Source organism: Pristiophorus japonicus, chromosome 7 (genome assembly GCF_044704955.1).
Source record: "Pristiophorus japonicus isolate sPriJap1 chromosome 7, sPriJap1.hap1, whole genome shotgun sequence".
NCBI lineage: Eukaryota > Metazoa > Chordata > Chondrichthyes > Pristiophoridae > Pristiophorus > Pristiophorus japonicus.
Genome location: NC_091983.1, coordinates 149,633,538 through 150,765,320, shown reverse-complemented (window position 1 = coordinate 150,765,320; position 1,131,783 = coordinate 149,633,538). Strand labels below are relative to the sequence as shown.

At 44.5% G+C, this 1,131,783-nt stretch overlaps 2 protein-coding genes, 1 non-coding gene and 1 pseudogene across 3 annotated transcripts; all 4 read right to left on the bottom strand.

Moving 5' to 3' along the window:
• Positions 1-7,319: 7,319 nt before the first annotated feature.
• On the bottom strand, positions 7,320-8,489 carry pou3f2b (POU class 3 homeobox 2b). The gene has a single exon (XM_070884483.1). It carries the CDS (start codon positions 8,472-8,474, stop codon positions 7,320-7,322), a length of 1,155 nt encoding a protein of 384 aa, XP_070740584.1. The 5' UTR covers positions 8,475-8,489.
• A 154,693-nt stretch (positions 8,490-163,182) lies between these two features.
• LOC139266641 (PC3-like endoprotease variant B) lies at positions 163,183-990,455 on the bottom strand (the record flags this gene model as incomplete). The annotated part of the gene is made up of 13 exons (XM_070884230.1): positions 989,886-990,455; positions 982,387-982,511; positions 960,038-960,120; positions 926,788-926,925; positions 924,550-924,722; positions 920,910-921,131; positions 899,467-899,570; positions 629,045-629,158; positions 356,772-356,882; positions 343,426-343,519; positions 321,587-321,772; positions 178,906-179,020; positions 163,183-163,247 (listed from the first exon to the last, which is right to left on the bottom strand). Coding segments are annotated over exons 1-13 (2,100 nt in total), but the record flags the coding sequence as incomplete, so codon positions are not given.
• On the bottom strand, positions 841,700-841,882 carry LOC139267687 (U2 spliceosomal RNA). Its single transcript, XR_011593951.1, has one exon. It is a non-coding gene; the product is annotated as a U2 spliceosomal RNA (small nuclear RNA).
• On the bottom strand, positions 841,995-842,161 carry LOC139267551 (U2 spliceosomal RNA; annotated as a pseudogene).
• Positions 990,456-1,131,783: the final 141,328 nt, after the last annotated feature.

The following is a 1,131,783-nucleotide window of genomic DNA, read 5'->3' as shown; positions in this document are numbered from 1 at the left end:
TCGCTACATTTCTAAAGGCACGAAATTGGTGTAAAGGGAAACGCGGTAGAGATGTTTCCCCTAATTATTAGTTAGAAATTCTTGTTTTGCCAATGCTTCATTTCTGTTTATTAAAGTATATATCTGAAATATTTAAAAATTCAAAAGTATCTTCTGACATATTTGCCTTTCCTGCATTCATCTTTTGATGACTTTTAAACTCTCCTAACTCCCCCCTCCCCCCCCCACACACACACACACACATACATGCAAACATATGTACAACTATTACTCCTGCTATGAATTTCGTTCAGTGTTAAAACTCATTTCAGATTGCAAGTACGCAACTCTAATTAAATGAGTCAGCCCAGCCCACGAGTACTAGTGACTAACCAAACAACCCGCATTAACTCACAAGTCGACGATATTGAAGTTTTGATACAGAAATGTCTAAACTATATGTAAGCATCTACAATAAAATCATTACTGAAAATAAAGATCCCAAAAGGGCCGGCCCGTGAATTTGCTGTGGTACAGCATCAGGTTAAGTACTGCACGAAGATTGTGGCGGGATATATCCCTCAACTGGTGTAAATGTTAGAAACTTGCATGGAATAAAATTAAGTTAAATTTACATTTTTAATAACAGGTTAAAAATATAAATCATAATTATAGATTGGCGTTTTTTATTTTATTGTGTGATAGTATTAATCGCACTGGTGGTACGGGATTGCTGATACTGAACATAGGACATATTTTATTCGTTAATAGATGAAGATCTACGGTCTACCTTTATCGTATATATTATGATCAGCGACAACTATATCTATGTCTCCAAAACATAATTTCCAGCTATCAGTTATCTGCTCATACACCGGGTATTATACATTATTCATTTGCAACCAGTGCGGAATATAATTTATGTGTCTTTGGATAACTTTCAATAAGCAGAATCAAAAAATACATTGGCCTAAATTATTCCTTACTGCTATTGGAAGGTGCGCCCTTTTCTACTTGCAGCGACGTGCTGTGTTTTGATGGAGTGGTATGCTAGATGTGGATTCCTTTTCAGTGCAGCACTGATGATTTTCAGACACATGAAGGAGCTGATGGACTGCTATAAACAAGGTCGCCAACTTGAAATAATGTTTAGTTAACCCTTTGAATACTTATTTCCTACTTTTTGCAAAACGCACGTGCTTTCTATCAGATAACAGCCACCCATACGGTTCAGTGCAGCTCTGGGACTAATAAAGAACATCGTCGTTCCTGATTGTTTCATGTGCCTGCGTGTTCATTTTTTGTGCAAAATGCAAACATCGAAAGATTAACAATGATCGTGCAAGATGTCACCAGATAATTTAGCTGTAACACTACAGACACTGTTGGGGTATGGGGAATGTCACCATCTGATCTGCAGAGTAATTTACACACGTGTCTTTTTTCCGCTCCTATCCTTTAAGGGACTTAACTTGCATATTTACCGACTGTAATACTAGAGCTGTGTTATGTGAATGTAAGTGAACTCTCAAGGAAAAATATTTGCTCAAAGTTAAATAAAATTATTTTCTTAACCTGTTACTGGTAGTTTAGTAAAAACACATTATTTTTTATACCTAAAAAAATATACCCTCAGTGTCTGCAATAGCAATGATATATGGAATATTGTTTCAGCTCGTAAAATATCCATGTTTGTGAATATATGCATAATAATTATTCTTATAATCAATAATCAAACTCAAGTAACTTTGTTAATATACGGGTATGTTCTTCTAAAGCCATTGACATTGCAAATGATTGACATGAGACATCTCTATTGTAACTGCGAGAGCACCCTTCACCTTATTGTCTACCTATGTGTGTGTGTTTTATGTGTGCGTGTATCGGTACGTGTGAGAAGGTGCTGAAGTACACATTCGTGTTCTTTGAATGCACTTTCTATAACTTTTACTTCAATTTTTCTGCATCATCTGTATTCATGTCCGTCTGTCTGGACCTGCCTATTGCCTGTGTGCAGATATTATCATCTTGTTTGTGCGCTATATGGTTTATGCATCTGCGTCACTTTATACGTCTGCACAAGCCGTGGATTTCAACTTTCAATGTATCGATGTGTATTTAAATATTGCGTCTCTGAGAGTTCTGTACGCCTATAGTTGTGTGAACAGATTCTACTTTCTCTATCACACTATCTCGGTGATCGTGTGGTTGGGCGAGTCTGAACGTTTGGCCGGGTAGTGCGTTGATTTAATTAATATACAATTTGATTTTCGGTATTATTGAGTTCTCAGTTTGTTAGGGTCCCTACGAGTCAATTACGTGTTCACTTAATTCAATTCACAGAAGGTGTCGGTGCAAGTGTACATGTCTGCATGTCCACACGTGTGTCTAGGGCGCGTGTGTCTAAATCTGCCCCTCGCCGACGTGTCTTTGTGTCGGATTTGTTAGAATCTACTCTTTACTTACATTAACTCCTGTGCAATGTTGTTCCAGTTTGTATTGTGCAAGCCAGTGCGCTTACTTTGGACACTAGTGCCGTTGCCTTTGTTCGTGCATTTGCGTACACCGACCTCTAGTAGTTTCTAGGTAAGTTTGCATAGTTTTCAAGCAAAGCGTGTGATTTTGCCCTCGATCTGACTGGGAGTAAATAAACCGTCCACCACCCCTCCCCTCAAATTAAACGAATCCGTTTATTATACAACCGGAATGGTCTCAATTTAAGATTGAAACTAAAAAAACCTAAAAGTTCTAATTTAACTGATTTCGTTCAATGTCCAATTCGTCTTTTCCCCAGAAACCTTGGGTTACAATCTATTTTGTGTATGGTGTTAATGACCAGCGGATCGAGGCGCTGTCGGAATGTTTTATGGACGGGGCGCACTGTTTGAACGCATCGAGATGTTTATAGATTGAAAGGCGTCCAACAAGTAACTCTCGGTTCTGAACATATCCTTCATATGAGGTGAGGTCCAATCCCCAGCACACTCTCAATCGCAAGTTGCCGATATTAGACATTTTTTTTAAAGGTTTGTAACGATTTTAAAACTTCTTATCGTTCAGGCACGTCATTCTGGTTTTTAAATATATAAATACTGCAGTATTTTTAAAAAAATGCATGTTGTGTTGATCGCGATATATAAATACAGTGACACTATTGGAAAAATGTGTTTACTGCAATTTACTCAAATTATGACAGTATTTCAATATGATCGTACCAGCATTTTTGCAATTATATGTTTGTAATATCCGATGTGAGCTAGCTACGGGAATTTCTCCCCGGAAAAGAAACCGTCTGGAAACCTCACAAACTCAGTCCAATAGCGCACATTGTAGCTTCGGACAGAGTAGTGTTTGGTCTCGAAATTCATTTTTCCGCCGACATACATAGCAATTAAATCAATTTTCTATTGCAAGGATAAAAACAAAGGTTGTGTTTTTAAGGAAATCGCTCGCTGTCATTCTTAAGTTTTTGGAACAGAAAAATATATTTCATGCTCACAATACTCAGCAACTTAAATGAATGCAAAACAGGGCAGCGCAAATCTTATGTTATATTAATTATATTATGTGTCAGCTGACTATTCTAATTTAGACTTGCTTAAAATACAAGTCCTTGACGCCAAAAGCAATTTCTCTCTTTCTCTCCGGGAAAATCTATGGCATGACTCAAAAAGTCAGACGGAATTAAACTTAACCAATTTTATAAGTTGCCTTCAGTTTAGTTTGCCTGGGCTGTCGTTGTGGATGGGGGAGACTGAACACGGTGTTTTAAAACCGTATATGAAAACAAATTAATGGATATATTATGTGAACCTAATTTAATAATTCCTCTTAATAGTGAAATGCATCCGAACCATTCCTTTTGCATTAGATATAGGAGCGAATCCATTTAAACCAGGATTTATTTTTGCACGGCTTCACTTCACTTGTTGGTGTGAAACTAATTTAAAAGTGGATAGTCGCATCAAACATTTAACAATGACAGGAAATTCGGCGAAGGGGACGGCGCTCACCGGTTTTTACAGACTGAACAACTTTTGATTAACGACTGCATTTACAATAAGAACTGAGGATAATCTGGAAACTCGGGGTAATATTTTTTAACAAGTCTGTCAATTTAAATTTGCAATCATTGAATAAATAAAAATTGTATTTACTAAAAGTTCTGTTATTATCCAATAGTCATTACTTTTTGGCCACCTACGCGCTGTGTGTAGGTTGGATTAACTCACAATTAAAAATATATTATACAACGACAACGATACAACATAGTGGAGCCTGTTCTATCTGAAGTAACGCATTTCTATATTAGTCACAACGACATATTCACTTCACAGATATAGTTATCACTTTCTTAAAGTTTAGCAATTCAACGGAAACCACAATACAAGGACATATTCAGCAAAAAAGAATATGGGACGTTTATAGCTTCCCTCCAATTTACCCACTTGTTTCTCTCCAAATAACATATCCGATAGTTAACTGTAAGAAAAACTAAATTGCTCACACATTTAAATAAATGCTCACTCTACGAGACCAACAAATGTTGTAAACACCAGCAGGTAAAATTAAACTGCTTTGGAGGAAAGCCGCCGGTTGATCGTGGCCCTGTATGGGGCGCTGACCAGTAGAGGGCACTCGCATTCCTTGCAGATCAAGTAGTGGCAGCTATTGAACAATGCACCAGGATCCATACCCAACTAAAACATTTCACCCGATCAGCACGTTTGTGGTCAGAAAACACTTCTTCTTTCTGTCAAATTTCTCCTTGTATTGATAAGATAATTTAGCTGAATATGTTCTGTACGCGTGTAATATTGACTTAGCGCAGAAGCGAACTGGTGTCCAGCCAGCCGATCCGAGCTTTTAATCCTCAAAAATAAATCCAATTTACCCAATGTTTCAGCCAATTCAGAAAAAGGATACGTTGCAAGCGGTTATTTAAAATATACATAAATAGAATAAAATATTTGTTATCATCGGAGAAACCCATATGTTTTACACTGCCGGGGAGGTAACACGTGCAGGATACTTGAAACTGACCACTATGGTATATTTGTTAAAATATGCAATAATCTAAAACAGTAAGTACATGTGGCACATAAATAAAATGCGTACAGATCAGTATTAACCAATATGTATTTCCTAAAGTGGATCATCTGTACATGACTTATTATTTATCATATAAAGTATATGCAATATATACTAAATTAAGATTTTAGGTTTTAAAATGTAAATTGCTGATTCAGTAAGTAAGCAAGTATATGTGTGCGTGTATATAACATTCACACATACAGATCGAACGTGCTAAATCATGATTTGAAAGCATGTTTTGTCTGGATACGCAGTTTAAAAATAAATAAAATGCATATTCCTTACGAAATCAACATATTTTGTTAGGCACGTGTAGATATTTGTGTGTATATTTATCTATATGTGTGTGTGTTTCTCAATATCTGTCGAGATTATCTTTATAAGGTTAATGCCGTGTTTATGGAGTGAATATTATATTCATACCCTTGTTAGAATAATAAGTGAGGCCACGATACGGATTTGGAAGACAACCTATACGCTCTCGCCACCCGCTCAGAAAATGTCATATCCCCACAAAACCAAGACATAAGACTTCAAGGTTGTGCGATTGCTTGTTTTATGTAAGTAATAAAATATTACTTTAACATAAATATATAAGGGACTCTGCGTTGTTTCTTTTATCTTCACAAGACACATTGAAATGTACCAAAAAACAATCTTTTCAAGAGAAGGGGAAAAAAAGCATAACGGAAAAATTTACATCCCACATATAACATCTAATTAATGAAAGCTACAGAAGAAACAGTTTCCAGAACTTCTTTCAAAGAAATAAATACATTGAGGCAGGCCACGTGAAAATGATATTAAAATTCCCTGGGCAGCATTATGGAAAAAATGTATACAAGGAAAAAAAATCTTCCAGATAATGTTTTTCTTCTTCAGTTCAAAAGACAAATATATGCAACATATATACATAGTGGTATAAGATGTGCATGGTAACCGCTCTCCATAAACCTATGCGAAAAGGTCTAACAAAGTACTCCACGTTCAACTTCATGTTACTAAACGGACAGACACAAATTTAGTTCGTGTCTCAGGATTCTTTTTTTCTGTACCAACCTATCTGACCCGGCGTTTTTTTTTAATTTTTAAATGTTTTTCTAACACTTCACTAAATTTTATTGTCTTTAGGAATCGCTATAACTGCGGTTAAATTACAATCATATCACCACATCAAAATATCTCAAATATGTACATACCTTTTCTAGAATTTTGAATGTTTGGATATGTTCTTTGTAAGAAAGCGCAATATACTGATATGTTTAAAAGGTTTTTGTCTCAATTTATCCGATTGTAAATTGTTTTTATGTTAGATTGTAGGCGCACGTTTAATAAGTACAATGTTTTATACTGCAATATGTTTTTTTTCGGGAAAAAATGTGGCAGGAACTACAACATTTTGACTCTGAGTTTGCCTTTATTCATTATTGTACAGTTCTAATTCGGAGGCGTTAAGACGCTAGCTAGCATATTTGTAATAGACCTGTCGTATAAAAAGGTATTGCATTTCTTGCCACCGGAATTAGTTCTTATTAAACATAGGGATAAAACTTTTAGTCGGTGATCCGTAGTACTTTATAGCGCCTGATATTTATCGATTTATCATTCATTTATTTACTCTTTTTGTTTGTGTGAATTGATCCCGTTTGCTATTTCGCAGCTCCCAACTTCAGATCCTGGAGAGAATTGTGTCGTTCGAGCTGAGCCCCTCTCTGCCTGATTGACACAGCCTATTTTCTGTTCACATACACGGCCTCTCGTCTCATACAATTCAGCGCTCGGGAGAAATATCTCCCACTCTGTTGCGATTTAAAGAAAAAACCCGCAAGTGACTAGGACGGTGACTAGTCTGGAGAGCAGTGTATTGGAATTTCCCTTTTTCCTCTTTTTGCCTTTTCCTCCAACAAACAAAACTGCAGCTCGTGGCCAAATCCTCCTCTGCTTTCCTACAAAAAAATCCCTTTGCCCCCGCCTGTCACAGTGGATCTATACATTAACAATTATAGCAGCCTTTCAGGTCACATTCTATCTAGGCAGTTTTGTGTCTCTTTGCCACAGTTTTGTAAAGGTATGTATATCAGTGCCTCTGTTATTATTTATATACTCACTCCATTTGCCTGCGAGCTCCTTCTGTATAGGTCAAAACACATCATTAACATGTGCTATCGTAACGATAGTCCAGTGTTTTAAGCTGTTCGTTAAGAAAAGAACAAATAAAAGGAACAAAAAGTGAGAGGAGTGACCAGTCACTGTACAGAAGTCTGAACCCCATGATGTGACGGTGGAGTGTCTCTGGCCCCATATACATCCTCGGCTCCGGGGTGAGCTCCTCCGGGTGGAGTCATTCGTTTCTCTTTTTGTCTTCTGTTACAAAACCAAACCCTGACCACCTCCTTTTCCAGCTGCAGACTGTCCGCCAGAGAGGTGATCTCCTGGGCCGAGGGCTTGGGGCACTTCAAAAAATGGCTCTCCAAAGCCCCCTTGACGCTCACCTCGATAGAGGTCCTCTTTTTCCTCTTCCTGCCCTGGGCAGCAATTTTGTCTATGCTGGTGGGACTCCCAGACGAAGAGTCAGCCTCCTCCAGCCACTTGTTCAACAAGGGTTTGAGTTTGCACATGTTTTTAAAGCTCAGCTGCAGCGCTTCGAACCTGCAGATGGTGGTCTGCGAGAAGACGTTGCCATAGAGGGTCCCAAGAGCTAGTCCCACATCGGCCTGGGTAAATCCGAGCTTGATCCTCCTCTGTTTGAACTGCTTGGCGAACTGCTCCAAATCGTCCGAGGTAGGGGTGTCCTCGTCCGAGTGATCGTGACCCTGATGCTGGTGCTGATGGTGCTGTTGCTGTTGATGATGTTGCTGCTGGTGGTGTTGGCCATGGTCCCCGTGGTGCTGTTCCTCGTGGGCTTCCCTGAGCCCGTGGTGCATGCCTTGGGTGGTTGCCGGGTTGATCATGCCGTTGACCGTGAAGCCCGGCTGGGAATAGATGAGGCTCTGGCCGTTGGATGTCATGCTGGGGATGTGGGCTGAGTTGCTGTTGCCCCATGCTCCGTGGTGGTTGCCGTGCTGGTGGACCATGTGAGGGGGTCGGTGGTGCAGGGTGCCCCCGCTGTGGAGATCGTCCCTGCCCGCTTGCACCGACGGCTTGATGTCCTGCTGGCCGAGGGGACTGGCCGCCACGCCGGCCGACCACGGAGACCCCTCGGCGTGAGAGAGAGCCGTTAACCATTGGTGAGCGTGGCTGAGAGGGTGCCCGTTGCTTTGCATGTAATCGTTCTGGACCAGTTTCTGTGCATCCCTGTAGGCTGTCCCTTGTTGCATGCTCCCCGGCTCGGCGTGCACGATGGAGTTGGAGGTGAGGATGTTGCCGCTCGTAATGTAATGATTAGATGCTGTGGTCGCCATGACTTGCTAAGCCGGAGTGATCTGACTTGTTAAACGAGCCGAGCCTTTGACAACTTGCACCGAGCTCGGATCATTTGCAGCGCCGAGCAGGAAAAGCCGACGCCGTGCGCGCGCCGGCCCCGGCCTCCCATTGGCTGCTCGCCTCCTGATTGATGTGAGCAACCATGGCAACCCGGGCCGGGGAACAGCATCCGAGGCAGGCGATTGGCCGGCCCGGCCTGGTGGGGGATTTCTTTTCTCGCTCTCTGGACCCATGCAGGCAGGGCAACCACGCGGAAGGAGGAAAAGGGGAAGAGGAGGGGAAGGGGGGGAGAGCTAAGCGAAAAAACAAGCTCTGGCTCCTGCTCTCAGAAATAGAAATCAAAACAAAAGCAGCAAAGTGAACAGCTGGAGAGCTCAAGAGTCCGCCTCGGTGTAACGGTGGGCGCAGCGTTGGGCGATAATACTGTGCGGGCTCAAACCAAACCTGCCATGAAAAGCACAAGGCCTGAGAAGAAGAAGGCGGGGGGGGGGGGGGGGGGGAAGAGAAAGTGCAAGTGTATTAAATACTAGGAAACAATAGGAACACACTAACAAACACTCAGGGAAAGCTGCCACACATCTCAGGAGCTCCCTGCGTTTCTCAGTAAATATATTCACAAGTGATCAATGCTCCAACTTTCTTACACATTCCGTCTACCTTACTGTGCCGGAGGAAAACGAGTAAATGCGGCTTGCTCCTCTACAAATTCTTTTCTTTTTTTGATCTATTTGTCCACTTTAGCGCGCAATCCCTTTTATTGTACAGGATCTGTTACTTTCTTTTGAAAAGTGTTTAAAATTCCTGCTGCGGCAGCTTTTGGATCCACTGAGCGACCAGCTCATTATATCAGGATGGATCTCGACGTTTAGCAATTCCTAAAACTGTAAGCCGCTGTAAGGACTCGGCGAGTTAATCCAACCCTTGCTCGTTCCGGGTCGTTAAACTTAAAAACGGTCTTTGAAATGTTACAATTCAGTGAAAACTATTCCCCGCTCCGTCCTCACTTGTTCAGGGACACTGGCGAGCGATTTGCCGCTGCTGTGTGATCAGCTCTGTTTCAGACATTGTCCCTGTGTGTCAGCCCTCCTGCACTGACAGCGGCGGGATCTGCCGCCAGTGTCCGCCTCCTTTCACACCAAAGTTTGGCCGTCTCGGAAAGGATGGCGAATGGTCCTCCGCCTCCGTCAACTGCTCCAGGTACTGCAACCCCCGCCCCCACTCTCGTGTGATGGATCCCAGACAGGGACCGGGCAGAGCCCGGGACTGGCACTTTAATGATAACCCCGTTCATATTGGCATTTGCAAACCTTCCCGTTTCCGGTGCGATCTGGTTTGCAGATGTCAATACAAGAGCCCCGGGCTGCACTGAAAGCGGATTCCGGCAATCCTGTCACTGCTCGCGGACTGCAGAATCCACTACAGTTTAAACCTTAATGCAGCCAAATCCGCCCAACTCTAAATTCAGCCCACAGTCAGCAGAGCACTCGCCCTGGCCCCAGATTTGGTGTCAAGCCAGGCTTGATCCCGGATTGATCTCCGCAATTGCTTCAGTCCATTCTGCGAATATTTACGCTAGGAAATGGGAAATGCTTCACTTTGCAAATGACAGAATAAAAAAGGGCCTTCGAGTGTTCCCGAGGACGAGTCAGATGCTGAAACGTAGACTAACAGTTGTACTTTTCAATTTGAGCACTCCCCATTTCCGGTGCAATCTGGTTTGCAAATAACCCTCTAAAGCTGTCAGACTTTTGTAATGTAACGAGAGACTGTGATACTGAACCTGAGTCTGATACTGAATGGGGTAACCGAGGACGCCTTTGTACTGGGAAATTCAGCTCCTCTTTCTGTTTAGCACCACGCTAAACCTCTAGTGTAAATCTGGAGCAAGGGCCAAACTCCCTCTAAAGAGAAGCGATCAGACACTCTTGGGGGCGGCGGAGTCTCACGCTTTGGTTTGACACTACATCTAAACCTCAGGGCCTCCCCCGGACATACTTGGAACCTATCGGAAGACAATTTGAAAGTTTGGAGAGTGGTGATTCTTCCCCGGGCACTTTCTAAACATTTAAGTGTGCATCCATACATAAAGCTCTCTCCTTGTGTAGGACAGCTGGAGATATAGCCAGACCCGGCCGGGCAGTGTTAACGGAGCGCTGCCTGGCTGGGAATCTCACGGCGCCTATTGATCAGAAACTTGTAGCTGCAGTATACGGTAAACGCAGACTAGACTAAAGGTGTATTCATATTGCAACTGCAGTGTCGCGGGAAATCTTTGCAGTGATGCTAAAATTGAAATGTAAAACTTGATCGGGTAGCTCACCCAAAGCCTCACAGTGTGGGAACCTTGCAGGAGGCGGTCTCGCACTGCTCGAGTTTGACGCAGTATGGAACTAACCAAAAGCTCAGGGGGTCTCAGGAACTCTTTTTTGACGTTCCTTTAATCTACTAGGAATTGACTTAAATGTCGAGGGAGTGCAGGCTCCTGCCCTCTGGTAATTGCTGGGAGAGGAATGCTGTGCATGTGTGTAACCACACATGTGCAGCGCTCCCTCCTGGGCAGGAGAATTGCACTTCCAGCTAAGCAATATAAATGGGCTAACTCCTGGTTGGTATCTGTCTGAAATTAATAGTTACGATATAAATGCAGTATTAGTTTGAAAGTAAGCTGAGATTTTAAAAAAAAGGAAATGCTGGAACAATACAGCAGGTTGATAAACAACTGAAAAGAGAAACACTAGGTTAGTAGTGCTGTTGACAACTGGTTTAGACCTAAATATTAACCATTTCTCTTTTCTCTTTTCCTTATTTCATATTGCTAACATTTTTTCTGTATGGGATTGATTCTGAGATTATGCTTATTTTGAACACGACTCCGAGACTGACTGCCACTTTTACACGGAGGCACAGCAGTTTCCGATCTGCAGGCGTGAGTATAACTAGGGATAAAAACCGAACATGCTGGGAGTACTCAGCAAGTCAGGCAGCATCTGTGGCGAGAGAAACATAGCTAACGTTTCAAGTCGATGATTTAGCAGATTTTAAGCAAGTGCGGGGTCAGGGAAAGGGGGAGGGGAGGAAAGAACAAAAGGGGAGGATGGAAGGCAGGAGAGATTAAATTAAAACATGTATAATAGTACAAAGCAAAAGGAGATGGTAATGGGACAAGAAACAAAATATAAGTCTAGGAGAGGTGTAATTGGGAATGGCAGAATCATCAACAGCTGCCATGTGAAAAAATAGGGGCTGAGGGTATGGTCTGAAATTGTTCAACTCCATGTGGAGCCCAGAAGCATAATAGAAAGATGAGGTGCTGTTCCTCGAGCTTACGTTCAACTTCGTTGAAACAGTGTAGGAGGCTGAGGACAGAGAGGTCAGAGTGGGAGTTGGAGAATTAAAGTGACAGGCCACCGGAAGCTCGGGGTCACGCTCGCGGACTGAACATAGGTGTTCTGCAAAGCGGTCACCTAATCTGCGTTTGGTCTCCCCAATGTAGAGGAGACCCCAGCATGAGCTGTGAATACAGTATACTAAATTGCAAGAAGTACAAGTAAATCACTGCTTCACCTAGTATAACTAGGGAGACAGGTTGGTAATATATCCCCTGAATGCTGTGAAGCTGGAAGGTGTGAGGGCACCTGTAATCTCACAGCATTTGGGCTTCGCAGTGGGCTTTGTAAAACAATCCTAAGCAGTCTGTTTGCCTACCTGGGAACTTATTAAACCTCGTGTGGAATCTTTTTAGTGTTAAGTAGTGAGATGGTGCTTCTATTTGCTTTCTTTTAACATAAAGAATTAGTTGCCTGCAGAGCAGAGCTCTGTGCGTGTGTCCAAGCATATATCTGCAGCGCTTCTTTGTTGCTGAACTCAGTGTGTGGTGCAGCCGTCACTAACTCGGGACTGCAGCTGTGCATCACACCATACAGATAATGATCTGAGTATAAAAGCAGTAATATAATAGCAACCTAAGTCTGATAGTGAGTCTGAGACAGAGTCTGAGACCAAGACTTGGTCTGAACTTGAGACCAAGATTTAGTTCCAGATCAAGACTGATAGTAGATCTAAATCCGAGTCCGCAGCTGTAACTGAGGCTGGTCCTAGCGCAGTCTACTCTGTTCAATCTGGAACTTTAATCTCGAGCCTAGATTATCTGATTGCTATTCAGACAGTGATTTGCTGGATTGTATTTTGTTAATCCCGATATCCTCTACTCTGATTCCAAAACAGTGATGTTGGGATCAACCCCGTTTGGTTACTAAAAAGTCTTCTTTAGCTTGACAAACTGGCATCTCTTGAAATCCAAGATATCCGACGATGAAAAACGAAGGCACCTTGAGATTGTTGCAAATACATCTACCAGACTGGAGCAAAACTCGCTCGATGACACAGGTCAAACTGCCTACATTTGCAGAATCTAGATTTTTAAATCCAGATTGGCAGATCAATGGTCTCTAATATTCTCAGAGAAAGTTCAAAGTGACTGAACACTGCTGACAGCGCCAAAGGAACATAAGATTATTGTCCTAAACGGGAATATCGACAGAAACTCTTTACGAGTGTGAATCTATAGCTTCATAGTCAGCGTAGTGTTCCATTCACTAGTCAAAGATATGGGAGAGAAACGAACATGCATAATATTTCCTTCAACAAGGATACTTCAGGACCCAATATGGAATCGAAAACTGCAATACGCATGGAGAATTTCCATCTGCAAATTCAACCTATGTTGCTGAGCCATGCGCACATCTTCGGGAGATTCTCGTAGACTGTGACGCTATCAACCTTTATGTGACGAGAGAGGTGTTTTTCTTGATGGAACCAAATACGTATAAAGGAAGAAATGCAAAAAATGAATTGATTGTCATGTTACCAATTCTACAGCGACAGAGGAGGTGATTTAAACGTATGCTTGCCTACGTTGATTCAAAGCTTTTGATCCAAACAGGATAATCGAAAGGCTATTCAAACAATAACGCTTGAATGGTCAGTATCATCTGAAGAGAATTGGTGCACGATCTCAATTGAAACATTCATATTGAGATTAAACATGTAACCTTGGTTTTGGACAGCATTGGTTCATCAGTCATTGAAAGTTAGCATGCAGGTACAGCAGGTGGTGAAGAAGGCAAATGGTATGTTGGCCTTCATAGTTAGGGGATTTGAGTATAGGAGCAGCGAGGTCTTACTGCACTTGTACAGGGCCTTAGCGAGGCCTCACCTGGAATATTGTGTTCAGTTTTGGTCTCCTAATCTGAGGAAGGACGTTCTCGCTATTGAGGGAGTGCAGAGAAGGTTCACCAGACTGATTCCAGGGATGGCTGGACTGTCATATGAGGAGAGACTGGATCAACTGTGCCTTTATTCACTGGAGTTTAGAAGGATGAGAGGGGATCTCATAGAAACGTATAAGATTCTGATGGGACTGGACAGGTTAAATGCAGGAAGAATGTTCCCGATGTTGGGGAAGTCCAGAACCAGGGGACATAGGATCAGGGGTAGGCCATTTAGGACTGAGATGAGGAAAAACTTCTTCACTCAGAGAGTTGTTAACCTGTGGAATTTCCTGTCACAGAGAGTTGTTGATGCCAGTTCATTGGATATATTCAAGAGGGAGTTAGATATGGCCCTTACGGCTAAAGGGATCAAGGGGTATGGAGAGAAAGCAGGAAAGGGGTACTGAGGGAATGATCAGCCATAATCTTATTGAATGGTGGTGCAGGCTCGAAGGGCCAAATGGCCTACTCCTGCACCTATTTTCTATGGTTCTATGTACTCAGCTATGTGAACACCTCGCTGGCATATCTATCTCTACTCAATGACAGACCACAACTAGCTCATAGAATGCTGGGATCATTTCAACATGTGCAGACCCAAACTGCCCACCTGTCTTTTTTGGTCAGATGGATTTCTACACCTCAGACACCAATCAACATGTTTAAGATGATCCAATTCAAGCCATTTAGAAATCTACACCCACATGTAAATCTTATCTCTACCAAATATAGAGTGCATACCAGTTATCCTTACTCAAATCCAGAGAGTTTAGGTGCAGGTTGACAAAGCCAAGTCTCAGAGATCACCAGAGTAGATCACTGTTGATCTGCTTGTGCAGTTAGGACCACCTTTTTAATTAGAGCTTTGGTCAGCAGGATTATTTGGAGTAGATGGAATAACAGACCCCAGAGGAAGGTCTCCTCCTTCAGGTTCCATTAATTACCCAGGATAGGCAATCATCAGCAGTACTTTAGAGAACTAACCTTGTGTTTCTAATATCATATTACTAATTCTGCCAGGGAATGTCTACTTGGTTCTGAGCTTCCAAAATTATGCATTTCAGCTTAGCGCTATTACAACACCAAAGAGACCTCACTTACCTCTCTGTCCTCCTTGGGGAGTAATCATTAGCTGGTCATTAGACAATTGATAACCATTGTTTGGGTGCACACAAGGTGCTAGGAGCTTCTTGCATCATCATCATCGTCATAGGCAGTCCCCCAAAATCGAGGAAGACTTGCTTCCACTCTAATAGAGAGTTCTTAGGTGGCTGCATAGTCCAATACAGGAATTACAGTCTCTGTCATAGGTGGGACAATCGTTGAAGGATAGGGTGGGTGGAGAGTCTGGTTTGCAACACAGTGAGCAGCACAGCTCATATAAAATGTGAATACATTCTCACTGTCCTGCTGACAACATCATAGATGCACACTATTGATTGGTCATTCTACTGGTTGAAGATGTGGAGCTTCAGTAGAAGCTGCTTATCTATCTGCATCCCAATAATCCCTGGATTGCATGTTCTCATACTAGATTGAAAATAAAACAAGCTGTATTCTTCATCCGTGCTGCATTTAATGAGATGAGATTGAAACTATTGCTAACTGTTGACACAACACCTAACATTTCCATCAAATCAAATACCAAGAGAAGGATGGACCAATGACATCAAAATTCAAGTGGCAATTCTCATTTGTTGCTATGGAAACTCTAACAATGCCACGTGCACCGTGTGAGGAGCTGCTAACAGAGTACCAAATCATAGATATTGTGAACCCATCTAAAACTTTTGTAATCATAGGTACAGTTGACAGCACTGAAGGCAAATATGATGACAACAGTGAGCCACTGTGCATCTTCTGCTGACAGCAAGGAGATTTTATTATCCATGGAGCCCTTTACAGTGCAAAATCTGGAAGCAATTTTCACATTGGAAGGTATAAACAGCACATTTACAACACTAGTGCAAAGAATGTAGACCTAGGAGAGTCAGAACACAATCTCTAACTGTACTGTCCCAGTCCAATATAAAGTCGAATCCCGAGTCTCAGAGAATGGTGATAGAGTCTGAGACTGAACCTGAGTCTGATAGTGCGGCTGAGAAATCACAGTGCCAGTTTCCACATGTACACTGATGACACCTAGCTCTACATCACTGCCACCTCTCTCGAGCCCTCCACTTTCTCTAAATTTTCTGAATGAGCAGAAATTTCCTCCAATTAAATATTAGGAAGACCAAAGCCATTGTCTTTGGTCCGCGCCACGAACTCCGTTCCCTAGCCACCAACTCCATCCCCCTCCCTAGCCTCTGTCTGAGGCTATATCAGATCGTTCGCAACCTTGTTGCCATATTTGACCCCAAGATCAACTTCCAACCACATATCCGCAACATCATTAAGACCGCCTATTTCCACCTCCTGAACTTTGTCCGACTCTGCACCTGCCTCGGCTCATTTGCTGCTGAAACCCTCATCCATGCCTTTGTTACCTCTAGAGTTGACTATTCCAAAGCACTCCTGGCCGGCCTCCCGCGTTCAACCTTCCGTAAACTTGAGGTCATCCAAAACTCTGCTGCCCGTGGCCTAACTCACACCAAGTCCCTCTCACTCATCCTTCTCCTCTTCTTAAGCATTTCCTCAGAGTCAAGGATGACTTGATTCTACACTAACATGAGTTCTCAGGTGACTGATGAGTCAAATATGGGACCAACAGTCTCTGTCACAGGTGGGGCAGACGGTGGTTGAAGGAACGGGTGGGTGGTGTGCTTGGGTTGTCGTGCACTCCTTCGCTGTTTGCGCTTGACTTCCGCTTGCTCCCGGCAAAGCGCCTTCCCAGATGCTTCTCCTCCACTTTGAGCAGTCTTGGGCCAGAGATTCCCAGATGTCGGTGGGGATGTTGCACTTTTTCAAGGAAGCTTTGAGATGTTCTTGAAGTGTTCCCTCTGTCCACCTGGGACTCGCTTGCTGTGTCGGTGCTCTGAGTAGAGTAGAGCGCTTGTTTTGGGAGTTTGCTATTTGGCATGCGGATGATGTGGCTGATCATCAGAGCTGATCAAGCGTGGTCAATGCTTCGATGCTGGGGATGTTGGCCTGAGCGAGAACACTGATGTTGGTGCGCCTATCCTGCCAATGGATCTTGTGGAGGCAGCATTGGTACTTCTCCAGTGCTTTGAGGTGCCTGCTGCACATAGTCCATGTCTCTGAAGCATAAAGGAGTGTGGGGATCACTATTGCTATGTAGATCTTGAGCTTGGTGTTGGGTTTGAGGTCCTGGTCTTCAAACACTCTCATCCTCAGGTGACCGAAAGCTGCACTGGCACACTGAAGTTGTTGTTGGACTTTGTTATCGACATCTGCCATTGTTGACAGTAGGCACCCCTGTGCTCACTGACCTACATTGGCTCCCGGTTAAGCAATACCTCGATTTTAAAATTCTCATCCTTATTTTCAAATTCCTCCATGGCCATGCCCCTGTTTATCACTGTAATCTCCTCCAGCCCCACAATCCTCTGAGATATGCGTGCTTCTCTAACTCTGGCCTCTTGAGCATCCTCTTGGAAATCAAATTGTGACCATGAATCTATCAGATTTTCGTAAAAATCCATCCGGTGCACTAACGTAATTTAGGGAAGGGAATCTGTTGTCCTTGTCTGATCTGACCTACATGTGACTCCAGACCCACAGCCATATGGTTAAATCTTAAATGGCCTCTGAAGTGGCCTAGCAAACCATTCAGTTGTACCAAACCATTACAAAGAAGATGGATTGCAGCGATTCAAGTAGGTGGCTCAGCACCACCTTCTCAAGGGCAATTTAGGATGGGAAATAAATGCTGGCCTTGCCAGCAACGCCCACAGCCCATGAACCAATGTGAACAAACCCCCGATTTTAATTGCTCCGTCATTGGCCATCGTGCCTTCAGCTGCCAAGGCCCGAAGCTCCGAAATTTCCTCCCTGAACCTCTTCACCCCTCTACCTCTCTTTTCTACTTTAAGATGTTCCTTAAAGCCTATCTCTTTGGCAGAGCTTTTGGTCATCTGCCTTAATATCTCCTTATGTGGCTCGGTTTCAAATTTTGTTTTATAACACTCCTGTGAAGCACCTTGGGACGTTTTACTACGTTGAAGGCGCTATATAAATACAAGTTATTGTTGTTGAAACTGAACCTGAGTCTGAGATTAAACCTGAGTTTGTACCTAAGGATGTAATTATATTATCATTTTAACATCATTGCAGAGTTGTTTCCACTTTTCAGAGCCTCAAATCTGGCAGGTTTAGTCTGTTGTCAGGTTCCAATCTGACGGCACAATGCAGGAATGTGAGAGCTGTCAAGTAAAGTTGTTTGACATCGCTTGGGTTTGGAACTACACAGAATAACTCTGGTGGCGGTACAGTCGGGTTAAAAATGCCTGGATACTTCATACATTTCGTTTTTAAATATTTCTAGAGTTTGCTGTGAGTAGAGCGCTGTTTGCACAGAGCTCTGCCTTCACAGTGAAGGAAATTTCAGGGCCCAAACATTAACTTGGGTTGTGAACCGCAGTGTATAACTATTAATCACTGGGCCGCTCGGGGGTCGCAACTGCAACCAGACTCGAGCCTCAATCTAAACCTGAACCTGAGACTAAACCTAAATCAAAGACTAATGAGTTAGTTCCAATGGGATATTCCTGCTAACTGACACAGTTTACTTACAAAGGTGCAAAACATTCCTTGTATGCATCTGCCAATTCCTTACAGCTCCCTACTATGTCACTTTTAACTGAGCCTATCCTACGGACTTAGCACAAGGCTGGCATTGTGTCGGCTGCAGCATATCAGGAAAAATAGATGCAGCGCCCATCGTCCAATGCATGTTGCACAGTAAATATGTCCGACTCCTGAGGCCAATAGACGACGTGCTGGCAAGAAAAGTGTAAGGTGTACTGGCCAGGTTATATTGTTCTGAAACTGGACACAGCGCCCTTTGCGGCCACATGTCCAACACATGCAACAGCACAAGCATCCTTTTGCAGGTACTATATGATGGTGCTTCAAGTATCGAAAACAAGTGGAAGTGGCCACTGTAGCGGCTGGAGTGAAGCCAGGGCAGCTGAAGTGCATCGAACAGTGGTTTCTTCAGGATTCGGCTCTTCCATTTATAACATGCACAAGCAAAGATTCAGAAGCTGACCATGAGACTGAGGCCAAAGCATGCTTTGAAATCATACTGAGTCAGTTATAATCTGGACCCATGTGAAAAAGACAGTATCCTCAATTCTGATGTAGACGTGGCTTGAATATATATATGTATGTATAAAAACATGTATGTGTGTGTTCGCTTATACAAAACCTTTCATTTGCTTATCAGTGTATTTTACCCATATTTATATATTGCATCTACATGTGTGTGTGCTGTGTGCATGCTTACATACTGCCCATATTTGTGTTTGTTTTGGGTATTTGAGGTCCAAGTGCCAATATATGCATATGGATATGACAGGCGCACGTGCAGCCCCTTATGATATCCCATTGCTCGAACTCTCTGGACGTATTAAAGCTGTTGAGTGAGGGCTCGGTCTCTGGAAGAGCAGGTTGCAAGGCGTTGCAGCCAGTGCAGTTTCAGAGCCAGACTTTGCTGTGTTTGCTTCAGTTCAGCCCCCGAGCAGCTGTTCAAATACAAGAGCTGCTAACTGTGACGTGACGGGGGTTTTAAAAGGGCCTCAAACCTTTGAACTGCACAAAGATCTGTGATGTAGCCTTCTTTCCGATGCAGGAAGTTTCTCAGCTGGTTTATTTAAGAGCCTTCTGTCCTCGTTTAAATACATCCGCAGGCAATTGAAAGTGAGCAGAAAAATCATAAAAAGATTATTTCTTCGGGCAACCGTTTAGCGGGTTTTGATCATCTTTAAAATTAATGCATTTACTTAATTTGTGAGAATTTCTCGGCTACAATAAAGCAGATTTTACTTGCAGTTTATATTGTGTAGCATCTTATATGTGTTTTAGAACACAACAAGAAACTTGCATCATATTTATTTTCCTTTCCATGGTTCTATCTTCCTATCTGCATATCGATATAATCTAGGTATATATTACCTATACACCATTGCAGAATATAACAGCTTTAAAAATTGATCGGTTTCATATTGGCTGCCTGGTTGAAAAATGCCATATTAGTCCCCTTGCCTGTGTTATACAAACCTCTCGCAAAGCGACCGACAACAATGAGACATTTCTTTTCAACACTTATTTATTTGGTGCATTTTAATAAAGTTTATGTCCGCCTCTCTGTTACGTGTCTGACTATCCATTTTTATCCGTCCATTTAGCTGCATCTACTTCTAGATGTAGCTGCCTCCTGAACCCACGGGTTTGGTGCGTTGTTGACAGACGCTGGTTTGGAAACAGTATTTGCAGTCTAGTCACTTTCACTTACATCACAGCCAGAGAGATGCTTTCAACACTGAACCGGAAGTGTTCAGCCAGGCTCATATTTGTTAGACTTGCACCAATTCGACTCCCACGAAGCATGGACCAGGACGTTTTCATGCCACTCCCATTTCTACTCGAACCAGTAGTTGGAATGCTCCTCCTGTAGAATCTTATCTATTGTACAAGTCAGGTACATCCATCCCATTAATTAATAATTACAAACACTAGTTACTTACATCTCCCCTCCCTCGCCGCCTGCCTCGTGGAAAGAAGAAAGATAATCTAATGAAATGTCAAACTGAAGAAGGACAAATTAAGAAGAGCATTTAAGTTCTGACAGTGAGCTACCAACTTTGCATTTTGTACTGAGGTAATTCTGGCTCTGAACGGCCGTGGGCAGTGGTTGCTTTATCTCGGGTCCTGCCCATTTTACTCCGCACAGGGTGTAACGCATTGTTCATTAAAGCAAATTTATTTTAAATGAAGCGTTCTTTGAAATCCAGTTTTCTAATGGAGCCCACAGACAGTAGTGTTCGCCAATTAAAATACCCCCTCCCCCCCCCCCCTCTGCCTTTAAGCCATAAAACACGACTCAATCACTTTCACATACCACCTATCTATTCTGAATAGAGAGCAGAATCTGGTCAAAGCCCCATTTGTGAGGCGGGCTTTGCCTTTTCACTGATGATGTCATTCGTCCCAGAAGTTTGCACTGGCAGAAGATGGAGCTGCATTTCTGTTTAGATTTTCAAACAGGGTCACGTCTTCTCAGCGAAATCTGTGGACTTTACAGACAGCGAGACTGTTTCCCTTTTCGCGCTGATCCAGTGCCCCGTACAGAGCGAGCGCCGTTTGCTTTGGGACCTCCTTATTAAAACTACCGTACATTGTCCGCAGGACGGTCATTTACTCAGTGAACTTTTAATGATCTTCCAAACTCCAAAAATAACCCCCCGCCCGTTGATATACTGCAGTCGGTTTTAGAGAAACTTTAGATTGTAACCGTCAGCACAATACGACACCAATTCATTCCATAGTTAGACTGAGTCATTTCTGAATGCATGTTTATTTGTATAAGCTGTGTGGAGCATGTTTTCTGGATCTTAAGAGACAGAAAAGTGTGCTGAAGTTCGCCCGTTCCCCCGTGCTAGATGATGCAGCAATTTGAGAAATAAATGTAACAGATGCGTCTCTTTCTGGGCTCGGGCAGGATGTCCTATTGTCCCGAGAAGGTGCATTTTTGCCGAGACGCTCGGCGTTGCTATAGTGAGGCGCAGAAATGAAATAACAAAGCTCACACTAAAGCTGTGTTTGGGTGTCCTCGCACATCTGAAGGCTTCTTTTAAACTCTCTGAAAGTGGGCGAGCCTCAACCAAAATAAAAGTCCAGTGCAGTGGGACTAATTGAGTGAAGGAGGCTGGTGATGCGGCCCTCCTTTAGGCCAATGGGCAAAAATAAACACAGCAAATGATTTAAATAAACAAATCGGGTTGGACTTCAGTACTAGAATGAAAGTATTGTGCGTCGACTAACCGAAAGCAATGCTTTGAGCAAAATGATTTCTTTTCGATCTATTGTCGAGCCTGCGAGTGAGAGTCAAGTCGGTGAAGATGTCACTGTTGACAAAGTCAGACAATTGCGGGAGGATTCAGCTAATAATTATTTTAAAACAATGATTTAAAGTGGCGAGACTACCAGCCAGATTCATCTGGTTTCTTTTGAAAAGGCTGTAATCAGTTTTGGTAAATGTTTTCTTATATTGCACCTAACAAACTTACATCCTTGTTCCTTTTCCCGAGGCACAAGATTTTTTTGCAGGCTCAGATTAAAGAAAATTCTTGCACTTTCTTTAACATAGTAAAGCGATGCACATTAGAAATCAAGTAGCAAGTCATATTTCCTTAATGATACCTGAGGTCAAAGCATGACCAGAGCGATGACAACGTTTTTTCCGATAAATCGCGGGACTCTTATTTTGCAATGGAGATGCAATTAGCTTTGTATTGCAACTCTATGAAAGCTTGTGAAAAATAAGTAACCGCTGTGGGAGAAGTTCCAGTGGCGCATAAAACCAAAATAAAAATATATAGTATAAAGCAGAAAGGAGGCTGTAGAGGGCTTTCATCCTAAAGATGTTTCAAAATGCAGAGCCGATGGTTGTGAGCTGCTTTCCTATCAGTACTACATGGCTTCCAAAAGACTTAACGGTTAGTTCTGGTTACACTAAAAAAACAAATGAAATGGGAGTAAAAGAGAAAAGGAATGCTGTGATCGAGAAAAAAATACAGAGAATAAACAGGGTATCATGATCTATCTATCTATCTATCTATCTATCTATCTATCTATCTATCTATCTATCTATCTATCTATCTATCTATCTATCTATCTAGTGTTTTATCTATTAATGTGCATTACATATAAACGCACACGCATCCAAACAGGTATGCTTACATGCATGCACTTTGTGTGTATGGTTCATGTATGATTTTTAGGTAAGTAAATGGGAATTATGGGTTGCAGGGACAGCCAAAGTAGCTGAGATACACTAATTAATTAGTAATCGATAACATTTATTTAATGATGTATCCCAGTAGTTAGTTTCTATAACTTGTACTTAGTAATGCCATATCAAGATATAAAAGAGCCATATTGGCTTAAAAAAAACATTATTTCCAATGAAAATATAATGACGTGATGGGGTCATAATTTTTCATCTGATTTGTTAAAAAATCCTGCCTTTTTCTAGGTATGACAATGAATGTTACTTAGTTTAATGTCCCGTGCTTAAATATGACGGTATTTACCCTTTGGTGTGGGGAAGTAGCTGACGCTATTTTCCAAAGAGGGGTTCGGCTAGATAATAGAATAATTGCTCTATTTTCTTCTGAAAAGTAAAATCACTAGCAACAACAAATACATGCAAAACAATTGATTCCGGAAAAAGTGTACGTCACCGGCTATACCGTTACGGGTTGGAAATGCAAAAATGTACGCAAAAAAATCATCCAAATGAAGAGAACATTTACTCTAATTGGGTCATAATTATCAGAGTCACAAAATAGATGCGGAGGCTTAAACATTACGTGTTGGAAGAAAAGAAAAACACATTATTTTAATAGTTTGATATGCAAACTATGGAACATTCAATTACATGGCTTAATAATGCATACATGATGCGATCTTGTTATTTGTATGGGAAGGGTTGCAATAATTCACTCGAAGGCCCACCGTGTTCACACATAAAGTAAAATCCATTGGTATGGATCATGGTTTCCTGCCAAACTACATTTAAGAGAATACAAATCAATGAAAGATAATTTGGGCGTTAAATTAACAGTAATTATTTGACCTGCTCGCTGTAAAGATTAAATTTCTTACGCCCTAATTAGATAACATTTCCAGATGCATCGAGCAATTTATCTTTTCAATTTGCATATTTCTACTCCGGTCTGTAGAAATAGTTAAAATGTCATTTTTTTAACAGACTACACGGATGCTTGGCATGTATAAACTAGTTGGCAGGACACAGAGGCACGTACAGCACACAGACACGTGCAGACAAACAGAGATACCGGCAGTACATAGAGACACACCAGAGGCACACAGTCCCAAACACTCGCGTCCAGGCACTGGCCATTCATATGTTTAAAGTAGCTTTTATCGTCCCTATTAAAGAAACAAACGTAGGTGTTAAACTTTAGAAAGACGTTTCCCAGTTTTCAGGAAGCCAGCGTCTCTTCTCTTATTTGCTTCTACCAGTACTGATCAATTCGATTTGAAACAGCTCGTTTCCCACTTTCAGAAAGAAAAGTTCCCTAAGATTCATAAATATAATAGTTTTCCCTATTATAAATAGCCTTTTTCCTCCAAGCAAATGCATACATTTAAAAAGAGGTATTGTCCAGAACGGAGCGGCCACCTGCTGCCCTTTGGTGTTTCTCGGTGCAGGAGACACTTTCAGTTGATGTTACATTAGTATCTAGTCAACCCATAATATTAACAGGCTGTCAGGGAGCCACAAAGGACAGTGTTGTGCCGATTAAATTTTGGAACGTTTTCACTGAGGCTTGTTTAAGCCATTAAAATGCAGGATGTATAATAGTTATAGAAAAGTACTGTTGATAGCAGGGATACAGAGAGATATTTGAGAGTCAATGTAGAAATGCCTTGAACACACTTGCAACACAGAATACTGTTGGTAGTGTTAAATCAACTGGCTCGTATTGTCTTTTACAAAATCATTAAGTACTTACCATCTATTTTGTCATATCTAACTCGAGCCCTCTCCGCTAGTCTTTTCTCGCTACTATGCATTTAAGTGCAGGCTGATAACTAGCGCACATTGGCTGTTACGCATTTACGAATTGAATAAAAATAAACAATTCAAATCATAAAACAAAAGCCAATGGGTCTATTCAACAGCTGCATTAGATAAAGAAAGAAATGATGATAAATACCCTAAGAACGAATGAAATCTATAGTTATTGAGATCTGACACTCATGCGGTTCATGCCATTGTTTGGGGAGAACAACTAACGGCAAACAGCAAAGTCTTGCTGCACTGCTTTGAAAACATGGCAGAGTTAAGATTAAAAATATAAAAATAGCACCAATCTATTTCTACCTTAATGTCTGCATTGTACAATATTTACAAATGTGCTCTGCCAAGTGAACGTTGTTGCTTTGCTGCTGACATTGTAATCAATCAAAAGTAATAGACAGCGCGTAACTCGTGAACAAATCTGTGCTAAGCATTTGATAGATACACCAGCGGAGAACTATGTTACATCATAGTTCAAGCTGGCCGTCTCTTCGCATATTTAAAAGTGAGATGTTTCCAGAGCTTGGAAAGTGGGGCTAAGAAAAGCAAACTTTCTGGCAAAGTCGAGTGCACATTTCTGACGTCATTGTCAGTGTGAGTGCCTTTCTGTTCCCAGGACAATTTCATCTCTGTCTCTCCCAATCTCTGCCTGTTTCTCTTTTCTCTCCCCCTCAAATTCCCCATTCTCACTCTCTTTCTTTCTCTATCTACCTGTCTGTCGGTCTACCACTCCAGTGTTGCGCGTCGGTCTCTCTTTCATGTTACGGCTCAATTGTCTTTATCTCTGTCGCATCATAATCCCTTTCTCACTTTTTGCTGGGATTTTCCTTTTTCTTTCGCTCTCTATCTCCACGGCCAATCTCTCTCTCAGTCTGTTAAATTGTCTACATTTCTCCGTTTTACAGCCTGTCTCCGTCTCTCTCGCTGTCTCTGTCGATACCACTCCCCCTCTCTGCCACTCGTCTCCTTACTTCTTACACTCGCACTATCTGTTTTTCTATTTTCCATTCCTCTTTTATCTTCCTTCCCCCTTTTTCCTATTCCTTTCTGACTGTCTATCGCCTTTTCTCTATCTCTATCACCTTTCTGCATCTCTCCACCACCCCCACCCCCGCCCCCACTCTCTCTCTCTCTCGAGCTTATAAAGACCTAACTGAGAACAACACACAGGCGCTTATAAATCGCAGCTCTTTAGTTGCAACGGATCAAATTGTGGTAAGCTTTAATTAGTTCCTCATCAGAGCACAGATTTCCATGGTATATTTGCAGAATTTGATAAGAAGGTAAGGAACCCGAGTTAATAGAGTACTGCCTCTGCAATCAATCACATAACTGGACAGTTCAAACGTTATTATAGTGCGATAAGCGTTTAGTCATAATGTGATCACCACGTTTTAGATGAAGTCCCTTTCTTGGGCGTGGAAAATTATTATATTAATAAGATAGCTGAAGTGTCCTGAAAACAGAAGTAGGTCTGAGTGCTGTGGTTTGAAATATGAAACATGTTTGAAGTGGCCTTTAATGTATTTTAGTGCAACCCTTCGCCTTAAGATTCTGCATTCTTATCTTTAACAAGTCAAACAATTATCCAAATGATCGGTTAATATTTCCTTCACGGTTTCAAAAATAGCGAACATATCTTATTCGAAGCCACTGAGTAACAGCGATTAATTATTCCTATTTGAGGCCCCTGGATCGTAAAGCTCTTTTCGGCATCAAAACGATAAATAACAGATTTAATATGACATTTACAGGGGTTTATTGTCACTTTTATAACAGTTCGCGACACTTTTTGAAGCCTCGGTTCCTCGCCCTCACTGTACCTGTGATGGACACCATGTTGGTCCACTTTGGTTGCAAAACCCAGCCAAGTTTAAAAGAAGTCAGCAGCTATCAGGAACTAAATAAGTTTGGTCCAATTTCTTGCCTTTATATTTTCATATATACTTTTTATTTAATGATTTGAGTGACAGTGTTGATATTTTAGTTATGTACCTTTCGATCTTTTTGAAACTTTTGAACGTACCAGTTTCTCCTAATTTGGAAACTGTGTCAGCTGAGTGGAGCCTTCATTAATATTTTCAATATTTGAGTTATTCACTTAGAATCAGACAGGGAATGCATGACAACTACTGCGCGAACTGAAGTACAAGGTTAGTTCTAGTCCCATACTGTTCTAATATTAAAGAACAGTTTTGGTTCTTTGATGGCTTTAATGTAACTTTGTTAAGTTTGTGCAGTATTCATCAACCTTGGTGTAATTGGATTGTGACAGGCTTATCTAATATCACAATCCTGGGGTATGGTATGATATTGTAATTGTATGACCCCTAACTTGAGCTTCAGTAAATTAGAACACGCGTGTCAGTTTTGAAATTCTCTTGGGGAAGCATAAGCCATAAAGACCGTCAGCTATAGGCTGCATGTATATAACCAGCTAACTTAAATTGATCAAAGATGTACTCATGCCAATAGCTGCGGGGTGGGTCTGGCTCATACAATACATTAAAACGATATAAACAAAGCTTTGTCAAACCATTTCCCCTCAGTCATTTGACCCCGTATAAAGTGGAACGTTCCTACTTACGCAGCAATAATGAACATCAATAGATTTACTTTCATTCAGGCTATTTTAACATTTTATATATATATATATATGTGTGTTTATAAAAACGTGTGTGTATCTGGACTAGACACCTTGGCAATATTACACCCCCCTCCCCTACACAGAGACTTGGATTCTGAATTTGTTCGGTAATTATCCTTCAAATGTCACTTTTGATTGTATTACATACACGCTGAGCAGACCTTTGGTGAGTATTGCTAAAGTTAACCTGATTGTTTCATATCTTCGAACTCAAATAAAAGAAAATGTATTTTATTGCCTCAAGTAGCTCCTGTAAAGTTATTCTGGCTCCGAGAATAAATGCCAATTGTACAGAAATGAGGCATAAGTAATAGAGGTAATAGCATATATATTGACTTTATGTAAGGCTGCGAGCTGAAGTGTCTCCTCGGAGAATTACGATTGGATTTTTATATGGTATATACATATTACATTGTATTATATAATGCAAATGAAAATGATGTCTTTTCGAATTCAAGGCCGACCCCAGCATCGTATTTACCGATAATGTGCCCGGGAAACAAATGGCAAAGAGTTGTGAGCACTAAGATTTTTCTGTCGGAGCGACGAGGTGTCCATGCAGGCTTCATTTATAGTTTATTTCACCGCTGCTCAAAGCTCTGACCAGTTGGTCAGAAAGTTTGTGTAAGTGAGGAACTATTCCAAAACCACTCTGGGACCCTGTCAAAGTGACAATACAACACAATGCAATCATTTCCTCACATTGATCATCTCAGCACTGCAACACCTTACGATATTTTCAAAACCAGCTCTTGTTTTCATCTATATAAGACATACACAATGATCCTCCATAAATGTTCACGGGCTAATGACATAATGTGAAACAGGAAAAATGCTTGGACCACCCAAGTCACGATATTCTGAAAACAAGCAAATGGTGATCTTTTCCGCGCCCCCCCCCCCCACCCCACCACCCCTCCTCTCTCTCTCTCTCTCTCTACATATATATATTAGCGCAGTCCTCAACGATTTGAGGGAAGCCGCAATTAATATCATCCCACACGAGTTTTGCAGAATATGAGAGAATATAGAACAAAATATGCATATTAAATTCTCAAGAGGGACTGGTTGAACTGACCAAGAGTAAAGAGACATTGTGTGATTGTAAACTTCCCCGATTTGTGAATTAACCCTCTATCTAGCCTGTAAAAAGCTGAAATGGGAATACGCTCTGCATGTAATTTTGTTGAGGTCTAGTTTATTAACTCTTTCCTGACCAGCAGAAAGAGGCTATGAGATCGACAATTCTCATTAGTCATTCCAAAAGCTAAGATTTAGCGGTCTTAGTTCCATTTTCGATGGTTTCTAGCAGTTAATTCGTGTGACATTGAGATGTGGAATAATGAAACGCAGAATGAAGTGATAGATTTGTTTTACTTTTGCTTTTTATCATTTTAGGTGATTTACCTACAATCAATCCACAAGAGCAGATCATCGCTAAAGCGCATTAAAAGGAAAAAAAAACGTGTTGACCGATATGGGTACTGCACCAGTAATCACAGTTTGTATCCCTCTATAAATCATAAAGCTACACTAAATTACACAAAAAAATTGTCAGGAGTTTTCGTGCATGTGGGTTTGAACCTCTCCCTCTCTAAAAAATAGTTTGCAAACTGCACCTGAATTTTAAGAAACTTGGGTGTGAATTGAAGCTAATTTATTAGTCATTTTAAAACCCCTATTTCGAATTCTGCCTTTCAGAATGAATCAGATGATTATTTACATACTTGTAGTTAACAGCAATTAATGCATTAAGGGTAGAGGCAAGGCATGGTAAACGTAATGACATTCAATGAACATTGAGGAAACAGTAGTCAATGGAAATGTATTAAGCGTTATGATGTACAGTCATTAGTTTTGGAACCACCCTAAAACTCCCGAAACATATCTCTTCAAAATATCATCCCGGGTATTTCTTTTATGTTACATTCGGATACTAAAACATTTGTAAGGACCTTGCTCTATTTCTGGTGATAGGTTACCACATGTGTGCTGACATCATTTAATCGAGAAAAATAACGAATCGTAGCTTGTGAGTGTAAAATCATACAATTTTTCTCTTCTGTAAAATTCAATTATAATATTCCATTTCAGATTCGTTTGAAATATCTTTCTGTTTTAAAGTGTATATATGTGTGTGATTTCATAATGAATGATACACAATCTCTACAACCTTCAGTGTGCACAACCTCTTTCATTTTCTCCTGATGCTGTTTGCGGTCCGTGCATGATATAAAGGTAGTTTTTCTCTTCTTTTCAATGTGATAATTATTGCCCAAATCCCAGTGAGTTGTGGGTTGTGTTGCTGGCTCTGACAGGCAGATCCCCTCCCCGGGGACGCGCACATGGCGAGCACTGAGCTCCATAGAATTCCATTAATCACAGTCTCAGTTCCCCAAAGCTCCCAGTGCACAAATAATTATAAATCCAGGGGAAATTGGATTGACAAATTCTTCAAAACCCGAATAATCTGTTGGTTGGGACAGCAATGTACACAGAATTCCTCTGGATTATATGGCACTAACTTAAAAAGAAAGCAGAATCTTTGTCCAACTTTTAGTCGACAGAGGAGGAATTATGCTTCAATGTATATTTATCGTTGCTTCTTGTAATGTGGCGACGTCTTTGTTTCATGAAAGGTGTCTTTTTTTTCTTAAGTAAAGTACCCACTTCGCATAGATCTCCTGTGTATTACGAGTTGCATTGTACCGAGGGGGGAGGAGGAGCAGGCCCACGGGGAGATAGTATCATGTATTCCAAATATCACTCCACACATCTTAACAAGTCTAACAAATATCAATCATTAAATGTTAAACGCGATAAAAAGTATTAAATGAGCTTCTGTAGACTTACGTTTCTGAATAACTCTATTTAAACAAAACAGAATGACACTGTCGAGTATTGGAACATGGTGCCATTCCTAAGAGTGATTTTTCCCATCTTGCAACCAGAGATGTTATGAAGATACAAACTTATATATTCAAAACTGAAAGAGTTTTGATGTCCTCGGATGATGTTGGTAAGTTATAGAAAGTCAACCATCAGAATTACCTTCCAGGTGTTTGCCCAGAACAAGTGTCACCGTTCAACCCTACTATAAACCAGTTTAATTTACCAGTTATGATTTAAGCTAGTGAATACTTGGCGAGACTCGACTAATGCCCTACAGTTAGCACTCTATAAAATGCAAACCTATGCTCACGATGATTTATTTCAACGCAGTTTTAATTCTCTATGGCCACTTTCCTTTGCTTTTTATTGGGAGAATTTCAATTACTCTGACATAACATTTGCTGCTTTCTATTACTAGAAATAGCTCATACTCACTGTCACCCACCGAAATTAACAAACTACTAGACAAACATAGAACCAGGAACAACAGATGGGCCTTATTTTATGCATCAAGTAATATATGTAGTGGAAAACTTTAAAATTGGTACAAAATGTAATTCCGATTTTGGTAAAAGACAAATGTATGGTGTTTTAAACATAGAAACATAGAAACATAGAACATAGGTGCAGGAGTAGGCCATTCGGCCCTTCGAGCCTGCACCACCATTCAATAAAATCATGGCTAATCATTCCCTCAGTATCCCTTTCCTGCTTTCTCTCCGTACCCCTTGATCCCCTTAGCCATAAGGGCCATATCTAACTCCCTCTTGAATATATCCAATGAACTGGCATCAACACTCTCTGCAATAGGGAATTCCACAGGTTAACAACTCTCTGAGTGAGAAGTTTCTCCTCATCTCAGTCCTAAATGGCCTACCCCTTATCCTAAGACTGTGTCCCCTGGTTCTGGACTTCCCCAACATCGGGAACATTCTTCCCACATCTAACCTGTCTAGTCCCGTCAGAATCTTATGTTTCTATGAGATCCCCACTCATCCCCTTTTAATCTTGAACTTTGGCTTTACACCTGCTAATATATTCAAGAATAAAACGACCAATATTGGGTTGCAGTTAAGATGGCAGTTTCTTGTCCTATCGTTCGGACAGCAGTACTCCAGGTGCGGGGGAGGAGGTTCATAGAAACATAGAAATAGGTGCAGGAGTAGGCCATTCGGCCCTTCGAGCCTGCACTACCATTCAATAAGATCATGGCTGATCATTCCCTCAGTACCCCTTTCCTGCTTTCTCTCCATATCCCTTGATCTCCTTAGCCGTAAGGGCCATATCTAACTCCCTCTTGAATATATCCAATGAACTGGCATCGATAACTCTCTGCGGTAGGGAATTCCACAGGTTAACAACTCTCTGATTGAAGATAGAAACATATTCACTGGAGTACTCAAGTTAAAAAGCGAAGTGTGGCCGATATAGTTCAGTGTTGCAAGTACACTGCAATGTTACAAGTGCAGAACAATGCTGCTGCAGGCATTGTGGAGACGGTACAATATGGGCAATACTGTAGGTACAATACAATTACATAGTCCACATGTGTGCATGTGTTACAGGAGGGTAGTATTACACAGTGATGTAGGCACAGTTCATTATTGCAGGCACAGTTCACTGATTATAGGCAAAATGTATTACTGTAGCTTTAGTTTAGTCGTGTAGTTGAGTGTTGTAGGTACAGTTCATTACTCTAGGTACAGTTCGCTGTTGCAGGTACGGTTCATTATTGTAGATACAGTACAATGATGTACCGTTGTATTGTCCCATTCCTTTTGATGTGTATTGATGCTTGCATGCTTCCACAGTATTCTCATCCTCGGTGACATGTTCCAGCGCTTGGGGTGCAGATTGAATGCACCGTGCCTCTCTTATCTCCCACCGTCACTCAGCGTCAAAGCAGGGGCCTGAAGCTCCGCCAATGCCGCTATCCTGCCTCTCAACCCATTCAAACAGGATCTAACGACCTTTGGAGAGAAACATGAAACCCAGAGTGTGGACACTCATTGAGATATTATAATGCAATTAGCCTTCATAAAAAGGCTTGTTAAGTTAACCTTGTCCCTTTGATTTGTGAGCGGGCTGAACAATGGCAGTGGTGGTCTTAGTAGGAGATTGGCGATTGCAGTTTCCACTTTACAGCGGGTTATTTTGACACCTGATTTATAAACGGGCATTAAAAACGGTTACTCAGTAAAATCATTCGTTTTTAGGAAAGGGGATTTACCCTTTCACTAAATATGGGTAATTCACAGGCGGGGCATATGTTTGCAACCTTGGTTTAAGATATAAACTGAGTTCTAAATAACTTCGCAACGAAATAGAGAAAACCCCACATCAATCGCTGTCCAAGACTGCGAACAGGGAAAGTTGCAGGCTGGGGTGATTGAGCGGGGATAACACGCTGCCGTCCAACTTGTCTCTCTGGTACAATTCCAATCAATGCTTTCTCCTCCCAGATAAAACGACGAAGACTCTCAGAAGCAGAGGAAAATATAAAACTGATCAATTGTTTTTAGACCGTTTTAAACATAACATAACATTCTGCTTTTACAATACATTGTATTCTCGTGATCTAAATTTCACTCACAAATGCGGCATATGGTGAACAGATAGGATTATTTTAAACAAACAAAACTTGAATTAAAACGAACCAAGTATGCAAGATGCAGTGGTGATCTCAGTCACATTGTAACGTGTACCATCTCTTTGAAAAGGCAGGTTACAAATAATTTCACAGACAAGAGTGCCCCCACTGAGAAGTTTTTCTTATAAAATGAAAGAACTCCATCCACTGTCTGTAAAAAAGAGAAACGTTATTGCATGCTTTAAAGAAAGTGACTCAAGAGCCTCTCCATGGGCTTACTGAAGAGTTTCAGTCTGAGAAGGACACTCGCTGTCCGGGGAGGAGAAGCTGAAAGCAAGTCTGTCGGCTGATTCAGTGTGTTTAACGGTCCTGGCATTGCCTCGGGTGTTAAGAGCCACCCAACATGTTTGTACTTGACTATCAGCCGTTGCCGTACAAAGCCTCTTTTCTTCTGCCCTTGGCTGGGATCCAGGACAGTGCCGATCCCTTGACCCCGGAGCCATCATTAAGGAGAATGTTCATCTCACATCCTCACTTCCAAATGAACTTCAACTAGTGCCAAGCTCACTGACCCGAAATGTCTAATGGTCTGAAGAAGGATGGAAAATTAAAAATAAGAGACATACTTCGTCATCTTTCTCACAGAACTTGGTGTGTTTCGAATAATTATCGGAGCCTCAGATAGCATCTATGTGAGAGTCCATATCTATATCTACATGACATATAGGCGATCCAAACTGTCTCATATCACAACGTCCTTAAGGCTCCATGTGATTTTTGGTCCGATTTCTAACGCTACTCTCATCAAATCCAGAAAGCCCCTCTCACCATGCAAAGAAAGGCTATTCTGAATAATTATTTAATAAGAGTATTATTGATTTCATTTGAGGCAAATGATTTGGAACTTTTGAATAAAAAGGATGTTTTGAGCCTTTTTAAAATATGTTTAATTCTTATCAAATTAAGCAATGGAATCATTGTGAGTGTATGTGGGGGGCGGGGTGAGGCGACAGCATGGGAATTGTCATGCAGGACCGCGAAGAGAGGACTGTGTAAACAATACATGCAGGCCGATTTTAAGAATGGTGCTATTTGCAGTACTGACTGGCAGCCAAGCAGCAGTAATTTAAGCAATCCAATAGTAAATTAGGTGAAATTATGCGAATTTATCGTCACAAATTGGCCACTTGACCTTTGTTACCAAGTCGGGCCTAGTTTCTACTGCTGGTAAATCCTCGCAAAATCGTGAGTAAGCCTAAACTCACCAAGCCACGCTACAGGGAGACACAGTTAAATATTTTGGTAAAGAAGCTTGATAAGAGACAGTGGGGTATTGTAGAGCTGTAACAAGATCGTACACATTGCACATCGTCAGGGCATTGTAAAGCTTGGTTAAAATCATAAAAAAATAAATGAAGTACATTAGGCCATTACTGAGGGATAAGAGATTCGGTGACTTTTAAAGGGCATACAATTCAAGGCAATGTGTTTGTGTGTGTGTGTGTGGGGGGGGGGGGGGGGGGGAAGGGGTGGAAACGCTTCCCCAACAAAAAAAAATCTGGAGTTTGATGGGAAAAGAGTCTGACCCTTCCATTCAACAACTTCCATTTATGCACTATTCCTCATATAAGATAAATTGCCCAGTACTTACGGGTGGAAAGATAGTCACTGAGCTGGAAATAGAGGAGAATTCAGGTAGGCAGGGCTGGAGAAGACTGAAGGGAGAGTCAAAAAGGAGGATGGGGATGAGTTTTTTGAGGTTCTAACTAATAGAATAGATAAGGTGCAACCAGTGGATGTGGTGTATTTGGATTTTCAGAAGGCATTCAATAAGATGCCGCACAAGAGGTTATTAAACAAAATTAGGGCTTATGGCATTGGGGGTAATTGCATGGATCGAGGATTGGTTAATGGACAGAAAACAGAGTGTAGGAATAAATGGGTCATTTTTGGGTTGGCAGGCTGTAACTAGTGGGGTCCCGCAAGGATCGGTGCTAGAGCCCCAGCTATTCACAATCTATATCAATGATTTGGATGAGGGGACCAAATGTATTATATCCCAGTTTGCTGATGATACAAAGCTCAGTGGGAATGTAAGTTGTGAGGAGGATGCAAAGAGACTTCAACGGATATAGACAGGCTAAGTGAATGGGCAAGAACATGGCAAATGGAATATAATGTGGAGAAATGTGAAGTTATTCACTTTGGTAGGAAATATTAAAAAAGCAGAGTATTATTTAAATGGTGAGAGATTGGGAAATGTTGGTGCTCAGATCCTTGTACACGAATCACTGAAAGTTAACATGCAGGTACAGCAAGCAATTAAGAAAGCAAATGGTATGCTGACCTTTATTACAAGAGGATTTGAGTATAAGAGTAAAGACGTCTTACTGCAATTATATAGGGTGAGACTGCACCTGGCGTATTGTGTACAGTTTTGTTCTCCTTACCTAAGGAAGGATATATGTGCCATTGAGGGAGCGCAACAAAGGTTCACCAGACTGATTCCTGGGCTAGGGAGATTGTCCTATGAGGAGAGGTTCAGTAGACTATGCCTATATTCACTAGAGTTTAGAAGAATGAGAGGTGATCTCATTGAAATATACAATATTCTTACAGGGATCGACAGGGTAGATACAGGGAGAATGTTTCCTCTGGCTGGGGAGTCGAGAACCAGGGGTCACAGTCTCAGAATAAGGGGTTGGTCATTTAGGACTGAGATGAGGAGACATTTCTTCACTCAGAGGGTGGTGAATCTTTGGAATTCTCAACCCCAGAGCTCAGTCGTTGAGTATATTCAAGACAGGGATCAATAGATTTTTGGACATTAAGGGAATCAAGGGATATGGGGATAGTGCAGGAAAGTGGAGTTGAGATAGACAATCAACCATGATCTCATTGAATGGCGGAGCAGGCTCGAGGGGCCAAATGGACTACTCCTGCTCCTATTTCTCATGTTCTTATGATAGTAAAGTGTCATTTTGAAAAGAATTCCAGAAGGCAGAATGGTGACTGAAAGATTGGTCTCCAATGATGGACCAGATGGCGTCGGCAATAATTGAGTATCAGAGCTGTGGAGGGTGCATGGTTGGAGAAGACGAGGTTCTTTAAGTCAATTCATGGGAGCCAGTGAGCCAGTGGAGCTTTTCAAAAATGGGTGAAGGTTGTGTCTGTGAGAGGATGTGGGCCAGAGACTTCTAATTGGCTGAATTTATGAATGGTAGTGGTGGACATGCCAGTAAGGAGAGTATTGAATAAGTCAGTCCTGAAGGTGTTTGAGGTACTGAGCAGTGGAGGAGTGGAGGAGAGATAGATCTGTAAATGGCCAATATTCTGCAGGTGGAAGAAAACAATCTTGATAGGAGTAAATGGGTACTTTTCAGAATGGCAGGCAGTGACTAGTGGGGTACCGCAAGGTTCTGTGCTGGGGCCCCAGCTGTTTACATTGTACATTAATGATTTAGATGAGGGGATTAAATGTAGTATCTCCAAATTTGCGGATGACACTAAGTTGGGTGGCAGTGTGAGCTGCGAGGAGGATGCTATGAGGCTGCAGAGTGACTTGGATAGGTTAGGTGAGTGGGCAAATGCATGGCAGATGAAGTATAATGTGGATAAATGTGAGGTTATCCACTTTGGTGGTAAAAACAGAGAGACAGACTATTATCTGAATGGTGACAGATTAGGAAAAGGGAAGGTACAACGAGACCTGGGTGTCATGGTACATCAGTCATTGAAGGTTGGCATGCAGGTACAGCAGACGGTTAAGAAAGCAAATGGCATGCTGGCCTTCATAGCAAGGGGATTTGAGTACAGGGGCAGGGAGGTGTTGCTACAGTTGTACAGGCCTTGGTGAGGCCACACCTGGAGTATTGTGTACAGTTTTGGTCTCCTAACTTGAGGAAGGACATTCTTGCTATTGAGGGAGTGCAGCGAAGATTCACCAGACTGATTCCCGGGATGGTGGGACTGACCTATCAAGAAAGACTGGATCAACTGGGCTTATATTCACTGGAGTTCAGAAGAGTAAGAGGGGACCTCATAGAAACGTTTAAAATTCTGACGGGTTTGGACAGGTTGGATGCAGGAAGAATGTTCCCAATGTTGGGGAAGTCTAGAACCAGGGGACACAGTCTAAGGATAAGGGGTAAGCCATTTAGGACCGAGATGAGGAGAAACTTCTTCACCCAGAGAGTGGTGAACCTGTGGAATTCTCTACCACAGAAAGTAGTTGAGGCCAATTCACTAAATATATTCAAAAGGGAGTTAGATGAAGTCCTTACTACTCGGGGGATCAAGGGGTATGGCGTGAAAGCAGGAAGGGGGTACTGAAGTTTCATGTTCAGCCACGAACTCATTGAATGGCGGTGCAGGCTAGAAGGGCTGAATGGCCTGCTCCTGCACCTATTTTCTATGTTTCTATGTTTCTATAACAGGTCAGATCTGGGAACGAGAAGCTAAGCTCAAGTTTAAACAGGAAGATAAGGTTGTGCAACTGTGGATTTAGCCTAAATTGGTGGATTCGTGGCCAGAGAAGCACATGGGCACTACCAAGAGCTGGGAGGGACAGAGTCAGCTTTTCATACACTAAACTGAAATAAGTTTTGACTCAGCTAGGACTTGATGTCAAACAGACAGTCGGAACGTGTAGGGAAATTTACAATTTAGCATTCTTGGTGCAGAGCTTCTTGCAACAGGAAGGCTTATCACAAATTGAAATGAATGGACAGAAGATTGTGTAGACTGTAAATTGGGTGCACTGACCTCCATGCAGAAATTCCTAATATGTAAACCCATCACAAGAAGCTCTACGCCAGTAGTTAAATTGTAAAATGTGTTCCGGTAGCAAAAACCTTGGAGCTGTTGGCGGAGGTGGAGGGATAGACTTGTGTGGCATATGTATATATAGGATAGCTGACCTTGTGCTTGAGATGATGTTGCTGAGGGTTAGCATGTAAGTGCTGAATAGGAGGGGAGGAAAAATGGAGCCTTGGGGCATACTAAATGTGAACATGGGGACCTTTTTGAGGTGTGTAATAATTGCTTTGGGACATCCTCAGCCCAATGATCTTGAGCTGTTTTATCAATGATCTTCCCTCCATCATAAAGCCAGGAGTGGGCTGTTTGCTGACAATACCACAGTGTTCAGCTCTATTCATAACTCCTTCAATACTGAAGCAGCCCATACCAGCCTACACCAGAACCTGGACAATATACAGGCCTGGGCTGACAAGTAGCAGGTAACCTTTATGCTTACAAGAACAGGGCAGAGGCGAATGTACTCTGTGATAAGTGACTCACCTCCTGAAGCTTTAAAGTCTCTCCATCATCTACAAGACTCAAGTTATGGCATACTCAAGACTCACCAGAATGGATGCAGTCACACAACAGTTGACGCTTGAATGTCACCTCTACCACTGGACTTAACACCCACCCGTTCTATCACTGATACACTGTGGTTGTCATATGTACTATCTACAGGATGCAATGCAGCAACCCACCAAGGCTACTTCAACAGCATCTCACAGCCTCACAACCTCTACCTCAGAGAAGGATAAGAGCAGCAATGTTGTGGGAAAACTATCAGCTCCAAGTTCCCATTCAAGTCACACATTATCTTGACTTGGACATATATTGTCATTACTTCGTGCCACTGGGTCAGAATGCTGGAATTCCCTACCTAACACAATCATAGGAGCACCATCACCACATGCAGTTTAAAAAGCAGGCCCAACACCACGTTTTTATATCAACTAGGGATGGGAAATAAATGCAAGTTTGCCGGTATGATCCTCATCTCGAGAACAAATAAAAGGTATGAATGAAATCACAAAATAGTGCTGCCATGGAGATGGACTGCAAATTTAAAATTTAAAATTTAAAATTCCGAATGAGGAGGGGGTCCACTATCAATTGATTCTTCGAATAAGTAAATTTATCATAAAAAGCAATTACATACATACCATATGTATCAATGTAGGCTAACTTGATGTCGATGGGTTTTGCATTTTGTAGCTTGTTGATAGTTTATAATATCCATTGTCCTCTTGTCTCTATTATATATATGTAAAAACATAGGGGGAGAAATTCCCGATTAGGGGGTGCAGGAAGTCCCGGCCCGGCCGCGAAATTGCGGTTACAGCCCCTCAGAAGAAATGGAGTGCAACTTAGCTGCTCCGCATAGCACTGACATGGCTCAACGTCCCACCTCTTCGGTAAAAGGGGAGGGCTGCTGCGCATTCTGCACAGCCTCTGATGGCCTCCACTGGGCCACCAGGGCAGCACGATGCTGAGGCTGCAGCCCAACACCCAAAACAGAGTGCCGGGTTGCACCATGGTGGCCCGGACCACACATGGGAGGCAGAAATCGGGCCGATCGGTGAGTCGGCCAAGCAGGTAAGATGGTGGCGCGGGGCACTCCTGACCTCCACTTTAACTTCGAGCAGATGTCGGCCTGGTTTGTGACCTGCGAGGCTGGCTCTGACATTACTCGCGGCAGCCTCGTGGGGTACAAGGCAATATCTGTCACGGGGCGGAAAGAGGTCGATGTGCACACTAAGAGGTCGCCGCTCACAATGATGACATCATCGCCGGTTGCGCGGCGGCCCAGGGGGCTACCGGCAGGGCTCGGTGCTACTGTGGCAGTGCCTTTGCTAACTCCTGTGCAATTTTACGGGAGCCGGTAGTGCCCCCGCTTTCCCGGGGCGAAAACTGTTTTGCGCATCGCTAAACAGGACAATTTCAACCCCATACTTTTTAAAACATTCTTACATTTTACACAGGCTTTGTGCAAAGAGATAATTTCCTAATTTTTACATTCATATCTTTTCAGGTGAATCCTATCCATGGCAATCAACAGATGTCTCTCCAGGCGAAAGTCTAGTTGTGTGTTTGAGGAGGAGTAACAAGATTCAGATGACTCAGCAAAATAAAGGGAAAGAATCAGAATATTTGAGAGAATTAGCGTTCATGGAGCACAAGGGAACTCAAATGATGTACAGGTAGAAATACATCTCCATGCATGGAAACACCACAGACCATTCCAGAAAACACGCATGACATTCAGAAATGAGTGGCAAGGACACATTAGCCTGAGTGTCAGGAGTCTGAGGGGGTGAAATTGCCCATTTTTTAGAGCCCTATTAGCATCTTCAGGGGGCACTAACTGGGTTCAAGAAACTTTTCGCTGGAGGAGGTGGGGTGGGAGGGGGGGCGCTACTGCCTCCCGAAAAACTGCCCGGGAGTTTGTGGATGCACTGCCATGGCAGCACCACGGTTAAAGCCCTGGGTCGCCGCGCAACTGATGATGATGTAATCGGCGTGCGTGGTGACCCCTCACTGCCCGCGCTAACTCCTTACCGCCCCACTGGGGAAATTGCCCTATGGGTCATGAAGCTAGCCGACATCTGCTCTCAGGGCGCTACTTAAAGGGGAGGGCCATCTTTTTTGAATTACCGACTCTCGGGTTGCCTCCAGGATGGTGGTCCTAACACGGTCTGGGCAGCCATTATGTAGCCCGGGACTCTGTTTTGGGTGCAATGCTGCAGGCCCGGTCCCACGCTGCCCTGGTGGCCAAGTGGAGGCCATCAGAGGCTTCGCAGAGTGTGCAGCGGCTCTTCCCTTTAAGCGAAGGGGAGGGCCATTGAAGCTTGACTCAGCACCCCAGGAGCTGCCCCCAAAGGAATGGAGTGTGGGAGATTGTGCTCCACTTCCTTTGAGGGGCGATAACCCCAATTCAGCAGCAGGGGTAGTACTTCTGCATAGGGTGCAGGAAGTCCCAGCCCCAGCAGGTTACCGCCCCAATCGGCTCACCGGGCAATTTTGCCCCCTGATTTCAACCATGCCAACATTCAGAAATATCAAGAGATAGGAATAGATTGAGGGCACAGGGACAGGCATGGCTGTCACTGTCCAATCTGACTTGCAGTAGCTGCGTGATGACATTATTTTCTTGCATCACATTATTCAACAAACTTGAGTACAATTAATAAAATGAAAAATCACTCAACAATAGATTGAATTGTCTTGCCCATCGGTAACCATCCACTCTTCTCTGTGCCGACCAGGAATGCAACCAATCTCCGAGTCCTCTGGAACAAAAAGCAAAAAACTGCAAATGCTAAAAATTCTGCATTAAAAAATAAAAGCAGAAAATGCTGGGGACACACCTCAGGTAAGGCAGCACCTGTTGATGTGATGTTTCAGGTATAAACCATTCCTCTGAACTGAAAGATATTACAGATGAACAGCACTTTAAAAGGAACAGAAGAAATGCAGGGGGATGGGGGAGCGCGCAACAATCACGCATAAACATAGGAAAATATATCGAATGGTCGGTAACATGTTAAGGTAGGGGGTCAGGAAATGGTTAAAGGGCAGAAGTGATATGCTCAGGAGACAAACGGAGAAAAATTAAAGAAATAAAAGACACATATGGGACACTAAGGGACCAATTTTCCACATGGCCGATTTTTGGCGCAGTTGTAGAAGTACGTCCAATTTTTTTAGTGGCCGACTGCGCCAAAAAAAATTGCAAGTTTCGTAGAATAAACTTTCATTTTGGAGAGGCGCAGATTGTCCTTAAGCTCTGTGGGTGGAACTTAAGGTCTGCGCTGAAAAACTGAGGTTGCCAGGATAACGAGGGACACACTGAAGAGCTGAGGCTGCAAAATTGAAACATACAAGATGCAGCAAAACATAAGCAATTGTAGAGCCCTGGTGCCACTGATATCCCGGGCCGAATGCTGCCCCCGCCCCGCCGACTGCTATCCTGGGCCGAATGGCCTACCCCTGCCCCTAGTGCCACTGCTATCCCAGGCCGAAAGGGCCCCGGCCCCAGTGCCACTGCTATCCCAGGCCGAAAGGGCCCCTGGCCCCAATGCCACTGCTATCCTGGGCTGAATGGCCCCCGGTGCTGGTGCCGCTGCTATCCCAGGCCGAATGGTCCCCCGCCCCCGGTGCTGCTGCTATACCAGACCAAAAGAACCCCGTCCCCGGTGCCATGTCTTCGTCCCTCCCTCCAAAACCTAACTCAGCTCCGCTAAAACAATGGCTTCTTCTCTGCACCAACTTTCTTGTTCGGGTAAGGTTTTCAGAATGATGCAGAAAAAAATCCTATTTGGCCAAACTCGCTTAAATTTAGCCAGAAATAGAGCTGCCGGCAGCCGGCACCCCCAGTGATGTCAAAAAAATCAGGAACTAAAAAAATCGTCCATAAGTAGATGGTGCAGAAACTTTGGTGAAACTTGCAGATTTTTGTCTGCTTCAAGAAAAACAGCGTAGGCTAAAAAAATGGCAGAGAATGGTGGTGAAAATTCAGCCCTCTGAGAGTGTCACTAGCTAAAGGGAGATCAGGAGCTATCGACTGCTGGACTGAACACTGCTCTGTTATCTCCATCAACGTAGCCTCAAAATGGCAGCAGCAACAGAAATGCTGCATCGGAAAAATCAACACTGAAGCACTCAAAGACCCTGCAAAGAAAGCCCTATTCAGTCAATGCCTCACAGCCAACCTGACAACTCCCAATGAACTGGAATTGCAGAGTCTCCATAGTGCCTGGTCTGCCTTCAAGTCCACCATAATTAGCATCTGTGAAGAGAATCTTGGGTACACTACCAGAAAACATCAAGTTTGATTAATTGAGAACGACCAGGAGATCTAGGAGCTAATAAACCGCAAACGCAAGACATTTTTGAATTGGAAACAATACCACAATGCGAGTGAAAGAAAGCAGATCTACAGACAACTGAAGGCCGAGGGCTAACAAAAAAACTCGTGACCTAAAGAACAGATGGTGGGTGGAAAAAGCACGGGAGATCTAGCAGCTAGCCGACAACCACGACATGCGTGGATTTTTTAGCGCAGTCAAGACCGCCTATGGCCCAATAACTCGAGGTCCTATTCCACTGCGAGCTAAAAACAGAGAGGTGCTCTTCAAGGTCAGAGGCAGTCAGTACCCGCTGGGAGGAGAACTTCAAAGATCTCCTTAAACAAGACTCTGTCTTTGACGTGAGTGTCCTTGACTCCATTCCACAGCATGCTACCCGTCACCACCTCGGCACAAGGAGAAGCATCCGAAAAGGCACCAAACACTTCGAGTCTCTTCGCCGGGAGCACGCAGAAGCCAAGCACAAACAACGGAAGGAGCATTTGACAAATCAAGAACTCCACCCACCCGTCCCTCCAACCACCGTCTGCCCCACCTGTGACAGAGACTGTAGATCCCGCTTTGGGCTCATCAGTAACCTAAGAACTCATTTTAGTGTGGAAGCAAGTCATCCTCGACTCCGGGGGACTGCCTAAGAAGAGAAGAAAGGGCGATATGTAAATAGAATGGGAAGGATAAAAAAAACTGAAAAAGTGGAGCAGCTTCCAGGGGCCCAGGAGACTGGTGGAAGAAAAAAAGTAGATTGACACCAAAGATGCAGACCATCTTGCCAGTACGGTGGCAGCAGTCACCACCCTTAGCACCTACTCACTCGCCATCCCCATAAATAATTATTTCAAGTTGGCTCACAGTCAATTTGGCAGGATTAAATGTATTTTCTTGAAGTGCCACTTCACTGTGGGACTAACTCTGAAAGCTCCTTCAAATTTCATTTTACTTAAGTACTGCTTGGACTATTACTTTGATGTAGACTTAGGCAATTAGACTATTACTATCCTCAAGCAATGTAAAAGATGCCTTAACATTTATTTACTATTGTTTTAGCGATTAATTAAATATATAATTGTTTTCCATCATTTGTGTATCGTGGTCTCTTTTCCTAAAAGTTGGTGACCAGTTCCCATTTTCTTTTGCTGCTTTAAGGACAACCCAAAACATCTCTTTTACATTACTAATCACCTCCTCAAATCTCCAATTTTCATTCCCTTAATCATGGGAACATAGGGACAGGATTAGGTCATTCAGCCCCTCAAACCTGTTCCACCATGCAATTAGATCATGGTTGATCTGTGTCTTAACTCCATCTACCCGCCTTGGTTCCATAACCCTTAATACGCTTGCCTAACAAAAATCTATCAATCTCAATTTTCAAATTTTCCATTGTCCTAGCCTCAACAACTTTTTGGGGGCAAGAGTTCCAGATTTTCACTAGCCTTTGTGTGAAGAAATACTGACTTCACCCCTGAACAGCCTAGCTTTAATTTTAAAGTTCTGAACTCTACAACCAGAGGAAATAGTTTCTCTCTATCTACCCTATCAAATCCTTTAATCATTTTAAACACCTCAATTAGATCAACCCTTAATGTTCTATACTCAAGGGAATACAAGTCTAATCTATGCAACCTGTCCTCATAATTTAACCCTTTTAGCCCCATTCATCCAATGTATCTGCAGTGTACCCCCTCCAAGGCCAAAATATCTATCCTGAGATGCAGTGTCCAGACTGAATGCAGTGCTCCAGATGAGGTCTAACCTGAGCTCTGTACAGCTGTAACATAACTTCCACCCTTTGTATTCCAGCCCTATTGAGATAAAGGCCAACATTCTATTAGCCTTTTAAAAACATTTTGTACTTGTTCAGTAGCTTTTAGTGATTTCTGTATTTGGATCCGTAAATCCCTCTGCTCATCCAGAGTTCCTCTCATCTCACCATTTAGAAAATACTCTGATCTATCTTTCTTAAATCTAAAGTGGATAACCTCACACTTTCCCACATTAAACTCCATCTGCCATAGTTTTGCCCACTCACTTAATCATCACAATGGAAGCCAGATGTAAGGAGCTCATGCATTTCTTCATCTCCCCGTTTAAGACTAGTTATTCAACTGCCTCAGCTTCCTTCTGCTCCACTGCCTCCCCAACCCTTTCCAGAACTCCAACTCGAGAATACACTGCACCTCTCCCCCAACTCATCAAATTCATCTGCTCCATGAGTTCCACCACCTGCTTCCTTAACTACTTCCAACCCAAATCTTGCCACTCAGCTGTGCTCCCTTGGTCCATTGATCACTGAATCGGAAAGTTAGTTCCACTCCAGAGACTTGAGCGCAAATATATAGGATGACACTCCAGTGCAGTAGTGCACAGTCAGAGGTGCCATCTTTCAGCTGAGATGTTAAACCAAGACCCTATCTACCATGATCAAGTCACCAATGATATCCTGTGTGTCAGTTTCCATTATACATTATCTCTCTTTGGGGGGGATTGTTGGCACCCCTGGAGGAATGGAGTAATTGGCTATTTTCAGCCTTTGAAGCCATTTCTCTAGGCACTTTGTCGTTTTCCTACAGTGGAGGTTTGGAACAACCCTGCTGACTTTCAGGACCTTGGTGTTTTAGGCTTTATATGATAATCTATTAAGGCTGTTTAATATTATATAGAAAATATCAAGTTGCATTATTTAACCATAATAAGTGAGAACTGTAAATGCGAGGTAACATTACTCCACACAGGATGATTCCTGGCATATATCCTCTATCATTGTGAGAAGTTTTGACAGACAGGCTGAGGGGTAGAGGCAGATAAAAATAGACAAAGAATTAAAAACACAACCAAGAAAGACAGAAGCAGACATATGTGGTAATTAAATCACAAAGATATTTATTCAAATATCGTTTAATACATGGCTCAGAAGACTAATCACATTTGTGAAAGTTCAGTGTTACATATATTAAAAATAGATGTTAAAAAAGAAGGTCTAATTCAAATCTCAATCAATACCTACGGTATAAATTTCCATAGTGGTTCTCCTGCTTGTCCGCCATAACTCTCATGGAAATTCATCGTCCACCCCGCCACCAGGTTTTCAACTGATCATGTCCCATGTCAACACTTTCTGGTATTAAGTGGCATTCTTCTGAACAATTTACAATATAATATGACCTGTTTCTACAAATAGGGAGAGCATAGATTTTCAACCTGGAATCCACAGATCCCAGGTGGTCAGCGAGGGAACCCAGAGATCTACTAAGCCATTAGATTTTTGTCTGCTTGGGGATGAATAATACCCTCCACCCCTCCACTCCTAAGACATACTATAACTGCATCTCAAAAACTCTGCATTCTATATTTTATTCTGTATTTATTGATTTACTGGCACATTATTTCTGTTCCTACTTCCTAATGAATATTTCCCATAATGATAAAATAATTTTCCTTCAGCTTGACACTGTCTTCTGTAGGGTAAGACAGAGGTTCCCCAGGAATGTGTCAATATTTGCATTGGATCCCCACATAGGACAGTTAGAAATCCACTGGGGATGCCACTGATTTCAAAATTATTTCATCAAAAAGAAACCACCACCTGTTTTTCAGTATTTTAAGAGGCATAAATATTATGGCAGTGATAGTCATTAATGTCCCACCAACCATAATTTGACTTTTTATATAAAATTAATAAGTAATTTCATGTTTATTTTAAATTTGCTTCTTGCACGTTTAAGTACATAAGAACATAAGAAATAGGAACAGGAGTAGGCCACTTGGCCTCTCAAGCCTGCTCCACCATTCAATAAGATCATGGCTGATCTGATCTTGGCCTCAACTCCACTTCCTCGTCCGCTCCCCATAACCCTTGATTCTCTTATCGTTCAAAAATCTGTCTATCTCCTTCTTAAATATATTCAATGACCCAACCTCCACAGCTCTCTGTGGCAGAGAATTCCACAGATTTATGACCCTCTGAGAGAAGAAATTCCTCCTCATCTCAGTCCTAAATGGGCGACCCCTTATTCTTAAACTGTGTCTCCCTAGTTCTAGATTCCCCCACAAGTGGAAACATCCTCTCTGCATCCACCTTGTTGAGCCCCCTCAGTATTTTATATGTTTCAATAAGATCACCTCTCATTCTTCTAAACTCCAATGAGTATAGGTCCAACCTGCTCAACCTTTCTTCATAAGTCAACCCCTTCATCTCAGGAATCAACCTAGTGAACCTTCTCTGAACTGTCTCCAATGCAAGTATATCCCTCCTTAAATAAGGAGACCAAAACTGTACGCAGTACTCTAGGCGTGGTCTCACCAATATCCTGTACAGTTATCGCAGGACTTCCTTGCTTTTATACTCTATCCCCTTGCAATAAAGGCCAATATTCCATTTGCCTTCCTGATTACTTGCTGCATCTGCATACTAACTTTTTGTTAATACCCCCAGGTCCCTCTGCATTTTGTATCTCTGTCGATTTAAATAATGGGCCTGAAATTCTGGCCTCACCAGGTCCGTACGAATTGTGCATGGACCCGGCGAGGCCTCACAAAAGCTGCAATACACGTGCCGAAAACCAGCTTTTCCGATCTGTCAAGATTTCTCTTGAAAGATCCTCCGCATCTCCGGGAGAAGGACATTCATACAGGCGAGATTGGGCTATTTGCCTATCTCTTGCCCAGCGAATGTACTTAAATTTTTTATGCCTGGTAAAAGCAGGCACATAGCCTACGTTTACCAGCGTAAGAGTTTTAAAACACACAAAAATTACATTTAAACACATTTTAGAGTAAAAGCCCTGTCCATTAAGATAAGTTTATTTTATACCCTGTTAAAAGACATTAAAAAAAATTTTTTTTTCTAAAACATTTAATTAACTTTAATTTCAATTAATTTTAAAATCATGAGGCTTTTATTTATTATGTTGTGTTTGGGTGTTTTAGGGGGTTATTGTCATTGATAGTAATGAGAACCCGGAGATACGGAGTTCCCATTAAATATCAATGAGAATACTGTACCGTGATTGTTAGTCCAGGCCACGTGACTCCAGCTTCTAAGTCCCAACCTCGAAGACGGGGGTGCGTTCCGATGCGAGGGAAAAGAAGGCCTCCCATCGCAATCTAAGGCGCTGCTGGGACCACCAGGTACTTTTGTCAAAAAATTTTGGATCGGTGGCTTTCATCCAAAGGAAGCCTCCGACCGGAATTTCAGGGCCAATAATTTGCTTTTTTATTTTTCCTGCTAAAGTGGATAACCTCACACTTTCCCACATTATACTCCATCTGCCAAATTTTTGCCCGCTCACTTAGCCTGTCTATATCCTTTTTCAGATTTTTTGTGTCCTCCTCACAACTTGCTTTCCCACCCATCTTTGTATCATCAGCAAACTTGGCGACATTACACTCGGTCCCTTCATCCAAGTCATTAATACAGATTGTAAATAGTGGAGGACCCAGCACCGTTCCCTGCGGCACCTCACTAGTCACTGTTTGCCAACCGGAAAACGACCCATTTATACTGACTCTCTGTTTTCTGTTAGTTAGCTAATCCTCTATCCATGCTAATATATTACTCCCAACCCCATGAACATTTATCTTGTGCAGTAACCTTTTATGTGGCACCTTATCGAATGCCTTCTGGAAATCCAAATACACCACATCCACTGGTTCCCCCTTATCCACCCTACTCGTTACTTCCTCAAAGAACTCCAGCAAATTTGTCAAACATGATTTCCCTTTCATAAAACCATGCTGATTCTGCTTGATTCAATTTTGCTTTTCCAAATGTCTTGCTACTGCTTCCTTAATAATGGACTCTAGCATTTTCCCAATGACAGGTGTTAGGCTAACTGGTCTATAGTTTCCTGCTTTCTGTCTGCCTCCTTTTTTAAATAAGGGCGTTACATTTGTGGTTTTCAAGTCCGCTGGGACCTTTCCAGAATCCATGCAATTTTGGTAGACTGCAACCAAAGCATCCACTATCTCTGCAGTCACTTCTTTTAAGACCCTAGGATGCAGGCCATCCGGTCCAGGGGACTTGTCCATATTTAGTCCCATTATTTTACTGAGTACTTTTTCTTTAGTGATAGTGATCGTTTTAAGTTTTCCTCTCCCTATAACCCCTTGATTATCTATTATTGGGATTTTTTTTGTGTCTTCTACTATGAGGACTGATACAAAATATTTGCACAACATCTCTGCCATTTACCTGTTTCCCATTATTAATTCCTCAGTCTCATTCTCTTAGCTACTCTCCATTTTTGTCTACCTGTAGAAGCTCTTACTGTCTGTTTTTATATTTCTTGCTAGTTTAGTCCCATAATCCATCTTCTCTCTCTCTTATTTATTTGGTCGTCCTTTGCTGGCTTAAAAAAAAATTCTAATCCTCTTACCTCCCACTAATCTTGGCAACATTGTATGCCATTGTTTTCAATTTGATACCATCCTTTACTTCCTTAGTTAGCCATAGATGGATCTCCCTTCACTTAAAGTCTTTCCTTCTTACTGGAATATATTTTTGTTGAGAGTTATGAACTATCTCCTTAAATTTCTGCCACTGCTTATGAACCATCTTACACTTTAATCTATTTTCCCAGTCCACTTTAGCCAACTCTCCCTTCATACCTTTGTAATCACCTTTATTTAAGATCAGGCTTGAGATCCAACTTCCTCACCCTCCAATTGAATTTGAAATTCAACCATGCTATGATCACTCTTTCCTAGAGGATCCTTTACTCGGAGATCATTTATTAATCCTGTCTCATTACACAGTACCAGGCCTAAGATAGCCTGCCCCCTGGTTAGTTCCACAATGTACTGTTCAAGGAAATCATCCCCGATACACTCTATAAACACTTCCTTCAAGGCTTCCTTGGCCAATTTGATTTGTCCAATCAATATGAAGATTAAAATTGCCCATGATTATTGCCATACCCTTCTTACAAGCCCATTATTTCTTGATTTATACTCTGTCCAACAGGGCAACTACTGTTAGAGGGCCTATATACTATGCACACCAGTGACTTCTTCCCCTTATTATTTCTTATCTCCACCCAAACTGATGCAACATCTTGATCTTCTGAGCCAATATCATTTCTCACTACTGCTCTGATCTCATCCTTTATTAAGAGCTACCTCACCTCCTTTTCTTTTCTGTCTATCCTTCCGAATTGTCAAATACCCCTGAATATTCAGTTCCCAGTCTTCATTACCTTGCAACCACGTCTTTGTAATGTCTATCAGATCATACCCATTTATATCTATTTGTGCCGTCAACTCATCTACCTTTTTATGAATGCTGCGTGCATTCAGATAAAGCGCTTCCCTGCAATTTCTTGTCTAAGAGATATGAATCTGCACGGGTTGTCCTGACCTCCTCCTATAACTTCAGCGGGAGACCTTAGAAATTACATAAATAGCTTAAAATGGTAATTCCTTCTGGGGTTCTGCCAATCTCCCAGTCAAAGTTATGGCAGAAGATCATGAGAATCTCTGCAGAAAGTCAGGTCCAGAGTGAGTTTCTAAGTAATTCTAAAAAGTACTATGGACAATTATGGCTTCTAATGTGAAAAGTACACTTTTATGACCAATGGAATCCATGAATGTCTTGTGGCTTTCTCTCTATATTGTTTGATATCGTCATCATCATCATAGGCAGCCCCTCAAAGCAAGGATGATTTGCTTCCATGCCAAAAAGGGATGAGTTCACAGATGTTTCAATGAAGAGCCTAATATTCCAGATCCCGAACTACATCTTGAAGGGTGGAAGATGCCTGTGCGTGGATTTTTTTTAACATGTGGTGGCCGTTGCACACCAGCCACCACACGGGCTTGACAGAGCTAGGTCTTGGTCCAGTGGCAAGGATTACCCAAGATGACTGGAGACCAGCTCTGCTGCACGGACCTAGCGCGCACACATATCGAAGTGTGGGCTGGCCCATGCTGCCCCTGGGCCCTCGCCTTTTCTGGGCCCCAAACACACGCTTCTCCTGGGCCCCGCTCACTTCCCTCTACAAACTCTTGCCGCTCCTTCGCCTCTCCTGCTGTGTCTGCCCGCACTGCAATCAGTGGCTTCGCAGCCGTCGCCCTCCTGCAGCAGCACGTGCTGCTCCCTGCAGTGGTATGCCGCTTCTTGCTGCTCCCTCCAATGGCCTTGGCCTGCTGATGGTCTTGCAGGCCGGGACCGCGCCGATTTCTGGGCCGGGCCGCCACATGCTGCTCCCTCCAATGGTCCCGGCCTGCTGATAGTCTTGCAGGCCGGGACCGCGCTGATATCCGGTCCAAGTTGCCACACGCTGCTCCCTCCAATGGCCCCAGCCTGCTGATGGTCTTGCAGGCCGGGACCGCGCCGATTTCCAGGCCGGGCTGCCGCATGCTGCTCCCTCCAGATATTGTATGGCATTGCACAAGTCAAGATCAAGTGTACTCTTTAGATGAAGTGGGGTTGGGCAGCAAAAGATAATTGGATCAAGGGGTGAATAATTCAGTCTCTATTTTAAAGTCATACATTCTGTCTTTATTTTCATATTTTTCCATTGTTACTTCCTCGGTCCGCATTTATAATGGGAATTGCCTATGTAAACTTGTCATTATACCCTCCTGCCAGTGGTGACACTGTAACATCTCCACTTGTCGGTGGGTGTAATAGCAAGCTTTGTATAGGCAATTTCCATTATAAATGTGGATATAGGACATGCACACATATGTAAGATTTGTAATATGTTCTATAGATATATGACACTGCACTCTCTGTTCTGAACCTGTCACCATCTCATTCAATGTAAGTTCAACTAAAAGCTGGTTCATTCTCACGTAAGACAAAGAAGGAGCGTGTTCAATGTCTTGAATTTTATAACACAAAGTGTTAACACATCTCACTCAAAACACATCAAGAAAGCAGCTTCTGCAACAATATCCCAAGAGGTTCATTTGACAGGAAAGAAGAAATCACAGTCTTGCTATCTTTGTCAGAGGCACCAAGCAAATAGGAGGCCTGGTAATGTGCAAGTGATCCAATGATTTCTGTTTATTGACTGCAATCAACTGCATATCCAACAAGGTCACTGGTATTGATGCAATAGCCCTGACACACGTTTAAATGACTATTGACAGAATGTCCCTATAGAATTATTGCAATATATGACCCCATGTTATGTGTAATCCTAACCCAAAATTATAAAATTTTCACCAACAGAAGAGAGACATTTGTCAACAGGCACATAAGCATGCACCAAGATTATTTCCTTTGACTTTCTAGGTATATTCTATTTTGTACAATCTATGTTCTTTCTGTTGTTTAGTATCGCTTCCAGTCAATTTCAAATTTTAGCCCATTTCTCTTGAAGGTTTAAATCTTGCTGCAATACAGTTCAATGAGCCTGCGTAATTTCCTTCCTTTTAAATTGATAGAAGTAAAATCAAGTGGACACCATTATGGATGTATGATCCACCCTGCCAAATTTGCCTCTCTGTGCTCCAAACAGGCAATGTTTTCTGCACTAGTGGTAAAGGCAAAAATCTATTCCATTTTCAGCATTTAAACAAAAGTTATATGACAGGTATGAATTTGATACATGAACCAACTTTTAAAAATAAATAACCTACATTTATAAGAACATAAGAACAGAAAAAATAGGAGCAGGAGTAGGCCATATGGCCCCTCGAGGCTGCCCCGCCATTCAATAAGATCATGTCTGATCATCGACCTCAACTCCACTTTCCCGCCCAATCTCCATATCCCTTGATTCCCCTAGAGTCCAAAAATCTATCTATCTCAGCCTTGAATATACTCAAAGATTCAGCATCCACAACCCTTTGGGGCAGAGAATTCCAAAGATTCAAAACCATCTGAGTGAAGAAATTCCTTCTCATCTCAGTCTTAAATGGCTGATCCCGTATCCTGAGACTATGGCCCCTAGTTCTAGACACTCCAGCAAGGAGAAACAACCTCTCAGCTTCTACCCTGTCAATCCCCTTCTGAATCTTGTATGTTTCAATGAGATTACCTCTTATTTTTTTAAACTCGAGAGCGTATAGGCTCATTATAAACAGTCTCTCATCATAGGACAGCCCTCTCACCCCAGGAATCAATCTAGTGAACCTTCATTGCACCACCTCCAAGGCAAATATATCCTTCCTCAGATAAGGGGCTGGGTTTTCGGCTTTCTGCGATTTCGCCCGTTTCCGGGCGCAAATCGTGGCAAAATCAAAATTTTAGCGCCAGGTTAACGTTAGCGCGAGAGCGCCCAACTTTCGCAAAATGTAAGTTCACGACGGGTGTTAGTGCTAACTCTGTCGTTGCATCACAGAATTTGTGCGCCAGAGCCAAAAGTTCCGGCGCTGAAAAAAAAATTGGTTGTTCTGCACATGTGCAAATGTTTTTTTTTCTTCTCGTGCTTCTGGTCTGTGTCTGATCAAAGGGTGCGGCCATGCGCACGCGCAGTTTACCCAGGGCTGAATCAACCATTTTAAAATTTGATTTTGATCATGGAGGAGGAGGATTGTAGACAGCGTGCCAGGCGATTTACTCGAGGCTAACGAAGCTCTTGTGGGGGCTGTGGAGAGCAGATGGCAGGAATTACATCAGAGGGGTGGATCTAGACCCCTGCCATCTATTTTTAATAGAATATGGAGGGAAATTGTTGAGAAAATCTCTGTCTCAGACACAGTGGCCAGGAGTGCGTAGCAGTGCCGAAAAAAGTTTAATGATCTTTCGAGGATCGTTAGAGTAAATATAATTTTTATTGATGCACATCTTCATTACTTCAATTATAAATTTGACACACTATTTGTTCTCATGCTGTAGCTGTCTCTCAGCACTCAGTGGTTTGCCTCCTAAAATGCATGACACATAGGTAGGCTTAGTGTGGCACCCTATTTGCCATGAATGATTTTTACACATTATATATTGCTTTCTGAGATCTCATAAGATGTTTCCACACTTCGATGTCCTCCTGATGAACCACATGCAACTTCCAAGACCATCAAACAGAGGACTGTATTACATTCAGACAGTATGGTATTAGTGCTTTGGTGGCTATCTGTGTGTGCCACAAGAGCAGATGGACCCTCTGGTAACCATTACCATTTTCATCTTTGCAGGCCAAGAAGTTTCATAACCTCCGTGAGTTGGTGAGGACAGGTGGCGGTCCGCCTCAGGCCCTGCCACTCACTGACCTCGTGGAGCGAGTGGCAGGCCTCATCAGTGTCTCAGGTCGGGCAACTGCCACTGGGGGCGCTGACCCCTGCTCGGAAACTGAGGCTCCTTGGGCTGGGTTGAGGCAATGTGATGCAATGTCTCTGGACTAGATATAATGGAGTAGCGGCGGTCCTTCAAATGAGCCTGTGCTATGTGCCCTTCCTCATTTTACCCTGCCCACTCGCCTGCTGCTAACTACTCATCTGTTGCTTTCTACTTCCAGATGACCAGTCACAGTCGCAGTATCCCTCAAATCAACCATCCACGTCAGGCCATCGTGTAGAGTAGGAGGAAGAGGAAGAGGAGTTCAGAGATCAGCCGACTCCCCAGCAGATACACTCTACCCCTCTTTTAACACTGGCAATCACCTTGTCTGAGGACGATGATGTAACTTTCTCAGGGTTTGAGACCTCCGAGGCTCCTGGGACTAGTGGTGTGCAGCAACGCAGTTCTAGGGTCGAATCTCGTATGCCATCTCTCTGGAGGGTGAGTCGGCAAAGTCGGTCTGCCGGCAGACAGGCAGACGTGGAATTGGACATGATGGGACTGTCCAGGGAGAGCATCCACCTCACTCATCAGCTCCTCGGTGCCTTGGGTAGGATTCCCGCGACAATCGAGAATCTGACTGCGGCCATTATGGAGGTAGGGTTGCAGATTGTCAGTGCAAGCCATGATACCAGCGAGGCCATCAATGCCCACATGAGGTTGGTGGCCTCCAGTAGTGACACTGGAGTCCCGGAGGGTGCGGCACGAAGCCTTGCCGAATATGTTGCATCACAGTCACAAACTCTGCTTCAGCTTGGGCAGGTGATGCAATCCATAAACCCTTCCACCATACTCTCTGCATTCCCCAGTATCACACCCAAACCCAAACCACTTGTGACTGGCAACGCTGATGAAAAGGCTCGCCAGTCAGAAGCCGGGCCTTCCACGCCATGAGCTGGTCCAGTGCGTCCTCAGATGACATCTCCAATGTCTCCTCCCACCACACAGCCATCATCATTATCATAGGCAGTCCCATGAAATCGAGGAAGACTTGCTTCCACTCTAACAGTGAGTTCTCAGGTGACTGTACAGTCCAATAGGGAATTAGTCTCTGTTACAGGTGGGACAGGCAGTCATTGAAGGAAAAGATGGATGGGGAGCCTGGTTTGCTGCAAACTCCTTCCGCTGCCTGCACTTGTTTTCTGCATGCTCTCAGCGACAAGACTGGAGCCCCCCCGGATGCTCCTCCTCTACTTAGAGCGGTCTTTGGCCAGAGACTCGCAGGTATCGCTGGGGATGTTGTACTTTATCAAGGAAGTTTTGAGGGTGTCCTTGAAATGTTTCCTCTGCCCACCTGGGGATTGCTTGCCGTGTACGACTTCCGAGTAGAGTGCTTGCTTTGGGATTTTTGTGTCGGGCATGCAGATGATGTGGCCCACCCAACGGAGCTGGTCGAGTGTGGTCAGTGCTTCGATTCTGGGGATGTTGGCCTGATCGAGAACACTGACGTTGGTGCATCTATCCTCCCAGGGATTTGCAGGATCTTGCGGAGAAAGTGTTGGTGGTATTTCTCCAGCGATTTGAGGTGTCTACTGCATATGGTCCATGTCTCTGAGTGATATAGTGAGCATGGTCGCAGACGATCTGTAAGTTCATGGAGTGAAATCCCTTTCAATTTAGGTAAACCACTGGATTCTATAAAGGAGCTCGCAGGACGATGTGTGTACAGTCAAGGGTACTCTGAACCTTGAAGCCAGCAAATCGTCCAAAACCTACAGTCCCTTGTCATTGGGAAGTTTATGAAGTCCATCCTATGTGCATACAGTGCATTAGTCACCTGACAAATGCAGCAATGTGCAGCCTGCTGCGAGATAGAGCCGATGTCCCCTGCTGATGCCTGAAAGGAGCCGGAGGCATAGAAGGCAAGTGCCGTAGTCCCCTTCACCTCGACGTGCAGTGCAGTCCTGTTGGCATTGGTAGGCTGCAGGTCTGCCTTTATGAGCTGGCATATCTCTACCAGCACTTCTTTTCAGAAGCGCAGCCTTCTAATGCACTGTGCCTTAGAGAGCTGCAGGTATGAGCGATGTTCCCTGTAAACTCGTGGGGGTTGAGGCCTCCTCCCCATAAGTCAGCGACCTCTTCGATTACATTGAAAATGATCATCAATAAGCCTTCTTGCAGCTCGACCCCGTATAAATATAACAGCCAAGATTAATGGCTGACCTAGCATGGCCCCCATCTTTTAAAATGTCCTTAAATGTCCTTTAAAGCAAAGTATAAACTCACATAAATTTCACAATCAAAAGCATGCAGTAACGCAGCGTTCCTCTCCTAATATTTTTAATCATTCAGAACTCCCACTTTCTCCTCCGTTTCCAAGATAGCGCCGTTCGTGCCTGCTGCACCCGGGGTGCGACTGCTTTTTGCTGGTGGGTTCCCGGATGGATGCTAAATTGGCCGATATGCTCAAAAGTTCTGCCTGGGACTCTAGTGCAGCGATGCATGACGATTTACGTCATCCAAAACGGTGAAAACAGTGGACAGGCGCTAACTTTTAGCGCCGCCACAAAACCATTGCCAAAAATTCCACCCAGGCACAAAATCTTGTGCGCTTCATTTCACGGCAAAAAAAAAATTGTTTTTGCGCCCCACCCGGGCACTAAACGGGGCACAAATGAGGCGAAAATCCAACCCAAGGAGACCAAATCTGTGCACAATACTCCGGGTGTGGTCTCATCAATGCCCTGGACAATTGTAACAAGACTTCCTTACTCCAAACCCCTTGCAATAAAGGCCAACATACCATTTGCCTTCCTTATTGCTTGCTGTACCTGTATGCTAGTTTTCTGTGTTTCTTACATGAGGACACCCAAATCTCTCTGAACGCCAATATTTAAAAGTTTCTCACCATTTAAAAAATATTCTGTTTTTCTATTCTTCTGACCAAAATGAATAACATCACATTTCCCTACATTATACTGTCACCTTACTACCCACTCACTTAGTCTATCTATATCCCTTTGCAGTCTCTTTGCGTTCTCCTCACATCTTACTGTCCCACCTAAATTTGTCAAACATGATTTACCTTTCGTAAAACCATGTTGACTCTGCCTAATCATGTTATGATTTTCTAAGTGCTCTTATATGACTTCTTAACAATGGATTCCAGCATTTTCCTGATGACTAATGTCAGGCTAACAGACCTGTAGTTCCCTATTTTCTTTCTCCCTCCTTTTTGAACAGCAGTGTTACATTTGCTACCTTCCAATCTGCTGGGACCGTTCTAGAATCTAGGGAATTTTTGAAGATCAAGACCAATGCATCCACTATCTCTGCAGTCACCTCTTTTAGAACCCTAGGATGTAGGCTATTAGATCCAGGGGATTTATTAGCTTTTAGACCCATTAGTTTCTCTAGTAGGATTTTTTTCTGTACTTCTATTAATTACGTTAAGTTACTCACCCTCATTAGCTCCTTGGTTGCCCACCATTTTTGGTATGCTTTTTGTGCCTTCTGCTCTGAAGACAGGTAAAAAATATTTGTTTAATGCTTTTGCTATTTCCTTATTCCCCATAATAATTTCTCCTATCTCAGCTTCTAAGGGACCAACAGTTTCTTTTGCTGCTCTCTTCCTTTTTACATACTTGTAGAAGCTCTTACAATCTGTTTTATATTTCTTGCCAGTTTTCTCTCAGTCTATTTTTTCCCTTTTAATCAATTTTTTGATCATCCTTTGCTGGTTTCTGAAACTCTCCCAATCCTTAGGGTTCCTACTTATACAGCTCTTTTCATGACCTCAGGATGTCCCAAAGTACATTGCAGCCAGGAAGTATTTTGAAGTGTAGTCATTTGCCACAATGGAGAAATGCAGCAGCCAATTTGCACACATTAAGGCTCCACAAACAAGTATGAAAAAAATGACCGGATTTTGTTCTGACAGTGTTGATTGAGGAACAGGATGTTGGGAGAAGTCCACTGCTCTTCTTTGAATAGTGCCATGGGATCTTTTACATAGAGGACCATGGTATAACAGCTTACCTGAAAGACGGCACCTTCGACAGTGCAGCATTCCCTCACACTACACTGAAGTGTCAGCCTAGATTATGTGCTCAAGTTGCTTAAACCCACAACCTCCTGATTCTGAGATGAGAGTGCTACCAATAGCAAGCAAGTGCAAAGTGTGGCAAACATGGCCTTGTGAATGCATATTAATGAGCCTATTATTCTGCATAATTTTTATAGATATGGGGCTGCAACCTCCATTTTTGTGCTTATCGCCCATCCGGTGTGGGCGGTAAACAAGGGTTTCCAGATCGCCGGCTTCTCGACCATTCTCAAAGTACCTAATCTCCATTTTTGAAAATTGGCATTACCGCGAGCGATCTGAAATGGGCGTTAGCGTAAAATTTTTTTGACCTTCTACCATAAAGTGTCGCTGTCCTTAGCACGACATGGCAATGCTTGATTCCCATGATTCAGGAGGTCAAGGGTTATCATGGCATGCGCAGAAGAGGAGACAGAGAGAGAGGGAGCTCAGAGGCACTGAAAACGTGTGTGGCTGTGGTATGTGCTTGTCTGGCTGTTGTGGGAAGCATGAGGGAGATTCACCAGGAACAAAAAGCCTACTAAGCACCAAGAACATAGTTGGCACCGAGTTTTTGTCCAACAAATAAGATATAACATGAAAGGGATGGAGGAGGCCCTGGAGTTGGCAGCCAGGAACACTGGTGGCAGAAGGCTCCCAGTAGTCCTGGAGCATGGCACTCCACCCCAAGGTGCCGCACATGCATTGCCAACCACACATGAGAGCCAGCAGCAACATCTTGCTTCTGGCTCAGAGCACGTTCCCATCTCGGGACTGTCCTCTCCCGTATCCATCCAAGCAGCGTTTCTGGCTGTCACTCACCGCCCCCCCCCTCTCCACCCAATTAAGCATCGCCTAAGGAGCTCAACAGCCAGGTAGCTTGGAGTCAGGAGGGGAAGGGGAAGGGGTAGAGGTGGGGAGGAGAAGCGGGTTGGGGGAGGGGGTAGGGTTAGTTTATACAGAAATACTGATGATTTCAGACTAATGCTCGGTTTAAATGTTTTTTATTAAACAAAACTTTGTAGTGCATTAGCTCAGATAGTAGCTGCACCATTACACACTGGTAATTCCTTAAGATCAAAAGGTATAATTGCACTTAACTTCAATCAACTTAAACTTTAACTGTCACCAAGGTGATGCCCACCATTGATGTATCACCTGCACACCCAGCAGTGTGTCAGCTTTGTAAATAACACCAATGTTCTTTCAGGCAAAGCGATCATTGATGAGCTCCAGACGTAAGGCCCTTGCAGCTGTCATGCCACCACGGGCCCTTTCATGCGGTCTACAGTGGGGCAGGGGCATGGCTTCACCGTCAGCCTGATTGGGCCAATATCAGCATCCGCCTCTTCATCCCTCTCTCTGGTAAGGTGGACTGTCAGACTCATCAGGCAATTCTTGTCCCCTCCTGATAGACAAGCAGCATGGAGCACACCACCACGAATTGAGTTACCTGCTCAGGGTGGTCTTGGAGCTCGCCTCCTGAGTGGTCCATGTTATATATGTGGACTTGTATTTACTCTGTACAGCCACCAGAGGACTCATTCCCCAGAGTCCCAAGGGATCCCATAATCCCTTTGGAGCACAAGTATTTAAGAAGGCTTTACAGGTTGGAGAGGCACCCTGGAGACCTGCAATAAAAGACTAAGGTCACACATTACTTTGAGCTCACAGTATTCAGTCTGACTCTTTCTCCATACACAACAACTGGTGATGAGATACAGATAGCGAACCCAAAGATGCAGAGAACAGTGGGCATGCTGGAGACATTTTTAGAGGGAGATGAATGGGAAACTTTGGTGGAGCGACTCGACCAATACTTCGTGGCCAAGAAGCTAGATGGGGAAGAGAATGCTGCCAAACGAAGGGCGATCCTCCTCACCGTCTATGGGGCACCAACGTATAGCCTCATGAAGAATCTGCTCTCTCCAGCGAAACCCACGGAGAAATCGGACAACGATTTGTGCACACTGGTCCGAGAGCATTTGAATCTGAAGGAAAGCATTCTGATGGCGAGGTTCCAGTTCTACACCTACAAAAGGTCTAAAGGCCAGGTAGTGGCGAGTTATGTCGCCGAGCTAAGACGCCTTGCAGGACATTGCGAATTTGAAGGACATTTGGAGCACATGTTCAGAGACTTTTTCGTACTTGGCATTGGCCTTGAAACCATACTTCGCAAACTTTTGACTGTAGAGACCTCAACCTTGAGTAAGGCCATAGCGATAGCCCAGGTGTTCATTGCCACCAGTGACAATACGAAGCAAATCTCTCAGCACACAAGTGCTGCTACAAGTACTGTGAACAAAGTGATGTTGTTTTCGAATCATAACGTACAAGGCAGGTCACACATACCTGCAGCTACACATCCACAGATATCTCCAAGTCCACCATCAAGGGTGATGAATGCAAGGCCATTAACACCTTGTTGGTGCTGCGGGGATGATCATCATTTCCATTCTTGCCGATTCAAAGGATACGTTTGCAAGAGCTGTGGTACAATGGGACACCTCCAACGAGTGTGCAGGCGAGCTGCTAAGCCTGTTAAACTTGCAAACCACCATGTTGCAGAGGGGAGCAGGGTGTTTTGGGTCAAACTTTCAAATGGACTCATTCACTGGAAACACTTGGACCAAATCAAACTCAGCTTCACGGACTAGCCTGAGCAACCCATCTTGGACCCTATCTTTTTTGATCCCCCAACACACACACCAGTGGCAACCGGCACCATGGTTGACCATGAAGCAGAACCCATCATCCACAGCAGCCCTGCAGGGCCCAACACATCAGGCAGCCCTGCAAGGCCAGCTGCACAGCAGCCCAGCGAGGGCCCAACAAATGATTCAACAAGACCAGCTTTCACACCGAGATGATCAACCAGGGCAAGAAGGGCCCCAGATCGACTCACATTGTAAATAGTTACACTATCGACTTTGGGGGGGAATGTTGTTATCTATGTGGACTTATATTTACTCTGTACAGCAACCAGAGGACTCATTCCCCGGAGTCCCAAGGGAGCACAGATGTTTAAGAAGGCTTCACAGGTTGGAGAAGCACTCTGGAGACTTGCAATAAAAGACTAACGTCACACTTTACTTTTGAGCTCACAGTATTCAGTCTGACTCTTTCTCCATACACAACAGTTTTCTATACCAATATGTCGAGGACCAACTAGAGAGCAGGCTATCCTAGACTGGGTATTGTGTAAGGAAAGAGGATTAATTAGCAATCTGATCGTGCGAGGCCCCTGAGGGAAGAGTGACCATAATATGGTAGAATTCTTCATTAAGTTGGAGAGTGACGCAGTTAATTCAGAGACTCGGGTCCTGAACCTAAAGAAAGGAAACTTCGACGGTATGAGACGTGAATTGGCTAGGATAGACTGGCGAATGATACTTAAAGGGTTGATGGTGGATAGGCAATGGCAGACATTTAAAGATCACATGGATGAACTACAACAATTGTACATCCCTTTAAAAATAAAAAGGGGAAGGTGGCTCAACCGTGGCTAACAAGGGAAATTAGGGAAAGTGTTAAATCCAAGGAAGAGGCATATAAATTGGCTAGAAAAAGCAGCAAACCTGAGGACTGGGAGAAATGTAGAATTCAGCAGAGGAGGTCTAAGGGTTTAATTAGGAGGGGGAAAATAGAGTATGAGAGTAAGCTTGCAGGGAACATAAAAACTGACTGCAAACTGACTGAAGAAAAAAAGATTAGTGAAGATTAATGTAGGTCTCTTGCAGTCAGAATCAGGTGAATTCATAATGGGGAACAAGGAAATGGCAGACCAATTGAACAAATACTTTGGTTCTGTCTTCACTAAGAAAGACACCAATTGTTGTGCTCCTAACACATGAGACTGCACACAGGGAGATTAAAGTAACAGTGACCTCAGTCTTTATTAAGGCACTCCAGTGTGAGGAAAAGGCCTCAGGGGCCGGCTTATATACAGTGCTCCCAAGTGATGCTGGGATCCCTTGGGACTTTAGGAGATGCGCTCCCTGGTGGTGGAACATGGGAGTGCATGCTTTACATATAGACAACATCACTCTTCCCCCAAAGTCAAAGTGAGGTGGTCGGGAGCCTTTCTTTCCCTGGTGGATCGTCTCGGTACAAATATCTCTTCTGGTGTGCTGGCTGTGCCCTCGCTGGGCTGATGTATTGTTGGCCCTGCAGGGCTGCTGGTTGAGCCTGGTCTTGCTGGGCTGTTGGGCATGATGGGTTTGATTTCCTGGTCCGGGGTGGTGTCGTTGATCCTTTTGGGTGTGTGTTGTGGGCTCGAAAAAGGTGGTGTCTGCTGTGGGTTGTTCAGGGCAGTCTGTGAACCGCAGCCTCGTTTGGTCCAGGTGCTTTCTGCAAATTTGTCCAATGTCTAGTTTGACTACAAACACCCTACTCCCTTCTTTAACTATCACCGTGCCCGCGATCCACTTGGGACCATTTCCATAGTTTAGCACATACACAGGTCATTCAGATCAATTTCCCATGACATAGTGGCGCGACCATCGTTTACATTTTGTTGCTGCTGCCTGCTCTCTACCTGATCATGCAGGTTGAGATGAACCAGTGAGAGTCTGGTTTTAAGTGTCCTTTTCATGAATAGCTCAGCCGAGGGCACCCCTGTGAGTGAGTTGGGTCTCGTGCGGTAGCTGAGCAGTACTCAGGACAGGCGGGTTTGGAGTGAGTCTTCTGTGACTCATTTAAGGCTCTGTTTGATTGTTTGTACTGCTCGCTCTGCCTGCCCATTGGAGGCTGGTTCAAACGGGGCCGAGGTGACATGTTTGATCTCATTGCGGGTCATGAATTCTTTACATTCGGCACTGGTGAAACATGGCCCGTTGTCACTGACCAGTATGTCATGCAGGCCGTGGGTGGCAAACATGGCCCTCAGGCTTTCAATGGTGGCGGCAGCAGTGCTTTCTGACATTATTTCACATTCAGTCCATTTTGAAAAAGCATCCACCACCACCAGGAACATTTTACCGAGAAACGGGCCCACATAGTCAACGTGGACCCTCGACCATGGTCTGGAGGGCCAGGACCACAAACTTAGTGGTGCCTCTCTGGGCGCATTGCTCAACTGAGCACACACGCTGCATTGCCGTACACAGGACTCGGTCAGAGTCGATACCGGGCCACCACACGTGGGATCTGGCTATCGCTTTCATCTTCACTATACCCGGGTGTGTGCTGTGGAGATCCGAGATGAATGTCTCCCTGCCCGTTTTATGTAGCACTACGCGGTTACCCCACAAAAGGCAGTCTGCCTGAATGGACAGCTCGTCCTTTCGCCGCTGGAACGACTTGATTAGCTCTTGCATTTCAACGGGGATGCTGGCCCAGCTCCCATGCAGTACACAGTTTTTTACTAGAGGATCTTGGCTGGTCCAAGTCCTAATCTGGCGGGCCGTGACAGGTGATTTATCATTTTCAAACGCTTCCATGTTGCGGGCTGCGCCACCATCAAAAAGTTTGCAGGCTGCACCGTTTCCACCCCAGTGGTGGACAATGGTAGCCGACTGAGAGCATCCGCAAAGTTCTCAGTGCCTGGGCTGTGGCGGATGGTATAGTTATACGCTGATAGCTCGAGTGCCCACCTTTGTATACGGGCTGAGGCATTAGTATTTATCCCCTTGTTTTCAGCGAACAGGGTTATGAGAGGCTTGTGATCCGTTTCCAGCTCAAATTTGAGGCCAAACAGATGCATTTTCTTTACCCCGAACACACACGCTAATGCCTTTTTCTCAATCATGCTGTAGGCCCTCTCGGCCTTAGACAAGCTCCTGGAGGCATAGGTGACAGGTTGCAACTTCCCCGCAACGTTAGCTTGTTGTAATACATACCCGACTCCGTACGACGACGCATCACATGATAGCACAAGTCTTTTACATGGGTTATACAATACAAGCAGCTTGTTGGAGCATATAATGTTTCTGGCTTTCTCAAAAGCAATTACTTGTTTTTTTTCCCCATACCCATTTCTCACCTTTACGCAATAACACATGTAGGGGCTCTAAGAGGGTCCTTAACCCCGGTAGGAAGTTACCAAAATAGTTGAGGAATCCCAGGAATGACCGCAGCTCCGTGACGTTCTGTGGCCTGGGTGCGTTCCTGATAGCCTCTGTCTTGTTGTCTGTGGGCCGAATGCCTTCAGCCTCGATCCTTCTCGCCAAAAACTCCACTTCTGTTGTTATTAAGATGCATTTCGACCTCTTCAGCCGCAGCTCTACGCGATCCAGATTTTGTAGGTGCTCGACGGTGTCCCAACCCGTGACCAATATGTCGTCCTGAAAAACCACTGTGCGTGGTACCGACTTGAGTCGGCTCTCCATGTTAGTTAGGGTGGGTGAGAGCTCAGATGAACAAAACCCCAAGAAAGAATGCAAAAGGCAGGAGGCAACAGAGCAGAGTAGCACTGGGGTAAGTGTAAACCACAAGGTGATAGGAAGGGACAATATGTATGAATATAAAGGGGCTGCAGGAGGGGTCAAAACTAAAAATCATGGTTTAAAAACTAGTATTAAAACACTTTACCTAAACGCACGCAGCATTTGAAATGAAGTAAATGAGTTGACGGCACAAATCATTACAAATGGGTATGATTTGGTGGCCATTACTGAAACATGGTTGCAGGGTGGCTAAGACTGGGAATTAAACATACGGGGTATCTGACAAATCGGAAAGATAGATAAGAGGGGAAGGGAAGTGGGGTAGCTCTGTTAATGAAGGATGATACCAGGGCAGTTGTGAGAGACGATATTGGCTCTAATGAACAAAATGTTGAATTTTTGTGGGTGGAGATTAGAGATAGTAAGGGGAAAAAGTCACTGGTGGGCGTAGTTTATAGGCCCCCAAATAATAACTTCACGGTGGGGCGGACAATAATGAGGGGAATAATGGAGGCATGTGAAAAAGGAACAGCAGTAAACATGGGGGATTTTAACCTACATATCGATTGGTCAAATCAAATCGCATGGGGTAGCCTTGAGGAGGAATTCATAGAATGCATACGGGATTGTTTCTTAGAACAGTATGTTACAGAACCTACAAGGGAGCAAGCTATCTAAGATCTGGTCCTGTGTAATGAGACAGGAATAATAAACAATCTCCTAGTAAAAGATCCTCTCAGAATGATTGATCTCAGTATGGTTGAGTTTGTAATACAGATTGAGGGTGAGGAAGTTGTGTCTCAAACGAGCATACTATGCTTAAACAAAGGGGATTACAGTGGGATGAGGGCAGAATTGGCTAAATTAGACTGGGAACACAGGCTAAACGGTGGCACAATTGAGGAACAGTGGAGGACTTTTAAGGAGCTCTTTCATAATGCTCAACAAAAATATATTCCAGTGAAAAAGAAGGGCGGTAAGAGAAGGAATAACCAGCCGTGGATAACCAAGGAAATAAAGGAGAGTATCAAATTAAAAACCAAGCGTATAAGGTGGCCAAGGTTAGTGGGAAACTAGAAGATTGGGAAAATTTTAAACGACAGCAAAGAATGACTAAGAAAGCAATAAAGAAAGGAAAGATAGATTACGAAAGTAAATTTGCGCAAAACATAAAAACAAATAGTAAAAGCTTTTACCGATATATAAAACGGAAGAGAGTGACTAAAGTAAATGTTGGTCCCTTAGAAGATGAGAAGGGGGATTTAATAATGGGAAATGTGGAAATGGCTGAGACCTTAAACAATTATTTTGCTTCGGTCTTCACAGTGGAAGACACAAAAACCATGCCAAAAATTGCTGGTCACGGGAATGTGGGAAGGGAGAACATGGAGACAATCACTATCACTAGGGGGGTAGTGCAGGACAGCTAATGGGACTCAAGGTAGACAAGTCCCCTGGTCCTGATGAAATGCATCCCAGGATATTAAAAGACATGGCGGAAGTTATAGCAGATGCATTCGTTATAATCTACCAAAATTCTCTGGACTCTGGGGAGGTACCAGTGGATTGGAAAGCAGCTAATGTAACGCCTCTGTTTAAAAAAGGGGGCAGACAAAAGGCAGGTAACTATAGGCCAGTTAGTTTAACATCTGTCGTGGGGAAAATGCTTGAAGCTATCATTAAGAAAGAAATAGCGGGACATCTAGATAGGAATAGTGCAATCAAGCAGACGCAACATGGATTCATGAAGGGGAAATTATGTTTAACTAATTTACTGAAATTCTTTGAGAATATAACGAGCATGGTGGATAGAGGTGTACCGATGGATGTGGTGTATTTAGATTTCCAAAAGGCATTCGATAAAGTGCCACACAAAAGGTTACTGCAGAAGATAAAGGTATGCGGAGTCAGCGGAAATGTATTAGCATGGATAGAGAATTGGCTGGCTGGCAGAAAGCAGAGAGTCGGGATAAATGGGTCCTTTTCGGGTTGGAAATCGGTGGTTAGTGGTGTGCCGCAGGGATCAGTGCTGGGACCACAACTGTTTACAGTATACATAGATGACCTGGAAGAGGGGACAGAGTGTAGTGTAACAAAATTTGCTGATGACACAAAGATTAGTGGGAAAGCGGGTTGTGTAGAGGACACAGAGAGGCTACAGAGAGATTTAGATAGGTTAAGCGAATGGGCTAAGGTTTGGCAGATGGAATACAATGTCGGAAAATGTGAGGTCATCCACCTTGGAAAAAAAAACAGTAAAAGGGAATATTATTTGAATGGGGAGAAATTACAACATGCTGCGGTGCAGAGGGACCTGGGGGTCCTTGTGCATGAATCCCAAAAAGTTAGTTTGCAGGTGCAGCAGGTAATCAGAAAGGCGAATGCAATGTTGGCCTTCATTGCGAGAGGGATGGAGTACAAAAGCAGGGAGGTCCTGCTGCAACTGTACAGGGTATTGGTGAGGCCGCACCTGGAGTACTGCGTGCAGTTTTGGTCACCTTACTTAAGGAAGGATATACTAGCTTTGGAAGGGGTACAGAGACGATTCACTAGGCTGATTCCGGAGATGAGAAGATTACCTTATGATGATAGATTCAGTAGACTGGGTCTTTACTCATTGGAGTTCAGAAGGACGTGGGGTGATCTTATAGAAACATTTAAAATAATGAAAGGGTAGAGGGAGAGAGGTTGTTTCCACTGGTCGCGGAGACTAGAACTAGGGGGCACAGCCTCAAAATACGGGGGAGCCAATTTAAAACCGAGTTGAGAAGGAATTTCTTCTCCCAGAGGGTTGTGAATCTGTGGAATTCTCTGCCCAAGGAAGCAGTTGAGGCTAGCTCATTGAATATATTCAAATCACAGATAGATAGATTTTTAACCAATAAGGAAATTAAGGATTATGGCGAGCGGGCGGGTAAGTGGAGCTGAGTCCACGGCCAGATCAGCCATGATGCTGTTGAATGGCGGAGCAGGCTCGAGGGGCTAGATGGCCAACTCCTGTTCCTAATTCTTATGTTCTTATGTTCTTATTAATTTTGGGGAAGTCCAGAACCAGGGGTCACAGTCGAAGGATAAGGGGTAAGGCATTTAGGACCGAGATGAGAAGAGACTTCTTCACCCAGAGAGTGGTGAACCAGTGGAATTCTCTACCACAGAAAGTTGTTGAGGCCAATTCACTAAATATATTCAAAAAGGAGTTAGATGTAGTCCTTACTACTAGGGGGATCAAGGGGTATGGCAAGAAAGCAGGAATGGGGTACTGAAGTTGAATGTTCAGCTATGAACTCATTGAATGGCGGTGCAGGCTCGAAGGGCCAAATGGCCAACTCCTGCCCATATTTTCTATGTTTCTATGTTTCTATGTTTCTCTGGAAGATCGCTGCAGCCGACCGAATTCCAAACGGGCATCTGTTGTCGATGAACAGTCCCTTGTGCGTGTTGATGCAGGTGAGGCCCTTCGAAGACTCCTCCAGCTCCTGCGTCATGTAGGCCGAAGTCAGGTCGAGCTTGGTGAACGTCTTGCCTCCTGTCAGCTTCACAAATAGGTCGCCTGCCTTAGGCAGCAGGTATTGGTCCTGTAGCGAGAAACGTTTAATAGTTACTTTATAATCGCCGCAAATCCTGACCGTGCCATCGCTTTTGAGTACTGGAACAATCGGGCTGACCCACTCGTTGAATTCCACTGGGGAAATGATGCCCTCGCGTTGCAGCCTGTCCAGCTCGATTTCCACTCTCTCCCTCATCATGTGAGGTACCACTCGCGCCTTGTGGTGAATGGGCCGTGCCTCTGGGACCAAGTGGATCCGCACCTTCGCCCCGGATAAGTTTCCAATGCCTGGCTCAAAAAGGGAAGGAAATTTGTTCAGAACCTGGGTACATGAGGCCTCATCGACATGTGATAGCGCTCGGATGTCATCCCAGTTCCAGCGAATTTTGCCCAGGCACCTCCTTCCAAGCAGTGTGGGGCCATCGCCCGGGACAATCCAGAGTGGCAGTTCATGCACCGTGCCCTCGTAGGTGACCTTGACCATGGCGCTGCCCAGGACAGTGATAAGCTCTTTGGTGTACGTTCTCAGTTTCGTGTGGGTAGGACTCAGGGCTGGTGTGAGTGCCTTGTTGCACCACAGTCTCTCAAACATCTTTTTACTCATGATGGATTGGCTAGCACCAGTGTCCAGTTCCATGGCTACGGGTAAGCCATTCAATTTTACATTCAGCATTATAGGTGGATATTTCATCGAAAATGTGTGCACCCCGTGTACTTCAGCATCTGCCTCCTCTCTCTAAGGCTTGAAATTGCTTTGATCCACTAAGGACCGATCTTCCTTTGCCACGTGGTGGTTAGCAGGTTTTGCAGAGCTTGCAGCTCGTCTGCAAGCTCGTTGGAGGTGCCCCATTGTTCCACAGCTCTTGCAAACATACCCTTTGAAGCGGCATGAATAGGCTGAATGGAAGCTTCCACAACACCAACAAGATGTGAATTGCCTTACATTTATCCTTTGTTGTGGATTCTGAGTCATCTGGGTCATCTGAGGACTGCTGGCAGTTGCAGACTCGTGGTTTCTGCCCTGTACATTTCTGCTCGCAAACACAGTTCCAGTTAATTTATGAACATTGCTAGCACTTTCGTGCTGAGAGATTTGTTTGGTGTTATCACTGGTGGACATAAACGCTTGTGCTGTCGCAATGGCCTTACTGAGGGTTTACAGTCAAAAGTTTTCGTAGGATGGTCTCGTGGCCAATGCCCAGTACAAAAAAGTCTCTGAGCATTTTCTCCAGGTTGCCATTAAACTCACATTGTCCTGCAAGTCGTCTCAGCTCGGCGACGTAGCTCACCACTTCCTGACCTTCAGATCGCTGAAACGTATAGAACCGATACCTCGCCATCAGCACGCTCTGCCTCGGGTTAAGATGCTCCCGAACCAGTGTACACAGTTCCTCATACGACTTATCTGTGAATTTCACTGGAGCCAGAAGATTCTTCATGAGGTTGTAGGTCGGTGCTCCGTAAACCGTGAGGAGGACCGCTCTCTTTTTTGCAGGGCTTCCTTCTCCGTCCAGCTCGTTGGCTACAAAGTACTGGTCTAGCCATTCGACATAGGCTTCCCACTCCTCACCCTCCGAGAACTTCTCCAGGATGCCCACAGTTTGCTGCATCTTTGCATTGGATTCGTATATTCGTCACCAGTTGTAGTGTTCCTAACACAGATGAGACTGCACACAGGGAGGTTAAAGTAACAGTGACCTCAGTTTTTATTAAGACACTCCAGAGTGAGGAACAGGCCTTAGGGGCCAGCATATATACAGTGCTCCCAAGGGATGCTGGGATCCCTTGGGACTTCAGGGGATGTGCTCCCTGATGGTGGAACATGACGTGCATGCTTTACAGATACACAACACCAATAACCTCCCGAAAATACTAGGGACCGAGGGTCTAGCGAGAAGGGGGAACTGAGGGAAATCCTTATTAGGCAGGAAATGGTGTTAGGGAAATTGAAGGGACTGAAGGCCCAGGACCTGATAGTCTGCATCCCAGAACTTAAGGATGTGGCCCGAGAAATATTAGATGCATTGGTGGTCATTTTCCAACATTCCATGGACTCTGGATCAGTTCCTAGGATTTGGAGGGTAGCTAATGTAACCCCACTTTTAAAAAAGGAGAGAGAAAACAGGGAATTATAGACCGGTTCGCCTGACATCGGTGGTGGGGAAAATGCTGGAGTCAATTATTAAAGATGTAATAGCAGCGCATTTGGAAAGCAGTGACAGGATCGGTCCAAGTCAGTATGGATTTATGAAAGGGAAATCATGCTTGACAATTCTTCTAAAGTTTTTTGAGGATGTAACTAGTAGAGTGGGTAAGGGAGAACCAGTGGATGTGGTGCATTTGGACTTTCAAAAGGCTTTTGACAAGGTCCCACACAAGAGATTAGTATGCAAAATTAAGGCACATAGTATTGGGGGTACTGCATTGACGTGGATAGAGAAACGGTTGGCAGACAGGAAGCAAAGAATGGGAATAAACGGGTCCTTTTCAGAATGGCAGGCAGCGACTAGTGGGGTACTGCAAGGTTCAGTGCTGGGACCCCAGCTATTTACAATATACATTAATGATTTAGACAAAGGAATTGAATGTAATATCTCCAAGTTTGCAGATGACACTAAGCTGGGTGGCAGTGTGAGCTGTGAGGAGGATGCTAAGAGGCTGCAGGGGGATTTGGACAGGTTCGGTGAATGGTCAAATGCATGGCAGATGCAGTATAATGTGGATAAATGTGAGGTTGTCCACTTTGGTGGCAAAAACAGGAAGGCAGATTATTATCTGAACGGTGACAGATAAATAAAAGGGGAGGTGCAATGAGACCTGGGTGTCATGGTACATCAGTTATTGAAGTTAGGCATGCAGGTACAGCAGGCAGTAAAGAATGCAAATGGCATGCTGGCCTTCTTAGCAAGGGGATTTGAGTATAGGAGCCAGGAGGTCTTGCTGCAGTTGTACAGGGCCTTGGTGAGACCACACCTTGAGTATTGTGTGCAGTTTTGGTCTCCTAATCTGAGGAAGGACATTCTTGTTATTGAGGGAGTGCAACGAAGGTTCACCAGACAGCTTCTCGGGATGGCAGGACTGACATATGAGGAAAGACTGGATCAGCTAGGCTTATACTCACTGGAATTTTGAAGAATGAGAGAGGATCTCATAGAAACGTATAAAATTCTGATGGGACTGGACAGGTTAGATGCAGGAAGAATGCTCCCGATGTTGGGGAAGTCCAGAACCAGGGGACACAGTCTAAGATTATGGGGTAAGCCATATAGGACCGAGATGAGGAGAAACTTTTTCACCCAGAGAGTTGTGAACCTGTAGAATTCTTTGCCACACAATGTTGTTGAGTCCAATTCTTTGGACATATTCAAAAGGGAGTTAGATGTGGCCCTTACGGCTAAAGGGATCAGGGCGTATGGAGAGAAGGTTGGGGTGTGGTACTGAGGTTGAATGATCAGCCATGATCATATTGAATGGTGGTGCAGGATCAAAGGGTTGAACGACACCTATTTTCTATGTTTCTATGCAGGCTGTGATCCCTACCAGCGGATCCATTACATACCCATTCCACATCCAGACCGGGGTCAAACAGGGCTGTGTCATCACTCCAACCCTCTTCTCAATCTTCCTCGCTGCCATGCTCCACCTGACTGTCATCGAGCTTCCCCTGGAGTGGAACTAATCTACATAACAAGTGGGAAATAGTTTAACCTATGCCGCCTCCAGGTCAGGTCCAAGATCACCCCAACCTCTGTTGTGAACTGCAGTATGCGGACGATGCCTGCGTCTGTGCGCAATCTGAGGCTGTACTCCAGGATATATTCGATGTATTCACCATGGCATATGAAAGCATGGGCCTTACGCTTAACATCCGTAAGACAAAGGTCCTCCACCAGCTTGTTCTCACCGCACAGCACTGCTCCCCAGTCATCAAGATTCACGGCGCGGCCCTTGACAACGTGGACCACTTCCCATAGCTCGGGAGCCTCTTGTCAACGAAGGCAGACTTTGAAGCGGAGATTCAACATTGCCTCCAGTGCGCCAGTGCAGCCTTCGGCCGCCTGAAGAAAAGAGTATTCGAAGACCCGGCCCTCAAACCTACCACCAAGCTCATGGTCTACAGGGCTGTAATAATACCCACCCTCCTGTATGGATCAGAGGCATGGACGATGTACAGAAGACACATCAAGTCGCTGGAGATATATCACCAACAATGTCTCCGCAAGATCCTGCAAATCCCCTGGGAGGACAGATGCACCAACATCAGTATCCTTGCCCAGGCCAACATCCCCAACATTGAAGCACTAACCACATTAGATCAGCTTCGCTGGGCAGGCCACTTAGTCCGCACGCCAGATACGAGACTCCCTAAGCAATTTCTCCACACGGAGCTCCTTCATGGCAAACGAGCCAAAAGTGGACAGTGGAAACATTACAAGGACACCTTCAAAGCCTCCCTGATGAAGCGCGACATCACCACTGACACATGGGAGACCCTGGCCGAAGACCGCCCTAGGTGGAGAAAATGCTTTCGGGAAGGTGTTGAGCTATTCGAATCTCAACGCTGCCAGCATAAAGAGGTCAGGCGCAGGCAGCGGAAGGAGCTTGCGTCAAATCAGTCCCCCCCCCCCACCCTTCCCCTGACAAATATCTGTCCCACCTGTAACAGGTTCTGTGGCTCTCATGTTGGACTGTTCAGCCACCAAAGAACTCACTTTAGGAGTGGAAGCAAGTCTTCCTCGATTCCGAGGGACTGCCTATGGTGATGACCTGGAGAAACTTTTAATATCTGTTTTTATTGGAGAGGTGATTGTCCCAATGGATCTTTGACATTAAAATGTGCACAAGTCTGTGTTTTTCCTGGTCAGTCAGTGACATGGACTTCCAGTATAACTCTTGTCTGCATGATGCCTGTTAAAAATTTGGGTCTGCTAGAAATACCTTCTTGAGTCAGTCACACCCATGTGTGGTCTGAGTATCTTACATTTATGGAAGTTGATTTATACTTGCGTAATGGTGACTTGAACCAGATGTTCATGTTTTTGCACATGTACTTCTTCAATCTCCCAAAGGGCGGACTGAGTATTCGTTTGGTGAGACATGGCCTGATATGAATGGAAATAGTGGAAAGATTTGCAGGCTGATTAATCGTCTGACAGACCACGTCGTGAATGCTCCTTCCTTGGTCATAACTAACTTCATACCAGCTGACAGGACGATTACTCCTACAGACCAGGAGGGTTTTATGGGCTTCCGCAACCATTTGGAGAAGTGGGAGGCCAGCAGCACCCACTCGATGCCAAGCCGAAGTTCAGAGGCAATGCCACTCACCTGGACTTTATGGAATCAGATTTGAACCTTGCACCTTCTGACCCGGAGGCGAGTCAAAGGCTTGTGCCAATAAAATGGGAATTAGACATGGTTATTGTTTACTTTCTTTGAGGGAAAAAACTACCATTAACCTATTAACTACCTATCATCTCAATGCCCATTTTGTTTTAACTTGTGTGAGAATACATTACGCTTTAGGTAACAATGGCCCATATTTTGTGGCCCCTACAGGTGTGTACAAGATGCATATGCGCCCAAGTTCTAGGTTTTCGCACGTGAAGCGTCTGCGCAAAAACCTGGAACTTGCGATCCTGGTTACAGTTTAAATAAATATCAAAACATTTATTTCAATAGTTCAGACATTAAACCACTGTAAAATAAGGTGAGGTTATTTTTAGCCACTTTAAAACATTTAAAGTTTTTGTTTTAAATATTTAATTAAATGGTATTTTAATTAATTTTAAATATGTAATTTTTTTATTTATTTGACGTGCACGTGTATTTTTTGGGGTATTCCCATTCATGCTTATGGGAGTTCCTTAAGCATGAATGGGGATTCCCTTCTTTCATTCGTTGGGTCAGCCCATGTAATCCCAGGGCCGTTTGTGAACTGCGTGCGCCCATGGGATCTATGGGCCTCTACTCGCATGTACCCGGAGAGGCCCAGGAGCACATGTCACCATAGATCCCGAGGCCCCAGGTTGATGCAGATCTTCTTTGCGGATCGGAGGCATTTCCCCATGGGAAGCCTCCGACTGAAAATTCAGGGCCAAAATTTAAAGTAAAGTCTTTTCCAAAACCTTTCATGGAAAAAGGTTCAAAATTCCCAGCATTACTGTTTTTTAGCAAACAGTAAGAGAAGTTTTACCAAGAATCAATCTTTTCCCATTGTAAAAGTGGAAAGTGCGCCTTCTTCCAATATGAAATCATTGTCAGACTATTTTTGATACTCATACTTCAGGTCTGTTCAACTTTTGAGTAACAACAGATATTTTGTTTACAGTAGAACACTACGAGGTTGAATTTCCACAAGGGTTCTTCTAATAATCTGCTGTAACTTCAGTGGATGATCTGTGGACCCTGGAGAAACAATGGCCCAGAATTTGCTGGATTGGGGCATCTCATGGTGTGTGCTGTTAATTAGACTCATTCCTGCACCTTTCAGCTCAAAACATTTGGCCCACAAAGTTGCTGGAAGTGTGAGCTGGTAACGGTGTGACGAGGGCAACAGAGCTCCTGGGACTTTGGTGAAAACAGGACAAACATGCGATTACTCAATGAGATTTAAGGATTGAGAAATAAACAGAGAAAGGACTGAGAAGGAGGATGAATTAGAGTGGGTGATTTCAATGTCAAATCAAGTACAGAAAGAAATAAAGAGAGGGAAAGAAAGATTGGATTAAGAAAGAGAGAAAAAAGAGACAGAAAGGAAAATAAAGAAAAAATGTAAGACTTTTAAAATTTGACATTTTTAAAATCTCCAACAACAATTCAGTACCAAAAGCAATAAGATTCCATAATTTTAATTGTTCTGGACAAGAGAGGTTGCTTTGCAGTCATTTCAATTATCATGTTAAAAGGGTACTTAAGCTATTACTTACTAGACTTAACTTTCTGTGATGAGTTTAATGCGCAATTAATGTGCAAATGCAGCTATTTCATGAAAATCACGGGGAAGTTCAGAGCGAGATGCCGTTTTCGTGAGACTAACAGCGAAGTGGCGCAAATCAACCAGCAAGGTGTGGCAATTTGCAATTCACAGAGTATCTTTTCCTCGTTACAAGCTGCTGACTGATTTAAACATTAATAATGTCGTTTAGATGCCGTTAATTTTTCATCAAATTCTGAGCCAGTGGAAACAGTATCTGCGCTGTTTCTCCAAGGATTCCACGGTTGTTCCGCTAAAATTGTAGCAGACCATCGGTAGAACCCTTGCAAAAAATTCAACACTTAAGTACTGGGAAAGAAAGTCAAATAAGATACCATTTCACGGTGTATTTTTTATTGCTCTTGTCCTTTGGGAGTTTTATGACAAGTTAAAAGCCAGCAATAGAGATTCAAACACTGCCACAGAAACCAAATCAAATGTATCGCAACAAATAGCTGCAGCTAGAACGACATTCTGGTAGTTAATGTCATTTACTTTGATTATGTAATTTAAAAAGACAGTAAATTAAAAAACATTCGATTGTTAAATGCAAACTAAAATGATCTTCTCGTTGTGAACGGGTCAGCAGCTGAGTGAGCAAGCTCTCTGCAGTCTGGTCAGGCTTAGGGGTCATGCAACAATACCTCCCCCACCACCCCTTTACATTCTGAAATCCAGGAACTGAGATAAATATTCCCTTGTACTTCTTAGGAAACCTTATATTACAATTGAATCTTTATCTATTCACTCTGAACTGAATAGTTGAAACCAATGGAGAGACCAGAATTCTCCATCTGCTCTAATGGTGATAAATTCTCTTTATCTGGACGGCCCCGAGGAAAAAAAGTAACTCCTACACTTTGATTATATCCTGTGGACTTTAGTCTTGGCATTTAATCACTGCAGTAGCTGTTTATTGCCTCATGCGCTCCTGATAAATGGAAGATATAATTTTGTTAAACCACTGTTGAATCAGTATCAATGTTGTTACAGAATTATATAGGCCCTGATATACCAACTCAGAGTTCTGACTTTAGAATTTTAACTAGATTCCCCTGCCCTGCCTTGAATAAAAGTTTCCCTGCCCCTAGTGTAAAGTCAGTGAAACCTAATAATGACAATTATTTAAACAGTAAGGATTATTTTATCCAAAATATAGTTTGAGAAATTCCCTAAAACAAAAAGAATAATACTGCGGATGTTCAAAATATGAAATAAAAACAGGAAATGCCCAGCAGATCAGGCAGCATCTGTGGTGAGAGGAAGGTAACATTTGCCAGAACACATTTTCTGTTTTTTGGGGAAAAATTCTATTTAGTTGTGATTGTCATGGCAATAATTACCATTAAGATATGCATATATCAGGGGCTTTGTCACACCAATCATTATGCCAGCCTTTACCGTTGCTTTCTGTTTTATAATTTAAACTTCCTCATCTGTGCATGACCTCTCAGTCACTAGCTCCTAATTAGAATATGGGAAAAGAAAAAGGTTATCATTGGCTGAGAATCAGTGTAAAAGCCTCAGTACGAGATCCTTCAAGTGTTCAGCATCAGAGGTGTGAAGGAGTCACGAGAACTACAAAGAAATTCAAAATCTATTAAAATACAAACAAATGGTGCTCCAATCCAAAAGTTAATGACAATATTGTGCTCAACTTTGTGCATTTAGCATGTCAATTTGGCTCCATCTCGCACTTCTTATTCATTATTGCTGCAATGCTTTTATGCCCAATGTTGGGGAAGTCCAGAACCAGGGGTCATAGTCGAAGGATAAGGGGTAAGCCATTTAGGACCGAGATGAGGAGAAACTTCTTCACCCAAAGAGTGGTGAACCGTGGAATTCTCTACCACAGAAAGTTGTTGAGGCCAATTCACTAAATATATTCAAAAAGGAGTTAGATGTAGTCCTTACTACTAGGGGGAATCAAGGGGTATGGCGAGAAAGCAGGAATGGATACTGAAGTTGCATGTTCAGCCATGAACTCATTGAATGGTGGTGTAGGCTCGAAGGGCCGAATGGCCTACACCTGCACCTATTTTCTATGTTTCTATTAGTAGAGTTTATTGACTCCTGCGATCCTATTGGAAAGAGCAGGTGCTAATGGAGCAGGTGTGTTCATTGAATGAACTTAATTATCACATTCAATAGTTGCATCACTCTCTATACAGGAACTTGGGATTCAAGTTTGTTAAAAGGGACATATAGGGGTAGATTCAGCATCCGCAGTGAAGTACTTTGGTCACTGCCAATGAGTGTTGGAAAATTACAGATATGCTACCTATTATTTTCCATCCACTTTGGGCAGAAAATCGTGGACAACATGCCCATGATTTTTCGATATCTGCTTGCGGTGGGAAAAGTGCCGGATGCCAGGTGTGAACATGGAAACTATATCCTATAGTTACTCATTACCTCATGATTATAAATATTATAAAGGGAGACATTACTACTTCTATCAGTGTTTCCTAGTTAGACCCACTAGATCAACTTGTTGGGTTGGAACAGCTGAAGGATGACAATTTGTGTAGAACACCTCTTCCTGACACATCATGAATTCCATCCCAATCATATCATGTATCAAGGATCGTGATACCATTTTCCACTTATGATATCAATGGATTAGACTTCATGATTTCATAAGAGATGATGCTCTACATAAAAGGGTGGGTTTTGTGAATTTGTGCTCCTGGCACTGTGCTTTGCATTCCAGGAGAATTTCAGGATTTTACTCCTGTTAAATGAATGAATGCTAAATTCTTTTGGGACTGCTGGCCTTCATGCCTGAATTACCAATACAGTGACTCTGTGACCCAGCAACCCAGTGGGGAGCAGAGCTCATGGAGAGTGTATCTCAGGATAGGTGTGCATCCCATGATTATCCATCCATTTATTGTTGCATACCTGCAATTTGAAAATATGCACTCCCTGCAAGTGCTACTTCCCGCTGGGAGCCACTAATTGCTGAATTATCTCTGATATGTACTCCAGGCCAATCTCCCCTATAAGCTGACTGCCTCCTGCGGAGCCTGCCTTCCCCAATGCGCAGCCCATTCAAATTTTGTGCATGCATGGTATCTACAATGTAAAAGCCAGTGAGTGGCCTGTGTAGGACCTTTCAGATGACTGCACGGTTAGCAGGAACATTGCTCCAAGCAAGTGATTTTCTGTTGGAGTGCAAATTTGTCAAATCTACTCTAAAATACCTGCTTGCAGACTTTCTCCAACCAATAGTTCCAAAGCATAAAGCATGTTAACAAGGGAAGATGTAAGCATATAGATAACTCCATTTGTGGCATTTAGGGTTATGTGGTAATTTTTTAAAGATCATATTTGCATTTTAAAAGCACTCAACTGCTTCTCATATTTCCATCAGCTCAGTCCCTGTATTTCAGTATGAAACACATTCTTCATTGTATCCTAGAAACATAGAAAAACATAGAAACATAGAAAATAGGTGCAAGAGTAGGCCATTCAGCCCTTCTAGCCTGCACCGCCATTCAATGAGTTCATGGCTGAACATGCACTTCAGTACCCCCTTCCTGCTTTCCAACGACAGCCGTGCTGGAAAGGCTGGCCCCGATCGTGCCCGACCGCGACGCCGGGACAGACATGCCTACCACACCGAAGGACAAGGGTCAAACTCTCCAAGGCGGAGAAACTCCAGGTCTGCACTTAGGGGGACAAAGAGGACCAGGCCTCTGCGACACCCCAGCCGCGCTCCCGTCTTCACCCGACGGCAAAGTGCGATTGATCCTATGATGAAAATAATTAATTGTAATGTCATAAAAACTGCTTTGATGTGACAAAGGTTGCCTTGTGACATAATAAAGCTATACAGTTTTAATATAAAACTTATTTGTTCACCCCCACCTTCATTAGTGTGAGTTTATGATGGCTTTGTCACTCATGAAACACACTGCATATCTTGTGCGTCTCATACTCATTCTTGGTCAATAATCGACAAGAAACCCCAAAGGCATCAGCAGATGAAATCCAGAATTTCTTTATTAGATACTGCCTGTGAATTAGGAGAACAACACTAATGCATTTCAATTAAGGTGTTCACAGCATTATTGTACATTCTTTGCATGTTCTCAAGTTGTTAACCATCTGCCCTGTGGAAGCAAAGAAAGAATAATTAGCCATTTACCAGAAATTATAAAATAGTTCTAACTTTAATTCTTAAAAAACATCAACAATATGCTTTAAAACATTAGGTAGCTTGAATCACTAAAACCTGATATTTGTTAGCAAGAATATATAAATGTCTTTTAGAAAAAATAATGGCTTAGTTCTTTTGAATAATCAGAAGGTGAACAGCAATGTTATCTTCCAACATTTAGCACCCAACGGTGGCATAAGGAATATGACATTTCTTCATATCAGTTTTTTCTCTGTCTGTAGTGCTTTTTTCAACCACAGATTGCTAGTTGAACTATCTAGGTTACTTATCTAACTATATTTTTGAGTGTGTTGGCTTCTGAACTATTATCAGTACCTGCTGAGATTACTTCTTTTCTGAGATACCCCTTCAAACACTCAGAATAAGGAAGGACCATTTTAATGGCCCTTAACAAAATATAACTTGATCAAACAAGCAGTGTCCAAGCTACAAGCCTAACTTAAACAAACATCTACACTGAGAACCTCTGACTTGTATCTTATGCTCTCAATTCCATTTCTCCTGAGTTGCTGTATATAATGTTGTCATGATTTAGATGTTGATGCTCCTTAAATGCTGTCAACTATCGTAGAAAGCCAGAACAATAATCCATCTGTAAAATAAACCTGAAAAGAATTACAACCAATCAGACCAGACTTGTATCTCACACCCCATTCAATGATGTATATATGAGAGAAGGTGATTTTGCAGTCTCATTGTAGTGGCAGCAGGACCACAGCTCCTTGTGTGCAAAGCATGCCACTAGTATACTATCTTATCTTGCCATGATTGCAAGGTCAGATTAGTTCCAAAAAGGATATCAGCAAAAAGGTGTCAGCTGTGGTTCAGTGGTAGCACTCTCACCTCTGAGTCACAAGGTTGTGGATTCAAGTTCCATTCCAGAGACAAGAGCATATAATGGGGTCCAAGATGATTGGAGACCAGGCACTGCTATATGGGCCTAGTTGCCTACGGCGAGATGTTGGCCGCAGGCTCGGCGCTGGGTAGCGCCCTTGGTGTTGGTGATCCGAGGCCTGGTTGGGGACAGGCATTGGGAGGGTCAGTGGCCCACCGGGGTCCAGGGTGGGAGGGCAGGGGGGTCACAGCCATGGAACTCACCACGTGTTGGAGGTGGAGAAGAGGCCAGGTCGCCGGTGGGGAAGGAGAGCTCCAGTCGTCGCTGAAGGAGGAGGGGAGGACAGTCACCGATGTGGGTGAGGGGGACCCAGTCGTCCTTGAGGAGGAGGTAGTCTGTCGCCACGAGAGGTCCAGCCGTCGTCGAGGAGGCCCAGACTCCGTCGTGGAGGAGAGGCCCATCTGCCGTCACTGGAGGTGTCTTTGACTCGAGTGTTCTTGACTTCATCCCGCAGCATGCTACCCGCCACCACCTCAGTGAGACCCCAACACTGCACAAGGTAGAAAAAGCCATAAGACAGCTTAAAAACAACAAGGCTACAGGTACTGACAGAGTCCCTACTGAGGCACTGAAGTATGGTGGAGAGGCATTGCTGGCACGAATACACAACCTCATCTCGCTCATCTGGAGGGAGGAGAGCATGCCGGGGGATCTCAGAGATGCGGTAATCGTGACCATCTTTAAAAAAGGGGACAAATCTGACTGCGGCAACTGTAGAGGAATCTCCCTGCTGTCAGCCACTGGGAAGATCGTCGCTAGAGTCCTCCTCAACCGACTTCTTCCCATGGCCGAGGAGCTCCTCCCGGAGTCACAGTGCGGATTTCGTCCCCTATGGGGCACTACGGACATGATCTATGCAGCGCGACAGCTACAGGAAAAATGCAGGGAACAGCGCCAGCCCTTATACATGGCTTTCTTCGATCTTACAAAGGCCTTTGACACTGTCAACCGCGAGGGTCTATGGAGTGTCCTCCTCCGTTTCAGATGCCCCCAAAAGTTCGTCTCCATCCTCCGTCTGCTCCACGACGACATGCAGGCAGTGATCCTTACTAACGGATCCATCACAGACCCAATCCACGTCCGGACCGGGGTCAAACAGGGTTGCATCATCGCCCCAACCCTCTTCTCAATCTTTCTTGCCACCATGCTCCACCTCACAGTCAACAAGCTCCCTGCTGGAGTGGAACTAAACTACAGAACCAGTGGGAACCTGTTCAACTTGTGCCGTCTTCAGGCCAGATCCAAGACGACCTCAACCTCTGTCGTCGAGCTACAGTATGCGGACGACGCCTGCGTCTGCACACATACAGAGGCTGCACTCCAGGACATCGTCGACGTATTTACTGAGGCATATGAAAGCATGGGCCTTGTGCTAAACATCCGTAAGACAAAGGTCCTCCACCAGCCTGTTCTCACCGCACAGCATTGCGCTCCAGTCATCAAGATCCACGGCGCGGCCCTGGACAACGTGGACCACTTCCCATATCTCGGGAGCCTCTTATCAACAAGAGCAGGCATCGATGACAAGATCCAACACAGCCTCGAGTGCACCAATGCAGCCTTCGGCCACCTGAGGAAAAGAGTGTTTGAAGACCAGGCCCTCAAAACTGCCACCAAGCTCATGGTCTACAGGGCTGTAGTAATACCTGCCCTCTTGTATGGCTCAGAGACATGGACCGTGTACAGTAGACACTTCAAGTTGCTGGAGAAATATCACCAGCGATGTCTCCGCAAGATCCTACAAATCTCCTGGGAGGACAGGCGCACCAACATCAGTGTCCTCATTCAGGCTAACATCCCCAGCATTGAAGCACTGACCATACTCGATCAGCTCCACTGGGCAGGCCACATAGTCCGCATGCCAGATACGAAACTTCCAAAGCAAGTGCTCTACTCTGAGCTCCTTCATGGCAAACGAGCCAAAGGTGGGCAGAAGAAACACTACTAGGGCACCCTCAAAGCCCCCCCTGATAAAGTGCAACATCCCCACTGACACCTGGGAGTCCCTGGCCCAAGACCGCCCTAAGTGGAGGAAGTGCATCCAAGAGGGCGCTGAGCACCTCGAGTCTCAACGCTGAGAGCGTGCAAAGATCAAGCACAGGCAGCGGAAAGAGCATGCGACAAACCAGTCCAACCCACCCCTTCCCTCAATGACTATCTGTCCCACCTGTGACAGAGTCTGTGGCTCTCGTATTGGAGTGTTCAGCCACCAAAGAACTCACTTCAGGAGTGGAAGCAAGTCTTCCTCGATTCCGAGGGACTGCCTATGATGATGATGATGATGATGAGTACTGAGTATGTGCTGCACTGTTGAAGGTGTCATCTTTTGGATGAGACATTAAACTGAGGCTCTTAATTGGACATAAACGATCTCATGGCACTATTTTGAAGAAATATAGGGAAGTTCTCCCTGGTATCCTGGCCATTATTTATCCCTCAACCAACATCACTAAAACAGATTATCTGGTCATTATCATATTGCTACTTGTGGGACCATGCTGTGTGCAAATTGGCTGTCATGTTTCCTACATTATAACAGTAACTAAACTTCATAGAATCATAGTATTATAGAAATTTATGGTGCAGAACAAGGCCATTTGGCCCATCGTGTCTGCCGCATTGAACTCATGAATGCTGTTATATAAATGAAAGTCTTTATTTTTTTATCAGCAGGCTTCTGTTGCTGCCCTAGGGGTGACTGCCATTCCTCTCCTGGCAGTCCCTGAGACTAGTGGTGTCAGTAAAGATGTGCTGGATTTTCCGCCATTATACTGCCCAAATCAGCAGAGTGAAATAAAGAAAAATTGGGCAGGGAAGCCTACTGCACTTTTCCCACCCAAACTGGATATTTGTCCACTGCCCCAGCAGGGAAGGGGCCTTCCATTCACCCCACTGCATGTAAATGATGACAGGTAGACAGGGTTCTCCAACCCTGCCAATTTCCCTGATGTAAAGCAATATGAAGACACCAAAGTAATGTAAAATTTAAAATTCAATTTCTGAAGTTAATTGACAACTTCAGTTTACAATTCTCATTCAATGCATAAAGGTCAGATCTAAAAAGTTAGGAACTTTACATAGAATTACATGGAAAATATAACACGCTGTTCATCTTAACCGGTCTGTATTTTTGTTTATCCTCTACATGAGTCATTATACTAATCCTATGTTCCTGACCTGTTCTCATATATATTAGTCCTCCTTTACTTCAACCATCTATCTAGCCTATTCTTAAATGTCTGCTCCAATCACTAACTCTCGCCGTGCTTTCCAGAGCCTCCAAACCCTCTGTGTAAAAAGGTTTCTCTTAAATCTCTTACACGTTCTAAGTCACAACTAGAGGACATGCATCAAAATATTATTGAACTCAAGATCAAAAAATACATTTAAGTGACTCCACTAATAAGTGTGGCGTTTTGCTGAATGGAATATTGCTTCCGTGCCTGATTGTCTGATCTGAGATCTTGTTAAGTGAGGGTATGGACCCGGAGCAGAGTCTCTGAAAATGTATTGGCATATTGTGTTTGGTGTGAAGTTTTGTTTCTAACTCTATTATTTACAAAACGTTTTTTTGCAATACCCAAGAACAACATGCTAGCTGATTTTTTTTCTAGGGTATGTGATTTCCTTTGTACATTAGGGATAATTTTCCAACTTCCCACTATCGGCAAGAAGCCTTGCCCGCTGGCAACGAATATCGAAATTCAGGTGCACACTGTGGATGATTTTCCCAATACATGGTCACAAAATCATGCACAGCACTGCTGGAATGTCCAATATGTCTTATCAGCAGCTGACGCTTAGAAAATTATCCCTATAGTGTTTGCACAGTTTGCTGCAGATTTATTAAAACACCATGGGCTCGACTTTAATATCCAATTCTGATCCAACCCAGGCCACTTGGAATTTTAAAAAAAACCATTTTTTAAAGCCTCATGAAATACTATTTATAACAAGAAAACTATTAACTGGCTCATATTCCTTTATTTGTGATTTTCTTGCTAGCAATACTGTACTTCTTGCTCTGAGCATTAAAATGCAAACTATTATACATCAAAATAAGTGTGAAGGTTATGCAGAAAATACTTCATGTACAGTAATCCAAAAATGGGTGCAATGCAAACTTCTTAAGCATGTAACAGCTGTCAAGCTGTTAGACTCTTAGCAGATGATGTGATGATGTTTTCATATCTTTTTGATGAATTTATTGTAATATAAATAATAATCTTGTGTATAACAGAGAAAACAAGACTATTTTTACTGGCAATGATAGCCATTTTAATAATCTTTTTTTCAATTTTCACTCCTCATCTCTGTTCAACTGTAACAAAGGTTTTACTGCAACAGGAATTTCATGTATCAAGTTATGGGAACAGCTAAATTGTGGGTATCAAGAGTGCCATATTTCACATATTGAAAGATTGTCACTACACACCAAGACTATCGGTCATTAGCGTCTCTTCCTTTCCTTCACTATTCATGTTGCACTGTTTCGAGTAAGCAAACTTGGGCCACTGCAAAAAATACCTGTAGTCGGATACTGGCATGCCAGCATGTCTAATAGAATCTGTTTTTTTGCATTTCTGCAGGCATGCTGCCATGCAACATTATAACATTTGCTGGTTGACAATTAGCTTGGCCTCTATGTACCCTTGCACACTATTGTCTGGCAATTAGTGAGGGGTGAGCACTAGAAATACAGTTACCAGATCCCACAGTGGCACTTAATAGCAACCAGTAATGCCACAGGAATATTTCAAACCTCCCACCTCGTGCACACACAGTACATGATCCTTTTCCTTTGTTAGGCCGCAGATGGTCATGACAAGTAAGATGTCTTTGCATGCAGTGTATGACATAATATACCGTACCCTGGGAGATACGTGTGCATTGAATTAGCAAACAGCTATGCATTAATCCTCAGAGACAATTGTAACTTTTCCCTATTTTACAATATACACAGCTTTATTGAACATTTGTTAATTATACATGTAAACAATGTACAGTTACACTCACCATCAGACTGCTTGACAGCACGATTTTGAATCATATCAAGCAAGGTATGCATTCACTGAACAGGCGAGATTAAGCGGCACAAGGACAACATCTGAGGGGTAATTTTCAGACTGTGCACCCTCAGCAAGGATCTTTGCCCACCAGGAGTGCATAACAGAAATCCGTGAGTGCACTGTCTATGAAGCTCTAACCATTAATATCAATGTTTGGAAAATTATGCACAATGTGCACCTGCACTTCTGGTGAGCAAAGCTCGCTGCCTGGAGAAGCGTGTCAGAAATTACTTCTCTGACTTAAAAGAACATTCTCCGTAGTAAGTTGTCTTGGAATATAATTTTCCTACTAGGATAATCAACAGAACAATGATGATGTAATTTGTATCATAATGTAGTAACTGGCTATAAATTTATTATTTTTGTTCCTAGTTATAATAAAAGCTAAGATTAAGAAAAATACATTGTCAAAGTTCACAGTGGAACAGTCACCGTGTCTGGCACAGTGCAAATATTCTGCAGTGGCTAGTGAGGCAATGCAGCAGCAGAATCCTCAGGAAGCACTCCATGGGAATGGTAGCATAGTGGTTATGTTACTGGACTAGTGATGCAATAATCCTGGATGAATGAATTGTAGACATGTGTTCAAATCCCACCATAGCAGCAGTGGAATTTAAATTCATTAAAAATAAATCTGGAATACAAAGCTAGTATCAGTAATGGTGACCATGAAACTACTGGATTAACATTAAAAACCCATCTGGTTCATTAATGTCATTGAGGGAAGGAAATCTGCTGTCCTTGTCTGGCTGAAATGTGAATCCAGACCCAGACTCTTAACTCTGAAATGGCCTAGCAAGCCATTCAAGAAGGTGGCTCACCACCACCTTCTCAAGGGCAATTAGGGATGGGCAATAAGTGCTGGCCTTTCTGGCGATGTCTACATCCCATGAATTATTTTTTTTTTAAGTCAGCACCAAAAAGAAAAAGGTTAACATTCTGGGTGTGACCCTTCATCAGAAGTAGCATAGTCAGACTGCAGAGGTACCTTCTTCTAAATGGGTTAAGTTGACTCACACTGTCCTATATCTACTTGAATGATGGCATAACCAGGGATGTAACAATGGCATCCTCTTGTGACCTGGACCAGATATCCATGTCTTTTGCATTTGTACCTCTTCAATCTGTCCACTGGCAAATGGAGTAATGACTTGGTGAGATGAGGTCTAATTTGAATTGATAAGCTGCTTTATTTCATAGTAAAGCAAGCAGCAGTTATGACTGGACTCACTTAATTATAACAATATGATTTATTTTCACATAATGATAAAAATAAAGAATACGCCATATTTTTCCACATTACTTTACTGAAATAAAGTGAGAACTGTTCCTCCTTCATTTCTGATTTCTTAGTCGGTGTGAATTGCAATTTTTGTGATAAAAAATTGACTGCCTATGCAGCATCTTGTTTCCAAAAACCTTTGCTAGCCCTGTCATTCTCTGCCAAAAAAGGTTCAAAAAGAACTTTCCAATACAATGGGCGTGAGATTTTTTTTTGCATTTGCTGAGACAGACTAAGGGATTGCTTATTTATGGTCTCTGGGGAAACAGCATCAAAGCTAACATATTTATTGCAGTTACCTATCCCAGCTTATGTTTTACACTTCTTTGAATACACAATGCTCTTAAAACTCCAACATTAAAAGTAACTCTATTTTTCCAACTCCTTCTGTGGAAAATGATCAATAAAATCCCAGTAAGTGATAGTGATGCTTGCAGATGAGCACTTTGTTCTTTGTTTCAGTAAATTAAATAGTTATTACCAACATTAACATAAAGGACCAAAGAGTATCATATGAACATGTTAAACCTGTGTCAGCTAATATTGCCAACAATAATTGCTAGGCTCACGTATCATATGAACTTTCACAAAGAATTGTTTGATGTTTTGCTGAGCTGCCTGTGATAAGGCTGAACAAGACCTTGTGCTGGTGGATGGGTATGTACACTGGTTTGAAGAGCTGACTCCATTCCAGACATATTGTGATGAACTTAATGAAACAATAAAATTCCTGGAACTATCTGGGCTGGGGACGGCTGATTGCCAGTGCTAAGTCAGCCTAAAGTGCAGCAAGCTGACTGCATGCAATTTTGTGGGATTCATTCATTTAAATAATCAGCGTGCTCTCCCAGCACAGTTTTTGAACTTGCACCAGCAGGTAGCTTCTTGAGGAGTGCAGAAAATCTGGTTAACGGCTCAAATTTAAAATGATTTGCCACTTAAAGGAAAGTGGCTGCAAATGGAAGCATATAAATGTTTCTGCATTTATAAAGGTGGAAAATGTATTTTAAATACTTGTTAGTCTGTGCTAGGCTGTGTGTAGGGGATGGGAGATTGAAAGGAAACCCAACGTGGCAGCATGAAATGATGTCTGTGGACAAATAACAGAGTGGCATAGTATCTAACCCTCCATTGATGGCTGGCAAAGTGGACATCCTGTGACATGAAGTGGATGGAAAGAGGGCTGCCTTGTTTAGCCTCCCAGAGTAGTGTTCCCAGAGGACAACAGTGCACTTCACCTTTCGGTAGCTACTGGCCAAGCTTGATGATCTATACCGTAAATGGGAGCCACTCTGTGCTCTTTGGAATGCTGACACCTGGAGAAGTTCTGTACACTGTTGATCTGTTGCCTCCTTCCACAGGGAGAATTGAAATGGGGCTAAATTCAATAGTCCCCGAAAACAGGCACAGGGATCGCAATGAACGATTAACGCCTACCTGTTCAATGTGGTGCAGGCAGCACGGCAACTTCGTGCTGCCTGCTGATTAGCATGATTGCACCATGCAGCCAGTATTAACTGCGTGGTTGATTGGCTGCACACATCGGCAGGGGGCCCAAAATCATGCCAGTCTAGCACCAGCTAGCCTGCATTTCTTAAAGCTGATCAGCACCTCTTAAAGGGGAGATTGCGGCTGGAGCAGGTGCTGGAAGTCAGTTCCACAACTGATTCTGATCTGGGAAATACTCAATAATGGCACAATGCTCAATAATGGCACAACATGGGAGAGAGCGAGCTCCAAGATTTTCTGATGCTGCACTGGAGTCTTTGGTACAGGAGGTGGAAAGGAGGAGAAATGTGCTATATCCACAGGGGGCCAGGAGACCCTCCAAACACACGCTGAAAAGGCAATGGGAGTAGATAGCTGTGGCAGCCAATGCAAGAAGTCAAGTCCATAGGAGCTGGATGCAGTGCAATAAGCAGTTCAGTGATCTCACACCAGTGGTGAAGATCAGTGAATGCATCTCCAAATGCAATATCTTACTAACTGCACCATTAGCTCCAGCCACTGCTCAATGCACCACAACCCCATCACTCACCTATCAACAATTTCTATCATAGCTTCACCTCACCCTCACAAACTTAGCACTGCTGCATTCCTCAAACCCACATCTCATAGCTTGCACACACTGCCAACTTTCAACCATGATAACCACATCACCCAAACAGATTGCACGACACTCACTAACACACTTCTCTCTCTCTTGCAGGACAAGGTGGCACACAAAAGGACACAGCATGAGCTAACTAGCAGGGGACAGATGTGCCTGCATTTCCTAACCCCCATGGAGGAGACGGTGCTAGCTATTATTTGAACGGCCATTGCTGAGGCCTTGACCAGTGGCAGGGCTGAAAGCATAGAATATGGCGGTATGCTCATACCTAATCCTCCTTCTCACATCCCACTTCCCCCTCATCCCCCAATCTCTTCTGATTTATCAAGCTGCAGATGTTGTAAGTATGCAACTCTTACCCCCGCCCCCCCCACCACCAACCACCCCCGCCCCCAACACCACCCCGCTTCCCTCACAACCTTGCTCTTGTACTTTTCTTCTTTCAAACACCCAAGAACTGCAACCTGGTCAAGCAGTGGTGGAACAGCAGGAAGACAGTGAAGACACACCATCACTCAATTTCACCCTCACAGCCACCAGTTTAGAAACTGACACTGCTCATAATTTAGAGGCTAGAATAGAGGCGGGATCTGAATGTGGTGACACACTGGGCATGAGCGACTTGCAGCCAGGGCAGGGAGCAAGAATAGCGTAGGTGCCAGCTCCCCAGAAGGCAAGTTCGCACATGAGTTCTGCTGCAGAGGACTCAGATGAGGCTGTTGATAGGTCAGGCTACAGAAGAAGACTAATGGGTATACACAATTAAATGCTTGGTGCATTGGGAAGCCTGCCAGAAAGCCTGCACGCAATGTCAAGAAGCACAGGGCTTTGTGCAGAGGTTGGAGTCCATCCTTTCCAGCCTAGAAGTGATGGCCAACTCTACTAGCACACTTGTGAACCCAGTTATGATGCAGCATCTGATGGCCGATAGTGCAGTCTGCAGCCGGGCCTTCTAGACCCAGAGCTGTTTGAGGTCATCCTCCAAGGCCATCTGCAGCCTCCTTCACTGGAAGTCAGCAGCCTTCCACCAGCCATGCTGCAGCGACTGGGGTAGCACTGCGTAGGAGTACTAGGACAGCAAAAGGCACACGGAACACAAAGGAATGCACAAGGGTGATTAGTTGACGTTCGCATACAATATGGCATGATTTGATTTATAAATTTGGTTTGGAATGTTTACTTTGTGAAGGCTTTATTTTTACATTGTGGCCAAGCAGACGCTGTGATGGATAGTGACAGAGGGAAGATAAGGTGTGGGACTGTTGATAAATGGGGAATTGGGCTTGTGGTTACCAGTATCACACTCAGATGAGTTCTTCAAGAAGACAGCCCAGGCAGAAAGGGGCTGTCTAGATTCTCTCTTCCTTTCCTCTTCCTCCTCCTCTTTTTCCTCTTCCTCCTGCTCCTCCTCAGCAACTTGCTGGTTGAGGGTGAGGTTGAGCAGCATGCAGGAGAGCACCACAAATCTTGAAACCGGCTCTGCCGAATACTGCAGGGCTGCTCCAGAGCGGTCCAGGCAGCGGAAGCGTTGTTTTCACACGGAATCGTCTACTCTATCACATTTCCTGTGGCAGCAAGGCTTTCATTGTATGTATGCTGTGCATATATGCATGTGTTGGGCACCGGAATCATCAGCCATGTCATCAGCAGATAGAAACATAGAAAATAGGTGCAGGAGTAGGCCATTCGGCCCTTCGAGCCTGCACCACCATTCAATATGATCATAGCTGATCACGCAACTTCAGTACCCCATTCCAGCTTTCTCTCCATACCCCTTGATCCCTTTAGCCATAAGGGCCACATCTAACTCCTTTTTGAATATATTTATCGAACTGTCATCAACAACTTTCTGTGGTAGAGAATTCCACAGGTTCACAATTCTCTGAATGAAGAAGTTTCTCCTCATCTCGGTCCTAAATGGCTTACCCCTTATCCTTAGACTGTGTCCCCTGGTTCTGGACTTCCCCAACATCGGGAACATTCTTCCTGCATCTAACCTGTCCAATCCCGTCAGAATTTTATATGTTTCTCTGCGATCCCCTCTCATTCTTCTAAATTCCAGTGAATATAAGCCTAATCGATCCAGTCTTTCTTGATATGTCAATCCTGCCATCCCGGGAATCAGTCTGGTGAACCTTTGCTGCACTCCCTCAATAGCAAGAATGTCCTTCCTCAGATTAGGAGACCAAAACTGTACACAATATTCAAGGTGTGGCCTCACCAAGGCCCTATACAACTGCAGTAAGACCTCCCTGCTCCTATACTCAAATTCTCTCGCTATGAAGGCCAACATGCCATTTGCCTTCTTCACCGCCTGCTGTACCTGCATGCCAACTTTCAATGACTGATGTACCATGACACTCAGGTATCGTTGCACCTCTCCTTTTCCTAATCAGTCACCATTCAGATAATATTCTGTCTTCCTGTTTTTGCCACCAATGTGGATAACCTCACATTTATCTACATTATACTGCATCTGCCATACATTTGCCCACTCACCTAACCTGTCCAAGTCACCCTGCAGCCTCTTAGCATCCTCCTCACAGCTCACACTGCCACCTAGTTTAGTGTCATCTGCTAACTTGGAGATATTACATTCAATTCCTTCGTCTAAATCATTAATGTATATTGTAAATAGCTGGGGTCCCAGCACTGAACCTTGCGGTACCCCACTAGTCACTGCCTGCCATTCTGAAAAGGACCTGTTTATTCCTACTCTTTGCTTCCTGTCTGTCAACCAGTTCTCTATTCACGTCAATACGTTACCCCCAATACCATGTGCTTTAATTTTGTACACTAATCTCTTGAGTGAGACCTTGGTAAAAGCCTTTTGAAAGTCAAAATACACCACATCCACTGGTTCTCCCTTGTTCACTCTACTAGTTACATCCTCAAAAAATTCTAGACGATTTGTCAAGCATGATATCCCTTTCATAAATCCATGCTGACTTGGACCGATCCCTGTCACTGCTTTCCAAATGCGCTGATATTACATCTTTAATAATTGATTCCAACATTTTCCCCACTACCGATGTCGGGCTAACCGGTCTATAATTACCTGTTTTCTCTCTCTCTCCTTTTTTAAAAGCCCTTGATACCTTTCGTTTGCCATGGTGGCTCAACTATAGAAAGCACCAAACACCTGTAGACACGTACCAACAGCCAGAAGAAATCAAACAGCAACTAACCTGTAAGTAGTTGATGATCCCTTTATATAGGAGGAGGTCCTTCCTGCTGCTGAATATGTATTCAGCTGTGCGAGCTTAGGAGAGAGCATTAGCTGGAGCATTGAGCTCCAAAATGACGGCTCCTGCATCAAATCAGTGTTGCAATCTGCCTGCTCTGCATACTTCCAATGGGTGTTCACTGCGTCCAGAGTGAACCGCCCACAGGTGTGCGCTGCAGACACCATTTTGAACCTCTAAGGACATTCATAGCGCCCAACAAATGGGTACTATGGATCTAAATGTTGTGCCAGTTTTCTCTAACAATTAGGACCACTGTTATTTGCTTGATGAATCTGTGGACAGCTTTCTGACTGAAGTAGGAGGGGCACAGATTGTCAGCTGTGCCTTGGAAGAATCAGATGGTCCAAAAATGTAATGCAATTCACATCCAGCGAAGACCTGTCCCTGCATATAAATGGTCTGCTGGTTCTCCAGGAGATGGCATGATTACAAGGCTGCCTCCTTTGTGAAGCTGAGCTGCAAAGACAGGTCTCCTCTGACATGCCCAAGAAACACTGTCTGGGCCAATTGATCCTCGGGTAAGCACCAGTGCATACATAATGCGTGGGGTATAGTTGCACCTGCCTTCCTTGTCCCCTCAAGGACTGCTCTTCCTTTTCCAAATATAGGAGTGACATTGGAACCCCCAAAGGATTGTAATTGCTCCTTGATTGCTCAAGTGAAATAGCAGCTGGAAGCAAGACAGTTGTAATTAAAGTTTTACAATACAGAAAAACGAGCCTATCCAGCAACAAAAATTAGCGCATCAATGAAAATGCAGGTAAAGCAATATAATAAGGCAAAAACATAGCTTCCAACCAACAATTAAAAAGTGATACCTTTAAAAAGACAACTTCAATAGGCCAAGCCACCCACACCCTGCTGTGCCCATTTCATACGGGCAAACAAGGGAGCCAAGGAAGCCTTTAAATCTAGTCTGGGACCTATTGAGTAAAATTGTTGAGTAAATAAAGCCTGATTTTTAACTTGCTAAAAATGTAGCATTGTGCAAATTTGTCGCACTAGCCTGAGCACCTCACAATAAGTCTCTGCACCACCAGGGCAGCATTGCAGCATCAGAACTTAAAGGAATACTATTGTGATTTTGTCCACACTGGACATCTCTACCCTTAAAGCCACTTTACTTTGAATTTACTCAAAAAGAGCAGAGAATAAAAAGATAAGAAAAGCAACTGATTGCAGACATTGCATTACAATTGTGACTGTACCAAATTGTATACTAGCAACAATCAGTCTTTAAATATAACTCTTTATATTTAACAGTATTCAAAAAAACAAATTCTCTGATTATGGTACTTAGTGTCAATGAGGCCAAAACTGAGGAATGAATACTAAATAAATTATTATTTGAGGCAGCTTATAACTTGAGAAATTCACTTTTGTGGCAGTGGTGGAAGGACGAATGCTGTCATCCTGAGAGACGACAGCAGGTTCGTGCTCCACGGAGCCGCTGCCACTCCCCCGGTGTGGCGCCTCAGCAATCCTGGTAATCTGCTGGAGGATAGATTGTTGGACTGCTGTGAAACCCTGAATGAAAATGCATTTATTTGGTGGAACTTTCTTTTCTACAATAATACTGCCCCTCTCTGCTGATAAGAATTTTAAAAATATTCTTATAGCTAAAAACTGAAATACGTGTATCTTCCACATATAGTGATTTCTCAATAAGTAACTTGCACACCAATGAGATCAGTGTGCACATATGTAATGTGATTTCTGTTTAACCCTGTCCGTATCTCTCGGCAAATTGTTCCAAGTGATTTTGTGTTACTGCTTCAAGTCTTCCCTACTGTACTGAAATCCAGTAAGAGGGCAAATAAGACTAGAATCAAGAAGTCAACACTTTCTGGAAGATATTCCATACAGCACTGAAGACTTTTATATTTATTTTCTTTCTAATTTTCTCCCTTTTAATACAGAAGACATTGGGGTAGAAATTCGACCCTTTTGCACCTGTTTAACGGTGTGAAAACAGCATAATATGGGCTAATTTTGGGTTTAGTCATTTTTTTAGGTATCCCCAGCAGTCACCTAAAACAGGCCCCTTACGGATGTAATTAAAGAGCCTAATACTTGTGTTAGGCCCCCTCGCCGAAAATGCGATGGGCGAAGCAAGAACCTAACTGCATTGTGGGAGTACCTTCACCACACAAACTGCAGCGATTCAAGAAGAAGGCCCATCATCATCCTCTCGAGGGCAACTAGTGATGGGCAATAAATGCCGTCCTTGCCAATGATGCCCACATCCCGAGAATGAAAAAAAAATCCATCCCTTTACATGTGAAAGGAAATAATTTGATGACTGTTTTGGTACTTGGACTACCTGAAGCAGTTTCACATTAACATTTGAACCATATAGATTCCCAATGTGATGCACTATATTTTTTGCCTAATGAATCTCTCCATGTAATGCATTGTTTAGCCCACAGGGCTCCTCTGTTCAGTGCTCCATTCTGTCCTGAGCTTACCTGTGGAATATGATGCATTGTCCATACTAATCTAGAGTTAGCAGCAGTGAAAGAATACATGAGGGCACCTCTATGGAAACAAGTGATTTTATGTGTTAAACAGTCAACAATCAACAGCCAAAGAATTAACAGGAAATATGTTCACAGAATTGTGTTTTCATAAAAATTTTGCAGCAGTGATATATTATAGGAAAGTAATGCATCTGTGACATTTAAAGCAATATGATCTGAATGTAACATTTCAATAATGAAGTCTGCTGCTGAGGAAGCAATCAGGCAGTTCGTCTATCACTGAACCTTTCACTATGAGTCTCTTTTTATAATCAGAAACAATTTGTTCTGTTGCCATCTACTATATTTTTATCATATACGATACATCCTTCACATTTTCTGTATTTTCCACAGGGGCAAGGAAATCTAGGCCCCGAAATTCACGGGCCCGGGAAGGACCGTTACTACCCGTTTGCGGCCACCCCGACATAGATTCGGCCCGGGAGGTCTTGCAACGGTGTGGGCCACCGCCGACTCTCATGGCAGTGTGGGGCATGCGGCAGTAGTGACGTGCTAAAAGTGCGTACCACTGCTGCTCCGCCCAAGGCCCATATTCAGCGAGAAGAAGCCGGCCCGTCAGCTGACGGTGCCCCCGCCAGCTTTTAGGGCCGGTGCAGAGTGGCAGAGATCTCGAAGCCGTGGGAGCGGAGAGAGACAAGGTGGTAAGATCCAAACCTGAGGATGTTCAGCACAGAATCTGCACTCAAGGGGAGAGAGAGGGAGACAGGGAGAGGGAAAGAGAAAGGGTGAGAGAGAGGGAGAGAGAGAAAGAGAGTGTGAGAGAGAGAGGGGGAGAGAGAGAGGGGGAGAGAGAGTGTGAGAGAGAGAGTGTGAGAGAGAGAGGGGGAGAGAGAGAGGGGGAGAGAGAGAGCGAGAGAGAGAGAGAGAGGGGGAGGGGGAGGCAGGGAGCGAGAGAGAGGGAGGGAGAGAGGGAGAGGGAAGAGAGAGGGTGAGAGAGAGGGAGGGTGAGAGAGAAAGGGAGAGAGAGAGCGGGAAGGGAGCAAAAGAGAAAGGAGAAAGAGATAGAAATGAGGAAAGAGAATGAGAAACAGAATGAGAAAATTTGATTGGGAGAGAGAGAATTAGAGAAAGAGAAAAGGAAGAAAAAAAACTAGAGAGAGAGAGAGAAATAAATATCCTGAGGTTCACAGAGAGAAAACTTAAATCTCAATCCAGTGGCTCAGACTGGAAAAGTCACTCCAGCTCAGCATTCCGAATGGTAAAAAATGGGAATCTGTTCCTCCTCCGCCACCTCCAAGCCAGATCCAAGGTCATCACATCCTCTGTCATCGAACTACAGTACGCAGACGATGCTTGTGTCTATGCACACTCGGAGGCCAAACTCCAAGACATCGTCAAAACCTTCACCGGGGTGTACGAAAGCATGGGTCTTACACTAAACATCTGTAAGACAAAGGTCCTCCACCAACCTGACCTTGCCAAACAGCACTGCCCCCTGGTTATCAAAATCCACAGTGAGGCCTTGGACAACGTGAACCATTTTCCATACCTCAGGAGCCTACTATCAGCAAGGGCAGGCATCAATGACTAAGTCCAACACCGCCTTCAGTGTGCCAGTGCAGTCTTCAGTTGCCTGAGGAAGAGAATGTTTGAAGACCAGGACCTCAAATCTGGCACCAAGCTCATAGTCTACAGGGCTGCAGCGATACCCGCCCTCCTGTATGGCTCAGAGATGTGGACTATTTCCAGCTGACACCTCAAAGCGCTGGAAAAGTACCACCAACCCTGCCGCTGCAGATCCTGCAAATCCATTCGGAGGACAGACGCACCAACGTCAGTGTTCTCACTCAGGTCACTATCTCCAGCATTGAAGCATTGACCATGCTCGATCAGCTCCGCTGGGCAGGCCACATTGTCCGCATGCCTGACATGAGACTCCCAAAGCAAGCGCTCTTCTCGGAGCCTCAACACGGCAAGCAAGCCCTAGGCGGGCAGAGGAAACGTTTCAAAGACACTCTCAAAGTCTCCTTGATAAAGTGTAACATCCTTACCGACACCTGAGAATCCCTGGCGAAAGATCGCCCAAAGTAAAGGAAGAGCATCCGGGAGGGCGCTGAGCACCTCGAGTCTTGTTGCCGAGAGCAGGCAGAAACCAAGTGCAGACAGCGGAGTAGCATGCGGCAAACCAGACTCCCCACCCACCCTTTCCTTCAACCACTGTCTGCCCCACCTGTGACAGAGACTGCAGGTCCTGCATTGGACTGTACAGCCATCTGAGAACTCACTTTTAGAGTGGACGCAAGTCATCCTCGACTCCGAGGGATTGCCTATGATGATTTCACGCGTGCCTAACCTGCAACTTCACCTCAGTGTCTCCCCTGTGGCTGCCTCATGGGTCTGGGAAGGTTGCTGTGTTCTCTGTGTGGAAGCTGCATATGTCCATCTAGGATGCTTTTGAACAGCTTTGGGCCTGGAAGGGCCGGGTGGAGACTGGTCAACACCCTCCTGGGAAGGTTCAGTCTGACTTGGCTTGGGCGAGGCCATGCGTGGAGGCACTGGCGGAGTGGCAGGTCTAGGGCCAGGAATGCTGCGAGCCGGAGGGAACGCATCATCCGTATCCTGGTGCGAGGAGCCTGAATAACTCACCAGGGGCGGCACAATACCACCACCACCAATCTGAGGGAGCTCAGGTCGGTGCTGTGGTGCCACATCAGAAGGACCTCCGTGGCCTGTGGTGGACCCAGCTGTGAAAGCAACACCGAGGTCTCGGGGGGCATCCAGCTGAGACTGCATGTGAGCAGCCACGGTCTGAAAGCCAACAGATATGACAGCACTTGGGTGTACCATCGACTCTTGCAGAGCCGCGGCCATCCTTTCCAAAGCAGCACCGATATGTGTGTTCCCTTGCGCCTGTGCTGCAGTACCAGCTGCCACATCACCCTAAGGTTGAATTTTCCGTGGGAATAACGCCCCAATTAAGACTGCAAACTTTCAGGTTTGAGGGGCTAATATGACTGGAACACTGTTTTGTGGTCAAAAAGCTGAATTTGGATCCAATGGTCGCCGCAAACTTTGCGGCGCTAATCGGGGAAAAAGATCTTAACACCACCAGCTTTCTGGCTGCACTGAATTTCGCCACCTTAGTATTTTGGACTTTGACAACATCAAATGCTGTCAATCTCTTCCCACCTTCTTCCGCAGCCTCACCTCTCGTGAGAGCAGAAGAGTAGGAATGTGGGGGTTGGCAGACAATCTCAACCAGTATGACAATGGCAACATTTGTACACTCAGCTTTGAAAGTGCATCTTCTCCCTTCAGCAGCACAGGCTTTTAGATATGTAACACAGGTTACATACTGGCCCATCACATCACATCAAAACTCATACGCACCATGGGATGGTTTTCTATGTTAAAGATGTTGTATAGATGCATACTATTATTGTTGTAAAGTGTTTAAGACAATGAAACGCTTTTAAAATGCAGCATCTGTTATGCAGACAAGCAGAACATTTACAGATACATATATTTTTAATCAATTCTGTTTACTACTTTTGCTACGTTATTTTGTTACATTTACATAATTACAGAATATATTAGAATGGTTGTGATAGGAACTGTAAATATTATGGTAGTTGTTAGATACAATTAGGAAATGCCCAGGTAATTGTAGCCCTGAGGTTTTTGTTACTCTGAGAAATGGTGTTTTTCTCTGTTAAAGACTCATTGGCCTTGAAAATTCACGGGCCTGTGATCCTGACAATAATACTGGGATTTTTCCCCCTGGAACATACATTGCAGATTTTCTGTGTTGGTTGGGGGGTCGGGTTGGGGTGGATCCTTAACTAGATCGTCCTGGAGGGTGCCCATTCCACTCGGGATGCATCTCGGGCTGCTGGCTGCAAAAGTCAGCGTAGAGTATTAATGCAGGAGTTCTCCCTTCCCCAGTGATTCTAGCAACAACCTTGACAAGATATTGGGGCAGCATTGAAACATACCATTTATTAGGTGACATGACTTCAGTGTCTGAATACTGTAATATCTGTACTGTATAATACTTAAGATTCTCATTCTAACAGAGTGAGACAAAGATTTGCTGGTAGTTCTGAGGTTGTAGGTACTGTAGCTCTGAAATGGCAGTTCCCTGAAGAAAAGTTGTGCTGTTCTCCAACCTCTGAAGTTTGGATCTTGTTTTGATGGTTCTTCCTTTTCTCTCCCTCTGAACTAAACTCACTGTGGCGCTATATATATAAACTTTGATGATATCAAAACACTTTTGTGTGCAAAGATACCCTTTTATGTAGTACACATATACATTTCCCTGCTGACATCAAGTTAGGTTTGGGTTATTAAGTTTATATTGTGTAAGTTTCTTTTTGGTGTGACATTTTACGAGGAGGGAACAAGTGAATCTGAGGTAGTTTAACACAGGTTATATATATATATATCAGAAATATCGTAACAATTCGCTCATAATAAAGAAAGGCAAACTAACTTCAAACCTCATTTCATGTGAGCCAGAATTTAATGCCTTTGTTAAATTATTTTAGAAACCCTATATTGACAATTGACAGGGTGAAACACTTGAATGTATTAAAACCCTTAAGCTAGGTTCCAGGTCTAACTCTTCTGTGTTTTCATATTCTAGCGGTGACCTAAGAATATATTTTTCCACAGGCCAAACTTAACACTATGAAAACAATAGGGAGACAACGTATCGTGGATAATGAGATACTAAGCTATCCAGCTCACCAAAGTTCACAATTGACTGAATACTGACTAGTAAAGTTAAGGAGAAAGATAATAGTATTTTTTAGTCAGCTAGCATTAAGTTGGAGCAATGCAAGTGATGTTATTTGAATTCAGTATGTGTTGCAATATACAATGAACTGTAGCACGCAACAGCTGGTAATGACTATGTACCAGAAGTACTTGTTAAAACAAAATTAAGGTGTAACATATGGTTCAAATTCTCAGCCAGATTGATAAAAATAAAATGGCTTCACCTAAAGAGACATAGATAAAAGCAACATGAGAGAGATTAATACAATGGGTGACATGGGACTACACTCACCAGTACTGAATGGCAGAAAGTCATTGGCAGTTTCTAGTTTGTGCACTAGGTTGCAGGAACTGGCTGCACCACTGACTCTGTCCTGCATATGAAGATAAGAATTCTGCTTCCAAAGAAAGTTTCATGACATTGAATTATCTGTCTTTAGGCCATAATAATTTTTCTATGAGCCATACTAATCTCAGCATGAATTATGTTTGTTTATACCAAATTCATTTGTGATTTGGATTTTTATTAATTGGTAGCAGTTTATTGTTTATGTTGATCCAATTATTTTCTTTAGAAGCATCTATCACCATGTATGGGGAGCTCCATCATGAATAGCTATGTCAGTGGTATGATGCTGGTTCAACCTTCCTTGTTGCTGAGCTCCTGATATCAGTATGCTGCTGTAGGGGATGCTGATCAGGTATTTCTCTGTGGGAGGAAGAGTTAGCAGCATACTATTCTCATCTACCTCCCAACAGGCAGTTCAGAATGGGATTGGAAGAGACCTATAGTGTAGATCGCTCAATGCCTTCTCAGTTATAGTTGGTTTGTGATCTGGGAAGACTGGTAAAAAGTAGAGAAAATAAATTGGAAAAGTGATGGATAGCTCAGTGGTTAAAGTAAATGCACAGTATGGTATTATGCCAATAGAATGCAAAATAAAAGAAAGGTCTCAGGGGTCAGTGGCAGAGGTTCCCAGTGGGTGTGATCTCAGTGTAATTACTGAATTGCAGGTCGTTGGATTTTAGAGGCCAAGATACCACTACTTACATCACAAAGGCATCACTGCAACGTGAAAATGTTGTCATGCCATTTATATGTGACATCACCATCAAGCTCTGCTTATTCAGTTGCTTTCCTTTCCTAAAATGGTATAAGTATTTCAATTTAAGAAATTGGATTTGTGGTAAAATTTCACTCGAGTTAATTTTGTATTTCATTGTAAAAATTCAAATCTAGTGGGCATTCTCACACAGATGGGCCTCATGCTCTTTCAGGGAGCACTGCAGGAGTGAGAACACTGAATTGTACAGTGCATTAGTTTTGTACAGAGCTACAACACAAAATGATAAAGAAATGGGTTCACAGCTGAGAATAGACACACACAGAGTCCTTGATTTTGAGAGAGATTTTGTATTTATTTGTTTACAGGATGTGGGCATTGCGGGCAAGGCCGGCATTTATTGCCCATCCCTAATTGCCTTGAAGGTGGTGGTGAACCGCTGCAGTCCGTGTGGTGAAGTTACTACCACTGTGCTGATTTTGTCGCAGCAGTTTGGTACAATTGACTGCTTGCTAGGCCATTTCAGAGGGCAGTGAAGAGACAACCACATTGCTGTGGGTCTGGAGTCAAATACAGGCCAGACCGGGTAAGGACGGCAAGTTTCCTTCCCTAATGGACATTAGTGAATCAGATGGGTTTTTACTACAATCCGGTAGTTTCATGGTCATCATTACTGATACTAGCTTTTCTTTAAATCCAGATTTTAAAAAAATTAACAGAATTTAAATCCCCCAGCTGCCATGGTGGGATTTGAACTCATGTCTCCAGATTATTACTCCAGGCCTCTGGATTACTCATCCACTATATTACTGTACCCCCATCAGCAAAAGCTCAGCCCTTCTTGTACCTCAGGGACATGTCACTCTGGACTATTCTTGCCTACCTCCTTGGAGCCAGTCACAAAGTGTTATTGGCAAAGGCCTAGGAGCATGAAATAGAAATGATGGGGGTAAAATTGGGCTACATCAGTAGCGCGAATCTGGCTCATACTGAATCACAAGCCCTTTTTACACTACGTCGATTGGCCATTGTGTTTAAAAATGATCCGAGCCAGTGGTAGCAATTGGCAAGTGCAGAAAATCGGGCTGCCATTTTGCGCGACTGAAGCAGACCAATTTCAGCCCTAGCTTGTTACAAAAAGAGCCTATACCAGTTAAAGGAAAGTACATCGAGTAACACTTGCTCATGGCCTGATTAACTACACTACATATAATCTTTGCTGGATTCTGCTGCATTAAGTTGGCCCTAGCTGTCAGTTGACCTAACATTATTGTACCATGCAATCACCTGCAAGAGTGTATCTATGTCAACTGAAATGAAATTCAGGTGCTCTGTAATATGATTTTCACATTGACCTTTACACCATAACAGGTGTAAATTTGGTGTTAAAATCTTAGCATAACGGGCTAAAAGAGGAGAGAAAGTGGAATAATGAGCTTCCCCATTCCACAAACAACCTGTTACATTTGAGCTTTGGATTTGCAGATTATAAAAGTTAAAATGCCAAAAGTCTAATTTTAAATCTATCAGATGCTCATCTCTAGCATTATGTATGTGCGCACATATGTCACTGTCTGTCTATGTACACATTAGGGTGGCATAAAATATTGAGGGATCAAAATTCCTTGGCCCCATTGGCACTCCTGGGGTGCAAATCAGGCATAGGAGATGTGAAGGAGGTGGGAATTCTGGCAGGACCTCAGAATGCCAGATCTGCACTCAGAATAGCGCTGGCTATCAATTTACACAGGAGCCTATGCAAGTAGAACTTCTAGCCACCCAAACATGGTCCCTGACATCAGAGGAGGCAGGGCTGAGGGAGGGGAATTCACACACTGTGAATTTCTTTGGTCCCAGCCTCCCTACTGCCCAGTGGCCTGAATGCCGGGATGAACATGGCGTGCAAGTCGTTAGAGCGGTGGAAGTGGAGCCTATCTGGGGGTCTAGACTGGGCTTATCACCTGCACCTGTCAGATGAATGCTGGCACAAAGGGCTTTTGGCCCCATTTTAAAGGGAGCATGGTAGTCACCGTTTAAAAGTTATCGAGCCAGTGGCACCAGTTGATTTACCTACACTGCATTTTCCATCTTCTCCCCGCCCCCCTGCCCCCCGCTCCCCCCCCCCACTCCAGTAATTTAAACTAAGTGACTCTGCACTGACCTGAAATAGATTCAGGAGCAGAGGCCATGAGCTTCTGCACTGGTACACTTCCACCAGCGGAGTGGGGCTAAGGATGTTCGGCCCCGTCCCTGCAAGTGTCAATGTAGAAGATAGACATATAAATGATAGATAGAACTAGATTAGCAGATTGAAAGCATGAGACAGAATGAGAGAGAGAGAACAGTGCATCAGGGAATTCCTTTGTATACAAAGTATTCTGCAATGATTTCAGTTATTCCCATCTCCAGTGTTTGTTAAAGGCTGATTTCTTCAGAAGGTTTCAGTCTGCAACCGTAATATTGACACAGATGATAAGTGCTGAAGAAGCTGACCTTTACCAAACACCGAGGGGTGGTGTAACTAAAATGAGTCACGTGTGTACATGTGTGTGAGTCTGTGTGTGTGTTCCTGTGTGTATGTGCTTCTGTGTGTGAGTGTGTGTGTGTGTGTGTATGTTTGTGTGAGAGAGTTTCTGGCCGGTATCTTACCAGCCCTGCGAGTGCGAGTTTGAAGGTGGGTCTGCTATCAAAATGGCTGTGATTGACAGCGGGCAGAAGTCCGTTCTGAACTCGCCTCCTTGTGAATTTCCCAAGTGCCGGCTCTGTCTGTGGTTTGCAGACCCAACACTAAGTGGCGTGTCAGACAATGGAGATAGTTAAGAAGCTGCTTGAAGCTATTTAAGCAGCATTTTATCAGGTTCTAACCATTTTCCAAGTTTTTTATGAGGTTCCTGTGCCTCGAGGATCATGTCAGTTAAGTGTGTCGGGTTCTTAACAACTCTTGATTGGTTTGACTAGTTGAAATTTGTCGAAGTGGTATAAAAGCGACCATTTACAATCAAAGAAGCTGGAGCCTTCAGGATTTGTAATACATTTTTCAGCTTTGTGGAGGTTTGAAATGTTTGCAGTGAACTTTCTATCCACTGTCACCTCCTTGGAGCAACCTCTCTCACCATTGACAGATCACTTCTGTCATCTCAACTTCATCTGTCATCTATTCCAGCAGCATTGGTGCCCTTGAAAAAATCTCACCTTAGTTCTCAGAATCCAACCATGAACAGCCCCAACACCAACATCACTTAGCACAGCAGCATCACCAACAACAACACCAACCTTCTCCGCAATCACCTGATACTGCACAGGACACAGGGCATCAATACCAGACCACATTGCTGTCCAGGAGTCCAGGGATGACATCACCATGGCCAGATTTACTTCACTTGACACTGTACACCCTGGCTAAAACATGATGCGCCAGGTTGACACCACCCCACAGCAACACCATAAAGCATTCCTACAATGCTCAAGCCATTCCTTTTACACTCATCACCATTGTGAGGTGTACCCTTATGTCTCACCATTCACTGCAACTCACTAAGTCACTTCCAAAGGTGCACACTGTCCAAGAAAGAAAAGTGTTGAACATAAAGATTTCAATGTTTGACAACACATTAGCAGAAACTTTACATCAGCATTGGTAAACACCCAAGTGCCTACCCTTGTGTGTTGTTAGTTGATATGATTGGACAAGGATGAGGGTGAGTGTGAGGTGTGGCTAGTGACATGGGGATGTAATAATGTAGATAGAGAGAAGGGATGGGTGGAGGTGCAAGGTAAGTTGCCTGCGTGCTGTGGCTTAATACTGTGACATAAGCATCTGGAGGGAGTGGAAGGGAAAGCCTGGGTGTAACTGTGCAACTTTGTACAGTACTTGTCAGTGTTTGCAGCACATTAATGCTGCGCAACACTGACAGCACAACTGTCAAAATGTACATGGGATTGGTCCCTTTAAGGAAACTGGCATCATCAGATGACGCTTCTTTTTAATTGGCCGGGAACCTCACAGAGCGGGCTTAACAAGCCCCAGCCACGTAAAATTACTTGGCAGAATGGGCTGCAACTAACAGCAAGGTTCCAGTATGCTTCCGACCCGGTATGAAAAATCGTGGCCTCTGCATCAGTTTCTGTGTGTATGCCTTTCTTTGTGTGTGTGTGAATGTGAGTATGCGTTTCTGTCTGTGTGTGAATGTGAGTATGGGTTTCTGTGTGTGTAAATGTAAGTGTATGTAAGTGTGTGTAAGTGTGTGTGACAATGTGTGTGTGTGTATGTGAGAGTGTGAGTGTGAGTGTGAGTGTGTGAGTGTGAGTATGTGTGTGTGAGTGTGAGTATGTGTGTGTGTGAGTGTGAGTGTGAGTATGTGTGTGTCTGTGTGTGTATACTCCCTTCATGATCAAGGCTGATGTACTTTTGCGTGACCCACACATTGCCAGCGATGGTGTAGGGATATATGTTGGTTATGGCAATGCCTCACTTATTAAATTTTGAGTTATTTGATGAATTGGTGCAAGCTATCCACCATTGGTTGGCTCTGCTTGGCAGACTGTGAACTGCCATCAGCAGAAGGTGAAGAAAAGACAGCAATGGAGGGCAAAGCGTGGGAGTGTAGCAAGAAGACAGCAGGTGAGAAAGTCTTCTCCAGTTTCATGGATTGCTTTTCCTGGGGAGACAAAACAAAGTAAAGAAAAACAAGGTCAATTTCAGGAAGTACTCTGAGAAATTATGTATATTGGGAAGCCAGTGGCCAAAAGAGCTAAGTTCCAGAGGTGAGGTGAGAGTGACTGCCCTCGACATCAAGACAGCATTTGACCGAATGTGGCATTAACAAGCCCCAGTAAAACGGAAGTCAATAGGATTCAGGGGGAAAACTCTCCACTGGCTGGAGTCATACCTAGTACAAAGGAAGATGATTGTGGTTGTTGGCGCCTAATCATCTTAAACCCAGAACATCGCTGCAGGAGTACCTCAGCTGCTTCATCAATGACCTTCCTTCCATCATAAGGCCAGACATGGGGATGTTCGCTGATGATTGCACAGTGTTCAGTCTGACTCCCCAAAGCCTTTCCACCATCTACAAGGCTCAATTCAGGAGTGTGATGGAATATTCTCCACTTTCTTGGAAGAGTGCAGCTCCAACAACAGTCAAGAAGCTCAACACAATACAGGACAAAGCAGCCCGCTTGGTTGGCACCCCCTCCACCTTAAACATTCACTCTCTCCACCACCGGCGCACCATGGCTGCAGTGTGTACCATCTTCAAGACGCACTGCAGTAACTCATTAAGGATTCTTCGGACAGCACCTCCCAAACCCGTAATTTCTACCACCTAGAAGGACAAGAGCAGCAGGTGCATGAGAACACCATCACTTCCAAGTTCCCCTCCAAGTCACACACCATCCTGACTTGAAAATATATTACCGTCCCTTCATTGTCCCTGGGTCAAAATCCTGGAACTCCGACCTAACAGCACTATGGGTGTACCATCACCACAGGGACTCCAGCGGTTCAAGAAGGTGGCTCACCACCACATTCTCGAGAATTAGAAATGGGCAATAAAATGCGGCCTGGCCAGTGACACCCACATCCCAGGAATGATTAAAAAATAAATAAACTTGTTTGTTACTGAAAGTAACAACCATTCTGTTCTCATGCAGGAAACAAAATGACACATTAATTCGAGGAATGAGAAGCTACAAGAGGAGAAAGCAACATATTCATCTGTTAACCCAGTAGGACGAGGCAATTGATACTCAGAATCATAGAATGGTTACAGCACAGAAGGAGGCCATTCGGCCTGTCGAGCCCGTGGCAGCTCTCTGCAAGAGCACTTCAGCTTGTCCCACTCCCTGCCCTTTCCCTGTAGCCCTGCAAATTTTTTTCCTTCAAGTAATTATCCAATTCCCTTTTGAAAGCCATGATTGAGTCTGCCTCCACCACCCTTTCAGGCAGTGCCTTCCAGATCATAACCAGTAGCTACGTAAAAAAGTTTTTCTTCATGTCGCCTTTGGTTCTTCTGCAAATTATCTTGATTTCTGTGTCCTCTGTTTCTCGACCCTTCGCCAATGGGAACAGTTTCTCTCTGTTTACTCTCCTCATGATTTTGAACACCTCTATCAAATTTCCTCTCAACCTTCTCTGCTCCAAGGAGAACAACCCCAGCTTCTCCAGTCTATCCACATAATTAAAGTCGCTCATTCCTAGAATCATTCTTGTAAATGCTTTCTGTACCCTCTCAAAGGCCTTCACATCCTTCCTAAAGTGCAGTGCACAGAATTGGACACAATACTCCAGTTGAGGCTGAACCAGTGTTTTATAAAGGTTCATCACAACTTCCTTGCTTTTGTATTTTATGCCTTTATTTATGAAGTCTAGGATCCCATACGCTTTTTAATGGCTTTCTCAACCTGCCCTGCCACCTTCAATGATTTGTGCACATATACCCCCCGGTCTCTCTGTTCATGCACTCCCTTTAGAATTGTACCCTTTAGTTTATATTGCCTCTCCTCATTGTTCTGCCAAAATGAATCACTTCGCATTTTTCTGCGTTAAATTTCATCTGCCACGTATCTGCCCATTCCACCAGCCTATCTATGTCTTCTTGAAATCTATCACTATCCTCCTCACTGTTCACTATACTTCCAAGTTTTATGGGATCATAATTGACTGAGATGATAGGCGAAGGAGACATGGGAGGTCCTGCACCCACATTTAGTTCGTTCAGAACAAATCCTAATGTTTGAAGATCCTGAAAAGATGTTATTTTCCTTAAATTCATACTCTGAGATCATCCTTACACAAGCAAGGCAGTTAGGAGACAGGGGCGAGCATGCAACTCAGAGCATTTCTCTGTCTTTTTCTCTCCACAGAAACTGGAAGCAAAATGGAATGACTCAATAGCAGGACCCTTATCAGTAGAGATAGGCAGTAGAAATTCACCTACTCCATCATTGCTCACACTCACTAGACCAGATGGTTATTTGAGGGGGTAGGAAATATAGATAATTCAGACAAGGCACAGCATCAGAGAAGACTTTTGAAAAATACAAAGCATCCTGGAGTGAGTGGCAGAGGCAGACATCTCTGCTGACATCCCATAGAACTCAGAGATCTGGAGGTAAGTCATCATATCCAACATGCAGGCTTTGACTGGAGGCATTATTGCATTGGGTGATGGAATGGAAGCAGCAGTATCTACTGGATTCTGAGATCTCCAGAATTCCATTTCAGAGGGTATGCAGGATATTCAGAATACTTTCTCCCATAAGGGATATTCATAATTCCATTGGGTATTTTTCCTGCAGATCCATTTCTCAGTGGAAAAACAAGAGTTGGCATCAAGGATTCTGCCTTCCCTCAGGACAGCAGAACCAGAGATTTCTGTATGAAGACAATAACTGGGTAAAAGCTCAATTACTACCCAGTAAATATCATAGTGTAGAAATTAAAATTAAAATTAAAACTAAGCTGGTTAAAAGAGAATTCAGAATTATCTTTATGCACAAAAGGTTGTGAAAATGTGGGATGAACTGCCCCAGAAGGCCAAATATGCTGATGATTAAATGGAGATGGATACTTACTTGGGAAGGAAATGTAATAATGGATAGAAAATAGTCAGGAAATCTGAATTAAAAAGGTAAGGGCCTACCATGGCTAACTAAATAACGGAGCAGGATGAATAGCCAAATAACATACTCTTGCTTCTACGTGCTCCAAACAGGCAAGTAAAACCTCTCAATGCTCTTCTGGGTCAGTGCATTCCACATTGTCACAAACCTTTGTGCAAAAGAATATACCTGAATTTGGTTTTAACAGGCTTTGTTCTAATTTTAAGATTCTGTCCACTTGGTTTGGCTTCCCCTAGTGGAAGGAAGAATCTTTCCATATCTATTCAGCCAATTCCCTTCATTATTTTTAACACTTCAATTAGCTCTTCCCTCAGCCTTGTATTTGCTAGAGAATTGAAACATAGAAGGTTACAGCACAGAAAGAGGCAATTCAGTCCATTGTGTCTCTACCAGCTCTTTGATAGTCAATTCAAAGCTAGTCTCACTGCCCTGCTCACTCATTCATCTACTTCAGGTGTTTATCTACTCAATGTAACCCAATGCCATGCATTTCTTTCAGAGATGCTGACAAATCTATTTTAAAACTGTTCAGAGGTTTGGATGGTGCTGTCACTTCCTCTTTGATATTATCACATTCTTTAGTTTGAGTTTTATTAGTGAGGACTGAAAACACAGGTTTAGTAAATAAGAACATAGGAATTGCTCGATGAATAAAGACCAAAGTCCATCTAATTCATCTTCTACCATCCTGATAGTCTCATGAAACAATTATATTGGAGTTGTTGACTAATCATAGCAATCAATCTTTATCCATCAGTCTACAACAGACCCAAAAATGACACGAGGAAAACGCCAGTGGGGGAGAGCATTGGGAACCAGAGGTCCAAAGTCACCTTTTTCCTCTCAAGCATGCTACACTTACCACATCATGTCTCAAATTACTCATTACAGTGTCCACTGTGGCTCAGTGGTTGGCACAGTCACCTCCGAGTCAGAAGTTGTGGGTTCAAGTCCAACTCCAAGGACTTGCGCACATTGATCTAGGCTGACACTGCAGTGCAGTATGGAGGGAGTGCTGCAGTGTCAGAGGTGCTGTCTTTCGGATGAGTTAAACCAGGGCCCTGTCTGAACATAAGAACATAAGAAATAGGAGCAGAAGTAGGCCATTTGGCCCCTCGAGCCCGCTCTGCCATTCAATAAGATCATGGCTGATCTGATCCTGCCCTCAACTCCACTTTCCCGCCCACTCCCCATAACCCTTGACTCCCTTATCATTCAAAAATCTGTCTATCTCCACCTTAAATATATTCAAAGACCCAGCCTTCACAGCTCTCTGGGGTAGAGAATTCCATAGATTCCCAACCCTCAGAGAAGAAATTCCTCCTCATTTCTGTTTTAAATGGGTGACCTCTTATCTGAAACTGTGCCCCCTAGTTCTAGATTCCCCAACAAGGGGAAACACCCTCTCTGTATCCACGCTGTCAATCCCCCTCAGAATCTCTATGTTTCAATAAGATCACCTCTCATTCTTCTAAACTCCAGTGAGTACAGAAATAGGAGGATAGAGCAGATGAATACATGACTGGAGAGATGGCGCAGGCGGGAGGGCTTTAGTTTCCTGAGGCATTGGGACCGCTTCTGGGGAACCTGTACAAGCAGGGGATGGGTTGCACCTCAACAGAGTCAGGACCAATATCCTCGCCGGGGGGGGAGGGGGGTCGCTAGTGCAATTGGGGAGGGTTTAAACTAGCTTGGCAGGGTGATGGGAACCTGAAAATAGATTCATTAGGGAGGGGAGTAAAGCTGGAATTAGAAAACAAAAATAAAGAAAGGGAATTTGAAGGCGGAAACAAGCAGGAAAAAATGATTAAAAAAACAAATTTAAAGGCACTTTGTCTAAATGCACGTAGCATTTGTAACAAAATAGATGAGTTGATGTCACAAATAGTTACAAATGGGTATGATCTGATAGCCATTACAGAAATGTGGTTGCAAGGTGACCAGGACTAGGAATTAAATATTCTGGGGTATTTGACAATCCGGAAGGACAAACAGAAAGGAAAAGGAGGTGGGGTAGCTCTGTTGATAAAGAATGGAATCACTGCAATAGTGAGAATTGCTCACATGATCAGGATGTTGAAACAGTTTGGGTGGAGATAAGGAATAATAAGGGGAAAAAGTCGCTGGTGGGTGTAGTCTATAGGCCCCCTAACTTGCAACTCTGTTGGTCAGAACATAAACCAGGAAATATTGCGGGCTTGTAAAAAGGGAACAGCAATAATCATGGGTGATTTTAACCTCCATATTGATTGGACAAATCAAATTGGTCAGGATAGCCCTGAGGAAGACTTCATAGAGTGCATAAGGAATGGGTTCCTTGAGCAGTATGTAATGGAACCAACCAGGAGACAGGCTATCTTATATCTGGTCCTGTGTAATGAGACAGAATTAATAAACAATGTCCTAGTAAAGGATCCCTTTGGGATGAGTGATCATAGCATGATTGAATTTCAAATTTAGATGGAGGGTGAGAAAGTTGGGATCTCTAACCAGCGTGCTAAGCTTAAATAAAGGAGTTTATGAAGGTATGAGGGCAGATGGCTAAAGTGGACTGGGAAAATAGATTAAAGTGTACGATGGTTGATGAACAGTGGTGTACATTTAAGGAGATATTTAACAACTCTCAAGAAAAATATATTCTAGTGAGGAGGAAAGGGTGTAAGAGAAAAGATAGCCATCCGTGGCTAACTAAAGAAATAAAGGACGGTATCCAATTAAAAATGAGGGTATATAAAGTGGCCAAAACTAATAGGAGGACAGAAGATTGGGAAGTTTTTAAAAGCCAGCAAAGAATGACTAAAAAAATGATTAAGAAAGGGAAGAAAGACTATGAAAGTAAACTAGCACGAAATATAAAACCAGATAGCAAAAGTTTCTACAGGTATATAAAAAGGAAAAGTGTGGCTAAAGTAAATATTGGTCCCTTAGAGTACGAGACTGGGGAATTAGTAATGGGGTACATGGAGATGGCAGAAACTCTGAACAAATATTTTGGATCAGTCTTTACGGTAGAGGACACTAACAATATCCCAACAATAGAGGCTCTATGGTGGGGGCGGGGGGAGGAATTTAACATAATCACAATCACTAAGGACGTGGTACTCAGCAAGATAATGGGACTAAAGGCAGATAATACACTTGACCTGATGGCTTGCATCCTAAGGTCTTAAGAGAAGTAGTGGCAGGGATAATGGATGCACCGGTTGTAATTTAACAAAATTCCCTGGATTCTAGGGAGGTCCCAGCAGGTTGGAAAACTGTAAATGTAACGCCCCTATTTAAAAAAGGAAGCCTAACATCTGTGGTTGGGAAAACGTTGGAGTCCATTATTAAAGAAGCAGTAGGAGGATATTTAGAAAAGTATAATTTGGTCAGGCGGAGCCAGCATGGATTTATGAAGGGGAAGTCATGTTTAACAAATTTGCTGGAATTCTTTGAGGATGTAACGAAGAGGGTGGAGAAAGGGGAACCAGTGGATGTGGTGTATTTGGACTTCCAGAAGGCATTTGACAAGATGCCATATAAAAGGTTACTGCTCAAGATAAAAGTTCACAGAGCTGGGGGTAATATATTAGCATGGATAGAGGATTGGCTAACTAACAGAAAACAGAGAGTCAGGATAAATGGTTCATTCTCGGGTTGGCAATCAGTAACTAGTGGGGTGCCGCAGGGATCAGTGCTGGGACCCCACTATTTACAATCTATATTAACAACTTGGAAAAAGGGACCGAGTGTAACGTAGCCAAGGTTGCTGACAATAAAAAGATGGGAGGAAAAGCAATGTGTGAGGAGGACACAAAAAATCTGCAAAAGGACATAGATAGGCTAAGTGAGTGGGCAAAAATTTGGCAGATGGAGTATAATTTTGGAAAGTGTGAGGTCATGCACTTTGGCAGAAAAAATAAAAGAGCATGTTATTATTTAAATGGAGAAAGATTGCAAAGTGCTGCAGTACAGTGGGACCTGGAGGTAATTATGCATGAAACACAAAAGGTTAGCATGCAGATACAGCAAGTGATCAGAAAGGCCAATGGAATCTTGGCCTTTATTGCAAAGGGGATAGAGTATAAAAGCAGGGAAGTCTTGCTACAGTTATACAGGGTCTTGGTGAGGCAGTGCAGTTTTGGTTTCTATATTTACGAAAGGATATACTTGCTTTGGAGGCAGTTCAGAGAAGGTTCACTGGGTTGATTCCGGAGATGAGTGGGTTGACTTATGAGGAAAGGGTGAGTAGGTTGGGCCTCTACTCATTGGAATTCAGAAGATTGAGAGGTGATCTTATCGAAACATATAAGATTATGAGAGGGCTTGACAAGGTGGATGCAGAGAAAAATGTTTCCACTGATGGGGGAGACTAGATCTAGGGGGCATAATCTTAGAATAAGGGGCCGCCCATTTAAAACTGAGATTAGGAGAAATTTCTTTTCTCAGAGAGTTGCGGATCTGTGGAATTCGCTGCCTCAGATAGCTGTGGAAGCTGGAACATTGAATAAATTTAAGACAGAGATAGACAGTTTCTTAACCAATAAGGGAATAAGGGAATAAGGGGTTATGGGGAGCGGGCAGGGAAGTGGACCTGAGTTCATGATCGGATCAGCCAGGATCGTATTAAATGGTGGAGCAGGCTCGAGGGGCCGTATGGCCTACTCCTGCTCTATTTCTTATGTTCTTATAGTCCCAACCTGCTCAACCTTTCTTCATATGACAACCCCTTCATCTCAGGAATCAATCTCGTGAACCTTCTCTGAACTGCCTCCAATGCAAGTATATCCTTCCTTAAATAAGGAGACCAAAACTGTACGCAGTACTCCAGGTGTGGTCTTACCAATGCCCTGTACAGTTGCAGCAGGATTTTCTTACTCCATCCCCCTTGCAATAAAGGCCAGCATTCCATTTGCCTTCCTGATTACTTGCTGTACCTGCATACTAACCTTTTGCGTTTCATGCACAAGAACCCACAGATCCCTCTATACTGCAGCATTTTGTAATCTCTCCCCACTGAAATAATAATTTGCTTTTTTATTTTTCCTACCAAAGTGGATAGCCTCACATTTTCCCACATTATAGTCCATCTGCAGTCTCAGGAGGACGTAAAAGATCCCATGGCTCTATTTCAAATAAGAGCAGGGGAGTTATCTCCGGTGTTCTGGCGAATATTTATCCCTCAATCAACATAACAAAAACAGATTATCTGGTGATTATCACATTGCTGTTTGTGAGAGCTTGCTGTGCGCAAATTGGCTGACGCATTTCCCACATTAGAACAGGAACTACACTTCAAAAGTACTTCATTGGCTGCAAAGCGCTTTTCGATGTCCGGTGGTTGTGAAAGGTGCTACATAAATGCCAGTCTTTCTTTTTTCATATACTGTATCCCAAAATGTTATTTTCTGAAAAAAATCTATCTTATTTACATTTGAATTAATAAATAATATGTGCTTCCACTGCTTCCCTAGAGAGTCTGTTTCAAAGATTGACCATTCGCTCACTGTAATACTGTTTCCACAGATTAATTTTGAATCCCCACTTCAAGCACAGGCAGTGTCCTCTTGTTCTACTGTTTCGGACAAGGTGAAATAGCTCTACATTATCCAGTCCCTTTTGGATCCTAAAAACAGCAATCATATCACCTCTCAACCTTCTCTTTTCCATTGAGAACATACCCAATTAATATAATCAATCCTCATAATCCAATCTGTCCATTCCTGAATCATTGAGGTTCATAAATAATCACAGAATTTATTTAAGTTATGAATAGAGCAGATATTTCACACACACCTACAGAAACAGGTTATATTTCTATTTACAAACTAAATGTCAGGATCGCACCACTGACAAGATATTTCACCTGTGTTATCACTGGAGACAGATTTTGTAAAAGTGGTGTGAGAATGTGTGCTGACTGTTACCTCTCAGTAGTTCCTGGAGTGCAGCTGGGACGGGATAGGGAATTGTAGTGAGCTGTTTGTCTTTGGGCAGCAGCTGAATATTGGAGCTGAGTAACTTTTCTGCAGCTTTGCTTGATTGCCTTTGGGGTTCAGGGAATATTTATGTGGAACTTTCCCTCAGAAGATAAATACATTCTGTGGAGTTCATTATAAATGAAACTATAAAAATATACAAGGCAGGAGTGGGCCTGATGGGCCAAATGCCTTTCCCGTGTTCCGCGCTGTCAAAATTTTTGATGAAGTGTTGTTTATCATCTGATAAATCTGCAGTGATGTCGAAATGGTTAATCCTTCAGTGATGATGCTATCGTTCATTTACTACATAGATATCAATTTACAACTATAGTGCCTACTGGCACTAGAAAAAGGAAATCAAAATGTCCCCTATCATACCCCCCAATGTATTAGTGAGTTTACATCATGAGTGTTGGAGTCCCGCGGACAAAAAAACTTCCTGGTTTGAAATCCAATCTTTGCTGAGCTAGCTAATTGATGTTACAATTGATCTCAACATCCCGAGAAAATTTAAATAGGACTTTTCTCTTATTCACTATCGAGTGACTTCTCCCAGAAAGATAGGTTTGGAGGTTGGTGATATCTGGATGAGGCTTGATACCACCTTCCAGACAAATACTCAGTATTAAGGCTTATGTCAAGAATAGCCACATGGACCAGAGTGGTACCTGTGGAAGTATAGCCCAGGAATGAGTCAATGCCTGCAGGACAAAAATTTGTCAGAGAAAAAAAATGACCCCATCAGCTCTACATTGTATGTATAATACAAAATGTATCAAGGAGAATACTGTTGAGGCTGAAATCACATCTCTGGATTTAGATGACAGTTGTGATTCATTATTGCTCACTGGTTGATCCTGTTGGTGAGATAAGTATCTTGATCTCACTTGTGGGTTTCTATTATTCTCTATATCACACATGGGATTGAGAACCTGGTATGTCACAGTTACAAATACTGGTAAGTAACCAAAAATTGGCATGTTTCACAGACAAATATACCAACAATGTGATGCATTGTCTGTGTAACAAGTTTTCAAAGAGGGTTTGTCTTGTCTGATATCTGTATTACACAACACTAATGCAGTCAGTTTCACAATGTTATCTTTGTAAAACCATTCCAAGCATGCAGATTCTGTCCTTGTCATACTACAATATTTGTAACAAATTTACACCCATAGCAGAAAAACGCAGCACCATATAGCTGCCAAAAGTCACTCTGTTTTGCTGCACGGTCTTCGCCAAGAACACCTCAAGGTGGTGGCCTGGCAGTGAAGAAATGCTATCAAAGCTAAAATACTGCTCCAGAATCTATCCACATCGTGATATCACATCATAAAACACACTGCCCTATATCCATCCATCGGGTGTGTGAGTCTGAGTTTTCTGGTCAGTAAATGTTGTGCCAGTAGACACGTGTGTTTTGTTAGATTAAACTGGTGTGCAATGCTGTCCTGTAAATCAGAACATGCACTTGTGGATGAGAAGATAACAGAGGTCATGCTTGCGCACAGTGAAACCGATTTTCAGAGATAGGAAGCTTTCCCAATTGTGTGCAGCTACAACTACCTATTGGCACCAGTGATGCAATATTATTTAATGCACCTTACTTATAATGGCCAGCTTAGTAAAACATGGAAAATGAGTGCCAACCAGCACCTTAAAATGACTGGAGTGGGTATAAATAAGACTGGATGCAGAGAGGTTTGAAAACTATTCTTCACTCACTCAATGACAGCAATAAATATATTCTTGTGCTTTTCCCCATTTTATCAAATTATTCATTACTGAGAAAGGTTTATGAAATATGAAGGAATGTCTGTTTTCTTATTATAGAAATCTGCATATGTAAATTCATTCCCATTAGCACAATTTTTAGCATGTTATCCCGAATAACATAAAGCTCATAGCCTCTACATTTTACAAAGTTAGACATTATGTTTGTTGAGTTCTGGATGAAACTCTATTTTCAAAGTAGCCCAATTAGGCTATGCAAATTAGACACTAGTAACATAATTGATTAATATACTAAAAGCACAGACATTATATATTTGCAAATTTATGAAAATTAAATTTATGGCTTTCACAGTTTAAGAAAAAGTCTATTTTCTAATTAACCTGATTTGCATCAACAAAGTACAAACTGTAGATACGTAAAAAGTATCAGAATGAGAGGATAAAGTTAATAGTGTAAGCACAATCACAGGGTCCAGAGAGTTTACTTTAAACACCTTTAAACAGAGTTTTATTTAGGTTTTCTGATATTGTGTTAACTGCTATTCATGACTATTCTGCAGATACATGGAGATTTAACACAATATACTAGTGGATCAGGTAGTAACGAGACTGACTGAAAGACAGCCCAAGACAGCCCAATAAAGCTACCTTCTGCTATTCTCATTGTTACCTGATAGAGCAAAAATATTTCTGGACATGTAATTCAGGATAACCAGCACTAGACTAATTATTTTGAGAACGAACTTCATACAAACTCAAATCTGTTGTGATAGGGTCAATGTTATGGTCGCTGTATGCATTCAGATGACTGTAAGTCTAGCTGTGTATATATATTTATCTTCTTGGTATAAATTTAAACCGAAGGCAGGTTTCTTCCTGGACCAAGTATCCTTATGATTGTCTGGACTATTCTCTGGGCGTTTTGTTCCTCGTATACAGACTGATGGGAGTGTGTGTTGTAGCCCTGTTTCTGAGGAGGGCTTGCATCCAATGAGGCTCTCTGCGGGGAGCGCAGCTTCAGTGAATGAGCTCTGAATACACTGCCCCTTTAAAGAGTTTTAAATATTCTTCAACATTTTAGCTAAAATCAGACATTTAATGGAAAAGGTTTCCCTGTATGTTCTTTATAGAAAAATCGTAAACATGCTCTTCACACACACATTTGCGATTTTGCTAGTAAGTAGTTAATGGTAGAAATCTTCCCCACAAAGAGGTATGTGGAACTCATTCTTTCCAACAAGCAGAACATTAAAAGGCACATTGTGTCAATGTGATAGGTTAGAACTGAAGATTATATGGAGTATGTATAAAACAAATTCAGTCTGCCTAACTTTCAGTCCTGAATGTTCTTTGTGATGTTTAAAGTTACTCTAATTTAATACAACAGCTCCAAAAACACTTTCCTGAAGATTTGTAATGTTGAAACTCATGACAGAATACAAAATGAATTGTAAAGAACTAAGTATCACATTAATATTCACAGCCACAAATTACAGAAGGGTGAAACTACAGCATGATAAATTTAGGTAGGTAGTTTCCATCATAAGTGTGGACACAAGGGGCCAAAATTCAGGGTCTCAAAGAGACCCGTTCATGCGCGTTTGCGGTGGCCATTTCTAAAAATCGAATGGCTGCCGCTTTGGAGTCAACAGGCCAACCCAACCTCAATTCAAGTCGGGGATTTTTCGGCCTAGACCCCATACCGCCCAAATGGTATCACTGGCAATAAAGTCAATAAAAAAATGAATAAAAATACACACCCAGCGATTTTCACCTTACTCGGTGGATCCCCTGCGTGCAGTGCCCCCGAGGTTTCCCTGTCGGTGCACCTCTGCAGAGTGACTGCGGGTCCAGCAACGTGGCCACCCTTAAAGGGTAGGGCCCACTGCCTCGGCTGCAGTGCAAGAATTTTTGCGACCGACTTGCCAATCAGCTGGCAAAATACCGGCCCCGGGTTCGGCCGGGCCACCAACCGATAGCTGTTGGCCTGGCTGAAACCCTCCCTGGTGGCCCAGTGGCCAAAGTTAAGAAATGATCGCATTTCTCCACTTTAACGGAAGGGAGAGAGCATGGTGACGCACACACGCTGTCACGTCACAATGCTGATTGACAACGGCGGGCAGGCCTACCGATGCATTTTCAGCCAGTCTGCCTGGCTTTGAGTCTAAGTATGATCAATTTCCTGTAGGACTTTGAAAAAAATTCAAAGTCTTGAAAATGGATCTACTCAAAAAAATTACAGAATGTATGACTGTAAAATGGGGTCGGAATTATGTCTACATGACCTGCTCTGATTATTACCAGACCTTTAGCCTTGCTTCATCTAAAGAGTAAACTAATGGGTGATTTAAGAAGATGGGACAGGGTGGGGCGAGCATCCAACCATTCACCCCAAACCTCATCAGTTTGAGGCCTGGGCTATTTTAACTCTCGGGCCTCATTAACATCCCACCAGCCAACTGCATGCCCAAAATTGTTGTAAAAAGTCAGCTGGCCAGATTGGTAAAAGATTGGACGGCCTCAGAGCTACTCAGATCAGTCACATTGGGGGAGGGTGGGGCTTTAGCAAGGTCTCTCGGGTGGAAAGGGAGGGCCTGGGGCAGCAGAGGTCCAGACTTTCCTTGTGGGGCCTGGAGACGCACTGCTGCTCCTTTTGGCCTCACATAAGGAAAGTTTAATAATTACAGGGCCTCTTCTTCCTGCAGACCAGGCTCCACTGAACAAGGCAGCCATGGCAGTTAAAATGCCATTGGGGTCGAAGTGACATCATAGGAGCCTCATTTGCATGTATTAATGAGACTGATTCAGGCAGGCACAACATCTGCCTGAAAAAGGGACTCCGTAAAGAGCAGGAATGAGTAGCAATGGAGCGATACATTTTTGAAGGCAATGTTAACTGCCCTGTTGCCCCATTCCTACTGGGCAGGGTGAGTTAAAATCACCTCCTTTGTCTTGACAGGAGATTAACTAGTTTTATTTCATTTGTGGGAAATGCATAATTGAATTTCGGCATCTGGCCAATTTCTTCTTATTAAGAAGCGCTGACAGAGTAATCAGTTCTTGTTATAATTATTAGAATCTCAGGGCTAGATTTTCGGTTGGCTAATGCCTCAGTTAGCGGCCAGAGGGGGCGTTAATGGGAGCGTAAGAGGTAACCGTGGACAACGTGGACCATTTTCCATAGCTCGGGAGCCTACTGTCAATAAGGGCAGACAATGACGACGAGGTTCAACACTGCTTTCAGTGCGCCAGTGCAGCCTTCGGTCACCTGAGGAAGAGAGTGTTTGAAGGCCAGGACCTCAAATCCGGTACCAAGCTCATGGTCTTCAGAGCAGTGGTGATACCCGCCATCCGATATGGCTTAGCGACATGGACGATGTACAGCAGGCACCTCAAAACACTGGAGAAGTACCACCAACGCTGCCTCTGCAAGATCCTGCAAATCCTTTGGCAGGATAGGCACACCAACGTCAATGTCCTCGCTCAGTCCAATATCCCCATCATCGAAGCATTGATCACGCTCGACCAGCTCCGCTGAATGGGCCACATCACCCGCATGCCTGACATGAGACTCTGAAAACAAGCGCTCTACTCGGAGCTCCGACACGGCAAGCAAGCCCCAGGTGGGTAGAGGAAACGCTTCAAGGACACCCTCAAAGCCTCCTTGAAAAAATGTAACATCCCCACCAACACCTGGGAATCCCTGGCTTGAGATCACCCAAAGTGGAGGAAAAGCATCCGGGAAGGTGCTGAACACCTCGAGTCGCTTCGCTGAGAGCAAGCTGGAGCCAAGTGTCAACAGCGGAAGGAGCTCGCGGCAACCCAGGCACCCCACCGACCTGTTCTTTCAACCACCATTTGGCCCACCTGTGACAGAGACTGTAGATCCCGCATTGGACTCTTCAGTCACCTGAGAACTCATTTCTAGTGTGCATGCAAGTCATCCTCGACTCTGAGGGACTGCCGATGATGATGATGAAGAGGTTACCGACCGGGAGCGCAGCATTTAGCGCCCTGACCGAAAATTCATTACAGTCTCAAAGGGGCGCAAACCAGTAGTGCCTGGCTGCTGACGATCACTTTGATCAAGACGTATTCCTGGTGCAATGCTCATGCATGCACCCCAGTCAGTAAATTAGCTGCGTCCATCTCATTTAGTGGCCGCCAAATGAAGCGATTGCTGTGGGGGGCGGAAGGGGTCGCTGTGAGAGGGGAAGAGATCGCTGTGCGGGGTGGGGGGGGGGAGAGAGGGAAGAATTCGCTGTGGGGGGGGGGGGAAGAGCCTGGGGGTGAGAGAGGCTGGGGGTGAGAGAGAGAGAGAGAGAGACTGGGGAGGTGAGAGAGACTGGGGAGGTGAGAGAGACTGGGGGGTATGAGAGAGACTGGGGGGGGGGTGAGAGAGACTGGGGGAGAGGGGTGAGAGAGACTGGGGGGTATGAGAGAGACTGGGGGGGTGAGAGAGACTGGGGGGTATGAGAGAGACTGGGGGGTGGTGAGAGAGACTGGGGGGTATGAGAGAGACTGGGGGGTATGAGAGAGACTGGGGGGGTGAGAGAGACTGGGGGGTGAGAGAGACTGGGGGGGGTGAGAGAGACTGGGAGGGGGTGAGAGAGACTGGGGGGGGTGAGAGAGACTGTGGGGGGTGAGAGAGACTGTGGGGGCTGGTGAGAGAGACTGGGGGGGGGTGAGAGAGACTGGGGGGGGTGAGAGAGACTGTGGGGGGTGGTGAGAGAGACTGTGGGGGGTGGTGAGAGAGACTGGGGGGGTGAGAGAGAGAGAGAGAGAGAGACTGGCGGGGGTGAGAGCGACTGGGGGGTGAGAGAGACTGGGGGTTGAGAGAGACTGGGGGGCGAGAGAGACTGGGGGGGGCGAGAGAGACTGGGGGCGGTGAGAGAGAGAGAGAGACTGGAGGGTGGTGAGAGAGACTGGGGGATGTGGGAGAGAGACTGGGGGGAGGGGTTGGTGAGAGAGGTTGGGGGGTGAGAGAAAGAGAGCCTGGGGTGGGGGGGAGGAGGGTTGAGAGAGTTTAGGGGGTGAGAGAGACTGGGGTGTGAGAGAGACTGGGGGGTGAGTGAGACTAATAATATTTTTATTATAGTTCATTAATAAAGGAGTAAATAAGGGTTTATTAGACCATTTATATTATTGCCTAACACTAGAAAATACTACAACCCATTTCAAAATACATCAAACTATAGAGAACTATAAAGATCTGTATAATATCAAACAAATTTGTGTACACACTGCCCAATTAAGATCCACTTAAAAGCACCTTCTCCAGAACGGTATGCAGTTCTGGCAGTATGTCAGCGGTATGTCATGAATTTTGCACTTTTGGGCGGTATGTCAGCGGTCTGCATGGGCGGGTGATGTGCATACCGCCCGGCGGTATGTCACTGATGAATTTTCCACCAGCCGTCTGTCGGTGGTATGTAGATGTTTTTTCACCTGAAATTGCATTTTTGGGCGGTAAATCTGTATGTCGATCAATATTGGGCCCGTGGTATACGTAATGTATGCACCTGTGAGGATGCTCACAGGTCTGTAGAGCTGTTGTTGTCATGCCATGGTGCACCATCTTGCCGTCTGGAGGAGGCGGGGGTCCCCACTGGAATGCTCTCTATATGGGAGTCCTCCCTTTATTTATTGGGCACTTGGCCTGGAGGTTGTTGCATGGGGCACCCCTGTGCAATAAGTTTTTAAGTCGGTTCACGAACTCTAAGGCCACCTGCAATTTCTGCGGTCTGGAGGAATCCGTGTTCCATGTTTATGTTCAGTGTGTGAGGTTGCAGCCCCTCTTCTATTATTTGATGGTGCTGCTCCTCAATTTCTGGCTGCACTTCAGTCCAACGCTCCTGATCTTTGGGTGCCCAGTGCGGAGGGGAGCGGGCAGGTAGGAAGGCTTCTCGTTAGGACTGCTCCTGGGCCTGGCCATGGTGGCCATTAACAGGTCCCGTCAGAGGGCAGTCGAGGGGGTTGTTCAGTCCAACTGCCTGCCTCTCTTCCGTGGCTACGTTTGCACCAGAGTGCTGCAGAGAGCAAAATTCACCAGAACCCTCGATGTGTTTGGGCTCAATCAAAAGGAAATGTAATTTGGGACTATCTACCGAAAAGTTTGGAACTCTAAAGTGCTTATTGAAGAAACTACGAACTTTAATAGAATTATGAACTTTTACAAGACAAATCCAAGCCTGTGGGCGAACCTTGGGAACAAAAGAAGCCCACTTGATTATTGGAACTGTCTGGGTGTGAGGACTGAGTTAACCTGTCTGGAAGACTGAGTATTTGGAAATCTTCCTGCACAAGAGACATTACCATCACAGTGTCACCCAGAGATGGCTCCCCAGAGCATGGGTTCGGACAAACCATTTCAGCATATACATCACAAAGAGGCCTAATCCAGCCTATATGCAAAAGACTAAGCACAAAAGGACATTGCAATTACCAAACTAATATTTCCATCAGGAAACAGTTTTCGAACAATCAACCCACCCACGACATATCAACTTTAACGAGCCCGACAAAATATTACAAAGCAGAACCAAGCCCGCCAAAATTATACAAAGGATTGTGAACAGATTGGGCGGCAAGATTAGAACACTGAAATCATATAACTGGCCGCTGTTTTAAACAGAGATTAGTGGAGAGAGAGAGAAGAGAGAGAGGAGAGAGAGAGAGGAGAGAGAGGGAAGAGACTCTCCAGCCTCGAAGTCTTAAAGTCCTGAAGGAAGGAAGAACATTACCATCTACCATTAACTATCAAAAGGATTGGTAAGCATAAATCCCTGCTGTCCTGGAGTCTAACCTAGCTAGAATTGATATTGGAATGTGGGAGGTATAATTTTACTGCAACTCCCTTTGAATGTGTAGTGTATGGTACTTTATTAGAGTGATTATAAGTTTGACCTTGTACCTTTCCTTGTATTGTTCTTTATTAGAATGATTTTAAGTCTGACCTTGTACCTTGCCTTGTATTGTTCTTTGTTAGAGTGATTGTAAGTTTGGCCGTGTATTTTCTTTCTAGAGTAATAAGCCTGTATTACCTTGACTGTAATAAAACCAAAGTTCTTTGCATCAAACCAGCGTCCTCTGCACTTTTGTCAAACCCCAAAATAAATCCAGAGTACAGAACCTAAGGGAGTGGGAGCGATTCGAAACCACTCAAGTTGGTCAGAAGGGAACATGACTCCTCATAGAGACCCACAACACACCCCACCCCCCCCTTACAAAATGATGACCGTGGCACGACTCTGGTACACGGGGTGTGATGTAGAGAGAGCTGGTTTGGGGCAAAGAACCAAAATGGGAGAGAGAATTTCTTCCTATGTGTATAAGAAAGTGAATGTAACTAAGGAATGGGTACTTAGTCTATTGCACGCTGAGCATCCGGCTGACGCTGCAGCCCAGTGGACAGCAAGTAAAGATCACAAGGAAGCAGTAGAGAAAGCAATTTGGTTGGTCTGTCGACAGCAACAGGTCCAACTGCAAAACAGAATGAATGAAACATTGCAGGCAGAGTTATGGGAATGTGCAGAGAGCTACCAGGAAAGGCTTATGTCAGAAGAAAGATTATCAGGAGAACTCCGTAACCTAAAACAGGAAAGGACCCAAATGATGGAAAGGTTTAAAAACAGTCAGGACTATTTTCAATGTCAGGTTACTGAGGCCAAAAGTAATGAAAAGTCACTGAGGGAGGAAAGCACTCACCTCACCCTACAAGTAAAAGAGCTCCAGGAAAGATTAAAAGATGTGCAAGCAGCGTATAAAGTAACTAGCACTAATGGGTTTGAATCGGGAGACCACGGTCCCTGCCAGCAACAAATTAAAAGTTTAAACCTTGCTCTGTCCAAGGCAAAAGGCATGGTATGCCTAATAAGCCCGGCTGCACCCCAGGTAAACCTGGAAGAGAAGGAAGAAACTACCTGTGGCACCGGTGACTACACCGGTTCAGCAGCAGGAGGGCAAATTAGCTGCGGGGTGAACAGGGATAGTGAACCACCACCACCTGTAGCACTGAGTTTCAGCTCGGCTTGGCCGCAGGGAGGAGAAGGAGGCAAGCCAGAACAGGGAGAGCCAGAAACAGGGCCAATGTGCCCGGTCTGGCAACAGAAGTTTGGCCCGCCCATTCTTGTCGGGGGTCCAGGGCCCCTGGAAAGTCAGTTTGTGGTCCCCCACACTCCCCACCAGCTTAGGGCTATGATAAGCCACCTGCGAAAGCTAACTCCAAAGGGAGACCCCTTGGTTCACTTTGTGGAGGTGGAACAGGCAGGAGATATTAATGGATGCAAAAATGGCAAAAATGCTTCTCCTGTCTCTCGACAGCAAACTGTACCAGTCCCTCTCTACGGAGAGCAAAAGAGGACAGAAAACACTTGCTGCCATCCAAAAGGACATTTTAGAAGCAATGGGTTGCAATGACGGGAGTCCCTGCTCTAGAGTAGAGAAAACGGTGCAGCTCACAGGAGAAACCCTACAGGCTTTCGCAGACCGACTGTGGCCACTGTACAAAAGCGCCTGTAGTGGGGACATAGATAGGGATCACTTAAATCCGGACGAATTAGCACACTGGCTCCGAAGCCTAGTAGCTAACAGTTTACCCAGAATAAGAACCAAAGCTGAGGCCTGGTTTGACCCCAGAGATCCCCAAGCCACAGAACAGGGCGTGCTTTGGCAGCTGACCCTACCTAGCTTACAGAAACGGCAGAGGGACAGAAGAGCACCCACAAAAGGGAAGGGTTCACGAAATCCGACCTAACCAAGATAAGAGGGAATGGCGCCACGAGGGGGGTAACCCCTCCGATATAAAACGTACCTGCTTTTGGTGCGGAAAGAGTGGGCACTGGAGAAGGGATTGTAAAAATCCTTGGAAGAATAGCGCAGGAAAGAATTCTCCAGCCCCTGCCCAAAAGACTGAGACAGATAAGCCAGTCCTTCCCCGCTCGTTTGAAACCTTTTTAACTGCGCTCCGAGCCATGTTAGATGGCCCTGGAAAGGTAGCCACCGCCACCGGTACAGAGATCCCATCTGCCCCCTCCCAACCAAAACCGTGACTAGGACAGGCACAGCCTGTCCACCTGTGTTCCCTCGAGTATGATGCGTGGGGGAGACCGACCGTACAGATGGAAGTGGAAAAGGTGAAAGGGACTTACCTGCTGGACACCGGTGCCTCAAGCACCCTTGTCTATGCAGCTAACCCCGCCACCTCACCTCTGTCTAACGGGGTCCCCTACAGCTTGGTGGGTTTCACAGGCACTGAACAAACTGGCTCATTCTCCGTTCCACTCTCCATTCATTTAGGTACACTCCAAACTAAGTGGACTGTGTCCTGATGAAGTGGGAGCAGGAAGGGAGAGGGATCCTGGGGGCTGACTTCATCCTAGGCCACAGGATCCTGGTGGATTTAAAAAACCACTGTCTTTGGAGGTCAGTCTGTACGGAACAGGAGAGTTAGGTGATGGTTATCCCTGGAAAACAGGGAAAAGGGACGGTGTGCACCATGAAACCAAAGGAGGGTTACGACCTTGAATCACTGGTCAGTAACACCCCGATAGAATATCAAGAATATATGAGGAAAAACCTTGCAGCTTTTGCCACTCACAAACACGACTGTGGGAGAATAAACGGAGTCGAGGTTAGCATAGATGGGGACCCCATGACCTGACCACAGAAACAGTACAACTTCCCCAGGGAGGTGGAGGCAGACATGGAAACAGCCTTGGGTTCGCTGGTTAAACAGCGGGTATTGAGACCAATAGCTACCCATGTGAACTCTCCATTGTGGCCGGTTAAGAAACCGGACAACTCCTGGATAGCCACGGTGGGCTATCGATTACTCAACCATAACATCCCTGCCTGTGCACCCACCGTTGCTGCTGTCGCCGACCTCATTGGAAGTATCCCAGCCTCCGCGACCACTTTCACGGTGCTGGATATTTCCAATGGGTTCTGGTCCATACCTTTAAGAAGGGAAGATCAGTACAAGTTTGCTTTTACCTTTAAAGGACAGCAATACACTTGGAACTGTTTCCCTCAACAGTTCCACAACAGCCCCAGTATTTTCCATCAGTGTATGGCCAACTGTTTAAAGAGTTTCAGCAGACCCCAGCAATTAGTACAGGATGTGGACGACCTGCTCCTGTTCACTGATGAGGGGGAGGAGCATGGCCCACTGCTAGCTGAGCTACTTGAGCTGCTGAAAGAAGAGCGATTTAAAGTAAACCCAAGAAGGCACAGATCGGCCGGAAGGAAGTAAAATTCCTGGGACTGGCTGTGCGCGCTGGGGAGAGAGCCATTGACAAAGCTATAAGGGAAGCAATGCAGAAGTTACCCGCCCCCAACACAGTGACAGGAGTAAGATCTTTTCTAGGGCTAACTGGGTCCTGCAGAGACTTCATTGAGGATTATGCAGCCATAGCAGCCCCTCTGCTCCAACTCCGACACAAGGGTGTGGAGTGGGAATGGGACAAAGGTTGCGAAGCAGCATTTATCCAACTCAAGAAAGACCCGCAGACCGCGCCAGCTCTAGGGGCCATAGATAGGGGTAAAGAGTTTTTCCTGGAGGTAGCAGCCAGTGGGGACAGCCTGAGCGCAGTACTGCTCCAAGAGCGGCATGGCCGGCTGAGACCAGTGATCTACTCCTCTAGGATACTCACAGATGTGGAGAAGGGATACTCCAACTGTGAGCGGCACCTCCTAGCCATTCACTGGGCTGTGAAAAGATCACAGGGGGAGTCCCCTATCACACTCCTTACCCACCATATGCCCACCCAAATGCTCCTGGACGGGAGAATTAAGGACGGGACAGTGAGCAGTGCCCGCATTGCTCGCTAGACCCAGCTCCTCTCTCAAATGGACCTACGGGTAAAGGGTCTCTGCGAGCCAAGACTTGCAGCCAACATGATTTATCCAGGGATAGCCCACCGGTGTTCCATAGAAGGGATATGGGAAATTAACATAGGCTTTCGGGCTGGGTTACACCCCACAGGCCGAGAGATCTATGTGGATGGTTCAAGCACGGTATCTGCGGGTGAAAGACTCACAGGCTGCGGAGTTTATGACCCCGAGACAGGCATTGCCCTGGCGATTAAACTCCCCAGTACTATGAGCACCCAGCACGCTGAACTGTCTGCGGTGGTGTACGTAGCCACACACCCCGACGAATTCCCTACCCCATGCACGATTTGCTCGGACAGTATGTTCACATGCAATTCGTGTACGGAGTACCTGGCTATTTGGTCCCGCCGTGGATGCACATCTGCAGACAGGAGACCCCTGGCAATTAAGCCCCTACTGGAAAAGATCATGAAAGCCATAGGGGAGGAAGGGAATATCTACATACATAAGGTAAGGCACATTCCACCACAGAACCCCGTAGCGAGGGAAACCAGCAGGCTGACATGTTAGCCAAGCATAGGGCCCGCACGGGCGAGCTCTGGGATCCGTATAACCCAGGACCCATCGCAGCAGTCAGGGGCAGGATAGAGACGGCAGGGAAGGCAGGGATAGCTTTGCCCCCGGACCTAAAAACAGTTCAGACCCAAGACCCCGTCCTCAAAACTGTCCTGAACACGCTAGCAAAAGGTGAAAAGGGTAGACGGCCCGAACGGCACTGCAGCAATTGCCATTAAAGAAGGCATGTTGTTCAGAGGGGAGCAATGGGTAGTACCGCAACAACACCGGAGAGAATTCCTCCAGCTGGCCCACGAGGGTCCAGGAGCAGGACACCCCGGACCTGAGACCACTTGGCAATGAGTGGAACAGGCAGGGTGGTGACCAGGACTCAGGGAAGACGTCCGCGAGTTCTGCACTAGCTGTCTGGTGTGCGCGGCCAACAACCCCGATCCCCAGAAAAGAAAGGTGTCTATGGGACATATCAGGAGGGTAGAGGGACCCTGGTAATCGATCCAGATCGATTGCATCGGGCCCCTACCAACTGCCCAGGGAGGTTACAAGTACTGCCTAGTATTAGTGGATGTATTCACCAAATGGGTGGAAGCCTTCCCATGCCGAACAGCCACTGCCCTGGGAACAGCTAGGATCCTGGTCAGAGAAGTGTTCTCTCGATGGGGACTACCACAATACGTGGAGTCTGACCAAGGGAGTCATTTCATCGGGCAGGTGATGCAGGAGACCCTTAAGGTACTCGGCATCAAAGGGAAATGGCATGTCGCCCACAACCCGCAGTCATCCGGGCCTGTGGAGGGTTTAAACCGTGCCATCAAAGAAAGGCTGCACAAAGCGACAGGGGACTCACCCAAAGGGTGGTTAGAGGTCCTACCACTAGTTCTCATGGGGATCCGGGCCAGCCAGTCAAAGAGCACGGGTACTCCCCGTACGAGCTCATGACCGGCAGAGCCATGCAAACCCCCACCCATGTGTTCGTCCCGGTGCTCATGGAAGATCAGCTTAGGGAAGCGAACCGGGACAGCTTTGTCAGGAATCTGTTTGAACACCTTAAACAGATTCACTGGCAGGCTGCTAACAACATGGGAAAACAGCATCGGAGTAACTGACTGCTGCTAGAACCCCGCAAGCACCATGAGTGGGAGATAGGGGACCAGGTTATGGTGAGAAACTACGCTAGAGTAGGGATCTGTGAGGCACTGTACATGGGACCGTACCACATTGTCGATAAGGCAAGCCCCATGATCTGTGCCATAAAATTGCCCCGTCGAACAAAGTGGTTCCACATAAATCAGTGCAAACTTTTCAACCCAGGGGCAGCAGCTAAACCTAAGGGACAGCCAAAAACTGTAAATCGTGCTAAAGACAGGGACCCCCAGCCAACAGCCCCCGACTGTGGAAATCGCACAGGGGACGTGGCAGACCCACAGACTGTACCTAGAGGAGCGGTGAACTGTGTTACCAGAGGATCTGTCCCCCCAATCATTTGGGACTCGGACGCACCCCCAGCAGCCGGAGCCTTAAGAAGGACTCCCCGCACACCACGGCCAAAGACACCGTGGTCACCGGCGCTCCAATTTGAATGGTTCAGCCCCGGGAAAGGGACCAGCCGCAAAAGGGCACCTAAGGTCAGAGACCAGCCCGCGAGCAGGGATACCCAGCCGGTAATCTCGGGCAACAAGGGACCAAGGGACTCCCAGAAGAGATAGCGATGGACCAGCCACCAAGTGAGAGTCCCTAGCCCGTAGCCCTCGACCAGGCAGAACCCCCAGGGGAAGAAACAAACAAGGCAGCCACCCCCAAAGGAGTGGTGTGCTGCAGCACTGGAGGGGACATTCCCCCATAGTGTGGGACTCAAACCCACATCCGGTCAGGGTACTTAGGGTTAGGCGGTGCAGACCGACCTATCACCCTATTTCGCTGGACACCCAGCGGGAGAAAAAGAAAAGGAGAAGGCAGGAATTAATCTGGCCACCCGGAGACGGGTAGCAGATGTACATATATAGCGATGTGAATTTAAGGATGTTTAGCAATATGAATTTAAGTATGTTTCGTGAATATGTTTAGAATAGTGTAAGATTTATCTGTGTAATGTTAAGTATATATGTAGTAGTTAACTGGGGTAAGGAAAAGAATCTACCTGTGTAGCTGTTAAAAGAAGCACAGGCCGGGTAACACCCGGGAGGAAGAAGCATCTACCGGTATGGCTATTAAGGAAGCATCGGTAAGATAACAAGCAAAACGACTGTGAGATAACTTAAAAGCAGACATCAGTTCATAAGGAACTGAATAAGACAGCCGGTCAAGTAAAGACGACACTATGTCTAAAAGGAAAGAGAGCCCAAAATTAGAACTCGGTCACCTTTGTCAAGCCAGAGAGCTTTCTCAGGGCTAGACAATCTGTTTTATGTGCCCCTACAGGAAAGAGGTCAGCATGAGAAGGATCTTGTTGCTGCTCGCCCTGATAAGGATGAGCAGCAGCGACCGAGGAGATGTGGAAGAATCCCTCATTTACGGGTGTTCAGGAGGGAGAGCACCGATCGTAACCGCCGGGGGTGGCCCCCGAGACATGGAAGAACTCGCCGTTTACGCCCACGAGGGAAGATGGCCAGCGTGGCTGGGATCTAATTCTACCCGCTACTCCAGCCAGGAAGGTGTTACCTACGGGGAGGCCTCACTTCCATGTCCCCGGATGCGGATCATCACCGCCCGAGTCAGTGTTACAGAGGGAAAGCATGTATGTTTGACTTGCAAAGGGAACATTCCCCTGGGAAGATGGTGGTGGCTCAGAAAACTCAGCAAGGACGCATGGGACCAGGAATCGGACTGGGAAAGACTCGGTAATGATACGTACCGCACCATCACGGGGACACGGGGAGGAGTAAAAGTGTGTTGGGACAAATGGTGGGAATCCGAACAAGGAATTTACGTTTGCATGTGGGTATCAGAGAGTATTTGTCCCGCAGGCATATCGATCGCCTTCGCCAGGCAATGGCAAGATGAAGGGGAAGGGATGGGGTGGGATTCTAGCCTACACGGGTGCATGGTCCCACACTCCCCACTCCCAATAGCATTACTGGACGATTAATGCCACTGAACTAAGAACACACATTAAGAAACCCCTGCCCACAAACCCGCCAATATGCACAGTAATAGAAAGGTGTCCTACCACCACCAAGGGACCTGGCAACGGATTAGTATTGGTTCCGACCGAAAAGGTGTATCAGGGGGTTTATTATGCAGTAGCTTCAGTAATATTAAACCTTACCGAGGTACGCCTGCCTGCATGGTGTCCGAAGGAAACAGAGCTGCTATGCCAGGCCCTACTTAGAGACATGTTCAAGAAATTTTATGAGTTAGACTTTGGAAATGTATACAAAGTAGACCTATACACCCTAAACGCTGGGGACACCATGGGCTCAGGGAGACCTAGAAGGGGAATCATAAACGACCTTTTCACTACCTACAATACAGCATCCTCTGTAATAAATAGCCTAGATGGCATAGAGCTGCAAACACAGATAAACAGTTTAAAGACCCAATTGAGAAAAATCCTGAAACAGGAGAATACCGTAGTAGGCTCAGAACTACACGAGGACCAGGTTATGACCGAGGGCCATAACAACTTATGGGCGAGGGCCGCAACAACTTAAAGGATATAAAACAAGGTGTAGTCCCCTCTTGGATCAGGAACAAGCACCTCGCAGCCCTCCACCCGTACAGCAATTCACTAAGCCCATGCCAGCTCCGCCTAGCCTCTGAAGCCTACCCTGTCCCAGTAGACTGTGGGAAATCTAACCACACTATTATGGGGATAGTACTAAGGATGCCGGTCATGGGTGGGACAGCCCGACCCGCACCGGTATATCAGGTGGAGAACATTGGAGTTATTCAGGGAGGTGCACACATTCTTTTCACAGCGGTCCCACCCTATGTCATAAAGTGGGAGCACGCTGTAACGGGTACTGACCTCTCTAGGTGCCGGAGCCAGGGTGCACACATAATATTGTGTCCCCAGTACTTAAGTGCCCATTCAAAGTCACAGTGTGGGTTTAAAGCTGCTGGCGCACAGCCTATTGACTACACCATGGAAGTAATGGCACAGGACCATGTCCCTCCACAGGTAACATACATAGGGGGTGGGACATATTGTGTCACCACCAATGTGCCCCACTACCAACATGGACACTTCTGGTGTCCGGTAAGTGACAGCAGCTTTTGCTTCAAACCTGAGGCATCAGTTCAAGTGGCTCAGGAACTGATTGTCCCCATTCCTGAACCCTCACTATCCACCTCACTCTGAAGGAAAACATTATAAACCTGCAGGATTATGTTGTACATTTTGGCTATGCAATTCCCTCTCTACCCGAACATCTTACCGCTCTGCTAAAAGCTGTAATTATCTCACAAAAACACTTCTACACTCTAGAACAGAAAACCATTGAGATAGGGAAAAAGATTCTTGAGATCACCATTCCGCCTTGGTGGGACCTTTTCAGAAATATAGAGGTCCTAGTCTGGATCCGAATTGCTTCCCACACTTTAGTTATTTGTCAACTCGCGATTATACTTTACTTATGGTGTCTCATTTGCCAAGTGAAACACAGAGGCCATCAGGTCAGGCACCAAAGGATGCTGTACGCTCCTTGGCCGAACTTGGGAATCGCGTAGGGAGGGGTGACGCCATACTACCATGTTTAATTTGTGTTTGATTTTACCTGCTGTAAACCGCAACATCACGAGTGTTGTAAGAGTGTTACTTAAATGTTTTGACTGTGCACTGAATTTAAAACGTGTTCGACTATGGACCTTTATGCTATTTAAAAATGTTTTGAATATGTGTTTTTATTTTACTTTACTTAAAGTTGTGTATGACTGTATACCGTCATTTTACTTTGAAAACCGAGTAAAAGAGGGACATCATACCCCCTCTATGCTATAACTGAATTGTAATGACTGTATTCACCTGTATATTGCATTGCATTTCAACGGGGGATGCAGGGTAATGTTTAGCTAATATCAATGCAGCGAAGGTTGACTCTCGGGAGTAGGAATTTTGCTTACCTTGATTGACACTCAAGAGTATGGAGTGTCAACAGGGGGGACTGCAGAGAGCAAAATTCACCAGAACCGCCGCCCCCCCCACCCCCGTGTTTGGGCTCATTCGAAAGGAAATTTAATTTAGGACTATCTACCGAAAAGTTTGGAACTCTAAAGTGCGTATTGAAGAAACTACGAACTTTAATAGAATTATGAACTTTTACAAGACAAATTCAAGCCGGTGGGCGGACTTAGGGAACAAAAGAAGCCCACTTGATTATTGGAACTGTCTGGGTGTGAGGACTGAGGTAGAATAAGTATTTGTAAATCTTCCTCCACAAGAGACATTACCATCACAGTATCACCCAGTGATGGCTCCCCATCATCATGGGTCCGGACAAACCATTTCAGCATATATATCACTAAGTTGCGCAATCCAGCCTGTATGCAAACAACTAAGCACAAAAGGACATTGCAATTACCAAACTAATATTTCCATCAGGAAACAGTTTTCGAACATCAGCCCACCCAAGGCATATCAACTTTAATGAGCCTGACAAAATATTACAAAGAAGAACCAAGCCCACCAAAATTATACAAAGGATTGTGAACAGATTGGGCGGCAAGATTAGAACACTGAAATTGTATAACTGGCCACTGTTTTAAACAGAGGTTAGAGGAGAGAGAGAGAAGAGAGAGAGGAGAGAGAAGAGAGAGAGGAGAGAGGAGAGAGAGAGAGAGAGAGAGAGGAGAGAGAGGGAAGAGACTCTCCAGCCTCGAAGTCTTGAAGTCCTGAAGGAAGGAAGAACATCACCAGCTACCATTAACTATCAAAAGGATTGGTAAGCATAAGTCCCTGTCTGCCCTGGAGTCTAACCTAGCTAGAATTAGGTATTGGGAAGTGGGAGGTATAATTTTACTGCAACCCCCTTTGAATGTGTAGTGTATGGTATTTTATTAGAGTGGTTATAAGTTTGACCTTGTACCTTTCCTTGTATTGTTCTTTGTTGGAGTGATTTAAAGTTTGGCCGTGTATTTTCTTACTAGAGTAATAAGCTTGTATTACTTTGACTGTAATAAAACCAAAGTTCTTTGCATCAAACCAGCGTCCTCTGCACTTTTGTCACACCCCCCAAATAAATCTAGAGTACAGAACCTAAGGGAGTGGGAGCGATTCGAAACCACTCAAGTTGGTCAGAAGGGAACCTGACCCCCTCATAAACACCCACAACACCTCCCCTCCCCCCTTACAATACATCATCACCCCTGGCAATCAAATTTTAATTTGATTTAAGTTTCCGTTAAAGTTTTATATGAAAATTTGTGGATTCTAGTGCCCTTGACAAAAGGGGGCACTTGATTTAATGTTCTACTTAAAATCTTTGTAGAGCTGATACATTGTGATGTTCACAAGACTCAATAAAACCCCAGTCAGTTGGGTCTAGGTCATCCATGATGAGGCATGCAGTTATGAGCCTAGTGGATGAATTGGTCATGTGTAGTGTGACTGTTAAACCTTTGTTAATAAACCAACTAGTTCTTAATAGCAATGTGTTGCTATGAATTCTTAAGCAAAGAACCCATGAAGTAAATACATTGCAGTGTATAAGACATGAATTGTCCTTCATGGTTCAAAACTCTTTGAAGGGCTTCTTCAAGCTGGTGTGAAAGTTCCATAACCAAACTGTGAAGTAGATTTGTAACAAAAAGGAGAAATGGCTGCAGTATAAGGGCTCCAGCATTTACTGACTTGTTATCACTGAAGGAAGTCAGCCTCACACCAAGCATATCTCTTTGCCAAAACCCATCATATGAGCAGCTGAATTAAGTGGTTGATTGTGGATAAGTACATGGCATTGGATTTGTCTAGAACATCAAGCTGGCTGGCAAGCTGTAGGTCCTGCCATCATTCTGCAGTTAGATGTCATATAGCTAAAAAGGAAACTCAAAGGCTTGGGACATCAAATGCTGGAAGGCACAACCTGGAGGCCAGTTATGAGAACACTTGTTCACTCATCCAGGATTCAGTTCCCGTGAGGATTATGTTGCATAGAAACGAGCAGCTTCAACTGCCAAGCTACACTGCTAACTGGTAGCACCTCCACAGGGGAAAGTGTCAAGGCAAGAGGAAATGATAGATAGTCTGAGTAGAGCCTCAGCATGGACCTAAATGAAAGGACAAGCTAGATAGCCTGCACAGTCTTTTCACATTCTTGCCTTTATATGTTCCTGTGTTTCTGACAAGCCCATGTGTTCAAACTTTTATCTTTAGAACTTGTGCCATTCTGAATAAAGTTACAGCACTACAAATGCAAAATGTCAAACTCCTTGACAAGAGTGAGGTGATACAATTCGAGAGGCTTCTGACACAATATTATGGCTGATTTATTAAAGTTTAATAAATTGACTAACAACTGACTAGCTTGCCTGGGACCATATAGCAAACAGAAAGAGAGATGAAGTGCATTAAACATTAAATACTTCTGCCTGAATCTCTCAACTATTTCTGGTAAGTTTTCACTGTTTAGATTTTATATGGTTTAATATTAAAAGAAAACTAAGTTAGCAAGAATAAAATATTTTAATATTTAAAGTAGAAATATTGAACATATGGAACTGAACTCTTGCAAACTGCTGATGCTGTGTTTAAGTTGCCTTCCTGTTATTGATGTTGGCGCTAACTCCAATGCTGAGGGCAATGTTTCATGATGCAAAGCTAAAAGTCAATTTTAATTGGCTTTCCAAACTGGAAATTAGTTTGGCATATACAGATTTAGAATTTAAATTTAAATAGAGTCACAGAAGGAGGCCATTCAGCCCATTATGCCTGTGTTGGCCCTTTAAAGGAGCTATCCAAATAGTCCCATTTCCCCCACTCTTTACCCACAGCCCTGAAAATCTTTCCTTTTCAAGTAAACATCTACAGCTCCTCCAGTGGTTCTGTACCTGTACCGTACAGCTCAACAAGGTATTATGTTTGCTCCCTGGTCCGTGTTGAGTTAACTGAACTCAGCCGGGCCAACGTTGGAGGGTTAAAATAGGTCCTTTCGGTTGGATTGAGTAAATCAGTATTCCATTCCTGACTGTTGTGTGCCCGTGCATGGAAGAGGTTGTAGGGGATGGAGGTGCTGTTGAAGTAACCTTGGTGAGTTGCTGCAGTACATCCTGTAAATCGTACATTTTACAGCCACAGCGCTCCATTGGTGGATATTGAGTCTCGTGGAGCAGGGGCTGATCAAGCAAACTTCTCTTTCCTGGTTGGTGTAGAGCTTCTGAGTGTTTTTGCAACTGCACTTATCTGTGTGAATGCTGATTATTCCTTTATATGCCTGATGAGTGCCAACTCTCTGACACCTCTTCCTTCCTCCCCCGGACCATGACCATACCACCGAACATCAAACCATCGCTTCCAACACCATCACTGACCTCATCTTCTCTGGAGATCCTCCCTCCATAGCCTCCAACCTCAGTGTCCCCTAACCCCACAATGCCTGCTTCTACCTCCTTCCTTTGATCCACAAACAGGACTGCGCTGGTAGACTATTATTTCAGCCTTTCCTCACAGAACTTATTTCTTGCTATTCCGGTCTCCCCTTGTCCAGCCTCTTCCCATCTACTTCCCCGACTCCTCCGACACCCTCCACCACTTTAACAGTTTCCAGTTTCCTGGCCCTAACCATCTCCTTTGCACCATGGATGTCCAATCCTTCTATACCTCCATCCCCCACCAGGACGGCCTGAGGATATTCCGCTTCTTCCTCGAGCAGAGGCCCAACCAGTCCCCATCCACCACCCCCCTCCTTCGCCTGGCTGAACCTCTTCACACATTGAACAACTTCTCTTTTGACTCCACTTACTTCCTCCTCCAAATAAAAGGTATTGCAATGAGAACCCACATGGGTCCTAGCTCTGCCTGCCTTTTTGTGGGATACGTGGAACATTCTTTGTTAAAGTCCTATTCAGGTAGCCTCCCTCACCTCTATTTCTGGTATATTGATGACTGTATCGGTGCTACTTCCTTGTAGATGGTGGAGAGGTTGGGAGGTGAGAAACTTGTTGCAAAGCCTCAAAGCCTCTCTAACATCTACAAGGCTCAAGTCAGGAGTGTAATAGACTATTTACCACTTGCCTGGATGAGTGCAGCTCCAACAACACTCAAGGAGCTCAACACCATCCAAGAGAGAACACTTTGCTTGATCAACTCCTGTGCCATTGGACTCAATATCCATCACCAGTGCACTGCAGCTGCAGCATGTCCAATTTACCAACAGCACTGCAGCAACTCACCAAGTTTACTTCAGTAGCACCTCCCTCTCCTGCAATCTCTACTACCAAGATGGACAAGAGCAGCAATGTTGCGGATATATCATCACTTCCAGTTTCCCTCCAGGCGATACACCATCCACCAAGATGTTGTCAAGGTTTGTCATATTTGCTTTGTCCAGTGCACTCCATGTTTCATAATATCATGTGGGGTGAAATAAATTGGCTGGAAACTGGCATCTATGATGGTGAGGAGGGTGAGTAGGATCAGTCAGTACTTTAAATAATGTTAGAATAGGGCATGGTGGTGCTAACACCACTTAACAGTACTTTACTGGTAACAACAAACTGCAATTATATAGCGCCTTTAACATAGTTAAACATCCCTCGGCACTTCACAGGAGCGTTATCAACAAAATTTGACACTGAGCCAAGGAAGGAAATATTAGGACAGGTGATTGGTCATAGAGGTAGACTTTAAGGAGCATTTTAAAGGATGAGAGAGAGGTAGATAGATGGATAGGTTTTGGGAGGGAATTCCAGAGTTTAGGGCTTAAGCAGCTGAAGGCAAGGCTGCCAATAATGGAGCGATGAAAATCAGTGATGCACAATAGGCTAGAATTGGAGGAGCACGGAGATGTTGGAGGGTTGTAGAGCTGGAGTAGGTTACAGAGATAGGGAGGATTGAGGCTATGGATCTTAATAAAGATAAATTCAACACTTACAACCACTTCAGCCTTGTTTCCTGCAGTCAAGTGTTGGGTTCCAACTTGATTGAGAATGTGGATGTTCATGGAGGCTTCTCAGGTTAGTTGCCGGGTTGTTCACCACCTGGATCAGCAAGACAAAAGTTAACTAAGTGTTATGCCATTGTTATGTTTCTGCTGGACTCTCTGGGGGAAGTGGAGGGTCAAAAGCTGTACATTGAGCTGGCTGTTTAATGCAGGGGTCTTAAAAATTGATTTATTTTTAAAGTTGAAGGTGGCAGAAGGCTGATTAACTTTTCAGTGTCTTTGGTACTAGGAGGACTGTATTTTATTTATTTTTATGCTACAGTCACCATTGTTACACTGCATCGAAGGCAGCATTATTAGCAATATAGGCCAGTCCTGCTAATTATGTAATAAAAAACATATTGAGCTGGCAGTGCATTTTCAGTAGTGTGTCTTGTTGGATCACCAGTGTATATGTGGAGTGGTGGAGCACAAGCTTAATCCTCTGTACCATTTAATTCCTTATCTCAGCTTTGTCACTCGGGGAGCTGCCAATCAGAGGGCAGTAATGTTCTCACAAGTGGGGATTGAAAGCCAGGGACGTTTGTGCAACTCCTAGTGGCCAGTACAGATAGGTATGGCCAGAGGTCTGGGAGCATGTAACCGACTGACCCTTTCAGGTCTGTTGCTCTGTGGCTCAGAAATACCAGGGAAAACACTGGAGGCAGTTTTACCTGATAATGAAAAAGAAAATGCCAGCAGCACTTCAGAATTCCTGTGACACCAGCAATGGGAGAAAGAATAAAAAATAAATGTGCCATATTGTTTGCATGGCATTGGACGTGTTAGTACAGGGCATCATGGTGCTAATGCTGCGTAACAGCACTTGACTGCTAACAGAACTTTGATCCATCTCTAATAATAGATCTTAGAAAACTTCAAATTCAACCCGTTGGTTTTTCAAAGCCTTTACTTTAGGAATGTGGAAAGCCTATGGGGCCTCACTTTCTACCAACACAAAGTACTCCTCTGTCAGGCGTTGCTGAATGTATGTCACAGGGCAAGCATCACTGGCAGACATCAGTGGCCTTGCTCAAACATTGCATCTCTGCTCCAACATTCGGGAAAATAAAACATCCTGAGCCATGGCGACTGATCTCTGCATTCCCTGCACTTTCACCCTACAGCTGAGAATGACACTGCCAGTTTGGCTAACACACTGCTCTCCATTGAGATGGCAAACCTATTTTTTCATTTTTAATTGGGGGAGCGTTCTTCACTAATTCTTTGTGCTGTTTTTATAGCCAAGTGTCAAGAGATAATATACATTGACTTAGGGTTATGGATTGGATCATAGAATGGTTATAGCACTGAAGGAGACCATTCGACCTATCAAGCCCATGCCGGCTCTCTGCAAGAGCATTTCTGCTGTCCCACTCTCCCACTCTTCCTCATGTCGCCTTTGGTTCTTCTGCCAATTGCTTTAAATCTGTGTCCTCTGGGTCTTGACCCTTTCACCAATGGGAACAGTTTCTCTCTATCTACTCTGTCTAGCTAGTTTAATTCTTATCATCTTTATTCATATGTACTTAAAAGGGGATATTCAATTATATGTTTTCCAGACATGAATATATTCCAGACATGTTTTACACTGGAATGGAGGTGAGATCAGCGACGTGTTCGATATATGAGCCAGTAGCAGGAAGCTACCAAGTCTCAACCAAAATTGGGCCTTGGGCCTCGGGCCTCATCTCCATAATTTCAGTTAGCTGCTGATGCTAACTGGGTGACCCGAGGCACATCTCTGGTTTGCTTCACACCAATTTGGGTTAACTATGACACTGGTAGCAGTCCTCAGGTAGGTGCTGGAGGGAGGGGAGTGCCACCATGAGGCTGGGGAAGGGGGGGGAGGGCAGAGGGGATGGAGGAGAGGGGGGAGGGCGAGCACAGGAAGACAGCGGCCCTTTGTATTGCTTCGGAGCCGAGGGGAGTATTCCTGCTCTTCCTGGCTCCGCATTACGGTATATTAAAAAGAAACAAACTTATCATTTTTTTGACATCCTCCAGCCCTTTAAGTCCACTGGTTAGGCTGCATAAGAACCCGAAAAACTGAGCAGAGCAGGCCTAGTGCATGCTCTGCTCAGTTCTGCCGAATTCCAGAGCAGGTCTCCAAACAGGTGTTAGACTCTTCATTAGCAGTTTGGGAGAGGGTCTTTGCACTGCAAAATTGGTGGCTTTTGCCCCCATTTTTCAACCAAATCATTCCCTGCATCCAGGTCATTTGATGATATCATGGACCATTTTGGGATGTGTTGTGTATGCAATAACTCAATAGACTGAATACTGTAAACACCGAACAGGTACAAACCTGGCTCTACTTTATTAGGGCCCAAAGTGATTACATTACAAGATGGCTGGCCTTTTATACCTGGGCTGCACACACGTGCACATAGCCCAATGACCTCCAACAGTGGCACCACCTGGTGGCTAGTAAACCCAGCATACAGACATGACAATATCCCCCTTTAAGATATTAGTAACGGTCTTTTTACAACCGGAGATGGTCCGGGCTTTCCGCTCCGAGTTGATCGTCTCAGTTCAACTCCAGCCTTGGGCGAGCGTTCTGAGTCTGTTATGACTGGGGGCTGGGTAGCCGATCTGATGGGAGTGGCAATAACCACATCAGTGATTGAAAGTCCAGATTCATTGATGACAGCGGAGTCCTCTGACTGAGGGTAGGTTGGTTGATCACTGATTGTGTCTTCCTCAGACTGTTCCGGTTCATCCGTGTGCCGCAGCTTTATCTGATCGACATGTTTCCTGCATGTTTGTCCATTCTTGAGCTTAACTATAAACACTCTGTTACCCTCCTTGGCCGCAACAGTACCGGCGTTCCATTTGGGACCTTGGCCATAATTCAGTACATACACAGGATCATTGATAGAAATGTCACGTGACACAGTAGCGCGATCATGATAGCCTTGCTGATTTTACGTCTGTATTCGACACAATTATTCAAGTCAGGGTGGACAAGAGAAAGCCTGGTCTTGAGACCTCTCTTAATAGTTCAGCAGGGGAGACCCCGGTAAGCGTATGGGGTCTGGTCCTGTAACTAAGCAATATGCGTGACAAACGGGTTTGCAGTGAACCTTGAGTTACACGATTCATACTCTGCTGGATGGTTTGGACCGTACGCTCTGCTTGACCATTAGATGTGGGTTTGAATGGTGCTGACCTCATGTTTGCTACCACTGAGTTTCATGAACTCTTGAAATCCATATTGGTGAAGCAAGATCCGTTGTCGCTTGCAACGATGTCAGGCAGACCATGCATAGCTCTCTGTAGTAGTTGTGGATGTGCTGGATGACATTATTGTGCACTCTATCCATTTGGAATAAGCATCCACCACAACTAAGAACATCTTTCCCAGGAAGGGACCTGAAAAGTCGATATGGATCCTGGATCATGGGTTAGATGGCCACGACCACATTCCGTTGGTGCTTTACTAAGCTGCATGCAAGTGTTGCACTGATGCACACATGATTCCAGATCAGAGTCAATTCCAGGCCACCATATATGAGACCTGGCAATGGCTTTCATCATGACAATACTGGGATGCGTGCTACGTAGATCATGCACAAATTTCTCTCTGCCTTTCTTGGGCATAACAACACGATTGCCCCACAGTATACAATCTGATTGAATGAAGCGTTCGTCTTTGCAACGGATGTAAGGTTTGATCTCCTCACACATTTGCTTGGATATGGCAGATCATCACCACTAAGGATACAACGTTTCACAACCGATAATATCAGGTCCTGGCTGATCCAGGTCTTAACTTGTTGGGCCATGACAGGGGTTCCTTCACTTTCAAAAGCATCCATGACAAACAGTAGGTCTGCCGGTTGTGGTGTTTCCACCTCTGGTGTGAGCAACGGCAGACGGCTCAATGCATCGGCACAATTCTCAGTGCCAGGTCTATGGCAAATGACATAATCATAAGCAGATAATGTCAGTGCCCACCTCTGGATGCGGGACAATGCATTGTTATTGATACCATTGTTTTCCGAAAATAATGAAATGAGTGGCTTGTGATCTGTTTCCAGTTCAAACCGAAGACCAAACAGGTACTGATGAATCTTTTTAACCCCATACACCAGGCTAGTGCTTCTTTCTCTACCATGCTGTCGGCTCTTTCCGCCTTTGACAAACTTTTTGAAGCATATGCAACAGGTTGTAATTTGCCCTACTCATTAGATTGTTGGAGACGCAATCAACTCCATATGACGAAGCATCACAGGCCAATACTAGACACTTACACGGATCATAATGTACCATCAGCTTGTTAGAGCAAAGCAGATTAGTAGCTTTCTCAAAAGCTCTATCTTGAGATGCACCCCAAACCCAGTTGTCGCCTTTTCTTAGCAGCATGTGCAGTGGCTCTAATAAGGTGCTCAATCTAGGTGAGAAATTACCGAAGTAGTTGAGTAGACCAAGGACTGAACGCAGCGCCGTCATATTCTGAGGCTTGGGTGCATTTTTGATGACCTTGGTTTTCGAGTCCATAGGCCTGATACTGTCAGCAGCAATTTTCAACCCCAGGAATTCAACTTCCGGTGCCATGAAGATGCACTTTGAGCGTTTCAGTCCCACTTTGTCCAGACGATGTAGAACCTCTTCCAGGTTGTTCACATGTTTGACACATTCACGACCTGTGACCAGTATGTCATCTTGGAACACGACGGTTCTGGGGACGGTCTTCAATAGACTCTCCATGTTCCTCTGAAATATGGCTGCAGCCGAGCGAATTCCAAAAGGGCACCTGTTGTAGATAAACAGTCCTTTATGAGCATTGATGCTCGTAGGGTTCTTCGACGTGTCGACCAGATCCTGTGTCATGTAGGCCGATGTCAAATCGAGTTTTGTGAACTACTTCCCCCCGGCTAGCGTTGCAGACAGGTCATCAGCCTTCGGTAACGGGTATTGATCCTGTTTCGAAACTCGGTTGATTGTAACCTTGTAGTCGCCACAAATCCTGACAGTGCCATCACTTTTCAACACGGGAACAATGGGGCTGGCCCATTCGTTAAATTCGGCCGCTGATATGATCCCTTCACGCTGGAGTCTGTCCAGTTCGATTTTGACCTTCTCCCTCATCATATACAGAACTGCCTGAGCTTTATGATGTACGGGTCTTGCATCCGAGTCCACATGGATCTGCACCTTGGCTCCCGTGAAATTGCCGATGCCTGGTTCAAACAACGAGGGGAACTTGCTCAGCACTTGAGCACATGGAGTATCCTCCTCCGACGACAACGCTTTGATCGCATCCCAGTTCCATTTAATTTTTTCTAACCAGTTCCTGCCAAACAGCGTTGGACCATTGCCTGGAACAATCCATAGTGGTAAATCGTGAACCGCACTATCATACGACACCTTGATTACTGCACTGCCAATCACTGTTATGAGGTCTTTAGTGTGCGTACGCAACTTGGCATTGACTAGACTCAGCTTAGGCCTCATGGCCTTAGTATCCCACAGCCTGTCGAAAGTCCTCTGGCTCATTATTGATTGACTCGCGCCCGTGTCCAATTCCATCGATACCGGCACACCATTAAGTTTTACATTGATCATTATTGGTTGGCTCTTTGTTAGGAACGAATACAGTCCATACACTTCCTCCTCTGGTATCTCGAATTGCATATCCGGATCCGCGCTAGACTGGTCATCAACCTCCATGTAGTGTGTCGCAGCACACTTGCTCAGTTGCGGACACATGCGCTGGAGATGCCCCACTCTCGAACAGCCTTTCCAAATATACTGTTTAAACCGACACTGATGATGCTGATGATTTCACCCACAACGCCAACATGGTGATATCGGATTCATTCCCATTGGAGGACTTTGAGCAGCCACAGGTTTCACGTACGCAGTCGGGTAGGCCCTGCCACATGCAGCTCTGCCAAACGACGATACTATCTTGTTTACAGTACTTGCCGAGTTCCGATTTTTCAATGATATTTGCTTTAAGTTTTTGTCCATCGTCATGCATGATTGGGCAATCTTGATGGCCTTGCTCAAATCCAGCTTCTCCGCCACCAGTAGCTTACGTAGGATCACCTTGTGGGTGATGCTGATTACAAAGAACTCCCGCAGCATGTCTGCCAAGGCAGTTTCGAACTTACATGGTCCAGCTAGACGTCTTAGCTCGGCAACGAATTCCGATACATCCTGGCCCTCAGAACGAACGTGTGTATAGAATCGATATCTTGAGATAATGATGCCTTCACCTGGTTTGAGATGGTCACGTACCAGAGCACACAATGTTTCATAGTCCTTGTCCGTTGGACTTACGGGTGAGAGGAGATTCTTTATGAGTCCATAGATTTTCGGACCGCAAACCGTGAGGAGGACCACCTGATGCCGAACTGCGTCTGCCTCTTTCTCCATTTTGTTGGCCACGAAGTACTGGTTCAAGCGGGCTACAAAGTCTGCCCAATCTTCTCCCTACACGAATATCTACAGAATTCCAATTGTGCTCATTTTTGCATGTGAAGGGATGGCAGCACTGACATATTAAGAAAGCCATGATCATATTGAATGGTGGTGCAGGCTCGAAGGGCCAAGTGGCCTGCTCCTGCACCTATTTGCTATGTTTCTATGTTACCTCGTCACCAAATGTTGTGTATGCAATAACTCAATAGACTGAATACTGTAAACTCCGAACAGCTACAAACCTGGCTCAACTTTATTAGGGCCCAAATTGATTATATTACAAGATAGCTGGCCTTTTGTACCTGGGCCGCACACAAGTGCGCACAGCCCAATGACCTCCGACACTGGCGCCACCTGGTGGCTCGTAAACCCAAGCATACATACATGACAGGATGGATGGAGAGTCTCTCCTAAATAGGGGCTAACCGAAATTTGTAACTTGGTGCATCCTGATCCCAGTTGATTATTCACTGCACTCCGAGCTCACCGATGTTGGTAATACGTCACGATGCCTGCATATTTTCCGGGCCATTATGTAAATGCACTTTGTTATGCATTCAGTTACCCTGATGCTTCCTCATTGTGAATGGGTATGGTGTGTGTTTTATGCTACCTAAGCTGAGTGACTCCTCAGTGAAAGGAGGAAGTGTGGAGGTTGGAGGCTACTGCCGAGATTTCGTCAACCATTGCGGGTCTGGGACGGCTGGGGTCGGTGGCGGGTTGCGAGCCCCGCTCCTGGCTCCACCCGCACTGTGAAAAGAATCGTCCCTAGATTGGGCTAGCAAGGTTTCCGGCCAATTAAAAGGAAGTGGGTCTGATGACATCATTTGACGACGCTTCATCAGCCTGTTTCCTTTAAGGGACCATGGCTGCATTGATTTTGACAGTTGTGCTGTCAGTGGTCTGCAGCACTGAGGAGCTGCAAACACTGAGAGGCACTGCACAAAGGTGCACGGCTGTACCCAGGCTCTCCCATGACTCCCTCCAGATGCTTATGGAGGGAGTCACAGCATGCTGAGGTTCTCTTCCCTTCCAATGGGTGGAAGAGACCTCTCTAGGAAGCAGCCTAGTTGTACATTGCACAATAGATCACAAAACATTACTGAAAAGCCACACTCAACCTCATCCTGCTGTGCCTCTCATCACATCCCCATCACTCTGCCTTCCCTACCCGACTCCTGCACATCCTTTCTCACACCAACTTACCTTGCACCTCTACCCATCCCTCTCTCTCTAGCTACATTATCACATCCTCATCTTACTAGCCACCCCTCATACCCTCGTCTTTGTCGAATCATACCAACTAACAACACACAATGATAGACACTTGGGTCTTTTAGCCAATGTTCATGTAGAGTTTCTGCTAATGTGTTGTCAAACATTGAAATCTTTATTTTGAACCGGTTGCGTTCTTGGACACATTTGTGTGCACCTTTTGAAGTGGCTTAGTGAGTTGTAGTGAATGGTGAGACATAAGGGTACCCCCCACAATGGTGATGAGTGTGAAAGGAATGGCCTGGGCATTGTAGGGATGCTTTATGGTGCTGGTGTGGGGTGATACCAACCTGGCATATCATATGGCAGCCAGGGTTTAGTAATTGTGGCCATTGTGAGGCTATCCCTGGCATCCCGGACAGCAATGAATTTGGGTGCTGATGACCTGTGTCCTGTGCAGCATCAGGATATTGCAGAGAAGGTTGATGTTGTTGTTGCAAATGCTGGTGTGTTTAGCGATGTTGGTGGTGGGGCTGAACATGGTAGGATTCTGAGGACCAAGGTGAGATTTTTTCAAGGGCACTGATGCTGATGGAACAAATGGCAGCTGAGGTTGAGATGACAGAAACGATCTGTCAATGGTGAGAGAGATTGCTACAAGGAGGTGACACAAGATGGAGAGTTCACTGCATACAGCTCAAAAGTGTCTTCCTAATCTTGAAGGCTTCAGCTTCTGACATTGGAAAGTGAACAGCTGTGAAATGGTAGCTTTTATACAACTTCTGCAGCTCCAATGGAGAGTGATTGAGAACCCGAAACACTTACTTGACGTGTTCCCTGAGGGACGTGAAGTTCATAAAAAACTTGGAAAAATGATAAGTAGCTGGCAAAATGTTTTAAAAATCCCTTTAAAGTACCTGTTAATGATATTAATTGCCTGGCCCGCTGCTTGATGTTGAGTCTGTGAACATCAGCCAGACCCGGCTCTTTAGCAACTTACAAGGAGGTGGGTTCAGAGTGGGATCCCAACCTCAGTGTCAGTGCATGCCTTTGGGGATGGAGAAAGTCTAATACATCATGCTGAGTCATGAGATGGTCCTGCAGCTGCTGATGCCACATCTGTTTCCGTAATGCTAGGCCAGTCCTGCCTGGTAACTGGCACATATCGAGTCATTAGAGCGGCCCTAGCGATAAAAGAGAAATCTCCTTCATCACGCCAATTCTTACCATTCCCTTGCTACTGGCTATTCCTAGACATCTCCCAGTGCATGTCCAGTGATTTGTCTGAGTGCAGGTGTTGGGCAGCAATGAGATCATTACATAAGAACATAAGAAGTAGGAATAGGAGTAGGCCACCTGGCCCCTTGAGTCTGCTCCGCCATTTAATAAGATCATGGCTGATCTGATCATGAACTCAGGTCCACTTCCCCGCCCACTCCCCATAACCCTTTATTCCTTTATCTCTCAAAAATCTGTCTATCTCTGCCAGACTGATTCCCAGGATGGCGGGACTGACCTATCAAGAAAGACTGGATCAACTGGGCTTGTATTCACTGGAGTTCAGAAGAATGAGAGGGGACCTCATAGAAACGTTTAAAATTCTGACAGGGTTAGACAGGTTAAATGCAGGAAGAATGTTCCCAATGTTGGGGAAGTCCAGAACCAGGGGACACAGTCTAAGGATAAGGGGTAAGCCATTTAGGACCGAGATGAGGAGGAATTTCTTCACCCAGAGAGTGGTGAACCTGTGGAATTCTCTACCACAGAAAGTTGTTGAGGCCAATTCACTAAATATATTCAAAAAGGAGTTAGATGAAGTCCTTACTATTAGGGGGATCAAGGGATATGGTGAGAAAGCAGGAATGGGGTACTGAAGTTGCATGTTCAGCCATGAACTCATTGAATGGCGGTGCAGGCTAGAAGGGCCGAATGGCCTACTCCTGCACCTATTTTCTATGTTTCTATGTTAAATATATTCAGTGACTCAGCCCCCACAGCTCTCTGGGGCAGAGAATTCCATAGATTTACAACCCTCTGAGAGATGAAATTCCTCCTCATCTTAGTTTTAAATGGGCGGCCCTTTATTCTGAGACTATGTCCCCTAGTTTTAGTTTCCCCTATGAGTGGAAATATCTTATCTGCATCCACCTTGTCGAGCCCCCTCATTATCTTATATGTTTCGATAAGATCACCACTCATTCTTCTGAGCTTCAATGATTAAAGGCCCAACCTACTCAACCTATCTTCATAAGTCAACCCCCTCATCTCCGGAATCAACCTAGTGAACCTTCTCTGAACAGTCTACAATGCAAGTATATCCTTCCATAAATACAGAGACCAAAACTGTATGCAGACTCTAGAATTGGCCTCACCCATACCCTGTACAGTTGTAGCAGGACTTCTCTGCTTTTATACTCTTAACCCCCTTACAATAAAGGCCAACATTCCATTTGCCTTCCTGATTACTTGCTGTACCTGCATACTAACCTTTTGTGTTTCATGCACAAGGACCCCCACATCCCTCTGCACTGCAGCACTTTGCAATTTGTCTCCATTTAAATTATAATTTGCTTTTCTATTTTTTCTTCAAAGTGGATAACCTCACATTTTCCCACAGTATACTCTATCTGACAAATTTTTGTCCCCTCACATATCCTTTGCAGATTTTTTGTGTCCTCCTCACAATTTGCTTTCCCACCCATCTTTGTATCATCAGCAAACTTGGCTGCATTATACTCGGTCCCTTCATCCAAGTCATTAATATAGATTGTAAGTAGTTGAGGCCCTAGGACCGATCTCTGCGGCTGTTTGGAAACTGGAAAATGACCCATTTATTCCAATTCTCTGTTAGTTAGCCAATCCTCTATTCATGCTAATATATTAACCCCAACCCCGTGAATTTTTATCTTGTGCAGTAACCTTTTATGTGCCACCTTATCGAATGCCTTCTAGAAATCCAAATACACCACGTCCACTGGTTTCCCCTAAACCACCCTACTCGTTACATCCTCAAAGAACTCCACCAAATTTGTCAAACATGATTTCCCTTTCATAAAACCATGCTGACTCTGCTTGATTGAATTATGCTTTTCTAAATGTCCTGCTACTGCTTCCTTAGTAATGGACTCCAGCATTTTCCCAATGACAGATGTTAGGCTAACTGGTCTCTAGTTTCCTGCTTTTTATGTGCCTCCTTTTTTAAATAGAGGCGTTACATTTGCAGTTTTCAAATCCGCTGGGACCTCCCCAGAATCCAGGAAATTTTGAGAGATTACAATCAATGCATCCACTATCTCTGCAGCCACTTCTTTTAAGAGCCTAGGATTTAAGCCATCGGGTCCAGGGGGCTTGTCTGCCTTTAGTCCCATTATTATACCGAGTACTACTTCTTTAGTGATAGTGACTATATTAAGTTCCTCCCTCCCTATAGCCCCTTGATTATCCATTGTTGGGATGTTTTTAATGTCTTCGACCGTGAAAACCGATACAAAATATTTGTTCAACGTCTCTGCCATTTTCCTGTTCCCCATTATTAATTCCCCAGTCTCATCCTTGAGGAGAAAAAAATTTACTTTAGCCACTCTTTTCCTTTTATGTACCTGTAGAAACTCTTACTATCTGTTTTTATATTTTGTGCTCGTTTACTTTTATAATCTATATTCCCTCTCTATCATTTTTTTTAATCATTCTTTGCTGGCTTTTAAAAGTTTCCCAATCCTCTGGCCTCCCACTTGTCTTGGCCACATTGTATGCCCTTGTTTTTAATTTGATACCATCCCTTATTTCCTTAGTTAGCCACAGATGGTTATCCCTTCTCTAACAGTCTTTCCTTCTCATTGGGATATATTTTTGTTGCGAGTTATAAAATATCTCCTTAAATGTCTGCCACTGCTCATCAACCATTCCATATTTTAGTCTATTTTCCCAGTCCACATTAGCCAACTCTGCCTTCATACCTTTGTAGTCTGCTTTATTTAAACTTAGGACCCTGGTTTGAGATCCAACTTTCTCACCCTCCAACTGAATTTGAAATTCAGCCATGTTCTGGTCACTCATTCCTAGAGGATCCATTACTATAAGATTATTTATTAATCCTGTCTCATTACACAGTACCAGATCTAAGATAGCCTGCTCCCTGGTTGGTTCTGCAACATACTGTTCAAGAAAACTCCTGGATACACTCTATGAACTCTTCCTCAAGGCTACCCTGGCCAATTTGCTTTGTCCAATCAATATGAAGGATAAAATCGCCCACAATTATTCCTGTTTCTTTTTTACAAGCCTCCGTTATTTCTTGATTTATACTCCGTCCAACAGTGTAGCTACTTTTAGGGGGTGTATAGACTAATTTCCCCAGTGGGCCACTGAACCCCCTCCCTTACTGGCACGCTCTGGTTTTCATTTCCCCAGTGCTACCCTGCTCTATTGCCTTCTCCTTATTCTTTGACTTTTAAAATTTTTGCTCACCTGAAACCTCCCCCACTAATTAGTTTAAAGCCCTCTCTACAGCCTTAGTTATTTGATTTGTCAGGAGCCTAGTCCCAGCATGGTCTAAGTGGCGCCCGTCTGAACGGAACAGCTCCCTCTTACCCCAGTACTGGTACCAGTGTCCCATGACCAAAACCCATTTCTCCCATGCCAGCCTTTGAGCCATGTGTTTAACTCTCTGATGTTATTTAACCTATGCAGATTTGCTCGTGGCTCGAGTAGTAATTGAGAGATTATTACCTTTGTCGTTCTGCTTTTTAATTTTGCCCCTAGCTACTCATAATCCCTCAGCAGAACCTCGTTCTTTGTCCTATCTATGTCGTTGGTATCCACGTGGACCACGACAACTGATCTTCCCCCTCCCACTCCAAGTTCCTCTCCAGCCCAGAGGAAATGTCCTTAACCCTGGCACTGGGTATGCAAGACAGCCTTCATAACTCATGCTCTCGGCTGCAGAGACCAGTATCTATCCCCTAATGATACTGTCCCCTACCACTACAGCATTTCTTTTTACTCCCCCCACTTGAATGGCCCCCTGTACAACGGTGCTGTGGTCAGTTTACTCATCATCCCTGCAGTTCCTGCTATCGTGCATACAGGGATTAAGAGCCTCGAACCTGTAGGACAAGAGCAAGAGCTGAGTCTCTTCCATCACTCCATCCTGAGTCCCCATACCTTCCTCACTTGTAGTCACACCCTCATGTCCCTAACCACAGATCGAATTTGAATGAATTAACCTAATTGGTATGATCAGCTCCTGGATCGCGGTGTCCAGGTAACTCTCTTCCTCCCTGATGTGTCGTAGTGTCTGCAGCTCGGATTCCAGTTCATCAATGCGGAGCTGAAGTTGCTCGAGCTACAGACACTTGCTGCAGATGTGGTCGCTGTGGACCTCAATGGTGTCCACCAGCTTCCATATGTTGCAGCAGTGACACGTTGCCTGCCCTGTCATCTATAATGTATTTCATTAATTAGATTTAGTTTTTAGTTTTTAATCCTGTCCCCTAATTTAAGGCCCTTAATGTAAAGCAAGAAAAGAGAGAGAAAAACTCACCAGCCAATCACTTCCCAGCCTTCCTGTGACGTCGAATGTAGTCACCCTTTTGCCTTTGCCGCCCTCTTTGTGCTGCTCGCGCTGCTCCCTGTGGGGGCTGGCTCTGTGCTGGGGCTTTTTTAACTGCCCACTGCTGCTCCGGTGTTCCCACACAGGTCAGGGGATCGGCGCTGTTTATCGGGGCTGGGCTGCTGCTCTTTTAACTGCCCTGTCATTGAAGCCCTATAGTATGGCTCTCTCAGTCTGATCCCTCAGTATGTTAAAAACAGAGAGGAGAGTATGTTGGAATCCAAGGTTTCTCTAAGCCCTGTCAGACCAGTCATTGGAGCAACTGCACCAGGCATTAGGATGTTAGTCATTGGGGGCTGCACTGCCGATGTCCGTGTAGCAGCTTGCCTCTCCGTAGTGGTCTGAAATTTGGTTAGGTATTCCTGCATCACTGTACAGATATGATTAGTGGACTCCTCCATAGTTACCCCAGACTTTGCTACTGGAGTAATAAAGGGGAATGCTGTTGGGAAGCAAAACAACACCAGGATTTATAGCACGTGAAAGGGCCAGTTAGCAGGTCCCTACTGGGCATTGGTTGAAAACAAGAATTTGCCAAGTAGGAAATTGTGGAAGCAGATTCCAGCACTCCGTGGTACAACATATACCTGGGGGTGACACCAACAAAGTATTACTTGGGATTGTGTTTCTCCGTTAACATGTCAATGAGTGACATGCCCATAGAAAGCAGCAATTGACAGGCTGGTAATTTAGTCTTGCTTTGCTTACTTTGATGTAACACTTGATTTTACCCAAGAAGCATAACAGAGAACTGCTTAAGTCTCTGTATGAAGACTTTTACATACTTAAGAAATAAAATTAGATCTTTACTACGGATTCTGTGAAAAATCTAGCTCAATGTAGTCAGTGGACATAATAGGAGTGACACATTTATTCATCTCTTGACACTGGGATCCTTTGTATTAGTACAGAAAATGAATCTCTACATTAAAGCAGGACCTTGGGCTTTGAGAGCAAGAACAGTCAACTCTAATTAAATAAATACATAATAAGTGAGTATTGCTGCTAAATGAATAGAAATAGACATTCAAATTCATTTTATCTGCTCTATTGTGTGTTCTCCCATTAATTCAGAATGTGAGCTATCAGTTCCTGCTAAGTCAATACATTTGAACTGATTAAAAAGTTTACTGCCTAATTTACACACCTTGGGGATGAAATTCGGTATCGCCCTGTTAGGGGGCAGTAACATTCGGGAGGCGCAAGACTTAGTGCCAGCTGCAGAAGCCCCGCCCCTCTTGAAAAATTCGGGTTACCGTCCCTGGAAGGAAGTGGAGCGCTATATCAACATAAGAACATAAGAAATAGGAGCAGGAGTAGGCCATACGGCCCCTCGAGCCTGCTCCGCCATTTAATACAATCATGGCTGATTTGATCATGGACTGAGGTCCACTTCCTTGCCCGCTCCCCATAAATCCTTAATCTCTTATTGGTTAAGAAACTGTCTATCTCTGTCTTAAATTTATTCAATGTCCCGGCTTCCACAGCTCGCTGAGGCAGTGAATTCCATAGACTTACAAACCTCTGAGAGAAGAAATTCCTCCTCACCTCAGTTTTAAATGGGTGGCCCCTTATTCTAAGATTATGCCCCCTAGTTCTAGCCTCCCCTATCAGTGAAAACATCCTCTCTGCATCCACCTTGTCAAGCTCCCTCATAATCTTATACATTTTGCTAACATCACCTCTGAATCTTCTGAATTCCAATGAGTAGAGGCCCAACCTACTCAACCTTTCCTCATAAGTCAACCCCCTCATCTCCGGAATCAATCTAGAGAACTTTCTCTGAACTGCATCCAAAGCAAGTATATCCTTACGTAAATATGGAAACCAAAACTGCACGCAGTATCCCAAGTGTGGCCTCACCAATACCCTGTATAACTCTAGCAAGACTTCCCTGCTTTTATACTCCAACTCCTTTGCAATAAAGGCCAAGATTCTACTGGCGTTCCTGATCACTTGCTGTACCTGTATACTAACCTTTTGTGTTTCATGCACATGCTCTCGGTGTTGAGACTCGAGGTGCTCAGTGCCCTCTCGGATGCATTTCCTCCACTTAGGGCGGTCTTGGGTCAGGGACTCCTAGGGGCAGGGATGTCGCACATTATCAGGGTGGCTTTGAGGGTGTTCTTGTAGCGTTTCCGCTGCCCACCTTTGGTTCGTTTGCCGTGAGGGAGCTCTGAGTAGAGCAGTTGCTTTGGGAGTCTTGTGTCTGGCATGCGGACTATGTGGCCTGCCCAGTGGAGCTGATCGATGTGGTCAGTGCTTCAATGCTGGGGATGTTAGCCTGAATGAGGACGCTGATGTTGGTGCACCTGTCCTCCCAGAGGATTTGTAGGATCTTGTGCAAACATCTTTGGTGATATTTTTCCAGCAACTTGAGGTGTCTACTGTACATGGTCCATGTCTCTGAGCCATATAGGAGGGCAGGTATTACTACAGCCCTGTAGATCATGAGCTTGGTGGCAGTTTTGAGGGTTTGGTCTTCAAACACTCTTTTTCTCAGGCGGCCGAAGGCTGCACTGGCGCACTGGAGGCGATGTTGAATCTCGTGGTCGATGCCTGCTCTTGTTGATAGGAGGCTCCCGAGATATGGGAAGTGGTCCACGTTGTCCAGGGCCGCGCCGTGGATCTTGATGACTGGGGCGCAATGCTGTGCAGTGAGGACAGGCTGGTGGAGGACCTTTGTCTTACGGATGTTTAGCGTAAGGCCCATGTTTTCATGCACAAGTACCCCCAGGTCCCGCTGTACTGCAGCACTTTGCAATTTTTCTCCATTTAAATAATAACTTGCTCTTGGATTTTTTTCTGCCAAAGTGACCTCACACTTTCTAACATTATATTCCATTTGCCAAATTTTTGCCCACTCACTTAGCCGTTCTATGTCCTTTTGCAGATTTTTTGTGTCTCCTCACACATTGCTTTTCCTCCCATCTTTGTATCATCAGCAAACTTAGCTACACTACACTTGGTCCTTTTTTGTAAGTCGTTAATATAGATTGCAAATATGTTGGGGTCCCAGCACCAATCCCTGCGGCACCCCACTAGTTACTGATTGCCAACCCGAGAATGAACCGTTTATCCTAACTCTCTGTTCTCTGTTAGTTAGCCAATTCTCTATCCATGCTAATATATTACCCCCAACCCCTTGAACTTTTATCTTGTGCAGTAACCTTTTACGTGGCACCTTGTCAAATGCCTTCTGGAAGTCCAAGTATATCACATCCACTGGTTCCCCTTTATCCACCCTGTTCGTTACATCCTCAAAGAATTCCAGAAAATTTGTCAAACATGACTTCCCCTTCATAAATCCATGCTGACTCTGCCTGACTGAATTATGCTTTTCCAAATGTCCTGCTACTGCTTCTTTAATAATGGACTCCAACATTTTCCCAACCACAGATGTTAGGCTAACTGGTCTATAGTTTCCTGCTTTTTGTCTGACTTCTTTTTTAAAAAGGGGCGTTACATTTGCAGTTTTCCAATCTGTTGGGACCTCCCCAGAATCCAGGGAATTTTGGTTAATTACAACCAATGCATCCACTATCCCTGTCGCTACTTCTCTTAAGACTCTAGGATGCAAGCCATCGGGGGATTTATCCTCCTTTAATCCCATTATCTTACTGAGTACAACATCCTTAGTGATTGTGATTGTATTAAGTTCCTCCCCCCCTATAGCCCCTTGACTATTCACTGTTGGGATATTGTTTGTGTCCTCTACCATAAAGACTGATACAAAATATTTGTTCAGAGTTTCTGCCATCTCCATGTTCTCCATTACTAATTCCCCGGTCTCGTCCTCTAAGGGACCAACATTTACTTTAGCCGCTCTTTTCCTTTTTATATTCATATAAAAACTCTTGCTATCTGTTTTTATATTTCGTGCTAGTTTACTTTCATAGTCTATCTTCCCTTTCTTAATCATTTTTTTAGTCATTCTTTGCTGGGTTTTAAAATCTTCCCAATCTTCTGTCCTCCCACTAGTTTTGGCCTCTTTGTATGCCCTTGTTTTTAATTGGATACCATCCTTTATTTCTTTAGTTAGCCACGGATGGCTATCTTTTCTTTTACACCCTTTTCTCCTCACTGGAATATGTTTTTCACTCGAGTTGTGAAATATCTCCTTAAATGTACACCGCTGTTCATCAACCGTCCTACACTTTAATCTATTATCCCAGCCAACTCTGCCCTCATACCTTCATAGTCTTCCTTAGTTAAGCTTAGTACACTGGTTTGAGATCCAACTTTCTCAACCTCCATCTGAATTTGAAATTCAATCATGCTATGATCGCTCATTGCAAGGGGATCCTTTACTATGAGATTGTTTATTAATCCTCTCTCATTACACAGGACCAGATCCAAGATAGCCTGCCCCCTGTTTGATTCCATTACATACTGCTCAAGAAAACCGTCCCTTATACACTCTATGAACTCTTCCTCAAGGCTACCCTGATCAATTTGATTTGTCCAATCAATATAGAGGTTAAAATCACCCATGATTATTGCTGTCACCTTCTTGCAAGCTCCCACTATTTCCTGGTTTATGCTCCGATGAACAAAGTTGCTGCTTTTAGGGGGTGTATAGACTACGCCCACCAGTGACTTTTTCCCCTTATTATTCCTTATCTCCACCCAATCTGTTTCAACATCCAGATCATTTGAGCCAATATCGTTTCTCACAATGCAGTGATTGTATCCTTTATCAATAGAGCTACCCCACCTCCTTTTTCTTTCTGTCTGTCCTTCCGGATTGTCAAATACCCCTGAATATTTAGTTCCCAGTCCTGGTCACTTTGCAACCATGTCTCTGTAATGGCTATCAGATCATACCCATTTGTATCTATTTGTTCCATCAACTCATCTATTTTGTTCGGAATGCTACGTGCATTTAGGAAAGTGCCTTTAACTTTGTTTTTTTACGCTTTTTTCCTGCTTGTTTCCTCTTTCCTTCAAACTCACTTTCTTTATTTTTGCTTTCTAATTCCAGCTTTACTCCCCTCCCTACTGAATCTATTTTCAGGTTCTCATCCCCCTGCCAAACTAGTTTAAACCCTCCCCAACTGCACTAGCAACCCCGCCCCGCCCCCGCCCCCCCGCTCCACGAGGATATTGGTCCCAGCTCTGTTGAGGTGCAACCCGTCTGGCTTGTATAGGTCCCACCTCCCCCAGAAGTGGTCCCAATGCCTCAGGAAACTAAAGCCCTCCCGCCTGCACCATCTCTCCAGCCACGCATTAATCTGCTTTATCCTCCTATTTCTGTACTCGCTAGCTCATGGCACCGGGATTAATCCAGAGATTTCTACCTTTGAGGTCCTGCTTTTTAATCTTGCTCTAAACTCCCTAAACTCTGCCTGCAGGACCTCATCCCTCTTTCTACCTATGTCATTGGTCCCGATATGGACTGCAACCTCTGGCTGTGCACCCTTTCCCCCCAGAGTGAAGTGCCAACAGGGCATGTGCAGCGTTGATGTGTCCGAGGGGCTCTTCCCTCACTTCAAGGGAAGGGCCCACCTGCACACTCTGCAAGGGGGAAAATGCACCTAACTGGACCACCAGGGAGCATGGGTGCCGGGCGATTAGCCCAGCACTCAAGCAGAGTGAAATGCCGCAGGGGCAGGGGAGTGGGTAAAGGGCGCTAACGGGTGGCGCAAAGGCACTGAATGTCAAGCCCCTTATTTATAAACTGCATGAATTTGACTTCTCTAATTTGCTGAAATACAAAATTAACTAACCGTATGAAACAACTTACAGTTTGGAACATTTTTCATGACAATTAAAAGTCTGTAAATAAAACTGACAACTCTACTTGAATGAATATGTAATCACTTTGTATTATAACACAAGTTGTAATAATTCCTAGTAAATGAACAACATCTGATGGTAAACAAGTTATTCAATTGCCAAACTTGTTCCATCTTCTTGCCCGTTATTTTTTCTGACTGAAGAAGCATGGATCTCACAGGTCTTCTTGAACCTGCAGTTACAATGACTACAATGGTTCAATGTGCTCGCTGCAACATTTAAGACTTTCTACAGGTACATAAAAAGGAAAAGAAGAAAAATTGCAAAGTGCTGCAGTACAGAGGGACCTGGGGGTCCTTGTGGATGAAACACAAAAAGTTAGTATGCAGGTACAGCAAGTAATCAAGAAGGCAAATGGAATGTTGGCCTTTATTGCAAAGGGGATAGAGTATAAAAGCAGAGAAGTCCTGCTGCAAATGTACAGGGTATTGGTGAGGCCACACCTAGGGGACAATTTTCCTCAAGGCCTCCACCCACCCAAGTGCTGCCCAAAGTGCCGCCGCGGTACCAGACGGTACTTTGGACAGGATATTCATGGCCGAGGTCCCTCGAAGGTTGGCGGGCAGCAAATGAACGATGTACGCCGCCAATCTGGGCGGCAGTGGGCGGGAGGTTTCATTCTCGGCGGCAGAGGCGCTTGTCGCCCAAGTGCCTCCGAGGATGGAGTTGGGTCCACAGAGGGTCGAAGACCTGAAAAAAAAATCACCAATGAAAAATACAAAAACTATCCAAAGATCTTCAGGGGACCCCATGTAGGTAAGTCGCTGTTGAAATGTTTTTTTAATGTGTTCACTTACCTTTTTTTCAAGTTCTTCCTACTTACCATCAGGGACAGACCAGCTTCCACGCAGTGGTCCACCCCCGTTCTGCCGCCAAGTTCCACCGACTCCCACCCCTGGGAATCTGGGAACTCGGCGGGCGGGAGCTCAGTTGCGCTATTCGGCTGTCCGTCCCTGGCGGCTCTCTCCGCCCGCCTCTCCAGCCCACTCCATGCCACCCCGAAAGTGACAGTGGGCAGATCTTCAGGAGGAATGTCGGCGGCAGCGGGCGGTGGGCTGATGAATTTCGGTGTACAGTTTTGGTCTCCGTATTTAAGGAAGGATATACTTGCATTGGAGTCTGTTCAGAGAAGGTTCACTAGGTTGATTCCAGAGATGAGGGGGTTGGCTTATGAAGACAGATTGAATGGGTTGGGCCTGTACTCATTGGAGTTCAGAAGAATCTTATCGAAACATATAAGATAATGAGGGAACTCGACAAAGTGGATGCAGAAAGGATATTTCCACTCATAGGGGAAACTAAAACTAGGGGACATGGGGCTAGAACCTCCAATTTTTTTGCATGCTTAACGCCGACTTAACGCCCATTTTACAGCTGAAATGACGTATAACGCCCATATATCGCCCATTTAGCCACAAAATGGAAACTGACGCCCATTTTTCAGAAACTTATTGCTGAGCGTTAATTTCCCTATGTGCTTAACGCTGGGAAATAATAATACCGCCCGCCCACTTTTTTTGGGCGGACTCATCAGAATGGGCGAAATCAACGCCCATAATATCGGCCAGCGCTAATTTCCACACTGATTTAATGCCGAGATTCAATAATACCGCCCGCCCACTTTTTTTTGTCGTAAAGAACATATATACCGAAACTAGCGGCCATGAGATCGTCCAGCGTCACTTTCACCACCTCGCACACATATCGGCCACAATATCGCTCGCCCAAAAAAACGCCCAGAAAAAGTGGAACTCACCGGAACTAATAACAGCGTTATGGATGCTATGTTCTACATCACATGTCGCATCCTTTAAAAGGCTGCTGTGCTTCAACCTCGGGGGAGTTCGGGTGTACTCTGGAGGCTGTTGGAGTTGATGTGAACATCTCTACAAAAATCTTGACTATACTGTGATCAAATGGAATTGAATAGGGGTGTTCGTTAGGACATTCATTGTTTGTGACCAATTGGTGGACAACAGAGAGTTACTGCAATGGGGCCTGTCCTTTCTCACCTTCTCTTAATGACCAATTACATGCAGCAGACTCGAGATCACCGAAGGTACGTTCCACAGCATATGTGCCCAATGTAAGATGTGCCAGATTGATGAGGAGGAGCAGATGTTACACCCGCCGCAAGTACAGGGAGAAGCAGTCTTACCTCGACTTGCCCGACACCACCTGCCTTTGGAGACTGCGCTTCCATACAGAGGTTATCACTGAGGTGTGCCAGCTAATAAGGGGTGATCTGCAGCCTGCCAGCATCATCAGTACTGCACTGTCTGTCGAGTCAAAGTCACCGCGGCACTGTCGTTCTATGCATCGGGTTCTTTTCAGGCCACAACTGATGGCATTTGCGGACTTTCCCAGCATGCCACACATTGCTGCATTAGACAGGTTACTGAAGCCCTGTACTCATGCAGAAGGGACTTGATCAGCTTCCCTATGACCAGGGAGGCACCGAGTGAGAGGGCTTTAGGATTCTCCAGAATTGCAAACTTCCCCAAGGTGCAGGGAACAATAGACTGCACACACATCGCGATGCGGGCAACTTTTCATGATGCTGAGGTTTTCAGGAACCGCAAGAGATTCCACTCCCTGAATGTCCAACTGGTTGTCGACCACCAGCAAATTATACTGGCAGTGAATGCACAATTTTCGGGCAGCATCCATGATGCTCACAGCCTGCGTGAGAGCACTGTATCTGACTTGTTTAACAATCAGCCACAAGGTCAATGCTGGATGCTTGGGGACAAAGGATATGGCCTCACTGGCTGATGACCCCCCTGCGTGACACCCACACCAAAGCCGAGAGGCGATACAATGAGAGCCACAGAGCGACTCGCAATATTGTGGAGAAAACCATTGGACTGCTTATGCAGCGCTTTAGATGCCTGGACCACTCAGGAGGTGAGCTCCAATACCACCCTGATCAGGTAGCTCAATTCATGGTGGTGTGCTCCATGCTGCACAACTTGGCTATCAGGAGGGGACAAGACTTGCCTGATGAGTCTGACAGTCCACCTCACGAAAGAGAGGAAGAGGAGGACGAGGAGGCGGATGCAGACAATCAGGCTGACGCTTAAGCCATGCCCTGCCATTGTGTAGACCACATGAAAGGGTCCGTGGTGGCATAATAGCTGCAAGAACCTTACGTCAGGAGCTCATCAATAATCGTTTTGCCTGAAAGAACGTTGGTGTTATTTACAAGGCTGACGCACTGCTGGGTGTGCAGGTGATACATCAATGGTGAGCATCACCTTGGTGACAGTTAAAGTGTAAGTTGATTGAAGTTGTGTCATTATACCCTTTGATGTTAAGGAATCACCAGCGTGCAACGGTGCAGCTATCTGAGCCAATGTGCAACAAGGTTTTGTTGAATAAAAAGCATTTAAACCAAAAATTTGTCTGAAATCATCAATATTTCTGTAAAAACCAACCCTTCCCCCACCACTCCCCCCGCTTCTCCTCCCCACCTCTACCCCTTCCCCTCCTGATTCCAAGCCGCTTGGCCGAGGAGCTCCTCAGGCGATGCTTCATTGGGCAGGGGTGGGGGGATGACGGCCGAAACGCTGCTTGGATGGATACGGGAGAGGACGGTCCCAAGGTGGGAACATGCTCCAAGCCAGAAGCAAGATGTTGCTGCTGGCTCTCATGTGTGGTTGGCAATGGGGGTGTGGCACCTTGGGGTGTGGTGCTGCACTCCAAGACCACTCGGAGCCCTCTGCCACCAGTGTTCCTGGCTACATGCTCCAGGGCCCCCACCATCCCTTCCATGATATATCTTATCTGGTGGACAAAAACTCGGTGCCAACTATGTTCTTGGTGCTTAGTAGGCTTTTTGCTGCTGGTGAAGCTCCCTCGTGCCTCCCACAACAGCCAAACAAGCACACTCCACAAGCACACAGGCCTTCAGTCCCTCTGAGCTCCCTCTCTCTCTGTCTCCTCTTCTGCGCATGTCATGATGACACTTAACCTCCTGAATTGCGGGAATCGAGCATTGCCATGCCGTTGCTAAGGACGGCAATACTTTACGGCAGAAGATCAGCGAGATTTAACGCTACTGCCCATTTCATTTTGCTTGCGGTAACGGCCACTTAAAAAAATGGAAACTCGGTGCTTTGAAAATGGGCGAGAAGCCGGAGATCTGAAAACCCTTTTTTACCTGCCACGCCGGAAATAGCAGGTGTGGCTGCTTTGGGAGGAAGGAGGGAGAGTTTAGAGCTTTACCGCAAATAGGGCAACAAAAATTAACTGTTACCAGCCACATATTTGCTCGAATTTGGCCTATAATGGAGGGAGAGGAGGAGGCATCACAGCACGCTGTGGAGACTGATGCTAGAGAGAGCAGTGAGGTGGGAGAGGAGCACATTGGAGGATGCAAAAGAGCGAGGATGTTCTCGGACGAGGCAAATGCCTCCCTCCTGCAGGAGGTCAAGTTACGCTGGGATGATTTGACACAGGGAGGGCGTGGGAAGCTCACCCCAAAGGCCTATCAGAAGAAATGGACCGATAGAGCATAAGTAGTCTTGTCGGCAACCAACGAGGTGCGTGAGGGCAACCAATGCCACAAACGATGGAACGACCTTGTAGGATCCGCAAGAGTAAGTATTATATTTATTTACATGTGGCAGGTCTGGTCCACGAGCGTTACAGTTGTCCAGGAGGACTGTAGACATTGGTGACCAGCTCATCGAAGCATTGGGAGACATATCCCGACAGCTGGCCACCATGACTGAGTACGTTCCACGGATGGCAGAGGCCCTGCCGATAGCCAGGAACACTGCTGGCACAGGCCTCCCAGTGGTCCCAGAGCACAGCACTCCACCCCTAGGTTCTGCATCACCACTGTGAATGACAGATGAGAGCAAGGACCAAGATCCTGCTTCTGCATCAGAGAATGTTGCCCCCTCGGCACCCCCCACTCCCATACCTGTGCAACCATCGCCTCTGCCTTTATCCCTCCCAAATGAGGCACCGCCTGAGGAGCTCCTCAGCCAGGCATCATGGAGCAAAGAGGGGAAGGGGTAGAGGTGGCGAGAAGAAGGGGAGGGGGGAAGGAATGCGAGATGCATGTCCGCAGGTGATGGCTGTGTTATATCTCCATCTGGGTGTATGCAATTTGTTGTAATGTATGGGGGGAGGGGACCACCCTCCTGTTTTACATTTTTATTCTGTGTTGCTGGACATGTTGAACATTTGATCGATGTCAATGGTGGAAAAAGTGGGGTGTGGGCGGGGATGGGGTGTTTTTGCCCATGATACTTATGATTTCAGACCAATGTTAGTATTAAAAAAGTTTTATTCACCATAATCTTGTTGCGCATTATCTTCAATCAACATAAACCAAGTTGATGGACACTATTGATGTCTGAGCTACACACACACAGCAGTGTGTCAGCGTTGTCACTCACAGCAACATTCTTTCAGGCAAATCATTCAGTTATCAGCTCCTCACTTAAGAGTCTTGCAGCTATGTAGCCACCACGGGCCCTTTCCTGCAGTCTGGAGGGGGCCGTGGGCATGGTTGCATAGCCAGCCTGATTGTCTGGCCGTAGGTCAGCATCCAACCCCTCGTCATCCTCTTCCTCTCTCTCCTGAGGTGAAGCATCAGTCCCTTCTGGCAATTCTTGGCCCCTCCTGATAGCCAGATTGTACAGCATGGAGCACATGACCACGAATTTAACTACTTGCTCAGGGTTGTATTTTAGCTCCCGTCCTGAGTGGTCCAGATATCTGAAGCGCTGCTTAAGCACAGGTATTGTTTTGTGGACCGCATTGCGTGTATCTCTGTGGCTCTGGTTGTATCGCTTCTTGGCCTCGGTGTGGGTGTCACGCATGGGGTCATCAGCCAGGTGGCTAGGCCATATCAGTTATCACCAAGCATCTAGCATTGCCCTTGTGGCTGACCTTTAAAGATATTAGAGACAGCGCTCTCACGCAGGATGTGAGCCTCATCGAAGGTGCCCGGACATTTGGCATTCACTGCCATTATGATCTGGTTGTGGTCGACAACTAGTTGGGCCTTCAGGGAGTGAAATCCTTTTCTGTTCCGAAAAAGCTCCGGGTCCTGAGAAGGTGGCCGCATGGCGATGTGAGTGCACTGTATGGCTCCCTGCACTCTGGGGAACTTAGCAATGCGGTAGAAAAATGCTCCAATCCTGTCATTCTGAGCCTTCGTGGTCATGGGGAAGCTGATAAAGTCCATCCTTCGCGCATACAGGGCCTCCGTGATCTGTCTAATGCAGCGATGGGTGGCATGGTGAGACAGAGGGAAAATCTCGACCGCGGTGGTCCGAAAGGAACCGGACGTGTAGAAAGACAGTACCGCGGTGACCTTGACCTTGACCGACACTGATGTCCTGATGGCAGGCTGCATATGTGGCCTGATGAGCTCACATATTTCATTGATCACCACCTTGTGGAAGCGCAGTCTCCGAAGGCAGGTGTGCTCGGACATGTCGAGGTAAGACCTCTTTTCCCTGTACGTGCGGGGTGTGTATGGTCTGGCTCTCCTCCTCATTCTTGCACCTCTTAACTTGGGCACATAATGATGTGCATCACACATTGAGCCATCTGCACTCTGCAGCATCTGCGTATTAATCGATGCAGGGGGAGAAATGGCTCGCCCTATTGCAGTGAAAGTATAATAGCGATTGATCAGAAGCAGTAATTTCCTCACTAAAATACACCTAGAAAAACCCCCAATAGTCCAGAGTCTGAAAATATGTCTGTTGAGATGGTCACTTCAACTGAGAAGAACTCCAGAGTTAATCCAAACTCCCCGAAGTTGAAGCAGCCTTTTGAATGAAGCGACCTGCGATTTAAAAAATGGCAGCCACACCGCTGGCTTTAGTTCAGAACAGTTCCACTTTTTTCAGGCAGTTTTTTGGGCGAGCGATATTGTGGGCGATATGTGTGCGAGGTGGTGAAAGTGACGGTGGCCGATCTCCTGGGCGTCAGTTTCGGCAAATCTGCTCTTTACGACGAAAATAAAACGGGCGGGCGGTATTATTGAATCTCGGCGTTAATTCCGTGCGGAAAGTAATGCTGGGCGATATTATGGGCATTGATGATTCTGCCCAAAAAAAGTGGGCGGGCGGTATTATTTTTTTACCGGCATTACGCACATGGGGAAAGTAACGATCGGCGCTAAGTTTCCGAAAAATGCCCGTCAGTTTCCATTTTGTGGCTAAATGGGCGATATATGGGCGTTATACATAATTTCAGCGGTAAAATGGACGTTAAGTGGGCGTTAAGCATGCAAAAAATTAGGAAAGTCTAGCCCCTGGTCATTATTACATTGCTGTTTGTGAGAACTTGCTGTGTGCAAATTGGCAGCTGCTAAATGGATCAATGGGTATGGAGAGAAAGCAGGAATGGAGTACTAAAGTTGCATGATCAGCCATGATCATATTGAATGGTGGTGCAGGCTCGAAGGGCCGAATGGCCTACTTCTGCACCTATTTTCTATGTATCCATGTTTCTATTACAACAATGACTACACTCCAAAAGTACTTCATTGGCTGTAATGCGTTTTGAGATGTCTGGTGGTCATGAAAGGCGCTATATGAATGTAAGTCTTTGTTTCTTTTCTTTAACTGTACAAATGGAAAGTAATTTTGTATTGTATTCCAGATAATTAAAAACAAAACCTTCAAAACCCGATGGCAATGTAACTCATACCTTATATTTGGAAACTGGTGGTATGTCATTAACACCCACTCTCATTTCATTCTCCAAAATGAATTGATCCTGAATCATCTGCTTTACTGTATTGTCCTCGAGACTTTTCCTCCTCATTCCAAGAACACTCGAATCTATGTAAAATCAAAAGGTCAGCATTAACTCCCAGTTACAAATTCTTTCACGATAGGATGTGGACACTGGACATCCTCTCCTTTTCAGCAACAACAACTTACATTTATATACCGCTTTTAATGTAAGGAAAGTTGCAAGGCGCCACTGCCGATGTCCATGTAGTGATTCGCAGTATGGCATAAAGAAAATAAATGCTGGGCTCAGAAGGGAGAGATTAGGAGAGAAACCCAAGGCTTGTTCGAGAAGATTGGTTTTGAGAGAATTTTTAGAGGAGAGAGTGGTTGAGAGTCAGAGAGCCTTCGGAAGGCAATTTCAAAAAGTAGGCCTCAGGCAGCTGAAAGCTCTGCTGCTAATAGTGGGACGAAAGGAGAGAGACCATAGGAGGGTTTAAAGATCAGGACGAAGACTTAAAAGTTCACACTTTGGGAGGCAGGACCCAATGTCGGTCAGTAAGAGTGGTGGGTGAGCAGGGCTTAGTGCAAACCAGATGCAGGTGGCAGGGACTTGCATAGATAGGAGCTTACAGAGAGTACAGGGCGAGGGCCAGCAAGGAGAGCATTGGAGTTGTTAAGTCTGGTTTTGAAAAAGCTATTTTTGAACGGTGAAATGATTGAGTTGTAATTGAGATAGGGCTGAGGCAGAGATTTGTAGAGGTGGAAGTAAGCCGTTTTTGTATTGGGAAGCATATGGAGTTGAAACTAAGTTTAAGGCCAAACAGGACACCAAGTATACAACTAGTGCCTTAGGAAATGGTCAAGGAATGAATTGTTGGCAAGGAGTGAAATTTGTGGTGGGGAGCAAAGACGATAGCTTCAATCTTCCTAATGTTGAGCGAGAAGAAGTTGTGACTCATCTAAGACTGAATGATTAGACAAACAATCTGATAGCTTAGAGGAAGTCGAGGGGTCAAAGGAGGTTGTGGCGAGGTACAGCTGGTTGTCATCAGCATACACATGGAAGCTGACCCCATATATACAGATGATGTCACCAAGCGGCAGCATGTAGATGAGGAAGAGCCAAGGATAGATCCTTGAGGAACTCCAAAGGTAATTGTGCAGGGGTGGCAAGAATAGCCATTGTTGGAGATGCTCTGTCTAGGTTTGGATAGCTAGGAATGGAACTATACAAAGGTAGTTCTGTGCAGTTGGATGTCAAAGGAGAGGCATTGGAGGAAGATTGTGTGCTCATTTGTGTTGAATGCTCTTGAGAGGTTGAGTAGGACAAAGGAGGGATAAAGCACCAGGGTCACAGATACAGAGGATGTTGTTTGTGACTTTGCTTAGCGCTAATATAAATATTTGGGTGGTTTTGTTGGTCAGAAGACATATTCTGTGTTAGCTGGTTAAGCCTTACATTGCCATCTGCGTTGGAAGGCTTGTTTTTAGTTTGTCTCTGTAATAGCGCAAAATGTTGGAAAAGAAAAGAAACGTCACCGTCAATGTTACATATTTTCATTGGCGAATCAAGGCTGGTTCTCCTGATGGCTCAACAGGTGAAGACACGTTGTAACAGTGTGTAACTGAGCCATGTAGATCGGGAATGTTTGAGGTTCAATCTGCTGACTCTGCTGAATTAGCTGATCTCAGCCAAGGTGATGGGAGGGGAGTCGTAATTGACCTAGTGCCTCTGAGTTAGAAAGGGGAAAATTGTCCAGGAGTCTCCTTTCCTCTTTGATCCCCAATGGCCCCTTGCTGGAAAAGGCATATGTGTGTGAAGATTGGATGATGGCAGCTTAGGGCTCAGATGTGGTGCCCCTACATTGGAATAATGTGCTGACACTCCTTGTCTAGGCTAATACGTTAACAACAGCCACTGGATGGCAACGAACACGTCAAGAACTTAGCAAGGAATCAATGCCTTGAGAAGAGAAAAGGAGTAAAATGAAGGTAGAAAAATGATGGAGAAAATTTCTGAGAATCAAGCCCTGTAAACAAGAATATGTAGCTTCCAAAGTCTTAGTTGATGTAATCCTCCCACTGGCATATCTTTAGTGAACTGAATATTGTAATACCTTATTAAAAAAACAGATTTTCGGTTCTGCATAAAGACTAATTTATTAAATTATCTAGGGGTGAGTACTTAACATTCAAGCAACTTGCCACAAGAATAACCATCCCCTTTAATAGGAATAAATTAATGATGGAAATGTTTTACTTGCTACAAGGATATTGGAGCAACTCTCTACTTTTCTCCTCTTGAGTTTTCTTCTGTAACAGTTCACTGAGTCAGTCAGCGGGTGATTTTACAGTCAAAATGTTCAGATGACATCATCAACTTTGAGAGCCACTTTAAACATATTAGAATTCACTGCATGGGGCAGATGACGTTATATAACGGGATCAGATTCACAGTGAGAGATGAGAGTTACTAATCAGCAACCTACTCCAAATTTATTTTGGGTTCCGAGTATACCCGATACCAACAATAGAATTTTAAGGGTGCAAAATTCTGAACTGCTGTAGTAAACTTGAGCATTTAAACCAGTGTGAATTTGATATGCTTGAATTTGGTTATGTTGGATTTTTGATTGGAGAGTTCCAAGAATGAGCAACATATTATAAACAGGACTTGTAAGCCTGGAAATTACTGTTAATTGTATAAACATTTAAGGGTCTCCTTCTTCCACTATTTTAACAAAAACTTCAATCTATTTAAAATAAAAGAGTTAATGACTCCATAAATACAATGCAGAGGGCAATTTGAAATGTGTGTGTTAGTTATTTGTGCGATGATATCGCTCACAGTCATTTCCTGGCAATAGTGCCTATGTAAACAGTGTGATTATACCATGCAATTACTGAGTGGTAATGACATCACATGATCAACTATACGTTTGCACTCCCTGGCCAATGCTGTGGGTGACACAAGAAAGAGGCATCAGTGAAACAGAATCAGCCTGCACCGTCCCAAGATGTTTTAATAGTGCTAGACATATTCAAGATGATGTGGGAATACACAAAGTCTATACAGAAAATTCCTTACAGTATACCTTCCACAATCTGAAAACCTATTGGTCCTTTTATTTCAATTTAACAATTGCCATTGACTTTTCAATAATCTTCCAAAGGAAAAATACATTTAACAGCGAAAAAAGACTTACTTACATTGCACACAAATAAATCAATGCAATCTTTTTAGACCAGGAGCATACATCTAAGAATATAACTGAATATTTAAGCTAAAAGATTAAGAGAAGCACTTTCAATAGGATGTCAAATATAACAAGGTAGATCCAGAATAGTTAAGCTTTGCTCTGGCTTCCTGGAGTACAGAGTATAATGATCTCTACAATACAGTCTTCCTAAAGCCAGATAGTGATTCTATAAGGTTAAGAATCAGCTAATATCAGGTTTTTACTGAATCCATCAAGGGCTTGTGTTCTGTTAAATATTTTACTTCTTTCTCCTGTGTCCCTTAAAAAGGTGTTCAGAAGTTCAGAATCCTGAAATGATATTGTAAATATTACTGTTAAAAAAATATTCTTCCACTGGTATTAATTTAATGATTCTCTCCCCCCACTCCCACCTCAATTAATTCCTTGCATCCACATTGCAGTTCTTTGGTCAAGAGAATAAAAGTATCTATTCTGTTAATGTATACATGAATACCACAGATATTTATTTGTTGCTCACTGGAGGGTGTGCTTGCAGGAAGCAGCTAACAATTCCTCAGGCCAACTTTTCTTCCCTCATGCAGATGACTCAGTTTAGAAGATGACTTATCTTTGAGGGGAAACTGGTGCAATCTGCGGGAATGCTGGGCTATCAGAAGTACTGCCCTTTAGATGAGATATTAAACTGAGAACCCTGTCTGTCTGTTCTGGTGGTTCAGCTGGATGGTAAAGATTCCATGGTATTATTTGAAAGATGAGCAAGGAGTTGTCATAGTATCCAGGGCAAAATTCCTCCCTTAACCATCATCACCAAAATCAGACTAGCTAGTCATCATTTCATTGTTGTTTGTGAGAACGTGGTATGTGAAACATTACTGCAAGAAATGCCTACACAAAAGCAATCAATATACTTCAGTGTAATCTATTACATGTAAGTAACTTGGAAATATTTCTGGGATGTGATAAGATGGGATATAAATGCAAGTATTTCTTTTCTTTCAAATATTATTTTGCCTTGGATTCAAACTTGGGTGTCCTACTATAATGTTCCAACATTGGAGCTAACCTGAGAACATAATGGATAATTTTCCAATTGTGCACTCTCGCTGGGGAGCCTCACCTACCACAAATGCATGTTGGAAATGCTGATCAAATGAGCACAATTTTTTGACCGCAGTGGTGAGAAAATCATGTCTAGTCTGCACTGGAATTTCCAGACATAATGCAAAATTGGAAAATAATCCATCAGTCAGTCATAGGCAGTCCCTTGGAATCGAGAAAGACTTGCTTCCACTCCTGAAGTGAGTTCTTTGGTGGCTGAACAGCCCAATACGAGAGCCACAGACTCTGTTACAGGTGGGACAGATAGTCGTTAAGGGAAGGGGTGAGTGGGACTGCTTTGCCGGACGCTCTTTCCGCTATCTGCGCTTGATTTCTGCATGCTCTTGGCATTGAGACTCGAGGTGCTCAGTGCCCTCTTGGATACACTTCCTCCACTTAGGGTGGTCTTGGGTCAGGGACTCCCAGATGTCAGTGGGGATGTTGCACTTTTTCAGGGAGGCCTTTGAGGGTGTCCTTGTAACGTTTCCGCTGCCCACCGTTGGCTCGTTTGTCATGAAGGAGCTCCAAGTAGAGCACTTGCTTTGGGAGTCTTGTGTCTGGCATGCGGACTACGTGGCCTGCCCAGCGGAGCTGATCAAGTGTGGTCAATGCTTCAATGCTGGGGATGTTAGCCTGAATGAGGACGCTGATGTTGGTGTGCCTGTCCTCCCAGGGGATTTGTAGGATCTTGCAGAGACATCGTTGGTGATATTTCTCCAGCGACTTGAGGTGTCTACTCTACATGGTCCATGTTTCTGAGCCATACAGGAGGGCAGGTATTACTACAGCCCTGTAGACCATGAGCTTGGTGGCAGTTTGGAGGGCCTGGTCTTCAAACATTCTTTTCCTCAGGCGACCGAAGGCTGCACTGGCGCACTGGAGGCGATGTTGGATCTTGTCGTCGATACCTGCTCTTGTTGATAAGAGGCTCCCGAGATATGGGAAGTGGTCCACATTGTCCAGGGCTGCGCCATGGATCTTGATGACTGGGAGGCAGTGCTGTGCGGCGAGGACAGGCTGGTGGAGGACCTTTGTCTTACGGATGTTTAGCGTAAAGCCCATGCTTTCGTACGCCTCAGTAAATACGTCGACTATGTCCTGGAGTGCAGCCTCTGTATATGTGCAGATGCAGGCATCGTCTGTGCATTGTAGCTCGACGACAGAGGTTGGGGTGGTCTTGGATCTGGCCTGGAGACGGCGAAGGTTGAACAGGTTCCCACTGGTTCTGTAGTTTAGTTCCACTCCAGCGAGGAGCTTGTTGACTGTGAGGTGGAGCATGGCAGCGAGGAAGATTAAGAGGGTTGGGGCGATGACACAGCTCTGTTTGACCCTGGTCCGGGCGCGGATTGGGTCTGTGATGGATCAGTTAGTAAGGATCACGGCCTGCATGTCGTTGTGGAGCAGGCGGAGGATGGTGACGAACTTTTGGAGGCATCCAAAACGGAGGAGGACACTCCATAGATCCTCGCAGTTGACAGTGTCAAAGGCCTTTCTAAGTTGAAGAAAGCCATGTATAAGGGCTGGCGCTGTTCCCTGCATTTTTCCTGTAGCTGTCGCGCTGCAAAAATCATGTCCGTTGTGCCCCGTAGGGGACGAAATCGCACTGTGACTCCGGGAGGAGCTCCTCGGCCACGGGAAGAAGACGATTGAGGAGGACTCTAGCGACGACTTACCCAGTTGCTGATAGCAGGGAGATTCCTCTGTCATTGCCGCAGTTAGACTTGTCCCCTTTTTTAAAGATGGTCACGGAGATGGAAGGAGCAAGTTGAAGATCTCCTCAATCGAGACTCTGCCTTTGACTTGAGTATTCTTGATTCCATCCCGCAGCATGCTACCCGCCACCACCTCAGTGAGACCCCAACACTGCACGAGGTAGAAAAAGCCATAAGACAGTTCAAAAACAACAAGGCTACGGGTGCGGACAGAATCCCTGCTGAGGCATTGAAGTATGGTGGAGAGGCACTGCTGGCGCGAATACACGACCTCATCTCTCATCTGGAGGGAGGAGAGCATGCTGGGGGATCTCAGAGATGCAGTAATCATGACCATCTTTAAAATTATCCATATAATGCTAATGACTGTCTGAGATTCAACTCATATGTCATGTTGAATATTTCAATCAACAGGTCAATTATCCTCAAGTCCCCCTGAATTCTCAAATTTAACTTCAATTTGACTGCTGGATCCAGAGGTCATTGTCACATTTCATTGTCATAACATATTTAAATTGAATTCCCATGTAAATGACCAACACCAAAATGTTGACTCAATTTTTTGCTACCTCATTTCTACTCTGCCCTCCTTCAGTTAAGATGCCCTTCCTCAGTTGTTTGAATATGAAGAAGGTGAAACTTGTAATAAACAGCTTTATCTTTTAGAATGTAAAAGCAAAAAAATGTACTGAACCAAAGTAAACTTAAGGCAATGTGGTGGCAGCAAAGAAGTACATGCAAGGGCTTAAATACTGCTTCAATAGAGGGTACGTCGTAAATCAGTCCAAATTGAGACTGAGTCACATATGTTTCAGTATCTCATAAAATCCTTAATGAAAACCTGCTCTAACACTGTGAGTGACTTCCTGAAGCACAAGTGGCTCAAAGTGAACAATTGACAGATGCTCATGAGTGGGCAGGATACTGCAGAATTAACCCTTTGAGTACTTGAGTAACTTCCATGTAACACCTGAAACAATAACTTCCTGTTCATCGTAATGATGGATGTTACAAAGCACAATTAGAGTTTTTCTCTAGCAAAGTTCATAGTTTTCAATCATTGTTACTGCGCAGTATAATGTCTATCAGGTTTGATGTTGTAGCTATCTGAAAAGGTAAACAAAACTCAAATCATTGCTAAACTAACCTTGGATTTGTTGAAGTTTAGGCTGCTGGGAGATTCAGGGAAACTCCCATCTCTCTGGGCCAACAAGTTTTGTTTGCTTTCAGCTTATGTATTGTGACCCCCCCCCCAAAATAAACATTGGGGCCGATTTTCATCAAGGCCTCTGACTGCCCAAGTACCGCCCAATGTGTCGCCGATGGCCGCTGAGGTACCGGACGGTACTTTGGGCGGGATATTCATGGCCGAGGCCCCTCGAAGGTCAGCGGGCGGCAAATGGATGACATACACCGCCACTCTGGGCAGCAGCGGGCGGGAGGTCTCATTCTCGGCGGCAGAGGTGCTTGCCGCCCAAGTGCCACCAAGAATGGAGTCGGGCCCACGGAGGGTCAAAGAGCCGGGAAAAAAAATCACCAATAAAAAATTAAAAAACTATCAGAAGACCTCCAGGGGATCCCATGCAGGTGAGTCGCTGTTGAAAATTAAAAAAAATGTTCACAATTTTTTTTCAGGTTCTTCCTGCTTACCGTCGAGGACAGACCAGCCACGCAGTGGGCCACCCCTGTTCTGCCGCTGAGTACCGCCCGCAGGAATCTGGGAGCTCGGCGGGCGAGAGGTTCGTTGCTTCAGTGCACAGTTCCCGGCAGCTCTCCCGTCCTGCCCGCTCTAGGCCACCTTGAAAATGGCACTGGGGTCAAGAAGAGCACTGTCGGCGGCAGTCGGTGGCAGCGGGCGGTAAGTGATGAATTTCGGCACCATTATTACAGTAATAAAGTTCCTAAAACATTACCACAGTAATATATAGGCAGCTGAATTTGCAGTTGGAAAAGTAATGTAACAGAGAGGGTTTCAAGGAATTGGGACCAGTTTTAGAACAAGAGGAGGCTGCACAGGAGGGACGAAATCCAACTGGCACCAATGTCCTGGCACCAAGGAGTGGATTTTGTGAGGCCCCATCACCGGTACGGGGCTTCTTTAGCGTGGGTCAGAAACCTGAATACCTGACCTCGCACAACCGATTTAGAGAGTGGTTGATTTTCCAATAGATGATTTGAGGGCAAAAAATAAGTTGCTCAACCGAGATGTAGTGAATACCCCTGGACCTGCATCTATAGACCCCTCCCTATCTACATGGATATGTCACAGGAGACCTATCTTCACCGTCTCTGCTTTCCAAGGCTGCCAAACAGCTATGCTGTTTACCATTTATTGAACAATGAGCAACAGATAACATCTAGATCAAAGAGGAATAGCCCATACAAGTCAGGGTTAGCAAGGCATAGAAACATAGAAACATAGAAAATAGGTGCAGGAGTAGGCCATTCGGCCCTTCTAGCCTGCACCGCCATTCAATGAGTTCATGGCTGAACATTCAACTTCAGTACCCCATTCCTGCTTTCTCACCATACCCGTTGATCCCCCTAGTAGTAAGTACCTCATCTAACTCCTTTTTGAATATATTTAGTGAATTGGCCTCAACAACTTTCTGTGGTAGAGAATTCCACAGGTTCACCACTCTCTGGGTGAAGAAGTTCCTCCGCATCTCGGTCCTAAATGGCTTACCCCTTATCCTTAGACTGTGACCTCTGGTTCTGGACTTCCCCAACATTGGGAACATTCTTCCTGCATCTAACCTGTCTAACCCCGTCAGAATTTTAAATGTTTCTATGAGGTCCCCTCTCATTCTTCTGAACTCCAGTGAATACAAGCCCAGTTGATCCAGTCTTTCTTGATAGGTCAGTCCCGCCATCCCGGGAATCAGTCTGGTGAACCTTCGCTGCACTCCCTCAATAGCAAGAATGTCCTTCCTCAGGTTAGGAGACCAAAACTGTACACAATACTCCAGGTGTGGCCTCACCAATGCCCTGTACAACTGTAGCAACACCTCCCTGCCCCTGTACTCAAATCCCCTTGCTATGAAGGCCAACATGCCATTTGCTTTCTTAACCGCCTGCTGCACCTGCATGCCAACCTTCAATGACTGATGTACCTTTTCCTAATCTGTCACCATTCAGATAATAGTCTGTCTCTCTGTTTTTACCACCAAAGTGGATAACCTCACATTTATCCACATTATACTTCATCTGCCATGCATTTGCCCACTCACCTAACCTATCCAAGTCGCTCTGCAGCCTCACAGCATCCTCCTCGCAGCTCACACTGCCACCCAACTTAGTGTCATCCGCAAATTTGGAGATACTACATTTAATCCCCTCGTCTAAATCATTAATGTACAGTGTAAACAGCTGGGGCCCCAGCACAGAACCTTGCGGTACCCCACTAGTCACTGCCTGCCATTCTGAAAAGTACCCATTTATTCCTACTCTTTGCTTCCTGTCTGACAACCAGTTCTCAATCCATGTCAGTACACTACCCCCAATCCCATGTGCTCTAACTTTGCACATCAATCTCTTGTGTGGGACCTTGCCGAACGCCTTCTGAAAGTCCAAATATACCACATCAACTGGTTCTCCCTTATCCACTCTACTGGAAACATCCTCAAAAAATTCCAGAAGATTTGTCAAGCATGATTTCCCTTTCACAAATCCATGCTGACTTGGACCTATCATGTCACCTCTTTCCAAATGCACTGCTATGACATCCTTAATAATTGAAACCTTTATGCTACCGATGCATTATGGTGGGAATGATAGATTATAAAATTTACCTCAATAGTTTCAGTTGAAGAGCTATAACTGGTAAATGCCCACAGGACATTTCTCCCCCCTATCCCCCGCCCCTCCCCTTACCCGCACCGCACACACACACAGGCTAGTTCTTATGCCTGAAGTCTGAAGTACGGGGCTTGAGAAGGAAATGTCACTTGGGGTTGGCTGCTGTGATTTCCAGCGTGCGTGTGTGAGAGTGCGTATGTGTGTCTATATGCGTGTGTGAGAGAGCGTATGTGTGTCTATATGCATGTGTGAGAGTGCGTATGTGTGTTTATATGCTTGTGTGAGAGTGCATATGTGTGTCTATATGCGTGTGTGAGAGTGCGTATGTGTGTCTATATGCATGTGTGAGAGTGCGTATGTGTGTCTATATGCGTGTGTGAGAGTGCGTATGTGTGTCTATATGCGTGTATGAGATGAATCATGAGGGTTATAGTTTTTACCTTGCTTCTCTGCAACTATACTATAAATTTTGACAATCAGACAGAAAATCGACAAACCACTGTGAAGTATAAGCAGCAAGAAAAACATCTAGAATAAACGGATGTCATGTTTTACTGTACTCCACACAGCACACTAACTGAGGTCATTAAGTTTTTATATCGGTTCATCATTACCTCTTGGCTTTTATATTCTGTACCTTTTGAGATAAAACCTAGAATCCCATTATCTATTCTTACAGCCTTATTGACCTGAGATGCTACTTTTAATGTTCTGGGAACTTGTATCCCCAAATTCCGCTGCTCTTCGACAGCACCAAGCTTACTTCCATTCGCAGTATAATTACTGCGATTGCTTGTTTACCAAAAATGCATCATCCCACACTTATTGACATTGAATTCCATCTGCCACTTTGTAGACTATTCACTCACTTTTGTAATATACCTTTGCAGCTTTCTTTGATCTTCTAAAGAATCAACTACACCTCCTATTTGGTAGCATCTGAAAATGTTGACATCAATTGCCTTTAGTCAAATTATTGATATACACAGTGAACAGAAGTGGCCACAGAGCCTATGGGACACTACTTCCAACCACTCTGAAAAACTGCCTTTTACTTGTTCACTCTGTTTTCTCCCTTCGAATACATTTTTTATCCAGTTTGCTATCCTCCCCAAATTCTATACGACATAATCTTCTCTAGTAATCTCCTAAAGTCTACGTACACAACCTCCACTGCATTTCCCCCATTTATCATGTCTGTTATCTCCTCAAAGAATTCTGAGGTTTGTCAAGTATAATCGTCCCTCTTGATATAGAAACATAGACATAGAAACATAGAAAATAGGTGCAGGAGTAGGCCATTCGGCCCTTCTAGCCTGCACCGCCATTCAATGAGTTCATGGCTGAACATTCAACTTCAGTACCCCATTCCTGCTTTCTCGCCATACCCCTTGATCCCCCTAGCAGTAAGGACCTCATCTAACTCCTTTTTGAATATATTTAGTGAATTGGCCTCAACAACTTTCTGTGGTAGAGAATTCCACAGGTTCACCACTCTCTGGGTGAAGAAGTTCCTCCGCATCTCGGTCCTAAATGGCTTACCCCTTATCCTTAGACTGTGACCTCTGGTTCTGGACTTCCCCAACATTGGGAACATTCTTCCTGCATCTAACCTGTCTAACCCCGTCAGAATTTTAAATGTTTCTATGAGGTCCCCTCTCATTCTTCTGAACTCCAGTGAATACAAGCCCAGTTGATCCAGTCTTTCTTGATAGGTCAGTCCCGCCATCCCGGGAATCAGTCTGGTGAACCTTCGCTGCACTCCCTCAATAGCAAGAATGTCCTTCCTCAGGTTAGGAGACCAAAACTGTACACAATACTCCAGGTGTGGCCTCACCAATGCCCTGTACAACTGTAGCAACACCTCCCTGCCCCTGTACTCAAATCCCCTTGCTATGAAGGCCAACATGCCATTTGCTTTCTTAACCGCCTGCTGCACCTGCATGCCAACCTTCAATGACTGATGTACCATGACACCCAGGTCTCTTTGCACCTCCCCTTTTCCTAATCTGTCACCATTCAGATAATAGTCTGTCTCTCTGTTTTTACCACCAAAGTGGATAACCTCACATTTATCCACATTATACTTCATCTGCCATGCATTTGCCCACTCACCTAACCTATCCAAGTCGCTCTGCAGCCTCACAGCATCCTCCTCGCAGCTCACACTGCCACCCAACTTAGTGTCATCCGCAAATTTGGAGATACTACATTTAATCCCCTCATCTAAATCATTAATGTACAGTGTAAACAGCTGGGGCCCCAGCACAGAACCTTGCGGTACCCCACTAGTCACTGCCTGCCATTCTGAAAAGTACCCATTTACTCCTACTCTTTGCTTCCTGTCTGACAACCAGTTCTCAATCCATGTCAGTACACTACCCCCAATCCCATGTGCTCTAACTTTGCACATCAATCTCTTGTGTGGGACCTTGTCGAACGCCTTCTGAAAGTCCAAATATACCACATCAACTGGTTCTCCCTTATCCACTCTACTGGAAACATCCTCAAAAAATTCCAGAAGATTTGTCAAGCATGATTTCCCTTTCACAAATCCATGCTGACTTGGACCTATCATGTCACCTCTTTCCAAATGCACTGCTATGACATCCTTAATAATTGATTCCATCATTTTACCCACTACCGATGTCAGGCTGACCGGTCTATAATTCCCTGTTTTCTCTCTCCCTCCTTTTTTAAAAAGTGGGGTTACATTGGCTACCCTCCACTCCATAGGAACTGATCCAGAGTCCATGGAATGTTGGAAAATGACTGTCAACGCATCCACTATTCCCAAGGCCACCTCCTTAAGTACTCTGGGATGCAGTCCATCAGGCCCTGGGGATTTATCGGCCTTCAATCCCATCAATTTCCCCAACACAATTTCCCGGCTAATAAGGATTTCCCTCAGTTCCTCCTCCTTACTAGACCCCCCGACCCCTTTTATAACCGGAAGGTTGTTCGTGTCCTCCTTCGTGAATACCGAACCAAAGTACTTGTTCAATTGGTCCGCCATTTCTTTGTTCCCCGTTATGACTTCCCCTGATTCTGACTGCAGGGGACCTACATCTGTGCTGGCTACTTCTAACTATTTTCACTTTATCTAGATGCACTGTAATTTCATCCTTAATTAAAGACTGTTCCCTCCCACCGATGTTAAGCTAATGACCTATCATTACCCAGATTAATTTTGTCTTCCTTTTTAAAATTGGAAACTACATTGGCCATCCTCCCGTCCTGTGGCATACATCTACACTCAATAGAGCCCTAAAATATAGGCCCTGAATTTATTGCAATGGCGATATTGCTGACAAACGCCACAAGTTAAACCATTAGTCTCCCTGATCCTCCAATGGTAAATTTATGTCACAATTTGCTGGAAAAGAATAATTAGCATACGCCGCAGCAAGCATAGCGGCAGGTTGGGAATGGCACAGCCAATGGATCGTGGGTTGAATTCCTTTCAATTGTTGAATTCTGCAGGGATTTCAACGTAATTTATTTCTCTATTTATTTATACCTGACAATAAATTACTGAAAAATATAATGAGGATTACATTTTGAATTATCTAATCTGGCAAACCCACACTGACAAAATGTGAGCTGTATCATTATGGCGAATATATAGTTTCCCTTTGGTTTCATGCATGTAATAAGCCACTGTATAAAAGGTTGAAGGTTAGGCAGCAGAATTAATTCTTTGCTTCTTTCCCCTCTTTCTTTCTCATTCCTTCTATCTTTATTGTGCTAAAATCAATATGCTGCCATTTAGTCCTGGTCTGATGCCTCAATTCATGTATTTTGTGTAACTTGGACAGGAAAATCTGTTTCCATTCCTATAGTGTATAGTCCTACTACAGAAATACAGTGAAATTAAAAGGTAATCATTTGTGACTGTGACAAAGGCTAACTATCTCTCCTCTTGAGTCCTTCTTGACTTGTCTGCAGCATTTGACACGGTTGACCACTCTATCTTTCTCAGATGCCTCTCCACTGTCGTCCAGCTGGATGGGACTGCACTTGCCTGGTTCCATTCTTATCTATCTAATCTTTGCCTGAGAATCACGTGCAACAGTTTCTCTTCCCGCCCCTGCATCATTACCTCTGGTGTCTCTCCTTAGGTCCCTCCGATTTCACATCTGCAAGTTGCCCCTTGGCAACACCATCCAAAAACACAGCGTCAGTTTCCACATGAACGCTGATGACACCTAGCTCTACCTCACGACCACTTTTCCTGATCCCTCCACAGTCTCTAAACTATCAGACTGCTTGTCCGACATCCAGTTCTGGATGAGCAGAAATGTTGTCGAATTGAATATTGGGAAGACTGAAGCCATTGTTTTCGGTCCCCACCACAAACTCCGTTTCCTAACCACTGACTCCATCCCTCTCCCCAACTTCAGCCTGAAGCTAAACCAGACTGTTCGCAATCTTGGTGTCATATTTGACCTTGAAATGAGCTTTCGACCACATATCTGCAGCATAACGAAGACCGCCTATTTCCACCTCCGTAACATCGCCTGTCTCCGCCCTTTCCTCAGTTCTTCTGCTGCTGAAGCCTTCATCCATGCCTTTGTTATCTCGAGACTTGACTATTCCAACACATTATTCCTGGCTGGCCTCCCACATTCTACCCTACGTAAACTAGAGATGATCCAAAACTCAGCAGCCGTATTCTAACGCGCACCAAGTCCCGCTCACCCATCACCTCTGTGCTCACTGACCTGCACTGGCTTCCGGTAAAGCAACGCCTCGATTTCAAAATTCTCAACCTTATTTTCAAACCCCTCCATGGCCTCACCCCTCCCTATCTCTGTAATCTCCTCCAGCCCTACAAGCCCCGAGTTTTCTGCACTCCTCTAATTCTGCCCTCTTGAGCATCCCTGATTATAATCGCTCAACAATTGCTGGCCGTGCCTTCTGTTGCCTAGGACCCATGTTCTGGAACACCTGCCTAAACTTCTCCACCTCTCTTTCCTCCTTAAAGACGCTCCTTAAAACATCTCTCTTTGACCAAGCTTTTGGTCACCTGCGCTAATTTCTACTTATGTGGCTCGTGTCAAATGTTTTATCTCATAATACTCCTGTGAAGTGCCTTGGGATGTTTCATTATGTTAAAGGCACTATATAAATACAAGTTGTTGTTGTTGTAAGATGAACTAGTAATAGATATTTATATTAGAAAGCCCTCCACACCATTCTTTGAGTTCTAAGTGGCAGTGGTGATCGCAGTGATGTTACTTCAGCATACACGCCACTGATTTCAAAGGAGGGATGGTGCTATGAAAATTAACTGTTCAACTTATCTGGAGCAGGAAACGGTTTTATGGTGCAAAGTTCCAGGAAATGATGGTGTGGTGTGAAGTCATGGTGTGGGACTTTTGCACCATAATACAACATAGATGAACCATTACAGTGGCACAAGTGATTCAACAAATTTTGGGCCATAATTTCTGATGTCTCTGTAATTTTCTCCCTCAACTGCCTCAGAATCTTTGGATGTATCTTTTCAGGCCCGGGGCTTTGCTTTCTTTTAGCTTAACGAACAAAATTACCTAAAATGTTCCTTTTTTCCCTATTGCATATCGTACTCTCAATTACTTCAAGATTGCCTCCTCATAAAAATGCATCTATTTAGTAAAGAGTAAAATGAAGTACTTATTAAATACTTCTGCTATTTTTTGATCATAATCTATAAGAGCTTCGGAGCAATAGTTATGTGTTCCATGACAACCCTAGAATCAACTGATGAGCCATTGATATCAACAACATTCCCTTTTAGTTTTTGGGCTCTCTGGGACTCCCTTTCAAAACAATATATGCCACAAACACTTGTTCAAAACAAACAAAAAACAAACATATTTAGCTTAGTTTTTTTCTTCAGTGCAATTGAAGTACCAATACATTAGCAAAACACAAAAAGTACAAACTTACCTTTGTCAGCTTCAAATGTTCCCCAAAGTACAAGTTTAAATTGCAGCACTGCTCCAGCTTTTGTTTCAGAGTAAGGCCGAAAGCATTTGACCACTTTATATTTGTTGTCCGATACCTGAGAGAAAGCACAAATTGACAATTATGAAGTGACAGCACTTGTTCAGACTAATGTACAGGAACTTATGAAAGTCACGCTATGGAGTTCAATAACATAACACATTGCATCACATCGAAGAACATAAGTGTTGTGTATCTGTAAAGCATGCCCTCCCATGTTCTGCCACCAGGTAGTGCATCCCCTGAAGTCCCAAGGGATCCCAGCATCCCTTGGGAGCACTGTATATAAGCCGGCCCCTAAGGCCTGTTCCTCACTCTGGAGTGTCTTAATAAAGACTGAAGTCACAGTTATTTTAACCTCCCTGTGTGCAGTCTCATCTGTGTTAGGAACACAATAACTGGCGACGAGTATACGAATCCAATGCAAAGATGCAGCAAACTGTGTGCATCCTGGAGAAGTTCTCGGAGGGTGAGGAGTGGGAAGCCTATGTCGAATGGCTAGACCAGTACTTTGTAGCCAATGCGCTGGACGGAGAAGGAAGCGCTGCAAAAAGGAGAGCGGTCCTCCTCATGGTCTGCGGGGCACCGACCTACAGCCTCATGAAGAATCTTCTGGCTCCGGTGAAACCCACAGATAAGGCGTATGAGGAGCTGTGTACACTGGTTCGGGAGCATTTTAACAGGAGGGAGAGCTTGCTGATGGCGAGGTATCGGTTCTACACGTGCCAACGATCTGAAAGTCAGGAAGTGGCGAGCTACGTCGCTGAGCTAAGGCGACTTGCAGGACAATGTGAGTTTGATGGCCACCTGGAGCAAATGCTCAGAGACTTTCTTGTACCGGGCATTGGCCACGAGACCATCCTACGAAAACTTTTGACTGTTGAGATACTGACCCTCAGTAAGGCCATTGCGCTAGCACAGGCGTTTATGTCCACCAGTGATAACACCAAACAAATCTCTCAGCACACAAGAGCTAGCAATGTTCATAAATTAACTGGAACTGTGATTGCGAGCAGAAATGTACAGGGCAAAAACCACGAGCATGCAACTGCCAGCAGGCCTCAGGTGACCCAGATGACTCAGACTCCACAACAAAGGATGAATGCAAGGCAATTCACACATTGTTGGCGTTGTGGAGGCTTCCATTCAGCCTATTCATGCCACTTCAAAGGGGATGTTTGCAAGAGCTGTGGAACAATGGGGCACCTCCAACAAGCTTGCAGATGAGCTGCAAGCTCTGCAAAACCTGTTAACCACCACGTGGCAGAGAAAGATTGGTCCATGGTGGATCAAAGCGATTTCAAGCCTCAGAGAGAGGAGGCAGATATGCTGAAGTACACTGGGTGCACACATTTTCGACAAAATGTCCACCTATAATGCTAAATGTAAAATTGAATGGCTTACCCGTAGCCATGGAACTGGACACTGGCGCTAGCCAATCCATCATGAGTAAAAAGATGTTTGAGAGACTGTGGTGCAACAAGGCACTCAGACCAGGCCTGAGCCCCATCCACACGAAACTGAGAACGTACACCAAAGAGTTTATCATTGTCCTGGGCACGATGCACGAACTGCCACTCTGGATTGTCCTGGGCGATGGTCCCACACAGCTTGGAAGGAGCTGGCTGGACAAAATCCGCTGGAACTGGGATGACATCCGAGCGCTATCACATGTCGATGAGGCCTCATGTACCCAGGTTCTTAACAAATTTCCTTCCCTTTTTGAGCCAGGCATTGGAAACTTTTCCAGGGCAAAGATGTGGATTCACTTGGTCCCAGAGGCACGACCCATTCACCACAAGGCGCGAGCGGTACCTCATATGATGAGGGAGAGAGTGGAAATCAAGCTGGACAGGCTGCAACACAAGGGCATCATCTCCCCAGTGGAATTTAGCGAGTGGGCCAGCCCGATTGTTCCAGTACTCAAAAGTGATGGCACGGTCAAGATTTGCGGCGATTATAAAGTAACTATTAATCATTTCTCGCTACAGGACCAATACCCGCTACCCAAGGCAGACGACCTATTTGCGACACTGGCAGGAGGCAAGACATTCACCAAGCTCGACCTGACTTCGGCCTACATGACGCAGGAGCTGGAGGAGTCTTCGAAGGGCCTCACCTGCATCAACACGGACAAGGGACTGTTCATCTACAACGGATGCCATGGGACTGTTCATCTACAGACTTGACCCTGGAAACAGCGGCTTTGATGGCCCAGACATTTATCTCAGAGGAGGAAGAGACCAGAATGATGTTTGACAAAAATCTTGGTTTAAATGCAGCAAATGGACAGGGAGTCCATAACGCGGCACAGAGTTCCCCAGGCAGACAGTGGCAATCGGACATGCCCGAGCATGTAGTCGAATCCAAAGGGGGAATTCAACAGAGACAATGGCTAGCTGAACGGCAATTCACGCCATCGCAAGGGACAATGCGACCAGTAATGGGGCCATCAACACCTGTTAATGGTGTGCTTAAAAACAGTTACACAGACAGTCAGAGATGATTGACTGGTAATGGGCCTTTTGTTTCCAACAACGGCTCATGTTGGAGGTGTGGAGGCAAACACACAGCCAGAGCTTGCATGTATCAGCAATACACCTGCAGAATTTTCAACGTCAGCGGTCACTTGGCGCGTATGTGCAGGAAGCCTGCAGCCAGGTTGATGTACGAGGACGGGAATGATGTAAGCCCTACGGGGACAAATGGACACTGGGGGAAATCGCTGGAAGCTGAAGTTCAGTGAGTTCATATACAGTTCATACACCAGGACGCCACCGATAATGATGAAAGTGCTCCTCAATGGCATCCCACTATCAATGGAGCTAGACACAGGGGCCAGCCAGTCCCTGATGAGTATCAAACAGTTCGACAACTTGTGGGCGTCCAAGGCCAGGAGGCCAAAATTATTGCCAATTGACGCACAGCTACGGACATATACAAAGGAGATCATTCCGGTGCTAGGCAGCGCTACGGTAGTTGTGACCCACAAAGATTCGGAGAATAGGTTGCCACTCTGGATTGTTCCGGGGGACGGTCCTGCACTACTGGGGAGGAGCTGGCTGGCTGTCATGAACTGGAAATGGGGTGCTGTCAATGCAATTTCCTCTGTGGAGCGAATATCATGCTCACAGGTCCTGGACACTATTTCAGCCCGGCATTGGCACTTTCATGGGGACCAAGGTAGTGATTCACATAAACCCGGACGCCAGGCCAGTACACCACAAGGCCAGAGCAGTGCCGTACGTGATGCCGGAAAAGATAGAAAGCGAATTGGACCGCCTGCTGAGGGAAGGGATCATCTCGCCAGTTGAATTCAGTGACTGGGTGAGCCCGATTGTGCCGGTGCTCAAGGCAGATGGGTCGGTCAGGATATGTGGTGATTACAAGGCCACCATCAATCGGGTGTCACTCCAAGACCAGTACCAGCTACCGAGAGCAGAGGACCTCTTCGCTACGCTATCCGGTGGCAAACTTTTTTCAAAATTGGACCTGACCTCAGCTGACATGACCCAGGAGCTGGCGAGTGAGTTAAAGAAGCTGACCACCTTCACGACACACAAGGGGTTGTTTGAGTACAACAGATGTCTGTTTGGGATTCGCTCGGCTGCCGCGATCTTTCAATGCAATATGGAAAGCCTCCTCAAGTCGATTCCAAGGACAGTGGTTTTTCAAGACGACATCCTCATCACAGGTTGTGATACTGAAGAACACCTCCGCAACCTGGAGGAGGTGCTACGCAGACTGGACCGGGTAGGTCTGCGACTGAAAAAGGTGAAGTGCGTCTTCCTAGCTCCAGAGGTAGAATTCCTGGGGATGAGGGTAGCAGCAGACGGGATCAGACCTACTGCGCCCAAAACAGAAGCGATCCAGAGAGCACCCAGACCCCGTAACACGATGGAGCTGCGTTCGTTCCTCGGGCTCCTGAACTATTTTGGTAACTTTCTTCCCAAATTGAGCATGCTGTTAGAGCCGCTACACGTGCGCCTACGCAAAGGTCGTGAATGGGTCTGGGGGGACAGCCAGGAAAGGGCTTTTCATAGAGCACGCAATTTGTTATGTTCCAACAATCTGTTAACGCTATATGACCCATGTAAGAAACTTGTTTTAACATGCGACGCGTCATCCTATGGGGTCGGGTGTGTGTTGCAGCATGTTAATGCCAAGGGTCAGTTACAGCCGGTAGCCTATGCCTCCAGATGTCTGTCCCAGGCAGAACGGGGGTACAGGATGGTAGAAAAGGAAGCGCTTGCGTGTGTATATGCTGTAAAAAAAAATGCATCAGTACCTGTTTGGCAGGAAATTTGAGCTGGAGACAGATCACAAACCCCTAACGTCCCTTTTGGCCAACAACAGGGCCATAAATGCAAATGCATCGGCCCGCATGCAGAGGTGGGCACTCACGCTAGCCGCCAATGACTACACAATTCGGCACAGACCGGGCACTGAAAACTGCGCCGATGCACTCAGCAGGCTCCTACTAGCCACCACCGAGGGGGCAACCGAGCATGCTGCTGAGATGGTCTTGGCTGTGGAAGCTTTCAAAAGCGAAGGCTCACCCGTGACAGCCCGTCAGATCAAAGTCTGGACAAATAGAGACCCGCTACTGTCTATAGTCAAGAAATGGGGACTGGGCAGCTACATATGGGGCATGCCCTGAGGAATTCAAAACACTTCACAGGCGCAAGGATGAACTCTCGATTCAGGCCGATTGCCTACTATGGGGAAACTGAGTAGTCATGCCCCAGATGGGCAGAGAGATGTTCATCAGAGAACTCCACAATGAGCACCCGGGCATTGTCATGATGAAGGCAATTGCCAGGTCACACGTTTGGTGGCCAGGGATAGATGCAGATCTGGAACTTTGTGTTCGCAGGTGCAACACATGCACCGAGCTGGGCAATGCGCCCAGGGAAGCCCCCCTTAGCCCCTGGTCCTGGCCCGCCAAACCATGGTCACGCATCCATGTTGTCTACGCAGGTCCTTTAATGGGAAAAATGTTTTTGGTTGTGGTAGACGCCTACTCCAAATGAATCGAGTGTGACATTCTCAATTCAAGCACATCCTCGGCCATGGTAGAAAGTCCAAAGGCAATGTTCACCTGACATCTTGGTCAGTGACAATGGCCCATGCTTTACAAGCACTGAATTCCAGGACTTCATGGCAGGCAATGGTATCAACCATGTCAGAACGGCACCGTTCAAGCCGGCCTCAAACGGCCAGGCGGAACGAGCAGTGCAGATAATCAAGCAGGGGATGCTCAGAATCCAAGGAGGTTCCCTTCAAAGCCGCATATCACGCCTCCTGTTGGCCAATAGATCCCGACCACACTCGCTCACAGGGGTCCCACCCGCAGAGCTGCTAATGAAAAGGACGCTCAAAACCAGGTTATCCCTTATATACCCCACCATGAAAGAAATTGTTGAGAGCAGGCGTCAGTCACAATGTGACTACCATGACGGGAATGCGAGAGCGCGATGTATTGATGTCAATGACCCTGTCTTTTTTCTCAACTACGCTGCAGGGCTTAAATGGCACGCAGGCACTGTGCTTGACAAAGAGGTGAATAGGATTCTGGTAGTTAAACTTACCAGTGGACAAATCTGCCACAAACACATGGATCAAACAAAAAGGAGGTTCAGCAACCCCATAGAAGAAGCAGAGGAAGAACATGATATAGAGTTCACTCCTCCACAAGCGACCGAACACCAGAACCAAGTGGAGGAGAGCCCAGTCACTGTGGGCAGTCCGGACAGGTCTGAGGCACCGCAAACACCAGACACTCAAGCCAGCATGCAACAACCGGAGCCCCAACTCAGGCGCTCTACAAGGGAGCGTAAACCACCAGAGAGACTTAACCTGTGATCCCAATAAGACTTTGGTGGGGAGGTGATGTCATGTATTTAACTGTCATTGTAACCCATGTATAAACTAACTAGTTGTACACTGTGAGAACATTGACCACTAGGTGGTGAACTTGTGGGAGACACTCCTAACCTGGTCTTTCAGGTATAAAAGGGGAAGCTCCACCACCTTCATCACTTCAGTGCTGTAATAAAAGTTGCTGGTCACAGAGTGACCTTCTCTCAAGCAAGGGCCTCGTGTGCATTTGTACTGTATAGTAAGGACATATCAGTGTGTGTTCGGGGTAAAGAAAATGCATCAGTACCTGTTTGGTCTCAAATTTGAGCTGGAAACCGATCACAAGCCCCTCATATCCGTGTTCGCTGAAAACAAGGGGATAAATACTAATGCCTCAGCCCGCACACAAAGGCGGGCTGAGGCATTAGTATACCATCCGCCATAGGCCAGGTATCAAGAACTGTGCGGATGCTCTCAGTCGGCTAGTATTGCCCACCACGGGGGTGGAAATGACGCAGCCTGCAAACTTGTTGATGGTGGCGCAGCCCGCAGACTTGATAATGGTCATGGAAGCGTTTGAAAATTATAAATCACCTGTCACGGCCTGCCAGATTAGGACTTGGACCAGCCAAGATCCTCTGCTGTCCCTAGTAAAAAAAACTGTGTACTACATGGGAGCTGGGCCAGCATCCCCATTTAAATGCAAGAGCTAATTAAGCCGTTCCAGCGGCGAAAGGACGAGCTGTCCATTCAGGCAGACTGCCTGTTGTGGGGTAACCAAAAAGGGCAGGGAGTCGTTCATCTCAGATCTCCACAGCACACACCTGGGTATAGTAATGATGAAAGTGATAGCCAGATCCCACGTGTGGTGGCCCGGTATCGACTCTGACTTAGAGTCCTGTGTACGGCAATGCAGCGTGTGTGCTCAGTTGAGCAACGTGCCCAGAGAGGCACCACTAAGTTTGTGGTCCTGGCCCTCCAGACCATGGTCAAGAATCCATCTCGACTTTGTGGGCCCGTTTCTCAGTAAAATGTTCCTGGTGGTGGATGCTTTTTCAAAATGGATTGAATGTGAAATAATGCCGGGAAGCACCACTGAAAGCCTGAGGGCTATGTTTGCCTGACATACTGTTCAGTGACAACGGGCCATGTTTCACCAGTGCCGAATTGAAAGAATTCATGACACGCAATGGGATCAAACATGTCACCTCGGCTCTGTTTAAACCAGCCTTCAATGGGCAGGCAGAGCGGGCAGTACAAACCATCAAACAGAGCCTTAAACGAGTCACAGAAGGCTCACTCCAAACCCACCTGTCCCGAGTACTGCTCAGCTAACGCACGAGACCCCACTCGCTCACAGGGGTGTCCCCGGCTGAGCTACTCATGAAAAGGACACTTAAAACCAGACTCTCGCTGGTTCACCCCAACCTGCATGATCAGGTAGAGAGCAGGCGGCAGCAACAAAATGTAAACGATGGTCGCGCCACTGTGTCACGGGAAATTGATCTGAATGACCCTGTGTATGTGCTAAACTATGGACATGGTCCCAAGTGGATCGCGGGCACGGTGATAGCTAAAGAAGGGAGTATGGTGTTTGTAGTCAAACTAGACAATGGACACATTTGCAGAAAGCACCTGGACCAAACGAGGCTGCGGTTCATAGACTGCCCTGAACAACCCACAGCAGATGCCAACTTTTTCGAGCCTACAACACACACCCAAAGGATCAACGACACCACCCCGGACTAGGAAATCGGACCCACCATTCTCAACAGCACAGCAAGGCCAGGTTCACCCAGCAGCCCTGCAGGGCCAACAACATGCCAGCCCAGCGAGGGCACAGCCAACACAGCAGAACAGACATTTGTACCAAGGCGGTCCACTAGGTAAAGAAAGGCTCCCGACCGCCTCACCTTGTAAATAGTTTTCACTTCGATTTTGGGGGGAGTGATGTTGTGTATCTGTAAAGCATGCACTCCCATGTTCCGCCCCAGGGAGCTCATCCCCTGAAGTCCCAAGAGATCCCAGCATCCCTTGGTAGCACTGTATATAAGCCGGCCCCTAAGGCCTGTTCCTCACTCTGGAGTGTCTTAATAAAGACTGAGGTCACTGTTACTGTAACCTCCCTGTACGCAGTCTCATCTGTGTCAGGTGCACAATAATAAGAACATAAGAAATAGGAGCAGCAGTAGGCTATTTGGCCCCTAGAGCCTGCTCTGCCATTCAATAAGATCATGGCTGATCTGATCTTGGGCTCAGCTCCACTTCCCTGCCTGCTCCTAATAACTCCCTTATCTTTCAAAAATCTGTCTATCTCAACCTTAAGTATATTCAATGACCCAGCCTCCACACCTCTCTGGGGCAGAGAATTCCACAGATTTATAACCCTCCAAAAGAAGAAATTCCTCTTCATCTCAGTTCTAAATGGGCAACCCTTATTCTTAAACTATGCTCCCTAATTCTAGATTCCCCCACAAGTGGAAATATCCTCTCTGAATCTACATTGTCGACCCCCCTCAGTATCTTATATGTTTCAATAAGTTCACCTCTCATTCTTCTAAACTCCAATGGGTATAGGCCCAACTTGCTCAACCATTCTTCATAAGTCAACCTCTTCATCTCAGGAATCAACCTAGTGAACCTTCTCTGAACAGCCTCCAATGCAAGTATAGAAACATAGAAACATAGAAATTAGGTGCAGGAATAGGCCATTCATCCCTTCGAGCCTTCACCACCATTCAATAAGATCATGGCTGATCATTCAACCTCAGTACCCCTTTCTTGCTTTCTCTCCATACGCCTTGATATCTTTAGCCATAAAGGCCATATCTAACTCCCTTTTGAATATATCTAACGAATTGGCCTCAACAACTTTCTGCAGTAAAGAATTCCACAGGTTAACAATTCTCTGAGTGAAGAAGTTTCTCCTCATTTCAGTCCTAAATGGCTTACCCCTTAACCTTAGACTGTGACCCCTGGTTCTGGACTGGAGGGTAGCTAATGTAACACCACTTTTTAAGAAAGGAGGGAGAGAGCAAACCGGTAATTATAGACCAATTAGCCTGACATCAGTAGTGGGGAAAATGTTGGAATCAATTATTAAAGATGAAATAGCAGCAAATTTGGAAAGCAGTAACAGGATCGGTCCAAGTCAGCATGGATTTATGAAAGGGAAATCCTGCTTGACAAATCTTCTAGAATTTTTTGAGGATGTACCTGGTAGAGTGGACAAGGGAGAACCAGTGGATGTGGTGTATTTGGACTTTCAAAAGCCTTTTGACAAGGTCCCACACAAGAGATTGGTGTGCAAAATTAAAGCACATGGTATTGGGGGTAATGTACTGACGTGGATAGAGAACTGGTTGGCAGACAGGAAGCAGAGAATCGGGATAAACGGGTCCTTTTCAGAATGGCAGGCAGTAACTAGTGGGGTGCCGCAGGGCTCAGTGCTGTGACCCCAGCTATTTACAATAAACATTAATGATTTGGATGAGGGAATTGAGTGTAATATCTCCAAGTTTGCAGATGACACTAAGCTGGGTGGCGGTGTGAGCTGTGAGGAGGATGCTAAAAGGCTGCAGGGCGACTTGGACAGGTTAGGTGAGTGGGCAAATGCATGGCAGATGCAGTATAATGTGGATAAATGTGAGGTTATCCACTTTTGTGGCAAAAACACGAAGGCAGAATATTATCTGAATGGCAGCAGATTAGGAAAAGGAGAGGTGCAGCGAGACATGGGTGCCATGGTACATCAGTCATTGAAAGTTGGCATGCAGGTTCAGCAGGCGGTGAAGAAGGCAAATTATATGTTGGCCTTCATAGCTAGGGATTTGAGTATAGGAGCAGGGAGATCTTACTGCAGTTGTACAGGGCCTTGGTGAGGCCTCACCTGGAATATTGTGTTCAGTTTTGGTCTCCTAATCTGAGGAAGGACGTTCTTGCTAGAGGGAGTGCAGCAAAGGTTCACCAGACTGATTCCCGGGATGGCAGGACTGACACATGAGGAGAGACTGGATCTACTGGGCCTGTATTCACTGGAGTTTAGAAGGATGAGAGGGGATCTCATAGAAACATATAAAATTCTGACAGGACTGGACAGGTTAGATGCAGGAAGAATGTTCCCGATGTTGGAGAAGTCCAGAACCAGGGGACATAGTCTAAGGATAAGGGCTAAGCCATTTAGGACTGAGATGAGGAGAAACTTCTTCACACAGAGAGTTGTTAACCTGTGAAATTCCCTACCGCAGAGAGTTGTTGAGGCCAGTTCATTGAATATATTCAAGGGGGAGTTAGATATGGACCTTACGGCTAAAGGGATCAAGGGGTATGGAGAGAATGCAGGAAAGGGGTACTGAGGTGAATGATCAACCATGATCTTATTGAATGGTGGTGCAGGCTTGAAGGTCTGAATGGCCTACTCCTGCACCTATTTTCTATGTTTCTATGTTTCTATGGACTTCCCCAGCATCGGGAACATTCTTCTTGCCTCTAACCTGTCCAATCCTGTCAGCATTTTATGTTTCTATGAGATCCCCTCTCATTCTTTTAAACTCCAGTGAATACAAGCCTAATCGATCCAGTCTTTCTTCATATGTGAGTCCTACCATCCCGGGAATCAGTCTGGTGAACCTTCGCTGCACTCCCACAATAGCAAGAACATCCTCCCTCAGATTAGGAGACCAAAACTGAACACAATATTAAAGGTGTGGCCTTATCAAGGCCCTGTACAACTGCAGTAAGACCTCCCTCTCCTAGACTTAAATCCTTTAGCTATGAAGGCCAACATACCATTTGCCTTCTTCATTGTCTGCTGTACCTGCTTGCCAACTTTCAATGACTGATGTACCATGACACCCAGGTCTCGTTGCACCTCCCCTTTTCCTAATCTATCACCATTCAGATAATATTCTGCCTTCTTGTTATATCCCTCCTTAAATTAGGAGCCCAAAACTGTACGCTGTACTCTAGGTATGGTCTTACCAATACTCTGTACAGTTGCAGCAGCACATCCCTGCTTTTATATTCCATTCCACTTGCAATAAAGGCCAACATTCCATTTGCCTTCCTGATTACTTGCTGTACCTGCATACTAATTTTTTGTGTTTCATGCACAAGGACCCCCAGGTCCCTCTGTAATGTAGCATTTTGTAATCTCTCTCCATTTAAATAATAATTTGCTTTTTTATTTTTCCTGGGAAAGTGGATAACCTCATACTTTCCCACATTATACTTCATCTGCCAAATGTTTGCCCACTCACTTAGCCTGTCTATATCCGTTTGAAAATTCTTTGTGTCCTCCTCATAGCTTGCTTTCCCACCCACCTTTATATCATCAAAAAACTTGGCTACATTACACTTGGTCCCTTCATCCAATCATTAATATAGATTGTAAATAGTTGAGACCCCAGCACTGATCCCTGTGGCACCCCACTAGTTACCGTTTGCCAACCGGAAAATGACCCATTTATCCCGACACTTTGTTTTCTGTTAGCTAGGCAGTCCGCTATCCATGCTAATATATTACCCCCAACCCTGTGAGCTTTTATCATGTGCAGAACCTTTTATGTGGCACCTTATCGAATGTCTTCTGGAAATCCAAATACACCACATCCACTGGTTTACCTTTATCACCCTGATCGTTACATCCTCAAAGAACTCCAGCAAATTTGTTAAACATGATTTCCCTTTCATTAAACCATGCTCACTCTGCTTGACTGTATTATGCTTTTCCAAATGTCCTGCGACTGCCTCCTTAATATTGGACTCCAAAATTTTCCAATAACAGATGTTAGGCTAACTGGTCTATAGTTTCCTGTTTTTTGTCTGCCTCCTTTTTTAAATAGGCATGTTACATTTGCGGTTTTCCAATCTGCTGGGACCTCTCCAGAATCCAGGGAACTTTGGTAGATTACAACCAATGCATCCATTATCTGCAGCCACATCTTTTAAGATCCTGGGATGCAAGCCATCGGGTGCAGGGGACTTGTCCATCTTTAGTACCATTCAACCATGGTATGATCACTCTTTCCTAGAGGATCCTTTACTATATCATTTATTAATCCTGTCTCATTACACAGTACCAGATCTAGGATAGCCTGCTCCCTGGCTGGTTCCACAACATATTGTTCAAGGAAACCATCCCGGATAAAATCTATGAACTCTTCCTCAATATTACCTTGGCCAATTTGATTTGTCCAATCAATATGAAAATTAAAATCACCCATGATTATTCTCACAAGCCTCCATTATCTCCTGATTTATACTCCCTCCAACAGTGTAGCTACTATTAGGGGGCCTATAGACTACGCCCACCAGTGACTTTTTCCCCTTATTATTTCTTATCTCCACCCAAACTGATTCTACATAAGAACATAAGAACATAAGAAATAGGAACAGGAGTAGGCCATACGGCCCCTCGAGTCTGCTCCGCCATTCAATAAGTTCATGGCTGATCTGATCATGGACTCAGCTCCACTTCCCTGCCCGCTCCCCAAAACCCCTTATCGTTTAAGAAACTGTCTATTTCTGTCAAATTTATTCAATGTCCCAGCTTCCACAGCTCTCTAAGGCAGTGAATTCCACAGATTTACAATCCTCTAAGAGAAGAAATTTCTCCTCATCTGTTTGAAATGGGCGGCTCCTTATTCTAAGATCATGCTCTCTAGTTCTAGTCTCCCCCATCAGTGGAAACATCCTCTCTGCATCCATCTTGTCAAGCCCCCTCATAATCTTATACATTTCGATAAGATCACCTCTCATTCTTCTGAATTCCAATGAGTTGAGGCCCAACCTACTCAACCTTTCCTCATATGTCAACCTCCTCATCCCCGGAATCAACCTTGTGAACCTTCTCTGAACTGCCTCCAAAGCAATATATCCTTTCGTAAATATGGAAACCAAAACTGCACACAGTATTCCAGGTGTGGCCTCACCAGTACCTTATATAGCTGTAGCAAGACTTCCCTACTTTTAGACTCCATCCGCTTTGCAATAAAGGCCAAGATATCAGTGGCCTTCCTGATCACTTGCTGTATCTGCATACTATCCTTTTGTGTTTCATGCACAAGTACCCCCAGGTCCCGCTGTACTGCGGCACTTTGCAAATTTGGCTACGTTACACTCAGTCCCTTCTTCCAAGTTGTTAATATAGATTGTAAATAGTTGGGGTCTTGATCTTCTGAGCCAATATCATTTATCACTACTGCACTGATCTCATCCTTTATTAACAGAGCTACCCCACCTCCTTTTCTCTTCTGTCTATCCTTCCGACTTGTCAAGTACACCTGAATATTCATTTCCTAGCTTTGGTCAACTTGCAACCACATCTCTGTAATGGCTATTAAATCATATCCATTTATATTCTATTTGTGCCGTCAACTTATCTATCTTTTTACGAATGCTGTGTGCATTCAGATAAAGAGTTTTTAATTTTGTCTTCTTGCCATTTTTCCCTGCTTTGACCCACTTTCTGATACACCCTTATTTTTATACATTTTGCCCCTTCCTGTTATACTCTGGTTATCATTTCCCTCATTGCTCCCCTGCTCTATTGCCTTCTCCTTTCTCTTTGACTTTTTGCATTTTTGCTCACCTGAACCCTCCTCCCACTATTTAGTTTAAAGCCCTCTCTACTGCCCTAATTATTTGATTCGCCAGGACTCTAGTCCCAGCATGGTTCAAGTACACCAGAAGCGTTACTAAAGCAGACATCAACACAGACAGTGAAGCACTTATACCTATATATGGTACTGTGTCATCATCGTGTGAAAACACAGTTGGTACTGAGTATTTCTATTGGTTAAAGTCACAGAGTCCCGTTCTGGGATACAGCCATAACAGAACCAGCGTACCAGTGCAGGAGCAAATGCGTTCCGATATCAATGAGTCAGTCTTTAAAGTAGAAAGGTACATCAGTCATAACTCTATGTGCTGCTGGATCGAATGGACAATTTTGTTCACGTGCACTTTGGGATGAAAGCCTTACCTGCAAGGAGAATGCATTCAGAAACTTGGCCCCATAGCACTATGCCCATATGGCATTGGACCACTGTGACATGAGAATTCACTTGACTTAGAGGATACAGTCCTTCCGTCATTCAAGAAAAATTAGAGATCTCTACTCAAGCCTGGGAAAAGCCAGTAATCAAAAAATGAATAGCTGTTGTTATTTTGACAGCCAGAGGTAGAGTGGGTGATATCCATAATGAATGATGATCCCTTTAAATTAGTTTCCAGGATTACAAGCATCTTGAGCAATTCCTGCATAGTTGAAAACCTTCGCTTGTGGAACGAACACTGGCTCTTTGGACTCAGATCGTGCTAGTTGGGTTGCGGCAGAGGCAAAAACAGCTAATATAATAACATAAGAAATAGGAGCAGGAGTAGGCCATATGGCCCACTGAGCCTGCTCCGCCATTCAATAAGGTCATGGCTGATCTGATCTTGGCTTCAACTCCAGTTTCCTGCCTGTTCCCCATAACCCTCGACTCCCCTATAGTTCAAGAATCTGTCTATCTCAGCCTTGAATATACTCAATGATCCAACCTCCACAGCTCTCTGGGGTAGAGAATTCCAAAGATTCACGACCCGCTGAGGGAAGAAATTCCTCCTCATTTCCTTAAATGGGCGACCCCTTATTCTGAAACTATTCTGAAACTAGGAGCTAACTTAAAAAGTAGGACCTCAAAAGTAGTAATCTCGGGATTGCTACCAGTGCCACATGCTAGTCAGAGTAGGAATCGCAGGATAGCGCAGATGAATACATGGCTTGAGCAGTGGTGCAGCAGGGAGGGATTCAAATTCCTGGGGCATTGGAACCGGTTCTGGGGGAGGTGGGACCAGTACAAACCGGACGGTCTGCACCTGGGCAGGACCGGAACCAATGTCCTAGGGGGAGTGTTTGCTAGTGCTATTGGGGAGGAGTTAAACTAATATGGCAGGGGGATGGGAACGAATGCAGGGAGACAGAGGTAAACAAAAAGGAGACAAAAGCAAAAGACAGAAAGGAGATGAGGAAAAGTGGAGGGCAGAGAAACCCAAGGCCAAGAACAAAAAGGGCCACTGTACAGCAAAATTCTAAAAGGACAAAGGGTGTTAAAAAAACAAGCCTGAAGGCTTTATGTCTTAATGCAAGGAGTATCTGTAATAAGGTGGATGAATTAACTGTGCAAATAGATGTTAACAAATATGATGTGATTGGGATTACAGAGACGTGGCTCCAGGATGATCAGGGCTGGGAACTCAACATCCAGGGGTATTCAACATTCAGGAAGAATAGAATAAAAGGAAAAGGAGGTGGGGTAGCATTGCTGTTTAAAGAGGAGATTAATGCAATAGTTAGGAAGGACATTAGCTTGGATGATGTGGAATCTATATGGGTAGAGCTGCAGAACACCAAAGGGCAAAAAACGTTAGTGGAAGTTGTGTACAGACCTCCAAACAGTAGTGGTGATGTTGGGGAGGGCATCAAACAGGAAATTAGGGGTGCATGCAATAAAGGTGCAGCAGTTATAATGGGTGACTTTAATATGCACATAGATTGGGCTAACCAAACTGGAAGCAATACAGTGGAGGAGGATTTCCTGGAGTGCATAAGGGATGGTTTTCTAGACCAATATGTCGAGAAACCAACTAGGGGGGAGGCCATCTTAGACTGGGTGTTGTGTAATGAGAGAGGATTAATTAGCAATCTCGTTGTGCGAGGCCCCTTGGAGAAGAGTGACCATAATATGGTGGAATTCTGCATTAGGATGGCGAATGAGACAGTTAATTCAGAGACCATGGTCCAGAACTTAAAGAAGGCTAACTTTGAAGATATGAGGCGTGAATTGGCTAGGATAGATTGGCAAATGATACTTAAGGGGTTGACTATGGATGGGCAATGGCAGACATTTAGAGACCGCATGGATGAACTACAACAATTGTACATTCCTGTCTGGCTTGAAAATAAAAAAGGGAAGGTGGCTCAACCGTGGCTATCAAGGGAAATTAGGGATAGTAGTAAAGCCAAGGAAGTGGCATACAAATTGGCCAGAAATAGCAGCGAACCCGGGGATTGGGAGAAATTTAGAACTCAGCAGAGGAGGACAAAGGGTTTGATTAGGGCAGGGAAAATGGAGTACGAGAAGAAGCTTGCAGGGAACATTAAGACGGATTGCAAAAGTTTCTATAGATATGTAAAGAGAAAAAGGTTAGTAAAGACAAACGTAGGTTCCCTGCAGTCTGATTCAGGGGAAGTCATAACGGGGAACAAAGAAATGGTGGACCAATTGAACAAGTACTTTGGTTCGGTATTCACTAAGGAGGACACAAACAACCTTCCGGATATAAAAGGGGTCAGAGGGTCTAGTAAGGAGGAGGAACTGAGGGAAATCCTTATTAGTCGGGAAATTGTGTTGGGGAAATTGATGGGATTGAAGGCCGATAACTCCCCAGGGCCTGATGGACTGCATCCCAGAGTACTTAAGGAGGTGGCCTTCGAAATAGCGGATGCATTGACAGTCATTTTCCAACATTCCATTGACTCTGGATCAGTTCCTATCGAGTGGAAGGTAGCCAATGTAACCCCACTTTTAAAAAAAGGAGGGAGAGAGAAAACAGTGAATTATAGACCGGTCAGCCTGACATCGGTAGTGGGTAAAATGATGGAATCAATTATTAAGGATGTCATAGCAGCTCATTTGGAAAGAGGTGACATGATAGGTCCAAGTCAGCATGGATTTGTGAAAGGGAAATCATGCTTGACAAATCTTCTGGAATGTTTTAAGGATGTTTCCAGTAGAGTGGACAAGGGAAAACCAGTTGATGTGGTATATTTGGACTTTCAGAAGGCTTTCGACAAGGTCCCACACAAGAGATTAATGTGCAAAGTTAAAGCACATGGGATTGGGGGTAGTGTGCTGACATGGATTGAGAACTGGTTGTCAGATAGGAAGCAAAGAGTAGGAGTAAATGGGGACGTTTCAGAATGGCAGGCAGTGACTAGTGGGGTACCGCAAGGTTCTGTGCTGGGGCCCCAGCTGTTTACACTGTACATTAATGATTTAGACGAGGGGATTAAATGTAGTATCTCCAAATTTGCGGATGACACTAAGTTGGGTGGCAGTGTGAGCTGCGAGGAGGATGCTATGAGGCTGCAGAGTGACTTGGATAGGTTAGGTGAGTGGGCAAATGCATGGCAGATGAAGTATAATGTGGATAAATGTGAGGTTATCCACTTTGGTGGTAAAAACAGAGAGACAGACTATTATCTGAATGGTGACAGATTAGGAAAAGGGGAGGTGCAACGAGACCTTGGTGTCATGGTACATCAGTCATTGAAGGTTGGCATGCAGGTACAGCAGGCTGTTAAGAAAGCAAATGGCATGTTGGCCTTCATAGCGAGGGGATTTGAATAAAGGGGCAGGGAAGTGTTACTACAGTTGTACAGGGCCTTGGTGAGACCACACCTGGAGTATTGTGTACAGTTTTGGTCTCCTAACCTGAGGAAGGACATTCTTGCTATTGAGGGAGTGCAGCGAAGGTTCACCAGACTGATTCCCGGGATGACGGGACTGACCTATGAAGAAAGACTGGATCGACTGGGCTTGTATTCACTGGAGTTCAGAAGAATGAGAGGGGACCTCATAGAAACGTTTAAAATTCTGATGTGTTTAGACAGGTTAGATGCAGGAAGAATGTTCCCAATGTTGGGGAAGTTCAGAACCAGGGGTCACAGTCTAAGGATAAGGGGTAAGCCATTTAGGACCGAGATGAGGAGAAACTTCTTCACCCAGAGAGTGGTGAACCTGTGGAATTCTCTACCACAGAAAATTGTTGAGGCCAATTCACTAAATATATTCAAAAAGGAGTTAGATGAAGTCCTTACTACTAGGGGGATGAAGGGGTATGGCGAGAAAGCAGGAATGGGGTACTGAAGTTGCATGTTGAGCCATGAACTCATTGAATGGCGGTGCAGGCTAGAAGGGCCGAATGGCCTACTCCTGCACCTATTTTCTATGTTTCTATGTTTCTATGCTCCCTAGTTCTAGATTCCCCCATGAGGGGAAACATCCTCTCAATATCTACCCTGTCAAGCCCCCTCAGAATCTGATATGGGTCTGGCCAATCTCACCCCATGGCCCCTTATGGGGCCCAGCAATTCTGCATATTCATAACATCAGGGGAGCTGTCGATTGTCTCTGATTTCCAAGCCTAGGATGTGTGTGTTTGTATCAGACCAGCACAAGAGATGTAAAAATTTACTGGTCAGAATACTGGAACTGTTTAAAACGAACTAATGCAAAGTAAAGCTGATTCTTGTGGAAAGTCATTGCAAATAAGAGAATTGGTAGTTTGAAAAGAGTTTCACACACAACCAGAGCTGAACGCTGAACATCATTGTTTCCCTGAAGTTGCTGTCAATCTTTAACATTTTGAGAAACAGCAGGAAAATATTTCTACAAATGCTCTGAAAATAAAATGATTTTCCCTGTGGCAGAGCAACAGGATTGACTGCCAATGTTTTATTCTTGTAGCTGTAAAGATGGGAGCATAGCAGTTGGATTTACTTGAATTGGGATATGATCCCGATGCTGTGCACAGTGCACGTGCACACCGAGACCAGGAGCACGGAAAATTGGTCCGCCAACTCTCATTCGGATAGCACCGGCAAGTTGAGGTGAGTCTGGGTGGGGGAGAGTCAATCAGGAGGTGGGGTGGGGGTTGGGGGGGTGGGGTGAGTGGTGGCTGCTTTAATGTGGAGACACCCCTGCACCTCCTGCACGGCGTAAGCTGCAGTGAGTCACCAACATATTTTACAGACAGGCTTGAAGCAGGTGTTAAACCCCTTAATTTGCATTTGCCATAAGGTCTAAAGCCAGTTTTAGGTGGGCACCTGGATGACTGGATAACAAATAACATGCCATATTGGATCCTGAAGCGACTGTTTATCACCCGGAAAATGGGCATCACGGAGTCGAATATCTCGGCCAATATTTTTTTTTTAATACTAGCAACAGGAACAAAAGAATTCCTGCGCTCAAATTAAAAATATATATTTTTTCTCCCCTCTTTTGACCAGTTCCCCAACAACTCAGGTTGGGCAACATTCTCAACCTGCTCGAACAAAGGAAATAGCTACCACGGTCAACATAAGACCAGCACAAAAGAAAAAGTTATTCTGTGTTCAGTCACCTCACAGAAGGGTTCCAATACTACCTGAAGCATTTAGAAAGGATTCATAATTTTCTTGTGAACATATGGGGCCGAACTTCATCACTCACTGCTCGCTGCCGCCGACTGCCGCTGACGTTGCCCTTCTTGATCCACCCAGTGCCACTTTTCATTTGGCCTGGAGTGGGTGGGAGGGGAGATCCGCCGGGAACCGCCAGTTGATGTCAGCGGACGGCCGAGTGGCGTAACTGACCTCCTGCTCGCCGAGTTCCCAGATTCCTGCGGGCGGGAGTCGGCGGCAGAACGGGGGTGGACCGCTGCGAGGAGGCTGGTCTGTCCCCAATGGTAAATAGGAAGAAGCTCAAAAAAAGGTAAGTGAACAATTTAAAAAAAAAACATTTCAACAGCGCCTTACCTGTATGGGGTCCCCTGAAGATCTTCGGATAATTTTTTTATTTTTTAGTGTTGATTTTTTTTTCAGCTCTTTGACCGTCCGTGGGCTTGACTCTATCCTTAGTGGTACTTGGGTGCCAAACGCCTCTGTCGCCGAGAATGAGACCTCCTGCCCGTGTACGTCATTGATTTACCGCCCGCTGAACTTCAAGGAACCTCAGCCATGAATATCCCGCCCAAAGTACCATCCGGTACCTCGACGGCCATCGGCGGCACATGGGCGGGTGGAGGCCTTGATGAAAATCGACCCCAAGATTCATTGAATTTTGCAGCACAGAAGTTTGGCACTCATGCCAGCTCTCTGAAATCGCTATCCACTTAGTCCCATACACTGCTGCCATTAAAACATTTTATTTTTCAAATATTTATCCTTTTATAAGCTACTCTGGATTCTGCTTCCATCATTGTTTCTGGTCAGGTGTTGCATGCCCTAAAAATCCTCAAAAAATTTTCCTAATCGCTCCCTTCATTTTTTTGGTGTTTTCTTAAATTTATTCCTTCTATTTATGACTCACTTACTATAGAATCATAGAATGATACAGCACAGAAAGAGGCCATTCAGCTCATCATTCCTGCTCTTTGAAAATGGTATCCAATTAGTCTCACTCTCCATAGCCCTGTAAATTATTCCCGTTCAAATATTTATTCAATTCCCTTTTGAAAATTATTATTGAATCTGCTATCACCACCCTTTCAGGCAGTGCATTCTGGATCATAACAAATCTTAGCGTAACATTTTTTCCCTCTTGTCGCCTCTGGTTCTTTTGGCAAACATCTTAAATTTGTGTCCTCTGGTTACCGACCCTTCTGCCACTGGAATCAGTTAATGCTTATTTACTCTATCAAAACCATTCATGATTTTGAACACCTCTATCAAATCTCCTCTTAACCTTCTTTGTTCTAAGGAAAACAACTCTAGTTTCTCTAATCTCTCCTCGTAACTGCAATCATTCATCCCTGGTACCAATATAGTAAACCTCTTCTGCACCTTCTCTAAGGCCTTGACATCCTTCCTACAGTGTTGTGCTCAGAATTGAACACAATACTCCAGCTGGGACTGAACCAGTGTTTTACAAAGGTTTAGCATAACTTCCTTGCCTCAGTGGAAATAATTTTATGTAAATGGGACTGTGTGCAAAATATCTTCTAATCTGCTGCATTAAGTTGCTGTTTGTAGTGGGTAAAATGCTAGGGACATTGTGATCAAAATTGCAAGACTCCACTTCTGGCAGATTCTCATTCCCAATTGATCAGCCATTGATTGGACCAGATCAGGAGCATCATAAGTTGGGTGTCCTGCTTCACACGTTCGTTGCTCTGATTTGCATTCTCTGTCAACTGAGACTCTGCACTGGAAGGGAATTCTTGTTATTTCTGGGCAAATATGTCTTCTGGGTAATTAATATTTGACCTCTTTATAACTAAAGTAGCAACATTTGGAGTGTTTATACAATATGGTCAGAGAACATGTTTGAAATACTTTGAAAGAAGGAAAATTCTCCTTTTTCAAATATCCACCAGATATTAACTCTTTTGGATTTGAAATATTTCAGAGTATTCTTCTCTTCAAGAACTGACTTAGGTCTTCTCAAAAGTCAAATCCTATCTAAGCAGGTACTGAGTATTCAATGGAAGTCAAACATGCAACTTTAATTTCATATTTTGTAGTACAAATAGCAGATTTTGAAAACAAAAAATACAAGCCAAGGATATCGTTGTAGCTATTGTTTGTTAGCAAATAAAATGTCCTTGGGGAAGGACTTAAAAAGCTGACTTGCTGGCACACATAGATTTACTTTGCATTAATAAAAATGTTTCACAATTCTCTTTGAATATAGCTCTGTATTCAGCTGCTTCTCAATTATTAAGCCTTACAATGTTGGCATCTGGAGGGAGTACTGCACTCTTTGAACCACCATTAAACAAAAATTCAGCTCACATTCTATGAGGCTAAAGAATCACCTGATATTATAATAATGATGCTACAGAGATATAGGTAGTTTTATTACGGTATTAGAATATTAATAAAAGTTAAGGGGTCTAACATTACCTCCATTCTGCCAGGCTTCTCTTCAATCTGTACTCCCTATGATTTCACTTTGATTTATTTCTGATCTATTTTATAATTTAATCCAGCTGCTTAAAAATGATTCCTATTTGAGCAAAATGTACCTGTTTTATTTTGCCTCCACAGCTTACTGTGCCTTTGCACTGGGAGGCACTTAAAACAAGCCTCTGATTTGTTAAAATGTTTTTCCTGCAGCCATTCCCACGAAACTGCTGACCACTCTCTTCCTGGCCTCCATACCAGCTGGCATTGTAAATGGTTTCCCATCCTTAGGTACCATCCCCCTTGCTTTCAAACCCACCATCATCACCATCCTCCACAAAAAATCCGCCCTCGACTCTCTGTCCTTCCAAATCTTGCAGTGTCAGTTGTGGTTCAGTCAGTGGCATACTCGCCTCTGAATCGGAAGAATCTGGGTTCAAGTCTCACTCCAGGAACTTGAGCACATAAATCTAGACTGATACTCCAGTGCAGTGCTGAGAAAATGCTCCCGTGGCACTATTTCAAAGATGAGCAGGGGAGTTATCCCAGGTGTCCTGGCCAATATTTATCCCTCAATCAACATAATGAAAACAAATTATTTGGCCATTATCACATTACTGTTTGTGGGAATTTGCTAAGCACAATTTGGCTGTCACATTTCCCACATTACAACAGTGACTACACTCCAAAAGTACTTCATTGGCTGTAAAGCGCTTTGAGACGTCTGGTGGTTGTGAAAGGCACTATATAAATACAAGCCTTTCTTTCTTTTGTACTGCCCTATCTCCAAGCTCCCTTTCTTCTCCAAACGTCTTGAAAGAAATTATTAGTAAAAAAATACTGGAGAAATTAATGGGACTAAAAGCCGATACATCCCCAGACCTGATGCCCTATATCCTAGGGTTTTAAAAGAGGTGGCTATAGAGCTAGTGGATGCATTGGTTGTCATCTTCCAAAATTCCATAGATTCTAGAACGATTCCCACAGATTGGAAGGTAGCTAATGGAACCCCACTATTTAAGAAAGGAGGGAGAGAGACCAGTTAGCCTGACATCAGTAGTAGGGAAAATGCTAGAATCTCTTATTAAGGACATGGTAACAGGGCACTTAGAAAATAATAATAGGATTGGACAGAGTCAACATGGATTTATGAAAGGGAAATCATGTTTGAAAACTCAGAGTTTTTTTGAAGTTGTAGCTAGCAGAATAGATAAGGGGAACCAGTGGATGTGGTGTATTTGGATTTTCAGAAGTCATTTGATAAGATGCCACACATGAGGTTATTGAACAAAATTAGGGCTCATAGAATTGGGGGTAATATACTAGTATGGATTGAGGATGGTTATCGGACAGAAAACAGAGAGTAGCAATAAACGGGTCATTTTCGGGTTGGCAGGCTGTAAGTAGTGGGGTGCTGAAAATATTGATGTTTGGGCCCCAGCTATTCACAATCTATATCAATGATTTGGATGAGGGGACCAAATGTAATATATCCAAGTTTGCTGATGATACTAAGCTAGATGGGAATGTAAGTCGTGAGGAGGATGCAAAGAGGCTTCAAGGGGATATAGACAGGCTATCAAAGTGGGCAAGAACATGGCAAATGGAATATAATGTGGAGAAATGTGAAGTTATCCACTTTGGTAGGAGAAATAGAAAAGCAGAGTATTATTTAAATGGTGAAAGATTGGGAAATGTTGGTGTTCAGAGGCACCTGGGTGTCCTTGTACTCGAATCACTGAAAGTTAACATGCAGGTACAGCAAGCAATTAAGAAAACAAATAGTATGTTGGCCTTTATTACAAGAGTTAAGACGTCTTATTGCAATTATATAGGGCCCTAGTGAGACCGCACCTGGAGTATTGTGTACAGTTTTGGTCTCCTTACCTAAGGAAGGATATACTTACCATTGAGGGAGCACAACATAGGTTCATCAGACTGATTCCTGGGATGGGGGGATTGTCCTATGATTAGCGATTGAGTAGACTAGGTCTATATTCTCTAGAGTTTAGAAGAATGAGAGGTGATCTCATTGAAACATACAAAATTCTTACAGGGCTTGACAGGGTAGATGCAGAGAGGATGTTTCCCCTGGCTGAAGAGTCTAGAACCAGGGGTCACAGTTTCAGAATAAGGGGTTGGCCATTTAGGACTGAGATGAGGAGAAACTTCTTCACTCAGAGGGTGGTGAATCTTTGGAATTCTCTACCCCAGAGGGCTGTGGAGGCTCAGTCTTTGAATATATTCAAGACAGAGATCATTAGATTTTTGGATATTAATGGAATCAAGGGATATGGGGATAATGCAGGAAAGTGGAGTTGAGGTAGAAGATCAGCCATGATCTTATTGAAAGGCAGAACAGGCTCGAGGCACTGAATAGCCTACACCTGCTCCTAATCCTTATGTTCTTGTGTTCTTATGTATTGTCGCCTCCCAAGTCTTTGCCCATCCTTCCTGTAATTGCATGCTTGAATCTCTCCAATCAGGTTTCCATCCCTGCCACTGAAATGGCCCTAACCAAAGTCACAAATGACACCCTCTGTAATTATAAGGCAGTGCATTTTGGCTTCTTGACCTCTTTGCATCTTTTGACAGTCAACCACACCATCCTCCTCCAATGCCTCACCTCTGTGGTTCAACTGAGTGGGGGCTGCCCTTGCTTATCTGATCGTAGTCAGTGCATCTCCAACAATGTCTTCTCTCTGTAGTCTTTAATGACCTCTTCTTGGCCCCTTCCATTTCTTCATCTACATGTTGCCCCTTGGTGATATCATCAGCAGGCATGGGATCAGTTTTCACATGTAAGCTGTTGACACCCTGTTGTACCTCTCCACCACCTCTATTGACCCCCAGGCGGTAAAATTCAGTACCGCCCCGGTACCCAAGGCGAGGCGGGACTTCCTGCGGCAGTGAAATTGGGGTTACCGCCCCCCCCCCCCCGAGAGGAAATGGAGCACAATGTCGCACGCTCCACTTCCTCTCGGGGGTGGGACTAGAGTGCTAACTACGGGAATTTTCCAGCGTTACAGGGAGAGCTGAGTTGCGTTAGGTGGGAGCACTGGACCCTCCCCTTCTGTTAAAGAGAGGGTACGCTGCCAACTCTGAATTGGGGAGAAGGGGCCAGCACTCCACCACTGAGGAGCTGGTTGCCGTGGCAGCAGCCCGGCACAGAAGCAGTGTGCCGGGTAAGTTGGTAAGTCGGCCATTTTTCAAAATGTCAGCGCCGCACCTCCCCTTTAGTTGTTGCCATGTGAGAGAACTGAAGCCTGATTCGCGACCCACGAGTCTGCTGCGGACATTGCCCATGGCAGCCTCACGGGGCGCTACCAAATTTTCGCTACAGGGCAAAAACGGATCACTGAGCATAGTGATGACGTAGTTATCATTGGCACAGCGGCCCAGGGTGCTACTGGTTAGCGCCTCTGCAAACTGCTGCGGAATTTCGCAGGAGACAGTAACAGCCCTGGGCAAGAAGTTGTTTGCACCCTGCCAGGCAAATGACACAAATTTCTCCTCCCTGTTGTTCATTTTGTAAGATTGCTTATCCAACATTCAGTCTTGGATGAGCCACAATTTATTCCAGTTAAACATTGGGAAGACTGAAGCCACTTTCTTTAGATATCACTGTAAACTCCGGAACTTTACTTCCCTGACCATTTGCTCAGGCTGAACCAAACTGTTTGCAATCTTGGGATTTTATTTGATTCTGAACTGAACTTTCAAAGCTATATCCTTTCCATCTCAATGACTGTCTATTCTCCTTAACATCATCCACCTCAGCCCCTAAACCTCAGCCCGTCTGCCAGTGAAATCCTCATCCTTGCATTTGTCACCTCCAGACTCGACTTTTCCAATACTCTTTCTTTTACTCACCTGGCTGGGTTCATATCCTCCACCCTATGTAAACTTCAGCTCATCGAAAACTCTTGGTCGTCCCTTTTAATATCTCCTTTTTTGGCTCGGCATCCATTTTTTATCTGATTATGCCTGTGTGAAGCGCCTTGCGACATTTTTCTATGTTAAAGGTACAGTGTAAATGCAAATTATTCTTGTGATGGTTGCAACCAATCAGGAGGCATATTTCTCAATTTAATCACGTTATTGGAGTGACTGTCTAAACTTTTGACTGATTCTGTTAAAACCAGAAATACACAGCATTCTATAGGGGAACTTATCTGTAGGCCAGAGGTATAGATATATTGAAAGCAATTGTGTCAGTGCTGATGTTAAGGGGTTAGAAGCACATTCTTGGTATTTTCAATACCATTCCTAAATAAAATCCTGTAGGAATACAGTAAGGATAGTAAATGATAGTGAGGGTATAATGTTGCTTTTATTAGCTGGTACTGTGGAAAACCCAAATCATTTTAAATTATTTTGTTTTTTTTGTGTTTATTAACATGAGGGATCTAAGTGTGCGACAACTAAACAAATTTACAGTTCTGCATCCAGTATTAGCATTACACATTCTCAATTCAGATGGCTTGATGCCAAGAAAAACTCCCTCTAGTCTTTCCTGACAATGTGCCTTAACACAGCCAACTAAAACACCTCCGAGTGTGACATTTCCATTTCCCACAAGGGTCATCCTCAGAACCTCCGTCAGTAAGAGCTTCAGTTGATCAACAATTTAGGCTGAATTCCGACATTATGAAATGAGCACATGCCCACTTACACGAGGGTTTAGACTGACCAAATGTAGTTCATTTAAAACGCTTCCATCCTGCAGAGAGTGAGAACGATTTTTAAAAATTATAGCATCACACAGCACAGAATCTTACATAGAATGGATGGCAGTGTTCCAGTTGGAGTTCAAATGGTAAATTTTCAACTTGTAAATCGGCATAAAACTGGTGCTGCAGATTGGCCGCCTGCTGTAGAAACTGCCCGAGGTCTGCCATTGACTTCAATGGAAATCATGGGTCCCATACCGGCCAGGAAATCAGCTCCGCCAGTTTACCACCCAGGCGATGAAGATTAAAATTACACCCATTGTTCGACAATGATTTAATTTCAAAATGTTAAACTATCTTTTTAATCACTTTCATAGTCCATTTTGAAAGTTATGAATAATCACAAATCCAGTCAATGCTATTTGCACTTTTTTTTATTCCTTACCTATAATGTTAATTTTGTAACATCAATACAATGACCATATGAAGGTTTTTAATGTGATAAAAAGTAATATTATGTAAAAGATTATTTAAAAAGGTAAATTTGCTTTTGGGGGTGACAATGAGCTGTGCCACTGAATGGTATGATGCCAACGATTCCTCATATGGTGAATTCTCGACTCAGCTTGGTCCTCAGGAAAAGAGTCATGGGGTTTTCGAGCAATTGAAGTGCATGGAAAGAGAAATAGAGGCTGAATCCCTTTAGACAGTTGTCGTATATTTCTTAACAATTAGTTACAAAATAGCATCGACAGACCAAACAGGGAACGGTGCAAGGCATGGAGAAGTTAAGAACTGCGTAGGAAATACGGAAAGGAAAAAGAGGGTGGTGAAAAATTAAAATAAAAGATGTTCTGCCTGACGATTGAAGCTTACTTAGCCACGTTTCTATATCAAACAATTGTTTAACAGAATGAAACATTATAACCGTAAAGAACTAAAAATACATTTTGCACACCTTCTCGCACTCCCCATACCAATAGCTTAAAAATAAGCTATGATTTTTTTTAAAGCATGCTGTGCTGAACTGATATTTAATGAGGCTGCAGTGTGTGATTGAGTAGACTTCTATACTAGAAAAGGAGACAGAGGACTGATTAAAGCACAAGGCAACTGCTGAATGCTTTAATCAACTTGCAGTCCCCTATTCCAGAGTGGAGCCTACTCAATCAAACATAACATTCATTAATAGATGGTTCAGGATAAACCAATTTTTAATTTGTTGGGTAAACATATTTGTTCTACTTTTTTTTCAGTCGCCAATTGTTAACTAGGCTCAGTTGGTTGCATTGTCACCTCTAAATTAAAAGAGTGGTGAGTTCAAGACCCATTACAGGACCTTGGTACATATTCTCGGCTGAAGTGCAGCGTTCCCTCAGTACTGCAGTTGTCGTTTGGACAGGAATCTAAATCTAAGTTCAGGTGCGTGTTAAGTAGCCCAAGGTACTATTAAAAACAAGGATTTCTGTAGATGGCCAATATTCCTCCCTCAATCAACATTACTAAAATAAATTAACTGTTCAGTCGTCTCACTGCTGTTTGTGGGATTCCACTGTGTGCAAAATAGCTGCTTTGTTTGTTCGCATAACAGTAACCACTGTAATTCATTATGCAAAGTGCTTTGAAACAGTTGAGAGTTGTGATAAGGCACATTATGAATGCACATATGTCTTTTTATATCAGTAGTTAAAAATGTTGGAATGTCAATTTCTTTTTATTTTAATTTAAAAATTCAGAATTTTTGTAGGAGACCTTCAGCTTATTTAAATATATTTTTGGGCTGATTTTGCAATCTTGGTGTAAGTGCCCCAGAACCCCCGAGAGAGGCCTGAAGAATACGCTGGCAGAGAAATGAACTGACTGCCCCCCAAAAATGGTCAGCTCATTTGCAAATGCCCCTGCATAACTTGCTGAAGTGAAATGATTGGTTGGCGGGATTGTTTGAAAGACAACATCCATTTTTTGTATGAAATCATTGGAGCATCATGGAGACAGAGAGAAATGTGGGGAGAACTACCCTCACTGATGCCAAAAACCTGGAAATTTTGCTGGTCAAACTGCAACAAAGGAGGGCAGCCATTATTTGGGCTGAAGGGCAGTCCCCTCTGAAAGCAAATGTGTAGAGGCTGTGGCATCAGGTGGCTCACTGAGTTCATGCTTCATCTAGGAAGAAGCACTAGGAGGTGCAATTTATTCCTTCCACAGGGTTATCATACAGAAATAGTGCTAGTATAGGTACCAGAAGACATATGCTATATACCCTGTTATCAAGAGGAAGCACTGGGATGGCAAAAAATTAGATCCACATGCACAATTCACTGTTGGGGGAATAAAGTGATGGCACACAATTTAAATGTAATCCTAAAGGTATGCCGGGAATTGCCTCTGAATTTGTCCCAATTGGCCACTGTAACTTTGGGAAAGACCAGTGTAAACCCCGGATAAACTGCATAAGTTAGGTTTCCGTTGATCTTCAGTTGACGTTATGGTCGCTTTCCACAGCTGGTCATATGTTTCCCAATTGGGTGATCGATCGAGATTCCCAAGAGTATCTTCGGTGCCCAAAGAGACAGCCATGCAGCCTCCCTCCTCCTTCAAATAATGACGGGATTGTGAACTGAAGCATTATGAAGATATTATGGGCGCTGCTAGGGTATCAGATATTTATTTGTATGTTTTGGTTCTTGTAGTCAGAAACCAGATGTACATTAATAAAATGGAACTTGTGCAGTGTCAGCTGTGGCTCAGTGGGTAGCACTATCGCCTCTGAGTCAAGTCCCACTCCAAGGACTTGAGCACAAAAAAATCTAGGCTGATACTCCAGTGCAGTGCTGAGGGAGTGCTGCAATGTCGGATGTGCCATCTTTCGGATGTGACGTTAAACCGAGTCCCCGTCTGCTCTCTCAAGTGGACATATAAGATCCCATGGCACTATTTCCTACATTACAACAGTGACTACACTCCAAAAGTACTTCATTGGCTGTAAAGCGATTTGAGACGTCCAGTGGTCATGAAAGGCGCTATATAAATCCAAGTTTTTCTTCTTTTCTTTCTTGTTCCTTTTCATTTAGGCCATGGCATTGGCCTGGATGGCCGTATTTTTGTTATCAATGGTGCCTTGCATTTTTGGGAATCCTGCAGCATTCTAAAAGTGCTGTGCCTTCTTGTTTTGCTGGCTTCTTTCCATGAAAGAAAGAAAGACTTGAAAGACTTGGATTTATGTAGCACTTTTCATGACCACCTGACATGTCAAAGCGCTTTACAGCCAATGATGTACTTTTGGAATGTAGTCACTGTTGTAATGTAGGAAACACGGCAGCCAATTTGCGCTCAAGCAAGCTCCCACAAACAGCAATGTGATAATGACCAGATAATCTGTATTTTTGTTATGTTGATTGAGGGATAAATATTGACCAGGACACCAGGGATAACTCCCCTGCTCTTCTTCGAAATAGTGCCATGGGATCTTTTACGTCCACCTGAGAGAGCAGACGGGACCTCGGGTTAACGTCTCATCTGAAAGGCGTGGGGAAAATGTTGACTGTGTTTCTCCCAGCAAACAAGGCTTCATTTGTTTCATGCACCTGTGCACAGCTAACAAATACCTTTGGCAAATGTTGGTTTGGAAAGATCTTGTGGCATATAAATTTAATGCCGTGCTCACTTTCCCAGTCACAGGCTGAACCATTCCACTAAGAAAGATGCCCTCAGGTTGGGAATGAGGACACGGTATAATTCAGTGATTAAATTTCTGCTGAAGTGCAGGCAGTGAAAGTCACCTGACACAGGTAGTTACATCGAATTATATAGATATAATACAACATGGAAACAGGACATTCGGCCCAAGCAGTCTATGTTGGTGTTTTATCCTCCATGAGGTTATGTTCAGGTTTATAGAGGGGTTAGAATGGGAGTATTCAGAATCCTTCAGGTGTAACGCATGCGTCTTTCTTACCTCCTCATGAATTTCTCTATCTCATCCTAAATTTGCCACTGCCTTCAGACTCTTAAAAGCAATTCCCGTAGTGAGCTATTTGGTTGCTGAAAGGGAAATACAGCTGATTGAAAGAATGCTGTTTGAAAAGAAGTGGGAAATAAAATATTCTCATTTATATTTGAGTCTTACACAGCAAAAGAAGCTAATGCAATGATATAAATGCAGAGAAAGGCATTCATTAAACCACCCCCTCCAAAAAAACTGTAAAAAGTCCAAAGCACATTTAGGCAGCTGGCTCTCAAAGGCCAGACCATCGAATTGGTAATTCATGTGCTTTATGTAGGCAAACAATACTGGAAATTGTTCAAGGCAACAATTACCATGCATTCCTATGGAATAAGGTTTAATTGGGCTCTTGTGTGCCCTTAGTGAGACATCTCAAAAGATAGAACATTTTTGGACCACAAAGTTTGGAGTGCAGTAAATTGTGTGAGATGGCCTACCAAATTCTGCACTCTACTTTCTCGTCATGGTGAGTGAAGTCCTGGTGCATAACATTGCAAAATCAATCCTGCTATTCAGCATTGCTCTACAGTGAATGTACAACAGAGGTAATCACTAATTTTTATGTTGTGGGCCACAAACCCATTTGCTTGAAGGCCACTCTCAAAGGCAGTCGTAAAACAAGTCCATTTTGTTTTTGAGCTCTGTTTCTTCTTTCTCTCCCCTTTTACCATCCTGTGCATTCTGGTTGTTAATTGTAATGCAGAGATATATGAAGCAACAGATTTGCTGAGGGCCACCGGTGAAAGTGATTTGGCTGCAAATATCTCCTCCGCAAGTTTGCATTGTGAGTACCAGAGAGGGTAAATTTCCTCGAGGTGTCTCCTGCTCCGTTGCCGTAAATTCTGGGTTTCTGCCAAAGCTACGGCCATGGAATGGGAGACAACCTGAGGAAACACACCCCAAAGTTTTTATAATGCTACTGATTCTGACCTGGGGCCCACCTCACAAGCAGATTAATTGGGTGTGAGGGGAGGGGAAGGAGGTGGGTGCAGGGGAAGGGAAGAATTTATTTATGAAGCACCAGCCATTATGGTGTGGGACAGGCTTGATGGAACAACTGATCTTTTTCTGCCCATCAATTTCATATGTTCATAATCAGATTCTGACTCACATGAAGGAACAACTAAGCCAGAGGATGATTCAGGGTGAGAGATCAACCACGATCACCTTCTAGTGCGATGCTGAGGGGTACGTATAGACAATGGAAAGGATTTTAAAAAATATATGCAAATCAGATCTTTAGAACACATTGTAGGGCTATGTACTCCAAAATGTGACAGAGTCAGCATTGTTAATACGACAGTTGTCAAATTTGTTTTTTTGAGTGCGGTGGTGCGTAGGACCGAGAAGAGCCCTTGCCTGTGATTAACTACACTCATTTTAGGATTGTTGGCTTTTGCCATGAACTAATGCCCACTCTCTCGGGTAATTACATTGCTTGCTTCGATCAGTCTAATTACCAATAGATCTTACATAATACTTGCAAGTTACAACAATTGGCTCCTTGTCACTCGTTATTAACTTACCACGTGTAAGGAATATTAGAATCTGTCATTTGTCAAAGATGGACAATCTGGTTGTCAGATTCAGTCTAGTCTGCAAACATAATATCAGCTCTTGGAAGGATGACATGCTTTTAAGTTTGTGATACCAAAAACTTGAATGCTCCAGCTTTACTGATTATTAAGGAAGATTAATGTCTCTGTTCTGGAAACTCTAATCTTTCTCAGTCAAGCATGCACCAGGTGGCACTGCCCTGCACACTGGAAGATAAATACAACTAGTATATAAAATTCACATTTTCTGCCAGGTTGAAAATATTTCTCTTTAGGACATCATACGTATTAGATAAAAAGAAAATGGTAACAGTTCTGCTGTATTGAAAGAAAACATTTGTCATGTGCAATATTCCACAGGAATGAGACGGCTAGGGAAAGGATAGAGCAGAACTCCCAGAATATATCTCTACCATTCAATTGGAACACTATTTAATATTTAGTATGCTCAAATTAAGGCATTAAACAATGGTAACCAATGGTTACTGTGTAACCCCCACAATCTGTATTTTCTATGTTTGAAAAATTAATTAAAATAATTAATTTGTGGAACAAAATTACAAAACTGTTCAGTATAGTTTTGAAGCTACGAGATTTTTAAAATAATAAAACATGGCCCTTTTTTATTCAAATGCATTTAAAGGTGTTTGTAAATGAACTGAGCATAGCTTGGTTTGGAAGTCAGTTCCCAAACCATTAGTCACATTATATATTACTTGACATTCTTATGCACAGAATATCTCAGCTTTACTTTGAAGTAGGTGTATCTTTACTTGACTGTGAGCCTTCCAAGTCACTAGACATATGTATGCATGCACAGATAATATTCGTGCAGCAGAGCTTAAAAGAACTGTTGTCATCACTGTACAGCTTGCTCAAGATGGGCTGCAAATGCGTAGGTGGGCATATCCTGATGCAAATGCTTGCATGAAATTCACAGGACCAGTGGGCAAGGCTACAAAGGGTGGGACTTTGGCATTTTGGGGCACATCTGAGGCACCCCTTCACCAAAAGAGACCATACAGAGCAGTGTAAGTGGGGTCAGAGGTACCCCTGGAAACAGCCATAATAAAAATCAGGAGAGATGTTTAGGTACCGCCCGTTTTACACTATCACACAAAGTCAAAATTGTCCCCTTATTCGGAATTTTGAGATCGGATCAATCACTGGAGAGAAAAAATTAAAGAACTGTAGGATAAAAATATATAAGGAGGTTGAAGTGAAGCAGCACTAACTCAGAGAGACAATGTAGAAAAGGAAAATCACTACCTTGTCTTGGATGTGACCTGAATAGTTTCTGCTAGCAAAAGTTAATAAAGACTATTACTTTCTGCACTGCCATATTTTACAGAAGCAACCCAGCCTAATTATAAATTGCAAATTGCTGATCTAGTGAATATGTTGGGCCAAATTTTTCTGTAGGAGGGCATCTAACAGCATGTGCATGTTTCATGTTTTAATTTTTTTGCATGGTAAGTTGCTGAAATTGCGAGCTGATGACAGCGTAGCAAGAGAAACAGGACATTTGGGACCCGAGTGAACAGGGAAAGCAACTGCTTATCTCCATAACTAAACAGACTGAAGGACTGAGAAGGAAGTGTAAGTTAGAGTGAGTGAGTTCAATGTCAAATCAGATACAGAAAGGGAAATTGGATTAAGAGAAGGAAAGAAAGATTGGATTAAGAAAGAGAAGAAAAAGACAGAAGGGAACATTTTTTTTTAAGTTTTAATTTTAAAGTTGACTTTTTTAAAATCTCCAACACATAAAATCTGAAAGAATGAGACCCCACCCTTGTAATAGATAATTTTCAGTGCCAGAGAGGTTGATTGGCAGTAGTTAAAACTTATCACTTAGTTAAAAGGCTACTTAGACTGGAATGGACAAGACTTGACTCTCTGTGGCGAGTTTAGTTCATATCTATCGCACAATTACAGCAACTTCATGCCTATCAATGCATTTCAATGGTGAGCCAGACAGCAAGATGCCATCTTCCTGAAGCTAATGGTGGAACAGTGCAACTCAGACATCAACTTTTGGATATTTGAGTTTAACCGCGCATCTGCCCCTTGCCTGAAATTGCTGTACCATTTGCGCATAAATAACGGCTAGCACCGTTAGCCTCACCATTATTTTGACAGGAAAATCTTGGCTGTCATTAATGTAACACTGTCATCCTTTTCACAATATTTAGCTGAGTTGAATTTACAATAAAAAATAATGGTAACTGAAAACATAACAATTATTTGAATATTTCAGCTCACGATGACAGAGAATGCTGAATAGAAAACAAACACACAGAGGACCCCCTGATGCGTACACTCAATGTACCATTGAGTTCTGCACAGATATGCATTCTTCATCTCTCGTATGTTTTCAATTAATATTTTTATGATTGAGCATATCACGATTGATTTTATATTTTAAGCATTGATGCTACATCAATTTTTTCACCCATCGCTAGCCTAACTGCAGTTTACTTCTTGTGCTCAAAATTGCTTTAAATTTTCCCCTCTTATAAAGCACTCTTGTTTCTGAAGGAAAAGAGCTCTACCATCAATCTTTAAGTTGTTGTGTTAAAAATTTGAACTATGTCTATTCCTCCCAAATATAATACTGTGGCATAGGGAAGGAAGCTTATGTTACTTGCTGTTACTGTATGTAGCCATTCAGCCCAGCTTCATTCATTTATCCATAAAAACCCTAAAGTCCACAGCCAAGAAATTGGATCATGCAGCATCTGGTTTTCGCTGAAGGATGCAATGCGGCATTCTGCAACCATTCTGTGCTGCATGAAAAATTGGTTAGAGTGTCCTGGAGTTGTCCAGGGCACATGCAAATCCAGGGTCTAGTTAGTTGCAATGGAAAACTGGCAGCTGTCTGAGCAGTGTGAACTACCGTGGAAGCTGTCAGCAAAGGCTCCATCATGGTAGGAGCCCACTGTTGCATTCACAGAGCTGCCTGCTCGAGCTATGTTAGACAGAATGGTCTAAATGCCATGGTCTTGAAAAAAAAATCTGACCAGATACTGTAAGCTCAAAGTAGCATGTGACCGTAGTCCTTTATTATAGGTCTCCAGAGTGCCTCTCCAGCCTCCTTATGTACAGATGCTCCCAAGGGATTGTGGGATCCCTTGGGACTCCAGGGGATGAGCTCTCTGGTGGTTAGACAAGGTATTTACAGGCTTACATATATAACACTCTCCCTGTTGTGTGACATTTTGTCCTGCAAAGTGAGACAGGGCAAGAGTTACTGACTGTCTCGTACAAAGGAGAGTCCAGATGTGTTGGGCTTTTGTTGGTTGTGCAGATGTTGAGAGGAAGAATAAGTAAGAGGCAATCTGGATGGAGAGATGCTAAGTTGAAAATAGTTGCATGGAGTGTGAAGTGAGGGAGGAGCCATGAGGGAAGCTGGTTACTGTGCAAAGGCTAGCAAATGAGAAGAGAATGCTGCTCGTGGGTGCTGTGAAAGAAGCAAGGAAGAGGTGAATGTTGTTTGTAATGAGAATCAGAGCTGGTCCAGTGTGGCCTTATGTTGGCTGGTAAAGGATGTGAGGTAAGGGAGTGAAGTGTTGAGAGAGGTGTGGGAGAGGAGAAAGGCCTGTTGCTACATGTTGAGAGTGCTGCAGATATGGAGAGCAATACTCACCCTTGCTACTCTTGTGAGGGAATTGAAGTGCTGTCTGCACTAGAACCAGGTCCTGAGGATGATGCTCCTGGAGCCGATAACCTTAGCAATGTCTCTCCATACCCGTGGACTTAGATATTTGAGATTCCCCTAGCATTGACTGGGAAGAAAATATCTTTCCTCACTCTGACCTCTTCCAGGAAGACCTCCAGGGAGGTCTCAGAGAACATGGGGGCTTGTCTACTACACAGGTTGAATCCGTTTCTTGCTGCACCACTCCCACAGCAAAATCTTTCAGAAGGAAATGCAACTTTGCTGTAAGAAGTGCATTCACGCTTTAAACAGACCCCGGCCTGACTTGCCAGAAACTGCGCTCCAGAAGTGGGAGGGTTTTCTGCTGGGTCAGTAAACAGAGTGGCAAACCTGCCGATGAGATTATAATGGGTCTATTTCTGACACCAAAACACACATGCCAAAAACTGGCCTGAGTTAAAACCGGGGCCATTAGGTTTTGTTGTATCTGTAAGAATATACGATAAAGGTTGGTTTACTTGCTTGCATTTCTTTACAGTTCATTACTACAAAAGCTTCTATAGATATGTGAAGAGAAAAAGATTAGTGAAGACTAATGTACGTCCCTTGTAGTCAGAATCAGATGAATTCAAAATGGGGAACAAGGAAATGGCAGACCAATTGAACAAATACTTTGATTCTGTCTTCACTAAGGAAGACACGAGTAACCTCACGGGAACACTAGAGGACCGAGGGTCTAGTGAGAAGGAGGAACTGAGGGAACTGAGGGAAATCCTTATTAGTCAGGAAATGGTGTTACGGAAATTGATGGGATTGAAGGCTGATAAATCCCCAGAGCCTGATAGTCTGCATCCCAGAGTATTAAGAAAGTGGCCCGAGAAATAGTAGAAACATAGAAACATAGAAAATAGGTGCACGAGTAGGACATTCAGCCCCTCGAGCCTGCACCACCCTTCAATATGATCATGGCTGATCATGCAACTTTAATACCCCATTCCTGCTTTCTCTCCATACCCCTTGATCCCTTTAGCTGTAAGGGCCACATCTAACTCCCTTTTGAATATACCTAACGAACTGGCCTCAACAACTTTCTGTGGTAGAGAATTCCACAGGTTCACAATTCTCTGAGTGAAGAAGTTTCCCCTCATCTTGGTCCTAAACTGCTTATCCCTTATCCTTAGACTGTGACCCCTGGTTCTGGACTTCCCCAACATTGGGAACATTCTTCCGTGCAGTAGATGCATTGATAGTCATTTTCCAACATTCCATGGACTCTGAATTAGTTCCTATGGATTGGAGGGTAGTTAATGTAAACCCACTTTTAAAAAAAGGAGGGAGAGAGAAAACAGGGAATTATTAAAGGTATAATAGCAGCGCATTTGGAAAGCAGTGACAGGATTGGTCTAAGTCAGCATGGATTTATGAAAGGAAAATCATGCTTGACAAATCTTGTAGAATTTTTTGAGGATGTAACTAGTAGAGTAGATAAGGGAGAACAGTGGATATGGTGTATTTGGACTTTCAAAAGGCTTTTGACAAGGTCCCACACAAGAGATTAGTGTGCAAAATTAAGGCACATGGTATTGGGGGTAAGATATTGACGTGGATAGAGAACTGGTTGGCAGACAGGGGCCCCAGCTGTTTACATTGTACATTAATGATTTAGACGAGGGGATTAAATGTAGTATCTCCAAATTTGTGGATGACACTAAGTTGGGTGGCAGTGTGAGCTGCGAGGAGGATGCTATGAGGCTGCAGAGTGACTTGGATAGGTTAGGTGAGTGGGCAAATGCATGGCAGATGAAGTATAATGTGGATAAATGTGAGGTTATCCACTTTGATGGTAAAAACAGAGAGACAGACTATTATCTGAATGGTGACAGATTAGGAAAAGGGAAGGTGCAACGAGACCTGGGTGTCATGGTACATCAGTCATTGAAGGTTGGCATGCAGGTACAGCAGGCGGTTAAGAAAGTAAATGGCATGTTGGCCTTCATAGCGAGGGGATTTGAGTACAGGGGCAGGGAGGTGTTGCTACAGTTGTACAGGGCCTTGGTGAGGCCACACCTGGAGTATTGTGTACAGTTTTGTTCTCCTAACTTGAGGAAGGACATTCTTGCTATTGAGGGAGTGCAGCGAAGGTTCACCAGACTGATTCCCGGGATGGCGGGACTGACATATCAAGAAAGACTGGATCAACTGGGCTTGTATTCACTGGAGTTCAGAAGAATGAGAGGAGATCTCATAGAAACGTTTAAAATTCTGATGGGGTTAGACAGGTTAGATGCAGGAAGAATGTTCCCAATGTTGGGGAAGTCCAGAACCAGGGGTCACAGTCTAAGGATAAGGGGTAAGCCATTTAGGACTGAGATGAGGAGAAACTTCTTCACCCAGAGAGTGGTGAACCTGTGGAATTCTCTAGCACAGAAAGTTGTTGAGGCCAATTCACTAAATATATTCAAAAAGGAGTTAGATGTAGTCCTTACTACTAGGGGGATCAAGGAGTATGGCGAGAAAGCAGGAATGGGGTACTGAAGTTGCATGTTCAGCCATGAACTCATTGAAAGGCGGTGCAGGCTTGATGGGCTGAATGGCCTACTCCTGCACCTATTTTCTATGTTTCTATGTTTCTATGTAAAGAGTAGGAATAAACTGGTCCGTTTCAGAATGGCAGGTAGTGACTAGTGGGTTACCGCAAAGTTCAGTGGTGGGACCCCAGCTACTTACAATATATATTAATGATTTAGACAAAGGAATTTAATGTAATATCTCCAAATTTGCAGATGACACTAAGCTGGGTGACAGTGTGAGCTGTGAGGAGGATGCTAAGAGGCTGCAGGATGACTTGGACAGGTTAGGTGAGTAGGCAAATGCATGGCAGATGCAGTATAATGTGGATAAATGTGAGGTTATCCACTTTGGTGGCAAAAACAGGAAGGCAGATTATCTGAATGGTGACAGATTAGGAAAAGGGGAGGTGCAACGAGACCTGGGTGTCATGGTACATCAGTCATTAGAAAGTAGGCATGCAGGTACAGCAAGCAGTAAAGAAAGCAAATGGCACGTTGGCCTTCATAGCGAGAGGATTTGAGTATAGGAGCATGGAGGTCTTACTGCAGTTGTACAGGGCCTTGGTGAGGCCACACCTTGAGTATTGTGTACAGTTTTGGTCTCCTAATCTGAGGAAGGACATTCTTGCTATTGAGGGAGTGCAATGAAGGTTCACCAGACTGATTCCCGGGATGGCAGGGCTGACATATGAGGAAAGACTGGATCGACGAGGCTTATATTTACTGGAATTTAGAAAAATAAGAAGGGATCTCAGAAGCATATAAAATTCTGACGGGATGCAGGAAGAATGTTGCAATGTTGGGGAAGTCCAGAACCAGGGGTCACAGTCTAAGGATAAGGGGTAAACCATCTAGGACCGAGATGAGGAGTAACTTTTTCACCCAGAGAATTGTGAACCTGTGGAATTCTCTACCACAGAAAGTTGTTGAGTCCAGTTCGTTAGATATATTCAAAAGCGAGTTAGATGTGGCCCTTACGGCTAAAGGGATCAGGGGGTATGGAGAGAAGGCAGGAGTGGGGTACTGAAGTTGCATGATCAGCCATGATCATATTGAATGGTAGTGCAGGCTCGAAGGGCCGAATGGCCTGCTCCTGTACCTATTTTCTATGTTTCTATGTTACTCAATAAAAACATATTCAACAGACAATACAGAGGTAACTTTGCGAGATTCTGCATTGTGTGGGTAACAGGAGCAGCATTGTAGTATTGCCGTCCTATCTGTGACCCTCGCTTGTGTTTAGGGAGGCTCTATATGGGGAGTAGAACCTTACAAAATGACTACTATTGAATCCAAAACCACACCCATATTTTTGTCTTGTCATTTAAAAAAAATGACCCAGCACAATAGTAGTATATACTTGCTAGACACTTAATAGACCTATCCATGATAGATCGGAATTTAGTTACAATGTTGATATTGTCAATCTCAAAGTGTATTTTCGCACCTAACTTTGAGCAATAAATCTGTAGTACGTGTCATCAGCTTTATTATTGAATAACCTTAAGGTGCAACTGACAGTGTAGGCCTGCATTCCCTAACCACAAAGCAGTACAGAATCAGCAGTATAACTCCATGCTCCTGGGTCACACGGCTCGAAAACAGGTACTGGTGTCAAAAAACAGTTGTATCTGCAGTACAACAGTGACAATTTACTTTTGCTGTAATTCACAGATTTAAAAAAAAAATTCTCATCCTCCTTTTAAAAATATATTTTCCTCCTCATTAGATTCTGCTCCAGGTTGCCATTCAGAAAGTTCAAAAAGCAGACAGGTGACCTCTTCTGAGGCATTCTGTCAATGTTAATCTGTTACTGACTACTACAGAGCATGTAAGAGAGAAGTCCAAGCTAACTCGCTTACCATTGTTAACATTGGATATATTCAAGAGGGAGTTAGATTTGGCCCTTACGGCTAAAGGGATCAAGGGGTATGGAGAGAAAGCAGGAAAGGGGTACTGAGGTGAATGATCAGCATGATCTTATTGAATGGTGGTGCAGGTTCGAAGGGCCGAATGGCCTACACCTGCACCTATTTTCTATGTTCTAACATCCACTCTGATACACGGTGGTTACAGTCCAAATCTCGGCTTGGCTCATTACTGCCACAGTTTGTGCAAAATCGCGAATTCAAATCTATTTCCTACAACTCTCTGTCCTGGTCTCTCTGCCTCTTTCCCAAAGACTGTATTTGATGTGAACACAATACAATCCCAATAGTAAATGATCAATTTGCTTAGATCCAAGATAAGTGAAAGATTTCACAGGGAAAAGGTTGATTAGCTAAGCAGTAGAGTTGTGCCAATTAATTGATTCTAGTTGATTATTATTGACAAAAAAAAACAGTAATTGACAAATAATTGAATGCTCATTTAATCAGCTTGTCAATGAAGCAACTCAAGCGGTCAGCTTATGGTAATGCATACGTAGCTGGCCGAATCACTCGGGTCACGTTCTATCGAAAGTGACTGATATTGTTTCTATAAAAAAGTACTCCCTCTTCAGTTTTGATCTATAGTTATTTGGTGGGCTCCATTGGAATGGATCCAGAGCAAAAACTAAGTGGGCCATGAAAAAAAAAATCCCATAATAATATCTGTTCAATTATACATGGTACGAGCTGCTCACTGTAAATCACTGATATAATATGTATTTCCTATAAGGAGACTGGAGCTGAAAATCTTTGGCCTTGCTCCACTGATGTAAGTGCAATGGAGCAGGCATTACTAACATGGCTCCTGATCCAACAAGAGTATATTGCTTTGCATCATCATCATCATCATCATCCTTCAAAATCGAGAAAGACTTGCTTCCACTCCAAAAGTGAGTTTTCAGGTGGCTGTACAGTCCAATGCGGGAATTACAGTCTCTGTCACAGGTGAGGCAGACAGCAGTTGAAGGAAAGGGTGGGTGGGGAGCCTGGTTTGCCGCACGCTCCTTCCGCTGTCTGCACTTGATTTCTGCATGCTCTAGGCGATGAGACTAGATGCGCTCAGCGCCCTCCTGGGAGCTCTTCCTCCAATTTGGGTGGTCTTGGGTCAGAGATTTCCAGGGGCCAGTGGGGATGTTGCACTTTATCAAGGAGGCTTTGAGGGTGTGGGGCTCGCTTGCTGTGTAGGAGTTCTGAGTAGAGCGCTTGCTTAGGAAGTCTCGTCTCGGGCATGCGGACAATGTGGCCCACCCAATAGAGCTGGTCGAGCGTGGTCAGTGCTTCCATGCTGGGGATGTTGGCCTGAGCGATAACACTGACGTTGGTGCATCTATCCTCCCAGTGGATTTGCAGGATCTTGCGGAGGCAGCATTGGTGATACTTCTCCAGCACTTTAAGATGTCTGCTGCATATGGTCCATGTCTCTGCGTCATATAGGAGCTTATATTGCTTTACGTATACTGCAAGTGTCAGCTTTGGCTTAGTGGGAGCTGCAGTACGTGGATGATGCCTGCATCTGTGCACATTCTGAGGCTGAACTCCAGGATATAGTCAATGTATTCACTGAGGCATATCAAAGCATGGGCCTTACGCATAACATCCATAAGAAAAAGGCCCTCCACCAGCCTGTCCCTGTCGCACAGCACTGCCCTCCAATCATCAAGATTCACGGCGCGGCTGTTGACAACATGGACAATTTCCTATATCTCGGGAGCCTCTTATCAACAAAGGCAGATATTGATGCGGAGATTCAACATCGCTTCCAGTGCACCAGTGCAGCCTTCGGTCATCTGAGGAAGGGAGTGTTTGAAGACCTGGCCCTCAAATCTACCACCAAGCTCATGGTCTACAGGGCTGTAGTAATACCCACCCTCCTGTATGGATCTGAGGCATGGACGATGTATAGAAGGCACCTCGAGTCACTAGAGATATATCACCAACGATGTCTCCGCAAGATCCTGCAAATCCCCTGGAGGACAGGCGGACCAACATCAGTGTCCTCGTCCAGGCTAACATCCCCAGTATTGAAGCACTGGCCACACTCGATCAGCTTCGCTGGGCAGACCACATAGTACGCATGCCAGATACGAGACTCCCTAAGCAAATGCTTTATGCGGTGCTCCTTCATGGTAAATGAGCCAAAGGTGGGCAGCAGAAGCGTTACAAGGACACCCTCAAAGCCTTTTTGGAAAGTGCGACATCACCACTGACACCTGGGAGACCCTGGCCGAAGACCGCCACAGGTGGAGAAAGTGCATCCGGGAGGGCGTTGAGTTCTTCGAGTCTCAACGCAAAGAGCGTGAAGAGGTCAAGAGCAGACAGCGGAAGGAGCGCGCGGCAACCCAGCCCCACCCATCCTTTCCCTCGACGAATGTCTGTCCCACCTGTGACAGGGTTTGTGGCTCTTGTATTGGACTGTTCAGCCACCAGAGAACTCACTTTGGGAGTGGAAGCAAGTCTTCCTCGATTCCGATGGACTGCCTATGATGAAGATGAGTGGTAGCAGCCTTGCCTCTGAGTCAAAAAAGCATGGGATTAAGCCTCACTAAAGGATTTGAGCACATAATCTAAACTGACCCTTCAGTCCAGTACTGAGGGAGCTTTGTATTGTCCAAGGTGCTATCTTTCGGATAAGAAGTTAAACTGCCCTTTGAAGTAATTCAAAGAAGAGCAGTGGATTTCAACTGGTTTCCTAGCCAACGTTTATCATTCAACAAACACTGCCAAAACACAGATAAACTGATCATCTATTTCATTGCTGTTTGTGAAACATAGCTTTACCCAAATTGGCTGCTGCACTTGCCTGCAAAACAATAGTGACTACTTAAAAGGTTAAATTACTGCATGCAAAGTACTTTGGGACGTCCTGAGGACATGAAAGGTGTTATAATGCAAGCTCTTTTTTCTTCTTTCTGCATGTATACTGCAAGTGTAAGCTTTGAGTTAGTGGTACCAGTCTTGTCTCCGAGTCAGAAAATCATGTGATTGTTCTCCTTAGAGCAGAGAAGAGGAGATTTGATAGATGTGTTTAAAATCATGAGGGGTTTAAATAGAGTAAATAAAGAGAAACTGTTTCCAACGGTTGAAGGGTCAATAATGAGAGGGCACAGATTTAAGGTGATTGGCAAAAGAACCAGAGGCGACATAAGGAAAACATTTTCCATGCAATGAGTGGTTAGGATTTAAATACACTGTCTTAAATACATGGAATACAGGATTTAAATACACGAAGGAATTGAAGGTAATATCTCCAATTTTGCAGATGACACTAAGCTGGGTGGTGGTGTGAGCTGTGAGGAGGATGCTAAGAGGCTGCAGGGTGACTTGGACAGGTTAGGTGAGTGGGCAAATGCATGGCAGATGCAGTATAATGTAGATAAATGTGTGGTTATCCACTTTGTTGGCAAAAACAGGAAGGCAGAATATTATCTGAATGGTGACAGATTAGGAAAAGGGAAGGTGCAACGAGACCTGGATGTCATGGTACAACAGTCATTGACAGTTGGCATGCAGGTACAGCAGGTGGTGAAGAAGGCAAAAGGCATGTTGGCCTTCATAACGAGAGGATTTGAGTATAGAAGCAGGGAGGTCTTACTGCAGTTGTACAGGGCCTTGGTGAGGTCACACCTTGAATATTGTGTACAGTTTTGGTCTCCTAATCTGAGCAAGGACACTCTTGCTATTGAGGGAGTGCAGCGAAGGTTCAACAGACTGATTCCTGGGATGACAGGACTGGATTGACTAGGCTTATATTGACTGGAATTTAGAAGAATAAGAGGGGATCTCATAGAAACATATAAAATTCTGACAGGATTGCACAGGTTAGATGCAGGAAGAATGTTCCCAATGTTGGGGAAGTCCAGAACCAGGGGTCACAGTCTAAGGATAAGGGGAAAGCCATTTAGGACTGAGATGAGGAGAAATGTCTTCACTCAGAGAATTGTGAACCTGTGGAATTCTCTACCACAGAACGTTGTTGAGGATAATTCGTTAGATATATTCAAAAGGGAGTTAGATGTGGCCCTTACGGCTAAAGGGTTCAAGGGGTATGGAGAGAAAGCAGGAATAGGGTACTAAAGTTGTATGATCAGCCATGAACATATTGAATGGTGGTGCAGGCTTGAAGGGCCGAATGGCCTACTCCTGCACCTATTTTCTATGTTTCTATGTTTCTATAGAATGATGGAAGCAGACTCAATGGTAGTTTTCAAAATGCAATCGCGTAAATACTTGAAGGAGAAGAAAATTGCAGGGATATGGGGAAAGAGCAGGAGTGGGACTAACTGGATTGCTCTTCGAAAGAGCTGGCGCAAACTTGATGGGCTGAATGGCCTCCTTCTCTGCTGTACTCTTCTACGACTTTATGTCAGTTGGTGCCTACACCAGTATATACATATCTTGGAAGGTTTAAACTAAAAAGGCACGGGGATGGGAATCTATGCAGGGAGGAAGAGGGAAGTAAAAAGGGGGCAGAAGAAAAGGTAGGAAGGAGAAAAGCAATAGTGGAGGGCAGAGAAATCAAGGGCAAAATTCAAAAAGGGCCACATTACAACATAATTCTAAAATGTCAAAGAGTGTTAAAAAAACAAGCCTGAAGGCTCTGAGGCTCGATGTGAGGAGCATTCGTAATAAGATGGATGAATTAACTGCGCAGATAGCTGTTAATGGATATGATGTAATTGGGATTACGAAGACATGGCTCCAAGGTAACCAAAGCTGGGAACTCAACATCCAGGGGTATTCAATATTCAGGAAGGACAGACAGGAAGGAAAAGGAGGTGGGGTAGCGTTACTGGGTAAAGAGATTAACGCAATAGTAAGGAAGGACATTAGGGTGGATGATATGGAATCTATATGGGTAGAGCTGCAAAACACCAAAGGGCAGAAAAAATTAGTGGGATTTATGTACAGACCACCAAACAGTAGTAGGGAGATTGGGGATGGCATCAAACAGGAAATTAGGGACACGTGCAATAAGGATACAGCAGTTATCATGGATGACTTTAATCTGCATATAGATTGGGCTAACCAAACTGGTAGCAATACTATGGAGGAGGATTTCCTATAGTGTATAAGGGATGGTTTTCTAGGCCAATATGTCGAGGAACCAACTCGAGAGCAAGACATCCTAGACTGCGTCTTGGTCTTGGGTAACGAGAGAGGATTAATTAGCAATCTGGTCGTTCAGGGCCCCTTGGGAAAGAGTGACCATAATATGGCAGAATTCTTCATTAAGATGGAGAGTGACACAGTTAATTCAGAGACTAGGGTCCTGAACTTAAAGAAAGGAAACTTCGACGGTATGAGACGTGAATTGGCTAGGATAGATGGGAGAATGATACTTAAAGGGTTGACAGTATATAGGCAATGGCAGACATTTGAAGATCACATGGATGAACTACAACAATTGCACATCCCTGTCTGGCGTAAGAATAAAAAAGGGAAGGTGGCTCAACCGTGCCTAACAAGGGAAATTAGGGAAAGTGTTAAATCCAAGGAAGAGATATATAAATTGGCCAGAAAAAGCAGCAAACCTGAGGACTGGGAGAAATTTAGAATTCAGCAGAGGACAAAGGGTTTAATGAGGAGGGGAAAAATAGAGTATGAGAGTAAGCTTGCAGGGAACATAAAAACTGACTGCAAAAGCTTCTATAGATATGTGAAGAGAAAAAGATTAGAACATGAGAACAAAAGAACATAAGAACATAAGAATTAGGAACAGGAGTAGGCCATCTGGCCCCTTGAGCCTGCTCCACCATTCAAAAAGATCATGGCTGATCTAACCGTGGACTCAACTCCACTAACCCACCCGCTCCCCATAACCCTTAATTCCCTTAATTCCCTTATTGGTTAAAAATCTATCTATCTGTGATTTGAATACATTCAATGAGCTAGCCTCAACTGCTTCCTTGGGCAGAGAATTCCACAGATTCATAACCCTCTGGGAGAAGAAATTCCTTCTCAACTCGGTTTTAAATTGGCTCCCCCATATTTTGAGGCTGTGCCCCCTAGTTCTAGTCTCCCTGACCAGTGGAAACAACCTCTCTGCCTCTATCTTGTCTATCCCTTTCATTATTTTAAATGTTTCAATAAGATCACCCCTCATCCTTCTGAACTCCAACGAGTAAAGACCCAGTCTACTCAATCTATCATCATAAGGTAACCCCCTCATCTCCGGAATCAGCCTAGTGAATCGTCTCTGTACCCCCTCCAAGGCTAGTATATCCTTCCTCAAGTAAAGTGACCAAAACTGCACGCAGTACTCCAGGTGCGGCCTCACCAATACCCTATACAGTTGCTGCAGGATCTCCCTGCTTTTGTACTCCATCCCTCTTGCAATGAAGGCCAACATTCCATTCGCCTTCCTGATTACCTGCTGCACCTGCAAACTAACTTTTTGGGATTCATGCACAAGGAACTCTCCTGATCTTTGGGCACCCTGTGCGGAGGGGAGTGGGTAAGTCCGAAGGCCTCCTCGTAGGACTGCTCCTGGGCACGGCCAAGGGTGGCATCAGCCGGTCCAGGCAGCGGGCGGTCGAGGGGGTCGTTCAACCTGACTGCCTGCCTCTCTTCCACTCTTACATCCGGTCCAGGGTGTCCTTGGAGATGGAGCACGCGGTGTCCACCGGTACGCTCGCGGCCTTCCGCGAGAGGTGGGCACCGGAGGGACTGGAGTGCATCATCACGCCCGGCAACCAAATTTTAATTTGATTTTACGTTTTTAAGTTTAATTTGTTTTAATTGCCAGTGCTTTTAGTGTCCCCCTTCCCTTTTATAGGGGGCACTGGGGAAAATTGTGATTTTAGTGCCCCAAAAAAAAAAGAAAAACACAAAAAAAAAAGGGGGGAAAAAAAAAAGGGCCTTGTAAATGTCTGGAGTGTCACCCAGGTCGGGTGGCACAGTTTAATGTTTTATGTTTTGCAGGTGAACTCCAAAAAGAGTTTCATGCACAAGGACCGCAGCATGTTGTAATTTCTCCCCATTCAAATAATATTCCCTTTTACTGTTTTTTTCCAAGGTGGATGACCTCACATTTTCCGACATTGTATTCCATCTGCCAAACCTTAGCCCGTTCGCTTAACCTATCCAAATCTCTTTGCAGCCTCTCTGTCCTCTACACAAGCCGCTTTCCCACTAATCTTTGTGTCATCTGCAAATTTTGTTACACTACACTCTGTCCCCTCTTCCAGGTCATCTATGTATATTGTAAATAGTTGTGGTCCCAGCACCGACCCTGTGGCACACCACTAACCACCGATTTCCAACCCGAAAAGGACCCATTTATCCCGACTCTCTGCTTTCTGTTAGCCAGCCAATTCTCAATCCATGCTAATACATTTCCTCTGACTCCGCGTGCCTTTATCTTCTGCAGTAACCTTTTGTGTGGCACCTTATCGAATGCCTTTTGGAAATCTAAATACACCACATCCATCGGGTACACCTCTATCCACCATGCTCATTATATCCTCAAAGAATTCCAGTAAATTAGTTAAACATGATTTCCCTTTCATGAATCCATGTTGCGTCTGCTTGATTGCACTATTCCTATCTAGGTGTCCCGCTATTTCTTCCTTAATGATAGCTTCAAGCATTTTCCCCACTACAGATGTTAAACTAACCGGCCTATAGTTACCTGCCTTTTGTCTGCCCTCTTTTTTAAACAGAGGCGTTACATTAGCTGCTTTCCAATCCGCTGGTACCTCCCCAGAGTCCAGAGAATTTTGGTAGATTATAACGAATGCATCTGCTATAACTTCCGCCATCTCTTTTAATACCCTGGGATGCATTTCATCAGGACCAGGGGACTTGTCTACCTTGAGTCCCATTAGCCTGTCCAGCACTACCCCCCTAGTGATAGTGATTATCTCAAGGTCCTCCCTTCCCACATTCCCGTGACCAGCAATTTTTGGCATGGTTTTTGTGTCTTCCACTGTGAAGACCGAAGCAAAATAATTGTTTAAAGTCTCAGCCATTTCCACATTTCCCATTATTAAATCCCCATTAGTGAAGACTAATGTAGTCCCTTGCAGTCAGAATCAGGTGAATTTATAATGGGGAACAAGGAAATGGCAGACCAATTGAATAAATACTTTGGTTCTGTCTTCACTAAGGAAGACACGAATAACCTCCCGAAAATACTCGGGGACAGAGGGTCTAGCGAGAAGGGGGAACGGATGGAAATCCTTATTTGTCAAGAAATGGTGTTAGGGAAATTGAAGGGACTGAAGGCCGATAAATCCCCAGGGCCTGATAGTCTGCATCCCAGAGTACTTAAGAAAGTGGCCCTAGAAATAGTGAACGCGCTGGTAGTCATTTTCTAGACTCTGGTTCAGTTTCAATGGATTGGAGGGTAGCTAATGTAACCCCACTTTTTAAAAAAGGAGGGAGAGAGAAAAGAGGGAATTATAGACTGGTTAGCTTGACATCAGTAGTGGGGAAAATGTTGGAATCAATTATTAAAGATGTAATCGCAGCGCATTTGGAAAGCAATGATAGGATCGGTCCAAGTCAGCATGAATTTACGAAAGGGAAATCATGCTCGACAAATCTTCGAGAAATTTTTGAGGATGTAACTCGTAGAGTGGATAAGGGAGAACCAGTGGATGTGGTGTATTTGGACTTTCAAAGGGCCTTTGACATGGTCCCACATGAGAGATTAGTGTGCAAAATTAAGGCACATGGTATTGGGGGTAATGTATTGACGTGGATGGAGAACTGGTTGGCAGACAGGAAGCAAAGAGTGGGAATAAACGGGTCCTTTTCCGAATGGCAGGCAGTGATTAGTGGGATACCATAGCGTTCAGTGCTGGAACCCCAGCTATTTACAATATAATGATTTAGACAAAGGAATTGAATGTAATATCTCCAAGTTTGCAGATGACACTAAGCTGGGTGGCAATGTGAGCTGCGAGGAGGATGCTAGGAGGCTGCAGGGGACTTGGACAGGTTAGGTGAATGGCCAAATGCCTGGCAGATACAGTATAATGTGGATAAGTGTGAGGTTATCCACTCTGGTTGCAAAAACAGGAAAGCAGATTATTATCTGAATTGTGACAGATTAGTAAAAGGGGAGACCTGGGTGTCATGGTACATCAGTCATTGAAGGTTGGCATGCAGGTACAGCAGGCACTGAAAAAGACAAATGGCATGTTGGCCTTCTTAGCAAAAGGATTTGAGTATAGGAGCAGGGAGGTCTTACTACAGTTATACAGGGCCTTGGTGAGGCCAACCTTGAATATTGTATTTGTTTTGGTCTCCTAATCTGAGGAAGGACATTCTTGCTATTGAGGGAGTGCAGCGAAGGTTCACCAGACTGATTCCCGGCATGGCAGGATTAACACATCAAGAAAGACTGGATCGCCTCGGCTTATATTGACTGGAATTTAGAAGAATAAGAGGGGATCTCATAGAAACATATAAAATTCTAACGGGATTGGACAGGTTAGATGCAGGAAGAATGTTCCCGATGTTGGGGAAGTCCAGAACCAGGGGTCACAGTCTAAGGATAAGGGGTAAGCCATTTAGCACCGAGATGAGGAGAAATTTCTTCACTCAGAGAATTGTGAACCTGTGGAATTCTCTTCCACAGAAAGCTGTTGAGGCCAGTTCGTTAGATATATTCAAAAGGGGTTAGATGTGGTCCTTACGGCTAAATGGATCAAGGGGTATGGAGAGAAAGCAGGAATGGTGTACTGAAGTTGCATGACCAGCCATGATCATATTCAAGGGTGGTGCAGGCTCGAAGGGCCAAATGGCCTACTCCTGCACCTACTTTCTATTTTTCAATGATACCCATTATTGGAGGGGAGACTCGGAAGATTTTTGAACTTTGTGCTCAGTCCATCCCCTTCACAAGAGGATTGATATGACGCGTGGCACTGGCAATTTCAGAGTCTTACAGGCCAGAACCCAGGTAGGCTCCACTTCCACTAGTTCATCCAACCATACACTGGATTCATCCTGTTGTCCAGGGCATTGGTGGAAGGGGGACCAGGGCTGAGAACATTCCCAGCCTGGAAAATCCCTTCCTTCAGTCTCGCCTTATTTGACATCATGGGCCATGTTTGGAGGCCCATCGGGAATCAGCTGCCAATGCCAATCTGACTGAGACCCAGAGTTTCTGGGTCTAGCTGGAATTCTCATCCCCATTGGGCCTGCTTCCCCTGTACATGTCTATACACTTCTACCATACTGAAGCACCACCACATCATTGGTCAGTGATAACGTCTTGATGAGGTCATGGCTATGTTTCTCTAAAATTAAAGGTCAGATAATGTGGAGTCAGAGGACAACTAGCAGAATGGATAATTAACTGGCTTCAAGACATAAAGCAGAGAGTGCTGATAAAGAGTAGCTATTAACAATGGCAGAAAGTGGAAAGTGGGGTCCCACAAGGATCAGTGCTGGGACCAATGTTGTTCACAATTTATATTAATGATTTCAACTTTGGAATCAAAACACAATGTATAAATTTGCGGATGACACCAAATTTGCGGGGGGGGGGGTGCAGTGCTAGTCAATACTGAGGAGGACTTCAACAATTACAAGAAGACATTAATAAACTTCAGAATGAGCATATAATTGGCAAGTAAATTTCAACACAGAGAAATGCGAGGTATTACATTTTTGCAAGAAAAATTAGGAGGTCACACATTATTTGAAAAATATGAATCTAAATGGGGTAGAAGAGCAAAGGGATCTCGGAGTAGAAACAGACAAATCACTAAAAGTAGCGATGCAGGTTAATAAGGCCATAAAAATAAATCAAGCACTTGGGGTTTATTTCTGAAGGGATAAAATTGAAAAGTAGAGAAGTTATGCTAAACTTGTGTCGAACCTTGGTTAAAAGGACAAAGAGGCACTGGAGAGGGTGCAGAGAAGATTTACAAGGATGATATCAGGAAAGGATGAACAGGCTGGGTCCTTTTTCTCTTGAAAAGAGAGGGCTGAGGGGTGATGTAATAGAGGTCTTTAAAATTATGAAAAATTGAGGTGAATAGTATAGGTGCATTTAAGGGGAGACTAGATAAGCTTAAAAGGGAGAAGGAAATAGAGGATTATGCTGAGAGAGTTAGATGAGGAAAGCTGGGAGGAGGCTCGAGTGGATCATAAATGCTAGCATGGACTGGTTGGGCCAAATGGCCTGTTTATGTGCTGTATAAAATCCAATGTAAAAATATCACCAGATATTTGCTTCCCTTTAAGGCATTGATACTGTCAACAAAGCCGCGCTGTACTGTGTTGAAGGGTTTGTAAAAAACATTCTGCTTTTGGTCTTGAAGGTTTTTGGACCCACTCTCTCCATAACACATCCCTTGCTATTCTGTGCTTCCAACAGTTAAAAAGATAAAATATAATCCAATTAGTACAGTGGAAGCTAGTTTATTTACATTCCAATTATTTACTTTCCCAATCCATCAGAATTTTTTCAGAACAAGGCCCAGCATGAGATATTGAAATTATAATTTTTCTTTCTGTTATTAGTATTTTACTTGTCTTCATTCCCATGTGTAGAGTGTTACTGTACTACATGTGTAAGGCAAAATTTTGGGACGCTCAATTATCCACCAATTGCCATTATCCACTGAGACAGTGGAGGGGTTCCATTATAACAGATAATGAAGGCTCCATTGTTAATAACTTTACTGCTGAACCAACAGTTCTGTTCCTGTATAAGGTGCAGAGGCTCATGTACAATCTTACAATATTTCACCCAAAATTCTACCACAATAATATGGAGATATGGCAATCTGGTTTCTGGATTTTATTTTCAATTACAGATGAAAAAGAGCTATTGAAAATGAATTTCTTTACACTGCCACTTTGACCCTGTTAAACAAGGGAAAAGAACAAAGCCTTTTCTTATTTTGATAGTTGAAGTCTATTGTATCACAGAACACTATCCACTTTGAACTGTGCAGCTGGTAAAATGTGCTGTTTAAGCATAAATGTGCTAACGTATCAGTCAGAGCTCATGCACCAGAATGAATATAACAAAAAACTATTTAGCTATTGTATTTCTAACATGTCTTTTAGTTCAAAATGAAATTGTTCCCTATCCTTTTCTATTGCTTCACGCAAATATAGATTTGTTAAATAAAAACAAAAAAATGGCTGAAATGTACAGCAGGTCACACAGGCTCAAAACAGAGAAAAGATGAGTTAACATTTTGGGTGAACACACTTCATCAGAAATAGGTCTCACAGAGGCGCAATTTTCCCCAGTGATTTGCGCCGTTTTTTTGGAGCAGGCTGCTTTTTTTAGCCTAAGTTGAAAAACCACAGTTTCCCCAATCAATTTGCACCAGCGTAACTCAGTTAGTTACAATTTTTTTAGGTCAGTTTTTTTTTTCAGCCAAAGGGGGCGTAACCAGCCACCTACGCCATTGAGAGAAGTTTGGCCAGCTTTGAGTTACTCCAGTTGTACTTAGGCCAGTGTATGTGGCCTCTGCAGAAAAACCTTCCAGTGATTTAAGGAAATCGACGCTGGACACACTAAAAGAATTGAAAAGCAGCAACTTACCTCAAACCCCACCCGAAGGCTGTCCGGTCCCATTCTCAGTGTGTGAGAGAGAGAGAGAGAAAGAGATAGAGAGAGAGAGAGAGTGGGGCCGTACTGGGAGAATGGGGACCGAGAATGGGACCAGCCGGCAAGCCCTTCGGGCGGGGTTGGAGGTAAGTTGCTGTAATGTGTTGGGAGTTGGCTGTATGCTTAACTTTGCAGCCTCAGCTCGCATTGTGTCCCTGGTTAACATGGCAACCTTTTTGGAGCAGATCAAGGCTCCACCTCCAAAACTAAAGGTCAGGTTACGCCATGCCAAAATGAAGAAATCCAACGGGGAAACTTAGAATATTTTTTTTTGCGTACTTAGGCCCCCCAAAAATCGGGCATAACTCTTCAAGTAAGCCAAAAAAATGCTTTGGGGAAAATTGAGCCCATTGACTCATCTTTTTCTCATTTCAGATCCTCATGGATCTGCTGTATATTTTCAGAAATTTCTGTTTCTATTTCGCCTTTTTAAACTCTATCCATTTATTAGATATTTACATATATACATGTATACCGGCACGGACATGATGGACCGAAATGACCTCCTTCCGTGCTGTAAATCCCAATGATTCTATGCTATGATTGATTGATTCTATTGCCTTTGTGTCAATTTATGTGAAACCAATAATACAAAGGGTTTTTTTAAGTATTGCATTAACATAACCCTCAATGTAATTATCTGCTACAATAGTAAAACTGCTAAGAAAGGATATTAAAATCAGTGTTAATTCAGGTAAAGACTAAGAAAGGGACTATTATAAAGAGAATATCTTAAAGAAGTACAATGCCAACATTTTAAAATCGGTAAAGCAAAAACAGAAACACATTATTTGCCTACTATGTCTTAAACATCACATTTATTCCACACAGTGAGATTAGTAGGCCAAAAGCACTTCTATCATTTATTAAGTGGTGTCTTTTCTGGATGCAATATATCACACCACTAGATATTTCCCACCCAGTCCTTCAGGCACTGGCTGAAACGCAGAGAAAAATCAATATATACAACAGCATGTTTTAATATTGTCCGATAAATGAGTGATATTGTAATTAAAAGATCTTTGAGAGTGACTTATTACAATAAAAACCAGCATATATGTAACTGCAATTTTTTATATATCAAATATATCGTAAATTAATTTTAATGTTGGAGCTAGTTAAACAATCTACAGCATTTTATAACAAAAAAAATCAACTTACAAAATGTTATAATTATTTTTCAACCAAAAAATGTTTGATAAAGTTTTGTTGGAAAAATGTTATCAAGTGTTTTGTTTTACAATTTTCTTTCTTTTACTCCCCGTCTCTTGAAGGTGATGCCTTGCGCAGAGTTGCAGCTGTCTGTTATCTTGGTCAGGTGTGTATTCTGAGGCTGGAATTTTCTGGGGGTTCAGCAGGGGGGGGGGGTCTGGTGGGAAATTTGCGGTTTTGACAGTGGGTCGGCACCCCACCGCTACATGCCTTTCCCACAGACGCATGTGTGATCTCCAATCCGACCCGACCCGCAGAGGGGGACGACCCAATTAAACCAATTATTGTGCTGTTGACAGACGCTTAGAAACATAGAAACATAAAAAATAGGTGCAGGAGTAGGCCATTCGGCCCTTCGAGCCTGCACCACCATTCAATAAGATCATGGCTGATCATTCACCTCAGTAGCCCTTTCCTGCTTTCTCTCCATATCCCTTGATCCCTTTAGCCGTAAGAGCTACATCTAACTCCCTCTTGAATATATCCAATGAACTGGCATCAACAACTCTCTGCGGTAGGGAATTTCACAGGTTAACAACTCTCTGAGTGAGGAAGTTTCTCCTCATCTCAGTCCTAAATGGCTTACCCCTTATCCTGGTTCTGGACTTGCCCAGCATCGGGAACATTCTTCCTGCATCTAACTTGGCCAGCCCCATCAGAATTTTATATGTTTCTGAGATCCCCTCTCATCCTTCTAAACTCCAGTGAATACAGGCCCAGTCGATCCAGTCTCTCCTCATATGTCAGTCCTGCCATCCCGGGAATCAGTCTGGTGAACCTTCACTGCATTCCCTCAATAGCAAAAATGTCCTTCCTCAGATTTGGAGACCAAAACTGAACACAATATTCCAGGTGAGGCCTCACCAAGGCCCTGTACAACTGCAGTAAGACCTCCCTGCTCCTATACTCAAATCCCCTAGCTATGAAGGCCAACATACCATTTGCCTTCTTCACTGCCTGCTGTACCTGCATGCCAACTTTCAATGACTGATGTACCATGACACCCAGCTCTCATTGCACCTCCCCTTTTCCTAATATGCCGCCATTCAGATAATATTCTGACTTCATGTTTTTGCCCCCAAAGTGGATAACTTCACATTTATCCACATTATACTGCATCTGCCATGCATTTGCCCACTCACTTAACCTGTCCAAGTCACCCTGCAGCCTCTTAGCGTCCTCCTCACAGCTCACACCGCCACCCAGCTTAATTCCTTCATCTAAATCATTAATGTATATTGTAAATAGCTGGGGTCCCAGCACTGAGCCCTGCGGCACCCCACTAATCACTGCCTGCCATTCTGAAAAGGACCCATTTATCCCGACTCTCTGCTTCCTGTCTGCCAACCAGTTCTCTATCCACATCAGTACATTACCCCCATACTATGTGCTTTAACTTTGCACACCAATTTTTTGCATGGGACCTTGTCAAAAGCCTTTTGAAAGTCCAAATACACCACATCCACTGGTTCTCTATTGTCCACTCTACTCGTTACATCCTCAAAAAATTCCAGAAAATTGTCAAGCATGATTTCCCTTTCATAAATCCATGTTGACTTGGACCGATCCTGTCACTGCTTTCCAAATGCGCTGCTATTTCATCTTTAATAATTGATTCCAACATTTTCCCCACTACCGATGTCAGGCTAACCGGTCTATAATGTCCCGTTTTCTCTCTTCCTCCTTTTTTAATCTTACCAATCCAATTTAACTGCTTGTCCATGGGGTCCACGCTACTCAGGGACCATGTCTGTGAACCTGAAGCGTGAGCTGAATGGCCATTGCTCCAGCTGATTACTTGACAGCTTCAAATATACAGCAAGAGCTCCCACCTGATAGATCATAATTTTCCTCAGCCACAAGTTGTTTCTCAGTCCATTTCCAGCACAGATTCTGCAGGCTTTCTACTTTCTACTCTCCATCCAGTCTCACCACATTTGAAGAACTCTCTCACCATGTCATCTCTACATCACCAGCCATCTAATTCCATCAGCATGGGCGCCCTTCATAATGTCTCACCTTGGTCCTCAGAATTCCAGCACGATCAGCCCCAAAACCAGCAGCACCAGGCACCAACCTTCTCCCCAACCAACTGATGCTGCACAGGACAAAGCCATCAGCACCCAAGCATTTTGATGCCCGGGAGGCCCGGGATAGCCTCACCATGACCAGATTTACTTCACTTGATGTTGTACACCTTGACTGCCACATCTTGTGCCACGTTGGAACCACCCCACAACAACAGCATAAAGCATTCCTACAATGTTCAAACCATTGCTTTCACACTCACCACCATTGGGGGTGAACCATTATGCCTCACCATTCACTGCAACTCACCATGCCACTTTCAAAGGTGCATACAAATCTGTCCAAGAATTCAAAGTGTTGAAAATAAAGATTTCAATGTTTGACAGCGCATTAACAGAAACTTTACATGAACCTTGGATAAACCACCCAAGTGCCTACTCTTGTGTGTTGTTAGTTGGTATGACTGCACTAGAATTAGGGCGAGTGTGAGGGGTGGATAGTAAGATGGGGATATAATAATGTAGACAGAGAGGGATGGGTGGAGGTGCAAGGTAAATTGGTGCAAGTAAAGATGTGCAGGAGTAGGGTAGGGAGGACAGAGTGATGGGGTGTGATGAGAGGCACAGCAGGATGAGGTTGAGTGTGGCATTGTACTAACATTTCGTGATCTAATGAGATAATTGAAAGGTTTGTGCCACTGCCACCAGGTCCTCCTGACCACATCCCTGCTTGTGCCCTCCTGTGAAATGTGCAACTAGGCTGTGTTGGTCTCCTGGGGAGGTCTATTCTGCCCATTGGAAGGGGAGAGGACCTCCCTGTATGCTGTGATTCCCTCCAGAAGCATATGGAGGGGGTCATGAGAGAACCTTGGTACAGCCATGCACATCCGTGCAGTGATTGTCAGTGTTTGCAGCACTTCAGTGATGTAGAACACTGACAGCAAAAATGTAAAAAGAAAGTTGGCCATGGTTCCTTTAAGGAAACCGGCTGATAAGAGCATAAGAACATAAGAAATAGGAGCAGGAGTAGGTCATTTGGCCCCTCGAGCCTGCTACGCCATTCAATAAGATCATGACTGATCTGATCATGGACTCAGCTCCACTTCCCTGTTCACTCCCCATAACCCTCTACTCCCTTATCGCTCAAAAATCTGTCTATCTCCACCTTAAATATATTCAATGACCCAGCCTCCACAGCTCTCTGGGGCAGAGAATTCCACAGATTTACAACCCTCTGAGAGAAGAAATTCCTCCTCATCTCAGTTTTAAATGGGCGGCCCCTTATTCTGAGACTATGCCCCCTATGGGACTCTTTCCCCCATGAGTAGAAAAAACCTCTCTGCATCCACCTTGTCAAGCCCCCTCATTATCTTTTATGTTTCGATTCCAATGTGTATAGGCCCAACCTACTCAAGGTATCTTCATAAGTCAACCCCCCTCATCTCTGGAATCAATCCAGTGAACCTTCTAGGAACAGCCTCCAATGCAAGTATATGCTTACTTAAATACGGAAACCAAAACTGTACGCAGTACCCCAGGTGTGGCCTCACCAATACCTTGTACAGTTGTAGCAGGACTTCTCTGCTTTTATGCTCTATCCCCCTTGCAATAAAGGCCAACATTCCATTTGCCTTCCTGATTACTTGCTCTACCTGCATACTAACTTTTTGTGTTTCATGCACAAGGACCCCCAGGTCCCTCTGTACTGCAGCACTTTGCAATTTTTCTCCATTTAAATTATAATTTGCTTTTCTATTTTTTTCTGCCAAAGTGGATAATCTCACATTTTCCCACATTATACTCCATCTGGCAAATCTTTGCCCACTCACTTAACCTGTCGATATTCCTTTGCAGATATTTTGTGTCCTCCTCACAATTTGCATTCCCACCCGTCTTTGTATCATCAGCAAACTTGGCTACATTATACTCGGTCCCTTCATCCAAGTTATTAATATAGATTATAAATAGTTGAGTACCCAGCAGCGATCCCTGCGACACCCCACTAGTCACTGTTTGCCAACCGGAAAATTACCCATTTATCCCGACTCTCTGCTTTCTGTTAGTTAGCTAATCCTCTATCCATGCTAATATATTAACCACAACCCCGTGAACTTTTATCTTTGCAGTAACCTTTTATGTGACACCTTATCGAATGCCTTCTGGAAATCCAAATACACCACATCCACTGGTTCCCCCTTATCCACCTGCTCATTACATTCTCAAAGAACTCCAGCAAATTTGTCAAACATGATTTCCCTTTCATAAAATCAAGCTGACTTTGCTTGATTGAATTATGCTTTTCGAAATGTCCTGCTACTGCTTCCTTAATAATGGACTGAACAGGTTCCCACTGGTTCTATAGTTTAGTTCCACTCCAGCGGGGAGTTTGTTGAGCGTGAGGTGGAGCATTGCAGCGAGGGAGATTGAGAAGAGGGTTGGCGCAATGATGCAGCACTGCTTGACCCCGGTCTGGATGTTGATTGGGTCTGAAGTGGATCCGTTGGTCAGGATCAGGGCTTGCATGTCGTCGTGGAGCAGGCAGAGGATGACCACAAACATTTGGGGCAGCCGAAACAGAGGACGACGCTCCATAGTCCCTCACGGTTAACAGGGTCAAAGGCCTTTGTAAGGTCAAAGAAGGCCACGTACAAGGTTTGGTGCTGTTCCCTGCATTTCTATTGCAGTTGTTGCGCCGTAAAGATCATGTCCGTCGTACTATGTAGTGGACGGAATCCGCACTGTGTATCATGCTAAACTATAGAATTAAACTATAGAACCAATGGGAACCTGTTCAACCATTGTTGCCTCCAGGCCAGATCCAAGACCATCCCATCCTCTGTCGTCGAACTACAGTATGCGGACGACGCTTGTGTCTGCGCACATTAAGAGGCTGAACTCCAAGTCATCGTCAACATCTTCACCCAGGCGTACGAAAGCATGGGCCTTACATTAAACATCGTAAGGCAAAGGTCCTCCACCAACCTGTCCCCGCCACACAGCACTGTCCCCCAATCATCAAGATCCACGATGCGGCCCTGGACAACGTGGACCACTTTTCCATACCTCGGTAGTCTTTATTCAGCAAGGGCAGACATTGGCGATGAGGTTCAACATCGCCTCCAGTGCGCCAGCCTGAGGAAGAGAGGGTTCGAAGATCGGGACCTCAAATCTGGCACTAATCTTACGGTCTACAGGACTGTAGTGATACCCGCTCTCCTATATGGCTCAGAGACATGGACCATATAGAGCAGACACCTCAAAACGTTGGAGCAATACCACCAACGATGTCTCCGTAAGATCCTGCAAATCCCCTGGGAGGACAGACGCACCAACGTCAGTGTTCTCGATCAGGCCAACATCCCCAGCATCGAAGCACTGACCACACTTGACCAGCTCCGTTGGAGGGGACACATTGTTGGCATGCCTGACACAAGACTCCCAAAGCAAATGCTCTACTTGGAACTCCTACACGGCAAGCGAGCCCCAGGTGGGCAGAGTAAACATTTCAAGGACACCCTCAAAGCCTCCTTGATAAAGTGCAACATCCCCACCGACATCTGGGAGTTCCTGGCCCAAGACCGCCCGAAGTGGAGGAAGAGCATCCGGGAGGGCGCTGAACACCTCGAGTCTCGTCGCCGAGAGCATGCAGAAAACAAGCGCAGCCAGCGGAAGGAGCATGCGACAAACCAGACTCCCCACCCACCCTTTCCTCCAACGACTATCTGTCCCACCATCGACAGAGACTGTAATTCCTGTATTGGACTTTTCAGTCACCTGAGAACTCACTTTTGGAGTGGAAGCAAGTCTTCCTCGATTTTGAGGGACTGCCTATGATGAAGATGAATAATGGACTCCAGCATTTCCCAATGACAGATGATTGGCTAACTGGTCTATAATTTCCTGCTTTTTGCTTGCCTCCTTTTTTAAATAGGGGTGTTACATTTGTGATTTTCCAATCCGCTGGGACCGCCCCAGAATCCAGGGAATTTTGGTAGATTACAACCAATGCATCCATTATCTCTAGAAACATAGAAACGTAGAAATTTACAGTGCAGAAGGAGGCCATTTCGGCCAACCGACAAAGAGCCGCACGGCCCTCGGTCAGCAGCCCTGAAGGTTATATATAAACCTATGAATAATGAACAATGGCGGAAAAGTAAAGAGCATCCAGCCCAACCAGGCTGTCACACGCAACTGCGACACCCCTTACACTAAAACATTCTGCACTCCACCCCATCCAGAGCCATGTGATCTCCTGGGAGAGGCAAAAACAAGATAAAAACCCAGGCCAAATTAGGGGGAAAAAATCTGGGAAAATTCCTCTCCGACCCATCCAGGCAATCGAAACTAGTCCAGATCATCACCCTGGCCATATTCGATTCCCTGCAGTAGTTACCATTATATCTGCGCTGGCCAACAAGAGGTTATCTAGTCTAATCCCAATTATCAGCTCTTGGTCCGTAACCCTGCAGGTTACGGCACTTTAAGTGCCCATCCAACCATCTCTTAAAAGTGGTGAGGATTTCTGCATCCACCAGACAGTGAGTTTCAGATCCCCGCAACCCTTTGCGTAAAGAAGCCCTCACTCAAATCCCCTCTAAACCTTCCACCAACCACGTTAAACTATGCCCCCTCATAATGGACCCCTCCACCAATGGAAATAGGTTCTTACTATCCACTATGTCCAGGCCCCTCAATATTTTGTTCACCTCAATGAGTTCTCCTCTCAACTTCCGCTGTTCCAATGAGAACAAACCCAATGAGAACTATCCAATCTGTCCTCATAATTAAGATTCTCCAATCCAGGCAGCATCCTCGTAAATCTCCTCTGCACCCTCTGCAGTGCAATCACGTCCTTCCTATAATACGCCGACCAGAACTGCATGCAGTACTCCAGCTGTGGCCTAACCAACATATTATACAATTTAAGCATAACCTTCCTGCTCTTATATTCTATGCCTCGGCCAATAAAGGCAAGCATTCCGTATGCCTTCTTAACCACCTGGACTGCTACTTTCAGGGATCTGTGGACAAGCACTCCAAGGTCCCTTTGTTCATCTACACTATTAAGTGGCCTGCCGCTTAATGTGTATAACTTTTCTTTATTAGCCCTCCTAAAGTGCATCACCTCACACTTCTCTGAATTAACTTCCATTTTCCACTGCTAACCAGTAGATTGATATCCTCCTGCAGCCCATGACTTTCCTCTTCATTATTCTCTGCAGCCACTTTTTTTTAAAGAGCCTAGGATGTAAGGCATCAGGTCCAGGGGACTTGTCCACCTTTAGTCCCATTATTTTACTGTGTATTACTTCATTAGTGATCATGATTGTGTTAAATTCCTCCTTCCCTATAGCCCCATGATTATCCACTATTGGGATGTTTTTAACGTCTTCAACCGTGAAGACCGATACAAAGTCTCTGCCATTTCCCTGTTCTCCATTATTAGTTCCCCAGTCTCATCCTCTAGGGGACCAACATTTACTTTAGCCACTCTTTTCCTTTCTTTGTACCTGTAGAAGCTCTTATTATCTTTTTTTATATTTCGTGCTAGTTTACTTTCATAATCTATCTTCCCTCTCTATCATTTTTTTAGTTGTTCTTTGCTGGCTTTTAAAAGTTTCCCAATCCTCTGGTCACCCACCAGTCTTGACCACATTGTATTCCCTTGTTTTCAATTTGATACCATCCCTTATTTCCTTAGTTAGGCACGGATGGTTATCCCTTCTCTTACAGTCTTTCCTTCTCATTAGGATATATTTTTGTTGCGAGTTATGAAATATCTCCTTAAATGTCTGCCACTGCTCATCAACCGCATGAATGATGTCACCAGACATGCTTCCTCTAATTGGGCTGGGAAATGCGCTGGGTGGACTTAACACGCCCCATCAATGTAAATTCATTTTCCAGAGCGGGATGGAGCCAGCAGTGACCCATCACAGACATCGCCCACCCTGGACCTGCCGAGGTAAGGAAAATCCCGGCCTTATTGTATGAAACAGACAGTGAGTATTGATGGTTATTTGGTCATGGAGGAAAGGGCCATCACATAGGATGCTGCTCTCAGCTGATATGTACACAGTCAGTCTTTCCAGCAGAGATCACTGGATAATGATCAGGAACAGAATTTTCCCCTCACTCGACAAGGACACTGAAGCCAAATGTCGTGTCCTCACCATCACAGGACGGAGAAAAGCTAACTAGAGATCAAAGCTGGAACCTTCCTAGTCTTATTGACTCAGGCAACATATTTACCCACTTTATCAAATTAACGCGGAGCATCATGCATCCTTCAATGGCTTTAATGAAAGAATAGGCACAACAAAGATTTATTGAGCATAGGTACAGAAAAATCATCGTAATGTAATGTGTAATTGTGTGATTCATACATGCTGGGTTGAATAATGGAGTTCCAAAACAGTGTTGGAAATTTCACAGGGGTTGAAGAGGGCAAGTGGTGGGTTCTTACAAGGAGTAAAATTTGGCCCTAAAGATCCTGTATTGGGGAAGGCAGAATTTGTGCTTTTTGCAATTGAGCCTTTGCGAGGCCAGAAATATCTGACAGGGGCATTTTATGCAGAGGTTACACTGCATGTAAATTCCATCATCTGTCATAAATTCTGTAAGTTTTAGGGTGTACTGAAGAAGTACCCACCCTCACAGAGACTGCCACATGCAAATGACAGAGTTAGGAAGCAATGACATTACCTGTCCAAAATTCTGTGACTTCCACATTCCCATCCATTCTTGAAAATGTGCCCCTTGGTTTACAAGGAACGGTTCATCAAGGCAGAAGTACTTGGTTAAAACGATACTTCTCAAATGAAATTGCATGCAGAGATTGCATCAACTCTTCACACAAGCCATTGTTTTGGCAGCATTAGTTTGCCAAAGAGCCCATGGCAGAGTGAGCCGGTGTCATATCTATCCCAGGAATTAAGGATTCTGAAACACATCAGCCGAGTGTGCCTGCCCAATGTCACCGACGAGACATCGGCAATTCTCATGGTCAGGCATCATTATAATTCTGTCAGGCGAGCTGCTCATGCATTTTGAGCAGCTCGCCGATTGATGGGGCGGGAAAATTTCACCGCGGAGCAAAGACAATCCAAGCAAGTCGGCGGGAATGGCGGGGTGGGGGCGGATGGGATGAGGTGATCTGAGGGTGGACTGTGGAGTGTCGGACTTTGTGGAGGATAACCTTTCTGGGACCAGGAGGAGCATTAATGTTCTTCCTGACATCACAAAGATCATTTACAAATCTTGGCCTGGAGTTTCCATTAGATTGCACTGTTTTAGTCAGCGCAATTCACCTGAAATCGACCAAACCAGCGCAAAGGTCACAGAATTGCAAGTGCAAATTACATCCAACACAACTCGAGTTATCACGATCTTTTGTACTAGTTTAAAAAACATTGCGTTGGAAGCCATACCCGCCCACAACACTGGCCACGCCCCCAGATTGAATTAATCACCATGGCAAGTTTCCGCTAATTGTGCTTGTTCTCGGGCCTTGGAGGAGGCTCTTAAAATTAAGCTTTTTTTAATGGCGTAAGGGCACCTTTTAAAAGTTTTTGAATATAATTTTTTTCAAATTTACTAAGCAACTGACTACTGTACGCCGATGTAACTAGTTCTATGTAGTATTTTAAGGTCATGTTCAGTTATTCAATATCGGGTTACTCACAGGTGGTGAACTGGACACTGTGATTAAAATGCTTATTTTTTGTGATAAACCCATTTTCAGTTGTGTTAATCAAATTGCAGCAAGTTACCGCTCTTAAATATATCCAGGAATATTGTTTAAAACATTAAAAACATATATGTTTTAAAACACTGCTCGATTGTGCTGGTTCATGGCAGATTTTGCATTCGATGATATGCAAATAAGTTTAAGCGAAAACTTAAGGAAGAAAAAACACTCCTCAAAACTAGCGCAATTCTGGGCGCATTTTACTCCCGGATTGCCTATTGCGTCCAAAGCGGAAACTCTACCCCGTTATATTTAACTTTTCTTGAGTGACCTGCAGCTTGAATTACTGGTTAGGCCACTCAGCACCATGGTGCACCCTCCACTCATTCGGACCTCAAAATTGTATCCTGCTGTCACAGGACCCTGATTTGTGTGGGTTCAAGAGGCTCTGCCTGTTTCCAGCAGGTGCCTGGGCTGTTCATATCAAAGACCCCACCACAATGGTAGCATGTAGTGCACCCGGATTTTCAGCTCACAACCATCTTGTTCCAATCTGGTGGAAGGATGAAAATCGGACCCATTATGTTAAATCAGAATGCAGCATTGCCATGGTTAGTTGTATAGATTAAACTTGGTCTTCACAAATACCACTTGCCTTGTAGATGAGCCTCGTACAATAATGGAGGCTGGTAACACAAGAAACTTTTCTATATGACTCCTAGTCCTCTTCTTAAAACTGAATTTCCGCTCTATACCTGTGAAGGACAGTTGGGCGTAATGGGTTCGATTTCCTGGTCCGGGGTGGTGTCGTTGATCCTTTGGGTGTGTGTTGTGGGTTCGAAAAAGGTGGTTTCTGCTGTGCGTTGTTCAGGACAGTCTGTGAAATGCAGCCTCGTTTGGTCCAAGTGCTTTCTGCAAATTTGTCCATTGTCTAGTTTGACTACAAACACCCGACTCCCTTCTTTAGCTATCACCGTGCCCGCGATCCACTTGGGACCATGTCCATAGTTTAGCACATACACAGGGTCATTCAGATCAATTTCCCGTGACACAGTGGTGCGACCATCGTTTACATTTTGTTGCTGCCGCCTGCTCTCTACCTGATCATGCAGGTTGGGGTGAACCAGCGAGAGTCTGGTTTTAAGTGTCCTTTTCATGAGTAGCTCAGCCGGAGGTACCCTTGTGAGCGAGTGGGGTCTCATGTGGTAGCTGAGCAGTACTCGGGACAGGAGGGTTTGGAGTGAGCCTTCTGTGACTTGTTTAAGGCTCTGTTTGATTGTTTGTACTGCCCGCTCTGCCTGCCCATTGGAGGCTGGTTTAAACGGGGCCGAGGTGACAAATTTGATCCCATTGCGGATCATGAATTCTTTAAACTCGGCACTGGTGAAACATGGCCCGTTATCACTGACCAGTATGTCAGGCAGGCCGTGGGTGGCAAACATGGCCCTCAGGCCTTCAATGGTGGCGGTGGTGGTGCTTTCCGACATTATTTCACATTCAGTCCATTTTGAAAAAGCATCCACCACCACCAGGAACATTTTACTGAGAAACGGGCCCGCATAGTCAACATGGATCCTTGCCCAAGGTCTGGAGGGCCAGGACCACAAACTTAATGGTGCCTCTCTGGGCATGTTGCTCAACTGAGCACATAGGCTGCATTGCCGTACACAGGACTCGAAGTCAGAGTCGATACCAGGCCACCACACATGGGATCTGGCTATCGCTTTCATCATTACTATAACCGGGTGTGTGCTGTGGAGATCCGAGATGAACGTCTCCCTGCCCTTTTTGGGAAGCACTACGCAGTTACCCCACAACAGGCAGTCTGCCTGAATGGACCGCTTGTCCTTTTGCCGCTGGAACGGCTTGATTAGCTCTTGCATTTCAACGGGGATGCTGGCCCAGCTCCCATGCAGTAAACAGTTTTTTATTAGGGACAGCAGAGAATCTTGGCTGGTCCAAGTCCTAATCTGGTGGGCCGTGACGGGTGATTTATCATTTTGAAACGCTTCCATGAGCATCAACAAGTCTGCGGGCTGCGCCATTTCCACCCCCGTGCTGGGCAATGGTAGCCGACTGAGAGCATCCACACAGTTCTCGGTGCCTGGCCTGTAGCGGATGGTATAGTTATACGTTGATAACGCAAGCACCCACCTTTGTATGCGGGCTGAGGCATTAGTATTTATCCCCTTGTTTTCAGAGAACAGGGATATGAGGGGCTTGTGATCGGTTTCCAGCTCAAATTTGAGGCCAAACAGGTACTGATGCATTTTCTTTACCCCGAACACACACGCTAATGCTCGTTCTCAATCATGCTGTAGGCACTCTTGGCCTTAGACAAGCTCCTGGAGGCATAGGCAACAGGTTGCAACTTCCCCGCAACGTTAGCTTGTTGTAATACACATCCGACTCCGTACAACGACACATCACATGCTAGCACAAGTCTTTTACATGGGTTATACAATACAAGCAGCTTGTTGGAGTATAAAATGTTTCTGGCTTTCTCAAAAGCAATTACTTGTTTTTTTTCCCCATACCCAGTTCTCACCTTTACGCAAAAACACATTTAGGGTCTCTAAGAGGGTGCTTAACCCCGGTCGGAAGTTACCAAAAGAGTTGAGGAGTCCCAGGAACGACCACAGCTCCGTGACATTCTGTGGCCCGTGGCCTGATAGCCTCTGACTTGGCGTCTATGGGCCGAAAGCCGTCCGCCGCGATCTTTCTCTCCAAAAACTCTACTTCTGTTGCCATGAAGACGCATTTTGACCTCTTCAGCCGCAGCCCGACGTGATCCAGTTGCTGGAGGACCTCCTCCAGGTTTTGTAGGTGCTCAACGGTGTCCCGACCCGTGACCAATATGTCGTCCTGAAAAACCACTGTGCGTGGTACCGACTTGATTAGGCTCTCCATGTTTCTCTGGAAGATCACTGCAGCCGACCGAATTCCAAATGGGCATCCGTTGTTGATGAACAGTCCCTTGTCCGTGTTGATGCAGGTGAGGCCCTTCGAAGACTCCTCCAGCTCCTGCGTCATGTAGGCCGAAGTCAGGTCGAGCTTGGTGAATGTCTTGCCTCCTGCCAGTGTCGCAAATAGGTCATCTGCCTTGGGTAGTGGGTATTGGTCCTGTGGCGAGAAACGATTAATAGTTACTTTACAATCGCTGCAAATCCTGAATGTGCTATCACTTTTGAGTACTGGAACAATCGGGCTGGCCCACTCGCTAAATTCCACTGGGGAGATGATGCCCTCGTGTTGCAGCCTGTCCAGCTCGATTTCCACTCTCTTCCTCATCATATGAGGTACCGCTCGCGTCTTGTGGTGAATGGGTTTTGCTTCTGGGACCAAGTGAATCCACACCTTTGCCCTGGAAAAGTTTCCAATGCCTGGCTCAAAAAGGGAAGGAAATTTGTTAAGAATCTGGGTACATGAGGCCTCATCGACATGTGATAGCGCTCGGATGTCATCCCAGTTCCAACGGATTTTGCCCAGCCAGCTCCTTCCAAGCAGTGTGGGGCCATTGCCCGGGACAATCCAGAGTGGCAGTTCGTGCACTGTGCCCTCGTAGGTGACCTTGACCATAGCGCTGCCCAGGACAGTGATAAGCTCTTTGGTGTACGTTATCAGTTTCATGTGGATGGGGCTCAGGTCTGGTCTGAGTGCCTTGTTGTACCACAGTCTCTCAAACATCTTTTTACTCATGATGGATTGGCTAGCGCTAGTGTCCAGTTCCATGGCTACAGGTAAGCCATTCAATTTTACATTTAGCATTATAGGTGGACATTTCGTCAAAAATGTGTGCACCCCGTGTACTTCAGAATCTGTCTCCTCTCTCTCAGGCTCGAAATTGCTTTGATCCACCATGGACCGATCTTCCTCTGCCAGTGGTGGTTAGCAGGTTTTGCAGAGCTTGCAGCTCGTCTGCAAGCTCGTTGGAGGTGCCCCATTGTTCCACAGCTCTTGCAAACATCCCCTTTGAAGCAGCATGAATAGGCTGAGTGGAAACCTCCACAACACCAACAAGGTGTGAATTGCCTTGCATTCATCCTTTGTTGCGGACTCTGAGTCATCTGGATCAACTGAGGCCTGCTGGCAGTTGCAGATTCGTGGTTTCTGCCCTGTACATTTCTGCTCACAAACACAGTTCCAGTTAATTTATGAACATTGCTAGCACTTGTGTGCTGAGAGATTTGTTTGGTGTTATCACTGGTGGACATAAACGCCTGTACTATTGCAATGGCCTTACAGAGGGTCGGTGTCTCTATAGTCAAAAGTTTTCTTAGGATAGTCTCATGGCCAATGCCCAGTACAAAAAAGTCTCTGAGCATTTGCTCCAGGTAGCCATCAAACTTACATTGTCCTGCAAGTCGCCTTAGCTCGGCGACGTAGTTCACCACTTCCTGACCTTCAGATCGCTGACACGTGTAGAACCGATACCTCGCCATCAGCACGCTCTCCCTCGAGTTAAGATGCTCCCGAACCAGTGTACACAGCTCCTTATATGACTTATCTGTGGGTTTCACCAGAGCCAGAAGATTCTTCATGAAGCTGTAGGTCGGTGCCCCGCAGACCGTGAGGAGGACCGCTCTCCTTTTTGCAGCGCTTCCTTCTCCATCCAGCTCATTGGCGACAAAGTACTGATCTAGCCGTTCGACATAGGCTTCCCAGTCCTCACCGTCCGAGAACTTCTCCAGGATGCCCACAGTTTGCTGCATCTTTGGATTCGTATACTCATTGCCAGTTGTTCTGTTCCTAACACAGATGAGACTGCACACAGGGAGGTTAAAGTAACAGTGATCTCAGTCTTTATTAAGACACTCCAGGGTGAGGAACAGGCCTTAGGGGCCGGCTTATATACAGTGCTCCCAAGGGATACTGGGATCCCTTGGGACTTCAGGGGATGCACTCCCTGGTGGCGGAACATGGGAGTGCATGCTTTACAGATACACAACAAGATGACCAAAAGCTTGGTCACAGGGGTAGGTTTAAGTAGCGTCTTAAAAGAGGAAAGAAAGGTAGAGAGGCAGAACGGTTTAGGGAGTGAATTCCAGAGCTTAGGATCTTGGCAGCGGAAGGCTTGGCCTCCAATGGTGGAGCGATTAAAATTGAGGTGCTGAAGAGGACAGAATTAGAGGAGCACAGATTTCTCGGAGGGTTACAGGGCTGGAGGAGATTACCGTCATGGGGGAGAAATTCAGTCACGCCTCTGTTGCAGCGTTAGCCCAGGCGGAGGGGTAAATTTTGCACCAGCAAGTGGTTTGCGTCTGCAGCCACAAAATTCATCAGCTGGGCCCTGAGTTTGGAGCGGAGCACTAAGGGAGACATTGCACACCAACGCTAGGCCGGCTGAGCAAGCGAAAATCCTGAGCCAAACAGCCGACCTCAGAGCGACCAAAGAGAGGCCTCGGGGGAAAAAGGAACAGCAAAAACATTCCCAATAAATATCTCATGCCACCACAACATAAATCGCAACACAAAAACATTAAAAACAATCATACTTACCTCAGGTTGACACTACTTACCTCACTGCGGCTGTTACAGTTTGGATTGTCAGCTTCCACAGGTGTTTGCACCAGGGCGCACTACGGGGGGGCTAATAGTCGGGCATGATCCAAATATCGAGCCGGTGTAGCAACCAGGGGCGTTGCACGCCAGCTTGCCACTTCCAGGCGGTAATGCTCCCTGCTCCCTCGGTACCAGCACCAAATGTCACGCCTGGGGTGGTGGAAGCTGGCTGCCCGCCTGGAAGTGCTTACCATTGCCATTGCTGCCCCTCCGGGGCACTAACTGGGATGGTATAAGACTGAAAATCCAGCCCATGGAGTTTATATTAGTAAAGGGCTGACAAAACAGCCAGATCTTTAAAGCCATTGAATATTTTTACTGTCATTTGTACACTAGTTACCAGAGCTCTAAAAGAAGCTGGTGGTGATAAACCTGTACCTGGATTATGAAGGTGCCATTAAAGAAGTACTGAGGGTCACTTTCAACTTCACCGCTTGAGCAGTGGTGTGGGTGAGTGGATCACCTGTCTATTATAGAACTAGAATGAGATGAAAATCAGACGTATTCTGTAATAGGCGGACATTCCACTCCCCTAGGCCCGGGTGCAAAGTTAAAATTCTCGCCCACTGTCTGTGAGGGAGAACAGCTGCATGGTTAGAAAGAGAGTTTACATTTGTATAACACCATTCATGTCCTCAGGACATCCAAAAAACTACTTCAGAGCCACACTATTTTGTGGACAAATGACACAAGTTAATTTGTACACAGCAAAGTCTCTCAAACAGCAATGAGATAAATTATCAGATCCATTTTGGAGGTGTTGGTTGAAGGATAAATGTTGGCCAGGAAACTGGGAGAACTCTCCTGCTCAGTGCATAGTGCCATGGGAATTTTTACATTCACCTGAACACAGGCAAATGTGACCTCAGTTTTGTGCCTCATTCAAAAGACAGCACCTCTGACAATTCCTCAGCGTGGCAACAAATGTCAGACTAGATCAAGTGCTTAAGTCCTGTTATGGACTTGAACCTACAAATGTTTAGAGTTCGAGGCAAAAGTGCCGCCCCACAGCGAAATCTCGAGAGATGATGTGCAAGTATTGCAATAACTTCTACAATAAAATGGCACTGTATCTGATTATTTGGCATTCAAAGTTATGTCAAATTTTGTCAATGGCATTATTTTCACAGTCGAAATTTTTTTTTAATTGCATCAAATTTCACTGGCTTTTTAAAAATGTTGTTTTAATTTGAAAATAAATCTTTGCTTCTGTTTAGATGTCCAGACACCATAATATGGCTAAGAAGGCAGGAAGGTGAATGTACTCAGGTCTCTATCACTGCCATTCTTCAGACCATAAGAATGCACAGGACTGGCAAAAATCATTGTAATCCATCTGGCCAGTCTCAAAGAAACTCTTGACCCAGCTTCCAAAATGTTCATGGGATTGGCCTAAGCTGATCCTCACTTTAACTTTCCTTACTTTTCTTGTTTTGGGGTAGCACCTAACCTATGTTCACCATTTCTACTTGGTTAACTATATTTTATTAAAAATCTTATGTCTGTGTGCATTTCCTGTCGACAAAATCTTATTTCCTGCCGTGATGTTTTTTGACAGACTCTTGTGTTGTTCTTTTCCATTATATATGGCTGTATTCATATTTATAATAGAAAGTGCTTATGTAAACTGGTCACACAGTAATTGCATCCTCTCACCAGTGGTGGTGCTGTAACACCTCAGTTTTGCATTTCTCAGCTCCTTAACTTGTCCTACAAAGTCCTATGCTTCAAATGTCTCTACTTCTCTGTTTCACAAATTGCTGTAAATTTTGCTATTTAATTATAAATAATAACATAAAATAAAAGGATTATATAAAAATAAGAACAGAATGTATCACTTAAAAATGGGGACAGAATACATAAATATTTCATATATATCCAGCTATATATTTTTTTTAATCTTACATCTGAACATCCTGCCCCAATTAGCCGCTGTCCTCTAACCCCACATCACCTGAAGAATACATTTGGTCTTGACTCCTGTGTGCAACACCCAGGGAGATTAACTGGGATATAAATATAAATTCAAGTGGCATGACTAACATCAGAAATTCAGCTGCTGGGGAACAGCAACCATGAATGCAAAACGTGGTTAAAAACCTCAATGTGCTTCTTCAACTTGCAGACTTCTCATTGTTTTCTTAAAACTTATTATTCTGTCTTTATAGCGCAAAGAACTATAAATGCTGGGAGTACTGTAAGTACAGTTCTTTTTTAGTAAACCAATAGCCAAAATATTTGTTACTTTTATTTTTAAAAATAAAATAATTCCTTTTACAAAATAAAACAATATTCAATTCAAAGTCTTTTCACACACTTTTGGCAATGCTTCCTGTATTTCATATTGTTTTGCTTTTCATTCAATAAATCTACACAAATAAGCAATGCCTGTTTGTTTCTTCAAAACTATGAGGAATTCTGCAGCAGGCATTGAATATCAACCTACATCACAAATCACATCAGCTTTACATATCAAAGGTTAATACTATCAAGGGCATGCCTATTTTGATGCAATTGCGATGATGGGAAACTTTTTGTGTTGTAGTGTAAATGATGTTTATTCCCAACATGTACTTTACAAGTACATTTATGGTGGTTCTGACATTTTGTCTTTGATTGATCCGAGTGCTTATTTTGGATAATGGAGGGACTGCAAGCAGTACATAAAATATAAGTTGAAACACTGGTAGTGAGGATCAAATCAGAGTTCTGATGGTGTGGTGAAGTCATCAAATGTAATTTCATTCCACTTACACCCCCCACATAAAATAAAGTATCAGCGAATATTTTATTACTACAAGTTCCTCCTTTATTCCGATATAAATCATAGAATGGTTACAGCACAGAAGTAGGCCATTCGGTCTGTCGAGTCCATGCCAGCTCTCTGCAAGAGCACTTCATCTAGTCCTATTCCCCCACCCTTTCCCTATTGCCCTGCATTTTTTTTTCCTTCAGGTACTTATCCAATTCTCTTTTGAAAGACACAATTGAATGTGCCTCTACCACCCCCTCAGGCAGTGCATTCCAGATCCTAACCACTCACTGCATAAAAAAGTTTTTCCTCATGTCACCTTTGGTTCTTCTGCCAATCATCTTAAATCTATGACCTATGATTCTCAACCTTTCCGTCAATGGGAACAGTTTCTCTCTATCTACGCTGTCTAGACCCTTCATGAAGTTAAACATCACTATCAAATCTCCTCTCAATCTTCTCTGCTCCAAGGCGAACAATTCCAGTTTCTCCAGTCTATCCATGCAACTGAAGTCCCTCATCCCTGGAGCCATTCTTGTAAATCTTTTCTACACCCTCTCTAAGGCCTTTACATTCTTCCAAATGCGGTGCCCAGAATTGGACACAGTATTCCAGTTGAGGTCAGACCAGTGCTTTATAAAGGTTTATCATAACTTCTTTGCTTTTGTACTCTATGCATCTATTTATTAAGCCCAGGATCCCGTATGCTTTTTAACCACTTTCTAACCTGCCCTGCCACCTTCAATGATTTGTGCACATATAACCCCAGGTCTCTCTATTCATGTACCCCCTTTAGAATTCTACCCTTTAGTTTATATTGCCTCTCCTCGCTCTTCCTACTAGAATATAAAACTTTGCACTTTTCTGTGTTAAATTTCATCTGCTACGTGTCTGCCCATTCCACCAGCATGTCTATGTCCTCTTAAAGTCTATCACTATCCTCCTCACTGTTCACTAGACTTCCAAGTTTGGTGTCATCTGTAAATTTTGAAATTGTGCCCTGTACACCCAAGTCTAAGTCATTAATATATATCAAGAAAAGCAGTGGTAGTATTAATGACCGCTGGGGAACACCACTGTATACCTTACTCCAATCAATAATCAACTGTTCACCACTACTCTGTTTCCTCTCACTTAGCCAATTTCATATCCATGCTGCCACACTCCCTTTTATTCCATGGGCTTCAACTTTGCTGGCAAGCCTATTATGTGGCTCTTTATCAAATGCCTTTTGGAAGTCCATGTACACCACATGAAACATATTGCCCTCATCAACCATCTCTGTTACCTCATCCAAAAATTCAATCAAGTAAGATAAAATTGTATTGTTATCAAACCAATAGACTATGTACACAAATAATGAAGAACAAATTATTTATGGAGAAATAAATTGGCCCACCATAACAAAACTCTGGTGTAGTGATGGAGTACACTGGACAGCAGAAGGACATAGATTCTGCCCACATGATGTAACTGTGATCTCAGTTGGGCACATAAAGGCAGCAAGGAAAAGCAAGGGAAAACCAGAAAGAATTACACTCAAATGGCAGCTTTGTCTCCAATGTCAACTGGTCATTATTCCGCCATTCACACCCTATCCAGCCTAACCTTTTTCTAACTCCTGCCATTACCATTTCAATTCGGCCCATCATCCCCTTTGTCTCTCTAATCTCTTCTGTCTTCCACCCTTCCTTTTTGTTCTTTCTTCCTCTCCCGCTTTCAGTGCTTCTTAAGAATGTGTTCTTTGTGAACAGTCGCCAGTTCTGACAAAGGATGCAGTATAATGTGGATAAATGTGAGGTTATCCACTTTGGGGGCAAAAACACGAAGACAGAATATTATCTGAATGGCGGCAGATTAGGAAAAGGGGAGGTGCAACGAGACCTGGGTGTCATGGTTCATCAGTCATTGAAAGTTGGCATACAGGTACAGCAGGCGGTGAATAAGGCAAATGGTATGTTGGCCTTCATAGCTAGGGGATTTGAGTATAGGAGCAGGGAGGTCTTACTGCAGTTGTACAGGGCCTTAGTGAGGCTTCACCTGGAATATTGTGTTCAGTTTTGGTCTCCTAATCTGAGGAAGGACATTCTTGCTATTGAGGGAGTGCAGCGAAGGTTCACCAGACTGATTCCTGGGATGGCAGGACTGACATATGAGGAGAGACTGGATCAACTGGGCCTTTATACATTGGAGTTTAGAAGGATGAAAGGGGATCTCATAGAAACATATAAGATTCTGACAGGACGGGACACGTTAGATGCGGATAGAATGTTCCCGATGTTGGAGACGTTCAAGAACCAGGGGACACAGTCTTAGGATAAGGGCAAGCCATTTAGGACTGAGATGAGGAGAAATTTCTTCACTCAGAGAGTTGTTAACCTGTGGAATTCCCTGCCGCAGAGAGTTGTTGATGCCAGGTCATTGGATATATTCAAGAAGGAGTTAGATATGGCCCTTACGGCTAAGGGGAGCAAGGGGTGTAGAGAGAAAGCAGGAAAGGGGTACTGAGGGAATGATCAGCCATGATCTTATTGAATGGTGGTGCAGGATCGAAGGACCGAATGGCCTACTCCTGCATCTATTTTCTATGTTTCTATGTCTGAATATCATCAGAGGCAAATACAGCTTCTGAATCCTTGGGCTATAGCCCTGCAAAATTGGTCCTGTTTACCCTTGTTTTTAACCTGGTACATGGGCAAAATGAGGACCAATTTCTTCCCCACAAATGTTTTAACAAGAACAACCTGTACTTATATGGCGCCGATAGCGTAATAAAACATCCCATGGCACTTCACATGAGTAGCATAAAACTAAATTTGGCATCGAGCCACATAAGCAGATATTAGGGCAGAGATCAAAAGCTTGGTCAAAGAGGTAGGTTTTAAGGAACAATTTAAAGGAGGAAAGAGAGGCAGAAAGGTTTAGAGGGGAATTCCAGAGCTAAGGGCCTTGGCAGAAGGCATGTCCAACAATGGTTGAGAGATTAAAATCAGGAATGTTTAAGAGGCCAGAATTAAAGGGGCACAGATATCTTGGTGGGGGGGGACGGGGGCGGGGTTGTGAAGCTGGAGGCGATTACAGAGATAGGGAGGGTGAGGCCATGGAGAGATTTGAAAACAAGAATGAGAATTCTAAAATCGAGGCGTTGCTTAACTGGGAGCCGCAGGGGTAATGGGTGCACGTGACTTGGTGCAAGTTAGGTCACGGGAAGCTGAATTTTAGATGACCTCAGCTTTACATGGGGTAGAACGTGGGAAGCCAGTCAGCAGTGCATTGGAATAGTCAAGTCTAGAGTTAACAAAGGCATGGATGAGGGTTTCAGCAGCAGATGAGCTGAGGCAGGGGAGAAGATGGGTGATGTTACGGAAATGGAAATAGACGGTCTCAGTTATGGCATGGATATGTGGTCGGAAGTTCATTTCAGTGTCAAATATTACATCAAGGTTGCGAGCAGTCTAGTCAGCCTCAAACAGATGTGAGAGCGAGGGATGGAGTTGGTGGCTAGGGTAGGAAGATGAGTTGATAAAGCTGTATAAGTGCAAATGGAATCTTAGGTTTTACAAATATTGATGCAGATCCCAAACAAAAAGAGGCAATGCTAAACGTGTACAAATCATTGGTTGGGCCACAGTTAGAGAACTGTGTCCAGTCACAGCTGCCTTGCTTTAGAAAAGATGTCAAGCCCATGGAGAGGGTGCAGAAGAGATTCACTAAGATGATACCAGAGAAGAAAAGCCTTAATTATGAGGAGAATCTAGAGAAACCATGGGCCTTAAGAATGTTGCTATAGTAGGCATGGCATTTATGTGGCTAATCTAGTCCCGTTTCTGGTCAATGGTGACCCGAGAATGTTGATGGTGGGAGACTCAGTGATGCTGATGCCATTGAATGTCAAAGCGGGGTGCTGGAGGTGGGGTGGGGGGGTTGGGGAGGGAAAGGTGGTATTTAGGCTTTCTCTTATTGGAGATGGTCATTGCCTGACACTTGTGTGGCATGAATGTTTCTTGCCACTTATCAGCCCAAGCGTGAATGTTTCACTGCATATAGGTATGGACTGCTTCATTATCTGAAAAATTGCAAATGGCGCTGAACACTGTAATCATCAGCGAACAATCCCACTTCTAACCATATGATGGAGGGAACGTTATTGACAAATCAGATGAAGATAATCAAACGGTGGTCATTTTATGACCATGCTGCAGGGGAGCTGGTAGCACATATTGAAAACTTGGGTGCCACTAGTTTTCTGAAGTGCACTTTGGGATCAAGGCTCTTCATTCAGAGCAGACTCATAACATTACCCTTTATTAGTCTGTGAATTATGCTATGATTTTAAAATGCACAGGTCAAATTACACTTCGAATACTGTATTCAGTTTTGACTATCATGCCACAAAGACTCCACATGGCAATTGAAAAAACCCCAAGGAAACAGCATCAAAGGCCATTTTCGGATACTTCTACCATGTATGTTTGCTACTGCTGTTGGGGAGGAGTTAAACTAATATTGCAGGGGGATGGGAACCTATGCAGGGAGACAGAGGGAGACAAAAATGAGGCAAAAGCAAAAGACAGAAAGGAGATGAGGAAAAGTGGAGGGCAGAGAAACCCAAGGCAAAGAACAAAAAGGGCCACTGTACAGCAAAATTCTAGAAGGACAAAGGGTGTTAAAAAAGCAAGTCTGAAGGCTTTGTGTCTTAATGCAAGGAGTATCCGCAATAAGGTGGATGAATTAACTGTGCAAATAAATGTTAACAAATATGATGTGATTGGGATTACGGAGACGTGGCTCCAGGATGATCAGGGCTGGCAACTCAACATCCAGGGGTATTCAACATTCAGGAAGGATAGAATAAAAGGAAAAGGAGGTGGGGTAGCATTGCTGGTTAAAGAGGAGATTAATGCAATAGTTAGGAAAGACATTAGCTTGGATGATGTGGAATCTATATGGGTAGAGCTGCAGAACACTAAAGGGCAAAAATCGTTAGTGGGAGTTGTGTACAGACCTCCAAACAGTAGTAGTGATGTTGGGGAGGGCATCAAACAGGAAATTAGGAGTGCATGCAATAAAGGTGCAGCAGTTATAATGGGTGACTTTAATATGCACATAGATTGGGCTAGCCAAACTGGAAGCAATACGGTGGAGGAGGATTTCCTGGAGTGCATAAGGGATGGTTTTCTAGACCAATATGTCGAGGAACCAACTAGGGGGGAGGCCATCTTAGACTGGGTGTTGTGTAATGAGAGAGGATTAATTAGCAATCTCATTGTGCGAGGCCCCTTGGGGAAGAGTGACCATAATATGGTGGAATTCTACATTAGGATGGAGAATGAAACAGTTAATTCAGAGACCATGGTCCAGAACTTAAAGAAGGATAACTTTGAAGGTATGAGGCATGAATTGGCTAAGATAGATTGGCTAATGATACTTAAGGGGTTGACTGTGGATGGGCAATGGCAGACATTTAGAGACCGCATGGATGAATTACAACAATTGTACATTCCTGTCTGGCGTAAAAATAAAAAAGGGAAGGTGGCTCAACCGTGGCTATCTAGGGAAATCAGGGATAGTATTAAAGCCAAGGAAATGGCATACAAATTGGCCAGAAATAGCAGCGAACTTGGGGACTGGGAGAAATTTAGAACTCAGCAGAGGAAGACAAAGGGTTTGATTAGGGCAGGGAAAATGGAGTACGAGAAGAAGCTTGCAGGGAACATTAAGGCGGATTGCAAAAGTTTCTATAGGTATGTAAAGAGAAAAAGGTTAGTAAAGACAAATGTAGGTCCCCTGCAGTCAGAATCAGGGGAAGTCATAACAGGGAACAAAGAAATGGCAGATCAATTGAACAAGTACTTTGGTTCAGTATTCACTAAGGAGGACACAAACAACCTTCCGGATATAAAAGTGGTCAGAGGGTCTAGTAAGGAGGAGGAACTGAGGGAAATCTTTATTAGTCGGGAAATTGTGTTGGGGAAATTGATGGGATTGAAGGCCGATAAATCCCCAGGGCCTGATGGACTGCATCCCAGAGTACTTAAGGAGGTGGCCTTGGAAATAGCGGATGCATTGACAGTCATTTTCCAACATTCCATTGACTCTGGATCAGTTCCTATCGAGTGGAGGGTAGCCAATGTAACCCCACTTTTTAAAAAAGGAGGGAGAGAGAAAACAGGGAATTATAGACCGGTCAGCCTGACCTCAGTAGTGGGTAAAATGATGGAATCAATTATTAAGGATGTCATAGCAGCGCATTTGGAAAATGGTGACATGATAGGTCCAAGTCAGCATGGATTTGTGAAAGGGAGATCATGCTTGACAAATCTTCTGGAATTTTTTGAGGATGTTTCCAATAAAGTGGACAAAGGAGTACCAGTTGATGTGGTATATTTGGACTTTCAGAAGGCTTTCGACAAGGTCCCACACAGGAGATTAATGTGCAAAGTTAAAGCACATGGGATTGGGGGTAGTGTGCTGACGTGGATTGAGAACTGGTTGTCAGACAGGAAGCAAAGAGTAGGAGTAAATGGGTACTTTTCGGAATGGCAGGCAGTGACTAGTGGGGTACCGCAGGGTTCTGTGCTGGGGCCCCAGCTGTTTACATTGTACATTAATGATTTAGACAAGGGGATTAAATGTAGTATCTCCAAATTTGCGGATGACACTAAGTTGGGTGGCAGTGTGAGCTGCGAGGAGGATGCTATGAGGCTGCAGAGTGACTTGGATAGGTTAGGTGAGTGGGCAAATGCGTGGCAGATGAAGTATAATGTGGATAAATGTGAGGTTATCCACTTTGGTGGTAAAAACAGAGAGACAGACTATTATCTGAATGGTGACAGATTAGGAAAAGGGAAGCTGCAACGAGACCTGGGTGTCATGGTACATCAGTCATTGAAGGTTGGCATGCAGGTACAGCAGGCGGTTAAGAAAGCAAATGGCATGTTGGCCTTCATAGCGAGGGGATTTGAGTACAGGGGCAGGGAGGTGTTGCTACAGTTGTACAGGGCCTTGGTGAGGCCACACCTGGAGTATTGTGTACAGTTTTGGTCTCCTAACTTGAGGAAGGACATTCTTGCTATTGAGAGAGTGCAGCGAAGATTCACCAGACTGATTCCCGGGATGGTGGGACTGACCTATCAAGAAAGACTGGATCAACTGGGCTTGTATTCACTGGAGTTCAGAAGAGTGAGAGGGGACCTCATAGAAACGTTTAAAATTCTGACGGGTTTGGACAGGTTGGATGCAGGAAGAATGTTCCCAATGTTGGGGAAGTCCAGAACCAGGGGTCACAGTCTAAGGATAAGGGGTAAGCCATTTAGGACCGAGATAAGGAGAAACTTCTTCACCCAGAGAGTGGTGAACCTGTGGAATTCTCTACCACAGAAAGTAGTTGAGGCCAATTCACTAAATATATTCAAAAGGGAGTTAGATGAAGTCCTTACTACTCGGGGGATCAAGGGGTATGGCGTGAAAGCAGGAAGGGGGTACTGAAGTTTCATGTTCAGCCATGAACACATTGAATGGCGGTGCAGGCTAGAAGGGCTGAATGGCCTGCTCCTGCACCTATTTTCTATGTTTCTATGTTTCTATGTTGAAGTATCTAAAGATGAAGCTGAAAGAGACTTAGGGAGTCTTAGCAGACTCAACACTAACCATGTCCAACCAATGCAGAGCAGAAATCAACAACGCCAATAGAATATTGAACTACATAGCAAACACAGCAAAATATAAGTCAGAGGAGGTAGTGGTCAAACTCTATTGCGCTCTAATCAGACTGCACCTTGAAGGCTGTGTGAGTTCTGGTAACTAAGAAAGAAGAGAAACATTCAAGCACTGGAAGCAGTACAGTGCAGAGTGGTCCTCAGTTTCCAGGTTAAAAATTATGAGGAAAGATCAGAGAAACCTGGCCTTCTCAGACTTGGTAGCTAGTATTTTAAGGCACCTTGGCAACTGGGAAATTATTTCATAATGGTCACCAACAGAGATATAAGCGACTCCAAAACAGTGCAGAATAGATGTCCATAAGTGGAACAAAGAAGAAAACTTGGTGAAAAATTATCCATGAAGGCACCTCCTACTATGAGGCCCATCGCATCGCTGATGCTGGAGGAAATCTTGTCTGAGAAATTAAGATTCCCAACCTATGTATCTGGGATCCATTGTGCACTCTATGGATGCTCATTCTGGGCAGAAATTGGTCTCATCAATCGACAAAGAATCCACTGCAAAAAATGAGATGATATTCTGGCTGTCTTCCTTGATGTCGAAGGACGAACGAACAAGGAGGCAAAAGAGGCATTAGCAAAGTTATCTTGCAGAGTTATATAATATTGTTAAATAGAAAAAGGTAACCCAAAATATTACTTACATTAAACTGTGGAAGTAGAGAAGTTTACTTCTAGGACTGATAGCTAGAAATTCTTATTCACATTAAGGGGGTAATTCTGACTTGTGTAAAATGAGTGATAGCGAATCCGCTATTTCGGGAGAGAAGTAAAACGGGCTGCCGATTCACTATCACTTGTTCTACATTATCGGACAAAGTCAAAATTAGCCCCAGAGAGTAATCAACTTGTGGAATAGACTTCCAGATAGAGAAGTGGAGGGAAAATCCCTGGAATCATTTAAGAAACAATTGGATGCTACAATGGAGAGGCAATAGATTTTTGCTGGGTGGATGAATTAAAATGACCTGAATGGCCTTCCTCATCCATAATTATCTTGTTATGAGGGTTACTTAAAAAAGCATTGGAGGTCACAATGGGAGAGTTAAAGTATTGGAAGGTTAGGCTTCAATGGCACACGTGGCCTTTTCTCAGCAATTATTTTATTAAAATGTTTTTATGTTCATGAATTCTTTAGATAAGATTACAAGTTTTGTGAGAATTTGCTCCACAGCAATGTGCACATATACAGATTGTTGTCAATCAGACCACATTTCAAATGGGAAGCAATTCAATTTAATAATGACACCGTAAACATGGTGTCGAAGGGTTTTTCTGATATAATAGCTCCGATGCACTGCCCCCTTTCCCCATGAGTCCCCAGTGTTCTGCAAATGAAATGTGGCACTGAGGCAGCTGAATTTGCAATGCGCCTTTATTATGATTCAAATGTAACAAAACAAGGAAGTGGGAGGACTTCCAGTGTTGGCTGGGCTCAGTCAGGCAGCCCACGACCGTAGGTGGACTCTAATCTGTGAGATCCAATGCTACAGAATTACACCTACTTCAAGGAGAGTCTGGAGTGGCGAGAGGCAGGAAAAGTGTTATATACTCACAGAGCACAGCATGCACAGCTTTCTATAATGGCAGACAGCATCTCAGAAGTTTCTGGAAGCTTCTGGTCAGCTGACTCATTTATTCACCTTTAGTTCTAGTAACACAATATGTCCACATCCACAGTGTGTAGCTACAACATTACAAGCTTACAGACATTGCACTTCTCCCTCCTTAATGAAGAAGTTATTATAACAAACATACTACATAACTTGCATGTTTATACATAACACAAGATATAAACTTATTTTGCCATATTTACAAATTTAACTAAACCACTTGTTTTCTGTTTTGAAGAGGATACTTTCCCTCTCGAACAGAACCTTCCAAAAATGGTGTTGAATTTAAACTCAATCAAGGCTGATCCTGAGGAAAGATTTCCTCCAAGAGGTGCCCTTGATTTTCATTTGAACTCACTCTAACTTCAGACTCTTTGTTTTCCTGACTCGGACTCAGACTTAAATTGTGATTTTCGCTTGGATTTGTTTCCAGTACATTAGATGTAGGATGTATGAAAACTATCTGATGAGTCAGAAATAATTGAATCATTCCCACCTTTAACTCCTTCCATGTCTGTAGGTAAAATATGATCAATATGAACAAACCTAACCTGTCCATTATCAAACATCTTGACCAAATATGTGCAAGGGCCACATATTTTCACCACTCTTCCTGGTAACCACTTTACCCATTTATGGTGATGGTTCTTCACTCTCACCTTCTGAGTTAATCTCACACGTCTCTCTTTTACTCTACCTCTATCATGATTCTCTTTCTGTCGTAATTGTGTCTCTTCTACGGACTGTGCCAAATTTGGTTTGAACAACGAGAATCTGGTTCGTGGCTGTTGTTTGAAAAACAATTCTGCTGGTGTTCTACCAGTAGTTGTGTGAGGCGTATTACGATACGTAATTAGAAAATTAGCCAATTTGTAATCCAATGACAACTGTCGTTTCTTTGGATTCGGATCTAACATTTGTTTTATGAGAGCACGTTTTACAATTTGTACAGTGCGCTCTGTTGCACCATTCGAAGCAGGCTGGTATGGTGGAATCTTGGTATATATTTTACAACATTTTTGCTCATGAACTGTGCAAATTCTTCTGAACAGAATTGTGGTCCATTATCTGAAACAATTTCTTCTGGGAGGCCAATTGAAGAAAATAAACTTTGCAAAATGTCCAATGTTTTACTTGTTGTTATTTTCCACATTGGAAACACCTCAACCCACTTCAAATGGCTATCAATCACAATGTACAATTGTTGTCCTTCTAGTTCTGCAAAATCGATATGTAGCCTTTGCCACACGTACTACTAGGGGGATCAAGGGGTATGGCGAGAAAGCAGGCATGGGGTACTGAAGTCGCATGTTCAGCCATGAACTCATTGAATGGCGGTTTAGGCTCGAAGGGCTGAATGGCCGACTGCTGCACCTATTTCCTATGTTTCTATGTTTCTATGTTTGGCCATCCATTTGCAATATAATCATACAACTTTGACATCACTGGGTCACGTTTGGTTGTTCTACCAATCTCTTCAGCTGTGACTGGCAGTTCATCAATGTATGAAAAATAGAACACTTCCCTATCGGGTGTAACTTGTGATGGGGAAGGCAATCTAGACATTGCATCAGCATTACTGTGATCAGCTGATTGTCTGTATTCAATATCATATGTATATGCTAACAAAATCAAAGTTCATCTCTGCATTCGGGCTGCAGCTAATATTGGAACTTGGGACTTTGGATGGAGGATTGCTGACAGGGGCTTATGGTCCACAACGATGGTAAACTTACGACCATACAAGTATTTGTGGAACATCTTGACCCCAAAAATTAATGCCAAAGCTTCCCTTTCAATTTGTACATAATTACTCTCACTGGCAGTGAGAATGCGTGAAGCAAAAGCAATTGGTCTCTCCTCCCCACTATGTAATACATGCGAGATTACTGCTCCAACTCCATATGGAGAGGAATCACATGCTAGCTTAATCTCTTTAGATATGTCACAGTGAACTAACATGGTGCTCTCTACCAATTTGCTTTTATACTCCTTGAATGCTGTATCGTATTCTTTTGACTACTTCCAATGGACCTGTTTTTTCAATCGTTCATTCAGTGGATGTAATACTGCAGCCAAATTTTGTAGGAACTTAGAAACATAGAAACATAGAAAATAGGTGCAGGCCATTCGGCCCTTCGAGCCTGCACCACCATTCAATAAGATCATGGCTGATCATTCCCTCAGTACCCCTTTCCTGCTTTCTCTCCATACCCCTTGATCCCTTTAGACATCAGGGCCATATCTAACTCATTCTTGAATATATCCAATGAACTGGCATCAACAACTCTCTGCGGCAGGGAATTCCACAGGTTAACAACTCTCTGAGTGAAGAAATTTCTCCTCATCTCAGTCCTAAATGGCCTACCCCTTATCCTAAGACTGTGTCCCCTTGTTCTGGACTTCCCCAACATCGGGAACATTCTACCCGCATCGAACCTGTCCCGTCCCGTCAGAATCTTATGCGTTTCTATGAGATCCCCTCTCATCCTTCTAAACTCCAATATATAAAGGTCCAGTTGATCAAGTCTCTCCTCATATGTCAGTCCAGCCATCCCGGGAATCAGTCTGGTGAACGTTCGCTGCACTCCCTCAATAGCAAGAATGTTCTTCCTCAGATTAGGAGACCAAAACTGAACACAATATTCCAGGTGAGGCCTCACCAAGGCCCTGTACAACTGCAGTAAAACCTCCCGGCTCCTATACTCAAATCCCCTAGCTATGAAGGCCAACATACCATTTGCCTTCTTCACCGCCTGCTGTACCTGTATGCCAACTTTCAATGACTGATGAACCATGACACCTAGGTCTCGTTGCACCTCCCCTTTTGCTAATAAGCCGCCATTCAGATAATATTCTGTCTTTGTGTTTTTGCCCACAAAGTGGATAACCTCACATTTATCCACATTATACTGCAACTGCCATGCATTTGCTCACTCACCTAACCTGTCCAAGTCACCCTGCAGCCTCTTAAAGTCTCCCTTACAGCTCACACCGCCATCCAGTTTAGTGTCATCTTCAAACTTTGAGATATTACACTCAATTCCTTCATCTAAATCATTGATGTATATTGTAAAGAGCAAGGGTCCCTGAGCCCTGTGGCACTCCAATAGTCACTGCCTGCCATTCTGAAAAGGACCCGTTTATCCCGACTCTCTGCTTCCTGTCTGCCAACCAGTTCTCTATCCACGTCAGTATATTACCCCCAATACCAGGTGCTTTGATTTTGCACACCAATCTCTTGTGTGGGACTTTGTCAAAAGCCTTTTGAAAGTCCAAATACACCACATCCACTGGTTCTCCTTTGTCCACTCTACTAGTTACATCCTCAAAAAATTCCAGAAGATTTGTCAAGCATGATTTCCCTTTCATAAATCCATGCTGACTTGGACTGATCCTGTCACTGCTTTCCAAATGCGCTGCTATTTCGCCTTAATAATTGATTCCAACATTTTCCCCACTATGGATGTCAGGCTAACCGGTCTATAATTACCTGCTTTCTCTCTCCCTCCCTTTTTAAAAAGTGGTTTTACATTAGCTACCCTCCAGTCCATAGGAACTGACCCAGAGTTGATAGACTGTTGGAAAATGATCACCAATGCATCCATTATTTCTCGGGCCACTTCCTTAAGTACTCTGGGATGCAGACTATCAGGCCCCAGGGATTGATTGGCCTTCAATCCCATCAATTTTCTTAACACAATTTCCCACCTGATAAGGATATCCTTCAGTTCCTCCTTCTCATTAGACCCTCGGTCGCCTAGTACTTCCGGAAGGTTATTTGTGTCTTCCTTCGTGAAGACAGAACCAAAGTATTTGTTCAATTGGTCTGCCTTTTCTCTGTTCCCCATTATAAATTCACCTGAATCCGACTGCAAGGGACCTATGTTTGTCTTCACTAATCTTTTTCTCTTCACATATCTATAGAAGCTTTTGCAGTTAATTTTTATGTTCACTGCAAGCTTCTTCTCGTACTCTATTTCCTCCCTCTTAATTAAACCCTTTGTCCTCCTCTGCTGCATTCTAAATTTCTCTCAGTCCTCAGGTTTGCTGCTTTTTCTGGCCAATTTATATGCCTCTTCCTTGAATTTAACACGATTCTTAATTTCCTTTGTTAGCCACAGTTGAGCCACCTTCCCCGTTTTATTTTTACTCCAGACAGGGGTGTACAATTGCTGAAGTTCATCCATGTGATCTTTAAATGTTTGCCATTGCCTATCCACTGTCAACCCTTTAAGTATCATTTGCCAGTCTATTCCAGCCAATTCATGCCTCAAACCATCAAAGTTACCTTTCCTTAAGCTCAGGACCTTAGTTTCTGAATTAACTGTGTCACTCTCCATCTTAATAAAGAATTCTACCATGTTATGGTCACTCTTCCCCAAGGGGCCTCGCACAACAAGATTGCTAATTAATCCTTTCTCATTACACATCATCCAGTCTAGGATGGCCAGCTCCCTAGGTGGTTCCTCGACATATTGGTCTAGAAAACCATCCCTAATACACTCCAGGAAATCCTCCTCCACCGCATTGCTACCAGTTTGGTTAGCCCAATCAATATGTAGATTAAAGTCACCCATGATTTATTGCATGCATCCCTTATTTCTTGCTTGATGCTGTCCCCAACCTCACTACTGCTGTTTGATGGTCTGTATACAACTCCCACTAGCGTTTTCTGCCCTTTGGTGCTCCACCCATACTGATTCCACATCATCTAAGCTACTGTCCTTTCTTACTATTGCATTAGTTTCCTCTTTAACTAGCAATGCCACCCTGCCTCCTTTTCCTTTCAGTCTATCCTTCCGAAATGTTGAACACCCCTGGATGTTGAGTTCCCAGCCTTGGTCACCCTGGAGCCATGTCTCCGTGATGCCAATTACATCATTCCCGTTAACTGCTATCTGCGCAGTTAATTCGTCCACCTTATTCTGAATACTCCTCGCATTATAGTTCCCACAATAAATTTCAAAAGACCCAAGAATGAACAAAGTTCAGTGACATTCCTGGGAGTGGGTGCATTTCTAATTGCATCCAGTTTTCCCATGGTTGGATGTAAACCATCTTTGTCTACTCTGTACCTTAAGTACTCCACTGAGTTTTGAAATAACTCAGACTTACGAGCAGACACTCATACTCTGTGCTTCTCCAGCCATTTGAGGACTTCATTCAATATGTTGTTATGAATTTGCCTATTTGGTGCTGAAATTAGTATGTCATCTGAATAACATACTACCACTTCAATACCTTGCAAAATCTGGTTCATCACCCCTTGGAATATGGCGGGGCGGAAGACACTCCAAACGATAGCCTATTAAATTGATAAACGCCTCGATGAGTATTTATAGTCAAGCATGACTTGGACTCCTCATCTAGTTCAAGCTGTAAGTAGGCATTCGTAAGATCCAACTTTGAGAAGATCTGACCACCTGTCAGTGTTGTGAACAAATCTTCTATATTTGGCTATGTATTGGGGACATTACCCTCTAGAACCTGGTTTACGGTTACTTTATAATCACCACACAATCTTACCTTATCATCAGACGTAGGTACAACAACAATGGGTGTAGCCCAATTACATCGATCTATCTTAGAAATAATGTTCTCAGTCTCTAGTCTTTTAAGTTCTTGCTCAACTTTCTCCTTGAGTGCATATGGTATGGAATGTGGCTTACAGTAAACCAATCTAGCATCCTTCTGTACCCTGACACTCGCCTTGAAGCCTTGGATCGGACTGCCTGTTTCACAGAACACCTTCGGATAACTCTTGATAACATTATCCATTGATGCAAATCTCATTGCAACATGAAAAATCTCACTCCAATCCAGCTTCAGTGATCCCAACCAATTTCTTCCTAGTAAGGCAGGCTTGTCTCCTTTCACTACTATTAAAGGCAAGTTCTGAAATTGATCCTTGTACTTCACCATTATGGTGATGTGACCTATCACAGGAATTTTCTCTCCCCAGTAGCCTTGCAGCTCCATCTTGGATTTTTCCAATGGGAAATCACACAATTTGTCGAGGTATAGCAACTCCGGTACTACACTCACGGATGCACCCGTGTCGAATTCCATTGGTATCTTGAATCCCGCAACCTCTATGTGGATTTTGATACTTTTCGAATCGCTGTCCGTTAACCTCATGCTCCTGATGACATGTAACTCTAACATCTCCTCGTCCTGTTGTTGTTTTTCCATGCCATGTAATCTCTGGGGATTTCTACTCATAGCTTTGAAAACTGGACTCATAGCTTTGAAAGCTGGTTTACCCTTCAGTCGGCATGCCTTCACAAGACGGCCAGTCTTTCTGCAGAAGAAACACTCTGCCTTCACATATGGACAACTTTGAGCAATGTGTTGTCCCAGGCACGACTTTGGTGCTCTGTTAGAATTTCCAGTCTCTGAGACTTTGAGCCCCCACCGCCTTTTACTTTGAACCTGCAGATGATTCACCTCGGCTGTCTGCTGGCTGTAATTAACATAGAAAACATAGAAAACATAAAAAATAGGTGCAGGAGTAGGCCTTTCGGCCTTTCGAGCCTGCACCACCATTCAATATGATCATGGCTGATCATTTTTGCAACATTAGTACCCCATCCTGCTTTCTCGCCATACTCCTTGATCCCTTTAGCCATAACGGCCAAAAATAACTCCCTTCTTGGGAATATTGGTCGGCCATGCCCATCGACCTCGCTGTCTGACAAGTATTATCAAAAGTCAAGTCAGGCGTTGTCAATAACTTTCTTCTGATCGCAACATTTTTCTTCCCACAAACAAAACAGTCCCGCAATGCTCGGTTTTGAAAGTTTCCAAAATTACAGGGAATAGATAGCTTTTTTAATGCTACAATATACTCATTGATATTTTCATCTGTCTTTTGATTTTGTATACTGAAACGATAGCTTTCAGCAACTTCTAACAGTTTGGGGTTGTAGTGCTGCTCCAGCTTTGTTAAATTCTTTTTAAGCGTTGTGTCCTTTAGCTCATCAGGCACAAGCAGATTTATTAGCATTTTATACAATTCCGGACCCGCTTCAGATAAGAAAATCTCTCTCTTATGTTCCACCACAGCCCGGTTCTGATCAACATTCTCTGGAACTTCGATTATATTATTTGCAGTGAAATACATTTCTAGCTGGTCCACATATGCCTTAAACCTTTCCTGGTTGCGTTTATATTCACCTAAGTGTCCCATTACTTCTATGGGTGCCGCCATTTTATCTCTGCAGTGCACAGTGCGCTCGTTTTTTTTTACCTCGGCTTTTGTAGCTATTTCCAAAGACAGAGAAGCTTCCAAAGTCTCTCTGTCGGCTGGCTGAATCCTTCACCAACAAAATTTCAGCTTTAAATCGTCCAAAAAATCCCATCTCGTCGTCAATTGTGATATATTCACAGAGCACAGCACACACAGCTTTCTATAATGGCAGACAGTATCTCAGAAGTTTCCCGAAGCTTCTGGTCAGCTGACTCATTTATTTACCTGTAGTTGCAGTAACACAATGGGCCCAAGTTTCGGGTGGAGTTGCTCCTAGTTTTTTTGGAGCAACTAGTTTAGGTTGGAGTATGTTAGAAATTGCAATTCTCGGATATTAGTTTGCTCCAGATCTAGTGAGTTAGTTGAGGTTGGCTTTAGGTGAGGTATTTTTTTTCAAAAGTGGGTGTGTCCAGCCACTCAAGCCTGTTTTGCAAATTTCGGCAGTGAAAACTTACTACAAACTAACTTAGAATGGAGTAAGTGTCCACTTTTGTAAGTTCTGAAAAACCTTACCTCGAGTTAAGTTTAGTGCAGACACAGCCAGATACGGCAGGTGGGAAGCATTAAACACAAAGGTCACATCAACATCACAACAGTGGGGGAAGGGAAGTTAGAGGATTTTTCATAATCATCTTCACAACAACATTAAAGAAGCAAAGTACATTTAAAGCACTAAGCACTAAACAAAGCAATACATTTAAAGCACCAAGCACAAAACGAAGCACAAAAAGTAATAAGCAATTAATTAATAAAAAATAGAAGGAACCCTGCACCTAAAGCACCAAGACCAAAGTAATAAGCAATCAATCAATAAAAAATAGAAGTCCTACCTTTATGTGAAGAGAAGGTGTCTCTCTCTCTCTCTCTGTATCTGACAGTGAGGGGTGGGGGGTGTGTCTGTGTGTGTGTGTGTGTGGTGTGTGTTTGTGTGTGTGTGTATGTGGGGGGAGGGGCGATTTGTGTGTGTATGTGGGGGGGGTGGGGGAGTGTGTGTGGGGGAGTGTGTGTGGGGGGGGGGGGTGGAAGGGGGTGTGTGTGAGAGTGTGGGAGGGGGTATGTGTGTGGGGGTGTGGAGGTGGTGTGGGGGGAGTGTGGGGGTGTGAGGAGTGTGAGGGTGTGGGGGGTGTGGAGGTGTGGGGGGTGTGGAGGTGTGTGTGTGTGGGGGGGTTTGGGAGGGTGTGTGTGTGTGTGGGGTGTGTGTGTGTGTGTGGGTGTGGGGGTGTGTGTGTGTGGGTGTGTGTGTGTATGTGTGTGTGTGGGGGGGGAGGTGTGAGGGTGTGTGTGTGGGGGTTTGTGTGTGTATGTGGGGGGTGTGTGTGTGGGTGTGTGTGTGTGGGGGGGAGGGGGGTGTGTGGGGGGGTTGTGTGTGTGTGGGGGTGTGTGTGGGGGAGTGTGTTTGGGGGTTTGTGTGTGTGTGGGGGTGTGGGGAGTGTGTGTGTGTGGGTGTGTGTGTGTGGGTGTGTGTGTGTGGTGGGGGTGGGGGGAGTGTGGGGTGGTGTGTGTGGGTGTCGGGGTGTGGGTGTGTGTGGGTGTGGGTGTGTGTGGGGGGGGTTGTGGGGGGTGTGGGGGTGTGTGGGGGTGTGTGTATGTGGGTGTGTGTATGGGGGGGGTGTGTATGGGGGGGTGTGTGGGTGTAGGTGTGTGTGGGGGGGGTGTCTGTGTGGAGGGGGGTGTGCAGGGGGGGGTGTGTGGAGGGGGAGGGGGTGTGGGGAAGCTGGAAGGAGGCACCCCTGCTCTCTCCTCCGGCCCTTCGATCACCCACGTTCCTCCATCCCTGTTGCCACGCTCCCCCCCCTCTCCGCCCTGGTACCCACGCTCCCCCTCCATCCCTTGCCATGCGCCCCCTCCATCCCGGTACCCACGCTCCCCCCCCCTCCCTGATACCCACGCTCCCCCCCCCCTCCCTGATACCCACGCTCCCCCCCCCTCCCTGATACCCACGCTCCCCCGCCCTCCCTGATACCCACGCTCCCCCGCCCTCCCTGATACCCATGCTCCCCCGCCCTCCCTGATACCCACGCTCCCCCGCCCTCCCTGATACCCACGCTCCCCCGCCCTCCCTGATACCCACGCTCCCCCGCCCTCCCTGATACCCACGCTCCCCCGAGCCATTGCGCAGGTGTGCATGTTCCATCGCGCCTGCGCAATGCTGCCGGCACTGAGAAGAAGGCATGATCCCTAGCCCCGCCCCCCTGCAGGCTGCGATCGGTTGGCTCCACCCCAGGGAGACTATGCTGCGCCACGCCACGCCACGCTCCAGGAGGACCGGAGAATTGCTGCAGAATATTCCGGCACACCTTCGAGCCCAGGCAGGTCACGTAAGTCTTGGAGGTGCGCCGTTTTCACCAGATGCCGAACTTGGGTCCAATACGTGTGGGTCTGTGATGTGACAGCAGACAGTATCACTGGATTATGGCATTTGCAAACTCGTGAGACAGCATGATACAAAAGAGAGGAACCCTTCTCCTCCTTCCCTGGCCACACCCTGCCAGGAACACTGCGATAGCTGACACCTCCCACCAGTTCTTGAAGCATCTCAATTTGGAAATAGGAGGTGGGTGGGGTGGCTTGACCCATCCACCTCCACGGAGGTGTGTGGGGGGCCTGACCCATCCACCTCCATGGCACGAACCTGGTATTGCAGTACTTCCAGGAACGGTGCAGTGGCTCTAGGCCTTTTGGCTAAGAGCATTGGCGCAGAGTGATCCTTGAATGGGCCCAAGGTGACCTCTGGCGTTTGTGATTTGACAAAGAATTGGAACGATTGGCTACGAATTTCAAAAAAAAAAAAAAAAAATCTCAGGAATGAGAGAGAGAAGGAACAGGGAAAAACATTTTCACACTAAACTTACTGGTTCTATTTTCATATTGGTGTTAATGGGAGCCACACTTTCAGTACACGCTTGCCTTGTTTTAATGTTGATGAAAGCAGCAAGCTACAAGTGAAATTCAAATAGGTGCACGGAGCACTGACCTTTCCGCTTGTAGCTACCAAAGACATAACACAGTCACTGTAATTATAACAAAATCTGTGATGCGTAACTGTCACATCAACTTTAGAAAGTCAGCCAGTTTGGATTACTTCACAAACACAGTGTGCCCTGAAGCCAGTGAATGTGCAACTTCATGATTTTTAACTGCATTTATACTTTTAGCACAAGGCGATGCCTCAGGTACATGACTGGCTTGTGATTGAACATTTCACACCTAGGATTTGCCCAGTGTTGACAGTTCTACTTAACCATTGATTTTTCCATTACCCACACCAACAATCTTTATGAAACCTCTGCCAGGGATTACCCAGTTTAGTGCCAATTTATGCTGAATTATAGCCAGTTTCATACCCTTATTAGGAATTGGGTTGAGAGTGCTTAATGCTTTTTCACATGGGACTCTTAAGAGCTGGCAAAGAAAGCTGACTTTAATTTCACCAGAAATAACTTGTTCTGACGAAAGGCCACTGACCTGTTAACCGTTTCTCTCTTCACACATGCTGCCTGACCTGCTGAGCATTTCCAACATTTTCTGTTTTTATTTCAGATTTCCAGCAACCGCAGTTAGTGTTTAATTTCATCAGTTTGGGCTGAATTCAAAGTCACATCCCACAGATAAAGGAAGAGTGCCATAACACTCAAAGGGGGCAAAATTGCCCATTTTTTGTACCCTTAGCGCCTCCGGGGTGGGGGGGGGCAGTTTTCACCCAGGGGAGGGAGGCCGGGAAATTGCCCCGGGGGTTTGGGAAACGCTGTCCCTCACCGCCCTGTGCTGACCCCTTAAAGCCTCGCAGGGGAGATTGCCTCGCAGGATGTAAAGCTGGTGGACATCTTCTCCCGGGGCGCTGTTTAAAGTGGAGGCCTGCAGCGCACCAGGCCGCCGTCTTTGTTGGTCGGCCGACTCTTGGGACATCTCGACCATGGCGGCCTTAGCGTCATGGCTAGGGCCGCCGTGGTCGAGCCCTAGCACTCAGTTCTGGGTGCCAGGCTGCTGGTCCGGTATCACGTGTCTCTGGTGGCCACCAAAGGTCCATTCAGAGGTTGCAGCGGCCCTCCCCTTTAATTGAAGGGGTGGGGCATTGTAGCGCATCAGCTCTATGTAGAGCATCCGTGCTACCGCTCCGGATGCGCCCCTCAAAGGAAACGGTGCGCCAGAGACAGCGCTCCACTTCCTTTGAGGAGCGGAAGGCCCAATTCCTCGTCAGGGATGGGACTTCTGGGCCGGGTGATAAAAGTCCCGGCCCCGGAAGGTTACTGTCCCCAATTGGGGCGCGGGGCAATTTTGCCCCCAAAGCCTCTCACAATCTCAATCTTTAAAAAAATATTAAGAGGCACATTGACATTCCATGTGGTATGTCAACCGTCTGTGCTGCTAAATAGTAAGTGACGGACTTGTGTAAGGGGTATTGGTTTTATTCTTGGGTACTTGGGGTGCACTGGATGGATGTACCTACAATATAGAAATGAAATAACGAGAAGAAATTAAAATTTTTAATTTAAATTGTCACTTTAATAAATAACATTTATGGGCAATTCAGAAAAGAAATAGTTCATCTTGAACTTGCTACACTCGATGAATTGAAGTGACTTCATTGAAATATCGCAGCAGCTAACATTTTCCCCATTGATTATGTATAAATTTATATCTAATTCTTGATTTTCCCACCTTTTGACATCTTTGTATTCCTGTATTGCTCTAATAATTCATAGAACCTGTCTATATTGGAACCATCCATTTCCACGCGAGACAACATGAAAAACATTCTGAATATTTAATAAATAAAAAAACCTTTTGAACCTTGCAACTCTTCTGATGCAATGCAAAAATGCAAACAGTTCCTTTAGGGAAAAGGTTCATAAACCACACTACATTTAAAAAAAAGAATACATAACAAGAAAATCTTCAATAAAATCCCCTGTTTAAATGAGCAGATCACTCAATAGTACGTTATAGCCTCATTAAAAGATTACAGAAAATAGTTTATTGCAGATGTTACATGATTTTAAAATATGCATGCTGTAATTTCAAAGCTATGAATTTAATATTCACTACAAGAGTTGAAGGATGTCCAAGCTTTAGTTATAATTAAATACATGTTAAACAGACAGCATTATTGTGGTTCAGTTTTGGTTGAATTCCAGCTGGAACATAGTGCTCGTGCTTCAAGCAACTGTACCCAGCCCACCAGGTCACAGTCACTGTGCCTGCCAACAGGTGCATCTCCAATTGGAAGTATTTTTCCTGGCACACAGGAAATCTTGCTGTAATCGTTTTTTTAAAGACTGCACATTTCAATGAAGATGTTATATAATAGAATTTGAAAATTTAATTTTTGGGTTAACTATCCTCAATACTTCAACTGGTTATGAAAAGGAACATCCCACTCAGTTGTACGCACGCACTTCTCACATAGACAACAAAATAATGATGATGTGGTGCTTGAATCTTGAAACACATGATGTACTATATGCTATACAGCCTGGCAACATTGTCAAATCAAACATTCTGTCCCAAACAGCAAATATTGCAAATGTTCTGAAGGTATTTGAGTGCTCATATATGGCAATGACCATTTGCACATAAGGAGGATAAATTCTATTTCTTTGTGGGTGATCTCTGATACCAAGTGCACAGGCACAAATATGGGGATTAAATTCCCAAATTTGGTGCATGATTTACATATGCTAACCAATCTTGCGCTTGCACGCCATTGTATTATGGCCGACAGGGAACCCGTTAGAATTAGTAACATTTCTTTTGAACCTACATCCTCTTCTTATCCTTCCTCTCTTAAAAGTGGCATTATGTTATTGTACAGTTCCACAGTCAGCTTTATATCATGGGCCTTTAGAACATCTTCCAACTTGTCACTTTTCGATGGTGTACTGGATCCTGAATATTGATGAATTACCGTTAGTCAATATATACACAGGGCACTTCTAGGTGGGGTGATGAAGTAACGTGGGAGGAGACTCGTGTGGAGCATAAACACCAGCATAAACCAGTTGAGCGGAATGACCTGTTTCTGTGCTGCAAATTCTATGTAATTCTATGTAAACTCTCCTCCATAGCCTTAAAATGCTATCAACTGTAACACTATCAGTGCCATCCTGGCTAAGGTTAACTAATTCAGTATATAGCAAGAATTGAACCTTAAGCACTCCTAGTGTCACACTACACAATGAGCTTATGCACTGAGCCTCTGTGCCCCATCTTTATTTACTGGTTGGGGATAATAGCCATGTCGCATTATGTATACAGTTAATAGGGTCTGAAGTCATGAATGTATTGAACCCAATAATCATTCTCAACCCTCCACAAAAGAATGGGTTACCAATGCAAAGCTACTAGAACAGTGACCATTGGTTTACCAATAATGTATCTTGGCCGAAATGGTGGCACGTAACAGTTCAGAGCACATGTGTGGACTGAACGCTGATATTTATCTGCAATGGCTTATTTCTAATCTAGCATTTTCTTTTGGGTTTCCCAAATTGAGTGATGTATCACATGACAAACACATATACATGTAAAATGATGGCAGTGGATTCAACTGTCCTCCCTCACAGTAACCATAAATAATGGATTTCAGCACTCTCCACATCACCAGTACTATAGCAACTGTCACCAGCCAGTCAAAACCATTTAATATCACCGACTATAAAGATCTCAAATCTTCTCAAAACATAAATCACCTCAGAAATGACAGAATTCAAAACAAAAAAGCAACAGAAAAAACTTTAACAATAGATATTATCTGTCTTTATTGTCCAAACTGACAGTTTCCTCAGACTGTTATTACATTCCAGACGGTGTGGAACAGGCCTGCTTTCTACACATAGGAAACCGCTCCAACAGGCAAGAATGATTTGCAAATTTCAGTACTGTCAGACGCTCCTCAAATACTGAGTAGAACTCAAAACATAACATATCCTAGAAGACACTCAAAATCAGCAAATAAATTCTATACAAATAGTCTTACTGATACAAAACATGACACAATTACAACAGATACAAGACAGTTTTTCAGAACCGTTAGGTCTTCAACACCCCCATCAAACAATCCATCAGGAGAATGAAGCTTCTACCATGTACTAGATAATAACAGAAGAAACCTCCTTAAAAAGAAAAATAATGTAAAAAAATAAAAAATGTGACATTGCATTATTACAACTTCTATCTTAGCAATCAGGTAATTCTACTCCTGTGGAACACATTCCCCCTCAATAACTGGATAAAACATCAAAGCTTACATCACAGAACTAGGTTATTATGAATATGAGCCTCACCTTTGACTGAAATAATAAAGTATGGATGGATACTTAATACAACAAAATGACACACCTTCAATATCAATGTATATTCAGCTCTCAAACAAACACAATCTATTGGCAGCAAATATAAAATGAAAAGAAAATATAGTTTGGTAAAGGCAGTAAATTGTATGTTGTAGAGGAAATAATTACATAGAATTTACAGCACAGAAACAGGACATTCGGCCAACTGTTCTATGTCAGTACCCATGCTCCACACAAGCCTCCTGCCATCCTACTTTATCTGACCCAACAGCATATCCTTCTATTCCTTTCTCCTTCATGTGCTGATCTAGTTTCCACTTAAATGCATCTATGCTATTCGCCTCAACTACTCCCTGTGAGTCTTCTTTAAATCTGCCATTTTAACCTGAGTCCTGAGCAGGGGAGGTGTGGTGGCTTCCCCACCAGGTCAAGCCTGCCAAGAACAGGAAGGCCATTTGAAGCCTAGTAAGGTTATTTGTTTTTAATCATTTTCTTGTGGGACAAGAAGAGTAGAGTCCTTATCGGGGCAGTACAGGAAACCTTGGGCCTCCCCTGCACCTAAATTCCCTCTCTTCCACCAAAGGGATTCCACCCCTGCTTATCCACTTATGTTAGTGATAAGGACCATTCCCTCTGGTTCCCAACGGTTGCCTCCGCTCCCCACATTTTTAATACCCAGGTAGCTGCATCCCGCCGACTTCCTGCTGTATTGGTCGAGAGGTCAGCAAGCAGCATGCAAATGAGGCCTGGCCATTAAAATCAGCCGAGCCTGCCGACTGCCGCTCCTGGATGAACACTTATAGAAACATAGAAAATAGGTGCAGGAGTAGGCCATTCGGCCCTTCGAGCCTGCACCACCATTCAATAAGATCAGGGCTGATCATTCACCTCAGTACCCCTTTCCTGCTTTCTCTCCATACCCCTTGATCCCTTTAGCTGTAAGGGCCATATCTAACTCCCTCTTGAATATATCCAACGAACTGGCATCAACAACTCTCTGCGGTAGAGAATTCCACAGGTTAACAACTCTCTGAGTGAAGAAGTTTCTCCTCATTTCAGTCCTAAATGGCTTACACCTTATCCTTAGACTGTGTCCCCTGGTTCTGGACTTCCCCAACATTGGGAACATTCTTCCTGCATCTAACCTGTCCAGTCCCGTCAGAATTTGATATGTTTCTATGAGATCCACTCTCATCCTTCTAAATTCCAGTGAATACAGGCCCAGTCGATCCAGTCTCTCCTCATATATCAGTCCTGCCATCCCGGGAATCAGTCTGGTGAACCTTCGCTGCACTCCCTCAATAGCAAGAATGTCCTTCCTCAGATTAGGAGACCAAAACTGAACACAATATTCCAGGTGTGGCCTCACCAAGGCTCTGTACAACTGCAGTAAAACCTTCCTGCTCCAATACTCAAATCCCCTAGCTATGAAGGCCAACATACCATTTGCCTTCTTCAGCGCCTGCTGTACCTGCATGCCAACTTTCAATGACTGAGGTACCATGACACCCAGGTCTCGTTGCACCTCCCCTTTTCCTAATCTGCCACCATTCAGATAATATTCTGCCTTTGTGTTTTTGCCATCAAAGTAGATAACCTCACATTTATCCACATTATATTGCATCTGCCATGCATTTGCCCACTCACCTAACCTGTACAAGTCACCCTGCAGCCTCGTAGCATCCTCCTCACAGCTCACACCGCCACCCAGCTTAATGTCATCTGCAAACTTGGAGATATTACACTCAATTCCTTCATCCAAATCATAAATGTATATTGTAAATAGCTGGGGTCCCAGCACTGAGCCCTGCGGCACCCCACTAGTCACTGCCTGCCATTCTGAAAAGGACCTGTTTATCCCGACTCTCTGCTTCCTGTCTGCCAACCAGTTCTCTACCCATGTCAGTACATTACCCACAATATCATGTGCTTTAATTTTGCACACCAATCTCTTGTGAGGGACCTTATCAAAAGCCTTTTGAAAGTCCAAATACACCACATTCACTGGTTCTCCCTTGTCCACTCTACAGGTGACATCCTCAAAAAATTCCAGAAGATTTGTCAAGCATGATTTTCCTTTCATAAATCCATGCTGACTTGGACCGATCCTGTCGCTTTGCTGCGTTCCCACTCAGGGGTAAAGATCAAGGCCACTGAGGCTCTCACTGCCTGAAGCTTAGACTCCATTGAGCAGCATTTACTTAGTCATCTTTAAAAAAAAAAGGTGAACATGGAATGCAATATCTGGAATTTTCAATGAAAAATCGGTCAAAAACAAGAATGGGAAAGGTAAAACTAAAAGCATTTTGGGGTGATTCTCATGCCATGTGGATATCAGGTCGTGGCAAAATAGATTAAAGTATGGGATGGTTGATGAGCAGTGGCAGACATTTCAGGAGATATTTCATATCTCGCAACAAAAATATATCCCAATGAGAAGAAATGACTTTAAAAGAAGGGATAACCATCTGTGGCTAACTAAATAAATAAGGGAAGGTATCAAATTGAAAACAAGGTCATACAATGTGGCTAAGACTAGTAGGAGGCCAGAGGATGGGGAAACTTTTCAAAGCCAACAAAGAATGACTAAAAAAATGATAAAGAGAGGGAAGATAAATTATCAAAGTAAACTAGAGTGTTAAAAAGACAAGCCTGAAACCTCTGTGCCTCAATGCGAGGAGTATTCATAATAAGGTGGATGAATTAACTGCGCAGGCAGCCATTAACGATTATGATATGATTGGGATCACGGAGACATGGCTCCAGGGTGACCAAGGCTGGGAACTCAACATCCAGGGGTGTTCAACATTCAGGAAGGATAGGCAGAAAGGAAAAGGAGGTGGGGTAGCATTGCTGGTTAAAGAGGAAATTAACGCAATAGTAAGAAAGGACATTAGCTTGGATGATGCGGAATCTGTATGGGTAGGGCTGCGGAATACCAAAGGGAAGAAAACGCTAGTGGGAGTTGTGTACAGACCACCAAACAGTAGTAATGAGGTTGGGGATGGCATCAAACAATAAATTAGGGATGCGTGCAATAAAGGTATAGCAATTGTCATGTGCGACTTTAATCTACATATAGATTGGGTTAACCAAGTTGGTAGCAATGCGGTGGAAGAGGATTTCCTGGAGTGTATTAGGGATGGCTTTCCAGACCAATATGTTGAGGAACCAACTAGAGAGCTGGTCATCCTAGACTCGGTGTTGTGTAATGAGAGAGGACTAATTAGCAATCTTGTTGTGCGAAGCCCCCTGGGGAAGAGTGATCATAATATGGTTGAATTCTTTATTAAGATAGAGAGTGACAGTGTTAATTCAGAGACTAAGGTCCTGAACTTAAGGAAAGGTAACTTCGATAGTATGAGATGTGAATTGGTTAGGACAGACTGGCAAATGATACTTAAAGGTTCGACAGTGAATAGGCAATGGCAGACTTTTATAGATTACATGGATGAACTTCAACAATTGTACATCCCTGTGTGGAGTAAAAAAAAAGGGGAAGGTAGCTCAATCGTGACTAACAAGGGAAATTAGGGATAGTGTTAAATCCAAGGAAGAGGCATATAAATTGGTGAGAAAAAGCAGCAAACCTGAGGACTGGGAGAAATTTAGAATTCAGCAGAAGAGGACAACGGGTCTAATTAGGAGGGGGAAAATAAAGTATGAGAGGAAGCTTGCAGGGAACATAAAAACTGACTGCAAAAGCTTCTATAGATATGTGAAGAGAAAAAGATTAGTGAAGGCCAACGTAGGTCCTTTGCAGACAGAATCAGGTGAATTTATAATGGGGAACAAAGAAATGGCAGACCAACTGAACAAATACGTTGGATCTGTCTTCACTAAGGAAGACACAAATAACCTTCCGGAAATACTAGGGGTTCGAGGGTGTAGCGAAAAGGAGGAACTGAAGGAAATCGTTATTAGTCAGGAAATTGTGTTTGGGAAATTGGGATTGAAGGCCGATAAATCCCCAGGGCCTGATAGGCTGCATCCCAGAGTAATTAAGGAGGTGGGCCTAAAATAGTGGATGCATTGGTGATCATTTTCCAACATTCTATTGACTCTGGATCAGTTCCTATGGACTGGAGGGTAGCTAATGTAACACCACTTTTTAAAAAAGGAGGGAGAGAGAAAACAGAGAATTATAGACCGGTTAGCCTGACATCGGTGGTGGGGAAAATGTTGGAATCAATTATTAAAGATGAAATAGCAGCGCATTTGGAAAGCAGTGACAGGATCGGTCCAAGTCAGCATGGATTTATGAAAGGGAAATCATGATTGACAAATCTTCTGGAATTTGTTGAGGCTGTAACTAATAGATTGGACAAGGGACAACCAGAGGATGTGGTGTATTTGGACTTTCAAAAGGCTTTTGACAAGGTCCCACACAAGAGATTAGTGTGCAAAATTAAAGCACATGGTATTGGGCGTAATGTATTGACATGGATAGAGAACTGGTTGGCAGACAGGAAGCAGAGAATCGGAATAAACGAGTCCTTTTCAGAATAGCAGGCAGTGACTAGTGGAGTGCCGCAGGGTTCAGTGCCGGGACCCCAGCTATTTACAATATACATCAATGATTTAGATTAAGGAATGAACTCATTGAATGGTGGTGCAGGCTAGAAGGGCCGAATGGCCTACTCCTGCACCTATTTTCTATGTTTCTATGTTTCTATGTAATATCTCCAAGTTTGCAGATGACACTAAGCTGGATAGCGGTGTGAGCTGTGAGGAGGATGCTAAGAGACTGCAGGGTGACTCGGACAGGTTAGGTGAGTGGGCAAATGCATGGCAGATGTAGTGTAATGTGGATAAATGTGAGGTTATCCACTTTGGTGGCAAAAACAGGAAGACAGAATATTATCTGAATGGTGACAGATTAGGAAAAGGGGAGATGCAACGAGACCTGGGTGTCATGGTACATCAATCATTGAAGTTTCGCATGCAGGTACAGCAGGCGGTGAAGAAGGCAAATGGCATGTTGGCCTTCATAGCTAGAGGATTTGAGTATAAGAGCAGGGAGGTCTTAGTGCAGTTGTACAGAGCCTTGGTGAGGCCATACCTGGAATATTGTGTTCAGTTTTAGTCTCCTAATCTGAGGAAGGAAGTTCTTGCTATTGAGGGAGTACAGCAAAGGTTCATCAAATTGATTCCCGGGATGGCAGGACTGACATATGAGGAGAGACTGGATCAACTGGGGCTTGTATCCACTGGAGTTTAGAAGAATGAGAGGGGATCTCATAGAAACATATAAAATTCTGACGGAATTGGACAGGTTCGATGCAGGAAGAATGTTCCCGTTGCTGGAGAGTTCCAGAATCAGGGGTCACAGTCTAAGAATAAGGGGTAAGCCATTTAGGACCAAGGTGAGGAGAAATTTCTTCACTCAGTGAGTGGTTAACCTGTGGAATTCTCTACCGCAGAAAGTTGTCGAGGCCAGTTTGTTAGATATATTCAAAAGGGAGTTAGATATGGCCCTTACGGCCAAAGGGATCAAGGGGTATGGAGAGAAAGCAGGAAAGGGGTACTGAGGTTGAATGATCAGCCATGATCTTATTGAATGGCGGTGCAGGCTCGAAGGGCCGAATGGCTGCTCCGGCACCTAATTTCTATGTTTCTATGTTTCTAGCACGAAATATAAAAACAGACAGTAAGAGTTTCTAAAGGTAAAAAAAAGAGTGGCTAAAGTAAACGTTGGTTCCCTAGAGGATGAGACTGGGGAATTAATAATGGAGAACAGGAAATGGCAGAGACGTTGAACAAATATTTTCTATCGGTCTTCACGGTAGAAGACACTAAAAACATCCCAATAGTGGATAATCAAGGGGCTATAGGGAGGGAGGAACTTAATACAATCACTATCACTAATGAAGTAGTACTCGGTAAAATAATGGGATGAAGGGCAGACAAGTCCCCTGGACCCGATGGCTTACATACTAGGGTCTTAAAAGACGTGGCTGCAGAGATAGTGGATGCATTGGTTGTAATCTAGCAAAACTCCCTGGATTCTGGGGCGGTCCCAGCAGATTGGAAAACTGCAAATATAATGCCCCTATTTAAAAGAAGAGGCAGACAAAAAGCAGGAAACTATAGACCAGTTAGCCTAACATTTGTCGTTGGGAAAATGCTAGAGTCCATTATTAAGGAAGCAGTAGCAGGACATTTGGAAAAGCATAATTCAATCAAGCAGAGTCAGCATGGTTTTATGAAAGGGAAATTATGTTTGACAAATTTGCTGGAGTTCTTTGAGGATGTAACGAGCAGGTGGACAAGGGGAAACCAGTGGATGTGGCATTTTTGGATTTCCAGAAGGCAATCGATAAGGTGCCACATAAAAGGTTACTGCACAAGATAAAAGTTCACGGGGTTGGGGGTATTATATTAGCATGGATAGAGGCTTGGCTAACTAACAGAAAACAGAGAGTCGGGATAAATGGCTCATTTTCCGGTTGCCGAACAGTGACTAGTGGGGTGTCACAGGGATCGGTACTGGGGGCCTCAACTATTTACAATCTATATTAATGACTTAGATGAAGGGACCGAGTGTAATGTAGCCAAATTTGCTGATGATACAAAGATGGGTGGGAAAGCAAATTGTGAGGAGGACACAAAAAATCTTCGAAAGGATATAGACAGGCTAAGTTAGTATGCAAAAATTTGGAAGATGGAGTATAACGTGGAAAAATGTGAGATTATCCACTTTGGCAAAAAAATAGAAAATCAAATTACTATTTAAATGAAGAAAAATTGCCAAGTGTTGCAGTACAGAAGGACCTGGGGGTCCTTTTGCATGAAGGTACAGCAGGTAATCAGGAAGGCAAATGGAATGTTGGCCTTTATTGCAAGGGGGATAGACTATAAAAGCAGAGAAATCCTGCTACAACTGTACAGGGTATTGGTAAGGCGACACTTAGAGTACTGCATACAGTTTTGTTCTCCGTATTTCCGGAAGGATATACTTGCATTGGAGGCTGTTCAGAGAAGGTTCTTTCTTAGGTTGATTCCGGAGATAAGGGGGTTGACTTATGAAGATAGTTTGAGTAGGTTGGGTCTATACTCATTGGAATTCAGAAGAATGAGAGGTGATCTTATCGAAACATAAGATAATGAGGGGGCTCGACAAGGTGGATGCAGAAAGGGGATCCACTTATAGGGGAAACTAAACTAGGGGACATAGTCTCAGAATAAGGGGCGCCTATATAAAACTGAAATGAGGAGGAATTTCTTCTCTGAGGGTTGTAAATCTATGGTGGAGATAGACAGGTTTTTGAGCGATAAGGCAACAGAGGGTTAAGGGGAGCAGGCAGGGAAGTGGAGCTGAATCCATGATCAGATCAGCCATGATCTTATTGAATGGTGGAGCAGGCTCGATGGGCCAAATGGCCTACTCCTGCTCCTATTTCTTATGTTCTTATGTTCTTAGGGTGCAACTGTGCCATTTATCCACTATCCTTGGCAGAAGGCCGGAACCATTATGAGAGCTGGGTCTTATTTGTTTATAACTGGTGGAGCAATGAGTGCTATTCAAGCACTCACAGGCAGCATGCCGGTCAGGGGAGTGGAAGCAGGAAATCTAATGGCTCCTCTTCGAAGCTGAGCCAAAACTAATAGGTTAGCAGAGAGTCCACCAAAATCTGGAACAATCTGCCATTCACCTATTCACTTAACTGCTAGTTAGGTCACTCAACGCCTGGTACCAGTGCATGCAATCCCAATCCTTTCACTGCAGAACCCAAAGATGAAAACCAAATTGAAACAAATGCCGAATTATTATTCGGCAATCCACACATTACACAAGATATTGCAAACATTGTACCTCAAAGTTGCGGAGGAGAAGTACATCATAGGATCCTGGCTCGTGCCTGAAATAGTAAGTACTGCACTGTGATTTCTACGGCTTTACTGCCTGTTCCTGCTGGGTGGAAGCCCCAAAAATCCTTATTATATCACCCTTTTTAAATTGGAAATAACATTCAGATAGTGCAAAATGACAATAATATACAACGCCAACTAAAAACAGGCCAAACATTGCACACAACATAACCAAAGGTAATAAATAAAATCGAAGAACCTCTTATACTTATCCTGAACACTACAACGTCTTCCAGATGACACGTTAAACTGAGGCCCTGCCTACTCTCTCAGGTGGGACATAAAATATTCCTTGGCACTACTTTGAAGAACAGCAGTGCAGTTTTTCAGGCCAATATTTATCCCTCAACCAGCATTACTAAAAAAAAAATTATCTGGTGATTATTTCTTTGCTGCATGCGGCACCTTGCTTTGCCCAAATTGGCTGCTGTGTTTCCCTATATTACAACAACGACTACATTTCAAAAGTACTTCATTGGCTGTAATGTATTTTGGAATGTCCTGTGGTCATGAAAGCTATAAATGCAAGTTCTTTATTTCTTTGCAGAGTTAAAACATGACAAAACGTTTGACTACTGATTCAATCAATCAGGTCTGATTCAAAAACTAATGACTAGCAGATTGAACCAACTCATGAAATGCATATATTAGGGCATTCAATATATATGCCATTAACAGCTGGAGATTAATCCTCCATAAACAACTGCATTTATCCCACACACACAGACACATGCCACCCTCATTCTTCCACTGTGGAAATAAATATACACCAAATTGACACAAATGTCCAATTATTTTTCAGCAATCCACACACTGCATCACACCGACACATATCACAAATACCTCACTCAAATGAAAATAAATTAAGCCCATCCAAACAATGACTCCTCATATGAATATTAAAACTGTAAAAATTAAAAATGCTACCATGTACAAAGTTCCTACTGTTCATGTGTTAATATTTTTATTTTGTGATTTTTGTAGAAATACTTGGACTCTTCAGTCTTCAAAGTAAATCAACAAGAGGGAACTATATAGAGGTATGCAAGATAATAAATGGAATAAAAAAGATTAATCCTGAGGACTGTTTCAAGTTAAGCCATGACTGTAAGACAATGGGACATAGCTACAAACTAATAAAAGGCAAGACTATCATTAATCTTTCTCTATCATTTGGTATGGTCTTTAGGTTCTTCAAAAATGCTGTCAGCACGCCCATCCTCAAAAATATCTTCCCCAGATATTTCCCCATCTCCAATCTTCCCTTACTTGCTAAAATCCTGAAACATGCTGTTTCCACAAAATTACACTCATAACTCCTTGTTTGAAGTCCTCCAATCAGGCTTTTGCCGTGCCCACGGTGCCAGGATCATGTAGGTCAAAATCACCAAAAACATCCTGTAATCACAACTTGCTATCCTCCTCCTCCTCAAATTCTCTGCTGTCTTCAACAGTAACCACTGTTTCTTCCTCAACAATCCACCTCCATGGCACTGCTCATAGATCCACTCATGCTGCAATGTAGGCAGTATATTACTTGCAATTACTTCTCCTCCGATGGTAGGTTACTTTTATTATAACCCTCGGTTCCATCCTTTGTCCCACCTTTTAATCATTCACATGCTGTACTGTGGCAATATCGTCTCAAAGTATGTGGTCAGCTTTCACAAATACAACACTCTGTTCTATTCACCAATTCCATTGATCCCAGGATGTTGTCACAATCTCCAACATTAAGACCCAAATGGGTCAATACTTCATCCAGCTGAATGTCAGCAAAACCAATGTCATCTTTGGCTCTCCACAAACATGTACATACTTTTGATCCTGATCCCATCAACCTCTTTGACTGCTACCTCAGGTGAATCCCAGAGGTCGGCCCTGTTTGATCCCAAGCTCAACAGCTTCCCTCACATCCAATCATCAAAACCACTTTTCTTCACCTCCGAAATATTACCCATCTCCAACCACAGCTCTCTCCCTAATCCCTAATTCACACCTTTACCACTTTGCGGCTGGAATTCTCCAGTGCTCTGTACTGCCATCAACTCAGCTGCAACTCTACTTAAACTATGACTCATCCAGAATGCCACAGCTCACATATTCTCACCTGATTTGAGATTGAAGGTATCGCTCTCTAAATATAATTCCTGAACTTTTGCAACACTATCATTATAAAAAAAAACTAAAAAAGCTGTGATTTTTCAAGATTCTACAATGTGTATAAAAGTTCCACGCTGAACACATCAACTAACACATTACTGCTACACAGTATCAGGGAGCCTGCAGCAATCTTTTCGATCAAGTTAAGTTTACTTGTTCATAACCTCAGCATTCTGTTCAACCCTGAACAGAGCATCTTACTTCATATCTTGGCCATCACTGAGACCGTATTTTTTAATTTCCGGAATATCGCATGTTGACGCCTCTACCTCTCCCCTGCTGATGCTGGAATCCTAATTCATGCCTTCATCGTAGCAAGGATTCATTTCTCCAGTTGTAGCCTCACTGGCCTGGTGGTAGTGGGCTTTAAAAGTTTCAAAGTACATTTCAAAATGCATTGTCTGAAGATTAAGCAATGCGACTGTCCTGAAGTGAAAGTTGAGAACTGCGATAAGCTTCATTTCAGAGGGAAAACGTTACTTAGGAATGGAGGTAAAGAGCACCAGATGGTATAACACATAACTCTACTGTTATGTGTCATGGAGTGGTAGGAGGTGTGTTCACGCCACAGTTCACCACATGGTGAGGTGTTGATCTCAGGTAAACTGAGAGAGAAAGGTGCTGAATCGCGACTAGGTGCTTCCATACAGAGATGAAAGAAAGTTTGGAAAGCAATCAAATCTGACAACTATTACGATCCACCTAATGGCTGGCTTAAGAGCAGCCCTAGCAAAACCTGAGTAATCAACCATGATCTTATTGAATGGTGGTGCAGGCTCGAAGGGCCGAATAATCTACCCCCGCATCTATTTTCTATGTTTCTATGTTTCTAATGACTGCCTGCTCACCTGTCCTGTTATCTAAGTAATGGTGGGTGTGAAAAATCTAAATGTGGGAGAAATAGAATTGAATATCAGGACAAAAATAGCGAATTTAGGTTAAACTTGTGAGAGACCAAAGCCCTTGAGTGCATCCCAACCGGAAGTTAGGCAATGTGCAATTGCCCCCATGTCATGAAACCTTATCCTGCTGGCATATCTGGGGTTAGCCTCATTTTAGTATTTTACCCATTGGAGGGATGACAGAATATAGCCACCGCAGCTTTAAGAGACAGGCATCATTGGGCCATAATTTGCTGTAGCAGGGCTTGTAGTGGCATTGCAGCCAGAGAAACTGGGTATCTGGGACCTGAGTGAACAGGGCAAACATAGAAACATAGAAAATAGGTGCAGGAGTACGCCATTCGGCTCTTCGAGCCTGCACCACCATTCAATATGATCACGGTTAATCATGCAACTTCAGTACCCCATTCCTGCTTTCTCTCCATACCCCTTGATTCCTTTAGCAGTAAGGGCCACATCTAAGGGCCCTTTTGAATATATCTAATGAACTGGCCTCAACAACTTTCTGTGGTAGAGAATTCCACAGGTTCACAATTCTCTGAGTGAAGAAGTTTCTCCTCATCTTGGTCCTAAATGGCTTACCCTTTATCCTTAGACTGTGACCCCTGGTTCTGGACTTCCTCAATATCGGGAACATTCTTCCTGCATCTAACCTGTCCAATCCCGTCAGAATTTTATATGTTTCTATGAGATCCCCTCTCATTCTTCTAAATTCCAGTGAATATAAGCCTAGTCGATTCAGTCTTTCTTCATATGTCAGTCCTGCCATCCCGGGAATCAGTCTGGTGAACCTTCGCTGCACTCCCTCAATAGCAAGAATGTCCTTCCTCAGATTAGGAGACCAAAACTGTACACAATATTCAAGGTCCTGTACAACTGCAGTAAGACCTCCCTGCTCCTCCACTCAAATCCTCTCGCTATGAAGGCCAACATGCCATTTGCCTTCTTCACCGCCTGTTGTACCTGCATGCCAACTTCCAATGACTGTTATACCATGACACCTAGGTCTCGTTGCACCTTCCCTTTTCTTAATCTGTCACCATTCAGATAATATTCTGTCTTCCTGTTTTTGCCACCAAAGTGAATAACCTCACAGTTATCCACATTATACTGCATCTGCAATGCATTTGCCCACTCACTTAACCTGTCCAGGTCACCCTGCAGCCTCTTAGCATCCTCCTCACAGCTACACTGCCACTCAGCTTAGTGTCATCTGCAAACTTGGACATATTACATTCAATTCCTTTGTCTAAATCATTAATGTATATTGTAAATAGCTGGGGTCCCAGCACTGAACCTTGTGGTACCCCATTAGTCACTGCCTGCCATTCTAAAAAGGACCCGTTCATTCCTACTCTTTACTTCCTGTCTGCCAACCAGTTCTCTATCCACGTCAATATATTACCCCCAATACCATGTGCTTTAATTTTGCACACTAATCTCTTATGTGGGACCTTGTCAAAAGCCTTTTGAAAGTCCAAATACATCACATCCACTGGTTCTCCCTTGTCCACTCTACTAGTTACATCCTCAAAAAATTCTAGATGATTTGTCAAGAATGATTTCCCTTTCATAAATCCATGCTGACTTGGACCGATCCTGTCACTCCTTTCCAAATGTGCTGCTATTCCATCTTTAATAATTGATTCCAACATTTTCCCCACTACTGATGTCAGGCTCACCGGTCTATAATTCCCTGTTTTCTCTCTCCCTCCTTTTTAAAAAGAGTGGTGTTATATTAGCTACCCTCCAATCCATAGGAACTGATCCAGAGTCTATAGAATGTTGGAAAATGACCACCAATGCGTCCACTATTTCTAGGGCCTCTTCCTTAAGTGCTCTGGGATGCAGACCATCAGGCCCTGGGGATTTATCAGCCTTCAATCCCATCAATTTTCATAACACAATTTCCTGACTAAAAAGGATTTCCTTCAGTTCCTCCTTCTCCCTAGACCCTCGGTCCCCCAGTACTTCCGGAAGGTTATTTGTGTCTTCCTTCGTGAAGACAGAACCAAAGTATTTGTTCAATTGGTCTGCCATTTCTTTGTTCCCAATTATAAATACACCAGATTCTGACTGCAAGGGTCCTACATTTGTCTTCACTAATCTTTTTCTCTTCGCATATCATAGGACAAGCAATGGTGTATCTTTTTAACCAATCGGATTGAAGGACTGAGAAATTAACAGCACAAGGACTGAGAAGAAAGTTTAAGTTAGAGTGGGCGAATTCAATGTCAAATCAGGTACAGGGTGAGGGAAAGAAAGATTGGATTAGAGAGAGAGAGAAAAAAGTGGCAGGAATGAAAAGTTTAAAAAATAAGTTTTAAATTTTAAAGTTGATATTTTTATAATCTTCAACAATTAATACCAGAAGAAATGAGATTCCACACGTGTAATAGGTCATTTCCAGTACCAGAAAGGTTGACTGGCAGTAATTAACACTTATCACATCATTAAAAGGGTACTTAGACTGAAATGGACAAGACTTCACTTTTGTGGCAAGTTTAGTTTGTATGTACCGCGCAACTTCAGCAACTTCATGCCATTGAATGCATTTGAATGGTGAGGCAGACAGTGAGATGATGTTTTTGTAAAGTTAATTGCAGAGTGGTGTATCTCGGGCAGTAACGTTTAGATTTCCGTGTTTAACCGCGCGTCTGCCCTTGCCGGAAGTTGCCGTGGCATTTGCACATAAATAACGACAGGTCTCACCGTTATTTTGACAGCAAGTTATGGTCCATTACTCTCATAGCATAATACAGCACAGAAGGAGGCCATTCAGCCCATCTTGACTGTGCTGACTTTTTAATAGAGCTATCCGATCAGTCCCACTCCCATGGTCTTTCCCCATAACTCTTCAAATATTCCCTTTTCAAGAAGAATATCCAATTCCCTTTTATCAGTTACTATAGAATCTGCTTCCATCACCCTTTCAGGGAGTGCATTCCACATCACATCTCGCAGCATAAAAAAATTATCCTCGTCACCCCTCTAGTTCTTTTGCCAATTATCTTAACTCTGTGTCTTCTGTTTACCTACCATCCTGCCAATGGTAACAGTTCCACGTGATTTTTTTTTACAAAACCCCTCGTTAAATCTCTCTTTAACCTTCTCTGCTCCAAGGAGAACTATCTCAGTTTCTCTCATCTCTCCAAGTAACTAAACTCCTTTATTCCTGGTATCATTCTGATAAATCTCCTCTGCATCCTCTCCAAGTCCTTGACATCCTTCTAAAGTGTGGTGCCCAGAAGTGGACGCAATATTCCAGCTGAGATCTAACCAGTGATTTATAAATGTTTACCACAACTTCCTTGCTTTTATACTCTGTGGGGCCGACAATCAGGGTCTCATAGAGACGAGTTAGAGTCCGTTTGTGGTGGCCATTCCGAAAAATCGAATGGCCGCCACTTTGGGGTCAACAGGCCAATCCGACCTAAATTCAGGTCGGGAATTTTTCAGCCTGGACCCCATACAACCCAAGTGGTATCACTGCCATTAAAATGAATAAAACAATAATAAAATACTTACCCAGCGATTTTCACCTCCCTCCGTGGATCCCCCGCCGCACGATGCCCCCGACAGGTTTCTCTATCTGTGCACCTCTGCTTAAAGGGGAGGGCCCACTGCCTCGGCTGCAGTTCAAGAATTTTTGCCGGCCGGCAAAATACTGGCCCCGGGTTCGGCCGGGCCATCAGCGGGCAGCCTGGTAGCCCCTCTTGGGTGCCAGGCTACTGGCCTGACCAAAACCCTCCCTGGTGGCCCAGTGGCCAAAGTTAAAAAATAGCCAGAATCTCTCCCCTTTAACGGAGGGACGCACATGCACTGTCATGTCACCACGCTGATTGGCAGCGGTGGGCAGGCCTTCCGACCCATTTTCAGCCAGTCAGCCTGCCTTTGAGTCTAATGCCCGCCCCCATTGTGATCCATTTCCTGCTGTACTTTGAAAATAATTCAAAGTCCTGAAAATGGATCGCTTCACCAGACCAAGAGTTCCAGCAGTAAGTATCAGCTTAAAAACTCATAGCTTTCTGGGGCACCTGAATTTTTGCCTCCATGCCTCTATTTGTAAAGCCATATATCCTGTACACTTCTTTAACAGCCTTGTCAACTTGTCCTGCCACCATCAAAGATTTGCGTATGTGAATCCTCAGGTCTCACTATTCCTGCACTCCCTTTAAAATTGTACCATTTAGTTTCTACTGCCTCTCCTCTCATTTTTGGGCATAAATGAAACTTGATTTTCAGAAAATGTTTGTCAAGTCAACAGGAGAGCAGAGAGACCGGAGGTTTTCAGATGCAGATGAGGGAGACCCTGGGGTTGAATTTCCACAGGGATTCTACTGCTTGTCCACCATAACTTCAGTAAATGAGCCCCAGACACTCTGGAAAAATTAGGTAAGTGGAAATTACCTATTTGGCATTAACCCAAAGCAGGTTCCCAAGAAAGGTTGCCTATTGGCAATGTGAAGTGGTAGCCAAGGCAGTGACTGCAAACTCATCGTTTGTGTGGACACTCAGGGCAGGACAAAGTTTTATGACCTTATCAGGTCAGCCAAGGAAAGAATAGCCAGATACACCTTCCCAGAATGCACTGTACTAAGTACGTTTGTCACTTACAATGACCTCCCCGCTTAAATTGCTTGCCTTCAATGCCCATAAAGTAACATTGTTCCCCTTATACCACCAGCTTTCACCAGAAAATGTTCTTTCATTCACATCACTTCATGCTTTCACCCCACAAAAAGCCTCACATGATATGTAACTGCCTGTTGTAGGTATATGTTATGACACCCATTTTGGGCTACATGCTGAGTACTGCATATTATTACATGTAATCTTAACAAAAGGCATTTGTTCCTTTTTGTATCCTTTTCAATAGTATGACAGCCCATAAGAACTCGTAGTGCGCTACAACAGCTCACAGATCCCAAACCTCTGCACTTTCACTCCTATTAAGAGGAAACACTCCAAATTCTGTCCCCTTCTCTCCAATTCTACCTTTTCCCTTGCATTCTATCCTTTCCCACCATTATTTTTTCTGCTCTCTCCTCTACCTTTGCATTCTTTTTCCCTCCCTTTGCATTCTACCCTATCCCTTCCCTTTTCACTCAACTCCTCCATTCCCTTCCCTTGTAATCTGGCCTCTTCCATCTCCTGCACTCTATCCTTTGCCTTGCAATCTGCCTTGCTCCTCTCTTCTCCTCTTGAATTTACCCGATCCCTTTCCTTTGCTTCCACCTCATCCTGCATTCTGGCCCCTTCCCCTTGAATTCTCCCCCTCTCCTCCTCTCTCTTGCCTTTCATCTCTCCCATCCCTTTCCCCTTGCAATCTTTCCCTGTTTCCATTCCCATGGATGCTCTCCGCTGTTGCCTACTTTGTTCATTCTCCTACTCCTTCCACTCCCCCTCAAACAAGATACATCATTAACCCCCACTGCATCTCTTCATTACTGCCAGTGTTAACGGCCCAGATCACAGTCTCTGTATGTGGGAGGTCTGAACTCGTGTAGGTGAGTTTATATCATATGACATAAATCAGTGACTACTACGTGTGTGAAGTGAAGCTACTGGCATGGCTCTGCTAACAAATACAGGTATCTGCTTGCATGTTCATATAGGATACTTGGCAGGTGGGTGGTGTGTATGTCTGGTGCTGCATCACCAGCCTGGCTTCCATTTGTCCTCTTCTTCCAAAAGATAATGTTTCCCAACAGGAAACATTAAAAAAGGAATCAGACATAATCTTGGAACTATTTTTACAAATGACGATACAAGTACTGAACTCCTTAAATCCTCTTCCAGCTTCTGTTGAGTGTCTAATAACCCTGAATGCCCAATTTTGCACAAGCAAGAATATGAAACTGTGCAAATGAGTCTTACATAGAATCATAGAATGGTCGCAGCACAGAAGGAGGCCATTCGGCCCATCGAGCCCGTGCTGGCTCTCTGCCCGCCCTTTCCCTATAGCTCTGCAAATGTTTTTCTTCAGGTACTAATCCAATTTCCTTTTGAAAGCCATGATTGAATCTGCCTCCACCACCCTTTCAGGCAGTACATTCCAGATCCTAACTATTCGCTGCGCAAAAAAGCTTTTCCTCATGTCGCCTTTGGTTCTTCTGCCAATCACCTTAAATCTATGTCCTCTGGTTCTCGACCCTTCTGCCAATGGGAACAGTTTCACTTTATCTACTTTGTCCAGACCTCTCATGATTTTGAACAGCTCGATCAAATCTCCTCTCAACCTTCTCTGCTCTAAGGAGATCAACCACAGCTCCTCCAGTGTATCCACGTAACTGAAGTCCCTCATCCCTGGAACCATCTTGTAAATCTTTTCTGTACCCTCTCCAAGGCCCTCACGTCCTTCCTAAAATGCGGTGTCCAGAATTGGACACAAATACATGATGGAAAAGGGAGCATTTAACACCATGAGGTCATTTTTGCTACATTTGCATCCAACCATCAAAAAAGGGTTGCACCCACCAGAAATGTACAATTCTTTTGACTATGTTTTCTTCCTCAAAGTTAGTCTCCACACACCCATCTTGGAAAGAAAGAACTTGCATTTATATAGTGCCTTATCATCTTCCCAGGATGTCTCAAACACCTTTGCAACCAATGAATTACTTTTTGAAATGCAGCCACTGTTACTATATAAACACAGCAGTCAATTTGCACTCAGCAAATGAGAATAAATGACCAGATAATCTGTTTTTTAGTGGTGTTGATTGAGAAAGGAATGTCGGGCAGGACTCCAAGGGAACTCCCGACTTGACTTTGAATAGTTTCATGGGATCTTTAACCTGAGCAGCCAGACAGGACCTGAGATTAATATCTCATGAGTATTACAGTCAAGTGGCAGCCTAGAGTCTTGCTTAAGTTCTGTAATGGGGTTTGAACCCTGACCTTCTGACTCAGAGGTGAGAGTGCTACCAACTGAGCCATGCTGGCCTACTTAGTTAAAAAATCAGGATCCAACTCACAACATCAATGTTTTGCTAATACTGCACCTTGGTCAACCCAGCTTGAGCAATATGCAAAGAACAATACTGACCTGCTTTAGTTCTTTACGTCAGAACATTTTACCTCCTGTTAAGACTGGTAAATTCACTTTCAAAAGGAAATCTAGGGTGAATGTCAGTTGGGGTATAAACATAGATCCCTTAGATAAGAATCCAAAGCTTAGGGTTGTACAGTGCTGTGGCTATTAGTTCATTCTTTTATTCAGTTAAAGTGTATGGGGTAGTGTTTCCACTTTCGGTGCAGTCGGAACTTGCGCCAAAATACACTCAAAATTGCATGGGTTAAGTTACATTTCAAGTTTCCGCTAAAATTCATTTGTATAATCACAAATGTAAAATCTTCTATGAACCATTACAATCGGTCAGTATAATAGAATGTAATCATTTCTGTCTTTTTCTTTCCATTAAAAAGTATTTGTTGATGTATTGAAGAGTGGTACCTGGTGCAGTTTTATTAAAACAGCAGAAAATGGGTTTATCAGCAAAAATAAGCATTTTTAATAAGAGCGTCCAACAATGTTCCTGCTAAATTGTCTTTGTCGTGCACAGCCTGTTCATTTAAATGCGCAGTCCCTTTGAATTTCTGCGTACGTGCGGTATTTCGAATGGAAAAGTTTGTGAGAGGCCTGCGCAGTACCTTGCATATTAATGCGCAGCCATGCACGCACGCAGCTTGGAGGGAAAATTGGTGTCCAGTCCTCCACCTGTGAATAACCTGATTTAAAATCACTGAAAATTACTTAAAAAACTATACTGAACTATTTAATAGTTTCATTGCAGTACAGTAGTCAGCTTCTTAGTAAATTAAATATTTTTTGATATGAAAAACTTTAAAAACATGCCTGAGTGCCTGTGACCTGAAGAAAATGAGCCTTCCCAAGCCAATGCAATCACAGCTGCATGTCAAAACCAGCTATCAATCTCTTTCTTGAGGACATGGTGGCTTTTGACAAGGATGCAGACATTCAGTGTTGGGTGGTGTGAGGGGGGAAGGGAGCAGGAGAAGCGAAATCTATAAACGTTAGTTGGGTTTGTAATTTGAACTTATGTCTCCTGGTCAATAGTTGAGAACATTGGCATTGCCTCTACTGGTTCACCCCTTCATTGTTGGGAAAAAGGACCACGCAGGCCATCTCCGCCACATATATGCAGCCATACTGAAATAGTTGATTCCTGTGCATCTGCGGTCAGTGGCGAAGCAAAAGCATTCGCTGCTGGCCCCGAAGAAAGCTTCCCACAAAGATCTCTGTGGCGAGAAATTCAGCTTTTTCGACATTCAGTTGAGATCAGTGCAGTTTAGTGGGAATTCCCCAGCGCAAACTGCTGTGATTTCAACAAACTGTCCAAGCAGCCAATCATAATGCAGAATTCTCAAAGACAGGAAACCAGAAAGTGAAGAAATGCTTTTATTCTGACTTTTTAAAATTGTTATAGTGAGCAAAACAAAGAGTGGGGCTCTCACATGGGGAACAGGTGAACCTGAAATCAATATGAACAAACATTAAAAAATATAATACATTTTCTTTAAGTTTCTTAAAAATTGCAATTTTTATTATAATGGCAAAATTTGACAGTCCACAAAATTAAAACAAAATTTTCAGGGCCATAACATTTGTTTAGCAGTCAACACGCTGTTAAAAGCCCAGTTACACCTAATCCAACAAAGGTCTAACTATTAATATTAGCGTGGAATGATTTTCGTCAGTTTCACTAATTTCACTGATTACACTGACTGGCAGCTATAAGGCGGGGATGGGCGGTAAGGGCACAGCACTGTCAGTGTCAGAGCAATGAATGACCGACCGCAACTTCAGGATTTCCACGTTACGATGCCCATGCGCTAAATCTTGAAGTTGCGGTCAGTTTCAAAGGGATAATAACAGCGAATGCTTTTCATTCGCTGTTATTATCCACTGCAAATTCCAGGCTATTATCAATATGCTGCTACTATGTAATTTGTTAATTTGCAGATCTGTACGAATTTCAGCAGACATTTTCAAATAGCCAAACATCAGTACAATAGCAAAATACTGCGGATCTTGGAAATCTGAAATAAAAACAGAAAATGCTGGAAATATTCAGCAGGTCAGGCAGCATCTGTGGAGAGAGAGTTAACGTTTCTGGTCTGTGACCTTTCGACAGAACTGGAAAAAGTTGGAGATGTAACAGATTTTCAAACATCAGTATGCTACTAATTTTTTTAATAACATTCCACTTTGGGCGGGAAAATATCTATTATTTGAATAGGGTCCTTAGTTGGAAGTCTTAAAGAATCATTTGTAAATTATCTGCAGACTGAGCAGAGATACAATTTGACCACAGATTAATGATTACTAATATTTCTCCAGCCAATACCATTGATTTTCTATCTCATAAAACTGAGGAAGAGCATTAGAATTATATAATAATTACAATATATTCAAAGTAAATTGTTCGAAAGCATTCAGGATTAGCAGGCTCTGAGCAATGAAATAGATCAGGTAGATGAACTAAATGTGTGAGAGCACCTGAGAGTAATGATTACAATATGATCAGGTTTAAGATCCAACTAGAAAAGGAAAAAGTCCATTCAAAAGCTGAAACAGCAGATTAGATTAGGGCAGAGTTTAGAAAGATGAGGAGTGAGCTAGCTGAGGTAAGGTGGAAAGAGAAATTGCTATACAGGAGTGCTTTTAGAACAACATTGTAGTGGTACAGAAATAGTATATGGTACAGAAATGGTATATGGTACAGAAATAGTATATGGTACAGAAATGGTATCTGCTACAGAAATGTAATATGGTACAGAAATGGTATATGGTACTGAAAATGGTATATGGTACAGAAATAGTATATTCCATTAAAAAAAAACTACTCGCAGTTTTGGGATGCCATGCATAAATAAAGAGATTAGAAATAATTAAAATTGAAGTTGAGCCTATGATGACTATAAGAATAAGTAACACTAAAAAAATTAAAGGAGAATATGAAAAAATAAATAAGGGGTCATGGGCTAGAATTTCGGATTTTAGCGATTTTGCCCATTTTCGGGCGATAATCAAGGCAAAACCTTTTTTTTACCGCTGGGTTACTGTTACCGCCAGAGCTCTCAAAATTTGGCAAATCATCAAGAACATTAGCGATAGTGATAAATCTGGCGTTGCACAACTGAATTTGTGCGCTGGAGCTGAAATATGCAAGTGAAAAAAAAACTGGACCCGTTGAGCATTGTTCTTCTTCCCGCGCTTCTGGTCAACTGTCAGGGAGTGCCCATGCATGCGCAGTACACCCAGGACTGAATCAGCCATTTTTTGATTTAATTCTCGATGGAAGGAAATGGGAGCAGGCAGAGAGCCAGAAACTTTTGCAGTGAGGCAAACGAGGCCCTTGTCACTGCTGTTGAAAAGAGATTGGCGGAATTAAACAGGTGCAAGTAGACCCCTCCCAGCGATTTTTTGTAGAATTTGGACCATCATATCTGAAGAGGTCTCTATCGATGATGTCATGTATGTAGACCATGTATATTAACTGCATAGTCACATAAGGTGTGCCACCAGAGGGCACTGCGGTGGGAGACCTGAGGGTCACTTGCATAGGTGTGCAGAGCCCTGTATAAAAGGCTGCCCACCATCCTTGTGCCTCACTCTGGAGTTACAATAAATGGGACTAAGGTCACAACAGCTCAAGTACATTACTAGAATGCGTGAAGTCATTCATAAGAGTATTAAAGACATAACAACTGGCGACGAGATTACGAACTTTCACGCAAAAATGATCAACGTTGGTGCATTAGAAAAGTTCTCAGAGGGTGAGGATTGGGAAGCCTTTACGGGGCGGCTCGACCAATATTTCGCAGCAAACAACCTGGTAGGCGATGATCCGGCCACGCTGGCAGATAAGTGCAGAGCAATCCTGTTGACCAGTTGTGGGCCCGCGGTCTATGGCCTTGTCAGGGACTTGCTTGCACCAGAGAAAACAATAACCAAGTTATACGAGGAGCTGAAAGTGCTAATTCGGGACCAACTCAAACCAAAGGAGAGCATCTTCACGGCCAGGCATCGATTTTATACACACCGCTGCCCCGAGGGCCAGGAAATCGCGAAGTACGCTGCCGACCTCAGGAGGCTGGCAGGACCGTGTGAATTCGGCGCAATCCTCGCCGATGCATTGTGGGACGTCTTCGTAATTGGCATCGGTCATGAGGCCCTTCTTCACAGGCTACTGTCTGCCGAAACCACTGTCACTCTGCAGAAGGCCATCAGCCAGGCATTCATGACCTCAAGCTGTAGCTCCAAGCAGATGATGACTCACTCTCAGGACTCAAACCCGGCAAGTACTGTAAATAGAATGGCGCCTTTCACGAGCAGAACTGTTGAACGTGAATCTGCCCAGGACAGAGCGTACAGGCCCCCGATTCCTTTAACTCAGCGTCTGCCGAGGAGTGCAAACGTAAGTCGAGTAGCACCATGCTGGCGTTGCGGAGGTAATCACAGGGCTCATCAGTGTTGGTTCACAGACTATGTGTGCAAAGGCTGCAGCACAAAGGGCCACGTGGTGAGTCACAGCGAATGTGCAAAAGAGCTGTGAGTCACCACGTGGAAGAGGAGTCAGCAGATGGCTGTGAATCCAGCACGAGGAGATGGCTAAAGAGGCAGCTCAGTCCCAGGACGAAGTGTATGGAGTATATACCTGCACCACAGATTGTCCTCCAGTGATAATAGCAGTTGAGATAAATGGCATTCCAGTCTTCATGGAAGTGGACACGGGGGCGAGTCAGTCAGTAATGAGCCGGGAAACCTTTGAGAGGCTATGGAACAATCAAGCTGAATGACCCAAGTTGGTTCCGGTTCAGGCAAAGCTGCGCACCTACACCAAAGAACTGAAATCAGTTGTTGGTAGTGCGGATGTAAGTGTATCCCATGATGGCACGGTGCACAATTTACCATTATGGATTGTTTCAGGTGATGGACCAATGCTACTTGGAAAAAGATGGATGGGGAAGATTCATTGGAACTGGGAAGACTTCATTCCTTCAGCAATCGACGTCCCCTGTGCTCAGAGGCAGAGCAAGCCCCCACCTTAGGTTGGACCAGGCACCGGAGAGCAGATCCGTGCAGCCCCCGAGGCACAGACTGCTCATCACGGCTGCGTGGCGGTGATCCGGCCAAGACGACCCGAACGTACCTTCCCGGTTTCAGTGGCAAGACTCCTGGAGAGGAAGATTGGATCCGAGGGCGTCTTCCCAGCTTCAATGGCAGAAACCCTGGGAAAGAAGATCGTGGCAGTCGACATCATGGACAGGGAAAAGATGGCACCCAAACCACAAGGTGCAGCACTAATGGAGCAACAACACGTGGTTCCACGAGGGGTAAAAGTAATAAGGCCATTTTAAAGGAGGCCACCAACCCACAATCTTTGAATGAACTGCTTGAAATTGGTAACCAATGTAAAAGTCCAGCTGTACCGACCAAAATGTTGTTGAGCAATACCGGGTGCAAATTGCAATCAATCAATGTAGCGGGCGAACATCTAACGGTCGTATATAGGTCCAGTGGGCTACCCAATGCTATAGCCTGCATCTCCGGGACCAAAACGATCTATCATAATGTGTCCCCACAGCTGACAGAAGTAGACAAGCCGCAGAGTAAATGATCCCCGAGGATCAGAGGCACCGGTAGCGATACCCTGCCTCAGATCGGTTTAGGGAGCTAGGAGTAAGATTGAAAGCCAGGACCTCAAAGGTGGTAATCTCGGGATTACTGCCAGTGCTACGTAATAGTGGGGGTAGAAATAGGAAGGCTAGTCAGATAAATACATGACTGAGGCATTGGTGTAGGAGGGAGGGCTTTAGTTTCCTGGACAATTGGGACCGCTTCTGGGGTAGGTGGGACCTGTACAAGTCGGACAGGTTATACCTCGACAGAGATGGACCAATGTTCTCGCGGGTGGTTTTGATAGTGCGGTTGGGAGGGCTTTAAACTAGCTTGGCAGGGGGATGGGAACCCAGGAGAGGGCTCTGAGCTAGTTAAAGTGGTGAGAGCTCAGATGAACAGAACCCCAAGAAAGGATGCAAAAGGCAGGAGGCAACAGAGCATAGTAGCACTGGGGTAAGTGTAAACCACAAGGTGATAGGAAGGGACAATATGTTTGAATATAAAGGGGCTGCAAGAGGGGGCAAAACTAAAAATCATGGTTTAAAAACTAAATGAAAACACTTTACCTAAACGCACGCAGCATTTGAAACAAAGTAAATGAGTTGACGGCACAAATCATTACAAATGGGTATGATTTGGTGGCCATTACTGAAACGTGGTTGCAGGGTGGCAAAGACTGGGAATTAAACATACAGGGGTATCTGACAATTCGGAAAGATAGACAAGAAGGGAAAGGAGGTGGGGTAGCTCTATTAATAAAGGATGATATCACGGCAGTTGTGAGAGATGATATTGGCTCTAATGAACAAAATGTTGAATCATTGTGGGTGGAGATTAGAGATAGTAAGGGGAAAAAGTCACTGGTGGGCATAGTTTATAGGCCCCAAATAATAACTTCACGGTGGGGCGGACAATAATCAAGGGAATAATGGAGGCATGTGAAAAAGGAACGGTAGTAATCATGCGGGATTTTAACCGACGTATCGATTGGTCAAATCAAATCGCACGGGGTAGCCTTGAGGAGGAATTCATCGAATGCATACAGGATTGTTTCTTCGAACAGTATGTTACAGAACCTACAAGGGAGCAAGCTATCTTAGATCTGGTCCTTTGTAATGAGACAGGAATAATAAACGATCTCCTAGTAAAAGATCCTCTCGGAATGAGTGATCACAGTATGGTTGAATTTGTAATACAGATTGAGGGTGAGGAAGTAGTGTCTCAAACGAGCGTACTATGCTTAAACAAAGGGGACTACAGTGGGATGAGGGCAGAGTTGGCTAAAGTAGATTGGGAACATAGATTAAACGGTGGCACAATTGAGGAACAGTGGAGGACTTTTAAGGAGCTCTTTCATATTGCTCAACAAAAATATATTCCAGTGAAAAAGAAGGGCGGGGTAAGAGAAGGGATAACCAGCCGTGGATAACCAAGGAAATAAAGGAGAGTATCAAATTAAAAACCATTGCGTATAAGGTGGCCAAGGTTAGTGGGAAACTAGAAGATTGGGAAAATTTTAAACGACAGCAAAGAATGACAAAGAAAGCAATAAAGAAAGGAAAGATAGATTACAAAAGTAAACATGCGCAAAACATAAAAACAGATAGCAAAAGCTTTTACCGATATATAAAACGGAAAAGAGTGACTAAAGTAAATGTTGGTCCCTTAGAAGATGAGAAGGGGGATTTAATAATGGGAAATGTGGAAATGGCTGAGACCTTAAACAATTATTTTGCTTTGGTCTTCACAGTGGAAGACACAAAAACCATGCCAAAAATTGCTGGTCACGGGAATGTGGGAAGGGAGGACCTTGAGACAATCACTATCACTCGGGAGGTAGTGCTAGACAGGCTAATGGGACTCAAGGTAGACAAGTCCCCTGGTCCTGATGAAATGCATCTCAGGGTATTAAAAGAGATGGCTGAAGTTATAGCAGATGCATTCGTTATAATCTACCAAAATTCTCTGGACTCTGGGGAGGTACCATTGGATTGGAAAGCAGCTAATGTAACGCCTCTGTTTAAAAAAGGGGGCAGACAAAAGGCAGGTAACTATAGGCCGGTTAGTTTAATATCTGTAGTGGGACAAATGCTTGAAACTATCATTAAGGAAGAAATAGCGGGACATCTAGATAGGAATAGTGTAATCAAGCAGACGCAACATGGATTCATGAAGGAGAAATCATGTTTAACTAATTTAATGGAATTTTTTGAGGATATAACGAGCATGGTGGATAGAGGTGTACCGATGGATGTGGTTAATTTAGATTTCCAAAAGGCATTCGGTAAGGTGCCACACAAAAGGTTACTGCAGAAGATAAAGGTAAGCGGAGTCAGAGGAAATGTATTAGCATAGTTCGAGAATTGGCTGGCTAACAGAAAGCAGCGAATCGGGATAAATGGGTCCTTTTCGGGTTGGAAATCGGTGGTTAGTGGTGTGCCACAGGGATCGGTGCTGGGACCACAACTGTTTACAATATACATAGATGATCTGGAAGAGGGGACAGAGTGTAGTGTAACAAAATTTGCAGATGACACAAAGATTAGTGGGAAAGCGGGTTGTGTAGAGGACACGCTGAGGCTGCAAAGAGATTTAGATCGGTTAAGCGAATGGGCTAAGGTTTGGCAGATGGAATACAATGTCGGAAAATGTGAGGTCATCCACCTTGGGAAAAAAACAGTAAAAGGGAATATTATTTGAATGGGGAGAAATTACAACATGCTGCGATGCAGAGGGACCTGGGGGTCCTTGTGCATGAAACTCTTTTTGGAGTTCGCCTGCAAAACATAAAACATTAAACGGTGCCACCCGACCTGGGTGACACTCCAGACATTTACAAGGCCCTTTTTTTTTTCCCCCCTTTTTTTTGTTTTTTTTTGTGTTTTTCTTTTTTTTTTTTTTTTTTTTGGGCACTAAAATCACAATTTTCCCCAGTGCCCCCTATAAAAGGGAAAGGGGACACTAAAAGCACCGGCAATTAAAACAAATTAAACTTAAAAACGTAAAATCAAATTAAAATTTGGTTGCCGGGCGTGATGATGCACTCCAGTCCCTCCGGTGCCCACCTCTCGCGGAAGGCCGCGAGCGTACCGGTGGACACCGCGTGCTCCATCTCCAAGGACACCCTGGACCGGATGTAAGAGCGGAAGAGAGGCAGGCAGTCAGGTTGAACGACCCCCTCGACCGCCCGCTGCCTGGACCGGCTGATTCCTTGTGCATGAAACTCTTTTGAGTTCACCTGTGAAAACATAAAAACAATAAACGGTGCCACCCGACCTGGGTGACACTCCAGACATTTTCAAGGCCCTTTTTTTCCCCCCTTTTTTTTTTTGTTTTTTTTTTGTGTTTTTCTTTTTTTTTTTGGTTTTTTTTTTTGGGCACTAAAATCACAATTTTCCCCAGTGCCCCCTATAAAAGGGAAGGGGGACACTAAAAGCACCGGCAATTAAAACAAATTAAACTTTAAAACGTAAAATCAAATTAAAATTTGGTTGCCGGGCGTGATGATGCACTCCAGTCCCTCCGGTGCCCACCTCTCGCGGAAGGCCGCGAGCGTACCGGTGGACACCGCGTGCTCCATCTCCAAGGACACCCTGGACCGGATGTAAGAGCGGAAGAGAGGCAGGCAGTCAGGTTGAACGACCCCCTCGACCGCCCGCTGCCTGGACCGGCTGATTCCTTGTGCATGAATCCCAAAAGGTTAGTTTGCAGGTGCAACAGGTAATCAGGAAGGCGAATGGAATGTTGGCCTTCATTGCGAGAGGGATGGAGTACAAAAGCAGGGAGGTCCTGCTGCAACTGTATAGGATATTGGTGAGGCCGCACCTGGAGTACTGCGTGCAGTTTTGGTCACCTTACTTAAGGAAGGATATACTAGCTTTGGAGGGGGTACAGAGACAATTCACTAGGCTGATTCCAGAGATGAGGGGGTTACCTTATGATGATAGATTGAGTAGACTGGGTCTTTACTCGTTGGAGTTCAGAAGGATGAGGGGTGATCTTATAGAAACATTTAAAATAATGAAAGGGATAGACAAGATAGAGGCAGAGAGGTTGTTTCCACTGGTCAGAGAGACTAGAACTAGGGGGCACAGCCTCAAATATGGGGGAGCCAATTTAAAACCGAGTTGAGAAGGAATTTCTTCTCCCAGAGGGTTGTGAATCTGTGGAATTCTCTGCCCAAGGAAGCAGTTGAGGCTAGCTCATTGAATGTATTCAAATCACAGATAGATAGATTTTTAACCAATAAGGGAATTAAGGGTTACGGGGAGCGGGCGGGTAAGTGGAGCTGAGTCCACGGCCAGATCAGCCATGATCTTCTTGAGTGTCGGAGCAGGCTCGAGGGGCTAGATGGTCTACTCCTGTTCCTAATTCTTATGTTCTTATATGTTCTTATGTTATGTTAACATTGCAGACATTCGATGGCATGAACCGCTACGGGCCAGAAACAGTAAACTGCGCCTATGCTCGCAGTCGGCTACCATCGCCCACCACCCGGGTGGAAAAGGCGCAGCTCACAAACCCACTCGCCACCACGGCAATGCCCAAGAATGAAGGGTCACCCGCAACAGCTCCTCTGAATGGGACATGGACCAACCAGGATCCCAAACTAGAGAATACTCACAACGATGCCCTCAAGAAAAGCGAGTCAGCAGTCCCCTGTGAACTGCTGGACAAGACGAGGCAGTCCCACCGTCGTTTAGACAAAACTCTCACTCGCTCAGACTGCTTCCCAGGGAGCAGCAGCGATACTGTGCAAATGAAAAGGACAGGGAGGTCACAGACACATCAGCTGTCTTTGGGCCTGCCCAACACTAGGAGTAATGGCAAGAGCCCTGAGCTCCGGCAACTCGAGCAAAATTAGCTCACCTCGCCCATAGACCCACTAGCATGAGGTGCTGCATCGCCACCAGATGACCCGGATCTCATCCGGGATGGCGGGACTGACATATGAGGAGAAACTGGATCAACTGTGCCTTTTTCCACTGGAGTTTAGAAGAATGAGAGGGGATCTCATAGAAACTTACAAGATTCTGACAGGACTGGACAGGTTAGATGCGGGAAGAATGTTCCCGATGATGGGGAAGTCCAGAACCAGGGGACACAATTTTAGGATAAAGAGTAGGCCATTTATGACTGATATGAGGAGAAACTTCTTCACTCAGAGAGTTGTTAACCTGTGGAATTCCTTATCGCAGAGAGTTGTTGATGCCAGTTCATTGGATAATTCAAGAGGGAGTTAGATATGGCCCATACAGCTAAAGGGATCAAGGGATATGGAGAGAAAGCAGGAAAGGGGTACTGAGGGAATGATCAGCCATGATCTTATTGAATGGTGGTGCAGGCTTGAAGGGCCGAATGGCCTACTCCTGCACCTATTTCCTATGTTTTTATGTTTCATCCGGCGGTGCTGGAACTCGACTGTCCTTGTGCACCTGTACTGATATATCTATACTGATCATGTAAATGTACCACACAAAAAGAAATGCAACTGTAATCCACCCAAACGTACCAAAATGTAAATGTAATACCCATGTGATGAACTTGAATGTAACTTGCATGTAACGGACCATTAGCATGATCTCTGTTTGTGTGGGGGGAGGGGGGAGAATGGAGTATTCATGGACTCACAACCAGAAACCACTGTGGCCTCCACTTGCAACAAATCTCACTACCAACTCATCCAAGCTAGAAGCGACCCTCCAATCATCAACCAGGAAGAGCAAAGCCCAGGTCACCGCCAATGTACGAGTCAATTTGCATTAAAGACTTGGGGGGGAAGTGATGTCATGTATTTAGACCATGTATAATAACTGTATAGTCACATAAGGTGTGCCACCAGAGGGCACTGCGGTGGGAGACCTGAGGGTCACCTGCATAGGTGTGCAGGACCTTGTATAAAAGGCTGCCCGCCATGCTTCTACCTCACTCTGGAGTTACAATAAATGGGACTAAGGTCACAACAGCTCAAGTACAATACTAGATCTCGTGGTGTCATTCATAAAAGTATTAAAGCCATAACAGATGCCCTCTGAAGGAACCACACATAGTGCCGCAAGAGGTTTAATGACCTTTGCAGGGTCGTGAGAGTAAATAATATTTTTATTGATGCGCTCCTTCATTACTTATATTATAAATCTGACACAATATTTGTTCTCATGCTGTTGCTGTAGGTAGGCTTAGTGTTGCACCTTATTTGCCATGAATGATCTTTACACATTATTAAGATTGCTTTCTGAGATCTTAAAAATGTTTCTGAACATCGATGTCTTCCTCATGAACCACGTGCAACTTCCAGGGCCATTAAACAGAGGACTGTATTAAATGCACACAGTATGGTACGTGCTTTGATGGCTATCTGTGTGTGCCACAAGAGCAGATGGGTCCTCTGGTAACCATTCCCATTGTCGTCTTTGCAGGGAAAGTTATCCCACAACCACCGGGAGCAGGCAGGCGGCGGTCCACCCCGAAGCATGCCTCTGACAGACATCGAGGAAAGAATGGCTGGTCTGATCGATGCCTCAGGGAGGGCAATTCAGGGAATGCTGACCCCTCATTCGATAGTGAGGGTAAGTCCTGCACACACTCCCTGGCCTGGGTTGGGGCAATGTGATGTAGTGTCTGTGGACTAAAGTTGGGGCAATGTGATGCAGTGTCTCTGGACTAGATATAATGGAGTAGTGGCGGTCTTTCAAATGAGCCTGTGCTATGTGTCCTTACTCATGTCACCCTGCTGCTCGTCTGTTGTTTTCTATTTACAGATGAGAAATCGCATGCGCCAATCTTTCAATGGAAGCCTCCACCTTAAGCTGTCATGTGTGTGTGTGTGTGTGTGTGTGTGTGTGTGTGCGGGGGTGGGGTGGGGGGGAGAGAGGAGGAGAACGAGGATGAGGAACTTGAAGGAAAGGAGCGGACAGAGCAGTCTACTCTGTGGGGGGGAGGCAGATGCACTCGACACCTTTTTTTCTCCGGACATTCTCGGGCTTTCATCCATCGGAGGCCCCGAGTATAAGTGGCATGCAGCAACGCACTCCCGGAGTTGAATCCCGTCTGCCGTCTCTCCGGAGGATGAGTCGACAAAGCCGATCTGCTGACAGACAGGCGGACGCACAACTGGACATGATGGGACTGTTCAAGGAGAGCATCCAGCTCGCCCGACAGCTCCTAGAGGTATTGGGTAGGATTCCCACAAGCATTACGGCACTGTCTGCGAACATGATGCAGTTCGGATCGCAGATTGTCCGTGCAAGCCACGAAACCTGCGAGGCTGTCAATGCGAGTCCCCAGTGTCACACCCAGACCCACACCACCTGTGACTGGCGACATCAAGCAAGAGGCTCGCCACTCAGAAACCGGGCCTTTCATACCCAGAGCTTCTCCAGTTGATTTACACATGGCGTCTCCATTATCTCTCCCCCCAATACAGCAGGACTCTGGCCGCTGTGCTGCACAAACTCTTGGTGCCACCTTGGGTAGGATCATGATGCAAGGGAAGGGGGCTAGGGTGAGCGGGGGCGGGGTGCGGGGGGGGGAAAGAGCCGGTGGTAAAAGATGTTCGGTGCAGGGGTTGTTGTTTTGTTATTGTTTTGTTGTTCTGTTGTTGTTATTTTATAAAAGTTTTAAAAGTTTACAAATTCTGTTCAAGTTCAAATTTTATTTCAGTTTCAAAATTATGTTGAACAAATTTACAACGTTTATTAATAAGAGTGGGAATAGTCAACATGGTGGGATATAGTGGCCAGGCAACTGTCAAACGTGTTGTTCACTCTTCAAGCAAAGCATTGAATTATGAGCTGCTGACGTAAGGCTTTTACAGTGGTGAAAGCTGCACGAGGCCTCCCCTGTGGTGGTGGTGGTGGTGGCATGGGTTCCTCACCCTCCGTCTCGTCCTCCTCCTTGTTGTCCTTCTCCTCCTCCTCCTCCCCCTCCTCTCTGCTGAGGTGGTCCTGCAATCCACATTGGTAAATCCTGTCCCCTCAGGATGGCTAAGTTGTGTAGCATACAGCACACCACAATGAACTCAGAGATCTGCTGAAGGGTGTATTGCAGGCAGCCTCCAGAGTGGTCCAGGCATCGGAAGCACTGCTTCAGCACTCCAATTGTCTGTTCAATGATGTTGCGTGTGGCTATATGGCTCTCATTATAGCGATGCTCGGCTTCTGTCTGAGGGTTCCTGATGGGGGTCATGAGCCAGGTAGCAAGGCCGTAACCTTTGCCCTCAGCATCCAGCTCTGGCCTTGTGGTTGACGCGCAAACATGCATGAGACACTGTTCTCACGCAAGATGAAAGCATCATGGATGTTCTCTGGATATTGGGCATTGACTGCCATGATGTGCTGAATATGGTTGCAGATGATCTATATGTTCATGGAATGGAAGGGAACCCAGCAATTTGTCCAAAACCTACAGCCCTCTCATTCTGTGCCTCCTTGGGAAGTTTATGAAGTTCATCCTATGTGTGTACAGTGCCGTTGTCACCTAGCAAATGCAGCAATGTGTAGTGTACCGCAAGATGGAACATATGTCCCCTGCTGATGCCTGAAAGGAGCCGGAAGCACAGAAGGCAAGTGCCACATTCACCTTCATCTCGACAGGCAGTGCAGTCCTGTTGCCACTGGTAGGCTGTAGGTCTGCCTTTATGAGCTGGCATATCTCTGTGACCACTTTTTTTCAGAAGCGCAACCTTCTAATGCACTGTGTCTCAGAGAGCTGTAGGTATGAGTGCAGTTGCCTGTAAACTCGTGGGAGGTAAGGCCTCATCCCCATATGTCTGCAACCTCTTCAATTATGCTCAAAATGATCATCAATAAGCCTTCTTCCAGCTCAACGCTGCATAGAAAAAGCAGCCATGAATGATGGCTGACCCAGTATATCCCCCATTTTGTTTTAAATGTCCTGATTTACACGTACATGAGTAAAAAGCGAATTGCTAAAAGTGCGGTGGGACCCCTGAGAAGAGAGGATTGTAAATTTGTAGAGGATGATCAAAAAAATGGCACAAGTACTTTGCATCAGTCTTTACTAAAGAGAAGAATATCTGAGAGGAGGTGAATCCTTAAGTGTTTGAGAGCAAGATTAACGATATTATGATGAATAATTATTGATAATTTCAGAATGAATAAATGTGTGAAGCCTAATAAGAAAGAGGAAAGCATCGACACATTATTAAATGTTTAAGATATCATATCATGTCTTCCTCACCTTCTTTCCCTCATTGGTCTTAGCCTACCATGAAGGTGTTCACATCTCTCTTTCTCTCTCTCCATTTAATTTCTAACCTGCAGTTTCTATGCCTCTGCCAAAGACATCTGAGTATTGGAAGATAAAAGCATCTCTAGTTTTCCTTGATGTACTTCATGTTCAACACTAAAATAGGTGAGGTGCTGTAAATGCAGAAAATGATCCTGCTGATTACAGTGTATGCTGGAAAACCCATTCAAAAGTTCAGAAATAATACAACTTTCAATAAATTTGTGATGCCTGATGAATTGAGACACTCAAATCATAGACCATGAGATGGGGGAAATTAAATTCAGGACACGCCCATGTCCTTTGTAAAATGGGTTTTCTATTTTTACACTGTTTCAGCTCTTGTCCTATTTGATACTGCAGCAATATATTGGCTTCTAATTTTTGTCCTGTCATCAGATCTGTGCAGCATGAATTACAAGGTAAGGCTGCTGTGATTTCTGTATGCTCATTTTTCAGTCTGACTGAAGGACACAACCTAAGTCCACATGCGTGCAGTAATCTCCACCTCTGGCATAATGAAATTTAGCAGAGGACAGGTCCAATGGGAATCAACAGTTAACTGCAGGCCTCAAGGCAGATAAGACAGTTCTTGCCTGATGATGTAATTACAGAGAGTTGCAAAGAATCTTTTTTTTCTGTTCTAATCAATCAAGCGTGCAATGAAAACTTGCTAACGGACTTTTTATATTGGAATGTTCATATCAAAAGAGTCTTTTAAATCTGTTTAAAAAATCCTATTTTCCCTGTTCTCTCCTCTTCTCCCCCTCCCCACAAACAGTGCCTCAGAGGAGTCCTAAGATATGAACCATCTGTTATAAAACCCCATCATTATCAAACCATGAAGTATTTCTGATTATTCATTCACCTCCTTACACATTTGACACCAATCACAAATGGCCCTGATGATTGACATTTTGCAATTCACCATTTTTTTTTGGTATTGATGATGGAATATAGAACATCTTTTGCAATTCATACAAGCAACATCAAACGATTCAAGCTCTGGTATAGAAAGTCATATGCTTCAACTGTATTTTCTCAATTAAAAAAACAAGAACCCCAGCCTCAGTAAAGCATCCCCATACTGGTGATCCATTACCACCTTTACCTTGTGATTGCCCCAAACAAGCCGGACAAATGAGTCACTCTGTGTTTCTGGGGCAGTTATCTACTGTGCACTGTTGCTCACAGGCAACTGAGTTTGGACTGCCAGAATGGATTTAATAGTCTTCAGAAAGAAGAGACCATCAACTCCCCTTTCTGGTCTTAATCTGAAACATAATCCCAGAAGAAAACTAGAGCAGTTTCTAATCATTATTGGGAATGTAGCTGCTAAAGACGGTCAACTTAAATCGTTCAGTAGTGGCATGTGAAGGACTGACCGCGAATGAAAGGATCATGCTGGGGTGCATAAATTATGCTGCCAAGAAGGTCTCACAGAGACTGACTGGAAGTCAGAAACATGAATGTTACAGCAGCCTTATTAGTTCAAGTTTCCTTCTGCAATGTCTTATATATAGCCTATAGTACAGTATATAGTTTAGAATAAATATTAATCACCTATGACATTGTATATCATGTTGCACTTCAAATATTAACCACAATATCAATAGTTGTGACGGTTGTCTTTTGAAAATGAAACAATACTTTATTAAAGGACCCTTACTTTACACAAAGGATCTGGATATTCTCAGTTCTATCAAATAAAGAACACCTGGTGTATCACCGGAATCACGCTCATTATCCCATTCAATTTATTGCTATGAACATCATTCCCATGATGAGCTGTGCCAACCAGCTAATGTAGATCATCTACTTTTCCAAAAGCCCTGTTTGCTGGCAGTTCACACTGCACTTATGTCAAAAAGCACTTTTGTTAATGTTGTTATTTACTATAACTTTGGTATATTAAAATCATAACTATTTAAAGAAAATAGAAAAATAAGTAACTTCATTATTTCTATTTCTATCTATGTCTTGTTTCTATTGGAGAATCCCAGAATAATCCACAAATTTGTCAGAATAAATCTCTGAATGTTATGTTATTGTTTTAGAGGGAATATTGCTATAATGTATTGCATCCACCCAGCATGTTCATTAACCAAATAGTCCACATTTCTTATGTGTAGGCAAGTTCATTAAGCAATGTTATCCAAGAGCTGGCAGTGGAGAACATCACAATGACACAATCCCTTTAAAGTTGTTTCTGATGTCAGAATAGTTGCCATGCCACATAAACACACCTTTACCTAGACTGTTTTATAGTTATTTTTTAAACCAGAGAGGCACACTCATATTTATACATTAAAAATTATATCTAATTAACATCGTAGAGCCATATACATATGATTAATTTGAAGAATGAAGAAAGCTTTGCAAGGTGAGTGATTTTACTTCTTCATTTAGTATCCTACATATCCCACAGGAATTTTACTCAGTAGTTCCTAGAAAGAGGACAATGGTTCTCTTGATCTAGATGAAACACTTTGCAGTCAAAGCTTTGGCCAACTCATATTTACAACACGTACTGTGGTACTTCTGCACTCCTTTGTTTTTAATTACTTATTCCAAGAAATAGATGCATTTGTAACTTATTGTAAGATAATATTAGGATAGAAATTAAAAATTAAAATCATCCAAATCCAGCCTAATTCTGGTTGGGGTTTTAAATAATGCGGACCCTGGATCCTCCTAATTTTCTCTCCTTTTACACTGTACTGCAAAATGTGATTGTGGCAGCAATTTGGGGCACATCTGGGGGCATTCTCAGGCCACCTTGGGAGTTTTGCCAGATCCAACTCTTATTGCCTCAGTGAAACCTATTTCCGATGAGAGCAGGTGTAGAACCATAAAACTATAAGGGCTGTAAATTTGTTTGGAGGGTTTTTAAGGCACTAATGTCAGTTGGTCACTAAATTTAATGCTGGAAAATGGTTAGCGACAGTGGCCACAAAATTCAGCGGTTGCACTTGACAGTGGAGTGGAGCGCTGGGCCACTGGGCCAGGTGAACAACTAACTATCCCGTGCTAAAGAGCCGGCTTCATAGTGCAGTTAGAGAGGCTTCCTTGCAAAAATAAAATAGGAACAAAAAACACTCCATATACATTACTCACCCCAAATAAAGTTAAATCGCAAAAAAAATATATCAATCATACTTACCTCATGCAGTCATTCCCTTCCCTTAGCGCCCTGGGACAGCTCTGCACGCTAACTTTCTTTGGCGGGTGCAGCGCAAACCAAATTTTGTATCCGTGTCGATACCTGGGGCGTTGCTCACCGACACGACGCTCCCGGGCGATACTCCTCTGCACCGCCAGTACCGGCACACTGAATTTGCCGAGCGGTGCTAATGCCGGTGCTCGCGGTTGCAAACCCTTTAGCACCCCTGTAGCTATCCAACTGAATTTCTTCCCCTAGACGTTTACAGCACAGTAAGGGAACATTCCACTCATTGTGTCTGTGCCGGCTCTTTGTTGGAGCAAATCAAAAATAATCCAACTTCCCTGCTCTCCCCATAGCTATGTATCTTCCTCTACTTCAAATATTTAGCCTATTTTTACTTAAAAGATGCAATGGTCTCTCCCTGTGGAAAGTCATTCGATGCTCCGGAAACCCTGTGTAACATAATTTCTCCTAATCTTCCTCATCACTTTCTTAATAAGACATTTAAATTGGTCACCCGACATCACTGACTACCCAGAAGCAGTAGGGATAGATTTTGACTTTGTGCGATAGTGTAAAATGAGTGACAACGAGTCGGCAGCCTGTTTTACATCTCTCCCAATTATTGGCACGAAAATTGCGGCCTCTCCGGGGGTTCACGATGTGTGCACGCACCAGGAGAGGCCGATTCTTAGTGCGTGATGTGCATACGCTGCGAACCAGCTTTTGCGATCTGTCAAAATGTCTTTTGACAGAGCGCATGCATCCCTGAGAGAAGGACATTCGCGGGGCAGAGATTTGGGCTATTTGCTCAACTCTTGCCCAGCAAATGTCCTTCAACTCTTATGCCTGGTAAAAGTAGGGTATACGCGTATAGCCTACTTTTACCTACGTAAGAGTTTTAAAACATAGAAAAAATAAACGTTATTACTTATTTTTATATTAAAAACCCTGTCTATGAAGGTAAATTTATTTTGAACACTATTAAAACATTTTTTTTTTTAAATCCACAAAAATAATTTTTTTTCTAAAACATTTAATTTGATGCAATTTCTATTAATTTAAAAAAGTGAAGTGCTTTTTAAAATTTATGTTGGTGTTTTATGTGATTTTAGGAGTATTCTCATTGATAGTAATGGGAGTTTGGAGCTCCCTTTATTATGAATGAGAATACTACATTGTGATTGGTAGTGCAGGCCCACGTGATTCCAGGCTACACATACGCTCCTGGAAGACATGGGCCCCTTACGCTGAAATGCGCAATTAGGCCTCAGAGCGCAAGTCTACGTTCCTCCGGGATCACCAGGTATTTTCGTTAAAAACATTTTGGTTGGAGGCGTCTGCCTGCAGGAAGCCTCGGACCGTAATTTTCGGGCCAATACTTCCAACATAAATGGAAATAAAAACCGGGAGAGATGTAAAATGGGCTGCTGACTCACTTATACTTTGCCCAAAATCAAAATCTACTCCAAAGTCTTTCCATATTCACTCTCTCAAAGCCCTTCATAATTTAAAAAAATCTTTATGAAATCTTTTCAATCTTCTCTGCTCCAGAAATCCTGGTCAGCTGCTTCCCGTGGGCGATCAGGTAAAGAACTTAAAAAAGACGCGCACTTACCTGAGGCTGCTGCGCCCAAGCGAGTTCCCGGTCCTGAGGCCTCCTCTGACTGCACATCGGAGCACGTGCACGTGAGGACGTGCGCAGGGCTGGAGCTGCAGGCACATGGCTCTGGGCAGCCAATCCAAGTAAAGTATGTTCTCATTCATAATAATGGGAATTCTGTAAGTTGGAGTTCCTATTATTATGAATGAGAATCCCCCACCAAACACACAAAAGATTCATAAAAAATAGAAAAAAGACACTACATATTTAACATTAATTTAAATTAAAGTTATTTATGTATTATTAAAAAAAATATTTTCCCGATTTTTAAAAAAGTGTTTTTAATTATGCTTTAAAATAAATTTAACATAGTGGGCAGGGTTTTTAAAAATTAAATGTTTTTTAAAATTTTATTTTTTATGTAATAAGTGCGTTTTAAAACTCTTACGCCTGTCAAAGTAAGCACCTGCTTTTATCAGTTGCAGTTTTCAGGACATTTGCTGGGCAAGATATGGGTAAATACAGCAATCTTGTCCATGCTGATTGCTGAGATATGGAAGATCTGTCAAGCTCCAGCTTGACAGATCGGAAAAGCCGGTTTGCAGTGCTTGCGCATTGTGCGCTGAAAGCCGGCTTTTACGATGCCTTCCCGGATCCGTGCACACTCATAAAAATAAAAAAGGGAAGGTGGCTCAACCGTGGCTATCAAGGGAAATCAGGGATAGTATTAAAGCCAAGGAAGTGGCATACAAATTGGCCAGAAATAGCAGCGAACCTGAGGACTGGGAGAAATTTAGAACTCAGCAGAGGAGGACAAAGGGTTTGATTAGGGCAGGGAAAATGGAGTATGAGAAGAAGCTTGCAGGGAACATTAAGACGGATTGCAAAAGTTTCTATAGATATGTAAAGAGAAAAAGGTTAGTAAAGACAAACGTAAGTCCCCTGCAGTCAGAATCAGGGGAAGTCATAACGGGGAACAAAGAAATGGCGGACCAATTGAACAAGTACTTTGGTTCGGTATTCACGAAGGAGGACACGAACAACCTTCCGGTTATAAAAGGGGTCAGGGGGTCTAGTAAGGAGGAGGAACTGAGGGAAATCCTTATTAGCCGGGAAATTGTGTTGGGGAAATTGATGGGATTGAAGGCCGATAAATCCCCAGGGCCTGATGGACTGCATCCCAGAGTACTTAAGGAGGTGGCCTTGGAAATAGTGGATGCGTTGATAGTCATTTTCCAACATTCCATTGACTCTGGATCAGTTCCTATGGAGTGGAGGGTAGCCAATGTAACCCCACTTTTTAAAAAAGGAGGGAGAGAGATAACAGGGAATTATAGACCGGTCAGCCTGACATCGGTAGTGGTTAAAATGATGGAATCAATTATTAAGAATGTCATAGCAGTGCATTTGGAAAGAGGTGACATGATAGGTCCAAGTCAGCATGGATTTGTGAAAGGGAAATCATGCTTGACAAATCTTCTGGAATTTTTTGAGGATGTTTCCAGTAGAGTGGATAAGGGAGAACCAGTTGATGTGGTATATTTGGACTTTCAGAAGGCATTCGATAAGGTCCCACACAAGAGATTGATGTGCAAAGTTAGAGCACATGGGATTGGGGGTAGTGTACTGACATGGATTGAGAACTGGTTGTCAGACAGGAAGCAAAGAGTAGGAGTAAATGGGTACTTTTCAGAATGGCAGGCAGTGACTAGTGGGGTACCGCAAGGTTCTGTGCTGGGGCCCCAGCTGTTTACACTGTACATTAATGATTTAGATGAGGGGATTAAATGTAGTATCTCCAAATTTGCGGATGACACTAAGTTGGGTGGCAGTGTGAGCTGCGAGGAGGATGCTGTGAGGCTGCAGAGCGACTTGGATAGGTTAGGTGAGTGGGCAAATGCATGGCAGATGAAGTATAATGTGGATAAATGTGAGGTTATCCACTTTGGTGGTAAAAACAGAGAGACAGACTATTATCTGAATGGTGACAGATTAGGAAAAGGGGAGGTGCAAAGAGACCTGGGTGTCATGGTACATCAGTCATTGAAGGTTGGCATGCAGGTGCAGCAGGCGGTTAAGAAAGCAAATGGCATGTTGGCCTTCATAGCAAGGGGATTTGAGTACAGGGGCAGGGAGGTGTTGCTACAGTTGTACAGGGCATTGGTGAGGCCACACCTGGAGTATTGTGTACAGTTTTGGTCTCCTAACCTGAGGAAGGACATTCTTGCTATTGAGGGAGTGCAGCGAAGGTTCACCAGACTGATTCCCGGGATGGCGGGACTGACCTATCAAGAAAGACTGGATCAACTGGGCTTGTATTCACTGGAGTTCAGAAGAATGAGAGGGGACCTCATAGAAACATTTAAAATTCTGACGGGGTTAGACAGGTTAGATGCAGGAAGAATGTTCCCAATGTTGGGGAAGTCCAGAACCAGAGGTCACAGTCTAAGGATAAGGGGTAAGCCATTTAGGACCGAGATGCGGAGGAACTTCTTCACCCAGAGAGTGGTGAACCTGTGGAATTCTCTACCACAGAAAGTTGTTGAGGCCAATTCACTAAATATATTCAAAAAGGAGTTAGATGAGGTCCTTACTACTAGGGGGATCAAGGGGTATGGCGAGAAAGCAGGAATGGGGTACTGAAGTTGAATGTTCAGCCATGAACTCATTGAATGGCGGTGCAGGCTAGAAGGGCCGAATGGCCTACTCCTGCACCTATTTTCTATGTTTCTATGTTTCTAGTACGGACCCAGGAGGCCGGGATTTCTGCCCCAATATCTCAAATATCATCTAATAACTAGAGTTTCCCATCCCTGACATCATCCTAGTGAATCTATGTTGTCTGCTTTCAGAGGCTTTAATGTCCTTTTCTGCAATGGGGTGAACACAATAGTCTAAGTGTGACCTAACCAACATTTTGTACAAATTCATCATTTCTTTTTTTACTTTTGTACTCTATTCCTCAATGTTTTCTTCCTCTATAAAAATCCAAGATGCTGTTGGCCTTTTTTCTGGCTTTATCTATCGATAGTCACTTTTTCAGTGAATTATGCATTTAAACCCTTAGGTCTCTCGCTATATCAATGCTGTCCAGCATCATTCTTTGAGGGTGTACACCCATTTCTTGTTTTTCTCTCAAAATGTTTTATTTCTCACCTAGCCACATTTAATGACATCTGCTAGCTGTTTGTCCATTTTGCTAACCTTTCCATGTCTTCCTCAAATCTTTTGCAATCCTCCTCCTCTCTGACAAACCTCTTATTTTTATGCCAGCAGCAAATTTCAAGATTGCGATTCCCTTTGCCCAAGAACAAAAGTGAACTCAGCGTTGGCCCTGTGGCACAGCACTTTAAAATTATTTCTCAGGGAATGGGTGATACTGATGAGGCCATGTGTATTGCCCACAGGAAGGTGGTGGGCCTTCTCCTTGAACCACTGAACAGTCCTTGTGAAGACTGTGCTCTCACAATGGTATTTTTATTATTGAACTTCATAGCAATGGTTTACAATTGGGTGGCCTTGTAGGCTGCTTCAGGGGACATTAAATAGAATCAACCACACATTGTGGGACTGGAGTCACATGTAGACCAGATCAAGAAGGCATTGCTGATGAATGAGGTGGGGTTTTTTGATAATATGGCAGCTTTCATAGTCATATTTTATGGTGTTAGATTTACTGGTTTCAATTTCACAACTTGTCCTGGTGGGATTTCAACTCATAACCTCTGGGTTATTAGGCTAATGGCATAAGCTCTAGTCTACCGTATCCAAAATCTGGGAGGGCACTGAGCACCTCGAGTCTCGTTGCCAAGAGCGTGCAGAAAACAAGCGCAGGCAGTGGAAGAAGCGTGCGGCAAACCAGACTCCCCACCCACCCTTTTCTCCAATGACTGTCTGTCCCACTTGTGACAGAGACTGTAATTCCCACATTGGACTGTACAGTCACCTGAGAACTCACTTTTGGAGTGGAAGCAAGTCTTCCTCGATTTCGAGGGACTACCTATGATGATGATGATGATTGTTTCTTGCTCATCAGCCAACTTTTATCCATGCTGCTCCTTTTCCTTTTGTACCACATACCTGATTTTAAAAAAAAAATGTCTTCTGAGACGCCTTCTGAAAATCCATATAAATTACATTTACTGCATTCTCTTCAATCGGTCACTTCTCCCAAAAACTCTAAAATTTGTGAAACACAGCTTACTTTAATAAATCTGCATTGGCTGTCTTTGATTAACCCATGCATTTCTAAATGCTCACTAATTTTATCTCGAATTATGGATTCTATGAGTTTGCCCACAACTGACATGAGACCATCTGATATATAGCTACCCGATTTATCCTTCTCTCTATTCCTGAACAAAAATACAACACTGGCTATTCTTCAGTGCAATACAACTTGCATTTATATAGCACCTTTACGAGAGAGACAATATCCCATGGATAAAAATGGATGCCAAGCCAATAAAAGGAGATATCAGCAGGGTGACCAAAAGCTTGATCTAGCAGGTGGGTTTCAAGGAGGTGAGGTGGGTTTAATGGAGGAATGAGTGAAGGAGAGGGATTTAGGAAGGGGATTGCAGAAACAGCTGAAGGAATGGCTGCCACAGGTGGGGTGAAAAGAAGGGGGATACACAAAAGGCTAGAGTTGGAGGAATGGAGAGAATTGGTGGAGGGAAATTGTGGGACTGGAGGAGGTTACTGATATCGGGAGGGTTTAGGGATTTAAACATTAGGATTAGATTTTTAAATTAGAGGTGTTGGAGACCTGGATCCAATGTAAGTTGTGAATAGTCTGGTTAGACCAACAAGGAATGAAGCATTACTTGATTTAGGTCTGGGAAATTAAGTGGGGGTATTACAATATAGTTAGGTTCAATGTAAGAACAAAAATGGATAATGAACAGTCTAAGATAATGGTGCTGGACTACAAAAGGGCAAAGTTTAAACGAGATAAAAAGGGATTTGGCCCGAATTGGCTGGGCAGAAATTTAACAGATCAACAGTGGGAAATCTTCAAATATGAGATGGATAGAGTACAAAATAAATATATTCCTTTAAGGAAAAAAGGTGGTGCATCAATGAATAGAGCTCCATGGATAAATAGAAAGATCAAAACTGAACTGAAACTTAAAAGAGAGGCATATGATAAAATTAGGGCTAACAATACTAAAGATAATCATGAATAATGTAGAAAGTACGATGCAAAGGTTAAAAGAGAGAATAGGAGAACTAAAAGTGAATATGAATAAAGGCTAGCAGACAATATAAAAGGAAATGGCAAGTACTTTTATAAGCAGATAAAAAGTAAAATAATAGTTAAAGAGATTGTTGAACTGCTGAGGGATGAAGGAAGGAGTCTAATTTTAGAAGATGAAGGTATGGCAAATATTAAATAGATATTTTGCATTGGGCTTTACAAACGACAGTGAAAGTGAGAATGTAAGTGTTTTTGAGGAAGATATGGAACAATCACCAGTGATAACTGCAGAAAAGGAATTGGTTCCCCAAAAAATAGCAGAACTCAAGATGGATGTCGTGAGGCCCTGAAGGCATGCACATTAGGCTGCCAACAGAAGTCAGAAGCAATAGCAGAGGCTCTGCTATAATTGTTCAATCCTCCTTAAATATGCAAATTGTGTCATTGTTCATTCGCATGTGCATTTTGGCTGCCACTCCACCTGAGCCCATTACTTCTATCTCCTTTTATTCCCTCTTGGACCTTTCTCTACTGTTACCCTTCCTTCCTGATACACCTTTCATTTCTCCCTTCTTGATCATGCCCACATCCTTGCATTCCTCAGCACCCACATCCTCCTAGACCCTTCTAACACCACTTCTTTCTGTGCCCGTTCTTGGAAACCACCATCCCACCCCTCCCCCCGCACCACCCCCAAGCCATTTACAACTGCATTTGCTAAATCCCAACTGCCCAGCCTTTGGCCTATTATTTACTACAGTCAGATTTCTGCAGATGCTGATCTCCTCAACTGCTCCCTCCCGTCCACCTTTGATGCTCTTGTTCACAGCAACTCCTATACTGCCTCTTAACCAGGTCGATCCCTTACATTCGGCCTCCATCTTTACTTGCTCAAGTTCAAGCAGTGCAGCATTAAGCATATCTGGCACACAACTGTTTTAGCCATCCAGGACCAAATCTGACTGGATCACATTAAGCACTATCAAGCCACATTCTCCTCTGCCACAACTCAAGATAGCTCTTGGCTTTACTAACACTGCTATGCCTCCACCACTTTTTCCTCCTGTATCTGTCTTGAAAATATTATAACCGGGAATATTAAGTTGTAAGTCTAGTGGCATTAGAGGAGGTGGGACTAAGACTGGAGAGTTTCTGTGTTCCCAGCCCACAACCCCATAACTAGCGCTTAATGCCCTTCCTTGGATGGCGGGTGATGTACCCTCAGTGGTATAGATGCACGCTGGCAACATATAAAATAAATTACTTCCCACTAACCCCGAATACTCTAGCGGGGTCAGTGACTGAGGTCACCGGTGGTCACAATCCTGGATTGCATCCCTGAGTATTTTCTAGGCCATAGTCTCCAAATCTGGTTTTCAGCCAACGAAAACTCACTTCTTATCAGTTGCTCCCAACTGCAAGGTAGAAGACAGAAACAGAGGTAGAAGAAGAAATATAAGTTCAACATTTTGGGGGTGAATTCCCACAGGGGTTCACCCATTTGTCTGCCATAATTTCCAAGGAAGAGCAATGGAACAGCTAGGAAAACAGTGTAACGAACCACTCTACGGGGTTTTCACAGCATTTCTGGCAAAGTTAGGATAAGGAATTAGAAGAATCCCTGTGGAAATTCATCCTTTTTGAACATAAATTTAAAAAAATGTTTACTCAATGACACTCCAATGGAGGACAAATGGAACATTTAAAAAATAATAATGCTGAACATGCAGGATATATACATTCCAAAACCCAACAAGCTCAACCTAAACAACTGTGACACTAACTGGATTAACAAACACATTAAAAGTGAAATAAAGAGGAAAATAGTCTCTGAGAATCCTGCAGGGAGAAAGGTAAAAAAGGCTTTGCTAGAATGCATATAAGAAAATATAGAAACATGTTAGAAGAATATCAAAGACAAACAGAAAAACGTATAGCAAAGAGGCTAAACATGAAACTTTCCTTAAGCATTGCATGAATAACAGAACAGCTGTAGAAAAGGTAAAAACTCTAAAAGATGCAAATGGCCTTGAAATTGAGATTGGATGCAATATAATAAATATTCTGAATGACTACTTCCTCCAAGAATTCACAAGCAGTTGCGATCTAGATCTCCAAAGGTAGGAAATGATGGGGCCGAAATTCAGCCCCGCCGGAAACCTGGCACACCTACCTTTTTCAAAGTGTTTTTACCGCCGTTTTGGATGAGGTCGCTTCTTTCCCGAAATTCAGCTCTTTGTCTTTTTTTTAGTGCGGACCGGAAGTCCGTCATAATGGGGGCGGAAGTTGGGCGGTAAGTGCTGGTGAGGGGCGGAAGTGGAGGCGGGACAGATTCTCTGCTGCTGTCACTCAGCAGCGGAGCAGTGATGACGTCATTGCATGTCTGCTTCACCACATATCTCTCCTCCTTTAAAGGGGAGAGAATCGGCGATTATTTAGGATCAGCTACTGGGTCACCAGGGAGGGTCTCGGCCGGGCCAGCATGGCCTAACCAGGGGGCACAGAAGTCCATCTGACATGGAAGTCAGCCGGCAAACAAAATAAAATGGCGGCCGTGGTATTGGGCCCTTGCCTTTAATGGCCGCCGCGCAGCCAGGGCTGACAGAAGGAATGAAAGGTGCACCGACAGAAAAAGCTGTTGGGGGCACCGCTCGGCGGGCACGGCTGCTCGGCAGTGGCGGGGCGGAAGTGGAGACCGCCAGAAAAACATCCCTGCTGAATTTAGCTTGCGGCGGCCATTCGACCAGAAATCGGCAGCCGCTTGACTCCGCCACATGGCCACCCCAATCCGACGGTAAGGGGCCTTATTGGAGAGCTGAATTTCGGCCCCGATGTTTTTTGCCGCCGGTCCCCTTAGAAAAAGAGCAGAGAGGACATTAGTGGCTGCTTCCTGGTGGGGCTCTGACAGACGCCTCCCCTCAGCCCAGTACACAACCGCCACAGTTTGTAACCGCTTATGGAATGTGAATAAAGGGACATTCCCCCTGATCCTGCAAATTTTGGTGGGGTCAGGGTCAGGTGTCCTGGGTGGACACATCATGGCACTTATACTGGGATACAGCCTCCACAGATTTTCAGCCCTACAAATTTTACACAAAGGTGAGGATAAGATGCTGCAAATTTTTACAATTAGAGCCAACAACATCATGGCATTTGAAATCTGTGTGCAGGACAAAGCGCTGTTTTGTATTTTTTGCAATTGCACCATTCTAATTCTCTGAATAATATGACATTTGCCGTACTGAAACTGCCTTCCTTCTGTGGCAGCTGTAAAGAGCCCACATAAGGAAACTTCAATCCCCCAATACTCAATTTGAAAATAATTGAACATTTTTTTCCTAAAAATTTCAACGTGTCATCTAGGACTCTTTGTCCAACTTGGGTTTCAATTTCTGTTGTGTTTTTTTAATGTTAAAAAAAAAGGGATTAAAAGTTTGATGTAGCCTTACATTATCCAAAACGTGAGCACTGAAAAATTAGCTGAAATGTGCAGCGCCATTAACATAGGGGCTTTTTACCAAAACACCCACGATATTATCTAGCTCAGAGGAAGGCCCAGTTGTTTAGGAACAAATTTCATTGCCCAAGTGAACATAGAATAAATACATTTTAATGTTGCATCCATAAAATCAAGTCTACACTGAGTATGTCCAGCAGTACATCGGACAGTGCATGTATCAAGCCATTCCTCATCATGGTGCCCATCTTAATTACAGCCTAGAAAATACTGTTGGTGATATGAGGAGCTGAACGTGTTTAAAGATTAACGCTTGCACTAAAATAGCGGACAGATGGGATGTCACACAAACGTGTAAAGTGCTCATCAACTTATATTGCCTATAGTAATTTCTCGGCTTATATGTAGTCTCATTGCAGTCAGGCAAATCTAAAGGCAGTGAAGTTATTCTTCCTCAGGATAAAATATATGTTAATTTTTGAAAGTAATTGTGTCAAAGAACAAAAGGAGTGGTGTCGCATGGTCTTGTCAGGTTTTCTCCAGATTAAAACAATACTGAACTATAGCCTTTCAACACCCGAAATAGATTGTTTTCATTATCTATTCAAAAGTGGTGTTGCTGAACATTTTAATTGCTTTAAACATTTTTTTTAAACAAGCTAGAGAGGAACATTATCTTCTTGAGAAAAAGAAATCCAACATATTATTCACTGATTTTAACTGATTATTGTAATAATCCTACCTTCAGTGTCCAGGTGCCTTTTGGATTCTCCCCCCACGAATGCACTGACATAAAGGTCCATTTACTCAAGCCGGCTCTAGACACATCAAACCTTCGCGTCTCCAGAAGTCGTGACTTTGTTCCAAAGGGAGAGATCAGGTCAACACTGAGGTCACCCCTGCAGACGCTGGTGATGCTAACAACAGCCTGGCAGAAGATTAGATAGAAGCATTCATTCAATAATGTCAAATGGATTGCGTGTCCCTAAAGCTTTGAGTAAAATGAGTTTATGGGTAATTGCACTATTGTTTGCCCTCTGGACAGTAACCTTTAACTCTTATGGTGGCAGTCTATCATCACTGAAATCTGGAAACATTTTATTGAAAATTGATCATGCACTATGAACGCCAAGTGTTCAAAATTTGGTTTTGAACTGCCACAGAAACTCTCTCACTCTTTAATACTTGCTTTCGCTGCCTGTTATTGTGTTTAGTAACCTTAAGGTGCCAGAGAGAAAGAGAAAGATGTTTAAAAGATGCAGCAGCATTTCTGCAGTGCATCACAAAATATGATACGATAGCAGTTTTCAGATTAGAAATTGTCTTCAGCTAGAACAAAAAATATTCAGTGCAATCCCTAAATTTTATTTCTATTCACTGTGTTCACGGCAATAACTTGAGACACTACCCAGTGGAATCCTGATAACATCATTGCAGATTGCCAGCACGCAAGATATATGAGACCTTGCTATTCCTTTTTCCTGAAACATTTTTGTTTTATAATTACAATGTTCTAATGCGGCATGCAGGATAGCACAAGTTCAGGTTCCAATGCAGGGAGGTCAAAATCATTGAGTAAAATCCGACTTTTCAATTAGCCATGCATATACCTTCAGAAAGAGCATCTATGTGGCATGCCATGAACTGGTATAATGAGGGTTTATGCCACTGATTCTTGGATGACTTTATAATCTCAACAGTGACTGCAGGGGGAAGGGGAATGGGAATGGGAGGGGAATGGGAGGGGGAGGGGGAAGTACACAATAAAGATCGGGGACTTTGCAATAAGTGAAGAGAGAGAATTGGAGTCAAAGGGGCCGAAATTGCCCACCACCTGAAACGAGGTGTGCCTACCACTTTTTGTGACGGCCATTAGAAATTCAGCATTTTTGCTGGAAAAAAGGAGTGGAGCGGTATTAGTGGCGGGAATGGGCTGTTTGTAGCGGTGTGGGGGCGGACTGGTCGATTGGGCCGTGAAATTCAGCTGTTGCCGATTTACTCATAATGAGCCAGCTGCTCCTGGCCTTCTTAAAGGGCAGGTTTTGCAGCTTGGCTCTGAGCAGGGAATCAGTTTCTTGGGAAGACATAGCAAATCCAGGAGGAGCAAGGAGGGACAGCAGATTCTCTGATGTCGAACTCGAGACCCTGATCGAAGGTGTGGAAGGAAGGAGGCACGTTCTTTATACCAACACAGGCAGACCGACTCGCGCTGTATGTGTTAATGCCTGGAGAGAGATCACTGTGGAGATGTCAGGGACCTCCATTCATGACCGCACTACTACTCAATGCCGCAAAAGGCTCATCGACATCATCGACTGATGAAAGTGAGTATATGTTCCCCCAACTCCTCACTTTCTATCTGCAAGCCTCTTCTTCGCCTTCTCTTATTTCTCACCTTCACTATATAGTCACTGAAGCACCATTTGATTGCTGAGGCAATATGTTTGTGTACTCGAAATGGAGGCTTTCTTTCATGTCAGAGTGACACCTGCATGTAATGGACCCACACTTGCACTAATTGTCGAGGCCTCATAACACTGCTAATCAGCAAGCCTTCTTTGCTTTGAAGGCCAAGGTCTCCCACACCGTTTAGAGCAACAGAGGACTGGTGGTGGCGAGCCAGATATCCAGCAGCTCACTCATAGTGAAGAAAGGGTGCAGAGGCTAGTGGGCTCACATGTTGCCTTCCCTGTGGCCACCAGCCATGTGGATCCTGCTGGGGTCGGCATTGGTAAGTGAAGGCCTTTCTTCAATGCCATCTCTCCCGAACAGTGCAAGCGCCTACCACACTATTGCTTATGATTGTGTGCAAGCTGCTTGCTGCATGGTGCAACGCCCTACCTCACCTTCACGGGACCCCTTTTGTCATTTATAATTGCAGATGAGACCCCAAGTGTGAGTCACAGTGAGACCGAGACCCTTGAGGCGACTGGGAGCCAAAGCCAGGAGGACACCATTGAAGCCATTCCAGACATTGCCGGCATGTCCGATGAGGCCGAGGAAGAGGGAGACACTGCTGGCAACAACACGTCACTGCTTCCTACTCTCGCACGTGCCACCTCAGATACTGGGATTAGGCATCCGGACAGTTAGAATTAGCAGAGGGGTCTGCACTGGGGCCTAGCAGGCTGCAGCATGGCCAAGGACAAAGGCAACCTCAGGTGCCATCTCTCTTGGGGGTGAGTCCGCACACAAGTTCTGCTGAAGAGGACTCAGACGAGCCCATCGATGTTAGGGCTTATGAAAGAAGGGTGAAGGCCATGCATTCCCAGATGTTGGGGGCAGTGGCAAGGGTGCCCGAGAGCCTGTCGCAAGTGGTTATGAGCATGGAAACGTCCGCCTCCCGCATTGTGAACAGCTCTGCGCACACCATGGGGCCCATCATTGCCAGTGTGCAGACGATGGTAGACTCCCAGAGTGACCGTGCAGATCCAGCTGTGATGCCGTAAGTGATGGTCAATATGGCCGCTGCCATTACAAGACAGGCACACAGGAACGAACATCTGACTGCTGCTCTGGAGAGGATGGCTGCTGCCCTGGAAGCTTAGAATGCTCTCATGCACTCTGGGTAACAGCCCACAGAGCATCTTACTGATGTCATCTCTGGTGGCATCGTGACTGTGTCTGTTCTCATGCAGTCTCAGCTGGATGCCACGTGAGATCTGACTGCTGCCATCACGGCTGGGTCCACCATGGTCTACGAGGGACATTCCGGTGTCATGTTACCCCACCGAGCTGTGCTCTAGCAGATTGCTGGTGATGGTGAGTTGCAGCTCGGGGGGAATAGCGCAGGCTCATCGGACCAGGATCCTGATGTGCTCTCTCAGGATTACAGCAGTCCTGAGCCGAGACCTGCCACTCCGCCATTGCTGCCAAGCATGGCATCGCCACAGCCAATTCCGACTGAAGGTGCCGAGGAGGATGTGGTTCAGTCTGCAGCTGATCCTTCCAGGGCCAGAGCTGGTCGAGGGCATCCTAGAAGGACATCTGTAGCTTCTAAACCTGAAACACAGCAGCCTTCCCAGAGCCACGATGCAGTCACAGGGGAGACACTGCGACATATTTCGAGTATTGGTTTGCATAAGAGGGTTTTGAGGGAATGCACAAGGGCGATAAATGATTATGTGTATGTTTTGCACATTCATTATTTGTGGTGTAATAAATCTTTATTTTGTGTTTCAATAGACATTGAGGGAATGGAATCCTTAGTGTTTACGGCAGAACTTGGGATTGATCTGTGGCACCCTCAATGCAACGTGGGTGCAGGTCTCTCTTCATTGTGGGCACTGGTGTGTGAAAGGGCTCATTGGTTTGCCCATGGAGATGCACAGATGAAGGATAAAGTGCGGATGAACTCAGCAGAAACGAGCAGCAATGAGATGGTTTAGGACTTCCCTTGGAGGGCCTGGAGAGCGACGCCGTGGCCGCCGACCCGCATCCTGCTCCTCCTCCTGCGCATCCTCCTTCTCCTCCTCCTGCTGTGCGTCATGCTCCTGTACCACCTCCTCACGTGGTACTGCTGCCTCGTCCTCCCATGGTTGTGCCCTCATAATTACCAAGTTGTGAAGCTTGTAGCAGACGTCCACAAATAGGGACACCCGCTCAGGCGAGTACTGCCGCACTCCTCCTGAGCAATCCAGGCAATGGAACCTCTGTTTAAGGATTCTGATGGTCTGCTCAATGATGCACCTGGTGGCTGAATGAGAGTTGTTGTACGATTGCTGCACAGCAATCCTGGGGTGGCGAAGGGGATTGAGCAGCCAAGTACAAAGTGTGTACCCCTTGTCTCCAAGGAGCCAGCCACAATCTTGGTTTGGCCCAGCAAAGATGTCTGACGCAGGATGAAAGCATCGTGGCTGCTGCCAGAATACCAGACATCAACTGACATGATTTTATGGTGGTGATTGCACACCAGCTAGACATTGAGGGAATGGAATCCTTAGTGTTTACGGCAGAACTTGGGATTGATCTGTGGCACCCTCAATGCGACGTGGGTGCAGTCTATGGCGTCCTGAACCCTGGGGAAGCCCACAATCCGCACGAATGTGGTCAGCCACTCCAACTTCTCCCTGCTCATAGGGAAGGAAATGTAGTCCTTCCTCCTCTTATACAGAGCATCTGTCACCTGATGGATGGAGCAATGTGCGACGAACTGCAAATTGTTCGAGATGTCTGCTGTTGCAGCTTGGAAAGATCCAGTCGCGTAGAAATTGAGTGTGATGGTCACCTTGGATGCGATAGTCAGAGCTGTCCTCAACCTTGTTTGAAGCTGGAGGTCTGGCTGCAGAGATTGCACAGCTCCCTCATGATGTCCTTCCAGAATCGAAGTCTCCGGAGACAGTGGTCATCCGTCAAGCCCATGTATGAGGACTGCTGTCTGTAGACCGTTGCACGATAGGGCCTTCTCCCCTCCTATCTATGCTCGAACGTCCTATGGCAGCTGTCTCATTGCCTTCTCCCTCATGCACTTTTTGGTCCTCACCCTCTGCTGGCTGGTGCTGGCAAGCATCTGCCTCCTGTGCATTCTGCCTCCTGTGCATCCTGCCTTCTCTCGATTTCACTCACTATCTGGTGCGGAGGGTCAGTGATCCTTCTTCTGACAGCAGGTCCTTCCTGGGGCACCTCTCTGGGTTCAACTCCTTCGCCATCTCTATGGCCTTCTGCATGTTGGGCAGCCATGTGTGCTGCGTCCCTTGCCCACTGCCTCTGGGGCTGACACCACCTTCTCCTGCGTGTCTCCCTGCCGCGCACAATGTGCGGGAGGTGTTCCGCTGCCAGCACTGACACTATTTAGTTCTCCATTGTCAAGATTGAAGAGGCTAGCCCACTATCACTCAATCCCACTCTGAATAAGGCAAATGGCAAAGGTTTGAAAAGCCCGAAAACATCTCGGCGACAAGAATGCTGCTACACGCAACAAGCCTTTAAAGGCCGCTGGCGGTCTTGATCAAGCACTGTGTACTGACCCAAAAAACTGTCGTTGGCACCGACAGGCGGCCGGAAAACTTTTTGAGGTGAATTTACCTTCCATGGCGAGTCCGTGGTTGTGCGTGCTCTGATGACGTCGTTAATGGGGCGGAAGTGGGAGGAGCGGGGCGGATTGCCGCACTGCAGCCAAAACCCTTGAGGATAATTCTGCAAACATTGACCAGTCCACTGCGACTCAGCAGCCATTCCACGCCGCCCCTTTCAGATGACCAGAGGCCTTCGCAAAAGGGGCAATTTCGGCCCCAAAGTCATCCAAAAACTAAAGGCATTCGATTACACTCACAGAGGCCTAGAAGTAGTTTGCTTGCTCCTCATCGAGGGACAGAGGTAAGCATGTGACGTAGGAAGTTAGAAACACAGGAATAATAAATACTGGGAGTTTCCAAATGGCACAGATGGCATGAAGCTAGAACCCCCAAGAAATTAACCTCACAGAAGATTGGGGCATCTTTGGAGGCCAGTATGTTGAAATGAGGTATACTGGTTTCAGAATCAACAGTAATGAGGCCACTTTGGGGACTAGGCCTGAATTACAGACTGGACCCTCAAAGATGGTTAATAATCACTCCTAATATATTAATATTACCAGCTCCCTTACAAAGGAGACTGAGGGGCACATAAAATCTTATTATCTGGTGGGGTGTGGGGGTAGGGGGCAACTCTTAGTGGCATAGGTGCCCGCCATTGTTCCTGGCAGGCATGATCCATGCATATGTGCCGAGTTGCTGCCCACAGATTCTATCACCGAATAATTTATAGACATTACAATGTAATTTAATTTTAATATCCAATGTGTGCCCATCATTTCTGAACGTGTGCCCTAGTGAAATGGCCAGTGAGGTATTTAAAAAAATTGTGGGCTGGATTTTCAGCTTTTTGTGATTTCGCCCGTTTTCGCTAGAGCGTAAAACTTTCACCAAATGAAAGTTCATGAGCAACATTAGCGTTAACTCTGGCGTTGCACCACCAACTTTGTGCGCCGGAGCCGAAAGTTCTGGTCATAAAAAAATCGTGCCGTTCTGCACATGCGCAAATTTTTTTAAATTCCCGACCATCTGGTCTGCTGTCCGATCGCAAACACTAATGTAGGGCGAGGTCGCGTGCGTGCGCAGTACACCCGGAGCTGAATTAGCTATTTTACTTTGGGATTACCATGAAGGAGGACAACGATTCAAGATAGCGTGCCGGGTGATTCAGCCAGGAGGCTAACGAAGCTCTAGTGAGGGCTGTGAAGAGAAGATGGCAGCAGCTGTAAGTTAGGAGTGAATCCAACCACTGCCATCCATATTCAAGAGGATCTGGAGGCAAATTTGCTGAGGAGGTCTCTGCCTCAGTCACTGTGGTGAGGAAAGGCATAAAGTGCAGAACAAAAATTAATGATCTTTGTCGGGTGGTCAGAGTGAGTACCATTTTAATTCATGCACTCCTTCATTACTTCAATTATAAATCTGACACACTACTTGTTCTCATGCTGTTGCTGTCTCTCAGCAGCCCGTGGGTTGCCTCCTAAAATGCATGACACATAGGTAGGCTTAGTTCGGCACCCTATTTGCCATGAATGATCTTTACACATTATTAAGATTGCTTTCTGAGATCTCATAAGATGGCTCTGCGTTTCGATGTCCTCCTGATGAACCACATGCAACTTCCAAGGCAATTAAACAGAGGATTGTATTACATTCAGACAGTATGGTGTAAGTGCTTTGGTGGCTATCTGTGCCATAAGAGCAGATGGACCCTCTTGTAACCATTCTCATTTTCATCTTTACAGGTCAAGAAGTCACACAATTGCCGCGAGCAGGTGCGGACAGGCGGCAGTCTGCCTCAGGCCTTGCCACTCACCGACATTGAAGAACGAGTGGCAGGCCTCATCGACATCACAGGTCGGGCAACTGCCACTGGGGGCAATGACCCCCCACTCAGATACTGAGGGCAAGTCCAGCACACTCCCTGGGCTGGGTTGGAGCAATGTCATGCAGTGTCTGTGGACTAGATATAATGGTATAGTGGTGGTCCTCCAAATGAGCCTGTGCTATGCGACCTTCCTCGTATCACCCTGCCCCCTCCCCTGCTGCTAACCGCTCATCTGTTGCTTTCTACTTCCAGATGACCAATCATAGCCACAGCATCCCTCAAAGCAACACACCATGTCAGGCCATGGTATGGAGGAGGAAGAAGAGGAGGAGGATACCGATCAGCCGACTTCAGCGCAGCTGCAATCCACCCTTGTTTTTCCACCAGCACTCACCTCCTCTGAGGACGATGATGTAACTGTCTCGGGATTTGACACCTCCGAGGCTCTTGGGACTAGTGGAGCAACGCAGTTCTGGTGTCGAATCCTGTATGCCATCTCTCCGAAGGGTGAGTCGGCAAAATCAGACTGCTGACAGACAGGCAGATGTGGAATTGGACATGGTAGGACTGTCCAGGGTGAACATCCACCTCACTCGATGTTTTGGGTAGGATTCCCGCAAACATCGAGAATCTCACTGCGACCATTACGGAGGTAGGGTCGCAGATTGTCAGTGCAAGCCATGATACCTGCGAGGCCATCAATGGCCACATGGGTCTGGTGGCCTCCAACAATGACACTGGAGTCCCGGAGAGTGTGGCGCGAAGCCTTGCAGACTATGGTGCATCACAGGCACAAGCTCTGCTTCAGCTTGGGCAGGTGATGCAGTCCATAAACCCTTCCAGCATACTCTCTGCGTTCCCCAGTATCACGCCCAAACCCAAACCACCTGTGACTGGCGATGCCGATGAAGAGGCCAGTCAGAAGCCGGGCCTTCCATGCCACGAGTTGGTCCACTGTGCTCCCAGGCAATGTCTCCATTGTCTCTCCCGCCAATACAGCAGCGCACTGGCAAACTTGCTGCACGCCATCTTGGTACTACTTGGGTTAGGAGCAGCAGGCAAGAGAGGGTGGCAAGGGGAATGGGGTCAAAAACCAGTGGTAAAAAATAGTGGGGTAGGGGTTGCTGCATTATGTTGTTGATGCTGAATGCATCCTATGTTTTATGTTGTATTATTATTATGTTCTGGATTATGTTGTTGACAATGTTGTTGTTGAATGATCACATTGCTGGATGCAGCCAATTTATGTTATTTTATTAAAGTTTCACTATTAAGTTTACAAAGTTGACAATGTTTAATAAATTCTTTTGTTCACCGGAACCATTCCTGTAGTGTCTCATTTGCAGAATATGAGGGGGAATAGTCAACATGGTGGGATGGAGTGGCCAGGCAACGGTCAAACGTGCCGTTCACTCTTCAAGCAAAGCGTTCAATTATGAGCTGCTGACGCAAGGCTTTTGCAGCGGTGAAAGCTCCACGAGGCCTCCCCTGTGGTTGTGGTGGTGGGGGTGATGGCATCGATTCCTCGCCAGGCTCCTCTTCCTCGTCTTCCTCCTCCTGGTCCTCCTCCTCCTCCCCCTTCTCTCCTGAGGTGGTCCTGCAATCCCCATTGGCATTTCCTGTCCCCTCATGATGGCTAAGTTGTGCAGAATGCAGCACACCACAATGAGCTCAGAAACCTGCTGAGCGGAATATTGCAGACAGCCTCCAGAGTGGTCCAGGCATCGGAAGTGCTGCTTGAGCACTCCAATTGTCTGATCGACAATGTTGCGTGTAGCTGAATGGCAGTTATTGTAGTGATGCTCGGCTTCTCTTTGAAGGTTCCTGGGGAGGGGTCATGAGCCAGGTGGCGAGGTCGTAACCTTTGTCCTCGAGCATCCAGCTCTAGCCTTGTGGTTGACGCTCAAATATGCATGAGACACTGCTCTTGCGCAAGATGAAAGCATCATGGTTGCTCCCTGAATATTGGGCATTGAATGCCATGATGAGCTGATTATGGTCGCAGACGATCTGAACATTCATGGAGTGGAATCCCTTTCAGTTTCGGTAAACCTCTGGATTCTTTAAATGTGCTCGCAGGGCGATGTGCGTATAGTCAAGGGCATCCTGAACCCTGGGCAAGCTAACAAATCAACCAAAACCTACAGCCTCTCATTTTGGGTCACCCTGGTCATTGGGAAGTTTATGAAGTCCATCCTGTGTGCATCCTGTTGTTACTAGCGAATGCAACAATGTGTAGCGTGCTGTGAGATGTAACATATGTCCCCCACTGATGCCTGAAAGGAGCCGGAGGCATAGAAGGCAAGTGCCACAGTCACCTTCACCTCGACGGGCAGTGCAGTCCTGTTGCCGCTGGTAGGCTGTAGGTCTGCCTGTATGAGCTGATATGTCTCTGTGACCACCTCTTTTCGGAAGTGCAGCCTTCTAATGCACTGTGCCTCAGAGAGCTGCAGGTATGAGTGATGTTCCCTGTAAACTCAAGGGGGGGGTAAGACTTCCTCCCCATATGTCTGCGACTTCTTCGATTAAGTTGAAAATGATCATCAATAAGCCTTCTTCCAATATAGCAGCCAGGATTACTGGTTCCTGACATAGCATGGCCTCCATCTTTTGAAATGTCCTTAAATGTCCTTAAAAACAAACTAGAAATTCACATAAAACTTCATAATGAAAAGTATGTGGTAACGCAGTGTTCTTCCCCCAACGCTTTTAATCACTGACAACTCCAACTCTCTCCTGGCTTTTCAAGATGGTGCTGTTGGTGCCGAGTGCACCCTGGGTCCGACTGCTTTTTCTGTGCGGAATCTCAGGCAGACGCTAAATCGGGCACTAAAGCAGCAATGCACGTCGATTTACATTATCAAAACAGTCAAAACAGCGGCAGAGCGCTAAGCTTTATCGCCACTGCAAACCTATTGGCAAAATCTTGTGCGCCTCGTTCTGCGCCTCCAAATATAATTTTTGCGCCCCACCGAGGTGCTAAATGGGGTGCAAATAAGCCGGAAATCCAGCCCATAAAGTTCACCAAATTATGGTTCAAAAAAAATACACAGAACTGACCACTTGGCTCAAACATTTATTTTGAAATTGAATCATCAAAGTTATACTCTATTAATATTCTGGCTAATGTTAGTCCTTAAATGTCAATTGCATATACACACTGGTTCTCATTAATAAGAGGGAGTAAAGAAGAATAAAGTCAACCGGATGGATTTTACTGTGAGGGCTACTGGCACTGAAAAGCCACTCATAGTGCTTTGTGTGACTGGCAGGCTTTGTGCGAGACTTCAGGCAAAATAAATGTATTTTTTTTACATTTAGGGTAAGCAGATGTCACCCACAGGCAAGACATGGGTGCAGCTTGTTGCTATGACAACGCAGTAAGAAATACCAATCCTCTAAGTATATATATCTCACAAGACAATATTAAAATGTTTATAATTTGTTGCATTCAATTAAATATTTGGCTTGCATATCTTATAAGAAGTTTAAATTGAAATCATTTAGACAAAAAAACTATCAGAAAGATCAACTATTAACTGAATGGTTGCAGAAGCATTGCAAACATTGTATTAATGTAGAGCTAACATGAATGTAATATCCTCTCCTTTTGAATATCATTGCATTGTAGAGGGACTGAAATGTGACTGCAGAGGCTCAGTTTCAACTGGGGAGATTAGCGTATAAATGCTTAAATAACACTGCTCTTTCCCCTGTCTACTCAATGACTTTGCTCGTCAGTAGTATCCTACCTTAGTACAAGGTCATCTACTAATTCAAACCTCAAAATAAGAACAAAGTGGCAAATTTTCATTCTTCCGCTTGCTATTGGAACTCAATTCCAAGTAATATTAAATTGTTTCCAAGCACACAGATTGTTCAGGAAAGCACAAATGACATTTCCTGTACAGCTGTAAGAGTAATGCAATTCTGGTGAATAATGGTACCATTTTAATCATTTTTTGGGGGTGGACAAGGTTTCTTTTGGTATTTTTACCCTTCCCCCTCATTTCAGGTCTCCTGCATTATGCATCAATCCACCTTTGATAGATTGGGCAAGCAACCTGCTCTCAAGCTTCTTGCAATGCTGCTTTGAAGACCAGTCAATAGCAAGTGTGTGAGAATTGGCCAGGATTACTATTCCTCTTGTCTTCTGTGTGGGGAACAATTGTTCTTTCCTTGGTACTTGCCCTGGAGCGCGCTTGAAATCATAAATTCATCCTGTGGGGAATTATGGATTCAAATCTATTTCCCATCAGCCTGCGACCTTAACATACTGCATCATCTCATTTTTATCTGCTTTAAGTATTGTAGATTGTTTATTATTGTTTCTTACACTCTTTTCACGTACATTGTTAATCTTCATCTGATCAGTGAAACCTCAGGTTAGACTGTGCATTTGACTAAATGCGCTATTGTCTATAACGATATTAATAGAATGGAAACCAGCATTTAGTCAAAAGCCAATTTAGTGTTGACACTTCAAATTAAGTACTGGTTCAAGGTTTCTAACCAACAGTGCACCTCAAACTGGCATTTGCTACACGTACATATTCATAGGATAATCAGCATCATATATTTAAAAAGTTACTAATTAATGAAAATAATTAAAGGGATGATTTTAACCCTGCCAGCCCCACGGGAATGGGGAGAGCTGGCAGTTAAAATCACTGTAAAGAACTTATCTCTCCATTCCCGTCAGCTGCCATTTTAACTGCCTAGTTGTTTTAGTCAGCCAAGGTGCCCAATAGACACAGATGAGGGCTATGTGAATACATGCAAATCAGGATCATAAGGCGTAATTAGGACCCCAATGCCATTTTAATGCAAAATCATGGCAGTCCTGCCAAGTGCCCAACTAGTTAGTAAAAACCTTGCGGGATTGTTCTCTCAGAACCACTGAAGTAGTATCAGAGGATCTGTGTGCCATTCTGCTGTTTGGATTGTCGAGAGAGTTTCCAGCTTCCAAATCATGTTTTTCTGATACTTTTAGCCTTACTTACCCTCAGTAAACTCTATCTGCTTATCATGGGTACTATTATTGCTCCTTTCATCTGGATGAAAGAACAGTTGGAGAAAGAGAAGAAAAGCAGAAGCATCAGCAACTAGCATACGCATTAGCCTTGCCTATTAGAAGACAGCCGGTGAGTTGGGGCTGCTGGTGTGAGGCCATACCCTGCACACAGGGTATAAAGGCCAGGAGTCTGTTTCTTGGATCTATCTGAAGAGCAGTGGATTTGGAGGTTGTGCTTCTCCAAGCAGCCTAATGCGGACCTCTGCAGAACCTGCTACCTGCTGGACCAGGATGTCATGCTTTGCCACTGGCTGTCAAAGGCACCACAGCCATTAACTTCTTTGCCACTGGCAACTTCCAACCTGCTACAGGGAACATCTCCCATGATTCAGTACACAACTGCATTATGCATGTTTCGCCAGGGTTGACCAGTATATCACCTCGCCTACTGTTTGAGCTTCCACCAAATTTGAAAAGACTGGTGATATTGACGCCTTTTGTCAGGGCCCGACTGCAGCATCCCTGGAAATAGCTACACTCTCCGATGCCATACAGGCTGGAAGTGAACTCCTCCATACTTTTAGCCATACTGCTGAAACTCCTTGGCAATACCTGGTATAACTGCTTGTGAGAGGCAAGAGGCTAGATTTTCCACTTTTGTGCTTATCGCCCAAAAATGGGCATTATTTCGGGCATGGGCGGTAAAAAAGGATTTTCAGATCGCCGACTTCTCGTCCATTCTCAAAGTACCAAGTCTCCATTTTTGAAAATGGGCGTTACCGCGAGCGATATGAAATGGGCGGTAGTGTTAAATCTCGCTGACCTACTGTCGTAAAGTGTCGCCGTCCTTAGCAATGGCATGGCAATGCTCGATTCCCGTGATTTAGGAGGTCAAGGGTCATCATGACTGTTATATATGTAAACTTGTATATACATTGTACAGCCACCAGAGTGCTCATCCCCTGGAGTCCCAAGTGATCCCACAATCCCTTGGGAGCACAGGTACTTAAGGAGGCCTCACAGGCTGGAGAGGCACTCTGGAGACCTGCAATAAAAGACTAAAGTCACACTTTACTTTGAGCTCACAGTATCCAGTCGGACTCTGTCTTCATACTTAACAACTGGCAACGAGATACAGATAACAAACCCAATGATTCAGAGAACAGTGGGCATCCTGGAGAAATTCTCGGAGGGAGATGATTGGGAAACCTTCGTGGAGCGACTTGACCAATACTTTGTTTGCAATGAGCTGGAAGGAGAAGCGAACGCTGCTAAACAAAGGACGATTCTCCTCACCGTCTGCGGGGCACCAATGTATGGCCTCATGAAAAATCTGCTTGCTCCAGAGAAACCCACAGAGAGATCGTACGATGATTTGTGTACACTGGTCCGGGAGCATCTGAACCCGAAGGAAAGCGTTCTGATGGCGAGGTACCAGTTCTACACCGACAAAAGGTCTGAAGGCCAGGAAGTGGCAAATTATGCCGCTGAGCTAAAACGCCTTGCAAGACATTGCAAATTTGAAGGACATTTGGAGAACATGCTCAGAGACTTTCTCGTACTTGGCATTGGCCATGAAACGATACTTTGCAAACTTTTGACCATAGAGATCCCAACCTTGAGTAAGGCCATAGCGATAGCCCAGGCGTTCATTGCCACCAGTGACAATACTAAGCAAATCTCTCAGCACACGAGTGCAGCTACAAGTACTGTGAACAAAGTGATGTTTTTTTCAAATCGCAACATACAGGGCAGGCCCCACAGGCCTGCAGCTGCACGTCCACAGATGTCTCAGAGTCCACTATCAAGGGTGATGAATGCAAGGCCATTAACACCTTGTTGGCGCTGCGGGGGTGATCATCATTTCCATTCATGCCGCTTCAAAGGGTACGTTTGCAAGGGCTGTGGAACAATGGGACACCTCCAACGAGTGTGCAGGCGAGCTGTTAATGCTGTTAATCCTGCAAAACACCATGTTGCAGAGGAGGACAGATCCACGGTGGATCACGACAAACCAGAGCCTCAGACCAAGGAGGCAGAGGTATATGGGTGCATACATTTACCACTAAGTGTCTCCCGACAATGCTGAATGTTGAACTAAATGGACTCCCGGTGTCAATGGAGTTGGACACTGGCGCGAGCCAGTCCATTATGAGCAAAAAGACTTTTGGTGCAGCAAGGCTTCAAGGCTAGTCTTGACACCCATTCGCATGAAACTGAGAACTTACACAAAGGAACTGATTCCCGTAATCAGCAGTGCTACTATAAAGATCTCCTACGATGGAGCGGTGCACAAGCTACCACTCTGGGTGGTACCGGGTGATGGTCCCACGCTGCTCGGCAGGAGCTGGTGGGAAAGATACGCTGGAATTGGGCGACGTCCAAGCGCTCTCGTCCGCTGACGACACTTCGTATGCCCAGGTCTTAATTAAGTTCCCTTCGATGTTCAAACCAGGCATCGGGAAGTTTCAAGGAGCAAAAGTGCAGATCCACCTAATTCCGGGGGCGCGACCCATCCATCACACAGCGAGAGTACCGTACATGATGAGAGAAAGGGTAGAGATTGAGCTAGACCGGCTGCAAAGGGAGGGCATCATTTCGCCGATCAAATTCAATGAGTGAACCAGTCTGATTGTCCCAGTACTCAAGAGAGACGGCACCATCAGAATCTGTAGCGATTACAAAGTAACTATCAATCGTTTCTCCCTGTAGGACCAATACCCACTACCAAAGGCTGACAACCTTTTTTTTGCAATGCTGGTGGGAGGAAAGACGTACACGAAGCTGGACTTGACCTCAGCTCACATGACGCAGGAGCTGGAGGAAACATCGAAGGGCCTCACCTGCATCAACACGCACAAAGGTCTCTTCATTTATAACAGATGCCCGTTTGGAATTCGATCAGCGGCGGCGATATTCCAGAGAAACATGGAAAGTTTACTGAAGTCGGTCCCGCGCACGGTGGTCTTCCAGGACAACATCTTGGTTACAGGTCGGGACACAGTCGAACATCTGCAGAACCTGGAGGAGGTTCTTAGTTGACTCAGCCATGTGAGGCTCAGGTTAAAATGCTCGAAATGCATTTTCCTGGCACCTGAAGTGGAGTTCCTGGGGAGGAGAATCGCGATGGACGATTCGAAGAAGGTCATATAACGTGTCGGAGCTGCGGTCATTTCTAGGACTCCTGAACTACTTTGATAACTTCTTACCAGGTCTCAGCACACTGTTAGAACCACTGCATGTCTTACTGCATAAAGGAGACAAATGGGTATCGGGGAAAAAGCCAAGAAAATGCATTTGTAAAAGCTAGAAAATTGTTATGCTCGAACAAATTGCTTGTGTTGTATGATCCATGTAAGCATTTGGTACGAGCATGTGATGCGTCGTCATATGGCGTCGGGTGTGTATTGCAACAAGCTAATGATTTTGGGAAATTGCAAACAGTTGCCTATGCATCCAGAAGTCTGTCTAAGGCCGAGAGAGCCTACAGCATGATTGAAAAAGAAGCGTTAGCGTGTGTCTATGGGGTAAACAAAATGCATCAATATCTGTGTGGGCTAAAATTTGAATTGGAAACTGACCATAAGCCACTAATATCCCTGTTTTCCGAGAGTAAGGTGATAAATGCGAATGCATTGGCCCACATCCAGAGATGGGCACTCATGTTGTCTGCATAGAACTATGCCATCTGCCACAGACCAGGCACAGAAAACTGTGCCGATGCTCTCAGTAGGCTGCCATTGCCCACCACGGGGGTGGAAATGGCGCAGCCCACAAATTTAGTCAAATGGTTATGGAAGCATTTGAGAGTGAGCTCTCACCTGTCACAGTCCGACAGATTAGAACCAGGACACCTTACTGTCCCTAGTTAAAAACTGTGTGGTTCACGGGAGTTGGTCCAGTGTTCCAGTGGAAATGCAGGAAGAGATAAAGATGTACCAGCGGCGCAAAAATGAAATGTCTATACAGGCAGATTGCCTTCTGTGGGGCAATCGGGTAGTGGTCCCCAAGAAGGGCAGAGACACCTTCATCAGTGACCTCCACAGTATCCACCCAGGCATCATAATGATGAAAGCAATAGCCAGATCACACGTGTGGTGGCCCGGTATTGATGCGGACTTCGAGTCCTGTGTGCACAGATGTAACACATGCTCGCAGTTAAGCAATGCACCCAGGGAGGCACCATTAAGTTTATGGTTTTGGCCTTCCAAACTGTGGTCTAGGGTACATGTCGACGATGCAGGCCCGTTCTTGGGTAAAATGTTCCTTGTGGTTGTAGATGCGTACTCCAAATGGATTGAATGTGAAATAATGTCGGCCCGCACATCCGCTGCCACCACTGAAAGCCTGCGGGCCATGTTTGCTATGCACGGACTACCTGATGTTCTTGTGAGCGACAACGGGCCATGTTTTACCAGTGCTGAGTTCAAAGAATTCATGATCCGTAACAAGATCAAACATGTTACATCTGCCCCGTTCAAACCAGCATCCAATGGTCAGGCAGAGAGAGCAGTGCAAACCATCAAGCAGGGCTTGAAGATAGTAACTGAAGGCTCACTGCAGACTCGCCTATCCCGAGTCCTGCTTAGCTACTGCACGAGACCCCACTTACTCACTGGGATTCCACCTGCTGAACTGCTCATGAATTGGGCACTTAAGACAGGGCTCTCGTTAGTTCACCCTGATCTACATGAACAGGTAGAGAGCAGGCAGCTTCAACAAAGTACATATCATGATAGCGCAAATGTGTCACGCGAAATTGAAATCAATGATCCTGTATTTGTATTGAATTATGGACAAGGGGCCAAATGGCTTCCCGGCACTGTTGTGGCCAAAGAGGGGAGCAGGGTGTTTTGGGTCAAACTTTCTAATGGACTCATTCACCAGAAACACATGGATCAAATCAAACTCAGATTCACAGTCTATCCTGAGCAACCCACTTTGGACCCTACCTTCTTTGACCCTCCAACGTACACACCAATGGCAACTGACACAGCGGTTGGCCACGAAGCAGAACCCATCATCCGCAGCAGCCCAGCAGGACTCACCACACCAGGCAGCCCAGCAAGGCCAGCTGCACAGCAGCCCAGCGAGGGCCCAACAAATGATTCACCAAAACCAGCATTTGCACCAAGACGATCAACCAGGGAAAGAAAGGCCCCAGATCGACTCAACTTATAAATAGTTACACTGTTGACTTTGGGGGTGGGGGTGGGGGGGAGTGTTGTTATATATGTAAACTTGTATATACCTTGTACAGCCACCAGAATGCTCATCCCCTGGAATCCCAAGGGATCTCACAATCCCTTGGGAGCACAGGTACTTAAGGAGGCCTCACAGGCTGGGAGAGGCACTCTGGAAACCTGCAATCAAAGACTACGGTCACACTTTACTTTGAGCTCACAGTATCCAGTCGGACTCTTTCTTCATACTTAATAATGACATGCGCAGAAGAGGAGACAGAGAGAGAGGGAGCTGTGAGGGACTGAAAGTGTGTGTGGCTGTGGTGTGTGCATGTTTGGCTGTTGTGGAAGGCACGAGGGAGATTCACCAGCAGCAAAAAGTTAAGCACCAAGAACACAGTTGGCACCGAGTTTTTGTCCAACAAATAAGATATAACAGGGAAAGGAATGGTGGAGTCCCTGGAGCTGTTGGCAGGAACACTGGTGGCAGAGGGCTCCCAGTGGTCCCGGAGTGTGGCATTGCACCCCAAGGTGCCGCACCCCCATTGCTGACCACATGAGAGCCAGCAGCAACATCTTGCTTCTGGCTGAGAGCACATTCCCATCTCAGGACCGTCCTCTCCCGTATCCGTCCAAGAAGCATTTCGGCCATCATCCCCCCCCGCCCCCCAATGAAGCATTGCCTGAGGAGCTCCTCAGCCAGGCGGCTTGAAGTACAGGAGGGGAAGGGGAAGGGGTAGAGGTGGGGAGGAGAAGCGGGGGTGGGGGGAGGGTTGGTTTTTATAGAAAAACTAATGATTTCAGACAAATGCTCGGTTTAAATGTTTTTTATTTAACAAAACCTTGTTGCGCACTGGCTCAGATAGCTGCACCATTACACGCTGGTGATTCCTTAACATCAAAGGGTATAATGACACTTAACTTCAATCAACTTAAACTTTAACTGTCATCAAGGTGATGCCCACCATTGATGTATCACCTGCACACCCAGCAGTGCGTCAGCCTTGTAAATAACACCAACGTTCTTTCAGCCAAAGTGATCATTGATAAGCTCCTGACGTAAGGCTCTTGCAGCTGTCATGCCACCATGGGCCCTTTCATGCGGTCTACAGGGGGGCGGGGGCATGGCTTCAGCATCAGCCTAATTGTCTGGGCCGATGTCAGCATCTACTTCCTCATCCTCCTCTTCCTTGCTCTGGTGAGGTGGACTGTCAGACTCATCATGCAATTCTTGTCCCCTCCTGATAGCCGAATTGTGCAGCATGGAACACACCACCATGAATTGAGCTACCTGTTCAGGGCGGTATTGGAGCTCGCCTCCTGAGTGGTCCAGGCATCTAAAGCGCTGCTTGAGCACTCCAATGGTTTTCTCCACGATATTGCGAGTGGCTCTGTGGCTCTCATTGTATCGCCTCTCGGCTTCGGTATGGGTGTCACGCAGGTGGCGAGGCCATATCCTTTGTCACCAAGCATCTAGCATTGACCCTGTGGCTGATTGTTAAACAAGTCAGATACAGTGCTCTCACGCAGGATGTGAGTATCATGGATGCTGCTTGGAAATTGAACATTCACTGCCAGTATAATTTGCTGGTGGTCGACAACCAGTTGGACATTCAGGGAGTGAAATCCCTTGCGGTTCCTGAAAACCTCTGCATCCTGAAAAGATACCCGCATTCTGATGTGCGTACAGTCTATTGCTCCCTGCACCTTGGGAATGTTTGCAATTCTGGAGAATCCTAGAGCCTCCCTGGTCACAGGAAAGCTGATCAAGTCCCTCCTGCGTACGTACAGGGCTTCAGTGACCTTCTAATGTAGCAATGTGTGGCATGCTGAGAAAGTCCGCAAATGTCGCCAGCTGTGGCCTGAAAAGAATCCGAGGCATAGAACGAAGTACCGAGGTGACTTTGACCTCGACGGACAGTGCAGTACTGATGGTGCTGGCAGGCTGCAGATCTCTCCTTATGAGCTGGCATACCTCAGTGATAACCTCTTTGTGGAAGCGCAGTCTCCGAAGTCAGGTGGTGTCGGGCAAGTCGAGGTAAGAATGCTTCTCCCTGTACTTGCGGGGGGTGTAACATCTGGTCCTCCTCATCAGTCTGGCACGTCTTACATTGAGCACATAATGCTGTGGAGCGTACCTTCGGCGATCTCGAGTCTGCTGCATATAATTGGTCATCAAGAGAGAGTGAGAAAGGACAGGCCTCATTGCAATAGCTCTGTTTTCCACCAATTGGTCACAAAGAATGAATTTCCCGACGAAGACACCTATTAAATTCTAATCGGTCACAGTACGGTCAAGATGTTTGTAGCGATGTTCACATCAACTCCAACGACCTTCAGAGTATGTCCGAACTCCCCCGAGGTTGAAGCACAGCAGCCTTTTAAAGGATGTGACATGTGATGTAGAACATGGCGTCCATAATGCTGTGATTAGTTCCACTTTTTCTGGGCATTTTTTTAGGCGAGCGATATTGTGGGCGATATGTGTGCGAGGTGGTGAAAGTGGCGCTGGGCGATCTCATGGCTGCTCGTTTCGGTAAATATGCTGTTTATGACAAAAAAAAGTGGGCGGGTGGTATTATTGAATCTTGGCGTTAAATCAGTGTGGAAATTAACACTGGGTGATATTATGGGCGTTGATTTCGCCCATTCTGATGATTTCGCGCAAAAAAAGTGGCGGGCAGTATTATTTTTTCCCGGTGTTAAGCACATGGGGAAAATAACTATTGCCGAAAAATGTTTCCGAAAAATGGGCATCAGTTTCCATTTTGTGGCTAAATGGGTGATATCTGGGCATTATACATAATTTCCATGGAAAAATGGGCATTAAGTGGGCGTTTAGCATGCAAAAAAATTAGACGTTCTAGCCCAAGCAGTTTTCGTTTCCTGGCTTTGCCCCTGAAATCCTAATCTGTGTTCTGCTTAGCAAAGCTGGGAGAGAACAGTACCCTCCCACATGCCACCAGTACCTGCAGCTGTACATTCGAGCTGAGTGTTTCACCACATGCCTAACCCTCTAGCTCACTGCCTAACTCATGTGGAGTGCCAATATCTGTGCTGGTGCTTGGGAGGGTTGTAATGAGTGATAGTGCATGCTTATGAGGGTGGCTCTCCTCTGGGGTGTTATCTTCTGCAGGGTCCAAGTGCTCATAAGGACCTACAGGAATGAGAAAAGGGACAAGAGTTAGGATGGCACAGAGAGGTTGGACATTATCAGGTGATAATCTTGAGAATGCAACTTGTAAAGCTTGCTGAATATTTGTTGAGGTAAATAAAGGGTTACAAGTAATATGCAGACACTCTGCTCAGAAAAGCTGCCAGCCTCCTCTTCCCCGATGCTCCTGGCTTTTCCGAGGCCACTAATGTCCAGGGCTTCTTGCTCTCTTTTGGGTGAGAGTTACTCCTCCCCCTGGTCTTGCTCCTCTCCCCGGCATTACTTTCTGCAGAAAGAGAAGGCGAGAATTAATGAATGGCTATTAAGAAAGTAAGTGGACACGTATCAGGCTTGTGCAAATAGTATTTCTGCTGAAAGGTGGAGAAGAAACAAGATGGAATGAGGGTGAGGAGATGATAAATGTAAAGCCAAGTGGATGGTGTGAAGTGAGGAAGGAATCCTGGGAGGTATTGCTGGTGGTGCACGTGCTCAGATGCAAGAAGAGAATGCTGTGAGTGGTGTGTGAAGGGCGCAAATGGAAAAGCCGAGTGTGTTTGGAATGAGAAAGATGTTGCAGTGTGTTCTTGTGATTTTATTCTGAAGGATGTGATGGAGGGGAGCAAATCATTGTGCAGTGAGGGAGGGGCTGAAAAGAGTATTGTTGAGAGAGATGTAGAGTTGTACTCACATTTCCTGCTCTTGTGAGGTCATTGAACCTCTTCCTACATTGAATCCAGGTCCTTTAGTTGAGGCTGCTGGCACTGACCCTCTCAACCATCTTTGTCCAAGTCTGCTGGATAGTCACTCTGGGGAAGCTCCTGTGGTTGCTGGGAAACACGACCTTTCTCCTTACCCTGACCTCCTCTACAAAGATCTCCGGGCAGGCAATCACAAAATGGTAGCTATGCGACTCATTCTCCTAATAGTCCTACTTCCAGCAGTATAACAGTGAAAGCTGGCATCAGGGAATCAACCTTACTTTAAGAGGTGCATCCTCATTTTAAATAGGTCTCGGACAGCCCACCAGAAATTGTGCCATAAAATAAGCGGGTTGCCCATTTCCCAGCGTGTTCAGGTCTGTCAATAAAATTGAAACCAGGCCTAAGACTTAAAACCACGTGGGCCGCACATTGACGATGCCATTGGGACTTGCTGCTCGCCTTAATCCCGCCTGCCCGAGTTAAAATCTGGACTCAAGTATGTAACATGTAACAGAAGCAGCTGCATATAATTATTTCCAAGTTAGGGAGCATTTTTATTTTGTAGTTGTGTAGATGAAGACTGCACCATGCTGCTACAAGTCTAATAACAACTAATAAACATTTATTATGTTGTTGGACAAACAAGATGATCATTACTATAATGTTAAATTAATTTATTTCCCCAACCTGCACATGTTCCAACGTATTGATGGTTCTAGCTGTGCCCTCACAGGCATCTGTAGTGAGATGCAGTTTCACACTCTCACCAGCTGGGACAATTCTGTTGAGATAATGTGTGAAGAAATGAATAAAACAATCAATCAGAGGAATTAAATCCATCTTAAAGTAAAAAATCACTCATTCATTTTGGAAGGCAACAATATCAATAAGGACTGAAGGAAGGTTTTATTTTTACCTCCTCTTTAATAGTAGAAATCCATTGTCCCATTTTGACATTTTTGACCAATTTTCCATAGAAAGGATTTACTTCCAAAGTTGTTTTTTTAAGATGAAGACTATTTTCATAAGTTTTTTAAAAAAAGGCATCTAGCTGAACAGTGATTCATATGCTAAGAAAAATTGTTTCATCCTAAAGCCTGCAATTAATAAGCAATTCATTAGCTTGCCTAGGTAATTGCTAAACACCTCACACTCATTATGGCCGGAATCTTCCCAGCCCCATGAATGTAGATTTGGAGGCAGGCCCACTGTCAAAATGGCTGTGATTGACAGTGGGGCGGAAGTTTGCTCTGAACCTGCCTCCATGTGAGTTTTCAAAGGGCTGGGTCTGGCTGCGGTTCACAGACCCGACACCAAGAGGTGGGCCAGCCAATTAACATCATTAAGAGATTAAAGGTATTTAAAAATAATTTTACCAGCAACTTACCATTTTACCAACTTTTTCAAGACCTTCCCGTTGCTCGGGCTTTATGTCAGGTAAGTACCTCAGGTTCTCAATCACTCTCCATTACTTTGGTTAATTGACAGCTGCAGAAGTGGTATAAAAGCTACCATTTCACAGCTGCTCACTTCCCAGTTTCAGAAGCTGCAGCCTTCAGGATTTAGAAGCCACTTTTGAGCAGTATGCAGTTTTAAAGTGTTTGTAGTGAACTCTCTATCCAGTGTCACCTCCTTGGAGCAAGCTCTCTCACCACTGACAGATCGCTTCTGTCATCTCAACTTCAGCTGCCATCTATTCCATCAGCATCGGTGCCCTTGAAAAAATCTCACCTTGGTCCTCAGAATCCCACCATGATCAGCCCCAAATTCAGCATCATTAAACAAACCAGCATCACCACCAACACCACCAAACTTCTCCGCAAGCACCTGATGCTGCACAGTACACAGGGTATCAGCACCCAACCACATTGCTGCCCGGGATGCCAGGGATGGCCTCACCATGGTCAGATTTACTTCACTTAGCGCTGTACACCCTAGCTGCCACATGATGTGCCAAGTTGGAACCACCCAACACCAACGCCTTACAATGACCAAGCCATTCCTTTCACATTCATCACCATTGTGGGGGGCACCCTTATGCCTCACCATTCACGACAATTCACGAAGTCACTTCCAAAGGTTCACAAAAATTTGTCCAAGAACACAGTGTTCAAAATAAAGATTTCAATGTTAGACAACACATGAGCAGAAACTCTACATGAACATTGGCTAAAAGACTCAAGTGCCGACCCTTGTGTGTTGTTAGTTGGTATGATTGGACAAGGATGAGGGGGAGTGTGAGGTGTGGCTAATGAGATGGGGATGTGATAATGTAGATAGAGAGAGAGGGATGGGTGGAGGTGCAAGGTAAGTTGGTGTGAGTAAGGATGTCCAGGATTAGGGTAAGTAAGGCAGAGTGATGGGGATGTGATGAGTGGCACAGCAGGGTGAGGTTGAGTGTGGTTTTGCAGTAACATTTCGTGATCTACTGAGATCATTGAAAGGTTTGCGCCCCTACAGCCAGGTCCTCCTGATGACATCCCTGCTTTGCCCTTCTGTGCAATGTGCAACCAGACTGTGTTGGTGTCCTGGGGAGGTCTCTTCACCCATTGTAAGGGAAGAGAATATAAGAATATAAGAAATAGGAGCAGGAGTAGGCCATTTGGCCCCTCGAGCATGCTCCAGCATTCAATAAGATAATAGCTGATCTGATCTTGGCCTCAACTCCACTTCCCTGCCCGCTCCCCATAACCCTTGACTCCCTTATCATTCAAAAATCTGTCTGTCTCCAACTTAAATATATTCAATGACCCAGCCTCCTCAGCTCGCTGGATAGAGAATTCCAAAGATTCATGAACCTCTGAGAGAAAAAATTCCTCCCCATCTCCGTTTTAAATAGGCAATCGCTTATTCTGAAACTATGCCCCCTAGTTCTAGATTCCCCCACAAGGGAACCATCCTCTCTGCATCTACCCTGTCAAGCCCCCTCAGAATCTTATACATTTCAATAAGATCACCTTTCAGTCTTCTAAACGCCAATGAGTATAGGCCCAATCTGCTCAACCTTTCTTCATAAGAAAACCCCTTCATCTCAGGAATCAACCTCGTGAACCTTCTCTTAACTGCCTCCAATGCAAGTATATCCCTCCCTAAATAAGGAGAACCAAAATGTAAGCAGTACTCCAGGTGTGGTCTCACCAACGTTCTGTACAGTTGTAGCAAGACTTCCCTACTTTTATACTCCATCCCCCTTGCAATAAAGGCCAACATTCCATTTGCCTTCCTAGTTACTTGCTGCACATGCATGCTAACTTTTTGTGTTTTATGTACAAGGACCCCCAGATCCCTCTGTACCGTAGCATTTTGTAATCCTCTCCATTTAAATAATAATTTGCGTGATGGGAGAGCCTAGGTGCAGCCGTGCACCTTTGTGCTGTGCTTGTCAGTGTTTGCAGTACCTCAATGCTGCAAAATACTGTCAGAAAAACTGTCGAAACCAATGTGGGCATGGTCCTTTTAAGGAAACCGACTGATGACATGTCATCAAATGTTGTCATCAGACCCACTTCCTTTTAATTGGTCGGGAACCTCGCAGGGTGGGTTTAACAAGCCCAATCAAGGGAAGATTCTTCACACAGTGCGGGCTGGAGCCGGGAGCGGGGTCACCATATGCCACCAACCCTGGCCACCCCAAACTTGCCATGGTTGGCGAGATCGTGGCCATTGTGTGGAAAGTGTCTTATCTCTTTCTAGCTGTGACAAGCAAGAGATAAAACAGAAAGGAAGCTGTGCTTTCACTGAGGCTAAAATACTAGAAATGCTGGAGGACAGTTAGATGTCTTCTTGTTTAAGTAAGATGTGGGGAAGTGTAGCAATGCTCGTTATTTTGTATACTGATTGAAATAAGTGAATCTGATCATAATGTTGCTTATGTATTGTGGAGTAAAGCAGTTTAGCAATCGTATCCGACCTCCTCGCACCAAGTATTTGCTCAGTTTGCCTTCAGAGATATTGAAGAAGCACTTGTGCAAAAGATACAAATATCCAGTTCTGATCACAAGGGATACTATAGTTACACTCAGGGTTATTGTATACCCAGACATTGGGTCATATAGACACACTTTGAAAAATAAGCTGCTCAGACTGCTCTACTTCAAAGAATATCGAACTCAGACCTGAATTTGTAACACATCCATTGAGAATAAACTCCAATAGCCAAAAGACAGCTTTGAGATTCTGTTGCTGTTATTATACTTTTTTTCTAATCTCCTTCTTTCTGTCTTGCCAAGTTATCATTGATCTCCTTAAATATAGTGTGATGTAGGATATGCACTTTATTCACAGTTTCTGCCAACATCTCTGTATTATCCAATAGGATGAATATTTTGTAGAATGAGCTAGGTTCCCTGTAGCTGAAACAGATCAGATTTGATGGAGGTCTTTAAAATAATGAAAAGATAAAATTTGGTACACATGAATAGGCTAATCAAGCTAGATAGATCAGGAAGGACCAGTGACATAAGTATAAGTTACAAAAGCAAAGAATTGGGTAAGATACTAGGAGGTACTTCTTTCTTAGAGAGTCATCAACCTCTGGAGTATGTTGCTGGTAACTTGAAGTGAGTGCAGTTTTATTGCAAGCATTCAAAAGGCAGCTGAACGAGTTCCTGAAAGTAGCTAACATATCTAGATATAGAAAGTAGGTGGGTTATTGGGAATTATGTCACCCAGTGACTGTGATCTCCTGGAGCTTGCTTGATTGCCTTTAGAGGGTTGGAAAAGAATTTCCTAGAGTTTTTTCCCTAAATTGGTTAGTTTTCTTTCTTGTTTTCTTGGCTCGCTCAGGAGATTGCATGACTGTGTAAGGGTGAATGGGAGTAATAGTGTACAGAGGTTACATCCTGCCAGGGTGGGACAAGCACGATAGACAGGCCAGTCTTGTCTATCCTTTTTCATGGGGCTGATTTTAACTTCTGGTGATGATGGAAAACGGGTGGTAGCGGATTGTTGACCCATTATGCACCCCGCCCAATCTTGCTTTCCATCACCCTCATCATTCTTTCTAGTTTGAACCTGATGTCTCCCCATATTCAATTCCCATATTTTAATTTAAAATAAAATTCAAGGTTTTCAGTACCCCTAACAATCATTCACACATCACCTTCGACTGAAGTTGTGGAGTGCACTGGCTGATACACAATTGAACATTTCAGGATGGCTCAGGGACCGTGTGAGAGGGTGCACAGGTTCTTGGAAGTGGCACTAGAGGTCCTTGTGGAGAAGGTCCAGAGGAGGAGGGATGTCCTGTCCCCGCCGGTGGGGGGAGGGGTAAGGAACCCACTCTCCCTCCTGCCGCTCTCTCCTGCAGCAGCTGGTGCTGCTCTGCATAGCCTTATGTCCTCCTTCCATTCCTCCTCCAGATCCCTAGAAAGATGCCCATGTCCAAGCAATCTCTTTCTCCTGATGTCTCCTATAAGCTGTCCAATAAGGTGGAGTAGCACAGCACTCACTCTCTTTAGGTGAAGTCCTCAGAGAATTTCAAGAATAAATGTTGACAGAGTGTTGGTGAAGTCTCGACATAGTGTCCCAGAAAATCTCCTGCTGTGTCTCAAGAGTCCTCTTCAAACCTCCAGCAGCCAGTGAACAGTGAAAACTGAGCATGGCTTTAAGTAGCACTTGAAATCCTCAACCTGTTTACTCCTAGTCTGCTGGTTGCTGTTAGGAGAGGTCATTAAATGAAGCGCTAGCCACCAAAATGCTGTGAAGCCTTTGTAATGAGTGATCGTGGGCAATTTAATTGTCAATCAGACCCTTAACGATCCTCCAGGCGGCTGTTCCCAGTGCCATTGTCAACTCCTTTACCAAGATGGCGCCTTGCGCAAAAGGCGGGCTAAACCAGTGTTTGAGCTCAAGACCCCATCTTGGCCACTGGCTCTTTAGTGCCTAAAATATCTAGGGAAGGTTGCCCAGTTACTTTAAGATTGTGTTGTACTATAAGCAAGGGGATTCAACATTTTCGAACTGGCTCATATTTTAATATCCATCGGAGCAGGCTGGGGAGCGGAAGGAGCAATGTGGCAGCCTAGCCCAGCAGTCTGCGTGGCCCCCGGCCTGTGAGCACCATCGGAGCAGGCCGGGGAGCGGAAGGAGCAGCACGTGCTGGAGCAGGAGAGCAACGGCAGTGAAAAGGGACATCATCAAGGTCCGGGTCGGTGATTGGAGCGTGGGCGAGTACTGCAGGAGCGGCGAGGTCGGGGCGAAGGAGCGGCGAGAGATTGTACAGGGACGTGATCGGGGCTCAGGAGAGATGTGAGTTCGGGGCCCAGAAAAGGCGAGGGCCCAGGGGCAGCACGGGCCAGCCCACACTGCGATATGTGTGCGCATTAGGTCCGTGCAACAGAGTTGGTCTCCAGTCGTCTTGGTTAACCCTTGCTGCTGGACCAAGACCTAGCTCTGTCAAACCCGTGTTGTGGCTGGTGTGCAATGGTCAACATATGTTAAAAAAAATCCAAGCACAGACATCTTCCACCCTTCAAGATTTAGTTTGGACCTGGAATTTCAGGTCCTTCATTGAAACACCTGTGAAATTTTGATGTGGAAGCAAGTCATCCTCGATTCGAGGGACTGCCTATGATGATGATGATTTTAATATAAATGGAGCACTAATTTGTGAAAGGTTATTGAATTAAGTGCTGGAAGCTAACAGTTTAAAAGAAGCGCAAGAATCCGAGATGAAGTGCCAGTACTGTTTGAAAAGACCTCAAGACACTTTCAATAATACAGCAAGGAAGCGGACTATTGCACCTGCACAATCATTACCATCCTAGCCCGCTGCAACTTTACACTGCAAAAGACTTGCACCAAAAGGGGTTAAGAAAGAATTTAAAATATATGGATTCACAGACAAATAACAAATGGGTTGTCCATGAGGCTGTGTCGAGATTTCGTGACACAAGAACATAAGAACATAAGAATTAGGAACAGGAGTAGGCCATCTAGCCCCTCGAGCCTGCTCCGCCATTCAACAAGATCATGGCCGATCTGGCCGTGGACTCAGCTCCACTTACCCGCCCTCTCCCCGTAACCCTTAATTCCCTTATTGGTTAAAAATCTATCTATCTGTGACTTGAATACATTCAATGAGCTAGCCTCAACTGCTTTCCTGGGTAGAGAATTCCACAGATTCACAACCCTTTGGGAGAAGAAATTCCTTCTCAACTCGGTTTTAAATTGGCTCCCCCGTATTTTAAGGTTGTGCCCCCTAGTTCTAGTCTCCCCAACCAGTGGAAACAACCTCTCTGCCTCTATCTTATCTATCCCTTTCATGATTTTAAATGTTTCTACAAGATCACCCCTCATCCTTCTGAACTCCATCGAGTAAAGACCCAGTCTACTCAATCTATCATCATAAGGTAACCCCTTCATCTCCGGAATCAGCCGAGTGAATCGTCTCTGTACCCACTCCAAAGCCAGTATATCCTTCCTTAAGTAAGGTGACCAAAACTGCACGCAGTACTCCAGGTGTGGCCTTACCAATGCCCTATATCGTTGCAGCAGGACCTCCCTGCTTTTGTACTCCATCCCTCTCGCAATGAAGGCCAACATTCCATTCGCCTTCCTGATTACCTGCTGCACCTGCAAACTAACTTTTTGGGATTCATGCACAAGGACCCCCAGGTCCCTCTGCACCGCAGCATGTTGTAATTTCTCTCCATTCAAATAATATTCCCTTTTACTGTTTTTTTTCCCTAGGTGGATGACCTCACACTCCGACATTGTATTCCATCTGTCAAACCTTAGCCCATTCGCTTAACCTATCCAAATCTCTTTGCAGCTTCTCTGTGTCCTCTACACAACCCGCTTTCCCACTAATCTTAGTGTCATCTGCAAATTTTGTGACACTACAATCTGTCCCCTCTTCCAGGTCATCTATGAATATTGTAAACAGTTGTGGTCCCAGCACCGATCCCTGTGGCACACCACTAACCACCAATTTCCAACCCGAAAAGGACCCATTTATCCCGACTCTCTGCTTTCTGTTCACCAGCCAATTCTCTATCCATGCTAATACATTTCCTCTGACTCCGCGTACCTTTATCTTCTGCAGTAACCTTTTGTGTGGCACCTTATCGAATGCCTTTTGGAAATCTAAATACACCACATCCATCGGGACACCTCTATCCACCATGCTCGTTATATCCTCAAAGAATTCCAGTAAATTAGGTAAACATGATTTCCCCTTCATGAATCCATGCTGCGTCTGCTTGATTGCACTATTCCTATCTAGATGTCCCGCTATTTCTTCCTTAATGATAGTTTCAAGCATTTTCCCCACTACAGATGTTAAACTAATAAAGGCCTATAGTTACCTGCCTTTTATCTGCCCCCTTTTTTAAACAGAGGCGTTACATTAGCTGCTTTCCAATCCGCTGGTACCTCCCCAGAGTCCAGAGAATTTTGGTAGATTATAACGAATGCATCTGCTATAACTTCCGCCATCTCTTTTAATACCCTGGGATGCATTTCATCAGGACCAGGGGACTTGTCTACCTTGAGTCCCATTAGCCTGTCCGGCACTACCCCGCTAGTGATAGTGATTGTCTCAAGGTCCTCCCTTCCCACATTCCTGTGACCAGCAATTTTTGGCATGGTTTTTGTGTCTTCCACTGTGAAGACCGAAGCAAAATAATTGTTTAAGGTCTCAGCCATTTCCACATTTCCCATTATTAAATCCCCCTTCTCATCTCCTAAGGGACCAATATTTTCTTTAGTCACTCTTTTCCGTTTTATATATCTGTAAAAGCTTTTACTATCTGTTTTTATGTTTTGCGCAAGTTTACCTTTGTAATCTATCTTTCCTTTCTTTTTTGCTTTTTTAGTCATTCTTTGCTGTTGTTTAAAATTTTCCCACTCCTCTAGTTTCCCATTAACCTTGGCCACCTTATGCGCATTGGTCTTTGATTTGATACTCTCCTTTATTTCGTTGGTTATCCACGGCTGGTTATCCCTTCTCTTACCGCCCTTCTTTTTCACTGGAATATATTTTTGTTGCGCACTATGAAAGAGCTCCTTAAAAGTCCTCCACTGTTCCTCAATTGTGCCACCTTTTAGTCTGTGTTTCCAGTCTATTTTAGCCAACTCTGCCCTCATCCCACTGTAGTCCCCTTTGTTTAAGCATAGTACGCTCGTTTCTGACACAACTTCCTCACCCTCAATCTGTATTACAAATTCAACCATACTGTGATCACTCATTCCGAGAGGATCTTTTACTAGGAGATTGTTTACTTTTCCTGTCTCATTATACAGGACCAGATCTAAGATAGCTTGCTCTCTTGTAGGTTCTGTAACATACTGTTCTAAGAAACAATCCCGGATGCATTCTATGAATTCCTCCTCCAGGCTACCCTGTGTGATTTGAGTTGACCAATCGATATGTAGGTTAAAATCCCCCATGACTACTGCCGTTCCATTTTCACATGCCTCCATTATTCCCTTGATTATTGCCCGACCCACCGTGAAGTTATTATTTGGGGGCCTATAAACTACGCCCACAAGTGACTTTTTCCCCTTACTATCTCTTATCTCCACCCACAATGATTCAATATTTTGTTCATTAGAGCCAATATCGTCTCTCACAACTGCCCTGATATCATCCTTTATTAACAGAGCTATCCCACCTCCTTTCCTTTCTTGTCTATCTTTCCGAATCATCAGATACCCCTGTCTGTTTAATTCGCAGTCTTGGCCACCCTGCAACCATGTTTCTGTAATGGCCACCAAATCATACCCATTTGTAATGATTTGTGTCGTCAACTCATTTACTTTATTTCGAGTGCTGCGAGCATTTAGGTAGAGTGTTTTAACCCTAGTTTTTAAACCATGATTTTTAGTTTTGAGCCCTCCTGCAGCCCCTTTATATTCAGTGGCCCTTTTTGTTTTTTGCCTTGGGTTTCTCTGCCCTCCACTTTTACTCATCTCCTTTCTGTCTTTTGCTTTTATCTCCTTTTTGTTTCCCTCTGTCTCCCTGCATTGGTTCCCATCCCCCTGCCATATTAATTTAACTCCTCCCAAACAGCACTAGCAAACACTCCCCCTAGGACATTGGTTCCGGTCCTGCCCAGGTGCAGACCGTCCGGTTTGTACTGGTCCCACCTCCCCCAGAACCTGTTCCAATGCCTCAGGAATTTGAATCCCTCCCTGCTGCACCACTGCTCAAGCCACGTATTCATCTGCGCTATCCTGCGATTCCTACTCTGACTAGCACGTGGCACTGGTAGCAATCCCGAGATTACTACTTTTGAGGTCCTACTTTTTAATTTAGCTCCTAGCTCCTTAAATTCGTCTTGTAGGACCTCATCTCTTTTTTTATCGATGTCGTTGGTACCAATGTGCACCACGACAACTGGCTGTTCTCCCTCCCTTTTTAGAATGTCCTGCATCCGCTCCGAGACATCCTTGACCCTTGCACCAGGGAGGTAACATACCATCCTGGAGTCTCGGTTGCAGCCGCAGAAATGCCTATCTATTCCCCTTACAATTGAATCCCCTATCACTATCGCTCTCCCACTCTTTTTCCTGCCCTCCTGTGCAACAGAGCCAGCCACGGTGGCATGGACTTGGCTGCTGCTGCCCTCCCCTGATGAGTCATCCCCCTCAACAGTACTCAAAGCAGTGTATCTGTTTTGCAGGGGGATGACTGCAGGGGACCCCTGCACTACCTTCCTTGCACTGCTCTTCCATTCCCTAGCTGGCTGTGGACCCTTCACCTGCGGTAAGACCAACTCGCTGCACGTGCTACTCACGTCATTCTCAGCATCGTGGATGCTCCAGAGTGAATCCACCGTCAGCTCCAAATCCGCAACGCGGTCCGTCAGGAGCTGGAGGTGGATACACTTCCCGCACATGTGGTTGTCAGGGACACCGGAAGTGTCCCTGAGTTCCCACATGGTACAAGAGGAGCATATCACGTGCCCGAGCTCTCCTGCCATGACTTAACCCTTAGATACACTTTAATTGGCAACAACAATGTTAAACGGTTACTTACTGATATAAAAAATAAAACGAAAAGCTACTCACCAATCACCAGCCAATCACTTACCCCCTTGGCTGTGACGTCACCTTTTGATTTCTTTCTATTTCTTGTTTGCCTTCTCTCCTGGCTGCAGCTGCACAAGCTCCGCCTTTATAGGCCGCTCCGACACCACGCACTCCCGCCTCTCGGACTGCCGCCGCCTCTCCACGCACCTGGGCCTTTATAGGCCACTCCGACACCACGCACTCCCGCCTCTCAAACTGCCGCTGCCTCTCACTGCCGCTGGGCCTTTATAGGCCTCACCAACGCCACACACTCTCGCCTCTCGGACTGCCGCCACCTCTCGCTGCCGCTGGGCCTTTATAGGCTGCTTCGACACCACGCACTCCCGCCTCTCGGACTGCCACCGCCTCTCGCTGCCGCTGGGCCTTTATAGGCCGCTCCGACACCACACACTCCCACCTCTCGGACTGCCACCGCCTCTCGCTGCCGCTGGGCCTTTATAGGCCGCTCCGACACCACACACTCCCACCTCTCGGACTGCCATCTCAAGGGGTGTTTTTTCTGTGTTGAAGCATTTGATCTACACGCTCTTACTGTGGTTACACCTCTGCTATTTGATGCCCCTCAAAACCTGCTGTTGTGTATAGAAGAACTGCCATTAAGAGGCTGCTTAGGCAACAGATAGCAGGGAGTTTCCTCTGTAGTTGCCGCAGTCGGACTTGTCCCCTTTTTTAAAGATGGTCACGATCACTGCATCTCTAAGATCTCCCGGCATGCTCTCCTCCCTCCAGATGAGAGAGATGAGGTCATGTATTTGCGCCAGCAATGTCCCTCCACCATACTTCAGTGCCTCAGCAGAGATTCCATCCGCTCCCATTTCCTTGTTGTTTTTTAGCTGTCTTATGGCTTTTTCTACCTCGTGCAGTGTTGAGGTCTCACTGAGGTGGAGGCGGGTCTCATGCTGCGGAATGGAGTCTTGAACACTCGAGTCAAAGGCAGAGTCTCGATTGAGGAGTGCTCCTTCCAGCGGACCCTGATTCTCTCGGTGTCCTTGATGAGTGTTTCCCCGTTCTTGGCCAGCAGTGGGGTGGGGCCGTGGGTGTTTGGACCGTAGGTGTTCTTGACTGCGATGAAGAATCCTCGCACATCATGACTGTCGGCCAGCTGCTGTATCTCCTGTGCTTTCTCCATCCACCACCTGTTCTTTAGGTCCCAGGTTTTTTGTTGGACCTTCGCCTTGAGCCGTCTGTAATGCTGCTTTGCTGCTCCCAAGTTGGGTTGTTGTTTAAGGCTCAGAAATGCCCCATGCTTGCAATCTATTAGCTCTTGAATCTCCTGATCATTCTTATCAAACCAGTCCTGGTGTTTCCTGGTTGAGTGACCGAGTGTCTCTTTGCAGGCACCGATTAGGGAGGCCTGGAGGGCAAACCAAGCGCTGTGGGCATTCTGTGTCTCGGGGTCATCAAGGCACGCTAGCTAAGCTGTGAGGCGCTGACTGTAAAGTTCTCTCTTAGCTGGGTCCTTAAGTGCCCCGGCATTGACTTTTTTGCGACACTGCTTCTGCTGCCCCCTTCGCGTTGGGGCTATGTTGACCAGAACCTCTGTCATCGAACAACAGTATGCGGACGATGCCTGCGTCTGTGCACACACAGAGACTGAACTCCAGGATATAGTTGGCATATTTACTGAGACGTACGAAAGCATGGGCCTTACGCTAAACATCAGTAAGACAAAGGTCCTCCACCAGCCTGTCCTCGCCACACAGTACTGCCCTCCACAGACATCAAGATCCACGGTGCGGCCCTGGACAATGTGGACCACTTCCCAAATCTCGGGTGCCTCCTATAAACAAGAGCAGGCATTGACGACGAGATCCAACACCGCCTCCAGTGCGCCAGTGCAGCCTTCGGCCGCCTGAGGAAAAGAGTGCTTGAAGACCAAGCCCTCAAAACGATCCCCAAGCTCATGGTCTGCAGGGCCGTCGTAATACCTGGCCTCCTGTATGGCTCAGAGATGTGGACCATGTACAGTAGACACCTCAAGTCGCTGGAGAAATACCATCAATGATGTCGCCGCAAGATCCTACAAATCCCCTGGGAGGACAGACGCACCAATTTTAGTGTCCTCGTCAGGCCAACATCCCCAGCATTGAAGCACTGACCACACTTGGGCAGGCCACATAGTTCGCATGCCAGACACGAGACTCCCAAAGCAAGCGCTCTATTCGGAACTCCTTCCCGGCAAATGAGCCAAAGGTGGACAGCGGAAACGTTACAAGGACACCCTCAAAGCCTCCCTGATAAAGTGTGACATTCCCACTTACACCTGGGAGTCCCTGGCCAAAGACCGCCCCAAGTGGAGGAAGTGCATCCGGGAGGGCGCTGAGCTCCTCGAGTCTCATCACCGAAAGCATGCAGAAATCAAGCGCAGGCAGTGGAAGGAGCGTGTGGCAAACCAGACTCCCCGCCCACCCTTTCCTTCAACCACTGTCTGTCCCACCTGTGATAGAGACTGTGGTTCTCGTATTGGGCTGTACAGCCGCCTAAGAACTCATGCTAAGAATGGAAGCTGTCTTCCTCGATTCCGAGAAAATGCCTATGATGATGAGGCAACAGAGCAGTAAGTGAAGCCATGAGCACAACGTGTTTGTCTGGGCACATCTTTGAGTGAGTAACAGTGCTTGCTTATTACTTTCACTTACCTTCCTTCCTTTTCTCTTCCCTCCCCCTCCCCCCTGCAATTCACATCTGCTTCCATTGATGATAATAGCGTTTTATGCATCAAATTTACATTTCAAAAAATGCCACATCACTGGTATTGATTAATTATTAATCATTCATCAACCACTTCTGTGGATTTACTTCAACTTTGATTAGGCTGCACATCTCTAAATGGCTTTAATCAAAATACTTTTCTACGGGGTTCCGCCCCCATACATATTGCCATTTGTAGTGATACATTTTGTAAAATCTACCACAATAAAATTGGGTAGACATTGATCCTTTTGATTTAGTGTTTGAACTTTAAAAAGCTGGATTCAAAAAAACAGGGTACTCACATCACAGGCTTGAGTGGCAATTCTTCTGAGCACATCCGCTGAGGTCTTACAGGGGTCCAGATAAGAGCTTGCTGTACCATTAAGGCAGCATCGATGAATCCAAATCCATAGCTGTAATATAGTACATAACAAACAGATTCAAATTCACCCTAAAAAAATCAGGACAAATTTAAATGTAAAAAAATCTTTAAATGCATTCCTTGCTGCAGACATGACTACAATTCAGTCGTGCTATTGACAAGGAACTGCAAACATCTTTTCAAAGACGTTAATATGTTTGTTACTCTGAAGAGATGTAACAAAGAAAACAAAACATGCTGTCGGCTATTTTTGAGCAATTAGTGTGATGCAATAAGTACAAGTCAATACAATTTTCACAATATCTACAACTTCCATGGTGTTAATCTGAGACACATACCAACTTGCTCACTCCCCCCTTGCCCTCAAAAGATGCCCTTAAAATCAGACTTTTACATTCTTTTAAATTGAAAAACCTTGGCAATGGGCCAAGGGCCATAGGGCAGGAAAAAACCATGGTTGAAAAGAATAGGAGAAAACACAAAATAAGTCAAGGAATCACAATGATGTGACGCCTACGATTGAATTTTTAAATTTTGCAGATTGCTGGTAGTAAAAACATATTGGTCATTTTCTTTTTGTATTTGTGCTGAAACACAAGAAAGCAGTGCCAGAGGGACAAGTTCACAAGTTGGAAATGAGAAATTAGAATGGAAAACCTGTGGGCAAAGGTTTTTGTTCAAAAAAATGCTGGTTTCATTTGTTCAGCCCACATAAGAGGATTTGTTTTGATATTTGATGAAGTGACAGAGGAACTAAATGCAAAGCGAATTTTAAATTCTAGATGGGGGCATGCCTAATTATGAGAAAATAAATATAACATCAAAGAATGACAGTGGTGTTTAAATAATGACATCATACTATTTAATACGCACAACAAAGTGAATGGAAGAATAATCATGCCATTATTTTAGCAATGCAGGAAATAGGGACACAATATTATGAGTTACTGTAAATAAAATGCATATGTTAATGAAGATTGTCCTGCAGAAGAACACTGGATTAATTGGTTTGTTGGTTTGTTTGTTATTTGGGAATGGAGATTTTGTTGCTAGATGTCTGTGACTGCCATTCACCTCTACTGAGCTCAGGAAGAGATGAAGGTCTTTATTCACTGATAGCTGTTAACAGTGAGTGCTGGCAGAATTTGGTTCCAGTTGTTACAGCACAAAAATAGTCTTTGTTTGGCACTCCTCCAGCAATCTCATTTTAGTAAGATTAAAAGAACATTAAACAAATGGGATTAAAAGAGAGGAAAACCATGCCCGCCTGTAGCAAGACCTGAACGACATTCAGGGTTAGGTGGATAAGTGACAAGTAACATTTGCGCCACACAAATGCCAGGCAATGACTAGTTTGAACAAGAGAGCATTTAACCACCGCCCCTTGACATTCAACGGCATTATCATCGTTCAATCCCCCAACATCAACATCCTGGGGATAACCATTGACCAGAAACTTAACTGGACCAGCCACATAAATATTCTGGCTGCAAGAGCAGGTCAGAGGTTGGGTATTCTGCGGCGAGTGTCTCATCTCCTGACACCCCAAAGCCTTTCCGTCATCTACAAGGCACAAATCAGGAGTGTGATGGAATACTCTGCACTTGCCTGGATGAGTGCAGCTCCAACAACACTCAAGAAGCTCGACACCATCCAGGACAAAGCAGCCCACTTGACTGGCACCCCATCCATCACCTTCAACATTCACTCCCTCCACCACTGGCACACTGTGGCTGCAGTGTGTACCATCTACAAGATGCACTGCAGCAATTCACCAAGGCTTCTTTGGCAGCACCTCCCAAACCCACAACCTCTCCCACCTCATCATCATCATCATTTGGCCTGGGAATCCCTGACCAAAGACCGCCCGAAGTGGAGCAAGTGCATCTGGGAGGGCGCTGAGCACCTCAAGTCTAATCGCCGAGAGCATGCAGAAACCAAGTGCAGGCAGCGGAAGGAGCATGCGGCAAACTAGTCCCACCCACCCTTTCCTTCAATGACTGTCTGTCCCACCTGTGACAGAGACTATAATTCCCATATTGGACTGTTCAGTCACCTAAGAACTCATTTTTAGAGCGGAAGCAAGTCTTCCTCGATTTCGAGGGACTGCCTATGATGATGATGATGATGAAGGACAATGACAGCAGGCACATGGGAGCACCATCACCTCCAAATTCCCCTCCAAGATACACACCATCCTGACTATGAAATGTATTGCTGTTCCTTCATCATCGCTGGGTCAAAATCCTGGCACTCCCTCCCTAACAGCACTGTGGAAGTACCTGCACCACACGGACTGCAGCGGTTCAAGGCAGCGACTCACCATCATCTTCTCAGGGGTAATTAGGGATGGGCAATAAATGCTGGCATTGCCAGCGACGCCCACATCCCACCAACGAATAAAAGAATAATGGAATTAAACTTGAACAAATCTAAACCACAATATGGATTCTATCCACGGCAAAGATTATCCACCTGCTTGGCTTGTACAGAGTGGATAATGTATATTTCCTACAGAAGCCAGTGCCACATTTCATAAGAGCCTGGGTCTGTTCAACTTGGAGTTCTTTTTGTTCCTGGAGAACAGTTTCTAATTTAGACAGCAGTCCTGCCTTAAGGTCCCAGAATTCCTGCTCCCACTCTGAAGCAGGACCCCTGCTGCAGTTCCAACTCAGATGCCTGCAATGGTCCCTGGAGTCTTAAACAATGCAGAAGAAACAACGCTTAACTAATGAAAAACAATGGCACACATTCAAAGAAGAAAATGAACAACATTCGTGACAAACACCACAGACACAAATTGGGGTTGTACTCCACCCAGTGCCAGTTCAGCTGGTATGAGATAGGTTTGGCTTTAATGTATTCTAGAGTCAGATCTGGACTTCATTTAAATTGGCTCTTCTGTATTGATGCACAGATGGTATCTTGGCCTTTATTGCAAAGAGGATGGAGTATAAAAGCAGGGAAGTCTTACTACAGCTTTATAAGGTATTGGTGAGGCCACACCTGGAATACTGCATGCAGTTTTGGTTTCCATATTTACGAAAGGATACACTTGCTTTGGAGGCAGTTCAGAGAAGGTTCACTAGGTTGATTCCGGGGATGAGGGGGTTGACTTATGAGGAAAGGTTGAGTAGGTTGGGCCTCTACTCATTGGAATTCAGAGGTGATCTTATCGAAACATATAAGATTATGAGGGGGCTTGACAAGGTGGATGCAGAGAGGATGTTTCCACTGATGGGGGAGACTAGAACTAGAGGTCATGATCTTAGAATAAGGGGCCACCCATTTAAAACAGAGATGAGGAGAAATTTCTTCTCAGTAGGTTGTGAATCTATGGAATTTGCTGCCTCAGAGAGCTGTGGAAGTTGGGACATTGAATAAATTTAAGACAGAAATAGACAGCCTCTTAAACGATAAGGGGATAAGGGGTTATGGGGAGCGGGCGGGGAAGTGGAACTGAGTCCATGATCAGATCAGCCATGATCTTATTGAATGGCGGAGCAGGCTCGAGGGGCCATATGGCCTACTCCTGTTCCTATTTCTTATGTTCTTATGTTCTTATGTAAACCGTTTTGCATAGACGTAACTATGGCAGTGTAAATGCAGCTTATATTTACCTTCCCGAACTACTGCTCACTATAACTATTCGTGAATGCTTTAGCTCCAACTTGCTGATTTTAAGCTTTGAATTCTCAGTGCTATATTTCTCATGTCATGATTTTTTTCACTTAATAATCATTCTTTTAAAATTTTCAACTATGTTTCTTGAAATGAGTCTAACTGCCTTCCTCCTCTTATCATTTTGCTATTCTTGCTCTTTCCAATTGTGTTCTATTGTTTTTTTCTCATTCTGTGGCTCAACTGTCTTCTCCTTTCCTGGACCTTTTAGTGCATCATTGGAAATGCTGATTATATTGCTGCGAGGACATGATCAGCAGAAACTAACACCGAGGAGCACTTCAACAACTTATAGTTAAGTGTACTGTGCAGGAAATGTGCGTACACATACTGATTTTATTATATTACTAGTAGACCTCCTATGGAATTGCCCACGATGAGTCAGAGGGTACGATGGGGATAATTTTCATCTTCAATGGGATGAAAATTGGACAAGTCCTACGAGGGACTGGCAATCCGCTGCACCAGATCAGCACCGAGGCAGTGAAGGTGAAAGTTACCCCATCTCATTTAGAAAAATAGGATTATTATCAGTAATGTGTGATGGGGATAATAGCACAGGAAGTAAATGTAATATTTACAGAAACCATGAGCTAAATGCAATGCTTTTAAGATATTACAGATATAGGCATATATAAGCAGATGTCCTATAGCATTGTTTACAGTAAGCAGAGGATATGCTTTACAAGAGATGAGGTGTCGGCATGAGAGAATGAGGGAAGGATGCACATCTCCACTGAAAGAATATGAAAATAAGTTGTTTGTTTGGAAGTGGGAAACTTCTGGGGCCCGGACATTTATCGTGCTGGCCTGGACGTTCTGCCCCCAGGCGTGGAATTCAGTCATTCCGTCCCTCAACGGAGGCGGAATGATTTCGGAGGCGCTCCGCATCCATGGAGTGGTGTTTCCGGGGCGGTAGAGCGCGCTTGGCCCAGCGCCTCACTCCGGAGTCCAGCGCCCCCGCCGGCAATGTCAATGCCCCTCCCTTTCAATTAAAGACGAGGGCCACTGCATGCTCTACAGTCACTTTGTCGGCTGCCATTGGGCCACCAGGGACACCGTCAACTGGGTCAACAGCCCAGCACCCAAAGCGAAGCTGGCGGTGACATCGGCCGGCGCCATCCTCGTCACTCGTGGGACGATTTGCCCGCGGGGCGAAGAGGGGTCGGCGTGGGTAGGTGAGAGGTTGGTGCGCATGGCAATGATGTCATCTGGGGCATGTAGGTGCGCCAGCCCGAGGCGCAAATCGCGGGGCGCGGCACTGATGGCACACCGTCCCCCAATCCTTCAGGGCAATTTCCCTGGAGGCGCTATTGACCCCTTCCCCTGGGCGATAACCTCATTGCATTCCATTAGCGCCCCTCCCCCCACCCCCCTGAGGCGTTAATGGGGCTATAAAAAAGGGCAATTTTGCCGCCTGAGTTTTTTTAACTTCAGTTTTGAAATTTTTCATTCTTGCTTACTATTTGCTGATTTAAAAAAATGTATTCATTGATGGGATGTGGACATTGCCGGGAAGGCCGGCATTTATTACCACCCCTAATTGCCCTTGAGTCCGTGTGGTGAAGGTACTCCCACAGTGCTGACTTTGTTGTAATGGTTTGATACAACTGAATGGCTTGCTGGGCCATTTCAGAGGGCACTTAAGAGTCAACCAAATTGCTGTGGGTCTGGAGTCTCATGTAGGCCAGACTAGGTAAGGACAGCAGATTTCTTTCCCTAAAGGGCATTAGATAACCAGTTGGATTTTTCTCACAATCTGGTATTTTCAGGGTCACCATTACTGATACTAGCTTTTAATTACAGATTTATTTAATTAACTGAATTTATATTCCCCCAGCTGCCATGATGGGATTTGAACTAACGTCTCTGGTTTACTAGTCCAGTAACATAACCACTATGTTACTGTACTGTATAGTCTTTACATTTGCAGTGGCGATTTGCTGTTACTTTATGAATATAAACTTTGAACAAACAGGTGAAGGTGCAACACAGGAAGTGCGATACCTGAGAAAGAATCATAGAAGATTACAACACAGGAGGCATCCATTCATCCCATTGTGTTTGTGCCAGTTTTTTGCTAGAGCAATCCAAAGCTCATCCATGACTATGCTCTCTTTCCATTGACTTCAATCTCCCTCTGCTTCAAATGTTTATCTACTCTTCCTTTAAAAGATGCAATAGTCTCTCAGTTTATACTCCGAAAGGACTGCAGCTGGCCGTTAAAGGGAAGACACTTTGGCATCGAAATTCTGGCACACCCCGTTTGGGGGCAGTAACACTGCAGAAGTCTCATTTCTCACGATAAATTGGGATTACCACACCCGAAAGGAAGTGGAGTGCTAAATCAAACGCTCCACTTCCTTTCTGGGGCAGTAGCGGAGCGCACAGTCCAGCAGTGCTACGCACATAGCCACCACACACGTACAAGTGGCTCTACCCTGAATTGAAGGGAAGGGCCTAAGGTGAATACTCTGCATAATAGGAACCCATTTACCTGACTCACCAGGGAGCGCGGGTGCTGCACGATCAGCTTGGGATTCAAGCAGAGTGGCAGGCTGAGCGATTGCAGCACGGACCCCGCGACCAAAGCCGCTCCGGTGCGGAAAAGAAAAACAGAGATTTTTTCAGCAGCAGCTGGCCACCATCCCTTTAAATTTCGCACCGCTAGCGGCTGGCCACCTGAAGCTGTCGCTGTCATCGCCTGGTGCAGCTTCAAGAGGCAATGCCCAATTTAGGGACGCTAACGGGGCATTGCGCATGGCGATGATATCACGACCTTTGCGCACAGGAGATCAGGGTACAACGTCATAACGCTGCCACTAAACTCCCATCGAATTTAGCGGGAGTCGCTAGCGGCGCCGCGCCTGGTCGCAAAGTCATTTGCGCCCCCCAGAGGCGCTAACGGGAGGTGCAAGTGACCCCAATTTCTCCCCCTTTCATCAGGAGTTTGGAGCTCTAGGTGTGGGGAAGATCTCAGCTTTCAGTCCTGATCCTTTGGAGATGCTTACAAGGGAGGAAAATCAAAGGAGGAGGCAGGGGGATGCTAAAGTGGGAAGCAGAGCAAAGGGAGGCAGAGCAAAGGCGTGTTTCTACGTTTGTGGCAGATATCCACTTCCAACAAGCCTCCCTTCACTGCCCCCTCCCTCCAAATTCAAAGGCTTGTCCGACCCGATAAAAAATGAGAAAATGTCTGTGGCATTACAAGAAATGTCAAGGTAAGTGTACTCACTGAGGCATATGTACATACTCATCCATCATGCAAGGCATAACTGTCCATTGGCTATACCTTCTGACAAACAGTTGCACAGCTTCCACACGTACTGCATAGTAACTTCCCGCTTGGGCAGACTGCTACCCTTTACAGTAAGCAGTGGTTATGTATTCATCAAAAGGATGAAAAACAGACAATTTCTGTAACAGGCAGGCGATCCGCTCTGTCCCATCACTGTCCAGGCATTGAAGTTGAAAATTACACCTCAGGTGTTAACAATAGCACAAGTTAAAATCATGTAATTGGCTTTTGAAATCCTCCCATTCAATGAAGCCTTGTGACAACTGACACCGGTAAAGAAAAATATATTGGATCAGAAATGGAGTAAAACATTTTCCCCAAACTCCACCTATATATGTTATATAGATTAACACAGGTTGGATTGTGTTTCGAAGAAAACATGTGGTCTAGAAATTGGTTCGCACGGGAACAACTAAGCCCAAGGCCCACCCGATATATAGGCCTTGGTTTTCATTTAAATGAGAATGGTGATCTGCGAACACATCCCCAAGCAGCTCACTGCTGACTCAGCATTGGACCTTGGGTTGCTGCAAGGCTATTAACAGTCCTCCTGGCCTTTGGCACTGCAGTGGGCCGGGAAGAGCTCGCCATCACCTCCTGGCTCTGCTTTCAGGAAAATAGTATTCAACAAACCTTTTGGTGATGGCCTCAAGCAGTCACTTTAAGGACCACTCGTTAGGGCAGCCGAAATTTGGAAAGCAGGCCTCAAATGAACATTATGCCTCCTATTTGTATATTATGCGAAGAGCCTAACACCTATTTCAGGCGCTCGACGTGGATGCCTGTTGTTCTGCCTTTACTAATATGGCGGGCAACGCACTTCTGGCACAGAATGTGCGCACACATGCTGGCTGCCATATTGGTTGTTTTGGCGCTTGCTTAACATCTGCAAAACTGCGGTGCATCATCATAGGCAGTCCCTCGAAATTGAGGAAGACTTGCTTCCACTCTAAAAGTGAGTTCTCAGGTGACTGAACAGTCCAATATGGGAATTACAGTCTCTATCACAGGTGGGACAGACAGTCATTGAAGGAAAGGGTGGGTAGGAAGACTGGTTTGCCGCACACTCTTTCCACTGCCTGCGCTTGTTTTCTGCATGCTCTTGGCGACGAGAGTCAAGATACTCAGCGTCCTCCCGGATGCTCTTCCTCCACTTAGGGCAGTCTTTGGCCAGGGATTCCAGATGTTGGTGGGGATGTTGCACTTTATCTAGGAGGCTTTGAGGGTGTCCTTAAAACATTTCCTCTGCCCACCTGGGGTTCGCTTGCCGTTTAGGAGTTCCGAGTAGAGCGCTTGCTTTGGGAGTCTTGTGTCGGGCATGCGGATAATGTGGCCTGCCCAACGGAGCTGGTCGAGTGTGGTCAGTGCTTCGATGCTGGCGATGTTGGCTGATCAAGAACACTAACGTTGGTGCGTCTGTTCTTCCAGGGGATTTGCCATGCATCAACCGATTTCTAGGCCCCTACTTTGCATTCAGCTAAACAAACTGTTTTTACTTCTGTCTCAGTGTCAAGACACACTTGATGTGTTACTCATTTGTAACTCATCCTAATCTATGGGTGATCCTATATATACTTCACTCTATAATATTAATAATATAATATCTATACTATTGTTGCAGTAAAATGAAGCCAAACTAATGGGAGCTGAAGGTTGAGCTTCAGTGACATTGATTGAAGACTGTGAGAGGTGATTGTGATGCTATCACTGCAGAACAATGGTGTCACAAGATTGACAGCAGGCACAAGGGAATAGTTTTGCAATTTTAAAGAATTAAAAAGGAACCAATATTAGTATATCTTATATTGTAATTACAAATTAACTAATTTGTGTTAAATGCACTTTTTAAATAAAAATCTTCATATTCAAAGGAATGGGGCACAGTTTAAGCATAGAAAAACAAATACATTTTCATAAAAATAATACAAAGTGAAATTAATGAGAGGCCTTCCTCCCAAGCTTCAATAGTGGCTGGAAATAACTACATGAAAAGTTAATGGCCCCGATTTTCATGAGCTGCAAGGCCCGCCCATTTGCCGCACAAAGGATCGCCGATGGCCGCCGAGAGACCGGGCAGTACTTTGCCTGAAAGATTCCTCTAAAAGAGGTGGCAGTACCGACCGGCAGCAAAATAACAGCTTACACCATCAATCTGGGCAGCAGCAGGCAGGAGCTCTCAATCTCGGTGGCAAGTGAGCTTGCCACCCAAGTGCCGCCGAGGATAGAGAGTGGAAGACCTGAAAAATAAAAAACATTACCAAAAAAAATACCGGAACACTTTCAGGGGACCACATCCAGGTAAGTATCTGTAAAAAAAAATGTTTAAAGATTTTCACTAACATTTTTTTGCAGGTCTTCATGTCTACCATCGGAGTTAGACCTGCCTCCACGCAGCGCTCCTTCTCCCTGCTGGCACCGACTCCCGCCCGCACCAATCTGCCAGCTCGGTGGGCGGGAGGGTACTTACGCAACTTGGCCGCCAGAGGATGTCAGCAGGCGGTTCCTGGCGGCACTCCCCTCCTGCCCGCTCCAACCCAAGTAGAAAATGGCAAGGAGAGGAAAACGGCAACAAAACTCGGCGGCAGTCGGTGACAGCAGGTGGCAGTGGGTGGTAAGGCCACCAATATCGGGACCTACACTTTTGTGGATGAGGCTGTTTTCTGAAACACACATCTATCTCTCCATCTGAAAAGGGGCTGAAGCTATTTAAACATACTTTCCTGAAGGGTTTCAACAAGTTCAAACTGGAAAAAGTCATGTTCCCATGAAGAGACAATCAGCCATAATTTGCAGTTTTGGAAAATCAGATACAGGTTGCAAATTGTACAGAAAACAAGTTTAGAAATTGTAAACTATTTTTGTGGTTTTCTTATATATGTGCAACAAGACGTGTTTTCAAATTAGAGGTTTAAAAAATACTCCTCATCACATCCAAGTCCTCAAATGCATCTTGCACAAAAAAAAAGTGTCACAGATTAATGGAAAACCACAAGAGTTCCGAGATAAAATCTGTTTTTCTGTTACGAGGATCCATAATTAAATGGTTTGTATAAGGCTGGTTTGATTTAGTTCTACTTTTGCTGATCTTTAATGTCAGCGTTGAAAATTCCATACCTGCAGGCTGCTCTTTGATGAGTTAAACTATTCAATTCTATGACAGTATTTTCCTACTTGTGTAAAACAGAAGCAAATTTAAATTTTTCAGGTTGTTGTTACGTGCTCTTTGAAAATAAATATTCTTTATATTTTGCACTTAAATTCCAAACTCTTTATTTAGTATTGTAATCAAATGCATGTCTTTTAAATACTCTTTGCAACTATACTCCATGGCATATTGCATCTAAGACTGTCTTTATGCTGCACTGAGATGTCCAATTGGCCTGGGATTCAGAAGCAGCTTTGGGCCCCCTGAAGCTCTGAGATGTCACAAACCCTTCACTTATTCCCTTTGACACAAAATATATCAGTAAACTAATAATAACTGCATGTATATTAAAAAAAATGTGGTTGCTCAGAAATAAATATGCTCTTGTCAAAATGAAAGTAATTTGGAAGGTCTATGAAAGTGCTATATAAATCTGCCACTGCAAGGCCAGCCGTGGCAGAACAGGATAGTTTCCAAAAGGTGTTCATGTGTTGTTGTTCCTTTTCATCGACAACTAGATAACTGATCTGAAATTTGCTCTTCAATAAACGAAAAAATAAAAACTCTGTCAGTAGAGTGGCTATGTTAAAAAGTGTATTTACTAATTCACTAATTCACCTGAGTGTCATGTGAGATCTTCTCAGTTGGAAGAAAATGAACCAAGTGAGAGGCTGATAAAGTGCATGCTGTGCATATGTTTTAGTTCAGACTTTCAGACTTCTTCTTGAAAGGGAAACCAGAGGAAGAACGCCACCACCTTCGCCATCAAAAACGAGCTGGTCGACCGCCTCAAAGACTCCCCCTGCGGGGTTAACGAATGCCTCGTGACTCTTCAACACATCCTATCCCGGAATCAATGCGCCACAGTCATCAGTGCGTAAGCCTTAACACTCAATACAACAGATGAGATCAAAGAGGGTTTTCGAAAAATCCCTGTTCCGCTTCCCTGCGGACAACAAATTGATCTTCCTTGGTGACTTCAACGCCAAGGTTGGCAAGGACAAAGTCCACTGGGGAGGCGAGATTGGCAGAGAGGTGGTAGGGAAAGCCAACTCCAGCGGTACCCTACTCCTGACAAAATGTCTAGAACATGAACTTGTCATCACCAACACCTTGCTCCGCCAGAGGGACAAATACAAGGCATCGTGGCAACACGCTCGCTCCAAACACTGGCATCTGCTCGACTATGTCATCGTCCGAGCCAGGGATCGCAAGGATATGCGCATCACCCGCGCCATGACAGGAGCTGATGACTGCTGGACGGACCACCGCCTAATCCGATCCATCATTGGCATCAGCATAGCCCCAAAGTAGAGGGGGCAGCAGAAGCAGTGCTGCAAAATGGTCATAGCCGGGGCACTTAAGGACTCAGCTAAGAGAGCCCTATACAGTCAGCGCCTCACAGCTAACCTGGCGCACCTTGATGACCCTGAGATGCAGAATGCCCACAACGCTTGGTCTGCCCTCCAAGCCTCCATAACCAGTGCCTGCGAAGAGATACTCGGTCACTCAACCAGGAAACAGCAGGACTGGTTCGACGAGAATGATCAGGAGATCCAAGAGCTAATAGATAGCAAGCGCAGGGCATTTCTGAGCCTTAAACAACAACGCAACTTGGGAGCAGCAAAGCAGCATTACAGACGGCTCAAGGCTGAGGTCCAACAGAAAACCCGGGACCTAAAGAACAGGTGGCGGATGGAGAAAGCACAGGAGATACAGCAGCTGGCCGACAGTCATGATGTGCGAGGATTCTTCATTGCAGTCAAGGCCACATACGGCACAAACATGCAAGGCCCCACCCCACTGCTGGCCAAGAAACACTCATCAAAGACACCGAGGTAGTCAGGGCCCGCTGGAAGGAGCACGTCGAAGATCTCCTCAACCGGGACTCTGCCTTTGACTCGAGTGTTCTCAACAAGCAGCATGCTACTTGCCACCACCTCAGTAAAACCCCAACACTGTACGAGGTAGAAAAAGCCATAAGGCAGCTTAAGAACAACAAGGCTACGGGAGCAGATGGAATCCTTGCTGAGGCATTGAAGTATGGCGGAGAGGCACTACTGGCGTGAATACATGACCTCAACTCTCTCAACTGGAGGGAGGAGAGCATGCCTGGAGATCGCAGAGATGCAGTGATCGCGACCATCTTTTAAAAAGGGGACAAGTCCGATTGCGGCAACTACAGAGGAATCTCCCTGTTATCAGTCACTGGGAAGGTCATCGCTAGAGTCCTCCTTAACCATCTTCTCCCTGTGGCTGAGGAGTTCCTGGAGTCACAGTGTGGATTTCGTCCCCTACGGGGCACAACGGAAATGATTTTTTATCTATGTTTCTATGTTTCTATGTTATACATTGCCTTCTTCGAACTTACAAAGGCCTTTGACACTGTCAACCGCGAGGATCTATGGAGCGTCCTCCTCCGTTTCGGATGCCCCCAAAAATTCGTCACCATCCTCCGGCTGCTCCCACGACGACATGCAAGCCATGATCCTTACCAATGGATCCATAACAGACCCAATCTATATTCGGACCGGGTCAAACAGGGCTGCATCATCGCCCCAATCCTCTTCTCAATCTTCCTCGCTGCCATGCTCCACCTCACAGTCAACAAGCTCCCCGCTGGAGTGGAACTAAACTACAGAACCAGTGGGAAGCTGTTCAACCTGCGCTGTCTCCAGGCCAAGTCCAAGACCACCCCAATCTCTGTCGTCGAGCTACAGTACGCGGACGGCTCCTGCGTCTACGCACGTAGAGGCTGAACTCCAGGACATAGTCGATGTATTTACTAAGGTGTACGAAAGCATGGGCCTCACACTAAACATCAGCAAGACAAAGGCACAGCACAGTTCCCCAGTCATCAACATCCACGGCGTGGCCCTGGACAACGTGAACTACTTCCCATATCTCGGGAGCTTCCTATCGACAAGAACAGGCATTGACGACGAGATCCAACGCCGCCTCCAGTGCGCCAGTGCAGCCTTTGGCCGCCTGAGGAAAAGAGTGTTTGAAAACCAGGCCCTCAAAACTGCCACCAAGTTCATGGTCTACAGGGCTGTAGTAATACCTGCCCTCCTGTATGGCTCAGAAACATGGACCATGTACAGTAGACATCTCAAGTCACTGGAGAAATACCACCAACGATGTCTCAGCAAGATTCTATAAATCCCCTGGGAGGACAGGCACACCAACATTAGCGTCCTCTACCAGGCCAACATCCCCAGCATCGAAGCACTGACCACACTTGATCAGCTCCGCTGGGCAGGCCACATAGTTCACATGCCAGACACAAGACTCCCAAAGCACGTACTCTACTCGGAACTCCTTCATGGCAAACGAGCCAAAGGTGGGCAGCGGAAACGTTACAAGGACACCCTCAAAGCTTCTCTGATAAAGTGCAACGTTCCCACTGACACCTGGGAGATCCTGGCCAAAGACCGCCCTAAGTGGAGGAAGCAGATCCCAAGGGCGCTGAGCACCTCGAGTCTCTTCGCCGAGAGTGCGCAGAAATCAAGCGGAAAGAGCATGCGGCAAACCTGTCCCACCCATCCCTTCCCTCAACGACTATCTGCCCCACCTGTGACAGAGACTATGGTTCTTGTCATGGACTGTACAGTCACTGAAGAAACTCATGTTAAGAGTGGAAGCAAGATCTGTCTTTCTTATCTGTAGCCATTCACATTGCTCAACAAATGCTATTTATATCAGTGTGCAAACAACACACATTTTTATGGCCCCTTAACACCAGCAACAACATTATAAAAATTTTGTTCCGGAATGTGGGCATCATTGGCATGGTCAGCATTTATTGCACATCCCTAATTGCTCTTGATAAGGTGGCGGTGAGCCGCATTCTTGAACCACTGCAGTCCTTGTGGTGAAGGAACTCCCATAGTGCTGTTAGGGAGGGAATTCTAGGATTTTGACCCAACGATGATGAAGGAACGGCGATATATTTCTAAGTCAGGATGGTGTGTAACTTGGAAGTGATGGTGCTCCCATACACCTGCTGCCCTTGTCCATCTAGGTGGTAGAGGTTGCTCTTTACGGCCAAAGAAGTCTTGGCGAGTTGCTGTAGTGAATCTTGTAGATAGTACACACTGTGCCACAGTGCGCCGATGGTGGAGGGAGTGAATGTTGAAGGTGGTGGATGGGTTGCCAATCAAGCGGGCTGCTTTCTCCTGGATGGTGTTGAGCTTTTTGAATGTTGTTGGAGCTGCAAGTGGAGAGTATTCCATCACACTCCTGACATGTGCCTTGTAGATGGTGAAAAGGCTTTGGGGAGTCAGGTGGTGAGACACTCCCCACAGAATAAACAGTCTCTGACCTGCTCTTGTAGTCACAATATTTATGTGACTGGTCCAGTTAAGTTTCCAGTCAATGGTGACTCCCAGGATGTTGATGGTGGGGGATTTGGCGATGGTAATGCTGTTGAATATCAAGGGGAGTTGGTTGGACTCTCGCTTGTTGGAGATGGTCACTTCCTGGCAATCGTGTGACGTGAAAGTTACTTGCCACTTATCGTCCCAAGTCTAAATGTCATCCAGGTCTTGCTGCATGTGCATGGACTGCTTCATTTTCTGAGGGGTTGTGAATGGAACTGAACACTGTGCAATCATCAGCGAACATCCCCACTTCTGACATAATGATGGAGGGAAGGTCATTGATGAAGCAGCTGAAGGTAGTTGTGCCTAGGTCACTGCCCTGAGGAACTCCTGCAGCGATGTCCTGGAGCTGAGATGATTGTCCTTGAACAACCACAACCATCTTCCTTTGTGCTAGGTATGACTCCAGCTAATGGAGAGTTTTCCCCCTAATTCCCATTGACTTCAATTTTACTAGGGATCTTTGATGCCACACTCGGTCAAATGCTGCCTTAATGTCAAGGGCAGTCATTCTCACCTCACCTCTGGAATTCAGCTCTTTTGTCCATGTTTGGACCAAGGTTGGAGAGATCTGGTGCCGAGTGGTTCTGGTGGAACCCAAACTGAGCATTGGTGAGCAGGTTATTGGTGAGTAAGTGCCGCTTGATAGCACTGTCGACACCTTCCATCACTTTGGTGATGTTTGCGAGTAGGCTGATGGGGTGATAATTGGATGGATTGGAATTGTCTTGCTTTTTGTGGACAGGACATACCTGGGCAGTTTTCCACATTGTTGGGTAGATGCCAGTGTTGTAGCTACACTGGAACAGCTTTGCTAGAGGCACGGCTAGTTCTGGACTATATATATATATTTTATATATAAAACTTATATTTATATAGTGTCTTTAACATCGTAAAAAGGTCCCAAGGCGCTTCACAGGAGCGTTATCAAAAAAAATTGACAGCGAGCAACATAAGGAGATGTTAGGGCAGATGACTAAAAGCTTGGTCAAAGAGGTAAGTTTTAAGGAGGAAAGAGAGGTTTAGGAAGGGAACTCCAGTGCTTAGAGGCTTGGAAGCTAAAGGCACAGCCTCCAATGGTTGAGCGATTATAATCAGGGGTGCTCAAGAGGCCAGAATTAGAGGAGTACAGAGATCTCGGAGGGTTGTGGGGCTGGAGGAGATTATAGACTTAGGGAGGGCTGAGGCCATGGAGGGATTTGAAAACAAGGATGAGAATTTTAAAAATCGAGGTGTCAATGCAGGGCAGCGAGCACTGGGGTGATGGGTGAATGGGACTTGGTCCGAGTTAGGACACGGGCAGCAGAGTTTTGGATGACCTCAAGTTTATGGAGTACAAGAGTAAAGAAGAACATATAGAAAACACTCTCACTATAAAATCTCTCTTTCCTTCCACCTTCGCTGCATTCACCTTACTGTAAGGCTCGACAAACATTAGCCTCACAGAGATATCTCCTGAACTGGAAATAGGAATGAAGTTGAACTACTGGGTGGTGCTAAGGGAAAGCAATCCTTGAGGGGTTCATTATAATCTGGTTACCTTTGACACATCTTAATTATTATCTTTTCAATTTACAGCAAAATCTTTTAATTTGTACAACAGGCAAATAACAAAACCACTCTTTAGAATTACTAATATTTATTGTAATGCACATTGGGGTTTAATGACACGAACAGAGAAAAGGACTTCAAAAGGTTGTAATTACGTTTCCTTTCATATTGCTAGGATTCTCTGATCTGAGAAATTTCATTTATTTCACTCATTACAGAAAGAAAAGTGGTTCATATTGATATAATTAAAACTAATTTAAGTAAACACATATTCCACTGTGTCACTTCTTTTATCTTGGCAAATCATGCAAAATAAAAAGCATTTTCGTTGACAAAGACGCTTGAATTTGTTCCTCGCTCCTGGCTTTAATCAGATCCCTTAAGTATGAATCACTGTGACCCATTGAAACTGTGTGTTCTATTTTCTCTCAAGTTAGACCCTCGCTATTTCATATAATCTGGCTGAGTTCAGATAAACTACACAAGGAGCTGCTAAAAATACTGTATTGAAACAATTCAATATATATGACATTCCTCCCTTGAGGCAAGTGTACCTGGAAAGAGGGCTGGGTTCTGTGCTGCTTCAGATCAATACATGCCGCTGTCTCAACTTCACTAATGATTAAAAAAAGTAGCTGGCAATCTCAGCCTGAGATTTATAGTTATGTCAAAAAATTCTACTGACGCTTAGCTCTTCCAGTGTTAGATGTCTTGATGTGTCATTGTCAGTGCTTGATGCATTTGACAAACACAATATATGTTGAAATTGACAAGCTGTACAACTACTTAGGGTTTACTTTAGGCCTTATTTTATCTGAATGCCCACAAACAGAATGCTGTCATGTGGAAATCAGGGGCAGTTATGAAGGATGTGCTGTTAAAAAAGTCCTTTACCAGCACAAATACATTGCTGTTGCTGTGCTAAGTTTATAGCAATGTGCTCACTTATGAAATGGCAGCACTGTTCATTTTCATGACTAAACCTAGGCAGATTAAAATGTATTCACATTAGAAGTAATGCTTATCCAGCAACATAACCAGCAATCTTACTAACCAGTAATTTGGTCAGGCAGAGTCAGCATGGATTTATGAAGGGGAAGTCATGTTTGACAAATTTGCTGGAGTTCTTTGAGGATGCAATGAACAGGGTGGATAAAGGGGAACCAGTGGATGTAGTGTATTTGGACTTCCAGAAGGCATTTGACAAGGTGACACGTAAAAGGTTACTGCACAAGATAAAAGTTCACGGGATTGGGGGTAATATATTAGCATGGATAGAGGATTGGCTAACTAACAGAGAACAGAGAGTCGGGATAAATGGTTCATTCTCTGGTTGACAACCAGTAAATAGTGGGGTGCCACAGGGATCAGTGCTGGGACCCCAACTATTTACAATCTATATTAATGACTTGGAAGAAGGGACTGAATGTAATGTAGCCAAGTTTGCTGATGATACAAAGATGGGAGGAAAAACAATGAGTGAGGAGGACACAAAAAATCTGCAAAAGGACATAAACAGGCTAAGTAAGTGGGCAAAAAATTGGCAGATGGAGTATAATGTTGGAAAGTGTGAGGTCATGCACTTTGGCAAAAAAAATCAAAGAGCAAGTTATTATTTAAATGGAGAAAGATTGGAAAGTGCCGCAGTACAGTGGGACCTGGGGGTACTTGTGCATGAAATACAAAAGGATAGTATGCAGGTACAGCAAGTGATCAGGAAGGCCAATTGTATCTTGGCCTTTATTGCAAAGGGGATGGAGTATAAAAGCAGGGAAGTCTTGCTACAGCTATACAAGGTATTGGTGATGTCACACCTGGAATACTGCGTGCAGTTTTGGTTTCCATATTTACGAAAGGATATACTTGCTTTGGAGGCAGTTCAGAGAACATTCACTAAGTTGATTCTGGGGATGAGGGGGTTGACTTATGAGGAAAGATTGAGTAGTTTGGGCCTCTACTCATTGGAGTTAAGAAGATTGAGAGGCGATCTTATCGAAACGTATAAGATTATGAGGATCCTTGACAAAGTGGATGCAGAGAGGATGTTTCCACTGATGGGGGAGACTAGTACTAGAGGGCATGATCTTAGAATAAGGGGCCACTCATTCAAAATAGAGATGAGGAGAAATTTCTTCTATCAGAGGGTTGTAAATTTGCGGAATTTGCTGCCGCAGAGAGCTGTGGAAGTTGGGACATTGAATAAATTTAAGACAGAAATAGACAGTTTCTTAAATGATAAGGAGATAAGGGGGTTATGGGGAGTGGGCGGGGAAGTGGAGCTGAGTCCATGATCAGATCAGCTATGATCTTATTGAATGGAGGAGCAGGCTCGAGGGACCGTATGGCCTACTCCTGTTCCTATTTCTTATGTTCTTATGTTCTTATGTAATACATAATACACTAAGATGTGCTAAAAAAATATTTATTATAAATCTACTATGATGTTAATTAGCCAAATTCTGATCTGTTTAGATTGTCATACATTCCTCATGCTTACTCACCATATATATTTCGCCAAGACATCTGATCATTCCATGCAAAGCCAGTGACGAATAAAGCTCATTCTAAAATTATGAAAACTGATTCTAAATTCAGATTATAATTTCCAAAAGATACTATCTAGTGTCTGAATCTAAATATAACTTCAAATCGTGGAGATAAAAATATAGTTCAGAATTGCAGTAAAATATATCTAATTCAGATCATATTGTGAATATAGAATTAAATAATAGATACCAGAATTTGAATTTGGATTTAAAATGAAGGCAACATAGACTTGAATCAGATTCCGAATTCAGTCAGATTTCAACTTGATTGAAATCAGAATTTTTTAAATATAAAAGCTAAATTTGAATTTAGAATCAGACTCCAATCTATATCCTTTCAAATATGAATCTAAATTCAGCTGTAAAATGTTGATGTACTTGTATATTATCGTGATCTAACTTTGATTCATTTTTGAGAAATGAGTGGTTTTGAATTTAATTCTGATTTCACACTTTAATTTTAAAAAGGGGTTAAATATATAAAATGAGATTTGGTTTAAGAACATAGGAAAATAAGAATTAGGAACAGGAGTCAGCCACATGGCCCTTCAAGCCTTCTCTGCCATTCAATTAGATCATGGCTCATTTTTGACCTCAACTCCACTTTCCTACCCAATCCCCATATCCCATGATTCCCCTATAGTCCAAAAATCTGTCTATCTCAGCCTTGAATACACTCAATGACTCAACATCCACAGCCCTTTGGGGCAGAGAATTCCAAAGATTCATAACCCTCAGAGAGAAGAAATGCCTCTTGATCTCAGTCTAGACTATACCCCTTAGTTCTAGAATCTCCAGCCAGGGGAAACAACCTCTCAGCATCTACCCCATCAATCCCTCCCAGAATCTTATGTGTTTCAATGAGATCACCTCTCATTCTTCTAAATTCTAGAGAATATAGGCCCAATCTACTCACTGTCTCCTCATAGGTCAACCTGTTGTGTATGTAAATAAACAGACTAACTGAACCAGGAGTAAAGTAACTTAATTGTGTCCTTTATAGCTGAAGTCTGCTGCACAGGGGGAGCAGGGGATCTGATCGCTTTTGAATCAGACAGTGCTGATTCGATTTGGATGGCCAAATTAGTTGCTTTATCCAATGTTAATTTGTCATCCTCCATTAGCAAGTGTTCCTGAATGCATGAATCATTGTTTTCTCAATAATTTCCTCTGTGAAAGCTCCAATGTTACACATATTGGCCAGTTCAGTTAATTAAATAATATACTGTTTGATTGGTTCACCTTTCCCTTGCCCCCTTTGACGAAATTTGTATATTTCCATCATGATACTTTTCTTTGGCCCAAAATATTTCTCTAGGATGCTTACCAATTTGTCGTAGGACTCCGTGTGCTCAATTTGGCCAAAGATGTGTTGGCCTTCGGTGCTGAGGCAGTGGATAAGTATTGCACAGCGGCGAGCTGGTGTTATGTTGTCACCGTCTAACCCATTCGCCGTGATGTATGTGGAGAACACTCACTGTGATGTACATAGAAAAGCTTTTTATCCATCTGGGCCACGGAATTGGAGGGTCCCCGGGTGTGGAGAGGAAAGGCTGGGGTGTGGGGGAGGGGTAGGGAGGTTAATCTGATTCTTCCTCGTTGCCAAATTATGTTGTGTACATAAATAAACTGACTAACTGAACCAGGATAAAGTAACTTAACTGTGTCCTTTATAGCAACACCCAAAATTGTGTCTCAAAACCAGCATGAACCAGCTTATTTACAGCAGTGTCCTAATGCCCATCCAGTAAGAGTTCGTGCAATAAACAAACAAGAGTATGAACACAACACACCCGAGGCATACATGTCCTTCCTCAGATAAGGAGACTAAAACTGTGCACAGTACGCCAGGTGTGGTCTCATCATATCCCTGTACAACTGTAGTAAGACTTCCTTATTCTTGTACTCCAATCCCTCTGCAATAAAAGGTAACATCCCATTTGCTTTCCTAATTGCTTGCTGTACCTGTATGCTAAATTCCTGAGGTTCCTGTATGAGGACACCTAAATCCCTCTGAACACTGACATTTAATAGTTCCTCACCATTTAAAAAAATATTCTGTATTTTTATTCTCCCTACCAAATAACTTCACATTTCCTCACATTATACTCCATCTGCCACCTTATTGCCCACTCACTTAACCTGTCTATATCCCTTTGCAGGCTTTTTGGGGCCGAAATTGAGGTGGGCCTGAAAGCTGGTGCACCTACGATTTTTTAACTGGTACTCATCGCTGGAACTTGGTGTAGTGGGCAGATCCATTTTCAAAGTCATACATGAAATGGATCATAATGGGGCTGGCCTTAGATTCAAAGCCAGGCTGACCAGCTGAAAATGAGTCGGTTGGGCCGTCCGCTGCTGTCAATCAACGTGGTGACGTCACAGCGCGTTAAAGGGGAGAGATTCAATCGTGTTTTAACTTTGGCCACTGGACCACAGGCAGGATTTTGGCTGGGCCAGCGTCCTGGCACCCAAGAGGGGATGCCAGGCTGCCCGTTGGCGGCCTGGCTGAACTCGGAGCCAGTATTTTGCCAGTCGATTGGCAAGTCAGCCGGCAAAAATTCTCCCATTGCGGCCACGGCAGTAGGCCCTCCCCTTTAAGGGCAGCCGTGCTGCCGGTCGCACTCAGTCTTCAGAGGTGGCACCATCAGAAAAAACTGCTGGGGGCATTGCGCGGCAGGTGATCGATGGATCGAGCTGAAAATGGATAGGTAAGTATTTTAATTTGGTGGTGCATCTACTTGGGTGGGATGGGGTCCAGGCCGAAAAATCTCCAACCTGAATTTTTATCGGGTCGGCCTGTTAACCCCAAAGCGCGGCCATTCGATTTTTAGGAATGGCTGCCGCAAACGGGCAGTAACGGATCTCTTTGCGACCCTGAATTTCGGGCCATTTGTGTCCTCACAGCTAACTTTCCCACCTATCTTTGTAGGTTTGTGAATAATAAGATTCAGAATCTTAATAGCAAGCAGCTCCTAAAGAAAAGAGGTAAATTTTCATCTTCAGTTATCCTTACCATAATAATCTGAGTTGGGGTTTAGAAAAGGAAGATAGATAAGTATGGAGCAAGAAAATCTATGTAGCTGGTCCCAAAAACTAATGCCCCTCAATCGCATACTCCCTCAAATATTTTTCCAGTCGTCCCTTAAATGTTTCTACACGACTGCTAAACACATTCCCATCAAGAGAATGCTGTTTCAATCTGAGCAGCTACTAACTTAAAAAAATATGCAAACTGAACAGTGCATAAACCGATGATAAATCACTGGAAATAATTAATGTGTTTGATATGAAGCAAGAATTTCACTAAATTAATATTTTCTTGACATTATTTACTAGATTGAAAATATCTATTGATTGTGGTGTTAACATTACCCTCAACAAAAATAAATTAAGTACCTTGAATTATTTTTCAAATGGCACATAATGTTAAGAAGTAAGGATGGCTGTGGAACACTTTTGTTTTGAAATTGGGTTCAAATTTCAAATTCTCACAGTAATATATGAAAAGCCCAATTTCAAGGCAGTATTTTCTTTTCACTCACAAAAATGCCAGGATGACTCATGAGCACTGCAGGCATTTTCAGTCGGGAAGGACCCTTTGCACAGGTACAGTTTGGATGAGGGAGCAGATTTTTATAAAAATAATGAGGATAGCAGTTTGCGATTAGCCTGACATTTTTGAGATAGGTTTGTCTCCAGTTTCAAGCACTGAGTGATAATGAACATTTTACCTGACAGCTCTTGTCCAGAAGATGCTTGAAAGCAACAAAGTGCAGTACTTCACTTTAATTGACTCTTCAATTGGAAGTTGACAAAGAACTTTGATCAGATTGTGTGAGAAGGTGCAACAGAACAAGTACTGCTGATGAGTGCACTTAGCAAAGTCTGACACAAGTGGAAGAGGTGACCCTGAATCCTTCAGAACAGTAAATGATATGTGGCTCTCTAGGACTGTTGTTAACACATCTTGTGTGCACCATCCATGTTATCTTCCTTATAAAGCTCATTCCACATCAGTATTTGGTAGATTGGTCATCTACCAAAAGCGGTGCAGGTACCTTTTAGTAAGAAAGAAAGACTTGGATAGATATAGCGCCTGTCACGACCACTGGACAGCCAATGAAGTACTTTTGGAATGTAGTCACTGTTGTAATGTAGGAAACACGGCAGCCAATTTGCGCACAGCAAGCTCCCACAAACAGCAATGTGATAATGACCAGATAATCTGTTTTTGTTATGTTGATTGAGGGATAACCATTGGCCAGGACACCAAGATAACTCCCCTGCTCTTCTTTGAAATAGTGCCATGGGATCGTTTACATCCACTTGAGGGAGCAGTTTTAACGTCTCATCTGAAAGACGGCGCCTCCAACAATGCAGCATTCACTCAGTACTGCACTGGGTATGTCAGCCTAGATTTTTGTGCTCAAGTCCGTGGAGTGGGACTTCAACTCACAACTTTCTGACTCAGAGACAAGAGTGCTACCCACTGAGCCACAGCTGATACAAATAGTAGAGATTAACAGATCAAGGTCACAAGTTTTAAATATTGCATAGGATTCAAAATTTGTTAATGTGCAACTCTTTTGTCTTTAATTATTAAAATTCTGATGAACTGGAGCATTTTATTTTCAGGGGCCATAGAAGACTTCAGAGGTTATCAGCTTAATAAGGATACAATATTAGAACACTACATTCAAGAGCTCACACTTTGCTTGTCCATGTAATGGCCACATTAACTTGCTATTTCTTGGGTTCATCTCAAGTACCAGTAAGGTTGGGGATGATGACTTAGCTAATGGTATGCACCTTGAATATTTCCTGATAAATATTCTTGCAAGATGCAACTAATTTTCTTAACCAATACAGGACTGCCTGACCATAATGAGAAAATATTTCTTCACAGTAATATCTTACATTACAGTTCAAGCATAACCTCCTTTCTCTTGTATTCCATGCCTCGACTTATAAAGGCAAGTATTCCATATGTCTTCTTAACCACCTTATCTACCTGGCCTGCTACCTTCAGGGATCTGTGGGCATGCACTCCAAGGTCCCTTTGTTCCTCTACACTTTTCAGTGTCCTACCATTTAATGTGTATTCCCTTGCCTTTTTGGACCTCCCCAAATGCATTACCTCACACTTATCCGGATTGAATTCCATTTACCACTGTTCTGCCCAACTGACCAGTACATTGATATCTTCCTGCAGTCCGCAGCTTTCTTCTTCATTATCAACCACACAGCCGATTTTAGTGTCATCTGCAAACTTCTTAATCACACCCCCAACATTTAAGTCCAAGTCATTGATATATACCACAAAGAGCAAGGGACCCAGCACTGAGCCCTGTGGCGTTTAGAAGAATGAGCAGTGATCTTATTGAAACGTATAAGATACTGAGGGGGCTTGACAGGGTAGATGCAGAGAGGATGTTTCCCCTCGAGGGGGAATCTAGAACTAGGGGGCATAGTTTCAGAATAAGGGGTCGCCCATTTAAAACGGAGATGAGGAAGAATTTCTTCCCTGAGGGTCGTGAATCTGTGGAATTCTCTACCCCAGAGAGTGGTGGAGGCTGAGTCATTGAATATATTTAAGGGGGAGATAGACAGATTTTTGAATGATAAGGGAGTTATGGGTTATGGAGAGCGGGCAGGGAAGTGGAGTTGAGGCCAAGATCAGCTCAGCTATGATCTTATCGAAAGGCAGAGCAGGCTCAAGGGGCCGTATGGCCTACACCTGCTCCTATTTCTTATGTTCTTATGTTTAAACCTGAGAAACATCACCTGAGCTGGATGAGTGGGTGGTCTCCCTCTGGTGTCTCATGGAACCAGGGATGGTGCCATAGATGCTGGTCATCCTGTGGCATCTCACTCAGATAATAATGCCAACAACAATGGCTCGAGTAGCTGTTATTCATGTGTGAATATTGACCATGAATATGAGCATACTATTTGATACTGAAAAGCGACACAGCTAAGCCCAGTCTACACATCTACATTTTGAGCAGGGGTTGCTGGACAGCAATTGGGAGTGGAAATCTCGATTGATTTGCCCCTTCTTAACACAGAGCCAATGAGGCCATTTGTAACCTCCCCATGGTTGTCCTGGCTGAGATTAGCCACCTCAGCAATATTGGCGATCAAATCTGGAACTTTTCTGGCCTGGATGGCTCAGCTACTGACTAGGTAAACTTGTTGAACCATCTTGGAGCTCCCTTTCCATTTTCCCAAAAACAAAATGTCGGGTAAAGGTCATACATGCTCACTAGACAAACTCTTCAAGGCTGATGATAAAAAAATATATACATGAGACATTAATGAGTATGTAGCTTTTAATCTTGGTCAACAGCAGTCTCCTATAGCACCATTAGGGCATAGAACAGCTTACTTTAATTAACCAGTATTCTTTCTTAAATAAGCAATAATTCTAAACGAGTTTTATCCTCAACATTTATACCTTTACTTCCCCAGCTGTAATTTGCATGAGACACCCATCTACAATCAGAAGGGCAGGGCACTGTGTTACAGACTTCTTTATAACAGAAGGTGTTTGCAGTGGTGTGAGCCAAAATCTCAGTTTTCTCTCACTCTCATAACACAGTCCAACTGAAAACCTACTGAAATCTCATTCCAACAGTGAATTTTGTAAACAAAAAAAGGGAATCAATAAGGAGGAGGCATAGGCATTCAAAATGAGTATAATTAGATTATTTTGTTAGATAAGGAAATGACAGAGTTGCTTAGTGAATACTTTGCCTCAGTATTTAGAGAACAGTGAAATGAGTCTTCAAAGCCTTGTGAATCAGAAAGTAGAAGGACAGCCTATATGTAAATATATTGGTTGTCTTTCTACTTTTTGATTTATATTACACAGACATACACATTAATTAAAAATGGTTTTAAGTATCTGGGGTGCCAAAATTTGATTCATACTCAGGACCAGATATTATGCATCCCAAAATACTAAAGGAGGTTAATGTGGAAGCAGCAACATTAACCATGATTGTTCAAAGTTCATTTTGCTGTGCCAAAGGATTGGAAAATGGAAAATGTTAAATCTCTGCTCAGAAGAGGAAAAAGCATAACCCAAGCAACTGTAACCCAATTAGCCTTACATAAGTTTAGGCAAAACGCTAAAGAGCAATGAATATTTAGAAAGGCAGAGCCTCATCAGAGACAGTCAACAAGGATTTGTGATGGGTAGGTAATGATTGAGAGGATAATGTAATGTGTAGATAAGGAGAAATGGTATTGTAATTTATATGGACTCTGGAAAGGATTTGATAAAGTACCACATAAAAATTTGTTTGAGAAAATTAGAGTCCACGCCATAAAAAGAACATTGATGGTATGGATAGAGAGATGACTGAAAGGCAGACAGCAAAGGCTACAGTATTGGAAGCTCAGCATGGACTCAAACAGAACACTGAAGTTGCCAATAGTTGGCTTCAATTCAATTAAGTTATGGCAGGAAATCGTGAGAACCCACATGGAAATTCAGGGCAATACTTTTTTTCCATTGCTTAATTCTTCTGGAGTGCCAGTTCTTGGGTTATTAAGGAAAGGAAATAGGAGCGGAGACCCATAATAGCAGAACACATCTAAATGATGTGAATGATACAGGAGTCACATCACATCTCCTCCTACATTATTTTGTGGGGACTCTGCCAAGTGAATACTTGACCTGAAGGCCAACCAAGCAAACTGAACATCAGAGATAGTGAGCCTGCTCTTTACGATTAAAGGACATGTAATAAGGCAACCAACAACTTCCTCCCAATGCAGGTAAGCTTTTATTTTCAATTCCTGTGCACAGTAGGACTACACTGCAGTGGTGGTGGCCATTTGTTTACTGTTTCTGAAGGCAGCCCGTGGGTCAAAAATGCAGCTGGAATTTCCACAATGACCTCAGATGTCCCAAAGCGCTTCACAGCCAATGAAGTGCGTCTGAAGTGTAGGCGCTGCTGTAATGTAGGGAAAAATGGTAGCCAATTTTAACAGGGTAAGGTACCACAAAACAGCAATTAGATAAACGAACAGGTAATTGGGGTAATTTTAACTTTGGTGATAGTGTAAAACAGGCAATATCAGAATGGAAAGGAAAATAGGGAGAGGTGTATAACGGGCTGCCGACAAAAGTTAAAATGACCCCCAATCTGTTTTACTGATATTGGCTGAGGGATAAATGTTGGACAAGACACCAGGACAAGTCCCCTGCTCTTTCTTCAATAGAGCTATAGGATCTTTAACGTCCACCCGAGAGGACAGATGGGGCCTCTGTTTAACATCATATCTAAAAGACGATACCTCTCACAGTACAGAATTCCCTCAGTACCACACCCAAAGACCGGAATCTTACCAGCCCTGTGAGTGCGAGTTTGGAGGAGGATACACTGTCAAAATGGCCGTGATTGACAGTGGGGCAGAAGTCCGCTTTGGACCTGTCTCCATGTGAATTTCTAAAGTGGCGGAAGTGGCTGTGGATTGCAGACCCGGCACTCAGTGAATGGTCAGACAATTGTGCTAGTTAAGAAACTGCTTAAAGCTATTTAAGCAGCATTTTACCAGGTCCAAATAATTTTTCCAAGTTTTTTACGAGGTTCCCATCTCTCAGGTATCACGTCAGGTAAGTATGTCAGGTTCTCAACAACTCTGGATTGGTTTGAATAGTTGACAGCTGCAGAAGTGATATAAAAGCTACCATTTCACAATTGTTCACTTTCAAATCAAAGAAGCTGGAGCCTTCAGGAATACAATTTTCAGCTTTATAGAGGTTTGAAATATTTGCACTGAACACTCTATCCAGTGTCACCTCCTTGGAGCAACATCTCTCACCATTGACAGATCGCTTCTGTCATCTCAACTTCAGCTGCCATCTATTCCATCAGCATCATTGCTCTTGAAAAAAACCACCTTGGTCCTCAGAATCCCACCACGATCAGCTCCAACACCAACAACACTAACCTTCTCCGCAAACACCGGATGCTGCACGGAACACAGGGCATTAGCAACCGACCACATTGCTGCCCGGGACTCCAGGGATGGCCTCACCATGGTAGATTTACTTCACTTGATGCTGTATACCCTGGTTGCCACATAATGCGCCAAATTGGCACTACTCCACACCATAAAGCATCCCTGCAATGTCCAACCCATTCCTTTCACACTCATCATCATTGTGGGGGGGGGGGGGGGGTACAGTTATGCCTCACCATTCACTGCTACTCACTAAGCCACTTCCAAAGGTGCACACAGATCTGTCCAAGAACGCAAAGTGTTGAAAATATAGATTTCAATGTTTGACAACACATTAGCAAAAACTTCACATCAGCATTGGCAATAACACACAAGTGCCTACCCTTGTGTGTTGTTAGTTGTTATGATTGGGTGAGTGTGAGGCGTGGCTAGTGAGATGGGGATGTGATAATGCAGATATAGAGAGAGGAATGGGTGGAGGTGTAAGGTAAGTTGGTGTGAGTAAGGATGTACAGGAATAGGGTAGGGAAGGCAGAGTGATGGGGATATGATGAGTGGCACAGCAGGATGTGGTTGAGTGTGGCTTTCAAGTAATGTTTCATGATCCACTGAGGTCATTGAAAGGTTTGAGCCACCGCAGCCAGGTCCTCCTGATGACATCCCTGCTTGTGCCTTCCTGTACAACATGCAACCAGGCTGTGTTGGTGTCCTGGGGAGGTCTCTTCCACCATTTGGAAGGGAAGAGAACCTCCCTGCATGCTGTGACTCCCTCCATAAGCATCTGGGTGCAGTCATGGTTGGTAAAATCCAGCCCAAAGTGTCAGTGTAATCATGTGCCCAAATTTCCGGAGTGGCGTGGAAGACACTACCTTCTGACTCAGAGATGGGAATGGTACCACTGAGCCAAGGCTGAGGATTGTTTTTAATATTCGCATAGTTACAGCTACAGCTAAATAGAACAACCCTCAAGCTATGTATAGAAACTGGCATTGCTACATCTGAAGCAGTCAGGATTACTCTTCAAAAGTGCTATTGTGGCTGGGTTATAGAACTTTGGTCTGTAACATCTAGATTTTCCGAACAAACGTTGTTTAAAGCTGTTGTTTTCGCTCAGCAGCAATATTTGTGTAAGCTTGTCATTCATAATTTCATGCTTTCATGTGAGGAATTATGGTAACCGCATGGCAGCACAGCACAGTGAAAGGCCAAGATGAAGCTCTGCTGTGCAATGGGATGTGGCATCACATCCTCCCCATCATACAGAACACAATCTCAACCAAATTGCTTTGGCTGGAGAGAAGGCGGAAGTGGGTGAGGAGGGGGGGAAAATTGAAAAGATAATCAACGTGATAAGGTCTCATGAACCTCCCAATGACCAGCTCAGATCACCACTGGCCGATGTCTGAGGTCAAACTGTTTCCTCAGCATAGCTGTTGGGTGGCCTGAGGAGACTAGTTAAAAACTAGTTAAGAAGATAAAAATCTCAACATAAAACCTCTCAGTGCATGTTATGTTCAAATAAATATGAAGCATTTAAAACTGATGTGTAAAATATAGTGAGTAAAGTGCAGTTACGTTTGACATATAATATTCTTAAATAAATATATAAAACTGTGTTTCTTTGGCATTATCAATATAATGATCATTTGAGAATGAGCTGCTTCATCTTATAATAATCTAAGATGTTCTTTCAGTTCATTTCTTGCTCAGACTATTAAACTACAATTTCACCAATGAGAGTTGATTGAATTAGCTTTGCAGCAAGGACCAGCATTCTGCTTGCATCTCCAAAACACAGCCCAGACTGTCAGAGCATGGCCTCCTCATATGTTCTGCAGGGGTTAAATCTGGAGGTAAGGCATACATTTAGCTGAAACTATCTTGGCGGCACAACCTTCCCTGTTACAATAAAGTTAAAGGTCACATCAATACAATCTCAGTATTAAGCAGTGTTGACAGTATGTGGACATCAGAGCTGTAATTAAAAAGCCATTCAGCTGACTAGGAGAAATGCAATTTGGACCACAGTCAGTCGCTGCTTCCCAGCAATTTATTTAGCTGGGGAACATCCTCAGGCAAGGACTGGAGATGGCAAAATGATCTGATTCTAGTACTCTTCATGCATAGGAAATTCAGTTAAAATCCCTAATGTACAGACAAGTTAAATTGATGTTACGGCAGAGGTTGAAACACTCACTCGCACTGGAGGCAATGGTTCAAAAATAAATGACCTGAATTTTTAGTAGGATTTTGTAACTTATTCGTCACCAATTTCACTTTAAAAAAATTACACTTCAGAAAAGCTGGCTTCCCCTTTGTGTCACTGTAATTTTTTTCCTAAGCTTAAACAATTTATCAGATGTACAGTGTTGCATATGCAAGTGATCGACAGGGTCATTCTGACCTCTATGCTGCACATTGTAATGGTTGTGATGTTCCAGACACTCAAGACCAAAGATTGTTGGTATTTTTATCCGTAGAAATTACACAAGACTGTTAAAGTGCGCCAGATTTGTGTTAATGATCTATGTTTGTTGGAAGCTCGACAGAGGAAGCCAGAACACTTCACTTGTGACCCATGAAGGGGGAATCTTAAGCTCTGATGCGGAAACTTTCTCTGCTATTGTATGCGATTGATCGTTATTGTTCTTGCTCAATGGATGAAAATGTTGTTAAAATTTCCATAGAGAAATGAGTCACAGCAATTAATAAGAAAACACATTTCTAAATGTATTAATATAAGCATAAACTCTTCGATCAAAAAAATCATTTTGGTTAAAATATGCAGTTTTTCATATATACCCTTTAAAAATCTGGCTATATTAAAAGCTGCTATCATTAGATGAAGGCGAGGTGATGTGACGGTGATACCATGAAATTTTTGTATCATTAATTATGCTTGCAGTTGAAAGTTTGTTCTGTTAATTGAAAAAAACATGTTCCAGGAATTGAATCTGTCTAAAGATTTTCTATTGAGGCACTATCGCCCCTTTAACAACTCATGAACATTACACATGGACACAAACAGCAGCAACTGCACACACCAGCGCCGAAAGGCAAGGCGTTCTGAGAAGGGTATAATTGATTTTCCATCGTTTTATACTCATCGGGATGACACACTTAAGAAAAATATGCTGTGGTACAAAACTAATCAATAATACAAATATGAGAACATTATTTAAAGGATTTACAGTACAGAGAGGGGTGAAATTGCCCCTTGGGGTGCTAGCATCTCCGGGAAATTATATAAGATCATAAGAATTAGGAGCAGCAGTAGGCCATTCAGCTTCTCGAGCCTGCTCCGCCATTCAATAAGATCATAGCTGATCTTCTACCTCAACTCTACTTTCCTGCTCATATACATTGATTCCCTTAATATCCAAAAATCTAGCGATCTCTGTCTTGAATATACTCAAAGACTGAGCCCCACAGCCCTCTGGGGTAGAGAATTCCAAAGAGTCACCATTCTCTGAGCGAAGAAGTTTCTCCTCATCTCAGTCCTAAATGGCCGACCCCTTATTCTGAGACTGTGACCACTGGTTCTAGACTCCTCAGATGTCTTTACTCTTATACTCAAATCCTCTTGTAACAAAGGCCAATGTACCATTTGCTTTCTTAATTGCTTGCTGTACCTGCATGTTAACTTTCAGTGAATTGTATACAAGGACACCCAGGTCCCTCTGAACACCAACATTTCTCAATCTCTCACCATTTAAAAAATACTCTGCTTTTCTATTTTTCCTATCAAAGTGGATAACTTCACATTTCTCCACATCATATTCCATTTGCCATGTTCTTGCCCACTTATTTAGCCTTCTATATCCCCTTTTAAGTCTCTTTGCATCCTCCTCACAACTTACATTCCCACCTAGTTTTGTATCATCAGCAAAATAGCCCCGCGATTAGCGACCCGAGCCAATGCGCAACCGGCGATGATGTCATCGGCATGCGCGCCTACCCCTCACTACCCCGCACCGACACCTTCTCGCCCTGCAGGGGAAATTGCCCTGTGGGTCGTGAACTGGCAAACATCCACCACCGGAGTGCTCCTTGAAGGGGAAGCCATTAGCGTCCTGGGCCGCCATTTATATTTGTTGGCCAACTCTTGCGTTGGCCCAACAATGGTGGGCTTCATGTCGACTGGGCCACCATCACACAGCCCGGCACTCCGTTTTGGGTGCAACGCTGCTGGCCCAGTTGATCGCCTCCCTGGTGGCCATCATAGGGCCCGCAGTGTGTGCAGCGATCCTCCCCTTTAATTGAAGGGGAGGGCGGTGTAGCACGGCACTGGCACGCGAAGCATCTGCATATCGCTGGCCTACTCCACGTGGTGCTGGAGTCACTGCTGCACTGGGAGCACCCTTTAAAGGAAGTGGAGTGCCGGAGACAGTGCTCTGCTTCCTTTGAGGGGCGCATGGCCCAATTCCACATTGGGGGCGGAACTTTCGGGCCGTGCGCAGGAAGTCCCGGTCCCAGAAAGTTACCTCCCCCAATCAGGGCGACGGGCAATTTCGGGGCCTGAGACTGGTGCATTTTTATACTTAAAAGACACTTTCCTTATCTTTACATGCTGCAGAAAGGGTTTCTATACTCTTTCATCAAGGAAGAGGATGCTGCCATTGACATAGTGAAGGAGAAAGTAGTGTAAACACTTGATAGGATTAAAATTTATAAAGAAGTATTAGAAAGGCTGGCTGTAATTAAAGTAGATAAATGACCAGGAGCAGATGGAATGCATCCTAGGAAGCTGAGGGAATTGAGGGCAGAAATCGCGGAGCTACTGCCCATAATATTCCAATCTTCCATAGATACATGGGTGGTAACAGAGGACTGGAGAATTGCAAATGTTACACCATTATTCAAAAATGGGTGTAAAGAAAAACCTAGCAACTACAGGCCAGTCAGTTTAACCTCGGTAGTGGGGAAGCTTTTAGAACAGTAATCAGGGACAAAAGTAACAGTCACTTGGATAGGGGTGTATTAATTAAGGAAAGCCAGCACAGATTTGTTAAAGGCTTGATCGAGTTTTTTGATGAGGTAACAGAAAGGGTTGATGAGGGTAATGCGGTTGACGTAGTGTCCATGGATTTCCAAAACGTGTTCGTCAGAGTGCCACATAATAGGCTTGCCAGCAAAGTTGAAGCCTGTGGACAGTAGCAGCATGGATACAAAATTGGCTAAGTGGCAGGAAGCAGAGAGTAGCGGTCAACAGTTGTCTTTTGGACTGGAGGAAGGTATATAGTGATGTTTCCCAGAGATCGGTTCTAGGACCACTGCTTTTCTTGAGATATATTAATGACTTGGATGTGGGTGTACAGGGCACAATTTCAAAATTTGCAGATGACACAAAACTTGGAAGTATAGTGAACAGTGAGAAGGAGAGTGATAGACTTCAGGAATATATAGATAGGCTGGTGAAATGGGCGGACACGTGGCAGGTGAAATTTAACGCAAAAAAGTGTGAAGTGATACATTTTGGTAGAATGAAGAGAGGACATATAAATTAAAGGGTACAATCCGAAAGGGGGTGAATGAACAGAAAGACTTGGGGGTATCTGTGCACAAATCGTTGAAGATGGCAGGGCAGGTTGAGAAAGCAGATAAAAGGCTTATGGGATCCTGGGCTTCATAAATAGAGGTATAGAGTACAAAAGTGTGGAAATTATGATGAACCTGTATAAAACACTGGTTCGGCCCCAAATGGAGTCCAATTCTGGGCACCACAATTTAGGAAGAATGTGATGGCCTTAGAGAAGGTGCAGAAAAGATTGATGAGAATGTTTCCAGAAATGAGGGATTTCAGTTACGTTGACGGACTGGCGAAGCTGGGGTTGTTCTCCTTGGAGCAGAGAAGATTGAGAGGAGATTTGATAGAGGTGTTCAAAATCTTGAGGGTTCTGGACAGAGTAGATAGAGGGAAACTGTTCCCATTGGCAGAAGGGTTGAGAACCAGAGGACACAGATTTAAGGTGATTGGCAAAAGAACCAAAGACGATGTAAGAAAACCTTTTTTATGCAGCGAGTGGTTTGGTTCTGGAATGCACTGCCTGAAAGGGTGCTGAAGGCAGACTCAATCTTATCTTTCAAGAGGGAGTTGGATAAGTTACTGAAGGAATACAATTTGCAGGGCTACGGAGAAAAGACACGGGCGTGGGACTAGCCGAGAGTCGGCACGGGCTCGATGGGCCAAATGGCATTCTTTTGTGCTGTAGCCATTCTATGATTCAATGAAATGAACTGAAAAAATTCAGGCTTAAAAATAAACTTGACATTTAACAAGGGGTACGTGCATAACAGGTATAGGCTTGCACGGAGTCAAATATACACTCAGTGCATTGTTAATTGCTAATAACCATTTCTCACAATCCAAAGGAAAATATCCACTCAATTAAAACAAAATTCAGAGACTGTATAAAAGAGTTACCAATCATGATTAGCCAACAGAGAAGTATAAATGATATATAGCTTAATTAGGCTGACACCAGAGATTGTTCAGAGATATGCCTTGGTTTGAGATATGTTTTCTTTCACTGTTGTTTAAGTTTTATCCCAGTAGTTTTTTTTCTAATATGACCGAAAGCCTTTATTCAATTATGAAGAGACTCTCGGAGGACCTGGAGAGGATTTACTAGTCTGGCTTACTTTGTCACAGACCTCCAAGCAGATGACAAAGCTTCACAGTCAGTCTCCTACGCAACCTTACGATCCTGACCGAGATGCTGTGTTCAAGTCACAGGATACATTTTCATGTGAGCTGGGCATGTCAGATATAGCTGCCAATTTTCTTGCCTCCATTTTTCTTTTCAGCTTTTACCGACCTTTTCCTCAGGTCTGATCACTTGGTCCTTATCAGTTAGTATAGGCTTTTAACACGATAGAATATTTGAGGGTTCAATGACAAAACTTTGGTGCACAACCTTTAAACCATTTGAGAACCCACTCTTCTATTAGAGTATCCTAATACTTAATCCCATCTCAAATATTACCCCAGACTCTTCAGAGTCTGTCCTGTAGTCATGTAATCGGAGAAGGTATCTCAGGAGAAGCTGGGTTAGTCTTTTTTTCTACTGCCATAAGCTCTCCAATGTTTTCATTATCACCCAGTCTCCCAGTCTCCTGCTATGACTGTCTCTTGTTGGAGATGGTCATAACCACAAATTTTCCTTGCCACTCATGAGCCAAAGCCTGGATTTTTTCCATGTCTTATATAGAAACATAGAAAATAGGTGCAGGAGTAGGCCATTCGGCCCTTCGAGCCTGCACCACCATTCAATATGATCATGGCTGATCCACGCAACTTCAGTACCCCATTCTTGCTTTCTCTCCATACCCCATGAACCCTTTAGCCATAAGGGCCACATCTAACTCTCTTTTGAATATATCTAACGAAATGGCCTCAACAACTTTCTGTGGTAGAGAATTCCACAGGTTCACAATTCTCTGAGTGAAGAAGTTTCTCCCCATCTCGGTCCTAAATGGCTTACTCCTTATCCTTCGACTATGACGCCTGGTTCTGGACTTCCCCAACATCGGGAACATTCTTCCTGCATCTAACCTATCCAATCCCGTCACAGTTCTTTATGTTTCGATGAGATTCCCTCTCATTCTTCTAAATTCGTGTGAATATAAGCCTAGTCGATCCAGTCTTTCCTCATATGTCAGTCCTGCCATCCCGGGAATCAGTCTGGGGAACCTTCGCTGCACTCCCTCAATAGCAAGAATGTCCTTCCTCAGATTAGGAGACCAAAACTGTACACAATATTCCAGGCCAAAACTGTACACAATATTCCAGGTGTGGCCTCACCAAGGCCCTGTACAACTGCAATAAGACCTCCCTGCCTCTGTACTCAAATCCTCTAGCTATGAAGGCCAACATACCATTTGCCTTCTTCACCGCCTGCTGTACGTGAATGCCAACTTTCAATGACTGATGTACCATCACACCCAGGTCTCGTTGCACCTCTTGTTTTCCTAATCTATCACCATTCAGGTAATATTCTGCCTTTCTGTTTTTGCCACCAAAGTGGATAACCTCACATTTATTCACATTATACTGCATCTGCCATGCATTTGCCCACTCACCTAACCTGTCCAAGTCATTCTGCAGCCTCTTAGCATCCTCCTCACAGCTCACACAGCTTAGTGTCATCTGCAAACTTGGAGATATTTCATTCAATTCCTTCATCTAAATCATTAATGGATATTGTAAATAGCTGGGGGCCCAGCACTGAACCTTGCGGTGCCCCACTAGTCACTGCCTGCCATTCTGAAAAGGATTCGTTTACTCCTACTCTTTACTTCCTGTCTGCCAACCAGTTCTCTATCCATGTCAGTATGTTACCCCCAATACCATGTGCTTTAATTTTGCACACTAATAACTTGTGTAGGACTTTGTCAAAAGCCTTTTGAAAGTCCAAATACACCACATCCGCTGGTTCTCCCTTGTCCACTCTACGAGTTACATCCTCAAAAAATTCTAGAAGATTTGTCAAGCATAATTTCCCTTTCATAAATCCATGCTGACTTGGACCGATCCTGTCACTGCTTTCCAAATGCGCTGCTATTACATCTTTAATAATTTATTCCAACAGTAAAAGGGAATATTATTTGAATGGGGAGAAATTACAACATGCTGAGGTGCAGAGGGACCTGGGGGTCCTTGTGCATGAATCCCAAAAAGTTAGTTTGCAGGTGCAGCAGGTAATCAGGAAGGCGAATGGAATGTTGGCCTTCATTGCGAGAGGGATGGAGTACAAAAGCAGGGAGGTCCTGCTGCAACTGTATAGGGTATTGGTAAGGCCGCACCTGGAGTACTGCATGCAGTTTTGGTCACCTTACTTAAGGAAGGATATACTGGCTTTGGAGGGGGTACAGAGACGATTCACTCGGCTGATTCCGGAGATGAGGGGGTTACCTTATGATGATAGATTGAGTAGACTGGGTCTTTACTCGTTGGAGTTCAGAAGGATGAGGGGTAATCTTATAGAAACATTTAAAATAATGAAAGGGATAGACAAGATAGAGGCGGAGAGGTTGTTTCCACTGGTCGGGGAGACTAGAACTAGGGGGCACAGCCTCAAAATACAGAGGAGCCAATTTAAAACCGAGTTGAGAAGGAATTTCTTCTCCCAGAGGGTTGTGAATCTGTGGAATTCTCTGCCCAAGGAAGCAGTTGAGGCTAGCTCATTGAATATATTCAAGTCACAGATAGATAGATTTTTAACCAATAAGGGAATTAAGGGTTACGGGGAGCGGGCGGGTAAGTGGAGCTGAGTCCATGGCCAGATCAGCCATGATCTTCTTGAGTGGCGGAGCAGGCTCAAGGGCTAGATGGCCTACTCCTGTTCCTAATTCTTGTGTTATGTTCTTATGTTATTTTCCCCACTACCAATGTCAGGCTAATCGGTCTATAATTCCCTGTTTTCTCTCTCCCTCCTTTTTTAAAAAGTGGGGTTACATTAGCTACCATCCAATCCATAGGAACTGATCCAGAATCTATGGAATTTTGGAAAATGACCACCAATGCATCCACTATTTCTAGGGCCACTTCCTTAAGTACTCTGGGATGCAGACTGTCAGGCCTTGGGTCTTGCTGCATGCGGGCATCGATTGCTACAATATCTGAAAAATTGCGAATGGAGCTGAACACTACAATCGTTAGCCAGCAGTGATTTAATTGAGGGAAGATAGGGCACCCTTTCCCTGAATTCATGTGCATAGGCTCCCTTTTGAAAACAGTGTTCCTTTAAAATATTCAAAACTGCAGGAGGAATTTAATTTTTTTTTGAGTTTAGCTCTGAGACAAACTAATGCTAGGTGCAGGCTTGGTTCAAATGAAATAGTTTTTTTATATATGAAGTGACTTTGTGCTTTTGACAGGGGCTTACCCTGCAGTAATTTGGATGCACACTGTGGGCTGGATTTTACCAACCTCGATGGGTCCAGGGCAGGTGACGTTCTTGGCGAGTTCTGACCCCGCAGCTGTGTTGATCTGGCCTCCAACATGATTTTACCTTGATAGGGCTTGTTAAGCCCACCCTGCGAGGTTCCCGGCCGATTAAAAGGAAGCAGGTCTGATGACATCATCTGATAACGCATCATCAGTCTGTTTACTTAAAGAGACCTTGTCCACATTGATATTGACAGTTGTGCTGTCAGGGTTCTACAGCATTGAGGTGCTGCAAACACTGACAATCACTGCACAAAGGTGCACAGTTACACCCAGGCTTTCCCATGACTCCCTCCAGATGTTTCTGTCACAGCACGCAGGGAGGTCTTCTTCCCTTCCCATGGGCAAAAGAGGCTTCTCCAGAACACCAACACAACCTGAGTGAACACTGTACAGGAGGGCACAAGCAGGGATGTTGTCAGGAGGACCTGGCTGCAGTGGCGCAAACCTTTCAATGATCTCAGTAGATCACGAAACATTATGCAAAACCACACTCAACCTCATCCTGCTGTGCCACACATCACATCCCCATCACTCTGCCTTCCCGACACCTGCACATCCTTACTGACACCAACTTACATTACACCTCTACCCATTCCTCTCTCTCTATCTACATTATCGCATCCCCATCTCACTAGGCACCACTCACACTCACCCATACTTGTCCAATCATACCAACTAACAACACACAATGGTAGGCACTTGGGTGTTATCGCCAATGCTGATGTAAAGTTTCTGCGAATGTATTGTCAAGCATTGAAATATTTATTTTCAACACTTTTTCTTCTTGGACAGATCTGTGCGCACCTTTGGAACTGCCTAAATGAGTTGCAGTGAATGGTGAGACATAAGGGTAACCCCCAGAATGATGATGTGTGTGAAAGTAATGGCTTGGGAATGAAAGGGATGTTTGATGGAGCTGGTGTGAGATGGTGCCAACCTGGCACATCATATGGCAGGCAGGGTGTACAGTGTCAAGTGAAGTAAATCTGGCCATGATGAGGCCATCACTGGCCTTCCAGGCAGCAATGTGGTCGGGTACTGATGCCCTGTGTCCTGTGCAGGATCAGCTGATTGCAGAGAAGCTTGGTGTTGTTGTTGGTGATGCTGGTGTGCCTAGTGATGTTGGAGTTGGGGCTGACCGTGCTGGGATTCTGAGGACCAAGGTGAGATTTTTTCAAGGGCACCGTGCTGATGGAATAGATGGCAGCTGAAGTTGAGATGACAGAAACAATGTCAATAGTGAAAGAGGTTGCTTCAAGGAGGTGACACTGGATAGAGAGTTTACTGCAAACATTTCAAACCTCCATAAAGCTGAAAAGTGTACTCCAAATCCTGAAGGTTCCAGCTTCTTTGATTGGAATTTGAACAGCTGTGAAATGGTAGCTTTTAGAAACATAGAGATATCGAAAATAGGTGCAGGAGTAGGCCATTCAGCCCTTCGAGCCGAAACCGCCATTCAATGAGTTCATGGCTGAACATGCAACTTCAGTACCCCATTCCTGCTTTCTCACCATAACCCTTGATCCCCCTAGTAGTAAGGACTACATCTAACTCCTTTTTGAATATATTTAGTGAATTGGCCTCAACAACTTTCTGTGGTAGAGAATTCCACAGGTTCACCACTCTCTGGGTGAAGAAGGTTCTCCTCATCTCAGTCCTAAATGGCTTACCCCCTTATCCTTAGACTGTGACACCTGGTTCTGGACTTCCCCAACATTGGGAACATTCTTCCTGCATCTAACCTGTCTAAATGCGTCAGAATTTTAAACGTTTCTATGAGATCCCCTCTCATTCTTCTGAACTCCAGTGAATACAAGCCCAGTTGATCCAGTCTTTCTTGATATGTCAGTCCCTCCATCCCGGGAATCAGTCTGGTGAACCTTCGCTGCACTCCCTCAATAGCAAGAATGTCCTTCCTCAAGTTAGAAAACCAAAACTGTACACAATACTCCAGGTGTGGCCTCACCAAGGTCCTGTCCAACTGCAGTGACACCTCCCTGCCCCTGTACTCAAATCCCCTCACTATGAAGGCCAACATGCCATTTGCTTTCTTAATTGCCTGCTGTACCTGCATGCCAACCTTCAATGACTGATGTACCATGACACCCAGGTCTCGTTGCACTCCCCTTTTCCTAATCTGTCACCATTTAGATAATAGTCTGTCTCTCTCTGTTTTTGTCAACAAAGTGGATAACCTCACATTTATCCACATTATACTTCCTCTGCCATGCATTTACCCACTCACCTAACCTATCCAAGTCACTCTGCAGCCTCATAGCATCCTCCTCGCAGCTCACACTGCCACCCAACTTAGTGTCATCCGCAAATTTGGAGATACTACATTTAATCCCCTCGTCGAAATCATTGATGTACAATGTAAACAGCTGGGGCCCCAGCACAGAACCTTGTGGTACCCCACTAGTCATTGCCTGCCATTCTGAAAAGTACCCATTTACTCCTACTCTTTGCTTCCTGTCTGACAACCAGTTCTCAATCCACGTCAGCACACTACCCCCAATCCCATGTGTTTTAACTTTGCACATTAATCTCTTTTGTGGGACCTTGTCGAAAGCCTTCTGAAAGTCCAAATACACCACATCAACTGGTTCTTCCTTATCCACTCTACTGGAAACATCCACAAAAAATTCCAGAAGATTTGTCAAGCATGATTTCCCTTTCACAAATCCATGCTGACTTGGACCTATCATGTCACCTCTTTCCAAATGCGCTGCTATGACATCCTTAATAATTGATTCCATCAGTTTACCCACTACCGATGTCAGGCTGACTGGTCTATAATTCCCTGTTTTCTCTCTCCCTCCTTTTTTAAAAAGTGGGGTTACATTGGCTACCCTCCACTCCATAGGAACTGATCCAGAGTCAATGGAATGTTGGACGAGGTTCGGCAATCGGCAGTGTTCAGGGATCAGGAGGGGCAAGTGAGCATCGGCAGGGATTAGGGATCACGGGGTGGGGCTCGAATAGGGATCAGATGGGGGGGCATTGTCGGCTAGGGATCTGGTGGATCGGGGGTCGTCCAGGGATCGGCAGGTAGGGAAGAGAGAATCTGAGCCGGAGACCGGAGGATTGCGGCCAGCCGCATCATTATCGTTGGGGGGGAGACCTGTGGGGGGAGTGACCGAAGGCCTCGTGGGTGGGGTCTCTGATTGCAGGAAGTGGGTTCGGCAGGGACCCTGGATCCAGGAGGTAGGTATGAAGCCACTTACCCCCTGGATGCAGCAGACCTCGCCTCTATTTACCTGCTGGGTTTCATGAATTGCGTGAAACCGTCCACAGGCAGTTAAACACAAAATGGACGAGGAAAAAGAGGCTTCCAGCCTCATTACAATATTTAAATTGAGGTAACGCCCCCTGGGAGTGGGTTGGTCACCCGCTCCCGTCCCGCCTCCAGCAAAACCGGAAGTTGCCGGGTTCAGCTTGGAAATCACATTTTTAGCAATTTAACTGCCCTCACACTCCAAACCCACCCATTATTTTAGGGGAAAATTGCGGCCACTGATTTTTTTTTCCAAATTATAAAATTGCTCCAGTGGATATGATTTTCATCTGTTTGTTCTGAACTGCGTTCAAATTTTCACAAATGGAAACTTCAGGAGTAATTTATTGACTAAGTTTTCCTGTTGAGGATGTTGCCCACCAGAAACGGATATTAGAAATTTGGGCACGGCACACGATTTGGTTTGCCGACCCGGCACTAAGCAACGTGTCAGACAATTGTACTAGTTAAGAAGCTGCGTAAAGTTATTTAAGTAGCATTTTACCAGGTCCAAAAGATTTTTCCAGGTTTTTTACAAGGTGCATGTCCATTGGGTATCACATCAGGTAAGTGTGTTGGGTTCTCAGCAACTCTGGATTGGTTTGAATAGTTGACAGCTACAGAAGTGGTATAGGTAAGAAGCGGGAAGAGGTCCTACAAGCTGAATTTAAGGAGCTAGGAGTTAAACTAAAAAGTAGGACCTCAAAGGTAGTAATCTCTGGATTGCTATCAGTACCACGTGCTAATCAGAGTAGAGGGAGCAGGATAGTTAGAATAAATATGTGGCTTGAGCAGTGGTGCAAGAGGGAGGGATTCAAATTCCTGGGACATTGGAACCAGTTCTGGGGAAAGTGGGACCTGTACAAAAGGGACGGTTTGCACTTGGGCAGGACTGGAACTGATGTCCTGGGGGAAACATTTGCTAATGCAGTTCGAGAGTGTTTAAACTAATATGGCAGGGGGATGGGAATCTATGCACGAGACAGGGTGAAGTAATATGGAGTCAGAAACAGATGGTAGAAAGGCAAAAAGCAATAGTGGAAGACCGGACCGACTCCTTGCTTCTGAGGCCTATCCACCCGCAGCCAGCCAGCCTCTCAATCTGGCTGGCTGCAGGTGGGACTCCAAGGCCTCGCATTCAAATCAGACCTGGTCGTTAAAGTCAGCAGGGCCTGCGGGAAACCCAGCCTCCCGGGTTTATCGCCCGCCTCCCTTGAGAAAATTCCGGCCAGTGATTCAGAAGTGGCCACTTGGATGAATTTTTCTACGTTCACCAAGATGAGAGATTTTAGCATTGGGAATGCAACTTTTTCATTTTTTATATCTTGTAATTATCAAGTACGCACAAGTGAGGTTTAGCAAAGCCTTGAAAGAGCAAAGTTCCTTTTATTCTGTCCAATGAGAGTCTTCAGGTCGGCATCATAGAGCTACATTTTTACTGACAAAATCACATGCTGATAACTTTCAAAATGTTCATTTGCAGCAAAGAGCAGAAGATTGTTTCTGGACAAGGAAAAAGATTGATTTGTTATTTATTGGACTTTTATTTTACACTTAGGATGGCACAGGATTGCAGGTAAGTTTTATTAATCTGCTTTTTGAGTTGCTTTGTGGAACTTCTCTTTAAGATGTCAGAATAGGATTGTTAAATTTTCACTCAGGAGCTTGGGTGAATTATGTTCCAGAAAAGGTGAACTGAAAAGTGAAGCAACTGGGTAGCTTGTGAGAAATGTTGATAAGTCCTTACTATACAGTGTAAATGAACACGAGGCTCATACTTGAGAGAAGGTCACTCCGTGACCAGTTACCTTTATTACCAAGACCTCAAGTGATGAAGGTGGGTGGAGCTTCCCCTTTTATACCTGAAAGTCTAGGTTAGGAGTGTCTCCCACAAGTTCGCCCCCTTGTGGCCAATGTTCTCAAGGTGTACAACATAGGTCAGTTTATACATGAGTTACTATGCTGGTTGAATACATGACATCACCTCCCCCCCCAAAGTCTTATTGGGATCACAGGTTAAGTCTCTCTGGTGGTTTACGCTCCCTTGTAGAGCGCCTGAGTTGGGGCTCCCGTTGTTGGGCGCTGGCCTGAATGTCTGATGTTTGCGGTGCCTCAGGCCTGTCCAGACTGCCCACAGTGACTGGGCTCTCCTCCACTTGGTTCCGGTATTCGGTCACCTGTGCTGGAGTAAACTCTACGTCGTGTTCTTCCTCTGCTTCTTCTATGGGGTTGCTGAACCTCCTTTTAGATTGATCCACGTGTTTGTGGCAGATTTGTCCACTGGTAAGTTTAACTACCAAAACCCTGTTCCCCTCTATGGCAATCACAGTGCCTGCAAGCCATTTGGGCCCTGCAGCGTAATTAAGAACAAAAACAGGGTCATTGACATCAATACATCGCGCTCTCGCATTCCTGTCATGGTAGTCACATTGTGACTGACGCCTGCTCTCAACAATTTCTTTTATAGTAGGGTGTATAAGGGATAACCTGGTTTTGAGCGTCCTTTTCATTAGCAACTCTGCGGGTGGAACCCCTGTGAGTGAGTGTGGTCGGGATCTATTGGCCAACAGGAGGCATGATAAGCAGCTTTGTCGGAACCCCCTTGGATTCTGAGCATCCCCTGTTTGATTATCTGCATTGCTTGTTCCGCCTGGCCGTTTGAGGCCTGCTTGAACGGTGCCGTTCTGACATGGTTGATTCCATTGCCTACTATGAAGTCCTGAAATTCGGTGCTTGTGCAGCATGGGCCATTGTCGCTGACCAAGACATCCGGTAGACCATGGGCGGTGAACATTGCCCATAGACTTTCTACCATGGCAGAGGATGTGCTTGAATTTAAAATGGCACTCAATCCATTTGGAGTAAACGTCTACTGCAACCAAACATATTTTTCCCATGAAAGGGCCTGCGTAGTCCACATGGATGCGTGACCATGGCTTGGCGGGCCAGGACCAGGGGCTAAGGGGGGCTTCCCTGGGTGCGTTGCCCAGCTGAGCACACGTATTGCACTTGCGAACACAAAGTTCCACGTCTGCATCTATCCCTGGCCACCAAACGTGTGACCTGGCAATTGCCTTCATCATAACAATGCCCGGGTGCTCATTGTGAAGTTCTCTGATAAACACCTCTCTGCCCCTCTGGGGCATGACTACTCGGTTTTCCCATAGTAGGCAATCGGCCTGAATCGAGAGTTCATCCTTGCGCCTATGAAATTCCTCAGGGCATGCCCCGTACTTGGCTGCCCAGTCCCCATTCAGAACACATTTCTTAACTAAAGACAGTAGCGGGTCTTTATTTGTCCAGACTTTAAACTAACGGGCTGTCACAGGTGAGCCTTCGCTTTCGAAAGTTTCAACAGCCATGACCATCTCAGCATCATGCTCAGTTGCCCCCTCAGTGATGGCTAGTGGGAGCCTGCTGAGTGCATCAGCGCAGTTTTCAGTGCCCGGTCTGTGTCGAATTGTGTAGTCATAGGCGGCTAACGTAAGTGCCCACTTCTGTATGCGGGCCGATGCATTCGCATTTATGGCCTTGTTGTCAGCCAAAAGGGACATTAGGGGTTTGTGATCTGTCTCCAGCTCAAATTTCCTGTCACTAGGTACTAGTGCATTTTTGGTACTGCATATACACATGTTAGCGCTTCCTTTTCTACCATCCCGTAGCCCCTTTCTGCCTGGGACAGACTTATGGAGGCATAAGCTACTGGCTATAACTGACCATTGGCATTCATATGCTGCAACACACACCCTACCCCATAGGACGACGCATCGCACGTTAAAACAAGTTTCTTACACGGGTCATATAATGTTAACAGTTTGTTGGAGCATAACAAGTTGCATGCTCTATCAAAAGCCCTTTCCTGGCTGTCCCCCCAGGCCCAATCGCGACCTTTGCATAGGAGCACGTGTAGCGGCTCTAACAGCGTGCTCAATTTGGGAAGAAAGTTACCAAAATAGTTCAGGAGCCCCAGGAACGAACGCAGCTCCGTCATGTTACGGGGTCTGGGTGTTCTCTGGATTGCTTCCGTTTTGGACGCAGTGGGTCTGATCCCGTCTGCTGCTACCCTCCTCCCCAGGAATTCTACCTCTGGAGCTAAGAAGACGCACTTCGCCTTTTTCAGTCGCAGCCCTACCCGGTCCAGTCTGCGTGGCACCTCCTCCAGGTTGTGGAGGTGTTCTTCAGTATCGCGACCCATGATGAGGATGTCGTCTTGAAAAACCACCGTCCTTGGAATCGACTTGAGGAGGCTTTCCATATTTCGCTGAAAGATCGCGGCGGCCGAACGAATCCCGAACGGACATCTGTTATACTCAAACAACCCCTTGTGTGTCGTGATGGTGGTCAGCTTCTTCGACTCACTCGCCAGCTCCTGGGTCATGTAAGCTGAGGTCAGGTCCAATTTTGAAAAAAGTTTGCCACCGGATAGCGTCGCAAAGAGGTCCTCCACTCTCGGTAGTGGGTACTGGTCTTGGAGTGACAACCGATTGATGGTGGCCTTGTAACTGCCACATATCCTGACCGACCCATCCGCCTTGAGCACCGGCACGATCGGGCTCGCCCAATCACTGAATTCGACTGGCGAGATGATGCCGTCCCTCAGCAGGTGGTCCAATTCGCATTCTATCTTTTCCCACATCATGTACGGCACCACTCTGGTCTTGTGGTGTACTGGCTTGGTGTCCGGGTTTATGTGAATCATTACCTTGGCCCCCATGGAAGTGCCGATGCCGGGTTGAAATACTGAGTCAAATTTGTCCAGCACCTGTGAGCATGATACTCGCTCCACAGAAAAAATTGCATTGACATCGCCCCATTTCCAGTTCATGACAGCAAGCCAACTCCTCTCCAGTAGTGCGGGACTGTCCCCTGGGACAATCCAGAGTGGCAACCTGTTCTCCGAATCTTTGTGGGTCACGACTACCATGGTGCTGCCTAGCACCGGAATGATCTCCTTTGTACATGTCCGTAGCTGTGCGTCAATCGGCAATAATTTTGGCCTCCTAGCCTCGGAACCCAGAACCTTTTGAACTGTTTGATACTCATCAGGGACTGGCTGGCCCCCGTGTCTAGCTCCATTAATACTGAGATGCCATTGAGGAGCACTTTCATCATTATCGGTGGCGTCCTGGTATATGAACTGTATATGTGCATCACATGAACTCGCTGAACTTCAGCTTCCAGCGATTTCCCCCAGTATTCATTTGGCCTCGTAGGGCTTACATCGGGCCCGTCCTCCTCGTACATCAACCTGGCTGCAGGCTTCCTGCACATACGCGCCAAGTGACCGCTGACGTTGCAATTTCTGCAGGTATATTGCTGATACCTGCAAGCTCTGGCTGGGTGTTTGCCTCCACACCTCCAGCATGAGCTGGAGGCCCCGTTGTTGGAAACAAAAGGTCCATTACCAGTCGATCGTCTCTGACTGTAACTGTTTTTAAGCACACCATTAACAGGTGTTGATGGCCCCATTACTGGCCACATTGTTCATTGCGATGGCATGAATCGCCGTTCAGCTAGCCATTGTCTCTGTTGAATTCCCCCTTTGGGTTCAACTACATGCTGGGGCATGTCTGATTGCCCTTGTCTGCCTAGACAACTTTGTGCCGCGTTAACAATGTTGATTCCCTGGTCGTTTGCCGCATTTGAGCCAAGATTTTTGTCATACATCATTCTGGTCTCTTCCTCCCCTGAGATAAATGTCTGGGCAATCAGAGCCGCCGCTTCCAAGGTCAAGTCTTTGGTCTCAATCAGTTTTCTGAAAAACCCAGCGTGCCCGATGCCCTCAATAAAAAAGTCTCGCAGCATCTCTGCTCTGTATGCATCTGTGAACTTACATAGGCTCGCCAGTCGCCGGAGATCTGCCACGAAGTCTGGAACGCTTTGCCCTTCTCGTCGCCGGCACGTATAAAACTGGTGTCTTGCCATGTGCATGCTGCTCGCCGGTTTAAGGTGTTCCCGAATCAACTTACTGAGCTCTTCAAACGTCTTGTCCGCCGGCTTCTCTGGCGCTAGAAGGTCCTTCATCAGGGAGTACGTTCTGGATCCACAAACCATCAGGAGATGAGCCCTGCGTTTGTCGGCCGAATCCTGTCCCAACCATTCCTTAGTGACAAATCTTTGCTGTAGTCTCTCAATAAAGTCGTCCCAATCATCACCAACACAATACCTCTCTTCTGTGCTGTTAGTGGCCATGCTCACGTGGTTTAAATCCCAGTTTCTCGTCGCCAATGGTATGTCCTTACTATATAGTATAAATGCACATGAGGCTCATACTTGAGAGAAGGTCACTCTGTGACCAGTTACCTTTATTACCAAGACCTCAAGTGATGAAGGTGGGTGAAGCTTCCCTTTTTATACTTGAAAGTCCAGGTTAGGAGTGTCTCCCACAAGTTCACTCCCTTGTGGTCAATGTTTTCAAGGTGTACAACTTCGGTCAGCTTATACATGGGTTACAATGATAGTTGAATACATGACAAATGTCATCATCAGACAGGCAGCATCCTTCCATCTCCAACCTGTCACTGTTATTTTTCCTGTTTTTATGTTGCATCCAAACTTCCAAAGTCCTGATTCACCTGTTCCCGACCAAATGATGTAACTTCCCATCTGAACTAAAACGTGCTCCAAAGTAACTTCTTCAGGTGAAAGTTCATTCAGTCATTTTTGCTCAGTATAAAGCTACATGAAGAATCCTGCTCAGAAGTTTCCAATGATTCAATGGCCCGAAAATTACGGCGGAGACTTTTTTCCCGAAAGAACCTGGTGGTCCTGGAGGAACGTATACTTATGATCCGAGGCCTAGATGTGCAGCCCAGCGTATGGGCTCACACATCCCAGGAACGTAAGCGCAACCTGGGATCACGTGGGCCTGGACCACCAATGAACATGGAGTATTCTCATTGATAATAATGGGAGCTTCATTTGTACGAGCTCCCATTACTATTCAATGAGAATACCCCCAAATACACAGAAACACAACACAATAAATTAAAAAAACACCTCACATATTTAAAATTAATTGTAATTGAATGTTAAGAAAAAAATATTTAAATTTTTTTTAATATGTTTTAATAAGATTAAAAATAAACTTACCTTAATGGGCAGGGTTTTTAATGCAAAAATTAGTGATAAAATGTAACTTTTCTATGTTTTAAAACTCTTACGCTGAAAAAAGTAGGCTATATGCCTGTTTTTATCAGCCGTAAGAGTTTGAAGGACATTCGCTGGGCAAGAGTTGGGCAAACCTCTGCACGCGAATGTTCTTCTTCCGGGGATGTGTGTGATTTGTCAAAAGGACATTTTGACAGATCGCAAATGCTGGCTCTCGGGGCACATTGCGCACTGAGAACCGATATTTTCGGGGCTACTTCGGGTGCGTGAGCACATTGTAAACCCCCGGAGAGATCGCAATTTATGGCCCAATAGGTAAATGTACAACCTGGTGCAGTGCATTTACCCACATACAGACAATTTCCAGATTTGATCCCAGATTTAGGTACTATCAGCTGAGGGGTTGCGGGTGTCTAAATGTGACCTTACTGTCCCTAGTCTAAGGAGGTGAACAGCATAAACAAAGGCTTGATTCCTGCTTCGCTGACCTACGTTGTCTCCCGATCCACCAACGGCTCAATTTTGAAATTCTCATTCTTGTGTTCAAATCCCTCCATGGCCTCGCCCCTCTCTACCTCTATAACCTAATGGAGTCCTCCAACCCTCCGCGAACTCTACGTTCCTCCCACTCGAGCCTTTTGTGCATCCTTCACTTACTTTTCCCCACCATTGGTGGTCACGGTGGGTGGAAGGAGATGAGGTACGGGGGTACAGCTCAACCCCTCTTCCCAAAGGCAGGGGCTGGAGTTTTCACTATGGACAAGTCGACACCAGAAATGAGCCCAAAGTGTGCACTTGCATCTGCCTGACTTATGCTAATGAGATGCTTTCCTAGTGGGGTCAGCAGTGGAGGACGCTAGGCGGAGGGGCAATACTGGCTCAATCTCCAGGATCACAGTCTTTAACTAGATGTTTTGGAAAAGTTGTCCTCATTTGGGAAGGAATGGGAAATTCTGAGTGTACTCACTTCTTATTCCACATTTAACTGAACATTTCTGAATTCTTTCACCCATGGATAAAAAGATTTTTTAAACATTTTAATAATTAACAGAAACATTTGTCTGACTGGCATAACGTGCTGCTGGAATGATATATGGTATATCAGTAAATGTAATGACAGGTTTTATCTGCTCTAAAGGAGGAGTCATATTTTACCTCAGCTATGATTACACGGAGGAGGTGCTTGGGGGCTGAATGACAGACTATAACATGACCATAAATGTGGTTCAAACCGATTCTTCAAATGATTTACATTCAGCATCTAGCCAAAGCCCTCATCGTGTGAAGACTTTTAATCCAAGTACATACTCATTAAAGGCTTTCGGTAGTGATGTGTGCAGGAACTGTAAAAGGGGGAAGCAAAGACTGCAGGGAGGGGAAGGTCTATGGTCGGTGGGCATCCTGAGTATAAAGTGCTAAAAAAATAAGTTGTCAAAATAAACTGTTTATATAAATAAGTTTTAAAATCTGCCCAAAAATTAAAATAAGAATGTCACCATTCTTCATGTGAAAATGAGAAAATTGTCTGGATATTACAAACATGTTGCTGATATTGGGGCAAAAATTCCACCTCACCGGGTCCGTACGAAGTGCGGACGGACCCGGCAAGGCCTCGCAAAAGCCGTTTTTTGGGGTGCGATGCGTATGCTCCGAAACCCAGCTTTTCCGATCTGTCACGATCTCTCGAGACAGATCCTCTCCATCTCCGGGAGAAGGACATTCGTGCAGGAGAGATTGGGCTATTTGCCCAACTCTTGCCCAGCGAATGTCCTTCAAACTCATGCACCTGGTTAAAGCAGGTGCATAGCCTACTTTTACCAGCATAAGAGTTTTAAAACATATAAAAATGTAATTTAAATACAAATTTTTATAGTAAAAACCCTTTCCATTAAGGCAAGTTTATTTTAAACCCTATTAAAACACATAAATAAAAATACCAAAAAATATATATTTTTTTAAACATTTAATTAACTTTAATTTTAATTTTAAATATTTGAGGTGTTTTTTTATTTATTATGTTGTGTTTCTTGTTTTAGGGGTTTATTCTCATTGATAATAATGTGAACGCGCACAAATGGGGTTCCCATTATTATCAATGAAAATACTGCATAGTGATTGGTGGTCCAGGCCCACATGACTCCAGCGTTTTCATACATACGGGGAAGTCCTGGATCACCGGGTATTTTTGTAAAAAAATTTCAGGTCGGAGGCGTTCATCCGAAGGAAGCCTCCGACCGGAATTTTATGCCCATTATGTCCGTATCTTTGGGAGGATAACTTTATTCTGAATTAAATTCAGATTTTCATTGGATGATGGTGAATATAAAAGTACCAGTTTCATTTGGGCTCAGTACCCATCCAGTGATTGGTTTTCCTTTAAGCTCACTTTTGTTAGTTTTAATTCAGTTAAACACAAAAGGTATAATTAGACAATCTTAGTAATGCAGAAAATATGAGGTAAAAAGCTCATCTTGGTATCAAATAGGACACCAAAATTGTGAACGGTATGGTGCGGTCTGAAATAGTGGCCTGGAAGAGGGATGGATGCCTCAATGTGGCAGTGCCCAGCATGTGAGTGCAAAAGACAAGGCTGTTGTGTTTGCAACCACCTTCAGCCAGAAGTGCCGAGTGGATGATTTATATCGGCCTCCTCCTCAGGTCCCCAACATCACAGAAACCAGTTTTCAGCCAATTCGATTCACTTCACGTGATATCAAGAAACAGCTGAGCGCACTGGATACAGCAAAGGCTATGGGGCTCGACAACATCCCGGCAGTCGTGCTGAAGATTTATGCTCCAGAACTAGCCGTGCCTCTAGCAAAGCTGTTCCAGTACAGCTACAACACTGGCATCTGTCCAACAATGTGGCAAATTGCCCAAGTATGTCCTGTCCACAAAAACAGGACAAATCCAATCCATCCAATTACCATCCCATCAGTCTACTCTCAATCATCACCAAAGTGATGGAAGGTGTCGTTGACAGTGCTATCAAGCGGCACTTACTCACTAATAACCTGCTCACTAATGCACAGTTTGGGTTCCACCAGAACCACTCGGCTCCAGACCTCATTACAACTTTGGTCCAAACATGGACAAAAGAGCTGAAATCCAGAGGTGAGGTGAGAATGACTGCCCTTGACATCAAGGCAGCATTTGACCAAGTGTGGCATCAAGGAGCCTTAGTAAAATTGAAGTCAATGGGAATCAGGGGGAAAACTCTCCACTGGCTGGAGTCATACCTAGAACAAAGGAAGATGGTTGTGGTTGTTCAAGGACAATCATCTCAGCTCCAGGACATCGCTGCAGGAGTTCCTCAGGGCAGTGTCCTAGGCACAACCATCCTCAGCTGCTTCATCAATGACCTTCCCTCCATTATGTCAGAAGTGGGGATGTTCGCTGATGACTGCACTGTATTCAGTGCCATTCGCAAATTCTCAGATAATGAAGCAGTCCATGCCTGTATACAGCAAAACCTGGACGACATTCAGGCTTGGGCTGATAAGTGGCAAGTAACATTCGCGTCACACACGTGCCAGACAATGATTATCTCCAACAAGCGAGAGTCTAACCACCCGCCCCTTGACATTGAACATCATTACCATCGTCGAATCCCACACCATCAACATCCTGGGGGTCACCAGAACATTAATTGGACCAGTCACATAAATACTGTAGCAACAAAAGCAGGTCAGAGGCTGGGTATTATGCAGCAAGTGTCTCACCTCCTGAATCCCCAGAGCCTTTCCACCATCTAGAAAGCACAAATCAGGAGTAAGATGGAATACTTACCAATTGCCTGGATGAATGCAGCTCCAACAACACTCAAGAAGCTCAATACCATCCAGGACAGAGCAGCCTGCTTGATTGGCAGCCCATCCACCACCTTAAACATTTACTCCCTTCATGTCTGCAATGTGTACCATCTACAAGATGCACTACAGCAAATGGCCAAGGCTCCTTCGACAGCACCTCCCAAACCTGTGATCTCTACTACCGCGAAGCACAAGGGCAGCAGGCGCATGGGAGTACCATCACCTGCAAGTTGCCCTCCAAGTCACACACCATCCTGATGTAGAAATATATCACCATTCCTTCATCGTCGCTGGGTCAAAATCCTGGAACTCCCTCTCTTACAACACTGTGGGAGTACCTTCACCACACGGACTGCAGCAGTTCAAGAAGGTGGCTCACCACCACCTTCTCAAGGGCAATTAGGGATGAGCAATAAATGCTGGCTTTGCCAGCGGTGTCCACACCCCAGGAACTAATTTTTAAAAATTGGTGGGTGGGTATGGAGTTCGTGACGGCGGCAGAAGACAATGGCCTGGAGTTTCCGCTAGATTGTACTGTTTTTTTAAGCACAATTCGCCCCAAATCAGCCAAACCAGCACAAGACAAATCGAGGAATTACGCAGATTACGCCCAGCGCAAATTGAATTTCTGCAATCTTTTGCAATAGTTCAAAAAACATCGCACTGGAAGCCGGCCCCGCCAACAAAACTGGCCAAGCCCCCAGATCGAATTAATCACCATGATGCATTTTCGCTAATTGCGCCCTTTTGTGGGACTTCGAGGGGGTTCTTAAGATTAAGCAGTTTTTAGGTGCAAGGAAACTGACGACTGTACACCAATGAAACTAAGAAATGGTTCTGTACAGTTTTTCAAAGCCATTTTCAGTTATTTGAAACCAGATTACTCACAGGTGGGAATAGACACTCTTACTAAAAATGCTCAATTTTGGTGATAAACCCATTTTCAGCTGTATTAATAAAACTGCACCAGGTTACCACTCTTAAAGATACCAAGGAATATTTTTAATGCAATTTTTTTTAAATTACTTTCTAAAACGTTGCCCGATTGCGCTAGTTCATGGAAGATTTTACGTTCGGTGATATGCAGGTGAGTTTGAACAGAAAATTGAGCAAAAAATTCACTTCAGAAAACGAATGCAAATTTGAGTGCAATTTGCGCCTGGATTACCAAATGCGACCAAAGCGGAAACTGTTCCCCAACAGATTTTTTCTTCTCAGTTTTTAGAAAAGTTTCTCCACAATTTAGAAAATTACAAAACATGGGCAAACTGCAAATGCAGCAGCAGCAGCCATGCTTAGTTAGAGAAAATAAGAGGTCATTATGTTGGAATTTTTTTCATTTTTTGATTCCTAAACAAGGAAACAGAATTGGATTGGCCCTGCAGTCACACACCATCCCAGAAATAATCATTTATATACTGCCGGGCCAAGGCTTATGTGGTGTCTCATATAAAAATACAGGCGACTGTATTAAAAACTATTTGCCGCTTCACATCTTTTTCATAGCAAATAGTGCAGGAATATGAAAGCCCCATGAAGCGGGAGAGGGTGGTGGGGTGGGTTGGGGGGGAGGGGCAGTAACATTTATAAATGTGCTTTCATACCAATAAATAGCATTGCCACACATCATGACACTAACACAAGTGGTGGCAGAATGGGAACAAATTCTTGTCTTACTTCTTTAAAAATATGTTCTGAAATTCTTTTGCATACAGTAAACCGGAACAGGTAAGCGAAAAGAGCTTTAGAGTGATTTGCATATACAGCCAGACTAGACTATAATTGCATATAACAGGGAAATAACCCTTGACTGTGGATAATGCATATACAGATCACAGAGCAACAGAATTAGCTACAGACCAGAAAGTGGCCGCAATTCAAAGGGTTCATCAGGAACAAAGCAGGACCTGGCAAAACCTTTGCTTATATCACATTAGCATGCTGTAGCTGAATGTGTTTGAAATAATAAATGCGAGATCATAACTAGCAGACATACATCTTGTCAGGATGTTAAAGGTAATTAAAGTGAACCTTTTAGATCCCAGTAATGAACAAAAAAACTTTTAAAAAAATTCTATAGCCTTTGGGTCAGTGTGAGTGAATCTAGTAATAATACACAAGCATTTTTTTTCATGGATACCATTAAGCAAATCGCAGTATTGAAATTTGAAATGCAAGAGATTCTAAAAGAGTTATGAAATCTAAAAGTAGGCACCTGAGTGGGATGCTGGTGTATTTTAAAATTCTGAGCTGTCGCAAGATGGACACCCCGAGCCACTCTAGAATCTATAATAAAAACAGAAAATGCTGAAAATACTCAGCAGGTCAGGCAGCATCTGTGGAGAGAGAAGCAGAGTTAATGTTTCAGGTCAGAATCTATATTGTTGATTTGTGGTTATAGGGGCATCGTCACTTTATACAACGTTCTGAGCTCTATAGGCTAGAGCAGCAGGAATTGAAACCTATTTCCCTGATCACTGTGTAGGCTGCCTGAATAGTCTGTAACAAGGTGCAATATCTGCTACACTACAAGCAATTCAATATGTTTCTCTCTGTAAGAACTTTGTTTTATTTTTACTTCAATGACACGATACAAGTGCAAGTTAGTGTATTTCTCCAGGAACATTTCATTTTTTTTTTCAATTTTTTATTCATTGGTCAAGTGATGATATCATTGTTCACCAATCACATCATTTTGCATGATTTGTTCAGAAACTTGGCAAAATGGTACCTCTATCACTTTACTCCAATGACAATGCCTCTTTAACTGCGAGTCACTGCAATGAAAATCAAAGACAGAGGAAAACTTTGATTTGTTTTTATTTGTAGACAATAAACTATGTTGAATCAACAAGCTTATGTTACCTATGTTATATTGTTGATATTTAGCATTTTAAAAATTAAGTTGCTCTGCATTATTTTTATTTTTTGTTCTTTCACAGTCCTGTTGTGGTGAGAGAGGGAAACAAGATGAGGATGAGGAAGTCGGCAAGATGTTAGTGGCAAGTGATCAATTACCGTTCGACTTTTTTCAAGAAATCTTAATTTTGTATATTTGTGAGGTTGAATACAACCCTTTTTAAAACTTATTTCTTTCCCCTTTATAAGCATGAAGTTAAAGGGGCCGAAATTGCCCCTTTTTTTAAGGCCGATTACCACATCTAAGGTAACGGGGTGGTGAGGCCTTACCGAACGGAGGTTGCGATCCGTCCACCGTGCCTCAACTTTCTGCCCCACCCAGCATTCCGACCCCTTGTCGCCAGCGCGCTGACCCCTTACCGCCCTGCGGGGGAAATTGCCCCGTGGGAGCGTGGCCACGGCCAGTCGGTATCACTGACAGCTTTGCGAGGCGGGAAGCTGCCGGTGGTTGGGCAGTGTGGCCACACTTAAAGGGGAAAGTGCTCTGCCTTGGCCGCCATATTCTTTTAATTGTCAGCAGACTCTGCAGTCGGCCCAACAATGGCGGTCGCGGGTCGGCCGGGCCAGTGGGGGGTGCCGGGCTGCCTATTGGGGGCCCGGCCGAACCCTTCCCTGTTGTCCAGCAGACACCGTGGAGGTCTCACTCGGCCTCGCAATGTCCCTCCCCTTTAACTGAAGGGGAAGGACATTGCTACACGTCAGCGTGATGCAACACGTCTGCGTCGCGCTGACATCATCGCCGCCCCGCTTCCAACCCGATCCCACTCCTCACCGCCTCAGACTGCACCCCAAAGTTCTGGGAGGCGGTGTCACAGATAAAGAGCTGAATTTTCTGCCTCTTTCCTCTTACTCTCGCTGGGCGGTAATAATTCGAATAATTCGATCTGCCCGAAACGGGGTGGATGGCGATTTCCCTCCCCATCCCCCAAACATTTTAAATGTGTTTTTTAAATTTAATTTTCATTCCATATCCTTTCCATCTATATCTAACTCCTGCAGTGTCTGTTATTGGTTACTTATACTGAACATTACTATATGTTTCTTGATCTGTTCAGCCAACTGCCTGAGCATTCCAACTGTTTTGACTAATCTCATTGTTGATCATGGCCCCTACCTTCATTACATCTTGTTTTCTCTGCAGCCAAATTGCTGAGAGATTGAAGGAACTATGAGGGATGATTATTCTGGGTAAATGCCGAGGTGCACTAGATCACCTGGGCACTGTGAATATTGGAACATGGGCTTGGAGGATGTCCGTTAAAGAATCCGCCCAATCCAATATGCCTGGGTGCAGGTTCAGGAAAAAAATAGTTCTGAGAATTAAATGACGGCCTGAAGAGAGGTGATTAAGATGGACATTGAAACGTTTACAAATAAGAGGGAAACATTTAGTTCTGGGAGTGAGTATTCAGGTTTATTTGGACATGAGATTAACTATGGAATGCCCAAAATTCAGAACTTCATGAAATCTAAGGACTAAACTAATTCCATGCTTCCAAGGATTATCAGCTGCTTCTGCAAGACTGACAGAAATACTACTTAATGAGGGTCCTTTTAACCTATATCGCCATGCAAAAAATGGACAATAGCGAAGCAGCAGCCCGCTTTAAACCTCACCCAATTTTCTTTTCCATTGAATTGAAAAAGAAAAAAAATCAGGCGAGGTGTGAAATGGATTGTTGATTTGCCATCACCCGTTTTTCATCCAGTAATAAATGTTACAATTACCTATAAATGTGTCTCTGCACTAGATGTAAGATGACCATCACACTTGCCAGGCAACATTGATGCATTCTCTTTCTTTTAATTGGACATGCACACCTCACTAAACTGCAAGTATTGGTTGTCCCACTTGCCTACTCCTCTCCCCTAAGTTTGAAATAACTTCATTTTAAAATAAAATCTACATTTAAAACTATGCTCCTAACTATAAATACTAGCTTCTGTTTGTTGTGAGGACAAGACAGCAAAGATGGCATTCTGCATGCGGAGATGGATGTTTTGTACTTTACAATAGGCAGATTATTTATTTTAAGGGACTGCTGCATCTGAACCTGAAATACTTTGAAGTGGACGATTCCTAGTCAGCTCAGGGTCTCAGTTTGATTGGGTGCTTACCATCAGTGGCAATTTCATGGAATAATACCTGAAGAACAGTGACATGACACACTGAAAGCGGCACCAGAGAAAGTACTGCCCACTCAAACCTCAACTTCCAATCCATCATATGTGGGGATATTGGGTCCATTATTACAACGCATTGCATTGTGGGACACAGATGTCAGCACTGATTGGTTTGTTGGCTTTACATTACAGATATGCTGATGGTAAACTGACACTAAAGCAGGGGTCTTTGAACTATGTTTTGATAATATTGGAATATAGGCTGCAACAAATAAATGGAGTTCAGAGCATGTGCCACAATGTGAAACATTATTTTCAAACCTGGTTTAGTTTTACAGAAAGCTCATAAAATGAACCTGGCTCCTTGCCGTAGCTCATGCAAGACCTTACGAGTGCACAACACTATATCTTCAGATGTGGCAATGTTCATTAAAGTTACGCGACAAGGTGACAGGAAGAAAATGACAGATGCGCTTCCCCAAATCAGACAGGCAAGCTCATGTTAAACATCAAATTCATTTGTTTATTCCCTGAGGTGAATATAAGCACGACAATGGAATTTGCCATGTTGAATACCCGATATTAACTTTCAAGTAGCTATCTGGTTAGCTCGGCCTAGTTCAACAATTGGTTGGTGCTTTATCCTGCACATTGGTAGAAAGTGCATTGTGTATCACAAAGTGCTGTACAGAGTGTGACTGTCAATGGTTTCTTTCATATGAAGCCTTCCAGGTTATTCTTTAAAAAATTGCTATTAATTATCTGGTAACAAAACATCTGACAATCAATGCATTTTATTTATGAAGGCCCAGCTTATAGTGTAACGAAGGAAGAAGAGCTGAGGCGCTCTGACACGAATTGTGTTTCAATAATATAAGTGGAGGTCAATCTGATCTAAAGAGGTTTAATAGTTCAATTAATAACACAAAGTTATTCTGCAGTCTAGTTGGGTCCATTTTTCCAAAGTATTTTGCACCCAGTGTCAGCAATTAATCCCCCCCCCGTCCAGAACAGCATGGGTTACATGCCCCTGTCACCGCTCCAACAATGTGCCTCACACCTTTCATAACATCAATCTGCTGTCAGCTTAACTGTTGAAACTAGTGACAGATTGATACTATAAATGTGGTGAATTTGTTACCTTCAGCATCTTCCAATGGGGACCCCACTGTGGGAGGTGTGTTGCTGAACATCAGAGGTGTGAACTGGAGCCCTGGCTTTGGTCTCAGTGTTAATATAAACAGAAGCAGCATTAAAAGTGAAGGCAGTGGTTTCCAAAGAAATATAGCTGCTGCCATCAGCCTGAGTGGCTGAAGCCCTTCAATCTCCTCCCTGAGTAAAAAACAAACTTCAAAATATTTTCTTCTATTGTACATATAAGGATGTTAAAGAGCCATTGAAAAAGTAGGGAATTAGTTGAAATGTCTTCATAAACTCTCAACGTCTCCATCGTTATTATTATAGTGTTGCCCAAGCCAATACTGAATGCCACAGAAAAACATTAACAATGTTTAACTTGCTATTTTTATTTAATTCATCCAGGTTTTCTTTGTATGAATTTATTGAAGACACTTTGTACATTGCTGTTGGGAGTGTTTTCATTATGTCCTGTTATTTTGAGTTACCTCTTTTACTGTACAGCTCAACATTGAAACCATAACTACTACTTAAAGAAACATAAAAGCCTAAGCTTTAACCAAAATCATGGCAACAGCTATGGTATGGGTAAGCTGCTTCGACTGCATGGCTGGGCCATGGGTCAGAGAGCTGCAGTCTATAGAATTGTATAGTGAGAGTTTCTCTCACTTTTTCCAGTTGAAATGTATGGAGGCAGCTTGTGATTGCCAAATTTTGCTTTTATCTGACGTCAGGTGAGAGCAGTTCATTGGCTTTACCCTGTAATTTTACACAGGCTAACTTTCCTTATTAGTTACCCAATAACATCAATTGTAGAAATCTTTTCCTCTTCAACTGTGAGGGATGTTGTTCCCAAGGAAAACGGCAGGGAACTTTTTCTTATTTACAAGCTGTAGTGCGCATGATAAATCAAATGATAGTGCATCCATTACTAATTTAGAACCATGGAAGTCTACAGCACAGGAGCAGGTTGAAGTATAATTTTGGGTATGCTTGCTGAATAGTCAATTTGGTAGCTAAGCCAGAAGCTGCATAGAATGTAAAGGGCTTATAATATAAACAGGTTGCAGAGTTGCCTGTAAGGGAGGGGTGGAGATAGTTGTAAGACAAGCTGTTTAGAAGTTCCAGGTATCCCAAAGTGTAAGGAGCAGTTAAAACAGATCTAATAACAACCCTACCATGAAAAATTCAAATCCTGCACCATCCTAGTGGGTTGGGGGAGGGAACTCCAGGTATAATACAGTCTCGCTTTATGTGAAAAATGGAGTTTGAGGAGTGGATAGCAGAGAAAAAATGCGTAATCTTGGGATGTGAAGTAACTGGGGTCGAAATTGCTCTCCGCCCAAAACTGGGCGCAGCTATCATTTTTTAGGTACTCCGTCTGCCCCAATACATGGGGCGGACATTCTGGCGATTTTCAGCTTTTTGGTTTCTGTTTCCAGTCGGAGTGGTGTTGGTGCCGGGAGAGGGGTGGAAATGTGGTCGGGCCGGAATGGCCGCCACTAGCGAGGTGAAAGTGGAGGCGGCTTGCAGCGGCCAACGCCCCAAGTCATCAGCGCTAATGCGTCACAATACTCCTCCCCTTCAGTTAAAGGCGAGGGCCGCTGTGAACTCTTCAGCCACTTTAGTGGCAAACACTGGGCCATCAGGGAGGGTTTCGGCCGGGCCAGTGGCCTGGCACCCAAGAGAGGGTGCCAGGCTGCCTGTTGGCAGCTCGGCCGAACCCACGGGCATAATTGTCAGCCCAACCTGGCAGTCGGCCGAAAATGAAAAATAAAATGGAGTCACCGGCAGCTGATATAGGGGATGAAATTGGGATAAAGAGGGTGACCTGAATTTGAGGGCCAAGTAAATAAACAAATCCAAAACACGGACATGCTAATAACTGAAGACCAGCCATAGGGTTTGAGCCAGTTATTTTATGATATATTTAATAAGGACTCCTATGACAGTGGTGAGACCAGTACACATGAGGTTCGAATTCCTAGGGATCTGAAGGCCCCATATGTGTATGTGAGAATATAAAGTGCCCAAAGGCATTCATGAAGCAATCCACACCTAAAAACCTTGTTGGAGCATAACATTATTCAAGAGTGTAAATCCACTTACTACACTCCCATCTGGCCAGTGTTAAAGCCAAATGGCAAGTTCAGAATTACAATAGACTACAAGTAATTGAAGCACTATGTCCCTCTGTCATGCTGGCTCATGGCCCATTTAAATCAGAACTTACCCAGACTGACAGTAGCACATTGTTTCACTATCTTGGATGTGAGTACTGGGTTCAGAAAATTGAGTGTGCACCTTAAAGACCAGTATAAGCCTTTTCATTTAATAACTGCCAGTATACCTCAATACAATGTCTGTTTAGATGCGCCATTTCCCCGGTGGAGTTCAACATCTTCACACTCCAAGCCATCCCTAATGCTGAAGAGGGAGGTAACCTTATATATATCGGTGACATTGTAATAGGTAGTCAGATTGCATCGGAATAGTTGGCTGAATTAAGGCATGTATCAGTTCAGCTAAAACAGACGGAGTTAAAAATAGCCATGATGAAAGGCCATTGTGTCACACCCAGGTGAAGCAAGGGGGATACACCATTGGGCTGGAAGAACATCATGCACCATAGGAAACAATTGGGTGACCAGCAGCAGAATACATGTGCTATCTCTGTTACAAACAAAGCAGAGTGGCCAAAAAAGATTAATAAATTCCCTAATCCAATTAAGTAAAGAGATAAACATTTGTTTACTGGTTACACTACAAGTACATGTTTTACATCAAAGCCTCTGATGATTCTAATGTCTAATACTAGTGTGAGGGTAATATAGAGTGAGGTATAGACTCCAAAAAGGACAAGCCCTAGCTTTGGGTTAGATAGCAGACCAGACCAAGTGAAGAGCAGTTTGAAAAGTAATTAAATTTGGGTTATTTGTGCCTCCCGTTAGTACGGGGGGGGGGGGGGGCGCGCTAACAGGGGGCAAATGACTTTGCGACAGGGTGCGGGGCCGCTAACGACTCCCGCTAAATTCGGCGGGAGTTTAGTAGTGGCAGTAACCCGTAGCGACCTACTGCGCCGGCGGTGATGACATCATCATTGTGTAGTGTCCTGTTAGTGACCCATTAGCACCCCAGACCCTAAATTGGGTATCATCCCCTGAAGCTGAGTCGGGCGATGACAGTGACAGCCTCAGGGGACATGTACCTGGTGGCTGGCTGCTCGCAGGGTGAAACTTAAAGGGGAGGTGTGCTACAGTAAAAATAAAACTTCTGATTTTCTTTTGCGCCCTGTTGGTGCTGCGAACGCGGGGTCCATGCCACGATTGGTCAGCTTGGCACTCTGTTTGGCAAGGCACCCCCGCTCCCCGGTGGTCCAGGTAGGACCCTTTTTTTGCTATGGAGTATGCAGCTTGGGCCCTTCCCTTTAATTTAGGGAAGAGCCCCTCCTGTACGACAGCACTACATGGCCCAATGAGTAGCATTATGCCCCGCTCCCGATGCATCCGCCCCGCTACCACCGCAGAAAAGAAGTGGAGCACTTTATTTTGCACTCCACTTCCTTTCGGGGGCGGTAACCCCAATTTTTGCGAGAGTCAAGACTTCTGCACCTTGTGCAAAGTCTCGTGCCTCACAAATGTTACTGCCCCAAATGGGGCGGAACCCAATTTTTCCCCTTTTCTGTCATGTATGTATGCTTGGGGTCATTAGCCATCAAGTGGCACCACTGTCGGAGGTCATTGGGCTGTACGCACGTGTGTGCAACCTAGGTATAAAAGGCAAGCCATCATGTAATGTAATCACTTTGGGCCCGAATAAAGCAGAGCCAGGTTCGTACCTGTGTTAGTTTACAGTATTCAGTCTATCGAGTTATTACATGCATAACATTTGGTGACGAGGTAACTTAAGAACCTTCGCATGCAAAAATGAGCACAATTGGAATTTTGGAGAGATTCGTGGAGGGAGCGAACTGGGCAGATTTTGTAGCTCGCCTGGACTAGTACTTTGTGGCCAACAAAATGGAGGAACCCACTGACGCAGATAGGCGCAGGGCAGTCTTTCCTCACGATTTGCGGTCCGAAAGTCTATGGACTCAAAGAATCTTCTCTCACCTGCAAGTTCAATGGACAAGGACTCTGTGTGCTCTGGTACGTGGCCATCTCAAACCAGAAGAAGGCATCATCATCTCACAATATCGATTCTACAAGCACGTTCATTTTGAGGGCCAGGATGTGTCGAAATTCGTTGCCGGTCTAAGACGTCTAGCTGGATGGTGTAAGTTCAAAAACACATTGGGAGACATGCTGCGGGACTTCTCTGTAATCGGCATCAACTACTGGCGGCAGAGACGATGGATTTGAGCAAGGCCATCACGATTGCCCAGGCATGCATGTCGATGGACAAAAACTTAAAGCAGATATCATCGGAAAATCGGAACTTGGCAAGTACCATAAACAAGATTGTATCGTCGTTTGGCAGAGCTGCGTATGGTAGTGCCTACACAACTGCTTATGCAAAACCTGTGGCTGCCCAAAGTCCGCCAATGGGAATGAATCCGATTTCACCATGTTGGCGTTGTGGGGGCAATCATCGGTCTCATCAGTGTCAGTTTAAACAGTACATTAATAAAGGCTGTTCAAGACTGGGGCATCTCCAGCACATGTGTCCGCAACTGAGCAAGAGTGCTGCGACACACCACGTGGGAGATGATGACCAGTCTAGTGCGGATACGGATATGCAATGCGAGATACCAGAGGAGGAAGTGTATGGACTATATTCGTTCCTAACAAAGAGCCAACCGATAACGATTAATGTGAAACTTGTGCCGGTACTGATGGAATTGGACACGGGTGCGAGTCAATTAATAAAGAGCCAGAGGACATTCGACATGCTGTGGGACACTAAGGCTGTGAGGCTTAAGCTGAGTCAAGTCAATGCCAAGTTGCGTATGTACACTAAAGAACTCATAACGGTGATTGGCAGTGCAGTAGTCAAGGTGTCGTATGATGGTGCGGTTCATGATTTACCATTATGGATTGTTCCAGGCAATGGTCCAATGCTGTTTGGCACGAATTGGCTAGAAAAAATCAAATGGAATTGGAACCATATCAAAGCATTGTCGTCGGAGGATGATACTCCATGTGCTCAAGTGTTTGAAACAAGCATCGGCAAATTCACAGGAGCCAAGGTGCAGATCCACGTGGACTTGGATGCAAGACCCGTCCATCATAAAGCTCGGGCGGTTCCGTACATGATGAGGGAGAAGGTCAAAATCGAACTGGACAGACTCCAGCGTGAAGGGGTCATATCACCGGTCGAATTTAATGAATGGGCCAGCCCCATTGTTCCGGTGTTTAAGAATGATGGTACTGTCAGGATTTGTGGAGATTACAAGGTTACGATCAACCGAGTTTTGAAACAGGATCAATACCCATTACCGAAGGCTGATGACCTGTTTGCAACGCTAGCCGGGGGGGAAGTCATTCACTAAACTGGATCTGATGTCGGCCCACATGATATAGGAGCTGGTCGAGACGTCGAAGAAACTTACGTGCATCAACACTCATAAAGGGAGTGCAGCGAAGGTTCATCAGACTGATACCCGGGATGGCAGGACTGACATGTGAGGAGAGACTGGATTGTCTGGTCCTGTATTCACTGGAGTTTAGAAGGATGAGAGAGGTTCTCATAGAAACATATAAAATTCTGACGGGATTGGACAGGTTAGATGCAGGTGAGTGGGCAAATGCATGGCAGATGCAGTATAATGTAGATAAATGTGAGGTTATCCACTTTGGGGGCAAAAACATGAAGGCAGAATATTATCTGAATGGCGGCAGATTAGGAAAAGAGGAGGTGCAACAAGACCTGGGTGTCATGGTACATCAGTCATTGAAAGTTGGCATGCAGGTACAGCAGGCGGTGAAGAAGGCAAATGGTATGTTGGCCTTCATAGCTAGGGGTTTTGAGTATAGGAGCAGGGAGATCTTACTGCAGTTGTACAAGGCCTAGTGAGGCCTCACCTGGAATATTGTGTTCAGTTTTGATCTCCTAATCTGAGGAAGGACGTTCTTGCTATTGAGGGAGTGCAGCGAAGGTTCACCAGACTGATTCCCGGGATGGCTGGACTGACATATGAGGAGAGACTGGATCAACTGGGTCTGTATTCACTGGCGTTTAGAAGGATGAGAGGGGATCTCATAGAAACATATAAAATTCTGACAGGACTGGACAGGTTAGATGCAGGAAGAATGTTCCCGATGTTGGGGAAGTCCAGAACCAGGGGTCACAGTCTAAGGATAAGGGGTAAGCCATTTAGGACTGAGATGAGGAGAAACTTCGTCACTCAGAGAATTGTGAACCTGTGGAATTCTCTACCACATAAAGTTGTTGATGCCAGTTTGTTAGATATATTGAAGAGGGAGTTAGATATGGCCCTTACAGCTAAAGGGTTCATGGGGTATGGAGAGAGAGCAGGAATGGGGTATTGAAGTTGCATGATCAGCCATGATCATATTGAATGGTGGTGCAGGCTCGAAGGGCCGAATGACCTACTCCTGCACCTATTTTCTATGTTTCTATCCAATTACTGTCTCATCGGCCTGCTCTCAATCATCACCAAAATGATGGAAGGTGTCATTGAGTGTGCTATCAAACGGCAATTACTCACCAATAACCTGCTCACCGATGCCCAGTTTGGGTTCTGCCAGTACGACTTGGCTCCAGACCTCATTAAAGCCTTGGACCAAACATGGACAAAAGAGCTGAATTCCAGAGGTGAGGTGAGAGTGACTGCCCTTGACATCAAGGCAGCATTTGACTCAGCGTGACATCAAGGTGCCCTAGTAAAACTGAAGTCAATGGGAATCAGGGGGAAACTCACCACTGGCTGGAGACATACCTAGCACAAAGGAAGACGGCTGTGGTTGTTGGAGGTCCATCTTCTCAGCCCCAGGACATTGCTGCAGGAGTACCTCAGGGCAGTTTCTTAGGCCCAACCATCTTCAGCTGCTTCATCAATGACCTTCCCTCCATCATAAGGTCAGAAGTGGCGTTATTTGCTGGTGACTGCACAGTGTTCAGTTCCATTCGCAACTCCTCAGGTAATGGAGCAATCCAGGCCAGCATGCAGCAAGACCTGGATGAAATTCAGGCTTCGCCTGATAAGTGGCAAGTAACCTTCGCACCACACAAGTGCCAGGCAATGATTATCTCCAACAAGCGAGAGTCTAACCACTGCCCCTTGACATTCAACAGCATTACCATTGCCAAATCCCCCACCATTAATTTCCTGGGGGTCACCATTGACCAGAAACGTAACTGGACCAGCCACATAAATACAGTGCCAACAATAGCAGGTCAGATGCAGGGTATTCTGCAGCAAGTGTATCACCTCCTAACACCCCAAAGCCTCTCCACCATTTACAAGGCACAAGTCAGGAGTGTGATGGAATACTCTCCACTTGCTTGGATGAGTGCAGCTCCAACGACACTCAAAAAGCTTGACACCATCCAGGACAAAGCAGCCCGCTTGATTGGCACCCCACCCACCACCTTCAACATTTATTCCCTCCACCACCGGCACACCGTGGCTGCAGTGTGCACCATCTACAAGATGCACTGCAGCAATTCGCCAAGGCTTCTGTGGCAGCACCTCCCAAACCCGTGACCTCTACCACCTAGAAGCACAAGGGCAGCAAGCATATGGGAGCACCATCACCTGCAAGTTCCCCTCCAAGTTACACACCATCCTGACTTGGAAATATATCATCGTACCTTCATTGTCGCTGGGTCAAAATCCTGGAAATCCCTCCCTAACAGTACTATAAGAATTCCTGCACCACACGGACTGCAACGGTTCAAGAAGGAGGCTCACCACCACCTTCTCAAGGGCAATTATGGCTGGGCAATAAATGTTGGCTTTGCCAGTGACGCCCACATCCGGGAATGAATGAAAAAACATTGATTGTAGCGCTGCCAATAGGGAATTCCTCACGCAATGCAGCCGTGACATCATCACGCTGTCTAAGCAGCCAATTACATTGAAGAATTCTCATAGACAGCAAACCAGGAAATGAAAAGCACTGATGATCTGCACTTAAAAAAAATGTTACAGGGAGCGAAATAAAGATTGGAACATACACATGGGCTTAAGGTAGAAACTGAAATATCAAGAACAAACTTTAAAAAAAAAATATATATATATTAAAATTCAATTATTATCATAAAGGAGTCAACTGTTAAAGCCACAGTTACACATAGTCCAACAAGGCTTAACATTTAATGGGGTATTTAACAGTGATATTAGCATGAAAAAGCTCAAGTTTTTGTCAGTTCCACTGATTTCACTGATTGCTGGCTATGGGGCGGAGTGGGGAGGAGGGGTTGGTCCACAGCGCAGCCTATGGCAGAGCAGTGAATTACTGACTGCAACTTTAGTATTTCCACATTTAGATGCGTATGTGCTAAATCCTGAAGTTATGTTCAGTTTCAGAGGGGTAATGATGGCGAATGCTGAGAGTTCACCTCACTACCCAGGCCAATATGTTTAGTTTCATTTGTGAATTAGTTTAAATTGCTTATTCTTCATGGAAGATTCAGGTGACAATGAAAGCAGTCAGAAGCAGGAACCCTAGCCGATTTTCATTTCTCTAACTCAGGCATACTGAGACCAATTGTCGGACCCCTACCACTGGCCCATCTGAGATCAGATAACTCAGCACAGCCTGTGGTCAAAATTGGGATTCTTCTGTTTAGCATGGTTCCGATCAGATATATTTCCTGAACCGGCAAGAGAGCTCAAACATTTTTTTTTCTCAAAATGAATATAACAATAATACATTTTTTTTGATGGAGTGAATAGGGAAAGAATTATTTCCTCCGATAGGGGAATCAGTTGTAAGAAACAAGATGAATCCTTAACGTCCTCATTTGACTCCTCTCTAAGGAACCGCCCGGGTGTGTTACCTCCCAGCGTAGGTCATGTGATGAATGATGCCTGACTCTGCTCGTCGAACTCTTACATTTAACCCAGTTTGGATCAAAATGAATTTAATTTACTAACCCTCGATTAGTTTACCCTTAAAATGCTGAGTGAGGGAACTCACTCTTTCTTGACAAATCATCAAGAAGCCAGACCACAAGTCATGCACTAAACACTATTTATTCGTTACAAGTCACAACTTAAAGTTAAAGTTGGGTAAATCAACATGCATAAATATAATCAGTTTCCTAGCAGTTGAGTAGCATATCATTAATGGACAGCGTTACTTAAAAAAAAACGAGTAGCAAAGGTTAAACAGGCAATTCAATGTAAATCAGCAGTAATGGTTGCTGAACATTAACAATAGCAGCGACCCGAGTCTGAGCTTATAAATTGGGGTTATTATTTTTAGAATAATTCCTTAGATAGCTGACAAGTTAACAGCTTTGAATAGCCAGTTTATCAAATAGCTCAATTCTAGATATGTGATTAACAATGATCAGAGCTTACACCACCTCATGCTCATGAGAGGCATGGTTCAGTCAATCACATTCCTTCTCTGGGATGCAGGTGTTAGATTCTGGTCTTCTTCTTCTTGTTGATGAATCCCTTCACATCGGAGTTATTGGATCTTCGGTTCCGACTGAATCCACTTTACACACGCGTGACAATATTTGACTTGGCTTCCCTTTCATCTTTCTTGCTCTCAGATTACTCCCAATTAAGGGACACTCTTAGTTTTGCCTAAAAGGCTGTTGTAGCCACAATTTAGCTCCTAACCTTTGACACTCTGTCCTTAAAGATACCTTGTTATGGTAATGATACCTTTTACACCTGCGAGGTAAATGTGCTTACAGATGAAGAATAGAGGAAATAAAAGTATTTTTCCGATTGCCACAGAGAGGAATTTTCCAAAGGGTCAGAGGGCAGGATTGGTAGTGGGTCAGGTAGGAAATTTGATATTTTTAGCAGCAGGTTGCGGCCTCGCTGTCTAATCGCTCCCACGTGCCTTTTCTGATGTCGGGTCTGTCAGCACTGAGCAGACCTGACAGGCAGCAACGAGCGACCCAATTCAGGTAATTAGTGATTTGTTTAGAGCCACTTAAGAATGCTTTTCAGCTTACATTTTGCATTTGACAATGGGGTCCACACTGGTCGTGGACAATGTTTGACAAGCTGAGGCGGGAGTTCAGTGATTGCTCCACCTCACAATCAACAAGCTCCCCGCTGGAGTGGAGCTAAACTCCAGAACCAGTAGGAAGCTGTTTAACCTACGCCGCCTCCAGGCCAGGTCCAAGATCACCCCAGCCTCTGTCGCTGAGCTGCAGTATGCGGACGACGCCTGCATTTGTGCACATTCAGAGGCTGAACTCCAGGATATAATCAATGTATTCACTGAGGCATATGAAAGCATGGGCCTTACGCTTAACATCCATAAAGATAAAAGTCCTCCACCAGCCTGTCACCGCCGCACAGCACTGCCCGCTAATCATCAAGATCCACCGCGCAGCCCTGGACAACGTGGACCATTTCCCATATCTCGGGAGTCTCTTATCAACAAAGGCAGACATTGATGCGGAGATTCAGCATCGCCTCCAGTGCGCCAGTGCAGCCTTCGGCCGCCTGCGGAAAAGAGTGTTTGAAGACCAGGCCCTCAAATTTACCACCAAGCTCATGGTCTACAGGGCTGTAGTAATACCTGCCCTCCTGTATGGATCTGACGCATGAACGATGTATAGAAGGCACCTCAAGTCGCTGGAGATATATCACCAACAATGTCTCTGCAAGATCCTGCAAATCCCCTGGGAGGACAGGCACACCAACATCAGTGACCTCGACCAGGCTAACATCCCCAGTATTGAAGCACTGACCACACTCGATCTGCTTCGCTGCACAGGCCACATAGTACGCATACCAGATACGAGACTCCCTAAGCAAATGCTTTATGCGGAGCTGCTTCATGGTAAACGAGCCAAAGGAGGACAGCGGAAACGTTATAAGGACACCCTCAAAGCCTCGCTGGTAAAGTGCGACTTCATCACTGACACCTGGGAGACCCTGGCCGCAGACCGCCCGAGGTGGAGAAAGTCCATCTGGGAGGGCGTTGAGCTCTTCGAGTCTCAATGCAAAGAGCATGAAGAGGCTAAGCGCAGGCAGCGGAAGGAGTGTGCGGCAAACCAGCCCCACCGACCCCTTCCCTCACGAATGTCTGTCCCACCCGTAACAGGGTCAGTGGCTCTGTTCAGCCATCAAAGAACTCACTTTGGAAGTGGAAACAAGCCCTCCTCGATTCCGAGGGACTGCCTATGATGATGATGATGATGTTTCACAAGTACAAGGCCTCATAGCAACACCCTTGCTCCAAGCACTGGCATCTGCTCGACTATGTCATCGTCCGAGTGAGGGACCGCAAGGACGTGTTAGCAGCTGACAACTGCTGAACGAAGCATTGACTAATCCGCTCTGTCATCACCATCACCTAAAGCAGCAACAGCAACAGAAACAATGCCGCAAGAAAATCAATGCTGGGGCACTCAAAGACCCGGATAAGAAAGCCCTATTCAGCCAATGCCTCACTACCAACCTGGCGACTCCCATTGACCCAGAGATACAAAGTGTCCATAGCACCTGGTCTGCCCTCAAGGCCTCCATAATTAGCACCTGCGAAGAGACACTCGATCACTCGACCAGGAAACACCTAGACTGGTTTGACGAGAATGACTCGGAGTTCCAGGAGCTAATTAGCTGCAAGCGCAAGGCATTTCTGAATTTAAAACAGCAACCCAACTCAAGAGCAAGAAAGCAGCTCCACAGACAGCTGAGGCTGAGGTCCAACAAAAAACCTGCAACCTAAAAAACAGGAGGTGGGTGGAGAAAGCACAGGAGATCCAGCAGTTGGCCGACAACCATGACGTGCAAGGATTCTTCAGTGCAGTCAAGACCACCTACAGCCCAAGCACCCAAGGCCCTATCCCACTGCTGGCCAAGAATGGAGAGGCAGTCAGTGCCTGTTGGAAGGAGCATTTCGAAGATCTCCTTAACCGGGACACTAACTTCGAAATGAGTGTCCTCGACTCCATCCCGCAGCATGCTAGTCGCTGCCATCTCAGTACAAAGCATGGCGGAGAAGCACTATAGGCACGAATACATTACTTCATTTTTCTTATCTGGAAGGAGGAGAGCATGCCAGGAGATCTGAGACGCCGTAATCATGACCATCTTCAAAAAAAGGGACAAGTCCGACTGCATAATAACAGAAGAATCTCCCTGCTTTCGGCCACAGGGAAAGTCATCGCAAGATCCTCCTCAATTGCCTTCTCCCTGTGGCTGAAGAGCTCCTCCCAGAGTCGCAATGCGGATTCCGCCCGCTAAGGGGTACAACGGACATGATCTTCACCGTGTGACAAATACAAGAGAAATGCAGAGAACAGCACTAACCCTTGTACATGGCCTTCTTTGACCTGACAAAGGCCTTTGACATTGTCAACCTTGAGGGATTAAGGAGCGTCCTATTCCATTTTGGCTGCCCTCAAAAGTTTGTCATCATTGTCCCTCTGCTCCATGATGACATGCAAACCATGATCCTGATCAACAGATCCACCACAGACCCAATCTACGTCCGGATCGGGGTCAAGCAAGGCTGCGTCATCGCATCAATGCTCTTTTTGTTCTTCCTTGCTGCAATGCTTCATCTCACCCGTGGCAAGCTCCCCGCTGCAGTGAAGCTAAATTATAGAACAAATGGGAATCTGTTCAACCTCCGCCGCCACCAGGCCAGATCCAAGGTTGTCACATCCTCTGTCATTGAACGACAGTACGCAGACGATGCTTGCGTCTGTACACAATCAGAGGCCGAACTCCAAACCATCGTCAACACCTCCACCGAGGCGTATGAGAGCACGGGCCTTACTCTAAACATCCGTAAGACAAAGTTCCTCTGCAAACCTGACCCCACCACACAGCACTGCCCCGATTATCTAAATCCACGACGAGGCCTTGGACAATGGGGACCATTTTCCATACTTCGGGAGCCTACTGTCAGCAAGGGCAGACATCGACTGCGAGGTTCAACACTGCCTTCAGTGTGCCAGCGCAGCCTTTGGTCACCTGAGGAAGAAAGTGTTTGAAGACCAGGATCTCAAATCTGGCACCAATCTTATGGTCTACAGGGCAGTAATGATACCTGCCCGACTATATGGCTCAGTGACGTGGACGAAAACAGCAGACACCTCAAAACGCTGGGGAACTACCAGCAGCGCTGCTTCTGCAAGATCTTGCAAATCGATTGGGAGGACAGATGCACCAACGTCAGTGTTCTCGGTCAGGCCACCATCCCCAGCATCGACTCATTGACCACGCTTGATCAGTTCCGTTGGGTGGGCCACATTGTCTGCATGCCTGACACGATACTCTCAAAGCAAGCACTCTACGTGGAGCTTCAACATGGCAAGCAAGCCCAGGTGGGCAGATGAAACACTTCAAGGACACCCTCAAAGCTTCCTTGATAAAGTGCGACATCCCCACCGACATCTGAGAATCCCTGGCCCACGACCACTCAAAGTGGAGGAAGAGCATCCGGGAGGGCGCTGAGTACCTCGAGTCTCATCGCCGAGAACAAGCAGAAATCAAGGGCAGACAGAGGAATGAGCGTGAATCAACCCAAGCTCCCCATCCACCCTTTCCTTCAACAACTGTCTGACCCACCTGTGACAGAGATTGTAGGTCCCACATTGGGCTCTTCAGTCACCTGAGAACTCACTTTTAGCGTGGAAGCAAGTCATCCTCGACTCCAAGGGACTGCCTATGATGATGATGTTCCCTACACTCTGACGGGGAAGTGAAGCAGGCCAGCAAGTTGTGGTCACACACCGTGCTCTGGATATTGAGGCTCAGCCCCGTGTGAGTGGCAGTGATCCCCTGGAAATGGAAGGTGCTGTCCTTCCTCAAGATGTCAGCATTCTGGCTCCCATCACTGCCATTCTGACCTAGCACCTAACGCAGTCCACACCCGAGCCATCCCAGACTGCTGCCACCGATGCTGAGGCAAGGAGTCCACACACAGCCAGGCCTTCCACGTCCAGAGCTGGGCCAGAGCGTCGTCATAGCCCTTCTGTACTGTCTGGCCCACACGCACAGCGGCCCTCAAGCAGCCTTGCTGTTGGCACTGAGGCCTCATTGAGGATGGGCAGTAGGCGTGGGAGGGGGGTAAAAGTTGGGTGAGGGTGGGGGGAATGTCAGGCCAAATCTGATTAAAGGCTAGCACTACGTTGGGGACATGTACTTAGGATTGTTAATCAGGCCTGTATATAGTAAAGTTACCTTACTGCATTTCATTGTGGTTGAGTGTGGTGCAATAGGACATTGTATTTTGTTTGGTTATTTGACGGGGAGGCGGGGGTTTATTTATTTGAGTAAAATGTTACTTTGACCGTTTGCCATTGGCGTCTCGTGCATCATTGTAAACATAACCGAGATATGGCATTATGGTGGCATATAGCGCAGCCAGTATTAGCTGCATTCCTCAGCTTCCTCCATTCAAGAGAACCAATTCAGAATGAGATGCTGACATGCGGCTATTGGTCTGGCAGCATCTCCATGCTACCTCACCCATGGATGGTGCTCCTCCTGGAGTGGCTGGCCATTCGGTGCCTCACCAGGCTCCTGTTCATCATCCTCCTCCTCCTGAGGAGGGGGTGCAATCCCTACTGGCAATGCTTGGCCCCTCATGATGGCCAAGTTGTGTAGCATGCAGCACAATACAATTCATTCCGAGACCTATTGAGGGGAGTATTGAAGGTTGCCTCCAGAGCAGTCCAGGCATTGGAAACGCTGCTTCAGTACCCCTATTGTCTGTTCGATGATGTTGCAGGTGGCCGCATGGCTCTCATTGTAGCTGGTCCACTTCTGTGGTGGGATTGCAGAGGGGGGTCAGTAGCTAGGTGGTTAGGCTGTATCCTTTGTCCTTGAGCAGCCAACCGCGCCATTCCCATGGTTGCCAAAACAATCGTGAGATAGCGCTCTCACGCAGGAAGAAAGCATCATGAATGCTCCTTGGATAGCGGGCATTCACTGTGAGGATGCGCTGCGTGTGGTCACACACCAGCTACATGTTTAGGGAGTAGTATCCCTTTCGGTTTCTGAATATCTTTGCGTTGTATAATGGTGCTCGCAAGGCCACGTGTGTGCAGTCAATGGCTCCTTGAACCCTTGAGAAGCCCTCAATCCTGCCAAACCCACATGCCCGCTCATTCTGGCTCTCCCTGCTCATTGGGAACATTATGAAGTCCATTCTGCGGGCATAGAGAGCCTTAGTGACGTGGCGAATGCAGCGATGTGTAGCATATTGAGAGATGTTACACATGTCCCCTGATGCAGCCTGGAAGGAGCCAGAGGAATAATGTGGGACTGCCTGTTTTTTCAGGCGTCACTTGTGGCGGACTTTAAATGCGGCATTAGTACCCAATTTTGCAACCGGGGCGCTAGTGGGACGTTGCACGACGATTGACGTCATGATCTGAATGAAACTACAGGGCAGGGCGGTAAATTTTTGCGCTGCTGGAAACCACAAGTCGAATTTCCTGGCTGGGCGGTAAAAGCTGGCCGCCCAGATGGTAAGCATTTAGACATCCCTTTACCGCCCCTCCGGGATGCTATTAGAGGCACAAGCCAACCGAAAATCCAGCCCCGAACGTCTGTTTTAATTGTCCGCTTGTGACATATGAGACCAATGCTTGTGCAGATTTGGTTTAGGATGTCCCACTGCTAAATTGTTATGCTTGGTGCCTGTTTTATGCCTGAAAATAGGCACAGCACATACCAATGTCTACCCCATTATATATACATATATACATATAATAGGAGGTGCAGGACTGAAAAACATCATTGCAGCCCATCTGGCCTATCCCGCTAATTGTTCACAAAGAGAAATTCTTTGCTCTAAATAATTATTTTTTAAAGGTACAATGCTCCATAATGAAATTTCTCCAACAAATCCCATCAAAAACGCCGAGCTCATCTTCCTATCCAGTTGGTTAAAGCAGGAGTGAGATTCTTGGGAATAAAACCTGAGTGAGGCCGTGAACTTGGCAGATTGGATAGTCTTATCTTGTAGAAGTTTGTAGAAGAAAGTGATTGGGGCCCAGGAGAGGTGTGAGTCTGGGGCCCAGAAGAGGCGAGGGCCCAGAGGCAGCACGGGGCAGCCCACACTGCGATATGTGAGCGCGCTCGGTCCGTGCAGCAGAGCTGGTCTCCAGTCGTCTTGGGTAATCCTTGCCCCTGGACCAAGACCTGGCTCTGTCAAACCTGTGTGGTAGCTGGTGTGCAACGGCCACCACATGATAAAAAAATCCAAGCACGGGCATTTTCCGTAGTTCGGGATCTGGAATATTAGGTCCTTCATTGAAACACCTGTGAACTCATTCCTTTTTGGCATGGAAGCAAGTCATCCTCGCTTCGAGGGACTGTCTATGATGATGATGATCTTGAACCATCCTTCTTCTGTTCTTTAGGAGAGGTTTCTGTCGGAGAGATCAATTTTGAGTAACATTTGGTTTGTATACCAACAGTGCTGAATTCTACTTTTCACCTTGAGCTGCCAGTCAGAGATTCACAGCCCAGGATCAGAAAGCAAAGGTCATCCCTGGGCTTGAATTTGGTGGACTTACCGTCGGCTGCTGCCAAGTTTTCTTGGCGGTCTCCCTGGTTTCTGGGCGCTCTCCCCTCCGAGCGAGTTTGGTGAGGTCCTCACGCCGGCGGGGAGAGAAGACCGCTGGGGAGAGTCTGCTGGTGTGCGCTGGCGTGCAATGCCAACAAAAGTCCTCCTGCCCACTCCCTCCCGAGATTGGTCCGGGTGGTCCTCCGTCCAGCAGCAGAAGAGACTGGCGCATGGAGGCAGGTCTTACCTGAACGGTAAATATAGAGACTTGCAAGAAAAGGTTAGTGCACTTGTTTTCTTTATTTCTTTTGCCGCGATCTTGGTGAATAGGGTCCTCTGAAGGATTTGGAAATGTTTTTTTTCCATTTGCTGAAAACATTTTTTTTTTCCCATTCCCCCCTCCCTGGGCCCGACTCTATCCTCGGTGGTACTTTGCTGAGGATCGCATTTGCCGCCCAGAATCTGACCTACTTCCCGCTGCCACCCAGAATTGGTGTGTAAGACCCATTTTTTCCACCGGACGGTTTTTTCCACATTTTTCCACCAAACTTCCGCCCAAAGTACCGTCAGGATCTTCGCGGTCCTTTCGACGGTACATGGGCGGAACTTAGATTTGATCAAACTTGGGCCCTCTATGTTTCTAAAATCAATCTTCACTCTAAAACAGAGAGAGTTAGGAATACAGTCATGCAAAGTTTTTCTGTCCATGGGGGATACTTAACTATGAAGCAGTGTATCTAATATGGAGACTGTTCGGTATTTTGTATGATACATACACACATGAAATCAAGTGGTATTGCATCTCAGACATTGTTCATAGTAGATCATACCTTTTCAACTGCCCGCTGTCCTTTCACACACTGCTAGGCAGAGGCAATTATAAAGTACCTGTACATACAGACAAGAATAAGCAGATGGCACATAACAACAAAATGCCATATGCACATGATACACCAAGACTGCTCTGTCATTGCCAATTGCTCATGTTTCAGTTTTGATGACAAACAAGAACTTGAAGCTGTGGCTAATCATAGCAGCTTTGAATTCTTGTTGTATTTAGAATTGCCAAACGTCACTAAAGATTACACAGAATTACTGTAAGATCAGAAGTTAACTACTGGAGTGCATCCATTTCACTTTTGAGAATAGCTAAAAGGAAACTGCTTCATAAAATGCTGTGGCATTGTCGACATTAAAAACGGGCCTGCAACAACAGCTCAAGATTAGGTACATCTAGTCAGATTACAAATACTCTGCTGAATGTTTTGTGATAGACACAGCAAAATCATTAGCAATAGTATATCCCATCGCTCGCTTTGTGACAGATGTAGTGGGTTGAGTGATTGAGAAAGGAAGGAGTTCCGAGTCAGCTGTTCCACAGATAGCAGCACATGGTTGAGGAAAATAGTAAAATTGGCAGCATGTGCATAATAAACTGGGAAGGGGAATCAATCTAAAATATCACACAGCTATATAGAAATATATACACGTATAGCAATATATAAAATAAACAAGTAGCTAAGAGTAATTATAAGACTGTAATCTAATAGAAGAGGGGGCATGGGTAGTATACCTATGCAGGAGAATGAAGCACAAGTGATTTATAACCGTTTCCTGAAAACCAAAATTAGATTATAGTCTAGTAATCACTTTCTACTATTGATTATTTTTAAATAAAATTTAGGTTTAATTTTACGTGAAGGTTTTATTCAATTTAGGGCCCATTTCGCTGTAGTGGCGATTATTCATACCAAAGTGAAGTGCTAGTATCCAGTGATGTTCATTAACAATTAATGAATAATGATTGTGACATAATTACTCCAAGTTTGAGGAATAACCGCACTTGCTGATAACAGATACAGTATGTACCATTTTACAAAATTTACCAATGTGTGAATTTCTCCCTTGTTCGGAAGGCAATATCACTCACAGAAAGAATTTCGATCAAGCACAAATTCTAGAATGGATGTTCAATTATGAGAGAATTATGCTCGAGGTTTCTACTTTTAACCAAGTTACAACTCTATATAATGATTCTGATTACGAGGAGATCTGACTATTTCATCGTGCATTCACCTTTGTAAGATGGGGTGTCTGAGTGTCGCATGTGTGTGGTTTTGGTCATCGTGTCCAGTTCTATACTTTCATAATAGTATGTGATAATTTCAGTAGTATATTCAGCAATATTCTTAGCTTGTCTGGAAAGCTCTATGTCAAAAGAATTAAGAGTCAAAAGATGTAGTTTGCTTCAACTCAGGGATTCTCTTGCAGTTCTGTTGTATGACTAGGCAAAACATTTCCATTTCCCACTCTGTAGTGCTTTGCATTGGCCCTGAAATTCCGATGTCCCGGGTCCATACGAAGTTCCTACGGACCCGGGAAAGCATCGGAAAATGCGCTGAAAACCGTTTTTTCCGGTCTGTCAAGTTTCTGGCTTGACAGATCTCGCGCATATCGGGAGCGAGGACGCTTGCAGGACAAGGTTGCTGATATTTACGAATATCTTGCCCTGCAAATGTCCTTTAAAATCTTGCGCCTGAAAAAGCAGGCATATAGCTTACTTTTACAGACGCAAGTGTTTAAAAATACATAAAAACATTAAAATTAAATAAAATAAACACATATGAAAACATACGTTATTGTTAAAAACCCTCCCCACTATGGTAGGCTTATTTTAAGGCATCTTTAAAAAAAGTCGGGAAAATATTATTTTTTATAAGAACTTTAATTTAAATGATTCTTAAATATGTCATGTATTTTTCTATTTTTTATTGATTTTTTGTGTGTTTGGGAGGGGGGGGTTCTCATTCATAATAATGGGAACTCCAACTTAGTTCCCATTATTATGAATGAGAAAATACTGTACCTTGATTGGCTGCCTAGAGCCATGTAACTACAGCTCCAGCCCTGCGCACGTCCCAACGAGCATGCGCTCTGATGCGTAGGAGTGAAGGCCTCAGGCTCGGAAGTTCGAGCGTGCACAGCAACAACAGGTAAGTGCGTAGTTTTTTACCTTTTTACTTTAGTTTGCCCACGGGAAGACCTCGAGCGGAATTGCAGGCCCAATATGTCATGCCAATACTAAAATCGTACAAGACTATCGAATTAACGGGACCTTATTTAGTGAATCCTCAGATACTGAAGGTAGTTGATCATTCACGGAGGGCACTATTTGAGAAGGCCGTGGTGAGCGACATTGGGGAGCTCTGGCCTTAGATGGGTCTGGCTGCAAACTGCAGCATCTTGGTGGTGGCCAGGGCAGTACGGCACCACCTCAGAAATTGCTTGAAGGGCTGGTGGTAACGAACAGGCATGATGTCATCCAGAGAATGATCATAACAACATAAGAAATAGGAATAGGAGTAGGCCATTTGGCCCATCGAGCCTGCTCCATCATTTAATAAAATCATGGTTGATCTGATCTTGAACTCAGCTCCACCTCCCTGCCAGCTCCCCATAACCCTTCACTCTCTTATCATTCAAAAATCTGTCTATCTCCACCTTAAATATATTCAATGACCCAGCCTCCACAGCTCTCTGGGCAGAGAATTTCACAGATTTACAACCCTCTGAGAGAAGAAATTTCTCCTCATCTCAGTTCTAAATTGGCGAGCCCTTATTCTTAAATTATGCCCCCCAGTTCTAGATTCCCTCACGAGTGAAAACATTCTCTCTGCATCTACCTTGTCGAGCCCCCTCAGCTTCTTTTATGTTTCAATAAGATCACTTCTCATTCTTCTAAACTCCAATGAGTATAGGCCCAACCTGCTTAACCTTTCTTCATAAGTCAACCCCTTCATCTCAGGAATCAACCTCATGAAGCTTCTCTGAACTGCCTCCAATGCAAGTATATCTCTCCTTAAATAAGGAGACCAAAACTGTACTCAGTACTCTAGGTGCAGTCTTACCAATACCCTGTATAGTTGTAGTAGGACATTCCTGCTTTTATACTCCAGCCCCCTTACAATAAAGGCCAACATTCCATTTGCCTTCCTAATTAATTGCTGTACCTGCATACTAACTTTTTGTGTTTCATGCACATGGACCCCCAGGTCCCTCTGTACTGCAGCATTTTATATAATTTGCTTTTTTATTTTATTTTTCCTGCCAAAGAGGATAACCTCACATTTTCCAACATTATACTCCATCTGCCAAATGTTTGCCCATTCACTTAGCCTGTCTATATCCCTTTGCAGATTATTTGCGTCCTCCTCACAATTTGCTTTCCCACCCATCTTTGTATCATCAACAAACTTAGCTACATTATACTTGGTTCCTTCATTCAAGTCATTAATATAGATTGTAAATAGTTGAGGCCCCAGCACCGATCCTTGTGGCACTCACTAGTTACCGTTTGCCAACCGGAAAATGACCCATTTATCCTGACTCTCTGTTTTTTGTTAGTTAGTCAATCCTCTATCCACGCTAATATATTACCCCCAACCCTGTGAGCTCTTATCTTGTGCAGTAACCTTTTATGTGGCATCTTATTGAATGCCTTCTGGAAATCCAAATACACCACATCCACTGGTTCCCCCTTATCCACCCTGCTCGTTACATCCGCAAAAATCTCCAGAAAATTTGTCAAACATGATTTCCCTTTCATAAAACCATGCTGACTCTGCTTGATTGCATTATGCTTTCCAAATGTCCTGCTTTGCTTCCTTAATAATGGACTCCAGCATTTTTCCAACGACAGATGTTCGGCAAACTGGTCTATAGTTTCCTGTTTTCTGTCTCCCTCCTTTTTTTTTTTACATAGGGGTGTTACATTTGCAGTTTTCCAATCCGCTGGGACCTCTCCAGACTCGAGAGAATTTTGGTAGATTGCAACCAATACATCCACTATCGCTGCAGCCACTTATTTTAAGACTCTAGGATGCAGGCCATCATGTCCAGGGGACTTATCCACCTTTAGTTCCATTATTTTACCAAGTACTTTTAGTGATAGCATGACATTCCCCCTCCCTATTTCCCCTTGATTATCTATTATAGGGTTGTTTTTAGTGTCTTCTACTGTGAAGGCTGATATAAAATACTTGTTCAAAGTCTCTGCCATTTCCCTGTTCCCAATTATTAATTCCCCAATCTCATCTTCTAAGGGACCAACATTTACTTTAGCTACCCTCTTCCTTTATATATACCTGTAGAAGCTCTTATTATCTATTTTGATATTTCTTGCTAGTTTACACTCATAATCCACCTTCTGTCTCTTTATTATTCTTTTAGTCGTCCTTTGTTGGTTTTTAAAAATTTCTGGCCTCCCACTAATCTTGGCAACATTGTATGCCCTTGTTTTCAATTTGATACCATCCTTTACTTCCTTTGTTAGCCACGGATGGTTCTCTCTTCTCTTAATGTCTTTCCTTCTCACTGGAATATATTTCTTTGAGAATTATGAAATATCTCCTTAAGTGTCTGCCACTGCTCATCAACTGCCTTACACTTTAATCTATTTTCCCAGTCCACTTTAGCCAACTCATCCTTCATACCTTTGTAATCGCCTTTATTTAAGATCAGGATACTGGTTTGAGACGCAACTTTCTCATCCTCCAACTGAATTTGAAATTCAACCATACTATGATCACTCTTCCCAAGAGGATCCTTTACTATGAGATCATTGATTAATCCTGTCTCATTGCACAATACCAGATCTAAGATAGCCTGTGCCCCTCCCATGGCACCACTGCCACTCACATGGAGCTGTACCTCAGCACTTCCACTGATGTGTGAGAGAAGAGTGTACAGGAATGATGTCTCTATCCATGATCTCATTCAGCTCTCATCATCATGGCATACATGACCTCATTTGTGGCCAGTCTCTATGTCACTCCAAGGCTTGTAACATTGCCCTCGTTTCCTTCAAAGGAATAAGGCACAAAACCAGAACCACAGAAGGACAAACAGAGAAGTACCACCAGCACAGAAAACCCTGAATCTGCAGGTAGACAGATGATCAGGAGAATCTGTAAGAGACTGCGAGGTTGGAGGCCAGCTGGCAAAAGAACGTTGGTAAAGACTGGACACAGCACATCATAGTTTCTTGTGATTTCTTAAAGTATTCTTGGCTTTATTAATAGTGGAATAGAAGACAAATGCAAGGAAGTTATGCTAAACCTTTATAAAACACTGCTTAGGCCTCAGCTGGAGTATTGTGTTCAATTCTGGGCACTATACTTTAGGAAGGATTTCAAGGCCTTGGAGTGGGTGCAGAAGAGATTTACTAGAATGATACCAGGGATGAGGGACAAGTTATGTGGGGAGACTGGGGAAGCTGCGGTTGTTCTCCTTGGAGCAGAGAATGTTAAAAGGAGATTTAATAGAGGTGTTCAAAATCATGAATGGTTTTGATAGAAACATTTTCTCTTTATTTAATCTATTGGCAGAAGGGTCAGTAACCAGAGGATTTAAGGTAATTGACAAAACAAACAGAAATGACATGAGGAAACATTTTTTACACAGCGAGTTGCTGTGATCTGGATTGCACTGCCTCATTATCATAGGCTGTCCCTTGGAATCGAGGAAGACTTGCTTCCACTCTTAGCATGAGTTCTTAGGTGGCTGTACAGTCCAATACAAGAACCACAGTCTCTGTCACAGGTGGAACAGACAGTGGTTGAAGGAAAGGGTGGGGAGTCTGGTTTGCCACACGCTCCTTCCGCTGCCTACACTTGATTTCTGCATGCTCTCGACAATGAGACTCGAAGTGCTCAGCGCCCTCCTGGATGCACTTCCTCCACTTACTGTGGTCTTTGGCCAGGGACTCCCAGGTGTCAGTGGGGATGTCGCACTTTATCAGGGAGGCTTTGAGGGTGTCCTTGTAATGTTTCCTCTGCCCACTGCTCATTTGCCGTGGATGAGTTCCGAGTATAGCGCTTGCTTTGGGAGTCTCGTGTCAGGCATGCAAACTATGTGGCCATTAGATTTGTGATAACAGCAACAGTAGCATTTTACAGTCTGCACCTAGCAACAGTGGGCTGCAAGGAGTGGGCATATATGTCACTGTCTCTGGAAAGTGCTAGTGGTTCCGGTTCCTTAAGTCCCCACTAATATCTTTACATGAGAGTGTCAGACATGGGTTGGGACAGCAACTATCCTGAGTTGAGTCACCTCAGGACTGTAAGACTCCAGGGAAACCATCCCAGCCAACTATCACCTATCTTCATGGCACTCAGGGAGTATGAGAAACACAATTTCAAAATTTGCAGATGACATTAAATTGGAAGAAGGGTGGGGGAGGGGGAATAGTCAATACTGAGGGGGACTGCAGACATTAATAAACTTGCAGAATAGGCATATAATTGGCAAATTAATTTCAACACAAATAAATCTGAGGTGTTGCATGTTGGTAAGAAGAATAAGGAGGTCACATATTGGAAATTAAGAGCTGGATTTTCCGGTCCTTTGCGCTCTGGGTTTCGCCCCGGAGCAGCATGAAAGGCGGAGGTGAGGTCTCCAGTGCGCCGCGATCCTCCAGTCAGGTTTTGTGGCGGCACTGAGTAGCACCAGGAAACCCCCTGGTTGCGACACTGGCGTGAGTTTTGAGTTTTGGCCGTCCCGTCTGCGCGGAAGTGCGCCCACAATCAGAGCGGTTCATCGATCCCAGCGGCGGTGAGGAAGGTAATGTACTATAAAAGTAAGTGCGAGTGTTTTTTGTTTTAAAGTTTTGTGCGATTTGTGTTGCGGTGGGGTAGGCAATGTTTTAGGAATGATTTTGTGGGTTTTTTTCGGGTTTTTTCCCCCACCCAGACCTCTCTCAGAGCGCTCAGGAGTTTCCCATCCTTGCGCCAAGAGAGGTGTACAACGCCTCCCTTAGCGCTGCACCCCCTGAAGCAGGGCCCAGATGCCCAAACTTAAATACAAAAGCGCAAATTATTCCCGGCCGCTAACTTTCCCGCCCCGCTGCCATTATCGCCCCAAAAGCAGAATAGCCGAAAATCCAGCCCATTGAGAATGGGGTAGAGGAGCAAAGGGATCTGGGAGTCCAAATACATAAATCATTAAAAGTAGTGACGCAGGTTAATAAGGCCATTAAAAATGCAAACCAAGCACTAGGATTTATTTCTAGAGGGATAGAATTGAAAAGTAGAGAAGTTATGCTAAACTTGTATCAAACCTTGTAGACCACACTTGGAGTACTGAGTACAATTTTTTTTATTCATTCATGGGATGCAGACATCGTTGGCAGCAGTTATTGCCCACTCCTAATTGCCCTTGAGAAGTTGGTGGTGAACTGCCTTCTTGAACTGCAGCAATTCGTGAGGTGAAGGTACTCCCACAGTGACTTTTTTGTTGCAGTTTGATACAAATGAGTAGCTTGCTCAGCCAATTCAGAGGGCAGTTAAGAGTCAACCACATTGCTGTGGCTGTGAAGTAGGTCAGAGTACTTAAGGAAGTGGCCCTAGAAATAGTGGCTGCATTGGTGATCATTTTCCAACAGTCTATCGACTCTGGATCAGTTCCTATAGACTGGAGGGTAGCAAATGTAACAACACTTTTTAAGAAAGGAGGTAGAGAGAAAACGGATAATTGTTGACCGGTTAGCCTGACATCAATAGTGGGGAAAATGTTGGAATCAATTATTAAAGATGAAGTAACAGCGCATTTGGAAAGCAGTGACATGATTGGTCCGAGTCAGCATGGATTTATGAAAAGGAAATCATGCTTGACAAATCTTCTAGAATTTTTTGAGGAAGTAACTAGTAGAGTGGACAAGGGAGAACCCGTGGATGTGGGTGTATTTGGATTTTCAAAAGACTTTTGACAAGGTCCCACACAAGAGATTGGTGTGCAAAATTAAATCACATGATATTGGGGGTAATGTACTGACGTGGATTGAGAACTGGTTGGCAGACAGGAAGCAGAGAGTCAGGATAAACGGGTCCTTTTCAGAATGACAGGCAGTGACTAGTGGGGTGCCGCAGGACTCAGTGCTGGGACCCCTGCTATTTACAATATACATCAATGATTTAGATGAAGAAATTGAGTGTAATATCTCTAAGTTTGCAGATGACACTAAGCTGGGTGGCAGTGTGAGCTGTGAGGAGGATGCTAAGAGACTGCAGGGTGACTTGGACAGGTTAGGTGAGTGGGCAAACAAATGGCAGATGCAGTATAATGTGGATAAATGTGAGGTTATCCATTTTGGTGGCAAAAACACGAAGGCAGAATATTATCTGAATGGCAGCAGATTAGGAAAAGGGGAGGTGCAACGAGACCTGGGTGTCATGGTACATCAGTCATTGAAAGTTGGCATGCAGGTACAGCAAGTGGTGAAGAAGGCAAATGGTATATTGACCTTCATAGCTAGGGGATTTGAGTATAGGAGCAGGGAGATCTTACTGCAGTTGTACAGGGCCTTGGTGAGGCCTTACCTGGAATATTGTGTTCAGTTTTGTTCTCCTAATCTGAGGAAGGACATTCTTGCTGTTTAAGGGAGTGCAGCAAAGATTCACCAGACTGATTCCCGGGATGGCAGGACTGACATATGAGGAGAGACTGGATCGACTGTGCCTGTATTCACTGGAGTTTAGAAGGATGAGAGGGGATCTCATAGAAATATATAAAATTCTGACGGGACTGGACAGGTTAGATGCAGGAAGAATGTTCCCAATGTTGGGGAAGTCCAGAACCAGGGGACATAGTCTAAGGATAAGGCGTAAGCCATTTAGGACTGAGATGAGGAGAAACTTCTTCACTCAGAGAGTTGTTAACCTGTGGAATTCCCTACCACAGAGAATTGTTGATGCCAGTTCATTGGATATATTCAAGAGGGAGTTAGATATGGCCCTTACGGCTAAAGGGATCAAGGGATATGGAGAGAAAGCAGGAAAGGGGTACTGAGGTGAACTTATTGAATGGTGGTGCAGGCTTGAAGGGCCAAATGGCCTACTCCTGCACTTATTTTCTGTTTCTATATCATACCAGTTAAGGCAGCAGATTTCCTTCCCTGAAGAAAATTAATGAACCAGTTGGGTTTTTATGACAATCCAATAGTTTCATGGCCACCATACTTGCTGTTTATTCCAGATTTATTTATTTAACTGAATTTAAATTCCCCAGACGCCATGGTGGGATTTGAACTTGTGGCTGTGGATCATTAGACCAGGCCTCTGGATTACAAGTCCAGTAACAGAACCACGATGCTACCGTTCTCACAATTCTGGACACTATATTATAAAAAGGATATAGAGGCACTGGAGAGGGTGCAAAAAAGATTTCTAAGGATGATACCAGAAATACAAGGTTATATCTATCAGGAAAGAATGAACAGGCTGGGTGTCTTTTCTTTTGAAAAAAGGCTGAGGGATGACCTAATAGACGTATATAAAATTATGAAAGGTTTTGATAGAGTAGACACAGAGAGAGTGTTTCCACTTGTGGGGAAGAGAAAAACTAGAGGCCATCAATGCAAGGTAGTCACCAAGAAACCAAATAAGGAATTCAGAAGAAATGTCTTTACCTAGACAGTGGTGAGAATGTGGAACTCGCTATCACAGGGAGTTGTTGAAACAAATAGTATAGATGCTTTTATAAAGGGAGGCTAGATAAGCATAAGAGGGAGAAGGGAATAGAGGATTATGCTGATAGAGTTAGATGAGGAAAGATGGGAGGAGGCTTGAGTGGAGCATCAATGCCAGCATGGACTGGTTCGGCTGAATGGCTGGCTTCTGTGCCGTATATCTATGTAAGCCTATGTACTTTGTAGGAGTAGTAGATTAGGAACTACAGTAAATAGTTAACTTGTACAAAGCATAGTCACAATGTTAAGAAGTAGTTGTAGAAAGGGGGAATATATTGTGTTGCATTTATTGGTGAATGCAAAGTAAAGATAGCTTAATCACATCGAATTGTGAATTTATTTCTGTGTCTGCTTTCAACTTTGGGGAGTTGGGTAATGGTTGCGGAAATGTAGAATTCTATATTATGAAGCATTTTGCAGAAGTATTTGAAATTTAGTAACTTTTTAAGGGCAAATGTACTCATTTCACGATACCAGTGGAGAGCCACACTTTAAGAGAGCGTGCGTCAGAAATACGGCTACAACACTGTAACTCTGTTTCTCTAACCCACATTCCCTTCAAGTCCAACTCCACACTAAAAGCATGGGATCAGTGAAGTTACCTTTATATTTGCAATGGCAAGTTGTGCAGGGATGCACTGGCAGTGGCCAGTCACAGTGATACAGGAGAAACAAAAACGAGCTGTAGAGACACATGCTCAAAAATGTACACTAAATGTTCAGTGTTGACAGGAACTAAGGTGACTTCTAAAGAATGCAAAATCAATCATTTCATATTGGCTGCATTGTAACAAATGTTATTGATGCACACTCCAGTACAACAGAAATAATATTTCTTCTCTCTGTTGAGACAGTCAAATATATTACAAATATTATTTATTGTACTTTTTCTCTGGTAATCAGCTTCTTATCATAATGATTTCTATTCCAGAAAAAAAGCCAGCTGAAATTTTAATCACTTATGGACATTTGGATCATTTAAAAAAAAATAACTTGTGTGTGGGTTTTCACTGCTGCAGAGACATAGCAGTGATGGATGACAACCAGTGAGATGGGCTGTTGTTATGGAATGTTGCCAGGCTTTAAGTAGCCTTGGGTCCCATCATATTCAACTGGTGGCAGACAGAGGGTCCCAGGGCTATTTTCATGGTATGAAACGGCATTCTGGATAAGGATTAGAAAAGAAAAATCATGTTTCATCGCAAACATATTGCAGCTTCTTTAACCCTATTTAAACCTCTGTACGGAACATTTTTCAGAGCTCACAGCCATGAGGCTCACAAATAACATAAGCCTCAAGGGAACTGGAAGACTTTGACACAGGTAATATAACAAAATGGTCTCCAATGCTTCACAATGATAGAGAATTAGCTATGTAACAGCTGACAAAAACAGATGTGTTCAGTTCCATAACCAAATAGCAGACCAGTTGGTGGCTTTTAGGCACACACACACATACACACAAACTCTGGGCTTGGCGGAGTGTGCCATTATTTTTAGTCACATTTCAGAGGTGTTCTTCCTGACTGGCAGGCAGCCAGCTTTGCTGAAGCAGCATTATGATCTCAAATGTTCTTCACAAGTTCAAATGCAAATAAGGTGCTTCCTCTTTGCTTTACCAGATGACACAATGCTAGCGGGGGGCGAGGGGGAGGAGAGGAAAAAGCAACTCACTTGCTTACTACTAGAAGGTAATTGACCTTTGTGTGACAATAGAGTGGAATCTCACGAGGCCATATTCAAGTATCAAGAGTGTTGAGGTTTATACCATATACATGAAGAGCATTTGGGCTTCATTGTGACACTGAACTTACACAATTGTTTTATGTGATTTAAAAAAATACTTTTATATTAAATCACTGCAGGGGACACCTCATGAAAGTGTAATACAGCTTCTGGTAAAATGGCTTCCATTCAACACTACTTGGCTACACCTCAAATTGTGTTATGCCAGTTGATCCACTTATGCCAGACAGATATTGACATGGCAATATTTAAAATGACTTGTTACTTATTGCTTTAACTCACAGTGCTAGTGAATATCACTTGTATCTTTCAGATCAAAAACATGGAGCTCACCTCTATGCTATTAACATTGGTGATAATGTAGACCGAAGCAATCGCATGCACCACAGCACAAAAGAAAAATCTGTTCTATCTGGCAGCTTGGCATGGAATGTTTCCGGATGAATATGTAAATTAGAAAAGGGATGGTTTAACGCCAAACATTTTTTTCACCCGAGGGTGCTCGGTGAGAAGGAAGGAAGGACTGTCGCCATGCCAGCAGTTAAAAGGACCATCCTCCCTTTCTCATGCTGATAATGAACTGTTAAGCAAAAGGAAAATTGACGCAAGAACTATTCCGAAACCCCTGTAATATTGTAAAAATTGTTTTTAAAGGCAGTTGGGGTTGGGGGGATGGAGAGGGTGGGGTTGGTGGGGGGGGTTGGTGAAGGGGAAGGGGTGGTGGGGAGGTGTAGAGGGGGGGGTCAGTGGAGGAGGGGTGGTGGAGGGGGGGGGTGGGGGTTAACAGCTGAAAGTGGAAGTGGCAGAATTACAAAATTGCTACACACTCTCCAAGATTTTCGTGTATCTGCAGATGTGCAGCACATGGAGGGTGACAGACCACTAGAGAAAGAATCGCTTGAATCGCTTACTGCTGGCACTGGGTATAAGACATCCATTCATATTTACCCTGGTCATGGCCCCTCCTGGAGGAGTGATCCACTACATTTTTTTATGCTACGTGTTGTGGTGCTTTGTTGTATATTTGGCAACATCATAACATTACAAAGCTATTATATGGAGATAACAAAGGCAAATCAAGCAACTTTTTGAAATTTGCATTCAATAATGAATTTTACATTTGATAATGTTTTATTTTAAATGGTACAAAAATGGTACCATGGTCCCCAAACTGAAATACTTTTTCTGGATAATCACTCCAGAGTTACAATTAAAGATACTATTAAAGATATAGGTTTGTTTGATACCACAGAATATCAATAGTCTTTAATAGCTGTTCACTAAATTATAATGACAGCCATCTGCTGGTCCCAGAGGAAGCTACTCCAATTATCAGTGACTGTTTGCACTGCAATCCAAAACCATTGGTTTTTAAAGCCTCTGTGTCATCTGTTTTCAGCTCCCATGCAGGAAAAAAGATGACAGGAAACAGTCAAGCATAACAAGTGAGTGTCAATGCCATCATATGGACTTCTGGGCATGCCCTGGGTGTATTTGTACTGTAGGTGAATTATTTCAGACATCACTCTACTAGAGACTGCTTCCAAAATAGCCAGTGGCATGATCAATATTTTTAAAGACATTATTTCAACTCTAAAGAAATGTTTTCCTGAGGTGATATAAAGTGGTCGTATAGTATAATTCTCCTGCAGGAGTTCCCACAGGATGAGTGACCAATTTCAGCATTGGCTGTCTGGGGGAGGCACCAAACAGAAATAAGGTGATTTCCCTGAGGTGTGGAAGGAATGTTAAACAGCTAGTCAACTATTACTTCTGTACTCTTTTTCAGGGGATGACTATGCAGCATTACCAATCGAATTCTAGGAACAGGCCATACCCTCGTCCATTTGATCAGAGAATGAGGAGTTGGTTAAGTAAGGATAGGCGTTTTGAGAAGTGTTCTTCTTTACAATATGTACTATTTACTTCATTTGTTGAATTAGATTCCAAGCTGATATGTATAAAAATAGCACAAATAAGTGAAATTCAATACTTGAGTAAGGTACACAAGTTAATTAGCTGTAACATTTCATTTTTTAACATTTTAAATGGGTACAATTTCACATGGGGAATGTTCCCCATAGGGACAACACAATACAAATGTTACTTTCGAATGTTGAAACCTGATTCCCTTGGCCTTGACATTCATAGCTGCTGGCAACATATGGACTTCTTCAAGAATCAAAGAGTTACCCTACAGTAGCAACACTGTTCTCAGTCACTTAGTGTGCAGGGAATAGCACTGATCAAATCCTTCCTTGTGTTTTTGTGTTGTAATGTGTTGCCACTCATCTCATTATTATAATATTTCACTTCAATTATAATTTTGTACGGCAGCAGATAATGCCCAAATTAGTTTCTTATGGAAAATAAGGGAATTGCAGACCCAGAGATAACACTGGTAAATGCTAGCTGAGGTTGGACTGAGAGAAGCATAAGTGCAGACACATCACTATTTATCCTGCAGGCTGCTACTTCAGATAGCCATGACCCTGAGGAGAACCAGTCAACAAAAAAAGACAGACAACAGGAAGCAATTGGTATGCAACCCTGAGCTTCTTCAAAACACCTTTGACCTTTAGTTTGACCTGCAAATGACAGCACAGTGCCTGCACCTGATCAGGCAGCAAACTCACTTCAACTAGTCAGGAAGGACAATGCAGCCTTGCCACACCATATTAACTCCTATTTGGAAAATAATGGATGTGGGAAGGCAAAAATGAAACAAAAAAACTACTCTATATAATACATACACAGCGAGTATAAATCAAAAACCAAATGAACAAATCAATGCTGAAATTCATGGAGGGCGAAATTGCCCCTGTTTATAGGGGCGCTAACAGGGTGCAATGGCATTTTTGCCTAGGTGTGGGGAGGCGCGTCTGGGGAATTTGCCACAGAGGTTTGGGAGGTGCTGTCCCAGCAGCGCGTGCCACGCCCGGCGATTAGTGCCCCGGGCCGGCGCGCAACCGACAAGGACTTCATCACTGTGCGCGCCAACCCCTCACTATCTCATGCCAACCCTTTTGCACCCCACAGGCGAAATTGCCCCACGAGCTGCAAGGCTGGTGCAGGAGGATGCCAATGCCAGCCTCGTGGGTCGCAAAGCTGGTGGACATCCGCTGTCCAGGCACCCCTTAAAGGGGAGGCCTTTAGCACCCCGGGTCGTCATTTTCATTTGTCGGAAGACTCTTGCGTTAGCCTGACAATGGTGGCCCTCGCATCGACTGGGCCACCATTGTGCAGTCCGGCACTCTGTTTTGGGTGCTGGGCTGCTGGCCCAGTCGATCGCCATCCTGGTGGCCCAGTGGTGGCAACCAAATGGCCTACAGAGTGCGCAGCGGCCCTCCCCTTTGGTTGGCCTGGCCTGTTCTGCACGGCGCTGGACTCAGCACTATAGTGCCGCCCCGGGAGCGCCCCTCGAAGGAAACGGAGTTCCGGAGACAGCGCTCCGCTTCCTCTGAGGGGTGCACAGCCCAATTCCGCATCGGGGGCCGGACCTCCAGGCCAGGTGCAGGAAGTCACGGCCCTGGAAGGTTACCACCCCCCAATCAGTGAAACGGGCAATTTTGGTGCCCTAATATGCTGAAAGTAGGATTAAGATTAAGACATATCACTTGAATATATTACATATTAGTAACTGGAATGCTGCATTATAACTCATTAATGACTTCAAATTGAGTACATTAAATCAACTCAGTGTACTTCCTACACTTTCATCACTTATTTTCTTGCCTGACATTATTTTAGTGTGATATCATTTTAGTGTTGTATTCAACTATCTCACGCTGTGTTTTCTCAGCTTGTTAATCTTGAAGGATCTCTTTGCTTATATTGGTTGTTTTTTTTTCTTATTGGTTGTGCTTCACTGAAATCTCAGTCTGTTACCAATATGTAGGACATCCGGACGTCCACAGGCCCAGCAGTGCACTCCCGACCTAAGTCGGCCAGGGATCCAGCGGAGTGGATGGGAGTTGGTCCTCAGTTTTGTCGAGCCTTTTTGGAATGGAGTATTGGATCGCCCCAAACATGGCCCACACCAGGACCTACTTTGGCCCTGCTATCTCTAAGTGACCTGGACGTATTTATCGACTTAATGTTCAGGTCTCTTCAGCAGTGAAAGTGGGGGCCAGAGGGGTTTCCAGGCCTACCTCGTAACCTGGACCCACTATGAATCCCAGAAGCACAGTGCTTTCTGGCCTCTCCCATAAAAGGCTAATTGGGCAGTCAAATGGTCATTGGTGTGCCTGTATTCCCCCCCCCCCCCGTGCCCCCCCCACACACTTTGGGGGGTGCTCACCATTTCCATTTAAATAAGGTGATCTTCCCTTGACCTGCGACACTCCAACAGGGTCAGGTGTGGAGGTCACCAATGCCTGCTCCACCACACGGGTCTAAATGGATTTCCTGATGTATCTATACATTTTTACACACTCAGTAACATGACTGCACACAGAAGAAAGAATATTCCAGAGATCTCTAAGCTTGTATTCTACTTGTATCATAAATATGTATGTTGGGATTCCTTCTAAAAGAAGTGTGGATGTCTCGATATAAACAGACTGTAAAATAGCAGAGATGGAGTCTTTAATTTGTTGCAATGTTCCTGTATTTAATGACCTTGTCTTCAGATAATCATTAATTTTATATTATCATGTTTTTTTAAAAATAATTTTCTCTCCCTCTTTTCCTCCGTTTCTCTCTTGGGGATGCTGACTCAAGCTACATGTGCCAGCCCTCCAGTATCTCACCCAAGTGGGCATACTTCATGTGTTACCCTAATTAATGAGTGTCAACATTGAAAATATCACAACTAATTCTGGTCCTGTCGCCACTCAATATTCACACATGCACTTTCCAACCGCCAATGATAAGGAATGGAACTGTTGGCTAATCCTTTTTGCCTGAACACAGGCTGCCAAACCAAACTGTAATGCTCTCACTGCTACTCAAGCTGAGGTCATTTTATACCACTGGCTCTTTATAGTATCACCATTTTACACCATTCTCTATTTATCGTATCACTGCTTTTATAACACTCTGTGAGGATCATTTTGACTTCAATGGAAATAAAAAGCAGGAGAGATGTAAATCAGGCAGCTGATTTGCTATCACTTGTTTTACCCTATCGCACAAAGGCAAAATGACTCCTTACAATTTTATTGATATAATTTTATACCACTCTCTCTTTGTATCACATCTTTATACCATTCTCTCTTTATAGTATCACAACTTTTGTGCCATGTCTGTTTACCACAAATGTTACAACAGATTTTATCCCATCTTATTTTATATTGTTTTCCACTTTCAGCTTTAATTGCAACATGATAGGTTTCATCAGCTCACAGGAAGCATCCTTTTAGATATCGTATGGTTAAAAAAAACACCTATATATACATACACACATATATAAGATCTTTTTATAATGCAGACATGTATTACTATGCTATGTTATAATGTTCTGCTACAGTCCCTACTTTACATAATTTATGCAGCTGCAGGGACTAGGACACCTTTACTGCGTGTCCCTCAGTCCCTGCAATGAGCACACTCACAGCTATAAAACAATACATTTGAATAATTTGTTACAGAGCTAGTTTCACTTTCTGGCTCCAGGAGTCATTGGGACTCTAAATATTTAAAGAGGTGTGAATACATTTTAACACCACAGGCCTTACTGCCAAAGGTTCTGCCAAGCACAGGTCAGGGAAGGTCGCTGAGTGCAAGACTGCACCAAGAGCACCAATGCAATTTAAAAACAAATGAGGGAATTTTGAATATGTCAGCCAAACATTGTGGGGAGAGGTGAACGGCAGCTCACAGAAAGTACCAAGGACAATTAAAGTGGCCTTCATACTCATTATTACAGTACTCAAAGTTAAAGAATGCATTTATTTTCAAATAAAACTTCGTACCACACATACATGACATATGTGCATATCCGTGGTTTCAAACTATTTTGATTTTGTCATTAATTCAAAACATTTCAGCTTGGTATTCTGAATCTTAATCGGCTACTGATAATACAAATAGGATCCTATAGACCAAATCTGTGATAAATAACTGGAAAACTAGCAATAAAAAGGCAGAAAATTGTTGAAGGCATTAGGAACATCCCCAATTGTCACCATTTTCATAAGAGTACAAAGAGTACCCAAGGGTTGGTTAATGCTCCGTGTATACACACATTATATGCACGTGAAACATTAGAATTCCCATCATTTATTTGAAGTGCACTTCTGGGAGGAGAGATATAATAAAAAGGTACTCTTTGTACTTTATTGCAAATGATCACAATTATGGATTGCTGATTTGAAAGTTTAAAAAACAATAACTATTTTCCTTTATTAAAAAAAAGATTTGGCTAGGTGGTGTAGTGTGTCAAACCACTGCTCATTTACTTCTGGAACACGTGTACAAGTCCACCCCTAACTGACGGGATAAAAATGTTCTCTTGACAACTGTGAAAGGTGAGATAAATTCGGTCAGACTACAGACAGATAGGAGTGAAGCTTTCGGACAATTTGGGGTTTAAATTTGCATTCAGGTTATTGAAATTTATGTTACTCATATCTGAAACCCAGTTTTAAAAATGCCAGAACACCAAGAGGTAAATCCATGAGTTGTGGAGTTAGCAATTTATACAAGTTCTATAAGTTAAACAGTCTCCGCCCCATTCTCAGCTTGTCTGCTTCTGAAATTGGCATCCATGCCTTTGTTACCTCTAGACTTGGCTATTCCAATGCTCTCCTGGCCTTCCTTCCACCTTGCACCCTTTGTAAACTTGAGCTCATTTAAATGCTTATGTGGATCAGTGTCAAAATTTGTTGGACAACGTTTCTGTGTAGCACTTTAGGACATTTTTGCTACATTAAAGGTGCTATATAAACACAAGTTGTTGTTGATGATGATGAAACAAAAGGTGAATTTACATCGCAGCTACAAGTCTGAGACTGTTGGCTACAGTTCAGATTCCTTCCCGCTTACACCGCAAGTTCCTGCATGGTTGGTGTCCTGTCAAGACCACAGCCTTGTGCATACTTGGATGCATGCAATGCTGCTTCCCAAAAGTTGAAAATGTTAATGTTTAAAGAGTAGGGATAATAGAGTTCCCACTCTCTAAACATATAAATTAAAGTCAGGCAGGTTTAAAAGTGCCCCGAATAGTTTGCAAATCAGGTTTGACACCGCACTGGATTTGCATTACCTTCGATGTCAAACTGAAGTGGTGTATTCCTGTATTCTCCGGGGAATCTTAACCTAGGCACTCCAGAGTTTGAGACCTAGGTTTATACTACTTGGAAGCAGCAGCGGGAGCGGGCGGACCTGTGAGGGAAGCGGCGGCAGCGGAGCTCTTCAATAAAGCCCGAGGCTCAAGGCCCAGACCGAGCTAGTCGGGAGCAGCAGCGGGAGCGGGCGGCAGCGGGGTCAAAAGTAAGAGAGAAGTAAAAAGTAATTGAAGTGTGACATCACAGCCAAGAGCGTAAGTGATTGGCTGGTTGAGTGATGAGTAGTTTTCTTTTTCTTTATCTTTTTTTTTGTTCTTAGCAGTAAGAAACCTTGTCATTGTTGGCAAATTAAGTAATTTAAGCGTTAAGTCATGGCAGGAGAGCCCAGACCCATGTCATGCTCCTCCTGTGCAATGCGGGAACTCAGGGACGCTTCCAGTGTCCCTGACGACTACATGTGCAGGAAGTGTATCCGGCTGCAGCTCCTGATAGACCACATTGCGGCACTGGAGCTGCGCATGGATTCACTCTGGAGCATCCGCAATGCTAAGGATGTCGTGAATAGCACGTTTAGTGAGTTGGTCACACCGCAGGTAAAGGTTACTCAGATAGATAGGGAATGGGTGACCATCCGGAAGAGCAGTGGAAGAAAGGTAGTGCAGGGGTTCCCTGCGGTCATCTCCCCAAAACAGATACTTTGTTCTGGGTACTGTTGGGGGAGATGACGCATCAGGGGAAGGCATCAGCAGCCAAGTTCATGGCACCATGGGTGGCTCTGCTGCACAGGAGGGAAGGAAAAAGAGTGGGAGAGCTACAGTGATAGGGGATTCTATTGTAAGGGGAATAGATAGGCGTTTCTGTGGCCGCAAACAAGACTCCACGATGGTATGTTGGCTCCCTGGTGCAAGGGTCAAGGATGTCTCGGAGTGGCTGCAGCACATTCTGGAGGGAGAGCGTGAACAGCCAGCTGTCGTGGTACATATAGGTACCAATGATATAGGTAAAAAATGGGATGAGGTCCTACAAGCTGAATTTAGGGAGCTAGGAGTTAAATTAAAAAGTAAGATCTCAAAGGTAGTAATCTTAGGATTGCTACCAAGTGCCACGTGCTGGTCAGAGTAGGAATGGCAGGTTAGTTAAGATGAATTCGTGGCTTGAGGAATGGTGCAAAAGGGAGGGATTCAAATTCCTGGGACTTTGGAACTGGTTCTGGGGGAGTTGGGACCAGTACAAACGGGATGGTCTGCACCTGGGCAGGACGGGAACAAATGTCCTAGGGGAAGTGTTTGCTAGTGCTGTTGGGGAGGGGTTAAACTAATATGGCAGGGGGATAGGAACCTATGCAGGGAGACAGAGGGAAGTAAAATGGGGGCAGAAGCAAAAGATAGAAAGGAGAAAAGTAAAAGTGGAGGGCAGAGAAATCCAAGGCAAAAATCAAAAAGGGCCACATTTTCGCAAAATTCTAAAGGGACAAAGTGTGTCCCTCTGTGAAGCCTCTGTGCCTCAATGCGAGGAGCATTCGTAATAAGAAGGATGAATTAATTGCGCAGGCAGCTATTAACGAATATGATATAATAGGGATTATGGAGACATGGCTCCAGGGTGGCCAAGGTTGGGAACTCAACATCCAGGGGTATTCAACATTCAGGAAGGATAGACAGAAAGGAAAAGGAGGTGGGGTAGCGTTGCTGGTTAAAGAGGAAATTAATGCAATAGTAAGGAAGGACATTAGCTTGGATGATGTGGAATCTGTATGGGTAGAGCTGCGGAATACCATAGGGCAGAAAACGCTAGTGGGATTTGTGTACAGACCACCAAACAGTAGTAGTAAGGTTGGGGACAGCATCAAACAAGAAATTAGGGATGTGTGCAATAAAGGTACAGCAGTTATCATGGGCGACTTTAATCTACATATAGATTGGGCTACCAAAACTGGTAGTAATACGGTGAAGGAAGATTTCCTGGAGTGTATTAGGGATCGTTTTCTAGACCAATATGTCGAGGAACCAATTAGAGGGCTGGCCATCCTAGACTGGGTGATGTGTAATGAGAAAGGACTAATTAGCAATCTTGTTGCGCGAGTCCCCTTGGGGAAGAGTGACCATAATATGGTAGAATTCTTTATTAAGATGAAGAGTGACGCAATTAGTTCAGAAACTATGGTCCTGAATGTAAGGAAAGGTAACTTCGATGGTATGAGATGTGAATTGGCTAGAATAGACTGGCGAATGATACTTAAAGGGTTGATGGTGGATAGGCAATGGCAAACTTTTAAAGATCACATGGATGAACTTCAACAACTGTACATCCCTGTCTGGAGTAAAAATAATATGGGGAAGGTGGCTCAAACGTGGCTAACAAGGGAAATTAGGGATAGTGTTAAATCCATGGAAGAGGCATATATATTGGCCAGAGAAAGCAGCAAATCTGAGAACTGGGAGAAATTTAGAATTCAGCAGAGGAGGACAAAATGTTTAATTAGGAGGGGGAAAATAGAGTTTAAGAGGAAGCTTGCTGGGAACATAAAAACTGACTGCAAAAGCTTCTATAGATATGTGAAGAGAAAAAGAGTGAAGACAAACGTAGGTCCCTTGCAGTCAGAATCAGATGAATTTATAATGGGGAACAAAGAAATGGCAGACCAATTGAACAAATACTTTGGTTCTGTCTTCACGAAGGACGACACATATAACCTTCCAGAAATACTAGGGGACCATGGGTCAAGCGAGAAGGAGGAACTAAAAGAAATCCTTATTAGTCAGGAAATTGTGTTAGGAAAATTGATGGGATTGAAGGCCGATAAATCCCCAGGGCCTGATAGTCTGCATCCCAGAGTACTTAAGGAGGTGGCCCTAGAAATAGTGGATGCATTGGTGATCATTTTCCAACAGTCTATCGACTCTGGATCAGTTCCTACGGACTGGAGGATAGCTAATGTAACACCACTTTTTAAAAAAGGAGGGAGAGAGAAAACAGGGAATTATAGACCGGTTAGCCTGACATCAGTAGTGGGGAAAATGATGGAATCAATTATTAAATATGAAATAGCAGCACATTTGGAAAGCAGTGACAGGATCAGTCCAAGTCAGCATGCATTTATGAAAGGGAAATCATGCTTGACAAATCTTGTGGAATTATTTTTGAGGATGTAACTGATAGAGTGGACAAGGGAGAACCAGTGGATATGGTGTACTTGGACTTTCAAAAGGCTTTTGACAAGGTCCCACACAAGAGATTGTTGTGCAAAATTAAAGAACGTGGTACTGGGGGTAATGTATTAACGTGAATAGAGAACTGGTTGGCAGACAGGAAGCAGAGAGTAGGGATAAATGGGTCCTTCTCAGAATGGCAGGCAGTGACTAGTCAGGTGCCGCAGGGCTCAGTGCTGGGACCCCAGCTAGTTACAATATACATCAATGATTTAGATGAAGGAATTGAATGTAATATCTCCACGTTTGTAGATGACACTAAGCTGGGTGGCGGTGTGAGCTGTGAGGAGGAAGCTAAGAGGCTGCAGGGTGGCTTGGACAGGTTAGATGAGTGGGCAAATGCATGGCAGATGCAGTATAATGTGGATAAATGTGAGGTTATCCACTTTGGTGACAAAGACACGAATGCAGAATATTATCTCAATGGCGGCAGATTAGGAAAAGGGGAGGTGCAACGAGACCTGGGTGTCATGGTACATCAGTCATTGAAAGTTGGCATGCAGGTACAGCAGGCGGTGAAGAAGGCAAATGGTATGTTGGCCTTTATAGCTAGGGGATTTGAGTATAGGAGCAGGGAGGTTTTAATGCAGTTGTACAGGGCCTTAGTGAGGCCTCACCTGGAATATTGTGTTCAGTCTAGTTCTCCTAATCTGAGGAAGGACGTTCTTGCTATTGAGGGAGTGCAGCGAAGGTTCACCAGACTGATTCCCGGGATGGCAGAACTGACATATCAGGACTGTCATATGAGGAGAGACTGGATCGACTGGGCCTGTATTCACTGGAGTTTAGAAGAATGAGAGGGGATCTCATAGAAACATATAAAATTCTGATGGGACTGGAGAGGTTAGATGCAGGAAGAATGTTCCTGATGTTGGAGAAGTCCAGAACCAGGGGTCACGGTCTAAGGATAAGGGGTAAGCCATTTAGGACTGAGATGAGGAGAAATTTCTTCACTCAGAGAATTGTTAACCTGTGGAATTCTCTACTGCAGAGAGTTGTTGATGCCAGTTCATTAGATATATTCAAGAGGGAGTTAGATATGGTCCTGACAGCTAAAGGGATCAAGGTGTATGGAGAGAAAGCAGGAAAGGGGTACTGAGGTGAATGATCAGCCATGATCTTATTGAATGGTGGTGCAGGCTTGAAGGGCTGAATGGCCTACTCCTGCACCTATTTTCTATGTTTCTATGCCAATTTAAGGTCAATGCTTTGATCTAGTGCTAACTGGCAGCCACGTAATATTTGGGTCTGAGGCAGCCTGAGATTTCAAAACTGAAGAGTGCTTTTAGGAGAATAAACTGAGTAAGACAGGGTATAGCTGTTACAGGAGTCCCATTTAGTAAGGAGGCCTGTCACACAGAGAATATCATCACTGTATTAGCTATGTCAGTAGTTCTAATTTGAAATACATTTAAATTTTTGCATGTTTAATGATCATTATATTGACAAATGAACATGCTGCAACACTTGCATCTTTAAGTCTGTGATTCCCGAGGTGATGACTTCCTGACCTTGTCTGAGATAGACTGAAAGGCAAAGGAAAGGAAAAATCACAGACCAAACCACCCTGTGCTGCTGTCATGCGCCCCCTTGAGGCCTTTTATATCGGAGGGTGGATAAAGGCCACAGACAACTATCCTACTCTCTTGGCTGGAAAACAGTTGAATAATGGGGGGAGGAAGACACCTTAAAACAAAGGAGAAAAATAATAAATACAATAAATGCATTGTAAAGTTTTATTTTTTTAAGTATTACTTTATTCCTATTAAATTGAATAATGGGTATCAGCAGCATACTCCGAACGCCCATTTTTCTACTGTAGTAACAAATTGATATTAAGTAACAGATTACATTGTACCTTCTTTAACCTCACAAAGGCCTTCAACACCACCAACTGTGAGGGATTATGGAGCGTCCTCCTCAAATTTGACTGCCCCCAAAAGTTTGTCACCATCCTTCGCCTGCTTCACGACGACATGCAAGCTGTGATTCTGACCAACGGATCCACCATATCCATCACGTTCGGAACGGGGTCAAGTAAGGCTGTGTCATTGCACCGACGCTCTTCTCGGTCTTCCTTGCTGCAATACTCCATCACACCCTCAGTAAGTTCCCCGCTGGAGTGGAGCTAATCTACAGAACAAACGGGAAACTGTGCAACCTCCGCCACCTCCAGGCCAGATCCAAGGTCATCCCATCGTCTGTCATTGAATTACAGTACGCAGACGACACCTACATCTGTGCACACTCAGAGGCCGAACTCCAAGCCATCGTCAACACCTTCACCAAAGCATACGAGAGCATGGATCTTACACTAAACATCCATAAGACAAAGTTCCTCTACCAACCTGCCCCTGCCAAGCAGCACTGATCCCTGATTATCAAAATCCACGACGAGGCCTTGGACAACGTGAACCATTTTCCATACCTTGAGGTTGAACAGTTTCCCATTAGATTACCTTGGGAGCCGACTGTCAACAAGGGCAGACGTCATTGACAAAGTCCAACACCGCCTTCAGTGCACCAGTGCAGCCTTTGGTCGCCTGAGGAAGACCAGGACCTCAAACCCGGCATCAAGCTCATGGTCTACCGAGCAGTAGTGATACCCACCCTCCTATATGCCTCAGAGACATGGATTATGTACAGCAGGCACCTCAAAACAATGGAGAAATACCACCAATTTTGCCTTCGCAAGATCCTGCAAATTCCCTGGCAGGATAGGCGCACCATTGTCAGTGTTCTTGCTCAGGCCAACATCCCCAGCATTGAAGCACTGACCATGTGGGCGGGCCACGTAGTCCACATGCCCAATACGAAACTCCCAAAACAAGTGCTCTACTTGGAGCTCCGACATGGCAAGCGAGTCCCAGGTGGGCAGCGAATCGCTTCAAGGACAACCTCAAAGCCTCCTTGAAAAAGTGCAACATCCCCACCAACTCCTGGGAATTCGTGGCCCAAGAATGCACAATGTGGAGGAAAAGCATCCGGGAAGGTGCCAAATACCTCAAGTCCCTACGCTGAGAGCAAACTGAAACCAAGCGTAAACAGCAGAAGTAGCGCACGGCAACCCAAGCACCGTACCCACCTATTCCTTCAACCAGGTCCCGCATAGGGCTCACCAGCCACATGAGTACAAATTTTTAGTGTGGAAGCAAGTCATCCTCGACTCCAAGGGATTTTCTATGAGAGAGAGACATTGTGTCTATGAAAGGATGCTGGATTTTACATCTTTATTTAACATGACTCATTTATGTTTAAATGTAAAGTTACACAAAATTAATAATGATATTTTGTCCAGCACAGGGATAATACTAAAAGCCACAAGGCTGTGGCTTTTTTTTAAGTTACAAAATATATACAATTTGTTATGTTGGATTTTGACAAAATATATTGTTTAACATTGAAACCTAGCCTCTAATTATTTACCAACTGGGAGTTCAAGAACTTGCACACTTCTGCCTGTGCGCTCCGCATTCTATTGAATGCATTGACTGACAGTGCCTGTGCTGCCCCCGCACCATGACCCTGTTAAAACAAGGCGCCTCAGCTCCTTAAATACCACACCTGCAGCAAAGTGTCTCCTCTGGGAATCTCCGTTCATTAGTAAACACAACTCTGCCACATCAAAACTTTCCACTTTCCCCAGCTACATTTAACACATGGGTCCCTCCCCTCTCCCCAGGCTTCTTGCAACTATCTAGGGAATCTTTCACTTTTTGTCCTTTCCTGACCCTTCTGGACCACATTCTGTGTTCTTATTCACACCATCTGCTCACAACGGAGGTAAAACTTCCAGCCCAAAAAGAATTGTTTGTTTGTTTAACACTTAGGTAACACCAGATAACACGTGTTGTCTTGTGTCCGAGACTATAAATTACAGTTGTTTATATTTTGAAGAAGGAATTTCAAAAGGGAGAATATTATAACAGCTTCCATTTGGAGCCCCTTCCCCCCTCCCTCCCTCTTCCAAGCAATGGTACAATCTACTAATTCTTGACAGAAGTCCTTCTAAAGAACTGCTCAAGCCTCACTAAGCAGCTGTGAGTTAGGTCATTTTCCCATGAGTTTTACATGCGAAAACTGGGCATTAGCAGGACCTCAAAGGGACACCATCTGTCCCCAGCAAAAAAGGTTCGTGACACCTTCTGTGGTGCCAACAGACCCTGATGAACCATAAAGGAATGCAAGCAGAGTTTGTGATCCGATTGCTGATTCGCCCAACAATCACCTCAGCGACAGCCCAAACTATTCAACTCTGCTACTGTTTTATCTACCCACTACCGCCACCTCCGCCCCGCCCCCGTAATCCCCGCACCACCACCCCACCCCAGACAGCACAAATCAAACACAATGAATTGCTCTCAGGGTGTATTTAAAAATAAAGTAAGAATATGGACTGAAATTCCCCAGTAAGTCCAATGACACTCTGACTGAACGTTGTGATTGGTACTGCTAAACAATGTAATTGTAGAATGCTGTTTCCAGGCGCTTTATACTTCCTTGCTTGAACACTTCATGTAGCTTTCTAATGAAGCAGTATTAGCCGTGTGTCTTTGTTGGTCTGCAGATATGTAGGCAGAGTGAAGGGCAATTTTAATAGGTTCAGTTTGTTAGTGTAGGAGCCTATCGTCAGTTCTACAGTGTATTTGCTATTAAGTGGAACCGTGATATTAGACAGAGTACGAGAAAGAAAAGACAGTACACTTTAATTTAATTCCAGAAGTGGCATGTATAACGCTGAACTGTGCTACTGTCTGCAGCTACTGAAATCTCTGCAATTCAAATGGTTAAGTTGCTGAAGTCAGTGTAAAGTAACGAAGCACAACTCAGTATCGCATCAGTTGAAAGATTCTTTTGGGATATTAAAGTAAATCTGTATCTTTCCTCTTACTGGGTGTAATCTATTCATTTAGGGACTCAATGTGATGGGCCTGTCATGAAGTTCGTGTTGCTCATATTGGCATTAGACCAAAGTGGGTTCATTCCTGAGTCCCGATACAGTGAGTTGCCTATTTCAGCTGTGAGGAAGTGACAAGTGAAGACCAAACAGTTTTATACAAGGAAAATGGGAAAATCAGAGAGCAAGATCACTTCTTCATACAATTCCTATCCAGTGGTTATAAAGCAAGTAGGTCTTGAAGCAGGTTTGACTTCTGGGTGGTGGTGGGGGGGGGGGGTATGGGGAAGTGAGGATGGGGGGAAAGTGTGGTACAAGGAGTCTACAAATGGGAAAGCAAAGGAAAATCATAAAGGAATTTAGCAAAAAGGGAAATATTGAAACTCAGGCTAATGAAGAAACTTTGGGAGAGAAATTCAGGTCATTTGCGCCTCCCATTAGTGCTCCCAGGGGGCCTGGTGCCGCTAACGACCCCTGCTAAATTCAGCGGGAGTTTAGCGGCGGCGGTAACCCCTAGCGCCCCACTACACTGGCAATGCTGACAGCGACAGCTTCAGGGGCGCTTACCTGGCAGCCGGTTGCTTGCAGGGCGAAAGTGTGCTGTTGTTAAAAAAAGAAGTTGCTGATTTTTTTGTACATCCCATTGGTGCTTTGGACACAGGTTCTGTGCCACGATCGGTCAGCCTGGCACTCTGCACCCTTTTTTGCTGCAGAATATGCTGGTTGGGCCCCTCCCTTTAAATCAGGGAAGAGCCCCTCTTCTGTGGCCAGTACCGTAGCGCTGTGTCCCACTCCTGAGGCATCCATCCCGCTACCGCCCCAGGAAAGAAGTCGAGCACTTGATTTAATGCTCCACTTTCTTACGGGGGCAATAACCCCAATTTCTCGTGAGAGGCGAGACTTCTGCGCCTGGCGAGCGTTACTGCCCCCAAACAGGGATGGTGCTGAATTTTTAGTCGATTGAGAATTGAGCTATCAGTGAGCACTAGTGAGCATCACTTACTGGCCATTTCTCCATATCTGTCAGGCATGGCGTTTATTTTAAGTGCGTGGGAATTTCCTCCAAAAATGTCAAATGGCAAAATTACAAATTTTAATTTACGTGCACAGCTTTGAATGTTGAAAAAATAAATGAATGTTGGACGCACGAGTGTACTAGCAAGGATCTTTCTTTTTATTCATGTATGGATTGTACTATCGGACTCTCAAGTGAGGGAGCTTACTAAGAATTCCAATTAATGCCAGTTCAAACCAATCCAGGTTTCACCAGCTCCCTTATAGTCCTAACTGTGCCATGCTGAGGTATCCTCACTTAATTATGAATGGACAGTCAATAACCAATCAAAATGCAAGAATGTGACAAGTAAAATAAATGCTTGATGATAGGCTGTTGGGAGTACTGTCTGTTAATTGGAAGGTAGAGTTAGACTCTCTTCCCTCAGTAAAATATTCTGTGTAAGCACTACGGCAGAGTTAAATGGTAGATTTAGCTCTGCAAGAAATATATTTATGTTTGGGAATTACAAAGTGTTTGAATTGGAGTCCATTATAAAGTAAAGTTTAATTCTGCCATGGGTGAATGATTTTTCTCAGAGTCAGCTGGGTTATTGTATAGCTACATGTTTTGAGTGCAGGTTAACTAATGGCAAAAGGCAGATAACCTCGATAGTGCTGAAGCAGCCTCTTCCCATTGTCTTAAGGGGAAGTCGATTACCGTCGGCCAGGATACTCGGCTATTCCTAGAATACTTCCAATCGTAACTATGGTGAAGGACGTAGGAAGAACACGCAGTAGGGTAAATAGTTTGTGGCAATTACTTTCTTGACAAAGCTGAATTGCTTGAGTGTTGGCTTTTTCTTCAGGCAATGCCATCTGGGGAAACCAGGGTGGAAGTAAAGATACAATTTCAGACCTCTTCCTCTTCCTCTGCTTAATCCATGTGATAGTGGCCAGAGTTTTGTTGTTTTATCTTTCTGTGGCTCATTATCCAGAGTTGTGGGTCTCATAAAACAGCTGATTAAAGTTCCTCAACTTTGAATGAGTAAAAACATGTTGCATGTTGCTTATCGTAAAAACGTACAGAATATAGTGAGGAGTAAGCCCAGACACACTTGGCAGGTCCCATTTTACTACTAATACAATCAATTCCTATTGGAGTAGATTTTAAGTAATAATGATTTATGATAGGTCTGATTCTACCCCACATTAAGAAGTCAGCGACTGCTGCTCAGCACTTCTTTCACTTGACCACTTTTAATAACTTTTCAAAACTCAGCTCCAAAAAACATATTTTGTATCCCCTCAAAGGATTCATTTCAACACCCATTTCAAATGCACCAGGCTCTGTTTATAACAGCTGCTTCAGAAATTCACTTTAAATCCTGCAATCATTGCTTATTAGCCTGTAAAATCATGGTAACTGATTTCTGCCCCAGTACCATACAATCATAATTTGATGTGGGAAGATATTATTTTTATTTCAAACATGAAATGTAATCCTTGCATGCGGTAGTAGAAACCCACACAAACAGATCTTATGATGAACTGTTCTCAAATAAATCTCATTGTAGTAAGCAGGTCACTTTTGCAGTGACAGTTCTGTGAAGATTTTGTTTTGTTGCCAAATTTAAGGGAAGTGTACAGCATGAATTGACAGCAAAGAAAGTGCTACTGACAGATACAATCTACAAAATAATTAATGGGGACCCACTGAATAGAAGTAAAACCCTGGGAAACAAATGAAAATAGAATAGCTGACAAATGCCTGTGTGTGTGTGTGTGTGTGCCAAACAGCACTTTTCAAGATATTTATACTATGGACTGTCCTGTCTAACCCATGAGATAACACAGTCGGAAGATATGATATTCACACAGCATTTATTTTCCCCTTCCTTATATGGGTACACAAGGTCACACTGCTGACTTAAACTCCAGCAGCTGTTCGCAAAGCATCCACGTGCTCCAGAACAAATGTTGCCCTGACAACCCCACAGACACTAGTGAATGTACTGCAAAATTTTGCATGATATCACTCGCTACTGCATCATATCAATCCGCCAATAAGTTTGCCAGTGTTTTTTACTCTGAGCTCTAATATTTTAAAAACATTATTAGTGCCGTTTTCTCTGTCCTTTTTTCAAATGTTCGTCCACCCCTCTTTTTATGCTGTTAACTCTTTGTTTGGGTGGCAGTTCCCCTCTGGGGCCCAAATAGTCATTCATCATGTGCGAGTCTAGATAGTGAGTGTCAACAAGGTATTCAACTGCAGGGGCATCAGAGTTGAACCAACCTTGTTCTCACCCCGACATCCACACATACGCATTTCCATCAGGAGCGATTGGAAAATAATCAGGAGCAGGAATCCTGGCTCATTTTCACCTTCCTAGTCCAGAGTTGCTAAGTTAAATTACAGTACTATCCAGGCTCTGATCCAGCTAACCCAGCAAAGACCAAAGTTTGAGTTTGGACTGCGTGAACCAGCTATTCACAATCTTTATTAAATTAGCCAGCAAGGTGCCAGAATACGTGTTATATTTGTAAAATATGATGAGCATCCATTGGATCCAATGTTTATCGAGTGGGCACCTAACATATAATTTTATGTACAATGGTACTGCCATAATATGCCCTTCATAACTACCCCCTCACCCCTCCCAGCGGATAACAGAAATTGGCAGATAATTGGGATTCTACAGATTTAGTATTACACACATGGTACAGCGTACCATTGGCATAACAGTGATGGCAAGCACAATACGAATAACGCAAGTTAAGTTAATATTTCTCGAGCTATGAAGTTCATTTGTGTCAAATAGGTGGAGGTTTATGTTAGTGTGTTGTTCAAGGAGGCGATACTCCATGCAAATCATTGTCCTGTGAAAATTCTGACAGATAATTGGGAAGCTGAGTAATGCTGGTTTCACAATGTTTACATTTCTTAGTATTAACATTTAAGATCATAGGGCTAGATTTTCCACTTTTGTGCTTATTGCCCAAAAATGGGCATTATTTCCAGCATGGACAGTAAAAAAGGGTTTTCAGATCGCCGGCTTCTCGCCCATTCTCAAAGCACTTAGTCTCCATTTTTTTAAATGGGCGTTACTGCGAGTGATATGAAATGGGCGGTAGCGTTAAATCTCAATGACCTGCCGTAAAGTGTCGCCATCCTTAGCAACGGCATGGCAACGCTTGATTCCTATGATTCAGGGGGTCAAGGGTCATCATGACATGTGCAGAAGAGGAGACAGAAAGAGATGGAGCTCAGAGGGACTGAAGACGTGTCTGGGTGTGGTGTGGCTGCTTTGGGAGGTAGGAGGTAGACTTTAGAGCTTCAAAGCAAGTAGGGAAAGAAAAATTAGCTGTTACCAGCCATATATTTGCCCGAATTTGGCCGATAATGGAGGGAGATGAGGAGGCATCACAGCACGCTGTGGAGACTGAAGCTAGAGAGAGCAGTGAGGTGGGAGAGGAGAATATTGGAGGCCGCAAAAGAGCCAGGGTGTTCTCGGATGAGGCAACTGCCTCCCTCCTACAAGAGGTCCAGTCACGCTGGGGTGATTTGACACAGGGAGGGCATGGGAGGCCCACCTCAAAGGCCTACCAGACGATATGGACCGAGATAGCAGAGGTGGTCTCGTCGGTGATCAACGAGGTTCATGAGGGCAACCAATGCCGCAAATGATGGAACGACCTTTTGGGATCCGCAAGAGTAAGTATTACATTGATTTACATGTACTTATGTATTTATATAATTTGATTTGTAACAGTCATGAGTGACTATCAGCAGATGTGAGGTCTTTCACTTTTATCGGGAATGTTTTACTCAAAGCCTGCGGTCACGTTGCACATCTTTAGGTAAAGAATGCTAATTTTCATAATAATCATGATTACATCTTTGGTTATGTGTTGTATCAGTCTCTGTGATAGTACCTAGCAATGACATCACGCAATGATCTCATGCCATGTCATTCTGTCACCTTTTACAGAAGAAGCTATCGACGATGAGGTCCATGCAGAGGCGAACGGGTGGGGGGGTCACTAGTCCCCAGTGACATCACTGAGATGGAGGAGTGGGTACTCGCACTTGTGGGGACAGCCACGGAAATATCTGTAGACCCTGAAGTGATGCCACATGGGTAAAACTTACACGATTGTGTAATGTAAATTCAATAGATGCCACACCCACTCATATCCGAACAATCATATATGATAGATGATTTCTAAAATTTTCATAGAAATAATGCTAGCCTAATGAAAATTATTGCAATGCAAATCTATTGATGGTCATGAAATGTGATGTCTGTGATGATTTTGAGAGCGGCGGTGCTTTTGTCGTGCATATCCTGTATGTAGCGCTGGACTCACCTTGTCACCCTAGCACCCCGTTCTCCTCTAATAATCTAATTTGTGTTTTGCAACTCAGCCAGCAGCGTGGCACCAAGCAAGATCACCGAGGCCAGAAGGTGGGGGCGCGTGGCCCGACTCTCCAGACGATCCTACATCTGGTACTGAAGAGCTCCGATTCTCGCCCATCAATCCGCTAGGTTTGTTCTCCATGGATGAGAGCGATGATTTCGAGGAACCTGCATTACCACGCTACAGAAGCTATTCCACCCCAAGGCCATCTAGTGGTCCTCCCATCATTCCCGCCTCCACTCTGGAGGTACCGGCCCCTAGCAACTCGCCACAGGGCACCCCATTTGTCCCCAGGACGGCACCGACCCCGCGGAGGCCTCGTGGACACGGCAGATCTATTCCACGAGCGCCACATGAGAGCAGAGAGATGGTACAGTTGTCCAGGAGGACTGTAGACCTTGGTGACCAGCTCATCGAAGCATTGGGGGGCATATTCCGACAGCTGGCTGTCATGGCCGAGTGCATTCCGCGGATGGCAGAGGCCCTGGATGTGATAGCCAGGAACATTGCTGGCACAGACCTCCCAGTGGTCCCAGAGTGCGGCACTCCACCCCTAGGTTCCACAACACCACTGCAAATGACAGATGAGAGCAAGGACCAGGATCCTGCTTCTGCAACAGAGAATATTGCCCTCTCAGCACCCCACGCTCCCGTACACGTGCAACCACGGCAGCTGCCTTCATCCTCCCCAATGAGGCACCGCCTGAGGAACTCATCGGCCAGGCACGTGGAGCAAGGAGGGGAAGGGGTAGAGGTAGGGAGAAGAAGGAGAACGGGGGATGGAAAGTGAGGTGCATGTCCGCAGGTGATGGCTGTGTTATATCTCCATCTGGGTATATGCAATTTGTTGGTAATGTATGGGGGTTAGGGTCCACCCTCCTGCTTTGCCTTTGTATTCTGTGTTGCTGGACATGTTGAACATGTGATTTATGTCAATGGTGGAAAAAGTGGGGTGTGGGCGAGGGTTGGGTGTTATTGGCTGTGATACTTATGATTTCAGACCAGTGCTGGTATAACATTTTTTTTTATTTAACATAACCTTGTTGCGCATTGTCTCAGATAGCTGGACCGTTGCACACAGGTGATTCCTTAACATGAAAGAGTTAAATACAACTTAACTTCAATTAACATAAACTTTAACTGGCACCAAGTTGATGGGCACCATTGATGTCTGAGCTGCACATACACAGTAGTGTGCCAGCGTTGTCACTCACATCAACATTCTTTCAGGAAAATCATTCAGATATCAGCACTTCACGTAAGAGTCTTGCAGCTATGTAGCCACCACGGGCCCTTTGCTGCGGTCTGGAGGGGTTCATGAGCAAGGTTGCATAGCCAGCCTGATTGTCTGGCCCTAGGTCAGCGTCCAGCCCCTCGACATCCTCTTCCTCTCTCTCCTGTGGTGGAGCATCAGTGCCTTCTGGCAATTCTTGGCCCCTCCTGATAGCCAGCATGTGCAGCATGGAGCACATGACCACAAATTTAGCTACTTGCTCAGGGTTATATTGTAGCTTCTCTCCTGAGTGGTCCAAACATCTGAAGCACTGCTTAAGCACAGTTATTGTTTTCTGGACCACATTGCGTGTGTCTCTGTGGCTCCGGTTGTATCGCATCACAGCCTCGGTGTGGGTGTCACGCAGGAGGGTCATCAGCCAGGTAGCTAAGCCATATCAGTTATCACCAAGCATCCAGCATTGTCCTTGTGGCTGACTCTTAAAGATGTCAGAGATAGTGTTCTCACGCAGGATGTGAGCCTCATCGAAGGTGCCCAGACATTGGCATTCACTGCCAGTATGATCCTTTTGTGTTATAAAAACGCTTCGGGTCTTGAGAAGGTGGCTGCATGGTGATGTGAGTACACTGTATAGCTCCCTGCACCCTGGGGAACTTAGCAATGCAGTAGAATACTCCAGCCCTGTCAGTCTGGGCCGCTGTGGTCATGGGGAAGCTGATAAAGTCCATCCTGCTCATGTACAGGGCCTCCGTGACCTGTCTAATGCAGTGATGGGTTATATGGTGAGACAGACTGCAAATCTCGACCGCGGAGGCCCAAAATGAAACGGATGCATAGAAAGACAGTGCTGCAGTGACCTTGACCTCGACCGACACTGATGTCCTGATGGCAGGCTGCATATGTGGCCTGATGAGCTCACATATTTCATTGATCACCACCTTGTGGAAGCGCAGTCTCCGAAGGCAGGTGTGGTCGTAGACGTCAAGGTAAGACCTCATTTCCTTGTACGTGCGGGGTGTGTATGGTCTGGCCCTCCTCATTCTTGCACGTCTTAAATTGGGGACATAATGATGTGCATCACACATTGAGTCACTCGGCAGCATCTGCATGTTAATCGATGCAGGCTGAGAAATGGCTGGCCCCATTGCAATGAAAGTATAATAGCGATTGATCAAAATCACTAAATACACCTACAGTAAACCCCTAATGGTCCAGAGTCTGAAAATATGTCTGTTGAGATGGTCATTTCACCTGAGAAGAACTCCAGAGTCAATGCAAACTCCCCCGAAGTTGAAGCAGCCTTTAGAATGAAGCGACCTGTGATTTTAAAAATGGCAGCCACACAGCTGGCGTTAGTTCAGAACAGTTCCACTTTTTATGGCCGTTTTTTGGGCGAGCGATATTGTGGCCGATATGTGTGCGAGGTGACGAAAGTGACGGTGGGCGATCTCCTGGGCGTCAGTTTCGCCAAATGTGATCTTTACGACAAAAAAAAGTGGGCAGTCGGTATTATTGAATCTCAGCGTTAATTCCGTGTGGAAAGTAATGCTGGGCGATATTATGGGTGTTGATTTTGCCCATTCTGATGATTCCGCCCAAAAAATGTAGCGGGCGATATTATTTTTTTCTCTGTGTTAAGCACATGGAGAATGTAACGCTCGGCGATAAAATTCCCGAAAAATGCCCGTCAGTTTCCATTTTGTGGCTAAATGGCTGATATATGGGCATTATACGTCATTTCAGCAGTAAAATGTGCATTAAGTGGGCATTAAGCATGCAAAAAAAGTGGAAAATCTAGTCCATAGAATTGTACAGCACAGAAGTCGTCCATTCAGCCCATCCTGTGGTGGCTCATTTAAAGAGCTATCCAATTAGTCCCACTCACTGTTCTTTCCTCATAAATGTAATATACGCACCTTGAGTATGCTCACAGGTTTGTAGAGCTGTTGCATTGTGAGTGGCTTAGCCAGTCACATGATGTTCACAAGACACAATTAAACCCCAGACAGTTGAATCTAGGTCATCCACGATGAGGTATGCAGTTGTGAACCTAGTGGATGAACTAGTAATGTGTAGTGTGATTGTTAAACCTTTGATAATAAACCAACTAGTTTTTAATAACAATGTGTGCTATGAATTCTAAAGCAGAGAATCCATGAAGCAAATACATTACAATAACCTTGCAAATGTTTTCGAAAGGATACATAAAATTACAGGCAGATCTTTGTGGTATAGCGCATGGAGTAGAACACAAATCACAGGCATCAGTTATCCCAAACTGAAGTATTGTGTGTGGTTTTGGTCATGAAAAGGTTCAGCAAAGGCCTATTAATGTAATTTGTGGCTCAGTGGGTAGCACCCTTGCCTCTGAGTCAAAAGGTTGTGGATTCAAGTCCCACTCCAGGAACTTGAGCACATAAATCTAGGCTGACACTCCATTGCAGTGCTGAGGGAGTGCTGCACTGTTGGAGGTGCTGTCTTTTGGATGAGACGTTAAACCTCTCAAGTGGACGTAAAAGATCCCATGGCACTATTTCTAAGAAGAGTAGGTGAGATATCCCCAGTGTCCTGGCCAATGTTTATCCCTCAATCACTATAACAAAAACAGATTATCTGGTCATTATCACATTGCTGCTTGTGGGAGTTTGCTGTATGCAAGTTGACTGCCGTGTTTCCACGTTGCAACAGTGACTACACTCCAAAAGTACTTCATTAGCTGTAAAGCGCTTTGAGATGTCTGATGGTCGTGAAAGGCACTATATAAATGAAAGTCTTTCTTTCGTTTCTAATCTAATACTTAGCATCAACACCTCAGCTAGAGAGAGAGACTGTAGAAGCTGAGTTTGTTTACACTAGAGAAGACTATATCTTATTAAGGTATTCAAGATCATTAAGAGTATTGACAAATTGAACTGTGAGAAATTGCTTTCTTTACCATGACTCTGAGAATGACAAAAAAAGTACATGGGATGATGTTCAACAGTGGGGAAGTGAATGGGGAGATCATATGTAACCAACTGAATATTTGGAGTTGACGCCACAGAAGTCATTAAGACTGAAAATATCAGCAATTTTAAGGGGGTGTTGTAGAAGCATTTAGGGAGAAAAATCAACTGAAGATATAGTTGGCGACTTCTATTTTTAAACTCTGAGGTTGGCCAGATGGACAAAAATGGTCTTTTCTGGTCCTGTACATTCCTATGTTCCGATTATTAATGTTGTCTTATTTAGTTGTGGTGTTCTGTTGATTTACTGGAATGTCTATTTGTCAAACAGTGAATGCTGATGACACCTTCAAGGAAATTATTTGGATGGAGCAGAGCTCACAAGTGCAGTAACTTCTCAAAGCGACTTTCCTCCATAATGCAATCAGCACTCACTGTTAAAAACAAATGTGCATTTTTCATTTTTAAGGATGCTTAAAGTTAGAAAGCAAAATTACAATGAATTATGATCAACTTCTTTTTGAAAGTGCCTTTCATGACCTCAGGACTTTGCAAAGCATTCACAGTTAATGAAGTACTTTTGAAGTGTAGTCACTATTGTAATGTAGGGAAAGATGACAGCCAATTTGCACACAGCAAGGTCTCACAAATAGCATTAAGATAAATGACCAGATAAATCTGCTTTTCAGTCTCATTGGTTGGGAGATAATTGTTAGCCAGGACACTTGATGAACACCCCTGCTCTTCTTCGAACAGTGCCCTAGAATAATTAAATCCACTTGAGAGAGCAGATGGGGCCTCAATTTAACACCTCATTTGAAAGTGGGTGCTTCTGGCAGCAAAACACTCCCTCACTACTGCACTGAAGTATCAGCCTAGATTATGTGCTCGAGTCTCGGGTGGGGCTTAAACCTTTGATTCTGACTCAGATATGAGACTGCTACTGCTAAGTCAAGGCTGACAGCTTTTTTGTTTATATCTCTCTTTCATTAAATTTATTTACATTTTTACATTCTAATACTATATTAGGTTAACAGAAAATCAACCTAAAAGCATAGCATTGTCCACCCAATTTGCACCGAAATCTGATGAGCTGGATGTCTATGCAATTGCTGAATATGGAATGGGAATATCTGAAACCTTGGTGAGTTCTGTTGCTATCGACCTTTGTTCCACAACACTACATAAGAACATAAGAAATAGGAACAGGAGTAGGCCATATGGCCCCTCGAGCCTGCTCCGCCATTCAATAAGATCATGGCTCATCTGATCATGGACTCAGCTCCACTTCCCCGCCCGCTCCCCATAACCCCTTATCCCCTTATTGTTTAAGAAACTGTCTATTTCTGTCTTAAATTTATTCAATATCCCAGCTTCCATAGCTCTCTGAGGCAGCAAATTCCACAGATTTACAACCCTCTGAGAGAAGAAAATTCTCCTCATCTGTTTTAAATGGGCGGCCCCTTATTCTAAGATCATGCCTTCTAGTTCTAGTCTCGCCCATCAGTGGAAACATCCTCTCTGCATCCACTTTGTCAAGCCCCCTCACAATCTTATACGTTACAATAAGATCACCTCTCATTCTTCTGAATTCCAATGAGTAGAGGTCCAACCTACCTTTCCTCATAAGTCAACCCCCTCATCCCTGGAATCAACCTAGTGAACCTTCTCTGAGCTGCCTCCATAGCAAGTATATCCTTTCGTAAATATGGAAACCAAAACTGCACGCAGTATTCCAGGTGTGGCCTCACCAATACCTTATATAGTTGTAGCAAGATGTCCCTGCTTTTATACTCCATCCCCTTTGCAATAAAGGCCAAGATACTATAGTACAACCTACTACTACCACTACTACATAAACACATTCTGTCAAGATCTTACCCAAAGATTGTCATTCCAGCAGTATGTATTGGAGGATCCAGAAAAATCAACATGACTTCTGTAAACCAGGATGCTTGAGATGTGATCCCATTTTGGAGGATCTAGCTTATGAGCAAAATCAGTAGTGTAAACTGAAGGAATTTGCTTTTTTAACAGGAAGCAAAGTTTAGATACCTGATCAATAACTCAGGCAATGAATAAGTAAGCTGTGCATCAAATTCTATGAGATAGGCTCTTCCAAATATAACACTTTGAGAAACAAGACTGCTATAATTGGTTTGTTGGATGCAGTATTGCGTTCCTAACACTCTGAAAAGCAAAGTGTCATGGCAGCAGTATAAACCCAAGCACCAATTTAAATTGTTGCTCGCACAGCATAAGTTGAGGCCCACCCAAATTTCCATTGCTAGCTATTCCACTTGCTCTTTGTAAATTGTTTGGTTTGAAATGCTGCAGCTACATAACCACTTCCAAGATCCACTATGTTCTGTTTAAGCAGTGATTCAATGAGATTTTTATATTACCCACATTACAAACTAGTACAACCTCGTCACTTGTGGAACATAAACAGACAGCCTACAATATATGCTAAGAATTACTTTGGGACCTTTCCTGCTCCAACAACATAACTGGCGGAGGTTCAGTTGAAACTCCGTTTGTGTGCAAATCTGGTTTCTGCTAAAGTTACATGCAGAGATAATAACCCTGTAAACTGACTGGAGAGGGTCCATCCCAGGTATGTGCTAGGATACAACTGCCCAGGACTTCAGTTACTGACTCAGCCAAAGTTTACAGGATTAGGGGAAGGTCCCTTAAGTATAATTCCAATAGTAAGCACCTACACAACTAGGGGCACCTCTAGGATGCCCACCTTGTGACAGAGCCCAGAAAGTCGAGAGAAGATTGCTGGTTCTAGGGGCTGACAAGCTTCCACTGCCTGGAAAGAACTTAAAAGTTCCCTCAGTAGTCTCTCTTGGTAAAGGGGCTGCATTGCACCTTTTGTAAAATTCCTCCTTCTTCAAGCATTCAGGTTACAATGCCAAACTGGATTCCCGGGTGCCTGACATCAGCTCTTCGCCAGTTAAGCATATCTGTTCTCACCAGCCGTGCTACCTATGACAAATCCCTGTGAGGGCCAAGAAAATGGGAACTCATGCTGCACCCAACACTACCCCAAGGGGGAAGGCTGGAGACTCCACCCACACACAGCCAATTGAGAACTCCAGTGTATGGCTGGGTCTGGTGTGTCTGGGTCCTGACCTAATTCATGGCTCTGCTGGTGGATTCCCGCTGAAGTTGTGGCAGGGATGCACCAGAAGGGCCATGGCTTTTGTGGGCTAGTATAAACTCAAAGAATACTTGAAAGTAAATTTGCTTTCATATACCTGCCCAAAAATACAACATATTAAGCATGATTGTATCACTATTTCATACACGGAACTTGTAACATTAGAACTAAAATATTATATCATGTATGCTCAGGTTAAAGTACTGTTAAATGTACACATTTGATGGCATACAGAGTTCACAGTCCCTTAAGAGGAATTCACTGCAACATTCATTGCTTATTTTATTGCTCCTAAGGGACTAGTTTATCTCTAAATTAAAGATAACAATTTGAAGGTGAGAGAGAGGGAGAGAAGTGAATAGACCAATAACAGCCTTCGGATGCCTTCACACCACAGTGTGTAATGCAATAATCCCATTCATGTGAATGACATCCTAGGCCGGCTGCCTCTGTGGGCTCACATTACAAAGCTGGCAGCCTCACAGGGTGATGTGAACTTGTAGTACAGCCATTTACACCACAATACCAGGCCCATCAGCTGAGATCAATACACAACAAACAAGCAAACAGTGTTTAAAAGGAGAAAGAATATGCGTGGAGAGAAAGGTGTTGGATATCAATAGCAGGATTTCACATTGAAAGCATGACCATTAGCTACTGTAAGGACTTGCAGGAGGAAGCCTTTAATTATTACCAGAAACACTATAGGATTGCACCTGGCATGCAGTATATTATTCAATGTATTCAATTCATAGTTATTTATAATTGATAAAAATAATTAATTACATTTACAAAATATAAAACCGACTGCAGTTAACTTTAGATTAAATGTGGGCCTAATCCAAGTATAGAATTCCAATACAACAAACCACCTTGCATTAAATTCTATGGCATAACATTTGTGATACATCTATAATATTTAAATACAAAATCCTGAGGTAAACATAAAATTATTCTCCCCACATCTAGTTTTTAAATGGAGGAAATCAACTGCCAAATTTCACCCAGCAATGCATTTCAGAATCCTAATCCCTTCTGTGTAAAATGTAAATTTCTGCTCAGTGTCTTGTTTCTGTTTGGACTGAATTGCTGAATGAATGATTAAATGGACCTCTGTACAAGATGTGCAAATTGGCTCCTTTTATCTACAGTTTATAGGAGTCCTGTTCAAAGCATAATACTGACCCAGCCACAAAATTTCTTGGCAAATTACTTATGGGTTTATCAGGATTCAATTGTATTTTATTATTTAGACCCAGAAATTTTCCCTCCTCTCATTATGACCACCTTCCCTTTAGCACAGGAATATCTAAACATTAATCTTTGCAGGCCACAGAGATTACACTCTAGGACCACATATAAAGTTTCAACCCATGTACACAGTAAAGACATAACTTGCATTTATATAGTGCCTTTCATGACCTCTGGATGTCCCAAAGCGCTTTACAATCAATGAAGTACTTCTGAATGGTAGTCACTATTGTAATGTAGGAAATATATCTCAAAATACTTACACTTACGAATACAAGTATTCATATTTAAGATTAATTTGTCAATGAAGCAACATCACTAAAATAACTCTTTCCAAACCTACAGAACCTAGAATTTTAAAAAGGAGAAGCTCACAAAAAAGAAATACAACTGCAAAGGGAACTTGGAGTTGTGTGGATTTGGAGGGTGGATTGCCAGGGCTCAGGAGCTACAGGTGACCCTAGGGCCATAGGTTGGACATTCCTGCTTTCGGTGGTAATTCTGATAAATGAACTGCAAGCTCCTCAATGTCTCTCAGAGCGAAGCAATGCTGCCATGTTCTAGTATTAGGAGCCAAGACCAACAGGTGAACTATGAGGTTTATGTCATTGATGTGTGATAGCTGCCGTTAACACACATGGATGGCAGGATGGGGTGTCAGCTATTATTGGGACTCAGATCATGTTTCCATAGATGTGCAGGAAACATCCAAACTTTGACACTCCCATGGCTATTAGCAGTCCTCCTGTACCTTGCCCAAATGACCATTGTGCATTTGTGAGTTGATATGGTAAGCCTATTCAACAGTAAGAGGCATAATAGCAGAGATATAACTGCATATACAATGTTGGGTGGGGGGGGCGCGGACATCAGAGGCAATTCCAGGATTTGAGCAGGAGGAAGAAGGGAACAAAATCCCATGCCCCCAAAATTGGAGAGTATAATTGTTCTAATTCTCCTTGCTCCACAATCCCGAGCCCCCCTCCCCAAACAATGGTTGTGCCTATGTAGCATTGTTGTACACCTTCCAGCAGGAAGCCTCTGAATAGTGATCAGGAGTGAGAAGTGTGGCTGATTTTCCCCTCTCTAGTCTAGGCTGTTGAGGAGAATTATAGTTCTCCCCATCAGCACCCTGACTGAGGTTAGCTAACTCAGCAGAAACCAGGGACATTTTCAGGTGATTGCTTGTTCCTACAGGTAACTGCATGCATCAAGATATACCACAACTGTAATATCAAAGTCAATGGGTCATTTTTAACCTAGCAGTAATGCTGGTGACATCATCATGGGGCTAGACTTTCCCCTGATGATCGCAGGGCTATCGCCCATCTATCACCTAAATAGGCAGGCTATTTCACCTTAAAATTGGAAAGTTGGGCCATTACATCGCCCAAAGATCGCCTGCCCAACTTTCGACACACAAGATTTTGACATCGCCGAGGTGATCGGCCACTGCAACTTTCGTCGCATCGGCCACACATCGCCGTGCTGATCGCTCGCCAAGTAGATGGCTGGAGAAAAGCTGTTCCCGATTGGCACTGTTCAGCAATACTCAGCACTACAGACGCCGTTTTGAACATCGGAGGAAGTGAGAGGCTGCTTTAAAAAGGGGCTTAGGAGGAGAATTAATTTGTGAGTTATTTTAAGGGCCTTATTGACTCTTTAGCGATCATCTGCTCATATTTCTCTTTATTGAGGATAAATTTAGGGCATTTATGGCAATAATGATGGGGTCTGTAACGTCTCTACCAATATTGGTCACTTATCACATGCTGCAGACTGAAGATGGGAGAAGGTATATTGAAGAAGGCAGACAGCTGCGGAGGAGACCTTACACCTGACACAGTTACAGGGAAAAGCGATCATACCTGAACTTGTCAGATAATACGTGCCTTAGGAGGTTGCGTTTCCGAAAGGAGGTAATCGCTGAGATATGCGAGCTCATCAAGGGAGACCTGCAGCCTACCAGCACCATCAGGACCGCACTGCCCGTTGAGGTTAAGGTTACTGCGACACTTTCCTTCTATGCATCGGGCTCCTTTCAGGTCTCAGCTGGCGACATTTGCGCTCTCTCTCAGCACGCCACACATTGCTCCATTCGACAGGTGACTAAAGCCCTTTACGCACGGAGGAAGGACTTTATAAGCTTCCCTATGACCAGGGAGGCACTGACCAAGAGGGCTCTGGGTTTCTCGAGAATAGCAAACTTCCCCAAGGTGCAGGGAGCAATAGACTGTATGTACATCGCCCTGAGAGCACCTTTAAAGGATGCGGAGATGTTTCCGAACCAAAAGGGATTCCACTCATTGGCTCGTCGGAGAAGGGTTTTGCCCTCCTCCTCCCCTCCACAACTTGGCCACTCTCCGCCATCTCTTCCAGGTTGGACATATTTCCCTAGATTATTGATTATTATTTTTGTCTCTGTCTCGCTCTCTCTCTGTCACTCTCTCTGTCTCTCTTTCTCTCTCTCTCTCTCTCTCCCTTTACCTTCTGCGCATGCCTGGATGACCCCTGACCTCCCAAATCGCGGGAAACCTTCTTTGCAAAAAAAACCACATGCGCAGAAAGGCCGTTGCTAAGGACACCTTGCCTTCTACATTGCTGGGGCCCATTTTGCATCGCTAAGGCCCAATCCACATTGCTGAGCTATCGCTGGGCTATCGCTGGAAAAAAAATGCCGAAAGTTGCGATCCGAAAAATGGGCGCTCTTCCAGCAATCCTGAGAGCTGAAACATCGCTAAGGCTGGAACATCGCCCATTTTTTGGGCCCTAGTGATCTAAGTGGAAAGTCGAGCCCCATAAAACCTCAAGTTACATTTCTCACCAGCAATATTGATTAAAATGAATTAGTTTACTTTATTAGTAGTCCACATAAATGGCATAAATAAAATTACAGAATTGGAGCAGAAAATATTCCAACATATGATGCCTGGAAGACTCGTGAGTTCTATCTTCTCAATATTATCCAGCAAATTAATTTTCTATATCCCACTGTTTTTCAATGGCAGAGATGTAAAAACACTGACTCTATACCTTGCCTTAATTTGCACAGCCTACCTGCTATAGGCTGGGGAAACCAGGCTAGATTATTTGTGTTATGTTGGCAACTGAATTTAATCACAGGTTGGCAGGCGCAAAGTGTAAATAGAGTCAAGACCACAGAATATTTTAAAAAGCTAAACTAAAGAAAGTGGAACTAGAATACAAAAATCTTTAAAATGTGACAGAATAGCAATAACAACCATGCACGTGCACTGCCTTGTCATAGGGTAGGTAGTCTGGGGACTGATAGACTTGACCTTTGGTCCCATCCCTTAATCATTCAGCCTATGCTCAGTTTGGCGAGACAATACACGTGTGCAGCCATTATTACTTAATTAATGTACTACTGTTCTCAGCAGAAGCATTCGACCCTTTTTAGCCATACAGGTCACAGGCATTCTCGTGTGTATTGGTCAACTGTCTGAAAAAGAGACACAAATGTTTTTGCTAGGTTAAAAAAAAAATCAGGATTAATCTATATAGTACTTACAACTCGACGATGTGCTGATTATCGGTGCAACAAAGAATGGGTTAACAAGGCAGTTTCATCGGAAATTAATGATTTGCAAACCAGGAATGCCCGATGCAAACAAGCTCGAATTTCTGGAAGAAATTCAAAGTGTTCAATCTTCACCGAGAGATTTTAGAGGATTAAACTTTTCAAGATCAGCATTTTTGAAAACATAGTGACAACCTTGCAATGTTATATAGCTTTGTTTGTTTTAGCTGTTAATATAATTGCTCATTTTCTCAACTTCTTTTAAACAGGTTGTTAAACATTACACTACGATACTGAAGACAGTCTTGCTCCAGAAAGCCTTGCTTCTTGAACCAGAAACGGTTAACATTATATAATACATATGGATAAGAGAATTTCCCGATTGTCAACTAAATTATTAAGAATTTAATTTTGGGGTTCAGATAATGGCTATAAAATGCTTGAGCTTCATTTTTAAGATTTGTGATCTCCCCTGAACCCCCATGATTAGATTTCTGCCTTACAATCACTCCTGGGTATCGATTAATCTATATTTAAATGTTAGGAATTGACATGTGGATTACAGGAATTTTTTTTCAAATCATTAGTTTCATAGATATCCTCGTCTATAGTACACCCCCATGGTAAAACATAATCGGCTAGAAATTTCAGTCTGGGGGGAGGAGGGAAAAACTAATATCTGATTCTGCCGGGGCACCCTAATTTGGGGAAAAATCTCATCTGCTGGGGTTCTGCCCCATGTAAGCACCCTCATAAGTTGCCCACTCGGAGGGACAGGTGCTGTTCAGACCCACCTCCATTATGTCCACAGTTTTAGAGCCATGTCTAGCTTGCTCCTCGGCTACTCCAAGAATTACACCCAGCTTGCCCCGAATAGGCCCAGCAGAACCTACTCTATCTGAGAGCAGGCACGGGTTCCATCTTGGGGATTCCTGCATGCCCAAAACTGAAGAACATATGGTTAATCTATCTTAGAGGGATTAATTGTGATAAGACTATTGCATTTCCGTCCTCTGCAAGGGGTGGAGTTTTTTTGGACCTTCATCTTTGGTCTAATAAGGACCTTGGTGTTTTGTTGAAGTAACAAGGTCCTGCTCGGAGTTCTGCCTCCGCAGCAAAACTGGTACAGTATCTCTGTTGCACCATTGCAGGCATGGGGCACCTACTCAAATATTTAAATGCGCCCGTCTCTGGCTGAAATTTTCACCCCCTCAAAATGATCTGCAGAATTTTTAGGTTAGTAAATTAAAGAAGAAAATGTTTTTAAAGTCTTATAATTGGTCTGTAAACTCAGTGAGGCCACTGACTCCAGTGACTGAGTCCGATATGAACAAAAGTGGAAAATACCGCTGATGCTAGAAATCTGAAATAAAAACGGAAAATGCTGAAAAGGCTCAGCAGATCAGTCAATTCCCATGAAGAGAACAGGCAAAGTAACATGTGGGATACCAACCCTTCGACAACCATTCATTTGTCTGTTCTCTCCACATATGCTGCCCAAGTGTTTGCAGAATTTTCTGCTTCCTAACTCGCACCAAGTCCCACTCACCCATCACCCCTGCGCTCGCTGACCTACATTGGCTCCCGGTTAAGCAATGCCTCGATTTCAAAATTTTCATCCTTGTTTACAAATCCCTCCATGGCCTCGCCCCTCCCTATCTCTGTAATCTCCTTCAGCCTCACAACCCACGAGGATGTCGGCGCTCCTCAAATTCTGCCCTCTCCCTGATTATAATCGCTCAACCATTGGTGGCCATGCCTTCAGCTGCTTAGGCTCTATGCTCTGGAACTCTCTGCCTCTCTATCTCTCTACCTCTCTTTCCTTCTTTAAGATGCTCCTTAAAACCTCTCTCTTTGGTCATCTGCCCTGATTTCTTCTTATGTGGCTTAGTGTCAAACTTTTGTCTTATAACACTTCTGTGAAGTGCCTTGGAACGTTTTACTACATTAAAGCTGCTAAATAAATATAAGTTGTTGTTGTTTAGTTATCGAGTGTGATATTCTGCTCTGAATCCTGTTTCCACAAATTATCCTAAGTACATCTCCTCTTGTGAACTGGAGATTTGCAAGGCTACATGGAGCAATTCTGCAAATGAGGATTCAAAACAAAATGACCTGAGCACATCTAAGGGTAGGTATTTACCCATCACAACACTGACCCCAGATTTCCCTACTCCTTTAAACAAACAGCATAATTGTTAGCACTTTCTAATAATTTTTAGCAGATCATAGATGAAACCTTAAACTTAAACTAATGAGCATAAAATTCCCAATCTGCATCTACTTTCATCTGTTATTCCCAAAATGGAAAGGGGCCTAGTTCTTGCCCTGCTTTAAAATGGAAGCCCAATTAACTGTTCTTTAAAAGGCCATTGTTCATCGATTAGATTATTCATCAACTGTCACACATCAGTCTATGTATAATCACTATACTGGTCTAGGTCAAAGGTTACATTAAAAAAGGGTGGGGATCTTGGTCCACATTGTGAGAGACCCAACTCAGCTGCAATGACCATTTCCCCTCCTGCAGATTCAGCTCACAAGCCAAAGCACTAGCAAGTCTCGTCATTGTCTGTCACTACTTGTGTCACCATCAATCAAGCTGACTGCCTAATAGTCCAGTAGCTGAAAAAGAGAGAAAAAAAATGTATCTTAAGCCACCAACTTGTACGAGTCCACATCAGCTGAAGGCATCGTCTGAGTAATAAGAGTATGTTCTCAGGCAGCTTGCCCCCTTGTTCCAAAGTAATTAATGGGAGGGAAAATAAGGGCTAATGAACAGCTGAAGGCGAGAATTCACAGCTGCCACTGACGCTGCACTCAGTGCTCCTGTGCATAGCTTCACACACCCGGCAGCCTCGAAACCAGGCTCTCACCTGCCCAGCTTTGTTCCTCTCCAATGGGTCTGTTGACAAAACAGTGGAACATGCCAGTGCTAAATATTAAACTGTTCCATCCATCATAGGGATCGTTCTCTGGTAATAAATCATTTCATACAGTCCAGCTGCAGGCTGCATCACAAAGCTTTCTTTAAAAAAAAACGAGCACACATGAGGCTTGCTCTGCGCTACACTGACACCACATCTAGTGGTGTATGATATTAATAGGTTATTGACTAAATGTGTGTTGAGAGGGCAGGGGCGGGGGCGGGGGCGGAGGAGGGGGGGGTGTGGCTCAGTCACTGCAATGCACCTGAGGACTCTTCCATTGATCACACTTTTAATCCTACAAGGCACAAGCTAGACTTTTGTGTTTCAGTTTTAAAACACACGCACGCACACACAAAATATCAGTACAAAGTATTTGGGCAATATTTCTAGTAAAGAAATGCTTTTGTTTTTTTGTTAACCACCTCTTTCACTTTTGAGCTGTTCATTAAAATTGTTTGATGGGTTCTCAGCACTGGGTTAAATGCAACATGCAGTTGTGATGTAACATAAGGGAGTGACACAGTGCTTAACTATTTGTTTCATGAAAAGATTTAATACAAGTGGACATAAAAATTCTCACAGCACTATTCGAACAAGAGCAGGGGAATTCTCTCCGGTGTCCTGGTCAATATTTATCCTTTAATCAATGTCACTAAAAACAGATTATCTGCTCATTTATGTCATTGCTGGTTGTGGGAGCTTGCTGTGCACAAATTAGGTGCTGCGTTTCCCGACATTACAAAAGTACGTCATTGACTGTGAACTGTTTTGAAATAAATAAAAAAATAAAAAAAAAAAGACTTGCACTTATATAGCGCCCTTTACAACCTCGCCGCCCCAAATGCTTTACAGCCAATGAAATACTTTTGACGTCTAGTCACTGTTGTAATGGAGGAAATGTAGGGATGTTTTGAGGTCCTGAAACGTGCTTTATAAATGCAAATTCTTTCTTTTATTTATCTGCTATATATTCAGATGCTACATGAACAGAATGTACCGTGATTTAAACTGAATTGAAAATGTATGTAAAAATTATAATTTGGAAAAACATTAACATAATATACTTTAAAATATATTTTAGCATGGTCTTCAAAAGAAAAATTGTTCTTTTTCCAGAAATGTGGATAAAATAATATTTTGTTCTGGATACTGTTGGTACATGTAATGCTGGGAAAGCATAATCAATCAGCCATGCACCAGACATTCTGAGGAGTGCTGGGGGGTAGATTCTGGAGCCTCTTGGTTAATTCAATCTACATTTTATTAAGTGAAAATATTCTGGAATAACATTGTGTGCCCTAGCAGTATATAAATTTCCATTAATGTGTATTGGAGAATCTTTGCAAAATCTGTCACGAAGGTAGACCAAAGGGTGAGGCTGATTAGCTCTATTTGGTGGGAGTGTCAAAGAGAAGAAATAACTTTGTAAATTTTTATCCACATGTCCAAACTTATGAAGAATAGCCCTAATTGAAATCAAAAGTTGTCAGCTTAATTAAGGCTCAAAAAGTTGAGCAAAATGATGGAAGAATTAAATTTTTATAAGCACTTTCTAAGAAATATTGGCCCTGAAATTCACGGTCCTGGGAAGGACCATTAATGCCAGTTTGCGGCGGTCATTCGTCAAAATCAAATGGCCGCCGCTTTGGGTTCAACCGGCATAGATTCGGCACGGGAGATTTTGCAGCATTGTGGCCCACCACCACGATTGACTCTCGTAGTAGTGTGGGGCTTGTGGCAGTAGTGACGTGGTAAAAGTGCCCACCTCTGCCGCCCTGCCTCGGACCCATTTTCACTGTTAAGAAGCCGGTCCTTTTGCTGACGGTGCCCCCGCCTGCTTTTAGGACTGGTGCACAGTGGCAGAGATTCGGAGCCAGTTTAGCTCGACAACAGCAGCTGAGTCGGCAGCAAAAAAGTCCAGTAAGAGATCATCTAGGGGAGATCAGTGAGCTCCAGATGAGGCTAGATCCTGGAGCCAGCTCCATATTGCTCAGTCTATGGACCGGAGGAGCTCAGCAAAGAATCCACACTCAAGGGGAGGGAGAGAGAAAGATGGAAAGAGAGAGAGGGTGAGAGAGAAAGAGAGGGAGAGGGAGAGAGAGAGGGAGAGAGTGAGAAAGCGAGGGAGAGAGGGAGAGAGGGTAAGAGAGAGGGAGAGAGAGAGAGAGAGAGAGAGACGAGAGGGAGAGGGTGATAGAGGGCGAGCGAGAGGGTGAGAGAGAGAGAGAGGGGGAAGGGAGCAAAAGAGAAAGGAGAGTTAGAAGTGAGGAAAGGGAATGAGAAACAGAAATAGAAAATTTGATTGGGAAAGAGAGAAATAGAGAAATAGGAATAGAGAAAGAGAAAAAAGAGAAAAAATGTAGAGAAAGAGAGAGAAATAAAGAGCCCGAGTTTCACAGAGAGAAAACTGAAATCTCAATCCAGGGGCTCAGACTGGAAACGTTGCTCCAGCTTAGCATTCCGCGTGGTAACAAATGGGAACCTGTTTCACCTCCAGGCTAGATCCAAGGTCGTCCCATCCTCTGCCATTGAACAACAGTACACAGACGACACTTGCGTGTACACTCGGAGGCCGAACTTCAAGCCATCGTCAACACCTTTATCGACATGTACGAAAGCATGGACCTTACACTAAACATCTGTAAGACAAAGGTCTGGGGACGAAATTGCCCCACGCCCCGATCGGGGGCGGTAACCTTCTGGGGCCGGGACTTTTATCACCCGGCCTGGAAATCCCACCCCTGACAAGGAATTGGATCTTACGCCCCTCAAAGAAAGCAGAGCTCTAATTCCGGCACTCCGCTTCCTTTAGGGGCAGCCCCAGGGCAGTACCACGGCGCTGAGTCCAGCGCTACGCAGATGCTCCATGTAGCGCCGACATGCTATAATGGCCCTCGCCTTCCATTAAAGGGGAGGGACACTGCGTACTCTGCTCGGCCCTTTGGTGGCCGTCACTGGGCCACCAGGGAGACAATTGACTGGGCCAGCACCCAAGACAGTGTGCTAGGCTGCACGTTGGCAGCCCAGTCCATGCTGGGGCCACCATGGTCAGGCCGACCCAAGAGTCAGCCGAATAACAAAGATGGCAGCCCAGGTGCTGCAGGCCACCCCTTTAAACAATGCCCCGGGAGCAGATGTCTGCCAGCTTTGTTACCCATGGGACAATTTCTCCCATGGGGCGTTAAGGGGTTGGCACAAGTTGGTGAGAGGTCACCGTGCATGACGATGACGTCATCGGTTGCGCGGTGGCCTGGAGCGCTAATTGTGGGGCATGGCAATTTCCCAGGAGGTGATAATTCCCACCGCCCCCGCCCCTCCCTTCCCCCATGCGAAAACTGCCTTGCTTTCCCCAGATGTGTTAACAGGGCTATAAAAAGGGGCAATTTTGTCCCCACTGTTTTTTAAATTCCCTTCTTTTTTTCCCCCTTCTCCCCTGAAATACTGCTGAGAGATGATTCCACTGACACTGGGCATCCTCATCAACATTGTCATTCACATAAACATATCCTAACACATGAAGACTATTCAACTGTGGGGCAGGCACTACAGCAATGCCCAAACCAGTCCTAATTTGGCCATGATAGAGGCTAATCTCTGCCCAGTTGCAAATTATACAAGTTTTGGTGTTGTACTTCATCTTTTATAAAGGTAAATAAAATATAATAAAAGGTAAATGATATTAAACAAACTCGTGATAAGATGATAGCCCTGCTGTTCACATGGGGCAGATAATATGATGGCAGGTGCCCAATGCACTTAAGTGCATCCTGCGTCTACTTCCTGGAAAATCAGCCATGGGTGTCTGAGATCTACAACACACCCGGGGTACTCAGTGTGCCCCAATACAGGCAGCGAGTGCAGCAGGCCCTGGGCATTTGTGCACAAGGTGTATGCCAGGCTCATTAGACCCCCTGAATTCCATTCAAATAATACGACTGGTGCATTTGAACTGTGCTCCAAATGTACAATCTGATGAACTCCAGATAGACCAGATTCTGAAGTGGAGGTGGCCGTTCCAATCTTAAAGCAGTGACCATCTATGCCCTTTGCCACCGTCCCCCGACATAGAACCCTGACACCTCCGGTTCCATGCCAACTGTCCCTTGTGACCTCTGATTCTAGGCCCAGCGCCCCTCCCCTCATCCTTCACTGACTGCTGGTCCAGGCACTCCTGCCACATCATGAGACCCGCCTGGAGCCCCAGAAAATAATGCAAATTGGCTGACCTTGCTTTATTTGGTGAGCTCAGTTTGTCTGTGCTTAAGTGCATCTGGTTCCTGTGCAAGACCACCACCGGCAGCATGGCACATGGACTGCAATTATTGGCTCCTTTGTGTTATGCCATAGCCAGTGGAGGATCTGCAGAGGACAAGGCAGATACTATAATCTCCAGTCAGCCTGTATGTGAAGGACTGTTCCCAAGACTAATCTGAATCCTCCTTGTCAAAGCATTAATTGGATATGTGAGCCCTTCATGAAGAGCAAACATTTGGTCGACCAGTGCCTCTATGCTCCAGACACACCATTGTGTCTTTGATCTGCCTTGAGTGACAGTTCTGTCTGCAGTTCACTCAGACTAACCATATCGGCAGATCCCTGCAGAGAGACAGAACTCAGTGAGCATAAAGGTGTGCGCTTACAGAAAAAGTTAATGTAAAGGATTAAAACAACCACAAAATGATTTGTTGTGTTGGAATCAGAAACATTTTAAAATACTTGTGCAAGCACTACTGCACTGCTATTTTTAATTAACAGATTTAACTTTCATATCTATATATTTCTTGTAATAAGCAATTGGTAGTTTAGGATGGAAAAATATTGTCTGCCAGCTTGGCTTTTTTTCATGCCTTGGGAGGAATCAGGAACATATCCTCAGCAAATCCATACTATATCTCCTATAATTCCATGTTAAAAAGGCAGATTGTTATCTCTTGAGGCACATCACATGCATTTAGTACTTGTATTTGTACCAGCTTTTAAGAGGCAAGGGCTGACTTGTGAAAGCTGCCTTTTGCGGCGAGCGTGAGTAAAAAGTGTTGCGAGAGGGCCCAGACTGTAATGCTGACATCCACATAAATGGACAGCAGCAGGAGTCACTAGATAGCAATCAGAAGCTGATTTTTTTCCACCCCATTCCCTAGCTATGTTGCTAAGCTAATTGTAGCACCCTGCCTCTACCCCAGGTGAGATTAGTTCATTTGGCACAGGCCAGGAATAAAACCATTCAATTTTTTCTTTTAAGTCTATTGACTGTATATCAGGTTCAGCTGTGGTGCATCCTACGACTGAATAGTCTAACATTACTCACACATAGAGGCCGGAATCTTACCAACCCTGCGAGTGCGGGTTTGGAGGTGGGCCCGCTATCAAAATGACTTTGACTGACAGTGGGTTGGAAGTCCGCTCTGAACCCGCCTCCTTGTCAGTTTCTCAAGTGTCGGGTCTGCGTGCAGCTCATAGATCCGACACCAAGTGGCGGGCCAGTCAATTAATATGCTTAACAGGTACTTTAAATGTATTTTAAAAGATTTTAACCAGGCACATCATTTTACCAAGTTTTTGATGGGTTTACCATCCCTTGGGGAACACGCCAGGTAAGTGTACTGGGTTCTCAATGATTCTCCATTGTTTTGACTAGTTGACAGCTGCAGAAGTGGTATGAAAGCTAGCATTTCATAGCTGTTCACTTTCCAATGTCATCAGGATTTGGAAGGCACTTTTAAGCTGTATGCAGTTTGGAAGTGTTTGCAGTGAACTCTCTATCCAGTGTCACCTCCTTGGAGCAACCTCTCTCACCATTGACAGATCGCTTCTGTTATCTCAACCTCACCTGCCATTTATTCCAGCAGCATCCGTACCCTTCAGAAATTCTCACATTGGCCCTCAGAATCCTACCATGATCAGTCCTAACATCACTAAACACACCAGCATCACCAACAACAACACCAACATTCTCCGCAATCTCCTGATGCTGCACAGGGCATGGGCATCAGCACCTGACCACATTGCTGCCTGGGAGGCCAGGGATGGCCTCACCATGGCCATATTTATAACAATTCACGCTGTACACCCTGGCTGCCACATGATGCGGCTGGTTGGCAGCATCGTACACAAGCTCCATAAAGCATCCCTACAATGACCAAGCCATTCCTTTCACACTCATCACCATTGTGGGAGGTACTCTTATGTCTCACCATTCACTACAACTCACTAAGCCACTTTCAAAGGTGCACACAAATCTCACCAAGAACGCATTGAAATAAAGATTTCAATGTTTGACTACACATCAACATAAACGTTATATGAACATTGGCTAAAGGATCCAAGTGCCTATCCTTGTGTGTTGTTAGTTGGTATGATTGGACAAGGATGATGGTGAGTGGCTAGTGAGATGGGGATGTGATGCATGGAGGTGCAAGGTCAGTTGGTGTAAGTAAGGATGTGCACGAGTAGGGTAGGGAAGGCAGAGTGATGGGGATGTGATGAGTAGCACATCAGGATAAGGTTGAGTGTGGCTTTGCAGTAACGTTTCGTGATCTACTGAGATCATTGAAAGGTTTGCACCACTGCAGCCAGTTCCTCCTGATGACATCCCTGCTTCTGTCCTCCTGTGTAATGTGCAACCAGGCTGCTTTGGTCTCCTGCAAAGGTCACTTCCGTCCATTGGAAGGGAAGAGAACCTCACCAAATGCTGTGACTTCCTCCAAAAGCATCTGAAGGGAGTGATGGGAGAGCCTGGGTGCAGGCGTGTACCTCTGTGCAGTGCTTCTCAATGTTTGCAGAACATCAATGCTGCAGAACACTGACAGAACAACTGTCAAAATGAATGTAGGCATGGTCCCTTTAAGGAAACCGACTGATGACACATCATCAAATGACACCATCAGACCCACTTCCTTTTAATTGGCCGGGAACCTCGCAGGGCGGGCTTAATAAGTCCCATCTAGGGAAGATTGTTAGGAGAGGGCGGGTTGCAGAGAGGAGCGGGTTCCCCACATGCCATCGATGTCAGACACACTGGACTTGCTACGGTTGGTACTGGGGACTGTGTGCATCAATGGAACTGAAACCCAGATAAAAATATCCTTCAGAGAAGGAGGGTAGAAAAGAGGGAGACAATGAAATAAATGGAGCAGGTGTATTAGGATAAATCTGAACAGCGTTAAAATGACGTTGGAGAACAATTTGGATATTAATCCTTAATGTGCCAGCCATATCATTCACTGCGCTAATGATACAGAGTTCCTACTTATTCATCAGGATAACATGATACAAGTGTATATTCAGCAGTTATACAAGAAAACATAATGTTGCCAGTAATCCTGAAGTGGAATAATCACCCATCATCTGACATCTTATTTGTTATTATTACAGTCTTACTATACAGAGCGACATAAGTATTGACCCGACAACTTGAGCAGATAATGAAGTACATTTTTTTGACAAGGTAATGTTTACTCTGGCAGAGAAATATGTTTCACTGATCATCTGTACCATCGCATGCTATAATTTCATTTTGAACAAATTACATAAGCTTTTACTTGCAACATGAGCAATGAAAGAAGCAGCACTTTTCTATTAGGGCTTCAAGGACAAAATTTGGGAGAAAGGGACAAGCTTCAACTTTACTGTTGGGAATCCTGCTGCATTCTCGATCCCTCATCATCATCATAGGCAGTCCCTCGGAATCGAGGAAGACTTGCTTCCACTCCTGATGTGAGTTCTTTGGTGGCTGAAAGTCCGATACAAGAGCCACAGACTCTGTCACAGGTGGGACAGATAGTCGTTGAGGGAAGGCTAACATGTAGACTAACATCTGGCTAAAGTCTGGCATACCTAGAATCATAGAATCATAGTATGGTTGCAGCATAGAAGGATGGCATTCGGCCCGTCGAGTCCATGCCGGCTCTCTGCAAGAGCACTTCAGCTAGTCCCAATCTCTGCCCTTTCCCCGTAGCCCTGCAATTTCTTTTCCTCCAGGGGCTTATTCAATTCCCTTTTGAAAGCCACAATTGAATCTGCCGCCACCACCCTCGCAGGCAGTACATCCAGATCTAAACACTCGCTGCGTAAAAAAGATTTTCCTCATGTCACCTTTGGTTCTACCAATCACCTTAAATCTGTGTGCTCTGGTTCTCGACCCTTCTGCCAATGAAAAGAATTTCTCTGTATCTACTCTGACTAGATCCCTCACGTCCATCCATAAGGTACATGAGGTCTAGAGAATTTCTGTAGTTCAGTGTAGATCCACCCAGCTGTTCAACATGGAGGGCAACAGAGCAAGCCGGTATACTGATGGTCCACAATTACTGAGTAGCAAATGGTGTACTCTTCAGTGGAGCAGGAGCTCTGTGCTAATAATGCCTTCATCATAAACATAGAGGGTGGCTTTACTTGCAACTTTATAAATTGGGCAGATATTTTCCATCGTAGTTTGCTTATTATAACTTTTCAATTATTGAGTTGATTCAAAAACAAATTCTCTTCCACTGGGCTGTAGGCGATAAACAACTTACATTTATATAGCAGCAATAACAAGGAAAAACACCCCAAGGCACATCACTGAAGCATAATCAGAAAAAAAAGCTCCATTTAAAATGCCAGATTTCATTCTGGAGTCAAAATTGCACTTAAAATCCTTCCATCATACTTACAAATACTTTCCTATTTCTGTTTCCCTACTGTCCATGATTGTGACTGTGGCATCAGTGTAGTCTTAACCAGAGTAAATCTATCATTTGCATCTGCCTTGCCAATCATTAAATTTTTTAATGATTTTTCGAGGAAAAGGATCTCAATACAGGATACGAGTTAGCTTAAAATGTGATTTTAAATTAAAACTTGCATTCAAAGGATAGCAGGGTTTTCAGGTATGTATTGAGGTTCAGACCGACTATGTAAACTAGTATCCTGGAGACAATTAAAGATCATCATCATAGACAGTCTCTCGGAGTTGAGGCTGACTTGTTTCCACTCTAAAAGTGAGCTCTCAGGTGACTGAGGAGTCCAATGCGAGACCTACAGTCTGTTACAGGTGAGGCAGACAATGGTTGAAGGAAAGGGTGGGTGAGAAACCTGGTTTGCCACACGCTCCTTCCGCTGTCTGCGCTTGGTTTCTGCATGCTTTCGGCGATGGGACTCGAGATGTTCAGTGCCCTCCTGCATGCTCTTCCTCCACTTTGGGCAGTTGTGGGCCAGGGATTCCCAGATGTCAGTGGGGATATTGCACTTTGTCAAGGAGGCCTTGAGGGTGTCCTTGAAGCATTTTCTCTGCCCACCTGGGGCTCGCTTGCTGTGTCGAAGCTCCGCATAGAGCGCTTGCTTTGGGAGTCTCGTGTCGGGCATGCGGACAATGTGGCCCAGCCAACAGAGCTGATCGAGCGTGGTCAATGCTTCAATGCTGGGGACGTTGGTGCGTCTATCCTGCAAATGGATTTGCAGGATCTTGTGGAGGCAGCGCTGGTGGTAGTTCTCCAGCATTTTGAGGTGTCTGCTGTATATAGTTCAGAATATCACACTCCTCCTCGATAGCAATATCTGCATTGCCCCTGTAAAGTCCTGTCCCCTCAGTACAGATTCATACGAGGCATATAGTGAAGTCAAGGTCACTCTGGACCTGCACCTTTATTTCACAGATCTGGAATGCTGCACTTGCCTGAGACCTGTCCTTATATACCTGCCTCTTGGCAGTGCACCCCTGGTGGTAAGGTATGCTGGTGGTTACAGGTCATATCTTATTACAATCATGTATAGTATGTTAGGATACAGTTATATATAATAATGTAAGATACATGACATCACCCTCCACCAAGGTCTTATTTTCTTTATAGGTTCAGTCTCTCAGGTGGTCTACGCTCTCGCGTGGAGCGTCTGAGTTGTGGTTCAGTTGTTTGCCTTGGTGCCTGTTTTTCTTTGGGTGTGGTTGCTGGTATCTCGCCTGGGCTGTCTGTTTCGATTGGTGTGATTGTTGTTGACTCGCCTGGGCTGTCTGTTGGGATTGCCCTTTCCTCAGGTTGTTCCCTCTGTCTGTCCACCAGATGTGGTGCGAGTTCCACATTGTAGTCTGCCTCTGGTTCCGCAGTGTTGTTGGTAAATTTGCTTTTGACTTAGTCGACATGCCTCCGGCAGGTTTTGCCATTGTCTATTTGTACTACCAGTAGCCTGTTTCCTTCCTTGCCCGTTACTGTCCGTGCAAGCCATTTGGGACCCCTGCCATAGTTTAGTACAAACACTTTGTCCCCTATCTCATTCCATCTCCCCCCTCGAATTTCTGTCATGGTACTCAGTCAGCTTACGGCGCTTTGCCTCAACAATTTCGTGCATGTCTGGGAGGATTAATGAGAGCCTTGTTTTTAAAGTCCTTTTCATCGACAGTTGCGCGGGGGGGGGGGGATCCCAGTCAATGAGTGTGGACGAGATCTGTATGCCAGAAGCAGTTGCGACAGGCGACCCTGCAGCGTGGGACCTTGGATTTTAAGCATGCCTTGTTTAATGATTTGCACTGCTCTCTCCGCCTGGCCGTTGGAGGCTGGCTTGAACGGTGCCGTCTTGACGTGATTTATGCCGTGGTCAATGATAAAGTCTTGGAATTCTGCACTGGTGAAGCACGGACCATTGTCACTGACCAATATGTCAGGGATTCCGTGCATTGCAAACATGGTTGCGAGGCTCTCCACATTGGTGGAGATTGTGCTCGAGTTTAAAATGGTGCATTCGATCCACTTTGAAAATGCATCTACAACTACGAGGAACATTTTGCCCATGAATGGGTCCGCATAGTCTATGTGCACCCGCGACCACAGTTTGGTAGGCCAGGGGCTCAGTGGAGCCTCCCTGGGGGCATTGCTGAGTTGGGCACAAATGGTGCACCTTCGGACGCAGAGCTCCAAGTCCGCGTCAATACCAGGCCACCAGACGTGGGATCTGGCTATGGCCTTCATGAGAATGATCCCCGGGTGCTCGCGGTGGAGCTCCCTGACAAATGCCTCTCTGCCTCGCAGAGGCATGACTATTCGGCTGCCCCACATCAGGCAGTCTGCTTGTAGTGATAGCTCATGCATGCGCCTGTGAAAGGGTTTTAATTCCTCGGGGCAGGCATCATGAGCCTCTGTCCAGTCACCGGTTAGGACACATCTTTTTACTAAGGATAACGTGGGGTCGCTGGCTGTCCAGGCTCTGATTTGGCGAGCCGTCATGGGCGAACATGTGAACTCAAAGGCATTGATTGCCATGACTATCTCACAGTCCTGTTCGTCAGACCCTTCCGTGGTCGCCAGAGGTAGCCTGCTGAGCGCGTCGGCACAGTTGTCTGTGCCTGGTCTATGCCTTATGGTATAGTCGTAGGACGCCAGCACGAGTGCCCACTGTTGAATTCGCGCCAAGGCGTTGGTGTTTATTGCCTTGCTCTCAGATAGGAGGGAAGTGAGGGGCTTGTGGTCGGTTTCTAATGCGAACTTGGCCTCGAAAAGGTATTGGTGCATCTTTTTGACACCGTACACACATGCGAGCGCCTCCTTCTCTAACATTCCGTACCCACGCTCTGCCCGCGAAAGTGACCTGGAGGCATAAGCTATGGGTTGTAATTTGCCCGCACTATTGACATGTTGCAAAACGCACCCGACCCCATACGTTGACGTATCGCATGTGAGAACTAGCTTTTTACCTGGGTCAAAGAAAGTCAAAACACTGTTGGAACACAGAAGGTTGCGTGCCTTATTGAAGGCACGTTCCTGGGCGTCCCTCCAAAACCAATCGCATCCCTTCCTGAGTAGCACGTGGAGAGTCTCCAGCAGCGTGCTTAAGTTCTGCATAAAGTTCCCAAAGTAATTGAGTAGCCCGAGAAAGGCGCACAGTTCTGAGACATTCCGGGGCCTGGGTGCCAGGCGAATTGCTTCTGTTTTGGACTCAATTGGGCAGATTCCATCAGCGGCAATCCTTCTGCCCAAAAATTCAATCTCGGGTGTGAGAAACAGACACTTGGATTTCTTGACTCGTAGGCCTACCCGATCCAACCGCTTTAGTACTTCCTCCAAATTACGGAGATGGGAGTCGGTGTCCCTGCCCGTGATAAGTATGTCGTCTTAAAATACAACCGACCCCGGGATGGACTTGAGCAGACTCTCCATGTTGCGCTGGAATATGCCGCTGCCGACCTGATGCCGAATGGGCATCGATTGTACATGAAAAGGCCTCGATGTGTGTTGATGGTGGTGAGGAGCTTGGCTTCCTCGGTCAATTCTTGCATCATATACGCAGATGTGAGGTCTAATTTTGAGAAAAGTTTACCTCCAGCCAATGTGGCAAATTATTCCTCCGCTCTGGGCAGCGGGTATTGGTCCTGTCGGGAGACTCTGTTTATGGTAGATTCGTACGGATCCATCAGGCTTCATGACTGGGACGATGGGACTTGCCCAGTCGCTAAATTCCACAGGTGATATAATGCCTTCCCACAGAAGCCTGTCTAGTTCGTGTTCAATCTTTTCCCTTATCATATAGGGTACAGCTCTGGCCTTGTGATGGACCGGTCTAGCATCCTGTGTGATGTAGATTTTGACTTTGGCCCCTTTGAAAGTGCCCACACCTAGCTGAAAGAAATGTTCAAATCGCTTTATAACTGTTGAGCAGGAGGTCCATTCCTCTAATGACATGGCATGGACATCATCCCATTTCCAGTTTAGTTTTGTCAGCCAGCTTATCCCCAGCAGTGCTGGGGGGTCTCCGGGGTCATTCCACAGGGGAAGTCGGTTCACTGTCCCTTTGTGTGTGACAGAGAGCATGGCGCTGCCGAGGACTGGTACGATTTCTTTGGTATAGGTCCTTAGTTTGGTGTCGACCCTTGTGAGTTTTGGTCTGTCTCTTTTATGCAGTTGTTCAAATTGTTGAGCGCCCATGAGAGATTGACTCGCTCCCGTATCCAGCTCCATGTTGACAGATATCCCGTTGAGTAGGACTCTCATCATTATAGGAGGCGTCCTGTTGTAGGAGCAGCGGCCATTGATCGTGTTGACCCGCTGTACATCGGTGTCCCGGGTACTGTCCCCACCATCTTCTGGTCCGCTTTCCGACCCATCCGATTCGTATACCAACTGAGCTGCCATTTATTTGCACATGCGGGCCAAATGCCCTGTAAATTCACAATTTCTGCAAACAGCCTGCTGAAATCAACATCCCCTTGATGAGTGCCCACCCCCACAGCTCCAGCACAGACCTGTTCCATTGTTAAAAGTGTTTCCAAAGAATGAGCTGCGTCTGGCTGATCTCTCTTGAGCTTCTCTCAGTTTGTAGTTGATTGCTCGCATTGTGGGTTGATGAGGTGTGAACGGCCGTTCCTGTGGCCCTTGATGGCTTCTGCCTGCTGTCGAGAGCCTGTTCTCCCGGTTTTGTCTGTGTGTGGAGGTAGCTGCTTGTTTAGTGCTGTGAACAACTTCTTCCGCTAATTCGTTAGTTGTCGTATCTGCATTGTAAATCAACCTCGTTTCTTCTTCCCCTACCAAGAATGTCTTTGCAACTAGTGCTGCTGCCTCTAAGGTCAGGTTCTTAGTCTCTATGAGCTTTCGGAATATGCCTGCGTGGCTTATTCCTTGAATGAAAAAGTCTCTGAGCATTTCTCTCCTCAGTTCATCGGAGAACTCACATAAACTAGCCAATCTCCGAAGTTCCGCCACGAAGTCGGGTATGCTCTGGCCCACACAGCGTCTGTAGTTGTAGAAACTGTGTCTGGCCATGTGTAGGCTGCTCGCTGGCTTCAGGTGGTCTCTTACCAATGTGCTCAATTCTTCAAACGACTTGCTTGCTGGTTTCTCGGGTGCCAAGAGATCCTTCAGTAAAGCGTATGTTTTCGAGCCACAGCTGGTCAAGAGATGGGTTCTTTTCTTATCTGTTTTATCATCGCCTAACCAGTCTTTGGTTACAAAGCTTTGCTGGATCCTTTCTATAAAGTCCTCCCAATTGTCTCCCGCATTGTACTTTTCATCTGATCCGTTGTTCGCCATTCTGTGGATTCTGTAATCCCGTAACTCGTCGCCACTGTAAAGTCCTGTCCCCTCAGTACAGATTCACACGAGGCATATAGTGAAGTCAAGGTCACTCTGGACCTGCACCTTTATTTCACAGCTCTGGAATGCTGCACTTGCCTGAGACCTGTCCTTATATACCTGTCTCTTGCAAGTACACCACTGGTGGTAATGTATGCTGGTGGTTACAGGTCATATCTTATTACAGTCATGTATAGCATGTTAGGATACAGTTGTATATAATAATGTAAGATACATGACAGCCCCTGTGAGCCATATAGGGGCAATGCAAATACTGCTATTGAGGAGGAGTGTGATATTCTGGATGAAATAAATATAGTGAGAGAGGAAGTATTAAGGGGTTTAGCAGCTTTGAAAGTAAATAAGTCCCCAGGCCCAGATGAAATGCATCCCAGGCTGTTGAGCGAAGTAAAAGATGAAATAGCAGAGGCCTTGGCCATCATTTTCCAGTTCTCTTTGGATCTGGGCATGGTGCCGAAGGATTGGAGGACTGATAATGCAGTACCCTTTTTTAAGAAGGGAGAAAGGGATAGGCCGAGTAACTACAGGCCTGTCAGCCTCACCTCAGTGGTGGGAAAATTATTGGAAAACATCCTGAAAGACAAGATAAATCTACATTTGGAAAGGCAAGAATTAATTAGGGACAGTCAGTGCGGATTTGTTCAGGGAAGATCATGTTTGACTAACCTGATTGAATTTTTTGAGGAGGTAACCAATAGAGTCGATGAGGGTAGTGTGTACGATGTAGTATATATGGACTTTAGCAAAGCTTTTGATAAGGTCCCACATAGTAAATTGGTCATGAAGGTTAAAGCCCATGGGATCTAGGGCAAAGTGGCAAGTTGGATTCAAAATTGGCTTGGAGGTAGGAAGCAAATGGTAATGGTAAAAATGGATGTTTTTGTGACTGGAAGGATGTTTCCAGTGGGGTTCCGCAGGGCTCCGTACTGGGTCCCATAGGGTTAGAACCTCCACTTTTTTTGCTTGCTTAATGACCACTTAATGCCCATTTTACTGCTGAAATTAGCTATAACGCCCATATATCACCCATTTTGGCACAAAATGGAAACTGGCAGGCATTTTTCAGAAACTTTTTGCCGAGCGTTACTTTCCCCATATGCTTAACGGCAAGAAAAAATATTACCGCCTGCCTACTTTTTTGGGGTGGAATCAGCAGAATGGGCGAATTCAACGCCCATAATATCACCCAGCGTTACATTCCACACGGAATTGACGCGAGATTCAATATTAATGCCCGACCACTGTTTTTTGTCGTAAAGAGCATATTTAACCAAACTAGCTGCCATGGAAATTGCCCATCAACAATTTCACCACTTCGCACACATATCGGCCACAATATCGCTCGCCCAAAAAATCGCCCACAAAAAGTGGAACGAACCGGAATGAATCACAGCATTATGAACGCATCACATGTTGCGTCCTTTAAAAGGCTGCTGTGCTTCAACCTCAGCGGAGTTCAGATGTACTCTGATGTACTCGGATGTACTCTGCAGGTCGATGGAGTTGATGCGAACATCTGTAAAAACATCTTGACCATACTGTGACCGATTGGAATTGAAGAGGTTTCTTCATCGGGACATTTCTTGTTTGTGCGCAATCGGTGGAAAACAGAGAGCTACTGCAATGGGGCCTGTCCTTTCTCACCCTCTCTTGGTGACCAAATACATGCAGTAGACTCGACATCATCGAAGGAACGCTCCACTGCATTATGTGCCCAATGTAAGAAGTGACAGACAGATGAGGAGGACCAGACGTTACACCCCCCACAAGCACAAAGAGAAGCATTCTTACCTCGACTTGCCCAACACCACCTGCCTTCGGAGACTGCGCTTCCACAAAGAGGTTATCACTGAGGTGTGCCAGCTGATAAGGGCAGATCTGCAGTCTGCCAGCACCATCTGTACTGCACTGTCCATCGAGGTCAAAGTCACCGCGGCACTGTTGTTCTACGCCTCGGGTTCTTTTCAGGCCACAGCTGGCGACATTTGTGGACTGTCTCAGCATGCCGCACTTTGCTGCATTAGACAGGTTACTGAAGCCCTGTACGCATGCAGGAGGGACTTGATCAGCTTCCCTATGACCAGGGAGGCACAGAGTGAGAGAGCTCTAGGATTCTCCAGAATTGCAAACTTCCCCAAGGTGCAGGGAGCAATAGACTGTACGCACATCGCGATGCAGGCACCTTTTCAGGATGCAGAAGTTTTCAGGAACCGCAAGGGATTCCACTCCCTGAATGTCCAACTGGTTGTCGACCACCAGCAAATTATACTGACAGTGAATGTTCAATTTCCAGGCAGCATCCATGATGCTCACATCCTGCATGAGAGCACTGTATCTGACTTGTTTAACAATGAGCCACAAGGTCAATGCTGGATGCTTGTGGACAAAGGATATGGCCTCGCCACCTGGCTGATGACCCCACTGCATGACACCCACACCGAGGCCAAGAGGCGATATACAATGAGAGCCACAGAGCAACTCGCAATATCGTGGAGAAAACCATTGGAGTGCTGAAGCAGCGCTTTAGATGCCTGGACCACTCAGGAGGCGAGCTCCAATACCACCCTGAGCAGGTAGCTCAATTCGTGCTACACAACTTGGCTATCAGGGGGGGACAAGAATTGCCTGATGAGTCTGACAGTCCACCTCACCAGAGAGAGGAAGAAGAGGACGAGGAGGCGGACGCTGACATCGGGCCAGACAATCAGGCTGACACTGAAGCCATGCCCCCGCCCTCCTGTAGACCCTATGAAAGGGCCCATGGTGGCATAATAGCTGCAAGAGCCTTACGTCAGAAGCTCATCAATGATCACTTTGCCTGAAAGGTTGGTGTTATTTACAAGGCTGACACACTGCTGGGTGTGCAGGTTATACATCAATGGTGGGCATCGCCTTGGTGACAGTTAAAGTTTAAGTTGATTGAAGTTAAGTATGATTATACCCTTTGATGTAAAGGAATCACCAGCGTGTAATGGTGTAGCTATCTGAGCCAATGTGCTACAAGGTTTTGTTAAATAAAAAACATATAAACCGAACATTAGTCTGAAATCATCAGTATTTCTGTACAAACCAACTCTTCCCCCCACACCTTCTCCCCACACCCACCCCCCCGCCCCCCCCCCCCACCGCCTCCCCTCTGCTTCTCCTCCTAACCTCGACCCCTGTCCCTTCCACTGCTGACTCTAAGGCGCCTGGCCGAGGAGGTCCTCAGGCGATGCTTCATTGGGGGGGGTGGGGCGGGCGTGGTGACAGCCGAAGTGCTGTTTGGACGGATGCGGGAGAGGACGGTCCCGAGGTGGGAACGTGCTCCGAGCCAGAAGCAAGATGTTGCTGCTGGCTCTCATGTGTGGTTGGCAATGGGGGTGCGGCACCTTGGGGTGCAGTGCCACGCTCCGGGACCACTGGGAGCCCTCTGCCACCAGTGTTCCTGATTACTAGCTCCAGGGCCTCCTCCATCCCTTCCATGTTATATCTTATTCGTTGGACAAAAACTCTGTGCCAACCATGTTCGTCGTGCTGAGTAGGATTTTTGCTATTATGAGGGGGCATAGTTTTAAGGTATTGGTGGAAGGTTTAGAGGGGACTTGAGGCGGGGGGGGGGGTTGGGTGGGGGGCTTCTTTATGCAGAGGGTTGTGGGGATTTGGAACTCACTGACTGGAAGAGTGGTGGATGCAGGAACCCTCACCACTTTTAAGAGATGATTGGATGGGCACTTAAAGTGCCATAACCTGCAGGGTTACAGACCTAGAGCTGGTAATTGGGATTAGACTGGATGACCTTTTGTTGGATAGTGCAGATATAATGGTTAAGTACTGCATGTAATCGAATACAGCCAGGGTGATCTCCTGGAATAGTTTTGATCGCCTGGATTGGTCGGAGAGGAATTTTCCCAGATTTTTTCTCCCAAAATTGGCCTGGGTTTTTAATCTGGTTTTTGCCTCTCCCAGGAGATCACATGGCTCCGGCTGGGGTGGAGTGTAGAATATTTCAGTATAAGGGGTGTCATAATTGTGTGAGGCGGACTGGTTGGGCTGGGTGCTCTTTGCCTTTCTGGCATTGTTCATAGGTTTATATGTAACCTTTAGGGCTGCTGACCAAGGGCCGTGTGGCTTTTTGTCAGTCAGCATGGACACAATGGGCTGAAATGATCTCTTTCTGCGTTGTAAATTTCTATGTTTCTAGAGGTGGGCGGGTATGACTACTGCCCTGTAGACCATAACCTTGGTGCCAGATTTGAGCTCCTGGTCTTCAAACACTCTCTTCCTCAGGCGACCGAAGGCTGCGCTGGCACACTGAAGCAGTGTTGTACCTCGTCGTCAAAGTCTGCTCTTGCTGACAGTAGGCTCTCGAGGTATGGGTAATGGTCCACTTTGTCCAAGGCCTCATCGTAGATTTTGATAATCAGGCGGCAGTGCTGTGTGGTGGGGTCAGGTTGGTAGAAGACTTTTGACTTACGGATGTTTAGCGTAAGGCCCATGCTCTCGTACACCCGGTGAAGGTGTTGATGATGGCTTGGAGTTTTGCCTCCGAGTGTGCACAGACACAAGCATCATCTGCGTACTGTAGTTCAATGACAGAGGATGTGACAACCTTAGATTCCCATTTGTTCTATAATTTAGTTCCACTCCAGCAGGGAGCTTGCTGAGGGTGAGGTGCAGCATTGCAGCAAGGAAGATCAAAAAGAGTGTTGGTGTGATGCCGCAGCCTTGCTTGACTCCGGTCCGAAGGTGGATTGGGTCTGTGGTGGATACGTTGGTCAGGATTACAGCTTGCATGTCATCATGGAGCAGATGGAGGATGGTGAAAAACATTCGAGGGCAGCCAAAACGGAGGAGGACACTCCATAATCCCTCACAGTTGACAGTGTCAATGACCTTTGTGAGGTCAAAGAAGGCCATGTACAAGGGTTCGTGCTGTTCCCTCCATTTCTCTTGTAGTTGTCACGCGGTGAAGATCATGTACATTGTACCCCTTAGTGGACGGAATCCGCATTGCGACTCTGGGAGGAGCTCTTCAGCCACAGGGAGAAGACGATTGAGGAGGATTCTTGTGATGATATTCCCTGTGGCCGACAGTAGGGAGATTCCTCTGTAGTCACCGCAGTTGGACTTGTCCCCCTTTTTTGATGATGGTCACGATTACAGCATCTCTGAAGCCTCCTGGCAAGCTCTCCTCTTTCCAGATAAGAGAAATGAGGTCATGTATTTGTGCCAATAGTGCTTCTCCGTCATGCTTTAGTGCTTCGGTGGGAATTCCACCTGTTCCTATTGCATTGTTATTCTTCAGCTGATGGATAGCCATTTCTACCTCATGCCAGGCTGGGGTTGTGCTGAGATGGTGGTGGGTAGCATGCTGCAGGATGGAGTCGAGGACACTCGTGTCGAAGACAGAGTCTCGGTTAAGGAGATCTTCGAAATGTTCCTTCCAACGGGCACTGACTGCCTCTCTCTCCTTGATGAGTACCTCATAGTTCTTGGCCAGCAGTGGGATAGGGCCTTGGGTGCTTGGGCCGTAGGTGGTCTTGACTGCACTGAAGAATCCTCGCACGTCGTGGTTGTCGGCTAACCACTGGATCTCCTGTACTTTCTCCACCCACCATCTGTTTTTTCTGGTGACCGTTCACACTCAGTGCTGCTGGGATAATCCTATTCATCTGAACTCAGCGGGAGTCATTGCCAAGTTAGGCTCAGGGAAGGTGGGGGAGGGAAATGTTAGTGTTAATTAAAAGCTTTGAATAAGAAGACACCGACACCAAAGAGCAGTCTTGCTTTTGGATACTGGGTTGCTGCACAGTCAGTTAGACAGCAAATGGCCATGTTGAGAGAGTAGGTACTGTCCAGAGACTGTAGGATAGAATGCAGAGGGGTTATTCCGTTTAAGTTAAGTAAGACAACCCACCAAATTGGCACATCGTCACATGTTTTATCATTTTTATATCATTACGCGAAGCCAAGTTGTATTGATTGAGTTAAGCAATTGTAATTATCCATATACATATCCCTATCCCTGTACATTTCACCTCAATTTGGAAAAAAATCAGCTGATGATTCACACCAAACTTTGCCTCATCTATTGTTAACTCGGTCTGACTTCAGAGAAATTGAAAGATTACACACACACAAGACATGGAGATGCTTAAATTCCAAGGGGATGCTATTATTACATCATCAGGCTGTGCTATCGTAAAAATAGATGTAGAACGATGCGAATCAACTTCCACAAATGGAGGATGCTCAGACTGCTTATGGAAGTGACTTAACCAGAGAAGATAACTGTAGCAGATCCAAACTCAGAACAGCATTCCAGAAATTGGGGACAATCAGAATGGAGCACTATCATCATTTAGCTTTCCATGCTGATCTCCTAGATTCTACACTGGATCAGCAGGAATGGAAATCCTCTGGGGCCGAAATTGCCTTTTTCTATGAAGCCTGTGGTTGCCTGAAAGCGCTGGCCACGGGTCTGGTGTGGACTGACCGCCGAGTCTCCGCGAGGAGCCCCCATTTTATAAGTTGCCCTTCCGCAGGTTCTGAGCGGTATAGGGGACCGCTCCGCCCGTTTTCCCGCCGCGGTGTGCATGCGCCGACCCCTTCCCGAAATTGCCCCTTTTGAAAATTGCCCCGCGGGAGCGGCACCGCCACTGGTCGGTGCCCCCGAGAGCTTTTTCTGTCAGTGCCCTTTTTGTGGCTTGGCGGCGTGGCTGCCCTTAAAGGAGAGGTGGCGGTGCTGGTCACTCCATGTTATTTTTTTTGTCGACTGACTGCCAGGTCGGGCTGACAATTATGGCAGCAGGTTTGACCGGGTTGCCAACAGACAACCTGGCACCCCGATTTGACCGAAACGCTCCCTGGTGGCCCAGTGTTTGCCACTAAATTGGCTGCAGAATTTGCAACGGCCCTCCCCTTTAACTGAAGGGGAGGGAAGTTGTGACGCGCCAGCACGATGTCATCAGCAATGCTGATGACTTGTAGCGTCGGCCACACTGCTCCGCTAGTGCCAGCTACTCTGACCCAACCTTACTTCCACCCCAATGATGAGGCCACTTCCATCCTGCTCCATAAAAAAGCACAGAGTGCTGAATTGCTCCGGTTTGGCCGCCCCATGCGTTGGGCCTGCGTGAACACTTCAAAAGCGGTAGGTGCGACTCGTTTCAGGTGGTGGGCAATTTCAGCTCCTCTGAGTTTTATATCTTATGGCATGGGCACGAGACTGTCCAAGATTGCTTTTCCAAGCAAAGAGAACATTTGGGCCATTGCTTATTCTTTTCTAAAGCAATCCAAAACTAATCTCACTACCCTGCTTTCTTCCCATACCCTTTCATCTACCTCCACTTCAAATGCTTATCTACTCTTCCCTTAAACAATACAATCTTTGCCTCAATTACTCACTGTGGCTAAGCACTCCATGCTCAAATAAATTTTTCTTGAGCCTCTCTCCTCACTCAGCGACGATTTTAAATTGAGGTTACCTCATGACTAACACTCAAACAACAACAACTTGTATTTATATAGCACCTTTAATGTAGTAAAACATTCCAAGGCGCTTCACAGGAGTGTTTTCAGACAAAACAAATACATTTGACACCGAGCCACATAAGAAGAAATTACGGCAGATGATCAAAAACTTGATTAAAGAGGTAGATTTTAAGGAGCGTCTTAAAGGAGGAAAGCGAGGTAGAGAGGTAGAGAGGTTTAGGGAGGGAGTTCCAGAGCTTGGGGCCTAGGCAGCTGAAGGCATGGCCACCAATGGTTGAGCAGTTATAATCAGATGCTCAAGAGGGCAGAATTTGAGGAATGCAGACATCTCGTGGGGTTGTGAGGTTTAAGGAGATTGCAGAGATAAGGAAGGGCGAGGCCATGGAGGGATTTGTAAACAAGGATGAGAATTTTGAAATCGAGGCATTGCTTAACTGGGAGCCAATGTAGGTCGGTGAGCACAGAGATGATGGGTGAGCGGGACTTGGTGCGAGTTAGGACATGGGCTGCCAAGTTTTGGATGACCTCAGGTTTATGTCGGGTAGAATGTGGGAGGCCAGCCAGGAGTGCGTTGGAGTAGTCAAGTCTAGAGGTAACAAAGGCATGGATGAGGATTTCAGCAGCAGATGAGCTGAGGCAGGGGTGGAGAGGGGCAATTTTACGGAGGTGGAAATAGACAGTTTTAGTTATGCTGCGGATATGTGGCCAGAAGCTAATTTCGGGATCAAATATGACACCTAGTTTGCGAACAGACTGGTTCAGCCTCAGACAGATGCTAGGGAGAGGGATTGAGTCGGTGGCTAGGGAATGCAGTTTGTGACGGGGACAAAAGACAGTGTCAAAGGTTGCAGACAGGTCGAGAAGAACGAGGATGGATAGTTTACCTTTGTAACAGTCACAAAGGATGTCATCAAAGGAAAAAGTCATTTCTTATTCACCCTCTCAAAATCCTTCATCGTTTTAAAAACCTCTATTAAATCTTATCTTAGCCTTTTCTAATCCAATAGAAACAATCCCAGTATCTCAGGTCTCTCCTCATGACTATAGTTTCTCATCCCTGCGATCATCCTTCAGAAATGTTATTCATGTGCTGGCTCTCTGAAGCCCTAACTTGACTCCCAAGTATGCTGATTAGCTGTCATTTTTGACCCTGTGAACCCTACTCCCATATAATGTCAGAGAACTCCTGCATGACCACAGAAAGGTACTTTCTATTCACAACTCTTCACAGTGCCACATTATTTATTATTTATGTAGAACTGCCTGGTGCACAGGCACTGCTGAAGGAAAAAAAAATCACGCAAATCTTCAAAAGCGCCCTGCATCTTAAAAGGCAGTTTGAGGGCAGTGGAATAAAGCTACAAGCTGCATCACTCATTTTGTTACTGTGCCAGAGATAGTTAGGTGCAACCAAAGCATAGGTAGATTGAAAATAACAAGAGCAAGCAAATACATGAAATCGTGTTTAGAACAGTCATATTTTCTCTTGTTTTTTTATTTGTTAATTGGTGAACAACATAAATTAACTTCAGAGGAAAGCAAAAATAAGGATCCTTATTTATGAATTTCTTAGATTTCTTTACCCCCAGCCAAACAACTAAATTGCTACTTAGCATAAATTATTTATTAGCCCCTAGCTCAGAAGCATCCAGCACCAACCCCAGAGGTATGGGAGATATAAAAGATTTAACACCAAGATACGCAGTCACCGAGCCATGTTTCTTTCCAGAAGGGCCCACTTTATTTTTCTGTAAATAAATGTGGCCTGAAATGCAGGGGAGGTGAGAACATCTCCCAGCGGGCCTGTGCAGCACTGTGCACTGGGCACTATTCTGCCTTCTCTAGATCTGTCATCATAACTCAATGAACCCATCTGTGATGGCCTAGTGCACTACATGAACTGATGACAAACTGGTCATGGTAGCTTTAACCCTTTCATTGGCACTATGCTATATTTAGGTCTGAACAATATGCCCTTTGTACTGCATTAATCTAGGTGACTGTTAGCACCATTTTCCTCATACATCCAATAATAACGTTTTACTCTGCAAATTAAATGTACTTAAAAAACAGATGCTATTTGAATAGGATATTTGATAAATTACAAGAACATTCTCACAGAATTAAAAATAGCTGCATTGCAAGGCTGTTGAACAACAACAGAACCAGAAGCAGATCTGTCATTCATTCTGAGCAGCAGTCACTCACATCACCCACCTGTCAGTCACTTGACTGGCATTAATTGTCCTTCACCTTTGAATAAGGGTGACCACATTTTGCCTAATTCAAAACCAGACAGGGAGGTGGAGCTTCACAGTGGAGTGTTGTCCATAAATATCATTAATAATTAAATAGTTTTATATATCACTCATAGTAACAGTCCCAATCACACATTTACACCTTTTGCCTTGATTTTCAAATTCCATTAAAACACTACAAATAAATTCTGATCACAGCTCACAAATGTTACCTTTTTGAATTAAGAAAAGCCTCAAATCTAACTTTATAAACTGTGTTTAAACCTTGCCAACAAAGAATTCTATCATTTCTGTCTGTTTGGCATACCACATGTGACTTACCAGATATCTGTGCAGCAACATGGCAAGACCAGCAAGACTGAAGTATTTGTGCATAAATTCAACACTTACAATTTTACAATGAGATGCTGAAAATTGGTTTGTCTACAGAGTCAGCCAGGAAATGGTTTGGGAAAGGTGAAAAGAAAGAGAAAATAAATGCAACATCTTGAAAGAAGCAGAAATAATGAGAGAAAGTGAGAGAGAGAGAGAGAGAGAGAGAGTGAGAGAGATGGAACTTTATTCCAGAATTAAAGCAAATTCTAGTTATGGCAAGTAGTTGAAAGACTTCTGACCATTACTTTATGACATTATTTAGTCTACTCAACTCACCTCACTTTTACTCTGCATTAATAACCAATTATAAACAGAAAATGAACTTCATTTGAAAAAACCTGTCAAAAAACAATTACCACTTAATTGCAGTAATAAATAAATTTGGTTGTAATTCTGGTTTAAATCTGTCACTTCTGTGTCTGTAGATGAGAAACTAGATAATCATAAAATCATACTAATGCACATCAACTTTTGTATCACATCTAGCATGACTGTTGTAAGAGGACAGACTGGTAGACAGCAGACAAATCTGGCATTAAACTGACAGCATTTCAGAAAATGTTTTCATCCAATTTCATCCCCTGACCGAGGAGTAAGCAAATTATACTGATTTTGGATTTATACAATACTGTGTGCATCATTTCTCTAGGTTTCATTTAAAATTGCTCTTGTGTAAAATTAAAAATTGTGTTCACCTCAAAAATCCAAAGTAACTCATAATACTTGTTCAGGAAAAGATTTTTTTTAAACATACTACAAAAAATATATACTCATGCTGTGCCACTTGTTTAACAAGCATATAAACAGGGTTAGGTGTGTTTGCCGAATCTGCAATGGTACCCTTTGTTCAATATGTGAGACTTATACTGGATGAAAGGCAGGTCAGTGAGGTCCTTAACTGTGGATGGCAATGTAGTTTTATATTCTTACTCCGTAATCAATAGAAATCTAAATGCTGCTTTCATAAAGTGACATCGACAATAGATGCACAGTTCCCCTACCATCAACAGCACTCACAAACATGAAGGAGGTGACCTACAGAGTTCCAACAGCATATCTAGATTTGCATAGGTCTAGAAATCTGCTACATATTAGGTATCTCTGTTCTTGCCTGCTAAACATAGAGTGCCTGTTCGGTGCGTCCTCATAATTGCATTGTAACACTGCTTTGCGTCAAGACACTAGCATACAGACACAAAGAATTGGTTCCGCATTGGTTCATCTATTCTGACGGCTGTTTCACATTGACGTTATCTGTTACATAAAATTACACATAATTGAGTGATACTTTAAACCAGACTGGTAGACTGAAAATTGTTTATTTTTCTGTTGTGATTTTTGGGTACCTGAACAATATTTGTAGTATGGGTCACGATACAAGGATCCTCCAGATGTTCCCTGAACATTTAACAGAGAGGAACCCTATGTGTGACAACAGATTACAATGTAGATCAGGGAGAGTGAGGAAAGAAGGTTATGGATCTCTGTTTTAGCCCTGCTCTCTCAGGTGCAAACATAAGTAAAAGTGGATTCAGCCTGGTGGGAGTTGTTGCAGCGAGCTTCAGCAAGCTCCAGGCCATTCCTAACTCAGAGTTAGCAATAAATATATTCTTCTGTTTATTCCCCTTTTGTATTAATTTATTCAAAATCTTTTAAATATGTAATTTTTGAGTTACAGGGGAGAGTTGATGTTCTAATTAACATAATTAGCATATTCAAAATCAGCATGATTAGCATAATTAATATATTATACTTATTAGCACATTAGTTACACTATCCATTATATATATATTGCACAAGGTTAATGTATTTTTCAGTAATGGGAGGCAGTGGGGGACAGTTTTCAAACTAATCTATTCCAGGATAAAGTGTCAGGTAAGTGATAATCTGTTTGTTTGTGAATTGATTAAATTAATGCTTTGCAATTTAGATAGAGTCAGGATGGGGGATAGGAGATAACTTCCGAACAAGCTAGTGAGGTCTGGGCTTTGAACTTTGAGTCATGGCTGGCCAGTGTTATATCCATTGCCCTGCCAGTCTGGGCAGGTTGACGGGCAGGAAGAGTGAATTCCCAAACTATGGGCAGCTATGGATCTCATTATTATGGGCACAATGTATAACTGTACCTGCGTTCTTACACACAAGTGATATGCCCACTGCAACTTGATTCATATTTTCAAACTTAATGTAAACATCCAGACTTAGAGTTCTGATATCAAATTTATCGAGAATCACTAAGAAATGGAATTTTCGCCACTTATTATTGATTTATCCGTATCTTAATGGCGATATCCAAATATCAGCAAAGCATTAGTTTGGTATCTAATCAGCTGGCGATCAGGGAGATCACTCCATATAAGAACTTAAAATAAAGCACAGGATAAGGTCAGACCAATATGCTGCTCAAGCCCGATCATTTTACAGACCATAGACAATTGACACCATTCCAGATTCCGCCCTATGGGGGAGAATTTCTGAAGTGCTCTCCTTATCTCCCGACATGACATTGGCGGAATTTTCAGAGAAATGGCCTCAACGGCTGTTTATGAGGTGGAGCGGGCTAGGGGAGGGCGGTCTGCCAATCTTCTGCCAAAGTTCCGGCAGCAGATTCAGAGAAACCCTGTAGAACTTCCAAGTGTGCATGTTTAATCTCTTAAGAGCATGTTCAATATAATTGCATCCTGACCCTTAAATGAAACCAAGCAAACTTCCAGAATATCTGTCTAGCACTCCATCTTCACTGTTTGAACCTAGTCAATTGTAATCATCAGCAGAGGAACCATCATGCTTCACTGATACTCTGAGGGCTGGATTTTCAGCTTTTGAGATTTTGGGGCGGTAATAGTAGTGGGGTGGTACTGATACCGCCTGGAAAAAGTTTGTGCCCTTGTCTGCAAAATTCGGCAAAAAATGAGGTTCTATGATCTGGGATGCAAAATCAAGCGTTACACAAGGAAGCTTTTGCGCCCCAGCCAAAAATTGCGGTGTTAAAAGAATTTTGTTGATTTAAAAAACGTTTATTGCTCAGTGCCCTGAAACGTAACGTTGTCTATTGTATGGTTTTATTTTGGTGGGTGGAGTCTGTGTTACTTTGTTGCAGTAAAATTTATGATTAATCTTTTGACATTGGTATCTTGTGTATCATTTCAATGTTCTTCGGAGATGTGCCTTTATGAAAATACAAAGCGTCTCCAGTATTAGCTCCATCCCTCAGTTTCCTCCATTTAGAAGAACTGGTCCATTATGAGCTGGCAACTCTTGGCCCGGCAACATCTCCGTGCTGCCTCCCCCGTGGATGTGTGGCTATCCAATGGGGGCCTCACCAGGCTCCTCTTCGTCGTCCTCCTCCTCCTGCGGTGGGCATGAAATTCCCACTGGCAATGCCTGGCCCATCATGAAGGCCAAGTTATGCAAGATGCAGCACACCACAATTAATTTGGATACCTGTTGAGGGGAGTATTGAAGGCTGCCTCCAGAGCGGTCCAGGCATGGGTCTGCCTGTAGGAGATGGCATATCTCTGTCAGCACTTTCTTTTGGAGGCGCAGCCTTCTCACACTGCTCCTTTGAGAGCTGGAGGTATGAACGTTGGTGCCTGTCATCATCATCATAGGCAGTCCCTTGGAGTCAAGGATGACTTGCTTCTAAAAGTAGGTTCTCAAGTGGCTGAAGAGTCCGATGCAGGACCTACAGTCTCTGTCGCAGGTGGGGCAGATAGTGGTTGAAGGAAAGGGGGGGGGGGTGGAGAGCCTCGGTTGATGCGCGCTCCTTCCACTGTCTGCGTTTGGTTTCTGCTTACTCTCGGCAATGGGACTCAGGGTGCCCTCCTGGATGATCTTCCTCCACTTTGAGCGGTCTTAAGCTAGGGATTCCCAGGTGCCAGTGGGAATGTTGCACTTTATCAAGGAGGCTTTGAGGGTGTCCTTAAAGCATTTCCTCTGACCACCTGGGGCTCGCTTGCCATGTAAGAGTTCTGAGTAGAGCGCTTGTTTTGGGAGTCTCGTGTCGGGCATGCGGACGATGTGGCCCACCCAACGAAGCTGATTGAGCATGGTCAATGCTTCGATGCTGGTGATGTTGGCTTGAGTGAGAACACTGACGTAGGTGCATCTGTCCTCCCAATGGATTTGCAGGATCTTGCGGAGGCAGTGCTGGTGGTACTTCTCCAGGTGGCAGAAGCCTGTAAACCCATGGCGGGTAAGCCCTGCTCCCCAGACTTCTTTGGCCTCTCCTCATCCGTGGGCTGACATGGCCAAGAGCCCTTATTCTAGCTTGATGCCACTTGGCAATAGCATGGAGCATGATATGCTGTTGAACTATTAATGCCCTCATTAAATTCTCTCACTGAAGTTGTAAAGGCAGTTGTAACAGTGACGTTTGCAAGTGGGCTGTGCACAACGGTTTCAGTCAATGTGACCTGCAATGTTGGAGCCTCATCCCTCCATTTAAATACGCTGCCAATACTGCCTGCTGCACCCTGGGAACACCTGATTTTTCAGAAGTTTCCTGGAGCAGGCGTTAAATGAGACGTTAGGGCCAAATTTTGCATCCGGGGCAGTAGTGGAGCATTGTATGACGATTGACGTCATGATCTCAATGAAACTAGAGGGCGGGACGGTAAGTTTTTGCGCTGCCGCAAACCATGAGCCAAATTTGCTGGTAAAAGTTGGACGCCCGGTGTCACGTCTAGAAACACAATTTACCACCCCTCCAGAGCGCAAACTGAGGCACAACCGAGTTGAAAATCCAGCTGCTAGAATCTTAGGCCCTGATATTGGTGGCCTTACCGCCCAATGCCTCCCACTGCCTCCGGTTTCCCCTCTGCGCCAGTTTCCACTTGGGCTGGAGCAGGCGGGAGGGGAGTACGCCGGGAATCGCCCGCTGACGGCTGCTGACAGCCAAGCAACGTAAGCAACCTCCCACCCACCGAGCTGCCAGATTGTTGTGGGCGGGAGTCAGCAGGAGTTGGCGTCAGCAGGGGGAAGGACCGCTGCATGGAGGCTGGTCTAACCTCGACGGTAAGTATGAAAACCTGCAATAAAAGGTTAGTGAATATCTTTAAAAAAATTTACAGCGACTTACCTGGATGGGGTCCCCTGAAGGTGTTCCGGTGTTTTTTTTTCTTTGCAATGATTTTTATTTTTAGGTCTTTCACCCTCCCTGGGCCCGACTCCATCCTCGGCGGCACTTGGGTGACAAGAGCCTTTGCCACCGAGATTGAAAGCTCCCGCCTGCTGCTGCCCAGATTGACGGCATAAGCCATTATTTTGATGCTGGGCGGTACTGCCACCACTTTTAATGGAATCTTCCGGGCAAAGTACCGCCTGGTCTCTCGGCGGCCATCGGCTATCCTTTGGGTGGCACTTGGACGGTCCTTCGGTTTCACCGATTTCGGGTCCTATAATCCCATCTTACACCAGAAATTTAGTCAGCTCTTTTTTGAGATGGGAAAAAGTTTATTTGAAACTCCTTGCTTGCAGCTAATTGAATTTTGTAGTTGTCTTTTGTGTTTCTGCTCTCATGTACCAAGTTAAATAAGTTGCTTGGGTCTATTATTTAAGCTTTTCCGTATCTTAAAAGATTTGCCATTGACACAAAGGGCCCAAGTTTCCACACGATAAAAAACGGGCGCCCCTCTGAGCTGGGCGCCCGTTTTTCGCGCCTAAAACAGCGCCTAAAAAAAACCGCGCTATTCTCGAACACCTTGCAGCTCCATGTCTGCCTGGCGTGGCGTGCAGGGGGGCGGAGCCTACCACTCGCGCCGATTTTGGAAGTGGGAGGGGGTGGGTACCATTTAAATTAGTTTTTTTTCCTGCCGGCAACTCTGCGCGTGCGCGTTGGAGCGTTCGTGCACGCGCAGTGTGAAGGAAACATTGGCACTCGGCCATTTTTGTCGTTCTTTGTAGCTGTTTAATTTTTGAACATTTTTTAATAAAAGGACATTGCCATCAGCACATCAGCACTGAGGCTTCTTGCAGCAGTGAGAAGGCTTCCTGCAGCCTTCTCACTGTCTCCTTCCCGCCCGCCGTCTGGAACGGCTTCCCCGCTGCGGTCGGGTGGTCGGTCGGTCAGTCCCGCACTCCCTCCCTCCTGCCCGCCGTCGGGAACGGCTTCCTCCTCCCCCCCTGCCGTCAGGAACGAACGAACGAACTTGTGAGGCTGGCTGAAGCACTTTCACACAGGTAGGAAGATGGTTTATTTAATCTTTTCTTTGCTTATAAATGTTTATTCAGGTTGGATTTATTTGTATAATATTTGTAGAAGTATAAATAAGGATTTATTGTAGAATTTAATGACTTCCCTTCCTCCCCCCCTCGTTCTGGACGCCTAATTTGTAACCTGCGCCTGATTTTTTAATGTGTAGAACAGGTTTTTTCAGTTCTACAAAAATCTTCACTTGCTCCATTCTAAGTTAGTTTGGAGTACATTTTCACTGTGGAAACTTTGAAATCAGGCGTCAGTGGCCGGACACGCCCCCTTTTGAAGAAAAAATCTGTTCCAAAGTAGAACTGTCCTACCTGACTAGAACTGCAGAAAAAAAAATGTGGAGAATTGCGATTTCTAAGATAGTCCGTTCTCCACCAGTTGCTCCTAAAAAATCAGGCGCAAATCACGTGGAAACTTGGGCCCAAAGAAAGGAGGGCATAGTAATATTATGGATGGAAGAATAAAATTTCAAAGAGACAGCGATAGATGAAGTGAGTGGGCAAAACTGTGGCAGATGATTTTCAATGCAGGTAAGTGTGAGTTCATCCATTTTCGACTATAGATTGAGTACTTTATAATGGTGAAAAGCTATGACCAGTGGAAACCCAAAGAGATTTAGGGGTCCATGTAAACAGATCACTAAAATGTAGTGGTCAGGCACAAAAAAACCCCAAAAAGGCTAATGGAATGTTAGCCTTTATAACTAAAGTGCAGGAAGTTTTGCTACAGCTATACAAAGCACTGTGGCGTACAGTGTACAGCTCTGGTCACTGCACCTTTGAAAAGACATATTGGCCTTGGAAGCAGAGGAGCAGCACAAATTCACCAGATGTTTCCAAGGCTCTAAGGGTTAAATTATGAGGAGCGATTATATAAACTAGGCCTGTATTCCCTGGAATATCGAAGCTTAATGGATGATTTGAATTTGGTCCTTAGGATGTTGAAAGGAATTGGTAGGGTAGATTGAGAGAAACCTTTTCTGCCACTGGGGAAGTGTAGCAGGCCGAAAATCACCCCCGCCGGAATCGGGTCGCACCTCCCGTTTTTCTTGTGTTTTGGTCGCCGCAATGGATGTGACGGCCCATCTTGCGAAATTCAGTGCTTTGTCGCTTTTTTCCAAGCGGGGTGGAAGTCGGTTATAATGGGGGCGGAAGTGAGGACAGGAGCATAGTGTCCATCATAATGGGGGCGGAAGTGGAGGTGGGACAGACTCTCCGCCGCTGTCAGTCATCAGCGCGTGCTGGAGCGCCAACATGTCTCTCCCCTTCAGTTAAAGGGGAGAGCCGCTGCGAGCTTTGCAGCTTTTTAAGTTAGGTCCACTGGGCCACCAGGGAGGGTTTCGGCTGAGCCAGCAGCCTGGCACTCAAGAGGGGGTGCAGGCTGCCTGTTGGTGGCTCGGCCGAACCCAGGGGCATAAAAAAATAAGATGGTGGCCACAGCAGTGCATCCTCCCCTTTAATGGAGGCAGCACTGCCATTTTACACACACTGCAAACACAATGCACTGACAGAACAAACTGTCGGGGGCACCGAGCGATGGCTGCAAGATTTTCTATGGTGAGCATTGCTTGCGGGGCAGGACTTCGGCGGTGCGCACTTTGATGACGCACTTAGGAGAGTTCAGCAGTAGTGGGGTGGTAGTGGAGACCACCAGAAAAACCACCAGGGAGAATTTCAGAGCGGCGGCAATTCGACTACAAATCGGCGGCCATTCGACACTGCCGCGTGGCTGCCACTTTCCGACAGTAACAGACATTATCTGGAGGCTGGATTTTGGCTCCTGTGACTTGAGGACATAACCTTAAAATCAGAGCCAGGCCATTTAGGAGAGAAGTTAAGAAAGACTTCTTCACACAAAGAGTGGTATGAGTGTGGAACTTTCCCCACAAAAAGCAGTTGATACTAGCTTAATTAATAATTTAAAATCTGAGATCAATAGATTTTTGCCAGCCAAGGGTATTAAGGGATATAGAGCCAAGGTGAGAAAATAGTCTCATTGAATAGTGGAACAGGCTCGTGAGGCTGAATGACCTACTCCTGTTCCTGTGTTGCTACATGGATCAAATCTCTCCCACACATCTCCCCTTTTGTGGAAAATAACTAGACACATAAAATGTCTGAGAGGAACAGTGGAGCGACAGCAATAAGAGATCATGATGAGAATAATACATGGAAATAATAAAACAGACCAAGTCAGAATCTGGAAATAGGAAAGACAATTCCAAAAGTTTAAAGTAATTATTTTGGATGGTAGAAAAATACAACTTTCTTTGAAATGTTATAAATGCTTCGACACTCAACTTCTGGCAAAGTTGCTTAGTTGAGAATTTTTCAATATATCACTCTCCTGATTTCTAGTAAGCAATTTTAATGAATGTTTCCTTTGGGTTTTTGCTGAGCAAGCAGCTAAAATTCAGATAGTCTGTAAAGATTCAGCTTCACAAAATGAACAAAGAAGCCCCAGTAGTTTCCTTCAGCTGCATTGCTACCACAAGTGGGTGGTCAAATGGCTGAGACTGAAGAATTACCTCATAGAGATTGAAATCACTCTATAATTCTTTTTTTTACATTTTGAACTAAATCTATATGGCCCCAAATTTCCTGGGGACTACTCTGTTGGCACAAGAGAAGCAAAGCAGAACTCTGCCTGTCCCATCCTAAATCTTGGGGACTGGATTATTTTCATAGCTGAGATTGCAAAGACGTATCAGCAGTTGCCATCCAATCTGCCCTTGTACATCAAGGGTCTCACAAGCACTCCACCTCAAGTGACCCCAGGCTCTTCCAGGCCAAACATAAAACTTACCTTTTTGAAATCTTTGGCTTCAAAAGGAGCCATTCTGCCAATGGAATCTTAGCCGTTATTGCAAAGGGAATAGTATAAAAGCAAGGAAGTCTTGTTACAGTTGTACAGGGTATTAGTGAGGCCACACCTGAAATACTGCATGAAGTTTTGGTTTCCATATTTACGAAAGGATATACTTACTTTGGAGGCAGTTCAGAGAAGGTTCACTAGGTTGATTCCAGAGATGAGGGGGTTGACTTATGAGGAAAGGTTAAGTAGGTTGGGCCTCTACTCATTGGAGTTCAGAAGAATGAGAAGTGATCTTATTGAAATGTATAAGCTTATGAGAGGGCTTGACAAGGTGGATGCAGAGAGGATGTTTCCACTGATAGGGGAGACTAGAACTAGAGGGCATAATCTTAGAATAAGGGGCCGCCCATTTAAAACTGAGATGAGGAGAAATTTCTTCTCTGAGGGTTGTGGATCTGTGGAATTTGCTGCCTCAGTGAGCTGTGGAAGCTGGGACATTGAATAAATTTAAGACAGAAATAGACAGTTTCTTAAATGATAAGGGAATAAGGGGTTATGGAGAGTGGGCAGGGAAGTGGACCTGAGTCCATGATCGGATCAGCCATGATCGTATTAAATGGCGGAGCAGGCTCGAAGGGCCGTATGGCCTACTCCTGCTCCTATTTCTTATGTTCTTATGTATGTTTGTGTAGGCAAGGTAATTGATCCCCTTTGGCACTGTAGTACCTCAGTTCAAGCAAGGCTTGGGACTTTTCAAAAGGCCTCAAAAGGATTTCGTGCCAGCTCTCAACTGGCATGAGTTCTGCTGAGGCCTTTTAAGGATGTAAAGGGTGAAATTCCTGGAGTATGCTGGGAACTCCCCGGACACACCCTCTTGATGTAGGTGAGGGTGGAAGGTTCGGCAACAGCCATTTTTACCGGAAAGTGGCTGCAATGGAAAATGGGGATGAATCCTGGCAAAATCGGGTTCTGCCACAAATTCTGGATGCAGGCAGCAGATCTGCACTCCCTCGATCCTAGATCCAGGTCAGAATTTTGGGCCCACAGTAATTTTATGGGGCTTTCCTGTAAAGGCTAGCATATTTAATAAAGCATTGTGCGGGTGTGACCTTTATTTTGTGCTTTAAAATTGCAGCTAATGTAACCACACTGAAAAAGGTACACTCTCTTTAAATGTGGTGCATCAAAAAAAAGCTTCCATGTGGTAAAGGAATATGTGTACCAAGAGGCAGGCCATAAATCAATGATACATTGACCTGACCTGACCCTTAAGAACATCAAGGAGTCACGCTTTTCTGTACTCGACATCTTTCATATTGCAACCTCTGCCTGATGACATACGTACCAAAAAAAGAATCCTACATACGATTAGAAAACAATATAAAGCGTAGAATTTTCACTTTGGACTCAATCGGCAATCTGGGCGCAAATTGCACCCGAAATTACGTTAGTTTTGAAAAGTGCATTCCCCCCCCCCTCATGCTTCTGCTCAAACTCATTTGCCCATTACCGAACTTAAAATCTGCCATGAACCAGCGCAATTGAACAGCATTTTAAAACTTAATTTTTAAAAACAATTGCTTTAAAAAATATTCTGTGATATATTTAAGAGTGGTAACTTGGTACAGCTTGATAATATTCAAAAATTTACCTATTAGTAGTCATGTGCCTAATAAAACCAGCTTAATTTTAAGAGCCACCTCAAAGGCCTGCAAACGGTAGCAATTAGTGGAAACCTGCAATGGTGATTAACTTGATCTGGGGTGTTTTGAGTGGGGGGCCAGCTTCTAGTGCAGTGGTTTTTAAACTAGCACAAAAGATTGCGTTGGACCTAAATTGCGCTTGAATTTATCAATCTTTTTGCGCTAGTTTGGCCAATTTCGGGCGAATTATGTTGAACAAACAGTGCAATCTAGCAGAAACTCCAGGCCACAATATTTATGGTATAAATACAGGACCTGAGATTCCTGGGACCAGAGAGTAAAAAAAATAATTTCTGTCGGGGTGGAAGCATCTTAGGCAGATCTTTCGCCTCCCACCACCGTGCCAAGGGAACATGTCCGAGGGAATGCCTGGGCTTTCCTGGGAATTCCACCCATTTTACCCTCAGTAGTCTCAGCAAAGCTCACACTAGCTGAGTGCAGGAGTGAGTTCAATTGAGGCCTTTAAAGAGGCTCCAAACCTTTAATATCCAAAGGTGATAGATTCTAAGAAGGTCGATAACCTTAATCTACAGAAGCATTGCCCACTACATTAGGCATTGGCAAAATGTAACTAATTGCATTTTTGATTTGTAAATAATATGTCATTGGCCATGTGATCTCAATATTCATATTCACACAACGTATGCATGTGAACTTAAACCTTTATGTATATTTGTAGCTAAAATGGTAAGATAAAAAGCAGAGTGTTCCTTGATTATTGTGTTTGCTTTACTTCCGTGGTTATTACTTATCTGCTAAAATAATGCGTAACATGGATGAAAATGTCAAACTTCAGCACCATGGAAACACCAGCAACATTATGTGGAATGAGGAGCTGTTTCGTGGTCAGCTCGCCAAATCAGAATAACCGCTCCAGGCCAGCAGAAGACAGAAAGTCCGACCAATAATGAGCAGCTCCAATGGGGCACATTGTGGCAAAGGGCAAGCAGCACCCCACCACGTTCTGGATGGAGAGCGAGAGCGAGAGCGAGAGCGGGTCTGTCACTTGCTGTGTGAGTCAAAATTCTCACCAATCACTCTGATGAAGTCAAAGTACTGCCCACAACTGCTGGACAACAATTTAGAAGCTGTGTCTGATAAATTTAAGCTAGAATTCTAAACTTTGGCAAAAGAGAAATATTGGCAAATTTCACACTGAATGATGGTAAATGTTTGTTAAGTACATATACATGTGGGCCAAGAGTTTTGGGCGAATGTAAAATCTTCCATGAACCAACGCAATCGGGCAGCATTTTAGAACATCATTTTTAGATAAAAAATTTTGCATTAAAAAATATTCCTTGATATAGTTAAGAGTGGTAACTTGGTGCAGTTTTATGTTGAAAATGGATTTATCACAAAAAATAAGCATTTTTAATTAGATCGTGAAGTCCACTACCTTTGAGTAAGCTGATTTTAAAAAACTGAAAATTATTTAAAAATCTATACAGAACCATTTACTCAATCGTCAACATTTAAATCAAAAATTAATGTCTAAAAGCTTTTAAAGCATGCCTAATAGTGCCCTTGTGCCTAAAGACATTTTAAGAGCCTCCTCGAAGGTCCTCAAACAATGCAATTAGCGGGACTCGCCAACTTCATTAATTTGTACTGGGGGTATGGCCAGTTTTGTGAGCGTGGTCAGCTTTCAGCGCAGCTTTTTAAACTAGTGCAAAAGATCGCACAATGAGATTCTCGTAATTTGCGCTTGAAATTCATAGATCTTTTCCGCTGGTTTGGCCAATTTTGGGTGAATTGTGCTGAAAATACGAGAGCAACCTAACGGAAACGCCAGGCTGTGAAGTATATTTACCTGTATTGTATGTACACCGTGTTCTACTAAAATGAGCTCATGTGGCTAAAACGGTGTTATGTAGCCACACCTTCGGCTACTCAATGATTTCTATTGATTGGGCAACAGGGACAGAAACTCCACTGGGAGCAAAACTTTAAAAAAATGTGCTCAATAAGGCCTGTGGGTATCTCAGGTGGAGTGGGGTGTGGGGGGGGGGGTGCGGGGTGGAGGGATGGGGGATGGGCAGGCCTTTCTGTCTTCTTGCAGGTGTATTAGGATGGGCACTACTGAAATGTCCTTGCATGCCCAATCGACCTGCTCAGATCCTCCAAATGACCCCTTCCCTTGGATTTGGGATAGGGTTTAGGGCTTCGGGCTAAGGTGAATAGGGTTTCTTCTGCATCGCACTTATGTGATCAGAGTGGGACCCCACAAATTTCAAGGCTATAGGTTTGTAAGTATTTTCTTAAAATTATATAAAACTGTCCTGTCAACCTGAAAACAAGATGAAATTATATTTGTCACTCAAAGTGAAAATACAAGCTACATTTACACCATATACTGCTAGATACAAGAAGTGATGCACTTCAAAGGAAAAAACAAGTGTAAACAGGCTGAGAATATGACCGCCAGGTTCTCTATGGAGTTCAGTAATACAGCTGTATTTGCACTGTCTTCAGGCCCACTAGAATGGGCATCACTAACTGTGATGCTATAATCACTCTGAAGTAGCTATCCCACAATGCATCTTTGTTTCTTGGCAACACAGATACTAATGTGTGATGTTGTGCATTCCTGACATGTATTGATTTGAAACTGGCCTAGGGATTAAACCTTTGCCAGTCTCACATTCATTACAAAGCTGACCTGCTGTGGCATTTACAGTAACCATGTGCCTTGCCTCCCCTTCCCAAAAAAGGTTGTACTTAAATTATAGGTGGTTTCAAAGTATCCAAGTGGGTTAAAATCTAACTGCAATGTGAGATTAAAGCCCAAAATGTGAACTTGAATGTAGCAGTAATTGCTTAGACCTATTTAACACATAAAACCTATTACAGTAATTAGTTCTGATATTTAATCTTGATGGCCATTATTCTACAATTCCCAAGTTTTCCTATTTCGATCACTTGCTTCATTTTCTGTTTCACTTGGGAAAGTGGTTGAATGGCTAAGAGCTGAACTTGGTCACTCGTACTGTGCGCTGGCTGAGATTAGAAAAGTCAGTTTTCACTTGCTTCCCCTCCTCCCTCACCCAGGGGACTGCTCGGGGCTGAAATTCAGGCATGCCAGAAAGCTGGCGCACCTATGATTTTTATCTGTTTTTTCCGCTGGGAGCGATGAGGCGGCCGTCCAATCGATTTTCAGGACTTAAAAGATTTTTTAACATTGGACTAGAAATCGGTCATAATGGGGGCAGAAGTGCGGCAGTACGTCATGCTGAGGGGTGGAAGTTGGGGCAGGATCAAGTCTCCGCAGGCAGCTGTCACTCAGCGGCGAAGCGATGGTGACGTCACTGCGCATGTGTGTCACCACGCTCTCTCCCCTCCGTTATAGGGGAGAGAATCGGGGATTTTTTAGCTTCGGCCACTGGACCACCAGGGAGCGTTTCGGCCAGGCCAGCGGCCTGGCACCCAAGAACAATAGTCCGGCCAACATGGAAGTCAGCCGGCAAAAAAAAATAAGATGGCAGCCACAGGATTCAGCCCTCGCCTTTAATGGCCCCCACACCACCAGGACAGAGAAAGAGCAGACAAGGTGCACCGACAGAAAAAGCTGTCGGGGGCACCATTCAGCAGCTCGTGGATTTTTCTCAGCAAATTTGGGGCGGATTGAAATGGTGGTGCGGGATAGCGGCGGTGCGTGCTTTGATGACGTGTTTGCGGTGGTCGGCAGCAGTGGGACGGAAGTGGGGACAGGCCAAAAAATCCCTGAGCTGAATTTTGGGTCGGGGCGGCCAATGGACTGGAACGCAGCGGCCACTTGATTCCGCCGCATAACAGCAGTAACGGGCCTTATAAGGTCCCTGAATTTCATCCTCCTCATCTCCTGCATGAGAATTCTGGTCACCACACTATGGACTGAAGAGTTTTAGCACACCACTGACGGTCAGTAGTTCAAATGGCAGTCACTTACTGCTTCAAATGTCCTGTAAAATCCTGTCAGCTCTTGAAAGAATACTGTATTTAAGTGGAAGGAAAAGTTAAAAAGATTAATAAAGTATCAGTGATTCATTCAGTATGATAACAATCACATTTAGTCAATTCTTTATCATAATGATTTGTTAAAAATCTTCTAATCAGTCACAAAATAAAACCAGCGAACCTTTCAAAATGGACTAATTTTTATTTGACTTCCATGTCTCCCTGTATTTTGTAACAATTAACGATGATTTGATGGCTAATTTTTTGGGCCTGTTCCTGCTTCCTGTATATGACTTGATCGACCACTGAATATGAATCATATCTTTAATTAGCTCCTGCTCTTCAGTACCATACACAAGCTAAGGGCATAAAGTAATTGGCATAAAAGTTTTCTTAATTAATGTATCTGTCCATGTGAGTAACCAAGAGTGGAGTCCAGGGATCATTTATAACTGCAGGAAGCCCATTTAAAAAAAATAGCAAAGTCACGGGGAATTTGTATAATAAATTATCTTCTCAACAACCAGCCACAAAATTACACTGTTTTCAAATAAGAATAAATACACCCAATAATAACTGGATCAGGTTTAATCCTAATAGTAAAAACAATGCTATCGGCCCAATTCATTTTCATCATATTCTCCAGTGAGTCTTTGAAACCTCTTTTGCCATTTACATTGTTCTAATTTCTAACAGTAATCAAGCAATTCATTAAACAATGGTCCACTGTGTATGATGAATTTTGCAGCTTACAGCCATTAGAAAAACTATTGTCGTATTCAAGATGACACAAAATTAAATATAAAATTACACAGATCAGCAACATGAAGTCTCCTAAACTTTCAGAAATATTATTTAAGGTAGATAGAGAATTAAAATTTACGATATATTTACAGTGTATTAAAAGCACAGATCTCAGAACAAAGATACAGAAATAATGTATTACCAAGGTTATCACAATAAATGTGGACAATGTTATAGTTGGACCAGCATGATGCGCATCATTTGGTAAACAACAATAGAAAGTCAGTTGCCTGAATAGCTGAGTGGTACATGCACTGCACAGTGTGGAAATGGGCTATACAGACCAGAAAGGTCCTAAGTTCAACCACAAGCCTGTGATAGCAGTAGGGATAATACAGCTGTTTTCAGTGGTCTTTGCGGTAGCGAGGGGAACAAATTCAATTAGTAGTGATTGCTCTCTGGTGACTACAGTAGAAAGTGCATGTGTGGTCAGGAGGACATAATCACAGTCAAGTGATGACCACTTAGGTGAAGTACTGGAAGGTGGCTAACATGAGAGAGGATGAGAGAAAATTCTGAGTGTCTACTGGTCATCAACATCGTATCCTCGTATCAAGGATGACTTGCTACCACGCCAAAAAGGGATGAGTTCACGGGTGTTTCAATGAAGAACCTAATATTCCAGGTCCCGAACTACATGTTGAAGTGTGCCAGATGCCTGTGCGTGGATTTTTTTAACGTGTGGTGGGAGTTGCACAGCAGCCACCACACGGGCTTGACAGAGCTAGGTCTTGGTCCAGTGGCAAGGATTAACCAGGATGACTGGAGACCAGCTCTGCTGCGCGGACCTAGTGTGTACATGTATCGCAGTGTGGGCTGGTCCGTGCTGCACCTGGGCCTTCACTTCTTCTGGGCCCCAAACTCAAGTATCTCCTGGACCCCGGTCACGTCACTGCACGATCTCTCGCCACTCCTCCGCCCCGACCTCGTCGCTCCTCCGCCCCGACCTCGTCGCTCCTGCTGTACCTGCCTGCGCTCCAATCAGCGACCTGGATTTTAGTGACGTCCAATCAATTCGCCCTCTTCACAGCCATCGTTCTCCTGCACCAGCACGCACTGTACCATGAAGTGGTATGCTGCACGCTGCCCCTCCTTTAAGGCCCCGACCTGCTGCTGATGGTCCTCACAGGATGGGGCCGCCACGCAGCCAATGAGTTGGCAGGACTTACAGCAAACAATGTATTTTACAGCAAACAGCAAAGCAGATAAAGTCTATTACATAATCTGTTGGGGTAAAAAGAAGACTTCTCTTCTTCAAGGTGGATCCCCTGAAATAAGGGATCAACACCCGTCCGCCCATATAGTGACCACAAAATCACTCAGATGAAACCTCGGTTCAACCAATCTTTATTCAAGCATATGAAGGGAAGAATTCCGATGAACCTTTCAAAGTACAAGAGTTCTACCTGCACAGTTATATGACTTTTTGAGGCGTGCGACCCTCCTACAAAACTTCTATGACCACCGGTTGGCTGACAGCTTATCAGCGGCGCTTCATTGATTCGTTGACCCTTATCAGACTGGCTGCTGAGTGGTTTCCAAACCTGTCCATCTCCCATCACATGTCAACCTGCTGGAATATGTTGTCCGACAGTGTCAATTTTGTCTCAGTTCCTTATGATGTGTTGGTTAACCTTGTTTCCCAGGGTTTGCTATCTCGTTCCCAAGCAGCTTATTTCTTATCCCTTATCCAAGAGAATTCCAGTCAAAACTTTCTCATTCTTATGGATGCAGCTACAGCTACAATCCATGTTTCCAGACTGCTGATTCCCTACTGTCCTTGGTAGGTGTTGTTCTGTACTGAATATGTAAGTTTCCATTTTCTATCAGTCTGTACTAAAGGTTAACACAATTTATGGTTCATTTACCATCAAGCTTTGCTACTTAGAAAGCTTTGCTGCTTAGCCTTTCTCTAAAAACGCATTTGTAAGCAAGTGTTAGAATCGAGTTTTACATACATAAGCGAGTTTTACATACAATCTGTCAATAGGTGATATATTACAATCCCTACCATGAGGTGGAGGAACTCCCGATTCCTCACAACCTCCTAATACTGATAAGCCCTAAAATCTGGACCATTTTATGTGTTAGATCAATTCACTACCTTCAGTATTTACTTTAGTGACCATCTGTCTGTCTACTTCCATTTTGGTGACATCTTTATCTCCTTACAATATTCTTACCCCTTACAGAGTCTATAGCAAAAGAACTCACCACTGATGCTGTCGTAACTTCTCGCGATTAAAGCACGGTGATTTCTCCAGCAATGCAATGATTGGAGGATAGTTATATACAAATTATGTGCGTAAAAATAATCTCCATCAATTACAGCAGTGTGGCCTCCAGGTATGACTGATAGAAGAACTACCCAATCATCTCCATTCTGGCCAGGAATAATGGTGTATGCAGGAATATGCAGGTGGTGGTGGGGGGCATTTTTACCCAGAACGGGCTGGAGCCCTCAATTACAATGCTAATAAAGAGGGAATGACATCAACACGGCTCCATCTGGTTCCCTGGGTCACTATTTAGCAGAGGCCCAAACTCAGCACTGGCAATTTCAAATGGGCCTTTAAGTTTGTTAAAATTAGCCCGACATCCGCAACAAATACAATTTGTGAATTGTAACGGAACCAGATCTTAATACTTTGCAGTAACTTGCCTGGCGTGAAGAGAGCCATCAATAGTGCCTTCTCCAAACAGTTCCCAACTTAAAGGCATCAGCCCAATTTTCAGCACTGTGGAACAATTTAATTACACTGATCTGGCCATGTTCTGTAAATAAACTGCAATACACTAGCACTAATTTTTTTCCATTTATTCCACAGCCCTATTAATTGATCAATGGTGTTATCATACAGTGAATTTCTTTCATAAACCACATAAATCACCTCCCAATAGTGTCATAGCAGTTGAAGATATGGCCTTTTTGTAACTGTTGTCTGACAGCTAGGGGGTGAATTTCTGTCGGTTCTCCCACTCGTCCATTGTAACTTCAACAAAAGAGCTGTGGAAATTCCAGGAAAATGAAGTAAACACAATTTTTCATTCTTTGCGTGTAACGATGGGTGAGAGAACCCTCATGGAAATTCATCACGTTCCCTTGTCTTATGTTCAGCCAAGACACTACTTGGAATGTTTTGTGAGGTTGCACATTCCACCTCAGGGAGACGTTTGAGGCCCAAAATTACAAGATTTTTTGTTCGTGCAAAGGTGGTGACATTCTGGTGACTGGAATTTGGGGCATAAATCAGATGTGTTAGAGTTGTACTCATTCTAAAATACATACCAAATTCCTGTAAAATTAATGTTGGTAAAAGATGTGCTTGCCCCAAAAGTGTAAATAACAAAGCCAGGGGCACCATGCTGTTTAGCTACTCTGTTGTATCATTGGCCTTCGAGGCCCTTGTCTCAGAACTTTGAAGTTCCTGAAGGACTCTTCAGGAGGCTGCATTGCCACTGTGCATGCAAGAACAGTTTTGACCTGTGTCCTGACACTGGCATAAGTAAACAATTGAGAGGGCTGGTTGGAAAGGTCACATCCTCAGGAAAGAGGATGGCAATGCAAAGGTAAACTATAGCCATGCCACATGTGCCGGGTCCTGGATCTGAGTGGCAACTGATCAGCAGGTGGGCAGACATGATGGTATCAATTAGAAGCTGCAGGCCCTGTGAAGTGGTGCCCCCAAACTCTCAAAAGCCACTTTCCATTATTCACGCCAAACAATCTTGAAGGCCATTGGTCAAAGCATCCACTTTGTATGTTCCAAAAATTTTCTCCAATTAAACTTTGTTCTGATCATGATGTGTGTTTTTTTTGAGAGTGGGCTCTATGAGTTGTTTGCTAAATAACTAGCAACCGTAACTCTTCTACATTAAGACATAGTTTATGAGTATAGGAATGACTCAGACTGTAAATATATCACAACGTATACAGTATCTCTATGATCGTTACTGAGTTAGAGTGAGAGTGCAGCGAATCAGTGTAAGTGACATTTATCTGCTTAAATATGCATGAGAGGAATACACTTTTGACATAAATGAATGCTGTAGGTGTGAGTTGGGATGGCATTCTTTCCATGAATGTTCAGCAATGTTACTCTAATGTAAATAACTACTGTATTAAAAGTGCTCATTTCATTGTGCGGTAATATGCCGCCCACTAAACACTAGCACCACATTTTACCAAAGGGTCAGTTTTTCAAATAGGTGTGTTTTGTTTGCTCAAGTCATGAATACCACCTCTCCACGGGAAAAAAGCACTATATTCTCCTTGATATCTGAATCATTTTTTTTTTGCATTAATTAACTTAGAGAACTAAACATTGGATCAATTAGGATTTAAATGTGAAACAACCTTACATTCAGATATCTGATCTAAATATCAGTGCTAAGAACCCCCATACACAACTGGGGAAAATAATGAAAACATTTTGATTTCCCCTTGACTGTACGGAACATCAGAGACATATGGGTTGTAATTTTAACTTTGTACACTGGTGCAAAACAACTAATTTTGTATTAGCCGCCCATTATACACGCTGCCTGAATTGCCTTTCAATCGGGCGAGACGTATAATGGACGTTCAATTTGATATTGAGCCGGATGTACTGGGACTTGGCTCGTCTTCCTGTGGCACATTGAGCAAAAAAGAAAAGAAGACAGGTGACAATGGTGCCTGCACCGAGAAACTTTCACAGAGTTTTCAGTCGAAGGAGTGAACATAAGAACATAAGAACATAAGAACATAAGAATTAGGAACAGGTATAGGCCATCTAGCCCCTCGAGCCTGCTCCACCAATCAACAAGATCATGGCTGATCTGGCCATGGACTCAGCTCCACTTACCCGCCCGCTCCCCGTAACCCTTAATTCCCTTATTGGTTAAAAATCTATCTATCTGTGATTTGAATACATTCAATGAGCTAGCCTCAACTGCTTCCTTGGGCAGAGAATTCCACAGATTCACAACCCTCTGGGAGAAGAAATTCCTTCTCAACTCAGTTTTAAATTGGCTCCCCTGTATTTTGAGGCTGTGCCCCCAAGTACTAGTCTCCCCGACCAGTAGAAACAACCTCTCTGCCTCTATCTTGTCTATCCCTTTCATTATTTTAAATGTTTCTATAAGATCATCCCTCATCCTTCTAAACTCCAACGAGTAAAGACCCAGTCTACTCAATCTATCATCATAAGGTAACCCCCTCATCTCTGGAATCAGCCTAGTGAATTGTCTCTGTAACCCCTCGAAGGCTAGTATATCCTTCCTTAAGTAAGGTGACCAAAACTGCACGCAGTACTCCAGGTGCGGCCTCACCAATACCCTGTACAGTTGCAGCAGGACCTCCCTGCTTTTGTACTCCATCCCTCTCGCAATGAAGGTCAACATTCCATTCACCTTCCTGATTACCTGCTGCACCTGCAAACTAACTTTTTGGGATTCATGCACAAGGACCCCCAGGTCCTTCTGCACTGCAGCATGTTGTAATTTCTCCCCATTCAAATAATATTCCCTTTTACTGTTTTTTTTTTCTAAGGTGGATGACCTCACATTTTCTGACATTGTATTCCATCTGCCAAACCTTAGCCCATTCGCTTAACCTATCTAAATCTCTTTGCAGCCTCTCTGTGTCCTCTACACAACCCGCTTTCCCACTAATCTTTATGTCATCTGCAAATTTTGTTACACTACACTCTTCCAGGTCATCTATGTATATTGTAAACAGTTGTGGTCCCAGCACCGATCCCTGTGGCACACCACTAACCACCGATTTCCAACCCGAAAAGGACCCATTTATCCCGACTCTCTGCTTTCTGTTAGCCAGCCAATTCTCGATCCATGCTAATACATTTCCTCTGACTCCGCGTACCTTTATCTTCTGCAGTAGCCTTTTGTGTGGCATCTTATCGAATGCCTTTTGGAAATCTAAATACACCACATCCATCGGTACACCTCTATCCACCATGCTCGTTATATCCTCAAAGAATTCCAGTAAATTAGTTAAACATGATTTCCCCTTCATGAATCCATGTTGCATCTGCTTGATTGCACTATTCCTATCTAGATGTCCCGCTATTTCTTCCTTAATGATAGCTTCAAGCATTTTCCCCACTACAGATGTTGAACTAACTGGCCTATAGTTACCTGCCTTTTGTCTGCCCCCTTTTTTAAACAGAGGCGTTACATTAGCTGCTTTCCAATCCGCTGGTACCTCCCCAGAGTCCAGAGACTTTTGGTAGATTATAACGAATGCATCTGCTATAACTTCCGCCATCTCTTTTAATACCTGGGATGCATTTCATCAGGACCAGGGGACTTGTCTACCTTGAGTCCCATTAGCCTGTCCAGCACTACCCCCCTAGTGATAGTGATTATTTCAAGGTCCTCCCTTCCCACATTCCTGTGACCAGCAATTTTTGGCATGGTTTTTGTGTCTTCCACTGTGAAGACCGAAGCAAAATAATTGTTTAAGTTCTCAGCCATTTCCACATTTCCCATTATTAAATCCCCCTTCTCATCTTCTAAGGGACCAACATTTACTTTAGTCACTCTTTTCTGTTTTATATATCGGTAAAAGGTTTTACTATCTGTTTTTATGTTTTGTGCAAGTTTACTTTCGTAATCTATCTTTCCTTTCTTTATTGCTTTCTTCGTCATTCTTTGCTGTGGTTTAAAATTTTCCCAATCTTCTAGTTTCATGATAAATGATTGCAGTATATGTTTTGTTGGTCGTCAGTGAATGAAGGAATATGATTTGAAGGAAGAGCAGCAGAAGTCAGCAACAAACCCTGACCTTGCGGCTTCCTTCCTATTTCCACTTCTCCAGCACCCTTTATGACCTACGTCCTGTGGATTTTGAGAGTTTCCTTCTCACGTGGCATAAGTGATCTAAAGGTAGGGGATCCTCTTTCTGCAGATCATCCCTTATCTTGCAAGATTTCAAAAAGAGAGAACTTCCAATTGTTAAGATGACTTGTTTTAATACTCAAATGTCGCCCTGCAGCCTATAGTGGATGTGAAAACCTGTACATGCATCAATTAGCTTGGGGTTACACAAACCTTTATTGTCCTGGAGTCTCCAAGAATGAAAGATTAATGTCCTGGACACTGCTATGAGCAACCCAGGAGAAACATCATAGTGGTATTAATAAAATTGTGTTGTTTTTTTTTCATTATCTTTGAACACTTTCATTGATTAGTTATAAAAATAGTGGAAATGGGAAAAAGGCTGTTTGGTTTGAAGTGGCAGATATGTGATGAAATCTCTAAGTGTACGTACAACCAGAGTTGACAACCAGAGCTATATTAAATGTTTTGGGATGAAGGCAAGTAAGGATGTGAATGTGATGGAGGAAGACTTCCAGGTGAAGGCTCACTCATGGGCATTCTTGATGAGGTCTGAAAATACTTTTAAATTAGTGTGACTGGACAGTAATGGTTATTTCGATACATACTTATTCTACATTAATAGAAGTTCATTCTAGGTTCGCTAACCTGGAACTTCACTGAACTTTCTCCTGCACTACTTCCAGGTTGTGATGCTTTGGGGAAGGACACTTCCTCCCATACCTCCTTAGCTGACCTTTGTGAGGGCCTGTGGCATCAGTGCCAAGACTCCTAACTTTCTACAGAAGCTTTCTGATGTGCCAATCTTAATAACAAAAAAAGACCTGTTCCTTTAAGCTGTAGCAAGAATTAAAATCCTACAGAAGCACACAATTTCTTGTTCACCAGCAATAGAGCTCCCAGTCAAAGGCAAGCTTGGGGCTCACCATATTATTATATTCAATTACACTCAATCGGAAAAAGCATGCTGCCTCGTTTTATGTTAGCACTGCAGCAAAACCTTGTGGCATTCCCACTAGAGACAAAATCTGAGGCAACAACATTAGAGATTTAATGCCCATTAATCCGTTTATGAGAGGCTACTGCATACTCTGAGATGGGAAGCCTTAGTTCAAGCCATAACTTGAATTGACATGTATTTTGGTTTCCCCCTGGTGAGAACGTTTTACCAAAATCAATGAGTTTGTCTGGAAGGATGGAGGAAAAATAAGTGGGAAGGGAATATTTTTACTAGATTGCTCAACACACATCCTGCTAGGTTTGCCTTAGGAGCATTGTTAATGGTACCTTTAGTGTGGACCTTATAACCCAGTAGGATAGTGGGTTAATTCTGGGTTCTAAGAATACCCGACTCTCTTTGTTTCTGTAACTCTGGGCAGTGAGAGACGACAGCTTCAGGTGTCAAATGTCTGGCCGAGTTAGAAGCAGCAGACAAGGGCCTGGGGGTGGATAGAAGCAGCACCATCAACACTCAAGTAGGTGGACAGGTTAGACATGGCCACCATGTCTGAGACATGATGGCAAGGCATGCTAGTCATATTACCATGTGCTGTGGGATGAGTCTGTTGGTATCTCGGTTGGCAGCGAACTGTGAAGGGCACAAGTGCTGGCAATATCAGGATCTGCCTTAGTGAGCCTGGTCAGTCAGTTGCATCACGTTGATTTATTCTTCTCACACATGCAGTACAAACACACAGATAAGAACATAAGAACATAAGAAATAGAAGCAGGAGTAGGCCTTTTAGAACTTCTAGCCTTTTCTGCCATTAAATGAAATCATGGCTGATCTACTACCTCAACTCCACTTGACTACACTATCCCTGTATCCCTTGATTCTCTTAATATACAAAAATCTACCGATCTCTTTCTTGAATATGCTCAACAACTGAGCTTCCACAGCCCTCCGGGGCAGAGAATTCCAAAGATTTGAGTGAAGACATTTCTCCTCATCTCAGTCCGAAACAGCCGACCCCTTATTCTGAGACTGTGACCCCGGTTCTAGACTCCCCAGCCATGGGAAACATCCTCCCTGCAACTACCCTGTCAAGCCCTGTAAGAATATTGTATGTTTCAATGAGATCACCTCTCATTCTTCTAAACTCTGGAGAATATAAGCACAGTCTACTCAATATCTCCTCATAGGACAACCTGCCCATCCCAGGAATCAGTCTGGTGAACCTTTGTTGCACTCCCTCTATGGCATGTATATCCTTCCTTAGATAAGGAGACCAAAACTGTACACAATACTCCAGGTGGGGTCTCACCAGGGGCCTATATAATTGCAGTTAGACCTCTTTACTCTTATACTCAAATCCTCTTGTAATAAAGGCCAACATACCATTTACTCTCTTAATTGCTTGCTGTACCTGCATGTTAACTTTCAGTGATTCGAGTACAAGGACACCCAGGGACCTCTGAACACCAACATTTCCCAATCTCTCACCATTTAAAAAGTAATCTGCTTTTCTATTTTTCCTACCAAGGTGGATAACTTCACTTTCTCCACATTATATTCCATTTGCCATGTTCTTGCCCATTCACTTAGCGTGTCTATATCCCCTTGAAGCCTCTTTGCATCCTCCTCACAACTTACATTCCCACCTAGCTTTGCATCATCAGCAAACTTGGAAATATTACATTTGGTCCCCTCATCCAAATCATTGATTATATATTGAGAATAGCTGAGGCCCAAGCACCCACTAGTTACATAAGAACATAAGAACATAAGAAATAGGAGCAGGAGTCGGCCATACGACCCCTCGAGCCTGCTCCGCCATTTAATACGATCATGGCTGATCTGATCATGGACTCAGGTCCACTTCCCTGCCTGCTCCCCATAACCCCTTATGCCCTTATCATTTAAGAAACTGTCTATTTCTGTCTTAAATGTATTCAATGTCCCAGCTTCCACAGCTCTCTGAGGCAGCGAATTCCACAGATTTACACCCCTCTGAGAGAATAAATGTCTCCTCATCTCTGTTTTAAATGGGTGGCCCCTTATTCTAAGATCATGCCCTCTAGTTCTAGTCTCCCCTATCAGTGGAAATATCCTCTCTGCATCCACCTTGTCAAGCCCCCTCATAACCTTATATATTTCGAGAAGATCACCTCTCATTCTTCTGAATTTCAATGAGTAGAGGCCCAACCTACTCAACCTTTCCTCATAAGTCAACCCCCTCAACCTAGTGAACCTTCTCTGAACTGCCTCCAAAGCAAGTATATCCTTTTGTAAATATGGTAACCAAAACTGCCTCACCAATACCTTATATAGCTGTAGCAAGACTTCCCTGCTTTTATACTCCATCCCCTTTGCAATAAAGGCCAAGATTCCACTGGCCTTCCTGATCACTTGCTGTACCTGCATATATCCTTTTGTGTTTCATGCACAAGTAACCCCAGGTCCCACTGTACTGCAGTACTTTGCAATCTTTCTCCATTTAAATAATAACTTGCTCTTTGATTTTGTTATAGCCTGCCAACCTGAAAATTATTCCTACTCTCTGTTTTCTGTCCATCAAGCAATCCTCAATCTATGCTAGTATATTACTCTCAATCCCATGAACCCTAATTTTGTTCACTAACCTCTTTTGTGGCATCTTATTGAATGCTTTCTGAAAATCCAAATACACCACAGCCACTGGTTACCCCTTATCTATTCTACTAGTTACAACCTCAAAAAACTCTCTCAGATTTGTCAAACATGATTTCCCTTTCATAAATCCTTGTTGACTCTGCCCAATCATATTATTATTTTCTAAGTGCCCTGTTACCACATCCTTAATAATAGATTCTAGCATTTTCCCTATTATTGTTGTCAGGCTAACTGGTCTGTAGTTCCCTGTTTTCTCTCTTCCTCCTTTCTTAAATAGTCGGGTTACATTTGCTATCTTCCAATCTGCGGCAAACATTCCGGAATCTATGGAATTTTGGAAGATGACAACCAATGCATCCATTATCTCTATAGCCAACTCTTTCAAAGCCCTAGGATGTAGACCATCAGGTCCAGGGGATGTATTGGTTTTCAGTTCCATTAATTTCTCTAGTACCATGGACTAGAACCTCCACTTTTTTTGCATGCATAACGCCTACTTAATGCACATTTTCCGCTGAAATGACGTATAACGCCCATATATCGCTCATTTTGTGACAAAATGGAAACTGACAGGCATTTTTAGGAAACTTATCGGCGATCGTTACTTTCCCCATGTGCTTAACTGCGTGAAAAAATATTAAAGCACACCCACTTTATTTGGGCGGAATCAGCAGAATGGGCGAAATCAACGGCCATAATATCTCCCAGCGTTACTTTCCACACGGAATTAATGCCGAAATTCAATATTAACGCCCGCCCACTCTTTTTTTGTTGTAAAGAGCATATTTACCAAAACTAGCATCAATGAAATCGCCCAGCGTCAATTTCACCATCTCACACACATATCGCCCACAATATCGCTCGCCCAAAAATCCACCCACAGAAAGTGCAACTAACCAGAACAAAGGCCAGTGGTATGGCTGGCTCTTGTTAAATCCCATTCTTAGGTGAGGAGCTGATATCTGAAAGATTTGCCTGAAAGAACGTTGATGTGAGTGACAACGCTGACACACTGCTGTGTGTGTGCAGCTCAGACATCAACTTGGTGCCAGTTAAAGTTTACGTTGATTGATGTTAAGTTGTATTTAACCCTTTCATGGTAAGGAATCACGGTCCAGATATCTGAGACAATGCCCATCAAGGTTATGTTCAATAACAAAAGTTTAATACCAACATTGGTCTGAAATCATAAGTGTCACAGCCAATAACACCCAACCCCCGCCCACATCCCCCTTTTCCCATAATTGACATAAATCACATGTTCAACATGTCCAGCAACACAGAATACAAAGGCAAAGCAGGAGCGTGCTCCCCAGCCCCCATACAAATTGCATACACCCAGATGGAGGTATAACACAGCCATCATCTGCGGACATGCACCTCACTTTCCTTCTCCCCTCCCCTTATTCTCCCCACCTCTATCCCTTCCCCTCCTCGCTCCATGGCGCCTGGCTGAGGAGCTCCTCAGGCGGTGCCTCATTGGGGGGGGAATGAAGGCAGATGCGTTCTTTGGACGGGGACGGGAGCAGGGGGGTGCCAATGGGGCAACCTTCTCTGATGCAGATGCAGGATCTTGGCCCCTTGCTCTCATCTGTTGTTCGTAGTGGTGGTGCGATACCTCGGGGTGGAGTGCCGCACTCTGGGACCACTGGGAGGGCTGTGGCAGCAGTGTTCCTGGCTATCGCATCCAGGGACTCCGCCATGCGTGGAATGTACTCAGTCATGGTGACCAGCTGTCAGGATATGCCCCCCAATGCTTCGATGAGCTAGTCACCAATGTCTACAGTCCTCCTGGACAACTGTACCATCTCTCCGCTCTCATGTCGCGCTCGTGAAACAGACCTGCCGCGTCCACGAAGCCTCCGCGGGGTCAGTGCCATCCTGGGGACAAATGGGGTGCCTTGTGGCGAGGTGCTTGGGGCCGGTACCTCCAGAGTGGAGGAAGGAATGACCGGAGGATCACTAGATGGCCTTGGGGTGGAATGGCTTCTGGAGCGTGGCGATACATGTTCTTCGAAGTCCGTGCTCTCATCCGTGGAGAACAGACCCAGCGGATTGATGGGCGAGAATCGGAGCTCCTCAGCACCATATGTAGTAGGATCTCCTGCCCCCTGCCCCGTGACCCCATCTTCTGGCCTCTGTGGTCTTGCCGCACTGCTGGCTGAGCTGCAAGACACAAATGAGGTTTTTAGAGGAGAAGGGGGTGCTAAGGTGACAAGGTGAGTCCAGCGCTACTCACAGCATATTGCACGACAAAAGCACTACCGCTATCAAAATCATCACAGACATCATATTTCATGACCATCAATACACTGTGCATTGCAATGATTTTCATTAGGCCAGCATTATTTCTGTGACAATTTTAGAAATCATCTATCATATATGATTGTTCGGATATGAGTAGGTGCGGCATCTATAGACTTTACATCACGCAATGGTATAAGCTTTGCTCACGTGGCATCAGTTCAGGGTCTGCAGATGCATCCATGGCTGTCCGGGGTGCTTCCCCGCGAGTGCGAGCACACACTCCTCCATGTCAGTGATGTCACTGGGGACTGGTGGCCCCCCACCCGTTCGCCTCTGCACAGACCTCATCGTCGATAGCTTCTTCTGTAAAAAGGTGACAGGACGACATGACATGAGATTATTGCGTGATATCATTGCTAGGTACTGTCACAGACACTGATACAACACGTAACCGACAGATTTAATCATGATTATTATGATAATTATCATTCTTTAACTAAAGACGTACACCGTGACCACAGGCTTTGAGTAAAACATTCCCGGTAAAAGTGCAAGACCTCACATCTGCTGATAGTCACTCATAACTGTTACAAATCAAATGATATAAATATGTAAGTACATGTAAATCAATGTAATACTTACTCTTGCGGATCCCACAAGGTCGTTCCATCCTTTGCGGCATTGGTTGTCCTCACGCACCTCGTTGGTCGCCGATGAGACCACCTCTGCTATCTCGGTCCATATCTTCTGGTATGCCTTTGGGGTGGCTTCCCACACCCTCCTTGTGTCAAATCACCCCAGCGTAACTCGACCTCCTGCAGGAGGGAGGCATTTGCCTTGTCCGAGAACCTCCTGGCTCTTTTGCGCCCTCCAATGTGCTCCTCTCCCACCTCACTGCTTTCTCCAGCATCAGTCTCCACAGCGTGCTGTGATGCCTCCTCCTCTCTCTCTATTATAGGCCAAATTCAGTCAAATATGTGGCTGGTAAAACCTACTTTTTGTTTTCCTACTTGCTGTGAAGCTCTAAAGTTTCCCTCCTTCCTCCCAAAGCAGCCTCACCACACCCAGCCACTCCTTCAGTCCCTCTGAGCTCCCTCTCTGTCCCCTCTTCTGCGCATGTTATAGTGACCCTTGACCTCCAGAATCGCGGGAATCGAGCGTTGCCATGCCATTGCTAAGGATGGCCACATTTTACGGCAGAAGATCAGAAAAATTTAACGCTAACACCCATTTTATATCGCTCGCGGTAACGTCCATTTTCAAAAGTGGAGACTAGGTGGTTTGAGAATGGGCGAGAAGCCAGCGATCTGAAAACCCTTTTTTACCACCCACGGCGAAAATATTGCCCAAACCACAAAAGTGGAGGGTCTAGCCCCATATCTTTACAAATACTCAATTTATTTCAGTTCCTCATTCTCGCTAGGTTTTCCACTACTTCCAGGAAATATTTTACATCTTCTTCCGTGAAGATAGACATAAAGTATTTGTTTACTTTGTCTGCCATTTCCTTATTTCCCATTATAATTTCTCCTGTCTCAACTTGTAAGGGACTCACATTTATTTTCACTAATCTTTTCCTTTTTACATACCTATAGAAGTTTTTATAGTCTGTTTTAATGTCTCTCGCTAGTTTACTCTCATATTCTATTTTCCCTTTCTTTATCAATTTGTTGGTCCTGCTTTGCTGAATTCAAAAAATCCTCCCAATCCTCAGGTTTACTACACTTTTTGGCAATATTACAAGCCTCTTCCTTCGATCTAATACTATTTTTAAACTTCTCTTGTTAGTCACGGTTGGACCATTTTTCCTGTGGGGTTTTTGTGCCTTAAAGGAATGTATATTTGTTGTAAATTATGTATTAATTCTTTAAATGGTATCTATTTCTTGTCCACTATCATACCTTTTAATGTAGTTTCCGAATCTACCTTAGCCAACTCGCCCCTCATAACTACATAGATTTAAGATTTAAGACCCTGATTTCGGATTTAACTAAATCACATTCAAACTCAATATAACATTCTGTCATATTATGGTCACTCATCCCTAAAGGCCCCTTTACTACAATCCTATTAATTAACCTTTTCTCAGTGGAGGCCCCAACCTGCGAGGGAACATCAGCGGCAGGTCGAGGCCATAAAAGGAGCGGCGAGCGGCGGCATGAGCAGTGTGGAGTCATGCCACTACAAGGTACAGTCCGAGCTGGTGCAGGAGGGCGATGGCTGTCAAGAGTGACGTCATCAAGATCCAGGTCGGTGATTGGAGCGTGGACAGATACTGCAGGAGCAACGAGGTCGGGGCGAAGGAGCGGCGAGAAACTGTGGAGGGACGTGATCAGGGCCCAGGGGAGGCGCGAGTTCGGGGCCAGGTGCCCAGGGGCAGCACGGACCAGCCCACACTGCGATACATGTGTGTACTAGGTCCGTGCAGCAGAATTGGTCTCCAGTTGTCTTGGGTAATCCTTGCCACTGGACCAAGACCTAGCTCTGTCAAGCCCGCGTGGTGGCTGGTGTGCAATGGCCACCCCACGTTAAAAAAATGTATGCACAGGCATCTTCCACCCTTCAGGATGTAGTTCAGGTCCTTCATTGAAACACCTGTGAACTCGTCCTTTTTTTTTGGCGTGGAAGCAAGTCATCCTCGTTTCAAGGGACCGCCTATGATGATGACTACATCTCAAATAGCCTGTTCCCGAGTTGGTTCCTCAACATACTGATCTAGAAACTTATCTTGTACACATTCCATGAGTTTGTCCTCTACAGTATTACTGCAAATTTGGTTTGCCCAGTCTATATGTAGATTAATGTCCTTCATGATTACAGTATTATCTTTATTACATACATTTCTAGTTTCCTGATCTATACTCTGTCCTACATTTCTGATTTATACTCCACCCTACAGTGTCCACTCTCTGGGTAGCAAACTTGCCTCTGAAGGTTGTGGGTTCAAGTCCTACTCCAGGCACTTGAGCACATAAATCTAGGCTGACATTCCAGTGCAGTGCTGAGGGAGTGCTGCACTGTCAGAGGTGCCACTTTTTGGATGAGATGTTAAACCGAGGCCCCGTCTTTTCTTTCAGGTGGACGTAAAAGATCCCATAGCACTATTTTGAAGAAGAGCATGGAAGTTAACGCCTGTGTTCTGGGCAATATTTATCCCTCAATCAACATAACAAAAACAGATTATCTGGTCATTATTACATTGCTGTTTGTGGGGGCTTACTATGTGCAAATTTGCTGCTGCATTTCCAACATTATAACAGTGCTTACACTCAAAAAGTACTTCATTGACTGTAATGCTCTTTGAGACGACTGGTGCTCCTGAAAGGCGTTATATAAATGCAAGTCGTCTTTCTTTCTTACAACTACTGTTTGTGGGCCTATAAACAAATCCCTCCAATGTTTTCTGCCCCTTGTTTCTTAGCTCCACCCAAACTGATTCTACTTCTTGATTTTCAGAGCTAAGATCCTTTCTCTCTACTGTCTTTATCCCATCCTTTATTATCAGGCTACCTCTCCTCCTTTTCCATTTTGCCTATCTCTTTTAAAAGTTAAATATCATGGAATATTTAGTTCTCAACCTTGGCCACTTTGCAACCATGTGTCCGTAAGGGCTATTAGATCAAACCTATTCATTTCTATCTGCACTATTAATTCATTTATTTTGTTGCGAATCATAGAAATTTACAGCATGGAAGGAGGCCATTTCAGCCCATCGTGTCTGCACCGGCCAACAACAGGCTATCCAGCCTAATCCCACTTTCCAGTTCTAGGTCCGTAATGCAGCAGGCCCTGCGCAAAAAAAAGTTTTGCTTTAACAAATCCGAGCAGTACTTGAGCAAAGATAATAAATCTGAAAAATGAGGAAAAAAAGACAAATTGTTTCTAACAAATCAAAATGTGCTGAGAAGGTTATTACCTTTCCTTGTTAGCCCTCCCCAAAGTACATCCAAGTACTTTTTAAAATGCGGTGAGGGTTTCTGCCTCAGCCACCCTTTCAGGCAGCGAGTTCCAAAACCCCACAACCTTCTGGGTGAAGAAATTTCCGTTCAAATCCCCTCTAAACCTTCGACCTATTACTTTAAATTTATGCCCCTAGTTGTTGACCCCTCTGCTAAGGGAAATAGGCCCTTTCTATCCACTATATCTAGGCCCCTCATAATTGTATACACCTCAATGAGGTCTCCCCTCAGCCTCCTCTGTTACAAAGAAAACAAACCCAGCCTATCGAATCTGTCCGAATAGCAAAGATGCTCCACTCTCGGCAACATCCTCATAAATTCCTCTGTACCCTCTCCAGTGCAATCGCGTCCTTCCTGTAACACGGTGACCAGAACTGCACGCAATACTCCAGCTGTGGCCTAACTAGTGTTTTATACAGTTCAAGCATAACCCCTCCCCCTGTCATGTATTCAACCAGCATTGTAACCCATGTATAAACTGACCTAAGTTGTACACCGTGAGAACACTGACCACTAGGTGGGAAACACTCCTAACCTGGACCTTCAGGTCGAAAAGGGGAAGCTCCACCCACCTTCATCACTTGAGTGCTAAGGAATAAAGGACAGGTCACAGACTGACCTTCTCTCAAGCATGGGCCTTGTGTGCATTTATACTGTATAGTAAGGACGTATCAATGGGTACAAGAAACTGGGATTTAAACCACGCGAGCATGGCCACTAGCAGAACAGACGAGAGGTACTGTGTTAAGGAATGGTTGGGACAGAGATTCAACATTGTTAAAGCAGCACACAGTTCTCCAGGTAGACAAGGGCAGTCGGGCATGCCCCAACATGTAGTCGAACCCAGAGGGGGAGTTCGACAGAGACAATGGCAAGCTGAACAGCGATTCACGCCATTGCAAGGGACAATGCGGCCAGTAATGGGGCCATCAACACCTGTTAATGGTGCACTCAAGGACAATAACAGGGGCAGTCAGGGACGATCGACTGGCAAGGGACCTTTTGTTTCAAACCGCAACTCATGCTGGAGGCGTGGAGGCATACATTCAGCCGGAGTTTGCAGAGATGAGCAAAATACCTGCAGAAATTGCAGAAATGGACACTGGGGGAAATCGCTGGAAGCTGAAGTTGAACGAGTTCATGTGGAGCACGTATACAGTTCATACACCAGGACGCCACCGATAATGATGAAAGTGCTCCTCAATGGCATCCCAGTATCAATGGAGTTAGACACAGGTGCCAGCCAGTCCCTGATGGGTATCAAACAGTTCGAAAAGTTGTGGGCATCCAAGGCCAGGAGGCCAAAATTATCATCGATTGACGCACAGCTACGGACTTACACAAAGCAGATCATTCCGGTGCTAGGCAGCGCCACGGTAGTCGTGACCCACAAAGATTCGGAGATTGTTCCAGGGGACGGTCCCGCACTACTGGGGAGGAGTTGGCTTGCTGTCATGAACTGGAAATGGAGCGATGTCAATGCAATTTCCTCTGTGGAGCGAGTATCATGCTCACAGGTCCTGGACAAATTTGACTCATTATTTCAACCCGGCATTGGCACTTTCATGGGGGCCAAGGTAGTGATTCACATAAACCCGGACGCCAGGCCAGTACACCACAAAGCCAGAGCGGTGCCGTACGTGATGCGGGAAAAGATAGAAGACGAATTGGACTGCCTGCTGAGGGAAGGCATCATCTCGCCAGTCGAATTCAGTGACTGGGCGAGCCCGATTGTGCCGGTGCTCAAGGCGGATGGGTCGGTCAGGATATGTGGTGATTACAAGGCCACCATCAATCGGGTGTCACTCCAAGACCAGTACCCGCTACCGAGAGTGGAGGACCTCTTTGCGACACTATCCGGTGGCAAACTTTTTTCAAAATTGGACCTGACCTCAGCTTACATGACCCAGGAGCTGGTGAGTGAGTCGAAGAAGCTGACCACCATCACGACACACAAGGGGTTGTTTGAGTACAACAGATGTCCGTTCGGGATTCGCTCGGCCGCCGCGATCTTCCAACGAAATATGGAAAGCCTCCTCAAGTCGATTCCAGGGACGGTGGTTTTTCAGGACGACATCCTCATTAAGGGTTGCAATACTGAAGAACACCTCCACAATCTGGAGGAGGTGCTACGCAGACTGGACCGGGTAGGTCTGCGACTGAAAAAGGCGAAGTGCGTCTTCCTAGCTCCAGAGGTAGAATTCCTGGGGATGAGGGTAGCAGCAGACGGGATCAGCCCTACTGCGTCCAAGACGGAAGCGATCCAGAGAGCACCCAGACCCCGTAACACGATGGAGCTGCGTTCGTTCCTGGGGCTCCTGAACTATTTTGGTAACTTTCTTCCCAAATTGAGCACGCTGCGAGAGCCGCTACACGTGCTCCTACGCAAAGGTCGCGAATGGGTCTGGGGGGACAGCCAGGAAAGGGCTTTTAATAGAGCATGCAAATTGTTATGTTCCAACAATCTGTTAACGCTATATGACCCATGTAAGAAACTTGTGTTAACATGCGATGCGTCGTCCTATGGTGTCGGGTGTGTGTTGCAGCATGTCAATGCCAAGGGTCAGTTACAGCCGGTTGCTTATGCCTCCAGAAGTCTGTCCCAGGCAGAAAGGGGCTACGGGATGGTAGAAAAGGAGGCGCTCGCATGTGTATATGCGGTAAAGAAAATGCACCAGTACCTGTTTGGCAGGAAATTTGAGCTGGAGACAGATCACAAACCCCTAACGTCCCTTTTGGCCGACAACAAGGCCATAAATGCAAACGCATCGGCCCGCATACAGAGGTGGGCACTCATGTTAGCCGCCTATGACTACACAATTCGGCACAGACCGGGCACCGAAAACTGCGCCGATGCACTCAGTAGGCTCCCACTAGCCACCACTGAGGGGGCTACCGAGCATACTGCTGAGATGGTCATGGCTGTTGAAGCTTTCGGAAGCGAAGGCTCACCCGTGACAGCCTGTCAGATTAAAGTCTGGATAAATAGAGACCCGCTATTGTCTCTAGTCAAGAAATGTGTCCTGAATGGGGACTGGGCAGCCATGTACAGGGCATGCCCTGAGAAATTTAAACCATTTCACAGGCGCAAAGATTCAGGCCGATTGCCTACTGTGGGGAAACTGCGTAGTCATGCCCCAGATGGGCAGAGAGGTGTTCATCAGAGAACTCCACAATGGGCACCCGGGCATTGTCACGATGAAGGCAATTGCGAGGTCACACGTTTGGTGGCCAGGGATAGACGCAGATCTGGAACTTTGTGTTCGCAGGTGCAACACGTGTGCCCAGCTGGGCAATGCGCCCAGGGAAGCCCCCCTTAGCCCCTGGCCATGGCCCGCCAAGCCTTGGTCACGCATCCATGTGGACTGCGCAGGTCCTTTCATGGGGAAAATGTTTTTGGTTGTAGTAGACGCCTACTCCAAATGGATCGAGTGTGACATTTTAAATTCAAGCACATCCTCTGCCACGGGAGAAAGTCTACGGGCAATGTTCGCCGCCCATGGTCTACCGGACATCTTGGTCAGCGACAATGGCCCGTGCTTCACAAGCACTGAATTCCAGGACTTCATGGCAGGCAATGGAATTAACCATGTTAGAACGGCACCGTTCAAGCCGGCCTCAAATGGCCAGGCAAAACGAGCAGTGCAGATAATCAAACAGGTGATGCTCAGAATCCAGGGGGGTTCCCTACAAACTTGTATTCTATGCCTCTGCTAATAAAGGCAAGCATTCCGTATGGCTTCTTAACCACCTTATCTACCTGGCTTGCTCCCTTCAGGGATCTGTGGACATGCACTCCAAGGTCCCTTTGTTCCTCTACACTTCTCAGTGTCCTACCATTTAATGCATATTCCCTTTCCTTGTTTGCTCTCCCCAAATGCATTACCTCACACTTCTCCAGATTGAATTCCATTTGCCACTGTTCTGCCCACCTGACCAGTTGATTGATATCTTCCTGCAGTCCGCAGCTTTCTTCTTCATTATCAACCACACAGCCGATTTTAGTATCATCTGCAAACTTCGCACATTCAGATATAGTGCCTTTAGCTTTGACTTATTTCTATTCTTCCCTGATGTCACCTTAGTCAGTGATGCCTTGTTACCTTTGTAACTTTGTCTGTCCCTTCCTGACCTACTCTGCTTATTTATACCCAGAACTCTACTCTGCTCCAGAGCCTTGACATTTCTCTTGCTGTTTTTAAATTTAATCTTTACAAAAACCTCCCACCCCCCTCTTCATAAGAATAAATCTCTGGTCTACTGCGCTAGTTATTCAGTTCGCCAGGACACTGGGCCCCTGTTTGGGGCACACAATTTGAATTAGATGAAAATTTAGCACCCAGCGAGATGGGCAGCGGAATGTCCCGGAATTGGGGATCTTTGAATACCAAAAATCTGTGGGGCGGTATCGGAGGTGTAAATCGCCTCAGCAGGCCAGTAGGGGAGTGATAGAGGGACGGAAGCATGGCGCCAAGCTGATGATGTCAGCGTGACGCGGACATGCCGTGTCACGCTGACACGTCACAATGGCCCTCCCTTTCTTTTCAAGGAGGGGACTGCTGCGAACTCTGCAGCTGCTTTGCTGGCACCCTCTGGGTCACCAGAAAGGGTTTCGACTGGGTCAGCGGCCATCACCCAATAGCTGGGCTGCATGTTGGCGGCCTGGCCGAACAAGGGGCCGCCATTGTCAGGTCGACAAAAAAAAATGCCAGCCGCCTCCAAGGCCCTCCCCTTTAAGGGCGGCTGGTGCACCCCAGCCACCACAACTTTGCGACCCGTATTGGTGGCACCGCCCCACGCCAACCTCGCTCCCGTGGGGCAATTTCCCTCGCGGGGCAATAAGGGGTCCGCGTGCACGTCGATAACGTCATCGTCGTGTGCATCGCCGCCGGGGGTGATAACTATGGGATGCGCTGAAAAGCCGTTTACGCCACCACCATCCCGGGGAGTCGCTTCTGCCGCCTGCCCCCAGACGAAAAGTCCTTATCGAACCTCTATAGGGCCTTTCGGAAAGGGGTAATTTCGGCCCCCTAATCTGTTTGTGCCTATGCCAATTTATGCATGTTTCAGGTAACAATCCACAGATTATTACCATGGAGGTTTTGCTTTTTAATTTGGATCGTAGCTCCTCAAACTCCCTCAGCAGAACCTCTTTCTTTGTTCTACCTATGTCATTGGTTCCTACGTAGACCAAGACAACTGGATTCTCCTCTCCAAGTTCTCCTCCAGCCACGAGGAAACATCCTTAACCCTGGCATCGGATAGGCAACACAACCTTTGCAACTCCCTGTCACGACTGTAGAGAACAGAATCTATCCCCTTGATTATACTGTCACCTGCCACTACCACATTCCTTTTTGCTCCCCTCACTTGAATGGCCTCCTGTACCACAATGCTGTGGTCAATTTGCACATCCTCCCTGCAGTCCTTTTCCTCATCCATATAGGCAGCAAGTACTTTGTATCTGTTGGTAAGTGAGGTGGCACTGTTCACAAGAAGCAATCACGTCTGAAAAACTCAACTCTGGAAACAGCTGATTGGTTGTTTACCGCATGGGAATAAAAAAAATAATCTCAGGCAGCAATATTGTTTTTTTACTGGATAGACAGCAGCACTGTCCTTACTCTACACTTGGAACCTGCATTAGGTTTCCACAATGTTCCAGGCCCGAAGAAGCCTTGCATCTGGGATTGGAGGGTCTGACAGGAAATACTCCTTTTACAGCCAGAGGGCCTGAGACCTGCGGGCCAGTCCTGTAGCTGCAGACATTTCAGGCCTAAAGATGCACATCTGTTCTGTCCCAGTTTTCCAGCATAAGACTGCTAGGTGTAGGCATGGACCAGAGCTACAACTGGGTTATTTCATGATTCGGCTCTCTAAATTTGGGTACTCCGAGGCCTGAACAAATGGAACGCATTTTGGGTGCAGTTTTCCTGTCCAACCGAGAGCAAAGGGAGGGGGTGGGAAAATAAGTTCCATATGCTCTTTAGCAGAATGGAAATGTTATTTGGGTTACTATTGGTTGATGTATCCCAAAAAGCTAGTGCATCAAGTTTATCAATGTCACCAGTGAATTGTTCTCCGTAATCCAACAGACTTCACCAGCATCATCTGAATATCAGTATACTAGCCAACCCTTTTGCATGTATCTTAGAGTCATGAGTTTCTGGGGAACACATTGACATTTATGAAAATGTTTACATTTTTAAAAGATCAGTCTCTGTAAATTAGAGAAAAAAGTGGTTAATCCAAATTATTAAAATATCTTATACATCATTGAAAGGAGAAAATACTAATTCAGTGCAAACATGAGCTAACACACAAGTTACGAGACAGTAACATGCCAAGTGTTAAAATGACATAATGGACTCAGAGTAGGTTTATGTTAACTTCAGATTGTGTTACTTTCTTGGAAACAACTTCCTGCCTGTGGCATTCTTCGATCTTGTAGGGCTTTATCAATGCATTTGAAAATTCAAATGATAAATTAATCGACCGAGATCATTCTGTTGAAACAAACTGGAGATTCCATAATTGATTCAAAAGAGATTAGTATTGTACCACGTGATTCATACTGCAGTGATATCTAGTTTTATTTCACAACACATTATTTCACTATGTATCATATGTCACTCCACAGGACTCTACCTTCAGGTCCAAGCTCGATCCTTTTCACATTGTGGAAGAGCTGCACCTTAATTATTGTCTTGTGTGGAAGCCTTTTCTTCTGAAGCTTTCCTGATACACCTGGAATCCAACTGAGCTTCATTTGATGCTTGTCCAATAAATCCTTCACTTTCCCTGATGCAAAATAAATGTATTCTGATGCAATACTACATCTACACTCTTCAAAGTTGCAGCTTCTCTCTGCCCCCATAATCTTCCCATCCCATGTCATAATTTCTTGTTAAAATACCTAACAGATATTTAATCTGTTCCAATACTGAAGAGACAGGGGGCTAGAATCTCCACTTTTTTTTGGCTGCTTAACACCCACTTAACGCCCATTTTACCATTGAAATGACGTATAACATCCACATATCACCCATTTTGGCAAAAAATGGAAACTGGCGGGCATTTTTCGGAAACTTATCACCGAGAGTTACTTTCCCCATGTGCTTAACTCTGGAAATTGGGCAGAATCAGCAGGATGCGCGACTTCAACGCCCATAATATCGGTCAGCGTTACTTTCCACACAGAAATAATGCCGAGATTCAATATTAACGCCAGGCAACTGTTTTGTTGTAAAGAGCTAGCGGCCATAGAGGTCACCCATCATCAATTTCACCACCTTATACACATTTCGCCCACAATATCGCTCGCTCAAAAAACCACCCGCAAAACGTGGAACTAACCAGGACGAATCACAGCGTTATGGACACCATGTTGTAGATCACATGTCACGTCCTTTAAAAGGCTGCTGTGCTTCAACATCGGCGGAGTTTGGATGTACTCTGCAGGTCATTGGAGTTGATGTAAACATCTCTACAAACATCTTGACTATACTGTTACCGATTGGTGTGAAGAGGTGTGTTCGGCGGGACATTCCTTGTTTGTGTGCAATCGGTGGAAAACAGAGAGCTACTGCAATGGGGCCTGTCCTTTCTCACCCTCTCTTGGTGACCAAATACATGCAACAGACTCGACATCGCTGAAGGAATGTTGCACTGCATTATGTGCCCAATGAACAAAGTGACAGACTGATGAGGAGGACCAGACGTTACACCCCCCCGCAAGTACAAGGAGAAGCATTCTTACCTCGGCTTGCCCGACATCACATGCCTTCAGAGACTACGCTTCCACAAAGGTATGCCAGTTGCTAAGGGCAGATCTGCAGTCTGCCAGCACCATCAGAACAGCACTGTCCGTTGAGGTCAAAGTCACTGCGGCACTATTGTTCTATGCCTCGGGTTCTTTTCAGGCCACAGCTGGTGACATTTGCAGACTTTCTCAGCTTGCCACACATTGCTGCATTAGACAGGTCACTGAAGCCCTGTATGCATGCAGGAGGGACTTGATCAGCTTCCCTATGGCCAGGGAGGCACAGAGTGAAAGGGCTCTAGGTTTTCTCCAGAATTGCAAACTTCCTCAAGGTGCAGGGAGCAATATACTGTACACACATCATGATGCGGGCACCTTTTAAGGATGCTGAGGTTTTCAGGAACCGCAAGGGATTCCACTCCCTGAATGTCCAGCTGGTTGTTGACCACCAGCAAATGATACTAGCAGTGAATGCTCAATTTCCGGGCAGCATCCATGATGTGCGCATCCTGCGTGAGAGCACTGTATCTGACTTGTTTAACAATGAGCCACAAGGTCAATGCAGGATGCTTGGGGACAAAGGATATGGCCTCGCCACCTGGCTGATGACCTCCCTATGTGACACCCATACCGAAGCCGAGAGGCAATACAACAAGAGCCACAGAGCAACTCGCAATATTGTTGAGAAAACCATTGGAGTGCTGAAGCAGCACTTCAGATGCCTGGACCACTCAGGAGGCGAGTTCCAATACCAGCCTGAGCAGGTAGCTCAATTCATGGTGGTGTGCTCCATGCTGCACAACTTGGCTATCAAGAGGGGACAAGAATTGCCTGATCAGTCTGACAGTCCACCTTACCAGAGAGAGGAAGAGGAGAACGAGAAGGCGGATGTTGACATCTGGCCAGACAATCAGGCTGATGCTGAAGCCATGCCCCCGCCCCTGTAGACCGCATGAAAGGGCCCATGATGGCATGATAGCTGCAAGAGCCTTACGTCAGGAGCTCATCAATGATCACTTTGCCTGAAACAACTTTGGTGTTACTTACAAGGCTGACACACTGCTGGGTGTGCAGGTCATACGTCAATGGTGAACATCACCTTGGTGACAGTTAAAGTTTAAGTTGATTGAAGTTAAGTGTGATTATACCCTTTGATGTTAAGGAATCACCAGCGTGTAATAGTGCAGCTATATGAGCCAATGTGCTGCAAGGTTTTGTTAAATAAAAAACATATAAACCGAACATTAGTCTGAACTCATCAGTTTTTCTGTTCAAACCAACCCTTCACACCCCCCACCCCCCGGCTTATCCTCCCCACCTCTACCCCTTCCCCTCCTGACTCCAAGCCGCCTGGCTGAGGAGGTCCTCAGACGGTGCTACATTGAGGGAGGGGTCTGCGGGGGAGGTGACGGCCGAAGCGCTGCTTGGATGGATACGGGAGAGGATGGTCCCGAGGTGGGAGCGTGCTCCGAACCATAAGCAAGATGTTGCTGCTGGCTCTCATGTATGGTTGGGCAATGGGGGTGTGTCACCTTTGGGTGCAGTGTGGTGCTCCAGGACCACTGGGAGCTCTCTGCCACCAGTGTTTCTGGCTACCAGCTCCAGGGCCTCCTCCATCCCTTCTATTTTATATGTCATTTGTTGAACAAAAACTCAATGCCAACTATGTTCTTGGTGCTTAGTAGGCTTTTTGCTGCTGGTGAATCTCCGTCGTTCCTCCCACAACAGCCAAACAAGAACACACCACAGCCACACATTCTTTCAGTCCCTCTGAGCTTCCTTTATCTCTGACTCCTGTTCTGCGCACGTCATGGTGAACCTTGACCTCCAGAATCACGGGAATGGAGCATTGCCATGTCATTGCTAAGGATGGCCACACTTTACGGCAGAAGGTCGGAAAAATTTTACGCTACCGCCCATTTGATATCGCTCGCGGTAACAGCCATTTTCAAAAATGTAAACTAGGTGTTTTCAGAATGGGCGAGAAGCCGACGATCTGAAAACCCTTTTTTAATGCCCACATGGGAAATAACGCCCATTTTTGGGTGCTAAGCTCAAAATTGGAGGTTCTAGCCTATGGTGTGGGACACAAGCAAGAACAGTTTTAGGCTGTTAAAAAAATATAAATATTGGCTTCACCTTGGAATTACTTCACCAAATTACATTTTCTACAGACTAACATCAGGGTGATCCTTCCTCAATAATCTTGAAAACTGGATTGCTTGTGCTGGAAATTCATTTTGGCCCGTTTCTTGGACCCAAAATTGTCAGGGCGCTTGTAGCACAGGCCAGAAGTCCAAGGTTCATTCCAAATTGGACCTTGGACCTAATCAGCATAATTCCAGCATGCTACAGGGGCCAATCAGGCATCCAGCCCACCAATTTGGATGGCTGCACCACTGGCAGCGATCCTCAGGTAGATCCTGGGTGAGGAGGGAAGAGAATGGAAGGTGAAGTGAATGTGGGCCAGCAGCAGCCGGCAGCAATGCTGTGGAACTTGGAGGCGGTCCACGTCAGAGTGAGTTCAAATTGAAGAACTTGTTTGAAGAACTTTTTGTTGGTGGTCTCTGGGGTTCCTTGAAGGACCGTTGGTTAGGCCGTAGCAGGAACCTAAAAAACTGAGGCCAGAATGCCCGGTGCTTTGCACCGCTCGTTGCTGACAAATTTCTGAGAGAAGTTCTAAAGCAGGCATTAGGCTGGTTATTAGCATTTTCAAAGGGCCTAATGCCTGTTTCAAGAATGCCTATATGTCACCCAAGCCAATATTGTGTCAGACCTATTTCTGGAGTCCTTTGGACGCAGGACATAAGCCCGTGAAATTGGTCAATTTTACCCTCAATTTACACCTAAAAAACAGGTGAAATGGGGTCCAATTTGTCTCCTTATTGGATCTAGCTCAAAACTAGGTGAATGCCTGTAAAGATCAAAATCCACTTGTGTTCAGCTCCAATGGACCAATGGGGGTAACCTTTCTGACTACATGCTCCTGAAAAGAGCCCTGCCCTATGGGAGTGCATATATCACAAATTGTGTGTGTGCAGCCTATGATTCTCCACGCATTAGTTTTGATGGACAGAAAATCATGGGCTGTGCACCCACAATTGTCTGATACATGGATCCGGTGGGTAAGGCACTGCACCATGAGTGCTCAAAACTTACCCTATTCACTCAGTACTGAACCCGAGGCAAAATCCTGTTCTCAACCCCACAAAAATGTCAACATTTTTAAACAACACCAAAAAAATAGAATTTAATTGCTGTTAGTTATCCAAATACCCAACAGCAAGGTTTCTAACATATTCTCCACACGACTAATATATTGTCCCCAAAATTCCAATGGTGCGTTGTCCCACCACCAATTCGGCAGGGTGAGATTTTCACCTGCAATAATGTTCCAGTACTGATCCAGTCCTAAATAATGAAGTCAGGTAATTAAAATATAATCCTTCACATACACCAGGGAGCCAGCCGAGGTGGGGTTTAGGCCTCAAAAGTGCCTTGATTGATAAGCTGGGGGGGGGCGGCGAGGGCATGCAGGAGCAATGGGGAATAGAGCTGAGAGAGACACAGACCTGATGCAGCAGCAGGAGATAAAACCTTCTGTTGCTTAAAGAAGATTTTATGGCAGTACTGGAGGAAGACCAACCCTGTAGCACCTCTGGCATGAGAATGGGGCTCCAGGAATTTCTGGGCTAAAATGTTTTACCAAAATGTACTGCTTAAATTCAAATACTTAGTAAAGAAGGGAGATGAAAATAAGATATTAAACTAAAGTAATATATGTAATTCTTGATGTTTGTTATAAAGAATAAACTGTTGGAAAATAAAGTTAAATACCTGTCTACCCATGTTACATGGAGAAATGTATTTAGGAGTGGTATATGAGGCAAACAAAGCTATATATATATATATATATCTGCAGACAATAAAGTAAATACTACTTATTTATTTTCCAGAAACGAATCAAAAAACACTTACTTAATTGTCTCCAGGGAAATCACTTACAAATTCTTTTCAAATCCTTTCTCTCAGGATGTGCACTCCTACCCCATTTCCAGCTTAGAACCCTCCCTGTTTGCAACAGCATAACTTCTGATTCACTGCCAGCAAAATCGCGGGAGATCTACTAGTTTGTCTAATTTTTCGAGATAACTAAGTTGTGAGTAAAAGTTGATAGTATAAATTGGTAATGTTCCTTCATCCCTCACTAAAATAATAACAATCTACTTCCTCTTCATTTCTCCATAATGTCATCGAGTCAGAATGCACGTGATATCCAAAAATTCAAAGGAGGAGCACAGACTGACCAACTGACATCATAAAAAAACACACTGCTGTGCACAGAATTTACAAATAAAAAAGCATATGATTTGATCTATGAACTTGCCAGCAAGTTAAATTACTCAAAGATAATATTCAGATTTTAAAAAATTAAAAATTCTAATGAACTCTCAAGGGATCAATAATCCATTGAGCTAGATTTTCCACTAGGTGGGCATCGCCCCCAAAAAATGGGCTTTGTTCCAGCAATGTACGACGTCTCAGCCTTACTGATCGCTGGAACATGGCCCATTTTTTTTTTAGCGCTTTTCCACTCGGTGATAGGCCAGCAATGTGAAATGGGCGATCTGAAAGGTCGGCGATGTGACATTTGCCCACCGAACGTCCATCAATATGGAAGGCAAAAGTTTCCCTAGCAAAGGGCTTCTGCGCGTGTGTGGGTTTTTTTTCAGCCGACTGGCTTTCCCATGTTTCAGGAGGTCAGGGGTCATCCACACATGCACAGAAGATACAGGGAGGGGCAGAGAGAGAGAGAGAGGATAGAAAGAGAGGAGGAAGCCTTGAGGAAAATGCAAGTAAAGAATCATATTAAAGAGCATAAAGATCATATAAATCTAAAATGAAATATAATGTAATAGCATAATATTAAAAATGTCTCTGGAAGGAGAAGGGGAGAGGGAAAGGGCAAAACCCTTCAGTGACGAGGCCAATGAGGCCCTGGTAAATGAGGTGCATTCCCGGTGGGGCGAATTGACTCGGGGTATGCGGGAAACCCCCACCCTGTATTTACCGGAAAATCTGGGCGGAGATCGCTGCGGTGGTGTCCTCAGTATCCCATGAGGTGAGGGGGTTGGACCAGTGCTGAAAACACTGGAATAGTTTGGTGGTGGCAGCAAGAGTAAGTTCCATTTTAAACATAGAAAATAAGTGCAGGAGTAGGCCATTCGGCCCTTCGAGCCTGCACCACCATTCAATAAAATCATGGCTGATCATTCACCTCAGTACCCCTTTCCTGCTTTCTCTCCATATCCCTTGATCCCTTTAGCCGTAAGGGCTACATCTAACTCCCTCTTGAATATATTCAATGAATTGGCATCAACGACTCTCTGCGGTAGGGAATTCCACAGGTTAATAACTCTCTGAGTGAAGAAGTTTCTCCTCATCTCAGTGCTAAATGGCTTACCCCTTATTCTTAGACTGTGTCCTCTGGTTCTGGACTTCCCCAACATCGGGAACATTCTTCCTGCATCTAACCTGTCCAGTACCGTCAGAATTTTATATGCTTCTATGAGATTCCCTCTTATCCTTCTAAACTCCAGTGAATACAGGCCCAGTCGATCCAGTCTCTCCTCATATGTCAGTCCTGCCATCCCGGGAATCAGTCTGGTGAACCTTCACTGCACTCCCTCAATAGCAAGAACGTCCTTCCTCAAATTAGGAGACCAAAACTGAACACAATATTCCAGGTGAGGCTTCACCAAGGCCTTGTACAACTGCAGTAAGATCTCCCTGCTCCTATACTCAAATCCCCGAGCTATGAAGGCCAACATACTATTTGCCTTCTTCACCGCCTGCTGTACCTGCATACCAACTTTCAATGACTGATGTACCATGACACCCAGGTCTCGTTGCACCTCCCCTTTTCCTAATCTGCCACCATTCAGATAATATTCTGCCTTTGTGTTTTTGCCCCCAAAGTGGATAACCTCACATTTATCCACATTATACTTCATCTGCCATGCATTTGCTCACTCACCTAACCTGTCTTACCCAGCAGCCTCTTAGCGTCCTCCTAATAGCTCACACCGCCACCCAGTTTAGTGTCATCTGCAAACTTGGAGATATAACACTCAATTCCTTCATCTAAATCATTAATGTATATTGTAAATAGCTGGGGTCCCAGCATTGAGCCCTGCAGCACCCCACTAGTCACTGTCTGCCATTATGAAAAGGACCCGTTTATCCCAACTCTCTGCTTCCTGTCTGCCAACCAGTTCTCTATCCACGTCAGTACATTACCCCCAATACCATGTGCTTTAATTTTGCACACCAATCTCTTGTGTGGGACCTTGTCAAAAGTCTTTTGAAAGTCCAAATACACCACATCCACCATTTTACTGATGCAAATTTTTATTATAACAATGAATCTGGCATTGAATTTAAGTTTGTCATTCATAAATGTATTATGTAAACCATGTTAAGATCCGGACATTGCTCTAAACCAGCAGCATGTAACATTTTAAACTGTTGTGACTTCATGATACTACCTAGTCAATTAGCTTATGCTATGCTCTTTTTTCTTCTGCAGAAAAAGATATCTATCAACCGGGCCAAGCAAAGGTGGACGGGGGGGCGGCTCTGCTCAACTTCAGCCCCTAACTGAAATTGAGGAGCGTGCGGCTGTGTTGGTTGGCCATGAGCGCTGTTCGGCCACCACCCACAGTCTGGAGGAGCTCATCCGTGCGTCTCGTGAGTAATGTGTCAGACAGTATTAAAAACGGTATTATAAACTTAACTAAGTAACTAATCTAATGTCCTGTAATTATAATGCAATATATTTGTCATGAACTTATGATATACTAATGATGTCATGTCACGACATGTCATGCATGTATGCAGCCCTTGTGCATAAGAAGCAGGGGTTGCAGCTGCTGCAGCTTTCTGGGGTAATGAAAACTTTGATATGTAACGTCTCTTGTTAATGTTCACCGTTGTGTTCTAATAAGCTCTGTAAAAAGGTTATATGTGTTATAAGGTCAACCTGAGACGCTCGTGCAGGTGCAAATGACACCAGCACCTGCAACGTCACCCTCTAAGGAGGAAGAGGAGGAAGAGGAGGAGGAAGAGGAGCAGGAGGAAGAGGAGCACTTTCCTCACCTCGAGGAGGAAGAGAGCTCGCTCTCCAGCTGGAGCCATCAATTGCTCGGGGGCGGGGGGGGAGGTGGGGCATGAACCTGCGGTCATCTCTATTGAAATTGAGGATGCACCGGGACCAAGCGGTGTGCAGCCGGCAACGCCAAGGTGCGATATATTGCGCACGCCGACCCCACGGAGGCCAGGTCAGTGAGGCCAGCAAACGCCTCCCCAGGATGATCAGTTGGTGGGCCTGATGTCCCTGTGTTCGGGGACGGTCGCGAGCTGATCCAGGGATTCTCTCGATTCGCGCAAGACTTCTGCAAGGTGTCTGCAGTGCAAGTCGAGCTACTGGAGGTAGCATGGCAGACTCTCAATGTAGCACGGTAGAATCTTGAAGGGGTGCGTGAACAGACCGCCGCAACAAATGTCCTTAGGTATGCGCTGCTGGCAGAACATGGCGCTGCAGCCCAAGGTGTGATGTTGTTAACGAGTCAAACCCCGAGCACTCAGGTGAGTATGGAGGATACAGTTCCTCTTGACTCTGAAGACGAGCAGCCTGCTTCGTCTCCCATGCCAACACCTGCACCATGGCAGGAAGTCTTTCCATTGCCCGCTGCACGCCAACTTCGTCTCGGATTGCAGGGACCAAGATGGGCGGGTGGTGCTACTATACTGGGGTGGTAAACGACCTGGAGAGAAACATGGCCGCAGGTAGGGAGGGTGGGATTCATTTTTACTGTTAATGTTAATGTTTGTTCATAGTTGGGCAGTGGGGCGGGGTGGGGGGGGGTGGGTGTTGAAAAATATGTTACTACAAAATTTGTTGGCAATACATTTTTTTATTGATTTTAAAAATTGTTGTGCATTCTCTCATTAATAAGGCTAGTTAGCTTAGGCATTTTGCACAATTTAGCATGTGTTCTTCATTCTCTTGTAATAACATTACTTAAGTTAAGCATTAATGAAAATGTTGAACTACAACGGCCAGGCCAGTGCAGGCAAGGCTAAAACGTAACTCAAACGAAACTCAACGCAAATGAAACTTTAGTTTAAGCGTAACTGTGACTATTCATGCAAAGCGTTCATTTATGAGCTGCTGACGCAACATCTTTGCAGCCACGTAACTCCCATGGGGTACTATTCTCCTGGAGGGGATGGTGAAGGGACCATGGCTACATCGCCAGGCTGGTCCTGCCCAAGATCCTCACCAGCCTCCTTTTCCACCTCCGCTTCTACCTCCTCCTCCTCTTCCTCTTCCTCTTGCTCCTCGCCGGCTGGCTCTTCCGTCTCCCCTCCTTCGGGAGGTGGACCTGCAGTCCCATCAGGCATTTGCTGTCCGCTCCTGATTGCTAGGTAATGTAGCATGCAACACACCACAGTAAACTCATCGACCTGGTCAGGGTGGTACTGTAGGCTGCCACCAGAGTGGTCCAGGCATCTGAAGCGCTGCTTTAGGACTCCAATTGTCTTCTCGATGATGTCGCTATGTGGCTTTCATTGTAACGTTTCTCTGCTTCAGTGACGGGATTATGCATAGGATCATCAGCCAGCTGGCAAGGCCATATCCCTTATTCCCCAGCATCCAACCGTAACCTTCTGGCTGATTGACAAACAGGTCAGGGATAGCACTGTCACGTAGGATGTGCGCATAATGGATGCTGCCAGGAAATGTAGCATTAACTGTCAGAATGAGTTGGCTGTGGTCAACAACAAGCTGCACATTTAGGAAGTGGAATCCCTATAAAGGCACTTTCAGGGCAATGTGCATGCAGTCTATTGCTCCCTGCATTTTGGGGAAGTTTGCTATTCTGGAGAAACCCAAAGCCCTCCCGGTCTGTGCCTCCCTGGTCATCGGGAAGCTTATAAAGTTCATTCTGTGAGTGTAAAGGGCTTCAGTCACCTGCTGAATGTAGCAGTGTGTGGTGTGCTGAGAGATACGACAGATGTCGCCAGCTGAAGCCTGAAAGGATCCTGATGTGTAGAAGGCGAGTGCTGCAGTAACCTTTACTTCAATGGACAGTGTGGTCCTGATGGTGCTGGAAGACTGAAAATCCCCCTTGACGAGCTCGCAAATCTCACCGATGACCTCCTTCCGGAAGCGCAGCCTCCTAAGACATGTGTTTTCAGACAAGTTGAGCTGATTGCTTTTCCAAGTACCTTCGTTGGCTGTATGCTCGCCTCCTCTGTCTCCTCTGTCTCTGTCTATGCATTACTCTGCCACCTCTTCGATTGATCCTTTCAGAAACCAGCTTGTGAGTAGTTACGAGTAATGGCACAGAAAGCATAGACCCCATCACTATCAATTATTATTTTCACTTGCTATAAATGCAATTTTCACTAAAAAATGCCTAATCTATTAAACTACTCTCATTATACCAGCCACAGTCTAACACTGTATACGAGACTCAGTCTAATACTCTCTCTATACCATCCCCAGTCTAACACTGTATACGAGACTCAGTCTAATACTCTCTCTATACTAACACTAGGCCCAATCACTATCAATAATTATTTTCACTAGCTATAAATGCACTTTTCACTAAAACATGCCTAATCTACCAAGCTACTATTAGATTATTACTTATATTTAATTATACTGAGTAGAGCTATCTATAAAGGGCCCTTAAATAAGTCACAACTATCCTAGATCAATTTTTTTAGCTGTCTTCACCCTTCCTTCGAACTTCAAAATGGCGTCCGCAGTGCCCAGTTCTATTATATATGTAAACTTGTATATACTCTGTACAGCCACCAGAGGGCTCACCCACTGGAGTCCCAAGGGATCCCATAATCCCTTGGGAGCACAGGTATTTAAGGAGGCTTCACAGGTTGGAGAGGGAATCTGGAGACCTGCAATAAAAGACTAAGTTCACACTTTACTTTGAGCTCACAGCATTCAGTCTGACTCTTTCTTCATACATAACAAGTTTGTTCAGTAAAGCCCGGGAAAAGCAACTATTATCCAGTGATGTTCTTGGTGAGCGATCAGCCTGGCCATGTGATGGTGATGTGCCGAAACTTCAAATAGTCCATGTGTGGGTGATCAGCTCGGCGATCAGTTCGGCGAAGTGAGCCGAAACTTGGGGGCTTATTTTTCCGGTGGTGTTTCTGGCCTAGTTTCCATTTTTTGCTCAAAATGGGCGATAGAGGTCCGTTTTGGGCAATATATGGGCGCTGAAGTGGAAAGTCTAGCCCATTATCTCCATACACATTGATGGCTATCTTTGCCCTAAATAGCTCAACATGTCATTAACTACAGACAGTGAAACCTCTGTTTGATGCTGGACTGAAAGTAAAGAAAGAGTTAATTTCCATCACTGTGTACATAATGTCGGCTCACAATCTGCATTATTTTGCACGTCAAGCTTGCAATATAACTGACAAATGATTCACTTCCCTCTGCACTACACTGTCCCCTCCCCCAAATCACTGTGCTGCAATTTTTGCTGGTGAAAAAAAAATATATAAAATGCAGTTGGCCTTAAACCAGAGAAGCCCCTAAATGCAGGCAAATAAGGATAAATTAAAGTGACAGGGTCTCAGCAGTAGAAATCGGTGCAACTCTTCTAATTGCATGTCTAGCCTGAATGATGGGATACTTAATTCTTACACATCCTAGACAATTGCTTTATACTAACATGAGCCTTGGGAAAAAAGGCAGATTCCAGAGACATATGGAGCAGTAGATGGAGTGGAAAAATAAATTAAAGGCCTTCCGCTGCACTGAATAAAAGCTTTAACTACACCACTAACGAAAGGTGTTGCTACCATTAAACTTGGACTGATAAAATCTACATCTTCAGTCAATCTTGTGATAAAAATAGGATGTTAAGCGCCTACTATGCCTGTTGGCTAAACCACTTTCAGCTGTATTTATTACTGCTTTAAAAAAGAAGCCTTTTAGGTCAGAAGGTTGTAGCCCTGTAGTTAGTGCAATTGACCCAGTAATGTGATCCCCAGAGATGCAGGTTTGGGTTGAATTTAATGGTTTATGCCTCCTCCAAACACACATATCTTAATGAATGTTAAACAAAAGACTACCAAACTAGCATGAGCTCTGGTTTCCATTTAACCTTTGACCTGTGAAGTAAAGGGCAGTTGGTTAAGTAGAGAGTGAAAGCACATCTACATTCTGTTACCAAGCCATGCAGCTAGAGCTAGGTTAAGTGTTTGGCATCTTCACTGCCTGGGGCTATCCAACACGTTTAGAGATGATTAACTACCGCGGCCTAGCAAGGACCTGTCCAGAGTGTTCATTTCTGACTTCCAGTAGAAAGGCAAGGCTGGCAATGACTGAAGCAGATAGATGAGTCTCATTAGTATAGCTATGCAGTGAACCAGACTGCCTTCGCAGTACTGCTGAGGAACAGTGAAAATTACAGCAGAAACTGTGAATGCTGTAGAGTGTGACTTTTAACTCCTTCAAAGCCCATTTCCCTGAAGGATGTGCTCGCTTGCCATTGGCTGAATATGCAATGGTTGAGTCTGCAATAATATTATTGTTTCCCCACTCTCATGACTGTAAATGTGGGGAAGGCAGAGATGAAGAAGAGGAAGTCTTAAGCAAATGTAGGAATGGTCAGATCATCTGAAGAATGTATTGGGGAGAGCAGAATGAGAAAGAAGGAAATGAAAATATAAACCAGGAAGTGTGGTGCACCTGACCACAAACAAGCAAATAACAGCTATAAAAGGAAAAATGACTGAGGGAAATAATATAAAATAACAGAACAAAAAGTAAGCAAAACTAGTTCAAGAAAATAGATGTCAAGAAAAATGAAGAAATTGATTTCAAAAGAAAACCAAACAAATGAATGAAAATCAAACTGATATGCAAAGGAAAATATAAGAGAAGAAATACAAAATGATGAAAATAAATGAAGGACAAAAGATGAGATGGAAAGAAGATACAATTAAAAATAAAAGTGAATAGTAATAAGCATAACAGTCAACTTCTTCAGCTAATCCTGCACGCCAAGTTAGTGACAAATAACACTGAGCTGGCCCAATATCACAATTATGTCCTCTTTTCTAACCTGCAAGTGACAACAAATATTGAAGAATATAAAGTCCTTGCTGTTGATATAGTAAATATTTAGTAACAGTTAAGTTATCAATAAATGGATTCATCAGCCCTCAAAATTTTGCAACATATTTTTAAGCAAAACTGCCAATTCTAGTTCAAAGAAAGAAGAAAGAAAGATTTGCATTTATATAGCGCCTTTCATGACCACCGGACCTCTCAAAGCACTTTGCAGCCAATGAAGTATTTTTTGAAGTGCAGTCACTGTTGTAATATGTAAAAATAAGACAACTATTTCTGTCCAATGTCATGCTTACTGCATTGGCTGCTCCTACAATTTTATACACAAACATTTTATAATGAGGGGGAAGGCCTTGCAAAAGATACTTTATACGATTGATTTTTTACAGATAAAAACAGATTTTCTGATCGATCAGGCATAAGCCCGAGTATAAATCACACCTGTAGTATGCTGTCCTGGCGCACATTTCCAGGACAGGCCTCACCAAAATAGAGCTGGAGAATAACCCTCTGTTTGGGAGCTTTCCTACTAGCTAGGTGGGAGGTAGGAGTTTATGAGCTGCTGCAGCAGTTAACATCCTGCATCAGCTTAAAGGGGTGGGTTATCATGATTGTTTACATTTTGAAAAGTAGCTTCTAAAAAAATAAGGCTGGAAGGAATTAAACAGGCCACAGAGTGTCGCAGTTCCCTGATAGGACCATCGAGATTCATCCGGGGGAGAGAAGGAGGCCTCTCTTTGACAGCGAGCACTGAAGATCACCAAGTAAAAGATAGAAAGAATTGGATTTATATAGCATCTTACATGACCAATGGATGTCTCAAAGTGCTTTATAGCCAATGAAGTACTTTTGAAGTGTAGTCACTGTTGTAATTTAAGAAACGCAGCAGCCAATTTGCGCACAGCAAACTCCCACAAACAGCAATGTGATAATGACCAGAAAATCTTTTTGTGATGTTGATTGAGGGATAAATATTGGCCAGGACACTGGCAATAACTCCCCTGCTCTTCTTCGAAATAGTGCCATGGGATCTTTTACCGCCACTTGAGAGAGCAGTCGGAGCTTCAGTTTAACGTCTCATCCGAAAGATGACACCACCGATAGTGCGGTGATCCCTCAGCACTGGCGTGTCAGCCTAGATTTATGTGCTCAAGTCTCTGGAGTGGAACTTGAACCCACAACCTTCTGACTCAGAGGCAAGAGTGCTACCTACTGAGCTATAGTGGACACTGACAAGTAGAGTGGGAGAATGGGAAGGGGGATGTTTGGGTCTTTCTGGATAGATGAATTAAGATGTGCCGAATGACATTACTCATATCAAATTATCTTGTGATCTTCCGAGATGCTTGTCAGTGCGATCAGTACTTCTGCCTTTTCCACAACTCTCTCATAGAAACAGAGCAAGAGTGCAAAAAAGTTCAGTGACTGCAACATGACAATCTAGGTAGGAGAACCTACCATGGCCTTATATTAATACAGTGTAGTAAGTATGATATTTACAATACTGTTCCACTCACATTGATACTATTTTAAAACAAAGGTCAAAAACTTGCCCCCTCGACCCCCTTTATAGGGAGGTCACTTCAAAAATAAGAAAAGATTTTACTTTTTGCAAAGCTTCAAGAGTGCAGGGCCTCAACCTCGACCTGCGGCCAGTCAGCAGTCTGGTACACTTGATAATGCTACCAATGGTGCTCTGTGACTCTATGAGGCCTGAGATATAGAAATATATGCCTGGTGTTGGGTGTCTCCAACCCGCACCCTCTCCTACATTGCCAGCCTTTCACTACCATCAGTAAATTGGACAGCATTCTATTAAGCTGCATCTCCACTTCACTTTTAGGCCCATCCCATTTTTCATTGAGATTTCCAGCAGCTACAGGAAGCATTGTCCATTTCTAGGCAGTTCTATGCAAATGAAGTGAAATTTGTGTCATACACTCTGACATTCCACCTCATTTCTGCTGTCTCCTCTCATCATCCATATGAAATGGTTGTCCAGGGTTGCCTGTCACTAGGGAATGTGCAGAAATGAATTTAAGGAGCATCATAGAATCTGACAGCACAGATGGAGACCCTTCAGCCCATTGTGTCTGTGCCGACTCATTGAAAGAGATATTCAATTAGTCCCACTTCTCGGCTTTTTCCCCATATTGGGGTTAGTGTGCTGACGTGGATTGAGAACTGGTTGTCAGACAGGAAGCAAAGAGTAGGAGTAAATGGGTACTTTTCAGAATGGCAGGCAGTGACTAGTGGAGTACCGCAAGGTTCTGTGCTGGGGCCCCAGCTGTTTACATTGTACATTAATGATTTAGACGAGGGGATTAAATGTAGTATCTCCAAATTTGCGGATGACACTAAGTTGGGTGGCAGTGTGAGCTGCGAGGAGGATGCTATGAGGCTGCAGAGTGACTTGGATAGGTTAGGTGAGTGGGCAAATGCATGGCAGATGAAGTATAATGTGGATAAATGTGAGGTTATCCACTTTGGTGGTAAAAACAGAGAGACAGACTATTATCTGAATGGTGACAGATTAGGAAAAGGGGAGGTGCAACGAGACCTGGGTGTCATGGTACATCAGTCATTGAAGGTTGGCATGCAGGTACAGCAGGCGGTTAAGAAAGCAAATGGCATGTTGGCCTTCATAGCGAGGGGATTTGAGTACAGGGGCGGGGAGGTGTTGCTACAGTTGTACAGGGCCTTGGTGAGGCCACACCTGGAGTATTGTGTACAGTTTTGGTCTCCTAACTTGAGGAAGGACATTCTTGCTATTGAGGGAGTGCAGCGAAGATTCATCAGACTGATTCCTGGGATGGCGGGACTGACCTATCAAGAAAGACTGGATCAACTGGGCTTGTATTCACTGGAGTTCAGAAGAATGAGAGGGGACCTCATAGAAACGTTTAAAATTCTATCGGGTTTAGACAGGTTCGATGCAGGAAGAATGTTCCCAATGTTGGGGAAGTCCAGAACCAGGGGTCACAGTCTAAGGATAAGGGCTAAGCCATTTAGGACTGAGATGAGGAGAAACTTCTTCACCCAGAGAGTGGTGAACCTGTGGAATTCTCTACCACAGAAAGTAGTTGAGGCCAATTCACTAAATATATTCAAAAGGGAGTTAGATGAAGTCCTTACTACTCGGGGGATCAAGGGGTATGGCGAGAAAGCAGGAAGGGGGTACTGAAGTTTCATGTTCAGCCATGAACTCATTGAATGGCGGTGCAGGCTAGAAGGGCTGAATGGCCTACTCCTGCACCTATTTTCTATGTTTCTATGTTTCTAACCCTGCAAATAGTTACTTTTTAAGTATATATCCAATTGCCTTTTGAAAGTTACTGTTGAATCTGTTTCCACCACCCTTTAAGGCCGTGCATTCCAGATCATAACAACACACTGCATAAAAAAAAATTCTCCTCATCGCTCCTCTGGTTCTTTTACCAATTATCTTAAATCTGAGTTCCCTGGTTATTGGCCCTTCTGTCACTGGAAAAAGTTTTTTGTTATTAACAGCATTTATGCTGTTTCTCTGGGCTTTCCGTGCATCCTCTGGCAAAGATCTGGCGGATGATCGGGAGAGTTGCGATGGAAATGCAACCTGAAACAGAATTTTTTTTGCTGCAGTCCCAGTCCAGATGAGTTTACTTTCTTGGCCAGTCTAAAACTTTAAAACACACAGCTGGTGGCTGCGAGACTGAAACTAATTGTAGACTGACTGTCGAACTGCACATCACCCAATATAGTGTTCAACTGACACCTCTGACCATCGAGCTGTCTATCAAGAAGAACTACACCCAAGCAATGACGCTGACCCCTTCTCAAATGCCTCAAAACACAGCTGTCAATCAAACCCGTGACCCTTGGCTGAGGCCCGATTCTTTGATCTATGTCAAGGTGGCACGGGACTATATACCTCTGCAACTATACTGAAACAAAAGGCAGCCGACGATGACTGAACCTCTCACAATTACATCAGATCAACCAATCAATCATCAAAAGGAATGGATAGCTAACCGTATTTGCTGGGGAAACGGTGTGTCGTAAATTGACAATCTAGGGTCTACTAAACAATTAATATCTTAGATAAGCCATTGTGTTTGTCCTTTTCACCTTGTGGAGTTCTTTCCAGCCAACTTGTGTCAACTCAGTTGTTGGCTTTATTGGTAAAAAACATTTGGTGTGACTTTGGATGATATTACTAGCAATGCAAAATATGTTAAAAATTCAAAACAGACAGAAATGTGCATTTTTGCCAGAAAATAGAGAGTGATGAGAAAGGTTGCAATAGGGAAAGTAAGTTTGGAGGCTAGAGATGAGGAATGAGGTCCATCAAATAACATGTCTATCCTGTCCAAGGCCTACTCCCTGGCTAGGCCTTGAACCAGAAAATCGAACGGGAAGCAGAAGTGCAGCTGCAGGCCTTCCGGCTGTTATAGAAACTCATAGGCCGGAATTTTCTGTACCTGGGCAGCATGGGTGCGGGCAGTTGGTGTGGTGGATTGTGACCCCATCCTCGTTTAATTCCCTATTGAGGCAGCCCTGCGCATTACCCGTCCCTATTAAATGGTGTGGGTCTGATGACATCATCGATGATGCTTTTTCAGCCAGGTTATTTAAAGGAGCCATGGCCACATTGCATTTGAAGGTTCATCTAGGGTTGTGCACTGTTTTGGAGATTTTGGGTGATGATAAGCTTTTCAAATATGACTACACAGAGGCAAAGGGCTGCACCCAGGTTCTCAGATGACTCCCTCCATATACTTGTGGTGTGAGTGAGGGCATGCAGGGAGGTCCTCTTTCCTCAGATGGGCAGAAGAGACCTCCCCAGCAAACCAATCGAGCCTGGCTCAAGATAGCAGAGGAGGTGAACAGCAGGGATGTTGTCAGGAGGGCCTGGGTGCAGTGCCGGAAACACTTCAATAATCTGATGAGATCAGGAAAGCTGAGTGCAAAGCCACACTCAACTTCCTCCTGCTGTGCCTCTCATCACATCCCCATCACTCTGCCTTCACAACCCTACTGTACATCACTACTCACACCAACACACCTTGCATGTCCATTCATCCCTCTCTCTCTATTTACATTATCACATTTGACTAACCACCCCTCACACTCACCCACATCCTAACGCAATCATACTAACTAACAACACACAAGGAGGCCATTTGGCATTGGCACCTTGCTCCATCATAGTTACCCTCAAAGATGTAACCCATCCATTCCTTACACTCATTCCATCACTCTCACGCAAATATCTCTTCTTTCCCTCCTTGCAGAAGAGAGCTCACAATAAGAGGGAAAGGGAGAGAACAGTAGGTGGCCCTCCACCATTAGCCACCTTTACTGCAGCAGAGGAGGTCGCCCTTGAAGTATCAGGAGTCGCAGAGCAACTGGAAGTGGGAGATGGGCGAGGGGGTCATCTCAGCAACCTGGTGACAGAATTACATCTCATACAGCCACATGGCATACAGCAGTCATTCATATGGGGTTCCTTTCAAAGCGCTCACACTTCACCCCTGTTGCATCCCCCCCCCCCCAGTCAGAGCCCCTAATGCCTCATGGGATCGCGATGGCTACATCTGCCCCTGCATAGTTGAAGGAGGAGCAGCCTTTGGCGGGACCCTCACCGGCTCTAAGACCCACAGGTCATCTGCCAAAATATCTATGCAGTCACAGCAGAGAAGTGAGCAGGCTGCCTCTACCTCTGCTGAAGCCACAGGGGTTGCACCTCGTAGAAGCATGTGTAAGAGAAAGATGAAACACAAGTCGATACACAAGGGTGTTTTAATAACTATTTGTGGGAAGTTTCCATTACTGTGATGTCACAGATAAAAATATTTATTTTCACCACTTTCCGATTTTGGCCAATTTTGTCCGCAACTTTGGAAGTGGCTTAGTGAGTTGGAGTGAATGTTGAGACATAACGTTACCTCCAGCAATGGTGGTCAGTGTGAAAGGAGTGGCTTGGTCATTGTAGAGATGCTTTATGGTGTTGTTGTGAGGTGGTGGGAACCTGGAGCAGCATATGGCAGCTATATGGGTGTAATGCCTGGTTAAGTTAATGGGGTGGCCTGACGCCCTGCACCTGTGGGAAGCCAGCCAGAGCGGCAAAGCCGAGCTCCCGCTCAATAGCACTGGCTTCATCAGTGGCAAAGTTGATATAATTATGGGTGGCTGACTGCGAGATGTTGCAAATGTCTGCTGCAGATCTCTAGAAGGAGCCTGAGGCAAAGAAGTTGAGGGCATTGGTGATTTTGACAGCCACTAGTAAGGCATGTCCACCTGATCCTCTGGGCTGCAGGTCTTGTTCCAGCAATCTGCAAATATCTGCGACAACCTGGCATGATAGCCTGAGTCTCCTTTGACACTGCTGTTCCATCATATTGAGGAAACTCATCCTCTGTCTGTATACCTTGTGTTGGGGATATTATCTCCGGTGCGGTGCAGTCCTGCGTTAATGTCCTCCATCCTATGCAGCATCAGTTCATTGAGGAGAAGGTTGGTGGTGGTGTTATTGGTGCTGGTGGTGGTGTTATTGGTGCTGCTGGTGTGCCTTGTGCTACTGGTGTTGGGGCTCATCGTAGTCTGATTCGGAGGTCCAAGGTGAGACAATATAAACAGCGCCCATGCTGATGTAATAGATGGCAGGTCAAGTAGCGCTGAAAAAGGCAATCTGTCAATGTTGTGATAGGTTCTACCAATGAGGTGACAGTGGATCCCGACTTTGCTGAAAATACTTGCAACCACTAGAAAGCTAAATCTGTGCTGACAATGAGCTCAACAACAGCATCTACCTTAGGAAAGTAATCAGGTGTCAGGTGGGAGTATATATTGTACTTTTCATGCTGTGCGCTAATGAGTTCCATCAAAGGCCATTCAACTTCTGCCTCAGGTTCACAAACATGCTTCCTGAGCTACGTAATTCCCATGGTCATCCAGTGAAATTGGAAAAGTAGGATTAAAGAGATGCTTAAGGTTCTGACAAGAACCTAATAATGATGTAAATTAGCTCAGCCGTCCCGGCCGCGCAGGCAAATATGCCCGAGGGAAAGGCGCGTAGGGCGGGATGACGGCGAGTTCTTGACACGCTTTGAGTTATTTCAACTTTCACTCCCGACCCGCCTCCAATCCCGCCCACACAGACACCAGACAATTCCGCCCATAGAATCAGTGTGTGCTCTGCTTACTGGCAATTTGATACAATATCTAATTTTAAACAATTTCAGCGAGCTGATCACTTGCTTACTGCATGGAAAGCTGTTATCGGAACCAGCTGGAATCCCACTTCAATGTTAAGTGGGCTGAGAGAGGGAAAAAGTAGATATTTTAAAAGATGCTGCTGATTAAAATTGGATTTATTATTAACTCTCTCATTTTCTCTCACTTTGTGTAATTGATTTTTGTGACAGAAACATAGCTCCATCTGCCTCAAGCTGAACATTTCTCTATTTTTTTTTAAGACGGACAGACCCGTGAGATTTGATGATTGGCTTTGGGCATCTGTATTCTAAAATAGTTATTTTGTCTTTATGGCGAGAAAAGCAATATACAAAGCTGTCTAGAAATATCCACATTTCCATTGTGAACTATGTGGCCCAGTCAGTTCCCCGCAGTGATATTGTTGTTTGCATTTATAAGTTAATTGCATCAGAAATTCATTCTGCAAATTTCCAGAGACATAACTGACATTGTGAATAATGGGGCCAAAATTCCTCGGGCCTTCACTGCTGCCAGAATGGTTGTGGAACAGGAATTGTGATGAACCAGTGTCCAGGACTTCTGACCCCCCGGGAGTCAGAAAGAATTGGTTTGATTAGCATAGAAAACTTAACTTAGGAATTCCCAAATAATTGTGTAAAGATAATATAGATGTTTGCAACATAGCAGAGACTCAGTTAAAAGATTCCAGAAAGAACAAGGATTTTGTACTTTTTATTATGTTTGGAATAGTTTAACAAAGTCAAGTATTATATTACCAGTAATGTTGTGCTTTTTCTGCTTCAGTGTAATGATCTCATCTGTAAATAAATTTGATTACATGATTTAGCCAGAATGATACAGTCTGATTGAATGGTATTTACCATCTTTCATAATGGACAGACGTACATGGTGAGCAATCCATGTGTAGGAGGAAGCTCAAATGATAACAGTTCTCTCTCACTCTTTCTCTTCCCTTGACTATGTCTCACTTTCACTCTGTCTCCCTTTTTCTATATATGTATCTCACAAGTTCTATCTTCCTCTCTCTTTTTCTATGGGTGTCTATCTTTCATTATATCTCTAGTACACTTTCTCTCTCTCTCTTTGTCTCTCATCCTCACTCAGGGAGTGCTTTGAGGTCTCCCTCTGGTGGAAATGGGGCATCTGTGCCCCAAAAATGGTGAGGCATAACTTACTGTCCCATTCCTTCTGACGGTGTGGCCATCTCTATCTTGCCCAGGGCCGACCACTGGACAGATGGAGTACATGGGATCCCATTTGCAACCAGGAGGTGGATGCGCCGTGCACGCTCCTCCCAGTGTCAGCTGGCAGTCCAGCCAACAATGAGCCACAAAAAGTACATTTTTATTTATTTTTGTGGGGCTGGAGGAGCAAGAGTGCCTCCTTAAGAAGTCTTAGGCTCTTTAGGGTGGCACAAACTGCCAATGTGATATATTTTTAACAAGTGTTTAGAATATAGAAAAATACTTTACTGCATAGCTATGTTTAATCATTTTCTTGCAAATGTAATGTTTTAAAACAGGTTATTATTGCGGTACACACTTTATTTCAAATTTTTCATCCAGTGGGAACTGAAGATGGCTATCAAAGGGTGCTTGGCACGATTGGGAGGAGGGTTCCAGGGCCTGGCAGCATGTGGTTCTGGTTGTATGGCCGGGCAGCACTTGAGGACACCAGGATAGGGAAATGTTCTAATGTTCTTCGGACTATTTGCTCATGTGAAGGGTAAACACCAATGTCTGTCAGGACCGAATGGCCTGTTTCTATGCTGTCTATCAATACTTGGGAGTGCGACGAGGGCGGGGGAGCGTGGGGGGCAGAAGTTTGTGGTGGGGGCATGAGGTCTTCACAGAATTCAGTATTACAAGAATGAGGTGGACCCTGAGATCTGACAGCATTGGGAAGGTCAGTCAAGAATCACTGCCCTGAACAGCTCCCAAACTGTAACCCTGTCCCTGAACCATTCCCATATTTCTGCCATCCTCTGACACAATGGTGGCCTCGTGATTTTCAGTTGGTTTTCAGGAAATCACCCTGAGTAGTGAAAAACAGTTTTAAGCTGGCAACATGTCTTGATCGGCCAAAAATGAGTGGGGAATGCCAGAAAACAGCCGCAACAACGAGCATTTATATAGCGCCTTTAACGTAGTAAAATGTCCCAATGTCTTCACAGGAGCATTATTTAAAAAAATGACACTTAGCCACATAAGGAGATATTAGGACAGGAGACCAAAACTCGGTCAGAGAGGCAGGTTTTAAGGAGCATCTTCAAGGAGGAGAGAGGGGTAGCAAGGCTTAGGGAGGGAATTTGTGAACTTAGGGCCCAGGCAGCTGAAGGCACAGTAAACAGGGGAAAGAGATTGGAGCAGGTCATGTAATGGGTGTGTTTGGTGAACAAATCACCAGAGTGGGCAAAAATCTTGAGCCCCAGACCTTGGCAGAGGTAAAGCCTCAGAGTCAAACCTTAATAGATGGATTTCCAACAGGATTCAGAAAATGTTACAGATAAATTAAAATATTGTTTTGCATGTTAGTTAATTCATGCATTGTAATATTTAACCTGGGCATAGCTGGGAGGGTACAGGGAAAAAAAAGCAGATAAAATCATTTCAAAAAGTGCTTTGAGTGATTTGCTTTGTCCAACTGCACAGTTTCTAATAAATTTGCATAGAACTGAATTGCAATTAATAAATATGAATCAGAATTAATAGGTGTGTGCATCAGTCAATCAGATAAAAGAAAAAATAAGAACTTGCATTTATATAGGCCCTTTCACGCTCCAGCTACAATGACCTTTTGTTGTTATATAGGCAAATGACAAGTGGAAATAAACTTGAATTGAATTTCAACCACAATTAATAAGTAAATAAGTTTAGAAACATAGAAACATAGAAAATAGGAGCAGTAATAGGCCATTCGGCCCTTCGAGTCTGCACCGCTATTCAATATGATCATGGCTGATCCTCGACACCATATTCCCGCTTTTTCTCCATACCCCTTGATGCCTTTTGTTTCTAGAAATCTATCTATCTCCCTTTTAAATATATTCAGTGACTTAGACTCCACAGCCTTCTGTGGTAGAGAATTCCACCACCACCCTTGGAGTGAAAACATTTCTCCTCATCTCGGTCCGAAATTTCCTACCCCGTATCCTGAGACTGTGACCCCTTGTTCTAGACTTCCCAGCCAGGGGAAACATCCTTCCCACATCCAGCCTATCCAATCCAGTCAGAATTTTATACGTTTCAATGAGATCCCCTCTCATTTTTCTAAACTCCAGTGAATACAGGCCTCGTCGACCCAATCTCTTCTCATATGACAATCCTGCCATCCCAGGAGTCAGCCTGGTGAACCTTCGCTGCACTCCCTCTATGGTAAGTATATCCTTTCTTAGGTAAGGAGACCAAAACTGCACACAATACTCCAGGTGCGGACTCACCAAGGCCCTGTACAACTGTAGTAAGACATCCTTGCTCCTGTATCAAATCCTCTTGCAATGAAGGCCAACATACCATTTGCCTTCCTAACTGCTTGCTGCACCTGCATGTTCGCTTTCAATGACTGGTGTACAAGGACACCCAGGTCCCTCTGTACATCGACACTTCCCAAGCCATCACCATTTAAATAATACTTTGTCCTTATGTTTTTCCTACCAAAGTGGATAACTTCACATTTATCCACGTTATACTGCATCTGCCATGTGTTTGCCCACTCACACAACCTATCTATATTGCCTTGCAGCATCTTTGCATCCTCGTCAGAACTCACAATCCCACCTAGTTTTGTGTCATCAGCAAACTTGGAAATATTACATTTGGTTCCCTCATCCAAATCATTTATATATAATGTGAATAGCTAGGGCCCAAGCACTGATCCTTGTGGTACCCCACTAGTCACTGCCTGGCACCCTGAAAAATACCTGTTTATTCATACTCTCTGTTTCCTGTCAGTTAACCAATTTTCAATCCATGCCAATACATTACCCCCAATCCTATGTGCTTTAATTTTGCACACTGACCTCTTATATGGGACTTTATCAAAGGCCTCCTGAAAATCCAAATACACTACATCCACTGGTTCTCCCTTATCTATTCTATCAGTTACATCTTCAAAGAACTCCAGTAGGTTTGTCAAACATGATTTTCCTTTCATGGATCCATGTTGACTTTGTTTAATCCCGTTGATATTATCTAAGTGTGCCGTTATCACATTCTTTATAATACACTTCAGCATTTTCCCTACTACTGATGTCAAGCTAACCGGTCTGTAGTTCCCTGTTTTCTCTCTCCCTCCTTTTTTAAATAGTGGAGTTACATTTGCCAGCCTCCAAGCTGCAGGAACTGTTCCATAATCTATAGAATTTTGGAAGATGACAACCAATGCATCTACTATTTCCATGGCTACCTCTTTTAGTACTCTGGGATGCAGATTATCAGGCCCTTGGGATTTATCTGCCTTCAGTCCCATTAGTTTCTCCAGCACTATTTTCTTACTAATTATCATTTACTTTAATTCCTCTTGCTCACTAGACCCTTGGTTCCCTAGTATTTCTGGGATGTTATTTGTGTCCTCTTCCGTGAAGGCAGAACCAAAGTATTTATTTAATTGTCTGCTATTTCCTTGTTCCCCATTACAAATTCTCCCATTTGTCTCTAAAAGGACCTACATTTGTCTTCACTAATCTTTTTCTTTTTATGTACTTGTAGAAACTTTTGCAGTTTGCATATCAGGCGGAAGAAATTTGAATCGACACAGGTCAAGTTAGAGGGAAATGTTCATAGTTATAATGTGAAGCCAAAGTGTTGCACAGGAAGTATAACGGGCAAGCGGAGATTCATATAATCATTTATATGGCTGGATACTGGATTACCTGTTGTATTACTCATGGTAAATTGGATGATATGTGTATAATTGTGAATGAATATAAATGTATATTTTCAATGTGTAAATAATAATTATAACCATTATATGGGAATTTTATATTTAGTAAGTTTCTGAAAATGACATCAAGTAGAGCAAGGGGGCACAGGTTTAAACTAGTAAAATGCAAATTTAGCATTGTTTGGATGTTCATATTTATACAAGGATCAATATTTAGAATGGACTTCTAGATAAGGTAGAGGCAAAAATCCTGAAATACTTTGAGAGATTTTTTGGTGGTGGAATTGCAGGATCTTTCTGGAAGGGCAAGTTATGGTGGGTCAAATGGATGATCTCATCTTTATTTATTTTATGATCTTGTGACAGTGTGTGGGGTCCATCGCGTTGTCTGCTTGTAGACAGGACTATTAATGTATTGGAAAGTTCAGGTACTTAGGTGGAAGTGCTGTCTATGACAGCTTGCATAGGATTTATCCTGGCTGCAAAAGTATTTATGGTAAATGATGGTCCATTCTTGCCCACTAAGCCACTAGAAACTTCAGCAGAACAGGAATGGATGAAAAAAGATGGTGATAATATATTCCTTTCACCGCTGTTCTTCAGGTGCTGTGCATGCAGGTGGTGCTTCCTGCTATCTTCAAGCCATGAGAGGTCAGCTCATTGTAGTAAGTGTTCAGTGGTTCAGCCTACTGCAAATGAAGTGCTGAGATGCATTATCTGATGCCGCTCGGCATCATTAAAGCTGTCTGTAATTGAGGGAGAAAAATGGTTGCCGATAGACAAGGAAGGAGAACTGTACTATTCAGAGACAATACTTTGGCAGTCAAGCTGCAGAATACTCTGCAGAGAAGGATGATTCTTTTTGGAATTGACAGTCACTCCACAGTAAAGTGCTGCGCCAGAGTACCATGGATGGAAATGACGTAGTGATGACTGCTGTCTCATCTTTTGCCTGAACATAGGAGCAGGTGAGAAGAAATGCGTCGGTCTACACAATGTTGCCACGGTAACTGTGCTAACATGTGGCTGCATTTTACAGTGTTGCCTTACAATCCATCTCACAGATGGAGAATGCAGTGAAACTTTGCCAGCTCTTTGTGTTTTTAAATACAAACATGGATAATGTGTAATGCGCTGTATCAATGTGTTGACCCTTTGAGAAGCAACAGAAATCATGTACACTGGCAGCTCAAGGAATCTGAATGAATCAAAGAATCAGAGACTGTTACAGCACAGAAACAGGCCATTCGGCCCATCCAATCTGCGCTGGTGTTTATCTCCAATGAACCACGTATTCTAATCTGAGGTTCCTGTCACTTGCTTTATCTCCGAGTACCTAAAATGCTATATTGAGCACTGTATGCTTTGAGTGCTTTATCGGCCTCAACAGCCGTATCGGCCTCAGCAGCTGTAATGGGAAAAGCTGGCACACATGCACAGCAGTGTTAGGGATGTTTCAGGTTGCATTATCGGCCCTGTTACTTGGTGGTTGAAGTGATACATAGCCACAACCATGACACACCTACCCTGCTAATGATAGAGGACAACTTCCTCCATGTGGTCCAGGTCAGTAGGGAGCCACTTGCAGAACATTACTCTCTGCTGCAAAAACACTGCCAGTAGCACTCAAGTACTCCACTGCCCTCAAATTATATGTTTTGCTTCCGGCTCATTCCTCGCAAGAAATTTTGTTTCAATTAATGTGTAAGAAAGAAGACATAAAAGCAGGACAGTACGAGCTTGGATGAGGCCTGCAGCATCACCTTCTCCTGTTCCCTCCATGCTCTGAAAGGGCAAAAGATGCCCAGGGTGTCCTCCTCCAAAGGAAACTTCTAATTTCTGTGCAATTTCCCTTGTATAGGGCAATCAATTATGCCACAAGGCCAGATGACAACAAGGTTGGCATCCAGAGTATCTGGCTCCGGCCTAATTTGTGACGTTTCTGTTGAGTTATGACAGGAATGCACAGGAAAAGCTGGGGAATGTTTGGCCTAAAAATGATGATCTACCCCCAGACTGAGGTTTATTTATCCGAACAGTGGTATTTATTTATCTATTTGCAGTCAATAAAGAAAACATTCATTATTTTCCAGGAACCAATCAAAAACACTTACTTTACTATTTCTGAAGAGATCTCTTACAAACCTCTTTCTTAATCCTTTAAGTGTACCCATGGCCAAAACCATGCATAAAGTGTGATGAGTGGCAGATACACATTTCCCGGTGATGTTAACTCTTGTACACCTTCAAAAATGATTACTGCTAAAAACATTCTGTAAACCATCCAAAACTTTATTTTTTATGTCACTGAATGGCACTTTTCTGGGAAATGTGTTATACTCTCCTCAATCCACAGTGTGTACAGAGAGATTTTACATTCCACATGGGGAAGTGCTGAATAAAAAAATTATTACAAACTTGACAGATTAATACAGGTAGCTGCAATGAGGTCTAAACCCTTGAGATGATACTGAAGCCATAAATATGTTTTTTATGACACAAAAAGACAAAGACTGATGCAAATCTAGTTTTCTTTCTTATTATCATTTGATATCACAAAATATTCAAAGGACTATTCCTAATCTTGCACAACTGAGCAAAATAAAAAGATTAATTGGTCCTGCATTTCATTAGGGCCATCTCCCATCAACAGTATACTTCATCTTAACAGAATATTTCAACAGTTGTGGTAATTAAATTAATCATAATTTATTGATCAATTCATCCATTCCGATTCCTTTCTTTAGATGACATCATCAATTAAGTGTTCCACATGAGTATTATTTGTCTTTCCACAATATTATGCAAAGCATTGTTGGGAGCCCATTTCACGAGTGTTCTCTGCAAATGATGTCATAGAATGATACAGCACAGAAGAAAGCCATTCGACCCATCATGCCTGTGCCTCGTATCCTATCGGCCGAGTGTGGACAAATGTTGTACAGGATGTCCCTGTTTGTGAATGAATATTAAAATGAAGCTCCTGCCTATTTGAGGTCGATGCTTTAATCTGCAATATTCCTAGCCCCTCAGACTCAACACAAAGTAGGCAACATTCCAATGGGATGGAATTCCTGCTGTTTACAAGTTTTGGCCTCCGGATTTATGCTGATCATTTGGGTGGCCCACAGAAAATCTAGAGAGCATCTTGTAACATTGAAAATAAAATTCTTAGTGCCAGATGGATGAAAAATCATGGGCTGCTGTTCCCAGTTTTCCAAAGATGAATTACCAGCAAGTGCTGGAATGTGGAATCACCCTTATTGTGTAGTCTTGTTTGCTAATTATTCCGATTCAAACCAAAACAAGCTCCTTCTAGTTTTCTGATAATTGGCATGAGTCATGCATTAGAAGTAACTGACTGTCCTTGCAGATCTTTGTGGGTCTCATCAGTGAGTTTGCCCCTCGTCACGAACTGTACTCTGCCATACCCAGTTAGTTGACTCTGTTCCAGTACACGTACAGCCCGGAGTAGTTCTTGCTGCAAATTGTGAGCTTCTTATGCTTTCTGTCTTCCCAGGTCGCCCTCTGTTCCACCTCTTCGTCCTGCTCCACTATAATTATCCACCATGGGAAGCTACACCAATGCATCTTGGACAATAAAAGCTTCTCTTTACTGTTCACTTCTTTCACCAGGGAGTGATACTTCAAACTCTTGACCTTTGTTCAGCTCACTAACTCTAGACCTGAACTGGAGTACCAGGTTTACTTTTTGATGCAACTTTGCAGCAGAGGAATATTGTGTAAGTTCACCTGTAATGAACTTGAATGAATCAAAAATAAACTTTCTTTTCCTATTGTTCAACTTAAAAAAAAAATCCTTTTTGAAATGGCAGGAATGCTCAGAACGGAGCTGCAGAAATACAAATTGAGCCTGAAAACCCTTGGGTTTTCCCTCCAATGTAAGTGCCGCCACAAACCTCCATTCTTGACTTTGCCAAAGTATCCAGGGCATTGGAGGGAGCGAGTTCCCTAATTTCAAAATTTCTGCTGGGTGCCTGCGTCACTATAGGCACGTTCGGAAGGACAGACAGAAAGGAAAGGGTAGCTCTGTTAATAAAGGATGAGATCAGTGCATCAGTGAGAAACGATATTGGCTCAGAAGATCAAGATGTTGAACTAGTTTGGGTGGAGATAAGGAATAATAAGTGGAAAAAGTCACTGGTGGGCGTAGTCTATAGGCTCCCTAACAGTAGCTACACTGTTGGACGGAGTATAAATCAAGAAATAATAGAGGCTTGTAAAAAAGGAATGGGAATAATCATCGGCGATTTTAACCTTCATATTGATTGGACAAAGCAAATTGGCCAGGGTAGCCTTCAGGAAGAGTGCATAGAGTGTATCCGGGATAGTTTCCTTGTACAGTATGTTGCGGAACCAACCAGTGAGCAGGCTATCTTAGATCTAGTACTGTGTAGTGAGACAGGATTAATAAACAATTGCCTAGTAAAGGATCCGCTAGGAATGAGTGACCATAATATGGTTGAATTTCAAATTCTGTTGGAGAGTGAGAAAGTTGGATCTCAAACCAGTGCTCTATGCATAAATAAAGGAGACTACAAAGGTATGAAGGCAGAGTTGGCTAAAGTGGACTGGGAAAATAGATTACAGTGTGGGATGGTTGATGAGCAGTGGCGGACATTTAAGGAGATATTTCATAACTTGCAACAAAAATATAGCCCAATGAGAAGGAAAGACTGTAAGAGAGGAGATAACCATCCGTGGTTAACTAAGGAAATAAGGGATGATATCACATTGAAAACAATGACATACAATGTGGCCAAGACTAGTGGGAGGCCAGAGGATCGGGAAACTTTTAAAAACCAGCAAAGAATGACGAAACAAATAATAAAGAGAGGGAAGATAGATTATAAATGTAAACTAGCACACAATATAAAGACAGATAGCAAGAATTTCTAAAGGTACATATTAAGGAAAAGAGTGGCTAAAGTAAATGTTGGTCCCCTGGAGGATGAGACTGGGGAATTAATAATGGGGATCAGGGAAATGGCAGAGACTTTGAACAAATATTTTTTATCCGTCTTCATAGTAGAAGACACTAAAAATATCCCAATAGTAGATAATCAAGGGGCTAGAGGGATGGAGGAACTTAATACTATCACTATCACTAATGAAGTAGGACGAGGTAAAATAATGGGACTAAAGGTGAACAAGTCCCTTGAACCTGATGACTTGCATCCTAGGGTCTTAAAAGTAGTGGCTGCAGAGATAGGGGTTGCATTGGTTGTAATCTACCAAAATTCCCTAGATTCTGGGGAGATCCCAGCGGATTCGAAAACCGCAAATGCAATGTTGCTATTTAAAAAAGGAGGCAGACAGAAAGCAGGAAACTATAGACCAGTTAGCCTAACATCTCTTGTCCATTATTAAGGAAGCAGTAGCAGGGCATTTGGAAAAGCATAACTCAATCAAGTAGAGTCAGCATGGTTTTATGAAAGGGACATTGTGTTTGACAAATTTGCTGCAGTTCTTTGAAGATGTGCCTGTTATGTATGCAATAAAGGTTCAAACTGAGTACTGTTTAACTAAGCAAGGTACAACCTTGCTTCTGCTTTATTTAGGCCCAAAGTGCCTGACTCTCAAAATGACTGGCCTTTGACACCTGAGCAGCACAATGTGCATGCTGCTTAGTGGCCTCCAACAATGATGCCATCTGGTGGATACAAACAGAATGTGTATACATGACAATACCCCCCTCTGAGATCTTATCACAGTCTTTCACAGGTTGAGATGGTCCGGTGCTTTGCACTCCCGGGTTGACCGTCTCAGTTCGATTCCAACCTTGGGTGAGTGTGCGGGGTCTGTTGTAGCTGATGGCTGGATGACTGATTTGTTGGGGGTGGCAGTGGCCATGTCAGGAATTGCAAGTCCATTTTTATTGAACAAGTCCGTGATGGAAATTCCGGGTTCACTGATGACCCTCGAGTCCTCTGAAGGCTGCTGGAAGGTTGGTTGGTCGTCAATGGTTTCTTCGTTCGATGGTTCTGGCTCGTCTGTGTGCCTCAGTTTTGTCTGATCCGTGTATTTCCTGTAAGTTTGCCCATTTTTGAGCTTAATAATGAATACTCTGTTGCCCTCCTTGGCCATGACCATACCAGCGATCCATTTGGGACCTTGACCATAGTTCAACACATATACAGGATCAATAACAGAAATCTTGTGTGATCGTGGTACCCTGTATTCAACATGATTATTTAAATCCGGGTGTACCAGAGATAGCTTGGTCTTAAGACCTCTTTTCATCATGTGTTCAGCAGGCGAGACCCCTGTGAGTGTGTGGGGTCTTGTCCTGTAACTCAGCAGTATGCAGGACAAGCGGGACTGCAGTGACCCTTGGGTTACTCTCCTCATGCTTTGCTTGATAATTTGTACTGCACGTTCAGCTTGCCGTTGGACACAGGTTTGAATGGTGCTGACCTTACATGTTTTATGCCATTAAGTTTCACAAACTCTTGAAACTCCTGACTGGTGAAGCACGACCCATTGTTGTTCACCACTATATTAGGCAGACCATGTGTCATGAACATGATATTGAGATGACATGATTATGCATTCTATCCACTTCGAATAAGCGTCCACCACAACTATAAACATCTTGCCCAGGAAGGGACCTGCAAATTCTACATGGATCCTGGACCAAGGTTTGGATACCTTCTCAGGGCAACCAGGGATGGGCCATAAATGCCAGCCTTGCCTACATCGAGAATTAATTTTAAAAAAAGATGGAATTACTGTTAGGGAGTGCAACTCCAGTGAGCGGGATGCCCTTGGATCTTCTGGGCATGTCATTTTGTGTGGGTGAATGTTCCAGCCCATGCGCTCAATGAAATAAATGGCCAAAAATGAAAGCCCATCACTGAGTGAGTTAAAATAACCTGTTCAGATTTGTAATAAAATGCTCTGGAGGTGTATTGGAGGACCCGATTTGCAGTAACAAATCACTGATCTACACTCTTCCCAAACCTTTTTTCTGTTCCAACTGTTATAATGGATAGATTTCCACTGACAAGGACATCATTTTTGCTTCTTGTACATTATCTTGCATCTCTCCACATCAAATTCCACCTGGTAAATTTTTGATTTTGCCTAAATTCCCTGTCCTTAAAAGCATTTTTATTTATGTGCCCAAACATCTCCCTGGGGCAGAAGAGCTGTACCAAATGACGCGAGGTCAGCTAATTAGCATAATTTGCTGGCGCTATCAGCCTGCAGCATGCTGGGAGATCATCAAGGTCATGGTCAGATTTTGGGTGCAAGCAGCTATTGAAAGGCTTCTGGATAGCCTGAAAGTGGCTCAGTTTTTTCCCAGTTGCAAATTATTGGGGGCACAACGACTCGTTCAATGAATGTCTGTTGGATGAGCAGGAAAGATAAGCAGCAGAACCCAGGCTGATCCTATTGGAAGGCCATTGCCTCTCAGGTTGTGTGAGAAATTCTATACCCTCTTTATTTCACCATGTCTGTCTATCCAGATCCATGACTCAGTAATAGCAATATTTATATCATCAATATTTGTTCCAACCTGATGATAACTTCCAGCATTATCTGGGGGATGGAAAAAATAAGCAGGATAATTAACTTCACTTATGCTTCCAATAGTTTATTTGTAATAGTCTGTCCATAAGTGTAAAACATCAATCCCTGATACTTATTTTGGCTTTTATTTTAATTTCATCCTCACGTTACCCTGATCAGTACTCTTTTCTTCATTCTATTTAAGAATAGTTAATGGGTACCAAAGATTGAACACTTAAAAAAAAAAATCTGTTCACCTGCATTCCTAGTTTAAGTGAATCCCAAAGAATTTGAATAGCACCAAATGTTTATCCTTCCATCTAGTTAGATCTAACCTCTCCTTTCTATGGAAACGATCAGCTATTCTTCTGTCTATCCAGTAAACTATTTCATAAAGTTAATTTTCCGACTTCCCCCATGTATACATCATTTTAATAATCATTGAAGTTTATTATTCTGTTTTTGTTTCCATCCATCAGATAATGCTGGAAGTTACCACCAAGTTTGTACCTTTGGTTTAAACGTATCCATGTATTTTTGTATTCCCCTTTTAGTTTCCATGATCTCTATTTCTATCTTCAATACCAACATGTAACATTACTACTGTTTCAGGCCCCTCCCCATTAATTAGCTCATCAATCTTCATTTCCATATTCTTCACTCTTGTCCCAGGAAAACAACAATCAGCTCTATGAACATTATCCCACAGATATCTAGCTATTGCAGAACCTAGTGCAGTGACTTACTTTTTGTCCCTTCCCTTTCGGTTCTTCATTTTCATCATTGTTTTCATTCACCTCCTCTTACTGGATAGCCATCTCCAGTTTGCAGTAGGATCCAGTTAAAGGATTCCATTTTGCTAGCAGACCAAGGAATCACTATGACTGACTAATTAATATCTATATTATATATAATTAATATATGTTCATTGTATTGTTGGAACAGCATTACTCAATGCTGGCCAGTACTTTAGACAGCTCATCAGCTGTTTGGCTTGTCCTCCTGGTGCTCTGCTCAGGACATTACCACTTCGGTATTCGTCCTCTTTTTGTTTAATTCATTTTCAGGGAGCAGCACAGCTACTGAAGAGTGCTGAACAGTGTTTCACTTAGGATGGAGCGATACGAATGAACATTCTGAGCGGCCTCTTTGCTGCTAAGTATTTAAAGAACCAATCACCTCTTTTCATCTGGGGATTATAGCACAAAACTAAAATCAGTACAACCTATCTGTACTGATCAGGGCACAGACTCAGCGGCGATTCCGCTGGTGCTTTGCTGAGTTGCATGCAAATGTTGCACTGAAGCACGCATGCTTCCAGCTCAGAATCAATTCCTGGCCACCAGACATGGGACGTGGCAATGGCCTTCATCATCACTATACCCAGATGTGTGCTGTGTAACTCACACACAAATTTCTCTCTCCCTTTCTTGGGCATTACAACATGATTGTCCCACAATATGCAATCTGCTTGAATAGACAGTTCGTCCTTGCGATGAATGTACGGTTTGGCCTCCTCGCACATTTGCTTAGGTATGGCAGACCAATCTCCTTGGAGGATGCAATCCTTTACCACTGGGTCATGGCTGGTCCAGGTCTTAACTTGTGGAGCCGTGACAGGGGTTCCTCTCAAAAGCATCCATGATTAACATTAGATCCGCCGGTTGTGGCGTTTCCACCTCCAGTGTGGGCAACGGAAGCCGGCTCAAATTCTCTGTGCTAGGTCTGTGGCGAATTACATAATCATAGGCAGATAACGTCAGCGCCCACCTCTGGATGCGGGATGAAGCGTTGGTATTGATACTTTTGCTCTCGGAAAACAATGAAGTGAACGGCTTGTGATCAGTCTCTAATTCAAACCTCAGACCGAACAGGTATTGATGCATCTTTTTAACACCGTGCACACACGCAAAAGCTTCTTTTTCTACCATGCTGTAGGCTCTTTCCGCTTTAGACAAACTTTTGGATGCATACGCGACAGGTTGAAGTTTCCCCGACTCATTGGCTTGTTGGAGTATGCAACCAATTCCATATAACAATGCGTCACAGGCCAAAACTAAACGTTTACATGGTCCATAATGTACCAGCAGCTTGTTCGAGCAAAGCAGATTGGTGGCTTTCTTAAAAGCTCTGACTTGCAATGCATCCCACACCCAGTTGTGGCCTTTTCCCTATAGTATGTGCAGTGGTTCAAATAAGGTGCTCAATTTAGGTCGAAAGTTACTAAAGTAGTTGAGTAGACCCAGGAACGAACACCGCTCCATCACATTCTACGGCTTTGGTGCATTCTTGATGGCTTTAGTTTCCACGTCAGTGGGTTTGATGCCATCAGCGGCGATTTTCCTCCCAAGGAATTCGACCTCCGGTGCCATGAAGACACACTTTGAGCGTTTCAGTCTGAGTCCCACTCTATCCAGATTATTCAGATGTTCCTTGGAGTCACGACCGATGATCAGGATGTCATCTTGGAACATGACGGTTCTGGGAACGAACTTCAGTAGACTTTCCATATTCTTCTGGAATATTGCTGCAGCCGAGCAAATTCCAATCGGGCACCTGTGGTAAATAAACAGTCCTTTGTGCGTGTTAATGCACGTAAGTCTCTTCGACGTCTCAACCAACTCCTGTGTCATATAGGCCAACTTCAAGTCCAGTTTTATGAATGACTTCCCTCCGGCTAGCGTCACAAACAAGTCATCAGCTGTCGGTAACAGATACGATCTTGTTTCGAAACCCTGTTGATCGTAGCCTTGTAGTCGCCACAGATTCTGACTGTGCCATCACTTTTCAGCACAGGAACAATGGGGCTCGCCCATTCATTAAATTCAACCGGTGATATGATCCCTTCAAGCTGGAGTCTGTCCAGTTCAATTTTGACCTGCTCCCTCATCAAATACGGCACTGCCTGAGCTTTATGATGGACGGATCTTGCACCTGAGTCCACGTGGATCTGCACCTTAGCTCCCGTGAAGTTGCCGATACCCGGTTCGAACAGCGAGGGGAACTTGCTCAATATTTGGGCACATATATCTTCCTCCGATGACAATGCCTTTATATCGTTCCAGTCGTATCTGATTTTCTCCAACCAGCTCCTGCCGAGCAGCGTTGGACCATTGTCTGGAACAATCCACAGCAGTAACTTGTGAACTGCACCGTTATATGACATATTAATTTGTGCACTGCCAATCAACTTTATCAGTTCTTTGGTGTACATGCGCAGCTTGGCGTTAACAAGGCTCAGCCTGGGCCTCACAGTCTTAGTATCCCACAGCTTATAAAATGCCCTCTCGTTCATGATCGATTGACTCGCTCCCGTGTCCAGTTCCAGCGATACCGGTATCCCGTTAAACTTCATGTTAATCAAAATTGGTTTACTCTTGGTTATTTTGGAGTACAGCCCATACACTTCCTCCTCTGGCATCTCGGATTGCGTATCTGGATCCGCGCTAGTCTGACTCTCATCCTTCACGTGGTGTGTCGCAGCTCGCTTGCTCATCTGTGGACACTCGCGCTGGAGATGCCCCACCCTCAGACAGCCTTTGCAACTATGTTGCTTAAATCGACACTGCTGGTGCCGATGATTTCCCCCACAATGCCGACACGGAGAAGTCAGATACATTCCCGCTGGCGGACTTTGGGCAGCCACAGGTTTTGCGAACGCAGCCGGATAGGCCCCGCCCTGTGCCGCTCTGCCGAACGCCGATTCAATCGCATTTACAGTACTTGTCGAGGTTCGGTTCTTCACCGCTATTTGCTTTAGACTCATGTCCATCGTCATACATGATTGAGCGATCTGGATGGCCCTTTTTAAATCCAACTCCTCCACCGCCAGAAGTTTGCGCAGGATCACCTCGTGGTTGATACCGATAACAAAAAAGTCCTGCAGCATGTCTGCCAACACCGTCCCGAACTTTCACGGTCCCGCTCGACATCTCAGGTTGGCAATGAATTCCGCCTCGCTCTGGCCCTCCGATCGAACGTGTGTATAAAACCTCTTTCTCGAGATGATAATGCCGTCATCTGGCTTAAGGTGCTCCCGTACCAATGTGCACAACTCCTCGTACGTTTTCTCTGTGGGATCACTAGGATGAGTAGATTCTTTATCTGACCGTAGATTTTTGAACCACACACAGTGAGGAACACGGCCCGGTGCCGATCTGTATCGTCGACCCCCTTCATTTTGTTGGCCATGAAGTACTGGTTCAAACGGCTCACAAAGTCTGCCCAATCTTCTCCCTCCATGGATCGCTCTAAAAATCCAATCCTGCTCATTTTGCAAACAAAGGTTCTTGATTTCTCATCGCCAAATGTTATGTATGCAATAAAGGTTCAAACTGTGCACTGTTTAACTAAGCAAGGTACAACCTTGACTCTGCTTTATTTAGGCCCAAAGTGCCTGACTCTCAAAATGGCTGGCCTTTTATACCTGAACAGCACCATGTGCGTGCTGCTTAGCGGCCTCCAACAATGATGCCATCTGGTGGCTACAAACAGAATGTACATTCATGACAGTAACGAGCAGGGTGGATAAGGGGGAACCAGTGGATGTGGTGTACTTGGATTTCCAGAAGGCATTCAATAAGGTGCCACATAAAAGGTTACTGCATAAATTTTCGGGGTTGAGGGTAATATAGTAGCATGGATAGAGGATTGGCTAACGAACATAAAAGAGAGAGTTGGGATAAATGGATCATTTTCCAGTTGCCAAATAGTAACTAGTGGTGTGCCACAAGGATCGGTGCTGGGGCCTCAACTATTTACAATCTATATTAATTACTTGGATGAAGGGACCGAGTGTAATATAGCCAAGTTTGCTGACGATACAAAGATGGGTGGGAAATCAAATTGTGAGGAGGACACAAAAAATCTGCAAAGGGGTATAGACAGGCTAAGTAAGTGGGCAAAAATTTGGCAAATGGAGAATAATGTGGGAAAATGTGAGGTTATCCACTTTTGCAGAAAAAATAAAACAGCAAATTATAGTTGAAATGAGAAAAATTGCAAAGTGCTGCAATACAGAGGGACCTGGGGGTCCTTGTGCATGCAACACTAAAATTAGTATGCAGGTGCAGCAAGTAATCAGGAAGCCAAATTGAATGTTGGCCTTTATTGCAAAGGGGGATAGAGTATAAAAGCAGAGAAGTCCTGCTACAACTGTACAGGGTATTGATGAGGCCACACCTTGAGTACTGCATGCAGTTTTGGTCTCCGCATTTAAGGAAAGATATACTTTCATTGGAGGCTGCTCAGAGAAGGTTCACTAGGTTGATTCCGGAAATGAGGGGGTTGACTTATGAAGATAGGTTGAGTATGTTGGGACTATACTCATTGGAGTTTAGAAGAATGAGAGGTGATCTTATCGAAACAAAAGATAATGAGGAGTTTCGACAAGGTGGATGCAGAGAGGATATTTCCACTCATAGGGGAGACTAAAACTAGTGGACATAGTCTCAGAATAAAGGACTGCTCATTTAAAACTGAGATGAGGAGAAATTTCTTCTCTTAGAGGGTTGTAAATCTGTGGTATTCTCTGCCCCAGAGAGCTGTGGAGGCTGGGTCATTGAATATATTTAAGGCAGAGACAGACAGATTTTTGAGCGATAAGGGATTAAAGGATTATGGGGAGTGGGCAGGGAAGTGGAATTGAGTCCATGATCAGATCAGCCATGATCTTATTAAATGGCAGAGCAGGCTCGAGGGGTCAAATGGCCAACTCCTGCTCCTATTTCTTATGTTCTTATCTTGGACCACTGCCAGAGCTGGGAAAGGGAGGGGTAGGTGTTCGCAAGCTAGGAACAAGGAAATTCCCGAGTTGTGAATTCCTTCTCCCTGGTCCCACCCCCTATGATGTTTGGGCCAAGGTTTGGGATGGAATCTGAATGGGTGGAGATGCAGAATACCAAAGGGCAGAAAACACTAGTGTGAGTTGTGTACAGACCACCAAACAGTAGTAGTGAGGTTGGGGACAGCATCAAGCAAGAAATTAGGGATGCGTGTAATAAAGGTACAACAGTTATCATGGGTGACTTTAATCTACATATAGATTGGGCTAACCAAACTTGTAGCAATACGGCGGAGGAGGATTTCCTGGAGTGTATTAGGGATGGTTTTCTAGACCAATATGTTGAGGAACCAACTAGAGAGCTGGCCATCCTAGACTGGGTGATGTGTAATGAGAAAGGACTAATTAGCAATCTTGTTGTGCGAGGCCCCTTGGGGAAGAGTGACCACAATGTGGTAGAATTCTTTATTAAGATGGAGAGTGACACAGTTAATTCAGAGACTAGGGTCCTGAACGTAAGGAAAGGTAACTTCGACGGTATGAGACGTGAATTGGCTGGAATAGACTGGCAAATGATACTTAAAGGGTTGACGGTGGATAGGCAATGGCAAACATTTAAAGCACATGGATGAACTTCAACAATTTTACATTCCTGTCTGGAGTAAATATAAAACGGGGAAGGTGGCTCAACCCTGGCTAACAAGGGAAATTAAGGATAGTGTTAAATCTAAGGAAGAGGCATATAAATTGGCCAGAAAAAGCAGCAAACCTGAGGACTGGGAGAAATTTAGAATTCAGCAGAGGAGAATAAAGGGTTTAATTAGGAGGTGGAAAATAGAGTATGAGAGGAAGCTTGCCGGGAACATAAAAACCAACTGCAAAAGTTTCTATAGCTATGTGAAGAAAAAAAGATTAATGAAGACAAACGTAGGTCCCTTGCAGTCAAATTCAGGTGAATTTATAATGGGGAACAAAGAAATGGCAGACAAGTTGAAGAAATACTTTTCCTTCATGAAGACAGAACCAGACACAAATAACCTTCCAGAAATACTAGGGGACCGAGGGTCTAGTGAGAAGGAGGAACTGAAGGAAATCCTTATTAGGCGGGAAATTGTGTTAGGGAAATTGATCGGATTGAAGGCCGAATAATCCCTGGGGCCTGATAGTCTGCATCCCAGAGTACTTAAGGAAGTGGCCCTAGAAATAGTGGATGCATTGGTGATCATTTTCCAACAGACTATCGACTCTGGATCAGTTCCTATAGACTGGACGGTAGCTAATATAACACCACTAATTATAGACCAGTTAGCCTGACATCAGTAGTGGGGAAAATGTTGGAATCAATTATTAAAGATGAAATAGCAGCGCATTTGGAAAGCAGTGACAGGCTTAGTCCAAGGCAGCCTGGATTTATGAAAGGGAAATCATGCTTGACAAATCTTCTGGAATTTTTTGAGGATGTAAGTAATAGAGTGGACAATGGAGAACCAGTGGATGTGGTGTATTTTGACTTCCAAAAGGCTTTTGACAAGGTCCTACACAAGAGATTGGTGTGCAAAATTAAAGCACATGGCATTGGGGGTAATGTACTGACATGGATAGAGAACTGGTTGGCAGACAGGAAGCGGAGAGTCTGGATAAACAGGTCTTTTCAGAATGGCAGGCAGTGACTAGTGGGGTGCCGCAGGGCTCAGTGCTGGGACCCCAGCTATTTACAATATATATTAATGATTTAGATGAAGGAATTGAGTGTAATATCTCCAAGTTTGCAGATGACACTAAGCTGTGTGGTGGTGTGAGCTGTGTGGAGGATGCGAAGAGGCTGCAGGGTGTCTTGGACAGGTTAGGTGAGTGGGCAAATGCATGGGAGATGCAGTATAATGTGGATAAATGTGAGGTTATCCACTTTGGAGGCAAAAACACAAAGGCAGAATATTATCTGAATGGTGGCAGATTAGGAAAAGGGTAGGTGCAACGAGATCTGGGTGTCATTGAAAGTTGGCATGCAGGTACAGCAGGCGGTGAAGAAGGCAAATAGTATGTTGGCCTTCATAGCTAGGGGATTTGAGTGTAGCAGCAGGGAGGTCTTATTGCAGTTGTACAAGCTTTGGTGAGGCCTCACCTGAAATATTGTGTTCATTTTTGGTCTCTTAATCTAATCTGAGGAAGGACGTTCTTGCTATTGAGGGAGTGCAGTGAAGATTCACCAGATTGATTCCCGGGATGGCAGGACTGACATATGAGGAGAGACTGGATCGACTGGACCTGTATTCACTGGAGTTTAGAAGGATGAGAGGGGATCTCATAGAAACATATAAAATTCTGACGGGACTGGGCAGGTTAGATGCAGGAAGAATGTTCCTGATGTTGGGGAAGTCCAGAACCAGGGGACACAGTCTAAGGATGAGGGGTAAGCCATTTAGGACTGAGATAAGGAGAAACTTCTTCACTCAGGGAGTTGTTAAGCTGTGGAATTTCCTACCGCAGAGAGTTGTTGATGCCAGTTCATTGGATATTTTTAAGAGGGAATTAGATATGGCCCTTATGGCTAAAGGGATCAAGAGGTATGGAGAGAAAGCAGGAAAGGGGTCATGAGGTGAATGATCTTATTGAATGGTGGTGCAGGCTCGAAGGGCTGAATGGCCTATTCCTCACCTATTTTCTATGTTTCTATGATTCTATGACAGTGGTTCTTCTCCAAATATGTCTCCCTGAAAACTCGCTGACGAGATAGTGTACTTGCGCCCTGGAGTAATTACCAGGCTCTGACACACTTCCACCAGATGAACGTCAGGAATGTGCCAGGAAGGCTAGTGGATTTCCAGGGGTATCATCAGTTAGCTCTTTCTCCGAACACCGCATCGTTCTCTTCTTATGGCTACCTTGTGGCTAAGGTTAGCAAATGTTGTAATATTGGGCCCAATATTCTTTTGGTTGACAGAATAATGATTGCAATAAATCTTGAACATGTAAATTTTAAAAGGATAATAAATTAGCCATAAGTACTTTTACATGACCCTAAATTGCAGGACAATGAAATTATAAATTATAATAGCTTCTATACGAAGATAGATTAGGAGGGCCATTTTAACCTAGAGGCAGCAGATAGCATTAACGAATTTGAGAAGTATAGCAATTTTTATGTACCGCATTTACATCTAGCACTGAAGTAAGAATTTCCCATTTTTTTAATCAGAGGCTTTTTCGAACATATGTCTATAAGTATTCACATGGTGCAATATTCAACATCAAGAATCACATTAATGTAAACTGTAAGTGCTGTAAGCAGTCACATTTTACCACCCTGAATATTTAACTTTGAACTAAGTGTTCAATTTTGGGTTGCAATTTAGGAAGCCTTAGGGATGGGAATTATTTTTTAAATGACAAAAAGGCAAGAAAATAAGTAATTAAGACTCCCAAGTGAGTGCACATGTGTACACATATACAGTACATCAATAGCAATAACAACTTGCATTTATATTGTGTCTTTAACATAGGAAAAACATCCCAAGGCACTCCACAGAGGTATAATGAGAAACAAATGCACACTGAGCCAAAGAAGGAGATATGGTTTCATAATTATGCATGTAAGTTTTAAACAGTTTCTAATCAAGTGCTCCTGAGAATTGGGGGGAGGGGAGGCAAGTTTCATTAATGGGGCTACGTATTGGGAAAAAAACACCAAGTTTAATTCATTGGAGTTTTTCCACAGACAAACCTTTCTCTAATATAAAAGGTCACATGTGTAGCCAAGAGATCTTATTGAGCGTAAATGTGCTTTACATTCAAGTTCCATTAGTTTGTGCATGGCCAGAGATCAGTGTTTGTAAATCAATGCCTAGACATGGACAACAGTTCCATCAGTACTCTTTAATGAGGCAGATCAAAAAGAGATGAAAACAGCAGGACATTCAGATTTACTAGGCAAGGAGAGTGAGGAAAAGGCGCTTCTGCTCAGAACGTGGTGTGCTTACTGCAACATAAAACTACAGGCCACGCTGCATTATCTGTAGTAAAGGAATGATTGATTTATGTGGGACTTTTAAAGCTACAGTATCTGTCTGACAGAATAAAAAACTATTTCTATTTTTAAGCTGTGGTATAAAGAGCCCATTTTTCTGCTTTTAATTATGTAATGAAAATATTAGCTAAATAAAGGGAAGAATGAACACCTTTAATCAAGTGCCTGATTTTAGATCTAAGATGAGCATCTCCAAATTGCCAAATATCAATCACCTTATTTTTCTATATTGTTGCTGTCTCAAATTAATTTGGCATCATCTGGTTCATCTCCTGCATTGATTTATTGCATTAAAGTTGTTCCCTTTCAAATCCATAATCCACCAGATTGATACAAATCTGTCATTGATGATTGGAATGCTGCAAGTGATCCTCCCGTTTCATCTTCTGCTGTTGACCCATTTGCTTTATTTGAGCTTGCTCTATTTTCCTGAGACATACAGATCCTATTTTATGAACAGAGCTGCTTAGGCCCAGCATTGTTATCTACAATATAGGTAAAGGCTCAGATCTGATACTTGTATTGGATACTGTACAGACTAAGAAATAACACCGCTGACACTGGCCGTAGCACTCGATCAGGAAATGATATCCCAGACATTGGCTACAGTACTAGATCAGGTGATAATATCCCAGACATTGGTTACAGTATTAGATCAGGTGATAATATCCCAGACAATGGCCACAGTACTAGATCAGGTGATAATATCCCAGACAACGGTTACAGTACTAGATCAGGTGATAATATCCCAGACAATGGTTACAGTACTAGATCAGGTGATAATATCCCAGACAATGGTTACAGTACTAGATCAGGTGATAATATCCCAGACAATGGTTACAATACTAGATCAGGTGATAATATCCCAGACAATGGTTACAGTACTAGATCAGCTGATAATATCCCAGACAATGGTTACAGTACTAGATCAGGTGATAATATCCCAGACATTGGTTACAGTACTAGATCAGGTAATAATATCCCAGACATTGGCTACAGTACTCGATCAGGAAATGATATTCCAGACATTGGCTACAGTACTAGATCAGATGATAATATCCCAGACATTGGCTACAGTACTAGATCAGGTGATAATATCCCAGGCATTGGCTACAGTACTAGATCAGGTGATAATATCCCAGACATTGGTTACAGTACTAGATCAGGTAATAATATTCTGTAATGATATGCTGTATAAATCTGGTATTGGTCATTTGAACACTGGCACTAGTACACATCAGACATTTTTTATTTTTGTTATTTGGAACAGATATGAAACAGGAGTATCCTCCTATTGGCAGGTCTACACATACATGTACCTCAGATATTATCAGCAGTGAAGTTCAAGTGCATTAGATAAAATCGCCAACAGTGATCAGAAATATTGGGCTGGATTTTACGAACCTCGATGGGTCCATGGCAGGCAACATCGGTGATGGGTCCCGGCACCACTGCTGGCTCCAGCCTGCTGTGTAAGATGAATTTGCCTTGATTGGGCATGTTAAGGCTGCACAGTAAATTTTCCGGCGAATTAGAGTAAGCAGGTACAGTGATGTCATTTGATGATGCATCATTGGCAGGTTTCAGATCAGGAGGACTGGCCAGCATCGCGAGACCTGACCAGAGCAGGAGTACAAAGGGCAGCGACAGTCGGAGAAGCAACAGTTCAGGAAGAGCGAGCTGCAGCATTGATAACAGTAAGGGACAAAAAGTAAAAAGAATCGAAATCGAAGTGTGACGTCACAGCCAAGCAGGTAAGTGATTGGCTGGTGGATTGGTGAGTATTATTCTTTTCTTTAAAAAACCTTGGGCATTGATGTAAGTTAGGAGGTTAAGTTAAATAGATAAGTGATCTTTATTATCTAAGGTAAACTAATTAATTAAATCAGCTGTTTGTTGAGCAGTGGCTGGGTGTGTTTTGCTAAGGTTTAGAGTTTATTTCTACTTGATAAGAGGCTAACTAGAGGGATGGCAGGGCAGCTCAGTCCCATGGATTGCCCATCTTGTGGCATGTGAGAAGTCCTGGATGCTTCGCGCAGCTGGGGCGACCATGTGTGCAGGAGGTGTCTCCAGCTGCACCAGCTTGAGCTCCATGTTTTGGAGCTTGAGCGGCGGCTGGAGTCATTGCAGTACATCCGCGAGACTGGAAGCTACGTGGATGGCATGTTTCTAGAGGTAGTCACCCCACAGAGTGTGCAAGCAGAGAGGGAGTGGGTGACTGCTGGACAGAAGAGGAGGACTAGGCAGATAGTGCAGTAGACCTCGAGTCCATCTCGCTCTCCAACCAGTACTCTCTTCTGAGTACCTGTGAGGGCGATGGTGGCTCTGGGGCATGTAGCCAGAGCCAAGTCCATGGCCACCACGGGTGGCTCCGCTGCACAGGGGGGAGGATGAAAAGTGGAAGAGCTAAACTGGTAGGGGATTCAATAATTAGGGGAACAGACAGGTGTTTCTGCGGCCGCAGACGTGACTCCAGGATGGTATATTGCCTCCCTGGTGCCAGGGTCAAGGAAATTACCAAGTGGCTGCAGGGCTTTCTGGGGGGAGAGGGAGAACAGCCAGAGGTCATGGTCCATAACAGGAACAATGACATAGGTAGGGTAAAGTCCTTACTCTGCAGCATGAAACCACACGAGGCACATTCCAGGGACAAGGCCACTCTGTGACCTTAACTCTTTATTACAGGACTCCAGAAGTGATGACCCTGCATGGACCTCCCTTGATATACCTGTGTGATCAGGTAAGGAGTGTCTCCCACAAGTTCACCCCCTGTGGTCAAGGTGTGCATCTAAGTTGAGTGTATACAGTAATACAGTGGAGTTACATTGTAGTAACAAACATGACATCACCTTCCTCCCGCCCCCCAAAGTCTTACTGGGATCATAGGTTCAGTCTTTCAGGTGGTCTACGCTCCCTCATGGAGCGCCACAGTTGGGACTCCGGTTGTTGAACGCTGATGTGAGTGTCTGTCACCTGTGGTGATTCCGGCCTGTCCGGGCTGACCTCAGGGACTGTGCATTCGCTGGCGGTAGTGTGAGCTCCATCTCATGGTCTTCTTCAGGTTCCTCCGTGTCCATGCTGAAACTTTTTTTTTTACTTGGTCCAGATGCTTACGGCATATCTGGCCATTGTTGAGTTTGACCACGATGATCCTATTCCCCTCTTTGCCAATTACAGTATCCTCAAGCCATTTGGGTCCCACGGCATGATTGAGGACGAATACAGGATCATTTATTTCTATACATCTCCCCTTTGAATTACGGTCATGGTACTCATTTTGCGACTTGCGCTTGCCCTCAACTATGTCAGTCAGGACTGGGTGCATGAGGGACAACCGAGTTTTGAGTGTCCGTTTCATGAGTAGCTCTGAGGGCGGGACCCCCGTGAGCGCGTGCGGGCGGGATCTATAGGCCAGCAGGAGGCGCAATAGGCGGCATTGTAGGGAGGGTCCTTGAATCCTGAACATACCTTGCTTAATGATTTGGACTGCCCTTTCCGCCTGGCCATTGGAGGCTGGCTTGAACGGTGCAGTCCTAACGTGGTTGATGCCATTGCCCGACATAAACTCCCGGAAATCATAGCTCGTGAAACACGGGCCATTGTCACTAACCAGGATGTCCGGCAAGCCATGGGTTGCAAAGATCGCACGTAAGCTTTCCATGGTGGTGGATGATGTGCATGAATTCAGGATGATGCACGAATTCAGGATGATGCACTCGATCCATTTCGAGTACGCATCTACTACAATGAGGAACATCTTCCCCATGAACGGGCCCGTGTAGTCAACGTGAATGCGTGACCATGGCTTGGTGGGCCAGGGTCACGGGCTGAGCGGGGCCTCCCTGGGGGCATTACCCAGCTTGGCACAGGTCGTGCACCTGCGAACACAGTGTTCCACATCTGAATCAATTCCAGGCCACCAAACATGTAACCGGGCAATGGCCTTCATCATCACAATGCCTGGGTGCTCGCTGTGGAGTTCCCTGATGAATGCCTCCCTGCCCTTCTGGGGCATGACTACCCGGCTGCCCCATAGTAGGCAGTCGGCTTGGTTTTAGAGCTCATCCATCCGCCTGTGGAATGGTCTGACCTCCTCAGGGCATGCTCTGTGTGCAGGCGCCCAAACCCCAGTCAGGACACATTTCTTAATCAAGGATAGGAGGGGATCTCTGTTTGTCCAGACTTTGATCTGGCGGGCCATGATGGGGGAGCCTGCACTGTCAAAGGCATCAACGGCCACGACCAGCTCAGCGCTTTGCTCAGCTGCCCCCTCAGTGGTGGCCAGTGGGAGCCTGCTGAGTGCGTCAGCACAGTTCTCAGTTCTCAGTGCTGGGCCGGTGCCAGATGGAGTAGTCATAAGCAGCCAGTGTGAGGGCCCACCGCTGTATGCGAGCTGATGCGTTGGCATTGAAAGCCTTGCTGTCCGACAACAGGGATGTGAGTGGCTTGTGGTCTGTCTCTAATTCAAACTTCCTACCGAGGAGGTACTGATGCATTTTTTTTACACCATAGACACATGCAAGCGCTTCCTTCTCGACCATGCCATATCCCCGTTCTGCTTGAGAGCGCGACATGGAGGCGTGAGCCACAGGTTGTAGCTGACCCTCAGCATTACCCTGCTGCAACACACACCCAACCCCATAGGACGATGCATCACAAGTCAGGACTAAACAGATTAGGAAAAGGGGAGGTGCAACGAGACCTGGGTGTCATGGTACATCAGTCATTGAAGGTTGGCATGCAGGTACAGCAGGCGGTTAAGAAAGCAAATGGCATGTTGGCCTTCATAGCTAGGGGATTTGAGTACAGGGGCAGGGAGGTGTTGCTACAGTTGTACAGGGCCTTGGTGAGGCCACACCTGGAGTATTGTGTACAGTTTTGGTCTCCTAACTTAAGGAAGGACATTCTTGCTATTGAGGGAGTGCAGCGAAGGTTCACCAGACTGATTCCCGGGATGGCGGGACTGACCTATCAAGAAAGACTGGATCAACTGGGCTTGTATTCACTGGAGTTCAGAAGAATGAGAGGGGACCTCATAGAAACGTTTAAAATTCTGACGGGGTTAGACAGGTTAGATGCAGGAAGAATGTTCCCAATGTTGGGGAAGTCCAGAACCAGGGGACACAGTCTAAGGATAAGGGGTAAGCCATTTAGGACCGAGATGAGGATGAATTTCTTCACCCAGACAGTGGTGAACCTGTGGAATTCTCTACCACAGAAAGTTGTTGAGGCCAATTCACTAAATATATTCAAAAAGGAGTTAGATGAAGTCCTTACTACTAGGGGAATCAAGGAGTATGGAGAGAAAGCAGGAATGGGGTACTGAAGTTGCATGTTCAGCCATGAACTCATTGAATGGCGGTGCAGGCTAGAAGGGCCGAATGGCCTACTCCTGCACCTATTTTCTATGTTTCTATGTTTCTATTTACAGGAGTCGTACTTGATCAACAACTTGTTTGAACAAAGTAGGTTTCGCGCCCGATCAAAAGCCCGTTCCTGACAGTCCCCCCAAAACCAATCGCAACCTTTACGCAGGAGCACGTGTAGCGGCTCCAACAACGTGCTCAAGTTCGGCAGAAAGTTCCTGAAATAGTTCAACAGTCCCAGGAATGAACGCAGCTCCGATGTGTTGCAGGGCCTGGGTGCTCATCGAATCGCCTCTGTTTTGGATTTGGTGGGCCGAATCTCATCTGCAGCAACCCTCCTGCCCAGAAACTCAACCTCAGGAGCTAAAAAACACACATTTAGACTTCTTGAGTCGCAGGCCTACCCGGTCCAGTCAGCGTAGCACCTCCTCCAGGTTGTGGAGGTGTTCCTCGGTATCTCGACCCGTGATGAGGATGTCGTCCTGGAATACGATCGTTCCCGGAATGGACTTAAGTAGGCTTTCCACGTTACGTTGAAAAATCGCGGCCACTAATCGAATGCCAAACGGGCACCTGTTATACGCAAACAGTCCCTTGTGCGTGGTGATGGTGGTCTGTAGTTTGGATTCATCGGCCAGTTCCTGGGTCATATAGGCTGAAGTGAGGTCCAACTTGGTGAACAGCTTGCCGCCTGCCAGCGTGGCGAAGAGGTCCTCCGCTCTTGGGAGCGGGTATTGGTCTTGTAGGGACACCCGATTGATGGTGGCCTTGTAGTCACCACAGATCCTGACAGAGCCATCCGCTTTTAGAACAGGAACAATGGGGCTCTCCCAGTCGCTGAATTCAACAGGCGAGATGATGCCCTCTCGCAACAGCCGGTCCAATTCGCTCTCGATTTTTTACCATATCACATACGGCACCGCTCTGGCTTTGTGGTGCACTGGCCGAGCATCCGGGGTGATGTATATCACAACTTTAGTGCCTTTTAAAGTCCTGATGCCCGGTTGAAATAATGACTCGAATTGTTGTAGGACTTGTGAGCACGAACTTCGCTCCACCGAGGACATTGCGTGAACATCCCCCCATTTCCAGTTCATCTTGGCTAACCAGCTCCTCCCCAACAGTGCGGGACCATTGCCCGGGACAATCCAGAGTGGCAGCCGGTTCACTGACCCATTGTGTGTGACAGCCATCATTGCACTGCCTAGCACCAGATTGATTTCCTTGGTGTAAGTCCGTAATTGTGTCTCAATATGTTCTAATTTGGGTCTACTGGCTTTGAGTGGCCATAGCTTCTCGAATTGCTGAACGCCCATGAGTGACTGGTTGGCCCCAGTGTCCAGCTCCATGCGTACCGGGATACCATTCAACAAAACCCTCATCATCATTGGTGGCGTTTTGGTGTATGAACTGTGAATATTCGCCGCATGGACCCGCTGAACCTCGGCATCCATCGATTTGCCCCAAATGTCATCCTGCCTCACAGAACCCTCTTGTGGTCCCTCTGTCTCATATATCAGTCTGGTTGCAGGTTTTCTACACATTCGAGCTAAATGGCCGCTGAGATTGCAGATTCTGCAGACAAAATGTTGGAATCTGCAAGATCTGGCTGAGTGTTTTCCCCCACACCTCCAGCATGAGTTAAAGTTTCCATTGTTGGGGACAAAGGGACTATGGCCAGGAATTCCACGTTGACTGTCCCTTTGACTGCTTTTAAGTCAATGGCCCCATTGTCCACTGTGATGGCGTTAACGTCCATTCAGCCTGCCATTGTCTCTGTTGAGATCCTGCTCTGGGATCTATTGCTGCCTGGTAAATGTCGGACTGCCCCTGCCTGCCTGCGGGGCACTGAGTAGCATTGATGATGTTGACTCCCTGATCCATTGCCGTGTTACAGGCAGAATTGCGCGTGTAAATCATTTTCGTCTCTTCCTCCCCCGCCATGAAAGTTTGAGCTAACAACGCTGCCGCTTCCAAGGTCAAGTCCTTGGTCTCAATTAACTTGTGAAAAATTCCCGCATGACCGATACCCTCGATGAAGAAGTCCCTTAGCATCTCCCCCCTGCAGGTGTCTGTGAACTTACAGAGGCTGGCCAAACGCCGGAGGTCCGCTACAAAGTCCGGTATGCTCTGTCCTTCACAACGTCGGTGGATGTAGAATCAGTGTCGAGCCATGTGTATGCTGCTCGCCGGTTTGAGGTGCTCCCCGATTAATTTGCTGAGCTCTTCAAAGGTTTTGTCCGACGGCTTTTCGGGTGCCAGTAAGTCCTTCATGAGCGCATAAGTCTTTGGCCCACAGCTGGTCAGGAGATGAGCCCTTCGCTTGTCGGCTGCTGCATCCCCCAGCCAGTCTTTAGTAATGACGTTTTGCTGAAGCCTCTCGACAAAGTCGTCCCAGTCTTCCCCAACACAGTACCGTTCCTCTGTGCTACCGATGGCCATTCTCGTGGGTCGTGAATTCCCGTTTCTCGTCGCCAATGTAAAGTCCTTACCCTACAGCATTAAACCACATGAGGCACATTCCAGGGACAAGGCCACTCTGTGACCTTAACTCTTTATTACAGGACTCCAGAAGTGATGACCCGCGTGGGACCTCCCTTTAGAAACCTGTGTGATCAGGTAAGGAGTGTCTCCCACAAGTTAACCCCCTGTGGTCAAAGTGTGCATCTAAGTTGAGTGTATACAGTAATACAGTGGTGTTACATTGTAGTTACAAACATGACAGGTAGAAAGAGGGATGGTGTCCTGCAGGCAGAGTTTAGGGAGCTAGGAGAAAGATTAAAAAGCAGGACCTCAAAGGTAGAAATCTCTGGATTACTCCTGGTGCCACGAGCTAGTGAGTAGGGAAACAGGAGGATAAAGCAGATGAATGCATGGCTGGAGAGATGGTGCAGGAGGGAGGGCTTTAGTTTCCTGAGGCATTTGGACTGCTTCTGGGGGAGGTGGGACCTGTACAATCCGGACGGGTTGCACCTCAACAGAGCCGGGACCAATATCCGCGCGAGGGCGGGGGCGGGGGCGGGGGGTCGCGGTTGCTAGTGCTGTTGGGGAGGGTTTAAACTAGCTTGTCAGGGGGGATGGGAAGCTGAAAATAGATTCAGTGGGGAGGGGAGTAAAGCTAGAATTAGAAAGCAAAAACAAACAAAGTGAGTTTGAAGGAGAGAGGAAACAAGCAGGAAAAAGGGGTAAAAAAAAACAAATATAAAGGCTCTTTGTCTAAATGCACCTCGCATTTGTAACAAAATAAATGAGTTGACGGCACAAATAGATACAAATGAGTATGTTCTGATAGCCATTACAGAGACATGGTTGCAAGGCAACCAGGACTGGGAATTAAACATTCAGGGGTATTTGACAATTCAGAAGGACAGACAGAAAGGAAAAGGAAGTGGGGTAGCTCTGTTGATAAAGGATGGAATCACTGCAATAGTAAGAAACGATATTGGCTCAAATGATCAGGATGTTGAAACAGTTTGGGTGGAGATAAGGAACAATAAAGGGAAAAAGTCACTGGTGGGCATAGTCTATAGGCCCCCTAACAGTAGCAACTCTGTTGGTCGGAGTATAAACCAGGAAATAGTGGGGGCTTGTAAAAAGGGAACAGCAATAATCATGGGTGATTTTAATCTCCATATTGATTGGACAAACCAAATTGGTCAGGGTAGCCTTGAGGAAGAGTTCATAGAGTGCATAAGGGACGGGTTCCTTGAGCAGTACGTAACGGATTGTGTACAGTTTTGGTCTCCTAACCTGAGGAAGGACATTCTTGCTATTGAGGGAGTGCAGCGAAGGTTCACCAGACTGATTCCCGGGATGGCGGGACTGACCTATCAAGAAAGACTGGATCAACTGGGCTTGTATTCACTGGAGTTCAGAAGAATGAGAGGGGACCTCATAGAAACATATAAAATTCTGACGGGGTTAGACAGGTTAGATGCAGGAAGAATGTTCCCAATGTTGGGGAAGTCCAGAACCAGGGGTCACAGTCTAAGGATAAGGGGTAAGCCATTTAGGACCGAGATGCGGAGGAACTTCTTCACCCAGAGAGTGGTGAACCTGTGGAATTCTCTACCACAGAAAGTTGTTGAGGCCAATTCACTAAATATATTCAAAAAGGAGTTAGATGAGGTCCTTACTGCTAGGGGGATCAAGGGGTATGGCGAGAAAGCAGGAATGGGGTACTGAAGTTGAATGTTCAGCCATGAACTCATTGAATGGCGGTGCAGGCTAGAAGGGCCGAATGGCCTACTCCTGCACCTATTTTCTATGTTTCTATGTTTCTATGGAACCAACCAGGGGGCAGGCTATCTTAGATCTGGTCCTGTGTAATGAGACAGGATTAATAAACAATCTCCTAGTAAAGGATCCCCTCGGAATGAGTGACCATAGCACGGTTGAATTTCAAATTCAGATGGAGGTTAAGAAAGGTGGATCTCAAACCAGTGTACTAAGCTTAAATAAAGGAGACTACAAAGGTATGAGGGCAGAGTTGGCTAAAGTGGACTGGGAAAATAGATTAACGTGTAGGAAGGTTGATGAACATTGGTGCACATTTAAGGAGATATTTCATAACTCTCAAGAAAAATATATTCTAGTGAGGAGGAAAAGGTGTAAAAGAAAAGATACCCATCCATGGCTAAAGAAATAAAGGATGGTATCAAATTAAAAACCAGGGCATACAAAGTTGCCAAAATTAGTGGGAGGACAGAAGACTGGGAAGCTTTTAAAAACCAGCAAAGAATGACTAAAAAAATGATTAAGAAAGGGAAGATAGACTGTGACAGTAAACTAGCACAAAATATAAAAACAGATAGCAAGAGTTTCTATAGGTATATAAAAAACAAAAGAGTGGCTAAAGTAAATGTTGGTCCCTTAGAGGACGAGACCAGGGAATTAGTAATGGGGAACATGGAGATGGCAGAAATTCTGAATAAATATTTTGTATCTGTCTTTACGTTAGAGGACACTAAAAATATCCCAACAGTGGAGAGTCAAGGGGCTATGGGGGGGCGGGGGGGAGGGGGAGGAACTTCATCATCATCATCATAGGCAGTCCCTTGGGGTCGAGGATGACTTGCTTCCACACTAAAAATGAGTATTCAGGTGACCGATGAACTCATTTTAAACGATGGAAGATGCGTGCGCGTGAATTCTTTTAATGTGGGTGGCCGTTGCACACCTGCCAGCACACCGGCTTGACGGAGCAAGGACTTGGTCCAGTGGCAAGAGGATCCAAGATGACTGGAGATCAGGCTCCGCCGCATGTACCAATACATACACACAAACTCAAACATACTCCTACTGTCCTCCTTCCTTCCTCCTTCCCACAGGACCTCTCTCTACATGGAATTCATAGTACGCAATGTGTGCCCCACGACCTCACAGCCTCGCTATTGGCCCATGCTGCGCCAAATTATGAATAGTACAGCACAGAAGGAGGCCATTCGGTCCATCGAGTCTGCGCCGGCTCTTTCGAAGAGCAATCCAGTGGGGGAAGGAACTTAACACAATCACAATCACTAAGGAGGTGGTACTCAGTAAGATAATGGAACTAAAGATGCATAAATCCCCTGGACCTGATGGCTTCCATCCTAGGGTCTTAAGAGAAGTAACAGCAGGGATAGTGGATGCATTGGTTGTAATTTACCAAAATTCTCTGGATTCTGGGGAGGCCCCAGCAGATTGGAAAACTGCAAATGTAATGCCCCTATTTAAAAAAGGAGGCAGACAAAAAGCAGGAAGCTATATACCAGTTAGCCTAACATCTGTGGTTGGGAAAATGTTGGAGTCCATTATTAAAAAAGCAGTAGCAAGACATTTGGAAAAGCATAATTCGGTCAGGCAGACTCAGCATGGATTTATGAAACGGAAGTCATGTTTGACAAAGTTACTGGAATTCTTTGAGGATGGAACAAACAAGGTGGATAAAGGGGAACCAATTGATGTGGTGTATTTGGACTTCCAGAAGGCATTTGACAAGGTGCCACGTAAAAGGTTACTGCACAAGATAAAAGTTCACAGGGTTGGGGGTAATATATTGGCATGGATAGAGGATTGGCTTACTAACAGAAAATAGAGAGTCAGGATGAATAGTTAATTCTCGGGTTGGAAATCAGTAACTAGTGGGGTGCTGCAGGGATCAGTGCTGGGACTCCAGCTATTTACAATCTATATTAATGACTTGGAAGAAGGGACCGAGTGTAATGTAGCCAAGTTTGCTGATGATGCAAAGATGGAGGGGGAAAGCAATGTGTGAGGAGAATACAAAAATCTGCAAAAGGACATAGACAGGCTAAGTGAGTGGGAAAAAAATTGGCAGAGGGAGTATAATGTTGGAAAATGTGATGTTATGCACTTTGACAGAAAAAAATCAAAGAGTGTTATTATTTAAATAGAAAAAAATTGCAAAGTGCTACAGTACAGTGGGACCTGGGAGTCCTGATGCATGAAACACAAAAGCTTAGTATGCAAGTACAGCAAGTGATCAGGAAGGCCAATGGAATCTCAGCCTTTATTGCAAAGGGGATGGAGTATAAAAGCAGGGAAGTTTTGCTACAGTTGTACAGGGTATTGGTGAGGCCACACCTGGAATACTGTAAGCAATTTTGGTTTCCATATTTAAGAAAGGATATATTTCATTGGAGGCAGTTCAGAGAAGGTTCATTAGGTTGATTCCAGAGACGAGGGGGTTGACTTATGAGGAAAGGTTGAGTAGGTTGGGCCTCTACTCATTGAAATTCAGAAGAATGAGAGGTGATCTTATCGAAACGTATCAGATTATGAGGGGGCTTGACAAGATGGATGCAGAGAGGATGTTTCCACTGATGGGGGAGACTAGAACTAAGGGGCATAATCTTAGAATAAGGGGCTGCCCATTTAAAACTGAGATGAGGAGGAATTTCTTTCTCAGAGGGTTGTAAATCTGTGAAATTCGCTGCCTCAGAGCACTGTAGAAGCTGGGTCATTGAATACATTTAAGACAGAGATAGACAATTTCTTATCTTATGTTCTTATGTCCTTACATTCCTTAAAGGCACCATGGCCAATTTTAATTTGACAGTTGTGTTGTCAGTGTTCTACAGCATTGAGGTGCTGCAAACACTGACAAGCACTGCACAAAGGTTCAGCGCTACATCCAGGCTCTCCAATGCATGCAGAACAGTTCTCTTCCCTTCCAATGGGTGGAGACGACCTCTCTAGGAGATCAACACAGCCTGGTTGCACAATGCAGAGGAGGACACAAGCAGGGATGTGGTCAGATGGACCTGGGTGCAGTGCCACAAACGTTTCAATGATCTCAGTAGATCACGAAGCATTAGTACAAAGTCACATTCAACCTCATCCTGCGGTGTCTCTCAGCACATCCCCATCACTACCTTACACCTGCACATCTTTACTCGCGCCAAGTTACCTTGCACCTCCACCGATTCTTCTCTGTCTATCTACATTATCACATCCCCATCTCATTAGCCACCCCTCACACTCTCTGTCATCCTAGTCCAATCATAACAACTAACAACACACAAGGGTAGGCTCGAATGTTATATTCATGTAAAGTTTCTGTTAATGGGTTGTCAAACATTGAAACCTTTATTTTCAACACTTTGCATTCTTGGACAGATTTGTGTGCATCTTTGGAAGTGGCTTGGTGAGTTGCAGTGAATGGTGAGACATAACGTTAGACCCTACAATGATCATGAGTCTGAATGGAATAGCTTGGGCATTGTAGGGATGCTTAATGGTGCTGGTGTGGGGTGGTGCCAACCTGGCGCATCATGTGGCAGTCATGATGTACAGCATCAAGTGAAGTTAATCTGGCTATGATGAGGCCATCCCTGGCCTCCCGGGCAGCAATGTGGTTTGGTGCTGATGCCCTGTGTCCTGTGCAGCATCAGTTGATTGCAGAGAAGGTTTGTGTTGTTGATGTGCCTAGTGCTGCTGGTGTTGGGGCTGATTGTGGTGGGATTCTGAGGACCAATGTGAGAGAGTATAAAGTGCACCGATGCTGATGGAATAGATGGCAGGTGAAGCAGAGATGGCAGAAGCGATTTGTCAATGGTGGGAGAGGTAATGAGATCAAACTGGATGGAGACTTGTGTAAAGACTTGCAGCATTCTGAATCTGTGGTGGAAATGCAGTTTAGAGAAGTTAGTGGCTAAGGGAGCATTTTTCAATCAGCTGGGACCTTTGACTTGACATTTGAAACTGTCAACTCATCAGCTGAAATAATGGCTAGTGACTTCCCACCTCAGCTTCACAGATGAGGGGTAGGCAAAGCGGGAAACTGGTGGACGACCTGTTAAATTCAATAAGGTGGGGAAAAAAGCATTGTTAAGGGACTGCAAACATGCCACTAATGATTTTAATTGCCTCCCATGCTCAGCGCTGACAGGCTCAACTTTTGATAAAGGCACGTGGTGGCAGGTTGACAGCAGGATCCCAACCCTCTGTTAGAAAAAAACACTTTCCCACCCGACCTGCCACCGGTCATGCCCGTTGACTCCCCGGAAAATTCCCCCCATTAACAAACATTTAGACCAGTACAGATCCTGACTAGTACTGGCCTTACGGAGACTGGGGTTGGCACAGATCTGATGTTGGCAGCTTTAATGCTGGCATTAATATAAATCAGTGTTAATCATAGATTATTACAAAGCAATTTTATTCAACTGATTTAAAAAGTGACAGCTAAAAGCAGCTGTATTTCTAAAGTGAATGCATGTCTATTTATTGCAATGGAGTTGTTGAAAAACATTTCTTGGAGGTAAAGTTATATTTAGAGAGGTCTTTAAAATTCAGCTGGAAAACAAATAATCAGTGCAATTAAATCATTAATCAGAGATACTGCAATCAAGGGAGTACCCTCATCATAAGACTTCAGTGGTTCAAGAGAAGCCCTACAACAACAGCAACGATTTGCATTTATATAGTGCCATTAAAATAGTAAAACATCCCAAGGCGTTTCACAGGAGCGTCATCAAATAAATTTGACACAGAGCCACATAAGGAAATATTAGGACCGATGAACAAAAGCTTGGTCAAAGAGGAGAGTTTCAATGACTGTCTTAAAGGAGGAGAGAGAGGTAGAGGGGTGGAGAGGGTGAGGGAGGGAATTCCAGAGCTTAGGGCCTAGGCAGCTGAAGGCACGGCCGCCAATGGTAGAGCGATTAAAATCGGGGATGCGCAAGAGGCCAGAATTAGAGGAGCGCAGAGATCTTGGAGGGTTTTAGGGCTGTAGGAGGTTACAGAGATAGAGATGGGCGAGGGCATAGAGGGATTTGAAAATAAATGTGAACATTTTTAAATTGAGGCGTTCCTGGACCTGGAGCAAATGTAGGTCAGTGATCACAGGGGTAATGCGCAAAACGGACTTGGTGCAAGTTAGGATTTGGGCAGAAGAGTTTTGGATGAACTCAAATTAATGGAGAGTGGAAGGTGGTGGGCTGGTCAGAAGTGCATTGGAATAATCAAGTCGAGGGGTAACAAAGGCATGGATGAGGTTTTCAACAGCAGATGAGCCAAGGTAGGGTGGAGTTGTGCGATGTTCCAGAGGAGGAAGTAGGCGGTCTTGGTGATGGCGCAGATATGTGGTCAGAAACTGATCTCGGGGTCAAATATGACACGAAGGCTGCAAATAGTCTGGTTAACTCTCAGACTATTTCCCGGAAGAGGGATGGAGTCGGTGGCTTGGGATGAGAGTTTGTGGCAGGGAACAAGGACAACAGTTTCCGTTTTCCCAATATTTAGTTGGAGGAAATTTCTGCTAATCCAGTACTGGATGTCGGACAAGCAGTGTGACAAATTAGAGACAGTGGAGGGTTCAAGAGAAGTGGTGGAGAGGTGGAACTGGGTGTCTTCAGTGTACATGTGGAACCTGACATTGCATTTTTGTGTGAGGTCATTGAGGGACAGCATGTAGATGAGAAAAAAGAGGGGGCCAAGGATAGATCCTTGAGGGACACCAGAGGTAACGATGCGGGAGTGGGAAGAGAAGCCATTGCAGGTGATTCTCTGGCTATGATTCGATGGATAAAATTTGGAACCAGACAAAAAAGGCGTAAATGGATGTTTATGCCGTTTCTCCAGGGTTTTCCACCGCTCTTTCGCCAAAGTGCTAGGGTGTGATCGAAGAACCCCAGTGGAAATTTCAGCTGATGAAATCATTCCAAATATCAGTAAGTACAACCAAGATTGAATGGCCTGGAATTTGCGGTCAGTGCTGAAGCTACGCTGCGAGTTGCTGACCCCAGAGAAAGCTGCCCACAAGGGCCTTACAAGTTCTGTGCCATGAATTTCAAGCTCTCCTGACCGTAATTTGAAACTGGCGCCAAATTCAGCAAATCTCCAGCATCCAGCAACAGTGATGTCATCAAGCAGGCTAAGCAGCACTCATATTGAAGGATTATCACAGACAGCAAAATATGAAGTAAAATGCACAGATTATAATTCACTTTTCATATATTTAACAGAGAGAAAAATAAAGATTGGGACATACATATACGATTCTGTGCTGGGGCCCCAGCTGTTTGCATTGTACATTGATGATTTGGACGAGGGGATTGAGTGTAGTATCTCCAAATTTGCGGATGACACTGGGTTGGGTAGCGGTGTGAGCTGCAAGGAGGATGCTGGGAGGCTGCAGAGTGACTTGGATAGGTTGGGTGAGTGGGCAAATGCATGGCAGATGAAGTATGGTATGGATAAATGTGAGGTTGTCCACTTTGGTGGTAAAAATGGAGAGACAGACTATTGTCTGAGTGGTGACAGATTAGGAGAAGGGGAGGTGCAGCGGGACCTGGGTGTCATGGTGCATCAGTCGTTGAAGGTTGGCGTGCAGGTACAGCAGGTGGTTAGGAGGGCAAGTGGCGTATTGGCCTTCATAGCGAGGGGATTTGAGTGCGGGGGCAGGAAGGTGTTGCTGCAGATGTGCAGGGCCTTGATGGGGCTGCACCTGGGGTATTGTGTGCAATTTTGGTCTCCTGATTTGAGGAGGGACATTCTTGCTATTGAGGGAGAGCAGCGAAGGTTCACCAGACTGATTCCCGGGACTGACATATCAAGAAAGACTGGATCAACTGGGCTTGTATTCACTAGAGTTCAGAAGAATGAGAGGGGATCTCATAGAAACGTTTAAAATTCTGACAGGTTTAGAAAGGTTAGATGCAGGAAAAATGTTCCTAATGTTGGGGAAGTCCAGAACCAGGGGTCACAGTCTAAGAATAAGGAGTAAGCCACTTAGGACCGAGATGAGGAGAAATGTCTTCACCCAGAGAGTGGTGAACCTGTGGAATCCTCTACCACAGAAAGTTGTTGAGGCTATTTCACTAAATATATTCAAAAAGGAGTTAGATGTAGTCCTTACTACCAGGGGGATAAAGGGGTATGGCGATAAAGCAGGAATGGGGTACTGAAGCTGCATGTTCAGCCATGAACTCATTGAATGGCGGTGCAGGCTCAAAGGGCCAAATGGCCTACTCCTGCACCTATTTTCTATGTTCTATGTTCTAAGATAAAAGCTAAAATATCATAAACTTTAAAAATGTAAATTTAAAAATGTAATTCTTATCATATTAATGGAAAATTTGACATTCCGGAATCAGCCTAGTGAATCGTCTCTGTACCCCCTCCAAGGCCAGTATATCCTTCCTTAAGTAAGGTGACCAAAACTGCACGCAGTACTCCAGATGCGGCCTCACTAATACCCTATACAGTTGAGCAGGACCTCCCTGCTTTTGTACTCCATCCCTCTCGCAATGAAGGCCAACATTCCATTCGCCTTCCTGATTACCTGCTGCACCGCAAACTAACTTTTTGGGATTCATGCACAAGGACCCCCAGGTCCCTCTGCACCGCAGCATGTTGTAATTTCTCCCCATTCAAATACTATTCCCTTTTACTGTTTTTATTTCCAAGGTGGATGACCTCACATTTTCCGACATTGTATTCCATCTGCCAAACCTTAGCTCATTCGCTTAACCTATCTAAATCTCTTTGCAGCCTCTCTGTGTCCTCTACACAACCCGCTTTCCCACTAATCTTTGTGTCATCTGAAAATTGTGTTACACTACACTCTGTCCCCTCTTCCAGGTCATCTATGTATATTGTAAACAGTTGTGGTCCCAGCACCAATCCCTGTGGCACACCACTAACCACCGATTTCCAACCCGAAAAGGACCCATTTATCCCGACTCTCTCTTTCTGTTAGCCAGCCAATTCTTGATCCATGCTAATACATTTCCTCTGACTCCATGTACCTTTATCTTCTGCAGTAACCTTTTGTGTGGCACCTTATCGAATGCCTTTTGGAAATCTAAATACACCACATCCATCGGTACACCTCTATCCACCATGCTCGTTATATCCTCAAAGAATTCTAGTAAATTAGTCAAACACGATTTCCCCTTCATGAATCCATGTTGCGTCTGCTTGATTGCACTATTCTTATCTAGATGTCCCGCTATTTCTTCCTTAATGATAGCTTCAAGCATTTTCCCCACTACAGATGTTAAACTAACCGGCCTATAGTTACCTGCCTTTTATCTGCCCCCTTTTTTAAACAGAGGCGTTACATTAGCTGCTTTCCAATCCGCTGGTACCTCCCCAGAGTCCAGAGAATTTTGGTAGATTATAACGAATGCATCTGCTATAACTTCCGCCATCTCTTTTAATACCCTGGGATGCATTTCATCAGGACCAGGGGACTTGACTACCTTGAGTCCCATTAGCCTGTCCAGCGCTACCTCCCTAGTGATAGTCATTGTCTCAAGGTCCTCCCTTCCCACATTCCCGTGACCATCAATTTTTGGCATGGTTTTTGTGTCTTCCACTGTGAAGACCGAAGCAAAATAATTGTTTAAGGTCTCAGCCCTTCCACATTTCCCATTATTAAATCCCCCTTCTCATCTTCTAAGGGACCAACATTTACTTTAGTCATTCTCTTCCGTTTTATATATCGGTAAAAGCTTTTACTATCTGTTTTTATGTTTTGCGCACGTTTACTTTCGTAATCTATCTTTCCTTTCTTTATTGCTTTCTGAGTCATTCTTTACTGTCGTTTAAAATTTTCCCAATCTTCTAGTTTCCCACTAACTTTGGCCACCTTATACGCATTGGTTTTTAATTTGATACTCTCCTTTATTTCCTTGGTTGTCCACAGCTGGTTATCCCTTCTCTTACCGCCCTTCTTTTTCACTGGAATATATTTTTGTTGAGCATTATGAAAGAGCTCCTTAAAAGTCCTCCATTGTTCCTCAATTGTGCCACCGTTTAGTCTGTGTTCCCAGTCTACTTAAGCTAACTCTGCCCTCATCCCACTGTAGTCCCCTTTATTTAAGCATAGTACGCTCGTTTGAGACACTACTTCCTCACCCTCAATCTGTATTACAAATTCAACCATACTGTGATCACTCATTCCGAGAGGATCTTTTACTAGGAGATCGTTTATTATTCCTGTCTCATTACACAGGACCAGATCTAAGATAGCTTGCTCCCTTGTAGGTTTTGTAACATACTGTTCTAAGAAACAATCCCGTATGCATTCTATGAATTCCTCCTCAAGGCTACAACGTGCGATTTGATTTGACCAATTGATACGTAGGTTAAAATCCCCCATGATTACTGCCATTCCTTTTTCTCATGCCTCTATTATTCCCTTGATTATTGTCTGCCCCACCGTGAAATTATTATTTGGGGACCTATAAACTACGCCCACCAGTAACTTTTTCCCCTTACTATCTCTAATCTCCACCCACAATGATTCAACATTTTGTTCATTCGAGTTAATATCATCTCTCACAACTGCCCTGATATCATCCTTTATTAACAGAGCTACCCCACCTCCTTTCCCTTCTTGTCTATCCTTCCAAATTGTCAGATACCCCTGTATGTTTAATTCCCAGTCTTGGCTACCCTGCAACCACGTTTCTGTAATGGCCACCAAATCATATCCATTTGTAATGATTTGTGCCGTCAACTCATTTACTTTATTTCGAATGCTGTGTGCATTTAGGTAAGAGTGTTTTAATACTAGTTTTTAAATCATGATTTTTAGTTTTGACCCCTCCTGCAGGCCCTTTATATTCTCAAAACATCCTCAAAAAATTCTAGCAGATTTGTCAAGCATGATTTCCCTTTCATAAATCCATGCTGATTTGGACCGATCCTGTCACTGCTTTCCAAATACGCTGCTATTTCATCTTTAATAATTGATTCCAACATTTTCCCCTCTACTGATGTCAGGCGAACCAGTCTATAATTACCTCCTTTTTTAAAAAGTAGTGTTACATTCGCTACCCTCCAGTCCATAGGAACTGATCCACTTACACTGATCGAATTACACTTTTGCAAAGTCACTCAGAATTTGGGCTGGGCGGTTCCAATTACACATTCCAGACAAACGTCTGGGTGTGACTTATCCTCCAAGGGGACCAATCAGCAATCAGATCATGTGATAATGGAGTGCCAATCAGCCAGAAACACAGTGTAAATAAGCCCGTCCATGAACTCTAATATCACAGCTCGAAATCTAAGATCTGCTTTAAACTGACTGATTGTCCAACACACTTCAAGGATTGGAGTTAGAGTGTCACAATTATTTCCAACCTTTGTTCTGATCTCACTATCCCATCCCGGAGAAGACTTCCCCTCAAGTTTTTCCTTCTTTCCTGAGTCTGGAGATAAACACTTGAGTGTTGCTCATGAGCATCAATTGACGCCTGTGTGTTTATGGAAAACATCAGAGTAGGGTGGTATTGGAGTCAAGCTTGATCTTTTCCACACTTGCAGTCCACACATGCACACTTTCTATGGCCACTTGATACTTTCATGAGTGGGAACCTTTTTTTTCCCTTGCGTCACCTGGAGTGGAGTCAAATCTACAGATAAGGTAGATATAAAAATACTGTTGTCACCACCACATGGGAGAGAGGAATTTTTCAATTGTTGGTAAAAACCACCGCTTGTTTTTGACCATTAAATTATCTTGGGAGGAAATCTGTATTTGGATTACATTTCTACTGGCTGAATCATGCCCCCACAATGCTTACTTGGGTGGAAAACATTTTCCCGCTATATCAAAATCTGGCAATATAATCAGTAAATATATTATCCAGAGAGATCCAACCAAATTAGTTGTCAGTCAGATTATCCACTGCAAAAACAGCCATCCAACATAGGTAGAATTTGGACTGAATGAGAGTAAACAGTGGCATTGATAATGCAACGATGGGCATCGCCTATCATCAGTGCAGACAATATTGCTGACCGATGAGATGGATACTAGAAGCCCATACATAAAAATCTCTCAAAACTCATTAGGGCCATTAAAAATCTTTAAATTTTGGGCATCCCATAATGTGCCTGAACAGACCTCCAGTCATTGAGTATCAGATCATGATGGATTCTGAAGAAGACGCCCAATTGGAAAAAGAGAATAATTTTCTGCCTAAGTGACTTCATCTTTCCCTAGGCCTTCCCAAGTTTCCATCTTTGCCATCCACATCTTACTCTTTCTCCCCTGCCAGAAAAAAGTGTCAGCATTTGATGGGGAGTCAGCAAATTTTGACTTGTATCGATCCCCTGAATTCTCGTGCTCGCTAACAGCACTGCATGAGCTATATGCTGGGTGCCCCCCAAACAAATGTTGAAACGATTTTCCCTTGCATTTTATCGTGAGGTCAGCTTACACTTGTGCAGACATGCAGATTACTGAAACAATGACGGTTCCAACGGTCCTGGGATTGCATTATCATCCCAGGTATCTCTTCTGGCATATTTATGTTACTTTATAACAGAGGAAATTTGAGTAGCTGAAGCAATTTTCTTCTTTAAGGAAAAGCATAAGATGTGATAGGTTCCATTACAGAGGAGGAGAAGAATCAAGAGGAGATATCAAGGGGGGGATTTAAAGGCTAATAATTTAATTGGTTGGCTCTTGCTAAAGAGCAATGTGTGAGATGGTCTAGATCGGGCAAAGAAGTCATTGCAGAAATCTGTGAGTTAATCTGGGCATTAGAACATAAGAATCTAAGTAATAGGAGCAGGAGTCGGCCATTCAGCCCCTCGAGCCTGCTCCGCCATTCAATGAAATCATGGCTGATCTTCTACCTCAATTCCACTTGCCTGCACTATCCCCATATCCCTTGATTCACTTAATATCCAAAAATCTATCGATCTCTGTCTTGAATACACTCAACGATTGAGCTTCCACAGCCCTCTGGGGTAGAGAATTCCAAAGATTCACCACACTCTGAGTGAAGACATTTCTCCTCATCTCAGTCGTAAATAGCCGACCCCTGGTTCTCGACTCCCCAGCCAGAGGAAACATCCTCCCTTCATTTACCCTGTCAAGCCCTGTAAGAATGTTGCATGTTTCCAGATCACCTCTCATTCCTCTAACTGCTAGAGAATATCGGCCTAGTCTACTCAATCACTTCTCAGAGGACAACCCCCCCCCCCCACCCCCAATCCTAGGAATCAGTCTGGTGAACCTTCATTATGCCCCCTCTATGGCAAGTATATCCTTCCTTAGGTAAGGAAACCAAAACTGTACACAATACTCCAGGTGTGGTCTCACCAGGGCCCTATATAATGCAGTAAGATGTCTTTACTTTTATACTTAAATCCTCTTGTAATAAAGGCCAACATACTATTCGCTTTCTTAATTGCTTGCTGTACCTGCCTGTTAACTTTCAGTGATTCGTGTACAAGAACACCCAGGTCCCTCTGAACACCAACATTTCCCAAACTCTCACCATTTAAAAAAATACTCTGCTTTTCTATTTTTCCTACCAAAGTGGATAACTTTACATTTCTCCACATTATATTCCATTTTCCGTGCTGCGATGTGCAGGGAGTGAAGGCCTCAGGACCGGGATCTCGAGCGGGCGCAGCAAGAACAGGTAAGTGCGCATTTTTTTTCCTTTTTTCAGTCGTTTGCCTGCGGGAAGACCTCAACTGGGATTTCTAGGCCATTATTTTCTAAGTACCGTGTTACCACGTCCTTAATAATAGATTCTCGCATTTTTCCTACTACTGTTGTCAGGCTAACTGGTCTGTAGTTCCCCATTTTCTCTCTCCCTCCTTTCTGAAATAGTGGGGTTACATTTGCTACCTTCCAATCTGCGGGAACTGTTCTGGAATTTATGGAATTTTAGAAGATGACAACCAATGCATCCACTATTTCTATAGCCGAGGATGTCGGCCATCAGGTCCAGCGGATTTATTGGCTTTCAGTTCCATTAATTTCTCCAGTACCATTTTTTTACTAATACTAATTTCTTTCAGTTCCTCATTGTCATTAAACCCTTAGGTCTCCACTATTTCTGGCAAGTTTTTTGCTTCTTGTTCCACGAAGACAGACACAAAGTATTTGTTTAATTTCTCTGCCATTTCCTTTTTCCCCATTATAATTTCTCCTGTCTCAGCCTGTAAGGGACCCACATTTACTTTCATTACCTTTTCCTTTTTACAAACCTATAGAAGCTTTTACAGTTTGTTTTTATGTCTCGCGCTAGTTTACTCTCATATTCTATTTTCCCTTTCTTTATCAATTTCTTGGTCCTCCTTTGCTGAATTTTAAAATCCATTGTTTAAATTAAACCCCCTTTCCCTGCACCTCTAATTTATTTCCAACAGTGAAAATTGCATCTCCATTGATTTGTTTTCTTCTTCACTTAAGGTTCTTGCTGAGCTGCTGATGAAATTATACTGATATTATTCAAATAATAATTTCCAACTGCATTCAAGACGTGATTGAAGCTTTTATGGTATGATCTTCATGCTTTACTCATTAGACTGGCAATTTCACAAAGAATTTCTCACTGTTGCATTTGACTTCTACAGCTTATTTCCAGTCCCCTCTTTGCCCTTTCTATGCAACCCGACTTTCACAATATAAGTGCAAGGGTTTTAGATGTTTATTGTATAAATAACAATGAGGTGGGGTAGTAGGAGGATGAGTTTAGATGGGCTGAATATAATTTTTTTCTTCTTTGACTTCTCTCATTTGCAGCAGATATAACATGAGATGTCTTGAACTATTAGCATGTAGGGTTGAATATTTGTCTCATATTTCTATGGATATAATGCTGAAGATGCTTTCATCAAAGACAAATAAATGCCAGGAGTTCTATTGTTCAGCTTGTGCTGTCCCAATTTATTCCAATATAATTTGTATATGGTTAAGGTAACCATCCAATTCACAAGATTATAAGATAATTATAGATAAGAAAGGCCATCCATCCATCAATTAGTTCATACCTCCACAAACACTGTGCAGTCCACCTATTGCAGCATCAATTTTTTTCTTAAATTATTCTAGGATTCTCACCTCCATTATTCTACTTGGATGTCCATTCTGTATACGGATCAGTTTTTATAAGAAGAGAGCTTCCTGACACCAGTCACAAATCTGCCTTTGACTATTTTGAACCTGTGCTCCATTATCCTACTGTTGCAAATTAGTATGAATTAATATTACTGATTTACCTTTTCCAGACCATTTACTATCTTATAGTCAAGCAAAGGAGGGATTCCCTGTTTCCCTGCCATGGAAGGAAGGCACTGACGCCTGTGGCCCACATAGCATGGCAAAAGATGACTGAGGCGATCGTGAGCAGCATCACTGACCAAAGGAGATAGATGCAATACCAAAGGAAATGTAATAACCTCACCAGGGATAATAGGGGTTATATGGAGTAAGAGGGGAGTACTGAGGTGGAATCACTAGGAACTGGGGAGCAGGAGCAGGAAGAGGAAGAAAAAGAGCTCCCTCAAAAGAGGAGCAAACCATGGGTTCATGCGGCAGTGGGATTGCTCTAAAAAAGAACTCGCACAATGCGAATGGCCTCTTTCTGTGCTGTAAACTTCCATGGTTTTATGGTTTAATCCCTAAAGTATATTTATCACAAGTATAAGTGAGCCATTATAATGTTGTCACGGTGACAGTATCTCCTTAGCACACCGATGAAAGCATGTGATCGTTCTTTTCTTGTGTGGGATAACTTTTCTAATACAACCTGGAATGTCTTGGACCAAGTGCCTCATTAGTAATCAATTCTTATTTTCACAACTATTTTTATAATTGTTACTTTTACCAATATTGCACTATTTTATTCGAAGAGTGAAAAATTTCTGAAACCTATGTTACACTGCACGGCATGATTGGAAGGTGATGATCCATCCTTAATGTTCAGTTTTTTTAATGTCCTATGAATTGTGTCTATACAAGCATAGGGATGATATACAGTAACTTCAAAGAATAACATCCAGGAAACCTAGATCAACCATCAGTCTGATTTTACAGCCAATTCTGCAAGTTTTATGGGAAGCAGGCAATCCCAGAAGCCTTTGCTATTAATCTGCACCCTGATGAATGTTGGCTGCCAAAGCGAATTCCAAAATCCTCTGTTACCCACTCTTTAATCTTATTACTCTTAGACTGACCTCCAACCTCTGCTAAAATGAGGACAAGGATGACTTTGTGTTTCATGGGTCCAACAATTTATGAGCAATTAAAGGCAGAGAGACACGGAGCATCCATCATAGCAGCAGTTGGACTGGCAGCAGAGGTCAGGAGTCTCAGCGATGAAGTGCACACAATATATTTTTATTTCTGTTTGGGCTCTGCAGAGAACAGGTTAGCTGAAAATTATAGCACACAGACTACAGTTCAGAAAAGTCGTAGTTCATCTTGCGAAACGATACATGTTTGGCCAGATAGGATGCGACAGGAAACAAAACATGGTACTCCTGAGAAAAATACCTGCTAGTAACTATTAGTTATATTTGACTTTAAAATAAAAATTTTAAAAAATGTGTGTATTCATTTAGTATTTCTCATCGGGTGGGGGAAGATTTTCACTGTTTGCTCTTTGCAACAAAATCATAAACATGTAAAGAACAGACATACCTTTTTTCACAATTAGCAAACCGATGAAATCACACCCCACCCCCACGAACACTTCCCAAAGATACACTTTGGATTGTGGAATTTAAACTCAAATTAATCTTTGGCATCTGCAACCCGAGATAATGTTTTCTCTTTATATCAGGATTTTTTTGAGAGCTAAGTACTGTTCACCTTAAAACTCTTAAAGTACAATGGGGCCAAAACTGTCCCTTTTAAAAGCCCTTTTGAAAGCCCTGTTAACGCCTCCGGGGGGATTAATTGACCGGGGGTTGATAGCACCTCCCAGGAAATTGCCCTGGAGGTTTGGGGGGGGCATTGTCCCAGTAGTGCCGTGCCCCACGATTACGCTGACCCCTTTGCACCCCGCGGGGGAAATTGCCCCAAGGGCCGCGAGAGTGGCGCGAGCAGATGTCAGCTTCGTGGGGTGCCCGTAAAGGGGAGGCCTTTCGTGCCCTGGGCCGCCATTTTATTTTGTCAGCTGGCTCTTGCGTCAGCCCAACAATAGCGGCCCTCACATCGACCGGGCTGCCATCATGAAGCCCAGCATGCTGTTTTGGGTGCCGGGCCGCTGGCCCGGTCAATCGTGTCCCTAGTAACCCACTGGCTGGCGCCTAAAGGGCTTGCAGAGTGCACAGCGGCCCTCTCCTTTAAATGAAGGGCAGGGTCATTGTAGTGCATCCGCTGGCCTCCTGGACTCAGCGCTGTGCTCGCCCCCCAGGTGTGCCCCTCCAAGTAAACGGAGCGCCAGAGACAGCGCTCTGCTTGCTTTGCGGGCCGCACGTGCCCAATTCTGCATCGGAGGAGGGACTTCCGGGCAGGGCGATAAAAGACCCGGCCAGGAAGGTTACCGCCCCCGTTTGGGGCGTCGGGCAATTTCGGCCACAAAGTGTTAATTTTTTTTCATATTATTTCAATGGTATGAAAGTGTCATCATAGTTACAATAGTTGTCATTGTGACAATAAATGTTTCAAACAACTGAAGGGGCTGTGCTAGCTAACAGATCTCTGTATAGTAGTGGATTAATTTGGGTGAGGGAGTTGAATTACACCTCGTGACAAGGGCAGTCACATGGTACCATATGCTTCACCCTCGTCAAACCTGATATTGCTTGATAACTCTACTCTCAAAGCACATTAATGCGTAGTATAATTCAGATAAATAGCATGTGATTTACTGAAAAATGAACCAACTGTCAACACTGAAGACTAAATAACCCACAAAACTGAAGGATGAGCAGGTTATGTACTTTTTAGCGTTATTTTGTGATTTATTCTGCAGTTAAGTACCATTCCACATCATTTACCTTCTATAACAGTGGCCAGTTTAAGACCCCTATAGCAGCTGATTATATCATCCCATCTGATACACAGGAAGTATTTTGTCAGCACAACCGGATTACCTCTGAGGTGTACCTTGCTGCCAATTTCATATCAATGGCATCTTTACTTAGGAAGGTTTCAAACGAAAAAAAGAGAAAAAAAACTTGGGTTTGGATCTACAACAATTCCACTCTCTCGCTCTCTCCCTCTCTCTCTCTCTTTCTCTCTCTCAAGCATAAAGCATCTTGTATAACCAATACTAGAATAGCCAATACTAGTATAAACAACACTAGTATAACGAATACTTGTATAACCAATACTGGTATAACCAATACTTGTATAACCAATACTGGTATAACCAATACTAGTGTAACCAACACGTAATAAAAGGGTGGTCTTCAAATCAAGAATCCCTGATAGTAAAAGCAATACACTCTTTTAACAGAAGGTCTCAGCTTCAAACCTCTTCAGGAAAAATCCAACTGTATAGAACCACCTTTGAAACCCAAACAAATATCATCACTGGAAGCTATTTTAAGTGGTAATCATATTTTCACTGCCTAACCAGTCCCCATCCTTCCCATGGGATAACACAAGGCCTTCAATGGTTCTTTGAACCTTTCAACTCTTAGCAGACTGTTGAATATAAGGAACCATTTTCCATTCACTTTCCTTTGGACTTCTAACTTGTGCCACAGTAACAGAAAAAGACTGCCCCAACTTAAAATCAAGCTCCAAGTCTTTCCAGTCTGAGTTTTTTTCCCCCAAAATTACACTGAACAAAAAAGTACAGAAGTTGGACACGATGGAGGAGAGGTTAAAGGGACACCTCACGCCATTTCAAAATGTTGAAGTTCAATTTTTTACTCACAAGTGTATCTTCTGGCCACTCTATTAAGCTGCATTGCAGAGAAATTCAGGTTATTACACTGGATCTGATCACCACGTGGGTGGTAACATCTTATCTTCTTTCTGCTTGCTGGCTGACTTCATTGTGGCTTTCTCACTTGAAATGATCCCAGGTGGGTGGCATTATTTGAAGTACTTGACTGCAACACGATTTTGCAAGTCAATATTCTGGTAAGTATCCTGTGACAGCATTAAATTGGCAATCTCATTCAGAGAGACCGTGAGGAAAGTTGCTGCAGGAAATGGAAAATATCATAGCGTTGCAGTACCAAGTGCTCTTTTGAGATTGGAGGTTAAGGCACATAGTTAAACAGAATAAATCGAGCTTTACTTTATGTCTGGCCACTCCACACCTGACTTAAGAGCAAAAAAAGTGAAAAAGTGTTTCAATTTTCAGGACTTACATCCCCCTTTTGGATGAGCACAAGAATTCACTAATATAGCTCAATGTAAGCTCTGAACAAAGCTGATAGAATAAGATGGTTGATCCTCAAATCCCAAACTACTGATATCTTGAAAATAGTTTGATTTCAAATCATGTCCTTTAGGCTTGTTATTGGCCCTTTCGAATGACCAAGAAGGAAACAAACACTGCTGCAATAGATCCTGAAGGTCACATCTCCCTGCACCCAAGGAAGGTACAACATAAACAGCATTTTAAATATACTGACAAATTGCTAAATTAATTTAATGCATTTACGCTCACCCCTGCAATATTCATGATGGTAACCTGCTTATGGGGCATTCACTGCCTAGTGCAAAATGTCAAACTGCAATGCACATTCAGCAGGTCGAGGGTTAACCCTCCCCTCTACATCCTGAAATGGTTATATTACAGTTTCTACAATCTCAAGGTGCAGTAACACAAAAACCATGGTGCAACTGCAGAGTGAAGTTAACAAACTGACAGTGCATTGCATTTTGGCAAGTGATGTGAGACCACCATTGCTGTCGCTTGCCATGAATTGCAGTACAACTGCAACCAATGCAGAGTACTTTGACAAATCCCATGGCAGTTTGTTGGAATTTTAAAATCAACTTTTTAATGTACGCCGAGAGCGAACTGTTCTGTTACATTAAAAAAAAATTACCCAGTATTTGAATGCTCACGTGTGGGCTCAATCTGTGCTTACTCGACCAGAGAACAATGTGAAGCTGGCAATTAACAATCAGCTCCACCTCACTCGAAGTAGCTACTGGTCTCAAATAGGTAGCTAAAGCATTGCATTCAAGGTGCGGTGGGAGATCATGGCGGAGGTGCGGCGAGTGTTTTTGTAGCAGAGGAGCGGCAAGAAATCGTGGCGGAGGTGCAGCGAATGAGGATACGGGGCCCAGAAGAGCCGAGGGCCCAGGGGCAGCACGGGCCAGCTCACACTGCAATATGTGTGCGCACTAGGTCTGTTCAGCAGAGCAGGTCTCCAGTCATCCTGGTTAACCCTTGCCACTGAATAAAGGCCTAGCTCTGTCAAGCCCGTGTGGTGGCTGATGTGCAACAGTCACCACACATTTAAAAAATCCATGCACAGGCATCTTCCACCCCTTCAATTGGATTTCAGGACTGGAACATCGGGTCCTTCATTGAAACATCTATGAACTCATGTGGAAGCAAGTCATCCTCATTCGAGGGACCGCCTATGATGATGAAAGCACAACAGTTCCATTCATGGCTCAGAATACATAGCTGAGCCACACAAACCAAGAAGGTTTGATCCCTGATCTTGCATGAATTAGCTCGAAGTACATGTGTGTGGATATCGCCCGAAAAATAAAATCGGGCTTGACTGAGATTTCCCTCATGACCAAGTCCATTGGCACTCACTGTCAAGACGCACACATGAATAATAATGGCCCTCGAGGCAAGGTACCAGAGGTGCCCATGAAACTATTGTCCAGCAAGGAGTCAAAACCTTGAGGAGGGGAGAACATTGGTGAGAAAAATGTTGTGCCCACAACTAAATCCTGAACATTTTCTGTACCTCTCTCCAACAATGCACTTGACAAGATATCTCATGATACTTTTTGTGTTTAAATCAAATGTAGGCATTTGCAACAGTCAAGCAACTTATGTCACATGAACTACCCTAAATCATCATGTTGGCTGAAAACTTTGCATTTTTATCTTCTCAGATAATGAATGGTAAAAGCACTAAAATAGGGAGAGTGGAGGCAGCCAGGTAGTGCAGTGGGTGGAGGTGCCACCCACTGTACCACAGATTGATAAAATACAGGCTGGCATTTGTAGTCTCACAGATGGTGAATCCTGGTCCCAGATACACTGTCAAAGCACAGACAAAGCTTTTCTGCATGAGGAGGAAGGGAGTGAACCAACAACCAGTTCGATAGTGGCAATGACAATGCCCTGGGGTCAGGTTACCCACCCATCCTTTTGTCTGATAAATGGGGCACAGCATACATTAGGGGGTAGGAATTTTGTGGGATGAGTATCAGACTTTTCATAGGGAGGGAAAGAAAGAAAGAAAGAAAAACTTACATTTATATAGTCTCTTTTATGACCACCGGACGTCTCAAAGCACTTTACAGCCAATGAAGTACTTTTGGAGTGTAGTCATTGTTGTAATGTGGGAAACTCGGAAGCCAATTTGTTCACAGCAAGCTCCCACAAACAGCATTGTGATAATGACCAGATAAACTGTTTTTGTTATGTTAATCGAGGGATAAATATTGGCCAAGACACCAACGTTAACTCCCCTGCTCTTCTTTGAAATAGTGCCATGGGATCTTTTACCTCCAGCTGAGAGATCAGACGTCTCATCCGAAAGATGGCATCTCTGACAGTCCCTCAGCACTGCACTGATGTGTCAGCCTAGATTTTTGTGCTCAAGTCCCTGGAGTGAGATATGAACCCACAATCTTCATGAATCTGAAGCGAATGTGCTATCCACTGAGCCACAGCTGACAGGAAGGGAAATAGTAGGCAGTTACAAGCAAGTCACCCACCCTCTTATCCGAAGAATTGTGTGTGAACAGGTGGGACACAAGGGCCGGAAACTTCCCAGTCCTGTGAGGGTGGGTTTGGAGGCGGGCTCACTGTCAAAATGGCTGAGATTGACAGTGGGGCAGGATCCTGCTCTGAACCTGTCTCCGTGTCAGTTTCTCAGGCGTTTGGATTGCCGACCCGACAGCAAGCAGCAGGACAGGTAATTAGCATCATTAAAAGATACTTAAATGCTGGGTAAGAGGCTTAAAAGCAGGCACACAATTGTACCAAACTTTTGACGGCTTTGCCGTCCCTCAGGTTTCACGTCAGGTAAGTGGAGTCAGTTTCTCAGTGACTCTCCATTGCTTTGGCTAGTTGACAGCTGCAGAAGTGGTATAAAAGCTACCATTTCACAGCTGTTCACTTTATAATGTCAGAAGCTGAAGCCTTCACGATTTGGAAGAGATTTTTGAGCTGTATGCACTTTGGAAGTGTTTGCAGTGAACTCTCTATTCACCATCACCTCCTTGGAGCAACCTCTCTCACCATTGACAGATTGCTTCTGTCATCTCAACCTCATCTGTCATCCATTCCAGCAGCATCGGTGCTCTTGAAAAAATATCACCTTGGTCCTTAGAATCCCACCACAATCAGCCCCAATACCAACATCACTAAACACACCAGCAACACCACCAACAACAACAACCTTCTACACAATCACCTGATGCTGCACAGTACACAGGACATCAGCACCTGACCACATTGCTGCTTGGGAGGCAGGGATGGTCTCACCATGGCCACATTTACTTCACTTCACGCTGTACACCCTGACTACCACATGATGCGCCAGTTTCACCACCCCACATCAGCTCCATAAAGCATCCCTGCAATGTCCAACCCATTCCTTTCACACTCACCTCCATTGTGGGGGTACCCTTATGTCTCACCATTCACTACAACTCACTTCCAAAGGTGCTCACAAATCTGACCAAGAATGCAAAGATCTGAAAATAAAGATTTCAATGTTTGACAATACATCAACATTAACTATACATGAACATTGGCTAAAGGACCCAAGTGCCTATCCTTGTGTGTTGTTAGTTGGTATGATTGGACAAGGATGAGGGTGAGTGTGAAGGGATGGCTATTGAAATGTGGAACTGATAATGTTGATAGGGAGAGAGGGATGGGTGGAGGTGCAAGGTAAGTTGGTGTGAGTAAGGATCTACAGGAGTAGGGTAGGGAATGCAGAGTGATGGGGATGTGATGAGTGGCACAGCAGGATGAGGTTGAGTGTGCCTTTGCTGTAACATTTCGTGATCTACTGAGATCATCGAAAGGTTTGCGTCACTGCAACCAGCTCCTCCTGACGACATCCCTGCTTGTGCCCTTCTGTGCAATGTGCAACCAGGCTGCGTTGTGTCCTGGGGAGGTCACTTCCACCCATGGGAAGGGAAGGGGACCTCCCTGTGTGCTGTGACTCCCTCCATAAGCATCTGGGGGGAGTCATGGGAGAGCCTAGGTGCAGCCATGCACCTCTGTGCAGTGCTTGTCAGTGTTTGCAGCTCCTCAATGCTGCAGGACACTGACAGAACAACTGTTAAAACCATTGTGGGCATGGTCCCTTTAAGGAAACCGGCTCATGACGCATCATCAATTGACATCATCAGACCAGTTTGCTCTTAACGAGCCGGGAAGCCCGCAGGGCGGGCTTAACAAGCCCAATAATGGGAAGATTCGTGAGAGCGCGCGCGTTTGAGTCGGGAGTGGGCTTTCAACATGCCACCTACCCCGGCTGCATCGATCCCGCCGCGTATGGAAAAATCGTGGCCAAGAAGGGGGAAAATTACTTTAAGATATATCAATAATATATAAATTAAAAATAAACAGATTATTTAGCAGTATATGAAGCAGGTTATACCCAAGTTATTAATATTGCAATTGCTTGTATACATAACAACAGTCACTGCCCTTCAAAATTAATTCATCATGTGAAGAACTTGAGATGCTTCAATGCGAGAAGGTGCTATATGAATGAAAATTATTAAAATTGTTAATTAATAATTTACCTCAATGAGTACATTTATTTGGTACTTTCCACCTCATGCACAATACAAGACCAATGCCGAGAAGTGACAATGCCAAATATTGTAGAGAAGGCTGTAACTAAAAAGACCAGACTAATAAATGCAGTGGGCAGCAGCTAAGTATCCTCATGGAATAGTGCGATATAGGTTAAACTCCCTTGGACCAACCCACACATCACTTATGCTACCACAGGAAGATGCCGATTAGACGTAAGGGGAGTAATTTTCACCTTCACAACTTAGGCGTAAAATGGTAGAGCAGATCACCCACCCAATTTAATCTCCATAGCGGGTGGGTAATCGGCTCTGCCAGTTTACCAGCCAAGCGGTGAGGGTGAAAATGATCCCTAATGTCTCTACCGGGCACTCTTATTTAACTACCGATGGCCACCAAGAATAGCATCAGGGATTAGGGAGCCCCTTGGATTTAGAAAGTATGGCTGCAGTGGGACTGGGGCTAAATTAGCCAGCGATGGAACCAAATTGGAAATAAAAGATTCAGTGTCTTCATAAAAAGATACATAGGGCCCAAGTTTCCACATGATAAAAAACGGGCGCCCCTCCGAGCTGGGCGCCCGTTTTTCGCGCCTAAAACGGCGCCTAAAAAAAAAAGCGCGATTCTGGAGCATTCTGCAGCTCCTTGTCTGCCTGGCGCGGCGCCCAGGGGGGCGGAGCCTACACTCGTGCCAATTTTGTAAGTGGGAGGGAGCGGGTACTATTTAAATTAGTTTTTTTCCTGCCGGCAACGCTGCGCGTGCGCGTTGGAGCGTTCGTGCATGCTCAGTGTGAAAAAAACATTGGCACTCGGCCATTTTTGTAGTTCTTTGTAGCTGTTTAATTTTTGAACATTTTTTAAATAAAAGCACATTGCCATCAGCACATCAAAACTTGCAGCCTTCTCACTGTCTCCTCCCCCCCCCCCCGCGGGAAGAATGGGCGCCTCCCCCCCCCCCCCCCGGCGGGAAGAACGGGCGCCTCTTCCTCCTCCCCCCCCCCCCCCCCCCACCCAACGGGAAGAACGGGCGCCTCAGGCTGACTGCAGCATTCTCTGTGCCTGAAGCACTTTCACACAGGTAGGAAGATGGTTTATTTAATCTTTTCTTTGCTTATAAATGTTTATTCAGGTTGGATTTATTTGTATAATATTTGTAGAAGTATAAATAAGGATTTATTATAGAATTTAATGACTTCCCTTCCCCCCCGCACCTCGTTCTGGACGCCTAATTTGTAACCTGCGCCTGATTTTTTAATGTGTAGAACAGGTTTTTTCAGTTCTACAAAAATCTTCACTTGCTCCATTCTAACTTAGTTTGGAGTATGTTTTCACTGTGGAAACTTTGAAATCAGGCGTCAGTGGCCGGACACGCCCCCTTTTGAAGAAAAAATTCCGTTCCAAAGTAGAACTGTTCTACCTGACTAGAACTGCAGAAAAAAAAATGTGGAGAATTGCGATTTCTAAGATAGTCCATTCTCCACCAGTTGCTCCTAAAAATCAGGCGCAAATCATGTGGAAACTTGGGCCCATAGTATTGTTCCAAAAAATTGTTCCAAGTATAAAATGTCAGTCAAAGTACACATTGTCTTTGGATTTATTTTGAATAAAACATTAATCATGTTAACATAAGAACATAAGAAATAGAAGCAGGAGTAGGCCACCTGGCCCCTCGAACCTGCTCCGCCATTTAATAAGATCATGGCTGAGCTGATTATGGACTCAGCTCCACTTCCCTGCCAGCTCCCCATAACCCTTTATTCCCTTATTGCTCAAAAATCTGTCTATCTCCGCCTTAAATATAGTCAATGACTCAGCCTCCACAGCTCTCTGGGGCAAAGAATTTACAACCTTCTGAGAGAAGAAATTCCTCCTTATCTCAGTTTTAAATGGGCGGCCCCTTATTCCGAGATTATGCCGCTGAGTTTTAGTTTCCCCTATGAATGGAAATATCCTCTCTGCATCTACCTTGTCGAACCCCCTCTTTATCTTATATATTTCACTAAGATCACCTCTCATTCTTCTGAACTCCAATGAGTATAGGCCCAACCTACTCAACCTATTTTCATAAGTCAACCCCCCTCATCTCTGGAATCAATCTAGTGAACCTTCTCTGAACAGCCTCCAATGCAAGTATATCCTTCCTTAAATACGGAGACCAAAACTGTACGCAGTGTGGCCTCACCAATACCCTGTACAGTTGTAGCAGGACTTCTCTGCTTTTATACTCTATCTCCCTTGCAATAAATTTATGTAAATTCATGCCGTTCCTCTTCTCTTCCCCTGGTGTAGCATGTGATGACAGAGTGGCCCCTTGTGGAAGAGCACCCAGCAAGCGCTGCATGTTACACAGAGTATAGGCCTTGAAGATGAAAGCAGGCTTAGCAGAAAATAAACTTCTGCTCAATCTTATTATAGTCGCAGTGCATAATGAGTTTAAAGGGGTCATTCTTGCTGTTGATATTTTTTATTACAGTGAGATGTCACCATGTAACACTGAGTATAATGATTAAAAATTAGAATCAAGGGAGCTTCAAAGATGCAATTGGTTAAACTGTGTTGTAAAACTACCGGCAGTCGCTTAAAGTACCATTTTCAGATTCTTTACTGTCTTGTCAGTGTTGCTTATGTTGATGTTTTATTCTGTTGCTGCCAGGCCTAACATTGAATACAGTTAAAATGATTAAACACATCAAGCACATTTTAATCAGGATGTATCAGTATAACATCAGTCTGCATCAGTATAAATTTTAAATAAAATGTAATCTAATGGGAAAAATGGATGCCAAAGTGCACATACATCATGAGGTTCTTCCCACACCAGTGATTATGTTAGCATTCACCTTTGTCATGTGCCAAAATCCTTATTCCTGTAGTTATTATGCAAACACATTATAAACTTGGAAGTAAAAGAATAAGCATTGTTGGCCACATTAGGGCTGCATGTTTTTCATACGGCAGGAGGTTGATTTTGACCTTTGGCGACCAACCGCTGCAGCATGTTGGCAGCCCACCTGCTGCGCCAGTGGAGAGGCTTGGGCCATTTTGAGGCTCAGACCTCATTAGCATTACTCTGGCAAGCTGCAAATGTACCGGTATGCCAGTGGATGAATTCTAGCTGGCAGGGCATGAGCTGGCCATCAGGCAGGTAGGTCCGAAGTGAGGGGGAGGCGGAGAGAGAGGGGACTAATCGCAGAAATCCTGCTCCTCCTGACCTCACAAAAATGAAATCAAAAAACATTTGGAGCTTTTTTTTTTTAATTACCACCAAGCACAAGCAGGTGCCACAAAATTGTGATCCTGGTCCTATGTAGGTCATAGGACCCCAATTTGTTTATTTAGGAAGCCTGCACCTACAAACAGGCAGCAAATCTGACCAACTATCAGGAGGACCCTACCAAGCATGCCAGCGTAAGTGGGACAGTAAGTGATCTGATGCTATTTTTGAGCCACTGCTGCCCCGCAAATGCCAAGATGTCTGACTTAAAATCAGGAACTACATCTTTCCACAAATCGAGGAGACCGAATGCAATCTAGCGACACGTCCTAAAACCTATGTATAACGCTTCAATACAAATCATCGGATCCCCTGACAGGAAGAATGTGCTTCTTGAAAACGTATAGACTGAGGTATAGTAACAAATATATCCTGAGACACTTATATAGCATAAATAGGTATTGAAATGATAAAATAAATACGAAAACATTGTTTTTTTTTCCAAAGTTCATAGTCCACAGATATCATAAGTCAACATCTCAAGCATGTAAGCAGGTCCTAGCAAAAAGGAAAACAATGTGGCTGTTTATATTGGCGGTGTTAGCACTGGTTATAGTTTATCTCCCCACTAGTGCTGAGAATCCAGAAACACTCTCACTTTATGTAAGTCTGGCAACTGCAAATAAATTATGAGTGGCATGTATTTGAACCAATAAAAGTAGCACCATATTTTATGTGCAGTAAATTTAATTCCAGATTGCACTTCACCCCGCCAGTGCGACATGTTTATTGCCAGTGAAAGATGAAAGCGCTCAGAGTTGGCTGTGAGCGTCAGCAGTTCTAGTGGGCACTAGGAAAATGAAGACTTTTGACAGATTGGTGGCTGAGACCTTGAAATTAAATGCCAGATCTCATTTTCAGCCCAAAAGAACTGTATGCATCATCAGGGTCAGAGTTTTCAGCACTAAGAAAGTCGGTTGCTGAGAAGCATCATTTCAAAGTGGCATCTCGAAGGAGCTAATGGTGCTGAGAAAAGACATTAGATAAACACAGGGTAGTGACTTTTCCTAGAATATGTAAATGTGCAAAGTCACAAATGTGAATTTCTGTGCTACACTTTAAAAAAAATGTTAAGAAATAAAGGCAGTCTGATCTTTAAATGAGATGATGATCTACCCATTCAGCTCAAGTTGACCTGGGAAAGCACAGAAATTGCACCTTGTCGCCTTAAGAGGATACACTAAGTTATGCACAGCAGCAAAATAATATATTATGTATTACATGTTATAAGACTTCGTTATTATGCTGCAAAAGTGCAGCTGTGCATCTTCTGATCTATTGTGAACAGCGCAGGGGAATATCTGCTCGTACTATACAATTTGTAGTGGTGCAAAACGATTTCAGCTTCTCACAGATGCAAATGGTGTACAGCGTAGTATTTGGGCAGAGTTATCCAGTTATTGGTTTCAGACCTTGTCCAGGATGTAGCATCACACCACCCTTACGTCAAGCCCACTGCAGTGTAACTGCAGCCAGTATTAATCAAAAGTGATATTAGCAAAAAGGATAACTTGGACCTACCAGCTCCACGTCACTGTTATATGATACTCGTTTTAAACAGGTACCTCAAGTATAATGGTGCCTTAAGAGAACAGAATAGTTAAAAACATAATAAATTAACCCATCAACCCCAAAATAATTTTCTTAAAAACTCCTGGTTAAGCCACTGGACTAAAATGGGCTTTTTCATGACATTTTCTCTTGCAGTGAACTAAATGCCAGATATCTATCGAGACCGTATGCTTTAGCAAAGAAGTTGTGAAGAGGGACTGGAGATTTATTTGTTGTCTTGGATCAAGCAACACAAAAAGAAAACTGGCATTTATCCCAGTTCCCTGCTGTGTAAACTCGGTGTGATAAGTAGCCCACTAACCAATAAACACAGAATAATGGACGGTTCAGAAGGAATGATGAGGCTGTAGCTCAGTCGAAAAGTCCAGGCAGTATTCTAAAACTCCAGATCTCAGGCGGAGAGGTTAAATGGCAGCCATGTATCACATTTACAATTATTTATCTTAAAATATGTTGCAAATCTAGATCCTAAAATTAAAATAAACATATATAAAATATGTCCCCAATGGTGAGAAAACGTGCCACCTCGTGTGTTATGAAGCTATGCAGATCATGAATGTCTCAGTTTCTATCCTTGGTCGACCCGAGTTTATCTGATCAGTGTCCGTGAGCTGGAGTGAAGATAAAGATATTAGCAAGGGTTCCCGCTCCAATTACTATTCAGGAGATTCCTACTGGAAATTGTGCATATATATGCGGACATTGGATGAGAACAGGACCGGGCTCGGTTGTGATATCCATGGTCAAATAACATGTGACATTCACAATCTAAGCTGAGACATCAAAAATTGTCAGATAGAAGTCTTCAGGATTATGGAAGGTTCTCCGAAGATAAATCCACTGCTCAGGGAGATGGTAATGAGAGGGCATAAATTTAAGACAACCAGAGAAAGAAATTAAAGTGGATGTTAAAAAAGATTTCTTTACACAGATTAGAATATGGTTAGAATATGGAATTCTCTGCCACAAACCATTATTGAAGGATAGTCCCTGGGGCCAATTTTAATCTAATGACCATCCGTTCACGCCTGTAAATGGGCTGGTAGAGACACAAACATTGGGGAATAAAGTCAGTCTTTTTACATATGGGCTGACAACATGTTGGATAGATGGAGATCCCACCAAGGTTTGTTATATCATGGAATGCTTTATAACAAGGAGTGCTTGAGGAAGAGACCATTCCATCTTTTAAAACAAAAATATCGATAAATATTTGAGGCAGAGGAAAATTAAGGCTATGGGGAGTGGAGGAGGGAGAGTGAGGCAGTGGGGCAGTGGGGAGTGAGGCAGTGGGGGAGTGGGGCTGTAGGGGAGGGGGAGTGGGGGAGTGGGGAGTGAGGCTGTGGGGGAGGGGGGAGGTGGAGTGGGGGAGTTGGGGAGGGAGGAGGGTGACTGGGGGAGTTGGTTAGGGGGGAGGGGGAGTGTGGCAGTGGGGGAGTGGGGCAGTGGGGGACGGGGAATGAGGGAGTTGGGGAATGGGTGTGGGGGAGTGGCAGTGGAGGAGTGGGGAAGTGGGAGTGGGGGAGGGGGAGTGGGGGAGTGGGAGTGGGGGAGGGGGAGTGGGACAGTGGGGGAGGGGGAGTGGGGAGGGCGACAGTGGGGGAGGGGGGAGTGGAACAGTGGGGAAGGGGTTGGGGGAGTGATGGAGGGGGAGTGGGAGTGGGAAATGGGGGAGGGGGAAGTGGGGAGGATGAGTGGGGGAGGGGGGAGTGGGAGTGGGGCAGTAGGACAGTGGGGGAGGGGAGGTGGGGGAGGGGGAGTGGGGGAGGGGGAGTGGGAGGGGGAGTGGGAGGGGGAGTGGAGTGGTGGAGTGGTGGAGGGAGTGGGGGAGTGGGGGAGGGGAGTGGGGGAATGGGGGAGGGGAGTGGGGGAATGGGGGAGGGGGAGTGGAGTGGGGGAGTGGGAGGTGGAGGGGGTGTGGGGGAGTGGGGAGGGGGATTGGGGGAGGGGGAGTAGAGGAGTGGGAGTGGGGGAGGGGGAGTGGGGGAGGGGGAGTGGAGGAGGGGGAGTGGGGGAGGGGGAGTGGGGGAGGGGGAGTGGGGGAGTGGGGGGGAGTGGGGGAATGGGGGAGTGGAGTGGGGGAGTGGGGGAGGGGGAGTGGGGAAGGGGGGCAGTGGGGGAGGGGGGCAGTGGGAGAATGGGGCAGGTTTTGGATTGTGCTAGCAAAGAACTGGCACAGACAAAATAGGCCAAATGGACTCCTGCTGGCTTGGAAACTTCTAAAATTTTAAATGGCCAATTTCTGTACTTTCTGGGATTCAATGATTGTTTAAAATTTCTACCAATTCCCTATTTTACTCCTTCTACATCATTCCGTCTTGTTCAATAATTTTTATACCCCAGCTCTCCTGAAGGTTGCCGATTTGTGGTGAGCTATAGTTCCAATGGATGTTGGCAGCCCTCAAGTACTCCCCCCAAGTATCCATTCTTTGTGGGTGAGCCTGGACAGTGAGTGTTGATGGGCTATTCAGTCACAGGAGGCATCACAATTGAACCAGATCCTGTCCTTACCCACTACGCTGCTCTTCCAGTTTGGGAACAAGGTAACCTTTTGGGCTGGTGACCCCACCACCACGGCTGTGCCCTTTTTGTGCAAGGGACAGATGGAGACCCCACCAAGGTCCCATGCAAATTCGTGCAGAAGGCCAGGACCTTGCATATCTGAGTCTAACTCCTGGCCCTTGCACCACACTTAAGGTATTGATGAGACCTCACCTGGAATACTGCGTGCAGTTTTGGTTTCCATATTTACAAAAGGATATACTTGCTTTGGAGGCAGTTCAGAGAAGGTTCACAAGGTTGATTTCAAAGATGAGGGGGTTGACTTATGAGGAAAGGTTGAGTAGGTTGGGTCTCTACTCATTGGAATTCAGAAGAATGAGAGGTGACCTTATCGAAATGTATAAGATTATGAGGGGGCTTGACAAGGTGGATACAGAGAGAATGTTTCCACTGATGGGGGAGACTAGAACTAGAGGGCATGATCTTAGAATAAAGGGCCGCCCATTTAAAACAGAGATGAGGAGAAATTTCTTCTCTCAGAGGGTTGTAAATCTGTGGAATTCGCTGCCTCAGAGAGCTGTGGAAGCTGGGACATTGAATAAATTTAAGACAGAAATAGACAGTTTCTTAAACAATAAGGGGATAAGGGGTTATGGGGAGCGGGCGGGGAAGTGGAACTGAGTCCATGATCAGATCAGCCGTGATCTTATTGAATGGCGGAGCAGGCTTGAGGGGCCTTATGGCCTACTCCTGTTCCTATTTTTTATGTTATGTTATTATGTCAAGTGTGCCAGAAGGGCTGTGGATTTTCACGCCCGAGGAGTGGAAACCTAGCTGATTTTTATCATTGGACAATAATGTGGTAACCCAAATCCTGTGAGGTCTGTCCTACCATAAAGAACACAAAATTTAATTCACTGTACAGGGATTAGCTTGAACATGATTCAAGAGGACAACAGGCTGAACTCTTTCTATTCTATTCATGTTGATTCGTGTTATACTGAATTACAGGAAATTCCATATAGCACGCACCTCATTTGAACATTGAAGATGATTGGCTCACAGCAACCATGCTTTCATGAAGGTGGAGTGTACCTTCAAAGAACATCATAAAGAAGTACAAGGCTTGAGTCTTTGAATTAATATGAGGACTAACATACTCCCACACTTTGAAGATTTTTGAGTTTCTTTCAATTTTCTCTGAAGGAGGTTGGTTTTGTTCTATGGCCTGAAAGCAAACTGCCCTACTAATGTTTGTGCTGATATTTAATTGCATGCTATAATACAGCAAAGCTCCTTATTATCAGACTGTTTTGCATCATAATCCACTTATTAACATAGAATTCAGAAACACTAAATCACTTGGCATACATTTCCATTTCTTCATTGTACATTTTCCATCATTCAGTATTAACCCTCTTTCTTTCTATCACATCTATCTTGGTTTGGAGACTGGCTCTGTCAACTTTAGCTCAGGGATATTGTCATGGGCAGCATCTCACTGACCATTTAGCCGATGCATATTTCCATAGACAATATAGGACTCTTCATTCCAGCTTCACTCCAGCCTATAGATATTGTCACGAATAGTCTGACACTCTTCACTCTAGCCTTCAGATATCAATACAGACACTAAAGGGGTATTTTATTCCACCCCCCACACCCAGCGGGAAAGGTACGGGCAGGGCTCAAGATGTTGAGGGGGGGGTCGGTTTGCACCATGTTCCCAAAGCATTTCTGCCCCCACCATCTTATCTCTTGAAATCAGGCACGGGAAGGCCGCACCCCATCCCAGAGGTGGGAGAGCCTAATTTAAATGGCAAAATCACATCCTGATGACTTCATCAGGATGCGCACGCCATTTTAGCTCCTCGGATCGGGAGGCCTACACGGCACTGAATCAAAGCTTGCAGCAATCAGCACAGTAGAAGGTGTGTGAATCATTACATGGGACAAGGAATGGTATAAGCACTAGGATCCAGCCATCTCCATACATGCTGGCTAACCTACTGAATTTTTCCTCCATCATTTTCTGTTCTGATTTCATATTCCAGCATCTGCGGTATTTAGATTTTGTTTTCTATTCTATTGTTCTTATTGTTATATATTATATTGTTACATATTATATTGTTCTTATGTTATGCCATAGTGAATGCCTTTTCATGTCAGAAACGTCTCTCGATAAAAACTGCCACAAAGGTTAAAGGACTGGGCCCTTGTGTAAGCAGGTTGATGTCAGGGATCAGTACTGACTCTTAGTCATGATTATTATATTGATATATGAACTGTGTAAGCCTTTTCACAGCTTCTTCTACAAGAAAGGGTATTAGATACCTGGGAAAAAAAAAATCACACAACAAAGTGCGATTAACTAGTCAAACATAATGTTTCAATTCAATTTCACTTCTGTTATATATGCTTTTTAAATGTTGATCTGCTTAGATTTTAGCTGCTCTATAAAAGCCTCTTATGCCCATTACTGATATCACTTAGGTTTGTTTATTCCTTTGTAAATGTATTGAAAGGATTAAATTATATTGTTCTGCCATGCTGAAGTTAAATGGTTTTGTCCGAGGCACACGGGCAGTTAAGAGCTATTTTATTTTCATTGTGGTTTGAGGCTGAGGGCAGTAAATTGCATCTCCTCGTCCTGAACATCTTCTGGATACATTCAAGGCTCCAATGAAAGTTGAAAACACATGAATGGCCTTCTCGGTTCTTTAAATCAGAAACCAGGAGATTGCCAGCTTTGTTACCTGAACTGATGGTGTAGAGCCCGGTTTGTTCACATATACTAACATCTATCTTAATTGGAGTCATCAGCATATCATCATAGGTAGTCCCTCGGAATTGAGGAACACTTGCTTCCACTCTTAACATGAGTCCTTAGATGGCTGTACAATCTACTACGAGAACCACAGTCTCTGTCACAGGTGGGACAGATAGTCGTTGAGGGAAGAGGTAGGTGGGACTGGTTTGCCGCACCTGTTGATTTCTGCATGCTCTCGGCGATGAGACTCAAGGTGCTCAGCGCTCTCCCGAATGCACTTCCTCCACTTAGGGCGGTCTTTGGCCAGGGACTCCCAGATGTCAGTGGGGATGTTGCACTTTATCAGGGAGGCTTTGAGGGTGTCCTTGAAACGTTTCCTCTGCCTACCTTTGGCTCGTTTACCGTGAAGGAGTTCCGAGTGGAGCGCTTGCTTTGGGAGTCTCGTGTCTGGCATGCGGACAATGTGGCCTGCCCAGCGTAGCTGATCGAGTGTGGTCAGTGCTTCAATGCAGTGAATCAATTGAAGTACTACCTGCTGTAAAGGTATGAGGGACTAAACTGTTATTGCTCACCTTTGATCTTGTGCTGAAATTTCTTTAGGAAGTCAGATAATGTTAATCACATGTCAACGATGTGAGAACTAATTCAATACATGAAAAGTATTTGAATGTTGTTGTTTTCATTGTAATTTTGTAGTTATTTGGCAGGGGGTGGGGGGTTGTCAGCAGATGATCATTTGCAACCAACAGTATTTTGTTACAGAACCTCAACAAATCAAGCTTTAATGGATTAGATGTGGCTTATAGATATGCGTGTCTTACACTGATGGCACGCTTACATTTTTGTCAAATTTGCCAGTGCTAAAAGTGTAACCATTTCTCTACTTTATGAAGCATGTTGTTTTTTGTGTTGTGAGATTCATCTTCATAACCAATAATAATGCAAAGCTACTGGTACTTAAAGGACCCTGTCAAATATTTACTGTAAAAACACATGAAGAGATAGATTAATGACCCTTTGCTGAACAATTGTTAGAAGTCTTATTTTCTAAGAGTTCCTTCAGATTGTCACATATCCAAGAGTAGGGTTATTTTATTGGGACAAACATTCAATGCATTTATCATATCCAGACATATTTCTGGGCCTTCCTCTGAATATAATTATGGTAAAATGCCAAGCAAGAAGGCATTTCATTGATAAAATTAAGGTGAATAAAGTAATATATGTCTTCATTTTCATGTAAACTAAACAGTCTTGTAGTGGTACCTGTGGTGGACGTGGTAATTTCCGCCATTGATGTGCCAGCCTGGTTGGGAAGGGTTGGGTATCTTTGCAGTTTGTGCAATCAGGTGTTGTACATCTCTCCAGCTTAGATTGGGGCTGTAGAAAGAAAACAAAGATGATGTGCAGGCTTAACAAAAAATGGAGCCACTTTACAATTCTAAACAATAATATTGTTAATGTTACAACAAAAAAAATCTGTTGCTATTGGAGACCTCTGCAAAGCAGCCAGTTGTAAACAATTATTAACATTAACTCTTTTGTCTATTTAGCTACTATATCACTAGACAACAGCAACAACAACAACTTATATTTATATAGCGGCTTTAACGTAGTAAAACGTCCCAAGGCACTTCACAGGAGTGTTATAAGGCAAAGAAAAATTTGACACCGAGCCAGATAATAAGAAACGGCAGATGACCAAAAACTTGATCAAAGAGGTAGGTTTTAAGGAGCGTCTTAAAGAAAGAAAGAGAAGTAGAGAAGTGGAGAGGTTTAGGGAGGGAGTTCCAGAGCTTAAGACCCAGGCAGCTGAAGGCATGGCCACCGATGATTGAGCAGTTATAATCAGGGATGCTCAAGAGGGCAGATTTAGAGGAGCGCAGATATCTTGGGGGGTTGGGAGGCTGAAGGAGATTACAGAGATATCATCATCATCAGTCCCTCGGAATCAAGGAATACTTGCTTCCACTCCTGAAGTGAGTTCTTTGGTGGCTGAACAGTCCAATACGAGAGCCACAGACTCTGTCACAGGTGGGACAGATAGTCATTGAGGAAAGGTATGGGTGGGACTGGTTTGCCGCACGCTCTTTCCACTGTCTGCTTTTGATTTCTGCATGCTCTCGGCGTTGAGATTCGAGGTGCTCAGCGCCCTCTCGGATGCACTTCCTCCACTTAGGGCGGTCTTGGGCCAGGGACTCCCAGGTGTCAGTGGGGATGTCGCACTTTATCAGGGAGGCTTTGAGGGTGTCCTTGTAGTGTTTCCGCTGCCCACCTTTGGCTCATTTGCCGTGAGGGAGCTCCAAGTAGAGCACTTGCTTTGGGAGTCTCATGTCTGGCGTGCGGAATACGTGGCCTGCCCAGCGGAGCTTATCGAGTGTAGTCAGTGCTTCAATGCTGGGGATGTAAGCCTGAATAAGGATGCTGATGTTGGTGTGCCTGTCCTCCCAGGGGATTTGTAGGATCTTGCGGAGGCATCGTTGGTGATATTTCTCCAGCAACTTGAGGTGTCTACTGTACATGGTCCATGTCTCTGAGCCATACAGAAGGGCAGGTATTACTACAGCCCTGTAGACCATGATCTTGGTGGCAGTTTTGAGGGTCTGGTCTTCAAACACTCTTTTCCTCAGGCGGCCAAAGGCTGCACTGGCACACTGGAGGCGGTGTTGGATCTCATCGTCGATGCCTGCTCTTGTTGATAGGAGGCTCGCGAGATATGGGAAGTGGTTCACGGTGTCGAGGGCCGCACCATGGATCCTGATGACTGGGGGGGCAGTGCTGTGCGGTGAGGACAGGCTGGTGGAGGACCTTTGTCTTACGGATGTTTAGCGTAAGGCCCGTGCTTTTGTATGCCTCAGTAGATACGTCGACTATGTCCTGGAGTGCAGCCTCTGTGTGTGCGCAGATGCAGGCGTCATCCACATACTGTAGCTCGACGACAGAGGTTGAGGTCGTCTTGGATCTGGCCTGGAGACGGCGCAGGTTGAGCAGCTTCCCACTAGTTCTGTAGTTTAGTTCCATTCCAGAAGGGAGCATGCAGACTGAGGTGGAGCATGGCAGCGAGAAAGATTGAGAAGAGGTTTGGGGTGATGACGCAGCCCTGGTTGACCCTGGTCCGGATGTGGATTGGGTCTGTGATGGATCCATTGGTAAGGATCACGGCCTGCATGTCGTCGTGGAGCAGGCGGAGGATGGTGTCGAACTTTTGGGGGCATCCAAAATGGAGGAGGACGCTCCATAGACCCTCGCGGTTGACAGTGTCAAAGGTCTTTGTAAGGTCGAAGAAGGCCATGTATAAGGGCTGTTCCCTGCATTTTTTCTGAAGCTGTCGCGCTGCAAAAATCTTGTCCGTTGTGCCCCGTAGGGGACGAAATCCGCACTGTGACTCCGCGAGGAGCTCCTTGGTCACGGGGAGAAGACGGTTGAGGTGGACTCAAGCGATGACTTTCCCAGTGGCTGATAGCAGGGAGATTCCTCTATAGTTACCACAGTCAGACTTGTCCCCTTTTTTAAAGATGGTCACGATTATTGCATCCCTCCAGATGAGAGAGATGAGGTCGTGTATTTGTGCCAGCAGTGTCTCTCCGCCATACTTCAATGCCTCAGCTGGGATTCTGTCCGCACCCATAGCCTTGTTGTTTTTTAGCTGTCTTATGGCTTTTGCTACCTCGTGCAGTGTTGGGGTCCCACTGAGGTGGTGGCAGGTAACATGCTGCGGGATGGAGTCAAGAATACTCGAGTCAAAGGCAGAATCTCGATTGAGGAGCTCTTCGAAGTGCTCTTTCCAGCGGGCCCTGACTGCCTCGGCGTCCTTGATGAGTGTTTCCCCGTTCTTGGCTAACAGTGGAGTGGGGCCTTGGTTTTTGGCCCGTAGGTGGCCTTGACTGCGATGAAGAATCCTCGCACATCATGATTGTAGGCCAGCTGCTGTATCTCCTGTGCTTTCTCCATTCCCCACCTGTTCTTTAGGTCCCGGGTTTTTTGTTGAACCTCAGCCTTGAGCCTTCTTGAGCTGCTTTACTGCTCCCGCATTGTTTAAGGCTCAGAAATGCCCTGCGCTTGCAATCTATTAGCTCTTGAATCTCCTGATCATTCTCATCAAACCAGTCCTGGTGTTTCCTGGTTGAGTAACCGAGTGTCTCTTTGCAGGCACTGGTTATGGAGGCCTGGAGGGCAGACCAAGCGCTGTGGGCATTCTGCGTCTTGGGGTTGTCAAGGCACACCAGTTCAGCTGTAAGGTGCTGGCTGTATAGGGCTCTCTTAGCTGGGTCCTTAAGTGCTCTGGCACTGACTTTTTTGCGGCACTGCTTCTGCTGCCCCCTCCACTTTGGAGCTATGTTGATGTCGATGATGGAGTGGATTAGGCGGTGGTCCTTCTAGCAGTCATCAGCTTCTGTCATGGCGCGGGTGATGCGCACCTCCTTGCGATTCCTGGCTTGGACGATGACATAGTCGAGCAGGTGCCAGTGCTTGGAGCGAGGGTGTTGCCACGATGCCTTGTATTTGTCCCTCTGGTGGAACAAGGTGTTGGTGATGACAAGTTCGTGCTCTAGACATTTTGTCAGGAGTAGGGTACCGCTGGAGTTGGCTTTCCCTACTCCCTCTCTGCCAATCACGCCCTCCCAGAGGTCTGTGTCCTTGCCAACCCTGGTGTTGAAGTCAACGAGGAGGATCAGTTTGTTGCCCGCAGAGACGCAGGACAGGAATTTTTCGAGGTTGGTGTAAAAACCCTCTTTGGCCTCATCAGTTGCATCGAGTGTTGGGGCGCATGCACTGATGACTGTGGTGCACTGGTTCCAGGATAGGGTGAGTCGAAGAGTCATGAGGCGTTCGTTAGGGAGGGGCGAGGCCACGGAGGGATTTGTTAACTAGGATGAGAATTTTGAAATCGAGGCATTCCTTAACTGGGAGCCAATATAGGTCAGAGAGCACAGGGGTGTTGAGTGAACGGGACTTGTTGCGAATTAGGACACAGGCTGCCGAGTTTTCGATGACCTCCAGTTTACGTAGGGTAGAATGTGGGAGGCCAGCCAGGAGTGCGTTGGAATAGTCAAGTCTAGAGGTAACAAAGGCATGGATGAGAGTTTCAAAAGCAGATGAGCTGAAGCATGGGCGGAGGTGGAAGTATGCGGTTTTAGTTATGCCGCGGATATGTGGCCAGAAGCTCATTTCATGGTCAAATATGACACCTAGGTTGCGAACAGTTTGGTTCAGCCTCAGACAGATGCTAAGGAGAGGGGTGGAGTTGGTGGCTAGGGAACGCAGTTTGTGGCGGGGACCAAACACAATGGCTTTGATCTTCCCAATATTTAACTGGAAAAAATTTTTGCTCATCCAGTACTGGATGTCGGACAAGCAGTTTGACAATTTAGAGACCGTGGCGAGGTCGAGAGAGGTGGTGTGAGGTAGAGCTGGGTGTCATAGAATCATAGAAATTTACAGCACAGAAGGAGGTCAATTCAGCCCATCGTGTCCGCACCGGCCAACAAAGAGCTATCCAGCCTAATCCCACTTTCCAGCTCTTGGTCTGTAGCCCTTTGGTTATGGCACTTCAAGTACACATCCAAGTACCCTTTAAATGTGGTGAGGGTTTCTGCCTCTACCACTCTTTCAGGCAGTGAGTTCCAAAACCCCACCACCCTCTGGGTGAAGAAATTTCCCCTCAAATCTCCTCTAAACCTCCTACCAATTACTTTAAATCTATGCCTCCTGGTTGTTGACCCCTCTGCTAGGGGAAATAGATCCTTCCTATCCACTCTATCTAGGCCTCTCATACTTTTATACACCTCGATAAGGTCTCCCCTCAGCCTCCTCTGTTCCAAAGAAAACAAACCCAGCCTATCCAGTCTTTCATCATAGCTAGAATTCTCCAGTCCAGGCAACATCCTCTGTACTCTCTCTAATGCAATCTCATCTTTCCTGCAATGTGATGACCAGAACTACATGCAGTACTCTAGCTGTGGCCTAACTAGTTTTTTTATACAATTCAAGCATAACTTCCTTTCTCTTGTATTCTATGCGGAGTGATGATTTTCAACAACTTGTGTGTGTCCTTCTTCACGTGTGCCTTGGATGCCACCCTCTTTTTGTGCATGCGTGCTCGATCCAGTCCTATTTCCCTTGGCAGAGGGGTCAACAACCAGGGGGTATAGATTTAAAATAATTGGTAGGAGATTTAGAGGGAATTTGAGGGGAATTTTTTTCATGCAGAGGGTTCTGGACCTCACTGCCTGAAAGGATTGTCGAGGCAGAAACCCTCACCACATTTTTAAAAGTACTATAATATGCACTTCAAGGGCCCAAGTTTCCACATGATTTGCGCCTGATTTTTAGGAGCAACTGGTGGAGAATGGACTATCTTAGAAATTGCAATTCTCCACATTTTTTTTCTAGTCAGTTAGAACAGTTTCACTTTGGAACAGAATTTTTTCTTCAAAAGGGAGCGTGTCCGGCCACTGACACCTGATTTCAAAGTTTCCACAGTGAAAACGTACTCCAAACTAACTTAGAATGGAGCAAGTGAAGAATTTTGTAGAACTGAAAAAACCTGTTCTACACATTAAAAAATCAGGCGCAGGTTACAAATTAGGCGTCCAGAACGAGGGGGGGAAGGGAAGTCATTAAATTCTACAATAAATCCTTAGTTATACTTATACAAATATTATACAAATAAATCCAACCTGAATAAAAATTTATAAGCAAAGAAAATAAACCATGTTCCTACCTGTGTGAAAGTTCTTCAGGCAGGCCTTTAGGAAGCGGTTTGCCATTGGGACCGAAGGCTGAACGGGCTGGGCCCGAGATTTCGGGCAGGGCCCATCCCCAGCCAGAGGTAGGTGGCGTTGGGTCGGGTCGGGTCGGGGAGAGAGGTTCGGTTCGGGTCGGCGGGGGGGGAGGAGGAGGGAGGGAGGGAGAGAGGTCAGGTCGGGAAGGGGGAGGTCAGGTCGGATCCAGTCCGGGGGCGGGAGTAGAGTCGGGTCAAGTCGGGTGGGAGCGGGAGCAGCAGCGGCAGACGCAGACAGGTCGAGTCGGGTCCGGTCCAGTCGGGGAGGGGGGGGGGGGGGGGAAAGCAGGAACGGCAGCGACAGGCGGGTCAAGTCGGGTCCGGTCGAGGGGGGAGGGAAGCAGGAGCGGCAGCAGCAGACGCAGATGGGTCGGGTCGGGTCCGGTCGAGGGGGGAAGGAAGCAGGAGCGGCAGCAGCAGACGCAGATAGGTCGGGTCGGGTCCGGTCGGTGGTGGGGGGAGGGAAGCAGGAGCGGCAGCAGCAGACGCAGATAGGTCGGGTCGGGTTGGGTCGGGTCCGGTCCGGGGGGGTGGGGGGGGAACAGGAGCGGCAGCGACAGGCGGGTCGAGTCGGGTCCGGTCCGGGGGGGTGGGGGGGGGAACAGGAGCGGCAGCGACAGGCGGGATCGAGTCGGGTCCGGTCCGGGGGGGTGGGGGGGAACAGGAGCGGCAGCGACAGGCGGGATCGAGTCGGGTCCGGTCTGGTCCGGGGACGGGGGGGCAGGCGCGGGGGAAAGCAGAAGCTGGCCGTGGGAGGGGCCTTATTCACGCAGCCCCAGTGAGGCCATTCGGCCAGGGCTAGGGGCTGCGTGCTTCGGGCCCCTCCCACACAGTTTCCGGCGCCTGGAGCTACTGCACTTGCGTGCCCACTGTAGCGTGCATGTGCAGAGGTCCCGGCACTGTTTTCAGCGCAGGGACCTGGCTCCGCCCCCCCTACAGCTCCTGCTGCGCCGCACCGAGGGTCAGAGGACCTGCAGGGAGGTGGAGAATACGGAGGGTTTTTTTAGGCGCACTTTGTGGCGCGAAAAACGGGCGCCCAGCTTGGAGGGGCGCCCGTTTTTTATCGTGTGGAAACTTTGGCCCCAAGTGTCGTAACATACAAGATTATGGACCAAGAGCTGGAAAGTGGGATTAGGCTGGATAATTCTTTGTCGGCCAGTACGAACACGAAGGGCCGAAAAGGCCTCCTTCTGTGCAGTAAATTTCTATGATTCTATGATATCACCGAACTTAAAATCTTTGATGAACCAACACTATCGGGCAGCATTTTAGAATGTAATTTTTAGAAAAAATAATTTTCATTAAAACATAATCCTCGATATATTTAAGAGTGGTAACCTGGTGCAGCCGTATTAATACAGTTAAAAATGGGTTTATCACAAAAATAAGCTATTGTAATCAGTGTCTAGTCCACCACCTAGAAGTAACCCGATTTTAAATAACTGAAAATGACTTTTAAATCTTTGAGAACTATTCATTAGTTATATTGGTGTGCAATAGTCAGTTTATGCGTAAATTGAAAAATATACATATTTAAAAGCTTTTAAAACATGCCCATTGGTGCCCTTGCACCTAAAAATTCATTTTAAGAGCCTCCTCGAAGGCCTGCAATTAGTGGAAACTCACAAAGGTGATTATTTGATCTGGGGGCGTGGCCAGTTTTGTGGGCAGGGCCAGCTTCTAGCGCGATGCTTTTTTAATCTAGCGCAAAAGATTGCGGAATGTCAATTTCCGCTGGGCATAATTTGCGCTTGGAATTCCTTCGGGCAGATTGCGCTGAAAAAAACAGCGCAACCGAGTGGAAGCCCCTGCTCCTTATGTCCAATCAAAAGTAAAACAGTTGCAAGCCAAGTTAGAAAAGTTATGCTCCCACTTCAAGCTTACATTTATCATGTCGTCTGAGACCCCACCTAACAATGGCCAATATGCATGAGAGAAAAAACACATGAATGTTGGAAATCTTAAAAACTGAAATTGCTGGAAATATGCAGCAGATCAGTCAGCATTTGAAAGAGACGACAGATTAGATAGAAACGATTATAAGTCATGAAACATTCCACGTGAAACATTAACCTGTCTGACTGTTTCGGATGCTTTACGATTCCAGCATTTTATACTATTATATTTTAGACAGTTTATGTGTTTGCCTCCACAATTTGTTGGAGAAGGTTTCTGGGATATGATTATCAAGTCAAATAATACTGAAAATTAGGTCATCACCTGAAGATAAGTAACATGCTTTATACTCCGCTCACATTGTATGGATATTTTGTAATGAGCCTGCCAGAAGTATGCAAACCATCAACTTACAATTCATTACATTTTAAACAGAGCTTTAAAAAATATTTTTTTTATTGTTTATCCCCTTCTCCATAAACTGTTTGATCTGACTGTCTCAATGAGCATCTGAAAGTGACAGTGAGGGCGCAGACATTCAGCACTTCTTTTCCAACAAATAATTGTCATGTTGCAACATAGTTAATTACTGTCAACCACATCCTCCCACCCCCCCCACCACCAATCAGAAGGGGTTTAGTATCGCTGTCAGCAGGAGTGTGCTGCTGACAAACTTAACTTGCATATGGGGATGAGGCAAAAGTGGCTGGGAGCGAGTGACACTCTGGTTTGAAATGATTGTGATGAAATTATAAATCTGGCAATTGATAGTGATACCTAATCTCATTCAAATTCCACCGTCTTCTTGCAAAAAAAGGAAATGTGATATTGCAGAAATCATAACTCTGAAACAATTTGATTCACAGGATTTTACCAGGTGTCTTTTTATTTGGAATAAAACAGGACATTGCTATTTAAACTCTAAACCAAATGTAAAACCATGCACATTTCTATTTTGACACAAGAGACATAATTAGATTTTTTTTTTAAACTGTTTTTGTTGAACTTTTTTGCTCATCAGAGAGAACATTAGCATTGCTTGGGAAATGAAGTAGCTCCCATTTGAGGTACTCAGGCCTGTATCAAAAACTTCGAGGTCAGAAATAGCTATGCTAGCTGCTTCTATTGTGGGCATGAACGTGTCAGGAACGCAATGTGAAGTGTCCAACATCCACTTTAACTGGGTGGGCAGGATTAAAATTAGTCCTCAGGGATCAGGCTTGTTGCCCTTCTCTGCATCTCTTCGAGGGCTTGTTTCCCTTCTGCTTTGACAATCAGAACAAAACAGATTACTGACGATACAGCCCGCCCAGAGGACGATACAGCTTCATAATGACATCTTGGCACAGACAGTGCGGAGTCTGCACAGACAGCCCGGAACAGCCAGGAGTCTGCACAGACAGCGCGGAGTCTGCACAAACAGCGAGGAGTCTGCACAGACAGCCCGGAGTCTGCACAGACAGCCCGGAGTCTGCACAGACAGCCCGGTCTGCACAGACAGCCCGGAGTCTGCACAGACAGCGAGGAGTCTGCACAGACAGCCCGGAGTCTGCACAGACAGCCCGGAGTCTGCACAGACAGCGAGGAGTCTGCACAGACAGCCCGGAGTCTGCACAGACAGCCCGGAGTCTGCACAGACAGCCCGGAGTCTGCACAGACAGCGAGGAGTCTGCACAGACAGCCCGGAGTCTGCACAGACAGCCCGGAGTCTGCACAGACAGCCCGGAGTCTGCACAGACAGCGAGGAATCTGCACAGACAGCGAGGAGTCTGCACAGACAGCGAGGAGTCTGCACAGACAGCGAGGAGTCTGCACAAACAGCCCGGAGTCTGCACAGACAGCGAGGAGTCTGCACAAACAGCCCGGAGTCTGCACAGACAGCGAGGAGTCTGCACAGACAGCCCGGAGTCTGCACAGACAGCGAGGAGTCTGCACAGACAGCCCGGAGTCTGCACAGACAGCGAGGAGTCTGCACAGACAGCCCGGAGTCTGCACAGACAGCGAGGAGTCTGCACAAACAGCCCGGAGTCTGCACAGACAGCGAGGAGTCTGCACAGACAGCCCGGAGTCTGCACAGACAGCGAGGAGTCTGCACAGACAACGCAGAGTCTGCACAGACAATGCAGAGTCTGCACAGACAGCAAGGAGTTTGCACAGACAACACAGAGTCTGCACAGACAACACAGAGTCTGCACAGACAGCGAGGAGTCTGCATAGAGCAGTCTGTATTCAATACCACATAAATGTGCCTAGAAATTGGCCTCCTTAGCACCTCTCGTTGTTGCCTCCGGGGCGATAATGAGCGCTAACAACTTACCGACCGGGTGTGGCGAGATGACTCCCGCTAACTTTGGCAAGAGGTTTGCGGTGGTGGTAGGATGTTGCGCCCCCATCTCCTTCATCCGGAGATCGTGACATCATTGCCGTGCGCATTGCCCAGGTAGCGCCCCAGACCCGAACTATGGTTCCGTCCCCTGCAGCATCGCCGGGCAAAAACACCAACAGCTGCATGAGGCGTTGATCAGAAGGCTAGGCGCTTTGGGGGAGAAACTTAAAGGCAACGTGGCCAAGATAAGTGAAAAAATTTCTACAATGGTGTCTGTTAATTCTTTTCAATCCTCTTCTGCTGCGATCAATCAGTCCGGCACTCTGCTGTAGTATATCGGGCTGATCGGCCCGGATCGCTGCTGTCTTGACATACCATTAATTTTTGTTTTATTAAAGGGAATAAGGGGTTATGGGGATCGGGCAGGGTAGTGGACCTGAGTCCATGATCGGATCAGCCATGATAGTATTAAATGGCGGAGCAGGTTTGAGGGGCCGTATGGCCGACTCCTGCTCCTATTTCTTTTGTTCTTATGTTCTTATTATCAAACCACATGACCATGTAGTGCATAGGAACATAGAAAAAGAAATGGCCATTCAGTCTATCTCATTCATCTCATCATTTAATCTATGTCCAGAAAGTGCTTGGAGAATTTTTATTTTCCTCCTGTATCGGGATGAAGCCAATATCTCTTTGCTCCCATTGCAAGAATTATGAATCTTTTCACGTCCTTTTTGAATGTATTAAATAGGTCTACATTTATTGCTCTGCTGGACAAGTGACTTTCAAGCAGCTAGTCTTGTAAACTCGTGAAATCCAAACATTATAGTGAACTTGAGGTTACATAGACACAGGCCGCGATATTAACTGGGAGGTGGGAAGGGTGCAGAGGAGCCTGGTAGCAGGTGAAGAACCCAGCAAGGCTGGGGATGTGGAGGACCTGCCGATCTTAACTGCAGGGCCTTATTTAATTAATTCTGTGCAGTCTCTCACCTGATCCCCGGCCAGATTGCCTGCCAGGCCAGCTTGCTGGAGTGGAGATTTAGCTGCAGGAGGCCACAACCAGGGACCCGTGGGAACGGTCCTCGGCACTCAGTGGGGGGATGAAGCCTTAGGCCGCAAGCGAGAGGGGGGGCAGGGTGCAAAGGAGGAAGGCTGAGGACGTAATCAGGACTGGGGCGCCTGTTGATGGCCACAAAATGGAAGGGGGGAGGTCACGGCTGGGGAGGTCAAAGCTTTCCTTGCGAGGCCGAGGGGGTGCACTCCTGCTCCTCCTAACCAACAACGAGCTTAAAACCAGACAAAGTTCTAAAACTTACCTGGGCCTCTTCTAACTAGTTGATTCCTCCCACCGTGTTGCTGCTGCTAGGCAACAGACACCATGGGATTCCCCGTGTTGAGGTTAAAATAAGTTGTGACACTGATGACATCATTAGGACGTGACTTTTGTATGCTAAGTAGGCTCTCGCCTGCCTTTAGCTGGAGCCTCGTCCAAGGATTGAATCACTGACCGTAACTATTACACTGACCGGGAATGAGGTCGGGTTCCTCGATTCCGATATTTAATCGCCTTCGTCGACTCTCTCCCATGCATCGGGGGTTCAAATCATGACCACAGCGTCACCAAGATGGTTTATTTTCAGTGATATCCTCGAAATACCAGTTAAACCCGAAGTAATGTATGCAAAATACTTCAACCCCTCATTTTTAATTATATTCCTGTTAACTGACCATTTTTCTGTTATTCTCACCTCCGACTGGTGATGTCGCCTACCCATTATTCTTCATTAGCAACAAGCTCTTCATCTGCACAGCCAGCATATTTAGACACACACTAATGTTTCTTATTAATTAATGACGGAATTGAGTATACATTTTGTATACATTTTAAAAAAGGTTTCTGGTTGAATCAGTGGGAGAAATCCATCAGTGGTTTTAAGCAAGTCAATGTACACAAAAATGACAGGATCTTACACATATCTTAACAGGAGTTAAATTAAAAAGTAGGACTTCAAAGGTAGTAATCTCAGGATTGCTACCAGTGCCGCGTGCTAGTCAGAGTAGGAATCACAGAATAGCTCAGATGAATACGTGGCTTGAGCAGTGGTGCAGAAGGGAGGGATTCAAATTCCTGGGGCATTGGAACCGGTTCTGGGGGAGGTGGGACCAGTACAAACCGAACAGTCTGCACCTGGGCAGGACCGGAACCAATGTCCTTGGGGGAGTGTTTGCTAGCGCTGTTGGGGAGGGGTTAAACTAATATGGCAGGGGGGATGGGAACCTATGCAGGGAGACAGAGGGAAGTAGAATGGGGGCAGAAGCAAATGATAGAAAGAAGAAAAGTAAAAGTGAAAAGCAGAGAAACCCAAGGCAAAAATCAAAAAGGGCCACATTGCAGCAAAATTCTAAAAAGGGCAAAGTGTGTGAAAAAGACAAGCCTGAAGGCTCTGTGCCTCAATGCGAGGAATATTCGTAATAAGATGGACGAATTAACTGCACAGGCAGCAATTAATGAATATGATATAATTACCATGACGGAGACATGGCTCCAGGGTGACCAAGGCTGGAAATTCAACATCCAGGGGTACTCAACATTCAGGAAGGATAGAGAGAAAGGAAAAGGAGGTGGGGTAGCATTGCTGGTTAAAGAGGAAATTAACGCAATAAGTAAGGAAGGACATTGGGCCCAAGTTTCGGGCCGCGCCTAGAACGGCGCAGCCCCGACCTGGACGCCCGTTTTTCGCGCCACAAAGTGCGCCTAAAAAAACTTACAGATTCTCTGGCTCCCTGTTGGTCCTCTGGAGTCGGGCGCAGCGCAGCACGAGCTGTGGGGGGCGGAGCTAGGTCCCTGCGCTGAAAACAGTGCCGGGACCTCTGCACATGTGTGCTACAGTGGGCGCGCATGTGCAGTAGCTCCAGGGGCCCAAAACTGTGTGGGAGGGGCCCGAAGCACGCAGCCACTAGCCCTGGCCGAATGGCCTCACTGGGGCTGCGTGAATAAGGCTCCTCCCACGGCCAGCTCCTGCTTCCTCCCGACCCGACTCGACTCCCGCTTCCCCCCACCCCGTCCCCCGCCCCCGGACCGGACCGGACCGGACCCGTGCTCCCCCCCCCACCACCCGACCTGACCTCCCTCTGCCCTCCCACCCCCCCCGACCCAATCCGCACTCCCTCCCTTCCCCCCCCTCTCTTTCCCCTTCTCCTCTCCCCCTTCCCCTTCTCCTCTCCCCCCCTTTCCCCTTCTCCTCTCCCCCCTTCTCTTTCCCCTTCTCCTCTCCCCCCCTTCCCCTTCTCCTCTCCCCCCTTCCCCTTCTCCTCTCCCCCCCTTCCCCTTCTCCTCTCCCCCCCTTCCCCTTCTCCTCTCCCCCCCCTTTTCTTTCTCCTTCTCCTCTCCCCCTCCCCATCTCCTCTTCCCCCCCCTTCCCCTTCTCCTTTCCCCCCTTCCCCTTCTCCTTCCCCCCTTCCCCTTTCCCCCCTTCCCCTTCTCCTTTCCCCCCCTCTTTCCCCTTCTCCCCCTCCCTTTCCCCCTCTCCTCTCCCCCTCCCTTCCCCTTCTCCTCTTGCCCCCCTTTCCCCTTCTCCTCCCCCCCTTCCCTTCTCCTCCCCCCTTCCCTTCTCCTCCCCCCCTTCCCCTCCTCCTCCCCCTTCCCCTTCTCCTCCCCCCTTCCCCTCCCCCTCCCCCTTCTCCTCCTCCCCCTCCCTCCTTCCCCTTCTCCTCCACCCCTCCTCCCCCCTTCCTCTTCTCCTCCTCCCCCCCTTCCCCTCCTCCCCCCTTCTCACCCATCCTTCTCACCCATCCCTCCTTCCCCTCCCCCTGCCCCCCCCTTTCTCCCTCTACCCACCTCCACCCCCTCCCCTCACTGTCAGAAACACAGACACTGACTAAGACAGAGAGTGAGAGACACACACAGACAGAGAGATAGAGACACTGACAGAGACACACTGGGGGGGTGGGGCATCCCAGCACGCTGTTGGAGGGCTCCCAGTGCTGCAGTCAGTAAGCAGAAAATGTTTTATTTATTGATTTAAAAAAAAATGTTTTCTTATTAATTTTTTTTGATTGATTTATTGGTTGATTTATTGATGTTTTTATCATTTATTATTGATGATGGCTCTTTATTTGTAAAACTGAAGTGTTTAATGTTTGTAAACTTCCCTTTAAACCCCCCCTCCCCCCATTCCCTACGCCTGATTTGTAACCTACGCCTGATTTTCTAAAGTGTAGACAAGGTTTTTTCCAGCTTACAAAAATCTTCACTTACTCCATTCTAAGTTAGTTGGAGTAAGTTTTCACTGCTGAAACTTTGAAAACAGGCGTAAGTGGGCGGACACGCCCCCTTTTGAAAAAAAAATTCTGTTCCAAAGTGAAACTGTTCTAACTGACTAGAACCGGAGCAAACTAAATGCCGAGAATTTGAATTTCGAAGATACTCCGTTCTACACCAGTTGCTCCAAAAAATCAGGAGCAACTGAGGCCGAAACTTGGGCCCCTTAGCTTGGATGATGTGGAATTTGTATTGATGGAGCTGCGGAAAACCAAAGGGCAGAAAACGGTAGTTGGAATTGTGTACAGACCACCAACCAGTAGTAGTGAAGTTTGGGACAGCATCAAACAAGAAATTAGGGATGCGTGCAATAAAGGTACAGCAGTTATCATAGACGACTTTAATCTACATATAGATTGAGCTAACCAAACTGGTAGCAATACGGTGGAGGATTTCCTGGAGTGTATTCGGGATGGTTTTCTAGACCAAAATGTCGAGGAACCAACTAACGGGCTGGCCATCTTAGACTGGGTGATGTGTAATGAGAAAGGACTAATTAGCAATCTTGTTGTGCGAGGCCCCTTGGGGAAGAGTGACCATAATATGGTAGAATTCTTTATTAAGATGGAGAGTGACAGTTAATTCAGAGACTAGGGTTCTGAACTTAAGGAAAGGTAACTTCGATAGTATGAGACGTGAATTGGCTAGAATAGACTGGCGAATGATACTTAAAGGTTTGACGGCAGATAGACAATGGCAAACATTTAAAGATCACATGGATGAACTTCAACAATTGTACATCCCTGCCTGGAGTAAAAATAAAACGGGGAAGGTGGCTCAACCATGGCTAACAATGGAAATTAAGGTTAGTGTTAAATCCAAGGAAGAGACATAAAAATTGGCCAGAAAAAGCAGCAAACCTGAGGACTGGGAGAAATTTAGAATTCAGCAGAGGAGGACAAAGGGTTTAATTCGGAGGGGGAAAATAGAGTATGAGAGGAAGCTTGCCGGGAACATAAAAACCGACTGCAAAAGCTTCTATAGATATATGAAGATGAAAAGATTAGTGAAGACAAACGTAGGTCCCTTGCAGTCAGATTCAGGTGAATTTATAATGGGGAACAAAGAAATGGCAGACCAATTGAACAAATACTTTGGTTCTGTCTTCACGAAGGAAGACACAAATAACCTTCTGGAAGTACTAGGGGACCGAGGATCTAGTGAGAAAGAGGAACTGAAGGATATCCTTATTAGGCAGGAAATTGTGTTAGGGAAATTGATGGGATTGAAGGCTGATAAATCCCTGGGGCCTAATAGTCTGCATCCCAGAGTACTGAAGGAAGTGGCCATAGAAATAGTGGATGCATTGATAATCATTTTCAACAGTCTATCGACTCTGGATCAGTTCCTATGGAATGGAGGGTAGCTAATGTGGCACCATTTTTTAAAAAAAGGAGGGAGAGAGAAAACGGGTAATTATAGACCGGTTAGCCTGACATCAGTAGTAGAGAAAATGTTGGAATCAATTATTAAAGATGAAATAACAGCACATTTGGAAAGCAGTGACAGGGTCGGCCCAAATCAACATGGATTTATGAAAGGGAAATCATGCTTGACAAATCTTCTGGAATTTTTTGAGGATGTAACTAGCAGAGTGGACAAGGGAGAACCAGTGGATGTGATGTATTTGGATTTTCAAAAGGCTTTTGACAAGGTCCCGCACAAGAGATTGGTGTCCAAAACCAAAGCGCATGGTATTGGGGGTAATGTACTGACGTGGATAGAGAACTGGTTGGCAGACAGGAAGCAGAGTCGGGATAAATGGGTCCTTTTCAGAATGGCAGGCAGTGACTAGTGGAGTGCCGCAGGGCTCAGTGCTGGGACCCCAGCTCTTTATAATATACATTAATGATTTAGATGAAGGAATTGAGTGTAATATCTCCAAGTTTGCGGATGACACTAAACTGGGTGGCGGTGTGAGCTGTGAGGAGGACGCTAAAAGGCTGCAGGCTGACTTGGGCAGGTTAGGTGAGTGGGCAAATGCATGGCAGATGCAGTATAATGTGGATAAATGTGAGGTTATCCATTTTGGGGGCAAAAACATGAAGGCAGAATATTATCTGGATGGCGGCAGATTAGGAAAAGGCGAGGTGCAATGAGACCTGGTTCATCAGTCACTGAAAGTGGGCATGCAGGTACAGCAGGCGGTGAAGAAGGCAAATGGTATGTTGGCCTTCATAGCTAGGGGATTTGAGTGTAGGAGCAGGGAGGTCTTACTGCAGTTGTACAGGGCCTTAGTGAGGCCTCACCTGGAGTATTGTGTTCAGTTTTGGTCTCCTAATCTGAGGAAGGATGTTCTTGCTATTGAGTGAGTGCAGCAAAGGTTCACCAGACTGATTCCAGGGATGGTTGGACTGTCATATGAGGAGAGACTGGATCAACTAGGCCTTTATTCACTGGAGTTTAGAAGGATGAGAGGGGATCTCATCGAAACATATAAGATTCTGACGGGACTGGACAGGTTAGATGCGGGAAGAATGTTCCCGATGTTGGGGAAGTCCAGAACCAGGGACATAGTTAGGATAAGGGGTCGGCCATTTAGGACTGAGATGAGGAAAAACTTCTTATCTCAGAGTGTTGTTAACCTGTGGAATTCCCTGCCGCAGAGAGTTGTTGATGCCACTTTATTGGATATATTCAAGAGGGAGTTAGATATGGCCTTTACAGCTAAAGGGATCAAGGGGTATGGAGAGAAAGCAGGAAAGGGGTACTGAGGTGATGATCAGCCATGATCTTATTGAATGGAGGTGCAGGCTCGAAGGGCCCAATAGCCTTCTCCTGCACCTATTTTCTTTGTTTCTATGTTTCTATTACAATGCCGGGATGTGTGCTATGTAGCTCACGTACAAATTTCTCTCTTCCTTTCTTGGGCATAACAACACGATTGCCCCACAGTATACAATCCAACTGAATTGACAGTTCGTCTTTGCGACGAATGTAAGGTTTGGTCTCCTCACACATTTGCATGGGTATGGCAGACCAATCACCTTTGAGGATGCAACTCTTCACCACCGATAAAATCAGGTCCTGGCTGGTCCAGGTCTTAACTTGTTGAGCCGTGACAGGGGTTCCTTCACTCTCAAAAGCATCCATAACTAACAATAGGTCTGAAGGTTGTGGCGTTTCCATCTCCGGTGTGGGCAACAGCAGACAGCTCAAAGCATCGGCACAATTCTAGGTGCCAGGTCTATGGCGAATGACATAATCATAAGCAGATAATATCAGCGCCCACCTCTGGATGCGGGATGAAGCATTGGTATTGATACCTTTGTTTTCAGAGAACAGTGAAATGAACGGCTTCTGATCTGTCTCCAGTTCAAACCGAAGACCAAACAGGTACTGATGCAACTTTTAACCCCATAAGGCTAGTGCTTCTTTCACCAGCATGCTGTCGACTCTTTCCATTTTAGACAAACTTTTTGAAGCATACGCGACTGGTTGAAGTTTACCGGACTCATTAGCTTGTTGGAGTACGCAACCAATTCCATATGATGAAGCATCAAAGGCCAATACTAAACCTTTACATGGGTCATAATGTACCAGCAGCTTGTTAGAGCAAAGCAGATTCGTGGCTTTCTCAAAAGCTCTGTCTTATGACGCACCCCACACCCAGTTGTTGCCTTTTCTTAGCAGCATGTGCAGTGGTTCTAATAAGGTGCTCAATTTAGGTAGGAAGTTACTGAAGTAGTTGAGTAGACCCAGGAACGAAAGCAGCTCCGTCACATTCTGCAGTTTGGGTGCATTCTTGATGGTCTTGGTTTTCGCATCTGTGGGCTTGATGCTGTCAGCAGCAATTTTCCTCCCCAGGAATTCAACCTCTGGTGCCATGAAGATGCAATTCGAGCGTTTCAGTCTGAGTCCCACTTTGTCCAGATGATGTAAAACCTCTTCCAGGTTGTTCAAATGTTCCTCGGAGTCACGACCTGTGATCAGGATGTCATCTTGGAACACGACGGTTCTGGGAACGGACTTCAGTAGACTCTCCATGTTCCTCTGAATTATTGCTGCAGCCGAGCGAATTCCAACTGGGCACCTGTGATAAATAAACAGTCCTTTATGCGTGTTAATGCACGCAAGTCTCTTCGATGTCTCGACCAGCTCCTGTGTCATGTAGGCCGACGTCAAGTCCAGTTTGATGAACGACTTCCCCCCGGCTAGCATTGCAAAACAAGTCATCAGCCCTCGGTAACGGGTACTGATTCTGTTTCGAAACTCTGTTGATCGTAGCCTTGTAATCGCCACAGATTCTGACTGTTGTGTAGGCATGCCTGTTCACTGTGTGATGTCTATTACACTGGCATGCAACATTGAATGTACCCTTGTACTGTACACACCTTACCAGTACACTAGAGGGTGATGTTGCTGGAGACCCAGGGGTTGCCTGCACACGGCAGGTAACCCAGTATAAAAAGGGACACACAGCTTGTTGTCGGCACTCAGGAGCTGCTAATAAAGGTCTGCAGGTCTGCACAGTTAAGCACCATACCCTGCCTCGTGGAGTCATTACTAAAGGTGCCTACATATACCACACTGACTGTGCCATCACTTTTCAGCACAGGAACAATGAGGCTGGCCCATTCATTGAATTCAACTGGTGATATGATCCCTTCATGCTGGAGTCTGTCCAGTTCAATTACGACCTTCTCCCTCATCATATACGGAACTGCCCGAGCTTTATGATGGATGGGTCTTGCATCCGAGTCCACGTGCATCTGCACCTTGGCTCCTGTGAAGTTGCCAATGCCTGTTTGAAAAGTGATTGGAACTTGCTCAGTACTTGGGCACATGTATCTTTCTCCGACGACAACAACTTGATGTCGTCCCAATTGCATCTGCTTTTTTCAAGCCAGTTCCAGCCGAACAGCGTTGGGTCATTGCCTGGGACAATCCATAGCGGTAACTTGTGAACTACACCTTCATACGACACTTTAATTGTGGCACTGACGATCACCGTTATGAGTTCTTTGGTGTATGTGTGCAACTTGGCATTGACTGGACTCAGCCTGGGCCTCACAGCCTTAGTATCCCACAGCTTGTCGAATGCCCTCTGGCTCATTATCGATTAACTCGCCCCCGTGTCCAGTTCCATCGATACCGGTACCCCATTAAATGTTAAATATCACGTTGATCATTATCGGTTTGCTCTTAGTTAGTAACAAGTACAGTCCATATACTTCCTCCTCCGGTATCTCGGATTGCGTATCCAGATCCGCGCTAATCTGACCATCATCCTCCACATGATGTGTCGCAGCACGCTTGCTCATCTGTGGACACTTGCACTGGAGATGCCCCACTCTCAGATAGCCTTTGCAACTATATTGCTTAAATTGACACTGCTGGTGCCGGTGATTTCCCCCACAACGCCAACATGAAGAAATCGGATGAATTCCCGCTGGCAGACTTTGGGCAGCCATAGGTTTCGCGTACGCAGTCGGGTAGACCTGCCATGTGCTGCTCTGCCAAACGCCGAATCAATCATATTTACAGTACTTGTCGAGTTTCGATTTTTCACTGAAATCTGTTTTAGACTTCTATCTGTCGTCATGCATGACTGAGCGATCGTGATGGCCCTGTTCAAGTTCAACGACCCCACCGCCAGTAGTTTACGCAGGATCACCTCGTGGTTGATGCCGATTACAAAGAAGTCCCGCAGCATGTCTGCCAACACAAACCCAAACTTACACGGTCCCGCTAGATGTCTCAGGTCAGCAACGAATTCCGCCACATTCTGGCCCTCTGAGGGAACGTGTGTGTAAAATCTGTATCTCGAGATGATGATGCCTTCGTCTGACTTAAGGTGGTCCTGTACCAGTGTACACAACTCTTCATACATCTTCTCTGTTGGACTCACAGGCGGGAGTAGATTCTTTATCAGACCATAAATTTTTGGACCGCAAATGTGAGGAACACTGCCTGGCACCGATCTGCATCGCCGACCTCCTCCATTTTGTTGGTCACGAAGAACTGGCTCAAATGGTTCACAAAATCTGCCCAATCTTCTCCTTCTACGAATCGCTCCAACAATCCAATTGTGCTCATATTTGCATACAAAGGTTCTTGTTGCCTCATCATCAAATGTTGTGTATGCAATAACTGTTAGACTGGGTACTGTTTAATTCCAAGAGGTATGACCTTGGCTCTGCTTTATTAAGGACCAAAGTGACTAATATACAAAATGACTGGCCTTTTATACTTGGGTTGCACACACGTGCATGCAGACCAATGGCCTCCAACACTGACGCCATCTAGTGGCTAATGATCCCAAAATTACATACATGACAGTTTCGATGATTCAGTAGCTGCAGCTTTTTGTTATTTCTAAGGTATTTCTAAAGCCCTTCACCACCTCTTCCCTTTACAGGTTTACCTTCTCTGTAACCGCCATGCACTTGGGATGATGGGGGTGCCCTTAAGGCAACAGATAGTTGCTGGGTGGATTAGGATAAATGTAGGTATAGGATACGTATCCTTTGTGGGTACAGTTACTTCTTTAAAACCAGTAAAGGAACCTCTCCCACTTCAATTTTTCTGTGCTTCCTCTAATAAGAACATAAGAAATAGGAGCAGGGGTAGCCTCGAGCCTGCTCCGCCATTCAATAATAAGATGGCTGATCTGATCTTGGTCTCAACTCCACTTCCCTGCTCGCTCCCCATAACCCTTGACTTCCTTATCTTTCAAAAATCTGTCTATCTCCGCCTTAAATATATTCAATAAGCCAGCCTCCACAGCTTTCTGGGGTAGAGAATTCCAAACATTCACAACCCTCTGAGATAAGAAATTCCTCTTCATTTCTGTTTTAAATGCGTGACCCCTTATTCTGAGACTATGCAGCCTAGTTCTAGATTCCCCCACAAGAGGAAACATCCTCTCTGTATCTAACCTTTCACGCCCCCTCAGAATATTATACATTTCAATAAGTTCACCTCAGTCTTCTAAACTCCAATCAGTATAGGCCCAACCTGCTCAACCATTCTTTATATGGCAAACTCTTCATCTCAGGAGTCAACCTCATGAACCTTCTCTGAACTTCCTCCAATGCAAGTATATCCCTCCTTAAATAAGGAGACGAATACTGTACGCAGTACTCCAGCTGTGGTCTCACCAACGTCCTGTACAGTTGTAGCAGGACTTCCCTGGTTTTATACTCCATCCCCTTCGCAATAAAGGCCAACACTCCATTTGCTTTCCTAATTACTTGCTGTACCTGCATGCTAACTTTTTGAGTGTCATGTACAAGGACCCCCAAATCCCTCTGTATTGCAGCATTTTGTAATCTCTCCCCTTTCAAATAATAATTTGCTTTTTTATTTTTCCTACCAAAGTGGACAACCTCATATTTTCCCATATTATACTCCATTGGCCAAATTTTTGCCCACTCACTTAGCCTAACTATATCTCTTTGCAGATTCTTTGGTGCTGAAATTCAGGTACGCCAGAAAGGTGACGCATCTATGAGTTTTTACCTGGTTTTACCACTGGGATCCATGATGTGGCTGTATGATCGATTTTCAGGACTTTGAAATATTTTGAAGTCGGTCAGAGTGGGGGTGGGAGATCGACAGGAAAGCAGGCTGAGGGGCTGAGTTTGGGTCGGGACCGGGAAACTGCCACTGTCAATCACCAGTGGAGTAGTGGTGACGTCACAACGCATGTGCATCACCACGCTCTTGCTCCTCCGTTAAAGGGGAGAGAATCTGTCATTTTTTATCTTCGGCCACTGAGCCACCAGGGAGGGTTTTGGCCAGGCCAGCGGTCTGGCACCCAAGAGGGGAAGCCAGACTGCCCATTGACGATCGGGAAGTCGGCCGGCAAAAATAAATACATGATGGCCGCAGCTGTCAGCCCTCCTCTTGAAGGGCCGCCATGCTGCTGGGCCGCACATACTCCGGATAAGGTGCACTGAAAGAAAAAGCTATCGGGGGCACCACACAGTGGAGGATCAATTTTTTTTTTAGGTGAATTTCGCTCGGTTTATTTTTCAGATGAGTGAGAGCGGCGGTGCACGTTCTGATGACGCTGGGATCCATGATGTGCGGCGGTCATCAGCGTCGGGATGGAATTGGGTCCAGGCTAAAAATCCCCTGAATTTGGGTTGGGGCGGCCAGTTGATCACAAAGCGGCGGTCATGGGATTCCGCTGCATGGCTGCCACAAACGGACAGTAACGGGTCTTTGAAACCCTGAATTTTGGCCCCTTTGTGTCCTCCTCACAATTTGCTTTCCCACCTATCTTTGTATCATTATCATCAGCAAATTTGGCTACATTACACTCAGTCTAAGTCATTAATATAAATTGTAAATAGTTGAGGCCCCAGCACTGATCCTTGTGGCACCCCACTAGTTACAGTTTGCAAACCTGAAATTGACCCATTTATCCTGATTCTCTGTTTTCTGTTAGTTAGCCAATCCTCTATCCATGCTAATATCTTACCCCAACCCAGTGAGCTCTTATCTTGTGCAGTAACCTTTTATGTGGCACCTTATCGAATACCTTCTGGAAATCCCCTTTATCCACCCTCCTTGTTACATCCTCAAAGAACTCCAGCAAATTTGTCAAACGTGATTTCCCTTTCTTAAAGCCATGCTGATTCTGCTTGACTGCATTATTATTTTCTAAATGTCCTGCTACTACTTCCTTAATAATGGACTCCAGCATTTTACCAATGACAGTTGTTAAGCTAACTGGTCTATAGTTTCCTGCTTTCTGTCTCCCTCCTTTCTTAAATAGGTGCATTATATTTGCAATTTTCCAATCCTCAGGGACCTCTCCAGAATCTAGAGAATTTTGGTAGATTACAACAAATGCATCCACTATCCCTGCAGCCACTTCTTTAAGACAATAGGTTGCAGGCCATTAGGTCCAGGGGACTTGTCCATCTTTAGTCCCATTAGTTTGCCTAATACTTTTTCTCTAGTGATACTGATTGTTATAAGTCATCGTCCCCCACCCCCATCCCTTACAATAGCCTCTTGATTATGAATTTTTGGGATGCTTTTACTGTCTTCGACAAAAATAAACATCGAAACCTTTTGTAAAATGTACACAGGGTGCTCTTAACTCCTAAATTCCACCCAGTGTGGGTCTGGATGTGCTAGCCGCAGCAAATGAACAGGTTATTGCTTAATAAATAAAAACAGAAAGTGCTGGAAATCTCAGCAGGTGAAGCAGCATTTTGTGGAGAGAAACAGAGTTAATGTTTCATGTCTGTGACCCTTCGTAACAGGTTCTTAAGGCAGTGCAGGGAAAGGGGAAAGGTTGGAATGAACAAAAGGGAAGGTCTGTGATAGATGGAAGGCAGGAGAGATTAAGAGACAAAAAGGATGATGGACAAAAATGATATTGCTTAATTTTTATTGAAGTGATACTGTGTTAGTTGAATTAACACTTTAATCCCTCTTTCAAAATGAAATTTGACTGGAAGAAAACTCTGAAATCTGGTTGAATTGTGGTCAGGGAAATCATATATTTGATTTTGGATTGGACAGCTTGGTTTTCAAATAGGCTGCCTGAAAATTTCTAAAATGTAAATGGGATGCAAGGTGTAGAAATTGGTATGCGTTGCGCCCATATTTCGGATGCAAAATGGGCGCAAAGTATACTAAGTTAGCAGTGGGATGAACTGCTCCTAATCTGCATAGGCTTTGTTACACTTCAAACACCTAGGGCCCAGTTTTTAGGTGTTGCGATCAGGCTCCTAAAACAGGCATAAGGCCCTATGAATATATATATATATATATATATTAGGGGTCTTATGCATGCACCCAGAAGAGGCAAGGGCCATGGGGCAGCACGGGCCAGCCCACACTGCGATATGTGTGCGCATAGGTCCGTGCAGCAGAGCTGGTCTCCAGTCGTCTTGGTTAACCCTTGCTCTGTCAACCCCATGTGATGGCTGGTGTGCAATGGCCGCCACACGTTAAAAAAATCCACGCATAGGCATCTTCCATCCTTCAAGATTTAGTTCGGGACCTGGAATATTAGGTCCTTCATTGAAACACCTGTGAACTTTTTGGCTAAAGGGATCAAGGGGTATGGAGAGAAAGCAGGAATGGGATATTGAAGTTGCATGATCATATTGAATGGTAGTTCCGGCTCGAAGGGCCTACTCCTACACCTATTTTCTATGTTTCTATGTTTCCAAGTCATCCTCGACTCAAGGGACTGCCTATGATGATGATGCATGCTAAAGAACCCTTTGACAAATTTGTCACCGATGAGCAGGGCATGCACTACGCCTACTTCACTCAGAGTTCTTCAGTGACCCAGGCAGCCACCAACCAATGGTAAGTGTTTTAATTATGTTTTTAAGAAACATCTTCCTGTGAAGCAGGAGGAGTCAGTCTTCTCCCCTCGACTCCACAGCAGTTGTGGCTACACACCCGGGACTTACCTGAGGGCTGCTGCCAACGAGGCAAGCAGCCCAAAATGAATGTTTCCCGTCCGGCAAGCTGTCTGAGGAGTGACCTGCACTGCTGGTTCACTCCAATTATTCAGATGAGGCCCAGGAACCAATTTCCATCAATCCTCAGGCCTCTTGCTTCAGGTGCAGACTACTTTCTACCCATAATAGCCTTATCACCACCTACCTTTAAGTGACATTATTTCCAATCCTGCTGCAATAATTTTAGCCAAATAATAACAGCCAAACCACTTGATCCTCAGTGGTCCAAAGGAGAGTCGTGTGTCAGGTCGCCGATGGTCAGATGTTAATATTTGCTCGAGTCCCTGACAATACAGTAAAGGATAGCTCTCCAATTACGCATCAGACCCGAACAGCTCATCTTTAGTACTTTATTTCTAAAATTTATAAGCCTTAAAAAGTCTACATGGCTTTGTTTTTTTAAATACTGATGATTTATTCCTTTAAGATAACATTTCAGATGACTTCTACACTTGGGCTAGAAGACACATTAATATAAAAATATAACATTTCCTGAGGCTTCACAGCTTCAGTTCACAAGTTGTGGTCATGAACCTGCCAGTTATAAATGGCAGTCAAGGGAGGGAAGACTGACAGTTGTCTCTCAGCTATTAGGTGCAAGTGAAGAACGTCTGTCTCAGATCATTGACTGCATATGCAGAATGAGTTTGCATGGACTTTCTTTATTCCATCTTCAATGATTGAAATAGCTCTGTCTCAACACTACTGGGTGCACACAAAGCAAAACGACTGTGTTTTTGTACACTCTGGGTCTTGTTAAGTTAACAAAAGGGGCATTCACCTGCATCGAGTTGCAGAGATTAACTTGATATAAACCAAGAATATTAGGGTTGTAATAATAGTGTGGAAAACCATCTGTACAGAATATCAGAGGGGTTGTGGAGTGATCGTATATTTAAACAGCACATGGACCCGATTGTGTAGCACACAACTGACAAAAGTTACAAGTATGTTCCGCCTGGTCAGGTTTATAAACTGTTTAAATGTGGTAGCACAGCTGGAATCATGTGAGGTTACAATAAATGAGGTTACAATAAATAAATACAACAGGAATGTATTTTATTTTGGCAACATTTGTTCAAATAAAGAAAATGTAAGGAAATTGAGGAGTTATTTTATATTCACAGTCAGAAGAAATTTGTGAAGATGTGAGATACTGAGGATTATAGGCAGGCGGCTGCTAAAGGGATTGTTCTGAGTTACAATTTTTGAAAGATGTCAAATAATGTTTTCATGTTTTGAGCATTTTATTACTATGATGCTGGCGCATCCTTAAATTTAATTTTCTTTTTTGTGAAATCTGGATGCAGACGAGAGGGAGAGCAGCAAAGGCATATTACGTACTGCTTGTAACTAACCTCACAAGAAAGTGCTATATCACAGTGCTCTTGAGGACACGCCTATGATATAATATCCATTTAATGGGGATGAAGACTACTTTGAAATAATAGAAATGGTCCGAGTTGATTGACAGATTCTCACTGAATTATTTGTCATTAATTGCCATTAAAGTCAGTTGTGACACTGAGAAAAGCTGTACTGCACTGAAATAATGTGTACAACGGAGTCCTAATAATGCTTGAAAAATTTGCAAGAGATTTGGACTTGAATGAGGCTTTGAACAGGATTCATATAAAATATAGTTAAAAAGAGCTATTAACAAGCATTTATCTTCCATTCCATTTAATCGTTCATTCAGCAGTACAGTCTAAACAAAAACAACAAGGCACTTAACAAAAACCTACATTTTACACAGAAGGGATTAGACTTTTGAAATGCATTGCTGTCTCTGGGTGAAATTTGGCAGTACAGTGGCTATATTTAGCATACTGAGCATTAGAAAACAGATAATTGGGGGACATTTTATGCTTGGCTCAGGATTTTGAATTTAAATATTATGCGTGGATCACAGTATTTAAACAAATATGGGTTTATCCAGTTGTATTATGAAGAAAACGCTATGCCATTTGCTAAACTGAAAGAATTTAGGTATAAGGTGAGTTGTTGTAGTGCAAAAAACAATATATTTCCCACTGTGTGTAAAATTAAACCATTTAAAAAAGAATGAATTTGTCAATAGTCTATAATGACAGCAGTATAAGATAGTTCCATGGAACTTTCCACAAATTATCTGCTCAGTTATCTCATTGTTGGTTGTGGGACCTTGCTGTGTACAAATTGGCTGCAGTGTTTTATCTACATTACAACAGTGACTACAGTTGAAAAGTACTTAATTGGCTGTGAGGTGCTTTGGGAAGTCCTGAGGTCATGAAAGGTGCTATATAAATGCAAGGTTTTTTTTAGATGGCAGAATTCAATGAAAAAATAGTGATGGCAGGTATGTGTGTGTGAAAAAGTACAATGTATATATATATCACTGATGATGAGCACAAACTTATATATTCTTGCTATGCTAAAATCGACATGGAGCAAATTAGTTAACAGCATTTGTTGGAATGTTCTCTGCATTAAGAAGAATTTTCAGTGGTACCTTCTTCCAATATGCAAAAATAACAAATCAATTCAGTCACATTATCAACCTGAGAAAGCTGGCCAGATCTAATTTATTTATATATAAAAGGCTCGTTTCCACAGATTTTACTCTCACTTCAGAACAACTCATGAGATCTGTAATGTTGGTTGTAATGTAATCGACACTCCGACCATAATCAGATGCATATTATTGGTTCTTGAATGGCAGTCCCACATTAAATTGAGCTGTAATGCTTGTTATTCATGCCACTAAAAGGAGATACAGCATCGTTTACTGATTATCAATCAAGCTAATGAGATATTTTGATATGGGACTCATTTTAACATATTGGGCACCTTTTGTAATGTAACTGTTTCTGAAAATCCTCTTTTATTGATCTCTCACATTTGATGCACATCAGTGCTAAAAGGAAAGAACAAACTAAACACTAATGAGATGCCATGGATGAATAAAGCCATAAGAGAACAATTGAGGGTAAAGAAAGACACATACTTTAAGCGCATTGACAACAGGGGAGTGCATGATAAGGGAGAATATGAAAAGATTAGGAGAGAAGTCAAAAAAACAATTAGGAAGGCAAAGAGGAACTATGAAATTAAAATATCAAGGAACATAAAACAAAATAGTAAAATATTTTACAGGCACCTCAATAAAAGAGGAAGTTTGGGATGGGAATAGGGCCATTAAGGGATAGACAGGAAAATACCACAGGTAAAGATAGAGAGATGGCAGAAATATTAAATCATTATTTTGCTTCAGTATTTACCAGGGAGATAGAACAAGTGGACATGGCATTGGATGATGAGATTAATAATGAGATAAGTACATTTAAAATAAAAAGAGGAGATATATTAAATAAACTAATTAAAGTCAAAGATGATAAAACCACTCGTCCGGATGGATTGAATCCACACATTTTAAAGAAGCTAGGGAAGTGATATCAGAGGCCTTACTACACATAATTCGTTAGAAAAAGGTATAGTGCTAGAAGACTAACCTATAGCAAATGTAATACATAGCTAACGTAATCTTAGAAGGGGGATAGAACATGTCCAGGATATTATAGACCAGTCAACTTATCAGTGGTAGGAAAAATAATGGACTCCCAACCAAAGGAGAAAATAGAAGAACATCTAGCAATCAAAAATATAATAATGAATAGTCAGCATGGATTTCAAAAGGGAAAGTCTTCCTTTACCAATCTCATTGAATTTTTTGAAGAGGTAACAGAGAGATTAGACTATGGTAATGCAGTATGTGTAATTTATCTAGATTTTCAAAAGGCCTTCGATAAGGTACCCCATAATAGACTGACGAACAAAGTCAGAGAATGCCGAGTGAGGGGACAAGTAGCAGAATGGATAGCGAGCTGGCTTCAAGACAGAAAGCAGAGAGTAGGGGTGCAAGGAGACCTGGGTGTCATGATACATCAGTCTTTGAAAGTTGGCATGTAGGTACAGCAGGCAGTGAAGGCAGCAAATGGCATGTTGGCCTTCATTGCGAGAGCATTTGAGTATAGGAGCAGGGAGGTCTTACTGCAGTTGTACAGGGCCTTGGTGAGGCCACACCTTAAATATTGTATACAGTTTTGGTCTCCTAATCTGAGGAAGGACATTCTTGCTATTGAGGAGTGCAGCAAAGGTTCGCCAGACTGATTCCCGGGATGGCAGGACTGATATGAAGAAAGACTGGATCGACTAGGCTTATATTCACTGGAATTTAGAAGAATGAGAGAGGATCTCACAGAAACATATAAAATTCTAATGGGATTGGACAGGTTAGATGCAGGAAGAATGTTCCTGATGTTGGGGAAGTCCAGAACCAGGGGTTACAGTCCAAGGATAAGGGGTAAGCCATTTAGAACCAAGATGAGGAGAAACTTCTTCAGTCAGAGAATTGTGAACCTGTGGAATTCTCTACCACAAAAAGTTGTTGAGGCCAGTTCATTAGATATATTCAAAAGGGAGTTAGATGCGGCCCTTATGACTAAAGGGATCAAGGGGTATGGAGAGAAAGCAGGAATGGGGTACTGAAGTTGCATGATCAGCCATGATCATATTGAATGGCGGTGCAGGCTCGACGGACCGAATGGCCTACTCCTGCACCTATTTTCTATGTTTATATGTTTCTAAAAGGTAGCTATTCACAATGGCAGGTGGTGGGTAGTGGTATTCCACGAGGATCAGTACTGGGACCACTCTTGTTCACAATTTAGGTTAACGATTTAGACTTTAGAATCAAAAACACAATTTCTAAATTTGCAGATGACACCAAATTGGGGGCGACAGTCAATACTGAGGAGGACTGCAATAAATTACATAGGAACATAAGAAATAGGAGGAGTAAGCCATGTGACCCCTCAAGCCTGCTCCGCCATTTAATAAGATCATTGCTGATCTGATCATGGACCCAGCTCCACTTCCCTGCCCGCTCTCCATAACCCTTTATTCCCTTACCGCTCAAAAATCTGTCTATCTCCACCTTAAATATATTCAGTGACCCAGCCTCCACAGCTCCCTGAGGCAGAGAATTCCACAGATTTACAGCCCTCTGAGAGAAGAAATTCCTCCTCATCTCAGTTTTAAATGGGCAACCCCTTATTTGGAGACTATGCCCCCTAGTATTAGTTTCCCCTATGAGTGGAAATATCCTCTCTGCATCCACCTTGTTGAATCCCCTCATTATCTTATATGTTTCGATAAGATCACCTCACATTCTTCTGAACTCCAATGAGTAAAGGCCCAACCTACTCAACCTATCTTCATAAGTCAACCCTCTCATCTCCGGAATCATCCTAGTAAACCTTCTCTGAACAGTCTCCAATGCAAGTATATCCTTCCTTAAATCTGGAGACCAAAACTGTACACAGTACTCTAGGTGTGGCCTCACCAATAGCCTGTACAGTTGTAGCAGGACTTCTCTGCTTTCATACTCTATCCCCTCGCAATAAAGGCCAACATTCCATTTGCCTTCCTGATTACTTGCTGTACCTGCATACTAACCTTTTGTATTTCATGCACAAGGACCCCCAGCTCATCTGTACAGCAACACTTTGCAATTGTTCTCCATTTAAATTATAATTTGGTTTTCTATTTTTTCTGCCAAAGTGGATAACTTCACATTTTCCCACATTGTACTCCATCTGCCAAATTTTTGCCCACTCACTTAGCCTGTCTATATCCCTTTGCAGATTTGTTATGTCCTCCTCACAATTTGCTTTCCCATCCATTTTTCTATCATCAGCAAACTTGGCTACATTACACTCGGTCCCTTCATCCAAGTCATTACTATAGCTCAAAGGAGAACATCAATAAACTTGCTGAATGGGATTATAATTGGCAAATGAAGTTCAACACAGATAAATGTGAGGTATTACATTTTGGTAGGAAGAATATGGAGGTCACTTATTACTTGGAGGATGAGAGTCTAGGTGAGGTCGAGGACCAAAGTGGTCTCGGAGCACAAATACACAAATCGATAAAAGTTGCAACACAGCTTAGTAAGTCCATAAAAAAAAGCAAACCAAGCACTAGGGTTTGTTTCTAGAGATATAGAATTTAAAAGTAGGGAATTTATGCTAAACCTGTATCGAACCTTGGTTAGACCACACTTAGAATAGTGCATACAGTTTTGGTCACCATATTATAAAAAGGAAATCGAGGCACTGGAGAGGTGCAGAGAAGATTTACTAGGGTGATACAAGAAATGCAAGCGTATACATATCAGGAAAGAATGAATAGGATGGGTCTCTTTTCTCTTGAAAAAAGAAGGCTGAGGGGTGACGTAATAGAGGTCTTTAAAATTATGAAAGGTTTCGATAGAGTGGATACCAAGAGAATGTTTCCACTTTTGGGGAAAAGCACAGCTAGAGGTCATCAATATACGATAGTCACCAAGAAACCAATAGGGAATTCAGAAGAAAATGATTTACCCAAAGAAAGATGAGAATGTGAAACTCACTACCACAGGGAATGGTTGAAGCAAATAGTATAGATACATTTAATGGGAGGCTAAACAAGCATATGAGAGAGAAGGGAATAGAGAGTTGTGTGAATAGATTTAGATGAGGAAAGACGGGAGGAGGCGCGAGTGGACATAAACACTGGCATGGACTAATTGGGCCGAATGGCCTGTTTCTGTACCGTATATCCTATGTAATCCTTTGTAAGAATATAATACAGCAGCCAGCTAATGCCCCAATCAGTAACTTCCTATAAAAATCTTGTTCAACATGCTTGTGGGAAAATGGGTCATCACCAGTGCCCATACAGGGGCCCACTTCTGGTATCTCAGTTTGAATCCAGTCAGACTGATCAAATTGAAGTCTTCTCTCTCTGCTGACCCTAAGATGTCCCTCAGCAAATAAGTTTGGTATAGACTCAGCCCAGTTTCAAGTTCAAATGAACTCATGACAGAAAATATGTTCATAATTTGTCACCAGCATCAATCTTAGTTACAGCATGAATAATTTCAGAAACTGTACAAGTACGTTGGTATGGTAGGAATGGCATTCTGTAGTTAAACATGTTGGAAAGGTGGAGGGAGCTTTACTCTGCATCTGATTATACTCTGCTTGACCTGGGTACATCCACAAAATGTAAAATGCTCCTTTCCCCAGTCTGGCACAGAAAAAAATATTGAAAAAGGTAAAAGAATGGATACATGCAAATTTTAAGAAAGATTAATCCATATTTCTTCCTCTAACTTTGCCCATTGGTAGTTTTGGTAATAATAGCAGATTTATAGTATATGCAGAAGGGAAACTTTATGAATTTGCACTCCTAGTGCAGAGTCTCACCTGCTGGAAGTGTAAATTCATAAAATTTACCCTCAAGTGTGATCTTTCCTTGTAATGTATAGTGAATTAAATTCCAATATTATTTTAATTCAAATTATGTGACATGACTGGAAATAATAATTTCACTAAAACAGAATTCAACTGCCTGTATGAACTCCATGTGTATATATTAGGAAAAATAACACAGGCTGTTTCAATGTGATTAACCTAACATGGGGTTCACATAGAGAAACTGTGTCTGCGAGAGTGAATGTCATCAGATCCCCCGCTATCATATCACTTCCTAGTAACACACTTCAACCAGTGGTTTATTCTGTATACAATGCACTTCAAGTTGTGTACTGTATGTACTGCACTCCAAGCTATTTGTTATTCTCCAAGTAACATACTCCAATGTACATACTGTTCTGTAAAAAAGAAAGCATTTTATTTGCATAGTGCCGTTCAAGTTCCTAGGATGTTCCAAAGTGCTTTGTAGACAAATAATTAATTTTGAAGTGTAGTCACTGTTCTGTTCTAGGCAAACATGGCAGAGAATTTGTACACAGCAAAGCCCCACAAACAGGAAATGAAATAAATGACCAGTTAATTTGTTTTGATGGTGATGTTTAAGGGATGTATATTGGCCAGGACACCTGCAGAACTCCCTGCTCTTTTTTGAAACGTGATCTGGGATTCACCGGAGTGAACTTTGATATTCACTCCCTCAGTGCTGCACTTAAAATTCCACATCGCCCATCTCCGCCTCTGCCTCAGCTCATCTGATGCTGAAACCCTCATCCATGCCTTTGTTACCTCTAGACCTGTCTACTCCAATGCACTCCTAGCTGGCCTCCCACATTACACCCTATGTAAACTTGAGGTCATCCAAAACTCGACAGCCTGTATCCTAGTTCGCACCAAGTCCCGCTCACCCATCACTCCTGTGCTTGCTGACCTGCATTGGCTCCTGGTTAAGCAATGCCTTGATTTCAAAATTCTCATCCTTGTTTACAAATCCCTCCGTGGCCTCGTCCCTCCCTATCTCTGCAATCTTCTTCAGCCTCACAATCCCCCGAGATATCTGCGCTCCTCAAATTCTGCCCCTTTCAGCATCCCTGATTATAATCCAAGCAAGGTAACCTCACCTGCACCAGGCCTGTAAATCTGTGCAAGATCAACTGAACAAAAAGTGCAGCTCTATTCAAATCAGACTTTCCTTATGTTTCCATTGATGCAGCTTGTAAAGAAGAATAAGAGAGGGAATGGTGGTGCAGTGGATTATTACACTGTCCTATATTTCTGGATTTTCAGTTTGAATCTAGCCCCAAGTCTCCTCTGTCTACTGTTTCTCAGAGTCATGCATGAAATTAGTTTGGACCATCGCAACCTATTCCCACTGGCCTTACAATGCAAAACTAGTCCCATTCTGGCACAGATTAAGAATCTCACTTAACAAGAATATAAGAGCCTAGAAATTAGCAGAAGAGTGCTTAACATTTGTGATATATTCACAGAGCACAAGCACACATAGCTTCCAACATGGCAGACAGCTCTCTCAGAAGCCTCCGGATATCTGCCTGGTTCTGTTTAATTATTAATAAGGGGCTTGCAGTACACAAAACGTCCACATCCATAGTGTGGAGCTACAAACATTACAAGCTTACAGACATTACACTTCTCCCTCCTTAATGAAGAAGTTATTACACCAAACATCATACATAACTTTCATGTTTATACATAACACAGGATATAAACTTATTTTTTTCCATATTTACAAATTTAACTTTACCACTTTTTTCTGTTTCGAAGAGGATACCTTCGCTCTCGAACAGAACATTCCAAACATGGTGTTGAATCTAAACTTATTCGAGGCTCATCCTGAGGAACGTTTTTCTCCATGGAATTCCCTTGAGTTTCATTTGAACTCACTAACTTCAGGCTCTTTGTTTTCCTGATTTGGACTCAGACTTTCATTCTGATTCTCTCCTGGATTTGTTTCCAGTACATTGGATTTAGGATTTGTTACTGGTGTATCAAAACTATCTGATGAGTCAGAAATAATTGAATCATTCCCACCTTCAACTCCTTCCATGTCTGTAGGTAAAATATGATCAATATGAACAAACCTAACCTGTCCATTATCAAACATCTTTACCAAATATGTGCGAGGACCACATATCTTCACCACTCTTCCTGGTAACCACTTTAAGCATTTATGGTGATGGTTCTTCACTCTCACCTTCTGGTTTAATTTCACACTTCTCTCTTTTACTCTACCTCTATCATGATTCCCTTTCTGTCTTAATTGTCTTCTACGGACTGTGCCAAATTTGGCTTTAACAACGAGAATCTGGTTCGTGGCTTTCATTTGAGAAACAACTCTGCTGGAGTTCTACCAGTAGTTGTATGAGGAGTATTTCGATATGTAATCAAAAAATTTGCCAATTTGTGATTCAAAGACAACTGTCGTTTCCTTGGATTTAGATCTAACATTTGTTTTATGAGGGCACGTTTTACAATTTGTACAGTGCGCTCTGCTGCACCATTCGAAGCAGGATGGTATGGTGGAACCTTGGTATGTTTCACACCATTTTTGCTCATGAATTGTGCAAATTTTTCTGAACAAAATTGTGGTCCATTATCCGAAACAATCTCTTCAGGGAGGCCAAATGAAGAAAATAATTTTCGCAAAATGTCCAATGTTTTACTTGTTGTTATTTTCCACATTGGAAACACTTCAACCCACTTCGAATGGCTATCAATCACAATGAACAATTGTTGTCCTTCTAACTCAGCAAAATCAATATGTAGCCTTTGCCACATCCTGGGAGGCCATTTCCATGGCTGTAATGGTACTGAAGGTGGTTGCTTGCTTACCGATTGGCATGTCATACACTGACACACAATGTACTCTATATCTTTATCAAGACCTGGCCACCATAAATAACTGCGTGCAAAACTCTTGGTCAAGCACATTCCCAGGTGCTGGTCATGGAGGTCTCCTAAAAATTTGGACCTGAATTTATTTGGCATAACCACTCTTGCACCCCACATGATACAATCTTTATCGACTGATAATTCATTCCTACGAATGAAGAATGGATGTGTATCTTTGTCTGTTACCTGGTTTGGCCATCCATTTGCAATATACTCATACACCTTTGACATCACTGGGTCACGTTTGGTTGCTCTACCAATCTCTTCAGCTGTGACTGGCAGTTCATCAATGTACGAAAAATAAAACACTTCTTCCCTATCGAGTGTAACTTGTGATGGGGAAGGCAATCTAGACATTGCATCAGCATTACTGTGATCAGCTGATCGTCTGTATTTAATATCATATGTATATGCTGACAAAATCAAAGCCCATCTCTGCATTCGGGCTGCAGCTAATGTTGGAACTGGGGACTTTGGATGGAGGATTGCTGTTAGGGGCTTATGGTCCGTAACAATGGTAAACTTATGGCCATACAAGTATTTGTGAAACTTCTTGACCCCAAAAATTAATGCCAAAGCTTCCCTTTCAATTTGCACATAATTACACTCACTGGCACTGAGAGTGCGTGAAGCAAAAGCAATTGGTCTCTCCTCCCCAATACTTAATACATGAGAGATTACTACCCCAAATCCATACGGAGAGGCATCACATGCTAGCTTAATCTCCTTAGATATGTCATAGTGAAATAACATGGTGCTCTCTACCAATTTGCTTTTACAGTCCTTGAATGCTGTATCGCATTCTTTTTACCACTTCCAATGGACCTGTTTTTTCAAAAGTTCATTCAGTGGATATAATACTGTAGCCAAATGTGGTAGGAACTTCCCATAATAGTTCAAAAGACCCAAGAATGAACGAAGTTCAGTGACATTCCTGGGAGTGGGTGCATTTCTAATTGCATCCAATTTCTCCATGGTTGGATGTACACCATCTTTGTCTACTCTGTACCCTAAGTACTCCACTGAGTTTTTACATAACTCACACTTACTAGCAGACACTCGTACTCTGTGCTTCTCTAGCCATTTGAGGACTTAATTCAATATGTTATTATGAATTTGCCTATTTGGTGCTGAAATTAGTATGTCATCCAAATAACATACTACCCCTTCAATACCTTGCAAAATCTGGTTCATCACCCCTTGGAATATGGCAGGGGCGGAAGACACTCCAAACGGTAGCCTATTAAATTGATATAGGCCTAGATGAGTATTTATAGTCAAACATGACTTGGACTCCTCATCTAGTTCAAGCTGTAAGTAGGCATTCGTTAAGATCCAGTTTTGAGAAGATCTGACCACCTGTCAGTGTTGTGAACAAATCTTCTATATTCGGCAATGTATTGGGGACATTACCCTCTAGAACCTGGTTTACGGCTACTTTATAATCACCACACAATCTTACCTTACCATCGGACTTGGGTTCAACAACAATGGGTGTAGCCCAATTACATTGATCTATCTTAGAAATAATGTTCTCAGTCTCTAGTCTTTTAAGTTCTTGCTCAGCTTTCTCCTTGAGGGCATATGGTACGGAACATGGCTTGTAGTAAACCGATCTAGCGTCCTTCTGTACCCTCACTCTCGCCTTGAAGCCTTGGATCGGACTGCCCGTTTCGCAGAACACCTTCGAATACTTCTTGATAACCTCATCCGTTGATGAAAATCTCGCTTCCACACAGAAGACCTTACTCCAATCCAGCTTCAGTGAGCTCAACCAATTTCTTCCTAGTAAGGCAGGCTTGTCTCCTTTCATTACTATTAGAGGCAAGTTCTGAAATTGATCTTTATATTTCACCGGTACGGTGATACGTCCTTCCGAGTAGCCTCGCAGCTATATCTTGGATTTCTCCAGTTGGAAATCACGCAATTCGTCGCGGTATAGTGACTCCGGTACTACACTCATGGATGCACCCATGTCAATTTCCATTGGTATCTTGAATCCCGCAAAATCTATGTGGATTTGGATGCTTTCCAAATCGCTGTTGATTAACCTCGTGCTCCTGATGATGTGTAACTCTAACATCTCCTCATCCTGTTGTTGTTCTTCCATGCTATGTAGTCTCTTCGGATTTCTACTCATAGCTTTGAACGCTGGACTCATAGCTTTAAAAACTGGTTTACCCTTCAATCAGCATGCCTTCGTAAGATGCCCAGTCTTTCTGCAGAAGAAACACTCTGCCTTCACGTATGGACAACTTTGAGCAATGTGTTGTCCCAGGCACCTATAGCACGACTTCGACGCTCTGTTAGAATTTCCAGTTTCTGAGACTTTGGGCCCCCACCGTCTTTTACTTTGAACCTGCAGGTGATTTACCTCGGTTAACTGATGACCGTAATTATTATTTAATTCTCGGGAATACTGTTCGGCCATGCCCATCGACCTCGCTGTCTGACAAGCAATCTCAAAAGTCAAGTCATCCGTCGTCAATAACTTCCTTCTGATCGCATATTTTTCACCTCACAAACAAAACAATCCCGTAATGCTCAGTTTTGAAAGTTTCCAAAATTACAGTGCATCGATAGCTTTTTTAATGCACAATGTAATCACTGATACTTCTATCAGCCTTTTGATTCCGAATCCCGAAACGATAGCTTTCAGCAATTTCTAACGGTTTGGGGTTATAGTGCTGCTCCAGCTTCGTTAAAATCTCTAAGGGTTGTGTCCTTTGGCTCGTCAGGCACAAGTAGATTTACAAGGGTTTCGTATAATGCCGGACCCGCCTCTGATAAGAAGATCACTTTCTTATGTTCCAACACAGCCCGGTTCTGGACTGCATTGTCTGGAACTTTGATTATGTTATTTGCAATGAAATACATTTCTAGCCGATCCACATACACTTTAAAACGTTCCCGGTCATGTCTATATTCCCCCAAATATCCGATTACACCTGCCAGCTGTTCACACCATGTGCTGTATTTTATGTCGGATTTTGTAGCTTTTTCCAAAGACAGAAACTTCCAAAGTCTCTCAGTCGGCTGGCTGAATCCTTCACCAACAAAATTTAAGCTTTAAATCAACCGAAAAATCCCATCTCAATCGCCAAATGTGACATATTCACAGAGCACTAGCACACACAGCTTCCAACATGGCAGGCAGCTCTCTCGGAAGCCTCCGGAAATCTGCCTGGCTCTGGTTAATCATTAACTGTGCAATTACAGTTCACAATACGTCCACATCCATAGTGTGGAGCTACAAACATTACAAGCTTACAGACATTGATTGCTGTTTCAAGGGAAGCATAGAAAAATAGAAAATAGGTGCAGGAGCAGGCTATTCGGTCACCATTCAATAAGATCATGGCTGATCATTCAACCTTAGTACCCCATCCCAGCCTTCTCTCCATACCCCTTGATCCAATTAGCCGTAAGGGCCACTTCTAACTCCCTTTTGAATATGTCCAATGAACTGGCGTCAACAACTTTCTGTGGCAGAGAATTTCACAGGTTCACAGCTCTCTGGGTGAAAAAGTTACTCCTCATCTCGGTCCTATATGGCTTACCCCTTATCCTTAGACTGTGTTGCCTGCACTGGACTTCCCCAACATCGGGAACATTCTTCCTGCATACAACCTGTCCCGTCCCGTCAGAATTTTATACATTTCTATGAGATCCCCTTTCATTCTTCTATATTCCAGTGTCAGTCCTGCCATCCCGGGAATCAGTCTGATGAACCTTCACTGCACTCCGTCAATAGCAAGCACATGCTTCCTCAGATGAGGAGATCAAAACTGCACACAATACTCAAGTTGTGGGCTCACCAAGGCCCTGTACAACTGCAGCAAGACCTCCCTGCTCCTTTCCTCAAATCCCTTCGCTATGAAGGCCAGCATGCCATTTGCTTTCTTTACTGCCTGCTGTACCTGCATGTCTACCTTCAATGACTGATGTACTATGACACCCAGGTCTCGTTGCACCTCCCCTTTTACTTATCTGTCATCATTCAGATAATAATCTGCCTTCCTGTTTTGGCCACCAAAGTGGATAATCTCACATTTATCCACATTATACTGCATCTGCCATGCATTTGCCCATTGTCTGTCCAAGTCCCCCTGCAGCCTCTTAGCATCCTCCTCACAGCTCGCACTGCCACCCAGCTTAGTGTCATCTGCAAACTTGGAGATATTACATTCAATTCCTTCGTCTAAATCATTAATGTATATTGTAAACAGCTGGGGTACCAGCACTGAACCCTGTGGCACCCAACTAGTCACTGCCTGCCATTCTGAAAAGGACCCGTTTATTCCCATACTTTGCTTCCTGGCTGCCAACCAGTTATCTATCCACATCAGTACATTACCCCCAATACCATGTGCTTTAATTTTGCACACCAATCTCTTGTGTGGGACCTTGTCAAAAGCCTTTTGAAAGTCCAAATACACCACATTTATTGGTTCTCCCTTATCCACTCAACTAGTTATATCCTTAAAAAACTCTAGAAGATTTGTCAAGCATGATTTCCCTTTCATAAATCCGATCCTGGCACTGCTTTTCAAATGCGCTGCTATTGCATTTTTAATAATTGACTCCAGCATTTTCCCCATCACCGATGTCAGGCTAACCGGGCTATAATTTGCTGTTTTCTCTCTCCCTCCTTTTTTAAAAAGTGGGGTTACATTAGCTATCCTCCAATCCATAGGAACTGATCCAGAGTCCATGGAATGTTGGAAAATGACCACCAATGCATCTACTATTTGGAGGACCACCTCCTTAAATACTCTGGGATGCAGATTATCAGGCCCTGGGGATTTATCGGCCTGCAGTCCCTTCAATTTCCCTAACACCATTTCCTGATTAATAAGGATTTTCCTCGGTTTCCCCTTCTCGCTAGACCCTCGGTCCCCTTGTATTTTCGGGAGGTTATTCGTGTCTTCCTTAGTGAAGACAGAACCAAAGTATTTGTTCAATTGGTCTGCCATTTCCTTGTTTCCCATTGTGAATTCACCTGATTCTGACTGCAAGGGACCTACATTAGTCTTCACTAATCTTTTTCTCTTCACATATCTATAGAAGCTTTTGCAGTCAGTTTTTTTGTTCCCTGCAAGATTACTCTCATACTCTATTTTCCCCCTCCAAACTAAACCCTTAATCCTCCTCTGCTGAACTCTAAATTTCTCCCAGTCCTCAAGTTTGTTGCTTTTTCTGGCCAAGTTATATGCCGCTTCCTTGGATTTAACACTTTCCCTAATTTCCCTTGTTAGCCACGGTTGACCCAACTTCCTCGTTTTATTTTTACACCAGACAGGGATGTATAATTGTTGAAGTTCATCCATGTGATCTTTAAATGTCTGCCATTGCCTATCTACTGTCAACCCTTTAAGTATCACTCGCCAGTCTATTCTAGTCAATTCACATCTCATACTATCGAAGTTACCTTTCATTAAGTTCAGGACCCTAGTCTCTGAATTAACTGTGTCACTCTCCACCTTAATGAAGAATTCTACCATATTATGGTCACTCTTCCCCAAGGGGCCTCGTATGAACATGTTGCTAATTAATTCTCTCTCGTTACACAAGACCCAGTCTCGGATGGCCTGCTCTCTAGTTGATTCCTCAACGTATTGGTCTAGAAAATCATCCCCTATACGCTCCAGGAACTCCTCTTCCACAGTATTGCTACCAGTTTGGTTAGCCCAATCAAAATATAGATTAAAGTCACCCATGATAACTGCTGTACCCTTATTGCACGCGCCCTAATTTCCTGTTTGATGCCGTCCCCAACCTCCCTACTACTGTTTGGTGGTCTGTACACAACTCCCACTAACGTTTTCTGCCCTTTGGTGTTTCGCAGCTTTACCCATTTCGATTCCACATCATCCATACTAATGTCCTTCCTTATTATTGCGTTCATCTCCTCTTTAACCAGTAACGCCACCCCACCTCCATTTCCTTCCTGTCTGTCCTTCCTGAATATTGAATACCCCTGGATGTTGAGTTCCCAGCCTTGGTTACCCTGGAGCCATGTCTCTGTTATCCCAATTACATCATATCCGTTAACAGCTAGCTGCACAGTTAATTCATCCACCTTATTACGAATGCTCCTCGCATTGAGACTCAGAGCCTTCAGGCTTGGATTTTTAAACACTCGTTGCCCTTTTAGAATTATGTTGTAATGTGGCCCTTTTGGATTTTTGCCCTTGATTTCTCTGCACTCCACTCTTTTTTTTTCTCCTTCCTACCTTTTGCTTCTGCCCCCTTTTTACTTCCCTCTGCCTCCCTGCATTGATTCCCATCCCCCTGCCATTTTAGTTTAAACCTTCCCCAACAGCACAAGCAAACACTCCGCCTAGGACATTGGTTTCGGTCCTGCCCAGGTGTAGACCATCCGGTTTGTGCTGGTCCCACCTCCCCCAGAACTGATTCCAATGTCCCACGAATTTGAATCCCTCCCCCTTGCACCAAGCCACGTATTCATCTGAGCTATCCTGCGATTCCTGCTTTGACTAGCACGTGGCACTGGTAAGCAATCCTGAGATTACTATCTTTGAGGTCCTACTTTTTAATTTAACTCCTCGCTCCCTAAATTCAGCTTGAAGGACCCGTTTTTTTACCTATATCGTCGGTACCTATATGCACCACGACAGCTGGCTGTTCACCCACCCCCTCCAGAAAGCACTGCAGCTGCTCCGAGACATCCTTGACCCTTGCACCAGAGAGGCAACATACCATCCTGGAGTCTCGTTTGTGGCTGCAGAAACGCCTATCTATTCCCCTTACAATAGAATCCCCTATCACAAAAGCTCTCCCACTCTTTTTCCTGCCCTCCTGTGCAGCAGAGCCACCCCTGGTGCCATGGACTTGGCTGCTGCTGTCTTCCCCTGATGAGCGACCTCCCTCAAAAGTACCCAAAACGGTGTATCTGTTTTCGAGGGAGGGGACCCCTGCACTACCTGCCTTCCCTTGCTCTTCCTGATGGTCATCCATTCCCTATCTAGCTGTGCAATCTTTACCTGCGGTGTGACCAACTCACTAAACGTGCTAGTCACAACATCCTCAGCATCACGGATGCTCCAGGTGAATCCATCCGCAGCTCCAGTGCCGCAATGTGGCCTGTCAGGAGCTACAGCTAGATACACTTCCCGCACACGTAGTGGTCGGGGACACTGGTAGTGTCCCTGATTTCCCACATAGCACAGGAGCATGACATGGGTCTGGTCTCTCCTGCCATGACTTAAACCTTAGATTAACTTAATTTGTAACAATGCCAAAGGTTTCTTACTGCTAAGAAAAATAAAAGATCAAAATACTCATCAACCAGCCAATCACTTACCTGCTTGGCTGTGACGTCCCACTTCGATTTCTTCTTACTTCTTTGTTTACCTTCTGCCCCTGCCCCCGCACCAGCTAGCCTCCTCCAACTCTCGGGACTTTATAGGCCACCTGAACTCCCGTCCTGTGGCCACCTCCTCCGACTCACGGGCCTTTATAGGCCGCTCGACTGCCCGAACTCCTGCTCCTGTGGCCACCTCATCCGACTCTCGGGCCGTGTAGCCCACTCAACTGTCCGAACTCCCGCTTCTGTGGCCGCCTCCTCCGACTCTCGAGCCGCTAACCTCTTTACGTTAAATACACTAACATTTCCACTGCTATATGAACATGTCAATCATTCATCTATTAATATGAGCAACAGTAATTTCTAAAGGGGTTGGCAAATTTCCTGTCTGGTGCAGTGGCAGCAGATCCACAGTGAGGTGGGATTTTTGCCTGTCCATTGCCAACATTCCTGACCCAATTACGATCGGTATCCTTTGCTGGGAAAGGTGAATGGTGGACATCGGGTGAGAACAAGATTGCCTCGGCTGTGATGTCACCATGTTTGAATAATGTACCAACAGGCTCGTAGATGAAGCATGGCTTTTTATTTGAGGTACTGGGGCTGATAGAACCAGAGGAACTGTATCCTAGCATGAGTCAGAACTTTCAAAATCACAACAGAGAATGGGGCCGAAATTGCAATTCGGCCTGGTTGGGGGCAGTAACTTTTCTGAGGCCGGACATTCTGCGCCCGGCGCAGAAGTCCCACCCCGGAAGTGAATTTTGATGTATCAACCCTGACAGGAAGTGGAGCGCAATGTCGCCCGCTCTACTTCCTCTTGGGATGGGCTCGGGGGCGCAACTTGGATGAACGTCAGAGCACTACTCTCTGTGTTGCTCTGGCATGTTCCAAGGGCTCTCCCTTCTGTTAAAGGGGAGGGATGCTGCGAGCTCTGCACGGCTATCGATGGGCCTCCACTTGGCCACAGGGGATGCAGGATGCCGTGACAGCCCGGCACTGAAAGTGCCTTATTTTGCACGATCACAGCACAGACACTGCAAAATTGGCAGAGAAAGGCCCACCCAGGTAAAACGGCAAAAATAAATGGCGGCGTATACCTCCCCTTTAAGTATTGCCCCATGGCAGCCTCATGGGGCACTGCCTAATTTCTGCCGCAGTGCGAAAAAGGGGCCGCCGCACACGGCAATGACGTCATCGCCGAAGGTGCAGCGGCCCAAGGCGTTACCAGTGGGGATGCGGCGATACCGGTTTCATGCCTCTCTATCTCCCGCGCAATTTCGCAGGAGCCAGTAGCGACCCCCCGCACCCCCCCGGGCGAAAACATGTTCGCACCATGTTAGCGCCCCCCGGAGGCGCTAACCGCAGTTGCATAACAAGGGAATTTTGCCCCCAATATTTTTTTTAAAAGAACACATGGTCATAGTCTGTTTTTATTTAAAAGGGCACAGGGGTGGTGACACCCCCTCTTTAAAAGGGAATTGTTACGACAAAAAAACCCCAGCTTGTATAACCTCTGTGACAAGCTCTGTTTGTCTAATTTACAATACAATAATGTGCTTTGTGTCAAACATTTCACAGCTTCATGAAAAATTGTGTTAAACCTTCATGAAGATGCATCGGGGGAGAAATGCGGCTCGTTAGCACCCCCAGTTAGTGCCTGGCGGGGCGCTAATGGGGCGCTCAGGCAGCAGTGCCGCAGCGGGGAGAATCCCGCGCCACACGGCAAATTCATAACAATAACAGTTAGCGCCTTGGCACCTCTCGTCATACAGATTGTGACACCAACGAACTGCCTTACTGCCTTGCACTGACAGCGCCAGGGAATGGAGGTGTGAACCAGCCCGCTGATGGCTGGTTAGTTAAAGGGATGCGTCCCATCTGTCAAGGAACTTCCTCTCCAAAGGTCAGTTATGACTGGCAGAGAGCATACGATGTCCAGAGTGTTGCGGGCCGTCAAAGGTCCTTGCATTTCATCCCATAGCATATCGCCGTTCTGCACTCCCCGATTCATTGGGGGCTGGTGTGCAGACTCCAGTGACTCTCCTCTTTAATAGCTGCAAGGCGCTTTCGCCAATGCTCACTCCCGATTATACAACACCTCAAATTCGTTATCATTTGGAGCCTAACACCACTCAGCTACGCCATTAGCACCTGATTTAGCACTCCTCTGCATTCTTTGAGTGCTGAAACTGAATTTAGAGGGCAGCGAGATTGATTTAGCGCCTGGCACTAAACTTCCAGGGGCTGAAATTGGGTATCGCCATTTTTGAGGTGGTGTCAATGGACGCGAGGATTTTTTTAAACGGCAGACGTTAGGCGCAGCCCCAAAACGTGATATTCAGTTTGGCCACCTGAAAAGTGGATTGCAGCGTTAAATCGTTGTACGCTTACTTGGAGGTGGTAAGCGGCGTTAAGTGGACCGTTAGGCAGGGCCTCAACATCAGCATTTGTTAGGCAGCGTTTGGCCTGGTGAGGGTGAGTATCTTAAACTTTAAACGTCAACATGCTATGCTCTGAACTCAATGTGCTCTCTCTGCTCAATGTAGTGTTTCGGAATCCATGCTAAACATGGGTTAGGCCAGACGCAAGTTCCCATTTGAAGCCTCACCCACTGCAAGGGCCTGCATGTGCTGTTAACCTTGCTACTCGGTTCGGCACACTCACCCCTCATATTGTTAACTCCTCAGTCTTCATATGCATTCTGAAGACACTAGCCTCCCCAATACTGTTAGGTCCTGGTCCCCTAATTCAAGCATTGCCACCACAAGTTCACACAACGAATGGAAGTTACATCGAGCTGTGAAGACTCTCATACAGTAACAACTACTAAACTAAGTAAGGGACTTGGGACACACTGATAGAAGGGCTATAACTCAGACATTCTCTTTAATCTTAGAGGCGAAGCTCCCCCTTCAACCACAGGGAACAGATGAGGACTGCAGGAAGGGACTCTGAACTCCAGGATCTCACTCCATTTGAGGAACATGTCTCGGCCTTGATAGGCATTCAAGTTGGTGCCATGGCGATGGGCGAGGCCGACCACCCTGTGAACAGTGATGCTATGTTGTCCAGCAGTCCACTTAGACCTGACACCACAATCCTTCAGCTCTTTCCATGGGACTGACATTCTCAAATGCCTTTACCACTCCTGAAACCCCCCCCCAACCCCGACCCTTTTGAGGTAACCACTCTTCTCTGGCTTTGTGCTTTCAGATGATGACTCAGATGGCCAGGGGCCTGCACGTCAGCCTTCCACTGTGGGTGATGGTGGACAGGACAAGGAGGAGGAGAATGTCTCTTTGGACAAGACAGAGGATTTAGCGTCCTCAGAGAACGGGGCCAGCAGCTTTTGGTCGGAAGGCATTGTCGGGGAGATGGAGGTGGGTGATGCTCTGTGATCCAGTGGCCTGAGGGGAGATCAGGGGGCAAGCGCCCCGGAGGGTGAGTGCGTGCCTGAGTGATGCTCAGCAGCACTCTGATGAGGCCAACTTAGAGGATCTCGCAAGACTGTCATTACAAATGGATAGCCGTCTGCTGGGTGTTTTGTCAAGGGTGTCAGAGAGTGTCGATGCACTTGCTTTGAGTGTGGTGGAGGCCACCTCAATGATTGCATTTGTGTCTCAGCAGCCCCGCAAGCCTATTCTTGGTAGATACCAACAGATGTTGGATGCTTCAAATGACCCAGATATGGTGGCACGGGCTATGGCTAATGTAAATAGTTGCACTTGGATGAGCCAATAAAGAATTGTTTGATAGTGGTCAGATATTGTGACCTTGTTTGAATCTGAACTATGTCAATATTTCCACTTGCATGAGCCATTAAAGAATAGTGTAATGCTGGCCAGAGATACTGTCCTTGTTCCATTATGAAGAAATGTGAATAGTTGCACGTGGATGTGGGTGATAATGTTTCAAAAGGGTCTGGTTTCAATTATTGTTTGCTGTGGATGATGGCATCCTTTAGTGCTTCTATGTTTTTATTTGTCAATAAAAATGTGTTAAGTTTGTCACAATCTTGTTTTGCCATTTATATACACGGAGGCTTGGAGGATGGGGTGCGATGTCTTCAGCAGATGGCCAGATGAATAGGCTGGCCAGGTGAGGCGGGGCCCACAATGCCACATGCATACAACCAATGGCCCTCTGAACCATGGGGAAGCCCGTTATTCTGGCAAAGCCACGGGAGTGCTCATCCAGGTCTTCCCTGGACATGCTGAACTTTATGTAGTCCATACGTCGGCTGTAGAGAGCGTCGGTCACCTGGCGAATGAAGCAATATACTGCAAACTGCGAGATGTTGCATATATCGTCTACAGGAGACTGTCAGGAGCTGGTAGCATAGAAGTCGATGGCAACTGTCACTTTCACTGCCACTGACAGCGAGGTCCTTGTGCCGATGTCAGCTGCCAGGTATGTCTGCAGGAGGTGGCAGAGCTCCGTGGCCACCTCCTTGCAGAACCTCAGCCTCCTTATGCACTGCTCCTCGGACATCTCAAGGTACGAATAATGCGTATGGTAAACCCTGTAACTGTATGGTCTCCTGCCCCACCATCTGGGGTCTCTCCTCTGGCGTGCATCCAGATTTGCGATAAGCCGTCTCTGCAGCCGGTGCCTTTGAAGCCTTCACCACAGGACGACATGGTTTGCGATCACTGCCCCCATAACTTTGCGAGGTAAAAGCGATATGCTAGTTCCAAATGTATCTGATCTTGAAGCCAACAATGTCTCTGAGATGCTGGTACGGAAGCTTAGGAGTCAGTAGCCACAGGGCGCCAGCACCTTCAAACAATGTGAGCAGCCAACACAGCACGGACCACACGAACTTTGTGGACCGGCTGCAACTCCCTTTAAATAATGCCCCAGATTCGTTTCCCCTCCTTGTGCACACCAGCTTTTAAGGTGTCATGCCACCAGCCAATAAGTGAGGCGGCCAAAGTGAATTTGGCAAGACCGGCACCAAGGAGGCATTGTACGCAAGGTGACGTCATGATTTCTATGGTGTTAGCCGGCGAGAATTAACATTTTAATGCCCTTGAAAAAGGACAACTAAATTTCCCATCAGGTGGCACCCACACATAACGCGGCTGCCCAGCCGTTCACGCCCCGTTGCCGCCTCACTCAGGTGGTATCAGCTGCCGGTAGCAACCGAATTTCGACCCGCCAACTTCTCAAAAGTTAATGACCCAATTGGGGCAATACCGAATTTCTAGCCCATTGACTGTTCTCTCTCAAAACTGCAGTGAACCTCCTTTAATGTGTAACATTGTTTCTCAAAACTGTGGGGACACCACACTAATGGTGGACAAGATCTGTTCAGGTGGGGCTCACAAGCAAAGATCAAGTGGGGCATGACCAGAGCTTAGGTGCAGTCAGGATTGAAGCTTTTTGTTTCTCATCTGTCGGAGTGATGCCACCATGACACTGCAGTGGTTCCTGTTAATTGGCTCTAGTCCACATCAATCACCCTGCTTGTGTGTGTTCGGTTCAGAAACTTGTGACCTCTTGTTCCCTGCGCTTGCTCTCCTCTGAGAAAATGTCCTCCTCCTGTGGACAAGCAACTCTAATGCCTGACAGATGTGCAGTAAAATTAATGCTGCTTTCGCTAACAAATACAGCAAGAAACAGAAGGGAAGGAGAAGCCGAGTCCAAATATCCTGACCTGCTGCCATCTTCCACCCAGGGGATGAAAGTCTTTTAGTTGTAAGGAAATGCAAGACACAGTGGCCCGCTTCCACTGCATGTTCCAATTCAACGATCCACCCGCTCTTCACCCTGCCCATATGCAGAACTTCAAGAAATACTTACAAAGGTACTGCAGAGACAAATAGGAAAGTGTGGCAAAACAGAAGGGTAAGAAAAGAGGGGACAAAGGACTTTGAAAAGAAGACAGGAGAGGATAACAGAAGCTTCATTAAGATAGAGAGTGACACAGTTAGTTCAGAGACTAGGGTCATGAACTTAAAGAAAGGTAACTTCGATGGTATGAGACGTGAATTGGCTAGGATAGACTGGCGAATGATACTTAAAGGGTTGACGGTGGATTGGCAATGGCAGACATTTAAAGAGCACATGGATGAACTTCAACAATTGTACATCCCTGTCTGGCGTAAAAATAAAATGGGGAAGGTGGCTCAACTGTGGCGAACAAGGGAAATTAGAGATAGTGTTAAATCCAAGGAAGAGGCAAAAAATTGGCCAGAAAAAGCAGCAAACCTGAGGACTGGGAGAAATTTAGAATTCAGCAGAGGAGGACCAAGGGTTTAATTAGGAGGGGGAAAATCGAGTATGAGAGTAAGCTTGCAGGGAACATAAAAACTGACAGCAAAAGCTTCTATATATATGTGAAGAGAAAAAGATTAGTGAAGACAAATGTATGTCCCTTGCAGTCAGAATCAGGTGACTTTATAATGGGGAACAAAGAAATGGCAGACCAATTGAACAAATATTTTGCTTCTGTCTTCACTAAGGAAGACACAAATAACCTTCCGGAAATACTAGGGGATCAAGGGTCAAAGCGAGAAGGAGGAACTGAAGGAAATCCTTGTTAGTCAAGAAATTGTGTTAGGGAAATTGATGGGATTGAAGGCCGATAAATCACCAGGGCCTGATAGTCTGCATCTCAGAGTACTTAAAGAAGTGGCCCTAGAAATAGTGGGTGCACTGGTGGTCATTTTCCAACAACCTATAGACTCTGGATCAGTTCCTATGGATTGGAGGGTAGCTAATGTAACCCCATTTTTTAACAGAGAAAACAGGGAATTATAGACCGGTTAGCCTAACATCGGTAGTGGGGAAAATGTTGGAATCAATTATTAAAGATGAAATAGCAGCACATTTGGAAAGCAGTGACAGGATCGGTCCAAGTCAGCATGGATTAATGAAAGGAAAATCATGCTTGACAAATCTTTTAGAATTTTTTGAGGATGTAACTAGCAGAGTGGACAAGTGAGAACCAGTGGATGTGGTGTATTTGGACCTTCAAAATGCTTTTGACAAGGTCCCACACAAGAAATTAGTCTGCAAAATTAAAGCACATGGTATTGGGGGTAATGTATTGACGTGGATAAAGAACTGGTTGGCAGACAGGAAGCAAAGAGTAGGAATAAACGGGTCCTTTTCAGAATGGCAGGCAATGACTAGTAGGATACCGCAAGGTTCAGTGCTGGGACCCCAGCTATTTACAATATACATTAATGATTTGGACGAAGGAATTGAATGTAATATCTCCAAGTTTGCAGGACAAAGCTGGGTGGCAGTGAGAGCTGTGAGGAGAATGCTAAGAGGCTGCAAGGTGACTTAGACAGGTTAGATGAGTGGGAAAATGCATGGCAGATGCAGTATAATGTAGATAAATGTGAGGTTATCTACTTTGGTGACGAAATCAAGGCGGCAGAATATTATCTGAATGGTGACAGATTAGGAAAAGGGGAGTTGCAATGAGACCTGGGTGTCATGGTACATCAGTCATTGAAAGTTGGCATGCAGGTACAGCAGGCGGTGAAAGAAGGCAAATAGTATGTTGGCCTTCATAGCGAGAGGATTTGAGTATAGGAGCAGGGAGGTCTTACTGCAGTTGTACAGGGCCTTGGTGAGGCCACACCTTGAATATTGTGTACAGTTTTGGTCTCCTAATCTGAGGAAGGACATTCTTGCTATTGAGGGAGTGCAGTGAAGGTTCACCGGACTGATTCCCGGGATGGCAGGACTGACATATGAAGAAAAACTGGATCGACTCGGCTTATTTTCACTGGAATTTAGATGAATGAGAGGGGATCTCAGAGAAACATATATAATTCTGACGGGATTGGACAGGTTAGATGCAGGAAGAATGCTCCCGATGTTGGAGAGGTCCAGAACCAGGGGTCACAGTCTAAGGATAAGGGGTAAGCCATTTAGGACCAACATGAGGAGAAACTTCTTCACTCAGAGAATTGTGAACCTGTGGAATTCCCTACCGCAGAAAGTTGTTGAGGCCAGTTCGTCAGATATATTCAAAAGGAAGTTAGATGTGGCTATTACGGCGAAAGGGATCAAGGGGTATGGAGAGAAAGCAGGAATGGGGTACTGAAATTTCATGACCAGCCATGATCATATTTAATGCTGGTGTAGGCTCGAAGAGCCGGATGGCCTATTGCTGCACCTATTTTCTATGTTTCTATGTTTCAAAAGAGTGCGATGGGAAAGAAACAGAAATGGATCAGGAAGATAGAGAAAGAGAAGTGGAGGATGGAGAGAGAGAGGAAGAGAAATGGAGAGGGGGAGAGAGAGAGAAAGAGAAATAGATGGGGAATGTCAAACGAAATTACAACATTCACAATTCTCCATTTTATTTATTCCAAAAAGCAGAAAAATGCACCAACATTTTCTTCTGGGAAAGGCATGTTTGAGACCACCCCTCTCCTTAGATTAGTGTTTTTTGTTAATGTTAATATATCACAAGACTTCTCAAGGGGTGCAAGTACTTCTGATACAATATTAACAGACCTAAGCCTACAAGTTCCAAGCACATGCCCAGAATATTCTTCTGAACCTGTCAGATAATGGAGCAGTCCATGCCCGCATAAAGCAAAACCTGAACAAAGAAAAGGGGCAATGCAGATACTGCTATCGAGGAGGTGTGAAATTCTGGATGAAATAACCATAGTGAGAGAGGAGGTATTAAGGGGTTTAGCAGCTTTGAAAGTGGATAAGTCCCCAGGGCCGGATAAAATGCATCCCAGGTTGTTGAGCGAAGCAAAAGAGGAAATAGCAGAGGCCTTGACCATTATTTTACAGTCCTCTATAGATTCAGGGAGGGTGCCGGAGGACTGGAGGACTGCTAATCTGGTACCTGTTATATATGTAAGTGTGTATTTACTCTGTACAGCCACCAGAGGGCTCATCCCCTGGAGTCCCAAGGGATCCCATAATGCCTTGAGAGCACAGGTATTTAAGGAGGCTTCACAGGTTGGAGAGGCACTCTGGAGACCTGCAATAAAAGACTAAGGTCACACTTTATTTTGAGCTCACAGTGTTCAGTCTGACTCTTTCTCCATACACTACAACTGGTGACAAGATACAGATAGCGAACCCAAAGATGCAAAGAACAGTGGGCACCCTGGGGAAATTCTAGGAGGGAGATGATTGGGAAACTTTTGTGAAGCGACTCGACCAATACTTCGTGGCCAATGAGCTAGATGGGGAAGAGAGCGCCGTCAAACAAATAGCAATCCTCCTCACCATCTGTGGGACACCAATGTATGGCCTCATGAAGAATCTGCTCACTCCAGCGAAACCCACAGAGAAATTGTACGACAATTTGTGCACACTGGTCCTAGAGCAATTGAACCCGAAAGAAAGCGTTCTGATGGCGAGGTACCGATTCTACACCTATAAAAGGTCTGAAGGCCAGGAAGTGGCGAGTTATGTCATCGAGCTAAGATGCCTTGTAGGACATTGTAAATTTGAAGGACATTTGGAGCACATGCTCAGAGACATTTTCGTACTTGGCATTGGCCAAGAAATCATACTTCTCAAACTTTTGACTGTAGAGAACCCAACCTTGAGTAAGGCCATAGCAATAGCCCAGACGTTCATTGCCACCAGTGACAATACGAAGCAAATCTCTCAGCACACAAGTGCTGCTACAAGTACTGTGAACAAAGTGAGGCTGTTTTCGAATCGTAACATACAGGGCAGGTCACAAATAACTGCAGCTACACAACTGCAGAATTCTCAGAGTCCACCATCAAGGGTGATGAATGCAACGCCATTAACACCTTGTTGGCGCTGCGGGGGTGATCATCGTTTCCATTCATGCCGATTCAAAGTGTATGTTTGCAAGGGTTGTGGAACAATGGGACACCTCCAACGGGTGTGCAGGCAAGCTGCGAAGCCTGTTAAACCTGCAAACCTGCATGTTGCAGAGGAGGACAGATCTACGGAGGATCACGATGAACCAGAGCCTCAGATCGAGGAGGCAGAGGTACATGGGGTGCACACATTTACCACGAATTGAGCCCCAATAATGCTGAATGTTGAAGTAAATGGACTCGCGGTGTCAATGGAGCTGGACACGGGTGCGAGCCAGTCCATCATGTGAAAAAAGACTTTCAAAAGGTTGTGGTGCAACAAGGCCTCAAGGCCAGTCTTAACTCCAGTTCGCACAAAACTAAGAACTTGCACAAAATTATTCCTGTAATCTGCAGTGCTACCATAAAGGTCTCCTACGATGGAGCGGTGCACAAGCTACCACTCTGCCTGATACCGGGTGAAGGTCCCACGCTGCTCGGCAGGAGCTGGCTGGGAAAGATACGCTGGAACTGGGACGACGTCCGAGCACTATTGCCCACTGACACTTCGTGTGGCCAGGTCTTAAACAAATTTCCTTCGCTGTTCGAACCAGACATTGGGAAATTCCAAGGAGCAAAAGTGCAGATCCACCTAATTCCGGGGGCGCGACCCATCCATTCACAAGGCGAGAGCAGTAGCGTACATGATGAGAGAAAGGGTAGAGATCGAGCTAGACTGGCTGCAAAGAGAGGGCATTATTTCCCCAATCGAGTTCAATGAGTAGGCCAGTCCTATCGTCCCAGTCTTCAAGGGAGACGGCACCGTCAGAATCTGTGGCAGTTACAAAGTGACCATCAATCGTTTCTCTCTGCAGGACCAATACCCACTACCAAAGGCCGCTGACCTCTTTGCGACGCTGGCGGGAGGAAAGACGCTCACGAAGCTGGATCTGACTTCAGCCTACATGACACAGGAACTGGAGGAATCATCAAAGGCCCTCACCTGCATCAACACGCACAAAGGTCTTTTTGTTTATATGCCGTTGCCCGTTTGGAATCCGATCGGCGGCGGCGATATTCCAGAGAAACATGGAAAGCTTACTGAAGTCGGTCCCGCACACCGTGGTCTTCCACGACGACATCTTGGTCACAAGTCGGAACACAGTCGAGCATCTGCAGAACCTGGAGAAGGTTCTTAGTCGACTCAACTGCGTGGGGCTCAGGTTAAAATGCTCGAAGTACGTTTTCCTGGCGCCTGAAGTGGAGTTCCTGGGAAGGAGGATTGCGGCGGACAGCATCAGGCCCACCAACGCCAAAATGGAGGCAATCGAGAACGCACCGAGGCCACAGAATGTGACAGAGCTGCGGTTGTTTCTGGGATTCCTGAACTACTTTGGTCACTTCTTACCGGGTCTCAGCACACTGTTAGAACCACTGCATGTTTTACTACGAAAAGAGGACGAATGGGTTTGGGGCAAAAGCTAAGAAAATGCATTTGTAAAAGTGAGAACATTGTTATGCTCAAACAAATTGCTTGTGTTGTATGATCCATGTAAGCATTTGGTACTAGCATGTGATGCGTCGTCATATGGCGTCGGGTGTGTATTGCAACAAGCTAATGATTTCGGGAAACTGCAATTGGTTGCTCATGCATCCAGGAGTCTGTCTAAGGCTGAGAGAGGCTACAGCATGATTGAGAAAGATGCGTTAGCATGTGTTTATGGGGTAAAGAAAATGCATCAATACCTGTTTGAGCTAAAATTCAGATTGGAAACTGACCACAAGCCACTTATATCACTGTTCTCCGAGAGTAAAGCGATAAATACCAATGCATTGGCCCGCATCCAGAGCTGGGCGCTCACGTTGTCCGGATACAACTACGCCATCCGCCACAAGCCAGGCACAGAAAACTGTGCCGATGCTCTCAGTAGGCTGCCATTTTCCACCACGGGGATGGAAATGGTGCAGCCCACAGATCTAGCCATGGTTATGGAAGCATTTGAGATTGAGCAATCACCTGTCACTGCCCAGAAGATCAAAACTTGGACAAGCCAGGACCCCTTATTATTTCGAGTCAAAAGCTGTGTGCTTCACAGGAGCTGGTTCAGTATCCCAGTGGAAATGCAGGAAGAGGTAAAGCCGTTCCAGCGGCGCAAAGATGAAATGTCTGTACAGGCAGACTGCCTTCTGTGGGGCAATCGAATAGTGGTCCCCAAGAAGGGCAGAGACACCATCAAACCTCAAAGTACCCACCCAGGCATCATAATGATGAAAGCGATAACCAGATCCCGCATGTGGTGGCCCGGTATCGATGCGGACTTAGAGTCCTGCGTTCACAGATGTAATATATGCTCGCAGTTCAGCAATGTACCCAGGGAGGCACCGCTAAGTTTATGGTCTTGGCCCTCGAAACCGTGGTCTAGGGTACATGTCAACTATGCAGGCCCGCTCTTGGGTAAAATGTTCCTTGTGGTTGTCGACGCATACTCCAAGTGGATTGAATGTGAGATAATGTCGGCTACCCAATGTCCTGGTGAGCGACAACGGGCCATGTTTTACCAGTGCTGGGTTTAAAGAATTCATGACCCGTAATGGGATCAAACATGTCACATCTGCCCCGTTTAAGCCAACGTTCAATGGTCAGGCAGAGAGAGCAGTGCAAACCATCAAGCAAGGCTTGAAGAGAGTAACTGAAGGCTCACTGCAGACTCGCCTATCCCGAGTCCTGCTTAGCTACCGCACAAGACCCCACTCACTCACTGGGATCCCACCCGCTGAACTGCTCATGAAAAGAGCACTGAAGACAAGGCTCTCATTAGTTCACCCTAATCTACATGAACAGATAGAGAGCAGGCAGCTTCAACAAAGTGCATACCATGATAGCGCAAATGTGTCTCGCGAGATTGAAATCAATGATCCTGTATTTGTATTAAATTATGGACAAGGTCCAAAATGGCTTCCCGGCACTGTCATGGCCAAAGAGGGGAGCAGGGTGTTTCAGGTCAAACTTTCAAATGGACTCATTCACCGGAAACACTTGGACCAAATCAAACTCAGATTCATGGACCATCCTGAGCAACCCACCTTGGACCCTACCTTTTTTGATCCCCCAACATACACACCAGTGGCAACCGGCACCAAGGTTGACCACGAAGCAGAACCCATCATCCACAGCAGCCCAGCAGGGCCCAACACACCAGGCAGCCCAGCAAGGCCAGCTGCACAGCAACCCAGCGAGGGCCCAACAAATGTTTTAACAACATCAGCTTTCACACCGAGACGATCAACCAGGGCAAGAAGGGCCCCAGATCAACTCACATTGTAAATAGTTACATTATTGACTTTGGGGGGTGGGGGGCGGGGGGGAATGTTGTTATATATGTAAACTTGTATTTACTCTGTACAGCCACCAGAGGGCTCATCCCCTGAAGTCCCAAGGGATCCCATAATCCCTTGCGAGCAAAGGTATTTAACAAGGCTTCACAGGTTGGAGAGGCACTCTGGAGACCTGCAATAAAAGACTACGGTCACACTTTAATTTGAGTTCACAGTGTTCAGTCTGACTCTTTCTTCATACACTACAGTACCCTTGTTTAAGAAGGGAGAAAAGAATAGGCCGAGTAATTACAGGCCTGTCAGCCTAACCTCAGCGGTGGGAAAATTATTGGAAAAAATCCTGGACAGGATAAATCTACATTTAGAAAGGCAAGGATTAATCAGGGACAGTTAGTACGGATTTGTTAAGGGTAGACCATGTTTGACTAACCTGATTGAATTTTTTGAGGAGGTAACCACGAGGGTCGATGAGGGTAGTGTGTACAATATAGTGTATATGGACTTTAGCAAAGCTTTTGATAAAGTCCCATATGGCAGACTGGTCACGAAGGTAAAAGCCCATGGTATCCAGGGAAAAGTGGCAAGTTGGGTCTAAAATTGGCTTAGAGGTAGGAAGCAAAAGGTAATGGTTGATGGATGTTTTTGTGATGGGAAGGATGTTTCCAGTGGGGTTCCGCAGGGCTCAATACGGGGTTCCTTGCTTTTTGTGGTATATACATCAATGATCTAGCTTTGAATATAGGGGGTATGATTAAGAAGTTTGCAGTTGACACTAAAATTGGCTATGTGATTGATAATGAAGAGGATATCAATCTACTGGTCAGATGGGCAGAACAGTGGCAAATGGAATTTAATTTGGAGAAGTGTGAGCTAATGCACTTGGGGAGGGCTAATAAGGAAAGAGTATACACTTAGAAGTTTAGATGAACAAAGGGACCTTGGAGTGCTTGTCTACAGATTCCTGAAAGTAGCAGTCCAGGTGGATAAGGTGGTTAAGAAGACATACGGAATGCTTGCCTTTATTGGCCGAGACATAGAATTCAAGAGCAGGGAGGTTGTGCTTAAATTGTATAATACACTGGTTAGGCCACAGCTGGAATAATGCATGCAATTCTGGTCGCCGTATTACAGGAAGGACGTGATTGCCCTGGAGAGGGTGCAGAGGAGATTTATGAGGATGCTGCCTGGAATGGAGAATCTTAGCTATGAGGACAGATTGGATAGGCTGGGTTTGTTCTCCTTGGAACAGAGGAGGCTGAGGGGAGAACTCATTGAGAAGTACAAAATATTAAGGGGCCTGGATATAGTGGATAGCAAGGGCCTATTTCCCTTGGTGGTGGGGTCAATTACGAGGGAGCATAGTTTTAAGGTGGTTGGTGGAAGGTTTAGAGGGGATTTGAGGGGAAGCTTCTTCACGCAGAGGGTTGTGGGGGTCTGGAACTCACTGACTGGAAAAGGTGGTTGAGGCAGAAACCCTCACCCCATTTAAAAGGCACTTGGATGGGCACTTAAAGTGCCGTAACCTGCAGGGTTACAGACTAAGTGGGATTAGACTGGATAACCTCTTTTTGACTGGCGCAGTTATGATGACAAGTACTTCAGGGAATCTAATACAGCCAGAGTGATCTCCTGGAGTAGTTTCGATCACCTGGATGGGTCGGAAAGGAATTTTCCCAGATTTTTTTTCCCCAATTGGCCAGGGTTTTTATCTGTTTATTTGCCTCTCCCAGGAGATCGCATGGCTCCATGTAGGGTGGAGTGTAAAATGTTGCGATGCATGGAGTGTCGCAGTTGTATGGGGTCGGTCTGGTTGGGCTGGATGCTCTTTACCTGTCCACCATTGTTCATTGGTTTATATGTAACCTTCAGGGCTGCTGACCGAGGGCCATGTGGCTCTTTGTCAGCCGCCGCGAACACTATCGGCTGAAATGTCCTCCTTCTGCGCTGTAAATTTCTGTGTTCTATTCAGGCTTGGGCTGATAAGTGGCAAGTAACATTCGTGCCACACAAGTGCCAGGCAATGACTATCTTCAACAAGCGAGAGTCTAACCACTGCTCCTTAACATTCAATGGAATCACCAACGCCAAATCCCCTACCATGACATCCTGGGGGTCACCATTGACCAGAAACTTAACTGGACCAGCCACATAAAGACTTTGGCAATAAGAGCAGGTCAAAGGCTGGGTATTTTGTGATGAGTGCCTCACCTCCTGACTCCCCAAAGCCTTTCCATCATGTACAAGGCATATGTCAGGAGTGTGATGGAATACTCTTCACTTGCCTGGATGAGTGCAGCTCCAACAATACTCAAGAAGCTCGACAGCATCCAGGGCAAAGCAGCCCACTTGATTGGCATCCTATCCATCACCTTAAACCTTCACTCCCTCCACCACCGGCATACCATGGCTGCAGTGTATACCATCTACAAGATGCACTGTAGCATCTCGCCAAGGCTTCTTCGGCAGCACCTTCCAAACCCGCGACCTCTACCACCTAGAAGGCCAAGGGCAACAGGCGCATGGGAACACCATCACCTCCACGTTCCCCTCCAAGTCACACACCACTCAGATTTGGAAGCATATTGCCGTTCCTTCATCGTCGCTGGGTCAAAATCCTGGAACTCCCTTCCGAACAGTACTGTGGGCGTACCATCACCACACAGGCTGCAGCGGTTCAAGAAGGTGGCTCACCACCATCTTCTTCAGGGCAATTAGGGATGGGCAATAAAGGCTGGCCTTGCCAGCGACGCCCACATCCCATGAACAAATTTTTTTTTTTTAAAGTTTCACCCACCACACTTCTGCCCATTTAATAGGGCTCACGGAATTTCCACCCCTTAATTTTTCTTGTTGGCTGCTTATCACAGATAAAAGGTCAGTGAAATAGGATAAAAGAAAAATTATTTTTCATTTTCAAACGACTAGTTTACTGACATAGCCTGTGTTGGCACTTTCTTTTCCCTTGAAATCAACACTCTGCACTTCCTTCTATAGTCTACAATTTTTCTTTTAATTGATGCTTTGCATCACCTAACCACTGGTTCTTGATTTACCTTGGTATTGTCCTGCGCTTTGGGCCTTGGCCCTTCACGTAGGCTTCTCAATTTAGAAGAGAGCTGTCATCTACCGCATCCTCCCACTTTTCCTCCCATTGTCAGTGAACACAGTGCAGGCTACTGAGTCACACAATATATTCTGATACACTGCATCGTATGCTAATGAAAAGGTTAACTAGATCTTGGGATTTTTTGATACAAGAACTTATCAGTACATCAAAGAGCGGCATACCTTTGCAAGAGAGGAGCGCACATGATTGGAATATTTTTCAAACTCATCTACTCAGTATCATCCAGCTAAATTAAATATGTGCATGAGGCTGGTGCTCCCACAGCATAAATTTCCACACATCCCATTTGTCTGCATATCACCCTTCAGAGAAATCAGAGTGAGCAGCAGCTCCTCTGGTTTGCATAAAGCAAACAAAATTAGATTCGCTTTGCCGAATCAAAGCTCGCGAGGGATTCTGGGTTTCTCTCACAGGGACAAATTATTTCAAACAACCCCTTTGTACCGACCAAATCAAAAAATACAGGTCTGTAAACAAGTCTTGGAACCCCAAACATGGCAATTAATAATTAAACTTGTCCCTTGGCTTCTTTTCTGCTGTGTTAGAGATCAATTTATAATATTAGTATTCACTTTCAAGTACTAGGGAGCTATATTTTCCTCTTTTGTGTAAAAATTTAATACCTATTTTCATTGTCACTTATGCCCTGTGAACAAAATGGTGGGAGCACACAGTTTTGCTATGTGCAATTGCATTATGTTGGACTGATATTATGTAACTAATGGTGATGCACTTATAATGATCCTTTTAACATTTCTCAACTAGTTAACAAGCTGCTTAACCAGCATAAATATCAAAAAATTCAATAAACCGGCTGTACACTTTGCAATATATTTGTGAAATGGCTACAAGGCAAGCTCAAAAAAGATGTTTTTTCCATGATGCCCAGCATGTCCTTGTCTAACGGAGAAGTGGCAGCAGCATTTTGCTGCAGAAGCATGTCCCCTTCCCCTCCCCTCCCTTCTACCCAACAGAGGCAACTAGTGTGGCAATGTATCGCAGAGATTGTAGGCCTCATGTCTACTACTACTCCAAAAACCTGACAGAAACTATGCAAGAAGTTGCATGACTTATGAAAGAGCACAAAAGTAAGGCAATATTATTAATGTAAAGAAGCAGCATCAGACATATATGGCGATGAAGGCAAGTTATAGCTGTTAACAACATATGCAAATAATTCTGCGTTGACACAGATACATTTTTGCAGTGATATAGCAATTAAAGTAGTATAAGTGCAAATAGCAAGGTTGTGGAAATTACATGATAAATGTTATAATGGCAATGAGAATGTACTGCAGGAAGAAAGCACCTGGTCTTACTTCACACTGCTCTTATATTTGAAAGCTAAACTTTTACTACATCTCCAATTACCCACAAGTACGCAGGCTTATATGTACAAAGAAACTGTTCCTTTTTCAGCTCTTAAGGATTAAAGATGCTCCAATTTATTTTCTAAATGATTTCTTATCTGTTGAAATATTTAGTTTTTTGTTTACTTAAACCATTTAGGAAACTCATATGTTATGCTTCTTTTAATGGTCATTATTAAAGATAAAGAAAAAATGACTTCCATTTATATAGCACCTTTCAACACCTCAGCTCATCCCAAAGAAATTTACAGCCAATAAAGCACTTTTTTGAAGTGTAGTCAGGAAACCCAGCAGCCAATTTGAACACAGTAAAAACTCACAAACAGCAATGGGATAAAAAAAAACAGATAACCTGTTTTAAGGTTGTTGGTTGAGGGATAAATATTGGCCAGGACACCAGGGAAAACTCCCCAGCTCATCTTCGAATATTGTCATGGGATCTTTTACGTCTACCTGAGAGGGCAGATGGGGCCTTGGTTTAATGTTGCATCCAAAAAATGTCAGTTTAGACTTCTCCTAAAGGTGTTTGCCCACTGAAAGTGTTTTTCTTTACTTTAGAGAATTCACTAATAATAAAATATGTTTCAGTGTAAAAGCTTAGCGTGATAGACTGTAGTAGGTCCATATACATAAAGGGATGGAAATTGCACCCTCCTTAAGCTCCATTACCGCCTCTAATAGGTGGTAGTGGAGCGGATAGGCCATCCAACCGGGGGCCGACCCTTCCTATATTGCCCCCGGGCCAGTAGCGGCAGGAATGGGTTTCCACGCCACCATGCTGTCGCCCATCGGGCACGCGCCAACCCCATTCCAACCGGCGGTGACTCCATTTCCGCCCCCTGCAGGAAATTGCCCCATGGGAAATTGCCCCTTGGGAGTGGAGCAGCCGCCGGTCAGTGCCACTGACAGCTTTCCCCTGCAGGAAGCTGTATGTGCCTGGGCGGCGAGTCCGCCCTTAAAATAGAGGTCGTCAATTTATTTTAATTGTTGGCCGAATGACAGGTCGGTCCGACAATGGTGCCCACAGGTTCGGCCGGCACCCCCACAATACATCTGCATCGCGTTGACGTCAACAGTGCAGCGTTGATGGCTCGGAGTGACGGCCGCTCCGATCCAAGGGCACGTACGTCCCGCACCGACTGCAACACCGCCCCGAGCAAAAAAAATAAACAAACAGCCGAATATTGGTCAAGTGTCCGCCCCATCAATTGGGGCAGAGAAAAAGCTACACAACTGGTGAGTGTTCCACTTTTTCTTCAGGAGGCAATTTCAGCCCCAAAATGTCATGGACAGGTACAAAAAATAATCAAAAAGGTTAATGGAATGCTGGTCTTTATATCTAGAGGACTAGAATGCAAACGGTTAGAAGTAATGCAGCAGCTATTCGAAACCCTGGTTAAACCACACCTGGAGAACAATGAGCAGTTCTGGGCACCACACATTAGGATCTATTGACCTTGGAGGGAGTGCAGCATAAGTTCACTCGGATGATAACTGGACTGCAAGGGTTAAATGACAAGGACAGATTACACAAACTAGGGTTGTATTCCCTGGAATTTAGGGGAGATTAAGGGGTGATTTGATCAAAGTTTTCAAGACGTTAAAGGGAACTGATAGGGTAGATAGAGAGAAACTATTTCCAGTGCTTGGGGAGTCTAAGACTAGGGGCTGAATTTCATCAGCCTACAACCACATTTCTCGGTGGTATTTCCTTGTTTTGGGCAGTGTTTCATCAGTGGGAATTTCATCTAAGCCTTACGCCGGCAGTTTCGAAATACTGCTGGGGAGCGGACCGCCAGCGTACAACTCTGGGAAAACTGGTCCCGCCCTTTTTGAAAAAAACCTGCCCAGTTGCAGAAGCCTTTTGATGGACGGTAGGTATGAAACCCTGCAAAAAAAAGTTAGTGAACTTTTAAAAAAAAATTCTTTTGCAGCGATTCAGTGGAAAAGGGTCCTGTGAATGTTTTCTGATGTTTTATTTTTTATATTTTGAAAAATATTTTTTGTGTTTTCCCCCCTCACTAGGCCAAACTCTAGTGTTTATTGCCGAGAATACACGTGCAACGCCCATTTTTCCCGGCAGGTGTTTAAAAAAAATGTTTTGATCAATTTTCCGCCGGCGTTAATTGCAGAATCTTAGTGTTTTTTTGGGACAGTAAATGGGCGGTGGCAGCCTATGATCAATTTCCAACCCTAGGGGACATAGCCTAAAGGCCTTTCAGAAGTGAAATTAGGAAACACTTCTACACGCAAAGGGTGGTAGAAGTTTGGAACTTTCTTCCACAAATGGCAGTTGATGCTGGGTTAATTGGTAAATTTGAATCTGAGATTGATCGATTCCTGTTAATTAAAGGTATTAAGGGATATGGAGTTAGGTCACAGATCAGCCATGATCTCAATGAATGGCGGAACAGGCTCGATGGGCTAAATGGACTACTCCTGTTCTTATGTTCCTATGTTCCTAATAATACTCAGATAATCCTAGGGATTTTCCCTTCCTGTGTGAGCAAAGGATTCCGTAGTTCATACTTGATATTTGCTAAGAAAACATTGTCATTTACGTAAACTAAAGCACTGGTTTATATTGCTGCGTGTCGTGGTGACATCACATGTAAGTGAAACAGAGATATTTATGACCCAAACAGCATCGCTGAATATCGGGATTCTAAAGAAACATTTCCACAATTCTACTTCACACCTTTGCAGCTGCAATGGTGGCTCTGTGTAACACTTTGTACCTGGATGCATTGTCCCGTTCTCCATCACAAAACATTCACAACATCCCACACATTTAACAACCAGTATAAAAGAGACAATCACAACGTGAAGGATGAATTCTCTTGGAATGAGAACACTACCACAGTGGTCAATAAATTAACATGCATCAGAGCTTAACCTCCAAAACCTTTTAGCTACAGTAAGATCTATGGTTTGACACACTATGGTGTAGATTTTCAACTTGCCGCCCTGGCGTAAATCTGGTGTTGCGGATCAGCTGCCCGTTCTAGAAATGCACGGACACGATAATCTATAATGGACGGCTGATCCACAACAGCAGCTTTACACCCGAGTGTCATGTTGAAAATTACCCCCTTGTATTGCTTTATTGTGACCAGAAATAAACTAATGAAAATCTCTATATAACCTTTCATTACAAAAAATAGATAAATTCCAGTTTTAATTGAAGAATTAGCACTGGGTAGTTCTGGAGATAAATTAATAGTCAGACCTTGTTTAACAATGTTGCACTCTGCCACAGATAAAATTTGTGCAATTAATATGAATGGGATTAAAAAGGTTGTGCAAAAATTACAGCTTTAGTATTAAGAATAACAAAGGTCACAACAATATATTACCAGCACCTTATAAAGCCAGTGTATTCACCCATACAATGAAAAAGCCATTTCTTCTTAAAGGAAGGTCAGCATGTATTCATGAGACACTGTACAGATTTAAATTTCAATAATTCAGGAAATTAGGCTGACAAAAAAGGCTGTTGCCTCTGTACAATATCACTACCATATGCTATGAGCTGGACAGCATAGAGAGAGGGAGAAATAATTTTAAAATGACAAAATTAATTTGTGGGTGAAGAGAAACAAATTGCATTCTACTATCGTATCTAATTTGATTCACTAGAGAAATAAGACACCTCCTGTTAATCTGCACAATGTGCACTTTTTGGGGTGAAGGAAAAATGTTGTAATAATAATTCATTGTCAGAAAGCAGCAACAAATGATTCAGGAAAATGCTGAAATCCTTACTCTGCTCTTTTCATTAGATCGCAAAATGAAGTTCTGAAAAAGTCCAAATTGTAGGAAAAATGCTTTGAAGAGATAATTTTTCAATCAGGTCTGTCACCATTTACAATGTGATGTGATAGCAACACCAAAATCTGCGTTTGAATGTTTTTTTAAAAAACAAGAGTGGATAAGAAGCTATTCTTTAATATGTTGTCTTCTTTAGGCAGAGCAACAGTTGGAAGCCTCAGTCTCCTAGCACTAGGGAGAGGGATTAAAATGAACCCAGATTGTTATTCCTGCTGGAAGTTGTGCATATTTGAAAGTTGGATAAGAGGAGGATCAGACTTGTTTGTGATGCAATTGGGTGAAGTACTGACACCTATGGAACTGTACAAAAGGAGTTAAAGCCTTCAAGAGAAAAGAAAAGGGGTGAGAATTGGGGGAAAAAAGTTTTAAAAAGTGTTCTTTTCCATTTTCTATCATCATCATAGGCAATCCCTCGGAATCGAGGAAGACTTGCTTCCACTCCTGAAGTGAGTTCTTTCATGGCTGAACAGTCCAATACGAGAGCCACAGACTCTGTCACAATTGGGAAAGACAATCGCTGAGGGAAGGGGTGGGTGGGACTGGTTTGCCGCACGCTCCTTCCGCTGCCTGCGCTTGACCTCTGCATGCTCTCAGCATTGAGACTTGAGGTGCTCAGCGCCCTCCCGGATGAACTTTCTCCGCGTAGGGCGGTCTTTGGCTAGGGACTCCCATGTGTCAGTGGTGATGTCACACTTTATCACGGAGGCTGTGAGGGTGTCCTTGAAACGTTTCCGCTGCCCGCCTTTGGCTCGTTTGCCATGAAGGAGCTCCGCATAGAGCACTTGCTTTGGAACTATGTGGCCTGCCCAGCGAAGCTGATCGAGTGTGGTCAGCGCTTCAATGCTGGGGATGTTAGCCTGGACGAGGACACTGATGTTGGTGCGCCTGTCCTCCCAGGGGATTTGCAGGATCTTGCGGAGACATTGTTGGTGCTATATCTCCAGCAACTTGAGGTGTCTTCTGTACATCGTCCATGCCTCTGAGCCACACAGGAGGGCGGGTATTACTACAGCCCTGTAGACCATGAGCTTGGTGGTAAATTTGAGGGCCTGGTCTTCAAACACTCTTTTCCTCAGGCGGCCGAAGGCTGCACTGGCACATTGGAGGCAGTGTTGGATCTCCGCATCAATGCCTGCTTTTGTTGACAAGAGGCTCCCGAGCTATGGGAAATGGTCCACGTTGTCGAGGGCCGCGTCATGGATCTGGGGGGCAGTGCTGTGTGGCGAGGACAGGCTGGTGGAGGACCTTTGTCTTATGGATGTTTAGCGTAAGGCACATGCTTTCATATGCTTCAGTAAATATATCGACTATATCCTGGAGTTCAGCCTCAGAATGTGCGCAGACACAGGCATCGTCCGTGTACTGTAGCTCAGTGACAGAGGTTGGGGTGATCTTGGACCTGGACTGGAGGCGGCGTAGGTTAAACAACTTCCCACTGGTTCTGTAGTTTAGTTCCACTCCAGCGGGGAGCTTGTTGATTGTGAGGTGGAGCATGGCAGCGAGGAAGATTGAGAAGAGGGTTAGAGCAATGACGCAGCCCTGTTTGACCCCGGTCCGGACGTGGATTGGGTCTGTAATGGATCCGGTGGTAAGGATCACGGCCTGCATGTCATTGTGGAGCAGGCGAAGGATGTTGACAAACTTTTGGGGTCATCCGAAACGGAGGAGGACGGTCCATCGACCCTCGCGGTTGACAGTGTCAAAGACCTTTGTAAGGTCGAAGAAGGCCATGTATAAGGGCTGGTGCTGTTCCCTGCATTTTTCCTGCAGCTATTGCGCTGCAAAGATCATGTCCGTTGTGCCCCATAGGGGACGAAATCCACACTGTGACTCTGGGAGGAGCTCCTCGGCCACAGGGAGAAGACGTTTGAGGAGAACTCTCGCAACAACTTTCCCAGTGGCTGATAGCAGAGAGATTCCTCTGTAGTTGCCGCAGTCAGACTTGCCCCCTTTTTTAAAGATGGTCACGATCATTGTATCTCTGAGATCTCCCAGCATGCTCTCCTCCCTCCAGATGAGTGAGATGAGGTCATGTATCCACACCAACAGCCTCTCTCCGCCATACTTTAGCGCCTCAGCATAGTCTTGTTGTTCTTGAACTGTTTTATGGCTTTTCCTACCTCATGCAACGTTGGGATTTCACTGAGGTAATGGTGGGTCTCATGCTGCGGGATGGAGTCAAGAACACTCGAATCAAAGGCTCCGTCTCGATTGAGGAGATCTTCGAAGTGCTCCTTCCAGTGGGCCCTGACAGCCTCTGTGTCCTTGCTGAGTGTTTCCCCGTTCTTGGCCAGGAGTGGGGTGAGGCCTTGGGAGTTTGGACCGTAGGTGGCCTTAACTGCGATGAAGAATCCTCGCATATCGTGGCTGTTGGCTAGTTGTTGTATTTCCTGTACTTTCTCCATCCACCACCTGTTCTTTAGGTCCTGGGTTTTTTGTTGGACCTCAGCCTCGAGCTGTCTGTAATGCTGCTTTGCTGCTCCCGAGTTGGGTTGTTGCTTGAGGCTCAGAAATGCTCTGTGCTTGCGATTTATTAGTTCTTGGATCTCCTGATCATTTTCATCAAACTAGTCCTGATGTTTTCTGGTTGAGTGACCAAGTGTCTCTTCACAGGCACTGGTTATGGAGGCCTGGAGGGCAGACCAAGCGCTGTGGGCATTCAGCATCTCAGGGTCATCAAGGCACGCCAGATTAGCTGTGAGGCACTGGCTTTATGGGGTTCTCTTAGCTGGGTCTTTACGTGCCCCGGCATTGACTTTTTGCAGCACTGCTTCTGCTGTCCCCTCTGCTTTCGGGCTATGTTAATGTCGATGATGGATCGGATTAGGTGGTGGTCCGTCCAGCAGTCGTCAGCTCCTGTCAAGGCGCGGGTGATGTGCACATCCTTGCGATCCCTGGCTCGGATGATGATATATATGAGCAGATGCCAGTGTTTGGAGCAAAGGTATTGTCATGATGCCTTGTATTTGTCCCTCTGGTGGAAGAGGGTGTTGGTGATGAGGAGTTCATGTTCTAGACATTTTGTCAGGAGTAGGGTACCACTGGAGTTAGCTTTCCGTACTCCCTCTCTGCTAATCATGCCTCCCCAGAGGGCTATGTCTTTGCCAACCCTGGTGTTTGAAGTCACTTAGGAGGATCAACTTGTCACCCATGGGGACGCGAGACAGGGATGTTTCGAGGTTGAAATAAAAACCCTCTTTGGTCTCATCCGTTGCATTGAGTGTTGGGGTGTACGCACTAATGACTGTGGTGCATTGGTTCCGGGATAGGGTGAGTTGAAGAGTCATGAGGTGTTCATTAACCTGCAGAGGGAGTCTTTGAGGTGGTTGACAAACTCATTTTTGATGGCAAAGCCGACTCCGTGAAGGCAGTGTTCTTCCTCTGGTTTTCCTTTCCAGAAAAATATGTAATCTCCACCTTGTTCCTTGAGCTGGCCTTCCCCTGCCCATCGGGTCTCGCTTAGGGCGGCGATGTCGATGTCAAAGCGTCTAAATTCCTGGGCGACTATGGTGGAGCGGAATTCTGGCCTGTCACTGTTGGAGTTGTTCATGAGGGTCCTGACGTTCCAGGTCTCGAAATTCATATTAATAAAGTGGAAGATGCCTGTGCGTGAGTTCTTTTAACGTGGGGTGGCCGCTGGACACCGGCAACCACACGGGCTTGACAGAGCTAGGTCTGGTCCAGTGGCAAGGGGGTCCAAGATGACTGGAGACCTGGAACTGCTGTATGAGGCTAAATGCCTACGGTGAGATGTTGGTTGCAAGTTCAGCACCGAGTCGTGCCCTTTATGGTAGGTGGCCTGAGGCTTGGTTGGGGGCAGGAATAACAAAGGTCAGTTGTCCGCTGGAGCTCCGAGGGATGTGTTAAAAGTTTCTTCCAAAGTTTTCCAAAGTTATTTAAAAGTTTCTCCGGAGGTTTCAAAAGAAAAATTCTCCAAGTTGTTTCAAAGTTTAAAAATGTTCCCAAATTGTTTAAAAAGTTTCTGAAGTTGATTAAAAGTTTAAAAGTAGATTAAAAGTTAATTAAAGTTGATTAAAAGTCTAAAATGTAAGTCAGTAAACTACAGCCCAGGCAGTGTTCACCGCTAACAACCTAGGGCAGGTACAGCCCATCGTTGGGCCGGGCCAGCTGGCTGACTGGCTGAAGAGACCCGGAGTGCGAGGCTGGGCCGGGATCTCTGGCCGACGGGACCTGGAGTGCGAGGCTGGGCCGGGCTCTCTGGCCGAAGGGACCTGGAGTGCGAGGCTGGGTCAGACTGGCTGACTGAAGGGACCCAGAGTGCATCCTAAGGCCGGGCCGGCTGGCTGAAGGGACCCGGAGGGCGTAGTTCGGTCAGGCCCTCTGGCCGAAGGGACCTGATGTCCGTCGTTGGGTCAGGCCCTCCGGCTGAAGGGACCTGGAGTGCATCTTTGGGCCGGGCCGGTTGGCTGAAGGGACCTGGAGTATGAGGCTAGGTCAGACCGGCTGGTTGAACGGACCCAGTGTGCATTGTTGGTTCAGGCCCTCTGGCTGAAGGAACCTGGAGCGCATCATTGGGCCGGGCCGGCTGGTCGAAGGAACCTGGAGTGCATCGTTGGGCTGGGCCTGCTGGCCGAAGGGACCTGGAGTGCAAGGCTGGGTCAGACTAGCTGACTGAAGGGACCCAGAGTGCGTCGTTGGGTTGGGTCGGGTCGGCTGGCCAAAGGGACCCGGAGTGCATCGTTAGGTCAGGCCCTCTGCCCGAAAGGACCTGGAGTGCATTGTTGGGTCAGCAGTTTTACTGCTACAGGTGGAGCGAAGCAGAATAGTTCGGCTCTGATTCCTGTTTCATTTTCCAGTAACAATGTGTGAGACTGTATTCCAGAAAGGATCTGGTTTGTGTTTACTGATAGTGCTCATTGGAATTGCAAATTTGTAAAATTATCCCTTCATATCTAAAAAAAATATTTTTCAATTTTCTGTCCTCCTGCCCTGCAGTCTTGCTGGGGTACAGTTCCATGGGTGCTAGCACCTTGTCCAAATGGATATGTTTGCATGCAGGGTCTTTGACTGAAATTTTCAGTTTTCTCGTTTTACTGCCCATTACGTAGCCTCATCTCCTACTTTAGTGCCTGCAATTGTACCCTGTCATTTTTGGTGGACATCAGAAGGGCCTGCTATAAAATAGGCAGGCATATCTAGATGAGGGGATGATGACATGACAACATAAAACATCCCATCTTCTGACATTAGCACTTCATTAATGCTCAGTGGCAGTCACACCCATATACAACCAGTATCCAGGGTTTCTAGATGCTGGGAAAAGAAGAAGTATATTTAAAGAGCAGACTTCAGAAATTTCAAAGCTTTGCATACATTATTTCTTCACTGAATTTTGAATTTTTGTTTTATGATTTATTTGTTGCTCCTGTCAACACTTTACCACCAGTTTTCTGCCATTTATTGTGAGGCTGCCATCCCCCGCCCCTTCAAAGAGACACTATGGGTATTCCCCTCTACCTTGGTTTCCTGGGGGAAGAGGAGGAGGAGAAACCAAGATAAGGCAGCCTGGTGAGGCTCCATTGGAGACATATGGCACCCACCCACTGGTGGATACAGACAGAGGTCCTCCCATTTACATTTGATGAAGCCACATGAGCAGCAGCCTGGAAAGGATGTAGAGAACAATCCTTTGCCAGTTGTAGGGCACATGCATGTCACACTGATACAGGCAACTTTTGCTTGGCTACCACATTTGGCACTGCATGAATAGTCAGTCCTGTGTACATCCACCCCCTTTCCACCATGAACAAGCCATCATCTACAGAATCGCTCCTGTACCCGTATTATGCAAATGAGTCCATACCCAAGATTTGTTGCTGGGATATACAGGCAGGCAGAAGTCATACCCCACCACATTTCCTCCAAACTAAAACTCCAGGCTGTTGTTCTCCAGTTTTCCCTCATACTCTTGAAGTGGGATGAGCTCAGCAACTTACTACCTGGTAAATTCCTGTACAGTACAGTCATGCCAACCAATCACCACATAGTCCAGCCCTTTACACCACTTGTAAACTGAACAGCCTCAAATTGTCCAGGAACGTTTGAAAAAACATTTTTTTTATTCACTTCAATGTCTCTTTGAGGTCATACATTTGTGCAATTGAGAAGGCGGGCAGGATGATCTGCTGCCAGACTAGCATCAATACCTCCCTCCGGCACCTGCTGCCTTGCATAGGAACAGGTCCACTGACAACTTCCTTTTTGACTGCTGCTCAGCAACTCCCCCACGGCAATGCAGCTGAGAATGCAAAGACAATCAGAGAGGTGGGGAATCAAAACTGAATCCCTCTACAGTGCCACCCTTTATTCATGATCGTTTTAAAGATTAGGATCAAAGTCTAACACATGGAATGATTCAAAGCGATCGCAGGATGAGTGTTTCTGTCTGACTAAACTGCCGAGCTTTACCAGTCTTTATGGGTTTAGCGACCAGATTTTGCACTGGTAATACTACAAACAGTTAGAAAGATATCCAAGTGGCTGGCAGGCAGACAGAGAACAACCACGGTAATCCTCTTCTTCAGGCCTTACAGCACAGAAGGGCTTATTAATTATTTTATTGATTTATTTTATTGATAAGATGATATTGTAGTGTTGTAAACAAATAGAATTGTGGTTCTTCGTTCCCAGACATCATCCTGAAGGTCAATGCAAAATTTGTGGCACAAAGCTTTATTTTATTCATTAATTTTCTCCCCTTGCCCCCTCCCTATTGAAGATGTTTACTATTGGATTATGGCTTAAGGTGTCTTGGTAACTGTCCACTATCTCAACCAAGCTGCCATTATTCAGCTTTGAACCTTGAAAGTGAGTGTTGGTACAGTATTTAAATTACAGCAAGCAAAACATTTATTTTGCAAAAAAATGAAGCATTTATGCTTTGTTTTTCTTAAGGCCAAGTTTACGGAAACAGCAACAGGTAAATCTTTCTAGCCCATCTGTCGTCGTAGCCGATGCACAAACCTGCCTGCTCTGCATCCTTCTCGCAATTGTATTTTTATGTAGAATGCACTTTTTCAAGCTATTTAACAAAAATGTGCAGGACCTATAGTGTCAGGAATCCTTCTAACCTATTTTAGGGAGCTAAGGAGATCTAAACTGAGGAACAATGGGCCGGCATGTGCTGAAATAATAAAGGTGTGTTAACAAAGCACATTGCTATTAATATGCAAATCAGCAAGTTTAGGTGATTAAGAGATACGACGTGAGTTGCAAATCTCCATTACTTGCGGGTCTATTTATGCTGCTCCGCCGTTTGCTTTGCACAAATGGTGTCTTGCCCATAGCCTCTTAACTAGGTTTAAAAATGTTCTGGATTTGCACAAAAATTGGCCATTAATGTCAATGCAGAAAGTTAAGTCTATAATTAATAGCACAAGTTCTCTTTTAACAACATGATAATTTTTAATGACGGCCAATCAGTCTCTCTGGCCCAAAAAGTGGATTGTTGTTGGAGATTTTAAAAAGGTCACATTTTATTTATTTTTTCTTGCTTTTCCATTCTCTCTCTTTTTTCTCTCCCTTTCTTAATCCAATCTTTCTTTACTTCTCTTTCTGTACCTGATTTTACATAAAATTCACCCACTCTAATTCACCCTGCTTCTTAGTCCTTCCACTAATTATTTCTCAATCCTTAAATCTCACTGTTGGTCCCAGCATTCAATGAGGTCCCAGATGACCTGTTGCCCGTACCATGCCATTATCAGCTCACACTAACAGCAAGGTTTGAGCTGAAGGGTACAGGAAAAAGTCAAACTAACGGTGTCCTGTTCCAACAAGTTCTGGCCCAAAGTTCCCATTTAAATTTATACCTGAATAATGGTAAATTGGGTGAGAGAGCAGACAGTGACCAGTGTGCCTGGAATCATAATTAATTAAATTAATTAAGTGATATACAGAATAAACAAGCTATACCGTGGTGCTGTCAAAAAGGTCAGGGGTCATCTTCCTGAACCATGTTTTGTTGCGTGTCTTAAACTTGAACTCAGCACTGACAACGTGAGCACTAATTTTATATTCACTTAACCGGCAAATCAAGATTTATAGCCAGAGAACCAAGAATTAAAAGGATCGTGTGTTGACCAACTGCGTCAACCAGTTCCAAGGTTTGGCTATCTAAATTCAAGGAGGGAAGGAGAGAGGGCAGGTGGTAGGTAGGGAAGGAGGGAGGAAGGGAGGAAGGAAAGAATTTGCATTTATATAGTGCCTTTGATGTCCTCAGGACAGCCTAAAGCACTTTATAGTCAATAAATTATTTTTGAAGTATAGTCATTGTTGCAATGTCGTGAAATGTGACAACCATTTTGCGTACAGCAAGGTCCAGATAATCTATATTAGTGATGTTGGCTGAGGGATAAATAGTGCTATGGAATCTTTTATGTATACCTCGGAGGATAGACGGGAACTCAGTTTAATGTCTTATCCAAAAGATGGCACTTCTGACGGGCCCTCAGTACTTCACTGAAGTATCAGACTAGATCACACGTTCAAGGGTCTAGAGTAAGGCTTGAATCGATCCTGAATCAGCCCTGACCTGGGACTATTCAATGCTGAGAGTTGGTGCAAAAAGTGATATAAACATGTTCCACTACTTAGCACCATCAGTTTGAACAGCACAAAATTCAACAACAAAATAAAATATACATTTATAAAAAGAACCAATTTTAACTCAGTGAAATTAGTGCAGGCAGGGGCCGAGGTTTCCTTGTGCGGCCTGGAGGAGAACTCCTGCACGGTGAAACAAAAAAACATTAAAATGAACTTACCTTTCTGGATCTATGTCCTAGGATCCAGTTACCATCAGGTCGGCCTGGTGGGGAAGCCACAACGGCTTCTCCGCATGGGCCTCAGGTTAAAATTGCAAGACATTGATGATGTCATCTACTATATTTATTGATTGTATTTATTTTGATCTGCCTACTGCATATTTAAAGAAGGACCCTGTTACCTTCCTCCAGATGTCCCACTCGCCTGCTCAAAAGAGCAGGTTAAAATTACAACCACAGGTGGGAAGCATGATTGGAGGGGGTAAGCTGCTGAGGTAATTTTAACTGCCCACCTACCCAGTTTCTGCTCGGCAGACAGGGTTAAAATCATTCCCAAATCATGTCATATATTAATTACTTAGGACCAGAAGCAAAAGTGATCCTGCATAAAAGAAATAGTAAAGCAATAGACTTTGAGAGATAAACTTTTATTTTGCTGTGGAATGCATTATTCACCACATATATGTACTTATACATTTCTACAACATTGCTGATTTATTAAAATGACTTATCTAAAGTTCTTGTTCTGTGATCAGTGTCAATGAGCTGATTATTGGTTTTTGATTTGCTTGGATGAATACCAATGCAAAGCAAGGTAACTATTTTGTTTTAGAAGGAGACTGCCACATTCTAACCATTTAAATATTGAAGGTCTTCTACAGCTTTCAAGATATGCACCTCTTTTATTTCATGTAATATCTGTAGAAAGGAATCTCTGAAAGATTCTGATCTGAATATTATAACACAGAGGGGCCAAAATTGACCCTACCCGAAACGGGGCGCACGCACCCAGTTTCTACTGATATTACGCTCTTCGGCTTTTTTTTCAGGCGGACAGGAAATTGCTCATAATGGGGGCGGAAGTGCAGCGGTGAGAAAACTAGAGGGCTGGAAGTTAGGGTGGAAGTTGGGGCGCAGCGGAGCGGCCACCACTGTCAGTCATCAGCGTAGCACTTAGAGTCGGTAATGGAGCTTATGGAGGGGGGCAGTTTCGGTCCCTCAGTTTCATGAGTTTAAAACTTATAAATTCTTTGATGAAGTAAGAGAGAGGGTTGATGAAGGTAGTGCAGTAGATGTTGTATGTATGGACTCTCAAAAGGCATTTGATCAAGTACCATATAACAAACTTATTCAGAAAATAGAAGTATGTGGTATTAAAGGGATGGTTGTAACTTGGGTATATAATTGGATAAGGGATAGGAGGCAGACAGTAGTGATGAACTGATGTTTTTCTGGAGAGACGTATGTAGACAGGTCAGTATTAGGACCACTGGTTTTCTGAGTAACCTATTTGCATGTAAAAATTGTGCTCAATTAGTATGACTCTCGAATGTGCTAGTTCCTAATTCTATAATAAACATTGGGCTAGAAATTGGTCTTTTGGCGATAGCGGTATTTTTTCATCATTTTTTGCCAAAAATACCGTTAAAATTTTTTAAAAGCCTAATATTGGCAAAACAATGCGCCCGATCGTAAAAATCGGTGTTGCGTGAGAATTCGTGGTCGAAACCACGGTCTTCACCAACTTTAGTCCGAGGCAAAAAATAAAAAAATCACCAAACACTTATATAATGAATCGCTGAAAAATAATTTTAAAAATAAAAACTTAAACTTACCTTTTTTGCAGGTCTTACCGCTGTTTCTGGGGCTGCAATGCAGGTTTTGCTCGGGTGTTTTTTTTTCGCCCAGAATATGGGTGCGCCAAATGGCCAATTTAAAGCAATTTTGCTTTTTATCATCTTGCACGATGGTAGTCCGCTTTTCAGCAGTATTTCAAAACCGTCAACACACAACTTTGGCCAATTTAGGTGAACACCTTTTTCCGTCAAAAAAAGCAAAATGTTGCCGAAAAAATAGGCGCAAGGCTGTCCAATTTCTAGCCCATTCAGTATTATATATTAATAGCCTGGACCTGGGTATAGAGAGTACAATATTGAAGTTCACGGATGATGCAAAACTTGACAACATAGTAAATAGTGAGCAGAATAGTAATAAACTTCAGGATGACATAGACAGACTGGTGAAATGGGCAGACACTTAGCAGATGTGGTTTAATACAGATACGTCTGCAGTGATGCACCTCAGGAGGAACAATATGGAGAGGCAGTAAAATCTAAATTGTACTATTTTGAGGGGGTGAAAGAGCAGAAGGACCTGAGGATGCATATTCACAAATCTTTGAAGGTGGCAGAGCAAGTTGATAAGGCGGTTAAGAAAGCTTATAACATACTTGGTTTTGTAAATAGGGGCATTGAATACAAAAACAAGGAAGTCAACCTTTACAAATCACCGGTTGGGCCTCAACTGGAATATTATGTAAAATTCTGGGCACCACAATTTTGGAAGGCAGTCAAGGCCTTGGAGAAGGTACAGAGAAGGTTGACCAGGATGATACCAGGAATCAGGGACGTCAGTTATGTGGAGGGATTGGAGAAGCTGAGATTCTTCTCCTTACAGCAGAGAAGGTCAAGGGGAAACCTAACCAAGGTATTCAAAATCATGAGGGGTTTTGATAGAGCAAGTAAGGAGAAACTGACAAGTTGCTCGGCAAAAGAACTAGTGGAGCAATTAGGAGAATGTTTTTTCACAAATATGGAATGCACTAACTGACAGAGTGGTGGAAGCTCATTCCATTGGAACTTTCAAAAGGCAATTGCACATGTACTTGTTGAGGACTAATTTGCAGGGTTTGGGGGAGTTTCAAAGAGTTGACACAAGCACAACGGGTCAAATGGTCTGCTTCTGTGCTGTAAAATTTGATGATTCGATGAATTTAAAAGAGGAATTTGAGTTTCTAATTAAGTTAATTTGCATGTGTAATTTGGGTTGAATTAGCATAATTAAAGTTATCTCTAATAGCATAATGATTACACTTCCAAAGTTTGATGAAGCTAAATATTATAAAAGATATTTTTAATCATTGAGGAAAGTATCTGCATCACCTAATTTGAATATGTAAAATAAATTGGATTTTTTTAAGTGCTATCTTTGACAGTACAATAATACTCCCACTTTTAGGAAGGTTATTGACCAAGAGAATTATAAATATTTGTGAAGATAGGGAAAGTGAAAATGAATGGAGAAAGAAAAAGGGCTCAGTGAGGGCGAAGCAAAATTGAAATGGCAGGAGTGGTTAATGGCTGCTGTAGGAAACAAGCAACATTAAAATACAAGTTGGTGACCTTAATTACCTCTTGACCATTGTCAACAAAGCAAAAGATGCGTGCATTGCACAGAGCAAGATAGTGAGGTCAAAGGAACAAAATAACAGACAATAACAATGGGGGCAGGATTCACTGTGAGCATCGCCACAGAAGATTTACGAGGGAACATATAAAGATATACACATCAGCTTTTGTAATATGTAATGATGTATAAGTTACTGTGTGCAACAGCCACCACACATTAAAAAAATCCACATACAGGCATCTTCCAACCTTCAAGATGTAGTTTGGGATCTGGAATATTAGGTCCTTCATTGAAACACCTGTGAACTCATCCCTTTTTGGCGTGGAAGCAAGTCATCCTTGTTTCGAGGGACTGCCTATGATGATGATGATGATGATGATATCACACACTTTGTAAAAAACATAGAAACGTAGAAAATAGGTGGAGGAGTAGGTCATTCGGCCCTTCGAGCCTGCACCATCATTCAATATGATCATGGCTGATCATGCAACTTCAGTACCCCATTCCTGCTTTCTCTCCATACCCTTTGATCCCTTTAGCCGTAAGGGCCACATTTAACTCCCTTTTGAATATATCTAACGAACTGGCCTCAACAACTTTCTGTGGTAGAGAATTCCACAGGTTCACAACTCTGAGTGAAGAAGTTTCTCCTCATCTCAGTCCTAAATGGCTTACCCCTTATCCTTAGACTGTGACCCTGTTTCTGGACTTCCCCAACATCGGGAACATTCTTCCTGCATCTAACCTGTCCAATCCCGTCAGAATTTTATATGTTTCTATGAGATCCCCACTCATGCTTCTAAATTCCAATGGATAGAAGCCTAGTCGATCCAGTCTTTCTTCATATGTCAGTCCTGCCATCCCGGGAATCAGTCTGGTGAACCTTCACTGCACTCACTCAATAACAAGAATGTCCTTCCTCAGATTAGACCAAAACTATACACAATATTCAAGGTGTGGCCTCACCAAGGCCCTGTACAACTGCAGTAAGACCTCCCTGCTCCTATACTCAAATCCTCTTGCTATGAAGGCCAACATGGTAAGGCTGTCATTCATGTCACAAATTTGGCATCACATTCCTTCTACGTGTCCACTTCATAACAAAATTAGCACTGAACTCTCCCAGATACTTTTGTGCCTCAAAGTTGGAACAATGACTTAGTGCAAGGATGTATGTAAATTAATTTAGTCTTTTGTGGTGGAACAAAGAGGAGGGGAAAGTATGAACTGGCGTAAATTCTTACAACATCCTGCACCAGGACTACACCGCCTTGCCTTGTTCTACTTATGCTGGAGCTTCAGGTTCTGTAAAACCTTTTTTCCTCAATCCAGCTTTGTTTTTACACATCTCACCTATGATGTGATGACGTCAAGTAAACACGAGTGAAGGGAAAAGCCTTGACTGATTGAAAAGCTTGAACTGTCAGCCAGTGATCAGGATTGTCCAAGACTTTGCAATACACACTAATGGCATTGCAAAAGTGTGCCAACAATTCAGCCGGTTTTCAGAAATTAAACCGAAGATTTATTGCAGAGCAAGAAGCGTTTCCCTGGCAACAACTCCTGGATTGTAAAAGTTGACTTATTTTCTCATTTTATCTCTTATTTTTGCATTTGGGATATCTTTTACCAGTTATGGTATTCTTCCAACCACCGAGGATACCTGCTATCCATCAACTGATAGATAAGTCTTGTCAGAGCAGCCTGAAGAATTACACAGCAATAAATAGGAACACAAACACCTTCAGCTCAAGTGTGTCCACAGTCTGCTTGCCTGTCCAGTCCACTTGCCTGAGACTATTTTTCTCTTTAAACAGATCTTATGATTAAATATTAATATAATCCACTATTCCCTCAGATGAAATCCTTTTCCATTGTTTTGGTAGTTAAAAAGACTGACTGACTGCAATTAGATTTATGTATCAGAAAAATCAGAAATACATTTGGGGTTTGTGGCACACAAACACGCGTTCGAGCACATAATATGGCATGATTTATTTTACACTTTATTTTTAATGTAAACAGTAGTTTATTCCAAAGTGTTGAAAAGTGATTCTTTCAGGAGAATGTGCACAGATGCATACAATATTGTCAGTTTTTCTACAACTTAGCTTGAATCATGCAACCAACTGCTCAGGTGACCCAGTCAACAATGTGCTTGGGAAACCTCCAAATTCTCATATATGTCCGAAAGGACACTTTAAATTCTGTACAATGGGATGGAAAACTCTTTTCACGGTCTCCTAAATGCAGCAGCCAGTCATAGATAATGCCTATTGGTCTCTGTGGCACAATTGTTCAAGTCAAGGTTTAAACAGAGACAAACCAGCATTACTCTGGTGAGTGATTATTTAGATAGCAATTCATACGATACTCCCATTTAAAATGGCAAATTTTTCCCAGACTTTCTGCAGATAAGTTAGTGTACTTTATTCTTGAGAGCTAATTTTAACGTTGGATGATAGTTTATAACAAGTGATATCGGATCAGCCGCCCTTTTATAAAACGCCCGATATCCCCCATTTTACTCAACTGCCAAAAGTTAAAATGACCCTCTTAGACTCAACAATAACAATTTGTATTTACATAGTGTCTTTAATGTAGTAAAATATCCCAAGCAACTTCACAGGAGTGTTATGAGACAAAAGATTGACAACTAAAAATTTGACACTGAGCCACACAAGGAGAAATTACGGCAGGTGACGGTCACAGAGGTAGGTTTTAAGGAGTGTCTTAAAGGATGAAAGAGAGGTAGTAAGGCGGAGAAGTTTGAGCAGGAAATTCCAGAGCTTAGGGCCTAGGCAACAGAAGACACAGCCACCAATGATTGAGTGATTAACATAGAAACATAGAAAATAGGTGCAGGAGTAGGCCATTCAGCAATTCGAGCCTGCACCACCATTCAATATGATCATGGCTGATCATTTTTGCAACTTCAGTATCCCATTCCTGCTTTCTCTCCATACTCGTGGATCCCTTTAGCCGTAAGGGCCACATCTAACTCCCTTTTGAATATATCTAACGAACTGGCCTCAACAACCTTCTGTGGTAGAGAATTCCACAGGTTCACAAATCTCTGAATGAAGAAGTTTCTCCTCATCTCGGTCCTAAATGGCTTACCCCTTATCCTTAGACTGTGATCCCTGGTTCTGGACTTCCCCAACGTCGGGAACATTCTCCCTGCATCTAACCTGTCCAATCCTGTCAGAATTTTACATGTTTCTATGAGATCCCCTCTCATTCTTCTAAATTCCAGTGAATATAAGCCTAGTCAATCCAGTCTTTCTTCATATGTCAGTCCTGCCATCCCCGGGAATCAGTCCGGTGAACCTTTACTGCACTCCCTCAATAGCAAGAATGTCCTTCCTCAGATTAGGAGACCAAAACTGGACACAATATTCAAGGTGTTGCCTCACCAAGGCCCTGTACAACTGCAGTAAGACCTCCCTGCTCCTATACTCGAATCCTCTCGCTATGAAGACCAACATGTCATTTGCCTTCTTCACCGCCTGCTGCACCTGCATGCCAACTTTCAATGACTGATGTACCATGACACCCAGGTCTCGTTGCACCTCCCCTTTTCCTAATCTGTCACCATTCAGATAATATTCTGCCTTCCTGTTTTTGCCACCAAAGTGGATAACCTCGCATTTATCCACATTATACTGCATCTGCCATGCATTTGCCCACCCACCTAACCTGTACAAGTCACCCTGCAGCCTCTTAGCATCCTCCTCACAGCTCACACTGCCACCCAGCTTAGTGTCCTGCAAACTTGGATATATTACATTCAATTCCTTCGTCCAAATCATTAATGTATATTGTAATTAGCTGGGGTCCCAGCACTGAACCTTGCGGTACCCCAGTAGTCACTGCCTGCCATTCTGAAAAGGACCCATTTATTCCTACTCTTTGCTTCCTGTCTGCCAACCAGTTCTCTATCCACATCAATACATTATCCCCAATACCACGTGCTTTAATTTTGCACACTAATCTTTTGTGTGGGACCTTGTCAAAAGCCTTTTGAAAGACCAAATACACCACATCCACGGGTTCTCCCTTGTACACTCTACTAATTACATCCTCAAAAAATTCTAGAAGATTTGTCGAGCATGATTTCCCTTTCATAAATCCATGCTGACTTGGACCGATCCTGTCACTGCTTTCCAAATGCGCGGCTATCACATGATTAATAATTGATTCCAACATTTTCCCCACTACTGATGTCAAGCTAACCGGTCTTTAATTTTCTGTTTTCTCTCTGCCTCTTTTTTTAAAAAGTGGGGTTACATTAGCTACCCTCCAATCCATAGAAACTGATCCAGAGTCTATGGAATGTTGGAAAATGACCACCAATGCATCCACTATTTCTAGGGTCACTTCCTTAAGTATTCTGGGATGCAGACTATCAGGCCCTGGGGATCTATTGGCCTTCAGTCCCATCAATTTCCCTAACACAATTTCCTGACTAATAAGGATTTCCTTCAGTTCCTCCTTCTCGCTAGACCCTCGGTCCCCTGGAAGGTTATTTGTGTCTTCCTTAGCGAAAACAGAACCAAAGTTTTGTTCAATTGGTCTGCCATTTCTTTGTTCCCCATTATAAATTCACCTGATTCTGACTGCAAGTGACCTACATTTGCCTTCACTAATCTTTTTCTCTTCACATATCTATAGAAGCTTTTTCAGTCAGTTTTTATGTTCCCTGCAAGCTTACTCTCATACTCTATTTTCCCCCTCCTAATTAAACCCTTCGTCCTCCTCTGCTGAATTCTAAATTTCTCCCAGTCCTCAGGTTTGCTGCTTTTTCTGACCAATTTATATGCTTCTGCCTTAGATTTAACACTATCCCTAATTTCCCTTGTTAGCCATGGTTGAGCCACCTTCCTCGTTTTATTTTTACTCCAGACAGGGATGTATAATTGTTGAAGTTCATCCATGTGATCTTTAAATGTCTGCCATTGCCTATCTACCGTCAACCCTTTAAGTATGATTCGCCAGTCTATCTGAGCCAATTCACATCTCATACCATCGAAGTTACCTTTCTTTAAGTTTAGGACCCTAGTCTCTGAATTAACCGTGTCACTCTCCATTATAATCATTGATGCTCAAGAGGGCAGGATTAGAGGAGCGCAGATATCTCGGGGGGTTGTGGAGCTGAAGGAGATTACAGAGATAGAAACATAGAAACATAGAAATTTACAATGCAGAAGGAGGTCATTTCGGCCCATCGTGTCCACGCCGGCCAACAAAGAACTGCACGGCCCTTGGTCAGCAGCCCTAAAGGTTACATTTAAACCTATGAACAATGACGGAAAGGCAAAGAGCACCCACCCCAACCAGTCCGCCTCACACAACTGCGACACCCCTTATACTGAAACATTCTACACTCCTCCCCAACCAGAGTCATATGATCTCCTGGGAGTGGCAAAAACTAGATAAAAGCCAATTTTTGGAGAAAAAGTCTGGGAAAATTCCTCTCCGACCCATCCAGGTGACTGAAACTATTCCAGGAGATCACCCTGGCCATATTCAATTCCATGCAGTACTTACCATTATATCTGCACCATCCAACAAAAGGTCATCCAGTCTAATCCCAATTACCAGCTCTGGGTCCATAACCCGGCAGTTTATGGCACTTTAAATGCCCATCCAACCATCTCTTAAAAGTGGTGAGGGTTTCTGCATCCACCACTCTTCCAGGCAGTGAGTTCCAGATCCCCACAACCCTCGGCGTAAAGAAGCCCCCCTCAAATCCCCTCTAAATCTTCCACCAACCACCTTACAACTATGCCCCCTCATAATAGACCCTTCCATCAATGGAAATAGACCCTTACTATCCACTATTTCCAGGCCTTTCAGTATTTTGTACACCTCAATAAGGTCTCCTCTCAACCTCCTCTGTTCCAATGAGAACAAAGCCAGCCTATCCAATCTGTCCTCATAACTAAGATTCCCCCGCCCCTAGCCCAGATAGGGAGGGGTGAGGCCATGGAGTAATTTGAAAACAAGAATGAGAATTTTGAAATCGAGGCATTGCTTAACCAGGAGCCAATATAGTTCAGCGAGCAATGAGGTGATGGGTGAGCGGGACTTTGTGCGAGCAGTTGAGTTTTGGATCACCTCAAGTTTACATACTGTAGAATGTGGGAGGCCAGCCAGGAGTACGTTGTAATAGTCAAGTCTAGAGATAACAAAATCATGGATGAGGGTTTCAGCAGAAAATTAGCTGAGGCAAGGGCAGAGACAGGCAATGTTACGGAGGTGGAAATAGGCGGTCTTAGTTATGCCTTGGATATTTGGCCGAAAGCTCATTTCAGGTTTGAATATGACACCAAGATTGTGAACAGTGTGGTTCAGCCTCAGACAGAAGTTCGGGAGAGGGATGGATACTTAAGGGAAGCATAAACATTATTTGTATTTTTGTCTAACAATATATTTTTTGCCAAATAGACATTTATAAAAGCATATAAAGCTTTACACAAGAGGGAGAGACTGTAATATCATTTAAAAGGGGATTGGATAAATATTTGAAAAGGAAGAATATAAAAGAATACAGGGAAATTCTATTATACTAGATAGTTCCAGTTGAAGAGCTAGTACTGTCGTGGTGTAATGGGCCAAATGACCTCCTTCTGTGGTTTAATTTCTATGAAGAGCTCACTGTTTATTGTATCTAACTAGATTCTCAATGTATGTGGAGCTTTCACTTCCACTATCCCACCAGGAAAACTGCTCAAAATGTTGATCACTCTTTGTGTAAAGAAGTTCTTTAAGATTGATGTCAGAATAACTAATGATGTAATGGGGGGAATCTGCAAAGTTTTTTCTCCTCCAAATGAACTAAGAAGGGTCTCATGTTTCCAAATCTACAGTACGAATACTGAAGTTGTTCTTTATCCTTCTTGTTAACTAAATTAGATTACAAGGAGAGTGTGGGGTAGTGGGAGATCTGAAGTGAAACTTTTCAAAATGTTACTGTACTGAGGAGGGTTGCTTTGAGTGATGGGAGCAATAATAAGTTATGGAGAGAGAAAACAATAAAACAATTGTGAACTGGTGGTGATGCAGGGATTTTAAAGCCCTGACAGTAGTGCAATAAGCTTTCTTTGTGGGCATCTTTCAAACAAGTGATGTCTACACACTGAAGCCTGCCGACCCAAGTCAAAGATTGTACAGTTGAAAATATACCAAAATACAACTGAACACTCTCAAAATATGGCGACATGAACAGAGCCGGCTTGTCGACACCAATTAAAGGGGATATTTTCCAGAAACCAACTTTAGAGAACATAAGATAATTTACATCTATATTTTTGGGGGATCTCAGAGGGAATGGACTTATACATATTAGGCCTCTGACATTTCCACTTTGAAGAGCTAAAGGTTGGTGCAACAACATTCCTGTTTCATTCCCCAACTACCCACCCAGCTCTCATCATCAATAATTGTTTTTTAATTGTGTAGTTCTATTTAAAGTATCTGAAAGATTAAAAAACGTTTTTTCACAGCAAATTTAGTTTAAAATATTCTATAATCATGATAATCCAATTTAATATTGTTTTGTGTTTGGTTATTGGAATAAATTAAAATAAGGAAAGAAGGAATGAACAGAGATTTGAAGGAGGCTACAGAAAAAAAAATGTTTAACAAGAACAGACTGAATTAATTCAGCTTCACAAAGTTTATTGTCCACACAGTCTTAATTTGAGAAATACACTGATCTTATAGTATAAGATAACTGTACTACATTGCAATGTGTTTTCCGAATGCATGATCAAATCTGCACGAGTCCTTTGAAGTTTTGACCCCTACCCCATACTCTAGGTCTGCAAGTGATTTCAACCATTTTCATTTTGAAATGGCTGGTTAATTCTAACATGATTCCAAAAATTAGGTTAATTAATGATACATTGAGATAGCACATTGTCCAATGGTGTTGGTTACTGTGCCACTGCATTTACTGAAAAACTCTCAATATGCTTTAATAAATTAAAATATCAGTTTCACATGACCCTGGTTAAACCAATTTAAAGTGACCCTAACCTATTGGAAGTAACTGCCTCCCATTTACACTGACTGACCTCCCAAACATTTCCTCAACATCATTCACTTTTGTTCTAAAATTGTTTTGGTCACCAAGCCATTACAGGCCATAAGATCATTCTTCAGACTTTCCCAAGACTGTGATCCATCTTGGCATGACAGATATATAGTTCATAAGATCTGTTTTGACCCTGCTCAGAACACCAGTGAGATTGTTTAGTGGTTCAGTGAGGAATACATCAGCTTTTTAAAGTAGAGTTTGAATTATATAATCGGTGTAAGATGCATTTTTATGAAATTGCATAGTTATCATCAGGGAACAAGTGGAGCAAAAAAGTGTCATTACATACATCTGTGTTTAAAAAATAATTTCACAAGAGAGCTGAAAGGATACAGCTACTCGAAGATATCAAGTGGAAAAATAATTATTCTATAGCGAGGGTGCATAGTTGCAGATTATACTGTGACTGGTGGCCTGTTTATTATTTAATCAGCTAGTAAAGTAACTCTGATGCACATACTCCAGGATTGCTGTAGAAATGAATTAAATAACAATCAAACTATCAGCCATTCCATTGCCGAGCACATTGGAAGTGCTATTTAGAGCACCATCCAAGATCATCTCAAAGAGTTGCACAGAACAGCAAGCAGTTACTTTTGGGTTATGGTTGATGCAACATGCTCTCACAATTGGTTAGTTAGTACTTGCAGCCTGTAACTGTGCCATAAAAATGGTCCCAGGTTAAATTTGTGGTGCTACGTTTGCTGATCTCAGCTGAGATGCCAGTACAGTCCCTACAATTGGCCTCAGTGCCCTTGGGTAGGGAGGGAAAATGAGTCCCTATCCTGATTGGTATCTGCTGATTCCCACTAGGAACTCTGTGCATGAAAATTGGGTGTGAATAGATGTAATGGCCCCTTTAGTCAAATGGCTTGATGGTATTCATCATCTAAGATCATACATTAAGGAATTATAGACTGATGCAGCATAGAAGGCGGCCATTCTGCCTATCATACTTGTGCCAGCTATTTGAAAGAGCTATCCAATTAGTTCCATTCCCCCTTTCCTCGTAGCCCTGAAAATGTTTGAATCTTTGTACACAGTTTCAGCATCAAGCATTGAGATTAGGTGTGAACTGATACAAATATCTTTCTAATCGGCATTCAACAATGAAGGTATTTTTCAATTTTGGTGGAGGTGGAGAATTGGCGGTTTGTCTGGATTGTCTGCCTGTTATACACCCTGCTTAACTTTTCTTTCCATTGGCGTCAATGGAAAGGAAATCGGGTTTGTTGATAATGAGCAGCTGATTCACTACTGCCAGTCTTCCTTCAAAGTTGAAAATTACCCCCAATGTGCCTTCATTTAAGCCTCAATAAAGTCCCCCCCACCCCACCTCCTTTCACCAAAGTGTAATTTCCATTTTCTATGCCAGCCATTCTTCTGACCTCCTTTAGTGACTCTTGCATTTTACGAGCTAATTCAGTGATCCCCTGCTTCCAAAGAGGAGCTGTGCTCACAAAGATTGCGGTCTGAGGATCAGGACTACAATATTGAGCGCTGAGCAAGGCTTCACTGCTGGTATGTGAAATTCCCCTTTTGTGCTAATTATTACCAAATTAGGAACAGTTTTGTGCTGTGGATTCATGCCTGCTCGGATGCGAGTTGAAACTGCTCAAATCCTTGCAACAGATAGAGAGAAGAGACTTTCAGCCCATTGGTCTGGAATTAATTCAAGTTTGGCTCCAGGGGTGGAACCAGCAGTGTAATAATCCATTAAAACACTATAGTGCCCTAAGTGAACTGTAGTTCTGAATTTGAGAGCTAGACTGAATTAAGACCGATCTAGAATAATAAAAGAAAAGAAAATGATTATACTACTAATTCTACGATCAGTATTAAAGAAGCTCTTTCAGTGACAATGTTTTCTTTTTAGAAATACACAGTGCAGCTAATTGTAGCCTTGATTTATACTATAAATGTAAATACAATGTAGCTCTCATTGTCTAATATGTCTTACCCTGGACACATACTAATTGTTAATTATTAGGGACTAACTAACTCACTGAAGCAAGTCGCCTGATTGACATCAGGATGTATGTGTACGGGCTGGTGCCTCAAATGCAGTCATTTACTACACAAATCAGCCTGGTGATAGAGTGTCTTTAAATTAAGTTACAACCGTGCAGTTATTGGACAGGGAGTAATTGATAAAACCATTAGTAACACTTGTAGAGATAAAAGCCAGCAAAATCATGCAGCCATAATTATTCCTAATGGATACATGCAGTAAATTGTGGCAGAAAAATTCTTGCATTATCTTTCAATCAATTCTGACAGGCCTGGAAGATTATCACTGACTTAATTGTTCAGAGATGGAAAGAAAAATGACCATTCTGGATTTCTGTCCCATTTGTTCTTTTTTCTGTTGAACCGGTTACTTGATCTTTGTGGTGCAACAGTGTTTTTTACGGTGCAGTTGAATGTTACCCTTCGCTGCCATGTTTTCCTGTTTTGTATTAAACAGGTAAAGATTTAAAGGGGCACTGTCTTCATACAAGAGTGCTGTGGCAAATCTTTATTTATTTGTTTGCAAACACACAGCACAAGTGATGTAATTCCCATTGCAATGTATCACTGCGTCACTAACACAAGAGACATGCACATGGTGAAAATGATTGACAGATCTTTTGGCTCTGGTCTCTCCCCAAACAAAAGGATGCTCGTCAAAGACATTTTCCACAAATACAGTGCTCAGTTAAGCCTTAAAAGCTAATGAAATAAGATCAGATCCTCTGCTGGTTTTTCTATTTGTATTCAATTATCCCACTAGGAACAGAGATGCTTATCAATATTCAGCATTCAGAGTGTTTACCCTTTGCAGGACATTGGGTCAACTTGTTGGACGTGTCTGATGATGATCTTTATCAAACTATACATCCAAAAATTCAGCGACATTCCTGAACTTAGAATATTTTCAAAATAAATTGAAACACATCATAATAATGGTAATGGTTTCTGTTCATGGAGCTAAAACACCAATGCAATCCTCAAAGGATTTTAATTAACTGATGGAATTAAAACATGAGATTTTTATTACGGAGTAAAAATGGGTGTTACAAGTTTACCATTCTTCAGATTACATAATAATCATTAACTGTTCCTCCCTCTCCTCCCCCCCTTCTTGTTAGCTCTGAATAACAGTATGACAAGTTATCATCTAGGCACTTTCAGGCTCTGGGGACCAATAACGAGATAACTCAGCCAGCAGCAGTCCTTCCTAGTTTGACACATTTTTACTCACTAAAGATTGATCCGTGATGTATCTGTGAAATGGTCATGTTGATCTTTATACATTTTGGCTTCAGTTGGCTGACAAAACAATTTTTTAAAACATAGCCAGAGCACCTCGAGAAATGCCTTCTCTTTCTGCCCCACACTGTTAGCTCTTTGTTCCCCCAAGGATCCATCGTTGGCCCGCCTCATCTTCCTCATTTACCTCCTGCCTCTTGACGACATGATTCGGAGACATGGGGTCACCTTTTGCATGTATGCTGACAACTTCCAACTCTACATCTCCACCACCTCTCAGCCCTTGCATTGCCTCTGTGTTGTAGATTGCACGTCTGACATCCCAACCCCAATTTTAACCTAACCTGTCCAGCGAAAAAGGGGCATATGCTCGAGTCAAATACCTGATTTAATCCTTGCACAATTTTAAACTCCATTGACTTCGTCGGATGAGGTTAAAATCAGGGCTGCAGTCTTGGATGAGGAGCAATTTCCTCCAGCTCAACACTGGGATGACCAAAGCTGTCATATTTAGCTCCGACCACAAACTTCATCCCCCTGCTATCCACTTCATCCCCCTGCTATCCACTTCATCTCCCTTTCCGCCCACTGTATCAGGCTGTACCAGACTGTTCACAGTGTCAGTCCTTTTGACCGCCCCCCTATCTCTGTTCCCTTCTCCAGCCCTACAACCTTCCTTTGTTGCTGAAAATGCTCTGTTCCCGACTCTGGCCTCTTATGAATGCCCCCTTCCCTTCACTCCACCATTGGTCGCCATGTAGGTCTCATGCTCTGTAATTCCCTCCGTCTCTCTATCTTCCTCTACTTCTTAAATCCCATCTCTTTGGCAAAGATTTTGTTTACATTGTCCAATATCTCCTTCCTAGGCTCGCTATCAATTTTTTTTGATTATGCTTGTGAAGCATCTTGGGACCTTTTCTACATTAAAGACACTAATGCAAATTGTTGTTGTTCTTGTCTTCAGCCAATCACAGGCAACTATTTTGGTAATTCATACGAGCTCCAAATGCATTGTGGGAGTTTTTGGAAGAAAAAAACTGACAACTAAATGGTTTTAATTATTTTTTTAAGATAAATATTTACAAGAGATTAGATAAAAAACAATAATAGTTAAGTTAAAAAAATAGTGAATAGCACAGTGTGAAGAAAGAAGATAGAATATAGCAAGAAAGAAAATATTGAAAAGAAATAAAGAAGGTGAATTTCCGTAGGCATTCTCTCGCTTGTCCAACTTAATTTTAGTGGAGGACTCGCGAAACCACAGTAATTTGCTACCGTTTCTCCAGGGTTATTTAGACCTTGCACTAAAGCTGCAGTAGGTGAGCAGGGGGCCCTGTGGAACTTCACCCCCAAAGCGCTTATTAATTCAAACTTATAATTATATCAGTGTTATTTTAACTTACTGTAATAAAGCTTTTCAGACTTCACGAGTGTTTGTTTCAGTATTACAAATGCATGGGCTGAAAGCCAGAGGACCCCATCGTTTATCTTCACTTGCCAGAAACCTAAGGGTTAACAACTATTATAAATTATTGTATTATTGAAGAGACAACATCATCATCTTGTGCGCTTTGCAATTGTGAGATGCTCTGTAACACTGCACACAGCAGTTGATTTACTAATGATCTGTACAACAGCACATGCTAAAGGGCTAACTGAAGGAACAGAAATATGCTTACAAAAGAAGCCCCTTCACATGAAGAGACATAATGGATATATGCTGCTCTACATACACAATCAACAACACAACAGAAAACACAAGGAAGGTCACAAGCGAGAGATCAGAGATCAGGCTCTCAGAGAACCACAAGACCACCAGGAGACTATCTGCATCAACCGTGAACTTGAATTCCTTCTCCTTCCACCCCACCCTCACCAGATTATTAGAGAACTCAAACTGTATACTCCCTCTACTCAGCTGGTCAGAAACACCGAATATGCCCCTCCATGCCAGACTGCCAGGGAGCTTGAAGGTACCTCCTTCAGAATATTGGATTTGCATTTCTACCTTCCACCTCCTTCACAAATGTACACAGGAAACAAAATTGATTATTTCCAATCTGCCAGCATCAGCAGGGTTCTCAATGCATTCCTCACTGCCATTAGTTCATTAGGGAATAAAAACAGAAAATGCTGGAAATCCAGGAAGCAACTGTGGACAGGAAGCAGAGTTAATGTTTTGGGTCAATGTTCGGCAGTTAACTCTGATTCCTCTCCACAGATGCTGCCTGATCTGCAGAGATTTCCAGCATTTTCTGTTTTTATTCCAGATTCCAGCAGTATTTTGCTTTTGTACTAGAGTTCATTAGGGAACTTAGACATGTCTCCAAGCTCTCCACCTCCGTCACATCACTTTAAAAAGAAATTCTTGCATTTAAAAAGCACCTTATCACATCTCTCAGACACATCTCAAAAATGCTTCACATTCAGTTAATTATCTTGAAATGCAGTGATTGTTATTGAATATGAAAACAGGACAGCCATTTTGCACACGGCCATGTCCAACAAACAGCAATGAGATTGTAATGTCTGTAAGCTTCTAATGTTTAGAAACATAGAAACATAGAAAATAGGTGCAGGAGTAGGCCATTCAACCCTTCGAGCCTGCACCGCCATTCAATGAGTTCATGGCTGAACATGCAACCTCAGTACCCCATTCCTGCTTTCTCGCCATACCCCTTGATCCCCTTAGTAGTAAGGACTATATCTAACTCCTTTTTGAATATATTTAGTGAATTGGCCTCAACAACTTTCTGTGGCAGAGAATTCCACAGGTTCACCACTCTCTGGGTGAAGAAGTTTCTCCTCATCTCAGTCCTAAATGGCTTACCCCTTATCCTTAGACTGTGACCCCTGGTTCTGGACTTCCCCAACATTGGGAACATTCTTCCTGCATCTAACCTGTCTAAACCCGTCAGAATTTGAAACGTTTCTATGAAATCCCCTCTCATTCTTCTGAACTCCAGTGAATACAAGCCCAGTTGATCCAGTCTTTCTTGATATGTCAGTCCCGCCAGCCCGGGAATCAGTCTGGTGAACCTTCGCTGCACTCCCTTAATAGCAAGAATGTCCTTCCTCAAGTTAGGAGACCAAAACTGTACACAATACTCCAGGTGTGGCCTCACCAAGGCCCTGTACAACTGTAGCAATACCTCCCTACCCCTGTACTCAAATCCCCTCGCTATGAAGGCCAACATGCCATTTGCTTTCTTAACTGCCTGCTGTACCTGCATGCCAACCTTCAATGACTGATGTACCATGACACCCAGGTCTCGTTGCACCTCCCCTTTTCCTAATCTGGCACCATTCAGATAATAGTCTGTCTCTCTGTTTTTACCACCAAAGTGGATAACCTCACATTTATCCACATTATACTTCATCTGCCATGCATTTGCCCACTCACCTAACCTATCCAAGTCACTCTGCAACCTCATAGCATCCTCCTCGCAGCTCACACTGCCACCCAACTTAGTGTCATCCGCAAATTTGGAGATACTGCATTTAATCCCCTCATCTAAATCATTAATGTACAATGTAAACAGCTGGGGCCCCAGCACAGAACCTTGCGGTACCCCACTAATCATTGCCTGCCATTCTGAAAAGTACCCATTTACTCCTAAATTGTAGCTCCACATTGTGTATGTGTACATATTGTGAACTGCAATTGCAGAGTTAATGATTAACCAGAATCAGGCAGATTTCCGGAGGCTTCCGAGAGAGCTGCCTGCCATGTTGGTAGCTGTGTGTGCTAGTGCTCTGTGAATATATCACATTTGGCAATTGAGATGGGATTTTTCGGATGATTTAAAGCTTAAATTTTGTTGGTGAAGGATTCAGCCAGCCGACTGAGAGACTTTGGAAGTTTCTGTCTTTGGAAAAAGCTACAAAATCCGACATAAAATACAGCACATGGTGTGAACAGTTAGGGATTTAAAAAGCCGGTGTAATCGGATATTTGGGGGAATATAGACACGATTGGGAATGTTTTAAAGCGTATGTGGATCGGCTAGAAATATATTTCATTGCAAATAACATAACTGAAGTTCCAGACAATGCAGTCCAGAACTGGGCTGTAATGGAACATAAGAAAGTGATGATCTTATCGGAGGCGGGTCCGGCATTATACGAAACCCTTGTAAATCTGCTTGTGCCTGACGAGCCAAAGGACACAACACTTAGAGATTTTAATGAAGCTGGAGCAGCACTATAACCCCAAACCATTAGAAATTGCTGAAAGCTATTGTTTCGGGATTCAGAATCAAAAGGCTGATGAATGTATCAGTGATTACATCGTAGCATTAAAAAAGCTATCGATGCACTGTAATTTTGGAAACTTTCAAAACCGAGCATTACAGGATCGTTTTGTTTGTGGGATGAAAAATGATGCGATCAGAAGGAAGTTATTGACGACCGATGACTTGACTTTTGAGATTGCTTGTCAGACAGCGAGGTCAATGGGCATGGCCGAACAATATTCCCGAGAATTAAATAATAATTACGGTCGTCAGTCAACCGAGCTAAATCACCTGCAGGTTCAAAGTAAAAGATGGTGGGGGCCCAAAGTCTCAGAAACTGGAAATTCTAACAGAGCGTCGAAGTCGTGCTATAGGTGCCTGGGACAACACATTGTTCAAAGTTGTCCATACGTGAAGGCAGAGTGTTTCTTCTGCAGGAAGACTGGGCACCTTGCGAAGGCTTGCCGACTGAAGGGTAAACCGGTTTTTAAAGCTATGAGTTCAGCGTTCAAAGCTATGAGTAGAAATCCCAAGGGACTACACAGCATGGAAGAACAACAACAGGACAAGGAGATGTTAGAGTTACACATCATCAGGAGCACGAGGTTAACAGACAGCGATTCGGAAAGCATCCAAATCCACATAGATGTTGCGGAATTCAAGATACCAATGGAAATTGTACCGGAGTCGTTGTACCTCGACAAATTGAGTGATTTCCAACTGGAGAAATCGAAGATAGAGCTACAATGCTACTCGAAAGAGAAAATTCCTGTGGTAGGTCTTATCACCGTACCGGTGAAATATAAAGATCAATTTCAGAACTTGCCTCTAATAGTAGTGAAAGGAGACAAGCCTGCCTTACTCGGAAGAAATTGGTTGAGCTCACTGAAGCTGGATTGAAGTAAGATTTTCTGTGTGGAAGCGAGATTTTCATCAACGGATGAGGTTATCAAGAATTATTCGAAGGTGTTCTGTGAAACTGGCAGTCCGATCCAAGGCTTCAAGGCGAGTGTCAGGGTACAGAAGGATGCTAGATCAGTTTACTACAAGTCACGTTCCGTACCATATGCAATCAAGGAGAAAGTTGAGCAAGAACTCAAAAGACTAGAGACTGAGAACATTATTTGTAAGATAGATCGATGTAATTGGGCTACACCCATTGTTGTTGTACCTAAGTCTGATGGTAAGGTAAGATTGTGTGGTGATTATAAAGTAACCGTAAACCAGGTTCTAGAGGGTAATGTCCCCAATACATTGCCGAATATACAAGAATTGTTCACAACACTGACAGGTGGTCAGATCTTCTCAAAACTGGATCTTATGAATGCCTACTTACAGCTTGAACTAGATGAGGAGTCCAAGTCATGATTGACTATAAATACTCAACTAGGCCTATATCAATTTAATAGGCTACCGTTTGGAGTGTCTTCTGCCCCTACCATATTCCAAGGGGTGATGAATCAGATTTTGCAAGGTATTGAAGAGGTAGTATGTTATTTGGATGACATACTAATTTCAGCACCAAATAGGCAAATTCATAATAACATATTGAATGAAGTCCTCAAATTGCTGGAGAAGCACAGAGAACGAGTGTCTGTTCGTAAGTGTGAGTTATGTAAAAACTCAGTGGAGTACTTAGGTTACAGAGTAGACAAAGAGGTTTACATCCAAGCATGGAGAAATTGGATGCAATTAGAAATGCACCCACTCCCAGGAATGTCACTGAACTTCATTCATTCTTGGGTCTGTTGAACTATTATGGGAAGTTCTTACCAAATTTGTCTACAGTATTACATCCTCTGAATAAACTTTTGAAAAAACAGCTCCATTGGAAGTGGTCAAAAGAATGTGATACAGCATTCAAGGAGTGTAAGTGAATTGGTAGAGAGCACCATGTTAGTTCACTATGACATATCTAAGGAGATTAAGCTAGCATGTGATGCCTCTCCATATGGAGTTGGGGCAGTGATCTCTCATGTATTACGTAGTGGGGAGAAGAGACCAATTGCTTTTGCTTCACGCACTCTCAGTGCCAGTGAGAGTAATTATGCGCAAATTGAAAGGGAAGCTTTGGCATTAATTTTTGGGGTCAAGAAGTTTCACAAATACTTGTATGATCGTAAGTTTACTATCGTTACGGACCATAAGCCCCGAACAGCAATCCTCCATCCAAAGTCCCCAGTTCCAACATTAGCTGCAGCCCGAATGCAGAGATGGGCTTTGATTTTGTCAGCATATACATATGATATTGAATACAGACGATCAGCTGATCACAGTAACCCTGATGCAATGTCTAGATTGCCTTTCCCATCACAAGTTACACCCGATAGGGAAGAAGTGTTTTATTTTGCATACATTGATGAACTGCCAGTCACAGCTGAAGAGATTGGTAGAGCAACCAAACATGACCCAGTGATGTCAAAGGTGTATGAGTATATTGCAAATGGATGGCCAAACCAGGTAACAGACAAAGATACACATCCATTCTTCATTAGTAGGAATGAATTATCAGTCGATAAAGATTGTATCATGTGGGGTGCAAGAGTGGTTATCCCAAATAAATTCAGGTCCAAATTATTAGGAGACCTCCATGACCAGCACCTGGGAATGTGCTTGACCAAGAGTTTTGCACGCAGTTATTTATGGTGGCCAGGTCTTGATAAAGAGATAGAGTACATCGTGAGTCAGTGTATGACATGTCAATCGGTAAGCAAGCAACCACCATCAGTACCAGTACAGCCATGGAAATGGCCTCCCAGGGTGTGGCAAAGGCTACATATTGATTTTGCTGAGTTAGAAGGACAACAATTGTTCATTGTGATTGATAGCCATTCGAAGTGGGTTGAGGTGTTCCCAATGTGGAAAATACAACAAGTAAAACATTGGACATTTTACGAAAATTATTTTCTTCATTTGGCCTCCCTGAAGAGATTGTTTCGGATAATGGACCACAATTTCGTTCAGAAGAATTTGCACAATTCATGAGCAAAAATGGTGTGAAACACACCAAGGTTCCACCATACCATCCTGCTTCGAATGGTGCAGCAGAGCGCACTGTACAAATTGTAAAATGTGCCCTTATAAAAGAAATAATGGATCCAAATCCAAGGAAACGACAGTTGTCATTGGATCACAAATTAGCAAATTTTTTGATTACATATCAAAATAATCCTCATACCACTCCTGGTAGAACACCAGCAGAATTGTTTCTCAAACGACAGCCACGTTGTTAAAGCCAAATTTGGCACGGTCCGTAGAAAAGACACAATTAAGACAGAAAGAGAATCATGATAGAGGTAGAGTAAAAGAGAGAACTGTGAAATTAAACCAGAAGGTGAGAATGAAGAACCATCACCATAAATGGTTAAAGTGGTTACCCGGAAGAGTGGTGAAGATATGTGGTCCTCGCACATATTTGGTAAAGATGTTTGATAATGGACAGGTTAGGTTTGTTCATATTGATCATATTTTACCTACAGACATGGAAGGAGTTGAAGGTGGGAATGATTCAATTATTTCTGACTCATCAGATAGTTTTGATACACCAGTAGCAAATCCTAAATCCAATGTACTGGAAACAAATCCAGGAGAGAATCAGAATGAAAGTCTGAGTCTGAGTCAGGAAAACAAAGAGCCTGAAGTTAGAGTGAATTCAAATGAAAATCAAGGAAATTCTGTGGAGGAAAACATTCCTCAGGTTGAGCCTCGAATGAGTGTGAAATCGACACCATGTTTGGAAGGTTCTGTTCGAGAGCGAAGGTATCCTCTTCGAAACAGAAAACAAGTGGTAAAGTTAAATTTGAAAATATGGAAAAAAAAGTTTATATCCTGTGTTATGTATAAACATGAAAGTTATGTATGATGTTTGTTATAATAACTTCTTCATTAAGGAGGGAGAAGTGTAATGTCTGTAAGCTTGTAATGTTGTAGCTCCACACTGTGGATGTGGGCGTATTGTGTACTGCAATTGCAGAGTTCATGATTAAACAGAACCAGGCAGATTTCCAGAGGCTTCCGAGGGAGCTGCCTGCCATGTTGGAAGCTGTGTGTGCTTGTGCTCTGTGAATATATCACAGAGATGAATGACCAATTAATCTGTTTTTGGTGGTTTTAGTTGAGAAGGAGCAGGACAGCAGTATAACTCCCGACTCATCTTTGAATAGTACCATGGATGGCTTATCAGATCATGGGTGCATTTCCCACAATTTCCCTCCATTAATGTCAATCCAGTATCAAGTGAGAATGTAACAATACAAAAAGGACATGTTTTTGGCGAGGAGTAAAGGCAGCATTACAACAACAACTTGTATTTATATAGTGCCTTTAAAATAGTTAAAAATCCCAAAGCGCTTCACAGGAATATAATAAGACAAAGGGGCCGAAATTCAGGTGTGCCAGAAAGCTGGCACACCAATGCTTTTTAGAGTGGTACTTACTGCTGGAATCCTTGATAGAGCCATTTTCAGGATGTTGACATTTTTTCAAAGTCCCACAGGAAAAGGATCATAATGGGGCGGGCCTTAGACTGAAAACCAGGCTGACTGGCTGAAAATGAGTTGGACGGGTCTTCCGCCACTGTCAATCAGCAGCAGAGTCATGGTGATGTCACAGCATGTGTGCATCATCATGCTCCCCCCCCTCCGTTAAAGGGGAGAGATTCTATAATTTTTTATCTTTGGCCAATGGGCCATTAGGGAGGATTTCGGCCAGGCTAGTGGCTTGGCACCCAAAAGGGCAGCCTGGCCGAACCCAGGGGCAGTATTTTGCCGGCCGATCAGCAAGTCGGCCGGCAAAATTTTTTGCATTGAGGCCGCGGCAGTAGGCCCTCCCCTTTAAGGGTGGCTGCGCTGCCGGGCCGCACTCAGAGAGGATGTTGCATCTCCAACCTCCCTTTTCTCTCTAAAATCCTTGAACGTGTTCCTAAATCTGTGCCTATCTTTCCTGCAACTCCATGTTTTAATCCCTCCAATAAGATTTCCACCCCTGCCACAGTACCGAAACGGTTCTCATCCAAGTCACAAATGATATCATTTTGGTGGAACTCTCGCGAAACCCCAGTAATTTGCTACCGTTTCTCAATATCATTTGTGACTGTGACAAAGGCAAACTATCCCTCCTCGTCTTTCTCGACTTGTCTGCAGCCGTTGACACGGTTGACCTTCTCCAACGCCTCTCCACCGTTGTCCAGCTGCATGGGACTGCACTCGCCTGATTCCATTCTTATCTATCTAATCGTAGCCAGAAAATCAACCGCAACGGCTTCTCTTCCCACTCCCGCCTTGTTACCTTTGGTGTCTCCCAAGGATCTATCTACATGTTACCCCAGGTGACATAATCCGAAAACACAGCGTCAGTTTCCACATGTACGCTGATGACACCGAGCTCTACCTCACTACCACTTCTCTCGACCCTTCCACGGTCTCTAAATTGTCAGACTGCTTGTCCGACATCCAGTTCTGATGAGCAGAAATTTTCTCCAATTAAATATTGGGAAGGCCGAAGCCATTGTTTTCGGTCCCTGCCACGAACTCAGTTCCCTAGCCACTGACTCCATCCCTCTCCCCAACTTCTGTCTGAGGCTGAACCAGACTGTTCACAACCTTGGTGTTATATTTGACCTTGAAATGAGCTTTTGACCACATATCCACAGCATAACTAAGACTGCCCATTTCCACCTCCGTAACATCTCCCGTCTCTGCCCTTGTCTCATTTCATCTACTGTTGAAGCCCTCATCCATGCCTTTGTAACCTCTAGACTTGACTAATCTGAAGCACTCCTGGTTGGCCTCCCACTTTCTACCCTGTGTAAACTAGATGTGATCCAAAACTCAGCTGCCCGTGTCCTGACCTACACCAAGTCCCACTCACCCATAACCCCTGTGCTTGCTGACCTACATTGACTCCCGGTTAAGCAGCGCCTCGATTTCAAAACTACTCTGAACCTAACTTTTCTATACCTGACCAGGGAGTACTTGGTGCTGAGATCAGGTGACCAAAATGACTGTGTTCCATTGCCCCAACTGAGTACAAAAGAAAAATTATATAACTCTATTTTTTTCCATTCTCTGCTGATGTGACAATAAAGTTAAATTTTTCACTAACATTAGCAAATAGAGGAAAATATAGGTATGTAATATTATATAGAGTGTATTATGTCTCAGTATACAGCTGTTGATTATTAATAATTAAATGATTCTACAGTGTTGGCACGATGCTACACAAGCAACATGGAACACACTAATTGGCAAGACAGCCACCATCAGCAAAAAAAAATCTAAAACTGATTGAAATCAGACCTATGAATTTCAAGTATACACCTTTTATTTAATAAAATACTCTGGAATAATTTCAAGGGTTTAATCTGACCTCAGAGTTCATATGAGTTATTAAACCTAGGTCTCAGTTCATTGCTTCATCTGAGCCCTTCAAACATTTTACTACCTTGTAATCACTACTGGCTATCCATTGGTCCCTATGTAACATGCAGAAAACTCTGCAACACCAATGTATAATTTCTCAGTGAAACTCCTCTTCCTGCTAAGTGACACTGCCATTGCCATGGTCTAGGCTCAAGACATTTCAAAACTGCTCTTCCTCACATGTAACAGAATTGTACAGCAAAACATACAAGTCTTGTTTGCTGCAGGTACCAAGTGTAAGAGGCCTACAAATTGGTTGATGCCACACCCGTTTTACAGGCATAAACCAGTCGCCAAATCATCCAATATGGTGGGCAGCAGCGTGAACCAGAAGTGTTAACTGCCATATTGCAGGGAAGTGGACCTGAGTCCATGATCGGATCAGCCATGATCGTATTAAATGGCAGTCATCAAGATCCATGGCGTGGCCCTGGACAACGTGGACCACTTTCCATATCTCGGGAGCCTCTTACCAACAAGGGCAGGCATTGATGACGAGATTCAACACCGCCTCCAGCGTCCCAGTGCAGCCTTCAGCCACCTGAGGAAAAGAGTGCTCGAAGATCAGGCCCTCAAATCTGCCACCAAACTCGGTCTACAGGGCTGTAGTGATTCCTGCCCTCCTGTATGGCTGAGAGACATGGACCATATACAGTAGACACCTCAAATCGCTGGAGAAATACCACCAACGATGTCCCCACAAGATCCTGCAAATCCCCTGGGAGGACAGACACACCAACATTAGTGTCGTTGACCAGGCCAACATCCCCAGCATTGAAGCACTGACCACACTCAACCAGCTCTGCTGGGTGGGTCACATTGTTCGCATGCCTGATACAAGACTCCCAAAGCAAGCGCTCTACTCGGAACTCCCTCACAGAAAATGAGTCTAAGGTGGGCGGAGGAAATGCTTCAAGGACACCCTCAAAGCCTCCTTGATAAAATGCAACATCCCCACTGACACCTGGGAGTCCCTAGCCAAAGACTGCCCTAAGGGTTGGAAGTGCATCTGGGATGTCGCTGAGCACCTTGAGTCTCATTGCCGATTGCATGCAGAAACCAAGCGCAGGCAGCGGAAGGAGCATGTAGCAAATCAGTCCCACCCACCCTTTCCCTCAACGACTGTCTGTCCCACCTGTGACAGAGACTGTAATTCTCGTGTTGGACTGTTAAGTCACCTAAGAATTCATTTTTAGAGTGGAAGCAAGTCTTCCTCAATTCCGAGGGACTGCCTATGATGATGATGAAATAGCAAAGCAGGCTCGAGGGGCCATATGGCCTACTCCTGCTCCTATTTCTTATGTTCTTATGTTTTTATGCTACCTTGTTAAAGGCAAATATAAAAAAAGAGTCATCCAGGGCCCTCACCTTAAACAGGCATTAGGAACTTTGCATATTTAATTAGGGGGCTTCAAGATTGTTTGAGGCCCCCTTTGCAAAATTGGGCTGCCATGAATGCACTGGTGCCAGGCTGGCTGCGTTCATGAAAATATGGTCTACATGCAGCCCAACCAGTGGGGACCACTGGAAGCTGTTATCAAAAAGCTAAGTTTGTTATTATTATTTACCTGAAAGTGGAGCCAGAATGTAATGCAGTGCTCCTCCCAACTCCACTGCAACGTTGAAGATTGCTGCCAGCTCCTGCTCAGCCCTCTCCCAATTGCTCCGCTCCCTGCGAATCGATCGCTTGCGTTCCTCCACCGCGCCCCTCCACACCCCATGACGTACCTGAAGGCAGCTACATAACTCATGAGGTAGACCCTCCAACTGACTAAGATCTCAGCTCACTGCCAAATGTGTTTCTATCATTACAGACCCCTTTTGGCAAATAAGGTGCTTGTGAACAATGGGGTCGCATTCGTCCATAAGCTACCGGAGGATACCCAGCTTCCAACTGCAGCTTGTGGGTTTTATTTCAATGAGGGTCAGCCACGGGCCGACCTGTTCTAATGCAGGGATCATTCCCTGTCACCTCGCTCCCAATCGTTTCCCTGGACAGTTGTAATGGCTAAAGTAATTAATCCCAGAAGGGGGTCAATTGCCTTAAAATAAATTGTTGTGGTTCCCTTCCATAAAATTGAAAGGAAATCTGCTCCTCTTCTTCATCATGGTACCGCTCCAATCTTCAGGCTGACAGTCAGCGTGGGCACCTCTGGTGTCCATATAGGTGCAGGTTGCCCAGCCTGACTATGGAAATGATCCTGTCCTTGCGATTTGGGATGGGATCAATGCTGACTGCTGAAAGAAGGCATGAGACGAAGTGCAGAGGAGCAGTGTCCCCAGAATTTCAGGGCCAGTGTGTCTGCCATTCCCAATGCAAGTAGCATGGACATTGAATTGATGTTGCATCTGGCCAATTAAAATGTTAATATGAAGCTCTCACCTCCCTTGGAACCTCCTGCACCAGTACAAATGTCTACTGCAAAAGTAGATCATGAACATTATGAGCTTTCAGTACGCACAATTATGGGCCAAACATCGATCCTTCACTGTCTAGCTTCACACATGGAGGATGTATTCAGGATCTTAACACACTCATGGAATTTAGCTCACTGTGCAAACTACTTGAGCTCTGTTAATGGTGACATTCATAAGAACATAAGAATTAGGAACAGGAGTAGGCCATCTAGCCCCTCGAGTCTGCTCCGCCATTCAAAAAGATCATGGCTGATCTGGCCATGGACTCAGCTCCACTTACCCGCCCGCTCCCCATAACCCTTAATTTCCTTATTGGTTAAAAATCTATCTATCTGTGATTTGAAAACATTCAATGAGCTAGCCTCAACTGCTTTCTTGGGCAGGGAACTCCACAGATTCACAACGCTCTGGGAGAAGAAATTCCTTCTCAACTCGGTTTTAAATTGGCTCCCCCGTATTTTGAGGCTGTGCCCCCTAGTTCTAGTCTCCCCGACCAGCGGAAACAACCTCTCTGCCTCTATCTTGTCTATCCCTTTCATTATTTTAAATGTTTCTAGAAGATCACCCCTCATCCTTCTGAACTCCAACGAGTAAAGACCCAGTCTACTCAATCTATCATCATAAGGTAACCCCCTCATCTCCAGAATCAGCCTAATGAATCGTATCTGTACCCCCTCCAAGGCGAGTATATCCTTCCTTAAGTAAGGTAATCAAAACTGCAGGCAGTACTCCAGGTGCGGCCTCACCAATACCCTGTACAGTTGCAGCAGGACCTCCCTGCTTTTGTACTCCATCCCTCGCGCAATGAAGGCCAACATTCCATTCGCCTTCCTGATTACCTGCTGCACCTGCAAACTAACTTTTTGGGATTCATGCACAAGGACCCCCAGGTCCCTCTGCATTGCAGCATGTTGTAATTTCTCCCCATTCAAATAATATTCCCTTTTACTGTTTTTTTTTCCAAGGTGGATGACCTCACATTTTCCAACATTGTATTCCATCTGCCAAACCTTAGCCCATTCGCTTAACCTATCTAAATCTCTTTGCAGCTTCTCTGTGTCCTCTACACAACCCGCTTTCCCACTAATCTTTGTGTCATCTGCAAATTTTGTTACACTACACTCTGTCCCCTCTTCCAGGTCATCTATGTATATTGTAAACAGTTGTGGTCCCAGCACGATCCCTGTGGCACACCACTAACCACCGATTTCCAACCCGAAAAGGACCCATTTATCCCGACTCTCTGCTTTCTGTTAGCCAGCCAATTCTCTATCCATGCTAATACATTTCCTCTGACTCCACGTACCTTTATCTTCTGCAGTAACCTTTTGTGTGGCACCTTATCGAATGCCTTTTGGAAATCTAAATACACCACATCCATCGGTACACCTCTATCCACCATGCTCGTTATATCCTCAAAGAATTCCAGTAAATTAGTTAAACATGATTTCATAAGAACATAAGAACATAAGAATTAGGAACAGGAGTAGGCCATCTAGCCCCTCGAGCCTGCTCCGCCATCAACAAGACCATGGCTGATCTGGCTGTGGACTCAGCTCCACTTACCCGCCCGCTCCCCGTAACCCTTAATTCCCTTATTGGTTAAAAATCTATCTATCTGTGACTTGAATACATTCAATGAGCTAGCCTCAACTGCTTCCTTGGGCAGAGAATTCCACAGATTCACAACCCTCTCGGAGAAGAAATTCCTTCTCAACTCAGTTTCAACCCGTATTTTGAGGCTGTGCCCCCTAGTTCTAGTCTCCCCGACCAGTGGAAACAACCTCTCTGCCTCTATCTTGTCTATCCCTTTCATTATTTTAAATGTTTCTATAAGATCACCCCTCATCCTTCTGAACTCCAACGAGTAAAGACCCAGTCTACTCAATCTATCATCATAAGGTAACCCCCTCATCTCCGGAATCAGCCTAGTGAATTGTCTCTGTACCCCCTCCAAACCTAGTATATCCTTCCTTAAGTAATGTGATTTGTAGGATCTTGCGGAGACACCTTGGTGGTATTTCTCCAGCGACTTGAGGTGTCTACTGTACATGGTCCATGTCTCTGAGCCATACAGAACGGCGGGTATTACTACAGCCTTGTAAACCATGAACTTGGTGGCAGATTTGAGGGCCCAGTCTTCCAACACTATTTTCCTTAGGTGGCTGAAGGCTGCACTGGCGCACTGGAGGCAGTGTTAAATCTCGTCGTCGATGTCTTGTTGGTAAGAGGCTCCCGAAGTATGGGAAATGGTTCTCGTTGTCCAGGGCTGCGCCGTGGATCTTGATGATTGGGGGGCAGTGCTGTGTGGTGAGGACAGGCTGGTGGAGGACCTTTGTCTTATGGATGTTTAACATAAGGCCCATGCTTTCATACGCCTCGGTAAATACGTTGACTGTGAATTGGAGTTCAGCCTCTGTATGTGCGCAGACGCAGGCATCATCCGCGTACTGTAGCTCGACGACAGAGGTTGGGGTGGTCTTGGACATGGCCTGTACTTTAGTTCCACTCCAGTGGGAAGCTTGTTGACTGTGAGTGGAGCATGGCAGTGAGGAAAATTGAGAAGAGGTGCTAATGACCTCAGTGGGGCACTAATACCAGAACGCTACCCAATTTCAGGTGTTCAGCAATCATCCTTCAATCCTTCACAGTGGCTGGTTTCAGCTCTTAAACAAAAGTTATTTCAAGCTGCATCTGCTCATCTGCTGCGTTTGAGGGAGAGTTATGAGCTACTGGAACAACTTTCTGGAATGGCTGCTAGAAATCCTGCTGCAAGGGAGAGGGCAAGGCGATTCAATGATGTGATATTGGAGTCATTGGTGGGGGGCAGTGGAGAGAAGGAAGGTACCATTGCCCCGGGTCTTCAGAGCGATGTGGAGAGAAGTGGTCGAAAAGGTGTCAGCCAGCGCTGTAGTATATCAAACCCTCACACAATGCCGGAGGAAGTTCAATGACCTGAGTCGGGTAGTCAAGGTGAGTATATCCTTCTATACCTTCTATATACCAGCCTCTGACCCTCTGTCTGTGCACACTGAGCAAACCACCACTCCCTCACCACTCACCCATCAAACATGTGCAGCTACTCAGACTCATATCCTATTCTCACACCTTGCCTATATTTACAGCTATTCAACCTTGGCAGGCATATATTCCACGTACATAGCTGGACTCTTACTCACACAAGTTCCTTTTTTTTGCAGGCCAAGAAAGCATATAATAGGAGGGAGTAGCAAAGAACTGGCGCTGTGGCCGGCCGAGATGTCGACCCCACTGGGTGCAACAACAGTATCTTTATCCCCTCTCATTTTCTCATCCCACTTCCCCATCACACCAAAAGGCTTTATCACTTTCCAGCTCCTGATACTTTCTGCCTTCTTTGCTCCATTCGTGCCCCCCTGCCCTCACCTTAACACGAGTCTTGTGCCATTTATGCTTTTAAATAATCAGCAAGCAGATGTGCAGCCTGTACCCAAGATCCCCCATGACACTCATGAGGGAGAAGGAGGAGGAGGAGGACGACGACCTAAGCACTGTGTCATTACATCTCTCACCCGCAGGCAACAGCTCAGAGACTGGCACTACATGGTCCTTAGAGGTTAGTTTTGCAGAGGGTGATGCAGCGGGGCCATGAGCTGCAGCAAGTTCAAGGGAAAAGGGTGCCTTGGAAGCCAGCTCTCCGGAGGGAGAGTTCGTGTTTGGATTCTGCTGCACAGGACTCAGATGAGGACCTCGATGGGGAGGCGTTCACAAGAATGGTTATGGCCATGCACTCAGACACGATAAGAGTAATGGCAAGGGTGCCCGAGAGTCTCTCTGCTATGGCAAGGAGTGCGGAGGAGTCTGCCTCCTGCATTGCACAGAGTTCTACACACATCATGGAGCCCATCATTTCCAATCTGCAGACGATGGTGGACTCTGAATGAGACCGTGCAGATCTAGACTTCATAACGCGTGTCATGGGCGATGTGGCAGAACATAAGAACATAAGAATTAGGTGCAGGAGTAAGTCATTTTGCCCCTCGAGCCTGCTCCACCATTTAATTAGATCATGACTTCCATTGCAGCACAGGTGGAAGCAATGCAATGTCTTAGTGCTGTAAAACAGACAATGGTTGGTGCCATCGAAGCTCAAACTGCTCTCATGCAGTCTCAGCTGGATGCCACACATGCACGACTGCTGCCATCACCGCTGGGTCCACCATAGTCGACCAGGGATCTCCCTGTATTGTAGCAAGCCACCAATCTTTGCTCCAGCAGATTGATGGAAATGCTGAGGTGCTGCCCTGGGGGCATGGCAGTGAGTCAGTGGAGCAGGAACCTGCTGTCCTCTCTTAGGATGACAGCATCCTGATTCCACCACTGCCACTCTGCCATTGCACTTGTCACTGCTTGTCGTACCAACTGCACATTCAGTGAGTGGTAGCCCTTGCAGTTACGGAATACCTCAGGATTATGATGCGGTGCCCACAGTGACACGGGTGCAGTCAATAGTGCCCTGCACCATGGGGAAGCCCACTATCCTGACAAAGCCACATGCACACTCCATCTGCTTCTCTCTGCTCTTCTCCTATAAATAAGACAAGCACCTTGGAACATCCTGAGGTCATGAAAGGCATTATATAAATGCAAGTTGTTTGTTTGTTTTATACAAAGATGCCACATTGTGATGGAATAATATTTCCTCTTAATAGCTCCTCAGTATCCAAGTTCTGTGAAGTTATCAAAGAGTCAGGAAAACATTCCTGATAATTTAGACATCTTTGTGACAAGCCTCTTTTAAAACAATCACTGAGCTTAGCAAGAAAAAAGTGCATTACAGAACTAGGCTCTCCTCAAGCTGACACTCCTTGTGTCAAATATGCGACTGACTTTGATCAGTTGGGGGTTTTTTGTGCTCATTTATTGAAATAAAGATGTTGATACAGGATATCCCAGCCATGCTTGAGAGCCTGTTTGCAATGGGCTCCTGCCCAGAGGCAGTTCAGAGAGTGTATGAGACAGAGCAGATACATCATAGATCAACACAGTACTGTCTCTGACATTTCAAATTCCTTAGCTCATTGCTGCTGTCATTTCATAACTGGCAAAGAACAACTGAACCTAATTGGTCCAGACTGCAGTATAGAAACATAGAAACATAGAAAATAGGTGCAGGAGTAGGCCATTCGGCCCTTCCAGCCTGCACCGCCATTCAATGAGTTCATAGCTGAACTTGCAACTTTAGTACCCCATTCCTGCTAAGTCCTTACTTTTGCCTTTAGTTTTTCACTCATTTTCTTTCACACACTTCCCGATCAAAACCAAGCCCAAATGAAAGTTGGGAGGCACAGCAATTTTGTGTGCATTGATCATGTGCAATTCTATGGAGTTAACTGAATTATACCATGAAAAGCAAGTACAGGAGAAATACCTGTGATTGGGAGCTTGCCTATTGAGGGGTGGTGGTGGTGTTGGGGGGGGGGGGGGGGGAGTGGTGTGGGGGCAGGAAATTATGTGCTGTTTTGAGAATTAAAGGCCTGTAGCAGTTTAAAAGGACAAAGATCCATAAATCGCAAACTGAGGAAACAAGCAAAGTTTTATGTCAAAGATCTCTTGAAGGAGTTAAATAAGCCACGGATCACCTACTTTTCTGGTGAGGCAATAGAGAATATTCGAGAAGAAGCGAGACAAAGGAGATGGTCTCTTCCTCTTGCATGAGTACCACCTATTTCCAAGAAGAGCAGCCTAGAATTATGACTATCACATCCACAACAACACATAAATGGAAGTAATGCAGGAAAAGTTCAATGACCTTCCTAGATCAGCCAAGGTAGAAGAACCTACTGCAACCTTACATTAAAGCAATTATCTGCCCCTCACACAGTCTTCAATTACTTACAAACCTTGCCATAAATGCCCATGAGGCAGTAAGCGCCATTCAAACCCTAAGCCTTCATCTGGAAAAATGTTTCGTCACTTGCATCCTTTAGTTTTCAGGTCATACAAACAGTCTCATCCAATGCAGTTGACTGTTGCATGTATCCTTTTTAGGGATGCCTACTGATACTTGCATCTCACTGCATGACGTTAACAATTACAACTACTCACTCACTCACTCTCTCCCTCCCAATCACCAGCTTGGATTCATCCATTCCATGTGATTTAGAATGTGAAGTAGAGGGGAATGCGCCGAGACACACCGCTGAGTGAGCCGAAGCTGCTGGCGGCAGCAGAGGAACTTGAAATCCAGAGGATTAGCCCGTGACCTATCTTGGCTGTTCAGTCTGGGGGTCTGGATCACACGGGTTCTGCTTTTAGAAGAGCATTGTTCCTCAAGTATCAAGCCTTGGCTCAGGTGCTGTGGTGGTGGCACAGGTGAAGGAAGCCACTGACTGCATATGCAGTATTATGCATGATGGCTTCACATGGAGTGTGATATAAAGATGTCCCTGGAGTTGTCAGACTCTCCTTATCAGAAGCTCTAAGGGTAGTCAGGGCTTCTCTGGAAGATGCTTAGAATACTGCCATGGAGGCCTTCGATTCCAGTGTGGCAAGGAACAGCATCATCATCTGTGCCCCTGCAGCTAGGCACTACCCCACCATTGCCGCTGGTCAGCATGATAGCCAACATCGTGGCACCAATAAAATCAGTGATGCCCTGCTTTAGAGTTTGGGTTTTAGAGAGCACTGGGGCAGATTCCCCAGTTGGGCATTCTGGGCGTGGAATAGCACTGGCAGGAAATTGAATGTCCACAGTGACTGATTTCTCTTCCTCAAGTTTAAAATGACAAGAAATCAGACACTGTGTGCCTCCAGTATACCAGCCAGTGAACCCAGCAAATGCTACTCCATGCCTGGTATGCCCAACCAAGAATCAGGCCTGCTGTCCCAAAGAGAAAGCACCTTGGCAGAAAACAGTAGACACATACACCATGTTTAGATATTAAAAATACAATTACACTACAGTTATTGTTTGTACAGAGAGACTCAGGGCAGGTTTCATCAGGTATTTCTATAAACTTATTAAAGTCTATGCAAAGATATTGAGGCAGAAATCCCGGCCTCCCCAGGTCCGTATGGAGTGTGTACGGACCTGGGAAGGCATCGCAAAAGCTAGTTTTCGGCGCGCAATGCCCATTAGCCAATCTGTCAAGCTCTGGCTTGACAGATCCTCCGTATCCCACAGCCAGGACATGCGCATGGGCAAGATTACAGTATTTACCCATCTCTTGCCCAGCGAATGTCCTGAAAACTCTTGCACCTAGTGCCTACTTTTACCAGCGTAAGAGATTTAAAACATACAAACATAGTAAAATAAAATTTAAAAACACATTTTAATGTTAAAAACCCTGCCCATTAAGGTAAGTTTATTTTAAACCATAATTAAGAAACTTTTTTAAAAATCGGAAAAGTATATATTTTTTCTAAGATATTTATTAACTTTAATTTAAATTAATCTTAAATATGTGACGTATTTTTTCTATATTTTATTTGTGTTTGGGAGGGTGTTTCTCAATCATAATAATGAGAATTCCTACTTACGGAGCTCCCATTATTATGAAAGAAAAAATACTGTAACTTGATTGGCTGCCTAGTGCCATGTGACTCCAGCTCCAGCTCTACATCTGTACTCATTCCGATGTGCAGGGAGGAGGCCTCAGGACCGAGATCGCTGGTGGGCGCAGCAGGAAAAGGTAAGTGCGCATCGTTTTTACCATTTTCGATCGCGCGCCCGCGGGAAGCAGAGGAGTGGGATTTCAGGCATATTATTATAGTTACACAAAAATGAAAGTGTTCTGGAACAAGTATTTATAAAAATAAAGAAGGAGACTGCACAATCTGTCATTTATTCAAGCTGAAGAGTCAATATAAAAGAAATAGAGCACTTTTGTAGTGGATTAATAAACTAGCATTGAAATATTGCTTTTTATTTTAGGAGGAAAATCAAGAAAAATGAATTCAGTTCAAATTCTGGTGCATGTTTTCAAAAATAGTGATGGATATCTGGGAGTGATTACAATGCAGTAATCTCATCAACAGACCCAAATAATGCAATAAAAGGCAGGAGTGCTGTTTGAACATTTTAAAACCAATATCCGTCAGCTTTGATGTTTGCTCCGTGCTGTGTAAGCCAATCTCAGCACAGATGGCAACGATATATTACAATTGGTCTCCATCCCAAGATGAGTGAGGAGAAAATATATTTAGCCAGAATTCTACTTCTGGCACGATCAGTGAAGGCCAATCATCCCTGCTGGAAACCATGAGGGTGATTTTCATCTCCTCATGGAAAATGGGTGTGAGGTGGTTGGGGGAACATAAGAACACAAGAAATAGGAGGAGTACATAATTTGTCCCCTCGAGCCTGCTCCACCATTCAATAACATCATGGCTGATCTGATCATGGACTCAGCTCCACTTCCCTGCCCCCTCCCCATAACACTTTACTCCCTTATCGCTCAAAAATCTGTCTATCTCCGCCTTAAATATATTCAATGACCCAGCCTCCACAGCTCTCTGGGACAGAGAATTCCATAGATTTACAACCCTCTGAGAGAAGAAATTTCTCCTCATCTCAGTTTTAAATGGGCGGCCCCTTATTCTGAGACTATGTCCCCTAGTTTTAGTTGCCCCGATGAGTGGAAATATCCTTTCTGCAGCCACCTTGTCAAGCCCTCTCATTATTATATGTATCAATAAGATCACCTCTCATTCTTCTGAACTCCAATGAGTATAGGCCCAACATATTCAACCTATCTTCATAAGTCAACCCCCTCATCTCCGGAATCAACCTCGTGAACCTTCTCTGAACAGCCTCCAATGCAAATATATCCTTCCTTCAATACGGAGACCAAAACTGTACACAGTACTCAAGGTATGGTCTTACCAATACCCTGTACAGTTGTAGCAGGACTTCTCTGCTTTTATACTCTATCCCCCTTGCAATAAAGGCCAACATTCCATTTGCCTTCCTGATTACTTGCTGTTTTGTGTTTCATGCACAAGGACTGCCAGGTCCGTCTGTACTGCAACTGCAGCACTTTGCAATTGTTCTCCATTTAAATTATAATTTGCTTTTCTATTTTTTTCTGCCAAAGTGGATAACCTCACATTTTCCTATTTGCCAAATTTTTGCCGAATCAATTAGCCTGTCTATATCCCTTTGCCGATTTTTTGTGTCCTCCTCACAATTTGCTTTCCCACTCATCTTTGTATCATCAGCAAACTTGGCTACAATACATTCGGTCCCTTCATCCAAGTCATTAATATAGAGCAATGGCTGGCCAGAGTCGTCGGTGGAGCACCCATCCCAGTTTCCTGGTCATCCCTAATTTGCAGAACTAAAGCGCGTTACTAGCATGAAACACAGCTTCCCACCTTCACGTGGCCCATCCCAGACTCTTCCCTTCCCTTCCTCGACTTCTCTGTCTCCATTTCCAGGGATAGACTATTGACAAACATTCACTATAAGCCCATTGACTCCCACAGCTACCTGGACTACACTTCCTCCCACTCTGCTTTCTGTAAGGACTCTATTCCATTCTCCCAGTTTCTCCATCACATCTGTTCTGACGATGCCATAGGATTTAATTAGGAGGGATAAAATAGAGTATGAGAGGAAACTTGCCGGGAACATAAAAACTGACTGCAAAAGCTTCTATAGATATGGGAAGAGGAAAAGATTAGTGAAGACAAATGTAGGTCCCTTGTAGTCAGGTTCAGGTGAATTTATAATGGGGAACAAAGAAATGGCAGATCAGTTGGACAAATACTTTGGTTCTGTCTTCACGAAGGAAGACACAAATAACCTTCTGGAAATACTAAGGGACCGAGGGTCTAGTGAGAAGGAGGAATTGAATGAAATCCTTATTAGGTGGGAAATTGTGTTAGGAAAATTGATGGGACTGAAGGCCGATAAATCCCCGGGGCCTGATAGTCTGCATCCCAGGGTACTTAAGGATGTGGCCCTAGAAATAGTGGATGCATTGGTGATCATTTTCCAACAGTCTATCCACTCTGGATCTGTTCCTATGGACTGGAGGGTAGCTAATGTAACACCACTGTTTAAAAAAGGAGGGAGAGAGAAAACGGGTAATTATAGACCGGTTAGCCTGACATCAGTAGTGGGGAAAATGTTGGAATCAATTATTAAAGATGAAATAGCAGCGCATTTCGAAAGCAGTGACAGGATTGGTCCGAGTCAGCATGGATTTATGAAAGGGAAATCATGCTTGAGAAATCTTCTGGAATTTTTTGAGGATGTAACTAGTAGAGTGGACAAGGGAGAACCAGTGGATGTGGTGTATTTGGACTTTCAAAAGGCTTTTGACAAGGTCCCACACAAGAGACTGGTGTGCAAAATTAAGGCACATGGTATTGGAGGTAATGTACTGACGTGGATAGGGAACTGGTTGGCAGACAGGAAGCAGAGAGTCGGGATAAACAGGTCCTTTTCAGAATGGCAGGCAGTGACTAGTGGGGTGCCGCAGGGCTCAGTGCTGGAACCCCAGCTCTTTACAATACACATCAATGATTTAGGTGAAGGAATTGAGTGTAATATCTCCAAGTTTGCAGATGACACTAAACTGGGTAGCGGTGTGAGCTGTGAGGAGGACGCTAAAAGGCTGCAGGGTGACTTGGACAGGTTAGATGAGTGGGCAAATGCATGGCAGATGCAGTATAATGTGGATAAATGTGAGGTTATCCAGTTTGAGGACAAAAACACAAAGGCAGAATATTATCTGAATGGTAGCAGATTAGGAAAAGGGGAGGTGCAACGAGACATGGGTGCCATCGTACATCAGTCATTGAAAGTTGGCATGCAGGTACAGCAGGCAGTGAAGAAGGCAAATGGTATGTTGGCCTTCATAGCTAGGAGATTTGAGTATCGGAGCAGGGAGGTCTTACTGCAATTGTGCAGGGCCTTGGTGAGACCTCACCTGAAATATTGGGTTCAGTTTTGTTCTCTTAATCTGAGGAAGGAAGTTCTTGCTATTGAGGGAGTACAGCGAAAGTTCACCAGACTGATTCCTGGGATGGCAGGACTGACATATGAGGAGAGACTGGATCGACTGGGCCTGTATTCACTGGAATTTAGAAGGATGAGAGGGGATCGCATAGAAACATATAAAATTCTGACGGGACTGGACAGGTTAGATACAGGAAGAATGTTCCCGATGTTGGGGATGTCCAGAACCAGGGAACACAGTCTAAGGATAAGGGCTAAGCCATTGAGGACTGAGATGAGGAGAAACTTCTTCACTCAGAGAGTTGTTAACCTGTGGAATTCCCTACTGCAGAGAGTTGTTGATGCCAGTTCATTGGATATATTCAAGGGGGAGTTCGATATGGCCCCTACGACTAAAGGGAACAAGAGGTATGGAGAGAAAGCAGGAATGGGGTACTGAAGTTGCATGATCAGCCATGATCATATTGAATGGTGGTACAGGCTCAAAGGGCTGAATGGCCTACTCTGCACCTAGTTTCTATGTTTCTATGTTTCCTACTAGTGCCTCCAATATGCCTTTTTTCTCAACCGAGGATTCCCCTCTATCATGGTTGACATGGCCCTCGACCTTGTGCGTTCTATTGCCTGCGCTTCTGCTCTCACCCCTTCCCCTCCCTCCCAGAACCACGACAGGGTTCCCCTTGTCCTCACCTTTCACCCCACCAGCCTCCACATTCAATGGATCATCCTCCGCCATTTCTGCCACCTCCAGCGTGATCCCACCACCAAACACATCTTTCCCACCCCATTCCTTTCAGCATTCTGAAGGGACGTCTCCCTCTGCGACACCCTGGTCTACTCCTCAATCAGCCCCCCAACACCCCCTCACCTTCCCACAGCACCTTACCATGCAAGTGCAGGAAATGCTACACCTGCCCCTTTATCTCCTCCCTTTCAACTATCCAGGGCCCCAAACACTCTTTCCAAATGAAACAGCGATTTACTTGTACTTCTTTCAAATTACTATACTGTATTCGCTGCTCATGATGTGCTCTTCTGTACATTGAGGTGACCAGACATAGATTGGGTGACCGCTTTGCAGAACACCTCCAGTCAGTTCATAACATAGAAACATAGAAACATAGAAAATAGGTGCAGGAGTAGGCCATTCGGCCCTTCTAGCCTGCACCGCCATTCAATGAGTTCATGGCTGAACATTCAACTTCAGTACCCCATTCCTGCTTTCTCGCCATACCCCTTGATCCCCCGAGTAGTAAGGACCTCATCTAACTCCTTTTTGAATATATTTAGTGAATTGGCCTCAACAACTTTCTGTGGTAGAGAATTCCACAGGTTCACCACTCTCTGGGTGAAGAAGTTCCTCCGCATCTCGGTCCTAAATGGCTTACCCCTTATCCTTAGACTGTGACCTCTGGTTCTGGACTTCCCCAACATTGGGAACATTCTACTTGCATCTAACCTGTCTAACCCCGTCAGAATTTTAAATGTTTCTATGAGGTCCCCTCTCATTCTTCTGAACTCCAGTGAATACAAGCCCAGTTGATCCAGTCTTTCTTGATAGGTCAGTCCCGCCATTCCGGGAATCAGTCTGGTGAACCTTCGCTGCACTCCCTCAATAGCAAGAATGTCCTTCCTCAAGTTAGGAGACCAAAACTGTACACAATACTCCAGGTGTGGCCTCACCAAGGCCCTGTACAACTGTAGCAACACCTCCCTGCCCCTGTACTCAAATCCCCTTGCTATGAAGGCCAACATGCCATTTGCTTTCTTAACCACCTGCTGCACCTGCATGCCAACCTTCAATGACTGATGTACCACGACACCCAGGTCTCTTTGCACCTCCCCTTTTCCTAATCGTGATCCCGAGCTTCCAGTCACCTGTCACTTTATTTCTTCGCTCCACTCCCACTCTGATTTCTCCGTCCTTGGCCGCTTACACTGTTCCAAAGAAGCTCAAAGCAAGCTCGAGGAACAGCACCTCATCTTTCGTTTAGGCACTTTGCAGCCTTCTGGACTCAATATTGTGTTCAACAATTTCAGACCATAGCCTCTGCCTATATTTTTTTCTATTTCCCATGGCAACTGTTGATGATTCTGCCATCTCCATTTATACCCCATCTTTTTTTCTTAATGTCCCATTGTCATCTCCTTTGCCTGCACCATCGTCCTTTTTGTCTCTTAATTTCTTCTGACTTCCATCCTATTACAGACCTTTCCTTTTGTTCTTTCCCTCCCTCCCCCATTTCCCTGCCCCTACATTTGCTTAAAAACCTGTTACAACTCTAACTTTTTCCAGTTCTGATGAAGTGTCCTTGACCGGAAACCTTAACTCTGTTTCTCGCTCCACAGGTGTTGCCTGACCTGCTGAGTATTTCCAGCATTTTCTGTTAGTTTGGAGCAACTATAAGATGTCCAAACTGGGTTAAATGGCCAAAGCGGGCATAGGTAGTTGCTAAAGCCCCCTGTTGAACAAAACTAAATTAAACTAAAAGAATCCTAACTAACTCACTTACACTGGCGTAAATTGAATGTGCAAAATGGGGATTTTTAAGATACACCAGAAAAATCAAGTTGCTCCAAAAAAAACAGAGCAACTCCTGGACAATTTTGAGCCCCCTGAATTGAAGCAGGGAAAAAGAAAGAAAACCATTATCTGAACCCCAAAAAGAGATTACAGCTTGGGAATGGCTCCCTACGTATCTATTTCTTACATATAAAATATAGAATTTGTAAAGATGGTTTTACTCCATATTGCATCTGCTTTTTGTGCCAATAGTGGATGAAATGGCAGATGCTGGTAACCAGCGAGCTACATAGGATGTGTCGATACCCGCAGTGAAGGATTAAACAACTGTGAACATTCAGCTTCCACAAGATATATATCAAATCTGCATTGGCCATCCCTTCATTCAAGTCCACATTAAAAAAACAATAAAATTAAAAATTGCTGGCCATACATACCTGGACATGATCAATCAGCATTTCACAAAGGAAGACGGGCTAATCTTGTAGGTGGGGTCCTTCATCACTTCTGACAAATGGTCCCACCACAATGTTTAATTTGTTTTCCTCTTTCAGGTGCAGATATATATTTCCAGCATTTTCTCGTTTTCATTTCAAATGTCCAGCATTTGCAGTTTTTATTTTTTATCTCTGCGCATAATGAGCCAGATATTTTAGATTTTATAATTATCACTATTTTACCAAGCTGAAAGGCAGAGATTTAAACAGGAGGAGACACAACAATATTGTATCTGTTTCCTAAAGGAATATTTAAAACTGTGAATGAACTAGACTAGGGGCTAGAATTTCCCTTCCGATTGCTGCTGACGGATCCTTACTGGTATTCCGGTGGTTGCGTCTTTTTAACCGCCGGAATACTGCTGGTGCGTGCTTCCACGGTTTTCGGGTCCTCGATGTCAACGGTGGCGAAGCCTAGCGATAGCGGACTGAAGCGGGCGGCGAAAACAGGAGGAAACTCGGTGATCTCCTTACCTTTAGTAAGGGAAGTAGAACCACTGCAGAAGCGGACGGAAATTCTTCTCTGCGCATGCGCAGTCATTCTCCCGCGATTTTGGGGTCAAAGGTGACCCTGTACATGCGCAGAGAAGAGTAGGACAGCACTGGACATCTTGAAGCTGCAGAGGTTGGTTAAGGTCAGTGAGCGGGGAGCTGAGAGGGGATTTGTGAGGTGTTTTGAGGAGTACATTTATTATATTCAGTATATTGACTATTATATCATAATATAAAATAATATAATTAATAAGATAACTAGTAATACTTATAATAATAGATCTTAAAATCTTAAAAAAATAATAGTAATAATAATAATAAATAAATTCAAATATATAAACATCAACAAAATGGAAAATCAAGCCATGGAAGTGGAGAGGGCATTAGCTGGGAGGAAAAGGGCCACCCGTTTCTTGGAGGAACCCCAGGAGTCATTGGTGGACGAAGTGGAAGCCCGTTGGTATCAGTTAACACGGGGTGGGCGAGGAAATCCGTCACTGTCCGTGTATCAGCGATTATGACGAGAGATCACTGAGGTGGTGTCCTCCGTCATGCCCGTGATGCAGGGGTCGAACCAGTGCCGCAAACGATGGAATGACATTGTTGGTCTGCAAGATTAAGTACTAACTTTTATCATGCATTGCCGATTTACTCTTTAGTGCCACGTTTTATTATGTTGTAAAGTTTGGTGTCATTTTTATTTCCCATCATCGATCTCATTGTGTTAGTCCTCTGTATTTTCATGTGTTCATCATACAACACTTGCGTGCTAACAGAATTTAAATTGTGCACTCGTTGATGAAAAGACTAGAGGATGAATAATTGGGGATGTGTACCTATATATATGTATGTTTGTGTTCCGTATTAGTAGCTGTCAAATTAGTTCACACATATTTTTTGTCAGAAAAAATTAACCGGCAATAGGGCGGAGCTTCGCAAAACAGGCGGTGGTCCACCGATGATTATTCCTCTGACAGACCTCGAGGAATGCGCTGCAGCCCTGACTGGGGCATATGATCGCACCGCCACGTGTGTTGATGCCGAACCAGTTCTCCCGGAGGGTAAGTCTGCATAATCCCAGGACTGTACTGCGGTCATGTAATTCAATCTTAGAGCAATATAATGTAGAATGTAATGTAATGCTGGGAGCAAGAGATGTTGTTAGTTGTGACATGATTTGTTTGGTTGATCACACTCTGTCACTTGGAAACCAAACTGTTTGGGACTGAAGTTTTGTTATGTCATGTACTTTCTCTATACTTTGCTTATGATGGTTTCATGTAATGATTCTCAGTAAAAAATGTTTGTTCTCCACATAAGCCTGCGCAAAGTGAATTGCTCTGATGTTACCTCTGACCCCTCCCCTCCTCTGTCGCCAACCATTAATGTTATATTTTTACAGTTGCACAGGTGGAGCCGTCTGCCCCTCCCAGAGTCATTGCAGGGAAGACCAAATGAAGAGATGGTGGTGGAGGAGATGGAGGAGATGGTGCTGCAGGACCTGGAGGAGACCACTCCTCAAAGCATTGTAACGGTGGTGGTGCAGGAGGAGGGAGGGGTGGTGGGACTTCAAGGGTCCTTTCTACAGTGGCCACTGGTTCCTCATTGTTAGATTCCAGCCCGAGGAAGCAGGACCAAGTGGATTGCAATGATGCACACTGAACCCCATGGTGAATCTGTGGCGGCTGACCCGCCAAAGTGGGAACGCTGCTCGTCAGCCAGATGCTAGCTTGGACATGGTGGCACTGTCCAGGATGAGCATCGACTCGATTCGAGAGCTCCTCCAGGCCATTGCTCGGTTGTCCGAAAACAGCGCGGCTTTAGCAGCCCGTCAGTTGGAACACCCGGACCGCCAATGCCAATGCTAGGTGGCAATCGACAGTCATGAGATATGGCACTTTACTCCAAGGTGGTGTACCATCAATGGTGACAGCACCTGATCATCGGGAGGAACTAGTTTCTTCCGATTTTGAAGATGGGTCCTCAGCATCTCCATCTTCTCCAGAACCCCCAAACATAGTGCTGCCATTGTTGTCCCCCTCGTCAGCAGTCACACTCGAGGTGCTTTGCTGGTGCACAATGTATTGGTCCCGACGTGAGCAGGGCCAGGGGTATTGTTCGCGGGAGGAGGAGGAGGGGGTCAGGACCAAGGGTCAGGGGGGGATTGGGGTGGAAAGGCGTTGGGAAAGGTGGCCGCAGGTAGAATTGTGGGAGGGTGCAGCGTGTTTTCAGTGGTGTTTATACTGTTGTTGATGTTGTTGTTGCTGTTTGTTGTTCATAATTTTTTTGTTGTCAAAATTTGTATTTATAAAATGTTATTTTATTACATTGTTAAAGTTTAATACAAATTACAAGTTTTATATAAAATTTTATTCAACTAAACCATTCTTGTACTGTGTCTCACTCACTTTTGGGAAGGGGAAAATATATCCCATTTGACAACTTTTAGGAAACACAACTTTAAATGTGTGGTTGCCGGTATCCCTTGTAAACTCATACCTTATCTTGGATGACCTAGACCCAACTGACTGGGGTTTCCCTGAGTCTTGTGAACATAACGTAACTGGATATGTCACTCACAATGCAACAGCTCTACCAATCTGTGAGAATTCTCACAGGTGCATACATTACAGTTGTGGCGCCTGCTACAGTTGAATAGCCGCACAACCACACTGTCAAGCCACGCGAAGAATGGTTACTTGGATGTACACCCAGTGACTGACACCCTTTTCTCTCTCCCTCCACACGCCCCCACCCCCCCCCCCCCCGCCCCTCAGGTCATTCTGTACACCAGTGACTTGGATGAGGCTCCATTGCTTGGACACAACCCCTCCCCCCTCCGCGGCTCACTACAGCCAGAATCAGTAAAGGGGGGGGGTGGAAGAAAATTTCCCGGAAATAATTCATGTTCAGCAATAAATGGCTGACTCCAGTGGTGTTACGTGTTACAAAATCCATTTCCTACCACCCACAAAATCAGCCCCTCGGCATGTTACACAGGTATTGGTCAGTTACTCCAATCAAACAGACGAGAAACATCTGCAATCAAATTGGGTTTATATTTGAAATAATGTTTCAATTTGGAGCGTCTGTTTCTGCGGAACCAGAAATACACCAGGCAGCATCGCTCAGCAAACACCCTGAGTTCAGTGTAACTCTGAATTCACGGCAGCTAGCAAGACATGGCGAGGAAGGGGAGGTGGTGTTGGGGGGGGGGGGGCGGGGGAGGGGGGTGAAGGAATGCAAAATTAACAAGAAACCCCCCTGTGTTTGGGCTCATTCGAAAGGAAATTTTATTTAGGACTATCTACCGAAAAATTTGGAACTCTAAAGTGCTTATGGAAGAAACTACGAACTTTAATAGAATTATGAACTTTTACAAGACAAATTCAAGCTTGTGGGCGGACCTAGGGAACAAAAGAAGCCCACTTGATTATTGGAACTGTCTGGGTGTGAGGACTGAGGTAACCTGTCTGCAAGAATGAGTATTTGAAAATTCTTCTCCACAAGAGACATTACCATCACAAAATCACCCAGAGGTAGCTCCCCATCAACATGGGTCTGCACAAACCATTTCAGCATATACATCACAAAGAGGCCCAATCCAGCCTGTATGCGAAAGACTAAGCACAAAAGAACATTGCAATTACCAAACTAATATTTTCATCAGGAAACAGTTTTCGAACATCAACCCACCCATGCCATATCAACTTTAACGAGCCCGACAAAATATTACAAAGAAGAACCAAGCCCGCCAAAATTATACAAAGGATGCGAACAGATTGGGCGGCAAGATTAGAACCACTGAAATCGTATAACTGGCCTCTGTTTTCAACAGAGATTTGGGAGAGGTGGTTGCTACTACCTCATCAAGACAAGGAGAGAAACCAACGCAACAGTTGTAAACTAACTTCTCCAGCCTCGAAGTCTTGAAGTCCTGAAGGAAGGAAGAACATCACCATCGACCATTAACTATCAAAAGGATTGGTAAGCATAAGTCCCTGCCTGCCGTGGTGTCTAACCTAGCTAGAATTAGATATTGGGAGGTGGGAGGTATAATTTTACTGCAACCCCCTTTGAATATGTAGTGTATTGTTTTTTATTAGAGTGATTGTAAGTTTGGCCTTGTATTTTCTTACTAGAGTAGCAAGCCTGTATTACCTTGACTGTAATAAAAACAAAGTTCTTTGCATCAAACCAGTGTCTTTTGCACTTTTGTCACACCCCCCAAATAAATCCAGAGTACAGAACCTAAGGGAATTGGAGCGATTCGAAACTGCTTAAGTTGGTCAGAAGGGAACCTGACCCCCTCATAGAGACCTCACCCCCCCCTTAAAAATGGTGACCGCTGCAGGACTCTGGTACATGGGGTGTGATGTGGAGAGTGCTGGTTTGGGGCAAAGAACCAAAATGGAAGAGAGGATTTCCTCCTATATGTATAAGGTCAATGTAACTAAGGAATGGGTGCTTAGTCTATTGCGTGCTGAGCGTCTAGCTGACGCAGCAGCCCAGTGGACAGCAAGTAAAGATCACAAGGAAGCAGTAGAGAAAGCAATTTGGTTGGTCTGTCTACAGCGACAGATCCAACTCCTAGACAGAATGAATGAAACATTACAGGCAGAGTTATGGGAATGCACAGAGAACGATCAGGAAAGGGTTATGTCAGAAGAAAGATTATCAGGAGAACTCCGTAAGCTAAAACAGGAAAGGACCCAAATAATGGAAAGGTTTAAAAACAGTCAGGACTATTTTCAATGTCAGGTTACTGAGGCCAAATGTAATGAAAAGTCACTGAGGGAGGAAAGCACTCACCTCACCCTACAAGTAAAAGAGCTTCAGGAAAGATTAAAAGATGTGCAAGCAGCGTATAAAGCAGCTAGCACTAATGGGTTTGAATCGGGAGACCACGGTCCCTGCCAGCAACAAATTAAAAGTTTAAACCTTGCTCTGTCCAAGACAAGAGGCATGGTATGCCTAATAAGCCCGGGTATGCCCCGGGTAAACCTGGAAGAGAAGGAAGAAACTACCCGGCCACCACCTGTGGCACCGGTGACTACACCGGTTCAGCAGCAGGAGGGGCAAATCAGTTGCCGGGCAGACAGGGATAGTGAAACACAATCACCTGTGGCACCAAGTTTCAGCTCGGCTTGGCCGCAGGGAAGAGAGGGAGGTGAGCCAGAACAGGGAGAGCCAGAATCAGGGTCAATGTGCCCGTCTGGCAACAGAAGTTTGGTCCGCCCACCCTTGGCGGGGGTCAAAGGCCCCTGGAAAGTCAGTTTGTGGTCCCCCACACTCGCCACCAGCTTCGGGCTATGATAAGCCACCTGGGAAAGCTAACTCCAAAGAGAGACCCCTCGGTTCACTTTGTGGAAGTGGAACAGGCAGGGGATATTAATGGGTGCGATGATGCAGAAATGGCAAAGATGCCTCTCCTATCTCTAGACAGCAAACTGTATCAGTCCCTCTCTACTGAGAGCAAAAGAGGATGGAAAACACTTGCTGCTGTCCAGAAAGACATTTTAGAAGCTATGGGCTGCAATGACGGGAGTCCCTTCTCTAGAGTAGAGAAAACGGTGCAGCTCACAGGAGAAACCCCACAGGCTTTCGCAGACCGACTGTGGCCGGTGTACAAAAGCGCCTGTAGTGGGGACATAGACAGGGATCACTTAAACTCAGATGAGTTAGCACACTGGCTTCGAAGCTTAGTAGCTAACAGGTTACCCAGAATAAGAACCAAGTTCGACCCCAGAGATCCCCAAGCCACAGAACAGAGAGGGCTTAGGCAACTGACCCTAGCTTACAGAAACGGCAGAGGGACAGAAGAGTACCCACAAAAGGGAAGGGTTCACGAAATCCGACCTAACCAAGATAAGAGGGAATGGCGCCACGAGGGGGGCAACCTCTCCGATACAAAACGTACCCGCTTCGGGTGCGGAAAGAGTTGGCACTAGAGAAAGGATTGTAAAAATCCTTGGAAGAATAGCGTGGGAAAGAATTCTCCAGCCCCTGCCCAAAAGACCGAGACAGATAAGCCAGTCCCTCCCCACTCGTTTAATACCTTTTTAACTGCGCTCCGAGCCATGTTAGATGGCCCTGGAAAGGTAGCCACCACCACCGGTACCGAGATCCCATCTGCCCCCTCCCAACCAAAACCGTGACTAGGACAGGCACAGCCTGTCCACCTGTGTGTCCTCGAGTATGATGCGTGGGGGAGACCGACCGTACAGATGGAAGTGGAAAAGGTGAAAGGGACTTACCTGCTGGACACCGGAACCTCAAGCACCCTTGTTTGTGCAGCTAACCCTGCTGCCTCACCTCTGTCTAAAGAGGTCCCCTACAGCTTGGTGGGTTTCACAGGCACTGAACAGACTGGCTCATTCTCTGTTCCACTCTCCATTCATTTAGGTACACTCCACACTAAGTGGACTTGTGTCATGATGAAGTGGGAGCAGGAAGGGAGAGGGATCCTGGGGGCTGACTTCACCTAGGCCACGGGATCCTGGTGGATTTAAGAAACCACTGTCTTTGGGGGTCAGTCTGTATGGGACAGGAGAGTGAGGTGATAGTTATCCGAGTAAAACAGGGAAAAGGGACGGTGTGCACCATGAAACCAAATGAGGGTTACGACCTTGAATCACTGGTCAGTAACACCGCTGTAGAATATCAAGAATATGTGAGGAAAAACCTTGCAGCTTTTGCCACTCACAAACACAACTGTGGGAGAATAAATGAGGTCAAGCTTAGTATAGATGAGACCCCATGACCCGACCACAGAAACAGTACAACTTCGCCAGGGAGGCAGAGGCAGACATGGAAACAGCCTTGGGTTCGCTGGTTAAACAGCGGGTATTGAGACCAATAGCTACCCATGTGAACTCTCCATTGTGGCCGGTTAATAAACCGGACAACTCCTGGAGAGCCACGGTGGACTATCGAGTACTCAACCGCAACATCCCTGCCTGTGCATCCACTGTTGCTGCTGTCGCCGACCTCATTGGAAGTATCCCAGCCTCCACGACCACCTTCACAGTGCTGGATATTTCCAATGGGTTCGAGTCCATATCTTTAAGAAGGGAAGATCAGTACCAGTTTGCTTTCACCTTTAAAGGACAGCAATACACTTGAAACTATCTCCCTCAGGGCTTCCACAACAGCCCCAGTATTTTCCATCAGTGTATGGCTGACTGTTTGAAGAGGTTCAGCAGACCCCAGCAGTTTGTACAGTATGCAGATGACCTGCTCCTGTTCACCGATGAGGGGGAGGAGCATGGCCCACTTCTGGCTGCGCTGCTGGAACTGCTCAAAGAAGAGGGATTTAAAGTAAACCCCAAGAAGGCACAGATCGGCCTGAAGGAAGTAAAATTCCTGGAACTGGCTGTGCGCACTGGGGAGAGAGCCAGTGACAAAGCTAGATGGGAAGCAGTGCAGAAGTTACCCGCTCCCAACACAGTGACAGGAGTAAGATCTTTTCTAGGGCTAACCGGGTCCTGCAGAGACTTCATTGAGGATTATGCAGCCACAGCAGCCCCTCTGCTTCGACTCCTACACAAGGGAGTGGAGTGGGAATGGGACGAAGGTTGCGAGGCGGCATTTATCCAACTCAAGACCTGCAGACCGTGCCAGCTCTCGGGGCCATAGATGGGGGTAAAGAGTTTTTCCTGGAGGTAGCAGCCAGTGGGGACAGCCTGAGCGCAGTACTGCTCCAGGAGCGGCACGGCCGGCAGAGACCAGTGGTCTACTCCTCCAGGATACTCACAGATGTGGAGAAGGGATACTCCAACTGTGAGCGGCACCTCCTAGCCACTCACTGGGCTGTGAAAAGATCACTGATCTTCACAGAGGGGTCCCCTATCACACTCTTTACCCAGCATACGCCCACCCAAATGCTCCTGGATGGGAGAATCAAGGACAGGACAGTGAGCAGAGCCAGCATTGCTCGCTGGACCCTGCTCCTCTCTCAAATGGACCTACGGGTAAAGGGACATGATTTATCCAGGGACAGCCCAGCGGTGTTCCGTAGAAGGGCTATGGGAAATTAACATAGGCTTTCAGGCTGGGTTACACCCCACAGGCCGAGAGATCTATGTGGACGGTTCAAGCACAGTATCTACGGGTGAACGACTCACAGGCTGCGGACTTTATGACCCCGAGGCAGGCATTGCCCTGGCGATTAAACTCCCCAGTACGATGAGTGCCCAGCACGCTGAACTGTCTGCGGTGGTGTACGTAGTCACGCACCCTGAAGAATTCCCTACCTCATACATGATTTGCTCGGACAGTATGTTCACATGCAATTCGTGTACAAAGTACCTGGCTATCTGATCCCGCTGCGGATACACATCCGTAGACGGAAGACCCCTGGCAATTAAGCCCCTACTGGAAAAGATCATGAAAGCCGTAGGGGAGGAAGGGAATATTTACATACATAAGGTGAAGGCACATTCCACCACAGAACCCCATAGGGAGGGAAACCAGCAGGCTGACATGTTGGCCAAGCAAGGGGCCCACACAGACAAGCTCTGGGATCCGTATAAACCCAGGACCCATGGCAGCAGTCAGGGGCAGGATGGGGACGGCAGGGAAGGCAGGGATAGCTTTGCCCCCAGACCTAAAAACAGTTCAGACCCAAGACCCCGTCCTCAAAACTGTCCTGAACACGCTAGCAAAAGGGGAAAGGGTAGACCGCCCGTACGGCACCGCAGCAATTGCCATTAAAGGAGGCATGCTGTTCAGTGGGGAGCAATGGGTAGTACCGCAACAACACCAGAGAGAATTCCTCCAGCTGGCCCAGGAGCAGGACACCCCGGACATGAGACCACTTGGCAACGAGTGGAACAGGCAGGGTGGTGGCCAGGACTCAGGGAAGACATCCACGGGTTCTGCACTAGCTGTCTAGTGTGCGCGGCCAACAACCCCGACCCCCAGAAAAGAAAGGTGTCTATGGGACATATCAGGAGGGTAGAGGGACCAAATCAACTACATCGGGCCCCTACCCACTGCCCAGGGAGGCTACAAGTACTGCCTAATATTAGTGGATGTATTCACCAAATGGGTGGAAGCCTTCCCATGCCGAACAGCCACTGCCCTGGGAACAGCTAGGACACTGGTCAGAGAAGTGTTCTCCCGATGGGGACTACCACAATACGTGGAGTCCGACCAAGGGAGTCACTTCACCGGGCAGGTGATACAGGAGACCCTTAAGGTACTTGGCATCAAAGGAAAATGGCATGTCGTACACAACCCACAGTCATCCAGGCCTGTGGAGCATTTATACTGCACCATCAAAGAAAGGCTGCACAAAGAGACAGGGGACTCACCCAAAGCATGGGTAGAGGTCCTACCACTGGTCCTCATGGGGATCCGGGCCAGCCAGTCAAAGAGCACGGTGTACTCCCCGTACGAGCTCATGACCGGCAGAGCCATGCAAACCCCCACCCATGTGTTAGCCCCGGTACTCATGGAAGATCAGCTTAGGGAAGCGAACCGGGACAGCTTTGTCAGGAATCTGTTTGAACACCTTAAACAGATTCACTGGCAGGCTGCTAACAACATGGGAAAACAGCATCGGAGCAACTGACTGCTGCTAGAACCCCGCAAGCACCATGAGTGGGAGATAGGGGACCAGGTTATGGTGAGAAACTACGCTAGAGTAGGGGTCTGTGAGGCACTGTACATGGGACCATACCACATTGTTGACAAGGCAAGCCCCATGGTCTATGCCATAAAATTGCCCCGCCGAACAAAGTGCTTCCACATAAATCAGTGCAAACTTTTCAACCCAGGGGCAACAGCTAAACGTAAGGGACAGCCAAAACCTGTAAACCGTGCGAAAGACAGGGACCCCCAGCCAACAGCCCCCGACTGTGGAAATCCCATAGGGGACGTGGCAGAGGGGCGGTGAACTGTGTTATCGGAGGAGCTGTCCCCCCAATCATTTGGGACTCGGACGCACCCTCAGCAGCCGGAGCCTTAAGAAGGACTCCCCGCACACCACGGCCAAAGTCACCGTGGTCACCAGTGCTCCAATTTAAGTGGTTCAGCCCCAGGAAAGGGACCAGCCGCAAAAGGGCACCTAAGATCAGAGACCAGCCCACAAGCAGGGACACCCAGCCGGTAGACTCGGGCAACGAGGGACCCTCAGAAGAGATAGCGATGGACCAGCCACCAAGTGAGAGTCCCCAGCCCGTAGCCCTCAACCAGGCACAACCCCCAGGGGAAGAAACGAACCAGGCAGCCACCCCCAAAGGAGCGGTGTGCTGCAGCACCGGAGGGAACGTTCCCCCGATAGTGTGGGACTCAAACCCACATCCGGTCAGGGTACTTAGGGTTAGGCGGTACAGACCGACCTATTACCTACCTCACTGGACACCCAGCGGAAGAAGAAGAAAGAGAGAAGGCAGGAATTAACCTGGCCACCCAGAGATGGGTGGCAGATGTACATATATAGTGATGTAAGTTTAAGTATGTTTAGTAATAAGTTAGAGTCGTGTAAGATTATGTGTAATGATAAGTATGTATGTATTAGTTAACTGGGGTAAGGAAAAGAATCTACCTGTGCAGCTGTTAAAGAGAGGCACAGGCCGGGTACTACCCAGGAGTGAGAAGAATCTACTGGTATGGCTATTACGGAAGCACCGGTAAGATAACCAGCAGAACGACTCGCGGATAAAGTTAAAAGCAATCAGTCCACAAGGAACTGAATAAGACAGCCAGTCAGTTAAAGACTATGAGCCCAATTTGGAACTCGGTCACCTTTGTCAAGCCAGAGAACTTTCTCAGGGCTAGACAATCTGTTTTATGTGCCCCTACAGGAAAGAGAGCAGTATGGAAAGGATCCTGTTCCTGCTCGCCCTGATAAGGATGAGCAGCGGCAACCGAGGAGACGTGGAAGAATCCCTCATTTATGGGTGTTCAGGAGGGAGAGCACCGATCGTAACCACCAGGGGTGGCCCCCGAGACGTGGAAGAACTCGCCGTTTACACCCACGAGGGAAGATGGCCAGGGTGGCTGGGATCTAATTCTACCCGTCACTCCAGCCAGGAAGGTTTTACCTACGGGGAGGCCTCACTTCCATGTCCCCGGATGCGGATCATCGCTGCCCGAGTCAGTGTTACAGAGGGAAAACGTGTATGTTTGACTTGCAAAGGGAACATTCCCCTGGGAAGATGATGGTGGCTCAGAAAACTCAGCAAGGACGCATGGGACCAGGAATCGGACTGGGAAAGACTCGGTAATGATACGTACCGCACCATCACGGGGACACAGGGAGGAGTGACAATGTGTTGGGACAAACGGTGGGAATCCGAACAAGGAATTTATGTTTGCATGTGGGGATCAGAGAATATTTGTCCCGCAGGCATATTGATCGCCTTCGCCAGGCAATGGCAAGATGAAGGGGAAGGGATGGGGTGGGATTCTAGCCGACACAGGTGCGCGGTCCCACACTCCCCACTCCCAATTAACGCCACTGAACTAAGAGCACACATTAAGAAACCCCTGCCCACAACCCCGCCAATACGCACAGTAATAGAAAGGTGTCCTACCACCACCAAAGGACTTGGGAATGGATTAGTATTGGTACCGACTGAAAAGGTGTTATATCAGGGGGTACATTATGCAGTAGCTTCAGTAATATTGAACCTTACTGAAGTACACCTGCCTGCATGGTATCCAAAGGAAACAGAGCTGCTATACCAGGTCCTACTTAGAGACACATTGAAGAAATTTTATGAGTTAGACTTTGGAAATGTAGACAAAGTAGACCTATACACCCTAAACGCTAGGGATACCATGGGCTCAGGGAGATCTAGAAGGGGAATCATAAACAATGTTTTCACTACCTACAATACAGCATCCTCCATAATAAGTAGCCTAGATGACATAGAACTGCAAACACAGATAAACAGTTTAAAGACCCAATTGAGAAAAATCCTGAAACAGGAGAATACCGTAGTCGGTTCAGAACTACACAAGGACCAGGCTATGACCGTCTATTTAAAAGAAATAGTGGCTGAGCTGGAAAAACATGCACAGACAGTGAATGTACTCATACGGGAGGATAGAAATGCTTCTGACCAGGCTGCACAGAACGAGGTGAGCGTATTGTATGGGGCATGGTTGTTGGGCGAGGGCCGCAACAACCTGGAGGATTTAAAACAAGGTGTAGTCCCCTCTTGGATCAGGAACAAGCACCTCGCAGCCCTCCACCCGTACAGCAATTCACTAAGCCCGTGCCAGCTCTGCCTAGCCTCTGAAGCGTACCCTGTCCCAGTAGACTGTGGGAAATCTAACCACACTATTATGGGGATAGTACTAAGGATGCCGGTCATCGGTGGGACAGCCTGACCCACACCGGTATACCGGGTGGAGAACATTGGAGTTATTCAGGGAGGTGCACACATTCATTTCGCAGCGGTCCCACCCTATGTCATAAAGTGGGAGCACGCTGTAACGGGTACTGACCTCTCCGGGTGCCGAAGCCGGGGTGCACACATAATATTGTGTCCCCAGTACTTAAGTGCCCATTCAAAGTCACAGTGTGGGTTTAAAGCTGCTGGCGCACAGCCTATTAACTGTACCATGGAAGTAATGGCACAGGACTGTGTCCCTCCACAGGTAACATACATAGGGGGTGGGACATATTGTGTCACCACCAGTGCGCCCCACTACCAACATGGACACTTCTGGTGTCCGGTAAGTGACAGCAGTTTTTGCTTCAAACCTGAGGCATCAGTTCAAATGGCCCAGGAATGGATTGTCCCCATTCCTGAACCCTCACTGTCCACCTCACTGTGAAGGAAAACATTACAAACCTGCAGGATTATCTTGTACATTTTGGCTATGCAATTCCCTCTCTACCCGAACATCTTACCGCTCTGCTAAAAGCTGTAATTATCTCACAAAAACACTTCTACACTCTAGAACAGAAAACAATTGAGAAAGGGAAAAAGATTCTTGAGATCACCATTCCGCTGTGGTGGGACCTTTTCAGAAATATAGAAATCCCAGTCTGGATCTGAATCGCTTCCCACACTTTAGTTATTTGTCAACTCGCGATTATACTTTACTTATGGTGTCTCATTTGCCAAGTGAAACGCAGAGGCTGTCAGGTCAGGCACCAAAGGGTGCTATATGCTCCTTGGCTGAACTTGGGAATCGCGCAGGGAGGGGTGGCACCATACTACCATGTTTAATTTTACCTGCTGTAAACCGCAACATTGCGAGTGTTGTAAGAGTGTTACTTAAATGTTTTGACTATGTACTTTTAATTTACTGAACTTAAAACATGCTTGACTATGGACCTTTTATGCGATTTGAGAATGTGTTACTATGTGTTTTTATTTTACTTTACTTAAAGTTGTGTATGACAGTATACCGTCATTTTACTGTGAAAACCGAGTAAAAGAGGGACATCATACCCCCTCTATGCTATAACCGAATTGTGATGACTGTATTCGCCTGTATATTGCATTGCATTTCAACGGGAGATGCAAGGTAATGTTTAGCTAGTATAAATGCAGGGAAGGTTGACTTTCGGAAGCAGGAATTTTGCTTACCTTTATTGACACTCAAGAGTATGGAGTGTCAACAGGGGGGAATGAAGGAATGCAAAATTCATAAGAAACTCCCCCTGTGTTTGGGCTCATTTGAAAGGAAATTTTATTTGGGACTATCTACCGAAAAGTTTGGAACTCTAAAGTGCTTATGGAAGAAACTACAAACTTTAATAGAATTGTGAACTTTTACAAGACAAATTCAAGCCTGTGGGCGAACCTAGGGAACAAAAGAAGCCCACTTGATTATTGGAATTGTCTGGGTGTGAGGACTGAGGTAACCAGTCTGCAAGAATGAGTATTTGAAAATTCTTCTCCACAAGAGACATTACCATCACAAAATCACCCAGAGGTGGCTCCCCATCAACATGGGTCTGGACAAACCATTTCAGCATATACATCAAAAATTTCCTTTTGTGCTTAGTCTTCCGCATACAGGCTGGATAGGGCGGAAAACTAAGCACAAAAGGACATTGCAATTGCCAAACTAATATTTCCATCAGGAAACAGTTTTCGAACATCAACCCACCCAAGGCATATCAACTTTAACGAGCCCGACAAAATATTACAAAGAAGAACCAAGCCTGCCAAAATTATACAAAGGATTGGGTGGCAAGATTAGAACCACTGAAATCGTATAACTGGCCACTGTTTTCAACAGAGGTTGGGGAGAGAGGTGGTTGCTACTACCTCATCAAGACAAGGAGAGAAACCAACGCGACAGTTGTAAACTAACTTCGCCAGCCATGAGGTCTTGAAGTCCTGAAGGAAGGAAGAACATCACTATCTACCATTAACTATCAAAAGGATTGGTAAGCATAAGTCCCTGCCTGCCTTGGAGTCTAACCTAGCTAGAATTAGGTATTGGGAGGTGGGAGCTATAGTTTTACTGCAACCCCCTTTGAACGTGTAGTATATGGTACTTTATTAGAGTGATTATAAGTTTGACCTTGTACATTTCCTTATATTGTTCTTTATTAGAGTGATTGTAAGTTTGGCCTTGTATTTTCTTACTAGAGTAATAAGTCTGTATTACCCTGACTGTAATAAAAACAAAGTTCTTTGCATCAAACCAGTGTCCTTTACATTTTTGTCACACCCCCCAAATAAATCCAGAGTACAGAACCCAAGGGGGGGGGAGCGATTCGAAACCACTCAAGTTGGTCAGAAGGGAACCTGACCCCCTCATAGAGACCACACCCCACCCCCCTTACGGGGATGGGGGGGGGCGGTGGTGGGAGTGGGAGGGGTGAGTCTGCTCTGGAGCCGGACTGTTAAAAAAATGTAGCCCAGAGCTAAAGGAATGACGGAAGAGAGTGCAGAGCAAAGTAAAGATCCCGAGGGATTAGAAGGGCAAGCGTATAAGATTACAGCATGCTTCAGTTATGCACCTGTCCCAGACACTTTGTGTATATTTTTTGAGAGCATCGATTGGCTGATTACATTGTGGCTTGAGTTCTGCCATGTTTTGGGTGAATATGAGGCTTTTTATTTTATTTTTTCTTTCATTTTATTACCAACAACTAAGTTTGACATAACTGCCTACTGATCAGCAGTTCCAGGTTTTCTTCATTGTGGTATGTCGTTATGGTATCGGCTATTATACCATCAGGTGACAGAAGTGATATGCCTGGTAGTTCTGTTGGAGCTGGCAAAAATGTAGTTGAAGATGCAGTTGTTCAGGAAACAATGAAGATATAAGGAAGACCATTCATGTCAGGGATGGAAAAGCTAATTATAAGAAGGTCTCCTCAATGAGATCCTGCCAAATGTTTCCTGCAGCTGGTGATAGTGACCCACCAGCAGCTCCTCAGTGTCCTGTAAGACATCTCTATGACGAGGCGCAATGCCCTTATCCTCTGAGCAGTCCATGCTGATTCCTTGTTATATGGCAAATTTATGGAGTGTGCAGCAAACTACTCTGGTGACAGTGTGGACGCTACAATGGCCTTAGCGCTCCTTGGCTGCGGTTGGGGAAGTTTGCAGGGGATGTAAGTTGCACTAAATCAGCCAAGGTTCTGACTTCTGACTCCATGTTTATGGATGTTGAGAAATGATAGGATCAAGCATGGCCAAGATGTCACTCCAATTAAAAAGCCTGCTTATATTAACTTGGATTCACACACTGAAGTTCTGGCCCTACTGTATCGGCATCCGAGCACTCAAAAGAAGGTTTGCTGGAAAACCTAAAAACTTTTTTAAAAATTGCAATGTGACTAGTTTACACATCAGGAACACCAAATAAAAATACCATTGGGATGATGTACCAGTGGGCATTTGGTGCCTGTTGTACTATACCCCAGTAAAGGTTTTCTTCATTAACATTGGTCTTCTGGCCCACTGTAAAGCTGAAACTAAATTGGAGGGAGGCATAATGTTGGGCTCAAGTCAGGTAAGTAATTCAGAAATAGGCGGTTTTGATCGGAGCAATAATAGGCGGTAGTGGGCCTTAAAAAAAACTGTTTTTAGTAGAAATTAGCGCTGGGTGAAAATTTTCCACGATTTCTGGGCGTCCAATGTGGGTGGGCGCTTTGCAGCCACGGCGGTGGAACTGGTAGGTCCAAATTACCGCCGGCGAAAATCGGGAGGTGAAATGGGCGGTACAGAGCGATACTTTACGAAACGGGCGGTAACTGGGCAGTAAATCGGCGATCGGTGGGAAAATTCTAGCCCATAATCTTTCAACAGGATCTCATCTTTCTAATGAGCTGTACAGCTCTGAATCACTGAATGACTGAAGACGCTCCTATTTACAGCAGGGCTTTTATCAAACTATTCAACTGTTAAATGTTTCCAAACAAAACTAGCAGCATTAGCTGTGGCATGAAGGGCAATGTGCTCCAATGTCAACAGAACAATCCTCAAACATTACCGTGCCAAACATTAGCAGGTCATTTATAGAATGTGTTAAGCATTTAGGTATTACAGATGTGAAAAGACAAATAACGGGATGTTAATGACTATTAAATATTTATTTCACTAGGTGATATTCAGTTTGGTTGGAGTGCCAATTTATCTGAATGATGTGTACTGGCTGTGAGATTATTTCAGATTGTTATTTGTGAATACAGAAAGTGAATACATATTTGAAGAACGAAGATAGCTCAGTGAATGCAGTTCGGAAAACCGACAGCTATCCTGAAGGAGGAAGCAAGGTCTTACATCAAACAACCAAACAACGTTTATAGTTTCCAGCTTTTTATATGGGTCAGACCTCTTAACAAATTGATTAACACCTCTTGGATATGATATCTGCCAGCATTGTTGCATTGTTTTAATCCTAATTATGATCAGACAACCATCAATCTAAGTGAAATGAACTGTCAAATGTGCCAACAGTCTTGATGAGTCATTCCAGGCAAGCATAGCATAAAAAGCACTTCTTCCCTGTGCCCCCTTAAGAAAGTGTGAGCAGAGCAGTGGGTGGCCCGATCATTAAATATCACAAATGCTCGTTTATCCTCTCATACATGTTGGTCCTGTGATTAACTTTAAAAAAACACAAGGAGCTATATAAACAGATATACTTACTCAACAAACAGATCCAAAATCATAACAGGTGAGTTACAAACTTGTTCACTCATTGGACAAACAACTCTATCCAATGTGTGGCTCTCGTTTATTCTACCTATGGGAATTAAACCAATTAAATTCCTTTCCAACAATCTTCCTGCCAACGTTGGATCAATTTTAGAAATTCACAATCGACTAATCCATTGATTGCTATGTACATGCCCTGATGTTTAGTTTGTTAGAAAATTTATGCAGGGAACAATCCATTACTCAAATGCACTACACATACATATTAGAACAATAAAATGGGAAACCCAAGTCAGTCATTAAAAGCCAGTTAATACCAAGGCCCTGCTGTGAAGGAAACATTCTAAATGTAGAGGCAGAACCATGATGTGAGCCCTCAGCTAAATATATCTTATAGGTCTTGCTGGTAACATTTTGCTCTGACTAGTTGAATATGTAGATATAGAAAAATGCACTTAGATGTATAACTGACATATACAATTCCCTAATATAATCAAAGCTGTAACAAGTCCCAGTTTATCTCTTATTTAGTCAGATGTTCCACCTACATGCAAGGCTTATTGAAATTATACTGGTGGTAAAACACCCTAAAGACCTGCTTGTATTTTCTCTGGCTACCTCTTGCACTCGGTACATGGATAAGAGAACTGATTTTCCACATCTCTTATCAGTTAAGGGGAGGAGTCAGACAGAACTGCGCCTAGCTACCACCTGCTGTGTAATCTGGTAATCATCGCACAGCAATACCACAGCCGGGAATACACAGCCAGCTGTGTTCAATTCTGCATGGAAAGCACTAGGACTATGATTTGGTAATCATCAGACAGTGCTGCCAGGCAATGTACTTAAAAGGTGAGGTCATTTAGTAGGGAGAAGTGTGAAACAGGCAAAAGTCAGTTCAAGATCAAAACAGTGAGTATTTGAAGGGGCATGACATCAACACAAATATCGATTATGGATAGGTACCACAACTAGTCCAAAGTAATTTTTTGAAGAACAGGTGAATTCTCGTTAATATTTTTAGCATAAGCATAAGGTAGATGGATAGCATTTAAAGGGGTCTGGACCAATTGGCTTGACTTCCCATTTTGCAGTTGCGCTGGTGGAAGTGAGGTGGATAAGCATTTTGGCCAATCACTGCGATAACCCCATTTCTGGTCAGTTTGCCATAGGGTCAATTCTACATCAGAGGCAGATGCCCTGGCCTTCGTTGAGAATTTGTGCCAGTCTGTAGAAACATGCAGCTGCAAGCCCAAGCTCAGCAACGAAGGAGGCAAAGTCTCGTCTTTACACTGAGGACACCCTCCATTGTGTTGTGTGGTACTACCACCATGCTAAATGGGATAGATTCAGAACAGATCTAGCAGATCAAAACTGGGCATCCATGAGGTGGTGTGGGCCATCAGCAGCAGCAGAATTGTATTCCACCACAATCTGTAACCTCATGGCCCAGTATATCCCTACTCTACCATTACCATCAAGCCAGAGAACCAAACCTGGTTCAATGAGGAATATAGAAGAGCATGCCAGGAGCAGCACCAGGCATACCTAAAAATGAGGGGAAGCAACAACACAGGACTACATGCATGCTAAACAATGGAAGCAGCATGCAACAAACTGAGCTAAGCGATCCCACAATCTACAGATCAGATCAAAGCTCTGTAGTCCTGCCACATCCAGTTGTGAATGGTGGTGGACAATTGAACAACTAACGGGAGGAGGAGGCCCCCATGAATATTCCGATCCTCAATGATGGCAGAGCGCAGCACACCAATGCAAAAGAGAAGGCTGAAGTGTTTACAGCCATCTTCAGCCAGAAGTGCTGAGTGGATGATCCATATCGACCTCCTCCTGAGGTACCTTTCATCACAGAAGCCAGTCTTCAGCCACTTCAATTCACGCCACATATATCAGAAATGACTGTGCCCTTATCTTGCTTAACAACCTTTTATGAGGCACCTTAGTAAATGCCTTTTGGAAATCCAAATATATTACATCCTCTGGTTCCCCTTTATCTACCCTGCTAGTAACATCCTCAAAATACTCTAATAAATTTGTCAAACACGATTTACCTTTCATAAAACGATGTTGACTCTGCCTAATCATATTATGATTTTCTAAGTGCCCTATTACCATTTCCATAATAATGGATTTCAGCTTTGTTCCAATGACTGATGTCAGGCTAACTGACCTGTAGTTCCCACTTTCTCTCACCTTCCTTTCTTAAATAGCAGGCATTTGCTACCTTCCACTCTACTGGGAGCATTCTAGAATCTAAGGAATTTTGGAAGATCACAACCAATGCATCCATTATTTCAGCAGCCACCTCTTTCAGAATCCTAGGATGTTGGTTGTCAATAAATATGTTGAATAGAGAGCAATTATGGCAATGTTAACCTTGGGATGCTTTAGTGAATTACATGAAAGAGCCATTCTGAAGATACACAAGGATCTAGTTCCTCTGTGCCCTGCACTGGGGTGCTAGTCAATGAAGTGCACCCAAAATATGCTCCATCAACAACAACTTGAACCTGCTCAGCAAGATCGGGTCAAATTGCTTAGACATTCCCCAGGTATAGGCCTGTCTCTTGGCAGAGCATAGTGTCTGGAAGTGGGGGAGCAACTGTGATTTGAGCCTCTGGCTGATGTCCAAAAATCAGCAGCCTGAAGATCTTCAATACGGATCCCTGGCCCCGTTACAAAGAAAAGGGACTCCAGGGAAATCCTGGGGCACTGGAATAGTTTCAAGAGTGTTGGCATCATGGGTCCCTTATCCACTTTTTGTGCTGAGCGCCCAGAAAATTAGAGTTCCCCAGACAATAAGCATAAGAAAATTAGCCTTATAATTTCTGGCACAGGTACGACATGCCACATGGGCTCCTTCTGTGCTGTAATCTCTGATTCTCTGATAGTTGCTGCATTGAATCGGATTATTCATGGAGTTGTTTATTTAATAACTTCTTCTCACATTAGTTCAGATGTTTCCATGTGCTTTTTACTATTGATGGGAGGTTGGGTTAGGGTTAGGGCTGAAAAACGTCACTTAAATATTTCCATATATTTCACCTCTGCAGAACTTACTAAAGCCATCTTCTAATTTCTATCAGCACTGTTGATAACTGGTGAAACATGCCCACTGAAGCAGTGTGAGTTCGAAGGCTAAATATAGTTGTGTCTTTAATCCAATGCTGTAAGTGATAGAACTACAAGACCATACCATTACCATTTCAGATCTCTCTGGACCAACTAATTGATCTTAATTGTCTTATAAACAAACAGGCCCAATTCTCCGCAGCTCCCAATTCCGTATTTTGTACACACTCTCTCACTCGGAGACTGACTCTACCATGAAAACAACGCGGCAGAAAAAGATATTAGCAGTAAGACAAGCTGTGCTGATTGGTATAAATTAAAAGATCATTTGTTAGATACTGTATTGTATATTACTGCCAGTACCAAATGGATGCAATTAGGATAAAATGGGCCCCTGCAGCTTGTGCAATTGAGGGGTTAATAAATGATGAATTCATAATGACTTTTTTCATTAATTATAAAGACATTTAGAGAACATTCCTCAAACAGATGGTCACCATTTCAACTTTCTTTGATGACTATATGAAAATAGTGCAAAATATCAAGTTTTATCCCCCAATTAAACCTTAAGGACTGGAGCACTCTTAACTTGCACTCGAAAAAAAGCTTTCCCCAGTAATGGAATGATGGACATGAAACCATTTTCAAAATACGATATTTCCTCTGGATATAAAATAACCATTGACAAATAAGGAGAACCAATCACATTCATTTAAAATATTATTTTTGCAAACCATAAACAAAAATTCAATTGAGTTGAATGTATAATTTAATACAATTATTCATTCTTTAAAAAAAAACCAGCAGACGCTGTGTTCTCGTCACTGTGAATAGTGATTTCAGCCCAGCATCAATTAGCACAGCATTTGGGGTATTTGTGAGACATAGGTGCTAACTTTTTGCACCCACTCAATGATCACAATCCAGCATGTGGCCGGCCCAGGGTGCGAAAATCCACAGAAATATGTGATTTAATCCCTTCTTATTCAATGGCTGCTGACTTGAGTTTTCCTGCCACCTAAATTCTATTGTCTTTCTTTGCCACAGAACTAAGAAAGTGATTTTTTTTTGCTTCATTTCATCATCAACCCTCTTTCCCATTTATAATATAAACTTGAATTTATGTTACACATTTAACGTTGAAAAAAATCACAAGGCACTTCAGAGAGATGTGAAGAAAAAAATAGATACTGAGCTAAAGAAGAAGATATTCGGAGGCATGGCCCACTGGGTCAAAGAGGTAGGTTTTAAGGGTGGTCTTAAAGGAGGGAGAGGTGGATTGGTTTAGGGAAGGAATTCCAGAGCACAGAGTTTGTGGGGAGATTCTCATCCTTGTGTTCAAATTCTTTCACAGCCTCACTCCTCCCTATCTCTGGATTCATGTGCATCCCTCACTCTCTTCACCCCACCCATTGGCAGCTGGGCCTGCAACTATCTAGGTCCTAAGCTTTGGAATTCCCTCCTGAAACCTCTCTGCCTCTTCACCTCTCCTCCATAAAAGCTATCTCTCTAGCCGAGCTTTTAGCAACCTATCCTAATATCTTCTTCTTTGGCTGGGTGTCAATTTCTATCTGATTGAGCACCTGTGAAATAACTTGGAATGTTTTTCTATGTTAAAGGTGCTATACGAATGCAAGTTGTTGTTGATAATGAGTGAAAGCTGAAGGCATTTTCCCAATGCTTTACTGAAGGGGTACCTAGAATATTGGATATATTACTGGATAGTTATCTGTGAGTGTGACGTTAATGAAGTAGAGGTCTCAATAAGTTTAGGAGCTGAAAACCATTAAAGTCCCTGAGACAGATGAACTATCAGGAAACCGTCGAGAATCAAGGGTGAAAACATGTAAAGCAGTCACACTTATTTTGAGGCGGTCAATGAATGCTGGGAAGGTTTCAACAGACTGGAAACATGCAGCTATAAATACTGTTATGCATGTAATAACTCAATAGACTGAATACTGTAAACTAACACAGGTACAAACCTGGCTCTGCTTTATTAGGGCCCAAAGTGATTACATTACATGATGGCTTGCCTTTTATACCTGGGCCGCAAACACTTGCGTACAGCCCAATGACCTCCGACAGTGGCGCCACCTGGTGACTACTAACCCCAAGTATACATACATGACAATATTCCCCTTTAAGATATTAGTAACAGTCTTTTTACAAAGTGAGACGGTCCGGGGCTTTCTGCTCCCGAGTTGAATGTCTCAGTTCAACTCCAGCCTTGGGCGAGTGTTCTGAGTCTGTTATGACTGGGGGCTGGGTAGCCGATCTGATGGGAGTGGCAATGACCATGTCAGTGATTGAAAGTCCAGATTCATTGATGACAGCGGAGTCCTCTGATGACTGAGGGTAGGTTGGTTGGTCACTGATTGTGTCTTCCTCAGACTGTTCCAGTTCATCCGTGTGCCGCAGCTTTATCTGATCAACATGTTTCCTGCATGTTTGCCCATTCTTGAGCTTGACGATAAACACTCTGTTAGCCTCTTTGATGGTAACAGTACTGGCGATCCACTTGGGACCTTGACCATAATTTAGTACATACACAGGATCGTTAACAGAAATGTCGCGTGACACAGCAGCACGATCATGATACCACTGCTGACTTTGACATCTGTATTCAACATGATCGTTCAAGTCAGGGTGGACAAGAGCGCTTGATCTTGAGACCTCTCTTCATCAATAGTTCAGCAGGGGGGACCCCGGTAAGCGTGTGAGGTCTTGTCCTGTAACTAAGCAATATGCGTGACAAGCGAGTCTGCAGTGAGCCTTGAGTTACACATTTCATACTCTGCTTGATGGTTTGGACAGTACGCTCTGCTTGACCATTCGATGCGGGTTTTAATGATGCTGACCTCACATGTTTGATACCATTGAGTTTTATGAACTCTTGAAACTCCAGACTAGTAAAGCAAGGTCCGTTGTCGCTTACAATGATGTCGGGCAGACCATGAGTGGCAAATATGACACGACGGCTCTCAATGTTAACTGTGGATGTACTGGATGACATGATTATACACTCTATCCACTTGGAATATTCACCCACCACAACTAAAATCATCTTTCCCAGGAAGGGACCTGCAAGGTCAATGTGGATCCTGGACCATGGTTTAAGATGGCCACGGCCACAGACAGCGGCGATTCCACTGGTGCTTTACTTAGCTGCATGCAAGTGTTGCACTGATGCACACATGATACCAGATCAAAGTCAATTCCAGGCCACCAGACATGAGACCTGGCAATGGCTTTCATCATGACAATACCAGGATGAGTGCCATGTAGATCATGTACATATTTTTCTCTCTGCCTTTCATAGACATAACAACACGATTACCCCACAGTAAACAATCTTGACTGAATGGATAGTTCGTCTTTGCGATGGTTGTAAGGTTTGGGCTCATCACCCAGTTGCTTGGGTATGGCAGACCAATCACCACATATCACAACGTTTCACAACTGATAATATCAGGTCCTGGTTGGTCCAGGTCTTAACTTGTTGAGCCGTGACAGGGATTCCTTCACTCTCAAAAGCATCTATAACTAACAGTAGGTCTGCGGTTGTAGCGTTTCCACCTCCGGTGTGGGCAATGGCAGACGGCTCAGTGCATCGGCACAATTCTCGGTGCCAGGTCTATGGCGAATGGCATAATCATCAGCAGATAATGTCAGCGCCCACCTCTTGATGCAGGATGATGCATTCATATTGATATCTTTATTTTCTGAAAACAATGAAATTAGTGGCCTGTGATCAGTTTCCAGTTCAAACCAAAGACCAAACAGGTGCTGATGCATCCTTTTAACCCCATACACACAAGCTAATGTTTCTTTTTCTACCATGCTGTAGGCTCTTTCTGCCTTTTTAGAAGCATATGCAGCAGGTTGTAGTTTACACGACTCATTTGCTTTTTGGAGCACGCAACCAACTCCATATGACGAAGCACCACAGGCCAATACTAGACGCTTACATGGATCATAATGTACCAGCAGCTTGTTAGAGCAAAACAGATTAGTAGCTTTCTCAAAAGCTCTATCTTGAGACGCACCCCAAACCCAGTCATCGCCTTTTCTTAGCAGCATGTGCAGTGGCTCTAATGAAGTGCTCAATCTAGGTAGGAAATTACCGAAGTAGTTGAGTAGACCAAGGAACAAACGCAGCTCCGTCACATTCTCAGGCTTGGGTGATTTTTGATGGTCTTGGTTTTCGAGTCCGTAGGTCTGATGCCGTCAGCAGCAATTTTCCTTCCCAGGAAGACGCACTTCAAACGTTTCAGTCTGAGTCCCACTTTGTCCAGACGATGGAGAACTTCTTCCAGGTTGTTCAGATGTTCAGCGGTATCACGACCTGTGACCAGCATGTCATCTTGGAACATGACGGTTCTAGGGACGGACTTCAGTAGACTCTCCATGTTCCTCTGAAATATGGCTGCAGCTGAGCGAATTCCAAAAGGACACCTGTTGTAGATAAACAGTCCTTCATGAGTGTTGATGCACACAAGTTTCCTCGACGTCTCGACCAGCTCCTGTGTCATGTAGGCCGACATCGGATCCAGTTTAGTGAATGACTTCCACCCCGGCTAGCTTAGCAAACAGGTCATCAGCCTTCGGTAACAGGTATTGATCCTGTTTCAAAACTCAGTTGATCGTAACCTTGTAGTCTCCACAAATCTTGTGGCATCTCCAGTGACATCACTCTTCAACACAGGAACAATGGGGCTGGCCCATTCATTAAATTTGATAGGTAATATGACCCCTTCATGCTGGTGTCTGTCCAGTTCAATTTCGACCTTCTCCCTCATCATGTACCGAACCGCCTGAGTTTTATGATGGATGGGTCTTGCATCTGAGTCCACGTGGATCTGAACCTTGGCTCCCATGCAATTGCCGATGCCTGGTTCAAACAGCGAGGGGAACTTGGTCAGCACTTGAGCACATGGAGTATCATCCTCCGAAGACAACGCTTTGATATCATTCCAATTCCATTTGATTTTTTCTAGCCAATTCCTGCCGAACAGCATTGGACCATTGCCTGGAACAATCCATAACAATAAATCATGAACCACACCATCATACGACACCTTGACTACTGCACTGCCAATTACCATTATGAGTTCTTTAGTGTACGTACGCAACTCAGCTTAGGCCTCACAGCCTTAGTATCCCACAGCTTGTCAAATGTCCTCTGGCTCATTATTGATTGACTCGCATCCGTGTCCAATTCCATCGGTACCGACACACCGTTAAGCTTCACATTAATCATTATCGGTTGGCTCTTTGTTAGGAACGAATACAGTCCATACACTTCCTCCTCTGGTATCTCGGATTGTATGTCCGGATCCGCGCTATACTGGTCATCATCCTCCACATGGTGTGTCGCAGCACGCTTGCTCAGTTGCGGACACATACGCTGGAGATGTCCCAGTCTCGAACAGCCTTTACAAATGCACTGTTTAAACTGACACTGATGAGGCCGATGATTGCCCCCACAACACCAACATAGTGAAATCAGATTCATTCCCGTTGGCAGACTTTGGGCAGCCACAGGTTTCGCATATGCATTCAAGTAGGCCCTGCCATATGCAGCTTTGCCAAATGATGATACAATCTTGTTTACAGTTCTTGCCGAGTACCAATTATTCGATGATATCTGCTTTAAGTTTTTGTCCGTCGTTCTGCATGCCTGGACAATCGTGATGGCCTTGCTCAAATCCAGCATCTTTGCCATCAGTAGCTTACGCAGGATCACCTCATGGTTGATGCCGATTACAAAGAAGTCCTGCAGCATGACTCCCAACGTGTTTTCAAACTTACACTGTCCAGTTGGACGTCTTAGGTCGGCAACGAATTCCGACACATCCTGGCCCTCAGAACGAACGTGCGTGTACAATCGATATCCTGAGATGCCTTCTTCTGGTTTGAGATGGTCACGTACCAGAGCACACAATTCCTCATAGTCCTTGTCCATTAGATTTGCAGGAGAGAGAAGATTATGAGTCCATAGATTTTCGGACCGCAAACCGTGAGGAAGACCACCCTGTGCCTAACTGTATCAGTGGGTTCCTCCATTTTATTGGCCACGAAGTACTGGTCCAGGCGAGCTACAAAATCTGCCCAGTCCTCTCCCTCCATGAATCTCTCCAGAATTCCAATTGTGCTCATTTTTGTATGCGAAGGTTCTTAACTTACCTCATCGCCAAATGTTATGCATGTAATAACTCGATAGACTGAATACTGTAAATTAACACAGGTACAAATCTGGCTCTGCTTTATTAGGGCCCAAAGTGATTACATTACATGATGGCTTGCCTTTTATACCTGGGCCGCACACACGTGCGTACAGCCCAATGACCTCCGACAGTGGCGCCACCTGATGGCTAGTAACCCCAAGCATGATAGGCAGTCCCTCGGGATCGAGGAAGACTTGCTTCCACTCTTAGTATGAGTTCTTAGGTGGCTGTACAGTCCAATACGAGAACCACAGTTTCTGTCACAGGTGGGACAGATAGTCGTTGAGGGAAAGGGTGGGCAGGGAGCCTGGTTTGCTGCACATTCCTCCTACTGCCTGCGCTTGATTTCTGCATGCTCTCAGCAACGATACTCGAGGAGCTCAGCACCTTCCTGAATGCACTTCCTCCACTTAGGGCGGTCTATGGCCAAGGACTCCCCGGTGTCAGTGGAGATGTCACACTTTATCAGGGAGGCTTTGAGGGTGTCCTTGTAATGTTTCCCCTGCCCACCTTTGGCTCGTTTGCCGTGGACGAGTTCCAAGTAGAACGCTTGGTTTGGGAGTCTCGTGTCTGGCATGCGAACTATGTGGCCTGCCCAGCGGAGCTGATCAAGTGTGGTCAATGCTGGGGACGAGGACGCTAATGTTTGTTCGTCTGTCCTCCCAGAGGATTTGCAGGATCTTGCGGAGACATCACTGGTGGTAAGGATATATACATGACAAATACCATTTTCAAAAAGTGTGACTACAGACCCATCAGTCTGATATCGATAATCAGAAAATTAATGGAATCAATAATTGGAAAAGTGAAGGAGTCCCCTTTAAGAAAATAGCTGAATAAATGACAGCCAATGGCTTCAGAAGGAGCTGATTTTCCCTCACCAGTCTTAGACTTTTTCTGAGGAAAGCCTTATGACATAGCATACCTTGACTTGCAGAAGTACTTTGTTAAAGTACCATGTGACAAATTCCTTTACAAACCTGTAAGTGGGTATTAAAGATAAGTCATGATTTGAATTAGACTACTGGGAAGCAACCAAAGGGTAGTCGTAACAGAACATAGATCATAATGGGGAAGATGAGGGAGTATACTCAGGTCCATTCTAGAAGCCCTCTGTTCCTGATATACATAAATGACAACAACAACTTGTATTTGTAAAGCGCCTCTAACGTAGTGAAACATCCTAAAGCGCTTCACAGGAGTATTGCGAGACAAAGAATTTGACACCGAGCCACATAAGGAGAATTTAGGGCAGGTGACCAAAAGCTTGGTCAAAGAGGTAGGTTTTAAGGAGCATCTTGAAGGAGGAAGGTAGAGAGGTGGAGAGGTTTAGGCAATGAATTCCAGAGCTTAGGGCCTAGGCAACAAAAGCCACGGCCCCCAATGGTTGAGCGATTATAATCAGGGATGCTCAAGAGGGCAGAATTAAAGGAGCACAGACATCTCAGGGGGTTGTGAGACTGGAGGAGATTACAGAGATAGGGAGGGGTGAGGTCATGAAAGGATTTGAAAACAAGGATGAAAATTTTGAAATCGAGGCGTTGCTTAACCAGGAGCCAAAGTAGGTCGGCAAGCACAGGGGTAGTGGGTGAGCGGGACCTGGTGCGAGTTAGGACATGAGTTTTGGATCACCTCTAATTTACATAGTATAATGTGGACTCAGAGGAGGCTGACAAGATCTTTAAAAAGGAGCTTAGAAATGTTTTCACCTGAGTTGGTCAGTGCCAAATAAAAAGGAGGAGCACGTGCCTTTCATGTAGTGCCTTTCATGATCTCAGGCCATCCCAAAGCACTTCACAGCCAATAAAATACTTTTGAATTGTAGTCACTGCTGTTTTGTAAGCAAGCACAGTGACCAATGTGCACTGGGAAAACTCCCCTGCTCTTTTTAAAATTGTGTCATAGAATGTTTTATGTCCACCTGAGAGGGAGGACGTTGCATGTGAAAGATGGCACCTCCAATAGTACAGCTCTTCCTCAGTATCCCTCTGAAATGTGAACCTAGGTAATGTGTTTAGGACTTGAACCCATGACTCAGAAGTAAGAGTGCTACCACTGAACTATGGCTGACCACTTGGCTCAATATAAGCAAGCTGCTGTATGGAAGTAAAAATAGGAGCATGTGTATGCCATGGGTGAGATGGAGATTGCCATGGGGGAAGTTGAAATTGACCCGAGGGATGGTAGTTAATTTGCTGCTCACCATGTCTAAAAACTGCATGGCAGCAATAAACATAGCAAGTAGGATTCTGGATTATACAGCCAAATCAGTTGAGTACAAATCCCCAGAGGTCAGTACAGTCCTCTAGCCAGACACACCTGGAGCTCTGCACATCCTTCTGGTCACCATGACATAAGGGATCTACTCGGACCCGAAAGGCAGTGCAAGAGTGTAATGAAACTATCCCTGGTGTTCGAGATAAAATCCATGAGGAACAATTTTAGTGGAGGACTTTTAAGGAGCTCTTTCATAGTGCTCAACAAAAATATATTCCAGTGAAAAAGAAGGGCGATAAGAGAAGGGATAACCAGCCGTGGATAACCAAGGAAATAAAGGAGAGTATCAAATTAAAAACCAATGCGTATAAGGTGGCCAAGGTTCGTGGGAAACTAGAAGATTGGGAAAATTTTAAATGACAGCAAAGAATGACTAAAAAAGCAATAAAGGAAAGATAGATTACGAAAGTAAACTTGCACAAAACATAAAAACAGATAGTAAAAGCTTTTACCGATATGTAAAACGGAAAAGAGTGACTAAAGTAAATGTTGGTCCCTTAGAAGATGAGAAGGGGGATTTAATAATGGGAAATGTGGAAATGGCTGAGACCTTAAACAATTATTTTGCTTCGGTCTTCACAGTGGAAGACACAAAAACCATGCCAAAAATTGCTGGTCACGGGAATGTGGGAAGGGAGGACCTTGAGATAATCACTATCACTAGGAGGGTAGTGCTGGACAGGCTAATGGGACTCAAGGTAGACAAGTCCCCTGGTCCTGATGAAATGCATCCCAGGGTATTAAAAGAGATGGCGGAAGTTATAGCAGATGCATTCGTTATAATCGACCAAAATTCTCTGGACTTTGGGGAGGTACCAGCAGATTGGAAAGCAGCTAATGTAACGCCTCTGTTTAAAAAAGGGGGCAGACAAAAGGAAGGTAACTATAGGCCGGTTAGTTTAACATCGGTAGTGGGGAAAATGCTTGAAGCTATCATTAAGGAAGAAATAGCGGGACATCTAGATAGGAATAGTGCAATCAAGCAGAGGCAATATGGATTCATGAAGGGGAAATCATGTTTAACTAATTTACTGGAATTCTTTGAGGATATAACGAGCATGGTGGATAGAGGTGTACCGATGGATGTGGTATATTTAGATTTCCAAAAGGCATTCGATAAGGTGCCACACAAAAGGTTACTGCAGAAGATAAAGGTACGCGGAGTCAGAGGAAATGTATTAGCATGGATAGAGAATTGGCTGGCTGGCAGAAAGCAGAGAGTCGGGATAAATGGGTCCTTTTCGGGTTGGAAATCGGTGGTTAGTGATGTGCCACAGGGATCGGTGCTGGGACCACAACTGTTTACAATATACATAGATGACCTGGAAGAGGGGACAGAGTGTAGTGTAACAAAATTTGCAGATGACACAAAGATTAGTGGGAAAGCAGGTTGTGTAGAGGACACAGAGAGGCTGCAAAGCGATTTAAATAGGTTAAGCGAATGGGCTAAGGTTTGCCAGATGGAATACAATGTTGGAAAATGTGAGGTCATCAACCTTGGAAAAAAAAACAGTAAAAGGGAATATTATTTGAATGGGGAGAAATTACAACATGCTGCGGTGCAGAGGGACCTGGGGGTCCTTGTGCATGAAACTCTTTTTGGAGTTTATCTGCAAAACAAAAAAACATTAAACCGTGCCACCCGACCTGGGTGACACACCAGACATTTACAAGGCCCTTTTTTTTTTCTCCTTTTTTTTTGTGTTTTTCTTTTTTTTTTTGGTTTTTTTTTGGGCGCTAAAATCAAATTTTTTCCAGTGCCCCCTATAAAAGGGGAGGGGGACACTAAAAGCACCGGCAATTAAAACAAATTAAACTTTAAAACGTAAAATCAAATTAAAATTTGGTTGCCGGGCGTGATGATGCACTCCAGTCCCTCCGGTGCCCACCTCTCGCGGAAGGCCGCGATCGTACCGGTGGACACCGCGTGCTCCATCTCCAAGGACACCCTGGACCGGATGTAAGAGCGGAAGAGAGGCAGGCAGTCAGGTTGAACGACCCCCTCGACCGGCTGATGGCACCCTTGGCAGTGCCCAGGAGCAGTCCTACGAGGAGGCCTTCGGACCTACCCGCTCCCCTCCGCACAGGGTGCCCAAAGATCAGGAGAGTGGGACTGAAGTGCAGCCAGAATTTCAGGAGCAGCCCCTTCAAATAATGGAACAGGGGCTGCAACCTTGTGCACTCAATAAAAACATGGAACACGGACTCCTCCAGACCGCAGAAATTGCAGGCGGCCTGGGAGTCCGTGAACCGGCTTAAAAATTTGTTGCACGGCACTGCTCCATGCACCACCCTCCAGGCCAAGTCCCCGACGAATAGTGGGAGGACCCCTGCGTACAGTGCCCTCCATCGGGGACCCCCGCCTCCTCCGGACGGCAAGATGGTACGCCATGGCGTGTCCGGACGGCAGGCGAGGATGGCAAAGTTGAGAGTGTGCAGGAGCAGCCCGTACAGGAAACCCCTCCGCGCGGAACTGAAGGGCACGGAGGGGATTTCCCCGAGGCGGCTCAAGTTGTGAGGCGCCGGCCCCCGAGGGAGGTTCCGGGGTTTCGCGCCAATTAGGAATTCCGTCCGGACGGGGGTCAGTTCGGACGGGATCTCCCCACATGCTTGAGCCTCCTCGATGCACCTAACGGAGTCAGGGCCCAGAGCTGTTTTTAGCGACTCGATGGCATCGGCCGCGTGGCGGACGTTGGCAGAATTTAGGCGCCGCGCCAGCATGTCTGGCGCCATCCAGCCCGCTCCTCCGCCATCGAGCAGGTCCCTGGCCCTGGTCACCTCACCAGCCACAGCCCTCTCTTCCGACCGCCACATAAAACCTCGGTCGTGGAGGTACGGATTCCCGAGCAGCGGCTCCTGCAGGACGGCTGCCACTCCAGCCGGCGGAGAGCTGCGCTTGGTGGAGACTTTGTTCCAGACCCTGATGAGTTCCCTGTAAAAGACAGGCAGCTCCCGGAGGGCGGTCCTGACACCCCCCAAGTTCACAAACAGGAGCTGCGTGTCGTAATTGAGGTCGCGCTGCTGGCGGAAGAAATACGTCGCCAGAGCACACCACCTAGGAGGGGGCTCGACGTAAAGGTATCTCTGCAGGGTCTGAAGACGTAAAGTCGCGAGCTGGGCGCTGACGCACACCAACGACTGACCGCCCTCCTCAAGCGGGAGACTCAAGACCGCAGCAGAGACCCAGTGCTTCCTGTTGTTCCAGAAGAAGTCCCCCAGCTTCTTCTGTATCTTGGCGACAAACGCAGGGGGAGGGGTCAAAGTGACCAGCCGGTACCACAACATTGCGGCCACCAGCTGGTTTATGACTAGCGCTCGACCCCTGTAGGACAGCACTCGGAGCAGTCCTGTCCAGCGCCCTAGGCGAGCGGCGACCTTGGCCTCCAGCTCCTGCCAGTTCGCCTGCCAGGCTCCCTCGTCGGGGCTAAGGTAGACTCCCAGATAGAGGAGATGGGTCGTGCTCCAGGCAAAAGGCCTGAGCTCCTCCGGCAGGGAGTCCACCCGCCACTGACCCACCAGGAGTCCGGAACATTTCTCCCAGTTGATCGTAACGGAGGACGCGGCCGAATAAATCTCCTGGCACTCACGCATCCTCCGCAGGTCAGCGGGATCCTCTACCGCGAGGAGCACGTCATCGGCGTAAGCCGAGAGGACGACCTCCATGCCCGGCCCTTGCAGAGCCAGTCCCGTCAACCTCGTCCGCAAGAGGCGCAGGAAAGGCTCCACGCAAACGGCGTATAACTGGCCGGACATGGGGCATCCCTGGCGCACCCCTCTCCTAAAGCGAAGGGGCGCCGTCAAGGACCCGTTAACCTTAATCAGACACTCCGCGGCGGCGTACAAAAGTCGGATCCGGGCGACGAAATGCGTCCCGAACCCGAAAGCGCGCAGAGTTCCGAGCAGATTGTCGTGATCCACCCTGTCGAACGCCTTCTCTTGGTCGAGGGATAGGAAGGCGACTGACAGACCAGCCTCCTGGGAACAATGGATGAGGTCCCGGACCAGATGGATGTTATCGTGGATTGTCCGGCCCGGGACCGTGTAGGACTGGTCGGGGTGGATCATGTGGTCCAGCACGGCACCAAGGCGAGCAGACATCGCCCTGGCGAAGATTTTGTAGTCCTTGTGCATGAATCCCAAAAAGTTAGTTTGCAGGTGCAGCAGGTAATCAGGAAGGCGAATGGAATGTTGGCCTTCATTGCGAGAGGGATGGAGTACAAAAGCAGGGAGGTCTTGCTGCAACTGTATAAGGTATTGGTGAGGCTGCACCTGGTGTACTGCGTGCAGTTTTGGTCACCTTACTTAAGGAAGGATATATTAGCTTTGGAGGGGGTACAGAGACGATTCACTAGGCTGATTCCAGAGATGAGGGGGTTACCTTATGATGCTAGATTGAGTAGACTGGGTCTTTAGTCGTTGGAGTTCAGAAGGATGAGGAGTGATCGTATAGAAACATTTAAAATAATGAAAGGGATCGACAAGATAGAGGCAGAGAGGTTGTTTCCACTGGTCGGGGAGACTAGAACTAGGGGGCACAGCCTCAAAATACAGGGGAGCCAATTTACAACCGAGTTGAGAAGGAATTTCTTCTCCCTGAGGGTTGTGAATCTGTGGAATTCTCTGCCCAAGGAAGCAGTTGAGGCTAGCTCATTGAATGTATTCAAATCACAGATAGATAGATTTTTAACTAATAAGGGAATTAAGGGTTATGGGGAGCGGGCGGGTAAGTGGAGCTGAGTCCACGGCCAGATCAGCCATGATCTTGTTGAGTGGCGGAGCAGGCTCGAGGGGCTAGATGGCCTACTCCTGTTCCTAATTCTTATGTTCTTATGTTGTTATGAAACAGTTTGATGTTATAATGGGAAGGCGGTCGTGTTGGCACACTGGAAGCATGAGATCAAATATGCTGAAGGGGCCTTCTTAATCCATACCTATGCTGTGATCTTGTAAACTGCACAAAAAATGTCAAGCAAAATTTGCTTTGCATGTGTATAATCTTCCCATTGCTGATCCAGATCAGTCCTCTCTGTGGGTGCTAATGCTCCAGCTCAGAAGTAATGGGCTGTGCAATGAAAGAAAGGGGGCCATTTCTTCTGTACAAATTTATTGAGAACAAATTAGTTATGAAAACAGGCAGCAATTACACATAATTTAGCAAAACAGCATTGCAACTACAATATTTACCTGTTTTTAAGATATATTTGTCTTCTGCCAATTTAACATCAAGGTATTCAAAACAAAACTATGTTTTGTAAAAGTCCAATTCGAAGACACATGAAAATGTTGAATGAAGTATATAATAGGCTAGAAATGAGTGTTAATAATAGGGGAAGAATGCTTAATGCATGTGTACATTCTTCTGTCTGCTATTTTAATGGAGATGCTAACCCCAATGGGTTAATACTTCTATTGAAACAGTGAGAGTTGTATGGACAGGCTCAGCATTCATCCACACAATTATAGCCCAAAGTAATTTCTAGCTTTATACTTGAAAAATGAGTTTTCTGCTTTAAAAAAATGTGTTTCATTCTCATGGTTTATCATACCTTTTGCACCCCTCATGTGTTGCAACCTTGTAACATTTGCCTTGTCCATTGTTTATTCTGTACGTTACCACAATAAAATACACAATCTGTTTGTTAAGTATGTGCTGATTTTGTGTGACAATTAGTAAACAGTATCCATCCGTTCCTCACACCAGACAGTGATCCCAGAATTCAGAGGTGTCTTTTCACTTGTATTTTCAAGGAAAATTCAATCGGGTGCATAGATTTATTGAAGGACTATAGCTAAAAGCCACTCGAGAGATGCTAATGCTATTGTGATACTTGAATGCGTGTTACCTATTCCCTCAAAATAACATAACCGTCCTCCCTTCGCACCATTTAAGTGGGAGACTCTATAGAGTCTCCACTGTGAATGGATTCACTTACAGGCAGCCATTAAAAACCGCAATGGAGTGATTCTATATTTTTTCTCAAACAAAAAAGGCCATTTAAAACTACACTCGGCTCCTTTTATTTGGCTCTTCATACAACAATATCTTAGTTGTAACGATGCTATTCAGTGTGCCCAATTTTCCCTTTCATCTTCTGAAAAACAGATCCTGCATTAAAAGATCAAAGGAAGCATTCAGATCCAAACTGTGCTCGTGGTATAAGTGAGAGCTATTTGTGTGCATTACAATTTAATGCAGAAAAATACATCAAAAACATAGTCTCATTTGTCTCTGTTCCCTAAATTAATGTGCTGGTTTTATGGTTATCTGACCACAGTGAGTGACTCTCAGGAACAGGAGTAGGTCATTCAGCCCCTCGAGCCTGTTCCACCCATTCAATTAAATCATAGCTTATCTGAACCTCAACTCCATTTACCCACCTTTGTTCTATATCCCTTGATACCCTTACCCAAAGTTCCTTCTAATTTTTTTCCCGTGCACGGTGCCTTTAAATTTGCTGCACACAACCGCGCATACACAATGGTCCTAAATTTGCGGTCGGAGGCTTCCCGCAGGTGAATGCCTCTGAACCGCAAGTAAAACACATACTTACCTGATGGCTGGACCTGTGAAGAATCGCATTCCTGGGCCTGCAGGCATACGTCTGCGTAGAGACCCACGCATCCCAGGGGCGCACGCGGTTCACAAGCGTCTCTGGGATCATGTGGACTGGCCCAACCAATCAAAAAATAGGATTCCCATTATGCTTATGGGGATTCAAATTATGTACGTCCCTTAAAAAACATACTTCACCCCACTTAAATAAAATATAAATCACTTTGAAAATTAATTAAAATACTAATTTAATTAAACATTTAAAACAAAAATTACATTTTTGTAAAATAAATGTCAACATTTTTAAATGGGCCAAAAATAACCTAAAGGTTTTTGAATGTTTAAATATTAAAAATGATTTTAATATTTATTTAAACCGTTACACTGGTAAAAGGCGGCCCTACATCTGCTTTTACCAGGCTAAGAGTTTAGTGGGCATTCGCTGGGCAATAGTTGGGCAAATAGCCCAAACCTGTGCCAGCAAATGTGCATTTCCTACGGATTCATACTGCATCGCACGCAGAGACCCGGAACTTGCGGAGCACTTACGACCGCGTACACTGTGCGTATGCAGTCATAGGCCCCGGAAAATACGGATCAGTATCTTTACCTGCGGCACCAGCTGGTGAGTGGCCTGCGTGGGACCTCCGGATTTTAGGGGGATCATTGCCCTTACCCCCAAAAAATCTACCAACATCAGTCTTAAAAATTGAACCAGCCTCCACAACCTTTTGGGAGAGAGTTTTCTCGTTTTCTACTTCCCTTTGAATGAAAAATGCTTCCTAATTTCATTCCTAAATGGCCTAGCTCTTATTTTAAGAACGTGCCTTCTTGTTCTGGATGCCCCCACCAGAGGAAAGAGTTTCTCTGTATGTATCATCTTCATTTTTTAAACACTTTGATTAGATCACCTCTCAACCTCCTAAACCCAAGGGAATACAAGCCAAGTTTATGCAACGTCTCCTGATAATTTAACCCCTTAAGCCATGGTAACATTCTGCTAAATCTGTGCTGTACCCCTGCCAAAGCCAACATATCTTTCCTGAGGGTCGATGCTCAAAATTGAACACAATACTCCAGATGGTCTGATCAAGACTCTACACAAATTGAATTCCAACACTCTTGACATAAAGACCAACATTCCATGAGCTTTTTTGATTACTTTTACACCTATTCACTAACTAGTGTTTTATGTACATTAAATCCGATTGCTGATCCACAGCTCCTAGTAACTCACCGTTAAAAAAAATTCAGATTTGTCTTTTCTGCGCATTCTGCTCCATTTGCCACAGTTTTCCCCACTTACTTAATCTGTGTATGTCCTTTTGTAACATCTTGTTCCCATCCACACAACTTACTGTGCCTCCTATCTTAATGTCATCTGCAAATTTGGATATACAATGCTCTGTTTCTTCATTCAAGTCATTAATATAAATGTTGAAAAGGTGAGGTCCCAATACAGGTCCCTAGGTATTAACACTTGTCAAATCCTTTCAATCAGAGAATGTTCACTTTTCACTATTCCCTTTTCACTATCAGCACTCCCCTATCCACAAAGCTCGTGGCCTCCTTAAAAAAAAACAAATTTAATCATACTCTACGCACTTTTCATAATTCCATGCTGACTCTCTGATCATCTTATACTTATCCAAATGCTTAGTGACTGTCTCGGATAAGATTCCAGTAACTTTGCCACAATTGATGTCCAGCTGAGAGGTCTGTAGCTACCTGGTTTTCCCTCCCTTCTTAAATAATGGAGTGGTATTTTCAATTTTTCAATTAGAAAAATAGAAACAAAGAAATCCACAGCACAGAGGAGGCCATTTCGGCCCATCGTGTCTGCGCCGGCCGACAAGCAGCCACACGGCCCTCGGTCAGCAGCCCTGAAGGTTACATATAAACCTATGAACAATGAACAATGGCGGAAAGGTAAAGAGCATCTGGCCCAACCAGTCCACCCCACAACACTGCGACACCCCCGGCACTGCAACATTTTACACTCCACCCCAACCAGAGCCATGCGATCTCCTGGGAGAGGCAAAAAAACAAAAAAAGACCCAGGCCAATTGGGGAAGAAAATCTGGGAAAATTCCTTTCCGACCCATCTATGTGATCAAAACTATTCCAGGAGATCACCCAGACCGTATTCGATTCCCTGCAGTACATACCATTGTATCTGTGCTGGCCGACAAGAGGTTATCCAGTCTAATACCACTTACCAGCTCTACTTCTGTAACACTTCAAGTGCCTATCCAAACACCTTTTAAATGTGGGGAGGGTTTCTGCATCCATCATTCTTCCAGGCAGTGAGTTCCAGACCCCTACAACCCTCTGCAAGAAGAAGCTTCCCCTCAATCCCCTCTGAATCTTCCACCAACCACCTTAAAACTATGCTCCCTCATAATTGACCCTTCCACCAAGGGAAATAAGCCCTTTCTATCCATTATATCCAAACCCCTCAAAATGTTATGCACCTCAATGAGGTCTCCTCTCAGCCCCTCTGTTCCAATGGGAACAAACCCAGCCTATCCAATCTGTCATAGCTAAGATTCTCCATTCCAGGCAGCATTGTAGTAAATCTCCTCTGCATCCTCTCCAGTGTAATCACGTCCTTCCTATAATATGGTGACCAGAACTGCGGTATATTCAACGGTATAATTTCTGAATCTAGAGAGCTTTGGAAAATAATAACCAATGTTTCTGAAATTTTCTCACCTATTTCTTTTATAGTCTGGGGTGGAAACTATTAGGTCCTGGAGATTTGTCTATCTTAAGTCACACTGGCACAGAATGTGCTGAAAAAATAAAGGCACGTGAATGACTCATGCCATTACCAATGTACAAATCGGAAAGTAACTTGTGGAAGAGATACCCATGAATTGTGAATTGGCACAAGATGCTGGCCGATTTGCGCCACTCCACCACTAACTTCGCGAAAATGGCATCTCGCACTTAACCTAACCTCCAGTGATTTTTATGAAGTTGTTGCATTTGCGCGTTAATTGCTCATTGTAAGGTTACTAATCTTCAGAAAAGCACAGAAGGAGACCATGAACTAAAAATTGATTAATACAAGCTTTTGGAATGTAATACAAGCTTTTGGAATTAAGCTGGACAATTAAGGACATTCTGTGGTCAAGAACCAAAACTGACTTCATGCATAACAACAATGGAGTTGTTACGTGAGATCCTGAACTAGATTGACCAGGGTGGGGAAAAACAAATCCACTGGAGACAACAAGTCTGTAAAAAGACCGGACAACAAAGGAACCACACCAGGTGCACATTTTTTGGGAACGACGTGTTAAGATGAGAAATCAACTTGAGCCTTGTAGACTCAGTGAGCAAATGGGAAAACAAATGAGTCTATTATTGCAGTCAATCAACCAAGGGGACCACAAAACAATGTATCGATGCAAACACATTATCAGAAACCACAGTGGCGGGAGATCAGCCAAAACTTGGATATATATATGCGAGCTAGAAGCAGCTCAGAAAAAGTCGGAAGGAGGACAGGAACAGAAGGAAAAAGGAGCAAACAGAAGAAGTAGATGGGCACGTGTACAGATGGACACAGGTCAAAAGAACAAACAGACGAACGGACGGAAGGATATGTAGTACGAAACGTACATGGAAGGAACAGCACTGCAGAGAACGGCCAGAAGAAGAACCAACCGGTCACGGAACCAATGACCACGAACCTACAACCAGGAAGGACGATTGTATGTTTTCAGTCGATTTCTCTCAGAAGTCTCGTCCTGGAGTTTTAGTCGCTTTTTTGTGCGTAATGAAACTGAAACTGGGTTAAGTCTAAATTTTGTGCCACGTGTTGTTCTTTCCCCTATAACAATCAGAGTAGAGTGAAAAACAAACACCCTACATCATTAAACTCACCACAGAAAGTCAAGTCTTGTAATAGTTAAGTCCAAATGTGGAGCCTCATTCCTGCATGTAGTGAATTGTTTTTGGAGCTTTTAAAAATGTCAAATTTTAAATTAATTTTTTTTTCTTATTTTACTTTTGTCTTTTTTAATCCAATCTTTCTTTCCCTCTCTTTATTTCCCCTTCTGTACTTGATATGACATTGAATTCACCCACTCTAATTCACCCTCCTTCTCATTTTTTTCTCAATCCTTAACTCTCATTGGTTAAGGAGATACACTGTCTTACTAACCTGGCACTCTGTGAGATGCCCCGCCCAGTAAAATCTGGGTTAATATTTTCTCCATTCCCATTTTATTAAACTTCTGTTAAAGCCACTAAGTTCCTTCGCTTGACTTATTTTTAGGTTACCCTCTGCTGCTGATATTTTGTCCTCTTCATCCACTGTGAAAACAGACAAAGTACTCATTTAATAAGTCTACCATTTTTTTATTACCCATTACAGTCTTGCCTGCATCTGTCTTTAATGGGTCCACATTCCCCTTTACTGTTCTCTTTCTCTTAATAATATTTATACAAAGTTTCCTGTTATCTTTGATATCCCTAGTAAGGTTTTCTTTCTCATATTTTATTTTGCACCTTTTATTACATTCTTTGTATCCCTTTGTTGCTGAAAGTTAAGATCTTGGTTTGTCACTCTCCCTTCTCCCTCTCAAACCTATTATCAAATTCAATCATATTATGATCACTATTTACAAGATTCTCCCTCACCATCAGATTGTTAACTAATTCTGGTTTGTTACTCATCACTAAATCCAGTATGGCCTAGTTCCCTTGTCCATTCTAGAAAACTGCCCTGAATACATTCTAGAAATTCACTGCTCATACTACTTGAGCTGTTTTGCTTCTTTTTGTTACATGCTTCCCTGATCTCCATATTTATACACCCCCCCACTGCAGCACTGCTATCATGAGGTCTGTAGATAAGTTCTACCAGAGTCTTGTATACTTTGTTGTTGCTTAACTGAGCCTACATTGTTTCCAGTGCCTAATCACCTTTACTGAAATAACTTTTTACTGCAGTAATTGTGTCTTTTATCAATATGGCTACTCTCCCTCCTTTCCCAGTCATTTCTAATGATCCTATAGCCTGGAATATTTAGCTCCCAGTCATGCTCAGGCTGTAGTCAGATCTGTGTAACATTTACTACATCATACCCTTTAAGCTGAGTTTGTGCTTCTCACTTGTTTTATTTTTATTTCTTATACTACATGCATTCATGTACAGAACACTTCTCTGCGTAACTGTCTCAACCCTGCACATATGTCCTGCTGGTCTATTTTCACAATTTTTGAAATGGTGTGGATTTTCCCCTCCCACCCCCGTAAGTAGCTTAAATCATTCCCCACTGCCCTATTTACCCTCTCAGGCTAGGAGACAACTCTCCAGTTGGTAAAGTCCACCCCATCTGTACAGCCTTCCCGGATCCCAAAAATGATCCCAGTGTTCCAGGAATCTGAAACTCTCCCTTCGATACCATCCTTCCAGTCACGTGCTAACAATTCTAATCTTGAATTTATAATGGGGAACAAAGAAATGGCGGACCAGTTAAATAAATACTTTGGTTCTGTTTTCACGAAGGAAGACACAAATAACCTTCTGGAAATACTAGGGGACCGAGGGTCTAGTCAGAAAGAGGAACTGAAGGATATCCTTATAAAGCGGGAAATTGTGCTAGGGAAATTGATGGGATTGAAGGCCGATCAATCCCCGGGGCCTGACAGTCTGCACCCCAGAGTACTTAAGGAAGTGGTCCTAGAAATAGTGGATGCATTGGTGATCATGTTCCAACAGTCTATCGACTGTTGATCAGTTCCGATGGACTGGAGGGTAGCTAATGTAACACCACTGTTTAAAAAAGGAGAGAGAAAATGGGTAATTATAGACCGGTTAGCCTGACATCAGTAGTGGGGAAAATGTTGGAATCAATTATTAAAGCTGAAATGCAGTGCATTTGAAAAGCAGTGACAGGATCGGTCCAAGTCAGCAAGGATTTATGAAAGGGAAGTCATGCTTGACAAATCTTCTGGAATTTTTTGAGAATGTAACTAGTAGAGTGGACAAGGGAGAACCAGTGGATGTGGTGTATTTAGACTTTCAAAAGGCTTTTGACAAGGTCCCACACAAGAGATTGGTGTGCAAAATCAAAGCACATGGTATTGGGAATAATGCACTGACGTGGATAGAGAACTGATTGGCAGACAGGAAGCAGAGAGTCGGGATAAATGGGTCCTTTTCAGAATGGCAGGCAGTGACTAGTGGAGTGTCGCACAGCTCAGTGCTGGGACCCCAGCTCTTTACAATATACATTAATGATTTAGATGAAGGAATTGAGTGTGATATCTCAAAGTTTGCAGATGACACTAAACTGGGTGGCGGTGTAAACTGTGAAGAGGATGCTAAAAGGCTGCAGGGTGACTTGGACAGGTTAGGTGAGTGGGTAAATGCATGGCAGATGCCGTATAGTGTGGATAAATGTGAGGTTATCCAGTTTGGGGGCAAAAACACGAAGGCAGAATATTATCTGAATGGTGGCAGATTAGGAAAGGGGGAGGTGCAACGAGACCTGGGTGTCATGGTTCATCAATCATTGAAAGTTGGCATGCAGCTACAGCAGGCAGTGAAGAAGGCAAATGGTATGTTGGCCTTCATAGCTAGGGGATTTGAATATAGGAGCAGGGAGATCTTACTGCAGTTGTACAGGGCCTTGGTGAGGCCTCACCTGGAATATTGTGTTCAGTTTTGATCTCCTAATCTGAGGAAGGACGTTCTTGCTATTGAGGGAGTGCAGCGAACATTCACCAGACTGATTCCCGGGATGGCGGGACTGACATATGAGGAGAGACTGGATCAACTGGGTCTTTATACACTGGAGTTTAGAAGGATAAGAGGGGATCTCATAGATACTTCCACGATTCTAACAGGACTGGACAGGTTAGATACGGGAAGAATGTTCCCGATGATGGGGAAGTCCAGAACCAGGGGACATAGTCTTAGGATAAGGGGTAGGCCATTTAGGACTGAGATGAGGTGAAATTTCTTCACTCAGAGAGTTGTTAAGCTGTGGAATTCCCTACCGCAGAGAGTTGTTGATGCCAGTTCACTGGATACATTCAAGAGGGTGTTAGATATGGCCCTTACGGCTCAAGTGATCAAGGGGTATGGAGAGAAAGCAGGGTACTGAGGGAATGATCAGCCATGATCTTATTGAATGGTGGCGCAGGCTCGAAGGGCCGAATGGCCTATTCCTGCACCTATTTTCTATGTTTCTCTCCCTGTCTGGTGCAGCATGTGACACTGGGAGCAGACTCGAGGAGTTGTATGGCCTACTCCTGTTCCTATTTCTTATGTTCTTATTACCAACCTGGAGGTTCTGCTCCAAGAATTTAACTCCTTGCAGTCCCTTTTTATGGAATCTCAAACCTACTCCTACCTATATCATTTGGTTCCCAGATGAACCACAACCTCTGGCTGCTCGTCCTCCCATTCCAGAGCCTATAATAATTGCTTTGTGCTGTCTCAAACCCTGGCACATGTGAAGCAGCATACCATTCAGGACTCTGGATCATGTCTACTAAATAAACTATCTACCACCCTGACTATAGAATTGCCACTTGCCTATTCTTACAACCTATGCTGCTTTCGTTATAGGTAACCACTTGTTCTCCAATTCCATGTAGTCGCTCATGGTTACCCTCCTGTTTCACCCATTTTGTTCACATCAATGGTCACTAAACAGATATATCTATTAGACAAATCCATCTCCACAAATGATCCTGTCTACCCTCACGTATCACTTCTTTCCCTGTCTGCAGTCTCCCTGAAAAGCTTCTTTGATCCTATCAACCTGTAGGATGACCAACATCTGGAATGCCTGCTCCAGAAACTTCCTCCCTCCCAAAGGTTGCTTAGCAACTCTAGTTTACTCTCAAGCTGCATACCTTTCTGCTGGAGGGGTGCAACCTTTGCACACTTTAAACATATAAAAGGAAGATAAACTTGGATTTATAGAGCACATTTCATGACTCAGGATGTCCCAAAGTGCTTTGCAGTCAGTGAAGTACTTTAGAAGTGTAGTCACTGTTGTAATGTTCGTTGGATTCACCCTGCATGGTCTGTGAGTCCAGGCAGGTCCATATCTTGCATGCCGCACACTTTGATCAGAAAATATACATTTACATGTTATAAACCTGCCAGTAGAAATAAAAATTATATTTCTGTTAAGTAAGATATCATAGTGACAAGGGGGCAGCATCACAAAACAGCTTGAAATGATTTAGCTTGCCTTTAAAATGACTCATCATAGAAGTGCTCTTTCGAGAATGTTGATGGTGGATTCAAAGGATTTGAAATCAGCACACCTGATTGTCAGCAGCGCTGATTTGTCAAAAAAAAGTTTCTCAAATTATTTTTATTGTTTTCTATTTCTGGCAATTATTGAAAGTTTTGGATTACTGAAGAGTGCTTACGTTATCAAAGAATCCTTGAGCCAGATAATGCGAGAGAAATCCGTTAACATGAGAATCATTGCAGCATCATGGGTTAAATATTACACCAATTGGATATTATTTTTTTTCAATCTAACAGCCATCAAACCTCCAGTAAACCAATCCCCTCCTGAAAATTACAAGCATTCAGAAAATTTTCAAAAATAGAAAAAATATATAGTTTTATGTATTTCTTTTTAAAATGGACATCTTGTTAAACTTTTGCTTTATTTATAGCTGGCCTTGCCATCAGTATTTCTTTTTAGAAATTCTTACACAGTGAAAAGACATTTTTACTAACTTCACAATCCATTCTACTGTTAGTTTATTGGATATTTGCTGATGACATTTACAGGGAAACTGGCTTGGAGCTCTTACTGACCCTGACAAAAATGATGCATGCATCTCAAATTAGCAGCTTGGAACGAGCGCCAAACTCAATTCCAAAACTGAAGCAATCGACGTTGAGCCAGTCTGAATTATTGTACCGAACAACTGAACCAATTTAAATCCTGTAAATCTGAGTATAATAAACATCCTTCACCTGGACCACAAATCTTTTAATATCCACGTATAACATCTTCCACTTACTTTCCTTTTTTTTTGGTGGGAAAGGTGCATATTATATTATATTGAGATTTACAGCACTTTTCGTACCACCATTTTCCATAAGTCAGCAGAAATTTCCCCATTGTAATAATGATGTGAAGGATTTCCAAAACCACAACTGCAATGGCAACATGTGTGTATGTGCACATTACATTTGATTTTTAAAAATTACTTTTAAGGGTCTGTCTCTGTCATGTGTTTTCATGAAGCTGGGCAACTTTTATCCACTTTCTTGCTCTTAACTTCTTTCTACTTCCACCTTTATTTGGGATGTTGCTTGATTTAGTTTTAATATAAAGCTCTCCCACATTTCTGGCTTCTCTTCGCTGCTGCTGTGCTGTTGTGTGTGATCTTCAAATCTCTCTTGGTTGCTGATTCTCCCCTTAAAGTTGTAAACTTCTCAACATTACTTGTTTAATTTGGTCACTCTTTCTGTGGCTCCTTGGCACTTTCCTAATGGCAACCCAAAAATATGAGCACACAGTGACTGAAACCCTGAAGTAACAAACCACAGAAGCCAGCAACAGCTTGCCTCCCTCAAAAAAGCGTTTTAACATAGAACATAAGAAATAGGAACAGGAGTAGGCCATATGGCCCCTCAAGCCTGCTCCGCCATTCAATAAGATCATGGCTGATCTGATCATGGGCTCAGCTCCACTCCCCTGCCTGCTCCCCATAACCCCTTATCCCCTTATCGATTAAGAAACCGTCTATTTCTGTCTTAAATTTATTCAATGTCCCAGCTTCCACAGCTCTCTGAGGCAGCGAATTCCACAGATTCAGAACCCTCTGAGAAGAAATTTCTCCTCATCTCTGTTTTAAATGGGCAGCCCCTTATTCTAAGATCATGCCCTCTAGTTCTAGTCTCCCCCATCAGTGGAAACATCCTCTCTGCATCCACCCTGTCAAGCCCCCTCATAATCTTATACGTCTCAATAAGATCACCTCTCATTCTTCTGAATTCCAATGAGTCGAGGCCCAACCTACTCAACCTTTCCTCATAAGTCAACCCCTCATAACCAGAATCAACCGAGTGAACCTTCTCTCAACTGCCTCCAAAGCAAGTATATCCTTTCATAAATATGGAAACCAAAACTGCCACGCAGTATTCTAGGTGTGGCCTCACCAATACCTTATATAGCTGTAGCAAGACTTCCCTGCTTTTATACTCCATCCCCTTTGCAATAATTTGCTGTTACAGTGCTTAAATAAAAAACTACAAACACTTTCAAAGAATTTATCGGATGGATTGTAACTTAGACAGGTGCAGTGTTATGCACGTGGGCAGGACCAAGCGATAAGTATTATTACACCTTACAGGGGACATAACTATAGTCTGTGAAGAAAGATGATAATCTTAGTGTCATCGTTCACAACTCTCTAAAAGGTCCACGATCAATGCTCTGAAGCTATATCTAGTAGGATACTGGGTTGCATTCACAGAGCTATTCAATATCAAATGAAACATATCATTTTGTCCTTGTACAAGATCGAGGTTAGGACACATCTGGAATGCTGTGTGCAGTTTTGAACCCCTCACATGCTGGGTGATATTGACGAAGGTCACAAGATTGATTCCTAGTTTGCAATACCCTAGCTATCCATATAGGCTTAAAAAGCTGGGTCTATTTACTTTAGCCAGCATATATTCAGGGGTGAATTGATAGAAATCCATAAAAATAATGAAGGGAGGATTGTGTCCACGTGGACAAATTATTTCAAATAGATAGGTTTGGGTGGATGGAGGGATCATGCTTATAAATTACACACGTCTAGAACTAGGTTCGATTTTAGGCGATTTTATTTTTCCTATTGAACAGTAGACCTTTGGAACAAGTTGCCAGCTTGTGCGGTGAGTGCTGATTCACTGTACACCTTCGAAAGAGCTGGACTGGAGAGTCAGGTGCCAAGTAATATAAGTTATGGTCAATGTAATCCACTAGACTCATTTTTATTTGCCTAGGGGGTCAGAGAGAAATTTTCCAGATTGTTTTGCCGAACTGGTCTTAAGTTTTTTGTTAATCTGTTTTTTGCCTCTCCCTGGTGGGTAGGGAATGTTTGAATCACAGTGCACAAGGCATCAGAACTGCATTGGACAGGCTGGATTGTTTCCAGCTAATTGTTTCCCGTCCAACATTTTTTGTTTTTTTGTATGAAAAAAAGAAACATCACTAGGATGTCCGCTCATACTCTCACTAACTTCTCCAGCTACCGCTACTTGCAATGTGCATTCAATATGATGTGTATATCGCTGTAACGTGCTGTTTGGCTACTCCCAAATAACATGCAACTTCAAGACTTTATTTAAAAAAAATCTTGAACCATCGGTGACGTTTAAGTTCCATATAAGCAAACAATCATAAATGATACATCTTTTAAGTTAGTGCTGACAGTAGGTCAGGTTTGGGCTAGACTTTCCATTAAGATCGCTATCGCCCAAAAAGTGGGTGATGTTCCGGCCTTAGAGATTTTTTATTTTTCACGATCGCTGGAAGATCGCCCATTTTTTTGAGCGCTACTTTCGGTTTTTTATTTTGGGTGATAACCTTTGTGATGTGGAATGGGCCTTAGCGACGTGGAAGGCTGGCATCCATAGCAACAGCCATTCTACGCTTGTGAGGTTTTTTTTGCAAAGAAGTTTTCCCGCGATTCTGGAGGTAAGGGATCATCTGCGCAGAAAAAAAAGGGAGGGAGAGAGAATGTTTGTGGTGGAAGGAGGTGGAAGGATTTGGTGAAAGAAAGTGTGAGAGAGTGATCAGAAATAAATTAAATTGAGATGTCTTGTGAAGAATCGGAAGACAGTGAAACTTCAGGGAGAAGGAAACCAAAACCCTTCTCCGATGAAGGGAATGAAGCACTGGTCCACGAGGTGGAGACTCAGTGGGCCCGCGGGATGGGCGTAAGAAACCTCCACCCTGGCAATATCAAAAGATTTGGGGCTAGATCGCCGATGTGGTGTCCTCAGTCTCCCACGAGCGGAGGGAATCGGAACAGTGCCGCAAGAGGTGGAACAGCCTGGTTGCTTCGGCAAGAGTAAGTATTAAATAGATTTTAAATTGTAGTGATCCACTGAATATGTAAATCTGCCGGATTGTAATTAAGCTGGATATTCTTGCGTAGATTCCCTGCTAAGATTTGGACTGGGTTCGGAACCTGCACCCTTTAAGTCTAATTTTGGCACTGTCTTCTTTTGGGTTACGTTGGTAGATGAGGCACGACTGAGCACTGAGGGGTCCGGTCACCTTTATCCAGACTGTGTCAGTCTCTCCGGCTGCTGTCACTCACACAGTGACCCAGCCTGGACTGGGGGAAGAGCTGCCCTGGCTCACTGTCTTCCCTGGGACACTTTGGGACATTAGCTCCAGTTACATGGAAGTCTCTGAGCACAGTCCCCTCTCATTACACTCTTGTCATTGCCGAGCTCACCAGCGGTCCTGATTCTCCCCCCCGGTCCCCCACCCCGGAGACCTCCATTGAGTCAAATAAACCCCCTACCTCCCCTCAGGCATCGAATCTAACGGCCCGTGGATGGGGCCCTTCCTGGAGATTGTACAGGAGCATTGGTGTTAAGCATTAGTTACTAAACACAATGTTATTAAATATTTTCTCTAAACATAGATGTTATAACCATGCATCCATTGTGGATACAAATCGTATTAGCCTATAACATTTAGAACCTGTTGTCTTTCCGTAATAGTACCTAGTCAATTAGCTTATTCCATGCTTGTCACGTTTACAGAGGAAGATATCTAAGAATCGATCCGAGCAGAGGTGCACCGGAGAAGGCCCTGCTCAGCTACAGCTGCTCAGTGACTTGGAGGAACGTGCTGCAGCACTAGTGGGCAGCCACAGTCGCTTTGCCACCTGTGGTGGTGCAGATCCCTTTGTTGCGCCACGTGAGTAATGTGTAAAACAGTGGTAATTCAAAGTAATGTAATGGCATTTCAGTATAATATATGAACGATGTCATGTTATACATGCAGCTTCTGTACTACTCTCAGGTTAATAACATAAGATCATAAGAAATAGGAGCAGGAGTAGGCCATTTGGCCCCTCGAGCCTGCTCTGCCATTTAATAAGATCATGGCTGATCTGATCATGGACTCAACTCCACTTCCCTGCCCACTCCCCATAACCCTCGACTCCTTCAACATTCAAAAATCTGTCTATCTCCACCTTAATATTAATGATCCAACCTCCACAGCTCTCTGGGGCAGTGAATTCCATAGATATACAACCATATGATGTAATCATATATGTAACGTCTCTCGTTCACATTCATTACAGTAGTGTTGCTCTTCCTACATATGCCAGCGCAGCACTAGCATTTTCATATCTACCCTTCTGTTCTAGTAAGCTCAATTATGTTTTGCAGGTCCCCAGACTCCGAGGCGCAAAGGGAGCCCACTCCTGTCCCATTGCAGGTGGTCCTCACCATGGGTGCAGAAGACACTACTGAAGGGAAGGAGGAGGAAGACGAGGAAGATGTCATCTGTTGTATCTGCGGCCACATCTTCACCAACAGATGAAGTAGCGGGGCCAAGCGGCTTGCAACAAGCGACTTCAAGGCATACAGTGCCCACGCTGCCCCCATGGAGGTTGAGTCGGCGAGGTAGACATGTGCTGCAATGGGCAGATCCTAACGAGGGCATGGTCGTACTGTCAAGGGCGAGCGTCGACATTGGTCGAGAGCTCCTCCAGGCGATTGGAGGGTTGACCGGAAACATTGCCGCAATGTCTGCTCGAATAACGGAGGGCATGGAGCCTATAGTTGTGGCAATGGGCCGAATGACTGATGCTGTCCACGTCTTGCGGCATGAGATAGTGTCGGGAGACGGCACTGCACCCCAAGATGCCGTCCCACCAACCACCTGCACAGATGTGAGTCAGGAGGAAGAACTTCCTTCTGGCTCGGAAGACATTTCTTCAAATTTTCAAATATGTCTTTCATTATTAAATTATTTTATTTTACTTTGCAATTATCCTGAGTGTCTTCTAATAATGTACGGTAAAACATCAATACAATAGTTGGAAATGATGGCCATGACCAGGCCAGGCGAGGCAATGATGAAACGTAACGCAATTGTAATTGTCACCAATGTAAGTTCATGCAAAGCGTTCATTTATGAGCTGCTGACGCAAGAGTTTTGCAGCTGCATAACTACTACTACAACTTCCGGTCGTGCGGGGGGGCATGGGAGCATGGGTTCATCGTCAAGCTGATTTTCCTTCCCGAGATCCTCGTCATCCTCCTCCTCATCTTCCTCTTCCACCTCCCCTCTCTCCTGAGGTGGACCAATGGTCCCATCAGGCAAATGTTTTCCTCTCTTCATAGCTAGGTCATGCAACATGCAGCACACCACAATAAACTCAGCGACCTGCTCAGGGTGATATTGTAGGTTGCCTCCTGAGTGCTTCAGGCATCTGAAGCACTGCTTAAGAACTCCAATTGTCTTTTCCACGACATTGTGTGCAGCTATATGGCTTTCATTGTAGCACTTCTCGGCTTCCATCTGGGGATTACGCAGGGGGTTCATGAGCCAGCTGGCAAGGCCATATATTCTTTATCCCCCAGCATCCTTGTGGCTGACTCTTAAATAGGTCAGAAACAGTGCTCTCATGCAAGATGCGCGCATCATGGATGCTGCCTGGAAAATTTGCATTTACTGCCATGATTATTTGGTGGTGGTCGACAACGAGCTGCACATTCAGGGAGCGGAATCCCTTTTGGTTCCAAAACACCTCCGCATCCTATAAAGGTGCTCGCAGGATGATGTGCGTACAGTCTATTGCTCCCTGCACCTTGGGAAAGTTTGCTTTTCGCGAGAAACCCAAAGCCCTCTCAGTCTGTGCCTCTCTGGTCATAAGAAAGCTCATAAAGTCCATTCTGCGTGCATAAAGGACTTCAGTCATGTGTGCAATATGTGGCGTGCTGAGAGATATCGCAAATGTCACCAGCTGAGGCCTGAAAGGAGCCTGATGCGTAGAAGGAAAGTACCGCAGTAATCTTAACCTCAACGGGCAGTGCGGTCCTGTTAGTGCTGGTAGGCTGCAGATCTCCCTTAATTAGCTGGCATATCTCACCGATAACCTCCTTTCCGAAGTGCAGCCTCCTAACGCACGTGTTATCGGACAAGTTCAGGTATGATTTATTTTCCCTTTAAATGCGTTGGGTGTAAGGTCTCCTCCTCTGCAGCAGTCTGTCATCTCTTTGATTGGGCACATAATGCTCTTCAATATACCTGTGTTAGGGGTACCACAAGTTGTTGTTGTTATTGGGGAGTTACGTTATATGATTGCATTAGGGTGAGCGTGAGTGTCAGTGGTGGATAGTTAGATGGGGATGTGAGTAGGTGTAAAGCCAGTGAAGGGTGGGTGCACCTGCAAGGTTGGTTGGTGTGAGGAGTGACGTGTAGGAGTAGGCTTGGGAAGGTAGAGTGATGGGGTTTGGGTGACACACACATCAGGAAAGGTGAATCTGGAATTGTACTCACCTTTCCTGACCCCATGAGGTCATTAAATCTCTTCCTACAGTGCATCCAGGAGCAGCTGACAACACCCCGGCTGCTCACTTCATGGGCGATCTCAAGCCATGCCCTCTTTGTTTCACTGACTGACCCCTTCCTGCCATCGCCGGGGAAGAGGACCTCCTCCCTTGGTCTCACTCCCTGGAGCACGATTTCCTGGGAGGAATCAGAAAATTGGGTGCAGCCTTTTGACACTGAGACTGCATCCTTGGCTTTAATATTGGAAGTAACAGCAATAGGCACCTCTCACAACTCTGATGTGTGCAAGGCTCCTTTAAATAGGCGAGCTGAAGGTGAGTCATCCGTGACATCATCAGACCTGCTCCAGTTAATTGGCCGGGAAACCCATATGACTCAGTCAATTGATCTAGTTACGTTAAACACCCAGTGAAGAACGCGCTGATGGAGTTCCTGATGACGACCTGCTATGTGGCCCCCCTGCACCCGAACCCACTCAACCAATCCCCCAGGGATTTTTTTGTAGCCCCTTTAAGCCTGCCATTTATATTTAAATCATTATTTCTACTTAGATTACCTCTATTTAGGGAGGCTGTGTTGCCTGCATCTTATGCGAATACTTGGCAGAAATAATCGTTTAATATATTAACTATCTTTTGTTTATCTTCAACTTTAGTCCTCTTTTAGGGAGCTCACCTCTTGTCCAATTGCCCTCTTACATTTATTTTATTTCCATCTCATTTCAATTCTGTTTTAATTCCCTCATCCTCTCTTTCTGGTAAACTCCTATGACTACACTATGACTGCTGCTCCATAATTAGCCAAGAGATAGTTTGCTGCTGGAAAGTGGATTCTTTTTTACCAATTTTCTTTTCTCAATTCAGCCAAATAATTGTTGAAACTTTCCCAAAGAGAGTTATCAAGTTTGAGTATCAGTTAAGCCCGAGATTCAAACTGAAGGCCTCTAGTAGTGTATCTAATACTGCATCTACCATTAACAATTAGTTTATAGACAACATACACACCCTCCCTTACTTCTACACTGCAGGGCTCACAATAGATTGAACAGTTTTCGGTTATTATAGCTTATGGCCATCTTCTGCTTAAAAAAAGGTATGTGATAAGTTAGTGCAAATAAAAGGTGCGAAAGTTATTCAATTGTCACTTTGCCTACAGACAGCTGAGCTTTAGATAAACTCACATGGAAAGAGCGACTGTTAGCCTGAGGGAAAAATACAAATCTTTTATGAAATCTGCCTCTGTGCACAGAGCACCTATAACAAAAATATGTTTTCTGTGTCTCAAAAATAATATTCATATAAATGTACGACAATCACATGTAATGATTTAGTGGAGGTAAGGGTAACCGGGGATGGGAAAGAGTTCCGATTTACAACTGAATATCATTTTTCAAGCAAACTTATATGGTTAAGAAAATGAAGATAATCTTGTTGTAGCTGATGTTGTAATGATGAGTTAAAGATGATAATAGATTTCAATGGCAACGTTTTTGGTTTCTTCATGGACTTACCTATTCTGCCCTGGTTTTGTTTGTCACTGGAAGAAGGTTTAATAAAAAGAATCAGAGATTTGCTTAGTAATGCCTGCCACTGCTTCCATAAAAGAATATGCTGTTTGTTATTAGTACATTGATCATGCTTGAGAATTTACAATGCAAGGACAGATTGGGAACAGGAAGGATCTGTTGACTGAGAAAAGCCCATTGTGGCCTATCTGATTTTGTTTCAGTGCTGGATAGAGCTGATTCCAACATCCCGTGGAAGACACACCAAATCAAAACTAGTTCATAGAAATCTTTGGAAAGTGAAAGTAGAATGGTAATTTTCCTTCAGCATTCTTTATGGTCACTATGGGGCTAAGTTTCAGCCTGAGTTGCTCCTGTTTTTTTGGAGGAACTGATTTAGAATGGAGTATCTTAGAAATTTGAATTCTCGGCATTTAGTTTGCTCCAGTTCTAGTCAGTTAGAACAGAATTTTTTTTCGAAAGGGGGCATGTCCGGCCACTTACGCCTGTTTTCAAAGTTTAGGCAGTGAAAACTTACTCCAAACTAACTTAGAATGGAGTAAGTGAAGATTTTTGTACGTTCGAAAAAACCTTGTCTACACTTTAGAAAATCAGGCATAGGTTACAAATTAGGCGTAGGGAATGGAGGGGGGGGTTTAAAAGGAAGTTTACAAACATTAAACACTTCAGTTTTACAAATAAAGAGCCATCATCAATAATAAATGATAAATACATCAATAAATCAACCAATTAATCAATCAATCAAAAAAAATTAATACAAAATAAAAAATTTTTAAAAAATCAATAAATAAAACATTTTCTACTTACCGACTGTACTTACCGTGCTGGGACGATGTTGGAGGACTCCCAGTATGTCTCTGTCAGTATCTCTATCTCTCTGTCTGTGTGTGTCTTTCACTCTCTGTCTGTCAGTGTCTGTGTTTCTGACAGCGAGGGGAGGGTGAGAAGGGGGGTGGGAGGTAGAGGAGGGGGTGAGGTGAGGGGGAGGAGGTGGGGGGGTGGGAGGAGGAGGAGGAGGAGGGGGGGTAGGGTGGGGGGGGAGGAAGTGGGGTGGGGGAGGAGCTGGGGGGGAGGAGGAGGGGGGGTGGGGGAGGAGGAAGAGGTGGGGAGGGAGGAGGTGGGGGAGAGGGAGGAGGTGGGGGGGTGGGAGGAGGAGAGGAGGGGCGAGGAGAAGGGGGAGGAGAAGGGGGAGGAGAAGGGGAAGGAGGGAAAAGGGGGTAGAGGGGGAGAAGGGAGAGAGGATGGAGGGAGGGAAGGAGAAAGGAGGGAGGGAGGGAAGGAGGAGGGAGGGAAGGATAGAGGAGGGAGGAAAGGAAGGAGAGCGGAGGGAGGGAGGGAAGGAGAGAGGAGGGAGGGAGGGAAGGGATAGAAGGAGGCTGAATGGCCGGGCCAAGACTTCGGGCTGGATTTACAGGTAGGTGGCGTCGGGTCTCGGGGGTGGGGGGGTCGCGGAGATCCGGGGGGGGGGGGGAGAAGAGTCGCAGAGGTCCGGGGGGGGGGAGGAGCGGAGGTCGGGTTGCTGGGGTGGGGGGCGGGGGTCGGGTCGCCGTTGTGGGGGGTGGTGGGGGTGGTGGGGGGAAGCAGAGGTCAAGTCGCGGAGGTCCGGGGGGGGGGGGAAGGGGGAGAGCGGGGGTCTGGTCGGGTGGGAGGAGCCTTATCCACGCAGCCCCAGTGAAGCCACTCGGCCAGGGCTAGGGGCTGCATGCTTCGGGCCCCTCCTACAGTTTTGGGTGTCTGGAGCTACTGCACATGCGCGCCCATTGTAGCGCGCATGTGCAGAGGTCCCGGCACTGTTTTCAGCGCAGGGACCTGGCTCCGCCCCCTACTGCTTATGCTGCGTCGCGCCCAGCTCGAGAGGGCCTGCAGGGAGCCGGAGAATAGGTAATTTTTTTTTAGGCGCACTTTCTGGCGTGAAAAACGGGCGTCCAGTTCCGGGCTGCGCCGTTTTAGGCGCGGCCCGAAACTTGGGCCCAATGTTCCTACTTTCCGGGTGAATAGGCTAGATTTGCAACCTGCCTATTAACTCGTAAAGGTTGATCTGCTTTTGTAAAGAGAGAAGCCCATGGCCACTCCATCTGTGGTTTCCCCCAAGGCTCAACATCACTCATTGTTATGCCCAAATAAACACTCAAGTTGGTGTGGTAATCACTAGCTGCTTGCAGTTCCAGACCCTCTAGAATACTCGTTCAAAGAATAATAAAGTAATACAAGAGAAGTCAGTAGAGTGTATTTGCTACAAAATGCTTACTCTCATCAGAGGGTCATTTAGTCTTCAGTTAACAATATGCAAGTAAAAAGAAAAAAGACTTGGATTTATATAGCACCTTTCAAGACCATTGGACTGTCTCAAAACGCTTTACAGCCAATGAAGTACTTTTGGCGTAATCACTGTCATAATCTAGGAAACACAGCAGTCAATTTGCGCACAAGCAAGCTCCCACAAACAGCAATGTGATAATGACCAGATAATCTGTTTTTTTGTTATGTTGATTGAGGGATAAATATTGGCCAGGGCATCAGGGATAACTCCCCTGCTCTTCTTCGAAATAGTGCCATGGGATCTTTTACGCCCACTTGAGAAAGCAGATGGGGCCTTGGTTTAGCTTTTCACTTGAAAGACGGCACCTACGACATTACAGTGCTCCCTTAGCACTGCACTGGAGTGTCAGCCTAGATTTGTTAGTACCAGAAAAGGTGTCACCCTGCCTGCAGACAAGGTTAGCAATCCCAGCTGGGATTGATGTCATCAATCTAGTAAAGGTCTAGGTCATTTCAGAATGCTTCAAATGGACTCATGCTACCTCCCAGCTGGCATGAGAGCCATTTAGGCTTTTCAAGATTGTAAAGGGTAGAATTTCCTGGGGAAGATCAGGAACTCCCCCCCCCCCACCCCCTGCCAACACCATCTCCTGATATGGGGCAGTAGGGGGAAGATGGGCAGAGGATCTGCCCATGCCCCCCTCACCAGAATTTCAAAGGCCAGGGCAAACAGGGCAGAATTCTGGCGCAACCGATTTCTGTTCCAAATTCCAGCCTCCACCTCCAGGCACAAATAAATCTTTTGGCCTTCTCTATCCTCATGGATTTCGGGACCTTAAACTTCTGGAGTTTGCAACTCATGGGGTCTTTAGATATCCATTGATGGTGTAAAACTAAATTTATAATTGTTGCACAGCTGTGAAATAGCATTAAGATTATAATGCAGCCCTAACACTATGTGCTGGCATACTAAATTAGGATTTTATTTTAATCTACCCGTAAACAAGATGTCACTATAACACAGGTAGAGACACTGAAATCATTTTACCAGCAAATGTAATTAAATGCTTTTCAGACTAGGTAATGCCTGGACCAATGAGCCATGTTGCTGGCCCCTGATCTAATTATATTTGTGAGAATACGAGAACAAACATTCACTTATAGACCCCCTGAGCCCGATGATTCAGTTTTGATTTTTGTTTTAATCCAGGGGGAGACAGCCAGGTTCAAAAGCTCACATATACACATACAGGCCTCAATAAGAGTGAGAATAATTGTTAGAGGTTGAGGAATGCAGTAAACAACTGGTGCGGACATTTCAGACCAGAACTAAACATTTGTTTCAAAGTCTTGCTCTCACCAGACAGTGCATAACCTTGGTGCCTTGTTTGACTCTGAGGTCAGCTTCAATCCCCAAGGCAAAGACATTTAGGGATGCAGGGATCAATCCCTGCACCTGAATGGTGAGACTCGAGATGACCCCGATATTGGGCCTCGGCCTGCTTTCAAGGGAGCCGGCGAGCTGCAAAGAACAACAGACAGCTCACCAGCAAAGTGCAATGGAAGATCAGGCCTCTGCTGGCTTTGACTATTAGGCTGCATGTAGTCCTGATTTTCCTGAGTGCAGCCAGAGCTGGCTGCCTCAGGGCAAACCTATCCTGCATCTTCCTGTCACTTATATTGGATGCCTAGAATACCATTGAGTGCCCAGAAAACAGCCACATTTCTAGACCCACATCTTTGCCACCACCAAGACAAAACATCCATAGCACCTTTGTCCCTAACAACTGAGTTGCTTCTCCCTGCCTTTGTTACCTCCAAATCCAATATTCCAATGCATTGCCATTCTCTCAAATTCTATCTTTTACAAATTACGGCTTGTCCAAAACTCTGCTACCTACATCCTCTCTTCTACTAAATTAAATGGGCTAGATTTACGGTTCTGGTCATTTCGGGATGGTAATGGCAGCGGGGCGATAATGTTTGCGCCAGGAAATGGTTTGCGTCCTCAGCCACAAAATTCATCAGCTGGGCCCAGAGTTTGGAGCGGAGCGCTAAGGGAGGCGTTGCACACCTCTTTTAGGGTGCTAGGCCGGCTGAGCAAGCGAAAATCCCAAGTTAAACAGCCGGCCTCAGAGCTCCGTAAGAGAGGCCTGGGGGAAAAAGATACCTGACAAAAAGCACCAAAAACATTCCCAATACATAACTCACGCCACAACAACATAAATCGCCCCAAAAAAAAATCACACTTACCTGAGGTCAACATTACTTACCTCACTGCAGCTGCTTGCACAGGCGTTCCTACTAGGGTGCTCTACAGAGTGCTACGGCAACCACAAATCGAGCTGGTATCGCTACCAAGGGCATAGCACACTAGCTCATCACTTCCGGGCGGAAATGCTTTGCGGCCCCTCCAAATGGGCACCGAATTTCCTTGCGGGGTGCTGGAAGCTGGCCACCCACCCGGAAGTGTTTGCTGCCGCCATTGCCGCCTCTCCAGGGTACTTACGGGCAGCAGAAAACCAAAAATCCAGCTCTATGCCTCTAATGTTCGGAGCTCACCAACCTTCACTGGCTTGCTATCCATTTAAAGATTAATTTCAAATTCCATGTTGTGGTATATTCTCTATGACATCACAACACACAGACTTTACAAGATGGCTCTTATCAGGTGACATGTCACCTGATGCCTTTATTGTATTTGCAGCAATGGCTGCATTACGACAGCAGTCCACTAGGTGGAGCAGTAGTTCATAAGAACATTAGAAATGCGAGCAGGAGTAGGCCATATGGCCCCTCAAGCCTGCTCCACCATTTAATACGATCATGGCTGATCTGATCATGGACTCAGGTCCACTTCCCTGCCCGCTCCCCATAACCCGTTATTCCCTTATCAGTTAAGAAACTGTTTATTTTTGTCTTAAATTTATTCAATGTCCCAGCTTCTATAGCTCTCTGAGGCAGCGAATTCCACAGATTTACAACCCTCATGAGAGAAGAAATTCCTCCTCATCTCAGTTTTAAATGGGCAGCCCCTTATTCTAAGATTATGCCCATTAGTTCCAGTCTCCCCTATCAGTGGAAACATCCTCTCTGTATCGACCTTGTCAAGCACTTCATAATTTTATACGTTTCGATAAGATCACTCCTCATTATTCTGAATTCCAATGAGTAGAGGCCCAACCTACTCAACCTTTCCTCATAAGTCAACTCCCTCAACTTTGGAATTAACCTAGTGAACCTTCTCTGAACTGCCTCCAAAGCAAGTATATCCTTTCGTAAATATGGAAACGGAAACTGCACGCAGTATTCCAGGTGTGACCTCACCAATACCTTATATAGCTGTTGTAAGACTTCCCTGCTTTTATACTCCATCCCCTTTGCAATAAAGGCCAAGATACCATTGGCCTTCCTGATCACTTGCTAAACCTGCATACTATCCTTTTGTGTTTCATACACCAGGACTCCCAGGTCCTGCTGTACTGCAGCACTTTGCAATCTTTCTCCATTTAAATAATAACTTGCTATTCGATTTTTTTCTGCCAAAGTGCATAACCTCACACTTTCCAACATTATACTCCATCTGCCAAATTTTTGCCCACTCACTTAGTCTGTCTATGTCCTTTTGCAAGTTTTTTGTGTCCTCCTCACACATTGCTTTTCCTCCCATCTTTGTATCATCAGCAAACTTGGCTATGTTACACTCAGTCCCTTCTTCCAAGTCATGAATATAGATTGTAAATAGTTGCGGTCCCAGCACTGATCCCTGCGACACCCCACTAGTTACTGATTGCCAATCCGTGAATGATCCATTTATCTCGACTCTCTGTTTTCTGTTAGTTTGCCAATCCTCTATCCATGCTAATATATTATCCCCCAATCCCGTGAACTTTTATCTTGTGCAGTAACCTTTTATGTAGCACCTTGTCAAATGCCTTCTGGAAGTCCAAATACACCACATCCACTGGCTCCCCTTTACCCACCCTGTCCGTTACATCCTCAAAGAATTCTCGCAAACTTGTCAAACATGACTTCCCCGTCATAAATCCATGCTGACTCTGCCTGACTGAATTATGTTTTTCCAAATGTCCTGTACTGCTTCTTTAATGATGGACTCCAACATTTTCGCAACCACAAATGTTAGGCTAACCGGCCTATAGTTTCCTGCTTTTTGTCTGCCTCCTTTTGTAAATAGGGGCATTATATTTGTAGTTTTCCAATCTGCTGGTGGAGCTATATAATTATATTTCTCCTTCCTTAATGAGCAAGTAATCACAACAAAATAATCATCATACATAACAAAAGATATGGACTTATTTTGCCATATTTACAAATCAAACTTAACCACTTGTTTTCTATTTCGAAGAGTATACCTTCGCTCTCGAAAAGAACTTCCCAAAAATGATGGCAACCTTAGACGCATTTTAGGCTGATCCTGAGGAGAGTTTCCTCCAAGGGTAGCCCTTGATCTATATTTAGAAACATAGAAACATAGAAAATAGGTGCAGGAGTAGGCCATTCGGCCCTTCTAGCCTGCACCGCCATTCAATGAGTTCATGGCTGAACATTCAACTTCAGTACCCCATTCCTGCTTTCTCGCCATACCCCTTGATCCCCCTAGTAGTAAGGACCTCATCTAACTCCTTTTTGAATATATTTAGTGAATTGGCCTCAACAACTTTCTGTGGTAGAGAATTCCACAGGTTCACCACTCTCTGGGTGAAGAAGTTCCTCCGCATCTCGGTCCTAAATGGCTTACCCCTTATCCTTAGACTGTGACCTCTGGTTCTGGACTTCCCCAACATTGGGAACATTCTTCCTGCATCTAACCTGTCTAACCCCGTCAGAATTTTAAATGTTTCTATGAGGTCCCCTCTCATTCTTCTGAACTCCAGTGAATACAAGCCCAGTTGATCCAGTCTTTCTTGATAGGTCAGTCCCGCCATCCCGGGAATCAGTCTGGTGAACCTTCGCTGCACTCCCTCAATAGCAAGAATGTCCTTACTCAGGTTAGGAGACCAAAACTGTACACAATACTCCAGGTGTGGCCTCACCAATGCCCTGTACAACTGTAGCAACAACTCCCTGCCCCTGTACTCAAATCCCCTCGCTATGAAGGCCAACATGCCATTTGCTTTCTTAACCGCCTGCTGCACCTGCATGCCAACCTTCAATGACTGATGTACCATGACACCCAGGTCTCTTTGCACCTCCCCTTTTCCTAATCTGTCACCATTCAGATAATAGTCTGTCTCTCTGTTTTTACCACCAAAGTGGATAACCTCACATTTATCCACATTATACTTCATCTGCCATGCATTTGCCCACTCACCTAACCTATCTAAGTCGCTCTGCAGCCTCACAGCATCCTCCTCGCAGCTCACACTGCCACCCAACTTAGTGTCATCCGCAAATTTGGAGATACTACATTTAATCCCCTCATCTAAATCATTAATGTACAGTGTAAACAGCTGGGGCCCCTTGAGCACAGAACCTTGCGGTACCCCACTAGTCACTGCCTGCCATTCTGAAAAGTACCCATTTACTCCTACTCTTTGCTTCCTGTCTGACAACCAGTTCTCAATCCATGTCAGTACACTACCCCCAATCCCATGTGCTCTAACTTTGCACATCAATCTCTTGTGTGGGACCTTGTCGAACGCCTTCTGAAAGTCCAAATATACCACATCAACTGGTTCTCCCTTATCCACTCTACTGGAAACATCCTCAAAAAATTCCAGAAGATTTGTCAAGTATGATTTCCCTTTCACAAATCCATGCTGACTTGGACCTATCATGTCTCCTCTTTCCAAATGCACTGCTATGACATCCTTAATAATTGATTCCATCATTTTACCCACTACCGATGTCAGGCTGACCGGTCTATAATTCCCTGTTTTCTCTCTCCCTCCTTTTTTAAAAAGTGGGGTTACATTGGCTACCCTCCACTCCATAGGAACTGATCCAGAGTCAATGGAATGTTGGAAAATGACTGTCAACGCATCCACTATTTCCAAGGCCACCTCCTTAAGTACTCTGGGATGCAGTCCATCAGGCCCTGGGGATTTATCGGCCTTCAATCCCATCAATTTCCCCAACACAATTTCCCGGCTAATAAGGATTTCCCTCAGTTCCTCCTCCTTACTAGACCCCCCGACCCCTTTTATAACCGGAAGGTTGTTCGTGTCCTCCTTCGTGAATACCGAACCAAAGTACTTGTTCAATTGGTCCACCATTTCTTTGTTCCCCGTTATGACTTCCCCTGATTCTGACTGCAGGGGACCTACGTTTGTCTTTACTAACCTTTTTCTCTTTACATATCTATAGAAACTTTTGCAATCCGTCTTAATGTTCCCTGCAAACTTCTTCTCATACTCCATTTTCCCTGCCCTAATCAAACCCTTTGTCCTCCTCTGCTGAGTTCTAAATTTCTCCCAGTCCCCAGGTTCGCTGCTATTTCTGCCCAATTTGTATGCCACTTCCTTGGCTTTAATACTATCCCTGATTTCCCTTGATAGCCACGGTTGAGCCACCTTCCCTTTTTTATTTCTATGCCAGACAGGAATGTACAATTGTTGTAGTTCATCCATGCGGTCTCTAAATGTCTGCCATTGCCCATCCACAGTCAACCCCTTAAGTATCATTCGCCAATCCATCCCAGCCAATTCACGCCTCATACCTTCAAAGTTAGCCTTCTTTAAGTTCTGGACCATGGTCTCTGAATTAACCGTTTCATTCTCCATCCCAATGCAGAATTCCACCATATTATGGTCACTCTTCCCCAAGGGGCCTCGCACAACGAGATTGCTAATTAATCCTCTCTCATTACATAACACCCAGTCTAAGATGGCCTCCCCCCTAGTTGGTTCCTCGACATATTGGTCTAAAAAACCATCCCTTATGCACTCCAGAAAATCCTCCTCCACCGTATTGCTTCCAGTTTGGTTAGCCCAATCTATGTGCATATTAAAGTCACCCATTATAACTGCTGCACCTTTATTGCACGCACCCCTAATTTCCTGTTTGATGCCCTCCCCAACATCACTACTACTGTTTGGAGGTCTGTACACAACTCCCACTAACGTTTTTTGCCCTTTGGTGTTCTGCAGCTCTACCCATATAGATTCCACATCATCCAAGCTAATGTCATTCCTAACTATTGCCTTAACTATTGAACTCTCTACAACTTCAGATTGTTTCTCTGCCTGACTCAGACTCAGACTTAAATTCTGACTTTCTCTTGGACTTGTTTTTAGTACATTTGATGTAGGATTTGGTACTGGTACTGTACTTGTAATAAGATTATCTGATAAGTCAGAAATAATCGAATCATTCCAACTTTCAACTCCTTCCACATCTGTAGGTAAAAAATGGGCCCAGAAATTCCAGTTTCTCCTTCCCATGGGCGTTCGACTGGATTCTAGAAAAAAGAAGCGCACCTACCTGAAGCTGCTGCTCCCACACAAGATCCTGATCCTGAGGCCTCCCCTGACCGTGTCACAGCGCGTGCATATTAGGACATGCGCAGGTCTGGAGCTGGAGTCACATAGCTCTGGGCAGCCAATCAGGTATAGTACATTCGCATTCATAATAATGGAACTCCGTAAATTGGCGTTCCCATTACTTTGAATGAGAAACAGCCCCCAACACACATAACCAATAATAAAAGATAGAAAAAATGCACAACATATTTTTAATAATTTAAATTAAAGTTATTTATGTATTTTAAAAATATATATTTTTCCAATTTTTTAAAAAGTGTTTTTAACATTAAAATGTGTTTTTAAAATGTTATTCCACAATGTTTTTGTGTGTTTTAAAACTCTTGCCTGTAAAAGTAGGCTATGCGCCTGCTTTTATCAGGTGCAAAAGTTTTCAGGAAATCCGCTGGGCAAGATATGGGTAAATCCTGCAATCTTGCCCATGCAAATGTCCTTGATCCCGAGATGCGGAAGATCTGTCAAGCTCCAGCTTGACAGATCGGAAAAGTTGGTTTTCAGCACATGCGCATTGCACGCTGAAAACCGGCTTTTGCGATGCCTTCCCGGGTCCGTAGATGCTCAGTATGGACCCGGGGAGGCCGGGATTTCTGCCCCATAATCAATGTGAACAAACCTAACCTGTCCACGATCAAACATCTTGACCAAATCTGAACGAGGACAACATATCTTCACCACTCTTCTGATGGTTCTTCACTCTCACCTTCTGATTTAATTTCACACTTCTCTCTTACTCTACCTCTATCATGATTCTCTTTCTGTCTTAATTGTTTCTCTTCTACTGACTGTGCTAAGTTTGGCTTTAACAACGAGAACCTAGTTCATGGCTGTCGTTTGAGAAACAACTCTGCTGGTATTTGTACGAGTATTACGATAAGTGATTAGAAAATTTGCCAATTTGTGGTTCAATGACAACTGTTGTTTCTTTGGATTTGGATCCAACATTTATTTGATGAGGGCCCATTTTACAATTTGGACTGTGCACTCTGCTGCACCATTTGAAGCAGGGTGTTATGGTGGAACCTTGGTATGTTTCACACCATTTTTGCTCATGAACTGTGCAAATTCTTCTGAACAATATTGTAGCCCATTATCAGACACAATTTCTTCTTGGAGGCCATAGGAAGAAAATAATCAAATTGTCTCATGTTTTATGTGTTATTTTCTGCAAGGGAAACACCTCTACCCACTTCGAATGGCTATCAATCACAATGAACAATTGCTGTCCTTCTAGCTCAGCAAAATCTATATGTAACCTTTATCACACCCTGGGAGGCCATTTCCATGGCTGTAATGGTACTGATGGTGGTTTCTTGCTTAGCGATTGATATGTTGTACACTGACTAAAGATGTACTCTATGGGCTAGAATTTCCAATCAATCCGCCAGCTTCCAATTGCCACCCAAAATAACGCTAAGATTCCCAAAATTATCGCCGGTGAAAAATTCCCCCCAAAAAAGAAAAAAATCCGCCCAGCGAAAAAAATGGGCATTACACCCCAATGGGGCTGATTGGGCGGCTCTTAAAAAAAATGGCTGATAATTAAGAAATTTACACCGAGGCTGCAGGTTGGGCCTAAGAAGAGAAAACACAAAATATATTTTTTCAAAAAACATGAAATAAAAAAATCATAAAAACATTCTCAGGACACTTTTCACAAATCACTACAAGAGAATTTTAAAATAATTAGTAAAAAAAAAATTATTTACCTTTTTCTTCAGGGCTACTTACCACCCAGCTCCGCTGATTCTTATTGGCATTTTTTTTCAACTTACCTACGGGTCACCGCTGAGCCAAAAATCGCACCATGGCGATCTATGGACGGTGCACGCCGCGGTCCGCTCCCCAGCGGTACTTCGAAACCGCCAGCGGAACTCAGCTGGGGAATGTTTCGTCGACCTTCTTCTCACCGACAACGGCCAATACTACCGAGAAACCAAGCGATGAAGCATTGGAAATTCTAGACCATCTTTATCTAGACCTGGCCACCAAAAGTAACTGTGTGCAAAACTCTTGGTCAATCACATTCCCAGGTGCTGGTCATAAGATCTCCTAATAATTTGGACCTGAATTTATCAGGAATAATTACTCCTGCATCCGCCCAGCCGCCCCCCCCCCCCCATGATGCAATCTTTACCCACTGATAATTCACTCCTATGAACAAAGTATGGACCAAATATGGCGACATTAATCTACATATAGATTGGGCTAACCAAATTGGTAGCAATACGGTGGAGGAGGATTTCCTGGAGTGTATTAGGGATGGTTTTCTAGACCAATATGTCGAGGAACCAACTAGAGGGCTGGCCATCCTAGACTGGGTGATGTGTAATGAGAAAGGACTAATTAGCAATCTTGTTGTGTGAGGCCCCTTGGGGAAGAGTGACCATAATATGGTAGAATTCTTTATTAAGATGGAGAGTGACACAATTAATTCAGAGACTAGGGTCCTGAACTTAAGGAAAGGTAACTTCAATGGTATGAGACGTGAATTGGTTAGAATAGACTGGCGAATGATACTTAAAGGGTTGATGGTGGATAGGCAATGGCAGACATTTAAAGATCACATGGGTGAACTTCAACAATTGTACATCCCTGTCAGGAATAAAAACAAAACGGGAAAAGTGGCTCAACCGTGGCTAACAAGGGAAATTAAGGATAGTGTTAAATCCAAGGAAGAGACATATAAATTGGCCAGAAAAAGCAGCAAACCTGAGGACTGGGAGAAATTTAGAAATCAGCAGAGGAGGACAAAGGGTTTAATTAGGAGGGGGAAAATAGAGTACGAGTGGAAGCTTGCTGGGAACATAAAAACTGACTGCAAAAGCTTCTATAGATATGTGAAGAGAAAAAGATTAGTGAAGACAAACGTAGATCCCTTGCAGTCAGAATCAGGTGAATTTATAATGGGGACAAAGAAATGGCAGACCAATTGAACAAATACTTTGGTTCTGTCTTCACGAAGGAAGACACATATAACCTTCCGGAAATACTAAGGGACTGAGGGTCTAGCGAGAAGGAGGAATTGAAGGAAATCCTTATTTGTCAGGAAATTGTGTTGGGAAATTGATGGGATTGAAGGCCGATAAATCCCCAGGGCCTGATAGGCTACATCCTAGAGTACTTAAGGAAGCGGCCCGAGAAATAGTGGTGATCATTTTCCAACAGCCTATCGACTTTGGATCAGTTCCTATGGACTGGAGGATAATTAATGTAACACCACTTTTTTAAAAAGGAGGGAGAGAGAAAACGGGGAATCATAGGCTGGTTAGCCTGACATCAATAGCGGGGAAAATGTTGGAATCAATTATTAAATATGAAATAGCAGTGCATTTGGAAAGCAGTGACAGGATCGGTCCAAGTCAGCATGGATTTATGAAAGGGAAATCATGCTTGACAAATCTTCTCGAATTTTTTGAGGATGTATCTCGTAGAGTAGACAAGGGAGAACCAGTGGATATGGTGTATTTGGACTTTCAAAAGGCTTTTGACAAGGTCCCACACAAAAGATTGGTGTGCAAAATTAAAACACACGGTATTGGGGGTAGTGTACTGACATGGATAGAGAACTGGTTGGCAGACAGGAAGCAGAGAGTAGGGATAAACGGGTCCTTCTCAGAATGGCAGGCAGTGACTGGGTGCCGCAGGGCTCAGTGCTGGGACCCCAGCAATTTACAATATACATCTGTTGTGTATGCATGTCTGTTTACTGTGTGATGTCTGTAACACTGTTATGCAACACTGAATTTACCCTTACACTGTACACACCTTGCCTGTACACCAGAGGGTACAGCTGCTGGAGGCCTAAGGGTTACCTGCACACTGCAGGTAACCCAATATAAAAAGGAACACACAGCTTGTTGTCCTCACTCAGGAGTTGCTAATAAAGGACTACAGGTCTACACACTAAGTATCATACCCTGCCTCGTGGAGTCATTACTAAAGGTGCCTACATACACTACAACATCAATGATTTAGAAGAAGGAATTGAGTGTAATATCTCCAAGTTTGCAGACGACACTAAGCTGGGTGGCGTTGTGAGCTGTGAGGAGGATACTAAGAGGTTGCAGGGTGACTTGGACAGGTTAGGTGAGTGGGCAAATGTATGGCAGATGCAGTATAATGTGGATAAATGTCAGGTTATCCACTTTGGTGGCAAAAACATGAAGGCAGCATATTATCTGAATGGCGGCAGATTAGGAAAGGGGAGGTGCAACGAGACCTGCTATTGAGGGAGTGCAGCGAAGGTTCACCAGATTGATTCCCGGGATGGCAGGACTGACATATGAGGAGAGACTGGATCGACTGGGTCTGTATTCACTGGAGTTTAGAAGAATGAGAGGGAATCTCATAAAAACATATAAAATTCTGATGGGACTGGACAGGTTAGATGTAGGAAGAATGTTCCCGATGTTGGGGAAGTCCAGAACCAGGGGTTACAGTCTAAGGATAAGGGGTAAGCCATTTAGGACTGAGATGAGGAGAAACTTCTTCACTCAGAGAGTTGTTAACCTCTGGAATTCTCTACCGCAGAGAGTTGTTGATGCCAGTTCATTTGATATGTTCAAGAGGGAGTTAGATATGGCCCTTACGGCTAAAGGAATCAAGGAGTATGGAGAGAAAGCAGGAAAGGAGTGCTGAGGTGAATGATCAGCCATGATCTTACTGAATGGTGGTGCAGGCTCGAAGGGCTGAATGGTGTACTCCTGCACCTATTTTCTATGTTTCTATGTTTCCATGAATATCTTTCTCTGATACTTGGTTTAGCCAGCCATTTGCTATGTAATCATACACCTTTGACATAACTGGGTCACATTTGGTTGCTCTCCCAATCTCTTCAGCTGTGACTGGCAGTTCAGCAATGTATGAAAAATAGAACACTTCTTCCCTATCGGGTGTAACTTGTGATGGGGATGGCAGCCTAGACATAGCATCAGCATTACTGTGATCAACTGATCATCTGTACTCAATGTCATACATATATGCTGACAAAATAAAAGCCCATCTCTGCATTCGGACTGCAGCTAAGGTTGGAACTGGGAACTTTGGATGGGGAATTGCTGTCAGGAGCTTATGGTCCGTAACGATGGTAAACATATAACCATACAAGTATTTGTGGAAATTCTTGACCCCAAAAATTAAAGCCAAAGTTTCCTTTTCGATTTGCGCATAATTACGCTTACTGGCACTGAGAGTGCGTGAATCAAAAGCAATTGGTCTCTCCTCCCCACTATGTAGTACATGAGTGATCACTGCTCTAACTCCATTTGGAGCGGCATCACATCTTCTTGGATACGTCATAGTGAACTAACAAGGTACTCTCTACCAACTGGCTTTTACACTCTTTGAATGCTGCATCACATTCTTCTGACCACTTCCAATGGACCTGTTTTTTCAACAGTTCATTCAGTGGATGTAACACTGTAGCCAAATTTGGTAGGAACTTCCCATAATAGTTCAGAAGTCCCAAAAATGATCAAAGTTCAGTGACATTTTTGAGAGTGGGTGCATTTCTAATTGCATTCAGCTTTCCCTTGGTTGGATGCAAACCATCTTTGTCTACTCTGTGCCCTGAGAATTCCACTGAATTTTTAAATAACTCACACTTGCGAGCAATCACTCGTACTCTGTGCTTCTCTCGCCATTTGAGCACTTCATTCAAAACGTTATTGTGGTTTGCCTGTTTGATGCTGAAATGACTATGTCATCTAAATAACATACTACCCCTTCAATGCCTTGCAAAATCTGGTTCATCACCCCTTGGAATATGACGGGAGCAGAAGACACTCCAAATGGTAGCCTATTAAATTGATATAGTCCTAGATGAGTATTTATCGTCAAGCATCACTTGGACTCCTCATATAGCTCAAGTTGTAAATAGGCATTTGTAAGATCTAACTTTGAGATGATCTGACCACCTGTCAGTGTTATGAACAAATCTTCTACATTTGGCAATGTATTGGAGAGATTACCCTCTAGATCCTGGTTGACGGCTACTTTATAATCGCCACACAACCTTACCTTAACATCTGACTTAGGGACAACAACAATGGGTGTAGGCCAATTACATCGATCTATCTTAGAGATAATGTTCTCAGTCTCTAGTCTTTTTAGTTCTTGCTCAACTTTCTCCTTGAGTGCATATTGTATGAGACGTGGCTTGCAGTAAACTGATCTAGCATCCTTCTGGACCCTGACACTCGTCTTGAAGCCTTGGATCGGACTGCCTGTTTCACAGAACACCTTCAGATACTTCTTGATGACATCATCCTTCGATGCAAATCTCATTTCAACACAAAAAATTTCATTCCAATCCGCTTCAGTGATCCCAACCAATTTCTACCTAGTAAGGCAGGCTTGTCTCCTACCATTACTGAGAGGCAAGCTTTGATACGAGTATTTCACCAGTACAGTGATACATCCTACTACAGGAATGTTCTTTCCTGAGTAGCCTCGCAGCTCTATCTTCGACTTTTCCAATGAAAAATCACTTAACTTGTCAAGATGTAGCAATTCTGGTACTACGATCACGGATGCACCCAGTGTCGATTTCCATGGGTATCTACGTTCTTGCACCGTATACTTGGATTATATTTTTTGAATCACTGTTAGATACCCTCATGCTCCCGATGACGTGCATCTCCATCCTGTTGCTTTTCTTCCATGCTATGCAGTCTCTACTTATAGCTTTGAAAGTTGGTTTACCTTTCAGTCGGCATGCCTTCGGAAGATGTCCAGTTTTCCTGCAGAAGAAATACTCTGCCTTCACATATGGACAACTTTGAGTTATGTATTGTCCCAGGCACTGGTAGCATGACTTTAATGCGCTGTTACTATTGCCAGTTGTTGAGGCCTTGGGGCCCAATTGCCTTTTACTTTTAACCTGCAGGTGATTCATCTCAGTTGTCTGATGACTGGAAATGGAAATTCTCGGGAATATTGGTCGGCCATATCCATTGACATAGCTGTCAGACAAGCTAATTCCAAAGTCAAATTCAGAGTTGTCAACAACATTTTTCTGATTGCTTCATTCTTCATCTCACAAGCAAAGCGGTCACGCAATGCTCGGTCCTGAAAGTTTCCAAAATGACAGTGAATGGATAGCTTTTTTAATGCTACAACATACTCACTGATATGCTTGTCAGTTACTGATCTCGTATTCCAGAGCGATAATTTTCAGCAATTTCCAAGAGCTCAGGACTGTAGTGCTGTTCTAACTTGCTTAGAATCTCCGTAAGTGATGTGTCCTTTGGTTTGATGAGAACAAGCACATTTTTCAGAGTTTCATACACCTCGGGGCCTGCTTCAGTCATGGAAATAGCCCGGTTACGGGTTTCATCATCGGGGACTTCAATGATACTATTTGTGGTCAAAAACATTTCTAGCCATTCCACATACACTCCAAAAGTCTCTCAGTTGCATTGAAATGCACCCAAGTGCCCTATTATTCCCATAGGTGCAGCCATTTGGATTCTTCAGTTCAGCCAAGTGTGCTTGTAATTTACCTTGGATTTTAGCTGTTCTGCAAACACAAAGGATCTCTCCAGTCTCTCTGTTGTTTGGCTGGAATCATCCACCAACAAAAATTTTAGCTAGAGTATCGCGGAATCTGATCCTACATCGTCAATGTGGTATATTCTCGATGACCAGACTTTACAAGATGGCTCTTAACACAGGAACTTATGAGGTGACCTGTCACCTGATGCCTTTATTGTATTTACAGCAATGGCTGCATTACCGCAGTAGTCCACTAGATGGAGCTATATATTACACATGTCCTCATCTATAAATCTGTTGTGGCCTCAACTTTCCCTATCACTGCAATCGTCACTATTCTAATTCTGGCTTCCTTTACATTGGCTCCACCTTTGCTCCATTTTTGGCTTTAGAGCCTTCATCCAGTTCAGCCCACAATCGGGGACATTCTACCTAGGCCCCTCTGCTTTGCTACGTCTTTTCCATTCTTCAAAAGCATTCTCAATATCTATCTCTTCAATCTTGCTTTGGTCACTGTATTATCACATTGCTTGTGACATGGTTTGTAACATGGTTTAGTATGAGCATGTTCAGTTCACTAGTAAAACAAGCACATGGACTCGCAACTCATCGTCTCTCTGTCCTTCATTTGCTCTACCCAATTATATTACATTTTGGTGATGAGAGTGGGCTCCCAAAGCCATTTTTAGGGATCATGGAAGGACACAGTGTACAATCTTCGAATAGACAAGTTTAAGGTGAATTTGTGACACATAAACTGAATTTTTGTGACGTTTTACCATTAATGCTCGTGCAGAATCATCTGTGCTTTGCCTTCGTGGGTATGTATACACAGCAGCAGCAGCGTTGATTCGCATAGGTACACAGGTAGTGTGCTGGGTCACTGTTCGACGGGATAGGGACAATCATGGCCGCACCTATAGGATTCATCGGAAGCCTCGGCATGTATGACCGAACTCACGAACCATTCAGTTCTTACATTGAGTAGTTGGAGATTTTTTTTTAGGGCCAATAAGATTATTGAGACCAAAGGTACGGATGAGAATGTTCAAGCTCCAAATAAAGTAATTTGTGAATGGAAAAAGGCAATTTTTCAAACGGAGATCAGGCCAGATATCTTTGGAGCATTGACAAACCTACTCATGCTAGGGAAAGTGAAGGATGCATCGTTTAAGAACATACGAATTAGGAGCAGGAGAAGGCCATTCAGCCCCTCGAACCTGCTCCACCATTCAATGAGATCATGGCTGATCTACTCAAATCCATTTTCCTGCACTATCCGCATATCACTTGATTCCCTTAATATCCAAAAATATAGTGATCTCTGTCTTGAATATACTCAAAGACAGAGCCTCCACAGCCCTATGGAGCAGAGAATTCCAAAGATTCACCACCCTCTGAGTGAAGACATTTCTCCTCATCTCAGTCTTAAATGGCCGACCCCTTATTCTGAGACTGTGACCCCTGGTTCTAGACTCCCCAGCCATGGGAAATGTCCACCCTGAAACTACCCTGTCGAGCCCTGTAAGAATTTTGTATGTTTCAATGAGATCACATCTCATTCTTCTGAACTCTAGAGACTATAGGCCTAATCTACTCAATCTCTCCCCATAGAGCAATCCCTCCATCCCAGGAATATGCCTGGTGAACCTTCGTTGCACTCCCTCAATGGCAAGTATATCCTTCCTTAGGTAAGGAGACCAAAACTGTACACAATACTCCAGGTGCGGTCTCACCAGGGCTCTATATAATTGCGGTAAGACCTCTTTACTCTTATACTCAAATCCTCTTGTAATAAAGATCAACATATCATTGCTTTTTTAATTGATTGCTGTACCTACATGTTAACTTTCAATGATTCATGAACAAGGACACCCAGGTCCCTCTGAACACCAACATTTCCCAATCTCTCACCATTTAAAAAATACTCTGCTTTTCTATTTTTCCTACCAAAGTGGATAACTTTGCATTTCTCCACATTATATTTCATTTGCCATGTTCTTGCCCACTCACTTAGCCTGACTATATCCCCTTGAAGCCTCTTTGTATCCTCCTCACAACTTACATTCCCACCTAGTTTTGTATCATCAGCAAACTTGGATATATTACATTTGGTCCCCTCAACCAAATCATTGATATAGATTGTGGATAGCTGGGGCCCAAGCATCAATCCTTGCAGTACCCCACTAGTTACAGCCTGCCAACCTGAAAATGACCTGTTTATTCCTACTCTCTGTTTTCTGTCCATTAACTAATCCTTAATTTATGCCAGTATATTACCTCCAATCCCATGAGCTCTAATTTTGTTTAATAACCTCTTGTGTGACACCTTATCGAATGCCTTCTGAAAATCCAAATACACCACAACCACTGGTTCCTCCTTATCAATTCTGCTAGTTACAACCTCAAAAAACTCTCACAGATTTGTCAAACATGATTTCCCTTTCATAAATCCCTGTTGACTCTGTCCAATCCTATTATTATTTTCTAAGTGCCCTGTTACTACGTTCTTAATAATAGATTCTAGCATTTTTCCTACTACTGATGTCAGGCTAACTGGTCTGTAGTTCCTTGTTTTCTCTCTCCCTCCTATCTTAAATAATGGGGTTACATTAGCTAACTTACAATCTGCAGGAACAATTCTAGAATCTATGGAATTTTTATAAGATGACGACCAATACATCCGTTATCTCTGTAGCCACCTCTTTCAAAACCCTAAGATGTAGGCCATCAGGTCCAAGGGATTTATCGGCTTTAAGTCCCATTCATTTCTCCAGTACTATTTTTTACTAATACTAATTTCTTTCAGTTCCTCATTCTCACTAGACCTTTGGTACTCCACTATTTCCGGGAGGTTTATCGTGTCTTCCTCCGTGAAGACAGTCACTAAGTATTTGTTTAATTTCTCTGCCATTTCCTGATTCCACATTATAATTTTTTCGGTCTCAGCCTGCAGGAGGACCCACATTTATTTTCACTAATCTTTTCCTTTTTACATACCTATAGAAGCTTTTACAATCTGTTTTTGTGACTCTCGTTAGTTTACTCTCATATTCTATTTTCCCTTTCTTTATCAATTTCTTGGTCCTCCTATGCTGAATTCTAAAATGCTCCAAATCCTCAGGCTTACTGCTCTTTTTGGCAACATTATAAGTCCTTTCCTTTGATGTAATAGTATCTTTAACTTCTCTTGTTAGCCACGGATGGACCACTTGTCCTGTGGGGTTTTGTGCCTTAAAGAAATGTATGTTTGTTGTAAATTATGTATTAACTCTTTAAATGCTAGCAATTGCTTGTTTACCGTCGTACTTTTTAATGTAGTTTCCCAATCTACCTTAGCTAACTCTCCCCTTATACTTACGTAGTTTCCTTTGTTTAGATTTACGACCCAAGCTTTGGATTTAACTAAATCACTTTCAAACTTAATGTAAAATTCTATTATATTATGATCACTCTTCCCTAAGGGCCCCTTTCCAACAAGGTTATTAATTAATCATTTCAAGTTGCACAATACTAGATCTAAATAACTTGTTCTCTAGTTGGTTCTTCCACATACTGATCTAGAAAATCATCTTGTATACATTCCATGAATTCGGCCTCCACACTATTACTGCAAATTTGGTTTGCCCAGTCAATATGTAGATTAAAATGCCCCATGATTATTGTATTACCTTTGTTACGTGCACCTCTAATTTCCCGATTTATACTCTGCCCTACATTACCACTACTGTTTAGGGTCCTATAAATAACTCCCACCTATGTTTTCTTCCCCTTGCTGTTTCTTAGCTCCACCCAAACTGATTGTACTTCTTGATTTTCCAAGCTAAGATCCTTTTCTCTACTGTTTTTATCCCATCCTTTATTATCAGGGCTACCTCTCCTCCTTTTCTATTGTCGAGAAGCTTGAGGATCATTTCGACCCAAAGAAATATCTGAGAACTATAAGTTTGGTACCAGAAACCAAAAAAAAAAAAGTGAAACCATCAGTGAGCACATTGTAGCTCTTATGAATGTGTCTTTGCATTGTAACTTCGGCACTTTTTTGGATCGTGCGTTGCGAGTTAAGTTTGTGTGTGGACTGGTGGATGAGAGCACACAGTCCAAGTTACTGAACACTCTGAACCTAACGTTTGACATAGAATGCAAAATTGCCCTATGGAGATGGTGTCTAAGAATGCTAGGGAGCTCTGTCTAACTAAAGTGACTAGTGCAGCTGAGGTGTTCATTTACAAAGTCACCGCCAAACATAAAGCTGTAAGACCGAGTCGAAAGCATGTCAGTGAGAGCAGTTCAGTGAATTGTTATCATTGCAATGGAAATCACTCACCACAGTCCTGCCAATACAGAAATGGAAAGTGTTTTCACTGCCAGAAGCAAGGCCATATTTCAAAGCTTGCAGAGCTAGATCTAAAGTAGAAAATAAGAACCATTCTAGTGGCAATGCAAAGCGACCACGAAAGGGAGGAGTTCACAACACTGAAGTGAACATACCTGATGTTGAAAAACTAGGCATCTACAGTATCTATGCCAGCTGCGGTAGTGCCAGCAGTCGTGAGAAAGACTGCCATACAAAACTTTTGATCAATGAGCAATATATTGATATTTGTATTGACACGATGGTGGACTGCTCTATCTTGAGTAAGGACACATATGAGAGTAAGTTTAATCAAGTACCACTTATAAAGAATACCGTAGAGTTAAAAACCTACTCTGGAGAAATCCTAGAAACATATGGACAAATGGAATGTACAGTTCAAACACAATGGGCAGTCAGTAAAGCTGCCTATTATTGTAGCGAGCTACATCAACAGGTCAACTCTCATGGGCAAAGACTGCTTGAGAAGGTGAAAACTAGACTGAAATAATGTTTTCAGTGTAGATGCTTCAAAGAAGCAACTCAACACAATGCTGAACAAGTACGAAAGCCTGTTTACAGACAGTTATGAGGCAATCACTGGGTTTGACGCGCAGATCCACATCAATTCCAACACGAAGCCTGTATATTGTAAGGCAAGCTCGGTTCCCTATGCTTTGAAAAGTCAGATGGAGGAAGAGCTAGTGAAGCTCAGAGAGAATGGAGTGTTGTAAAAACTGGCAAAAGTGAATGGGCTACCCGGATTGCGGTAGTGCCCAAAACAGACAAAACTGTACACTTGTGCGGTGACTACAAAATTACTATCAACCAAGCAGTTGACAATGAGCAGTACATGTTACCTACATCACAAAATTTGTATGCAGCACTCTCAGGGTCAAAGGTTTTCGCCAAGCTTATGCTCAGTTGAATTTTGACAGAGAGTCAACAGTATCGCACTGTCAACACACACAAGGAACTGTACTCGTACACCAAGCTGCCGTATGGTGTAAGCCATCCCCCAAAATCTTCCAGGGTACAATAAATAACATTTTTCAAGGCGTTCCAAATTGCTTATGCAATCAAGACGATGTGTTGATCGCAACAAACAGTGAGGAAGAAAATTTGTGTGTTAGATTTAGTGCTTTAAAGGTTGAATTCCCTCAATGTCAAATTGAAAAGGAGCAAATGTGCTTTTATGCAACACAAGGTTGTGTAACTTGGTCTGAAAGTTGATGCAAATGGCTTGCAACCAGTGAAGGAAAAGGTTGATGCAGTCATCAATGCTCCAAAGCCACAGAATGTGTCTGAGTTAAGATCTTTCCTTGGAATGGTCCAGTACTATTCATGTTTCTTACCCGAGTTAGTGACCATGTTAACTCCATTGCCCGAGCTCCTCAAGAAGGATGACCAGTAGAAGTGGACGAAAGCGCAACAGGAAGCTTACGACGCTTGTAAAAGAAGTCTCTCTAGTGATACTCTATTTTTGCACTACGACACAGAGCGTGAGCTTAAGTTAGCATGTGATGCTTCCAGTTATGGTTGGGGAGCTGTCATAAGCCTCGTATCAGATGACGGCCAAGAGAAACCAATTGTGTTCACATTTGTGAACCCTCACAAAGAGCAAAAGAAACTATGCGCAAATTGGAAAGGAAGCGCTCACCATAGTGTTTGGAATCAAGAAATTCCAACAGTTCCTGACTGGCAGAAAGTTTACCCTGATAAATGAACACAAACGGTTTCCAGCAATATTGGGGCCCACATCTGCTGTCCCTGTAATGGCCGCATCAAGAATGCGACGTTGGATAGTGTTGTCACAATATGATTGCACGATTGAATATCGCACTTCAAAGTGAACACAATCGCAGATGCCCTGTCCAGGTTGCCACATGAGGACTCGCTTTTTGGGTGTGAAGGTGCTATATTCATGCTGGGTGGAGTTGACAAAGACATTCCCGTGAACGCAACTGAGATTGCAGATGAGACTCAAAAGGACTCAGTACTGAAATCATCATCATCATAGACAGTCCCTCGGAATCGAGGAAGACTTGCTTCCACTCTTAGCATGAGTTCTTAGGTGGCTGTACAGTCCAATACGAGAACTACAGTCTCTGTCACAGGTGGGACAGACAGTGGTTAAGTAAACTGGGTCTTTACTCGTTGGAGTTCAAAAGGATGAGGGGTGATCTTATAGAAGCATTTAAAATAATGAAAGGGATAGACAAGATAGAGGCAGAGAGGTTGTTTCCACTGGTCGAGGAGACTAGAACTAGGGGGGCACAGCCTCAAAATACGGGGGAGCCAATTTAAAACCGAGTTGAGAAGGAATTTCTTCTCCCAGAGGGTTGTGAATCTGTGGAATTCTCTGCCCAAGGAAGCAGTTGAGGCTAGCTCATTGAATGTATTCAAATCACAGAGAGATAAATTTTTAACCAATAAGGGAATTAAGGGTTACGGGGAGCGGGCGGGTAAGTGGAGCTGAGTCCACGGCTAGATCAGCCATGATCTTGTTGAATGGCGGAGCAGGCTCGAGGGGCTAGATGGCCTACTCCTGTTCCTAATTCTTATGTTTATGTTTTTTATGTAAAGAAAAAGGTGGGCGTGGAGTCTGGTTTGCCGCATGCTCCTTCCGCTGCCTGCGGTTGATTTCTGCATGCTCTCGACGACAAGACTCAAGGAGCTCAGCACCCTCCCGGATGCACTTCCTCCACTTAGGGTGGTCTTTGGCCAGGGACTCCCAGGTGTCAGTGGGAATGTCGCACTTTATCAGGGAGCTTGGAGGGTGTCCTTGTAACATTTCCGCTTCCCACCTTTGGCTCATTTGCCGTGGACGAGTTCCGAGTAGAGCGCTTGCTTTGGGAGTCTCGTGTCTAGCATGCGAACTATGTGGCCTGCCCAGTGGAGCGGATCAAGTGTGGTCAGTGCTTCAATGCTGGGGATGTTAGCCTGGACGAGGACGCTAATGTTGGTGCATCTGTCCTCCCAGGGGATTTGTAGGATCTTGTGGAGACATCGTTGGTGGTATTTCTCTTGGGGTGTCTACATGGCCCATGTCTCTGAGCCATACAGGAGGGCGGGTATTACTACAACCCTGTAGACCATGAGCTTGGCAACAGTTTTGAAGGCCTGGTCTTCAAATACTCTTTTCCTCAGGCGGCCTGTTATGTACGTAAACATTGTAACTATGTAAAACTTGCCACCAGAGGGCGCAACTGTTGGCGGCCCAAGGGTCATCTGCACACCTCGTGCAAGGGAGTATAAAAGGTTGTCTGCCATGCTGTGGAGGAACTCTGGTGTTGTATTAAAGAGACTAAGGTCACATCAGTTTTAGCTCACAGTATTCAGTCTTGTGGAGTTCTTCCATATTTAACAATTGGCAATAAGTAACAGATTACGAACTTTCACGTGGTCATGGCTGCCATTGTTATTTAGAGAGATTTGTAGAGGGTGATGATTGGGAGGCCTTCGTTGAGCATCTCGACCAGTACTTCGTGGCCAATGAGCTGGATGGGGACGATAAAGCGATCAAGCTCAGGCGATTCTCCTCACCGTGTGTGGGTCCATAATATACAGCCTCATCAAGAATCTGCAAGCACAGCAGAGAAGACATATACAGAGTTGTGAATGCTGGTTTGGAACCACCTCAAGCTGAAGGAGAGCGTCTTAATGGCCAGGTATCGCTTCTACATGCACCACCGCTCCGAGAGCCAGGACAAGGCGAGTTATGTCGCCAACCTGAGACGCCTTGCGGGAACTTGCGAATTTGCTGGATTTTAAGGGGAAATGCTGCGGGTCCTTTTTGTGCTTGGCATCGGCCACGAAGTCATTCTTCGCAAGCTGCTGTCCGCCGAATCCCTAGACCTGAGCAAGGCCATCACAATAGCCCAGGCATTCATATCCACGAGCAATAATACCAGACCGATATCTTCCCAGCATCGAAGCTCACCGGCAAGTACTATGCATAAAATAACGTTGCTAGCACGCAGAACTGCATATGGCAGGGCCTACAAGTCTGCAGCTGCAAGACCTAGGATGACTCAGAGTCCGCCATCGGGCGTGAATGCAAATCCATTAGCACCATCTTGGCGTTGCGGGGTTAATTATCGATTCAAGCACTACATGTGCAAAGGCTGCGAAACAATGGGGCACCTCCAGCGAATATGCAAGAGTGCTGCGACTCACCACATGGCAGAGTCAGCAGAGGATGATCGATCCGACGTGGATCATGCAGAACAAACAAGAGAGGCAACTCAACCCGAGGAAGAAGTGTATGGGGTACACATCTTCACTACCAAGAGCCCTCCTATCATACTGAAAGTCAAGTCAAACGGTATTCCGATATCAATGGAGTTGGACACGGGGGCGAGTCAGTCAATTATGAGCCAGAAGGCTTTTGAGAAACTGTGGGGTAACAAGGCAGAGAGGCCCAAACTGAGCCCGATTCAGACAAAGCTGCGCACCTAAACCAAAGAGCTCAGACCAGTCATTGGCAGTGCGGCAGTTAAGGTATCGTACAATGGAGCTGTGCATGATTTATCACTGTGGATTGTACCAGACAATGGCCCAATGCTATTCGGCAGAAGCTGGCTAGGAAAGATCCAATGGAACTGGGATGACATCAAAGCACTATCTTCAGTGGATGATGCCTCATGCGCCCAAGTGCTGAGCAAGTTTCCGTTGCTATTTGAACCAGGCATCGGCAACTTCACAGGCGCCAAGGTGCAGATCCATCTAGTCCCCGATGCAAGGCCCGTTCATCATAAGGCTTGAGCAGTTCCATATATGATGAGGGAGAAAGTCGAGATCGAGCTGGACAGACTTCAACGAGAGGGAATCATATTGCCAGTCGAGTTCAACAAGTGGGCCAGTCCGATTGTTCCGGAGTTGAAAAGCGATGGCACGGTCAGAATCTGCGGAGACTACAAGGTAACGATCAACCGAGTCTCGTTACAAGATCAGTACCCGCTACCCAAGGTGGATGACCTGTTTGCAACGTTAACGAGGGGGGAAGTCGTTTACCAAGTTGGACCTAACCTCCGCCTACATGACACAGGAGCTGGGTGAATCTTCAAAAAGATTGACGTGCATCAACACACACAAAGGACTGTTTATATACCATAGGTGCCCTTTTGGGATTCGCTTGGCTGCTGCCATCTTTCAGAGGAATATGGAGGGTCTGCTGAAATCGGTTCCGATTACCGGTGTGTTTCAAGACGAAATCCTGATCACCGGTCGTTACACCACCGAACACCTGCACAACCTGGAAGAGGTTCTAAGTCAACTAAACAGAGTGGGACTCAGGCTGAAATGCTTCAAGTGTATTTTCCTGGCACCAGAGGTCGGATTTTTGGGGAGAAAGATTGCGGCAGATGGCATCAGACCCACAGACTCAAAGACAGAGGCCATCAAGAATGCACCCAGACCACAGAATGTGATGGAGCTGCGTTTGTTCCTGGGACTCCTCAACTACCTTGGTAACTTTCTACCGGGGTTAAGCACTTTGCTGGAACTGCTGCACATGTTGCTACGTAAGGGTGACGACTGGGTTTGGGGTAAATCTCAAGGGCCAGCCTTTGAGAAGGCCAGACTTACTTTGTTCTAATAAGTTACTTGTATTGTATGACCCATGTAAACGATTAGTGCTAGCTTGTGCTGCATCTTCGCACGGGGTCGGCTGTGTGTTACAGCAAACCAATATATCGGGCAATTACATCCCTCCACAGTCTCTCGCCACTCCTGCTGCATCTGCCCACACTCCAATCACCGACCTGGACCTTGCTGACATCACTCTTTGCTGCCGTCGCCCTCCTGTACCAGCTCGCCATAAAAGGAACGGCCTGCCTCCACGCTGCTCCCTGGGCCGCATGCCGTTCCTTTTATGGCCCCGACCAGCCACTGATGGTTTCTCGTAGGTCGGGTCCTCCACGTAGCACCCTGGGCCGCACGCCGCTCCTTATGCAGGTACAGCAAGTAATCAGGAAGGCAAATGGAATGCTGGCCTTTATTGCAAGAGGGATGGAATATAAAAGTAGGGAAGTCCTCCTACAACTGGACAGGGCATTGGTAAGACCAGACCTGCAGTACTGCGCGCAGGTTTGGTCTGGACTTGTCTCCATTCCCGTGCCGAGGGGATTACTACACCAGATGGGAGGGGCAACATTTGGGGACATTGATTCCCCACCAATTCCCATTCCCCTCCTTTCTGGTGGATAATGGAAGGGCCACTCTGTGTAATGTGCAAGTCAGTAAGAATTGTCAGTAAGCTCTTTCTAATTGTAGATTTTATTCAGTGGAAACTTTCACACACTATTGTAGATTTTGTACCAAAAATCAATTTAGGATTAACATAAAAGTTCATAAGTTTTTTGCAAACTAAATTTCTGTTGAGATTTGCTGAATTAAGGGGAAAGATAACACACAGCGTTTCTTAAATGGACACTGCAGCCCCGAAAACACAATCGAGGCCCAGGGGAGGTGTGAGTTCAGGGCTAGGGACCCAGGGGCAGCACGGGCCAGCCCATACTGCGATATGTGTGCGCACTAGGTCCGTGCAGCAGAGCAGGTCTCCAGTTGTCTTGGGTAATCCTTGCCACTGGACCAAGACTTATCTTTGTCAAGCCCGTGTAGCGGTTGGTGTGCAACGGCCACCACACTTTAAAAAAAATCCACGCACAGACAACTTCCACCTTTCAGGATGTAGTTCGGGTTCTTCATTCGAAACACCTGTGAACTCATCCTTTTTTTTGGCGTGGAAGCAAGTCATCCTCGTTTCGAGGGACTGCCTCCAATGATGATGATATCAGGCAAACTTCAGCCGGTTGCTTATGTGCCTAGAAGTCTGTCTAAGGCTGAAACAGCCTACAGTATGGTCGAGAAAGAGAGCATGTGTATAGGGGGTTAAGAAAATGCACCAATACCTATTTGGACTTTGGCTTGAGCTTGAAACCGACTCCAAACCGCTCATTTTGCTGTTTTCAGAAAGCAAAGGTATAAACACCAATGCTTCATCTCGCATCCAAAGATGGGCACAAACATTGTCCGCCGATGACTATGTTATCCACCACAGACCAGGCACGGAGAACTGTGCTGATACCCTCAGTCAGCTACCATTGCCCACTACCGGGGTGGAAATGGCGCAGCCCGCAGACTTGTTTCTGGTCATGGATACTTTTGAGAGCGAGGGGGTCACCCGTCACTGCTCGCCAGATCAGGACCTGGACCAGCGAGGATCCTGTGCTATCACTTGTAAAAAGTTGTGTCCTCAATGGGAGCTGGTCAGCAGTTCCGGGGAAATGCAAGATGAAATTAAGTCATTTCACCGACGCAAAGATGAACTGTCCATCCAGTCGATTGTCTCTTATGGGGTAATCGTGTGGTTTTGCCAAAAAAATGGCAGGGAAACGTTTATACGCGACATACACAATACCCACCCAGGCATAGTCATGATGAAGGCTATAGCCAGGTCGCATGTTTGGTGGCCCGCCATTGACTCGGACTTCGAGTCATATGTACACCAGTGCAACATGTGCTCACAATTGAGCAATGCACCAAGGGAGGCTTCATTGAGTCTGTGGTCATGGCCCTCCAAACCGTGGTCCAGGATCCACGTAGATTTTGCTACCCCCTTTCTCAGAAAGATGTTTTTAGTTGTAGTGGACGCTTACTCTAAATGGATTGAATGCGTAATCATTTCATCCAGCACATTCACTGCCACCATTGAAAGCCTCCGGGCTATGTTCGCCACCCATGGCTTGCCCGACGTCCTTGTCAGTGACAATGGACCGTGTTTCACCAGCTCGGAATTCAATGAGTTTATGACCCACAATGATATCAAGCATGTCAGGTCTGCCCCGTTTAAGCTCGCATTCAACGGTCAAGCGGAACGGGCAATCCAAACTATCAAGCAGAGCTTGAAACACGTGACGGTAGGCTCCTTATAGACCCACTTATCTCGGGTTCTGCTCAGCTACTGGACATGACCTCACTCACTCACTGGGGTTCCCTCTGCAGAATTATTAATGAAGAGAGCACTCAAAACCAGGCTCTCCCTAGTCCACCCAGATCTAAATGATCATGTGGAAACCCAGCGTCACCGGCAAAACATGTACCATGATCGCGCGGCTGTATCGCGTCACATTGATGTGAATGACCCTGTGTTTGTCCTTAATTACGGTCATGGTCCTAAATGGGTCACTGGCACTGTCTTGGCCAAGGAGGGGAATAGAGTGTTTATAGTCAAACTATTGAATGGACAAACGTGCAGAAAGCATTTGGATCAGACCAAACTGCGGTTCGCCAACAACCAGGAACAACCTGAAGATGACATCACCATCATCGATCCACCAACACACACCCAACCAGCAATCGACCTCGCTGTCAATCAAAAGGATGAACCCACCATTCCCCACAGTCCAGTCAGACCAGCCGCGCCGCAGTGCAGCAATGGTCCGACCAACTCACCTATGCCAGAGTTTGAACTCAGACAATCAACCAGGGAGCGTAGGGCCCCGGATCGTCTCAACTTGTAAATAATTTGTATCAAATACTTTGGGGGTGGGGGGGGGGGAAGTGATGTTATGTATGTAAATATTGTAACTGTGTAAGACTTGCCACCAAAGTCGCAACTGTTGGAGACCCACGGGTCACCTGTACACCTCGTGCAAGGGAGCATAAAAGGCGGTCTGCCATGCTGCTTCGGCACTCTGGAGTTGTATTAAAGAGACTAAGGTCACATCAGTTTTAGCTCACAGTACTCAGTCTTGTGGAGTTCTTCCATACTTAACACGGGCGAAGGCTGCACTGGCGCACTGGAGGTGATGTTTGAAGTGCGATATTCAATCATGCAATCATATTGTGACAACAACACTGCCCAATGTTGCGTTCTTGATGCGGCCATTGCAGGGATAGCAGATTTCGGCCCCAATATTGCTGGGAACGGTTTGTGATCAGTTATCAGGGTAAACTTTCTGCCGATCAGGAACTGCAGGCCGTGATCCTTACCCTCACAGTCGACAAGCTCACCACTGGAGTGGAACTAAACTACAGAACCAGTGGGAACCCATTCAACCTTTGCCATCTCGAGGCCAGGTCCAAGACCACCCCTACCTCTGTTGTCGAGCTACAATATGCGGACGACGCCTACATCAGTGCACACACAGAGGTTGAACGTCAGAACATAGTCGACGTATTTACTGAGGCGTACGAAAGCATGGGCCTTACGCTAAACATCAGTAAGACAAAGGTCCTCCACCAACCTGTCCTCGCCGCACAGCACTGCCCTCCAGTCATCAAGATCCATGGCGCGGCCCTGGACAATGTGGACCACTTCCCTTATCTGGGCAACTTCCTATCAACAAGAGGAGGTATTGACAACGAGATCAAACACTGCCTCCAGTGCGCCAGTGCAGCCTTCGGCCGCCTGAGGAAAAGAGTCTTTGAAGACCAGGCCCTCAAAACTGTCACCAAGCTCATGGTCTACAGGGCTGTAGTAATACCCGCCCTCCTGTATGGCTCAGAGATGTGGACCATGTAGACACCTCAAGTCGCTGGAGAAATACCACCAACGATGTCTCTGCAAGATCCTACAAATCCCCTGGGAGGACAGATGCACCATCATTCGCGTCCTCGTCCAGGCTAACATCCCCAGCATTGAAGCACTGACCACACTTGATCAGCTCTGCTGGGCAGGCCACATAGTTCGCATGCCAGACACGAAACTTCAAAAGCAAGCACTCTACTCGGAACTCGTCCACGGCAAACGAACCAAATGTGGGCAGCGGAAACATTACAAGGACACCCTCCAAGCCTCCCTGATAAAGTGCGACATCCCCACTGACACCTGGGAGTCCCTGGCCAAAGACCGCCCTAAGTGGAGGAAGTGCATCCAGGAGGGTGCTGAGCTTCTCAAGTCTCGTTGCCGAGAGCATGCAGAAATCAAGCGCAGGCAGCGGAAGGAGCGTGCGGCAAACTAGACTCCCCAGCCACCCTTTCCTTTAACCAGTGTCTGTCCCACCTGCGATAGAGACTGTGGTTCTCATATTGGACTGTACAGCCACCAAAGAATTCATGCTAAGAATGGAAGCAAGTCTTCCTCGATTCTGAGGGATTGTCTATGATGATGACTGAATTGTCTTGTGAGCAAGGTTGTTTCAAATGGGAAAACAGAGTGTTTGTGCCTACTTCTTTGAGAGATAGAATTCTGGCCGAACTTCACACTGAACATTCAGGGATTGTCAGTATGAAATCAGTTGCAAGAAGCTTTGTTTACTGGGCTCGATTGGACAGTGATTTTGAACCACTTGATCACAAAAACATACACGAGTTTGACTCAGTTCAGACTTCAATAACTAAAGTATTAGGTTCAAACAAGTCTGAGATAGAAACAAGATCATCTTTTTGAGTTCGGAACCCAAACAAAACAGCCTGAAAATTGGTTCAACACCAAAACCTTCTGTAAGGAGATCAGGAAGGCTCCGCAAACCTGTTATTAAAATAGATTTGTAGTGTATTTAAAATAAAAAAAGACAGGAGCTTTTGTTGAGTGGTACATGTAATGCTGGGAAAGGTTGGACCAAAGTTTTGTTGTTTTTGAGAGGGGAATACATGCATTTTTTTTAAGGGAAAAGCAGTACAATGTAGTATTACATGGTTTTTCACATGGTTTCACGTGAGCATGCTCAGTTCCCTCTGGCCTAGAAAAGCAAGCACATGGTCGAGCAACTCATCCTGTCTCTGTCCTTCATTTGTTCTACCCAGTCACCTCTCCTCGTCCTTCTCCCTTCACTTCTCAGTGAAGTACTTTGGAATGTTTTAGTTTATTAAAGGAACTAATTAAGTGTAAGATATTGTTGTTCCTGTCAAAACTGAGTATTGATGGTGACATGACAACTCCATCATAATCAGAAAAAAGATGCATTGTCAACAGAACTTTTCTCAGCTGCAACCTTGCATAAAATAAAGTAAAGTGAACATCAGTTCATCAATAAAATATTGTCTTCTAGGGCACCTCTGGTACTGGGTTTCATGCGCTCATTCCCTCTAGCACTAAGTTAGGTGAGTTCATTCCACCTGGCATTTAATATCTGTTTACTTCCTCCTAACTGTGTACATACATAGAAACATAGAAAATAGGTGCAGGAGTAGGCCATTCAGCCCTTCGAGCCTGCACCACCATTCAATATAATCATGGCTGATCATGCATTTCAGTACCCCATTCCTGCTTTTTCTCCATACCCCTTGATCCCTTTAGCCGTGAGGACCACATCTAACTCCCTCTTGAATATATCCAATGAACTGGCCTCAACAACTCTCTGCGGCAGGGAATTCCACAGGTTCACAACTCTCTGAGTGAAAAAGTTTCTTTTCATCTCGGTCCTAAATGGCTTACCCCTTATCCTTAGATTGTGACCCCAACATCGGGAACATTCTTCCTGCATCTAGCCTATCCAATCCCATCAGAATTTTATATGTTTCTATGAGATTCCCTCTCATTCTTCTAAATTCCATTGAATACAAGCCTAGTCGATCCAGTCTTTCTTCATATGTCAGTCCTGTCATCCCAGGAATCAGTCTGGTGAACCTTTGCTGCACTCCCTCAATAGCAAGAATGTCCTTCGTCAGATTGAGAGACCAAAACTGTACACAATATTCAAGGTGTGGCCTTACCAAGGCCCTGTATAACTGCAGTAAGACCTCCCTGCTCCTATATTCAAATCCTCTCGCTATGAAGGCCAACATGCCATTTGCCTTCTTCACTGCCTGCTGCACCTGTATGCCAACCTTCAATGACTGATGTATCATGACACCCAGGTCACGTTGCACCTCCCCTTTACCAATCTGTCACCATTCAGATAATAGTCTGTCTCTCTGTTTTTACCACCAAAGTGGATAACCTCACATTTATCCACATTATACGGCATCTGCCATGTATTTGTCCACTCACCTAACCTGTCCAAGTCACCCTGCAGCCTCTTAGCATCCTCTTCACAGCTCACACCGCCACCCAGCTTAGTGTCATCTGCAAACTTGGAGATATTACATTCAATTTCTTCATCTAAATCATTAATGTATATTGTAAATAGCTGGGGCCCCAGCACTGAACCTTGCGGTACCCCATTAGTCACTGCCTGCCATTCTGAAAAGGACCCGTTTATCCCGACTCTCTGCTTCCTGTCTGCCAACCAGTTCTCTATCCACGTCGGTACACTACCCCCAATACCATGTGCTTTAATTTTGCACACTAATCTCTTGTGTGGAACCTTGTCAAAAGCCTTTTGAAAGTCTAAATACACCACATCCACTGGCTCCCTCTTGCCCACTCTACCAGTTACATCCTCAAAAAATTCTAGAAGATTTGTCAAGCATGATTTCCCTTTCATAAATCCATGCTGACTTGGACTGATCCTGTCACTGCTTTCCAAATGCGCTGCTATTACATCTTTAATAATTGATTTCAACATTTTCCCCACCATCGATGTCAGGCTGACCGGTCTATAATTCCCTGTTTTCTCTCTCCCTCCTTTTTTAAAAAGTGGGGTTACATCAAAATAATTAATCTTCTGTCTATTTTATTAAAGTTTTTGTGCTTGTGTGTCTGTAGTACAATACAACTGCATGGTCATGCTGACCCTCTAACATTGCTAATTAGTTCTTGTTAACAATATGACAGACCAGTTGGATCCCAACACTGGCCTGTGCTAACTACTTGACAGCATAGACCAAATCATTGGGGGAAAAAAAATCAACCCACTTTTGTCCACCACAATAGTTCCCCCTTCCTTTGCTCCTGCACCGTGGGTATTTTGCCTTTTTGCCCAGGCTCTGCTCCCTCTCAGCTGAGTGCCATTTGAAACAGGTTTTAAGAGGTATCACACTGACATGAAGCATGCGCTTTCTATTGGAGTCTGCTTCATGGGATGGGGCATGAGTTAGGTCAAAGGGAAATGATCAAAAATGGAAAAAGTTACCGCAGATTAGCCTGACTGGGATCAGCAACTCAATTTGAGTTATTACTTTGAACGGCGCTACAATAAAGAAACTTCATAAATCAGTGAATGCATTGATTAATTGGTCAGGTTCTACAGGAACTTGATTGCTCAGGGCATGCCACAACAGAACTAACTGCTATCCAGTATGCTACTAAATTCATTATTTATAAAGTTGTCTTAGATGCTACTCATTGTTCAGTATGTTAAGGGTTAACTTTTTGATTTATTATTAGCTCTAAACCAAACAGAAACAGTTTCTCCTTCAGCTTTGTCCACCGTCAGTGAAATTCATTGGAGTGAAACATGACCTTGGAAAGTATGCTGTCAAAGTTGGGTCCTAACCCAGTCTGATCCCATTTAAGGTGATTGGCACTAGGTATGTCTGTCTGTGTGCACATTCTGTGTCTGCTTTTCATATCACAGTTGAATGCTATAATGGCATATGTATAAATCATACCTTGTATAAGATATATGCCAGTCAGTGGCATGTTAAAGCTAAAGAGAAATGTAGGAAACACGAATGGTGGGATGAGTGAGAAGCATTCCCTTTAATAGATAATCCACAGCCCTAGTAACATTTCAAATACTGGACATCAAAATGTGCATTTACCTGGTTTCTGGACTGCTACTGCTAGTTTTTCTTTTGAAGATTAGAAAGAGTTGAACATATACAAGACTATGTGTGTATATATATATATATATATATATATACACACACATAATATATATATATACGCACACACACACACACACACAACATATAATAGTTGAACTTATACCAGATCATATATATTATCTGATCTATTAAAAATATTTAGACGAAATTCTTTGCAACAAGTTGCAACAGAAATAACAAACCAAAAGTAATGTCTACCTCCTAAAAATTCCTCCAAATGAAGTTAAAGCCACATGCCAGCTATGTCCGTGCCTCTTGGGTATTTCCAGTACCTGCTTCCAGCTACCACATACTCTCTGGCTAAAGTGAGATCCCACTTTGAAGCTTTGTTACATCTTCAGAAACATGCTTGCTGTTGATTATCTTTAATAAAGCTGAGTCGTCTTTTCCATTTATATTATTCAGGGAAAAAATGATTTTCAACACAATTTTTTTATTAGAGGAAAACTCCTGGGAAAACGAACAAAAATGACATTTGAGTTTCTAAACACTTTGATCGAGGCGCCTTATGTAACAATTTACACGGTTTGCTTTGTGATTGCAGCCATTTCTTTTTAAACTGGTTAGGCCAAGTATCTGGATCAGTGCTGCCACCGGAGTCTCCCATCCTGATCACCAAATGTCAGCCAGAAATAATGCAAAATAACATGGTACTGTTTAACTACAGGCAGCCAACCTCTAGTTTCAACACTACATGCAGTGAGGAATTAAGATAAATTTTAAGAAAAGGTTGCTCTTCCAGGTAAAAGTCACCTTACTATTTCTTAGTCTATGGCTGTTCATAGCTTTTTAAATTTCAGACCTTTGCATTCACATTTGAAAATATTTAAATGGTATGATAGTTAAAATTGCAGTGTGACAAAAATCTGATCTTGTTGTTTTGAGAAATAGTACTGTTTAGACCCCCATCCACATATAAGGGGTATAAATTGGTATAGGTTACATCCGCTCTTCGGGTGTAAAATGGGTGCTAAGCATTCCAAATTAACAATGCGCCTGATCCGTGCAGGCATTGCTCCCACTGCCAAATTCATGGAGCCCATTTTTTAGTTGTCCCAGGCAGACACCTAAAACAGACGATAGGCCCCACGAGTATGCGAATCAGGGGCCTAACATGTTAAAAGACTCTTTTTACAAATTAGTGACCGAAGAGGGGGCAGGCTCAGGATTTTTCAGTGGTCCCCTGCAGTCACCAACCAAAGGTAACTTTTAAAAAATATACTTTCCTGTGGAGCCAGGAGGAGCAGGAGTGCTCCACTGACCCCACAGGTGTCACAATTATTCTCCCCCCGCCCCTCTTTGTAGCCCACTCCAACAAACCCTCCCGGGACCTACCCAAGGGCTGCTGCTGAAAACAGGCACAGATTAATTTTTACCCTGTAAATATTCAATGAACATCAGCAGGAAACTACCTCAGACCACTTAAGTTTGTGCCTGGATTTATGATGATTACAGAAGGTCGTGTCCATCCCATTTCCTGCACTTCTGCTCTCACCCATTCCCCTCTCTCCCAGAATGACAATAGAGTTTCTCTTGTCCTCACCTTCCACCCCACCAGCCTGCACACTCAACGGATCGTCATCCTCCACCATTTCCGCCACCTCCAGCTTGATGCAACCCACCAAACACATCTTCCCCTCCCCTCCTCTTGCAGCATTCCAAAGGGACCATTGCCTCTGCAACATCCTGGTCCACTCTTCGATCACCCCCAAAACCCACTTCCCTTTCCACAGCATGTTCCCATGCAACTCCTGCCCTTTCACCTCCTCCCTTCCCAACATCCTGGGACCCAAACACTCTTTCCAGGTCAAACAGCAATTTATTTGTACTTAGAATCATAGAAATATACAGCACAGAAGGAGGCAATTTCGATCCATCGTGTCCGCGCTGGCCACCAAGAGCTATCCAGTCTAATCCCACTTTCCAGCTCTTGGTCCATAGCCCTGTAGGTTACGGCACTTTAAGTGCACATCCAAGTATTTTTTAAATGTGGTGAAGCTTTCTGTCTCTACCACCCTTTCAGACAGTGAGTTCCACACCCCCACTGGGTAAAAAAAATTCCCCTCATATCTTCTCTATACCTCTCCCCAATTACTTTAAATCTATGCCCCCTGGTTGTTGACCCCTCTGCCAAGGGAAACAGGTCCTTCCTATCCACTCTATCCTAGCCCCTCATAATTTTATACACTTCTTTCAAATTAATATACTGTATTTACTGCTCACGATGCAGTCTCCTCTACATTGGGGAGACCAAACGCAGATTGGATGATTACTTTGATGAACACCTCCGTTCAGTCTGCAAGCGTGACCCTGAGCTTCCAGTCGCTCGCCATTTTAATTCTCCGTCCAACTCCCACTCTGTCCTCGGCCTCCTACACTGTTCCAATGAAGCTCAATTGAAACTCAAGGAACAGTACCTCATCGTTTGATTTGGCACTTTACAACCTTCCAGACTCAATATTGAGTTCAACAATTTCAGACCATAACCACTGCTCCCATCTTTTCGGATAGCAGGTGCTGGTAATGATTTGTCTGTTGCAAATGATACAGCTTCTCTAGATTCATCTTTTGTTTCTTTATTTGTCCCATTACCACCCCCTTTTGCCTTGCAGCATCACGCTTTTTGTCATTTAAATCTCTCCTGCCTTCCACCCTATCTTAGACCTTCCCTTTTGTACTTTCCTCCCCATTCCCTGCCCCATGCACTTCCTTACAATCTGTTACATCTCTAACATTTTTGAGTTCTGACGAAAGGCCATCAATCTGAAACGTTAACTCTGTTCCTCTCTCCACAGATGCTGCCTGACCAGCTGAGTGTTTCCAGCATTTTCTGTTTTTGTTTCGGATTCCAGCATCCGCAGTATTTTGCTATTGTGCTCTAAGCCAGAATTCGGTACTGGTGGTAGAGCACAACATGCAAACTCTGGGAAGTCAGACTTGTGTCTCCATAGTATATGAGCATTTTTACAAGAGGAAAGGACATTGTAAACATCATAATGAGACTTTTTATATACCCTCTGTTGCTAGAGGATACATGCTCCACTGAATAAAATATTCATCTCAGTCAGAGGGGCGAATTTCCATCTTTAGCATTCTTGGTGCAGAGTTTTATGCAGCAGGAGCACACATTGGGAATTTGGGAGTGTGCCTGATCAACAGGCTCACAATTGTACACCCATTGGAAATTGTGGGCCTTTAAATCAGGTGTGTGCCTGATTTGTTGTTGTGCTTCGATCACCAGAAGACCCAATGATGAAAATCTACTCTCGAGTGGCCAAAATAATGGCTGGTGTGAACTGGAACTAGGGGGTCTCCTGTGAGGAGTTATATGATGTTGTTAAGGCAGTGCAATGGAACTTTACGTTACTTCTGACTGAGCTCTCTAAGACCTGGCAGTGCTTGATGCTAACACTGAGTGACAAAAGTGGAAAAATGTTCTATTTTCCAGTATTTATATTGTGTCACCTTGTTAAGCACAAAATTCACTGGAAGTAATTAAATACACAACAACTTATTTAAATTTATGGGAACAGTAGCATAGTGATAATGTTACTGGAATCCAGGGGTGTGGGTTAAGAATCCAGAGACATGAGTTTAAATTCAGTTCAATAAATCTGGAATTTTGTTTTTAAAAACTAGTATCAGTAATGGTGAGCATGGGCCCAAATTTGGCCCTCCGTTTTTTTTGGCGCACTTACCTGAGATGCGCTGACTTTCTGTTCTCAAAACAGCGCCAAATATATCGCCATATTCTCCCTGCTCTGTGGCCTCTCCCATGGCTTGGTGCGGCATGGTCTGTCCATTAGGGGGCGGAGCTAGGGCCCAGCACGAAAACAGTGCTGGTAGCTCAACGCGTGTGTACGGGAGGATTCGTGCATGCACAGTAGCTCCTTCCCCCAGCTGGAGAGTCCACGGAGAGAAGTCAGTCCTTGGAGAGAAATCGGAGAGAGAGTCGGTGCATTCTCCCGCCCCTAGCCCTGGTCGAAGGGCTTGATGGTGTGTGCTGGAGTCGGTGCATTCTCCTGCCCCTAGCCCTGGTCGAAGGGCTTGATGGTGTGTGCTGGAGTCGGTGCATTCTCCTGCCCCTAGCCCTGGTCGAAGGGCTTGATGGTGTGTGCTGGAGTCGGTGCGTTCTCCCTCCCCTAGCCCTGGTCCAATGGCTTGCTGGTGTGTGCTGGAGTCGGTGCATTCTCCTGCCCCTAGCCCTGGTCGAAGGGCTTGCCGGTGCGTTCTCTTGCCGGTGAGTTCTCCCGCCCCTAGCCCTGGCTGAGTGGCCTACTGGCCCACTGACTTCCCCGGCCGAGTATGAAGGTAGGACTTAAGTTTTATTTTTTATTTCCATTTATTTTTAAAAAAATTTATTATTGATGGTTTTTATGCTTCATGAATGTTGTTGAGAAGGTGTTCAGTGCTTTGCAAGGTCCTCTGTGCTTCCCTTCCCCCCTCCATCTCTGGCTACCTGTGATGATTTCTTAACTCTCTGCAAGGGTTTTCTGTGCGGCCACAAACACTGGCCTAAGTTAGTTTGGAGCAACTATTAGCTGTCCAAACTGGCTTAAATGGCCAAAACAGGTGTAGGTGGCTGGTAACGCCTCCTTTTGAAAAAAAAACTAAACGAAAAAAAATCCTAACTAACTCACTTACACTGGTGCAAATTCAATGTGCAGAATGGGGATTTTTAAAATGCTCCAGAAAAATCAAGTTACTCCAAAAAAAACAGAGCAACACCTGGGCAAATTTGGGCCCCATGAAACTACAAGATTGTCATAAAAATCCATCTGGTTCACTAATGTCCTTCAGGGTAGAAAATCTGGTGTCCTTACCTGGTCTGACCTATATGTGACTCCCGACCCACAGCAATGTGGTTGACTCTTAACTGCCCTCTAAAATGGCTCAGCAAGCCACTCAGTTGTATTCAAGAAGGTGACCCACCACCATCTTCTCAAGGGCAATTAGGGATGGGCAATAAATACTGGTCTTGCCGGCGACATCCACATCCCATGAAGGAATTTTAAAAAACATGTCAGACGCACAAATTTGTAAAATCTACCCTTTGGTATCAACTTATAAATTCTTTTCTACAAATTGATTATGTCAATGATGAAATAAGATTAATACTAATTGGGCTCCCAAATATGATTATTCTAGATGGAATGTAATTATTACAAAAGTAACCCATCACATTAATTAAAATATATGTGAATAAATTGTTTTATGGTGCTTTTTCAATTTGTATTTATTATGACTAAGGATGTGGCATATCATACATGAAAAATTATGCTGATGGTGATCTTGGTTATCACTTTCTCTAGCGTATTTTCTTTGAGCTGGTGTTACTGGGAGGTACCAGCGGATTGGAAAGCAGCTAATGTAACGCCTTTGTTTAAAAAAGGGGGCAGGCAAAAGGCAGGTAACTATAGGCTGGTTAGTTCAACATCTGTCGTGGGGAAAATGCTTGAAACTATCATTAAGGAAGAAATAGCGGGACATCTAGATAGGAATAGTGCAATCAAGCAGACGCAGCATGGATTCATGAAAGGGAAATCATGTTTAACTAACTTACTGGAATTCTTTGAGGATATAACGAGCATGGTGGCTAGAGGTGTACCGATGGATGTGGTGTATTTAGATTTCCAAAAGGCATTCGATAAGGTGCCACACAAAAGGTTACTGCAGAAGATAAAGGTGCGCGGAGTCAGAGGAAATGTATTAGCATGGATAGAGAATTGGCTGGCTAACAGAAGGCAGAGAGTCGGGATAAATGGATCCTTTTCCGGTTGGAAATCAGTGGTTAGTGGTGTGCCACAGGGATCAGTGCTGGGACCACAACTGTTTACAATATACATAGATGACCTGGAAGAGGGGACAGAGTGTAGTGCAACAAAATTTGCAGATGACACAAAGATTAGTGGGAAAGCGGGTTGTGTAGAGGACTCAGAGAGGCTGCAAGGAGATTGGGATAGGTTAAGCGAATGGGCTAAGGTTTGGCAGATGGAATACAATGTCGGAAAGTGTGAGGTCATCCATCTTGGGAAAAAAAACAGTAAAAGGGAACATTATTTGAATGGGGAGAAATTACAACATGCTGCGGTGCAGAGGGACCTGGGGGTCCTTGTGCACGAATCCCAAAAGGTTAGTTTGCAGGTGCAGCAGGTAATCAGGAAGGCAAATGGAATGTTGGCCTTCATTGCGAGAGGGATGGAGTACAAAAGCAGGGAGGTCTTGCTGCAACTGTATAAGGTATTGGTAAGGCCGCACCTGGAGTACTGCGTGCAGTTTTGGTCACCTTACTTAAGGAAGGATATACTAGCTTTGGAAGGGTACAGAGACGATTCACTAGGCTGATTCCAGAAATGAGGGGGTTACCTTATGATGATAGATTGAGTAGACTGGGTCTTTACTCCTTGGAGTTCAGAAGGATGAGGGGTGATCTTATAGAAACATTTAAAATAATGAAAGGGATAGACAAGATAGAGGCAGAGAGGTTGTTTCCATTGTTAGGGGAGACTAGAACTAGGGGGCACAGCCTCAAAATACGGAGGTGCCAATTTAAAACAGAGTTGAGAAAGAATTTCTTCTCCCAGAGGGTTGTGAATCTGTGGAATTCTCTGCCCAAGGAAGCAGTTAAGGCTATCTCATTGAATGTTTTCAAGTCAAAGATAGATAGATTTTTCACCAATAAGGGAATTAAGGGTTACGGGGAGAGGGCGGGTAAGTGGAGCTGAGTCCACGGCCAGATCAGCCATGATCTTATTGAATGGCGGAGCAGGCTCGAGGGGCTAGATGGCCTACTCCTGTTCCTAATTCTTATGTTCTTATGTTCTTATGTACTGGAACTTTCACGGCGGTGAGGGGAGGATGTCTCTTTTCACATCATTGTCAGATGTAACTGATCCTTGCCGAGCATGTGAATGGATAATAATACTTCGTTTGAACAGACTAATCAGAACGTTGGGCAGAACTTTAAATGTTCATTTTGACATAATACTTTGTATTAATAAGTTGAGGGGGGGGGGGGGGGGAGTGGGGGGGGAGGAAATTGATCTTGGGTGGTAGCGCAAAACAGATGATAGCAAATTGGCCACCTGTTTACACATCACTCAATTTTCTTTTCCATTGACTTCAATCTCACCCCAGAATATGCTCTTTTCAGTTGTGTTCAATATTGACACCTGCTCTCAATCTCACTCAGAACTATGCAATAGCATAACCCAGGATGTAACAATAGAATCCCCTTGAAAATCACCACCCCTCCCCCCCCCAGGTAAGTTTTACCAGCAGAAAACTTTGAAAAACATCAAACCTATGAACAGTGGCTACTTTTAATAATTTTGTTTATCTAGTGACCATATATTTAGCTGGTAACTTAAATGATCATGAGTGGGGAGAACAGACTGCTGCAAAAAAAGGTTTGTTGGCCCAATACTTTAAGAGGGATGAATAACAAGCACAATTGAAATGATACACTTTCTAAACCATTATAGATTAAAGATTGTGGGGACGAAATTTGGTATCGTCCCGTTTTGGGGCGGTAACCGAGGTGAAGCAGGACTTCCTGCACCTGGCACGGAAGCCCAGCCGTGAAATTGGGGTTACCGCCCCCGAGAGGAAGCGGAATGCAATGTCGAGCTCGCCACTTCCTCTTGGGGGCAGTACCAGGGTGGTAAGCGCGCAAATATTCCAGCGCTACGTGGCCTCTCCACGTAGCGCTGGCACGAGCACAGGGCCCTCCCCTTCCGTTAAAGGGGAGATCACACTGCGACCTCTGCAGTGGGGCGAGGGGCCTCCACTACGCCACTGGGAATACGGGGTGCCGTGGCCACAGTCCAGCACAGAAGTGCAGTGCCGGGCTGTACCATCACGACACGGACCCCGCGAAATATACAATGAAAGGCTGGCGACCTCACGGAGCACCCTTGGGGCGCCAACAGGAGGTGCAAACGATGTGAATTTCACCCCAGCCCACTGAAGAAGGATGGAGCAATTTCTCTAATTCTGTTTAGAACTCACTAATTAAATACTTTTTTAAAAAAAAAAGAAACAGAAGTAAGCCAAACAATATTAAACATCCTTAAGATGCAACTATTTTTTCGTTTCCCCATTATCAAATTATTTTCTTGAATCTTGCTCTTTGGGTCCCCACTGTGCCATGCATGTTAAAAGCCAAGGTCGATCTGCCATTCTGGGTGTCGACTTCTGCTGCTCTCAAGCCAAATATGTAAGAATGACATAAGGTGACCTGTTCTCCTATTTTCCCTCCAAACCTATGACATTCGTGAGTTAGTTGGCCAGCAGTCTCTGACAGGAAGCGTCTACATATATACCGCTTACATTAAGGGCCCAATTTTCCCCGGTCATTTGCGCTGTTTTTTTGGTGTACGCCGCTTTTTTGGTGCAGTTGTTTAAATTAAAGTTTTCCCAAGGATTCTGCGGCAGCATAACTGAGTTAGTTACGATTTTTTTAGGTTCGTTTTTTTTGATGTCTGCGCCAGTTTTTTTTAATCATTTTTCAAAGTTTTCCTCAAAAAAATTTCTCCTTGGCGGTGTATCTGGCCACTCCCGAGAAAGCAGCGCACATTGAGAAATCGCCGCATAAAGACGCCATTGTTTTACATCGAAGTTTTGGAGGGAGTCAAGAACTCTTTAAATATTACTAATAAAGATTTTTTTTTAACCTTACAATGGAGTGGATGGAAGTTTAAACTCACACGCCACCACCGAACTTCTTCAAACAGGGCTGGAGAGTGGGAGAATCGGCCAGCAAAATCGGCCCTGCGCGTGTGGCTCGGGGCTCCGCTGCAGAACAAGCCCGTGGGAGGAGGTGGCGATCAGAAGACTGCACTCGGCAGCAAATGAGCCCGGGGGGTTTGGGGAGAGGTGAAAGGTGCTGTTCAATGCGATCAGAACAAGTCACAAGACTGCAATGAGCCCAGGGGGTTCTTCCCAATCACTGCGCTTGCTCAGGCTTGGGTGTGGTCCATAAAGACCTTGGGGAGAGAGAACAAAGAATCTGTCCTGCCTTCCTTCCTGCCATTTTGAGCTTCTTGTAAAAGTAAAATTTAAGAATGTGGGCAATACTGACAATGCCATACCTTGTGCGAGCCTTCTGCACCATGGTGCTGCGGAGGAGACAATTGATTTGATGTCATCGCATGAGCCCGTAGGGTGCTGGGCAGGAGGCCCTACTCACCTCGGGTATATCGAGACAGGTATTCGTACCTCCACCTGAGTGATGCAGACTGTAATAGAAGGCTACGTTACCGCAAAGAAGTTGTAACTGAAATCTGAGAGTTGGTGAAAGCAGACCTGCAACCTAAAAGCATCAGACGGACTGCTTTGTCAGTTGAAGTGAAGGTTACAGATGCACTTTCATTCTATGCATTTGGATCCTTCCAAGCTACAACTGGGGATGTACGCACCATTTCTCAACATACAACACATGTCTGCATTCGGCAGGTGACAGCTGCATTATATACCCGGAGGAATGACTACATAAAGTTCCCCATGACCGCCCAGGCAATGCGTGACAGGGCTGTGGGTTTCTCCAGGATTGCTGGCTTCCCAAAGGTACAGGGTTGCATTGATTGTACCCACATCGCCTTGCGAGCACCTTTGGAGGATTCCGAGATGTACAGGAACAGAAAAGACTTCCACTCCGTTAATGTGCAACTCGTGTGTGACGACATGCATCGCATCATGTTAGTTGATGCAAGTCACCCTGGGAGCACCCATGATACGTTCATCCTACGCGAGAGCGCTATATCTGCCATTGTTTCAGTAGCAACCAGATTGGCTGAGCTGGCTACTGGGAGACAAAGGGTACGGCCTCGCCACCTGGCTCATGATGCCCCTACGCATAACCCGGACGGAAGCTGACCGGGAATACAACATGTCGCACATTGTGACGCGCAGCATCATGGAGAGGGAGGGAATGTCACAGATAGTTCAAATACTCTCAGTGAATATGAGGGAGGGAATGTTGCAGGTAGGACCATTGACATCTTGAAACAGCGTTTCCGATGCCTGGCCCATTTCGGAGGCTACTTGCAATACTCCCCTGAGATTGTTGGTCAGTTCACTGTTGTGTGTTGCATGCTACATAACTTAGCCATCATGAGGCAGCAGCAGCTGGTAGGAGAAGATCCACCTGTGGTGAAAGTGGCTGATGATAATGATGAGGAAGATGCAGATGACGAGGAGGAGGACGAGGGAGCCAAGCAACTACCAGAACCCGGAGCACGATGGCAGAGGGCGGGCCATCATGCCCCTTTAACGATTGCTCGAGCTTTGTGCCAGCAGCTCATCCGTGAATGCTTTGGTGCCTGAAGGCTCAGTGGCAACTATTCCAAATGGACCATGTTTACTGGTTGGAGCTGTTCCGTAATGTTGTGTTGTGTTAATGGAAATTATTCTTCTTGAGTTCCAAAAGTTGGGTTAATAATGGAACAAATAACGTAAAAGATTCAGTTTTAATTTAAAATATATTTTATTCAAACGTTTAACACAGTGCTTTGTACTTAACTTAAATAAAATGATTCTTGTATCAAACTTTAAAGTTTTCAGTTAAGATCACTTACAAACTCTTAAACTTGTAAATTTACATAACTTCCAAAAAACTTTTAATTTGAGAACAGTTTTTTTTTGTTCATTTTTGTCAGATCAACTCCAGCGCCAAAGATCACTTTGCGCTACTACATTTGATCTTAGCCAAAAGACCAAGAGGGGAAGCTGCACCGTTCCTGGAAACACTGCAATACCAGGTCTGTGCGTGGTGTGGACGGAGCAAGCCCCTGTTCCATCTCCCTGTTCCAAAAAAACAATTTAATATTTGGTCCCCAGATAGGGGATATTAAACTGATAAGAACAGATACTACACTTGATCTTAGCCAAAAGACCGAACAGTTTTTTAAATTTTAATTTTAATTTTTTTTTTATGTCCAATTTCTTTCCAGATCAATTCTAACGCCAAAGATCACTTTGCGCCAATATATTTGATCTTAAGCCAAAAGGCCGAGAGGCGAAGTTGCACCGTTCCTGGAAATATTGCAATACCAGGTCGGTGCATGGAGTGGACGGGGCAAGCCCCTGATCCAGCTCCCTGTCCAAAAATCAATTCAATATCATGTCCCCATAGGGGATATTAAACTGATAAGAACCGAACACAGTTTTTTTTTTTAAATTCGTAGCCAATCGTTCCAATTCTTTGTCAAATCACAAACGCCAGAGGTCACCTTGCACACATCAAGGATCACTCTGCGCCAATGCTCTTAGCCAAAAGGCCTAGAGCCACTGCACCGTTCCTGGAAGTACTGCAATACCAGGTTCGTGCCATGGAGGTGGATGGGTCAGGCCCCCCACACACCTCCGTGGAGGTGGATGGGTCAAGCCACCCCACCCACCTCCTATTTCCAAAAAGCATAGGAGAACCACCTTCCTGATCCAGGGAGAACCACTTTGGGGTCATGGTTACTCCCCTGTCAGGTCAGTTACGCATGATCTTAGCCAATTAAACTGATAAGAACCGAACACAGTTACAACAGTAACAATAATAACAATAGCAGCAGCAAAGAAAAGCTGCACCTATCTCTCCTCCACCTTACTCTTAGACCACACACTGCTTGGTCTTGGTGACTCCACCACCCCTGCCCACAGGCGGTGGCGCAGTGTTTCTGGGGTTGGCATCAAGCTTATTCTTTCTAACATATCGGGTAGTGAGCACTTGTTGAGGGGGAGTTGGATGGCAGGCGGCAATGTGGAGGGCCCGGCTTGGGGCTCTTCAGAGGTTGGTCTGGGGATTGGAGTGGGAGTGGCAGTTGATTCTGTCAATGGACGCGGGGTCTGGGTGTGTTCCCTTATTGCAGCAGCTAACTCCAACATGCCCACCCTCATGCGCCCTTGACAGTGTTTCAACAACCTCCAACATTCCCTCCCTCATGTTGAGCAAAAGTGTGACATTTATTCCCTCATGTTCACTGACATGGTTTCAGCTGACTGAGATATTCCCTCACTCGTGGTCCCGGACATCATTCCCATTTCTCGTGAGAGTGTTGTTGCTTCTCCTGACAGTCCCGATACCACATCACCCACCCCACTGATGGTGGCCAGGAGTGATCGCGTAAGGTCAATGTTCTCCGCACTCATTGCCATCATGTGAACCACATCTGTTAGATCCTGCACCTCAGAGGAGTGCTGTCGAGCTCTCCTTCCCCTCCTCACCACGGATGTGGCTCGTATCCCACCACTGGGACCCGCAGCCTCGGAAGGTGGGGCCCTGGGTGTGCCTCGCTGGACCCCACCACTGAGTCCCACAGCCTCGGAAGGTGGGGCCCTGGGTGTACCTCGCTGGACCCCACCACTGAGTCCCACAGCCTCGGAAGGTGGGGCCCTGGTTGTACCTCGCTGGACCCCACCACTGAGTCCCACAGCCTCGGAAGGTGGGGCCCTGGGTGTGCCTCGCTGGACCCCACCACTGAGTCCCACAGCCTCGGAAGGTGGGGCCCTGGGTGTGCCTCGCTGGACCCCACCACTGAGTCCCACAGCCTCGGAAGGTGGGGCCCTGGGTGTACCTCGCTGGACCCCACCACTGAGTCCCACAGCCTCGGAAGGTGGGAACCATCGAATGTCCCACCAGCACTCAAACCACTAGTCATGGAAGGGGCTGGCACCTCAATGGGTGGCAGCTGCACCTTCTCAAAAGTCAGTAAACAGTGGGGGCTTCATTTATCCCCTCCCCCTCACCCCCATGCTTTGGGTCTGGAAGATGTTCTCCTCTTCAGGCTCGCCCTCATCTGAATCTTCTTCTGCATTGTCAGAGTTGGCCTCAAGTGCTGCAAAATATAAGAGCAGACAAATGGTGAGCAAAAGAGGGGGCAGGGTGGGTGGCATGAGTAGGCTCACACAGCGCAGGCAGCAGGCTGATTTGAAGGACCACAATGAATGATATCACATTGCATCAACCGAAGCGTAGCTGACGGAGACATCCACAATAATCGAAACACAGCTAAGCTCGTGCAGTACTTAACATTTAGCAAAGCAAGACTGGAATTTGCAGGACTTACCCTCTTCCTCGAGTGTAGGCCCAGCTTGTGCAGTGGTGGTTGCTTTTCTCCAGGCAGGACCCATCAAAGTAGCGCCCTCTCTTCCAAGGGTGTCAATGGGTGCACATTTGCTGGGCCCCCTCCTGTTCGAGTTCTTCCCCTTTTGTTGTGTGCCACTTTCCTCTGCAAAGATGAAAATATAACTTTTTAAGAGAGGGTGTCTTTCTGCTGGGTGGGACATATACAGATGGTCACATTTACAATTGCAATTCCATTGAAAAATGAAAATATTACGTACACTAACTACTTGACCAAGGTCCTGCCACTTCTTTTTGCACTGGCCTCCAGATCTCAAGGTGGTCACCATTACCCAGTAATCTTCTGCAAGTTGGTTCCAGTGTTTCATCATTTCTTTGGGTGGAACTTTTATGTGACCTCTGCTGGTGTCCAGCTCCTGCCATCTGGCCTCAAATACAGTAACTAATACCTCCACTTCATTCTATAAGAAATTCTTGGTCCTTGCACCGCGTTGCATCTTGTATTGCAGCTCCGATTTTTCCAATGTTCTCACATAGCACTCAACATTCTCACACACACAACTGGCTCTTTAAAAATGGCCGATTGCAGACCGGGAGCTGCACTGAGCATGCACGCCCATTGGAATCACATTAAAACGTCAATTTTTTTTGCGCATGCACAGAAGGTACGGCATAGTTTTTTCAATGCAGACAGCAGGCTCTACCCGCCGAGGCAACTGGACAGGCTGTGCGGCACAAAATTTGAAAAATATAGCAGGGAAACTTGGGACAAATATTTTAAGAGTATTTCTAGCCTAGAAAAATGGGCGTAACTCTGGCAGTACGCCAAAAAACGGCCTTGGACAAAATTGAGCCCTATATGTGGGAGATTGATTTTATTTTGGGATAGGCAGTTGCCAACAATATGGACATCAACAGTCAGTGTGCTCCATGCTACTGATTTAAGATGGCATCCCCACAAGACGATTAACACTTGTGACATCACTACTACAAATTTATTGAAAAACTGCAAGTGATTACTGGGAAACTCCAAGCCTGGTTTATATTGTATCCCAACGCATAACTAGAGTTTTAGTACAATCAAGTTGTTCATGCAACAGAAAGCAATGAATTATAAATAGCAGCTAAATCACATGATCACCAAATAGCTACTGTATAAAATCATGTTGAATTGACCTTGCAAACATTTACACACAGTGCAAGATTAAGCCAGCAAAAACTGAACTGAAATATAAGATGAATTAGAAAAGATATCTGTTGAAATTTAATAAATAATAATATGCATACACATGGAGCAAAATCGAGGGTCGGGCAGCTTGATCAAAATGGCAGAAAGTCCAACTCCTGATTCAAACACTTTGCTAGTACTTGCTTATGTTAGCAGCTGAACACATAAGGAAATGTCACTTCCATGCATGACTGATGACAACCACTAAGGCTGGAACTGCAGACCATCAATCACTTTAAAAGCACAGCAGCAGCTTTCCTAATAAACAAACAGTGTCAACGTACAGTACTTTAAACAGCACCTCAAACTCCTCAAGCACAACATGAACAGTCCTGCTGCCTGCACTTTATTTCATCATAGATACTGTTTATCACAATACCCGTGATCACTTATGTTTATTAAGCCATGGGTTCCATGGCAAATCCAATTAAACAGATATGAGCAAGAATAGTGGCAGCAAGCAGATTAACTGTTACTAAACTGAATATTTTACATTACTGATTACAATTTGAAATGAGAAACTCAAGGATTTGAGCTGCAACCATTGTTATGCATTCAGAAACATGCTTCATTCACAAATATTGTGGGAGAATTGAAACTGTTCAATAACTTTTAAAATGACCACTTTTAGCTCTCACTTCATCGACTATCTTAAACACACAGTAGCATCTTTGACCCGTATTAGAGATCAGCAATGAACGTAAAATAAACAATGCATTAATGTAACAGAGATAATACCTATGTCTAACTACTGTAGGACTATGTCTGTGCTTAATTGTTGGAGATGGTCAACATATATGAGGTAACTAATAATTCTCAAAAAATAAACATAGAAACATAGAAAAATAGGTGCAGGAGTAGGCCATTCGGCCCTTAAAGCCTGCACCGCCATTCAATAAGACCATGGCTGATCATTCCTTCAGTACCCCTTTCCTGCTTTCTCTCCATACCCCTTTATCCCCTTAACCGTAAGAGCCATATCTAACTCCCTCTTGAATATATCCAGTGAACTGGCATCGACAACTCTCTGCGGCAGGAAATTCCACAGGTTAACAACTCTCTGAGTGAAGAAGTTCCTCCTCACCTCAGTCCTAAATGGCCTACCCCTTATCCTAAGACGATTCCTCCTGGTTCTGGACTTCCCCAACATTGGGAACATTCTTCCTACATCTAACCTGTCCAGTCCCGTCAGAATCTTATACATTTCTATGAGATCCCCTCTCATCCTTCTAAACTCCAGTGAATAAAGGCCCAGTTGATCCAGTCTCTCCTCAGATGATAGCCCAGCCATCCCTGGAATCAGTCTGGTGAACCTTCGCTGCACTCCCTCAATAGCAAGAATGTCCTTCCTCAGAGTAGGAGACCAAAACTGAACACAATATTCCAAGTGAGGCCTCACTAAGGCCCTGTACAACTGCAGTAAGACCTCCCTGCTTCTATATTCAAATCCCCTAGCTATGAAGGCCAACATACCATTTGCCTTCTTCACCACCTGCTGTACCTGTGTGCTCACTTTCAGTGACTGATGAACCATGACACCCAGGTCTCGTTGCACCTCCCCTTTTCCACCATTCAGATAATATTCTGCCTTTGTGTTTTTGCCCCCAAAATGGATAACCTCACATTTATCCACATTACACTGCATCTGCCATGCATTTGCCCACTCACCTAACCTGTCCAAGTCACCCTGCAGCCTCTTAGCGTCCTCCTCACAGCTCACACCACCACCCAATTTAGTGTCATCTGCAAACTTGGAGATATTACACTCTGTTCCTTCATCCAAATCATTAATGTATATTGTAAAGAGCTGGGGTCCCAGCACTGAGCCCTGCGGCACTCCACTAGTCACTGCCTGCCATTCTGAAAAGGACCCGTTTATCCCAACTCTCTGCTTCCTGTCTGCCAACCAGTTCCCTATCCACGTCAGTACATTACCCCCAATACCATGTGCTTTGACTTTGCACAACAATCTCTTGTGCGGGACCTTGTCAAAAGCCTTCTGAAAGTCCAAATACACCACATCCACTGGTTCTTCCTTGTCCACTCTGCTAGTTACATCCTCAAAAAATTCCAGAAGATTCGTCAAGCATGATTTCCCTTTCGTAAATCCATGCTGACTTGATCCGATTCTGTCACCGCTTTCCAAATGCGCTGCTATTTCGTCCTTCATGATCGATTCCAACATTTTCCCCACTACGGATGTCAAGCTTCTTGCCATAAGCCTCTTTATGGCAAAGGCTATGCTGTGGATTGGTTCAAAGTTTTTCGGGGATGGTTGGGAGGGGCATATACAATGCATCATAGACCACGAGTGAGTATTAAAGTTTGAGCACACAGGCCTGCATTTATAGTTCTTCCCACAACATATCACCAAAGGGCAACACTAGCTATAAGTCAAATGCATAACATCAAATCTGTAACAGTGCTTCAGAGAGCTAAAAAGAAAAATTGAAACCAACCATTTATGAAACTGTCTCACTGTTAGATTCTATTGGAAAATTAATTAAGAATTTCTCTATCTAGATATTTTTAAGTGTTTGGAGTAACAAGCTTCTGATATGCATACTTTGGAAAGCTAGCCTGAAGATATCTGAGCTGTTGACCTCCAAACAGAAAGTCATGAGTACTGGCCTCAAGATTGCCTGTTACTTAAATCCCCATTTGTCTTCCCTTTTGGACCCTCACACACTAACAATGACAGCGATTTTGAAAATCTGCCTCAAATAACTCTGGAGGACAAAGGAAAAAGGTCCACAAAGGGAAACAATTGAGAATATTCCCCTGAAGATTTCAATTTCAGATCATGAGATCCTTCAGAGAGATTTTGAGAGGCTACAGAGTACAATATGGCCCACAGCACCCCTTTTCCTTTCCTACTGGTTTGAAAAACTAAACTTTATACAAGATTTGTACAATTAAGGACTAGAATATCATACAAAAATGGTATAATTTTAGGCTAAATAGGCACTGTCATCTTATTTAAAACGGTGTCCGGCAAAGGATTTTTTGTCAGGGAGGAAGAGAAAATAGAAAAGATATAGGCCCAAATTTGCCAGGAGTTGCTCAGTTTTTTTTGGAGCAACTTGATTTTTCTGAAGTATCTTAAAAATCCCCATTCTGCACATTCAATTTGTGCCAGTGTGAGTGAGTTAGTTAGGATTTTTTTTAGTTTAGTTTTTTTTTTCCCCAAAAGGGGGCGTTACTCGCCATCTACGCCCGTTTTGGCCATTTAAGCAAGTTTGGGCAGCTAATAGTAGCTCCAAACTAACTTAGGCCAGCGTATGTGGCCACTTGTGGCCATACAGAAAACCCTTGCGGAGAGTGAAGAAATCGGCGCAGGTAGGTATTTAATGACTTGATTAAAGAATGTGAATAGGATCAAACAGCTATACAGGCCTGACAAACTTCGCAAAGTTAATTTATTATACAGCAGAAGCATTCATGGAAGTAGTAAAGAGACAAAACATATTTACATAATTTTTTTCAAAATATCCAAATGAAAAAGAGAAGTACCTCCTGCTTGTAGGAAAGTATTTTCATCAACAGGGTTAAGCAAAGTCTTGAGTCAGCTCATTAAAATTACTGGCTACACAGTTATCACATCTTTCCCCCCCCCCCCCCCATCAAACTCTCCTCTCTTCCCCCTCCTCATCAAAACTCTCCTCTCTCCTCCCCCTCGGATGAAAACTCTCCACCCGCCCCCGCTAGCCCACCCCCCCGATCAAAAGTCTCCCCACACCAACCTGTTTCTTGTAGCCTTCAGGCTGTGCGGCAGGTTACTTGGCCCGGGATAGGGGCGGGACGCGTTGGATCCCACGCTGCAGGCGCGCATCATCATAATCATGGGAGGAGTTACTGCACATGCTCGAACGCTCGACTGCGCATGCGGACAGCTGCCGGCACTCTTTTAGGTGCAGGGCCCTAGCTCTGCCCTCCCAATGGACTCGCCACGCCGCGCCAAGCCCCGGGAGAGTCGGAAGAGGGGCCAGAATCCGGGGACATCTTTTTGGCACCATTTAGATTGTAGGAAGTCAGCGCATCTCACATGAGTGTGCCGAAAAAACGGGTGGGCCAAATTTGGGCCAAATATATAATTTTCCTCACAATGACACCATATGATTCTCATTCATTTACAAGCATGTATGAATGCACAAAGACTTTCCAAAGATTCTGCCCCTTAAAGAAAATAATTTACATTTGATTTTCCTCTCTGAGGCCTAACATTGGTGTCATCAGCAAATGCCACCAACCAGCCTCCTATGCTGGGGGCCAGAACTTCACCTCATTGAAGACTTGCCACTGGGCCCCTTAAACATATCAAGCATACCATGTGTGAAATTATTCTATTTTTCCTACATAATGGTAGTGACTGCACTGCAAAAGTATTTTGTGTAAATCACTTGGACACATTTCTTAGAGATGTGATAAGGCACTATGGAAATGTAAATTCTTCTCTATTGAAACATTATCCATGTCACTGCCATATACACAAAACAGCAAGATGGATTACAATGATTTTAAAGGCAAATAATGTTTCAATGTGTGTATAATATTTCCGACATTTAAGGAAAAACTATTAGAATTTTTCTTACTGACCAGGCAATTGTGGACACCACTGATATAACTGATGATATACATTGATCGAGAGACAAATAGATGCATCACTTGAAATGACACATCAGTGCTCTTGTCTGCAATTTTTGACTTTCTGAAGTCAGAATGACTGAATGCTTAAAATGGAAGATTAATTTCCATTGTGGAAGGTGAAATGAGACAAAAACAATGAAATGCAATTATTATTCTTAGTGTTATATGTTCGGAAGTGGAATATTTTGCTGTATGGTGTTGGACAACACACTCACTCTTTCTCTTCTATATTTATTAGTGCAAAGACATAGGGCCCAAGTTTCGGCCTCAGTTGCTCCTGATTTTTTGGAGCAACTGGTGTAGAACGGAATATCTTAGAAATTCAAATTCTCGGCATTTAGTTTGCTCCAGTTCTAGTCAGTTAGAACAGTTTCACTTTGGAACCGAATTTTTTTTTCAAAAGGGGGCGTGTCCGGCCACTTACGCCTGTTTTCAAAGTTTAGGCAGTGAAAACTTACTCCAAACTAACTTAGAATGGAGTAAGTGAAGATTTTTGTACGCTCGAAAAAACCTTGTCTACACTTTAGAAAATCAGGCGTAGGTTACAAATCAGGCGTAGGGAATGGGGGGGGGGGGGGGGGGGTTTAAAGGGAAATTTACAAACATTAAACACTTCAGTTTTACAAATAATAAATAAATGATAAAAACATCAATAAATCAACAAATAAATCAATCAAAAAAAATTAATAAGAAATAAAAAAAAAATTTAAATCAATAAATAAAACATTTTCTACTTACCGACTGCAGCACCGGGAGCCCTCCAACAGCGTGCTGGGATGCCCCCCCCCCAGTGTGTCTCTGTCAGTGTCTCTATCTCTCTGTCTGTCTGTGTGTGTCTCTCACTGTCTGTCAGTGTCTGTGTTTCTGACAGCGAGGGGAGGGAGAGCAGGGAGGTAGAGGGAGAGAGGGGGGGCAGGGGGAGGGGAGGGAGGGAGGCAGAGGGAGGGAAGGGGGAGAGAAGGGGAAAGGGGGGAGGAGGAGAAGAGGAAGGGGGAGGAGGAGAAGGGGAAGTGGGGGAGGAGGAGAAGGGGAAGTGGGGGAGAAGGGGAGGAGGAGAAGGGAAAGGGAGGAGGAGAAGGGGAAAGGGGGGGAAGAGGAGAAGGGGGGAGGAGAAGGGGGGAAGGAGAAGGGGGGGAAAGGAGAAGGGGGGGAAAGGAGAAGAGGGGAAAGGAGAAGGGGGGGAAGGAGAAGGGGTGGGGGGTGGGGGGAAGCGGGAGTCGGGTCGGTGTCAGGGTCGGGGGCGGGGGAGAGGGGGTGGGTTAAGGAAGTCGAGTCGGGTCGGGAGGAAGCAGGAGCTGGGCGTGGGAGGCAGCCTTATGCACGCAGCCCCAGTGAGGCCATTCGGCCAGGGCTAGGGGCTGCGTGCTTCGGGCCCCTCCCACACAGTTTTGGGCACCTGGAGCTACTGCACATGCGCGCCCACTGTAGCGCGCATGTGCAGAGGTCCCGGCACAGTTTTCCGTGCAGGGACCTAGCTCCGCCCCCCACAGCTCGTGCTGCACCGCGCCCAGTTCCAGAGGACCAGCAGGGAGCCGGAGAATCTAAGTTTTTTTTAGGCGCACTTTGTGGCGCGAAAAACGGGCGTCCAGGACGGAACGGCGCAGCCCGAAACTTCGGCCCATAGAAACAGCTCCATCACTACTCCTTCCTGAGACTCATGTTAGAGCGCAGAAAATAGATGTGCCAATTTATGCTTGTAAAACACAAATATTAATGGCCTCACACATTTTAAAGATGCAATTAATGGTATGTTATAGGATACTTTGATAAGCCTATTAATTTATTTGGCAATGTCTCTGCAGAGTCCTTTTGAGCGAGGCTGATTTTAATACTACAATGTTGACCATCTCTGTGCCAGTTCGTACAGTTCAGCCAAGAATTATCAGAAGCATTTTAAACATCCTTTTCTTCTTTTTTCTCCCTCTTGTTTATAACTTTCCCTTTAAAATGTAAAACTTACAGTAAGATCGATCTAGTGATGATCCTGCCTCATCCTTCAGAATAGAGGGAGAACACAAAAAAAGCAAAATTTGGGATGGTGGAATTCTACGCTTGAGTTCAGTATGCGTGGATCTGGCTTCAAACTCTAATCCTAATTTAGGAAGTGAATTTGTAAAGAAAAAATACACTAATAATATACTACAAGATTGGAGTAGAAAAGGTGTTTATGTTTTTGGTACTAATAGCACAGGAAAGCTGTGGATAATGAAATAGGTTCAGCACTACCCACTTATACCGCTCTTTGGTCTCCTTACAATTGTTTGTCACTTGCAGCCATTCCACACCACCTATCATCCTCCGGGTAATAGAAACATAGAAACATAGAAAATAGGTGCAGGAGTAGGCCATTCGGCCCTTTGAACCTGCACCACCATTCAATAAGATCATGGCTGATCATGCAACTTCAGTACCCCATTCCTGCTTTTTCTCCATACCCCTTGATCACTTTAGCCGTAAGGGCCACATCTAACTCCCTTTTCAATATATCTAAAGAACTGGCCTCAACAACTTTCTATGGTAGAGAATTCCATAGGTTCACAATTCTCTGAGTGAAGAAGTTTCTCCTCATCTCGGTCCTAAATAGTTAGAATGGATTGGAATGGTATGGGACGATGTCTAGCCCTCAACAAGGTTAATGGCTCAGTTCCACCTGGCAGCCCAATGTGCTGTTTTTTCCCAACCTACTTCTTGTGCTGCTCTGTAGTCCTTCCCTGACTCTCCAGTATTGTTCAACAATCAAAAAGTTGGAAGTAGAGAGATTCTAGTTCCAATTTAAGGAATTTTTTTGATGACATTTACAGAATATCAAAAAATATGTAAAAATATCACAATTCTTCCAGAACATGGATAAATAATAAATATATATATCATAATTTCTATTTATATTGGAATAAAATGTGTCAATATATACAATTTTTGCAAACAAATCTTTATTTTTAATTATTTATAATATTTTCCTACATTATTAAGGGACAAATGTATTGGATGTTTCCTTTTGTTTACAATTTAAGATATCAGCAGTTTAATGCAAAGAAATATTTTTAAAAATACTATATACATTTTTGTAGGGAAAACTATTCTGATAATTGGGAGAGTTATAAAACAGATTTACATTTGTCTCTTTTCAGGGACACAGGTAATTCAAGTTTAGCCAGTTGATTAGGAAAAAGTCCCCTCCCAGCTCCATGGAAAGCTGAATTCTTAACTCACGTACCAACTGGTGATTTGACTGAAGAAACTTGTCTAGCCAAGGCGAATGTCGCCCGTGACAGGTGATCTGAAACTTATAGCCTTTTTAGCTGCGAGTTAAGAGCTTCACCAGCCATGTTCAAATAACTGTAATTTTATTTAAAGAAAAAAGGCAGGCTAGTGGCAATATGTTTGGTTCAAAATCCTCCCTTTTTTAAAAAAAATCAGGGTTAGCTTCCAGGCCAATTGTCTGGTTACATGGCACTAGAGAAGATGGAGACAAGGACAGATGAAATTATAGGTCACTGGGACAAGAAATAAAGCTTTTTTTTTTTAAATGTCAAATAATATTATTTTATAAATTTATATTTTAAAATAAAATGGGGGAGTACTTTGAAAAAAATGTACTCCCTCAACTATTTCCCTTCCCCACCTACTGATATACTTTATTCAGTCTATATTATATGTGTGTGACTGCTAATTATGTCTAGGTTTTCACTCAGGTTATAAAATGCCTTTAATTCTATTTGCTTTGACATTAAATACTGCATGTAATTGTATCTGATCTCCTCTCTAACCATCCTGTAGTTTTTCTCATAAACTTTATGAAAAAGTCAAACTTACCATAATAGGAGTTAAAGGGTAAATGTACTCAACCCTTTTGAAATATTTGATTAAGTATACCATGTTGTGTAGAAAATATTCATGGAAAACATATTAGCCACATAATTGGAATAATCCATATTTCTGAGGTGAAGTCAGCCTGTAAATGTACAACAGCTAAGACTTTAAACAAATATTTTCAGAGGTTCAGTTATGTTCACGACATGACTTCAAGTCAGTGACCATGTTCAAGCAGGGACATAGGGTAAGCAACTAAAATTCAGAAACTTGAACACATAATCTAGGCTCACACAACAGTCCAGTACTGAAAGGGTGCAGCACTGTCGGAGGTGCTGTCTTTCAGATGAGACATTAATCCAAGGCCCGCCTGCACTCTCAGGTAGATCTAAATGATCCCATATCACTATTTTGAAAAACAAGGAAGTCCCTGCCAATATTTGTCCTACAACGAAAGTAGGGAAAACAGATTATGTTAAGTCTCAAATAAAGCAAATGTGACTGAGTACTGTAGACTTGAGTATGACCTTAGTCTCTTTATTCTGACTCCAGAGTGCCGGCACAGCATGGGAGGCCTGCTTATATGCAGTGTTCCCAATGGATGCTGGGATTCCTTGGGACTCCAACAGATGCGCCCTCTGGTGGCGGTAAAATGCTGGTTACAAGGTGTTGCATACATAACATCACTCCACCACCCCCCCCCCCCCGCCCTCCCCCGCTCCGCCCAAAGTCAATAGTACACTTATTTACAGGGCAAAACAATCTAGTCGTTTCCTAGTCGATTGTCTCAGTACAAACACAGGTGCAGGTGAGTTGGTTGGGCCTTTGCCGGGCTGGCCTTGCTGGGCTGCTGGGGATGATGAGTTCAGCTTCGTGGTCAACCGTGATGTCGGTTGCCACTTGTGTGTGTATCAGAGGGTCGAAGTTGGTGGTGTTCTCTTCAGGTTGCTCATGGCTGTCTGTGAATCGCAGTTTGGTTTGGTCCAAATTCTTTCTGCAAGTTAGTCCATTTGCAAGTTTGACCTCAAACACCCTACTCCCTTCTTTGGCTACGACAGTGCAAGCAAGCCATTTGGGACCATGTCCATAATTGAGTACAAATACAGGGTCATTGACTTCAATATCAGGTGACAAATTTGCGTGATCATGGTATATGCTTTGTTGATGCCACCTGCTCTCGACATGATTATGGAGGTCAGGGTGGATGAAAGAGAGCCTTGTCTTGAGTGCCCTTTTTATGAGTTCAGCAGGGGGAACCCTGGTGAGCGAGTGGGGTCTTGTGCGGTAGCTGAGCAGGACTCGGGACAGGCGAGTCTGCAGGGAGCCTTCCGACACACGTTTCAAGCTTTGCTTGATCGTTTGGACTGCCCATTCTGCCTGGCCGTTAGATGCGGGCTTGAACAGGACAGATGTGACGTGCTTGATCCCATTGCGGGTCATGAATTCCTTGAATTTAGCGCTGGTGAACCATGGCCCATTGTCGCTGACAAGGACATCAGGCAGGCCGTGCATGGCAAACATGGCTCGTAGGCTTTCGATAGTGGCAGTGGACGTGCTTACAGACATTATTACACACTCAATACATTTTGAATAAACATCCACAACAACCAAAAACATTTTGCCTAGAAACGAGCCAATGAAGTCAACGTGGATCCTAGACCATGGTTTGGAGCGCCATGACCACAACTTAGCAGTGCCTCCCTGGGAGCATTGCTCAGTTGAGAGCAAGTGTTGCATTGGCACACGCAAGACTCCAAATCTGAGTTGATGCCAGGCCACCACACATGGGATCTGGCTATAGCTTTCATCATTACTATGCTTGGGTGGGTACTGTGTAGATCGCGTATGAATGTTTCCCTGCCTTTCTTAGGCAAAATCACGCAATTAGCCCATAAAACAGTTCGGCTGTATGGACATTTCGTCTTTGCGCTGCTGGAACGGCTTGATCTCTTCATGCATCTCCGCTGGGACGCTAGATCAGCTCCCATGGAGGATACAGTTTTTTTTTTACAAGGGACAGTAAAGGATCTTGGCTGGTCCAGGTCCTGATCTAGTGGGCCGTAACGGGTGCATTTTCGTTTTCAAATGCATCCATCACCAAGAGCAAGTCTGCAGGCTGTGCTATTTCCATCCCGGTGGTGAGCAATGGTAGCCAACTGAGAGCATCAGCGCAGGTCTCTGTGCCTGGCCTGTGGCGAATTACATAGTTATATGCAGACAGCATGAGCGCCCATCTTTAGATGCAAGCAGAGGCATTGGTATCAATACCTTTGCTCTCTGAGAATAGCGATATGAGCGGCTTATGGTAAGTTTCTAACTCGAACTTAAGCCCAAACAGATACTGGTGCATTTTTTTCACCCCATAAACGCATGCCAGAGCTTCTTTTTCAATCATGCCGTAGGCCCTTTCGGCCTTGGACAAACTCCTGGATGCATAGGCGACTGTTTGCAATGTTCCCGATTCATTTGCTTGTTGTAACACACACTCGACTCCGTACGAAGCTAACACTAAACGTTTACATGGGTCATACAGAACAAGCAGTTTGTTGGAACATAACAGATTTCTGGCTTTCTCAAAAGCAGTCTCTTGTGATTTCCCCCATACCCAGTCATCTCCCTTGCGTAGCAACACGAGTAGAGATTCTAGCAAGGTGCTTAACCCAGGTAGAAAATTACCAAAATAATTGAGGAGTCTCAGGAATGAACAAAGCTCCATCATGTTCTGTGGTCTCGGCACATTCTTGTTGGCCTCCGTCTTGGCGTTGGTGAGTCTGATGCCACCTGACGCGATTCTTCTCCCTAAGAACTCGACCTCTGGCGCCAGGAAAACACACTTTGAGATATCAATCTGAGTCCCACACGATCTAGCCGACTTAGAACCTCTTCCAGGTTCTGCAAGTATTCGATGGTGTCCCGACCTGTGATCAATATTTCGTCCTGGAAAACCACGGTACGCGGAACCGACTTTAGTAGACTCTCCATGTTCCTTTGAAAAATAGCCGCGGCCGATCGAATCCCAAATGGGCATCTATTGTAGATGGACAGACCTTTGTGCATGTTGATGCAGGTGATGCCTTTCGAAGATTCCGCCAGCTCCTGCGTCATGTAGGCCGAGGTCAGGTCCAACTTGGTGAATGTCTTCTCTCCTGCCAGCGTTGCAAAAAGGTCGTCTGCCTTGGTTAGTGGGTACTGGTCCTGCAGCGAAAAACAGTTAATCGTTACTTTATAGTCCCCACAAATTCTGACCGTGCCATCGCCCTTGAGAACCGGAACAATCAGACTGGCCCACTCGCTGAACTCAACCGGCGCGATGATGCCTTCTCGTTGCAGTCTATCCAGATCGATCTTCACTTTCTCTCACATCATGTATGGCACCGCATGTGCCTTGTGGTGGATGAGTCATGTACCGGGAACCAAGTGGATCTGCACCTTCGCTCCTGAGAAATTTCCGATACCTGGTTCAAACAACAATGGGAACTTACTCAAAACCTGGGCACGAGGCGTCGTTGACAGATGAAAGTGCTCGGATGTCATCCCAGTTCCAGTGGATTTTTCCCAGCCAGCTTCTGCCGAACAGTGTGGGACCATCTTCTGGTACAATCCATAGTGGTAGTTCGTGCACTGTTCCATCATAGGAGACTTTTACTGCTGCACTGCCAATTACAGGGATCAGCTCTTTAGTGTAAGTTCTCAGCTTGGTATGAATAGGGCTCAGCTTGGGCCTTTGTGCCTTGTTGCACCACAGCCTCTCGAATGCCTTCTTGCTCATGATAGATTGACTTGCACCCCGTCCAATTCCATAGATAGTGGAATTCCGTTCAGTTCAACTTTTAACATGATCGGTGGACATTTCGTGGTGAAGGTGTGAACCATGTACACTTCTGATTTCTCGGTTCGAGTCTCTTGTTCAGCCTGATCCGCCATGGATCGGTCTTCCTCTGCAACATGATGGTTTGCGGGGTTTGCGCACATTCGCTGGAGGTGTTTCATTGTTTCACAACCTTGGCACGCATAGTATTTGAAGCGGCATTGATGGGCTCGATGATCACCTCCGCAGCACCAACAAGATGTTAATTGCCTCGCATTCACACTTGATGGCGGACTCCAAGCCATCTGAGGTCGTGCAGCTGCAGGCGTGTACATTCTGACGTATGCATTCCTGCCTGAAAACAACGTTACTTTGTGTACAGTACTTGCCCCCGATGCATCTTTATGCTACGAAATTTGTTGGTGTTATTGCTGGTGGACATAAATGCCTGGGCTATCGTTATGGCTTTGCTCAGGTTCGGTGTTTAACAGTGATTAGTTTGTGAAGGATAACCTCATAGCCAATGCTAAGCAGAAAAATGTCTCTTAGCATTTGCTCCAGGAATCCACCAAGTTCGCAATGTCCTGCAAGGCGCCTTAGTTCGGCGACGTAGCTCTCCATTTCCTGGCCTTCAGACCGTTGACATGTATAAAATTGATACGTTGCCATCAGAACGTTCTCCTTCGGATTTCGGTGCTCCCGGACCAGCATACACAGTTCTTCATACGATTTAGTTGTTGGTTTCACCAGAGCAAGAAGATTCTTCATGAGGCCATAGGTTGTTGCTCCGCAGTCAGTGAGGAGGATCACCCTTCGTTTGGCAGCGTTCTCATTCCCTTCCAGCTCGTTGGCCATGAAGTATTGGTCGAGTCGCTCCACGAAGGCTTCCAAATCGTCACCTTCTGAGAATTTCTCCAGGATACCAACAGTTCTCTGCATTTTTGCGTGATGGTTCGTTATCTATTACTCGTCGCCAGTTGTTAAGTCTCAAATAAAGCAATGTGACTGAGTACTGTAGTAAGTATGACCTTAGTCTCTTTATTCTGACTCCAGAATGCCGGCACAGCATGGGAGGCCTGCTTATATGCAGTGCTCCCAAGGGATGCTAGGATCCCTTGGGATCCAACAGATGCGCCCTCTGGTGGCTGTAGAATGCTGGTTACAAGGTGTTGCATATGTAACAGATTATCTGCTCAGTTATCTCATTACCTTTTGCAGGGCCTTACTGTATACGTGTTTTCCTACATTACAACAGTGACAACTCTGCAAAAGTACTTCATTGGCTGTAAAGCAATTTGGAACATCCCGAGGTCATTAAAGGTGACACAATGTAAAGGAAATCCTGTAGTTCTGCTGGTCTCCGTGCCCATATTCCCACTATGCGTTCCCAGCAGGCTAACCTTTACGTCAGATGCACAAATTCCTAAAATCTATCCCTAGATATAGACTACTGCCTTTCGCTTTACAGATAATAACTCCTTGAAAACAACAAAGGGTTTGTAAAATACCCAATTGGTGATGTGAGCTCTTAAGCTGCTTATCCTGATGGTACACTCGCAGAACCATTTTTAAGAAAGTAATGGAGGCAAAGTTCCCTTTAAGGTGCACGGCCGTGGTGCAATCTGGAATGTACCATACATTGAAATAAACAGTCCGCTCGCAATTTCATCAATTAATAACTGTGTTAGCATCCATGGCTGCCCATGGGCAAAGAATTAGTGCTCAGAGGAGTTTGTAGCCAGCCCGGTAAAAAGAAAATTTAGAGGGAACATTAAATGAGGGGCAAATCCCGAAGCAAACACTGGTTCAAACTAATAAAAGGCAAATTTAGATTTTCAAATTGATCAATCTTGGTGAATCGCGAAAGGTTACTTTGAATTTGTCCATGTAAAACTCACATGCCAGAGCTGGTGGCAGAAGCATGTTGTTAAACCCAATACAAAAGCAGTTCATGAAACAGTTCAATTCCATGATGGGGATTTTCCTGGCCGGGTGAGCTAAGGTGAACCAAAAGGCCTCCCTCAACTGAATGCGTCTTGGTGATCTTTTGATGAATTTCAGCCAATCATGCTTAGTGTTTCAGCCCACATCTATAATAATCTCAAATAAATCTGAACCACATAACTCCAGGATTGCATTCATAAAACTTGAATTATTTATCACACCATCAGTAAGACATCACACTCGGGTACTAATCCATATAACACATAAAAAATAAAGAGATTCGAAAGGAAACTGGAAATCTGAAATTAAAAAAGACAGAAAAAGGCTCATCAACATAAGCAAATGTTACTGCAGAAACTCTACATCAGAACTGTGTGCTTCCAGTCATTTCTAATCTTATATCTTTTAAATTAATAGTTCAATAAAGACTTTAGAACAAATACATACATTAACGTCAAATAATGAGCAAAACCAAATGCCAAGTGCAATGTCTTGCCAGATTGTACGGTACAGAGAGCTTTCCTACATATAGAATGTGCTGGTGAAGCAGTTGGCACAGTAGAGACAAGTACTACAGCTAAATCCTGATAAATGTTCAACAAATTTGCCAAGAAATGTTGTGCTTGGATCAGGAATTCAGAAAATTTTGGATAAAAATAGACAGCTGGCAAACCTTTGCATTGCAGCTCATTTATTCATTCATTCAGCAATTCAGTCTGAACAAAAATAAAATACAGAAGCATTTAACAATATGATCAGACTTCAACCAAAGTGATTGAGATTTTCAAAACGTCCTTCTGTCTTTCAGTACGCAATGGTGGCAACGGACATTATTTAATGTGCTGAGCATACTATGTTTGAATCAGGGTTCTGCATTAAAAAGTTTTGCTTCAACAATCAATAATTCTACACAATATTAGCAAATGCAAAATGGTTGAATATCAAGATTCGAACACGTGTATGTATCTGAAACCAGTCAGACTGGATTTGATACTTTAAACAGTTGGTGCTGTGAGGTTGGAAGGATTTTTCTTGTGATAAAAGAAAGTAACGTGTCATTATCCTTAAGTCAAGAGCACTGTACACAAGGTAATCAGTGCACTGAATGAAGATCTCTCCCTTTCAATCAAACCTTTACAATATTTCTCTTCAATCCTTCATCCTTTCCATTCATAAGATAGGAGTCATCCAATTGTGCTTCTCAACTCGTTAGGCTTATCCTCTGGGGTCCTTTCTTCTCTCCTTCTCTTATAGATGCTGTGCATTTCAGTCTAATAATGATTGGATTGGACTGACTATGTTTTTTTTTAAAACTGTAATTGTTTCATTTGCCTATTTCCACCATGTTTCACCAAGTAACCGTGTATTATAACACCATGGCCCTGAATTTGTGACCCCTATGGACACATGCGGGTTGCATATGCATTCGTAGGGGCCCCTCAAGTTCTGGGTTTAGGCATGCACTGCGCATGCACCTAAACCCGTAACTTGCGATCTGTCAAGATTCCTCTGGACAGATCATACGCATCTGGAAGAAAAGGACCTCTGCGGGCGGAGAGCTGGGCTATTATCCCGACTTCTGCCCAGTAAATGCCCATTAAATTCATGCAACTGATAAAAGTAGACATAAGACCTGCTTTTACGAGCGTAAGACTTTTAAAGGACAGAAAAATATTTTTTTTCAATAGTTTTAACATTTAAAGACCTGTGCAATAAAGTAAGTTTATTTCTAGAACCTTTAAAATATGTAAATATATTTTTCAAAAAATTAAATTTTTGTTTTAAATAATTAATTAATTTACATTTTGATTAATTTTAAATGTGATGTTCTTTATTATTTATTGTAAGTGTTTTGGGGTATTCCCTTTCATACTTATGGCAATTCAGTACATACAGAACTCATCACAGTATGAATGGGAATACCCCTACTTTGATTGGTTGGGCCGGCCTGTGATCCCAGGGACGCGTGTAAAACGCCTATATCCCTGGGCCACTTGGGCCTCTACACCAGCCTTCGCATAGAGATCCAGGACCGCAAGTGCAGTTTTGTTTTCCATATTTACGAAAGGATATACTTGCTTTGGAGGCGGTTCAGAGAAGGTTCACTAGGTTGATTCTGGAGATGAGGAAAGGTTGAGTAGGTTCGGCCTCTACTCATTGGAATTCAGAAGAATGAGAAGTGATCTTATCGAAACATATAAGATTATGAGTGGGCTTGACAAGGTGGATGCAGAGAGGATGTTTCCACTGATAGAGAAGACTAGAACTAGAGGGCATAATCTTAGAATAAGGGGCCGTCCATTTAAAATTGAGATGAGGAGAAATTTCTTCTCTCAGAGGGTTGTAAATCTATGGAATTTGCTGCCTCAGAGAGCTGTGGAAGCCGGGACATTGAATACATTTAAGACAGAAATAGACAGTTTCTTAAATGATAAGGGAATAAGGGGTTATGGGGAGTGGGCGGGAAAGTGGAGCTGAGTCCATGATCGGATCAGCCATGATCGTATTGAATGGCGGAGCAGGCTTGAGGGGCCATATGGTCTATTCCTCTTCTTATTTCTTATGTTCTTATGTTCTTAAAGTCTCCGAATCTCTCGGACCACCAGGTGAGTGTGTAGATATTTTTCAAATCGGAGGCATCTGCTTGTGGGAAGCCTCCGACCACAATTCCTGCACCCGTGTGTAATATCAGAAAACATAATCTAGCTCTATATTAAAAGATAAACCTATTGAAAAGTTTACATTAATTAATGCAACCTGTCTACACATAGCAACCAAAATAAATCATTTCTAATGTTGTCTACACACATGCACTTCCAGCATGGATAGTGACCGGGGAGGAGGAATCCAGGTTGATTCTTCCCCTTTCTAACCCTGTGACTCTCAGGTTATTTGTAATGCCTTCACCACAACTGAAATCACCCAAGGTGATTGAACTTGAGACGTCCCAGTTATACGGCTCAGTACTACTCATTATTACTCAATGACTCATCAGAAAAAATTTAAATGTTAACATTTTTATTAACTATTGTCATTGACCATGCACAAAAAATAGCAATTTTAAGAACAAAGGAACTTAAGAATTAGGAGCAGGAAAAGTCCATACCCGTCCACTTCATTTTTGAGAAATAAATTTTTCGTGTTTCCCCAGTGTTGGAAGTGTGTTCCAGGAAGTATCCTGATTTTTTTTTTTCATTAAAAATGATGTGTAACTGAACAGTGGTCATGTTCACAGTTATCGCTTTTGAAGTTTATCCCGTAAAACAAAACACATCAATAATCATTTTATTTTAGTGCATTTCTGATACTTATCTGTAGCATTCCTATTTCATAAATTGATGACGTAATTGACATTTTCCTCCCAGAATTGCAGAGAATGTCTGAAGATGTTAGCCGCAATTTTAACTGAGGGCGAGGGACAAATATGAGGTCAGTATGGTGAGCTCGGCATTGCCGACCCGGGCCATTTTAACTCCCGGGCCTCATTTAAATACACCAGGCCCAACTCCTGCCACAACCTGGCGTCAATGATGGCAGGCCGTCAGGCAGGAATGGTCCCGGGCAGTCAGGTTGGTGATGGTGGAAAGGTGGCTGATTGTGGTCAGGGGATGGCAGCTCTAGGTTTTCTCATGAGGCCCAGAGGAGCAGTTCTGCTCCTTCTGGCCCACAAAGTAACCTTTTTAGAAACAATTACTTACCTTTTCGGCCCTCTTTGCGACCTGCTGCTCCTTCATGTCCAGTGTTTCTGATGAGGCGGTACTGGGGCGCCGAAAGAGGCTGTTCAGCATTAAAATATAGCCAGAGTCTGAATGACGTTATCAGACCCCGACTATTGAGTGTTAGTGAGGCTCTCTCTTGCCTGGTGTGAGGACCTCACGAGCTGGTCAGGATGCGACTGATCAGTTGGTCACCGGTACGCCTCATTCTTGTCAGGGATTAAAATCAGGGCTACTGTCTATACAATTAGAAGAGAAGTATTTGTATAAAATAAACTATGTACAATTGCAGTGAAGAATATAGATGAAAAGCCTGAGCTGAAAAGTCAGCTGGCAGATCTTCAGCAGAGATTGGATGGAAGCACTAGATGCTCAATTTCCAGATTCCCTCCTCACACAAATTCTGCTTGAGTAGAGATCCATCAGGCAGTAAATCATCCCTTTTGGTCATAGATTACATTGAGGGAATACTGACACCGTTAGAAATTAAGCAACATGCCAAACATGGGAGAGAGATGTAGGGCCTCATCGGCATAACATCAGTGAGCTGCGAGCACTGAACCAGGGCTTACAGGCATCTCACTGATCTGGGGGCTGGGCTGGTTAAAACGAGTGGCTCCTGTTCGGAGCTGAGCTGGAATTTTTAACTTTAAGGGAAGGAGGCGAAGGAGGAGGAAATCATGGATGGGGGAAGAAGTCAGTAGATGTCAGGGACCACAATCTGCATGTTGCAAGGGGCACTCTGGTGGCCCATTTCTACAATAGATTGGAAATGGTTGTGGCCATGGGGAGCAGCAACAGGGTGGTAAGTTCAGCACTGCAATGGAGCACTACCGTTCCATTCTCAGCCAGTGGAGGCCAAGAAAATCGGCTCCTCGATATCCCTACTTCACGCCTGTCTCATTTAACCACAATCATCCAATTTAAGCTGGGTACTTGTGTGGTTGGTTGGTATTGAGACGGGAAAATCAGTCAGGTGAAAAAGTGGGCAAAGATTCAGCAAAGATGATTCCCACCCGAGCACCTGCCCCACCTGCCTGCGTACCACTTGTCTCAGATAATCCAGGCTTTAGTGTCCACAGTCCTAGAGTAATCTTTTCCCGGATTGCAACCTGTCTTTGGTCTTGTTGCCACACTTTTTTTCCAACTCCTGTGTATTTGGCTTGGCTAGGAAAAAGGATCATTACCAAACTGTATTGTGTGAAGAACGAGAAAACATTTGGAATATCAGTCACACTCATTTCAGCCAGACTGATGACTACACGGCTGTTCTTTAAATCCCTGTACAGTTTGATCTGGAAACCCTCGGTCAGACTAAGAGATCTCTGCTCAATGATGTGCCTCTGACTGTGTCAGTTCAAAGCTGCTAATCATTTCAAAGTGATAACAAAAGCTGCCCTGCCCCAACCCCCACCCACCTTCCCGCCAAACCCCCAGACTGAAGGTTTTACTGTCTCAGGGGGATAGGCATTGTTATTGGCACTGTCCCATCTATCAGACCCAGCTGATGCTCTTTTACTGTGTTTGTGAATGTGTCCAACTCCTCCTCCAGCAGCGTCAGCCTACAGTAGTCCCTTTAAGAACCCTTGGTTTGCCTGCAGATCTCAGTCTGTTCTTCACTCCCACTCACTTTGTCCACAGCATCCACGGTGTGCTGAGCTCAGTCACGACCCAATTTCAGAAAGGGGAGGAGGAGGGGTCGATGATGAGGTGGGGCCCGACGCTGAGAATGAGATTGGTATTAATGCTCAGGGGTACACCACTCAATCGTCATTTTGACAATTCCCTATGATTTCTCTCCCAGGTTGCTCACAGCAGTGTCTGGAAAATTAATCTTTAAGTCTTGGAGACTCCAGGACAATCTGGGAGGGCTCGCAAACCTACTTCAAATTGTTTATTAACACATGCTAGATTCCCTTAATTTTTCATTCTCAGGTAAAGAAATCCCATTTTGAAAGCAATGGCTTGACTGCTGAGCGTATTCGAAGAAAATTAGAACTTTTTCTAACATCATAATAAGCAACAGTGTATGTCTGGGGCTCTCCCAGAATGAAGTATATAAATAGCATTAAGATATGTGCACTGAAATAATAGAAGAGAATCGAGTCAATGAGTGGGGCCGTGCAAACTGTAAGCTCAGCCTTTTGGGAATAACTTACTTGGAAGACTCCACTTCAGTACAAACAGGATGTCTTTAAGAAATATTTACTACAAGAAAGGGACAAAAAATAGATTTACATTGACCCTGAAATTGTGGCCTCTCCGGGTGCGTACGATGTATGCATGCGCCCGAAAAGGCCCCACAAGTTCCAGGTTTAGGCGCGCAAAGTGCATGCGCCAAAATCCGGCACTTGCAAACTGTCAAAATTTATTTTGGCAATTGCAATGCATCCCCGGGAGAAGGGCCTTCGTGGGCGGAGATTTGGGCTATTTGCCCAGTGTTGTTGGTGTTGAGGCTGATTGTGGTGGGATTGTGAGGACCAAGGTGAGATTTTGTCAAGGGCTATGATGCTGATGGAATAGATGCCAGATGAGGTTGAAATGACAGAAGCGATCTGTCAGTGGTGAGAGAAGTTGCTCGAATGAGGTGACAGTGAATATAGAGCTCACTGCAAACACTTCCAACCCGCATACAGCTTAAAAGTTTCTTCCAAATCCTGAAGGCTTCATCTTCTGATGTTGGAAAGTGAACAGCTGTGAAATTTGCTTTTCCACCCATCTTTGTATCATTAGCCAAGTTTGCTGATGATATAAAGATGGGTGGGAAAGCAAATTGTGAGGAGGACACAAAAATCTGCAAAGGGATATAGACAGGCTAAGTGAGTGAGCAAAAATTTGCCAGATGAAGTACAATGTTGGAAAATGTGAGGTTATCCACTTTGGCAGAAAAAATAGAAAAGCAAATTATAATTTAAATGGAGAAAAATTGCAAAGTGCTGCAGTACAGAGGGACCTGGGGGTCCTTGTGCACGAAACACAAAAAACTAGTATGCAAGTACAGCAAGTAATCAGGAAGGCAAATGGAATGTTGGCCTTTATTGCAAGGGGGATAGAGTAGAAAAGCAGAGAAGTCCTGCTGCAACTGTACAGGGTATTGGTGAGGCCACACCTAGAGTACTGCGTACTGTTTTGGTCTCCGTATTTAAGGAAAGATATACTTGCATTGGAGGCTGTTCAGAGAAGGTTCATTAGGGTGATGCCAGAGATGAGGGGGTTGACTTATGAAGATAGGTTGAGTAGGTTGGGCCTATACTCATTGGAGTTCAGAAGAATGAGAGGATATTTCTACTCAGGGGAAACTAAAACTAGGGGACATAGTCTCAGAATAAGGGGCCGCCCATTTAAAACTGAGATGAGGACTTTCTTCTCTCAGAGGGTTGTAAATCTGTGGAATTCTCTGCCCCAGAGAGCTGTGGAGACTGGGTTATTGAATATATTTAAGATGGAGAGAGACAGATTTTTGAGCGATAAGGGAATAAAGGGTTATGGGGAGCGGGCAGTGAAGTGGAGCTGAGTCCATGATCCGATCAGCCATGATCTTATTAAATGGTGGAGCAGGCTCAAGGGGGTCAAATGGCCTACTCCTGCTCCTATTTCTTGTGTTATTATCTTATGTTCTTATACCACTTCTGCAGCTGTCAACTTGCAAAGCAATAGAGAGTCACAGAGAACCCGACTCCATTTACCTGGCATGTTCCCAGAGGGACGGCAAACCCGTCAAATTGTCGGTAAAATTGTAAATGGCTGTTTTTAATTCTCTTAAATAGCACTAAATTACCTGTTAAGTACCCCTTGATGATGTGACTGATTGCTTGGTGTCGAGTCTGCGATCTGCACGCAGACCCGACAGCTGAGAAATTGACAAGGAGGCGGGTTCAGAGCGGGATCACGACTCACTGTCAATCAGGGCTATTTTGACAGTGGGCCCGCCTCCAAACCCACATTTGCAGGCTGGGAAGATTCCAGTCTTTTTGGTTGACTCATTGCCCTTAGGGTAACTAAGGATGGGTAAGAAATTGTTCCTTGCCAGTGACAGCACATCCTAAGAAAAACTTGAATTAATTACTTGAATCATATTTTCTCAACAAAAAGCAGATCAGAACACACAAAGTAGAATATCATGCGTAACCTTAGCACATCAAAGTCAACAGTAGCATGGGCTATCTTGATTTCATCTGGAAAGGGCCCCATACATCATTTTGCCCTAGTTTCTTCTTTCAGATTCTCTGTTTCCACTGTGGTACAGCACAGGCAGGCAGAGGCCTCATTAATATTTATAGTCTGTTGATACCACATGGACCCCGATGAGATTTTAACCCCAGGAGCACCAAGCAGTAACGCGGCCAGAAAAGGCCCAGATACGTGTCAATTTGGAATCATTTCAGGTTTCCTTGTAGACCATGAGGAGCAAGTGTTCTTCTCTGGGCCACACAGTGAACTTCCCGTGCCCTGGGTTTCCCTCCCACTCCCCTGACGTTGATTGCCTTTGGGTCGCCTTCTTGCCACTGACTTCATGCCGAGGACTGTTTCCCAGGGTTCCCAGCGGAAGCCTACTGCCGAAAAAAAATCGCGCTCCCACCCCTGGCCACCTAGACATTTCCACTATATTTGGGTGGGAGACCATCTTCCAAAATGGCAATAAGAGCCGCAGTTTAAAAAAAAACACGAGCTTCACGCCAGCGCCAACATGGGTGCTTCCTGTTTGTCCCAGCTCCCCCCCACCCCATCCATGCGGCACTCACAGGCAATATTTCCTGAAACTATTTTTGCGCTGGGCGGCTCCTTTAAGGGGCTGCGCTGGCCAGTCAAAATACCGCACGTGCGTATTTTTTGCATTGCAAAGCTGCAAGCCAGCTGCGTGGGATCCCCGGAGTGCGGCCACGCAGCTTACAGGAAACATTGCTCACCCCCACAGTTAAAATCAGGGCTACTGTGTTTATTGCAATTACAATATAGTGCACCAACATTTATTTTATTTCTAACCATTTTATTTCTGCCTGTGGGGGAGCCCAAAACCAGGGGCCATAAATATATGCATTGGCATTCTCTTCTTACACTGGTGGACTCCCTCTTGGCAGTGAGAATCCTGTCAGGAGCCTGCTGTTCGTAGTGAATGACCATTGACCCAGGAAAATGAGTCAGGTGGATTCAGAGATTGCATCCTCCCACATAGAGGAGAATTCAGCCCAAAATATATTAGACAAGCTTCGTAAATATTTGTACCTTATTTCAAAGAAGCTGTCTGTATTTTCAGATGGTGTTGTAATACCTCTGATGCCGTTATATAAAAATAAATTCCTGGGCTTGGGAAAACAGTGCAGCAGCTGGGTGCATAGTTTGGCCAGGACCTGGTTCTGCTAGGTCTCCACCCCTTTATTTTAATGTAGAAAAATCGAATCCATGCTGCCATCAGAAAAAGAAGGATAATATCCACGGCCAGAAATCCTGACAGTGTCCTAGCGGCAATCAGATTACCATTGGAATAGCAGCGGCTTCAAAATCTGATACTTCTATAAGCATTTTTGGGCATTCTTCACCTTAAATGGACAACAGTGTGGCATGGTGCTGCTCAGAAATTCCTGGCTACCTCATTTAGTGGATGCCTAGGGAACACCGGAAAGAGAATAGATGACTACCCCTTTTATGCAAATTAGCTACACCCAGGTGGTACCCATATCCACCTGTGTTTGGGAAGTAGGTCTGCACTGAGCCAGTACTGGGCTCTGACTGACAGTGGCGGTGTGGGCACTCCTGACATTGGGAACCCCCACCCTCAGACCAGCCTCACCCACCCTTTATCTCAATAGACTTTGAGGGCGGGTGGAGGCTCCATCCTCACAAGGCCATCCCAGAAACATTATACCGTGACCAAGTTCTGGCATATCCGAGTCCTGGCAGCATTTGCACTGTTCAGGCAGGCCCCCGCCGAAGTGATAACGAAACTCCTTCACAACGGCCATGCATTGTGATCCCACTATTTTCAGCACACTGACGAAGGCTGCTCTGAAAACTGACTGATATAGAGAAGTAGCTGCATTCCTTCATACCTGAATATATTAGGCAAATAAGCAACCGCGGTAAATAATAATGCATTTTCAAATCATGCCACTCCCCACACACATGCTAAACAGTGTAAGCCCACGCAAAATAAAAAATAATAAATCTGTGCAGCTGTCAACACCTCTTCTGGTTCAATCATAGCTGATTGTTGGAGGCATCTTAACCTTGAGGGCATTCTGCCTTTAACATCACTCAGCACCACAGGATGGTGATTTATGATACTGAACGCTATTAAAAATAAAGAAGTCTGCAAATAACTGAAGATGAGAGTGCTGGAAGGGAACACTTAAAAATTGCAATGATGGTCAGTGCTCGGTTTATAGATCCAATCTTCATAAAAGGGTTTCAGATGAAGACATATTCTTTGCCACAAAGCTACCGGACCTTGCCTCTGAACTTTTTCTGTTAAATTCTGTGCTATGGGATCCTCACTGCAGCACACACCTCATTATAACATGCAAAACATTCAGTTTCCCAGGACAATGTTCTAAGGGGATGGAGTATTCTCATTGGCTGTACTGAATACATTCCAGTCATTGTAGGCTAGAAAGTGAGACTATCTTTAAAGCACTGCATTGCATGATGATGTTACAAGTTTAGTACAGTACAAGGATTGTATATGAAGTGAAAACGTAATCATTTCTGTTCTAATGCATTGAAGAACAGCCATATCACGTCTCATCCTACACTGTAACCATTTATTGTGTTACCCTTGGGAACAGCAAAACAAAAAAATATATATAAATATATGGGAGTTCTAGGAAACTTTTACATTTTTAACATTTAACATCAGAACGCAGTAATCTTTTCTCCAGGACGATTCCAATCGGCATGTCAGTTTTTGTGTGAAATGTTTGAGTGGGAAAAGGCTAATTGTTATTACTTGTCAGGCAGCCATTAGGAAGAAAAGCGGAGATGATTATCTGTGACTGCTGACACTTGCCAATTACATTTCACTACATCAAAAAATCTTTCATTTACAGCCAGGCAAATCATGTAAAAAGTCTGCTCATACACCAATACGCAGTGCTACTTGGCTTCAAACAACTGACAGTTGCCGTGAAACAGTCATTAAGCTGCCTCTACAAGAGACTCATCAGCAGCTGCCCCCAGGTGAAGGAGAGAAAGCTGAGAGAGTGAGGGAGAATTTTACATCGGTGGCAGGACTGCATCAGGCAACACATTATGCTGATTTTCTTTCCTGTTTAAAAAGGCACTGTTGACGGGGGGCTTGGAGGGAGCTGGTGGGGAAGTGTAATCTATATTCTTGTTTCCTTTAATGGAACAATTCTGTCAAGCACTTAAAATGTAAAAAGGTGTGTATCAGTGCAATCTTTCATATTTTTTTTGCCCGGTCAATGTAAGACTGTACATTGTAAAACACAATGTAGAAAATAATGAAAATCCAAAAAGTGTTTCAAAATGGGAGGGAAACAATGAAAGGGTCGCACCACAGTTTTATTTAAATTAATGATTTAACATTGAAATCTTAAATAATGTCAAGTACAATTAATATATAAATGTTTTATTCTTACCTCCAACAACAATCAACATGAATACATATAGATACATACGTATACACATATACGCACACGCACGCATATACACACATGCACGCATATACACACGCACATATACACACACACACATATACACACGGATATATATATATATATATACACACACACACACGCATATACATACATACACACGCATATACACACACACACGCGCATATACATACATACACACGCATATACACACACATACACATACATATACATAAATGTTTCTTGCCGAAGGTGTTTATGTTATTGAACTAGTTATTGAGTATTACTAGCCTAAGTGTAACCTCATGACATACTCAGCTTCCTGAAGTTCACTCATTGTCAATGAGGCTCCATAACAGTCTTTTGTACTGCAGGGAGCACTTGTCTGACCTCTGAACCTTAAAAAGAATTGCAAGTTTAATTTCTAGCTTTAACAGACTAAAGCCTCTACATTCTCACAGTCTTTGATGACCTGATAAACTATAGTTTCTGCATTTTTTTCCTGCACTTCCCCACACCCCCCTTCCAAATACAATAAACACTTGGGAATAGAGCTCAAGCGCAAATGGATTGTCTTTCCAAATTATTTTATTTTGTAAAATAAAACTGTGACTTTTGGTACATTTGTCTTAGTAGTATTCAGCTCACTTATCATTTTAAACACATTTTCTATTTATTTCTTTAATACAATTTCCATTCACAGTCTTATACTGGAATCCAACCCCTGTTCCAGTTAAAGCAGGTTTTTTGGACCTTTTTTTTTGCATTTGCAATTGTTCTTCCCCAAAACTAATTCTGGACTTTGACCTGTAACATGCCTGTTGGTTTTAATAAATATTGGGGCACTTATACTTGTTGCAATGGAATGTTTGATATGGCTGGAGGGCCACCTGTGCCATAGCTTCCCTCTCACTAGTGGTCCTGAATAGATTTGCTGCTCCTTGTGTCAGTGCACCTCACTTCGTAATCGCAAGCTCTGGGATATTACTAGAGCAAGGGAAGGCAAGATAAGAGAGAATGGCCAAGAAAGAGGTGAATGCCACGCCCATTTTAGAGCCATAAAATGGGCGCCAAAGTATCCAATATGGTGGGTAATGCTTGCGTGTACGCATTCTATGTTAAAAGTATACCACCCGCTATATTGGTAAAGACAGAAAAAGGTGTGTCCAAGGCGGCACCTGAAACAGACGTTAGGCTCTTTGCATGTGCAAATAATGGGCCTAATGCCTACTTGAGGCCCACTTTGCAAAACTGGTCTGCCCTGAACGCGGGCTGACTGGGTTCAGGAAAATGTGGACAACATGCAGTCTAAGTTGTCATCTTTAAAGGGACTGCTGGAAGCCGTCACTAAAGTGGTATGTTTGTTGAACAATATTTATACGTACCAGATCCAGTGCAGTGCCAAACATCATTGCCAACTCCTGCTCAGCCCCCACTTGATCGCTTTCCCACCTCTCCCAGGACCAACCTGAGGGGCGGTCAGCAATGGAGCAGCTCAAAATCTGGGCCTCGGGCCTACCGGTTTTGTTGCAGAGGTTTGAAGTCCGTGCTGGCAAGCCAGCATGTTTTTTTTGTTGAAAAAAATGGCCTTCTATAAGCACACAAATATTTCACAAGTTAGACCCCTCCTTGCAGATTCATGCTGGAGAGGCTGCAGCCAGAATGTTTATTAAACCATTTGGGCAGCAGGCCAGAAGGACACAGAGAACATGACAGACATCAAAATTCTTGCAGACACACATCTGTGCCTGCTGCACCTACTCGTCGGAGAGTGATCCTCTCCACCACCCCATCCCCGGGTAGTCCAGTGCAACTGCAACTGACTGTCACAAGAGGGTGCAGTCCCTACTCTACCCGCTACTCCCCATGGCAAAGTGCAGCCACTTCCACAACAAACCAGAGGGTGAAATATTTTGGGACATATGCCTGTTGATAATGTTTTGAGTCTGCCTGAAGCTCTGGAGTATCAGGCAATCTGAAGCCCCTTCCTGAGAACCTACCTCTTATCTTCAAAAGCCAGATCACAGGAGAGCATCCTCTGTGTTCCAGTACTTTCACACATGCATAGTGGCCAGTAATACTGGCACACAAATGCAAGGAATAAGTTTGCAGTTTCATCGACAGTGAGACTGGCTGCACTGTGTGGGTGTAAATACAGGAGAGCGGCATGCTTAGGCCATTCATCCATGACTTGCCTGCAAAGTAAAAGAGGGAACCCAATGCTGATCTGCACCATTAAACTCCAGGGCATTGAGAAGGCTAAAAACAGCATGTCTCAAATATTGATGGCATGATACTATTTTGTGTCATGAATTCATGGCGAGGGGCTGCAAGTGCTGAATCCCACTTTGACACTTTAATGGAGCCCTGCTGGTAATTGTTGAAACAAAAGGGTCTAGCCACTCTGTGGCCATAGTAAATCGAGTAAAGTTACACTGAGATTGCCAGCCATGGCGTGAGAGCTGGGAGCACACAGAATTAGATCAATAAAAGCAACATGAGAATGGGCCAGTTCAGAACGCAGTCACAGTCTAACAACAGCCCCCTCCTAAAGCTCCACAAAGAGCAATGACCAACCATGCAGGGGCCGTCTCTATGGGCATGACCCTTTGTATCCCAATGACCCAGCCAAATCCCAGGAACCAGTGTCAAATTATCTTGATCCCCAAAAAGTGCGTTGTTCCCAGCACGTGCATAAGCATACCAGTAACCCCAATGTGCCAGCTTACTAGCCTGTAAGTACCATGAGACAACATTATACAAAGATATGTCTGTTTTTCATTTTGATTCAAAAAAGAATGCACAGTAAATATGTACATGGAGTTACTTGGAGGTAAGTCTCTGATAGTGGCCCACAAGTAAAGCACTGCTCAAATTGGGATCCTCAACTAAAAGTTACCAGTGCCCCTAGTTTCGAATCTAATATAATTCAGCTTCAGTAAATGCTTAGCTTGATATTTAGGTCATTATGTACAAAGACTGTTGTATCCTTGCGTAAAACACTAGCGCTTTGTAATTTTTCTGCAAATTGTCATTTGCTGCCTTGCAGCTATTTTCAGAGAAAATTGTATTTTTTTAAAACTGAAATCATTACAAAAACTTTGTGACAAGAATCTGAGCCTCAAATGTTAAATTTTGACACTAATTCAACAAAACCAGTCTGCAGATTGCATGCGTTCACTTAAGTATCACTTTAAGTAACATTGTGAAAAATATTCCGATGGTGAAAATGAAAATTTTAATTTGTCCTTTTAAGAAAGATAAAATTATGGAGTCCAAACTTCTGTTACTAAAAACAGCTTCCTGGAGAGGGAAGCTGGACGTACAGCCCCATTCTAAATGTTACACAGGCATTTCTGAAATGACTGCGCTCGGTGGGGTGGCTGTGTTTAAGTAATGCATAAGCACTTGGGAATAGCATTCAGACTGTTCTCAGACACCAGGAGGTAATGTTTAGACCACTAGTAACTCTTTTATGTAGTTCATGCATTTGCATATTTAAGCTATTGCAGTGAAATACCCAAACAAATTGGAATACGATAGACATGCATGAATATGGACAATGAGGTTCACTATGGAAACACTGTGGTATACATCCATTGGGCTTAACCTCCCCCACCCACCCCACTACTAAACAGGGAGATTTACAATTGTGACCCCTTTAAAAATATCAAACTATCTTGAAGAATTCTGATTAACTTTAACAGTCTTTTGTGTTTTTATTATGTCTGTTAAATTTCTTTTGTTTAAACTGATGACATCATCAGGACGCTGGCTCGAAGGAGTCTCTGAGCTTGGCGGAGTGAGGGGCTGATGTACCATTATTAGACACATATGGGGGTGATGGGGAGGCAGGCTTTTCAATACTTTTAAATCATTTTAACTGTATGTTAAATTAGTTCTCTCACTAGGCTAAGTAACATGTTGTTAATGTGGTCAACACAACATTTAAGCTGAAGTATTCAATTATAGTAAAAGCCAGGAAGTAAGAATAACAATGTTATCGTTAATCAAATTGCAAGCAATTTTTTTTTTAAATACTCATGATAGTGTGACTTTAATTTCAATTTGGACCTATTACCATTCAGAGACTGCTGGCTGATGGAGCACACCCATTAATGTTGATGCTACACTGATGAAGTTATTGAATCTTACTCGTATTAGTCATCACAATAGAGGTTTATTCATAATTAGTTTAAATAAATGCACACATGTACTTTCAGTCCTATGAAGGGTAGAATTTCTACAGCTCAATGGACTAGAAATGCCACCAATTGCACTTTACTTATAAGATGTAGACATCCCATAACTAGTATATTGCTACTGTACTGAGCTCAAATTACCAGCGCACTCCATCATGAATGACTGCATAGTGCTGCCAAATTTGCACTAAAATGGACATTTTTATTGGGTGATAGCAGTAAATGGGTGATAACTAACACCCAGGTTGAATTTCTGTCCCACTGTGTTAGTGACATTGGCACTGACTGCGTTACTGCATCAGACTTCATTGAAGAGCTGCTAACACTGTGCCTGATGCAGTTCATAGAGAGCCTTAGCTAACCTTAACCATATAAGAACTGGATGGGTTCAGTAAGTGTAAGAGGCCAGTTTGTGATATCACTGTCATTCAGTGCTCAATTGCATTGGCTGTGGAGTGGTAGGACATGGCTTTGCACCAGCAATTTCTCAGCCAATGTGCTCCCAATTTCAGCAATGCCATTGAGGAGAGCTAAGTGGAGGCGAGGCACCTCACAATAGAGGGAAGCAAACATTTTTGTAGATTCCAGCCCAGGCACAATGGGCTGAATGGCCTCCTTCTGTGCTGCAAGATTTTACGTCCAGGAAATTGAATAGCGCCCATTTGGGGGCAGTATTATCCGCGAGAAGGGACTTCCTGCGCCAGGTGCATAAGCCCCGCCCCGCTCGCGTAATTGGGGTTATCGCCTCCAAGAGGAAGTGGAGCACAAAAAAACATGCTCCACTTGCTCTCTGGGCTATCGGGGCGGCAGCGAAGTAAATGGGGCACAGCGCTACGCAATGGGCCGCGTAGTGCTCCGGGTAGGAGGGACCTTACCCTTCATTAAATGGGAGGGCTAAGCTGCAGACTCTGCACGCCACCTCCCCTTTAACTAGCGCCCTGCGAGCGGCCGACCCCCATTTACGTGACCCATGAAGCTGTCGCTGGCATCACAGGGGGTGAAAACAGGTCACTGAACATAGTGATTACATAGTCATCACCAGCGCAGCGGAGTGTGGTGCTACTGGTTACCGCCGCCACGAAACGGCCACAGAATTTAGCGGGAGTCGTTAGCAGCGCTGTGCCAGGGTGAAAAGCCATTTGTGCCAGGGGCACTAACGGAGGGGGTACTAACGACCACAATTTCTCTCCCGATTATCCTAGGAAATCAATGGAGTGAACAGTCATCCAGGTCTGAATTTAGGCTGATAAATAGCAGCACTGGCAGAGGCCTGGAAGGCAGTTACTTGGCTGCCCTCTCAGGTGATATTTGCTTTAGAGACATCTAAATAGGGATAAGGAGAATATAGAAATGAACTTGCCAAAAAAAAAGTTTTTAACCAGGGTTTATTGCTGTTGGAAAGCCAGCCAAGTTTGCTAACTGCCTTTCTGAATACACGTCACAATAACGCAATTCATGTCAAAATGATGTTACAACATGATGAAAATACTATTCCATTGCTTCTGGCTGGTGTCACTGGAACAATAATGTCGCTGAGATAGCACTTCCTCTCCTAAAACAGCAACAACACTCGAAATAATATATAGTGAGAATTCCCAGCTATGTCTGGTGAAAAAAATAGCTGATCATCAAGGAGAGATTTCCAACTCAGAAAATCACAAGCACAAAGGAACAAAAAGACCATTTTATATGCAGTGAGAGATTTCTCCCAGGCTCCCAGCCCACAATACACTCATCTTACCATGGAGGCCAAAACAACCCGACAACACTTTGTTTCTATGTCAAAAGATGTCCTATCACCAAACACTAAAATCTATTCAAAATAAGATTCATTCCTTAGAGTAAGAGAGTAAACAATTTAATATAAGTATAATAATTAATAGAAATTGAAAAGAAATGGGCAAGGTACAAAATAATGGTTCTAACAGGAATGGAAACTTTTTGGAACAAATGCTAACATTTGGAAAGCATTTTTTGGTTACTTTTTTAACACAATGTCATGAACACAATCAGGTTACAATGACAACAACATACTTCTTTCATCTTTTGTAGTCTTCTGACTACGACAGATGTAGGCTGTACTATCATTAACACTGAGAAACCAGGAGTGTCACATTCCCATAAAATGCAACATCCCCACCAACATCTGGGAGTCCCTGGCCAAAGACCACCCTAAGTGGAGGGAGTGCATCCGGGAGGGCGCCGAGTACTCGAGTCTCATCGCCGAGAGCATACAGAAATCAAGCGCAGGCAGCGGAAAGAGCATGCGGCAGACCAGTCCCATCCACCCTTTCCCTCAACGACTACCTGTCCCACCTGTGACAGGGACTGTGGTTCTCATATTGGACTGTTCAGTCACTTAAGAATTCATTTTTAAAGTGGAAGCAAGTCTTCCTCAATTCCAAGGGACTGCCTATGATGATGATGACTCATAGTCAATGGAGAAACCATTAGTCCATGGCAAGGCCTTAATGCTGGAAAAGGAGGCAAAAATACAGCTGAGGCTCCTGCAGCAGCTGGAATTTCCACCAGTATCAGTTCCTTCTGGCTGCTGTACAAAAACATTTCAAATGCAGTTTGAGGGTGAGAAAGCTCGGTTTCAAACTCGTGTCCTGAAAAATAAAGGCAATTACAAAGTTATGAAGGCAGAGACAGCTAAAGTTAAAGTTAAAGGGGAAGATGGTAGATAAGCAATGGCAAACATTTAAAGAGATATTTCATAACTCTCAACAAAGATATATTCCAGTGAGAAGGAAAGACTCTAAGAGAAGGATGAACCATCTGTGGCTAACTAAGGAAGTAAAGGATGGTATCAAATTGAAAACAAAGGCATTCAATGTTGCGAAGAATAGTGGAAGGTTAGAGGATTGGGAAACTTTTAGGAATGAGGAAAGGATGACTAAAAAAATGAGAGAAGATAGTTTCCGAGAGTAAATTAGCAAGAAATATAAAAACAGGCAGTAAGAGACTCTACAGGTATATAAAAACGAAGAGAGTAGCTAAAGTAAACGTTGGTCCCTTAGAGGATGAGACTGGGGAATTAATAATGGGAAACTGGGAAACGGCAGAGATTTTGAACAAATATTTTGTATTGTCTTCACGGTAGAAGACACGAAAAGCATCCCAATAATTGATAATCAAGGGGCTATTGGGAGAAAAAGTACTAAGCAAACTAATGGGGCTAAAGGTGGACAGGTCCCCGAGACCTGATGGCCTGTATTCTAGAATCTTAAAAGAAGTGGCTGCAAAGATAGTGGATGCATTGGTTATGATCTATCAACATTCCCTGGATTCTGGAGAGATCCCAGCGGATTGGAAAACTGCAAATGATACCGCAACAGAAAGCAGGAAACTATAGACCAGTTAGCCTCACATCTGTCATTGGGAAAATGCTGGAGTCCATTAGTAAGGAAGTAATAGCAGGACATTTAGAAAATCATAATACAGTCAAGCAGAGTCGGCATGGTTTTATGAAAAGGAAATCATGTTTGACAAATTTGCTGGAGTTCTTTGAGGATGTAACGAGCAGAATGGATAAAGGAGAACCAGTGGATGTCATGTAATTGGATTTCCAGAAGGCATTCAATAAGGTACCACTTAAAAGGTTACTGCACAAGATAAGAGCTCATGTGGTTGGGATTATATATTAACATGGATAGAAGATTGGCTAACTAACAGAAAACAGAGAGTCAGGATAAATGGGTCATTTTCAGCTTGGCAAAATGTAACTAGTAGGGTGCCACAGGGATCAGTGCTGGGACCTTCACTATTTACAAACTATGTTAATAATTTAAGAACATAAGAACATAAGAACATAAGAATTAGGAACAGGAGTAGGCCATCTAGCCCTTCGAGCCTGCTCCGCCATTCAACAAGATCATGGCTGATCTGGCCATGGACTCAGCTCCACTTAACCACCCACTCCCCATAACCCTTAATTCCCTTATTGGTTAAAAATCTATCTATCTGTGACTTGAATACATTCAATGAGCTAGCCTCAACTGCTTCCTTGGGCAGATAATTCCACAGAGTCACAACTCTCTGGGAGAAGAAATTCCTTCTCAACTCGGTTTTAAATTGGCTCCCCGTTATTTTGAGGCTGTGCCCCTTACTTCTAGTCTCCCCGACCAGTGGAAACAACCTCTCTGCCTCTATCTTGTCTATCCCTTTCTATATTTTAAATGTTTCTCTTATCTTGTGCAGTAACCTTTTAAGTGGTACCTTATTGAATGCCTTCTGGAAATCCAATTACATGACATCTACTGGTCCTCCTTTATCCATTCTGCTCGTTACATCCTCAAAGAACTCCAGCAAATTTGTCAAACATGATTTCCCTTTCATAAAACCATGCCGACTCTGCTTGACTGTATTATGATTTTCTAAATGTCCTGCTATTACTTCCTTACTAATGGACTCCAGCATTTTCCCAATGACAGATGTGAGGCTAACTGGTCTATAGTTTCCTGCTTTCACCCCTCATCCTTCTGAACTCCAACGAGTAAAGACCCAGTCTACTCAATCTATCATCATAAGGTAACCCCCTCATCTCCGGAATCAGCCGAGTGAATTGTCTCTGTACCCCCTCCAAAGCTAGTATAGCCTTCCTGAAGTAAGGTGACCAAAACTGCACGCAGTACTCCAGGTGCGGCCTCACCAATACCTTATACAGTTGCAGAAGGACCTCCCTGCTTTTGTATTCCATTCCTCTCACAATGAAGGCCAACATTCCATTCGCCTTCCTGATTACCTGTTGCACCTGCAAACTAACTTTTTGGGATTCATGCACAAGGACCCCCAGGTCCCTCTGCACCGCAGTATATTGTAATTTCTCCCCATTCAAATAATATTCCCTTTTACTGTTTTTTTTCCCAAGGTGGAAGACATCACACTTTCCGACATTGTACTCCATCTGCCAAACTTTAGCCCATTCGCTTAACCTATCTAAATCGCTTTGCAGCCTCTCTGTGTCCTCTACACAACCCGCTTTCCCACTAATCTTTGTGTCATCTGCAAATTTTGTTACACTACACTCTGTCCCCTCTTCAAGGTCATCTATGTATATTGTAAACAGTTGTGGTCCCAGCACCGATCCCTGTGGCTGACCACTAACCACCGATTTCCAACCCGAAAAGGACCCATTTGTCCCGACTCTCTGCTTTCTGTTAACCAGCCAATACTCTATCCATGCTAATACATTTCCTCTGACTCCGCGTACCTTTATCTTCTGCAGTAACCTTTTGTGTGGCACCTTATCGAATGCCTTTTGAAAATCTAAATACACCACATCCATCGGTTCACCTCTATCCACCATGCTCGTTATATCCTCAAAGAATTCCAGTAAATTAGTTAAACATGATTTCCCCTTCAGGAATCCGCGCTGCGTCTGCTTGATTGCACTATTCTTATCTAGATGTCCCGAGGTTTTTTTCTTAATGATAGTTTCAAGCATTTTCCCCCACTACAGATGTTAAACTAACCGGCCTATAGTTACCTGCCTTTTGTCTGCCCCTTTTTTAAACAGAGGCATTACATTAGCTGCTTTCCAATCCGCTGGTACCTCCCCAGAGTCCAGAGACTTTTGGTAGATTATAACGAATGCATCTGCTATAACTTCCGCCATCTCTTTTAATACCCTGGTGCATTTCATCAGGATCAGGGGACTTGTCTACCTTGAGTCCCATTAGCCTGTCCAGCACTAACCCCCTAGTGATAGTGATTGTCTCAAGGTCCTCCCTTCCCACATTCCTGTGACCAGCAATTTCTGGCATGGTTTCTGTGTCTTCCACTGTGAAGACCAAAGCAAAATAATTGTTTAAGGTCTCAGCCATTTCCACATTTCCCATTATTAAATCCCCCTTCTCATCTTCTAAGGGACCAACATTTACTTTAGTCACTCTCTTCCGTTTTATATATCTGTAAAAGCTTTTACTATCCATTTTTATGTTTTGCGCAAGTTTGCCTTCGTAATCTATTCTTTCCTTTCTTTATTGCCTTCTTAGTCATTCTTTGCTGTTGTTTAAAATTTTCCCAATCTTCTATTTTCCCACTAACCTTGGCCATCTTATACGCATTGGTTTTTAATTTGATACTCTCCTTTATTTCCTTGGTTATCCACGGATGGTTATCCCTTCTCTTACCGCCCTTCTTTTTCACTGGAATATATTTTTGTTGAGCGCTATGAAAGAGCTCCTTCAAAGTCCTCCACTGTTCCTCAATTGTGCCACCGTTTAGTCTTTGTTTCCAGTCTACTTTAGCCAACTCTGCCCTCATCCCACTGTCGTCCCCTTTGTTTAAACATAGTATGCTCGTTTGAGACACTACTTCCTCACCCTCAATCTGTATTACAAATTCAACCATACTGTGATCACTCATTCCGAGAGGATCTTTTACTAGGAGATCGTTTATTATTCCTGTCTCATTACACAGGACCAGATCTAAGATAGCTTGCTCCCTTGTAGGTTCTGTAACATACTGTTCTAAGAAACAATCCCGGATGCATTCTATGAATTCCTCCTCCAGGCTTCCCCGTGCGATTTGATTTGACCAATCGATATGTAGGTTAAAATCCCCCATGATTACTGCCGTTCCTTTTTCACATGCCTCCATTATTCCCTTGATTATTGCCCTCCCCACCGAGAAGTTATTATTTGGGGGCCTATAAACTACGCCCACCAGTGACTTTCTCCCCTTACTATCTCTAATCTCCACCCACAATGATTCAACATTTTGTTCATTAGAACCAATATCGTCTCTCACAACTGCCCTGATATCATCCTTTATTAACAGAGCTACCCCACCTCCTTTCCCTTCTTGTCTATCTTTCTGAATCGTCAGATACCCCTGTATGTTTAATTCCCAGTCTTGGACCCTCTGCAACCACGTTTCTGTAATGGCCACCAAATCATACCCATTTGTAATGATTTGTGCTGTCAACTCATTTACTTTATTTCGAATGAAGGGACCGAGTGTAATGTAACCAAATTTGCTGATAATACAAACATAGGTGGGAAAGCAAATTGTGAGGAGGATGCAAAGAATCTGCAAAAGGATACAGATAAGCTAAGTGAATGGGCAAAAATTTGGCAGATGGAGTATAATGTGGCAAAATGTGAGGTTATCCACTTTGGTAGGAAAAATAAAAAAGTAAATTATTTAAATGAGGAGAGATTACAAAATGCTGTGGTACAGAGGGATCTGAAGGTCCTTGTACAGGAAACACAAAAAGTTAGCATTCAGGTACAGCAATGAATTAGGAAGGCAAATGGAATGTTGGCCTTTCTTGCAAGGGGAATAGAATATAAAAGTAGGGAAGTCCTGCTACAACTGTACAGGGTATTGGTGAGACCACACCTGGAGTACTGCATACAGTTTTGGTCTCCTTATTTAAGGAGGGAAATATTTGCATTGAAGGCAGTTCAGAGACGGTTCATGAGGTTGATTTCTGAGATGAAGGGGTTATCTTATGAAGAAAGATTGAGCAGATTGGGCCTTTACTCATTGGAGTTTAGAAGAATGAAAGATTCTGAGTAGGTTTGACAGGGTAGATGCAGAAAGGATGTTTCCCTCGTGGGGAAATGAGGAGGAATTTCTTCTCTCAGAGGGTGGTGAATCTTTGGAATTCTCGACCCCAGAGAGCTATGGCGGCTGGGTCATTGAAGATAGACAGATTTTTGAACGATAAGGGAGTCAAGGGTTACGCAGAGTGGGCAGTGAAGTGGAGTTCAGGCCAAGATCAGATCAGGCATGATCTTATTGAATGGCGGAGCAGGCTCGAGGGGCCAAATGGTCTCCTCCTGCTCCTATTTCTTATGTTCTTATGTCCTCTATGCGCAATCCCCATTCCTGTTCTTTCTCGCAAGCTCTTCTGATCAGAGAGTTGCACAGTGCAAGACCTAAGGATGACTTAAAGAAATAATTACAGCTGTGAGGAGGGATGATATGTCAGAAGGATTATCAAATGAGGCTGTATGGGTTGAATTCAAGAACAAAAAAGGGGCGATAACACTGCTGGGAGTGTACTATAGACCCCCAAACAGTCAGAGGGAGATAGAGGAGCAAATATGTAGGCAGATTTCTGAGAAGTGCAAAAACTATAGGGCAGTAATAGTAGGAGTTTAAAATAAACTTACTTTAATGGACAGGGTTTTTAAATATAAAAATGAGTGTTTAAATGTAATTTTTATATGTGTTAAAATCCTTATGCTGGCAAGCTATGCGCCTGCTTTTATCAGGCGTAAACATTTGAAGGACATTCGCTGGGCATGAGTTGGACAAATGGCCCAATCTCTCCCGCACGGATGTCCTTCTCCCAGGCATGTGGAGGATCTGTCAAGAGAAATCTTGACAGATCGGAAAAGTCTGTTTTCGGTGCATGCGCCATCATGCCCCGAAAACCGGCTTTTGCGAGGCTTCCCCGGGTCCATGCGCACTTCGTACAGACCCTGGCAAGGTCGGAATTTTTGGCCCACTGTTGCAATGATGTTAGTTGAGGGAAGGAGCACAACACTTCATCCTAAATATTAAAAAAAAATAAAACAAGCCAATGCTAGATCACCAAGGATTAATCCGCCCCAGCGCTTAACCAGTCTGCCAAGATATCACCCTAAATCTGGTAAGTAAAAGTAATAATGTTTCCTTTTTTAAGTTGAAGGAGTGATGCTACATTTTACATTGCAGGATGCATGTTACATTACAATTTGTAAATAATGTTCTCTTGTTAATGTGAATCCAGCCACAGAGGGCAGCAGCTCACCCGTCACTATACATTACAGGGGGAGATTGATGTTAAGTAAGACAAAATAGTGGCACATGTGCAGGTTGTACCTCTGTACAGCAGTTTCTTTGGGTGGGAAGAGGTAAGGGGAGGGGGAGTAGTTCTTGTTTGTATCCAAAATAACTCAAATTGTACCAAGTGTGCTTATCTGCAGATCAACCTTGAAGGATTTTACCTGGGCCTGTTTCTTAGTCCAAAATAGCAATCCCTGGTAACTTGAAAGAGATGGTATCCTGTCTGACAAGATTGACTTTCTGTTAGGCAAAGAGGAACAACATCAAGGCTAACATTTTTTTTTTCTGCATTTATGGGGAAAGTTCAAATCTTAGATATGGGGATCCCTATAATTCATGCACCTCAGTTTAAAAATACTTTCTATCGTGTCCAATGAACAATCAAGGAAATAAAAGGCCGTGACAGATCTCGGGTCTCTGGGGTAATCGTCTATCTACAAAATCAGTCCTGAGGAGCACACATTTGAAAGTAGCTCCGCCTTCTGACAACCTTCCAGTACGGTAGAGGCTCATTCCTTTCTATAACATTATCATTGGCAGCCATACAAAAAGAGTCCTATAACCCAGGGACACTGAATCACCGAATTTACAGGGAGGGTGTTTTCTCCATTAACAAAGAAGCCATAAACAATGCATGTTGTAACAGAAGGTCATGCTACCTCAGAGAGTATATTAATGAGGATCTACTGTATTTCTAACAAACCTTAATCAAGAATACGACAGACATCTGGCATTTAAAAAAAAAAATCAAACAAAAATACTTTATTATGATAACAATAGAAAAACATAACAAAAGAGATGAAAAAGCTAGTTTAGCAAAAGCTTGTAGTTTGTTCAAGTTTATGTTGGGAGGATTACATTTTTATTAGTCACACAAAATACTCATGTCGGCCAATAAATAGAATGCTGTCACATTAAATTTGAGGTTTTAATATATTTGCAAGACCCTGACACAGCACAGAAGGAGTGGAACATGCTAAACTGATATTTATCAAGCTCTTACTCTGTTGGGAATTAAAGAGAGGGGAAAAAAGGGGGGAATGATTACATAAAACCTTATGTAACATCTTGGACAACATCTTGTTTTAAGTGTAATGGCAATCTAGGTGAAGAGGGCTCATGGCTTTACTATTTTTAACTCTGCTGTCTATGATATGAAACGATATGTTTCAGTGCGATATTTTTTTGTGCTGCTGGTGCTTGTAGGCAGATGAGTGTTTCTCACTGTGACGTCCATCATTCCTTGCCAGTCTTGTCTATTAACGAGCACTATCATCCCATCTCAGGATGACAGCTGCAACACTTACTCTGGCGCAATAAACAGCTAAATGAGGCGCACAGCAATTTTGCTTGTCACCAGGGCCCTCGGCACGACTGGCTGCACAGCTTGATGCATAAATTCATGAGGCTGTTGCATATGATGGAGCATGCCCAGCTGAGAGAAGTGATGGATAACCGGGTGGCTAAAATTGGCCATCACCTTGACTGTGTCAGAACTTTAAAAAAAGACTAGGGAAGGGTGAGGGTGGGGGAGAACTTCCTCATATTGTGTGTACAGTACACTCTCTTGTGGCAGCTCTCATTGTTCACATTTAAAGGAACATAATTTTTACCCTTTAAAATTTGAATCTATGAAACCCTTTACACAGTGTCCCTTTAAAACTTTAAAATGTAAAATATTCCATGTAAAACAACTGGTTTAGTGGCATTTTTTTTTAGGAAGTTTTGCTACAAAGGCCAGTTTATTCATTGTTGATTGTAGAGTCATTAAGGCACACTGTTTAGCCCTTAGATCAATGGGAGCTCCATGGACATTTAAATCTCCCTCAGTTAGCCAGTTTTGTAAATTTTAGTTTCACATTATGATGCAGGCACATCTAATGTTAAGCTACTTAAATATCAGGAATAGCCTTGCTACTATAATACAGACCTCAAACTACTCAAGTAAATCATATAAAAACAATTTTGATTTACAAAACATTGATTCTGCTCACCCTGTTGTCCATTTTCTGCTCTCTGGCGGAGAAATTCAGCTGCTTGGCACCTCCTGTTAGCACTTGCGGGGGGGGGCGGGGGCGGCAACGGGGCGCTAAGGGGTTACCAACCGGTCACGGCGAAATTACCCACGAATTTTCCTGGCGGTTTTGCGCTGGCGCTAACACTTACCGCCTCGGTCTCTAGCGCCCTGTAGATCATGATGTCGTCAGGTGCGTAGCGCCCCGTTGCCGCCCTGGATGTGAAATTCGCTCCCACCCCCCTGCTGCATCACCAGGCATTATCAGCAGCAACAGGAGGCATTATCACCTTGGCTGGCCACTTGGGCAGCGATAATTAAAGGCCATGGTGGTCAACTTTATTTTTCGCACCAGTCTGGTGCCTGCTGGAAAGTTTGAAAGCCTCATTGCTATGTGATACCCAAGCCCAAACTCAGAGTGATTGGGGCTGTAATGGAAGTTGTGCAGGGCTCTTGGCCCCACATAACTACGAAGAAGAATGTTGCAACCCAGCATTGGCCCTTCCCTTTAAGTGAGGGAAAGTGCCTCTGATGCCGGCAGCACTGCACTGCACATTCTTCAGCGCTCTGCTACTACCGCCCCCTCACACACTTTATCGCCCTAAGAGAAGCAGTTAGCACTTGATTTAGCGCTGCACTTCCCTCTCGGAGTGCTATAGTTGAAGTTCCTGGGATGAAAAAAGATTATCGTCTGACAATACTTTTCTCGCATTTCAAAAGTTATCGCCTCAAATGGGCGCAATGGAATCTCTAGCCCTTTATTCTTTGTTACTCATTTTTCTACTCATTTTTTAAATCTTTGGATTGACTTTATTTTGCCTAATCTCTCGCTTCCGTACCTTTCTTTCCTGAAACAGTAATTTTAGAACTCTTTTACTTACTGTATTTTTTTCCAGCCTGGCATTCCCACTCCCTATTTTGGTGGCGAGAGCAATTTCCAAAAAATGGGGTTTTCATTCATAGAAAAATGATTTCTGAGTTTCTTTACATCACAAGACCAGACTTTGGCATGCAAATGTTTGCCAAACATAAATGGACCCATTTCAATAAGTTACCTTCAACACTTAGGGAAGTAAGCTGGTTTGTGGTGCTGGAAAAATGAAATCTGTTTGGTTGCTACAGGAACACTGTAGTAGGGGAGTTAGAGTGTTGCTGTACCAACATGCAAGATCATGGAATGGCAATACACAGGTGTGATTCCTTCATTTCACAGAGTTCTCAACCTCAGTAGTGCTGCTGTGTGGAAACACAGAGAGGAAGCCAAGGGTATTCCCGAATATACACTCATGCACCCTTAACAACTACTTGCATTTATATAGTGCCTTTAATGTAGCAAAATATCCAAGGTACTTCACTGGACTGTGATCAAACAAAATTTGACATCGAGCCACACAGAGATGAACAAAAGCCTGGTCAAAGAAGTAGATTTTAAGGAGCATCTGAAAGGAGGAAAGAGAGGTAAAGAGGCAGAGAGGTTTAGGGAGGGAATTTCTGAGCTCAGGGCCTTGGCAGACAGAAGCACGGCTGCCAATGACGGAGCAATGAAAATCGGGCATGCACAATAGGTCAGAATTGGAGGAGCGCAAATATCTCAGAGGATTGTAAGGCTGGAGGAGGTTACAGATATAGGGAGGGGTGAAGCCACAGGGAATTTGAAAACTAGGATGAGAATTTTAAAATTGAGGCTTTGCTGGACCAGGAGTCAATATAGGTTGGTGAGCACAGGGATGATGGGTGAACAGGGGCTTGGTACGAGATGGAATAAAGGCAGCAGAGTTTTAGAAAAGTTCAAGTTTACTGAAGATCTGGGAGCAGACCATCCATCCACTTCAGTTGCAGTCAATGTATGACCTGGGGATATCAGGTGGACTGAACAATATACTCTGATATTTAAAGTTGGCTTTTGGTTATAATTGATTGCACACATTGCTACATTTAATTCAAGTAGGTGAGAAACAAACTGTTGTCAATCTCTGTTACAGCCTTATACAAATAGAGAGACAACCAAATTAAGTTAAGTGAACAAAGATCAATGATTTTGCCAACATGACTCTTTCTACATTGTTCACTACCATCTTATTTTTTGGCTAATTTATAAGTGCTCAAGATTTACAAATATGGCCTAAATTTTGCTCAAATTGGCATTGACAGGTTTCAGCATTACTGCCACCCATCAACATTCAAATGTCCACCCAGTATATTTCTGGCAGTACGGTGGCCTTATTTAATTGGAAACCTCTGATGACAGACAGAGCCCCTTTGCCAATTATGCAGTGTCCTTGCTTTAGCCATTACCATAGGATCTAATAGGAAAGTTAATTTTGGGTACACATAGGGAGTGATTTTAAGCTGTCGCCTGTCCATCTCTCTCCTGAAAAATGGGTGGCTAGCTGCTAAAAATCTGTGGGAGAGGGGCCACTTGACTCCCCCCCCCTTCGACACTCAAGGCTCACCTGATGCAATATTTAGACTAGTCTGTAAATGGACACACAGGAAACAGGAAGGACTCTGCTTACATATGCAAATTAGGGTCTGACACCGGTTGTATATGCAGTATATGCTCCGCTCATCTGTACCAGGCAGCGAGCAGCCGAACCAATGGTCCTTAAAGCAATGACTGGAGGCTGCTCCAAAAATGGATCATTTTAGGGGGGAATATTTGTCGGGCCAGAAGTAGCTTCTCTTGGTCCCACAAACTATCACTGCCGACTGCAAGTCACTCGGTCGGCTCAGTGTGCTTCCCCTTCTGCCCTGCCACCACCCCCCGCTTTTAGTGCTAATATCAAATTTCTCATGGAGCTGCTGGATTTCTCCCCCCCCCCCCATCCCCACCCCCAATGTGGGGGGAGGGGAAGCTTCTTGTTCCCAATAGCTTGGCAGTTGACCCTGAATTAAGCTGAAGGAGGTCCAAACCTGAAGATAGTATAAGCCTACCGAGGCTGGCTTCAGGCAGGTGATGCAGCCACTCTGCCGACTTCACACCTGTTTTGTGCAGAAATTAAAAGTCCCCTCTCCCCACCAACCCCAACCTCCCCACCCCCACCATGTGCGACTTACACTGGATTGCACCTGCAACTTCCTCAGCCCCAAATGTAGTATTGGCCACCATTTTAATACAAATAACTTTTATGGGAAAGCAGAAGTTGAAATCTATTCATTATTTTGGAGCTGCTGGCAGAGGAAACAGAGATACAAGGCAGATAGCAAACAATGAACAGTATAATATCAATAGAGCCTATTTTCATAAAACAAAACCCAGTAAAATAGGAATTCACTCGTTAAAATATTGGCTTCAAATGAGTTTAACACCACCTTTTAGCTGATGTTAGAACAGCATGGTTAAGGAATTCCTCTTCAGCAATAAATTTGAGAGGCATGCTTTTGCTTGCTAATCATGAACTGCTAGTGAAAATGTGCAATTCTAGCAAAAATGGAGTTGTTAGCAGTGAAAATAAATATGTCAATCACAAGGTACCTGCAAAAATAATCTTCAAACAGCTAACAAATCACCAAACTGATATAAATCTCCCAAACATTGTTAATGCAGCTGTGAAATGCACAACTGTATAAAAGGATGGCTGAATGACAGCATGTTTCCGAGAAGAAGTACTCCAAGCTCTGGAGTGTCACAATGATGTTTATGAGGGCTGAGGAAGGGCAGCAAACGAACAGAGAACAAGGCATGTTTGTGAGTATATAACCCAAATGGTGGACGTAATCTCCAGGTCTAAAGGAAATTAGGGATAAATTGCATGACTTAAGGAAGAACACGGAGGTAAGGCTAAATTTGATTGTAAATTAACAGCATTAGAAAACTATTCACCTGATAGAAATGTGGACGTCTAAAAAGATACCCACATTTCATATCCAAAATGTTTGACTGAGATGGTGAGATGTCCCGATTCCAGCATGTAATGCATTACAAGTTAAAATAACCAAGGTTATGCAAATTGCATTTTACATGCCATAATAAGAGAGTGAAGGTCCTCCTGCCTCAAACCCTACTGTTCTTGTGCTTAAAGTCAAAACTGGCACATATGGTTTAAAATGCAACAGTTGGAGTATAACTTTTGGGGAAACTTCTAAAGCTATTTAAGCAAGCTGTAGTTGATAGCAAAGTTTGGAAGGAATGGGGGTTCAGTACTTGGAGGAGAATTGGTGAGACATGCCACATTATTCAGATGTTCTATGATTTGCACTGTGTGTTACATGACCAAATGCAGTCTCTGCAAAAGAAATACAAGTAAATCAAATAGCACTTCCATGATTGTAAGCTTGTTCACTACAAGACAATATTGCCCAGTTACATAGCTCACTAGATGGACTAGATAATTATACGTTCATTCAACCATCTTCCACTTGTAGTTTTGTAAAGTGTAGCCAGGGTGCAAAGGAACCAGGGAGCCTTCAGGAGTGGAGTGGAGGAGGAAAGGAGGGCAGACGATTGACAGTAAAAAGGAACTTATTCAATATTTCTGTGACTTGTCCAAGGAGAGAAAGTGAAAACAAGATTTTAATATGCTACTAGAAAGAAGAAAAGGCAAAATGATCACACTGTTGTGTCCAGAGTTCAAAACAAAATGAGATTCCTGAGTACTCAGAATCCTACTTTGACTGTGAATGCTGGAGACATCGACAACAATGCAAAGTAATAACTTCAGAGATATTTAAGTGAAGTTTTACTATAAACAAATTGCAAGATCACAAGATAAAATATAGAAGGAGGCCACTCAGTCGTTTTTAGTTCATCCATCCAACAACAAAAACTACAGTCACATCGCATCGTCCAACTGGATCTAAGGTTTTTGACTCTACTACCCAAAAGATTGAAAAACACTTTCCCTACATCAGTCTAAAAACCACCAGTCACATTCTCCTCTTTTATTCCAACTGATCTTCTCGTGTAAATTAGTACCATCAAAGTCCAAAACTCTGTTTCTGTTGGGTCGAAAGGTCTGATCCTGCCAAGGTTGTGCATTTTATGGAACTATGATGAAGGGTTATGGCTATGCACAGTCACACATCAGGAAAAAAAAACAGGTTTAAAGACCACATACAAAAAATGACAAAGAATGAGTTCCTTGAGAAAATGGTTAAATAGAAAGAGCAGCCAGCAGGAGCTCTATCAATACCAGTAACAGTGCTTAAAATGAGGAGCATCAATTGTAGCTAATGGTGCGCTAATACAGGGATCGCTAGTTGGAGCCATTCCATTCCCAAGAGGGAGTGTACCAGTAGGAACAGCTGGGGATAATGCTTTACCAGTAGAGTACTGATTCGGTTTTGCTTTTACTGATACATACCCATTTCTTTTCGATATTACAAAAACGTACATGATGCATTTCTGTGTCCTTCTAATAGTCCAACAAAGATTGAGAGATATTTTGGTATGTAGAGTATTAGCATGCAGAGAATAAATTTTTAAAAATCAATCTGATTTGAATATAATATGTGCAGGCTTATGCATTTCCACTAAAACAAAACCCAATATTGCTGCAGTTCAAATTATGGTACAACTAAACTTTAGTTCAAACCATATAATTGAAGTCTGCCATCTATCACTGCAAACTGCAATCTTAGCTGCTAAGTATTAAATTCCCCTAAATTCCATCCATATATAAAGAGTAATACATTGGAGAGGTTTACAAAAGGCATATTCCATCTCAGAATTGGGGTGGTACTGATGAATTGACTGAATTTTACTCAGCTTATGATGTCTCCAGAATTATTTGTCATATAAACACAGTAGAACATGTGCATTCCACTGTATATAATGTATACTGTACTTGTAGGAAGATGCCATTTGGCCCATTAAGCCTGTTGTGTCAATTTGTTAGCTACAGCAGCTCCATCCTTTTAATCCCAATTTCCCTAGATTCATTTTCACAGCCCAAATTCTAAGATTATAGCTGTTCAATTCCACAGGGCTGTTGCCCCGGACTCTCAATGTAGCTCTCGAAGATTGGTGAAACCCTCCCCAAAAACTGGAGTTACAATCGGAGATTGGAACAACTCCCATGGAATTTCAGGACCTATGGACTGAATCTTGACAGGGACGGGCTGCGTGGGTGATAGGGGAGGTTGTATGGAGGGGCGGTCTGAGGGCAGAGGTGGCCGCAGGGAAGCACTTACCTTCTCCCGAAAGCGGTCCTCTCCTCCCTTCAGCTGCTGGGTTTCCCGAGGCCTAGGAAATCCGGCCAGGATTATAGCTACAATGCAGGTTAAATCAGAGTCTGCCAGCCTCAATAAAATATTTAATTGGCTAGCCCGCCTGCAGGGAATGGATTGGCTGCCCACCACTTGTCCCGCCTCCGTTAAATCTGGAAGTGGGCGGGTTTGAGATTTTCGAAGTTTTAACATCTCACCTCACCTCAAGCTACCTGTGCTTGTACAGCTCCAGCTGGGAGAAAAAGCAAAAAATAAGTAGAAAGTAATCAAACGGTGATGTCACAGCTAAAGGGGTAAGTGATTGGCTGGTGATTGATGAGTAGCTTTTCTTTTTCTTTTTTATATCAGTAAGTAAGCCGTTAACATTGTTGTCTTTTTCTTTTTTATATCAATAAGTAACCTGTTAACATTGTCGTCGCCAAATTAAGTGTATCTAAGGGTTAAGTCATGGCTGGAGAGCTCGTTCACGTGATATGCTCCTCCTGTACCATGTGGGAACTCAGGGACACTGGAAGTGTCCCTGACGACTACGTGGTGTGGGAAGTGTATCCGCCTCCAGCTCCTGACGGACCACGTTGCAGATTTGGAGCTGAGGGTGGATTCACTCTGGAGCATCCACGATGCTGAGAATGACGTGAGTAGCACGTGTAGCGACTTGGTCTTACCGCAGGTGAAGGGTCCACAGCCAGCTAGGGAATGGAAGACCAGCAGGAAGAGCAGTGCAAGGAAGGTAGTGCAGGGGTCCCCTGCGGTCATCCCCCTGCAAAACAGATACACTGCTTTGAGTACTGTTGAGGGTGATAACTCATCAGGGGAGGTCAGCAGCAGCCAAGTTCATGGCACCGTGGCTGGCTCTGTTGCGCAGAAGGGCAGGAAAAAGAGTGGGAGTGCGATAGTGATAGGGGATTCAATTGTAAGGGGAATAGATAGGCGTTTCTGCGGCCGCAACAGAGACTCCAGGATGGTATGTTGCCTCCCTGGTGCAAGGGTCAAGGATGTCTCAGAGCGGGTGCAGGACATTCTGAAAAGGGAGGGAGAACAGCCAGTTGTTGTGGTGCACATTGGTACCAACGACATAGGTAAAAAAAAAAAAGAGATGAGGTCCTACGAGACGAATTTAAGGAGCTAGGAGCTAAATTAAAAAGTAGGACCTCAAAAGTAGTAATCTCGGGATTGCTACCAGTGCAACGTGCTAGTCAGAGTAGGAATCGCAGGATAGCGCAGATGAATACGTGGCTTGAGCAGTGGTGCAGCAGGGAGGGATTCAAATTCCTGGGGCATTGGAACCGGTTCTGGGAGAGGTGGGACCAGTACAAACCGGATGGTCTGCACTTGGGCAGGACCGGAACCAATGTCCTTGGGGGAGTGTTTGCAAGTGCTGTTGGGGAGGAGTTAAACTAATATGGCAGGGGGATGGGAACCAATGCAGGGAGACAGAGGGAAACAAAATGGAGACAGAAGCAAAAGACAGAAAGGAGATGAGTAAAAGTGGAGGGCAGAGAAACCCAAGGCAAAAAACAAAAAGGGCCAATGTACAGCAAAATTCCAAAGGGTCAAAGTGTAATAAAAAGGCAAGCCTGAAAGCTCGGTGCCTCAATGCGAGGAGTAATCGGAACCCAGGAGAGGGCTCTGAGCTAGTTAGAGTGGGTGAGAACTCAGATGAACAGGACCCCAAGAAAGAATGCAAAAGGCAAGAGGCTACAGAGCAGAGTAGCACTCGGGTAAGTGTAAACCACAATTTGATAGGAAGGGACAATATGTATGAATATAAAGGGGCTGCAGGAGGGGTCAAAACTAAAAATCATGGTTTAAAAACTAGTATTAAAACACTCTACTTAAACGCACGCAGCATTCAAAATAAAGTAAATGAGTTGACGGCACAAATCATTACAAATGGGTATGATTTGGTGGCCATTACAGAAACATGGTTCCAGGGTGGCCAAGACTGGGAATTAAACATACAGGGATATCTGACAATTCGGAAGGATGGACAAGAAGGGAAAGGAGGTGGGGTAGCTCTGTTAATAAAAGGATGATATCAGGGCAGTTGTGAGAGATGATATTGGCTCCAATGAACAAAATGTTGAATCATTGTGGGTGGAGATTAGAGATAGTAAGGGGAAAAAGTCACTGGTGGGCGTAGTTTATAGGCCCCCAAATAATAACTTCTCGGTGGGGCGGACAATAATCAAGGGAATAATAGAGGCATGTGAAAAAGGAACGGCAGTAATCATGGGGAATTTTAACCTACATATTGATTGGTCAAATCAAATCGCATGGGTAGCCTGGAGGAGCAATTCATAGAATGCATACGGGATTGTTTCTTAGAACAGTAAGTTACAGAACCTACAAGGGAGCAAGCTATCTTAGATCTGGTCCTGTGTAATGAGACAGGAATAATAAACGATCTCCTAGTAAAAGATCCTCTCAGAATGAGTGATCACAGTATGGTTGAATTTGTAATACAGATTGAGGGTGAGGAAGTAGTGTCTCAAACGAGCGTACTATGCTTAAACAAAGGGGACTACAGTGGGATGAGGGCAGAGTTGGCTAAAGTAGACTGGGAACACAGACTAAACGGTGGCACAATTGAGGAACAGTGGAGGACTTTTAAGGAGCTCTTTCATAGTGCTCAACAAAAATATATTCCAGTGAAAAAGAAGGGCGGTAAGAGAAGAGATAACCAGCCATGGATAACCAAGGAAATAAAGGAGAGTATCAATTTAAAAACCAATGCATATAAGGTGGCCAAGGTTAGTGGGAAACTAGAAGTTTGGGAAAATTTTAAACGACAGCAAAGAATGACTAAGAAAGCAATAAAGAAAGGAAAGATAGATTACGAAAGTAAACTTGCGCAAAACATAAAAACGGATAGTAAAAGCTTTTACAGATATATAAAACGGAAAAGAGTGACTAAAGAAAATATTGGTCCCTTAGGAGATGAGAAGGGGGATTTAATAATGGGAAATGTGGAAATGGCTGAGACCTTAAACAATTATTTTGCTTTGGTCTTCACAGTGGAAGACACAAAAGCCATGCCAAAAATTGCTGGTCACGGGAATGTGGGAAGGGAGGATCTTGGGACAATCACTATCACTAGGGAGGTAGTGCTGGACAGGCCAATGGGACTCAAGGTAGACCAGTCCCCTGGTCCTGATGAAATGCATCCCAGGATGGCGGAAGTTATAGCAGATGCATTCGTTATAATCTACCAAAATTCTCTGGACTCTGGGGAGGTACCAGCGGATTGGAAAGCAGCTAATGTAACACCTCTGTTTTAAAAAGGGGGCAGACAAAAGGCAGGTAACTATAGGCCGGTTAGTGATGATAGAAATACGAAATACCTTGCCTCAGTTTTCACAGAGGATATTAAAATTGTAGAACTACAATAGGTGACTGTAAAACATTTAGAGGAGATTATTATTCAAAGGGAGATGGTATTGAAGAAGTTACATAAAATAAAGATAGACAAATTACTGGGACCTGATAATTTACATTCTAGGATCCTGAGGGAAGCTAAGGAAGAATTAAAGGGCACTCTGACTAAAAGTTTTCAAAATTCTTTGGAAAGAAAAATTGTGTCAGAGAATTGGAAAGTGGCAAATGTGAGATAATTATAGCCCCGTTAGTCTTACTTAAATTGTCGGCAAACCATTAAAATCTCTAATGTGGGATGAAATTACTATGCTCTTTGGAGGAACATATGATTTAATTAGGGCCAGACAGCATGGATTTTTAAAAGCCAGTTTGTATTTGACTAACTTAACAGAATTCCTTGTCGAATTAACAGAGGATAGATAAACAAAATAAGGTGGATGTGGTTTTAAGGATTTTCAAATGTCCTTTGATAAGGTTCCACATTAAAGAGTAAGGGCAAAAGTAAGAGCTCATGGGATTAAGGCAAATATTGCTACATGGTTAGAAAAGGCTGGAGAAGAAAATAAAGGAAATTTCTTGTACCTGAAAAATGTACTGACTGGTGTTCCGTGGTGACCTGTGCTGGCATTGCTCTCAGTTACTGATAAACAGGACATGGGAATTGAGGGAACAATATCAAAATTCACTCACAACATAAAATTGTTTGTATGACAAATTGTAACAAGGATAGTGAAAGATTGTAACATTACGTAGATAGGGGAACAGGATGGACAGATGCAGTTCAAAATAAATAAAATATGTGAAGTAATATATTTTCGAGGAAGGAAGAAGAAGAAAAGGAAATACATATTTAGATGTTAGGTTTTTAAATGCAGCAGAGGGACCATGGTGTACATATACACAGGTCACGGGCACAAGCAGTTAAGATATTAAAAAAGGGGACCAGAATATTTGGTTTTAAAGCAAGAGTCATCGGATACAAAACCAAAGAGGTAATGTTGAACTGGTAGAAGACCTTGGGCTGTAATTGGAGCATTGTGTACAGTTTAGCGCACTACCTATCAGGAACAATATACAAGTATTGGAAAAGGTGCAGTGGAGATTCATTGGGATATTACGAGCGATGACAGGTTACATTTAGGAAGAGAAACTTGAGAAGTTAGAATTTCTTTACTAGAACTGTAAAGGTTATGGGTGACCTGATAGAGGTCTTCAAGATCATGAAGGGTTATGATAGGTTACACAGTTATGGAATGTTTCCACTGGTGAGCAACATTTAAGATAAATCACAAAAAGGATTAAATGGGAGATTTAAAACAATCTTCACACAGAGGGTGGTTAAAATATGGAATTTCTGCCATCAATTCTTTTGAAAGAGCTGTTAGGGAAAGAAGATTATTAAAACCGTGGCGAAAGAGCAGCCACGTGTGATTTGACTAGGTGGCTCATGTAGGAAAAGGCACTGGCACAAATTGTTGAGCCAAATAGTCTGTTTCTCTACTGGAACATTCTATCATTCTGTATGTGAAATATTAAAGTAAATTGTGATCATGAAGCAACACACAGTACCTGTTATAGCCATGAAGAAAATGATTACTGATCCAAGACATCAAGGAGAGGGTGGAACTTTTCACACCCAAAAGGTATCTATATATATATCTATTATATTATATCTATATATTATATTATGTTTGATTGGCAGCTCATTTTGTGTTTCAGAGAAGCAGATTTAAATTTTGATTGTCACAATCACTTTTTTTTAAAAAAGTATTTCTTAGCCTGTTTTATAAAACAAATGGGTAGTCCATCTGAAGCCTTCGGAAGGAGATAGGTCAGAGAGTCTCCATGGAAAATAAGCCATAAAAGGTTAATATTCAGCCATCCTGTCTGGTTTATGTTGCAGTTTAGCACAGCAATTATTCTGGGGAGAATTAGTTGAAGTCTACAATTACTATTAATTGGATTCCTTCTTTTCACTTCTATTTACTGTTTAGTCATTTATAGTTTAAATCACAATCTAGTGAAGCATTTATTCCATCGTCTTCCACAGTTAAGGAAGATCTTGTGAGGACGCATGACATAATTGTAGCCAAAATACAGTAACAATAGTTTCCTGTTCAATCACTGAGCTCACTGCAAGGTACTTAGGTATTGGGCAAGTAAAGGCACATTTGTAGGAAACAAGGACGCATCTATGGTATTGTTCCATAATGCTGTAGCCAAGTCAAGAGTAAAACCCCAACAGTTTAACAGAGCTAATGGCCCCAGTTTTCATGAGCTGCAAGGCCCACCCATTTGTTGCCCAAAGGTCCGCCGATGGCCAGCGAGAGACCGGGCGGTACTTTACCTGAAAGATTCTTCTAAAAGAGGTGGCAGTACCGCCCGGTGGCAAAATAATGGATTAGGCCTTCAATCTGGCTGGCAGCAGACAGGAGCTCTCAATCTTGGCGGCAAATGAGCTTGCCGCCCAAGTGACTCCGAGGATGCAGTCGGGCCCAGGGAGGGGGGAAACTCTGAAAAGTAAAAAAGATTACCAAAGAAAAAAAACCTCCAGACACCTTCAGGGGACCCCATCCAGATAAGTCGCTGTAAAAACATTTTTTATTATTTTTTTTAATGTTCACAAACCTTTTCTTTCATGTCTTAATACCTACCATCGGGGTAAGAACAGCCTCCACGCAGCGGTCCTTCCCCCTGCTGGCGCCGACTCTCGCCCACACCAATCTGCCAGAGGACGTCAATGGGCGGTTCCCGGTGGTACTCCCCTCCCACCCACTCCAGCCCAAGTGGAAAATGGTGAGGAGAGGAAAACAGCAGCAAAAATCGGCGGCAGTTGGTGGCAGCAGGCGGTAAGGCCACCAATATGGGGCCCTATATCTTCATGTAAAAGTAGCTAAAAAACATTTTCTGTTTGTTCACAAATAGATGACCCAATGATGTAAATGATTGGACAAGGGGACATAACATTAAAATCAGAGCAAAGCCATTTAGGAGAGAAGTTTGAAAGCACTTCTTCATGCAAAGGGTGGTAGAAGGGTGGAACTCTCTCCCACAAAAAGCAGTAGATGCTAGCTCAATTAATAATTTTAAATCGGAGATCGATAGATTTTTGCTAGACAAAGATATAAAAGGATATGGAACCAGGCAGGTGGATGGAGTTAAGATACAAATCAGCCATGATCATATGATCTCATTGAATGGTGGAACAGGCTCGAGGGGCTGAATGGCCCACTCCTATTCATACGATCCTAAATCACAGCGAATGAATCATTGTGTTACTTGGACATAATGGGGGTGAAATTGGACATGGCCAGGGACGCAAAACAGCCGGTATTGCACCATTGGCCTGTTACACGCTTGGTCCCATTGAAATTAATCTCAGAATGTCATATAATGGTCTGCAAATGCGACTTCGCCTGTTTTGCATCCTTGAGCATGTCCAATTTCACCCACAATATTACTACACATGGCATTTCTTCCTTAAGGAATAAAGAAAAACTCTACCAAACACTTTTTCAGGAAGACATTATCCCTTTATTAGTCAGAATGATTTGACACATTTCCAAAATGTATGGGCAAATACAGAACTTCTACATTCCCAGTGTGAACCTTGCTTGAAGAGAGCATGAGTCAGAGATAGGCTACAATACTGCAGTGCTGATTTTCAGACCGACATGTCCTTCAAGTGCGGCTCCCCACTGGGAGCATGGAATTTACTGAATTTACCCTTTTGTCTCCCCTAATCTATTTGACTTTAAGAAATGGTATCTGTTTAAGTAGTCCAGATACATAACAATAAGAGAGCTCCAACAGTCCATATACTGCTAAGGTCAACTGAGATTTGTGAGCTCTCCTCCAGACCCTTGGGATGAAGTAGCTGTTGATGGAAGTGTTCCATTTTAAAATGAGGGGGGAGAGTGGGAAGGGTAAATGGATATTTCCCATCCTGACCCTTCTCTTCCATATTATACATTTCCATTGTTAGGGCCACAGGCACACCTATGGGTTTGGCTACTGCATCTTTTAAGTTGAGCAAAGAATTCAGAAGCAAATGACATCAAGTCAAAAAGGAGGAAGAGCATGAATAATAAAATGATACTTACTTGGCTTCCAAAACCAGTGCCAGGACTCCTGCGACCATTGGCGCAGCACTGGACGTGCCACGGAAATGTGAATTACACCCCTTCACACTGTTAGTGGCTGTCACCTGAAAATGACAAATGCAGTGAGCAACAAAATTAATGAGGCAGATTCTGAAAAAAGCAACAGGCATAAATCTCTATCATATTTTTTATACCATCAACAAAGAGAGTGTTACTGCTTTTTTTTCTTTTAATTCAACAAAAGTCATAAAACTAGGTCATTACTACTGGAATGAGACAGCTGTACTTGTCCTTTGGGAAAATCTTAATAGTAAGCAACAGGAAATAAAATGAAATGGCTTTCATATTCTGCTGTTACTGCTCAACAAGAAATGAAACAGGGTCTTTAAAATTATTTTTTTGTGGAGGGAGGGATGTTATTTAGCATGAAGTTGTTCTATTATTACAAACAACATAAAATTTAATGCTAAGGCGACTAGTTAAACTTTTTCTTCCTTTTATAGTGCATGTGAATTAAATCATTCATTGATATGATTACAGTGTTGCTGGTATCTACAGTACTGAAAACCAGGTGGATCGTGAAAATTAGACAAGTCCCTTGCTGAGTAATGCAGAGAGATTCTGGGGCCGAAATTGATCAACTTACTGCCCAATGCCACCACATTTCTCTGCAAGATCCGCCAAGTGCCACTTTCGAGGTGGGCTGGAGCGGGCGGGAGGGGAGCGCCGCCGGGAACCGCCCGCTGACGGCCAAGTGGTGTAACTGAGCTCCCGCCCGCCGAGCTCCCATATTCATGCTGGCGGGAGTCGGCGCCAGAATGGGGGTGGACTGCTGGCTGGAGGCTGGTCTGGCCCTGGCAGTAAGTCTAAAGATCCTGAAAAAATTGTTAGTTAACAACTTTTTTTTCCACAGCGACTTACCTGGATGGGGGTCCCCTGAAGGTCTTCCGATAGTTTTCTACATTTTTTCATGATGATTTTTATTTTCAGCTGTTCGCCCCTCCGTGGGCCCAACTCCATCCTCAGCGGCACTTGGGCGGCAAGCGCCTCTGCCACTGAGAATGAGACCTCCTGCCTGCTGTCGCCCAGATTGGCGGCGTACGTTGTTCATTTGCCGCCCGCCGACCTTCGAGGGACCTCGGCGATGAAAACCCCACTGAAAGTACAAAATCGTACCTCAGCGGCACTTTGGGCGGCACTTGGATCGGCAGAGGCCTTGACCAAATTCGGCCCCTCTCTGTCCTTGTTTTGGTTTTTATTTTCTAATCTTGCTTTTCTTTTCTCATTCAAGCTTTCAGACAGAAAAGCTGAGAGATATGTTCCACTTAAATCTCTTTGTCTTAACAAAAAGCTACTCAATATCACACAGAAGCAACAGAACCAATATACAGTAAATCTTCGTCCTTTCAAAGCTCTTGCGTTGCTGAATTTCCACGCCCAAATGACTAGCATTATCCTTCTCTGTCAACCAGAAACAAACAATCCTCCCCACAGTAGCGTTACCAACTTATAGAGGCCTCGTTCCACCAACAACTGCTGTGTGTGTGATCTGTTTCTGTTTGTGAGTCGCCTCAGTTCCTGTGAATGCATAAGTGAGGAATGCAACAAACATCTGCTTTAGCTCAATGTACCTGCATAGAAAAATACAAGGACTGTATAATGATCCATATCCTAAGGAAATCTGAATTTTAGAGATCTCCAGTCTCTTCTGACATTTTGGGCTTTATTATGTTTATAATGAATGCTTCAACATGTTTTATGCTGGAATGGGGGCTGAGCATTTCCTGATTTAATCAACACTCTGTCCCCTATTCCATTATAAAACACAGTGGAATGTTCCTTATGATTTGGAGGAAAAAAAGTGAATTGAATATATACTTGAATAGGAAAAATTTGAGAAAAGAGCAGAGAAGTGGGACTAGGGTCCTGAACTTAAGGAAAGGTAACTTTGATGGTATGAGATATGAATTGGCTAGAAGAGACTGGCGAGTGATACTTAAAGGGTTGACAGTGCATAGGCAATGGCAAACATTTAAAGATCACATGGATGAACTTCAACAAATGTACATCCCTGTCTGGAGTAAAAATAAAACGGGGAAGGTGGCTCAACTGTGGCTAACAAGGGAAATTAAGGATAGTGTTAAATCCGAGGAAGAGGCATATAAATTGGCCAGACAAAACAGCAGAGGAGGACAAAGGGTTTAATTAGGAGGGAGAAAATAGAGTATGACAGGAAGCTTGCTGGGAACATAAAAACTGACTGCAAAAGCTTCTATAGAATTGTGAAAAGAAAAAGATTAGTGAAAACAAATGTAGGTCCCTTGCAGTCAGATTCAGGTGAATTTATAATGGGGAACAAAGAAATGGTGGACTGGTTAAATAAGTATTTTGGTTCTGTCTTCACGAAGGAAGACACAAATAACCTTTCGGAAATACAAGGGGACCGAGGGTTTAGTGAGAAGGAGGAACTGAAGGAAATCCTTATTAGGCAGGAACTGGTGTTAGGGAAATTGATGGGTTTGAAGGCCAATAAATCTCCGGGGCCTGATAGTCTGCATCCCAGAATACTTAAGGAAGTAGCCCTAGAAATAGTGGATGCATTGGTGATCATTTTCCAACCGTCTATAGATTCTGGATCAGTTCCTATGGACTGGAGGGTAGCTAATGTAACACCACTTTTTAAGAAAGGAGGGAGAGAGAAAATGGGTAAGTATAGACCGGTTAGCCTGCTACATCAGTAGTGGGGAAAATGTTGAAATCAATTATTAAAGATGAAATAGCAGCACATTTGGAAAGCAGTGACAGGATCGGCCCAAGTCAGCATGGATTTATGAAAGGGAAATCCTGCTCGACAAATCTTCTAGAATTTTTTGAGGATGTAACTGGCAGAGTGGACAAGGGAGAACCAGTGGATGTGGTGTATTTGGACTTCCAAAAGACTTTTGACAAGGTCCCACACAAGAAATTGGTGTGCAAAATTAAAGCACATGGTATTGGGGGTAATATACGGACGTGGATAGAGAACTGGTTGGCAGACACGAAGCAGAGAGTCAGGATAAACGGGTCCTTTTCAGAATGGCAGGCAGTGACTAGTGGGGTACCGCAGGGCTCAGTGCTGGGACCCCAGCCATTTACAATATACATTATTGATTTGGATGAGGGAATGGAGTGTAATAACTCCAAGATTACATATGACACTAACCTGGGTGGCAGTGTGAGCTGTGAGGAGGACACTAAAAGGCTGCAGGGTGACTTGTCAGGTTAGGTGAGTGGGCAAACGCATGGCAGATGCATTATAATGTGGATAAATGTGAGATTATCCACTTTGGTGGCAAAAACACGAAGGCAGAATATTATCTGAATGGTGACAGATTAGGAAAAGGGGAGGTGCAGCGAGACCTGGGTGTGGTACATCAGTCATTGAAAGTTGGCATGCAGGTACAGCAGGCGGTGAAGGCGGCAAATGGTATGTTGGCCTTCATAGCTAGGGGATTTGAGTATAGGAGCAGGGAGGTCTTATTGAAATTGTACAGGGCCGTAGTGAGGCCTCAGCTGGAATAGTGTGTTCAGTTTTGGTCTCCTAATCTGAGGAAGGACGTTCTTGCTATTGAGGGAGTGCAGCGAAGGTTCACCAGACTGATTCCCGGGATGGCAGGACTGACATATGAGGAGAGACTGGATCGACTGGGGCCTGTATTCACTGGAATTTAGATGGATGAGAGGGGACCTCATAGAAACATATAAAACTTTGAGGGGACTGGACAGGTTAGATGCAGGAAGAATGTTCCCGATGTTGGGGAAGTCCAGAACCAGGGACATAGTCTAAGGATAAGGGCTAAGCCATTTAGGACTGAGATGAGGAGAAACTTCTTCACTCAGAGAGTTGTTAACCTGTGGAATTCCCTACCACAGAGAGTTGTTGATGCCAGTTCATTGGATATATTCAAGGGGGAGTTAGATATGGCCCTTATGGCTAAAGGGATTAAGGGGTATGGAGAGAAAGCAGGAAAGGGGTACTGAGGTGAGTGATCAGCCATGATCTTATTGAATGGTGGTGCAGGCTTGAAGGGCCGAATGGACTACTCCTGCACCTATTTTCTATGTTTCTATGTTTCTAATTGCTTAGCTCTTTCAAAGAGTCAGGACAGACATGATGGGCTGAATGGCCCCCTTCTGTGCTGCATGATTCTATGATTACTGGAGATACAACATCCAGCTGTGGCAGCTTATTCTCAATATGTAGGCTCTTACTACATGTTAATTATGATTCAATGTGTATTTATCTATTCATTATAAATAGACAAATATATATCATTACATCTGGGCCGGGGGTGAGGGGAAAGTTGTTATGGCCCGTTACCGAAAGCATAGCTGACGGCGCATGTCCGAACTGACAGGCCAGCTGCAAATTGGGCCTCGGGCCTCATTGTTTTATTTTTTTTTATTCATTCCTGGGATGTGGGCATCACTGTCAAGGCCCACATTTATTACCCATCTCTAACTGCCCTTGGTGAGCGGCCTTCTTGAACCGCTGTAGTTTTTGTGGTGAAATTTCTCCCATTGTGTTGTTAGGGAGGGAGTTCCAGGAATTTAGCCCAGCGACAATGAAGGAACGACGCTATGTTTCCAAGTCAGGATTGTGTGTGACTTGGAGGGGTAACTGCAGATGATGCTGCTCCTATGCGTCTGCTGCCCTTGTCCTTCTAGGTGGTAGAGGTCACGGGTTTTGGAGGTGCTGCCAAAGAAACTTTGGTGAATTGCTGCAGTGCATCTTATAGATGGTACACACTGCAGACATGGTATGCCAGTGGTGGAGGGAGTGAATATTTAAGGTAGTGGATGAGGTGCCAATCAAGTGGGCTGCTTTGTCCTGGATGGTGTTGAGCTTCTTGAGTGTTGTTGGAGCTGCACTCATCCAGGCAAGTGAAGAGTATTCCATCACACTCCTGACTTGTGCCTTGCAGATGGTGGAAAAGCTTTGGGGAGTCAGGAGGGGATACACTTTCCGCAGAATACCCAGCCTCTGACCTGCTCTTGTTGCTAAGGTATTTATGTGGCTGGTCCAGTTAAGTTTCTGGTCAATGGTGACCCCCAAGGATGTTGATGGTAGGGGATTCAGTGATGGTAATGCCATTGAATGTCTCGCTTGTTGGAGCTAGTCATTGCCTGGCACTTGTGTGGCGCGAATGTTACTTGCCACTTATCAGCCCAAGCCTGAATGTTGTCCAGGTCTTGCTGCATGTGGGCATGGACTGCTCCATTATCTGAGGAATTGCAAATGGTACTGAACACTGTGCAATCATGAACAAACATCCCCACTTCTGATCTTATGATGAAGGGAAGGTTATTGATGAAGCAGCTGAAGATGGTTGGGCCTAGGACACTGTCCTGGAGAACTCCTGCAGTGACACCCTGAGGCTGTGATGATTGATCTCCCACCACCACAGCCAACATTCCTTTGTGCTAGGTATGATTCCAGCTAGTGGAGAGTTTTCATCTGATTCCCAATGACTTCATTTTTACTAGGGCTCCTTTTTGCCACATTTGGTCAAATGCTGCCTTGATGTCAAGAGCAGGTCACTCTCACCTCACATCTGAAATTCAGCTCTTTTGTCCAGGTTTGGACCAAGGCTATAATGAGGTCTGGAGCTGAGTGGTCCTCATGGAACCCAAACTGAGCATCGGTGAGCAGGTTATTGGTGAGTAAGTGCCGCTTGATAGCACTGTTGACCTTTCATCACTTTGCTGATGATCGAGAGTAGATTGATGGGGCAGTAATTGGCTGCATTGGATTTGTCCTGCATTTTGTGAACAGGACATACCTGGACAGTTTTCCACATTGTCAGATAGATGCCAGTGTTGTAGATGTACTGGAACAGCTTGGCTAGAGGCACATCTAGTTTTGGAGCACAAGTCTTCAGCACAACAGCCGGGATGTTGTCGGGGCCCATCGCCTTTGCTGCACCCAGTGTGCTCAGCCTTTTCTTGATATCATGTGGAGTGAATCGAATTGGCTGAAGACTGGCTTCTGTGATGGTGGAAACCTCAGAAGGCGGCTGATATGGATCATCCACTCGGCACTTCTGGCTGAAGATGGTTGTAAACTGTTCAGCTTTGTCTTTTGAATTCATGTGCTGGGCTCCACCATCTTTGAGAATGGAGATCTTCATGGAGCCTCCTCCTCCCTCTGTTAGTTGTTTAATGGCCCACCATCATTCACGACTAGATGTGGCAGGACTACAGAGCTTTAATCTGATCTGTTGGTTGTGGGATCGCTTAGCCTTGTCTATAGAATGCTGCTTCCACTTGTTAGCATGCATGTAGTCCTGTGTTTCAGCTTCCCCAGGTTGGCACCTCATTTATAGGTACGCCTGGTGTTCGGGGATAAGGAATCATGGGGAGCGGGCAGGGAAGTGGAGCTGAGTCCATGATCTGATCAGCCATGGTCTTATTGAATGGCGGAGCAGGCTCGAGGGGCCTTATGGCCTGCTCCTGCTCCTATTTCTTAGGTTCTTATGCTCTTCTGAACACCTCATTGAACCAGGTTTGGTCCCCTGGCTATATGGTAATGGTAGTGAGGGATATGCCAGGCCATGAGGTTACAGATTGGGGTAGAATACAATTCTGCTGCTGCAAATGGCCCACAGCGCCTCATTGATGCCCAGTTTTGAGCCTCTAGATCTGTTCCAAATCTATCCCATTTAGCACGGAGATAGTGCACACAACATGATGGAGGGTGTCCTCAGTGCGAAGATCGGACTTCGTCTCCACAATGACTGTGTGATGATCACTGCTACCAATGCTGTCATGGACAGATGCATCTGCGACAGTTGGATTGGTGAGGACGAGGTCAAGTAGGTTTTTCCCTCTTGTTGGTTCTCTCACCATCTGCTGCAGGCCCAGTCTGGCAGCTATATCCTTCAGGACTCAGCCAACTCGGTCATTTGTGGTGTTACCGAGCCAATCTTGATGATGGACATTGAAGTTCCCCATCCAGAGTATATTCTGTCTTTTGCTACTCTCAGTGCTTCTTCCAAGTGATGGTCAACATAGAGGAATACTGATTGATCTGAGGGAAGGCGGTAGGTGATAATCAGCAGGCGGTTACCTTGCCCATTCTTGACTTGAAGCCATGAGACTTCATGGGGTTTGGAGTCAATGTTGAGGACTCCCAGGGCTACTCCCTCCCGACTGTATATTACTGTACCACTACCCCTGGTGGGTCTGTCCTGCTGGTGGCACAGTACATAGCCAAGGATAGTGATTTAGGAATCTGGGACATTGGCTGAATGGTGTGATTCTGTGAGTATGACTATGTCGGGCTGTTGCTTGACTAGTCTTTGAGTCAACGCTCCCAATTTTGGCACAAGTCCCCAGATGTTGGTGAGAAGGACATTGCAGAGTCAATTGGGCTGAGTATGCCATTGTCATGTCCATAGCCAGTGCCAAGGTCGATGCTGGATGGTCCAACCAGTTTTATGCTCATTATTGTTTTTCGTAGTGGTTGTGTACAACTGAGTGGCTTGCTCGGCTATTTCAGAGGGCAGTTAAAAGTCAACCACATTGGTGTGTGCCTGGAGTCACATATAGGCTAGACTGAGTAATGACAGTAGATTTCCTTCCCTAAAGGATTTTAGTGAACCAGATGGGTTTTTCAACAATCCGGTAGTTTCATGGTCACCATTACTGATACCAGCTTTTTATTCCAGATGTATTTAATTAACTGAATTTAAATACCCCAGCTGCCATGTTGGGAGTTGAACTCATGTCTTGGGATTATTCATCCAGGCCTCTGGATTACTAGTCCAGTGACATTACTATTATGCAACTGTTCCCCTATTATGGGACCAAGTTTCGGCCTGAGTTGCTCCTGATTTTTTGGAGCAACTGGTTTAGAATGGAGTATGTTAGAAATTTGAATTCTCGGCATTTAGTTTGCTCCAGTTCTAGTCAGTTAGAACAGTTTCATTTTGGAACAGAATTTTTTTCTCAAAAGGGGGCGTGTCCAGCCACTGACGTCTGTTTTCAAAGTTTAGGCAGTGAAAACTTACTCCAAACTAACTTAGAATGGAGTAAGTGAAGATTTTTGTACGTTCGAAAAAACCTTGTCTACACTTTAGAAAATCAGGCGTAGGTTACAAATCAGGCGTAGGGAAAGTGGGGGGGGGGGGTTTAAAGGGAAGTTTACAAACATTAAACACTTCAGTATTACAAATAAAGAGCCATCATCAATAATAAATGATAAATACATCAATAAATCAACTAATAAATCAATCAAAAAAAATTAATAAAAAATAAAACTAAAAAAAAAATCAATAAATAAAACATTTTCTACTTACCGACTGCAGCACCGGGAGTCCTCCAACAGCGTGCTGGGACGGCCCCCCAGTGTGTCTCTGTCAGTATCTCTATCTCTCTGTCTGTGTGTGTGTGTCTCTCACTCTCTGTCTGTCAGTGTCTGTGTTTCTGACAGCGAGGGGAGGGGGAGAAGGTGGGTGGGGGGGAGAGGAGGAGGGGGGAGGAGGAGGTGGGTGGGGGAAGCAGGAGGGGGTAGGGGGGAGAGGAGGAGGGGGTAGTGGCTAGAGGAGGGGGAGGGGGAGGGGGAGGGGGAGGGGGAGGGGGAGGGGGGAGGAGAAGGGGGGAGGAGAGAGAGAGGATGGATGGAGGGAGGGATGGAGGGGGGGGAGAGGGGGAGAAGGGAAGAGGGGATAGAGGGAGGGAAGGGAGGGAGGGAGAGAAGGGAGAGAAGGAGGCTGAACGGCCGGGCCCAAGACTTCGGGCTGGATTTACAGGTAGGTGGCGTCGGGTCTCGGAGGTCCGGGGGGGGGGGGGGGAAAAGAGTCACGGAAGTCCGGGGGGGGGGGGGAAGTCGCAGAGGTCCGGGGGTGAAGTCACAAGTCACGGAGGGGCGGGAGTGAGAGTTGCGGGAGGGGCGCAGAGATTGGGTCGGCTCGGGGGGGGGGGGGGGAGCGGAGGTCGGGTCGGCGGGCAGGGGGCAGGGGCGGGGGGGGCTGCGCCCAGCTCCAGAGGGCCTGCAGGGAGCCGGAGAATAGGTAAGTTTTTTTTAGGCGCACTTTGTGGCACGAAAAACGGGCGTCCAGGTCCTGGCTGCGTTGTTTTAGGCGCGGCCCGAAACTTGGGCCCAATAATAGGGGTGAGCTACTGGCACCTGTCATGCTTCCACAGTCACTTAACAGTATGCTTGGCCCAAATTTGGGCTGACTGCCTCACTGGCATATCAAGGGCCGGATATTGTACTCCTAAATTGGTCATTTTGCATCCTTTTTATAGGCATAAAATGGGCACAAAAGTTACCAAATTTACCTCAGGACTTTTGTTTCTGAATGCCATCTCATTTCTTCGTAGCCTCCGATAGTTATTTTCCAATTTACCCATTTTTCCCTTGCTTATCTATTGATATGACTCTGTTTTTATGGTTGCACCTTATTCTTGATTCATGTGATTTCAATGCATCTATCAATAATAAGGTGCAAGTTTCATGACATTTTTTGTTACATTATGATTCTTCCAGATTCAAAGTGTGGGATTATTTAGTAAATTCTCACTGGCATAAGACAAGTACCATGTTATTGGACTCTCACATGAATAAGCAGCTCTAAAAAATGAACAAACATCTGAATACAGGGCCCAAATTTGCTCACATAGCTCAACTTTCTTTAACTGTCATGGTTCCTGTTTAAAAAGTTGTTATTCATTCTAATTAGTGTACATATCTTGATCTCATTAAAGATAACTGGATATAAATGTCAGAAATCTACATTTTAGAAAATGGAATCATTTCCTAGTGATCTGCAGGCATTTCCTCTATGAAGTATTTCAGCTCATTTGATGGGGCAGCAAAACCATTTAGGTCATTTTTCTCCCCTAAGTTACACAGAGTAACATATTACATACATTTTTATTCTCATATCATTCCTGTATCGGTTACTATTTTTATTCTCACCTCATTCTTTCCATTACCATGTTAACCTTATTCCTTAGTCTCCTATTTTCATTAAAATAGTAAAGGAAATCCATATGAATGCATTAACTCATTCATTACTAATACCAAACAAAGCAATTTCAATGACTAAACCTGCCAGTTTATTTTCTCCAATGCTTTTCTTTTTCTATGGCTATGGTGCTTTTCCTTATTAATAATTTAAACATGTAAAAATAATTCAGATCTGACACATCCTTGTAAACTCATCTGATACAATAACTTTGATCCATTGATCCATTTATTTTCAAACTAATCTCTCTTCTTCTCTTCTCTCTTAGGCGGTCCCTCGAAACGAGGATGACTTGCTTCCACGCCAAAAAGGAATGAGTTCACAGGTGTTTCAATAAAGAACCTTACGGCTAAGGGGATCAAGGGGTATGGAGAAAAAGCAGGAAAGGTATACTGAGGGAATGATCAGCCATGATGTTGTTGAATGGCGGTGCTGGCTCGAAGGGCCAAATGGCCTACTCCTGCACCTATTTTCTATGTTTCTATGTTTCTAGGACCTAATATTCCAGGTCCCGAACTACATGTTGAAAGGTAGAAGATGCCTGTGCATAGATTGTTTTTTAAGGTGTGGTGGCTGGTGTGCAACGGCCACCACACGGGCTTGACAGAGCTAGGTCTTGGTGCAGTGGCAAGGATTAACCAAGATGATTAGAGACCAGCTCTGCTGCATGGACCTAGTGTGCACACATATCGCAGTGCGGGCTGGCCCGTGCTGCCCCAGGGCCCTCGCCTCTTCTGGGCCCCGAACTCACGCCTCTCCTGGGCCCCGATCACATTGCTCTGCAATCTGTTGCCACTCCCTCACCCCGACCTTGCTGTTCCTGCTGTACCTGCGCACGCTCCAATCACTGACCTGGGTTATGGTGACGTCCAATCCAGTCGCCCTCCTGCACCAGCTCGCGCTGCTCCCTGGAATGGCGTGCTCATTTTATGACCCCGACCTGCCGCAGATGTTTCTCGCAGAACCTGTGAAGAACATCTACGGCAAGTCGGGGTCATAAAAGTGGAGTAGGCTGAATGGACCAAATGACCTCATTGTAGTAGTGATTCTGTGATGTGGTATTTTCAGTGGGGAACAGCATGGAGGGAAAATGATGGGCTGTGCATGAATACTTCCTCAGATGCACTCTCTGCATTTGCTCCTCCCACTGGGAGCTCCAGATTATCTTTAATAACATGGCTATTTCTCAAATATGTTCAAATCTAAAAATTATAGTCTTACTTAACTACATTTTAGTCATTATCTACTTACATTTTAATTATGTTTGTATAATTTCAAGGTAGCAATGTTATTTTTATTCTTCCGGGTAAAGGAGGAGGACAGACAGCACAATATGGGAAAAAATGGACAACAATGTGCCCGTTTATTGGGCGGAAAATAGGCAAAATGGGGTTCAAAACCAGGTCACGATCTTCTATGGATGGTTGACCCCATAAGAGTGCCTCATGTGAAACTGAATCAAATTTCTTTTAGTCATTCAGGGCGCCCGCCTGAAACAGGTGGCATGCTGTCTTTCGGATAAGACAAACCGAGGCCCCATCTGCTCTCTCAGCTGGACGTAAAAGCTTCCATGGCACTATTTCGAAAAAGACCAGGGGAGTTATCCCCGGTGTACTGGCCAATATTAAATCCCTCAATCAGCATCACAAAAAAAAATGAGATTATCTGGTCATTATCACATTGCTGTTGTGGGAGCTTACTGTGTGCAAATTGGCTGCCACGTTTCCTACATTACAACAGTGACTACACTTCAAAAATACTCCATTGGCTGTAAAATGCTTTAGGACGCCCTGAGGTTGCGAAAGGCGCTATATAAATGCAAGTCCTTCTTTTTCTTTTTCAATCTGAATGGTTGTTCATATCGGGGCCCTACAATAGTAGTTTTGACCCCAATAGCACAAGGCTCATGCTTTCGTACGCCTCGGTGAAGGTGTTGACGATGGCTTTGAGTTCGGCCTCCGAGTGTGCGCAGATGCAAGCGTCGTCTGCGTACTGTAGTTCAATGACAGAGGATGGAACTACCTTGGATCTGGCCTGGAGGTGGCGGAGGTTGAACAGATTGCCATCTGTTCTATCATTTAGCTCCACTCCAGCGAGGAGCTTGCTAAGGATGTGATGCAGCATTGTAGTAAGGAAGATCGAAAAGAGCATTGGTGCAATGATGCAGCCTTGCTTGATCCAGATCCAGTCGTGGATTGAGTCTGTGGTGGATCCTCAAAGCCTCCTTGATAAAGTGCAACATCCCCACCAACTCCTGGGAATCCCTGGCCCACGACTGCCCAAAGTGGAGGAAGAGCATCTGGGAGGGCGCTGAGCACCTCGAGTTCCATTGCCGAGAACAAGCAGAAACCAAGTGTAGACAGTGGAAGGAGCATGCATCAACCCAGGCTCCTCACCCACCCTTTCCTTCAATCACTGTCTGCCCCACCTGTGATAGAGACTGTAATTCCCGCATTGGACTGTTCAGTCTCCTGAGAACTCACTTTTAGAGAGGAAGCAAGTCATCCTCAACTCCGAGGGACTGCCTATGATATGAGGACCCCAATGTAAAATTGGACAGCAACAATTCTTCACGATCTAAAGCGGCCTTTAACTGAAAAAAGTTCCAAGAGATTTGAAAATGTTTTTATTTTGTGGAGTCAAAGGGAACAGGAATTCTCTTGCTGGCTCCAAAAAACAAATGCAGGCTGCTGCTAGCCTGGGCTCGCTCCCTCTCAGGACCTACCAGAGGCCACTGCTAACATTGTAGTCAGCTCAAACTCCAGCCATCAGTACTAGCCGGCTACTTCCTGATGCTTGCTTGGCACACTCGCCAGTTAAATGCAGATGAGACATGGTGTAGAATTCAGCATGGGCCTTGGGGTACAATCACTCTGCTGACTTGCCGATCATTGACACGCAGTGCTTTCATGGGAGGTTTGCTGGTTCAAGTCCAGAGAGATCGGATACAACTCTTGTATCTTTGTTTGCTGTTAAGGATCTTTATGAAGTAAACTTGGTCAATTTTGAACCAGTTTGCAGGAAATGCCTTTGAATTCAGCAATCATTCCCAGAAAAGCCTCAAGTACAGGCAGCACAGGGAATGGAAATGCTGTGCTCATGTCATATGGTTGAACCTCTGAGGTTGAGGTTGGGATTGAGGACCAGACACATTAGATAATTCTAAATTATTCATTAGAACATGGTTAGGATTGGGTAGAACGCTCAAACACAGTTAACTGGGATGTGTGTGAAGCCTGACCAACACTGTAAATCAATAAAATCCCCCTGGCTGATTTGTAAAGGGTCATAAATATAACAACTAAACCATCATCATCAAGTATACCTGTTTCTCACTACTGTCTCGGTAAGAGAGATGTTGCCCTGCTGTGTTATACTGATCCATGAGCAACATGTTAAAACACTGTATTCACAGCACAGTCATCCCTCAACCCCGTAAGACAACAAAATAAATAAAGTTAAATATCACTTATTTCAAACAAATGGCAATTGAGGCACTGATTCATTCAACAAAGAAAATCTTGCAAAAAGACACAAAGGGCCTTAATTCCCTTGAGTTTTTCAGCGCACTTGAGGAGTAATGGCAGTGGGGGACTCATTATAACAGCGCAAATTGGAGTAGCACTCATTTTCGGGCTGACACAATTTTTTGTTTAGGTGGCCAGGGATGGGGATATTTGCTTTCTTCACCTACCCTTTCGGCAACAATGATATTTAAAGTATATGGCATTATAGAATTATATCACACATTATAATTCCTATTGTTACCACCCAACTGTACTCTGTCTAATTTACAACCGCATAAATGCCAAGATCAGCTGATCCTAACACGTGTTGCATTGAAAAGAGCTCACTGGAGAACCTTTGCCACAGCTCAGGTTTTCCTGCATATTTTTCATGTTCTTTCATTGGAAAGCTGCTGAGGCAGATTTTAAACTGCCATAGTGAGGGAACAGGAAGCCCCAGTTGCTGTGCAGGCAGCGTATCACATGGAGCCCAATATCAGGAGGATCTTGACACAGATCAAACTAATGACCTAATGATCTCATTGGAAATCAGCACCAATGCACAAATAAACATCTTCTTTAAATGAACACCGAGTTCACTTTCAGAGGAAGAGGCACTAACTTGATTTTGAACCACTTCTATGGGGAGAGGGAAGTAGAAGAGGTTGGAGACTCAGTGAAGTTGTCACATGCTCCATTCATATCTGCAACAAGGAAAATGCTTCCTTGATGTTGCCACATATGAAAGCAGTAGATTCCATTGTCCACTGTGACCTCTGCCTGTATGCAGTGTGATGTTCAACAAACTTCCTTCTTTTCATAGCGGGATCAGAAGCTACTGGTTCCCAAAAAGGGCAACCATCTCCACTGCTGGGGAACAGCAGAATCTTCTCCACTCCTTGTTCCTCCAGCTTCCTTGTTCTTTGTGAATCGCCCTGGGATAATTCTTCATTCCCACTCTCTTTTGCACCCCAGGTACAAGCCTCTGACATAGTGAGTGAGGAAGAGAAAGCAAGTGACCCAGGCGCAGGGCGGGGGAGGGATGAAAGAGAGCAGCTATGGCTGGAAGCAGAGGAAACTGTTTTATCATCATCTGCTTAATCCTCCTCATCATCTCCCCCCCCACCCCCCGTGGCTGTCACTGATCTGTGGAAGAAGGGGAAAGGAGTTAAGAATTGGTGTGCACCAGTGAGTGGGACGAGACACAAGCAGCAGGGCCCTCCTCCTCCCCCACACAATGGCCTGCAGCTCCAAGATATTCTGTGCCATTTTCTCTTGGAACATGATTAACAGCAATATCTGAACTGTACCTCCCAGGTGCCAGCCGACATTAACCACTTGGAAGAAGGGACTGAATGTAACGTAGCCAAGTTTGCTGACTATACAAAGATGGGAGGAAAAGCAATGTGTGAGGAGGACACAAAAAATCTGCAAAAGGACATAGACAGGCTAAGTGAGTGGGCCAAATTTTGGCAGATGAAGTATAATGTTGGAAAGTGTGAGGTCATGCACTTTGGCAGAAAAAAATCAAAGAGCAAGTTATTATTTAAATCGAGAAAGATTGCAAAGTGTCGCAGTACAGCGGGACCTGGGGGTACTTGTGCATGAAACACAAAAAGATAGTATGCAGGTACAGCAAGTGATCAGGAAGGCCAATGGTATCTTGGCCTTTATTGCAAAGGGGATGGAATATAAAAGCAGGGAAGTCTTGCTACAGCTATACAAGGTATTGGTGAGGCCACACCTGGAATACAGCATGCAGTTTTGTTTTCTATATTTACGAAAGGATATGCTTGCTTTGGAGGCAGTTCAGAGAAGGTTCACTTGGTTGATTCCGGGCTGAGCGGGCTGACTTATGAGGAAAGGTTGAGTAGGTTGGGCCTCTACTCATTGGAATTCAGAAGAATAAGAGGTGATCTTATCGAAACATATAAGATTATGAGGGGGTTTGACAAAGTGGATACAGAGAGGATGTTTCCACTGATGGGGGAGACTAGAGCTAGAGGGCATGATCCTAGAATAAGGGGCCTCCCATTTAAAACAGAGATGAGGAGGAATTTCTTCTCTTACAGGGTTGTAAATCTGTGGAATCCACTGCCTCAGAGCTGTGGAAGCTGAGATATTGAATAAATTTAAGACAGAAATAGACAGTTTCTGAAACGATAAGGGGATAAGGGGTTATGGGGAGCAGGCAGGGAAGTGGAGCTAAGTCCATGATCAGATCAGCCATGAACTTACTGAATGGCCGAGCAGGCTCAATGAACCGTATGGCCTACTGTTGTTCCTATTTCCTATGTTTTTATGCTCTTCTTAACTTACCTTGCACCTCCACCCATCCCTGTCTCTATCTACATTACCACATCCCCTTCTTAGTAGCCACCCCTCACACTCACCTTCATCCTTGTCCAATCATACCAACTAACAACACTCAAGGGTAGGCACTTGGGTCTTTTAGCCAATGTTTAAGTAAAGTTTATGTTAATGTGTTGTCAAACATTGAAATCTTTATTTTCAACACTTTGCGTTTTTCGACAGATTTGTGGGCATCTTTGGAAGTGGCTTAGTGAGTTGTAGTGAATGGTGAGACATAAGGGTACCCCCACACCATGGTGATGAGTGTGAAAGGAATGGCTTGGGCTTTGTAGGGATGCTTTATGGAGCTGGTGTTAGATAGTGACAGCCAGGGCTTTCAACATCAAGTGAAATAAATGTGCCCTGGTGAGGCCAATCCTGGCCTCCCGGGCAGCAATGTGGTCAGGTTGCTGATGCCCTGTGTCCTATGCAACATCAAGTGATTGTGGAGAAGGTTGGTGTTGTTGTTGGTGATGCTGGTGTATTTAGTGATGTTGGTGTTGGGGCTGATCATGGTGGGATTCTGAGGACCAAAGTGAGATTTTTTTCCAAGGGCACCAATGCTGCTGGAATAGATGGCAGGTGAGTTTGAGATGACAGAAGCGATCTGTCAATGGTGAGAGAGGTTGCTCCAAGGAGGTGACAGTGAATGGAGAGTTCACTGCAAACACTTATGTGATATATTCACAGAGCACAGCACACACAGCTCCTAACAGAGCCTTTTGAACAGCCTGGTTCTGTTTATTAACAACTCTGCAGTTGCAGTACATAATACATCCACCTCCACAGTATGGAGCTACAAACATTACAAGTTTACAGACATTACACTTCTCCCTCCTTAATGAAGAAGTTTTTATAACAAACATCATACATAACTTTCATTTTTATACATAACACAGGATATAAACTTATTTTTTTTCCATATTTACAAACTTAACTTTACTACCGTATATACTCGCGTATCATGCGACTTTTGAAGACCTAAATTGTAACCTAAATTTGGGGGGTAGCATGATACGCGAGATACAAAACTTGCGGGTGTGAAGTGCTGGCCAAGATTAGGCTGTTAGGCTGTTAAGCAGACCGTATCCATTTACGGTAAATCAAATAGTACATATGTATATCAAATAAAGATGATTTTGATAAAACTGCTGTTTTACTTGCTGATACACACGTAATGTTTACACTTTTTCTTCTAATTCTTTTGGGAGTTTCTGTGCAATTTTTGTTTTTCTTCTTAACACAAAGTCATGTCTTTTCATGAACCGCGTACACCATCCGGGACTTGCAGTAAACACACGAATGCCCATTTTTCTTGCTTCTCGTAAAGCATAAAGTCTTATTTTAGATCGTGTTATAATATAACCATTTTCTCGATTTTCGGACACCCACTTTGATACTTTATCTTCTAAATGCGGCCAATGACATTTCAACCCGCGATTTGCGCATTTATAGGAAGGAGTTTCCTTCAATTTTTCTTTTTGTTTTCTCCAGTTTCGGACACAGCTTTCTCTGACACCAAACAGCTTTGCAGCTTTAACGTTGTTGCTTTGTTCCGCTTCGGCAACAACTTGCAGCTTAAATTTGGCAGTATATTTCTTCGCAGATCTTTTCTCCATAGTGGCTAAGGGTAGAATGCAAAACAGCTGTTTCTCATTCGGTTGTTTACGGCGGAAGAGTCGTTTCATGATTCGGTTGTTAAGGTCTGTATTCGATCGTTGTTATGTGTTAGGATACTTGTTACGTGTTGGGTACTTGTTAAACTTGTTTGAAAGCCTAGCCTAGTGTCATCTGGTATCTCAAAAAAGTGACTCGCATGATACATAAGATATATGATAAAATCATGTTTTGGGGACGAAAATTTAGGGGTCGCATGATACGTGAGATCGTAGGATACGCGAGTATATACGGTACTTGTTTTCTGTTTCAAAGAGGATACCTTCGCTCTCGAACAGAACTTCCAAACACAGTGTCGATTTCACACTCATTCAAGGCTCATCCTGATGAACGTTTTCCTCCACAGAATTTCCTTGATTTTCATTTGAACTCACTCTAAATTCAGGCTCTTTGTTTTCCTGACTCGGACTCGGACTTTCATTCTGATTCTCTCCTGGATTTGTTTCCAGTACATTGGATTTAGGATTTGCTACTGGTGTATCAAAACTATCTGATGAGTCAGAAATAATTGAATCATTCCCACCTTCAACTCCTTCCATGTCTGCAGGTAAAATATGATCAATATGAACAAACCTAACCTGTCAGTTATCAAACATCTTTACCAAATATGTGCGAGGACCACATATCTTCACCACTTTTCCAAGTAACCACTTTAACCATTTATGATGATGGTTCTTCACTCCCACCTTCTGGTTTACTTCTTGATAACCTCATCCGTTGATGAAAATCTCACTCCAATCCAGCTTCAGTGAGCTCAACCAATTTCTTCCTAGTAAGGCAGGCTTGTCTCCTTTCACTACTATTAGAGGCACGTTCTGAAATTGATCTTTATATTTCACCAGTACAGTGATACGACCTACCACAGGAATTTTCTCTCCCGAGTAGCCTCGCAGCTTTATCTTGGATTTCTCCAGTTGGAAATCACGCAATTTGTTGAGGTACAGCGACTCCAGTACTACACTCACGGATGCACCCATGTCGATTTTCATTGGTATCTTGAATCCCACAACAGCTATTTGGATTTTGATACTTTCCGAATCGCTGTCCATTAACCTCGTGCTCCTGATGATGTGTAACTCTAACATCATCTCGTCCTGTTGTTGTTCTTCCATGCTATGTAGTCTCTTGGGATTTCTACTCATAGCTTTGAACGCTGGACTCATAGCTTTGAACACTGATTTACCCTTCAGTCGGCATGCCTTCGCAAGATGCCCAGTCTTCCTGCAGAAGAAACACTCTGCCTTCACGTATGGACAACTTTGAGCAATGTGTTATCCCAGGCACCTATAGCATGACTTCGATGCTCTGTTCGAATTTCCAGTTTCTGAGACTTTGTGCCAACACCGTCTTTTACTTTGAACCTGCAATTGATTTACCTCGGTTGACTGACGACCGTAATTATTATTTAATTCTCGGGAATATTGTTCGGCCATGCCCATTGACCTCGGTGTCTGACAAGCAATCTCAAAAGTCAAGTCATCCGTCGTCAATAACTTCCTTCTGATCGCATCATTTTTCACCTCACAAACAAAACGATCCCGTAATGCTCGGTTTTGAAAGTTTCCAAAATTACAGTGCATCGATAGCTTTTTTAATGCTATAATGTAATCACTGATACTTCCATCAATCTTTTGATTCTGAATCCCGAAATGATAGCTTTCAGCAATTTCTAATGGTTTGGGTTTATAGTGCTGCTCCAGCTTTGTTAAAATCTCTAAGCGTTGTGTCCTTTGGCTCGTCAGGCACAAGCAGATTTACAAGGGTTTCGTATAATGCCAGACCCGCCTCTGATACGAAGATTGTTCTCTTACATTCCAACACAGCCCGGTTCTGGACTGCATTGTCTGGAACTTCGATTATGTTATTTGCAGTGAAATACATTTCTAGCCGATCCACATAAGCTTTAAAACGTTCTCGGTCGTGTCTATATTCCCCCAAATGTCCCATTACACCTGCCATTTTAATCTCTAGCTGTTCACACCATGTGCTGTATTTTACCTCAGATATATTTCAGCTTTTTCAAAAGACAGAAACTTCCAAAGTCTCGGTCAGCTGGCTGAATCCCTCACCAACAAAATTTAAGCTTTAAATCATCCGAAAAATCCCATCTCAATTGTCAAATGTGACATATTCACAGAGCACAAGCACACACAGCTTCCAACATGGCAGGCAGCTCTGTCGGAAGCCTCCGGAACAGGCTGGTTCTGTTTATTATTAACTCTGCAGTTGCAGTACACAATATGTCCACATCCACAGTGCGGAGCTATAAACATCACAAGCTTACAGACATTACAACTTCCAAACTGTATATAGCTCAAAAGCTTCTTCCAAATCCTGAAGGCTTCAGCTTCTGACATCAGAAAGTGAACAGCTGTGAAATGGTAGCTTTTATGCCACTTTTGCAGCTGCCAACTAGCCAAAGTAATGTAGAGTCACTGAGAATCCGACACACTTACCAGGCATGTGCCCTGAGCTACGGCAAACTCATCAAAAAGTTGGTAAAATTGTAATTGCCTGCTTTTAATCCTCTCAAGTTGAATTTTACTACCTGTTCACTACCTTAATTAATTTAGTATCAGGTCTGCGATACACAGGCAGACCCGATAGTTGAGAAACTGACACGAAAGTGGGTTCAGAACAGACTTCCAACCCACTGTCAATCAGAACCAATTTGACAGCCTCCAAATCCACACTCGCAGGCCTGGGAAGGTTCCAGCCACACTATGAAACAGAATGGCTACCAGAAAATGCGATTGGAATAACGGTAAGAGATGGATAACATGAGTAGACCTGGGGTGAACTTCTAAATGCACCGTGCTGTGTTTCAAATTTGCATCTATTGGGGTGATTGGGAGGGAACAGCATAGAATATAAAGCGACAACTTGAATTATTTGGACAATATAACCTAAATGATTTGCGGCAACATCAGACTGCTGACCATTGTCTGTCCACAATAAGTTGGAGCACATCCACATTTTTATTCTTAGCTACTCTCTGGATGACAGTGTGAGAGAGTTGAACCTTCATGGGCCCTAGCCCAAAGCCAATGAGCCCATTCTGAATGCTGGTAATGGAATCATGTTCATGGGTGGGGCAGGCACATCATTGGTGACCACCCCAAATTGCTCTGACTGCAGAGAAGGGCTTGGCGAGGCCCCAAGGAAAGTTCTCTTCTTTGGCTCGTGTGCTCTCAATGAATCAAGCAGGTCTCATTAGTAAGGGTCCTCTCCAGGATCGACTACCTATGCTTAGAAAAGATTTGGGTCTCTTAATGCCCTCAGTTGGGCTCACACTAACTTTCAGCTGGAGAGAGTCCACGGAGGCCGAGGAGGGCAGAAAAAGTAGAATTCCCAAAGACATGCCTACCTGATCTGGGTAGGGAGGAGCGCAGATAGAAGCTCCGCCCATAATGTCACAAACAAAATTTAAAGGACGACAGCTTTTTAAAATCCATTCATCCAAGATGAAGGAACATAACATGTAGGACCGAAAGAGACAATTATGATTGATCTGACCAGTCTCAATCTTCTAAATATACCATACAATGCTCAATTTCTCCTACCTCTCAATTGCGTTCTCAAGCATCTATCCAGTTCCCTCTTGAGTTTGCCAATACTATTGAATTGTTCATCAACCCACCATACCAAAATTTGAGTAAGAAGTTATCTTTTCATTGATACTATCTATATTGACCAGACAATCAGGGAAAGGTGCAGTGTGCAGAGCAGAAATGTGGCACAGACTGAAGGTGGATTCTGACTTTATGCTGCCAGTGTTGTATCAAAATGCAGTCCACTGTGGTTGAAACTGCTCCAGACAAAAATGTATGTTAATCTACAAATATGATTTCCATGGATACCATAACCGAATCCGCTTATTTAAACTGCAACATACCAGAGGAAGGTCTGTCAAGATCTTTTTGGCAGCACCGGTAAATGTAACAGCCATGAGAGCTGGACACGGTTCTCCATAAAAGGCTGGGAGGCCACTGTGCGTAATCGCACCAATGGCAATTGTATAGATGCTGTTGACGAATCCATCAGCTCCGCAGTGATCATTCAGCAGACCGCCATTGCCAGCTGCCCAGACAAAAATACTGCCCTTGCCTTTTCGCCCCTAATACCAATAAAGAAGCAGACATGAAGAACATTGTTAATTCTCTACACTATGTTGAGTTCACATGAAATAATTATAGAAAAATGTTCTTTCACTAAATGGTCTTTATCAATTCATTTGGATTATGAATTTAAATAGTTGCACGCAAACCATAATGCAAATGCTCAACTGCAGGCAACATCAGGACTGAAGAGATCATTGTTCCCATGCACCACTGGAAAAGACTGAATCAGATTGATGTTGGTTTCAGAAGCTGAGGCTAGCCTTCCCAGCTGAGTTTTCCTTCCAGTTCTACACTGGAATATAATGCAATAGAGTTTCACATCTATACCAGATTAAACTTGTGATAAGGTTTCCAGCATCAATGACTTTATGTTCACTTCAGCTTAATTTGAAAGCAGTGAACTAACCCTATATGATACCGATATTATGTAACATGTTCAGTAACACAATAGTGGCGTATCTTTACCGATATATACTTTGATGAACATTGAAAGACTGGTATCATTCCCTGCCCATTTTGTCCTACTTCTTTTTGGGTCAGTGAGACCTCAACAAAGGCACACAGCCAAGCACATAAATATGCAATACCTTATGTACCAACATTTTCTTTACGTTTGCTTGAAAACAACGATCTGCCTAGCCAGCTCTTTTCACTCGGAGTAGCAGGAGGCTTCCAGTGAAAATTGCAGGTGTGGATGAGGCAGGTGCGAGCGCTGCATGGGGCTAGTATAACGGGCCCTCACCTCAGGAAATCAAGACCTAGCGCTGTACTTATATAACAAAGCACATTAAGGCTGCAGCTATCCTGTAGCTCTCAAATGATTCGCAGCTGGCAACAGCTTGTTTATTCTGCCTGCCTGCAAATCCAATTCTCCGATCGAGGAGAGAGTTCTACGCATACGTGCTGATTACTTACATGCTCAGGTCTCCACTTCTGCTCAAATTTAGAGCATGGGTAGTAGTATCTGCTTTCTTAAAACATTTAAATAAACTTTGATTCAGTTTATGAAGTGTCCTGGAGGTCAACTTTTTAAATTGGGGGTTGAAACCTCACTGGAGTTGTAATTCGTGTGATGTCAAAATTGAGATGTTGTTTGATTGCCAGCTCCTGTGGGTGTCACACAGGAGACGGCTATGATGTCAAGTCTGCAAGAGCTCTGTAGGTACAGAGAGTCATTTTCCAAGTATGAGGTGATGGCGATGAATCTTCGCATCACTGCATGCTCAGAAAATTTACATCATCGCTTTTGCATTGCTTCAAAGTGTTTTCGACTTTGCAGCAATGCACAAATGGCAGTTTAACTCCAACATTAGAGATGCCACAACATTGCTTTGCAAATACAACCTGTGGTGTGACCGGGAGACTGGATGGTGCACTGGATTGGAAAACTCTCCTTTCGACTCTGAGACAGTTTTAAATATAGCCAAGACTAGGGGCTCAAGTTTCGGCCCGAGTTGCTCCTATTTTTTTTGGATCAACTAGTTTAGAATGGAGCATCTTAGAAATTGCAATTCTCGGCATTTAGTTTGCTCCAGTTCCAGAGAGTTAGAATAGTTCCATTTTTGAACAGATTTTTTTTCCAAAAGGGGGCGTGAAGAATGAGAGGGGACCTCATAGAAACGTTTAAAATTCTGACGGGTTTAGACAGGTTAGATGCAGGAAGAATGTTCCCAATGTTGGGGAAGTCCAGAACTAGGGGTCACAGTCTAAGGATAAGGGGTAAGCCATTTAGGACCGAGATGAGGAGAAACTTCTTCACCCAGAGAGTGGTGAACCTGTGGAATTCTCTATCACAGAAAGTAGTTGAGGCCAATTCACTAAATATATTCAAAAGGGAGTTAGATGAAGTCCTTACTACTCGGGAGATCAAGGGGTATGGCGAGAAAGCAGGAAGGGGGTACTGAAGTTACATGTTCAGCCATGAACTCATTGAATGGCGGTGCAGGCTAGAAGGGCTGAATGGCCTACTCCTGCACCTATTTTTCTATGTTTCTATGTTCTATTTCTATGTCCATCCACTTATGCCTGTTTTGCAAGTTTAGGCAGCGAAAACTTACTCCAAACTAACTTAGAATGGAGTAAGTGTAGATTTTTGTACGCTCAAAAAAACCTTGCCTACACTTAGAAATTAGGCGTAGGGAACGCGAGATGGGGGGGGGGGGAGGGAGGTTTACAAACATTAAACACTTCACTTTTACAAATAAAGAGCTATCATCAATAATAAATGATAAATAAATCAATAAATAAACCAATAAATCAATCAAAAAAAATGAAAAATAATAAATAAAAAATCACTCAATAAATAAAAAAAATATTTCTACTCACCTACTGCAGCACCGGGGAGAAGAGGGGGAGGGGGAGGGGAAGAGAAGAGAGCAGGGGGGAGATGATGATGAACGGGGCAGGGGGGAAATGATGATGAAGGGTGGGGGGAGGAGAGAAGATGATGAAGGGTGGGGAGGAGAGAAGAAGATGGTGGGGGGGAGGAGAGAAGAAGATGGGGGGAGGGGGAGGAGAGAAGAAGATGGGGGGGAGGAGAGAAGATGAGGGGGGGTGAGAAGATGATGAAGGGGGAGGTAGAGAAGAAGATGGGGGGGGGGGGAAGAGAGAAGAGAAGACGACAACGAAGCCAGACCCCGCCGAGGACTTCGGGCGGGGCCCGCCCCCAGCGAGAGGCCGGGCGAGCGGGCCCCACCGCCGAGGTGAGATGCGTCATGCGACTCGGCCTGGGATAGGGTCGTCACCCCAGAGACAGGATGCGCTGGGAGGGACGGGAGATACTGCACACGCGTGCAGTTGCCGGCACTGTTTTTGGCGCAGGGCTGTAGCTCCGCCTCCAGCAGCTCCTGCTGCGCCGCGCCGAGGTGGAAATGGGCCTACAGATATCGGAGAATTGCGAGATAAGTATTTGGCGCAATTTTTGTTCTATAAATTAGGTGGACCTCTCCGATGTGCGCCGTTCTATCGGGCGTCCGAAACTTGAGCCCTAAGACTGCAGATGAAAAGGCTCTTAGGTATAGTCAGGTGGGGTGCTTATCCCAGATCCTTGTGGTACAGGCCATCCCCAGCAATAAAAAAAACACTGATCATAACGTGGCACTTCCACACAATTGATAGCGACGTTGCACCAGTAACTGGCTTCTGCTCCCATCAATTTTTATACACAGATTCAAAAATCTATTTTAAAGCTCTTGGAAATTAATTAGAAATCAACAATATAAATATCAGATTTTGTTATTTTGGAGCAACACTGCAACGGTATAATTTCAGGATGGAACTTCAGTTAATATGCAAGTTATTTGAAATCAATGCAAATACTTTCATATAAAAAGGGAAAACACTGGGAATTATGCCCCACTAATTAAGTCTAGTTTTAAAATGTAATTTTCTGTCATTACTGAGGAAATAAAGTACCTTTATTGCTCCCAGGCGCAATGCCTTTTGGCCAAGCCTTTTTGGTCCATCCATTGTTCTGCCATTATCTGTAGGCCCCCAGCAGCAGGAGTAGATGTCAATGTAGTCATTGTTATAGGTGAAAGCTGTAGCTTCCATAGCATCAGTAACAGTCCCATCCAGCAAGCGAATACCTGCCATGTAAAACATGCAGTTCTTTAATTTCACATCTTACAGCTATAATCACAACACATTTTGACACCAAGAGGACTTGTGGATCTTATTTGAAATGAAACCTTTCACCCAGCCCCTCAGAGAGGTGACTTTATGGCCACTGTACAGTATTGCGCAGGTACCTCTGAACAGTATATCCTGTGTTTTGCTCACCTTCTGTTTTAGAATTATCACTAGTCAAACTAAAGCCTGCTAAGTTGCATGGTCAGATCTACATTACAGTGAAGACAAATTAAACTTCCTGGTTTATGCTAACAAGCCAGCATACGGGTTTTCATTTCTGAGGAACTCAGATGGTTTGTGCCATTACTGTTTGACAAGTGTACTTAATGACCATACAATTAACATATAGACTGCTCCAAGTGGTTGAAATCATCATTTATATGATAATGAATGCATACTTTATGCTAATATGTTGACCATTCATACAGATCATGTAGCAGGAAAAATGGAATGGTTGTGAAAGATTGGGAAATTGCCCATTTCCATCTGTTGCGATTAGTTATTCGTTGCCTTTCAGCATTTTAAAATCAACAACAATAGGGTAGTCCCATTCACTAGTACTTTGGTATTGCCCCAATGCGTGTCCTGTACTGTGATATACACCCATAATATTAGCCAATTCAGCTGTTTAGAATTTACTGTCATATAAAAAGCCTAATACACAGATTACAGTTTAGACAAAATTTATTAATTTCCCAATGTTTACCAATGAGCACTAGAACAACAGTCACATTATAATCCTACTGTAAGAATGCAAGTTTGAAATTGAGAATAAAAATGCCATTTTAAGAATCAGCAAAATTATAATTTTTGCCCAGCATGAATCAAGTGAACCGATACAAGGGAATAGTTGCTTGGCAAAACTTCAAGGCTACTTAAATAAAATATATTGGGTACACACTAGTCATCAGCGGCACATAATTTTTCAGGAAAACTACAGCAATGATATTATGAACCCTACAGTAATGAAGTCAAAAGCATATCATGTATGTTTCTTTTTGCACCAATGATTTTTTTTGCACGATTACGAGGTCATGCATCATTTCTCTCCAAAAAGGCTCCTTAGCTTCTGCCACTAAGAGGTGAATGAAACAGCCTAGCATGTCCTGCACACTATTTTTAATTCTATTCTTATAGGAAAGCACCTAGCCTAAACTGGGCTCCTTCCCCGCTCTATGGGGAATGACAGACTGAAATCTCCATCCAGGTATAGTGCATTAGAGCAACGCCTTCCATTGCAGCTTCATAAATGCCTTTAACACCTTTCTGTAAATGTCACACTGCATTGCTCACAGCTGCCAGGGTTGCCATAGAAACAAGTTTTTTTAAAAATTGGTACCTTAAAAACTGCTGCATTAAAAATGGCAATATTTTTCCTAATATTACCAGCACAAGTAGCAGAGAGGGTGGATCTTGTGTCCTTTCATGATTTAGAATACACTCCCTGCAAACATTAGCCCAGGTGCAAGAGTAGGCTTGATGCATGCATGGGACATCCTGTAACCAAGCAGATTTTAAAGGTCTGCTGAAAAAATTTAAAGGCATGCGAGGACAAAAATTGTTTCAGCCTTTCTAAAGGTTGAAAATAGTATTTGGATACGTCAGCCTTTCCAACGACTGCATTGGGGTAAGTAGCAGGCAAAAGTGAAGGGAGGTCAAGCCAAATGTGAGAGCACAAAATAGGGTCAGTGGACAACACACGCAACTGAATGTAATTTCTACCTTATGATATCATTTAAGATCACTGTCTTCTAATCACTCCCAGGTATCCATTATTTTGTATATCGTCAATGAATTTGTTGGAAGTAGAGAAACTACCCACTCTGACCACTACAGAATTCTATGGCCAGTATATATAGAAAATATTTTAATTTTAAATTAAGGGTACAGGAAAAATAATATACCTTATATTCTGTATAATATAAATCATGAATGATTTTGATAAAATAAGAAATCATAAAATGGACAAAGGTCCTCTTGGCAATTTTTTAACCTCCTTGCATACAGAGTATGAATACTTACCCCCAATCCTGGCATTGTAAGCGATACCCACACCACAAAACGAATTGTTGGCCTCCATTGCAATCTCACTGGCACACTGGGTCCCATGTCTGTGTGACAGAACAATAGGTTTACTGAAGAGGCAACTCTTCTTTACAACTGATTTTAAAAGTACAATAATGTCTATAAATACGAGTACAGTATGGGAGTGATTTTTGCTGAATACTTTAGATGCTAAAGAGCCTCTGATGTGGTTTAGCCCACGCTTAGCGCAAGATACCACCTTGGTAATGGTGTTGAAGGGAGCGTTAGGAACGGCCGCCTGGAGGCTCATTAAACAGCTGATTGCCACTTAAAATGCCTCTGAGCATCCATTAGAGACTGCACGGCATTTTGGTGGCTAACACTTCAACTAACGCCCTCTCCTAACTGTGACCAGCTGTTTGGGATTAAACATGGCATTGATGGGGATTTCAAGCGCTGCTTAAAAAGGTTATTCATCATTTCATGTTAATTGCTGCTGGAGCTGTGAAAAGGAACTCTGAAATACATTGGGAGACTTTCCAGGATAGTTTGTCAAGTCTTCAACACTCGAGCAACATTTATTTTACAAATTCTCTGAGGACTTCACCTAAAAAAAAAGTGCGCTGTACTACTCCACCTTATTGGAGTCACCAGGAGAAAAGGAGTGCTTGGTAATGGGAATCTTACTAGTGGTCCCCCTTAGTCTGAATGAGGAATGGGAGGCAGCCAGACAAAGCAAAATCAGCTGCTGCAGGAGAGGGGGGACAGGAGGGCAAGGTGGCGTCCTTCCCCATTGCAGACATCCCTCCTCCTCTGGATCGCCTCCACCAAAACCTCCAGTGTCATATTCAAGGACCTGCACGGTCTCTTCCTCAGCTATCCTGCAAGGTGTCGCTGTCTGCCAGGCAGAGCACTCAACACCTTCAGTGGAAGTGGGTGTGTCGAGCCCACGTATACTGCTCCACAAAAATTGCGTCCAATACATAAGAACATAAGAATTAGGAACAGGAGTAGGCCATCTAGCCCTTCGAGCCTGCTCCGCCATTCAACAAGATCATGGCTGATCTGGCCGTGGACTCAGCTCCACTTACCCGCCCGCTCCCCATAACCCTTAATTCCCTTATTGGTTAAAAATCTATCTATCTGTGACTTGAATACATTCAATGAGCTAGCCTCAACTGCTTCCTTGGGCAGAGAATTCCACAGATTCACAACCCTCTGCGAGAAGAAATTCCTTCTCAACTCGGTTTTAAATTGGCTCCCCCGTAATTTGAGGCTGTGCCCACTAGTTCTCGTCTTCCCCGACCAGTGGAAACAACCTCTCTGCCTCTATCTTGTCTATCCCTTTCATTATTTTAAATGTTTCGAGAAGATCACCACTCATCCTTCTGAACTCCAACGAGTAAAGACCCAGTCTACTCAATCTATCATCATAAGGTAACCCCCTCATCTCCAGAATCAGCCTAGTGAATCGTCTCTGTACCCCCTCCAAAGCTAGTATAGCCTTCCTTAACTAAGGTGACCAAAACTGCACGTAGTATTCCAGGTGCGGCCTCACCAATACCCTGTACAGTTGCAGAAGGACCTCCCTGCTTTTGTACTCCATCCCTCTCGCAATGAAGGCCAACATTCCATTTACCTTCCTGATTACCTGTTGCACCTGCAAACTAACTTTTTGGGAAGATTAGCATGGCCCCTGCGCAAGGATGACACGCAAGGGGGTCGTTCAACCTGACTGCCTGCCTCTCTTCCGCTCTTACATCCGGTCCAGGGTGTCCTTGGAGATGGAGCACGCGGTGTCCACCGGTACGCTCGCGGCCTTCCGCGAGAGGTGGGCACCGGAGGGACTGGAGTGCATCATCACGCCCGGCAACCAAATTTTAATTTGATTTTACGTTTTAAAGTTAATTTGTTTTAATTGCCGGTGTTTTTAGTGTCCCCTTCCCTTTTATAGGGGGCACTGGGGAAAAATTGTGATTTTAGTGCCCAAAGAAAAAACACAAAAAAAAAGAAAAACACAAAAAAAAACAAAAAAAAAGGGGGGGAAAAAAAGGGCCTTGTAAATGTCTGGAGTGTCACCCAGGTCGGGTGGCACCGTTTAATGTTTTATGTTTTGCAGGTGAACTCCAAAAAGAGTTTCATGCACAAGGACGGGTGGCATGGTTTTAATGTTTTATGTTTTTGCAGGTTAACTCAAAAGAGTTTCATGCACAAGGAACCAATCGTGGAGCAGTGAAGGCGTGTCCTGCTGAGTTGGAGCTGTGAGCAGTGAGAGAAGCAGCTAGCAACTTGAGCTCCTGCCTGGAGAGCCCTGAGACCAGCCCAGGAAGAGAAGGAGGGAAGGGGCTTCACCATCACTTTTACCCAGAGGGAGAGGAGGAGAACAGAAAACATTTCAAACATTTTTTTACCATTCTGCAAGGAGTTGGAGAGAGGGGGAAAAGACCAACAACAAACCAGTGTGGAAGGAGGGAGACTCTACATTTATACAGGTGGGTGTGGGTGCATTTCCCAAAAAGACTTTGTTGTATCGGTGGGGGGAGGAAAGAAGACCACTGAGGGCCGGAACATCGCGGGGGGTGTGTGTGTGTGTGGTAGTGTGCGTGGGGGCCGTGCTTACAACTAGGCCCCCCCCACAATTGGAACCCCCCCCACCCCCCCACATTTGCCTAGCCTGGGATAGCTGGAGCTACCAGGCTGAAGATTCTTTAAATCACCAATTAACATCGTTAGGAGTGTGTGCCTGGTGGCTCTAGCTACCCCAGGTGAAGACGTCTTCTCCCCCCACCTGAAGACCAACCCAAAGACTGTGCTTGTGTGTTTTGCCATCTGGGGAGTGCACCCACCCACAGCTGCGAGGGGAGACCTGCCCTCGCAGCCCCCCCCCCTTCCCACCCCTCTTTCTCCATTACCCTCTGTTTCTCCCCTCTCTCTCTGAGAGCCCTTTCTTCCTAATTTAAAAAAAAAAAACTATTAAGACAACTGAGCAGAGGGAGCAAGGCCCCTCCCCAATTACCAACTAGGGGAGAGGTGCCTCATTAAGAGCTCCTCTGCTCAGTCAAACCAAATGAGGCCAATCAAGACCATTAAGGCCTGTGACTTTGGGGTGGGTGTAGCCCTTAAAGGAACCCCGTGATGGCGACCCCATCCACGCCGGTGGCAGGGCCAGCGAAGACGTATGCGCAGGTGGCAACCGCTTCCACGGCACCTCCTGCGCCACCCGCTGCCCTGCCACCTTTCAGACTTATAACCAGGAAACACGGGGTCAAGAGCTACACTCACCCCACAAAGAGCATTGAGGAGTGCGTGCGGGCGATGGCTGGGGTAGTCGGCCCCTCGGCCATTGTAGCAGCCTCCAAGATGTCTGGGAAGGCCGTGTTCTTCCTGGGGTCGGAGCGGGCGGTGCTCCTGGCCCTCGAAAAGGGGCTCACGGTGGGCGGGACGTTCCTGCCGGTGGACCCTCTCGAGGCCACCGCGCAGAGGGTCATCATATCGAACGTCCCGCCCTTTGTTCCCGCTGAGCTCCTCCTCCCTCACCTACACCAACTGGGGGAGGTAAGGTCGGGGATCAACCCCATACCGCTCGGCCTCAGGGAGAGCAGCCTGCGCCACGTGTTCTCCTTCCGCCGCCAGCTCTTTGTCCGGCTGGCACGGGAGGAGACGACGGAGGGGAACTTTAATGTGGTGCACGAGGGGACTGCCTACCGCGTCTTTTGGACGTCGGACGGCGTGCGGTGCCATGCCTGCAGGGAGGTGGGGCACGTTCGCAAGAACTGCCCCGCCTCCAAGGCCGCCAAACCACCGAAGGCGGCCAAGGCTGGCGCCGCCGCCACCCCTCCCCCTAGTTGCGTCCGCGTGCCGGGAGCCGTAGGTGCACGGGCATCGTCGGAGGCCTTTGTTTTCAGGGCCTCCGGCGGGGGGCAGGGAGAGCGTCCGACCGGAAAGAAGGCGCGGAAGAAGGCAAAACATCATGAGGCGGGTCCCCTCAGTGCGCCAGATAATTTGACCACCGCGCTCAGCCCAACCCCGTCACCGGCGAGCGCGGGGTGCCCCGAGCCCGTGCCCGAGCCCTTGAACAACACCACAGAGGGGCCCGGGCGCGGGCAAGAAAAGGAAAAGGGGGGTGCGGAGCGGGAGGCCTCGGCAGACATGGAGGTCTCCCTGACTCCGCGCGCCCCCAGGAACAAAAAGAGGCACCGCCCCAATGAGGCCGAGGGGGAACAACATCCCTCCGCGGAGGAGGCGGTGCCCGCCGCGTGTCCCGCGTCCCCCACCAGCGCTCCCAAATTGCGCTGCAGGCGCGAGGAGTCTGTCCCCGCGGAGGGTGAGGGAGTCGAGGCTGCCCAGCCGCTGCCTCCTGGGGATGGAGTGGAAGATCTGCCTGTCGTGAGGGGCGTGGGTCCAGCGGAAGAATGCATTGCCGCCGGGCCGGGCGTCCCGGGGACTGAGGCGGGCGGGGCCGAAAAGGCCGGACCTGAGCCCGCCCAGCTATTAATCAACTGCTCCCGGGAGTCGCTCGACCCGGCAGAAAATGAAATTAATGTTTTTTATGACACTGTAGATGCTGGGCCGGGGGGTGGTAGCGGGGAGGGGGAGGAACACTCACCCTCGCCCCTTACTTTGGGGAGCCTGGGGATTTCCTATGGCCGGGTCTCTCCTTGTTCCCCAGTTCCTGGGGCGGAGGGGGAACCCCTTCCGCTGTCATTTCCCGACCCAGCACCATTTTTAAAAGAGCCCAGTGGGGACTCCTCTGCCGACGATCCTGGGGGTGGGATCGGGGCAGAGCCAGGGCCGGTTGGAGCGGCCGGTTCATTTGCCGTACCTTGTGCGGTCGATGGGCCGGCTGCTGGCGGCCACCTCCCGGAGGAGGACGGGGACTCGGTGGGGGACGCGGGTGAAGACCTAGAGACCACTGCCAGTGAGGCGGTGGATCTGCTCGCGGCCGCCGCCGAGACCATCCTCATTCCTGCACGGGAACTCCGGGACTTTTTGGCCCAGAGCCGGGGTCGCTGCAACCAAGCCCGACTGGCCCTGGAAAAATGGTCCGAGCCAGAGCTGATCAAGGGGTCTGTCCGCGCCGCCGTTAAAACCTTGGCCGCGGGCGGGCTCTTGACAAAGGCGCAACAGCTTGAGCTGCGCGAGCTCGAGGGACTCCTCGCTGGGCTGCGGAGGGAGCGGAGTTCAACAAAAGACTCCGCTCCCTCCCCCACAATAGGTTAAGGTAGAGGTTGCACTATGCTTTTGCCATGAAGATAACCATAGCCAGCCTCAACATCAACGGCGGCAGAGGGGCACGCCGTAGATTTGACAATTTTTCGCTCCTGCGGGAGGGGAAATATGCGGTGTGCTTCCTGCAAGAAACCCACACCGTTCCGGGAGACGAAGTCACGTGGCTCCTGGAATGGCAAGGAGAGGTCCGCATGAGCCACCTCACCGCCATTTCTAATGGGGTGGCCATCTTGCTGGGCCCGCATTTTCAGCCGGAGATCTTGGGGGTCGAGGAGCCCGTGCCAGGCCGCTTGCTGCACGTAACGGTTCGCCTGGGGGACGTACCGCTCCATCTCGTGAACGTGTACGCCCCTCAGCCCGGCCCGCAGCAAACGCGCTTCTTTGAAGAGGTGTCCGCTCTTCTTGGCTCCGTCGACGTCGGCGACTGCATTGTCCTCGGGGGGGATTTTAACTGCACCCTCGAGGCGCGGGACCGCTCGGGTGCCCCGCAGTGCATGACGGCGATGGAGAAGTTGAGGGACCTGGTCGGGTCCTTCGACTTGGTGGACGTCTGGCGAAATCTCCACCCCGACTCCAGCGCCTTTACTTGGGTGAGGCCTGGAGTTGGATGGTCTAGAGTCGACCGCCTTTACGTGTCTCGGGCGTACGTTTCCTGCGTCCCGGCGGCCTCCATGCGGCCGGTGCCGTGTTCGGACCACCACCTGGTGTGGGCGGAGCTCGCTTCGCTCCGCGCGAGGACGGGGTCCGCGTACTGGCACTTTAACAACCGGCTGCTGGAGGACGTGCGGTTCCAGGACTCGTTCCGTCGATTCTGGTCCGACTGGAGAAGGAAGCAGGGGGGCTTCCCCTCCTTGAGGCTATGGTGGGACGTGGGCAAGGCTCACGTCCGCGTCTTCTGTCAAGAGTACGCGAGGGGGTCGACCAAGAGGCGGGCGGCCAGAGTCGGGCGCCTAGAAAAAGAGGTGCTCGACCTGGAAGCCCGTCTCGGTCAAGTCGTCCAGGGCCCGGCCCTGCGGACGGTGTACGAAGCGAAGAAGGCCGCGCTGAAGGACCTGCAGCTCGTCGGGTCCCGAGGCGCGTTCGTGAGGTCGCGGATCCGGTTCCTGCGGGATCTGGACCGCGGCTCCCCCTTCTTCTACTCGCTGGAAAAAAGGCAGAGTGTCCGTAAGCAGCTCTTGACGCTGCTGGCCGACGACGGCTCTCTCGTCTCGGATCCGGAGGGCGTCAACAACAGGGTCCGTGAATATTACGGGGCTCTGTTCTCTCCGGATCCGTCCAGCGAGGAAGCGCGTAGAGTTTTGTAGTAGGACCTGCCGAAGGTCAGCCCGGAGGGCGCCGAAAATCTGGAAGCTCCGCTAAGCCTGGCGGAGCTGACCGGTGCCCTCGCCCGGCTCTCGAGGGGAAAATCCCCGGGGCTGGACGGGCTGACCGTGGAGTTCCACGGGGCGTTCTGGGACGTCCTGGGGGGCGACTACGCGCGGGTCCTGGGGGAAAGTCTGGCGACCGGGGAGATGCCCCTCTCTTGGCGCAGGGCAGTCATCGTCCTGCTGCCTAAGAAGGGCGATCTCCGCCTCCTTAAGAACTGGCGCCCGGTCTCCCTCCTCAGCACGGACTACAAAATCTTCGCCAGGGCGATGTCTGCTCGCCTTGGTGCCGTGCTGGACCACATGATCCACCCCGACCAGTCCTACACGGTCCCGGGCCGGACAATCCACGATAACATCCATCTGGTCCGGGACCTCATCCATTGTTCCCAGGAGGCTGGTCTGTCGGTCGCCTTCCTATCCCTCGACCAAGAGAAGGCGTTCGACAGGGTGGATCACGACTATCTGCTCGGAACTCTGCGCGCTTTCGGGTTCGGGACGCATTTCGTCGCCCGGATCCGACTTTTGTACGCCGCCGCGGAGTGTCTGATTAAGGTTAACGGGTCCTTGACGGCGCCCCTTCGCTTTAGGAGAGGGGTGCGCCAGGGATGCCCCATGTCCGGCCAGTTATATGCTGTTTGCGTGGAGCCTTTCCTGCGCCTCTTGCGGACGAGGTTGACGGGACTGGCTCTGCAAGGGCCGGGCGTGGAGGTCGTCCTCTCGGCTTACGCCGATGACGTGCTCCTCGCGGTAGAGGATCCCGCTGACCTGCGGAGGATGCGTGAGTGCCAGGAGATTTACTCGGCCGCGTCCTCCGCCAGGATCAACTGGGAGAAATGTTCTGGACTCCTGGTGGGTCAGTGGCGGGTGGACTCCCTGCCGGAGGAGCTCAGGCCTTTTGCCTGGAGCACGACCCATCTCCTCTATCTGGGAGTCTACCTTAGCCCCGACGAGGGAGCCTGGCCGGCGAACTGGCAGGAGCTGGAGGCCAAGGTCGCCGCTCGCCTAGGGCGCTGGACAGGACTGCTCCGAGTGCTGTCCTACAGGGGTCGAGCGCTAGTCATAAACCAGCTGGTGGCCGCAATGTTGTGGTACCGGCTGGTCACTTTGACCCCTCCCCCTGCGTTTGTCGCCAAGATACAGAAGAAGCTGGTGGACTTCTTCTGGAACAACAGGAAGCACAGGGTCTCTGCCGCGGTCCTGAGTCTCCCGCTTGAGGAGGGCGGTCAGTCGTTGGTGTGCGTCAGCGCCCAGCTCGCGACTTTCCGTCTTCAGACCCTGCAGAGATACCTTTACGTCGAGCCCCCTCCTAGGTGGTGTGCTCTGGCGAGGTATTTCTTCCGCCAGCAGCTCGACCTCAATTATGACACACAGCTCCTGTTTGTGAACTTGGGGGGTGCCAGGACCGCCCTCCGGGAGCTGCCTGTCTTTTACAGGGAACTCATCAGGGTCTGGAACAAAGTCTCCACCAAGCGCAGCTCTCCGCCGGCTGGAGTGGCGGCCGTCCTGCAGGAACCGCTGCTCGGGAATCCGTACCTCCACGGCCGAGGTTTTATGTGGCGGTCGGAAGAGAGGGCTGTGGCTGGTGAGGTGACCAGGGTCAGGGACCTGCTCGATGGCGGAGGAGCGGGCTGGATGGCGCCAGACACGCTGGCGCGGCGCCTAAATTCTGCCAACGTCCGCCACGCGGCCGATGCCATCGAGTCGCTAAAAACAGCTCTGGGCCCTGACTCCGTTAGGTGCATCGAGGAGGCTCAAGCACGTGGGGAGATCCCGTCCGAACTGACCCCCGTCCGGACGGAATTCCTCATCGGCGCCAAACCCCGGAACCTCCCTCGGGGGCCGGCGCCTCACAACTTGAGCCGCCTCGGGGAAATCCCCTCCGTGCCTTTCAGTTCCGCGCGGAGGGGTTTCCTGTACGGGCTGCTCCTGCACACCCTCAACTTTGCCATCCTCGCCGGCCGTCCGGACACGCCATGGCGTACCATCTTGCCGTCCGGAGGAGGCGGGGGTCCCCGATGGAGGGCACTCTACGCAGGGATCCTCCCACTATTCATCGGGGACTTGGCCTGGAGGGTGGTGCACGGAGCAGTGCCGTGCAACAAATTTTTAAGCCGGTTCACGGACTCCCAGGCCGCCTGCAATTTCTGCGGTCTGGAGGAGTCCGTGTTCCATGTTTTTATTGAATGCACAAGGTTGCAGCCCCTGTTGCACTATTTGAAGGGGCTGCTCCTGAAATTCTGGCTGCACTTCAGTCCCACTCTCCTGATCTTTGGGCACCCTGTGCGGAGGGGAGCGGGTAGGTCCGAAGGCCTCCTCGTAGGACTGCTCCTGGGCACGGCCAAGGGTGCCATCAGCCGGTCCAGGCAGCGGGCGGTCGAGGGGGTCGTTCAACCTGACTGCCTGCCTCTCTTCCGCTCTTACATCCGGTCCAGGGTGTCCTTGGAGATGGAGCACGCGGTGTCCACCGGTACGCTCGCGGCCTTCCGCGAGAGGTGGGCACCGGAGGGACTGGAGTGCATCATCACGCCCGGCAACCAAATTTTAATTTGATTTTACGTTTTAAAGTTAATTTGTTTTAATTGCCGGTGCTTTTAGTGTCCCCTTCCCTTTTATAGGGGGCACTGGGGAAAAATTGTGATTTTAGTGCCCAAAGAAAAAACACAAAAAAAAAGAAAAACACAAAAAAAAACAAAAAAAAAACAAAAAAAAGGGGGGGGAAAAAAGGGCCTTGTAAATGTCTGGAGTGTCACCCAGGTCGGGTGGCACCGTTTAATGTTTTATGTTTTGCAGGTGAACTCCAAAAAGAGTTTCATGCACAAGGACGGGTGGCATGGTTTTAATGTTTTATGTTTTTGCAGGTTAACTCAAAAGAGTTTCATGCACAAGGAACCAATCGTGGAGCAGTGAAGGCGTGTCCTGCTGAGTTGGAGCTGTGAGCAGTGAGAGAAGCAGCTAGCAACTTGAGCTCCTGCCTGGAGAGCCCTGAGACCAGCCCAGGAAGAGAAGGAGGGAAGGGGCTTCACCATCACTTTTACCCAGAGGGAGAGGAGGAGAACAGAAAACATTTCAAACATTTTTTTACCATTCTGCAAGGAGTTGGAGAGAGGGGGAAAAGACCAACAACAAACCAGTGTGGAAGGAGGGAGACTCTACATTTATACAGGTGGGTGTGGGTGCATTTCCCAAAAAGACTTTGTTGTATCGGTGGGGGGAGGAAAGAAGACCACTGAGGGCCGGAACATCGCGGGGGGTGTGTGTGTGTGTGGTAGTGTGCGTGGGGGCCGTGCTTACAACTAGGCCCCCCCCACAATTGGAATCCCCCCCCACCCCCCCACATTTGCCTAGCCTGGGATAGCTGGAGCTACCAGGCTGAAGATTCTTTAAATCACCAATTAACATCGTTAGGAGTGTGTGCCTGGTGGCTCTAGCTACCCCAGGTGAAGACGTCTTCTCCCCCCACCTGAAGACCAACCCAAAGACTGTGCTTGTGTGTTTTGCCATCTGGGGAGTGCACCCACCCACAGCTGCGAGGGGAGACCTGCCCTCGCAGCCCCCCCCCCTTCCCACCCCTCTTTCTCCATTACCCTCTGTTTCTCCCCTCTCTCTCTGAGAGCCCTTTCTTCCTAATTTAAAAAAAAAAAACTATTAAGACAACTGAGCAGAGGGAGCAAGGCCCCTCCCCAATTACCAACTAGGGGAGAGGTGCCTCATTAAGAGCTCCTCTGCTCAGTCAAACCAAATGAGGCCAATCAAGACCATTAAGGCCTGTGACTTTGGGGTGGGTGTAGCCCTTAAAGGAACCCCGTGATGGCGACCCCATCCACGCCGGTGGCAGGGCCAGCGAAGACGTATGCGCAGGTGGCAACCGCTTCCACGGCACCTCCTGCGCCACCCGCTGCCCTGCCACCTTTCAGACTTATAACCAGGAAACACGGGGTCAAGAGCTACACTCACCCCACAATGAGCATTGAGGAGTGCGTGCGGGCGATGGCTGGGGTAGTCGGCCCCTCGGCCATTGTAGCAGCCTCCAAGATGTCTGGGAAGGCCGTGTTCTTCCTGGGGTCGGAGCGGGCGGTGTTCCTGGCCCTCAAAAAGGGGCTCACGGTGGGCGGGACGTTCCTGCCGGTGGACCCTCTCGAGGCCACCGCGCAGAGGGTCATCATATCGAACGTCCCGCCCTTTGTTCCCGCTGAGCTCCTCCTCCCTCACCTACACCAACTGGGGGAGGTAAGGTCGGGGATCAACCCCATACCGCTCGGCCTCAGGGAGAGCAGCCTGCGCCACGTGTTCTCCTTCCGCCACCAGCTCTTTGTCCGGCTGGCACGGGAGGAGACGACGGAGGGGAACTTTAATGTGGTGCACGAGGGGACTGCCTACCGCGTCTTTTGGACGTCGGACGGCGTGCGGTGCCATGCCTGCAGGGAGGTGGGGCACGTTCGCAAGAACTGCCCCGCCTCCAAGGCCGCCAAACCACCGAAGGCGGCCAAGGCTGGCGCCGCCGCCACCCCTCCCCCTAGTTGCGTCCGCGTGCCGGGAGCCGTAGGTGCACGGGCATCGTCGGAGGCCTTTGTTTTCAGGGCCTCCGGCGGGGGGCAGGGAGAGCGTCCGACCGGAAAGAAGGCGCGGAAGAAGGCAAAACATCATGAGGCGGGTCCCCTCAGTGCGCCAGATAATTTGACCACCGCGCTCAGCCCAACCCCGTCACCGGCGAGCGCGGGGTGCCCCGAGCCCGTGCCCGAGCCCTTGAACAACACCACAGAGGGGCCCGGGCGCGGGCAAGAAAAGGAAAAGGGGGGTGCGGAGCGGGAGGCCTCGGCAGACATGGAGGTCTCCCTGACTCCGCGCGCCCCCAGGAACAAAAAGAGGCACCGCCCCAATGAGGCGGAGGGGGAACAACATCCCTCCGCGGAGGAGGCGGTGCCCGCCGCGTGTCCCGCGTCCCCCACCAGCGCTCCCAAATTGCGCTGCAGGCGCGAGGAGTCTGTCCCCGCGGAGGGTGAGGGAGTCGAGGCTGCCCAGCCGCTGCCTCCTGGGGATGGAGTGGAAATCTGCCTGTCGTGGGGGGCGTGGGTCCAGCGGAAGAATGCATTGCCGCCGGGCCGGGCGTCCCGGGGACTGAGGCGGGCGGGGCCGAAAAGGCCGGACCTGAGCCCGCCCAGCTATTAATCAACTGCTCCCGGGAGTCGCTCGACCCGGCAGAAAATGAAATTAATGTTTTTTATGACACTGTAGATGCTGGGCCGGGGGGTGGTAGCGGGGAGGGGGAGGAACACTCACCCTCGCCCCTTACTTTGGGGAGCCTGGGGATTTCCTATGGCCGGGTCTCTCCTTGTTCCCCAGTTCCTGGGGCGGAGGGGGAACCCCTTCCGCTGTCATTTCCCGACCCAGCACCATTTTTAAAAGAGCCCAGTGGGGACTCCTCTGCCGACGATCCTGGGGGTGGGATCGGGGCAGAGCCAGGGCCGGTTGGAGCGGCCGGTTCATTTGCCGTACCTTGTGCGGTCGATGGGCCGGCTGCTGGCGGCCACCTCCCGGAGGAGGACGGGGACTCGGTGGGGGACGCGGGTGAAGACCTAGAGACCACTGCCAGTGAGGCGGTGGATCTGCTCGCGGCCGCCGCCGAGACCATCCTCATTCCTGCACGGGAACTCCGGGACTTTTTGGCCCAGAGCCGGGGTCGCTGCAACCAAGCCCGACTGGCCCTGGAAAAATGGTCCGAGCCAGAGCTGATCAAGGGGTCTGTCCGCGCCGCCGTTAAAACCTTGGCCGCGGGCGGGCTCTTGACAAAGGCGCAACAGCTTGAGCTGCGCGAGCTCGAGGGACTCCTCGCTGGGCTGCGGAGGGAGCGGAGTTCAACAAAAGACTCCGCTCCCTCCCCCACAATAGGTTAAGGTAGAGGTTGCACTATGCTTTTGCCATGAAGATAACCATAGCCAGCCTCAACATCAACGGCGGCAGAGGGGCACGCCGTAGATTTGACAATTTTTCGCTCCTGCGGGAGGGGAAATATGCGGTGTGCTTCCTGCAAGAAACCCACACCGTTCCGGGAGACGAAGTCACGTGGCTCCTGGAATGGCAAGGAGAGGTCCGCATGAGCCACCTCACCGCCATTTCTAATGGGGTGGCCATCTTGCTGGGCCCGCATTTTCAGCCGGAGATCTTGGGGGTCGAGGAGCCCGTGCCAGGCCGCTTGCTGCACGTAACGGTTCGCCTGGGGGACGTACCGCTCCATCTCGTGAACGTGTACGCCCCTCAGCCCGGCCCGCAGCAAACGCGCTTCTTTGAAGAGGTGTCCGCTCTTCTTGGCTCCGTCGACGTCGGCGACTGCATTGTCCTCGGGGGGGATTTTAACTGCACCCTCGAGGCGCGGGACCGCTCCGGTGCCCCGCAGTGCATGACGGCGATGGAGAAGTTGAGGGACCTGGTCGGGTCCTTCGACTTGGTGGACGTCTGGCGAAATCTCCACCCCGACTCCAGCGCCTTTACTTGGGTGAGGCCTGGAGTTGGATGGTCTAGAGTCGACCGCCTTTACGTGTCTCGGGCGTACGTTTCCTGCGTCCCGGCGGCCTCCATGCGGCCGGTGCCGTGTTCGGACCACCACCTGGTGTGGGCGGAGCTCGCTTCGCTCCGCGCGAGGACGGGGTCCGCGTACTGGCACTTTAACAACCGGCTGCTGGAGGACGTGCGGTTCCAGGACTCGTTCCGTCGATTCTGGTCCGACTGGAGAAGGAAGCAGGGGGGCTTCCCCTCCTTGAGGCTATGGTGGGACGTGGGCAAGGCTCACGTCCGCGTCTTCTGTCAAGAGTACGCGAGGGGGTCGACCAAGAGGCGGGCGGCCAGAGTCGGGCGCCTAGAAAAAGAGGTGCTCGACCTGGAAGCCCGTCTCGGTCAAGTCGTCCAGGGCCCGGCCCTGCGGACGGTGTACGAAGCGAAGAAGGCCGCGCTGAAGGACCTGCAGCTCGTCGGGTCCCGAGGCGCGTTCGTGAGGTCGCGGATCCGGTTCCTGCGGGATCTGGACCGCGGCTCCCCCTTCTTCTACTCGCTGGAAAAAAGGCAGAGTGTCCGTAAGCAGCTCTTGACGCTGCTGGCCGACGACGGCTCTCTCGTCTCGGATCCGGAGGGCGTCAACAACAGGGTCCGTGAATATTACGGGGCTCTGTTCTCTCCGGATCCGTCCAGCGAGGAAGCGCGTAGAGTTTTGTGGGAGGACCTGCCGAAGGTCAGCCCGGAGGGCGCCGAAAATCTGGAAGCTCCGCTAAGCCTGGCGGAGCTGACCGGTGCCCTCGCCCGGCTCTCGAGGGGAAAATCCCCGGGGCTGGACGGGCTGACCGTGGAGTTCCACAGGGCGTTCTGGGACGTCCTGGGGGGCGACTACGCGCGGGTCCTGGGAGATGCCCCTCTCTTGGCGCAGGGCAGTCATCGTCCTGCTGCCTAAGAAGGGCGATCTCCGCCTCCTTAAGAACTGGCGCCCGGTCTCCCTCCTCAGCACGGACTACAAAATCTTCGCCAGGGCGATGTCTGCTCGCCTTGGTGCCGTGCTGGACCACATGATCCACCCCGACCAGTCCTACACGGTCCCGGGCCGGACAATCCACGATAACATCCATCTGGTCCGGGACCTCATCCATTGTTCCCAGGAGGCTGGTCTGTCGGTCGCCTTCCTATCCCTCGACCAAGAGAAGGCGTTCGACAGGGTGGATCACGACTATCTGCTCGGAACTCTGCGCGCTTTCGGGTTCGGGACGCATTTCGTCGCCCGGATCCGACTTTTGTACGCCGCCGCGGAGTGTCTGATTAAGGTTAACGGGTCCTTGACGGCGCCCCTTCGCTTTAGGAGAGGGGTGCGCCAGGGATGCCCCATGTCCGGCCAGTTATATGCTGTTTGCGTGGAGCCTTTCCTGCGCCTCTTGCGGACGAGGTTGACGGGACTGGCTCTGCAAGGGCCGGGCGTGGAGGTCGTCCTCTCGGCTTACGCCGATGACGTGCTCCTCGCGGTAGAGGATCCCGCTGACCTGCGGAGGATGCGTGAGTGCCAGGAGATTTACTCGGCCGCGTCCTCCGCCAGGATCAACTGGGAGAAATGTTCTGGACTCCTGGTGGGTCAGTGGCGGGTGGACTCCCTGCCGGAGGAGCTCAGGCCTTTTGCCTGGAGCACGACCCATCTCCTCTATCTGGGAGTCTACCTTAGCCCCGACGAGGGAGCCTGGCCGGCGAACTGGCAGGAGCTGGAGGCCAAGGTCGCCGCTCGCCTAGGGCGCTGGACAGGACTGCTCCGAGTGCTGTCCTACAGGGGTCGAGCGCTAGTCATAAACCAGCTGGTGGCCGCAATGTTGTGGTACCGGCTGGTCACTTTGACCCCTCCCCCTGCGTTTGTCGCCAAGATACAGAAGAAGCTGGTGGACTTCTTCTGGAACAACAGGAAGCACAGGGTCTCTGCCGCGGTCCTGAGTCTCCCGCTTGAGGAGGGCGGTCAGTCGTTGGTGTGCGTCAGCGCCCAGCTCGCGACTTTCCGTCTTCAGACCCTGCAGAGATACCTTTACGTCGAGCCCCCTCCTAGGTGGTGTGCTCTGGCGAGGTATTTCTTCCGCCAGCAGCTCGACCTCAATTATGACACACAGCTCCTGTTTGTGAACTTGGGGGGTGCCAGGACCGCCCTCCGGGAGCTGCCTGTCTTTTACAGGGAACTCATCAGGGTCTGGAACAAAGTCTCCACCAAGCGCAGCTCTCCGCCGGCTGGAGTGGCGGCCGTCCTGCAGGAACCGCTGCTCGGGAACCCGTACCTCCACGGCCGAGGTTTTATGTGGCGGTCGGAAGAGAGGGCTGTGGCTGGTGAGGTGACCAGGGTCAGGGACCTGCTCGATGGCGGAGGAGCGGGCTGGATGGCGCCAGACACGCTGGCGCGGCGCCTAAATTCTGCCAACGTCCGCCACGCGGCCGATGCCATCGAGTCGCTAAAAACAGCTCTGGGCCCTGACTCCGTTAGGTGCATCGAGGAGGCTCAAGCACGTGGGGAGATCCCGTCCGAACTGACCCCCGTCCGGACGGAATTCCTCATTGGCGCCAAACCCCGGAACCTCCCTCGGGGGCCGGCGCCTCACAACTTGAGCCGCCTCGGGGAAATCCCCTCCGTGCCTTTCAGTTCCGCGCGGAGGGGTTTCCTGTACGGGCTGCTCCTGCACACCCTCAACTTTGCCATCCTCGCCGGCCGTCCGGACACGCCATGGCGTACCATCTTGCCGTCCGGAGGAGGCGGGGGTCCCCGATGGAGGGCACTCTACGCAGGGGTCCTCCCACTATTCGTCGGGGACTTGGCCTGGTGGGTGGTGCACGGAGCAGTGCCGTGCAATAAATTTTTAAGCCGGTTCACGGACTCCCAGGCCGCCTGCAATTTCTGCGGTCTGGAGGAGTCCGTGTTCCATGTTTTTATTGAGTGCACAAGGTTGCAGCCCCTGTTCCATTATTTGAAGGGGCTGCTCCTGAAATTCTGGCTGCACTTCAGTCCCACACTCCTGATCTTTGGGCACCCTGTGCGGAGGGGAGCGGGTAGGTCCGAAGGCCTCCTCGTAGGACTGCTCCTGGGCACGGCCAAGGGTGCCATCAGCCGGTCCAGGCAGCGGGCGGTCGAGGGGGTCGTTCAACCTGACTGCCTGCCTCTCTTTTGCTCTTACATCCGGTCCAGGGTGTCCTTGGAGATGGAGCACGCGGTGTCCACCGGTGCGCTCGCGGCCTTCCGCGAGAGGTGGGCACCGGAGGGACTGCAGTGCATCATCACGCCCGGCAACCAAATTTTAATTTGATTTTACGTTTTAAAGTTTAATTTGTTTTAATTGCCGGTGCTTTTAGTGTCCCCCTCTCCTTTTATAGGGGGCACTGGAAAAAGGAAAAATTTGATTTTAGTGCCCAAAAAAAAAAAAAAAAAAAATTCATGCACAAGGACCCCCAGGTCCCTCTGCACCGCAGCATGTTGTAATTTTCCCCCATTCAAATAATATTCCCTTTTACTGTTTTTTTCCCCCAAGGTGGATGACCTCACACTTTCCGACATTGTATTCCATCTGGCAAACCTTAGCCCATTCGCGTAACCTATCTCAATCTCTTTGCAGCCTCTCTGTGTCCTCTACACAACCCACTTTCCCACTAATCTTTGTGTCATCTGCAAATTTTGTTACACTACACTCTGTCCCCTCTTCCAGGTCATCTATGTATATTGTAAACAGTTGTGGTCCCAGCACCGATCTCTGTGGCACACCATTAACCACCAATTTCCAACCCGAAAAGGACCCATTTATCCCGACTCTCTGCTTTCTGTTAACCAGCCAATTCTCTATCCATGCTAATATATTTCCACTGACTCCGCGTACCTTTATCTTCTGCAGTAGCCTTTTATGTGGCACCTTATCTAATGCCTTTTGGTAATCTAAATACACCACATCCATCGGTACACCTCTATCCACCATGCTCGTTATATCCTCAAAGAATTCCAGTAAATTAGTTAAACATGATTTCCCCTTCATGAATCCATGCTGCGTCTGCTTGATTGCACAATTCCTATCTAGATGTCCCGCTATTTCTTCCTTAATGATAGTTTCAAGCATTTTCCCCACTACAGATGTTAAACTAACCGGCCTATAGTTATCTGCCTTTTGTCTGCTCCCTTTTTTAAACAGAGGCATTACATTAGCTGCTTTCCAATCCGCTGGTACCTCCCCAGAGTCCAGAGAATTTTGGTAGATTATAATGAATACATCTGCTATAACTTCCGCCATCTCTTTTAATACCCTGGGATGCATTTCATCAGGACCAGGGGACTTGTCTACCTCGAGTCCCATTAGCCTGTCCAGCACTACCCCCTAGTGATAGTGATTGTCTCAAGGTCCTCCCTTCCCACATTCCTGTGACCAGCAATTTTTGGCATGGTTTTTGTGTCTTCCACTGTGAAGACCGAAGCAAAATAATTGTTTAAGGTCTCAGCCATTTCCACATTTCCCATTATTTAATCCCCCTTCTCATCTTCTAAGGGACCAACATTTACTTTAGTCACTCTTTTCCATTTGATATATCTGTAAAAGCTTTTACTATCCGTTTTTATGTTTTGCGCAAGTTTACCTTCGTAATCTATCTTTCCTTTCTTTATTGCTTTCTTAGTCATTCTTTGCTGTCATTTAAAATTTTCCCAATCTCCTATTTCCCCACTAAACTTGGCCACCTTATACGCATTGGTTTTTAATTTGATACTCTCCTTTATTTCCTTGGTTATCCACAGCTGGTTATCCCTTCTCTTCCCGCCCTTCTTTTTCACTGGAATATATTTTTGTTGAGCACTATGAAAGAGCTCCGTAAAAGTCCTCCACTGTTCCTCAATTGTGCCACCGTTTAGTCTGTGTTTCCAGTCTACTTTAGCCAACTCTGCCCTCATCCCACTGTAGTCCCCTTTGTTTAAACATAGTACGCTCGTTTGAGACACTACTTCCTCACCCTTAATCTGTATTACAAATTCAACCATACTGTGATCACTCATTCCGAGAGGATCTTTTACTAGGAGATCATTTATTATTCCTGTCTCATTACACAGGACCAGATCTAAGATAGCTTGCTCCCTTGTAGGTTCTGTAACATACTGTTCTAAGAAACAATCCGGGATGCATTCTATGAATTCCACCTCCAGGCTGCCCCGTGCGATTTGATTTGACCAATCGATATGTAGGTTAAAATCCCCCCATGATTACTGCCATTCCTTTTTCACATGCCTCCATTATTCCCTTGATTATTGCCCGCCCACCGTGAAGTTATTATTTGGGGGCCTATAAACTACGCCCACCAGTGACTTTTTTCCCTTACTATCTCTAATCTCCACCCACAATGATTCAACATTTTGTTCATTCGAGCCAATATCGTCTCTCACAACTGCCCTAATCAGCATTTAGTGCTCGACCTGCAGGTTTCTGGTTCAGCACGATCCAGACAAGTTCAAATTATGGTAATCAGCAATTAGGACCAAAATCATGTGCTAAATCCAGACTTTCAAACAGGCATGTCCTATTCGCACAGCACCCATTTCGTGCCCGTTTTCACCCTTTGACCAAAATAACCCTCTATTTCTTTTATACACTTTCGTCAAGAGCATTTTTAAATACAGTTGAGGTTGAGTAAAGTAGTACTAAACATCAGCAGTAAAGTAATGTCTGTCTTTACATTATTCATTTTCTTCTCCGTTTAATTATTGAATTACTGTGACTGTGACTCAGCTGTTTCTCAGTTCCCCAGTCAGAGGATTGTATGCTCATTTACTTAGGTAACCACCATGTGCTTTTTAGAAAAAAGAAAGAGAGGGACAACTGATGCCACTGGATGGATAGGGATGCTTTGTGAATTCTCATGTCATCACCTCACATTGTCATCTGGTGTATGAGGTAGCAGGAAGCATCTCAACATGTGGCCTGTTGTATCAAAGCATTGATAGACAACAACCCATATTTAATTAATTTCTTTAGCACATAAAGGGCTGGATTTTGTGTTCTGGTTATGTCGGGGCGATAATGGTAGCGGGGCGGTAAAGTTTGTGCCCGGGAATAGTTTGCGCCTCAGTCAGCAATATTCGGCAGCTGGACCCTGAGTGTGGGGTGGAGCGCTCAGTGAAGCGTTGCACACCTCTCTTCGGGTGCCAGGCTGGCTGAGCAAGCGAAAATCCCGAGCTAAACAGCAGACCTCGGAGCGCTCTAAGAGAGGCCTGGAGAGAAAAAAAACACTGACAACATTCCCAATAAATACCTCACGCCACCACAACATAAATCATCACACTTATCTGAGGGCGATATTACTTGGCTCACTGCAGCCCACTTTCACGGGTGGTCCCAGCATGGTGCTCAATGGAGCACTATGGATTGGGCTGGAGCCAAAAATTGAGCTGGTGTTGCAATCAGGGGCGTTGCACACTGGCTCGCCTCTTCTGGGCGGTAATGCTCCCCACCCCACTGAAACTGCTACCGAAAATCGTGGTGGGGCGTTGGAAGCTGGCCACCCGCCCGAAGAGCTCACTGCCGCCATTGTTGCCCCTCCGGGGTGAAAACAAGGGCAACGATAAGCTGAAAATCCAGCCCAAAATGTCCTAAAGTTTGCAGAGGGGGTGAAAAAGTAAATGAGATATAGGAAGTATCTCAGGTCTCTAGAGGTAAAGAATTGAAAAGTAGGGAAGTTATGCTGCACCCGTATTAGACCACACTTGGAGTGCTGCATAAAGTTCTGGTTGCCATATTATAGGAAGAATGTAATGGCACTGGAGGGGATGCAGAGAGGATTTGCAAGGATGATACCAAAAATGCGAGGGTATACATATAAGGAAAGGATGAACAGGCTGCGTCTCTTTTCTCTTGAAAAATGAAGGCTGAGGTCTTTAAGGCTGAGGTGACCTAATAGAGGTCTTTAAAATGATGAAAGTTTTGATAGAGTGGATACAGAGAGAACGTTTCCACTTGCGGGGAAAAGCATAACTAGAGGCCATCAATACAAGATAGTCACCAAGAAATCCAATAGGGAATTCAGAAGAAACGTCTTTACCCAAAGAGCGGTGAGAATGTGGAACTCGCTACCACAGGGAGTGGTTGAAGTGACAAGCATATGAGGAAGAAGGGAATAGAGGATATGCTGATAGATTTAGATGAGGAAAGACGGGAGAATGCTCAAGTGGAGCATAAACGCCGGTATGGACTGGTTGGGCCGAATGGCCTGTTTCTGTGCTGTACATCCTATGTAATCCTATGGAAATGCACATCAAGCCATGGTGGAAGAGTTTGAAGAGAACAAAAATGACTAAAAACTTAGTTGAAAAGTTAAGGTTTCAGAAAGCTTTTAAAGGTGAAGGGGTGGAAAGATGGAGGGATTTAGGGAGGGCGCTCCAGAGAATAAGGCCAAGGTGGTAGAAAACCCCACCACCAATCATGGGGTAAAGAGAGGTTGTGATGCACAAAAGGTTAGATTTGCTTGATCAAAAAGTGAAGGAGGAGATATAAGGATGGAGGATGATGAAGAAACATGGTGGTTAGAGGCCATGGAGGGATTTGAAGATAAGGATGTGGGTTTTAAATGCAATAGATTGGGGAACAGAAAGTCACTGCAGGTAAATTGAGTTTGGGTTATGGGTGAAATAAGCAGTCTTAGTGATGAATAGGATGTGGGGTTTAAACTTAGCAGTCATCAAACTGATCAAGGTTTTGCATGGCCTGGTTCAGCCTGAGCACATGGCCATAGAGAAGGATGGAGTTTGTGGCAAGGAAGGTAGGTTTATGATGGAGGCCAAAACAATGGCTTTGATCTTCCTGACATTCACTTGGGGAATATTTTGTCTCATCTGGTAACTTATGTTGAACAGGCAGTTGGTCATTTAATCAAGGAAAGATCGAGCTGGATGGGAACAGCCTATGTACGGAAGCTGACCCTGTCTATATGGGTGATGTCAGTATGTATATGAGGAAGAAGAAGTGGCCAATGATAAATCTTTGGGGACTCTTGAAATGACTGTACGGGGTTGGAAAGAGAAGACATTGCTGGTGATGCACTGGCTGCATTTGGACAAGTAGGAGTGGAACATCATATCATATATCATCAGCAGTCCCTTGAGATCGAGGAAGACTTGCTTCCACTCTCGAAGTGAGTTCTCAGCTGACTGTACAGTCCAATAAAGGAATTACAGTCTCTGTCATAGGTGGGACAGACAGTGGTTGAAGGAAAGGGTAGATGGGATGTCTGGTTTGCCACACGCTCCTTCCGCTGCCTGCGCTTGTTTTCTGCATGCTCTCTGTGACGAGACTCGAGGTGCTCAGCGACCTCCTGGATGCTCTTCCTCCACTTAGGGCGATTTTTGGCCAGGGATTCCCAGGTGTCGGTGGGGATGTTGCACTTTATCAAGGAGACCTTGAGGGTGTCCTTAAAACGTTTCCTCTGCCCACCTGGGGATTGCCTGTCGTGTAGAAGTTCAGAGTGCAGCGCTTACTTTGGGAGTCTCGTGTCCAGCATGGGGACAATGTGGCCTGCCCAACGGAGCTGGTCGAGTGTGGTCAATGTTTCGATGCTGAGGATGTTGGCCTAGTCGAGGACGCTAACGTTGGTGTGTCTGTCCTCCCAGTGGATTTGCAGGATCTTGCGGAGACATCATTGGTGGTACTTCTCCAGCGATTTGAGGTGTCTACTGTATATGGTCCATGTCTCTGAGCCATACAGGAGGGCGGGTATCACTACAGCCCTGTAGATCATAAGCTTGGTGCCAGATTTGAGAGCCATGAGGAGGTTAGCGTGGTCCGCTGTATCAGATGCTGCAGAGCGGGAACACGACTTTTGTGGCGTCAACACCCTGTTTATGCTCGACAAAGTCAATGAAAATCTCCCCCAAAGATTCTAAACATCATATCCTAACCTACTGAGTGTACCAGGAAAAAAAACAACTTAAAAAAAAATTATAACTTTTTTATATTTTACTTCAGGGCCAATGTAAAGGAAGGTATCATGTTGGTTAGAGAAAGGCAATCAATCAGATAAGATATTTGATAAATGATTGGTGTTTCCCCATAGCCATAGCCATTCACTTTTAAGTACAGCAACCTACAAAACCCAGCCCAGTAAACTTTTCAAAAGTGACAGCAAAATCTATTAGGCAGTTGACAGTTTGAAATCTCATTAAGAAAATCCTTCAGAGTCTGTGTGTGCTACTGAAGTGAGATGGCACATCTGCCCTTTCTCACCTTTTAACCTTTAAAGTGTTAGTCCCAGTGTTTGTTATGCTAACCATATGGAGTTACTGTTTATTTAATTCGGGATGTGTTAAGAATAGTCTATTAACATAGCTTTTGCTATGTGACTACGAGTCATTAGTAGATGATTAGTGGTGACGATTGCAGAGTAAAAGGGTACACGGTCATCAGCTGGGTGCACTGTAGCTGAAAAAGAGCAACAGTTCACATTTAACAGCAATTCTATGATGTAAAAGGAATGGCAACATTTTTTATAAACACTGATCAAATTTACTCTGAAGAAAACTATAACCTCATCAGACTTGCTCACTAGTGACCTAACCTACATTTACAGCATGTTTATAAAAGGAGGAACCATCCCTTCTAAAAAAACATAAACGGTCAAATGGAATTTTCTTTCCGTTCACTTCCGTTAAGTATTTTTGTTTGAACAGTGAATGATGATAACATTATCTGGGAGTTGGATCAGATGAATTATTAAGCCTGGGAGTATGAGGAAGAAGATGAAACATACAACAACAACAACTTGTATTTATATAGCACCTTTAACGTAGTAAAATGTCCAAGACACAAAATTTGACACCGAGCCACATAAGGAGAAATTACGGCAGGTGACCAAAAGCTTGGTCAAAGAGGTAGGTTTTAAGGAACGTCTTAATGGGAGAAAGAGAGGTAGAAAGGCAGAGAGGTTTAGGCAGGGCATTCCAGAGCTTGTGGCCTAGGCAACAGAAGAAACAGCCACCAATGGTTGAGCGATTATAATCAAGGATGCTCAAGAGGGCAGAATTAGAAGAGTGCAGATACGCAGTTAAATTGAAAATAAAAAGTAAAATACTGCATGTACTGAAAATCTGAAACAAAAACATAAAATACTGCAAACCTGCAGCACGCCAGGCAGCATCTGTGGAGAGAACAGAAAACATTTCAGGTGCAGACCTTCAAAACAGGCAACACTTTGTGGGAATCAGTCTTGCCGCTGTCCAAGGGTGCTCTCAGAATTATTATTGAAGGATACACACCTGAAATATTACTTTAACCTGTCTTTTCTCTTTACAGGTGCTGACTGACAAGTGATTCCAGCATTTACTGTTTTTATTTCAATGCTGTGTATAGGGTTGGCAACTCTGGTTAGATGTATTCCTAGAGGCTTGACAATGTGGCACCGGATCATGTAACATTGGATCATGTGACACTTGCCTGCAGTTTGCAACTGTTCCTGTATTTATTTTGTATAGTTAGGCCACACGTGCTAAACTCAAAGTGTTTCATCCAAGACTAAAGCCTTGCAGTCTGTTTCTCCATGTCTGGAATATCCTGAGCTGCCTATCATATTTATTAGAAATCCCTGTCCACTGTTAGCCATTCAGTGAGCACATACTGAAAGATTCTTGGGGCTTTGGGCACCAAGGACATTTGAGACCCATCATACCCACTTCCCCAATGATCCATTAAAACATCTCCTTTCAAATCTACATTGTTCATCTTGGAGCTTCACTACGATCCTTCATTTGCAAAGGGGTTTGAAACTAGAACTCTTCAAAATAATGTGTAAATTATGCTAAATATCCAATGAAGCATTAAACTTCTAAAGATCTATGTTTGAACAGTCATATTAACTGAAAAACATATGTATTAAAATAATTTCTTGTGGAACTACCCGACAGCTCTATCACAAGCATTTCAAGATGCAACATGCATTAAATATTGTCCCATATCCTTTGTAAACAATTGAGTAAAAGGAGTGTTCCCATTCAAAGAAACTATTTTCTAAAAGCAATAAAAGTACACTGGAGCAGACTGCAAGTGGGTACTTTCCTCCCAATTGCTGGCAGTAGTGCCTGGGAGATCAATCCTCCATTCCTGGAGACTCCCGGACAATCCGGAGAGGGTTGGCAAATCAGCCACATGTACACAGGCACTAGGAGCTAAAGGGTAAGTACATAGGAACAAGAGTAGCCATTCAGCCCCTCGAGCCTGTTCCACCATTCAATTAGATCTTGGCTGACTGAGTACCAGCAGGCTGCCTGGCATGCTCCAATCCTCTCCTAACCCGATATCCACACATGTATGATGAATCTCACAATTAGGAGTGGGAATATTGTCTTTCTTCCTTTCCTAGCCCAGGACCAATGTTACTTTAGCTCAGATCAGCTAACTCAGTATGGACCAGAGGCTGAACTTGGAACCTCCTTGGTTTATATGATTGAGCACCAAATCTGGTGGTGCAATTACCCACAAAACCATCAGTGGAGCTAAAACCACAGATCATTAACATTTTAGAGATATGCATATTTTAAATGTGCTTCTGCTCACTTAGTGTTGGATTCTGAAAATTATTGCAGTTACATAGAGGCAAAGCAATGATGAACCATTTATAACAGATTCAGATAATGCATTCTCAGTTTTAGGTGAACCCACACTAGCAGATTAATGTGAGCACTCCATTCTTCATTCTTTTTCACATCTGTACTAATTTTTCCCTTGTGGTCCTAACCATATTTACTGCTAATTACCCCCTTAAAGCACATATTTATATGTAGCATATGTAACATATTTATATGTAGCATCACTAACACCCCACCCTCCCAAAACTGATAGGTAATACATCTCCAGCACACAGGGGCCCGACTCCAAAGCACATCTGTGATCATTTCTTCCTCCTAATCATTCATTTTCCAGTCAGGAACAATAAATAAGTTGGTCTCGGCTTTTTTTCGAGAATTGAAGTTAAGTTTTTGGTCATAATGTTTGTCTTGTAGTTAAGTAGTTCAATCACCAGTAATGTCTAACAATGCAGTTTTTAAAATATAAAAGTGTCTTATCGGTTAAGTGAATAGAATGTCATGCAGAGACCTTAGTTGTTGCTTCCTGTAAAGTAGATTCATTTTTGCTGAGGTTACACATTTTGCCATGTTTACAGTAAAAATTATCACACGTTTCGTTCCAATGTCTTCTCATGACTTATTTTAAAACTCTAGCAAGTTCAAAGTATGAATCACATCCATCACTGAGGGCTTTTGCAAAGATTCTACCATAATTTAGAACACACAAATAACTGGAATTCTCACAAATATTTCACTCGGAGTTCCTAAATTCGTAGAATCATATAGCACAGAAAGAGACCATTTGATCCATCGTGCCTATGCTGACTGTTTGAAAGAACTATCCAATTAGTCCCGCTCTTCCCCCATAGCCCTACAGCCATTTCCATTTCAAGTATTTATCTAATTTCCTTTTGGAAGTTACTATTGAATCTGCTTCTATCACCCTTTCAGGCAGTACATTCCAGATCATAACAACACATTGAATTTTTTAAAATCTCTTCAATTCACCCCTCGTTTGTTTGCTAATTATCTTAAATCTGTGTCCTCTGGTTACCAATCCAGCTGCCAGTGAAACAGTTTCTCCCTAGTTACTCTATCAAATGCCCTCATAATTTTGAATGCCTCTATTCGACAAGCGAGAGAGTCTAACCACCACCTCTTTATATTCAACGGCATTACCATCACCGAATCCCCCATCATCAACATCCTGGGGGTCACCATTGACCAGCAATTTAACTGGACCAGCCACATAAATACTGTGGCAACACGAACAGGTCAGAGGCTGGGTATTCTGCAGTGAGTGTTTCACCTCCTGACTCCCCAAAGCCTTTCCACCATCTACAAGGCACAAGTCAGGAGTGTGATGGAATATTCTCCACTTGCCTGGATGAGTGCAGCTCCAACAACACTCAAGAAACTCGAGACCATCCAGGACAAAGCAGCCCGCTTGATTGGCACCCCATCCACCACCTTCAACATTCACTCCCTCCATCACCGGCACACCGTGGCTACGGTGTGTACCATCTATAAGATGCACTGCAGCAACTCGCCACGGCTTCTTCGGCAGCACCTCCCAAACCCGCGACCTCTACCAACTAGAAGAACAAGGGCAGCAAGCGGATGGGAGCACCATCACCTGCAAGTTCTCATCCAAGTTACACACCATCCGGACTTGGAAATGTATTGCCGTTCCTTCATCACCGCCGAGTCAAAATCCTGGAATTTCCTCCCTAACAGCACTTTGGAAGTACCTTCACCACACGGACTGCAGCGGTTCAAGAAGACGGCTTACCACCACATTCTCAAGGACAATTAGGGATGGGCAATAAATCCTGCTGTTGCCAGCGATGCCCACATCCCAGAACAAATCTAAAAAAAAATCTCCCCTTAATCTTCTCTGCTCTCAAAGTTCAAGGATCGAGGCCTATAAAAGGCCAGGAGTTCGGGCAGTCGGAGCAGCAGTCGGGAGCAACTAGCTGGTGCAGGGACAAGAGTAAACAAAGAAGCAATAAGAAATTGAAGTGTGACATTACAGCCAAACGGGTAAGTGATTGGCTGGTGAATTGCTGAGTATTTAATCTTTTTCTTTTTCTTTTCTTATCAGTAGGTAATCTTTGACATTGTTGCCAAATTAAGTTAATTTAAGGGTTAAGTCATGGCAGGAGAGCCCAGACCCATGTCATGCTCCTCCTGTGCTATGTGGGAAGTCAGGGACGCTTCCAGTGTTCTTGACTACTATGTGTGCAGGAAGTGTGTCCAGCTGCAGCTCCTGACAGACCACATTGCAGCACTGGAGCTGTGCATGGACTCACTCTGGAGCATCCGAGATGCTGAGGATGTCGTGAATAGCATGTTTAGTGAGTTGGTCACACCACAGGTAAAGGTTACACAAGCAGATGGAGAATGGATGACCATCAGGCAGAGCAGTGGAAGGAAGGTAGTGCAGGGGTCCCCTGCAGTCATCTCCCGCCAAAACAGATATAACGTTTTGGGTACTGTTGGGGGAGATGACGCATCAAGGGAAGGCAGCAGCAGCCAAGTTCATGGCACCATGGTTAGCTCTGCTGCACAGGAAGGCAGGAAAAAGAGTGGGAGAGCTATAGTGGTAAGGGATTCTATTGTAAGGGGAATAGATAGGCGCTTCTACGGCCACAATCAAGACTCCAGGATGGTATGTTGTCTCCCTGGTGCAAGGGTCAAGGATGTCTCGGAGCGGCTGCAGGACATTTTGGAGGAGGAGGGTGAACAGCCAGTTGTCGTGATGCATATAGGTAAAAAAATGGGATGAGGTCCTACAAGCTGAATTTAGGGAGTTAGGAGTTAAATTAAAAAGTAGGATCTCGAAAGGTAGTAATCTCAGGATTGATACCAGTGCCACGTGCTAGTCAGAGTAGAAATAGCAGGATAGTTAAGATGAATACGCGGCTTGAGAAATGGTGCAAGAGGGAGGGATTCAAATTCCTGGGACTGGGGGAGGTGGGACCAGTACAAACTGGATATTCTGCACCTGGGCAGGACCGGAACCGATGTCCTAGGGGGAGTGTTTGCTCGTGCTGTTGGGGAGAGTTTAAACTAATATGGCAGGGGGATGGGAATTATGCAAGGAGACAGAGGGAAATAAAATGCGGGCAGAAGCAAAAGGTAGAAAGGAGATAAGGAAAAGTGGTGGGCAGAGAAAGCAAAGGCAAAAATCAAAAAGGGCCACATTACAACATAATTCTAAAAGGACAAAGAGTGTTAAAAAAACATGCCTGAAGGCTCTGTGTCTCAATGCAAGGAGCATTCATAATAAGGTGGATGAATTAACTGCACAGATAGCTGTGAACGGATATGATGTAATTGGGATTACGGAGACATGGCTCCAAGGTGACCAAGGCTGGGAACTTAACATCCAGGGGTATTCAACATTCAGGAAGGATGGACAGAAAGGAAAAGGAGGTGGGATAGCATTGCTGGTTAAAGAGGAGATAAACGCATTAAGCTTGGATGATGTGGAATCTATATGGGTAGAGCTGCAGAACATCAAAGGGCAGAAAACACTAGTGGGAGTTGTGTACAGACCATCAAACAGGAGTAGTGAGGTTAGGGATGGCATCAAACAGGAAATTAGGGATGCGTGCAATAAAGGTACAGCAGTTATCAAGGGTGACTTTAATCTGCATATAGATTGGGCTAACCAAACTGGTAGCAATACGGTGGAAGAGGATTTCCTGGAGTGTATAAGGGATGGTTTTCTAGATGAATACGTCAAGGAACCAAATAGAGAGCTGGCCATCCTAGATTGGGTGATGTGTAATGAGAGAGAGGATTAATTAGCAATCTTGTTGTTCGAGGCCCCTTGGGGAAAAGTGATCATAATATGGTAGAATTCTTTATTAAGATGGAGTTAATTCAGAGACTAGGGAAAGGTAAGTTCGATGGTATGAGACGTGAATTGGCTAGAATAGACTGGCGAGTGCTACTTAAAGGGTTGATGGTGGACAGGCAATGGCAAACATTTAAAGATCACATGGATGAACTTTAACAATTGTACATCCCTGTCTGGAGTAAAAACAAAACGGGGAAGGTGGCTCAACCATGGCTAACAAGGAAAACTCGGGATAGTGTTAAATCCAACAAAGAGGCATATAAATTGGCCAGAAGCAAACCTGAGGACTGGGAGAAATTTAGATTTCAGCAGAGGAGAACAAAGGGTTTAATTCGGAGGGGGAAAATAGAGTATGAGAGGAAGCTTACTGGGAACATAAAAATTGACTGCAAAAGCTTCTATCGATATGTGAAGAGAAAAAGATTAGTGAAGACAAACGTAGGTCCCTTGCAGTCAGAATTAGGTGAATTTATAATGGGGAACAAAAAAATGGCAGACCAATTGAACAAATACTTTGGTTCTGTCTTCATGAAGGAAGACGCAAATAATCTACTGGAAATACTAGGGGACCGAGGGTCTAGCAAGAAGGAGGAACTGAAGGAAATCCTTATTAGTCAGGAAATTGTGTTAGAGAAATTGATGGGATTGAAGGCCGATAAATCCCCAGGGCCTGATAAGTATGCTGGGATGCAGACTAAGGAAGTGGCCCTAGAAATAGTGGATGCATTGGTGATGATTTTCCAACAGTCTATCGACTCTAGATCAGTTCCTATGGACTGGAGGGTAGCTAATGTGACACCACTTTTTAAAAAAGGAGGGAGAGAGAAAATGGGGAATTATAGACTGGTTAGCCTGACATCAGTAGTGGGGAAAATGTTGGAATCAATTATTAAAGATGAAATAGCAGCGCATTTGGAAAGCAGTGACAGGATCGGTCCAAGTCAGCATGGATTTATGAAAGGGAAATCATGCTTGACAAATCTTCTAGAATTTTTTGAAGATGTAACTAGTAGAGTGGACAAGGGAGAACCAGTGGATGTGGTGTATTTGGATTTACAAAAGGCTTTTGACAAGGTCCCAGACAAGAGATTGGTGTGCAAAATTAAAGCACATGGTATTGGGGGTAATGTATTGACGACGATAGAGAACTGGTTGGCAGACAGGAAGCAGAGAGTAGGGATAAACGGGTCCTTCTCAGAATGGCAGGCTGTGACTAGTGGGGTACTGCAGGGCTCAGTGCTGGGACCCCAGCTATTTACAATGATTTAGATGAAGGAATTGTGTGTAATATCTCCAAGTTTGCAGATGACACTAAGCTGGATGGTGGTGTGAGCTGTGAGGAGGATGCTAAGATGTTGCAGGGTGATTTGGACAGGTTAGGTGAGTGGGCAAATGCATGGCAATATAATGTGGATAAAGGTGAGGTTATCCACTTTGGTGGCAAAAATCTGAAAGCAGAATATTATCTGACTGGCAGCAGATTAGGAAAAGGGGAGGTGCAACGAGACCTGGGTGTCATGGGTCATCAGTCATTGAAAGTTGGCATGCAGATACAGCAGGTTATGAAGGCGGCAAATGGCATGTTGGCCTTCATAGCTAGGGGATTTGAGTATAGGAGCAGGGAGGTCTTAATGCAGTTGTACATGGCCTTGGTGAGGCCTCACCTGGAATATTGTGTTCAGTTTTGGTCTCCTAATCTGAGGAAAGACGTTCTTGCTATTAAGGGAGTGCAGCGAAGGTTCACCAGACTGATTCCCGGGATGGCGGGACTGATACATGGGGAGGGACTGGATCAACTGGGCCTTTATTCACTGGAGTTTTGAAGAATGAGGAGGGGATCTCATTGAAACATATAAAATGCTGACAGGATTGGACAGGTTAGATGCAGGAAGAATGTTTCCAATGTTGGGGAAGTCCAGAACTAGAGGTCACAGTCTAAGGATAAGGGGTAAGCCATTTAGGACTGAGATGAGGAGAAACTTCTTCACTCAGAATTGTGAACCTGTGGAATTCTCTACCACAGAAAGTTGTTGAGGCCAGATCATTAGATATATTCAAGAGGGAGTTAGATGTGATCCTTACGGCTAAAGGGATCAAGGGGTATGGAGAGAAAGCAGGAATGGGGTACTGAAGTTGTATGATCAGCCATGATCATATTGAATGGTGGTGCAGGCTCGAAGGACCGAACGGCCTACTCCTGCACCTATTTTCTATGTTTCTATGTCACATTTTCAATTACAATTCAATTTAAAGATGAAGATATTACTTATATACTCACTACTTGACCAATGTCCTGCCATTTCTTCTTGCACTGGCTTCCAGATATTGCAGTATTGACCCCTGCAGAGTATTCCTCTGCAACTATGTTCCATCTTCTTCTCATTTTCTTGGATTAAACTTTTGATGGACCACTCTTGCTGATATCCAGCTCCAGCCATTTCTCCTCAATGACAGTCACTAGTTTCTCCACTTCCTCATGGAAGAAATTCTTTGTTCGTGTTACACGCTCTTGCGCCGTTCGTGTATTGGACTTACACTCAGGTAATGTTCAAAAATCACACTTCTCACCTTTCTTCCACCAATACAGCACTCCTTTCCACTCCCTCAGCCACACAAAAATCAATATTTAACCCTTACCTTTATATATGGTCCATTACCAATGATACTGAGGATGCTCTCCCTTTAATTGGCCGATCGCCAAGCTTCCTGTTGCATTGCTCATGAGCACACGCTGAAACGCCCATTGCACATGCGTGCACGCTCAAACAGACATGCGACCCCCTGCCGGCATTCCACAAGGCACTGGGCCTAAGTCCCGCCCCCCGGCCCTCCGGCTCCTGCAGGTTCTGCAGCACCACGTTGATAGATCCGGACGACGAGGGAGCGGCCAACTTAACAGGTACATTTTTAGCGTGTTTTTTGCCCCAAAAAGTCGGCGTACCACCCATAACTATGCTGCTCTAGGCGGCTGTTGAAATTTGGGCCCATTGTCTGGAGAAAATAGGTACAGTAGGAGGAAATGAGTTAAACATCCAATGGTGCTTCTCAATCACTTGCTGAAGAAGTTACTCAGGAAAGTGCCCTTTGCCCAATCATCTTCAGCTGCTTCATCGGTGAACTTCCCTTGAACATAAGTTCACTGATGATTCCAAGTACTCTGATAATCAAGCAGCCCATGGCATCCTACAGTAGGACTTGGACAACATCCAGCCTTGATGCTAACAAGTGGCAGGTAGTATTTGCACCACATAAATGCTCAGTAAGAGCCATCTCAAGCAAAACAAAACCCAGTCATCTCCTTCTGGCCATCAACGGCTCCACCATGGTTGAGTTCCCCATCAACATCTTTAGGTTATCTTTGGTCAGAAAGATCCTGACCAATGGATCCACCACAGACCCAATCCACATCCGGACCGGGGTCAAGCAGGACTGCATCATCGCACCAATGCTCTTCTTAATCTTCCTTGCTGCAATGCTTCATCTCACTCTCAACAAGCTCCCCGCTGGAGTGGAACTAAACTATCGAACCAGTGGGAACCAGTTCAACCTTCGCTGCCTCCAGGCTAGATTCAAGTTCGTCCCATCCTTTGGAGAAGTTATGGCATTGTTCGTGGTCATATGTCATCCTTATGGAGGAGGTGGAACAGCAGTGAATGGCAGAGGAGGGAATAAGGCAGCATGGCAGTAAATGTTGGCAGAGAGTGCCAGGATCACCATCCTCAACACAGCAAGGCTGAGCCTCCAGGTTGGCTTGTTGCCTGGGACACCCAGGAATCTGTCCATCCTGTCTTCCACCTCTTTGTCGAGGATTTGAAGGTCTTCCTGTGCAAAATTCAGTCGCTTTGGCAAGATGTTGCCCTGTCATATTACCCCAAGGGCACAGCTGGCCTGCGACTGTCATGGTTCTGGCAAGAGGGACATCAGATGATGGTTGGAGATTCCCGAGTGGATAAAATGCAAAGCGGTCGAGGAAAGAATCTTGGCAGCCTACCCTTTCTCTCCCAAAGTGCTCTAAGGAAGACTTACAAAGGCTGTGTTGAATTTGCACTGAAGTTCCCTGGGGCATAAGCTGCTCAGTGAACTGTTAGAATGTAATTATGGCAGAAGTTACATAATTTCATATGTAAATTAACCCACCCAAGATATTTGCATGAAACTCCCTCTGCTGGTGATTGGCTTAACTTTCTGGTGCAACGTGGCCGCAACGGACATTGAGAAAATTCAGCGCCAATTTCGTGTGTAGTCGAAGACCAGGTTACATTTTCTCAACTCACTATTAGGTACTTGCTATCGACAATATTGCAGTGAAACCTCCATTATGCATGATCCACAGTGGATAATAAAAAAAAGGTGGAAATTCAGCAGTCCCTGTAATCTGACTTAACACACAAGGTCGTACAATACCCCACTGCAGGAATAAACACAAATACAGTACAAATAATATAAATTGAATTTAATCTTTCTTGGTTTATGAGGCTGATTTATGTTAAAGTTGAGGTTACTGACTGTGCAGTGAGGCAATGTCTCATAAGAGGCTTTTTCCCATGAAAACTCTGCCAGATATTGAGGAAAGCAGATAATTCAGGCACAGATAATGGAAGTTTCATTATAAGCAAGATAAAACTTTGGAAATTCTGATCGTATATACAATATTTTAATGTCATTCAACCTCAGATTTTATGATTCATGCAATAGATATTCAGCAATAGGAAAACATACCGATACAATTCAAATCTGTTGAAAACTGCACGGTTGTGGGATATTCCATGAGCTCTACGAAGATCAAAACTGGCACATAAGTCCTGAAAAGGAATTAAACAACTTTTATGACTCTATATTGGTAATGAAAGATACAGTGGTTCAATAATTGTAAAAATCACAGTAAATATTGTCCATTCACATGCACATTTTTGCTGTGCTCCAGACCTGAGCCCATTACTTCTATCTCCATTTTTCTTTTTCTTCATTTTACCCCTCTTGGGCCCTTCTCTCCTGTCTCCTTCCCTTCCTGTTGCCCAGTCATGCTTCCTTTCATTTCTCCCCTCTCGGCTAACTTGCCCCCTCTAACCTCTACCCCAACCTTTCACTATTATTCTACCATCCTATTCTCAATTAAGCATTCTGAAGATGAAAACCATTGTTTTCAGCGCCCTCACCACCACCGCCTCCCATTCCCTCCCCCAAAGCACCCCCAGCCCCACTGCAAACTCTGTTCCCTGATTACCGATCCCATCCCCGTCCCCACCATTGTCTCAGGCTGTTCACAATGTCGGTGTCCAATTTGACCTCGAGCAGAGCTTCTAACCTCATTTTCCATCTCAAAGATCGCCTACTTCCATCTCTGTAATAATATCCTTCATTACACCTGCCTCAGCCAATCTTCTGCTGAAACCCTCATTCTTGCTTTTGTTACCTCCAGACTCAACTGTTGCAGTGCTCTCCTGGCACCGACCTCTCATTTTCAATACTCGGTAAAATTGCGCTCATCCAAAACTCAGCTGCCTGTATCCACACAAAGTCCCATTCACTCTTCACTCCTGTGCTCACTGGCTCCCGGTCCACCAATGCCTCCAATTTAATTTTCTCATCCTCAATGGCCTTGTTCTTCTCTGTCTTGTAACCCGCTCCAGCCCTACAATTCTCTAAGAACTCTACATTCCACCAAATCTGGCCTCTTACACATTCCCCACTCCCTTTGCTGCACCATTGCTGGCCATGCCTTCAGCCATCTAGGCCCTAAGTATCGGAATTCCCTCCCTAAACATCATGTCTCTGCACCTCTCTGTCCTCCTTTAAGACCATCCTTAAAACAAAACAGTTTGACAAGCTTTTAATCACACCTCCTAATATCTTCTTCTTTGGCTCAATGTCAATTTTTGTATGATTAAGCGCCTGTTAAGTGCCTTGGGACATTTTCCCACATTAAAGGCATTATATAAATGCAGGTTGTTGTTGCTGAAACCTAGAACAGAATTATCTGCTTGTGCAAGACTTCTCCATGAAGTGATTTATTGGCCTTTGTTTTCACAGGAAGCTTTTAGAAGCTCTTCTTTACTGTTTTAAATTAATTACCTGGAGAATCATATATTCCTCAACTCTACAACACCGTAAATATTTAGCACCACAATATGACAGACTCATTTGGGCTAGAAATTCCCCAGCCTATCGTTATTTGATAAATAACGACAAAATAGTGAATAAATAAAATAAAAATGTCGCCATTTTTTAAGGGGATAAATTTGGCCACATAATATGCCTGTTCTTAAAAAACAGCATTCCACAACAATTCGCGTTAAAAACCGCGATGTCGCCAACTTTAGCCCGAGGCCTATCAAGGCAAAAAATATAGGCCCCCTGGGAGGGGAGAAAACAGAAACAAAAATGACAAAAAACAAAAATCACAAAACATTTACAAGACCCTTAACTAAGTAATTGCTGCAAAAGAATTAAAAAATAAAAACTTTAACTTACCTTTTTTGCAGGTCTTCCTACTTACTGACGTTTGAGGCTGCAATGCCTGCTTTTCTCATGCATTTTTTTTTCAAAAAACGGGTTCACCGAATGGCCAAACTTATGTGGTGTGGTTTTTTTTCGCGATTTTTTTCGCGTTGCACATTGGCGATCCGCTTTTTGTTGATATTTTCAAAATGCCATTCTTAAGGTTTGGGGAATTTTGACCAATTCATTTTAAGAACAAAAAAGCACTTTTAATGCGAAAAAAATCATGTGTTAGGCTGGGGAAATTCTAGCCCATTGTCTTATAAACTTAGAAATATGAAATATCATCCCCATCTTATTCAATTAAATAAAAATATTATAGTGGTAAAAAGAAAGCCGATAAAAACAGAAAATGCAAGAAATACACTGTGGGTTGGTCATTATCTGAAAAGAGAAATGATAGGTTAATGTAATGCTAGGTTAATGAAGATGGTCAGAAGAAGAAATGGAATTCCAAGTTCCTTGATGGGACAGAAGTAAACAAATAGGAAAGCGAAGTAAAGTTAAAATAATTTACATAATGGCCCTAATTTGTGGTCGCCAGCAAACAAACTGCACTCGCTGTTCATTATGCTTACAGCTGCTCAAAGACTTTTAATGGGCTATTGTGCGACAACTTACAGTAATTAGAGAGCCATTTCAGCACGGCGCCCTATACGGGAATCTGGGACCTGAGAGACCAGGACAAGCATCCAATCGGATTGAAGAATCTTTACTGATTCACGCAGACTTTAAAGTGTATGTTAGATTATGGGAAAGAAATATGGGAGAGAGAGAGAGAGAGAGAGAGAGAGAGAGAGAGAGAGAGAGAGAGAAAGTTTAAAAATAATTTTTATTTTACTTTTGTTTTAAATCTTCAACAATTAAATTTAATTAAAATCTGAAGGAATTAGATTCCACCATTGTAAAATTAAATTTTCAGTGCCAGAGAGGTTGTTTGGTATTAGTTAAGACTCATCAGGCTGGATTTTCGGGTTTTTGCAATTTTGCCCGTTTTTGGGCGCAAATCGCGGAGAAATATATAGTTTAATGCCGGGTTAGTATTAGCGCTAGAGTGTGCAACTTTCGCCAAATGGCAACGAGCGTTAGCATTTGCTCTAGCATTACACAACAGATTTTGTGTGCCGGAGCCCAAAGTTCCGCCATGGAAAAAAACATTGGCCTTTCTGCGCATGCGCAATTTTTTTTTCTTCCTCCCGCGTTTCTGGTCAGCTGTCCGATTGCAAATGCTAATGCAGGCACCCGTGCACATGCACATACACCCGAGGTTGAATCAGCCATTTCAGTTTTGATTTCGACCATGGAACAGCACAGAGACATCGAGGAAGATAGGCAACGGGCCAGGAGGTTCACTATGGAGGCAAGCGAGGCATTGGTTACTGTTGTGGAGACCTATGTAGGAAGCGTGGAAGTAGACCCCTCCTAGCAATATTTTAAAAAATCAAGGGGGAGATTGCAGAGGAGGTCTCTTTCTTCAGAACTGTAGCAAGAACTGCGGACCGGTGTAGAAAAAAATGTAACGATCTCACGAGGGCCGTCAGAGTGAGTACCATTTTCAATCATGCACTCCTTCATTACTGAAATTATAAATCTAACGTCCTATTTGTTCTGATGCTGTTGCTGGGTCTCAGCGCTCCTTAGGTTGCCTCCTAAAATGCAGGACACATAGGTAGGTTTAGTTTGGCACACTATTTTCCATGAATGATCTTTACACATCATTAAGATTGCTTTCTGAGATCTCATAAGATATTTCCGCACGTCGATGTCCCCTGATGAACCACGTGCATCTTCCAAGGCAATTAAACAAAGGACTGTATTACATTCACACAGCATGGTATAAATGCGTGTGCGTGTGCATTCTCTGGCTTTGACATATCCGAGGCTCTTGGGACAAGTAGTGGCGTGCAGCAATGCAGTTCTGGGGTCAAATCCCGTCTCTCCGGAGGGTGTCGGCAAAGCCGGTCTGCTGACAGGAGGCAGACATAAGAACACAAGAACATAAGAATTAGGAACAGAAGTAGGCCATCTAGCCCCTCGAGCCTGCTCCGCCATTGAACAAGATCACGGCTGATCTGGCCATGGACTCAGCTCCACTTACCCGCCCGCTCCCCGTAACCCTTAATTCCCTTATTGGTTAAAAATCTATCTATCTGTGACTTGAATACATTCAATAGCCTCAACTGCTTCCTTGGGCAGAGAATTCCACAGATTCACAACCCTCTGGGAGAAGAAATTCCTTCTCAACTCGGTTTTAAATTGGCTCCCCCGTATTTTGAGGCTGTGCCCCCTAGTTCTAGTCTCCCCGACCAGTGGAAACAACCTCTCTGCCTCTATCTTGTCTATCCCTTTCATTATTTTAAATGTTTCTATAAGATCACCCCTCATCCTTCTGAACTCCAACGAGTAAAGACCCAGTCTACTGGACATGGTGTCACTGTCGAGGGAGAGTGCCCAGCTCACCTGACAGCTCCTCGAGGTCCTGGGTAGGATTCCCGCGAGCACGACACTCACTGTGACCGTTACGGAGGTAGGTTTGCAGATTGTCCATGCATGGCGTAAAACCTGTGGGGCTGTCAATGCACACGTGCTACTGATGGCCTCCAGTAGTGACACTGCAGTTCCCAGTGTCACACCCAGATCCGTGACTGACGACGCCGAGCAAGAGGCTTGCCAGTCAGAAACCGGGCCTTCCATACTCCGAGCTTCTCCAGTTGATCCACACATGGCATCTCCATTGTCTCTCCCCCTAATACAGTAGTACTCTGGCCGCCTTGTTGCACGAACTGGTGCCACTTTGGGAAGGGAGTGCAGGCGAGGGAGGGGGCTAGGGGTAAGGGTAAGTGGGGGGGGGGGGGGGGGGGGAAGAGCACCCGGTGCTAAAAGACGTTGGGTAGGGGTTGTTGTGTTGCTGCTCTTGTTGTTGTTCCTGTTGTTATTTTATGAAAGTTTTTAAAGTTTTCAATGTTTATTGAACATTTACAAAGTTGGAAAAGTTTACATTTTGGAGAAAATCTATTGTTTACCTTAACCATTCCTGTATAGTGTCTCATTTGCAGAATAAGAGGGAAATAGTCAACATGGTGGGATGGAGTGGCCAGCAATGGTCAAACGGTTTACTCTTCAAGCAAATCATTCAATTATCAGCTGCTAACACAAGGCTTTTGCAGCGGCAACATTTCCACGCCGTCTCCCCTGTGGTGGGGGTGGTGGTGGCATGGGTTCCTCGTCAGGCTCCTCCTTAGGTGGTTCTGCAATTCCCATTGGCAATTCCTGTCCGTTCATGATGGCTAAGTTGTGCAGAATGCAGCACACCACAATGAACTCCGAGACCTGCTGAGGGGAGTATTGCAGGCAGCCTCCAGAGTGGTCCAGGCACCGGGAGCACTGATTGAGCACCCCAATTGTCCATTCAATGATGTTGCATGTGGCTGCAGCTCTCATTATAGCGATGCTCGGTTTCTGTGGCAGGGTTCCAGAGGGGGGTCATGAGCCAGGTGGTAAGGCCGTAATCTTTGTCCCCGAGCATCCAGCTCTGGCCTTGTGGTTGATGCTGCAACAGGCCTAGACAGTGCTCTGGTGCAAGATGAAAGCATCATGGGTGCACTCTGGATATTGGGCATTTACTGCAATGATGCGCTGAGTATGATCGCAGACGATCTGAACGTTCATGGAGTGGAATCCCTTTCCATTTCAGTAAACCTCTGGATTGTGTAAAGGTGCTCGCAGGGAAATGTGCATACGGTCAATGGCACCCAGAACCTTGAAGCCAATAAATCGTCCAAAACCTGCAGCCCTCTCATTCTGGGCCTCCTTGGTCATTGGAAAGTTTATGAAGTTCATCCTGACGAATGCAGCGCTGTGTAGCATGCTGCGAGATGGAGCATATGTCCCCCGCTGATGCCTGAAAGGAGCCGGAGGCTTTGAAGGCAAGTGCCACAGTCACTGTCACCCTGACGGGCAGTGCACCCTGTTGACGAGGCCATAGGTCTGCATTTATGAGCTGGCATATCTTTGTCAGCACTTCTTTGCAGAAGCGCAGCCTTTGAACGCACTGTGCCTCAGAGAGCTGCAGGTATGAGCGCTGTTCCCTGTAAACTCGTTGGGGGTAAGGCTTCCACCCCATACGTCTGCGACCTCTTTGATTACGTTCAAAATGATCAATAAGCCTTCTTGCAGCTTGATGCTGTGTAAATATAGCAGCCAGATATAATGGCTGACATCGTATAATCCCATCTTTTAAAATGTCCTTAAATGTCCTTTACAACAAACTATAAACTGACAATTGTAAACTATAAACTATTAACTTCGCTATGATAAACGCAGCCTTCTTCTCCAAATCCTTTTCGATACTGAATTAGTCAAGACAGCAATGGCCACTATATAATTGGCTAATGTCCCAAGACAATGACAGCTGGTTGAGTGAACCTTCTAGAAATTGCACACGTATGCTTGATGAGTGAGAACAGGCTGCACCTGGCCATACCTTTCCCTAACCCTCCACTCACTTTCACTAGATGAAGAAAATGGAACATTACAAAACGGCTCTGCAGATCATAAAGGTCTCAGGCTTAACCCACTTGCCTGCGTGAAGTTTGCTGATCTCAGACAGGACAGTGGTGAGCCATTATTGGCTTTGAAGAGAAGAAAATAGCCCAGTAATGCCAATGAAGTGAGCAAAATCTGTTTGACAGGATGATCCATAAACACAAGAAAAGGTTTGCTCAGAACAGAAAATGTAACAACATATCATTCGTCACTAAAGCAAGGTAAAAAGTGACATTATCTATTCCTTCCAAATGCTCAAGTTTTGAGTTACAGAAAAAAAGATCAGTACTGTAGTAATGTTCTAATTTTTATTAACTTCAACAATTTTATATCCTTACAACACAGCAGTAAACTTATCTATCCTCGGTTTTCAAGATGAAGCCATTAGTGCTGGATGCGCCACGGGTCCAGCTGAGACTACTTTTTGCTGGTGGGTTCCCGGGCAGATGCTAAATCGGTTGATGTGCAAGAAAATTCCACCCGGGGCGCTAGCGCAGCATTGCACGATGATTGACATCGTCCAAACGCTCAAAACATCGGGCGGGTGCAAAGTTTTAGCGCCGCCACAAAACCAATTTTGTTTGCTTCATTTAGCGCCAAAAAACTTGTTTTAGCGCTTCACCCAAGTGGAAAAATGGTCGCAAACTCCTCGAAATGCCAGCCCATCATGCCATTAAAAAATCATTTACACTTGAATGGACAAGCCCAAACTTTTTCTAGCATGTTTAGTAGGTATCTAGTGGGTAAGTACCATTCATGTGTTTTATTGGTGAGTAATGCAACGAGGTACCGGTGTAGCGAAGTTTGTAGAGAAGCAGGGCAAATCGGACAGCAACTTCTGGATTTCCGTGTTTAACTGCACATGGCCAGACGCTGGAAGTCACTGCCCTGTTATATATGTAAACCTGTAAATACCTTGTGTAGCCACCAGAGGACTCATCCCCTAGAGTCCCAAGGGATCCCACAATCCCTTGGGAGCACCTGTACTTAAGGAGACCTCACAGGCTGGAGAGGCATTCTGGAGACCTGCAATAAAAGACTACGGTCACACTTTACTTTGAGCTCACAGTATATCTAGTCAGACTCTTGATTCATACTTAACAACTGGCGACAAGAGACAGATGATGAACCCAATGATGCAGAGAACAGTGAGCATCCTGGAGAAATTTTTGGAGGGAGATGATTGGGAAACCTTCATGAAGCGACTCGACCAATACTTCGTGGTCAACGAGTTGGAAGGAGAAGTGCCAAACGAAGGGCGATTCTCCTCACGTCTGCACCAACTGAGATGCCTTGCAGGACATTGCAAATTTGAAGGACATTTGGAGCACATGCTCAGGGACTTCTTCGTACTTGGCATTGGCCATGAAGTGATACTTCGCAAACTTTTGATTGTAGAGACCCCAACCTTGCGTAAAGCCATAGCGATAGCCCAGGCATTCATTGCCACCAGTGATAATACTAAGCAAATCTCTTAGCACACGAGTGCTGTTACAAGTACTGTGAAAAAAGTGATGTTTTGAAATCGCAACATACAGGGCTGGCCCCACATGCCTGCAGCCGCACGTCCGCAGATGTCTCAGAATCCACCATCAAGGGTGATGATTGCAAGGCCATTAACACCTTTTTGGCGCAGTGGGGGGTGATCATCGTTTCCATTCATGCCGCTTCACAGGATACGTTTGCAAGGGCTGTGGAACAATGGAACACCTCCAATGTATGTTCAGGTGAGCTACAAACCCTGTTAATCCTGAAAACCACCACGTTGCAGAGGAGGACAGATCCACGGCAGATCACAACGAACCAGAGTCTCAGACCGAGGAGGCAGAGGTATATGGGGTGCACACATTTACCACAAAGTGTCTCCCGATAATGCTGAAGGTTGAATTAAATGGACTCCCGTGTCAATGGAGCTGGACACAGGCTCGAGCCAGTCCATTATGATCAAAAAGACTTTCGATAAATTGTGGTGCAGCGAGGCCTCAAGGCCAATCCTGACTCCCATTCGCACTAAACTGAGAACTTACACAAAGGAATTGATTCCTGTAATCGGCAGTGCTACTGTAAAAGTCTCCTACGATGAAGCAGTGCACAAGCTACCACTCTGGGTGGCACGGGGGATGGTCCCACGCTGCTCGGCAGGAACTGGCTGGGAAAGATAGACTGGAACGGGGACGACGTCCGAGCGCTCTCGCCCATCGACGGCACTTCGTGTGCCCAGGTCTTAAACAAATTCCCCTCGCTGTTCGAACCAGACATCGGGAAATTCCAACGAGCAAAAGTGTAGATCCACCTAATTCCGGGGGCACGACCCATCCATCACAGGCGAGAGCAGTACTGTATATGATGAGAGAGAGGGTGGAGATAGAGCTGGACCGGCTGCAACGAGAGGGCATCATTTCGCCGATCGAGTTCAGTGAGTGGGCCAGTCCTATTGTCCCAGTCCTCAAGGGAGACGGCACCATCAGAATCTGTGGCGATTACAAAGTAACTATCAATCGTTTCTTCCTGCAGGATCAATACCCACTACCAAAGGCAGACGACCTTTTTGCGATGCTGGCGGAGGAAAGACGTTCACGAAGCTGGAATTGACCTCGACCTATTTGACGCAGGAGCTGGAGGAATCATCGAAGGGCCTCACCTGCATCAACACGCACAAAGGTCCCTTCCTTTACAACAGATGCCCGTTTGGGATTCGATCAGCCGCGGCGATATTCCAGAGAAACATGGAAAGCTTACTGAAGTCGGTCCCGCGCACGGTGGTCTTCCAGGACGACACCTTGGTTACAGGTCGGGACACAGTCGAGCATCTGCAGAACCTGGAGGAGGTTCTTAGTCGACTCAACTGCGTGGGGCTCAGGTTAAAATGCACGAAATGCAGTTTCCTGGCGTCTGAAGTGGAGTTCCTGGGGAGAAGAATCGCGGTGGATGGCATCAGGCCCACCTATTCGAAGACAAAGGCATTCGAGAACGCACCGAGGCCACAGAACGTGACGGAGCTGCGGTTGTTTCTAGGAATCCTAAATTACTTTGATAACTTCTTACCGGGTCTCAGCACACTGTTAGAACCAATGCATGCCTTACTGCGTAAAGGAGAAAAATGGGTATGGGGTAAAAGCCAAGAAAATGCCTTTGTAAAAGTTAGAAAATTGTTATGCTCAAACAAATTGCTTGTATGATCCATGTAAGCGTTTGGTACTAGCATGTGATGCATCATCATATGGCGTCAGGTGTGTATTGCAACAAGCTAATGAATCTGGGAAACTGCAACCGGTTGCTTATGCATCCAGAAGTCTGTCTAAGGATGAGAGAACCTACAGCATGATTGAAAAAGAAGCGTTAGTGTGTGTTTATGGGGTAAAGAAAATGCATCAATATCTGTTTGGGCTCAAATTTTAATTGGAAACTGACCATAAGCCACCGATATCCTTTTTTTCCCAAAAATAAGGGGATCAATACGAATGCATCAGCCCGCATCCAGAGATGGGCGCTCACGTTGTCCGCATACAACTACGCCATCAGCCACAGGCCAGGCACAGAAAACTGTGCCGATGCTCTCAGTAGGCTGACCACCACGGGGGTGGAAATGGCACAGCCCACAGATTTAGTCATGGTAATGGAAGCATTCAAGAGTGAGCAATCACCCATCACAGCCCGACAGATTAGAAACTGGACAAGCCAGGACCCCTTACTGTCCCTGTTAAAAAATTGTGCGCTTCACGGGAGCTGGTCCAGTGTCCCATTAGAAATGCAGGAAGAGATAATGCCGTAAGAGCGACGCAAAGATGAAACGTCTATACAGGCAGACTGCCTTCTGTGGGGTAATCAGGTAGTAATCCCCAATAAGGGCAGGGACACTTTCATCAGTGATCTCCACAGTACTCACCCAGGCATTGTAATGATGAAAACGATAGCCAGATCCCACGTGCGGTGGCCCGGTATCATTGCGGACTTAGAGTCCTGTGTGCACAAATGTAACACATGCTCGCAGTTAAGCAATGCATCCAGGGAGGCGCCACTAAGTCTATGGTCTTGGCCCTCCAAACCAGGGTCCAGGGTCGATATTGACTATGCAGGCCCGTTTTTGGATAAAATGTTCCTAGTGGTTGTAGATGCATACTCCAAATGGATTGAATGTGAGATAATGTCAGCAAGCACGTCTGCTGCCACCACCGAAAGCCTGTGGGCCATGTTTGCCATGCACGGCCTGCCTGATGTTCTTGCGAGCGTCAGCGGGCCATGTTTCACAAGTGCCGAGTTCAAAGAGTTCATGACCCAAAATGGGATCAAACATGTTACATCTGCCCCGTTCAAACCAGCAGCCAATGGTCAAGCAGAGAGAGCAATGCAAACCATCAAGCAGAGCTTGAAGAGGGTAACTGAAGGCTCACTGCAGACTCACCTATCCCGAGTCCTGCTTAGCTACCACACGTGACCCGACTCGCTCACTGGGATTCCACCCACTGAACTGCTCATGAAAAGGGCACTTAAGAAAAGGCTCTCGTTAGTCCACCCTGATCTACATGAACAGGTAGAGAGCAGGCGGCTTCAACAAAGTACATATCAAGATAGCGCAAATGTGTCACGTGAAATTGAAATCAATGATCCTGTATTTGTGTTAAACTATGGACAAGGTCCCAAGTGGCTTCCCGGCACGGTTGTGGCCAAAGAGGGGTGTAGGGTGTTTCGGGTCAAACTTTCAAATGGACTCATTCACCAGAAACACTTGAATCAAATCAAACTCAGGTTCACGGACTATCCAGAGCAACCCACATTGGACCCTACCTTCTTTGACACTAGTGGCAACCGACACCACGGTTGACCACGAAGCAGAACCCATCATCCGCAGCAGCCCAGTAGGACTCACCACACCAGGCAGCCCAGCAAGGCCAGCTGCACAGCAGCCCAGCGAGGGCCCAAACGATTCACCAAAACCAGCATTTGCACCGAGACGACTAACCAGGGAACAAAAGGCCCCAGATCAACTCACCTTGTAAATAGTTACACGATTGACTTTGGGGGGAGCGGGGGGGGGGTGAAGGAGTGTTGTTATATATGTAAACCTGTAAATATCTTGTGTAGCCACCAGAGGGCTCATCCCTGAAGTCCCAAGGGATCCCACAATCCCTTAGGAGCACCTGTACTTAAGGAGGCAGCAGTTAGGGAAGGAATGACTGCATGAGGCAAGAGTGATTTTTTTTTGTTTTCTTTGTGCAAATTAGCTTTATTTGGGGTCAGTAATGTATTGGAAATGTTTTCTGTGTTTTGTGTCCCAATTTCTTTTGCAAGGAGGCCTCTCTTAGGACGTTCTAAAGCCGACTCTAGCAAAGGATTTTCAGTTGTTCAGCCGCCCAAGCGCCCTAAGAGAGGTGTGGAACGCCACCCTTAGAGCTCTGCTCCACACTCAGGGCCCAGCTACTGAAATTTGTGGATGCCAACGCAAACCATTTCCCGGCACAAAATGTACCATTAGTGCCCCAAGAAGCCTCCAACCGAAAACCCAACCCTTTTCTTTACCATTGCTAAAAGCAGGATGATTTTTCCTGTTTGTGACTGTGAAAAATTGTGTTGCATTTTGGATTCTATTTAGTAACTTTGTCCATGAAAGCCAATCATTTTAGCTGATGAGAGATGAGAAACCTGCAGTTTTACATGGAGTGGTGTTTAAATGCCCACTTGCTCATGCACAGAGATGCAACAATTATTTATGACATTGTATTTGCAATATAGAAGAACAATGGAATCAGTCCTTTTTGTAACTGAATGAGATACATTTAAATGCTCGAAAAAATATCAAAACCATAATAATTTGCTTGGATGTTTTGCTACTTGGAATTTAGTGCTGTCATCTTGCCCTCTCTTGCAGCACTGGGGAACCAACTCTGAATATAAGAACATAAGAATTAGAAACAGGAGTAGGCCATCTAGCCCCTCGAGCCTGCTCCGCCATTCAACAAGATCATGGCTGATCTGGCCGTGGACTCAGCTCCACTTACCCGCCCGCTCCCCATAACCCTTAATTCCCTTATTGGTTAAAAATCTATCTATCTGTGACTTGAATACATTCAATGAGCTAGCCTCAACTGCTTCCTTGGGCAGAGAATTCCACAGATTCACAACCCTCTGGGAGAAGAAATTCCTTCTCAACTCGGTTTTAAATTGGCTCCCCCGTATTTTGAGGCTGTGCCCCCTAGTTCTAGTCTCCCTGACCAGTGGAAACAACCTCTCTGCCTCTATCTTGTCTATCCCTTTCATTATTTTAAATGTTTCTATATGATCACCCCTCATCCTTCTGAACTCCAACGAGTAAAGACCCAGTCTACTCAATCTATCATCATAAGGTAACCCCCTCATCTCCGGAATCAGCCGAGCGAATCGTCTCTGTACCCCCTCCAAAGCTAGTATAGCCTTCCTGAAGTAAGGTGACCAAAACTGCACGCAGTATTCCAGGTGCGGCCTCACCAATACCCTATACAGTTGCAGAAGGACCTCCCTGCTTTTGTACTCCATCCCGCTCGCAATGAAGGCCAACATTCCATTCGCCTTCCTGATTACCTGCTGCACCTGCAAACTAACTTTTTGGGATTCATGTGCAAGGACCCCCAGGACCCTCTGCACCACAGCATGTTGTAATTTCTCCCCATTCAAATAATATTCCCTTTTACTGTTTTTTTTCCCCCAAGGTGGATGACCTCTCACTTTCCGACATTGTATTCCATCTGCCAAACCTTAGCCCATTCGCTTAACCTATCTAAATCTCTTTGCAGCCTTTCTGTGTCCTCTACACAACCCACTTTCCCACTAATCTTTGTGTCATCTGCAAATTTTGTGACACTACACTCTGTCCCCTCTTCCAGGTCATCTATGTATATTGTAAACAGTTGTGGTCCCAGCACTGATCCATGTGGCACACCACTAACCACCGATTTCCAACCCGAAAAGGACCCATTTATCCCGACTCTCTGCTTTCTGTTCGCCAGCCAATTCTCTATCCATGCTAATACATTTCCTCTGACTCCGCGTCCCCTTGTCTTCTGCAGTAACCTTTTGTGTGGCACCTTATCGAATGCCTTTTGAAAATCTAAATACACCACATCCATCGGTTCACCTCTATCCACCATGCTCGTTATATCCTCAAAGAATTCCAGTAAATTAGTTAAACATGATTTCCCCTTCATGAATCCAAGCTGCATCTGCTTGATTGCACTATTCCTATCTAGATGTCCCACTATTTCTTCCTTAATGATAGTTTCAAACATTTTCCGCACTACAGATGTTAAACTAACCGGCCTATAGTTATCTGCCTTTTGCCTGCTCCCTTTTTTAGACAGAGGCGTTACATTAGCTGCTTTCCCATCCGCTGATACCTCCCCAGAGTCCAGAGACTTTTGGTACATTATAATGAATACATCTGCTATAACTTCTGCCATCTCTTTTAATACCCTGGGATGCATTTCATCAGGACCAGGGGACTTGTCTACCTTGAGTTCCATTAGCCTGTCCAGCACTAGCCCCCTAGTGATAGTGATTGTCTCAAGGTCCTCCCTTCCCACATTCCTGTGACCAGCAATTTTTGTCATGGTTTTTGTGTCTTCCACTGTGAAGACTGAAGCAAAATAATTGTTTAAGGTCTCAGCCATTTCTACATTTCCCATTATTTAATCCCCCTTCTCATCTTCTAAGGGACCAACATTTACTTTAGTCACTCTTTTCCGTTTTATATATCTGTAAAAGCTTTTACTATCCGTTTTTATGTTTTGCGCAAGTTTACCTTCGTAATCTATCTTTCCTTTCTTTATTGCTTTCTTAGTCATTCTTTGCTGTCGTTTAAAATGTTCCCAATCTTCTATTTTCCCACTAACATTGGCCCCCTTATAGGCATTGGTTTTTTAATTTGATACTCTCCTTTATTTCCTTGGTTATCCACGGCTGGTTATCCCTTCTCTTACCGCCCTTCTTTTTCACTGGAATATATTTTTGTTGAGCACTATGAAAGAGCTCCTTAAAAGTCCTCCACTGTTCCTCAATTGTGGTTCCAGTCTACTTTAGCCAACTCTGCCCTCATCCCACTGTAGTCCCCTTTGTTTAAGCATGGTACGCTCATTTGCGACACGACTTCCTCATCCTCAATCTGTATTACAAATTCAACTATTCTGTGATCACTCATTCCGAGAGGATCTTTTACTAGGAGATCCTTTATTATTCCTGCGTCATTCCACAGGACCAGATCTAAGATAGCTTGCTCCCTTGTAGGTTCTGTAACATACTGTTCTAAGAAACAATCCCGTATGCATTCTATGAATTGCTCCTCCAGGCTACCCCGTGCGATTTGATTTGACCAATCGATATGTAGGTTAAATTACCCCATGATTACTGCCGTTCCTTTTTCACATGCCTCTATTATTCCCTTGATTATTGCCCTCCCCACTGTGAAGTTATTATTTGGGGGCCTATAAACTACACCCACCAGTGACTTTTTCCCCTTACTATCTCTAATCTCCACCCACAATGATTCAACATTTTGTTCATTAGAGCCAATATCGTCTCTCACAACTGCCATGATATCATCCTTTATTAACAGAGCTACCCCACCTCCTTTCCCTTCTTGTCTATCTTTCCGAATCGTCAGATACCCCTGTATGTTTAATTCCCAGTCTTGGCCACCCTGGAACCACGTTTCTGCAATGGCCACCAAATCATACCCATTTGTAATGATTTGTGCCGTCAACTCATTTACTTTATTTTGAATGCTGCGTGCGTTTAGGTAGAGTGTTTTAATACTAGTTTTTAAACCATGATTTTTAGTTTTGACCCCTCCTGCAGCCCCTTTGTATTCAGTGGCCCTTTTTGTTTTTTGCCTTTGGTTTCTCTGCCCTCCACTTTTACTCATCTCCTTTCTGTCTTTTGCTTTTGTCTCCCTCTGTCTCCCTGCATTGGTTCCCATCCCCTTGCCATATTAGTTTAACTCCTCCCCAACAGCACGAGCAAACACACCCCCGAGGACATTGGTTCCGGTCCTGCCCAGGTGCAGACCGTCCGGTTTGTACTGGTCCCACCTCCCCCAGAACCAGTTCCAATGCCCCAGGAATTTGAATCCCTCCCTGCTGCACCACTGCTCAAGCCACGTATTCATCTGAGCTATCCTGCGATTCCTACTCTGACTAGCACGTGGCACTGGTAGCAATCCTGAGATTACTACTTTTGAGGTCCTAATTTTTAATTGAGCCCCTAGCTCCTTAAATTCGTCTTGTAGGACCTCATCACTTTTTTTACCGATATCGTTAGTACCAATGTGCACTACGACAACTGGCTGTTTCACCCTCCCTTTTCAGAATGTCCTGCACCCGCTCAAAGACATCCTTGACCCTTGCACCAGGGAGGCAACATATCATCCTGGAGTCTCGCTTGCGGCCGCAGAAACACCTATCTATTCCCCTTACAATCGAATCCCCTATCACTAGCGCTCTCCCACTCTTTTTCCTGCCCTCTTGTGCTTTTCTGTAGTTTGCTGGAGAGTCTGCATCATCATGCTGAAGAACTTAATTGGCTTGCTGCAGAAATTGAAGTGCTGGAAAATTCGAATGGCCCTATTCATAGGACCAAAACTAGTCTTTAACATTCAACCAACTTTATGCATAGCAAGAATAAAATTGTCCTTCTTATTGCTAGCCACAGTCAGCCTTGAGCTGAATAGGCTGGATGGGTTTTCTCATTCATACCACAGGATGTTCCTATGGCTTAAATCCATCTCAGTGCCAACTCCTATATATGTACAACAATTCAATCCCATCTGGTGCTGTGTGCCTCACATTTGTCAAAGTGCTACCTCCTGTATGTATGACGTAAATTGCGCGAGTTGTGTGCCCACCACAGCAAATTAACCCGTACATTTTGATGAGCGAGCTCAGGATCTCCTGGCCCATTTACCTCACTAACACACTGGGACTTTGCCTTTTGCAGTTACACGTTGCATCATACATCATCTTCTTCTGGCTGTGCTTACACTGAAAATTCACAGCAAGGTTTCTGTCTTTGCTGCTGTTTGTTCAGGCATGCTCTATGAAATGATCCCCTAGAGCCAGAAATGATCACAAATTCATCTTGCAGTGTTGATCACAAAAATACGTTCAAGATGACCTGGATATATGGCACTATGGTGGTGCCACATGCTGATGCTCAAGCACTTTACACCACAGGGTGTAGGATATGGGTGTCAGCCCACAATTCCCCAAACAGCATGATTTAAATATCAGAGAGAGAGAGAGAGAGACATGTCCCCATAAAGCAAGAAGGAAATTCAGAGGATGAGAAGCCTGACTGCTCCACGCTCTGTGTCTGCCTCAGCAGCAGCACTAGCAGAGACCTCAGAATAAATTAGGTTTACCTAACCTCTGAGTCAGGGAACAGCATTTGTCACCGGGCACAAAAAGAGATGGAAAAAGAAAAAATGCCCCTCCCAAAAAAGAATGTAAACGAAAACTCTGTAATGAGATTTTAGATTCACAACATAATCAGTAGGTTCTTTATATAATCAATGTATTTTTCATCTCTGACAGTCTGCATCACAAAAGGGTATGGTAGTGTTGTGGTTATGTTAATGGACGATTAATGCAGAGATTGTAAATTCAAATCCCACATGTCAGTTTGAGATTGAATTTTTTTTTAAATCTGGAATTAATAAATGCCGGTATCAGCAAAAGTGCCCAAGAAGCTGTCGGATTTTCATAAAAACCCAACTGGTTCACCAATATCCTTTGGGGAAGGAAACCTGCTGTCCTTTTTGGGTGTGGCCTATAATGTGACTCCAATCCCACACTAACGTGGTTGACTCTGAAGTGGCCTGGTGAGCCATTCACTTGCGTCAAACCTCAGGTCAACTAAGGATAGGCAATAAATGCATATCCTAAGAATAAGTTTAAAAAAAAATGCTGCCTAAAACACTGTTGGGTTAATTTGAGTTTTTGCTTCACCCGCCAGGAGTGCATAATGGGAATGAGAATACACAGAATGTCATAATGGGCATGTGCCTGAATTCCCGTTGTACATTTCCAGTGAGAGCATAAACTTGTAAAATTGTGCTGGGTTCAAACAAATGTAATTAAATCCAGTAAACACTGGATTTTGGATGAGCAGTCTGAAAGCTCAGAGGCAATAGAGGAGTCAAGAGAAGCAGTGGAGTGGGGAAGCTGGGTGCCATTATTGTGCATGGGAAAGCTGACCCTGTGTTTGTAGAGGATGTCACCAGGGGTCAGCATGTAGCCAAGAAAGGATGGATCCTCGGGGGGCTCTTCAGGTGATGATGTGGGAATGGGAAGAGAAGACATTGGTGGCGGGTCCCAACTCCGCTGCTGGCTCCATCTCACTCTGTGAAATGAATGACCCTTGATGGGGCTTATTAAGCCCACCCAGTTCATTTCCCAGCCAATTAGAGGAAGTGAGTCTGGCAACATCATTTGATGTTGCGTCATCAGCCTGTTTCCTGAAAGGAACCATGTCCAAATTCATGTGCTGTCAGTGTTCTCCAGCATTGAAGAGCAACAAACACTGACAATGACTGCTCAAAGGCGCAGGATGGCACCCAGGCTCTCCGATGACTCCCTCCCTATGCTCATGGAAGGAGTCACAGCAAGCTGGGAGGTCCCCTTTCCTTCTGATGGGTGGAAGAGACCTCCCCAAGAGGTCAACACAGCCTGATTGCACATTAGAGCTGCGGAATACCAAAGGGCAGAAAACGCTAGTGGGAGTTGTGTACAGACCACCAAACAGTAGTCGTGAGGTTGGGGATGGCATCAAACAAGAAATTAGGGATGCTTGCAATAAAGGTACAGCAGTTATCATGGGCGACTTTAATCTCCATATAGATTGGGCTAACCAAGCTGGTAGCAATGCGGTGGAGGAGGATTTCCTGAAGTGTATTAGGGATGGTTTTCGAGACCAATATGTCGAGGAACCAACTAGAGAGCTGGCCATCCTAGACTGGGTGTTGTGTAATGAGAGAGGACTAATTAGCAATCTTGTTCTGCGAGTAAGAGTGACCATAATATGGTAGAATTCTTAATTAAGATGGAGAGTGACAGTGTTAATTCAGAGACTAGGGTCCTGAACTTAAGGAAAGGTAACTTCGATGGTATGAGACATGAATTGGTTAGGATAGACTGGCAAATGATACTTAAAGGGTTGATAGTGCATAGGCAATGGCAGACATTTATAGATTACATGGATGAATTTCAACAATTGCACATCCCTGTCTGGAGTAAAAATAAAATGGGGAAGGTACTCAACTGTGGCTAACAAGGGAGATTAGGGATAATGTTAAATCCAAGGAAGAGGCATATAAATTGGCCAGAAAATGCAGCAAACCTGAGGACTGGGAGAAATTTTGAATTCAGCAGAGGAGAACAAAGGGTCTAATTAGGAGGTGGAAAAAAGAGTATAAGAGTAAGCTTGCAGGGAACATAAAAACTGACTGCAAAAGCTTCTATAGATATGTGAAGAGAAAAAGATTAATGAAGACCAACATAGGTCCCTTGCAGTCAGAATCAGGTGAATTTATAATGGGGAACAAAGAAATGGCAGACAAATACTTTGGATCTGTCTTGTCTAAGGAAGACACAAATAACCTTCCAGAAATACTAGAGGTTCGAGGGTCTAGTGAAAAGGAGGAACTGAAGGAATTCTTTATTAGTCAGGCATTTGTGTTGGGGAAATTGAGGGGATTGAGGGCCGATAAATCCCCGGGGCCTGATAGTCTGCATCCCAGAGTACTTAAGGAAGTGGCCCTAGAAATAGTGGCTGCATTGGTGATCATTTTCCAACATTCTATTGACTCTGGATCAGTTCCTATGGACTGGAGGGTAGCTAATGAAACACCACTTTTTAAAAAAGGAGGGAGAGAGAAAACAGGGAATTATAGATCAGTTAGCCTGTCATCGGTAGTGGGGAAAATGTTGGAATCAATTATTAAAGATGAAATAGCAGCGCATTTGGAAAGCAGTGACAGGATCGGTCCAAGTCAGCATGGATTTATGAAAGGGAAATCATGCTTGACAAATCTTCTAGAATTTTTTTGAGGATGTAACTAGTAGAGTGGACAAGGGAGAACCAGTGGATGTGGTGTATCTGGACTTTCAAAAGGCTTTTGACAAGGTCCCACACAAGAGATTAGTGTGCAAAATTAAAGCACATGGTATTGGAGGTAATGTATTGATGTGGATAGAGAACTTGTTGGCAGACAGGAAGCAGAGAGTCGGAATAAATGAGTTCTTTTCAGAATGGCATGCAGTGACCAGTGGGGTGCCGCAGGGTTCAGTGCTGGGACTCCAACTATTTACAATATACATCAATGATTTAGATGAAGGAATTGAATGTAATATCTCCAAGTTTGCAGCTGACACTAAGCTGGGTGGTAGTGTGAGCTGTGAGGAGAATGCTAAGAGGCTGCAGGGTAAATTGGACAGGTTAGGTGAGTGGGCAAATGCATGGCAGATGCAGTATAATGTGAGGTTATCCACTTTGGTGGCAAAAACAGGAAGACAGATTATTATCTGAATGGTGACAGATTAGTAAAAGGGGAGCTGCAACAAGACTTGGGTGTCATGGAACATCAGTCATTGAAGGTTGGCATGCAGGTACAGCAGGCGGTGAAGGCAGCAAATGGCATGTTGGCCTTCATAGCTAGAGGATGAGAGTATCGGAGCAGGGCGGTCTTACTGCAGTTATATAGAGCCTTGGTGAGGTCACACCTGGAATATTGTGTTCAGTTTTGGTCTCCTAATCTGAGGAAGGACGTTCTTGCTATTGAGGGAGTACAGCGAAGGTTCACCAGACTGATTCCCGGGATAGCAGGACTGACATATGAGGAGTGATTGGATCAACTGGGCTTGTATCCACTGGAGTTTAGAAGAATGAGAGGGGATCTCATAGAAACATATAAAATTCTGATGGGATTGGACAGGTTAGAGGCAGGAAGAATGTTCCCATTGCTGGGGAGTTCCAGAACCAGGGGTCACAGTCTAAGAATAAGGAGTAAGCCATTTAGGACCGAGATGAGGAGAAACTTCTTCACTCAGAGTGGTTAACCTGTGGAATTTCCTACCGCAGAGAGTTGTTGAGGCCAATTCTTTAGATATATTCAAAAGGGAGTTAGATATGTTCCTTATAGCCAAAGGGATCAAGGGGTATGGAGAGAAAGCAGGAATGGGTACTGAGGTTGAATGATCAGCCATGATCTAATTGAATGGTGGTGCAGGCTCAAAGGGCCGAATGGCCTGTTCCTGCACCTAATTTCTATGTTTCTATTACAGGAGGAAGGTACAAGCAGGGATGAGGTCAGGAGGACCTGGGTGCAGTGCCGCAAATGTTTCAATGATCTCAGTAGAGCATGAAATTTTAGTAGAAAGCCTCAACACTCAACCTCATCCTCCTGTGTGTCTCATCATATCCCAATCCTCTGCCATCTCTACCCTACTCCTGCACATCCTTGCACACAACAACTTATCTTGCACCTCCACCCATTCATCTCTATCTATATTATCACACCCTATCTCACTGGTCACCCCTCACACTCACCCTCATCCTAGTGCAATCATACCAACTAACAACATACAAGGGTAGGCACTTGGGTTTTTTTAATGCAATGTTCATGTAAAGTTTCTGTTAATGTGGTATCAAAGACTGAAACCTTTATTTTCAACACTTTGGTTTCTCGGACAGGTGTGTGTGCACCTTTGCCATCGCTGGTGTCCTGGGCAGCAATGTGGTCGGGTGCTGATGCACTCTGTCTTGTGCAGCATCAATTAATTGTGGAGAAGGTTAGTTTTGTTGGTGTGCCTGGTGCTGCTGGTGTTGGGGCTGATCGTGGTGGGATTCCGAGGACCAAGGTGAGAGAGTATAAAGGGCACCCATGCTGATGGAATAGATGGCAGATGAAGTAGAGATAACAGAAGTGATCTGTCAATGGCGAGAGTGGTAATGAAGTCAGACTGGATGGTGGCTGGTGTATAAACTTGCAGCATGCTTAATCAATAGTGGCAATGCAGTGAGGAAGAGTTTGTAGCTGAGGGAAGATATTTCTGTAAGGAGGGAGCTTTTACTTTACTTTTGAAACTGTCAACTCAACAGCTGATTCAATGGCCACTGAACTCCCGCCTCAGCTTGACAGACGTGGTCCACGTCCAGTGTAAACCGCATGGGCAAGTTGTCAGATGCAAAAGGTAAACTCTAAACAAGCCACTAATTACCTGAATTGGGTCACCCACCACCGTCTGTCAGGTCTGCTCAGCGTTGACAGACCCGACTTCGGAAAAGGCGTGTATGAGCGAGGCGACAGTGGATTCCCGACCTGTTGTCAAAAATATCAAGCTTTCCACCGGACCTGTCACTAATCCTGCTCACTGCCCTGCTGGAAAATTATGGCCATAGAGTGTAACCAAATGAGGGCAGTCACATAAAGCTGGACAATGGAGAAACAGTGTTGGAGGAGGATAAACCATGTCAAAGATAGTTCAAGAAAGGCAAAGGAGAATAATGCAGCACAGCCAGTCACAGAGCATATCATTTATGAATTTGATTAGGGACATTTTGGTGCTGTGGGAGAAGCAGGATCCACATTCTTATATATTACATATTTTCATAGCATTAAATCTTTCCTGCTCCTAAACATAATTATTATTAATTTGAGTTGATTATAAATCCACCACCTGCTATTAAATGGATAATGATAAATGGTCTACAGCACATAAATTGATTTATCCTCACCTATTGCTCAAATCTGCCATCTAATTAATGATTTGGGTTCTTATCATCCTTTTCCCGATCAGCCCTCCTTGGAAGGCAAGACTCTCAAGATTTTTTTCAGATGAAACTATATAGTAGTCCAGCAAGCTCACTGATTCACTTTTAAGTCTGATCAAATACCCTGGTTTGAAGAGTTATATACGAATAAAGGGGTAGACTAAAGATGTGATGAAGAATGAAGAAAATGAACAGCAAGACCAGCAGCCAAGTTTTCCCATTTCTGTGCTTGCCAGTATGCGATATTCTGCTCAGTAACTTCAACCTCTGGAAAATCATGGGCTGGCGAGTGCAGATGTGGAAATCCCTGGCCAGCAAGTCTCAAGTCATAAACCTGAATCAGCCATTTCTTCAGCCCCTGGTTCCAAAAGCACAAGACAGCAAATGACACAAGGTTTAAAGACAGGCACGCAGCCAACATCGGATGAATATTGCAAGGCTGTGTTGCAGGTACTGCAATGAGCTTTGCTTTCTTACCTTGTACTGTACTATCAGTAATTAATTTTGAGACTAAAGCCTAGAAATTACTGTTGATAATATAAGTGGATGAATATTTAATGCATTTGCACCTACCACTAAAATGATGGAGAAACATCTTTGCATAAGCCATTGTTCAAGGCTGGTATAAATTTGACAATAAATTGGAACAAAACTTTCTGATTCATCAATTCTCAAGTTTTTTCAGGCTGGACTCCATCAAAAATCTTTGAGCTACTCACCCAAATCTAGTTTCAGATATTTTGCACCCATTTCAGTTCCGATCCCCTGACCTTCTACAATTTCTTTGACAGCACCTCCCAAGCCACAACCTCTACCACCTAGAAGGACAAGGTCAGCAGGCATATGGGAACACCACCACCTCCAAGTTCCTCTCCAAGTCACACACCATCCTAACTTGGATCATCGCTGGGTCAAAATCCTGGAACTCCCTCCTGAACAGCACTGTGGGAGTACCTTCACCACACGAATTGCAGCAGTTCAACAGCGGCTCACCTCCACCCTCTCAAGGGCAATTAGGGGATGGGCAATAAATGCTGGTCTTGGTAGTGATGCTTACATACCATGAATTCAAAAAAGGTTTCTTTTTCATCTTAACGCAGCCCTTGCCAATCTCTCCATTATGAAATCCATTTCCTTCCTCAGTCATCATCCAGCTTCCTTTTAGAACTGCCATCATCATCCCTCCCCTCAGAAACCCATCCTCAATCTATTCAGGCTCTTCAGCTACCCTCCCATCCTTAACATCCCTTTCCTCTCTAAGATTCCTGAATGCGACATCAACGAACATCCCCAGGCCCACTTCAGCTGGAACTTCTTGTTTGAATCCCTTCAGTCCAGAACTGAGACCACACTCTAAAGTCATGAATGAGGCCAATTTGGGAAAACCCAAATATATTTTATAAATACATTAAGAGCAAGAGGATAACTAGAGTATGGGCCCAATTTTGGCCAACCCATTTTTTTGGCGCACTGACCCTTTATGTGCTGACTTTGTGCGCTGGAAAGGGTGCCAAAAAACTTTTAGTATTCTGGCCCCTCTGCCGAATGTCCTGGGTCCTGGTGCGGCATCCATGGTGGAGTGCGAGGGGCAGAGCTACAGCTCTGCGCTGAAAACACTGCTGGCAGCTGTCCGCATGCGCAGTGGAGTCTGCGCGCATGCTCCTCGCTCTCCCAGCATGTCCTGCAAGCTGTCAGCAGGACCCACTGTTCGACGTCCCTAGCCGTGACCGAATGGTCGCCTGTGTCCGAGTGCAGCCCAGGCTGTCAGAACCCTACCCGAGATGCCACCGAGCCCAGCCTTTCCTCTCCCTCCTTCCCGATGCCGTCGAGCCCTGCCTTTCCTCTCCCTTCCCGCCACCCCCACCACCCGATGCCATGGAGCGTTGCCTTTCCCCCACCCCCAGCCTCCTGATGTGTTTTTGCCGGCCGCCCCTATCCCACACCAAATGGCCTCCCGTACAAGCCGGTCCAAGGTAGGATTTACTTAATATATTTAATTGTTAATCAATTGTTTACCTGAGTTCTTTATTTTTAGTTAGTTATTTTAACTTTTATTTGAAATGTTTGGTGCTTGGGTGCAAGTCCTTACTTACTTAACTGCGCCGATTTCTTAACTGCCCGCAATGTTTTTCAGAGCTAGCCACATATGCTGACCGAAGTCGATTTGGAGTAAGTTTTTGCTGGCCAAAGTGGCATAAATGGCCAAAACTGGTGTAAGTGTCTGGGAACGCCCCCTTTTGAAAAAAAAAATTGAACTAAAAAAAACATACCTAACTGACTTACTTTGGAGCAAATGTTTTGGGGAAAATTTCATTTTTTAAACTTAAGCCAGAAAAACAACTTACTCCAAAAAAATTGATGCGAGTCATGGCCAAAATTGGGCCCAAAGAGTGGTGCCTATTAGAGACCACAAAGGAAATCTGTACGTGGAGGCAGAAGATGTGGGTATGATTCGTAATGAATACTTTGCATCTGTTTTCACAAAAGAGAGGGGCAATGCAGACTTTGCAATGAGGGAGGAGGACTGTGAAATATCAAATGTGATAAACATAGTGAGAGAGGAAGTATTAAGGGGCTTAGCAGCTTTGAAAGTGGATAAATCCCCAGATGAAATGTATCCCAGGCTGTTAAGAGAAGCAAAAGAGGAAATAGCAGAGGCTCTGACCATCATTTTCCAGTCCTCTCTGGCTAAAAGTGTGGTGCCAGAGGACTGGAGGACTGCTAATGTTGTACCTTTGTTTAAAAAGGGAGAAAGGGATAAACCGAGTAACTACAGGCCAGTCAGCCTAACCTCAGTGGTGGGAAAATTATTGGAAAAAATCCTGAGGGACAGGATAAATCGTCATTTGGAAAGACATGGATTAATCAAGGACAGTCAGCATGGATTTGTCAAGGGAAGATCATATATGACTAACTCGATTGAATTTTGAGGAGGTAACCAGGAGGGCCGATGAGGGCAGTGCGTATGATGTAGCGTATATGGATTTTAGCAAAGCTTTTGATAAGGTCGTACATGGCAGACTGGTCAAGAAAGTAAAAGACATGGGATCCAGGGCAAAATGACAAGTTAGATCCAAAATTAGCTCAGAGGCAGGAAGCAAAGGGCAATGGTTGATGGTCTCCTTTCATGCTGTAAATTTCTATGATTTGATGATTCTATGAATGCCTCTAAACCATTTCCTTCAACCTCATGACCAACTGCAGACAGCCACACCATCTGTCCAAAATTAAGTCAAAACTTCCTCTAACTGAACATTGCGAAGACCAAAGCCAACGTTTTCTGATCCAGTCATAAACTCTACTCCCTTGTCATTGATTCCATCGTACTCCCCAGCAACTTGCTCACACAGAACCGCACTGCGCAAAAGCTAAGCACTCTGTTCAATGCGGAATGGGCATCAAACCAAACATCTCATCAATCACCAAGACTGCTTAGTTCCACCTCCACAATGCTTCAGTTGCCTCAGCTCTTCAGCCATTAAAACTCTAATGCAAGCTCTTGTCAGACCTAGATTCAATTTCTTCAATGTCTTCCTTTGTGGCTTCCCACCTTCCATAACCTCCAAATTACCCAAAACCTAGAAATTTGTATCCTTCTAGCACTGTCCCCCTTGTCCATCTTCCCCATCTTTTTAGACCTACATTAGCTACCTTTGGTCCAACACATTAAGCTTAAGATCCTCGTGCTCATCTTTAAAACCCTCCATAGACTTCTGCCACCCTATCTCTGCATCCTTATATCTCCTCCTTCACCTGTCCTAAAATTCTGCTCTTTTGTATATCCCAACTTCTCTTTGCCTAACCACTTGGGGTAAAGCCTTGGCCCTACTCTCTGGAATACTCCATCTCTGAACTGTATTAAAAGGAAGTAGTAACACATTTAAAATAAATGAGTTAATACCTGCAATAAGATAAAGAACAAAGGAATAACATATGTTTCCCGTGTCTGTTTAGGCGGGCGCAGTGACCACTGTGCCCAGATCACATCGGAATTTGGGCACGGTCTAATTTCTAGGCCAAGATGTTAAACCAAGGCCCTGTTTGCCTTCAGGTGAATGTAAAATTCCCTTGTTCAAAGAAGAGTAGAGAATTCTCCTATAGCGTCCTGGACAACACTCTTCCTTCAAACAACACAACCAAACTAGAGTGATCTGTAATACATATTATTTGCTGTTTAATTTACACATAGTAAAGTCCATAAAGAAAGAAAGACTGACATTTCTACAGCACCTTCCACAACCACTGGATGTCTCAAAATGCTTTACAGCCAATGAAGTACTTTTGGAGTGTAGTCACTGTTGTAATGTTGGAAACAGCTGCATTAGCTCCCTTTGGCCCAATACATTAAACTTAAGATTTGAAATTAGCTACATTTGTCTACATAATATCAGTAACTACATTTCAAAAATGATTCAGTTGTGGTGTCGAGCTTTGGGACAACCACAGGATGTCATGGGACCTTATAAAAATTCATTATTTTTTTTTATTATTGAGTATGCAAACACTGAATCCAGTGTGCAGAGAGTTTAATTGTAATTAGTAGTTAATTCAAAATTAATTAAATTTAAGAAATCATGAATAAGTTCCACTAAAATTGAAAAACACCTTGGTTGACAAATCTGAAGGCCTCAGGAGTAATTTTATAAAATTGTGCTCCCAGTACTGAGGCTCCATGCTGAAGCATGGTTTCGTAAAATTTCCTCACTCATGTCATCTTCCAGGACACTTGTATCATCGTTAGATTACACAGAATTGCGCAACAGTACCCATATCTTTTTTAAACATTAATTAAAGCACAAAGTTCAGCTTGTCCTGTGGCAGTGTCTGACATCAAATATAGGTCCCTTGCAGTCAGATTCACATGAATTTATAATGGGGAATAAAGAAATGGCAGACCAGTTGAACAAATACTTTGGTTCTGTCTTCACGAAGGAAGACACAAATAACCTTCCGGAAATACTAGGGGGCTGAGGGTCTAGTGAGAAGGATGAACTGAAGGAAATCCTTATTAGACGAGAAATTGTATTAGGGAAATTGATGGGATCGAAGGTCGATAAATCCCCAGGGCCTGATACTCTGGGATGCAGACTACTTAAGAAAGTGGCCCTAGAAATAGTGAATGCATTGATGATCATTGTCCAACATTCTATTGACTCTGGATCAGTTCCTGTGGACTGGAGGGTAGCTAATGTAACACCACTTTTTAAAGAAAGGAGGGAGAGAGAAAACGGGTAATTATAGATCACTTAGCCTGACATCAGTAGTGGGGAAAATGTTGGAATCAATTATTAAAGATGAAATAGCAGCGCATTTGGAAAGCAGTGACAGGATTGGTCCAAGTCAGCATGGATTTATGAAAGGGAAATCATGCTTGACAAATCTAGAATTTTTTGAATTTGTAACTAGTAGAGTGGTCAAGGGAGAACCAGTGGATGTGGTGCATTTGGACTTTCAAAAGACTTTTGACAAGGTCCCACGCAAGAGATTGGTATGCAAAATTAAAGCACATGGTATTGGGGGTAATGTACTGACGTAGATAGAGAACTGGTTGGCAGACAGGAAGCAGAGAGTTAGGATAAACGGGTCATTTGCAGAATGGTAGGCAGTGACTAGTGGGGTGCCGCAGGACTCAGTGCTGGGACCCCAGCTATTTACAATATACATTCATGATGTAGATGAAGGAATTGAATGTAATATCTCCAAGTTTGCAGATGACACTAAGTTGGGTGGCAGTGTGAGCTGTGAGGACGCTTAGAGGCTGCAGGGTGACTTGGACAGGTTAGGTGAGTGGGCAAAAGCATGGCAGATGCAGAATAATGTGGATAAATGTGAGATTATCCACTTTGGTGGCAAAAACACGAAGGCAGAATATTATCTGAATGGCGGCAGATTAGGAAAAGGGGAGCTGCAATGAGACCTGGGTGTCATGGTACATCAGTCATTGAAAGTTGGCATGCAGGTATTTGAGTATAGGAGTAGGGAGGTCTTACTGCAATTGTACAGGGCCTTGGTGAGGCCTCACCTGGAATAGTGTGTTCAGTTTTGGTCTCCTAATCTGAGGAAATATGTTCTTGCTATTGAGGGAGTGCAGTGAAGGTTCACCAGACTGATTCTCAGGATGGCAGGACTGACATATGAGGAGAGCCTGGATTGACTGGGCCTGTATTCACTGGAGTTTAGAAGGATGAGAGGGGATCTCATAGAAACATAGAAAATTCTGACGGGACTGGACAGGTTAGATGCGGGAAGAATGTTCCCGATGTTGGGGAAGTCCAGAACCAGGGGACATAGTCTAAGGATAAGGGGTAAGCCATTTAGGACTGAGATGAGGAGAAACTTCTTCACTCAGAGAGTTGTTAACCTGTGGAATTCCCTACCGCAGACAGTTGTTGATGCCAGTTCATTGGATATATTCAAGAGAGAGAGTTAGATATAGCCCTTATGGTTAAAGGGATCAAGGGGTATGGAGAGAAAGCAGGAAAGGGTTACCGAGGTGAACGATCAGCCATGATCATATTGAATGGTGGTGCAGACTCGAAGGGCCGAATGGCCTACTCCTGCACCTATTTTCTATGTTTCTATGTAAGTTCCTTTACGGCTCTACAAAATGAGGTGCACAAAAAAAGGAGAGTAAATTTTAACCTTCCTAATTAAGTCTGCACGCAGGAGCTGGGGTGGTCTTTATGAATGCTACTCCCTTTTTCTGTTCCCTGGCATGGGACTGAAAATCAAGCCAGTTCCTTGGGATAGCACCCATCAGTGCCCTCTGGCACTGCCCCTGCTAGGATATGCAGGGTCAGTCAGAGGACACCTCATTTGCATGATCTGTAGACCACCTACACCACGACAGCTGCATCTGGCAGCCCTGCATTGCTGGAAACATTAGCACCTAATTGCCAGCCTAGTTGGGAGGAAGGTCACCGGAGCACCCATTCCACTTTACTTTGCATCATTTGATCTTCTTACCAAAGGGGCCAATACAATTTTTGTTTTTAATTACACTTTTCTTTGAAGATCCAGGCCACATTCTTTGGTTGAGGAAGAGGCTTATAATGTTGCCAAAAAGAGCAGTATGTCTGAGGATTGGAAGGATTTTAGAATTCAGCAAAGAAGATCCAAGAAATTAATCAAGAAAGGGAAAATAGAATTTAAGAGAGTAAACTAGCGAGAGACATAAAAACAGGCTGTAAAATCTTCTTTCAGTATGTAAAAAGGAAAAGATTAGCTAAAGTAAATGTGGGTCCCTTACAGGCTGAGACAGGAGAAATGATAATGGGGAATAAGGAAATGGCAGAGAAATTAAACAAATACTTTGTGTCCATCTTCACAAAAGATGCAGCAAAAACTTACCGGAAATAATGGAGAATCAAGGGTCTAGCGAGAATGAGGAAGTGAAAGAAATTATAATGGGCTTCATTGGTGCTGGTCAGATGTTTGTGGCCTTTTCGCTCAGACTGCATGCTTCGCAGTGTGAGACAAACTTCTCGATGCGAGTGTCAATCCAAGGCCCCAATACTGAATCGCGACATCTCTGCTTCACGTGGACAATGTCAGGCTGTCCATCGTGTGCCAATGAGAGAACGCGCTGTTGAAGCAACTTGGGAATTACTGTTCTATCACCACGAGCTAGGCAGCCATCATTCCAAACGGAAAATTTATCGCGAAGTCTGTGGAAGGTTTTCAGCTCTTCCGGAATTTGCTTAGGCCAGTCAATCTGGAAGAAGTGGCTCACATGCTGGAGCGTAGCATCATGCTGTGATTCGGTTTCGAGTTTGGCGCAGGAGCCAAGGTTTCTGATGGATTGAGTGATGATCGACGTGGCATGTGTGTCGTCATCTGTGAACAAGTCAGCACCAGAGTTCGAAACAGGTGTTGAGCGGCTGAGCAGGTCAGCTACGTGGTTGCGACTGCCAGCGATGTACTGTACATCAAAGTTATAATAATGAAAGTGATCTGACCATCGGCTGATTCGTATTGGTCTGTGCCCAGATCCAGTTCTAGCGAGCAGCATAGTTAGTGCTTGGTGATCCATATAGAGGGTAAATTTCCTGCCATAGAGATAGATGTGCCAGCGTTCACATGCGTAGATGCAAGCGATTGCTTCGCGTTTCCCTGTAGAGTATTTACGTTCTGCAGACGAGAGCGTGCGAGAGCCGAAGCCCACTGGGCATTCCAGGCTGTCAATCCATTGCGAGAACACAGCACTCATGGCGGTGCCTGATGCATCCATGGTGACGTACGTAGCGGCATTCAAATCAAACTGTGCGAGGATAGGAGGGGATGTGATTTTCTCCTTAAGCATGGTGAATGCTTGAGCCTAGGAATCTGTCCATTCCCAAGGGATGTCCTTGCACAGCAACTTGTGAAGTGGTTCAGCCATGTGCGTGTAGTGTGGGACAAACTTCAAATAGAAGTTGCAAGTGCCAAGGAATGATGAAAGTTCTTTGACATTGGTAGCCTCCTGCATTCGCTGGATCGCGTCAATGTTGTCAAGTATTGGCTTGACACCTTGTGCTGTGACTCTGTAGCCCAGAAAGTTTATTTCTCCAGTAGCGAATGTAAACTGATCGGCAACAAGTCTAGCTATAACTGTATGAAGTCGTTGGTCATGTTCTTCCATTGTCCGTCCACAGACAACGATACCGCCCTCTAATCCTGTTAGTATAGTAGTAACAATCTTCTGAAATACACTTGGTGCAGAAGATAGTCCGTAGGGCATGTGTTGATACTGATACAGACCACCATGCATCGTGAATGCCATGAGCGGTTTGCTGTTCTCCGCGAGCGGTATTTGCATGTCGAATTTCGTAAAAACTATTGAGCCGTGGAATTCTGAAGACAGTTTGTCGATGGTAGGAAGAGAGCACTTGATGACTTCTTTCAGGTCGATGCATAGGGGGAACTCCCCATTTTTACGCCAAGCAATGACTAAGTTCAAGATTTAGGGTGAGGAGAAGATGCTCTCAATGATTCCCTGAGATTCGAGTCACGTTAATTCGGCAGATTCTTGGTCACAAACCGCGAATGGGAGACGGTGAAGTCGCTGCGTAACCGGTCTGACAGAAGGGTCAATGCGGGGATGATGGCAGAATTTTGTTGTCACTCCAAATCCTGTGAAGATTGAGAGATACTGCTCGTCAAAGTCCACTGTGTACACAGGTGTGCCGGTTGGATCGTAAACTTTGAACCCGAGCTTGTCAAAAGGTCAACGCCCATGAGGCTTCGTCCCTTCGCGACATGAAACGAGAAATTCTCAAAAGTTATGTCCATGTAGTATATCGGCACAGTTATGAACCCAAGTACCTCAATTTTGGAGTCCGAGTATGCATGCAGAGTGGAAGTTGCGGGCTGCAGTTGATAGTGCGTGAAGTGGGTTTTGTACACAACCTCGCTCAATATGGAGACTTTGGCTCCAAGGTCAATGAGGAGCCAGATGGACGTGCCATCAATGTTTACATCACAGCCCTTGAATTTGCCCAGACCGATGTGCGAAATGTCACCAACGGTGTAAACCATACTGGGTTCATCATTATCAGGGTTATCCACATGTCGAATATGCTGCAATGAGCGACAGACACTAGCAAAATGGTTCATTTTACCACATGCAGAGCATTTCTTCCCACGTGCAGGACAGTTAGGATTCTTTGCTGAGTGTGATTTGCCCCCTCAGTTAAAGCAGTGGAAGTTAAGCCCGCAATCCGTATTGGTGGTTTATTACTAGCCCTGGGTCTCTGCTGTGATTTCCGCTTTGGACGAACGCCTTGCACATGGGCTGTAGCTGAAGTCTGCTGCACAGGGGGAGCAGGGGATCTGATCGCTTTTGAATTGGAAAGCGCTGATTCGATTTGGATGGCCAAATTAGTTGCTTTGTCTAATGTCAATTTATCATGCTCTATTAGCAAGCGTTCCCGAATGTTGGGGACCATTGTTTCCTCAATCATTTGATCCCTGATCATTTCCTCCTGTGAGTGCTCCAAAGTTACATGTAGCGGCCAGTTCAGTTAATGAAATGATATACTGTTTGATTGGTTCACTGTTTCCTTGCCCCCTTTGATGAAATTTGTATCTATCCATCATGATACTTTGCTTTGGCCCAAAATATTTCTCTAGGGCACTTACCGCTTAGTCGTAGGACTCGGTGTCTTCGATTTGGCCAAAGCTGTGTTGGCCTTCAGTGCCGAGGCAATGGATAAGTATTGAATGACAGCGAGCTGGTGTTACGTTGTTGCCGTCTAACCCACTCACTGTGATATACGTAGAAAAGCTTTTTATCTATCTTGGCCATGTGGTTGGAGGGTCCAGGGTGTAGAGAGGAAAGCCAGGGGGCTAGGAAGGTTAATTTGATTCGTCCTCATTGGCAAATTATGTTGTGTACATAAATAAACAGACTAACTGAAACAGGAGTAATGTAACTTACTGTGTCCTTTATAGCAACTCCCAAAATGGTGTCCCAAACTAGCATGAACCAGCGTGTTTACAGCAGTGTGTGAAAATGCCTGTCTAGTGAGGGTTCGTGTAACAAACAGAGTATGAACACAACAGTGGCTATAGAAAGTGAATGCATTGGTTGTCATCTTCTAAAATTCCATAGATTCTAAACGGTTCCCATGAATTGAAAGTAGCAAATATAACCCCACTATTTAAGAAAGGAGGGAGAGTGAAAATGGGGATCTATAGACCAGTTAGCCTGATATTCGTAGTAGGGAAAATGCTGGAATCTATTATTAAGGAAGTCGTAACCGGGCCCTTAGAAAAGAAGATTTGGAAGAGTCAACAGATTTATGAAAGGAAAATCATGTTTTACAAATCTGTTGGAGTTTTTTTTTAGTTCTTTGAGTTGGAACTCGCAAGAGTGATAAGGGGGAAACGAGTGGATGTGGTGTATTTGGATTTTCAGAAGGCATTCGATAAGGTGCCACACAAGAGGTTATTAAACAAAATGAGGGCTCATGGGATTGGGGGTAATATACTAGCATGGATTGAGGATGGGTTAGTGGACAGAAAACAGAGAGTAGGAATAAATAGTAGGAATAAACGGATCATTTTTGGGTTGACGGATTGCTTGGGCTTCAGCTATTCACAATCGATATTAATGATTTGGATGAGGGGCTCAAATGTAATCTATCCAAGTTTGCTGATGATACAAAGCTAGGTTGGAATGTAATTTGTGAAGAGGATGCAAAGAGGCTTCAAGGGGATATAGACAGGCTAAGTGAATGGGCAAGAACATGGCAAATGGAATATAATTGGGAGAAATGTGAAGTTATCCACTTTGAGAGAAAAAATATAAAAGCAGAGTATTTTTTTTAAATGATGAGAGATTGGAAAATGTTGGTGTTCAGAGAGACCTGGATGTCCTTGTACACGGATCACTGAAAATTAACATGCTGGTGCAGCAAGCAATTAAGAAAGCAAATGATATGTTGGCCTTCATTACAAGAGGATTTGAGTATGTAGAGCCCTGGTGAGGTCACACCTGGAGTCTTGAATACAGTTTGGTCTCCTTACCTAAGGAAGGATATACTTGCCATAGAGAGAGTGCAATGAAGATTCACCAGACTGATTCCTGGGATAGGGAGATTGTCCTATGAGGAGAGATTGAGTAGACAAGGCCTATATTTATAAGAACATAAGAAGTAGGAGCAAAAGTAGGCCATACGGCCCCCTCGAGCCTGCTCTGCCATTTAATACGATCATGGCTGATCCGATCATGGACTCAGGTCCACTTCCCTGCCCGCTCTCCATAACCCCTTATTCCCTTATAATTTAAGAAACTGTCTATTTCTGTCTTAAATTTATTCAATGTCCCAGCTTCCACAGCTCTCTGAGGCAGCGAATTCCACAGATCCACAACCCTCTGAGAGAAGAAATTTCTCCTCATCTCCGTTTTAAATTGGCGGCCCCTTATTCTAAGATCATGCCTTCTCGTTCTAGTCTCCCCCATCAGTGGAAACATCCTCTCTGCATCCACCTTGTCAAGCCCCCTCATAATCTTATACGTTTCGATAAGATCACCTCTCATTCTTCTGAATTCCAATGAGTAGAGGCCCAACCTTTTCTCATGTCAACCCCCTCATCTCTAGAATCAACCTTGTGAACCTTCTTTGAACTGCCTCCAAAGCAAGTATATCCTTTCGTAAATATGGAAACCAAAACTGCACGCAGTATTCCAGGTGTGACCTCACCAATACCCTGTACAACTGTAGCAAGACTTCCCTGCGTTTATATTCCATCCCCTTTGCAATAAAGGCCAAGATTCCATTGGCCTTCCTGATCACTTACTATACCTGCATACTATCCTTTTGTGTTTCATGCAGAAGTATCCCCAGGTCCCGCTGCACTGCAGCACTTTGCAATCTTTCTCTATTTAAATAATAACTTGCTCTTTGATTTTTTTCTGCCAAAGTGCATGACCTCACATTTTCCAGCATTATACTCCATCTGCCAAATTTTTGCCCACTCACTTAATCCTTTTGCAGATTTTTTGTGTTCTCCTCACACAATGCTTTACCTCCGATCTTTGTATTGTCAGCAAACTTGGCTACGTTACACTCGGTCCCTTCCTCCAAGTCGTTAATATAGATTGTATATAGTTGGGGGTTCCTGCACTGATCCCTACAGCACCCCACTGGTTACTGATTGCCAACCCAAGAATGAATCATTTATCCCTGCTATCTGTTTTCTGTTCATTAGCCAATCCTCTATCCATGCTAATATATTACCCCCAATCCCTTGAACTTTTATCTTGTGCAATAACCTTTTATGTGGCACCTTGTCAAATGCCTTCTGGAAGTCCAAATACACCACATCCACTGGTTCCCCTTTATCCACCCTGTTCATTACATCCTCAAAGAATTCTAGCAAATTTGTCAAACATGACTTCCCCTTCATAAATCCATGCTGACTCTGCCTGATCAAATTTTGCTTTTCCAGATGTCCTGCTACTACTTCTTTAATAATGGACTCCAACATCTTCCCAACCATAGATGTTAGGCCAACTGGTCTATAGTTTCCTGCTTTTTGTCTGCCTCCTTTTTTAAATAGGGGCATTACATTTGCAGTTTTCTAATATGCTGGGACCTCCCCAGAATTCAGGTAATTTTGGTAAACTATCCCTGCCGCTACTTCTCTTAAGACACTAGAATGCAAGCCCTCAGGTCCAGGGGATTTATCCGCCTTTAGTCCCATTATCTTACTGAGTACCACCTCCTTAGTGATTGTGATTGTGTTAAGTTCCTCCCCCACCGATAGCCCCTTGACTATCCACTGTTGGAATATTAGTAGTGTCCTCTACCGTAAAGATTGATACAAAATATTTGTTCAGAGTTTCTGCCATCTCCATGTTCCCCATTACGAATTCCCCGGTCTCGTTCTCTAAGGGACCAACATTTACTTTAGCCACCCTTTTCCTTTTTATATACCGATAGAAATTCTTGCTATCTGTTTTTATATTTCATGCTAGTTTACTTTCATAGTTATCTTCCCTTTCTTAATCATGTTTTTAGTCATTCTTTGCTGGCTTTTAAACGCTTCCCAATCTTCTGTCCTCCCACTAGTTTTGGCCACATTGTATGCCCTTGTTTTTAATTGGCTCGAGTGGAGAAGAATGAGGGGTGATCTCATTGAAACATACAAAATTCTTACAGGGCATGACAGGGTAGATGCAGGGAGGAGGTTTCCCTTGGCTGGGGAGTCTAGAACCAGGTGTCATGGTCTCAGAATAAGGGGTCAGCCATTTAGTAGAGATAAGGAGAAATTTCTTCACTCAGAGGGTGGTGAATCTTTGGAATTCTCTACCCCAGAAGGCTGTGAAAGCTCAGTCTTTCAGTATATGCAAGACAGAGATTGATAGATTTTTGGATATTAAGGGAATCAAGGGATATGGGGATAGTGCAGGAAGTGGAGTTGAAGTAGAAGATCAGCCATGATCTCACTGAATGGAGGAGCAAGCTCGAGGGTCAAATGGTCTACTCCTGCTCCTATTTCTTATGTTCTTATGTTCTGATCCCTAATCAGGACTCCTTCCATTCTCGCACCCAACCCATCCCCCAACACACTCACTTGCACACTTCTGAGGGCTAACGTATCTCATCTCACTGGGTGTACCAGCTGCCAGACATACACTGGTCCCATAGGGAATGAAGAAGCCTCTGGCTCCAACACTTATGATAGCAATAGCCTTGTAAGGAATGGATGGATGCTGCATCCCTTACAAGACCAAGTGAGAAATCACAGATTATGTAGTGACCCAGTGCATCAAGGTCCTGACCTGTTTCCAAGCCATTTGTTGGACTCCCACCAGATTTATGGCAGTAATCTGCTATAAGAGCCAAAGAAATTCAACCCCTATGTATTTTGGAGGTTGTGGTATGGTAACTGTTATGTATGGAGAAAGAGTCAGACTGAACACTGTGAGCTCAAAGTAAAGTGTGACCTTAGTCATTTATTGCAGGTCTCCAGAGTGCCTCTCCAACCTCTCCATCCTTAAATAACTGTGCTCCCAAGGGATTATGGGATCCCTTGGGACACAAGAGGATAAGCCCTCTGGTGGCTGTACAGAGTAAATACAAGTTTACATTTAGAACAACACTTCCCGCCCCCCTCCCCCCCACCCACCCAACCCCAAAGTCAATAGTGTAACTATTTACAATGTGAGTCGATCTGGGGCCCTTCTTGCCCTGGTTGATCATCTCTGTGAAAGCTGGTGTTGTTGAATCATTTGTTGGGCCTCACTGGGCTGCTGTGCAGCTGGTCTTGCTGGGCTGCCTGGTGTGTTGGGTCCTGCTGGGCTGCTGTGATTGATGGGTTCTGCTTCGTGGTCAACCATGGTGCCGGTTGCCACTGGTGTGTATGTTGGGGGATCAAAAAAAAGGTAGGGTCCAAGGTGGGTTGCTCAGGATAGTCCATGAATCGGAGTTTGATTTGGTCCAAGTGTTTCCGGTGAATAAGTCCATTTGAAAGTTTGACCTGAAACACCCTACTCCCCCTCTTTGGCCAGGACAGTGCCGGGAAGCCACTTGAGACCTTATCCATAATTTAATACAAATACAGGATCATTGATTTCAATCTCGCATGACACATTTGTGCTTTCATGGTATGTACTTTGTTGAAGCCGCCTGCTCTCTACCTGTTCATGTAGATCAGGGTGAACTAACGAGAGCATTGTCTTAAGAGATCTTTTCATGAGCAGTTCAGCAGGTGGGATCCCAGTGAGCGAGTGTGGTCTCGTGCGGTAGCTAAGTAGGGCTCGGGATAGGCGAGTCTGCAGCGAGTCTTCAGTTACCCTCTTCAAGCCTTGCTTGATGGTTTGCACTGCTCTCTCTGCCTGACCATTGGACGCTCGTTTAAACGGGACAGATGTGACATGTTTGATCCCGTTAAGGGCCATGAATTCTTTGAACTCAGCACTGGTAAAACATGGCCCATTGTCACTCACCAGGACATCGGGTAGGTCGTGTGTGGCAAACATGACCCATAGGCTTTCGGTAGTGGCAGCAGACATGCTTGCCGACATTATCTCATATTCAATCCACTTGGAGTACGCATCTACAACCATAAGGAACATTTTACCCAAGAACGGGCCTGCATAGTCAACATGTAACCTAGACCACGGTTTGGAAGGCCAAGACCATAAACTTAGCGGCGCCTCCTTGGGTACATTGGTTAACTGCAAGCATGTATTACATCGAAGCCCGCATCGATGCCGGGCCACCACACGTGGTATCTGGCTATCGCTTTCATAATTACGATGCCTGGGCGGGTACTGTGCAGGTCATTGATGAAGGTGTCTCTGCCCTTCTGTGGGGCAATCGTGTAGTGGTTCGTAAGAAGGCAGTCTGCCTGTATTCACATTTCATCTTTGCGCTGCTGGAATGGCTTTATCTCTTTCTGCATTTCCACTGGGACAGTGGACCAGCTCCCGTGAAGCACACAGCTTTTGACTTGGGCTAATAAGGGGTCCTGGCTCGTCCAAGTTTTGATCTGCCGGGCAGTGACGGGTGATTGCTCACTCTCAAATGCTTCCATAACCATAGTTAAATCTGGGGCTGTGCTATTTCCACCCCCGTGGTGGGCAATGGCAGTCCACTGAACATCGGCGTAGTTTTCTGTGTCTGGCCTGTGGCGTAGTTGTATGCGAACAATATGAGCGCCCATCTATGGATGCGGGCCGATGTGTTGGTATTTATCCTTTTACTCTCGGAAAACAGGGATATGAGTGGCTTATGGTCAGTTTCCAATTTTAATTTTAGCCCAAACAGGTATTGATGCTTTTTCTTTACCCCATAGACACACGCTAACGCTTCTTTCTCAATCATGCTGTCAGCTCTCGTAGCCTTAGACAGACTCTTGGATGCATAAGCAACTGGTTGAAGTTTCCCGAAATCATTAGCATGTTGCAATACACACCCGATGCCATATGACGATGCATTACATGCTAGTTCCAAACGCTTACGTGGATCATACAACACAAGCAATTTGTTTGAGCATAACAATTTTCTCGCTTTTACAAAGGCATTTTCTTGGCTTTTGACCCAAACCCATTCATCTCCTTTCTGTAGTAAGACATGCAGTGGTTCTATCAGTGTACTGAGACCCATTAAGAAGTTACCAAAGTAGTTCAGGAGTCCCAGAAATGACCGCAGCTCCATCACATTCTGTGGCCTCGGTGTGTTCTCGATTGCCTCCGTCTTCGCGTTGGTGGGCCTGATGCCATCCGCCGCAATCCTTTCTCCCAAGAACTCCATTTCAGGTGCCAGGAGAACGCACTGAGCGTTTTAACCTGTGTCCCACACGGTTGAGTCGACTAAGAACCTCCTCCAGGTTCTGCAGATGCTCGGCTGTGTTCCGACCTGTGACCAAGATGTCGTCCTGGAAGACCACGGTGTGCGGGACCAACTTCAGTAAGCTTTCCCTGTTTCTCTGGAATATCGCCGCTGCTGATTGAATTCCAAATGGGCATCTGTTATAAATGAAGAGACCTTTGTGCGTGTTGATGCAGGTGAGATCCTTCGATGATTCCTCCAGTTCCTGCATCATGTAGGCTGAAGTCAGATCCAGCTTCGTGAACGTCTTTCCTCCCGCCAGCATTGCAAACAGGTCGTCAGCCTTTGGTAGTGGGTATTGGTCCTGCAGAGAGAAACGATGGATAGTTACTTTGTAATCGCCACAGATTCTGACTGTGCCGTCTCCCTTGAGGACAGGAACGATCGGGCTGGCCCACTCGTTAAACTCGATCGGTGAAATGATGCCCTCTCATTGCAGCCGGTCTATCTTGATCTCTCCCTTTCTCTCATGTACGGTATTGCTCTCGCCTTGTAATGTATGGGTCGCGCACCCGGAATTAGATGGATCTTCACTTTTGCTTCTTGGAATTTACCAATGCCTGGTTCGAACAGCGAAGGGAACTTGTTGAAGACCTGGGCATACAAAGTGTCGTCAGTGGGCGATAGCGCTCGGACATCATCCCAGTTCCAGCGTATCTTTCCCAGCCAGCTCCTGCCGAGCAGCGTGGGACCATCGCCCGGTACCACCCAGAGTGGTAGCTTGTGCACCGCTCCATCGTAAGAGACTTTTATGGTAGCACTGCTAATTATGGGAATCAGTTCTTTCGTGTAAGTTCTTAGTTTCATACGAACTGGAGTCAAGACCGGCTTTGAGGCCTTGTTGCATCACAGCCTTTCAAAAATCTTTTTGCCCATGGTGGACTGATTCGCGCCCGTGTCCAGTTCCATTGACATCGGGAGTCCATTTAGTTGAACATTCAGCATTATCAGGGGATACTCGTGGTGAATTTATGCACCTCATGTACCTCTGTCTCCTCGGACTGAGGCTCTGGTTCATCGTGACCCTCCGTGGATCTGTCCTGCTCTGCAACATGGTGGTTTGCAGGCTTAACAGGATTAGCAGATCGCCTGCACATACATTGGAGGTGTCCCATTGTTCCACAGCCCTTGCAAACATACCCTTTGAATCAGCATGAATGGAAATGAAGATCACCCCCGCAGCGCCAACAAGGTGTTAATGGCCTTGCATTCATCACCCTTGATGGTGGACTCAGACATCTGCGGACGTGCAGCTGCAAGCATGTGTGACCTGCCCTGTATGTTGCGATTCGAAAACAACATTCCTTTGTTCACAGTACTTATAGCAGCACTTGTGTGCTGAGAGATTTGCTTCGTATTGTCACTGGTGGCAATGAGCGCCTGGACTATCGCTATGGACTTACTCAAGGTTGGGGTCTCTACAGTCAAAAGTTTGTGAAGTATGGTTTCGTGACCAATGCCGAGCACGAAAAAGTCTCTGAGTATGTGCTCCAAATGTCCTTCAAATTCGCAATGTCCTGCAAGGCGTCTTAGCTCGGCGACATAACTCGCCACTTCCTGGCCTTCAGGCCTTTTGTAGGTATAGAACCGGTACCTTGCCATCAGAACGCTTTCCTTCAGGTTCAAATGTTCTCGGACCAGTATGCACAAATCATCGTACGATTTCTCCATGGGTTTCGCTGGAGTGAGCAGATTCTACATGAGGCCATACGTTGGTGCCCCATAGATGGTGAGGAGGATTGCCCTTCGTTTGGCAGTGTTTTCTTCCCCTTGTAGCTCATTGGCCACGAAGTATTGGTCGAGTCGCTCCACAAAAGTTTCCCAATCATCTCCCTCCGAGAATTTCTCCAGGATGCCCACTGTTCTCTGCATATTTGGCTTCGCTATTTGTATCAATTCGCCAGTTGTATGTAGAAAGAATCAGACTAAACACTGTGAGCTCAAAGTAAAACGTGACCTTAGTCTTTTATTGCAGGTCTCCAGAGAGCAACCTGTGAGGCCTCCTTAAATACCTGTGCTCCCAAGGAATATGGGATCCCTTGGGACTCCAGGGGATGAGTCCTCTGGTGGCTGTACAGAATAAATACAAGTTTACATATATAACAGTAACAATATATTGAGCAAAACTTGATAAGGCATGGTGCAACCTTTAACAATACTTGGAACTTCCTTTTACAGTATAGTCTCAACCTAAGCCTTTGAAAAGGCAGATAACATTACATATTTCCGTAAGGATTTTCATTAACATAGCTTCAGAGCTGGAGCTGCATGTCAAATAGTTTTTAGCTTTGCTGTTGTAGGTCCATGTATACAGGGATTAAACCCAAACTGACAGCAGCATATTTCACTTGTAATCATTAATTGCCTTCACTAAGAGTTCACCTGCATCTATTCCTCTTGAGATGCTGTGCCTTGACCTTTGACCTCCAGAAGTTAAAGGTAGTGACTCAGCACCTTGTCCTTCAAACAGAATCAATGAAATTAAAAGCGACTGACTGGAGAAGGCGTGAAGCGCTTATACGACCAGAGTCTCTCTGGATTTGCAAGAGTTTTTTTTTATTTACTTTACTTGTGGATTCTTTATGTGGGTTGTGTATGTGTGTGGAGGAGGGGGTGGGAGAGAGGGGGAGGGGGATTGCGAAAGTGTCAATTTGTCATTCTGTCAAAATCTTCAAAAATGATCAAAACCAAACCTTGTGTACTGTGATATAACAGCCCCAGGCAATTTTATGTAGCAAAAACAACATACCCTGCAGAGTGTATTAAATGTTGGATAAATAATTGACTAACTTCCAAAATAAACAAAATACTTGCCAGTCTCGATTTCTTTCAACCATGCTTTGATTGCGAGAGGACAAAATGTTTGAAGTGGAGGGGGTGGTGGAAAGCTGCATGAAATTAACCTCTGAGCACAGAGGTGCCGCTGGGTCACAGACTGTAATCTATACCTCAACAAGCGAAATGGAACTTTACCAAAAGTATGCTTATAACTCCAATATTTAATTTCCCACTGTCGTAAAATAGGTTGGAAGATTTATTTTGTATGTCTTAGGAGTCATGGTACGGAAGGCAATGAAATTCCTGTCTTCATTAACTTCCTGAAAAATTGCCCGCGTATAATCTTCCATAAAACACGTTTATTTATTTTTGTTTTAAAATGAGCAAATAGATATTTCATCCCCGAGAATCCCTCATTTGTGTCCACAAATAAAATCACACACACATGTTTATATACGTTTTTGAATTTTGACATAGACTTGAGTGTACCTGGTGCACAACTGGCCGAGCCATTCATCAACAGACCTGGCTAGAACGCAGCAAGCCCTACTCAGCTCCCTCCTCTGCCAAAACAACCCACTATTTCAGGATCCTCAGGAGAGCAAGGATAATTCACGGATTCTTTTCTCCACTACCAATCCCTCTCCTTCCTAACCCCGACCATTGCCTCAACCAAAAAGGGCTGGATTTTACCAACATCAGCAGGTCCACGACAGGCGACGTCGGTGGCAGGTCCTGGCCTCGCTGTCGGCTCCAGCCCGCTATCAAAATTATTTTCCCCGGATTCTGCGTTTGCTGGCCAATTGAAGGAAACCGGTCTGATAATGTCATTTGATGACGTGTCATCAGCTGGTTTCCTGAAAGGGACCATGCCCACATTCATTTTGGCATTTCTTCTGTCAGTGTCCTACAGCATTGATGTGCTGCCAGCACTGGCAAGCATGGCACAAAGGTACACTGCTGCACCCAGGCTCTCCCATCACTCCCTCCATATGCTTATGGAGAGAGGCACAGCATGCAGCAAGGTTATCTTCCCTTTCAATGGGCGGAAGAGGCCTCTCCAGGAAATCAATGCAGCCTGGTTACATATTGCACAGGAGGGCACAAGCAGGGATATCGTCAGGAGGACCAGGCTGCAGTGGCACAAACATTGCAATGATCTCAGAGGATCACAAAATGTTAATGCAAAGCCACACTCAACCTCATTCTGCAGTGCCACTCATCACATCCCCATCACTCTGCCATCCCTACCCTATCCCTACACATCCTTACTCTCACCAACTCACCTTGCACCTCCACCCATCCCTCTCTATCTATCTAATTTATCACTTCCTCATCTCACTAGCCATCCCTCACACTCTCCCTTATCCTACCAACTAACAGCATATAAGGGTAGACACTTGGGTGTTTTAGCCAAAGTTCATATGATGTTTCTGTTAATGTGGTGTGAAACATTGAAATCTTTATTTGCAACACTTTGTGTTCTTGGACAGATTTGTGTGAACCTTTGGAAATGGCTTAGTGATTTGCAGTGAATGGTGAGACATAACGGTACCCCCCACAATGCTGATGAGCGTGAGATAAATGGCTTGGGCATTGTAGGAATGCTTTATGGTATTGGTGTGGGATGGTGCCAACCTGGTGAATCATGAGGTAATGAGGGTGTACAGCATCAAGTGAAGTAAATCTGGCCATGGGGAGGCCATCCCGGGCCGCAATGTGGTCGGGTGCTGATGCCCTCTGACTTGTGCAGCATTAGTTGATTGCGGAGAAGGTTGGTTTTGTTATTGGGGCTGCTGGTGTGCTTGGTGCTGTTGTTGTTGGGGCTGATTGTGGTGGGATTCTGAACACCAAGGTGAGATGTAATAGATGGCAGCTGAACGTGAGGTGACAGAAGCGATCTGTCAATGGTGAGAGAGGTTGTTTCAAGTAGGTGACACTGGATAGAGAGTTTGCTCCAAACACAGCTAACCTGCATAAAGCTCAATCTGCCTTCCAAATGCAGTAAGCAACAGCTTCTGAGCTTGCAAAATGAACAGCTGCAAGATGGGAGCTTTTGTAGCAAATTTCCAGCTGTCAAGAAATGAGATGATTCCATGGCCATTCGACTCCCGCCCTGCTTACCTGACGTGATCCCTGAGCAGTGTGGATCCCGTGGGTGACCTCTAAAACTCTGGTAAACTCTGAAGGTAAGCTGAAAATAGTTGTTAATCCTCTGCTAATAAGGTCATAATAACCTGAATTGCCTCACCCGCCGCTGCGTGCCGGATCTGCACAGCACTGACAGACCCGACATCAGGGAAAGGCGCATGGTGGTGGGTTGACAGCAGGGTCCCGATCCGCTGCAAGAAAAAAAAACATTGTCCCACCTGACCCCAATCGCGCCCGCTGACCCCCGGAAAATTCTACCCAAGGTGTGAGGAGCTCATGGATATCTTTGTCACCATGGTAGAGACAATCCAGTTCGTTGCTGCAACTGGTTCCCCCCACCCCTCCACTTTTCCACCAAGCCAAATCTCCTCCAATATGCCCATGTCATAGCACTGAACACTTGGTCATTTCTAGTTTCTCTCCTACCTCTGCCTATGCCCCTTCCAAGCTCATTTCATCGATGAGATCAATGTACCTGCTCCTTTAATCCCATTGCCACTAAACTGGTGACATCCCAACTTCACTTCCTGACACCCATTCTAACTGACATCGTTAATGGTTCTCTCTCCTCGCGTACTTCCCTCTCTCTTTCAAAATCACCATCGCCCCACTCCTCAAAAGCCTTGACCCCCCCGCACACACCCCCACCCCCACCCATGCAAACTTACATCCCATCTCCAACCTTCCTTTCCTCCCCAAAGTCCTTAGACATGTTGTTGCCTCTCAAATATAACCCCCATCTCTCCTGCAACCCCATGGTTAAATCTTTACAATCGGGTTTCACCCTTCTCATAGCACCGAAACATTGCAAACCAAAGTTACAAATGGCATCACTGTGACTGTGGTTATGGTGCATTATTCCATTTCATTCTCCTTGAACTCTCTGCAACCTTTGATACGGTTGACCACACCAACCTCCTTCAACGCTCTCCACTGTCCAGCGAGGTGGTATGTCCCTCGCTTGGTTCCGATCTGATCTATCTGAGTGAAGCCAGAGCATCACTAACAATGGCTTCTGTTACCAGCCCTGCATTCTATGGGCCATTAATTGTGGTCCGACCAGCGAAAGAATTACCAACCTACCTGCTAGTGGCAAGGCTGCAACAACTGTGGTCTGAGGCTGCGAGGCGGAGGGCAGCATAATGGCCCACGTATCCCAGGGACGCAGGCGGTGCAGAAACGTACCTGGGATCACGTGAATCTGGTTCTCTAATCACAAAACAGAATTCTATTTTAATCAGTTCTGAAGGGAATCCCATAATGAGATCGAATGGAATTCCAAGATCTAATCTAATTACAATTTATAACATTGAAATTTTATTCGTAAATACCTTCATTCCACCAACCTCACTGAAAATTTAATTTTTTGATAATTTTAGACATCATTAAAACTGTAATCCGGGCCCATATTTGCAGAAACTCATTTGATAGTGTATGTGTATAATGTACGATCTTAAAATGTTTAATTAATGCCTTAGATAACCCCTTACGCTGATGCAAACAAGACACAGGACCTTTTTGCATCAACCATAACACTTCCAGGCGCAATTGCTTTCATTACGAAGGGTCGTCAACCTGAAATGTTAACTCTGTTTCTCTCTCCACAGATGCTGCCTGACCTGTTGAATATTTCCAACATTTCTGTTTTTATTTCAGATTTTCAGCATCCACAATATTTTGCTTTTGCTTTCGTTACCATCTATTTCCCACGTGCCTTCACCCCTTCATTGTCATTCATTTCCACTTTACCTCTTCCCTTATCGCCACTCCTATCTGAATGCTGCTGCGAATGGACTTGATTCTGCCTGCTACATACTGAAGGTTTTCACAAGCATTTCTGCTTGCAACTTGCAATGGTAGGGATCATGTCCATTAGCAGCAGGATTCTGGTAGAAGTGGTGCTGAGGGATGAGGGGCCTGATCCACACTTTGTGTTGTAAACTGCTGACATGCTGCCCAGGCTGAATAGTGTGAAATGCTGATGGGTTATCATGTATGGAGGTACCGCACAAACTCATTTAGAAAAAATAAAAGAACTTACATTTATATAGCATCTTTCATAACCTCATGCTGCCCTAAAGCATTTCACAGCCAATAGTATATATTTGAAATCTAGGCACTACTGTAATGTAGGAAATGTGTCAGCCAATTTTCACACAGCATGCTCCCACAGATAATATTGAGATAAATAACTAGATAATCTGTTTTTAGTGATGTTGATTAAGGGATAAATATTGACCAGGGAACCAGGAGAACTTTCCTCTTCTTTGAACTAGTGTCGGGGGATCTTTTTCATTCACCTGATCGGGCAGATGGGACCTTGGCTTAATGTTTTATCTAAAAGATGGCACCTCCGACAGTGCAGCACTCGCTCAGTACTGTACTAAAATGTAGCCTGGATTATGTGCTAAAGTCTCTGGAGAGGGCCTTGAACCCACAACCTGACTGAGTGACCAGAGTGTTACCCCTGACAACTAAAAAACACATTCAAACAACAAATGGATCTGACAGCACAACACAAGAGCTGTGTGTCATTTACTTTTTGAAGGGGGCTGGGGGCAGAGGGCAGAAAATAAGTTTGCACTTCCTCTCTTCAGAAGGTGACAATTGTTGGGTGGACGCCATGGCAGGCTTCATTGTATACAGTCTACAGAAGGAACAGACCAAATAATCATCTGCTTTTCTATGCTTTCTTATATGAAAGGGTATAATGCTAATCTCTTACACAAGCCAATACTCAGGTGCTTAAATTTCCTTAATTTTTCTTTACCTTTTTGTGAAGTTTGAACAGAAAAGTGAAACGGGAACAGTGTGCCACATGTTCATATACTTACATCTTGTATTACTGAAAACAGGCTTGTGTAAAAGTAGTATCCTACTTTTTGAGAAGGCTGTTAAAAAGCATGTGGGATTCTTGGTTTTATAATCAGGGCATAGGGGCTGAAATCCAGCCTCCTGAAAATGCCTCTTACTGTCGGAAAGTGGCGGCCACACGGCGGAGTCGAACGATAGCCGCTTGGGAAATTCTCCGAGGTGCTTTTTCCAGAGGTCCCCACTTCCACATCGCTGCTGCCGACCAGTCCTAAGTACGTCATCAAAGCCGCCGATCTCCTGCACGGTGCCCCAGACAGTTTTTTATGTCGGTGCGCTGTGTTTGCAGTGTGTGCGACATGGCTATGCAGCGGCCATTCAAGGGGAGGACACACTGCTGCGACCGCCATTTTTTTTTTTTGACGGCCGACTAGGACAATTATGTTCCCGGGTTCAGCCTGCCGCCAACAGGCAGGCTGGAACCTCCACTTGGGAGCCAGGCCACTAGTCCAGCCGAAACCCTCCTTAGTGGCTAGTGGACCTAACTAAAATAATCGCAGAATTCGCAGTGACTCTCCCCTTTAAGTGAAGGGGAGAGACATGGTGACGCACAAGCATCATGACATCATTAGCGCTACGCTGATGACTGACCGCGGCCAAGACTTCATCCTGCCTCCACTTCCGCCCCTCGTGATCGATCTTTTGCTCTGCGCCACACTCAGGAAAAAAATGACAAAGAGCTGAATTTCGCGCAAGAGGCCACCTCATCCACCACAGCACTGAAAACACAAGAAAAGTGGTAGGTGTGACCTGTTTTGGGCGGCAGTGAATTTTGGCCTCATAGATTACAAAAGAAAAGAAGTTTTGCTAAACCTTTATAAAACACTGGTTAGGCTCCAGCTGGAGTACCGTGTCCAATTCTGGGCATCCAACTTTTAAAAGGATGTCAAGGCCTTAGAGAAGGTGCAGAGAAGATTTACTAGAATGGTACCAGGGATGAGGGACTTCAGTTATGTGGAGAGACTGGAGAAGCTGGGGTTGTCATCGTCATCACCAACCTCCCTATCCTCTTTAAAGTGCTTGAATGTGCTGTCGCCTCCAAAATCCATGCCTATTTTTACTGGAATTCCATGTTTGAATCACTGCAATCATGTTTCTGCCCCTGCCACAACACTGAAATGGCCTTTATCAGAGTCACAAATGACATCCTACGTGATTGTGACCATGGTAAGCTACCCTCCTTGTCCTTCTCGACCTATCTGCAGCCTTTGACACAGTTGACCAACCCCTTTCCTCCATCGTCTGGTTCCATTCTTATTTATCCAGTTGTAGCCAGAGAATCGCCTGCAACGGCTTCCCTTCTTACTCTCGCACTATTCCTTCTAGTGTCCCCCAAAGATCTACCATTGCCTCCCTTCCTATTTCTGATTTCATGCTGCCTCTCGGCAACATCCTTCGAAAACACAACGTCAGGTTCCACATGCACAATGACGACACCCAGCTCTACGTTACCACCACCTCTCTCGACTCCTCGCTGATTTGTCACACTACTTGTCCGACATCCACTACAGGAGGAGCAGAAATATTCTCCAATTAAATATTGGGCAGATCGAAGCCATTGTCTTTGTCCCCACCACAAACTCCGCTACCTAGACACTGACTCCATCCCTCTCCCGGTCAACTATCTGAGGCTGAACCAGACCATTCACAACCGTGCTGTCATATTTGACCCTGAGATGAGCTGCTAACCACATATATGCACCATCACCAAAACTGCCTATTTCCACCTCCTCAACATTGATCGCTTCTGCCCCTGCCTCAGCTCATTTGCTGTTGAAACCCTCATCCATGCCTTTGTTAGACTTGACTATTCCAATCCTCTCCTGACTGGCCTTGCATCTTCCACCCCCATATACTTGAGCTCATCCAAAACTCTGCTGTCCGTATCCTAACTCGCACCAAGTCCCATTCACCCATCACCCCTGTGCTTGCTCACCCCTTCCTATCTCTGTAACCTCCTCCAACCCAACAAATGTCAGCTGTGGCTCAATGGGTAGCACCCTCACCTTTGAGTCAGAAGGTTGTGGGTTCAAGTCCCACTCCAGGGACCCAAGCACAAAAAAATAAAATCTAGGCTGACACTCCAGTTGTAGTGCTGACGGAGCACTGCACGGCCGGAGGTGATGTCTTTGGGATGGGACATAGAAGCATAGAAAATAGGTGTAGGAGTAGGCCATTCGACCCTTCGAGCCTGCACCACCATTCAATATGGTCATGGCTGATCATGCATTTCAGTACCCCTTTCCTGCATTCTCTCCATACCCCTTGATCCCTTTAGCCGTAAGGGCCACATCTAACTCTGTTTTGAATATATCTAATGAACTGGCATCAACAACTTTCTGTGGTAGAGAATTCCACAGGTTCACAACTCTGAGTGAAGAAGTTTCTCTTCACCTCGGTCCTAAATGGCTTACCCCTTATCCTTAGACTGTGATCCCTGGTTCTGGACTTCCCCAACATCGGGAACATTCTTCCTGCATCTAACCTGTCCAATCCCATCAGAATTTTATATGTTTCTCTCATTCTTCTAAATTCCAGTGAATATAAGCCTAGTTGATCCAGTCTTTCTTCATATGTCAGTCCTGGGAATCAGTCTGGTGAACCTTTGTTGCACCCCCTCAATAGCAAGAATGTCCTTCGTCAGATTAGGAGACCAAAACTGTACACAATATTCAAGGTGTGGCCTCACCAAGGCCCTGTACAACTGTAGTAAGACCTCCCTGCTCCTATACTCAAATCCTCTCGCTATGAAGGCCAACATGCCGTTTGCCTTCTTCACCGCCTGCTGTACCTGTATGCCAACTTTCAATGACTGAGGTACCATGACACCCAAGTCTAGTTGCACCCCCCCTTTTACTAATCTGTCACCATTCAGAAAATAATCTGCCTTCCTGTTTTTGCCACCAAAGTGGATAACCTCACATTTATCTACATTATACCACATCTGCCATGTATTTTCCCACTCACCTAACCTGTCCAAGTCACCCTGCAGCCTCTTAGCATCCTCCTCACAGCTCACACCACCACCCAACTTGGAGATATTACATTCCTTAGTCTAAATCATTAATGTATATTGTAAATTGCTCGGGTCCCAGCACTGAACCCCACTAGTCACTGCCTGCCATTCTGAAAAGGATCCGTTTATTCCTACTCTTTGCTTCCTGTCTGCCAACCAGTTCTCTATCCACGTCAGTACATTATCCCCAATACCATGTGCTTTAATTTTGCACACTAATCTCTTGTGTGGGACCTTGTCAAAAGTCTTTTGAAAGTCTAAATACACCACATCCACTGGCTCCCCCTTGTCCACTCGACTAGTTACATTCTCAAAAAATTCTAGAAGATTTGTCAAGCATGATTTCCCTTTCATAAATCCATGCTGACTTGGACCGATCCTGTCACCGCTTTCCAAAGGTGCTGCTATTACATCTTTAATAATTGATTCCAACATTTTCCCCACCACCAATGTCAGGCTGACCAGTCTATAATTCCCTGTTTTCTCCCACCCTCCTTTTTTAAAAAGTGGTGTTAAATTAGCTACCCTCCAGTCCAAAGGAACTGATCCAGAGTCCATAAAATGCTGGAAAATGACCACCAATGCATCCACTATTTCTAGGGCCACCTCCTTAAGTATGCTCGTATGCAGACTATCAGGCACTGGGGATTTATTGGCCTTCAATTCCATCAATTTCCCTAACACAATTTCCTGACTAATAAGGATTTCCTTTAGTTCCTCCTTCTCGCTAGACCCTTGGTCCCCTAGTATTTCCGGAAGGTTATTTGTGTCTTCCTGAGTGACGACAGAACCAAAGTATTTGTTCAATTGATCTGCCATTTCTTTGCTCCCCATTATAAATTCACCTGATTCTGACTGTAAGTGACCTACATTTGTCTTCACTAATCTTTTTCTCTTCACGTATCTGTAGAAGCTTTTGCAGTCAGTTTTTATGTTCCCTGCAATATTACTCTCATATTCTATTTCCCCCCTCCTAATTCAACCCTTTGTCCTCCTCTGCTGAATTCTAAATTCCTCCCAGTTTTCAGGTTTGCTGCTTTTTCTGGCAAATTTATATGACTCTTCCTTGGGTTTAACAGTATCCCTAATTTCCCTTGTAAGCCACAGTTGAGCCACCTTCCCCATTTTATTTTTACGCCAGACAGGGATGTACAATTGTTGAAGTTCATCCATGTAATATTTAAATGTCTGCCATTGCCTATCCACCATCAACCCTTTAAGTATCATTCACCAGCCTATCCTAGCCAATTCATATCTCATACGGTCGAAGTTACCTTTCTTTAAGTTCAGGACTCTAGTCTCTGAATTAACAGTGTCACTCTCCACCTTAATGTAGAATTCTACTATATTATGGTCACTCTTCCCCAAGGGGCCTCGCACAGCAAAATTGCTAATTAATCCTCTCTCATTACACAACACCAAGACATTAAACTGAGGCCCCATCTGCTCTCACAAGTGGAAGTAAAAGATCCCATTGCACTATTTCAAAAAAGAGCAGAGGAGTTATCCCCGGTGTCCTGACCAACATTTATCCCTCAATCAATATAACAAAAAAAAATTATCTGGTCATTATCACATTGCTGTTTGTGGGAGCTTGCTTGTGCGCAAATTGGCTGCCGCGTTTCCTACATTACAACAGTGACTACAGTCCAAAAGCATTGGCTGTAAAGCTCTTTGATACGTCCAGTGGTCGTGAAAGGTGCTATATAAATCCAAGTCTTTCTTTACAACCCGCTGAGATCTCCAGGCCCCTCCAATTCTGGCCGCTTGCACATCCCTGATTTTAATTGCTCTACCATTGGTGGCTGTGATTTCAGCTGCCTCGACCCTCAGCTCTGGAATTCCCTCCCTAAAGCTCTCCACACCTTTTTCTCCCCTCTTTTAAGACTTTACATAAAACATACCTCTTTGACCAAGCCTTTGGTCATCTGTCTTAAAATCTCCTAATGTGACTCGGTGTCAAATTTTGTTTGATAACACTTCTATGAAGTGCCTTGGGATTGTTACTACGTTAGAGGTGCTATATAAATGCAAGTTGTTCTCATTAGAGCAGAGAAGGCCAAGGGATGATTTAATAGAGGTATTTAAAATCATGAATAGTTTTGATAGAGTAAATAAGGAGAAACTGTTTCCAGTGGCAGAAGGGCCAGCAACCACAGGACACAGATTGAAGGGCAATGACAAAATAACCAGAGGACAGATGAAAATATTTTTTTTTTTTTTGCACAGCGAGTTATGATGATCTGGAATACACTGCCTGAAAGGGTGGTGGAAGCAGACGCAATAAGTTTCAAAAGGAAATTGAATAAATACTGGAAAGGGAAAATGTTGCAGGGCTATGAGGAAAGAACAGGGGAGTGGGACTATTTGGATAACTATTTCATAGAGCCAGCACAGGCATGATGGGCCAAATGGCCTCCTCCTACGCTGTACCATTCTAGGATTCTCTATTTCACATTTTTTTTACTAAACGTTGGCATCACATTATGTTATTTGCCAGAGTCATTTTCCTAGTCTCAAGGCTTCAGCAGTAGTTTTTTGTACTCCCAGTTAAAGTTGATATCTGATAGTAGACTGCCTTTCCAGCGGAATTACTTTTCCCCTTGTATCCATGGTGGTGGCAGGTGGTGTGGAGGAACTGCTTTACGGTGATGGTATACACCATTTGCAAATGAGGACAACATGGATGGGTGATTGATGCCAGGTTGCTAAGTACACTTCTATTGGCCAATATGAAGGAGCATTAATGAAAGCCACAGAAAAGGCCCTGATCCTGCTCATGTCCCAGCAGAAAAGAAATGGAAAGAGGGGTGTGATGGAGGTTTATTAAAAATAAATACATTTTACTTTTCCCCCCCCATCAGGGAGCAAAACTTTCATGAATTTTAATTTCAGTCGTATTCTTTGCAGTTAATAAGCAATGCGGATTTGACTTTCCTGCTTCTGAATGTATTTCCTTCAAATTTGGGAACATGGGTCACAAGATGCCTTCTGTTACAATACATAGATACAGACATCTATGAATATGTTTAGGATATTGGAGTTTTCTCCTAAATAGGAAGGAAACTGGTCAGCAGTTATTTTTTTGCAGACAATCTAAGTATTATGTACCCGCTGTGTAATATCTGTCGTATTATGTATTTTGATGCTGCACTTTGCCGGTGGAGCTTTTTCTCCCCCAAGATTGCCGGTCACATGACAAAATATTCTACCAGGTTAGAAGTTCTGCATCTGCAACACATCAGCTGAGCCCTCAGGTCTCCATTCTAATTAATACTAAAAATTAATTCACAATGTCCTGTAGACATCATCATAATTTATTCAAATTAGCCTTAGAGTATACTGGTTGAGGTCATCTGCACTCAACACACTTTTTTATTACACAGTGAGCTGCCCTTGAAATTACTTTCTTCCACATTCTAATTGGCTGCAAGATGGGGAGAGGGCAGCTTGTCCCATGTCGGCAACCTCCTACAATTCCTTCAAACTTCCTATTGGAAACAGGTATTCTCCTTCAAAACCCACATCTATGACAACCATTTGAAAAAGACAGTAGCTGCAGCTAAACTCCTGACTACTCCCTTGATCTACTCACTTTTGTATCTACCATGAGTCAGGCCGCTCTCCTTGCCTTTTACTATGTTAAAGGCGCTATATAAATGCAAGTCGTTGTTGTTCTTGTTGCCTCATTGCTGCGCTATTGCCATCGGTAAACTTTTCTTTGCTAGAAATCTAGTTTCATTTTTCTGATCTATAGTATTAAATATTTGCTATATAAGAAATCACAGGAAAGCTCAGCATTTCAGCCACATTGCTGATGGTCAAAGAAAGTGTCCAGGGCTTCCAACTGGAAGAGATGGGGTTCACGAAACAACTCGAATTTCATTCACGTGACTTATAACATCAGCTGACCCTCTGGACTGCACTTCAGTCTTGTAACTGCTTGTCAATCTATCATTTTAGATATGCAACCTAAGCTTTGAAGAATTCAGATAAAGATGTGACTCACTCTCATACAATGGATATACTGCTATAACAGTCTGCAATGAATTTCTAAAATTACAGCCAGAGTATTATACTTTCCAGGAAGATGACAATTTGTCCCTGATATTTACCTTCATTATGAATACATTCTAATATAAAGGCAGTGCACTAGCAAATCCTTTACACTTCTCTAACAGCTGTGTTGGAATTGCCACAAACAGAAACATAAGTGAGAAGTGTGAGGTAATACATTTGGGTAGGGCTGACAGGCAAGGGAATACACAATAAATGGTAGGACACCGAGAAGTGCAGAGGCACAAAGAGACCTTGGAGTGCATGTCCACAGATCCCTGATGGTAGCAGGCCAGGTAGATAAGATGGTTAATAACGCATATGGAATACTTACCTTTATTAACCAAGGTATAGAATACAAGCGCAGGGAGGTTATGCTTGAACTATACAAAACACTAGTTAGACCACAGCTAGAGTACAGTTCTGGTCACCACATTACAGGAAAGATGTGATTGCATTAGAGAGCATACAAAGGAGATTTACAAGGATGTTGCCTGAACTGGAGAATTTTAACAATGAGGAAATATTGGATAGGTTGGGATTGTTTATTTTGGAACAGAGGAGGCTGAGGGGAGACCTGATTGATATGTATAAAATTATGAGGGGCCTAGATAGGACGGATAGGAAGGACCTATTTCCCTTAGCAGAGAGGTCAACAACCAGGGAGCATAGATGTAAATTAATTGGTAGGAAGTTTAGAAGGGATTTGAGGGGAAATGTTTTCATCCAGAGAGTGGTGGGGGTCTGGAACTCACTGCCTGAAAGGGTGGTAGAGGCAGAAACCCTCAAGGCAGTTAAAAAGTACTTTGATATGGACTTGAAATGCCGTAATCGACAAAGCTATGGACCAAGAGCTGGAAAGTGATCTCATAGTAAAGAATCCTCTAGGAAAGAGTAATCATAGCATGGTTGAATTTCAAATTCAGTTGGAGGGGGAAGAAAGTCGGGTCTCAAACCAGTGTTCTGAACTTAAATGAAGGTGATTACAAAGGTATGAAGACAGAGTTGGCTAAAGTGGACTGGGAAAATAAATTAAAGTGTGGTACGGTTGATAAGCAGTGGCAGACATTTCAGGAGCTATTTCATAACTCTCAACCAAAATATATTCCAATGAAAAGGAAAGAGAAGGAGAAACATCCATGGCTAACGATGGAAGTAAAGGATGGTATCAAATTGAAAACAATGGCATACAATGTTACGAAGATTAGTGGGAGGCCCGAGTATTGGGAATTTTTAAAAAAACAACAAAGGACGACTAAAAACATAATAAAGAGCGAGAAGATGGATTTTGAGTGTAAATTACCAAGAACTATAAGAACAGATAGTAAGAGCTTCTACAGCTTTATAAAAAGGAAGAGAATAGCTAAAGTAAATGTTGGTCCTTTAGAGGATGAGACTGGGGAATTAATAATGGGGAACAGGGAAATGGTAGAGACTTTGAACACACATTTATCGGTGTTCATGGAAGACATGAAAAACATCCCAATAATAGATAATCAAGGGGCTATAGGGAGGGGGAACTTAAAACAATTACGATCAGTAATGAAAAAGTACTCGGTAAAATAATGGGACTAAAGATGGACAAGTCTCCTTACTCAATGGCTTGCATCCTAGGGTCTTAAAAGAAGTGGCTGCAGAGATAGTGGATGCATTGGTTGAAATCTACCAAGATTCCCTGGATTCTGGAGAGGTCCCAGCAGATTGGAAACCCGCAAATTAAACGCCCCTATTTCAAAAAGGAGGGAGACAGAAAGTAGGAAACTATAAACCAGTTAGCCTAACATCTGTCATTGGGAAAATGCTGGAGTCCATTATTAAGGAAGCAATAGCAGGACATTTGCAAAATTATAACACAGTCAAGCAGAGTCAGCATGGTTTTATGAAAGGAAAATCAATTTGCTGGAATTCTTTGAGGATGTAATGAGTACAGTGTATATGGGGAAAAACCAGTGGATGTGGTGTATTTGGATTTCCAGAAGATATTCGATAAGGTGCCACATAAAAAGTTACTGTGCAAGATAAAATTCACGGGGTTGGGGGTAATATATCAGCATGGATAGAGGATTGGCTAATGAACAGAAAACAGAGAGTAGGGATAAATGGTTCATTCTTGGATTGGTAACCAGTAACTAGTGGGGTGCCGCAGGGATCAGTGCTGGGACCCAACTATTTACAATCTATATTAACGACTTGGAAGAAGGGACTGAGTGTAACGTAGCCAAGTTTGCTGACGATACAAAGATGGGAAGAAAAGCAATGTATGAGGAGGACACAAAAATCTGCAAAAGGACATAGACAGGCTAAGTGAGTGGGCAAAAATTTGGCAGATGGAGTATAATGTTGGAAAGTGTGAGGTCATGCACTTTGGCAGAAAAAAAATCAAAGAGCAAGTTATTATTTAAATGGAGAAAGATTGCAAACTGCTGCAGTACAGCGAGGCCTGGGGGTACTTGTGCATGAAATGCAAAAGGATAGTATGCAGGTACAGCAAGTGATCAGGATGGCCAATGGTATCTTGGCCTTTATTGCAAAGGGGATGGAGTATAAAAGCAGAGAAGTCTTGCTACAGCTATACAAAGTATTGGTGAGGCCACACCTGGAATACTGCGTGCAGTTTTGGTTTCCATATTTACAAAAGGATATACTTGCCTTGGAGGCAGTTCAGAGAAGTTTCACTAGGTTGATTCCGGGGATGAGGGGGTTGACTTGTGAGGAAAGGTTGAGTAGGTTGGGCCTCTACTCATTGGAATTCAGAAGAATAAGAGGTGATCTTATCGAAACGTATAAGATTATGAGGGGGCTTGACAAGATGGATGCAGAGAGGATGTTTCCACTGATGGGGGAGTCTAGAACTAGAGGGCATGATCTTAGAATAAGGGCCCGCCCATTTAAACCAGAGGTGAGGAGAAATTTCTTCATTCAGAGGGTTGTAAATCTGTGGCATTCGCTGCCTCAAAGAGCTGTGGAAGCTGCGACATTGAATAAATTTAAGACAGAAATAGACAGAAATAGTTTCTTAAACGATAAGGGGATAAGGGGGTATGGGGAGCAGGCGGGGAAGTGGAGCTGAGTCCATGAACAGATCAGCCATGATCTTTTTGAATGGCGGAGCAGGCTCAAGGGGCCATATGGTCTACCCCTGTTCTTATTTCTTATGTTCTTATAAAAAGGTTACTACACAAGATAAGAGCTCACAGGTGTTGGAGATAATATATTAGCATGGATAGAGCATTGCCAAGCTAACAGAAAACATGGAGTCAGGATAAACGGGTAATTTTCCTGTTGGCAAACAGTAACTAGTGTGGTGCCACAGGGATCGCTGCTGGGGCCTCAACAATTTACAATCTAAATTAAATGACTTGGATGAAGGGACCGAGTGTAATGTAGTCAGGTTTGCTGATGATACAATGATGGGTGGGAAAGCAAGTTGTGAGGAGGACACAAAAAATCTGCAAAGGGATATAAGCTGGCTAAGTGAGTGGGCAAACATTTGGCAGATAGAGTATAATGTGGGAAAGTGTGGCAGTAAAAATAAAAAAGCAAATTATTTAAATGGAGAGAGATTACAAAATGCTGCAGTACAGAGGGACCTGAGGGTCCTTGTGCATGAAACACAAAAGGTTAGTATGCAGGTACAGTAATTAATCAGGAATGCAAATGGAATGTTGGCCTTCATTGCAAAGGGGATGGTGTATAAAAGCTGGAAAGTCCTGCTACATCTGTACAGGGTATTGGTGAAACCACACCTAGAGTATTGCATACAGTTTTGGTCTCCTTATTCAAGGAGGGATATACTTGCATTGAAGGCAGTTCAGAGATGGTTCACTAGGTTGATTCCTGAGATGAAGGGGTAGACTTATGAAGAAAGGCTGAGCCTATACTCATTGGAGTTTGGAAGAATGAGAGATAATCTTATTAAAATATATAAGATACTGAGGGGGGGTTCAACAAGGTAGATGCAGAGAGGATGTTTCGAAGTGCATGGATTCTAGAACTAGGGGACATAAGGGATCGTCCATTTAGAACTGAGAGGAGGAAGAGGAATTTCTTCTCTCAGAGGGTCATAAATTTGTGGAATTCTCTGCCCCAGAGAGCTGTGGAGGCTGGGTCACTGAATATATTTAAGATGGAGCTAGACAGATTTTTGAACAATACAGGAGTGAAGGGTTATGGGGAGCAGGCAGGAAAGTGGAGCTGAGCCCAAGATCAGATTAGCCATGATCTTATTGAATGGCAGAGCAGGCTTGAGGGGCCAAATGGCCTACTCCTGCTCCTATTTCATATGTTCTTAAGTTTCTTATTAGGCTGGATAGCTCTTTGTCAGCTGCCACGAACACGATAGGCCAAAATGGCCTCGTTCTGTGCCGTAAATTTCTATCATTCTATTATGAGAAGTCAAGCAGTCAGTGTAAAGCGAGTGCTGTACCACGGTGCCAGTGACATTTTTACGAACTGTTATTCATGGACATTGCATGGTGCTGATAGCAGCTCAGTACGACAGCAGAAAGCCTTTTCTACTTTTGCAACTCAGAGCATTCAATGCAAAAAGGATAGATTTACTCATGACTTGCAAGTATCTCCATTGTTTGGCATAAGCACTAATGCAAAAATACCACCATAGCCAGTGATACGACAAGCCCTCAATTTGTGACTATGCTGGGCAAAAATATGTGAACAGCGTTGGCCAGTCAGAACTTTTTGGCTCATTGTTTGAAAATGATGATTTATTTTAATAGCTCAATTAGTTTAACAATAAAAGAAAACACTAAAGTAGAACAATGGTGTCAATTGGATACTCAATACAAAAGCTCCAACCTGATTTGAGTGCTATAGCATTGCCAACATTTGCAATTACATTAATGATTCATTGATTTTGCACTATTGTTTTAATATGCACCATTCACTGTGATCGAAGGGAGAGAAAAAGAGAAGTTTCCCTCTCTCCTATTCCCATAAATTGCGGCAAGTTAAATGGTCAAAAGCCAATAAATCATTCACAAAATCACGAGTATTAGCACTGCGGTTCAGTTTACAAACTGAAAATCAATTTACAGCAGAAATTAAAAGTGAGACAACATTCTTAATTACACGAGTAGCACTAGAGTGTGCAGGAAGTAGACCCTGTACTCCATCCATAATCGCACATTTTAGATAGTCATTGATTTCTTCTCATAATCTCACCCAAATAAATACTTGTATTCACCTTCTTTCTCAGATCTTTACTGTATCCCTTAGACATTTTAATATAATTATATTTTAAAAAACTAATAAATATTATGTAATTTTAAATATGACAAAATGTTGCAAAGACTCATGCAGGAAGAATAAATAAGCAATCAATAATGAAAGCGCACATCGATGCATGGGAAAATATTATCCTACCCACTCCACAGGGCATAGCAGATGTTGTTTCTCGGAGCAGAGAGATCTGTCAATCAGGGGTTTTACCGGGGGCTGTGCTGGAGAGACAAGGCACAGCCACAACAATCTGCCACAGCTGACTGGTATCAATAAACCCTGGAAGAGTAGCTGAGTGGCTTCTTGAAACTCTTTTGAGTTAATCTGCAAAACATAAAACATGTATCCGTGCCACCCGACCTGGATGACACACACAAGACATTTACAAGGCCCTTTTTTTTTTTGGGGGGGTTTTTTTTGTGGTTTTTTTTTTGGGCGCTAAAATCAAATTTTTCCTTTTTTCCAGTGCCCCCTATAAAAGAAGAGGGGGACACTAAAAGCACCGGCAATTAAAACAAATTAAACTTAAAAAACGTAAAATCAAATTAAAATTTGGTTGCCGGGCGTGATGATGCACTCCAGTCCCTCCGGTGCCCACCTCTCGCGGAAGGCCGCGAGCGTACCGGTGGACACCGCGTGCTCCATCTCCAAGGACACCCTGGACCGGATGTAAGAGCGGAAGAGAGGCAGGCAGTCAGGTTGAACGACCCCCTCGACCGCCCGCTGCCTGGACCGGCTGATGGCACCCTTGGCCGTGCCCAGGAGCAGTCCTACGAGGAGGCCTTCGGACCTACCCGCTCCCCTCCGCACAGGGTGCCCAAAGATCAGGAGAGTGGGACTGAAGTGCAGCCAGAATTTCAGGAGCAGCCCCTTCAAATGGCTTCTTGAAATCACACTACCCTGGTGACCAGCTGCTTTGCAAGTTAACAAGCAATCTTGCACCAAGTCTCAATGATAACAATCCAACTAATTGATCACAGTGGAAGAATTCTCATCAATCTCTCTGCCTTATGCTGCTAATGTCATTCCTTTTTTCCTTTTTTGTATTCTGCTGTCATTTTCATTCAGCGTTGTCTTTTGCCTATTTTTGATTTATTTGTGCATGGTCTTATTGTTTTGTGTGTGTTCTTTATTTTCCACACAATCTGTCCTGCAACGGAACAAAAAGCTCAGGGGAAATAAAATTGAAATTTTTGAGTTTTCTTTTTAAAAAAGGTAGTTGGCCATTTTATCAACTACAGTTGCAATGTGTGCATTTGTGTTTCTTATATTGTTTTAATATGGTCTTGTAATGCATATTTTCATTATCATTACCTTTGGACATATGATGCACTATCTGGTTAGAATTTCTAAAGAAGGGAGTGAAAATTCCACAATGGATTTTCATTATCAAACTTCAGTCTAGGAATACAAAACATTGTATATATAGAGACCATCAAATGTCTTTTTGATATGAACCTTTCCATATAGGTCGACAAGGTTTTCAAAGTGACGCTGTGTGAAGTCAATGCAAAGCCGATGCAATGACTGAATTCAGCACGAGGTGTACGGTGTAAAACAAGATTCAGTGTGAACAGGTTGCATCAGTAGATCTCATCTGAGTAAGATTTGCTTTTTTTAAAAAAATGATTTCTAATAGATTAAGGATGAGCACAAATTCAAATTCTCTAACCGTCTGATTGTGGCCAGTTCTGAATTTATTTGCCAAATATTTTTGCCCAAATGAGACATTGGGTGTTGGTTGTTCTGTGTCTTATTCTAAAAATAGCAGCACCCTATGCATATAGAAACAAAGTGATGTCCACATGCATTGTCACTGTCATTTATACAATCCCACTGCAAGTTTCTCTGCTGGTATGGTGAGTGAATGGCTTTTGTCCGCAGCTGGTGTCGCAGCAATTATCAGCAAGTTTTTAAATGCCACATTTTGTTGCTTGATGCAAATGTCTGATGGTCTGGGGGAGGAGGCATTTATTCCTGGTGATACCAGTCAACTCTGATTCCTTTTTATATGTTAGTGTAACTGTACAAATGTTTCCTTTTGCCCTTGATAAATTAATCAGGAAAGAAATCTTCAGCCTCATAAAAATTAAGCATCTCCTTGAGCTCTACTAATCTGATGAAATGAGGGGATGTAGTCTTGTAGTGATGATGATGATGGTTACAAGTTCGTTTGATCCCTGATAGTCTACTGAGCTGGTGTTCACATGGGAAGAGGAGAGGATCTGTGGGCTCAGCAACTGCTGTATCCATTTGATCCGAATGCAAAATACTGCGGATGCTGGAATCTGAAATAAAAACATAAAATGCTGGATATCTCAGCGGGTCTGGCAGCATCTGTGGAGAGAAATAGAGTTAACGTTTCAGGTCAATGACCCTTCGTCAGAACTCCTTCGTCGGTTAATAAACTAATAGTGTAGGATGGGATGAGGGGTGGTTCTTTGTTCTCCTGCAAGTACTGAGTTCATCTGATCCCTGGAACTCTGATAGGGAAAGGACAAGTGGTGTTGTTTCCATGACTCTAAACTTATCCAAGCTTCTTCACACGATATGCAAAAATTCTATTATGCTTTCTCTGAGAATGTTAAAATTGAATCCTATAACAATTACATCTTTCATACAATGAAACATCCAAAGGCACTTCACTGCTTGGACCCCGAGCAAAATTGATAGGAGTGTTAAGAAAGTGACCAAAGATGTGGCTGAAGAGCTTGGTTTTGAGAAGGTGCCTGATGGTAAGAGATATGCAACAAGGAAAAGAAGTTTAAGGAATTCCAGAGTGCAGGATTGTGATGACCGGTGATCATAGAATCATAAATATTTACAGCACAGAAGGAGGCCGTTTGGCCCATCGTGTCCATGCCAGCTGACAAAGAGCTGTCCAGCCTAATCCCACGATACAGCTCTTGGTCCGTAGTCTGATAGGTTACGGCACTTCAATTGCATATCCAAGTTCTTTTTAAATGTGGTGAGAGTTTCTGCCTCTACCACACTTTCAGGCAGTGAGTTCCAGACCCCCACCACCCTCTAAGTGAAAGAATTTCCCCTCAAATCCCCTCTAAGCCTACCAGTTACTTTAAATCTATGCCCCCTGGTTGTTGACCCCTCTGCTAAGGGAAATAGGTCCTTCCTATCCATTCTATCCAGGCCCCTTATAATTTTATACACCTCAATCAGGTCTCCCCTCAGCATCCTCTGTTCTAAAGAAAACAACCCCAGCCTATCCAATCTTTCCTCATAGCTAAAATTCTCCAGGATCAGAGAGTCAAGTGTATATCAGCTAAGCAGAAGTGTAAGCTGGGTCACAGGGAGGAATAGGTTGTGGAAGCAGAGTGGAGCTAAAAATAGGAAGAATTTGTAAAGAAGGATTTTGAAATCAATGCTTTAGACACCAGGGAGTGAGTGGAGAACAGGAGAGACGAGGGTAAAAGGTAAGTGGCTCAAGATGAGGCCAGTGGAGTTCTGCATGAGTAGGAGTTTGTGTCAGCTGCAACTGAGAAAGCTGTCTAGAAGCACATGAAAAGGCCAAGCCTGAAAATGATAATGGCTATGTATCATCTCTTTCCAAGTGACTCATTTTTGTAATTTTGTTAATATGACTGTTGAAAGTATACTTACTCTGACCTTTGAGTCAGAAGGTCGTGATTTCAAGATCCAATCCAGGGCAGGAATTTTGCACGGGGGTCAGCGGCATTATCAGTGGTGGGTCAGGTGGGAAAATGTATTTTTGACAGCGGGTTGGGACCCTGCTGTTAAACCACTGCCATGCGCCTTTCCAAAATGTCGGGTCTGTCAGCGCTGAGCAGACCCAACACACAGCGGCCGGGGAGGCAATTCAGATCATTATGACCTAGTTAACAGAACATTAAGAACTATTTTGAGCTCAACCTCAGAGCTAACCAGGTCGCCCATGGGGTCCATGCTGCTCGTGGATCATGTCAGGTAAGCAAATTGGGAGTTTAATGGCCATGGAATCAACTCATTATTTGACAGCTGCAAAAGTGCTAGAAAAGCTTCCATCTCACAGCTGTTCACTTTCCAAGCTCAGAAGCTGTTGCTTACTGCATTTGGAAGACAGATTGAGCTTTATGCAGCTTGTAAGTGTTTGGAGTAAACTCTCTATCCAGTGTCACCTCCGTGGAACAACCACTCTCACCATGGACAGATCGCTTCTGTCACCTCTAAATGCCATCTATTACATCAGCATAGGTGCCCTTGAAACTATCTCACCTTGGTCCTCAGATTCCCATCACGATCAACCCCAACACCAGCAACACCAGGCATATCAGCAGCACCAACAACAACATCAATCTTCTCCTCAATCAGCTGATACTGCACAGGAGAAAAGACATCAGCACCCAACCACATTGCTGCCTGGGACACCAGGGATCATAAGAACATCAGAAATAGGAACAGGAGTACGCCATTTGGCCTCGAGCCTGCTCTGCCATTTAATAAGATCGTGGCTGATCTGATCATGGACTCAACTCCACTTCCCTGACCACTCCCCATAATCCTTTATTCCTTTATTGTTCAAAAATCTGTCTATCTCTGCCTTAAATATATTCAATGACCCAGCCTCCACAGCTCTTTGGGGCAGATAATTTCACAGATTTACAACCCTCTGAGAGAAGAAATTCCTCCTCATCTCAGTTTTAAATGGGCGGTCCCTTATTCTAAGATAATGCCCCCTAGTTTTAGTTTCCCCTAAGAGTGGAAATATCCTCTCTGCATCCACCTTGTCGAGCCCTCTCATTATCTTTTATGTTTCGATAAGATCACCTCTCATTCTTCTGAATTCCAATGTGTATAGGCCAAACCTACTCAACCTATCTTCATTAGTCAACCCCCTCATCTCCGGAATTAACCAAGTGAACCTTCTCTGAACAGCCTCCAATGCAAGTATACCCTTCCTTAAATACGGAGACGAAAACTGTACACAGTACTCCAGGTGTGGCCTCACCAATACCCTATACAGTTGTAGCAGGACTTCTCTGTTTTTATACTCTATCCCCCTTGCAATAAAGGCCAACATTCCATTTGCCTTCCTTCCTGTACCTGCATACTCACTTTTTGTGTTTCATGCACAAGGACCCCCAGGTCTCTCTGTATTGCAGCACGTTGCAATTTTTCTCCATTTAAATTATAATTTGCTTTTCTATTTTTTTCTGCCAAAGTGGATAACCTCACTTTTTCCCACATTATACTCCATCTGCCAAATTTTTGCCCATTTATTTAGCCTATCTATATCCCTTTGCAGATTTTTTGTGTCCTCCTCACAATTTGCTTTCCCACCCATCTTTGTATCATCAGCAAACTTGGCTAAATTACAGTCAGTCACTTCATCCAAGTCATTAATATAGATTGTAAATAGTTGAGACGCCAGCACTGATTCCTGCGGCACCCGACTAGTTACTGATTGCCAACCGGAAAATGATCCATTTATCCTGACTCTGTTTTCTGATAGTTAGCTAATCCTCTATCCATGCTAATATATTATCCCCAACGAAGTGAACTTTTATCTTGCGCAGTAATCTTTTATGTGGCATCTTATTGAATGCCTTCTGGAAATCCAAATACACCACATCCACTGGTTCCCCCTTATCCACCATGCTCATTACATCCCCAAAGAATTCCAGCAAATTTGACAAATATAATTTGCCTTTCATAAATCCATGCTGACTCTGCTTGATTGAATTAGGCTTTTTCAAATATCCTGCTACTGCTTCTTTAATAATGGACTCCAACATCTTCCCAACCACAGATGTTAAGCTAACTGGCCGATAGTTTTCTGCTTTCTGCCTGCCTCCTTTTTAAAATAGGGGCGTTACATTTGTGGTTTTCCAATCCACTGGGACTTCTTCAGAATCCAGGGAATTTTGGTAGATCACAACCAATGCATCCACTGTCTCTGCAGCCACTTCTTTTAAGACCCGAGAATGCAAGCCATTGGGTCCAGGGGACTTGTCCGCCTTTACTCCCATTATTTTACCGAGTACGACTTCTTTAGTGATAGTAATTGTTCCTCCCTCCCTATAGTCCCTTGATTATCTACTATTAAGATATTTTTAGTGTCTTCTTCCGTGAAGACCGATACAAAATATTTGTTCAAAGTCTCTGCCATTTCCATATTCCCCATTATTAATTCCCCAGTCTCGTCCTCTAGGGGACCAACATTTACTTTAGCCACACATTTCCTTTTCATGTACCTGTATAAACTATTACTATCTGTTTTTATATATCGTACTAGTTTACTTTCATAATCTATCTTCCCACCCTTTATAATTTTTTTAGTCGTTCTTTGCTGGCTTTTAAAAGTTTCCCAATCCTCTGGCCTCCCACTAGTCTTGGCCACATTGTATGCCCTTGTTTTCAATTTGATACATCCCATATTTCCTTAGTTAGCCACCGATGGTTATCCCTTCTGTTACAGTCTTTCCTTCTCATTGGGATATATTTTTGTTGCAAGTTATGAAATTTCTCCTTAAATGTCTGCCACTGTTCAACAACCGTCCCATACTTTAATCTATTTTCCCAGTCCACTTTGCCAACTCTGCCTTCATACATTTGTAGTCTCCTTTATTTCAGCTTCGGACACTAGTTTGAAATCCAACTTTCTCACTCTCCAACTGAATTTGAAATTCAACCATGTTATGGTCACTCATTCCTAGCAGACCCTTTACTAGGAGATTGTTTATTAATCCTGTCTGATTACACTGTAATGGCCTCACCATGGCCAGATTTATTTCACTTGATGCTGTACACCCTGGCTACATGATGCATCAGGTTGGCACCACACCACACCAACACGATAAAACATCCCTACAATGCCCAAGCCATTCCTTTCGCACTCATTACCGTTGCGTGGGGGTACCATTATGTCTCATCATTCACTGCAACTCACTAAGCCACTTCCAAAGGTGCAAAAAAGATCTGTCCAAGAACGCATAGTGTTGAAAATAAAGATTTCAATGTTTCACACCACATTAACAGGAATTTAACATGAACATTGCATAAGACACCCAAGTGCCTACCCTTGTGTTCTGTTAGTTGGTATGATTGGACTAGGATGACAGTGAGTGTGAGGGGTGGCTAGTGAGATGGGGAAGTGTGAATATAGATGGAGAGGGATGGGTGGAGGTGCAAGGTAAGTTTGTGTCAGTAAAGATGTGCAGGAGTAGGGTCAGGAAGACAGAGTGATGGGGATGTGATGAGTGGCACAGCAGAACGAGGTTGAGTATCCTTTCGTGATCGACTGAGATCATTGAAAGGTTTGCGCCACTGCAGCCAGGTTCGCCTCCCAACATCCCTGCTTGTGCCTTCTTGTACAATGTGCAACTAGGCTGCGTGGTGTCCTGGGGAGGTCGCTTCCGCCCACTGGAAGGGAAGAGAACCTCCCTACGTGTTGTGACTCCCTCCATAAGCATATGGAAGGAATCATGGGAGAGCCTGGGTGCAGCTGTGCACCATTGTGCAATGCTTGTCTGTGTTTGCAGCACTTCAATGCTGTAGAACACGAACAGCACAAACTAAATTTGCACATGGTTCCTTTAAGGAAACCGGCTGATGACAAGTCATCAAATGACTTCATCAGACCTGCTTCCTTCAATTGGTCGGCAAATATGCTGAGCAGGCTTAACAAGCCCAATCAGGGGAAAATCATTTTGGACAGTGGGCTGCAGCCAGCAGAGAGGCCTGGACCCACCACCGACATCACCCACCACGGACCCGCAGAGGTAAGGGAAATTGTGGCCCAGGACTTTGAGCACATAAATCCAGGCTGGCACTCCACTGCAGTACTGAGGAAGTGCTACATAAGAACATGAGCAAGAGTAGACTATTTGGCCCCTCGAGTCTGCTCCGCCATTCAATAAGATCATGGCTGATCTGTTGGAGGTGCCGTCTTTTGGATGAGACGTTAAACCCGTCTGCCCTCTCAGGTGAATGTAAAAGATCCAATGGCACTATTCGAAGAAGAGCAGGGGAATTCTTCCTGGTGTCCTGGCCAATATTTATCCCTCAACCAACATCACTATCACATTGCTGTTTGTGAGAGCTTGCTGTGTGCAAATTCACTGTCACATTTCCTACATTATAACAGTGACTACACTTCAAAAGTACTTCATTGGCTGTAAAGTGCTATGTGACATCCTGAGGTCAGGAAAGGCACTATATAAATGCAAGTCTTTCTTTCTTTCTGGCATCACTGACATTTTGCTGGATAAAGGAGGGAAATATGTTCATTATCAATAAAGATAAATAATACTGTTTATACATACTTTACTTGAATCTGCAATTATACATTGACTGCAGTCAGAAATTCTTGGGATTCTTCAAAATCTCAGAGTACATTACATTTATTCAGACAAGTATGCAACATGTCTTGCATGTTGTGTATGCCTTTGGGGATGGGGATTGGCTCTCCAGATTTCAGAAGAGATCTGAGCAGTCAGTGTGTGACACACAAACTTAAGCTTTATGCTGTCTTGCATTTACAAATTGTGCAGCCAGTCTCCATATGAACTAATTACCAAGCGAATTCTGATCGGTAGCACATACACAAACTGTCTGAGTAGTTTGTCCTGTGCACATGTGTGAAATACTGGCATCATAATATCAGCAAGAATTCTCATGACTCCCAAACATTCAAGGCTTGTGTTCTATCTTCACTATTGAGAATCGTACAGCTGTGAGAGCAGCACATTTAATGGAACCAAATAGACCATTGACCGGAGAGAATACTCAGTAAAATAGCAGGCTGTAATGTATGCACCTGTGACTATGTAGAGCTGTTGCATTGTGAGTGGTTTAGCCAGTCAAGTGATGCTTACAAGACTCAACTTGGGCTGGATTTTCGGCTTAGATGATTTTGGGCCGGTAATGGCGGCAAGGCGGTAATGTTTGCGCCCGGGAACAGTTTGCGCATCAGTCATCAATATTGGGCAGCTGGACCTTGAGTCTGGGGCACAGCGCTAAGGGAGACGCTAGCATGGGAAAATACCAAGATAAAGAGGCAGCCCGGGAGCGCTCTGAAAGACGCCTGAGCAGAAAAAGAAAAACCTGAAAAAAAACCCACAAAAACATTCCCAATACATAGCCCATGTCACCACAACATAAATTGCAAAAATAATTAAAAGAAAAAACAATAACACTTACCTTAGGACAGTATTACTTACCTCTCTGCAGTCGGTATGGGTTTGATTGCCTGTTTTCTCAGGCGGTCACTGAGGGGCGCACTGTGGGCGTACGGGTCAGGCAGGAGTCAAAGAGTGCACCGGTGTCGCAACCCGGGGCATTGCACACAGCTCTTCCAGGCGGCACTGCTCTGCATCGCCACAAACACAGCCGCAAAAAATCCTGTGGGGCGCTGGAGGCTGACCGCCTGCCCAGAAGATCTCACTGCCAACCCTCCGTGGAGAAAAACGGAACACCGAGGACCGGAAAATCCGTCCCATTAATACCCCAGTCAGTTGGGTCTAGGTCATCCACGATGAGTTGTGAGCCAAGTGGATGAACTGGTAATGTGCAGTGTGATTGTTAAACCTTTTGATACGTCCTTACTACACAGTATAAATGCACACGAGGCCCATGCTTGAGAGAAGGTCAGTCCGTGACCTGTCCTTTATTCCTTAGCACTCAAGTGATGAAGGTGGGTGGAGCTTCCCCTTTTATACCTGAAGGTCCAGGTTAGGAGTGTCTCCCAGCTAGTGGTCAGTGTTCACACAGTGTACAACTTAGGTCAGTTTATACATGGGTTACAATGCTGGTTGAATACATGACATCACCTCCCCCCGAAAGTCTTATTGGGATCACAGGTTGAGTCTCTCTGGTGGTTTACGCTCCCTTGTAGAGCGCCTGAGTTGGGGCTCCGGTTGTTGGGCGCTGGCCTGAGTGTCTGCTGTTTGCAGTGCCTCAGGCCTGTCCGGACTGCCCACAGTGACTGGGCTCTCCTCCCTTTGGTTCCGGTGTTCGGTCACCTGTGGTGGAGTGAACTCTATATCGTGTTCTTCCTCTGCTTCTTCTATGGGGTTGCTGAACCTCCTTTTTGTTTGATCCACATGTTTGCGGCAGATTTGTCCATTGGTAAGTTTAACTACCAGAATCGTATTTCCCTCTTTGGCAACCACAGTGCCTGCGAGCCATTTGGGCCCTGCAGTGTAGTTGAGGATAAAAACAGGATCATTTACATCAATACATCGCGCCCTCGCATTCCTATCATGGATATTGTGACTGGCGCCTGCTCTCGACAATTTCTTTCATGATGGGGTGTATAAGGGATAATCGGGTTTTGAGCGTCCTTTTCATTAGTAGCTCTGCGGGTGGAACACCTGTGAGCGAGTGTGGTCGGGATCTATAGGCCAACAGGAGGCGTGATAAGTGGGTTTGTAGGGAACCCCCTTGGAATCTGAGCATCCCCTGTTTGATTATCTGCACTGCTCGTTCTGTCTGGCCATTTGAGGCCGGCTTGAACGGTGCCGTTCTAACATGGTTAATTCCATTGCCTGCCATGAAGTCCTGGAATTCAGTGCTTGTGAAGCACGGGCCATTGTCGCTGACCAAGATGTCCGGTAGACCGTGGGCGGCGAACATTGCCCGTAGACTTTCTACCGTGGCAGAGGTTGTGCTTGAATTTAAAATGTCACACTCGATCCATTTGGAGTAGGCATCTACTACAACCAAAAACATTTTCCCCATGAAAGGACCTGCGTAGTCCACATGGATGCGTGACCAAGGCTTGGCGGGCCATGGCCAGGGGCTAAGGGGGGCTTCCCTGGGAGCATGGCCCAGCTGGGCACACGTGTTGCACCTGCGAACACAAAGTTCCAGATCTGCGTCTATCCCTGGCCACCAAACGTGTGACCTGGCAATTGCCTTCATCGTGACAATGCCCGGGTGCCCATTGTGGAGTTCTCTGATGAACACCTCTCTGCCCATCTGGGACATGACTACGTGGTTTCCCCACAGTAGGCAATCGGCCTAAATCGAGAGTTCATCCTTGCGCCTGTGAAATGGTTTAAATTTCTCAGGGCATGCCCTGTACGTGGCTGCCCAGTCCCCATTCAGGACACATTTCTTGACTAGAGACAATAGCGGGTCTCTATTTGTCCAGACTTTAATCACGGGTGAGCCTTCGCTTCCGAAAGCTTCAACAGCCATGACCATCTCAGCACCATGCTCGGTAGCCCCCTCAGTGGTGGCTAGTGGGAGCCTGCTGAGTGCATCGGCGCAGTTTTCGGTGCCCGGTCTGTGCCGAATTGTGTAGTCATAGGCAGCTAACGTGAGTGCCCACCTCTGTATGCGGGCCGATGCGTTTGCATTTATGGCCTTGTTGTCGGCCAAAAGGGACGTTAGGGGTTTGTGATCTGTCTCCAGCTCAAATTTCCTGCCAAACAGGTACTGGTGCATTTTCTTTACCGCATATACACACGCGAGCGCCTCCTTTTCTACCATCCCGTAGCCCCTTTCTGTCTAGGACAGACTCCTGGAGGCATAAGCTACCGGCTGAAACTGACCATTGGCATTGACATGCTGCAACACACACCCGACACCATAGGACGACGCATCGCACGTTAACACAAGTTTCTTACATGGGTCATATAGCGTTAACAGATTGTTGGAACATAACAAATTGCGTGCTCTATTAAAAGCCCTTTCCTGGCTGTCCCCCCAGACCCATTCGCGACCTTTGCGTAGGAGCACGTGTAGTGGCTCTAGCAGCGTGCTCAATTTGGGAAGGAAGTTACCAAAATAGTTCAGGAGCCCCAGGAACGAACGTAGCTCCGTCGTGTTACGGGGTCTGGGTGCTCTCTGGATCGCTTCCATCTTGGATGCAGTAGGGCTGATCCCGTCTGCTGCTACCCTCATCCCCAGGAATTCTACCTCTGGAGCTAGGAAGACGCACTTCGCCTTTTTCAGTCGCAGACCTACCCGGTCCAGTTTGCGTAGCACCTCCTCCAGGTTGTGGAGGTGTTCTTCAGTATCGTAACCCGTGATGAGGATGTCGTCCTGAAAAACCACCGTCCCTGGAATCGACTTGAGGAGGCTTTCCATATTTCGTTGGAAGATCGCGGCGGCCGAGCGAATCCCGAACGGGCATCTGTTGTACTCAAACAACCCCTTGTGTGTTGTGATGGTGGTCAGCTTCTTCGACTCACTCGCCAGCTCCTGGGTCATGTAAACTGAGGTCAGGTCCAATTTTGAAAAAAGTTTGCCACCGGATAGCGTCGCAAAGAGGTCCTCCGCTGTCGGTAGCGGGTACTAGTTTTGAAGTGACACCCGATTGATGGTGGTCTTGTAATCGCCACATATCCTGACCGACCCATCCGCCTTGAGCACCGGCACAATCGGGCTCACTCAGTCACTGAATTCGACTGGCGAGATGATGCCTTCCCTCAACAGGCGGTCCAATTCGCCTTCTATCTTTTCCCGCATCACGTACAGCACCGCTCTGGCCTTGTGGTGTACTGGTCTGGCGTCCGGGTTTATGTGAATCACTATCTTGGCCCCCATGAAAGTGCCAATGCCGGGTTGAAATAATGAGTCAAATTTGTCCAGGACCTGTGAGCATGATACTCGCTCCAGAGAGGAAATTGCATTGACATCGCCCCATTTCCAGTTCATGACAGCAAGCTAACTCCTCTCCAGTAGTGCGAGACCGTCCCCTGGAACAATCCAGAGTGGCAACCTGTTCTCCGAATCTTTGTGAGTCACGACTACCGTGGCGCTGCCTAGCACCGGAATGATCTGCTTTGTGTAAGTCCGTAGCTGTGCGTCAATCGGCGATAATTTTGGCCTCCTGGCCTTGGATGCCCACAACTTTTCGAACTGTTTGATACCCATCAGGGACTGGCTGGCACCCGTGTCTAACTCCATTGATACTGGGATGCCATTGAGGAGCACTTTCATCATTATCAGTGGCGTCCTGGTGTATGAACTGTATACGTGCTCCACATGAACTCGCTGAACTTTAGCTTCCAGCGATTTCCCCTAGTGTCCATTTCTGCAATTTCTGCAGGTATTTTGCTCATTTCTGCAAACTCCGGCTGAATGTATGCCTCCACGCCTCCAGCATGAGTTGCAGTTTGAAACAAAAGGTCCCTTGCCAGTCGATCGTCCCTGACTGCCCCTGTTATTGTCCTTGAATGCACCATTAACAGGTGTTGATGGCCCCATTACTGGCCGCATTGTCCCTTGCAATGGCGTGAATCGCTGTTCAGCTTGCCATTGTCTCTGTCGAACTCCCCCTCTGGGTTCGACTACATGTTGGGGCAGGCCCGACTGCCCTTGTCTGCCTGGAGAACTGTGTGCTGCTTTAACAATGTTGAATCTCTGTCCCAACCATTCTTAACACAGTACCTCTCATCTGTTCTGCTAGTGGCCATGCTCACGTGGTTTAAATCCCAGTTTCTTGTCGCCATTGATACGTCCTTACTACACAGTATAAATGCACACGAGGCCCATGCTTGAGAGAAGGTCAGTCCGTGACCTGTCCTTTATTCCTTAGCACTCAAGTGATGAAGGTGGCTGGAGCTTCCCCTTTTATACCTGAAGGTTCAGGTTAGGAGTGTCTCCCACCTAGTGGTCAGTGTTCTCACGGTGTACAACTTAGGTCAGTTTATACATGGGTTACAATGCTGGTTGAATACATGACACCTTTGTTAATAAACCAACTAGTTCTTAACAGCAATGTGTTGCTATGAATTCTTAAGCAAAGAACCCATGAAGCAAATATATTACACAGGCAATTTTAAGTAATCTGGTAGGTTTACCTTTCATTTACCTGTGATTGCGGAAGACCCATATGTAAACAGCCATGGGCACAAGAGCAAAATAAAAGCTGCTTTTAATTTATTTAATTAACATGTCTACCTGCACAAAGGGGGAGGAAAGGGTCAGATCCGCACTGGCTGGTAGTCACAACAATTTCAAAGTGTGTCATAACATTTTGGCATACTTTTATTTCTTTTACAGTTTAACTGTGCTAAACTAGCTGAGGAAAGGAGGGATGAGATCATGAAGTTTAAAAAAAAAACTTACATGGTTTTTCTTCAAATCAAGATTGGTGGGATTCACACCTAAACAGATAGAAAGAACAACAAGTAAATAAATAGGCTGCTTCATGTCATGAAATGGTAGATTTTGCAAACTATAGTAAAAGATAAATTTATAGTCCCCCGTGGCTTGAGAGTAGGGAGGGTAAATATGCCACCCTGTGGGTACTGAGCACTACAGATCAAGGTCTCGGGTTCATTGTGCTGAAGTTAGATGATTCTAGTTGCAGCAGCAGTGAGAGCTGGTGAGACACAACTGGCCCCAGAGCCTCTACATTAGCGAGGGTAAAAAACAACCTTATCACTAGTGCTGGCAAATGCATTTATAACTAGAGGATGGGATTGTGCTGGGCACTGACACCGAATAGCTTACTGACACTCGCTGTCTAGACTCACACAAGAAAACAGATATCTGGGTGATGTACTGCCATTACTGTACCCCCAGAATGAGTTGGTGCTTTCAGGGGAGGAAGAGACAAAAGGGAGAAGATTGAGAATTTAAAAAAACATAATGACAGAGAGAGAGACTCTGTAGGAAACAAAAGTCAGGAGCAGGTCACCTCTCTAGCTAAATGAACTAGCTAATTCAAATCAAATTAAACAGATCTCCAGAATCTTCCACAGCAACAAGAAAGTAATTCCATGTAAAACACCTTTTAATCATCGGAACTCCTGCTATTCATTCGCTTCCTTTGAAAATAGACCTATCACTTAGTGGTTTGTAACCCCCTTAGTTCATCACAAATCTTGCGACTACTATTAACACTGTCCTTCATAAACTAAAAGGTGCACAGCTTCTTTGCAGCACATACTTTGAATCAGCTGCTCGTGTGATTGCGTACTATGAACTCCACGTAGAGAGAGGTCCTGTGGGAAGGAGGAAGGAAGGAGGACAGTAGGAGTATGTTTGAGTTTGTGTGTGTGTATTGGCACATGCGGCTGAGCCTGGTCTCCAGTCATCTTGGATCCCCTTGCTACTGGAACAAGACCTTGCTCCATCAAGCCCCTGTGGTGGCTGGTGTGCAAAGAATTCACGCACAGGCATCTTTCCCCGTTTAAAATGAGTTCATCAGTCACCTGAGTACTCATTTTTAGTGTGGAAGCAAGTCATCCTTGACCCCGAGGGACTGGCTATGATGAATCTTGCAAGATACCAGTGTATAATCTCAGTATCTGACCTGTAGATCTCTGCTTCTTACACACACCAGAAATATCAAGGGTAGGGCCACGAAGTATCTCTTCTTCTTCTTCTTCTTAGGCAGTCCCCCGGAGTTGAGGATGACTTGCTTCCACGGTAAAATGAGTTCGAAGGTGATGATGAGACCAATCCGGGATCTAGTCTCACAGGTGGGGCAGATGGTGGTTGGAGAAATGGGTGAGTGGGGTGCTTGGTTGTCTTTCGCTCCTTCCGCTGTTTGCGCTTGGCTGCCCCGTGCTCCCGATGAAGAGACTCAAAGTGTTCGGCACCTTCTCGGATGCTTCTCCTCTACTTTGAGTGGTCTTGGACCAGGGATTCTCAAGAGTCAATGGGGATGCTACATTTTTTCAAGGAGGCTTTGAGGGTGCCCTTGAAGCGTTTCTCTGCCCTCCTGGGGCTCAGTTGCCGTGACATAGCTGGGAGTAGTGTGCTTGTTTCGGGGGTCTAGTATCGTGCATTCGGACAACGTGGCCCATCCATCGGAGCTAATCAAGCGTGGTCAATGCCTCGATGCTGGGGATGTTGGCCTGAGAGAGACTAAGGACGGGTGGTGTGGTGGTGGTGGAAGGGGGGAGGTCTTCTTGTGACCTCCTGACAGGGAAGAGTTGGGGTTTTTTCTGGTTTTAAAGAGAATGCAGGAGAAACACAAGATTCTTGAGCAGCCCAATGCAGAGATGGGCAGTTTTCCATTCCTTTCTCCTGCAATGCTGACAAAGCTCTAAAAATCTTTAATGCCAGTTATTTTTTTTAAGTTGCCTGAGATCAAGGGATTTTCTGCAGCTTCTAATATCATGTGCTCATATCTGTCTGCATTGCTTTTGATAGTGCTAGCATGTGGAGTGAAAGGAAAAAAAAACAACCTCCATCAAAACACTGGTGCCTGGAATTTCCGTAGGATTTCTCTGGTGGGAGATTGGTGGAAACCCTGGCGAATTGGCGTAAAGAGCTAAAAATGGTCATTGATGTCACTTCTCTGGGTGGTCTGCCAATCTCCACTGGCAAATAGCAGAAAAACAAAGAAGGACCTAAGTTGCAGCCAGAGACTAGGAGAGCCCTGTAGAAATTCAGGGCCAGAGTACTGTTTAATCAGATAAGAATAAATACAGCAGTATCCAATAGTTACCTAATTAAAGGGGATAATGTATTGTACTGAATTAGCACAATCTGAATTACATTTATACACTTCTCAGATTCTTATAGTTGTCCTTTGTTACTATGGTTTATGCAGTATGTCTGTAGCTTTGATGCAGTCTGGGGTGTTGAGCATCTCCTGATGGGATATTATGAAGTTTCACTCCAGTTGAGCTGCCCCCAGCTCAGTGTTCCTATTCATGTCACTGCAGTGCAACTTAATGATGTTGCATGTGTGGGGAGGTGGTTGTACACAAGATGGCATGAGATTTTAATTATGCAGTATGTGTAGCAAAATCAGAAATGCGTTTATAAATATTTCATTAAATGTAGTGCACAGAGGAATTCTTCTCCATCGCCTGCTCCCTAGTTACATCTGATCATCAGGTTTAAAGCTCCACATGCGGGGCTTAAATTTGGCCCCAGCCGATCTTTGGCGCACTCACCCGAGGTGCTTCAACTTCCTTGGATAAAAATGGCGCCAAAAAGTTGTCCCCGCATTCTGGCTGCTCTGTGGCCTTTCCCATGGCTTGGCGCGGCGTGGCAATTCAATTAGGGAGCGGAGCTAGGGCCCTGCGCTCAAAAGAGTGGCGGCAGCTCAACGCATGTGCACTGGAGGTTTTGCACATGCGCAGTAGCTCCTCTGCAGCGTGGGACCTGCCCCTATCCCAGGCCGAGTGGCGTCACGACGCGCGCCGGGCTGCTGCACGTCATAGAGTCCTGCACCTATCCCCGGCCGAGTGGCCACTCGCACCGGCCGGTCTTCCCTGGCTGAGGTAAGACTTGAGTTTTAGTTTTTATTTATTGATGGTTGTGTTTTGTTGAGTGAGGAGAGTTTTGACTGTGGGGGGAGGAGGAGAGTATTGATGGGGGGGGGCGGTGAGAAAGAGTTTTGATCGGGGGGGAAAGAGTGTTTTGATCGGAGGGGTGGAGTTTTGATTGGGGGTGAGTTTTGATTGGGGGGGGGAGTTTTGATATGGGGGTGAGTTTTGATGGGGGGAAGGAGGAGAGTTTTGATGGGGGGGAAGAGTTTTGATGGGAGGGGGGAGTGTTTTGATGGGGGGTGAGTTTTAATGGGGGGGGAGTTTTGAAATGGGGGGTGTTTTGATGGGGGGGGGATGATAACTGTTTTTATTTGGATATTTTGAAAAAATTATGTAAATATGTTTTGTCTCTTTACTTCTTTTATTTTTGTAGTTTAAGCTTCTATGAATGCTTCTGTTGAATAGTAAATTAACTTTGCGAAGTTTGTCATATGTCCTGTATAGCTGTTTGATCTCATTCACATTCTTTAGTCAAGTCATTAAGTACCTACCTGCGCTGATTTCTTAACTCTCCGCAAGGGTTTTCTGTGCGGCCACAAGTGGCCACATACGTTGGCCTAAGTTAGTTTGGAGCAACTATTAGTTGTGCAAACTGGCTTAAATGGCCAAAACCGGCGTAGGTGGCTGGTAACGCCCCCTATTGAAAAAAAAAACTAAACTAAAAAAAATCCTAACGAACTTACTTACACTGACGCAAATTGAATGTGCAGAATGGGGATTTTTAAGATATTCCAGAAAAATCAAGTTGCTCCAAAGAAAACGGAGCAACTCCTGGGCAAATTGGGGCCCACGATAATTAAGTATATGGATAAAATTTAGCATTATGTCACATTTCAGCTGAATGGACTTTCCATTCAGCACAGCCAAAGTTAAAGAGCACAGAGAGCAAATGCAGTGTTACCTCTTTGCTGAAAAGCTCCCCAGTATTTTCTTGTAATATTAATACTGTATACTGCGTAGTGTTATCTGACTTTCTACTGCACATAAAAATGTATTTGTGCAGGTAAAAACTATGCCTCCAGTTTTTTTTTTGCCTATTCAGAGGGATATAAAAGATCCTGTGGTATTACCCTGTATTTGAAAAAGAGCAGAGTTCTCCCAGTGTCCTACTCAACCACCCACTCTTAATCAATAGCATTACACAGGCCTTGATATTTACAGGGAGGCGGGGTGGGAGCAAGGGTGGGAGTAGAGCAGCCAGGAAACCCGGAAATATGGTTAACGCAGAGATCCTGTCTAATTTAATGACAGGACCTCATTTAATTTTTTTTCTCCGTTTCCTGGCCGGTGGCCAGCCAGACTGAGAGTCTGCTGGGCGGAATACCTGCGCTGGTAGACTGGGGAGCGGGGAGGGATCATGGATGGAAGGTCAGAGTGGCAGGGGGCGGGGGGGGAGATCGTAGATAGAGTGTTGGGTTGGGGAGAGATCATGGATGGATTGTCGGGGGGGTTGGGGGAGATCGTGGATGGAGTGTCAGGGTGAGATTGTGGATGAAAGATTGAGGGGAGATCGCGGATGAAATGTTGGAGGGTGGGGGTGATCGTGGATGGAAATTCGAAGTGGAGGGGGGAGATCGTGAATGGAGTGTTGGGGGAGATTGTGGATGGAGTGTCGGGGGGGATCGTGGATGGAAGGCCGTAGTGGGGGGGAGATCGTGGAGGTGGGGGGAATGATCGGATTGCTAGGAGGAGGGAGGCTGATCATGGGGGGGGTAGCAGGTTTGCTTGAGGGCCCAGGGGGAAGCACTCCTGCTCCTTCCAGCCTCCAAGCAGTGCTGGAAAGGCACTTACCAGCAGGATCCTGCCCTTTGTACCTCCATTCAGCTGCCGGGTTTCCCGGGCCCTGCGAAACCCGTCCTGGAGGCATTAAATTTAAAGGTAAGTAAAAGTAAGTAAAAAGGCAAGAACACCTCATTACCATCTCATAAGGAAGTTAATTGCTGCAATAAGTACCCGCCCACCTGCACTAATTAAGGTCCCAGTTGCGGTGGGTTGGTAACTCACAGGCATCCAAACGTGACTCCGTTAAACCTAGAAGTGGGTTCTTTGGCGACGGATTGCAGTCGCAATCTAAAAATGACTTGTTTTAATTACCCATCTGCCATTCTTGGGGGTTAAAATTCCCCCCATAGAATCTACACCATGGAAACAGGCCATTTAGTCCAACTGGTCTTTGCTGTTGTTTACACACCCACACAAGCCTCCTCCCATTCTAACTAACTCTTCACACAATGGCCCATATCCCTTTATTCCTTGCTCACGTGTATTTTGTTTTATTTATTCTTGGGATGTGAGCATCGTTACCAAGGTGAGCATTTATTGCCGATTCCTAGTTGCCCTTGAGACAGTGGTTCTTCTTGAACCGCTGCCGTCCATGTGGTGAAGATACTCTCACAATGCTGTTAATGAGGGAGTTCCAGGAATTCGACCAAGCGACAATAAAGGAACAGCGATATGTACATACATATATATATATATATATATATATATGCATCAAGTCTCCATTTAAATGTGTCAATGCTATCTGCTTCAACTACTCGATGTGACAGCAGGTTCCAGATTGATCTGATTTGCTGTTTGCAGGACCTTGCTGAGTACAAATTGACTGCCACCCATAGTCCATTGGGAAAGTGATGAAAGTGTTTCTTCCAGCAAACATGGCATCAATCACCTGCATAGTGCAAACATGAACTGCAGACTGAGTGATGTTACTGACATCTCCTATTGCAGTCTGCAAGGTGCCAGAGGCAAAGAAGTTCAGAGCTGCAGTGACATTGACTGCAACAGCCAGTTGGTTTCATGCCTTGTTGCAGAAGGTGACCCAACTCTGTGAAAACCTCCTGAGAGAAGCATAGCCCTATTTATGCACTACTCCTCAGAGAACCTCAGCTCTGGTGTCCTGGGCTTATAAACTCTGCAGGGACAGTAACGATTCCTGTGAGCATACCTCCTTTTACTTGCTTTCCCTGCAACTGAAGCTCTGCCTGCTTCTTTGTTGTGCTGGTGCTCTTGCAGCTGCTCCTCCTCTTGCTAGAGTGAAATTGTCAGAACACCCACGAAGAACAACATGTGTTGCCAGAAGCCCTTTAAGTGTTCACAGCATTCGACAGCAACTACAAGCAGTTTAAAATGGTCTAAGCAGCAAAACAACTACTAAGTAACAGAAGGAAAACATCTTCCAAAAGCACTGGACCTGAGAGTAGATGAGGATCCTTTTGAGGATTCTTTTGAACATCGCTGGAAATGACCGACTTACCCCACCCATGGTTTGTGGACGGGATGAGGAGCTAGCAGAAGCAACATGGGGCAGCGACAATGAGGCTTAAGCCAAATGTAAGACACAGATTGCAGGGACCAGAGGCCCAGCAGATCTGGTCCAAAATTTTTGTCAACCCACTCCCTCACCGTCCTCCGTCCCCATGCAGGCGATCCACCCATTTTAGCCCCTCCTAAATCCACCGAATTTTGTCCCTTTGAATTCTACTACAACATTTTAATGAAGATTCTGAAAAAGCAATTTACTGATGTTTTGCATTAGAGGAATATACAGAATGGGCCCCTGATTGAATGATACACTGAGATAATAGCACTACATAATGGAATTCAGGTGTGGCACTGTCACTGAATACTGTATTAACCTTTCAAACTGAGATACAAGAAGGTAGGGATGGCAAATAGTCCATTTATTTAAGCCTGTTTGCAGGGCCTACGCAGATCATTTTCATCTCCCCCCTGCCTTGATATGAAGCCCACATCCTTCGACATCTTATTGAATTAAGAGTAAGAGACCATAATAAATGCGAAGTATGCTGAATACATTGTTACTAAAAATGAAAATGGAGGCATAGACACACAACAGACATACGTGTAAAAGAGAGATGGCCTCTGTTTGAGAACCTCGTCCACCAACAGATCACTTTCTGTCAGTTAAACCAGGGCTTCCTTCATTTCTTTTTTAGGTTTGCCATTTTCCTTAATTTCGGGCTGTCAGTATTACCTCAATATAACCTTTGACCAAAGTGGCCGATTTACTGCTGGGTGGATCTCTACCTTAAGTAGAATTTACATGAGGAGGGAATCTGGAAATTGAATGGCCAGCGCTTCCAACAAATCTCTGCTGAAATCTCTCCTGCTGAGTTTTCAACTCAGGCTTTAAATATTCTTCAGTCCCACTAACTTTGAGCAGAAGCCTAGTTAGCATTGCATCTATTATGCTAAAGAGGTCCTTCTTTGTTTTTCTGCTGTTTGTGAGTGGAAATTCCACCTATGAAAACCAGGTATTAAAGGCAGGTTGTTTAAAGTCCCCATTTAAAGAAGCATTGGCCGGAATCTTACCAGCCCTGCCATTGCAAGTTTGGAGGCAGGCCCACTGTCAAAATGGCCATGATTGACAGTGGGGCGGAAGTCCGCTCTGAACCCACCTCCTTGTGAATTTCGCAAGTGTGCCTGCGGTTTGCAGACCCGGCACTAAGTGGCGTGTCAGCCAATTAAGATAATTAAGAAGCTGCCTAAAGCTATTTAAGCAACACTTTACCAGGTCCTAAACATTTTGCCAAATTTTCTACAAGGTTCCCATACCTTGGAGATCATGTCAGGTAAGCGTTTCGGGTTCTCAACAACTCTGGAATAGGTTTGAATAGTTGACAGCTGCAGAAGTGGTATAAATGCTACCATTTCACAGCTGTTCAATTTCCAATCTTAGAAGCTGCAGCTTTCAGGATTTGGAATACACTTTTCAGCTTTATGGAGGTTGGAAGTGTTTGCAGTGAACTCTCTATCCAGTGCCACCTCCTTGGAGCAACCTCTCTCACCATTGACAGATCGTTTCTGTCATCTCAACTTCACCTGCCATCTATTCTAACAGCATCAGTGCCCTTGAAAAAATCTCATCTTGGTCCTCAGAATCCACCGTGATCAGTCCCAACACCAACGTCACCAGGCACACCAGCATCACCAACAACAACACCAACCTTCTCCGCAATCACCTGATTCTGCACAGGACACAGGACATCAGCATCCGACCATATCGCTTTTGGACTCCAAGGATAGCCTCACCAAAGCCAAATTTACTTCACTTGACTCTGTACACCCTGACTGCCACATGATGCGCCAGGTTGGCACCATCCCACACCAACACCAACACCATCCCTACAATGCCCAAGCCATTCCTTTCACACTCATTATCATTGGGGGTGGGGGGGGGAAGTGTGGGGGGGGGGGGGTAACCGTTCTGTCTCACCATTCACATCAACTCATTAAGCCACTTTCAAAGGTGCACAAAAATCTATTCAAGAAGGCAAAGTATTGAAAATAAAAATTTCAATGTTTGACAACACATTAGCAGAAACTTTACATGAACATTGGCAATAACACCCAAGTTGTTAGTTGGTATGATTGGACAAGGACGAGGGTGAGTGTGAGGGGTGGCTAGTGAAATGGGATGTTATAATGTAGATAGAGAGAGAGGGATGGGTGGAGGTGCAAGGTAAGTTGGTGTGAGTAAGGATGTCCAGGAATAGGGTAGGGAAGGCAGAGTGATGGGGATGTGATTAGTGGCACAGCAAGATGAGGTTGAATGTGGCCTTGCAGTAATGTTTCGTGATCCACTGAGATCATGGAAAGGTTTGTGCCACTGCAGCCAGGTCCAACTGATGACATCCCTGCTTGTGCCTTCCTGTACAATGTGCAACCAGGCTTCATTGATGTCCTGGGAGGTCTCTTCCATCCATGGGAAGGGAAGAGAACCTCCCGGCATACATAAGCATATAGAGGGACTGATGGAAGAGCCTGGGTGCAGCTGTGCATCTTTGGGCAGTGCTTGTCAGTGTTTCCTGAGATGAGAGAGCGGTCTTATAATGAGAGATTGCGTAAAATGGGCCTATACTCTTTGGAGTTTAGAAGAATGAGAAATGATCTCATTGAAACATACAAGATTCTGAAGGGGATTGACAGTGTAGATGTTGAGAGGTTGTTTCCCCTGTCTGGACTGTCTAGAACAAGGGGCCACACTCTCAGGGTGAGGTGTAGGCCAGTTAAGACAGAGATGAGGAGGAATTCCTTCAATCGGAGGATTGTGAATCTTTGGAATTCTCTGCGCCAGAGAACTGTGAATGCCAAGTCTCTGAATACATTCAAGGCTGAGATAGATAGTGTTATATATGTGGACTTGTATTTACTTTGTACAGCCACCAGAGGGCTCATCTCCTGGAATCCCAAGGGGTCCCATAATCCCTTGGGAGCACAGGTATTTAAGGAGGCTTCACAGGTTGGAGAGGCACTCTGGAGACCTGCAATAAAAGACTAAGGTCACACTTTACTTTGAACTCACAGTGTTCAGTCTGACTCTTTCTCCATACACAACAACTGGCGACGACATACAGATAGCGAACCCAAAGATGCAGAAAACAGTGGGCATCCTGGAGAAATTCTCAGAGGGAGATGATTGGGAAACATTTGTGGAGCGGCTCGACCAATACTCCGTGGCCAACGAGCTAGATGGGGAAGAGAGCGCTGCCAAATGAAAGGCGCTCCTCCTCACCGTCTGTGGGGCACCAATGTATGGCCTCATGAAGAATCTGCTCACTCCAGCGAAACCCACGGAGAAATCGTATGACGATTTGTGCACACTGGTCAGAGCATTTGAACCTGAAGGAAAGCGTTCTGATGGTGAGGTACCGGTTCCACACCTACAAAAGGTCTGAAGGCCAGGAAGTGGCGAGTTATGTTGCCGAGCTAAGACGCCTTGCAGGACATTGCGAATTTGGACAGTTGGAACACATGCTCAGAGACTTTTTCATACTTGGCATTGGCCATGAAACCATAATTCGCAAACTTTTGACTGTAGAGACCCCAACCTTGAGTAAGGCCATAGCAATAGCCCAGGCGTTCATTGCCACCAGTGACAATACGAAGCAAATCTCTCAGCACAAGTGCTGCTACAAGTACTGTGAACAAAGTGATGTTGTTTTCGAATCATAACGTACAGGGCAGGTCATACATACCTGCAGCTGCACATCCGCAGATGACTCAGAGTCCACCTTCAAGGGTGATGAATGCAAGGCCATTAACATCTTGTTGGCGCTGCGGGGGTAATCATCGTTCCCATTCATGCCGATTCAAAGGGTACATTTGCAAGGGCTGTGGAACAATGGGACACCTCCAACGTATGTGCAGTCAAGCTGCAAAGCCTGTTAAACCTGCAAACCACCATGTTGCAGAGGAGGACAGATCCATGGAGGATCACGACGAACTAGAACCTCAGATAGAGGAGGCAGAGGTACATGGGGTGCACACATTCACCATAAATTGTCCCCCGATAATGATAAATGTTGAACTAAATGGACTCCCGGTGTCAATGGAGCTGGACACGGCGTGAGCCAGTCCATCATGGGCAAAAAGACTTCCAAAAGGTTGTGGTGCAACAAGGCCTCAAGACCAGTCTTAACTCCAGTTCACACAAAACTAAGAACTTACACGAAAGAACTGATTCCTGTAATTGGCAGTGCTACCGTAAAGGTCTCCTACGATGGAGCAGTGCACAAGCTACCACTTTGGGTGGTACCGGGCTATGGTACCACGCTGCTCGGCAGGAGCTGGCTGGGAAAGATACGCTGGTACCGGGACGACGTCCGAGCGCTATCTCCCGCTGACGACACTTCGTGTGCCCAGGTCCTAAACAAATTTCCTTTGCTGTTCGAACCAGGCATCGGGAAATTCCAAGGAGCAAAAGTGCAGATCCACCTAATTCCGGGGGCACGACTCATCCATCACAAGGCGAGAGCATTACCGTGCATGATGAGAGAAAGGGTAGAGATCGAGCTAGACCGGCTGCAAAGAGAGAGCATCATTTCATCGATCGAGTTCAGCGAGTGGGCCAGTCCTATTGTCCCAGTCCTCAAGGGAGACGGCATCAGAATCTCTGCCGATTACAAAGTAACTATCAATTGTTTCTCCCTGCAGGACCAATACCCACTGCCAAAGGCCGTCAACTGCTTTGCAACGCTGGCGGGAGGAAAGACGTTCACAAAGCTAGATCTGACTTCAGCCTACATGACACAGGAACTGGAGGAATCATTGAAGGCCCTCACCTGCATCAACACGCACAAAGGTCTTTTTATTTATAACAGATGTCCGTTTGGAATCCGATCAGCGGCGGCGATATTCCAGAGAAACATGGAAAGTTTACTGAAGTTGGTCACGCACACTGTGGACTTCCAGGACGACATCTTGGTCACAGGTCGGAACACAGTCGAGCATCTGCAGAACCTGGAGGAGGTTCTTAGTCGACTCAACCGCGTGGGGCTCAGGTTAAAACGCTCAAAACGCGTTTTCCTGGTGCCTGAAGTGGAGTTCTTGGGAAGGAGGATTGCAGCGGACGGCATGAGACCCACCAACGCGAAGACGGAGGCAATCGCGAACATACCAAGGTCACAGAACGTGACGAAGCTGTGGTCGTTTCTGGGACTCTTGAACTAGTTTGGTAACTTCTTACTGGGTCTCAGCACACTGTTAGAATGACTACATGTCTTACTACGAAAAGGGGACAAATGGGTTTGGGGCAAAAGCCAAGAAAATGCCTTTGTAAAAGCGAGAAAATTGTTATGCTCAAACAAATTGCTTGTGTTGTATGATCCATGTAAGCGTTTGGTACGAGCATGTAATGCATCGTCATATGGCGTCGGGTGTGTATTGCAACAAGCTAATGATTTTGGTAAACTGCAACCGGTTGCTTATGCATCCAGGAATCTGTCTAAGGCTGAGAGAGCCGACAGCATGATTGAAAAAGAAGCGTTAGCGTGAGTCTATGGGGTAAAGAAAATGCATCAATACTTGTTTGGGCTAAAATTCGAATTGGAAACTGATCATAAGCCACTTATATGCCTGTTTTCTGAGAGTAAAGGGATATATACCAACGCATCAGCCAGCATCCAGAGATGGGCACTCACGTTGTCCGCATACAACCTCGCCATCCGCCACAGGCCAGGCACAGAAAACTGCGCCGATGCTCTCAGTAGGCTGCCATTGCCCACCACGGGGGTGGAAATGGCACAGCCCGCAGATCTAGCCATGGTTACGGAAGCATTTGAGAGTGAGCAATCACCCGTCACTGCCCAGTAGATCAAAACCTGGACAAGCCAGGGATGTTAACGGCTTCTGGTCCGTTTCTAACTCGAACCTTCTGCCAAAAAGGTACCGGTTCTTCTTTTTCACCGTAGACACATACGAGTGCTTATTTTTCAACCATCCCATATCCCCGTTCTGCTTGGGAGAGCGACCTGGAGGCATAGGCCGCAGGTTGGAGTTGGCCTTCATCATTACTCTGCTGCGACACCCACTCAACCCCATAGGAATTGTTGTAGGTATTAGGCACCCTAGGGCAACGGCACTTGTAGGATAAGGTTAGAATTAAATATGTAACTTGTACCATAAGATGGCTACCAGTGAAGCCTCAAGGGATTTATATTAGCTGAAATAGACCGCATTCCTGGAGACTGATACTTGTTGTTTCCCCACACACAGGACCAGCAAGCAAGCTCTGCAGGTGTCTCTAATCAGCTAGGCCTCAGGACCAAATGTTCCAGTAACAATACGGCTCTGTAGCAGGATGGAGATAAGGAGGCTACCCAATGCCAGTGTCCAAGGACAGTAAGATAAGAGAGGCCCAGGCCATGTTACAGGACACATGAGTCATCCCTAGCAACACACCCCTTAGCAACACATCTCTTGGCAACACATGAGCCACTTTACGTTTAGAGACTAACGCTATTGGTCTAATGTAACTGTAGTAAACTGTTGTATGTAACTGTAGTAAACTGTTGTAAAACATATAAAGATCCATGAAACCCTTTGTTCAGCGGAGAGAAACCTGGACTCAGTCTTGTGATTTCCTCCCCGCTGGCGTAAATAAAGGCCGCACTGGCGTTGGAACTGACTCTGAGTGTTGAGTGATTCTTCTGATAAACACTAACACTAACAGTGACGTCATGAACAGGATTTCGGGGTCGCTGGGCGCCCTTGGAAAAACCCGGGTGAGTATACAAAACGATTTTTAATTATAAAGGGTGCGGAAGGTGGATGCTGGTTGATCGACACGAGGAGACGGTCCAATATCTCAAACACCTAGCCTGAGCCTGAATTAAGAGGACTTTAGTCCCACGTGACGGCCAGGAATTAAGTAGGTGCCGGGAACACACTTGGACTGTGGGATCGTGATACTGAAAGGCATCTTCCAGACCCAGCAGTGTAATTTGAAATATACCCCAGGGTAGAACCAAGCGGTGTACAGCGGCTAACGGAATCCAAACCTGTGAACAGGGTCGGACCAACGGGCAGAGCGGTGGTAGGTAGTCGTTAAGGATACGTAGAGCACTGCAGGAATTGCTTAAATGCGTTTTAAGAATTGTATAAGTCTGTGTAACAGCAGAACTTGTGACCTGACAGTAGCTAGGAGAAGGTTTACTACAAGTTACGCTAGGTAGAAAGCGGACCTCTGAGAGTAGATACCTAACGGATCTAGTCCTACCCAGGAATGGCCAGATAAAGCAAGTAAACTCGAGTGGGGATCAGAAGGGTCCCTTACCCGCCACATGGCGGAAAAACAAAAGAAACTAATCGAGAAAATGATTAGAGCAGGGTGGGACCTGCCAGCAGCCCAATGGGAATGGTGGGTGAAGGAACAGAAAAACCAATACCGGTAGTCCACTACAAAAGTTATGTGAGGAATTATTTAGATAAAACTACGAATTCCCTGAAAGGTCATGGATCCAAAAATAGAGCCGGCCAAAACAATTAATAGGAAAGAAGAGAGACTGTTGTAAATGTCTGGTCGTTGAGTGAGAAGTGCCTGTGTGATTTTTGACTGCGTAATGAATTTTTTTATGTTTTCATGTTCCGAAAGCCTGGTTGGAAGAGGAATGCAAGTGTCTGTTTATTTTAGAAACAGAGTGAAAGTCTTTTTTAACCCTTTGTAGTGTTGTCCTGTATGTGGGAAGTTTTAAGACATTTTAAGTTAGAAACGCAGGTGTGGATTTATTCGGATGATAAGTTACGGAGCTAGGAAATGTACAAAGGATAGGTTTGTTGAGTAAAACATAATAAATACATGGTCCCGGTGGTTAAAAAAAAAGAATTTACTTGTCGAAAGAAAACGTGCAATGATTGATTACATTGGATTGAAAGACATAAATTTAGTCTCGGAATGAGATAAAGAATGCCTTTTAAAAAAGCTTCTAGCTCAAAACAAAAAAAAAGGTTTTAAATAAAGATTGAAATTACAAAGTTTGAATTGGGATTTTGAGATATTCAGAGAAGGCACAGAAAATACTGAGGTGGATTAAAAAAAAAAAATTATTAAATTAAATCTGATCAGGTCAAACTTCTGGGCGAGTGGCGAGCTATCTGCGAAGGTGTAAAAGGGACTTTTGGAAAATGTTAAAAACAGCAAGCTTTAGTAACGACTTTGAAACTGGAGCATTTTGAGATAACGAAAAGCAGCCCTCACACCCTCAAAGCTGGACTCCATTCCAGTTATGGAGAAAAAGAAAAAGATAAAGACGCCATTTTGAAAGTAAACAAATGATTTTAAATTATGAGAAAGTTTCAATGCAGTTTGAAAAGATTTCCAAAATGGACAGTGTTTATCAAGAAAAGTCCCGAACAGTCTAAACAAGCAGGAGGGTTTTGGAGATCTAAGCTATGCGAACTCAGCACAGAAAAAAAAAACTGGAAATTAGAGAATCTTACTGAATTCTTAAATTCTTATAGAAAATGGAACTGGCACAGAAGTTTAGATTTTGTACTGAGAGAGAAATTTAAAAAAAAAAATTGAATTTCAGTAAACAAAATTGCTATTGTATGTGTGGTCTCGTTTTAAATCAATATTAAAAAAAAATTATTTGGCAAGTACTTGAATTAGAAGTTAAGAAAACATTGGAGTTTACTCTAATGATTTATGCTGTTTAACGGATTCCTAATTTCTAAGCAAGTTTTGAAGGCACAAAGACTTTTTTTTTCAGATGATTACGTGAAGTCACGTAATGACATCAGGTCTTCTTACAAACCTGGAAAGGAGTTAACCCTTTCCACTGACAGCCGTTTTATAGAAAAAAAAAGACTCACCTAACAGAGGAAACAAAAATGTAATAATACTTGCCTGATACAATAAAGAAATAGATACTCAAACAAAACAAATTGAAGAGTTAAAAGCTAAGATAAACAGGCTGGAAGAGATGTTTTAAAATAAAACGGGACTTTACGGATAGTGCAGTGCGCAGCCATAGCACCATCACCTATGGCAATAGAGCCAATGTACCCCACGGTGGGTAGGTGTAGTCCACAAACCCAACCTAACGGTAAAGCAGACAGCGATGTTTGGAGGAATAATGGTGGCATTGGTGTTGATTGGAGTTTGGATAATATTTAGATGGGTCATCGTGCAGGCTCGAGCACAGCAGGCTCAAACGCAAAACCGACGGCAGCCCAGACAGGGACATGAAGTGATAGAGATGGTACGACTATAAAGAATATGGTTAACCTAATCCTTACCTTCGATGCCACAGAATGACAGCGACACAAGTAGACCAGAACCTAACACTTGGTGACGACCAGGCTATCTGTTTAAAATTTTCAGATAAAACACTCACCAAGATGGGACCGCAGTGGTGACTTCGACTCTGGGGACTCATGATACTGGGAACCTCAAGACCCACGCAAACACTGGATGATACCAATGGATTGCAGCGCGCTCAGGAAATAAACAACTACATGAACTATGGAGTCTTGTTTAATTTAACGGATGGAATGTGCATCCCAGCAGCCAAGGACTGGAGCAAGGACAGGATTTATTTTAATGCATGGTTACAAGTGAATCCTAATAAGAATCCTAATAAGAATAAGAGTATGTGTACAGTGCTCCACGGGTATAAGGAGCAGCTGCATTAAACGGAGGGATGTCAAAGGGCCTGATGAATGTACTTTCGGCATAATTTGCACGCTCCGGGACAATCCCAGCAATCAGTCATCCGCAAAAAGGGAGTGGGGCTGTGTGGGTACTACGAGGAGGCGGGGGCGGCTGCAATATCAGTGTATGTATGCTTCTCACCCCCTCCGACACCGTGCCCCATAAGAACCACTACATTGCCCGAGGAACTGCCTTGTCCCATAACTACTAAGGGACCAGAAAATGGGATTGTAATGTACAACGAAGGGGAATTATTGTATGATAATGTTAAACATGAAATTGTGCCTGTCCTGATCAATATTTCAGGCATCCAGATGCCGGAATACTGTACAGAACAGTCAAGGAAGATGTACAATGTATTAAGTAAAGTTGTAATGCAGCAGGCTGCCGATGCAATGGGTGCCAGTAGATTCCGAGGACAGGAGTCAGCCCCCAGGATAAAGAGGGAAATAGTTAATGATATTGCTACCGTTTTCAATACAGGGACCTCCTTAGTAAACTCGATAGATATACAAGGGTTAAATGAGAGGGTGGAATAGCTTAGAGGAGTAATGAAGGGGTTATTAGAGAGGGTGGAGAAAAACCAGGAAGACTAAGCCAACCTAGGAAAGGAGGGTGCCGAAATCCAGTTGGATGGCATCTCAGTCCTGGAAGCTCACGCCAATACCATTAATCACCTCATTGATAGAGAAAAAGAAGATACAGGAAAGCAAAGACAGGGGCAACTCTGTCACGCTTATGGTCTGTGGATGGTGGGACAGATCCGCCACAATCTCGACCAGATCCAATGCGGGGAAGTACCCGATTGGATAGACAGTTCACAGTTGGCTCAGTTGGCAAACCAGAGGGGGACTCTGGATAACTGTACTTTGAAGGGACTGACCCGAGTATACCCAGCAATTCCAGACTGCCAGATGGGAAGGAATACTGGGATAGGGATAGTCCTGATGATCCCTATAGCCACGCCGGACTCAGGACCGTTCCCCCTGTACCAACTAGAGAATATCGGAGTAATAAGGGAAAATCCATTACTATCTGACCACCACCTCCGCCGTTCGCCGAAACGACATACTTACTGGGATTTCCCAAACAGAATGCAAGCAAGGGGAGGAATCACAGTATGCCCTCACCCGGTAGGCCGAGGTGAGCTAGATGAGTGCGGGTTTAACCGAACCGACTGGTGCGTACTAGAAATAGTGCCCGCACACAGACACTTCGCGAGGGCAGGCTACGGAGGGAAGGGAAGATACTGCGTCTCTACCACAGAGCATTCATACCAGTATAATGACCTGCAGTGCCCGATACCACAGCCAAACGTTTGCTTTACGCCACTACAACCTGTCACGATCGGGCAAGCGCATATCACCCAGGTCAGGCGCCGGAAGTCCGAAGTTATTGATGTAACCGATCAGCTGCATGATCATTTGCAGGATTATGACGAGCCAGATCAGGTCCCTATCCCACATCTAACCGAAGTATTCCAAGAGTTAAGGCTCAGGGTGGGTCAATCCGTAAAGCTCTACCACCAACTGCAAACTAAAATCAAAGTACTGGAAGAAGATATCGATATAGACTTACAAAGTCAGAGTTGGTGGAGAAAGGTCTGGGACTGGGGAATAAATGTGAACATCTATCCTTGGATTCGAATAATTTCACATGTACTGGTCGGGATACAATCTTAGCAATAACATGGGGCATAATGGCCTGCCAGGCATGCAGGCACCATGCACAACGAAGAGGGACCCATGACCGATCCCCAAATAATAAACAAGCCTATCTAATAAAGGAGAAGGAGGATTTGACCTTAATTAATTTGATCTAAACAACCGGGACTCCTGAAACCGCGTGACTGGCCAGCACGTTGAGGCAGGGAGTACCGGGCCGTGCACAAAATCTAACATAAGTAGGGCGGTCGGTTAAAGGGGGACTAGGACTAGTCCCCTTACCGAAAGGAGGGAATTGTTGTAGGTATTAGGCACCCTAGGGCAACGGCACCTATAGGATAAGGTTAGAATTAAATATGTAACTTGTACCATAAAATAGCTACCAGTGAAGCCTCAAGGGATTTATGTTAGCTGAAATAGACCGCATTCCTGGAGACTGATACTTGTTGTTTCCCACACACAGGACCAGCAAGCAAGCTCTGCAGGTGTCTCTAATCAGCTAGGCCTCAGGACCAAATGTTCTACTAACAATACGGCTCTGTAGCAGGATGGAGATAAGGAGGCTACCCAATGCCAGCATCCAAGGACAGTAAGATAAGAGAGGCCCAGGCCATGTTACAAGACACATGAGTCATCCCTAGCAACACACCCCTTAGCAACACATCTCTTGGCAACACATGAGCCACTTTACGTTTAGAGACTAACGCTATTGGTCTAATGTAACTGTAGTAAACTGTTGTATGTAACTGTAGTAAGCTGTTGTAAAACATATAAAGATCCATGAAACCCTTTGTTCAGCGGAGAGAAGCCTGGACTCAGTCTTGTGATTTCCTCCCCGCTGGCGTAAATAAAGGCCGCACTGGCGTTGGAACCGACTCTGAGTGTTGAGTGATTCTTCTGATAAACACTAACAGTAACAGGAATGATGCATCACATGTCAAAACCAATTTCTTACAGGGGTTGTACAGGGTCAACAGCTTATTAGAACAAAGCAGGTTCCGCGTCCAACTGACAGCCCGTTCCTGACAGTCCCCCCAAAACCAATCGCAACCCTTACGCAGAAACACGTGTAGCGGCTCCAACAATATGCTTAAGTTCGGCAGAAAGTTCCCGAAATAGTTCAAGAGTCCCAGAAATGAACGCAACTCCGATGTGTTGCCGGGCCTGGGCGCATGACGAATCACCTCCGTTTTGGATTTGGTAGGCCGGATCCAGTCTGCGGCAACCCTCCTGCCCAAAAACCCGACCTCTGGGGCCAAAAACACACACTTGGAATTCTTTAGTCGCAGGCCTACCCGGTCCAGTTGGCGTAGCACGTCCCCCAGGTTGTGGAGGTGTTGCTCAGTGTCTCGACCCGTGATAAGGATGTCGTCCTGAAATACGATTATTCCAGGGATGGATTTGCGCATGCTTTCCATGTTTCTTTGAAAGATAGTGGCCGCTGATCGAATGCCAAACGGACACCTGTTTAGACAAACAGTCCCTTGTGCGTAGTGATGGTGATCAGTAGCTTGGATTCTTCGGCCAGTTCCTGGGTCATGTAGGCTGAAGTGAGGTCCAATTTGGTGAACAGCTTGCTGCCTGCCAGCGTGGCAAAAAGATCCTCCACTTTCGGAAGCGGGTATTGGTCTTGTAGTGACACTTGGTTGATAGTGGCCTTGTAGTCGCCACAGATCCTGACTGAGCCATCCGTTATTAGGACAGGGACAATGGGGCTTGCCCAGTCGCTGAATTCAACGGGCGAAATTGTGCCCTCTTAGTAACCTGTCCAACTCACTCTCAATTTTCTCCTGCATTACATAAGGCACAGGTCTGGCATCCGGGGTGATACGTATCACTACTTTTATACCTTTGAAAGTCCCCACACCGAGTTGAAATAGTGAATCAAATTTCTGTAGGACCTGTGAGCATGAACTTCGCTCCACAGATGAAATGGTGTGCACATCCCCCCATTTCCAGTTCATCTCGGCTAGCCAGCTCCTCCCCAAGAGCGCGGGACCATTTCCCAGAGTGGCAGCTGGTTCTCTGATCCATTATGTGTGACCACCAACATTGCACTGCCTAGCACTGGGATGATCTCTTTGGTGTACATCCTTAATTGCGTGTCAATGCGTTCCAGTTTGGGTCTGCTAGCTCTGAGTGGCCATAGTTTCTCGAATTGTTGGACAATCATAAGTGACTGGCTGGCCCCTGTGTCCAGCTCCATGCGTACTGGGATGCCGTTTAATAGGACTTTCATCATCATCGGTGGCGTTTTGGTATATGAGCTGTGAATGTTTGCCACATGAACCCGCTGAACTTCAGCGTCCATTGCTTTGTCCCATGCATCAACCTGCCTTGCAGACCCCTCTTCTGGTTCATCTGCCTCATAAATTAGCCTCACTGCAGGCTTCATGCACATTCTGGCTAAATGTCCACTGAAGTTACAATTTCTACAGATGAATTGTTGAAACCTACAGGTTTTTGCAGCATGTCTGCCCCCGCACCTCCAGCATGAGCTGAGATTATTGTGAACAAAAGAGCTGTTACCAGGCATTCCTCTCTGATTGTCTCTTTGATTACTCTTGAGCACTCTGTTAGTGGGTGTCAATGGCCCCATCATGAGACGCATTGTCCACTGTGATGGCGTAAATGTCCATTCAACCTGCCATTGTCTTTGTTGAGGACCCACTCTAGAGTCTGGGTGGTGTCGAATTGCCCTTGCCTGCCTGCGGGGTTCTGAGTCACGTTTACAATGTTAACTTCCTAATCCATTGCCACGTTGGAAGCAGAGTTGCGCGCGTATATTATCTTGGTTTCCTCCTCCCCTGTCATGAAGGTTTGAGCCATCAACGCCGCCGCTTCCAAGGTCAAGTCCTTGGTCTCAATTAGCTTTCTGAAAATCCCGGCATGACCAATGCCTTCAATAAAGAAATCCCTTAACATCTCCCCCTGCAGGCGTCTGTGAACGTACAGAGGCTGGCCAAGCGCTGAAGGTCCGCAATGAAGTCCGGTATGCTCTGTCCTTCCCAACGTCGGTGTGTATAGAATTGGTGTCGGGCCATGTGTATACTGCTCGTCGGACGGAGGTGCTCACCGATCAGTTTGTTGACCTCTTCAAAGGTTTTGTCCGCCGGCTTCTCGGGTGCGAGCAGGTCTTTCATCAGCACGTACGTCTTAGGTCCACAGCTGGTCAGTAGATGCGCCCTTCGCTTGTCGGCCACTGCATCTCCCAGCCAGTCCTTCGTGACAAAGCTCTGCTGGAGCTTCTCAACGAAATTGTCCCAGTCCTCACCAACATAGTACCGTTCCTCTATGCTACCGGTGGCCATTCTCGTGAGTGTTGATTCCCGTTTCTTGTCGCCAAATGTAATGTCCTTACACACTACTATAAATTCACATGAGGCACATTCTGCAGACAAGGTCACTCTGTTACCCGAACCTTTATTCACAGAACCAAGAAGTGATGACCCTGCGTGGGACATCCCTTTATATACCTGGATGACCAGGTGAGGAGTGTCTCCCATAAGTTCACCCCCTGTGGTCAAGGTGTGCATTTCTTAGGTGTATACAGTATACAGTGTTGTTACATGAAGGTTGCAGTTACATGAAGATTACATACATGACAGGTCCAGTGTCCCAGTGGAAATGCAGGAAGAGATAAAGCCGTTCCAGCGGCGCAAAGATGAAATGTCTATACAGGCAGACTGCCTTCTGTGGGGCAATTGAGTAGTGGTCCCCAAGAAGGGTAGAGATACCTTCATCAATGACCTCCACAGTATCCACCCAGGCATCGTAATGATGAAAGCCATAGCCAGATCCCACGTGTGGTGGCCCGGTATCAATATGGACTTAGAGTCCTGCATTCACAAATGTAATACATGCTCGCAGTTAAGCAATGTAACCAGGGAGGCGCCGCTAAGTTTATGGTCTTGGCCCTCCAAACCGTGATCTTGGGTCCATGTCGACTATGCAGGCCCGTTCTTGGGTAAAATGTTCTTTGTGGTTGTAGACCCGTACTCAAAGTGGATTGAACGTGAGATAATGTTGGCTAGCACGTCCGCTGCCACTACTGAAAGCCTGCGGGCCATGTTTGCCACTCACGGCTTACCTGATGTCCTGGTGAGCGACAACGGGCCATGTTTTACCAGTGCTGAGTTCAAAGAATTCATGACCCATAACGGGATCAAACATGTCACATCTACCCCGTTTAAACCAGCGTCCAATGGTCAGGCAGAGAGAGCAGTGCAAACCATCAAGCAAGGCTTGAAGAGGGTAACTGAAGGCTCACTGCAGACTTGCCTATCCCGGGTCCTGCTTAGCTACCACACGAGACCCCACTCACTCACTGCGATCCCATCTGCTGAACTGCTTATGAAAAGAACACTTGAGACAAGGGTCTCATTAGTTCACCCTGATCTACATGAATAGATAGAGAGCAGGCGGCTTCAACATAGTGCATACATGATAGCGCAAATGTGTCATGCGAGATTGAAATCAATGATCCTGTATTTGTATTAAATTATGGACAAGGTCCCAAGTGGCTTCCCGGCGCTATTGTGGCCAAAGAGGGGAGTAGGGTGTTTCAGGTCAAACTTTCAAATGGACTCATTCACCGGAAACATTTGGACCAAGTCAAACTCAGATTCACGGACTATCCTGAGCAACCCACCTTGGACCCTACCTTTTTTAATCCCGCAACATACACACCAGTGGCAACTGGCACCACGGAAGACCAAGAAGTAGAACTTATCATCCACAGCAGACCTGCAGGGCCCAACACACCAGGCAGCCCAGCAAGACCAGCTGCACAGCAGCCCAGTGAGGGCCCAACAAATGATTCAACAACACCAGCTTTCACACTGAGACGATCAACCAGAGCAAGAAGGGCCCCAGATCGACTCACATTGTAAATAGTTACACTATTGACTTTTGGGGGGAGAGTTGTTATATATTTGGACTTGTATTTACTCTGTACAGCCACCAGAGGGCTCATCCCCTGGAGTCCCAAGGGATCCCATAATCCCTTGGGAGCATAGGTATTTAAGAAGGCTTCACAGGTTGGAGAGGCACTCTGGAGACCTGCAATAAAAGACTACGGTCATACTTTACTTTGAGCTCACAGTGTTCATTCAGTCTGATTCTTTCTCCATACACAATAGATAGATTTTTGGAGTCTAGGGGAAATCAAGGGATATGGAGATCGGGTGGGAAAGTAGAGTTGAGGTCAATGATCAGCCATGATTTTATTGATTGGTGGAGCAGGTTCAAGGGGCTGTGTGGCCTACTCCAGCTCCTATTTCTTATGTTCTTATATTTGCAGCACCTCAATGCTGCAGAACACTGACAGAACAACTGTCAAAATGAATGTGGGCATAATCCCTGTAAGGAAACCGGCCGATGCCACGTCATCAAATGACATCATCAGACCTGCTTCCTGTTAATTGGCCAGGAATCTCGCAGGGTGGGTTTAAGAAGCCTCAGCCACATAAAATAATTTGGACAGAGCGGGCCGCAACCAGGAGCTAGGTTCCAGCACCCGAAGTCGCCCGCCTCACTACCGACCCGTATGAAAAATTGTGGCCAAACAGACTGTTTTCAGTGGTTGACAGGTCTAGAAGGAGATTAAATGTAAGAGATTTAGCACAGGGATCATGAGAAACCTTTTTACACAAAGACAGAGACTGATCCTTTAAGCAGTAAGTATGATTATGCCCTTTAAAACTTCAGTTACAAAAAATTCACATTACTTTTAACATCCTTTATTTATTTTGGCATTTTGATAGTATCATTCAACAGGGCTAGTAACATCATTGAGGAACTGGTTGGAAGGCGTGAGCCCAGATTGTATGATCGGTGCTAATTTAACATTGACTGTAATGCCTTTATTTTAAGTGGGTTACTGTTCGTGCTAAAATGATATTGATCTGAAAATCTGGGATACAGTGTCGAGAACTGAAATAGCTCCCACCAGTTCCTTGAGTTTCGGGATAAATTTCCAAGGAGAGTTTCCCAATTGTCCGTCGTATCCTTGGCAGAAGACCGACAGAAACCCGAAGACAAGGCATAAATAGACATTTGGGAGAACCCCTGTGGCTATGACTGTTACATTGCTGATATTATTGCAACTCACTTACAGAACTGGCCCATTAATTACTCAAGACCAGTTTCCCCTGATGATGTCATCAAAATTCAGAAAGACAGAAAAATAGAGATGTTAAAAGACATTAAAGTGAAACCTCATTCTACTGAAATATTAAGCAGGGTTATTGATAATGGGACTGGCTCATGAAAGAAGAACAAAAGATTAAGATGAACATTGTTAGTATAAAGTCCTTCAAAAATGAAATTTGAGATGCATTATTAAGTAGCTTTGATTCAGTCAGTAGCTAGTCACACTTAGATCATCTCCGAATACTTAAGTATAGATACATTCCAGAGCAACTCCTTTCATTTACAACAACTTGCATTTATATAATGCCTTCAACATCGTAAAGCATCCGAGGGTGCCTCACAGGAGTGTGATTAGACACAAATTGACGCTGAGCCAAAGAAGGAAACATTAGGACAGGTAGAGGTAGGTTTTAAGCAGTGTCTTAAAGGAGGAGAGAGAGGTGAAGAGGCAAAGAGGTTTGGCGAGGGAATTCCAGAGCTTCGGGCCTAGAAAGTTAAAGGCACGACTGCCAATGCTGGAGTGAAAGAAGTAGGGGATGCACAATTACAGAATGAGATGGACAAAGTTAATAGACAGAACAATGGCCAATGAAATTTAAAGCAATCAAGTGTGAAGTGCTACACATAGGCAGGAAAAATAAACAACTAAACATGTTCAACCAACGAAGAACAGTAATAAAGAAAGCCAACAGGATGTTGAACTACACAGTCAAAATAGTAGAATATAACTCAGAGGAGGAAGCGGTTAAACTGTATAGTTACATCATGATGGGTTACATCATGAATGAAATTTGAAATAGATAAGGATGAAACCGAAAACGACTAGGATTCTCAGTGAGCTTGACACTAAACATGTTCAACCAACGAAGAATAGTAATAAAGAAAGCCAACAGGATGTTGAACTACACAGTCAAAATAGTAGAATATAACTCAGAGGAGGAAGCGGTTAAACTGTATAGTGCTCTATACACACATTGAATATTGCATCCAGTGGTGATCACTAAGAATCAAGAGAGATAGATATTCTATCATTCAGACATCATGTTTAGCCTATCAAACCAGTGCAAAAGCATATTATCCTAGGATGTAATTCCATATTAAGAAACTCATGGCTTTTTAAAAATGTCACTTATTGAGAGGGTTTTACAGAGTTCCCTGAACTTCAATAGATTAAGTCTGATTTTACAGAAATCTGATACTATCTGGCTTTATTTTCTGATTTTAAACTAATTTTTTGTTCCTAATATACCATGCCGAAGTGTGCACATTATTATACTTAAAATAGGATACTTCAAAGGAAACAATCTTGTGGAACAGTGCTAAGTGTTAAATAACTATGTACCATTCTTAGCAGCCACTCATTGGGAAGTATTCAGAGATCATATTGCTTTTCATTTCTCAGATTATCAACCTAACACCAGATTATATATTTTGGGTTTGAAAGGAGGAAGGAAAAATTCACTTACTTCAATGAAAATCTGTTATTTTTTCAACAGAATGTGGAAAATTGGTAATGATATTGTTTGTGGTCATTGCCCGTCACCTCTGGAAACCTGTGCTTGGATCCAGGCCAGGAATAGGATATGAAAGTTTACCTTTACTGACAGCTATGAAGGGGCACATAACTATATGTCCCAGTGGAGGCAGTGCTGTCATTTAAAAAAGGTGGCATTCATGCCACTGGAGGCTAAGAACATCTTTTTGTTATTTACTTGCATAACATGTCATCCAGCAAACAAAAAGCAAATTTCCGCAAATGTTGGAAATTTTAAATAAAAATATAATATGCTGGGAACACGTAACAGGTCAGGCAGCATTTTTAGAAAGATGTAACAATCTTTGGAAAGAAGTAACAATCTTTGGAAAAATTTTGTCTGAGGGGTACAGTAGTATAGTGGTTATGTTATTGGACTAGTAATTTAGAGGCCTGGACTAATAATCCAGAGACTTGAGTTCAAATCCCATCATGGCAGCTGGGGTATTTAAATTCAGTTAATTTAATACATCTGGAATTAAAATGTTAGTATCAGTAATGGTGACCATGAAACTACCGGATTGTCAGATAAACCCAATAGATTCACTAATGCCCTATGTGACTCCAGACCACAGCAATGTGGTTGACTCTTAACTGGCCTCTGAAATGGCCTAGCAAGCCACTCAGTTGTACCATGATCGCTACAACAAAGTCAGCACTGTGGGAGTACCTTCACCACACGGACTTCAGCGGTTCAAGGGTAATTACTTTAGGGCAATAAATGCCAGCAACGCCTACATCCCACGTCCAAGGTCATCAACATTAAACCTACCTTCCTCTCTCCACTAATGCTGCCTGAGTGTTCCAGATTTGATTTGCAACAATTAAATTCTTTGCTGTACCATCAATTTGAACCAATAGCAGTTTGTTCCAAAAGACTTCAAAATATTTATGGATTTTAAAAGGTAATTTATCATGTCCTTTCTGTTCAAATTCAGAGCCCAGATCAACAAAGTGTAGCAATGTGGAAGCAAGATCCTGTTTATTTCATTCGAAGTTGTTTAATTTCATGCTAATTGCCAATTGTGATTTTATTAAATGCATATTACATTCTCCTTATATAAAATACTTAATTTTGAGTCAAAAGAGTTCACAGGGAAAGAAACAGAAGATAATAGATGGATACACCCAGGAGATAACAGTGATAGAGCGGGGAGACAGAGAAAGATGCATCTGGGAACCAATGTAAAAATAGCCAGAAGGTGGAAAAGGACACAGTTGAAGAGAAAGAGAGAGAGGAGGTGCGAACAAAACAAAGTGGAAAAAAATCAATAAAATGAAAGTGAGGAGGTAAGTATGATCAGGGAGGAAGAGGTCTCTCCACGGAGCTAAATTTGTTCTGTTCTTTACTGGGTCATGGAAAGGAGACACTCATGTTAACAGGCCACTTCTATCATGGAAAGAGAAAAAGTTGACATTACCCACTATATTCCACTTGAATCACACTTCCTGACAACAGATCGTAGAGCAGGTCTGACAGCAATGGTGGAGAGATCAATAGCCTACACTATTCTGTATTTCTGCTTAAAGAAGGATGCAGCTTGTTGAGAGGTGCTCAAAAGGGACAGAACTGGTGACATGGGTAGGAAGGGGGAGAACGAAGGTGGGGACAGTCGAGTTACAAAGTCACACAAGAAAGAATTGACTTCACGATCACATGCATCAGAAGTCACTGAAAAGTTTCTGCCTCATTTGGCTGTCCACCCACACAGCTGAATGATGACTCAGGGATGAGACAGCCCACATGGGAGATGAAAAGCAGTTTCGTATGAAAGGGTAACAATTTGAGCAAATAACAGATTTTCTGAAATACAGTCTTAAATCATAACAGAAAAAATACAGACAAAAAAGGCTTATAAAATAATTCCTAAAAACTTACAAATAAATTACGCTATTGTATCATCATGGCACCCACACACTTAGCACTTTTGAGTTTTACTGGCTGAATGCTATTAATAAAGTCGCATTCTGAATATAGCTGTATTTAACCTTATGTCACATAAAAACAAGCTCCTATAAATCTGTGAACTGCATGACAATGATCAAATTAACAGTCTATTCAGGAAAAATGCCCGTTAGGCCCAAGAAAATAATTAGTAGTCTCTCACCCCTCCTTTTTGTCACCCATAAATATCACAGCAATATTATTGACTGCTAATAAAACACCTCCTGCAATCTTCAACATTACTTTCAGACATCACTCATTTCCATAAAAAGGGAGGAGAAAAACTTCGCTATTTTTTATCAGTATGTAAGTCTTACGCAATAAATAACTATAACAAAAGCCATTCATCAGATTTCTCACCTGGCCATACAAGCCAGATCCAGGAGCCACATTTTGGAACTAATGCAGCTGTTCAACTAAAATCCTCAATTCTGGTAGGTGTTCTTTTTTTAAATAAATTAAAATGTACTTCAGTTTCAACAATACAAAGTAAAAGCATAACGATTTGTAGGAGCAGGAATAGCGCCATGAAGCCCAGCAAACTCAATCTCTTTTCATAGATCAAATCCACCTACCTATCCACAATGCTTACTTCCTATTGAATCATATCTAGTGTATCACAATGAAACCCATTTGTCCTGTCTGCTTGATTAGCCTTTCCCCGTAACTAACCAACAACTATATTACCCTTTGGCTGCAAAGGTTCCACCAAAGTTCCTATATTCTTAAGGCCCACAAATTCTGCAGCCCCAGGGCTACAAAAGTGATATGATGCGGCCGGCTGAGGGCACCTACTCCTTTCCTTTTTTTTCCACCTGTCAGATATTCCAGCAGTACTGGGGGGGGGGGGGGGGCTTAATCCACCTGCCCCAAAAATGGTGTGCCTGTGCAGGGGGGGGTGGGGGCAGCTTTATGACATTATGCAAATGAGCATCTATCCCCTCACTTTTGCTCCAGCAACATTAGGTGCAAGGGATTCCTGTGCATTTCTAGAATCCACTGTTACTGAAAATGTTGGCAGAGCATTAAAAATTTAAATGGCCAGTTTCCTGAAACCAATAAATTGCAACTCGACTGATTTGCTTTCAGGAATCCGGTCCCTACCAAAGGTAGCAGCATTTTTCAGTTCAAAGTCAGTTGCTTTTTGTCCCCAGGCCTGCTTACAACAAGATTCCTCCAGGAATATGTAAATGACCTTGAGCACAGGATTTGGGATTGAGTAAGGCACGTCCATGGAGCAGACGCAAGTTCCACCCTACCCCAGATCCAACCCTAGAAGCCCTCCACAGGAATGTCTAGGCCTTTATTTTAAAACTTATGCTACAGTAACATATTAGATATATATATTTAAGATTTTTCTAAATTATGAGTTGGCATTGCAAGAAAAGATAAACGTGAGATGTACTCTATGAATTATGTTAAAATAGCCAAGGATGAAGTTGAAAGAAACCTAAGGATCTTCGTAGACTTGAGGCAGAATGCCCATTCACTTCCAAACATGGCCCCTGCTTTTCATGACCTTATGTGGACAATTTAACTGACATCACGCCTTTGACTGAAATTTGGTTCCTGGGTGAGGATCCCTGTCTTTCCACCACATGGCCCACCAAAACCACTGCAGTGTGGTGTGACCCTTATCACCAAATCACATCTTGGTCTCTCCCCTACTTCTCTGGCATCTTCTCTTCCTTTGAGCACCTCACCTTGTTCCACCCCCTCCCATCTCCTTTTAAAATCCTTGTTCTCTACTGATGCCGCCAAACCCCATTAAGATACCCTCACGCAGCCTCTGCACAAAGCAACTCCTCATCCTTGGTGATTTTAATCTCCAACTTTCCCTCTCTACTCTGATTTCACTACTTACCTATCCTCCTTAAATCTCTCTTTCCATATAAACTCTCTTACCCATATTTACAGAATCCCCCTGACCTTGCTATTACATGTGGACTCTCTACCCACTTCCATACCTTCTTCCTTCTGCAGCTGCCTCCAGAAAAAATATCCCAAGTCACTTATAACTGCGCTTTCAAGCTGCCAACTGCCTAGTTTTTGGCCTTCTGTTTGACCTGATACTTTCGCAGCTGTCAGTTTGCTCAAACATTCTTTCTCTTCACCATTGATGCTCTCCTCCCCATTAAAACTCTTGCATGCTTTAATTCTGGTAATTCTGCCTTAACTTTTGGATTCCTTATCTCTCTTAGTCTTTCCGTCCGCCTAAAAACTTTTAAAATCCAATTTTGAGATTATCTAATCAGTACTTCACGATGTACAGTTGTTATAGTCTTGTTTTTCAACACCTCTTCTTGTGTAAAAGGCTTCATGACAGTTTTTGTAAGCAAATTTTAGTCTCCGACAAACTGAAACCTGTGTGTTTATTTACTGCTGGATAATGTTAGCATAGCCCACATCTCACAATTAAGCCTGATCATGATAAATCGCTCACTGGAGAGTAGATAGGCTGCCCACTAAGTCTACTGTCAATCTGAATGACAGAAAATAGCAGCCTGTTAGACCACTTTGTACAGATTAAACTACTGCCCAGATGTATTTTCAATTAAAATGATTCGCAGGAGCCAAACTATAGGCAAGAACCGGCATAATTAGCAATGTATGCTATATGCAACGGAGTTGACTGTATAGAGCCTATAGTTCTCCCAGCTCCTCTCTGTCCTAGAAGTTTGGCAGTGGGAACACTACTAGTTAAAGCAGGTTCTCTTCTATTGCACCTGTTCAAGCCCTATATGTAATGCACATCAGATTGCAATTATCTTGGATACCTAGCTTAATTACTGTTCCTTTGCTGACACCTACATATGGCTACCAGAGTATAGCTTTATGAAGGTCTGAACAGCTGCAGGAATGAAGTTCAATGACACGATAACATAAACAATGAAGTCAATAGACTAACACGCAATTACTTGATGCAACTACAAAGCTAGCTCCACTTTAAGAAACTAGAACAAATTGAGCATACAGAATATATACATAAATCACTAAAATTAGCAATGCAAGTTGATAAGCCCATAAAGAATGCAAACACATAACTGGAGTTCATTTCTAGAAGAATAGAATACAAAAGCAGGAATTAATGTTAAATTTATATAGAAGCTTGGCTAGATTACACATGGAGTACTGTGTGCAGTTCTGGTCTCCATACTACAAAAAGAATATTGAAGCACTGGAGAAAGTGCAGGAAAGATTACAAAGATGTTACGAGAATTGGAAAGAAGCAACTATGAGAAAAGATTGAGCAAGCTGGGGCTCTTTTCTGTAGAAAAGCTTCATGGAGCAGCCGCGCAGCATTGACCTCAGCACCATGCTAACCGAGGCACTCCGCCGAGTTTACGGGTCACAAAGGTGCAATTTCACGCCGCCAGGCGTTAACTCACCCAGACTGGGAAGGTTAACGCCTCTGGATGGGCCATGGGGCAATTTCGGCCCCTTATTTTTTTCTTTTTAAAATTAGTGTTAAAATATTTTGTAGCTTGAAAATAACTGATTGCATCAATATTTTAATATAAAACTTGTCATGTATGACAATTAATTATAGTGTACATAATAGAAACACTATGAAAAGCCCAAATAAATTTTATCTGTGAGAAAATGAGTTAAGGACTGCATCTGCATGTTACCTCTCTTTTGGTTTGGACTCTGTTTCCAGGCACTGTGTGGTTTAGGGACATTGAAGTAGAAATGCCTGAAAAATTCCCTTAAGTGTGTCCTTAAATGGAGTCAGTCATTAGACTGAATGCTGGGAAAGGAAAGGCCTAGTGCTAATTAAATCACATCATCATCATAGGCAGTCCCTCGGAATCGAGGAAGACTTGCTTCCACTCTGAACATGAGTTCTTAGGTGGCTGTACAGTCCAATACGAGAGCCACAGTCCCCGTCACAGGTGGGACAGATAGTCGTTGAGGGAAGGGGTGGGTGGGACTGGAAGATGAGAAGGGGGATTAAATAATGGGAAATGTAGAAATGGCTGAGACCTTAAACAATTATTTTGCTTCAGTCTTCACAGTGGAAGACACAAAAACCATGCCAAAAATTGCTGGTCACGGGAATGTGGGAAGGGAGGACCTTGAGATAATCACTATCACTAGGGGGGTAGTGCTGAACAGGCTAATGGGACTCAAGGTAGACAAGTGCCCTGGTCCTGATGAAATGCATCCCAGGTATTAAAAGAGATGGCGGAAGTTATAGCAGATGCATTCGTCATAATCTACCAAAATTCTCTGGACTCTGGGGAGGTACCAGCGGATTGGAAAGCAGCTAATGTAACGCCTCTGTTTAAAAAAGGGGACAGACAAATAGGCCGGTAACTATAGGCCGGTTAGTTTAACATCTGTAGTAGGGAAAATGCTTGAAGCTATCATTAAGGAACAAATAGCGGGACATCTAGATAGGAATAGTGCAATCAAGCAGATGCAACATGGATTCATGAAGGGGAAATGTTTAACTAATTTACTGGAATTCTTTGAGGATATAACGAGCATGGTAGATAGAGGTGTACCGATGGATGTGGTTAATTTAGATTTCCAAAAAGCATTCGATAAGGTGCCCACAAAAGGTTACTGCAGAAGATAAAGGTACGTGGAGTCAGAGGAAATGTATTAGCATGGATAGAGAATTGGCTGGCTAACAGAGAGTCGGGATAAATGGGTCCTTTTTGGGTTGGAAATCGGTGGTTAGTGGTGTGCCACAGGGATCGGTGCTGGGACTACAACTGTTTACAATATACATAGATGACCTGGAAGAGGGGACAGAGTGTAGTGTAACAAAATTTGCGGATGACACAAAGATTCGTGGGAAAGCGGGTTGTGTAGAGGACACAGAGAGGCTGCAAAGAGATTGAGATGGGTTAAGCGAATGGGCTAAGGTTTGGCAGATGGAATACAATGTCGGAAAATGTGAGGTCATCCACCTTGGGAAAAAAAAACAGTAAAAGGGAATATTATTTGAATGGGGAGAAATTACAACATGCTGCGGTGCAGAGGGACCTGGGGGTCCTTGTGCATGAATTCCAAAAAGTTAGTTTGCAGGTGCAGCAGGTAATCAGGAAGGCGAATAGAATGTTGGCCTTCGTTGCGAGAGGGATGGAGTTAAAAGCAGGGAGGTCCTGCTGCAACTGTATAGGGTATTGGTGAGGCCGCACCTGGAGTACTGCGTGCAGTTTTGGTCACCTTTCTCAAGCAAGGATATACTAGCTTTGGAGGGGGTACAGAGACGATTCACTAGGCTGATTCTGGAGATGAGGGGGTTACCTTATGATGATCGATTGAGTAGACTGGGTCTTTACTCATTGGAGTTCAGAAGGATGAGGGGTGATCTTATAGAAACATTTAAAATAATGAAAGGGATGGACAAGATAGAGGCAGAGAGGTTGTTTCCACTGGTCGGGGAGACTAGAACTAGGGGGGCACAGCCTCAAAATACGGGGGAGCCAATTTAAAACCGAGTTGAAAAGGAATTTCTTCTCCGAGAGGGTTGTGAATCTGTGGAATTCTCTGCCCAAGGAAGCAGCTGAGGCTAGCTCATTGAATGTATTCAAATCACAGATAGATAGATTTTTAACCAATAAGGGAATTAAGGGTTACGGGGAGCGGGCGGGTAAGTGGAGCTGAGTCCACGGCCAGATCAGCCATGATCTTGTGAATGGCGAAGCAGGCTCGAGGGGCTAGATGGCCTACTCCTGTTCCTAATTCTTATGTTCTTATGTTCTTATGTTAACATCGTAAAATATCCCAATGCGCTTCACAGTAGCGTTATCAAACAAAATTTGACACCAAGTCACATAAGGAGATAGTAGGACAGATGGGTCAAAGAGGTAGGTTTTAAGGACAGTCGTAAAGGAGGAAAAAGAGGTAGAAAGGCAGACAGGTTTAGGGAGGTAATTCCAGAACTTGGGGCTTTGGCTGCTGAAGGAATGGATGCCAATGGTGGAGCAATTAAAATCGAGGATGTTCAAGAGGCTAGAAGTGGAAGAGTGCAGATATCTTGGAGGGCTGAATGAGTTTACAGAGATAAGGAGGAGCAAGGCCATGGAGGGATTTGAAAACAAGGATGAGAATTTTAAAATTAAGGCATTGCTTAACTGGGAGCTAGTGTAGGTCAGCGACCACAGGGAGGATGGGTGAACAGGAATTGTTGCGAGTTAGGACATGGGTAGCAGAGTATTGGATGAACTCAAGTTTACAGAGGGTAGAACATGGGAGGCCAGCCAGGAATGCATTGGAATAGTCAAGTCTAGAGGTAACAAAGGCATGGATGAGGGTTTCAACAGTGGATGAGCTGAGGAAGGGGCAGAGTCAATAAACGGAGACACATTACTCTGATGTCTCAGAAAGCTAACATCATCCTCCAGAGGAAGGCAAGGGAACCACTTTATTCATGCCAGTGATTGTACAAGTAGGGGCAGAGGTAATGTTTCAAGGACACCCTCAAAGCCTCCTTGATAAAATGCAACATCCCCACCAACACCTGGGAGTCCCTGGCCAAAGACCGCCCTAAGCTGAGCACCTCGAGTCTCATCGCTGAGAGCATGCAGAAAACAAGCGCAGTCAGTGGAAGGAGCATGCGGCAAACCAGTCCCACCCACTCTTTCCTTCAACCACTGTCTGTCCCACCTGTGACAGAGACTGTAATTCCCGTATTGGACTCTTCAGTCACCTAAGAACTCACTTTTAGAGTGGAAGCAAGTCTTCCTCGATTTCGAGGGACTGCCTATGATGATGATGTACACGTTTTAGAAACGACAAGCATACAGACTTTAATCTATTCAATAGACTGGCTATATAATGTTGTTAATTTGTTGACTATCTAATCCTAAATTAAGATGTTAGTCTTGGCTCTATTGCCTTTGAGTCCGAAGGTCATGGGATCAAGCCTCATTGCAGCAACTCATGCACATAATCTAGGCTGACATTTCAGTGCAATTCTGAATGAGTCATCATCATCACAGGCAGTCCCTCGGAATCGAGGAAGATTTGCTTCCATTCTAAAAGTGAGTTCTCAGGTGGCTGTACAGTCCAATGTGGGAATTACAGTCTCTGTCACAGGTAGGGCAGAAAGTGATTTTAGGAAAGGGTGGGTGGGGAGCCTGGTTTGCAGCATGCTCCTTCCACTGCCCGCTTGATTTCCACATGCTCTTGGTGACAAGACTCAATGAGCTCAGCGTCCTCCCAGATGTTCTTCCTCCACTTAGGATGCTCTTGGGCCAGGGACTCCCAGGTGACGGTGGGGTTGTTGCACTTTATCAAGGAGGCTTTGAGGGTGTCCTTGAAACGTTTCCTCTGCCCATTTCGGGCTCGCTTGCCGTGTCGGAGTTCCGAATAGAGCACTTGCTTCGGGAGTCTCGTATCTGGCATGTGGACGATGTGACCCACCCAATGGAGCTGGTCGAGCATGGTCAGTGCTTCGATGCTGGGGATGTTTGCCTGAGCAAGAACACTGATGTTGTTCTGTGCTGCGCCATTGGATGAGATGTTAAGTTGAGGGTGCCTCTGTCTTCACTGATGAAGATAAAAGATCCAATTGCACTTTTCAAACTTAACCAGGAGCCGGTGAGGTCAGCGGTACCAATGATTCTAAGGTTAATAAACAATTGTAAGTCATTGGCCTGGAAATTCAAGAATGTTGGCGACTTGCCGGTATCTCCGACGGCCAAGGATAACAGCCGCTGGCTGAGAGAGTGCAGGCTGCACCAGTGTTTTGGTGCTCTGTACTCATTAACATCAGTATGGCGTTGATTTTCTGGTGTAACGCGCTAAGCTCAGCAGGAGGCCGAAAGTCACATCTGTCTCCCGCTTGCAGTGAAAGGGAACGTGGAAGAAAGGAACAAACCTGTAGGCCATGTATGGTACAGTTGCTGTACTTGCTACAAAAATATTACATGCCTCCCGATGTTAGTTGCTTTTTTAATAGTTCATGAAATAGAAACATAGAAACATAGAAAATAGTTGCAGGAGTAGGCCATTCGGCCCTTTGAGCCTGCACCACCATTCAATAAGATCATGGCTGATCATTCACCTCAGTACCTCTTTCCCGGTTTTTCTCCATACCCCTTGATCCCTTTAGCCGTAAGGGCAATATCTTACTCCCTCTTGAATATATCCAAGGAACTGGCATCAACAACTCTCTGCGGCAGGGAATTCCACAGGTTAATAACTCTCTGAGTGAAGAAGTTTCTCCTCGTCTCAGTCCTAAATGGCTTACCCCTTATCCTTAGACTGTGTCCCCTGGTTCTGGACTTCCCCAATATTGGGAGCATTCTTCCTGCATCTAACCTGTCCAGTCCCGTCAGAATTTTATATGTTTCTATGAGATCCCCTCTCATCCTTCTAAACTCCAGTGAATAAAGGCCCAGTCGATCCAGGCTGACTTGGAACGATCCTGTCACTGCTTTCCAAATGCGCTGCTATTTCATCTTTACTAATTGATTCTAACATTTTCCCCACTGCTGATGTCAGGCTAACTGGTCTATAATTACCCGTTTTCTCTCTCCCTCCTTTTTTAAAAAGTGGTGTTACATTAGCTACCCTCCAGTCCATAGGAACTGATCCAGAGTCGATAGACTGTTGGAAAATGATCACCAATGCATCCATTATTTCTCGGGCCACTTCCTTAATTACTCTGGGATGCAGACTATCATGCCACGGGGATTTATCGTCCTTCAATCCCATCAATTTCCCTAACACAATTTCCCACCTATTAAGGATATCCTTCAGTTCCTCCTTCTCACTGGACCCTCGGTCCCCTAGTACTTCCAGAAGGTTATTTATATTTTCCTTCATGAAGACAGAACCAAAGTATTTGTTCAACTGGTCTGCCATTTCTTTGTTCCCCATTATAAATTCACCTGAATCTGACTGCAAGGGACCTACGTTTGTCTTCACTAATCTTTTTCTCTTCACATATTTTTGAAGCTTTTGCAGTCAGTTTTTATGTTCCCAGCAAGCTTCCTCTCATACTCTATTTTTCCCCTCCTAATTAAACCCTTTGTCCTCCTCTGCTGAATTCTAAATTTCTCCCAGTCCTCAGGTTTGCTGCTTTTTCTGGCCAATTTATATGCCTCTTCCTTGGATTTAAAACAATCCTTAATTTCCCTTGTTAGCCACAGTTGAGCCACCTTCCCCGTTTTATTTTTACTCCAGACAAGGATGTACAATTGTTGAAGTTCATCCATGTGATCTTTAAATGTTTGCCATTGCCCATCCAGTGTCAACGCTTTAAGTATCATTTGCCAGTCTATTCTAGCCAATTCACGTCTCTGCAATCTCTATAACGTTAATCTTTTCCCAATGGTTACTCTTTAAAGTGTTTAAATGTGTAAATAATCATGTCAGCTTTTAGTGGGTCTTGCATTATTTGATAAATAATTGGTTATGGAATTTTGAATAAATTAATTATAATTCCTTACAATCTTAAGCAGTTGAGTCCGGCTTTGCTAGGGGGTGACATTCTGGTATCATAAAGATAATAGAGATATTATCAGAGATGATCGTCAAACGTTGCAATGGAGTTCACCCATTCAGTTACTGACCCACAAACACTGTAAGCCTCCCGAAAAGCTGCCAGAAAATGCAACCCCCATACTGGCAGCCCCCTCACCGGATAGGCAAAAAATGAAAGTAGAAAAAAAGAACCTTGGCAAAGGAGGCGTTCGAAGTTCCGACATCCATCTAAGCTGCTTTCCACTTTTTTTTATTTGTTCGCAGGATGTGAGCATCCCTGGCAAGGCCAGCACTTATTGCTCATCCCTAGTTACTCTCGAGAAGGTTGTGGTGAGCCGCCTTTTTGAACCGCTGCAATTGATCTTCTTTATAGAGGTTTGGTATAACTGAGTGCCATGCTCAGCCATTTGAGAGCAGTTAAGAGTCATCCACATTGCTGTGGGTCTGGAGTCAAATATAGGCCAGACCAGGCAAGGATGGCAGATTTCCTTCCCTAAAAGACATTAGTGAACCAGAAGGGTTTTTACGACGATCCAGTAGTTTCATGGTCTCATTACTGATACGAACTGTTTATTCTAGATTTATTTAAATAACTGAATTTAAATTCTCCAGCTACCATGGTGGGATTTGAACTCATGTCTCTGGATCATTAATCCAGGCCTCTGGATTACTAGTCCACTCATCAGCCTCCATCCTCGTCTACAATCTGCCAAGTCCAACCAGACTCCTCATGGCCGCTAATGCTGCTGAAAACACTTTTAGCAGCTGCACGCACTGGCATGCTTTAGAATGAGTGGCAATAGGAGCGGCAAAATCCAGAATGGATGAGCAGGCCTCAACTCAGCATTGCACACCGATTGACATCACGCTCCAACTCATTAGAATACGTTCGACGATCGCAAGCAACGGCAGCGCCGCCAACCTGCTCAAAATGGTGGCTGTGCGCAACCCACCACCAGCTGCCAATAATGCAATTTTTTCACCAGAATCAGGTGGTAACAGGTGGTGCTAAACCCCCCAAATTTCTTGGCCACTGACTTTGTTGTCTGACTCCTTCTTTGATAATTTGCAAGAAAGGGTTAATTAATTCAACTCAGTAGCTTGTGTGAATCCTGATGTGAGGTTGCTGTGTAAATGCTTATATAATCCAAGCAGGTTGATGTAAGACAGTTTGCTGAGCCAAACTTAGGCATCATTATCCTTTGGGCATGAAGTGGGTTCCTTGACAGAGGAGTGGGAGGGCAGGTGTCTGCTGTGAGTTCGTGCTGATATTCTGCTGCCTTTTCAACTCTTGCTGCAGGAGCACACCTAACCTCCCTGCCAGCATCCTCATTTCACTGTTTCTTCTGAAAGTGACAAGAAAACTCTGTTCCCCCTCCGCCTCCTCTTCTTCCTTCAAGTCAACTGAGCACATGGATATTCTGAAAGGAAATGCCACAATGCCTGGACTGAAACAGATAAGAATTTGTAAAATTGGAAGTCAGACAGCAAAAGACCCCAAGGTGGATATTCAAAAGGCAGAAAATACATTTCAAAAATTAAAAACTGAAACATTTGAAAAAAAAATAAGAGTTTGCAATCTTCACTATTGTGCCCATTTGAAGGCATTTCCTCCAATCTCATTGTGCCCATTTATACAGATCTCCCTTACACCAGGCAGAAACAACATTACGCCTTCATTTGAATTTTAGTGCTGGAAAGTGGGCAGCTGCTTTCTGTATCCAATGTCATCTCCAGTGGAAACTCGGGCAACAGCAGGAATGGGCGGGGACCCAGCAGAATAATATCCGAACCCAATTTTCTGTCCCCACATGCCATAGTAATGAGGATAGAAAATCTGAGATTTGGGTGCAGAAATGATACAGTAATCTTTGAAGGGTTAATGCAAATGTTCTAAAAGATGGCATCTGGACATACTCGGATAATTGATACATTCAGTAGGTTATACATTGTCATTTCTTTAAGATTTTTGATGAAAATGCCAGTTGAATAGATAATGAACGAACATACCCCAGGAGATATACATATACATACACAAGACACAGCAGCTAAGATTTTTACTGTAGCAGTGACATTTCCTGTCATGTGACATTGATTTGGTCACATTGTGTGCACTATTTTTACTTCCTGTCACATGTTCTCATAAACAAAGTTCAATGGTGGCTAAAATGGTAAACCCTGAGCCATATAACACAGTGACATTAGTGACAAATACAGTCCCTGGGTGACCAGCAACAGAACTTAAACTGAATATTCCATATTGACTCCAGTCAATAGCATACAGATTGTTTATGGCACATTTAGCTATCCGTATTAGAAGTGTACATCAAAAGGTAACATTTAAGTGTATAATGAATGTCCTTTCTGTGAATTACAGCCAGTGAACCCAATCATGGAGCTGAACATGATATCATGAACCACAAAAGTGAAGATAGAGCAATTTATGTTCATCGCGTGAACCTTTGAGATTAAATTACTGTTTCATATTTACTGACTGGTTCCTATTATTGTGCATTGTAAATAAATGGCAGTGAATTTTCTTTAGAATGCTTTTTGCCTACTTTTACAGTGCTGATTTCTAGCTGCCATTTGAAGTGGCTGCCTGTTGTCGGACCTGGAGGCTTATAGGTTGTATGACATAGGGCCTGATAGAATGTTGTGTTTGTAAGGCTGGCTTGAAGGAATATGGGCTGCAGTATTACCAGGCTTTTATCCCCCTGAGAATTACAGGAAAATTTACTACCTTGTATATAAAGCCTAGAAATTACTGTTGGCGATTTAGCAGGCAGCGCTTAACACATATGTATGATAGTCCTTTGTCTGCTACTGCAGTAGAGAAGTTAACACAATTAAAATAAAAAGGTTAGCACCTACATTAAAATAGTGGACAGAGGAATGCAATTAGAAATGTGTTCATTGACTAATATCGCCAACATTAATTTCTAGGCTATTTTTAAAGAAACATCATAGTGTGCATGTCAAGGCTGGGCTTTTCTGCTTTTGAAATCCCAGTGCACCACTAGCATGACAGGAGTTCCACTTGCCCTAATGGTCCATTCTTGACCCTGGCTGATCTTCTGGGACCAGGGTTGTTTAAATAATATCAGCAGGTACCTGGCAGGATTCTGCCTTCATCAAGGAGCCCACCTCAGGGAAGGGAAGAAAATCTCTGCAGCAGGTCTTGGGAATCTATTGCAAAGCATCGGAACAGCTGCCTCCAGAGCAGCTGCAAATGAGTGTAAATTATTTTAGTTGAAATGTTTCTGGGGAGCTAAATTGGTCAGCGTGCGATTGATCCAACTTCTTTTGGGCCCTTTAAAATTTAAATCTACTTCCAATGTACAACACAGCAATGCTAACACCAGTAATTAAACATGTTTTTCTAGTACCCAGGGTTCTAGGTTAAACTCCTATCATTTGCATATCTTTTTGAATATGCCCGCTCATATTAGAGCCAACATAACTCCAGCAGAAAATCATGCTCCAAATATCAACTGCAGTGGGAACATTGCTCTAGATATTGATAATTTGAGTCTAATATTTTAGGTCCATGCAATACCCCTCAATGGCACAAGAATACTGGACATGATTAAATCCAACAATGATCCTTATGTTAAAAACAATAACAGGTCCTATCTGAAGACCTCGTGGCTTAATCATTCAATGACACATGTCTTTGACCTTCACTCCATTACAAAATCCCACTTTTCCATCACCAAATATCACTCATTATAACTCAGTCAGTACTTATAATGAGTAATGTTGAGACTTCTGGCATGGAACCTCACCTGACGGGTGAAAATCGGGCTATAACATTGTTGGGATGATTCTGCAACTTATGCTCCAATCCAGTGAGGGCCCATATGAGGAGTGTAGCTTTGTAAAATTAACTCTACAATCTTACTTATTTTAGAGAGGAAAGAAGCTAAAAAGCCCAATACTGGATTACTGCTCGCATTGATGAGATATTAATCTTATCATGTGTTAAAGAACAAACTTGTATTTATATAGCACTCTTCACATCCTCAGAATGTCCCAAAGAGCTTTTTAATGGATGAATTGCCTTTAAAGTATAGTCACTATTAGTTTGTGGACAAACACAGCGTATAATTTACATATAGCAATGTACACAAAGTACACAAAATATGATGTTGGTTGAGGGAGGAATGTTGGCCAGGATAACTCCCTGCTCTTTTTCAAATAGTGCCAGGGGATATTTTACAACCACCTGAGCAGACAGACAGGACTTCAGTTTAATATCTCATGTAAAAGATATCTCTGACTATATGGCATTCCCTCATTGTCAGCCTACATTATGTGTTCAATTCCATAGTAAGACGTGAATTTATGAATGTCTAACGCCGAAGCAAGAGTGCTTCCAATTGAGCCATACCAACACTCAATTCAGTGGCACTCTTGGCAAAGGCCTAAAGTAACTTGCAAGGCACTTTGCTGTACCTTGAGAAGGTCATAGATTTAGTTTTAATTAAACCACAGACAAAACTTGGATTGGAAATGTTGACACTAGTTACAGGAAGTACAGCACCTGCTGTAATAAGAAATTACTATGGTCATTACTATATCTCAGTTCTGCTGCTGAGTTTTCAGGGTGCCTTTTGTCCCAAGTACTTGTACTGAGCCTTGCTGAATAAACTCCCGAATTCATTGGCACTACCCATTTAAGGAGAAAGGATGAACAACCCATGTCACACAGAACTGTGTAGAAAGACAAAAGTACAAACACTACCACAAATGTAAGCAAACTAAAGTGCAGGAAATAGTCATTCGAGAAGACAAAATTACCACACCTTCAATAATCAAGACACAGAATTCCTCATTTCCTTTTCAATAAGCCAAAAAAAGAAACAAAAGATGGTGCTCGCATAGTGAGAATTAATTGTACAGTCTTAACTTTTCTTTGCAGAGAAAATTAAAGATCTGCTCTTGCCAACACTTGAGCACAACCTTGCCGACACTTAAACGCAGAGGAGGGTGTGACATCCTGCCCTATCTGCCTCCCGCTAATTAATCACTCTGGTATTTAAGACCACTCAAGCAGGCAAATAAATGGAGAATAATTAGTGTATCTTTGTTCTGACCCAATTATGTTTGCCAGGCACTGAGGGGAAGTTGAAAACTTGGGAGAAACGGAGGTATTAGTATGCAGAGCATCCCTTCTGTTATGCAAGTTCCGGGGAGATTAAGTGGAAAACAAAATTAGCAGACCTGTGACTGAGGTTAAGGCTCGGAAACACAGGGAGAACTCTCTTCTTTCTCTTTCCCTTCGTGTATTATAATACAGTGTTTTCAACACCAGATCCCACTGAGATATTAATTTGCCACGGTCGCATTGGTAACATAGCTACGCCAGATCCAACACAAGTGCCAAGCTCAGTATATTTTTCAGTTTATTTAAATTGTACCTTTTTCACATGTTAAGCAAATCATTATTATTATTAGGCTCTTTTAAAGCAGCTATTTTATTAAAAATGAGAACAGGACTTATGGAAATACTGCAATGTATATTTTTTTTAAATACTGAAGTTTCATGTAATATTTTCCCTTTTTGCATATATGTATAAACTACTGTTACTAATTTCAGATACAAAATAGCGTAAATATAACTTATTTAAGTGTTAATTCCTCCATAGCCTTGTGCATCTGCTAAAAGAGCTGTGACAGCACCTGAGTATTGGTTATGGTGTGTCTGAATTTAAAATCAACTTTAGTATTTTGACTTTGTTATATTAGTAGTGAAGGTTACAGTACTAACTCCTGTTGGTGAATCTGCTTATTCGGATTCTCTGAGAGGTTTTGCAGTACACTAACCATATGCTAAGTGAACCAGCAGGTTTGCATGTCTGCACACACAATCTCAAAATAGGACTCAATTTTCCCCAATGCCGTTTTTTGCCGTATTGCTCGAGTTACGCCCGTTATTCTTGGCCCCAACTACTCAAAAAGAATAAGTAGCAAGTTTTCCCATTCTATTTTTTGAATTTGGTGCAGCACAGCCTGTCCTGTAGCTTCGGGGGGGTGGAGCCTAATGTCTGCGCCAAAAAAAAGGACGTTTTTGACGTGTTTCCTATGGGCGCGCATGCCCAGTCCAGCTCCCGGTCTGCATTCGGCCATTTCTAAAGAGCCAGTTGTGTGTGAGAACTTTAATTCTCATTGGAAAAATCAGAGCTGCAATACTAGATGCAATGCGGCTCAAGGACCAAGAATTTCTCACAGGATGAAGTGGAGGCACGAGTTATTGTGATTGAGGGCAGATGGCACGAGCTGGACACCAGCAGAGATCACATAAAAGTTTCACCAAACGAAATGAAGAAACGCTGGAACCAACTTGCAGAAGATTACTGTGCAATGGTGACCACCCCAACGTCTGGGGACTGGTGCAAAAAGAAGTGGCAGGACCTTGGTCAAGTAGTTAGTGTAAGTAATATTTTCATTTATTCAATGGAATTGCAATTGTAATTGTGACCAGCTGTATATGTCCCACCCAGCAGAAAGGCACCCTCTCTAAAAAGTTATATTTTCATCTTTGCAGAGGAAAGTGGCACACAACAAACGGGAAAGAACAGGAGGAGGCCCGGCAAATCTGCACCTTCTGACACACTTGGAAGAAAGGATCGCTGCTTTGATGGGTTCTGCCTGGAGAAAAGCAACCACCACTGCACAAGCTGGGCCCACACTCGAGGAAGAGGGTAAGTCCTGCAAATTCCACAGTCTGGCTTTGCTAAATGATTAGTACTGCGCGGGCTAGCCATGCTTCGGTCCATGGGGATGTCTCCGTCAGCTACGCTTCGGTTGATGCAATGTGCTATTCATTCATTGTGGTCCTTCAAATCAGCCTGCTGCCTGCGCTGTGTGAGCCTACTCATGCCACCCACCCTGCTCCCTCCTCTGCTGCTAACCATTTGTCTGTTCTGTTATATTTTGCAGAACTTGAGGCCAACCTTGATGAAGCAGAAGAAGATTCAGACGTGGACAAGCCTGAAGAGGAGAATATTTTCCAATCCCACTTTCCAGACAAAGAGCATGGGGGTGAGGAGGAGGGGGGCGGGGAAGGTGATGGATGAAGCCCTCACTGTTGTACTCACTTTGGAGGAGGTGCAGGTGCCATCCATTGAGGTGCTAGCCTCTTTCCTGAGTGGTGCGAGTGTTGGGACATTTCATGATTTCTCACAGTCCGAGGCTGGGGATTCCAATGGGGTGCAGCGAAGCACACCCAGGACCCCACTGTCCAAGGCTGCAGTTCCCAGTGGGGTGCAGCGAGGCACACCCAGGTTGAGGAGGGGAAGGAGAGCTCGACAGCGTTCTACTGAGCTGCAGGAGTTAACAGATGTGGTTCAGATGATGGCAATGAGTGCGGAGAGCATTGACCTTACACAATCACTCCTGGACACCATCAGTGGGGTGGGTGATGAGGTTTCGGGACTGTCGGGAGAAGTAACAACACTCTCACGAGAAATGGGAGCACTGTCCGGGAACATGAGGGAGGGAATGTCTCAGGCAGCGGATACAATGTCGGTGCACATGAGGGAGGGAATGTCGCAGGTAACTGATGTGCTGTCAGTGAACATGAGGGAGGGAATGTTTCAGGTAGTTGATACACTGTCAGCGAACATGAGGGAGGGAATGTTGCAGGTTGTTGATACACTGTTGGTGAACATGATGGAGGGAATGTCGGAGTTAATTGCTGCAATAGGGGAACAAGCCCAGACCCCACGATTATTGACAGAAGCCAGGCCTTCCACATTACCGCTTGCCCACATCCCCATCAAGAAGTGCACATTACCCAAGATGTTCGAAAGAATAAGCTTGGTACCAACCCGAGAAACGCTGCGCCACTGCCTATGGGCAGGGGTGGAGTCACCAAGACCAAGTGCAGAATAAGGTGCAGGAGAGATGGGTGCAGCCTTTGCTGCTGTTATTGTTGTTGTTATTATTATTGTTGTTACTGTTGTAACTTCTCAAATCAAAAGTTTTTTTGTAAATTATGTAAATTTACAAGTTTAAAAGTTTGTAAGTGATCTTAAAGTTTTAAGTGGTGATAGAGTTTGTAAGTGATCTTAGTAAGTGATTTTAACTGAAAACTTTAAAGTTTGATACAAGAATATTTTTATTAAAGTTAAGTTAAGTACAAACTCTTGAACTTTTGAATAAAATATATTTTAAATTATAACTGAATCATTTCCATTATTCAGAAACATAGAAACATAGAAAATAGGTGCAGGAGTAGGCCATTCAGCCCTTCGAGCCTGCACCACCATTCAATGAGTTCATGGCTGAACATGCAATTTGTTCCATTATTAACACAACTTTTTGAAGTAAAGAAGAATCATTTCCATTATTTGTTCCATTAACACAACACAACATAACGGAACATGGTCCATTTGGAATAGTTGCCACTGAGCCTTCACGCATTAAAGCGTTCACAGATGAGCTGCTGGTGCAAGGCTCAAGCAATCGTTAAAGGGGAATGACAGCCTGCCCACCTCTGCCGTCGTGCTCCGGGTTCAGGTAGTTGTATGGCTTCCTCATCCTCCTCCTCGTCATCTGCATCTTCCTCCTCATCATCAACCACTCTGACCCCAGGTGGGTCTTCTACGACCACCTGCTGCTGCCTCATGATGGCTAAGTCATGCAGCATGCAGCACACAGCAGTGAACTGACCAACAATCTCAGGGGAGTATTGCAAGTAGCCTCCTGAATGGTCCAGGCATCGGAAACACTGTTTCACGATGCCAAAGATCCTCTCTATTATGCTGCACATCGCAATGTGTGACATGTTATATTCCCGGTCAGCTTCCGTCCGGGTTACACGTAGGGGCATCATGAACCAGGTGGCGAGGCCATACCCTTTGTCTCCCAGCAGCCAGTTCTGCCCTTCTGGCTGCTGCTGAAACATGGCAGATATAGCGCTCTCACATAGGATGAATGCATCTTGGGTGCTCCCAGGGTATCTCGTATCAACTGACATGATGCGATGCATATTGTCACACACGAGCTGCACATTAATGGAGTGGAAGCCTTTTCTGTTCCTGTATATCTCGGAATCCTCCAAAGGTGCTCGCAAGGCGATGTGGGTACAATCAATGCAGCCCTGTACCTTTGGGAAGCCAGCAGTACTGGAGAAGCCCACAGCCCTTTAACACATTGCCTGGGTGGTCATGGGGAACTTTATGTAATCGTTCCTCTGGGCATATAGTGCAGCAGTCAACTACCGATTGCAGATATGTGTTGCATGTTGAGAAATGACGGACACATCCCCAATTGTGGCCTGGAACGATCCAGATGCATAGAATGAAAGTGCAGCTGTAACCTTCATTTCAACTGACAAAGTAGCCCTTCTGATGCTTCTAGGTTGCAGGTCTGCTTTTACTAACACACAGATCTCAAATACAACTTCTTTGCGGAAACGCAGCCTTCTGACACAGTGTGCCTCACTCAGGTGCAGGTATGAACACCTGTCTCGATATACCCAATGGGGGTAAGGCCTCCTGCCCATCACCCTACGTGCTCTGAGGTTCCTCATTCAATGACATCAAATCAATTGTCTCCTCCACAGCACCATCATGCAGAAGGCTTGCACGAGGTATGGCATTGTCTGTATCGCCCCCATGCTTAATTTCTACCTTTGCAACAACCTCAAAACGGCAGGCAGGACAAGGTTCTTTGCTCTCTCTCCCCAAGGTCGACGCCCTAATATGGACCGCACCCAGGTCTGAGCATGCGCAATGATCGGGAGCCCCCCCCCTCAGGGCTTCATTTGATGTATAGCAGCATAGTGCAAGGCTTCTCATGTCTTCAGTTTGCGTTCCACACACTCCCCCCCCCCCACCCACCTCCCCCACCCCCATGCTTCTTTTCAAGGAGAGCCCCTGTGTCCGGGCGAGGAACCAATTCTGCCGGCACACGCTCCGACCCTTGAGCCTGGTTTGAAGACGTTCAGTGCTGGCGTGGCACTTTAAAAAAAATCAAAACTTAAAGAATTCCGTGAAACTTCCATTTTCTGCATTTTAAATGTGAAAAATTTTAGCTTGATGATGCATATTTATGTGTTTTTGACTCCCTCCAAAACATCGCCTAAAAACAATGGCGTCTCTCTGCGCCGATTTTTTGATGTGCGCTGGTTTTTCTTACATGTCCAGAAGGTTTTTCAGGAGTAGTCACATACATCGTCCTAGGAGTAAGTTGGCCAAACTTGCATAATTGTGAAAAACTGGTGCAGACATCAGGTTATGCCTCTTATGACTCAAAAAAAACGAACCTAAAAAAATCGTAACTAACTGAGTTACGCTGGCGCACAATCTTTGGGGAAACTTGGATTTTTCAAATTTAGGCCGAAAAAGTGGCGTGCGCCAAACAAACGGCACAAATCACTGGGGAAAATTGAGCCCTAAATGATGCAATGTTTATATATTAAACTTTCCAAAAAGCAGTCTCAAAGTCAGAAAGGGTCTAGGGGAGGTGGGGAGGACTAGTTCATGGGTCCTTCCAAGTAGGAAAACAGTTACAATCTGTACACCTGTACTGTTACTTAGTGTTATGGAGCTGCTGGAAGGCAATTATCCTAACTTGACTGCTAGATTGCCTCTTAGAGCTGGTCTCCTCTGGACAAGCTTTGAGCTTGGGATTGCATCAGAGTGCAGTTTTACTGCGCAAGGGTTTTGAAGCCAAAGCTAAAAGTGTTGTATAATGGAGGTATTTAAATTCTACAGCTCCATTTATTTTAATTTTAAGTAAAGAATTTTTTTGCACTGAATACCAGAGTCAAGGGGGTAGAGATTCCGCTTTGGGCACAATCGGAAATCTTGCCGAAAATTGCGCTTGAAATTGCACCGTTTTTCTGAAGTGAAGTTATGGTTCAATTTTCTGCCCACATTCACTTGCATAATCACAAACGTAAAATCTTCCATGAACCAGTGCAATTGGGCAGCGTAATAGAATTTAATTGTTTGTTTTCCTTGCATTAAAAAATATTCACTGATGCATTTAAGAGTGGTAACCTGGCGCATTTTTATTAATACAGCTGAAAATGGGTTTATCACAAAAAAATAAGTATTTTAAATAAGAGCGTCAAGATAGTCAAGGTGGACTCCCAGTACTCTTCGGTGGGAGTCCATCTCTGTGGGGGAGGGAAATGATCATGGTGACAGCAGCGGGGCACTCATTACAGCAGCTGAAACTTTTGAAGGGGGTCGCAGCCCCCAAAATGTGTCAGCTCCAAATTTTGCATCGGCTCAGAGCAGTTGGAAGAAGAAGTAGCCAGATCGCCTACTGTGGATCCAGTACAATTCATTCTGCCATAGTACCTCTCCCAACTCGTCCTTCCAGTCTTCCCTTCCATTGGCAATGCAGAGGCAAGAAGAGAGAGAAATCTCTCAGAGACCTAAGATCTGCTCTCTCACCATCATTTGCATCCGGCAGCATTGGCAATGCAGATGTTGCCAATAGTTGCGGGGTGGGGTGGGTGGTCGATTGAAAAATCACAGCGGGTAATTTTAGGTGCAGGACTCAGCGGAAGGCCTCCAAGCTCCATTTTTTTAAAATCCCAGGACCTCCCATTTTCATGCAATAATACAGAACAAATTCCCCCGCAGAACTGTTTACAGTTATCAGATGGAGAAATTAGAACTCTATCTCTGGACTGGACTTGGACCCACATTCCAGATGTGTAAGAGCAGCATTCTGAACCACCACACAATCACAGCATTTCAAACAGTACATACCATCTGAGCCAATGCAGTATTCAGAGGCTGTGTTGCAGTTAACACAACATCTTCTATTATTGTACATCTATGATCGAACAATCAACTGATTGCAAAGAATCATGTTATGATATTAATGAGATGGCATTTTCCTGCAATTAGAAGGTACAAGAGGTACTGCTACTACTCAATGCAACCTGTGTCTGTGCAATAATGGCAGGAGTGTGACTTGCCCCCATTTCTAAGTACCAGGCCTCATATAACAATAAACTGATGCGTGCTAAACAATAATATTACCCTGCTACCCAGTATGTCCTTACAGGATGTTCATAGCTGATGGGGGAAAATAACAACAGAAGCCAGCCCTTTCAGTGTACAACTGAAAAAGTCACTCTCTGATCTGCAGTAACCTGGATTATAAACTGGAGAGCAATTTGGAACAGGACAGAACTGCAACCTTCCTGTGAATATAGTGACAATTTTGTAAAAAGTGACTTTTTTGCACGTGTTCATCAATGCACATTAGAATATTTATACATTGCACTTGCACCAGTGAGGGGGAATCAGTATGCTTTTTGCAGTAGTAGAATTTTCACCAGTATCACTGCTGATAAATGTCTACCAGCCAATGGAGAGGGATGTGTTTTAGTCTCATGTATTTAAAATAAATCTATGTTGAATTGGAAGTTACTTTTATACAATAATTCACCAAATATTACATACAATGGGGGTAAAATTGCACTGTGCCCCAATTTGAATTAAATGAAAATTTAGCACCCAGCGAGATGGGAAGCTAAAGGTCCCAGAATTAGAAACATAGAAACATAGGCCCCAAGTTTCCACATGATTTCCTCCTGATTTTTAGGAGCAACTGGTGTAGAACGGAGTATCTTAGAAATCGGAATTCTCCACATTTAGTTTTCTGCAGTTCGAGTCAGGTAGAACAGTTTCACTTTGGAACTGAATTTTTTTTTCAAAAGGGGGCATGTCCGGCCACTGACGCCTGATTTGAAAGTTTCCACAGTGAAAACGTACTCCAAACTAACTTAGAATGGAGCAAGTGAAGATTTTTGTAGGCTTGAAAAAACCTTGAAAAAATCAGGCGCAGGTTACAAATTAGGCGTTGGGAACGAGGTGGGGGGGGGGAGGGGGGGAAGGGAAGTCATTAAATTCGACAATAAATCCTTAGTTATACTTATACAAATATTATACAAATAAATCCAACCTGAATAAAAATTTATAAGCAAAGAAAAGATTAAATAAACCATCTTCCTACCTGTGTGAAAGTGCTTCAGGCAGGCCTTTCATGTTGGAGACAGGCAGCGGTGTGGCGTCGGTCCCGACGACGGGAGGGGCAGGCAAGCAGCCGTTCCCGACGGCAGGAGGGGTGAGACAGGGAGAAGGCTACAGGAAGCCTCATTACTTGAGGCAGCCGTTCCCGACGGCAGGGGGGTGGAGGCAGGGAGAAGGCTGCAGGAAGCCTCAGTGCTTGAGGCAGCGGTTTGCCGTCGGGCCCGACGGACGGCAGGGGGAGAAAGCTACAAGAAGCCTCAGTGCTGATCATGGAAGGGCAATGTGATTTTATTAAAAAATGTTAAAAATTGAACAGCTACAAAGAATTTGAATAGTCTCAAACAAGTGCATGTGTCCCGTTTATCACAGTCTATCTTTAATTACAGAATGCACTCCCTCACTCTCACACACAGAAATATCAAGAAAATTAAAATACAAGCCTTTGCAAGGGTTCAATAAACAAATTTTCACTTTTTCTGCAGCACTTTTTAAAATGGCCAAGTGCCAATGTTTCCTTCAGACTGCACGTGCGCGAAATCTCCAACGCGCACGCGCAGGGTTGCCGGCACGAAAAAAACTCATTTAAATTGAACCCGCCCCCTCCTACTTACAAAATCGGCGCGAGTGGTAGGCTCCGCTCCCTGGGCGCCGCACCAAGCAGACATCGAGCTGCAAAGCGCCCAGCTCGGAGGGGCGCCTGTTTTGCCACGTGTGGAAACTTGGGGCCATTGAAAACAGGTGCGGGAATAGGCCATTCGGCCCTTCGAGCCTGCACCACCATTCAATAAGATCATGGCTGATCATTCACCTCAGTTCCCCTTGTCTGCTTTCTCTCCATACCCCTTGATCCCTTTAGCCATAAGGGCCATATCAAACTCTCTCTTGAATATTGTACATTAATGATTTAGACGAGGGGATTAAATGTAGTATCTCCAAATTTGCAGATGACACTAAGTTGTGTGGCAGTGTGAGCTGCGAGGAGGATGCTATGAGGCTGCAGAGTGACTTGGATAGGTTAGGCGAGTGGGAAAATGCATGGCAGATGAAGTATAATGTGGATAAATGTGAGGTTATCCACTTTGGTGGTAAAAACAGAGAGACAGACTATTATCTGAATGGTGACAGATTAGGAAAAGGGGAGGTGCAGCGAAACCTGGGTGTCATGGTACATCGGTCATTGAAGATTGGCATGCAGGTACAGCAGGCGGTTAAGAAAGCAAATGGCATTTTGGCCTTCATAGCGAGGGGATTTGAGTACAGGGGCAGGGAGGTGTTACTACAGTTGTACAGGGCCTTGGTGAGGCCACACCTGGAGTATTGTGTACAGTTTTGGTCTCCTAACTTGAGGAAGGACATTCTTGCTATTGAGGGAGTGCAGCGAAGGTTCACCAGACTGATTCCCGGGATGGCGGGACTGACATATCAAGAAAGACTGGATCAACTGGACTTGTATTCACTGGAGTTCAGAAGAATGAGAGGGGATCTCATAGAAACGTTTAAAATTCTGATGGGTTTAGAAGGTTAGATGCAGGAAGAATGTTCCTAATGTTGGGGAAGTCCAGAACCAGGGGTCGCAGTCTAAGGATAAGGGGTAAGCCATTTAGGACTGAGATGAGGAGAAACTTCTTCACCCAGAGAGTGATGAACCTGTGGAATTCTCTACCACAGAAAATTGTTGAGGCCAATTCACTAAATATATTAAAAAAGGAGTTAGATGTAGCCCTTACTACTAGGGGGATCAAGAGGTATGGCGAGAAAGCAGGAATGGGGTACTGAAGTTGCATGTTCAGCCATGAACTCATTGAATGGCGGTGCAGGCTCGAAGGGCCGAATAGCCTACTCCTGCACCTATTTCCTATGTTTCTATGTTTCTATATCCAATGAACCGGCATCAACAACTCTCTGTGGTAGGGAATTCCACAGGTTAACAACTCTCTGAGTGAAGAAGTTTCTCCTCATCTAAATGGCTTACCCCTTATCCTTAGACTGTGTCCCCAGGTTCTGGACTTCCCCAACATCGGGAACATTCTTCCTGCATCTAACCTGTCCAGTCCCATCAGAATTTTATATGTTTCTATGAGGTCCCCTCTCATTCTTCTGAACTCCAGTGAATACAAGCCCAGTTGATCCAGTCTTTCTTGATAGGTCAGTCCCGCCATCCCGGGAATCAGTCTGGTGAACCTTTACTGCACTCCCTCAATAACAAGAACGTCCTTCCTCAGATTAGGAGACCAAAACTGAACACAATATTCCAGGTGAGGCTTCACCAAGGCCCTGTACAACTGTAGTCAGATCTCCCTGCTCCTATACTCAAATCCCCGAACTATGAAGGCCAACATTCCATTTGCCTTCTTCACCGCCTGCTGTACCTGCATGCCAATTTTCAATGACTGAGGTAACATGACACCCAGGTCTCACTGCACATCCCCTTTTCCTAATCTGCCGCCATTCAGATAATATTCTGTCTGAGTGTTTTTGCCCCCAAAGTGGATAACCTCACATTTATCCACATTATACTGCATCTGCCATGTGTTTGCCCACTCGCCTAACCTGTCCAAGTCACTCTGCAGCCTCGTAGCTTCCTCCTCACAGCTCACACCACCACCCAGTATAGTGTCATCTGCAAACTTGGAGATATTACACTCAATTCCTTCATCCAAATCATTAATGTAAATTGTAAATAGCTGCGGTCCCAACACTGAGCCCTGCGGCACCCCACTAGTCACTGCCTGCCATTCTAAAAAGGACCCATTTATCCCGACTCGCTGCTTCCTGTCTGCCAACCAGTTCTCTATCCACGTCAGTACATTACCCCCAATACTATGTGCTTTAATTTTGCACACCAATCTCTTGTGTGGGACCTTGTCAAAAGCCTCTTGAAAGTCCAAATACACCACATCCACTGGTTATCCCTTGTCCACTCTACCAGTTACATCCTCAAAAAATTCCAGAAGGTTTGTCAAGCATGATTTCCCTTTCATAAATCCATGCTGACTTGGACCGATCCTGTCACTGCTTTCCAAATGCGCTGTTATTTCATCTTTAATAATTGATTCCAACCTTTTCCCCACTGCTGATGTCAGGCTAACCGATCTATAATTACCCGTTTTCTCTCTCTCTCCTTTCTTAAAAAGTGCTGTTACATTAGCCTCCAGTCCATAGGAACTGATCCAGAGTCGATAGACTGTTGGAAAATGATCATCAATGCATCCACTATTTCTAGGGCCACTTCCCTCAGTACACTGGGATGCAGACTATCAGCTCCGGGGATTTATCGGCCTTCAATCCCATCAATTTTCCTAACACAATTTCCTGCCTACTAAGGATATCCTTCAGTTCCTCCTTCTCACTAGACCCTTAGTCCCATAGTACTTCCGGAAGGTTATTTGTGTCTTCCTTCTTGAAGATAGAACCAAAGTATTTGTTCAACTGGTCTGCCATTTGTTCCCCATTATAAATTCACCTGAATCTGACTGCAAGGGACCTATGTTTGTCTTCACTAATCTTTTTTTCTTCACATAGCAGTCAGTTTTTATGTTCCTGGCAAGCTTCCTCTCATACTCTATTTTTCCCCTCCTAATTAAACCCTTTATCCTCCTCTGCTGAATTCTAAATTTCTCCCAGTCCTTAGGTTTGCTGCTTTGTCTGGCCAATTTATATGCCTCTTCCTTGGATTTAATGCTATCCTGAATTTCCCTTGTTAGCCACAGTTGAGCCACCTTCCCCATTTTATTTTTACTCCATACAGGGATATACAATTGTTGAAGTTCATCCATGTGATCTTTAAATGTTTTGCCATTGCCTATTCACAATCAACCCTTTAAGTATCATTTGCAGTCTATTCTAGCCAATTTACGTCTCATACCATCAAAGTTACCTTTCCTCAAGTTCAGGACCCTAGTCTCTGAATTAACCGTGTCACTCTCCATCTTAATAAAGATTTCTACCATATTATAGTTACTCTTCCCCAAGGGGCCTCGCACAACAAGATTGCTAATTAGTCCTTTCTCATTACACATCAACAAGTCTAGGATGGCCAGCCCTCTAGTTGGTTCCTCGACATATTGGTCTAGAAAACCATCCCTAGTATACTCCAGGAAATCCTCCTCCATCGCATTGCTATCAGTTTGGTTAGCCCAATCTATATGTAGATTAAAGTCGCCCATGATAACTGCTGTATCTTTATTGCACGCATCCCTAATTTCTTGTATGATGCCATCCCCAATCTCACTACTACTGTTTGGTGGTCTGTACACAACTCCCTCTAGCGTTTTCTGCCCTTTGGTATTCCGCAGCTCCACCCATACAGATTCCACATCATCCAAGCTAATGTCCTTCCTTACTATTGCGTTAATTTCCTCTTTAACCAGCAACGCTACCCCACCTCCTTTTCCTTTCTGTCTATCCTTCCTGAATGTTGAATACCCCTGGATGTTGAGTTCCCAGCCTTGGTCACCCTGGAGCCATGTCTCTGTGATGCCAATTATATCATATTCATTAATTGCTGCCTGTGCAGTTAATTCTTTATTCTTATTACGAATATTCCTCGCATTGAGGCACAGAGCCTTCAGGCTTATCTTTTTAACACACTTTGCCCTTTTAGAATTTTGCTGCAATGTGGCTCTTTTTGATTTTTGCCTTGGGTATCTCTGCCCTCCACTTTTACTTTTCTTCTTTCTATCTTTTGCTTCTTCCCTTATTTTACTTCCCTCTGTCTCCCTGCATAGTTTCCCATCCTCCTGCCATATTAGTTTAACCCCTCCCCAACAGCACTAGCAAACACTCCCCCGAGGACATTGGTTCCGGTCCTGCCCAGGTGCAGACCTTTCGGTTTGTACTGGTCCCACCTCCCCCAGAACCGGTTCCAATGTCCCAGGAATTTGAATCCATCCCTTCTGCACCACTCCTCAAGCCACGTATTCATCTGAGCTATCCTGTGATTCCTACTCTGACTAGCATGTGGCACTGGTAGCAATCCTGAGATTACTACCTTTGAGGTCCTACTTTTTAATTTACACCTAGCTCCCTAAATTCAGCTTGTAGGACCTTATCCCATTTTTTACCTATATCGTTGGTACCTATGTGCACAACGACAACAGGCTGTTCACCCTCCCCCTTCAAGGTGTCCTGCACCCACTCCGAGACATCCTTGACCCTTGCACCAGGGAGGCAACATACCATCCTGGAGTCTCGATTGCAGCCGCAGAAATGTCTATCTATTACCCTTGGGGTCTTTGAATCAAAAAAATCTGCGGGGCAGTATCAGAGGTGTAATTTGCCTCCACGGAGCGGTAGTGGGGCGATCGAGGGGTGGAAGCAGGAGGGCCGCTGTGAACTCTGCAGCCGGTTTCCTGGTGCCCACTGGGCCACCAGGGAGGATTTCGGATGGCCGGGATTGTGGGGCTGCCTGTTGGCGGTGCAACTGAACCAGTGGCTACCTTTGTCATGCCGACTGCAAAAACAAAAAGATGGCAGCCACAGCACAAGGCTTTCCCCTTTAAGGGCAGACGGGGTGCCCCAGCCACCACTGCTTTGCGACTCGCAAAGCTGTCGATGGCATTGCCCCATGCCAACCTCGCTCCCGCGGGGCAATTTCCTCCACGGGGTGTAAAGGGGTCAGCGTGGGGCGATAAGTGGTCGGTGTGCACGCCGATAACATTATCGCCATGGACGCCTCTACCTGAGGCAAAAACTACGGGGCGTGGCACAAAGCTGTTTGCATCCCCGCCATCCCGGAGGCAATTCCAGGGGGGTGGTCGCTTCCTCCGCCTGCACCATAGCAAAAAGTCCTTATCGCCCTGTTAGCGCCTTGCGGGGATGCTAAAGAACCTTTCGGAAAGGGTCAATTTCAGCCCCAATAACTTTGGGGTCTATACACTGAAACAAAGAACAGTGAATATTGCTTTATAAAAAGAAAGTGGTCCCATAAACAACAGTGTTTCAACGGGGCCACAAATGCTCTTAATAACACATGAGTCAGTGCACAAATCGCACTGAGTTGTGGGACTGTTTAAGCATTGGATGTGAATACCAACACAGTAATAATTTGTAACTAACTGGAGAAAAAAAGAAAGCTCTTCCATTTGAGGTAAGTAGAGGCATTTCTGAACGCATTCACTCAAGTAACACAGCCAACAGCTACAAGTGAGATCCTATTCTTTTCATTGCTGCGACTCTAATACTCATAGATTATTTGTGTCAGCCCATACTCTCAGATTCAGAATTTGTGTGTATATTCAGGTAGGTCACCAGATGTGAAAAATGGTATCCCCTATCTCAGCTATTCCCTATGTACAGATTCATATCACCCTGGAGGCACAATACTCGACCTAAATACTCTGTGCATAACATGTGATACAACCAATGCATTACAGTACTGAGTAACTTATTGTGTTCAAAAAAAGTTAAATAGTTCAAGGTCTACTGGCTCATTTATATTAATTATTTCATGTATTTACATAAAGAAAATGAAACTGAGGCAGAGACTAAAGGGCAGCCACTCAACATCTAGTTTGTATGTTTTAAATAGAGCAGAATTATTAAGAGCTGATTATTAATTTATCTGTAGTAAGTCAAAGATAAAGTAGAATAAATTAGTGATTAAATGAAAGATCAAGATCATGTTTAATTAAAGGACTTGCAACTCCACAACATCACAGCAAAATTATGCATGCTTGTGTCATTTGTGATGCCAGGAACAACGAAGTGACCAATTTGTGCAGTTCCAGTTTCCTGTTGATCAGGTTGGGGTTGTGACATTTGTAATGTGGTTCTTTCATTCTCCTTTCAGCAGGACCTGGGAAAGGAAGTTGTCCTTCTTCCCACTGACCTTGATTTAATCAACCCAGTGTTTCCTCTGGCACCTCTGGTTCTCGTTCTGTATGTTTCACTCTAATGATATTCTGAGATGGCCTTTGTCCCTCATCCTGCATGCGCTCACTGGACCATGTCCACTACAATCAGCAGACATGACATTCCCACAAGCATCGCATTTCCCCTGGGAGTGGTGGACAGTGATGGCATGTAGAGGAAGTGTAGGATCAGACCAATAGCCATTGACTACAAGTCTCTCCACTGGTCTCGGCACTAATTCAGGACTTTGCAGTTCCCTGTAAGTACATGCAGTAAATGCTGGATGACATATAGCAAGTAAGGTTCATTAGCACTAAAATAGCAACCACTCGAGGATAATCATATCATTGGCATAGTGTGTGGGACACACACTCCAACAGGCGGAGAACAATTGGTGTCTGCAACTGCCCGACAAGTATCCAGGTGCAAGTTCCTATCTATTATAGTAAGAGAATAGAATGACTGATGATTGAACGGCTATCTTAAATCAAACATATTTACAGCTGAAACCTAATGAAAAACATATTGTAAACCTAGTAAAAATTATTTTTCGTTACCGTCCATTTACCATTATTCATGGGCGGGGCGGTAATTATAGCGCTCGAGAAAGGTTTGCGTCACAATCAGCAGAATTCATCAGCTAGGCTCTGCGTGTAGGGCAGAGTGCTAAGGGAGGCGTTACACAGCTCTTTTAGGGCGCAAGGCCGACTGAGCAACTGAAAATCCATTGCTAAAAAGCCGGCCTCTGAGTGCCCTAAGACAGGTTTCTGTGACAAAGAAAATCGCAACTAAAAACACAACAAACATTCCCAATACCTTAAACACCCCACAATAAGCTACATCGCAAAAATAAAACTAAACAAAACAATCAAACTGACCTCATTCACCAATTCTCTCTTTCACTGCCACCGGGACAGCTCTGGTTTTCCAGGCGGTCCTACCACAACGTACTCCAACAACAATAACTTGTGTTTATATAGCGCCTTTAACCAAGTGAATCGTCCCAAGGCACTTCACAGGAGTATTATGAGATAAAACTTTGACACCAAAAGCTTGGTCAAAGAGGTATGTTTTAAGGACCGTCTTGAAGGAGGAAAGAGAGGTAGCGAGGCGGAGGGGCTTAGGCAGGGAGTTCCAGAGCTTAGGGCCAAGGCAACAGAAGGCTCGGCCACCAATAGTTGAGCGATTATAATCAGGGATGCTCAGGAGGGCAGAATTAGAGCAGCGCAGACATCTCGGGGGGTTGTGGGGCTGGAGTAGATTTCAGAGATAGGAAGGGGTGAGGCCATGGAAGGATTTGAAAATAAGGATGAGAATTTTGAAATCAAGGTGTTGCTTAACCAGAAGCCAATGTAGGTCAGCGAGCACAGGGGTGATAGGTGAGCAGGACTTGGTGCGAGTTAGGACATGGGCAGCCAAGTTTTGGATCAGCTCTAGTTTACGTAGGATAGAATTTGGGAGGCTAGCCAGGAGTGCGTTGGAATAGTCAAGTCTAGAGGTAACATGGGCATGGATGAGGGCTTCAGCAGCCGATGAGTTGAGGCAAGGGCAGAGTCGGGCGATGTTATGGAGATGGAAATAGGCGGTCTTAGTTATGCTGCAGATATGTGGTCGATAGCTCATTTCAGGGCTAAATATGACACCAAGGTTGTGCCTCAGACAGAAGTTGGGGGGAGGGATGAAGTCAGTGGCGAGGGAACGGAGTTTGTGGCGTGGACCGAAAACAATGGCTTTGATTTTCCCAATATTACGCGGCACTATATGATCAGCGCACAACAACTTTCAACACGCAGTCGAAACCGGCGGCATTGTACATCGGCACGACACTCCCGGGTGGTGCTGCTCTGTGCCCCCATAAAACTAGCAACAAATTTTCCGGCATGGCACTGGAAGCTGGCCGCCTGCCCGGAAAGCTTTCCTTCTGCCATTACTGCCCCTCCTGGCAGGCAGTTAAAATGGTCCGTGGGGCTTCCTTGCAGCAATCCTGCTCTCTGATTTTAATCTACTCTTCTGAGCAAGCGAGAGGGACACCCCATGAAAACCAAGGGGGTCTTTCTTTAAATATACATGTCAGGCTCTGATGATGTCTTTGGGGCCAACTGCTATTTTAACCGGAGGAGTGTGCAGGAAAGCTGTATGTCTCTCAGGCCGGGGAAACCTAGTGGGAAGATGAGCCAGGACCAAAAGGTAAGTCTTTTTATTTTAATTTTTTACTTTCTTTGTGGGTCCAGGAAGAGGTGTTCTCTTCTGGGCCGACAAGTAAAGTTTAGGCCTCGTCTGCCCCAAGATTCTCCCACCTCACCCACCCCCCCACCCCCCACCCCCCGCCCCCACTCCCTTCCTCATCCTAAGAACTGCTCCCTGCCACTTACCTGAGTGCCAGAGACTCCCTTCATCTCCCACGTGAGGGCAACCGACCGCCCAACATTACGCTCTTGCCCGTCGACCAGTGCAATGCTGTTGGAATCCCCAAATCCTGTGACTTGTGCTCTCATTGGACCAACCTTAACTTAACACAATATAAGTGGGGTGTACCTGTTATCAGCATCAGCTGATAATGGCAGAAGTGCTTTAGTTTGGAGCCTGAAGAAACTTTCAAGAGAGATTCTGAAGTTACAAAAGAGCTTCTAAAGCATTTTTTTTGCATTGCATCAGGATTGAGCTGGAGTTGCATCTGAAAGCCTGACCGTCTCCGAAACAACCGGGATATTTTTTCCTCCACTGCGTACCAGGTATGGGATTCCCTATTGATAATCCCTTGTGTGCAATTTTAATGTAGGAGGAAGAAGATCAGTGCAGAGTAGAGGAAAGGAGAGTGAGGCAGTATTTTAGGAGACATTGCCCTCCAAGATATCTCCCAAAAGGAATTTTGTGATGGAATACTCTCCACTTGCCTGGATGAGTGAAGCTCCAACAACATACAAGAAGCTCAACACCATCCAAGACAAAGCAGCCCGTTTGATTGGCACCCCATCCACCACCTTAAACATTCACTCCCTCTACCACTGGCGCAACGTGGCTGCTGTGTGTATCTACAAGATGCACTGCAGCAACTTGCCAAGGCTTCTTCGGCAGCACCTCCCAAACTTGCATGTTCCCCTGCAAGTTACACACCATCCTGACTTGGAAGTTTATCGCTGTTCCTTCATCGTCGTTGGGTCAAATTAATGGAACTCCCTCCCTAACAACACTGTGGAAGTACCTTCATCACAGGGACTGCAGTGGTTCAAGACGGCGGTTCACCACTACCTTCTCAAGGGCAATTAGGGATGAGCAATAAATGCTGGCCTTGCCAGCGATGTCCACATCCCAGGAACAATTTTTTTTTAAATTCCACAGAAAGATGTTGGTAGATAAGTTGTGGATGGAGTTTAGCACAATACACACGTATGCATACAACATGGGCGCGGAGTTCCGGTGGCGTGATACTTCCACCCACCGCACCCCCTACACATCCTGATCCCCACCCATTTCTTTCACCTGTGGTTTATTCCATATGGGCGATGGGCTCCAGATGAGATTCCCACTGCCAAGAGGGAGCCCACCAATGCAACTGGTGATACACAAGGATCCCACTGCTGCAGTCGAAGAGGCAGCAAGGGACCTCAAATTGGCAGAAGCTCCCCAAAGATCAGAAGCAAGGATCGCATGGAAGGCCTTGGCTGAGAATGAAGCCTTGAACAGGTAAATATTTGGGGCTGATTGGAAGGAGAGGAGGCCATTACAAGGCCTTCTCTCTCCATTGGAGGAACTCAGGACCTTTGCCGCCACTTCTCAGGATCTATCACCACCTCCACGGCAGTCAGGGAAGCAGGAAGGAGAAATGGAAGGAGCCTTGCCTGCCCAGTGCTATCTCTATGGAGCAGCTGGAGAAGAAGTGGCCAGTGATGGTCCCCTTGGGGACAGGGAGGGAAATCAGTCAGTGGGGTGAATAGTAGGCCTCACTGCCTGAATTTAGCTGTTATTCTCAGTCACAATTTGGTCTGATTTTTGGGCAGGATTGCAAAGAAGAATTTCTAGCTTAAACTCTGTCCACAATCTCAAGGTACATTTATATTCACTTTGGGATTTCAAATCCCCTTCTCCCCTTGTTACTGCACTGTCCAGTGTGGAACTGAGTCATACAGAACAGGAAGATACTAGGTTCAATCCCCAGCAGGTACTGAGTCTCAACTGGAATGGCAGCAGATACATTACAATTGACCTCAGTTTGAGGCGGACTGGTTGGGCTGGATGCTCTTTGCCTTTCCGTCATTGTTCATAGGTTTATATGTAACCATCAGGGCTGCTGACCAAGGGCCGTGCGGCTCTTTGTCGGCCGGCGTGGACACCGATGGGCCGAAATGGCCTCCTTCTACACTGTAACTTTCTATGTTTCTATGTTTCTCTGGACTAGGAAAATGAAAGAAAATGTGGCCAGGCCTCCCACTCCACTCCTGACCACTGCTGGAAAGTGTCCTTAGTGAATTGGACTCTGCAATCTTACCCCCAATAACTGAAAAGGCGGCTGCCACTTAATACCTAGACTTGCATATTAAGAATGGCTGCTTGGATAAGATACCCTGGGGCATCCAACACTAATCTGTACTCCAGCATATCTGTGCCCTCAGGAGAACAAAAATGATAAAATATATGGCCCCAAATTTCCCCAGCCACTTAGAGTGGCGTATATCGATGTGGTGCACCAACTTCTTGGAGGAGAAAAAGCGCCAAAAATCTACCTTGTAATTTGGCCGCTCCCTTGTCATCTGGATCCGTCGGCGTTGTGCAGCAGAGTGTGGGGAGGGGGGGGGGCGGAGCTTGAGCCTAGCGTGTCGTGCAGTGCCGGCAGGGGCACGCATGACTGTTTCAGTGTGCGCGCATGCGCATGCGCAGTGTAACAGGAAGTTTCGCAATCGGCCAATTAAAGGGAGAGCGTCCTCAGAATAAGTGGCTATGGAGCATATATAAAGGTGAGGTCTGAATATTGATTTTTGTGTGGCTGAGGGAGTGGAAAGGAGTGCTGGATAGGTGTAAGAGAGGTGTAAGTTTGATCTTTGAACATTACCTGCGTTTGAGTCCAATAGACGAATGGCGCCAGAGCATGCAAGAAGAACCAAGAATTTCCTCCATGAGGAAGTGGAGAAATTAGTAACGATTATTGAGAAGAAATGGCTGGAGCTGGATATCAGCAAGAGTGGTCCGTCAAAAGTCTCTCCCAAGTAATTGAGGAAAAGATGGAACCTCATTGCCGAAGAATTCTCCACTGGGGTCAACACTGCAAGATCTGGAAGCCAGTGCAAGAAGAAATGGCAGGACATTGGTCAAGTGGTCAAATATCTTCATCTTTAAATTGAATTGCAGTGGAAAATGTGAGCATCTGCATGTGTCCCACCCATCAGAGGCGCACCATGTCTGACATTATATTTTCATCTTTGCCGAAGAAATTGGCCCACAACAAGAGGGAGAGAACTATAACAGGAGGAGGTCCGCCAAACATGCACCAACTGTCACCCCTGGAACAGAGGGTTGCTGCCTTGCTGAGTCGCACTGGCAGAAAAAGAATAAGCTCTGCACAAGCTGGACCCACACGCGAGGATGAGCGTGAGTCATTAAAATGCATAGTGGCCCGTCAAATCAACCTGCAGACTGGCCTGCTACACGTGAGACTACTCATGCCACCCATCCTGCCCCCTCCTGTGCTGCTAACAATTTGACTGTTGTGTTGTCTTTTGCAGAAGAAGCCGACACTCCTCAAGATCCTGAGGCTCCAGACCAAGGCGAGTGGGGGGAGGAGGGGTTCATGGAAATGTGCTCAGTAGAATGCTGACAGCAATATCGATCATGACATCACACAGCCAGAACCCTCCATTAGCTTCTCGGCAACCTTCCATGGGTTCACACCTTCTGAGGTTGCGGGTCTGAGTGGCGGTTGAGAAATATATCTTGGGACAACCAGTGCCCCACCATCCCAGCCTGTGCCTCGCACTGGATGAGTGCCATTAGGCAGCCCTCAGCAGAAGTAAATCGGGTTTTTTCATTGGTGAGGAGACCAATGCCCTCACAAGATCACTCGTGGCAGCCGTCACTGGGGTGCGTGATGGGGTGCGTGATGAGGTCGTGACACTATCGGGTAAAATCTCTACACTAAGACGGGAAGTCAGTGCGGGCATTGCAGAGGGTGTGCAGACGATGGCAGATGCCATGAGGGAGCTGGCTTCTGCAATAAGGGCACAAAGGCCGGAGACTCAAATTTCACTCCCACTTCACTCCACGCACCAGCCACCGGTCAGACCCAAGCCGGGCCTCCAACCCCCCCCACCACCATCACCGACCCTATAAGGAAGTGCACTTTCCCCAAGATGTGGGTGAGGGATGGGTGCAGACTTTCTTTCCTGCTGTGGATGTTGTTGTTGTTGTTGTTGTTTATATCATTCACAATAAAAGATATTTTGCATCAAAACTGAATCATCCTCCATTAGGACCACACAACATTTAGCATCAATTGCAAAAAGTAAAAATCCCTCACCCCTACAGTCATGCATGCCTGCCGCCCCAAGCCCTGGCGGGAAGGCTAACCGGTGTGTTCTGCAGTCGGCAAGGTAGGACTGCTCTGTTTTCTGTAGCTGATTTATCTTTCATTTATTTGTGGTGATGTTGTGCAGCTGTTGTGCTGAAGAAGTAATGTTGTGGAGGTCTTTAGAGCTTTGGAATCCTTTAACTCACCTTCCCCCACCCCCCCCTATCTTTGGCTATCTGCGCTGATTTCTTAAATGTAGGTAAGGTTTTTCTGTGCCTACAAAAGTGGCCACATACACTGGTCTAAGTTAGTTTGGAGTAACTTTCAGCTGGCAAATTTGCTTCCATGGACAAAACAGGTGTAAGTGGCTCGTCACGCCCCCTTTTGGAGAAAAAAAACAAAACTAAATCAAAACTTAACTAACTGACTTAAACTGGAGCAAGTTAAATGGGGAAATTTGCGATTTTTAAGTTACTCCAAAAAAAGCAGGGCAACTCTTGCAGAAATTTGAACCCATTATATGTAATGTATATATTGTATATAGATAAATCGATAGATATTATACATATTATATATAGATTTATATATAGATGATCAACAGATATATATTGAACAGCAGTGGTTTCACTTAAGTGCAGCATTCAGAATCAGTGCATAGCCATCACACCAATAACTGTGAGGCTCAGCTTCCCATTCACTGTGATAACAAATTGTGCTATCATCTGGAATTGGGCACCTTGCCAGTTAGGAGTCTTTCCACTTTGCCACTGCTGTGCAGTTTTTAAAAAGAAAAGAGGTGACTGCAGATATGGACACAAACTCTGGCGTTCCATTCACTGCAATGAATAGCGAGCAGAGTTGCGTCAGTTTCTGAGTGGCATTCCCTTGGCACGAAAAGGCACGATGGCGGGTGGGTGTGGGGTGAGGGGGGGAGGGGGTTGGGCAGCTGCTTGTCCAAAACCACCCTGTTGTTTCTCCTGAGGAAAAAGAGCATACATATGTGAAATTAACAGCTCGAGGTGTTTTACATCCATAGCAGTGAGCACACAGGTTTAGTCAGCTTCCTACACCTTCTTTACCTCGTTTAATGGTATAAAAGTAAAAATCCCATCACAGATGAGACACACATTAAAATATGAGGTCACACCTCTTGGGCATGGATCCATACAGATCTCCGACAGTGCCTAATCCTCATTAAAAGAGAGCTGGTGCATCAAAGAGGCAGCGCTCGCATCAAGGGATCAGGCCACTGCTGAAAGAGCTGGCCTGGTCTGTGGCTGCTGCCGAGCAGCACAATGTAATTTATCCACAGCAGCAGGAGCAGAGGTCAATGGTTTTATATTAATGGTGATCACAATGGTTTGAAGTCACGGCGTGTGTTAGAAATAAGAATCGTACATGGCAGTGAGGCACGCTCTGTGGAAGGAAATGAGCTGTGGCTGCATTTCCTCATGACTCGCCTGTAATCAGTTGCAAATGTATGTGCAAAAAAAAAACACACACAAAAAACCAGAAGCGCTGCTTCAGAAAGAAATGTTCGATATTCAACAGCTTGAGAGTATTGTGCTGGTGCTACTTGGGGAGACAGGGTGGTGAAAAAGTTCTACGGTTTAACCCCTAAACAGCAATTGTTGCCGTCGGAATTCATTCTGCTTTTAAAATTAAAGGGTTACAAAGAAATCACGTGAGCTTTAACATACTTAACTTTGCAAAGTATTACAAAGTATTTACAGCACTGAAACAGGTCATTCGGCCCAATGGATCAATGCTGTTATTTATGCTCCACACAAGCCTCCTCGCACCAATGTTCCCTTGAAGCTGTGCCACTCCGCAGTGTCGGCCAGTCCTGTGCTGCCTGCGACCGGCTTTTCCAGTATTAAGTTTCGCGAGACTGTGAATGGCCCACAGAGCCCCTTAAAGTGCCCATGCACTCAAAAAAGATTTTGGGGAACGTTGCCTCCCACCCCTCGTCATCTAACCCCATCAACATTTCCTTCCATTCCTTTCTTCCTGTGTTTATCCAGCTTCCCCTTAAATGCATCTATTCTATTCCCCTTAACTACTCCTTGTGGGAGCGAGTTCTCCATTCTAATCACTCTCTGTGCAAAGAAGTTTATCCTGAATTCCCTGATGGTTTAGTGATGTTGCACTAGAACCTACCGACCAGCATTTGAATTGCTGTCTGTGCTGAGGTTGGTGATCCCAGCTGGAGAACACTTGACAGTGCTACAATGGACCTCAACACAATGGAGCCAGAAAAGGGAAAAATAAACCCTGGGCTCACACTCCTGATTACTATGCACTGACCCCCGATAAAGAGTAAACTTGTCGGGTGAGGACAGGATTGGGCTTGATTGGGATATCCATAGCAGTCAAATAGCCCATTGCCAATCAATGTTAAGACTCACACATGAATAATAGCCAGAAGGCTGAGGGCACCTGCGGAACTGTACCCAGGCACCTTCTGGGGTGGAGGGAGTGAAAGCTTGAAAAAAGCAGAGGCCCAGAAGTTACACATTGGGAAATTTTAATTTATTCTTCAGTCTAGTTCAGGAATTATTTAATGACTCAAGGAACGGGCATTGTACAATGTGCATCCTGGATAAAGCTTAAGCTAGCTGCACTGAATGGTCTTTTTTCATTTTTAACATTTTGGATAAAAAGTCTTCCTGTGCAAAAAGTTACAAACTTAGGGCTCAAATTTCCTCAGGAGTTGCCCTGCTTTTTTTGGAGGAAGTAGCTTTTTTTGGAGTAACTTAAAAATCGCAAATTTCCCCTTTTAACTTGCTCCAGTGTAAGTCAGTTAGTTAGGTTTTTTTTTAAGTTTAGTTTTTTTCTCTAAAAATGGGCGTGACCAGCCACTTACACCTGTTTTGGCCATGGAAGCAAATTTGTCCAGCTAAAAGTTACTCCAAACTAACTTAGGCCAGTGTATGTGGCCACTTTTGTAGGCACAGAAAAACCTTACCTACATTTAAGAAATCAACGTAGGTAGCCATAGATAGGGGGAGGAAGGTGAGTTAGAGGATTCTAAAGTACTAAACACCTTCAGAGCATCAGCACAACATCAAAACAACTTCAGCACAACATCTTCACGACATCATCAAAAATAAATGAAAGATAAATCAGCTACTGAAAATAGAGCAGTCCTGCCTTGCCGACTGCAGAACGCACCGGCTAGCCCTTCGGCCAGGGCTAGGGGCGACAGGCACACATGACTGTAGGGGTGAGGGATTTTTGTTTTTTACAGTTGTTCCTAAATGTTTTATGGTGATAATGGAACATGATTCAGTTTTAATGTAAAAAATCTTTTATTGGAAAGTTTACAATGCACTTCAACAACAACAACAACAGCAAAGAAAGGCTGCACCCATCTCTCACCCACATATCTGGGAATGTGCACTTCCTCATAGGGATGGTGATGGTGGTGGGGGGAGGGGGGGCTGGGGCCTGGCTTGTGTCCCAACAGAGGTTGGTGTGGGGATTGCAGTAGGAGTGGCACTTGATTGTCAGGCCTGTGTGCCCTTATTGCAGCAGCTAGCTCCCTCATGGCCTCTGACATCATTTGCACTCCCTCTGACATACCCGCCCTCAATTCCCATCTCAGTGCTGATATTTCTCCCGACAGTGCTGCAATCTCATCATGCACCCCACTGATGGCGGCCACGAGTGATCGGATAAGGGCATTGGTCTCCTCACCCAATGATATAATCTGATGAAGGCTGCATCTCAGGAGAGACTGGTCTGCTTCTCCTTCCCCTCACCATGGGTCTGCCTAGCGGCACCCCTCTAATGCGAGGCGCAGACTGGAACGGGGGGCCCTGGGTGTGCCAACCTGCATTCCACCACCGCCACTGGGACCCACAACCTCGGAAGGTGTGAAACCAAGGAATGTCGTGACAGAGCTCATGGAGGTGTCTGGCAAAGTGATGCCCTGTACTATGGACTGATCCATATCACGATCAGCATTCTCCCGTGAACAGAGATCCATGGACCCCTCCTCCCCCCACCCGCCTTGGTCTGGAGCAGACGCATCTGGATCTTCTTGTTGATCTTCAGGATGTTCAGGATTATCTTCTTCTTCTGCAAAATACAACAGATCAGTCAAATGGTTAGCAGCACAGGAGGGGGCAGGATGGGTGGAATGAGTAGTCTCACGCGTAGCAGGCCAGTCAGCAGGTTGATTTGAAGGGCGACAATGCATTTTCATGATTGACCCTCACCCTCGTGTGTGAGCCCAGCTTGTGCAGAGCTGATTCTTTTTCTGCAGGTGCGACTCAGCAAGACAGCAGCCCTCTTCCAGTGGAGATAGTTGGTGCAGATTTGGCGGCCCTCCTCCTGTTCTAGTTCTCTCTCTTTTGTTGTGGGCCAATTTCTTCTGCAAAGATGAAAATGTAATTTTTGCCATATGGTGAGCTTCTGATGGATGGGACATATACAGATGATCACAGTAACAATTGCAATTCCATTTAAAACTCCAGATAATACTTACACTCACTACTTGACCAACGTCCTGCCATTTCTTTTTACACTGGCTTCCAGTTCTTGCGGTAGTCAACCCTGCGGAGAATTCTTCTGCAACTAGGTTCCAACATCTCCTCATTTCTTTGGGTGGAACTTTTGTGGGACCACTCTTACTGATATCCAACTCCTGCCATCTGTCCTCAATGACAGTGACCAGTTTCTCCACATCCTCATGCAAGAAGTTCTTCGTCCTTGTTGCACGTTCTTGCGTCATTGGTGTATTGGATTTACACTCAGGTGATCTTGAAAACACACAGTTCTCACCTTTCATGCATCTATTCAGCACTCCTTTCCACTCCCTCAGCCAATCAAAAATCACAATTCACACCTTACCTTCCAATATGGCCCACTGCCAATGCTGCCGAGGCACTGAGGACGCTCTCCCTTTAAATGGCTGATTGCCAAGGTTCCTGCACGCACGCACAAACGGTCATGCGTCCCCTTGCTGGCACTCGAGGACATGCCGGGCCCAAGCCCCGCCCCCCTGCCGCCTGCGCTCAACAAGCATGGCCCAAGCTCCGCCCCCCCCCGCAGGTTTCTCAGCGCCACGTCATGGGCCCACAGGGATCCAGGAACGGCCAAATTATCCCGATAAGTTTTCAGTGCGGTTTTTCCCCCACGAAGTCGCCGCATCACATCTAACTACGTCGCTCTAAGCAGCTGGGAAAATTTGGGGCCTTAGATAGCATCAGAGAGGCGGATTGACACCAGTTCAGTTATCAACCGAGGGTGTTTGTACTTCAAGTTTGAGTGCTGATCCCACCCCATCATATAGCCTCAGTGATAATCACAACAGTTGCTGACATCACTGTTTAAACATAGACATTTCACAGTGAAAGAAAGTAAGACTTGCATTTATATAGCGCCTTTAACAACCACCAGACATCTCAAAGCACTTTACAGCCAATTAAGTACTTCTGGAGTGTAGTCACTATTGTAATGTGGGAAACGCGACAGTTAATTTTCACACAGTAAGCTCCCACAAACTGCAATGTGATAATGACCAGGTAATCTGTTTTTGTTATGTTGATTAAGGGATAAATATTGGCCAAGACACTGGGAATAACTTCCCTGCTCTTCTTCAAAATAGTTCCATGAGATCTTTTACGTCCACCTGAGAGAACAGACGGGGCCTCGGTTTAACGTCTCATCCAAAAGAAACCACCTCCGGCAGTGCAGCACTCCCTCATTAATGCACTGGAGTGTCAGCCTAGATTTGTGTGTTCAAGTCACTGGAGTGTGACTTGAACCCACAACCTTCTGATTCAGTGCATAGTGCAAATATAGCAACAAAAATACAGAAATAAGCAAAAGAATGTTAAAGGTAAGTAACGGTTTGTGCAAGTGAAAGGGTTTCTGTGGGTGACAACCCCTCTTTAAGCAAATGTCACAAACAATGTTTGTTGCAGGGACTGTATGTTGATACCTCAGCAGAGTTTTGTTTCGAGAGCTCTCTTTTCTGACCGGTTACAGTGCAGGATACATCAACTAGTATGTAATATTTATAATTCAATGTATCATAGAAACATAGAAACATAGAAATTTACAGTGCAGAAGGAGGCCATTTTGGCCCATCGTGTCCGTGCCGGCCGACAAAGAGCCACATGGCCCTCGGTCAGCAGCCTTGAAGGTTACATATAAAGCTATGAACAATGGCAGACAGGTAAAGAGTATCCCACCCAACCAGTCCACCCCCCCACAACTGCGATACTCCATGCATCGCAACATTTTACACTCCACCCCACCTGGAGCCATACGATCTCCTGGGAGAGGCAAAAAAACAGATAAAAACCCAGGCAAATTGGGGGTAAAAATCTGGGAAAATTCCTCTCCGACCCTTCCAGGTGATCAAAACTAGTCCAGGAGAGCACTCTGGCTATTAAAAAGTGTGAAATATTCTTAAGCACAAATGAGATTTAAATTTATTTTCATTCAAGATCGTTCTATGCACGAACCATGTGCTGAAATAAAATATTAACACATGAAAAGCAAAGGATAGATCACATAGAAACATAGAAACATAGAAAATAGGTGCAGGAGTAGGCCATTCGGCCCTTCTAGCCTGCACCGCCATTCAATGAGTTCATGGCTGAACATGCAACTTCAGTACCCCATTCCTGCTTTCTCACCATACCCCTTGATTCCCCTAGTAGTAAGGACTTCATCTAACTCCTTTTTGAATATATTTAGTGAATTGGCTTCAACAACTTTCTGTGGTAGAGAATTCCACAGGTTCACCACTCTCTGGGTGAAGAAATTCCTCCTCATCTCGGTCCTAAATGGCTTCCCCCTTATCCTTAGACTGTGTCCCCTGGTTCTGGACTTCCCCAACATTGGGAACATTCTTCCTGCATCTAACCTGTCTAACCCCGTCAGAATTTTAAACGTTTCTATGAGGTCCCCTCTCATTCTTCTGAACTCCAGTGAATACAAGCCCAGTTGATCCAGTCTTTCTTGATAGGTCAGTCCCACCATCCCGGGAATCAGTCTGGTGAACCTTCGCTGCACTCCCTCAATAGCAAGAATGTCCTTCCTCAGGTTAGGAGACCAAAACTGTACACAATACTCCAGATGTGGCCTCACCAAGCCCCTGTACAATTGTAGCAACACCTCCCTTCCCCTGTACTCAAATCCCCTCGCTATGAAGGCCAACATGCCATTTGCTTTCCTAACCGCCTGCTGTACCTGCATGCCAACCTTCAATGACTGATGTACCATGACACCCAGGTTTCTTTGCACCTCCCCTTTTCCTAACCTGTCACCATTCAGATAATAGTCTGTCTCTCTGTTTTTACCACCAAAGTGGATAACCTCACATTTATCCACATTATACTTCATCTGCCATGCATTTGCCCACTCACCTAACCTATCCAAGTCACTCTGCAGCCACATAGCATCCTCCTCACAGCTCACACTGCCACCCAACTTAGTGTCATCCGCAAATTTGGAGATACTACATTTAATCCCCTCGTCTAAATCATTAATGTACAGTGTAAACAGCTGGGGCCCCAGCACAGAACCTTGCGGTACCCCACTAGTCACTGCCTGCCATTCTGAAAAGTCCCCATTTACTCCTACTCTTTGCTTCCTGTCTGACAACCAGTTCTCAATCCATGTCAGCACACTACCCCCAATCCCATGTGCTTTAACTTTGCACATTAATCTCTTGTGTGGGACCTTGTCGAAAGCCTTCTGAAAGTCCAAATATACCACATCAACTGGTTCTCCCTTGTCCACTCTACTGGAAACATCCTCAAAAAATTCCAGAAGATTTGTCAAGCATGATTTCCCTTTCACAAATCCATGCTGACTTGGACCTATCATATCACCTCTTTCCAAATGCGCTGCTATGACATCCTTAATAATTGATTCCATCATTTTACCCACTACCGATGTCAGGCTGACCGGTCTATAATTCCCTGTTTTCTCTCTCCCTCCTTTTTTAAAAAGTGGGGTTACATTAGCTACCCTCCACTCCATAGGAACTGATCCAGAGTCAATGGAATGTTGGAAAATGACTGTCAATGCATCCACTATTTCCAAGGCCACCTCCTTAAGTACTCTGGGATGCAGTCCATCAGGCCCTGGGGATTTATCGGCCTTCAATCCCATCAATTTCCCCAACACAATTTCCCGACTAATAAGGATTTCCCTCAGTTCCTCCTCCTTACTAGACCCTCGGACCCCTTTTATATCCGGAAGGTTGTTTGTGTCCTCCTCAGTGAATACCGAACCAAAGTACTTGTTCAATTGGTCCGCCATTTCTTTGTTCCCCGTTATGACTTCCCCTGATTCTGACTGCAGGGGACCTACGTTTGTCTTTACTAACCTTTTTCTCTTTACATATCTATAGAAACTTTTGCAATCCGTCTTAATGTTCCCTGCAAGCTTCTTCTCGTACTCCATTTTCCCTGCCCTAATCAAACCCTTTGTCCTCCTCTGCTGAGTTCTAAATTTCTCCCAGTCCCCGGGTTCGCTGCTATTTCTGGCCAATTTGTATGCCACTTCCTTGGCTTTAATGCTATCCCTGATTTCCCTTGATAGCCACGGTTGAGCCACCTTCCCTTTTTTATTTTTATGCCAGACAGGAATGTACAATTGTTGTAGTTCATCCATGCGGTCTCAGAGTCTTTTGACCCCCAAATATCAATGAGTGACACTCAGAGCAAAGATATGTTCCTTTTCAGTCTCTCAGCATCTCCCTCCTACCCGCGCCCTTTCATAGCCTGACCAACACTGGCACTATAACTAGCGCACAACAGAAAAGACAAATGCTTCCCGGACTATGCTTCCATGTGTACCTTCTGCAACCCATGTTTCTTGGCCGCAGTGTTCCCATTGGGTCCATTATATCTCACTCAATGATACTCTTATTTCATTCACTATCTTCAGGCTCTCCTCTGGAACAGTTTTCCCTTTCCCCCATGTTTGTACTCAATATATACATGTTATATTCGAATATTAATTAAATTATTCTGAAATGTTTTTCAATGTATTTGCTTGGCATACCTCACTGACCATGATTCATAAATCAATACTAATGTATGCTGCATGCAAAATCCAATACAATTATTATTCACATATCCAGCAAGTGTTTACATGTATGTGTGAAATGCTAATGTAGCTTGTTTTTGGGCAATCTTATTTATTGAACAGAATGTACCATTTAATCTTTTTTTTAAATGACTAGATTACTCAGCCATAGAGTTGAAAAGGTGCAGATGCCAGCAGAGTTATGATGTTGTTTCATCGACTGAGCACTAGATGGCATATAACCTTCAAGAAGCCAGAGTTCGTGGAGGGAGGGTTGGTAGGAGGGAAACTGAGTCCCGTTACTTTATTTTCACAGATGGGGACACATCACCTATGGTTAGCTGAGAACTGATGACAATTACATCGTATATCACTGGCAGGTTGGACTGCTGCCCGCCGCCAGAACTCGCACTTTCAACACCAAGGAGTGCTGATCTGAATACTGAATCACCATTGTGCTCTGCAAGTGCTGCATAATGTTATGTCTTTAACTATATAATGTAAAAGCTTACCCAGGGTAAGCAAATCTGTTTCAATTCAAAAAGTTAAATCAGACAATTTATTTTTGATAATACAATTGGATATGCAAATCTGAAACTGACCAATGAAATGGCTAAGTTTCATTAACCTCTTGCCTTATTTGGCAGTTGCATGGAATAATTATGCTTGGACAACCCAGTAGCTTAAGCTGTTAGTTAAGTGAAGGTCACAACTTTAGAGTTTCCGAGCTGCCTGCCATCATTCTCACTTCGGGACAGAGCTGCTAATTGGAACGCACAATATAAGTCAAGTACCAATCAGATCCTTAATGAATATTCACATCTCAGGATGACTTAGAATACAATAGTTGTTCATGTTTCCTTTGCTACTTACTTATCCCCTTTGGAAAATAGTGCCAAGCTTGTCTGGAGCAAAAATTCCCATCTTGATCCCTTCTGCATATGTCCGTTTTCTCTAAATCACACCTAATGTTTCCCTGCCACACTTAATCTGTTGGCCAGTAACAATGGTAGTGAGGGAGTGACTCAGTCAGTTGTATTCTTTTCTTCTTTCAAAGCAATATATTTGCAAAAAATATTTAAAATAAAAACTCAGTCATTTTACAGCCTGGAGTCATGGAGGGAATATGTTCCAAAGTAACATTGTTTTAAAACGTTTTGTTAAAATGTGTAAATTATCTACAAATGTACATGTGTACATTATATATACAAATTATCTACCGCTCCCCTAGAACTAGTCTTCAAGACAGTTTAATGAATTGCAAGTTGTACTATAACAAATAAAAAGATTAATGTATTGACGGAGAATTCAGCTTGAATGCTCTGAAGTTAATAATCATGTTTTGGCATCAGCATAAATTTGACCAGAAATCTGAATTTATCACCATTTCTTCAGTTAAGTTTGGCTGAGTTCAGTTATTTTTGTAATTATGCAATATTTTCTCTCCTTTCCCTACTTTCACTATTGTTGACACACCTATAACTCCAGTCAAGAGAGTATGACAGGCCATCTGACCTAAGCAAGTAGCATCTGCCAATGGTTCTCTATAATTGGTTGATAGGACATGATTAGACTGGGCTAAAGTGAATCTATCTCTCTCTCATGCTCACTGATCTCCACTCAGACCACTGCTGATACCCAAAACTTACCGCTTGGAGAATCTCAAACATTGACTCCTGGTCTGCTGCTTTCGAAGGCAGCATACCTGGATTCAAGCTCCTAATAAAAAGAAACAATTTCTAAAGCACGGGGGATCTCTAAACTACTCTTCCTATATGCAACCTCCGTATAAACAAACTATAGCGTGCAGGTGATGTCACGATGCCCTAATTTGCAATCTACATGATTTTGTCTCTCAATAGGTTCACCAGAAAAGGAAGTGATCATCAATATTTTGATAACCCCCCAGTCATGTACAGATTTTTACAGCGTGAAAGCCATTCCGATAAAGAAACTCACCGCATACATTTTTAAGGAGCACCGCTTCTCACAGCAACACGGCCATTCTCTCCCTTCTCATAAACCTTAAAGATGGAGGCTGACCCTGAGTAGATTACTGCTTTCTTTCACTCCGTTTTATTTGACGCTGCCCCGCCTCCCGCCCCCCCAACCCCTGTAGAGTTATTCAAAATTGCTCATAGAAGAATGGCATAGAAACAATTTCAGGTGGATTGTCGAGTACAGATTTCATTAAAACAAGAACCAATACCACATGAGTAGCAGCTGCACTCTGACAACACTAAGACCATCAAGCTCACCCTGCTATTTAGGTCTACGTCCAGAACCCACAGAGATCATTTTTGACTGTCTCCTATTTTGATACCATATCTATCTGCTCCTCGATAAATCAGAAATCTTTCATTTCCTTTCTGAAGGCTTTAGGTGAGTTTCTAAATTTTCTCCCTTTTATCCTTTCTTATTTTGAAGGCTCTGACTCATGTACAAGTCTGAGGGCACACATTCCTTTGCTATCTTATTTGGCACGTTTTCTGTAAAGCAAACATCACACTGACCTTGATTCTCTTCCTCACTCACTGCACACACATAAGCACTTCACCACCAGACGTTATTGGACATCGAGTGCAGCAACCCTGGCTGATTTTTCACTTCCCTATCCCAGAGTGCTGAGGTCAACTGGAACTCCCCTATCACCATCCTGGCAGAGATCAGTTAACTCAGCACTGACCAGGAACTGAAAATTGCCCGTTCCTGGTCTACGTGAATCAGTTCGACACCATAAGTTGAATTTACCCCTTATGCCTTTGAGGATGGTTCATTGGGTTAAGTTGCTGTACATCTCATAAAGTCAACACAACCAAGGGAGTAATTTTCACCTTAACTGTAAAGGATATGAAAATCATAAGCATTCTATAAGGGGCAGGCAATCTGATTTGCCAGTTTACCATCCAAGTGGTGAAGTTGAAAATTACCCCCTAAATATGAAGTACTTACTCCTTAAATTAAGTTTAGCTTACCTTTTCCTGAACTTATAACTATACCTCATGGTTCCATCACACAGTTTTAAAAAAGTATCGCCATTATATTTAGTAGCCATCTGAGTTTTAAATAATGCTCAGCTGTATGTAATATGATGCTGCACAGTGACTCCATGGCAAACTATCTGGTAGTTGCAGTGTTTTAGAGATGAGGAGAAACTTCTTCACTCAGAGAGTTGTGAACCTGTGGAATTCTCTACCACAGAAAATTGTTGAGGCCAGTTCGTTAGATATATTCAAAAGGGAGTTAGATATGGCCCTTACGGCTAAAGGGATCAAGGGGTATGGAGAGAAAGCAGGAATGGGGTACTGAAGTTGCATGATCAGCCATGATCATATTGAATGGGGGTGCAGGCTCGAAGGACCGAATGGCCTACTCCTGCACCTATTTTCTATGTTTCTATGTTTCTATAGGAAGGTACAGGCTTGGGAATGAACATTATGATCCATAAGGCTGGTCTCAACATTAAATTGCACACCAGCCTACTCCTCCTCATGATTAAATTATTTAAACACTTTAAGCAAAAAAAGACCACTATTGCAAAGCTTGTACAAGAGGTGCTAACGACCGCTGTGTTGGATGGTTTTCACAAATTCCCAGAAGCTAACCTGGCAACAATGCCCTTTTAAGGCCTGGTTGGGTCTAAAATGAAAAGTTGAATGTCTCACTCCGGCAAGTACAGCAGTGAAGAAAACTCATGGGTCTGTTTCACAGTGACAATTAATGGTGTGCACTGAACCAGAGCTGATAACTGACCATTGCTTTTGCAGCTGTTTCTATTGCTACAGAATGGGCACACTGTGAAAGAGAACCTCCCCTCCTCCACCTCTCAATCCCTGTTTCCCACACGTTAACATTCCCTGTCACCTCCAGCACTGTTACTGACCCATGTTGAGCATTAGTAAAGGATGATAAGTTTGCTGCCTTCGTCCCTGTCCTAAGGGGCTACACATTATCCTATCAAACATCAGTACCCATTTCTCCAGGATATTTGTCAACCTAAGAAGGCTTTTAAGACAAATGAAATGGGTGACAACTTAACCAATGTAATTTTTTTTCAAAGAATTGGATGGAGGCTTTACGTACTGTAGCAGTAATAAATAACCACCTGAGGCTGGGAGCAGTGTTTTTAAATTTAAAATGACAAGGTCACTTTTTTCAGTGTACTTACTGAGTACTTTTATAAGGAATTCCTTCATGTCTTCTTTGCTTTTTCACATTTATATATTAGAAGTGTTCTTTTAAACAATTCCCCCAACAAAAAATCACTATTGTTTCTGTTTGCTTTTCAAAGCAATTTATGCTTTTAAACTGTTTGTTAGAACGATAGGTAATCAAATAGTACTTGGTGATTTAGTGCACAGTCCATCTATTAATTGCCTATATAATTTGTGATACAAAATTATAGTCAACAGTGGTGCATTCACTGGACATTTGCCTCAATAGTATCATAAATTGCATATTTTGTGAGACTTGACTGAATTAGGTTTTCTTTCCTGTGGAGTTTGTGCACATATAGCACTGTATTTGAGCACAAAATAAGTCCTAACTTACTTATACAGACTAACAATCATTCTCACAATCATTTACTCCTGTGGCACCTGTGCTGACCCCATCATATTTTAAGCTTCCATTCCACAATGTTAGTCTGTATTTTGTTCAAATAGCCTGATATAATTGTCTTACAGACCAAACCTTTTCCTCCAAACTAATGCTAGTGCAAAAATACAACTAGTGGTGCAGAGATAAAGTGAAGCATTTGAATACTGTGTTTTCGTTTCTTTAAAAAAAAATTAGAAACATAAGAAAACAGTCACCATATAATGCCAATGCTCCTGGTGTTGACTGGAGAATCGAGTGTTGAGGTCAGTGCTCCCGACATGTAGTTCTCCCGACATGCAGTGCTCCCATGTTTTTGAAGTACCCGGAAAATCATGAGTGCCCTGAACCAGGAGCGTTGGCTCCACACTTGATTCTCCATCTGCATTTCTGTCAAGCAACACTACATGCTGGGAGCAGAGCCTTGCTAAATTTATCCTATAGTGCCCTGTAAGAGCCAATTTGTTTTCTTCCAATTATGTTCTTTTGAATTTTTCCCCCACGGCATCACATTGGTTCCCGGATCCCAGCTGATGTTACCAGAAATAAACCATTTATTTCAGTTGTGAGAAAAGAAAACACAAGGAGCTGAATAACTTGCACCTTTACTAATTGCATTGCTTCCAAGAAGGAAACAAAAACCCTATATCGGCCTTTGATGGAGTATGGTTTATTGGTTCCATTGGCATCCACAATAATGTATCAGAACTGTTGCAGATATTGTTTCAACACTGTACACAATCCCATATTCTGACTCATTTCCCAGGGCCTGAAAACTGTGGAAATCCTTAACTGCATCTTTCTCCTATGGTTTACAGGCTCTTGGTATCATTTCATCACCATGTGTGGACTTGTCTTCTCTCCAACTCTTTTCTAGCTAACTTTCAACCAATGACCCTTCCCCTAGGTTTCTCAAGTAAATAAACATTGTGTTGGGATGAAAACATGGGCACTTGTATTGCTAGACTGAAATGTAGGTCCTAGCATGGGTTACAAAATAGTGGAGTGGAAAGAAAAACAAATCATCTTCCTTTATGTATTATAGGGAATATTCCACAATCTGGTCCTCCCAGTAGGAAAGCCACAAGGGCTGCAACACTGTAGCCCCGATTCTCCAACGTGCTTCCGTCAAGCGTGGCTCCCTTCTGGGAGCGTGGGATTGCTATCCCATAGTTGCTGGTTATACTCAATAGGATCGCGTCATGAATAACATCAATAAATTCACAAGAAAGCAAAAAAAGTCTTAAAATCTGAACTAATTACTCTGTCCACAGGACAGACTGACTGCAGGCACTTTATTGGGCTGTTCACAACAAATGACATGAGAATAAATGTAAAAATGCAGAGTAGTGAAAACGCACGGTGTGCACCAGGAATATGCCTTGTAATTAAGTGGGATGCATATGATATGATAATTTATATGACATGGGTGACAGTGACAACATATTATATCTCATTATTTTGCAGTGTGACATATGACACGAACATATCTTGTGTCACAGGTTTCCATTCGTCTGTATTTTTTATTCTGTCTATGTTTCATTTTAGTGAAGTTTGAAAGGACTCATTACTGTGACGCCCTGTGTGCGTGCCGCGTCTGTAACTAAGACTGATAACAACCGTAATATCTCACCAACGTGGATACAGTTTGGTGAAGTACGAGATTAAAGGGATTATTGCTATCGGGAATTTGAGGTGCACAAGGCACAACTCTCTATGTAGAGAGCTATGGGGAGTGGGGCTATGAAAAATTTATTTTGCCAAAACTGACTGACCCCAAGACTGAGCACTTTGCTGGCGTGAGGTGGAGACAGAAGAGAAAGTGGTATCTCCGAGGTGGAAAGAAATCTGTTATGGGATTTGGCGCATTTAAAATGTTTTAATTCTATGAAAGTAAGTACACAACTGGGCAAAATCATGGCATGGGTCGAGAGTTTTTTTTAAAAAAGGCATTAACGTGAAGATCACAGCAAGTTTGAAACTTGCAGCTGTAACCCTTACATTTCAGATTCAGGTTAGAGTGAATCTTTGAAACGGCTCTAGTTACATTACAGCCTGAATACTGCCAAATTGATTTTTCTTTACATACAAGATTTCTTGACTCGCAAGTCAACCTCTTGAAGACAGTGCCCCGGAAACGAACCTCAGTGGGTTAGTTCCACACAAACAGAAAATGAAACTCTGTGGGCTCAAGTTTCTCCATGGACGTTGTGCCATCATGAAGGAATTTTTCACATAGTCACAGCTGCAAATGGTCGATTTGTGCTGGCAATGCCATCTTGTGTATTTTCAGTGCCGTGACCTATATCAACACAAGAAAACTGGTGTTCTGACTTGGGGAGGACAGGTGCCAGCTTTGTGCTGGTGGTGATGGCTGGGATAAGAATCCTAAAATCTGAGCCATCACAGAAGTTTACAGCACAGGAGGAGACCATTCGGCCCATCGTATCTATGCCAGAAATATCTCCAAGCAAACTACATTTATGAAAGAAGACAGCAGGCAGACTGCAGTCCTTGTGGAGATGGGCGTCCAGAAAGAATCTTCAAATTTATTCTCAACAATAAATAAATGTTAAAAACAGGAGACCGAGCAATTACTGTTTTAGCATTTCCTGCTGGCAGTTTTCCCAGATTTAAAAAAAACACAGAATGGCTCATTTAAATATTATTTCAATTTTAATTTAGCCAGGCACAGAGCCAATGGGAAAAATAGCAGTTTTACACCAGAGTACAACAGGCACCATAAACGCCAGGCAAATGGGGCCAAGCAAGGGAAAAATAATGTCCTAACTTTTTCCAGTTTTCTGTGTCTCTTGTGCAACAATCAAGCAAATGTAAAAAGCTGTAAGATGGCATTAGTTTAGTACAAGGGAATTGCCTCCTATCTTGTATTATGTCATTAGTACAGAAAAGGGTACTGACCCATTACCAGATCATTAGCCTGCTTCAGCAAATAGTCTGTTAACCACAATATAAAACCCACACAAGGAAATGGCTTGATATGATGTCAGCCTCTTAGTAACAAGAAATAACTTATGCTGGCACCTGAATAGACTGGCATGAAACTGGACTGTTTTAATAGCTTTTCTCTCTCTCTCTCACTCTCTTTGTAGGGATGCTATCTAAATGTAAATATTCTTAGATTTACAAGGATGATACCAGAAATGTGAGGGTATATATATCAGGAAAGGATGAACAGGCTGGATTTCTTTTCTCCTGAAAAAAGAAGGCTGAGGGGTGACCTAATAGAGGTCTTTAAAAGTATGAATGGTTTTGTTAGAGTGGATGCAGAGAGAATGTTTCCACTTGTGGGGAAGAGCATAACTAGAGGGCATCAATATAAGATAGTTACCAAGAAATCCAATAGGGAATTCAGAAGAAAATTCTTTACCCAAAGAGTGGTGAGAATGTGGAACTCGCTAACACAGGGAGTGGTTGAAGCGAATAGTATAGATGGGGAGGCTAGACAAGCATATGAGGGAGAAGGGACTAGAGGGTTATGCTGCTAGATTTCGATGAGGAAAGATAGGAGGAGGATCGAGTGGGGCATAAACGGCAGCATGAACTATTTCTGTGCCATATATATCCTATGTAATCCTATGTAATTCTTTCCAATCCCCCCACCACTGAAGGTACTGCCTCATGCTGGGCACAAGCTACCCTCTTCTGTTACCTTGTACAAATGGTCCTGTTCATGTGTGAGCCGAAATAGTGAATGTTGGCTGACAAATCATAGTGTCATCACAGGCAAACCCAATTCTATCCCTGCTCTATTGACATGTACAAATATTGCTTCATCGGTCACTGAACAGCGATCAGGAGTGGGGGCCTGAACTGATTTTTCCTCTTTCCCAGAGGTACTGAGATCAATTGTAGTGTTGCTAACAACATTCCGGCGAGATTAGCTGACACTAACCAGAGACTGAACTCGGGATCTCTTTGTCTGTACGGGTCCATTCCACATTGGGCCGTGTATTTACCCAGTGAGCCATCTGTTAACCCAACATGTTAATCGGTAAGAATAATTGGTTTAGATTATATTGAGGAAGTAAGTTCCTGCCATCAGCCACCAGGCCTGGTAGAAGGGACACTAAGCAGAAATAAGTTGCTTCCCTCAGGTGGAGTGATCCAGCCTGTGCATTTCTCAATGTCTAATTGCACAGGCTCCATTGGCAGGGGCCTGGCTATGGACTGTGCTGGATGTGGGGAGATGGAGAACAAGGTTTTTTTTCAAATTGAGGGGATATAATCAAGAAGGTTTTCCCAAGAACTAGAAGGAAGGGAGGGAGACTCCTGCATCTCCTGGTGGCTGCCTTAAATGCCTGGAAGCAGATTAGCTGCCTGCTCTCTTTCTCTCTGGGGAATATTGCATGTTATGAAAGTAACAGAATTTTTTTTTGAAATAGGGCAGAAAAATAACTGGAGATGGAGGCTACAGAGAAATCTTTTTTTTTTTAAATGCTTCTGCAGTCCTCAAGGGTTCCACACACAGTTTGTGTCTGAGATGTAAGTAAAAATGCCCACTCTCTCCGGGAGCTAAAAATGGCTTCATCGCTGTTTGCAAGAGAATTGTGGAAATGTAATTTTTTGTGCTGGAATGTTTGATGGTTTCCAACACTGTATGTAGAGAGGCCGCCTGGATCGCTGGAAGTGCTGCATGACATGATAAATACCTCACCAAGAAAGGTCGAGCCAGGCGATGATAATTCACACCCTAAGGGGGCTGGAGTAAATCTTATGTAATCAAAAGCAGTAAACAGAGGCCAAAGAAACAAACAGCCACACTGGAGAAGAAATAAAAGTCCTCGTTAACCCTCTGAGTACTAGTGCTAGTCTGACACAGTGGTCACTACAACACTAATTGCTTATTGACTGAATACATAGCTGAGAGGGCCAACAAGGGGGAAGGTGAAAAAAGAAATCAAGGTTAAGGTAACGGTTTTTCAATTCACAGGGCTTCAGCATTTATTTTCCTGATTTATTTTTTTGGTTTATCGGCAGGTGAAGAAGATTAAAGTTTGGTCATTGACCCATTTTGCCATAGCAAAAAAAATTAAGAATGAAAACATGCACAAAAAACTTTGAAAGCATGAGGACTATTTTTTTGTTAGTTATGTAAACGGGTCAGAAATCAGCAGCTATTCTGAGTTGTGACAATTTGCTTCTGATTGCAATGTTTACATACCAGCTGCAACAGCGAGACGGAGCACTTTTGAATTATATTTGATGACAAGCTGTTGAAGGAACCTAGAGCAACGGTAAGACAGTGACCTGATTTTATGTTATACATATATATAAGGGGCTTCAAATCCACATTTTAAAAGAACTTGGGGCTGAACATCCACAGCACATCTGGGGCACTCCTGCCATAACTGGGAATTAGGCCAGGACCAAATATGCTTGGTCCCGGTCTTACATCGGGAGTTCGAGTTCTGTCAGTCGTGGCTCAGTAGGTATCGTATCGGAGTCAAACGGTTGTGGGTTGAAGTACCACTCCAGAGACTTGAGCACATAAATCTAAGCTGACACTTCAGTACAGTACTGAGGGAGCGCTGCATTTTCGGAGGTGCCATCTTTCAGATGAAGCTTTAAACCGAGGCCCTGTTTGCCTACTTAGGTGAGCATAAAAGATGCCACGGTACTATATTGTAAGAGCAGGGGCGTTCTCCTTATGTCCTAGCCAATATTTATTCCCCAACCAACATCTAAAACCGATTATCTGGTCATTTATTTCATTGCTGTTTGTGGGAGCTTGCTGTGCGTAAATTGACTGCCGCGTTTCCTACATTACAACAATGACTTCAGTTCAAATGTACTTCATTAACTGTAAAGCACTTCAGGACATCCTGAGGTTGTGAAAAACGCTATTTAAATGCAAGTTTTTCTTTTCTCTCTGTCACTCATCCCCGGTTCTCAGAGGAACCCTGGCATATCATCGGTGGCAGCACATCATGTGCACCCAGGAGTATTAGTCTGCCAAATGACGGCAGTGAGTCCCTCCTGGTGGGTCAGGCCGGGAGTGTGGCCTGCATCCCCAAAGAAAAAGTGTGAAGTTATGTTTTGTCATTTAATGACAAAGGGAGCTGTTGGAATCATTTCCAAGTCCTTTCCAGTGGGACCTGGCAGCTATCCTGGAACAGCAAGTTGCAGCACAATATGAAGCCTGTCAGGAGAAGGCAGGCACCCTCAAAGAGGGTGCCCAACATTTGACGAGGGCGCCCAACATTGAATATATTGTTTAAAAGGGAACTCCTCTGACCCAGTGAGCTTTGGTGGGGTCCCAGGCACTAATGCTGGGATACACCATGTTTGTGTCAGCCACATTGCCCATTGTACCTTCACACAAAAATATGGGCAAATGAGGGTTGGTTATTCAGCCCACCTCGCTCATCCTTCCATAGAAACCTATGGCTCCACCATCATAGCATCTAACTGCCTCTTGAATGATTCCAGAGTTTTTTCCCTCTATTATACTATCCAGAGATGATTCCAGGTATTAATCACGCACTGTGTTGCATCTGCCATCACAGGAAGGGATTGAGAGAAGGCCAAGCAAGTACTTACTCAGAAGCAGGGTGGAAAATCATTCATCACAAGCTGCCCTTAAGCATCGCTTAGTATTGGGAAATTCTATGATTCTAAGAAGAGCTTTGGCAGAGGCCTGGGAATGGGTTGGCTGCCCATCCAATAAACAGGGGACAAGGAGACTGCCAAAATTAACATTACGAAAATAATAAATAATGCTAAAAAAACATAAGCAAAGAAGGGACTAGATACAAGAGAATGTTTTGGGAAATACCAGAGTCTGCTGTTACATTTTGGGAAAACCTCATCATAACATTTTTCAATTAGTGAAATATTTCAATCAACCACTGGCAGATTGAGAACAAGTTGTGATCTCACAAAAATACTGGTAATTGCACAGAATTCAAGAGTTTTTAAAAAACGTATTATTTATAAATCTGAAAGAGACCATTTTGAGCAGACTCAGATTGTAATACTTGGAGTAGGTACTGTCAGTCTCACATTAGAATGATACACGAGCTACCAGAGGATCTGTATAGGTTTCCAACACAGGCACGCAAATATAATGTAATCAGTCCAATAGACATGGAGGCATTAAATCTATTATTTATGAATTAAAGGAAGCTGACACAGCTCTAAAATCTCTCGTAAAATGATATTAATTATAGGTTATTGCAGTTTATGGGGCTTTAGGACCAGGTGTGAAGACAAAGGGGTTGAGTGAGAGGCGGTTTTGACAAGTGCTTAAATCTATCCTGTAGCTCACAAAAGGTGTACTGTATCTTTAAAATAGTTAAAGGAACATTGCAGAAAATCTCTGAAAAGGGGATGATCAGTGGAAATGAAAATTTACGTTTATAGATAGCTTTTAAAATTATCGTAGAATTATATATATTTTTTAAATCAGTTTTTTATGTTTAAGGAACTGTTGGATAGTTTGATTAAAAAGTTTTGTAAATCAGTTTATGTGCCTTTTAGAAAAATAATGGCCTGCTAACTTTAGGCTGTGAATCTTTATTGTACTTCACTGCACACATCTTCAGCATCATTCTTCCATCAGAAAGAGTAGGCAGTTAAAATAATGAGATTGCAGATTCTAAAGGGAAATGAGGTTCGAGTGAACGATACATTTCCTTCTGATAATATTCCCTTAAAATCTAAAATAAATTCTGCTTGTTACATACTTTATTATTTTTGAAAGGATCCAAAATGCCACAGTAGTTTTCAAATGAAGCAGCAACAGTTACTGTATTCGTTGGGCTCTGCAAGTGTGTCTCTTAAATATGGCTCCGAGGACACATATGCAGCAAGCCTCATCAGCCATTGTCACGGTTACCCTAGGGTACATCTTCAGCTCAGAAGCCAGCTACACTTCCTGAATCCCAAAGTACCAGCTACCCATCACCTCCTCCCCGCACGCAGCGCCAGGGACCCTGCCGAGAAATCAGCATGCAGCGAGCAAAAGCAGTCTTTCGTCTGGAATAAAAATTAATATTACTTGTCATTTTTCATGTCTGAGCTCTTTTCATGCTTTATCCTCTGGTAATGAGGGCTAAATTACAAATATTAGCAGATTTTCATGGCTAGCACAGAAAGAGCTGTTACCAGAATAAATGTTTGCCTTGCTTCTGTAGGATGCAAGCTTTGCTAATGTAGGTTTGCTAATTATTTTCTAAATAGGCAATAATCTACATCCCCCCAGTGTTGGGTAGCAATTGGCCACGTACCTGCTACTTCCCTTATTTACATGTTTTACAACTTTATCAACTACACTAATTACACTCTGAGCACTGTTTAAAATTTTCTGTTAATAGAGATACAATGATGCACCAGAGGATGTGTATTTATGCTGTAATTACGCCTCTGTTCCTGCGATGCGGTCTCCAATTAGCTGTCGACAGTGGCACAAGCAGCTGCCTGATATTCTAAAGCAGTGAAACATCTGCACGGCGGATGATATGCTCGCATGAATTTTTGAGCCTGGAAATTTACACCCAGGGGAGCACAGACAAACAGGAGCCTGTCATGTGCGGGGACGATTAGGAATCCTCACCATGGCAACCTGGGAGCAGCCAAGGCATGGAGCGAGGGGACACATGCCCAGCTTTGGGAATATATATTATATTATATATATAGTTAGCAAGCTTCAGCTTTTAAAAAAAGCGTTATTCGAGGGAGGTTGAAAATCTAAAGGATGGCTTTGGAAGAGATAAATCAAGAATTCTGGTTGATCCCTATTGAATTCCCAGACAGAATCAATTTTTAGCAAATCACCATTTGTTTCTATTGGATTAATATCATTCCTTTTGAATGTAGATAAAATAGGTTTACACCATTGTATTGTGATTTTAAACAAAGAATAAGGGAAAACAGAGAATAAAGGATTGCTATCAGCACCTTGTATCGGGAAGGAAATGTGTCTAAAAGATTACTTCTGCAAAGTTGTAGAGACTGCTCAGCAAACTGTGTTGGAAATGAAAGCATTAAAAAAAATGCAATTTGTGTTATTACCTTTTATAAACTGCCTTCTCCTTATAAATGTCAAGTTATTTAAAGTAAATGTAATCATTGGTGACAGCAGTAGCTCTGGTACAATGAAAGGGGTAAGGCTCATCGAAGACACCTAATTTTGCAGTATTTTAGTATATGTATTTTTTTTAATGACATTTCAGATAAACTAAAACAGGCTTTTATCCTTCTTCCAAACACAAAAAGAGGTAGGCTCTTGGAAATATTGAGTAGGGCTCTTCAATGTGGAAACTAAAACATAACAGGTACAGTTCAGAAATGCTTTCTGGTGAAAATAATTACAAAAGACACTGTCTCTTTAAAAAGTAGAACACAACTTGCACACAATGAAAATAACTGTTGAAATGTGTCAGCTGTGAAATTAAAGGAAACACTATGAAAATGAAATAACAGCCTTTAGGCCTTGCACAAGGTCCATTAAGCCTGTGACTTCTGAGGACAATAATTATCTTTGGACCACAGTCAGCAAGAGGCTGCTGTCGCAGCTGCGATATCGCTAAAAGCAGTGCATTATATTTTCTGCATAGCCAAACTTTGAAAAAAAATTATGAAAACACTAATACTAACCTAGTCAGAGGTACATGTGTCCTTCCTTTGACTTTTTTTTTTAATATGACCACGGTCGACTGAACCGAGTGGGGGGGTGGGGGTTAAGCTCTGAACATTGCTTGCCCACACGCTAATATTCAACAAAAGATTCATGGGGCACAATAAAACGGATTGCAGTCGAACTGCTGAACCTCTTAAAACCTCCTGACTGCCTATTTCCAACAAAAGAAGAAAAAATAGTTTGAAAGTTACTCGGCAGAATTCTCCCCTAATTCTGGTTGTTCACCACAGCCAGTCAAATGTGTTCTAATAGGCTGCAGTACAGGATACAAATTTCACACTGGTATTCTCACTTAGCATTATGTGTGTAAAACTGGTATCAGCATGGTCTGGAACAAATCATTTCAGACCAATGAAGATGATTATGCCACTGTGATGTCACTAAAGTGAGTTACCAATTAAAACAAATTAACAAAAAATACAGTTAAATTATAAGATCGTTCATTTTTTAAATCACGCATTCCACTTATGATTTAGAAGTTATCATAATGATGCCAACTGCTTTCATCATTAATCCAAATTCAGTTTAGTGTAGATCTGAAACTCTTTTGTCACATTTTACTCCAGTGTAAAACTAGTACAAAAACCCACTGCTGCTTCTGTGGGCCCAGTAGTGGGTTCTCAAACTAGAATCAATCTGATTGAAATCCTTTCCTGTGCAACACCAAAATAAATAATGATCTCTTCAGTCCTGCTGTTGCCAGGAAACCATGCATTTGCGTTATGACGTCTATGCACCTCATAATTTAAATTCATTCTCTAGGCATGGCTGCACTTCTATGCAGTCTAGATGACACTCTCTTCATTATCTAAGCTCTTCTGCTCAGAGAGGGTAGCTGTAAAAGGGACAGTCAGATCCACATTATAGAGATACTTGGAGCAAATGATGTCAGAGTTGCTTCAAGTACTTCTTTGATGTGGATCTGATCATGATCTAAAATGTCTGTTTGTGCACAAGTTTAAGGATAAATGCTCCTTCGCTCAGGTTCCTCTATCAAAACATGAAACCTCCTGGATCACTCACTTTATTCATTAATACATGGCGTGGGAGAAGCCAAGATATTTGTTTTAGGGTAAAGATATTTATTCTGCTTCTACCCGTTCCCATCAGTGGCTAAGAATTTGGAGTGAGATTTTGAATATTACTTTATTGTTTTTTCCTTTTGATATGACTCTTTAAGGATTTAGAATTTGCTCTTGAATGTAATTACCTTCTCTAGAACTTAATGGCTGTAATCCAGTCAGAGAGTAGATACATTTTCACCTGGGCATCTAGTCATCTGATATGCTATAATACAGGACAGAGAAGTATTAAAAGTGTAAACAACTTGAGATCCCCCATTCAAGTAAAAGATGTTGCAAATGTCCATCATTGCCTAATGATGTGACAATAGGAAACAGGAGATTATTCTTCTAGTTCCAAACACACACAGAACGGATTGTAATATGCCATCTAAGAATATAGGCTCTTGTGCCTTTAGCCAATCAGGAACCTAGCTTAAAAGATGGTCCATATATTACTTCACCTTTATCTGATATTACTATTAAAAGAATAATTGATAAAGTCATTATTTAATTTCACTATTATTATTGAAGTGTATGGTCCAATTTTTGCTCCACATCCACGTTACACAGTCATGTACTGGCCCTGCAGAAATGGGTTTTTGTAGTAGTTTTACACAGGTTTCAGCTGTGGCTCAGTGGGTAGCACTCTCGTCTCTTGAGTCAGAAGGTTGTGGGTTTAAGTCCCACTTCAGAGAATTGAGTGCAAAAATCTAGGTTGACACTCCAGTGCAGTACTGTGGAGGAGCAGTGCTGTCTTTTGGATGAGACATTAAACCGAGGCCCCATCTGCCCTCTCAGGTGGACGTAAAAGATCCTATTACATTATTTCGAAGAAGAGATGTTGCCCTAGCCAATATTTATCCCTCAATCAACATCTATTATCACATTACTTTTGTGGGAGCTTTCAGTGCACAAATTGGCTGTTCCTCCCTCCCTTCCTTCCCTCCGTCCTTCCTTCCTCCCTTCTTTCCCTTCCTTCCCTCCTTCCTTCCCTCTCCCTCCCTTCCCTTCTTCCTTCCTACCTCCCTCCCTTCCCTCCCTCCCTTCCTTTCCCCTCCGTCACTCGCTCCCTCCCTCCCTTCCTTCCTTCCTTCCTTGTCAGAAGATTGGAAATTTGTGGATGGCATCAACTCTAATTCCCAACATGCGCTTCCGGCAGGTGAGGCTCTGTGGCAGGAACACAAAGTCCTAAAATTTCCAAATTCCCCATGGTGTGACCAATTAACAGGCAACAGTACAGTTAGAGGGTCATCAATGTAACAGGAGAAAAAAAAATTATGGTTGCTTGTACAAAAACACTTTTAAAGTACCAATAAACAGAATGTTCAAATGTGAGGTTGTTTGCTTAGCAGCAGGGAGCAACTTACTGTAAATGGCACTGGATCAACATGTTATTGTACAACCTTTATAAGATTTACAATCTATAAATCTATAATACTATAGAAAGAAAAACAATAAAACAATCTGTTGAATCAGTCAGTATTGAATTGTCTAGTGTGGAACCAAGCACCATATACCTGCAGGGTCTGTAGTTTAATCCACAGACTGTGCTAAGTTATCTGATCTCTGCAGTAGGGACACTACAATTGCGCTAAATGCCACTGGGCTAGGAAGATGGAAAAAAATCAGCCGAGTTTTCCCATTTCACCTCAATCACAGATATAGCCATTTATGATCACTTCCTTGTATCCCTCTATACTCACATCCCACTACCCTCTTCCAACCCCACTTGCTTCTGCTTTCGCCCCTGGAAAAAAAAGTCTCCCCCAAGACACTTACAATGGTACTTTTAAATTCTCAACTATCCATCCTTTGGACCTCCATTGCCATGATATTTCTGCAGCTACTGATCTGCTAAATCACTCCCTCGCCTCCACCTTGGATGCCCGTGTCCCTAGTAAAACCCTTATTCTCTTTCAACCCTTGTTCCTCCTGGTACAGCCCCCATCTCCACTCACTTACGTTCAAGGGAGGCAGACTTTCAAATTTATGGTGGTCTAATGATTCAGCCATTCATCGGCAGATCTGGCTGGACCACAAAAAGCACTATCAGGTCCCGCTCTCTGCCAAAACTGTTCACTCTTCCAGGATCATCCTAGAATGCAAACATAATGCCGGCTTCTTTTCTCTATTGCAAACCATCTTCTTAATCCCATTTCCCCTCCACCCTCACCTCCAACAACAAGTGTGAGGAGCTCATGGACTTCTTTGTCACGAAGATTCAAACCATTCATTCAGCTGCCTCAGCTGCTTCCCTCCCTTCCCGAGTCCAGCAAGTCAAACTTCTCTCAAGGTACCAACGATATAGGTAAAAAAAGGGATGAGGTCCTACGAGACGAATTTAAGGAGCTAAATTAAAAAGTAGGACCTCAAAAGTAGTAATATCGGGATTGCTACCAGTGCCACGTGCTAGTCAGAGTAGGAATCGCAGGATAGCTTAGATGAATACGTGGCTTGAGCAGTGGTGCAGTAGGGAGGGATTCAAATTCCTGGGGCTTTGGAACCGGTTCTGGGGGAGGTGGGACCAGTACAAACCGGACGGTCTGCACCTGGGCAGGACCGGAACCAATGTCCTAGGGGGAGTGTTTGCTAGTGCTGTTGGGGAGGAGTTAAACTAATATGGCAGGGGGATGGGAACCAATGCAGGGAGACAGAGGGAAACAAAATGGAGACAGAAGCAAAAGACAGAAAGGAGATGAGTAAAAGTGGAGGGCAGAGAAACCCAAGGCAAAAAACAAAAAGGGCCACTGTACAGCAAAATTCTAAAGGGTCAAAGTGTAATAAAAAAGCAAGCCTGAAAGCTCTGTGCCTCAATGTGAGGAGTATTCGGAACCCAGGAGAGGGCTCTGAGCTAGTTAGAGTGGGTGAGAGCTCAGATGAACAGGACCCCAAGAAAGAATGCAAAAGGCAGGAGGCAACAGAGCAGAGTAGCACTGGGGTAAGTGTAAACCACAAGGTGATAGGAAGGGACAATATGTATGAATATAAAGGGGCTGCAGGAGGGGTCAAAACTAAAAATCATGGTTTAAAAACTAATATTAAAACACTCTACCTAAATGCAAGCAGCATTCGAAATAAAGTAAATGAGTTGACGGCACAAATCATTACAAATGGGTATGATTTTGTGACCATTACAGAAACGTGGTTGCAGGGCCAAGACTGGGAATTAAACATACAAGGGTATCTGACAATTCGGAAAGATAGACAAGGAGGGAAAGGAGTTGGGGTAGCTTTGTTAATAAAGGATGATATCAGGGCAGTTGTGAAAGACGATATTGGCTCTAATGAACAAAATATTGAATCATTGTGGGTGGAGATTAGAGATAGTGAGAAGAAAAAGTAACTGGTGGGCGTAGTTTATAGGCCCCCAAATAATAACTTCACGGCGGGGCGGACAATAATCAAGGGAATAATGGAGGCATGTGAAAAAGGAACGGCAGTAATCATGGGGGATTTTAACCTACATATCGATTGGTCAAATCAAATCGCACGGGGTAACCTGGAGGAGGAATTCATAGAATGCATACGGGATTGTTTCTTAGAACAGTATGTTACAGAACCTACAAGGGAGCAAGCTATCTTAGGTCTGGTCCTGTGTAATGAGACAGGAATACTAAACGATCTCCTCGTAAAAGATCCTCTCAGAATGAGTGATCACAGTATGGTTGAATTTGTAATACAGATTGAGGGTGAGGAAGCAGTGTCTCAAACAAGCGTACTATGCTTAAACAAAGGGGACTACAGTGGGATGAGGGCAGAGTTGGCTAAAGTAGACTGGGAACACAGACTAAATGGTGGCACAATTGAGGAACAGTGGAGGACTTTTAAGGAGCTCTTTCATAGTGCTCAACAAAAAAAATTCCAGTGAAAAAGGGCGGTAAGAGAAGGGATAACCAGCCGTGGATAACCAAGGAAATAAAGGAGAGTATCAAATTAAAAACCAATGCGTTTCAGGTGGCCAAGATTAGTGGGAAACTAGAAGATTGGGAAAATTTTAAACGACAGCAAAGAATGACTAAGAAAGCAATAAAGAAAGGAAAGATAGATTACGAAAGGAAATTTGCGCAAAACATAATAACAGATAGTAAAAGCTTTTACCGATATATAAAACGGAAAAGAGTGACTAAAGTAAATGTTGGTCCCTTAGAAGATGAGAAGGGGGATTTAATAATGGGAAATGTGGAAATGGCTGAGACCTTAAACAATTATTTTGCTTTGGTCTTCACAGTGGAAGACACAAAAACCATGCCAAAAATTGCTGGTCACAGGAATGTGGGAAGGGAGAACCTTGAGATAATCACTATCACTAGGAGGGTAGTGCTGGACAGGCTAATGGGACTCAAGGTAGACAAGTCCCCTGGTCCTGATGAAATGCATCCCAGGTGTTAAAAGAGATGGCGGAAGTTATAGCAGATGCATTTGTTATAATCTACCAAAATTCTCTGGACTCTGGGGAGATACCAGCGGATTGGAAAGCAGCTAATGTAACGCCTCTGTTTAAAAAAGGGGGCAGACAGAAGGCAGGTTAGTTTAATATCTGTAGTGGGGAAAGTGCTTGAAGCTATCATTAAGGAAGAAATAGCGGGACATCTAGATAGGAATAGTGCAATCAAGCAGATGAAACATGGATTCATGAAGGGGAAATCATGTGGAACTAATTTACTGGAATTCTTTGAGGATATAACGAGCATGGTGGATAGAGGTGTACCGATGGATGTGGTGTATTTAGATTTCCAAAAGGCATTCGATAAGGTGCCACACAAAAGGTTACTGCAGAAGATAAAGGTACACGGAGTAAGAGGAAATGTATTAACATGGATAGAGAATTAGCTGGCTAGCATAAAGCAGAGAGTTGGGATAAATGGGTCCTTTTCGGGTTGGAAATTGGTGGTTAGTGATGTGCCACAGGGATCGGTGCTGGGACCACAACTGTTTACAATATACATAGATGACCTGGAAGAGGGGACAGAGTGTAGTGTAACATAATTTGCAGATGACACAAAGATTAGTGGGAAAGTGGGTTGTGTAGAGGACACAGAGAGGCTGCAAAGAGATTTAGATAGGTTAAGCAAATGGGCTAAGGTTTGGCAGATGGAATGCAATGTCGGAAAATGTGAGGTCATCCACCTTGGAAAAAAAAACAGTAGAGAGGAATATTATTTGAATGGGGAAAAATTACAACAAGCTGCGGTGCAGAGGGACCTGGGGGTCCTTGTGCATGAATCCCAAAAAGTTAGTTTGCAGGTGCAGCAGGTAATCAGGAAGGCGAATGGAATGTTGGCCTTCATTGCGAGAGGGATGGAGTACAAAAGCAGGGAGATTGGTGAGGCTGCACCTGGAGTACTGCATGCAGTTTTGGTCACCTTACTTAAGGAAGGATATACTAGCTTTGGAGGGGGTACAGAGACGATTCACAAGGCTGATTCCGGAGATGAGGGGGTTACCTTATGATGATAGATTGAACAGACTGGGTCTTTACTCGTTGGAGTTCAGAAGGATGAGGGGTGATCTTATAGAAACATTTAAAATAATGAAAGGGATAGACAAGATAGAGGCAGTGAGGTTGTTTCCACTGGTCGGGGAGACTAGAACTGGGGGGCACAGCCTCAAAATACGGGGGAGTCAATTTAAAACTGAGTTGAGAAGGAATTTCTTCTCCCAGAGGGTTGTGAATCTGTGGAATTCTCTGCCCAGGGAAGCAGGTGAGGCTAGCTCATTGAATGTATTCAAATCACAGATAGATAGATTTTTAACCAATAAGGGAATTAAGGGTTATGGGGAGCGGGCGGGTTAGTGGAGCTGAGTCCACAGCCAGATCGGCCATGATCTTGTTGAATGGCGGAGCAGGCTCGAGGGGCTAGATGGCCTACTCCTGTTCCTAATTCTTATGTTCTTATGTTTTTCCTTTTTGTGAGCAAAAATGTTTGGCACTTTAAGGTGTATACAACCAGGTAGCTTCTGGAAGTCCCAGCACAGTCAGTACTCAACCGACACCAAACCTGCCGAGCCCCTCTCCCGCCTGATCTGTGCTCAGAATGTAAACTCCCTGCTTGAATATCTGCATGGCATTCATTAATGAGAGGCATAATTTCCACGCCCAATCCTATCTTCACCTGATATGCACACATGAAAAAATTCCAGCATGAATTTTGGATAGCAAACAAAACTGGGAATCCTGATTGATTGGATTTCCCTTCTCAACCTCAAGTATAGCATCCCACCACTAACCGACTGAAGTCAGCTAACTCAGTTCAGACGAAAGATTGAATTTTGGACCCATCTGCTTGGTCTGGTACAGTACCTAGAGTTGTTAACTCTCCTTGGACATACTCCTGGAGGATTCATCTCGTGACCACCCACGTCCAACCAGTCAAAGCAATTTTCTTCTCCCCATTTCCAACAGAGCGAGAGAGGGACAATACGTGAGCCATAGGTGGTTGAGAGCTCTGTATCCACAATAGGGGAGCAACTTTAAGTAGTTATATAAAATGTCAGAATAAACAAGGTAAGGTGGTATGGTAAGGTGGTATAGCTTAAAAAAAAATCATTGATCTTAATTGCCTTGAGTCTGCGTGTTTAACTGACCACTGATTCCAGGTCCTGCTTCGGTTTGTTTAAAACAAAAATAAAAAATATTCTGTCCTGGGATGTGGGCGTCGCTGGCAAGCCAGCATTTATTGCCCATCCCTAGTTGCCCTTACGAAGGTTGTGGTGAGCCGCCTTCTTGAATAGTAGCATTCCGTGTGGTGAAGGTGCTCCCACAGTGCTGTTAAATAGAGAGTTCCAGGATTTTGACCCAGCAACAATGAAGGAATGGTGATATATTTGCAAATCAGGATGGCGTGTGACTTGGTGGGGAACTTGGAGGTAGTGGTGTTCCCATGTACCTGCTTCTAGGTGGTTGAGATCATGGGTTTGGGAGGTGCTGTCAAAGAAGCTTTGGTGAAGTGCTGCAGTGAATCTTGTACACACTGCAGCCTCAGTTCATTGGTGGTGGAGAAAGTGAATGTGTAACTGAATGGGATAGATTCAGAATAGATCTAGCAGCTCAAAACTAGGCATCCATGAGATGCTGTGGCCCATCAGCAGCAGCAGAATTGTATTACACAACAATCTGTAACCTCATGGCTCAGCATATCCCTCACTCTACCATTACCATCAAGTCAGGCGACTAACCCTGGTTAAATGAGGAGTGCAGAAGAGCATGCCAGGAGCAACACCAACTGTACTTAAAAATGAGGTGCCAACACAGGACTGCTTGTATACTAAACAGCGGAAGCAGCATGTTATAGACAAAGCTAAGCGATCCCACAACCAACGGATTAAAGCTGCAGTCCTGCTACAGCCAGTCATGAATGGTGGTGAACCACTAAACAACTAATGGAAGGAGGAGGCTCCAGGAACATCTCCATCCTCCATGAAGGCAGAGCCTAGCATGCGAGTGCAAAATACAAGTCTAAAGCATTTGCAACCATCTTCAGCCGGAAGTGCCGAGTAGATGATCCATCTTGGCCTCTTCCTGAGGTCCTCACCATCACAGAAGCCGGACTTCAGCCAATTCGATTCACTCCACGTGATATCAAGAAGCGGCTGAGTGCACTGGCTATGGGCTATGGGCACCCGACAACATCCCGGCTGTAATGCTGAGACTTGTGCTCCAGAACTAGCCGCGCCTCTAGCCAAGCTGTTCCAGTACAGCTACAACACTGGCATCTACCCGACAATGTGGAAAACTGCCCAGGTATGTCCTGTCCACAAAAAGCAGGACAAATCCAATCTGGTCAATTACCGCCCGCCCTTTCAGTCTACTCTCAATCATCAGCAAAGTGATAGAAGATATCGTCGACAGTACTATCAAGCAACACTTATTCACCAATAACCTGCTCACTGATGCTCAGTTTGGGTTCTGCCAGGACCACTCGGCTCCTGACCTCATTACAGCCTTGGTCCAAACATGGACAAAAGAGCTGAATTCCAGGTGTCAGGTGAAACGGACAATAAGGTAAGTCTCTTTGGAATATTGACATGATTCATGATTCACGATTCCCTAACTTTTCTCTTCTGCAAATCAAACTGTTCAAAATCTATCCCAAAATGTGTACCTCTTTTAGGTCATTTTGTTTTGTGTATTGGAATTGATATTTAATGCCAAGACAGCTTTTTGCTAGGGTTTAAATAAGCACCAACTAACTAAACTGCAGCTGATGTGATATCAAAGCAAACTAGCAGCTGGGGTACATTAGGCTTTTGTAGATTATACTGCAGCAGTAAGCTGCTGGCTTCACTCCAAGAGTAGCCTTGTTCTGGAAACAGTGCATTATGGGAATAATACATTTTACTTCAAAAAGAATTGGGAGAAAAATCTGACCATTGATTTATTTAAATTGATACAAATAGATAATAAGCAAATGACCAATGAATTAATAGATATGTTGCTCCAAACCAATTTAGCAGTCCAGAAGCCTGAGCCCAGTCTGCAGGGGAGTTCAGACCACTGCTAAATCGGTGGGGACCTTTTGTCAGGCAGTCCAAGCAGCTCTCGCCTCGTGAACTCCGGCCTCATGTTAATATTGAACTGAAGCCCCTGTGCTTATTTCAGACCCAGATTTGTTTGCCCAGTTGCAATGCATAAGCTGCGACTGGCATTTCTGGGTCTTAATCACCATAAGCAGCAGTCTTTACCTGCTATCCGCTCAACAAAGGCCCGGCCCAACCAATCAAAGTAGGGGTATTTCCATTCATACTTGTGGTGAGTTCGGGATCACCATAAGTATGAATGGGAATACCCCAAAAAATACACAAACACTTTTTTTTAACACAATCACATATTTAAAATTAATCAAAATGGAATTTAATTAATTACTTAAAACAGAAATTAAATTTTTTGAAAAATAAATGTACATATTTTGAAGGGTTTAAAAATAAACATATTTTTCTGTCCTTTAAAAGCTGATGAAAGCAGGCACAAGACTTTCAAGGGCATTCGCTAGGCAGAAGTTAGACAAATAGCCTGCGGAGACCTTTACTTCCGGATGCGTGCGATCTGTCAAGAGGATTCTTGAAAGGTCATAAGTTCCAGGTTTAGGCGCATTCACTGTGCATGCGCTTCGCTCTGTCTATAACATGCGGGCACTTGCGCACCTCGTACACGCCATACATTCAGGGCCATTATATCTGTGCTTGGCAGCTGGCTTTCAAAAAGGTGTCATGATTCGTAGCTCAAGAAGGTAGCTTTGGACTTTACTTTCTGGGAAAATTAATAAAGAAAGAACTGCATCTATATAGCACCTTTCATGTCCTCGGGATGTCTCAAAGTGTTTTACAGCCACTGTCATCATGTAGACAGAAGTGGCATGCGCATACATCAAGGTCCCCCAAACAGAAGTGAGATAAATGACCAGATAATGGCCTGAAATTGCATACTGCTCCCAACAACCGTGAGGCGGGAGACCCTGCGCCAGATGCAGAAGCCCCGCCCTGCAACTTGTATTTGGGTTACCGCCCCCGAGAATGGAGTGTAAAATATCATGCTCCTCTTGATCAGCGGGGCGGGAGCGGGTCGGAAAGACTCCGTGGCAGCACCCCGGCATGCAAACAGGGTACCGGGCTACAAGATTGCGGACGGGATCCCACGATCAAGGACGAAGAAAGGCCGCGACTGGTAAGTTGGACATTTTTTTTACATTTCCCACCTCCCCTTTAATTATTGCCCCGCGAGCGGCCTACAGCTTGGCACGCACCCCTGAATCTGTCACAGGCATCACCCACGGTAGCTTCATGGGGGCCCTACCTAATTTTCAGTCCGGGCTGAAAACGGGATGCTGCACACGGTGGTGATATTATCATGGCCAGTGGAGCAGAGCGGGTGTTACTGGTTACCGCCACCACAAAACTTCCGCAGAATTACGCGAGAACCAGTAGTGGCACTGCGCCAGTGTGAAAAGTCGTTTGCTCCCCATTAGCGCCCCCGGAGGTGCTAAGGAGAGGCGCAAACACCTCAAATTTCTCCCCTAATAGGTTTGATTTGGAGTTGGTTGAGGGATGAGCGTCTGCACACATACAGAGGCTGAACTCCAGGACATAGTCGATGTATTTAGTGAGGCGTATGAAAGCATGGCCTTATGCTAAACATCCATAAGACAAAGGTCCTCCACCAGCCTGTCCTCACCGCACAGCACTGCCCCCCAGTCATCAAGATCCACGGACGATTTCCCATACCTCGGGAGCCTCTTATCAATAAGAGCAGACATTGGCGATGAGATTCAACACCGCCTCCATTGCGCCAGTGCAGCTTTCGGCCGTCTGAGGAAAAGAATGTTTGAAGACCAGGCCCTCAAAACTGTCACCATGTTCATGGTCTACAGGGCTGTAGTAATAACCGCCCTCCTATATGGCTCAGAGATATGGACCATGTACAGTAGACACCTCAAGTCACTGGAGAAATACCACCAATGATGTCTCCGCACAATCCTACAAATACCCTGGGAGGACAGAAGCACCAATATTAGCATCCTCGACCAGGCCAACATCTCCAGCATTGAAGCACTGACCACACTTGATCAGCTCCGCTGGGCAGGCCACATTGTTCGCCAGACGCGAGACTCCCAAAGTAAGTGCTCTACTCAGAACTCCTTCACGGCAAGCGAGCCAAAGGTAGGCAGTGGAAACGTTACAAGGACACCCTCAAAGCCTCCCTGATAAAGTGCAACATCCCCACTGACATCTGGAAGTCCCTGGCCAAAGACTGTCCTAAGTTGAGGAAGTGCATCTGGGAGGGCACTGAGCACCTCGCGTCTCATCGCCAAGAGCATGCAGAAATCAAGCACAGACAGTGGAAAGAGCGTGCGGCAAACCTGTCCCAACCGCCCTTTCCCTCAACGACTATCTGTCCTACCTGTGACAAGGACTGTGGTTCTCATATTGGACTGTTCAGCCACCTAAGGAATCAGAGTGGAAGCAAGTCTTCCTCGATTCTGAGGGGCTGCCTGCAAGATGAAATGTTGGGCAAGACACCAAAGAACTCTCCTTATTAATTAGGCCATTCCCA

Coding starts and splice junctions, on each gene's coding strand:
- pou3f2b (XM_070884483.1), bottom strand. CDS start 8,474: ATGGCGACCACAGCATCTAATCATTACATTACGAGCGGCAACATCCTC.